Source organism: Ambystoma mexicanum, chromosome 2p (genome assembly GCF_040938575.1).
Source record: "Ambystoma mexicanum isolate Mex_15411 chromosome 2p, UKY_AmexF1_1, whole genome shotgun sequence".
NCBI classification, from domain to species: Eukaryota; Metazoa; Chordata; class Amphibia; order Caudata; family Ambystomatidae; genus Ambystoma; species Ambystoma mexicanum.
The window spans coordinates 1242629123-1243782555 of NC_090923.1; the positions used below are offsets into that span (position 1 = coordinate 1242629123).

General features: G+C 47.1%; 4 protein-coding genes and 2 long non-coding RNA genes across 7 annotated transcripts; 2 read left to right on the top strand and 4 right to left on the bottom strand.

Annotated features, from left to right (window-relative positions):
- Positions 1-201915: 201915 nt before the first annotated feature.
- LOC138567388 (actin, cytoplasmic 1-like) lies at positions 201916-208153 on the bottom strand. Of its 2 annotated transcripts, none has more exons than XM_069645551.1 (6): positions 208002-208153; positions 205396-205522; positions 204828-205067; positions 204016-204454; positions 203741-203922; positions 201916-202573 (listed from the first exon to the last, which is right to left on the bottom strand). In XM_069645551.1, exons 2-6 carry the CDS (start codon positions 205516-205518, stop codon positions 202430-202432), a joined length of 1128 nt encoding a protein of 375 aa, XP_069501652.1. In that variant the 5' UTR covers positions 205519-205522; positions 208002-208153; the 3' UTR covers positions 201916-202429. The 2 variants fall into 2 exon arrangements, with proteins under 2 accessions (XP_069501652.1, XP_069501653.1); XM_069645552.1 differs by lacking the exon at positions 208002-208153 and adding an exon at positions 206009-206530.
- Positions 208154-208328: 175 nt separating this feature from the next.
- On the top strand, positions 208329-309292 carry LOC138567385 (uncharacterized). Its single transcript, XR_011302194.1, has 3 exons — positions 208329-208596; positions 290908-291159; positions 309229-309292. It is a non-coding gene; the product is annotated as an uncharacterized lncRNA (long non-coding RNA).
- Positions 309293-360466: 51174 nt separating this feature from the next.
- On the bottom strand, positions 360467-365410 carry LOC138567389 (actin, cytoplasmic 1). The gene is made up of 6 exons (XM_069645553.1): positions 365144-365410; positions 363279-363407; positions 362759-362998; positions 361865-362303; positions 361575-361756; positions 360467-361102 (listed from the first exon to the last, which is right to left on the bottom strand). Exons 2-6 carry the CDS (start codon positions 363399-363401, stop codon positions 360959-360961), a joined length of 1128 nt encoding a protein of 375 aa, XP_069501654.1. The 5' UTR covers positions 363402-363407; positions 365144-365410; the 3' UTR covers positions 360467-360958.
- A 54-nt stretch (positions 365411-365464) lies between these two features.
- Positions 365465-875591, top strand: LOC138567390 (actin, cytoskeletal 3-like). The gene is made up of 5 exons (XM_069645554.1): positions 365465-365560; positions 523485-523609; positions 871776-871904; positions 873672-873862; positions 874928-875591. The coding sequence occupies exons 3-5, from the start codon at positions 871898-871900 to the stop codon at positions 874988-874990; spliced, it is 261 nt and encodes an 86-aa protein (XP_069501655.1). The 5' UTR covers positions 365465-365560; positions 523485-523609; positions 871776-871897; the 3' UTR covers positions 874991-875591.
- Positions 472175-573963, bottom strand: LOC138567386 (actin, cytoplasmic 1-like). Its single transcript, XM_069645549.1, has 6 exons — positions 573867-573963; positions 490666-490794; positions 489768-489998; positions 488727-489165; positions 488434-488615; positions 472175-473943 (listed from the first exon to the last, which is right to left on the bottom strand). The coding sequence occupies exons 1-6, from the start codon at positions 573873-573875 to the stop codon at positions 473800-473802; spliced, it is 1134 nt and encodes a 377-aa protein (XP_069501650.1). The 5' UTR covers positions 573876-573963; the 3' UTR covers positions 472175-473799.
- Positions 875592-967400: 91809 nt separating the features above from the next.
- On the bottom strand, positions 967401-978427 carry LOC138566029 (uncharacterized). Its single transcript, XR_011301795.1, has 4 exons — positions 978228-978427; positions 974839-974973; positions 968096-968215; positions 967401-967849 (listed from the first exon to the last, which is right to left on the bottom strand). It is a non-coding gene; the product is annotated as an uncharacterized lncRNA (long non-coding RNA).
- Positions 978428-1153433: the final 175006 nt, after the last annotated feature.

The following is a 1153433-nucleotide window of genomic DNA, read 5'->3' on the forward strand; positions in this document are numbered from 1 at the left end:
GAGGGATGGGCGTAGACGCCCACCCAATAAGAGTTATCCAATCCTCACTTTCTGTAACCCTTTACAGATATAGCACCTATACTTAAGTTACCTTTTCCGACCAATAGAATTGCATGACAAACTTTGAGTTTTACACGTGAAACAATGACAACTTTTGCCTATAAGAATTGCTGTTTGAATGGAATTTGGGAGTTGAAGCAAGACGGGCGATCACATCACTGTTGATTTCCATTTGTTTCCCCGTTTTTTGTACTTGTCATTAAACGGACTTCCCTTTGACAAACTACTGAGTTGTCCTTATTGATTGGTGTTGGAGTAAGAGAATCCTGCACCCCATCCTCCTCATGGTGCAACTATCTCGTCTTAAAAGTACCTGAGGGTGAGCTCTGATCCCATGGGCCCGTCAGTGGTCGCTCCGCCCTCCTGTACACTTGCTAGCATTGAGGATGGTTTTGACCATCAACTATTGAACATTGATTATTGACAAGACACCTAGGGCCTCATTACGAGTAGCGCAGTAAAAACGGGGTCATTACCGGCATGGCGGAACGAGCGGGTCCGTGCTCGTATGACACCGCTGATAGCAGGTGATTACGAGTGCGCGAGCACGCGAGAACCCCCACGGACCCAGAAATAACATCATCGCGTCGGAAGGGGAAATGGGCCGGCGGCCATCTTTAAAAACACAATCCATTGCAATCCTCCCAAACCACCAGTTGATTCCTGGAGAGCTCTGTGCCAATAGTACCAGTATGTCCAAGGCTACCCGGAAGACCACCCACTGGCTGAGGAAACAGTGTTTTTCTGACGCGGAATTAAATATGTTAGCGGACACCCTTGCTGCACATGCAGATCTCATGAAATCCCATGACATGAAGCGTGAGGTGCAGCAGAAGAAGAAGGACATCTGGCAGGAGGTAGCCCGCAAGGTGTCAACTGTAGGAACCACCCCACGTAGTGTCAAGGACTGCAGGAAGAGGCGGGATGACCTCCGCTTGAGGGTCCGCAACATCATGGCAAGCAACAGGAGAGAGGCCATGGCCACAGGCGGGGGTTCCCACTCTCCTGCCAAAATGATGCCCTGGGAGGAGACCGCAAGCAGCTTCATAAATCCAGAGTCCATGGAGGGATTTGGGGAGATGGAGACGGGTGCGGCATCATCCCCAGAAGGAGGTGAGTGACCCTGCAGATCCCTGTAGGGGAAATCATGACGTAGCACAAGTGATGTGGAAGAGAGTCTAGGCAAGGCAATGCATGTCCGAACACCCACATGAACATATCCAAGTCCAGATGGCGGGCCAAACCCTGCCAGACAGAAATGCATGCTGAGTGCCAATCCCATAACCAACACACAGCCAACACACTTGGACCGTGCCCATGTAATACATCACACAAACCCCAAATCAACGGCATGCCACCTGCCATGCAGTTAATGCCAAAATGCCTCCTCAGAATACCCTGTGTGACACACCTGTAAGACATGAATGCATGATTAAATGAATAATGAACAGCACCATTGTATGCTTCTGACATGTAACACCATCACTGATGCCCTGCATCTCTTCCACCCCCCAGGCACCGATGAGGAAGATGCCAGCCAAGAAACCACCGCAAGGGCATTCACGTCCCACCCAAAGAAAAGGGCTACCGCCACCACCACCTCCGTGGCAGCCAAGCAGGCCACACCCACAGCCAGTGTGCCTGACCGAGCCACAGCCAACAACACCTGCTGCCAGTGTTCCTGACACACTTGAGACCCAGCAGCCCACACCAGTTGAAGGGGAGTCCCTACAAGCACCGGCCACCACTGAGGATGACTTGGATGGCAATGTGGACCAGGAGGGAGTCACGGAAGTGACATGTCCACCCAGCCCAAGCCCCCTGTCCACCCCTCCGCCCCATATCCAGCCCTCGCCTACCTACAGCAGTGCTGATCCCTGCCTCCATGATTCAGACCTGAGCCCCTTTCGAGGAGGACAGCATCGAAAATGCAGGTCCCGTGAGTGGACCACCCACCACTCCAGCTCCCACCAAAACCCTCGAGTCACGTCTGTCGAGGGTGGAGGCCCGACAGGAGGCATGTTGGAGCTCCTGCGGCAGTACATTGCGGATGGAGAGGACACCAGGTGGGAAATCGCCACTGCTATTGCGGGGACCACAGCGGCCATTACAGCAAACACAGCCGCTGTGAATGCGTCGGCTGTGCTGATGAGGGACTGTCTGGGGGCAATAACACAAGTATTTACATCAATCCTACTCCACATGCAGCGGCCACGCCTTGCAGCAGGCGTGGAACCTGCCACCGACTCCTCATCAGCCACCACACCTGCTTCCTCAGTCCCCACCAGCCCTGTGCGCCAGACAAGAAGGAGTGCAAGGCACACCGAAATGCCGCCCCCGGACACCAAAAAGTCCCGCAAATAGTGTGGGCGGACATTGGGAGTGGGACACATGGTTGGGGGTAAAGGGGAGCATTTTGTGAGTTTATTGGGTGGGTTTGGGAGTTCACTAGGGGGGTTTGGAGTTTGTTGTGGGGGTTTGTAGTTAACTGTGGGGGTTTGGAAGTTCACTGGGAGTATGGGGGGCAGTGGTCACATTTTTGCTGTTTGAACTAATACACCCGTTGTGAGAAAAAACATTCAATGGCTGGACATTTTTAATTTCGTGTGTATCCATTTAATGTGTGACGGTGTTCAGTGCCCAAATCCGAACAATCCTGTGTGCATGTCCACATGGACCTGTGGTTCAGAAGTATTCGTGAATCAGTGATTGGCGTACTGCATGGTCATCCCGTGCATCACGTACTGGCAGGGGTGTTACTTCACCTCCGTCTCCATCCTCATCATCCTCACCCGGTGCATGCATGTCAATGTCAGGTGGCAGTGGTACATTTCTCCGGACGCACATGTTGTGCAGCATGAGACAGGCCATGGTGATCTTTGACACCTTCTCAGGCCTATATAGGAGTGCCCCACCAGACATGTTTAGGCAGCGGAAACGCACCTTCAACAGGCCAAAGGTCTGCTCAATGACAACACGGGTACGGGTGTGAACACAATTGTACTCCTCTTCATGGCTGTTCTGCGGGTTCCACACAGGGGTAAGTAGCCACGGCCTCAAGGGATATCCTCCATCACCTGCAAGCAAATACAAATAGGTGTGTGTCACCCTGAGCTGCCACCTTCAGGAAGTACAGTCATGGACGCAGCTATTTGGTGTGGACATGCACATGTCCCTGTACGTATGCAAGAATGTTACCTAGATGCATACTATACTGCTATGAGGTGTGGTAGTCTGGATGGCGTTCAATAGATGATGGAGGGTGAAATTATGCATTCTGAGGCAGATGTACTGTGGTTGTACGACAATGTTTAGCCTCCCATTTATGCTGTGTATTATACACTGTTCATGGTCACACTAGCCACATTGGCACAGTTGCAATCCTGTTCAGTCATGCATTGCTCGACATACCCATGGTGGCCTGGTTGTGCCTCTTACTTGTCATCGATATGCATAATTGGTAAAATGTTTGACAGTGAAGTAGCATGTTGGGTTTGGGAGGTTCAGGTCAGGAGTGTCTAGCACTGCATGCATTCTCCAATCACTGTCAATTGCCACCCAGGTGGAGTATGCATCCCCGCCCTTTCCCACCCAGGTGGAGTATGCATCCCCCCTTTCCCACCCAGGTGGAGTATGCACCCCCCCCTTTCCCACCCAGGTGGAGTATGCATCCCTACACATCAGTACCCCAAAGCACTGCCATGGGCCAGTTGGGCAACTCACCTAGCAGCCAGGCACGTGGTCCAGCAAGTCGCTCCATGTGATGGGGTAGCATGAAGTTGCACAGCACCATGGCATCATGTGTTGATCCGGGAAATCGGGCGCAGCAATGTGTGATGATCTTGCTGGAATCACATACCATTTGTACATTGATGGAGTGGTATTGCTTGCGATTGCGGTACACCGCCTCTATGGCATGGGGGACTACCAATTCCACATGGGTGCAGTCCAGGGCACCAACACAATTGGGCATGCCTGCCAGTGCATGGAAGCCTACTTTGGAGTCGGCTATCTCCTGGGCAGTCCGTGGTAGGGATATGTGGGTGCTTGCGTGCTCCTGGAGGGCATCCAGCACTTGGTTCAGCATTCGTGAAAATAGTGGTTGTGAAATGCCATGCAGCTGCCCCACTGTGTGTTGATAGGTGCCTGTGGCCAGGAAGTGGAGCACAGACGCCACCTTTAGTAGCGGGAGGATGGCAGTGCGTATTTCTATGAGGCTGGCAATGTCGCTGTGTATCATGTCCACTATGGTGGTGATGGTGTCCCGGTCCAACCGGTACAGGGTGTGGATCTGCTCAGGGGTTAGGTTGAATGGCCTGGGTCTGATGCGAGGGATTAGTGGCTGCCTACGAGGCACTGCTGGCTACGCTGGTGGTAATTGCTGGCCCTGTCTCACTCTCCTCCTGTGTCTCCTCTGTGCTGCCTGTTGTTGCTGCTGTAGTTGTTGTTGTAGTTGCTGTTGGTGCTGTAGTTGTAGCAGTATAGGCATGTCCTCAGCGCCATGATTGCAACAGCTAGTGGTAGCATTTTGGTGTAGGAAGGGGTGTGGTGTGTGGGTGTACTCATTTTATACTGGCCCAGCCTCCATTGACTCCACCTGTGGTGATTGTGTGCACCTGTGGCAGCTGGCTTGATTGCTGATTGCTGTTTGCGGGTGGTCCGGGATGCCTGTATGGCCGGCATCGTGCAGCCCCTGATTACCGCCTTCGGGATGCCGGTATTTGCATGTCCGCTTGGGTTGTGATGTCCTCCTATTACCGGCATGCCAGTATTTGCTCCCCGAAGGGGCGCATGTACGTGCCCATGCCGGTATGAGGGGGCACGGTACGGGCGGTGCCGGTATTGGCGGGTTGTCGGGTCGGAATGCCCCAGACCTGTTAACGATGCCGCTATTAACATTCCGCCTTTCTTTTTTCATTACCTCGATTCTTGTAATGAGGCAATTATTGACCGTCGACACGAAGTAACTCTAGGTCTTCGGCAATATCACGAGTCCTTCGCCATTTTGGCCGAAGATTCCTGTGGACAATGATAGCTGAAACGTGTCCTAAAAAACTGCATTGGGTTGAAGGCACCTGTTTTAAAAACATAAACCCTTCCATTCCTATGGGCAGTGAATCAGATGAAAGACCAAAAAAGGCGGTAACGGAGGCGGTGATCCCGAGGATTCAGAGAGGAACGATGCCAGCGGTGAGTGAAACAAAAAATTCAATGCTTTGGCAAATGTTTTATAGGCATTAGAACAAGTAACGGAAAGGTAACAGAGGGAGGCGGAAAAACAAAATAGTCAGTAGTAGAGAAGACTGTATATATATGTAAGGGGATAATGACTCTAGAATAACTGAATAAAATAGTGAATACCGGGGTGGACACCCGAGAAGAGAGGATACGCCTTGTTCCTGCGCTTTAATATAGCGGTCAGAAGAAACGTGAACTCATAGTCCCACATAATAGGGAAAGAATAGGCTACTTACTACGACGATTAAAGACGTCGTAAAAGTAGTTCTTTTAAACTCTGTGTCGGGGTATTGATTAGAAGGCAGGGATATCTGTGTCCTGCTGGTGTCTGTCTAGTCTGTTTGATGTTTGTCATACATGTTATATTGATGTGTCACACGTAAGGAGATTTGTCGCCTTGATGTTTGAAATTGATTAGGGGTTTTTACGCAATTCTATAGTTGAGAGGGAATCGCACCTGAATTGATGTTCTAGAGTAAATTCTGGCGGGAAAAGATTGGATTGGAGCTTGCAGTATTTGATGCTCGCTCATATTGTTGAGAGTGGTGAAATTGCATGAAAGTATTGTTAGAAACAGAATTCAAGCATGGAAGATATTACTCCACTGGCACACTTATGTAAGCAACTCCCTAAACATGCACCTAAGCTTAAGAAATACATTACCGAGTGGGTTAAGGGTACGGCCCACAAGATGTTTTATGCCGTGGCCACAGAACGGGTCCTTATCTAAAGCCGTCTTACAACATATGATGACTTACTTGCATGCCACATATACAGGCAAGAAATTAGAAAAACGTCTCGCTGTTCTAGAACTTTGGAAAATGTTCGAACAGTCAAAGGATGAAGAGCCACCTGCTGACTGGATATTAAACGTATGTACGGAGGGGGGCGAGATGCCTACCGCGCCACCAGCCCCACCTGAGCCAGAAACCGAGGGAAGTAAGTCAGAGGGACTCTACCCATTAAGAGAGCTTAAGGCAGCCACGGGGTATAGAAACCCTGCATATGAGTCACCTACGTACAGTAGTGACGAAATTAAGAGGAAGGATCGGGATAAAAATCTTGCCTCCGCAATCCCAAGGGACAAGGAGAGACGTGATGATGAGAGGAAGGATCAGACACAGACAAATGCACCTCTCGATAAAAAGAGAGAGGGGACGAAATGGAAAGGAAGTAGAGACAGAACTGATGAGATAGCATTCACAAAAGATGAATGGATGGGAGGACAGATATTGTTGAAATTCGATGGAAAAGGAAGTGATGATGTGAGACCGAGAGAGAAGTCTGATGAGACACAGAGAAGGGAGAAGGAGAAGGATAAGGAGATAAGGGATGAGAGAATAAAAAGGAAGGATAGGCTGAGGCGAGAACAGCTATATCGCGAAGAGCAAGGAAAGACGCTCAATCGCAAACAGAGCGCAGCCTATGATCAGTACAGGCAGAACCTGCAAAGGTTGGAAGAAGAGCAAAGAGTACGTGAAAGAAGAGTGAAGAGACGAGAAGATGAGGAATTTAGAAGGGCAAATGAACGTGGAAATGAAAGGAGAAGAGAAGAAGATAAAGTCAGAGAAGAGGCCAGGAAGCGTAAAGAATTCGATGATGATATGGAACGTAAGCGTAGACAGAGAGCGCGCAATCTCGAATATCTGGAGCGGGAAGTTAAAAAACCCAATCCTGTTGTAGAATGGGGAGACATTGAAGAATTCTACCCTGCATACGATTCAGTACCAGGCACGAGTGGGGCAAATATTGAAGATCACTTCGACACCAGAAGCATCGGGGAAACGATCGATAAAATAATTGATGAAATGGGGTTGGAATCAATATCCCAAAGGGAAAGGGAAGACGAGCGCTTGGAAAGCACTCAGCTATATGACACTGAGGATGTCACCCGAAGTAGTGGGAGGAGGAGACTGTCCCTGGACGGGCTAGAAATTAGTAAGAACGATGATGACGCGAGGAGTTGCGCAAATTGGGAACAATCAATGTCCGACTCCGGAGAGGAGACGGAGTGCGAGGCAAATGAAGAAGGGAGACGGCACAAAAAGCGACTCCCAAGGGACAAAGGGGTACGATGGTCGGACGGTAGCGAGTCCGCACCAAGGACATCAGAGTCTATCGCACAGTCTGACCGACACGAAGGAATATCCCACGGTCAGAGGGGGGTATCAGCATCCGCCTATGCGGACAGGCTGAGGACATTGCCAGGCAGACGGCAATGCGGGAATATTACCCCAGCGATAGACAGGAGAGCTATGGGGAAAGAGAAGGATTCCAATTTCCGCTGCTAGAAAAGGGGGGAGTAAGACCGACCACAATATATTCCATGACCACACATGGATCGAGAGAACTTGAAAAACAAGCTTCCAATGCTGACATCGGGAGCCGGGAAGTGGATACACGAGTTAGAAAATATTACAGGGGTGTCACATTAGTTATAGGGGACATTAAAGGTCTCCTGATTGCCATACTCGGTGAGAGAGCAGACGATGTATGGGCACGGGCTGGGTAACCTGGTGTTACCATAATTGACACTGTCCACGACGGATCACCATTTAATAATTGCAGAGCAGCAGTATGGAAAGCGCTACGAGTGCTTTACCCAGACACTTCCGATACGGGAGCTATAATGACTCGAAAAATGAAGGAGTCAGAAGATCCATTGATTTATATCCAGAATTTCCAGAACGCATGGGTGCTCGAAACGCATGAATCTTGGACGAAATCTATACCTGTATTCTACCACATATTGTGCCAAGGGTTGCCAGAACCAGTGCAGAAACAGCTCAAGAAATCGGTAGGGGTAGAGGCTAAACCTTCGGCTGAAATACAGTTGACTATTGCACATTACTGTAAATTGTTGCAAGAAAATAATCAAAAAAAGGAGGCAACTCGTAAGGGTGAGGAAGCGAAGCTGGTGCAAAAGAAATGATCAAAGTATGCTCTCGAAGGAGCCATGCTGACTTGCCCAGCTGAACAGAACATACAACAGTTAGCTAACCCGCAGCAGAACAACCAGGGTAACGTAGGATTGTACCCGAGGGGAAGGGGATTTAGAGGGAGAGATGGCCGAGTAATCAGGGAGGTTTTCAGAGTAATCAAGGAGGCTTTCAAAACATGCAGATGGGCCCGACCACCGCCAGTGTGTTGGCTGTGTGGAATGACAGGGCATTTGGCGCGCTAGTGCAGAAGCCAAGGCGCGTGGCAAAATGGCCAAGGAATGGGAGCAGGCACAGTGAATCCGCCTGCAATTTCCCAACAGGACAGATCACAGAATCACACAGTGCAGCAGCAAGCACCAGGCATGCAGCAGGGTGCGCAGCAGGGGGTTCAACCCCCGAGCATGGGGAACTTGCCACAAGGGCAATTCCAACAGGCAACACCTCAAATGTCTCAGGGCACAAACTCCGGAAGGGGAGGCAACCCTGGGAATGGAGAAAATCCACAAGTGTACAGTGGACCGAACTTATATATGAACTATGACAGCTCACTGGGAACCCTGAAGTGCTCTATCCTATCAGTGACACCAGACCCTAGCAGGGAACCAAGGGTGAATGTCATCATGGGGGGTAAAGAATATTCCTTCCTAGTTGACACAGGGGCAACATGCTCGTGCATACGGGAGGGCAAGTTTTCCTTGTCTGGCGAGGCCATAGATACTCAGAGTTTTACAGGAGCTTACAGTCGAGTTCCCTTTACAGACGCACTCCCAGTCTCCGTAGGAGAGTGCGAAATGAATGTACCCTTATTGTATTCGCGTCAGACCCCAGTAAACATTTTGGGTCGAGACTTAATGACAAAACTGAACATGACAATCTCGTTCAGGGAGGAGGGCATGGTATGCTCCACTCCAAGAATGCATTATTCAACGGTATGTGAAATGATCAGAGCAAACTCAGGACTCATAGCCAAGAGAGCTATACCTTTAGAACCAGAAGTCTTCGCATATGGCATGCATGTGCTTATGGCAGGGATTGCCAGGTCTTGTAGATAGGACCATGAGAACCCCTCACGAGTTTCTATTCAGAACAAGAATACCTATGCATGAAGAAGAGGGACAAGTATTTCCCTTGACGATACATACTGCAGCAGTACGAGGAAAAGTGGCATTGGTCGAAGGGTACGATGATGAAGGCAGACAATGGTGCACGATTATCGCCATTGAAGAAGGGTATCGAGTGACTGACGTCACCGATGATGATCTGTTTGAAGAACAACCAGACTGATATTTTGGGTGAAAATGATCGAAAGAGAAGTGCCTCAGAGAATGATGTTGGCACTGATACGTCCGGAATACCTTGATGACGACATGGCCCAGGAGTCTGCCTCAGTATGGATTACAGGACCTTATGACGTAGGCCTCGTGAAGGGGGTGGGAGAAGTGAAAATTAAACTGAAACCAGGAGCAATTTTACCAAGAGCACGACAATATCCCATGTCCAGAGAAGCGGGTGAAGGGATCGCGAAGACAATTTCCGCCATGATGGATCAGGGCATTCTTGTGACGTCAGAATCACCCTGTAATACATTGATTTACCCCGTCAAGAAATCAAAAGGAGGGTCTTGGCGTTTAATCCAAGATTTAAGAGCATTAAACGATATTGTTGAAGCCGAGTTCCCTCTAGTCCCTAATCCATCTACAATCCTGTGTAACATACCCATCGAGGCAAATATTTCACTGTGATTGACTTGAAAAATGCTTTTTTCTCAATCCCGTTGCACCGTGACTCACAAGATCTGACATCATTTACATTCAGACAAATGCGTCTGAAAAGCACAAGGTTGCCACAGGGGTACTGTGAGTCCCCGTCCATTTACAGCAGAGTCCTACAGATGGACCTAAGCAATATTGCATTAGACAGTGTTGTCTTGCAGTATGTGGATGACATTCTAATCTGCATCACCACTGAAGGCGCGATTCTGTCCAGCTACTGACTATACTGGCTGAGAAAGGATATAAGGTTGACAAGAAAAAGCTACAATACTGTCAACAGGAGGTGCTGTACATAGGCCAGCTAATTTCACATGAAGGGAAAAAGGTGACCCCAGAAAGGGCTGAAGCTATCATGAACACAGCTAAGCCGCTCACGATAAAGCAAATGCAGAGCTTCTTAGGCATGTGCAATTATGTTAGAGCATGGGTTTTCGATTACAGCACTTATACCAAGCCCTTGCTCCAGGCTCTAAAGAAGGCCCAGGTGACAAAGGAAAAAATTTGATGGACTGAGGCAATGGAAAAGGGGTTTACAGAACTCAAGAGAGCGATTTGTACGGCCCCAGTTCTCGGGATTCCTAATTATGCAGAGGAATTCTTCCTATTCTAACACACAGATGGCAGCCTTACGACAGCAGTACTGGCTCAGAGAACCTCGTTGGGATACAAGCCCCTGGCGTACTACAGTGGGAGCCTGGACCCAGTCATGAGAGGCCACTTCCCATGCGAACAAAGCTTAGCTGCCGCAGCATTCGCCAAAGAGAAGGCGACAACCATTGTAATGGGATGTTCCATGACGTTATACGTTAAGCACTCATTATTTGCCATCTTACAGAAACCAAAAGGCACATTAACATCTCAGAGAGCTTCTGCCTATTAAGTGATCATATCTAATCCATCAATCAAAATTGTTCGATGTAAAACAGTAAACCCAGCTACATTCATAGCTGAGCCAGTCACTGACGGAGAGCCGATACATGACTGTGCAAACTATGAAGAATTCTATGATGAAATCCCCAGGGTGAAAGAAAATGCCCTGGCGGGAGACGAGATCGTTTTTATTGACGGTTCTTAGAGAATGGACCAAGCTGACGGAGAAAGATATACAGGCGTGGCCGTAATAAAACACATAGCGAATGGAGAATTTCGAGTACTCATCAGTGTTATGTTTTGTTACTTTCCATTTATATAGCGCCTTATGTACCATTGGTATGGTCTGAAGGCGCTGGTAGGTTGATCGCCCTTGGGAACCGAAGTTCAAGTCAGTAGAAAAAGTAGGGAGATTCAAAGGTGCATGTGAGCACCGGGTATGTGTGCAGCTGGTGTGGCATTTGTGTAATAGCTGCTTCTTAGCGGTAGGTGTGATGGTTGAGAGATCAGGAGTATGTGTTTGTTCTGGCAGGATTTATCCAGACTGAATGTGGCTGCGTTAGGCCTGAGGAGAAACGCCTGGCTTGGGGTGTGCAACCAGCAGTGTTTACTTAGAGTGATGGGGAATATGCGGCAGATGTTGGTATGAGAACAGCTATACCGAATGGTGTCATAGTATCTCTATGTTCTAGTTGAGTGGTTGTGTAAAGAAGACAGTAAGCATGGTGATGTGATATGATGGGTTATACACTTCTAAATTCAACTTTCACAGAGAGGCTATTGGGCACACTTCTAAATTCAACTTTTCACATAGGAGCTATTGGGCGCACTTCTAAATTCAACTTTTCACATAGGGGCTATTGGGCACACTTCTATATTCAACTTTCACAGAGAGGCTATTGGGCACACTTCTAAATTCAACTTTTCACATAGGAGCTATTGGGCGCACTTATAAATTGAACTTTCTCAGAGAGGCTATTGGGCACACTCCTAAATTCAACTTTCACAGAGAGGCTATTGGGCACACTTCTAAATTCAACTTTTCACATAGGAGCTATTGGGCACACTTCTAAATTCAACTTTCACAGAGAGGCTATTGGGCGCAGCTGTAAATTCAACTTTTCACAGTGAGGCTATTGGGCACACTTCTAAATTAAACTTTTCCCATAGGAGCTATTGGGCAGACTTCTAAATTCAACTTTTCACAGTGAGGCTATTGGGCACACTTCTAAATTCAACTTTCACAGAGAGGCTATTGGGCACACTTCTAAGATCAACTTTCACAGAGAGGCTATTGGGCACACTTCTAAACTCAACTTTTCACAGTGAGGCTATTGGGCACACTTCTAAATTCAACTTTTCACAGTGAGGCTATTGGGCACACTTCTAAATTCAACTTTTCACAGAGAGGCTATTGGGCACACTTCTAAATTCAACTTTTCACATAGGAGCTATTGGGCGCACTTCTAAATTCAACTTTCACAGGTGCACGAATACCATCTCATTATTCAGCACAGGCTGCAGAACTACTGGCGTTGATACTCGCCATTGAGAATCATGCAGACCAGGAGGTAATGGTGTACAGTGACTCCGCCTATGTGACGTCTACAGTGCACGCAGGCCTAGCACGCTGGAAAAGGAGGGGCTACCTCAGAGCAGACGGCACGCCAGTGCAGCACGCAGCCTTATTGGACAGGCTGATAAAGGCACTACAGCTCCCAGTGGGCATAGCGGTCGTGAAATGCGCCGCCCACACCAAAGGGACAGATTTCATGTCACGCGGAAACCATGCAGCAGACATGGAAGCCAAGCGTATGGCATCCATAAGTGAGACGATCATGGAAGTGGAAGTGGCGTGCACCCATGAGAGAATGATGATAGCACGAGCCACACCAGAAGCCTATAGCAATATGCGGCAGATACAACTGATGGAGCTTCAAGGGGAGGCACCTCAGGACGAAAAGAACCCATGGAAGCGTTGAGGGTGTTCTTTAAACCCCTCTGACGGATTGTGGCGGCAAGACAGCTGTTACGCTCACCTGGCTCCGACAGGGGCGTTGATCAGAACTGGACAGCTGCGGTCTCCACCAACATGACGCGTAGTGCAGAGATGACAGACTGGACTGGTCCGCCAAATTTTGTCTGCTTGACCCGTAGAAGTATTCTCCTGAAAGTGGAGAAAGGGAATTAGCCACCCGTGGATTTGAGTGATAACACCCCACTGTTCTTCCCACTAATCACCTCTGATATCTCCTTTCATAGTCTCACCTTATGTTTTTAAAAGTTGAGCTCTCCATCCTGCGTGGAATGCAGGGGCGCGTAGATAACCAGTTACTTCACTGGTCCGAAGGAATTGGGAGAGTTCCAGACCAATATTGACTCTGAGGTCCCTGGCGAGGAACCTTAAGTATATAGTTTGTACGAGTTCAAAATGTCTGAAATTCACTCTTGTCCGATTCCTTTTGTCTTGCAGCTTGACCCAAGAGAAGATTGCCTCGTGGCAGCTGGTAGCGTTCAGGTAAGAGTCTGCATTACCCAACACTGTCCGGTAAATGATACCTGTGTTTAATCTGTTGCTTTCCCTCTTATTACATGTGCTGCGTGAGAAATTATGACGTCTTGATGAATAATGCCTCCGGCGGTAAGCTCAGGTAAGTCTATGGTGGTAAAAGAGATTGCCTTTGTTTATTCTCTCAGTTCACCTTGCTGTTCTTTTGTTCCCCTTATGTGCCGGAGTTCGGCGAAGATGAGATGGAGGCTGCGCCGGACCGTGGAGATGAATAATGCCTCTGGCGGTAAAATCAGGTAAGTCTATGGTGGTAACAGAGATTCCCTTTGGTTATTCTCTCGGCTTACCTTGCTGTTCTTTTGTCCCCCTTAGGAGCCGGAGTTCGGCGAAGATGTGATGGAGACTGCAGCGGATCGTGGAGCTGCTGCGAAGGCTGGTGAGTATAGCGCTGTCATGAGCACTGCTCCCGAGAAGCCAAGTCAAGCCCAGCATCCCCGGAAGCAGGCTCACGACCCTCGTCCCCGGCTCCAGCAAACCCCTATTGGGGCCCTTTGGACCATGTCCTGGCGCCTCTGGCGCCAGGCTCATAAGGAAACTCAGTCCCGGCGCCAGGGGCGCCGGGCTCATAATTCTTGCAAAGGTGCTTGGGTGGACCTACCTGTAGCAGACTATGCTGCATACTCACCTTTGCAAATGCTGGCAGGATGAAGTCCCCAGTCTTCTGCTGGGAGGAACTATTTCCTGAACTGGGACTACTTTCTTACCTGGGTGGGGCTGGTGCCACTCCTTAGCTCTGGAACACAGGAACTCTTTTACCTGGGCGAGGCTGAGGAAGAAGACACCCAATCACTCCAACACTATTTAAACCACACCCGATTGGGAAAACGTGCTTCGCGTTATTCTGCATCTGCAGCAGGACGCTCACCGAGTCAGCTCCAGCATTCCAGTGACATCTCCAGCTTCAGCTCAGCAACCTGTGGAAGAAAGACACGAGAACTATACTTACCATCCAGGAATCCAGGCACCGGCAGAATCTGCAAGCAAAAGAAACATAAGGTTAGCAAGTTGCAACACGTTCGCAGCCGCGCTCGCATAGGTCGCAGGATGGAGAGCCCAGCATTTATACGCCTAAGGTGAGAGCTCACCAGGACATTGGACTTTCGGAGAGTTGGCGATTAGTGAGGAGGAAGTCCAGCCAAACGGTCATTAACCCTTTTTTCTTCCGCCTGCAGAAACCTTACCCTGCAAGCCAGACGGTCAATAAGAGGAAGCCCAGTCCAGAGAGTCATCCGAGCTCTACGCTTCTCAATTGAAGAGACTATAACAGTTCAGCCGGGACCAGCGCCTCCGTGGGAATCAGGTGAGCGTTACAGAACGCGAAGCCCTCCAATAACCTCCTACCCAGGCGCTATGGAAACTTCCGACACTGATCAACTGGCCCAGTTACTAGGGGAATTAAGAGCTGAAGTACATGCTGCCCGCCAGGAAACGAATGCCCTGAGGAGGGAATTGATTATGTCCAAAGAACGAACTGATGACCTCGCCGGACAGTTATTACAAACATAAGCAGGGCAAACCCCTCTACCTAATTCAGGAGGGACCTATACCCCGGCGGCTTCAGCCAATCCTGTTCAAATCAATCTGCCCGGAAATGTGCCTTTGGCTCCGCCCGAACGCTTCTCTGGTGACCCTAAGAGGTTTGCGGTGTTCATAAATCAGTGCCGATTGCACTTTCTTTGTAGACCAGCTGCTTTTCCGACTGATCAGACTAAAGTAGCCTTTGTGCTTTCGTATCTTAGCGGCAGCGCCGCTGATTGGTCGATCCCTCTGGTTACACAGGATGACCTGATTCTTCGCAATTTCCAGGCCTTCCAGGCCAATATGGAAAGACTTTTCGCAAGACATTCCCAGGGGCAGGCCCTGGACAACGAACTCCTTTCCCTACGGCAGGGCAATCAGGATCTTCTGGCTTATATTGCATCATTTAACAGACTAATCGTAGAAACCAGATGGCCCGAGGACAAGAGGATCACGCTTTTCCACAGGGGTTTGCGTGGCGAACTCAAAGACGTCCTAGCCCAGGTCGTGAATCCCCCTCAAGATTGTTCAGAGTACATTGATTTAGTGGTCCAATTGGATCACAGACTACAAAACAGAAAGGCAGACCGCTCCAGGTTCGAAACTCGAGTATTCTCTAAGCCACTAACTCACACCAAAGGAGTTAAAGCCGTAGAACCTATGCAAATAGGGGTCGTAAAGGGTCCCCTAACCCAGAAAGAACGCGACAGGAGACGACAATTGCAGCTATGTCTCTATTGTGGAAATTCAGGACATTTCCTCCGAGATTGCCCGGTGAAACCTCTGAAGAAGACAGTGGGAGCTTCTGATAAGAATTCCGAAAAGCCCGAGCCGGGAAACAACCTCGCCCGACAAGTGTAGAGGTCCGCTTGCCGAGCGTAAAAACCAGTTCTTTGACCTCGCACTTCATAATGTCAATGGTCCTCATAAATCCAGAACGACCGGATCGTTTGCATGCCATTAAAGCATACATTGATAGCGGAGCGATTGGAAATTATGTAGACCGCGAGATGGCTTCCAGGATGAACCTACCCCTTTGTCCTAAGGTAATTAAAGATGTCATTACCACAGTGGATGGTACGGAAATAGCCTCCGGACCGGTAACCCATACCACCACAGAAGTGACGTTATTAGGCCAAGATGGACATCAGGAGGTAATCGTGTTCGATGTGATCAAGGCCCCTCAGTTCCAAATAATTCTGGGGATCCCTTGGTTGGAGAAACACAATCCTCAAATTGATTGGCGAGCAAAGACGATACAGTTCCCAGAGTGTGCACCTACTTGTTATCCTCGACCCAGTATTGGCCTAGCGGTAGCAACATCCGAAGGACCGCAATTGCCTCCAGAGTATCAAGAATTCCAAGATGTCTTTCAGAAGGAACAGGCTAATACCCTGCCTCCCCACAGATCTTACGACTGTCAAATAGACCTGATACCCGGAGCCACTCCCCCTTGTAGTAGAATTTACGCCCTTAGCGAGCCTGAAAATCTTCATTTGCGACAGTATCTGGACCAGTACCTGGCCAATGGATTTATCCGCCCATCAAAGTCTCCTGCATCCTCGGCTCTGTTCTTCGTACCTAAAAAAGAAGGTGACCTTAGAACCTGTATTGATTATCGTGCCCTGAACCAGATAACAGTAAAGAACAGATACCCCCTACCTCTGATTCCGGAACTCCTTGACCAAGTTAAGAACGCCTGCATTTATACAAAGCTAGATCTCCGGGGAGCCTACCACTTGGTACGGATTAAAGAAGGTGACGAATGGAAGACGGCATTTCGCACCAAGTATGGACTATTTGAATACCAGGTGATGCCCTTCGGACTATGCAATGCACCAGCCGCTTTTCAGTATTTTATGAATGATGTCCTCAGACAACTCATAAATGTTTGCGTAGTCGTCTACATAGATGACATCCTTGTGTACTCATCTTCAGAAGCAGATCATCGGAAACATGTTAGAGCCGTCCTTGAAAAACTCCGCCAACATAAGCTTTTTGCTAAGCTCGAAAAATGTCTTTTTCACATCACGGAGGTCGAATTTCTAGGCTTTATTCTGACACCCAAAGGAGTCCACATGGACTCGAGAAAGGTGGACGCTATCATCAAGTGGCCATCACCTACTTCCGTGAAAGGTGTCCAAAGCATGTTAGGTTTCGCCAACTTTTACCGCAGATTTATTCCAGAGTTTTCACGAGTGGTGCAGCCCATCACCGCCCTCTTAAGAAAAACAAACGTTTCGAGTGGTCAACAGAAGCAGAACAGGCCTTTCAAGAGCTAAAAGCCAAGTTCACCTCAGCACCCATACTGAAGCACCCACGCCCAGACCTCCCTTACATCGTTGAGACCGACGCCTCCAGCTTAGCAATGGGGGCGGTTCTATCACAGAGAGATCCGAAAACTAACCAATTGCACCCCGTGGCATTCTGGTCTCGCAAGTTCTCGGCGCCTGAAATTAACTACACCATCACAGATAAAGAGCTTTTAGCAATTAAGTCCGCTTTCAAGGCCTGGCGGCACTATCTCCTTGGAGCCAAACACACTGTCACGGTAATCACTGATCATCGAAACCTACAATACCTGAAAACCGCCAAAGCTCAGTCCTCCAGACAGCTTCGCTGGGCACTTTTCTTTGCCGAATTTGACTTTGTAATTACTTATCGCCCCGGCAACAAAAATGGCAAAGCGGATGCCCTTTCCCGGATTGGAATGGGAGATAATATTGTCAATCCTGAACCTGTGCCAATAATTCCAGAACAGAGAATCCTGGTCCTGATTTCTTCACAATCCATCGAAGATATCGAAGCAAAAGTTAAACAACTTGTGACCCCTTCGGATTTACAAAACTGGCAACTGAAGGGAAAGGACTTCATCATAAAAAAAGACCTGCCTTATTTTCGTGGACGACTATTCCTACCACATGCCGATTTACAAAAACAGGTAATCTCTTGCTACCATGATTCCTTGATGGAGGGCCACCCAGGCATTGCCAAAACCTCGGAAAATGTCAAGAGACACTTCTGGTGGCCGTCATGGAGAAAAGACATAAAGGAATTTGTGATGTCCTGTGGTGTGTGTGCCCAAAACAAAGGTCAGAAGGAAAGACCAGCGGGTCTCCTGCATCCGCTAGACATCCCGCCACATCCCTAGCATACCCTCTCCATGGACTTCATCACCGATTTACCCTCCTGTTCCGGATACAACACTATTCTAGTAATTGTAGATTTGTTTTCTAAAATGGCCCACTTCGTTCCACTAAAGGGCTTACCTTCAGCTTCAGTTCTAGCACGGGAATTCCTTGAAAATATTGTAAGATTGCACGGCTTCCCTTCGGTTTTGATCTCAGATAGGGGGAGCCAGTTTATCTCTCACTTTTGGCAAAGCTGCTGTCGTTTAGCTCAAATCGATGTGAGACTTTCAACCAGCCATCATCCCCAAACCGACGGACAAACTGAGAGGACAAACCAAACTCTGGAATAATATTTACGTTGTATGCTACAGCAGTCGGAAAGTAATTGGAAAGATATCCTTTGGATAGCCGAATATGCTTACAACAACTCGATCCATTCAGGAACCGGAAAAAGTCCCTTTTACATTTTATATGGGATTCATCCTCGAACCTCCAATCTCGACCCGCCCCAAGATCTTGGAACGCCTGCCGTGGATCAACTTCACAATGCTATCACTCAAGCTTTCAAAGAAGCGACAATCCACCTACAACAGGCTAAAGAACGGTACAAAAGGGGAGCAGACCAACACCGAAGAGACGCCCCTCAATACCAGGTTGGAGATCAAGTTTGGTTATCCACCAAACATTTATCACTTAAAGGACCTCACACCTTCAACCCAAATAATCTGGGACCATATCCAATTAGAGCCATAATAAACCCAGTGGCTGTCAAATTGGGTTTGCCATCCCACATGAAAATACATCCGGTGTTTCACGTATCTCTACTAAAACCTATGCAACCTGGAACCAGACTGAATAAACCTCCAGAGCATATTCAAGTAAATGGAGAACCTGAATTTGAGGTTAAAAACATCCTGGACTCCAAGATCATCAAGTCAAAATTATACTATCTGATCGACTGGAAGGGTTACGGACCTCAAGAACGATCATGGGAACCCTCTGACCACGTCCATGCTCCTCGTCTAGTCAGAAAATTCCACCAAACTTTTCCCAATAGGCCAAAACCTCCGGGGAAGACAAGTTTGGGAGGGGCCTTGAGGGGGGGTGCTGTCATGAGCACTGCTCCCGAGAAGCCAAGTCAAGCCCAGCATCCCCGGAAGCAGGCTCACGACCCTCGTCCCCGGCTCCAGCAAACCCCTATTGGGGCCCTTTGGAACATGTCCTGGCACCTCTGGCGCCAGGCTTATAAGGAACCTCAGTCCCGGCGCCAGGGGCGCCGGGCTCATAATTCTTGCAAAGGTGCTTGGGTGGACCTACCTGTAGCAGACCATGCTGCATACTCACCTTTGCAAATGCTGGCAGGATGAAGTCCCCAGTCTTCTGCTGGGAGGAACTATTCCCTGAACTGGGACTACGTTCTTACCTGGGTGGGGCTGGTGCCACAGGAACTCTTTTACCTGGGCGAGGCTGAGGAAGAAGACATCCAATCACTCCAACACTATTTAAACCACACCCGATTGGGAAAACGTGCTTCGCGTTATTCTGCATCTGCAGCAGGACGCTCACCGAGTCAGCTCCAGCATTCCAGTGACATCTCCAGCTTCAGCTCAGCAACCTGTGGAAGAAAGACACGAGAACTATACTTACCATCCAGGAATCCAGACACCGGCAGAATCTGCAAGCAAAAGAAACATAAGGTTAGCAAGTTGCAACACGTTCGCAGCCGCGCTCGCTTACCTGATCCATCTGTGCTTTCACGGATTCTTCGCAGCCTTCTCTTCAGCAGCCTAACGGCACCTGTAAAGACAAAGAACATTGTTAAGTAGGAATCGGGTGAAGGCGGCCGCATTTACTTTTCTTACCTGCTTTTGTGCGCGTATTACGATCTCTTCAACCGCAGCAGCCCAGCACCTGAAAACAAGAAAAGACATTATTTAAGTGCCATTAAAGACTGCAAGAAAGCCTAACACTTACGTGTTTCCCCACGTGCATCCGCGACTGGGAAAACGCCCGCAAGGTCCCGACACCTGCAAATAAGAAAAGAACATTGTTAGAGGTGCTATAATAAGGTCACTGATCATTATACTCATGTGCTTCGCACGTGCAACGGCAACGGACGAACAACGCCCGCAACATCTCAAGACCTGAAAACAGAAAACAAGGGACATTATTGAGGTGTCATTGAAATTCCCATACCTACGTACTACCGCACGTGTCGCGCTCTCAGTGACCACGCCCTCAGCATCCAGGCACCTGAAAAAGACAATGGCCCTCATTACGACCCTTGCGGAAATCAACCGACCGGACCGCCATAGCGTAAATAGCGTTTCCGCCATTGCACGATGGAGCAAAGTGCGGCTCATTCCGACCCATCGGGCACGAGCACCACGCCATGGCGGAAGTGCAAAGTCCGCGATGGCGGAAATGACCCTAAAACGGCCCACACCGCCGCCGTACGGCGCCCTAGGTGCAATACCGCCACCCATCTCAGCGGACACCGCAGTGAGCGCCAACCGGAAAGTACGGTGACCGTAAATATACGGAAACGGAAGTAAAAGCATGGTCCCGGAACGGGAAACATCCCGCCGTACACCTATAAAACCACAAATTCCACACAACCATTAAAAATACTACCCTGAGACACATCCCAACCCGTCATCCACCCTAGTGAAACCAAGAAAAATGGGAAAAGTAGCGAAGAAAGCGTGCGACCGCAAGCGGCAGGTCCACTTCTCCCGTGAGGAACTCACCGTGCTCACAGAGACCCTCCAGGAGAATGCTGCCGCCGTCTTCTCCACGCAAATGACCAGGACGGCACTTGCGAACAAGAAGGCCATATGGGCCCTGGTGGCACAGCGGGTAAGTGCGGTGGGGACCGCACCCCGCAACCCACAGCAATGCAGAAAGCGATGGGACGACCTGCGGATACGCGTCGTAGCATACTTTCTGCCAACCGCAACATTGCCACAGCTACCGGGGGAGGATCGGAATCACCCATCAAGTTGACCCCCTGGGAAGAAATCTGTGCCTCCACCATTGGAATGGAGAGCATAGAGGGAGTCGGAGGGATGGAGAAAGGAGTGCAGACATCCGAAGATTCAGGTAGGTGTCCCAAATAAAACAATGCCAAAACCACAATGTCCAATCATGTGAAGTACCACGTGCCCACATAGTGCAACAGGAACACATGTCCAGGAGAACGTCCACATACATAGGCCTGATAGCACACTTTAAAACTCACATCAAATACATAAATAATTAAAAATCCTAAAAACACCCTCTACACGTGCAGCAGGCACACCCTAACTGCAGGCTGCCAAACAACTGCACCCTCACTCCACACACAAATGAAACCACCTCCAAGGCCCCGACCCAAATCACCCTCAGGTACCACCCCAATGCATGTGATACATTGCCATTCCAATTCCCACAGACCCATTAATAACGCTCGCCCTCCTTTACTCCACCACAGGGTCCGATCCAAACGACAAGCTCCAGGACACCCCTACCAGCACACCTGCAAAGAGGGCCAAGACCAACGGCCAAAGACCCTCCACCTCAGCTGCACGCATCAAGACACGGCAGCAGCACAAATCAAGTGGCAGCACAGAGGAGGGAACTCCAACAGGCACCCCAGCAGCCAGCATACCCACAACAACACCACCACAGGTCCCCCCAATGGATGCCACAGTAGGCACTGCTTCTGGTGGCAGCAGCACCATAGGTGACACTGCATTAATGGCAGCATGCTCCGACACAGAAAACGGGGATGTCAAAGTTAGATCCATCCATGACCTGTCTCAATCCCCCTGTCTGTTCCATCCCGTACACCATGAGGATACCACGCAGGGGCACCCACAAGACGACGACTGGCCATCCCCCACAAGCCCTGTGGCAAGGCAACATGAGGTGATCAGCCACTCTGTGACACCACCGCAAATGGCCATGGCCCAGCAGAGGCAACAGTCCCTCGACCAGGTAATCGTGCAACAGCAGCAACTGGCCACGCTCCTCAAGGACCATGCCGATGAATGTGGGGGCACTAAGGCAGACATAGAAACATCAACTGAGACACTTAGGGCAGAAATGGAGAGAAGTACAGAGACACTAAGGGCACAAATGGAGAGTAGCACCGAGAGCCTGAGAGTAGAAATGGAGAGAAGCACCGAGAGCCTGAGAGTACAAATGGAGAGAAGCACCGAGAGCCTGAGGGGGGAACTGCATGCGACGTCCAAAGACGTATGTGCCGAACTTGCCGCAGTGCGCCGTGTGCTCACTGAGCTCTCACAAACCCTTAGGGACATGCATGGACGTGAGCAGGCAGAGACATCATCCGTTGCAAGTTCCGTCCAGGGCAGCCCCCAACGTAGATCTGGGAGGAACCTGCGCTCCACAGGCAGGGGTGCCCCTGATACCCGCAGAGGGGGCTTGCAATAGCGACTGCCCACTGACAATGAGCATCTTTGGACACTGGTGTTCGGGGGGGAGGTAGGAGGGTGGAGGGGGTGTGTTGGGCTCACTTGGGTGGCGGGTCGATAGGGTGTATAACATGATATCACATATGCCATAAACAATGCACGATCATCCAATGAGATGTGTGGACATTGATCTTTGTGTACGAGGCCATTATAGGCGTACAGTCCATATTGTGCATGTTCCAGACACACACAGTGCCACGAGTCCCGTGTCCATGTATCAGCCACCAGGCGTGAGTGCTAGAAGCATGCATCTATGAGATGCTGACGAATGTCACGGCCCTCCTGTGCCTCGCAGACTCCTTGAGGTGCTGCCACATCCCCACCCTCATCATGACCATCATCAGGTGCTTGCAGTTCTGCGTCAGGGGGCATGGGCACATTTCTACGTTCGCACATGTTGTGGAGCATGACACATGCCATGACCATCTTTGCAACCTTCACATGGCGGTACAGGAGTGCCCCGCCAGACCTGCTGAGGCAGCGGAAACGAGTCTTCAGTAGGCCGAATGCCTGTTCTATGACTACACGGGTACGTGAGTGGGCATGGTTGTAGTCCTCCTCATGCTGGTCCCGTGGGTTCCGGACTGGTGTGAGGAGCCATCTCTTCAGTGGATACCCGGCATCACCTGTATGTGGACAATAAAGGAATTATGAGGAATGCCATTGCTACGTATGCACCCCCCCCCCCTTCCTGCCAGGTCATTCCCGCATCACATACCCCACATCATCATGCATGAAATGAGACTCACCGGGTAGCCAGGATCTGTTCCCTGCGTGTCGCTCCATGTAGCGTGGTATTGTAGAGTTCCTCAAGACCATAGAATCATGGGTTGATCCAGGGAATCGGGCACAACAATGTGTAATGATCCTGTTGGAGTCACACACCATTTGTACATTCAGAGAATGAAATTGTTTTCGGTTGCGGTACTTGGCCTCCATGGCATGTGGTATGACCAATTCCACATGGGTGCAGTCGATGGCACCAATGCAACCCGGTATGCCGGCAAGTGCATGGAATCCCACTTTTGTGTTGGTAATTTCCTGCTCCGAGCGTGGTAGAGAGATGTAGTCGTCTGCGTGCTGCAGGAGGGCATCGAGCACTTGCAATAGTGTCCGTGAGAACAGTGGCTGTGATATGCCATGCAACTGTCCGACTGTGTGCTGGTAGGTGCCTGTGGCCAGGAAGTGGAGTACAGACACCACCTTCAGTAGGGGTGGGATGGCGGTTGGGCTATCTATCATGCTGACAAGGTCAGCCTGTGTCATGTCCACAATGGCGGTTATGGTGTCCCGGTCCAAACGGTAGAGGGTGTGGATCTGCTCATCAGTGAGGTTGAACGGATGTGCTCAGAGGCGTGGGATTGCGGGCTGCCTGCGTGGTGGTAGTGGCTGTGCTGGCGGCCCTTGCTGGCCCTGCCTTGCCCTCCTCCTCCTCCTGCGTCTCCTCTGTGCGGCCGGTTGTAGTTGGTGTTCGTCTTCTTCTTGAAGTTGGAGTACTTGCAGTGCTATCAGGTCCCCCAGGGCCAACATAGCTAGTCCTGCCGGTAGCATTTCGGAGTGGGTGTGGTTGTGGGAGGAGACTGGGTGTGCAATTTATGTGTTTTCAGGCTGTGTGGCCTCCACCTGTGGTGATTCATTCCACCTGTGCAAGCTGCTCTCCCCTTTGAGCGTGCACGTCCCGCACACAACGCTGCAATTCGATGAATGGCATCTTGCTATTACAATCATGTATTTGTACCCGATGGCAGTGTAACATTGGTTGATATGTTCATTCGGCTATGGTCCCATTGTTTCACATACTATCTTTGCAGTCGCGAACAGACTTGTGAAGGGTCAGTGGAACGTAGTACTCGAGTAACGGTGGACCCTCATGCAACACTGTACCGAGGTTCACCGATGGGCGGGGCGTCCCATTTGTGAGTGAAGGCAGTTGCCATTTTCACACACAGCCGCACTAGATGGATTAATTTGTGAATTCAAGCGGCCACAGATGCCTTTTCGACGTGATGTTGCAAATGAGGAATTCGAAGGGCGGCGCTTTCGGTTTTCAGCTAGCGGCGAGGAGATGCCCACAGGTCTGACTGCAAATATAACGTACTATTGTTCAATGTCCTTGGGACAGGGGCCATGGCTAGGATGCAATGATTGATATGAATAGTTTGGGATGCGCAATAGCGACGTGGGCGATGAGGCCGGACGTTCCCAAATACATGTTACTTCACAACACTGGAATTACGGGCTGGGGCACAGTGGATTTTGCAGGCTGCATAACGCACAGACTCAATGGAAATTTCACATGTTATGTGAGTATGGAAACAGGCGTTTTCATTACGGGATGAGGGAATGATGTATGGATGCATGGACAGATGATTTGATACAGAGTTTGCCATGTACAGGGCTTCTTGGAATCTATCCGCCTCCCCTGCGCTATGTGATGCAGGGCTGCCATAGTGGGACCATCGTCTATCTGGCCTTGTTGAGCCCTCCCTGTCTCGACGCGCCTTCAGACACTTGTGTCTATGCACGTTACCAATCCCATCTGATGGATTCTGTTTTAACAGACGCATGCACAGGTACACTCGTTTGTGATAGTGTTTTCACCTCGATATAGATAGTTATGATTCGCAAGTGGTTTTTGGGTGGTGATGATCCTTTGGAGTGGGCTAGCATGCATATGGCTGTGGATTTGGTGTGATCATTGAAGTGAGTGATTCAAATGTAGTTCTGATGGCCATACTATTCTTTTTCATTTCATTTGGTTGACAGGTATCTCCTCCCCTTTTGCCACTGCCATCTGTATGCCACTCCTGCAGATGGATTTTACTCCCGACACCTGCTGCTTCGTGTTAATCAGTGGAGCAGCATTACGATCTTATGGGACGATCGCCAATGGGCCACATGCCCTTACGCAGTACTAGTGGCTAGGAGCAACATTTCGGCCTTTCAGCTGGACTAGTGCCTCCCTATTGGGACGGCCCTGCGGTTCTAGGCGCTTCCATGTTGCCTTTTCGTACGAGAATGTAGCCCCTGTGTACCATGAAGGAACAGGGCGTCACACAAGAAGTAGCTGGTCATTTATTGCGGATGCAGCCCACAATGGTGAAATGTATTTTGGAGTTCATGGCCTAATGGCTGTATGGGCTTGGAGAATTTGTTGTGCATTAAATTTCTATTCTGATATGAACCGTGTAGCGTTCTTCTTTGCAAGTGATGTGGCATATTACTATTTGGGGAGCGATGTATTGTGAGGAGATCTGCATTGGGTTCCAGCTTCGGGGTATAGTTGCGTGGTACTGTGCTGGGCGCGTTTGCCTACGAAGCCCAGTGAGGTCAGGGATAAGGGCTGCCATTATGACTGTTTTGATGATGTCATGCTCAGGGGCGGGGGATTAGCTTTTGTGTAACAGATGCCGGTCAGCCAGTTGGATTGGTGGAATGATGTGATTATCGGAATATTGCTGGTCACAGGTGCCTGTGTTTGCGTGCGTTTCTTGGTGGGAGACTGAGGTCATGTCCATTTGTATAGCTTCTGTATTCGTGCCATCTGTGCCCTGCAGCTCCCATTGGGCCCTCTTGAGGTTCATTTGTTCGTTGGCAGGCATGGATGACTAGTACATTTCACTGGTTGCATTGTGTGACTTCATTGCACCTACGGGGGGTTGTACAATGTGGCCAGGGAGCGATGTACAGGCACTCAGTAGGGCCGTTTACGGTTGGTTCGCGATGCCGTACTTCTCACCATGGCGGAATGGTACTTTCCGCCGTGCTTGATGGCGTTAGGTGCATGTCCGCTAGGGTCAGAATTCGCGTACCGTTGCGCCATGGTGGTAATTACGGTTTGGCATGGCGCGCGCGCGCGTACTTGGTGCAGTTAGCGTTGGCGTTCACTACGGTGTCGCTAATGGCATCGTACTTTGCGGTGACGGGTCATGATCGCACCGAGCGCTATTCGATGGCGGTATTGCATTTCCGCCATCGTTTTTCGATTTCCGCCAGGGTCGTAATGAGGCCCAATGCAAAGACTTCATTAAAGGTGCCCATCTCTTCAAGACTATAAACTCTTTATACCTACTGGCATCCGCTCGTGCAGTAACGGCGGCATCACCTTTTGGCATCTCAGCACCTGTGCCACTTCTAAGGCCACAAAAGACTTTGAGGACCTCCAGTGACGTAACTGGAACCCACGCACCCCTGCATAAGTCGCAGGATGGAGAGCCCAGCATTTATACGCCTAAGGTGAGAGCTCACCAGGACATTGGACTTTCGGAGAGTTGGCGATTAGTGAGGAGGAAGTCCAGCCAAATGGTCATTAACCCTTTTTTCTTCCACCTGAAGAAACCTTACCCTGCAAGCCAGACGGTCAATAAGAGGAAGCCCAGTCCAGAGAGTCCTCCGAGCTCTACGCTTCTCAATTGAAGAGACTATAACAGTTCAGCCGGGACCAGCGCCTCTGTGGGAATCAGGTGAACGTTACAAGCGCGGTGCTACAGCAGGCGATGCGACGTGTATCAAATTAACGTCTCTTTCCTTGTTCGAAGGCGCGATGGATCCGGAATCAGGTGAGGAATAGAAGTAATGTTCTTGTTCTAACCTTTCCTCCTTCTTCCCCTTTTCTCTAGGTGCTCCAGACTCGAGGCGGGCGTGGCAGAAGGCTGGATGCTGACTTGCAGGCACGGTGAGCATTACGCTGCAGGATGCAGAATAACGCGAAGCGTGTGCTGCTCTTCGGGCGTGGTTTAAATAGCCTTCAAAGTAGTCCCAGGTAAGAAGTTCCTCCAAGACCACACCCGAGTAAGAAAATAGTCCCTGAAGTAAAGTAGTCCCCTTCAGGCTTCACGTTGGCTTGGATTCTTAGCAGCATGGTCTGCATGAGGTAAGTGTAAGCATATGAGCCTTGGGCCTATGGCGCCAGGACTGACCCCTTCTATGAGCCTGGTGCCTATGGTGCCAGTACTGTACCCAGATAGCCCCTAGCCGGGGCTGCTGGGCTTTCTCTAAGCATCTGGATGCCTGCTCCCGGGACTGATGGGCCTGGTCCGGATGCCCGGGGGTAGGCATCATGACAACAGCATTGGTAAACCAGTAATGCGCCTGTAGCCCTACTAAAAACAGCATTGGAACAGTTGCATTACCCATTTCACATGTCAATAGAGAATCTAGCAGCAACGCTCGCAGAAGACTGGTTCATACCGAATTTAGCTGAGCATGTTGCATTCTTTATGGTGAACTGCATAATCTGCCAGCAATTCACAGATGGGCACACATTAAAAGTAGTGAGAGGAATCATCACCCGGCCGAATGGGCCCTTTCAGCACTTACATATCGACTATGTCGACATGATTCAAGTGTGTAACGTGTACAGGTACTTAATTGTAGTGGTGTGTCCATTCTCTAGATGGATAGAAGCAGGTCCCTGTACACACCCAGACTCAACCTGTGCTGATAAATTCCTGTAAAGGGAAGTGTTCCCTAGATGGGGGTGTGCAAGGTGATGAGATCAGACAACGGGGCTCATTTTGTTAACGCAGTCTTCGAGCAGATCAGCTTGATGCTTGGTATAAAGCACAAGTTCTCGTCGGCGTATCATCCGGAAGGTAATGGTATCTGTGAGAGGCTCAATGGCTTGTTAAAGGAAAGGATAGCCAAGTTGAAGCTTGCTCTAAAAAAGGGATGGTTGCACTGCCTTCCACTGGCATTGTATGCTCTTCGGAACCAACCAGGCTCCGACCATCATCTTACGCCGCACGAGATAGTCACAGGAAGGAGAATGAACACCCCCTTTACCCCCCGAGATAGAGCTAGATGTGATGCCCAGTCAACCCGAGAGGTCCTAGGATCCGAAATTCAAAAGTACTTGGACTGCATGACATCCAGCCTTACTGTAATTTCAGACCATCTGTAGCGATGACGAAAAGGGTGCAGCGCAGCATAAAACACAGCAGGAGATGCTGAAACAGATGCAGTTCAAGGTCTACGTACGCCACTCATCTTCCCTGGAGACACCATGTTGGTGAAAAACCACACAAGGAAAAGGTGGGACGAGCCAAGATTCAATGGTCCTTTCATCGTAGAGGACTGCACTCCGTCAGCTGTAGAACTGCAGGAGAGCATGGATTTTTCTCAACGACATTAAGCCCTATATCGGAGAAAGCCCTCTAGCTGCACCCCACTGTGAAGAGACCACAGACAATGGGAAGAACCTCAGCACGTGCATACAAGATCCATGACGAGGAAGAAGGACGCATTAGCAGCAAAGCCAAGACAAAGAGAACCCTGTTGAAAGTTGTGGCTTTAAACTGGACATTTCCTCTAAGCAAAAAAAGGGGATAAGGACAATAACAGACACTCTCTGCATCCTAGTTGCAGGGTGAAGAAGAGAATTGTACATCCAAAGCTGCAACAAAGTTGGTGATACAAACTTTTGAACCAAGCCACACTTAAGCATTGTCGAACAACAAGACCCAAATAGACTGTGATCAAGGACTTTTATCTTAAGAGCTTATCACAGTATCCTGAATCATCAAAGATCAAGATGTCGTTTTGCAGCATTTATGGTGACTTCCAGCAGAAATCTCACAAGGGATGTTCTCACCTATTTCCAGTTAGTACTAGAGACATATCCGTCACTTGTAGGGAGAGTCACCAGTGTCACAGACTTTATTCAGGATCCTGCCAACAAGAAAGTAATCTGGCAACTGCTTACTGTCATCGCGGAAGCCTTCGCTGTGTTACCAGAATACAGTGATAAGGACGCAAATGCTTCCACCTCAGGCGATAGTAGATGAACTCACAAATACGCTTTTCTTTCGCATTATAGAGGAGTGCCCAGCAATCATCGGGAGAACCACTGACACTATTACCTTCATTAGAGATCCAAGAAACACTGAACATTTGCACCAGCTGTGGGCTAAGCTCAGCTACCTGGTCGCACCCCACACAGCAGGAAAGTGCAAGAACTGTTCACGTAAAGGGAAGGGCCTGTGATACAGAGCCCAGCTAAGTAGGACAAATGTCCCTGTCGCCCAAGGACAGCCGACTGGCGCATAACGTCCTGTTTCGCCTAGTGAGTGACTTTCCAGAAATGGTGGGTAGACCTGCCGAGGTTGACGTCATCACCTTCATCAGAGATCCAGATAATGTTGCGCATATGGGAATGCTCCTCCATGGCATCATGCTCCAAGTGGAACTGTCCAACTTTCAAAGAGAGTATCTGAGGAGATTCCAGTGAAACATTCCGCCGAGGGACACATCCAGGAGACAGAGTCAAAGCACTTCATCTTTCCGCCGTGGGACAGATTGTGGGAGCAGAGACGAGAACTTCACCGTTTTATTGTATTTTTTTTTTTACTTTGATTTTGATTGATTGCTAATTTTCTATTTCTTCGCATTGAACAGGTTCCAGCATGTCCTCAGGACTGAAGCTAATTCGGGGGGTGGACTGGGAACTGACCTATTTTGAATATGCACAATGAATGTGCCTCACCAAGTCTAATCTTTTTCCATATTCTAGCAAGGGAACTGTATCCCATAACCAGATACAAACGTCACCCGCAAGAGGGGGGACACTTGCGAAGCACTAGACACTTTATGATACAAACTTTCTGAGAAACAATAATGGAGTAAGTGAAAAGAATAGAATTTTGACATTTGCTATGATTGAAATGGGGGCCCAGAACAGTAACCTGGTCCTCCCACAAACAGAGGGGCGCCGCCGCTTCCCTGGAAGGAAATGCTGCCAAATGTCATACTGCACGATTATGTGTATATGTATAGTGATTATCATTGTATTTCTGTCATTAACAATCAGAACTGCATTCTTTATTGGTGCACGAAACGTTCCAATTTCAGTGCACCCATAATGTACGCATGTGTCCCACAAAAGCACCCAGACCCTATATAGTTATTCTAGTCTCGGGAAAATCTGATGGTAAGCTAAACGAACTAAAATTGAATGTAATTAGCAGTGATTCATACACACTTGAGGTAACAAATGAAGAGAAAAGCTGGAGACAGGGTCAGCGCGGAATGAATGAAAACGTAGCACTGACCACTACACGCACACACACACTGAATGCACACGAACCAGGGCAAGTGTCAATGACCACAGAACCTCGAACAAAGACAACAGAAAGTACGAGGCTGCTTATCGAACAACCAGTCCCAGAAAATAGTAAAGGTGACCAAAAAGAATCAAGTGAAAGGCCGACTAAAGAAGATATAGCAAAAACACTCAAGAAGACAGAAGCGGCTACGGGGGAATTCACTGCAAGGACACAAATGTTGATCGATCATTTATTCCCGTTCATAGCTAGAGCGAAGAAACTGCATGAGGAACTGAAAAATAGAACCACAGAGACTGTAGTGACAAGCACACCAGTTCCAACACAAGGAACAAGCAACAGGCCCACGATGCAGCCATACGTTGGGCTGATCGCAAACAGATGGCGGTTAAAGGCCCTCAGCAAGAGAATACAAGAGGAAAGGAAGAGAATCGCAAAACCTGCTCCTATCACATCGATGCAGATAAAGAAACCTGCTCCACCGACCAGCATGCCCGAGAGATCCTCAGCAAGGAAAAGTCACACAGACGCGTTTAGAGATGTAGTTATAGCTAACTACAGAAAGACACTAAGAATCAAGAGAAGCCAGCATAAAGATAGCAATGAACTAAACGATTACCTAGACAGCACAGCACATCTATGAAACAACATTTGGTACCAACACATGAAAGAAGTTGGAAGAAGAAATTCAGAAGGAGAATGCTTCGTCTGTGCGCTTCTACCGTACAGCATGGGAAAATCCAAGATCTTTGTGGCTGTAGAAATTAATGTCCCTACAGCACACTGTCTTTCACACGTAGCAATGTGCAACACCAGAGGACAATTTATGGGGAGCGATGCCTCATTGATATGGGCGACTGAAACAGAGTACCCCGATGAAGGCGGCTACGTCCAGGACATCAAAACAAGAAACAGAGCGCATACTAAGAATCACGTGATCAGGTATGAGAAGCCTGAAGCTAAAGGAACAGGAAAAAGATGGGAAATAAACCCGAAGCTCAACGTCCAAGGAAACCCTCCTGAAGAGACTCAAATTTGGAAGAACAGAGGCCAAATGCAGATTTGGGGGACAGTGGTTTCCCCAAATGGATTGGAAGAAGGAGTGGTGATCTGCCGAGCTTGGATGGTCCTTAGAGCCTGCAAAGAAGCAATAGAGAACTCCCAAAGTCTGTGCAAACCTCTATGGCCGAAGTTGGTAAAGTTACTAACCTGGGTTGAAGACAGAGGAGGACCCTTGCAGATAGTGCCACTGGAAAGCCCAAAAATGTGCTTCAGGAATAACGCCACAAGGAAAATGGGAGAGAATCAGAACTGCGGACGAATCTTCGAGGCCCCAGGAATGATGCACGGAATCACAGTGATTATGGATCATTATTGGGCGTGTGGATCCAGAGCATACATCAGACTGCCAAGAGACTGGACAGGCACATGCACAATAGTGAACGTCCACATTCCTGCACTAGTGATCCTGAAAAAGTGACTTGAATATTGACAGTTTCCAGAAAGCAGATGCTCACCTTAGGAAAAGGAGATCTGTGGAACTGGTATCCCGAATGAAGAGAGAGAATTACTTTTCTGCCAAATCAGAAGAAGCATTTCATGCAACCCTGTATGAACACAAGCTTTTCAGCCTCACTTCATCAGTATTCACAACAATCTTCATGTCAAGAATCCAATTGGAGTAAATACCAAATGGTTGCAGATAACCAGATGGGAGTTATTACAGACCATCAACACTTGTCTGGCGCTGGACCCCTTTTGCAATGGCGCAGACGGGCTAAAAAACAGTGGTGTGGAAGGTTGCCCAGAGCAATGCCAGTGGTTCCGATTCATTCAAAACCTTCCACCCATCACTTTTGTGCTTACAGTTTGTCTCACTATGTGAGAGAGCGTATACCCAGACGTGGGTCCCTTGCTCGGTGCGCCATAGGGAACCAAGCTGCACCTCAATGAGGAGGCCCAACAAGGCCAAAACATGTCTGGGGTTGCTTGTGTTTCCGTGCAGAGGGGACCTGGCCTAGATGTTCAGGCTGGGCTGCTACCATTGGTGGCAGTACCTGAAGGATTTGCATATGGCTGGACCCCTTTTGCAATGGCGCAGACGGGCTAAGAAACGGTGGTGTGGAAGGTTGCCCAGAGCAATGCCAGTGGTTCCGATTCATTCAAAACCTTCCACCCATCACTTTTGTGCTTACAGTTTGGAACTCTATTCTCATGGGTCCCACAATGGATGGCGGACATATTCAAGTTTCTGGGAGCCTTGCTATTGATGATACTACTAGGATTCTGTGTTAGCAAGATAATCAATACACAGTGCCAGAAAACCGCGAAGAAAGCCATAGGGATGAAGATCATGATCGATGTCAAACCAGGATGGAAGCCGAGAGACCTGACTGATGAAGAAATAAGAGACTGTGTGAAGGCCAGCGAGTTCGCACCAGAAGGAACAAAGTGTGTGTACCCCATAAAACGAAGAAAGTGTGAAGGAAAATGGATCTATTGCAGCCCAAATGGACAATGTCAGCTGATGACCTGGAACAAAGACGAACATGTAAAAACAGCAGGAAGTTTGAAAGGAGTAATAAAAATATGGACTCCAAAGAAACACATGTTCACACCATCATGTACAAACCCAGAAGATGATGAACAAGATACAGAAGAACCAAGTAAGACGAATCCGAAGGAGGAACCAGAAGTGGTTGATGAACTGACCAGAGGGGGGAGTGTAGAGGAGGTCCCAGATACAGCCTGCACTCAAGCCCCCCATTTTGAGTTGCCAGGAACATACTCGCCAAGATATGTGACGTATGAGGAACAAATAAACCAACAGAGAGCGGCACTAGGACTCTGCCCAGTGCCCATCAGAAGAGCAACACGTGTTAAAGTGCCCATAACCAGACAACCATGGGCAGCACGGTACCCACTGAGACAACCGTACCAGCAGTTAACACGAAATGAAGACTACTTGCAAAATGTCCCCGAAGAGACCCAAAGAGCCTTAATTGAAGGCGAGTGTGATGACCCAAGGGCCCGGAAAGACTCACAGATGAACGAAAACAACAGCCAAAGGATGACACACAAAGACAAAAAGTTATGCACAGAGATGTAATGGACTTAGAAGAAGAGGCGATGTTGAAACGTAAGAAAACGTAGCTGTAAAACAGAATGGAAGTATTCAACCAGCTAACGCTTGTAAATAGGCTTGAATCGCAAGAAGCTAAGGAAACGGTACTGCTTGCTATGCTTAGTAGAAGAATAGAGCGGCAAGCGCCAACTATATATCTACCTCAAGAAGCACATTATACAAGTGCGACTCCATTTTGTAAAAGCAGAATTAAGCCCTGCATGGTGGAGGACAAACAGGCCAGGATTCAGATACTAGCTCAAAACCAGACGAAAGAGCAGAATCGAAACTCAGTAAGAAGCAGCTCATGCCTGGGAATTCGAGGTCAACCCCAGGAAGGGAGGAGAGCGGCAACTTCGAAGAAACAAAACTTCAGAGCATAGCAGCCTGCCCCGTGAAGGTCAAGATAAGGAGGCTGAGGCAGGTGGCAAGGCAAAAGGAAGAATCAAATACACGAAAAGAAGGAAAATGAAGCAGATTCACGGTGAACTGACACGTGACCACCCAGGCGCAAAGAGGTACCAACGTCTGATGTCACCCAGAACCCGAGGATGCCATAAATTTTCCTAATAAAAAGATACAGTTTCGAGGCCATCCTCAGCCAACTAATTGACACATAGCCCTAAAGTACTGATTGATGGAAGGGAGGCAGGGTGAATCTTGGGGCACACCGCATCTGGGTGTCCATTCTGCATGCTGCTAATTAAAGTGGAGATTTACGTCTAGCGGTGTAACTTACCCAATCACAATGGACCAAATATTCTAGGGTCCTATGGCTAGTAAAACCAATGAGATGTCGTACTTGTAGTGACGTCTATCATGAGTGATGTAGAGGGATGGGCGCAGACGCCTTCCCGATAAGTGTTATCCAAGCCTCACGCTCTGTAACCCTATACAGATATAGCACCTATACTTAAGTTACCTTTTCCGACCAATAGAATTGCATGACAAACTTTGAGTTTTACACGTCAAATGATGACGAATTTTGCCTATATGAATTGCTATTTGAATGGAGAATTTGGGAGTTGAAGCGAGACGGGCGATCGCATCACTGTTGATTTCCATTTGTTTCCCCGTTTTTTGTACTTGTCATTAAACGGACTTCCCTTTGCCAAACTACTGAGTTGTCCTTATTGATTGGTGTTGGAGTAAGAGAATCCTGCACCCCATCCTCCTCAAGGTGCAGCTATCTCATCTTAAAAGTACTTGAGGGTGAGCTCTGATCCCATGTGCCAGTCAGAGGTTGCTCCGCCCTCCTGTACAAGCCGTTGCCGGACAGAACAGGACATATATGTTTAACGGCACCTGTGTTTCGTGTGTTAACAAAGGCTCAACAATTACTAATGTAAATTGTTTCACTGTTAGTACTTGAATTCAAATGCATAATTCTTTAGGCAATTGAAATCTTGATGTGGGTTTAGTACTTGCATACCAGGGAAGTGATTGGAAGGGTAGAGAGGGGATAGGCGACTGCTTATTCTCACATCAGTCCATAAGTGGGTGCTTCCAGACTTAAAGGAGAGAGTTAACTGCTTGTCACATTGAAGCTACACTAGAATAGTCTCATTAGAATGCAAAAAGAATTTACATGTTAGATGCCCCCCACAAATGTGTTTGCCCCTCTCCCACTGCCCGTGAAGTTAGCATCTCTCCCAACATTTGAAGGTTTAGCACCTCCACCCCCTGAAATTTAGGTTTCCTTGCACCCCTGAACACAAGCACACACACCAACCAACACACACACACACACATACGCACACCCAGCCACCCATACATCTAAGCATGCACTCTTTCATCATTCTGGCACACCCAGGCAGCCACCCATACATTTAAGTGTGCACCCTTTGACTATACACTCGACACGCACACCCAGCCACCCATACATTTAATTGTGCACCCTTTCACCATACACTCACACAAGCAGCCATCTATACATTTAATAGTGCACCCTTTCACCATAAACTCACACACGCACACATCATGGGGTTGAGTGGAGCCCTATTAATTCAAAAAGAAATGGTTTCTTGTTGAAGTAACTCCGACTTCATTAAGAAATTATTTCTGTTAAGAACCGAACCATAACGGAAATCATTTCTTTATGAAAGCAGAGTGACTTCAAAAAGAAACTATTATTTTAAGTTATAGAGCTCCCCCACCCCATGACATGGAGGCTTCCAGCCTAGAGGCCTCCATGTCATGGGGTGGGGAGCCTCGGATTTCAAAAAGAAATAGTTTCTTTTTATAGTCTCTCTGCCTTCATAAAGAAATGATTTCTGACACCTTCTTGGGAGGGGAAAATGGCACTCGTGCCCAAGGCCCCCACATTGTTGCAGATGACCCACATGGCTGCCTGATTCAAAGAAGTCAGTGTTAATTTTTACAAAACATACTAGGGTGTTTTATGATGAATTATGTACTGATCAAATAATCCTGTAAAGCTTTCTTTGTTCACACAGCTGGCCAGATTCTCAAACCTTTTTGTGGCGCAAGTGGTGAGATGCTGTCTCTCCCTTTCTTCCTAAGGAACATCCTACTTCCGCGCCGTTGGATTCTCTTCCATCTTTTCTTATATCATCTCTTTATCCTCTTCTTCTTCCTTTTTTTACTGCTCCCTTCAATTCTTCATTATCTACTGCTACCTTCCCTACTTTAAACATGCTACTCTTCTACCTGTCCTAAACAAATCTTTGCTTGATCCTTCTAGTCCAGCTAACTTTCTCCTAATCTCACTCCTATTCTTTCTCTCAAGCTTCTGGAGCACATTATTTACTCTCAGGGTTCTGCACATGTCAATTTGAATGCACTTTTTCCCCCTGATCAGACTTTCCCTTCTTCCTAGGGTAATTGTTTCCAGTCTCATTTTATTCTCCTCACAGGGTTATTTCTACTTGCTCTATGAGCCATTCCAATGGGTAATCAAACAGCTTTATTCCACATATCTCATCTTTATGACTGGGATGGGTTGTACTCGTCATATACTCTTGACAATCGAAAACTTTACTCCTCGTATCTTGTCTTTGTGACTGGGATGAGTTCTACTCTTCATATGCTCTTCCCCTGGCAGCCTTCTGCTTTTCCCATGCTCCCCGGTATCTTCTTCTAAGTCGTGGAATGTTGCAGGGCTCTGCACACGCTCGTTATTCTTCTCTGTTGTCGGTTCTCCCGTCCTGGACTTTCGGTTGTGTCTCGTTCTCGGCTTCCCCTCAGGCAGCATCCGTCTATGGATGCAGGTAAACCGCTCCAAGGTGTGATTCCATCAGGGGGCTTCCCCTGCTTACCACTGCTTACCATACTCTCTCCTCCTCTTTCCTCCACTTGCCTCAGTTAAATACACCTAATGTCTTAAAGAGACATTCTCTTTTTCCTTTTTCTGATGGATTTAGTTCAGCATTGCCTACAACCAAATATAAGGATGTTACATTCTTCTTCCCAGCAGGCAGTCCCATATATGCAGATATGTTGGGCAATCTAGGGAGTTTCTCATAGGACCAGCAGTCCTTGTCCTCTAAGGGGGAGTCACTCCCAGTGAAGTCCCAGTTGCCCAAGCCCCATAGCGAGGGTCTTGCGGGGTGGGCTCACTTCTCTTGCCTAAAAGGGGGTGGCTCCCCCTTGGGGCAAAGGGACGAATACCTTCGATCCAACGCACCTGCCAGTTGTTCCATGGTCATCTGGCGCTGCTCCATGGCATCCAGTCTCACCCATATTGCTGCCAGGGTGTGCTGTGGCACTGGCTGTGGACTCTAGGGAGTGATTGGGCTAAAGCAGGGCAAACAGAAGCCCATGTCTCCCTCCTCCTTCTCCTCCTCCTCATGAGAAGAGCCGTTGCTGCCTGTGTCTGCCCCCCGACTGGTGCTGGTGGTGCATATCCCACAAAGGTTATGAGGGGGCATCAGGGGCCAGATGAGTGGATGCACGTGTGTAGACGGCATCCTTTGGAATCTCCACAGGGGGCAGTTGTGGTGTGGCTGTGCCTGCATCAGCATGTGCCGTATCAGCTGGATCGCTGGTGGAGGGGCTATTGGGCACTGACCTGGAGATGGTATTTGTCACGCCTAGCACAGCTGACAATACTGTTGCGGTCTCCTGTGGCCTGGCTCACCCCTGCTCTTCCCCCCACATCCAGCCTGTGCAGAGGTGTATAAACTGCCGGCAGTGGGGGTGTCCTGGGCAGTGGAGGGTCTGGCCTTTTCAGACTGTGTACATGTATGCAAGATGACTAGACTAACTGCATATCATTATCCATAATGACATGCAGTTAGTCATCTTGCATACATGCAAGTGGGCTAGCAAGACAGTCATTCTGTGGAATCAGAAAAAATACAATATTACGGCTGTTACACCGAGCAAAGGAAAATACACCGACACGGGCTTATAAAGATTCCCAGAATCTTTATTACAAAACTGAACAGTATTCAACAAAGTACACAAATAGCTATTCGGCCGTCAATACATCACAGAGACCACCAGCAGGGTTCAATGTGAGCAGTGACAGAATTTCTTAGCTGGACATCGACGCATTTATACAATTTGTGAAATGATGTCCAGCCCTCTTACAGGTTAATCATACACTGGGCTAGGGTCGCGCCAGGTTCACTTTCCTAATTTACATATCTCGTGCATGCGGTTTACTTTTGAACACATTTACTAACACACTCCATTATTCTTCAATTTAACATTTACACTCTTTGCATGCTGGTTTAATACAGACCAAACAAATGTTTCACCTATTATATTTGGATATCATTACTGTTCTTGTATACTGATAGTTTAACATTGCTAATTCAAGTAATCCCCTGCTCCCGAGGTCAACAAAGGACGAGGTCTACATGACCCTAACATGTAGCCTGAAGGCAGGTTGGACATTAACTCTCCTACAGAGGTTGGAGAGGTTAAGGCAAGAACAAGGGCACACGAGACGGCCATTTTAGATTACAGGGTGACTTTGTACAAAAAAAAACAAAATGGCGGTTCTAACCTAAAATTGAGGCTTGATTCAAGATGGCGGCTTACATCGATTTCAAGACCTTGCCATAGAGCATGGGTGCACAACATATGGCCCGCGGGCCAGTTGCGGCCCGCCATGCCGTTTTGTCCGGCCCGCCAGCAACAAAGACTTTCCTAATGGAGGGGGGCCCACAAGCAGCATCGGTCGCCCTCCATTAGGAAAGTCTTTGTTGTCTTACGGGCCGGACAAAACACTGGCCCTCATTGGTTCAGTGCACACGAACCACGCAGCTCCTATGAGCCACGTAGTGCATATGTGCTGCACCAATGGAGTGCCAGCACTACGGCTGGCATGGCCAGTAAGGCTTGATGCCGGAAGGCATTTCAGCCTTGCTTGCCACGCCAGCCATAGTGCCAGAAGCCTCGCCAGCATTCCAGCACGTCTGGGTAAGTACATGGGGGGGGGGGGGCTGTATGTTTGTGTGTGTGTGTCTGTCTGTCTGTCTGTCTGTCTGGGGTCCGTCCTGACTGTTTTTTGTTTTTGTATGTATGTTGAGATGCGGAGGTGGGGGTGTGTGTCGGGTGTGTTTGTATTTGTATGTCTGCAGTGTATGTTGAGATGCGGGGGTGGGGGGTGTGTCGGGTCTGCTTGAATTTGTTTGTGTGCAAGTGCAGTGTGTGTTGAGATGCGGAGGGGGTGTAGGGGTCGGGTCTGCCTGAATGTGTTTGTGTGCAAGTTCAGTGTATGTTGAGATGCGGGGGTGGGGTGTGTGTCGGGTGTGCTTGAATGTGTTTGTGTGCAAGTGCAGTGTGTGTTGAGATGCCGAGGAGGTGTGGGGGTCGGGTCTGCCTGAATGTGTTTGTGTGCAAGTTCAGTGTATATTGAGATGCAGGGGTGGGGTGTGTGTCGGGTCTGCCTGAATGTGTTCGTGTGCACGTGGATTGTGTGTTGAGATGCGGAGGGGGGGGGGGTCGGGTCTGCCTGAATGTGTTTGTGTGCAAGTTCAGTGTATGTTGAGATGCGGGGTGGGGTGTGTGTCGGGTCTGCTTGAATGTATTTGTGTGCAAGTGCAGTGTGTGTTGAGATGCGGAGGGGGTGTGGAGGTCGGGTCTGCTTGAATGTGTTTGTGTGCAAGTTCAGTGTATGTTGAGATGCGGGGGTGGGGTGTGTGTCGGGTCTGCTTGAATGTGTTGATGTGCAAGTGGATTGTGTGTTGAGATGCGGAGGGGGGGGGTCGGGTCTGCCTGAATGTGTTTGTGTGCAAGTTCAGTGTATGTTGAGATGCTGGGGGGGGTTGCAGGGGTCGGGTCTGCCTGAATGTTGTTTGTTGTTGTGTGCACCTTCAGTGTATGTTGAGATGTGGGGGTGGGGGGTCCGGGTCTGTATGCGTGCATGCTTGTGAGTTTGTTTGGTGAGTTGGGGGGTGGGGGATTCAGGTCTGTATGGATGCATGGTGTACGCATGTAAGTTTGTATGGTGAGTTGGGGGTGGGGTCTGCATGGGTGCATGGTGTATGCTTGTGGGTTTGTGTGCTGAGTTGGGGGTGTGGGGTTCGGGTCTGTATGGGTGCATGGTGTATGCTTGTGGGTTTGTTTGCTGAGTTGGGGGTGGGGGGTTCCGGGTCTATATGGGTGCATGGTGTATGCTTGTGGGTTTGTGTGCTGAGTTGGGGGTGGGGGTTCGGGTCTGTATGGGTGCATGGTGTAAGATTGTGGGTTTGTGTGCTGAGTTGGGGTGGGGGGTTCGGGTCTGTATGGGTGCATGGTGTATGCTTGTGGGTTTGTGTGCTGAGTTGGGGGTGAGGGATTCGGGTCTGTATGGGTGCATGGTGTATGCTTGTGGGTTTGTGTGCTGAGTTGGGGGTGGGGAGTTCGGGTCTGTATGGGTGCATGGTGTATGCTTGTGGGTTTGTGTGCTGAGTTGGGGGTGGGGAGTTCGGGTCTGTATGGGTGCATGGTGTATACTTGTGAGTTTGTATGGTGAGTTGGGGGTGGGGTCTGTATGGGTGCATGGTGTATGCTTGTGAGTTTGTGTGCTGAGGTGGGGGTGGGGAGTTCGGGTCTGTATGGGTGCATGGTGTATACTTGTGAGTTTGTATGGTGAGTTGGGGGTGGGGTCTGTATGGGTGCATGGTGTATGCTTGTGGGTTTGTTTGCTGAGTTGGGGGTGGGGGGTTCCGGGTCTGTATGGGTGCATGGTGTATGCTTGTGGGTTTGTGTGCTGAGTTGGGGGTGGGGGGTTTGGGTCTGTATGGGTGCATGGTGTATGCTTGTCAGTTTGTGTGCTGAGTTGGGGTGGGGGTTTTTTGGGTCTGTATGGGTGCATGTTGTATGCTTGTTAGTTTGTATGCAGGGGTGGGGGGGGGTTGGGGTCTGTATGAGTATGTATGCATGGTGCATGCTTGGTGGCATGGGGCATAGTGTTTGCTTGAGGGGTGGGTGTCTTGGGCATAGTGTTTGCATGAGGGGTGGGTGTCTTGGGGCATAGTGTTTGCATGAGGGGTGGGTGTCTTGGGGCATAGTGTTTGCATGAGCGGTGGGTGTCATGGGGCATAGTGTTTGGTCGGGGAGTGGGGGCTATGGGGCATAGTGTTTGCTTGAGGGGTGAGTGTCTTGGGGCATAGTGTTTGCATGAGGGGTGGGTGTCATGGGGCATAGTGTTTGGTTGGGGAGTGGTGGCCATGGGACATAGTGTTCAGTGTATGTTGAGATGCGGGGTGGGGTGTGTGTCGGGTCTGCTTGAATGTATTTGTGTGCAAGTGCAGTGTGTGTTGAGATGCGGAGGGGGTGTGGAGGTCGGGTCTGCTTGAATGTGTTTGTGTGCAAGTTCAGTGTATGTTGAGATGCTGGGGGGGGTTGCAGGGGTCGGGTCTGCCTGAATGTTGTTTGTTGTTGTGTGCACCTTCAGTGTATGTTGAGATGTGGGGGTGGGGGGTCCGGGTCTGTATGCGTGCATGCTTGTGAGTTTGTTTGGTGAGTTGGGGGGTGGGGGATTCAGGTCTGTATGGATGCATGGTGTACGCATGTAAGTTTGTATGGTGAGTTGGGGGTGGGGTCTGCATGGGTGCATGGTGTATGCTTGTGGGTTTGTGTGCTGAGTTGGGGGTGTGGGGTTCGGGTCTGTATGGGTGCATGGTGTATGCTTGTGGGTTTGTTTGCTGAGTTGGGGGTGGGGGGTTCCGGGTCTATATGGGTGCATGGTGTATGCTTGTGGGTTTGTGTGCTGAGTTGGGGGTGGGGGTTCGGGTCTGTATGGGTGCATGGTGTATGATTGTGGGTTTGTGTGCTGAGTTGGGGTGGGGGGTTCGGGTCTGTATGGGTGCATGGTGTATGCTTGTGGGTTTGTGTGCTGAGTTGGGGGTGAGGGATTCGGGTCTGTATGGGTGCATGGTGTATGCTTGTGGGTTTGTGTGCTGAGTTGGGGGTGGGGAGTTCGGGTCTGTATGGGTGCATGGTGTATGCTTGTGGGTTTGTGTGCTGAGTTGGGGGTGGGGAGTTCGGGTCTGTATGGGTGCATGGTGTATACTTGTGAGTTTGTATGGTGAGTTGGGGGTGGGGTCTGTATGGGTGCATGGTGTATGCTTGTGAGTTTGTGTGCTGAGGTGGGGGTGGGGAGTTCGGGTCTGTATGGGTGCATGGTGTATACTTGTGAGTTTGTATGGTGAGTTGGGGGTGGGGTCTGTATGGGTGCATGGTGTATGCTTGTGGGTTTGTTTGCTGAGTTGGGGGTGGGGGGTTCCGGGTCTGTATGGGTGCATGGTGTATGCTTGTGGGTTTGTGTGCTGAGTTGGGGGTGGGGGGTTTGGGTCTGTATGGGTGCATGGTGTATGCTTGTCAGTTTGTGTGCTGAGTTGGGGTGGGGGTTTTTTGGGTCTGTATGGGTGCATGTTGTATGCTTGTTAGTTTGTATGCAGGGGTGGGGGGGTTGGGGTCTGTATGAGTATGTATGCATGGTGCATGCTTGGTGGCATGGGGCATAGTGTTTGCTTGAGGGGTGGGTGTCTTGGGCATAGTGTTTGCATGAGGGGTGGGTGTCTTGGGGCATAGTGTTTGCATGAGGGGTGGGTGTCTTGGGGCATAGTGTTTGCATGAGCGGTGGGTGTCATGGGGCATAGTGTTTGGTCGGGGAGTGGGGGCTATGGGGCATAGTGTTTGCTTGAGGGGTGAGTGTCTTGGGGCATAGTGTTTGCATGAGGGGTGGGTGTCATGGGGCATAGTGTTTGGTTGGGGAGTGGTGGCCATGGGACATAGTGTTTGCATGAGGGGTGGGGGCCATGGGGCATAGTGTTTGGTTGGGGAGTGGGGGCCATGGGGCATAGTGTTTGCTTGAGGGGTGGGGGCTATGGGGCATAGTGTTTAATAAAAATTAGGGGTTGAAAAAGCCTCCTGCCACGCGATGCCCCACCGTGCCTACCACCCCACCCACATTTACTTTTCGGCCCACTATAGCCATCATGTAGGGTTCTTTCGGCCCTCTGTCAAAATCAGTTGTGCACCCCTGCCATAGAGAGTTATTCGCGTACAATTTTAAGCAACTTGGCGTAGGCCAATATACATACAAATCGTTATAATAGGAGGCATAATTTAATATCCGGTTTGACAAAACCTCCTATTGGCCTATGCCAAGTGCTAATACTACTTCTGATTTGCTTGCAAGTAACTCCATGCGTCATCGTCCATACACCCCGAATCATTGTCGGACATATCTATTGCCATTAGGTCTGATACCATAGTTTCTTTCAACACATACTCCTTGGAGAGCTCTGTTGGGGGGTATATTTTTTTTCCCTAATACACTTGTTGCTTGCGCGCAACATCCCCCTAATACTGAGCATATACCAGGGAGACACTGTATACAACAACAAAGAAACAGAAAACTTCCCAAGATAATGAGCAGGGCCGAGAACAACTTCCATCCCCATGACCGTAGGAGGTCCCAAAACCATGTACCAAGTTCCCAGATTCCCTCAGGAACATGTACTTCTGAACTAAGAACATGTAGATTTTGGATCGCCCTAGAGATCGTTGGAGAGGAGTCTGGAAGGTAAACGCAGCAGGCGGACCCCACTAATTTACGTACTCCTCCTCGCTCTGCCAGGATGACATCTAATGCCATCCGGTTCTGAAGAGCCACTAATCTTATCGCTCTCTGCTCTAACGTCATATTATAGAGTATGTCAGTGGTGCGATTGATGGTTCTCTCCAATACTCTCGCTAGTCCCCTAATATCTTCTGAATTTGTAATTTGCCCAAAAAATGGCACAAAGGATTTCATAATATCTCCTAGAGTTTGCGCTGAAGTATCCCCTTTTACACCTCGTCGTGGACGAATCATTGAAATTTCTGTAGTACTGGCAATAAATACCCCAGGTAATAGAATCCCTAAATAACAGGTTCCTCGCCAATCCCTGGGCAACCATGGAAATGCCACATTACCACAAACAAAATGGACAGGTTCACCTACGTACAGAGGTCTGTTTTCACTAGTCAAATTCGCAACATTGGCGCACTTTCTAAAATTACTCATTGACCGTGTTCCATTCCTCTGTATGCAGAAGGATACTGAATCGGGGCTATGATTAACAGAATAAGATGGAGGCGTGGCATCCTTATTGCCTATAGGAGCCATTTTGAAAGAGATTAAAGACTGAAAAGGACGAGACAATCTATCAGAGGGCCTAACAGAAGCAACATTTGGCTTACTTCTATTTGCAAAAAGTGAGCATCCCAGGGGCATCAAAACATTTTTTTCAAAACTATTTAAAATTGTACCATCAAAGTTCCCTGAGATGCTGTCATTCCATCGACCAAAAAATAGTGTTCTAAGAGAAGCGTAACAGGCAGTTGTCAGAGGCAGAGGGTAAATATACCAACCTACCCCCTTATCCCCATGTTGCGGTAGATGTGTACAGATCAGCAATTGGTCTTATTGAAAATTGCATGAGTGGCATTCATTATTAACAAAAGGGTATTATACTGATAATTCCGTCTATGCAAAGAATCTCTAGGCGTCAAAGTATGCAATTGCACAGAAGGAGTGGGAATAACAGATACATTTTCAATAGGTAAAAAGTCCTCTAACGGATATGCTTCTTCCAGATACCATAACCTAAACCCAAACGTTATTACAAATCCAGTAATTATCACGAGAAGGCAACAATACACTTTGGGGGTCCCCTTACATACTTGATCATTGCCTCTGCTCGTCACATTTTTATCTAAGAGTTCAGTACGAGCAGTAGCGGGTGCAGGCATCGTAGTCTTCAATCGAAAAAACACCAATTGTTCGTTTGCTGGCAACTCCAGTCGCGCGTCTTCTTAATGTCTTTCCCACAACCCTTAGCCAACAGAATCTTTCTGTACAATTGGGCCAAAAAGACAATGATTTTCTCAATCGCACAGTCAGACCATGCTGTACATTTACTTCCTTGGGCGCAAATTATATTTTGCAGTTTCTGGTGGGAACAAAGTGTCGTCACTTCCTCCTGGAAGTGGCGAACGGACGGAAATGGGATCAAGAAAGGATTGATCCGGAAGTTCCACTGTTGGGGAGTGCGGAGACAACATGGCCGTTTTGTCCGGCCTTGCGGATTCTGAAGCGGTCTCTGATTCTCCCTTGTTGGTTGTTGCTGTAACTCTCACCTGACTCCCACGGAGCCGCTGGCCTGGTTCGCGCTGCTGTGACCTCTTCTAAGGTGATGCGCAGGGTTCAGAAGACGGACTGGACCGGGCCCCCAAATCTGGTTTGTCTGGCTCGCAGAAGTATCCTTCTGCAGGCGAAAATAGGGGATTAACTGTCTGCGGGGTAATGCAATCAGCCTCCCACTTTCCCCTCTCACCCTCCTCGAAACCCTTCTGTGATTCCTCGTAGCGTCTCACCTTAGGGTCTGGAAGGACGAGCTCTCCATCCTGCTTCTGATGCAGGGGCACGTTGGTATCCAGTTACTTCACTGGATTTTCGGATTGGTGAGAACCAAACTTGCTTGGCTTCCAGGTAAGTTTTTTTGATAAGAGGTTCCCCTTGTGTCCATGCATTAATGTACTAATGCTAGTGTCTTTTTCCCCATAGGGGCCGGGGTACGGAATGCCGGGGAACAGGCACCGACCCGAGATGAGAGGTGAAATCCTTGTAGAAATCAGGTAAGTCTTTAATGAGCGTTTTTTGGTAATGTCTTTTCATTCGCTCATTAACGCTGATGTCTTTTTTTCCCCTTAGGGGCCGGGGTCCGGAAATGCCAGGATGCGGCGCAGACCCGAAATGAAGAGGGAATGAATCAACAGGTAAGTCTTAACATGGAGATTTAGCTTTCCTTATTCCCTTCTCTCTCTCACCTTTTGTTCTGGTCTTTTTCTCCCTAGGCGCTGGGGCGTGACTGCGAATCCGGATGATCGCTGCTGAACATGGAGGCGCCCTGTAAATGTGAGTGGAATGCGGCGCTGCAGCGATCGACGCGATGAGCTTTTAAATAAAAGTCTTCCTTTTCAGGATTGTCGGCGAGATGTCTCCGGGATGCGGATTTAGCAGGTAAGGACTTTTCCTTCTTCTGTTCTCTTCTTCTCTTCCTTTGCAGGTGATCCAGGATGCTGGCAGGCGTGGCAGAAGTCAGGATGCAGGAGCAGACACGGTGAGCGTCCAGCTGCTAGATGCAGAACAACGCGAAGCACGTGTGGCTGTTCGGGTGGGGTTTAAATAGCCTTGGAAGAAGTTCCAGGTATGTATCCTTCCTCCAATCAGGTATGTATCCTTCCCCGACCACGCCCGGATGGTAAATTAGTCCCACAGGTAAAGTAGTTCCTTTCAGGCCTCAAGGAGGCCGGGATCCTGCAGCATGGTCTGCATCAGGTAAGTGCACCCAAGCACTTCCATAATGAACCTGGCGCCTATGGCACCAGGACTGATGTCTTTTATGAGCCTGGCGCCATAGGCGCCAGGACACTGTCCAAAGGGCCCCTATATGGGGTTGCTGGGTCCTTCCTTGGGGACTGGATGTCCGCTTTCGGGGACGCAGGGCTTGAACCGGCTCCCCGGGAGCGGGCATCATGACAGCACTCCCCCCCAAGGCCCCTCCCAAGGTTGTTCCCTCCGGGGGTTTTGGTTTGTCTGGGAAGAGTCGGTGGAATTTCCTGACTAATCGAGGTGCATGCACATGGTCGCTGGGTTCCCACGACCTCTCCTGAGGTCCGTACCCCTTCCAATCAATAAGGTAGAACAGTTTTGACCTAAACATTTTTGAGTCTAAAATGTTCTTCACTTCGAATTCGGGCTCCCCATCTATTAGAATAGGTTCTGGAGGTTTGAGTAGTCGGGTTCCGGGTACCACTGGTTTCAGAAGTGACACATGAAAAACAGGGTGAATTCGCATACTAGCTGGTAAATCAAGTTTAACAGCCACTGGGTTAATTATTGCCGTAATAGAATAAGGTCCCAGATATTTTGGGTTAAAGGTTCGAGGCCCTTTGAGTGGTAAATATCTGGTAGCTAACCACCCTTGATCCCCAATCTGATACAGAGGTGCTTCACTCCGATGTAGATCAGCATTCTCCTTGTATTTTCTCTTGGCTTGTTGTAAATGCGTAGTTGCCTCTTTGAAGGCTTGGGTAATTGTAGAATGCAGATGTTCTACTGCAGGCATTCCGAGGTTCTGAGGTGAGTCAAGGTTTGAGGTTCGAGGGTGATGCCCAAACAAAGTATAAAAAAGGACTGTGGCCAGTTACAGAGTGTACCGTATTATTATATGCGTATTCGGCTATCCAAAGAATGTCTTTCCAGTTGCTTTCAGATTGCTGTAACATACACCGTAAGTATTGCTCAAGGGTCTGATTTGTCCTCTCGGTCTGACCATCAGTCTGAGGGTGGTGACTGGTCGATAATCTTACGTCGATCTGCGCCATTTGACAACATTTGCGCCAGAAGTGGGAAATGAATTGGCTTCCCCGGTCAGAGATTAGTATAGATGGGAATCCATGTAGCTGAACAATATTTTTGAGGAATTCTTTGGCTAGGACAGAAGCTGAAGGTAAACCTTTCAAAGGAATAAAGTGGGCCATTTCGGAAAACAAATCCACAATTACCAGAATAGTATTGTACCCCGAACAAGGAGGCAGGTCCGTAATAAAATCCATTGATAGGGTGTGCCAGGGTGCTGGCGGTATGTCTAGAGGTTGAAGGAGACCGGCTGGTCATTTCTTTTGACTTTTATTTTGGGCGCAAACACCACAGGGCATCACAAAAGATTTCACATTTTTTCGCCAAGAGGGCCACCAAAATTGTCGTTTCACCTTTTCCTCTGTCTTGGCAATACCGGGGTGTCCCTCTATTAATGCATCATGATAACCGGAAATAACTAGTTCGTTGTAATTCCTTATGTGGCAGGAATAAGCGTCCTTGGAAATAAGGTAAACCATTATCTATGGTAAAGTCTGATCCCTTTTGTATCCAATCCTGTAAGGTTGTAGGGTCCAGGAGTTGTTTCACTCTGGCTTGAATGTCTTCAAGCGTCTGTAACGAAGTCATGCCTAGAATCCTCTGTTCGGGAATTATTGGTACTGGTTCTGAGTTTGTATCAGATTCTCCCATTCCAATTCAGGATAAGGCGTCTGCTTTGCCATTCTTGCAGCCAGGTCGATAGGTAATCACGAAATCAAATTCAGCGAAAAACAAAGCCCATCGGAGCTGCCGTGATGGCTGAGCCTTGGCGGTTTTCAAATACTGTAAATTCCGGTGATCAGTGATCACTGTGATGGTATGTCGAACGCCAAGCAGATAATGCCGCCAGGCTTTAAAAGCGGACTTAATGGCTAACGGTTCTTTGTCCGTGATTGCATAATTAACCTCGGGTGCCGAGAATTTTCTGGACCAAAATGCTACGGGATGCAGTTGGTTGGTTTCGGGATCTCTTTGGGACAGGACAGCTCCCATGGCTAGGCTGGATGCGTCAGTCTCGACGACATAAGGGAGATCTGGACGCGGGTGTTTCAATATAGGTGCGGAGGTAAACTTAGCTTTTAAATCCTGAAAGGCCTGCTCGGCTTCTTCAGACCATTCAAAACGTTTATTTTTCCTCAAGAGTGCAGTAATGGGTTGTACCACGCGTGAAAATTCCGGGATAAACCTGCAATAGAAATTGGCAAAGCCGAGAATACTTTGAACCCCTTTTACAGAGCTAGGTGATGGCCATTTGAGGATGGCATCCACTTTTCTTGAGTCCATTCGGACTCCTTTGGGTGTCAGGATGAAACCTAGAAACTCGACTTCTGTGGTATGGAAAACACATTTCTCCAATTTAGCAAATAGTTTGTGTTGGCGCAGTTTTTCAAGTACTGCCCTGACGTGTTTTCTGTGATCAGATTCCGAAGAGGAGTACACCAGAATGTCATCAATATATACGACAACACAATCATCGATGAGTTCCCGAAGGACATCATTCATGAAGTATTGGAAGGCAGCCGGCGCGTTACACAATCCGAAAGGCATCACCTGGTACTCGAATAATCCGTATTTAGTACGGACGGCAGTTTTCCTTTCGTCGCCTTCTTTAACTCGTACCAGATGATAAGCCCCCCGGAGATCTAACTTGGTGTATATGCAAGCGTCCTTCACCTGGTCAAGGAGTTCAGGGATCAGAGGCAGAGGATAACGGTTTTTAACCGTTATCTGGTTCAATGCATGGTAATCGATACAAGTTCTAATGTCGCCTTCTTTTTTAGGCAAGAAGAACAAAGCCGAGGATGTCGGGGACTTTGACGGGCAAATAAAACCATTAGCTAGGTATTGATCCAAATATTGTCTCAAATGCAGATTCTCAGGTTCGGTAAGGGCATACATCCTGCTACAAGGGGGTTGTGCACCGGGCACCAGATCGATTTGGCAATCGTACGATCTGTGAGGAGGTAACGTGTTGGCCTGTTCCTTTTGGAAGACGTCCTGAAAGTCTTGGTATTCCGGAGGTAGTTGCATGGAGGCAGAGGTTACAGATGCTAGATTAATCTTCAGGTTTTCTGGGTAGCAGGTTTGTGTACAATCCAGGAAGGTTATTCTCTTAGCTCGCCAATCAATTCGAGGATTATGTGTCTCTAACCAAGGGATTCCAAGAATAACGTGAAACTGTGGAGCCTTGATTACATCAAACACAACACCCTCCCGATGGCCGTCGGGACCAATAAGAGTCACCTCAGTAGTGGAATGTGTTACCGGTCCAGAGGCAATTTCAGTTCCATCGACTGTGGTGATGACATCTTTGCTGGTTTTAGGACGGAGAGGGAGGTTAATCCTAGAGACCAATTCACGATCCACATAGTTTCCAATAGCCCCACTATCGATGTATGCCTTTATTGCATGCAACCGCTTAGGCTGTTCTGGATCTACGAGAACCATTGGCACAATGAAATGCGAGGTCTCAGAGTTAGTTTTCAAGCTCGGCAAGCGGACCCCTACACTTGTCGGGCGGAGTCGTTTCCCGAAACAGAGTCTTCATGGTTTTTATCAGCGGCTCCTACCGCCTTTCGGGGCGGTTTTGCCGGGCCATCTCGTAGAAAGTGTCCAGAATTCCCACAATAAAGACATAATTTTAACTGCCGCCTCCTTTCACGTTCCTTTTGAGTTAAGGGTCCTTTAACCCCTCCAATTTGCATAGGCTCAGAGACATCAACTCCCTTGGGATTAGCATGGGTCTTGACCAACACCCGGGTCTCAAACCTGGACCGATCTGCTTTTCTGTTTTGAAGTCTGTGATCCAATTGGACCACTAAGTATATATAGTCTGTGCATTCTTGGGGCGGATTTACAACTTGGGCCAAGACATCTTTAATTTCTCTGCGTAGGCCTCGATAAAACAACGTGACTCTTTTATCCTCTGGCCATCCCGTTTCCACAATTAGTCTATTAAAGGTTGCAATATAGGATAGGAGGTCCTGATTGCCCTGTCGCAGAGATAGAAGTTCGTCATCCAGAGCCTGCCCCTGAGAGTGTCGAGCAAATAACCTTTCCATGCTTGCTTGAAACCTTTGAAAATCACGGAGAATCGGGTCATCTTGAGTAACCAGTGGAACTGACCAATCGGCAGCGCAGCCGCTGAGATATGACAATACAAAGGCTACCTTGGTCTGATCATTAGGGAAGGCCCCAGGTCTGCATAGGAAGTGCAAACGACACTGATTCATGAATACGGCGAATCGTTTGGGGTCCCCAGCAAAGCGTTCGGGTGGGGCCAGCGGCATGTTTCCAGGTAGATTAATCTGCACAGGGTTACTGGAAACCACAGGAGCGGGGTTCCCTCCGGAACCAGGTAGAGGAGTTTGCCCAGCTTGACCTTGCAAAAGCTGTCTGACCAGGTCATCAGTTCTTTCCTTTGATATTATTAATTCCCTCCTGAGGGCATTAGTCTCTTGACGAGCGGCATGTACTTCGGCCCGTAATTCCCCCAGTAATTGGGCCAACTGATCAGTCTCAGAACTTTCCATAGCGCCTGGGTGGGAATTTGTAGGAAGGCTTCGCGTTCTGTAACGCTCACCTGACTCCCGCGGAGGCGCTGGCCTGGTTCGCGCTGCTGTGACCTCTTCTAAGGTGATGCGCAGGGTTCGGAAGACGGACTGGATCGGGCCCCCAAATCTGGTTTGTCTGGCTCGCAGAAGTATCCTTCTGTAGGCGAAAATAGGGGATTAACTCTCTGCGGGGTAATGCAATCAGCCTCCCACTTTCCCCTCTCACCCTCCTCGAAACCCTTCTGTGATTCCTCATAGCGTCTCACCTTAGGGTCTGGAAGGACGAGCTCTCCATCCTGCTTCTGATGCAGGGGCGCGTTGGTATCCAGTTACTTCACTGGATTTTCGGATTGGTGAGAACCAAACTTGCTTGGCTTCCAGGTAAGTTTTTTTGATAAGAGTTTCCCCTTGTGTCCATGCATTAATGTACTAATGCTAGTGTCTTTTTCCCCATAGGGGCCGGGGTACGGAATGCCGGAGGAACAGGCACCGACCCGAGATGAGAGGTGAAATCCTTGTAGAAATCAGGTAAGTCTTTAATGAGCGTTTTTTGGTAATGTCTTTTCATTCGCTCATTAACGCTGATGTCTTTTTTTCCCCTTAGGGGCCGGGGTCCGGAAATGCCAGGATGCGGCGCAGACCCGAAATGAAGAGGGAATGAATCAACAGGTAAGTCTTAACATGGAGATTTAGCTTTCCTTATTCCCTTCTCTCTCTCACCTTTTGTTTTGGTCTTTTTCTCCCTAGGCGCTGGGGCGTGACTGCGAATCCGGATGATCGCTGCTGAACATGGAGGCGCCCTGTAAAGGTGAGTGGAATGCGGCGCTGCAGCGATCGACGCGATGAGCTTTTAAATAAAAGTCTTCCTTTTCAGGATTGTCGGCGAGATGTCTCCGGGATGCGGATTTAGCAGGTAAGGACTTTTCCTTCTTCTGTTCTCTTCTTCTCTTCCTTTGCAGGTGATCCAGGATGCTGGCAGGCGTGGCAGAAGTCAGGATGCAGGGGCAGACACGGTGAGCGTCCAGCTGCTAAATGCAGAACAACGCGAAGCACGTGTGGCTGTTTGGGTGGGGTTTAAATAGCCTTGGAAGAAGTTCCAGGTATGTATCCTTCCTCCAATCAGGTATGTATCCTTCCCCGACCACGCCCGGATGGTAAATTAGTCCCACAGGTAAAGTAGTTCCTTTCAGGCCCCAAGGAGGCCGGGATCCTGCAGCATGGTCTGCATCAGGTAAGTGCACCCAAGCACTTCCATAATGAGCCTCGCGCCTATGGCGCCAGGACTGATGTCTTTTATGAGCCTGGCGCCATAGGCGCCAGGACACTGTCCAAAGGGCCCCTATATGGGGTTGCTGGGTCCTTCCTTGGGGACTGGATGTCCGCTTTCGGGGACGCAGGGCTTGAACCGGCTCCCCGGGAGCTGGCATCACGACAGCACTCCCCCCCAAGGCCCCTCCCAAGGTTGTTCCCTCCGGGGGTTTTGGTTTGTCTGGGAAGAGTCGGTGGAATTTCCTGACTAATCGAGGTGCATGCACATGGTCGCTGGGTTCCCACGACCTCTCCTGAGGTCCGTACCCCTTCCAATCAATTAGGTAGAACAGTTTTGACCTAAACATTTTTGAGTCTAAAATGTTCTTCACTTCGAATTCGGGCTCCCCATCTATTAGAATAGGTTCTGGAGGTTTGAGTAGTCGGGTTCCGGGTACCACTGGTTTCAGAAGTGACACATGAAAAACAGGGTGAATTCGCATACTAGCTGGTAAATCAAGTTTAACAGCCACTGGGTTAATTATTGCCGTAATAGAATAAGGTCCCAGATATTTTGGGTTAAAGGTTCGAGGCCCTTTGAGTGGTAAATGTCTGGTAGCTAACCACCCTTGATCCCCAATCTGATACAGAGGTGCTTCACTCCGATGTAGATCAGCATTCTCCTTGTATTTTCTCTTGGCTTGTTGTAAATGCGTAGTTGCCTCTTTGAAGGCTTGGGTAATTGTAGAATGCAGATGTTCTACTGCAGGCATTCCGAGGTTCTGAGGTGAGTCAAGGTTTGAGGTTCGAGGGTGATGCCCAAACAAAGTATAAAAAGGACTGTGGCCAGTTCCAGAGTGTACCGTATTATTATATGCGTATTCGGCTATCCAAAGAATGTCTTTCCAGTTGCTTTCAGATTGCTGTAACATACACCGTAAGTATTGCTCAAGGGTCTGATTTGTCCTCTCGGTCTGACCATCAGTCTGAGGGTGGTGACTGGTCGATAATCTTACGTCGATCTGCGCCATTTGACAACATTTGCGCCAGAAGTGGGAAATGAATTGGCTTCCCCGGTCAGAGATTAGTATAGATGGGAATCCATGTAGCTGAACAATATTTTTGAGGAATTCTTTGGCTAGGACAGAAGCTGAAGGTAAACCTTTCAAAGGAATAAAGTGGGCCATTTCGGAAAACAAATCCACAATTACCAGAATAGTATTGTACCCCGAACAAGGAGGCAGGTCCGTAATAAAATCCATTGATAGGGTGTGCCAGGGTGCTGGCGGTATGTCTAGAGGTTGAAGGAGACCGGCTGGTCATTTCTTTTGACTTTTATTTTGGGCGCAAACACCACAGGACATCACAAAAGATTTAACATCTTTTCGCCAAGAGGGCCACCAAAATTGTCGTTTCACCTTTTCCTCTGTCTTGGCAATACCGGGGTGTCCCTCTATTAATGCATCATGATAACCGGAAATAACTAGTTCGTGTAATTCCTTATGTGGCAGGAATAAGCGTCCTTGGAAATAAGGTAAACCATTATCTATGGTAAAGTCTGATCCCTTTTGTATCCAATCCTGTAAGGTTGTAGGGTCCAGGAGTTGTTTCACTCTGTCTTGAATGTCTTCAAGCGTCTGTAACTAAGTCATGCCTAGAATCCTCTGTTCAGGAATTATTGGTACTGGTTCTGAGTTTGTATCAGATTCTCCCATTCCAATTCAGGATAAGGCGTCTGCTTTGCCATTCTTGCAGCCATGTCGATAGGTAATCACGAAATCAAATTCAGCGAAAAACAAAGCCCATCGGAGCTGCCGTGATGACTGAGCCTTGGCGGTTTTCAAATACTGTAAATTCCGGTGATCAGTGATCACTGTGATGGTATGTCGAACGCCAAGCAGATAATGCCGCCAGGCTTTAAAAGCGGACTTAATGGCTAACGGTTCTTTGTCCGTGATTGCATAATTAACCTCGGGTGCCGAGAATTTTCTGGACCAAAATGCTACGGGATGCAGTTGGTTGGTTTCGGGATCTCTTTGGGACAGGACAGCTCCCATGGCTAGGCTGGATGCGTCAGTCTCGACGACATAAGGGAGATCTGGACGCGGGTGTTTCAATATAGGTGCGGAGGTAAACTTAGCTTTTAAATCCTGAAAGGCCTGCTCGGCTTCTTCAGACCATTCAAAACGTTTATTTTTCCTCAAGAGTGCAGTAATGGGTTGTACCACGCGTGAAAATTCCGGGATAAACCTGCAATAGAAATTGGCAAAGCCGAGAATACTTTGAACCCCTTTTACAGAGCTAGGTGATGGCCATTTGAGGATGGCATCCACTTTTCTTGAGTCCATTCGGACTCCTTTGGGTGTCAGGATGAAACCTAGAAACTCGACTTCTGTGGTATGGAAAACACATTTCTCCATTTTAGCAAATAGTTTGTGTTGGCGCAGTTTTTCAAGTACTGCCCTGACGTGTTTTCTGTGATCAGATTCCGAAGAGGAGTACACCAGAATGTCATCAATATATACGACAACACAATCATCGATGAGTTCCGAAGGACATCATTCATGAAGTATTGGAAGGCAGCCGGCGCGTTACACAATCCGAAAGGCATCACCTGGTACTCGAATAATCCGTATTTAGTACGGACGGCAGTTTTCCTTTCGTCGCCTTCTTTAACTCGTACCAGATGATAAGCCCCCCGGAGATCTAACTTGGTGTATATGCAAGCGTCCTTCACCTGGTCAAGGAGTTCAGGGATCAGAGGCAGAGGATAACGGTTTTTAACCGTTATCTGGTTCAATGCACGGTAATCGATACAAGTTCTAAGGTCGCCTTCTTTTTTGGGCACGAAGAACAAAGCCGAGGATGCCGGGGACTTTGACGGGCAAATAAAACCATTAGCTAGGTATTGATCCAAATATTGTCTCAAATGCAGATTCTCAGGTTCGGTAAGGGCATACATCCTGCTACAAGGGGGTTGTGCACCGGGCACCAGATCGATTTGGCAATCGTACGATCTGTGAGGAGGTAACGTGTTGGCCTGTTCCTTTTGGAAGACGTCCTGAATGTCTTGGTATTCCGGAGGTAGTTGCATGGAGGCAGAGGTTACAGATGCTAGATTAATCTTCAGGTTTTCTGGGTAGCAGGTTTGTGTACAATCCGGGAAGGTTATTCTCTTAGCTCGCCAATCAATTCGAGGATTATGTGTCTCTAACCAAGGGATTCCAAGAATAACCTGAAACTGTGGAGCCTTGATTACATCAAACACAACACCCTCCCGATGGCCGTCGGGACCAATAAGAGTCACCTCAGTAGTGGAATGTGTTACCGGTCCAGAGGCAATTTCAGTTCCATCGACTGTGGTGATGACATCTTTGCTGATTTTAGGACAGAGAGGGAGGTTAATCCTAGAGACCAATTCACGATCCACATAGTTTCCAATAGCCCCACTATCGATGTATGCCTTTATTGCATGCAACCGCTTAGGCTGTTCTGGATCTACGAGAACCATTGGCACAATGAAATGCGAGGTCTCAGAGTTAGTTTTCAAGCTCGGCAAGCGGACCCCTACACTTGTCGGGCGGAGTCGTTTCCCGAAACAGAGTCTTCATGGTTTTTATCAGCGGCTCCTACCACCTTTCGGGGCGGTTTTGCCGGGCAATCTCATAGAAAGTGTCCAGAATTCCCACAATAAAGACATAATTTTAACTGCCGCCTCCTTTCACGTTCCTTTTGAGTTAAGGGTCCTTTAACCCCTCCAATTTGCATAGGCTCAGAGACATCAACTCCCTTGAGATTAGCATGGGTCTTGACCAACACCCGGGTCTCAAACCTGGACCGATCTGCTTTTCTGTTTTGAAGTCTGTGATCCAATTGGACCACTAAGTCTATATACTCTGTGCATTCTTGGGGCGGATTTACAACTTGGGCCAAGACATCTTTAATTTCTCCGCGTAGGCCTCGATAAAACAACGTGACTCTTTTATCCTCTGGCCATCCCGTTTCCACAATTAGTCTATTAAAGGTTGCAATATAGGATAGGAGGTCCTGATTGCCCTGTCGCAGAGATAGAAGTTCGTCATCCAGAGCCTGCCCCTGAGAGTGTCGAGCAAATAACCTTTCCATGCTTGCTTGAAACCTTTGAAAATCACGGAGAATCGGGTCATCTTGAGTAACCAGTGGAACTGACCAATCGGCAGCGCAGCCGCTGAGATATGACAATACAAAGGCTACCTTGGTCTGATCATTAGGGAAGGCCCCAGGTCTGCATAGGAAGTGCAAACGACACTGATTCATGAATACGGCGAATCGTTTGGGGTCCCCAGCAAAGCGTTCAGGTGGGGCCAGCGACATGTTTCCAGGTAGATTAATCTGCACAGGGTTACTGGAAACCACAGGAGCGGGGTTCCCTCCGGAACCGGGTAGAGGAGTTTGCCCAGCTTGACCTTGCAAAAGCTGTCTGGCCAGGTCCTCAGTTCTTTCCTTTGATATTATTAATTCCCTCCTGAGGGCATTAGTCTCTTGACGAGCGGCATGTACTTCGGCCCGTAATTCCCCCAGTAATTGGGCCAACTGATCAGTCTCAGAACTTTCCATAGCGCCTGGGTGGGAATTTGTAGGAAGGCTTCGCGTTCTGTAACGCTCACCTGACTCCCACCGAGGCGCTGGCCTGGTAAGCGCTGCTGTGACCTCTTCTAAGGTGATGCGCAGGGTTCGGAAGGCGGACTGGACCGGGCCCCCAAATCTGGTTTGTCTGGCTCGCAGAAGTATCCTTCTGTAGGCGAAAATAGGGGATTAACTGTCTGCGGGGTAATGCAATCAGCCTCCCACTTTCCCCTCTCACCCTCCTCGAAACCCTTCTGTGATTCCTCGTAGCGTCTCACCTTAGGGTCTGGAAGGACGAGCTCTCCATCCTGCTTCTGATGCAGGGGCGCGTTGGTATCCAGTTACTTCACTGGATTTTCAGATTGGTGAGAACCAAACTTGCTTGGCTTCCAGGTAAGTTTTTTTGATAAGAGGTTCCCCTTGTGTCCATGCATTAATGTACTAATGCTAGTGTCTTTTTCCCCATAGGGGCCGGGGTACGGAATGCCGGGGAACAGGCACCGACCCGAGATGAGAGGTGAAATCCTTGTAGAAATCAGGTAAGTCTTTAATGAGCGTTTTTTGGTAATGTCTTTTCATTCGCTCATTAACGCTGATGTCTTTTTTCCCCTTAGGAGCCGGGGTCCGGAAATGCCAGGATGCGGCGCAGACCCGAAATGAAGAGGGAATGAATCAACAGGTAAGTCTTAACATGGAGATTTAGCTTTCCTTATTCCCTTCTCCCTCTCACCTTTTGTTTTGGTCTTTTTCTCCCTAGGCGCTGGGGCGTGACTGCGAATCCGGATGATCGCTGCTGAACATGGAGGCGCCCTGTAAAGGTGAGTGGAATGCGGCGCTGCAGCGATCGACGCGATGAGCTTTTAAATAAAAGTCTTCCTTTTCAGGATTGTCGGCGAGATGTCTCCGGGATGCGGATTTAGCAGGTAAGGACTTTTCCTTCTTCTGTTCTCTTCTTCTCTTCCTTTGCAGGTGATCCAGGATGCTGGCAGGCGTGGCAGAAGTCAGGATGCAGGAGCAGACACGGTGAGCGTCCAGCTGCTAGATGCAGAACAACGCGAAGCACGTGTGGCTGTTCGGGTGGGGTTTAAGTAGCCTTGGAAGAAGTTCCAGGTATGTATCCTTCCTCCAATCAGGTATGTATCCTTCCCCGACCACGCCCGGATGGTAAATTAGTCCCACAGGTAAAGTAGTTCCTTTCAGGCCTCAAGGAGGCCGGGATCCTGCAGCATGGTCTGCATCAGGTAAGTGCACCCAAGCACTTCCATAATGAGCCTGGCGCCTATGGCGCCAGGACTGATGTCTTTTATGAGCCTTGTGCCATAGGCGCCAGGACACTGTCCAAAGGGCCCCTATATGGGGTTGCTGGGTCCTTCCTTGGGGACTGGATGTCCGCTTTCGGGGACGCAGGGCTTGAACCGGCTCCCCGGGAGCGGGCATCATGACAGCTGCTGTTTCAGGCACGCTAGTTACAGCAGTGGGAAGGGATTCTGTGTCTTCTGTATCGTGAGGCACGGGCTGTGGGATCCACATGGTGTGCGACGCATGGATCCAGTGTTTACAACCGGCTACCCGTACGGCAGTCTGAGTGACCAGCAGGACTTGGTAGGGACCCCTCTGCCGAGGTGCAAGGCAAGATGACCTCTCAAAAACCTTCGTGACGATCCAGTCCCCCGGTCGTAGACTGTGACCAGGACCCTCGTAGTGCACAGGTAATGCCTCTCGCACCTGGTGATAAATTGAAAACAGATTTTTAGTCAACTGGTTACAGTAGTCTGAAAGAAGCACATTTTCTATATCCCGCAATGAGTGACTTTTTGGCATACCCCAAATATTAGCAGGTCTCCCCATTACCACCTCAAAGGGAGAGAGCCCAGTCTTAGTTTGAGGGGTTGTTCTCATCGATAGTAACACGATCGGTAAGGCGTCCGGCCATTTTAGCTTGGTGCCAGCACACGTCTTAGCGAGTTTGTTCTTTATAATGCCGTTGTGCCTTTCCACTAATCCGGCACTCTGGGCATGTCTAGCTGAATGGAACCGCTTGTCAATCTGTAATCTTTTGCAAATTTGCAGGATTACAGTGGCAATAAAGTGTGGCCCATTATCTGACCAGATGACTCTCGGCAGCCCGAACCTAGGAAAAAACTCTTTCAACAGAGTCTTTGCCGTGGTTATGGCCGTTGCATCTCTAACCAGGAAGGTCTCAACCCACCTACTAAAGGCACAAATAACAACCAATACATATTTAAGATTGTTACACCGTTCCATTTCAATAAAATCAAAGTGGATAACCTCAAACGGGACAGAAGGTGGAGCGAAACTTCCTCTAGGAGTCGAGGTACCTTTTCCTACATTGTGCTGCAAGCAAACCATGCAGTTCTGGACAAAACGCTCCGCAGTTTTGAAAATCTTATCATTGGCCCATACACTGTGTAGCATTTTTGTGTTAATTTCCGTGCACACACATGCGTCGGACCATGAGCCATAATAACCATCATTGTAATGTAGGCGTCAGGGAGTAACCATTTCCCTTCAACATTGTCTACCCAACACCCATCATCATCCAATCTCCCTGCACCCACGATCCATCTCTTAGTTTCCTCCATGGTAGCATCTGCTTGAATATCTTTTACAACATCGATACTTTCACCCAAAGTGCAAACATTTACAATTTCTTTTACAGTGTACATTTCTGAACTGAAATCAGTGGCAGTTTGTTTAGCTATCTGATCGGCGTAGGCATTCCCTTTTCCTACATTATCTGTAACTTTTTGATGTGCTGAACATTTTATGATAGCTAAGTGAACAGGGAGTGCAAGTGCTGAAAGCAATCGCACTATTAAAGTGCTGTGCTGGATTTTTGTTCCGTGCGAGGTCAAGAAACCTTGTTCTTTCCAAAGTCTACCGAAATTGTGGGCCACCCCAAAGGCATACTGGCTGTCAGTATATACATTCACTGTACGCCCTTCAGAAAGCTCACACAAATCAACTGGCAGGAGTACCGGAAATAATAGGTCAATATCACTTAAAGTGAATAACGACGACTGTAAGACCGACTCTATTTCTTTATAGAATCCGGTCGGATTTTTTCTTATATCAGGAATAGATTGCTTTATGGTGTTCACTTCCTGTCTTGAAAACGGTACGTGAACAAACTGTGAAACGTAATGTGCAGGAATTTCTCCAGCTGATATACCTCGTGCAGCATCAGCCGCAATCTCAACTTTTGGGACAAATGTCGGAGGGACCTCTCTCATAGGCAACTGAGAAGTAGGCAGGTCCGAATGCTTACTAAGCAACAGAGCCAAATCAAGCGCTAAGGCAGTCGAAGAAGTATCAATTGAAAAATCTCTCTTATAAACACTCAACAATTCTGCGGGACAACAAATCTTTCTTCTTACACACTCATTCTGCAGGTGCTCTACCATCACCTGTATCACTTTCTTTTGCATTTCTAACGTATACTGACTATATGTGTCATATACTTCATCTGGAGTTATATCCGAAATCCATCTTATCGCGTCCTTGGTACAAATTCGTGCTTCCTCACCTTTTAATTCTTGACGAGGAGAAAACCGTTTCTGTAAGTTCATAAAACCTAAACTATCACCATCTACTTTCTCGTTCTGTAACACTTACAACTCCTTCCTATACTCAAAAGTCCTCTCAGCATGCTCATATACCTTCTCCGCAGTATCTCTGGACAACGCTAAGGCATTCAAATCCCGTAACCCTTGTGGGAAATCTACATCATTTAGTCTATTCCGCATTATACTTAAATGAGTCCCTAATCCTTCGATAAAAACATTTTTCTCAGGCATATCTTTTAAATTTTGGAGTGTGGAAAAAACATCAGCTTGTTCACCCTTCTCCATACAATGTTTAGCCCAAGCAGTCAATTCACTCCTCTTGTCTGGGGACACAGTATTACGAGTCACAACCCTTGGTCTTGCTCCCTGGTCTACTACAAGCGATGCAGGATCACTTGGAAGAGGAAGAGTAGGCACATTCTGAATAATAACAGGTGAAGGCAAGGCGGCAGGCAAAGGGGCGATGGCTGGAAGAACAACAGGAAGAACAACAGGGAGGACCGGAGGAACTATAGGAGGGGGAACTACAACAGGAGGGGGCAAAGCGCCAGTAGGAGGGACGTATGGAGGTGGCGCGGAGACATCGGGCCTTCGTTCATGCAAAAGTTTATTAATCAATTCGTCTGACGTATGAAAATCTTTTGAAGGGTAGATTTTCTCAATGCCTAATTGAAATGCCCTGTCCGTGTTCCTAACTGACTCCAATTGTTTATTTTGATCATATAACCGTGCCTTTTCGACACTCGTCATATGTCGATGCATATGTTTCTCTCTACTTTTTTGTTGCTGCAAAGCTTCTGTTTTCCAACTGTGCAACGCGTCAAATGCTGCAGGCCTAGCCTTTTTCTCTACTAATACAGACTCTAAATATTCTATAGAAGGGATTTCAAAACTACCATTGGTTGGCCACCGGAGATTAGAATTATGTCTGGTTTGTCTGTGCCAAATGTCATTAAATGCTATACTACCAAAGCCTTTCTTACAGTACATAGAACATGCCGGCGACCCCTCCTGTGGTGCGGGACGGCTATCTTCCAACGATTGTCTGTCGCTGCGGAAAAATGCCCTAAAGCAGGCAGACAATTTCCCAGGCATATCAAAGTTCTGGTGTTACCTGGTTAAATAATTGTGCTCGCGAGTACAATGCTCCAAATTCAAATTTGTCAGGGTTAGATTAAGAATTCGGGACACGATTCACCTGACCAAAGGACTTGGAGGCCCGATTGGGTTACTAAGGACAATGCAAAGGACCCACGTGTCTGGTGATTTTCGGCAAATTTACCCACCTCAAATATATGGACCCACGTCAAGACGTCGTCTCGGGCTACAGCTCACTGTCCAGGGATCGGATCGTGCAGTTTCGTCGAGGAATTCACTTCTCGTCTTAGAGTGACCAGTTCTGTTGGCATCGTCCGATCCCGGTCCGATAGCCGAGCCAACCTTTAACGAGACGAAGTCAATCTTGAGGGTCCCTATTCGGGCGCCATCTATGGAATCAGAAAAAATACAATATTACGGCTGTTACACCGAGCAAAGGAAAATACACCGACACAGGTTTATAAAGATTCCCAGAATCTTTATTACAAAACTGAACAGTATTCAACAAAGTACACAAATAGCTATTCGGCTGTCAATACATCACAGAGACCAGCAGCAGGGTTCAATGTGAGCAGTGACAGAATTTCTTAGCTGGACATCGAAGCATTTATACAATTTGTAAAATGATGTCCAGCCCTCTTACAGGTTAATCATACACTGGGCTAGGGTCGCGCCAGGTTCACTTTCCTAATTTACATATCTCGTGTATGCGGTTTACTTTTGAACACATTTACTAACACACTCCATTATTCTTTAATTTAACATTTACACTCTTTGCATGCTGGTTTAATACAGACCAAACAAATGTTTCACCTATTATATTTGGATAGCATTACTGTTCTTGTATACTCATAGTTTAACATTGCTAATTCAAGTAATGCCCTGCTCCCGAGGTCAACAAAGGACGAAGTCTACATGACCCTAACATGTAGCCTGAGGGCAGGTTGGACATTAACTCTCCTACAGATGTTGGAGTGGTTAAGGCAAGAACAAGGGCACACGAGACGGCCATTTTAGATTACAGGGTGACTTTGTACAAAAAAACCCAAAATGGCGGTTCTAACCTAAAATGGAGGCTTGATTCAAGATGGCGGTTTACATCAATTTCTAAGGTCAAGACCTTGCCATAGAGAGTTATTCGCGTTTAATTTTAAGCAACTTGGCGTAGGCCAATATACATACAAATCGTTATAGGAGGCATAATAGGAGGCATAATTTAATATCCGGTTTGACAATTCTAAATGAGGTTTGTTCTTCCTACACACATTTTGTAAAATGGGAATGGGTGGTTTCAGGCCAATGAGTACAGCTACTGCTAGATGGGAGTAGTGCCTGCTGAAGGGGCACACAGTGCATGCATGTGCACGTTGCCTGCTTACCTGCCAATATTGATTGTTGCTCTGGCGGCGCAGGGGGTTCACTTCCCATACAGTGTATGTGCATTACTACATAATCCCAACTTTCCTGGCACATGCATGTGGTTACATTACCTTTATACTGATTGCCATCTGATTGCCCATTCCCCCGCCCATTGTACTTATCAATGCTGGGGGACGCATGTTTTTGGCCAGTTAATTCACATTGGGGTGTGGACTGATGTACTCATCGCCATCCTCTTGGCTTGCTGCTCCTACGTCGGTGCTGACGATACCCTTGATTCATACCATGTGTAGTATGGACCTGGCCTTCTCCTCCCACTGTATCAGGGCGATGGGTTCCACAGTGCCATGTCCTGTGGCTGCGCTCTCTCTCCTGTGCCTGCCAATGAGGCTGTGGATCGCTTCCTAAAGTCTTTGGTGTCCCTTGGGACAATACCCACTGCCACCACCAAGTTGATGGAGGACCGTATGGCAGCCTTCCGCTGGCCAGAGGTCCTGCACTGCCTGCTGTCATATAACTCCTCGACATGGCAGACTACCTTGTCTACTAAGACCTGTAGTTCAGCCAACATAAACTTCTCCTTTGGCAGCCTCATCTCGGGGACCTTCGACTTTCTCTTCTCCTGTGACATGTTTTCCCAAGCATGGTGTCTGGATGGCAACAGGAAATGGGAGACTCAGAATGGATTGTACGTTTCAAGATGGCCGTCACCATGTTTGCTGTTCCAGAGATGACGTTATTTCAATTTTGCCAGCTGATTCCGAGCAGTGTTACTGTAAAACTCATTTTCTGCTGTAATTCCGCCAGACAGAATTACCAATTCCGCCGGACACCACAACGGCAACAGTAATTCTGCTGAGGTGGCATTATTCCACTATTACATAATGAGGCCTTTAGTTTTCCTCACGCCAGAAGGAAGACTATCAGTTCCTTGTCTTACCAATCTTTGAGCACAGCTTACCAAGCTCTTTGAATTCCACACTTTACTATCGCTGGTGCTAAGTGTGTTTCTCAAAATAGCCTTTACCTTTGTAGGATTGGTGAATCTGGGTAACAAAACTGTTTAGGATGAACATGGTTTTACTGTCCATAAAATAAACAGACACAATCTTTCTATTCTTCTAGGCCCAGTTCTAGAATAACTAGTATTAGATGTTTCCAATTGACTCCCAGGGAAGAGAACATTGAACATAAAATCCAGATGACTTCTCCTGGCATCTCTGGGCTGAGAGAGAGAAAAATACAAACTTTGACAAAGACCCAGCCTTAATCTGGGGCGTATAGTGGGGTGAGCAGGCCGCCTCCCTGAGTTAGTGGATGATGACCCAGGTTTGTAGGGGGAGGATCCCCATTAACCCCACTTAGCTCAAATCAGGGTACATGACAACCCAAACAAAAGTATTACTGGCTCTTTAAAGGCTTGGTCAAAAGTCCCACTGTCTCTAGCACAGGATTGCTCTGCCGCTGCAACCAAAATTCAACTAAGTGTAGGCGCTGACCTCTTAAACGACTATCATCACAACTCTGAGGCACTGAAATCTCTTACCGTGGCTGCAACTGCCGACGTGGCCCTGCCACAATTCACAAACACTGTCAAACATGCACCGACTAGCAGAAATAGAAAATCCAAGATGTTACACTAGCTTCTTAAAGCTGCGGTCCGCTGCTGCCCGGGTCACAAAATGAAAAATACCCTACAACTGTACAGGGAAAGCAATTATGTTTACCCAATAACACGGACACACAACACTAAGAATATGTATGTTTACACCTGTTCACGTATAAAACGGATGTCAGAGTAAGGGAATGTGTGGGCATTTAGAAAAGGTTGAAGGAGGTTGGCGACTCGGGAAGGCGATTGAGGAAGGATTTGAGAGAGGGGCAGGAAAGAGTGGGGAAGGGTGGCCACAAGGCATCAGGAGTTGGTTGGAGAAAGATGTCAGGAGGTGGTTAGAGTGAAACATCAGGGGGTGGTAATAGGGGAAGTATTGAGACGTGGTAGAAGGGAAGAATAGGAGGTGGTAGGTGTGATAAATCAGGACGTGGTAAGAGGGAATATCAGGAGGGGGTTGGAGAGAGCTGTCTAGAGGTGGCTGGAGAAAGATATCAGGAGGAAGTTGCAGAAAAATATCAAGAGGTGGTAGGAGAGAAACATCAGAGATTGTAGGCTGTGGTTGGAGGAAGACAAACAAGTTATTGGAGGGAGGCGACAGGAAGAAGTTAAGAGCCATAAGAGAATCCCTAAGTTTGAAGAGATGGTAGCTAGCAAGATGAGGACAGAATAGAGGGCACTTCTCACCCAAAGCGGGGTTGGGCGTGAAACCCCAATTTGAAGAGGTCAATCCGACAGCGGGATGAGGAACAAGCATGTGATGGTGCATTGAGTCAGGACCAAAGCAGGAGTGAGGTGAGTAGTGCTATGGAGGGTATACGGTGGCCAGTCATAATGTTGAATGAAAAAAGTCGAATACAAAAATGTCAACAAAACAAAAAATTCGACAAAAAAAAATCTGAATGTGTTTTTTTTTATTTGTATGTTTTTTAGGCTTTAGCCTTTAGGCTTTAGGCTTTAGCCAAAGGACCCCTAAAAGAAGAAACACTGAGACTGTGAGTGATGGGTAGGTTCCCCAAAATCTTGTGAACAACAGAAGGAATCATTTGAACAGTTTCGTGTTTATGTTTGACCCCAGAGGTCAAAAACCTGAGACTGTATATGGACTGTTTGTGGTCCCTCTCAACTGTATGACAAACTGTAGGCGTTAGCTAATAAAAATAAACAGAGGGTTGGGGGGAACCCCCTCATTAAAAAAAAAACACATTCAAAATGTTTTTTTTCGACATTTTGGTATTCGACTTATTGACTATAAACCAGGGAATACATCAGTACCAGATGCAAGAGAGGTATTAAGCCCCTCTTCAGCACTTCTGTGGAGACCCCAGCTGACTTTCTCAGTCATTGGAGGAGAAACTCAGGCTGTATCTGCAGCTGGTGAAAGAGAGCCAGAAATGTCTACACAGACCCTCCAGGAAGGATCAGAATTACTTATATCCCAAACCCAAAAAGGGATCTGCCAAAGGACCCCTAAAAGGAGAAACACTGAGACTGTGAGTGATGGGTAGGTTCCCTGAAATCTTGTGAACAACAGAAGGAATCATTTGAACAGTTTCGTGTTTATGTTTGACACCAGAGGTCAAAAACCTGAGACTGTATATGGACTGTTTGTGGCCCCTCTCAACTGTATGACAAAACAGGAGCAAAGCTCAAAAATAGACTATGTTTTCATTGAAATGATTCGCCAGCCTCTGGTCACATAACCCGTTTCCCTTGTTCCTCCGTGGGCGCTCCACAAATCACAGTCACTCACAGTCCATGGTATTTGAGCGTGCTGGCACTCCTTTATTGGATCTGTACTATGCAAGTAGATGGAACCTTATTCTTGAATATCCAGTGAATTCCTCAGCATCTGTGTCCTGGACCAGATGGACACCTGCCAGCCTATTAAGCACCAGGCAGTATTGTATGTCGTCAGTCTGGGTCTCAGAGCCGTCACTAGTTTGCCAGTTGCTTAAGTTCTTTTGAAGGTTGGGTTGTTGGTGGTCCTACTCTCTCTTCAACTCTGAGAGCACCAACTCTGCTGCCCGCCCATCCTGCTCGGCCCCCTTGTCATTTTGCGAGGTGCTCGTACCTAAGGGGCTCAATTTTCTTCTCTTTTAGTTGTTTCTACAAAGATGTCCATCACCTCCTGGAAGCTCTGTCACACATCTAAACATACACTCCTTCTTCCTTCACTGCCCTTCACTTTAGAATGTAACAAATTCCCTCTCCAACTCTGGGGGCCTCCTGTTTTAGCTCTACTTCTGCAAACGTGTTTGTCCCCTCCTGCACACCAACCTCATTATCTCTTAATTTCCCTAATCCCAATTTTTGCTCTTATGACTTCTTTCTACTTCCTCTCTCTTTTTTTTTTTTCTCCACTCTTCAGGGGCATTGCTAGGGGGGGGCTAAGGGGGCTATAGCCCCTGATCTTTTGGTTGTAGCCCCGGATAGAATCTCAGGAGCTACAGCCAAAAGACTAGGCCCCCAGTCCCAACAGTACCGACATCAGCTTAGCCCCGGGTCTTTTCCAGACCTAACAACTCCCTTGCCACTCTTCCTTCCTCTACACTTCCCACCGCCTCTCTAACTTTGCAGAGACGTTCACCATCTTCTGTTTCTTTGGGTTTTACTCCAAAATCCTCATTTTTTCACTCCAGGCTCCTCTTAATCTGCACTTCAACCTCCTCATAATGTCTGACTTCTTGAAAGGGGACTGGCCTCACCTCCTGTGACCTTCTTAGCCTCAGGTTTGGGGGCATTAGGAATTCACTTCATGATGCCCGCAACCTATCCAGATGTACCCGCTTTACACATGGGGCCAAATACCAAGTAGAATGTCTGGTACAGCATACATGCCAACATTCTGTGACCAAAAATCTGTAGGAATCTTAAAGTTTCAAAAATAGTCAGGCGAGGAGGTAATGATAGGAATAGGGCGCGTCAGCAGGCCATTGTCATTGAATGAGCCTGCCGCCGCGCGTGCATTCAATGACAATGAGGCGCCTGCCACGCCTTCTGCCATCACGCCAGCTCGGGGGAGTCCTTGAAAGACTCACCGGAGTTGACGTGGTGGGGGGCTAATGGCGCCTTTTGTGAAAGGCACTCGCGGCGGAGGGGCGCCCTTAGCCCACCGCCGTGGGCGCCTTTTACATCAAAGGCCTGCATGCTGCGCCTTCTCCCGCTACGCCAGCTCGGGGAAGTCCTTGAAAGACTCCCCCAAGCTGGCGTGGTGGGGGGCTAATGGCGCCTTTGGCCAAAAGGCACCCGCGGTGGAGGGGCGCTTTTAGCCCACCGCCGTGGGTGCCTTTGACATTAAAAGCCTGCATACTGCGCCTTCTCCCGCTACGCCAGCTCAGGGATGTCCTTGAAAGACTCCCCCGAGTTGGCGTGGTGGGGAGCTAATGGCGCCTTTTGCCAAAGGCACCCGCGGCGTAGGGGCGCTTTTAGCCCACCGCCGTGGGTGCCTTTGACATTAACAGCCTGCATGCCGTGCCTTCTCCCGCTACGTCAGCTCGGGGAAGTCCTTGAAAGACTCCCCCGAGTTGGCGTGGTGGGGGGCTAATGGCGCCTTTTGCCAAAGGCACCTGCGGCGGAGGGGCGCTTTTAGCCCACCGCCGTGGGTGCCTTTGACATTAACAGCCTGCATGCCACGCCTTCTCCCGCTACGCCAGCTCGGGGAAGTCCTTGAAAGACTCCCCCAAGCTGGCGTGGTGGGGGACTAATGGCGCCTTTAGCCAAAGGCACCCGCGGCAGAGGGGCGCTTTAGCCCACCGCCGTGGGTGCCTTTGACATTAAAAGCCTGCATGCCGGGCATTCTCCCGGTACACCAGCTCGGGGGAGCCCTTGAAAGACTCCCCCGAGCTGGCGTGGGCAAAAAAAAAAAAAAGTAAAAAAAAAAAACTTTTTTTTTTTGTTACCAAATAAATCGGTATTTGGTGTCAAAAAATCGGTAGGCGGTAGGACTGCTTAAAAAGCGGTATCCTACCGCCTAAATCGGTAGGGTTGGCAAGTATGGTACAGGAATGCTGCACTGTATGTAACTGCTGCCCATCTCCAGCTCCCAGTTCCTCCATTCTCCGGCATGGGGTCTGGCATGGAGTCACATGCTCATGAATATTCCCTGTCTTCAGGCTGGGAATCCTCGGTAAAGAAAAAATCAGTATCAGTTTCGTTTCTGATCTGTCTTTCTTAGTAGTAACCAATCACTGGTCTCTGCGTCATACTGCCCCCAGCCAATGACTGCCCTCTCCCTAAGCCCCGCCCCTGGCAGCCATCCTCAGATTTTTACCCACGTTCAAGTGTTGGGAGTCCTCGTGCTATAGCTCTCGAGCTTTTACTGCGTTTTGCGTTTTTTCAAAGAGTTTAATCTCATGTTTTCAGTCAATCGAGCCTCAAGCTCCACCGTTTCTATTTCCGATCAACAGGGACCCGTTTCGGAATTTTCTAAGGCCCTCAAGGGTGAAGTTTTCGTCGAGGTATGCTTCTTGGAGGATTCCAGAAGTTTCTGAGGCCTACCTCATGGACATGGCCCAGGTCAAGGGAAGCTCGACACCCGGATCCAAGATGTTCAGGAACTGCCCTGGATGCGGATTACAGAATGTTTTCAGGGAGGATGAGCATTCGAGATGTCGCTACTGCCTTCATGAAGACCAGACGCACGAGGAAAATTTCTGTGCGTTTTGCAAGAACCTGTCGGAACGGACTATGAGGGATTGTCGGACCCGCCTCGCCAGCTGGCTGGAGAAGGGCTCAGCAGGTGAGAAGAAGTCAGAGCGGTCTTCTAAGTCCTGTGAGGGCACCCCGGCGACGGACGCCCAACAGAAGGAAAAGCACCGGGAGTCCGCGGGCACCGGGAACGCCGAAGGGTCGGGTTCCTCGGCAGCGAGGCAGGGCGCACTCTCACCATCACCATCAACCACGAGCCAACGCTCTGGCTCGGGGAAGAGAAAATCCGAGAACCCGGCTAAGTTTCTGGAGAGGCCCCGGTCGATCTCAAAGGGATCAGCTGAAGGGGAGCGAAGCGGTGACCCCTCCCCCAAGGTGAAGGCCTCAAGCGCGCCCAAGGTGGTGAAGGCCTTGATCCACCCAGTGATGGCCTCTATTGAGGGAGTCGCGGCGGCCCTGGTGAAGCCCGTGGAGGCTAACCCAGTGGAGGCGACCTCGGGCCCAGAGTTTCCCTGCCACCACGGAGGGAATCCTCTTTTCAGTCCATCGATTAGACCCCCGTGAAGACCCCGGTGGAAAAAGAGGGGGGGTGGTGGCTGTCACGGACATGGATACAGCCTCTGAGGAGGAGCTGGTTGAAGTCGTGAAGGGCCTCAACAAGAGGTTCGAGGGGGGTCCGGTCCCATGAGGGGGACCCCCAGGAGGCGGACGAGGAGAGCGAGGGTGGTGCCGACGAGACTCCCGTGGAGGAGGAGCAACCGTCACACCCGTCGCAGCCAGTGCCCGGGCCTCAGGACAACTCGGTGGCCATTTTGATGGCAATCCAAACCTTATGCACAGAGATAAGGATGAGATTGCCCCTCGCCCCTACGGACGACCCGACAGAACCCGGGCCCATCGGGAAGCCCTCCGAACAAGCGGAGGAGAGTTCATCCCCCCCCGCCGTTCCAGCCCTCGTGGCCCGCTCAGCCTTCTTCTCCTTCCCCTATCCTGGGGGACGACATGGGAACGGAGACTGCCACGACTGGGACAGGGACGGATGATGAGGGTGGTGACGACGGGACGGGCCTTCCATCACCACTCCCTCGGGCCTCCCCGCCCGAGGAAATTGGCTCCTCCCATGCCATGATTGCCAGGGCATCCGAGCTCTTTCGACTCTGCTTTGAGGAACAGAAGAAGGAAGGTTTCCTCTATCAGCGGTCCAAGGCCAAAAGGAAGACGGTGCTCGCGGTACCATTGATTGACGACATCTGGGAGGAGGGACTTGCTCTCCTGAAGAACCCGTCCATGACGCCTGCCAAGAGGGATCGGTACGAGAAGAAGTACTGTGTCCCAGATTCTGCCCCCTTGTGCCTTAGGGCACAGCTGACCCCGGACTCTGTCGTCTCGGCGGCGGCCAAGAAGAAAGCGGCGGGGGCGTCATTCTCAACTTCGACCCCCCCACCTGACGGCGAGGGAAAGAAGCTGGACGCCATGGGACGAGTCATCTCATCCGCGGCGACGACAATTAAGGCGGCCAACGCCCTAGCGATTGTGGCCCGCTACGACAGGGAGCTGTGGTACAAGATCGCTCCCCTGCTGGACTTCCTGCTGGACAACAAAAGGTCGAAGGCCCTGGAGATCCTGCAGGAAGGTGAGGTGGCATAGGACCACGCCATTACGGTGGCCACGGATATCGCTGACACCAGATTCTGCCAGTTGGGCAACAGTGTTTGCCTTCGACGGCGGGGATGGCTCAAGGCAACTGATTTCCACCAGGACGTACAAACTAGAGTTTTGGACATGCCCTTCGACGGGAACAATCTGTTTGGAAAGACAGTGGATGAGTCTCTTCAGGCCATCAAGATCGACACAGAGACGGCTCGGGCCTTGGGAGTGTTGCAGCAACGACGGCCGACCTTTCGGAACGCCGGAGGCAGACAGGGTGCCTCCAAGGGATCCGGCGACGGCTTCTAGACGTACCGCCAGGCGGCCCGCTCCTCGTCGCAGGAGGCCTGCAGAGGACGCGGCAAGTCAGGAGGATCTCGTCGTCGTCGCCACGGTGGCAAAGCCGCCTTAAAGCAGGACTAAACCGGCCGTAGCGTCGGGCCCCCACCTGAGCACCCCGGTGGGAGGCCGGCTGGCGAGGTTCGTCAGTGTGTGGGAGTCCATCTCCACTGACCGTTGGGTGCTGGATGCATTCCTCCCGTGGTCAGAAAGGAAAATCACATCCCTCAACTGCTGTTGGAAGTAAGGGCGATGCTCAAGAAAGGTGCCATCGAGCTCGTCCGCAAGAGGCTCCGCGGCTCCGCAGTATACTCAAGGTACTTCCTTGTCAGAAAGAAGACAGGCGGTTGGCGCCCCATCCTGGACCTGTGGCGGTTAAACAAGTACATCAAGGCGCAAAAGTTCAGGATGGTCACCCTCCAGCACGTGCTGGGACATTTGGAGGAGGGCGACTTCCTATCGTCCCTGGACTTGGAGGATGCCTACTTCCACATCCCCATTCTAAAAGGACACCGAAAGTTTCTCAGGTTCGTAGTCCAGGGGCGGCACTACCAATTCAAGGCCCTGCCATTCGGGCAGAAGTCGGCACCACAGGGTGTTTACCAAGTGCCTCGCACCAGTGGCGGTGAGGCTGCACCCGCGGGGGATCCACGTCTACCCTTACCTGGACGATTGGCTCATCTGGGCAAGGACAAGAGAACTAGCCATCGAAGAAACAGCGGAGAACGTCCAACTTCTCATGGACCTAGGATTCTCCATCAACTACACGAAATCCCACCTGGTCCCGTCGCAGGTCGCGCTGTTTCTGGGAGCCAAGCTCGATACAGTTGCGGGGTTGGCCTCGCCGTCTGAGGAAAGGACGGCGGCCATCTTGGGCAAGGTGCAATGCCTGCTGGCCACGGACGTGGCCAAGGTGAGATCCATCGAGTCCCTTTTCGTAAAGATGTTCTCATGCATCTACCTGGTGCGCCTGTGCAGGCTACGAATGCGTCCTCTACAAGAGTTCCTCGACGCCCGTTGGGTACAAGTGACGGGCAGCTTCGAAGACAGGATCCCGCTCAACGAGGTTCTGGGCCAGGCGATGCGATGGTGGGGCACCCGCGCGCATCTTGCAGCGGGCAAGGACTTTCAGACCCCGGTACATCAGGAGACGGTGACGACGGACGCCTCACTGGAGGGATGGGGAGCGCACATTGGAGATCTGCACATTAGAGGCCTTTGGCTCCCGGAGGAGAGGTCACTCCACATCAACATCCTGGAGCTCCGAGCAGTGTTCTGGGCCCTCAGGTCGTTTCTCCCGTCCCTGAAGGGCAAGGTGGTGAGGATATTCACCGACAACACCACCACAATGTTCTACATCTGGAAGCAGGGAGGTACCAGATCCCCAGCCCTGTCCAAGAAGGCCCAGGATCTGTGGCACTGGGGCGACACCCAGGGGATGTTTCTGGTGCCCTTCCATCTAGCAGGAATAAAGAACGTCATTGCCGACTCACTCAGCAGGGAGCTACGTTTGTGCCACGAGTGGGAGCTGCGTCAGGATCAAGTGGATCGACTTTTCCAGCGATGGGGCAAACCCCAGGTTGACCTGTTTGCGACTGCGACGAACTCCAAGTGCCAGAGGTTCGCCAGAAGGTTTCCCCAGACGAGGAGCATGGGCGATGCTTTCTCGTTCCCCTGGGACGGCCTGTTTCTGTATGCGTTCCCTCTGTTGCCGTTGCTGCTCCGACTCATCAACCAACTCAAGAGGTCCCGGTGCAGGATGATCCTCGTCGCACCGGCTTGGCCGAGACAGATCTGGTTCCCGGACCTTCTGGACTTGTCAGCGTCCCCCCAGTCAGACTGCCGACAGACGCAGATCTTCTCTCCAGAGAAGGAGGCGCCATCCTCCACCACGACCCAGAGTCGCTGAACTTGCAGGCCTGGCTCCTGTAGCACTAGAGTTTGGAGGTTACGATATCCCGGCGGACTGCAAGGAGGTGCTTGCAAAGGCCCGGGTGTCCTCAACTCTAAAGTGCTACGGACCCAAGTGGAAGAGGTTCTCTGTCTGGTGCCGTGCACAGAAGATTAACCCTCTGCAAATTACGGCCCCTCAGGTGCTGCCGTACCTGCTGTCGCTGGCCAAGGCGGGGCTAGCTCACGCCTCCATCAAGATCCATCTGGCAGCTATTTCCCGTTACACTTGAACTGCGGGGCGGTCATCCCTGTGGTCTCATCGCCTGGTGAAGGAGTTTATGAAGGGACTGTTCTGGTCATTCCCACCAGTGAAGGCTCCAGCCCCAGCGTGGGAGCTCAACGTGGTGCTGACCAGGCTCATGGGGCCGCCATTCGAGCCTCTGGATTCCGCACAGTTGAAATTTCGGTTGTGGAAAACAGTGTTCCTTGTGGCCATCACCTCCGCACGATGAGTGGGAGAGATCCAGGCTCTATCCTGCAAGCCCCCATACTTGACTTTCCACGAGAGGAGGGTGGTGCTGAGGACGCACCCCTCCTTCATGCCCAAGGTGCCGTCGGACTTCCACCTCAACAAGCCCTTGGTGTTGCCAGTTTTCTTCCCATCTCCTTCATCACCAGCTGAGAGGACTTTGCACTCGCTGGATGTGGCTAGAGCGCTGAAGTTCTATGTGGACCGCACAAAGGGTTTTCGGAAAACATTACAGCTTTTTGTGTACTTTGGACCTGTGAACCAAGGGAAGACCCTCTCGAAGGCTTCCATTTCCAGATGGCTCTCTGGCTTCACTGTCATCGGTTGGCAAACCGACGTTGCCCGGCCGTCAGAGAGCCCATTCGACCAGAGTGATCGCTGCTACTACAGAGTTCTTGTCTGGTGTCCCCCTGCTGGACATCTGCAGGGCTGCTACGTTGAGGTCGACGCACACCTTCACGAGATTCTACTGCATCAACCGGGATTCCAGGGAGGAGTCCAAAGTCAGCCAAGCAATGCTGCGCAACCTATTCGTCTGAAGGTGGGCCTGGTGAGGAGGTAAGAGTTGCTTAATGTTAAGTTTATGTGATGCTTAATGTTGAGCCTTTGCCACCTCCCGTGGTTGTGCATGTGTGTACTGGTATGTATTCTTATATTCATGAGCATGTAAATCCATGCCAGACCCCATGCTGGAGAAGGAACAAGTTACTTACCTGTAACTGTTGTTCTCCAGCATGGGTCTGGCATGGATTCACATGCAAACCCTCCCTCCTACCCCTCTGCAGCTCTTCACTTGGTCATACTGCCACTTTACGTGCTACCAAATCTGAGGATGGCTGCCAGGGGCGGGGCTTAGGGAGAGGGCAGTCATTAGCTGGGGGCAGTATGAGCCAGAGAACATTGATTGGTTACTACTAAGAAAGACAGATCAGAAACGAAGCTGATACTGATTTTTTCTTTACTGAGGATTCCCAGCCTGACGACGGGGAATATTCATGAGCATGTGAATCCATGCCAGACCCATGCTGGAGAACAACAGTTACAGGTAAGTAACTTGTTCCTTATAAGTGAGACTTTTTTATAGTGCAGGGAACCATGAACAAACCTCCTTACCTCTCTTCACTGTTCTTCTGCAATTCTGCACCACACAGCAGTCCAATCCAGCTCCCCATATTCATTAGAGCAGACGCTTCTCTCGGTGTCACTTGGAAACATCCACTGGAGCCTCCTCGGGTTGTGCCCAGGGCTGATATGGAGAACTGCAGTCCTCCCCAAAGCGTCACCGGTTCCAGCAACATGTAGTGGGTAGTGGCAGCCGCCCCCATTGGTTACACCAGCATCTATGGTCAGGCAGAGAACTCTGTCACAGTAAACCTGTAACAGAATGCCATCTGGTGAGGATGCATAGCAAACGATTATAGTACATGGTGGTGAGTGAGAGCTCTGACGTCTGAGTCGGCCTGGTGGCGTATTTGGTAGCTCACTTGTTGGATTACACTCAGGTTTTGGCTTGCCTGCACCGCCCTGCGAGGAGATAGCATTGCTAGTGTGTGTCAGGGATAGGTGTCCAGAAGCGGTCAAGTTTGGAAGACAAGCCATCTCATTTAATGTATGGTACCTAATATTACATTGTTTCAGTGCTATCTGTGACTATTTGAGTACTGATTGCTTAATTAATTGTTCTAATTTGTCTATGTACTCTATTTTGGTATTTTATATATGTTCCGATTGTTTGAAAGTTATTCAAAAAAGTGTTTAAATGTGTAAAAAGTAGCAATTATTTGTATCCTTTCTGTCATTGTATTTGAATTTCACTGCTGTGTCACGCTGTGCTATATTATTTCGGCACTATGGGTAAAAGAAAGGCTAACATGAAAATGGATGTGCAAAAGATAAAAGGCCCAAAAAGAATTCAGGGAGGGATGGACAAAATCCTCAAACTCAGTCTCTACTAGACTCATATTTGACGGAAAATTCTGTCAAATTGGAGGACAAAATCATGAGTGTGGAGAAAGAATGAATGGTCACATGGAATTGTCTGGATAGTAGAAGGATCAGCCGTGCAAAGTGTGGGTGTGCATGGCGATCCTGCTATGGATGAAAATAGGCTAGAGGAGGAGGTAGTTAAGTTGGGTCAGATATAATTGAGGAGCATGAAAATAGTCGAATTGGTTTTGCAACTGTACTACCAGCAATGGATAAACCAGCATTCAACACCCATGCCATAGAAGAAACAGTGAAAGAATTGGAGGGTGTTCAGATTGGGAGGATATTGAGCAGAATGGGGATGAATATTGAAGGAATGGAGGAGGCATCTGGGTCAAACTGTGACCAAGATCAAGATACGAGTCTGACTATGGTGTATATCCTAGTGGAGAACCTTAAGAAAAGTATGGGAACAATTCTAAAAGGTTCACTACAATCTATATGGGATTTTTTGGACCAATTTAAAAAATACTCTTTTTTTACATTTTTTTATGTTATGGATCATATTACTAGAAAAATGTAAAATGAAGTTAGCAGCATGAAGGGTGTTATTTGTGATACCATTAACCAGGCACAGGCACTTGCACAGAATATCATGATTACGGGCCCCAGAACACAAAAACCACACCATCGAGTGATGGGGCAATGGGTCACTTGACTCACTTATGTCCCTTTGGGACTCAAACACAGGGGCCCTGGCTGGACTCAGTCCTGGCGCCTTTGGCGCCAGGCTCATATAGAGATGTGAGCAGGAACACTTTATTTCAGTGCAGGAGTGCTTTTATTTTACAAAAACTTTCCAGGTGCTGAAAGCCTTTATTCCAGAGACCATCCCCATGTGCTGACTCATCGGTCGTGGCTCCCTAGGCCTGGTCTTCAGGTGCTGACTCATCTGCTGTGGCAGGGCGTGGCAGCAGGCAGGACCTCCGCCGGGACCAGCTACTTACCTCGTGATCCTGCAACAACAGCATCCTTACCTGGACCCTGGCTCGCATCTCACGGCAACGCTCCATCTTCTTCGCAGATTCCGAATCGAAGCCGCAGCACCTGCGCTCTCTGTCCCACGAAGCCGAAGTCCTGAAATGAGAAAAGAAGACAAGACAAGGTTAGAACTCCTGAAAACACCCAACCCAGGGACGCGCCGCACTTAAAACCCAACGCGCACCCTAAGGCACCATTAAAGGCTACTTACCAGCTGTCAGACCATCTCAGCCCCGCACCTCCGTACTGCCGGCTCCGCTTCTGCTACCGCCAGCACTGCTACACCACCTGCAAGGGGAGAGAGCAGAGAAAAGAGACATTACATACAAAGGACAGAGAACAAACTTTACAAATACAATTACAACAGTCAGAAGACAAGCGGGCAAGTGGAAACAAGGGAAACACTTACCCACAAGAGAAGTGGACTAGTCTCAGCTGCCCTGGACTTCCACGACAAGGGACTAGTGAAGGAACTTGGTTCCCTTCAACAAACGCCCCTGCCAGAAGCAGCAGGACGGAGAGCTCAGCATCATCATTCAGCAGGTGATCCTCAAGAATAGTGCAACCCCAGGGAAGCCACATCCAGGGAGAAGAGGTCTGGAGAAGGGGTCAGTGACCACAGGCTGCATACTAATACGACCCCCCCTTATATTCACGCATGAACCGCACTGCTCATCACCACAGTTCCCCACACAGACGCAGAGGGAGGAACAGACAAGAGGAGTTCATCCATGGGAGGCCTGCGACCGTGCACCAACGCCTCCGCAGAGACCAGGTGAGTGTAACTCGGAAAGACATTAAAAAACATTAGACAGACCCAATCATCGTTTAAAAAGGGCACAGAATGTAGTCGTCTCTGTGCAGTACACATTTGCGGGAATACAGAAGATGAAGTTTTGACAACAAAATCCGGAGAGGGTGCTCAAAATGGGAAGTCTAAAGATATTGATAAAAAGGGTAAAGGACAGGTAATTGTACCTTTGGTGGCACGAGTAGATTCAGATGCCGAAACCGTTTTAAGCCTTCCACCTGCGGCAGCTGCGCTAGTGAGTATGATAGTGGGGGGGAGATCCCCTACCTAAAGGCTACTTTGAAACTACGACTTCATTAATAAATAAAGCCGCTCTTTGGATTAATACCCGAATGCAAGGACCATGTATTAATCCTAATTCAGTTATTATGGCCAGGAGAAGGGTGGGTAAAACTGATACAGTGGTGAACAGGGATTATGTTGTCCTGTCCTTTGCATCTTGCCATGCTGCGGCCTATGTACTTGGTTCCAATTTGGTAAATCCATCTAGAAATTCTTGTTCTGGAATGGTCCCATTGTCCATTTTATATCCTAACCCTGAGCCTAGTGAAGAGGTTCTATTTTTTTTTCTAGCACTCTACATCAAGGGAACCCTTATGTATATGATAAAGTTGGGGTGACTTCAGGGGGAACGTCCTTGAGGAAAACTTCGGAGTTGATAGGTGCAAGTCAGTTAGACATCAAGAAGAAGGTCGGGTAAAGTAATTTGACTTTGGCAAACAGATTTGATCTGCTGTCCTCATTAGAAGAGATTGATTGACTGGCAACGAATGTGAATATGCGAGCAGATGGAAATGTGAGATTGGGTCGGGCCAGAGGGGAGGATAGAGAGGGAGAGGGAATTGCTGATGTCACGAAAGAGCACAGATGAGGAACAGGGAGAATCGAGATGGATGTCGAGGTCACCAAGGAGGAGGAATTGAGTGGTTGAGGCCAGGAGGGAGGAGGCGAGGTCTGCCCACTAAGAGAGAAAAGAGGTAATTTGACCAGCGGGCCGGTACAGAGTAGCAAGAGTAAGAGAGTGGCTAAGACAGAGAGAGAGAGAGCCTGCAGACAAGCCATTCGAAAGAGGAGTACGTTTGAGTTGGGATGATAGAGGTAGGAATCCACTCAGGAAAGATCAGGGCTACACCCCTCTGGGCGGGGTGGATCTGGGCACGGAGAGGATCTTTTAACCATCAGGGAGGAGAGTGTCAAAGCGTGTGACAGAGCTGGCCATGAACCATGTCTCGGTAAGACCGAGGACATCAAGGTCAAGTTCTTCTAAGAGGTGGCAGATGTCAGAGGAATGTTTGACAGCAGAGTGAGAGTTGAGGGTGGCAAGATGAAGAAGGTGTCCAGCCTTAAAGACCTTCCGGGGAGGGGTACAAATCAGAGGTACGCCCTACGGAGGTGTGGCGGGAGCCCGAGGTGGGGCAGAGGAGGAGGGAAGAGACGGTAAGGTAGCCAAGGGAGGAGAGGAGGGTACAGCTGGAGATGAAAGAAAGTTGATGAGGCGAGGGAAGCACCTATTTTAGAGGAGGAGATTGGCCTGAGGGCCTTGGACCATGAGAGTGCCATTTAGGTAGACATTAAGGATGACTCTCAAGGAGTCAAAGGAATCCATGAGGACTTCCCAGCGGGTTCCACCGTTAATGGGGTAGGAGGAGACAGGACAGAGCACAGAGATCATATGAGGGGTCCATAGATCTGGCAAAGGAAGGACACAGAGGATGACGGTGAGGGTCTGTCTAGAAGAGACGCTGGAATAGGTATTAGCAATGCGGAGTCTTGGGTTGGTGGCCAAGATATCCTTTTAAACTTCTTCCTACTAAACTTAGTGAGCAGGGAAGGATAGTTGATAGAGAAGCAGTTGGAGTAGATAGGAGAAACCGATAGCGCCATAGGTGGTGAGTGGAGAGAGGAGGCAGTGGGAGAAGTATGCAAGAACAGCGGTATGGAACAGTCACTGGGATAGCAGGTTACAATTGATGGCCAAAGTTAAATGGAAAACACACCCAAATTTGACTTTCAAAGATAAATGAAAAACACACCCAAATTGAACCTTCAAAGTTATGTGGAAAACACGCCCACATTTGACTTGCAAAGTTAAATGGAAAACACACCCAAATTTGACTTTCAAAGTTAAATGGAAAACACACCCAAATGTTACCTTCAAGGACGGGTAGATGAAGGATAAATAGTGTAGAAGTTCTACTATTTGCCAGGATGAAGGGTAAATAGTGCTTTATTCTCACTGAGAATGCTAGTTCCCTTAAGAGTAAAGGCCCATTTAGCTTCCCTCGTGATCAGGTCCTGAATAATAATGGGCTTTCGATTATTCTCATTGAGAATGTCAAACCCCATCAGAAAAAATCACCAAGTTAAATTTTCTAATGGGAAATAGCTAATTTCACCTAAAACTATAATTACAGGAAAGGCACACTTTTGTCCTTATCCCCTTATCACAGTTTATTAAGTCGTCTCTGATGGGAAATATTGGATCGTAAGGTCATTTTATTAATGATAATATAAGCTTTCACAGATATAGACCACTCCCTGCTGCAGAAAAGGATGCTTCTCTGCTTTCAAAATTGTGGCCAATTTTTATTTTTCATAACAGACAAGCTCCCATTAGACACCAAGACCTTGTGGTTGTCACAGGTTAGAGGTCTCCTTCTCTAATGGGAAATAGCTGCTTCACTGTGAACAGACTAGTTCCCATTAGATGAGAGGACCTTTTCTGCTTTCCCAGGTTGGAGGTTTGTTTCTCTAATGGGAAATAGCTGCTTCATTGTGAATAGGCTAGTTTCCATTAGATGAGAGGACCTTTGTGTCTCCTTGAGTTAGGGGTATGTTTCGCTAATGGGAAATAGCTGCTTAATTGTGAATAGGCTAGTTCCCATTCGATGAGAGGACCTTTCTGCTTCGCCAGGTTGGAGGTTAATTTCTCTAATGGGAAATAGCTGCTTCATTGTGAACAGACTTGTTCCCATTAGATGAGAGGAACTCTAGCTCTACTGTTTATCATCCACTTGTCACAAATGTACTCTTTCTGACAATGTTCAAAACAACCATTCATAGCCAACCCTCTCAGTGCTGTAACAACCTCCTCAATGGTCTCATAATTTTTCTGTTGTCTGATGGCAAAGTAATAAGCCAAAATGTTATTCCCCTTCACCTCGTAATGCTTGTCGGTTGCCCATCTCGATGGATTTAGGTATCCTTAAGAAATTCTTGTCCAGCTGGACCTTGACAATGAAACAACAGTGCCTCTTTCTTTTTACTTGAATAATCAGGACCACATACTGCCAACATGTACTTCTTGAATTCTTCTTTCCATTTAATAACCTAGGAATAACCAAGTGCGTGGCATGCTTGCCATAATCTTTGGATTTGTTTCTGTTGCTTCCCTATGTTCTTGCATTTGTTGTTTGTCACCTTGTTCACATTGACACATGTCTGGACCTCCCTTTTAAGGTCGAATGAAAAAAATCCTCTCAGATTATCAGCCAATTGTGCTATGGCATGCTCCCTTCCTTATGTGTCCAAGTGTCCCTTTCGGTTGCCACATTGCGTGTGGGAGGTGCACACCACAGAACACAGTGCCCGCAATGAAGTCCTTCAGCTTGTTACGTAGCTAAGCAACAGACATGTCAACTCCTTATCGTATCTCACATTACCAGGTAACTGGCAACAAAGGACAACGTATCCTTGCATCACGTGCGGGTGCGTGCATGCATTGCTATGCTGCTAGGGGGTCTCCTATGTACTCATAGGCTCACGCACAGTCCAGATACTTCCCAATACAGGCCCGGAGAGTCCCAATGAGCCACCATTCTACTCTGAAACTAACTCTGTACCTGCTCAGCCAGGGCAATGTCTCCTCCATGGGGTGGCAACAGTCAATGGCGCGTGCAAGCGCAGGCTCTTTGTCATTGCCGCAACTCATTACCAGTACTTAAGGAAGTGAACTAAGACACAGCCAGTATGTGTGACTTCTTTATTTCATTTTAGTTCATCTTTATGCAGTAATGACTCTCTCTGTCCTCACCCTCGTACCAACCACTGTACTACTTGCCTTAAATTCTCTTCTAGTGTTCTCTGTTCTCATTCCACACCCATATCATTCCCTCTGCTGACTCATGAGGAGGCCCCCTTTCTTCTAGAAGACTTAATTCCTGTGTCCACTTTTTGTATTCTAATAATACTCGTCTTGGGTTGTATTGCCGAGTGTGAATGGTTCACTTAGTTCCCCCTCTAGTGCTCCAGGACACACTTTTTTTGGCTTTTGGCTCCTCTTGGCACCCTTCTCTCTGAACATGGGCTGACCCTCCTAGGATTGACAATGCATTGGCCCTGCTAGGCATGAATATTTGTTGGTTCTCCTGGACAGAAAGAACCTTCATCCCTCCTGGGTGTGAAGACGCACTGGTCCTCTAGTCTTGAAGACAAAGATAGGCCCTTTCAGGGGCTAGAATCTGATGATGGGATGCGTAGGCAGGGCCAGAAACCAAAGAGAGGTAACACTCACCTTGGCGTTGAGAGTCAAACCACAGTCAAGTTGGTTTACCCAGGGTACTGCACTCCTCCTTATCTTTCAACTACCTCTTTCTACTTTTGACTCATCCTTTGGGCTAGTTCTTAGGTTAAAATGTACGACCAGGCACAAGCTAGCATGCTTCTTAACCGACACAGGCCTTCTTCCACAGCATTTACCTTATTTTCAGGGTCCACTTTCTGCACTTATTCCACCTCCCTTTTCTTTCTCAGTACCTCTCCCAAAATGTTCCTCCATGGGTGGTCCTCATCTTCCTACACAGATTTTGTCCGTACCTTTCAAACTGTTCTCCTCTGCCAAGTAATTTCCTCCTTCCTCTTCTGTCTCCCCTTCTACCTCTCTCCTTTTCCCCCTCCTTGCTTTAGTTGTCCCCCTCTTCACGCAGCTCTCTCCTTTCCCCTCTTTTTCATCCCTCTTCTCCTTCCTCTCCCTTCACCTTTCTACCATCCACCTCTCTTTTAGTCTTACTCTCCTTCCAATACCTTTACCTTCCTTCTTCCTCTGTCACCTTTTACTCTGCTCTTTACTGCAACGCCTGTTTCCAAACTCCCATACCAGGCCTTTGCCTCAGCCTCCCTTTATAGTTCTGCCTCTTTTGCAACTGACAAAGTAAGGGTGTTGATGACCCTACCTAGGTCCTTGTGTAGATGTGACAAAGGGATTGGCTCTTCTGAGTAACAATCATCACCTTGTAAGATTTAGTGGTTTGTATCAGTTATAAATTGACAGCTGCCAACTTGAAGTCAATTAGCGCTGTCATGGCAGCTGCCTGACCCCACCATGGTCCCTCCTGCAGGCAGCTGCACATAACTTTTCCCCCTCATCTGCCAACTCATTGCATACCCTCAAGCTCAAGTATGTCTTTTTCACAGTCCATCCTGCAGACTGTGCAGTCAAATGTACTTTTAGATGGCTCAAAGACCATACCCACAGACCATTTGGCCTTCTAATGCAGAGTTGTTCATTCTTCAAAACCATACCAGGTCTTGAATTACAGACTGGTACCTGGCAAAGGAGATTGTGGATAGGTTAGACGCCTTGTGAATACCTCATGTACTGGCTAATATCATTCTGAAGGTAGGGGATCCCCCATGGTCTCCATAGCTCCATTCCCATGAGTCCACCTAGAAACATTGTCACAGTTATCTGGTTTTTTTATGCTTCACTCATTTCATTGTTGTACTCAATATGTAATTCTTTTTCATTGACGGTTTCATATTTTCAGTTATTTATATTCCATGAAAGTATTTATATTGTTAAAGTAGAACTTATATTCTTTTATTATATCACTTGTGTTATCCATTTATGGTTCTTACATACTTATCATATTCAGGATTTATTATAACCATATAATTGGACCGAAGTGTAAGATATCTTATCTATTGGCATAATTATGGATCTATGTATTCTAATTGAACCTGAACTAGTTGCATTGTTTTCTAAATGTTTTGTACCTAATTTTTAAATGGCCGAATGTGGGGTAGGTCGCCCCTATACCACCCACCCTTCTCCTCATCCCTTACCCAAACCAATATTGCCTGACCCCAACTCACCGTCTACCTTTTGGTGGTAAAGAATAAAACATAATTGAGGGGGAAAAACATTCAACCAGTTGTTGGTCAACAAAACTACATAAACCCATAATTATACTGTTTGTTATGTTCACTAATATTCATAATAGGACTCTGAATAACTTTAAAAAAGAATAACAAACATAGACAGTTGGGTAAAGGAAGTGTATTTATTATGACAAGTGCTTACACTGTACAGCAACAAATAGTACATATACATGGGCAAACTGGATACATACTTTACATTACACAGTAGATTTGGCAATTGTCTTTTTAAAACCAAAGACCGAATTGCTGGAGCGAAATGGAGTGCACCCGCTTTACCTGGGGGGACTGGAAGAAAATGAAGCATAAAAGTGAAACATTTGTGGAAAAACTGTTCTCATAACTGCACTTGAAAAGCTGCAAGAATTTGATAACAGAAAAAGTCAAATGTTCACAATCTTTTGTCACAATATTTCCTTTAAGGGATCAACAGATATCACAACTTCACACCTTCAGCGGGGGAACGCTGATACACATTGCCTGAAGTTTGTAATGCAATTATCAATCTATACATTGTTTGCTTTGAATAATGGTGATGCTGTGTGAACAAGTACAGGTAAACTATAGACAATTAAAAAACTCAGAAAGAAAATTTCAAAGTTAAAAATGTCACTCAAAATATGGATTTATATGACAGTGAGTTAAAAATGACATGAAAAGCAACTCACACTGCCTAAAATTAAAATGTGATCAGAGTACAAGGAACTCAGAAACAAAGCCTAACTCTTTGACCACTTCAGATGTTTAGGACTACAACTCCCATCAGACTTAACCATCATACTTAATGGTGAGGCATAAGGTTTTCATGGTGGGGACACCTTTACTCTTAGTCCAAAGTCTCCTTTCCTCCATAATGTTGCGATGCTAACGAAACAGGACTGGAGCCTGTTACCATGTTCATCCATTTCATACACCACTTAATAGAGAGCGTTAGTAGTTGCCAATAAGCTAATATTTTCCCCAAACCTATCTTTTAGATTTAATTTCATTCCCAGAGGAAGACGAGGCTCTGTGCTCTTTTTCGAAACTAGCCAGTCCCTTTGCTATATGATGACTAGAAAGGGAATGTAGTCAGAGTGAATGCTCCAACAAGATTTAATATGGGTTTAGTTAGTTGGCACTCAGTACTTTTTTTAATGTTTTAATGCCACTTAGCACCTTTTCAAACTTGTGGCACTTTGACACTTTTCTGAAGGGAACCTGGCACTTTTTGATCTGCTATACTCTTTGCACTTTAGTCAGCCATTTCCAATATTTACAATTTGCCTTGCTGAAGTAATATGGTTCTGCATGGACTTTTATATGACACATTTTGCGCTCTGCACTTTTAAATAGATGTATAATGTATTTCTATGTACAAGGCAGTTTTGTCAGTGTTTAACATGCATGTATGTGTTCTTGTTTTTATGGTGAGCTCTATGTGTTAGGTATGCGGTTAGTGTTCTTGAATAAGTCATTGTGAGCAGGGCAAAATGAGTGGTATGCATTTCCACATTACCTTGGAACTGCATACATTCTGCTGCCATCACCTGTATTACATGCATTACACTTTTATGAATTTATTTTTGCACACAAACAATTCACTTATTTACGCTCCACACTGTCTGAAGTATTGAGGAAAATGACTCTTAAAAGTATATCAGTTTATTTTTTAGCAACATTTATTGCTGATTTTAGTAAAGCTAGCAATGGTTATTTAGTCAATTAGGGAGAATATACACACAAAGTTCTTTGTGTATTGAGCTTTGTCGCTACACAGCAGACACTGAGAATTTGTAGAAATTGGTAGTGCTATTTCATCATTGATGTTGAAGGCAGAAACCACTGTGAGGGGTCAGAAATGTGAGCCGGACAACTTTGTGAAGATTTTTCAAAAGTTGCCATTTTATTAAATTAAAAAGTTGGATGAACACCTCGCTATCCATCCGTACACTGGCGAGGATTTTCCTGCCTACAATAAACTAAAGGAAACACCTTAACAAAGGATATCTGTCCCTCACACCTATACATACAATAACTCAATGTGATAATGCATGTCAGTTCAAAAGCAACATAATATAGCAATTGAATTTGTAATAAGACAACAGTCTCACCTTGTACTCTCCTTCACCGGATTCAAGCAGGTTTCTGCTCCACAGTACCACAAATAAATAAGGAAATCCTTGTTTGTACGAGGGTTCCAATCCAGTGCTTTGTGACTCCAATTTGACAATAGAAAGTTCCAACACTCCAGTGATTTATCAAAGAAAATAGAAAATTATTTCTTTTCCTTTAGTAAGAGTAATATAAGAATTATCTTCTTCACACAAAGAATATTTTCTCAGTTTGTCAATAGCAACAATAATTGTCTTTTTCCTCTGCAGTTGTTGTATTCAGTTCATCCCTTAGCACCCAAAAGCAACATAAAGTGTTTTTGTCAGGATGTTTTGCCACAACTGATTATTTCCGAAGAAACATAATTCCCCTACAGCACCACAAGCAACATAATTGTATTTGGCAACACCACTTTATAGCGCTTCATCAACTTCTACCTGGTTTACTTCCATTCCAGACCTACTACTACAATCACAACTGGTGTACTCTCATGCAGGCCTATTTACATACAGGAGGAACAATGTTCTTTTGATCACAAAAGAATGTGCAGGTCAGAAATATCCTGCTTAGCCCCCTCCTCACCTGAATCGTCCGTACTTAGCTGATAGAAGGAATCTTCCAGTGGAGGAGAGGTCCCCTTCTTCCTTGAGGATTTCCGATCCCTGAAGAGATACGTTCAATCTCAGGAAGAAGCCACTATGCCTGCAGAGCAATAGCCCACTCATAGACTCCTGTCCGAAAGGACCATCGAAGGGAAAAAAGCTGAGATGACTTTGAAAAAGACCCTTCTCCTAATTGGTGCGTATTCTCAAAGTGTAGAAATGGAAAATGGAAAATGGAAAATCCGAGGCTGAATGAAAAAACAATATCCAAGAGAACTCAGTCTGCGGCTGTAGATCCAGTTTGAAAAAAGAAGAGAAGTGCAACAGCTGAGATAACAAATGGCAGAGGAGACTCCACGAGGTGCAAAGGCACAAAAGCAAGGAAAATAATGAGAAGCAGGCAGGCAAAAGCAGATGGATGGAACCCTCCTTGACAAAAGAGAAAGAGAAAATAATGAGAGGAGGCAAGGGAAGCACAGAGCGTAAGGTAAAACATTGCAGAGGGAAATCAGGGGGCAAAGAGCCTGAGACAAACTAGAGGCAGAAGCCAGGCAGCAGAAGCAGAGGGACAGCGAAGAGCACACGGCAGAAACGAAGCGCCTTACCCAAAGAGCAAACAAATCGGGCTACGACAGTTGATGTAAGCTGGCGCAGCCATCTTCAAAGGAAAGACTAGACTGCTAGTGCGCGCATGACATAATGCATGAGGGGGATATCAATGGCGCTGAACACACTATCTTTTCCATTGGCCCCCGGAGGTGGGGCCGGTGACAGTACAAAAGTTAAGAAATCAGATTTGATGGGAAGCAGTGACCTTCTTACAACTGGATGATTTTGAGGGACATTCTGACCAGGCTGTGGAGAGGAGTAAATGGAACAGTCACCAGGGATAATACATAAGTAGACATGCATAGATTAAGGACAACCAACATTGGACATTTTTAAGTGCAGGTAGGCAGTACGGCCGGCTGTGCTTGGGTCATGACCATGATGGGTGAAGTGTTAGAATGGAGGCAGAGGAAGTGAGAAACAGGGGCAGGTTAGAGGCGAGGGAAAAATATTAGCTAGCCTGCAGACGAGAGGTACGTTAAGAGGGTAACTCATAGGTGAGGAGGTAGGCTTTTAGTTTGGTTTTGAACAAATCTGTGTGGACTGTTTCTCTGATGTCCGGGGAAGAGAATTCTATGCAAGTGGAGCAAGAAGCGAGAAAGAGCGGAAGTGAGAGGAAGCATAGGAAGGGCAAGGAGCCACAAGGGTAGTTGAGGAGGTAAAGCAGAGAATACGAGAAGGCTTATAGAGTTGGATAGAGGTGTATAGATACAGTGGTGCCGTACCATGGACTGATTTGTAAACCTGTGTAGAAGACATTTAAATGTAGCCCTGTTTTGCATCATCAGCCATCCAACCTGGTAACGGTATGAGGAAGTAGGTGTGAAGGGAGGGATTTCAAAAAGAGTCCTGGTAGCGAAGTTAATGATCTTGTAGAGAGGACATAAAGCATTGTTGGGGAGACCAAAGTGGATTGAAGAGGAGTAGACCCTCCCTCCCTCTGGCGATGGACAGACAAAGATGTCATGCAGGGCCTGTGCCCCGCCCTCCTGTCTAACATTGTAAAAGTCAGAAGTACTGACCATGGAGGCAGCCATGCTGCACTTATCCTAAGCAGTTATATTAGGAAAAGCTTTACAGCAAATTGAAGGTTGAAGAGAATATGTGAAAGGAGTACACATGTACACGTTTAAGAGATATGCAAAATATTACATTGCGCACATTTCTTTTAATTTATTTATTGCATTATTGGCTTTTTGCAAGAACACACATTCATATAGGAAAACACAAACATAAAGAAATGCATAAATCAAGTACAACGTACATAACACAGAATACAGCTCCCGGACATAAGAAATGCTATAGCAAAAAGTAGCCATCTTTCCCAGAATGGCCACTACTGCATGTATTAAGCCTCAGGGTCAAATTGATGAAAACCCAGAAATATGAGCAGTGCAAGCCAGGGATTTTGGGAACAGGGGGAGGCCTGGAAAAAGCCAGGTGCATGGAATTCACAGTATTAAATAATCGAATATACAGTGTTCAGTGGTGGTGCTCAAGGTTTTTTTTATCAATAATTAAGTCAGAAGTAGATAAGTGAAGCAAATGGACTAATAGGGACGTGACAGTGAATTTCATCTCCTTGTCAGGCTGATGGAGGCTCACGTTATCTCAGGAGTGCTTTGTCCAGTTTTTGAAGTTGCGTAATATGTCCTGTGTTGCAGAGAAAGAGGAATAAAAAGGTTTTATGCTGATCAGAGCGAATGAGTCAGTAGAATGAGCAAATAATCATGTGTTTCAGGAAGCATTTATGTCCAATGAAAAAGGGTAATGCACTTTGCTCATAGAAACATGACCAATTGTATTGTTCATATTAGAATGGAACTGATGTGTGACGCTTGTCTTTCTATAAATATATGTTGTATGTGGAAACACAGTGAGACTTTCTTTGGTCAGCCTGTATTACAGTTGAGGAAACAGAGCTCCCTGCTAGCCGTGGGGATGATAAATGTGTCTCTTTCTTGCACAGTATGTGTCTTTATCCAGAAATGGCTCCATGGGGTATGTCTGAAGAATGACCCCCTGCCTACCAATACAGGATACTGGCACAGTAGTCCAGTTTAGAGACGACAAGAGTGGTTAAGAGATGCTTGGTGGTTTTGAAGGGATGGAGGTGCCTGATTTCCTAATATGTAGGAGATTGGGACAAGCTGCTGTTACATGTTATACAGATAAAAGGAAGTGAAGATGTGAGAAGGGTCATAGATGATGCTGAGGTTTCTAGCTGAAGATGAGAGAGAGAGCTTTTGGCAGGGAAGAAGAGTACCTCTGTTTTAGTAGAGTTTAACATCAGAAATTGGGAAGCCATCCAAAAGTTCCCTTACTTTGAAAATAACACTAAGGGAAACCAATGACAAAAACTCCACTTGGTACAAACTCTACTTCCCCCTCTTGTGAACACAACATTAGGGTTCTGGACATTTATTCTATTCAAAACTCACCAAGATCGGATTATTAATAAATATCAATTCCTACTCACTTTTGTGCTTCTGCCTGTTTTTTCTTAACTACTCTTCTCTGAAGGCCCTACGGTAAAGGTAATATCATTTTCTCTCTTACTTCCTTCAGACATTGGGCAACCTCAATGGCATTATTACCTTGCAACCTCAGACACCTTACCACCAAATATTAACAGCTAACAATAGTGAGCTTGCTGTTAAGATTGCGATTAGGTTCCAAACAATACTTTCAGAACTCACCGGATAAGGCGTGCACGTCCGATCGCCTCGCAGGTGTTCTGCTTCCGTGGTTCCTCGCACCCGGAAAACTGCTTCTCCTGGTCCGCCATTGCCTGCACCACTTGTAAAAGGATCTTCCTTTGTTCCGGAGGCTGTCTGGTGCTCGCCAGCCACTACAGACAGCCCCTTCGGAAGGAAAGCTTCCCTCGCTTTCGCATCCCTCTAAGCAACCTCTGCACTCAAGGATTCTGGAGGCACATACCCTCTCAGGACCGGCTACTGTCTTCTGCTCAACAGTGGTGTTCTCCCTCCTCCAGTTTCTGCGTAGGCTTCTTACACAGTTCATACCACTCTTCCTGCTCACTCTGCTCGACAATGTCCTGCACCTAACGGGGCCTTTAAAATCTCCCAATCTCCCTGAGGTGTGGGTCATTTCTATTAACAATCTCACCGCTCCTGCATCATTATTCCTCTTTAGCCCTCGTGTCCACCCTAGTACTTAGTGAATTATGGGACTTGAAGTCCCTAATGGCAAAGTTAGTTTTTCTACGTTGATTTCCTTTCTTAAGCTCATTTCATTCCTCACAATATTCTTTAAAAAAGTATCATAATGATCCTTCACCAGATTTGATTGTAAAGAGGAATTAAGTTCCTTAGTGTTTAAATCATTTTTATTTACAGACTTGATTTAACTGTACTTTTGGGAGTTAGGAGAGTTTTTAGCTTTATAAGTCGCCGGGGTTTTGGAAGGGTTTTATTTCTCCCAATGTCTATGGATTTGGGATTGTTTTTACTCAAATTTAGATGTTTAACTTGTGGCACACAAAGATTCTTATGACAACAAGCCATTACAAATGTTGGTATAGACGACATGTCTTCCTTAGAGGAAGATAAATACTGCATCTCACTTCATGGAGTCGTCTCATTTCCCTGGGCCCTTTCTCCTCCCAGGTGATACTCCCACAGAACACCACCCCCAAGGTCAGGATCACAAAGAGTCTACCGTTCCGTGGTCACCTGGGTGGAGACTTTAGGCAGGGGTTTAGTGAGGGATCCGTAGGATTCATCACACCACCTTTGGTCATAATTTGGGGTGCGTTCTGAGAACCTCCTTTTAACTGTAGAAGATAATCGAAGGTTGTTCTGCACTAAGCACTTGAAGCTCACTTATCCAGCAGTCCTGGGTGACAGCAACCAAAAAGACCACCTTCATAAGCAACCATTGACAATTGGCAGTTGAAACAGTTTTCACATGATCACCAACAGAACCACATTGAGGTCCCGCTGGTTGTGCATTATTCTCCTTGGCAGGTGGTCTCTATAGACCGTTAAAATATCTCCAAGTTATTTGATTTGCTAATGACAGTGTCTGCAGTTAGCTGTTTTAATAGGCCCCTATTGCAGCCAAATAGGTTATACACAAGACCACAGACACACCACTTTTCACTTATTGTGTGATGGAGGAGATATCCTAAACACCAGTGGCTAAAACACCTCCATTTACTTGAGTACTGTGACCTGGTGGAATCCTTCCTAGTGGCCCTAATGCTCCCCATGTTCTTTTGAGAGGGTTCCAGGTGACCATAATCTAGGCCCTATAACAATCCTTCAGATGGTGTCAAAGAGTCAAGGGGGGGGGGACACTCTTTCTTTCCAGGAGGCTAGGGAAGTAAGGCTGCTAACCGATAGTCCCCCAGGGTTTGGAACATGAGGAGGACCTCATAGGGAGAAATTCCCCACCTGGCGATAAGGATGAGAGTTTGGGGTGCAGCGCCTTTAGTTCCCAACCACAAGGGATAATAACACCCAACTCTTAGTTGCACATGATAAAATCAGAGACAATGGGCCTCATTACGAGTTCGGCGGTAACCGAGGTGGTAAAACTGCCTGGTTATCGCCGGACTCGTATTACCATTCCGCCTCCGTGATTCCCGGAATTACCGGGGCATTGCAACCCCGGTTTTCCGGGAATCACGGAGGCAGAATGGTGTTAATCCCCATTCCCATTGAGTCCTATTGGACTCAATGGGAATGGGGATCATGGAAACACCGGCAACATCTCGTAATGCTGCCGGTGTTTCCTTGTCCACCTGCAGGCGGGCGGTGTTAAACCCGCCAGGTCAGACCTGGCGGGAACATCACCTCCCGCCTGCAGGAGTTGTGATCGCCCGGCATGGAAACAACGGTGGCGGCGGGTTTACCGCCAACGTTGTTTCCATGCCGGGCGATTTGTAATGAGGCCCAATGTGTTACTGTAATGTGTCAGACAGTCTCCCTGTGATAAGGACTGGTACGAAGAAGAAACTGAGGACGCTACATTCAAGCATGTAGACTATTCAACCAGCTGCTCTCAATCTGACTGACGTAATACTAGGGCAGTCCCAGCTACTTAAGACAAACAGTAAAGAAGGACTAGGAGAACCCCCTTCGGAGAGACCTACCTCTGGGAGGAGAGACCGATGAGTGAGGATGCTGCCAAAAAGCCTGCGAGTTGGAAGCAGGGCGTTCTGAGTCTGTAGCGTCACAGCAGTCTGAAGCACTGGAGTTGAACCAAAGGATGTGAGGGAAGCGTCCCGTCCGTCAGTGCAGAGCCAGCAAACCTGAAGTTGAAAGTCAGTGCAGTAGTGGCGTGACCTGTAGTGGGTGCATCATGCGATCCAAGACCGACGCCCTGACTATTAGCCTATGGTGGAGCCATGTGGGCGATTGCATGGGAAGTACGAGAAACTGTGATGGTTGAGAGATATGCAATGGGTTGACTGTTTGGTCTAAAACATGCACCCTGTTTGCAAGTCATAATGTACCACAAAGTCAAGCGGGCCGAATAAGAGTAGAATAGAATGATGGGCCGCAAAGTCGAGTGGGCCAAAGAAGAGTGACAAGCTGCAAAGTTTAGCCAGCCGAAGCAGAGTGGAAGAAGAATGTAGAAATTCCCTGAGAGAAGGTAAAGGGAACAGTGATAAGTCTGGCAGGAGCCGGGACAATTTATGAACTGGAAACAGAGACAGAAGAAGCAAACCATTGTGTGAAGCAATTCCCTGGACAGTTCCATAATACTGTGGTATTGAGTAGGTGCACAAGACTCCGGGAGCCTCTATCCCATCCCAATGGGGCCAAGTTGAAGGACAGTGTTAAAGCAAAGAGAACACCAAACCCTTGGAGGAAATTAAACATATTGATGAAAGATTTAAAGTTGAACTATACATAAGAGGAATCTGTGTAAGCTGGATATTAGCTTGAAAGGAGCCATTCTCCTAGTTTTGCCACAAGTGTGGAACTTTCAGAACATTACAACACTTTTATTCTCCTAGGTTTAGATAACAACTCTTTGGTTAGCCTAGTTTGCGTAGTAGTGACAGGGATAGTTTAGGAGTTTGACTATGACGGAATACTTTTTTTGATGCAACAGATTTCCAGGCACATGTTTTAGTTGTGTTGAGGTAGGAAAGTCACCTCTAGTTAAGGTTAAGATAGGTTTTGCATACTTTTATCCATAAATAAATGTTCATAACCAAAACCATGCTTGCATGTGGTCAGACTCCTCTATCCATCTCAAGGGAGGAGAAAGGCATGCCCATGAGAGTTCTCGCTCTCCCCTTCCAAGACACATACAGAGTACACCTTTTTCTTCTGAGTGGTAAAAAGGTTGAGAATAAGCATACCCCAAGCTCAGAAGATTGACTGTAATGTTTTCACATGCTGTTCCCATTCATGTATTCTCCTCTTTCGCCACGTGGGACGCCATTGGGAAAACATTGCAGGCATCAGCCACACAATGAGTGCCAACATGAAGAGTGGTGCAGACCTCATGCTGCCATAAAACAGGGTCATTGTGTTGTCAGCATAGATCAGCACGCGCTGACCCTTCAGATAGTTCAAAACTCCTTCAATGACAGATTGCTCAGAGTTCTAGCCAATTTATAAGGTGTGCCTGTTCCTCCGAGCTATACAGGCCATAGACCTCCCATTGCCCCATCAGGCTTCCCATCTTGAAAGACTGGAGACCATTGTAAGTGTCCTGCTCAAGAATGGGTAAAAGGCATTCACATAGTCTGGTTGCTTCCCTCCATTCACCCCTGCAATTTCTGATTACCTATTCGCTCCATCTGAGCCTGTGAACACAGGCTCACAAGGTTTAATTGTATATCTCTCATGTGTTAGGTTATGTTACCAATATTTGTAAACCGCAGCATACACCCAAAGGCATCTTGGCGCTAGCTAGCAGAATGCGGATGGAAAGAGCTAGAAAAGATACATTTTTAGTAAACATCTAAATCGGAGACTGTTCTCAGTGGCATGTACAGCACAGGGAATAGAATTCCAGAAAAGGATCGGTCTCCAATACGATTGGCCTTGAATCGGGGGACAGAAACAAGGCAGGCATCCGTCCAGCGGAGTGTCCGAGCAGGAATGTACAGAAAGAACTTGGCCTGTAGATGTTCTGCCCGAGTTCAATAAAAGGCATGATGAACTAGACATAAGGCTTTGAACTGAATGCGCTTGGCCACGGGTAGCCAATGAAGATGGTGCAGAACCGGAGTAATGTGAGCACATCTAGGTGTGGAAGTGGCTACTCTGGCTGCAGAGTTCTGCAGGACTTGAAGGCGCCATAAGAGGTAGACAGGTTGTGCCAGAAATAGGACGTTGCAGTAGTCGATAGAGGACAGAACAAGTGGAGACACCACAGGGCATCTAACTGGGAAAGGAGAAAAGGAAGAACCTTACAAAGGGTTTTCAGATGGAGATAGCTCCTTTGACATACTGCACTTATCTGAGATTTTGTAGTCAGAGAGGCTGATATTGTTAACCCTAAATCCTTCACTAGCGGAAACAGTAGAAGGAAAAGGGAACAATCTCTAGCATGGGTAAACTGGCCCTCACACTAAACAACAAACATACAATAAAATAAACATTAACCTAATATCTAAATTACCTTTTCTTACCCTGGTTAAGATCCCTTCACCAGGTTTCAAAGCCAACCAAAATGTTCTTCAAAGGAAAAGAAAACTCTTGAACCAGCTCTTGATAGTTCCAAGTTAAAGATAAAGTTCACTGAACACAAATCCACTGGTAACAAATCTGTGTTTCGAAGGGATTGTGTCCTCCGACGTATTCCTTATCTTAGATATCTCTTTCCAGCTTTGCTGGCCTCGGAAATTTTTTCTCTCTAGAGGGCGCTGCGCGTCGACGTCTGCCGAGTCGATGTCCCTCGACAGCCACCGTATCGACGTCGACGTCATCCTGCCTATAAAGGCCGCGCGCAGCGTCAGTTGCTCAGTTCCGTTTTTCCGCGCTTACTCAGTGCCTCAGAATATCGTTGCTCAGTTTCGTAGAGAATTATTCCAATTTCCTCGAGATATTCGATCCATACTCGATGGCTTCCTCGTCTGAACCGACGACCCCTCGGTCCGGCTTTAAAAAATGCCGAGACTGTGGAAAAAAGATGTCGCTGACTGACCCTCACAGAGTCTGTCTGTGGTGTTTGGGAGCTGAACACCATTGTTCGGAGTGCGAGGACTGTATGTCCATGACAGCTAAGGCCCTGAAGGAGCGTAGGGGGAAGCTGGAAAAAGGGAAGACTTCTAAAGCTTCTTCTTCCTTGACGAAGTCGAGACATTCGTCTCCTCGTCACCATTCGCGCTCGAGGTCTCGAAGCGGGTCCCATCACCCCTCGAGATCGAAGCACTCGAAAAGGAGACGCCGAAGATCCCCTTCTTCGTCCTCCTCTTCCTCTGTTTCACCTAAGAGAATCCCTTGCCCCACGAAACATAGTTCCCGGGCTGAATGGGAGGAATTCAGAAAAAATATGATGAGCGTCTTCGAGAAAGCGGCCTCGACCCCCTCGAAGACTGCCGAGAGCGATGCTCTGGTCGAAAGACCCGAAGGTCTAAAACGCCGCGAGTCGCAGTACCCGGCGAAGGAAGCTTCTCGAGCGCGTCACGAACCCTCGAGTAAAGCAAAGACCTCGAATGCTTCTTCGAAGGTTCTGTCGACGCCGTCGACGAAGGTTCCGTCGACGCCGAAGTCGGTGTCTTCGACGCCGTTGTCGAAGGGACCTTCAACACACGGGTCTGTCGACTCGACGCCATCCTCAACACCGGCGTCGACGCCAAGGAAAGTCACGGTTGCGGCGCACCCAGTGGCTATTCCCAGGTCTCCGATGACGATGTCGTCGAGATTGTCGACATCCTCAAGCAGAATTCCAATTCTATCGAGGACCTCGAGGCCTCCGCCTTTGTTTTCGACGCCACGTTCGAAGCCTTCGACGTCGGCGTCTACGACATCGACGTTTTCGAGGCCGATTACAACAAGTTTGGCACCCTCTGCCTTGGAGATGGGTTTCACACCCTTTGTGAGTTCAGACCAATTGAGAACAATGTCCTCAATTATGGAAGAGGGAGAACTATCTGACCAAGAAGAGACATTTGAGTTACAGGGATCTGCAACCCCAGTTCAAGAGGAGTTATCCTCAGAGGAACGCAGATTAAAGGAGCTCCATGATTCCTTACATGAGGCAAGTGGTTTAGACACTTCCCCAGAGGTGGAGTTCGCTAGGCCAGACCCGGGGGAGCATGCTGAAACCCCTTATAGAGCCTTAATGGCCAGGATCACAGAATTTATGGGGTGGTCAACACCTTCAAAGGCTTTCCAACAGGATGACCTCACGGATATTCTTGATAAAGGTTCACAGGAGGATCCTGTAGTACCTTTTCATAAAGCTCTTCAAAGGAAAATCATGACGAACTGGGAAACCCCAGATGTCGTCCCGGCAGTAAATAAAAAACTGTCTACTAAGTACAGGGTATCTTCTGCAGACCCGGAGTTTTTGTCCAAACACCCATCCCCAGAAAGTCTGGTGGTACAGGCAGTATCTTCTACTGACATCAAGACTGCTTACCCTACCATCCCACAGGACAGGGACGATAAAAAATATGATGCTATGGCCAAGAAAGTCTTTTCGGCTTGTAGCATGGCGTTAAAATCTATTAATGCTACTTGCACCCTTGCTAGATTTAGCCATACACTTTGGGAGTGTGCTTCTACAGCGGCTGACTGCATCCCGGAGGGAGAAGAAAGGGAGGCGTTCCTAAATATCATAAAGGACGGTAAAGACGCTATGTGCGAATCCCTCCAGACGGGCATTGATTCGGCTGACAGTATCAGCAGAGCAATGGCGGCAAGCACAACAACCAGGAGATTTGCTTGGTTGAGAAAGTCTGGTTTTGCCCCAGATGTGCAAGCCAGGCTCTTGAACATGCCATTTGATGGCTCTTCTTTGTTTGGGAAAAAGGCGGATGACAGTTTAGAAAAACTGCAAACATCAAAGGCAGCAGCACAATCCATAGGCGCTGCAATCCGTCAGACACCTTTTCGTCCCACAGGAACCTCTGCGAGAGGCAAGTCCTTTCGCTTCTACTCCGCATTCGGAAGAGGTAGAGGACGACCGGCTCAAAGAGGACAAAGAAGAACTACCCGAGGTGGACGGGGTAGATATTCAAAAGCCGCAGCAACAGCAGGTGCCTCTTTACCATCGGCATCTGCATCAGCCACCCCAAAACCACTCTTGGGACTTCCCTCACAAGACACCTGTAGGAGGCAGGTTAACTCAACATCTGGCGGAATGGCAGGCTATCACGTCAGATGCTTGGGCATTGGAGACAGTTGCACAAGGTTACTGCCTGCCTCTCCTACGCATACCTCAGAGTCATCCACCGGGGATCAGCTCTCAAAAAGCTCCAGATCCGCTCCTCTTGCAGGAAATTTTAGACCTGCTAGAGAAAGGTGCCATAGAACCGGTACCTGTACCGGAGAGGAACAAGGGCTGGTACTCCCCTTACTTTCTCATTCCAAAGAAAGACGGAGGACTGAGACCCATCTTGGACTTGCGAGAATTGAACAAATTCCTCAGGAAAGACAAATTCAAGATGGTAACTCTTTCTCAGATCCTTCAGGCTCTTCAGTTCCAGGACTGGTTGGTATCTCTGGACCTTCAGGACGCTTATTTCCATGTGCCAATCCATCTCAAACACAGGAAATACCTGAGGTTCGCAATTGGCAACTCTCATTATCAATTTTGAGTGCTGCCATTTGGGCTGACCTACGCCCCGAGGGTCTTCACCAAGTTAATGTCGGTAGTGGCTGCAAGTCTAAGGAGGGAAGGGATTCACGTTTACCCCTACCTGGACGATTGGTTGATCAGAGCTGTATCTTCGGAACAAGCTCAGATCCAGCTAGATCATGTTTGCCACTCCCTTCACAGACTGGGCTTCTCCCTCAATTTAAAGAAGTCACAAATTATACCATCGCAGAGACTCCAGCTCATCGGAGCGATCCTGGACACTTCCCTGGGAAAAGCCTCGCCACCAGAGGTGAGGGCTCAAGATATTCTACAGATGGTTACCAAGTTTCAAAATGCCCAACGTCTCCCAGCCTTCGACTTTTTGAGGTTGTTAGGCCTCATGCCATCCTGCATTTTTCTAGTGCCAGAGGCTCGCCTGAGAATGAGATCCCTCCAGTGGGCACTGAGAACTCAGTGGTCACAATTCTCATGGAGAATGACAGATCTTCTTCAGGTTCCCGACAGGGTGGCTCGAGACCTTCAGTGGTGGTGTCACATCCCGGTTAAATTGGAGACTACCATGGCGTTGGTCCGAGCGCTACCCGACACGCAGAACCCTTTGAGACTACAATTCCCACAACTCCCGCTACTTGTAGTCACGTGACACGTGCACTACGTTGTTGTGTTTCCTTCATTGTGGACTGTATTTAAATGCCGGCTATTCGGAGATCGGGTGCTCCTAAACTGTTGTTAGTTACGAGCTTCTGTTCCCGGACTCCTGTTTAAATCCTTGACTACCCGGCGCTCGAATCAAGTTGTTGTCTCTGCCTTGTCCTTGTCTGCCTCCCGACGCCTGCCTCCCTCGATTGTCCCCCTTGGATTATATGAACCCGGCTTACTCATTATTGACCTCCCATTTCTGAATCCTTAAAGTTTTGGTGACCTGATAACCCGAAAATTTCCGTAAGGGAACTAGCGTGAGGTGAACGCCCGCTTCCCTGGTCATTTCATTTCTTTTCCTTGTCCGCTTCTGTTATTTTGAACACTTTTGGAACACCTTGCTGCCTTAACACCGGATTGCTTTGAACACTTTTTGGGACGCTCTGCTGCTTTAACTCTGGATTGCTGTGAACACTTTTTGGGACGCTTTGCTGCTTTAACTCTGGATTGCTTTGAACACTTTTTGGGACGCTCTGCTGCTTTAACTCTGGATTGCTTTGAACACCTTTTGGGACGCTCTGCTGCTTTAACTCTGGATTGCTTTGAACACCTTTTGGACGCTTTGCTGCTTTCACCGTGGTGTTCCTAGGATACTGGCACACCTTCCCTTCACCAGACATCCTCCTTGTCTCTGCATTTCGATACTAGTAGGTTACTGGTATATTGTTCCTACGGAGCAGGTAAGAGTGGGTAATTGTGGGCGGTGTTGGCTGTTTGTTCTCCGGCACTACTTGGCTGCATTTCCTGAACAACTGTTTTGTTCTTTGTCCCTCTAGCTCTGATGATTCTGCTCCGGCCTTTTCACTCAAGCCCCCGGCCTGTCAGGTGTATTGATCCCTGTAGGTGAGCTCTTGGGAGGGAAGTCTTTGGCACATCACCATAAGATTTCATATTCCTTGAGTGAAGGTATTATCTGCAACAACCAGAAAACAATCCCTGAGTTGTGACAGATTTAGGAGCCTTACAAAAAATGCCTATTGGTTATGGAGGCTGCATCAGACCCAATGGCAGCTCTCATGCAGGCTTTTTCTGCCTTGCGTACCGATATGGCATCCGCACATGTGACCTTACATCAATGCATGGATGTATTACAGAGCTTCGTGCAGCCATTACCCTATGATGAGGAATTTGGTGATGCCGCTGCAGCAGCACCTCCTCCTGTACCCCCTCCGGCTCCAGCTCCAGTTGTCCTTCCTGGGCCCTTTCCTTTGGCCCCACCCGAACGCTTTTTGGGGGATCCCAAGGCGTATCGGACTTTTGTGAACCAATGTCGCCTTCACTTTATTTGTCGTCCCTTGGCGTTTCCAGACGCTACCACTAAGGCGGCCTTCGTTCTCTCCCATCTAGGTGGCACTGCCGCAGCATGGGCTAATCCTTTGCTGGAAGCTAATGATCCGGCTCTATATGACTTTGATAGGTTAATCCAAGCCATGAATAGCGTTTTTGATATGCGGTACAAAGCACAAACTTTGGATTTGGAGTTCTTGGCTATTAGTCAAGGCAAGACAGATCTCTTGATTTACCTGGCTCGTTTCAACCAATTAGCGGCTGAGACCACGTGGCCAGAACAGAAGAAAGCGGCTGTTTTCTATAAAGGTTTGTCGGATGACCTAAAAGACGCCCTATCAGTGGTACCCGCCCTTCCGCCTGGTTTTCCCGAATTGCTCGACCTAGTCCTGCAAATCGATGCTCGGCTTCGGCAAAGGCGTGGCGAACGTCGGTACCCCGATATTCGCACCTCTTCCCGACCAGATGGAACTACTCCTGTTTCCCATGGCGAGGCCGAACCCATGCAAATCGGGGCCATCAGGGGTCCGTTATCCAAAACCGAACGAGAAAGACGGGCGGTGAATAACCTGTGTTTCTATTGTGGCCAGTCAGGTCATTATATTCGTTTGTGTCCTAAAAGACCTGCCAAGTTAGCGGGAAACGCCAAGACTCGTCCTTAAACCGGGCCTTCCGGACGAGTCGAATGAACCCGGGCTCGGATAACTGTTTTCCGTCTTCACATGTTTACCTTGCTATGGGTTTCAAGGCTCCTGGCATTAAAACCTTTTCCAATCCTGTAATGATAGACTCAGAGGCTAGTGGGAATTATATGGATCTCAAGTTGGCCGAACATTACGGACTACCCGTATTTCCCAAAACGCGACCTGAGGACATTCATGCAGTAGATCGTTCCTGCTTGGTATCTGGACAAGTAACGGCGCAAACTGCTTCTCTACAAATGTCCACCGCACAAGGTCATTCTGAATCCATTACATTTGACCTTATTACGGCCCCTCAGTTCGGCATAATTCTGAGTCTTTCTTGGCTACAGATTCATAATCCTGTAATTGATTGGGTTGAACAAACAGTGTGGTTCTCCTCCTCTTTTTGCATACAGAAATGTCTTGGATCCCATGATGTAGCAGCATTTTCTCCTTGCCTAGCGATGGTGACTAGCGTCCCTTCCGTCAGCGCCATGTCATCTAATCCAGTCCCTGCACTTCCATTGGAATACCGGGAGTTCTCGGATGTGTTTGATAAAGGACTGTCAGAAAAACTGCCCCCACACAGATATTATGACTGTCCCATTGACCTGATACCTGGGGCAATAATTCCACATGGTCGTATTTACTTGCTCACTCAAAAGGAAGAGGAACATCTACGGGATTATGTGGACAATGCTGTGCGCTTAGGACACATACGTCCGTCCCGTTCACCGGCGGCCTCCCCAATCTTTTTCGTGCCGAAGAAGCAAGGGGACTTACGCCCCTGTGTGGATTATCGGGCCCTCAACAAAGTCACAATTAAAAACCAATATCCACTGCCGCTCATCACGGAACTCCTCGATAAAATGACCTCCTCTACTATCTTCACCAAGTTGGACTTGCGGGGAGCATACAACTTGGTGAGGATACGAAAGGGGGACGAATGGAAAACTGCATTTAAGAGGAAATTTGGGCTCTATGAATATTGTGTAATGCCCTTTGGGCTTTGCAATGCCCCTGCGACATTCCAACATTTTGTAAACAACATCTTCAGAGACTTGCTGGATTGCTACGTAGTAATATATTTGGACGACATCCTGATATATTCAGAATCCCTGTCTCAACATGTACAACATGTGCGCTCTGTCCTACTTCGTCTAAGGGAGCATTCCCTCTTTGCAAAACTAGAGAAATGTGTGTTCCATGCATCCTCTGTGGAGTTCCTGGGGTTTCAAATTTCCCAAAAGGGAGTACTCATGTGCACCTCCAAGGTCCAGGAAGTATTGGATTGGCCTGTCCCGACCTCAGTAAAAGCTCTTCAATCCTTCTTGGGCTTTTCTAATTTCTATAGGCGTTTCATCGCCTCCTTTTCCGAGATAGTAGCCCCACTAACCCGGTTAACCATTCCGAACGTCCCTTTCCTTTGGGATGACAAAGCGCAATCCGCATTTCAGACATTGAAAGAAGCTTTTACCACCGCTCCGGTATTGCAGCACCCTGATCCATCTCTTCCGTTTATTGTGGAAGCTGATGCCTCCGCTGTTGCAGTAGGGGCCATCCTATCACAGATCTGCCCCGCTACTCAACGCTTACATCCAGTGGCCTTCCATTCTCGAAAACTTACTTCGGCCGAACGTAATTATACGATCATGGAAAGAGAACTGCTGGCAACAAAGGTGGCATTTAAGGAGTGGAGACACCATCTCCTAGGTGCCAGGCACACAATTACTGTGTACACGGACCATCAAAATCTCCAGGCCTTATCCCATGCGAAATGTACCAATGCCAGGCAGATATGTTGGCATTTGTTTTTCACCATGTTTGATTTCATAGTGACATATCGCCCTGGTCCATTACATGGAAAGGTAGACGCTTTATCCCGCATTGGTACGGATATGGAAACTGTGAGGCAGACTACCCCGGTATTACCCTCAGGGGCTGTTGTATGTGTTTGTTCGGTCTCTCCATCCATCCTAGACGGATTAAGGAGGTGGGCTAGGGATCATGTTCCTGTTCTTGAGGAGATGGGCGCCGAACTTATCACCGGCCTTCCCTATGTTAAGGGTCTACTGTACCTGCCTGACAACCAAACCAGACGGAAGGCTCTCGAATGGTCCCACGATCTCCCGTTAACCGCTCATCCTGGCCAGGCCAAAACCTATGATCTTCTACACCGATGGTGCTGGTGGCCGGGTATGAAGAAGGACGCCAAACAATACGTCTCTAAGTGTGCCATATGTACACAGGGCAAGAGACAGCCAGGTAAACCCGTAGGTCTTCTAATGAGCATGCCATTACCACCGCATCCATGGCATACGGTTACCCTTGATTTTGTGGTAGAACTCCCTTGTGTCGAGGGAATGTCCACCATTCTGGTGGTAGTGGACGTCTTTACCAAGATGGCTCGGTTTATACCATGCTCAGGATTACTTACTGCTTCCACATTAGCCAGCCTGTTCTTTGACCATGTGATACGCTTTTTTGGATTGCCTACGGTCCTGATATCCGACCGAGGGTCTCAGTTTACCTCACGTTTCTGGCGTTCTCTCACTTCCTCCTTGGGCATTGATGCCCGTTTGTCTTCGGCCTACCACCCTCAGACAGACGGCCAGACCGAATGTACCAATGGTACAATGGAACAGTTTCTTCGCTGTCTGTGTCTACAGCATCAATCAAACTGGCTCTCGCTTCTAGGTGCAGCCGAATTTGCCTACAACAATTCCAGGCACTCGTCGATTGGTTGTTTTCCGTTTTATGCCCTATATGGACTACATCCTAGAATTCTGCCGCCTGTCTTGCCTTCTCTAAAACAATTCCCCCAGCTGATGCTGTGAGGGATTCTCTACTCGCCATCCGTAAATCGGTCTTAACGCATCTGCAAGCTGCGCAACGTCGCACCAAAATGCAAGCTGACAGGCGGTGCTCGCCAGCTCCTTCGTATTCTTGTGGCGACCGTGTATGGCTCTCTACAAAGCACCTGGCCATTCGGGGCAAAAGGAAACTTTTACCATGTTTTGTGGGACCTTACACCATCCTACAGTGCCTCAACCCTGTCACTGTTTGTCTAAACATTCCATCTCATTGGCGGGTGCACCCTGTGTTTCATGTCTCCTTGCTTCGCCCTTTTGTTCCCGGCACACGGTTGCCTGCTGTCCCAGCCCCAGTCAATGTCAAAGGACAGGATGAGCATGAGGTACGTGCGATTTTGGACACTCGCCTCTGTCGAGGGGTTCGAACTTACCTGATTGACTGGGTGGGGTACGGTCCAGAGGACAGGTCCTGGGAACCGGCCTCTAATTTGAATGCACCCCGTTTGTTGCGTGCCTTTTGGTTGCAACGCTTACTGAAGCACAGAAGATGTCGTCCTTTGTGGAGGGGTACTGTCACATCCCGGTTAAATTGGAGACTACCATGGCGTTTGTCCGAGTGCTACCCGACACGCAGAACCCTTTGAGACTACAATTCCCACAACTCCCGCTACTTGTAGTCACGTGACACGTGCACTACGTTGTTGTGTTTCCTTCATTGTGGGCCGTATTTAAATGCCGGCTATTCAGAGATCGGGTGCTCCTAAACTGTTGTTAGTTACGAGCTTCTGTTCCCGGACTCCTGCTTAAATCCTTGACTACCCGGGGCTCGAATCAAGTTGTTGTCTCTGCCTTGTCCTTGTCTGCCTCCCGACGCCTGCCTCCCTCGATTGTCCCCCTTGGATTATATGAACCCGGCTTACTCATTATTGACCTCCCATTTCTGAATCCTTAAAGTTTTGGTGACCTGATAACCCGAACATTTCCGTAAGGGAACTAGCGTGAGGTGAACGCCCGCTTCCCTGGTCATTTCATTTCTTTTCCTTTCCTTGTCCGCTTCTGTTATTTTGAACACTTTTGGAACACCTTGCTGCCTTAACACCGGATTGCTTTGAACACTTTTTGGGACGCTCTGTTGCTTTAACTCTGGATTGCTGTGAACACTTTTTGGGACGCTCTGCTGCTTTAACTCTGGATTGCTTTGAACACTTTTTGGGACGCTCTGCTGCTTTAACTCTGGATTGCTTTGAACACTTTTTGGGACGCTTTGCTGCTTTAACTCTGGATTGCTTTGAACACCTTTTGGACGCTTTGCTGCTTTCACCGTGGTGTTCCTAGGATACTGGCACACCTTCCCTTCACCAGACATCCTCCTTGTCTCTGCATTTCGATACTAGTAGGTTACTGGTATATTGTTCCTACGGAGCAGGTAAGAGTGGGTAATTGTGGGCGGTGTTGGCTGTTTGTTCTCCGGCACTACTTGGCTGCATTTCCTGAACAACTGTTTTGTTCTTTGTCCCTCTAGCTCTGACGATTCTGCTCCGGCCTTTTCACTCAAGCCCCCGGCCTGTCAGGTGTATTGATCCCTGTAGGTGAGCTCTTGGGAGGGAAGTCTTTGGCACATCACCATAAAGATTTCATATTCCTTGAGTGAAGGTATTATCTGCAACAACCAGAAAACAATCCCTAAGTTGTGACAGGTGGGCCTGTCAGGAGAACATTCTGAAAGGAGAGCAGTTTTGGCAACCCTGGCCAGAGATAACAGTAGTCACGGATGCCTCACTCACGGGGTAGGGAGCCCACGCCAACGACTTGACCATCAGCGGTCGTTGGTCTCCATCGGAGTCCATACTACATATCAACCTGTTAGAGCTGAGGGCCATCAGACTTGCGCTGAAGGCTTTTCTGCCATCTGTACAAGGAAAGAATGTCCTGATAATGACGGACAAAACAGTGGCCATGCATTACCTCAACAAAAGAGGAGGCGTAGGATCACTACCTCTGTGCAGAGAGGCGATGCAGCTCTGGTTTTGGGCAATCCAAGAAGGAATCTCTCTATCGGCAGTTCACCTAGCCGGAGAGAAGAACTTGACAGCGGACGCTCTGAGCAGGCAGAGCACAGTCTCCCACGAGTGGGAACTAGCTCAGGAAGTCCTTCAAGAGATCTTCGCCCTTTGGGGAACCCCTCAGGTGGATCTGTTCGCCACCAGTGTCAACAGGAAGTGCGATCTGTTCTGTTCAAGGGAATTTCCCCCGAGAGGAGCTCTGGGAGACGCGTTCATAGTGGACTGGGAGTTTCTGCTCCTGTACGTGTTTCCACCGGTCCCTGTCATTCCTCAAATGATCAGGAGGTTGAGAAGATTCCGGAAAACCATGATCCTAATTGCCCCGGATTGGGCCAGGAGTGCGTGGTACCCGGACCTTCTAGACTTGACCATCTGCCCTCCAATTCGACTTCCACTCAGAGAGAATCTGCTCACACAGAAGGGAGATCAGGTTCTCCATCCAGACATCAAAACCCTCAACCTTCACGCTTGGCTTCTGAAAGGCTGAGGTACAAGGATTGGGACCTCCCTGATGATGTTATGGAGGTGTTGCTTTCGGCAAGAAGGCCAGCAACAAAATCTTTATACCGCTGCCATTGGAACAGATTTTGCAGCTGGTGTAGGGAAAAGAATATCGACCCCTTTTCATGTGGTACACCAATGGTTTTGTCCTTCCTACTTTATTTAGCGAATTCAGGCCTTCAAGTTGGCACCATCAAGGGCTATCTCGCAGCGCTATCCATCTTTAAGCGCACTGCGGAAGAACCATCCTATTTCAAGTTACCCTTGGTAATACAGTTTCTAAAGGGGTTAACTAACGTTTATCCCCCAAGACCATTCCAGGTTCCCCTATGGGATTTAAATTTAGTCCTAACTTTCCTGATGGGCACTGTCATGATGCCTGCCTCTAAGGAGCCAGGCCGGGCCCAGCAAACCCAGAGGCAGACATCATTTTCCCCTGGGAAGTCCCAGCGGGCCCAAGTCGGGCCCTTTGGACTCAGTCCTGGCGCCTTAGGCGCCAGGCTCATAGGGGCCCCCAGTCCTGGCGCCTTAGGCGCCAGGCTCATAAGAGAGGATATGTGTTTAAGTGCTTGGGTGCACACTTACCTGATGCAGACCATGCTGCTTCATCCAGGCCCTCTTGAGGCCTGAATGGGACTACTTTACCTGTGGGACTACTTCACCACCTGGGTGTGGTCGGGGAAGGATACATACCTGATTGGTGGAAGGATACATACCAGGAACTTCTTCCAAGGCTATTTAAACCACAACCGATCAGCCACACGTGCTTCGCATTGTTCTGCACCTAGCAGCTGGACGCTCACCGTGTCTGCTCCTGCATCCGGACTTCAGCCACGCCTGCCAGCACCCTGGAACACCTGCAAGGGGAGAAAGGGGAGAAAGGAGAGATTAGGTGAAGAAAAGCCCTTACCTGCTAAATCTGCATTCCGGAGTCACTTTACCGACGATCCTGAAAAGGAAGACATCTTTTTTAAAGCATTTCGTTTCGATCGCTGCAGCGCTGCATTTCACTCACCTTGGCAAGGCGCTTCCATCTTCAGCAGCGATCTTCCGGATTCAGCTACGTTCCGGTGCCTTGAGGAAAAAAGACAAGAACAAAGGTGAGAGGGAGAAAAGGAAGAAGGAAAGCTCAGTTTCCTTTTAAGACTTACCTGTTGGATATTTCCCTCTGCATTTCGGGTCCTGCCGCTTCCTGGCATCTCCGGACCCCGGCCCCTATGGGGAAAAAAGACAAAGTCATTGTTGAGCGTTTGTAAAGACATTACCTGAGCGCTCATCCGGAACTTACCTGCCATTTACTGAAGCTGCACGCTTCACTTCGGGTCGGCGCCATTTCTCCGGCATCCGAACCCCGGCCCCTAAGGGGAAAAGGACATGAGCATTAGCGCTTGCTGCAATAAGACAACGGACATAATTAAAGAGCTTGAACTTTTGAACAGAACTATTACAGCGCCTTACCTGAACAGTCAAGCTTACCTGAACTCCATCAACCCTCAATCCAGTGAAGTAACTGGGTTTCAACGCGCCCCTGCATCTGAAGCAGGACGGAGAGCTCACCATTCCAAACCCTAAGGTGAGGCTTCACGGGGAACCGTGGAAGAGGTTTCGTGGAGGGTTGGATGGGAGTGGGAGGCTTGAACATTATTTCCGCCAGTTGGTAATACTCCCTTTCCACGTACAGGAGGGTATTCTTGCGAGCCAGAGAAGCCAGAATAGAGGGGCCCTTCCAGTCCATCTTCAGAGCCGCGCCTCCGTGGGAATCAGGTGAGCGTTACAGAACGCAAAGTCTTACCACAATTTCCCACCCGGGCGCTATGGAGACTTCCGAGACAGATCAGCTGGCCCAGCTTTTAGGGGAAGTACGGGCAGAAGTGCACTCAGCCCGCCAGGAGACTAACGCTCTTAGAAGAGAATTAATCCTATCCAAGGAAAGAACTGATGATCTGGCCAAAAGGTTGTTGCAGGGCCAGGCAGGGCACACTCCTTTACCCGATTCCGGGGGTACTTCTACATCAATGAGTTCGACTAACCCGGCACAAATCAATCTACCTGGACACATGCCATTGGCCCCGCCTGAACGTTTTGCGGGGGATCCCAAGAAATATGCCGTTTTTATGAACCAATGCCGTTTACACTTTTTATGCAGGCCCGGGGCCTTCCCCAACGACCAGACCAAAGTAGCCTTTGTACTATCTTACCTCAGTGGCTGTGCTGCCGATTGGTCTATTCCATTGGTAAATCAGGATGATCCCATTCTCCGGGATTTCCAGGGCTTCCAGGCCAGCATGGAAAGATTGTTCGCTCGACACTCGCAGGGACAGGCCCTTGACAACGAACTGTTATCCTTACGGCAAGGTAATCAGGATCTTTTGTCCTATATCGCCACCTTTAATAGACTGATTGTGGAAACCGGATGGCCTGAAAATAAAAGGATCACCTTGTTTCATCGAGGCCTGCGCGGAGAGCTTAAAGATGTTATAGCTCAGATAGTAGATCCACCCCAGGCCTGCACAGACTACATAGACTTAGTGGTTCAACTTGATCACAGACTTCAAAATAGAAAAGCAGATCGGCTCAAGTACGAAACCAGAGTACCCATCAAGACCCACGTTAACTCCAAGAGTACTGACATTTCCGAACCGATGCAAATAGGCAGTGTTAAAGGACCATTAACGCAGAAAGAACGAGAGAGAAGGCGACAAATGCAACTTTGTCTGTATTGTGGGACTTCCGGTCACTTTCTCCAAAGTTGTCCAGTAAAACCACCCAAGAAGGTGGTTGGAGCCACTGATAACGAGTTATTGACACCTGGTTCGGGAAACGACCTAGCCCGACAAGCGTAGGGGTCCGCTTGCCGAGCTTGAAAACAAACTCTTTGACCTCGCATTTTGTCATGCCAATGGTGCTAGTGAATCCAAAACAGCCTCAGCAGTTGCATGCCATAAAAGCATACATAGACAGTGGAGCTATTGGAAATTACATAGACCATGAATTGGCTTCCAGGATTAAGCTTCCTCTCCGTCGAAAAGTAACCCAAGATGTAATTACCACAGTTGATGGAACCGAAATAGCCTCAGGGCCTGTAACGCATTCCACTGTTGAAATCACACTGGTGGGTCAAGATGGACACCGAGAAGGAATCGTGTTTGATGTGATCAAGGCCCCACAATTTCAAGTACTTCTTGGAATTCCTTGGTTAGAAACACATAATCCAAGAATAGACTGGCGAGCAAAGAAGATAACTTTTCCTGATTGTGAACCAACCTGTTATCCAAGGAATCCAGTTATGGGTCTAGCCTCTGCAACTGCCACCCCTGTACAGCTACCATCCGAATACCAAGAATTCCAAGACGTTTTTCAGAAAGAGCAGGCTAACACTTTGCCTCCCCATCGATCTTACGATTGCCAAATCGACTTGGTACCCGATGCGCCCTGAATCAGATAACGATTAAGAATCGGTACCCTTTGCCCCTGATACCTGAACTCATCGACCAAGTAAAAGATGCTCGTGTGTACACCAAGCTCGATCTCCGAGGAGCTTACCACCTGGTGCGTGTAAAAGAGGGCGACGAGTGGAAGACTGCATTCCGCACCAAATTTGGGCTCTTCGAGTATCTAGTAATGCCCTTCGGTTTGTGCAACGCACCTGCCGCCTTTCAGTACTTCATGAATGATGTTCTTCGGGAACTTATTAATGTTTGTGTCATCGTTTATATTGATGACATCCTGGTGTACTCTTCCTCAGAATCTGATCACAGAAAACATGTTAGGGCAGTTCTTGAGAAATTGCGCCAGCACAAGTTATTTGCCAAGCTTGGAAAATGCGTTTTTCATACCACAGAAGTGGAGTTTCTCGGATTCATCCTGACGCCTCAAGGAATACGAATGGACTCGCGGAAGGTGGACGCCATTCTCAAATGGCCATCTCCTAGCTCAGTGAAGGGAGTGCAAAGCATGCTTGGCTTTGCCAATTTCTATCGAAGGTTCATCCCGGAATTTTCTCGAACAGTTCAACCCATCACAGCTCTCTTAAAGAAAAATAAACGCTTCGAATGGACTCATGAGGCCGAACAAGCCTTTCAGGACCTGAAAACCAAATTCACCTCTGCACCTGTATTGAAGCACCCGCACCCAGATCTCCCTTACATTGTGGAAACCGATGCATCCAGTTCGGCCATGGGAGCTGTCCTGTCGCAAAGAGACCCAGAAACTAACCAATTACACCCTGTAGCCTTTTGGTCGAGAAAATTCTCTCCACCTGAAATCAATTACGCAATTACCGACAAAGAACTACTGGCTATTAAATCGGCTTTCAAGGCTTGGCGTCACTATCTTCTTGGGGCTAGACATACCATCACCGTAATTACGGACCACAGAAATTTGCAGTATCTAAAGACGGCCAAAGCTCAATCTTCACGACAACTCCGATGGGCTTTATTCTTTGCGGAATTTGATTTTGTAATTACCTATCGCCCTGGCTGCAAGAATGGTAAAGCAGACGCCTTATCCCGGATTGGCATGGAGGAACCCAATTCGAGTATAGAACCTGTGCCAATTATACCTGAACAAAGAATTTTGGGCTTAACTTCCTTGCAAACTATTGAGGACATCCAAACTCAAGTAAAACAACTTTTAGACTCTTCAGCCTTACAGGAATGGAGTCAAAAGGGTCCTCACTACACCGTTAAGGATGATTTACCCTATTTCCAGGAGCGGTTGTTTCTGCCAAGTAAAGAATTACAGGAACTTGTCATCACCCGTCATCACGAATCATTAATGGAAGGACACCCTGGTATCGCAAAAACAGAAGAAAAGATCAAACGCCACTTCTGGTGGCCTTCTTGGAGAAAAGACATAAAGTCTTTTGTGTTGTCTTGCGGAATTTGCGCCCAAAATAAGAGTCAAAAGAAAAGGCCTGCCGGTTTACTTCAACCTTTGGACATTCCACCAGCACCTTGGCACACCTTGTCAATGGACTTTATAACTGACCTGCCTCTTTGTGGAGGTTACAACACTATTCTCGTCATAGTGGATCTGTTCTCCAAGATGGCCCATTTCATCCCTCTAAAAGGATTGCCGTCAGCTTCCACCTTGGCCAAGGAATTTTTGGAGAGTATAGTGCGCATACATGGTTTCCCCTCTATACTAGTCTCAGATCGTGGAAGTCAATTCATCTCCCATTTTTGGAAGAAATGTTGCCAACTGGCACAAATAGATGTGCGGTTATCCACCAGCCACCACCCCCAGACCGACGGACAAACCGAGAGAACCAATCAGACTCTCGAACAATATCTTCTGTGTATGTTACACCAATCCGAGTTAAATTGGAAAGACATCCTTTGGATTGCAGAATATGCATACAATAATTCAGTGCATTCTGGAACCGGACAGACTCATTTTTATACTTTGTATGGTCACCATCCTCGGACTTCTGACCTTGATTCACCTCTGACCCTGGAAATGCCCGCGGTAAATCATCTACATTCCACTATCACCCTAGCCTTCAAAGATGCTACTACGCACTTACAACAAGCCAAGAAAAGGTATAAAGAAAACGCTGATGTGCACCGAAGTAAGACTCCTCCTTACCAAGAAGGAGATCAGGTATGGCTAGCAACTAAACATTTACCCATCAGGGGCCCGCAAACTTTTAATCCCAGATTCATTGGACCTTACCCCATCAAGGCTATAGTCAACCCAGTGGCCTTTAAACTCGATTTACCATCTAACATGCGGATTCATCCCGTTTTTCACGCATCTCTTCTGAAACCAGTGCAACCTGGAACCAGACTGTCTAAGCCTCCGGATCCTGTCCAAATTGATGGAGAATTCAAATTCGAAGTGAAAGACATTTTAGATTCCAAGATAGTTAAGTCGAAACTTTTCTATCTTGTTGACTGGAAAGGATATGGACCTCAGGAAAGATCTTGGGAACCCAGTGACTTTATTCATGCACCACGACTGGTACAAAGATTCCATCGGAGATTCCCGCACAAACCAAAACCCCCGGAGGAAAAGACCTTGGGAGGGGCCTTGAGGGGGGGTACTGTCATGATGCCTGCCTCTAAGGAGCCAGGCCGGGCCCAGCAACCCCAGAGGCAGACATCATTTTCCCCTGGGAAGTCCCAGCGGGCCCAAGTCGGGGCCCTTTGGACTCAGTCCTGGCGCCTTAGGCGCCAGGCTCATAGGGGGCCCCCAGTCCTGGCGCCTTAGGCGCCAGGCTCATAAGAGAGGATATGTGTTTAAGTGCTTGGGTGCACACTTACCTGATGCAGACCATGCTGCTTCATCCAGGCCCTCTTGAGGCCTGAATGGGACTACTTTACCTGTGGGACTACTTCACCACCTGGGTGTGGTCGGGGAAGGATACATACCTGATTGGTGGAAGGATACATACCAGGAACTTCTTCCAAGGCTATTTAAACCACACCCGATCAGCCACACGTGCTTCGCGTTGTTCTGCACCTAGCAGCTGGACGCTCACCGTGTCTGCTCCTGCATCCGGACTTCAGCCACGCCTGCCAGCACCCTGGAACACCTGCAAGGGGAGAAAGGGGAGAAAGGAGAGATTAGGTGAAGAAAGCCCTTACCTGCTAAATCTGCATTCCGGAGTCACTTCACCGACGATCCTGAAAAGGAAGACATCTTTTTTAAAGCATTTCGTTTCGATCGCTGCAGCGCTGCATTTCACTCACCTTGGCAAGGCGCTTCAATCTTCAGCAGCGATCTTCCGGATTCAGCTACGTTCCGGTGCCTTGAGGAAAAAAGACAAGAACAAAGGTGAGAGGGAGAAAAGGAATAAGGAAAGCTCAGTTTCCTTTTAAGACTTACCTGTTGGATATTTCCCTCTGCATTTCGGGTCCTGCCGCTTCCTGGCATCTCCGGACCCCGGCCCCTATGGGGAAAAAAGACAAAGTCATTGTTGAGCGTTTGTAAAGACATTACCTGAGCGCTCATCCGGAACTTACCTGCCATTTACTGAAGCTGCACGCTTCACTTCGGGTCGGCGCCATTTCTCCGGCATCCGAACCCCGGCCCCTAAGGGGAAAAGGACATGAGCATTAGCGCTTGCTGCAATAAGACAACGGACATAATTAAAGAGCTTGAACTTTTGAACAGAACTATTACAGCGCCTTACCTGAACAGTCAAGCTTACCTGAACTCCATCAACCCTCAATCCAGTGAAGTAACTGGGTTTCAACGCGCCCCTGCATCTGAAGCAGGACGGAGAGCTCACCATTCTAAACCCTAAGGTGAGGCTTCACGGGGAACCGTGGAAGAGGTTTCGTGGAGGGTTGGATGGGAGTGGGAGGCTTGAACATTATTTCCGCCAGTTGGTAATACTCCCTTTCCACGTACATGAGGGTATTCTTGCGAGCCAGAGAAGCCAGAATAGAGGGGCCCTTCCAGTCCATCTTCAGAGCCGCGCCTCCGTGGGAATCAGGTGAGCGTTACAGGCACACCTTTCGGACCACTCCACTCTTGTTCGTTAAGATTTCTTACCCTTAAGACTGTTTCATTAGTAGCACTTACATCTGCTAGAAGGGTGAGCGAGTTACAAGCTCTTTCTTGTAAACCCCCTCATACAATCTTTCACAAAGACAAAGTTGTTCTGCAAGTGAAGCCTAATTTCCTCCCAAAGGTCGTTTCTGAATTTCATATCACACAGAAGATTACCCTTCCATCTTTCTATCCTCCTCCCCATCCGGGGAAAGAGGAAGAGAGGTTACACAGGCTGGACCCAAGAAGGGCTTTAAGTTTTTACATTAGTAGACTGGCTAGGATAATACAAGCAGACCAGCTGTTTGTAGGATACTCAGGTCACAAGCTGGGGTTACCAATAACGAGGCAGACCATTTCCAGATGGATCATTTTAGCCATTTTGGAATGTTATAAACTGGCAGGAAAAGAGCCCCCTCAAAATCTTAGGGCTCATTCGACCAGAGGTATCGCAGCTTCATCGGCCCTCAAAAGAGGAGTGCCGGTTAGAGACATATGTGCGGCTGCCACATGGTCGTCCGTCCATACCTTTACACGGTTTTACAACTTGGATTCCTCCTCCAGTCAGGAGAGTAGGTTTGGAAGGGCAGTATTGCACTCTATTCATCAATAAGAGGAAGCATGAAGTCAGTACTCCCACCTCCAATAACAGAATACTGCTATGGGAGCCTATCTAAGATAAGGACTACGTCGGAGGACACAATCCCTTCGAAGAACAAGTTACTTCTTACCTTGTAACGTTCTTTCGATGGGATGTTCCTCCGACGTATTCCTTATCGACCCTCCCATCCATCCCCGCAGTACTACTTCCCTTGTTGTTGCAGCTTACGCTCCTTCGGGGTGATTAGTCTAGTCCAGAAAGAATTATTGTGGCCTACAAAACGGAACTGAGCAACGGACGCTGCGCGCGGCCTTTATAGGCAGGATGACGTCGACGTCGATACGGCGGCTGTCGAGGGACATTGACTCGGCGGACGTCGACGCGCAGCGCCCTCTAGAGAGAAAATATTTCCGAGGCCAGCAAAGCTAGAAAGAGATATCTAAGATAAGGAATACGTCAGAGGAACATCCCATCGAAAGAACGTTACAAGGTAAGAAGTAACTTGTTCTTCTGGACCCAAGATCCTCTTCCAGCTCCCAGAAAAGAAATGGCACCAATGGTTGTCCTGGTTATAATAAATTGTCTCTCTCCTTCAAAACCACTTGTGACAGTTTCAAAAGAAGATGTAATATTTACTTTAAGACTTCTTCAGTTCAGCTTTAATTACAACTGTATCGACTTCTACAGTTTAACTTGAGATACAACAGTATATTGTTATATTTGTCAGGATGCTTTTTCTTTGCTGCTGCTTCCACTTCAACAACCACATGTCTACTGTTGGTACTATGAGAACAGTCACCTTTGTCCCAGAGTACACTACTGCTTCATACCACTTCAATGTGACATCTACACGTAACCTTTTTATACCACCACAGTTTAAATGATACTACTAAGTCAGCTCATTACTTTGAATTGTTAGACAGGCTTCAACAGGATACACTTCTACCTCTTCAGGTAGGCAAGGTACTCCTCCAGCCTCTTTGCCTCTCCTGTGTTCTGCCACTTTACTTTAGAATATTCATCACAAGCACTTAGTTCCCCTTCACCTGCTTTCCTTACACCTTTTCTGCCAGTCATCAGCCCAAGTAATTACCCAGAAGCCACAACGTCACTCTTTTAGCTTCAGATAATAAGGACACACTTGTATCTTAGACCACATGACTGTTGACAACGTCACAGTGGAGTTAGATGGCTCTTTAACTCTTGGCAAGGCGAACTTCACTATACAAAGGGGGTGCCTCTTGGCTTGGGCAATGTGTGTTTTTCTCTTGACTAGTTTAGACTCTTTACTTCTTCAAAATGGTAAGAATGTCATTTCTGTATACAGTATAGGATCTGTCTTTCAAGTGAAAACGCAATTGGGGGCACGTAACCTTTCTTTAGCGTCGATTTTTTTAAAAATTGTTTTTATTGCCATTTTGTTTTAAACAAGAACATTGGGACTGAACAGTGTTACCCGCATTTGTGCTTTCACTTCCTCCCAAAATTGTTGTATTTCAATGCAGTCCCACCAGATATGTCTCCAGGTGCCCAATGTGTTGCATCCCCTCCAGCATTTGCCTTCTGTTGTTGGGAACATTTTGTGGATTCTCTCCGGCGTATAATGCCATTGAACCATTATTTTCGTCCAGGCTTCCCTCGTTTGCACTGGCTGTGTCCATTTCGGGATTACTTGCCAGAGGTATGACCATTGGTCCCTCGTAATTCGTTTCCCTAGGGTAACTGCCCATTTTTTCATATACTGCCAGGTAATGTTTTCTTCTTGGGCGTTGATAAATTTGTATAGAGTGGATACAAATTTCGAATACCCCGGTATTGGTCATGATATAGGTCTCGAATGGGGTGAGGTCTCTTGACCAGGCCTTTGTAATTCTTGGTGAAGTGAGCCAATGGTGGAGTTGCTCATATTGATATCTGTCCCTTTCCGTAAGGCCCAGCAATTCCCGAGTGTTTTGGAAGGATCTGATTTGTTGACCCTCCATCATATCTCCCACTTTCATTCAGTGTGCTTCGCGCCATTTCCTAAAGGAGCCTCTCTCCTGGCCGGGGGGTAAGACTGGGTTGTCGAAGAGTGGAATGGAGGGGGCTGGGTCGATCGTCAGAGTTCCCTTTCTTGTAGGTGTGTTCCAAATTTCCATGGCGGAGCTCATGACTTCGCTGAGGTTTATGTTGTGGTGTCTTTGTTCGGGTTTCATCCAGAGGAGGTGGCGTAGATTCGCTCTTGCCACTGCTCTGTCCTGTGCCGCCCACCACTTTTCTGAGTCATCCGTGATCCATTCGTGTACGACCCACAGTTGTGCAGCCTCGTAGTATTTCTTCATGTGGGGAAGCGCCATTCCTCCGTCCGACTTATGTGCGGTGAGTGTTTGGAGTGAGAGTCTCGGAGTTTTGTTTTGCCATACGTATTTCGAAATGGTTTTGGAGAGGGTTCTAAAGAATGTCGGTGGGACCCGGATGGGGAGAGCCTGGAAGTAGTATAGTAATCTTGGTAATATTGTCATCTTGATGACTGTGATTCTGCCCCACCATGAAATTGTTAAGGGGTTCCACCTGAGTAAATCGCTTTTGACGTCTTCTAAAAGTTTGGGGTAGTTTCCTTTGTAGAGGTCCTGTATCCGCTGTGTCAATGTCACTCCGAGATATTTGACACCTGCTTCTGCATTTTGTAGTTGGAGGTCTGTCGTTGTCTTGTATATTTCTTTCTTGTCGCCCGCCAGTGCCATCACGGATGATTTCTGTTTATTTATCTTCAAACCCGAGACCACTCCATAGTTATCTATTTGCTGAATAAGGGGGGGGGGCGTTTTGCTTGGGTCTGCTAGAGTTAGCAGCATGTCATCTGCATATGCCGCCGTCTTGTGCGTGTGCCCTCCCATTTCTATGCCCCTGATGTCTGGGTTCGCTCTAATCTGCGTTAGGAGGGGTTCTAGGAATATAGCATAGAGAAGGGGCGAAAGGGGGCACCCCTGTTTCATTGCCCTGCTGATTCTGACTGTATCCGAGAGTTCTCTGTTGACTGCGATTCTGGCCGTCGGGGAATTATAATTGGCCCGTATCATGTTGATAAAGTCCATTCCCATGCCCATTTTCTGTAATGTGGCAAACAATAGTGAACATTCCACCCGGTCGAATGCTTTTTCGGCGCCCAGCGCTATTATTGCCGAGGGGATTTCCATGATTCCTGTCTTCTCTATGAGGTGTATAATTCTTCTAATGTTGTCTTGGGTTTTCCTTTTAGGGATGAAGCCTGCTTGTTCCTGGTGGATTAATTTGGGGAGTAAAGGAGCTAGTCTGTTGGGCAGGACTTTTGTATAGAGTTTGGCTTCGATATTGATTAGAGCGATTGGGCGATATGAGCCCGGAGCTTCAGGGTCTTTCCCCTTCTTATGGAAGACTAGTATTTTTGCTTCATTCATTGATGGTACAATGTTACCTGACGTCTTGAAGGTGTTGAAAAGTGTAGTTAGATGGGGTGTTAATATGTCCGCGTATGTTTTATAAAATGCTGCAGTAAAGCCGTCTCGCCCCGGGGCTTTATTCCTAGGAAGGTCTCTGATTGCCTTCCCCACCTCTTCCTCCGTTATTGGTTGGTCGAGGGCCCTTTTTTTCTCTGACGGTGAAACTGTCGGAAGGGTAATCCCTGTTAGAAACTCCATTTGAGCCTCTCTACTCGGCCGCTGCAACGTGTATAGGTTCTGGTAGTACTTTCGGAACTCTTCTTTTATGTCCTTCTTCTTGTTCGTCTTCTTTTCTCCCTGTCCGTTTATCAGGGTTTTCACTGCATGATCCTGGCGCCTGCCTTTTAGTTGTCTCGCTAGGAGCTTGTCCGCTTTATTTGATTTCATCGCATAGCAGTGTTTTGCATGGAGTAGTTGCGTCTCGGCTCTTTTGGTTCTTATCAGGTCTAACTGGCTCTTTGTGTGTCGGTATGCTCTCTTCAGTTTTCTGGAGGCGTTTTTGGTCATTTCCTGCCTTATTTCTTCCAGCTTCTCCCCCAGCTCGTCCTCCCATTTGTGGATGAGCTTATTCTTCTGTGCTTTTAGAGCTATTAGTTGACCCCTTATCACGACTTTGAATGCTTCCCACTTGGTGCCCTGGGTGACATCCGGGGTATCGTTGTGCTCAAAGTATTCATCCATTTTTTCCCTGATAGTTTCTCTTAACACTGGATCTTGTAATATTTCTCCTGGGAGAGTCCATCGCCACAGCCCTGAGTGGTTTCGCATTTTAGGGAGGGTGATCCATAGCGGGGCATGGTCTGATAGTGATATTATGTCTTTTTCGATGTCCCGGATTTCCCAGAGTAATGCACCTGATGCCCATATGTAGTCTATTCTAGAGCTTGTATCGTGAACGTGTGAGTGATAGGTGTATCCGTCCGTTGGTCCTCTGAGTCTTCTCCACACGTCATCTAGAGCCAGATTCTGCATCGCCTGTCTGAGAGCTGGTGACGGGGCCCCCTGTTGGGATGATTTTGGTTTTGAGTGATCTTCTGGTAATTTCCACGCTATGTTGAAGTCTCCCGTGAGGATCACCTCCCCTTCCGCGAAGCTTTCGAGTTTGTTGAGTGTTGCTTTGATGAAGCCCTCCTGGCCCGTATTAGGGGCGTATAGGGTTGCGATGGTCAGATTACGGTTGTCCATCTGGATCTTAGCAAAGACATAGCGGCCGTTTTTGTCTGCCAATGTTTCCTTGACTTGGACCTGCAGGTGGTTGGCGAATGTAATAAGGGCGCCTTTTTTCTTTTCCTCATTGTTAGATTGAATAAGCTGTTTATATCCTCTTATGCAGAGTAGATTTTTCCTCTTCTTCTGTATGTGAGTTTCATGGAGCGTTATTATATCAAACTTTTCCCTGAATAAGAAGTGTTCTGTTTTTTTCCTCTTCACTGGTGTGTTCAGCCCCCTAATATTAAAAGTTAGTATTTTCAGCCCCATTCTGTCCTCTGTTTTTGCAGTTCCTCGGTGGGGGCCTCCTGTGGTTTGCTATAGTGTGCATTTGATCCGGTGATTGAGTTTATTCCCTCCCAAACTTTCCCAAGAACTCCCTCCCCTCGCCCCTCCCTTCCAATCCCCCCAACAATGTCCCTGAGGAGGGCCCTGGGCCCTATGGTTGCTCTGGCGTTACGCCTTTGCTCCATGCCCTCAAATGTCTCAGGGTGGTAGTTCGCAGGGGATCCTAAACCCTGCATGTCGTGCGATTTCACGATGGTCCCATCGCTTCGCCGCGCATAGTTTTCGGCTTTTGCCCTCTCTATTGTTCCTCTAGTCTTGTAGGCTCCTTCTCCGGATCTGTCTTGGCTTATTCCCTCCGGGTTCTTGATTCTAGTCTGGGTTGTGTGACTGGAGTCTCGTTCTTCTTTTCACCGTTTGCCTCCCCTTCGGCTGTCTTTGTTGTTTTGGGGGTTCCCTAGTTTCTGTCGGATCTTGCTCCTTTTCCTGGCATCCCAAGATCCTCAGGCCCTCTTTGCATGTAGTGACGCGGTGTTGCCTTTCTTTCCATGAGAATAGAAGGCCAAAGGGGAATGTCCATTTGTATCGAATTTGTCTTTCCGATAAGATCTTGGTCAGTTGGCCCATTTCTCTTCTTTTCCTGAGCGTGGATTGTGCCAGGTCTTGGAAGAGTAAAATGTCTTTGCCGTTCATTCTAATTTGGTCCAGAGTCCTGGTCTTTCTCAATATTCGTTCCTTTTGTGCATATCTGGTCATGGCCACTAAGACGTCTCTGGGGTGGGACCCAGGGTCCCCTGCCCGCCGGGGGCCTACCCTGTGTATTCTATCGATGAGAATATCTTCACTGGGGTCGTCCTTCAGTATGTTCTGGAACACTTGTTGTAACGCGGTGCGGAGATCCACTGTTTCCGCCATATTTTTAATGCGTATGTTAGATCTCCTAGATCTGTTCTCCAAGTCTTCGCATTGAGTTTCGAGTTCCAGCGCCAGACGTGCGAGGCAGTCTTGTGCCTCGGCCTGCGAAGTCGCCTCTTCGTCCATGTTCTGGACCGTCCTTTCCAAGTTGTCCGTCCTCTCTTCTAGAGATTGGATGTCCTTTTTTAAATCCTGTACAGCTTGTTTCAGTTCCCCCTTCATATTGTCAAATTAGAGGCAATAAATTGGTCTTGAAGCTCCTTAAACCACTTTTTCAAATCCTCTCGTGAGGTCGCCATTTCCGCGCTTACGTCGCGTTCCGCAGGGGGTCTTTCTGGGCTTGAGTGTTTGACTGCTTGCTTTATTCCCGCGATTCCTAACCCCCAGATTTGGGTTAGGTCTTGTGTCTGTGTGGACCCTCCTTTGTTTTTGGATATAGCCTGTGACTTCTGCCTGGTCCCGGGTTTGGACATATGTGTTTTTTTCTTTCCATAGGCGTTGTCTCGGTGTGGCTCTCTCTCCCCGATCTTGGAGCGTTTGTGGGGGTCCGCTTGTCTCTTCGCCAGAGACTGTGCCCCTCTGCTCAACCGCTGTTGGGGTGTGGTTCGCCCTGATTCCCTGGGCCGGCTTGATTCCCTGGTTCTGCTTGGTCGCCCGGCGTTGGGGTGTTTTGTATGGGACTGTGGGCCTGTCTCCGTAGGGGCCGAGGCGGTCTCCCTGTGACTCTCGTGTCCTTTTTATCCTGTCTTCCCCGATTTCGAGGAGTGGCCTCAGGCCAACCTCATGGGGGGCTCTGTTTGCTTTTGTGGGCGATTGTTGCAGGATCCTTCTCATCCCCTGGTGGGTCCGCGGGGCGTGCGGGAGGTGCGCAAGTGGGGGTGCCCTCCCCGTGTACCCCGGGATCTTCTCGCTGCAGCCGCGTACCTGTTTGCTTTGTCCCCGTTTGGTGCTCCGGGTTCCGGTGGACTCGAGCGCTGATTTTGGAGCCGCCGGACTCCGACGGCCTCTCACCGCTGAGTTTCCTTCTGTTGGGCTATCGGAGGCACCTTTTCTCCCTCCTGGACTGCTCCCTCTCACTGGCGGCTTCTCTTACGGCTGTTCCCCTCTTTTCCCGCGTTGAGGCGTCCTCGGCGTACGTCCGGTCCTCCTTGGCTGCGTCACTCCTGGGGGGTCCCTTGCCGCTTCTCACCGGATTTCTCACCGGGGGTGGACCGGGACCTATGCTGCACGGGTTTTTCTGCCGCTGTCGGGGGGGGGACACGCCGATCCTGGGCTGGACGCACTTCTCTCGGATGCCTGCCGCGGCGGCCGGTTCCAAGCGGAGCTCCGTGTCGGCGGAAAGGTGGGGTATTTCGGGGCCGCAGTGACGGTGCAGCCCCCACCGATGTACTTCGTTCGGCGAGACTTCGCTCCCAATCTCTATCTGAGATCGGAGGGGTAAAGGAGTCGTCTCGATGGGCTCATCGCCGGCTTTTGTTATTTCTTTATTGCCGCGGCCCGAGCTGGGGGACGGAGCTATGCTCACGCACGTCTGCCCGGCTCGGCCGCCATCTTGGAATCTTAACTTCGATTTTTAAGTTTAAAGTTGAAGAAAGATTTGTATTTCTATGTAATATTAAAAGATGAACTCTGACTTTCTTTGGGAAACAAAATTGGGCACATGCATCCTTCCCTTGATGTAGTTTTCACTCTTTGTTACTTGTAACTTGTATATTGTCAGTATTCACGAATGGTATAGAGAACGTTCCTCTTTATTAATTGAGGACACTCAACCACTCTGTTAGTCAGTTCAACAATGGAGTTTAAAGACTTCAGCTCTGACGCGAGTATCAGGTCTTTCACAACATGTGCGAGTGCTACAATTCCATTTTGAATAGGACTTCAAGTATATCGAACAGCTTTCACTCGCTTTAAACAATACCCAAGTCACTTAGGAGCTGGCTACAGTTACCGGCAAGGCTTGCACAGTGTATTTGAATGATGTGCTTCATTCATCGGCTTCAGGAACACTGCTTTTGTGAGTTGCACTGTTTTCCTGACTTCTTCTACTACTTCTGGCTTGCTGGGGACCCATGCCCTTCTTCAGCACAGGTTTCTTCGATCCAGCCACTTGAATTGGGAGTTTCCATTTCTCCCGGGATCCTCGGCTTGCCTTCTGCTTCTGGCCTTAGTCTCCTGCATGCGCACAGCCCTTCAATCACTGCAACAAGGCTCACATGGGCAAAACTCAGCCTCCTGCTTGTGTTCTGCTGTGCTGCCTCTGCACTTCAGGTTTTGGGAGAACCAGACTCTCTCAGAACTTGCAGGTGAAACCTGGTGTCTCCACATTCCGGCATCCCTTCTGTGCTCCTACTTCCGTGAATTGCCAACCTTGTGTTTCTCCTATACTACTAGTACACCCAGCCTCCCAGCACCCGTTCCAGCTCCTTCTACTTCTGCTTTCCCGCTGGGGCCTTTTATGCCAGTTTAATGATTGTCTTCAGGTGTGAGCTATTAGCCTCAATTGCCTGACTACTGCAATGGCTACCAGGCTTAATTGCCTGACTACTACCTCTGCATGCCTCTTCAGCCCTCTTCCTCGTCTCAGTACCGCTAGGATTCTGGGACATCTAGTTCTTTCAAACAAATTTAGATTTTCCCACTTCTGCAATTTGGCAAATAGCCATCAAAAGTGGGTGATAATGAGGAAAATTAAATAGGGGGTTATCCCAGTCCCCCTGGTCTGTTTCCCCGACCCATGTTATCCTCCCAGAGTACACCACCGCCAGGGTCGGGAACAGGAAGCGTCTACCTTTCCCTAGCCACATGAGGAGGGTCCCAGACCAGGTTTCTGGGGAGAGTCATCTCTGATCCTTCACACTTGACAGGAGAGAGAGATCTAAATGGACCAGAATTTTTGTCTCATGCTAAGAGTAACATTGGAAGCCGTGAGAGGAAATATGCTTGGGAAGAGGATGCATGTACATGTTAAACAAAACTGGGAAGATGGAGGAAACATGAAGGACTCCACATGTCAAGACAGTGGGCATAGAGTGAAAAGGAGAGAGGGAAAGAGACTGTGGTTTGATCAGAGAGATATGAAGAAAACCAGGAAAAAATGGTACCAGAAAGGCCAGCACCAGCGAGGCGGTCGAGCAAGACAGCAAGGTCGATGGTGTCAAAGGTGGGAGATAAGTCAAGTAACAATAAAGCACTGCTGCCGCCCGAGTCATGCAGCCGAGCCAGATCATCAACGATGGAGCCCAGCACCCCCTCAGTGCCGCTTTCTGGACGAAAACCAGATTTTCAAGCATGGAAGAAGAAAGATTCCTCAAGAAAGGAACTCAGGAGAGAGCAGACTAAGGCTTCAAAAAGGTTCATACGAAATTGAAGTAGCAAAATGAGATGAAAATTAGCCAGGACAAGAGGGTCTAAAGAAAGCTTTTTCAAAAGTGGAACAACCAATGCATGTTTGAGAGAAGCTGGGATCTGACCTGTGAGAAACGTATTAACAGCTTGTGTGACCAGAGGACCAATCAGGGGAAGAGAGTCCTTCAAGATATAGGAATAGGATCTAAAGGGGATGCTGATTTCAATGTATGCGTAGCTACTGTGATTTCATTAGAAGTAAACACATACCAGCAAGGACCAGAAGGAGGGATAATGGCCACCACCTCAGGGGCCATAGAACTGAGTCCACGGGAACAGATGATTTCTTGAGTTTTGAGTATCTTCTCAGTAAAATACGAGGAAAGGGTGTCACAGAGAGATTGGGATGAGCGAAAAGGCTTAGATGGAACTGTAGATAGAGAACGAACAATTTTAAAAAGGTATTTCGGCTAGTTATTAGAGTTTTCCACGCGATAGAAGATATGGGCACGATTAGCCTCAAAAAAAGCTTCAAGATACCTGGAGGAGATTTGTTGTAAGACTCATTTAGCAGTGGGATCATAATTCGAGCACCATTAGCGTTCGACTTGCCTGCTTGCAAGTGCACAAAGGTGATCAGAAAACAAGGGCTCCGAAACCCGAGTTTTAGGTTCAAGTGTTTTGAAAGGGGCAAGAAGGTCAGCGGTCGCAGTCAGTGCTAGAGCAATGATATTCAAAGAGCAAGAGCAACAAGGTTCGAGCAGAGTATAAATATCATCACAGGACAGAAGGCTCCAATTCCGGCAAGGAGTAAGACTTAGATACAGACTTAGAAGGGATCAGTTTCCAGGAAAATGGGATAATGGAGTGGCCAGACCAGGGGATAGGGGGTGAAGAGTAAACATTAACATCAGATTTAGAAGCAAATAAAAGATTCACTGTGTTACCCAATCTGCGAGTATGGCCGCTTAACAGCTGGGAAAGGGCAATCTCAGTCATAGCAGAAATAACTCTGAGAGACTTAATATCAGCAGGCTCATTAACTTTAAGATTTAAATCACCAGAAAACAAGAGATGGGCATGCCAAAATTGCAAATCGGCTGCTAATTCTACACAATATAGTCACACAAAGTAGAGCCTGACCCTGTAGGACAATAAAACAATTTAAAAAATGAATGGAGAGGGTTGAGGAAATAGTAAAGCGGGCAAACAGTCCCTTCATTTGAATATTATGATTAGGAGTCCCAGTAAAATGAAAATAAAAAATAACAGCTACTCCGCCATCAGGGTGGGGGGGGTGTGTACGGTCCACATGGAGAATGCTAATGTTGGTGGGCAAGAGCTGAACAATGGCAGGACCAGAAGACTCACAGAAACAAGTTTCAGTGACACACATTTAATCAGGAAGATGGTCAAGTAGTATATCGTGGTAATGGTCATTGTGTGCAATGAGTGAGCCGGAATTGAGAAGAAAACATTTCAAAGAATCAGAGGGAGAAGGAAGAAGAGAGACATCCTCACTACGGGGAGAGAACCCTATAGGTAAATTAGTGGAAGATGGGGCGAGCTGCGAAACATGGTAATGCAAATTAACATGAGTAAGAATATTGGCAGTGGTTTCCGAGGGTGAAATAACAGGTGATCTGGCCACAGCACAACAGACACAGACGGGCTTACCTTTAAGTGCACCGTCCGTTTTCTTCGTAAAGTCATGTGCAGCATCAATACAGTGTGCAAGGCCATCAAGTCAGATAGGTGTAGTTTCACTGCTGCAAAGTGTGTACCACTCAAAAACACTTTGCACAACAGCTGGAGTGTCAATATCCATTCTGTCTGGAGGTAAACCCTCCCGTGCACAGAATCCTGTAATGTGGCCCATATACTGGAACCTCTGAGTGGGCATCAGGGTATACCTCATTGTCAGGCACAGAGCAAAAGGCAGCTTGACGACAAGATTGACAGTTTCCTCTACTTGACAAGTAGTGGATGCACAAATTAGCCAATTTTCCAGGTAAACATGAATCCCCTGGCACAGCAGTTGGTAGATCACAGCATCCGTCATCTATGTAAACACCCTCTGTGTGGAATTTAGGCTGAATTACAGGACCTTGTGCTGACAGTGTGCGTATTGGGAATATTGGAAATGTATAAATGTTCTGTGGCCCTCTAATCAGTATGTGCATGTAGGCCTCCTTCAAATACAGAGAGCAAAACCAAACTCATTAGATGAGGCATGTCAAGATTTGGCACAGGGTAACCATCTTGAACCTTTCGCCCGGAAAGCATTCGTTGAAGTTTGAGAGATCGAGGATGATCCTCCAACCCAACTTGTCATTCTTGGGGTGGGCAAAAAAATCTCGAGAAATAGCCGTTTGCTGAGATTAGACATACCGGGCCTCATTATAACTCAGGCGGTCCGGAAATAACGGTGGCGGTAAACCCGCTGCCACCGTTGTTTCTGGACCGCCTGATCCCGACTCCTGCAGGCGGGAGGTGATGTTCCCGCCAGGTCTGACCGAGGAAACCCCGAGCATTAGGAGATGCTGCCGGTGTTTCCATGATCCCCATTCCCATCGAGTCCCATAGGACTCGATGGGAATGGGGATTAACACCATTCCGCCTCTGTGATTCCTGGAAAACCGGGGTTGTAATGCCCCGGTAATTCCGGGAATCACGGAGGCGGAATGGTAATACGAGTCCGGCGGTAACCAGGCGGTTTTACCGCCGCGGTTACCGCCGGACTCGTAATGAGGCCCACCATCTCTATTGCATCCAACTTCAAGAGTTTCTAAAGTCCTTCTTCTAGATTTGATGAAAATTCTTGAAGCCGGTAAGGTTGTCAAAGGTGCTATCAGCTTGTCCAATGCTCTGATGTTATTGCCCCTCCCAGGCTAAAAAGTAGAGGCATACCTGTCCGCCCACTGGTGTTGTATGCTGCTGGGACTGGTGGGAGAGGAGGGGCTGTGAATATTATGCTTTTCAGCCAGGCTCGACGTTGTGCTCGCAAACATTTTTCCTGTCTGAGGTATTTTTTGTGCTGGAGGTTCGGAGCACCAGCTTTGTTTCCCTCTACGTTGAAACCGGGCCAGGCACCCACCAAAACCAGATGAGGTCCTATGGCCTCTCAGCTGTTCCAGTGCTGCAGGCTAAGAGTAGGCTAAAAGGCTTCTTACCGTGAGAGAGTGGGTCTACTTTTAAGTAAGCTCTTCAGTCCTATGGTGAAAAAGAGTCAGGCCATCTAAGGGCAAGGCCTTAAACTTTTCCTGCTCTTCTGGTAAGAGTTCCTGAGCCAGGCAAGCTTGCGAAAATCCAGGTCCATTCACATTCCTCTCGCTGGGGTGTCTGCGTGCCCGGCGGCTGACTCCAGAATAAATGGGCTAGCCATACTAGCCTCCTGAATGACTGAAAAGAACTGTTGCTGCCTAACTCCATTTTGGTCAAATGCAAACTCTTCCATCTCTCTACATAGATTATTATTGCACGCTGCTAGTATGGTGTCAGAGTTTGCCTGCCTCTGATGTAGTGCACTGTTCAGGTAGATCTTTTTTCCATCCATGTCGAGGACATTCTCCTCCTAGCCTGAAACGGTAAGAGAGGGTAAGAGAGGGGTTGCTAGACCACGAACAAGTAATGATAGGTTCAATGGCCTGCAACAGAGCAGCCAAAACACAGCCGAGTAAGGCAGTGGATTGGTGCCGATACACAGCGTTTTGGCAGGAGTCCGTCTGGAAAGGGTATCCAACGCCTTATTTATGGGACGTACATTGCAAGGCTTCGTCCAGTTTTTGTTTGCCTTAGCAAGAATGTACGATTTGTTGAGGGATCGCAGTTTTTTCTTGCCTCTTCGCCAAAACCCTTGTCTAAGGCAAGGCATTGGGGATCGGCTGTTCCAGTAACTCCATGATGTCCCCTGCTTTCCTGTGGAATACACAGATTGACTAAAACATGTCATCATGTCCCTCTTCCTCAAGGTCAGCAGAGTCTGACAGTTCAGTGGGCAGTTGTTCTTGGGGTTCCAAAGGCCTTGTTGGGTCCTGCTGTGGACTGGCTGTCCGGAAGGACCCGCTGTAGGTGGATTTGTGGGCATGTGGTAGTCCCCCTGCAACGAGGAAGAGGACTTGTGTTTCTCTCTTATTTTGGGTTCCAGATCCTGGCTTCTCTTTTCTTTTTCTTTGCTCTGGCTGACTTGGCTCACTCTGCTGCCAAGTACTGCACGAGGAAGATAACTTGTAGTCTAATCCTCTTTTGGTTGCCAGTGGGTTCGCTATACCAATGTTGTGAGGCATTCTCCGTCTCAGATTCTCTTTCTCTTGGTAAGGGTATCCAGCCTTCCTTTGGTTATCACTTGGCTCCTCTCCACCACTGTTGTGAGGGATCCTCCCTCCCTAGGACTCTTTTATATGCTCAGGGTCTTCGAATAGGAGATTTGTATGCCTCTTGCCCCTGCTGTGCCACCCAAGCGTAGAGCTTGCCCAGAGGCTGTGTGACAACTGCTTGCACCCTTTTATTGAGCCGCTAAGTGTTCCCTCCAGATCTTACCCTGTCTGGGGTCTCGGCACCTCACTAGGGCTTCCTGGGCCAACGGGCATTCAATTCTGCTTCTGCAGCATCTCGTTTCCTCTGCGGCTCTGTGAAAGCGTTCCCGGTTGCCATCCATGTTTCTTCCTCCTTTTGGCAGCGCCCAGTAAAAGGTCTGCTATTGCAAACCCTCCAGCCATAAGATGCGGCTGGCCGCCAACGTCCTTGGAGCGATCTCCCTGCGGATCGGTAATGCAGATTTGAATCTCCTGCATTCGCTGATCAGCACACCTGCAAACGTGTGGAGCTGCCAGTGACCGTCTCCCTGCGTTTAGTCCATTGTCAATCTTTATAAAATGTGGCCAGCTGTCCCTAGGCTCATTAGTCCTTTGTTTCTTTCGCGGGTCGTATCTTCATTACTCCATGGGGCCTGCTCGTCCCAGCATTTAGATTAAATGGACTCCTGTGGCTCTTCTTCGTCCCAGTACTTCAAGGATCTCAAGATATTCAGCCTTACCACATTGGTCTACTGTCTATATAGAAAGTACAAGAGAAAGGAGGAGCTGGAGTATGTGGGGGTGAGATGTGTTCATAAGGGCTGTACCCTAGATGGTCGTCCTTATCCCCAGAGGAAGGAGTCCCTCTCCATGAGATTCTCACGCATTATACTACCCCCAAGGGGACTATCGGGTAGCAGCCTCACGCGAAGTGACAACGCCTAGTGCTTCGTCCCACAGAGCTCTTCTATGCCTGTAATGAGAGTGCAAAATGAAGTACAGTTTGTTCCTACATATCGGGAGCCTGTGCCCTACACATCATTTTGTCAGCAGGCACGCATGCTGAGTGATGGCAGGCCACTGCATGGGGCTTAGACCTAGCAGCAAAAGTGCAGAGAAAGGAATAGTTTTGTTTGAGGGCCATCCATGAGTGGAGTAGAAGGGGGAGAACTTCAACTATTTTTGTTTCCCCATACCCAGAATCCCCGATCCATCTCTCTAGACCCATAGCACCATACCTCCAGACAGACTCGCCCTCTATCCACATGCATGACCCATCCTTCCTTTAAGCAGCTAATGGGTCTATTGAAAAATTGTTGTAGTTCAAAAAGAGAGATTGCATGGGCCAGAGCATATTATAAACATGTTCTTAAAAAAAAGAAACTAGCTTTGGATCAAGTGCCATGGGAAGAATTGGAGGCATCAAGTAAAGAAAAGGATACTAAACATGTTGGGAAGCAGTCAATAGTATCCAGACCTATAAAGAGTGGCTGGTTGAGCTGGAATCAGTTATCCTAGATAATACTTGGGGGGGAACACTTTAGTGGGGTCTACAAATTACAGCCTGAGGGGCTTGATGCACCGAGTATACCTTTGATAGGTAACTTTGAAGAAGTTATAGCTCTTCCTAAATTAAGACTCACCTATTTCGAGGTAATCAAAGCCATCAAGGCTGCTAAGCGCAATAAACCACTGGGTACAGATGGGTACCAGTTGATTATTATAAGCACTGTAGAAGGATTTGGGGCCCAATTGTGATGATCCTAGTTAATGCCATATTAGAGTCTAGAACAATACCAATTTTGTGGGCAAGAGCTATTATTGTTCCAATATTTAAAAATGGATGTAGAACAAGCCCCCAATCATATGGCTCTATCTCTCTTTTAAATACCAGTTTTAAATTATTTGGGAAGTGCTTATTGGGCAAAATGGAAAATTGGGTTACAGAAAAGGCTGTTCTTTCACCAATTCAGGAGGGCTTTAGACCAATGCGTGGTACAAATGGAACATGGTTTGAATTTATATTTGACAATGGCACACTCCCTGTTTGTCAAAATAGAACCTGTCTATTTGGCCTTTACGGGCCCAAGCACAGCCTTTGATAGAGTCCATCATGACAAATTGTGGTGCATGCGTAGGTCCTATGACTGCCCAGCAGCTATATTAGATATTTTAAAGATCTCGCATAGTAGCAAGTCTGCATGTGTTAGAGCAGGTAGCAATGGCCAGTGCATGCCACGTTTCAGATGCGCTCGGGGGTCAGGCACGGGTGTGTACTGCCCCCCTATTCTTTCAACTGAACATTAACAACTTGCAATAAACATTGGTCGAGTGTAAGGCAGATGTTCCGAGGATAGGTGGTGTGTCAACCCCGGCACTGGTCTATGCCGATGAGGCCGTCCTTATTGCTCGTACCCAAAGAGCTTTACAGGTTTTGGTCAATAACTTTGATTTTTTTATGGGGGATCTTGACCTGCAAGTGAATGCTTAGAAGTTGGCAGTCATGATGGGTGGTGGAAAAAGAAGAAACTTAAGATGTTCAACTATGTGTGTGATTTTAATGCGATACCTAAAGTAAATCAGTTTGATTACCTTGGAATCTGCTTTTCTGAGAAGCGTACAGGGCAGGCCCATTTGGTTAAACAGCTGTCACTTATGAGGTACTTGATTGGGGGAATAGATAGATGTATCAGGCCACATAGACAACAACCAATAAATATTATTTAAAAAAACTGTATATAATGTGCGAACTTTGGGAGCTATCAAGTATGGAGCTCTGATCTGGGGATTTGCGGATCAAAGTAGTATCCAAAAAAGAGGAAAATTCTTTCCTAACGAGACTTTTGGGTTTACCCAGCTCGGCGGCAAGTTTTTCCACCCACAAGGAGTTGGGTATGAGATTTGTTGAAGATCTATTGGATTTGGGACCTGTCCTCTTATGGCTCTGGGTCTGGAAGAACGCAAATGCAGTGTTGACTAAAACTATACTAAAAGCCATGCTAGTTGAAAAAGATTCAGAAGACATTGGATGGATCGCAAATGTAAAGATGATGTTGGGAAATATTAATGCACATGAGTTTTTTGATAATCCAACACTACTAAATAGAAATGCATGTCAAATACTTAAAAATACGCTGCAGGTCTGGAGCATGGAGATAGAGAAACTAGGGAGATAATTAAACCAATGAAGAGACGTTTTATGATCATAGCGAGTGTTGACAATAAGGAGTGTTTAACCTGGACAAATAGTAAATTACAAAGGGCCCCAATAACAAGGCTTCGATTTGAATGTCTGTTATTAAGGGAAACCCTAAGTATGAGATAGCGATGCAACATAGAGGCACGGTGCCCAATGGGTCAAGCAGAGCTGGAAGACCTGGTCCACTTCTTCATGGTTTGTCCCCCTGGCTATTTAAACCCCCTGAGGTGCCCGCCGTTTCCGGCCGGACCCCCGAGGGGCCCCCGACTGCGTCCTCCTCAGAGGAGGCAAGTCCACGCAGGGGACGGCCAGAGGGGCGGCCCGCTATGTGGGCTGCGCCTCTAGCGCCACCTGCGAGGGCTGGCGCACCTGCTTAGTGGGGCTAACCCCTACTCTTTGGCCCCTTACATAATACCAGTAAACATGTATAACATTTTCTACCCTGCTTACCCCAATGATAGAGACAGAGACTTTCTGAAAGTTGGAAACATAGATAACATTTTATTGGAAAACGTATGGTCGCATAATTGGAGTCATCTCATTCGGGCCATCCCTCTCCTAAGGTCCAGAACACAACCCAGCACATTTAAGGTTTGACTTGGTAAAGAGGCTTCCAAAACTTCCCTGACCAAGTCTAGATGACTTCTCACTCGGTGGCCAAAGAGAAACTCAAAAGGGCTGAATCCCATTAACTTCATGTAGTGAGACATGAAGTCGGATCCTATCCGAGACAACATCTACATAGAATCCAGTCGGGGTGAAGATATGCAGTAGAGCTCTGGCCACAGCTCTGGCCGTAACAGATTGCATAGAAACTGCCTTGGGGTAGCTAGTAGACTAATCAACAACTACTAGAATATATCTACTGCCTGAGGGAGGGTCATTGGGACCGAATTGATCAATCTCTACCCTCTCAAAGAGAACACTAACCACTGCAAGTGGTCACGGTTTTCCCAGGCACTTACCGCTCACTTTCCCAGACGTTTGACAAGCATGTCAAGAGCTGAAGTGGCCTTCCATTCAACTCCCATTTTGGGCCACTAAAAGGCAAGATTTAAAATGTCTTTGGTTTTCTTCAGACCAACGTGGCCAGTCGAATCCCTTGTGAGCCAATTGCAAAAGGAAGGTCCTGTCAGCCTTGAGAACAGCCAAGCTCTCGTGGGCATTATGCGCAGCCTCACTATAAAGGAGCCCATCCCCACAATAGATGTTGTGCTTTCCAGGAGTGTCTCTTTGTAACTGGGGAAAGGCATATTGCCTCAGGCCCCCAAGAGTGGGACCCTTCCTGGCCCTGGTAGACCTCTTGCTTGGAGGAAACCCCTTCTGCTATGGAGGTCATGTTAATTAAAAACGTAAATTTGGAGCCGCTACATGGTGACATACATGTAGGCTGCTCCACACTGCCAAATGTACGTGTGTACGTTGCCTTCTGGCCTGCACTTTTGCACTCCGCCATGCAAAGTGAGCAAAGGTGCATTTTGGGCAGGGTTACAATGTACACGCTGCCTGCAGGTAGCATACACAATGGATCCCTATGGGGTTTGACTGATTTATGCTGCTACATAAAGCCGGTGGACTCCATATGGATCTCCTGCATTTGCACGACATGAAAATCCATGGCGGGGGCAAATGCTGGAGCATTTACACAGCAGAGAAAAAGGGAGGTGGCGAAACGCAAGTTGCATTCCGTCCTTCCTCTACGCTGTACAAAAGAATGTTTCCAAAAGCACCATAGCTGGCACATTATCGTACACAGTAACTGGAATTGTGGCAGACAGATATTCTACTTGCAGTTACTTGGTATTAGATGTTAGATAATGGCCCACAAAAGACACTGACAACCAGAGATAATTACTGCCAATTTATTAAGAATGCAAAAAATATTGTTTGAAGTCCATATTAACCAGGCTTTCAGCTGCAACAGGATCTCAGTGTCTGGTTAAAGTCTTCCTGGATATATCATCCGGTCCACAATCCTCACAATCGGTTATCCTCCCTCACTCTAGAATGTTTCACCACCAGTTTTCTCCACAAGACCATCTGTTTACAATGAGATGTCGCTGAGCTCTTCAGGTGGGGTTATTGGGTTTGGGGTCCCTCAACTAGGAAAGTTGTATCCCTTACTAGACCTGGGCCAGAATCTAGACTACCCTCCCTTACCTGCTGAGCGTTAATCAAGTCTATGCAAAAAGGACAAGCATACTCGCCCTTGGCACTTAAGGGGTTAAGGAATGTGTTGCGTCCTTTCTAGATAAAGAAGCGACGTGACTCACACACTTAAGAATTCCTTTCACCTTTGAAGTACCTCAAGAAGCCAAAAGTCCAGGATCTTTAGTGTTTGAACATCTGGTTCTAAAAGACCTAAACAACTTGGAGAAAGAGTCCCCATCCAAAACTTCCTTCAACCTATCCACCAATGAGCGTAGAGTTGTAACTAACTTACAGAATAATAATGAACTCACTATGAAACAGGCAAACAAAGGGAGTGCCATTGTGCTACAAGATCGCCACAAATATATAAATGACTGCACCAGACAGTTAAGTGACAGGCGAAGTTATCATCCCATAACACATGTCCCTACTATAAAGATTCTTAATGAGATTAAAAATTGAGTTCAGTTAAAACTAGATGAAGGAAGATTCTCAGAAAATGAAGCAGCTTTCCTCACACAAACACTGGCACACATAGCTGACATCTATACTGTACCCAAGATGCACAAGGAATTACAAATCCTTCTGAAAGACCAATTGTCTAAGGAATTGGTTCAGTATTAGAACCTCTCAAGATTTGCTGACTTTCTTCTGAGCAAAAATATTCCAGAAATGACAACATATATCAAGGACACTACACATGTTATAAATTGAATAGGTTTACATTTGAAGAGCAGTCCCACCTACCAATTACATGTGATATTGAATCCATACACATCCATATCACAAAATAAAGCTAGTCAAGAGACATTTAGAGAGATATCACCCAGAATAACAAGCAGAGACACAGGTTTTCATGGCATAGTGCACAGAGATGTTGCTGATTGAAAACCATTTTCAGTTTGACAAACTATACAAACAAATAAGAGGAAGAGGCATGGGTTCCACCGTTGCACCCACCATAGTCAATGTATGCATGGAAGAATTCAAATGATCATGTGTACCATGAAATTAATCAATTTCTTGACAACATACTATTGTGGAAATGATACACTGGTGTGTTTATAGCATGGAAAGGTTCAGCAACCAGAATTCCTAAATTGGCTTAACTTAGAAAACCCTGCATTGAAGTTCACTAGAGAATTAAGTGCAAAATCGGTCACTTTCTTAGAAATAGAAATATACAGATGGTCAGATATTAAAAGCTGCTGACTACACCAAAGCTACAGCAAGTAACTCTACTAAGCTATCATAGCTTTCACCCGCTGTAGTGTGATGAGCTAAAACATGCATAGGTGCATAAACCCCCTGAGCTAACCATATTGCATAATATGGCGATAGCCTGCTGCATTAGAAACTAGGATTAATAGCTTATTCGCAGAGTGTACTAAATGCTGGCAATCATAGTCTTCTAAACTGTTATAGTAATGCTTTATTAGTGCTTAATCAACTAGCACAGTGAGCTATATTCATCACGGAAAATATGTTATGCACCTCACGAAGATTCTAGAAGGTTGCAGCACTCTGATTGACAGGCCTGCCCAATAAAAGTGGATACACACAATCATTAAGGACTAGTCCACGGGCTTTGCGGTTGTGCACGTGTGAAGTACCCGGAACAAACAGCTGCCCCAGTTGCAGAGGTTCCTAGACAGTTGCATCCCACCTCCATGCTGTTCAAGTGAGGGGCAAGGCCAGTCCCAGGAAAGGGGTGCCAGGCGCAAGGGTGGCATGGGTCCTCGCTGTGACAGTGTTCCAGAATACCTAGGAATGTAAGCCCTTGTGCTCTATGTAATTGTGATTCATAACTTTAATTCTTTCCATTCAACAAACATTTCTGTTCATTTAAAGGAATGGTTCGATCAGAAATATTATTGTCCCTACGGTTCGGCCATGTGGTATTAACCATAATTCGATCAATCGTACAAACATTTCCTATGCACCTTACCCGAGTTTTCGTCTGTTGAACACAAGCAAAATCAGGCAGCAGGGCGCGGCCATCTTGTGATAATCTTATCACTTGCCGCATCGCCCTGGGTGACCTGCGTTTGCGGCACAAAATCATATCCCCTGCCCGTGAGCCTGACATCACAAATCATTTATATTCCCCGCCTCTCTCAGTGACCTTGCTGGGCAGCGTGGCCAAACGCACCCAGTCGTCACCTACGCGACTAGACGCGGAACCCGGAAAACAACACACATCGTCTCACAGAGCTGCGCGTCACAATTAGGAATATGAAACTGTACTTTAAGAGGAGACAACAAGACTGTACAATTGGTAAAGTACATTTATTTCACATTAAATTTTTCGATAACAATAGGCGTGTGACCTAATCAATTAAAATAGAACTTTTTTTCTTTGCTCTCATTTAATAAATCCGCAAATGTTTATCGTGAGTCACGCGCTTTTCCTTTTGGGACACAGGGCATTCGTATTGGTTAATCGAAGCACTTCGGTCGCACGGTGAATTGCAAGGCTGGTGCTTCAATTTGGCACTAGAGCACCTTAAAGGTTGTTATGTTGCTCCTAGCCGCCGGTACCGCGTACGGACAGATTGGACCTTGTCTGTCGTCCCAAAATACGGTCAAGTAGATCCAGCGATTGACATGTAGCTGCAGCTGGCGGTTGAAGAAACCATCAGTCGGGGTCTGGAATAGATCACAATCGCAGAACGGCACGATGTACCTGTTTGAAAAAGATAAAAATCGAAAAGTGTCTCAGTAGCCTATCATTTATTAATTTCCTTTATTAGCGCAGAGGTGACACAATGTGAACCGAGAGAATACAACATGGAATATCAAAGTACTCTGCTATTTGCTTCCGTTGATAGTGCGAATGAGAATGTTGAGCACTAACCGTAATGCGTAAACTGGGGCAAGAATTCGAGGTGCAAAAACAATGTAATGATTTATTAGCGTAGAGCCAGGGAGAAACGAGTGGTGGTCTACATGCGTTTCGATGCTGGCCTGCCCCTGTTGCCAGAGGCGTGGCCAGGATTGTCTAACAAGTGGGTCCTGAAGCTAATGTAGTTGGGCCCACCACAGTGACATTAACATCTGTAAATCCCTACACAGTGCTGCTGAGTGAACGTCTAGAAATCTTTGGGTGGGCCTTGCCCCTCAGGCCCTACCCTGTCTATGCCTCTGCCTGTTGCCCGGTAGATAGAAGTACTAGCACTTCATTGCAATATGCCAAACAGAACGAACAAGTACAATGTCACCCATCAGTAACGGTCAGCTATTCGTATTTCGATTAGTTCTGGTATGAAATCGTCTAAAGAGAAACTTACATTATAAACGCAATTTCCATTCTCTAGGCGTAATGCAGACCGTGATGCAGAATCCTCCGTTCGTGTCAACGTTTTCTCAGAAACTGAACTTATATGTAATTAGGTGCAGTTTCGGAATGGCCAACCTTATCATATCATACGTTATTACACCCCCCTCAATTCAATCCCTTTCGAAATGGTCCCTGCCTCTCAAGGTCAAAAAACAATAGAACCTTATACTGTGCAAGGGACGCGTGGGGCCACACAGCTCCCAAGCCGAAATTCAAAGCTGGTGACCTTGACTCAAAATGAACGTACATTCTTGCTTTGCAACATCCCATGTCAACGCATCCATGAGAAAATTTATTTTGAAACACAGGCTCAGGAAATAGGGGTCCGCTCGTTGTTCGTGGCGCTGCTCAGCTGTAGGTGAAATTTTCCAATAGGGCCACCTCTGCTTATCTCATGGCCTCCTACCCCATGGCATGTTTTCACAGTTAGTACTTCTTGCGTGCCTAGAATGTTTTGTGGCTTAGGTCTAATCCCTTTTGTAGGTCCAGCAGTTAATGAGCTTTTTGCAGAACTTTTTTGCAAGTCAACTGCCAAAACCCAAATATTCTTACACACTGTTACCCATTGTTCATTATCACAAAAACTGAAGGTCCCACAGTATCTCAACTAAACTGTGAAATGTGAAAGCAAATCGTAATAATTGTAATATATTTTTAAGAAAAGGACTAAGAGGATAGATTTCAAAAGACAAAATGCATACTTTATTTATACAGATTATAGAAACATTTTTTGCAAAAATAAAAACAGACGGTCATCATTTAAACCGGGATTTGAACGATTTTACAAGCTCTGCTTTGGGTGGACATGGGACGCTGGCAATGTTTTGTGGCAATGTATGTGTGCTCTGAACAGATTTGTGCGCGATTCCATGACTATGCATCTCGACGACATTAACAATGAGATCTTTCACAAAATCGAATTCCATTTCACCATATACTGGCTTGACCACCCATTTTTTGCTTCTTTTTGTAAAGGCCATATTGTAGCGAAGCATCCCTAAGTTTCCAGCTGTCCTAGATTGTTCACGGCCCACATTCACGTTATGCGCTAATACTGCTAGTAAAGTCCTACATTGCATCCCCTGGATACCAAAATGCAATCTCTTTGGCCTGTACTTTAGGCACATATTGTGCAACACCTGCAAACTCCTGTGTGACAGAATTCTGTGAGTCCCTTCAGATCTCTTGATAGAGTTTTATCAAACACAATCTTCTCAAGGGCTTTGTGTGGAGCTGAAGATGGTATCAACCACTTCTTCTTCCTAGCCTGCTCTGGGGACAAAGGGCCATGTTCACATTGGTGGAAATGTTGGTTTTCTGTCCAGTGGTGAACGTTGGAACAGTGGTGCATCAATTCGCGCCATTTTTCCAGTAGAATTTCCACAGACCCATCACATGTTTTGGAGCTCCACCAAAGATTGTTGCTGAAAGACTGGGACCATTGCGAAATACTTTCAAAACCTTTTTCTTTCCCTGCAGCCGAGATTTTTTTATTAATTGATCTGGCAACATGCCATACATCAAAATGATGTTTAATATTTGGATCCTGCTCTCTCATTGTCTTGGCTATTGAAACGTGTCTGTCCGTGGCTATGAGTTCGATTTGCATTCCCCTCGATTGTACATCTTCCAGTGATTTTATAAAACCAAGTATCTCCATGGCCACCAAGGATTTACATTGGGACACCTGCACGACCACCGAACTCACAATTTTCTTTCCATGTCCTGAAGATGGCAGGTGTAGTACTTAGCAGAAAATCCGGGGCTGTCACACTGTCCATCGCTGGCTAACCTGAATCGTTTGTCGGGGAAAGTACTTTCAATAGCCAATTTTTCAATTTTCCAAGCATGACTGATGGCAGGGAATAGATAATCACGTTGGTATTTGTAGTATTGTGTTTTGAAAATGAAATGGAGTCCCACAAACTGAAAGAAACTGGATAACTTCGTGAAACTAGAGCCACTGAAAAGTAAAGCTGACGCACACAGTAGATTGCCAGCTGGCAGTTTCCCCAGCATCGGTTGAGCGGACCATGAAAATGCTTTATGTGACTTTTCACAGGTGGCATGTATTTTCAGGTTACTGCTTTGTGTTAGACGAATCACGCTCACCAATGGCTTTCCACATACTTACCCTCCCACTCAATGCACACATTTCACCATCTTTATAATCTCCATCAAGCTGCTGTCGAATACTATGTATTTGGCCTCTTTTATAATACTGTCAACATTGTTGTTTCGGACTGTCCCGTGGTGGACATACCAGCAAAACAGGACATACTATAGTTGATATCTTTGTCTGTTTCGTCGGTCAATAGTGTTGATGCTTCAGTTTCTGTCATTTCAACATCTGTTACTTGACGATGGATAGGAGAAAACATCAATGTGGACTGTTTTTTGGGGGGTATTTTTTTGGTGGGTGTCGATTGTGTAAAGTGCTCAATGAGTAATGTAAAACTATCTTCTATAAATTCAATTGCACCTTCCTCTGGCGGAGCGGGCACATTGTAGCAATGGTCCAAGAACACTTTGCTGGAATCGACGGTCTTATTAAATTCATTTTCTGGCCATTGGACATAGGCATCTCGAGTGTGAACACGACGTGCCTCAATGAATAGTTCCTCCATGGTAAAAACAGTTTGGCAAGCAGCATGTCATTTTTATCGCTGTCTGTGTCTGCATAGTCTGTACTCGATTGGGCAACTACAGGACAGATAGTAGAAGGGATGTTCACTGTAAATACAACATACAGTGTTGTACAAATGACATTAAAAAAAGCATATAATGAAGGCCTTGGCACAAAACTGTTGCTAACAATAGAAAGTGTTTATAACTAACCTTATTTTTATTTCTTTTCTTTGAAATCTTCTTTACTCTAACATCAGCAAACTGGCGGACCGACTCCTCCGGTTCAATATACAGATCTTGTATACATCCCTACAAAAAATAATATCCATTTAAAATAAGTCATTGGCATTACACATGTAATTAGACTGACTTTCTTTTATTCGATGGTACTGTCAGTGCGCACACCTCTGGCTCCGGAGCAACTGTATGGTCTGGTTCTGGAACACCCGCAATGGATAATGTAATTGTAGAGGACGCTGCAGCATCTCCCTGAAACACAGTACTTGCATTAGTGAGGTCGAAAAGATTGGAAACGGGACAAAGACGACAAAGGTACATATCAACAGTAAAGTGGCAAAGAAATATTGTGCAATGCAATGATACGTTGCGAAAATATGATCGGATTATCTCGTCCTATTGAGCTATGATGACCCATACACCTGACACCGGATCTACTACGAGGGGTGTTCTGATTGTAGTGGACGCTTCAGCATCTCCTTGAAGCACAGTACTTTCATTAGTGAGGTCGGAAAGATTGGAAACGGGACACACAATTTTGAAAGACCACATAGGTACTTATCAACAGTAAAGTGGTAAAGAAACATTGTGTAATGCAATTATACGTTGCAAAAATATGATCACATTATCTAGAATTCCGTACATAAAACCAGTATGGAACAGAATAGCTAGGTAAGATTACCTGATACGCGCTCAAAGTGGTTGATGACTCCATGTAAGACATGGATGTTGAATCTTGTTCCTTCATATTCGGTGGATAGTCATGGAGTGGAAAAGGGAAAGTATTATTCGATTTAGAAATTCCAACATTACAAAATGGCATGTAAGGAGACTGAATAAGAGATAATGACACTTATTGAAACGCATAATATAGCATAGTTATCTATCCCCATAAATAATTTTTCTAAGTGGCTTCTGCAAAACAAGGACTGATGTTTAGCAAAAAAGTCATTATTTCAACAGCTATTCAATTACATAAATATTGAAAGTACTATAAGTGGCATTTACACCGAAAATACAGGCATAAAGCTAAATCCGGAAGCGTGACTCACCTGTGGCAGCATTTTCACGAGTAAAGTCGGAATAGCGTTTGGGAGCAATTTCCGAGTTATTCTCGGTTGATTCCTCTTTATGTACAAGATGTGTCGTACATATCCGGTGAGAAGTGCAGGCTGCAGATGCAGTATCAATGACCCCTCTTGTCCTCCAAGACTTGTTTGACTCTACTTTCAACGTCTTCCGGTGGATATCTGCAAAGTCTGACCCATTCTCTTATTCGATCAACAGTCTTAGGGAATACATGCATTGTAATGCCTTCGGATTTGTCATGGGTCTTCGAAGGGCAACCGAAAATAGAACATGCAGGCATTGTTGTAAATTCTGCAAAATAAAGGTCAACATTATTAGAAAATTATTTTGCATAAGCACGTGCGAAAGAATGAATTGGACCATACATTGTTCGATGCATGCTTTCTTTTGGGCACCACAGCAAAACCAGTGCAGCGTGTGCGGCTGTACTATAGGACAAATTTCACAAACGATTCATTGATGTGTTGAAAATCACAACATGTTACTCGTCCCTTGAATGTTCTATCATGCACGATTATGAAACATGCTTATACTACAGGCACGGTCCGCGAAGGATGCAATACGATGCCAATTGACAATGATAAAAATTGATATACCGATAACATAACAAAAGAAACTCAAGTCAATAGCAATGATACAAATTAACCTAGCACTATGGAGTTAGATACTTTCGGAATAGATATATATTTACAAATGAAGGAGATATGATTAGGATACATGTCCTTACCTTGACCAACAAACTGTTGGATCCAGCATGCAGAGTAATTAGTGGCAGGAGAACAGGGAGATGTTCACAGATAGCACACGGACGAGTTCACTCGAAGCGGTCACAGAGTAGCACGTTCACGAGTTGACTTGCAGTGCTCAAGGATGTTCTCATGGTAAATATCCAGTGGTTTATGAAGAATAACAAAAAAGGGTGTGTTTGTTAATGAATGACGTGTATATGTTGTGGCATTATGTACATTGCAGGGGCGCGGTCTGCTTTGGGGGAGGCCTGCCAGGAGACACGGGGTCTGAGGAAGCCATGTGATCAATGGCCACTGGGCGTGGGATACCTATTGAAGTGTACATGTTGTTTGGCACCTTGGCCATTTGCGCCCCTGACAGCCCCCCATGGCAGCGCACGTCCACTGGTGCGAACTGCCTTTGATAGTGTGGGGTGGGATGGATGGGCCGGGAGGCGTGCAGACAAGGCACGGGAACACTGCTGAATGGAGACACTTATGTGGATTGCAGGGTCGCGGTCTGCTTCGGGGAGGCCTGCCTGGAGATACGGGGTCTGAGGAGGCCATGTGAGCAATGGCCCCTGGGCGTGGGCTACCTATTAAAGTGTACATGTTGTTTGGCACCTTGGCCGTTTGTGCCCCTGACAGCCCGCCATGACAGCGCACATCCACTGGTGCGAACTGCCTTTGATAGTGGGGGGTGGGATGGATGGGCTGGGAGGCGTGCAGACAAGGCACCGGAACACTGCTGAATGGAGACACACTTATGTGGATTCCAGGGGCACGGGCTGTTTCGGGGGAGGCCTACCTGGAGACATGGGGTCTGAGGAGGCCATGTGAGCAATGGCCCCTGGGCTTAGGATACCTATTGAAGTGTACATGTTGTTTGGCACCTTGGCCGTTTGCGCCCGTGACAGCCCCCCATGGCAGCGCACATCCACTGGTGCGAACTACCTTTGATAGTGGGGGTTGGGATGGATGGGCGGGCAGGCGTGCAGACAAGGCACCGGAACACTGCTGAATGGAGACACACTTATGTGGATTGCAGGGGCGCGGTCTGCTTCGGGGGAGGCCTGCCTGGAAACACGGGGTCTGAGGAGGCCATGTGAGCAATGGCCCCTGGGTGTGGGATACCTTTTAAAGTGTACATGTTGTTTGGCACCTTGGCCGTTTGCGCCCCTGACAGCCCCCCATGGCAGCGCACATCCACTGGTGCGAACTGCCTTTGATAGTGGGGGGTGGGATGGATGGGCCGGGAGGCGTGCTGACAAGGCACCGGAACACTGCTGAATGGAAACACACTTGATTCACTTAAAAACTGAAACAATCATTGAAAAAAAATATTTTGTGTTTTATTTGGTTTCTTATTTTGATGGCACAAAAATACTACACATTGTAAAGGTCTGGTTGCAGCTCGGCGAGGGAAAATCCCCTGTACTGACCACTGTCGCTGGGGAAAGTTTGTCTAATGGCACCAATGACACCGGCGGGTATTACTCGTTGAACGCGGTGTCCAAGCCTCCCATGTAGCCACCATGTGTACGAACGATAGGCCACCAGCCGGTACCACCTATGAAAGAGAAAGATACCATCTGTTTTTAAATGACCAGGATAAGTGTATTAAACCTTGGTTGTCAATGACAATTCTTGTATGCAATGGCATTTTACCCTGACAAATGCTAACTAGACACTACACAATATTGAACGACTTTTATGCGACTATTACTAGAGAATTGCAAGACTAAACGGATATGACAATGATATCTTGAAGTTACGAGAATATAGGGGACAAACGTGAAATAGTAGTGGTCTACTGACATCACAACCAGACTACACTTACTGGTTACTTGGATTACAAGGGCGAACTGTTGCGCGAAGTTCGTGCATAAGCACCATCAAAATCCTTAACACGGACCGTGTGAGACAGACTGCCGTGAAGTCTGGCAGCTCGGTAACGCATTGCGGCTGTGGATCGCCTTGCGATATGTAGGACAACCATCCAGAGTTTTCTCGGCAGCAGCAGTTCTCCACCTCTGTTGGCATTAGCGCACACCGATTGCAGGTACACCAGGTGGAAACACCGTCCATGCTACTAGGCCCAGGCTCTTCATCTGTTGAAACGTCCGCCCAACTGTTGTCCAAATCCCCATCGTCTACAGAGCTTGCTCTTTCCAGTAATTCCTCCTCGGAATACTCAGGCCCGTACAGGTAGGGCATTATTGTTGCCATTGTGTGGTAAAGAAACAAAAATAATTTATAGCGGTGGTACTGGTATCTGTTCACACGGGCTACAAGCAATGAAGGTAGCTGACCAGAGCACAGAAACAAGTCACAGAATACTCAAAGAAATACAGCGAGAGGAATAGAAAAGAAAATCTGCTGTTGTGTGTTGTGAAACGATCTGCTTATACTTGTCGAGGAAAGAGGCTTCCTGCCGTTTCCATGGCGACACATCATTAGCTGAGGCACAGAGAATGTTGACACGAGACGTGCTTTGGCATTGTGAAATGGGCGGTACGCATCTAGTGATGTTAGGCTCAGGGGCGGGGGATATGATTTAGTGCCGCAAACGCAGGTCACCCAGGGTGATGCAGCATGTGATAAGATTATCACAAAATGGCCGCGCCCTGCTGCCCAATTTTGCTTGTGTTCAACAGACGAAAACCCGGGTAAGGTGCATAGGAAATGTTTGTACGATCGATCGAATTATGATTAAAAGCACATGGCCGACCCATAGGGACAATAATATTTTTTGACCGAACCATTCCTTTAGTATTATCTGCTTATTGGTAAATAAATGCAAGTTTACCATATGTTGGTTTTGTTTCTTCCAGAATGAGTCCATAGTGTGTTGCATAAAGTTAAAACCTGAGATGGGGGTGAGGAGTCTGGGGAGTGCGGGTGGTGTATTTGGGCAGTCCCAGAGGTGAGCTCACACCCCTTCATAAAACATCTGATAGTCTCAGGGATAACATGCCCTAACAACAGTTTCTGTGGCTACACCGTAACAGCACAGAAAGTTCTACATCCCAAAAACATGCATCAATTCTAGACAAAAAAAATGTATACTTGACTATCCTAAAATGTTGGTACGAAAGAGTGTGAAGCGTGCCTACAACAATTGTGATGCCATCTTGGAACAAGTTACTGATAATGAAGGGGTCACTGATGCTCTGATTACTTAACGGTACTCTTCATTACTCCTAGTCCTACTCTTCCTCGTCACAGTACTTACTTCATGAGGCCCCTGCCTCCGACACAGGACCTTCTTCTATTTCTTTAAATTCCTATAACTCTTCCCCCACATCCACGTCACTCAGTTTCATATTACCAAGCCGGAGCATGGGACCTTCCCCGCAGGGAGGGTGAGGAGGGTCGTCAGTACTGTTGTCAGTCTAGAAATACGGATAACTCTACTTTGAGACCGCAAACGCATTTTGGTGGCCGTGGGCCAACCGTCTCATGCACGATATATGACAGAATATAGGTTTTCGAGTTTGCCAATGAACGGCCATTTTGATGTAACAAGAATCACCATTTTGTTTTCTAACCATTGCTCATTGCTTTCTGTTCCTATTGCTTCGCAGTATATTTTCTGCTTACACTGCTCGACTGTGAAACATTGTTGTCTGTATGTGAAAAGGACAAGGCCGCAGGGCTGTGAGGATAACAAGAGTTCGCTGAAACACAAATGTAGGCAGCGCCAGGAAGAATGCCCGGCTCCCTCCCAAATGTAGCCTTGAAGCAGAGCTGCAGGGCATTTAATCATTTCACAGCAGCCAGCCAGTCTCGTTATATGGTAGAATATGTTAGAATAATACCGCTAAAGGCTTGAATTATGCTTTTCTTACAGCCCCCCTTTGCTGAGCCCGCTAGAGCATGTCGGCTCCCAGGACGCGAATAGCACCTGATAGATAGCAAGGCCCGGAATGCAACTTCCCCCCCGTATGTAGTTCGCTTCCAAGAACAGAAGCGTCGTGTTCTATTCAATAACCGAAAGATGCCTTCGCACTCACAAATTGCTAATTGTTACTAGAATAGATGTTTGAAGGTGTCATAGTGTTGGAGATGTCCATCATCACACCAAGTTCAAAGAAACCCAATAAAAGGGGGTGGGGGGTGTTAAACATGTCATAGCTGATTGTTTGATATGCATTTTGTATATATGTAACTGATGTACGTAATTCACTCTCTTGCGTCCCTCGAGGTCTAGAGATACACGTCACGGGGCGTGAGACCGAGTTGGCCAACTGAGACTTTTGCTTTGCAATAAAACCCTAGCTTTGGGAATACAACCTCGTGTCTGGCGTCTCTATCGTGTGTGGTGACTCGCCTTGTTTCCATAGACGTCAGGGTCCCCTAGGGGCCCCTTTCACTGTGACGAGGAAGAGTAGGACTAGGAGTAATGAAGATTACCGGTAAGTAATGAGAGCATTACCTCCACGTCCACTCTTCCTCGTCCCCGTACTTACTTCATGAGGTATACCAAAGCAGCAATGGTGAAAAGGTCCCAATGAGACACAGAGCTAAAAACAGTGCAGCAAACACACCCACAATAACTCTTAAAGGCATGGTCCAGTAAAAATGTGTATTGTCCCTACGGGTTGGCAATGTTTTTTTAAGCCTAAGTGGCTCGATTTTAGAAAACTTTCCTATGGACCTTACCCGAGTTTTCATCCATTAAACGCACGCGAAAACAGGCACCAGGAAGCCGCCATTTTGTGATAATCCTATCACTTGCCGCATCGCCCTGGCTGACCTGCTTCTGCGGCACTAAATCAATTACCCCGCCCCTGAGACTGTCATCAGCAGACTTGTACAGCCCATTTCCCAACGCCAAAGCACGTCTTGTGTCAACATTCGCTGCGCTTCAGCTAATGACGTGTCGCCATGGAAATGGCAGGACGCCTCTTTCCTCAATAAGTATAAACAGACCGTTTCACAACACACAGCAGCAGATTTTCGATTCCATTCCTCTCTCTTTGTTACTTAGAGTATTTTGTGACTCGTTTCTGTGCTCTGGTCAGCTACCTTCGCCGCTTGTAGCCCGTGTGAACACCTGTACCATCTCGGTAAATTATTTTCCTTTGTTTACCACACAATGGCTACAATAATGCCCTACATGTACGAGCCTGAGTATACCGAGGAGGAACTACTGGAAAGGGAAGCACGCGAAAACGATGGGGATTCGGACGGCAGTTGGCAGGACAAATCAACAGATGAAGAGCCTGGGCCTAGTCGCATGGACGGCGTCTCCACCTGGTGCACATGCAATCGGTGCGAGCTAATGCCAACCGAGGAGGAGAACTGCTGCTGCCGAGAAAACTCGGGATGCCTGGCCTACATTTCGGAAGGCGAGCCACGACCGCAATGCATCACCGAGCTGCCAGACTTCAGGGCAGCCTGCCTCACACGGGCCGTGTTGAGAATAATGATGGTGCTTATGCACGAACTTCGCGCAACTGTTCGTCCTCGTAATCCGAGTAACGAGTAAGCACACTCTGCTTGTCATGCCACTCCTATTTCATGTTCTTCTACTATATCCAAAATTATATATTCATATCATAGTAACGCATGAAAGTCGTTCAATAGTGTGCATTGTCTAGATAGCATTTGTCGGTGCAGAATGCCATTAGTTACAAGAATTATCATTGTCAACAAACGTTTATTAAACTTATCTTGGTCATTTAAAAACAGTTTGTTTCATTCCTTTTCACAGGTGGTACAGGCTGGTGGCCTATCGTTCCTTTACATGGTGGCTCCACGGGAGGCTTGGACACCGCGTTCAAAGAGTGATACCCGCCTGTGCCGTTCGTGCCATAAGAGAAACGTTCCCGAGTGACAGCGGTCAGTACAGGGGATTTTCTCTCGCTGTGCTGCAACCTGACCTGTATAATCTTTAAAGTCTTGTATTTTTGTGTCATGAAAATAAGATACAAAATAAAACACCACATATATTTTAACAACGGTTGTTTCGATTTTTTAAATGAATCAAGTGTGTCTCCATTCAAGGATGGACGTCAGACATCTGTGCTCCGAATGGGTGAAGGTCTGGTCGCTGTGAAGCAGGGTGGTCACTATCTATCTAAGCTAACATAACATATTCTCGATAATGCATGCACTAAATAACACTTGTTCAAAGTCTTTCAGTAGGTTATGTCTCTATAAAAGTCACACATATATCTATACTAACAATTACCATTGGATTATACAGGATTAGGGACTTGACCACTACAATACACCGGTTGAAGTGTGGGTCTGTGCTCACAAGAATCTCCGGTATGTGGCATTTGTTATTGATAAGCAACGATATACTATCAAAGGCGGTTCGCGCCAGTGGATGCGCGCTGGCATGGGCGCGAAAGGCCAAGGTGCCAAACTACATGTACACTTCAAAAGGTATCCCACGCCAAGGGGCCATCGGTCACATGGCCTCCTCAGACCCCGTGTCTCCAGCCAGGCCTCCCCTTGAAGGAGGCCGCCCCCCTGCAATCCACATAAGTGTGTCTCCATTCAACAGTCTTCCTGTGCCTTATCTGCATGCCCCAGGCCCCTCCATCCCACCCAACCTCTATCAAAGGCGGTTTGCGCTAGTGGATGCACGCAGTCAGGGGCGCGAAAGGCCAAGGTGCCAAACTACATGTACACTTCAAAAGGTATCCCAAGCCAAGGGGCCATCGGTCACATGGCCTCCTCAGACCCCGTGTCTCCAGCCAGGCCTCCCCTTGAAGCAGGCCGCCCCCCTGCAATCCACATAAGTGTGTCTCCATTCAACAGTCTTCCTGTGCCTTATCTGCACGCCCCAGGCCCCTCCATCCCACCCACCCTCTATCAAAGGCGGTTCGTGCCAGTGGATGCGTGCTGTCAGGGCGCAAAAGGCCAAGGTGCCAAACTACATGTACACTTCAAAAGGTATCCCACGCCAAGGGACCATCGGTCACATGGCCTCCTCAGACCCTGTGTCTCCATCCAGGCCTCCCCTTGAAGCAGGCCGCCCCCCTGCAATCCACATAAGTGTGTCTCCATTCAACAGTCTTCCTGTGCCTTATCTGCATGCCCCAGGCCCCTCCATCCCACTCACCCTCTATATCAAAGGAGGTTCGCGCCAGTGGCTGCGCGCTGTCTGGGGCGGGAAAGGCCAAGGTTCCAAACTACATGTACACTTCAAAAGGTATCCCACGCCAATGGGCCATCGGTCACATGGCCTCCTCAGACCCCGTGTCTCCAGCCAGGCCTTCCCTTGAAGCAGGCCGCCCCCCTAATACCACGACATACATAGGGCATTCATTCACAAACACACCCCTGTTTCTAATACTTTATAAACCACTTGATATGTCTCATGAGAACATCTTTGTGCTTTGCAAGTCAACTCCTGAACATGTTACCTGGTAACCACTGAGATCTACGCTAATCTGCTCGTCGTCGTGCTATCCGTGAACTTCTGTGACCGCTTAGAGCAATCCCATCAGTGTGCTACCTGTGGCCACCCACCTATTCTCCTGAAACATACTGCTCTGCTTGCTGAATCCAACTGTTTGTTGGTCAAGGTAAGGCCATTTATCCTAGTCATATTTTGCAGATTTTTAAATTTCTATCTATTTGCGAGTAGAGTACACAATAGTGCTATGTTCATTGGTCTCATTGCTATTGACTTGAGTTTCCATTGCTATGCTATCAATAGATCTATTTATTTTCATCTGTGTCTATTGTCATCGAATTGCACCCTTCAGGGGTCCAGTCTATAATGTAAGCATGTTTCCTTCTCGTGCAAGACAGAACATCCAAGGGACGAGTCACATGTTCAGATTTTAGTCACATCATTTATACATTTCTGCAACTTATGCAAGTACTAAGCCGCACATAATGAACTGGTATAGTTCCTGCGACCAAAACAAACCTTGCATTGATCATTGTATGATTCATTTACTTTTGTATCAAATCTTTATTCTTGAAGATTGTATAATAATGTCGATATTTACTTTTCAGATTTATCAACAATGCTTGCCTGTTCGATTAGCGGTTGCCCCTCGAAGACCCATGCAAAATCTGAAGGCACTACAATGCATGTATTCCTGAAAACTGTTGATCGAATAAGAGAATGGGTCAGACATTGCGGATATCCACTGGATGAGCTGGAAAGTAGAGTCCAACAAGTCTTACAGGACAAGAGGGGTGATCGATACCGCATCTGCAGCCGGCACTTTTCCTTGGACATGTACACAACATCTTGGGTAACAAAGAAGAATAAGCGGCGAACGACACGGAAATTGCTCGAAAACGCTATTCCCACTCTATTCGTCCACATTCTGCCACCGGTGAGTCAAGTGTCCGGATTTAGCTTTAGGCCTTGCGGTAGTGTGTAGGTAGCCAAATGGATTAATTGATATTGTAGGTGTTCTATCCCTTGTAATAATTTCGATATTGATATGAGTGTATAGTTTTTTGAATAATGACATTTATCAATATATTCTTTTTCCATTTCATAACCCACAAACGCAATGTGTATATATGGGAACAGGGAACTGTGCTGTATTGAGCATTTTTCAAGTATTCTGTCGCCTTACATGGCTATTTTTAATATTGGCATTTCATTATCAATCATTAATTTACCTTTACAACTTCTTGACTATCCCTTGAATCTGAAGCAAGAACATTCTATATCCTTGATGTGGTCGCAGTTATCAACCACTTCTAGCGCGTATCAGGTAATCTTACTAGGCTAATCCGCTACAGACTTGTTTTATGCATGTCAAGTAATAGTTTTATTCTATCGTGTAATTATTTTACTGAATGTTTGGTTAGTGCTTTCCAATTGATATACACCTTAGTTATCGTCCACTGGTGTTTGTTTTCAGTTATAATTAGTGTTATCCATACTAATGCAAGTACTGTCTTTCAGGGAGATGCTGAAGCGTCCGCCACATCTACAACATTTCTAGATGTTCTTCACCAGCAGGAGGTATGGATACTGACAGCGCCATCGGGCGTCATCATCAGAGCTGGAATTCTTGTCGTTTGATTGTTCTACACAATGTTTCATTCATGGATAGCCGTTGATATGTACCTGTGCTGTCGACCCCAGGTGTGTGTTATGTTTTCACTATTGTAATCCTCACTAATGCAAGTACTATGTTTCAGGCAGTTGATGGAGAGCCTGACATTCAAATAATTCCAGGGGAAGAGGAAGCGGGACCATGCGTATACGAATCGGCGCAACAGCTTTTGGAAGTGCGCACTACATTTGCAACATCCATAGATATTCTTCAGCAGCACGAGGTATGGATACTGACAGCTCCATCATGCGTGATCATATAACGTGATTCCATTTGCTATACTTTCTTCCCTATTAACGCAAGTGCTGTGTTTCAGGGAGACGACGGAGCTTCCACTACAATCACAACATCCCATTTAGATGATGCAGATGTAAATAAATCGGAGAAATAACTCGATGAAATGTGATCATATTTAGATTTTTCTTGATTCTTTTAGACAATGCATCATTTGTAGTTATCTCTTTATATGTACCTGTGCGTTCGACCCCAAGTGTGTGTTATGTTTCCAATATTGAAAATCATACTAATGCAAGTACTGTGTTTCAGGGAGATGCTGATGCCTCCTCTCCAATACAACCATTCATGGCAGTCCATGCAGAGCCAGAGGTATGGATACTAACAGCTCCATCGAAATAGATCATCACTGGTCGAATACTTGTCGTTTGATTGTTGCACACAATGTTTAAATCGTGTTTGGCTATTGAGATGTACCTGTGTGTTCGTCCTCACGTGTGTTTTATGCTAACAATATTTTGATACATAGTAATGAAAGTACTATGTTTCAGGGAGACGATGGAGCCTCATTCCGTGCTGTCTATGCGGATACAGAAAATATAGTCGTTGCAGCGCAAGAGGAAGGGAGGACATGCGGAAACGAATCAGAGCTACAGCGTGCAGATGTTGAAGGTCGAGTCAAAAAAGTTGCAAAGAAAAAAAGGTTAGTTACTGTAGTGATACACGAAATTGCAACCTTGCCAATCAGGGCTTTAGATGACAGCATTAGCCGCTGAAAGCCAATAGTGTATTCAAAGTATGTGCTAAAAATGCTGACAGTAGTCTGTTGTAGCACTTCCATTATGCAGTAGTGAGCTACAAGGGATATGCAGGCCTAGTATGAAATAGGTCATATTAAGCATTGTTGATAGACAGGCAGGGAGGGCCCCCAGCTATGTAGCTAATAGGTTTTTGGAGTGTTTGGAACATCATGGCACCTATATAGCGCTTAGATAGCCAGTCTTAAGCGCTATAAACACTAAGCTATGAGTGCATGCCTTTTAGAGCTTGCAGATGGGGTTAATACATCCCTGCTTCCCTTAGAATATTCAGCCTCACTAACGGTAGCCCTGGCTCCAAGCTAATCTTCCTTTTCTCTGGGAAGGTACTGATAAGACATTCCTCAGCCAGCGCAGATGGGAACCAAGGGAGGGGGTAGGAGCGAGCAGGGAGCATCTCAGAGAGAGCTGGGTTTTTTCCATGAACCAGCCTCACAGGGAAAGTTCTGGAACTATGCGTCATGGTGACTGACAGCAAGAGATTATAAAATATCCATGCACACATGGGATCAGGGGGAGATCGCCTGTGGACTTGATTCGTGTACAGTCAGGTGCCCGGAATTGGCTCTCACGGTGTCCTCCAGCCTTGTTTTTCTATGAGCGGGGCTTGTTTTACAGCTAGCTTATGAAAAACCCAGGTCTCCCAGGGCTGATTAAGGGACGTAAGACTGTGTTTCTCTATGTTTCTCTATATTTCTCTATGTTTCTCTATGTTTATCTAAGTTCCATGTTTCACTATATTTTGCATTGCTCTTTGTTTTATGCTTTGTAATATTCTCTAACTTGAATCCCAAATGTATATGAAATTCACTGCTTAGAATAAATATGCTAAAACTTTGAGGGTGTCATTTGTCACTAGCATGAGATCACTGCTCAGCACAATAGAACCTGTATTTTGGGCTGAATTGGGTATTTTTGCTCTCAAAGGGCTGGCCCCGAGGAAGATTTTGCCCATATCAAGACATTTGGTGGCAGCTTTGTGGGATTTGTGAAGAGCAGTGCCATGCTGACATGACAAATGGTGTGAGAGAACACAGTGTAGAGTGGGGAGCAGGCTGTCGCATTTCCTTGATGGTCTCACTGCAGCTCTGAGACTTCAAAAGGCAGCAATGTTGTGTCGGCTTGCCGTGGCCGATAGCTTGTGTGGTTAAGACTCCCTTCAGTAAATCAGTCGTGACTGACTTATTGCATGGGATTGGTGCCAGGGAGTACAAGGCAATAAACGAGCGGGAAATGGCTTTGTTTAAAGCACTCCGATGAATGGTTAAGAAAGATGTATGCTCAATTAGAAAAAGAATTTTATCATGTGGTTTCCCAAGTTTAAAGTTGTAATTTGGAATGCATAGTGAGACGGAGCTCTCATCTCTATTCTGTTATGAGGGCAGGAAAAAAAAAAATAATTGCAGGGATTTGACATGCAAATTGTGAATAGTGATTTAACCATTGACTCAGCCCCAGTGTGCTAGCGAGTGGGGGCTGTAATGTTCGGAGGCGAAGGTTCGCTTTTTTGATGTATGCTTTTGAGTGTTGGCATTCCTGAAGGGGAATGAGCCATGCTTAGGAGAATGAGTAACATCTGTGCTGAGAGCCTAAAGAGTTTTTTCTTTCTTTTGGCAACTGTAAAATTCCATGTGCTAATGGTGGCAAATTCTGTTTAAAGGAAACACACTAAAATGACTATATTGCATTTTAAGCTGTGCCATGCTTTTAATGGGTGAGAGACTCACTTAAAAGGAAAGTGAGTGAATGTTATTTGGATTTTCGATTTTTGTGTACTGATTTGAAATTGCAGAATCAGTTTGCAATGGTTGGGGGGAAAAACAATTTATATTTTTCTAAATTGCCCCTGGAGTATTTTTGACTGTCCCCATGCTATGCCATGGATTTGTGCTGTTGCCTTATAAGTGATGTATGATTTGGAAATAGTGACCTGTTGACTGTGATACATGGGGAAAAATGTTGTTGACACATTAAACAGCCCACAAGCAATAGAGTGTGGGTTGTTCTTGCAGAAAAAAAAAACGTGCAGGGAGCTGCACTAAATATGGCATTTTTATTTTTAAATGCACTGAAATGAGTGGTTATAGTTTGGCAATGGTACAACAGAATTGACATCTGTGTGTGATAAGATAGCACAAAGATTTAATGGGTTGTGAGTTCTCTTGAAAGATCGCACATTACAAGAAAAAAAAACGTATGCTTTTAAATGTGACATTTTGACAAGAAAAGTGCCGCTTTTGAAAACAAGAGTCTTGCTGTGTGTGCAGAGCTTGTGCCTTGAAGCTGTCTTGGGCGAGGTGCGTGAAGGCAAACAAAAGCAGAAACAGTACAAGAAAGAGTTAATCTGGATGAACTGTCTGAAACGAGTGAAGCCGCCACAGTATAAGAGTTATAGGCAAAAGAGATAAGCTGCGTGCTCATGGCGCTGCCAGGTGCACACGAAAGATAAACATGCCTGCATTCCTGAGGAAGGGGGAGCAAAAAACAGAGAGCTGTTCAAAAAGTAAAGAATTTGCCCAGTAAACTGTGGTACGGAGCAAAGGCTTCATGCAGGATGGCAGACGGGCACATCACATCTGAACATTTACCTATGCATCTGTGAATGGGCCAAGAAAAGACAGCTGCCCATTCCAACAGACATTACTGTGCAAACCGCATTCCCATGTGATGTGATGTGAAGTGAAGTGAAACGCTATTGCTGTGCAAGCTGCATTCCAATGCTCCATGTGATGTGAACTGAAGTAAAGCGCTGTGCACTGGAGAAGAAACCTCTAGGCGCTTTGAGAAGAGAAAATACACATCTGGCAAACTGCAAGCTACATTGCCAGGGATGGAGTAACTGACAAAGACATTATGGCATTCCAGATGGAAGCAAAACTGATAAAAGTGCTTAGCCGTTTTGCAAGAGACAACATGCAGAGCGGGGCTTTGAAGTACAACATGAACACTGCACATTAGCCATGATCCAGAAGCCACACGGCTTAGTGCAAGAATGAATGATTTGTTGAAGCAACAAAAGAAACTAACTTAGACTATCGCACTCAAAGGGGTGGTTCAAAAAACAGCAAACGCCCTTTGAAAAAATGACAAGTGAAAAAACCAGAGGCTTGAAAAGACACTGCTAAGAAAAGAAAGGTAAATAAACAAAGCTGCCTGTACAACTGTAAGCGGTATTGGACTGAAAGACTTTACCTTTGAAAAATGGAGTGATGCCAGCAGGGCAAACTGAATCAAGATCATGAGACACTGGAAGCAAGTTGGCGCCTGGCATTTGTGATCGCTTTGGTGAAAAAAAGAAAAGCATTGTGCGACCTGGGTACTTACTATATGGCTTTGTAAAAGCACAGATCAGTCTGAGGTACCATTGACCAGCTATGATTGCATTGCACAAATGAGTTTGTGATTAGGCAGTTACACCCCGTATGGTTGAGTGTAAATAAGCCCCCAGAAACATGCAGAAGGGTGATAAATAATTGCAGTAGCAATGACAAAGTGTGTAGTTACCTGATGAGACTTTTTGAAGATGGGGGTGGTATTATGGGAAGGGGTGGATAACGCTGATATTGAAGTTTTGATGACATCCTAACATGGATAATAATGATATTGAACTTTTGATGAAATCCTAACAATTCTGTTTGTATTTTGCCTAGGCAAAGCACGACAAGACATTTCATAATATCAGAAATTAATATGCAGTTTGTGGGTGACACTGATCAAAGAAGGGTCAGACGCATTCTCAGAGAAAGCGAGCCACTGCGACATGCTATTTCAACTTTAACGTGCCCTGCACCGCACTCAATGCTGTAACCTGCGAATAGTGTCCAACAGAGTAATAACTTTTGCTGAACTGGCACGATGCAGACTTGGCTAATTATCAAGTATTTGATGCTACACATTTAAATGACATGTTTTGCCCTTTCTTGTTTAAAGGACTATGGACAATGAATTGTGGACTGTAACATCAGGCACCACATACAGCTGTGTGACACAGCAATTGAATGCTAACACATTGAAAAATGGTTTTTAAATGCACTGTTGAGATGAATCTGAAAAAACCAAATGGTTTTACTCTTCCAACTGAATGGCTTTAACCAGAGATGTTTTGTTTTTTGAAAAAAAAAAAAAAATATTCTACATTGCACGTAGGCAGGAGAATGATTTATGAACTGTTGGGGCAGCAGAATTATGCAAGCAGGAGCGTAATTTATTTTGAGATAAGATGAGTGCGCACATCAAAGTCACCTGTGCGTAGGTTAAGATTCTTAATTGAAGTAATGCTGCCAAGTGTATGAGCTATAATTTGAAATGGTAATCTTTGAAACACTGGATACTTTTACAGCCAGCTTAAGGCAGGTAAATGAAACCATGACTGACTTGATGTTTGATTTTATGACACAGAGTGTGACACGGTTTTTGTTAAACCAACCAGTTTCATGTTTTTGTGGGGACAGCTGTCTCCAGCACACTAATGCAAAGAGTCACCTTTTGATTGTAGACATTTGGAATAATTCTTTGGAAAAGCGCTACAAATGAGTATCCACATGGAATTGCTAGTGTACTGGCCTGGCACATTGTCGGGCATCTTTTGTCACTGAATGGATACCATTTGTTTAATTTGTCTAATGTGATGTTTTTTCTGACCAAGAACTGCAGCGAGTGTTCTCGCCAAGATTTTGTGGACTATAACTTGACTAAATGAATTTGTTTAATGTAATGAAACAGCCACTGCCGGATAGTAGTATGGTGTTTGTGGCTAAAGTTATTATTGTATATGGTAGATATCCCACTTGAAGAAGGGTATTCTCCAAGTCACAGAAGGTAGACACTGTGAACCTGTTAGATTTTCCAGTAGTAAGACAACATGTAAATTGTAGGCTGGTAATGCACACCTTCATTATTACAGTGATACACTTAGACATAGATTTATCATGAGGCAATGTTTCCTTAGTACTACCAAGCTGCCACAAATGGAGTCCATTTCTATGGCCCATCACTAGAGTGCGCGTAGCTAGGGAGCTAGATTCATTAATTGCAGGTGCTTTATATGCTTGTGACATAGAAACTGTGCACTATAAGCTAGCCACTATGGGTTCTGATGCCAGCTCTGCTATAGAACTTCTGGCCTAGTGGGGCCCATTGATATGCCCAGCACTGCTACAAGTATTGACAGCCAACTGAAGATGACAGAATTTTAGACATGAAGACATTTTTGTCTGCCATAGGGCAGGTCAACAAGACTGCTAAATACACACAATGCATTGTATGGCAAACATTGTTAAATCAGCAGGTGTTGGCTTTTTACTGGGTGGGGGCAACCATCCTCCACACACTGGCACGCAGAGCTACAGTTACCAGCATACATATGGATTGAATTGCTTGCTTTTGATTGCATGAATAACACATGCCATGCTTTGATGTAAATTAGTAGAATTGTTTTTATTTAGACAACCTGGTGCCCATGGGTTCACCTTGTTCACGAAATTAGATGGTTTCTGGTTGGGTTCCACATACATGGGGGAAGTGTCTAGTCACACAGCCCATAGTCACGCTTGAATGCCCTGGGATCAGGGGGAGGGTAAGCCCTTAGGGTGAAAGGCTGCCAGGTTTTAGAATTGGTAACCATACATAAATGCAATAGTGCATTGTAGATTAGACTACACTGGATTGCCTTGACATTTTAACTGCATGCTGCTTTTTAACTGACAATCAGTTATACAAAATTGATTTAGGTATTTTTGTGTAGGCCATGTTTTGGCAAGGGTATATGTCACTGTTCACTTTGTGTACATTTTTGTTTAGGTAGTGTTTTACCTTGCATGCCACGCTAACTAACCGCTAGAAGATAGTTTGCTTAAACCTCTTGCAAAGCCCCTAGGTCTTTATCACTGCACTAAATACTATATTGATAGGTATTAGTCAGCATTTGTCGCACAAACGTTGAATAGGGGTGGAATGTAGTGATACACGAAATTGCAACCTTGCCAATCAGGGCTTTAGATGACAGCATTAGCCGCTGAAAGCCAATAGTGTATTCAAAGTATGTGCTAAAAATGCTGACAGTAGTCTGTTGTAGCACTTCCATTATGCAGTAGTGAGCTACAAGGGATATGCAGGCCTAGTATGAAATAGGTCATATTAAGCATTGTTGATAGACAGGCAGGGAGGGCCCCCAGCTATGTAGCTAATAGGTTTTTGGAGTGTTTGGAACATCATGGCACCTATATAGCGCTTAGATAGCCAGTCTTAAGCGCTATAAACACTAAGCTATGAGTGCATGCCTTTTAGAGCTTGCAGATGGGGTTAATACATCCCTGCTTCCCTTAGAATATTCAGCCTCACTAACGGTAGCCCTGGCTCCAAGCTAATCTTCCTTTTCTCTGGGAAGGTACTGATAAGACATTCCTCAGCCAGCGCAGATGGGAACCAAGGGAGGGGGTAGGAGCGAGCAGGGAGCATCTCAGAGAGAGCTGGGTTTTTTCCATGAACCAGCCTCACAGGGAAAGTTCTGGAACTATGCGTCATGGTGACTGACAGCAAGAGATTATAAAATATCCATGCACACATGGGATCAGGGGGAGATCGCCTGTGGACTTGATTCGTGTACAGTCAGGTGCCCGGAATTGGCTCTCACGGTGTCCTCCAGCCTTGTTTTTCTATGAGCGGGGCTTGTTTTACAGCTAGCTTATGAAAAACCCAGGTCTCCCAGGGCTGATTAAGGGACGTAAGACTGTGTTTCTCTATGTTTCTCTATATTTCTCTATGTTTCTCTATGTTTATCTAAGTTCCATGTTTCACTATATTTTGCATTGCTCTTTGTTTTATGCTTTGTAATATTCTCTAACTTGAATCCCAAATGTATATGAAATTCACTGCTTAGAATAAATATGCTAAAACTTTGAGGGTGTCATTTGTCACTAGCATGAGATCACTGCTCAGCACAATAGAACCTGTATTTTGGGCTGAATTGGGTATTTTTGCTCTCAAAGGGCTGGCCCCGAGGAAGATTTTGCCCATATCAAGACAGTTACAAACAGTTAATAACTTTAAAAAAATGTTTGTGCTGGGGACTATTGTATGTTTCTTTCCAGTCAATTGGACTACACTTTATCTTTTGTTTAAACTGAACATCCCTTTTCCAATCTCTCCTCTAGTTACCCGTGGGTGTCAGAACTATACATACACAGACAGTGAAGCGAATGAGAGATGTTGCTTGCCAGACCATGTACACTATGGAGGAACTATTAATTGAGGTGAGGCGTGTTCAGGCTCGAGATGCTCATGTCCAATGGCCAGAGCATGAATTAACTGTATTTGGAGAATACAGGAAAGTTGCATTGGACCATTGCTACAGTGCGACCGCACCACCACAAGAAGATGATATTGAATGTATTGAAGATAGCTCTGAAGTAGTTGCAGATCAATTCACACAATCTACACCCGCCAAAAAATTTCCACCCAAAAACATGTCGACATTGTTGTGTTCTCCCATCAATGTTGAAGTAGCAGATGTCGAAATGACAGAGAATGAACCAGCCGCAGCATGCATAGACGCATCAGGACTTGATAGCGATATTACTTTCCAATGTGTTGAAATCTCTGCAACGTCACAGGCCGAAACAACGTTGACGCAGGATGACAGTCTAATGAAAGAGAGCAAATACATTGTATTCGACAGTTGTTTGATGGAAATGATAAGTATGCTGAAATGTGGGCATTCAGTTAGAGGGAAAGTATGTGGGAAGCCATTGATTAATGTGACTCGTCAAATAAAAGGCAGTAACGTCAAAATAAATGCCGCCTGTCGATTAAATCATAGGTTCTCATGGTCTGCACAAACGATGCTGGGGAAAATGCCAGCAGGCAATCTACTGTGTGCAGCTGCATCACTTTTTAGTGGCTCCAGTTTTAGAAAGTTAGAGGCTTTCTTTCAGTTTGTGGGTCTCCATTTCATTTCTAAATCGCTGTACTACATATACCAACGTGATTATCTGTTTCCGGCCATTAGTGATGCTTGGAAAATTGAACAATTGTCTCTAGCAAGTACATTCGAAGGGAAACGTTTCAGGCTAGCCGGCGATGGACAGTGTGACAGCCCTGGATTTTCTGCCAAGTACTGCACCTACCACTTTCAGGACATGGATAGTAAGAAAATTGTGAGTTTGGTGGTCGTGCAGGTAACACAATGTACATCCTCAGTGGCCATGGAGAAACTAGGATTTATAAAATCAGTGGAATATCTACAATCAAGGGGAATGCACATCGACCTCATAGCCACGGACAGACACGTTTCAATTGCCAAGACAATGAGAGAGCAGTTCCCGCTTATTAATCATCAATTTGACGTATGGCATCTTGCTAAATCAATCAGTAAGAAAATCTCGGCTGCAGGAAAAAAAAAAGGTTTTGAAAGTATTTTGCAGTGGTCCCAGTCTATCAAAAACTTGTGAAGGGTCAGTGGAAATACTACTTGAAAAATGGCGGTCACTGATGCACCACTGTACCAACGTTCACCGCTGGTCAGAAAACCTACATTTCCACCAATGTGAACATGACCCTTTGTCCTCAGAGGAGGCACGGAAGAAGAAGTGGTTGATTCCATCTTCACGACACACAAAGCCATTGAGAAGATTGTTTTCGACAAAACTCTATCAAGAGATTTGAGAGGACTGACAGAATTCTGTCACACAGGAGATTTGGAGGTGTTCCACAATATGTGCCTAAAGTACAGGCCAAAGCGCTTGCATTTTAGCTTTCGGGGCATGAAACATCGCACTCTAGTAGCGGTCTTGGCCCATAACAGCAATGTCGGACGTGAACAATCGAGGACTAGTGGTAAAGTAAGGATGCCTCGCTACACTAAGGTGTTTTCAAAACGAAGTAAGCAATGGGTGATCAAACCAGTCTATGATGAAATGCAGTTCGACTTTGTGAAAGGCCTTATTGTTGCTGTGTTAGAGAAGCACAGATATGGAATTTTGGACGTTTCTGTGCAGAGCAGTGATCCATTGCCACCGAACATTGCAACTGTGCCATGTCCACCCGAAGCACAGCTGGTTGTGAAGTACAAATCCCGGTTTAAATAATTGCAATACGATTGTCTTTTTGTAAATAAATGTTATTGTACAGTGTACCTGTAACCCTAACCCCTACCTTCACCATCATGGGTGGCGAACAAGCTGGGTGTCATCTTTGAATTCTCTCTATTCACCTCATATATGTGTATGTATATATTTTTCTCATGTCTCATCTCATGTAAATGTAAATGCTGCGCACTGTTGCGCATTGTTAACGGAGGGGAGGCTTGCGTATTGCAAATAATAAAACAAACAAACAAACAATAAATCTCACTTTTAACTCAACTCCTATGGTACTTTATACTTTCCCTGACCTTCCGCCAAAAATTAAATGTCTCCATTTGGGCTGCAAAGCTCGCAGACAACGGGGACAAAATCGGGAGCCTTAGAACGCGCCAAGCGGGCCGTGGCATTTAGGAGAGAAGCCAGTTCGCATTTGCACATTGAGGCGCACTATATAGAGGGATTCTAAACTTCAAGTTCTCACAGATGCCTTTACTACGGGATGTTGCAAATAAAGAATGCGAAGGACAGCGGCTTTGATTTTCAGCTCGCGCCCAGAAGAGGCCCACAGGTCGCACTGGAAGTATAAGGGTCTATTGTTTTTTGACCTTGAGACAGGGACCATGGCGAAAGAACTTCATTTGAAGGGGGTGCACAATAACGTAAGAGACGATAAGGCAGAAAATTCAGAAACCAGACCGAGTTTCATTTTAGTTCAGTATACGAAAAATCGTTGTCAAGAGCACGGTCCGTTTTACAGACTGCATTACGCAGAGACACAATGGAAATTTCAAATGTAACGTGAGTAAATCTTTAGACGCTTTTATACCGGAATGAAGAATTAATGAATGAATGTATGAATAAATGAATGAATGAAGAGCTAGGAAAAGCAAGGAAAACGTGTTCGTAGTGGGCCCATGGGAATGCAGGTCCACTGGTCTCACCGATCTCAGTCCTTGGCCCAGCCACTTTTCCCTGCACTGCCTACCTGCACTACGGGACTGTCTCTGTAACCTTTAGGCCCTTTGTCCCGACATTTACCTTGCACTTGCCACCAGCTGGCCCTATTATTTATCTTGTATTCTACTAACCATGTACAGCACTTTTACCCCCCTCTCCCCTACCCCATGCGCGATCTGAAAGACACCTGGCCTAGTAGGATCGTTGTCTGTCTGCCCTTGTTCCCCCCCTGCCTCGTCGCGCCTTGAAACACTTGTGTATAGGCTCGTTACAAATGCCATATCATATATCATATCATTCCACACGCATGTAGACTAACTGTCGTTTCTTATTGTGTGTTGGCCTCGATTTATTTCGTTACTTTTCGCATTGATTTTAGAGCCGAACATACTCCATTGAACTATCCTTGCAAGCAAATAGTTTCTGATCGGCCGTAATAAATAAAATGAGTAATATTAATGAAGATCGGCTGGCGAGACTAATTATAATTTTTTTGTTTTCATAACAGGTATTTGCTCCCCTTCTGCTACTGTCATCGGTTTGAGACACCGGCAGACGGTTTTTTCGTCAGACACCTGCAGCTTTGTGTGAACAACTGGAGCACACTGACAATTTTATGGGACGATCGCCAAGGGCCCACATGCCCTTACGCTGTACTAGTGGCTAGAAGCAACATATCAACCTTTACGATGGACTAGTGCCTAGTTGATGGAACAGCCTTGCGGTTCACCGTGCTTCCAAAGTGCTTCTTTTAACGAAAAGCAACACCCTGTGTACCATTGCGGATACAGATAAAAGAAAACAAATGGCTTTCGGAGTTCATATGCAATTGCTGAATATTCTCTAAACATTTAATGTCAAATAAATGTACTTTACCAAATGTACCGTGTTGCTGTTTGATGTTAAAGTACAGTTTCATATTCTGAATTGTGGCGCGCTGTGTTGTGAGATGGTCTGTGTTGGTTTCCGGGTTCTGTGTGGAGTCGCGTAGAAGACGACTGGGCGCGTTTGCCAACGCAGCAAAGTAACGTCACGGAGAGAGGCGGGGAATATGAATGTTTTGATAATGTCAGGCTCAGGGGCGGGGGAATTGATTTAGTGCCGCAGGAGCAGGTCAGCTAGGGCGATGCGGCAAGTGATAGGATTATCACAAAATGGCGGCTCCCTGGTGCCTGTTTTCGCATGCGTTTAATGGACGAAAACTCGGGTAAGGTCCATAGGAAAGTTTTCTAAAATCGAGCCACCTAGGCTTAAAAAAACATGGCCGACCCGTAGGGACAATAACAAATTTTACTGGACCATGCCTTTAATTCACATCCCCACAGACAAAACTCCAACCATGAAGGAACCAACCCCCCGAGTGGGAGAAACTCAACCCATAGTGGTTGATGAAAATGCCTAGACCAGCCAATGCAACAGCCATACAAACCTCTTGCAGAGAAAAACCCTCCTTGCATCGGCCCAGGAAGTCGCCAAACCCCTGGCGGACCGCCCCTGATCGTGCGCAGGCACAGGCAGGCCAGACGCCACATAGGCCCTGGAGATCACAACCCGGAACCACCGGAAAATGGAAACCACAGATGCGTATGCCCAGCCCCAGCCGGACCAGAAGCAATCAGAAGACTATTAGATTGGTGGAAAAAAGCAAACCTAGCCAAATACTCCAACACGTCCCGCCGGACATAATGTTAAGCCAAGTCACCTCCTCATGCATTCTTGGATCATGAAAGAAGTCAGGGAAAACCAGATCCTGAGAGGTGTGAAAACCGAGATACAACTTAAGGGAGGAATTTAGGAACACACCTCAGCACCACTGAGTCTGGCAGCACCGTCAGGAAAGGAGGGTGACAAAAGAGAGCCCCAATCTCTCCAACCCTACAGGCAGAAGCGAGGGCAATAAGAAAAGCAGATTTCAGTGTAAGATGTTTGATATCAATCTTGGAAAAAGGGCTCAAAAGGAGGCCCTTGAAGGAACCGTAATACAAGAGGCAGATCCCATGGGGGAAGCCCTTTATCAGCACAAGGACGGGAAGAAGAAAAACCCTGGAGCAACTTCCCCACCAACACCTCCCCATCCAAGTGACCACCAGAGCCCCCCAAAAGGAATTTCATGGAGGCCCACTGAGAGCGAAGCCTGGAAAAACTGCCAGGCCTCTGTCAAAAGCCCTTCTGGAGGAATCGAAGGATAGCAGAGAGGCCAGAACGCAGGGGAGGGATCCCAGAACGGCCATACCAGTCTCGGAAATGGCTCCAATACCTGCCGAACACCTTCAGAGTGGAGGGTCTAAGAGCATCCATTTTGTACACAACTACAGTATCTGAGAACCCCTGAGATATCAACCTAGACTGAGCAATAGCCACACTGCCCATTGCATCTGGTAGAATTCCAACAGCAGAACCCCTTGAAGGGGACACGGCCACCTCGGAACCAGCCAAGGTTCCTAGGACAGAAGCTCCAACAGAGATGGGAGCCAACTCCAGCAGGACCAGAACTGAGCTAACAACAACACAGTCACCCTGGACACTCTGATGCGCCAAAACACCCGGGGCAGAAGGGGAATAGGCGGAAAGGCATAAAGGAAAACCCCAAGGTCTCTGTACAGAGAGGGCGTCCATCCCCCAATCCCCCGGCCTGAAACCGAGAGCAGAAGAGGGGAACTTCTGCTGAGGCCGGGGATGCAAACAGGTCTAGAACCGGGGACCCCAATCTGACACAGGTCACCACAAAGACCTGGGCCAACAGGACCAGTTCCGCAGACGAGTGAAAACCGGCGTCTGAGAAGATCCGCTTGAACATTGTCCACCCTTCTGATACGTGAGGCCACCAGAGACACCAGATGTGATTCCTCCCAGGTGCCTATCAGCGCTGACAGAGCATTCAAGGAGCGGCCGGAACCCCTTTTGCAGTTGACATATGCCAAGGCCGTCGTATTGTCCGATCGGAACAAAACCGCCGACTGTCCAGCAACTCCTCGTAGTACACCAGAGCTTGGACAATGGCACAATTCTTGCCAATGGGATGATCGCCGACTCTCCCCAGATCTCACAACCCTTCAGATGAGAGGACCCCCAATGTAGCCCCTTTCTGCTGGCGTCGGTAATAAGAGAGGCCACATGAGGAAGGACCATGCACACCTCAGCCTGTAGACCTGAAACCCCCCACCACCATAGCAGGGAGACTCGCAGCGCTGGGGACACTGAAAACAAAAATACGAAAGCAGAGACGTCGGGAGCCAGTGGGAGAGAGTATAAAACACCAGGGGACGTAACCGAAGACAGGCTCAAGGAACCGGAAAACACGCAAGACGCCACGTGCCCCGTAACTTCAGCAACAGGCGCGCCAAGACATACTGCCTTCTGAGAACCCAGCCCAGACCAGCCAGCAAGCGCCCCCCCGCGCAACATCCAGAGTACGCTCTCCCCAGACGTCCGGACAAGCAGTGCAGGGTCTTGAGACCCATAAGCAGGTGACACATCCTAAAAGGCATAGGGACCATGAACAACTGCAAGTAGAAAACTTGACCCTGAACAGGGAGAGGAACGGGCAAGACGGTAACCCACAACAACCGTTCGGGGAGAACGGATCCCATGGCCAACTACTTGGACCGTGAGCTGGGTACCAAAGTCCTAACCATGCAAACCTGGACAGGAGGAGACAGGAACTGCAACTGATACCCCCCTCCGGAAGGAGCCCATTACCCAGGAAGCCGAACCCCACCAGTCCCATACACCTCCGAGAAGATAGAGACGAGGAGCCAGGGAAAACCGCCAGTCACTGCACTTGCACCAAAGGAAAATCACAGGACGTTGAAGCATGCCTGTGCCACAATATAACAGCATGCTTGTCAGCCCACAAAAAGATCCGACTTATAAAAAGGAAGATACAGGACAGTCCAGAAGTCCAGCAGACCATGGCCCCCCCAGCCGACAGAGGAGCCACCAGGCTGGCGTCAAAAGGGCAGAGTACTGTCACAAAGCGGGGCAAAGCAATCCATCCCGGATAGCAGACATCAAAGGTAACCCCCCACCTGGTGTATGCCTACACTGGAAAAACCCACTGAAGTGACATCCCCCCTCCACCGGCACCATGGGCTCTGAGAACCCCACTAAGCACAGACATGTGCCACCATGTGCCATATCACTTCCCACAAGACTGAGAGGAGGCGTGAAAGCAACACGTCGGCACCGGAGGACCTAGTCCCTAAAAGAAGAGACACTGGGAACCCTCTGAATGGCCATTACTTCCATAATGCATTTTCTATAATTCCATGCCGGACAAGGGAAAAGAAAATCATCTCCTTTGACCTTCCCTCGTGCAGTTCAGAGGAAGAGGACAGGACAAGGAGCCTGTGTCCATAGCTAGCACAGACCCAAACACACCACTAACTCGCCACATGACTGAGAGGTGGCTTGAGCCCTGTATCCAGTAGCTTGTAGCACCAAGATCTAAATCATTCCAATACGTTGGTCTAGGAACGATGAAGGGCCGAGTCAGCACCGTAGAGACTCGAACCCGAAGTGTAGACTATGCCAGGCCGGTACCCTTCCGGCCACTTGCAGACGTGTCCAAATCCGTGCCGTTTTCACAGGCTGCATGCAAAGAATGCAGCCAACATCTGGTGCATACTGGGCTGCGTGTGTCTGAGGACCGGGTGGTATGTGACATGCCTGTGACAGAACAGAGCCCCCGCACTTTCAAATACTCTCTGCCACAGTCACCCCACGACAAGAAGCAGAGAGACTGCACAACAAAAGGGAAGACTTAGCCCATACTGCCAAGTGCTTGCCATCATTTCCAATAAAGATGTGTACACAAAGCACGAGGAAACAGCATGTTTAAGGAGTCAAGATGGCCATACCAGCAGGAGAGGGGAAAAATATCAAGCACAGTCCTCCCCTCTCCTTACCTTCCCCCAGCGAATGCAGCTAACATCCGGTGCATCCTGAGCTGTGTGTGTCTGAGGAGCGGGTGGAATGTGACATGCCTGCGACAGAACAGAGCCCCCGCACTTTCAAAGACTCTCTGCCACTGTCACCCCACGACAAGAAGCAGAGAGGCCACACAACAAAGGGAAAGGCTAGCCCATACTGCCAAGTGCTTGCCATCATTTCCAATAAAGATGTGTACACAGAACACGAAGAAAAGGCCTGTTGAATCAAGATGGCCAAAAACAGGGGGAGAGGGGAAAAACATCAAGCCCAGTCCTCCCCTCTCCTTACCTTCCCCTGGGACGTGCAGGACCTGGGACACAATGCTCACGCTGCGGTCTGGAGCCCAGCAAAGAACCGAGCAAGGCAATCCCGCTCAACTGTGACCCCAAGCCCCGCAGGTGGCCCAGGAGCAGTGCTGCACCTGAGGGAGTCGAGGGCCCCGCCACACAGCCCCCAGCCCCCGGCCAGCAATCGGTGCTCCCCAGTGCCCCGCACTGGGAAGAAAAAGCCCAACCTGCCGAAGGCATGAAAAATTAAACTGAGTGACGTGGATGTGGGGGAGAAGTTATAGGAATTTAAAGAAATAGAAGAAGGTCCTGTGTCGGAGGCAGGGGCCTCATGAAGTAAGTACTGGGACGAGGAAGAGTGGATGTAATGATCATTTGGTCTGCATGAACACATATGTCTTACAAACATCATCCTCAAACATTGGGATATTTTGTAAAAAGGCCCTTCTATTCAGCCCCCCCCCCCTTTGTTTGCTTTTAAGCACAGCAAAAATCTTAAAAGACCAATTGGCCCATTCATCCCTAGGACAACAATCACTAACCATGCCCACTTCAACCAAACTTTGGGGCTTGCAGCAGCTCACTGGCCATGTAGTAATTGTTCTGTGTGCACAGACCAAATATAATACTGCATTTGACCTGGGCTTTCGGGCCCCTTGGCAACAAAAACATTTCACTCAAACAAGAAGGATAATTTATGCTGTAAATTGTTCAAAATCGGGGTGTGTGAACATTGAAGCTGCATCAAGAAAAAGAATGCAACAGCCCCGCCTGGTGGATAACTTTACAGCCATGAACCACAAAGAAAATAATTTCCAGTGGACTGTGCTCTTGTCAAACCTCAAAGGCAGACATGTCGAGAAGGGGCTATTTCACTTAGAACAGAGACTCCTCTTCAAGGGCAAGTCACATAACAATGGCCTCAATGAAGAACGGGCGCTGCCTCAAGGAACAACTGTTTGGCGACTTTTGTTTTGTCAACAGTGTCTCTTCTTGTATATTTATGTATAGGAATGACTATTACATGTCAAGTATGGTGCTTTCGTTCTCAATCTTTTAACCATCAATGTATAAAATGAGAACGCTCGTGGAATTCAAAAAGCAATCCTCAGTTTTTTTCCATCATTTCAGAAAATCATTTTCTTTGACATTGTTCTCACTCTTGCTGCACTACACCATAACTTCCGGTCAACCAGAAACTGCATGTACCACTTAAACCCAGGCATTTACCAATATGGCGCTCTGTTCCACGGTGTGTGTCTGTCTGTCTGTCTGTCTCTCTCTCTCTCTCTCTCTCTCTCTCTCTCTCTCTCTCCATCCGAGAAACAGACCCTCTTGTCCTTGAAAATGTTGCCAAATGTGTGCTATTTATCCTTCGTTCTTGCAAATATTTAAATATATATATATAGTTATGCCTTGGCAAATTGAATTCCCACACTTTGGGAGGATTATGATATTTTAATCTTGTGGATGCTGTGATTTTTTCTCATTTTGGAGCTAATAAAAGAAGTAATGGTTTGAAAAACAAACACATCTGGACTGTGATTTTTTGCCCTGTGGAGAGTGCTGCTCACTGTTTGTGGGACCGGAGGAGTCTACAAAGGACTAACATATATATAGTTATGGTTAAGGTTAACTTGCTAAATTTATAGGACAAACACTTTTTCGGCGGCTTATAACTTCGCTCCCCCAGGAGGAATCGTCACCAAACTTTGCAAAAAAAGTATATGTCCGGCTCTGGATTTTTTCACCAAGTTTCGTGCGGGTGGGGGAGGACGTATGGGGGGGCAAAGTTATAGAGGGGGTCCCAACCTTTTTTCTTTTCATAGACTGAATGGGGAAAAATATTGTGCACGGCTAAAGGTCGAACGGCTGGACGGATTTTCACCAAATTTACGGGAGGAGTGGAGGCTTGGGTCAGAAAGCGTGCTTCTGTGTGTTTGGTGGAAATCCAACCAGTACTTTTGTTGCAAAGAACTGAAATGTACGTCCCAACAAAAAAATGCGTAGTGTGCATTGCACGGATTAGTAAGTGTTGCAGTGGACTACGCGCTATTGTTTCTATGCATGTACTAGAGTGTTGGTAGTAGGCCCAATGTCGTGAAGATTGTCTTGTTTGGTTGGCATGCTTATAATGCTTTGTGATTGGAAGTGGGTAGCGGTGCTAAACACAGCGATATGTTTCTGCATTACTGTAAGTGGAACACGTGTCCTTGCCTCCCTGCTTTATGGTGCAGCGGTTGGGTGGAAGTGCTGGTGCGTATGTAGCCTTTGTGATTTCTGGCACATGCCTACATGGCTGTTATGTTGTGGTTAGTGTGGCCAAGGCCTAGACTGTTGGGTGCATGGCCTAGGCCTTCATCACAGCCACCACAACATAATGCAGTGATGCAGTTGTCACTCTACATGCATTTGAAGTTGGTGAGTAGCACACAATGGCTGCGGAGGACATTGTGCACTTGGTAGAACAGCGGAAGTGAGCTGCTATGCGTACATTAGCATATGGTGTTCATCATTGCTCTTGTTGCACAATGGACCTGATGGAGTGACGACTCCTCTAGTGTGTCCTGTGGGTGCAATAGTGAAGTAGTGGATGCTTAGAAGTGGCTAGGGGTGGCCTGCATGTACCTGGCTACTTGTTCACCTGCATGACTCTGTTATGTTGTGCTGGGTGTGGCCAAGGCCTACACTGTTGGGTGTATGTCAAAAGGACGTAGGCTGTAGGCCAGGCACCCAAAAGACTAGGCCTGCACCATAGCACGCCACCATAACGCAGACATGCAGTTTTAAGTATGCATGTCTCCGATGGTGGTGACGTTCAGAAAATGGTTCTGCAGGACCTTGTAGACGTGGTAGAACAGCACAAGGGACCTGATATGCGCCCAGTTCCTTATGGTGTACATTATGCCACCACCTTGGACATTAGGGAGGCACATGGCGCTATTTGCGTCTGGCATGAGTTGCCTTTTGCACCACCCATTCTTTGTTACGTTTGTGGATTGTGGTATGTGGCAAATGTTCCCCTTCAGTTGGCCATTATGTTGTGCTGGGTGTGGGTAAGGCCTAGACTATTGGGTACATGGCCAAAGGCTGTTGCCATGCACCCAAGAGCCTATCCCTTGACGACAACCAGCACACCATAGTGCAGCCATGCAGAGTTGCCTCTGCATCTCTCCGAGGATGGTGACCTTTGAATAATGGGTGCAGAGCATTTTACACTTGCTGGAACAACCAAAGTGAGGTGTTATGCATTCAAGAGCACATAGTCTAGGTCATTGCACGTGTTGCACATTAGGCAGCCATATGTTAGCATTTCCGTTTGTTATGGGATGGCCTTTACAAGACCCTTGCTTGAGGAAGTGTTTTAACATATTGCGCCATGAAAGGAAGTCATCAGCATCAGAAGGTTGCAATATGGGCAATGTACAGAGCCACTCACATACCGTTCAGCACAGCCAACGCAATGTCATGGAGCCATGCATGCAAAGATGTGGCCAGGATGAAAGGTGGCAGGCGCAATTGCAGATGGGGAATGCATTACACATGACATGAGGAGTACAACGTGGGGTGCTCTGGGGTGTGCTGTGTGTGGTAAGGGCCTAGCATCTTGGATGCATGGCTGGAAGCCTTACACAAACAGCTATGTGGGTTGCTTGCAACTACACCTCAAATTGTTGCATTTCGTGTGTGGTTTGTGAGTTTTGCGTGCATTGTTGATTGCATGGGTGTGCTCATTGTTCGCACATGGTACATTTTCCAGTGCATGGCAGGAGTTTATGGAGTAAACAGTTCTGCAGTGTGTCCACCGAATGCTGTGGTGAGAAAGTGTGTGTGTACCAGTGCATAGGGTCCAACTGCATAGTGTATGTGCTTGAGTAGTGTGCATTGTGCAGATTACTAACTTCTGTACTGCACTTTGAAGTATTTTATCATTGAAGTTGGTGGAGTGCTGGGAGGAAAAAAAGTTGACTACCTGCAGTTTGTGGTGCTGGGTGCCGCTCTGGGTGAATGTGGTCACTGAAAGCAGGCATCGGTTTGGAGAGCTGTTATCTGGAGGTGCTTTCCCATAACACAAGACCTGTACTGTGAGTGTGTAAAGGTACATCTTCAGTGCAGTGCAGAAATGATAGTGTTCGATGCAGAGGTCTTGGATATGAATGCTACATGCGTGTGTGACTATTGAATACTCCCTAATGCGGGAGTGTTGCATATACAACAGTGGAAATGGAATAAGGAGTGTCTGTGCTTTACTGGGGTGTGTCCCTCGCTGTAGCTGGGAAGGCGCAGTGCTACAATATGCCCTTCTGAGCATGGTGCCTTTGCAAATGGAACTGTGGGGATTATCCAATCAGTTGTCGAGGGTGTGGTTCACAGGAAGGGGCGGTGATATATTTCCACAAACCTCGATGCAGTGAGGTTGACAGAGATGGACAGACGCAGAGTGCTCATCGTGAGTAATACCTTTGTGCAAGATCTGCACAGGTATGCTGTGGCAAGAGGCTTTGATACTAACTTTCAGTTGGAAGGAGTGGAGGCTTTTTGGGGCACAGTGTATGAGTGGGCTTTCAGTGCCATGGTTCTCCTTTGTGCATGTTTGGCCTCTGTCGGTAGTGTGGATGTTGTGGTCGTGCATTATGGAGCACTACATTTGGGGTACATGTCGTGCTCACGTTTGCTACTTCACCTCAAGAAGTTGATGACACCAGTGATGCAGATTTTTCCCACTGCCACAGTGATTTTCTCCTCCATACTACCAAGAGGTGCATGGGACCATGCCGGTGTAATTTGCCCACAGCCAGAGGTCGGGAGGTGTTTCATAAACAGAAGCATATGTGACTTTATGTGCAGTGCTGGGATGTTCTGCACCGACTATGACAGCATTAACAATCGAGATTTGAAGTGGTTTCAAAGAAATCACATTTATTTTGACCTCCTTCGGCAATGCTGTTTTGTTTGTCACTCTGCACACAGCGTTGCAGACAATCCTGTAGAACTGTAAGAGAAGCATTGATGTTCAGTCCGTACAAATGTCAGGAGGAGAAGCAAACAGAAACTCATCAAAAGAGATAGAACAAATGTGTATGCAAGCACGTACATAACATACATAACAAAAACAGGACAAAAAAAATGTTTGTTTTCTGAGACAGTACTACAGACCCAAACCCCTGCCCTGTTTGACATTTACCCTCACTCCATAGCACGAAAACTCAGTGGATGACGCTGTACTTTCACGCTTCCACGTGCCACATCCAGCCATTTTCTGCAAACTGTGGAGCACTTCTCTATAAGGTTGGTGGGTCTGGTGTGTACGCAAACACAGTGCCAGAAGGTCTCTTTGCACAAAGAAGTGCAGAAGGCTATGGTGGAAGTGTGCAAGGTACAGTGAAGGCATCCTGGATGCATGCATGAACTGTATGTATTTGTTTGTATTTAGTAACATGCAAGCTGTGCTGCGTGTGCGCAATATTTTTTGAAAAGTGTGCAGTAAGTGAGGTACTGCGGAAAACAGAAAACAACTTTGTAGTGTACATGGTAAGTGTTCGGCATCCTACTGTTGTGCATGCATTGTGTGTTTGATATCATATCATATGCAATTGTATGCTATGGCATTCGTAATGCGCCTACACACACATCTAGCAAAGTGCAACAAGGCAAGAGAGGGGAAACAGCAGGGCGACAGAGACAACGACCCTGCTAGGCCAAGTGTGACTTAGATCGCCCAAGAGCATGGGTAGAGAGAGGGGAAGGTACAGTACATGGGAAGAAGAACACATGACAATAAGTAAAAATACGGGCCAATTGTGCCAAGTGCACGCATACGTGCACACAACAGGTGGTGGATGCACTGTTAGGCATACAGAAAACAGTCAGCCAGTGCAGGGGTTCGCCTGGCGGGGGGAGGTGACATGGGCGCGACATCACAGAGTCGCCAGGTAAGCAGTGCAGAATCAGTTTACGTCAGGCAATTAGCCAGGGAGAGGAGCGGAAACAGCAGACGCTAAGAGAAAGGCTTTGATGTGCTTCCGGAACCAACGATGGTGGCCCTCAAGTGTCAGGGAGGTAAGGAGGCTGTGTTAGAGGGAGGCCGCAGGCGAAAAAGCACATCTACCACCAACTGTTTTTTTGCAGAAGCGCCTGACCCAGAGGGAGTTGGAGGCGGATGAGGGAAGAGCTTGTGCACACAGATATATAGGGAGTTAGAGTTGAAGGTATTGAGGTCCAAGGGCCCAGAAGGCCTTCTGCATAATGCAGTCTTCTCACTTAATTCCTCGCAGCCACTGGGAGCTATTGGCAACATTTCAGTGCAGGAGAGATACCATCCCAAGTCGCGCACTCCTCTTCTGGATTGGTCCAGAGGGTGGAGAGTAGAAGGGGGCAGATTTAAAAAGAGCCTGTTGCAATAGTGCAGCCTAGACAGAAGTACAGCTGTGCAGACAGTGATCTTTTGGAAAGTTGCTTTCGCTCGGTACGATACATTCAATGCTGCTATTGGTGGCATTTTTTTACGATTTATGTAGGAGGTGGGTTAGTGGGGAAAACATTTCATAGCATTGTCGGAAGGAAAGCAAAGGGTTCCTGTTTCGATATTGCACTGTATGATATGGGTAAATGAGAACGTTGTAAGCACATATCACTGAAGTGCCACTTCATGGTAGGGGATGGGAAAAAACCCAGTATGATTTTAAAGAATGTAATGGCCGCTCAGTGGCAGATACTGTGCGCAGAGGCACTTATAACACAGTCATACACATAGTGCACAAAAAGTTGCCGTACCTCCATTTTGTGGTGATGGGTGAGCAAGTGGATAAATGTGGATGCACAAATCTTGCAATCTTTTACTGAACTTTCTACTGGACATGCTGTCCAGTGACAGCACACTAGCAGGCTGAATTTGTAATGGTACCTATGAAGTGTTGTGCAGAACTGACAGTGTTAGATGGTAACGTCTTGGATGGCATTGTTGGAATCGTGTGTGCCCATTTACCCGTACCCAGTGAGGTTGTGCTGCACAAAAGGTAGTGGAAAGGGAAGAAGGACTGCTCCTGCTTTACTGGGGTGCATCCCTCGCAGTACTTTGGCCACCGCACGCGCCACAATCTGTGCTTCTTACCTTGCTGGCCAATGGACATGGGATTTATGGGATTATCCAATCAGGTACTGTGGGTGTGGTTCACAGGAAGGAGCCATCAAACTGCTGTACATTATACTCTGCTTACTGAGGATGGCTGACATGGCGAAACGCATTGTGTTGCCTATAGGTGATGTCTTTCTACTAGATCTGCACAAGTATGCCCTGGAAAGAAACTTTGAAGGCAATTTCGGGTTGAAAGGAGTGGATGCATTGTGGAACGGTGTCTACGAGCACAGTTTCACTGACATGCATGCCCTTTTCAAAGACCTGGCCACTTTTGCTAGAGCCGATGTTATCGTCATGCACTACGGGGGCATGCATATGGGTTACGTGTCTTATTTAGGCTTGTTAAGTCGACTGAAGAGGTTGCTAAATCTAGTGAAGAGGCTTTTCCCACTGCCAAGGTGCTTTTCTCATCCATAACACAATGAAGAGTATGGGACATTGCTCCTGGAAGTTGTTCTGAGCCAGAGGCAGGAAGGTGTCTCATCAACAGAAGCATGTATACTTTGTTGCAGAAGAACACCCCAGCAGCGGACAAAAATTACCTCATTATTTGTGGAAATGCAGAATTTCTAAAAGCAAATGGCAGTTCTTTGTCGCCAATTGGTAATGCTGTTTTGTTTGCACGTCTACAAAATGCAGTGAAGAGTTTACTATAACAATGTCCGCACAAGAAAACACAAAATCAAATAAAAAGTGAAAAAAGGTTTTTCTCTAGAATCATCTAAAAAAAGAAAAAAAGAAAAAGGCTCTTTTCAGAGCCGCCCCTTATAAGGAACTCCCTTTAGCCTGGTTGCAAGTTATTCCCCCACTCTCGCACGCAGCATGAAAGCCACATCCGGGGATTTTCAGGATGGCGGCCATGGAAATGGGACTGTGGAGCCACAGGGATTGAGCAAAAACATTTCTGGGCATGGTGTGTACGCAAAGGACTGTTGTACAGAACTGATACTGTTACATGGAGAGCTCTTCAATGTCATTGGTGGAAGCGTGTGGAACATTTTAATAGTACGCAATGACGGCGTGCTGCAAAGAAGAAACTGGAAAGGGAAGAAGGAATGTTTCTGCTTCATTGGGACATGGCCCTCGCCTTCCTTGGGGAAACACACGTGTGCATACTCCCCTTTGCCGCTAGCTACCCATGAGATTGGGACAATGGGGAATATCGCAATGGGTCATAGCAAGGCCCGTTCATAATTTTTTCCATTACTGTGCATACTCAGCCGGACTGACATGGTTGCTATTAGTTGCAAACGCACTGTAGCACAGCAGTTTTGGTGCACCATTACTTACAGGGCAAGCCTATGTGGCCTGCTACTCTGTTCTGAAAAGCTGCAAACAGATTGCATAGCACTTCTGGGGTGTGCCCTTGTGTAGGGTTGCTGTGGACAACTTTCACCCTTAAAGCAGGCCTACATTGTTCCAAAACATACATACATGTGCAACAGGACATTCTGGTGTGTTTGTAAGCGTGTACTTCGTACATTTCTCAACCCTGCACTTTGCCGCTGTTCGAGGGTCTGGCTCCTGTCCCCGAAATAAGGGCACATGCGTGGGTACGGTCGCATGGTGATGTCGCCACTGTTCTCCTTTGGGACGGCTGTCTGCTGGTTACGCTTTGGGCGGAATACGTTGTGCGCACGTGCACACCGTTGCCTCATCTCTCTACGGACTAAAAGTGTGCCACATGTGCGCCGAGCATTTTGGGAGAAGCTGGCTATTTATAGTGTACAGCAGGTGGGATGTTTATCTGTATATCTACCTGTACGACGTGGGTGGGCGCCCCAACCTAATTAACGTTCCTTCGCATATGCTGCACAGTGGCGATGTTACCAGGACACAGAGGAACAGATACACATGCGTGTACTTGCACTACGCACAAAAGTCCACTCCTACACGCATTGATAAGTGGTGGACAACATGCGGAGCCTGCTGGCGCCATACGGATGCCTCCATTGTCATTGTGGATAGCCGGACAGCTGCGGTGTCCGTAGGACACCCACCTTTTTCTTAATTGCGGTCATTGCAACTGAGTCAGAACCCCATTTCAGGTTTAAAAAAAAGAATACCACAAAAACAGTCAGCAACATTCTCATTATTACAGTTTACTTGTACACATGCATACACCCCATTTGGAAAGGGAAGGGGTAACAAAAGTGGATACTTATTGTGGGGGAATGGGGATTTGCACAACTTGGTTGTGATGGGAGCAAGAGATTGATGTATTACCGTAACATCTCCCATGAAACTGTTTTTGAGGGTATGGCAGGCTCCGACATGGGGAAGGAATACACATGCAGGTGTGCCAGTGCTGTTTATTTTTGGCCAAAATATATCCTTGTACGCAACCTTTAAAGCGGCACAATTGTTCACCAATTTTTCCACGCTGTCCATTTCCATATTGTCACGCCGAGATTACTGCGATGTCTATGGACACCTCTGTCCCCAAGCACCAGTCAGGGAGAAATCAAATAATGCTCCCTAACCAGTTATTGAGACCACAGGTGCACAAGAGGCAGGAGCGCGGGTACCAGGTAGCTGCAAGGAAAGCAGGTTAGGAAATCGTGAATATAAGGTCAATAATCACAAAGGGCAATAGTAGGAAGGAAGTAAGAACAGCACCTACCAATGTTGTAGTGAGAGGAGGGAGCGGGTAGACCCCAGGTGGTGGAGAATAATAGAACACCCAGAGGAGGATGGGTAACATGGTTCCCCTTGATGAATGCACCTGAAGTAGTGCTCAGCGTTCAAAGGACAGAGTCCACAAAAGCAGAACGGTATCCAGAGGCAGTCCTAAGTCCGTGAGCCAAAGTTCCAAAATCCTGAGAAGCAAAAGTTCCAAAACACCAATTCCGAGGTACAAGCGAAGGCAGTCCAGTAACACGAAGCACGAGGTCCAAAATCCAAGAAAACAGAGTTCCAAGCAACAAATCCAAGGGAAAAAACGAAAGCAGTCCAATTCCAAAACTCAAGGTCTAATAGCCAGAAGAACGGGATTCAAGCAAAACGAAACGCCACTCGAACACTGTTAAACAGCTGAGAAGCGGAGTAGTCCGTGATCAGTGTTCCTTTATGCCGGAGACCAGATCATGTGACTGCTTCCCCATCAGGTCACATGGGCGGCATGGCGTGTCACGTGATGCAGAGGAGCAGGAAGCGGCAACAGGATTCGTTGGGCGAAATCTCCTAGTATCACGTGACCGGTATCGGATGGCACGTGACCAGGAAGTGGTGCCGGCGTTTCGTGATGCACCCCATCTCCATCGGGGCCACAATCGCCAGGAGCCTGATTGATGTTTTCCCAGCGCGGAACTCCGCGTGTGATGGATTCTAGGGATGCGAATCCGCGTGGAACGTCTGGAGCAGGTCTCAGGTGGGGTGGTCTGGATTGTACGTGTATTTCGTTTGTGGGTGTCATGACAGAACCCCCCCAAGGGCCCATGACCACGTGGGCAAGATGGATGATCCCGATGAAACCTAGCAACTAGGAGGGGGGCATGTACATTAGAGGCGGGTTCCCAAGATCGTTCCTCAGGACCAAAACCGAGCCAATCTACCAGGTGATACAACACCCCTTTTCGGAGGCGTGAGCCCAGGATATTCTTGACTTCATATTCGGTAGAGGAACCCTGCACGAGTGGAGAAGGTGGCAGAAGTGGTCTGGTATGAGGAAGGCAGGGCTTCAACAGGGAGGTGTGGAATACCGGGTGGATGCGCCATGAAGGGGGCAAAGACAAGCGGAAGGCCACCTGATTGATGACCCTGGTGATACGATAAGGGCCTACAAAACGAGGAAGGAGTTTACGACAACCCGGTATCCGTAAATGTCTAGAGGACAACCAGACCTTGTCACCAACCGAATACTTAGGGGCATCTGCACGCTTCTTATTGGCAGCGGAGCACATAGTGGCCTGTGCTTCTCTCGGGTGAGTGAGGGTCTGTGCATGCACGTCTTCCAAGTCCCTGAGACAAGAGGCCGCGGCGGGAGCAAGAGCCATGGAAAAATCAGGTATGGGTAAAACCCGGGGATGTTGGCCGTACATGGAATAAAACGGGGAGAACCCAGTGGCAGTATGAGGTGCGTTGTTGTATGCAAACTCCGCTAAATGTAGTACTTGGTACCAGGTGTATTGATGCTGCAAAGAGAGACAGCGGATATACTGCTCCAATGTTTGATTAACGCGCTCTGTTTGGCCATCAGGTTCGGGGTGATAAGAGGAAGAGTACCTGGCATCTATGCCCAATAGACTGGTGAGGGTGCGCCAGAATCGGGAGGTGAATTGCGAACCTCTATCGACACCATAACAGAGGGCAACCCAAAAAGACAAAAAATGGATTGAAAAAACAACCTGGCTAGTGTCGGGGTGGTAGGGATACCGATACAAGGAATGAACCGTGCCATCTTGGTGAATGCGTCTACCACCACCCATATCGTATCATGGCCTTGGACTTTCGGTAAATCAGTGATGAAATCCATGGTAACCGTATGCCAGGGGCGCGGCGGTATGGGTAAAGGTTGTAGAAGTCCTAAGGGGCATCCCTTCCTGTTTTTACATTGTGCACAGATGGAACAATTTGAGACATAGGTGGTTACATCTCTGCGCATGGTAGGCCACCAACACCATCTGTGCAACAATGCAAGAGTTCTTTTCTGCCCAGGATGTCCATTAATTGGAGCATTGTGTGACCACTCAAGCGCCTGAATACGGGTGTCCTGGGTGGGAAGGTACAACCTGTCCTGCATGAAAGGTAATCCTTCATGAAAAGTTAAGTCCCATTCGTTGGTGTCATGGTCATGAAGGAGTACCCACTGGCGGATGGATTCAAGGAGGTCGACAGGAGGGGTACAAAGACAGATCACATGTTTGTCAAGCAGAGTCTCAGGAAAAACAGGAAGGGATACACCACCCGGCAGACGCGACAAGGCATCCGCCTTGCCGTGACCTGTACCGGAACGGTGCCGTATAATGAAATTGAAGGAAGAGAAGAACAGATGCCAGCGGACTTGCCGACTGTTCACACATTTAAGGGTCTCTAGGTCCTGTAAATTACGGTGGTCAGAATACACTGTGATCTGGTGTTTGGCCCCTAATAAATGGTGTCTCCATACCTGGAATGCATCCTTGACTGCTAAAAGTTCCTTTTCGGTGACAGTATAGTGTTGTTCCCTAGCAGTGAATTTACGTGAGTGATAAGCAACAGGGTGCAGCAATCCCGTGGCAGGACAATTCTGGGACAGGACTGCTCCCAAAGCGAAAGAGGAAGCGTCTGCTTCCACCACAAAAGGTAGGTCAGGGTTTAAGTGTTGCAAGATAGGGGCAGACGTAAAGGCAGCTTTCAGTGTCTCGAATGCCTTGTCTTGTAATGAAGTCCAAATATAGGGTGCCCGTGGACTAGTAAGGCTAGTCAGGGGGTCTGCGATGGAGGAAAATCCTGCAATGAATCTCCTATAAAAGTTTGCAAACCCAAGAAATGATTGTAAGGCTTTGACTGTTGTAGGTACTGGCCACTTCAGAACAGCATCGGCTTTAACTGAAGTCATAGAGAGACCCTTGGAAGTAATGTGGAACCCTAAGAATTCCACCTCTGTGACATGAAACAAACATTTCTCGGGTTTAGCAAACAGGGCATTGGTTCTGAGCCTGTGGAGTACTTCTTCGACATGGGATACATGAGTTGTGGGGGATGAAGAATAGATTAGGATATTATCCAGATATACTATAACATACGCATCCATAATATCATGAAATATGTCATTAATGAATCTCTGAAACGTTGCGGGGGCATTACAGAGACCAAAGGGCATGACGGTGTATTCAAACAGTCCATGTCTGGTACAAAAGGCCGTCTTCCATTCATCTCCTTGTTTTATTCGTACTAGATTGTAGGCACCCCTGAGATCAAGCTTGGAAAAAATAACTGCATGAGTCAGGTTGTCCAGGAGTGGAGTAATAAGAGAAATTGCGTACCGATTCTTTATAGTGATTTGGTTAAGGCGACGATAGTCCACACAGGGGCATAGGTCGCCTTCCCTTTTGGGCACAAAAAAAATGGGACTCGCAGCGGGAGACTGGGATGGGCGAATGTGCCCGATCCTCAGGGCGGTATGAAGGTATTGTTTCAGGGCCTGGTCTTCCGTAGGGGATAGGGAATATATTCGACCACAAGGTATGACAGCATCTGGAATGAGGTCGATGGGGCAGTCATACGACCGGTGTGGTGGGAGATGTTCAGCTCGTTTTTTATCAAAGACGTCAAGATAATCTTGGTACTCTATAGGAATACCGGAAACAGTGGCCCCCACAACGTGGCCTTGAGGTTCGCAATCCATGGTTTGCTCGTCATTGAGCTGGAGATGGGGCAATGCACCTAATACCCGCGAAGGAGAGGTCACCGGATTAGTGGCCACCAGGCAGTGATTTTGGCAATAGTCGGACTCAAAAAACAATTTACCATGTGCCCAGTCAATGACAGGATTATGAGTTCGTAGCCATGCAAGACCCAGTATAAGCCCGAATTGTGGGGTAGTAATCAGGTCAAATTAAAGGGTTTCTCTATGTGTTTCTTGTATGACTAGAGTCAAAGGTGCGGTTTGTTGTTTTATTGGACCTGATATGAGTGAAGACCCATAACAGCTTGCACAGGTTCTGGTCGCTGCTTGTTTAATAGAGGAAGATTGAGAGAAGCGGCCAATGTTATGTCTACATAGTTACCCGTAGCCCCAGAGTCGATGACTAAGCGTACTTGGTGATGAGTGCTGTCTACTGAAATCAGAAGGGCCTGGATATGCAAGGGACCGACGAGTCATGAGACTGTTTCCGAGGAGGGGAGAGAAGGTGAACCCGTCCGATCCCCCTCATTTAGGGACGGGCTCTCTGAAAAACCGATGACTTAGGTTTGGGGCGTCGGGGGCATTCTCTGACATAGTGGCCATTCAGGCCGCAATAGAAACATGCATTGGAGGACCTACGTCACTCTCTTTCTGAGGCTGTAATAGGGCTGCGAATACCACCTATTTGCATGGGTTCGCCCTGAGTATTATTGGTTGGCAGGCTGGTTGAGAAGGGCACGGACTTCCCGGTCTCGTGTCTTCTCTCGGCCCTTCGGGCGTCCACTTGTAGGGATAAATCCACAAGTTCGGGGTATTGGTCTGGTAAGGATGGTATTATAGCTAATGCATCTTTCATAGCATCATTGAGACCACGATAAAACACCACAGCCTTTTTGTTTTCTGGCCATACTGTCTCTACCGACAACTGGTTGAAACGGGTAATATAGTCAACCAGTGTTGTCTTACCCTGGCTCAATTCAAGCAGTTCTAAGTCCCGAGCCTGTGCTTTATGCCTGGTATCAAAAACTCTGGTCATTTCCGTGATCAATAGGTCAAAATCATATAGCACATGACTATTGGTCTCGAGTAGTGGGTTGGCCCAGGCGGCAGCTATTCCCCCCAAGTGTGAAAGTGTAAATGCTGCCTTCGTAGTGGAGTCTGGGAAGGCCTGTGGGCGACACAGGAAGTGGAGCTTACACTGATTTATGAAAGTTCGGAACTTCCGGGGATCGCCCTGAAACTTCTCGGGGCGTCCCCGAACTCAGGGTCAGGGGGAAGCGCATGACGTTCGCTCTGTATCGTGTCCAGCCGCTGATGGATGGCGGCTGTGGCGGCTGACATGTCTGCTCTAAGAACTGTAATGGCTTGGACCAAGGCAGCTACCTGATCCCCGGCGGCGGTGTCCATAGTCAAGGCAGAAAGGCTTCTCAGTCTGTCACGCCGAGATTACTGCGATGTCTATGGACACCTCCCTCCCCAAGCACCGGTCAGGGAGAAATCAAATAATGCTCCCTAGCCAGTTATTGAGACCACAGGTGCACAAGAGGCAGGTACCAGGTAGCTGCAAGGGAAGCAGGTTAGGAAATCGTGAATATAAGGTCAATAATCACAAAGGGCAACAGTAGGAAGGAAGTAAGAACAGCACCTACCAATGTTGTAGTGAGAGGAGGGAGCAGGTAGACCCCAGGTGGTGGAGAATAATAGAACACCCAGAGGAGGATGGGTAACATGGTTCCCCTTGATGAATGCACCTGAAGTAGTGCTCAGCGTTCAAAGGACATAGTCCACAAAAGCAGAACGGTATCCAGAGGCAGTCCTAAGTCCGTGAGCCAAAGTTCCAAAATCCTGAGAAGCAAAAGTTCCAAAACACCAATTCCGAGGTACAAGCGAAGGCAGTCCAGTAACACGAAGCACGAGGTCAAAAATCCAAGAAAACAGAGTTCCAAGCAACAAATCCAAGGGAAAAAACGAAAGCAGTCCAATTCCAAAACTCAAGGTCTAATAGCCAGAAGAACGGGATCCAAGCAAAACGAAACGTCACTCGAACACTGTTAAACAGCTGAGAAGCGGAGTAGTCCGTGATCAGTGTTCCTTTATGCCGGAAACCAGATCATGTGACTGCTTCCCCATCAGGTCACATGGGCAGCATGGCGTGTCACGTGATGCAGAGGAGCAGGAAGCGGCAACGGGATTCGTTGGGTGAAATCTCCTAGTATCACGTGACCAGTATCGGATGGCACGTGACCAGGAAGTGGTGCCGGCGTTTCGTGATGCACCCCATCTCCATCGGGGCCACAATCGCCAGGAGTCTGATTGATGTTTTCCCAACGCGGAACTCTGCGCGTGATGGATTCTAGGGATGCGAATCCGCGTGGAACAGCTGGAGCAGGTCTCAGGTGGGGTGGTCTGGATTGTACGTGTGGGTCGTGTGGGTGCCATGACACATATGCATAGAGTTTCTTTCCTTTCCTATGCCTGTATGCTGTTGTGGAAGGGTTCCAGCTTGTATTGCCTTGCTTTCCTTTCCAATATGTTCTCTTACCAAAAAGAATGTGTTTGGTGTACATGCAGCAATATATATTATATAATTTACGGTTCACAGCACTGTGCGTACCAATGGAGTTACTATAGAAAGTCATTGCAGCATGAGGGAAATTTTCTTCCTGCCACTCTAAGGTGCTTGCCATTGCTGCGTTACAAAAAGAAACATTATGTTTCTGTACTATTGCATACTGCAGCACCTGTGCAATTATTAGACAAAGTTGAGGGTCCTTACTACATTGTAGTGACGTTCAGGTCTTAGCACTTTCCAGTCGTTACTCTGGCCATTCGTTCTTTGTTCCCCTTTACAGTAGCAGTGCGGTAAGATTGGTGAAGGCAGACGTCACTTCTGTTGTTAATGCATTCCGTTATGGTGTACTCCCTATGCCTTTGTCCTGTTTGCTTCATTAAGTACACAATTTGAAAACCTACTCTATTTCCCCTGGCAATTGTTGCACATGGTGCTGTTTGTCTATGTTCTTTGCATCTGGTGATTGGTACCACTATGTAAGAGAGCACCTGCTTTCCTCAGCAGGTTGGATGCCACATGATCTCCGCAAAAGACGCATAGTCCGCGACTGCTGTCCGCATTAACATGGTGCCAGCAGTTGCACTATGTTGCACAGATCTTCTTTACAAACTAAGGGTATCCTGCTAAAAACCAATGAAATTCACTGACAAAAAACGTTGTTAAAGGGACTTTATGGTTAAGTTGCACTAGGAAAAACCTATGCAATTCAATGGACAAGCGTTGTTACAGGGACGTTATGGTTACAGGTAAAACCGAAGGAAAAAAAAAAGAAATTTGCTAGTTATCGTAAGCTGAGAAACCATTACTCATGCTACCCCTGTGCACTGCAAGGACTAACACCCAGGTAAACAAATATAGCACCTTTCCCACTTTTAGTTCCTGACTCCCAGTGAAGAAAAGCACCTGGTGTACATATGTCACTGAACAAAAAAAGAGGGAGCCACACATGTGATGTCATCAGTCATGCCATGAATGACTTTTGTGATGTCATCTTTGATGTCATGGGTGTATGTCCTTGCAGTGCACAGGGGTAGCGCGAGTTATGGTTGCTTAGCTTACCATAACTGGCAAATTTCTGGGGGTTTTCGGTTTTACCTGTAACCATAACATCCCTGTAACAGCGTTTGTCCATTGAATTTCACAGGTTTTTACTAGTGCAACTTAACCATAACGTCCCTTTAACAACGTTTTTTGTCAGTGCATATATATATATATATATATATATATATATATTTCTGAGGCTTGTGTAATCTGCTTAGATCACATGCTGTGCATAGGCCGACATCTAGTGGAAGCTGCAGAGTACTACAGCTTGTTTTTCGAAACCCGAAAAATGGGCATCGACACAGTGCGTGCCAGTAATACTATCCCTAGTGTGACGTCCACTGTACCCATGATCCCTCACGCGTGTAGGACCCTCAGATTGTTTTTTTCCGCCATACTGGTCGGAAGCATTGCGCGGAGTTCCCTTGCTTTCAGCCATTTTGCAAAAATCAATATTAATTTCCCCGTTCTTCACTCCCACGTCGAGACATCGAAGATCGACGCCGGTCTGAAGAACAAACAAGAACAAACAACCATCGAGAGCTGCACGACGGACTTTGGGTTTTGGAAGGCCTCTGGCCTCGGCCCAGGCCTTGGAAGGCCTCTGGCCTCGGTCCTGCAAGTAGGGAGAGTGGGGGCAGGAAACATACTCTACACTCTTATTATTTCCTCCACACACTAGCCCGCTGGCATAGGTGCATATGAAGAGCACTCCATTTAAATTTTACCCCAAGTGCAACCGCAAGTATCCTTGGGTTGACAAACACGCCATCTGTAACCTCTGCTTACCAAGGGATCACCCCGAGGCGAACTGCAGAGTGTGTAGCCTGTTCAAGGCGAAACCACTAAAGGACCGCCCGACCAAACTTTGGGCCCACCACGCTAGGCAACTCGAGGCCATGGAAGCGGAGGGTGCCTTCAGTAATGGCAGCTACGCAGTACTTTTGGACAGCGCGGGCACAGACGTGTCGAAAGACGCCCGAGCGCAAGTCCCTGACCTCAGAAGATCGTCCGGCAGGGCAGTTATGGGGAAAACAACCAGCGACACGAGTGCTACCCACACCACTACTACACATAAACACTCTAAGTCCAACCGAGACTCGACATGCGTGTCGAGTTCTTGGAAGGAGGTACAAAGAGAGCGGTCCACAGAATCGGTGTCCTCCAGGTCGAGATCGCCGCACGACACAAGGCAACCGTCCACAGTTGCCAAGAGTGCCTCACTCCCCAAAGTCACGGAGGTACATTAGTCAGAAGACAAATCCGACCTCCACCCCCAGGCCGCACACCAGAAGTCAGCTCCGGCAGCCCGTTCGGCGTCTGCCTCTGAGTCCCGACGTGCACACTCTAAAGAAAGAGACAGTATCCCCGAATCTCGACGCCAGATGTCGGAAAGCTCAGAGAAGGTGAAAACACCAGGGAAACACTCTTCTACTCATGGGAAAGGGGGTAAAGAGCAGAAGAAGGTCTCTCTCTCTCTCTTCTTCTGCACCACAGACACATAAGGACAGTCAAAAGACTTCAGATAAGCAAAAATCCAAGACCCCTGTCCCTGCCCCTAAGTCCAAACTTGTTTCTCCTACTCCTCACGATATGGGAATAGAAGGGGAACCCTCTCAGGGAATTGTCATTCCCAGCTCCAGAAAATGGAACAGTGAAGATATAGACAGGGTAATGACGAGAATGTCTTCCCTGGCTGACTTCTACTCTAAGAACCCAGAACATTTCCTCAGTTATACCCCGGACAATGCTACTCCTTCAGGATCCAAGGACCCTCAGTCCCCTAGTAAGAAACCTCGGTTTGAGACTCCAACTCAGGGACTGATTTCATACCCTTTTTACGATAAGGATCCAGACTTAGCAATGTTGGACGACCAAACGCGGGTGGATTATTATGGAGATGTCGAGGGCCAGGATGGGGAGGAGGAAGACGTTGATGAGGTCTACAGGTTAGACTCTCCTGTTTGCAAAGAACCTCAGGTTACCGACTCTCCAGTAGATAACCAGCCCCTCCTAAATGAGGTCTTGGCTAGAGCTGCAGAGCACTTCCGCATAGGCACTCAGGGGGCGCAGGAAGAGAGGGACTTTGCAGAAGAACTAGTGGGAGAGAAAAGACCCATTGCTCAAGCCATCCCAATTCTCAAGTCCATCCAACGGAGAATTGATCCTTCCCTTCTCACTCCTAATCTCACGAGGGCCGTAAACCCCAGAATCGAGAAATTGTTCAGGGCCGCCCAGTCAGACCCCCTTTACATAAGGGGTCAACTGAAGCCCGACTCCTTGGTAATTACAAACACCAGAAAGAGAGCGGGGGTGACAACTCTATCATCATCTGAGGCTCCCCCAGACAAGGAGAGCAAGAGAATTTACGGGTTGGGAAGGAAGGTAGCCTCCACTTCCGCTTACAAGGCAAGGATTGCCAACACCGCCACTCTGCTGGCAAGTTACAATTGCCACCAGTGGGAGCAGGTTGCTGCCCTCATTGATTCCGCACCGGAACCACTAAAGGGTCAGTTGGCCCAGATTGCGTCGGAGGGAAGAGGCGTGTCCGGTTGCATCCTTAAGGCAACCTTTGACGCCGCAGATAACGCTGGCCGGCTCATAGCAGAGAGCACTGTCATTAAGAGGCATGCTTGGTTAAGACAGTCAGGGTTTAAACCCGAGACCCAGGCATCCCTAATTGACATGCCGGTGGAACCTAATCTTCTGTTTGGCAAAGCGGTAGAGGACGCATTAAAAACTGCCAAAGACGAGTATGATACTCTGAAGTCCCTGCGACAATTGACAAATAAGCCCCATAATCAAAGAGGGAATAGTAATTTTATTTAATTTAATTAGGGTTGAGTGATCGGCTTGAGTGTCGATTTTGTAGATGATTTGAGTGTCGTCTGTGTAGTTGTAGCATGTAATTTTGCATTTTTTGAAGATTCTGATTACTGGAGTCTACTAGATGTTGAAGTATAGTGGTGATAGTGAGGATCCCTGTAGTACTCCACAGTCGTTAACTCGTGGAGTAGATTTGAAGGGTTTTATCCATACAGTTTCTGTTCTGTCTGCTAGGAATGATTTATTCCATAGTAGTGCCATGTCCGTTATACCTATATCTTCCAATATTTTGGTTAGGGTGTGATGGCTAACTGTGTCGAAGGCTGCAGAGAGGTCGAGCAGAATCAGAGCTGAGGTTGTTTTGGAGTCTGCGTTTTAGGTCATCCCATATGGATAGTAGTACCGATTCTGTTCCTCTTGCGGGTCTGAAACCAACTTGTGCTTTGTCTAGCGGGGGGTGTTTTTCTACATGTTCTTGGGTTAATTTGTATACGTAAGTTTCTAGGAGTATTGCTGGGTATGGAATGTTTGCAAGCGGTCTGTAGTTGGAGAGGTATTTCGCGTCGCCACTTGTGTTTTTCAAAAGCGATTTGATATATGCTGATTTGAAGGATCTTGGTACAGTTCCTGTTATGAGTGAGAGATTTAGGAGGTTTCTGTAGTATTCTGAAGGCGTTCCTTGTGCGAGGATTGATTTGTAGATATCAGGGGGGCAGGGATCCATGGTTGATCCTGCTTTCTTGCTGCGTTTACCAGCTTGGCGAATGCCTCTGCTGATATTACAGGAAGGTTTTTGAGTTTGTGCTGTGGCTCTTCGTTAGGTCCGGTTGATTGAGTGTTATGGTTGGTTGGTTGGTCTGTCTGTTTTGTATGATTTGTCTGATGTCGTTGATTTTGTTCTTGAAATGGTCTGCCAAGTCGTTGCAAAGTTTCTCTGAGAGGATTGGAGTGTTGTCGCAACCAGGTGGGATTCTCATTTCTTTAATGATGTTGAACATTTCTTTTTATGTGTTAGTGGCATTGGTGATTCTGTCATCATAATGCCTTCTCTTCGCCTTTTGTATTTCCGTCTTGTATGCGTGGATTTGTTTCTGGAACAGTATTTTCTTGTCTTGTTTGTATTCTTTCCTCCATTCCAATTCCATCTTCTTCTTGTCCTTTTCCATGTTGCTTAGTAGTGGGGTGAACCATTTTGCCATTGCTCTTTTTTTGAGGGGATAAATGGTTTTTCCGGGGCGATGTTTTTAATTGTATCAGCAATCCATTTGTGAAGTACTCCGCTTTCCCGTCTAGGTCAGCCAGCTCTAGTTCTGCAGTTCAGGGTTTGTTCATCTCCAGTTGTTCCATTAGGTTGCTTGCTTTGACAGTTTTCCAGTTTCTTTTTGTGATGGTTTTGAACTTGGGGGCTGGATGCAGACTTGAGTTGGTATTGTGAGCACGAATAGGATGATGAGATGCTCGCTCCACAGTATTTGTATCAGTGGTGCTGTGGTGATAAGTTTTTCCTTTGCGAAGATTACGTCATGGGTGTGCCCTGATGAGCGTGTTGCCCCTTTGACCAACTGTTGTAGTTTCATGATTGTTAGCTGCCAATTAGTGAGTTTTGGGAGTTGGCGTGTTTTTCTTCGAACCAAATGTTGAAGTCCCCCAGTATTATTAGATGTTCGCGCTTTATGGCTATGTTGGTAATGGCTTCTATGAAGTTGTTGAAGGTTGCATCGTATGTCGCTGGTCTGTAAACCAGAATGAATGTGGTGTTAGTTTTTGGATTCGCTGATGGCCATGGTTTAGAAGTTGATGATGTTGAGAGGTTCGTCTGTTTTTATTTTTTGATGTCCTTTGAATACTGTTGCGAGACCTCCACCTTTTTTATTTTTCCTGTTTGACTAAAGGCATTTGAAGTTGGTCGGGAGGCAGCTTTGGAGTGTGATTTTGTAGTTGTCGTCCACCCATGTTTCTGTGATGAAAGAGTATACTAAATGCTGGCAATCATAGCCTTAGAAAAGGGTTTAGTAATGCTTTAGTAGTGCTTAAACACCAAGCACAGTGAGCTATATTCATCACAGAAAATATGTTATGTAGCTCACAAAGATTCTAGAAGGTTGCAGCACTTCGATTGATAGGCCTGCCCAATAAGAGTGGATACACACATTAATCGTTAAAGACTTGTCTGCGGGCTTCGCGGTTGTGCACGTGTGAAGCACCCGGAACTAACAGCTGCCCCAGTTGCAGAGATTCCTAGACAGTTGCATCCCAACTCTGTGCTGATTCCAGAGAGGGGCAAGGCCAGTCCCAGGAAAGGGGTGCCGGGCGCAAGAGTGGCGTGGGTCCTAGCTGTGACAGTGTTCCAGAATACCTAGGAACATGAGTCCTTGTGCTCTATGTAATTGTAAACATCGAAGTGGAAAAACAAAAACCTAAACTGTGGGCCACGCTTCTGCATCATCTATGTGGAGGTAATATTGAGATCATCAAAAGTCCCTTTACCTTGGAAATCAGTGGTGGCGGTCCCCATTTTTTAAAAAACGGTTAACATCAAATCCAGATAACTACCGGCCTATTGCCCTATTGGACGTGGTGGGCAACATTTTTGGATCAATATTGTTAAAGGCGTTGTCAAAATGGCACATTGCATCGGGCCATCAAGATCTATGGCAAGTAGGGTTTGTGAAGGGCTTTGGCCCGCCACTTAATGTCCATTTGTTAAAAGCAAAAACAATGCAAAAGAAAGACCCAAATTTTGGTCTTCATCGACCTATCTAAGGCATTTGACTCTATTAAGAGAAATCTGCTATGGGGAAAACTTGATCGATAGAAATGCTGGGAACAAATCCTGAATAACATCAGAGATCTTCACCATGATACATCCATTAAGGTTAGATTGGGAACTCTTACAGACGCAATTCCAACAAGGGTAGGCCTGAAACAAGGGTGCCCACTAGCTCCTGAACGTTTTAATTTATTCTTATCAGACATCAAAATTGCCTTTTGTGATACAAGTTTGTTTCCTCCAAAAATAGATAAGACCGTAGTTGGAAGACTTCTGTATGCTGATGATATAGTGGTAATTGACCAGACTCCGATAGGTTTGCAGCATTAGCTTGATCCATTCAGAGGTTCCTGGAGGAAAACAAGTTAACAATAAACCCAGCAAAATCAAGGATTATGGTCTTTGGAACAGGAAATGGGGTAAGAGGAAAAAAGAACTATCACTGGACCCTAAAAGGGCAACGAGTCGACATAGTGAAAGAATTCACTTGGGCGCCTGCATCAATAAAAGCAGAGGCGAGGCACCGAGAATGGAGTCATTGAAGAAAAAGGCAAAAAAATCTGGCGGCACAAGGAAAAATACTAGTAAAAATATTTTGCCAATACTCGCTCACCCCGCTGGTGCAATTTTTCAGATTAAAAGTGGCGCCTATTTTGACATTCGCAGTGGGGACATCACTCATGCTGCAGGAGATTTGACTTCAGCTATATGGGGTATTTTGGAGAACTGTCTTGGGTCTGCCAAAGAGCACTCCCATGGCCATCATCAGAGGAGAGCTAACACTAACTCTTAAAGCCATAGCCCTATGGAAATATGTATCCTTCTATCGAAAATGCATAGAGGAATTCCCAAAGGGAGGATTTGCAACACTGAAGCTGGCTTTACAGGACTCGAGTGACAACCACTTAAAAGAATGAAAGAGCATCTGCCAGTTGTCTCTAAAGAATATAAACAAAACATCAGACTCTTTACTTCGGGATCCTGATCGGATTAAAAAGAAGCTGTATGTAGATGACTGGATAGATATGCAAGAATCTTTATATAAATACAAACATTATGAAGGTTTTTGGTCCCTGCCCCGGAAACTAAACGTCCTGCCACGCTACATAAATGTTTCCAAATCCATTTTTAAGGCTGCAATATTTACGTCTACGCCTGCGTTTAAGTGAGAGAAGAGGCTCAAATATCATTCCCATATGTAGATTATGCTGCCAGGAAAATGTGATCGAATCCATCCAACATCTGCTTCTGAGTTGTCCTGACCTATTGGCTCAAAGAGAATTGGAAATGGGTGAACATTTGAGACAATATTGCTGCAGATCTATGGAGAACTGGTGGCAGATAATAATTGAGGGTGAAAAAACACACCTTACACTAGCTTTGGCAACATTTCTACTTCTAATTCAGGAAAGACTGATAAAAACTGTTCTAAAAGTCAGCAAGACCATTTAAGCATTTAAGAACTGTCATGTATTTGAGGACGATATCTGGTTTAGATGATTATGTAGACTATGTGTTTTAATTCTGTATCAATTTGATCTTATTCTGATTCTTTTTATGACAGTTTCTTTTTCTTTGTTTATTTTTCTATTTCTTTCTTATGATAGTCAATTTTGGCAAAAGGTTTTCTAAATTGTAAAACCACAATGCCAAATAAATAAAAAATGGTGATTTATAACCTTAATTCTTTACACTACTAAAATTGCTGTTCTTTTAATAGTATCGGCTTATTGTCAAATAAATGCAAGTATACCATGTTGGTTGAGTTTCTCTGGGATAATTTCTGTGGCTACACCGCAACAGCACAGGAAGGTCAACATTCATTAATTCTAGCAAAAAAATTGTTACAACGAGGCTATACTAAAAAGTTGGTACAAAAGAGTGAAGCATTCCTACAACAATAGTGGTGCCATCTTGGAACAGGTTACTGATAATGAAGGGGTCACTGGTGATAGTTTAGTCTGCGTGAACACATAACTTGTCTTACAAATATCAACCTCAAACATTGCGCTATTTTGTAAAAAGGCCCTTCTATTCTGGCCCGCCCTTAGTTTTCTTTTAAGCACAGCGCAAAAATCTTAAGTGACCCATTGGCCCATTCAGCCCTATGACAATAATCACAACCCATGCCTATTTTAACCAAACTATGGGGCTTGCCGCGGCTCACTGGCCATACAACCCGTGGTAATTGTTCTGTGTGCACAGAGCAAATATAGTACTTCATTAGCCCTGTATATAGGTTATGTCTATGAGAAAAGTCAAAATCGGGGTGTGTGAACATAGAAGCTGCATCAAGATAAAGAATGCAAGAACCCCCCTTCCAGTAGATCACTTTACAGCCATGAATCAAAGAATGATTTCCAGTCGACTGTGCTCTTATCAAACCTCAGAGGCAGAAATATCGAGAATAGGCTATTTCACTTAGAACAGAGACTCCTCTTCAAGGCCAAGTCACATATCAATGGGCTCAATGAAGAATGGGCGCGGTCTTATGGGTCAACTGTTTGGTGACTTTGGCTTTGTAAACAAGTGTCCCTTCTTGTATATTTATGTATAGGAATGGCAATGAGACCTTTATTAAATGCTATTTTAGGGTCATGTATGCTGTTTTTCCATCTCAATCTTTTAACCATCAATGTATAACATGAGAACGCTCGTGGACTTCTCGGTCTAGAGAATTTAGTGAATCTTATGAAATTTTGCAAAAGCAATCCTCGGTTTTTGTCCATTATTTCAGAAAAACATTCTTTTACATTGTTCTCACTCTTTCCGCACTACACCATAACTCTCCCTCCCCCAGAAGCTCACCGTCTCCAGAGTTCTGGTTCTCTCTAGGCTGGACTATTGCAACAGCCTCTTCCTAAATCTGCCTGCTTCTACTCTAAGCCCCCTGCAACTCATCCAGAACAGGACTGCGAGACTTGTCCTTGGCCTCAAGCCCAGGGATCGTATCTCTCCAGGACTGAACTATCTGCACTGGCTTCCAGTGGCTGCGAGGATTAAGTTAAAAACGCTCTGGATTGTCCACAAGGCCTTCTGGGGCCTGGGGCTTCAATACCTTCAACTCTCTCTTCCAAAATATCTTTTTTCTCGAGCTCTTCACTCATCCGCCTCCAAATCCCTCAGGGTCAGTCACTTCTCCAAGCAACTAGCTGGAGGTAGATCCCTTTCCTCGGCTGGGGCCTCCCTCTGGAAAAGCCTCCCTAAAACTTGAGAATCATCTCCAGTTCCGGAAGCACCTCAAAACCTTTCTCTTTGCTTCTGCTTTTTCTCCTCCTCTCCCCTGCTGACTTCCTGGCCGATACTGAAACTGCACTGGTTACCTGGCCACCCCCTGATCTTGGGCCCAGGTTCCCCCCCCACCCCACCATACCTGCACTGCCTTTCTGGCAACCCCCGCACTTCGGGACTGTTTTCTGTATCCCTACAGTTCCACCATCAGCACGATGTCTGCACTACCCTTGCACTTGCCACCAGCGGGCCGTACGTTACTTACTGTTTATTATTCTTATCCCATGTACTGCACTTTCCCCCTCCCCTTTCCCATGCACGATCTAAATGATACCTTGTCTAGCAGGATCGTTGTCTGTCTTCCCTCTGTTCCCGCGTCGCACCTTGAAACAACTGTATAGGCGGCGTTATAAATGCCACATTGTATCATATCAATACAAAGATGATGTGTAGTATATACACACTACACTTTACAAACCATTCATCGGGCCAAACAAACTGCATGTAATTCAGATTTAACACATTCGTTGCAGAAAGTCATAATTCTATTAAAGACACAGAGGCAAAGGATTATGCTTCCCTTTCATTTTACTAACTCAGCAGCAATATACAAACCAATAACATGAAACAAAAACTCATAAAAATAAAAACTACAACAACCATTGTTTTGAGTCTTTTTGTAGTTCTGTTTTTATTGATCCTCTAAAAACTGACCACATGATTCTAACATCCAATCAGCATAGTCCATAACCCTAAACCACACTCACTCAACTTCACTTCCTCTTTCTTTGCTGCTCGGCAGCGGGTTTAAGCACCCTTTTCATTAATCTTTAGAGTGTGTGTATGGCTGTGAGATTGTGTTTTATAAGGCAAACTTGCATGCACGTGTACAAGCTAGATACTTGGCGCAGCATATTCGCATTGAGTGTGGAAGGATTAGAAGTTGCGTCACGAAGGGGCTGGTGCTCCTGCGACTGCAACCGCTGAGGAGGCCCACAGGGGGCACAACGGTCTCGGAAGGGGGAGCGCAACGGGGCCACGTAGTTCTGGCACTGCCACCATTCAGAGAACCATTATTGAAGTGGGATAACGGTAGTTTGCAAGCGCTCTGAACATACTTATACAAGCTTTGAACTCCCGTAATCAGGAGACATACACGCGTTTGTTTTTGAACTGCAACCTTCCACTTGATCATGTCCCTGCAGGCCAAAGGGATATACTGCAACAAAACAGTGACGGGCACAGTCCCGGGTACAACCTGATGTATATGTGTGCGTGTATATATATATATCCAAAACAGTTTCATGTTTTATTGGTTTGTATATTGCTGCTGAGCTAGTAAAATGTCAGGGAAGCAGGCATTTCCCAATATGGCACTCTGTTTATCGCCATCCCAATGTGCCTGTTGTACACTTAAGATGGCCACCATGGACATAGTTCCCTATACATCCACAGCAGGTCTACTGCTGCCGGTCTCCCTCTCTCGCACAAACAATGTCAAGCAGTGGCTTCCACATCTAGACCTCCCTGCATGACAGTATGTAGAGCATAGTTCCTGTCTGGGCCTATCTGCCCAGTTCTTACTTTTATGGTTGACTAATTCTATGTCAAGACAGGAGGCTCGGATTATGCTTTCTTTACTCAAAGCTCGAGCAACATACAAAATTATATGACAGTTCAACTCATAAAGAAGAATGACAGAACCAAAACTACATTTCCAATAAAATCTTTGCGTGTAGTTAATTCTCTTTATGTCCATGAAACAACAAAGTCACGCGACGCCAACCACCAGTCACATCCAACACTGCCCTTTATCCTCTTTTACCCGCCTGTGTCATTCCACTTTCTTTGCTGCTCGGTCAGCCAGATAAGTCTCATTTGTTTGGTGTGTACATGTTTTAATGACATTAGTGAGCAGAACAAATTTCTAGGGTTAACAGGGCGTGCGCATGCGTTGCATGGCAGGACAGAGTTTGGCAGAGCATATCCGCGTTATCAGGAAGAATTGTAGTGTTGCGACCGCACGGAGCCACAAATTCCTGCGGCCCAATGCCCCCAGTCCAGAGGGGGCACTGCTGCACGCAATGATAACAGAGCGCGACGGGACCTCAGGCGCTCAGTTGTCAGGGTGCAGTGGAGTGTTTGAGAGTGCGTTATGGTGCAGTCCTCAGAGGATCACTCTGCAGGCAGAGTTTGATCAAAGGCACACACGGCACAGACATAATCCAAAGAGCTGACTAGAAAGTACAGCGGAGTGTTGGACAGCTACGCCACCTAATGGCCAAACAAGATCTTGACAGAGCCCAATTGAGGGCAGCTTCATTGTTGTCTTTACAGAAGCAGCAGCCAACATTACAGTAGGTGTTAAGCGCAGAGTAATGGGCACAGACACAGGAAAAAATGATAATTGGAACACCCAGACCCACTTATCTGCATTATTTGACAGGAGCAGGCCCAAGACACCTGCATATAACCCACCAATAATAAGATGCATAGCTCCAGGGAAGCCGAAGAGCCCCACACCAGCAGACAATGGACAACGTCCAACAGGGCTAGAGCAGTACAATGTGTACTGGGGACAGGTGTGGGGAGCTCCGCACATGGTAGGAGCCTGGTGAAGGATCTCATCACTTTCTCCCAGGGGATGGGAGAGGCCCCGGAGAGGTTTCATGAGGGGCATGGGGGAATAAAGCAGGCCTGAAAGGTCATCCAGCAACCTAACCACATCCCCATTCTCCCCCCCCCCCCTGCACCACACAGGCACAAAGGAGGCAAAAAGGGCGAGGCGGGGCACAACATATACAGATGCCAAGTCCTATTCAGAGAGCACAAATAGAGGAATGGAGTAGGAGGGAATAAAAGTAGTGTGAGGACACCTGATGGATTGAATAACTAGATGAATTGTGATTGAAATTTAGGATTATCCGAGGTGTTGTCTAAAGAAATGCCATCTTTCACCATTAGCGAGGTTGTCAATTCAACAGGGACTTTAATTGGAGAGACTTCTTCCATTTGTATTAAATCTCCTGCGTTTGTGTATAAATAAAACCTCCCCACATGAGTTATTACTTAGATCCATGAAATGCAAAGCTTCATCTACTTGCCCTATTACCCTTAAGGCTTGGTAAGATGCCCTTAATGCATTTTGAGAGGCTGCAATACATAAATTAATTTTCTTTGTAGTAGCATCTAAGGGGGGTTGGGGGGATCTGACATGGAAACAGGGTGCCAATGAATAAAGGCAGCTTCAATGGTTATATCAGAGATCCCGGTTCCATTGTCTGAGTTTGGATTGGATACGGGTCAGGAGTTCTTTAGACCAGAGATCTCCCCATGAATTCGTGAGTTGAGACCTCCTGAATTAGAAAAAAGCAGGATTGGGGACACCGGATTGTATGGCGCGGGTCGGGTCACACCGGGAATACAAAATAGACAAATGTCAGCCCCTGTGGATTTAGTGCGACGGATCACTTTTGCTGCCATATCAAACACTTGAATGGCTACTTTATTTGAGTCGGAGTCGTCATTAAGTTAGGATTAGCACCATCAGCCATTCCAGACATCCCAGATTTAAGAGTATATGGTTTGTAGACAGCGCAAGTTGAATTCAAGATATTTTTCTTGAATGTATAATAGGTTAATGTCAGTTGATTAAAGTATTAAAATTCAACTGCGTTCGTTTTAGCGGGCCATTGTTAACAATTAGGAGGAACTTAAACAGTGCAAACTTTTATACAGAACTTGTATGCTTCCCAAGAACACAATATGCAGAATATTGCAAGACAATCAGTAAAGTAACCGCGATTAAAGTTATTCAATTACTAAACCTTATATAGTTATCAGCAATATGAGTACAAATCACATGTTTTTAAACATGCTGAAACGACATAATGAATAACAGTAGAGCTGCATGAAGCAGCCAATCAACAGAAATATGAAAGTGGAAGATTTAAAATACTGACAACTTTATGATAAAAAAAGATTGAATTTCTACTAACTCGTCATCACAACACCACCAAGACAGCCACAGACAACCCTTGGCAGAACAGGGCTTTGCAAAACAGCGCACCAGGATTGTTCTGGTAGAATGAACATATAGCTCTGTGGATTCTCTGGCAATAAAATAAAACTTGCAGGAGTTCCATTTGACCGTGTAGTCCGAGGGGATTTCCCCCATAGAACTCCAAGGTCACCGTCCTGAAGCGTTAGGGGTTCCCCAGCTAGCTCCTGAATACTGCCAGCATCTGCAGCCAAGCAGGGGCCTTCAGCCCACTTGGACAAGAGGGAGCATTTGAAGAAGTCCACAAGCTAGCCTAGTGGTTTGTAGAGGTACCAGGTGGTCTCTTGCTAGATCCATGTCGGTCACAGATTGTCCCGCTTGCCTCAAAGATCAGAGGTTGATTGGCCAATGATGGACACGTTTCTAGGCAGATCCTGCATGACCATATTAAAGTTATCCTAAAGAGACAATCTTTATTCTTAGTCTCAGGAAGGAGGGGGCAAGGCTGTGGTGTGGCATGGGTCCCTCCCTTCTGGGGTTCCAGAGTATCTAAGGGTGCACCCTTCCTGTGGTGAGAGGAACAAAAATGGCCAAAGTTTAAGTTAGCACCTAGGGAAGGGTTGTTTAATTCCCTTGCTCACCTCTGCAATTGCTTACTTGTGAGCCGGTTGGGGTGGATGTAGAGCTAGATATGGTGTGGCCCTCAACCTTACGGGGGGGAAGCCCCTTCTTGGATACTCGCAGATCAGCCGCTGGTGCCAGCTTTGTTGGGTCCAATACTACAAAACCAGCAAGGTGCCAACATAGCTCTGGGGAACAAGAATAAACATCTACTCAAGCATAGCCAAATTCACCACACTTATAACCTCAAATGTAGGCCCTTCAAGAAAGTTTTCGCCCATGCAGTAACGGTCACATATTTTCCTTAATATCACGATATTGAGGAGTCCTCCCAAATTTGACAAAGCCCCCTTCATTTTAACAATCCTTTTGCTCGTTACCACTCAACTCCAGAAGTGTTTCTAAAGCATTGAGGCAATTTACTCAGGCAGAAGTCGGTTATCTGCGAGCCACTCTATAAGCAAGTTCAGCCATAGCAAACATAACCCACATCCTTATACTCTCAGCAACCCCTTGGCAATTCATATGGATGGGGTTGACAGACTACCGCCATTCATCGGTATGGGCCGCTTTTTCTGCTTCCAACTCCGTACACTTCTGCTGGAGCTCGTTAAGTTTGCTTTGCGGTCCCTAGTCTTGCTTCCTGTAGCTGAAGCTTCTCCAGTTGCAGCTTCTCCCACTCTATGGGCATCATTACAAGCTTGACAGGGTGGGTTGGGGGTTGGGTGGCGGCAAGTCAGCTACTGCCACTTTTTGGCTGCAACAGGAGTCAAACATTGCCTTACTGCAACGCATGAAGGGCAACAGTTTGGCCATATCGCGCTTTCTGCAACAAAACAAAAAAAAAGGCACCAAAAATAAGCCATGCATCGGTCCTTTACCTGCCATGCAAGTTGTGTCTCCTTCAGATTACTCAGTTTAGGGTTTCAGGGCATCTTGCACTTAACGATAGTGGGGTGGGGGTCCCGGTACTAGCTATGGAAGGACTAATCAAAAGTGTTTTTCTTGGTAGGGGATCAGATCCATTTTGATGGCGATTGCGCATTAACTTTAGGGTCTTCCCAAGGAAAGTTCTGCCACTGAATCTACTGCTATGGTGCCCTGAAGCCCTAAATCAGACAATTCTTTGCAAGTACTGGGCCAGCTCTTCCTTATGCGTGGATAATCGAGTGTGGGACGACTATGGGGAATACTCCAAATGTAGCCCTTCCGGTGTAAACCAATTTATCGGCACCAATTGGTCTTAACAGTGTTCCGATTAGTTTTGGTTTTATCTCCAGGAGTCAGGGTAATTTATGTAGCAAGTGACAGGAGGTAGCTGCAAACCATCAAGAATGTGAGGACAGGGCATGGACAAGAATGAGGAATCATACTACCAAGGTGGGAATACCTCATCGTCACATGCAGCTTTCCAGATGTTCAAAACAGCATCCAGGAAGTCCTAAATGGGTGGGCAAAGATTCAAAGAAAGGCGTTTGGATGGCCTGTGAAACCAGGTATTGAAATCCCAACGATGGGGACAAGCAGAATAGCCATGTACAATTTAGCAAAGTGATGTAGGTCTGTAAATTAGAAGGCAGAATAAGGGCAACATTTAAAGATCATGGGTTCACAGGAAGGGCCAGAATGGGAATATCTTCCCTGTATACCAATTCCTATGGCCCACTGGCTGTTGGACCAGGTTTAGGGACTAACAAGGTTAGGTTTACTAGGATTGTGGGACCAAACGTGAGCATAGAGAACATGGCCTTCAGGGGCAGCAGTTAACAGAACAAGCACTTGCTTGATAGGTGGGCCAAGTTCTGGCAGGCGAAGTACTGGCAGCACAACAAAAAGTTCTGCACGTGTGGAAGGGGGCGTCAGAGCATTCATCGGGTTATAGTATAGCAGCCCACGTGTGGCAGAGCAACAAGTTGCACCCACTAGAAAGGGAGTGGGGAAACAGTCCTAAAAGGCAAGATAATATTTATGAAGAAACTAGGGGAGCTGCGTGCAGAGGCCCCAGCAATCCCACAACTTCAGTCTGTGGGCCTCGGAGATGTAAAGGTGGGTTACTCTTGAGCCAGAGTGGTATGTATGCAGTGGCAATGGTTAGAGATAAAATAGTTAAGTCTAGACAGGATGCGCAAGAGTGGACTACAGGGGGAAATAACGTTCAGTGGCATGAGACACGAAAATCAGATCGAAGAGGTATTTAGACCATTTTCCTGGCCAAAAAAAAATGTAAGTGTTGCCCCTGCTACACGGAAGTGCTTTCAGGGGCAGCGAGACCCGGGTTCGTTGGTGGTTACACCCCAGATTAAAAAGAGAACCAGCAAAAGAGGGGGGTAGCATTGTTGACCAAACAAAGAACGGCTGGAGAAAAAAAAAAATGTAGTCTTTAAAATGCGGAAATATGCTGCAGAACCGAACATGCGAGCGTGCTTGCGAGCATAGGCGGGAAGGGCAACACGCTCTCAGAAGGGAAAGCATGTAGAGACCAGAAAGGAGCCGTTGTGGACAGAAAGCATTTGAGAACCTGGGGGATTTAAGAGGGGAGGGCGTGTGGAGCATCAGGGAAGAAGACTGAAGGACTACCAAACGGAGGTGTAACCAGGAAGTGGAGGCAAAGAGCAGGCAACTATTAACTTCCAATACTGAAAGCAAGTCCAGATGATTAAGAATATTTAGAGCAAGGGGGTAATGATCGTTACTCAACGAGGGTAAAAGTGACAAAGAAGTAGTCGTGGGGGTGGTGAAGGGATGTCGAAACTGGGCATGGTGTGCAACCCGGATATTCATTCTTCAGTGGGGTGGCCTTCTTGGAAGAGCTCATACGCGGAGGAAGAACGCAGTATTTGCGCAGAATCGATACTGTCAGAGATCAATGTCATCCGCTCTATGCCATCTTCCAAGAGCTGGCCCCAAATAACCAAAAAACGTTATTTACCAGTGAATCAGTGACTGAACAGATTTATGTTAGTGTTATGGAATTATTACATTCTCAAATGCTCGAAAGTAGTGCGACCTCAAACTGAACTGCTAACCTTAGTTCATAATTCGTGTGGAGGAGATGGGTAACATGTATATTGTGTGGACATTTTGCACGATACAACAGAAGGCTGCGGTTTATTCTGCATGAAACTAAGAAACTGGCAGGCAGAGTTGAATTGATTGTGACCAATATGCACACGCCAACATGCGATGCAGATTCTGGAAGGTGGGAGTAGTTCAAGTCCCGCAACATTTCACTTCCATAACCAATAAGTGAAGAAACCTGCTGTGCACAAACCAGCCGGACATGGCCCTGTAATCCTCATTACATGTGGCAGAAGACACAGCCAAATTTACAACACCCCAAATGTGTACATGTCCCAAACACGTTCGTATTGATATGATATTGTGCGGAAGCATTACGAAAAAAAACATTGGTCACGTCAGCCTGTAATCCACAAGCAGGGGCGGTGGATGAAGGGCATGGTGAAAGCACAAAGACCAAAAACCCCTGCATGGACTTACAATGTCCAAAACCGGTAGCAAATGTATGGGATTCATGTCACACCTCAGTGTCACCCAGATCAATTGACAAGCTTTTGAATTGTCAAGCAAATGTCTTATCGGGAGGCTCAATGATTAAGCTCACGAGTGAAATACATCACTGGGTTGTCTGATCAGGTGTACAGTGACCTTATTACAGAGTCAGAAAGAATTATTTGTTTCGACCATTTAGCGAATTGATGCAGATGAGAACCGAGCTGAATACGGGGTATGGTTTAGCGAGCGAGAAAAGTCAAGGGAGGTGGGCTGGACATTTGGTCACAGTAGTAGGATACAATATATATATATGAGGGATTGTACGCAAACGTGGAAATTTCAGATCAAGCTGCTTCATTTGTAGGGTGAGGAACACGCCAAGCACTGGGCATAATGCATGCCTAGCATCAACCATCTCTTTAGCATCTATTTAACAGCAACCCCGAGACGATCACATAGGTCTATGTTCAGACCCATGATGCATTAATCCTCCCATTTCGCCCACTAATAAAGGATGCCTTGCTCTGCAAAGTGCAAGGTACTAGAAGATGAACCCTGGCAACCCAAAAGCTTTAATTAATGCAACCGGACTCAATTACCTTCCACAGAGGCAAGAAAGTAATGTCACCAATGCATGCATTCACGACAGCTCAACTCAAACCCCCCCCCCCCCCCCGTCAGTGCAAAACACCCAAGTCGAAGGCGACCATGGGGACCCAGGTAAATCCAATCGCTAAACAAATGAGGCAAACACTGAGGCAGCATACTAAGAAAGTGGACCCCCCCCCACACCTCGTGTTAGCGCCTCTGTCCCCAAACGTATGCCATCCATCTACCAGAAACTAGTAAAGAGCTGGCTGTTTATGACTAACAGCCAGATCGTGATGGAAACCAAGGGTCTTTGCTAGACAAAATGTACAGTGCAGCAAGTATAAGTAAAACTGCTGCATACTGCGCTTCAAGGGTTGGCTAAACGGGCAGCGGTTCCTCCGGTTATGGAGCATTGTGCCATGAATGAAGCAGAGTACAATTATCAGTAACTTAGACCCCTATAATGTTAATACCAGCTCAACTCTCCCCCAAATAGATTACAAACAAGACTATTCTCCAACTTATGCTACGGTTTGCAGCCCTTCACAGCAGAGACCCCTACCCCCCCAATTTAAGTACCTAATTGCCATGATATTTGAAGTTACATTACAAACCCAAGTCAAATAACTAACCTATATACAAACACACAAATGGGTCACCGCAGTCAGTCTAGAATGTACACATTTGCCACCAGCTTTCACAACTACTTGGAGCTTCAAAAGCGGAGACCCTTGTTAAAGTCGTAGGCTCTCATGATCAAGAAGCCTACGAGCGCCTAGATTCCTCAGGGCTTTGTGTGCCGAAATGCAAAAAATAAAATAAAAGCGATATAAGAGTTAATGGGCTTGTAAGGGTACTGGCCCATTGTAGATGAAGAAAATGTCTGGCACAGGCATTCTAACTGAAGAGCTTGGGCGTTGAAAAGAAGGCACCATCAGTTCTTACCAATTACGGCCTTCAAGAATGCACTCCCAATGATGCACCACCAACATCCGATCCGTGACACCTTGCTAGGGTTTAGTTTCGCAACACTGCAAGGCACCACTCCCACCACAAAACGTGCACAGTGCCCCAGTAACATACAAATCCTCCTTCACCCAGCCCAAAAAGAGAAAAGCAATTTGTTTAAACATGTGCACTTTATTTGAACTGGCCTTAAGTGTACAGTTAACCCTCCCTTCACTCATGACTGGCACCACATCTGATTGATAGAGGAGAGATTGTAAACTTCTAACAGACGGGGGAAATTAATGTTGGAAAAGGAATGCAAAATTAAACAAGTGCATAAGGCAGAAAATACAAAAACACTTGCATGGGGTAGGAGGCAGGGTTACAAAAACATAATACTATCGACATACGATTTACGTATGAGCTCCCTCAAGTTGGGCAGCCTTCATGGAGGCAAGTGACATATGTAACAATGCATTACACAATATTTGGAATGACAGAGTACAATCAAGTCCTCTATTGCATTGCAGAACTTACGAATGTTAGCTCCACAATACTGACATACTCTGGTCTTCCAGTTTTTCTAATCCAGAGTCAAGCACCAGAAGCAAACTACAAACACCATGCCAATTTCAGATTTCACTGCACGGTTATGCTTGCCATGGTACAACACAGCAATGTTATATTTAGAAGCATTTGCGGTGGACGATTGAAGGACCAGATTCATCGTACTCCTGCTTACTGATCCACATCTGTTGGAAGGTAGACAGGGATGCCAGGATAGAACCGCCAATCCAGACGGAGTACTTGCGCTCAGGGGGTGCAATGATCTGGAAATAAAGAGATACAACTTTATTGTTCTTTTCAAATATTTCTTACAATTATTTGAATGCAAAGGGATGGGGTCATAAATGGACTGCATTGTTTGCACCCAGACAAGCTATGCAAACACCACCACAAGTGGATGGGTGCGCCCCAAAAATACACCAGCCTCCCCGTGACTGCAATTCAGTTTACCAAGCAGGCACCAATTAGCCGACAGTGTGTAGTAACTTGTTTTGCTGCTCCGGCTTTACCAAGGCACAAGGGGTTATTGAGAATGACTAACCTGAACCCATGTGAGCAGCAATTGTTAATGGTCATTAATTAGTTCAACCAAGTAGGGCAAATTTGTGAGGCAAGCAGGTGGTGAGGTCAACGTGAAAACTGCAACTATTGAGGCACACAATAAACCAATATACGTGCAGGGTAGTGGATGAAAGTCAATACAGACCACCAGCCTGCCTAAATGTTAAAGGATATTTGTACCACGCACTATCACCACATGAGTGGTCCCCTGGGGAGGAGGTGGGCGTGAGCTGGAAAAGTGCAAGAGAGTAGTGATGTGCTGTTGGCAGCCTCAGCCCGGCGGGTCTGTTGGCTGGCCTTGGGGTGTTTTATGGTCGGTAATAGTGTGCTGTTGTGCAATGTATGGTTTGTTGTTGCAGTCTTGTGAAGTTCATGTGGATTGCTGCATTTTAGGCTTGTGGTTGCGTTTGGTTAGAGTTTGACGTGTATGCAGAGGGATGGAATTGTTGGTTAGTTGGCATGGCTGTCCTTGCAATTATGGGATTCCATCTAGGTTCGGTACATGCTGACATTCACATTTCCATCTAGATGCGATGCAAGCTAAAGTTCAGAATTCTAAATTTGATGTATGTAACTAGCAGAAACAGTTGTAGGCACTTGCAGCCGGACTATGAACCGGGCCCCTCCCACCATAAACACGTTTCAATGCAGATTCAACATTTCACCAATCTGCACACCACAGATCCCCAACACAGAATCCCAGTACCCAATTCTGCAATAATCTTATAGGACGTTAACAAGACAAGTGTTGAAATACATGCCGGTACAGGAGCTCACACAAAGAAAGCTTTATGCACCGCACCAACATACTTGCACTCCAATAAAATCCGACATCAGTTCTGTTATGGCCCAGTGCACATGGTGCTCACCTTAATTTTCATTGTGCTTGGTGCCAGGGCTGTAATTTCTTTCTGCATTCTGTCTGCAATGCCTGGGTACATTGTGGAGCCACCAGACAGCACAGTGTTTGCATACAGGTCTTTGCGGATGTCAACATCACACTTCATGATAGAGTTGTAGGTAGTTTCATGAATACCGCAGGACTCCATACCTGTCAGAAAAAGCAGCATCATAACATTACTTTAACCCATCACAAGGAATACTGCAGCAAGACCATGCACGCCAAGCAGAAACATGTACTTACCAAGGAAGGATGGCTGGAAGAGGGCTTCTGGGCACCTAAACCGCTCATTGCCAATGGTGATTACCTGACCGTCAGGCAATTCATAGCTTTTCTCCAATGAAGACGAGGAAGCAGCAGTGGCCATTTCCTGCTCAAAGTCCAGAGCGACATAGCATAGTTTCTCTTTCAGATCACGCACGATTTCTCTTTCAGCTGTAGTTGTGAAGCTGTAGCCCCTCTCCGTCAGGATCTTCATGAGGTAGTCTGTCAGGTCACGACCAGCCAGATCAAGACGCAAGATGGCATGAGGCAGGGCATAACCTTCATAGATTGGTACTGTGTGGGTGACACCATCGCCAGAGTCCATCACAATACCAGTGGTACGACCCGAGGCATACAGGGACAACACAGCCTGGATAGCCACATACATGGCTGGGGTGTTGAAGGTCTCAAACATGATCTATAAAAAAAAAAAGTACACATTATGATCACGAGGACACTTAAGGAGAAAAGAGACATGCAGGTGAAGGGATGCAGGGTGAACTCACAAGTCAAATGTGTGTTTGAGCAACAATAGCACTTCAAATCTGAACTTCACTAATGAGCAAAAACCACCGAACGCATTTTATGACACGCACAAGGAACAAGTTAGTAAGTAGATCTCAAAAAGGTTAAGCTGGTAGCATCAAATTCAAACACAGCTTGTTTAACCTGTCAGAATTCCAGCAAGTAGATATCAGGAGAAGCCCTGTGGAGAACAGTAGAGCGGGGAATGAACAGTAAGCAAGATGAGGATGGTACAATTAGTCTACATGTCTCAGATTGGTCCAGACCTGGGTCATCTTTTCTCTGTTGGCTTTAGGGTTCAGTGGAGCTTCCGTAAGCAGAACAGGGTGCTCTTCAGGTGCAACACGAAGCTCATTGTAGAAGGTGTGGTGCCAGATCTTCTCCATATCATCCCAGTTGGTGACAATACCGTGTTCAATGGGGTACTTCAGGGTCAGGATACCCCTCTTGCTCTGAGCTTCATCACCAACGTAGCTATCTTTCTGCCCCATGCCAACCATCACACCCTAAAAGCAAGTTCGTAATAGTTACAAATCTGCAGATTTCACTAGATGCATTTAAATAAAACCACAAGGAATTCAAACAAAATGGGGGTGGGGATACAAGACGTGTGAAACGGTAATACATAACTGCAAGACAGTGCTCCTAAAAAGTGGAAATGAAGGGCTGCTGTATAGGAGATCCATAGAGGCCCCCCCACACAAGTATGTTAGGCTAAAACATTATGATCTTAGCCCTCACATGAAATCTCCCCACACTCATAGCGGGAAAAGTTTCCTGTCCTGGTGGGACAAATCACAGAGTAACATTCAAACAACCACAGGCTTAAAATACCTGATGTCTTGGCCGCCCAACAATGGATGGGAAGACAGCACGTGGTGCATCATCTCCAGCAAAGCCGGCCTTGCACATACCGGATCCATTGTCGACAACGAGTGCAGCAATATCCTCTTCCATTTTTCTGAAAGAAAAAAAAACACGATACTTGGCATCCACCGGGTAAACACACCCACAAATATAGCTAGTACACAACATGTTTTAAAAAAACTGGGGGCCTGCAACTTCAGGCTTCCCCCATTACCTAAACGATTGCCTATACCGAACTTCGGGCTGATGGGAGGTGTACTAAATATCTGCAGTTACTAGTTGCAGATACGTGCCCGAGAATCTCGGTTCGGAACAAACGTGCTCGGATAAACATCCAACATTTTCACAAGCATACGATAGGCTTTCATACATACCCGTATAGCAGGCAATAACCAAGCAAGGTGCCCTAAACTTCAAATTGCCTGCACTAGGAATGTGACTAATGAGAACGCCAGTTCTCTGAGCTTTAATGCACTACACACTAAATTCCAAGGCGGGGGGTGCAGGGGGCTACACCCAATACACTACAAATAAAGACGCACCATGTGTCCCCATGCGGCCAAATATAAGGAATACTAACGTTATTTAGGTGAAAACTAAATGACTCGATCTGTCAATATCCTTTACAGGGGATGGGCGAGTTTCACTGATTGATAAAGCATTCCTTCAGTAGTTCGATGCAAAGCGATACAGTAGTTCGACTAAAGGTAGACGACGCTTAATATCTTCAAAGGACCTTTAAAAACGTAAGCCTGCCTGTTCACGTCGATAAAATAAACCCAAAGATGGTCTTAATGTGCAGCGGAAACTAACCAACTGCACAACTAAAATTCGAATTTTTAGGGTGGAGTTGTAAAGGGCCAAACTAATATTTTATGTGCCCGAAAAGGGCGGTATAAATGGGATTTAACATTGAATAGATTGTGAATATATTAACAAAGGCAATATATTAACAAAGGCAGAAGGCAGCTTCTCAATGGCACAGATCTAGCTTAAGTAGCCTGAGTCATTGCCTCACAGCTGCGCGACTTCCTGCTTCGCCCTAGAAATACCAGTGTTGGCCAGTAGTGGGCCTGCAGTATTGCAGACTCGAGACAAAGGAAGTCTGCAGCAATCGCGTTATTGCCATAAAAGGCAATGGCTGGAGCAAGGCTGCTGGGGCGTGGTGAACAGGAAGCCTTCACGGCAAGAGGGCGGGGGAACGGCAAGCACTTCTATAAAACACTCGGACGTTAGGTTTCGAAACTGACTCAACCAGAAAAAAAAAATACACATGACACAATTACAGATAGACAAGCAATTACAAAAGCTTCATAGGTCGGAGATTAACAGTTTCAAAGCACCCAAAAGATATAATGAAGTCTATCGTTGTCGGCATGCCCAACCCACACTGGCTAACCGGCACATGCGGAAATAAGGCAAAATTCCCATTTCGAAAGGAATTCCCATTTAGTAGGTGCAGCCGTGACTAAATGATATCCACGTTTTAACAATGACATGCATCTCAGCCAGTGATGTGAACGGGGTGTACACTTGTGAATGGTTTGCGATTTGGAGCCGCCTCCAATAAGTCATAAACGCGGGTTCGACATCCGTCGACCAAACTTTACAACGTCTGGATTGAAATATTGCATGACGCAATAGACACATCGTGCACATTTTAAAAAGGGATGAAACTCAAACCACGATGATGCCTTGACTGCGCGGGATCAATAGTAACCACACCCCAAAACAAAGACAAGCGATCTTTCAGGTGCCACAGAACCGTACGTGTTAACGTTGGCTGTCTTTACTGTCCTGTAATATTAACGAACCTGACCACTGTATAATTAGCCACCATTGCGACGGTCTCACCCCAGTGCACTATAACAAATTCGGCAAATACAGTTCAAAACGTAACGAGAGCACAGCCGACGTGTCACAACACCACAGATTGCTGCTACTCCCTTGAAAACACGTACACCGCCATTGCGCCATTTTCTTGTTCTTTCTGCGTCAGTCTTTTTACTTTCAATGGCTGCTTGAATAAAGCACGCGCGCCCTCAGTGTTGCCTAGAAGAAGCAGCGGCTATGTGGTGGGCGAAGAACACAGGGAATTGTAGTCCGCTTTAACAAGCCACACCCTTGCATTGAAGCAAGGATGAAGATAACGGAACTACAACACCCAGGGTTTTGCGGGTCGCCGCCACAAGAAAGGGCGTAGCAACATTGAAGAAATAGAAAGGTCTATTTTGTTCGCATGCTCCAGCCCGTTAAAATGACTTCAAGTTAATTGAGCGGCACAGACCGCCATACAGACTTAATGTTAATTGAGCGGCCCCACGAGGCATGGTCGCGGTTGTTAAAAGCACCACAAATAACCGGTTGAAAAGGGAAATTCTGGTTTAACTTGTCTGCTAATCTATACATATGTTTTGGTGCAGTAATTAGGCGTGACTACAAGACCCAAACCATTCGAAGATGCCGATCAATTTCCAGCAAGTAGTGGGGAATCTGTGGCTTTACTTGGCTCACTAGTCACTAACCTTCATGCAAAAAAAGCTAATCGTCAAGAGAACAAATCGTTACGTTACCCGTTTCAAGATTTCAGCCAGATGACGAGGAGCGGGGCAGCTGTACACCAGGGGATGATGGAGCTCAGAGTGACAGAAGGCGGGCTTGCGCGCTGCGTTTTATTCTGCACCCCACCCCCCCCCTGCACGGAAAGAGAAGGGCTCACGAGTCATGCCCCCCCCCCTCCCCGTGTCACCAAAGACATAGAAGAAGGACAACATTTCTGCGTCACCACGCCTCCTCCCAGATACCTCTATGTCCCCTAGTGAGAGTTTTCGTACAAAAGCCGACCATCTTGGAATGGCTCTATTTTGCACTTACAAGGCAAACAGATTAAATCATAATAAGAGGCTCATTTGTTACCATGAACGTGAAGTGCCAGCGAGTGGCTATATTTATTAGGTTCTTCCTCGAAAATAATACAGTTTAAACTCCAAACTCCTTTACTGTGTAACCGCCGGGTTCCATTGAACTCCAAACCCTGGTATTACTAGATGGGGTTGTTTCCCCAGTGTCTCTTGAAGCTGGGAGTAGTCTCTAGGTTTGTCACCGGGGCTTCACGGGTAAAGCAGGACCAGCCACACGATAAGGAGTAATTAAAAGATGAAAAACAACGTAAGTATAACAACCATAAACACCAGAGGCTTCAATGTGTTTTATAGCTTTAAAAAGCGAATTAATGGCGGTGCCGTCTTTCGCCGCCAAAACACATTTTTGTGTTTTTATTCTTATTGTTTATGCTTATGAACTGTTTACGTTCTAATACTGTGTTGGTATTGACTGAGCGGGGAGGGGCCCCGGCAATGCTTCCTTACAATGTAATTGGTGCAAACAGGCAAGCGTTTCTCCTTATATGGAAGTTGTGGGTGCACTTACAAAGTCCGCCCTTTTGAGTCATTTTGAAAGCTTAACTTTATTACACTGACTGGAGTCATAGCTTGGATTGACGTCCCTGGTTTCCCGTCTGCGTTTTCTCTTTTTGCCTTCGTACAGTGGTGAAGTAGAATCTGCAAGGGGATGTAATGAGGAGTTGTCAAGTGGTTTGACTTAATTCTATCTGGCTTTTCTGTACCGTCCCAAGTTTGGGTCTGTTATGGGTAATTCAGGGCGAGTTTGGTGATTCTCTAATCATACACGTGAAGTTGCTTAATAACCCCTATTATTGTTAATCTTCGTTAAACCCACTTCTACTCTTCCTCGTCACAGTGCTTACATTTGAGGCCGCGCCTACCTCACAGTCACTGGAACCATAATTTTTAGTTTGGGATATTGGGTGTCGCTAAGCGGAAACTATTCCATTGGAGTACAGAAAGGGAGGAATCCGCGGGGTATCAAGCATTGCAAGAGTGGGGGGGGCAACAAAAAAATTCCTGCTACTCCGCACCCACCTTAATGCAGTGTGCACAATTCCATATGGTCTCATTCGTTATTCCATACGGTTTTATTTTATAACAGCAAGATATATTGGCATAAACTATGAAGTGAGTCACTTACATACATGCCAACATTCCGATGCACCTCAGAGGGAGATTTTGTCAGAGAAATCGGGAGACAACAATTTTTCCATAGGAATGCATTGGGGAAATAATTATTTTATGTGGGAGAATGTGAAATACCAACATTTTTCACTGAAGAATCTGGAGTCTCCCACTTAAAGGGGTGGGGGGAAGGGTTTGCATGTATGCACTAACATAGCTGCAGATAAGTCATAGGGCTTCATTACGAGTTGGGTGGTATTTTAGAGGTAAATCCTTCGAGATAACACCAAACGGATTTACAGTTACCACCACTTGGTTCCGTGGAATTACCACATGATTACAAGTGGTGGTAGGCGGTGTAAATCCCAATTTTCTGGAGTCCATAGGACTCCTTTTGGGAGTTTTGGCGGAATTACCACTGGCAGAATTACCTAGCGGTAATTCCTTCAATTTCTGGAGGAAATGTAGAGGATTTACCTCCAGCATATTGCTGGAGGTACATCCTTCACTTTTCCTCCAAAAATCGGTGGAATTACCACTCAGTAATTCAACCAGTGGTAATTCCACCCACACATTTAATTTGGTGGTGCAGAAAAAATGGAGGTAACTGAATTGCCTCCACTTTTTCCCCATACCACCACACTCCAAATGAGACCCATAGTGTGATTAAATGAGATGACCAGGATCACACACTTTGGTTAAATGGTGAAACCGGGATGTTGACAATTTAAGCAACTGAACACAACTTCCTAGGTTTAGTTGATCTAGATATTTTGGTTTTGCTTTGCATTTCATGTGTTTAAAAATACAGATTTTCCATACTAACGTTATAGAAAGTCAAGATTCTATTAAAAACATAGAGGCAAAGGTTTATGCTCTTCTTCCTTTACTTGAGCAGCATTATAACATCAACAGTATATTAAAAATTCAACACCAATAAAGAACTACATTTCCAGCCAATCCTCTCACTTCCTGCCAATAACCTTCTCTACATCCCTTTGTCCTCCCTCTTTCTTTGTCTCAACTGTTAACTCATGCGCCCCAACTGGTAGATGTTGCAAAGCAAAGTTATTCTCCTCTTGCTTGTTTTAGGATCCTGCTGCTTTAGTTTCTGTTCCTGTTAAATAACAAAAATATCAAAGCTGAGGCTAGCTACGATAGGGTGGGTAATCGTCAAATACAATTTTGCACAACAGTCTCATTACTTATACATTACATCAGAAATTCAACCAACATTTGCAACAATTGACTGGGTGGGATAATCCTTTGCCTTTGTGTCTTTAATCGAATCTTGACTTTCTATAACGTTCGTATGAAAAATCAGTATTCTATGTCAAGACCGGCAGCTCAGACTGTTAGTTCAAAGCTTACTCACCACCAACATAGACATTTGATCTATCGTTTAAAGCAACATTCTTTGAACGTTGACTCTCTTGACCATTCTGCTGCCTTCACATTTTCTTCCAATCTGACTCCTGCGTTAAATGCTTTTAGTGCCATAACTCCTCTAATTGAATGGACCCCATAGGACCCAATATCGATGCCCGTTTGTAGCATACACCATTTGACCCATCTAGCTACAGTTGCAGCTGACACAGCCTGAATGGCTTCCTAAATGCGATGAACAATTCTGTTACCCCTGTCAGCCTTAGACTACTTGTCCTGTCCTCATTGGCCGTCAGACAACAAACCAGACATAATCTGGGCTGTTCTGGAAATGCAGCATAAGTGACAGTCTTGATACATGTCTTCGTCCTTTTTTTTTAACATAGAACGTGACCCCTGAAGGGCCAAATGAATTTCGGTATACCTCAAATGCCTTAACATCCGACATTCTCTTACAAGATATGAGGCAAAGCAGTGTAGTGAGTTTTGCTGATAATGCCGTTCACAAAAGCTGGTCGTTATCTGGCCAGTTAATGAATACAATCAATACTGCATTAACATCCCATGTCTGGGAATATCTGGGCATCAGTGGTTTCAAAAGCCTTACTCCTATGAGAAGTTTGCATACTTCTGCATACCTAAGGGGTGTTCGCCCACTGGTGCATTCTCCATCTTGGTGTGCCCAGCTGATATGGCCAATCTACAAGTATTCACCGTCCTGTAGGCGTTGTCTTTCTCCGCCAAAGCCACTAGAAAATTCACAATCTGAACTATATTTGCCCTAGAGGGATGTATGTGCCGTTCCACACACCAGCTGTTCCACTGTGCCCAAGCCTCCTTGATTAATTCCTCAGCATCTCCCAAAAGTCCTGACTTTTGCCAGGTTCTGCGGAAATCGCCCACACGATCAACCTCAGGTTACCTTCTTAAATCAGATGATGAATCTCTCCCGCTGGATCAGAATTAACTCTCTGAATTCTGGGAGTAATAATGGTTCATCTATTGATATTTGCAAAAGGCCTGGGAACCACACCTGACTTTTTCAGTCTGGCTTTAATAGAATTAAGGTTGTCTGTTGTCTCCTGACCTGCGCTACTGTTCTCGCAATCATTGCGAACTGAGGGAAAGCGTTCTCTCTCTCTCTGGACCCCACTTCTGTAGAAATGCATCTGTTGCTTCTGTCTCTGGGTCTGGTCTCCAGCTGAAGAGCCGGGCTAGCTGAACATTCAGCCTGGATGTGAACAGATGTCTTGCATGGGCCCTTCGTCTCCATCAAGGTCAGAAATACCTCTCTGTCTAGTTGCCAATTGCTGGTATCCCTCAAATGTCTCGAATTCTAGTCTGCCACTTCGTTCTGCAGACCTGGGATATATTCCGCTGTCACGCTGATTGTGTTCTGTAGGCACATGGGCCAGACATCTTTTGCCAGTTCTGCTAGCTTCCTGGTCTTCGTTCCTTCTAACCTGTTTATGTAGCGGATTGCAGAGGCGTTGTTTATTTTCAGTAGGACACAACAGTCTGTTCTGTCTTGGGTCCAACACCTCACCGCAAAGGACCCGCCATCAGTTCTAGACAATTGATGTGGAGTTCTAACTCCTACCCTGACCATCTGCCTGCCGTTGTTATTTCTCCGCAACGGGCTCCCCAGCCCCAACGGCTGGCATCTGATTGAATGATGAGGTCCGGGGATGAACCAAATATCGCTCTCCCGTTCCAGGCCTCCATATAACTGAACCACTACCGTAGTTCCGCCTTCACCTATGTGGATATCGGTACTTTCTGTTTGTACAATAGACCTCTCTGTAGGTGCTTGATTGTTAGGCGCTGCTGTGGGGTACATTTACCACCACCAAACTGCATGTTCAGCAGTTATAAGAATAATGGCTGCACTGGGTCTGCTGAGCACATATTACCTTGCATCAAAACTGCCATTTTAGCAGTTACCAAAAATAATGGCTGCGCTGGCTCTGCGGAGCACATATGGGGCAAGATGGAACATAGAAAACCCAGAGAATGGCTGCAGTTATTTTCTTCAGGTGCACCAAAAAGAAGAATTCAAAAGCAGCCTTAAATTGTCAGAATCCTCTGTGTATCCTGTCCTTAGAAAAATCTGTGTTAATCTCCATGTGTTAGCGCCATTCTTTCCAAATCATTTCAGTATGTTGTATAAAACCTTAGTACTATTTGGATTAAATTAATTAATTCCCATATAAAGAGGCACACAGCGCGAATGGGTTAACATTGCAAATTAACCTTCTTGCGGGCAGTGTCCTTCTTTAGTACTCTAGCCACTAAATAAATAGGCTCAGTAGAATTTGTCATTTTCCTTTTAAAACCAATTTTGCCTGTGTAACTGCTTTCATTATAAAATCTGATTATTTTCCTACAAAAAATGCCATACTGTCCCCATCAAGAGTCAACCTTTCACTTTAGTATCTTGCCTGTTATGTGCCTTTATACCTTAGCATTAAAACCGACATCCAATTTTGATTGATTAGCTTATTTTTGAAGTTGTTTGCCTATTTTAAACCCGTCAAAACGAAGCAATTGCAATTTTGCCACGTATGATTCTTGCTGCACTGTTTTTCCTTCCAAAGTCGATTTTCTGAACTATATGCCCGTTGTCAGTACATTGCCTTGTAGCTTGTACGTTTTCTTGCCTCGTTAGTAGAGCCACACACATTCTTGCCTTATTTTCAACCGTACATGTAAAATCACCATTCAGTAATTCCGAGTGCCATTTTGCTCATTTTTCAAGGGAGCTTAATCCGATTTTGGCCTACTATTCAGGGGTGGTGGTTCGGATTTTCATTCCGATGTTTGCCTCATATACTCGACTCCTTGCTACTCCTCTCCACCCACATAAAATATGGTTAACAGGGGGTTGAGGGAGTGTTGCAGGGGGAATGCCTAACTGTGGTGCTATTTGAAAATAATACCCAAAAAATAATATTGCTTTTATTCATTTGTACATTGTGTATCTGCTGTTAGAAGGTTAAACTAAGTGCATTCTATAATTTTCCTTTGTAGTTATCACCACACTGATGATTGCTGCCCTAAATTGAATATGTTTGATTTTTATTCAAAATTAAAATAAATAAATATTTCATTATTACACACCAGCCTGGCTCATGGTCCATTGCGACATGGGGTGTACGTTAAGGGTGGTGTGAGACAGGTTGGCTGCGTTCTCAAAAATTGAATCTCTATGTAATAAACTTTAAAGCGTTTTAATTGTGCGCTGCATCCCTGGCCAGTAGAAAGAGTCCTGGTCTGGATTGTGCCGCATCTTCAATATCCTTAACATAGTGGGGGCTCGTTGCCGGGATTGAGATAAGTGTTTCCACCCATGACAGCTTAACACAGCAAGCTAACCGTAAAGGTAGGGATACTTTTTGTGGTTAGAAAACTGTTTTACACTGTAAAAGTGACTTCTCAAAACTTAGACCCTAAGTATCAGGCCTGTGTGTAAAAATAAAGTAAAATCAACCCTGGACTAGACAAAAAGCAACAGAATACATGTTTACCCTTCTATAAATAAATGAATAGAGGAAGAACACTCTTCATAATGACCACAGTGGAGATAAACATGGCTAGGCAGCAACTTCTGCACACATTATTTGTCATAGAGGAATGGACAGAGCAAGATGAGGAGGTTGGCTAGAAGAAATGATGCAACAGGTCACCGCCATGAACATGGATGTGTGGCAAGACGGTAGCCTATTACATCAAGCCTCGAGCGAGTTTTATATGACTCCGAGTATTAAAGAAGAGTAGATTAAAATGGTCCGATTCACAGCCTACATATATCTCCACATGGGAGTTATGGAGGAAAAATATGAAGAAAATAGAACTCTTGCACAAAACCAATCTGAGCTCTTAACTCAAATCCAGACTGAGCTAAAACTAGTAGAAGAGAAATTGCAAAAGAGCCAGGATACTGAGGCAGAATTGGAAAACTACATCAAACAGTTAAAAGAGAACTTGGCTGTGCAACAACAAAATAATTCAGACCAAGAGGCCCCATTAGATACATTAAGAAAGGAGTGTCAGGAAAAGGTTGATTCCCAGAAAGAGAGTCAACCAAAATTAAAACAAGTGACATATAATAGCGCCTGCTCAGTGCAGATAATTACTTTACTAAATCAGGTCAAAAAGTTGGCAGAGGAGAATAATAAATTAATCAGTAAACAACTCCACCTCCAGACAGAATTTAACCATGAACGCCAGCCATTTAGTTCAACCAAACAACAGCGGAATGACCAGGCTGAACATAGGGCCACCCTGTATCAAGAAAAATATGCCCTATGTCAGGAAGTGTGCAACTTAAAAACAGATTTTCAGAAAAGAGAATTAGACCTCCTGGAATTGAACAAACTAAAAGTAGAACATGACAAATTATTGGGGCACACAAGACGAGTAGAAGGTGTTCTAGAAGAGAACACCCAATCTAAAAATGTGCAAAATCAGGAGATGAATCTCCTGCAGCAAAAACTGCCTCAGTGTTTCCAGGCCATATAGGCAGCACAAAAAGACAACGAGGCCCTCTATGATGACAACAGTTGACTCCAGAACCAGGTGGCAGCTCAAGAGCAGGTAATAGAGTTAAGTCAAGCCCTGATAGCAGAGCAAAAGGCTCAGGCCCTGGCCTATTTTCAGGAAATAGGGACTGAGAGGGAGAAACTTGAGCTGTTAGAAAAAGGGTATGCTAGGCTGAATCCCAACTTGAAGGACCCTGAACATGTAGAGAAGGTCAGGGCCACCCCTGATCACAGTGTGATGCCCTCTGTACTAGGGGCCTCCAAGCCATTTACTGCCTTGTATACACCAGGTACTGCTAACTTCATGTTCACCGGCTTGCAAGAACCGGGAATCATGGGCAACCAGACTTTAGTAGGTCCAGCATGATTGAACAGGCAGGCCGCCGCCCATCAGAGATTGATGCCGGGTGTCCCTATACAGATTCCAAAATGTTATGGGAAATATATCTGGTCAGGAAGACTCCTATGAGGAGAAACTCAGGGAGCTAGACCTGCAGAAGCGTCATCTACAAAGGGCCATATGGTCCGCTTTGCAGAACAAAAAGAGCTTGAATTGACGCCCCAGAAGAGCATTCTAAAAACTTCCACCCAATCAGGGCAGTGGGGGGATTCTCCACCAACCCTGGAAGCAGAGCGGAGTTAGAAGACCACTCTCCTGTGCGAAAGAGGGAGTCCAAGGGGAGTGACCCAGAGAGCCCATGGTACAACAGGGGGGAAGGAACTAGGCCCCACCATTCTGAGAGCAACTCACAAGCTCAAAGAATCAGGGAGCGCCTAGAAGATAACGAGGGGACCTCAAACAGTAGCAGCTCTGAGTCTGAGGGCGAATGGACTCGGGTGAAGTGACAAAAGAAGGCCAATAAACAAAAAAGACCTCTGGTGAAAGACCCCATTAGGCAGATTAAGGCTATTAGGAATTTTACAACCCTATATCACAAAAATGCAAACTATTTTGTCTAGGAGCATCTGGAGCTATATGAACAGATGATGGACTCTTAACATCAAAAATAGCCAGAATTGCATAGACTATGCCAAATGGACATTCTCTCTGGAGTACTCCAGCTTATTTGCGGGGCTGGAAGACCAGAACCATTCAAGGTGGTCCACCTATAAGGTGGCCATTTTGAAGCACTTTTCTGCCCACAGAAACCCCCAGGAAGCTTGCAAAGCGGGCTACAATCTGCAGTGCGGAGAGGATCAGGCCCCAAGAGAATTTGTGAAGGAGCTAAAATGCGCCTTTGCGCAAACTACCAGCCAGGTGCGCACGAATAGGAGAGAATTTTATAACAACCTATTTTCATGCGCTCCCAAAATATATAATGACCCAGCTGGTAAGAGATTTTCACGACAACAGGACCCTGGACTGGGTAATAGAGCGGGCTACCCGGATCTATGAGGTCCATAAACCTGCAGAAAGCAAAAACCAACCCCCCCCAACCAACCAACACCCCCGCTGCTGCTAAGGTGGCAGAGGTGAAGGTTGGCCCCATTTTGGACCTAGAGATGGGGGGCCTAAAAATACACCTTCTCAAAACCAGCCAAATCAGAGGTAAACAAAGCCTTCTGATCAATTAGCAGCAGGGGGTAGTCTGGTAGGTAACCCCACCAATACCTCTAACTCTGCTAATTATATCAGTCCCAGGTATAAGGGCAATAGACCTATCTTGGGGTACGTGTGGACTCCCCCAGCCCAAGGGGGGGATCCCAACAGGTGGGTACTGCGCCAGTAAACTTCCCTCCTAACTTCAATCAGGAGGGCAGTATTCTTCCAAATCCTGGGTTAAATTTCTTCCCCCGGTACCTTCCAAACCCCAACCTGCAGCATAACCTTCCTTTCTCTCCCCGCTTTCAAGAGTCCAGACCACCCAATCCGGGAGAGGTGAAACCAAGGCTGGAGGGATTACCAAGGGAATCCCCGGTACCCAGGGTACTCCGGGAGAAGGGATAGTTAGCCTTCCCGAGAACAACCTAGGTTTGAGCAAAGACCCCCGTACTAGCCGGAGCAGGTGTCCCAACTGGAGCGCCAGGTCCAGAACCTCACTCAGGATCAGAGTCACATGTTGAGGGCTCAGCAGAACCCTCAGATGAACATGGTGGCTCAGAACCCCTCAAACCAAGGGTCTGGCACCCCGGAACAATGACGAGGACAGAACCCCGACAACCCACCGGTGCCAGAGGAGGAGGCACGGGAGGAAGGTGGGTGCAAAACCCTAGAGGAAACTTCCTTCCTCACCCGTGAAAAGCCCCTGAATACTCCGGAACCAGAACTAAAGTCTCTTGCCCCCGAAAATCTGCAACCCAGGAAACAGAAGGTGGGTAGGAGAAACAAAGAAATCAAAAAGACCCATTTTGTAGAGGAGGTCAGTGTCCTCCAGTTTGAAGGGGAAGAATCCTTGGAAGATTCTGGGAGGAAAACCTTCTCCTTCAGGGACGGGGGAATTCCTCCTTAAGAAAAATGGGTCCGAGAGACCAGGATGCAGACTGGGTAGGCGTGGGGACTGATTCTGAATCGCCTATCCCTGAACCCCAGAATTGTCATCCTGAGAACGCAATATTGATGGAGAGATCCTCCCCACAAACTGGTTCTATTGACTGCCACAATGTAAAGTGGGGCTGCACAGAGCTAAGGGAAAAAGCGGATTTTGAAATCCCACCTATTTCAGGATGCCACATTTATGTTACAGATTCACAGACTCCGGCACAGAAAACTGTCCAAAACCCCACCGTGTCGGAGTCCAAAATAAAGAAATTGCCCACACAGCTTGCCCAAAATGCCCATTACCTTTGCCGCTTGGAGGAGAAAGAAGGTAGATTCGATGCCCCTGTCCGAGTGCAAGGGCAATGTGCATTTTCAGCACTGGTAGACACTGGAACCCAAGCCACTCTTCTGTCAAAAAGGGCCTTTGAGCAGCTAAATTCAGGAAGGGGGGAGAGACACCAGATCCCTGTCACCCCTCTTCCTGGACAACTCCAGAACTTCGATGGGAATGGAATTCCCGTTGAGGGGATTGCGGATCTGGAAATTAAAATTAGGCGACATAGGGTGAAGCACCCGGTCATGGTTTTAACCCATAGGGTACCCCACGTCTATTAGGTCATGACCTCCTCTGGAGGTTGTCTCCCCTGATAGACTGTGTAAATAAGCGTTGTCTGGACTTGGACTAACCGGCCAATAAAATTAAAACAAAGTGTCACCCATGTTGGCTGAACAAAAATCTGATCAAATTGAGTTTAATTTCCAAAATAATCGAATACCTGACATTACAGTCATTGCTGTAGGACAACAAACTAGTTATGAGAACTTCTCTCCATTCCTGAAAATCAACCTTCCTTCCAGTTTCAAGTGGCATTCCACACTGGAAGGAAATACTTTGAAATTTTATACCAATTCCCAATCTGAAAATCCAAATCCTTTAGTCAAAAGTGATGAAAAAACAGCTCAAAGTTTAGCTGACATTCAGAAAATTGGAGAACAGCTGTTCCTCCCTATCCAATTAAATGAGGGGAAGAAGTCTGTTCTCGCCAGAGTGTTCTTGAACAATGGAAATAGCTTAATCAGCGAACCCGTCGTCAGGAAACTCCCAAAAGATCCAACCATTCCCCCATTTAAATTAATTAATAAGTGGGAAATGGGCCTGGAAACTCCCAATTCCAAACATCTCCTGCCCAGCAGGTGTATGCTAAAAATGTCCATAGATGACAAAAGCATAGAGCATAATTGTTGGGTCGTGCGAGATGTCCCTGCTGCATTCTATTTAGGCAGTGACATTCTCAATTGGTTTGCAATTAATTTGGACCTTATAAATTACAAGGCCTAGTCCCGACTGGGGGCCAATCCAATGGGGTTTGATGATTCTGAAAAGGTATTTCGGTCAGCTCAATTGCTGCCTTATGCGGTTGAAGTTCAAATTGGAGAGGAGGTCACCATCTCAGGACAGACCCGACAATTCCCACTTGACTTAAAAATGAAGAGGACAGAAACTACAAATTCCAGACGCATATGTACACCTCAATGCCCATCTTCAACAACAGGGGTTGGGGTTAAACCCAACACCATTAGTCAATGTAGAACACAACACCATTCCAATAGTGGTCTATAACATCGAGTTTAGGAGTATTATTCTGGGCGCAGGCACCATTATTGGAGTGGCGGTTGATGACCAGCATTTTTCCATGGATGTAGGAAATGAACTGCTATGACGATGACATACCGCCAGAAAGGATCTTCATTGACAAGGGGGGAATTTCCTGGTGTACTCTTCCTGCCCTTACGAGGGGGAAGAGGTGACCTGTGACATCAGGAAGGATGAAGTGTTCTTCCAGGTCCACAATGACAGCCTCTCCTACCCGAAACCCTCTGTCCAGGTCAACACCCTAACCAGAGACCTCTCCACCCAGCTGGAGGAGGCCGCTGAGATTGCGAAACCCTTTCCAGGCTTCAGGCAGATGGTTGAAGAGCGGGTCATCCTCGCTGATGCCTGTGAGACTGAGGAGCAAAAGTTGAATTAGGTGTTCTTAGATTTTCAAGATATTTTTGCTGTGTACTTGTACGACTGTGGTCACACCGAGATACATACTACCTCAATTCACATGGATCCTGGGATGACTCCTGTGTTTGTGAAGCAATATCGCTTGCCTCTTGCATCTATGGAGTCCTTGACAGAAATTATCAAAAACCTAGAGTCCCATGGGATAATTCGTCCAGTCCACAGCGCCTTTAATAATCTGGTGCTGGGGATTTTAAAACCCAGTGGCCAATGGAGACTTTGCGCAGACCTTAGGGAGATGAACAAACGAGGCCACATGTCCTGATGGCCTCTTCCTTACATTGACCAAGAGCTGGCCCAGATCCAGGGGTCAAAGGTGTACACTGCCATTGACCTGACAAATGAAACTGGACCGTGCCCGTCAGTAGGGAAGAACGGTACATGCTGGCCTTTACCTTTGGGGGGCAGCAGTACACATGGACCAGGTCTCCCTTCGAATACATAAACTCCAGCAACAAATTCAACATCTTCTTACACAAGGCCATGCCCGACTAAGGTGAAAGGGGTAACCTGGCCTATGTGGACGATGTCCTGATCAAAAGCTCAACTGTGGAGGAACACATAGCGGAAATCTGCTATGTTCTGACCCAGTTGAGGGTTGCCGTAGCAAAACTGTCCTTCCAGAAGGCACAGTGATGCAGGACCCATGTCAACTTCTTGCGACATGAAATAACCCCTGAGGGTCTCTGTCCCCAGGCGAAGAAAGGGGAAGCACTACTGAAACTGAAAGAGCCCACAACTCTGCCTGAGCCAAGAAGCATCCTTGAACTGACTAACTACAGTAGGAAGTTCATTGAGGATTACCCAGAGGTCACAAGACCCCTGGTCCATCTGTTGAACTGGGGGAGTCAAGTGGGAGTGGGTTCCAGAACAAGCCGAGGCAGTAAAACAACTCAAAAGAAGTCTCTCACAAGCGCCTTGTCTAGTTTACCCTGTCAAAAACAAAAAGTTTTTCTTGGAGACAGGGTTCTCGAATATATGCTTGACAGCAGTATTATACCGAAAGTATGACAAGGTCAATAAAGTCATCTCCTATGCAAGCAAGACTTTATCCTCTGTGGAGGAAAAATTAAATGATTGTGAGAAGGTACTCCTGGCTATGGTGTGGGCATTGAAACGCCCGTTCATCCAGGGGGAGCACATCATAGTGGAGACTCCACACCAGCCTTTGTAATACCTTCAAAGTGACAGAATCTGGGCAGGAAATATAAGTAATTCCAGAATTACCTCCTGGATTCTGTCCATGCAAGGCTTTCCTGTGGAGGTCAGATATTGCCAAACAAGAAGAGTCCCCTCGCGCAAGGCCTGGCTGACTTGCATGATTGTGCCAGAGAAAACTGTCTTGAGGACGAGTCTCAAAACCCAGGACAAAATGGAGGCGTACCTGAATTCCCCGCACACAGTCTATGAAGAAGACCAGTGCGAGGGGATGCCCACAGTTTATGGGGACGGGTGCTCCTACCATGTTGACAACAACGGGGAAAAGGAACTGGTGGCCGGCGTTGGGAATGCCTGGATGAATGATGCCCCGGAGCCCTCCGCTGGGTACAAAATCGGTCCCGCAGCAGTCAGGTTGCAGAGTTGATGGCAGTTCACCAGGCCATCCTCACTGACGTGCAAAACCGACTCCACGAACTGGTAATAATCACAGATTCAGATTGTGTCCGGAACGGGTTCATGGAGCACCTGATCAATTGGAAAACCAGAGACATGCTGTGTGCAAATAACAAACCACTTAAACATGGTAAGTTCATACAAAATATTGATGATCTGGTCACCTCTAATGAGATGACCATCTATTGGAAAAAGATTAAGGGTCATTCCAGAATAGAGGGGCCAGACAAAACTGGAAATGACCTGGTTGATCAGCTGGCCAAAACCGGAGCCATCCAGGGGGATCTCCTTGAGTTCGAATCCCTGTTGGGGCAAATCCAGGTCACTGCTGTTACCAGGTCCCAGACAAATGCTCACAGTGAACTCTCAACTGCCCAGTGGAGTAAGGAGACTCCAGATGCTGATCTAATCACGGCACAAAAAGGGGATTCGATTATTGGGAAATTTTACCAACACATTGAGGACCCTGTGAAGTTTTCTCTGACTAAAACCGATTACATTGGGAAAGAGGTCCTCGGGGTGTTCTTGAAGTGTCCCAAAATGTTCCGAATCCAAGACAGTCTGTTGGCAAGGAGATCCATTTCTGGTTGTGACCCATGGGTGGTACCTACCACATTCTGAAGCCTGATGCTAAGTCACGCACATGACGCAGTCACAGCCGGTCATCGGGGGTTTCATAATACTCTATAAATCTTCCGGGAGGTTGCATACTAGCCACACATGGGGCAGGACCTCGACCAATATTTGAAGGGGTGTCTTGTGTGTGTGTGTGCACAATTTCAGCCAAGTTCACTCACACACCGAGCTCCCCTCCAGAAGAGGGCGACGACACTGCCATGGTCAGATTTACAAGTAGATTTCATCGGGCCCGTGATTCGCTCCTCTAGGGGGAACAAGTACATGTTAACAGTAACATGCTTGTTTACCAAATGGGTGGAATGTCTCCCGGACCCAAATTGCAAGGCAGAAACAGCAGCTGCCCTGATGATCAACCACATCTTCTCACGTTTTGGCCTACCCCAAAGGATTGAGTCAGACCACGGAAGTCACTTCACCAGCGAAGTGATGACAAAGATGTGGGAGATCCTTGGGGGTAAAAAGGAAACTTCATATTGCATACTGCCATCCTCTAGTGGGGGAGTTGAGAGTTGAGAGGTACAATTAAACCACTGTGAGCATTCTAAAAAAAAATGTGGCAGATTCTAGGCCAAGTTGGGACATCCGATTACCGCTTGTCCTGATGGCCATCAGATCTACACCATCTTCTGCGACCAAAATGTCTCCGTTTGAGCTAATGACTGGACGAAGGATGGTGCTACCTCAGCATCTGCTCTATAGAACACAAGAGCAGACACTGATAAACGCCTCCACAACACATGAATATGTTGAGAATCTAAGAGAACACCTTCAGCATGCTTTTGTGTACGCTGCGCGGAATCTGGAGAAATCGGCAGAGGGGATGAAAACTCAATATGATTTTTAAAAAAAACAAAAAGAAAACCAATTAGGAGACGGGGTCTACTTGCACAATTTTCAGAGGAACCAGACTAAGGAGAGACCATTTCTCCCCTCCTGGCATGGCTCTTTTGAGATTGTAGACAAAATATCACATGTCGCCTACAGAATCTGGATCCCCAAAGGAGAGCTGTCAGGAGAGAAATGGGTCTACATTAATCAGTTTAAAAAAGTTGTCACCCCAGACACGCATTTCAGCTGATTGAGGAGCCAAAGGAAAGTCAGATAGAGGAGACATCTGGAGAATAAAAAATAAAAAAAGAAAAAGCAGAAGGGAATAGGTAGGTCCATAGGTATATCTATCTAACAGGGAGTACTTTTCTTCAGTGTTATTGCAAAAATATGTAATGAAACTGTGGTGTAAAAGTTCATTCATGTCTTTGCATTGTTAAGTAATTTGTTTCTGATATTGTTCAAAGACTCCTGATCATTATACATGTATGCCTTGTTCCACTGATGTCAACCTTCAGGGAAGACAGTGAAAACTTTTAAAACCTGTTTTTATCTATATCCTATTAGAATACTAATTCCATTCCCTCTTAGACCGATGAGGACCTCCCTGGGGACCTGAAAAGGGATGGAAGGAAAAGGGGTGTCGCTCCACACTCTCCAACGAAAGACGAATGGAGGATCGCAGCATACTGCTCCCTGATTAAAGAAGAACTCCCCATGAACCCCACCCTCCCCTATCTCCCTCAACAAGAAGTCGTGGGAAAGCAGGTGGGATTCTGTGTGGTACATTTAACAGCCCATCAGAACTCCTCTGTACTACCAAACTGCATTTTCAGCAGTTATTAGAACAATGGCTGCACTTGGTCTGCTGAGCACATATTCCCTTGCATTAAAATTGCATTTTTAGCAGTTACCAAACATAATGGCTGTGCTGGCTCTGCGGAGTACATATGGGGTGAGATGGAACATAGAACACCCCAAGAATGGCGCAGTGATTTTCTTCAGGTGCACCAAAAGGAAGAATTCAAAAGCAGCCTGGCTCAGCGCTTCTATGCTGCCAGCTCAAGACTTCCAACTGAAAGAGAAAGGAGAAAATGTTCTGTGTTTAAAATGACTTTGCACTGGGGCTATTTCCATCTTTTCAATATTATATGGTTTGGTTCCAATAAAACACTTCCATGCCCAGCTATCTTCTGGAGGAACACCATCAACGGTGGGCCATTCCTCCCAGAAAGGCATTGTGTGTCAAGTAAAATCTGTGAATTTGTTTCAGGCCGTACGAACAGCATTTACTCTTGCAACAAAGTAACACAGGCAAAACTCTTCACACAAAGCTCTCTCTCTCCCTTACTTTATGTCAGTTTAAAAGAACCATTTTCTTGAACAGATCCCTGTGTATAAGAAATTGACCAGAGCTATGAAAATGTTCAGAATGAAGATGCAAGGAAAGTCGCATTTGTAAATGACCAGGGAAAGTAAAATTAACCTGTGTTGCACTGCTCTGCAAAGCAGTGAGTTGATATTGTACCAGCTCAATGTAAATAATACTGTAACATGGCCAGAAACTATATATGTTGGGAAGAAAAGCTGCCAAAATATAGGTATATTGTACTCTGTGTAGTTTATTTCACCCCACAAAAAGGACTTTAACATCCTGACGAGGCCCAGAAATTGCTGTCAAACCAGTGTTTGCAAGGCAGGCACTTCTAATGTGCAAGCCCCATGGGAAAGGAAGTTCCTTTACCACATGAAAGGTCCAGAGGTGTGGGAAGTGGCGACATCGTCAGACTGAGCAGCATTGCTGCAGCATGGGACAGTGGACAGCCCTGTCACACTTGTGAATTCCTCTGACACCTCTCCTCAGCTTCAACTGCCTAGAATTAAAGGGGAGTCATAGCAACCTCTGGGCAAAGCTGACCAGAGCATGACATTTGGCTGGGGGGTTGAAAAGACTGCCCACTTTTGGGAACAAAGCCGGCCCATGTGATTGAAAAGACTTTTCATATAAAGACATTTGTCAGCCATCTAAAGAAGCAGTAATGTAAAATGTTGACAGCTTGAATGTAATTTTTGCGCCATTAAAATAAGATGATGTGGATCTTCGTAGCATGTGGGGGACGCAAACAGCATCAAAGTGACATTTTGGGGGGAAGCGTACACGGTACAGTTATGAAACTTAAATCCAAATATGTCCGACATTGATGAGCTTCAGTGTACCCATTTGCAGATTTTTTTGGGGAAATATTTGCCATAGAAATTGCGAAAGATTACCAGAAGGACTTAACAGCATCGTACAAACTTGGAGTTTGGAATAGTATGGTACATGTGAAATATGGTGTTTGTCTATCTAATTTTTTATAAGGGTGACGTTTATAAATATGAGGGTGTTGTTTCATAACTGATTTTGGCAAAAGTAACTGTGGTATAACAATGCACCTCATAAAAACACACACACTAAAACTGAGTATCTTCCTTCAGTCAAATCTGCTTACAGCGAGGCAGTGACATCCTCAGCCTGACCTATCCGATTTTAGACGTATATCTAGCTTAGTTCTGCCCACATAGTAAAAGTACTCTGATGTCATCCGGCCTATATAAGGAGGAGACATTCAAAATTCAGGACATTCAAAAAATCCAACCCGCAACATCCAGAGATCCAGACGTTTCACATTCACCCTGCAAGGTTCCAGCCTCCAGTGCCAGGCCAGGGGTAGCTAATCCAGATCCATGCAGTACCCCCTATCCAGAATTAAACCCTACAAAAATCCCCAAAATTCAGGGAACAAGGGGGGGAAGGCCACTGACCCCTTTTGGGATTATTCAGTGACCAGACCTGCCTTGCCCAGCTGATGCACCCCGCCGTCCACTGAGACCAGACACCCGTTGCCTCGCTGTGTCCCTAGAGGAGAGCCACCGCTGCGCAGTGACCAGACCCCTGTCCAGGGACCCGGCTGGCTGTCCAAACTACCCCATTCAAGTGCTTTTTGTAAGTATTACCCTTCCCCCAGTAACCAAAAAGCTGCATCCATTGCTTGTTACCATGTATATTGTCCAATCCCATAGAAATCCTATAAATAACCTAGTAAATTCTTAAATTGTCAGAATCATCTGTGCATCCTGTCTATAGGAAAATCCCTGTTAATCTCTATGTGTTAGCGCCATTCTTTCTGAATCATTTCAGTCTATTGTATAAATCCTTAGTACTATTTGGAATACATTAATTAATTCCCATATAAAGAGGCACACAGCGTGAATGGGTTAACATTGCAAATGAACCTTCTTGCGGGCAGTGTCCTTCTTTAATACTCTAGCCACTAAATAAATTGTCTCAATAGAACCTGTCATTTTCCTTTTAAAACCAATTTTGCCTGTGTAACTGCTTTCATTATAAAATCTGATTACTTTCCCAACAAAGAATTCCATACTGTCCCCATCGATTCACCCTTTCTCTTTAGTATCTTGCCTGTTATGTGCCTTTGTACCTTAGCATTAAAACCGACTTCCTATTTTGATTGATTAGCTAATTTTTTAAGTTGTTTGCCTATTTTAAACCTGTAAAAACAGAGCATTTGCAATTTTGCCACGTGTGATTCTTGCTGCACTGTTTTTCCTTCCAAAGTCGATTTTCTAAACTGTATGCCCGTTGTCAGTACATTGCCTTGTAGCTTGTAAGTTTTCTTGCCTCGTTAGTACAAACACATTCTTGCCTTATCCGTTCAACCGTACATGTAAAATCACCATTCAGTAATTCCGAGTGCCATTTTACTAATTTTTCAAGGGAGCGTAATACAATTTTGGCCTCCCATTCAGGGGTGGTAGGTCGGATTTGCATTCCGACTTTTGCCTAGCATACCTGAATACCTGCTATTCCTCTCCAACCACATAACATCTGGTTAACAGGAGTTTGAGGGAGTGTTGCAGGGGGAATGCCTAACTTTGATGCTATTTGAAAATACTACCCAAAAAGTAATCTTGCTTTCATTCATTTGCGCATTGTGTATCTGATGTTACAAGGTTAAACTAAGTGTATCCCATCATTTTCCTTTGTAATTATTAACACACTGGTGATTGCTGCCCTATGTTGAATGTGTTTGATTTTTATTCAAAATTAAAATAAATAAATATTTTATTATTACACACCGGCCTGGTTCTTGGTCCATTGCAACACAGGTTGTACGTTAAGGGGTGTGCGAGACGGGTTGGCTGCCTTCTAAAAAATGGAATATGTATGTAATAAACGTAAAAGGGTTTTAATTGTGCGCTGCATCCCTGACCAGTCGAAAGATTCCTGGTCTGGACAGAGTGGATGGAATGGGACAGAGTGGATGGAACTGTTGTCATATATCTGTATCCCCCAATATACGCTATATATATCTGTATCCCCGTATTTATCTGTATCCCCATATATACCTGTACCCCCATATATACCTGTATCGACCCCTGTCACTATTTATCCGTATGTCGCTATGTATGTCCCCACCGTCCTGTCCACGTGCCTTGTCTCAGGCACTTCTACAGATAACCACCATATCACACTGCTACGCTTACTCTCTACTATACACCATCATTCAACTAGAACACAGCTATACCCCTGATAATTCGGCCTGGCTGTTCACTTACGAATACGACCCCATGAACACCTCACCCTAATAAAACACAACTAGTTGAGCACATTCCAGCCTAGCTGTTCACATAGGTGTTCCTCAGGCCTAACACGGCGAGAACCCAGTCTGGGTGTCCACCCACCAGACTGCACACATCCAACTGATATCTTCAGCACCACACCTATCGCTAGAAAGCAGCTTTCATCCAACAACTACACCAGCTGCACACATATGCGGTGCACCCATGCACCATACAACACTCTCTCTCTACTGACTTGACAGTTCCCGAGGGCGTTCCACCTACCAGCTCTTTGAGGTCATACCAATGATATATAAGGTGCTATATAAATGCCAAGTAACATAACATAACATGTATCAAGTTAACTTATGAAAAATTGACTACAAAAAAGGACAATTTCTTGGGAAATGTAGTTCTTTATTTGTGTTGAATTTTTAATATATTGTTGATGTTATAATGCTGCTCGAGTTTTAAGTAAAGGAAGAAGAGCATAATCTGAGCCTCTGATCTTGATATCAAATTACTTTATTTAAAGCAATGCTTTGGAAGCAAACCACATTACATAATAAAGTAGAATTTCATTATGTTATGTTATGTTAAGATTTTGCGTACCAAGGTACAGCGCAGCTGACACCCAGAGGCAACCTGGTGCTATGACTGAGAAAGCAAAATTAGATATAATAAACTAACTATACATCATCATAGAAATATGTTGAGCAATAAGAGCACAGCTTTAGTTTTATTCTCCCCGTCCTGCATGCAAAGTCACAATAGCATCATGCAGATTAATGTGGGACTAACAAATCCCTCTTGGGTTTTAAAGCCATAGTTATCTCATAAAGCATGTACAAATATGCACCCTTCTCACTTCTGATAACCCCCATTCACATTTCCTAAAGGACAAAAGTCCCTGCTAATAGTCCCGCCTGCCTTCCATAAATGTCTGATGGCTCCCGTTGTAATGCTCTGTGCCAGGACAATGAGGGGGCGGAGAAGGAACCTCGTGATCAGCACCCCCATTGCGCTGCTAGCGGGACACATTTCCCGTTCGAACTGGAGAGGTGGCTCACTGCCAAATGTCCTGACCATGCTCTAAATGGGCCATTAGAGGGAGGGCAAGCTGCCCCCCATCCATTTGCTAGTTACGCCACTGGAAGGAATAGCATATGAGGAGGCAGGCACTGTCTCTAGGTGTTGTTTAGTTATGTGCCCACCCATTGCCTGCCTATGGCAATGCTAATCTCTATGGCCATTCCCACCCATTCCTGCTTATGCCCGCCCAAAACACCTCCTCATGGGAACTCTTTGAGCTCACTTTAATCAAGCCTTACCATCAGGCTTTGCATTCAATTCAAAGTGCCTTCCACTGTTTTTGCAAAGCAGTCTTCTGAGAGTTAATGACTTAATTGGAGTTTTAAACACACTACAGTTATAATAAAAATGTCTTACCAGGTCTTCCTTCAGCCACTCGATTTATAAACACTCTGCGTGTCCTTCACCGAGGTCCTGGTAAAATCAGGCATTGGCAAACCACTGAAGTACGGTTTCAAACGAGCATATGGCTTTGCCAATTTTGGCTTTGGGGAAAGCGCTATATAAACAACACATCCTTAACATTTTGGCTTGTGCATACGTTTTAAGCTTTTGCCAGGCACTGCTATTAGATGGCCAGTTACTTGCACCATTTTGCACCTGCTACCAACAATAGGTAGTTAATATCACTACGGCTGTGCCTGGCAAGTACTTTTCCCATGCCTACACAAAAGCCCAAACTGTTGGCATTGTCAATGCTTGTTTCCCTTGTAGTTATATAGCCTCACACATATCCATACATGCCAACCCTCCCGATTTAGGCAGGAGACTCCCATTTTTCAATGACAAATACTGCTATTTTTCAGTTTCTCCCACTTAAAATAAATATAACCCCAATGTATTCCTAGGGGAAAATGAAGGTCTCCCGATTTCTCTGACAAAATCTCCCTCAGAGTTCAGAATGTTGGCATGTATCCTTACCCACAATCCAGTGTTACATTTTTCCCAAGATGTATCATGACCCTCCACACCCCGAGTGGGCAAGGAAGGTCATCAGTACTGTGACGAGGAAGAGAAGAACTAGGATTCATGAAGATGATTGGTAAGTAATGTGGCATGACCTCCACTCCATTATTTCTCGTCTCAGTACTTACCTTTCAGGCTTCGGGACACTGTAGTACCCCGGCGCAGACGGAGTTAGGTACGGACCTGGTTACTCAATAAATCATACGTTGTCTCAGCACTGCGAGAATGGGTTCAGGTCAGTCTAGAGAAGTGCCACTTCCTCCCAAAGGAAGTCCAGCTCACTTTATGTATGCACATTACTCGCCCAAAATCTGTAGGTTTCTTGATTAATGGCACGATTACATGCAGAATGAGTCACCTAGACACTTCCTGCAGGAAGGCATATTTGACTTAGCCAAAATAAAAAAAACCTGCATAGGGCATTAAAGAAGAAAGGTGCACGAGCCCACCAACAGCAGTGCGATAGCTATCAAGACTGGACTGGTACACCAAAGCTACACAAAGGACAGTCCAAATTGAAGAATTGAGCCCTAAAAGATACCTAAGAGAAGCTACAGGAGCAAGTTAAAACACTAAATATTAAGTACTCCAACCTACAGGTCCCTGCTTATAAAATCGGGTACACCTGTCTATATCCTGTCACCCAAGGGGGGGCCCCCAATGAAGGAATCCCCTGAGGATATTCTGGACTTTTACAATCAATCTGTTTGGAATCCCGCACCCGTTCCCCAGCCAGCTAGTCACGTATTCACGACTAGTCCAGATTCCACCCAACCACCATCCTATCTCCAGTCCACCCTGATGACTAGCCCACTTTCAGCCGCTTTGCAAGCTCATACCTCCAACCTCTTCCAGCTATCATCTTTCACTAACTCCTGCACATTTGAGGGGAGTGCCAATAACCTATTTAATATTTTTCAAATGTTCCCCAAGATACGAGAAGATGGAGTCATCTTCCAAGAGGAACTGCATGTCATCATAGACTGTTACCATCCCACATGATCGGATCTAAACCAATTGCTGCGAGAAGCCCTTCCGACTGACACTTTTACATTGCTAAAACAGAGTTGCAACTGGCCAGAAGAGGTACCACCCCCCGTCCCCACCCACCGATACATTGAAACTTTTTACTGATAGATGTTTATCCAAATCTGCTTGCTGCACAACTATGATAAACTAGAGAGACAAAAAGTGTGGAGGCTATGCTCCTGGCACTACAGATACAGCAGTGACAGCCTCCCCATGGAACGGGAGGGATCTACTCCGTGCCAGGGGGGTGGATGCGCAGAAAGGGATGAGGTGCTTTTCAGGCACAGCAACAGGGCCAAGGTAATGAGAGATATCATGCAAATGCTGACAGTGACTAGTGTAACTACTGAAAGGAGTTTGGACACTGAAAAGCTGAATGTCCAAATCAGCCTTAGTATGACGGTTGTGGCGGGCAGCCCACCACACCAATTGGGTTGGCTTTGCCCCTGCCTCCTCCACCATCTCCACTGAACGCTCATTAGTATTGCTAAGGGGTCTCTTCGTTCACTTCTCCACAGAGGGGAGCCTTTCCATATGAGGCTAGGGAGGTGAGCCCATTATGCAATAATTCCCCAAGGGTTGGCAGCATGTGGGGTCGCAAAGGGAGAGACTCCCCTCTGGGGGACAAGGACTCCCGTTCCGCAGAGGAACTCTATAAAACCCTATCTTCCAGAAAAAAAGTAATATCAGAACTCCCGAGACATCATCAAATCAAACCACTATTTGTTATTGTAATATACAGAGTTATGAAAGTATTCTCTGACAATGCTTGTGCGGGGCCTGCCCCTATCAACTGTGGAGTTCCCCAAAGGTCATGCATGTCTCCCACACTTTACAAAATCTTCACAAAGCCTCTTTTTAACCTCCTGGGCTCCCAGGGCGTAGTATACGCCAACTACGCCGACGACGCCGACGACACCCACATTCTCCTCCCCCTCTCTGACACTAATGCCAATGACACCGCCCTGCTTAACACCACATATGCCCCCATCCCAGCCTGGATGACAACCCATGGCCTCTGCTTTAATGACGAGACAGTACTTCTCCTAGTTGGACCCCAGTCAGTACAAAAAAAAACATGGCGATGGTACAAAGATCCCAGTTTCACCTGCGGTGAAAACTCTAGGAGTCTACTTAGACGCTAACCTCTCCCGTCAAGTAAATACAATATCCTACCTTCTAACCATTGTTTGGCTAAGGTTTAGTGCGATTAATTAGTTAAGCCAGTGCGCTTTGATATACATAGCACGTTCGTGGCACAGCATTCTGAGCATTCTGCGCTGCAACCGCATTGCGTTTGGCAGTGCGAAGCTGCAAGGAGCCCGGCCGGGGCGGAAGTAAGACTGCAGGGCGCCAGGACCTTCCTACGAAGTTCCGGGCATCCGTGTTGCATTCCCTCCATGGCCGGAGTGCATATGTATTTCTGTTCGCTGTGCTTCATAACGGCAGCAGTGATCATTCCCACTTCATAGTCGCAGCAGCAGTGCTGCCCTGCCCGCTGAAGAACAGGTGACAGGCGCCATCTGCTGACTGCTTCCACATTCACAGCAAGTCAGTGTGACAAACAGTGATAGCACACCACCTTCTGTTCTTGTCAGCACAGCACCACTTCTGATAGGATTGAGGACCAGGCATCCTAGTGGTGAGAGCTAGCTGGTGATATAGTGTGTGGCAGTACTCCACTGGAGTCTTTGACGTGCCCATTGGAGAGAGGCAGTGAGCAGTAGCCTGTTATGGCATATACGGGTGAATCATCCCCGGATCCAGAATCAGCAGGAGAAGGCCCTTCAAGAGAATGCTGGTTACCCGGAAAGTAGAAATTGTTACATCAGGCAGTTTGGGCAGGGCTGGGGCCTCTGTCGGTAAAGCGGACTTCCTCAATGACTGTCTGTCATTTTCACAAGGTCCCAGGGCATTTCGACCCACGCACAGAGAGAAGGGCACGCAGGGGGAAGATTGCGCTTGTAAGCGCAGAGCCCGCAATGCGATACGAGCCGTTACCCCAGCAGGCTCCCTTCCCAAGCACTGTCATAAGAGCTCATACCATTTCAAGAAGCCGCTGCAGTCCAGGCATCGCGCAACAGTGGGAGAGATCTCGCAAGCATAAGCGGCACAAGAGCCCAATGGAACAATCAGAAGGGGAATTTGACCCTGACCTCTTGGTGCATCCCAGGTCATCTGAGTGGGAGCCCCTGGCCAAAGTAGCGGCCTACCCAAGTAAACTCCTCAAGACTCCACTTACCAAAGAAGCACGCAACAAACGCAGGGCAGAATGTCCCAGGCCTCTCCTGCCAGACAAGGCAGACGACACCCCCTTGATTGACTCAAAAATACTGACCTTCATGGCGAAGTAAGCCAAGGACATTCGCTAGGGGATAGATAGATCATGGACCGCCTGCCAAGATAAGCTTCTAGAAGTCACAGGGCCATTGGCAAAAATAGAGATGGCGGAGGAGGTCAGGGAGACCTCCGATGGACCCGCAAATCTTGGCAGGTTGGCCCACCGAGTGGCTTGTCTGGTCGGCAATGCGAACTGCGCCATCGCAGTGGAGCGACGCAGATCTATACTGGTGAAGATTGATCAGAAGCTAGGAGAGCTAGTGTCTTCCGAAGCAGTCACTACGGCGAAAGGCCAGTCTTTTTGGAAATGTGTTTGACATTCATGACAGAGTTCATCCATACTTTCACAGCCCTTGATAAAGCCCAGGCTTCACTTAAGAGGGTCTTTGCGCCCAGGGTTTTTGGGCAAGACGACAGAGGTAGAGGCCACTCTGCTGACCAAGGAGGCAGACACAGGCAGTCCTACAGAGGATCCTGGCAGCAGCAGGACTCCAGGAGACCTAACCCTTTCTTCCCAACCAGGGGAAGAGGCAGAGGTCGGTGATGCAGAGGTGCCAGTGGTGCTCCAGCTCCCACACCAGGTGAGAGCGCACTCCCATACACAGAGTGCAGCATTACTAGCGATTGGCGGCAGTTTCGCCACACGCTTAGGGAGGTGGCAAGAGATTTATGGGGATGCCTGGGTCTTGCCCACAGTGCAAGGGTTCCAGCTAGAGTTCTTATAGGAACCCAGCCAGCGTGCCTCGCCCCAGCCCCTAGTTCTTTTCGAACAAGACCCGGAGCTGTTGGGGGAGGAGACAAGCAAGCTTCTAAGAAAAGGAGCAATTTGTCAGGTGGCAGGCGGGCCAGAAGGATTCATAAGCAACCTGTTTCTGGTGAAAAGGAAGGAAAAGCTCAAGCCGGTTATGAACCTCGGAGATCTCAACGTGTTCTGAATTTGCAGACATTTCAAGAGGGAAGGAATCCATCTTTTACGAAACATCCTACAAGAAGGGGACTGGCTTGTGCGGATAGACCTGAGAGACACCAATTTAGCGGTTCCTGTTTATGGGCCCCACCATCACTTCCTGTAGTTCAACTGGGAAGACTAGAGGTGGCAGTTCACCTGTCTGCCGTTTGGCCTGTCCTCGGCCCCGTGGTGCTTCACCAAGGTATTGAAACCAGTGGTGTCGGAATTACAGCAGCAGGGAGTAAGACTCATCGTTTACTTGGACGTCCTGCGCCATAAGGCAGATATTGTCTAACTGCTGAGGGAACAGGTGGTGGAAGCAACAGCACTTCTAGAGGACCTAGGCTTCCTAGTGAACTGGGAGAAGTCCGAGGTCAACCCCTCACAGAAGATGGAATTCCTGGGCTTCACGATAGACTCAGTGCAAGGAACCTTTAGTTTCCATTGAGGAAGGTCATTGACATCAGGAAGGACCTCCAGGCAGTCCTGAGCAAGGACCAAGTGTCCCCTGAGGGAACTGGTGAGAATAGCGAGGACGCTTGCCTCCTCCATTCAAGCAATATTACCAGTGCCTTGCACTATCGGCACTGCAGTATCTGAAAATACGGCACCTCCGAGAAATGCTGTCGCACAAGCAGAAGTTACTGCTGTCTCAGGATGCCAAGACAGAACTGTGCTGGTGGATCCAGCACATGGAGGCCTAGAACGGGAAGGCCATTTTCGTGCCTCTCGCAAACATGGTAATAGGGTCGGACACTAGCCGCAGGGCCTGGGAGGCGGGATGTGGAACAGTCATGACCGGAGGTCGTTGGTCCTCCGAAGAGAGCCAGCTCCACATAAACTGCCTGTAGCTCCTAGCGGACTCCTTTGTGATCAGGAACCTGACGTGGGACAAGGTGCAATGTTGCATTCTACTAAAAATGGACAATGTGCCAGCCGTCCGTTGTATCAACCGGCTGGGTGGCACAAGGTCCAAACTGTTGGAGCTAACCAAGGACTTTTGGCACCTCTGCTTGGACAGGTGGATCAGCGTCACAGCAGAATACCTCCCCGGACTAGGCAATCAAGTGGCGTATTGGAATTTGCGGTGCCTCAGGGACTCCACCGACAGGACACAGCGATCTTTCGCAAACTGATGAGTGTAAAAGGAACATGCGACACGGACCTCTTTGAGTCCGGGCTGAATCGCCAGCTGCCCCGCTTCTTCAGCAGGAGACCAGAGGCAGCCGCTACAGATGCTTTCCTTCAGCAGTGGGGTCCGGGCACGGACTATGCTCCCCCCCCCTTGTGATGATTGCTAGGACATTGGCGTACGAGAGGCATCAGAGAAGGGTCATGCCTAGTTCCCCAATCTGCTAGATCTCTCGTGCAACATCCCAGTTCCGCTTCCTGACAGAACAGAGATCCTCCTAGATCCAGTGAGTCTGCAACACCTGCTAGTCCTTCAGGGGTCTCTCAGGCTGATGGCTTGGGTGATTTTGGGAGCTCCTGGAGACAGCCGTGTCATGCGAGAACTGCTAACGGGCTCATCGGAGAGTCCTGGGTGCCTAAGACAACTAGATCCTACAGGTCGGCCTGGGCCAAGTGGAGTAGTTTGTGTTTGGTGAGGGGCATACATCCCGCTTCTGCTAATGTGATCCACATTGTTAACTTCCTGGCAGCCTTAGCAGCACAGGGAAAAGCGTACAGAAAGGTGAATACCTATAAGTCAGCCATTTCTGCAGGGCACGAACAAGTTCTAGGCACCCGAATAGGTGAGCATGCTATGATTGCCAGGTTGCTCAAAGGAGTGAAGGCCATCTGGCCTCCGGAGCCAAAGAGTTTATGGGATGTAGACGTTGTCCTCAGGTTCCTGCAAAGATGGGCGGATAACCCCGACCTAGCCAGGAAAAAGCTTCCTGAGAAACTAGCCATGCTGTTCTGTCTGGTAGCGTGCTAGAGTGTTTCAGACATAGGAGCTCTCGAGATAAATGCCAAGTCCTTTTCTCCGGAGGGAGTTAGCTTCCATGTCAGGATATGTACAAAGTGTGCCATCAGCTCGGTAACCTTCCCTGCGTTTCTGACACAACCTAAGCTGTGTCCGGTCAGGACTCTGAAGGAATACAAAGCAAGGATGGCACGACTCCGATCGGCAGGCGAAAGCAGAGTGTTCATTGCATTACGGAAACCTTTTCAGGGAGTGTCAGTCGCCACTCTGGCCCGCAGAGTGAAGTGGATCATGCTCCAAGCCGGCATAGATGTGGAATGTTCCGGAGCACATTCGGCGAGAGAGGCCATGGCCTCCAAAGTTTTTGCTTGCAGAGCACACCTGTCAGATATCATGAGAGCTGCAGATTGGTCGAATGAGTCAACTTTTTATTGCAAGCCAGTGGAGCAGTTCGCCTTGTTGGTGGTAAGTAAACTTTGAACAAGCATAATACCAACCTCCGGGTATTGCCGTAGAATTCAGATTTTCCAGACTAACATTACCGAAAGTTATAATTCTATTAAAGACCTGCAGGCAAAGTATTATCACACCAACGAAATCGCTAAGCAATGGGAAAGACTAGGCGTAGTAGCAGCCAAGCGACAGGGCAGGCGCACGCACAAGCAGTGAAGCTTGTGCATGAGACACAAGAGCGATTGGCTTGCAATTGCCCGCCGGGTGACATACTGAGTGTTATTGTGTTTGATCCCTTCAGGTCCCGAGGTGAAACCGGCGGGTTCATGAGCACACGGCCCTAGTCGAGCGGAGATATCGGCCGGCAGCAGGAGCACATCAATTTGGACGTGGGCAGTTCATATGGATTGTTTTCGTTGACCCACGTAGGCTTCAAGTTTTCTGGGAGTCTGTGAGAGCAGCGTCCGAAAGAGGAGGAAGAGGAAGGATGCATAGTCTTTATGAGAGGGTTCACGTCCAGTGGTACATGGGAGTTAGTGTCAGATCAGTCAAGTTTCATGCTCAAGAGACTGTTGTTTCATGGAAATAGAAGTTCTTGCAGTTTGATGATGAAACTTATGGTTTTGTGTTTTGCTGCTCGAGTAGTGTATTAAAGAGTTGAGCATAATACTTGGCCTCTGTCTTTAATAGAATTATAGAATTATGACTTTCTCTAATAACGTTAGTATGGAAAATCTGAATTGACCGGTTTAAGTGACAGGGCAAGCTTCATAACATTATGTATTGGGCATACCTTCCTAGATTTAAATATAAAAAACCGTGCGATTTATGCCCCGTCCCTAGCCACACAAGACTCTCAATTGCACAAGGGTCTGCCCACATGGCAAAAAGGTAAACTGTATTGAATGTGTGATCGGCTATGTGCACAAAACGGTATCAAATGAAACTGTGCCCTCAAAAACATATTTACCACGTTTACAGTGCCCTTTTGCATTTGTAAACCTTACACTAATGCAGAAAAGGGCAAGTCTTCTCAGCTGCAGGCAAGAGGGCCTCGAAACATCATTTTGAAATGCGCACCCAGGCACCATTTCATTCAGAGACGACCTTCCAGTCTTTAAGTTGATTCTGGGAATATACCCGTTATAACTACAAGACTACGAGTCCCAGAATGCAGTTTACGAGTCCCAGAATGCAGTTCAGTCATTTCACACTGGCATGCAACTTGTTATGCAGGACGTAAATAAAATGTGCAATGCCTCATAAAGGGTAAAACATTGTTTTCATGTCAACCAAGCAGACACCACACAGACCATTGCATTGTTAGTCGGGTATTTACTTTAGCATAGATGCAGAATATGAGGCTTTTAAATGCTAAACAGCCCGTCCCAGTGAGTGTCACGCCCTCTCACACAACCCATTTCTCACTTCCCCCCTCACACCTGTCTCCCTCATCAGGCGCTTCTCGCCGTCGTATTTCCCATTCACACCAGCGGGGGAAACACGGCAGGCGGGATACCATGTTGGGCGGACCTGCCTCTTTTCGCCCTTTTCCGCGTTGGCGGTTGCCATGGCGCCTCCTGCACAGCCGGCGACGCCAGGATACCAGGACGTACCGACAGCCCCAATCGCTGGCCGCGTTGCGCTCCACGCAACGTGCGCGAGCAGTCACGTGATGCGTCACGTGATACCGCTCGCCTCTTCAAAAGAAGCCGGCAAACAAGACTCTTTGCTTCACAGCTACTTCTACGGAGGACTGCCAGGCGTTACCTTTGCTTCTTGTTTTCTCTCCTTGCTTCGACCCTGGAACGCTTCTTGGAACTGCTCTTGGATTACCCTTGGACTGTGGCGTGCTCTCTGATTTCCCGGACATCTGACACCTATTTGTACTCTGGACTTGCTTTTGGATTGCCCTTCTGTTTTTGCAACCCTCGGATTGCTTCACGTTTTGCCACGGCTTCAGTCTTGCTCCGCCAGGTGCTTTCAGGAGTGTCAACTACATCATCCCAGCCTGCTGTGGGTTCCCCTGTATAGGTTCCTTACCTACACTCCACCCCTTTTAGGTAAGCTGGTGTCACTGCATCTTGTTTACTCCTTCTGCCAATTGCCAAGTGCCTTTTTGAGTGTTTCTTTGATTATAACCCTTTGCCTTACAGTACTCAGGGGTCCTTCTGGCGTTCCCGATACCAGGCTGACGACGACATTCCCACCTGTGGCCTCAAAGATTGCTAGGGCAGTATTTTACATTCTGCTCGAGCGGTACTTGGGGACGGAGGCATTACATAACTGCACGACCATCAAGTCGGACCCATCAAGTTAGAACAGTGAGCTCTGGCTTGACTGAGAAATGGGCCATTCCCACACACTTGATTGCTAATGTCTGCAGTAAGACATGCCAAATGGGTTACTTAAAAGAAGCAAAGAGAATGAGGGAAAAATGCCTGCAGCCTGTATAGTCCTGCTGAGACAAACATTTTATCAAGCCCTTGATCAGTACTTCCGTGGCAGCCTGTAGGAGCAAATAAAAGTAACCCTTAATTAGAAAATCACGGAAGCAGAGTCTGCTTCCATGATTTTCACAGACCCCATGATTTACAATATAAAAAACTCAATTTTCGGAGTTTTCAGAGATGCAGGTGCGGCCAGTGCCTCCAAAGCCGCTTCATGGTTGACTGCTCCAGCCCTTCGAGCCCCAAAGCTGCAGCAACTCTGGGCCAGGGGCGAAAACCCAGAGACTCCACGCTCTTCCACGGAAACCCAGAGAAGAGCTTAAAAACCCTGAGTCTCCAGGCAAAACCCAGAGGTTAGGCAGGTATGGTATTGGGTGTAACAATTACAAGAGTAATTCTGAGAAGTTTCCTCAGATTATAAATTTGGTTTCACAGCCAACTAAATGATTGCAGTTTACGTTCCTTCTGAGGACAACATATTCAGATCGGATATATTAGGTGGAATAGATCAGATAATTACCATTTTCTAACGTGGTTTCATTTTATGGATTAGATCAGTTAATAACCTATTTCAAACAACATGTATACCTAGATTTGCACACAGTGATTGAGCACTACATCTGTGTTCTTCACTGTTCTTAGTCCCTTATTCGTTGGTGGGTAAGACTTTTAGTTAATTTCCTTATTTTTACCATTCCAATTTTATTGACAGCATATAAAAGTAATTACAAAAGCAAAACATAAGAGAACATTAACGAGGTAGGAGAATCAAGCAGGCATCATTTGTTAACAAACAGAAAAATTAAGTATTGCATCCTCAATGATTATCTTAAAAACATAATAGGTCAGCTACTGCATGGGACAATACAAATCATAAAACCAAGAGAAGCATACAATTACTACATCTGGACAACAGAAATCATAGAGCACTGGGAACAAATCATATAGAACTGCAACACTGGGGGAACATGGACGAGTTCGGAAGCTACAATAACGTAAAAGACCTCACGGCATGGGGCTTATAACGCGGGCCAGGGTTGTCATTTTGGGTCACAAACTGAATAAACTAGTTCCATTCCATCAAGACCGTAGTCATGTCCCCTTAAGTTTGTCCTCAATCTTGCACATAGTTACGATAAAACATACTTTAACCCACCATTCCCCAATATGTGGTACAGTAGGGTACTTCCGATTGCGTGCCAGTACTATCCTGTTTGCAACCAAAAAGTGCATAAGCAAACGGGCCAAGCTGGCAGACAACTTATAGTGCCCTTCTAAATCTTCATTACCCAACAGTACTACGAGGGGCTCCATCAGAAGTTCTATACCAGTTATCGGCTTGATCTGAGCCAGGATTTCCTTCCAGTAAGGTTGGATAAACGTGCAGGACCACCATATGTGGGAAAGGGTTCCTGGGGCTTGTCCACACCTCCAACATCAGTCGGATACAGCCACGTTCATTGTGTGAAGCCTTGCAGGGGTAAGGTACCACCGGAATAACAATGTATAACTGTTCTTTTGCAGGAAGACACATCTAGATGATTTACCAGCCCGGGTCCATACAGCATACCATACATGGTCTCCTACAGGGGTATTCAGATCTTCCTCAGATTTGACCATATACGGATGGGGGGGCTTAAACCGACAAGCGGTGAGAACCTGGTAGAAGGAGGAGATCTTTTGGGAAGGGGGGGTCCCCCGTAAAGAGGTCTTTGAAAGGAGTTGTATCCCGCTTAGCATGAGAATGCACGCTTGCGGAGGACACTCAGTGACAAAAGTGAATATAAGCATATTTGTCAACCTCCTGCACCTTGAAAAGCTGCTTGCATTTATGAAAAGTCAAAGGTTGCTTGGCCTCAAATAGCTGTCCCCGGTGTGCTAGATCTCCTTCGACCACACAAACCTACCCCGCTGGCAACCTGGTGGGAACTCGGGTATATTCGGATGAGAGGGAAAGGAAGTGTAGTACTTCTGGGCAGCTTTTTCCCAGTAAATCATCAAAACAGGGGTCGTCGGTAAGAGCCTATGTAGTGAAAAGGGGGAATCCACACTTTCCCTGGGGCCAGCCCTTGGTGCAATAAAATCACTCCTAATCACCCTCCCACACAAGTAAGTATCTATGCGAAGCACAGTGAACTCAATCTGGAAGAAAGCCAATCACACAGAAACTTTGATGCTTGCATTTATTACTACAGTGTCTAATGAGAACTAAGCAGCATTTTTACAATAATATGGGAATGAAAGTGCAAGCTGGATAATACCAATTATCAATCACAGATGAATATGCAATTATTGATCTTACGCTCCTAGGTATTGTGGATGGAGATATGATTGAATCACACCCAGGACCCTCGCCACTCAAAGTGCCCCGCACCCCTCCAGAAGGGACGGGGGACTGGCCAAGCCCACCACAGGCCTGCACTAGAGCGGGGATGCGATGCTAGGCGTCTCGGCCCTCTAGTGCATGGCTGGTCGTCCAGGCGCTGTTCCTCTCCGTGCGCGTGTTTCACAAACAGCCCAGGATGAGTCCCTCCATAGCTGGCCCAGGTAAAGTTCTCTAATTAGGGGCTGTATGTCAATCATTATGACACACTAGCTCTTCGAGAATCGTCTGGGCCCATCCTTTATGCGGCAAAACATGTTTTCGCCTGGAAAGTTACAAGACTGGAAACAGCCAGTCTTGGCTCCCATGCTCTGTGTAGGCTGTTTTGGAAGGCCTTACATTCCTGTGTTATCAGTGCACCTGACTCGCAGAGCGAAGACCAGCGAGGATGTGCCTGGCTCCTAAAGGCTGCGCAGGGCTTCTTGCAAAGATAGATATTTATGTCTTCAAGAAGGGCCTTCGCAGTTAACCCCTCGCAAGCATGCTGGCTCACTCAGTTGGAGAGGCTGGCTGGTTCAGCATTTTCCTCCACGCTTCGAATAAGCTCTAAATACACGAGTGATAGCTCAATAGGTTAATGCAAGTGCAAGTTACTGCAAGTGCCTAGAGGCTTTTCATGACATTCCGCCCCTTTCAAAGTGAGGCCTGAAAATGCTGACTCAGTGCCATGGTTTAGAAGCATGTACGGTATGCTGTAGGCCGATGAAACGTTTTCCAGCACAGTCATTCTATTATAGAGAAATGTCATCCTGCGCAAGAGTCCAATAAAAACTATAGTAATCAGTATTAGGGAGATCAGCAGCCACAGCAAGGGATGCAACATTATATCAAGCAGCTTAGTGGAGCAGGGAGACCATCCAGTGAATACATCCCACCAGTGGTGAGTAGTAACCGATTGCAGATGGTCAGCAGTTTTGATTAATTGATTCCTGTCTATCATCAACTTGCACTCTGCGGAGATAACTGAGGTGGCTAGCGTTTGGAAATCTTTCCAAGCAGTTTGAGCAAATTGTCTAATAACTTGAAGCCGGGCAGTAATCACCCCATAGGGTAGAGTCCAGTTAAGCAGATGCGTGAGCTCGACATGCAGAGTAGTGTCAGACCACTGGGTTAATGAATATAAGGTGTGAGTAACAATGTCTAAGATAGTCACAACCTGATCTACGCAAAATACTTGAGGATTCCCTAATAACCTATAATTGTTAATAAGCAAGGAATAATTAATATCTACGCAGGTTGTATGCTGATCTATCTCCAAAATGTCAGTCAGATTAATGTGGTATTGCATCCAGGTGCACTCCCCTGCTGTGGGATGCATGCATGGGTCTGGAATCCTCCCAGTTTGGGAACACACCCACCCCTGATCCCAGGGCATGCAGGTGTGACTGTGGATGGTGTAGTTTTGGCTGTCTAACCATTCCCCTTGTATTTGCGGCACCCACCAAGAACCATTTATTTTCATAGGCAAAACTGTAAAAGGACACCATATTTCTAAAGCATAAGCGGTTCTACTAACTTGCATTAAAGCATGGCATGTGTTATTCATGCAATCAAAAGCAAGCGGTTTAATCCATATGTTTGCTGGTAACTGTAGCTCTGTGTGCCAGTGGGTTGAGGATATTCACCCCCACTCGAAGAGAAAAGTCAACACCTGCTGACTTAACAAAGTTTGCCATAAAATGCATCGTGTGTCTTTAGCAGTCTTGTTGACCTTCCCTTATGGCAGAAAAAATGTGTTCATAGCTAAAATTCTGCCATCTCCAGTGGTTGCCAATACTTGTAGCAGTGTTGCGCAGGGTAGGGCTTATCAATGGGCCCCACTGGTCCAGAAGTTTTATAGCAGCGCTGGCATCAGAACCCATAGTGGCTAACTTATTGCGCACAGTTTCTATGCCAAAAGCGTTTAAAGCTCCCGTTCCCACCCCCGCTGCTCCCGCAATCAATGAATCTAACCCCCTAGCTATGCGCAATTTGGCGATGGGCCATAGAAATTGACTCCATTTGTAGTAGCTTGGTAGTAATAAGGAAACATTGCCTCGTGATAAATCTATGTCTAAGTATACCTCTGTAATGATAGAGGCGTGCATTACGTGTTTGCAATTTAAATGTTGTCTTACTACTGGAAAATGTAGCATGTTCACAGTGTCTACTTTTTGTGATTTGAAGAACACCATTCTCCAAGTGGGATGCCTACCATATGCAATATTAGTTTTAGATACAAACACCATACTACCATGGCTGTTTCAACGCACAATTGTATGAAATGCATTTAGTCAAGTTATAGTCCAAAAAATCTTGGCGAGTATACTCGCTGCAGTTCTTGGGGCAGAAGAAACATGAAACATTAAACAAATTATTGGATCCATTCACTGAAACGTTTGGGCCTAAGATTTCATAAGCGCCAGTCATATGAGTCAGTGACAAAAGATGCCCGACAATGTGCCAAGCCAGAACTGTGGCAGTTCCATGTGGATACTCATTTGTAGCGCTTTTCTCACAGGTTACGGTGCTGTTGTAGTTGTCACGCAGGACTGGAGCATCAGGTGTAGTGCATGCGATTCTCAGAGTCTATGTAGCGTCTTGCATCAACCCATTCTTTACAGAGAAAGCGTTTGCTTGGCAGGTCAGGAGCACCCACAGCAAGGCAAGTCCTATCCCCAACATACTATTCTACGTTCGTGGTGTGAGCCTAGTAGCGGGAATATAAACAGGCATGTCAGAATTCTGCAAAAGTACAACATAAGTACTTACAACACCTTGACCTAACACCGGCCCAGCCTCAGGCTTTTTATTTGGATGGTGAACCCACACCTTTTTCCCCGTGCTACCAAAGCCTCCTTCCCCCCTTAGTGTAGTGTCTTGGGCTTGCTTACTTTCAACCACTAGGGGACAACTGCTTGCTCACAAATCAATTGTGCATTTCGGTCATATTTGGTTAATGGTACTGCAGCTGCACCAGCATTATGTAAAAGTACCGAAACAGTCCCTCTATAATCAGGATCAATCACACCTCCCAAAATGTCAATGCCTTTTTTCGCCAGGCTGGATCGTGCAGCAATGCGTCCATAATTACCAGCCGGCAATTTGATGCCAATACCCAGTGATATGGATTTAGTTTGCCCCGCTGGTATAACATCATCTTCATAGGTAGATAAATCAAGTCCAATACTGCCTGCAGCGGCTTGCACAAGCAGCTTTGCTTCTTTGTCGGTTTTCCACGCAATAAGAGTCTTTGTGGATTCCACTTTCTCACTTGTCAGTCTCACAAAGGGTGTCTGCCGGTTTTCCAAAGGACAATTGTTCAGTTCAAACAGCGCTTGTGCCAGGTGTTTGGCCCACCCCTTGAGCGTATGAGTCTTAGTTAGTTTCTTTATTTGTTGCTTGAGCAGCCCATTGCTGCGCTCCACTAGAGAAGAGGATTCTGGGTATCGACTGATGTGCAGTTTCCATTTGATACCTTGTTATAGCGCCCAGTTCTGCACATTGTGTCCAGCAAAATGGCTGCCTTGAACTGATTGGATTTCATCCGGAATGCCATAATGCCTGATGAGGTATTCCATTCTTTGCAAGGTAGCCCTTTGATCTGCATGGGCAACTGGATAGGCTAACAGCAGTCCAGAATATGTGTTTACCATGGTCAACACATAATGCTTTCCATTCTCGGGCAGTAAAGGGCCAATGTAGTCAACTTGCCATACGCTAGCAGCTCTTTCACCTCTTCTCAAAGGGCCTTGAGGCTTCCTCTCCAGCGGGTAGTGCTTCACTTCGCAGCACACAGAACATTGGGAGGCAGCTTGCTTGGCATGATCCATGGTAATGGGCAATTGTCTCCTCTTAGCCCATTCATAGGTTCCTGCTTTCCCTAGATGCCCTGAGGTTTGGTGTGCCCAGTCTGCCATTCCTTGCAATACCTCAGCTTCTTCAGGTGTTGTCACTGGGCGAATCTTCGCCATTTGATCCACTTCGTTGTTGAACAGGGCAGCCAGTGAGGTGTCAGGGGGCATGTGTGCATAGACATGCCCAATGCAGATTTTGCACCTCTCACCTTTGCACCATTTTCCTTCCCCGATGTTTGGCCCTCCCCAGATCGGAGTGTTCTTGATCTGCCACCCGTCTCTTCTCCATGCTGGTGCCCAATGCATCACACCCTGATATGTGGCCCAACTGTCCGTGTATATGTATGCAGTCTCTGTCTCTTTCACCTGTTCAATCACGGAGGCCACCGCCTGCAGTTCAGCATATTGACTGGATCCTCCCACACCTTCTCTCATCAGCAGTGTTTCTCGTTGGGGCTGGAATGCAACAGCTTGCCAGTGTCTTTGCCCTTTATCATACTTTGCTGTGCCGTCCGTGAACCATGCAAACTTTTGTTCTTCATCTGTCAATGTATCATAGGCAGGTGCGACTTTGAAGGGAGATTCGGGCAACGCCACGGGGGTTCTCGGTTCAGGCATCGCTTCCAGGTCCAGTGCCTCCAGCATTTGTTCTTGCAGTCTGGAAACCCCTGTGCGGCCAGCTTTCACACGTTGCTGTAAATACCATTTCCATTTGACATAAGTGGCACCTTGCGCTCTACCACTTTTTCCGCTTGCAGCAGTGTCACGCACCCAGCCCATGATCGGAATTTCTGTGCAAATTGTCACTGGTTGCTCGCCTGTGATTCTTTCAGTCTCGACTAGAGCCCAGTACACTGCAGCAACTTGTTTCTCAAGCGGAGTGTATCTTGTCATAGGATCTGTGAGCTTTCTTGACCAGAAACCTTGCGGCACTCTTTTCTGTCCTTTTTTGCCACAAGCTCCACACAGCAACATCATTGTAGACAAGAATTTCCAGTTCAACAGGATCAGTTTTCGTCATGGGGCCCAGAGTGATGTAATTCTGCAAAGCGTCCTTAGCCTGCTGAAAGACAGACTGTTGCTCTAGGCCCCATATAAAATCATGTTTCTATCTGGTGACTTTGTAGATGGGTTTCAGTATCAGGCTTAGATGAGGTATGTGATTTCTCCAAAAACCCATTAACCCAATGAACCTTTGTGCCTCTTTATCTGCTGGTGGAGCCATCTGCTGAACCATGTCAATTACAGGGTCGGGAATTTTCTTAACTGACCCAGACCAGATAGCACCTAAAAATGTCAACTCTTGAGCGGTCCACTTTTGGGATTTATGGCCCACCCCCGGTTTTGCATGTGTGTAATCAACTTTTCAGCAGCTTTTTCTACATGTTCTTTCTCAGCACTGGTCAGCATGGTGTCATCAATGTAATGAGCAACATACACATCATCCAACTGTACCATCTTTAAGTCTCTGGCAATCAATCCATGACACAGAGTGGGACTACGCAAATACCCCTGGGGCAATTTAGTAAAGGTAAATTGTCTGTCTCCCCAAGTGATAGCAAATTGGTCTTGTGAGTCAGTGTCAATATCAATGGAGAAAAATGCATTGGCCAAATCAAGGACCACATGCCATTCATCCACTTCTTTCGTAAAGGTTTTCAATCAGAGTAATGATGTCTGGCACCACCACAGCTAAGGGTGGCACCTTCTTGTTCAAAGCGCGATAATCAATTGTCAGATGCCACGCCTCATCTGGGCGGCAAACAGGTCAGATCGGCGAGTTGAATGGACTGCCTGCCGGCCTCATTATGCCAGCTTTCACCAATGACTCAATAGTTTCACCAATCTCTTTGTGCCCTCCTGGCAACCTATACTGTTTCACGCACACTGGCTTAGCAGGAGGAGGTAAATGCAAGGGGGACCATTTTGTGTGCCCGACCACAACGGGGTTAACAAACTCTCACATGGATTTTCCGATTGCCAAAAACAAATTCACCTAAATCTGTAGTCACACTTTTGCCCAACAACAAATCCATGCCAAGTATATATTCCGGTATGTCTGCAATCAAGACATTTGCTGTGAAAGGCAATCCCTCGCCAATTGACATTTTTACATTAAAGGCTTTTGCAACCGTTTCTGCTCCCCCATAGCCATTGGCTAAAACTCTGGGACCAGATAATTTACTGGGATTGCCATTCAAAATGGTTACCTCAGCTCCCGTATCTAATAGAGCCAGGACGTGTTTTACTTTCTCATCCAAATACAATGTTAGTGGCATAAAAGGGTGTCTGTCTCTGGGACTGGTTCTCTTTATTAACTGTACCACAAAGACAGAGCGAGTCCTTCAATCAAAAATGGGGTCTAGGACCTCCCACTTGTCCTTTGCCAAATCAGGGTAACCTTTTGCTTGCACTTTGGGCTTCAACACTTCTTCTTCAGAGGGTGCAGAAGGCCTAGTTTTTCCCGACCCCTGTTTTTTCAGTTTTTTCCATTTCTCAAGCAGCACAGGTGTGAGTTTACGGTCTATCTCTTCCTTTGGAATTCCCGCTTTTAGCAGGTCCACCCACATTTGTCTGCGTGTGACCTCAATTGTGTCAGTTTTCTCTTTAGACTTTGCATTTTTGCCACGCTTTTTCTCTGAATCACTACTCGAGGCCACAAGGCGTGCCGCCTTGCGCACATCCAACCCTTCTAATTGCCATAGCAGCAGCGCCACCTCACCAATGGCTTTACCTTGTGCTGGACCGAGCAAAGAAAGCAATGCTCCCTTCATATGACCCGGAGCATTTCTCAACAAGCGCGCGCATTCCAGCTGTAAACAACTCCATGTCAGGCCCTGCAAAATTTGCACTGTACAGTGCGCACTGTAAACCCATCTCTCTAAGCTGATCTGTCACTTCCATTAGTGACCCCCAGGGGCCCCAATTCTCTTCCATGTCCATCGGACCCGCATACAGATTCAGTAGGGCAGTCTGAAGCCAATTAAACAAGGTATGCAAGCCTTGCTGCCCCAGCGCACTGCGCACTATCTGCCCCAGCATTACATTAGTAGTGATTGAACCCATTTTTAACAATTCTTCTGGGGTTAAGAAGATCCCATCGGCACCTGCATCCCACAATCGAAGATACCACTTCAGAAGTGCTTCACCTGCCCTCTGTCTAAATAGCCTGGCAATGTCTAAAAGCTCTGTCTTTGTATAATCATGGACAATCCTAGTATTCTGAATGTTTCCACCACCAGCTTGGCCTTTTGACTTGGTAGTGATTAATGGCCGCGCTGGATAAACACATTTCTTTGGAGCACATTCCAGCTCCTCTTCATCAGAACAGTCCAGCTCAGCAAGTCTGACTTCAACGGATTCATTCCAGTCAAATGTTTGTTCGGTCTCGCTATCACTAACCTCACAAGACCATAAATTCGGGTCCCAATTATCTTTCCTAATTAAAGTGTGAATCCTTATCTTTGACTGGTTGCCCCGCCGCTGTCTGCGCTTGTGCGTGGCTACACGCACAGCTAAAGAGGCACACCTGTCCTCCATCTGATCGGCCCGTTTAATGGACGATTCAAGGGTCTCTATCATAATGATTTGTTGCTCCTGGAGCAGGGAAATCTCATTGTTCAGTTTACAAATCTGCGCGTATTTAAGCAATTCATTTTCATGCAACTTCCTGAGCGCCTGCAGGAATAACCAGCCTATGTTTCCTGCTGCTTTTAGCTCCCGTCTGCATTTCCCAAGCGGCAAACTCTCCAAGCACTCACTAATTACCGCCGGGGAAACATCATTTTCAAGCATGTCCCATACCCTAAGTGCCAAATACCGAAGCAAATGTCTGCCACAGGCGTTTGTCGCCGGCCATCCTGGAATGTGACAGTGCACTATCCCCCACATTGCATTCATCCTTTGCTTGTTTCTTCCAGAAGGCCATTGTGCTCGCAAACCCTGCTCACAGCGCCAAATGTAGTGAAAAGGGGGAACCCGCACTTCCCCTGGGGCCAGCCCTTAGTGCAATAAAATCACTCCTAATCACCCTCCCACACAAGTAAGTATCTATGCGAAGCACAGTGAACTCAATCTGGAAGAATGCCAATCACACAGAAACTTTGATGCTTGCATTTATTACTACAGTGTCTAATGAGAACTAAGCAGCATTTTTACAATAATATGGGAATGAAAGTGCAAGCTGGATAATACCAATTATCAATCACAGATGAATATGCAGTTATTGATTTTATGGTCCTAGGTATCGTGGATGGAGATACGATTGAATCACACCCAGGACCCTCGCCACTCAAAGTGCCCGGCACCCCTCGAGAAGGGAGGGGGGACTGGCCAAGCCCCCCACATGCCTGCACCAGAGCGGGGATGTGATGCTAGGAGTCTCGGCTCTCTAGTGCACGGCTGGTCGTCCAGGCGCTGTTCCTCTCCGTGCGCGCGTTTGACAAAAAGCCCAGGATGAGTCCCTCCCTAGCTGGCCCAGGTAAAGTTCTCTTATTAGGGGCTGTATGTCAATCACTATGATGCACTAGCTCTTCGAGAATCTTCTGGGCCCATCCTTTATGCGGCAAAACATGTTTTCGCCTGGAAAGTTACAAGACTGGAAACAGCCAGGCTCCATGTACGTTGTTTTGGGAAGGCCTTACATTCCTGTGTTATCAGTGCACCTGACTCGCAGAGCGAAGACGAGCAAGGCTGTGCCTGGCTCCTAAAGGCTGTGCAGGGCTTCTTGCAAAGCTAGATGTTTATGTCTTCAAGAAGGGCCTTCACAGTTAACCCCTCGCAAGCATGCTGGCTCACTCAATTCGAGAGGCTGGCTGGTTCAGCATTTTCCTCCACGCTTCCAATAAGCTCTAAATACACGCAAGATAGCTCAATAGGTTAATGCAAGTGCAGGTTACTGCAAGCGCCTAGAGGCTTTTCATGACAGCCAAATCTCTAGTCGTCGGACCTTGGGGGCCCTCCAACACCAGTCATGCAAGGTAGCTGGAATCATATCCTGCTCTATATGCAACCAGTGTTTGGGGTTACGGGCTGCAGTTACGCTATCCAATAAGGGAGCCAGCTGAGCTGCGTAAAGATAACTTTCTATGACTGGGACCCCTAGACCGCCCTTATCTTTTGCGGCTATCAATATCAATTTATGCCGGGAGACCCTTGGGGACGTTTTCACCCAGATAAACCTAAAAAGAAGGGATTGTAACTCCCAGAGTACCTGCTTAGGAATCCATATTGGAAGGACCTGAAAGACATACCTCAGGCGTGGCAACAGCGTCATTTTAAGAGCAGCCACCCGTCCTTCTTATTGTTGCTTATAGTACTCTTGTTCAGAGAGATTTGCCTAGCATTTCAGCGCTGGGCTGCTTTTGTGGGTGGGACAAAGACTGATATGCAAATGGATATTTCTTCTTTGTGAAGAGTGCAGTGAACTAAAACATGATTGTAGACAGGCCTGAGTGGAAGAAATTCCATAGAGCGGGGTATTTGATCCATGTTTGTTCTAAATAGAGGGGCTCCCACACTCCTTTGTAACTTTGTAAGGTTTCATCCTAAGTAACCCAGGGTAATCCAGACGTAGACCCCTTGCTCAGTGTCTCAGAGAGGCTCAGCTTCACCTCACTGATGAAGCCTGACTAGGCCAAACACGTGCCTGGGTAGCTGATGGTACTCTTGTTCTCAGGAGATTTGCCTAGCATTTTGGTGCTGGACTGACCTTGTGGGTAGGACAAAGACTGATATGCAAACAGATATTTCTCCTCTGTGAAGGGTGCAGTGAGCTAAAACGTGGTTGTAGACCACCCTGAGTGGAAGAAATTCCATAGAGCAGGGTATTTGACCCATGTTCATTCTCAGTAGAGGGGCTCCCATACTCCTTTGTAATAATGTTGATAGTGGTTGTTGTCTTCATAAAACTGTCCAACAATGTAACTTTAGATCAGTTGGAACGTCCTTCGACTCCAAGACCCAGAAAGCCTCAAGTACTGAGACGAGGAAGAGTAACAAGGAGCCAATGAGGAGTAGATGGGACATTAAGTATAATGTGCAGTTTAGTTGTCATGAACCAAGTCAGCTGCGCGGGACATTTAAACCCAGAGGTTACCTGCAGCTATGGGATCGAGGAAGGAGAGAGGAGAAAGGCTGCAGAGGATGCAGAGTGGGAAGCTAGGCCAGAGGCAGTCCCATGGAGAAGAGCCGTGGGGAGAAAAGTGAACGTCTTCCTGTAGCGGATTGGCATCCGTTAATAAAGGAGCCGGGGAATCTGGTGCCAATGTGCACCGGCTTGCCCCCTAAGCGATGGCGGTAATACCACCACAACACCCCCACATAATACCCTTCCGCAAATAAATACGTGCAGTTGTTGGGAATATAGGTACAGGTTCACCCAATGCCTCCAGTTGCACCCAATGCAGCATGGAGGAGTTGAAAAAGACCACAACCTTTACAGACACATTTCCAAACATTGCCATGCTGGCACTGGCTGCAGTCAGCATTGACCTGTAGCTGCTCCAGGCCAACATAGCGCTGCAGATGCTGGAGGACCAACAGAAGGCCCAAGAGGCATTGAACAGGAGGATGAGGAGGAGGAATGAGATGAGGAGGAGGAGGCTCCATGCAAGGTGTGCACCCATACCCCGTGTACGGGCCACACCACGGCCCCTCAGTGACGTGCAAATCCTAACCCTGTACCGCCTCGACAGGGAGAGCATAGCATATGTCCTCAGCATGATCTAGGGAGACATCCAGAGTAGGATTGGCACCCACACAGTCATACCACCTCTGGTGCAGGTAGTGTCGGTCCTGCAATTTATTGCAACAGCGCATTCCAGCATACTGTAAATCAGCTGCACGGATTAGCAAAGCCAACATTCTCCAGAGGTTTGGTGGAGGTACTGGATGCACTCCTGCTGCATCTGGGACAGCCCATTGCACTTCCAATCAGCCTGGCACAGGTGAATGCCACCAAGGCAAGTTTCTACTCCATGGCAGGCATGCCCAATGTTGTAGCTGCCCTGGATTGCACGCACGTCGAGCTGGTTGTACCCCATGCCCAGGAGGAAGTCTACAGGTACCAGAAGCAGTACCATTCACTGAACGGCCAAGTCACGTGTGATGCAGACCTCATGATCACCCACTGCTGTGTCCGGTACCCGGGCTCAACAAATGAAGCAATGGTCTTGCACAACAGCACGCTGGCAGCGTATGATATACCTGGGCATTGGGTGAGTAGAAATCACAGTACACTGAGACACCTATATGGGAGGGAGTAGCACAATGGCAATGATTGGTCTGGGAAGCCCCCCACGCACACACCAGACCCACCCCCCACTCCCCGCCGACAAGAGGGGCTGCTGTCCACCCTCAAGTGACATGACACACTGAGCAGTAGTGAATGACCAAACTGTGCAAACCCAAACAGGCAACAGACACACAGGACCACACGTAACGGGCATGGGTGTGTAGGTGAGCGGAAACCGTGTGTACGGGGGTGTAAATGTCCCTCGATGAGGTGTACATCCAACATGGCACAACACACCCCTGCACCAATGACAAACAACACAGTCAGCTGGGGTACCCAACACATAATCTCACAAGTGAATCAATGAACTGCATGGCACACTGTGCCTCAGCATGGGAGGCCGACCCACAGACACACATTGTGCGTGTGGAAGGAAACATGCAAGCTATAGGACCACGTCACAGCAATGTGAACCAGACACATGGAGCGCATACCACGTCACTCAGTGCAGGACATTGCCATACATGCAGGACATTGCCATTCATGAGATGTGCGCCAGATGAAATGACACATGGGGACTCCTCAGCAGGAAAAGACATGGCATGTGACCCACAACCATGGCAACTACATATGTGGGGTGTAAGCATCATTATGCATGTATGCCCCCCTACGTAGGTGGGGGCTTTCACTGGAATGCCCCCCTGCCCAATCAGACTTGAGCAGGACCTCCTTAACTTCTGGTAACTTCGCCAAACTATGCCCTCTCCTATCTCCTTACCACTCTCCCTTCCTTGACAATCCTTCCTCTTCCACTGAAACCTGTGGCCTGGACTGGCCTGGACCTTCATGACACTCACAGGGTACCAGACCCCTGCCTACTCGACACCGCCACCCTCCCACACCTTCCCACCTCCGCCATAGCATGCACCCTACCCGGTGGATGTGCACACCACACTTGGTTCCACTCTGGCCTAGCACCTAGCAAGTGCCCTCCCACCCTGGAACCCCTCAGCACTCCTTCCTGGGCTCACAACAGCACTGGACCACACATTTTGCCCTGTTGCCTATTACCTGCACCTCTCCTTGCAGCACTTGCACGTCCAAATGCCACAAGGCCTAGTAGTACCACAATTGCATATGTACTGTCATTTGGCATAGTTTCGTACGTCTCTCGTCCCTTTTCCATGTTACCCTGTTGGGCCTGGAAACACTATTCAGTAGTATTGGCGCATCATGAAAGCAACACTATTTTAAATGAACATGAATGATAGAATGACAGAAAAGTACACTACACTTGCAATGGCCCATATGCAAATAGGTGTACTTTGCTCCCACATGTGGCCTGTCCAGTTACCCCGACCATTGGGTCACTGCTGGGATTATGCACCCATCTACTGTACCCGATTACATGCTCCCATGTCTGTCCTCCTTGCAGGTGACTCCGGATATCTACAGCTCCAATGATTGATGACTCCCCTGAGGAATCCCCAGACACCACAGGAGGTGGTATACAATTGTGTGCACATTCGGATCAGGTTGGCAATTGGGTGCACATTTTGCCTGTGGAAGGCACACGTCCAATCTCTACATCGTAGAGGGGGAGGTCTGATGTACAAGCCAGACAAGGTGGGCAAGATCATGCTAAAATACGCCATGCTGCACAACATATGCATCCAGCCTAACATACCCCTGCGCCCAGATGTGGACATGCCCCACACTGATGATGATGATGATGCCGTGCCTCTGGGTGGCACAGATGAGGACACTTCACGTGCAGAGACAAGACTGGCTTGGATTGCTTGCCAGGAGCTAATCGACAACTTTTTCTAAAGCTGCCTACCATTAACCCTAACAATGCAGCCTTCACTGTTGATTGCACACAATAAATAAATGCACACATGAGTGATGTAAATCAAAATATACATGAATTAAACATCCCATCCCAACACCCACCCCAAATACACCCTCCCCAATCACACCCCCCAACTACACCCGGCCCAATTGCCCACCCCAACTACACCCTCCCCAATCACCCACCTCAACAGTATGCATCAGAAACATAATTATGTCCGTGCCTCACTTTGGGGCACACTTGGGCTTGGTTGTCACAGCCACTTCCCACAGTGCCTTCCCCAGGAGTCTCCTCACCTTGATCTTCACTGTGACTGGCGACTTTCTGTCTTCTCCTCCGGTCTTTCGGGGTTCTCTCCTCTTCAGTATCCTTCTTAAGGAGTCCTTTCCCCTTCTTGCGTTCGAAGAGATAGGGACGGTCTCCTCCGGAGGCCACCTTGACCGTTATTGGAATAACCCGTCAGGTGAACCCTGGGGAGTCCGCCCCTCCCAAAACAGGGAAAAAGCCAGTAAGGCAGAAAAAACCCTGTGAGGCTGCAGGCGAGGATAGATTGGAGGAATTGCGGACCCAGAGGCTTTTAAAGTCTTGAGGCCAATGTCCAGTTGATACTCCAATGGATGACAGCTACCGGACTGTGATTCCTTGGCACGGATGAAGGAGCCCTGGGAGAGGAGATGGAGTGTGGAGCCACAAAGGAGAACTTCTATGCTTCCGAAGGATCAAACATAGGCACAGAAGACTGCAGACGGAGGTAAGTTGTCTCGGTAGACAGGTAAAGGAATGGGAGAAAGAGAGAGAGAGAGAGAGAGAGAAAACGCGTGAGCAATAGAGAGCAGTAGTGAGTCCGTGAGAGTAAGAGAGAGTGAATGCGAGAGAGTATGAATGAGAGAGCGAGTGAATGCTAGAGAGTATGAATGAGAGAGCGAGTGAATGCTAGAGAGTATGAATGAGAGAGCGAGTGAATGCAGGAGTGCGCGAATGAGAAGAGGGGGTGAAAGAGAGGGATGGCAAGACCGAGGGAAGACGGAAAAGACCCCGAGCCACAGGGAACCGGAAAACCGGAACCTCGCCGACGGGGAAGAGGCTAGGCTGGAACCGAGGACCAGATAAGGGGAAAGGAAAGGAAAGGCAAGAGAGAACGGCCGTCGCCTAACGAGAAGGCGAAGGGCCGCGGAGATTAACCGAGAAAGCAAAAGAGGAGCTCGGTATGTCAGGAACTGTAGTAGGCACAAATCGAAAGTCAGCATAGCGAGTTGCAACGCGACTCGCAGGGGGTGTGGCTTCCTTAAATGCAGCAGCAACAAAAAGACTGGACCGCTCACAGACAGACTGTTGGGACCTAATAGCGCCTCCATCTTGCCCATAACTTCCACGGTCTCAGCAGTGTGACAGTATGCCCTCTCCTTATCCCCTTTCCCCCGGGCTTCCCTGGGTGAAGGCGATGGAACAATCTGAGAAGGCGTGGGGCATGGATGTTACGTCTGGGCTCCCAAGATCGTTCTGCTGCAGAGTACCCTTTCCAATGGACCAGGTATTGTATAGTGCCATGTCTGTAACGGGAATCCACCAGCCTCTCCACTTCATACTCGTCAGGGTCCGGGTCCTCGATCCTTAAAGAAGAGGGTCTACGATGACTCGTAGGATCGGGAAAATAAGCCTTTAGGAGAGACGTATGGAAAACAGGGTGAATCCTCTTCATCCAGGGTGGTAATTGTAACCGAAAGGCCACAGGATTTACCTGGGACAAAATAGGGAAAGGACCTATGAAGCGGGCCGAGAATTTTCCTGGGTGAACCCAACGCGGGAGATATTTGGTAGATAACCACACCTTGGTTCCTACAGCCCAGTTAGGGTTAGGGGATCGCTTCTTATCCGCATACTTCTTGTAACGTATCCGGCTTGCCTCCAACTTCTGTACAGCTTCCTTTTGGATGGTACGGAGATCATGAAGATGTTGATCCACCGAGGGCACAGTTGTAGGAGGAATCCCAAAAAGAGGAATATGTCTCGGATGATACCCGTAGGTAAAAAAGAAGGGACTGATGCCTGTAGCAGAATGTTGGGTATTGTTGTAGGTAAACTCTGCCAGTGCTAGATAGGACTGCCACTTATCCTGCCCCTGATTGCAGAAACAACGTAGATATTGTTCGATGGTGGCATTTAAGCGTTCGGTCTGGCCGTTACTCTGGGGATGGTAACCAGAAGACAATGCTTTCTGAATCCCCAGAGAGCTGCATAACGCTGACCAAAAACAGGAGGTAAATTGGGTTCCCCTATCCGACACTATGGTCCGAGGCAAGCCATGTAATCTCACTACGTCTCTCAGGAACACTTCGGCCGTCATGGGGGCGGAAGGCAAGCCATGTAAGGGAGAGAAATGTGCCATCTTGCTCAGGGAGTCAATAGTCACCATAATTGCTGTGTATCCCCCCGAGGGGGGAAGATCTACAATAAAATCGGTAGATACATGTACCCAAGGCTGAGATGGTAGAGGCTCTTGTTGGAGCAGGCCCAATGGTCTGTGAGTGGTATTCTTGTTGGCCGCACATACTGGACAACTCATCACGTATGCCTTAGTGTCCTTTACCATTGTCGGCCACCAGAAATATCTAGAAGCCAGGCGTAGGGTTGCCCTCTGTCCCTTGTGACCCGCAGACGGAAGGTCGTGACACCAATATAGGGCTTGCGTTTGGAACTCCTTAGACGGTAGAAATAGGGCGCCTTGATGAAAGTACAACCCACCCCTCTTCACCAGGAGTGGTTGATACTCTGAAGACACATCGATATGATTAGTGGCAAGCTCTACTTCTTGTAGGAAAGAGCTGACCATTCCCAGGATTCTCTTGCCAGCAAGTATCCCATTCTGGCCCTGTTTCTCTTCCTCTTGGTACTCCAGACTCCGAGAGAGAGCGTCCGCTAAAGCGTTCTCCTTTCCGGGAAGATATGAGATTTCAAAGTCATATTGGGAAAAGAAACAGGCCCATCGAGCGTGTCTGGAATTGCGACACTCCATTTGCTGCAATATCTTCAGATTCCGGTGGTCAGTACGAACCAGAAAGGGATGGGCAGCTCCCTGTAACAAATGTCTCCATTCAATACAGGCCTGTCGGATAGCCAGTAGCTCTCGTTCCAACACCGAGTAATTCCTTTCACTAGGTGTAAGTGTTCTAGAATAATAAGCCACCGGATGTTCCACTCCATCTTTGCCGACTTGTAGGAGGGCAGCTCCAATGGCCCCTCCAGAGGCATCCGTTTCAACCACAAAGGGGAGAGATTGGTTAGGTTGTACCAGAACGGGAGCAGTAGTAAAGGCTTTCTTGAGTACCAGGAAGGCTTGGTCGGCATCCTTATCCCATTCAAACTTCTGGCCCTTTTTTAGAAGACGAGTGATGGGCAAGACTATGTCAGAGAAGTTAGGGATGAATCGTCTGTAAAAGTTGGAAAGACCCAAAAACCTCTGTATGTCCTTGGGACTCTTCGGAACAGGCCATCTAAGGACTGCCCTTACCTTCTCAGGATCCATCTGTACCCCCTCCTTTGAGATGATACAACCTAAGTATGACACTGAGGCAGCCTCGAAAATGCACTTCTCTGGCTTGACCAGGAGCTGATTTTCCCTTAACCTTTGGAGGACCAGGGAGACATGCCTTCGGTGTTCCGAGAGAGAGGGGGAAAAGACCAAAATATCGTCTAAATAGACCACCACTGAGGCATACAGCAAGTCAGAAAAAATCTTATCAACAAAGCGCTGGAAGACTGCCGGGGCGTTCACCAGGCCAAAGGGCATGACTCTATATTCGAAATGTCCCAGAGGAGTTCGAAAGGCCGTCTTCCACTCATCCCCTTTCTTTATTCTCAGCAGATGGTAGGCACCCCGAAGGTCTAATTTGGTGAATATAGAGGCTCTTTCTACAGCTTCAAGTACCTCCTTTATGAGAGGCATAGGATATCTGTCTCGAATAGTCAAGCTGTTCAATCCTCGGTAATCTATACACGGCCTGAGTTCAGCAGAGCCCTTCTTTGGGATGAAGAACATTGAAGCCCCTGCTGGGGAGTGAGATTCCTGGATCAAGCCATTCTGTAGATTAGCATCTAGATACTCCTTCAATGCCCTTCTTTCTGGTAGGGACATCGGATACATGCGTCCAAACGGTACCGATGCTTCAGGCTTCAAATTGATGGCACAATCCTCTGCTCGATGTGGGGGTAAAGTACGGGGTAGTATATCCTCAAAGATCTCGGCATACTGCCGGTAATAAAGAGGGATCGTTTGAACCACTGCCGAGGAGGTTGGAACAGCAACCCCCTTCCCCCTGAAAGGAGATGTCTGGGGAAGACACGAAGTGGAACAATATGAAGACAGAAAACTTACAGTATTAGTAGCCCAGTCTATCCTGGGATTATGCTTGCGCAACCAGGGTATGCCCAGGATGACGGGAAAATGGGCAGCTCTGATGACATCAAAGGTAATTTGTTCCTGGTGTTGAAACAAAGACATAGTGGCAGGACAAGTCTCTTGAATGATAGGTCCAGAAGAGAGAGGAGCTCCGTCTACACCCTCTACCGGTAAAGGACAGTCTTTCTGAAGTAGGGGGATAGCTTGTTCTTGAACCCACTGAATATCAATAAAGTTTCCAGCAGCACCGCAATCCAGCATAGCCAAGGTTTCTAGTGAAGCAAGAGATCCGAAAGTTAGATGAACTGTAAATACCATGAGTCTATGGTCCTCTTTCGGCTTATCCTGCTGCCTGAATTTGCAGGGATTGATCAATTCCGCCCGGTTCCTTTCCCTGCTCAAGACCGGGGAGACGCGTTTCCCGACCGTCTCGGGGTACCTCGGGGCAACTCCGAAGCAGATGCTTAGAGGATCCGCAGTACATGCAAAGACCCTGTTCTCTGCGTCTTTTTCGTTCCTCGGGAGTCAACGGGCCCCTAGTTGATCCTATTTGCATAGGTTCCTCTGTCTGCGATCGAGTAGGAGGATTTGAGGCGGGTATTCCGATGGTCTGATGTGGTCTGAACTTCCTCCTTTCTAATCTTCGCTCCTGCAATCTAAACTCCAACTGCAGAGACATCGTGACCAACTCTGGAAAGGAAGCAGGACGTGCCATCCGGGCTAGTTCGTCCTTGAGTTCATCGTGTAATCCTCGTCGGAAGAGGGTCTGTTGGGCTGAATCTGGCCACCCCGCCTCCGTAGCCAACTTCATAAACGCGGAGGCGTATGTCTGTACACCTTGATTTCCCTGACGGAGATCCAGGAGGGCTTCATAAGAAGAATATTGGACCTCTGGTCGTTCAAATCTGTTCCGCAACAATTGAGTGAACTGTGCGTAGTCATTAACCGCAGGATTTGCTTGCGCTATCAGTGGAGTAGCCCAGGCCAAAGCATTGCCCACTAGGTTGGAGACCAAAAACCCAACCTTGGCCCTATCAAGTTCATAGGCCTTAGGTCGAAAGGTAAAGTAAATCATACAGGCATCCAAAAATTCTTTCAGGAGTTGCGGACTGCCATCATACTTCCCGAAGGAGAACGTCAGGGGAGGCAGGTCGCCTCGGAAATCCTCTCGAGTCGCCACCTGTTGACGTAAGTTGATGTTCTCTGTTCGAAGGCTCTGAACCTCTGCCTGAAGACCCTGAATCGCTGTTACCATCTCCTGGTATTGTTCCAAGGAGGCCATCGTTCTCGTTTGGCGTTGCAAACTGTCACAGCCACTTCCCACAGTGCCTTCCCCAGGAGTCTCCTCACCTTGATCTTCACTGTGACTGGCGACTTTCTGTCTTCTCCTCCGGTCTTTCGGGGTTCTCTCCTCTTCAGTATCCTTCTTAAGGAGTCCTTTCCCCTTCTTGCGTTCGAAGAGATAGGGACGGTCTCCTCCGGAGGCCACCTTGACCGTTATTGGAATAACCCGTCAGGTGAACCCTGGGGAGTCCGCCCCTCCCAAAACAGGGAAAAAGCCAGTAAGGCAGAAAAAACCCCGTGAGGCTGCAGGCGAGGATAGATTGGAGGAATTGCGGACCCAGAGGCTTTTTAAAGTCTTGAGGCCAATGTCCAGTTGATACTCCAATGGATGACAGCTACCGGACTGTGATTCCTTGGCACGGATGAAGGAGCCCTGGGAGAGGAGATGGAGTGTGGAGCCACAAAGGAGAACTTCTATGCTTCCGAAGGATCAAACATAGGCACAGAAGACTGCAGACGGAGGTAAGTTGTCTCGGTAGACAGGTAAAGGAATGGGAGAGAGAGAGAGAGAGAGAGAGAAAACGCGTGAGCAATAGAGAGCAGTAGTGAGTCCGTGAGAGTAAGAGAGAGTGAATGCGAGAGAGTATGAATGAGAGAGCGAGTGAATGCTAGAGAGTATGAATGAGAGAGCGAGTGAATGCTAGAGAGTATGATTGAGAGAGCGAGTGAATGCAGGAGTGCGCGAATGAGAAGAGGGGGTGAAAGAGAGGGATGGCAAGACCGAGGGAAGACGGAAAAGACCCCGAGCCACAGGGAACCGGAAAACCGGAACCTCGCCGACGGGGAAGAGGCTAGGCTGGAACCGAGGACCAGATAAGGGGAAAGGAAAGGAAAGGCAAGAGAGAACGGCCGTCGCCTAACGAGAAGGCGAAGGGCCGCGGAGATTAACCGAGAAAGCAAAAGAGGAGCTCGGTATGTCAGGAACTGTAGTAGGCACAAATCGAAAGTCAGCATAGCGAGTTGCAACGCGACTCGCAGGGGGCGTGGCTTCCTTAAATGCAGCAGCAACAAAAAGACTGGACCGCTCACAGACAGACTGTTGGGACCTAATAGCGCCTCCATCTTGCCCATAACTTCCACGGTCTCAGCAGTGTGACATTGGTTCTGGTTCCTGGAGCCTTGTGAGGCGGCACATGTAACATCACCTAGGTGTGCTTTCCTGTGACCCCTCAGTGGGCGTATTGGAGGTCGGAGGTTGAGGGCTCGGAACCCTGAGCACAGATGTATTGCAGTGTTAACTGCATGGCCTGTGATAGGGCCTCTGCTGAGGCAGATGTGGCGTCTGTGTGCTTGCGGACCCTCTGGCCAAGTGTGACCCTGGCAGCTGTTGCATAACTCAGGTCGCGTGCCATGCGGCGGGTGCACCCCTGGATGCAGTTGCGCATTTCATGCATTACCGTGAGTTGTTCCCCAGCCATTGTGTGGATGTCTGCCTGCAGGCACTCGATCTGGTCCAGCTGTGACCGTATTTCCTGCAGGATGTCAGGCAGTGGTGGCAGGCTATGTGGGCTTGGGGGTACATAGCTTATCACTTTGTGCCTTGCAATTATTCCTTGATGTGGTGTCCCTGATCCCAAGGCAATAGATATTCGTTGTTCCTCACACAAAGCTGTTTTTCCAGCGTCTCCTGACTCTGCAGCCCTGGTCTGTCTCTGAGGTGGCTTGATTGGTTTCAACACGAGTCCGGCGTCCATCTTTTCATCATGGCTGCTTTAGTCATGTTACATTTTCTTCTGCAGCAAGCTTCTGTATGTCTCGTCTACCTTGCGTTTCTGTGTATGTACATTCACTTCGTCTCTTCTCACTTATTTCTCTGGTGCACATGATTTCTTTGTATTTGATTAATGTCTCTCTTGCTCCTTCAGTCATCGCTTCATTCTTTAAGTATTCTAATATGTAAGACATTGATGGAAAATGACACAATTTATGTTTAGAGTTAGGGCCAAGAAGCATCTGATTATACAAAAGTTTTATTGGTTATGATTGCTTATATATCCAAATTAAGTCGAGGAGAATTTGATGTGTTATTAAAGAATTTCTATATGCGAAGGAGGAATTTAAAAAAAAGTTGATATTAAGAAATAGCTGCTCAGATTCATTTGTTTATCTTGAATTGTTTTATATATGTTTAAAGCTTGTTTTTATATAATATGTTAAAAAATCTGATAGTGATGTAAACTGTGAAATTGTAAAATATTGTAAAGGTTAATTGACTAACCAAATACAAAAAAAAAGAAAGTATTCTTATAACGTTTCAGTGTGTCATTGTCTCTTCTCCTTATGACATCACTTTGCACCTGTCAGGTTCTCTTTACAGCTCCTCGATAGTCAGTGGTGGTTGCAAATCTACTGCTACCACTTCAGTTTGAGGGTGCATTTGGTACGGTTGCCTGAGTGCATAACTTCTCTCTACATTCGATTTGGTATTGAAATTACCAGGTGCCACGCACAGTGTGTTCTTATGATATAATATGATATGCCATTCATAACGCGCCTATACACAAGTATTTTCAAGGCGCAACGAGGCAAGAGACAGGGAAACGAGGGAAGACTGAGACAACGATCTTACTAGGCCTGGTGACATTGCGATCGCGCAAGTGCCATGGAGGGGGAAAAATGTGGGGGGATGGTGGAGGGGCAGTGCAGTACATGGGATCGACAGCGAAAAAATAAAGAAATGGAAGAAATAAGGCAAAAAGTAAAAGAAGTGCGGCCATCTGGTGGCAAGGGTAAGTGCAGACATCAGGTGTCCAGTGCTGGTAGGGGACTGTAGGGATACAGAATGCCGTCCCCTAATGCGGGGGATGCCAGGGAAGCAGTGCAGGGATGCAACGTGCGGGGAAGGGGACCTGGGCCTGAGATCAGAGGGTGGCCAGGTGACCAGTGCAGTTTCAGTTTCAGACAGGAATTCAGCAGGGGAGCGGAGGAGAGAAAGCAGAAGCAAAGAGGAAGGTTTTGAGTTGCTTCTGGAACCGGAGACGGTTCTCCTCAAGTTTCAGGGAGGCAGGGAGGCTGTTTCAGAGGGAGGCCCCAGCCGAAGAAAGAGATCTACGACCAACTTGTTGCTTGGAGAAGCGACTGACCCTGACGGAGTTGTAGGCGGATGAACAAAGAGCTTGAGAAGGAAGATATTTAAGAAGTGAGAGTTGAGGTATTGAGGCCCGGGTCCCAGAAGGCCTTTTGGACAATGCAGAAGGTTTTGAACTTAATCCTCGCAGCCACTGGGAGCTATTGCAGAGGTTTCAGTCCTTGAGATACGATCTCTGGGCTTGAGGCGAAGGACACCTCTTGCAGTCCTCTTCTGGATGAGTTGCAGAGGGCAGAGAGCAGAAGCAGGCAGATTTAGAAAGAGGCTGTTGCAGTAGTCCAGCCTAGAGAGAACCAGAGCTCTGGAGACAGTGAGCTTCTGGGGGAAGGAGAGGAAAGGAAGAATACCTCCTGAGGAGGTGCAGCTGGTAGTGTGACTTCTTAGAAACATCAGAGATGGGAGGAGAGAAGGAGAGTGTGTAGTTGATGATAACCCAGAGGGTTTTAGCCTCACTGGTGGGAGCAGGAAGAGGGCCAAAAGAGGTTGGCCATAGAGTGACAGGAAATCTTGATATTAAGAAATAGCTGCTCAGATTCATTTGTTTATCTTGAATTGTTTTATATATGTTTAAAGCTTGTTTTTATATAATATGTTTAAGAATCTGATAGCGATGTAAACTGTGAAATTGTAAAATATTGTAAAGGTTAATTGACTAACCAAACACAATTAAAAGAAAAAGAAAGTATTCTTATATCGTTTCAGTGTGTCATCGTCTCTTCTCCTTATGACATCACTTTGCACCTGTCAGGTCCTCTTTACAGCTCCTCGATAGTCAGTGGTGGTTGCAGATCTACTGCTACCACTTCAGTTCGAGGGTGCATTCGGTACGGTTGTCTGAGTGCATAACGCCTCTCATACATTCGATTTGGTATTGGAATTATACCAGTTGATATGATATGATATGCCATTTATAACGTGCCTATACACAAGTATTTTCAAGGCGCAACGAGGCAAGGGACAGGTAACCGAGGGAAGACGGAGACAACGATCTTACTAGGCCTGGTGACATTGCGATCGCGCAAGTGCCATGGAAGGGGAAAAATGCGGGGGGATGGTGGAGGGGCAGTGCAGTACATGGGATCGACAGTGAAAAAATAAAGAAATAGAAGAAATAAGGCAAAAAGTAAAAGAAGTGCGGCCATCTAGTGGCAAGGGTAAGTGCAGACATCAGGTGTCAAGTGCTGGTAGGGGACTGTAGGGATACAGAATGCCGTCCCTAGTGCAGAGGATGCCAGGGAGGCAGTGCAGGGATGCAACGTGCGGGGAAAGGGACCTGGGCCTGAGATTAGAGGGTGGCCAGGTGACCAGTGCAGTTTCAGTTTCAGACAGGAATTCAGCAGGAGAGCGGAGGAGAGAAAGCAGAAGCAAAGAGGAAGGTTTTGAGTTGCTTCTGGAACCGGAGATGGTTCTCCTCAAGTTTCAGGGAGGCAGGGAGGCTGTTTCAGAGGGAGGCCCCAGCCGAAGAAAGAGATCTACGACCAACTTGTTGCTTGGAGAAGCGACTGACTCTGACGGAGTTGGAGGCGGATGAACAAAGAGCTTGAGAAGGAAGATATTTAAGAAGTGAGAGTTGAAGGTATTGAGGCCCGGGCTCCAGAAGGCCTTGTGGACAATGCAGAGGGTTTTGAACTTAATCCTCGCAGCCACTGGGAGCTAGTGCAGAGATTTCAGTCCTCGAGATACGATCCCTGGGCTTGAGGCTAAGGACACATCTTGCAGTCCTCTTCTGGATGAGTTGCAGAGGGCGGAGAGCAGAAGCAGGCAGATTTAGAAAGAGGCTGTTGCAGTAGTCCAGCCTAGAGAGAACGGTATTACCCAAATTGTTCGAACACAATTGTTCGAATGACCCAATTGATCGAAAGTCAAGGGTCCGAATTGACCTTTGCACAATTGACCATATATATATATATATATATATATATATATATATATATATATATATATAGGGGGTTGCGGGGGGTTTCCTCCCGCAGATATGTAACAATTGACCTTCACAATTCGGTCAATTGTGCAAAGGTCAATTGTGATTCAAACAATTGTAGTTCGAACAATTCGTATACATCCGAGAGAACCAGAGCTCTGGAGACAGTGAGCTTCTGGGGGAAGGAGAGCAAAGGAAGAATACCTCTGAGGAGGTGCAGCTGGTAGTGTGACTTCTTAGAGACATCAGAGATGGGAGGAGAGAAGGAGAGTGTGTAGTTGATGATAACCCAGAGGTTTTTAGCTTTACTGGTGGGAGCAGGAAGAGGGCCAAGAGAGGTCGGCCAGAGAGTGACAGGAAATGAGGGATCAGTTGTGCCGATGAGGAGAATCTCAGTTTTACTGGCATTAAGGCAGAGTTCGTTGGTGGCACACCAATATGGAGTCATAGAGGTCGCGAAAGAGTCCAGAGGAAAGACAGGACGCATCCAGGCGGATGTTAAAGTCTCCAAGAAGGAGAAGTTGAGTGGTCGAGACCAGGAGGGAAGAGTAGAGTTCCGCCCTCTCATAGAGGAAGGAGGAGATATGACCAGGTGGCCGATAAATGGTAGCCACAGTGAGGGAATGGCAAGGAGAGAGAGAGAGAGAGCTTGCAGACGAGGCATTCCATTACATTACATTACATGACCTTACATTACGGCATTTGTAAAGCGCATTGTGGACCCTCGGGCATAAAGGCGCTAACGGTTGGACAAACAGTTAACAGTAAACAATAAGAGCAGAGGAGTTCAGACAGGGGTGGTGGTGTTATCCAAACAGATGGGTTTTTAACGCTCTTTTGAATGCAGGTAAGGTGCTCTGGAATCTTAGATCTTTTGGTAGATTGTGCCAAAGTTTAGAAGCCGTTGAAAAAAAGGCTCCCTTCTCGACATTAGCAGTTCTACATCTGGGCTGGATGGGCAGGTTCTGTCCATTGGACCTAAGCACCCTACCAGTCGGTTTATGAAGGATGGAATCCTGCAGATATGCAGGCATGATGCCTACCCTGCCCTTGAAAGTGATGGTGAGGAGCCTAAATGCTACATGCGCTTCAATTGGTAGCCAGTATAGAGATCGCCTGCCACTCGTTACATGGTGTCTTCTAGAGAGACCCAGAACTACTCTTAGACCTCTGTTTTGTATTATTTGAAGCCTATGCAATTCGCATTTACTTATACCAGCTAATAAGCTCCCGCAGTAGTCCATCTTAGCGCCAATAATGGCTCTGGTGATGATCTCTGCACTCGCCTGGATGATAAGCGGTTTGAGATGGTGTAGTAGTTTGATGTAATATGCAGAGGCTGTAACAATGCTAGAAACATGGGATTCCATGGTTAAAGATTGTTTAGGCGTTACTTCTAGGATTTTAAGTTTAGGAACAGGGACGATTGAGTCAGTTCCTAGTATAAACAAACCAAAGTTGCTGTCAAATATTTTTATGGCGGCAGAATTCCCCACTATCATGAGTTCTGTTTTGATTTTGTTAAAGGCCAGATTATTGTTAAGCATCCAATTGTCAATGATGGTAAAAATTCTGTTGAGTTCCAGTTCGTCCTGCATGTGGATTCCTGTGAGAGGAATGACACATTGTGTGTCAACGAAGTAGTTGCAAAACATTATGCTTCCGCATCTAGTTCGGAGAAAAAAAGTATCCTAAATAGATTGTAAATGCATGGTGACGTACTGGCACCCTGAGGTACCCCAAAATACACTGGAATTAGCAAGCCTTCTGCTAAGTCAGAGCAGACTCTACTAACTCTGTTCTCGAGAAAAGAGACAATCCAGGAAATAGCAAGCAGTGAAAAATTGGCAACCTCTGCGAGTCTATGCTTCAAGATAGAATGATCGAATGCTGCCGATTGATCCAGCGAGGCTAGTAGAGATAGCGAGCCTTTATCTAGTCTCTTAAGCAGATTGGATTTTAGTCAGAGAAGTAGGTTTCAGTATGGAAACCCTGTCTGAAACCATATTGATGTTCATTCAAGATAGGGTACAGATTTAAGTGTTCTCATATTTGTCCATAGGCCACCTTATCTAAGATCTTCAGAAGAAAGGGAGTTTTCAAGATGGGGCGATAATTAAGGGGATTATCCCTGGCTAGTCCGATTTTCTTTAAGATAGGTGTGACCATGGTTTGTTTTAAGTTGTCGGGTACTAAGCCTTTGTCCAATGATTAATTGTCAAATTTGAAGATTGCTTTTGTAAGGAGAGGAGGGCAAGTTTTTATGATCAAGGAAGCACAAGCATCACCTTTACAGTGAGAAGGTTTACATTTCTCAATAACTTCGCTTCGTATAGAGTCTCCTCAATTATTTGATGGAAATTGAATTGGGGAATGGTCAGTGGTTTCTGAGGCTCACTTGGGGGCTTAACAGGTAAGATATTTTTTCTTTCCCGCATCCCTGCCATGATGCCCAAGAGTTTATTGTGCATGACCTCCTGGATATTCTGACACCAGGCAACATCACGACCCTCCAGTTGGTCCGCTGGTGGAGGGACAGACTCTTGTTCTTTTAAAATTTAAAAAATGTCCTTGCTGTCTGAACTGGTGTTATCTAATCTTTGGTTGTGAAAGTTTTGTTTAGCCTCTAAAATTGCTAGTTTGAATCTCTATGCTAGATTCTTATAGGATAGCAGAAGGATTGGGGGCTGTGCATATTTCCATGAATAGAAGGCCTTATGTACTGTAGCCTTGAGCTTCCTAAGGTCAGACGAGAACCAAGGTTGGCTTTGTTCCTCAAAGTACTTCTGTTTCATAAGTTTTAGAGGGGCTAGAGTTTCGGAGATACTGGCCATGTTAGAAGCCAGGTTTGATGACATGATTAATAGGGTAGAGTCCGGTGAGACGTTTACGTTAAGGTCCAATATAGGCGCAATGTTGTCCGCTTAAGGGGAAAAGGAACTGTTATAGAAAAGTGTATTAGTGCATGATCTGACCAAGCACATGGAATGATGTTCATGTCATGACACAAGGTATTGATGGTAGCAATCCAATCTAGTGTATGTGTCACAAATTAGAACTAAGGGAGGAGGATATCAATCCCCTCTCCCGAACCACAGAAGCCGAATGGATCGACGCGCCCACCGTGCTTGGCACGGGCGCCTGGATTTTTGAAGTACAGGTAGCCACGTGGCATACAATTGGGGGAAGAAGGAGTTAGGGAAAAGGGATGGACTAATAAAGGTAAGGAAGGGAAAACAACTAGACATAAAACAGCAAATTCACATACAATTCCTGACTTGATTGTGTAACACCCCTGCAAACCAAACCTGACTCTCTCTACATAAAACTAGTAGAACATAACATAAGTTGTCACAAAACACATGAAGCAATATACATGACCTTTTCGAATGTTAGTGACCATGACTTACAAAGCAATGACTTAAAGCAACATCACACATATATCAAGTAATGATACTGAGACAACAACATGCAGTGTTTGTATATAGAGTTGAGCTTGTCACAGATGCTGCCTGCGTCCGTGTCAGTTGAAACTGGTTATCAGACAGAGCAAGCGTTCCCCTGGAAGAATTTTGCTGGTCGAAGGGGGCAATCGAGCCTGATTGCCCAAAGTGCCACCTAGTTTGGGTTGAGGTGCTGTCTGACGACTTTTCGGTGTAGTTTTGGTTAGTCAATTTGGTTACTGTCTTGGTGCCATTTTGAGTTAGGGGATCTGAAATATGATCGTCTAACCCTTCCAATATTTCTGCATCCTAGAGTTTGCAGATTTGAGCTTGGAGCGCTGAACCTGCTTTCCCTAATTTCTAAAAAAACCTTTCTAACACATTAGTGTTTGGAATGTTAGCCGAGATTATTTTGGTAAGTTTTCGTGATTGCGCACTTTGGGACTGGCTTTTTTTATTTGGTTTATTCAGGAGGTGCTTATGTTTAAAGTGCTTCAAGGGAGGAATTTCGCTTTGCGCGTGGGTTTTTCTTTTCGTAGTTGGCTTTGGGAGGCTCACTTGGTCCGACTCCTGTTTGTTTTTGGCATTATCTTGGCTTTCACATGGGATGAGCCCGGTTTGGTCTGCTGTTTCATGTGAGGAGGGGCCCTTGAAGCTGGCATCAATTGGGTCTGGGGGCACCTGAGATGAGTTAGGGGAAGAAGTTGTGTCAGAACTAAAATCTGTTGTTAAGGTGTTAATTAACCCAGTTGATTCGTGAAAAGGGGTGTCCAATTCTTCCATGACGCACACTGGATGAATATCAGTTTCGATCGTGACTGAAGATTTAAGGTTTCGGTCGCTGATGGGCTTTGCTGTGAGGGCAGAAGTGCCCCACAGTCTATCACGCGAAGCGTGCTGGTTAGAGCCCCCCTCCTCATCCATTAGGTGAGATTTTAGTGGCATTCGCAGTGAAGTTCTTGAAGGCTCAGCTGAAGCAAATACCTCCTTAGAAAGTGAAGGAGATGGTCCAGGGCAGTCTGGAGGGTGACTTAGGGGCAATTGGTTCATCACACTACTTTCTTGCGTACTGACCGAGCGCCGATGCGCAGAGACTGGAGGAGTCTGCCTCCCATTTTCATTAGTACAAGTCTGTGTGGAAGGGACCATGTCCGCCGAGCAGGACCCAGATTCCGGCCCGCCATCTGTCCCGGCGTCCCCACACCCCCCATGCTTCGTACCCCTGTGGGCTATCCAAGGAGTCCGCTCTGCCTGTTGAGCGGGCTTAGATTCAGAAGCATGGTAGATATTGCGGGGTGTGATGTGGGGAGAGTGGAGCGGTGGAATTGGGGGGGATTGGGTTGCGGTGGGGCGCACGGTCTCATACTTACCACTCGATTCGAATTTCTTCATCGGAGAGGTCGCCTGAAGAGCCAAGTGGCATCGCTGTTTAGAAAGCTGGGCCACGTTGGAAGCCCGTGGTAGTTGAATTGATGCGGTCAGGTCGTCACTTCGGGTGCGGCCGCTACGGAGATAGCTCACTTCCTCATCCGCGCGGCATAGTCTGCCCGTCTCTGCCATTACCTCCGGACTGTCAGACTGCAGTACCTCGTCAGCAGCTCTGTGGCCGCTCTGCGGCCCGGGAAGCCGTATGAGTGGGTCTGCCCACAGCGGGGATAGAAGCAGTGAAGAGACTCGTTCAGTGCAGAATTGAGCAGCGTTCTCTGCAAGACTGCAGCACCTTGTCAGCAGCTCTGCGGCCGCTCCGCAGCCCGGGAAGCCTTATGAGTGGGTCCGCCCACAGCAAGGATAGAAGCAGTGAAGAGACTTGTTCAGTGCAGAATTGAGGAGCATTCTCTGCCAGACTGCAGTACCTGGGAATATCAGCCTCCCTGGATGAACACGCTAGAGTGTCATGACAGATGGTTGTAATGCTGCAAGATGGGCTTCTCTGCATACATTCTTTCAGCATTACACGATTAAAGTTGTGGAGACTCAGATTCTTCTTTGTTTGGTGCGATGTTCTTGACTCAGTAATTACTTAATTCACTGTGATTGAAATTCTATGAGAATAACTGCTAGTGTGGGCATGAAGTTCACATTGTCTCAGCTCTCTTAATATTGATGCAAAACTGCTTGATCTATCCTCAAAGGTACGAATTGTGACTAGGAAGGTGGACGAGGAGGTAATATTCTGATTGTTTACTGATCACTTCATTATTCTGAATCCAGGACCACCTATTCACAGTGCCGTGTGCTCCCACTCACCTAATATAGGTGTAATTATTTTTCAGTATGGTATTACTAGTCTATATATTGAGGCAACATTCTGGATTGTCTATTTCTGAAATGAGGACTCACTCAAAGAATAGAACTGTGACTAGGAAGTCTTCAACTCTGAGTAATGAAGATCACAGATAAGCAGTCAAAACACATGCAATTAGACACCAAACATATCATAAAAACCACTCAACATTAATGACACCTTACCACGCCCTCTTTTCTGCTGTTAATATGTGAATATGTTGATGTGTTAATAGTATTTTGTATTTAGCTTGTCTAATGATGTTATAAGAATGCTGTGACGAATCCTGAGATGTAGTCACTTCTCCCCAAGTAGGAGCCCCTTCGCATGAGGCCAGGGTGGTGAGGCCGCTACCCGATAGCGATAGTCCCCCTGGGGGTGGCCCACAGCAGTAGCATCTCATGGGGAGAGAATCCACCTCTAGGGACAAGGACAACCATCTAGAGAAAATGTGGTATGGCATCCCTCACCCAACACCCTATACAACCTCCTACCCCATAAACCACACTTCCACATCACACACCTCCATGTATGCCTGTAACACCGAGATCCCAGCATGTACTGGGATGAGGAAGAGTAGAGATGATCTAATAAAAACTTCCTTGAGATGTACTGGGATGAGGAGGGTATGCAGAGCACTGAAGAGCAGTTAGAAGAATGTGAATGAGCGTTCTAGTTGTCAGTGGCCCTCCTGCATAAAGACAAAGGAAGGACTTACCCAATTGTCAATCCCTCCCTGGAGGAACCGAGAATGTGACATCAGTTTGGTGTGGGAAGAAAAGGCTGTTGACCAGGAGGCGGGCCGGGAATGAGAGTTGTCCAGAGATAGTGCTACATTGACGGACTGGGCAAGAAGCTCGCAGAACAGAGGTCCAAGCGAGTGCAGGATGACAGCGTGGTCGAAGGAAGACGTGCGCCTGCAGGGGACCAACAGCTGCAGAGATGCCGCAAGACACCAGAGAACCAGAGAAGCTGCACAAAACACGTACACAGATGAACGATCATGAGCCCGACCGGAAGTTGCCGGGTTCAACCCTGAAGGTACAGGGATTACTGGAACCGTTGGTGGGAATACCAGAGGGTCGCAGAGGCAACATGAGGGGAATGAAAGAGACGTTTCCTACTACAGGGGCAAGAGGGAAACCCCTGTAAAATAACAAAGGACACTAATAATCATTCACAGGGAAATATAGAGACCAGAGCCTGGGACCCTCAACCGAAAGGGAAGTTCATTACTAGTCATCCTCCTTGTGGCAGTACTAGGCAAAGGAGTGAGCCACGTCTGCCAGAAGAAATCGATAGAGAAACACAGGTCTAGGACCAGCACCCACAAAAGAGGATCACTATAATTCATCTTCTTCGTGGCAGTACTCGGCAGGAGAGTGAAACAGGTCTGTCATACTGAAAGTGCTGAGAAAGGCCAGGGGAAGAGGGTCATTTCCCGCTGGTGTTGTGAACTATGAAACAAAGTGTAAGAAAAGCCTGGGGAAGGGAGTCATTCAACCTGGTGTTATGTTATGTCACATTGATTTATACTGTGCACGGCTACCACCCAAGTGCAGTCTCCAGCCGCTCATGTGGCTCTGCAAGAGAAGAGGTCTGGGTGTGTTAGTGGGGATAGGGTAACAGGATAGGTTCAGAACCAGGAGGACCTGGTATCTGTGAGCGTTCACTTGCATTTGCGAATTGGTTCAGGAGGCCCTGTGTGCTGTAACAGTATGGGTGGGCTCAGTGCCTTGGATGTGTGCTAGAGTTTGTGATGGGTGTGTATGTGTCATGTGATGTTAGGGTGGGGTTTGGGGTCGTGCACAGTGGTTAGTTGTATCCATAACGGGTCCAGAGTCGCAGATGGCTGTTAGGGGTATGAATATATTGTGTTGGTGTGCATTTGTGTAGTGTTGATGGACTATGTGTAGGGAGTTCCCACTAGTATTGTTTTCAGAGACTCAGTGTTGGTAGGGTGCAAACATTAGATTAATTATTGTGTGTTTATGTGCAGCGTGGCTAGCCCCTAGTCATGTGTAGTGGCGTTGGTTGTGTTGGAACAGGAAGTGGGGGAAATGGGTTAGTAAGTCGGTTAGTTTGATGATGACTCTGGCGTGAGACTTTCTGTGGTTGCTGCTTGAAGGTATCTACCAACGTTCTTGGTTGTGGTTCGTTGGCCAATCTTGCCTCCTCTACAGGCTTGGAGGCTGACTTACCCTGCGGGTTCAGTGGCAGAGGGTTGATTTTACCTAGTGTGTTTCTGGGTGCTCATCCGGGTTAGTCATGGCAGTTGCGGGTGGACCTGTTGTGCGGTTGGCTGCAGAAAGGGTATGCGGCTGGTGTTATAATAATTGAGGAAGTGGTACTCGACCGGGCGGCCCTAGTTGTGTGGGTGGGCAAGTTAGGTGTTGCTTAGGTTTAATGCTTTACCTGTCTGAGTTTTCCTTGGTGTATACATTGTGCATGGGTGTTATCCCTAAATCTGTCTGTTGATTGGGCGGCATTCTGTTTGTTGATCACTCTAGTTGTTGAGCATGGCTGGAGGGTGAAGGGGTGAGCGGTGCAGCGTTCTGGTCTTATTTGATTTTGCTGCTGTTATCCGTGACTGGGTCCCTTAGTGTGTTTCATTTGGTCTGCAATGTTTTTGCTGTTGATGTCCTTTTGAGCTTGTCATTGTCTGTTTTATAACCAAGTTTTGAGTCATTTCCTGAAGGTGATGTTGTCTTCTGTGGTTCGAATTTCTTTGGGCCTGAGAATGCTGTTCCTCCAAAATTCCTTTTTTGTACTGTTTTTTCTCTATTTGTAGGTTGTCACTTGATCATAGGTCCTTTTTGGCTGGTAGCGGCTGATCTTGGCTTGGAGGAATTCGGCTCATTGTCTATATAAGGCTTTGTGGGCTTTGCAGAGGGCTTTGAATTTGATGTGTTTTTCTTTTTTACTGGTAGCCAGTGAAGGCTTTTCAGAGCTGGAGTGGTGTGTTCTCTTCTGTTTAATCTTAGTAGAATCCTGTCTGTGCTGTTTTGGACCCTTTGGAGTTTCTTAGGGAGTCTTTCCGGCATTCGTAGGTAGAGGCTGTTTGCGTAGTCAATTCTTGTTAGAATCAGGGATATGTTTGTTAGGATTCTGTGAGGAAAGGAGAGGTATAGGAGCAATCCTCTGAGTAGTCTTAGGAGGTAGAAGCACTTTTTAGTGATTGTGTTGACGTGCGGTTCCAGGGATAGTCATTTGTCCATGAGTATTCCTAGGTTATTTACTATGTTGGAAGTCTCCGGTAGTGTTTCCATGCCAGCCGGCCGACCGGCCAATCCAGTTGTGGGTTGGTTGCATTGTTTTTTGTGACTTAGAACATTATTTTCATTTGTGCCGGGTTCAGTTTGAGGTTGTTCGTTGTCATCCAGTTGTAGATGTCTGTGAGGCAGTTCTTGAGGCAGTGATTTTGTTCCTCGGTAGTGGTCGTCTTCACTATCAGTTGAGCGTCATCTGCGTAGTTGTAGGCAGTTAGTCTGTGGGTTCAAAAGATTTTCATCAGTGGACACGTGTAGATGGGGAGAGAGGCTGGATCCCTGTAAAATTCTGCAGGAGATTATTTTGGTGTTTGAGATGAATGGTGGTAAGTAGGTTCTTTCTTTCGATTTGTGAGGAATGAGGTAAGCCACCTTAGTGCATGTTCCTGTATGCCACATTCCATCAGTCTTTTTATTAGTGTTGCATGCCTAATTGTGTTGAAAGCCACAGATATGTCCAATAGTATGCGGGCTGATTGGGCACCATTGTCTGCATTTATGTTCAGGTCGTCCCATATCGATAGGAGCACTGATTCTGTTCCTCTCATTCGACTGACGTCAACTTATGACCGGTCGAGTATTGCATTTGCTTCAACATATTTAAGTAGGGTGTTGTGTACATGGTTCTCCAGAATCTTCGCTGGGGCAGGTTGAATATCGGTCTGTAGTTGCTTAGGTCTTCTGTGCTTTCTAATTCCTTTTTTACAAGTGGTTTGATGTATGCCGATTTGAAGGCAGTTGGTACGATTCCTGTTTTGAGTAATAGGTTCATTAGGTTCCGGAAGTGTGTCGCTGGGATTCTGTGGTTGAGGATTCCTTTGAAGATATCTGTGGGGTAAGGGTCCCTTGGAGATCCTAAAGGTTGGTGTCCTTGATCAGTGTGGAGAAGATTTCTTTGGTGATTGGTTCTAGGCAGGTGAGTCTTGCTGTAGTCAATGTTTTGTCCGGTGCCTGTGGTTCAGGGTTTGTGATTGTTTTAGCGTGGGTTGTGTTGATGGTTTGTTGGTTTGTTTCTGTTTTTGATCTTAGGTGTTTGGTGATGCTGTCACATACTGCTTGTGTCGGGATGACACATTTCTTGAAGGATTATTTATTTTAAATCTCTGGAATGATTCTGAAGAGTTCTTTCTGTGGATTGTTTGCTGCATAGTATTTTATTTTTGCTTTGAGTACTGTTGATTTTTATAGTCTGAGCTGTCTTAGGTATTTTATTTTGTCCTGTCGGTTGTACTGTTCTCTCCACGTTTTATCCATTTTGCAGTTGTTTTGTTTTTAAACTTTCAGTTCATCTGTGAACCATTTTGCCGGCAGTTTTTTTTTTTATTTGTGTGGTCTTGCAAGATTTTGCTGGTGGCAGGTGTTTAGGGCCTCGCTAATCCAAATGTTGAGTGTGTTTTTACGCTATGTCTGGGTTTGTGTTTGGTTGGTTCTGTGGTGCTAAGTAGGGTCGTGTCTGGTACGTTTGTCAAGGACTTCAGGTCTAGGTTCTTCCAGTTTCATTTCTTGCTTGTGTGGAGTTGTTCCTTTCCGGCCAGTATGTAGCTTTGGAGTTTAATGTAGAATTGTATCAGGTAATGGTCGCTCCATACCATTGGTGTAGGTGTTGCGGATGAGCATAGGACTTCTCTGCAGAAGTTTGCGTCCAGGGTGTGTCCAGGGTTGTGGGTGGATCCATTTACTATTTGCTTGAAGTGCAGTGTCTCCAGGAGTGCGCAGAGTGAGTTTGCTGAGGTTTCGTATTCTTTTACAAACCAAATGTTGAAGTCTCCCAGTATGACTAGGCTGTCGTGGTAGGTTGATAAAATGCCAATGGAGTCTGCTAGCTTCGTGACGAAGTTCTGGTTGTAGGACGGGGGTCTGTAGATCAGGAGGAATACTATGTTGGTTTTGTCATTGAGTTCAATCTTCGACGTCGGTTGAGGTGAGTGGTGCGGCTTGGATGTGCTCTGTGTATCATTGCGATTCCGCCTCCACTCTGGTTTTCTCTATTGACGTTTAATGATTTGAAATTGTCCGGTATGGCTTCATTTGCGATGGCTTTGTAGCTGTCGCATAACCAGGTTTCTATAAGATAGAGCATGTCTGTGCTTCCTTCGCTCAGTAGGTCATGGATTTCTGTTGAGTGTTTTGTCATGGATCTAACATTGAGCAGGCTGTAGTGTAATTTCCCTTGTGGGTTGTTGGTTGTTCTTTTGTCAATTGGGTCTGTGTGTTGTCACTTGGGTTTCTGTTGCTGGTAGTTCTCTCCTGGTTGTGCCTGTTGGGCGGAGTTGGATGGGCAATCTTTTCGACGTAGTAGTCTGATTAGATTGACTGCACGGTTGTTTGGTTTAGGTTTGTTCTGGTTGGTGAGTTGTGTTGGTGCCTGTCCTTTGCTCCATTCTTGTCCAGTTGGAGATGTAGGGTGTGTTGAAGGTAATGGATTCAAGTTTGTCCCCGATTCGTGTTGGAGTATTGTGCATGATGTTCTCTGGGTTGGGGTGGTTCATTATTTGTCCTGCTGCGTTTGGAGTCCCAATGTGGTCTGTATTTGTTTCACTTCTTGCCTGTGGGTTCATTTCCAGTAGTTCATCTTCTTTTCCAGAGCAGTCGTATGTGGAGAGGTACCGAGTGATGCAGTCTGTCTTTGCTCTGTTCTTTCTATGCGTCATCGGTCCATTTGGCATTTTCTTCACCATGATTTTCAATGTTGTGACGAGTTGTAGGTTGAATTCCTTGGAGCAGGAGTCCTCTTTGGATTGGTATGTTTCTTGGTCCCTGGGATTGATTCTTAACTGTTTGTGGTTTAGTTTGTAGTTAGTTGTTGCTTGTAGTTGATGAGGTTGTGGAACCAGTGTCCCTGAACCCTTCTGGTTCAGTCATTTACCAGTTTTCCTTTGTGTCTCCATGTGGTTTTGGTGTCCTTTGGGGAGATTGGCTTAGTCCGGGTGTGTGGTCCTCTGGTGGTTGTTGTATGGCTCAGCTCTGTCCAGTTGGTGACTCGCCCACTGCTGTTCTAGCTAACTTTGGGTGGTTGTGTCTTGCGTTAGCTATGGTGAAACACTGTTTAGTATCTCTGTTTGTGGCTAACTAGGGGATGTGACCATTTGGGGCGGCTATGGGGCGTAGGTCCCTTCGATGCCTATTAGATGAGGGGGACACTGGGTTGGCTGTGGGCAGGGGAGTTTGGACAATGTGGCTAACTATCCGTTGAAGTAGTAGACCCGCAGGTTTGAATACAGCAGTAGTGGGACACCACCTAGGGCTGGGAAAAAGTAGTAGTGGGCAGACCCCTAAATTGGAGACACAGCGATGGTGAGGAAGCACCTAGAATTGGAACAGAGCGCTAGGGGGAGGACACCTGGAGTAGAAAGAAACGGCAATGGGAGAAAACACTTGACTTGAGACACCTGGGAAGAGAGAAAACGCCTAAAATTGGAGACACAACAGTAAATGCAAAACACCTAGATTTGAGATACATGGATAGAAGGAAAAACGACTAAATTGGAGAAACAACAGTAAATGCAAAACACCTAGATTTCAGATACCTGGCTAGAGGGAAAGCACCTAAATTGGGGACACAACAGTAAATGCAAAAACACCTAGGTTTGAGGTACATGGGAAGAGGGGAAAACGCTTAAACTGGGGACACAACAGTAAATGCAAAACTGTAAACTGTGAAACAAAGTGTAGGAAAGGACCAGGGGAATGTCTCCCGTCCCCTGGCCTTTCTCAGGCTTTATTTTATAGTTCACAACATTAAGGGGAATTACTCCCTTCCCCCTGGTGTTGTGAACTATAAAATAAACCCTGAGAAAGGCCACAGGAAGGGAGACATTACCCCTGGTGTTGTGAACTGTGAAAGGAAGCCAGAGAAAGGCCAGGGGAAGGGACTAGGAACAGTGAGAGCAAAGCCAAAGAAAGCCAGGAGAAGGGACTCCTTCTCCTGGTAGTTGAGCCCGCAGTGAGGATCAAACCAGTAACGCAGGGGAAGAGAGTCATTCCCCCTGGGATAACAAAATAGCGAACCTTCTGACGCTTAGTGTTAGAGGATCTGCAATCCTTTTTTTTGTTTGTGAAGTACTAAAACTAGGGGAAGGGAGTCATGCGCCCTGGTAAAGAACTTGCAACCACATCTTTGCCAGCCATTCCAGGAGCAGGGAGTCATTCTCCTGGACCAAGAACGTTGGTGCTACTTATTAGTTTAGTTATAAGTGTAAGTGACAGAGATGGGGCCATTGTGACACATGACAGAGGCCTCTCTAAATTACTAAGACATCCTGACAGACCCATTAGCACTTTAGTTGCGGCAGGGAAACCCCTCATTGAAATAGGGAAAGATAGATTTTCTCCTTATTTTACACCAAATAAGTCTATAGCAATCACTATGCCACCTGTGTGTCAGTCTCCTCCTTCTGCATCCTTACAGTGCTTGTTTGTATTGTGATGAAGTCCTCTTCTTGGTTGTCTTGACTAGCAAGGTGGGGATGCAGGGAGACGGACACTAACCAGAGCTAGAAGGTGTTGGCTCCAGCGGTGGAATCGGGAGGTTCCAGAGTCACCCTACTTGGTCCCCATCACATGGCATGAGACAATCAGGATGGCCCATCATAGGCCACTCTTGAGGGTCTTGCCACTCTCCACCTTACGAGCCTAGTAGGACAGACCAACCCAGGAAGAAATATGTGGCTCATACCACTTGTGTGACCCTTCTGGACAATATTTGTGTAACCCACCCCTCCCACTGAGAGAGTCTAAAGCTTCTTGTAAGCAGACCCAATGCCCTAACTGTAAAATGGACTACTGATTTCGCTTTAGAGGAAAAGTTTCTTTTCACTTAACAATGGTAGAGAGTGTTTTGCTACAGTTAATGCTTCATTCGGCAATTCAGGAGTGACTTCACAAGGTTTGTGGAATGCACAGTGAATTCAGTGTTTTGGGCAAAAGATTCTCACTCCTAGGAGATAATGTTGCAATTTACCCACATGCACAAGGGAACAACTAAAACGAAATATCCAAGCAGCTCCCACAGTATGTTTCAGCTTTTAATTCACTCACTGGTAACACGGAAACCGCAAATTCAACACAGAAATAACATGGGAGAGTCAGCAGAGAAACAACCATTACAAATGGCAGCCAGGTCTCTTATAGGCCCAGTGTAGCCCCCTCGTATCCAAACCAGCCTCAGTTGCACTCCGGGAGAACAGCCAATCCCAGCCTTCACGCAATTACCCGTCCGAGGTGCAGACCTCCTCTAGAGGAAGGATCGGAGTATAAAAGCAACCAGCCCAAGTTGCCTATTGTGGCTTGTAGAAACAGGGAGCTCATGTTTGGAGACGGCTGGAGATGTGAGAGCAGTGAAATGAGCAGAGGCTGAAGAGACAGGGGAGAGTGTTTCCATGGCATCAGTGGAGAGCGGGAGGAGGTGGTAAGAAGTATTGTTGGCCAAGTAGAAGGTGTTGACATCATAGGATGAGTGTGATTTGAAAGGAAGGCTGGGGTGATGCCATCATAGGATGAGAGTGAGCAAAAGTAGGTGGTATGAAAGATGGGGGAGGTGCCGATATCGGAGGGAGAGAGCGGACAGGAACAGGTGGTAAACAGAGGTCATGTGGTAATAACAGAGGGGGAAAAGAGAAGGCAGTGAGGGCTAAGGGAATAAGAGAAAAGGTGATAACGTTAGGGGAAATTCATTGGCAGAAGGAAAAGATAACATCAGGACAGGGGAGTGAACTTCTCTAAGAGATGATGACACCACTAGAAAAGGAGGAGGTGGTAAATCAGAGACCTATCTTGAAGAGGCTGAAAAGGGGAGAATGGTTGGGGTACTAAGGGTGGTAGAGAGGGGACTGAGAGTATAACATCAGCAAGAGAAAGGAAATCCACAACTGGAAAATCGGGGGGTATGGAAAGCTACCAAGAGGAGACAGAGAAGCCAGACCTAAATATGATATGATATGATATTTTATTTGTATCATGCTCGTACACAAGTGTTTCAGAGCGCGACAAGGCAAGGGAGGGGAACAGGGGAGAACAAAACAACGATCTTACTAGACCCAGTGACATTGAGATCGTGCAAGTACATGGGAAAGGGAAAGGGGAAAAGTGCATGGAAGGGGAGAGTGAAAAGTGCAGAGCAGAGGATAAACAGATAAATAATAATAAATAGTAATAAAATATATAATGGAGCAATAAATAGGAAGAATAGGCACATACTGGTGGGTGCGGTTGGCCACGGGCAGGACCAGATTGTTGAAGTACCAGCTGGTGTCAGGGTGATTATTGTGAGTTTAAAGAGGTGAGGAAAGAAAAACCACAGGAAAGCTTAGTTGGATCGAAGGGGCCCTCTCGAACTATCCCTGCCAACTGAATAAACTGACCCTCCAGCTCAAAAGACATTCTTTTCAAGTCATCAGAGGGGTAAAGGATCAAGAAAGCCCACAACTAGTCACCCTAGAGTCTGCAGTGCCAGAAGGTTGAGATAACCCCTCTCCCCGGAACTGTACAGACTGGGAAACCTTCTTCTGAGGCAAGGAAGGCTGACATACCCACATCTGCAGAAGAGAAATTGGACAACAGGAAGGTATCTGAGGGTGTGCAACCGAACCCCCACTGATGGGAGTACAGTCCAGACCTTTTTGCTTGTTTGTGAAGATCTATTTTAATTTTGAGTTGTCCAATCTTGTAACTGTCCCCAAATATAGACAGGACACATGAATGTATGGACCTGGTGTCCTCCTTGACTCCAGGTATGGAACCCCGTGACAGTAGTTTGCATATCAATGCTAGTCACTGTCTGGTTTGTATTGTTGTATGATGATGTTAATACGAGCATATGTTGTGAGTTAGTGATGTTAGTAATTGTGTGTGTAAATGTCAGTTGATGAAAATGGAAAAGAATTTAGACAAATATCTACATTAAATGAAAGAATGCAATAGACGTAAATTCAAGTGTGATACACAGGATTATGGGATTGGCCAAATATTCCTTTTTATTTTTAAAGAAATACAAAAGAGAGATTCAAAGCAACAATGGATCCAAAATGAGAGGAACAGTCAAAAATAGAAAAGACACAAGTCCATCAACCTTCGAAATAGAAAGCCCAGTTGAAGAGACATGATGGAGGTCCTTTTTTTTTAGAAGAAGAAATGGAGTTACTCAGAATGAACAATCAAAGAGAAGGGAAGCAGAGATTTGATGGAAATTCCAAGGGATGATGAAAAGAAAGATTAAAACATGGAGTGCAAAATGAAGAAAAGCAAAGCAAAGGAATGATGACAAGATCAAAGAACAACAGGGCGAAAGGCAGGTAGAATCAACAGAAGATTAAAATAGAAAGTAAACATCAATGTATTGAAATATATACCTTCAAACAACGAGATTGACCTTTTGGAACTGAGACTTGGATCCTGTACTACTTATTTTGATTTGATAGAAACTAGGATTGTCCTATTCAAATTCCTCAATAAATACAGCTTCACACTGTGTAAGATGCAGATTCACAGAAAAGCACTATTTTGAATGTAATGTCTTCGGAGATTAGTGATTTCTTTGTTGCAGAGACTGTTCTCTGTATAGAATGTGTCATTAGCACCTAAAAGTGAAATCTATGATGGGTCTGCCTCCCTCAGTGGAAGCGCAAAAGCATGGGACATAGATCCATGTATCAGCAGTAATAGGGGGATCAATGAGAACCCTGCTTTCATGTCTGTGACTGAAGGTTGCAGATTCAGCACATAGGAATTGTATGATAAATTAGTATTAGAAGATTTGGCAATTTTGGATAATTGAGTAAAAAATGAATCGCCATGCTCCCATGGCATCATTCTGGAAATGACACCGGCAAAGAAGTCCCTTTAGAACAAAAAAAACAATGGGCATCATTATCAGTTTTGCAGTAAATCAGCAGTAAATCCCCCGGTTTACTGCCAAAATTGTTTACATTTACGGCCACATGGTCCTGTGGGCTTACCATGGGATTACGAGTGGCGGTATGGTGGTGCAAATCCCTATTCTTTTTTATTTATTTTTTTTTATTTGTCTTTAATCCCAAAAAAAAGAGATTTTTACAAGAGCGCATTTCAATCTTCGCAATTTCATTTCAATATTCACAAATTCATTTTGCATAGTGTCTTACATTTGGTGCGATCCTTGCAATTAGATTATTTGAAGGTTCGTTGAGCCTCCGACCTCCACTGTCACTTTTGTTCCTTTTGTTCTTTCCATTGCCAGGTTCAAATGTTTTGCAGCAGCCGTGTGCCATTGAGTCTTTTCTCCTGTGATTAACTGATTCCACCAGATATGTTCATTCCCCACAAATGAGGAAGCCGTCAAAGGGGAAAAATAGGCGATCCTGGCTTGGTGAAGGGCAGGGCAGCGCATCAATAGATGTTTTATGGATTCAATTGCTTCGGAGTTTGCACATAGCCTACAAGTTTTTTCCTTTGAACCCATTCTAATCGCTAGAATTTCTTGAGTTGGTAATACATTTAGGCGGGCTTTTAAGTAGGTTCTTATCAATAGTTTGTCGGGGTATTTTTTGCAATACTCCATGGGTTCTTTCAGTTTGTTGGTATTCGTGGCAAGGTGTGCTAGAAGTTTGTTCGTTGCGGCGTTTTCGATCGTATTGATCCAATCCCAACATTCCAGTTTCGTTTTTATCCTAGTTGGATTCTTCTTCAGTTCCTCTTCTGTGCACGCTATTGTCAGTAGTTTTTGTTTTTGATCCGTAGCCCACCGGTTCATTGTAAGGCCAAGTTCACGCCTTATAGGAGCTATCGCAGTATGCCGATTCTTGGCGTCCACATGACTCCATGTAGAATTTTTGGCAGATTACCACAAGCGGCAAATCAATGTTGAAAATCTGCCAACCTTTTTGCCTTAAAGTGGAGGATTTACTTACAGCAGCATGCTGGAACTAAATTCTCTACTTCAAGGCCAATCTCAGAATTCAGTGGTGTGGCAAAAACTGCGATAATTCAGTTACTTCCCAAAAAGTGGCAGTAACAGAATTACCACAACTTTCATAATGAGGCCCAATGTTAGCTAATCTAGAGATAAGGGAGGAAGCGTTGTTCTTTTGGTATAGATAAATGTAGAGATGAAGCTTATTCTAGTTGCAGAGTGTTATGGAACAGTATATGAAGAAAGGGGTTTCTTAACAGTACAACATCTGGCTATTCCATTTTATTTACCTTTTACTTGGGGTGCATAAGTCAGTGACAGCTCCTCTGGGTAGTGTGATGAATCAGTAATGATTCCTCACAGAAACCTGGCCTAGGACCCTTTTCAAATCTGGGCATGCCTCATCAGTGAGGAGTAGCTTGGGTATCTAGGCACAGCAGGCACGGGACTGAAGTCTGATTTGCAAATGGTATTTCCCCTTTTGTAATGGCTTGGCAGATGAAAAGCAATGGTCTTGAGGGTTGCCCAGAGCAATGCCAGGGGTTAAGATTAATTTTAAACCTTCCAGCCATCACCTCTTTTGTTTTGCTGTAGTCACCCTGAGTCGGACAGGTATTCCCAGACGTGGGTCCCATGCTTGCTGGGCTTAGAGACCCACGTTACTCCTTACTGATGAGGCCCTACAAGGCTGAAACATGTTTGGGGATGCCTGTGGTCTTGTGCAGAAGGGATGTGACCAAGCAGTTTGGGCTGGACTGCCCCTTTTGGGGTGGGACCAAGCCTGATTTGCATGTGGTCTTTCCCCTTTTGTAATGGATTGTCAGGAAAAGAACAATGGTCTGGAAGGTTGCCCAACGCAATGCCAGGGTTTAATTAATGTAATTCTAAATCTTCCAGCCATCACCTCTTTTGTTTTACCCTTCTCATGTGGCCAGGGAAGAGCAAACGCCTCCTGATCCCGACCCTGGGAGGGGTTGTGCTCTGCGGGATCATCACATGGGGGGAACAGGTCAAGAAAACTAGGAAACCCCCCTGTTTAACTTTCCCTATAACACCACACTTTGAATGGCTGTTTGTACAACAGAAGAATTCGTAAAGTCTAACTTTGTTGTTGAGAACTAGAAGTCCCATAATCCCATAAGTACTGGGATGAGGAAAAGGGTTGAAGAGTCATGCTGTATTAGTAGTCTGGCAATTAAGCCGGATAGCCCACACCTGACGGAAGCTGAGAGGCTTTACAGGCACCCTCGTGTGCAGGCAATTAGAAGGAGCTGGAACTGTGGCTGGAGTGTATGCAGTCATAAAAGCAGAAGGAAGAAAGCACAGTCTTGGCAATCCAGGCAGAGTGGGAGAACCAAGGGGACAACGGGACTCTGATACAGTAGATTTCACCTGCCTGTCCAGTGAGGCTCCTGTTCCACCAAACTCTGAGGTGCAGAGGCTGTGCAGCAGAAGATGTACAGGAATGCTGTCTTTCCCCATGTGAACCTAATTGCAGAGATTGCGCAGCAGGAAGTGTGTCAGAGAACGTGGTGTGAAGCTGTTGTGAAGCCGTGGGTCTAAGGGGTGAGAGGTGTTCCTTACTTGAGTGGCCAGAATGGCGACGCCTTAAGCAAGGAAGGGTTTGGGTCCCAAGTGAAGCTAGAAGTTGTAGAAGTTGTGCAACACGCGGAGAAAGGAACACAGAAGCCGGTGAGTTAAACCAGGCGTTCTGATTCCTTGTGCGAGCACTGCCTGCAACAGTATCCAGCTAAATAATCACTCCTGCATGAGCAGAAGTGATGCAGAGTTGATTGTTGAGTTTGTAATAAATGAACACTTGAATTGTAGCACTCGCATCTGATTGGGTATTCTCTCTTTCACTCGCGTGAGAAGCAAATGCTATGAAAAGCAAACCTTGTAAAACACATGAAGAAGTGGTTGTGTGCGCCTAATTACGATTTTAGAAGAAGAATGACATCTGAATCTTTATTAATGCAGTCAACAATTGCTAACAAAGAGAATGTCAAGTGTTTAAACATTGTTATTTGGAGTTGGAGAGAGCAAACATTGCCCAAGCCAAGATTGTATTTTCCCAAGTGAGACTGAAACCAGCCTTTCCCAAAGCCAGAGAACTACACAGTACTGTGAGCCAAATAGAACTTCAGCATTGTCTAAGATACAAGTGTCCAAGCATTACCTGAAGCCAAGAGAGTGGCAACAAAGCTTCTGGGTAATATTTCTGGCTAACAGTTGGCAGAGGGATAACGGCAAGGTTAGGGAAGGGAAACTTGCTACTTATAAACATTCTTTAAAGATGATACAACCTATATTGCCAAAGACCGTAGGAGTAAGAGAGAAGTGTAACGCAAAGGCAATTCTAGGTTGTGGTTGTGGCAGACAGACAAAGAGACTCCCCACTGAAAAGGAGGGTTCAGAGGAAGAGTGCCTTGTCTTTCTGAAGGTGTTGAAGTATCTGAAGGTGAATCTTTTCATAACCAAAACCTGTTTGAAGTCAGAAAGTACTGAAGCGGTGGTGGTGTCACAAAGTACTGAAGCTGTGGTGGTGTATTTGGTTGTCTGAGGATTTCAGACTTCAGTAGCACAAATGAATGTGGAATACTATGAGGCAAAGGGAGTAGGACCTCATGGTAAAACATTGTAGAAGAAGTTGTTGAAGTAGTAATACTGTGAAGTCATCCTGATAAAGATACCTACTGTGACTCCTAATCTTGTAAAGAAAGATATACTAAGTGTTATCCAAGAACTGTGTTTCATCAACATTTCCAGAAAGTTGTATTTCCTTTGAATTGTGTTAATTCTTCTTGGAGAACTGGAAGTTGTGGCAAAGCATTGTGGCTGGGAATGGCATTGATGCTATTTTGATGAAGTGGAAAGTCTTATCACCAAGAGGCAAATTAACAAGGGGGGTCCTGGGAGTCCCTCTGCCAGACATTAGTCCTGGTTAGGAGAGACTTACCCAGAGTCTTTAGCTCACTATCTTTCACAGAGAAGAAATATCCCAAACATATCAGTCTTTGTCCTGCCCTGGGGCAGTCCAGCACCGAAATGCTAGGCAAGTTGGACCTCATCAGTAGGGTGGATCTGTGCCTCTCTAAGAGTAGTGAGCAAGGGGTCCACGTCTGGATTCCCCTAGTAACTTAGGGTGAGACCCAAAGTTACTTAAAAATGCAAATTAACAAGGGGGCCCTGGGAGTCCCTCTGCCAGACATTAGTCCTGGTTAGGAGAGACTTACCCAGAGTCTTTAGCTCACTATCTTTCATAGAGAAGAAATATCCCAAACATATCAGTCTTTGTCCTGCCCTGGGGCAGTCCAGCACCGAAATGCTAGGCAATTCTCCTCTGAACAAGAGTACCAACAGAAACCCCAGACACGTGTTTCGGTCTGGTTGGACCTCATCAGTAGGGTGGATCTGTGCCTCTCTAAGAGTAGTGAGCAAGGGGTCCACGTCTGGATTCCCCTAGTAACTTAGGGTGAGACCCAAAGTTACTTAAAAATGCAAATTAACAAGGGATGTCCTGGGAGTCCCTCTGCCAGACATTATCACCAAGAGGACAAGCTTTTCTGTTATTGTAACTTTGGTTAACAAAACTTCCCTTTTAACATTGAAGACATCAGGAACTAATGAATTGCCATATGTTTTCTTTGTGTATTTGATGTTTATGTGTGAGGGCCAGGCATCCTGTGTTGGTAGGGAAATCCTTGTATGAGTAGGGATAGTGAGGCATTTAATAACATTTATAATGTAATAGAATGGCATATTTTGAACAATCATCCAATGTTGTCTGCCTCACACTGCTGACCCCTCACAGTAGACACATAATAATCTCAATAGTTTCAACATGAGAAAATATTTCAATCTATGTGAATAAATTCCTCATCTCATGGGTTACTACTTTACCTGATTTTGTGCAAGATACAAGCAAAGTATTATCCTGGATATTTGATGATCACTTTAAACATCAAATCATCTTATATGACCATAAAACACAGGATGGCATTGAGGCAATAACATGTTTTTTTTAACTACAACAAGCCATGTTCATGAAACATAATTAACTGTTCTTGGAAATGTTCGAACTGTGCATAAGCTGTAACTATTTACTGTTCACAGGCCAGGTATTTAGACAAAAAAGAGGCGCAGCCGTGGGCATGCCTTTCTACACCCTTGTATGTCAACCGTATGATTAGCAGGTGGTAGGAAACGTGGACAAAGTAAGATGATAAAACACAATTCACTGAATATATTATGGCTATGATATATTGACAATATGTTTCTTTTGTTGAGCGGGAGACTCCTCCTCCTGAAATATGTCATCTACCTGAGTTTGCATTTTAGTATAGCAAGGGGAAAAGGAATCATCTTGATTTAACTATCGAAGTGTGCAATTTTAAAATGGAAACCGCTTTCTTTGTAAACCCTACAGCATGCAGTATACTTTTATATGCTAAAAGTGGACATGCAAAGAGCACGAAATGGAGCCTTCCCTATAGGGGACTTCTGAGGACATGGCATAATTGTAGTATGGATGAAGATTTTGGCCAGGCATTATTCAAAATCTACCATTGGTTGTAAGAGGGGCCATACTCAGAATGGTGTGACTTATTTGCCCTAGGGTTAAGAGAACAATAGGGAGTGGTCGATCTTTTCCAGTCCAGTCAGCTAGTGCCTTGAATGTACTCCCGGTGGACCTACGAAGAGATAGTAACCTCCTCACGTTCTGCAAATGATTTGAAACAGCCTCACTCGTGATTAGGATTCCAGGTCAGAAGTGTCTGTCTTATGTGTGTGTGTGTGTCTCTTTTTGTGCGCCCTGATGCCTGCGGGCTGCGACGCGTAATAAATAGATAAATGAACAAAGCTATGGACAAGATCAAATGAAATGATAGAAATAGCCTACTAATGCCGAAAGCATCTGGAGGGAAAATTACTCGGCTAAGGTTTGTTACTGGTTTCAGTGTACAAGAAAAAGAATTGTATCGAATTGTGAGGAAACATTGGAAAATCCTATTACAAGATGAAAAAGTAAAATGCACTGTAGCAGGGAATACATGTTTTGCATTCGTAAGACTACCTACACTAAAAGACCAAATAGCACTTAAATACTTTGGTATGCAAACAAGAAACAAGTCTAATGACTTAAACAGTGGGGTTATGCACGTCTAACAACTCGGGCACTAAGTGAGATATTTGACAACTTATGTATGTAGATCGGGAAGAACACAGGAGAAGGGTGGGTAATTTAGGATCCCAGAGAATGTATTCCACTTGTCACAGTCGTAGGTGGTGAAGTGTGTAATATAATCTCACTGGATTGTAGAAGAGCTGTTTTGATGACTCTCCTAAATGTGCTCCTGCTAAATGCATATATTAAATGGGGAGTGTGAAGAAAGACTCATTGATGCTTTTGCGTGAATTTGGGTCACTTTTTCTTGATCTGTAACTGTTTTGCTGATTTACGCAAGAAATTGCTGAGACCTCATTTTATCCTGAACAACATCGTGCAGTATTGGGAGGTAATATGGTATCGTCTGAATTGTAATAATGTCGATTTTATTTTTAACTTGTATGAATATGTTAGGAATGCGCTAATACGCTGTCTAGGCTAAATTAAAGGTTAGGCTTTGCATTGATTTTATGCAGGATTTTAAACGTTATTAGATGCCCGGTTTTGTATGGATTTTAAATACATGTTTTGTGAATTGGGGGGCTGGTTTTACTAGGACTTGATTTTGTGTCTATTTTCTGTTAAATTGTATGTTTAACTGTTGTTACTGGAGGAATCCGAATTCAACAAACGATTGATTGACAATGTATTAATTGTAACACAACATATGTGCTGTATATACACTGTTGTGCCTTTAAAAACACTATGTGTGGGCAGTACTATCTGTAGTTTAAAAACTCAGATTTAAGAACGTGTATGGGTTCATAAAGAAAAAAGGGACCCCAGGTACCCATTGGCAATACACTAAGTAGAATAAAATAATATGAAAGCCATCCATGTTCCCTAAAATTGTTTGCTACATGGCAAATAGGTAAGAAACTATGAGGACGGAACTGAGAATGTAAACTGAGAGAAATTGGGGCACTGGGTCCAAACTGACACAATGTAAGTGAGGGTTTTCATCTATTTGTCAAAGAAGGCCCTATGATGGATAGATATAGTGTATATAATAGTGAAACCATTTCTGCATAATATGAGATACAGATATAAGACCTTTTGCCTTGATTTTCTTTGTGTTTCCTGCCAATCCAGTAAATCGCTTGTATGGATTTGAATTTCCTATGCTTATTTCTTCAGGAATTTTTGGCATTTTCAAGAGCAAGTATATTTGTTGTGAATATCCCCCATCCCTTTTTTGTCTTCTTCTTTATCCCTACCTCTTTGTACAGGAATGTGTTAATACGTGAACTTTTATTACATAGCACAAAAGCTATTATTGCCCTAGAAGAATTATGTGAATTACAGGAGGAAGTGTTTTTCATGTATGTCTTATTAGCCTTGACACAGCACAGCCACGTCCCTGACACAGCACAGCCACGACCAACATAATGTATGTATCTCAGTGAGCAAAACACATGGCTGTTTGTAAGATCTCCTCCCTTGATCTTATGTTACTTGTTAGCTTTACTTGTTAGCTTGTTAGCTTCATGTGTTAGCTTTTTAGCTACCCTTGCCTAATTTTCAAAACTGACACTGTGGGGAAATTGCTTGTGGGGGGTTTGAAGGGCTGATTTATTGGGTTAGAGCAGAGTTTTTATCTGAATTGTGTATAATTTAGTGTTGTGTTGCAATTTATTTCATTTAAAACTGAACTCGAGTCAGAAGTCTTTCTTTGATGTCCATTATTAGCCGTGCTGCATCACAACCGATGTGGACTCCCTGAAGCACTTATGTGGCAGAGCTGGCATCCTTGCAGCAGGCGCCTGCTCCTGGGGCATGCCAAAGGCAAGCCTGTCTGCGCACCGTCCGTGCCTAGGCCAAGTCCCTGGAATCTCTAATGCTGCCAAGACAATCTTGGTTTTGATTTGCGTCAATCCTTTGTGTCTCGAAAATACACGAGGGAGGTTTTTGTCTCCCTCGCTCCGGCCTCCACTTGTTTTCCTCTGGACTTTTTTATTGATTCTCCATGCCGGCCAGCTGTTCCTCCTGCTGGGTTTTTTCTTGCTTCTCCTACTAAGTCGGGAGATACTGCTGCTCTGCCATTTAGTAAGGATAATATTGGTTTGGCGCCTCCCCCAGTTCTTGGTATATTGATTAACGCCAGATCAGCAGGGGCATATCAAAATGATATCTTTTCTATTTTAGACGATATTAAACTAGATATTTTGTGTCGTACAGACATGCGGTTTTCTGATACTTCGGACGCCGATATTGTACAGCTTTTGCCACCTAACTACATGATTAAAAGACTTGATAATCCTAATCTTGCTCCCGGAGGAGGTCTTGCGCTTTTTTGGTTATAGTTTGTCTCACTATGTGAGAGAGGGTATGCCCAGACGTGGGTCCCTTGCTCGCTGTGCCATAGGGAACAAAGCTGCACCTCACTGAGGAGGCCCAACAAGGCTGAAACATGTCTGGGGTTGCTTGTGTTTCCATGCAGAGATGACCTGGCCTAGTAGCTTGGGCTGGGCTGCTACCATTGGTGGCAGTGCCTGACTGATTTTCATATGGCTGTACCCCTTTTGCAAGGGCACAGACGGGCTCAAAACGGTTGTGTGGAAGGTTGCCCAGAGCAATGCCAGGGGTTCAGATTAATTTAAAACCTTCCACCCATCACTTCTGAGGTTATAGTCCCGTAACTGATGCAGGCAGCAAGCCCATGCTTACCCCATCCATACCACACCCCTCCCCACCCCAGCATCCCACAGCGTGAATGTCCCCCCTAACACGGTACCTAGCAAGTGGAAGTACACCACAACAGTATCCCCAGCGCACTACTCTACCATGTACAAAGATCACACATCCTGCAGCTCAGTATGCTTAACAGAAGCATGGATGCACCATGCAATGTACCACAGCCATGTCCCCGACACAGCACAGCCACGACCAACATAATGTATGTATCTCAGCTTCATTAATCCACACTGTTCACTGACAACATGCCTTTCTGACTCCCTCAGGCACATCATCTGACAACGAAGTGGCCCACGCAAGCACCACAAGGGGCACCAGCCGCCGCTGCCACCGGACACCACGGACCACCACCACCGAGGACACCACAGCCTCCACTGGCACAACTGCCACATCCACCACAGCTGCAGCCATCCCATCACTGTGAGCACAGCTGCGGCCATCCCGCCAGCCCCAACCATCATAGTGATGGACTAGTGTGAGTGATTTAAAAGTGATGCAGTCCTCCAAGGCAAGCCAGTGTAAGTCTCTTCTGTCACTTGTAATGTGCTCTCTCTTTGATTTTCTGGTTATGATTCTTATGGCGTTGTTTTGGATCACTTGGCATTGTTTCAAGCATTTACTGCTTGCGCCCAGTAGTAGAGAATTACCATAGTCTAGCCTGGAGAGGATAGTGGCCCTAGCAATAGTTGTGCTGTTGTGTTGGTTTAGCAAGGGTCGAATGTTCTTCGGTTGTTTTTGGAGGTATTGGCAATTTCTTTTAAGAAAGGCTGTTTGAGCTTCAGCTCCCAGTGATGCCTGCAAGTCCAATGATGCCTGTAAATAAATGCCAAGTGTCTTAACTTTTTCTGATATTGTGATTGGTGACTCTTTGATGTTAAATGAGGAGTATGCTGGGCTCAGTTTTTTCCTAGCGCAGGATGTTCCGAAGATCATTAGCTCCATTTTGGTACCATTTAGGCACATCCAATTTACCTTCATCCAGGATTCAATGATGTTATATAATGATGTTAGTTTGTCATTGTCTTGATTGTAATTCCCACTTAGTTCAAAGAGCAGTTGGGTGTCATCGGCAAAGTTGGTAAAAAAATATGCTGAGTTAAGTCAACAGTGTGCATAGGTAGCGCAGATATAAATTGAACAATAGTGGGGAGAAACTAGCTCCCTTTGGGACTCCGCAATCAACTGGTTTGGTCAATGATGCATGCTCGCCCCAGATAATCTTTGATCGTTTATCCTGCAGGAAGGAAGCCACCCAATCTATGGCCACTTGCTGTGTCCCCAGGCGTTCTTCGTCCCCTCTGCTTTTTAACATTTATGTTTGCCCGCTGGCAGCTTTGATTTTGTCTGATGGAGCATTTTTTACACCTACGCTGATGACACTTTGATTTTCTGACTTGGCTCCCCTGAGTCTGACCCCCTGGCAAACTAAGAACTTGTCTAGCTTCCATAGGGAGTTGGATGTCCGAGAATTGGCTGACGCTCAATGGCGATAAAACAGAGATTTTTTAATAATTGGCCCTCAGGAGTCTAGCCATATGTGAAATTCGAATTTTTGGCTGGATTCTCTTGGCTCGTCCCACTCCTACTGTTTCAGTGAAAAGCCTTGGAGTTCAATTGCACAGATTGCTTCCGTTTGCAATGCCGTCCTTCTTAAGCTTACGCTTCTGAAGGAAATTCGGCTGTGTATTCCTCTTCATCTCTGGTCTTCTATGGTCACCACTTCCATCATGGTATCACTGGATTACTGTAATGGCATGTATTTAGGTCAACCGGACTTGCACCGCCTTCAGATTTTGCAGAATGTTGGCTTGCTCATACAATGCCTCTGTTGCGTCAACTTCACTGGCTTCCGATAAAACAACGGATTGAGTGAATATCCTCTGTATTGTGCATCAAGCCACTCAGCAGTCTTGCCCCCTTTTCTTAGACATAAACTTTCCTGCTATACTTCTTCTAGATCTCTGCGTTCTGGTTCTCAAATTTAGTTTACAGTTCCTATGTTCTGCAGAGCACGGACAGGTGGGTGCTCTTTTTCAGTCTTGGCCCTGAAGCTATGGAGCGTTCTTTCCATTTCTACTTTGGGAGATAGCCAACCACCTACATTTCCGTAAGGCTCTAAAGACATTTCTTTTTGTTAAACTATTGGGGGTTGGGGATCTGTTGACAGCCTTGCCGTAGCGCCCATATGCCCTCGTGCCGTGGTTCACGATTTAGAAATCTCTATACTATACTACTAGTAGTAGTACTACTGTGTTGTTGGAAATCTTTATGGTGAAACCTACAACTAATATTTGGTTAATAATTTACTTAGGCAATTCTGTGTGGAAATGTACACTTGATGTTGGGATAACATTTTATGGTGAAACATACATCCAATATTTGGATCATTATTTACTGAGGTTATTGTTGAATTGTATAGCTGATAATTTGATAAATGTTTTATTTGAATCAGATTGTAATTTATTGTTTGAATATAGGAATTTAAATATAAAGTATTTTTGGACTCATTATTAATTATACTATTTGTGTATCCAACATTTCATGATTTGTTAAACAAATAACAATGTATAAGTATACTGATGCCACTTTCGATGTTAATTGATCTACATATTCACCTTATGAACTGATAGGATTTCACAGCGAGTGAGTGTATTCAATTTACTATATCTCTGGCTCTTTACATAAGACAACACTGTTATTTCTCTTTTATTTATTTACTTGCCATTTGTGAGCGTTAGTTAAGTTTCCTACAATGTTGAGTTTAGTTTATGTCATGTTTAGAGTTAATGTTAGTTCTATGTTATCATGATTAATATCTATTTGTGAAACTTAAGCTTTGGCATCCGACTGTTTATAGACTTAAACGTTTTAATGGATAGTGGCCTTAGCTTTTTTGTAAAACATTTTCCCCACTGATTTTCTCATTTTTGAAAGGAGTATTGTATACATTGTGGGTGTATTATCTTGAAAAATGTACTTTGAAAATTGCATACATAATATTTTCTTTTTTTGCAAATTGTTTAAGTGGGTGCCATAGGTACTTTAAAACATTTTCCAGAGGGCGAGGGGAATGTCCAATTTGGTATTTGTACAGAGGCTGAATTAATCACTGGCCAGTTCCAAAAATAGTAAGCCCCCCAAAACAGTAACACCTCCATTCTACTAATAGTAGGGGTTCCAACTCCACTAAAATATTTGCTGAATACCAAAATATGATGTGTGTGTATGAGATAGCGCTGACTCGTTCTACCCACGGAATTGTGGTTGCCACTTGTGCCAGATGGTGTATTTTACAGCACGCAGCAAGTAACAGTAGCAATACATGAAAGAATAAACAGATTCTGTGCCAGAGTTTAATGCAGTCTGTGCCAGTACCACCGACCAAAAACGTGTTGTGATTTTTGAAAAAAGCAACACTTTTCGCATGGGTTGGGCAACTTTACAAAGACATCTTTAGAACGTGAGTGTAATACCAATGCAGAACTAGCCGAAACAAAAGTACAACTCGATCCCTGGAGATGCATGCAGGCATGCTGCAGCTTTAGTGTCTTTATCCTGTGTGAGCTCTGCATCTGTCATCATAGTCTCCGCAGATACAACTATAGTTTCATTCTGTGACTTGACTGGTACTTGGAAGGTATGAATGGCCTGCTGATTTAGCGGGGCTCCCGCTGTCTTAAAATGATATAGCACTTTAATAAGTGTTAATTACACTCTGCTGCGAGGTGCCAACACAGGAGCCCTCATGCAGATCAATCGCCACGCCCTGCTCCGTGTTTTCAAGGGGGGGTGGGAGGAGCAGAACAGTTATGTCTGTCAGACACTAGCGCGTGCACATGATGTGTGTGTAGGAGATAGCGCTGACTCAGCCATGAGATATGTCAGCGCCCTTCGTATCAGTGTTGGATGCAGCATGACTGAGCCGGAGAGAAGATCAAGGCTCTTCAAACTCAACAAGGCTCCATCATGGGAGGGGTGTCCCATCCCAAACACACCCCGGGCAAGCAATGCTCCTGCGCATGTCTGATTATATGTTCGTTATACTGCATTTAAGACGTACTCTTTAGCGTTAGCCTCTTATTCTGAAGTTGAAGGAGTCATGTTACAGTATCATTTACCTGTTGTGACGAAGTCCCCAGTTCTGGCTGGGCTGTTCCGATTCGTGGCAGCACCTGACTGGTTTGCATATGGCTGGGCCCCTTTTGCAATGGCACAGCCGGTCTAAAAAACAGTGGTGTGGTAGGTTACCCAGAGCAGTGCCAGTGGTTCAGACTTATTCAAAACCTTCCAACCTCGCACATAGGGAGACAAACTGTAACCAAAAAAGTGATGGGTGGAAGGTTTTGAATAAATCTGAACCACTGGCACTGCCAGGGGGGGGTCCATCCTCGAGCGGAATCGTTGAGTGAAACCGAGAAACTCTGCACTTCGCCTGCCAAGGCACCGAAGGTACTGCGATGAAGAAGAGCATCTTCTAGCCTCAGGAGTCATCTAGGCGTCCCATATTTTCTTGGATCCTGTTCTCCTGCGGCCTCTCAGGTACTTTGGGCTGGTAGAACCTTATAGAAGAAGGTAGAGGGTTATTGAACATTTTTGGACTGGGCTGTAAAAGACAAGATAAGTTACTCCCTAACTTTTGCATTACAGGTTGCCAGGTGGGGGGCATCCTCACACAGAATTATTTATCTAGTCTCAAGAAAGTATTCTGCCACTGTTCATAACTAAACTGCCTTTCTTCCCTAATCTATGCTGTTATACCTCACTTAAGAATTCACATGCCTATTTAAAAGTGTCTGCAGATGGTGCATTTATTACTGATTTTAAGTGTTGTGTGATACCACATAGAGTGTATGTATTTGCCATTCTTTGAATAGAACTGCACGAGTACACAGTGTTATTATTTCTATGTATGTATATTATTTAACCTTATTTTATATATTTTTTAAAAGCTGTGTTATCACCTAGCATAGTGTGTGGACATTCCTTTGTGGGTTTTGGGGACCCACTGTACTTAAGAATCTGCCTGCATCACCTCCTGAGTGCTTAAGCATTGGCTGCTTGTCCAAGCTACCATATAGAGAACCCTGGCTGGGATGCTCTGTCTCTTTGTCCCAAACATATAGAGGACAGAAGCACAGATACCTCTTCCAGTCTTTACAGGTAGGTCCAGGGATGTTCTCCCCCTTAACATTTTCTCCCAAATGCAGATTCCAGAGGGTGCAGGTTAGAGGTCTGCATGTCATCCCTACACCTAAGAGGGACCACCAGAGAGGAAGTATAATAGACATAATCAATAAAAAAAGGGCCCCTTCTGATCAGGGGACTACACTGAGTGAGCCATTCCAGAGTCGTAGCCAGACCCAAACCTCTCACATTGGAGGGATGCCTCAGCCTTTAAGAAAACAGTCACATTAGTTCACAAATGCCTGACAAGCGGGGAAAATGCATTTTGTTCCTTGGCCCTGTGGTGGGGAATCCTTCTAACACTTTGATTCATATATGTTTAATCTACCGACGTCCTGCAGTTACAGGCCCACACTTTGCAAGGAAGAGATAATCTGCATGCAATGCACAAAGGTAGGCATAATTGATTCCCAGTCGCACAGCATCATGGGGATTACCAATTTACTCATTCCACATGATGAAGGGAGTGAGAATACTGAAAGCCCTTTTCCATATTTACCAGATGACTTGCAGACTTGTGATCTGCATGTTAGGAAATTGGGGAGACCCAGACTCATACAGGCTGTTATGACAAACCTTCCTGAGGGAGAGAGGGAGCCTGTGGTATGACTGAGCAAGGAAACAACACCACCACAAGGTATGGTCACAAAGATTTTATTTAGGATTAGGCTAAGCATTGGACAACGCCCAACAAGTACTGGTGGAAACTCTACAAATAAAGACCGACTTCTAAATAAAACGGTGTAATTATCGGTTGAACTCAATAGGGATCCATTGGAGCTCTGAGTGATCCCCTTGTGATCCATCATGAGGTCGAACCCCATTCTAATAAGTTCTAGCCCCCCAGAGATGCCTTAATCTACAAAGAGATGTCCAAATGATGTGGCCAACAGAAAAGTTTCAATCCTAAACTTAATGCCTCCTTAGCCTCCTGGCTACCTTATGCTACTGACCCAAAAGTTCCAAGGTTTTGGCCAAAGCAAAAGTTCTAATCCTACTATTCAAAGTCCATCTCTATCTAATGCATAAATAACAAATTTGTTCTTTATGACACTCACGTTTCACTTGCAGATCCTTGTATTTCAGATTTCACAATATGTCCCTCCAGGGCCTTGGCTTCAAGATTCATGGCATGTCCCTTCTGAGCCTTGTCTGGATTAATGACAATTCCCTCCTGGACCTTCCATCCTCTGTCTCCCCTTCTACCAGGATTCTTTCCTCTTCTGTCTCCTTGGCATCTAGAGTACAGGATTTAACGCAGGCCTCTCCTGTAGGCCCTTGAATGCAGTTTTTCAATAGGCCTCTGTCCTAGGCCTTGGGTTCAGCATTCACAGACAGTCACTCTCATATGCCTTGGCACCTTATGTTAGGGGTTGAACCAACCTCCTATTACCTTTCCTCAAGGGTTGAGGGTGGACATCCCCATGCTTTGGCTTTCCAGTTCACCCACAGAGTTTAGGGTGACTGGGATGCCCTTCTGGTCAGCCTTCCTCCTCCAGGGTGCCCGGGGATTAACAGCTCCCCACCACTCCTATTCTCTCCAGGATTACACTGACTTCCTCCAGATGGTAGTCCATCCGGGAGTCCTCCCTCTAGTAGTCTACCCTTGTATCCAGGGAGTATCAACAGGTGAAGCTGCTTCCTCCAACTCAAAGACCCTGAATTACTTAACCCAGTTCTGTTTATGCCCACATGGCTGTAGTGTATTGGACACTGACTACTTCCTAGTTTTCTTTGTCTCCCTCCCAGCGATTGGTTTTACTCTGTGATGACCTTTCCACTTCCTATTTATCGCTTTACTGATTGGTTATTGGTCATATCAAATGGGTGTATTGATTTCATCCCCTCTATCTAAAGAGCCTGTGCCGTGCTGCGCCATGTTGGAATTCCCTATTTTGAACTTGCCATGTCTGAAGTGGTCTGTGGTCTCTACTGCAGTGGGGAAGTGCCGACAGAGCGGGGAAGTCCTCTGCGTATGATCACTTTATGGCCGCTCCTCTCTGACGCCATCTGCACACTCCAGTGGGTAAGCATCTCTATTGGCTAATGTAACCACCCATTGGGTCTGCATCTCATTTTACTCAAATGCCTGTTAGCACTTATAGTCCTTTTATCCCCAGGGGGCTCTGGTGTATTGGACACTGGCTACTTCCCAGGCTTCTTTGTCTCGCTCCCAGTGATTGGTTATACTTGGTGATGATCACCTATTGTTTGGCTATTAGTGTTGCCAAATGTATGTATTGATTTAATCCCCCCTGGCATGCAACTGGGAGGTTTCAAAAGCATCTGTGGTATACAGCGCCATCTTGGAATTTTCTAGTTTGAATTTGGCGTCTCTGCAGTGTTCTATCATTTCTACTGCAGTGGGGAAGCGCCGAATGAGTGGTGAAGTCCTCTGCATATGATTGTGGTATGGCTGCTCCATTCTGGCATCACCACTGTGACACCAACCGCATACTGCAGTGGGGAAGCACCTCCATTGGCTATTGCATCCACCCATTGGGTCTGCAGCTCATTCTGCTCAAATACCTATAAACATCTACAGCCCTTTCCTGGCACGCCTTTAGAGGTTGAGGGAAGACTGCATCTCAGAGACGATGACATGCCCAGGAAGTCCCAGTCCACATACAGTATGGGTAGAGTTTGTGACTCGTCACAGACTCCATATTTGGCCAATACCCTCCTAGAATCCAACATCAGGCCAACCCTCTTCAAAGCCACATGGCCACCCACCTATAATCCAATTCAAAAGCACATCACTCAATGCAGAAGTGCCTTCAATAACGCTAGGCACCACCCACGGGGGGAGAGGGGGGGCTTCCTATATAAAGCAGTCAAATCTGTCTGGGAGTGTGGGGTGATTGAGTCAGATTTGGCGGACAGAGTTTGGCAAAGAGGGGTGAGAGAAGAGATGGATCATCAGAGAGAGGGAGCATTTTTGGAGGAGGTTGGAACATGAGCTAGTTCCCATCAGAGGAAGAGGCGTTGCTGGGAATTGAAGGAGGCAAACCATGTGGGAAAGAGAGATAGTTTGAGGGAGGTTGGAAGAAGTACATGACGGTGGGAAGGGGAAGCTTACATCAAGCCAGGGTCTTGTTATCAAAAAGGAAAGACATATGAAGAGGCCGAACAAGGATTGGAATCTCATCTAAGAGAGGGCAGAAAGAATGGAAGAAGAAACTATCAGAAAGACAGCAGGCCAGGAGGAAGAATGGGGTGCACGCCCTTAAAAGCAGTGGCAGTCAAAGAGAGAGACACTAGAGGGGGAGATGGAAACACTGTACCCGAGGCAGTGGGGATAAGAGCAGGAACACCTTCTAGAAAGAGAGAATTAATTTTATTTTTTAATAAAATCACTCTTATTAGAGACCACATTGCTAATTTTTCCATGTTTTCCAAACCTTCTCTGTCCAGAGATCTGGTCTGATCCCCACCAGCTCCAAAATTTCGTAGAAAAGAATCAGCTTCCCGTGGAATTGAGAAGGCACTTTTAAATATGTGTGGTGATATTCTACTCTCTGCTTTTGAGGGCGCCCTCATTCTTCTGATTATGCCCGACCCCTCACTGATTGACCTCCCCACATCTTTCTTAATGAAGGTTAAAAGACCTTTACTGTATTTAGCAATCTAACCTTCACTGCAACCTTTATGTGGGGGGAAATAGTGACGTCCACCCACTATCATCTTTGACTTTAATGATGATCCTCTCCGTCATCCCAGCAGTGGACCAACCAATTATGGCCGGTTCACTGATCAATTCCAAATTAGACTACATAAATGATAATGATGTGTTATTTATATAGCGCCTTAATCCAAAGCGCCTTACAGAGCACATATTTACATATAATATCACCCAACCGAAATTGGTAATCATTTACCGACCTCGGAAGGATGAAAGGCTGAGTTGGCCTTGCCAGGATTCAAACCTGCGACCTGCAGATAACGCTCAGATCACAGCAGCGAGCGTTCAACCCGCTGAGCTATCTTACCGGCTTGCCATATTAGCTGGAATTCCTGATAAACAACTATCACCCCTTCAAAAGACACAAAACTCAGCTGTGAGACTACTCTTTCAAGTACCAAAAACTATGCATATTTCACTATCTTAGGTCTCTTCATTGGCTACTGGTATGACAGAATCATTGTTAATGTTATATAGGGCCTCATTACGAGTTGGGTGGTATTCCACTGAAAAATCCACTGGAATACTGCCCAACAGAATTACTGTTACCGCCACTTGGTCCAATGGAATTAAAGCTGGATTACAAGTGGTGGTGGCGTAGCTAATCCCCATTTTATAGGTGGCATTTTTGGCGGACATTACCACAGTTGGAATTACAGCAGCGGTAATTCTGCTGATTTTCGGCGTATAGCGGGAGGATTTACCTCCAGCATGATGCTAGAGGTAAATCCCCCACGCCAGGGTCATACTGGTAGTATGGCGATGCGGGAAAAGTGGGCAGTAATTCCGTTACTGCCAATTCTTTCCTGCACCGCCATACTTGTAATGAGGCCCAATTTGTCTTGTACTCAAATGCCTCACTTGGCAACCTATCTGACTGCAAAAATTATAAACTACAATCCATCTCGAGCACTATGTCCCTCAAATCAATGTCTCTTACTAGTACCTGCCTGACACTTTGTTCATAGAGGTGACAAATTCTTTTTCGGTTTTGAATCCTCGTTTATGGAACTCATTTACTACTGATCTTAGACTAATTGACTCTAATACACTGTTCCGTAAAAATGAGGGAGTGTAATTTATGTGGGGTCAGAGAGGGAGGACGGGGGGCAATAACCTCAGAGCAGGGAGATGGCCCAGCAGATAGGGAATCGCCTGACACTGTCTCTGAGACTCATGACAACAAGACCTGAACCGCAGCATTAAAGTCACCACCTAGACCTTTCAGAGGAGTTCTTCAATTTTTTCCCAAGCCAGGGGTGATCCCTGGGGTCTGAACAAACGACTTATTCATCAACGTTTCTGGTAGCAAACTGAATGTAAGTTTCTTATTTCTGACCCATTTGGCTCTTGAATTATTCACTGTACACTTATCTTACCTAAACGCTTGTTTTTTCCTGTGTAGACTAATAAGCCACTTCATCCAAAATGGCCTAGTCTTGTGTTCCACACTCTGTGACTCTGTGTTTAATGTGCATGCTACACCATAACACAAAGTAGCCAATTCACCCTCATACAATAATTGGAACATATGCTGTTGATTTAGTTAAAATCATGGCTCTCTGCTCAGAGACAGACATTCCGACTGGTCTGCTATTTCATCTTCCACCACGAAGAGTCGGGAATAATTCTAGAAAGCATATTTCCTCTGAATGTTTTCCCAAACTCTTAAGATCGTCCCTTTTTATTGTTGATTTGATATAGTTCGATAGCAGGGATATTCATTATACAGTCCGCAGACCACTTGGGGCCATTCAGATTATTTGCTTTGCCTGACCTTTGCTCTGCCACTTCTACAAAACCAGGCATTGCTATGATGGGGAATCGTACATAAATGTTGACCTGGGAATTGCGACGGCCGAAAATGCAGACTTTTTTTTAACCCCCCCCCTTACACCACATATATATGTGGGATGGTTTAGAGTATAATATTAATATGGGGACCTGTGGGGGTCTCATCCTGCATATATATGTGGTGTAAAGCATTAAAAAAAAAGAAATCAGCATTGTCGGCCGTCGCAATAATCACATAGATCCCAATGATGGAGCTCTTATGGGGCCCGATCGATGGGTTTAGGGCTTTTCCGCTAACCTTTCAAGTGAATATTTTGCTATTAATTTCTGCTTCAGGATTATGGTAGGTCAGTCTGACACAGTCGTGTGTTGGACAGTGGGAGCAGCTAACGAGCATTAAAAATATAAATATCCCATGAGAGAGGAAGATAAACATTAAAACAAATTAATATTGACCGTGCCCTATGGTTTGTATTTTGAAATTAATGTTTTTTTGTGTTGGTACTGTCACAAAGTCGCCTGCTTGGTGACAACAGTAGTAGTGTGGTGACTTTAGAGGCTGGGAACCCCCTCAACTTCATGATGGTAGCCCAGGGGTCACACAGCAGGGACTTGTTACATGGGGAATACATCTCACATAATGCCCCGAGAGTGAAGGCAAATGTAACTTCTGACCTCCCTAACTATGCCCACTGCCAAGGTTGACCTACCAGCGGAAGTCCAAGGGTACAGCCAGAGGGCACTGTGAGACAGGCATGGTATCAAGAGAGACACAGACTCAAAAGTAACAGTTTGAAAACCTTTACTATCAAACCTTTTGGGGTTGGTGTAATGCCTATCTGGCCCTAACTCTAAAGGGGTTCTTTCTCTTGCCGCTTCCAGCTTTTGCCTGCTTTGCCTTTACCTTTTTTCGTTTTGCTTTGCTTTCTTCCCGCTTTGGCTCACCAGGCTTTTCCTTTCACAGCGCTCCTGCTCCGGTCACCCACACGTTACTGAGTTTCTCTCTGCTTCGTGAAACTCACCAACAGTAGCGCAGCGCTGGCAGGCAGGCCAAATCAGGTCAAATGGATTTGGGTCAAGGTCAGGGTCTCACCACCTGCCCCTCAGAGTCCCCTGGGACTCGCACACGTCCCATGGGGAATGAGCACTGGCCTAAACAAGGCTGATTGACTGATTTCTGTCCCGCTCCTGCTCCCTGGCTACATGGCTCCCTCACCACGATGCAGCCCTTCACACACACCGGGTCAGCATCTCAGTGTCCAGCACTCCACCGTTCCTTCTGGGCGCCTCTCCTTGCAGTCTTCTGCACCTTGGCCTCCTGGTTCCTTCAAACAAGTCCAGCTCACTCAATGACCCTGGCAGAACCACCCTTTATATACTGCGGGTAAGAGTCAATTGGAGTCAGGTGTGTACAGTTGTGGAAAAGTGCCTGACCTTGCCTGACTCTATTAGTGGGGCAATTCAAAGGTGTTAGATGGTAGGCCTCACTTTGTATCCCTATGTTGTTTCTATGAGTAATCTTCAGTATTCTCTGTCACCTCTTTCTCATCCCAGTACTTGTTGGAATTTGGGAGTGGGGGGTGGGGTGTGATTGAAACTACCCCATTAGGGCCGAGGGAGAGTGGGTTGGTGAATAATTGGGAAATGGGGGATACCATGTCTAACCCTTGGGTATTCTCCTCCAATACCCATGACCCTCCACTCAGGTGATCCTCCCTCGTGTGTCGTCCTCCCGCTGGGTTGGGATGCAAAGGCGATGGCCCTGCCCTTGCCAACTGAATGGAAGATCACGGGGGAGTAGGTGAGAGAATACCATCAGGTTTCTCACAACACCCAGGCTTAACACTGAAGATAGGGTCTCCTCTCATCCAACAGGAGCATAATTCCAACCTGCACTCATGAAGAGGGGCCTCATCTAATGGAATCCAGGAGCAGCTGTCCCACGATAGTGCTTGCATGCTCGCCTTCTCTCGCACCGTTGCAGAAACCACTCCTAAATATGCAAAAAGAAGGACATGGGTTAGGCTGAGGGCCTACCAGGTAAGGTCCATACCAGCAACCTAAAGTGGGAGTTGGGAACTCCAAGATGGCAGACTTAGTCCCAGTGGCTCTGGTTTAGCAGACACTGGAGAGTTGCCCGGGTCCAGAGAACCACAACTCCCGAGCACCTCATATCAAATCTGCACACCTGAGTTCCTTTGACACAAAGAGAGGTTGGGAGGAGACACCAAGGCACTACATAAAACCAAACTCCTAGTTGGTCAATGTAGGAGGATGGTGGTTGGAGCAGGAGCTGTAGCAGAAGCTGGAAGAAGGTTTGAAGAGAGCTAGAGGTAGCAGTGTGGAATGAGCTAGAAGGAGTTTGGAAGAGGAAGAGCTGGGGGTTAGGGGAGGGAGCAGAGTTGGAGATGGCCCCGGTGAGGTTTTGTGAGTGTAAGAGGGTGGAAGCTAATATTACATTGGAGGAGTCGGGGTGGGGGGTGGGGAGCAAGGAGCGGTGCCAGTAAAATCCAAGAAGCAGGAAGTGACATATCAGGAGGATAATGGGAGAGATATAAAGGAGGATACTGAATGTTTGTTGTTGCCGAGGAGATTGAAGAAGAAGAAGATCAGGAGGTTTTTGGAGGATGTTGGCAAGTTTAAGGAGGAGGTTGGGGAAAAGCAGGAGGAGTATATTGGAGATTTGGGGGAAGCGGTAGGAGATTTTTTAGAGGATGTGGTTGCAGGAGGCATGCCGGGGAGATCAAGGTAGTGGAGGAGAGTCACAAGGATATGATAGAAGGAAAGACCAAAGAGGTGGAGGAGGAATATACTAAAGAGGTGGTTGTAGAGGACATTGAGGAGGTTGTAGAGGAGAGATTTCAGGTAAATAATGAAATCACATAAGTGATCCAGCATAGGCAGGAGCAGGGTGAGGTTCAGAGGAGAGCAGGAGAGATGGAGACTGAGCTCAAGGAGGAGATAGGGAGAGGCAAGCTATCATTGAGGAAAAGCAAGCACTTGAAGAGAGAGAGAGATAAAGAGTTTGTGAGAGAGCTGATAAGAACAATTTAAGTATGTACTTAGAAGAGATACCCATCTATGCAGATGACACTCAGATGACAGCTGGAGACACTACCACATCTCATGGGATAAAAGGATGCGTAGTCTCCATAAAATAATGGATGGATGCCAACTCCTTGGAGATAAACCCTCGTAAAACATAAATCCTGCTGGTGAATGAAAGACCGAACACATGGACTTACCTTTGTTCACCCGCCTCCTTTGGCCCATGCCCAGTCCCTAAACCATCTGTCAAGAAGTTAGGCATGTATATCGACCATGAGCTTACCTTAAAAACTGAAATCTCTTTTGTTAATAAAACGTGCTTCATGATATTAATGAAAATTATACACCTCTCTGATTTCTCTCATTTTCTAACCAGGTACTGGTCAAAGATTCTACTATTTACTCTCGCTAAAATTATGGAAACAATTGCTATCTTGAGCTTCAGAAATATGCTATTACCTGGTTCCAGAGAGTACAAAACTCAGCAGTGAGGCTAATAACGAGACTCAAGAAACAAGACCATATCAGCCCAGCCCTCCAACCCTTGCACTGGCTTCCTGTTGAAAAACGATTGTCTTCAAAAGCATATGTGTTGTCTATAAAAGTCTCCCACACCCCACTGTTACCTCTTGAGCATCTAAATTCACCCTATACGCCCCAAATGCTCTTTGCGATCTACCGTCGACAGGAAACCCACTGTTCTCAACTATCGGAAAGAAAGACGGGGCGTGCCGAACATTTTTGGTCCAGGCCTCAAGAATCCGGAACTCATTACCTGGCCCACTTTGCAGAGCACCGAACCATATCTCATTCAGAAAAAATCTTAAAACAATTCTATTCTCATGATTCTTAAGTGGTACATTCAATCGTATATAAACACATGCAGTTATGTTTGCACTTCTATAGCGCCTAGACATCTTCGGATAATTCGTTTCGCTTTATAAAACCCAAGTAACATAACAGTCCAAAAGGTTGAGAAGGCGAGATATATAGAGGTGGGTGAAGAAGATTTACTAGAGTGGGAAAAAAAGAAGAGGAGGATGTTTGGGAGTTTGAGGAGGAAGTTGATGAAGTGTTAGAGGAGGAAATAATAAAATGGGCTAGCTATTGGAAAGCAGAAGAAAAGGAGAAGATCAGAAGGTGGAAGGAGCTTGAGAGAGAAGACAAGGAGACTACATAGCTGATGAGCCAGAAACCAAGCATATTAAATAATACCAGAGGAAGATGGTGGGAGACTGGGGAGACTGCCAGGAGAAACTGCAATTTAATTTATTTATTGTGTTTTCGCTTCATGCAAAACTTTTAACACATAAAACCAATCCTTTTAATTCATCCATCTTTCAAAATTACATTAAAGTTAGTAAGTGGCTATATTGTTGGTTGCGTCCATCAATAGCCTAGTTGGTGGTCAAATCTCTGCTAGGTACCTTGGGCGTTCATACCATGTTCTCCCCTCGAGTTCTTAGGAGTACATCCAAGAAGTTCACTATTGCACAAACCCGCAACATTTTTGCTCCGTACATTGCCATCGACTACCATTTATCAGGAGTTAGTGAGCTGGCTTCTGTGGAAAATCTGCCAAGATAATGTTGTTGTTGCGTCGATACTGCCGGGCAATGGAACATTAAGTGTTTAATCGTTTCAATTTTTTCTAGTTGTAAACAGAAGCAACAGCCTTTAGAAGCTACATTTGCTTGTTTCCTCCTGTACAGTACTTCCCTTGTTTCATGTAGATTGAGCCTTATTCTGAGAAATTGATTTCTGTTATATTGGCTAGGGAATTTTTCGAAATATCTTGGCAGCATTTTGAGTTTTCTTGATTCAGTGGACATCTATCTTTTAGTCGGTTTTCAACAGTTAGAATCCAGTCACTTTGCAGGAATGTCTTGTCTCTAGATTAGTATTTAAGGCTGCTAGCTGTATCTCCCAATTCTCATTCTATTGAGGCCACACTCAGGGTTCGTTGGTGATGTGTTTAAGATGTGATATGGAAGTGCTGCGTCAGTCATTTTGCACTTTCTGTATATCGCCAGTCCTTTCCATAGTGTTAGTGCATATAGCGAGGTTGGAACAAGTTTGTATCGTATGCTGTTAACTAATGCACTTTTTGGAAGCGGTAGCCGTTTTCCAAAACTCTCCTGCGAGGGGATACCAGATTTTCCAATTTAGGGCGAGGGCTGTCTCTGCACCATATGTCAATATCGGAGCCAATTTTTGCCTGTAGAATAGAAGAATGGGCTTCATTGTGAATTTCCCAATCATGCTTGTATAATTGATTCTTGTGCAGCAAGCATTTAGATTTTGATGTCAGTGTGTTCAGCCAGATAGTGTCCACGACTGATTTGCTGAAGTATATCCCGAGATATTTAATTGCAGCCTTCTAGGTTCTGGTTTCCCATTTTCCACTGAAAGCTTGTTTTCTTTTTGATTCCGTGCATTATGCTTATGATTTTGGATGTCTTCTGATTCACGTGTAGGTCGTTTTCCGCAATGCATTTTTTCACTTGATTCAATTTGTGCTGAAGACCTATTTGTGTAAAATCCATTTTCACAAGATCATCTGCATTACAATCCAGCTGATGTGTTGCCCATTGATTTTAGGAAGGAAGTCTGGTACGGTTTTTAAAGCTATAGGTAGATCCACCAGGTGGAGGTTAAACAAGGTTGCTGCGAGCGTACAACCTTGTTTTACTCCCTTGTCTATTATCAATTCCAACAGGTGGCACAGACACTTCCATTTTCGTAGCTTTCCCCATAGCTTTGTCCTGTTCACCATGTCGAAAGCCTGTTGCAGGTCTATAAAGGCCAGGAATAGATTGGTCTTATTTTTTATCGCTTGAACTTTCAATACATTCAGAATGAAAAGATTGAGATCAGTCCCACTTCCTTTAGTAAAACTTGTTTGCCGTGGGTCTGTTATTTTGCTCTTATTTGTCCATTGTGTAAGTTGTTGCTGTAGATGCACTGCTAGCAGTTTTCCGATGACATCCAGCAATGCAATAGGTCTATCGTTTTTTGGGTCTTGTCAATCTCCTTGTTTGAAGATGGGGACTATAATACCCTTTGTCCAGGACATGGGGATCGTTCCACTTGTTGACATTTTGTGAAATAAATTTCGCCCACTCCTCTTGGGTTCTTTTTCAGTATGGAGTTTGTTAACCCATCAGGCCCCAGTGTATTGGAAGATCTCAATTTTCTGATGCAATTTTTTATATCAGTTTCTGTGCAATCAATCTTCCATGGCAGAGACTCTGCTGTCGCTTGGATTGTTATTTTCCCTTGTTTATTATATTCAGTAAATACGTTTTGGAAGTGATTCACCCATGCTGTTTCATTGACACAATTGCTCAAGATCGCTTGTTGGTTAGCTGATATCTGATTTAGGAGGCTCCATGTATCTCTGGTGTTTGTTTTACATATTGCATGGAGCATGTCCTCAGCTTGTTCTTGCTCTCTGGTTGCTTTAGAGGATCGTACCCAGTTTTGATAGGCTAATTTTCATTTTTTCATCTCTGTTGTTCTTTGAGGTTCCATCAGTTTCTTGCCCATTTCAATTTCTTGCCGGAGCAACTTCTTGCACTTGCTTACTAGTACGCTGAATCTATGTTTTAGCTTATCAAGCTGGAATTTACATCCCATTTGTCGTGATTCGCAATTGCACATATGAGTACGCTGCACTATCGTTTGTTGCAACACCATGATATGTCACTATTAAAGCTGTGACATCTGGGGCAGAACATTTTAAGCAATTTCTTCCAGGGTTTATTGTTACATTTAAGTATTTAAGTTACCACAATTAAGCAGTCTATTTCCTTTCCATCGCCATGTTAGAGCAAGTGGAACATGGTCACTGGTGCTGGTGTTTAGAATTTCCAGTTTTTCAATAATGTGCTTGTAATTACATCAACTCCATATGTAGTCTAGGGTATACACACTAGTTGTGCCCTTCCACGTAGTTTTTCCAAGGATGTCGCCACTGGTTTGGCCATTTAGCATGTAGAAGCAGAGATGTTTTTATGGGAGGGCAAAAGGGGCACTTGCCCAGGGCCCCCACCTTGGACGGGGGCCCCACATGGCTGCCTGATCTGAAGAAGTAAGATTCCAATGTTCACCAGTCTTAAATAGCACACGGCAGGATATTTTATGGGGCGCTGCTGATGCTCTAAACCCATTGCCTTTCTGTTTTGACAGATACATTCTGCCTTGATCAATTCATCATATATTGCTTTCTGTGTTTGCTGTGGTATACATAGTTTGTGTGTTCCTTACGGCACAACTCCGTAGCATTTTTTCCTTCCTGTGGGAATTCTGTTGATCATGTGCAATAGGCAACAGTGAAATGCATATTGATGAATTGAGTTCCACAATGGCTCAGAAGTTAGCTCAGGGTGTGAAGCACCCATTGCAGAGATATGTGTTCAATGCAAAATTAGAATATCATAATCCAGCAAGGCTGGCAGAGCATTTCCTATGTCTGAAGTTTATAAACCTGCCTGCATATTTACTTGGTTTTGCAGAACAACATCTGCTATTATCAGCCATGCACCTGCACCAGATAGGGGTTGCTATAAAAACTAACATATCATCCGTATGGTGAAGGTCTAGAAATTGGTTTGTTCAGATGGGGTGTTGTAAAACCTAGGCAATCGCCTAAAACAATGGCATAAACTGTTAGTCCAAGAGGTGAATAAGTATCCAAATTCAAGACTATGGAATGAAAGCGTTCATGCTTGTATCCTGGATTTGCCAGCGACGATACAGTGATCTTGGTCAAATAATCTAATATATCTTTCATTACTGTGCTGTCTTCTGTGAGGTTTGCCATCTTGCATGCTGCTGGTATCGTTTAACCCAATACTTGATTTTTCTTCTTATGTAGGCCATTTGGGTGGATGGGTTGGTAGACAGAAGAAAGCGGACCAGATGTTGCAGGCCTCAGGCAAGTATATTTTAAGGTCTGCTTTAACACAAAAAACTGCTTGCTTTTTGGTACAAGACGAAGATTTCTATGCATGTTTATAAATTAAAATGTCACATGCCATTATTTTGGAAGTATTTAAAGCTTTAAAATACAAAAGACAAACCTATATTAAATTTGGTAAATCACATCGATTGGTACGCTGGTGCTTATATACTTCCCTTGATGATGGAGAGAATGAAGCTAGGATCATTCCCATTTTGCATAACACCCTTCTATAATATTTTGTTTAAAAATGGTCATGTTTGGTAATGTGATTTGTATACTTTCCAAGTATGTTTTTATAAAATGAGATGGTTTTAGTTCATGGTAAGAACTGGAAAAGAAAGTGTTCAAATGCAGAAATTGCAGATTTGGCACAAATCCCAGCTTCACGCCTTCACCCCTTAACAATGAAGAGGGTAAGGGGATTTAAAGAGAGTAAACATGCTTATTATGCTGTGAAACAGCATATCAACCTACAGGTTGTGAGCGGAACTGGTGGGGCGCGGGGGGCGCGTCCAGTATTCTTGATCCCTTAATTCCTTTGTTTTGGTGGAAGGGGCCCTAAAGATGTCCATGCCCAGGGCCCCAAAAGTGATTAAGATGGCCCTGTGTAGAAGTTCCTTATTTTTAGTTTGTGGTACCAGAGAAAATCTTTTGGTTGATCTTGTGGGTCTGCTAGCGACACGTATGTCTTTGGTTTCCCTACCTTGTCTATATTTTTGATATTTAGATCGCCACATAGCAATATGTGGCATTAAACGAATTTTAAATTGAGTTGTCGATGGCTTTGTTCACGTCGTTGATGAATTTACTTGTGGTAATTAAGTGAGAATTGCAGTACATGTTCAACAGCACTGTGTACTCCAGACTTTCTTCATTAGCTGTTAGATGTTTAAGGTTTATTCTCTGAAGGAAGGGATTGATATTGTTGTGGCTCTCAATCGAGGCTCCAAGATTGTTTTTAATCATTGTTACTAGACCACCATAGAGTCTACCCCGGAGTCCCTTTCTTGCCGGATTCATTAGTGTGGTGTAACCATTGCATACTGGCTTTTTGCACATCTAAGTTTCTTGTAAGCATACTATATCGTATGTTTCTAGTTTTAATTCAGAGTTACTCAATAGATGCCCTTACAACTCTCAGCAGGCATCTTCCTCGTCCCAGTACCAGAGTGGTAAAAGAGCATAGTCTTCATTGCTCTTAGTTGCTTCTTCTTCGTCCCAGTACTGTCAATTGTCATGTGTGAATGAATAAGAGGAACTGGCTTATAACAGTCTAGGAAGACTGGTGAAGGATTGGGTTGATTAGCAATAGGGAAAGCGGGATACCATGCCTTGCCCAAGGGCACCCCATTCCCAGTTCCCAATGATGCTCCCTCGCTTCTCTGCCCCCAGGGTTGGGATCCAATAGCGATGGCGTTCCCTGGCCAACTCTGGGGAGGATCCAAGGGGCTCAGGAGTGAGAATACCCTCAGGTTTCTCACATACCCCTCCCCAATGCTGGTTGGACCGTGTTGCTTCACATGGAACCCAGGACAGGAAGCCCACAGTGCCTTGCTCTCGTACCTTCTGGGATTTCACTTTGGAACAACTAAATTGACGGTCCAAAACAGCCTGCATATCCCTTGGGCTTACTTATCTTCCCTGGGGTATTAGGTTATTTTCCACACCACTGATAATTTTCTCTTCATTAGCTTTTTTTCCAACTTTGGGAAGTTTAGTTTTGCTCGGCGAGGAGGCCTAACTATAGGAGTCTTGGATATTATTTAGGCCACTCGTGAAACACATTTATGAAACTGGGGTATTTCCCTACCAAGGACTAATTGTGTTGGCAAGTTGGAAATTACTGCTACAATTAAGACTACTCAAAATGATAAGAGATATTTTAGTTAATGGGTATCTTTTTGTATGACCATGTACACATGTTACTCACTCCTTTCTGACTTCTTTCCACCCCGGGGAAAGTAACTGTGTTCTTATGGCACTTTCCTTACTTCCGGTTTCCAATTCGGCCCAAACCAACTTTTTTTCTAAGGTAACAGGGATCTTGTATGAGGTTTTCCCTCCAGTATTTAAAAAGGCATAAGGCTTTCTCAGGTTCTTTGGACAATAGAAGATTGGGAAGGTCAGCTATGTTCAATGGACAACATATCGTAAAGTGTCCATACCCTTTACAAGAGTAACACTTCCGATAGAGAGGTTTATCACTGAAGGGAAACCCCAGTCCTCTGCTGCTTGTGGTCCCTGGTTCTAAAGTTGTCGTTATCTGGGGAAGATAGATGTCGAGTACCTCTGACGAGGAAGATAATTATAATTATAATTGTTCTTTTATAACGCGCTTAATACCAGAGATTGGTTTCTAATCATGGAATCAGGATTCAAACCTGTGTTGCGCTGCGTTGTCTTGCAGCAAGACAGACAATTGCCCCTGAGCTATCCCCCCTCACCACATTAAATGATGACTGATTGGGGCTCTTTGGGGTCTCTTCAGAAGTACTGACTGAAATAAAATTCCCTCCCTCTTTTCCCCTAACTTTCTGGATTTAAACATTTTCTGGGGGAGTGGCCGATTCTAATAACCTATCTTCCCCACAGGAGCATTGTCCTTTTGTTTCTAAAGGCCAAAGACAAAACCTTGACTCCTCTCCTTACCGGAGGTTTTCTCCTGATAGCTTTCTTTCAGAACCGGATAGGAGGATGGGTTCCCATAAGATTTCATATCTTAAAATTCCTGCCAACTGGCCCCCTTTGATCTCAATGGGGTCGTCAGAAAAATTCAAAAGAACAAATCTCAACTCCTTTTCCTTTAGGTAGTAATATACAAATGCCCAAACCATAAGGAAAATTAAGCTCTAAACCCAAAGAGATTATTATTTTATCTCTCTCCGGTACTCGACAGTTATGGGGACAGAAAAGATGGGAATCATTCCCTTCTATGGACTTCCTAATGGGGAGAATAGCCTGTGAATTTAAAGCCTAAAAAACTATGCCTACATGTTGAGCCATCTGGTTGGGAAAGTTAATATTTTTCCATTGACTCATATTTTGTAGGGCTGACCTATAAAACATTTTTTAGGTCAGCCTCTGTTTCTTGGGATTTCAATCCATTGATGGAGCAGGCAGATAGTATAGGAGTGTTTGTTTTCTGACAAGTCATATACGCCTGCATTATAGTTTCAATGGTTTCTGGCGATCTCCCGTCAAGTGTGACCGAGCCCTCTCCAGGATCACTTTTTTATGACTCTCTGGGATCACCATCCTCGAGTTCGATGCCCTGGGCAGCGCTTAGATACCTCTGGATATTAAGCACATTATAAATAACCTATTATATCATACAAACTGCAGTTTTTCCCTCTGGAAAGGTATCTCCACTATAGAGAAACCCTTGACTCAGAAGGAAGAAAGATTTCTGTGGTTCACAGCCTTCCACCTCTGAAACCGCTTGTGAAAAGGCCTTAGTTAGAAAGGGGTCATTTCTTTGGCCTGCAGCTAAATCTAGAAGTGTAGTTGGTTCTCCCTGACCATATTTCTGGGATTTGGAATAATAACGGCCACCAGGTGTCTCACCAGCCTCTCCACCCTGACTTCCCCTGTCTACACTTTCCATCTGTTTCTTCTTTACGTCTGGGAGTGTATTGAAGGCATGGTATCAACCGTAAGACAGACGCAAGTGACCACAGTTCAAGGGTGTTTATTGAACTGCAACAAGGGTATGATAAAAGCCTATCTAATCCTAAATCTACGGATGGGAGCAAGCTATGACCATCAAATAATAATAACGCAGTCCTAGTGGTGTCTTGTCAAAATAAAAGGGGCTATATTAAAAAACCTAATGTCATTCCTTACCTCTAAATACAAATAGTCTGGGGAAGTATGTTTTTTTTGTTTCGTTTTTTAAAATCTCTTTATTGTTTTACAATACAACAACCAACAGCAACAAACGTCGCACACAAACTGGCACTTCAAGTTGGGATTCCGCTATTCAGTGCCTGCTCCCTTGACGCGCTTCCATGGTTTCTCTCGCCCATTTCCTCAGTGTTTTGTGTCCCCCCCAGAATGTCCTCTCATGGACCTACATTGTCCGAGTTGGGTCCTCTCTGCTCCTTCCTCCCTTGGTGAGGGGGCCCCCCGCCTTGCTACCCGCTTCTCAACCGTCTTCCGGCCTACCGGGATTGCTTGTACTATTCCTTTATTTGTGATCGAATAGTTGCAGTACTAGCAAGTTCCATGCAAATGTCTTGGCTCCACTCTCGCTTTCTCCTCCCTGCAGCGCTCTAGTGCACACTGATGTTTCCGCTATGGTCCATTTCTTCAGATCTGTTCACCAAGTCTCTATGTTCGACCCAGTGCTTGAGTTCCATGTCATTGCTAGGCGGCGCTTCACCAGTATGTACATAAAGTCCTTAATTTTCGCAATGTGTGTCCTATTTTTGCCGCCTCTGGGGAACAGGCCTAGTAAGTAGGACTCCGGTGATCACACATGCATGTGGATTCCACCTTTCGCCGCTTTTATTCTGACAGCGTCCCAGATTCAGCACCGGACAGGACCAAAACATATGCAGCATTTCTGCCTACTCCGCCTTAGATCTTGGGCAGCTCCGGGTTTGCTTATCGCCCATGGTGGACATTCTCCTGGGCGTGAGGTATGCTCTATGTGTGAGGTAGAGCTGTGCTTGTCAAAATCTTGCATTCCTGGACCCTTTCTTCGTGTACTTGATGGTCCTGGACAATTCCTCGTCTGTGAAGGGTTTCCGGAGTTCCTCTTCCCACCTTGCTAGCAGCTCTTGCGTGTTATTTCTCCCTGTGAGCTGTTCAGAGTCTGGATACCGTATGTCCCCCTTCTGGCTACATTGTACAACACGTCCAGCGTTCCCTCATTGTCTTCCCCATCTGGCAATGTCGTCCACCTCTTAATGATCGTCTGGACCATACTGTTATACATTAGAAATTGTCCCCTGTGTATATCCTGCTCTCCCATCAGGGTCCGGAATTCCACCCACTGTCCGTCTTGCCACAAGTCCCCAATCTGGGCCACTCCCTTGCCTTCCCAATGTGACCGATATATCTCCAGGGTCTCTGTGCGAGCACTACGAGCACCGACAGGGGGATCTGCATAGAACAGGGGTCTTGCGTCCCTTGAATCTTCCATGCCCTTTCCCATAGGGTTGGACCCAGTTTGATTATGTTGGGGAGGAGTGTCCTCTGGGTTTTATCTATCCATGGCAGCTCTCTCAAGTAGTATTGTCACAGAGCTGGCTGAAAAAGCAGCGAGTCTATGGATGTGTCGTCTCCCAGCCACCTTACTACAAATTGCAGTTGTTCTGCCAGGTAGCAACATTCAAAGCCTGGCAACCTGATCCCTCCTGATTCATAATCCCATTGTAGAGTGTTCAGGGCTATTCTGTTCCTCACTCCACCCCAGAGGAACTCCTGTGCCGCTGTGTTTAGCTGTTCGAAAAATGACCTAGGTATGTTATGTGGTATGTTTGTAAAGTAGTATAGCAGGGCCGCTCTACCTATCATCCCTAATGGGAGCGTGACCCAGAACTTCATTACTTTCTTGATTTGTTCCAGGGCAACCTGCATGTTGGCCTTATGTGTTTTAGTAGTATTGTGATGCATGTCCACCCATAAATAGCAGAATGTGACTGGTGTCCATGTGAGGCCCAGGTCTGGCAGCTGATCTGGGGTGACCCATCTCATGTCAGCTAGGGGTATCAGCGAGGACTTTCCTCTGTTAATGGTGATTCCCGACAGCCTAGCAAATGCGCCCATCGCCTCTAACAGGTCTGGTAAGTGTTCTTGTGGGTTCCTGACATAGAGGAGCATGTCATACGTGTATATTGAGATTTGGTGTACGACCCCGTCTATTTCTATCCCAGATTATTTGTACTCTGCTCTGAGGAAGGCTGCGAATGGTTCTAGGGCCAATATATATAACATCAGGGATAGTGGGCATCCCTGCTTTGTGCCCCTACAGATTTTCCATGCCTCTGAAATGTGTCTACCTGTCTTCACCCTTGCTTTGGGATCCCTGTATAGGAGCTTTATCCAGCGAAGGAATCCCTCTCCATTCCAAACATGGGTGAGTGCGCTCAACAGCCAGCTCCAGTTGACATAATCAAAAGCTTTCACAGCGTCCAGCGATGCCACAGTGCTTTTGCCCCTTCTCTGGTTTGTTTGGTCCATTATATGGTGGAGTCTGTGCAGATTCCATGCAGTGTTCCTCCCCGGCACGTAGCCTGTCTGATCTGGGTGCACCAGCATGGGTATAACTCGTTTAAGTCAGCTGGCTAGGGGTTGCTTTTAAGATTTTGGAATCCTGTTTTATCAGTGAGATCGGCCTGTAGGAGCCGCAGTCGAGAGGCGGTTTCCCTGGCTTTAGTATCGGTATTATTACTGATTGCGACATGCTATTCGGGAGCTGTCCTCTCTCATATGACTCCTCATACATCTCTAGCAGCTTAGGAGCTAGGGTATCTTTGTATTTCATGTAGAATTCCCCGGGCAGCCCATCAGGTCCCGGGGACTTGCCAGTTGGGAGACTGGCTATTATGACAGCCAGTTCCTCCAATACCTGTGCTTGCTCCTCTGATAATTTGGGGAGGTTAATCTCTGCCAGGGCATCGGCTATGTCCTCAGCCTCCTCCTCCTGGTTCTGAGAGTACAACCTTTCATAGAATCTAGAGAAGACTTTATTAATGCCCTCCTGGGTCCTCACCTCTGTCCCCTTTTCATCCTTTATTCCATTTATTGGGTCATGTCTGTTCTCCTGCCTGGTTAACCAGGCTAAGAACCGACTGGGTTTATCCACTTCCACATGGAGTGTCTGTATGTACTTCCCATAATCCAATCTCCCCAGTTTCTCCCAGATGGCCACACACTGCAGCCTCAGTACGTTCCTCCGATTCCTCTCCAGCTATGCCCGCCTGCCGTCCCAGTTCCGCCAGGATGCTGCCCCTGAGTCCTCCTACCTTCCCTATCGCCGCCCCCCTGACCACCACTTTAAAGGCCTCCCAGACCGTTTCCGTGCTGTCCACATGGCCCGAAGTAGTCGTCTATCGCCTCCTGGATATACTCTTGGAATTCCCTGTCCGTTAGTGCCTCTGCCCTGACCCTCCACTTGGGTATGGGAGCCTCTTTATAGGTATGTGCCCATGTTGCTACTAGCGGGGCGTGATCTGATAGTGTTCTTGCTTTAATGTGTATCCCTGTGAATTCCTGCAGGGTCTCCCTTCCCGTGATTAGGTAGTCTATACATGTGGATGTTCCGTGTGGGGCTCTGTAATGTGTGTATCCCCTAGTGTCTGCATGTACCGTCCTCCAGACGTCTTCCAGCTGCAACTGGTCCAAGATCTTCTGCAGTGCCCTCGCCGGGGTCGCTGGCTTCTTGTGTTTAGTGTCAGATCTGTCAAGCAGTGGGATCAGTGTGCAATTGAAGTCCCCTGCCCAGACAAAGGACGCCTCTCTGTATGGGGCCAGCTTAAGTGCTACTGTCTGAAAGAACTCGGTCGCATCGTGATTGGGGCATACGTGTTTATTAGGCATACTTCTTTATTCTCCAGCATTCCATGTACGATCACCATTCTGCCCTCCAAATCACTCTTGTTTTATAAGCTGAAAGGGGAATCCAGGCGCTATCCACGTCAGCACACCCCTGGCGTAGTTGGAATACGTCGAGCTATACATTTGTCCACCCTATTTCTTGGCCACCTTGGATTGCTTCCCTGCTGTCAGGTGAGTTTCCTGCAACATTGCTATTTGTACTTTCGCCCTGTTCAGCCAGGCATATACTCTTAGTCTCTTAATGTAGGCGTTCAGTCCCTGCACGTTACAGGTGACTACCGTGGCTTCTTCCTGTCCGATTTGCTTGCTGTGTCTTGCGGCCTCTCCATTCCCACGAGCCCTTGTGCTGTCCCGTGTCTGGCCACAGGCTCCCAAGTTTGGTCCTTTACTGTTTCTCTCCTCCTGGGGTGTTCCTGCCCCTTTCCTTCCTGTATGCCCAGGTCTGCCCAGGTTTTGTATAGGTCCTCTTTCGTGGGGTACTGTCTTGCCCCCCCCCCCTGTGCAGATGTATGTCCATTTTGTCTCCACTTGCGCTTCTTCTTAGCCTTCGTTGCAAGGTGCGTCATCCACTTCTCGTGCCTACATTCAACCAACCAAACAACACTTTAATTATAACTATTAACAAACGCCCAGCCACCCTCCCCCTGCTCAGGTTCTGCTGCTTTCCTTGCGCCACCCTCCTTCCTGTGGGTGCGCTCATTACAGCGTGGTGCCTTAACTGGCATCTTGAGTACTGTCACTTTTTGGGGTTTCCGTTCGTGGCATCTGGCGGGCAGCTCTCAGAATATGCTGCTTCCCGCTCGTCTATTAGCTGGTTCATGTCTGTTTCGTATCGCTCGTCACCCATCTTCTCACTCTGTCCTTCATTGCGGGAACATTCCTGTTGATTTGCTCACTATCCTCTCTGTGCCTCTGTTGTGGGATCCCCTGCTGATCCATCCACTCCTGAGCTTCAGCCGTGGTCTCGAAGAAGTATGATCGACCGTTGTGGAGCACTTTTAGTTTAGCAGGATACATGAGCTTGCATCTAACATTGGCGGCCATAAGGCGTTCCTTCGTCGGCCAGAATTGTGTTCGTTGCTTTTGCACTAGTGCTGTGTAGTCCGGGTAAATGGTTATTCTGGAGGCGTTCCTCGTTACCACTCCTCCTTCCCTTGAAAAAGCCACTATCTTTTTGCGGTCCTTAAAGTTCATGATCTTCGCTATCATGGGTTTTGGGGGTGCCCCAGGTGGGGCTTTCTGGTCAGAGCTCTGTGTGCCCTTTCCACTGCAAAGCCCTGGGATAGGGCCCTAGCACCCGCTTCTTGGAGTAATAGACTCTCAACGTAGTTTGTGGGGTCCCTGCCTTCCTCCCCCTCCGGCAGTCCCACAAAACGCACATTGTTGCATTGGGCTCTCCCTTCTGCCCTTTGCTCCAGGGTGCGTATTCGATGTAACGCTTCCGCCATTTGGGATTGGGCGGTTGTAATGCTCACTGTGTTGCTCTGTACCTGCTGTTCTGCTGTGTTCACCCTCTCCGCCATGGTCCTCGCATCCTGCCTGAGGAGCCCCACATCCACAATAGTGGCATCCATTTTATGCTCCAATGATGATTTCAGAGCTGCTATGGCTTCAAGTATACGGCCTTACTCTCGTCCCTTCTCTGGCTGATTGAAATTGGGTGTGCTCATGCCGGCCTCTGATGCTGCAGGCTGAGGCGCCTAGCTTTTTCGAGTGTATGACTCCATGCTGGTCTGCCTTCCTTTACTGCCCTTCTGTCTCCCTGCCATGATCACTCGTCCTCTTTCTGATTCGCTCCTGGTCCCTTGAAATATCTTCCTCCTGGGATTTCCTAGACCTGGTCCTCGTCTACTCCTCCCGTGCATCGGAAGGAGCTGCCGTGCTTGTAGGGGGATCTGTGCCACCCCCATTACCCTCCCACGTGCTGGCTTGTTGGTCTGTATGATATAGTTTTGGTTTAGTCAGCAGCCTGGCCCCCCTTCTTTGGTAGGCCTGGATTGTGCTCCCTTCGAGGTCTGCAGTGCTGCCGAACTGTCGATGTGTTGTGCCCTCCTCCGTTGAGGTCGTGCTGTGTAGTGGTGTCTGCAAGTCTCTTTGTGGCTGACAATGGCTGCACCTTCGTCCTCTGTGCTTGCGTCAGTCCGGGTGGTAGCCACTCTGCCAGTGCAACTATAGGGCTCCGCCAGTGTGACTCTAGGTAGAGGCCCGTGTCCTGCCCTTCCTCTGCGACCCGCTCTCTTTGTTCGGCTGGACCGAGATTGCGGGGTCGTGCAGGCCCAGATGCTGTGTTGCATGTTGCCTTGTTAGCCCTTGGCCGGGTGTGCATTACAGTTTCTGGCTCCAGCACCCGGGGCTAGTGGAACGTGTCCACCCCATAGTTACCAACATACCCCTTAATGCCCCCGGGTGCAGCGTCCCTCCGCTGTGGGCTGATTGGTTGCTGCTTCCCTTTTTTTTTCTTTTTCAGGGGGTGGGGGGTCTCCTCCAGCGCGTGCCACTCACCCCCACTCCCTCAGGGGGTGCCGTGGGCGTACTCCGCTTGCCCAATGTGCCTCTGGTCAGACAAATTTGTATCCCCCTTCTCTTGTGCCTCTATCGTACCTGTTGATTGGACGGGCTGAGGGTGCCGTGTCCGGAGCCATGGTTAACTGCGTCCCGCTGTTTGCTGGTCTCTGGCTGGCCGCTTAGTGCAGTGGGCTAATGGACTGTCCTTCCACGTAGCCACGTACTGCCTGTGCTGCTTTCCTGGTGCTCCTTATCGCCCTCTCATGCGTGAGGCCTGACCTGCTCTTTTCGTTCCCAGCTGGGATGTCCCTTGTTCCGTGTCCCTGCTCGCTCTCCCTCGCAGGGCTTCTACCATTGTCTACTGGCACCGCTCCCTCACTCCTGGTGTGCCTCTGCGTGGTGGTCCTGTCATTGTGGGAGGACCCCCATGGTTGTTGTCGGGTCTTCCATACTCTTTTGGGTGCCCGTTGTCATGTGCACTTCAGTGCCATGGCCGTATCCGAGTTCCGCTGACCCTCCCCTCTCCTCTGCACCTGACTACCCAATGGCAATCTGATTCTTCCGGTGAGCCGGGGTCCGCTGAGCCTCTTGTGCCACAGCACTGCCAGCCAGTCTCCGCTCTCGACACTCTTCACAGCCTTTGGGCACGCTGTCTCCTAGGCTCTCCTTCTAAGCAGCAATGTGCCACATGCTGTGTCTTCCTCCTATCCCTCTCAGCCTTTGCTGGTAGCGCCCGCGATTTTGTTTGTCTCTCGGTGGGTCGCCTCAGGCTCTCTCTTGTTCATTGTCCACCTCCTAACACAGCAGGACTCGCTCCGATTATTCACCAGACCTTCCTGCCCCTTATCGTTGCTTTGTTTCATAGATTTGTTCCCTAATCTGCCTGCTTAGCACATCCGATTTCAGGATCACTCGGGAGCTCTGAGATGCTGTTGCCGTTCACATGGCCGCCAAGCCACGCCCTCCAATAATGTTATGAAAAAGAAAAAAATGTTCAAAATGATATGCCAGGATGTTTAGGCCGTTGGCCTCTCTTGTTCACGTTTTTAGCACTATCTGTGGCTTCTTTAGCACAAGGATACCGTTCGCTCATTAGCATCAGGACCTTCTGTACGCACGTCTCTTTTCTACTCAAAGTCTCTTCATTCAGAGGGCATGATGCAACCAAACGAACAAACGACAATTCTTTTCCTTTTTGGTAATTTCACAAATGTGCACTTTTGGGTGATTTACTATTCACCAGGATCCCCCTCATTCGGGCTCAGATCTTTTTAAACAATGTTCCTTCACTTTGGATCCCCCTCATCAGGGCTCAGATCTCTTCCTTTCACAATGTTCGTAAGATATTCTTTCGGGTGACTCACGGTCCACCCCGAATCCTCCTCAGCCACGCTCAGATCCCTTGGTAATACAATTAGTCTCCCTCAGCCTGGCTTGGACCAATTTCAATCAAATATCGAAGACTTTCAAATGTGCTCAGGGTTTGGCTTGACCCGTTGCAGGACCCCTTCGGCTTTACAATTGTTCCCTTTTGTGTTGGATACCTAACAGAGACTTTCGAATGAGCACCCACGTGGTTCCGGACCACTCTGTTTAGAGTATCTATCCTAACTTCAAAGTTCAGTCACTCCTTTAGTGCATTAATTATATTCACATCACTTGCTGCACACACACTTCATGCACTGTTCTCTTCAATTTCCTTTTTACAATATTGCTGCTTGCAACCTTGATTTCCAGACAGAGTGGGCTGGTATCAGTCTCCCCAACTCACGGGCTGTGCTGACTTCACTGGTGTCTCTTTGTTGTAGGAGCCAAGGGCTCTTCCCTCCTTTCAATCCTCTTTCAGTCCCGCCGTCTTTCCCCTTGTGTTAAACTGCCATCTTGGAAATGCTGCTTCGTTGTGTACTTTGCCTCGATCAGAGTGCGCTTTCATGATCCACCTTTTATCCGTGTGGGGAAGTGTGATGGACGTCAGGTGTAATGAGCAGTAATTGCCTAACCAATGTATTGGGATGTTAGGTATACGTCTCGGGTGTTAGTCCATCTTCCCTCACAGTGAGTTGTCCGTGAGAAAGTGTTAATTTCGGGAAAGGGTGGGGGGGGCTGGCGGGTTTGAGGCCCTAAGTAAGTATCCTACCTGGTTGGATGGGGTAAAGGTGTTAAAGGGAAAGGGATACCGCGTCTCGCCATCTGGTGTCCCACTTCCACTCCCCGAAGACCCCCATCCAGGTAATCCTCCTGCACTGGTCCACCCCCAGCAACTGGATCCAAAAGTGATGGCTGTGTCCTGGCCACCGATCCCCGGGGACTAGAGGGTGAGACACCTTCAGGTTTCTCAGAGGAGGCATTGCTCTTCCCGTGGTTTTGTAGCAATACCTTAACATCACCCTGGAAGGGATAAGTTACTTACCTGTAACTCCGGTTCTCCAGCATTGGTATCTTTCACAGATTCATATTCCCTGTCGTCAGGCTGGGAATCCTCAGTAACATAGAGCAGTTTAAACTTAAACTTTCAGTCACGTTTGTGCTCTATCATAGTCATTTGGGCCATACTGCTCACAGCCAATAGGAACACCTCCCTTAACTCCTCCCCTGTCAGCCATCTTCAGATTTGGGAGCGCACATGAGTGACCGTAAGAGCCAAAAGACGAGCCATGCAGGGTATGTGCGAGGGTTGCATGTGAATCTATGAAAGATACCAATGCGGTTTATGCCACATCTGGATGATGGAAAATACCATCCTCTGAATACAGGAAGGAAAAAGTGCTGTGAAGGTCTTTCTGACAGAATAGAGTAGGGAACTCCTTTCCTTCACCATGCTCCATAAGGAACCAACAAAGGATATTTTCAAAGTGTGTGCAAAAATGACGAGGAGGCCTATGGAGGCGGGTGGGGGAGCTAGAGGGGAAGCAAAGCTATGACCCTCTGGAGATCCACCCTGCCTTCAACTCCCAGTCATCAAACTATATTGAAGATGTTTGTTTTGTCCCTCTGTAGAAAGGCTGATATGACTTTCATTACCATACTGAAGGCTATCGAAGTTGAGCTGAAGCCAAACGTCAATGCCCATTCTTGATAGTGGATACCCTGCGATACAAACTCGAAAAACCTTGGATGAGGAAGCCAAATTGGATTTTGTAGGTACTCCATCAGGCCTATGGTGCAAAACCAATCCACCTGTTGTGCGAGATACGTTTACTGAACTGAGGAAAAAAATAACACATTGTTACTGTTGCTTTCCACTGTGAAGGAGCAGTAAACCCTGTCAGGTTTTGTGGACTGTAATTTCTTCGATATGCCAAATCTTGCAATATTCCCATCTATGGTTCCAGTGCACCAGAAATTGGGTGGGAAATGAGAACTTTGTGAGAGTTATGAGGAAAGCGGGAGTCCAAATTCCCTTCCTACCAAGAGGACACTGCAGATAACTAAGCAGGACGAACCATAATCAGATGTGTCCTTTTTTTATTTTTGTCTGCTCATTGAGGTGTGGGGCTTTATTGGCTTTCTTTGCAGTTGCAATGATCAAGGAAGCTTTGACATAAATAGATAGAACGGAAGCGCTTGTAAGGTTGGTAAATGTAGAATCCTTAGCTGGATGCTTTGAAATAACCACATACTTTGCCATAAATGCAATGGCATTGTTCTTCATTGGTAGGAAGAAAAAACACTTTGGCATCAAATAGAAGATCCAATACTTGGTTCTTTGTGTCCTTGTGAAGGTTGGATGCCTGGAGGTATGCTGCCCTTCTGACGATGACACGTATGCAGGTTAATGCTGAGTGTCTTAGAGCCCTGGCTGTTAGCAGGCATCCTGGCAATCACAGGTTAACTGTTTATGAAATTGTTGATGGTCTTTGGTTTCTCTGAACTTAATTGGAATTTTGTTCCACAAAAATGTCTCGTAAACAATGAAAGAGCAGACTGCCCCTACCAGTCTTGTGTCTTGCTAGGTGGAGATTCCTGTTTTAGCATATTTACCCACTGTAGATTTTGCTTGGGTGCCTATTAAACCAGTGATTTAGGAATGGGGAACCTATATTGTAAAAGGTTCTGTGCACAATACAAGCCCTCTTAAACTTAATGGGTTTACCCAACCTGCTGATAGTATAAACTGGCAGGAACCAAACAGATAAGCTTACATCGTTGAGTTTGAATAAACAACTGAACAGCAGCATTCTGGAGTGGTTGTCTTTTCAGGTTTTACTTCCAAGTATGTGCCATTGGCATAGTCAATCCGTGGTAGTATCGGTGCCGTTACATCTCCAACCTGTCTATGGAGCAAGTTACCAATGCAGATAACATTCCCCCCCCCCCCCATCCTACTCTACAAAGAACATCTCTGCAATCACTGACTGTGCCACCCAATGCTTCTCTTCTGGAGAGGCCCTGCCTCTACCTATTTCCGCTATGCCTGCACTCTCTTACGTATAGCACTCAGTTGCTTTCCAGCTAGTTTGGTGCTATGCATAGATACATACTCTGGGTGGAAAGAACAAAAATCAGTTTTACCAACTCTAAAGAGAAAGGCAGTCGGTACGTAAAGACACATTTCTGTCTAATATCACTAGATTTACATACACTTTCTGGGCTACCGGGTCCCAGAGCGTTCTGCCATATAGTTTGTATATCGAGCTTTACCTCCTAGTAGGATTTTTGTTTTGGTCAAGTTAAGGTTAAGTGAAATTTGGCTCCAATTGTACATTTTCAAAATAACTGCAAACCGAGATCTAGGCATTATTATCAAAAATATTGACTTCAGAATCCGCTGTGCCATTGAAAATATTGATCCTGAAAACTAAAATAAGATTAGTCAGTGGTTTAAAGGAAATATTAAAGAGCATGGAGGAAGAGCACCATGCTTTGCTTTGAGGGGCCCCATAACTAATACAGTTGGGGGGCAGAAAGCAAAGGGGTGTTGTGATGAGGCATTTGTGGTCTCTGGAAGGATTCCATGCATTTTAGGGAAACTCCCGCAAGGCTGATGTTACTGAGGCGTTAAGTAACAATCTGAGGTAACACTGCTAAAGGAAGCAAAATGTTGCAACCACATTATCACCCTGACCAAGTACTCATCTGCCAAACTCCTGAGATCACTCAGAACTGCAATAAGCAATGGCGTAGTGCCATGGCCAGAATTCAACAAAGCCTGTAGTGAGCCAAGAGAATTAAAATAAAACTCTGCAGTGGACTGATCACAAGACTTTCCAGATGCAATTCAAAGTGGAAATTGGCCTGTTGTGTCCTTGATCAGCTGGGTCTAGGCATGCTTTTTTAAGCAGAGGGGTAAAGACTGCTTCCTTCAGATTTGTTAGTACTATTATGGGAGATTAGGTGATTTTCAAAATTATTAATATCCTGATGTAAATTGTAGATCAAGTAAACATTTGTATAGTCACGGGGAGGGCTATGGTCTTTCCAAGAGACCCAAATGTTACATTTTTTTATTTAAATTTAGAAAGGACATTAAACGCAAACCTGGAAAGAGTCAAATCGTGTTCCTAACAGTACATCAGGGTGTTCGGTACATGTCCACAGTGGCTAAATCCACATGGTTAGCGGCTGCTGAAAGGAGCGAGCTAACAGCTTTGTCATGATCTCTCAGTAAAGAGGCCTGCCTTTGTGTTGACAGGCCCTTCAAAACTCTTCTATCCACTCCTAGAAGCCGAGATTACAGACCAGTACAAAGGTATCCACATTTTTTCAGTAAAGATGTATGCTTATTGTTGATGTGATTACTATAAGAACTATGGCGGAGAGCTTTAGTGGCCATGCTTGATTGAGCCAGAAGGTTAGAGGCAACAAACAACTTCTCACGAGAGCATCCCATTATTTTGCCAACTTTCTGCTCTTTGCATGCATCAAACGATATTTTCAACTGATGCCCTTAGCTATCATTAGAATGTCTGGTTTAACCACGATGCCCATTCTTTCCACAACTTGTGAGGAGAATACAGGGCTGAGACAGCACACTTACACATAAGAGCCAGACGTTTCCCAGAAAGCTGTAAAGCCATGGAGACTGGTGGCTGTGTGTATGGGGCCACCTTCTAAGAATCTCTCTGGAAAGGGATTGCCCTGGCAGACTTTATGGTTCCAGGAGAGGGCTAGGCAGATTGAACTACTGTACCCCCACGACTCCAATCTATGCGTGTTTGCTTTTTGTTGTGGTATTTGTTCAACTGTGTATGTGTCCTCTCTTGATGGGTACAGTCTACATTACAAGAAAGCACTTCTGCTTCCCCAGACTTGTGTGTGCAACTCAGGCTGTTTTCCCGTAGAGATTTGAAGTTAACGGACCACTAGCGATGCCTGCAGTGGGGGGATGCTCAACTTCTCGGTGCTTGGACTTTGGAGTAGGAATTGCAACAACATCAGGTACTAGCTTGTATTAATGGACATTAGATGTGGACCCAATGACAGGTTTAATAGCTCCCGGTTGGTACACTGGTGTCTGGCCTTCCAAAGACCTCTCTGCAGATCACCAATGAGGACGATGCCAAATACCACAACAGAGTGGTTGCAACACACGGAAGGTTAGCCTCACGTATATGTATATACTTCTGGCTCCAATCCGCGTTGCTTCGTTACCCTGCACTGTAACATTATCCCAGCATCACCCCACCCTCTTCCTACTGGCAGCACTTCGCTGGCCCGTACACCCTGAGCTACACAGATCACCCACCATCACAAGTGGTTTTACAGCAAAGTCGCTACCTAACCCCAACTCCACCACCACCCTAATCCAGCCTGGCAGCACCCGAAACACACATGCAAGACCATGTCCCTCACTCAAGCCAGGCCTCACTGCACCTCGCAGCCACACACCACAACAAAAATATAATAATACACAGAGGAGAAGGTCCCCCAAGCTCCATAACCCCGCAAAAGGACTGAAAACAAATCCTGGCACATCCACTGCTAGTCATGGGTAACGTCGCTCTCAAACCCTGTAGAGGACACTCCCTGCACACTGCCAAATGACCACAGAAACAGTACCCAGTCACTCCAGCTGGGTACACACAAACACCCATCGACCAATTTACCTCACCATCATCACACCACTGCCCCAACACTAACAAAGGCTAACCTTAAACAGACAGCGGCTTTCACACAGGACATCTCAGCCCAGTCAACCCAGCCAAGTTACATGCATACTAGGAACATCAGACTAAGATCTAGACTTCTAGACCACATGCCCTACCTGTCACCATTCAAACGAGAAATTCCCATTTAGGCACAAGATCTCGTTGAAACCATGACTTTCCTCACTGGGCCATCCAGACACACGCTATAGCGTCCAACACATGCCTAGACCGCCACAGCCACAGTCCATAAGCTGCACCTCCGATATAAATGTACCTAGCAAGGCTAAAAACAGTCTTCCAATAGACCCACCAAACTTAACAATCCCGCAAAGCAGGAAGCACCACACATCCTCAAACCTTCCCTTACATCCAATTGCCACACCAGGAATAACATACCCACCTCCGCTCACTGTAGCACACCCCTCCTTAAGGGATCTCTCATCAAATCACTACCAGACCAGCCCCCTGGACACGATCTGATAACCACCCAAGACCTTGACCTACTAGCCATAACTAAAAATTGGCTACACCAAGCCTCAGGCCCAGCACTCTGTAGCTACCCCCCACCCCTAACTATACCATACTCAGAAATGCTAGAGAGGACTCACTAGGCGGTGTAGCACTCATCCACAAAGATTCCCTCAACATCAGACCGGCCAATAACACTAGGGAAGGGACCTACAAACTCCTCACAACCAAACTTACCACCTCCCCACAGATTCTATAAGCATCTACATCATTTACCGTCCCTCCATTCCGGGCATTGTCACTCGAGGAAGACCTCAGCCTCCTAGTAGGTGAAAACCTGAAACTCACCTGTCACCTTTCGGGAATCTCAACCTAGGCCTTCATGACATGCAGATCTGACCGCATCAGCAGTCTCCAACACTCTCTCCGATCTGGGATTCAAGCATTGGATCTCAACACCAACCCACATTAAGGGTAGAACCCTCGACTGGGTAGCGAATCTAAACTGTCAGATATCCATCATGTCCAACTTACCTGTTCTCTGGTCTGACCACCACGTCATACAATTCGCCATCCCTCTAAATAAACAGCGGCCACCCACCCCAACTCTACCCCCTAACCTCTCACGTAGCACTCAGAAGATCTCTAAAGAGTGCATCTTACCCCTGGTCACACCTCTCATCCCTGAGAACATTAGCTCAACGGACCCCGATACCCTAGCTAATATATACTCAGACACTATGACCAATGCAATCAACTCAGTAGCCCCTCTTATGCCTAGAAGAGAAAAACCAACCTGCCACGTTAACTCATGGTTTACCCCTGATCTTCATGCCCTTCGCCAAAGTAAAAGACAGGCAGAATCAACCTGGAAAAAAGACCTAACAAAACAAAATGTCCTTCAAATCTATTGCCAAGGACTACAAACAGGCCACTGTCTCAGCTAAAGCCACAGCTTATAATACAAGTATAACGAATGCTAGTTCCAATTCTCAAGAAATCTTTAGAATTCTCAGGGAACTAGAACCCCCATCCTCCACACCAGCACCATCCCAAAAGATGAGGCTTGGTGCATAGACATCAAAAAAGCTATGCGAGCCAAAATCACCTCACTACAACTTAAAATAGAAAAGAAACCAGACCTAATCTACAATGTAACACCACACACCCCCATTACACTTCAGAGACGTGTCTGAAACAGAAACGGCCAACATACTTAAAAAACGTAAACCATCCATATGTATGGGGGCATCTGCCCAGCAAACATTGCGCAGACTCCCTTGTCCCATTCAACGAAATGTATCAACTCCACCTCATCAGGCCAGGTCCCAGCTAGCATCAAAGAATCCTGGATTTGCCCACTGATGAAAAGCCTTCACGTGACCCATCAATTCCCAACAACTACCGCCTGATCACTACAGTCCCATTCCTACTGAAAATCCTAGACAGGGCAGCTTGCGACCAAATACAAAGTGTCCTAGAATCCAACATACTGGGGGTCCGCCAATCAGGCTTCCGGCTAGGCCACGACAGCACTGCTAGACATAGAAAACCAACTCAATGCTTTCATAGACGAAGGCAAGCCATCCCTCCTCCTACTCCTGGACCTCTCAGCAGCCTTTGATTTGGGTAAACCACAAAACCCCCAATCATCTCATAGGCTCCGACAAACTTCTCACATGAAGCCACGCATGGGTAGGGTAGCATCATTCCTAGAAGACAGATCTATGAGAGTCTTCTCTGACACTAAGCCCCACCTCCCCCCCTATGCCCTGTGGAGTTCCTCAAGGTTCATGCGTTTCCCCATCCCTCTACAACATATTTACTAAACCCCTCTTCGACCTCCATCGGCATAGCTTACACCAACTATGCCGATGACAAATACTCCTCCCGCTGTCAGGCAGCTACAACACGGATACCCTCAGTATCAACAAAATGCACTCCACCATCCAAGCATGGATGGCCACAAACCACCTATGCTCATAGATTTCAAAACAGATACTGTTGGTAGGGGATCCAGTCATGCTAAAAACTCACAATTCTTAGCCTACACCATAGATGGCATCAACATTAAGGTCTCACCATCCGTCAAAACCCTGGACGTCTATCTGGATACCTCACTAGACAGATGAAAGTAATTACCACCTGTCGTGATAAGCTTCTTGGTGCTTGCAGTAATCTGCACTTGCACTAACCTACTGAGCTATCTTGAGTATATTAGAGCTTATTCGAAGTGTGGAGGAAAATGCTGAGATCAGCCAGGCCTCTCGAACTGGGTGAGCCCACATGCTTGTAAGGGGTTAACTGCGAAGGCCCTTCATGAAGACATAAACATCTAGCCTTTGCAAGAAGCTCTACGCAGCCCTTGGGGGCCAGGTACAGCTTTGCACAGCTTTGCTTGTCTTCGCTCTGCGAGTCAGGTGCACTGATAACGCAGGAATGCCAGACCTTCCCCAAAACAACATGCACGAAGCCTGGGAGCCAAAACTGGCTGTTTCCAGTCTTGTAACTTTCCAGGCGAAAACATGTTTACTGCCCGGAAGGATGAGCCCAGAAGCTTCTCGAAGAGCTGGTATGTCATAGTGATTGACGTGCAGCCCCTAATAAGAGAACTATACCTGGGCCAGTAAGGGAGGGACTCATCCTGGGCTCTTTGGTGAAACGCGCGCACAAAGAGGTACAGCGCCTGGACGACCAGCCGTGCACTATCTGGGCCGAGACTCCTAGCATCACATCCCCGCTCTGGTGTAGGACTGTGGGGGGCCTTGGCCAGTCCTCCCCTCCTCTCTCGAGGAGTACCGGGCACCTGTAGCGGCGAGGGTCCCGGGTGTGATCCGACCTGATCATCTACATTTTCTAGGAGTGTAAGATAAATAATTGCATATTCATCTGTGACTGATAATTGGCATTATTCAGCTTGCACTTTTATTCCCATATTATTGTAAATTGCTGCTTAGTTCTCACTAGACATTATAGAAATAAAGGCAAGCATCGTATATTCTGTGTGATTGGATTTCTTCCAGACTGAGTTCATCGTGCTTCGTATAAACTTACTTGTGTGGGAAGGTGATTAGGAGTGATTATAGCACCAAGGGCTGACCCCAAGGGAGGGTGCGGGATTCCCCTTTTCACTACACCGCCTCAGCTGCATACACAGCAAAATTCATTAACGGAGCTAGACAATTGCTCACCTCAACAAGCTGCCTCACCATATCCAAAGCGAGACTAGATTACTGCAACGTCCTATTTGCAGGAACCTCAAAGCAAAATATCAACAAAATGCAGATAATTCAGAACAATGCCCTCTGAGCAGCACTCAATATACCGAAAAAATATATTTCGGCAGAGAGATAGGATGCACACTGGCTCCCTATCAGAGAAAGAATGTTCAAGACACACTCCATCCCACAAATGCATATCAAACACCACCCCAGACTACCCATCGCAAACAATCATTAGACCATCATCCAAACCAGTAAGATCCATCCACGCACACTGTCTCGCTCCTCCAACTTTTAAAAATATCTAGAGGGGGATCAAGCTTCCCTGCTCTTGCAGCAAAGCACTGGAATGCACTACCTTCCTGAGAGCAGAGCACTCCTTTTGGCCTTTTCGCAGAGCTCACCCAAGGACTTGACTCATGACACTGAAATACTGAAGAGTAATTGATCCTGCTTCAAGTGATTCTATGTGTAACTGGTTATCTGCACAGCGCCCTGATGTCCCCAGGCTTGGGCACTTTACAAATGTAAAAATAAAAGAGTATGTTTGTGTGAATGCTTTAGTTGAAACCACATCAGGGCATTGAGCGCTCATCCTGGCAGTGGTGGGAATGCTTCACAGTCTAGAATGCGTGCAAAAAAATTGGTGTACTCAAATGTGTCTTTATTGCAGTCTGAAATTCTAAAACTTCCCCCCGTTTGGGGCGTGGGGGGCTTCTAGAAACATAAAATAAGGCCAAAAGCGAACACATGAAGTCACTAGAAGCGAAGCATGTTATGGAAAGCATTTGGAGGGGAAATAATGTAGTTACGTAATTGTTTAAAACCAAACCCACAAGGCGACATAAGAACAAAACGCAATGGTCATGCCTCAGCAGGTCTACTCGCCTTTGCAGACTCAGGAGGCGCATCATTGTGTCGGGTGTACCAAGTTCAAGAAGCAGTAGGGATGAGAATTAGAGGTAATTCCAAATCTGATCAACACCCTCGCCAACATCTGCATCCAGGATTCTTCCCTTGACTGTAATGCCTACTACTACTGTCCCTGATTAAATTGCACAGAACTTCAGCACCTTGCACGCATACCCCCCAGCCCCCACGTCATGGGGGAAAGTCCTTGACACCACAAGGCTGTGTTTTTGGCACTTACCCTACAACTCTCTCAAAAACGTACTGCCTTTGGTTTTCTACCTTTGTTTTAATGATTGACTCGGAGCACGTTCCTTTCCCCCCCCCCACCCTCAAACAATCCACACACATTTGTCACTGCCACCTTAAGATTTCCGTGAAATTTAACGCAACCTCCTCAATTGGTTCATACCTCCCTTGCGAGTTTGCACCCAATGAAAATCCACTCCACAAAAATCACTCTTTTTTTCTACTGAATACCTTTGCTCCATCCTCCTCGGATTCCCCAAACTCACTCTTTGGCACGCTGGCCCCGAAAAATAGTTTTATAAGTTTACATACTTCTCCAGCATTGGATCTTTCATGGATTCACATGCTTAGAATATTCCCCGTCGTCAGACTGGGACCCCTCGGTACACATATATAGCCTTTTCCAATAGGAAAACTTCCGACACTTTTGTGTCCTATCTACGTCCTTTTAGGACCCGCCTACGCATGCTCCGTAGGCCGTCCCAGTATAAGAGGCCCGCCCCCGCGGCTCCCCTTCAGATTTCAACCGTCTCCAAAGTAGTGGGATCTCCTCGCGTTGTCTTACTATTTTGTACAAGGTTGCATTACTGGAATTTGAGTACAGAAAATGTCATCCGTTTCAGGAAAAGCGCTGTTCCGCCCATGCGCGACGTGCGGCTTGAAAAAAGTTTACGTGGGGGACGGACATATGGATTGTATATATTGCCTCCACCCTCATCATTCGGCGGATAACTGCGACATGTGCAAAGGGTTTTCTCAAAAAACCCTAAAACACCGCAGTCGACGACTGGTGGCATGGCTGAATGATGGAGCGGGGGCATATCCCCCTTCGGAGGTAGGCTCCACACAATCGGCGAAAACATCACGCCACGCTACCTCGTCGGAACCACCGGCGAAGAAATCTCGACCGACGGAAAAAGAGTCGTCTGGAAGTCACTCAACGAGAGACTCCTCGTCAAAGAAATCATCTTCATCAAAAAAGCATGAAAAGGAAAGGAAATCCTCCTCGGGCGATCATCATAGATCGACCATGAGTCGAGAGTCGAGTAGAAGCAAGCCAAGTGTGGAAAAGGCGGGACCGCCAAAACCACCTGCTAACTCACCGTCGTCGACGGCGGCGGCCCAGTCATCGGCCTCCACCCTGCCACTTACGCAGGTGGCATCCACTGCACCGACAACGACGTCGACGATGGCCTCGTCGACGGGGGTTCTACAGGAGGCCTGGAGGCCTGAAATTTTTGATCCGATCCCTCCGGATACTTTACTACAAGAACAGGCTGTGTTGCTGTCCTCGGAGGACGAGAATGAGAGTATAGCTGGCCCAGCAGACCTAGGGCTACGAGTGGCTGACAAGTCGTCGACGAGGGGATCCGTTATACCGGTATCTGCCCCTCTTCTCAATCCTCAATCTGTTTTGTCGTTGGAAATTCTGTCCACGCTTCAGTCGTTGTTACAGTCGTTGGACCAGAGACTACCTCAGGCAAACCTACCACAGGCACCCATCGACGAGCCGGGCCCGTCTCGTCAACCGGCGCACCTACGCACGCCAATCTCAGCGCTGGCACAAGAGGAAGGTGAGCTGCCAGATTCCAGCTTGCAGCCCGTGAGCGTGGTCGGCAGGTAATTGTGCCTCTTCCACCTGCCTGTGGCGGATTCTGTGGTCCCCCTGCCCCTGGTTAGCCTCGCTAACTCCCTCTCCATCCCCATCCCCGCACCCATTTCCTGATTTCCAGTCCCTCCCGCCTCCCGTTCCCTTCCACCCCCTCCCATTGGTCCTTTGAGATCAAGGCCGGCGAGTGTATTGATTTGTCTGCCCTGCGCCAGCTCCTTTCCAGCTTGCAGCCTGTGAGCGTGGTCGGCAGGTAATTGTGCCTCTTCCACCTGCCTGTGGCGGAATCCGTGGTCCCCCTGCCCCTGGTTAGCCTCGCTGCCTCCCTCTCCATCCCCGCAACCATTTCCTGATTGTCGGTCCCTCCTGCCTCCCGTTCCCACCCCCACCCTCCCTGCAGCCCGTGTCCACCCGCTCCCTCTTCCTGCTTTCCCCTTCCCTCCCGCCTCCCGACCTGCCCAGGCCCGCTCTGATTAGCCCACCCACACTTCATCATTGGTCCTCCCAGGGCAGCCCCCTGTGGCTAATGGCGGCTCCAACAGAGACGGCTCCAGGAGGTGTCAGCAGGTGTCCGCAGGGGAAGCCAGTGGCCAGCCGTCAACCAGCAACTACAAGGACCTGTAAGGTAGGAGTGGCCTGGGTCAGGATTAGAGCAACTACTCTACCCCAGACCCTGAGCCACTTACCATACCCAAAGCAAAAAAAACGATTGCATTGTAGGATGTTTAGGATGCACTGATAGGCCTCTCTCCCACTATACAGGTCTCTCAAATTTAACAGGGGTTCTGTCTCCTAATTGCATTGTATGATGTTTAGGTTGCACTGATAGGCGCCTCTCCCACTATACAGGTCTCCCAAACTGCGTCATATGAGGTTCAGATTGCACTGATAGGCCTCTCTCCCACTATACAGGTCTCTCAAATTTAGAAGGGGCTCCGTCCCCAAACTGCATTATATGAGGTTCAGACTGCACTGATAGGCCTCTCTCCCACTATACATGTCTCTCAAATCTACCAGGGATTCTGTTTCCTAATTGCATTGTAGGATGTTTAGGTTGCACTGCTAGGCCTCTCTCCCACTATACAGGACTCCCAAACTGCATCATATGAGGTTCAGATTGCACTGATAGGCACCTCTCCCACTATACAGGTCTCCCAAACGGCATCCTATGAGGTTCAGATTGCACTGATAGGCCTCTCTCCCACTATACATGTCTCTCAAATCTAGCAGGGATTCTGTCTCCTAATTGCATTGTAGGATGTTTAGGTTGCATTGCTAGGCCTCTCTCCCACTATGCAGGTCTCCCAAACTGCATCATATGAGGTTCAGATTGCACTGATAGGCCTCTCTCCCACTATACAGGTCTCCCAAACTGCATCATATGGGGTTCAGATTGCACCGATATGCCTCTCTCCCACTATACAGGTCTCTCAAAGTTAACAGGGATTCTGTCTCCCAATTGCATTGTATGATGTTTAGGTTGCACTGATAGGCCTCTCTCCCACTATACAGGTCTCTCAAATCTAGAGGGGGCTCCATCCCCAAACTGCATTATATGAGGTTCAGATTGCTCTGATAGGCCTCTCTCCCACTATACAGGTCTCTCAAATCTAGCAGGGGTTCTGTCTCCTAATTGCATTGTGTGATGTTTGGGTTGCACTGATGGGCCTCTCTCCCACTGTGCGGGTCTCTCAAGTTTAGCGGGGGCTCTCTCTCCCCCAAATTACCGTGTAGGATGTTCAGACTGCACTGATAGGCCTCTCTCCCATTGCGTGGGTCTCTCAAAGCTCAACGGGGGCTCTGTCTCCAAACTGCACTGTGTGGTGCTTGGATTGCGCTATTGGACGTCTCTCCCCACTATGCAGTGCTCTCAAACGTAGCAGGGGCCTTGTCCCCGAACGGCACTGTGTGATGTTTAGATTGCACTGACGGGACTCTCACCCACTATACAGATCTCTCAAATAAACTGACTGCGCTTAGCTCAGCACTCTACCAATCCCGGAAACCCACCACCAGCTAACCCAAATAAATCCCATACCAGCAGACCGTTAACACCCTAACCCCGCCCCCCACCGACAGTGCACCCTTAGGAAACACACCCTACCCACCGACGGAAACAACACTGAACCAGAGAACACCCCAGCGTATCCAGAGAAGGAAAATCGAGGTCACTGCGACCGCACAGCATAGAGGACCAACTACCATACCACACCTGCACGCAGACTGGAAAATGGCCCGTACCAGAAAAAGACGCCAAGAAAGAGAACAAGATCGTGCAACAAGAGACGCAAACACACAACACCGACAGAACCCACAAGAAACAGCCACATTGGAAGAAAACGTGCCTAAAACAGCCACAACCGGAACAAAAATCACAAGAGAAAAATCCTTATACCTCACACCAACCACGGTACACCGACACTCCAACACGGAAACCTCAAAACATGCAAAGAATTTCCTGATACACACGGAAAAAAGACGGGGACACTCAACAAGAGAGTGGGAGGGCTCCGACCCCATTACCCCTTACATTACAAGAACAGAGGGGCAACATCGATCTCCACTACATCCCGTGCAATACGGCGAAGTACCAACAACCAGCAACGCCAGCTCCCACCCAACAATCGGACCCATTGAAGAAACCACCGCTGATCATCATCCGAGGAGCATCACAGCAGAAACACCAAGACTAATCAGCCCTGTCATCAACCTACTAGACAGCTTCAATGAAGAAGCAGCTGTCGCCGTTTTTCATCCTGCCGACATCAATGCGGAAACTCCACGAACAGACAATTACAAACTCGAGCAACAAATAACCTCAAAACAAAATCTCACCCAGAGAATCCACTGTAATTTAATAAACGCAAGGTCAATGTCGAAACACTCAACAGAAATATACGACCTCCTGTCAGAAGGAGGCATAGACATCCTATTTGTAACCAAAACATGGCTAGACGACAACTACAAGATCACCCTCAACAACTGCCTGCAGACTTCAAATGCATCCAAACAAACAGAAAATCCAAAAGAGGGGGGGGGGGGACTAGCGATCATCCACAAGGAACAACTGGCCATCGAAATGGAAGATCCACTAAACATCAATAAATGCGAATCCTTAATACTACGGACTTTCAGCAAACCCCAAAACCCACCTGAAATTCATACTGATATACAGACCACCAACCTACGATGCGACTTTCGTAGATGCTTTCACGGAAGCAATCACCACCCTAGCCATCAAATACAATCATCTGATCATCCTCGGAGATTTCAACATCTGGTTCGACGAAGAAACCACAACCACACAAAAATCCTTAACCGCCCAACTAGCAGCCATGAACCTACAACAACAAGTCAAAGGAGCAACCCACTCAGCATAGCACACACTTGACGCAATCTTCGCCAACAAGGATCTCATCACCAGGGCACCCCCAATTCAAATACTTTGGAGCAACCACCTCATTATTCCCTTCATAATCACAACGGCCGCTCCGACAAAAAAGCAACAAGAAAAGCAACCCATCATGATGAAAAGAAATTGGAGAACCATTAAAAACTCCAACCTAACCAAGCTCCTAGAAATCAGCAAACCACAAGCATCAACCGTGGAAGAAGCAGACCTAGACAAAAAAGTTGCCCTACTTCATACCTGGATCGCAACAACCCTGGACGACATTGCCAAAGAAAAGCCCTTCACCCCATCACGCAAGAAAACTACAGCAAAATGGTTCACCCCACTACTCAAAGCTATGAAAAGGAAAAACCGAAAACTAGAATCTGAATGGAGGAACAACACCACCGCAAACAAATTGAAATTCCTACAACAGATCTGCGCATATAAAAAGGAAATACAAAAAGCGAAGAGGAAACATTATGACAACCGAATCTTCAGAGCACGAAACGCTCAAAAAGAACTATTCAAAATCATAAACGAAATAAAAAACCCACCGGCCTGCAACACGCCAATACCATTGACGAAACTTTGCGAGGACCTCGGAGACCACTTCAAAAACAAAATAACCTCCATCCACCACACCATATAAAACAGACCAAGCGTTCAAAGCTCAAACCCCACTGACACAGAAGAGGAACACGCAAACAAGCTACGAAACTTCCCAGAAATACCAGTTGAGGCTTTCGTCAAACTGGTAAACCAAAGCAACAATTCGGGCTCTCCTGAAGACCCCTGCCCCCGAAAATATACAAAACAATTCTCAAACAAGGAACCCCCATGGAATACCACAGAAAACTCCTCAACCTCTCAATCTCAACAGGTAAAGTACTGCAGGCCTTCAAATCGGCTTACATCAAGCCACTACTCAAAGACACAACAGGAGACGTAGAGGACTTATCTAACTACAGACCCATCTCTAACATACTCCACATTAGCCAAACTACTAGAAACATACGTCTACCAAATAACCCAAGAATTCATAGAAGAGCATTGCCTACTAGACCAGGCACAAGTTGGCTTCAGACCTATGAGAGGAACAGAATCGGCTCTCCTCTCAATATGGGACGACCTAAAAACAAACGTAGACTCAGACAACAGCACCGCCCTGATTCTCCTTGATCTGTCTGCAGCCTTCGACACTGTCAACCACGCCATCCTCATAAAGAGATTAGGAGGACTAGGGATAACAGACACTGCCCTACTATGGATAAAATCCTTCCTAACAAAGAGAACAGAAAAAATATGGATGAAACCTTGTAAATCCAAACCCAGAGTCTCCACGTACGGAGTACCACAGGATCATCCTTCTCCCCGCTTCTATTCAACATCTACATGTACCTATTAATCAAACTCATCAAAGAACACGGCCTTAAATGCTACAACTACGCCGACGATACTCAAATAATCTTCAACATACAAGACACCTGAGAAGAAAACACCACACTAGAGAATTGCCTTCGTGACATATTCAACTGGATGAACCTCAACCATCTCAAAATCAACCTGGGCAAAACAGAGATAATGATTGTTTCAAAAAAGGGAGGAGACATCAACTACATCCCCTGGCCAAGAGAACTCGGCACCACACCAGAACCATCTTCAACTGTAAAGAACCTAGGGGTGCTGATGGATAACAACCTCTGGAGCCACAAGTAAACTCGGTAATCAAGAAATGTTTCTTCCTCCTGCGAGCAGCAAAAAGGATCCTATCGTTCCTGTCATTCGCCAACAAAACACTTAACATCATCGCTCTGATCATGTCCAGAGTAGACTATGCCAATAGCCTATACCTGGGCATGCCCAAACGACTTCTAAAAAAACTGTAACGCATACTAAATGCAGCAGCCAGACTCCTCCTCAAGCTACCCAGAAGAGAACACATCACACCCGCGCTAAAAATACTACACTGGCTACCACTGAAACAACGAATAAAGTTCAAGGCCATTTGCATCACACACAGAGCAATACACAAACAAGGCACAGAATTCCTAAGAGACAAACTACGCCTACACCAACCGACAAGAACACTAAGATCAAGCACCGGCATTCGCCTGGAACCAAAAACCCTACAAAAGAAAAAAAACTCAGAGGATCGTCCTTCTCTCAACAGGCACCCAAAACCTGGAATGACCTACCTAAGAATATACGGAATACAACAAACCACCTAGCATTCAGGAAACTCCTCAAATCATGGCTCTTCAAAGCATAACCACAGCAGACACGCACCAGAACGCCCAGACATTAAAACAATGACGAAAATAACTCCAACCTCGACCACTCTCAAATTGGACAAACACTCAAACCAAATAACCAACCACTTGAAAGAGCATAAGACATCATGGAAAATAGTCACAAGGGAAGGCTGCAGAAACTGACCACATACCTAGACCCAGACGAAAGCCCAAGTAACTCCCACACTCGTACGTACCGGACAAATATTTCCAGACCGGCAGACGCATCTGGATAGACGTTGGCCTGCGTCGCATCTAGATAGGATCGATTGAAGGACAACATGCCCACGCCCAGAAAACGTGAATGCTAACATGTGCCACACCTAGAATTGTGAACACCGGCCTGCGTGGCGCTCAGATGAAGTTGTGAATGTTAGCATGCCCACACCTGGACGTCTAGAGACCTCTAGACACTAACCTGCGCCGCATCTGGATGGAGGGGTGAGGGTTGGCATGACCACTCCTGGATGGAGTCCTAATCATTGGCCGGCGCCGCGTCTAGACGGGAATATGAAGGGCCAACAGGTGTCACACTCAGACAGAACTACGAATGTTAGCATGGTAAAGGTCAGGTAACCCACTAACCAATATAAGCTCAAACTCTGCATACTTATCCAACTCAAAAACTCACACAACCATTTCTCGCACAACAAGCCGCACGCACTTCACAACACTGCAACAACACAAACCGGAACAACAGCACACGCGGACTGACTCCGATCCGATACCCGCACCAAAGCTCAGCACCCGGTGTATACTGAGTTGAAGCTGCCAACAGAACACCACTCCTCTCACTATCCTACTCCCTTCTTTACCTTACTACCCCATCCCACCTTTATCGTTTACAGATCTGCCTGTGCGCCTGGGGACCAATTCCGTTGGTGACGATGCGCGGTACAAATACCTTTAACATTTAACATAACTTCTCCCGATTCCTTGGCCACTATCTATGCATCTTCCTGGTATATTAATTGGCACACCGTCCGACCAACTCAATTTCTCACCATACAACCCTCATTCCAACTTGGTGTCACCAGCTTGTCCACCCACTCTCCTACTCCCAGCTTCTCAAATGGAGACCACCACTATATGCTTCCAAATATACCATTAAGGAACAGCTGCCTCGTCTGATTAGATGTCCCCCATGGGTGTACCCCTCTTCCCGCTTGATTTTGCCATTAAATGCGAGTGTCTATTCTTGCACATGTGAAGTAGCTGGTCTAGTTTCTATCGAGTCCCTACAATCAAATGGACCACAGTATTTACAACTATCCTCCTGTAATGCACCGACTATTGGGACTACTCTTGCCTCTTTTTTGTTATGTTAATGATCAGAACCGTATACTTTCAATTAATTACTCCTTTCTCAGCATCATTTGCTCCACCTAGCACATTTGAGCAGTCAAGTTGAAACTAACATTCCTTTACAGCTTTTGGCAACAGGTCTGCTCCAGCCTTACCTTGTTCACACTATTTTCCCACCACAGGCCAAGGTATGGAAATGCCAGGTGTGGGCCCAATTGGCATGTCCTCAGACAAGCCATGGGAGACCAGTAGCATGGTAGGATGGGCAGGGCACTAGTAAACACATGGGGCCAAGTTGGTGCGGATTGACACTTCATCACTTGTGTTACCATACACCATCCTGCAGATTATGCGGGTATGTGGTAGAGGGCAGATTCCATCAGGAATCTGGATAGCCGCCTTACATCATGGATTGCACACACCCAGTGGAAAATCTAGCAGTTCATGGCACAGGTGTAAAGAATCTCTCCAAGGGGGGGAAATGTTTCCTATTGGCCATTTTGAAGAGCCAGATGCTTGCTTGCCCATCCCCCGTCAGCCAATACAACCACACAGTGTGGAGCCATGTATAAGTTTTTAGTTTGGCTTATTAGATGGCACAATAGTTGTGGGTTATGGGTGGTGCTAGAGTACAGATGGGTATAAGGCATATGAAGAGACACCAAGATTGTAGGTATGGTTATTTACCCCACCGATGGCTATGCCAATTTCCTGCCCAAAACACATCCTGCTGGGATCTCTTTGGGCTAATTTTTTTCAATCTTTAACATCAAACTTCATGCCCGGAGTGCCAGTCAGTGTTTTCTCAAAGCTGTCCGAGTTAACGAGAACTGGAACTGTAAACCTGCAACTGGTGTAATACAAATATCTTAACCAGGGGGGCGTGGCTTGATGGCCGCTTAGAAGGACGAGCTCTGGAGGAGCTCCCGTGATCCGACAACGATCCTTGGAGAAAAAGTCGGTTTGCAGGAATATTAGACTGATGAGCATCTTCTGGGCACCTGGAATATGCAAGCAGCAGCATAATAAGCGAGTTGTGGCGTCTCGTGAAAAGTTGTGTGCCCGCGTCAGGAAGAAGGACAAGATGGCCAGAGGCAGACAAAGGGTCATAAACTGACCACGGTGCCGCGGACAGAAAATCTGCAGCTATGACTGGGCTCGAGTCTACCGTGACACCACACTGCTAGAGGAGACTGGCCCAAGGCAGACAAGACACGGTTGGTTGGAGGGGACCCATAAGACAGCTATAGCGGCGGAGCGCACTGGTGCTGCGGAAGATGCACATAGTGGCCGCCTGAACTCTACCGAGGCTCTGAATACGGGCCCATTGAGCGGACCCGGCCAGACACAGGCACTGCGGCCCGCGGCAAGCGGGAGCACGGCGGGAGCCAGCGCCGCCCCCGATTGCTGGCCACGAAGGAGTGCTGAGGAAGCGAGTGAGAGGTGGCGCTGCCGGCAGCGAAGAAGCCGGCTGTGCAGAGACCCAGCGGGCGCTGAGCTGTGCGTGCTGACCCCCGGGAGGACAGAGGGTCTGCTCCTATGGGGCCCACAAGGGCGCGGGACACGGCCCATCGACCCCCGCAGGGGGCCGGTGTGCCGGAGGGCTGGGAGCGGTCCCGACTGAATACCCAGAGCGGGCGGAGCGGCCCCAGCTGTATCCTGGCCCCAACTGAAGGCTGCAGCGTCAGGGGGGGGGGGTCGCTCAAGGGGAGCCGAAGAGAGCGAACAGCCCAGGCACGGCTCTCAGCTCAGTCTCACGGCCCCTGCTCTGGAACGGATGATGGAGCACTATGCGGGCCGGAGTGTGCAAATTGGTGCACCCATGCTATTGGGTGCATACAGGGCGTAGGAGCAGGCGAGTGGGACCCAGGAGGGGGCCGGCGAGCTCGAGCCCCCGCGTAGCCTACCCACCGCCACGCACATGCTGGCGGATGGGGACCCTGACAAGGCTGCCTGTGGATAAAGGGGGGGGCGATCCGCTATTGGGCACATCTACGAGGGCCAAGGAGCCAGAGGGAAGCCCCTTACACAAGTCTCGAGCTGAGAAGCCCCGGGGCCACCGGAGTGCTGGAGTGGCGGAGTGCAGGGCCAGAATGTGCACTTAACCACCGGACACTAGCAGAATCATAGCAGGAGCTGGCCAAGCAAGACTACATGGGCGCTGGTACGTGGGAGGACACAGCCCACTCCAGATGTGCGGTGCATGATATGGTTATACCCAAATACGGCTGAGGCGGCCTGGTACCACGCGGGCCGTGGCGAGTGGGGTGGCACTGCTGGCTTGCGCCCGCACGGCGCAACACGATGTCTACCAAATTCGTCAGACCCAGGAACAAGCAGCCCACGTTGGACGCCTATGCAAAAACACATCCAGGCGCAGAAGGGGGCAAAAGCATAGACAACACTACCGGGGTGGCGGCAGAGACACCGGGCACGATCCAGGAGGTGCTCGCAGCGATTGCGGACCTGAAAGTTGCCTGGGAGGCCAAACTGGGCCTGACAATGAACGATCTAAAAGTGGGACTGGACCTCAAGATCGGAGAGGTCCAGGAAGAAGTCAATTTTCTGAGACAGGACGTGAGGATGCTAGCTGAGCGCACAGGAAACTTGGAGATGGCCCCAAACACGGCAGCATGCGCCGCTCACTGATAGGAACTCCATGCCCTGGTGCAGCGTGTGGGCAATCTGGAGAACAGGGCAGAAGAGGCAGAGGGGCGCACCAGACGCAACAACATTCGCATTGTGGGATTGCCAGAAGGAATGGAAGGGCCAAACCCGACGGAATATGTGGAAACCATGCTTCTGCAGGAAATAACTGGAGGGGCACTGACCCAGGGGTTCGCAGTCGAGAGGGCGCACAGGGCCTTGACAAGGAGACCACCCCCGGGATCCCTCCCACGGCCACTGATTGCAAAGATTCTAAACTACCGGGATCGTGAGAAGATACTAGAATTCTTCCAGAAGGGAGGTATGATTGAAAGAGGGCCGTCGAAAATCACTGCGTACCCGGACTACACCTTGCACGTACAGCGCAGCAGGATGAACTTTGGGTCAGTGAAGAGGAGGCTGACCACAGATATATGCTGCTTTATCTGGCCAAACTGAAAGTATTTTATAAGAACAAAACCCTGTTTTATGAGACGCCGGAGAACGCCATGGACTGGCTGGACATGCAGGGCCGCCCCCAGAAACCAGGTATCCAGCCAGAAGTCGCAGAAGATAAGTAGCATGCAGCTGGGGCATCTCTTGCGAAATAGCACAAAACATTGGCACTGGAATATAGTATTAAACAAAGCCTATGGGGAATGTTTTGCAGAAAATATATGATTGAAAGATCCGCTAGTAGCAAACAATCTCAATTAGACAAGAGGGAGCTCCTGGGAGACATTCCTAGAACCCCACAGCATTAAGCTTAGTTAGGTCACTGTTAGTCCGGTGACGCCCCGCGGGGTCCTAGCCCTTAGTTTACAGGACAGGGCCAAACGCGGGTGAGCCTGAGATCCAGGGATGGAGCTGGGCATTTGTTGGGGTAGGTAGGGAGGGGGGGGGGTTGTGTGCAGTGGGAAGGGTTTGGGGAAAGGGGGTTGGGGGAAGTTGTTGAGGTTGGGAGGGTTAAGAGTCGGAAAATGGGCCATCGAGACATCTGAGGGAGCGGGGGGGAGAACATCAAGTCAATGGCTTTGAGTAATCTCAGAGTAGTGACCTGGAACGTGCGGGGCCTCAACAGTTATTTAAAACGCAATAAAGTGATGATGTACCTAAAGAGGATGCGGATAGACATAGCTCTGCTACAGGAGACCCACCTCACCAAGGAGAAGATGGAGGTGGTCAGGAGAAAATGGAAGGGTAATGTCATAGGAGCCACATACTCGGCATATGCTAGAGCAGGGGTGCACAACTGATTTTGACAGAGGGCCGAAAGTACCTTACATGAGGGCTATAGTGGGCCGAAAAGTAAATGTGGACGGGGCGGTAGGCGGGGCGTGGCAGGAGGCTTTTTAAACCCCCAATTTGTACTAAACACATGGAAAAATAATGTTTTTGAGGGGTAACGATTTTTATTTGCATTTCAAACTTACATTTTGTACTACACATTTTCCATTGTTATAATTTATTTCTATTTAGTTATTGTATCTCGCCTGTTTAATTAACTTATATATATTTTATTGACCCTAGATACACTATGCCCCATGGCCCCCTCACCCCCAACCAAACACTATGCCCCATGGCCCCTTCACCCCCAACCAAACACTATGCCCCATGTCCCCCTCACCCCCAACCAAACACTATGCCCCATGGCCCCCTCACCCCCAACCAAACACTATGCCCCATGTCCCTCACCCCCAACCAAACACTATGCCCCATGGCCCCCTCACCCCCAACCAAACACTATGCCCCATGGCCCCCTCACCCCCAACCAAACTATGCCCCATGGCCCCCTCACCCCCAACCAAACACTATGCCACATGTCCCTCACCCCCAACCAAACCCCCCAACTCAGCACACACACAAACATGCACCCATACAGACCCGAACCCCCCAGCCCCCAACTGAGCACACACACAAACATGCACCCATACAGACCCGAACTCCCCAACTCAGCACACACACACAAACATGCACCCATACAGACCCAAACCCCCCACCCCCCAACTCAGCACACACACAAACATGCACCCATACAGACCCGAACCCCCACCCCCCCAACTCAGCACACACAAACATGCACCCATACAGACCCGAACCCCCCACCCCCCAACTCCAAACCCCCACCCCCAACTCAGCACACACAAGCATGCACCCATACAGACCCGAACCCCCCACCCCCCCCAAATCATCAAACTCTCAAACAAGCACCCATACAGACCCAAACCCCCCACCCCCCAACTCCAAACCCCCACACTCAAGCATGCACCCCCACCTCCCCAACTCAGCACACACAAACATGCACCCATACAGACCCGAACCCCCCCATCCCCCCAAATCAGCAAACTCTCAAACAAGCACCCATACAGACCCGAACCCCCACCCCCCCAACTCAGCACACAAAAAACATTCAAATCAAAACATTCATACACATCCGACACACATCCGACACCCCCCCACCCCCGCATCTCAACATACACACAAAATACATTCAAATACAAACATTCACACCCCCCCACATCTCAACATACACACAAAATACATTCAAATGCAAACATTCACACCCCCCACATCTCAACATACACACAAAATACATTCAAATACATTCATACACATCCGACACCCCCCCACCCCCGCATCTCAACATACACACAAAATACATTCAAACACAAACATTCATACACATCCGACACACCCCCCCACCCCCGCATCTCAACATACACACAAAATACATTCAAATACAAACATTCATACACATCCGACACACCCCCCCACCCCCGCATCTCAGCATACACACAAAATACATTCAAATACAAACATTCATACACATCCGACACACCCCCCCACCCCCGCATCTCAACTTGCACACAAAACACATTCAAACACAAACATTCATACACATCCGACACACACCCCCCACCCCCGCATCTCAACATACACACAAAATACATTCAAATGCAAACATTCACACCCCCCACATCTCAACATACACACAAAATACATTCAAATACATTCATACACATCCGACACCCCCCCACCCCCGCATCTCAACATACACACAAAATACATTCAAACACAAACATTCATACACATCCGACACACCCCCCCGCATCTCAACATACACACAAAATACATTCAAATACAAACATTCATACACATCCGACACCCCCCCCTGCAACATACACACACAAACAAAGCAAAACAAACCCGACACACAAACACAAACAGACCACTTACCGGAGACGTGCTGGAAGGCAGGCAGGTAAGCGGCAGGTAAGCTGGAACGCTGGAATCGCACTACGACTGGCGTGGTCCAAGGCTGAAATGCCTTCTGGCATCAAGCCTTATGGACCACGCCAGCCGTAGTGCTGGCCCTCCATTGGTGCAGCACACACGCATTACGTGGCTCGTAGGAGCGGCGTGATGCATGTGTGTGCTGAGCCAATGAAGGCCAGTGTTTTCACCGGCCCGGAAGACAAAAAAGACTTTCCTAATGGAGGCGGGCCGCCCTCCATTAGGAAAGTCTTTGTGCCTCGCGGGCCGGTCAAAAAGGCATGGCGGACCGCAACTGGCCCGCGGGCCGTATGTTGTGCACCCATGTGCTAGAGGGATGATCAAATGGGTGGCATTGCATGTGCCATTTCAGCTGCTTAGATCCACAACAGACCCAGAAGGTAGAATGGTGGTGGTGGTGGGGCTCCTCGAGAACAGAGAAGTGAACTTTGTAAATTTGTACGCCCCTAACCACGATACAGCAGCATATTTTAGGTCCCTATATAGCAAAATTAGCCCCTTGGCGGGTGGCGCCACGGTGTGGGGAGGGGACTTTAATTGTACCCTGAACCCCAGAGTAGATAGGTCAGATGACAAGCCAGCAAAGCCGGCACCAGCGGCTAAGGCATTAAGGACATTGACAGATTTTGGTCTGGAGCATGTGTGGAGACGGTTGCACCCAACGGACAGGCAATACTCGCATTACGCAGCTCCGCGTGACCTTCATACGAGATTAGATTATGTTTTTGTCACTACTAAGATAGCAGGAGAGATGGTGGGAGCGGAATACAAAGCCCGGGTACTTTCCGACCATTCACCTTTGGTCATAGAGTGGCAACACCAAACCCCCAGAGCGCGAATCCCGACGCTGAGGCTCTACAAGACGCGGGTTTTCGAGAGGACTTGAGGGAGGCCATCGTGGAATATTTCGAAACCAACACGGGTAGTGTACGCTCTGTAGGAACAGTTTGGGAGGCGTTCAAGGGAGTGGTGCACGGGGTAGCTATATCAAAATCCAAAGGGGCATTGAACGGGAACTGCAGGAAACAGAGCTAGAGGGCCTGATACAGGGTGGGGGGGGGGGGGCTACCCTAGAGAACGGCGTTAAGATAAGGGAACTACAGACGACTTGCAGCGAACTCTGGGACAGACTATGCAAGCTAAACTATAAGAAATATACAAATATACAGAGAGGCTACATGCTGGTGGGGATAAGCCGGGTAGATTACTTGCATGGCTATATAAGAGTGAGGCCCCCTCCTCCCCCGCGGTGATCAGAGAGGTAAGAGACGTGGAAGGTCAAACATGTAATACACAGAAAGGGGTAAACGAAGAGTTCCTCAAATATTACAAACTATTATATGAAGACGCAGGAGAAGATATGGGTCAAGAAATACTGGAAACTATAGATGATATAGGCTTGCCTACCTTGGATGACCTAGAACGTGCAGAATTGGAGGCCCCCATCACCTCGGATGAATTGGAGGCGGTGATCCAACATCTGCCCACATGTAAAGCGCCCGGGTCGGATGGATATACAAGCAGGAGCTACTCCAGCCGCTGATGGCCGTGTTTAATGAAGCCTAGGAGCGGGGGGAACTGCCGGCGTCCGTCCGAGAAGGAACAAGTTACTTACCTGTAACTGTTGTTCTCCAGCATGGGTCTGGCATGGATTCACATGCTCATGAATATTCCCCGTCGTCAGGCTGGGAATCCTCGGTAAAGAAAAACCAGTATCAGTTTCGTTTCTGATCTGTCTTTCGTAGTAATAACCAATCACTGGTCTCTGCGTCATACTGACCACAGCCAATGACTGCCCTCTACCTAAGCACCGCCTCTGGCAGCCATCTTCAGATTTGGAAGCACGTGAAGTGGCAGTATGACCAAGTGAAGAGCCGCAGAGGGGTAGGCGGGAGGGTTCGCATGTGAATCCATGCCAGACCCATGCTGGAGAACAACAGTTACAGGTAAGTAACTTGTTCCTTCTCCAGCATGGGGTCTGGCATGGATTCACATGCTCATGAATAAAGAATACATAGCAGTACACACATGCACAACCACGGGAGGTGGCAAAGGCTCAACATCAAGCATCACATCAACTCAACATTAAGCATCTTACCTCCTCACCAGGCTCACCTCAGGCGAACAGGTTGCGCAGCACTGCTTGGCCGACCCTGGACTCCTCCCTGGAATCCCGGTCGACGCAGTAGAATTTCGTGAAGGTGTGCGTCGACCTCCACGTAGCAGCCCTGCATGTGTCCAGCAGGGGCACACCAGATAGGAACGCCGTGGTAGCTGCGATCGCTCTGGTGGAATGGGCTCTCGGACGGCCAGGCAGCGGTCGGTTTGCCAACCGGTGACAGCACATGATACAGCCGGAGAGCCATCTGGAGATGGAAGCCTTCGAGAGAGCCTTCCCCTGATTGACAGGTCCAAAGTTCACAAAGAGTTGTGACGTCTTCCGAAAACCCTTCGTGCGGTCCACGTAGAACTTCAGCGCTCTAGCTACATCCAGCGAGTGCAAAGTCCTCTCAGCCGGCGACGAAGGCGACGGGAAGAACACAGGTAACACCAAGGGTTCGTTGAGATGGAAGTCCGACGGTACCTTGGGCATGAAGGAGGGGTGCGTCCTGAGCACTACCCTCCTGTCGTGGAAAGTCAAGTACGGGGCCTTGCAGGAAAGGGCCTGGATCTCTCCCACTCGTCGTGCGGAGGTGATGGCCACAAGAAAAGCTGTTTTCCACGATAGAAACTTCAACGGGGCCGAGTGCAGAGGCTCGAACGGAGGTCCCATGAGCTTGGTCAGCACCACGTTGAGCTCCCACGCCGGGGCCGGAGCCTTCACCGGCGGGAACGATCTGAACAGTCCCTTCATGAACTCTTTCACCAGACGATGAGACCACAAGGACGTCCGCCCCGTGGTTCTGGTGTATCGGGAGATCGCAGCAAGATGAATCTTGATGGACGCGTGTGCCAGACCAGCTTTGGCCAGCGTCAGCAGGTACGGCAGTACTTGGGGGGCCGTAATCCGTAGAGGGTTCATCTTCTGTGCGTGGCACCAGACAGAGAACCTCTTCCATTTGTGTCCGTAGCATTTAAGAGTCGAGGACGCCCTGGCCTTTGCAAGAACCTCTCTGCAATCGGCCGGTATGTCGTATCCTCCAAACTCTAGCGCTGCAGGAGCCAGGCCTGCAAGTTCAGCGACTTCGGGTCGTGGTGGAGGATGGCGCCTCCTTCCCTGGAGAGTAGATCCGCGTCCGCCGGCAGCTTGATCTGCGGGGACGCTGACAAGTCCAGAAGGTCCGGGAACCATATCTGCCTCGGCCACGCAGGTGCGACGAGGATCATCCTGCACCGTGACCTCTTGAGCTGGTTGACGAGCCGGATTAGCAGAGGCAAGGGAGGGAACGCGTAGAGGAACAGGCCCTCCCAGGGGAACGAGAAAGCATCGCCCATGCTCCTCGTCTGGGGAAACCTGCTGGCGAACCTCCGGCACTTGGTGTTCGTCGCCGTCGCGAACAGGTCGATCTGGGGTGTGCCCCACCGTCGGAAGAGGCGATCCACCAGATCCTGCCGTAGTTCCCACTCGTGGCACGAGCGCAGCTCCCTGCTGAGTGAGTCGGCGATGGTGTTTTTTATCCCTGCCAGATGAAACGGCACCAGAAAAATCCCTTGGGCAACGGCCCAATGCCACAGGTCCTGCGCCTCCTTGGACAGCGCTGGGGACCTGGTTCCGCCCGGTTTCCTGATGTAAAACATGGTGGTGGTGTTGTCGGTGAAGATCCTCACCACCTTGCCCTTGAGGGACGGAAGGAAGGACCTGAGGGCCCAAAACACTGCACGGAGCTCCAGGACGTTGATATGCAGGGACTTCTCCGTCGGGAGCCAGAGTCCCCTTGCGTGCAGATCTTCGGTGTGCGCTCCCCACCCTTCCAGGGAGGCATCCGTGGTCACGGTCTCCTGGTGGGCTGGTGTCTGGAAGTCCATGCCCGCCGTCAAATGCGCGCGGGTGCCCCACCACCGTATCGCTCGTCGGAAACTCTCGTCGAGCTTGATCCTTTCCTCGAAGCTGCCCGTCGTCTGGATCCAGCGCGCATCCAGGAATTCTTGCAACGGGCGCATCCGGAGCCTGCACATGGGAATGAGGTAGATGCAGGAAGACATCATCCCGAGGAGGGACTTGATGGACCTCACTTTGGCCGCGTCGGCCACCAACATCCGTTGCACCTTGCCCAAGATGGTCCTGGTCCTCTCCTCCGACGGGGAGGCCAGAAGGGACACTGTGTCGAGCCTGGCTCCCAGAAACAGTGCGACTTGCGCGGGCACCAGGTGGGATTTGGCGTAGTTCACGGAGAATCCCAGGTCCGTGAGGAGTTGGACGGTCCTTGCCGTGTGGACCACGGCGAGCTCCCTCGTCTTGGCGCGGATGAGCCAGTCGTCCAGGTAGGGGTAGACGTGAATCCCCTCGCGGCGCAGCTGCGCCGCCACCGGTGCGAGGCACTTGGTGAATACCCTGGGTGCCGACCGTAGTCCGAAGGGAAGGGCTTTGAACTGGTAATGACGCCCTTGGACCACGAATCTGAGGAATTTGCGGTGCCCCTTTAGGATGGGAATGTGGAAGTAGGCATCCTCCAAATCCAACGACGATAGGAAGTCTCCTTCCTCCAGCTGACCCAGGACGTGCTGGAGGGTGACCATCCGGAACTTCTGCGCCTTGATGAACTTGTTCAGACGTCGCAGGTCCAGGATGGGGCGCCATCCTCCCGTCTTCTTCTTCACGAGGAAGTATCTCGAGTAGACTCCGGAGCCCCGAAGCCTCTTTGGGACGAGTTCGATGGCGCCTTTTCTGAGCATCGCCTTTACCTCCAGGAGAAGTTGAGGGACGTGAAGTTCTTTCGTGGCCACGGGGGGGACGCGCGGGCACCTTCTTTGAAACTCGAGCGCGTGGCCCCGGGCCAGGGCGTCCAGCACCCAACGGTCGGTGGAGATGGACTCCCACACGCTGACGAAGACCGCCAGCCGGCCTCCCACCGGGGTGCTTCGGTGGGAGCCCGACCCGACGGCCGGTTCAATCCTGCTTGGGCGCGGCCTTGCCGCCTTGACCTCCTTGGCGACGATGGCGGGGTCCGCTAGACTTGCCTCGTCCTCTGTAGGCCTCTTGCGACGACGAGCGGGCCGCTTGACGGTAGGAAGCGAAACCGCCGCCGGAACCTTTGGAGGCGCCCTTGCCTCCGCCGCTCCGAAAGGGCGTCCGTCGTTGCAGGACTCCAAGGGCCCGGGCCGTCTCAGTATCCGCCTTGATGGCCTGAAGGGAATCGTCCACTGTCTTCCCAAACAGGTTGTTCCCGTCGAAGGGCATGTCCAGGACTCTGGTCTGGACGTCCTGCCGGAAATCCGTAGCTTTGAGCCATCCACGACGTCGAAGGCAAACGCCGTTGCCCAGCTGGCGGAACCCGGTGTCGGCGATGTCCGTCGCCACGGTGATGGCGTGGTCCGAGGCCACCTCACCTTCCTGCAGGATCTCAAGGGCATCCGCCCTCTTGTCGTCCGGCAGAAAATCCAGCAGGGGAGCTATCTTGTACCAGAGCTCCCTGTCGTAGCGGGCCACGATAGCCAAGGCGTTGGCCGCTTTAATCGTCGTCGCTGCCGACGAGATGACTCTTCGTCCCATAGCATCCAATTTCTTTCCCTCGCCGTCCGGCGGGGAAGTCGATGTGGAGGCCGCACCCCCCCCCGCTTTCTTCCTGGCTGCCGCGGAGACGACGGAGTCCGGGGTAGGCTGCGCCCGGAGGCACAGGGGGGCCGTGTCCGGGACCCGGTACTTTTTCTCGTACCGGTCTCTTCTAGCTGGCGTCGTGGAAGGGTTCTTGAGGAGGGAAAGGCCCTCATCCCAAATGTCGTCCAACAGAGGCACTGAGAGGACCGTCTTCCTCTTGGCCTCGCGCCGCTGATAAAGGAAGCCTTCCTTTTTCTTCTCCTCAGGGCAGAGTTGGAAAAGCTCGGAAGCCCTGGAGATCATGGAGTGGAAAGATCCGATCTCGTCGGGAGGAGAAGCCCTGGTGGGGGGCGACGACGGAAAATCCTCGTCGTATGCCTCGTCGTCCGTACCCGTCGCTGCCGTGTCAGTCCCCGTATCATCCCCTCGGGTGGACGGGGCGCGACGGTTGAAAAGGAGGTGGTGGATGGATCCTTCTTTTCTTGGTAGGGGGAACACCAGAAGGTCCCGGTTCTGGATCCCCCGACGGGAGAGGTTCCTCCGTCGGTAACGGTAGCCTCGTCCTTATCTCGGAGCATAAGGACTGTATGGCCAACAAAATGGCCGCCGAGTTGTCTTGCGGTGCTGGCAGAGGGGAATCCGACGGGCGGGCAGGGGCCCCGTCGGTATCCTCGACGATGTCGTCATCGTCACCTGCGTCGGGGTCCATTCCGACGGGCTGGCCGTCTTCCACGCCTAGGCCGTGGCTTAAGACCTCGATCAGCTTCTCTTCTGAGGTTGAGGCCGAATCTCCGACGACGCCCTGCCCCCCCTTCTTCCCCACGGAGGGTTTCACGGGGGTCCTATCGATGGGCACAAAGGAAGACTCCCTCCGAGGAGGCAGGGAGATTCTGGGCCCTGAGGTCGCCACCACTGGTGCAGCCACCACAGGCTGAGCCAGGGCCGCCGCGACCGTTTCGATAGAGGGCTTGGTCGGATGGATCAAGGCCTTCACCACCTTAGGTGCGCTCACCGCCTTATCCTTGAGGGAGGGGGCACTGCCACGCTCCTCCTCTGCCTTAGAGCTCGACCGGGGCCTCTCCAGGAGCTTTGCCGGGTGCTCGGCCTTCCTCTTACCCGACCCAGAGCGTTGGCTCGTGGTTGATGGTGCCGGGGAGGGTGCGCCCTGCCTGGCGCCCGTAGAGCCCGAACGTTCGGCGCTCCCGGTGCCAGCGGACTCGCGGTGCTTGGCCTTATGTTGGGCCCCCGTCGCGCCCTCAAAGGTCTTAGAAGACCGCTCGGATTTCTTCTTCTTCTCGCCAGACGGGCTCTTACCCTCCAGCCAGTTGGCGAGACGTTGATGGCGGTCCTTCATGGTCCGTTCCGACATGTTGCCGCAAAACGCACAGTCCTTCTCCACGTGCGTCTTGTCCTCATGAAGGCAGTAAAGGCAGAAAGAGTGTTCGTCCTCCTTGAAGACGTTCTGCAGCTGGCATCCAGGGCAGACCCTGAACAGCTTTCCGGGCGTCGAGCTTCCCTTCTCCTGGGCCATCTCCGAGACCGGGCCTGAGAAGCTTCTGGATTCCTCCGAAGTGTAGCTCGACGAAATCTTCACCCTTGAGGGGCACAGATGAATCCGACACGGGTCCCCGTTGATCGGATGTAGGATCGGTGGAGCTTGAGGCTCTTTGACCGAAAGAATCGAAGTTTTTTTGTGAAAAAAGCGCGAAAAATAGCACTAACGCTCGAGAGCAATAGCACGAGGATCCCAACACATGAACGTGCGGTAAAAATCTGAAGATGGCTGCCAGAGGCGGTGCTTAGGTAGAGGGCAGTCATTGGCTGTGGTCAGTATGACGCAGAGACCAGTGATTGGTTATTACTACGAAAGACAGATCAGAAACGAAACTGATACTGGTTTTTCTTTACCGAGGATTCCCAGCCTGACGACGGGGAATATTCATGAGCATGTGAATCCATGCCAGACCCCATGCTGGAGAAGCAGTGATTATCCCGCTCCTAAAACCAGGCAAGCCAGAGGTGGAGTGCGGGTCTTATAGGCCCCTGTCTATGCTCAACCAGGATAGTAAGATACTCACAGCGACGATGGCCAACAGACTCAAGAAGTTAATCGGCAAGTTGATACACCCAGATCAAACAGGCTATGTACCAGGCAGAAATACCACAGAGCACCGCAGGAGGCTGCACCATATCATTGACCAAGCCGAGGGAGACTCGAGCGAGCTGGCTATCGTGTCGTTCGACGCGGTCAAAGCCTTTGACTCAGTGCGGTGGCCCTGGTTGCTGGCGACCTTGAAAGGATATGGGATGGGACCAGGATATATCAGGTGGGCCCAGCTGTTATATAGCTCTAAAACAGGAATTATAATTTCAGATAAATGGCAACTGAGCAGCGGTCCAGACAGGGTTGCCTCTGGTCGCCCATGTTATATATTCTGGCATTGGAGCCTCTGGCAATTTGCCTCAGGCAACAGTATGGGGAGGTGGGGATTCGCACGACAGGAGGAACACACCTGGTATCACTATACACAGATATGCTCCTCTACTTGCGCTACCCCGAGGAGAATTTGCAATGTGTTGGAGGTGATGGATCGTTATGCCACCCTCTCGGGCATATCCGTGAATCCTGGGAAGTCCAGTTTATATCCCCTTGTGAAGATATAAGAATATCCCACTAGAAAGACTACCCATCCTGCAGATACCCTGGCAGACTGACGTTCAGATATCTGGGCATGAACATTTACCATAGTATAAATACAGAGCACAAACACAATACGGAGAAAGCTATTGAAGGAATTAAGAATAGCATGAGGTTCTGGTCTAGACTACCCCTGGCTATGATGGGAAGAGCAGCGCTGCTCAAAATGGTGGTCTTGCCCAGACTCATGCATTGTTTTGTGAATGTCCCGTACCTGATCCCCAGACGCTTTTTTGTGAGACTACATAGCCTGTGCAGGGACTTCATGTGGCACAACTCCAGAAATAGGGTGGCCCTGTGGAAACTACAGAACTCATGTGACAAGGGGGGCATAAACCTGCCATATTTTGAATTATACTACTTAGCGGGGCAGCTGCTGTATGTGGTCAGGTGGTTGTCTGCAGAGGATTCAGCGGAAGCTAGGCTCCTGCAAGGTGATTCGACCCCATACTTTCTCAGAGAGACGGTGTGGCTGCATAAAACAAAAATGGCAGGGATGGGAAGTTTGGCGTAGAGCATGGAGGACTGTGGGCAATCCAGACCCGCACTCTCAACAGGTCCCGCTGGTGGTGCTATGCGGGGAAGACTCAACTGTTCAAAGGGGTCCGCAGATACTGGGAACCGGTGGGCTTGGCCACCCTCAGAGACATATGGCAGGATGGGGAGGCACTGGAATTTCAGAGGCTGCATGAGGAGACTGGGGTGCACACCTACCAGGCTCATGAAAAGGGTGAGGTGGCCCGAGACCGCGCTGACAGAGGAACCTGATGCCACCCTAATAAAAAAAATAAAAATCAACTAGGTGCGCCTTCAGCCACTCAATTTATAAGCACTATGCATATTTCACCAATGTCACGTTAAAAAAAAGCGCGTTGGCTTATGTATACATAAGCAGCATCAGGCACCATTATTAGATGTCAAGGTACTAGTTACCGTCAATGGTCAGTTAAATACCACTACAGCAGTGCCTTTGCCATGCCTACGCCCAGTTAGCCTGGTCAATGCTGGTTTCCGATGCAAGGATCCGATTTGGAATATTAAGCTCACACATGTGGCATAGTCACCAGAAACCTAAGGTCTTCCTCTTGCACATCTAGGCTCAACTTCCCAATGCCATATTAACCCTCTGTAGCGAGCAACGTCAAGCAGACATCTTAAATCACATTAGTTCCTTTCTTTCTTGTACACCCCAGGAAAATAACTGCTACATGATGACATTAACACCACAATAACCCCCAACCAGAAATCACTCACATTTCATGCTTTGGCTTCATGTGGCAGCATAAGGTGAAGTTGGAGACAGCACACAAAGAGGGCCAAACCATGTCTAAGCGCCATATCTTGTGTTACTAATGTAATGGTACTCAACTCAAAGGACGAAAGGCTGAGTCTGGAAGGCTATAATGTGATGCGCAGATGGTCATGTGTCAATGGCGAGTGTTTAACTTGCAAAGCGTTCCATCCATACTGCAAAATGGTGGATTAATCCAGTGCCGTTAATAAGCATTGAGATCTATCCACCACACACTACACCGGTCCCTGCCGGTACTTTGCAAATGCAACATGCCATATTAGAGTCACCCGTTTATGGGCGATCCATAATGTACCCCCACTTCTAAGCCGAGCAACATAATACAACCAGTAACAGACGAGATCCGAGTAGGGTCCAAACCTAGGCATCACATTTGCTGGGAGCGATTGTAACCTAGAAGAAGCACATCTTTAAAAACTGCTACATACACGTGCATTTTTGTGAGGTTAAAGGACTAGCACATTTTTTTTCAGTAAGTCAAGTGTCCGCCACAAGTAGACTCGGCTTACTGTGTATTTTACAGCCAAACGTCTGCTTGCACTTAGCAGGCCGGGCTTCTTGCAAACATTGTTGCCAACTTCACAAAGCTGTTTTCGCATATCTGGTGTTACACTAGGAATCAACCATTCGCAATTGCGTTTTTTGTACAGGTGTACGCCTGTGTCCGTTTTCATCAGACCCCAGCTAGTAGACCTATTGGCCAGTATGAACCATGCACGTCCACATATTCCCATTAGCCAGATATGGCTTTGAAATGTCCAGGTAACAGTTATGAATTGCCACGTTACTCGAAATAGTGCGATGTGTTGCGGTTGTTGAGGAGCAGGTGTATGCACTGTTGGGGCATGGTGAATTAGTTGCGTTCTCTTCGTTGCGTTTTATTCCGGAGATATACCACCAAGTACAGCCAACTAGGATCCAGTTTATGGGCTGGGGCGAGACGATATGCCCGTAAAATGACAAGCAGTGGGCTTTGAGAGATCTCCCGTCTCCAAGAAACTGGAGGAAATTGATGGCCCAACAGCTGGGCATGTGCAACCACTTGCATGAAACGAGTTTTATTCTGGGACACTCAGAAAGAACAACCAATTCTTCCTTGACCCAGTATACACTCAGCCTAAACTGCACAAAACAAGCTGGATGTGGAGAGATGCAAAGAAAAGTCCTGCTTCAGTTTCTCCTATCAGCAGCACATGCCTTCCCAAAGAGCCCATGACAGTGCAGCCAATTGACATGAGAAAAGAGGTAGGAATGGGGGTAAAAATCACAGGCTAGCCCGGAAAGCAAGCATCATGATGAGCCAGTCTACAAACAATATACACCATGTGATGAAAAGGGTTCCAGGTCTTAAAGTCGCAGCAAAAATGTCTGATATTGCGGTGTTGCCGCCACAATCAGGTGAAGGATGCACGGGACACCCCCGCTCCCCTTAAATGATAATGCGGTACACCTTTACCAGGTCAACCAACAGCATTTTTGCCACGATTTTTTTTTACCGGCAACATTTTTTTGCTGCAATTTTATTACCGGATATCCTGAAAAGTACCAATTGATGCAGATTTTGAACTTACAATTTATTTCTAGTGCACACAAAACCATGCTGTACTATGTAACTATCTACATATCAAGCCATTATAAAAAATAGCTTTGCCTTTAAACCTGGAATGAATTCATCGTTGAAACATACCAATTCTACATTTTCACAAGTCGCAGGTGTTAAAGTTCGCTAAAAGAAGGGGGGAAAGTCAATTGCCCACATGCTGCGTTTCGTCCTCCAGAGCCGGACCTACGTGGTCCACATAGGTCAGTCTTCAACAGGACATTCATCTGCAGTAATTCCGGTAAAAATGTACAAAGCCTACATGTTATGTTTGTGTGCCAATTATAGCATACCCAAATCTAGATTACTAGCCGTTGGTTCTGTGTATAGAGCAATAACACATTTTCTGTTAGGTCTCATAGTAAGAAGCATGAAGTCATGTATATGGTGTTTTACCAATCTTAACCTCATTAGCGTAGAAGGTTCAGGCCCCAATAATGAGTCGCTGAACTGTTAGCAGAATAAAATGCATGCACCCATTTTTTTCACAATTTCAAATAGAGTGCCATATATGCATGTAACTGTGCCAAGTATCTTGATATGTGACATGCAAACCATACACCAAGACAAAGTTCAGTGCCATTACTGCATGACCCTTGGCATATTAGGAAGCAGAACAGAAGATTTACAATTACTTGTGTTAAAGTAATGGGAGGCCCAGAGGCATCAGTTGGGAGTGTAGTGGGTCCAGCCAGGGCAGCACCTTACAGGTGCTTGCCCCATTAGCATGCCGGTGACAGCGCAGGCCCCAGACATCTGGGCACGCGAGACGGTAGGGAAGTTGTAGGGCAAGGTGACAACAGGTAGTCCCTGCCCCCAACACCCCACAAAGGCCCCCCTCCTATACGTACGGATGCAGGGACAAGGGGCCTTTGATACATGAAGGGAGCTACCTTGCCCTCAGTTCAGTCTTGGTCTAGGGCAGGCAAGGTAGCCCCCAGTCATCTGTTCCCCTGTCCTGGCAGCAATCTGGAGCTGCAGGATAGATTAAATTCAATATAAATCGGGGATCAAATACTCAAGATAGAGGACATAGGGTCACAGGAATAGGCAAAGAAGTTATCATAGACCTCAAAAAATCTAAATATCTAAATCGAATAACGAAAAAGGCTAAAACACCCATTAAAATGGACAAATAATAAAACCAAATACAAAAATGGAGATAAACAACCCAAGCTCAAAGAACCCACCCCTGAGGAGAAACTATGCAATATTGCATAGGGGTTCTAACTAGTGGATCATGAGCTCAAAGGAACGCCAAAACATTTTTTTTTTGTTTTAAAGCTGTGAAAGTGAAAGGCACTTGGCATATGGAGGAAAGACAGCCCCCCCCCCCCCTTTCAACATAAGGACATGGAAGGGCAAAATGCCCAAAACCAATGAAGGTTTGATCCAAGTGGAAGCTCAAGACCCACCTCTGAGGATGAAAAAAAAAAATAGCACCTCACATGGGGCCATATCACAAATGGATCAGTGCACTAAATGCCTAGACACAGTGGAACAGGCTCACACACACCCCCCACTAATGGTACAAGAGGGTCAACCCGCACCAAAAAAAAAAAAAAAAAAAAAAAAAAAAAAAAAAAACTAAAAGTGGAAGGCAAGCCAAGCTCTAGAAATCCACCTCTGAGGATAAATAATAAACGTCCCCAGGGGGCAACATCACAAGTGGGCTGTGTCACCAGAGCGATAAGGTATGCAAATGCCACAAAGCGTGGTAAAGCGCACAACAATGGATGAAAGACAAACATCTCCAACCTTGCAGAAAGGATACAGTATGAAAGTAAAGCTCTGAAGTAATACTGCCTCACTAGGGGCTGTATTACAAGTGGATCAAACAGGGGCAGGGGGAGGGATGCCCCCTCCAACCTGAAGGCATGAAAGGGCACAAAGCCCAAGCCTAGATCAGGTTGGCTGCAAGTGGAAGCTCGTGAACCCACCTCTGAGGATGAAAAGTAATAGCGCCTCACCAGGGGCCATACCACAAGGGGGATCAGTGGGCTAAAATGGATGCCTAAACACAGCGGAACAGACTCGCGCCTCACCACAAAGATCAAGGGAAGGGCAATGTCCCCAAGTGAAGGCAATCCAATGCTCCAGAATTCACCTCAGAGGATATTACAAAAGCCCTTTAGGGGGCCACATCACAAGTGGGACACCAGAGCTATAGGGATGCACATGCCTCAAAGCGTGCTAAAGCACCAGGTTGATGAAAGGGATATACACCTCTCCACCTGTCATGGAAAAGACGAAAACGCAGAGGAAAGTCAACTGCAAAATCAAAAAGGAGACACTAGACAGCTCACACGCTGGGTCCACCAAACGTCACAAGCTTTGTTATTAAGGGCGGCAGAGATCAGCTTGAGTTGGCCCTACGTGGGAGTAGGGTCCCCGCTCACAAAATATTTGTGTTATTTTCTTTTTATGGTTGGTTTTCATTTGCACCATAGCTATTGTTACAATAAAGCGTGTGGCCGGCCAAAGACACCTCACATCTCGTTTGGCCTCCTCTTGTGACATTGTCATTACTGTCATCTCTTTCACATGTCACCCTGCATGCCTCCCCCACACTAAAACACTACCAGGCTATCCACATGGCAAGCAAACAGACCAAATCAGAAAGCACAGGACATACTAAATGTGCAATGTCAGGGGGAGAGATGTCACCCTGCAGTGTTAACAGTTCACTTTTCTGAAAGTGAAACCAGAGTTCCAGGTTCTCCACTCGCATCATTATAGCCACACAATGACATGCTTCACATAGGCCTACCGGGATAGGGTCAATGCAGCACCCACAGTTCTTAGGTCTAATTTCGGATAATGTCTTCCGCCACCCCAGTCTTTTCAGGGCAGTAAAAGGTGGGTCCCAACCATTTAATAAGCCACCCCCACCAGTGCACAGAAGCCACGGGCTAGATTTTAGATCCCAGATTATAGCCATTGTCACAAGTGATTTGCCAGGTGAACTTGTCGAGCAGGTACAGCCCAACTGGCAAGGTCCATAATGGACTGTGCTGGTTACTCTTGTGCGCAATGAGCCGAAGTACTTAGTCATAATTACCCATAAGAATCAGTCAGTCCACCCAACCCACCCACGGGCCATTCATTGAGTGTGCATACAAATTTGGAAACTAGTGGGGTAGTATCACTAACCCTGCTTTGCAGGACCACCACTGCCCTACATAATGCAGTCATACAAGTTTAGCTATAGAACAGACACAAATATCGTAACATTTTCTGTAAAAAAAATAAAGCAGCTATGACTTGCCACAAGTTGTACATGCAAACGACAGTCCAGACATGCTCCTTTCAACGTGTGCACTTTATTTGAATGGTCTTCAATGAAGTGTACAAGTAGCCCTCCCCACATAATGGCACCACATCTTACTGATTTCAAACACCTAATTGGGGAATAGTCCAATAATGGACCAAAATTGAAAATAAGACCATGTGTTTAAGGCGAAAGATACAAAAGACTGTTGGGTAACATAACTTCACATACAAGCAATACTATCACCAATATATGATTTACGCATAAGCCCCAATAAAACTGGGCAGCCTTCACAGAGGCAAGTAATGTCCTGTAACAATGCATTTGAACAATTTGGAAAGAAAGTACAATCAAGTCCTTCATGCATTGTAGAACTTGGAATGTTTTGCTCCACAATACTGTTTTATCTTCTTTCGGTTCCAGTTTTCAATCCTGAGTCAAGCGCCAAAAACAAGTAAAAAAAGCCATGCCTCGTGTCTTGGTTCTTTTGCGAAGTTATGTTTGTCAAAGAGCAGCAACTGTCATTTAGAAACATTTACGGTGGACAATTGAAGGCCCAGACTCATCATACTCCTGTTTGCTGATCCACATCTGCTGGAAGGTGGACAAGGATGCTAGGATGGAACCACCAATCCACACAGAGTACTTGCGCTCTGGCGGGGCAATGATCTGTTTAGATAAAGAAAAACCTGGTGTTAAAAGAGGATTGTGACAGTGTTAAGCAGGGGGAACCCCGACCCCCGACATCACTAACATGTTACACATTCCCCCACTTCACTGGGAAAAACGTTGCCATCGTAATGTATAAGAAATACCATAAATGGACCCAAGTCTGCACTCTTAACAGCACTCTACCAAGGTTCGAAACTGCAGAGACCCTGACATAAGAGAGCCCAGTTAGCTTGACACAACCAGCTACCAGGGGCAAACTGGTACCATACAAATCCATGTGGCATGAACCCACTGTACCTGGGAATGCATTTGCAAAATGTTCTGACGCTAGATACCAGTATCTAGGTTTTAGCTCCCTCTGACCCCCCCTCCCAAGATTATACACCACCTTCAAAGTCTGCTCCTAAGAGAAAAAGATGAGTCAAAAAGCACATCAAGGTAAGCGCAGCTGATTCCATTAGAACCTCACCTTGATTTTCATTGTGCTTGGAGCCAGCGCTGTAATTTCTTTCTGCATTCGGTCTGCAATACCTGGGTACATTGTGGTACCACCAGACAGCACAGTGTTAGCATACAAGTCTTTTCGGATATCAACATCACACTTCATGATTGAGTTGTATGTGGTTTCATGAATACCGCATGACTCCATACCTGTTGGAAAGTAAGAACAGGGTTTCAGTAGGCTCCCTTTTCCCATAGTGATTCACCAGCAACCCAGGTAGTATGGATTCTGCACTTCCATGTGCTCCAAAAACTTACCAAGAAAAGATGGCTGGAAGAGGGCTTCAGGACACCTGAACCTCTCATTGCCAATAGTGATCACCTGACCATCAGGCAGTTCATAGCTCTTCTCCAGTGAAGACGAAGAAGCAGCAGTGGCCATTTCCTGCTCAAAGTCCAGCGCAACATAGCAGAGCTTCTCTTTGATGTCACGCACAATTTCTCTTTCAGCTGTTGTTGTGAAGCTGTAGCCCCTCTCGGTCAGGATCTTCATGAGGTAGTCCGTCAGATCACGACCAGCTAAGTCAAGACGCAAGATGGCATGAGGCAGGGCATAACCTTCGTAGATGGGCACTGTGTGGGTGACACCATCACCAGAGTCCATCACAATACCAGTGGTACGTCCAGAGGCATACAGGGACAACACAGCCTGGATAGCCACATACATGGCCGGAGTGTTGAAGGTCTCAAACATGATCTGCAGTAAAGCAAGAAAGTAACAGTTACTAATTTTACAGGCTCCAGTCAATACCCTCAACTTTTCAATCATGCAAGTGGAGATGCAAAACACGTGACAGGTATGGTATGTATTCTAAGGTGAACTCCAAAACAGTGCATCTCAAACGTTAGCCAGGCAAAGCCAATTCGGGTATGGGAGGCAGACAACTGCACCCCAAACAAACTACAAAAGGCCTAATTTCAAACTGAGGAACAGTATTGTTAGTAACTAGAGAAAAAGTCAGTAACACAAGCTGGTTAAGTAAACCCACAAAGACAGTCAGGAAAGACAACCTGTCAGAATTCCATCAAGAGAAGACTCAGGTCATGGAAAGAACCTGTGAAATGGCAAATTGAAGTAAATGGAAATCAAGACATGGCAACAGCCAGAGTAGATCACGTAAAAGTCTTCAAATGACTAATTAGTTTATGCACCTGGGTCATCTTTTCTCTGTTGGCCTTAGGGTTCAGGGGAGCTTCTGTAAGAAGCACGGGATGTTCTTCTGGAGCAACACGAAGTTCGTTGTAGAAGGTGTGGTGCCAGATTTTCTCCATATCATCCCAGTTGGTGACAATACCGTGTTCAATGGGGTACTTCAGGGTCAGGATACCTCTCTTGCTCTGAGCTTCATCACCAACGTAGCTGTCTTTCTGGCCCATGCCAACCATTACACCCTGAAGAGGAACAGTTTAATTAATGTTTCGTACTACAAAACTCGAGCCCAGATACAGCCATTTCAGGTCACGCCAACGGCGTTAATGAAGGGTACCACAAATGTTTGAAAGCTCACTCAGTCCACACTAGAAAGATACGCTGTCCGAATCTGCGTGCGCTTTTAATTGTATCGTGGATAAGAATGTCATTTCAGATTGCACAGCGGCTAGAATTCATGATCTGCATTGATAAGAGCACCTGGACCATTATAGTAGGCAACCGTGGAAAAAATTGTTTTACCTGATGTCTTGGGCGACCCACAATGGATGGGAAGACAGCACGTGGTGCATCATCTCCAGCAAAGCCGGCCTTGCACATACCGGATCCATTGTCGACAACGAGTGCAGCAATATCATCCTCCATGTTTTCCTGTAAAAATAATACAAAACTAGTTGAAGTGTGTAGCAATAAGTTTCGCAAAAGCGTTCGTACGCCAGATAAGGACATTTCTAATAAGCGGATGCTGATATTTCGCCTCTAGAGGGCGCAATGGGTTAACAGAAAATCCAGCCGGTCCCAGTATTACCATAAAAGGCAATCCTTGTTCAATCTAAACTGGATGGGTGTGGCATGAGTAAGGACCTTAATGCACGTGTTCTGTCAACTAATCTGATGGGAGACGATTGAGCCGAGGCACAGGGTCATCTTTTCTAACACAAAGCTAGCAAATGCCATAATCGGGCGCTCACGTGAACAAGTCGGGCTCCTTTACACGCAATTAGTGTACAAGGCCCTACAGCCTCCATCGCATTTACTTACAAAACAAACTGATTGAAGTGTTTCGGGTGATCACGAGTTCATTACTACAGACGGTATGCACGCGAACTAACAGCACCCCGCCTAGACAGTTCACAGCTGGCCAAGTAGCACATCTCCATCTTCCTGCCTGCCAGGCAAACATTTAGCAGGTTTCCCCTTAAAACTACATTTCCAGCAAGACTACAGTGGCCTTTGTCGGGCCCAATGTGGAACCCACACGCCCATGGTCGATTATGGCAGAGCCTAGATTAAACGATCGCATATAGCGGTTTACTTTTGCTCACCTAACAAACAGCCAAATGCACCGGCCGTTTAAAACCCAAACATCCCTGCACGCCCTGGGCCAAAGAGCTGCGCCTGTCGCAAAAGGTTAAAAGTAGTAAGCTTACTTGCACGAAGCAAAACCCGTGAATGAAACTAAAATCTTAGCCCTCGCAGCCCAATAAAATTAAGTACAGCCCTTCAGTGCCCCTGGGTGTTCACTCCCCCAGAATGAAGGCACCCTAGTTGTGTCCTTACAAGATCCCACCGCCAGCCACAGTATGGTGTATTCCAGAGCCTCCTCTGCAGACAAAAGGACAAAGGGGGCGACACCCATTACCCACACGCGCCAATCAGCCATGCTAACCGTTAGACACGAAAGTTTTGCAGGAGCCGCACCCTAACTGCGCTAACGAGACCTGCGCTTTGCGACACCGGTCCTCGGCCATAGACTCCAAGCAAACAAACCAGCAACTTTTAACGCCGTCCCACTAACACCAGGGCTTGAATTGCTGAGAACCATGGGCGTAATATTAGGGGGGGACGGGGTGTTTGTCCCCTCCAACTTTCATGGACACCATGTTGTCATTCATTTGGCTGGGACACCTTTTCTTCAGATGTCATGTCCCCCTACTCCCCCCCCTCCCCCAACATTGTCAGCAAAGTTACTCCACTGCTGAGAACCAACTGACCTAGTGCACCCAAGTCAGTCGGCGAGTATGTTGGGCTCACGAAGGACTGCCCCATCGTCTAGGACAGGGGGTCACCAAGCTTAACTTTAGGACGGCAACCAAATGCATTGTTCTAGTCACTCCCTGTCCCCAGTTCAAACACCACTGCTTTAAGAGCAAAATTAGAATCGCAACCAAAAAATATAAATAAAGGGGAAAAATTGTAAAATTACTATAGAGGACGGCTGCTGTATTGCCACTTAAAATCATCAAAGGGTTGGTGACAAAAATACCGCCCTACTGTTCAAACACTCGTCCCCGGCCCCAACGCAGATAAGAACGCCCCTTTTTTCTAGGATGAACCCCGCGAGGCTACCCGGTAGTAATCCCAATAGCTTGACGGTGGCAACCTACCTTTTGGTGGGGCGGTGGCTTCGGGGGGCTGTGGAGCAAGCTCGTTGCTTGGTTACAAGGCTGGTGAGGAAGCTCAGAGCAACTGCGAGGTGAATCCGCGCGCCGCCGCCATTTATACTTGCGCAAGCCGCGGCCGCTCCTGCCATAAAAGGTAAACTCTGGGGAAGCGCTGCGCTGATTGGTCGATCCACCCTGGCTCACTGGACTGCCGGCACAAGCCGGCGTTCTCTATGGCTTTTTTTTTCCTGGTTGCTTTTGCTCAGGGCTCTTGTGGGTGCAGCTCTCTCTCTCTCTCCCTTTCCGCCTTTGCATGCCTCATACTTTCTGCCTATGTGGACCGCACCCCCGACGAAGCGCTGTGTAAAGGCAGGGCCCGTTCAGCGTCGCGCACACGGGTACCTCAAAAGAGATATGCGGGTGAGATGTTATGACGTCATAGGGGTACAAGACGAGGAAGAGGGTACGAACTCAGAAAGCGAAGGAGGCACGTTATGTGTATTTGAGGCGAGAGCGACAACCCCGCCTCCCCCACCCGCCCATAACAAAATATTGTTATGTGCTCTGTTAGTATGTGATCTGAGCATCTTACTTATACAGCACATTATTGTACTGCAACCCCCTTGCCCCCAAGGCTATGTTGACTCGACCTGTCTTCCCTACAGAGCCGTGGCCGGACAGAACAGGACACAGACATTAAACGCGCCAGGGCTATGCTGTTAACAAAGGCCTGCAATTAAAGCATTTCATTGTTGCAACCTACATTCATATGTATACTTTTAAGGCATTTAAAATCATGATGTGGGAATATACTTGCATGCCAGGGGAATGATTGGGATGAAGGGAGGGGAGGCAGGAGAAAGCACATTTTTACAGCAGTCCTTAAGTGAGTGGTTTTGGATGCAAAGGAGAGAATTAACTGCTTGTAACAATGATGTTGTACTAGACTGGTCTCATTAGAATACATAAAGAAGTTAGATTCCCCCACACAAGTACACCCCCAACAGTCCCTGAAGTTAGTGTGTTCCCAACATTTGAACGATTTGCTCGCCCCAACTCCTGGAAATTTTAGCCTAGGTGCACCCCTGGAGGGAACTGATGTGCACACTTACTTTTTGTTAAGCAAAGAGGTGAGGTAAGCCTTTCCTGAAACTTGGCAGCGTTAAAGCTTTACTGTGTTAGGGCAGAATAATGTGTTTGCACAAACACAGATAAACTTTAAACTTGAAGGCTTCCTTCACCTCCCTGTCTAACAAAAATCAAATGCACACATCAGCCAGCCTCCTCGCCACGGATGTGAGTCAACATGTAATGTATGTGCTCTTTCATATCCGAGGAGAAGGGGCTGATGTGAGCACTTGCTTTTTGTTAAGCAGAGAGCTGAGGGAAGCATTGTTGCATGTTAGATCATTGCTGAGGCCAACAGCACAACACTGCTCTCTTGCACTTCTCCAGCTCATCCCGACTAACTCCCCCCGCCCTCCTTTCTTTCAGAACCGCCAGGGGACCACTCCGGTTGTGATAGTGCGCGGTACAAATATCCTTTAACACTATGTATGTATGTGTGCAAGGAGTGTATATATGTATTATGTAATGTGTGTGTGAAGGTGCATGATGAAAGGGGTACTGGGTGCGCATGTGAATGAGCAAGTGTATAGTGAATGGGGGTGTGAGTGAATAGGGGGGCATAGCCTCTAAGTTTGCCCCACCCAGTGTCTATAGTGGCCCCTCCCATCACCAGTTAGGCCCCCCGCCCCCGAAATGTAGGTTTTCGTTGCACCCCTGACTGTTAGCATGTGGGTGGGGCAAGCAGGGCTGTTTGAAAATGAAAGGTTGACCTGCACTGATAGACCCAGTGGGTAACTATTCAAAAAGATGGTGCAGCATCGTGAGGTCATACTGGGAATGAATGGATACCGCAAATCTGTGCATGGACGTTCGGAATGTGGGCGGAACAAGTTGGAGGAACGAAGTGTAGAATGCTGAGGGACATGCATGTAGTGAGTCAGGTAACTAGCAACGGCAACGTAGCGATCATGTATAAGTAATATGGCATTGACGCGTCGGCGAAGGCAGTACGTTCCCGGAGCCCAGCAGCTGTACAACTGTGTATGAGTCTTCTGGACGGGAAGGGGGCAACCTGGGCGTTCTGGGCTGGCAGCACATCCACCGTCAACATTGGCGATGAGGCGGGCGCCCTGGCCAGGAGAAAGGGATTTGGTCAGCCCCGTGATGGCGGCTGGCGGCATTGGCTTAATTTTCACCAGTGAGATCCCAGTGGCATCGGCTCTTTTTTGAGAGTGCTTGTGCACCCAGGGAGAATTTTTGGAGGCGCCGAACAGAGCAAGTGGTGCACTTAGAAGTGCACAGTGTGTGAGGGCCTAGAGGGCTGCCAAGGTGCTGGGAAGTGAACGAGGAAGAAGGTGGAAGGGGAGGTGACAAAATAAAAAAAATGAAATGACAAGGCAGTACATGGTCTGAAAGAGAGGGGTACCTGTGGTCAAACTGAAGCAATGTTGAGCCCGGAGTTGCGAACTCTGGAGGGACAGAGCTGCTTGTGCGCTCAGACACGTGCAAGTTGCGGCCTCTACCATCACTGAGGTGCCCGTGCGCTAGGACACGTGTAGGAAGACAAGAACACATGGAAGAGAACCAAGATAATGCCCAAGCTGATGAACAGGGACAAGGAGGTGGTGTTATCAGGAGAGGCCAAGGACACATACAGCAAGGTTCTCTTGCTCCCATGCCCGAGTTTGACACGATAGGAACACAGTCAAGTCTGGGACCAAAGTGGAATCACTGGATTGAGAGATTACAAATGTATTTTAGGGCCAGGGGGAGACGCAAGATGATGCTAAGCTATCAATGCTGATATATGCAGCAGGGCCAGAGCTACACAGAATTTTCAAAACCTTGGTGCCTGTCGACGACACCTACCAAGCGGCGAAACCTTGCCTCAGAGAGCATTTCATGCCATTGGCGAACCAGGACTACGAACGGTTCGTGATGTGTACCGCCACGCTAAAAGATGAATCTCTGGACACGTTTTATGGATGTCTCAGGCACTTGGCAGCAACATGTGTCTGAGAAAATGAAGACGGAATGGTCCGTAACCAGCTCATACAAGGATGCACGTGTGGGAAACTGAGGTGGCACATTTTGAGAGAGCCTGGTCTAACACTAGCTCGCGTCATCAAGATGGGATGGTCATATGGACTGGCGGAGGTCAGGGCATCCAAAATGGATGCAGCAATCCGCTCACTTAAACTGGAAGATGTGTGTGCAGTGGGACGCCAGCAAGGAGCTACGTCGACCAGGCCGAAATGGATCTCGAGTAGAGAAGTACCAGAAGCGCACACGCCTTGCCCGAAATGTGGTTACGATCTCCCACATTGTGGAGAGTGCCCAGCGAAGGGGATGACATGCGGGCAGTGTGGAGTACCAGGACATTTTGCCAGAATGTGCAAGGCCCCCATACCAGTGACAATTCCAAGAGGCCTGAGCAGACGATGTGCAGATGCCCAGCGACCACAGCAGAACGTGGCACAGGAAAAGCAGGAGCTCTACCCAGAGGATCAGGACATTGCTGAAGAAGAAGACAAGGAGGTTTTCTTCATCTACAGCATTGGCTCGTGGCAGACAAAGAAGATGAGGCAATGGAAGTGCATAGTGCGCATAAGTGAGACAGAGATTACAGTTCTTGTGGATACGGAAGCCGGTTTATAGTCATAAAATCGAAAACAAAAAAGTCAAAAAATGAAGAAAAAAAAAGTCGAATTTCTTTATTATGTTTTTAATTCGAAATGGGGGGGGTTCCCCCCCCAAACCCCTCCCTTTTTTTTTTTTTTTTTTTTTTTTACATGCGAGAGCCAAAAAATAAATATAAATAAATCATTCGACTTATTTTTTTTCGGCATTATGTTTTCGATTTTTTTTTTTCTTTTTTTTTTTTTTTGTGACTTTCGACTTTTTTTTTCGATTTTATGACTGCACACCACGGAAGCCTCAGAGTGCGTGAATTAGAGGGAATTGGAGATCTTTGTGGACGCTGGCACGTTTGGCTTAGTAGCTCTGCTGACACGAGCGACGCGCACAGAATTGTGAAGCTGTTGGCATACGCCAGTAGGGCCCTTTCCGACACCAAGCAGCGGTATTCCCAAATTGAAAAGGAGGCGCTGGCAGTCCATTGGGGGTGCTGCCATTTCAGACTTTACATACAGGTAAACCCGTCATGGTCGTCACCGACCACAAGCTGTTGTTGCCTATTCTGGCGTGTTCATCCTCAAAGCCTCCCCCGCGGATTGAAAGGTGGATGCTAGCACTGTTGGAGTACGGAGTGAAGCTAGTATACTGCCCAGGCCGACACAATGCGGCTTACTATTTATTGCAACATCCCACGGACAAGGGCTGTGGAAGCGGCGGAACATATTGACCTGGTGGTGGCGTCTGCTAAACCTGTGTCGTTGTCAGTGCAGGAGCTCACGGAAGCTTCCAAACATGATGAGTGCTTTAGCCTGGTGCTTTAGGCTTTAGCCATGCTGAGTGGTGAATGGAAAACCGTCCTAACGGGTCTCAACAAGAAAATGCAGGGGCCAGAACAGAATTGGAACAACTTTGGGGGGTATGCCACAAACTGTCGGACACCGATGATGGACTTCTGCTGAGGGGTGACAGAAAGGTGGTCCCTTTGGCGTTGGTCCTGAGAGTGGTAGAGTTAGCCCATCTCAGACATCAGGGCTCCACCAAGGCCAAAGCCAGGCTGCGCCTGAAAGTCTGGTTCCCAAATCTAGAGAAATATGTCGACGACTTTGTCAGAGGGTGTGTGTGGAGCCAGGTGGTCGTGCTAGCAACAGGGAACCTCACATTGAATCCATGTCACACAGTGACCAGCCATGGGACATTCTACGTATCGATTCTGGCTCCACAGGGCGAGGACCCCATTCCCTGGTTCTGTTATGTTATGTTACTTGCCATTTATATAGCGCCTAATATATCATTGGTATGACTTCAAAGCGCTGGTAGGTTGAACGCCCTTGGGAACCGTAGTTCAAGTCAGTAGAGATAGTGTCGTATGGTGCACCGGATATGTGTGCTGCTGGTGTAGTTGTTGGATGATAGCTGCTTCCTAGTGATATGTGTGGAGCTGAGGAAATCAGTTGGATGTGTCCAGTCTGGTGGGTGGACACCCAGACTGGGTTCTGGCTGCGTTAGGCCTGAGGAAAGCCTATGCGAAAAGCTAGCCGCAATGTGCTCAGCTAGCTACGTTTTATTAGGGTGGTGAGGTGTTCATGGGGTCGTGTTCGTATTTGAACAGCTAGGCCGAATTATCAGGGGTATAGCTGTGTTTTAGTTGAATGATGGTGTATAGTAGAGAGTGAGCGTAGTGGTGTGATACAGTGGTTATCAGTAAAAGTGCCTGAGACCAGGCACGTGAGCAGTACGGTGGGGACGTACATAGCGACATACAGATATATAGCAACAGGGTGGATACAGCTATATATGTGATACAGATATATATGGTGATACAGGTAGATAGCATATATAGGGGATACAGATATATGGCAACAACATGGGGAACAGGTGTACTGTGATACGAGTGGGCGGTTACAGCAGGTTCCACTCGTTCCATTCCGCCCCATTCATTCAGTGTACTCCGTCCATTTTTCTGCTTCGTCTACTCAGTCAGGCTAATGTTCACAATTCTAAGTAGGAGAGGCATAGCTAATATTCACAATCCTATCTGGGTCTGGCGCAGACTAATGTCTACAATTCTGAGCAGGAGAGGCACAGCCAACATTCACAATCCCGTCTGGGTCTGGCGCAGACTAATGTCCACAAAGTAGCTGAAGCATTGCTAACAATCACAGTTCTGTGTGGGTCGGCGTAGACAAATGTCCGTAATTCTAGGTAGGTGAGGCATTGCTAAAAATCACACTTCTGTGTGGGTCTGGCGCAGGCTAATGTTCACAATTCTAAGAAGGTGAAGCATCTCCAACATTCACAATCCCATCTGGGTCTGGTGCAGGCCAATGTCCACAACTCTAAGCAGGTGAAGCTTTGCTAATATTCACAATTCTGTGTGGGTCTGGCGTAGGCTAATGTCCACAATTCTAAGCAGGGGAAGCATTGATAACGATCACAATTCAGAGGTAAGGTAAAGTTGAATGGCTGGGTTTTTCGGAGTAGAGTAATTGCTCTACTCCCCACCCATTCAACACAGTGAAGCTTTTGGGCACAGTGAAGCTTTTGGGCACACTATCTAGATGCAAATTCAACACAGTGAAGCTTTTAGAGGACGCTCAATGTTGTAAGGCCATGCTATCTAGATGGAGAATTCAACACAGTCAAGGTTTCGGCCACACTATCTAGATGAAGAGTTCAATTCAGTGGAGCTTTTGGGCACAGTATCTAGATGCAAAATTCAATACAGTGAAGCTTATGGGCACAGTATCTAGGTGCACAATTCAACACAGTGGAAACTTTTGGGCACACTATCTAGATGCAAATTCAACACAGTAGAAGCTTTTGGGCACACTCAATATTCTTTGGCCTCACTGTCTGGATGCACAGTGAAAGCTTTTGGGCACACTCAATATTCTTTGGCCTCACTTTCTAGATGCAGAATTCAACACAGTGAAGCTTTTGGGCACAATCAATATTCTTTGGCCTCATTGTCTGGATGCACAGTGAAAGCTTTTGGGCACAATCAATATTCTTTGGCCTCATTGTCTGGATGCACAGTGAAAGCTTTTGGGCACACTATCTAGATGCAAATTCAACACAGTGAAGCTTTTAGAGGACGCTCAGTGTTGTGTGGCCACACTATCTAGATGCAGAATTCAACACAGTGAAACATTTGGGCACACTCAATATTCTTTGGCTTTACTATCTAGATGCAGAATTTAACACACTGATCGAGATACCCAGAGGTGGAGCTGGTAGACTCCCCTTTGTTTGACCACATCGCGTGCGTGATGGAGCCAGATTTTGCGACCCATGGATTCCCTCGAGAAATCTGCTTGGACAATGGGCCCCTATTTCAAGGAGAAAGCTTCGTAGAGTTCCTACAGGAGTGTGGTATAACACATCGGAAAATATCATCAGTGTGGCCGAGAGCCAATGGAGAGTTGGACTACTTTATGCACACACTGAATAAGGTGTTCAGGATTGCACAGGGATAAGGAAAATGCCCAGGGATAAGGAAAATCCCTCAAACAAGCACTGTACCAGTTTCTGCGCGAATACCGGTTGGCGCCCCACAGAGCGACGGGAGGGGCACCCGCCGATGCGCTGTTCTGAAGGTAGGAGCCCTGGGAAGATTGACAACGAACAAGTGTTCGAGGAAAGAAGGCTGAGAAACGAGCGGGAGAACATGAGGAGAAACCTACAACCCCAAGACCTTGTGGTAGCCTACGTGGTGCTGGTCAGAAGCAGACATCCTGAAGGCAAGCTATCACTCACATATGAGCTTTGTCCTTTATGTGTAATCAAGGTAAAGGGGTCCATGGTCATCACCGCTGACACACGAGGAACAGTGACTAGAAACTCTAGTTTTTTAGTAGGGTTGGGGAAGCAACATCTCCAGGAGATGTAAGGGAGGAGAGTGGCCAGTGGGATGGCGAGGACGATGGGGTCCCAGGGTCCTCCCAAGGACTGGCCATTCCAGACCTGGTAAGTGAGGGACAGCCGGGAGGTGGTGCAACTGGCGGATATCCCCACCATGAAGGGAGGAGGAGACCCTCCCGTTTTGATGATTGTCATGTCTGAGTAAGTGAGAGGGGTTGTGAACTGTATATGGAAGCCTCCATGCCGGGCTTACGTTTGTGTTAATTGTTTAAAGTTTGGCCACATGCCCACTATTTTCTGTTTCTCTGGTTATGTCGTCTTTCAAGGCACTCATGACATGTTTAATAATGTTTGATGTCTGTTGTTCCCGTGAAAAAGGAGGAATGTAGTGAGTCGGGTGACTCGCGACGGCAACGGAGTGCCGCCGCGTATAAATGAAAGGTTGTTCCCGCGTCTGCGAAGGCAGTGCATGCCCGGAGCCCAATGGCTATACAACCCTTTTGTGAGTATTCTGTACAGGAAGGGGGCTGGCTGGGGGCTCTGGGCCGGCGCTACATCTGCCGACAACAATGTAGATTGTTGCAACATGCCTTCCAACTACTTCAAAAGAAGGTGTAGTTAGAATATCGGGGTGGGGCAGCTACTCCAAAATTAGAGGTGCACAGCAATGCCAAATGTAGTAAAAATGTGAGGTGGGTACGGCAAAAAAAGGAAGAAACGCAGTGTTATGAAACCAAGATAACTAATGGTGGTAGCAAATCAGCTGAACAGGCAATGTTGGAATGCGAGGGGCAAATAGCCACAAAACTGGGGTTTAACAGAGCACTGCCATTGCACCATTGCACTGTACATTCTCATATTTAAGTAGGTAGGAACTCCCAAAAGCATATAGTGTGACAATTTAAGAGAATAGTTGTGGCGGAGACAGGCTTAACATTTTGGGAATGCTGGATTATGGTTTTAAAAGCTGGTCGTGAGTGGACCGTTTACCCATTGGGCTATCGCTGTTGACCCGCCGGACCCTTCTCATGAGCCCAGGAAGCTGAATATCTAATACACCTTTCATTGACCCATTGTGTACATCTTTCATCTCAATTCAGAGGACCTTTGGTTTCACAAAGAGATGCTAATCAGTGGTAGCTTGGACCATTTAAACACTGAGCCCAGCAGTTAACCCTTTGGCTTCATCACAGGGGGGCTATTGATACCGCCTGGGTAGGCCTTTGTCCTTTGCACTGTACGTCTGCTGCTGCCATGATATTTATACATAAATACGCTGCTCTCCCAGGTGACAAATTTGACAAGCTCATGCTATAGCACCCCTTTCCCATCGGTACACCTGGGCTGAGCATAATGGCAGAGTGGTGCCTTCTGTGTGCAACCTCCTAAATGTGTGTGTGAGGTGTTAAGCTATTTTCTCACTTCTCCATTGAGTATAGCAGTCTCATTTAAAGTGCTGTGGTAATCCCATGGAAAGGACGGTGCTTATGTCTGTGAACCTCTCTGTGGGATTTTCTTTATTTTCCGGTCGGGGTGTACAAAAATGTGGGAATCCAGCCTAGTCCAGAGGTCCCCAGCCTTTTTACACCCCATCCCGGAAAGAAGTGGTAACGCTGGCCACCATGTATGCATCTGGTGGCCTACATTACAATGCACAGAATTCACAGGTACTCGACACTCTCCACCGGCATCGAAATTAAATACAGGCTGAGTCACTGGTGGTTTTTCCTTCAAGAGCAGGAGAAACAGGCAAAACAGATTTTATGCTGTGTGCCCGTTCCTCATCCATGAAATCAATCCAAAACGATACACAGCGTAATAAACGGGCTGGCTGCTTGACTCTGCCTGTTTATTATGTTCTGTGCCATTAACCGCTGTAATGAAAATGAGGAACCAAAGCAGGTACATAATGGTCAAATCTAGCAATGAGGACTGTGGATCTTTGGGCGTTCTGCTCTTTGAGACTCAAACTGAATCTGCTGAAACACAGGAAGTAAATGCAGAGTAGAAATTGGTGGTGAGACCGGGTTCTATATACTTATTTGTAACAACTGGTGAGCAACTGTTTTCTGAGTCCTATGCAAAAGCGTTATAATATATAGTTGCGTGTGCATAAAGGCGTTCCCATGATCTGGATACAAAGATATAGTTATGGTGTCCACCAATACCCTACCCGGGAATAAGAAGGGAAGAATCTTCTTAAGAACATTTAACTGCTTGAAATGAGTTCACAGTGATGCTCACGTGTTGGCTCAGTAAACATGGAGAATCTACCTTAAATCTTAGGTTTGGGGCATTTATCACGGTTTTATAATGCACTAAATTTCAAATATATAATTTCAAAGCGAGCAGAGGAAGTTGGGTCAGGGATGGTCACAGCTAAATCAGGGGCTGCATTGTGGATGCTGGTTGGGTTTAGCCGAAGGAAAAGGGAAAGCAGTAGACCGGGAGGGGCAGAGGTCACTGGACGTTCACAGGTAAGCCAGAGGGCACAATTACGGACACTGCCTAGGGAAGGAGAGGGAACAACATCTCCTCCTGCCATTGCATTTTACTAGAGTGGGTGATGGATAAATACCTGCGCCTGAATGCATCAAAAACAGGCATCATTTTCTTGAGCACTAGCATTTCCAGTTGTTTCCCCTACTACTGTCCTAATACTATGGCAGTCTCCCCACCCGAATCCCATCACAAAGGTTAAGAAGTTGGGCTTGTCCTTCGACAGCAAAATCACCTTCAACAAATAGATCAAGCAGGTCTCATATTCGTGCTACTTCTAACTACATAAGCTAAAACACAACCCACCTTTCATTAACACGCAGACATGATTTTTGCAATAGCATGTGCGTTTGTCTCCCCCAAGCATCTAATCCACCTACTGCAGAGCATCCAGAATAAGGCCACATGATTTATCTTGAGACTCAAAGCATGAGACATCACCCTGACCCTGAAGGCCCTACTGTGCTCCCCCTGAAAGAAAGGTACAATTTAACATCACTATGCATTATACATAAGGCCTTCCCAGGAGTTGGCATTTGCTACCTCAAGCCCTAAACAAAAAAGTACTGTCATACATGGGAGTTGAGATCGTCATTGGTCAGAAGGTTAGGCCTGTCAACCATCACAAAAAAGAGGTAGCTGTTAGGCTCTATTGGGTCTGGATGTGCCTCCCAATTGAATGATTTCCGAGTGTGGGAACACCACCAGAAATTCAAGAAACTTCTAAAAACATTCCTCTTTAGATTGGCCCACTCAATTGCCGGTCCCACTCTACAATATGCAGATTTGCCTTGTGCTGCGTGATTATTATTTTTTCCTGGAGCACTTTAGATGGAGCCTTTGCCCTCTTGGTAGCTGAACTGGCTTCTGTTGCCCTGTTTTGGTCTTACTTCATGTACATATGTCCCTAGGTCTCTTAGCTTACTCATTCCGCACTTACACTGGTCTGAATTCCCAAGAACTGCAAATGAGCTTTCATTTGTTCCACTTCCTATGTCTCTCTCTCCCCCCATTACCCGTTGCACACTTCTTTGCGACAAATCACAGCAGAGCTCCAGGAGGAATGGTTCATACCAAACCTCCAAGAACAGGTAAGTAGATTTGTTGGGAATTGTATAGTCTCCAGAGAATGTAATCCTGGTAATACCATGAGGGCGATAAGAGGAGTTTTGCACTGGCCCTCTGTCCATTCCATAGACTTCGTGGATATGATAAAAAAGTAACAATTTTCGGTATCTGATTGTTGTAGTCAGCCCATTTTTCTGTTGGCTCGAGGCTGGTCCCTGAGTTCACCCTGATGCTAAGTCTGCAGCAACATTTTTGGTGAGGGAGGTATTTCCACAGTGGGGAATTTGTAAAGTCCTGAAGTTCAACAATGGGACCCACTTAATAACTTATTCGCAGAGATGAATTCACTCTTGGGCATTAAGCACAAGTTGTATTCAGTGTGCCACCCACACGTCAATTCTCAGGTTCTGTCTGATCTTTAATATCTTCACCAATCCCCTCCTCAACTGATGCCTTTAAGGTAGAGGTATCGTCTGTAGCTGTGTCCACGGAGTCGTCCGAAGATAGCTCTTTCCTTCTCTGTCTCCAATTATCGCTGGGCTTCATACACGTCCTTTTCCCCTGTTTGGAGTGATGGGAGTGAGCTCCACCGGAGGCCACTTTGCTCGAGATGCAGCTTGCCTGGCAGCGGGGACCCCGGGGAGCCAACCCCAGGCCAGAGAAAAGCTTTGCCAAAAAAACCTGGCAGATGGTTATGGCTGAGTGGACTACGAATCCCAGAATGCACCGTGTAGTTGATGAAGTGTTCCGTGATATCTCCGGGAGAAGATGTGAATGCTTGAATTACACGGACAGATGGAAACTCAGAGACTGGAGGTGAAAAGGAAAGGTAGCGTGGCGTGCACCTCGCGTAGGAAAGAACAAGCGTGCACGGGAAGAAGGGGAATACAAGAGGTAGGTAAAGTAGAAGGCACAAGGAGTACAAGCTTTCTGAGAACGGCAGAGGCGAAGGGTATGCCATTTGGGAGCGGCAAAAGAGTACACACACACAGGAGCGCTGGATTACCTTCTGTAGCACTGGAAGTTGCAACGCGAATGCGTTAGTCGCTTCCTGGAATATAAAGGCCAAAATGACTTCAGTGCGCAAGGCACTCCTGGGAAAACTAGTCCTTCTATTGCTCATGGAGACATGGCTGGCAAGCATCAAATGCCTAGACCGCATACAGCGTTCTCAGGGAGTAGTCCTTCCTCTATTTCCTCCATAATCTCCATGGCAGGCGAGCCATGAGTTTCCATGGTAGGCGAGTCGTGACAGTATGACCCCTTCTTAGGTTTCCTCCCCCTGGTTTCCTGGGATGAAGGCGATGGAACCTTTGTATTAGCCGAGCCGCACTAATTTTCTTAACAGGTTCCCAAGTGCATTCTGTCTTTGGGTATCCTTTCCAAAATATCAGATATTGCAGAACGCCTCTTTTGTATCTGGAATCAAGGATGTTGGAAAATGAGGGTCCTTAACATATGGTTTGAGGAGTGAGGTATGAAAGACAGGATGGATTCTTTTAAGAGTTGGAGGAAGATCCAATCTATAAGCTACAGGATTGAACTTGGCTGTAATACGAAAGGGTCCTAAATACCTGGGCGCAAATTTTCCTGAATTAACCCATCTGGGTAGGTACTTCATAGCTAGCCACACCCGATTCCCTACTTCCCACTGGGGGTTTGAACTTCTTTTCTTGTCTGCCCATCTCTTACAATCCTGTCGAGCCTTTGTGAGATTGGATTTGGATTCTCGATGCATTCTCTGTATGGTATCCAATAGATGATCTACTGAAGGAGGAATACCAGAGAGTGGTATATGTTTCGGGTCATAACCGTACATTCATTTGAAAGGACTCGTACCTAGAGAGGTATGTGTAGTGTTATTGTATGAGAATTCCGCCATGGGTAGAAGATGAAACCAGTCATCTTGCTCTTGGTTACAAAAACACCGTATGTACTGTTCTAGTGTGGCGTTCAAACGCTCGGTTTGCCCATTACTCTCCGGGTGGAACCCTGAGGAAAGAGATCTTCGGATTCCTAGTGTTCTGCACAGAGTAGTCCAGAATTTGGACGTGAATTGAGGGCCTCTGTCGGACACTATATTGATGGGTATTCCATGTAGTCTGACTATGGCTCTCATTACGACCCTGGCGGAGTGGGTTTACGCCAGCGTTATTCGCGGCGGACCCGTCCGCCCTACTACGAGTTCCCGTAGCGCCATGGAGCCTTTCTCCGCCTGGTTTTTCCGGGCGGAGAAATCCATGGCGCTACGGGACCTTGTTGTTAATTACGCCACCGTATTTTACGGTGGCGTAATTAACGCCTTCCCCACTCCCATTATACCCTATGGGGCAAAAATGGGAATGGGGAAGGGTAAAATGGGGGATGGGGATTTACCGCCCCGCCAAGGTCGGCATGGGGCGGAAAATCCGCCAACCCCCATGGCGCTATCGGCAGCTTTCCGCCGTGCTCCGCGGTGCATTTAGCACCGCGATTTCCGCCAGGGTCGTAATGAGGGCCTATGTCTTTAAGAAAGACTTCTGCTGTAACGCTGGCTGTAGGGATTCCTTTAAGAGGTGAAAAATGAGCTAATTTGCTAAAGGAATCAACAGTGACCATTATGGCAGTGTGTCCACTTGACTCCGGAAAATCTACTATAAAATCAGTAGAAATGTGTTGCCAAGGTCCTTGAGGTTGAGTTTCTTGCTGTAGGAGTCCTAAGGGTTTGTGGTGGTCGTACTTATTTTGGGCACACACCGGGCAAGCCTTAACATACTTCTTGACATCCATAGCCAGGGAAGGCCACCAAAATTGACAGGATGTTAAGTCCAAAAGTGGCTCTTTGCCCCTTATGTCCTGCAGAAGGAATATGATGACACCAGGACATTGCTTGTACTTGGAGATTCTGAGTTGCTATATACAACGCATCCTTCTTGAAGAGGAGGTTGCCCTTCCAGTTTAAGTCCGTCCTTACGCCTCTCTTGTTCTGTTGTTCCGTCTTTACCTGTTGTGAAAACGTGTTTATGATGTTGATGAATGTCTTTCCTGCCAACATGAGTTCCGGTTCTGGTGGATCTCCTGTTTCCTCACTCATGCTGCGAGAAAGGGCGTCCGCCAGAGTGTTGTCCTTTCCTGCAAGGTAGGTAATCTCAAAGTCAAATTGTGAGAAGAAATATGCCCACCTGGCGTGTCGTGAATTGCGACATTCCATCTTTTGAAGCACTTTAAGGTTCTGATGATCCGTACGGACCAAAAAGTGAACTATAGAGCCTTGTAGAAGATGTCTCCATTCTTCGCAAGCCTGTTGGATGGCCAGGAGTTCCTTTTCTAGAACGGAATAGTTACGTTCACTAGTGGTCAATGTGCGGGAATAAGAGACCGGATGTTCTAATCCGTCTTCCTCTTTCTGTAGTAAAGCTGCCCCAATAGCACCATGGGAAGCGTTGGTTTCCACTATGAATGGGCGTGTTTGGTCTGGTTGTCTTAGGACTGGAGCTGTTACAAAGGATTTTTTTAGTAGTTGGAAGGCCGGTTCAGTGCTGGAATCCCAGAGGAATTTCACTCCTTTCTTCAAAAGATTGGTGATAGGTAGAATAATCTCAGAGAAATTAGGGATGAACTTTCTATAAAAGTTCGCTAGTCCTATGAATCATTGGATCCCTTTGACATTGGAGGGTGCTGGCCAGTTGGTAATCGCATTAGTCTTGGCTGGGTCCATCTGTATGTTATCTGCGGGTAATATGAAACCCAGATACGGTACAGTGGATGCCTCAAACACAAATTTTTCAGTTTTAGCTAGCAGACAGTTTTTTCTTAAGCGTTGTAAAACTTCTGTAACCAAGATGCGCTGTTCCGACAAAGTGGTAGAGAAGACGAGGATGTCGTCCAGGTAAACGACTACTGAGGAATAGAGCATGTCTGAAAAAAGGTTGTCCATGAATCTTTGGAATTGTGCTGGTGCACTGACAAGCCCAAAGGGCATTACTCTGTATTCGTAGTGTCCTAGTGGTGTCCGGAACGCCGTCTTCCATTCATCTCCTTTGCAGAGTCTCAAAAGGTGATATGCCCCTCTGAAGTCCAACTTAGTGAACACCCGAGCACCCTGGACGGCTTCAATGATATCCTTCATCAAAGGCATAGGATATCTGTCTCGCACTGTAAGGCTGTTTAAACCTCTGTAATCTATACAGGGACGTAGTTCTGTTGTACCTTTTTTGGAAATGAAGAATAGTGAAGCTCCTGCTGAAGAAGTCGACTCTCTAATGAGCCCATTTTCCAAGTTGATTGCGAGATACTCTTTCAGAGCTTCTTTTTCGGATAGAGAAAGTGGGAACATTCTACCGACAGGTACAACTGCTTCCGGTATCGGATCAATCTTACAATATTCCTTACGGTGTTGGGGCAAAAGACGTGGTTGGGCATCTGTGAACACATCCATGAATTCCCTATATGGGGCTGGTATCATGTTGAAGCTGAAGGAAGGATGTAGTGTTGCTTGAATGACCGGGGGGATCTCCTTAGTCAAACAATGTTGATCACAGTATTGTGATCTGAAGCCTAGTGTTTAAACTCCAGTCGATGTGAGGATTATGCTTCCTTAACCAGGGAATTCCCAGTATAACTGGAAAATGTGCTGCCCTGATCAGATGAAAGGTAAGGTATTCATGATGGTTAGCCATCCTTATCTTCAGTTCCTGTGTTTCGTGGCTAATGGGACCTGAAGTGAGTGGAGTACCATTGACTCCTTCCACCGGTGTGGACCTAATCTTTGGGCGTCTGGGTATTAGATGTTCCTTCGCCCACTTGTCGTCCACAAAATTGCCTGCTGCTCCACAGTCCAACATGGCTATGCATTCCACAGAACCCTTTGGATCCCATTCTATCAGTACCTTGATCACCCTAAGACTGCAGCAGTCCAACATCGGAGGCTGTGTCATACGACAGGGATTTATGGTATTCACCCCTTCCTTTTCCCTGTTTAAGGTTTGGGTCTTTCGTTTCCCTGCCGTCTGGGGGGTACTTCTGGACAAACCCTCAATAAATGGCTGTCTGATCCACAATACATACACAAGCCAAGGTCCTTTCTTCTTTTTCGTTCGCTGGTAGAGAGTGGTCCTCTTGTGGCTCCAATCTGCATAGGCTCATCCGTGGATCCCTTTCCAGACACCGAGGGGGGGCTTGCTCCCGATACGAAGGTGCGTGGTCTTCTCCTCTCTGCCTTTCTTTCCGCCATACGGTACTCTATTTGTAAGACCAAAGAGACCAGGTCTTGGAAAGTAGTAGGTCTAGCTACTCTCGCCAGCTCGTCTTTAATGTCTTTGTGGAGTCCTCTTCGGAATATAGTCTGTTGAGCAGTTTCGGGCCATCCTGCCTCTGCTACTATCCTTTGAAATCTCATAACGTAAGTCTGGACATCAGATGATCCTTGTCGTTTGTCGAGCAAGTTTTCGAAAGTGGAATATAAGACTTCCGGTCTCTCGAACCTCTCTCGCAGTCTTTGCACAAATGGGTCGTAACTAGTAAGGACCGGGTCTGAAGTAGTGATTAAAGGTGTGGCCCATGCATGAGCATTGCCTGTTAGATTGGATATTAGGAACCCGACCTTCGTTCTGTCTATTTAGTAGTTTCTAGGACGAAAGGTAAATTGAATGGTGCAGGCATCCAAAAATTCCTTTTTCTTTGGGTCCCCATCATATTTCCCACATGACAGAGGAAGGGGAGGCAGTTCTCCTCTGATCTCATCCCGCTGCGGAGCCTGTTGTCCCACCTGTTGGATCTGTTGCTGCAAAGTAGTATCCGCTCTTAGAGACTGTACTTCAGCTGTCAAGGCTTGAATAGCGTTTACCATTTCTTGGTATTGTTCTAGGGAGGCCATTTTCGTTTGGCGTTGCAATCTCTCAGGTTCTGTCTGATCTTTAATATCTTCACCAACCCCCTCCTCACCTGATGCCTTTAAGGTAGAGGTATCGTCTGTATCTGTGTCTACGGAGTCGTCCGAAGATAGTTCTTTCCTTCTCTGTCTCCAATTATCGCTGGGCTTCATACACGTCCTTTTCCCCTGTTTGGAGTGATGGGAGTGAGCTCCACCGGAGGCCACTTTTCCAGAGATGCAGCTTGCCTGGCAGCGGGGACCCCGGGGAGCCCACCCCAGGCCAGGGAAAAGCTTTGCCGAAAAACCCTGGCAGAGGGTTATGGCTGAGTGGACTACGAATCCCAGAATGCACCGTGTAGTTGATGAAGTGTTCCGTGATATCTCCGGGAGAAGATCTGAATGCTTGAATTACACGGACAGATGGAAACTCGAAGACTGGAGGTGAAAAGGAAAGGTAGCGTGGCGTGCACCTCGCGTAGGAAAGAAGAAGCGTGCACAGGGAAGAAGGGGAATACAAGAGGTAGGTAAAGTAGAAGGCACAAGGAGTACAAGCCGTCTGAGAACGGCAGAGGCCAAGGGTATGCCGTTTGGGAGCGGCAAAACACACACACAGGAGCACTGGATTACCTTCCGTAGCACTGGAAGTTGCAACGCAAATGCGTTAGTCGTTTCCTGGAATATAAAGGCCGGAATGACTTCAGTGCGCAAGGCACTCCTGGGAAAACTAGTCCTTCCTCTATTGCTCATGGAGACATGGCCGGCAAGCATCAAACGTCTAGACCGCGTACAGCGTTCTCAGGGAGTAGTCCTTCCTCTATTTCCTCCATAATCTCCATGGCAGGCGAGCCGTGAGTTTCCATGGTAGGCGAGTCGTGACAGCAATGGAATAGTAGAAAGGCTAAATGGTGTTCTCAAGTCTTGATTGTTTAAAGTATGTAGTGATTTGGCACTATTGCCTAGCAAACTAGGACCCCATGAACAGAAGGGCTGAAAGTGTGGCGCAGTAGAAGAAAACAGCTGAAATTGAAGGAAGATTTGTGAAAGCTTGTCTGGCCCAGTGTCAAGGGTTGAGGCAGCCAAGAAACTGGTTATCTGAGAAGATACAATGAATGTGAAAAGCGAGGCGAGCTATTGTTTAGGTGTAATGGAAAAACACTAGAAGTGCCAGGGTTTATTCATTTAATAGTGCTAAACGCGAAGGAGTTCAAAACATGGTCTCCTGTCACATGGTCAAGTTGAAAGTAGACTTTGGGCAAGCTACACAGAGACTTGAAGATAAGACTATGCTCACACTCCCTTTTTATTCTCAGGCACAGTGATCCATTGCAAGGCCAAGTTCAAAGACTAATTCTAATTGAAGACAGAAGGAGTGATCATGGATGATGGGCTAATTGGGTGGGGAGGTATGGTCAAGTCCAACCCTTTAGCACCTGGGGTACCAGCTTGCGTGCTGCTAGCAAATGGAATATTCCAGAAGGGTACAAGCGTGGCAACCTATTGTAGAGGGACACATAGCAAAGAGCCCTATAGTTTGAAGGTCAATGAAATGTCATGTATTATGACACGGAAGATGGGTTGCACTAGGGGTGGGCATAGGTTTCCACCTAACCTTAGAGATCCTATCACAATGATAACCCCCCATAGAAAGTATACCTAGATGTTTCCCTTAAGCCTATCATAACCCCCCCTTAGGTTTTCACGTCAGTAATGATGAGGTTTTGCTATGAATACAATGTTTTTTATTAAATTCATTGAAACTTATGCTGTGGGCCGTCCTTTGACGCCCGTTGTACTCCCTGTTTTAGACAATTGCAATTAAAAGCAGTTATGTTTTTGCCAACTTATTGAGTCGGTCTTATTATTGGTGCAAGAGTAAGATCTGCATCCCCATCCATCCAGTAGAGCGCTACCTCGCTTAAAGGGCCTATAGGTTCAGCCCTAAGGATTTGCAATTCATTCCATTAGAAAAGGGGGTGCAAACGTAGACCAGCAACTGTTGTCACAAATAAAAAGAAACTTTGGATTTAAAATATCAGGATCATTGATTATATGTATTTCTTGTTGTTATGTTTAAAGATGGCAAACAGTATGGATATGATTTTATGGACAATAATGATGTAAATTCAGATTCAATGATGGATGCACATGATTTTGCAGCAGATAATGTATGGTCTAGCCATATGAGCAGAGTGGGGAGAGACAGATCTGTAGGGTTTTGCTACATCTGCTCTCTCATACCCCATGCTTCTGGTGTTCATTCCAGATTAGGTAGAGTTAGCGTAGGCACTGTGTCTAGTGCACCTAGCTCTGTGCAGGGTCAATGGGCAGTTTCAAGGGCAATCAGTCACAGCATCTATTTTACCTGTTGACAAAGAATGTTCAGCTACATATCGTAAGGAGCAGAAGAATGTGCATTGTACGCAGAGTACGCAAAGAGTCCTGTTGAATTTAAGAAATTAGGAAACTAGAAGGATACTAAGATACAACACCACCAAGCGTGGACCAAATCTCATGCCAGCTTGCCAGACGTGCACAAGGCTAAAGGAAATTGCACGATATTTGACACAGGATTCACCTACGCAAGAGATATGAGAGTAAATCCCTTTGTCCTGATGAAGGCCATTTCAACAAGAGCACCATCCAGTAGCTCATGAGGCCGAAAACACTGTTGTGTTGACGACCTGATAATACAGCAGTGTAACATACAAAACATTGCCTAATCAGCTGAGTAAAGTAGGCAGACTGTTCAGTGATAGGGTATATATTTTGTGAATGACCAAAACTGTAAATCAGTAGATTGAATGTACATGTAATGTACTAGAATTTCCTGTGGAACATTGTATTCTTTATTGATCTGTATGAATGGTTTTCATTCTTGATATTTGATGTGTATGTAATGAGCAATATAACTAACTGTATAGAAAAATGGAGTGGGTCGCTTCATATCTGAAAATCGCTCTCATCATATTTTGTGTTTGATGTACATTTGATATCTGGGTGGATCAGGGAATAGCCAGGTTCCACCTTTTGAATATAGCACAAACTTATGGTGGTCATGGAGAACGAAGCAGGAATCACAACTGACCCTTGTTTGGACTCTTTTTTTCGTGGGTACCGTCTTGGATGAACCTAGCTGTCAAGATTTTAATGCCAATTTTTTTCTTTTTCCTTGTTATCGTTTGCTCTTGCAAAATGCTCTTACCTTGCTTTTCTGCCCGCTACCCAAAGTAGCTACCATGATGACTGTGATCCTGTCCAAATTAATAGCCACTACCATTTCATATCACATGGTACTCAGACTGAAGCTGTTTTGTTTCCTCCACCAAGTTGGGATGATTGTGTTGAGCAGCAGGTAGATTGCAGAAATGGTGGGGGGACGAGTTGGTTTTGTTCAGTGGAGGACTATGCCAGTTTCGGGACCGATGTGAGAGATGATTGTAGGGTTTTTTCCCAAGAAGATGGTTTTAAAGAACAGGAAATTGGGTTATTAATGAAAGTATTAACTAAAGGAGGGAATGTTGGGGAGGCCATTAAGGGTCCCAGTGAGAAAGAGGGGTTCATGTTGCACGCACCATATTTATAACCGGGGAAATGGCAAAATTGGTGCGATGTTGACATGTTGATGTTAATGAGAATGGTATATGTGTTACGTTAAGTGTTACTTTGTGTTTAAATTGATCCAGTTATATTTGCATGCGCACAGCAAGATAAATGTCAAGACTGCTGATGGCATATAAACAAAATATAGGTATGGTGTGCCACCTAGCGTCTAGCGACTGGGCAATAAGGAGCTTCAAAATGCGCATGTGAGAAAGGAGAATTTCAATGAAGAAACCCCTATAAAGAGGATGCACTAGTTTTAAACATGCATGCACTAACATACATACATGAGGGTCTTAAGGGACATTTGTTTGGGATAGTAGGGGGCACATGGGGAATGTACACATCTGTATGCCATGTGCTTTTTCATAGTTTGGTCAGGCCCGGCAACCAGGGTTTGCGATGTGAACTCTGTGTGACTGGGAAAATTGGTTTGGCAAGCTATGAAGTCTGAGGAAGGGCAGCTTCAACAATATCAAAGGGCCAGCCACACGCAGGCCTGAGGGTTTTATGTCTATTGTGAAAAGCGATGCAATCGTTTTTAAGTGCATGTGAGCGTGTCGTTTATTGCCATGGGATTCCGGCCATCTGTTCGCGGCTGAGTAATACACCTGGGGTGAAGGGACACCTAAGGCAGAGTTGACCAATACTTTATGGGTTTCAAATATTTTCTCAGGTTGTGTCCAGAGGTCATGCGTGTTGAATTGGTAGCCATTTAGAGTAAAGTGAAACGAGGACACCAGCAAGTCTGGGCAGATGAGTTATCGCCAGTTCAAAGGGATCTTGTCTATTCTCCCCCTCCTCATGTTGTTTGAAGTGTCTTTGCAAACCACGTGTATCATGTTCAGGGTTAGAGGTTCCAGGCCAGCACGAACTTGTAACAAGTTATGTTTGTATGTGAATGTGTAACTATGTGATAATCTCATGACCTACCATGGAAGATACGAGGAAAGGGGTGTGTTAGGAATCTGAACTGATCATGGTATTTAGATAAATGTGACCAATGAGAACGTGGGAATTAGAGATTGGATTTCTTTTGAACAGGTTTGACCAATCATGTGTGTGGGGGAGGGGTGGGTTCTAAAAAAATATGTGGGAGTGTTTTACTGTTACAAAATGTATAAAAAGTGTCGACTTGTGTGGTTCACGGAGACACGAGTTAGTGTGACTCTACAGCACCATCTAGCCAATCCCAGACGTTTGGACAGACAACTTACTTTATGGACAAACATACACTTGCTTCTTAAGTGGTGGGCCTACTTTGGGTTCATTTGATCAGAGGTCCACCCGCGCATGGTTTAAAAGACAGCATTCAAGTCAAGTAAGTTTTGCCTCTTAATTGTGGCGCTGACTCCCTGCCAGGCATCCCTTTGCATTGATCATCGTTATCCGGGGGAGGAGGGGGTCAGTGACCCAATGAAAAGGCGCTGCCTTTTTTTTCTGAAGCCTTAAGCTCTCACTTATATGTGAGAGCTTCAGGCTTTAGGGAACAAAGTTTTCTAGCAGCTGTGCGAGAGGCAAGGTATCAAGAGAGCCTTTATTATGAAACTTTTTGGGGTTGGTGTTATGTCTACCTGGCCCTAACTCTAAGGGGACTATTGCCTCAACTCGTGCTTCTAAGGGCCGTCGATGTCCATAAGTTCAAAACCAAAGTTTGTCTGTGTCCAAACCTATGCTTGCCCTCACTCTTAAACCAAATGTTATTTGGGGATTTTCTTAAAGGAAAAATAGTGAAAAGGAAATGTGAACCACAGCTGGTTTCAGGTAGTCTTACCAATAGGTGTTGTTCTGCCAGTTCAAAATAGTTAAACTCAAAAGGGTTGCCCTTGGAACCTAACACGCAGGGCTCTTGTCGTAAGTCAATAGAGTTCACAATGTCTCTGGGTCTCCTGGGGTTCCCTTCCCCAAGCTTTGATCCTTCCAGTCCCTAACAATAAAAAAGGACACAGTTCCTGTTAGGCCTCTCAGGGCTCCCTTCCTAAGTCTAGGCCTCTCTTCGCCAAGTTCAACAATGTCTTTAGCGGGCCTCTTAGTGTTCCCTTCCCCAAGCCTAAGGCCCTCTTTAAGAGGTTCAACAAAAAAATAAAAAGCTCTTCTTGCCAGGATGCACTGTTTAATGCACAGTTCCTTCATGGGGGTAGTATCAGAGACCTTTGAGAACGCTGGCCTCCTGGCTCCTCCCAGGCGCAACCACTCTGACCTCTAACCCCTCTCCTTATTCTCTGGCACCTTTTCCTCTCTTGTGCCGCTTTCACTCTGTCCTTTTCCACTTTACTGTGCTTCCTGTACACCTTCTTTGTCGTGCACACTTGCACCTTCTTTCCACCTTTCTGTGCCCCTTGCACACTTCTTACTTTTCACCATGCTCTCTTTTACCTTCAGTTTGCACACTGCTTTCTCTTGCACCTTCATTTGCCCTTTTACATGCCTCTTGCACTCTCTGTATTTCTTTCGGGTCGCTTGCACCCTCTTTCTCACTGTCCGGTTGCTTAGGCCCTCTCTTAACTGTCAGTTTTCTTTCACACTGTATCTTTGCTGCCTCTCTCGGTTTCAGGTCGCTTGTACCCCTCTCTTCACATTCGGGTCTCTCTCGCACCCACTCTTGGCCGTGTCCACGCCACAAGCGCACTTTGCAGTCTTCCAGCGCACTTGCTGTCTTTCATTACTTCCACGCCTCTAGAGCACGTTTTCTGTCATTGTGCTTTGCTTTCTTTCACCACTTTCCAACTTTGGCTTGCTTCGCTTTGCTTTTTACCTTTCTCTTGCTTCACTTTGCTTTCTTTCACGGCTACCAGTTTTCACTTGCTTTCCTCCCCCTTTTGCTCACCAGGCTCGTCTCTCAAAACAACGCTCCTGCTCCAGCCACCCGCACGCTACTAAGTTTCTCTCTGTCTCATGAGACTCACCAACAGTAGCGCTGCGCCGGTGATAGGTCAAATGGGTTTGGATCGAGGTCAGGGTCTCGCCACCTGCCCCTCAGACTTCTTTGGGACCGGCACATGTCCCAAGGGGAACAAGCATTTCACTGAACACTGCCAGCAAGATACAGGCTGTTTTGCTGTGGCTCCCTGGAGACATGGCTCCTTAGCCACGCTGCAGCCCCTCAGCCACACTGTTCCCCTCTGGAGCATCCAGGCTTCTTTTCCTGCAGCTCCCTACTCCTTGGCTCCTCTGGTCCAGTCAACATCCCCAGCTCACTCTTTGATTCTGGCAGAAGCACCCTTTTTATACAGCAGGCAAGAGTCAATTGGAGTCAGGTGTGCATAGTTGGGGAAATGTGCCTGACCTTGCCTGACTCTAGTAGTGGGACTATTCAAAGGTGTTAGATGGTAAGCTTCACTTTATATCTCTGGGTTCTTTCTATGGGCAATCCTCATTGCTCCCAATCACCTCTTCCTCGTCCCAGTTCTTATTGGAAATGGGGAGGGAGAGATGGGGTGTGAATGTAAACACCCCATTAAGACTGAGGGAGAGTGGGTTGGTGTATGATTGGGAAAGGGGCAATACCATTCCTTGCCCTTGGGTATTCTTCCAATCCCCCTTGACCCTACACTCAGGTGATCCTCCCTCGCCTGTCCATCCCCAGGATCGGGTTCCAAAAGCGATGGCCCTTCCCTGGCCACCTGAATGGAAGATCCCGGGGAGTAGGTGGGAGCGTACGGTCAAGTTTCTCACACAGCCTGTTGTGCTGCGGTTAGAAGGGGACTGACTTTAGGGAGCCTTGGCAGGACCCCGTCTCAGACTCCATTGTCAGAGCATGCTGGGGCTCTGCCCTGGCTAGCCCAGGTCCACTTAAAGCCCTGCCCTCTGTGGACCTTGAGTTCCCCACTGAACAGGAGAGCCAAATTATTGGTGGCTGCACCTCCTCTGTGCATACATCCCAGTGACAGGCTTCCTCAATCCTCATTGCTGCTAGTGGAATAGAGGAGGGCGTGCCCAAACCGCAGACGCTTGGCCTTCAGCCATTATACAGAGACATTTCAGGTGGCTCTCCTCTTCATTCTACACAGCCAAGCTCCAGTTCCAGGCAGGGATGACCATCCGTTACACATTGTTACCTTTTTTTCTTTATTACAGCAGTTATCGCATGCATCAAGGTTACACCTATGTTACATCCACCTCCACCATCCACGCACATCTGAAAATAGGAGGGGTGGAGTAAAAGAAAGAACACAATATGGAAGAAGGCTCTGAGCATGAAGTATAGCTTATTCGTTACTTAACTCGGGCTTCAGCTTCAGCATCGGCGTCTGCTTTATGGATAGGTGCCTTCTCACTTGTGAACCTATTGTGCGATCCGGCTGTGCTCTGTGACCTCTCTGTGACGCTTGAGATCACACAATCGCCATCTTGTCTCCCATCTTCCACCTGTTCAATACAAAATAGTGGGGGTTACTAGCTATTATTGAGTAAGAACAGAGTAGCGTGAATGCATGGGAGCCCCAATGCCTACTATCTACAGGTAGTGGGCAGAAGGCTCAGAGGCAGCAAGAAAGGTGGCACAGTTGTATGCATGAGGCAGGTTCAGGGGTACAATGTATATATGCCCTTTTGAAAAATATAGGGGATTGTGGGTATGAGTATATAAGGGGTGGGGGAAATAGTGTAACATTAATATGGGAGGTCATATAAGGGGACACATTTTTAAAAAAAAATTCAGCAAAACACCCATCGAAAAAAACACGGTCGATGAATGAACATAGAGCCCAGAATTGTGCTTGATTAAAAGCTGTTGCTGCCTGCCACCTTGATATACTTTTTATCCTCAGTTGACAGATGCTGCCATCCTCATGTCGGCATTGAAAACCGTTGCTCGCTTTTCTCTGCTAAGCCCATTCAGATTCAACAAGTTACATTTCTAATGCTATAGACACCAAGCACACTGGGGTGCACATGCATCTTTGTGGCCATATCTAGAAGATAATGGAGCAAAATGTGCACATTTAGTTACTGGTTGTCAATAAAAGAATATTTTATCAATGAACTCTGAACTGGTGATGCATTTTTACCCATTGTACTGATGCCCCTTGCTATTGATTCCACTTCTTGTAATTCCACCTCACATTATATCCTCGATTAAGAGAGAATGTGATGCTACTTTCTTTGATGTCGCCACATATGCAATTTAGGGGCACATCCCTTGCTGCTCAGAGCCTCACATCTCAACCAGCCTGCTCAGTCCACAGTGAATTCTTGAGGCGCCAAAGAGTGGTCCTGGTAAAGAAACAAAAACCATGTGCCAGAATAAAAAGTGCTGTATCAGCCCTTGTAGTTGGTCATAAATATATTGGTCCTGGTGTTGAGAAGGAGAGAGGGTCTTCCGACCCCCCCCCCCTAGATTATACGGAACAAGAACTAGATGCTAATAGAGCACATATAGGGTGCAGGGGAGGGGCATGCTCATATAGGGGGGTGCATGCGTTATAAGCTATATGGTAGATGAGGGTGTGAACGCCATCTTGGCAAGTGACAGCCATCTTAGAAGTTATGCCAAAGCACGGCAAACAGTGTTGTTGCGTTAGTATTAGGCCCCTTGCATGAGCACGAAAGGCCACCCCCCACCCTGGCCAGGTCTGCGAGATCCACAACCTCCTCCATTGTTCAGAACGTTACAAGCCCTCGAGCCTGGGAAGATTGCACCCTGCAAGGTCATGCAAAGGGAGCCGAGCGCCTCTTGGCAGTACCATCCCACGGAACAGATAGCAAGGCACTCTTGCCCTCAACGATCCTCACATGAGAAATATACCTTTGCCACACTTTTATCCTGTGGCCCCACATGCCAGGGCACCGTGCAAACCCAGACCACTGACCATAAAGTCTTTACACCCCTTGATCGATCACTAAGATCAGAAGTCAAGGCTATCACGCCTACAGAAATGGGTCATGTGATTGGTGCAGCGAGGGGCAGGGTGGCATCAGAATTATAGCCGGAAACTAAGGTGAGGGACTTTGGGGGTTGCTGATCTGTCTGGGAGTGAGTCAGGGGTGGACTGGGAACCAACATACCCTGGAAATAATTTTCAAAGTTGCCCCATATTACATATTTTGAGCTAGCTCAACCATTTTCCTATGCGAGAATGTGAAAATAAAATACAAAAGAGGCCCAGGGTGCAGAGGCCCACTGGGAAATCTCCAGAGTACCCAGCATGCCAGTCCAGCCCTGGAGTGAGTGAAGTGTGTGTGAGTTAGGGTGACCTCCGTTCTTCCCCGAGCCATTCCCTGTATCTGTCAGGTGCATTGTTACAATTGTAAGAATAGCATTGTGTGTCAGAGTAGCTAATTAATTGTTAGGTCAGCTCACCACAGATGACGAGCACAGCAGCGCCCACGTGAACAAAGATGGACAGATGAAGAAGAACCAATGCCTGGCATCCCATATGGAACAGGCCCAACTGCTATAGTCATCCACCAATCCGTATTGTAGAATTGTTCTATATATGTTGACGTCACTAGTGACGCAGTTTGTGCTTATGAGCCACCCATGCAAACTGACCACAGAACGTTCCGTGGCAGCAGAGTTATTTGCTGAAGCATTCCTATTTTTGTAGAAATAAATAATTGGTATCCTTGCAAGAGTGTCTTTTCTAAATGTTTTGCACCAAATGATTGCGGTTTACATCATGTGTATTGCTTGTGATATACCGAGTTTTGCCTTGAGAAAGACAGTTGAAGGTCGAAACACGTGGCAGCAAACTTCTCTGGCTACTTAATTCTGGAAAAAAAAACTTAATACAAGAATCATTGGACAGCTATCTTTGTGTCGGCATTTGAATTATCGATACCAATATTGTTATACATTTGTTGTTTGCTCTACAGTTTGACCTAGCAGCGCATTGAACTAGTGGAACTAAAACCATTTTGTTTCTATATTGTTAAATGAAGAAAAGCTGGCTTTTCTAGTGTTTTTCCATTACACCTCAAACAGGAGCTCAGCTCGCTTCTCACGTTCATTGTATCTTCTCGAGTTGATGATCAGGCTCTTGGCGGCCCTGACTTTTGACACTGGGCCAGGCAAGCCTTCTCGAATCTTCCTTAGCCGTCAGCTATTCTATTCAGCTGCGCCACACTTTCAGCCCTTTCATTCACGGGGTCAAAGTTTGCTAAAATGTGTTGTGGAACATTCAGATTCTATACAAAATTATATATATATATATGGCACCGCCTGCAGCCTATTCACTACGTATAGCCAGCCTTATGATTACTTAATCTACTTGCGTTACTGCATCTGTACATTTGTCAAATGGGTTTGCATTTTCTTTAGTACATGAAATGTTGCTCAATTCTTTACTTCGCCATCAGAGTCTATAAGGTCTATATTCTTTCTTCATTAACATCTCTTCTTGGTGCTTTTTTCCCTAAGGTGCATGAATACTGGCTTTTACATAGTCTCTGATTTCTTCATCTGTTAGCTTTTTGGGTCCAAACCCTGACTCAACATTAATCATGATCTTCATTCCTGCTGCTTACTTTGCTGTCTTCTTGCACTGTGTGATTTTTATCCTGATCACACAGAATCCAAACATGATCATCACCAACAAGGCTCCAAGAAATGTGAAGTTATTTGCCATCCATTGTGGAACCTTTGAGAAGATTGATGCAAACCAGCTGTCATCAGCAATGTCTTCTACTTCATCTTCCATCTTGACATATAAGTTTGTGAGCATTGTTATGGCCTCCGTCAAGGTCCCATTCTCTTCATCGTGAGAAGGTATGAACGTGCAACATGATCCTCTGATTTTGGCACAAACACCTCCATCCATAGCTGTAATCATATCCAAGACACATCTATTCGGAAGAGTCATCACTCTTCTGGCTCTCAGCGGTTCCTTGATAGCATTGAATCCCTTTATGGTAGTGTTGATTGTCTGCAGGAGTTCCCATCTGATTATCTGTAACCATCTCGCATTTGCCATCGACTGTATCCATAGCATGAAGATTGTCGTGAATATCGCTGAAGTCTGGCTGTCAGAAGGGTCTGTTATGTCTTCCTCCTCTACTGAAGACTCCGTCTCTCCCTCCTCCCCTTCCACCTCACCTCTGTGTTTCCAACGAAGTGCCGGCTTCTGGTTTCCTTTGGGTCTGGTTCTCTCCTTTTTTTTTGTGTAGATAAGGGCGACCGTGGAAGGACGCCACAGTGTCACCTTGTAGGTAAACTGTGGCAATCCTCCGCGGACGCCTGAGGATGGGGAAAAAGCCAGAGGCACAAAAAACCCCAAAGCTATCGAAGTCGGATGAGGAAACAGAACTAGGTTGCTGTGGAAGATCATCTGTGGACAGTAGCGATAGTCTTGGTAAGTCAGTGGACCGTGGAAGCGGAGCAGAAAGGAGGCCACTCTGAAAGGTTGATTGTAGAAGAAGACGCAGCAAGGAATAGCTTGCCACAGTACGGGACACCGGAGGAAGCAGTCCAGGGACAGGCAAGGTCTGAAAAACTGGATGGCAATCCGAAAGGCAAAGGCAAAATCAGGGCGAGGCAAGGCAATCCTAAATACAGGCCGAGTCGGTACACAGGAGGTCAAAACAGAAGGTGGTAAAGAAGGAAAAGGGGAAAAACAACGGATAGACTAGAATGGGAAACAGAGATCAGCAAGAAAACAACAGAAGGGTTCAGCAAGTGGAGAGAAAGCAATGGAACAGCAGGAGAACACAGCGGAACCAAGGGCAAAGAGGGAACGAACAAGGAAGAAAAACTAGCCAAAAGCTACGAGTAAACGGAGAAAGCGCTGGCAACAGCAGATACACTGGAAAACAGGACGTTGCAACGCGCCCGACGCCGGAAGTGACGGAAAGATAACAACCGGCGTCGGCAGCGTTGCACGAAAGACTAGACCTGTACTCTGCGTTTAGCAGAACGTGATGGAAACGGTAATGGAGGGCACTGTTTCCATCGGTTCCAAAGTCGCCAGGTACCCCAGGATGTGACATTGGCTGAAAAAAGCTGTGTTCATACGGAATGTCATTGAAAGCATCTATTGGTGTAGCTGAGAAGTATTTCTCCCTTTTTGTTCAATTGAGGAATCCAACTGACCTCCTCTTTCTCAGTTGAGCATCCTTTTTGGAAATTCTCCAATGTTCAGGTCACTCTTTTCGGTATCACCAATGCTGGAACATAAACAATCACTATAGAACATAGTCCTCCCCCAATCCCTGGGCAGCTTCATGTATGCTCTGGATCCACAGGCCCGGTAGTGATCCATTATCACTGCTGTTCCACCCTTCATTCCTGGAACATCGAAGATTCGACTGCACTGCTGGTTCTCTCCAACTTTTCTTGTGCCATTGTTTCTGAAGCATAGCTCTGCATTAGCGAGAGGCACTATCTGCAAAGGGCCTCCTTTGTCCTCGACCCATGTCAGCAGCTTTGCAAGCTTTGGCCAGAGAGGTTTGCATCTTTTTTCCAAACGATCTATAACTGGTTTGTGATGTCCTGCTACTGCCACAGCTCTGCATACGACTATGCCTTCTTCCCAGCCATCTGGAGAAAGTACTGTTCCCCAGCTCTGCATCTGGCCTCTCTTTGCATCTTCGTATTTCTTCATCAGTTTTGCTTCTTATTTATTTATTTCCCATCTGATTCCCGCACCCTTCATTCCAGGCTGCTTGTATCTTATCACATGATCTCTGGTGTGTGCTCTTGCTTGTGTCTTGAAATCTTGAACATAATCATCTTCTTCTGGAGCTGACCATCCTGCCACCCATGCCAAGGATGCGGTTCGACCCTGGAATTGACCTCTTGTATGGCAGAGTGCAAGTTGAGTCAGGCAATTAGCTGCTTCCGCATAGCATAAAGTAGGAGAGCACAAACATAGCAATCCTCCTCAAAGGGTCATTTTCCCACCTCTTTCATGTGTTGATACCACATGTTCCCCAAATGTGCTGTACTGTCTAGATAATTATTTAACTCATAATCCTCTTCCCTTGCACTTCTCTTAGGTCTCCTTCTTGCAAGGTGAATGCATGAATAATGCTCATGGAGTATATCAGTAATCATCCTTCCTACAAGGGGAATCATAGGAACACTTGTCAGAGAAATAGGTGTCCTTACATGTGTCACTGGTGTAGGGATAATCGCATATGGCCTTGGTCTCTTTGCAATAGTTAATTCTGTATGGGTCACTGGAGAGCGAAGAATCAAGGGGACTCCTACCTTTCTGGGACCAGCAAGGTAAGCAGCGTGGATTAGCAAAAACAGAAAAACAATGATAGATGCTGAGCACGCATATATTATGCACCAATACATGAGACCCCACCACTGGTGTCTCTCCACACAGAGTTGAGTCTGCTCGCTTTCTGGAACTGCATTATTCGCAACAGTCCACATTGTGCCTGTGTACTACTTTTAAGGAAGGAAAAAACCTTTTTAATCAGGCAGCTTTGTAAGATTGTAAGATGCTCAGGTAGCTGCCGAATTTGCTCAATTATCGTGGCAAGCAATCTTGTAATTGCAGTGCCATTCTTAGGATCCTGCACAAAAGTATGTATGGAAGACAGACTTATTTTGTTAAGTTATTTCCTAATGCTTACGTCCCTACAAATTACTAAATTTCCCTATAACGAGAACCTTGCTGTCCCTTTCCCCCCAACACCTTTCCTTCGGAAGTGCTGCTGTGCTGCCTGTCCAGGGTGGGGATACTGCGGGAGCTCGTCCAAGCATCTCTCACTACTTTTTTCCTAAACTCTAAAAATCAGTGCACACATCCTGGAAGGCGATTTTGATTCTTTTAATATTTATCGCTTCCCTTCTGTGTGTCTTATCAAATATCTAGTTACAAACATACCTATTATTAAAATACCACAAGTTCTTTGGTTGTCACAGTGTTCTCTTTTGATTTTACAACATTTCTCTAAAACAAGATGGGATAATTTAACCAAGTTCACATGTTATTCCAGTTTATCTCAGGAATCGGGTAATCACCACAACCCTTCCTTATGTGGACTGGTTTCTGCGGATCTAAAGCCTTTCCGCTTTCTTCAGGACAACTTGCTTCAACAACATCTATATTATACATAAAAAGACAATCTTTTGTTTCATGTCTTGTCTCCGTTGCTGCTGGGGAGAGCTTCTCTCATTACTTCCTGCTGCTTGTTTCAAATCCACATTCCCTAGAGGGGGGGATACATATACTCTCATGACACCTCAAACACACTCGATATCTCTTTTAAACAACTTCCATAGTTTGTTTTTTGCTCTTGGCGCTTACCAGTCTTCTGGTTTTGCTAAATCTCCTCCTTTCCACTTCGGTTCTACTCTCTCAGCGGCTGGACTGTCATGTCCCACCTCCCTGTGTACAACCCCAAATATAACATGGGCTTGTGTCAGCCTATTCCTACACGCTCCTTTAAGTCGTTCTAATTTCCGGTACTTAAATCTCTTACCCGCTTTTTTCATGCTTCCTATTCATTGTTCACTGTTCTGAGGGGTATTTTTCAGTGGTTACATGTGGAGGTCTTATGAATTTCCTCCTCTGTTGAGGTCTGTGCATCTGTTTTGGCGGTGGAGCGTCCTACGGGTTAAATATCATAAATACCCTATGTCATATCTGTGATTCTCATATCTTCTACTTGCTAATGTTTTTTTCGCATTCCAGATCTTACCTCTATCGCAGTGTATTGTGTCTCTTCCCGATTTTTCTTTTTCAGGCGAGCACCATTTTGAAGATCGTAATTTATATGCACATCAACAAACGTGACCGGTGCATGCTGGCAGCATATTACTGTATGTTCAATTGTTGTCAGTTCACATCAATTTAACAACCGCTCCACATTACACCATTTCTGTTTCCATCTGCTGTTTAGTTCGCGTATGTTGTCTCTTTTGCAAAAACGCCACACGGTTCTGTTGTACTCTCCTGCTAGTTTCTGGTATATGTAGTCCCTACTTGGTTGTAATACTCTTGGTGTTACACCTTAATCTGTTTCCATCCATTTGTCTGTCCACGTGTGCCATATCTATTACTGCGAGCCCTCGCGGTTCTGTTTTTCTGCGCAGCATGATTTTTCGATGTTGTATAATTCCTCCAATTATGCCCATTTATGTTTGCATATATTCACCAGTCTGCATGTGGTGTTCTTAATGCATCCAGCCTCACGGTTGTGTTAGCCTGTGCGGCATGGATTTCTGGCATGGATTTCTGGGATATGTAGTTCATCTAAGGGTTCATATTATTAAAACATAATTTTACATCCACGTAGAGAGGTTGATGTAGCCTAGAGGGCCCTACACCTATTTGCGCTCGACTTTACGGGTTTCATCAGATTTTAAAACCTGATGAGTGATGGATATTTGGAATGCTATTTTCAATAGCGTTCTGTGAACGTTGTGTCACCCTGTTCTCTATCTCCTCCATCTTTGCCTGCTGCATTTCATTTCCATCTGGAAGTGGGCATGGTGCATACACATCGTTTGACTGCAGTATGCCAACGAGCATACGCAGTTCCCACATGAATCATGTGATAGTCAGTAAAGAGATCATATGCCTTCCTTCTCTCACTGTATAATTCTATCTGTCTCTTGCCAGGTAAATTACATTAATTAGCTATTTCTCAAAAGCTGTTTACAAACAAAAACATATATATTGGCCATCTCTTTTAGGTATACGCGGTCGGCATATCTGGTGTGCTTTTCGCTACCTGATGTACTTAATATTATTGTGTGGCTAGAGTCTGCCAGCAAATTTCCCCATTAAGGCCTGTTTTATGACTTTTGAGTCTAAAGATCCACATCTGCTCTCTCTTTTGCCGGAGGGCTGCTATATTTCCCCCTCTTCTCAGAACCACTACTTTTTCTATTATGGTCCATTTAATGTCATTTTCTGTTTGTTGTTGCTAGATGAAGTGTTCAGACAATGGGGCAGTTAATCGTTTAGTCCTTATGTTGGATCGATGTTCACATATCCTTATTCGGATGGACCTCGTGGTCAGTCCAACATATCTCTTGTTGCATGGACAGTTTGAGAAATACCACATTAGTGGTATTGCAGTCTGTGAGGGATCTCTGCTCCCAAAGGGTGTTCCACCCTATATCTATAGTTGTGGTCCATTTAGTAAATTGGCAAACTGAGCATCCCCCACAAGGTGTATGTCCAGTAGCTTTGGGAGTCCCCCATAGAGTTGTTTGGGTCTGGGGTTCTTTCTCCTCCTCCTTGTATGTATGCACCAGTACATCCCTGATATTCCTTCTTCTCTTAATGGCGAATAGTGGAGCATTTGAGTCATCCTCAGCCACATTTAGTATGTGCCAGTGTTTTCTTATCTCTTTCTTTATTTGGTTGATAACTGGTGAGTGGCTGAACACTGCCGTTATTTGATTCTCCTCCCTTCTCTGTTTGCCTTTCTGTGTCAAGGTAATTTCTCTGGGTATATTTCTTGCCCTCTTCCTGGCTTGTTTGATGGTTCTTGCTGGATAGTGCCTGTCTCTCAGATTTTGTGTAAGTCTTTCTGCCCGTTTGTCATATTCTTGCAGTGTGGAACAATTCTTTCTAAACCGAAGGAATTGCCCAAAAGGCAAATTTTCCTTCTGGGTTCTCTGGTGAAAGCTATTGAACTCTTAACAGAGTTTCTGTCCGTGGTTTTTCTGAACACAGTTGTTTCTATTTTGGTCCCTGCTCTGGTGATTTTTAAATCCAGGAAGGTGGCTTCCTTCTTGCTATATTCAAAGGTAAACTTCAGAAAGGGCTTTAGCCCATTCAACCAGGTCATGAACTCCATAAGTGCTGCTTCCTCTCCTTTGAAGAACATGAGTATATCGTCTATAAAACGACCCCAGCTTAGTATATTTGTTGCATAATGGTTGGACTAATGATAAATGCTCTGTTCTTCAAACGCAGCTACGTATATATTGGCCAGCATTGGGGCAAACATTGCCCCCATAGCTTTGCCCGAAATCTGCTCATAGTATCTTTCATCCACTATGAAATATTTATTTGTCAATGTGATTTCAGCGAAATGCATTATCAAGGTAATTGGCATTTTAGGTGGTGGTTGTTGGCTGCGTAATATCTTTTTGATTACCTTCAAGGTTTCTATTTGAGGTATCTTTGAATATAATTCAAATCCATAGTAAAAATAAAGATATCCTTTGTCTCTAAGAGCATTGTTTCTAGATGTTGTAATACTGCTGTTGTATCTTTAGTGTATGATCTCATGTGTGTCACTTCATCTTTAAGAACAAAATCGACAAATTGTGAAAGAGGTTCTAAAATCGAACCTATCTCTGATACTATAGGGCGGCCTGGGGGAGGGCTTACTCCCTTATGTATCTTCGGTAATGAATAAATGGCCGGACATCTGGGAAATCTTGGCCCCAGAAACTCTGCCTTTTTCTGACTAATATGTCCTTCTCGTAAGGCTTGATCAATCACTGGATCTATTAGATTCCTCAGTGTATCTGTGGGATCTTTTCCCAATCTCCTATATGTAGTCTGATCATTGACTAAATTATTAACCATAGTTTTGTAGTCGTCTTTCTCCATTATCACTATGGCTCTGCCCTTATCGGCGGATTTGATTACAATCATGTCATTATTTTCCATATCTTTGAGTGCGCATGCTTCTATTTTGCTCAAATTGTGAAAAGGGTTTTGGGTCTCTGCCTCGATTTGTTTCGATCTTCTTAAGCATCGCCTTCTCAAATGTAATTGATTCCACTGAAATAGAGTGTGGCGGTGGGTAGAAGTTATTGTGAAGATTGGTAACATCCCGCTGTCCCCCATGTCTTGTTCGCGAAATACTGTTTAAGTCGAATCTTCCTCATCAATTGGGTGAGTTCTATTCTAGTTTGGAAAGGGTCATGGGCTATCGTTGGAACAAATGATAACCCTTTCTGTAACACCTCCATTTGTGCAACACTCAAAGAGATATTTGCAAGCTTTACCACTAAAGATTCTGTTCCTTGTTCATCCCTTCTTGTTCTTTGTGTCTTACTCCAAATCATGGGCCTGGGGCGTTCTGCTCATACCAGCCCCTTCCTCTGTTTCTCGTTATTCTGGGGGATTGTTCCTGCCACCAGCCTCTCAATCTCCCTCGTCCTCTTGTGTTAAAACTGTATCTGTGTCAGGACAGATTAGAGAAGCCTGGTGACTCTTATTTGTTGTTATAATACAATGGTATGTATGACAGTGATACGCCCAACAAGAGCAGGGTAAGCTCGGACTATAAACACAAAGACATCGAGAAGGATCCTATGGATAGTGACATCAGATAGAAACTATCAATCTAGCCAAAGAGAAACTCAGTGAGGAATTAATCGGGGAAACTGCTCCCTTTTCCAGTCATATATAAAATCAAGATCTGCCATTTTCAGCACATCAACACTTTCTAAAGTCCAATTTAAAAGATTCCTTTGGCTCTAGCGTTGATTTTTGCACTCCTGTTAAAATATCTATAAAGAGTGTTCTGGGTGAGCCACAGTCCAAATGCACACTTACATTTATTTAATCAGCTCTCTGGGCATCCTTTTTCCTCGTCATCGATCGAGTTTGCACATGCTGAACTGCTTCTTCTTGTCTTGCTTCCTAATCAACAGGTCGGGTTGTATCGGTCTCACCAGCATACAGCTTCACGTTACCCAAGTGAATCCAGGCGTGCCTTTCTTGGACCTTTACTGCTGAGGGAGTGACATTTTCGACGATGAATGGTCCACTAAAACTGGGCTCGTGCCACTTCCTTGTGAAGTTGTGCACTAAAACGGGGTCTCCAATAAACAACTTGAGTACAGATAGTAATTATTGACATCCAGTTGCTGAATGATCTTCATCTGTGTCGTGAGACTGACACCCTTTATGCTTGAATTGATCTGAAATGACAGAGATACTAGCGGTCATACATGTCAAATACGTATGTAACTCATTTCCTTACAATTCTGCAGTCGTCTGGGCATCCCTTCTAATCCTCGATGGAGGGGACAGGGGCGTTCTCATTCGTCTTCCTGTCATTAACTTATGGTGTGTGAGGTGGTGGTCCGACCCAGGCTGATTCCTTAATGCATAGAATGCAATGGGCAGGTAACAGAGCCATCCCTTATTCAATTTCAATTTGAGTTTAACGATTCTGTCTTTGAGAAGACCGTTGAGTCTCTCACATACACCGTTCACTTGTGGGTGATAATAAGCAGAAGAAAACATATTTTTTATGCTAAGCAATAAGCTGATCTGTTCAAATACTTCATTAACAAAATGGGGCCCATTGTCGGATCTCAGCACCTCACATACTCCTCATCTAGGAAAGACTTCTTGGACTAAAAACGTCACAGCGCAAGTGGCATCAGGGTGTGTACATGGACCAGCTTCAATCCATCTAAAAAAGGGGCACACCACCACTACCATATACCTATATTCACTACATACGTGCAGCATATCGACATAGTCAATATGTAAATGCTGGAAAGGGCAGTTGGTTGAGGAATTACTCCTCTTAATTGTTCGCAGTGTGTGCCCAGTGGTAAACGTTTGACGTACAGTGCAATTTACTACATAAAAGGCAACGTGTTCTAACAGGTTTGGTACGAACCAGTCCTCTGCAATAGCTGCTGCAAGGCTTTCCCTAGTTAAATGCGCAGGGTAGTGCAGCTGTTAAAGCGCTACCCTTAATAAGGCTACAGGCATCACCGCTTTACCAGTGCTGTCCTGTCACCACAATGCTTAAGAGGGGGATAAAGAACACTCCCTCTGTTTCCACAATTCTTGCTCTTCCTGTGGAGCACTGCCTTGAACTTCCATCAAATGTGTTCTGGACAAATGATTAAACCCTTAATTTATAGTCATAATTGTGACAACTTTTTCTTTTACATCTGGAGTGTCAAAACTAGAGCTATCTGGGGAATATGCAACCCTTTTGGCCTCTTTGTCTGCGGCTTCGTTCCCACATGAAATAAAATAATTTCTCTTAGTATGTGCTGCGCATTTAACTATTGCGATGGCTACTGGGAGTTGTAGTGTCTTAATAAGCCTATCCAATAATTCTGTGTGTTGAACTAGAGTACCGTCCGCCCAGAGGTAGCCCCTCCTTTTCCAACGCTCTAGCCTTGCGTGCACAGTTGACGTCCCGTAGGTGGAGTCATTGTATATTGTTACTTCCTGCCCTGTGTGTTTCACGAGCGCGACAATAAGCGCCACCAATTCTGCAGCCTTTGCCGAGAAGTGAGACGGTTGTCTTGCACTTGCTACCACTTCAAATTCCCCATTAGCTCTGTGCCTTACCACAGCTGAACCTGAATGCCCTTCCCCGTTAGTTTGATCAATTTCTGAAGACCTGTCAATAAAGAGAACCCCCCCCCCGCTAAAGCATTCTCCTTTACCCTTGGAATCTCATCGTAAAACTCCTCGTATTTGGAGCAATCATGCACTTGCTCATCCTCTTTCACAGGTTCGGCTACAAACGTGGCAGGGTTCACTATTTTACACCTGACCTTTGATTGCTGGATTTGATATAACCACCTCATATGCAGATGCCCTCTGAGATGTCAGTGGACCCTTGGTTTACTCCAAAACAGCAAACAAAGCATGCTCAACAAATAAAGTCATGGAATACTCTCATCACAATGCTTGTAGACTTCTCAATGGCAAAGGTAGCTACTGCCAGCGATTGTTCGCAAGGAAAGTTTCCTCTTATAACTGGATCTAGAATCCCACATAATATGCCAGAGTTTTGTACCCCGGCGTAGTCCTCTGTGTAAGCACTGCTGTCATAACTGTTCCAATTGTGCGCGAAAACAGGAAGAACTCCTCAGAATAATTGGGAATTCTTAAGACTGAAGCTGTACAAATTGCTTTTTTCAATTCCTCAAACCCTCCCTCCATTTCCTCAGTCCATTCTGTTTTTTCCTTGTTCACTTGGGCTTTCCTCAAAGCCTGCAAAAGGTCTCGTATATGAACCATAATCAAATACCCATGCTCTGCCATAGTAACAATACTAGAAACTGATGCATTTGCTTTATCGTGTGCGGTTTTGGTGTTTTCATAATTGCCTCAGCTCTTTCAGGTGTGACTTTCTTTCTTTCATGCGAGATTAATTGGCCTACGTACAACTACTACTCCTGGCAATATTGCAACTTCTCCTTGTGTACTTTATATCCTTTATCTGGTAGATAGTCATTAACTGAATCGAAACTTGTCTGCACTCATCTTCTGTTGTGCTATAAACTAAAATGCCATCTACGTACTGCAGCACAACACGATCTTCCAATTTAATATTACTGAGATCCATCTGCAGCACCCTATTAAAGATAGATGGAGATTCACAATACCCTTGGGGCAAATGAGTACTCTTCAGTTTAGTTTTACGAAACATGAATGACGTATGGTCTTGGGAGTCCTTATGCAATGGGATTGAGAATTTTTCAAGTCAATCACTGTGAAATATCATGCCTCTGTGGGAATACTACATAAAATCGCTGCAGGATACAGAACTGAAGGAAACTCTGCCTCTACAATCTGGTTAAATGGCCTCATGTCCTGAATTAAACTCCATGACCCCCCTTTCAATTTCTTCACAGGATACACAGCAGTATTACACAGTGACTCTGATGCCACCAAGATACCCTGTATCATCAAGGCTGATATAGTCTTAAAAATACCCTCATCTGCCTCTTGAGACATTGGGTACTGTCTTGCTCGAGGTAAACTTGCTCCTGGTTTCAGATTAATCTTAACTTCTCCCACACCCCTCAAAAGGCCCACATCATAAGGGCCTGTAGTCCATAAAGAGGTTGGCACTTTTTCCATGTCCTCATCGAAAAATGATTGGCGCTGCCGCACTATCAGCATTCACTGTGGACTTTTCCTTCTCTCTATTCTGATCCAATATGTAATGCCCATCTCGAATATTATCTTTAAACAAATCATCGTCTGTGACGTCAGTCAATCTATACCCTTCCCCAATGGCAATTACCATTCTCCACGTCCTGCCCTCGGTTACTTTGAGCGCGGGCAATTCCCCTCGCACTATGGCTGCCTGTAACTCTAGGGGAATGGTCTGTCCCCCCTCTTCGTTCATAGGTACCTGTTGTCACAGGCTTCCCCCCTGTCTGTGCTGCCTGATGTCCTCTTTAGGCGGAGTCATCTTTCGTATGGTTCGGGACTTAAATAAGCCCGCTTGGCCGTCCTCGGCTTCCAGATTACGTTCAGCTTCGATGTCCAGGATCAAAGGAAAACTCTGGGAATATTCAAGAAGGAGTAGGGGGGCACGCGGAAGCGACACAGGGATTCCGGGAAGATTGGATAAGAAGGAAGAAGTCGGGAGAAGGGAATCCAGGGGCCAGGGGATAGCAAGTAGTACAAGAGAAGGTATGGAGCACACGTCCGATCACAGCTAGTAGCAGCGTTGAGACGCGCGGGGCCGCGGGGGTGTGGTTTCTTTATAGAGGATGCTGCGTAGAACGTGAAGTGGTGAGCAGCGTTCTGAGCTTATTGTGGAGTGTAAGGCCCGACATGTCAGGGACCAGGAGGACCAGAAGGGGCGAGTTTGATGGTTCATGACAGCATGCCTCCTCCGGTAACTCGTTCCACCGGGTTTGCCCGGGTGTATGAGATGGAACCTTCTGAGTAACATGGGGGTATTTAGATTTGAGATAGGTTCCCAAGTGCATTCACTGGGGGGATATTCTTTCCATTCCACCAGGTACTGGAGTTTGCCACATCTATATCTAGAATCGCAAATCCTGGAGACCTCATACTCCAGTTGGTCATTGACTGACGAGTACTGGTTTGGGCCGAAGGTTAGTTCGAGAGTTCTGGAAATATGGCTTCATTAAGGACATGTGAAAGACTGGGTGGATTTTCTTCCAGGAGTCTGGTAACTTGAGTCGGTAGGCCACTGGGATGATGATTTCCTTTATAAGGAATGGCCCATAATATAGAGGAGCCAATTTATTTGGTCGCGGATGCCGTGGCAGCAGTTTTGACGATAGCCAAACCTTATCCCCTATTGTGTAGGAGGGGCTTGGTCTTCGTTTGGAGTCCGCATACAGTTTGGTCTGGGTCCTGGCCTTTTCTAATTGTTCTTTGGCTTCTCTTTGAACATTGAGTGTTTCAATCCAGGATTCGACTGTTGGAACTGGTGTAGGATGAGGAAGGATGGAGGGTAGAACCGAAGGGTGGAATCCTTGGCTACAGAAAAAAGGACTGGTTTTAACAGCAGAGTGGTCCCAATTATTATAGGCTAATTCAGCCACTGGTATTAAAAGGGACCAATCGTCCTGGACCTTGGTAGTAAAGCAACGGAGGTATTGTTCCAAGGTTTGATTTACGTGCTCTGTGGCTCTGTTGGTTTGGGGATGATATCCTGAGGAAAGAGCGCGTTGGATTCCTAGTATTTGGCAAAGTTGTTTCCAGAACTGAGAAATGTATTGGGGCCCTCTGTCCGATATGATCTTGGAAGGAAGTCCATGCAGTCGGAATATGTGTTCCAGGAAAATTCCAGCAAGTTCTGACAAGGATGGCAGTTTATACAGAGGTGTAAAATGGGCCACATGAGTGAACAAATCAATGGTGACCATGATGGTTGTGTATTCCCTGGAAGGTGGTAATTCCACAATGAAGTCTGTCGCTATGAATTCCCAAGGCCTTGTTGGAAGTGGAGGTTGCTGCAATAGACCCGCCGGTCTTTTGTTGTCATGTTTGTTTTGATTACAGACCGAGCATGCCTGAATATACAGTTGTATGTCAGCTTTCATTCCAGGCCATCAAAATTGCCTTTGTATTAATCAGAGGGTATTTGTAATACCACGATGCCCGGAGTAAAGAGTATCGTGACAGAGATTTATTATCCTTTGCTGTAGTTTTTGTGTTGGGATGACCAAGGCATTGTCTTTGAACAAGTATCCATGTTTGGTCTTCAATTTCCACTGGTTCCTGTCCGAGATATCTTTCCAGAGCTCCGAGGATTGAGTCTGAATGCGGACTTCATCTAGGAGGCTGGTCGCCTGGGCTACAAATATTGTGTGGGGAAACATCTTGGGAAATGTTCGGTCTTCAGGAGGTTCATAGTCAGGGCGCAGAGACAAGGCGTCAGCGATTATGTTTTGTGTTCCTGGAACATGGTGAATCTGGAACTGGTATTGGGCAAAGAAGAATGCCCAAAGGGCCTGACGGCTGTTCCTGCATTCCAGGGCCTGTAACACTTGGAGATTTCAATGGTCTGTTCAAACCAGGACAGGATGTTTAGCTCCTAGTAGTAAATGACGCCACACGGTGAAGGCTTGACGGATGGCTAGAAGTTCCTTTTCTAAGACTGAGTAATGAGTTTCACTGGAAGTCAATGTCCGTGAAAGATAGGCAATAGGATGTTCCAGCCTTCATCGAGTTCCTGTTTCAGAACTGCTCCAATGGCATAGAGGCGTCTGTTTCCACTAGGAATGGTCGATTTATATCAGGTTGAGCCAGGATGGGGGCTTGTGTAAATTCTGTTTTCAGGGGTTGGAAGGCCTTCTCCTGGGCTGGGGTCCAATGATAGGGAGTATCTTTCTTCAACGAGGAGATGATCGGTTGAACAATCTCGGAGAAGGATGGTATAAACCTCTGATAGAAATTGGCCAAGCCCAGGAAAGACTGGATCTGTTTTACGGTGGTCGGAGATGGCCAGGATAGTATGGCCTTAACCTTGGATTGATCCATTCCTATGCCATCTGGGCTAAGGACAAATCCTAGATAGTGAACAGTGGAAACATGAAAAAGGCATTTCTCGGGTTTTGCTAGAAGCTTGTGTTCACGTAGCCGTTGTAACACTGCTTTAACATGTTCTTCATGCTTCAGAGGATCCTTAGAGAATATCAAAATATCGTCCAAGTAGACGATGACGAAAAGAAATGGCATATCCGAAAACACCCGGTCCATAAAGCGTTGGAAGATTGCCGGAGCATTAGAGAGTCCAAAGGGCATGACCAAGTATTCGTAATGACCAAAGGGTGTTCTGAAGGCTGTCTTCCCTTCGTCTCCTTCTCTAATACGAATCAAATGATACGCACCCCTGAGATCCAATTTGGTCAATATTACGGCTCCTCTTACGGCTTCCAGGATATCTGAGATCAAGGGTAATGGATAACGATCCTGAAGGGTGCACTGATTAAGACCTCGATAATCAAGACAAGGTCTGAGCTCCTTGGTGTCTTTTTTAGGAACAAAAAATAATGAGGCTCCAGCAAGAGACTTGGATGGGCGTATGGTGCCATTTTCTAGGTTAGTATCTAGGTATTCACGAAGGGCCTTTTTCTCAGGTTCAGACAGAATAAACATCCTTCCAAAGGCGATCACAGCTGAAGGTTCGGTTTCAATAGCACAGTCCTCAGGCCTATGGGGTGGTAAGGCTTGGACAATAGCAGAATAGAACACATCAGCGTATTCCTGGTAGGCTTTAGGAACCTGGATGATGTTGGAGACCATAAGAGGACCTTGCTGACTTGTTGAACGTTCTTCTGATGTTGTCGGTGAAGGATCCAGGAGCAGACAATGGGACATGCAAAATTCGGAACCTAGGAACAGGGAACCTGCTGTCCAATTGATGTATGGGTTGTGTTTTTGTAGCCAGGGCATTCCCAATACCATTGGGTAATGGGCAGATTTTATGATGTCAAACTTCATCAATTGCTTCTACAGGTTGCAAGACGTTCCGGGATTCGTAGGGAATATGATGTGTAAGGACCCATTCTTGATCTATGAATATTCCCATGGCCCCACAGTCCGCTAGAATGGGGTAGGATTCCTTCTTGGATGACGATAGGAAGGCCTGTAAGATTACCAGGGAGTTTTGTCCAGGAGAGTTCAAGGATGGTATAGATGTGGAGCCTGCATCTCTCTCCCGAAACTGAGCTCCATCTAGGATCGGGAGCTGGTGTTTCCCGAACGCCGTGGAGGGACTAAGGGACATTCTCTGACTAAATGCTTGTCCGAGGCACAGTACATGCATAAGCCAGTATGGATCCTTCTCAACCTTTCTTGGGGAGATATGGGTCCACGGAAGGCCCCTAGCTGCATGGGTTCGGGTTCATTTGTAGGAACAGGAGAATCTTCAGGTTTTGAAGGGCCCACAAGAGGATTTTTTGGGATGGGTGACTTGGTCTTCCTTTTCTCTGCCCTTCTTTCCTGGATGCGAAAATCAATCTGTAGAGCAAGATCCATAAGTGCCTGGTAAGAACTAGGACATGCTACCCTGGCTAATTCACCCTTAATATCTTCATTTAGCCCTCTTCGAAAGAGGGTGAAGCAAGCCTCAGAAGGCCAACTCGCTTACTTAGCCAATTGCTTGAATCGAGTTACGTAGGTGAGCATGTCCTGAGAGCCTTGCTGAAAATAGAGTAAACGTTCTTGTGAACTACACCTATTCTGGGCGGTCAAACATGGTTTTTAGTGTTTGAATGAATCCATCATAATCATCCAAAAGGGGATCTCCGGTGTTAACTAATGGTGTGGCCCAGGCTAAGGCATTCCCGGAAAGGTGAGAAATAATAAAGCCCACTTTAGCCCTGCGGGTGGAAAAATAATAAGGTTTAAAGGTAAAGTGGACCAAACAAGAATCCAGGAATCCCCGGAGGGTTTTTGCACAGCCATCATATTTGCCAACAATGCCGCCCAATAGCACACTATCCTTTGTAGCAGAGTCCCGTGAAAGTACCAATTGTTTTAGTGCGCCGTTTTCCACTTTCAAGTTCTGTACTTCGGTCGTTAGTTCTTGCATGCCACGCATAAGATCCTGGATGGCCGCCTCCATGTCTATATCGACTTCGGTCAGGTGGCGTCTCAATCTGTCACAGGTTTCCCCCCTTCTCACCTGTCTGTGTTGCCTGATGTCCTCTTTAGGCAGAGTCTTCTTTCGTTTGGTTTGGGACTTAAATAAGCCCGCTTGGCCGTCTTCAGCTTTGATGTCCAGGATCAAAGGAAAACTCTGGGAATATTCAAGAAGGAGTAGGGGGGCACGCGGAAGCGACGCAGGGATTCCGGGAAGATTGGATAAGAAGGAAGAAGTCGGGAGAAGGGAATCCAGGGGCCAGGGGATAGCAAGTAGCATAAGAGAAGGTACGGAGCACACATCCGATCACAGCTAGTAGCAGCGTTGAGACGCGCGGGGCCGCAGGGGTGTGTTTTCTTTATAGAGGACGCTGCATAGAACGTGAAGACTGGTGAGCAGCGTTCTGAGCTTGCCGCCATGTTGGTAGTAAAATGGAGTGTAAAGCCCGACGTGTCAGGGACCAGGAGGACCAGAAGGGGCGAGTTTGATGGTTCATGACACCTGTGGCCTGAACAAGAGCTCATCAGGTATCGTCACAGTCTTTCCCACTAGGTCGGGTAGCATGTCAACAAAATGTGTACCCCATAAAGAAAGACTTCTGGCTCTAATGGCATTCCTCACAGAGCCATTTGCCCTTAACCACCATTATAATTTCACCCACGTTTAGATAATGTATCCCTGGAGTGGAACACACTATGCCTTCATCAGTAAAGGAAATCGTCATATTTAGCTTTGTCATTAAATCTCGGCCCAAAATATTAACCAGTGTCTGCCTTAAATACAATAATGGAACAGACATGTCACACTCTCCTATCGAGATTGGTAATTCATTAGTAAAAGGAGCTCTACTTGTAGCTCCTGAGAAGCCCTTAGCATTCATGGCATTTCCCGATAACAGATATTTTCCCTCTCGTATACATGAGCGAGTTGCCCAGTATCTCGGTGTAACTCACCCCAAAGTCTATTTTCATCTGACCATGTGACTGGAGACAACGTTTTGGGCTCCGTTGCATTTAATACTATTAAATGAAGAAAACCTGGCACTTCTAGTGTTTTTCCATTACACCTCAAACAGGAGCTCAGCTCGCTTCTCGCGTTCATTGTATCTTCTCGAATAGATAACCAGCCTCTTGGCATCCCTGACGCTTAACAATGGCCCAGGAAAGCCTTCTCAAATCTTCTTTCGCCGTCAGCTATTCTATTCCGCTTCGCCTCACTTTCAGCCCTTTCATTCACGGGATCCAAGTTTGCTAAAATGTGTCATGGAACATCCAGATTCTATACACACTTGTATATATATATTGGCAGCACCACCTGAAGTCTATTCACTACGTATAGCCAGCCTTATAATCACTCTGTCTACTTGCATTACTGCATCTGTACATTTGTGCAATGGTTTTGCATTTTCTTCAGTGCTTCTTCGCATATGCAATCTTCATTCCACACATGAAACGTTGCTCAATTATTTACTCTGCCATCAGATTCTATAAGGTCTATATTCTTCTTCATTGACATCTCTTCTGGGTGCGTCATTTCTGCTTCATGTGACGTCACCAGTCTCCTCTTTCATTCATTTTCACACTTCTTCCAGCACTTCCTTCAGAAGAACGTCATTTCTTTGCAGATACATACAGGATTTTCTCAATGGATACCTTCTTTCAAGGACTCTTCGTGGTAATGGTACCATTATTGGCTTTGCGCATGTTGAAATTTCCGGCTGCCAACATATAGGCAGAATGGGGCGGGACTTCTGGTAGAGGTACTTGGCTCCTTCTCTACACAATAGTAGGTCCCCCACATATAACTTGGGTTGTGGTAGTAGTTCGCTTGGATGTAGTTCGCTAGGATTGGCTGCTGAATCATCTTCTGTTTTCTTAGACCAACCCCCTGTGGCGCTTGACTTGATCTGAAATGCAAGAAATACTAGAGGTCATACATGTCAAATAATCATGCATCTCATAACCTAAAGTTTTTGGTACACTCTGGGCATCACTCTTACTCCTAGACGGAGGTTTAAGGGGCATTCTCATTCGATGCCCTTTCACTAGTTTGTGCGGGGTGAGGTGGTGATCTGATCCTGGCTGATTCCGAAGGGCATATAAGGCTAGAGGTAGGCAATACAGCCATCCCTTCTACAAAGTCAATTTAATCTTGGCAATCCTTTCTTTGAGGAGGCCGTTGAGTCTCTCACATATTCCATTCGCTTGCGGGTGATCAGAAGAAAACTTGTGCTTTATGTTTAATAGAAGCCCTATCTGTTCAAATAGCTCATTGACAAAATGCAGCCCATTATCCGATCTTAGCACCTCAAACACCCCACCTCGAAAATACTTTGTGCACTAAAAACGTCACTGCACAAGTGGCATCAGCGTGTGTACACGGCCCTGCCTCAATTCACCTAGAGAAGGGACACACCACCACTAATAGATACCTAAATCAATTACATACCTGCAGCATGGAAATGCTGAAACAGGCCATTCGGTCGAGTTGTTACCCCTCTGATTATTATCAGTGTATACCCAGCAGTAAACATTTGGCACACGATACAGTACACCATAAATAGTGCAACGTGTTCCAAAAATTAGGAATTAACCTTCTGCAATACTAGCAGCAAGACTCTCTCAAGTTACATGCAAGGCATAATGCAGCTGTTCGAGCACAACTTTCAATAAAGTTAATGGCATCACTGGCTTTCCAGTGCTGTCCTGTCGCCATAACGCTTCCATGGTGGATAAAGAACACCCCCTTCGTTTCCATAGTTCTTGCTCTTCCTGTGGTGCACTTCCTTGAATCTCCATTAATTGGGTTATTGGCAACTTATTAAACCCCTCTTGCACTAACATCGTTTTAACTGAATTTTCTTTAATACTCTCAGTATCAAAGCTTGAAATTTCTGGAGAATATGCAAACCTTTTGGCTTCTACATCTGCGGCTTCATTCCCGCAAGAGAGAAAATCTGATTGCCTAGTGTGCGCTGTGGATTTAACGACCGCTGTGGCTACTGGGAGTTGTAGTGCCTTGATGAGCCTTTCTAATAAGGACACATGTTGCACTGGAGTGCTGTCTGTGCAAACTTAGCCCCTCCTTTTCCAACATGTGAACCCTGCCTGTACGGTTGACGTCACAAGGGCAGAGTCACTCTACACCGTCACGTCCTGCCCTTCCTGTTTCTCAAGCGTGACAATAAGTGCCACTAATTCTGCTGCTTGCGCTGAAAAATGAGACGGTGGCCTTGCACTTGCTGCTACTTGAAATTCTCCATTTAATCTGTGTCTTACTACTGCAGCGCCTGAATGCCTTTCCCCGCTAGTCTGATCAATTTTCAATAAACAGAATCTTCACTCCCGCTAAGGCGTTCTCTTTCACACAGGGTATATCATCGTAACATTTAATATAATTGGCACAGTCATGTACATGATCACCTTCTTCTACTGGCTCAGCTATGAACAGGGCAGGGTTCACTATTTTACATTTTAAGATTTTAATTGCTGGGTACGAAATCCTTACCTTATAAGCTGAAGCTCTTTGGGATGTCAATGTGCCCTTGGGCTTCTCTTAAATGGAAAATAGAGCATGTTCCACGAAGAGGGTCATAGACAATACTTGCGGACTTCTCAATTGCAAACGTGCCAGCAGCCAAAGATTGTTCGCAAAGGAAGTGTCCTCTCATAACCGGGTCTAAAATCCCACTATAATATACCTAAGGTTTGTACCCCAATGTGGTTCTTTGTGTAAGCACTGCTGTCATGACTGTCCCATTTGTGTGCAGAAACGAATAAAATTCCTCAGCATAATTGGGAATTCCTTAAACAGTGGCTGTGCAAATTTCTTTTTTCAACTCCTCAAATCCTTCCTCCATTTCTTAAGTCCATTCTATTTTTATTTGACCCACTTGTGCCTTCTTTAATGCTTGCCTTGTGTATGTACTATAATCAAACACTCAGGCTCTAACATAGTTGCATAAACCCAGAACTGTTGCATCTGTCTCACTGTGTTTGGTTTTGTGGTTTTCATAATTGCCCCAGCTCTCTGAGGTGTCTTTCTTTCCTTCATGTGAAATCAACTGGCCTATATATTACACCTCATTGTGGCAATATTGTAACTTCTCTTTGTCTACTTTATATCCCTTGTCTGCTAGAATAGTTATCAACTGAACAGAATCCTGTCTGCTCTCATCTTCTGTAGTGCTGCAAATCAAAATGTCGTCTACGTACTGCGCTTTTTATTACCTACGTCCATCTGTAGTACCCTGTTAAAGATTGATGCGGACTCATAGTACCCTTGGGGCAGCCTCGTATGTTTCAGTCGCTTTTGGCGAAACGTAAATGAAGTCATGTGAGTCCTAGTGCAACAGGACTGAGAAAAATTTATTTTTCAAATAGATCACTGTGAAATATCGAGGTTCCACTGGGATACTGTACAATATTGTTGCTGGACTTGGAACTAAAGGAAGCTAGGTGTCTACAATCTGGTTAATCGGTCTCATATCCTGTATACATCTCCACAATCCCCCTTTAGATTTCTTGATAGGATACACCATGGAATTACACAATGACTCTGATGGCCCCGGAATCCCGATTCATCAGCCCTGAATTAGTCTGATGTATATATATACCTTCATCTGCTTCTCGAGACATGGGGTACTGTTTTGCTCGAGGTAAAATCGCTATATTTTTAAGCTTTATTTTAACCTCTCCTATCCCCTTCAATAATCCTATGTCATAAGGGCCTGTTGTCCACAGGACACTTGGCACCTTTTCCAAATCTTCCTGAAAAAATGCTGGTCGTTGTTGCATTATCGACCATTCTCTGTTAGACTTCCCTTTTCTCTATTTTTATCCAGTATGTGATGCTCATGAAAACACCACTTCATCTGTTCTCTCCTCCCTGAACATATCGTCATCAGTTATGTCAGTCAATCTATACCCTTCCTCAATAGCTATCACTGCTCTACATGGCTTACCCTCATTATTTATCCCTTCGAGCATTGCCATTTCCCTTCGTACTATGGCTGCTTCCAATTCTATAGGAATAGTCTGTCCAGCCTCCTTATCCATAGGTATTTGTGGTCTATATAAAAACTCATCCGGTATCCTCACAATCTTCCCTACCAGGCCAGGTAGCCATGTGAACAGAATGCTTACTCCATATAGAAAGATCTCTGAATCTACTGGAACGCCTCACTGATCTACTTTCCCTGTAAATGCCAGTTTAAATGCTCCCACATTTAAATTGTGTATTTCTGGAGTAGAGCACACTATTCCATGAACACTGAATGAAATGGTCATGTTCAGTTTCGTCATTAAATCTCTCCCCAAAATATAACCGGTGTCTGTTGTGAATATAACAAAGGAACAGACATGTCACATTCTCCTATGGAGACTGATAATTCATCAGTAAAAGAAGCTCGACTCATAGCTCCAGAGAACCCTTGAGCATTAATGGCAATACCTCACATTGGATATTTTCCTTCTCATATACACGGATGAGTTGCTCCAGTGTCTACAAGGAAAGAAAAGGATTTGCCTCCTATCGTCACATCGACCCTTGGTTCTTCTTGGGGGTCTGGTGTCACAGATAGTACTGAACACATCAAGTCACCCTGTGAGCTGTCCTATTGCGGATACAAACTCATCCCGTCCCTGTGAAAGGATTTCCTCCTACCACAGTAACACCTCCTATTCTGGGTGTCAATACTTGTCCTCTGTTTGAATACTGCTGTGTCTGCATAGGGGCTTGTTGCGACTGCCCTTGTGGCAGATTAATTTGTATTTGTCCCTGCTGTTGCACCTGCTGTACTTGCAGCGTTTGTCTCTGCTAGGATTTATGATTTTTGGCAAAACCCTCTCTAGTCTGCGTGCTGTATGGTGGAGGATACGCTGTCCCCCCTCTGGAGAATTAACCATTTTGTACATTCCCTTGGCTCCCACATACACACGCAATGTGTCCTGTCATTCCACAATTCCAGCATACTGGAGGAACTCTCCTATTAGCCCCTCCCTGAGCACTTTGGTTCTCATTCTGTGTACTTTGAAACCCACCTTGATTTTTCTGAAATCTGCCTCCTCTTCCTCTATAACCCATACCTCTGCCTCTTGGCATAAATCCATATCCACCTTGGTCCATCAGGCGCAAATAATTCACCTGTGATGCACCCATTGCTTCCTGCATTCGCGATCGTTCTCTTCTTGTCAGTACCACCCCTTCTATGGCACATTTGGACAATTTTTACAGAACTAACTTGGCTTCCTCGATCTACCTATTCTCATCTTTCTTCTTGTTTTTCTCTTGTAATAACTGACAATGGTGCACTATTGTCAATTGTATCTCAGCCCATGGCTTCGCTTCCATCCCTACTTGTTTTTTCATCTGCCTCTGTACTGGCTCAGGCAACCCTGGACATAAAATGTGGTAAAATAATGCCACTCTCTTTTCCCACAGCTCACAAGTTTCAAGTTGCCATTTCTCCTGAATATCCTGAATGTAAGCAATAGGGTCTTTATCTTCTTTAATTTTACGTGTAATAATTGCACCTATATCTGTTGTATCAGGGTACTGTACCCTGAGAGCCTGCCAAACGTTTGCTCTACAATTATTAAACAGCGCTCTATCATGTGCTGTATTTTGTGCAGTTACACTTGAATATCCCGCTCTCCTCCATATGTCATCAGCCCTCTCTCCAAGAATGGCTGCCAGGAGAACTTTTATTTCCCCTATGGCTAGTGTATTTCCTCCTGTAATTTTTTTTCTAATTCGTATATCCATTTCCCAGCGCCCGAAGTCAAACTGAAGAGCTTGCATTTTAAGTTATACTTGTCCATCTGGGGCCATGGGATGTATTGCGGTCTCGCTTCTTCTTTCTCCAATAAGGAGAACTGTGTGAACCCCACCCCATAGTCAGATCCTACTATTAATCTATCCCTGACAGGGATGATCGTCCCTTTCTGTCTCCTAGTCGGTAATTACCTTAGCCTACTTACATATGGTGGCGACTCTCCCCTCTCACTATGTGATTGTCCTCAGGGATGCTCAGGATATGCTATGGGATCTGGTGTTTTATCTTTAGGTTGTCCCAAATCCGACCATCTTACTTCCTTGTCCATCTGCAGACTTACTTTAGGGGTGCACACACTTCCTTCTTCTGCCCCAATACCAGACTCTTTTTCTTAGTCTGACATGTCTAGTCCCCAACTAGTGTGACTTTCATCCCCTTCACCTTTGTCTGAGTTCAGTCTGCTCAAAGACAATACTCTACGTTCATCATTGAACAGGTTTCCTTGCTCGCTTAGTGATTGAGGTACGGTGGATCGATCATCGGCCCCTTGTGCTCCACACTCGCTACCTCGTCTTAACTGTTGATAGACCTTATCGATCCTTTCTCCAATGCTTTCCGCATTAAATCTTTCTTCTTCCAGCGTTATTCTAGATGCTGCTGGCATCACTTTCTTTATTGGAAGAATCTCATCTATTCTGTCCCATCGTATTTCTGGGCTCAGCTTTACTTGTTATTTACGAATGAGACAGGCATGGAGACCTTGCTGTCTCCTATTTCGTTCTATTTCTTCATCTACTTCCCTTTGCTTTTTAACATCCCTCCTAATTCTTTCTTCCTCTTGCCTTTGTTCTTCTCCTGTCCTTACTTATTCCCTTCTTTCCTCTTCTTGCCTTCGTCTCTGTAATATTTTCTCTTAGTCTTTGTGCTTTTTCCTCCTCTCTCGTTCTATCATCGTGCTTTCTTTGTTCTTCTGCCAGTTTTTCTATTTCTTCTTGCTCGTCCTGATATATCTGCTCTCGTTGCTCCCTGATTTTCCTTTTCTGCTCATCCTCTTTTAATCTCTTCTCTCGTTCCTTATCCTTCCTTTCTTGTTCGTCCTTATCTTCTCTTTGCCCGACTTCCTCATTTCCCATCTATTTTGAGTAATATCTGACCTCTCATCCATTAGTTCTGTACGAGCGCTACCTCGTCAGCCTTATCCTTCTCACCTTTCCATCGCTTAATCTCCCTGTCAATTTCTGTTGACAAATTTGACTGCCCACTCTTTTCTTCCTTGTCTTGTATAATCTTATAAATCTCTTCCTTTCTCTTACTCTCCTCCGACTATCGTCACTACTGTAAGCGCAGGGTTCATATATCGGATTACTGCACCCAGTCGCTGCTCTCAGTTCTTTCAAAGGATACACTCCTATCTCTTCTGTAAGCACACTTTTTGCCCCAGGCATGTTAAGGGGAGCTGAAGGCGCAACGCCTTCCCCGTTATGCTGATTAAGCATCCATTCCTCAGGTGGCGAGTCTTCTCTTTCCTCTTGATACATCTCCCAGAACTCTAAAATTGCTAATCTTTTCTCTAATTTCTTCCCTGTGTACGCAGCGTGCAAGTATGTGGTCATGTGTTGCAATACCGCTTTTGACAATGACCCCCCCTTGTGGCTACGGCATGAACATTTTATCTGCCGTGCCCTTTACCCATTCTGCACTATACTTTTTGAGCTTGGGCTTATGCTTTGGCAGTGTCTTGCATGGGTGCATGAGAGGAGTATCCTACATAATGACACGTTTCAATCGACTGTCGATACTTAACAAACTGTTAAACTTCTTAATTTAAATCAAATCACCACTTTTGTCATGAAAAACAAAAATGAGCAAGCACGATTAATCGCTGCTGAATCCTTTTGGTCCAATGGCCTATCCTCTTGATTGGCGTGTCTGTTCTCTTGATTGGCGCCATCATTTTGCTATACTTAATCACTGTTGCTCCTTGACTTTTTTCCACAATTCTACCACTCCACGATAGTTTACACAACAAACATTCAGACTAGTCAAAACATTACATATTATGAACACTGTGATCACTTTTCTCTCGCCTTTACCCTATACAGGGTTTGAGACATCACCTTGTGTTATCCTGATTATGCATTTTATATTTCACTATACCGCAGCTGGGATTTGAGATGTCCTCTTCTAACTCCCTTGAGTCAGGACTTCTAGGCGCTACCTCTTCTCTTCACAATATTTCCTGTTACTCAAAAATTATCACAATCACATCCCCTTATTTGCAATTCCCCTTGGTCTACTCACCATTCGTTAATCAACTCGAGGCCTTCGGTATCGACTCCTCATCCAATCCGACCACTGTGCCTTCCGTCCGCAGAACTCCTGTGGAAACCGGGCTGGGATTTCATCAAAGGGGGACCTGCCCACCATCTCGGTTCTTCTTGCAAGTTTATTTCTATAGGTCGCTCTCCTCAGAAACCCCGCAATCTTCCAGCTGATCGCATAGGATGCCCGATCTTCCGAAATACTGGAGGCAAACTGGTTTGGATCTTTTTAAACCATCCGCACTGCTACCACGTGAGCTTAAGGTCCTTTAGTAACGTGTATGCAATGAATGGGTTCACAGAATAACTCGGAGTCCAAATAACCAAACCAACTCAGGAAGATGGCAAAGATACAGTTTTATTAACAATGATCTAAAATAGATATGATATGGCATTTGTAACGCGCCTATACACAAGTGTTTCAAGGCGCGACGAGGCAGTGAGGGGGGAAACAAGGGGAAGACACAACGATCCTACTAGGCCAGGTGTCATTCAGATCGCGCAAGTGCAGAGGTAGGGGGAAGGGAAAAGTGCAAGCGGAAGGGGAGGGGGGAAATGCAGTACAAGTAAGTAGAATAAAATAAATAAATAAATAGGGCCAGCTGGTGGCAAGTGCAAAGTAAGTGCAGACAAGTGCTGGGAAGGGGGGCTGCAGGGATACAGAGACAGTCCCGCATTGCAGAGGTTGCCAGGGAGGCAGTGCAAGTGGAGAGGGAAGGTTTTGAGGTGCTTCCGGAACCGGAGATGGTTCTCTTCAAGTTTCAGGGAGGCCGGAAGGCTGTTCCAGACGGAGGCCCCTGCCGCGGAGAGAGATCTACCCCCCAGCTCGTTGCTTCGAGAAGCGGCTAACCCTGAGGGAGTTGGAGACGGATGAGCGAAGGGCTCGGGAAGGAAGATATTTAGGAAAAGAGAGTTGAAGGTATTGAGGCCCCACACCCCAGAAGGCCTTGTGGACAATGCAGAGGGTTTTGAACGTAATCCTTGCAGCCACTCGGAGCCAGTGTAGAGATTTCAGTCTTGGAGCGATACGGTCCCTGGGCTTGAGGCCAAGGACAAGTCTCGCAGTTCTGTTCTGGATGAGTTGCAGAGGGCGGAGAGTGGAAGCAGGCAGATTAAGATGGAGGCTGTTACAGTAATCCAGCTTCGAGAGAACCAGGGCTCAGGAGACGGTGAGCTTCTGGGGGAAGGAGAGGAAGGGAAGAATACCTCTGAGGAGGTGCAGCTGGTAGTGTGACTTCTTAGAGACGTCAGATATATGAGGAGAGAAGGAGAGTGTGGAGTCGAAGATGACCCTGAGGTTTTTTGCCTTGTAGCTAGGAGCAGGAAGAGGGCCAAGAGAGGCCGGCCAGAGAGCTGCAGGGAAGGAGGGAGTGAGTGTGCCGATGAGTAGAATCTCAGTCTTACTGGCATTAAGGCAGAGGTCATTGGCGGCACACCATTCCTGGATAGCAGACAGTCAGAGATGAGGGAAGGAGAGGAGGATGCCGAGGGTAGCCTGAAAATGAGCTGGGTATCGTCCACATAGCACTGAAAGTTGGGGCAGAGAGCGGCGATGCGGTGGGCAAGGACTGCCAGATACTGGTTGAACAGCCAGGGAGAGAGATTAGATCCCTAGGGGACACCACAGGTGGAGAAAAAGATGTCAGAGAGGAAGGACCCCAGTTGGACCTGGGAGGGTCGATTGGAAAGGAAAGAGGTCAGCCACGCCAGAGCCTGACCAGTGATACCCAGGTTATCACAGAGACGGTTGAGCAGGATGGCATGGTTGACAGTGTCAAAGGCAGAAGAGAGATCGAGCAGAATGAGAACACACGGATTGTTGGAGTCCAGGTTCAAGAGCAGGTCCTCACGGATGCTCAGGAGAGCAGTTTCCGTGCTTCTGGCAGCTCTGAAGCCAGATTGATGGTCATGAAGACTACCAACAGATTCAGCATGGAGGTTAAGCTGGGAGATGGCCAGTTTCTCCAGGAGCTTGCCCAGGAAGGGAGTGATGGAGATTGGGCGATAGTTAGCCGGGCAGGAGGGGTCGGAAGAGGGTTTCTTAAGAGGGTGCACAAGGGAGTGCTTGAGGGGGGGATGGGAAGACTCCAGAGGCGAAGGAGTGGTTGCAAAAGTCAGCCAGGGCAGGAGCCAGGGACTCAATGTGGTCCTTGATAGTTTTGGAGAAACATGGGTGAACCTGTTTAGACAAGACTTTCATAGATTGGACTTGTCTGGAAACCTCGTCAGCAGAAAAAAGGGGAAAGGCAGAGAAGGAGAGAGGAGGGGTGGCTGTAGAAGGGCCAGAGGAAGAGCCAGGAATAGAGGGAGGGAGGGAGGTGATAGGAGGAGAGTGAGGACAGGATGTCCTGAGTTTTAGAGATGAAGTGAGAGGCCAGTGCAGTGCAGAGGGCCTGGGAGGGGACAGGAGAGGTAGAGACTGCAGCAGGGTTGGCAAGCTCCTTGCAGATTTTGAAGAGTTCGGCCGAGTTGTTAGATGCCGTAGAGATGTGGGCTTGGATAAGGGCTCTCTTCTTGGTGAGAACGGAGAGACGGTATTGCCTTTTGGAGCAGGCGGCAGGCCAGTTTGTCAGAGGATGAACACGAAGCACGCCATGTCCTCTCAGCCACCCTGCACTTGCGTTTTAGGGCGACGAGATCCGAGTCAAACCAGGAGTTACATTTGGCTTTGGGCTTCAGGCGGATTCTCATGACTGGGGCAAGGACATCAAGAGTGTCAGATATAGCAGAGTGGAGCATGGAGAGGGCTGTGTCAGGGTGGGAGTCAGCCGAAGGGGGAGGGGGGGCGAGAAGGTGGCAGCGAAGGCCTCAACTGACACACGCTTCATGGGTCTGTTGACCGAGAAGGTGGGTGGCAGTGATGAGGGTGGGTTTACCTGTGGGGTAGGGAGGATGAGGTGGGAGGATAGAAAGTGATCACTCCAGGAGAGAGGAGTGGAGAGAGGGACGGAGAGGGGAAGGTCAGAAGAGATCAGAGCATCAAGAGTGGGCCCTGCGGAATGAGTAGGCCCAGAAGGGAGAATAGAGAGTGAGAGAGAGTCGCATAGACAGGAGGCATCCAGGTGGATGTTGAAGTCACCAAGAAAGAGGAGTTGAGTGGTTGAGGACAGGAGTGAGGAGGAGAGGTCAGCCCACTCAGAGAGGAAGGAGGAAATTTGACCAGGTCGCCGTTAGATAGTAGCCACGGTACGGGAATGGCAAGGAGAGAGAGAGATAGATTCGGCAGACAAGGCATTCAAAAGAGGAGTAGGTCTGCGTAAGAGTGACAGTGGCAGGAATCCACTCAGGGAAGATAAGGACAACGCCCCCCCCCCGGCACGGTTGGGCCTGGGCACGGAGAGAATCTTGTAACCGTCAGGTAGGAGTGTGTCAAAGGTGGGGACAGAGCTGGCCGTGAACCATGTCTCAGTGAGACCGAGGACGTCAAGGTCCAGTTCCTCAAGAAGGTGACAGATATCAGAGGAATGCTTGATGGCAGAGCGAGAGTTAAGAGTGGCAATGTGGAGAAGGTTGCCATCCTTGAAGGACTTCTGGGGAGGGGTACAGATCGGAGGTACGCCCTGTGGAGGTGTAGAAGGAGGTGAAGGAGCACGAGAGGGGCAGGGAGGGAGGGTAGAGGCAAGGTAGCCGAGGACAGAGGAGGGGGGACAGCAGGAGAGGAAAGGAAGTTGATGAGGCGTGGGAAACGTCTATCAAAGAGGTGAAGGTTGGCCTGATGGCCTTGGACCAAGACGGTCCCATTAGCATAGACATTAATGATGGCTTTAGAGGAGTGGAAGGAGGCCAAGAGGACATCCCAACGGGTGCCACCATTAATGGGAGAAGAGGAGAAAGGAGAGAGCACAGAGACCATATGAAGGGTCCATAGGTCAGGCGAAGGCACAAAAAAGAGGATGTCAGTGAGAGTTTCCTTGGAGCAGGCGCTAGTGTAGGTGTCAGCAATAGGGAGGCCTGGGTTGGAGATCAGGATGTCCTTTTTAAACTTTTTCCTACCAGATTTAGTGGGGAGAGCAGAATAGTCAATAGAGAAGCAGTTAGAGAAGATAGGCGAGATAGAGAGCACCATGGAGTGAGGGGGGGGGAGACAGACGATACGAGAGCACGCAGACAGGAAGTGAGCGGCAAGCCCAAGTTTACCACATTTCAGAAAAACAACAGTAAATGCGTGTTAGGTACACAGTGGAGAGGCCACCTAAGTTTGAGAATCCTGTGAGGGGAGAAAAAACCTGTTTACCCCAATTGTGGAACACAGTGAGGTGAAGACACCATGCGAAAGAAGTGACCAGGTGTAGGTGGGGTGGGCCGGGAGAAGGTGGAGAAAGCAAGTGAAACTGGCGCCAAGCGTCCCCTGCGGACACCTGCAGACACAGTGGGAGCCGCAGCTGTAGGAGCTGCCCTTTGTCTGAGGGGCCCTTAGCCGTGGGGGCTGCTGGGCAGTGGGGCTGCCCAGGAGGGTCAGAAGATAAGGGGGGGCGGGCAGGGAGGCGGGCTGGAGGAGGGCACCAGGAAGAGGCTGCAAGGGGAGGGGGGATGGAGAACACACCAACCACGCGCTCGGAGCGCAACAAAGTTACAAAAAACAAAAGGAAACAAGATTTTATCACTATTGGGCCCAGATGAACCGGCAGGAATTCAATCCTGCAGCTGGGCTGCCCGGCGAGCTGCTCTCACCCCAGGAACTGCGCAAAGAGCATGAACGTCAACGGACTGAGGCTCAGTTTCTCCCAACAACCTTTTCACAAAAATACATTTATATACCAAAAATACATCAGAGGTGACTTCATTCTAAGTGGCAAATAATGAAAAACCTACTGGGGATCATGATAGGCTTAAGGGGAACATCTAAATACACATTATATCGGAACTAGGATTGTGATTGGCTGCCCACTGTCAGGTGGACAATGTAATCTTTGAAACCATTAGATACACAGTTTCTCATTGGTCTTCAAACTATAAGGTCCTTCGTTATATGGACCTCTATGGAACATTCGGTTCACTTAGTAGCACGCAAGCCCAGACCCAGGTGCAAGGAGATGGCCCTGACTCTATCTCCCCACCCAATTAGCCAAATATCTCATCACCCTGGCTCATTTCAAATCTGAGACTCATGCTCTGATTCTTTTGTTTATCCACGGTTAACTGGCACATACCTCCTTTATTGTTTTACAACCAGTACCTTGTTGAACATGAAATAAATCTCATGTTTGAGTCACATAAATAAGCTAACAGCAACTGTGTAATGTATTTATGAACTGTCTTTGATGCCATAACACCTCTCTACCCTGATTAAATATGGGGTACTGGTGACTTTTTGAACATCACCATAACCCTTGAAAAATAGAAAATCATACATAACCAATAGTATGGTATAATTTAGACTGGCAGCTACCCCTTCTGTGTCACACCTTATGCCTTAGCCGAAGGTTCTGCCTTTTAGGGCTCTCCCTCCTTTTACAACAATCTCTCATCACCCAAGCCTTCTGCCATGAAAATTGTCTTTGAACTTGGTCTTGCAAAATTATCCTTGTCTTTAGACTATGTGGAAGTGCGAGCTCACACTATCGTATAGGACTTCAAGTTCAAACTCTATTTTCATCCTTGGCTCACGTGACAGGAGACCACAATCTGGTCCATTTTGCAGGTTTTAAATGCTCTAAAATAAAACTTGGCACTCTTGGTGTTCTTTCTTTGCACCTAAACAAGCTGACTTTGGCTGCTTCAATCTTGACTCCAAGCCAGACAACCTCAGCATGCAGCTCCATGAATCAGCTTATTCTTGCTGCAAAACTATTCTCGTCTCCTCACTTCATGGGTCTTGGCCTAATAAATTCATGATACCGATGTCCAGCTTCTATGCAATGGCAGCTTCGCCTGCATTCTATTTACTACGTATAGCCAGGTTCTATGATGACTTAGTCTACCTTGCGTTTCAGCGTCTGTACAATTATTGATCAGTTAATTCTCTGCAACACTTTATGCACGTGCAATCTTCTTTTTCACATTTGAGTGTTCACTCTATTCTTTACTTTGTCATTAGTTTCTGTAGGATCCATAAATCCTCTTTGGCCAGTATTCTGAGACGTCGTTCACACTCCCTTGTGACATCACAGGCTTCTTTCCTTGCTCTTTTTATATTCCTTCCGGGAGTTCCTCCCTCAGATTGCCATCTCTTCGGGCATACATTCGATAGGGTTGTCTCAATGGGTATCTTCTTTCAAATATACGCTGCAGAATTAGCACAACTGCTGATTTTCAAGCAGAGCATGATCTCAGGCTTCCAACATATAGGAGATAGGGGGTGGGATTTCCTGCAGAGGCGTGCAGTTGCTCCTCTACAGTGCTGCGCTCACCTGCAGCGACCAGTCCCAAAACACGTATATCTCAGAGGTTTGCATGAGTCATCTTTGCAGAATTCTTGTCTGCTCTTTGAAGAAAGAGAGTGCAGGCCGGTGTTGGAACCCTGTGATGGAGTAGTTTGGGTGAACAAGCTTACGTGAGTATTTCCTTGCAAGGGATAAGAGCTAAGGGAAGGTTATATGGGCAAAGTGTGGGTTATGAGCACATGGAGAATAAGGTTGGTTGTATAGTGTGGGTGTGACTTTTTGTTTTTTATTATTATTGGATTTTGAAGGATTATATTGCGGAAAAGGAAACAGGACTGCATTGATCTTACTAGGCCTTGTCATTCAGATCTTGCAAGTGGGGAAAGGCAGAGGAGAAGTGTTAGAGGGAGGTAAGGGGGAAAGTGCAATAGGCAGGGGACTCTAGGACTGCAGATTAGTCCCTTATTGCGTGGGAGGTCCAGAGGCAGTACAAGGGGCTAGATAGATATAGAGATAGATATAGAGATCGATCTTGAGTGGCTTCCGGGAACCTTAGTTGGTCCTGCTCAGAGAGAGGTAGGGAGGCTGGTCCAGGGGGTGGCCCCAACCAATGACAGAGATCTACCTCTACTCTCTGCCTGGAGAAGTGTCTCACCCTCAAAATTGAGAGTTGGAGTTGGATGAGTGGATGGCTCGAAAAGAAAAATGCTCAGGCAGAGGGAGTTGAATGTAGTGTGGTCACCGGCCCCAGAAAGCCTTGTGGACAATGCCGAGGGTCTTGAACTTCACTGTTGCAGCCACTGTGAGCCAGTGGAGATATTTCAGAGCTGGAGAGATACTATCCCTGGGCTGTAGGCCAAGGACAAGTCTTGCAGTCCTGTTCTGGATTAATTGCAATGGGCGCAGAGTAGAGGCGGGAAGATTTAGAAAGAGACTGTTGCAGTAGTCCAGCCTAGAGAGAACCAGGGCTCTGGGAACAGTGAGTTTCTGGGGGAAAGTGAGAAAAGGAAGAATGCCTCTGAGGAGGTGCAGCTGGTAGTGGTACCTCTTAGAGATGTCCGTGATGCGAGGAGAGAAGGAGAGGGTGGAGTCCGAGATAACACCAATGTTTTTAGCCTCGCAGGAGGGTGCAGGTAGAGGGCCAAGGGAGGGTGGCCAGAGTGAAAGAAGGAAAGCTGGAGCAGGGGTCTCAATGAGAAGGATCTCAGTCTTACTGGCATTAAGGCAGAGATAGTTAGAGGCACACCATTCCTGAATCATGGATAGACAGTCAGGAATGAGCGAGAGAGGAGAGGAGGCTGAGGGGAGCCTGAAGGAGAGCTGAGTGTCATCCGCATAACAACGAAAGTTAGGAGAGAAGGTAGAGATGAGGTGGGCCATATGTGCCAAGTAAAGGTTGGAGAGCGAGGATGAGAGGTTAGAACCCCGGGGAACACCACATGTAGAGCGAGAGGTGGTGGAGAGAAAAGACCCCAATTGGACCTGGGGGGGTCGATCAGAGAGAAAGGAGGCCAAACAGGCTAGGGCCTGACCCATGATGCCCAGGTTGTCATGGAGATGATCAGGATGGCGTGGTTGACCATGTCGAAAGCAGGGGATAGATCAAGGAGGATCAGGACAGAAGGAAGGCTAGTTTTGAGATTAGAGAATAAGTCTTCATGGGTGTTCAGGAGAGCAGTTCCCGTGCTTCTTGCTGCTCTAAAGCCAGACTAGTGGTCATGGAGACCACCAACAGATTCAGTATGGCGATTAAGCTGGGAGATGGCCAGCTTTTCCACGAGTTTGCCCAGGAAAGGAGTGATAGAAATTGGGCAAGGATCAGCAGAGGGCCTCTCAAGAAGGGGGTGCACAGTGGAGTGCTTTAGCGGGCAGGGGAAAGTTCCAGTGACTTTCATAGATTGGACCGGTCTAGAAACATCGTCAGGAGAGTACACCGGTAAAGAGGAGAAAGGAGGAGGAGAGATGGCTGGAGAGGGGCCGAGAGAGTTAGAGGGAGAAGAAAAGGAGAGGGAGGACAGGATGTCCTGAGGTTTAGTAGTGAACTGAGAAGCCTGTGCCTTGCAAAGGGCCTGGGAGGGAATAGGAGAGGTGGAGACTGCAGCGGAATTGGCCAGCTCCTTGCAGATTTTGAAGAGTTTGGCTGTATTGTTAGAGGACGCAGAGATGGAGGCTTGGATGTGGGCTCTCTTCTTGGACAGGACAGAGAGTCTGTATTGCCTTTGGAGCTGGTGGCAGGCCAGTTTGTCAGAGGATGAGCCTGATGCCCTCCACTTCCTATCAGCTATCCTATGCTTGTGTTTAAAGGTGGCGAGGTCAGTGTCATACCAGGAGTTACAATTGGATGTGGGCTTCAAACGGATCCTCGTGACAAGGGCAAGGACATCAAGAGTGTTACAGAGAGATGCAGGTTGGAGAGAGCTGTGTTAGAGTGTGAGTCAGCCGCATGTGTAGGAGGAGGAGAGATAGTGCTGAAAGCCTCCACTGACACACGCATCATGGGCTGGATGACCGAGAAGGTGGGTGACAGTGCTGGAGTCAGCTTCACCTGAGGGACAGAGAGCGACAGGTGGGAGGAGAGAAGAAAGTGGTCAGTCCAAGAGAGAGGAGTGGTGAGGGGGTCTGAGAGGGGGATATCAGAAGAGATGAGAACATCCAAGGTGTGCCTGGCAGAGTGTTGGGCCAGAGGATAGAATAGAAAGAGAGAGAGAGAGAGAGAGCGGCAGATATTGCAAAAGAGTCCCGAGGATGGGTTGGAAGCATCCAGGTGGATGTTGAGGTCTCTGATGAGGAGAAGTTGAGAGGTAGAGGCAAGGATAGAAGAGGAGAGGTCAGCCCACTCTGAGAGGAAGAGGGCGACCTGGCCTGTAGATGGCGGCCTCCGTAAGAAAGAGGCTGGGAGAGATAGAAAGCCTGCAGGCCAGGTCTTTAACGGAGGAGTAGGCCTGCGTAGGAAAGACAGAAGCAGGGATCCACTCTAGGAAGATCAAGGCTACTACACCTATTGGACAGTAGGTTCTGGGTTCGGAGAGGATCTTGTAGCCATCAGGGAAGAAAGTGTTGAAACACGTGACAGAGCTGGCCGTGAACCATGTCTCGGTGAGACCGAAGACATCCAGATAAAGTTCTTTGAGGTGTTGGCAGATGTCGGAAGAGTGTTTGACAGTAGAGTGGGAGTTAAGAGTAGCGATGTGGAGCAGATTGCCACATTTGAAAGACTTCCATCGAGGGTTACAGGCATGAGGTATGCCCTGTGGAGTTGGTAGAGGGGGCCGGGAGTGGGCAGAGGAGGAAGAAGGAGATGGCAGAGTAGTCGGAGAGGAAGAGGAGGATGCCAGAGAGGTGTCGGAGGAAGGAGGAGGCAGAGTGGCCAGAGGAGATAACGAGGGTGCCAGAAAGGTGGCGGAAGAAGAGGAGGTGGAGGAGCCAGAGAGGTGTAGGTAGGAGTAGCAGGAGAAAGAAGGAAGTTGATAAGACACAGGAAACATCTATCGAAAAGGAGGAGATTGGGCTGAGGGCCCTGGACCAAGACGGTGCCATTCAGATAGACATTAATGAATGTCTTGGAGGAGTGGAAGGAGGCCAGGAGGACCTCCCACCGAGTGCGACCAATAATGGGAGTGGAGGAAAAAGGGGAGAGAACAGCGACCATATCGGGGGGTCCAGGGGACTGGAGAGTGAACAACAAAGCAAAGAGAATATTGGTAAGGATCTGTCTGGAGGAATCTCTGGTGTAGGTATCGGGGATAGGGCGGCCTGGAGATTAGGATGTCCCTTTTGAACTTCTTCCTACTAGACTTGGTGATAGGGATAGGATAGGATAGGAGAAGAGAGAAGTGGAGCCTGAGAGTTGAGGGGAACAGCGCACGTGGAGTCGGGCGGAAAGGGGAAGGACGTGCAAGGCCAGGAGAAGTGGAGCTTAAGTTGCAAGGGGATCCGCGCACATGGAGTCAGGCAGAAAGGGGGAGGACGCGCAGGGCCACGAGAAGTGGGGCCTACGTTGCGAGGGGAACTGCATATGTGGAGTCGGGCGGAAGGGTAAAGAGGTGCAGGGCCTGGGGAAGTGGAGCCTAAATTGCATGGGGAACCGCGCATGTGGAATCGGGTGGAAAGGGGAGCGATGTGCAGGGCCGGGAGAAGTAGAGCCAAGTTGCTAGGGGAACTGCGCAAGGCCGGGGAGTTGCATGGAGCGCAGTAGTGACTACTCTCGCGCTCTGCACCTTCTTACCTTTTGGAAACAGTTGGACAATGATTTTGCTGCATGCTCACACCCTGCGCCGCTAACCCTTCGCCGCCAAACACCTGCTTCAGACAACACTGCTGCCTTTGAATTTGCCCCTCATTGTGGCTCATATGAAGAGTTTACTAGTGGCAATAGCTGGGAACCAAGCAGGAGATGTGTGGATTAAAGCTGCGTACCCAGGAGTGAGGTTAGATGACGATGCACATGATGGCGCACTGTTCAACAACATTAGAGCACAGGTGTGAGGTGCGCTTCGGCGCACCTACCCAGACACACCAGACATACAGTCGATCATGCAATATGTTATGGTCGATGAAAAAGACCCAGCACAGTACATTATTAAGGTTCAGGAGCTGTGGAGAGTGAAGGCAGGAGACCATTGGGACTGATGAGTTCCTCTTTTCTATCCACTGTAAGCGAGTAACAGAACGTGAGAAGGAGACAGCACAGCAATTACAGGCAAATGAGGTGAAACTGGTACAGAGAAAGCTGGCAAAAATAGATGTAGGAGGGGGAGTGTCCACACCTGCACAGACAGAGGTGACAGGGAGTGCGCTGGGGACTGCAAATGTCCAAATAGCGGTGTTCTAGCCAGGAGGACGACGAGGGCAGTGGGGAGGAGGACAGCAGTACCCCAACAAAGAGTGGCAGCAAGGAGGTCAGCAGCGCAGGAGGGGAGGGCTCAGAGAGAGAAGAAGGGGCTTTGGAGGAACTGGTCCGAAAGAGGCCGGTTTGAGTTATTCAGTGTTGCAAATGCGGGATGTAGGGACACTTTTCAGGAGAGTGCAGAAGTAGGCCAGAACTTGGGTACAACGCCTAAAACAATTACCACCCACCACTGCAGAATACACAACAACCGCCACTCCCAAGAATTACCTCCATACCCTATGAAATACACCAAGCGTATACACAGCTCATACCTCAGGCCGCAGGAGCGTACCCTCAGCAACAGCAGCCACAACAACAGGACTAACAGCAGCAGCAGCCCCCACAGCAGCAGTACCCATAACAAGTGATGCCCCAGCATGGAAATGGAAACATGCACACACACACATTGAATTGCCCAGCAGCACTATAGTGCCATACAGAGTGGTGAGCGTGATGAGAATCCTTTCATGTTCTCCGGATCTAGCATGTACCCAGACTAGGACAGCCCACAGAGAGTGCTTGCGTTCCCTGTCCTATCTACGACAGTTCATTTTTACGGTTGACACGGGTGCCACAAAATCATGCATCAGTGAGGGAGAGTTCCCGCTATTGGGCCACACTCTTGACACGCAGGGCTTCTCTAGAACTGTCTCCACAGTTTCACACACTAAAGAGGTTCACATGGTGCAGGCCCCCTTACTATATTCAGAAAGTTCAACAGTGAACATGTTGGGCAGGGATCTGCTCAGCAAGCTCAAAATTACGATATCATTCACAGACAGTGGCGTACTTTGCACAATACTGCGGATGTGTGCCATCAGAGCAATGTTGATTATTCATGCAAAGGGAGGAGAGGTGGTGGTTAATGGTATTCCCATAGATCCGGACATGTTTGTTTATGGAATCACAGGGCTTGTTGAGGCGGTGCCTCAACTTGGCAAAGGGTGTTGGCGAGTGCCTGCAGACTGTTTTTCGCCATGTTGTGTCCTTTGAAATGGCAGCAGGTACAATACTGTCCCTAGATTTACAAGGACTGGTGGTTTCAACCAAGAGGATTGTTGGGATAGGGACTGTTGAAGACGGTTGTACACTAATTTGCATTTACCAGATGATACCCCTGAAGGAGATGCAGAATTGTTTGAAGACAGGCCAGAAGACGGAGAGATTGTACGAGCAATATGTATACCTTGTGAAATAATGGTACAGTACGGAAAAGTTCAGTGTCCCATGATGGTCCTTGCAGCCCCACCCCAGTTCGCTGCCGCAGATTTAGAGCAGGTACACAGAGACTGTGGATGACTAACCCCCATGAAATAGGGTTCCTGCAGGGAGTAACCCCTGTACACATAACATTGAAACCAGGAGCAGTGCTACCCCGAGTAAAAAAGTACCCACTTTCCAGGGAGGTAGAAGAGGGAATTAAAGACACCATAACTGCCCTACTGAACCAAGGGATAATTGTACCATCTACCTCCCCATGCAACAAGGTAATATACTCCATTAAAAAGACAACAGGGGGCAATTGGAGGCTGATTCAGGATTTATGCCCCCTAAATGATGTTGTACAGCTAGAGTTTCACGTGAATCCTAACCCTGCTACAATTTTGTGTAACATCCCCAAGGAGGCAACACATTTTTCAGTGGTTAACCTCAAGAATGCCTTCTTTTCCATACCATTGCACCCAGACTCAAAGTACCACACCGCCTTTACTCATGGGGGGATGAGATTAGAACATACATGATTACCTGAGAGGCAGTATGAGAGCCCCAGTATCTTTAACAGAGTACTCCATGCAGATTTAGGCAACCTGCAAGTGTCTAGCATGATCATCCAATACGTAGATGACCTGCTGGTATGCAGCTACTCTGAACAACAGTGCAGAAACAACTCAAGCACAATCCTGCAACTTCTGGCCTACAGGGGGTACAAGGTTGACAAAGCAACATTGCAGTTGTCTCCAAGAGGTTTTATACTTAGGGCAGTTAATATCAGCAAATGGCAAAAGAATACTACCTGACCGCGCTGCCTCTGTACGCGCCACCCTCCGGCCCATGACAGTAAGAGATACAGAAGTTCCTAGGGTTGTGCAATTACTGCAGGGCATGGATCCCTAATTACATAGCATACTCGAGACTGCTCTTACAGGGCCTCAAAGTTGCATGGACTGAAGAGATGTCACAGAATTTTGGCGAACTCAAAAAGGTGATTTCAACTGCACCTGTGTTAGTGACCCCAGACTATACGCTGGAATTGTACTTGTTCTCACATTCCAACGATTGGTTCATTCCAAATATTCAGGAAGACTTGACAAGTTTAGTGATTAGATGCACCACGTGTCATAGCTTCAGCACAGGCATGACATTGCGCAGACTGAGAGGCTTCTGCCCCGCCCCATTGGGCTGTTCCCTGAGTTGCATATCGACTTAAAATCATAAGAATGACATTGTGTGTCAGAGTAGCTAATTAATTATTAGGTCAGCTTACCGCGGATGATAGGCCCAGCATCACCCACGTGAACAAAGATGGACAGATGATGATGGACCAATGGCCTGGCATCCCATATGGAGGAGGCTATACAGCTATAGGCTTGCACCAATCCGTATTTTAGAATTGTACTATATATGTTGACATCACTAGTAATGCTGTTTGTGATTATAGTGTGCCACCCATGCCAACGGACCTCAGAACGTTCCGTGGCAGCAGAGTTCTTCTCTGATGCATTCCTATTTTTGTTGAAATAAATACTTGTTATCCTTGCAAGAGAGACGCCATCCTATTGTACATGCAGCGCCCAGAAGACAATCTATTGTCTTACATAGGGGTATTAGACAATTTAGCATTATTATCAAGAATAACGGTTAGCAGGACAAAGTTCTGTATTTTTCCGCTGGTGGGCTGGGTTGGGGTGGAGGTCACGACTTCTGAACTTGGGGCTGCAGTGGAAGGTCAAAACGGTAAGATACTTGGGAGTTGATGTTTACCACAACGTGACGGAGACCCATCGGCAGAATACGCTGAGGGCAAGGGCCGGGTTGGTGAACACAATCAAGTTTTGGGAAAAGCTACCCCTCTCAGTGATGGGGAGGATTGCACTGTTGAAAATGATCGCACTCTCCCGCCTTTAATACCACTTCGTGAATGTCCCGTATCTCATACCGAATTCCTTGTTCAGAGAACTGAACTCGATGATGGGAGGCTTTATATGGGGATAAAAGAAGGAATAGAGTAGCCCTGGACATCTTGTGGACGGAGGAGTGTGCCTCCCACACTTCAAGCTATTTTATCTACAGGACAGCTACAACATACGGCAGGGTGGATAGCAGACATAGAAACAGCAGAACATAAGCTGTTGAGTGTGACAGTAGCTCCCCACCTACCGCAGGAAGTGCTGTGGCTGGGAAGGATTGCGGACCCTCCTCACCTCTTATGGATAGGTAGGAAGATCTGGACCAGGACCAGGGCATTACTACAATCAAGAGGGCCCTACTCCCCCCACATACCCGTAGCGGCAATATATGGTGAGAATATTGCAGACTTAGCACAGGCCAGATTGAATGGGAGAGTAGAGGGGTAGCGACAGTTGGGGACCTGCTCTCGTCAGAGGGGCTCTTGGAATACTTGGAGTTAGAGGGCGAGTACGGTGTAAAGGGGGGGACAGTTCTTGACATAAATCTTATGAGGCAAGGAAATGTGGCCAGGTTTTCTGAGCCAGCTAAAAGAAGATGACATGCTTGGGCTGCTGAATGAGGTGTCGGAGGGGGGCCACGGAGTATCCAGGCTCTACCAGGGGTTATTGGAGGCAACACTCAGAGATAATGCCATGGGAAAGAGCAAATGGGAGTCGGAGGGGGGCAGAGAGCTCACGGAATCAAATTGGCCTAGGGCGATGTTATTTCCGAAAAGGGTCTCGAGGAATGCTAGGCTTAAGCTGACCCCGCTCCTTTTGTCACAGGTCCCAGGCTTGGAGGACAAAGGGTGTCCACGGTGTGACGGGAGAGGGGAATGGATGATGCACATGTTCTGGATGTGTCCAGTGATTCAAGGGTTCTGGCAGGAAATGGAACTAAGGCTCAGGAACTGAGGAATAACAATGCCATGGTGTGGAAATCACGCAACGGCCCGCGCATTTTAGGGTGATGGGAGGACTTGCGGTGCTGGTCTATAGTGGAAGCCGCAGTGTGGTGTGAGGCTTTGCAAGTGGGAAGGAGGGAAAGCTCGGAGAACGTGACAGCCTGGAGCTCCTTAGTGCACACATTGTTTGGCTCGCCCTATGATAAACCCCCCTGATCCCCTGACAAGGCGTGGCAAGATTGAGGAGCCAGGGATTCTGGAGTGAGGCCTGGAAGAATTGGAGGAAGGACGTCTTGGACTACGGTTGGGCGGCATAAGAACTGTGGTGACTTCCGAGGACTAGAAGCAGTGGGTTTATTGATTGGTTGGGGGGACATTGGGGTGTTGGGAATTTGAGGGAGGAGGGGGAAGTTGCACAGCAAAAGATGCTACATGTGAAATGGAATATGTATTATGATGTATCAGGTGCAAGAATCTTTAATAAAACTAAACATAATTAAAAAAAAAAATCTTGCAAGACTTTCTTGGCCCTTTTTCCTGTATTTTTTCTGGTGTGAACGCACAAGGGCGTGCCTTCACTGGTTCACAAAGATTTGCATTGGAGAAAACAGTAGAGCTCACCGACAGCTCCTCTTTTCCCTCAATGGAAATCTTGGTTCATCTGGAACCCTCAATGATATTTTTAACAGCGCCACCACCCTCTCCAAGACGTATTGAGTTATGAAACCCATGTCTCACGCGCACCTCTAATGCAGGACTCCCAACCAGTGGTCAAAGTGTACGAAAAGTAGTAGTGGAACTATGTTCCCTGCTGGCTGCACCCACTCCCCACAAACCCCACCACCACATCCCCTCCCACACACAATACCCCCGCCCCTCCACCCCCCAAACACTTGCACCTGCTGTTTAAGGGAACGTTCAGTGCAGTGCACTGAAAGTGCAAGTTTCAACTTCTTCCTACACTTTTATTTTAAAACGAAACCCGTTCCGGAACGGTTTCTTTTTCAAATAAAAGTATGAGAGCTGTAAAAGGTAATTTTAAAAAGTAGAGGAGCACCGCTCCCGCTCACTTCGACCACTGCTCCCAACGCTGCGGCAGTGACGGGTCCCCACTGGCGCACACACACACCGGGCTTCATTTACAAAGATTTGACCTGGAGAAGATCAGGAAATGCATTTGAGCATTACCGCACTAAAAAACAAGCTTAACATTTTGCGAATACTGTTTCTTTTGCACAACTGTGAACTGCTAAAGATGAATTGTACCTCTGATTTTTACTAATGCAGTGAAATTTTACATCTTTTAAAAAAAGATTAGTCGTAGTCTGTTGACTTGAGAACATTTCTGTAAAATAGACTACTTTAAAAAAAAAAATTGAAACAAACCGGAGATGTCTGGTGAAGCTTTGAGATGTTTATGAGCCGATGTGGTACACACACATGTACCCACTGGTATGTCGGGCATGCTCCAGGCATCTCCAGAATTGCCCGAGCTTAGGTTTTGTGCATCAGGGTACATGGCATCAGGTGGAAATCTAAGAGGCTTATTTTCTCCAGTGGCAATCTTTGTGAACCATCCCTGCACTTGTAGAAAAGCAAAGACTCAGAACAGAGTTACCAGCAGACCGTGCACCTGCGGAAGAGCAACCATGGCAACGAGCATGCAGTGCAATGCCACAAGAGGACACTGCTCACCTGCATGGGAGAAACCGTGCACGCCGTCCACCTGTTCAAGAGATGACGCCACATATGAATCATAGCCCATCTGAGACATGCACACAAGCACTGTACATAAACAAAGACTCCGCGTGCCAGTTGCCAAACAAACACTGCCTCTTCCCCTCCCAGGCTATACTGCGCAGGCGAGAAGCTATATCTATGCTCACCGCATTGTCGGAGTTCTTCTCGGTCGGTTTTGCACCGGGCATTTTGGCATCGTTGATCACGGTGGTTTTGCAATTTCCACATCCCATCACTCCCTCTGACGAACGTCAGGGAAGGCCAATGAACGAGCAGCAGAACAAAGTAGAAATGTTTCTGAAGTGACTGCCGCTGGGCCTCTCTAGAGCCTGGCAGGAGTGGACGTGGGTGCTCCGGGTAGTTAGGTTTCAGAAGCACAGAAGCTGGCGGTGTCTCAACCGCGTGCATATGTGCCTTTTGTGCCCCGCGTTAATTGTAGCTCTCCAAGCTTTTGTTTGTGTGTCGGCGAGGTTGCCATATCGGGTTGCCATATGAACCCTGGCTTGCAACAGGCAAGGCCTCTTCTCTCAAGACGCCAGAGAGGAGGACCATGGATGCCAACGCCACAGTGCGTTTCCTCTGCAACCGGAAGGCATCTAGAAACAGAGTGAAAAGCACGTGGGACTAAAGGGAGGTGGGAGGGGGTGTTGGAATGGAAGGTGAGTGGAAAGTCAAGTGCAGCCCAGAGGACCTGATGGATAGCCCTCACATTTAGTGTTTGCTTCAGAAAGCGCAATGTTGTATACCTCGTGGTTTACCTCTTAACTCGTCGTCCTTGGGAGGGTATCACCTGCCTTGGAGTCATTTCCCTCGGCAAAGGAGCCGCATGCATTCCATAGATTTAGTGGTTTCACTCTCTGAGCAAATCTTCTTCACTTTAATAACAGTTGATATCATAAACGTCGATGGACACGGGAGCAAATAACACACAACCTCACCCCATAGACACTGGACATGATCCTGGTATGTCAAAATCGCACGTACAGGGACGTCATTTTACCAAAATGCCAGGGGTAGCGGAAGTGATATCACACACCCCTTGACCTCTGATTAAATCTTTTGACCCCCGTCAAGTGACATCACAGGAAGCGATGGAACACGAAATTTCACCCCTTGACAAAACAAAAAGTGGCATCATATAGCATTGTTTCTAAGCACACTATGAAAGAGATGGTTACGATATCACTGTAAAGTGATATACATTTCATACAAGAATGGATCACAATATGCATCATTAATATCAGCGCGTATAGGCCCATTTACAAAATTATTATGAACGCAAGCAGACGTCCAAGGCCAAACAATAATGATGTCTTATTATATAGCACTTATGCTTAAGCGCTTCATATAGAACACATATACATACAATATCACCCAACCTGTGTTGGAACTCATTTATCAACCTCAGCAGGATGAAAGGCTAAGTTAACCTTGCCGGGAGCCGAACCTGCAACCTGCAGATCACACGCACGTTGCAGCAGCGATCACTCAACCCAATGAACTATCCTGACGGCTATAGCTATCAGAAAACCAGCCCCTCCAGAAAAAAAGAGCCACATGCTGCTGGCCCAAAGAGCCGCTTGCTGCTGGCCACAGTGCAAAATCCTCTTACAAAAAATAGAAGAAAAAAGAATATTCTTTTTTTTTGTTTTTGTTTTTAGGTGTAGCAAGGGAGACCACAGGGGTAGCAAGGGAGACCTCAGGGGTCGCAGTTGCGACGCCTGGCGTCCCCCAAATGACGTCCCTGCGCACATACATCAAACTGAATCGCACACTATTACAGTGAATTTTTAGCGCTGAGCAGCACATCATGCTAATTATAGTGTCGAAACTTCTCTTCACATGATGAAGTGCAATTGTGTTTGCTTTTCAACTTCAATTTTTAACAATGCAATGTTGGATATAACTTTTCATTGATTTATAAGGCCACATCTGGCAAGTCCATCAATAGCCTTCCACTGATCTCACTGAGATCCAGACCAGTAGGTTAGGGGAACACCCCTGCTGTACTCTTTAGTAAGAAAACCTTTTATTGTACTTCTTTTCTCTTTCTAAAAGTGAGTTGGCAGCAGGAGCTGAGACGGAGAGGAATCTCTCCTCTACTGTCTTCTGCAAAAATTCAGTGGCAGTGACGGTGGATGTGCAACTGCTACTGTTTGACTGGAAAACCCACTAGCAAGCTGCTCCTTTAAGAAAAAACTACTTACCATATAAAGAGGACCCAGGCGCGCCACGCTGGCACGTGAGTTGGGAGCAGGACTTGAGATGGAGTTTGGACGAGCTGCAGACTAGGCACTGTCTTTCCGCCAGACCTTGCGGAGGGGATTTATGTCTCCCAGCGCACGTGCCAGCAACTAGGACGCTAGATCATCAAGCCCAATGCAAACCATTGAGGTGAGTGCTGGCCCTTATAGAAGCTCTACCCGCTTCAATTATGGACACTGTAATAGTGATTAACATGTCGTTTGTTGATGTAAATCTGGCATCCTTACTGACACCTGGAGTTGGAGGGGAGATGCGATAATGAAACTCCCTCGTAGGATGAACTCGAGCTGGTGGAGTTCATTGAGACTGTGATACACAGTGGAATTACGAACCATAACACAAGCTCTGAGACCCCTTCGCCCAATTCTCTGCAGTTGATGCAGAGGGTGATAATGAGAGTGGACAGCCTATTTCTGAAGCCACTGATCTCTGGCAACCTCAAATGGATGTTGAGGCTAAGGAAGTGGCCACAGAGACTGATCTGGACACAAGCAAACATTTTGATTAATTGAATGAGTGTATTTCTTTGAAACGGATATTCGCTGTGCTGAGTTCGTCGGTGGGCATGGTGATTGCTGGCGACATTTTGCTTTCTAGTCAAGTATTGGGCCGACCGCCGTTATGGGGGGAGAATCTGGAGGATCAGCATTCCCTTCTGGCCGCTCGCCTATTTTGCGATACTGAAGAGATAACAACTCATATTGCAAGCAAAAGAAAGTAAATGCTGTCAGAACCAGCACCTCCAATGACTGGGAAAGTCCCAGGCTAAACCTTCAAGTGCGAGAAAATGGCAAAGAGTCAGCAGCACACTTGGGAAACTTGGCCTGTCTTGAAAGTTCTTTGACAAGGTCGGTGAGGTTTGTAGGTCACCCCCAAGTATCTTCTACTGGGTCTTTCGAGGAATAAGAAACCACCTCCGTTTTTAGAGCAGAGAGACCTGGATCGGAAGTTTATCTTTCACCAGCGACAGCCTCGCAATTGCAAATTAATATAATGACGGCTTTAACCATCTCCCTGTCACCATTCTTGAAGCTGTATGAATCAGTTAATGATACGCTTAAAGATCAGGCAACACTCATAGCAATGATTCATTCAAAGATGATATTTTTGGAAAGCTATGTGACTAATGTTCACAGCAGACTTGACTAGGAGGCAGGAAAATGTATCCAATGGCAACATAGACTTTGCGACCTAGCAAGAAGAGAAGCAGTGGACAAAAACACCTTGATGGCTGCTCTTCTGGAAGACTGTAAGTGGTTGTGATCCCAATATAAGAACATAAATACGTCCAACTGTGAGCGCTAGGAGAAAATAGTGCCAGCCTAAATGACCCAAAGATGGTGGGCACATGAAAGATACCTTAACACTGGTTCTCAAACCATAATAGAGGTGGTAATGGCTGGCCTTCAGGGCACCAGAGAATTCAGATAAAGGCGGCATGGAGATGGTCTGTGGAAATAAATTTGGTGAGAGTCAGTTAAACGACGGAGCGACACAATGTTCAATAACAAATGTAAGCTCTAGTAATATCCCTGTTGGAATGTCAAAGCAGAAGACTGAGAACCTCTCGATCAAAGCTCACATTTTTGAAAAACGGACACGTTCCAATCCACCAAGTACAAAGCCTAAGGGAAAACAGCAAGAAAAAAGTAAAAAAAAACCTTCAAAGTTGCGCATAGACCCAAATCCAATGGGTCAAGAGCATTTTTGAGGAACTTAAGGACACCGCCACTATGGTCGCCTGATCATCACCGAGAGAGGGAGGACCGAAGAGGTGTGATCGTGCTGAAAATGGGCACCAGGCTAGAAATGGTCCCGGCCCTCATCTGATCGGAACAAGAGGATGATTGTTAGGAGGTGTCTATGCCAGAGGAGTCATACAGTGATGTCTTGGAAGAAATTACCACCTATGAAATGGATGAGACCCTGGAAGAATCAGGATGCATAGTCTGACGGTAGGGGTTATAAGGAGAACACACACCCTGCTGTGCCCCCACCTACCCCCAATGCAATCTGGGGGTGGTGGTGGAAAACAAGTTCACCCCTCCAGCTTTCAGACACTTGAAGAGAAAAGGCTGGCTTTGACTCAGAAAGCTAACCCGACATGCTGGGACAAATTGAAGAATATTGCCTGCCAATAACTCACTCAACCATTGCTCAAGCTTGCTTCTGGAGCTCCTATTTACATTGGAGCGAGTGTCACCAATGGACGATAATCTGATTCATAATCGAGGAAACATTTTGAAATTGTTGCGCCATATGCCGAAACTAAGGTATATCAATTCGGATGACATGCATGTCGTGCAATTTGGGATTGAAAAACGACTAGACTGGGTCATTCTCCATTTAAATTCTGCCCTGGTAAAAGTCCAATTTAATGGAAGCAAGCTTAGACACGCTACCACTGGGGTTTGACTTAAGAGATCAAAAGGAGGTTTCTAGCAAAACCTATGATGATGATAAGTCTCTATACCTGCAGGGCTCTAGAACAGAGGGACCTCGACTCTTGGCCAAATTAAATAAGACATGGAGAAAGGAGCCTACTTAAGCGGCAAATAAAAGTATTTGCCGATTAGAATGAGGGTTGATTGTACAAAAGATCAATCACGTCAAGTTCTAGAGTCGTGATACAAGATCACTAACCAAGACTGGTCATGGTTGACTAGGTCGTTGGCTGCTCCTAAAGACAATAAATGCCAATCAGTGGTCAAAGCTCCCATACTACGAATAGGATCATGGAACTCAAGAGGCTTTGTTCATTTATTTAATAACAAAGATCTAGGTCTGGGGACCTATGATGTTCTATGCCTTCATGAGACTTGGCTGAGATGTAAGCCATTGTGTAATGGGTTTATTTGATTTTTGAACCAAGCGAAAAAACGATTGGCAGGAAGACCATATTTTGGTCTACTGACACTTATAACAATTGGCAAGGGGATTGTAGTAAGATGAGTACTTAATCCTTACCGCTTTATCTAAATGTTGATCCTAGAGAGAAAGAAGAAAGATTGAGATTAAAGAATATCGCTTGTGATAGGGGAAGATATCCTTAATGAATCTGTAATGAGGCAGATAGATGAGCTATATATCACAGTGAAAGACCCACATATCATTTGTGGGGATCTAAACGTGACACATTGAGATGATCAAGGGAAGCTTCTGAGTAAGTCTGCACTCCATAAAAGAGATGCATTATGGCTCGAAGAAGCATGTGCTCGAGGTCTACACATGTTAAATGGCCAAACTAAGGGTGATATCCCTGGAAACTGGACTTGGTCCAGAGTTGAGCAGAAAGCCTGTTCAGATGTCCTTTCCTCAAAGGTTGTCTAATCAGCCTTGCAGAAGACGCATCGCGTTCCATCCAGAAAAGGGGAATGTCTTTCCCACTGTAAAAACCCTAGACACGAGAAGCTCAGCGTCTTCACAAATGTTTTCACATGTTTGCGTCTCGCAAACGTATTCTAGGGAGCTTCCTCATTATTAGGTAAATAGACTTGTTTTTCCATGGTTTAATTTAGGGGAAACTCCTGGGAGATGCATTCATCACAGAACTTAGCCACCCTTCTCCAAGTAACTTTTCCCTGGTCCTTTTTGCATTCATAGCTTACCATAGATTATTTCTGTGCGGCGAGAGGAGGAGCATTGATCTGTGCTCCGGCAGCCTTGCAATGCACCCCTGGCCTATTACATCTGTGGCCACATGTCTGGTAAGCCCCACTGCAGGAAATGGGCAGTGCGCTCCGCATAGTCCTTTTTGCTTGTGAAAAGCATCCGTGTTGAGGGGAGCTTATTACGGGCAAAGGGGATCAATATTTTTCTATCCGTGTGCTTTTTTACAAGTGAAGAAGCTGAGGTGATGCTACCTACTGCCGCTGTATGGCCCTGCTAAGATGGCCGCCCTAACTACAGTTTTCCTGATGGTGTGTCTGGCCTGAGCCTGCACCCGCTTCCATTGGCATTTGTATAAAGAGTTAGCAGATGAAAAGCACATTTCTTTAATGCAACAATTGTAGTTGAAAATCTGGCATGACAAGGCCTTTAAATATCAAGAGGTTGATGAGAGGGTGGCTCTCCGGGTTGCTAAATATAAATATAGGAATCGTAGGGACCATGTTAACAAATGTAAGATGGCAGCAGGGATTGCCACTGCTGGAGCAAATTGTGATCCACATTTTTGGGATGGTGATATTTGGAATTCAAGTGAGTCCGATTTGCAGTCCTGAAGTGAAAGCAGAATCTACATTGCAACAGGATAACCCAGTGACTAAACGAAGAGCTGCTTCGCACCCACACAATCCTGGGGGGGGGTGTTGTGGATTTAACCACACTGTAAGATTACACACAGCAGGAAGTGGGTGAGATTATTACTCGATTGAGGCAGAAGTCAGGGGAGCCCTTAATCACCTGAATGGTGCGCATATATGACAGCGGCAGTGGGGGCTTTTTAGTGGATTCCATTGACTCCCCACGCTTCCTGCCGCTGTCCACTGATACTAATATAAAAGAGGTATTGTGCGCTGGGCCTCCACCAGATGCGAATGGTCAGGCTTCGCAGGTGTCTTTGTTGCACCTAGCAGCTCAGGGGTGTAACCGCAAGTATCCTATTATCATGGATTGGCCCACTGAAGAGAAGAAGTGGAATACCTCGAAGGAGGCAGTTAAAAAATCATAGAACATGCCATGAAAGAGGCATTCATGTGGATGAACCGGTACATATGAGGGGGTGCCACTGTCAGTGTCAACCAGAAATATGGTTATCAGAACTGCCCCACCCGCACATAAGAGTGTCATTATGACTTTATTAGTAGGCATGACTGGCAAGCCAACTGATGAAGTTGTGGATGCTATTTGGTAATTGTCAGATCTGGGTGAATGGGACAAAGGTGAGGAGAGACCTTGAGAGAGAGGCAGGGGGTGCAGTGAGAGAAGATCAGAGGGCAGGAAACAAGATGGTAGAGATTCCCGGGTGTCAAAGGACATGCTTTTGGCATTGTTGAAAGATGGTGTGCCAAGAGAAGAGATTAATGGTATTGAAACCAGGCAGATATGAGTTATACAAAAAGAGAGGGCTTGCTGAGAAGTAGTGCTATAAACAAGTCAAGAGACAGGTAGTGTCCAAACAGAAAAGGGACACCACACCTTTAGTGCCTCCTGAGGAGGAGCAGGGGGAAGGGTCCCTGGGGATCCCGCCCCAGTACCAGCTAACGTATGCTGAGTTGAGAAAAACCGCGAGTGCAATGTTAGAGGCTGAGTATAGGTACACTCATACTAAATTTGACAAGGATTGTGGTCAAGCCCTGTCAGTGTCAGCTCCCATAAAAGTTGACAGACAACCTCATGTTAATTTTATGATATTTTGGAAGCCTGGGAGCACACAAGAGCTCCACGCTTCAATTGACACCGGTGCAGAGAGCTCATTAATTCATGGAAATCCTTCAAGATCTAAAGGTCGACACTTTACCATTACTGGGCTGGGAGGAAAAGAGACACCTGCAGTACAAACAGGAGTGGAAATGAAGATGGGCAATTTGAAAATAACAGAAATATCAAGTATTGATCGTCCTGATACCTGAGTATATTATTGGATTTAACATTCTGGAAGGGTTGACTCTAGGACTGGGAGGCAAAACGTATCAGTTTGGAGTGAATTCATTGACTTGTACTCCAGTGATAGTAGGCAAATTGCAAATCCCTGCCTTTGGCCATGAAGCGTGTGTCCATGAAGCAATACTGCATTCCCGGGGGTGCATAAGGACATTTCAGACACCATTAAAGAATATGTAGCGACAGGAGTATTGCGCCCAGACTCTACTGCTTGGAACAATGCTGTCTGGCCTGTAGAAAAAACGGGATGGGAGTTGGAGAATGACTGTGGACTATAGAGAATCGAACAAATATACTGCCCCATTTGTTCCTGCAGCGACAGACACTGTCACCTTCATTGAGAACACACACACGTTTGAGGGAACCTGGTAAGTAAGCTGTGTTAGATTTGACAAATGCCTTTTTCTCTGTGCCAATTGCTGAAGAGTGCCAGGAGCAGTTTTAATTTTCTTGGGGTGGGCGTCAGTACATCTCCACAAGATTACCTACGGGGTACTTCCACAGCCCAACCCTCTGTCACCGGCTGGTGACAGAACACCCAGATAAAATTCGATATAAGCCTGACATACAAATCTCACATTGCATTGATGATATTCTGATACAGGGCAATGATGAGCGTAGTGTGCAAAATCGGTTAGAAACAATCTTTAAAGGGTTGAAGAAGGAAAGCTGGGAGAGTAACCCTGATAAAATTCAAGGGCCAGCTGAGACTGTGATAATTTATGGAATCCAATGGCATAATGGGCTTTGTGAGATGGTGCCAAAAGCCAGACAAAAGATACTTGAATTTACCACTCCAGTGAACAAGAAACAAGCTCAGCTGTTCATAGGACTGTTTGGATTTTGGAGACAGCATATAGCACATTTAGGGCAAATCTTGGCCCCACTTTACAAAGTGACATGAAAGAAATATGAATTTGCGTGGGGCGAGGAGCAGCAGAGACCATTTGATTTAGCAAAGGACACTTTGCAGCGTGTGCTCGATTTGTGGCCTCTGAAGTCAGGATATGTGGAACTGAATGTATATGTACAAGAAGACTATGCTAATTGGAGTCTGTGGCAGAAGCAAGACCATACGCGTGTTCCTTTGGGATTTTGGAGTCACAAATTACCTGAAGCAATTGCTAGCATGTTATTGGGCTCTTATTGATGCAGAACAATTGACAGTGTATCATGGTGTACTGATCAGGCCTGAAATCCCAATTAGGCAATGGGTTTTGAGCTCCCCATAAATACACAGGATAGGTCACACCCAAGAAGCTAGTATAATCAAATGAAAATGGTGAATTAAAGACAGGGCAAAATCAGGAAAGGGTGGGGTTGCAAAACTACATTTATTTATTTAATTTTATTGTTCATTTATAATGCACTTAATACCAGTGAGTGGTTTCTAAGCATGGGACTGGGATTTGAACCTGTGTTGCACTGCAGTAGATTGCTTCCAAGACAAACACGTTGCCCCTGAGCTATCCTTCTTCCCCAATCCTTCCTAGTGGCTAATATACCACCCATAGACTACATAGCACAGGAAGTGACCGAAGTACATGAGTCTCCAGTGAAATGGGGAGTACCTTATGGAGAGCTGACAGTGGAGCAGACGGAGCATGCCTGGTTTATCAATGGTGCTGCCCGTACAGGAACTGAGCGCTACTGGAAAGCAGTGTCATATAATCCCAAGACAAAACAAATCTTAACAATGTCAGGGAAAGGGAAGAGCAGTCAGTTTGCAGAACTCTGAAGTATATCAAGCTTTGAAACAAGAAACACCCGGTCAGTGTCATTTGTATACAGATTCGTGGTCAGTGGCCAATGGGCTAGCTGCTGTGTGGCAGCTGACATGGCAAAAGAATGGGTGGAAAATTCATTCCAAAGAATTGTGGGGAAAGGAACTATGGCAAGATATCTGGGAAATGCCATCACAAAGTGAAGTAACAGTGTATCATGTGGATGCGCACTGTACTACTGACTCATTCGAATGTTGGTTTAATTCTCTTGCAGATGAACACACCAAGATTTCATCTGTTGGTGCACAGGCTCAGGATGGCGATTTGGAGGGTTTGGCCAAGTAGGCTTACCAGAAATGTGGACACATGAGAGAAAAAGCTACTTGCAGGTGGGCACACACTCGAGGGATATCCCTTCAGAGGTAGTGAAAACAATTATTTTGCAGTGTCCTGTGTGTCAACATCAGCATCATAGACCCATCCCTCATATTGTCCAGGGCACTTTGCAAAGAGGCATGTTACCGGGTTAGATCTGGCAGATTGAATATATCAGACCTCATCCAATCAGGAAAATTTGTCAATATGCCTGTTCCATTTGGGTACCTTTTCAGGATATTTGATGGTGTTGCCATGCAAGAGGGTCACACAATCGAACACTATTAAGCTGTTAGATAAAATTATATTGAATGTGGTGTGCCCTTGCAAATTCAGAGTGACAATGGCACACATTTCAAAGGCAAGGTTATTTAGGAGTACTGTCTGGAAAATAATAGCGAGTGGCTTTACCATGTACCATATCATCCACAAGGGGCGGCTTTGATTAAGAGGTTGAATGGTTTGTTGAAAAAACAATTGAGTAAATCAGACAATGGCAGTTTGATTGGCTGGCATGATCGTGTGTTTGATGCTGTGAAAGTACTAAGCAATCGACCATTGGCTGAGAATGAGACACCTTTTGATGCACCTGTCAACACCTGCTGTGCAGATGCAACCTAATTCAGCTACCGAAACTTAAGTTTATTGGGAGGGTTACACCAGGTGCTTTAGCTCCATACCGCGCAAATCCATAATCTGCAGGAGTAGGCTTGCATGCTCTTATAGAAATCAGATTAGAACCCAGAGGTGTAATAGTAATTGAGAGTGGGATTGGAGTACAAATCCCCTCAGAACATATGGGATTGATAGCCCCTAGATCTACATTAGCGTTGAAGGGCATCCAAGTACTGGGAGGAGTGATAGGTGCTGACTATCAAGGAGAAATTAAAGTCCTTTTAATGAATAGTGGAGATTAAATATTACCTATTCATAAGGGAGACAGGATAGTCCAAATGATTGCCATACCCGTTAAACTGTCAGAATCAGAAAAGGGGAGCCCCCTACAGTGTTAACTACTAGTGGCTCATCAGACTGCATGGTACAGGTGCAATGGTTTGGGTAGAGAAACCAAATGGCCCACCTGTACCTGCAGATGGCATAGCGTCAGGCAAGGACCAATTAGTTTTAGTAATGGAGCCTGGCAGAGAGAAATGGTACTATGTACCCACTGACAAATGTTATTTAAGAGAATGATTGTCAACACCGATATGTATTTTTCTGGGTTTGCTTTACAGAGCCTGTGCCTGGCTGGTGTACTTGCAATTTTAAATGGACTCCATTTGAAAGGGCCAAACAATACAGTGCAAAAACAAGATGTGTTTGCGCAGTCAACCAATGTGAGCACAATGATGAGGAAGGATGTTCGTGGGTCATTTAAGGCCGACGCTGACATACCAGTCCCAGCAGGCACGTAGAAACGGAATGGCAAAGCATTGAGGAGAAAACAAGCACAAGCTGCACAGCAGATACATTCACCAACGAATGCCCAAAAGGAGAACATATGGCTATGCCTTGCACGGAAAGTTTTAATATTATACTTTTGTTTGACGGATGTGAACAATGCAATGGACTTACTGACAACATGTCTGGTAGCGATACCAACACCTGCCCAATTTTTAGACATATTTTTGGAATCATTCATAATAATAATAATTTAGTGGAGAACGATGATGTACGGCAATCATTTTCTGTTTACCAACCGACAATGGAAGAATTTAACCCAAATAGTAACTTACAATATTACCCAAGGTGATGTTTGCTTTTTGATGACTTGTCAGCCAGAAGAGGTTGGCAAATGTCAACAATTGGATATGACTAAAGAAATGAACCCGGACTGTGTTTGAAGAGCAATTGTGTTTACATACTCCAAGCACATGCACCAATGTTGATAATGCTATGATTTACAATCATACAGCTGTAGCTACTAGTCATTTGAACCACATACAATTTCCAGTAGGATGGCTTTTTTCGTGTGGAAATATAAATTTCACTTATATTCCAGCTAACATTTCTGGAGGACCATGTGCACTAACACGACTTGTCCTTATGTTATTTCCTTTGCAGCCAGAACTATATGGAACCAAAAGATATTTTTTTTAATGGAGCTGACCCCCCTGTGATTAGCTGCTGGGGTTATACATCTTTGATTACATTATCTTGTTTAGTATTGAAGGGGTTAAATCATACCTCTCAAGCCCTAGTAGAATTGCTTCTAAATAGTAAAATTATGAGAAAAGCAGTTTTGCAGAATAGAGCTGTTATTGATTATCTGTTGTCGAAACATAATTTAGGTTGTAATGTATTTAAAGGAATGTGTTGTTTTAATTTGAGTGACCATTCCCAGTCTGTGCAAAATCACATCCAACATTTGAAGGATTTAACAAAGCAAGTAACATCTTACAACACTGGGAATTGGTGGGATTGGTGGCTTGATTGGATTCCAGATATTAGTGAAACCTTGAGTTATGCTCTTGCTTGTATTTTTATAATTTCTTTGATTTTAATTTCTTGTTGCTGTTGTGTTCAGTGTATTTCTAGTTCAGTTATAATACTTTGTTGATTTCAGAAGCCAACTTCAGTTTCCCTGAGTTATGGAAGTCAAATGTCCAAGGGTAGAATGTAATGCTTTCTGATTGAAATGCATTCTGGATTCTGGGTGCACTCAGAACAACAAGGGACATTTTCCTCAAGCCTCAGTAAAAGCTAAATTTTAATGTGAACTTTGAATACTGTTTGCATTCTTTGAATCATTAGAAAAACATGTTTTTTCTCACCTTTGTTAGTCTGCAGTGCTTCAAGGACTGTTTTGAATAAAGGTGTCTGATAACATTGCAGGAGCCGAAAGCAAGTTATGCTGTCTTTCGCGCTCCCATGAGAAAGGGAAGCGTTTACCTCTTGGAGTTTTCCATGTGACATTTCGGCCGAATGCCCATGAAGGCTTGCAACAGGTGAACCTTCTGGAAAAATATTATGCTGCATTTGTGGGAGGTTTACATTGGAGAGCACCAGATTAGGAGATCAGAAGAAGCTTCAGAGAAAGGATAGACGTCTCGCTTTCTATTGCCTGTTAGGCACAAATTTCTCTGTTTGCCTGGTTTGGGGTTTCCCAGTGCAGATTTGGCAGAGAGGAGGGGTTTCATGACGCTTTAATGATGAATTATACTTATCCTTTTTATGTAGTGTTTCTGTTGCATTTATTTATGTATGCTTTTTTGGGTGCATAAACGGCCATAACGAGCAATTTTTATAATTTAGCTGAGTGTGAGTGAATCATTGCCGTTCAAGTGTACAAATTGTTTTCATTTAGTGTGCTCGGGAGAAAGATATGCAATATATATGTGCTTCTGCACTTTTTGGAAAAGCAAACTCGTCATGCCAGCCAAACCCAAAACTGACGAATCGTGGGATCACCTCACTTCTCCCCACGAGGATGCCCATCCTGTGAGGCTAGGTAGGTGAGGCCACTACCTGATATTCCCCCAGGGATGGTAAAAAGTGGGAGGGCCTCAAAGGGGGGGGGGGACTTCCCTCATGGGGATGGTGACTTGCGTTCCATGGGATAAATCCCTAGCCCTCTTACCTTTGTGTCCCTAATATCCCTAATATCTGTAGGAAAAGCCTCTGACGGCACCACTACATGTTATTGTGACACTCCTCCCTTTCTTCCTATAAAACCTAATTCATGGTCTTAAGGAAATACTGTGAAGACGGAGATCTCAGGAGTTATACAAACTACTCTTTCATGTGACTTCCAAAGTACTGAGAATAGGTGGCCGCGAGGAGGCCTGAAGAGTGCATCATCAATACAGACAAGGGACTTTGACATTGCACTGGGAATGACTCAGCTACCGACCATAAAAACAAACAAAACAACCAAAGCATTGGGAATGATCTCCGTTGTCACCATCCTTATTGTAAGAGTAGGCAAAATGCAATAAGCATTGTGAGTGATTTCATTTGCCTCAATAATTGTTGCAAAGCTGACCAATGCATTGGGCATGATTTTGCTTGCCTGAGTAGTTGGTACACAGCTTACAAAAGCCTTGGAAGTAATCACCCTTGTCTCAGTGATTCTGGTAAAGATAACCAAGGACTCAAGGACTCAGGAGTAGTCTCTCTCACAACAATACTTATGGTAATGGTAAACAAAGTGAAGGAAGAATACTTAACTTCTTAAATGCCAAGGACGAGCTAACTTGTCCTTGACATTACGTTTGCAGTGCCAAGGACGAGATAGCTTGTCATTTTTGGCACTCCAACAGAAATCCAACCCCCGGGCTATGTGAGGAGGAAGTTCCTCCTCACTCCTCTGACCCCAAATGGATGCCCCCCATCCATTTGGGGTCGGGGGAGTGGGCCACCAGAGATGATGGAACAGGCCCCCTAAAGGATGGGGCTGCAGGTTTGGGCCCCCCTGGGTGCAGATGGGTGCCCATATGCCCCTAGCGAAGGGGACCCAAAAAATATTTAGTTTTGGGGGGTGGGGAAGGGTGCGGGGGCCCTAGACCACCAGGAATTTTGCTACAATGAAAGGGGGGTGGCCCTACCTCACCCTAAGTGGATGGGGAGGCACCTCATGTAGCCCTCCCTGGGGCAGATCTCTGCTCCTCTCTGCCCCCAGGGAGGGCTACATGATCCATTTGGGGTGGGGGGAGAGGGCCACCAGCAATCTTGGTACAGGCCCCCCAAGCATGAGGCTGTACGTATTGGCCCCCCTGGGGCAGATGGGTGATCATCTGCCCCCAGAGAAGGGGCAAACAAAAAAAAAGAACAAACAAAAATACAAATAAAATAAAAGGAGATTTGGGTGTGGGGCCACTAGACCACCAGGATTTTTGCTACAATGAAAGGGGGGCCGTTTCTCCAGGAAAGTTGCAGAAAATGTCCCTGGCCTTGGGCGGCTGTCTCCCGTGTGGGTTGACCATCCTGAAGTGCAGCACCAGTCCCAGGGAGCCTCGGCAGGGTCCCTGTCCTTTCTCAGAGGGAGAAGCTGTAACGCAACCAAGCCAGAGCTTTGGGTTTGTAGGTGGTCATACCTGGCCTTGTGCGGCTGAGTCCCATGTGGGTTGAATGTCCACAAGCCCAGCAGAGGTTCCCGGGAGGCCTGGGACATTCCCTGTCTTTTCCCAGAGGGAGAAGCTGTAATGCAGGCTTTCCAGATTACCAGGATGGTTGGGGATCACGTACCTGGCCTTGGGCACCCCTCTCACATGTGGGTTGGCCATCCCCAAGTGCAGCGGCAGTCCCATGGAGCCCCGGCAGGGTTCCCCTCCCTTCCCGGAGGTACATTCTGTAACACATCCCAGCCAGACCTCCAGGATGGCCGGGGGTGATGTCCCTGGCCTTGGGCACCCGTCTCCCATGTGGGTCGACCATCCCCAAGCCCAGCCTGGAGCTCTGGCTGGGCTGCGTTACAGCCTTTCCCTCAGGGAAATGTCAGGGACCCTGCCGGGGCTTCCTGGAACCGCTGTTTGGCTTGGGGACAGTCAAACCACTTAGAAGACAGCCACCCAAGGGCCGGGACAACACCCCCGCCAATTCTGTAACGCAGCCCAGCCAACGCTCCAAGAAGGTCGGGGGTAATGTCCCTGGCCTTGGGCAGCTGTCTCCCATGTGGTTTGACCGACCCAAGCCCAGCAGCGATTCCAGGGAGCCCCGGCAGGGTCCCCGGCCTTTCCCGGAGGGAGAAGCTGTAACACAACCCAGGCAGAGCTCCAGGATTTGTCGAGGATGATGTCCCTGGCCTTGAGTGGCAGTTCTCATTCATGTGGGTCGATCGTCCCCAATTCCAGTGGCAGTTCTGGTAGGGTCCCCATTCTTCCCCTGAGGGAAAGGCTGTAACGCAGCCCAGCCAGAGCTCCAGGCTGGGCTTGGGGATGGTCGAACCACATGGGAGATGGGTGCCCAAGGCCATGGACATCACCCCCGCCCATCCTGAAGCGCTGGCTGGGCTGCGTTACAGAATTTCCCCATGGGGAGGGAAGGGGACCCTACCAGGGGTGCCCTTGCGCTGCCGCTGTGCTTGAGGATGGTACACCCAAATGGGAAACAGATGCCCGCGGCCAGGGACATCACCTCCAACCGTCCTGGAGCACTATTTTGAGGATTGTCCGGGCCGCCAAACCTCTGTTTGGTTGTCAGCAATGCCCATTTTGCCCTACCGGTGCATATTAATTCAGGTTGGCCCTGAATATGTTTAAACATCCATGCAGGGTCTTCAATTCTTTTACCGCTAGGGCTTCCGTAATCTCCCGCAATTGGGTCTCCAGCCCTTCTTCTACCACCCTCTATTGTTTTTCCCTCTGCGCTTTGAGTGCGATCAGATCCCCCCGCAAAACCACTTTGAACACGTCCCTTCCTGGGAGGCCTACTGGAATATTTAATGTGTTTTCTTGGAGAACCAATTGTATGCTGTATTGCTTTTTACCCTATTATTCTAAAATATGTTGCTGCAAAATGCGCCATTTCAGCACATTTCTTTTAAAATGTTCTTGTGGGGTGGGGAGTACCATCCCGCTTAATTATTTTGGGCTCACAAGCTTTGCTCAGTTGCTCGCCCTAATCAGGTGAAATATTTGGATTTACCCTCCTCAAATACAAGTATGAACCAGCTGGGAGAGCAGACACATGAATCATTTGGAATTCTGGTGCCCATTAGGAGCGATCCACCACCTCTCACCAAAATCTGCCACTGCTCTTGTGCTCCATGCTTGATGAGGGAGCATTCTTGAAGAAGGATCTGAACCACACATCCCTTTTTGTTGCAGGCACTGAGTGGTGGGAGCAAGGGACATTGGCCCTGCGAAGGGCTGTCACCCTATGCCTGGTCACGGGTGAGGCTGTCTCTTTCCCGGGCTGACTGTTGGAACCGCCCAGGGTCGTTTTTCTGCTGTAAGTGACAGGGCGGTGGTCACAACACACAGCTCTGGCTCTTTAGCAGGCTCTGCTCAGTGTGAGTGTCAAACATCTGGCTTGGTTGGGGACACGCCCCCGGCCTAGGCATAGGCAAGGAGGATGGTTGTTAGGCCGACAACTCTGCCCAGTCTCTGTTCTGTTCCATCTGGTGCCATGCTGGGACACACATCAAGTGGGTGCTGGAGTCTCGCTCGGCCTAGTGTTTTCTACTACACTATGCAGCCCCAAAGAGCGTGCTGCGTGGTTTAAACGCCTAACATCTGGTCATGCCTAGAGCCAGGTTAGGAGATGACTGGGCTGGTAGTTGGCCCCACCTTGCCCCCAATGGCTAACTGATGTATGCCGTTGCTTTTTATGAGTGTGCAGAATATATTCCTGCTTGGACCGGCAGGATCTGCCCTATGGGTATTAGGAGATGAGGGAATGATTCGTCTTTGGGTGTTCCTTAATCAGATCCAGGTGCAGCTGGGTCTGTGGCTGGTGATTGGCTCAGGCAGCAGTTGGAAATTGATTTTGTGAATGATTTCAAGTGTAGGGGGCGTTATTACTTGAAGGGGCCCTGTGGAGCTGTTAGTTTGTGGCTAGACTGGTTGGAGAACAGTTGGTGGTGTCCTGCTGTGGCTGGTTGTTATTGTGACTGGGTGTTTGTATCCTTAGTCACGAGATGTGCAGGGAGGAAGCATTATTGTAAGCAAAAGCATTTGGAGTGGAACTGGTATCTGAGGAGGAGTTTGGTTTCTCTGTGCCTCCCTCTGCTCTAGGGCAGAAGAGGATGGAGCCTGGTATGAGGTTTTTGTCAGTCGGTCAAATCCAGTTTTTTGTTTTTGGATTAACCAAACTCCATAAAACAACATCAGGAAAATTCTAGATCGTATGCAGGACAAAAAGGAGGACGCGGTATATAATCGTCAGATAATAAAAACAGAACAAGAACCATTTAAGACATTATAAATCACAAACACATATTCAAAATTAAGTAATACACTAAGCATAGTTCACTATAACATGGAAATAAAGTATATGAAACCATGTTAAAATTGTTGTTATCCTTTTCCATGCAATTTGTAAAAGCAATCAAATTTAAAAGCACTTGTAACATCTGGTAGTGACAGCGGCAGCATAAATGCAGGTTTCCTTTGTCTTATGCCGCAGTCCCTTAAAAAGTGAAGAAGGGGTGGTCTCCGTGCATCATTATATAGGTGCCAGAAAATAACAAAGTTTAATTTGCACCGCAAAATAGGTAGACATAATTTGTTTAGTGGCACCAGACCATAGACCAGTTATAGCCTTTACTGCAGAACATTTAGTCTAGATCAAGTCAAAAGTGATCGATGATAAGAATTAGTGACCAGGTTAAGATACCTCCCCGGCCACGTGGAGCAGTGGCAGACCAGGGGGGGCGCTCCTGCTGGCGCCCTATTGTACATCTGCCCTGTCACCAAACGTTGCCTCCACCATTGACGTGGAGAGCGAAAGAGGGACTCTTGCATAACCTTCAATTTTATCATCATGGCAGGCACCCTAGCAAAATTGTGAGGATTTTCAAAACAACAATCCAAACCCACAATCTCAAGCGAACGTTTTATGTATGCCAGCCATTCCATTTTGTAAGTTACCCCTTTCTAATAATTTGGTTAGATTTTTACCTTGACTCAACCACAGTGGGTGCCAGCATGGCTTCAGTGAAATGATCTCAGAGATGTGGGCTTGCCCAGTTTCTAGATGGGTAAGATATGTTGCAGTATTCGACCGCACACCCAAACATTGTAAAAGAAGAATGTTCTCCTCACTCTGGAGCCCATCTAACTTGCCCACACCCCAGAATTTGCTACAGTACAACCCGACAGCCACACCCTTTACCTTATAGGCTGTTAGTATATGTTCCACTGAAGATTGTTGCAGGGATTTAACAAATCTAAAAAGGCCGCCAATTATTTGTTTTATCTTTAGTCTCCTTTTACTTGTATTTTTATTCCAAGTAAGACAGCTATTAAAAGTTATACTCAAGAACATAAATTTCCGACAATTTTTCAATCTATGGCCATCTAAAAGTATCTTTGGGTAACTCTGACGTTTGGTCAAAAAATACAGAACATAACATAACATTTTCCAATGTTTACCTTGAGTCCTCGATAAGTCATAGGATTATCATAGCCCTCAACTAAGATTTGAAGAGACTTTGTGGTTCTTGCTATGAGGGCAGCATCATCTGCGCAGCTTAACACTGCAGCCTTCTTCCCCCGCACTGTAGTACATCTACACACAAAGTCTCGCAAACAGATGGGAGGGTGTTAATATAATATAGAGAGTGAAAAGGAGGGGAGTAAGCACGCACCTCAGAGGCGTAGACACGGTAGGGCATGAATGGGAAGGACCACACAAAATCTGTAAATGCCCACTCAGCAGGGCTCAGCATTTGCAGATGTTAATGTCACTGCAGTGGTCCCAACTACATTAGCTTCAGGGCCCATGTGTTAGACAATCCTGGTTAGTCCTCCGATGCACCTTTGCCATATCCCTCTCTCCACTTCAATACTACTCCTCAACTCTCCCCTATTACCAAATCGAACACGAACCTTGGAGTCAGAATGAAGAGATTCCAACATTCAGAGCAACGACCTCAGAATACCTTTCTCGTAAAGAGTTCTCCAACGGAGACCCTTGTCCACATGGTCCAAGGCTGAACTCAGGTCCATAAAGGTCATGTTGACAGGTGTCCCCAACAGAAAAAAACATACTTGGCAAGAAGCAGCTAAAAGTTAACACATTGAGTTACGGTGCTCATCCCTAAAAGCCAACTGCATGCCAGAGTGAACATCATTCTCCATTTCCCACTCCACCAATCTCTTCATAAGAATGTGTGAGAATAGCTTTGATGTTCCATCCAGCAGGTTAATAGTATGATAGAATGTAGGAGATTATTTATATCTTTATTATAAATAGGCATATTAATGCCAGTTTTCCAGCTCTCAGGAATCCAATTCGTAGCCAAAAATGCATTAAACATCTGGCTAAGAAAGGGAGCACATAGATTGTAAATGGTTATTTATAACACGCTTAATATCCAGAGGTTTCTAAGCGCAGACCCGGGGATCGAACCTGTGTTGCCACGTCGTCTTGCTTCTAAGGCAAGCGAGTTGCCCCTGAGCTATCCTCCTAATACTAAAGATCAGTAAAGGAGTAAAATAAATCCTTTGGAACACCATTTAGCCCAGGGGCCTTGAGTGGTCTTTGCTGTTCAATGACAGCTCAAGAACCCCAAAGGGCCCATGATGCCACTGTCCAAATAAATGGGTGTTATATTTCAATCACGCTTCATTTTGAGTTGAGTTGAAATGTTCGACCCAGTCTTGCTCGTGCACATGAATTTCAGGGGCTCCAAACACTGAGTTCCTGGAAATATTTTCCAGAAACTTTTATTATAAAAGGAGGTTGCAGCCTTACCCAACGTATCCCAATGACGGATGGCAATCTCCCTTCTTCCTATTGCCAATTCAATTTTATAATTCCTACATCACTGTCTAATAGTACCAATCTCGGGATAAACAGCCGTAGGGGCAGCAAGAAGAGCTTTTTAAAAATATTTGCGGCTAGCTGATAGACAGGGCGTAGGTTTTTTATTCTTGACAGACAATTAACACTTCATAGTATTAAACATTTCTCTACAGTCTGTAATAAAACATTCTAAAGCACTTATCATCTTTAACGCAGTTGTGTTCAAACCTAAACATATCAATAAGGTGTCCTTGTTAAATCCTATCACTTTACTTAGAAACTATTTTTCCTTATCACCCCTCCATCGCAACCCCCTCTTAATTATCCTCTGTACAGCAATAAGGGATAGGCTGAGCCAATATCCGATGCCAATCTCCCAAACCCCGCGGTACAGATCAATGAACGTGGATAATGATCACTATCACGTGGGTGAGGATTTGGAATCCATTGATGTACCCTTCCGTTTCATCAGAACCAGAATAAAGTTAATTATGTTATGGAAATACTATTATTGAATCTAGAGTTCTTGGCAGACTAAATCTATAATTTATGGCTCTAAAACCAGATTCTACCATTATATGCAATCAAAGAATGACACCATTTGAAGTGGCAAGGTCCATCAGACAGGGGCTTGGAACAGAGAAACCCCACTCCTCATGTTTATCATTAAGAAATCCTCCCCAGTGCCTAATCTAAGATGAAACTCCTCATGAATGATCATTGTACGGTCAGCGTCATGGGAAACACAATCAGGTTTTTGTCTTTGAAAAGAGAGTATGGGCAATAGTCCTCCGATTTTGAAGGACCTACGGGCATCAGAGGAGATCCAAGAAGGTGATTGTGTCCTCTTTTCACTTATACTCTTTTTTTTGCATTATTTCTCACCCACTGCTTGTGATTCCTCAGAAGAGGGCTGTGACACGAGGGGGGAGTACCTGGACAAGGAAGAACTGGGGAGAGTGCTGTAGCAGGTGGATGATGGCCTGGGGATTCCCGCTCAGGGTGTACTTGGGACATCGGGAGATCCAGGATTCGACAGTTCTGGAAGTGTTCCGGCTTTCAAATGCATCCAATACCTGATTTAAAGGACAAAGGGCCCCATTACGAGGTTGCAGGTATCATGGCGGTAATACTGCCAGGATAGCAGCAACCTGTATGGCCGTTACTGGCCCTCAGACTGGCGGAATTACCACTGGATTATGAGTGCTGGTAGGGGTAGTTAATCCCCGTTACCGGCACTCGTAATACTGGCTATTTTTGCTCCAGCTCTTCGCTGTAGGTAATTCCAGCCACCCCACCAGCAAATTTGGAGTTTGCTGGTGCGGAAATATGCAGGTAAATGGAATTACCATACCTTAATTCCACATCAGCAAATTCCTAATGAGGCCCTTTGTGTGGTTGGAATGGAAGGACACTGAGCAAATCTCTCTCCTCCGTTCTATGCCCGAACTTCTTCCTTTGAGAGAGGAGGAAGCACCATTGATGGCTGTGTTCCTGAATGAACCCCTTTTGGCCAGCTTGGTGGATAGATTGTCCATGGCGGCAGAGATGCAGCCGTGTGTGATCAAGTTGATCGGAAGGCGGACAATGCATTTAAGAAGATCGATGCAGAGGCACATTTGCCTCTGCGAGCAAATACTAATGCTTCTGATGCTGCTCAGACTGTCCTGTCTTTTTTTCCAGAAACTGGACAAGACAATTCTGGAGGAGGATGATTTTGCACTCCTTTTGGAGAACATATGCCTTGAAGTGAAGATTTGTCGGCCTGGCCTTTGATGCAATTTGAGGTGCTGCAATGGGCATGGTAGCAGTAGATTCTATCAGGCGTCATCTGTACACCCAATCTTGACACTCTGTAGCTTCACAGAAGGCGATCTCTTTGATATTGCTTGTTGAGGGGGCAAGTTATTCGGGGACTTACTGGAAGACGTAGCGCATTAAAAATGGAACTCAAGACGTTACTTAATTGGGAGCCAACAAAGCCCTGCCAGATAGGGGGAAATGCTGGCCAACCAGGGAAGACTAAACAGAATACAAACAGAAGAATGGATAATGGAGCGCTGAGGTAGAATGTTGTCCATGATATAACCGAATCAGAAATATCAGAAGGAGAAAAACCCTATGTCATTTGAATGAAAATTACTTTCGGTTTTCCCGCCCCTGTACATTTCTGGTAATCTGCACCCACCCACCCCCTTACTTACCTTTTCGCAGCACACTTTGCTGTGTGGCGTCGACTCCTCCATCCCTCTGCAACGCTGGTTCCCTTCACTTTCGTGCATGGGAACTGGCGCTGCAGTGTCCATTTAATTTATTTTTTAAACTTTGTCTTTAACTGAGTGGGGGACACCTCTGCAACCTCTGATGCCAGTGTAATTAACAAGGGTGCGGGGGACACCCCACTCACCTTGTTCGCTACAATAGTACTGAGTGTTAGATGTGTTTGAAACTTTCGGCTCTATGTAATTTTCATACAGTCGAAAATTCTAACCAATCTACCATTCATTTTTTTTCCTTTCGGTTTTATATACGGATTCGGAGATAGAAGAGCAAAACTAGGCAAGCCAACATAGAGGGAGCAGCAGCAGTAGTTAAGACGAGGCAACACAATAGATCGAAGAAGAATTTTAGTGGATGAAAAAGTTGAGGCCTAATCTTCCTAATATTAAACAAATAAAAAAGGCATGAATGAACTATGGAAGCAATTTGAGGTTGAAAAGAAAAGAAGAATCATAAATGACACCAAGATTGCAAGCCTGGGGACTACCCAAAATCTGCAAAAGAGGAAAAGAAATAGTTAAAGGAGAAGGAAAAGATGGAGTAGCCGGGAAATATAAGATTGCTGTCTTTTTTTTAAATGAGACAGAGAAACCAAGAAGCCATCCAAGATAGAACAGCAGCGGGACAAGATGAAAGGCCAGAATGAATAGCGTCAGTGAACAAAGAAAAAGATAGAAAGATCTGCATGTCGTCGGCATGTTAATGTACTTGTAAACCGAAGTCGAGGATCAAAGAAGAAAGAGGAGAGGTGTACAAACAGAAAAGAAGAGAACCAAGGACAGCGCCCTGGTGAACCCGAGAGATGAGAGGGCGTGACTGAGAAAAGGAACCTTTCCAAGAGACAGTCAACAAACTCTCAGATAAGTAAGAGTGAAACCAAAGAAGAGAAGTGTCAGAAAGGCCAAGGGAAGTGGGTGTAGTAAGAAGAATAGAGTGATCCACAGAATCAAAGGCGGCGCTAAGATCAAGAAGAACAAGAATATAAGAGAGTTTGAAATGGTGGGGATGGAGAATAGAGCTTGATAAAGATGGATGCACGGTCTCAGTAGAGAAACCAGGGCGAACGCCAGATTGAGACGGGGGAAGAAGATTGGAAGTAGTGAGATATGAGGTAAGCTGTGAGTAAACTAGGCACTCACGAATTTATGAGTCAAGAGAGAAATAGGCCGGAAATTAGAAGGGGCAACATGATTAAGCTATGTTTTTTGAGAGGAGGGGCAACAGTCCCAGCTTTGAAGCTGGAAGGATAGCTACCAGAAGAAAGGCACCTATTGAACAGTGCAATCAGAAAAGGAGTAAACAAATTAAAAATGTATTTAACGAGAGAGGCGGGAGAGGATCAGAGGGGGCAGCAGGAGGATGAAAGTGTGAAATTACCATAGCAACTTTGATGTCAGAAATTGCAGAAAAGAAGAAAAAAGAATGGTCAGGATCTAGTACATTGGAAGAGGTGGAAGGCAAAGACAGACCAGGAAGTGACAAAACAGTAAGAGAGGATCTAATTTTCTTGATTTTTGAGCAAAAGAAGGTAGCAAGATCCAAGGCACTGGGAAAAGATAATTATGAGGGATTGGAACAAGAATTTTATTCTTAGTAGAATGTAAATGTTTTGGTGAAGAACTTTGAGCTTGAATCAGCAAATGAAAATAGTTAGCTTTAGCGTCCTTGAGAAGCTGTGAAAAAGATTGCAAAAGCTCAGAGAAAAGAGATTAATTCGCAGTGGTCCTCGATTTTAGCCAACCGCGTTCAGCCTTGCGAAGTTAGATCCTCACTACCTTATGGGTCTCAGAAAGCCAGGGACGGGGAGGATTCCATTTGGGTTTAAATCTGGACATGGGCGAGAGAGCATCAAGTGATGAGTTAATGGCTTGATGTAAATCATTAACAGCGCAATCAATGCCAAGAGAGCAAGGACCCAAAGAGCTAGGAAGGTCAGAGGAAATTGAGTTTATAAGAGCAGAATGATGACGTCTGTCCTGGAAGAGCTAGCTTTGCAGGGCTGGGAAAAGGGGGAGGGCACAAGATTACATAAGGGAGCACTGTGCCCTTAATAGCCCTACACTAGTGATGCCACTGCTCCCAACTGATATCACCGCAGCTGCCGATATTTCAATACATTGGGAAGAGCTTTGGTTTTCCCAGACTAGACCTCATTGCCTTTCTGGAGAATGCAGAGGCTTCCTTGGATTTGCTCCAGGTTCCCAAGTGAGGGTTCTTTGGGGGTGGGAGACGTTGTTGGATAGTTTGGGGCATCTGATGCGTGAATTTCCTCCCATCCCTTTAATTCTGTCAGTGTTCAGCAAGCTCCTGGAGAGCAAGTTTAATGTGATTTTGGTGGTGCCTTATTGTCCTCAGTGGTCTTGGTTTCTTCTTCTCGTGAATCTGGAGGTGGCTCCATTGTGGGTCTCGCTAAAGTACCCGTCCCCCCCGAGGACATTGATGGGGCGCCGGTATCATATCAAATGAGATGGTCAGTGTGGCGGTTGAGAGGAGAGGCTGGCAGAGTTTAGGCCTTATTCCTCAAATACCCACTCTTGTCCGGACGGGCTATAATGGGCATTGGAACCATTGTGTGTCCTGGAGTACAGAATAGGGTTTAGTCAATGCCCAGTGGCATTGTGTCTGTAGTGCAATTTCTATTGGAGGGTTCTGAGAAGGACGTTACTGCCTCTCCACTGAGAGCACTTTGGGTGTCAGTGAAGGCATTTAGACTTTAGAGAGCCCTGGGGAGTATCACTGAGGGGGACAGTCGAGTGGGGTGCATGTTGACGAGATTCTCCACTTTTATGCCAAATGGTTATTCGGGGGCTCATCCTTGGGATCTTCTGCAGGTGTTGCAGTTTCTCCAGGGACTGCTTTTTGAGCCAGTGTAGCAGATTAACATTACATTGTTGACTCTGAATGCGGTCTTTTTGGTTGTTTTCTTGTCTGCCCACAGGTTGGGAGAGATTTGTGTTATTTTATGTAGGGGTCCTATCCTGAGTGTTCCACTGGAAGTTTTGGTGCTTCACTGTGATGTTTTTTTTTCTGCGAAAGTGGCTAAATGCCACAGATCTCAGGACGTTGTTCTCCCCGCTGTCCATCCAAATCCTTTCTCTTTGGAAGGACAAAGTTGGCATTCTTTGGATGACAAAAAGGGCTGCGCTCCTGTACATAAAAAAAGACTGAATGTTTCAGAAGGCAGTGAATTTGTTTGTCGCATTTGAGGCATCAGGGGCTCGTAGGAAGGCCTCAGAGGTTTCCACTCGTCGATGGATTCAAACAGTAATTTGCCTGGCTTATGAGGTGGCAAGGGTTCTGCTGCCTGAGACAAGTGAAGGGAGGTTGACTGTAGGCATGGCGCCGTATGATACGGATTCTCTTTGAAGCACTTTTGAAGGCCAACTATCACATTATAGGCTGAAAGTAGCCAGTCAGGAGGCCTGTGGTTTGGTACTTTGAGTTCTGGCACCCACTGAGGAAAGTAGGTGTCAGATGTCTGTCAATAAAATTGATGTTAGGGTGTTTTACAACATACATTGTTGTGTGGTGTTTTATAAACATTATCACTGCTGTTTTTGATGTTCCTCAAAAGTAAATACTGTGAAAAGGAAAATGGGACACAGAGGTAATGCTTAGATTTGCTAGCGATAATCCTCATTGCTCTTAGTCCTACTCTTCCTCTGCATGGTACTTGCAACCTGCCTCTCCCTCTCACATGATGCTCGGAGGTAAATGGTTAACAGGGGATTATTGGTGAAAGGGACTGGTATACCTCCTGGGGGGACGGTGGAATATTTCAATGGATAGAGCCAGTCTCTGTCATTGGAGGCTCAATCGTAGAATTAATGTTGGTGCGGAAGAGTAGGACGAGGATTAATGATGATTATGGTAAGTAATCTTAACATTTCAGTGCCAGCTAATAATGTGTGGTACAACCATTTGTTTCTACTTTTCTTCACAGCCCCAGCACACAATCACACATTTGCAATCTATCTGCATACACTGATAACGCATGTTAACTATGGCTACTGGGAGCAGATGGGAGATGTGTGCAAGGAAGTGGGGGTGATGGGCAGGAGCAGAGCATGGTGCAGCGAGATGCTAGAGTGGCTCACATAGTTATGTGGCATGTGCTTTAGTTGAACTCCTAGGGCGTGATGTGTTTGTGGAGTTGAGTGAAGAGACAGGAAGGGGAGGGGGCAGAAAGTGAAAAGAAATGCACGAACAAGTAGTGTTCTTCTCTGTTGGTCAGACAAGTGCATGCCTCATTACACGACACCATAGTAGGGCTCAGGTGTCAAGACCTTGAGGGCCCTTCCAGAAAATGTACAAAGTTAGACCACTGTATCATCTGCAGTGGTGATTAACTTTAGAATCAGTGTGTAGTGGAGATTCCCGTGCAAACTGTGAGCAACCCTGATCGTGCCAGGGTGCTTTGGAGGGGGCATTCCCTCCCCCGCTCAAACGATGGTCGTGATGGCGCATTTCACAGCACACTTGTCAGAGAAATCGGAATTTAATTCAGCCATGTAGGGGAGCATTTGGGATATTACACCACTACATGGGCTGTGTCCACCACAGTGCACACACAAGCTTTTCTAATAAGTAGGTAAGTTATGTGCCCATCAGAAAACTATGCATCCAAAGGAAACACTGGGTGCAAAATAGACACTTATTTGTGGCACTTTATTGAAGAAGTGACTGAAACAGTGTGCTACACTATCACATCAGGGAAAATTGCAATCAAGCATCAAAGGAAAGTAGAAAATGCACACTTCCTAAACATTTTTCCAAGGGATGTAATTACACCGGAATTAAATACTACACCAGGAGCTGCACATGCATCCTATGGCATAACTTGAGAACTCTGCTCCTGCCTTCAGCAGCCTCCGCGCTTCCTCTCATCTGGGGCATTGAGGCCACGTGGTGCAGTGATTAGTATGCTCGATGGATAATCCAGCACAAGCACTGGTTGGTCATTTTTTTAATGGTTAGTGTGTAAATACCTTCCCCCTTTTGTTGCAAGCAAGCAGGCCTGACCACTTTCAACAGGATTTTGGGTGGTGGGAGGCAGGGTTCTACCCACTGATTTTCTTAAATAACCAGTGGAAATTGGGCATTTAATGGGAATATTTGTGAAAGCAATTGCATTAAAAAGCCATCAGAGGTGCAGGCAGTTTGTTTGGTAAAAGGGCTAACTCACGTTTCGTGCCTTTGCGCTTTCTCAAGGCCAAATTCTATTTACTTGATTCGTTAAGAGCGTCTATTGCACCAAGTACCTTGTTACTGCTAAGGTTCAAGCACTTAATTTCCTCGTGCTGCTCTTCGCTTACTCAGAAGGTATCGCCAAAAAGAGGGTCACTTTAGGATTATGGTCAGGGAATAATCGTTTCAACTTTGATGGGTTGTGCTATATCTAAAAACCGGAGACTGCTGCGCCATTGGAATAAAGGCAGGTAAATTACACAGTCTGGTATTTAGCAAATAACAGAAGTGACATAACAAAAGATGTTTCAGCTGCCAGGATCATGAAATTGGGTAAAGAAACGCAACTTTTTAATTAACCAGAGATTAAAATTAAAGAGTGTTTACGCTTTTACGCAGCACTGTATAGCAGTCAAACACACTGGGTCTGTGCAATAACATATCACTTTTTTACATAGCAATTCATGTTATGTTATGTTAATGTAATTTGTAGGGCGCAATGTTCACCCAAGTGTATCTTGGCGCTAGAGAGACAAGGGACTGCAGAGTTGGCCGATGAAACCGAGCCAGGGGCCTAGAACAGGATGGTTTTGAGTGTTCTCCTAAACTGTAAGTGATAGTGATTAGATACATTTTAACTGTCGCTGGCAAGTCGTTCCACATTTGAGCAGCAACAACAGAGAAGGCACAACCGCCAATCCGAGATCTACAAAACTTCGGGATGACCAGAAGGCCGGCTGCAGCCGAGCGGAGGTGACGAGTAAATTTGGATTGGAGATACTCTGCCCCCTGTCCGTGAAGCGCCCTGTGAACAATGCACAGGTTAAATGCAATCCGCTGAGCAACAGGTAGCCAGTGGAGGGTGCACAATACTGGGGAGATGTGAGCCCCAAAAGGGGACCCTGTGGCCACCCGGGCGGCTAAATTCTGAAGGCGCTGCAATCGCTGATGGTGCCTTTGGGTTGAGCCAGATAAAGAGCATTACAATAGTCCAGTCTGCTCAACACCAAGGCAGCCACTACAGGCGGATGAAGAGTCGCAGGTATCGGAGGAAGATCCTTTTTTAAGTGGATGTCGCCCGCTTCGCATACAGCGGACACTCGATCTTTCATAGAAAGAGAAGATGAAAGGATTACTCCTAGGTTCTCAACCTTGGACACAGGGATAGGAAGGACACCCAGTGAAGAAGGGCAAAAAGAAGATACCCAGAGAGTAGCATTAGGCGAGGCGCCCACCACCAGCACCTCCGTCTTGTCCCCATTAAGTTTCTGCCAATTTCGACCCATCCACTCACCCACGGCAGTCAGGCACTTATGAAGGTACGACGACACCTCATGGATTCATCCCACTTCTAAGCACTGCAATAATCAGTGTAATTTACTCACCAATATAATAGTACTCATTTGTATCAACCCCCCAAAGGATAAAGGGTTGAATAGCCCTGGCAGGATTCTAACCTGTGCTTAACCCATTGAGCAATCCTGTAATACTTTCATGTGCATACATCCACTGTGCAAAGTGTGGTGCTTCTAGACTGACGCTGCATATCATGTTTACAGTGTCTTTCAATGAGTGGAGACGGATGATAGATATGTTTGCACCTTTTTCTGCTTCAATGCCTTGCACATTTTCTGTCCCAGATTCCCAATGACCAGTTTACTCCACCTGTATCATGCAATGGTAAACACAAATATTCATTTCATCGAAATTCAGAATAAGGCAGCTTGTGTTGCCTGTAAAGGGCACAATGCAGGGCCAAGATTGCATTAGGCTACGCTGTTGCCAATTACATGCATTCAATTAATTATTTTGCAGGCAAAGATTTTGTTAATGTTTTTCACAGCGAGATTAGACGGTTGTTTTCTGAAACTACAATGTTTGCTGCACTCTACTCCATATTTAGGGGATAGATAATTCAAAAGGAGGATGTCACCCACACGTTTTTTTCCATGGTCTCCAAACATATTGGCGTGAGTGGGTTGCCACAAAGAGTGTATCTGCTTCATTGACCCTAGTGCCATTTCAAGACAAATTGACTCGCGCCGCACTCCGGGAACCCACTCTACAATCGGCTCCTTCTCATCTCTTTCTTTTTCCACACAAGTGTAGGCCTCCCTCATTGTAGTCATTTTCTTCTCTGTCCCTGCTCTCTCGCCTTATCTGTCTCTCTCAAATCTGTTCACCCCCTTCTCTTTCATGTTCCCTCTCTAGCCCCAACATTGCTTCTAGTTCTCGATCCGCTTCTTTTCTGCTTCCATCTAGCTTCCGCCTCTGGCAAGGACAGAACACTTAGGGCCTAATTCACAGAGCGTTGTTCAATGGGGGTTTGCCATTATAAAACACGTCTGTGAATTAGGCCCTTAATGTCTAGCTTGGCCAAAGCCAGACATTGCATTCCGGTATTAGCATAATTGACCTAAAACATTTTTTGACCATTTCTTTGCCGAATCTAATTAAATATATGTATATGGGGGAGGGTATGGGTATATATTAGCTTGAGGGGCAGTGGGGGTTGGTTTGGGGCTCTGTCCATTAATTTTAGACCAAAAAAAGGTCAAATGAATTCGATCAAATGTGATTAGGTCAAATATTTTAGGTCAAATAGACCCAATCCTGCACTGAACCTGCCTCAACCCCTAATTGGTTTGCCCACCTTTACTGCCCACTTCCTGCCAACCAAAATGAAGAAGAATCTTTCCTGGAACCCATCAACTGATGTACTGGACTTTTCCTCGGAGATGGTGAAAGACTGATCTTTTCAGATGAGTGTGACGTGCGGGGCTCTCCTTCTGCGGGTGCCGATTTTGATGGACTTCTCTGGAGGAGACCCAGTGTTCCACAGACCTCTGATTCCAGTGCTTCCATCCCATGTGCCCTTCCGCAGCTCAGCAGCAGGCGACCGGTGAGAGAGGCAGGGTGAATTTAGGCTAGCATGGAACATGCATTCCTGGGACAAATGGGGCTTGAAGGAAATGAGTAGAAATAGGGACGAGAAAAGCAAAAGAGGGGACATTAGGGACATGTTAGCAAAAAGGAAAAACTAACTAGAAGAGATTAGGAATACAAAGACCAAAATGGTAAGAAGAACAGAAAGAACATGATGAGGAACACAGTTGAAAAATGGAGAGAAGAGAAATGTGTATAATGAATGAAAGGACAGGGAGAGAGGGGAGGACGATACACGCATTATACGTACATCTAGGGCAGAATTGGTTCTTTATCCGGATAAAGGTCTCTGTGGGCCACCATAGAGGCTCCACCCTCTACGGTGGCCTCTCGCGTCTTGAAACACTTGTGTATAGGCACGCTATAAAGGCCTTGTCATATCACCCATCTCCACAGTCCAGCCATTCTCATATATCCACGCACTGCATACACCCATTAAAAATAAACAGTGATATATTATGAAGGAAGTGAACAGAAATGGTGTGCAGTCATAAAATCGAATAAATAATGTTGAATTACAAAGAAATCGAAAAAATGTCGAAAAAAAAGTTGAATGTTTTATTTTTTTATTTATATTTGTCTTTTGGGTTCCGCATGTAAAGAAAAAGGTTAAAAAAAGGGGTTGGGGGAACCCCCCTATTTCGAATAAAAAACGTAATAAAAAAGAAATTCAACTTTATTTTTCGACATTATTTTTTCGAATTTTTTTTTGGTTTTTTTTTATTTTTTTTTTTATTTTTTTTTTTTACTTTCAACATTATTGTATTCGATTTTATGACTATAAACCAACAGAAATATCTTACTGGAGTATTGAGCTGCAGTGAAGTGAATGGCCAACATCTAAACTTCTAAACTGCACGTGGAATGGTACAGATGTCTCAAGCCATAGGTGTGGGGTTGATGGAGGTGATCAGATAAGAGGCTACCCGCTCCTCCACATCCCCCCCCTCCATCTCCTGCAATTCTATCTTCAGGCCGCTTTACTATCCTAGTTTGTATATTGCTGCCGAGTTGTTTATGCATAGATCCTTAAAAGGTTTGATCCTTGCACAATTGGCCTTAATATGACTCCAACTGTTCCAAGGTTTTGCAAATTTTGCATAGGGGATTCATTTAGAACTATTCTCAAGAAATTATCCCATTAACCTCTCTTCTTAAGTAAGGATCCAAGTATACTATGTCGAAACGAACACACAAGGCTGTCTGCCATTTAAAATAGATGTTTATCATTCCTCCAGTCTTACACTTTTCCTTCCTTTTCTCAGTGGGATTCATCCAAATGCTGTGCAATGGGGTGATATTCTATAGGTATGCTGAGTTCTTCACCTATATAGTCTCGTTTATGATATGCTACACAGTGTGACATGTAAGAGATGGTTTTCTTTCAAAGGTTTCAGAATGTTATTTCAGGAAATGGTTGTCTTATTATTCCCATCATGATATTGCCATTTCATACCTTCCTCATATGAACGGTGACTTATATAGTCTGCCCGAAGGTCCTCCTGGTGTGTCGGGACTGGTGGAATTGTATTGCGGTGTGTTGTGAACATGTCTGCCAGATGTGCATGCAGTGGCATTTGATTGCACGTTACCGTTGTGCATGTGGTTTGGCGTCAGGCCTGAGAGGTGTAAAGGCGGTTTGCGCAGTCAGAATTTGAGCATGATACTTCACTAGAATTTCCATCTAGCATAAGGTGAGGCCCATGTGAATCCTTGGGACAGGGAGATGAATGTTCTGGGACGTGGGAAAGAGGAGCTATTTGATCCTCGCCGGTGCATCGATGGCTTTGAAGATTGATGAGGTCATGGGTAACGAGAACAATGGGGACAGACCATGGTGGCGGAAGGAGCCTACGGGAAGGCTGATGGGGGCTAAAGCAGGTGCTTTAAGTCTTTAACTCTATCCGGACTCTCGCTTCTTGACACCATGCTAGCACCACCACATCTCAACAATGTCACCTGTACCAACAGACCATGATGGCCTGGTGCTTAGTGCATAGTGATTGCATCCCTTCTTTCTCCCAGCTTTCCTGCCCCACATGTACCTTTCACGCAACTCATTCTTGGCTATGTCACCTATGATAAATGGCCAGACACAAACCAGTTTACATATCAGGTACACCAGGGGGTGCCTATCAATGCTACCTGACAAACGTTGGCCAACCCATTAATGGGGAACACGCCATCACATCTTGGGTCCATCACACAATCATGCTTCACTTATTTCCTGAGCACTGCTCTTTGGAGTTTCTGAAAGCTGCCTTCAAGGAAACATGTTTGTCTCCATGAGGAATCACATTTTCCTTTTTCTTTCATCGTGAACATTTTTCCAACATCACAATACACCTGCATATCTACACAATAGGACCACCTCTTCCCATATCTGCATAGTTCTCATCCTCTTCTGCCTCAATGTATCCCATCACTTCTTTGTTCCTGTTTATCCGTACTACTCTTCCTTACTCTAGATTACAGTCTGGGTATTCCTGGGGGGGGGGCACAATGCCCCTGTTTAGCAGACAAGGTCTCGGCTGTAGGACCACCGCTGTGCTGATTGACATCGCATATAAGACTCTTAACATCACATAGTACATTTCAGTCAGCTTCAATTAAGTGGTCGGACCAATAGCGGTTCCTTTTACCATCCTCCCTCTTTGCTTTCTTTACACTCCACTAGAGTGGGAAAATGTAGCTAATAGTTCAGAGAGGAATCCTAGGCTTACTGCATTAAAAAAAATGTTTGGACAAGCAAGCCACATTCATGTGCATAAAGGCATTTCCCAGTATCGAGACTATGGGCCTCATCACGAGTTGGGCGGTAGCCCTTAAATGCGGCGGTAACACTATTACCTCTGGATTTAAGGGTCCTCCCAAACATGAGTTGGCAGCATTTACCTCCAGCTCTAAGCTGGTGTAAATGCGCCGGAAAAATGCTGATTTTCAGCGCAATTGCCACGCGGTAATACCGCCAGCAGTAATTGCGCTGGACCCAATGGGGAACACCCAGTACCGCCCAACCCTTGATCCGGCACTAATAGCGCTAGACGGGGGGGCGGTAATGCAAATACAGTTTGGAGGTATCCCAGTTGGGATGCCTCCCAACTCGTGATGAGACCCTATATCAGTTGCCTGTTGACGCTCACCTTTATTGGGCAAAGATGGAGAAGCTCATGCATATTGCCATGAAACATTTCTGGGTAAGCAGAGTTTCCTACAAAGCAGATCTATGCTCCCTTCACAGAAATGGCAGACCAAACCCAGAATGCACATATGTGCAGCACACAGGACATATGTTAGAAGCTATCCAACACGAGGGCCATTGCATTTGGAGATTATAGACCACCTAAAAAAACATTCAGCTCCCATAATTACCAACTATTGTATTGTAGACACCACCCCGCTCAAGGAAAAGCTGGCTCATATTCATGGCTATTCTAAAGGACTTGGGAGCCCATGGCACAGACAAATTTGGCTCCCCTTGAAACCAACGTAATGAGGGCATCCGTGAACCTCTGATCAATCCCACCTCTCTTCCCTTTGTCGCAATCACAAACCCTAGATGGAAACGGTGCCTGTGCATGGGTAAAGTTAGCAGTCCATGGTGAGGGTATTTGTGTTCTAGCATAGGCACAGACACAGTTTCACAAAAACAGACATGTGGGAAGGTATGCTGGCTGTAGTATAGATGCAGGATACAGATCGGTAGCCATATGAACAAAATCACACATACACCAGCACAGACACAAAGTTCAGATTGAACATGACCTGGAAGGTCATTACACTGTTACGCTCACCTGGCCTCCACGGGGGTGTTGGGGCATGGTTGGGGCCCTCCCTGGAGTTGACTCCCCTGGATCCGGCTCTACCCTCAGCTGCTGTAGAGTGGACTGCTCTGGTCGCTGGCAAAGCACTGTTGTTTAGTAAAGATGAGCTCCCCGTCCTGCTTCTCTTCAGCAGGGGCGCTGTATATAGACCTAGTTACTTCACTGGTCCGTATACGTGATGGCCCAGACCTGCTGCGACCAATCCCCTTTTTGAGGTAAGTGTTCGTAATAATGATTATTGTTCGTAATTTTGCAATGTATTTTCCCACGGTTCTGGCTCGTAATTCTGATAATGTCTTTCTCTTTCCCAATAGATGTGAAGATGGCCCTGCACGGTCGCGGTGTTGGGAACGAGCCTGCACAGCGCCAGAAGGGTGATGGAGTGGCCCCACTGGCAGGTAAGTGAGTTTTTAGGTAAAACGCAAGGCTTAGGTATTGCACGGCCAAGCTTTAAATGTTTATGCAGTTACTACACTTGTGCTTCCTTTTCTTTTACAGAGTGATCCGGCGTCGACTGGTGGAGAGCGGTGGTCCGAAAACCTGTTAGCGGCTGGTAGATGGAAGATCCCTGAAGATCCTGACGAGAAGAAGACTCCTGCGTAGGCGTGCTCGGACAGGTGAGGACGAGACGAGCTGCAGGCGATGGATTTGAAGGAACAGGTAAGATGCGCACTGCGTTGAGAGCGATGGTATGGCTGGATTCAGATGAGATGCGCACGGTGCTGTGAGCGATGGTATGGCTGGATTCAGATGAGATGCGCGCGGTGCTGTGAGCGATGATATGGCTTGATTCAGGTAGGATGCGCACGTTGCAGATGATGCCCAGGCCCAGCGTGCAGAGCTGGAAGCAGGTAAGAGCTGGAAGCATGTAAAAGCTGTAGATGGCGGAGAGCGTTACGCTGCCCAGGGCAGATTAACGCGAAGCCTCTACATGCGGCTGGGGCTGGCTTAAATAGCCTGCCTCCTGCCACTCCCCTTTAGCCCCGCCTTGTGGCCCCACCTCACCACTCCCATAGGCTCCTGCACGTGCCTGCCAATGTCTTCTAATGGCCACGACCGGCCTGAGAGCACATGCCTTGGATTCAAAGTGTGCAGAGCACACTTTCTTATGAGCCTGGTGCCAAAGGCACCAGGACAGGGTCCATTTGGACCCTTTAGAGGATGAAAGTGTTGGCCCTGGGTTGGTGGCCATGACATACACCAGAGCATATGTGTTAAGTTCCGAGTTTAGAAGCAGCAAGGCAGGTACATGTCCTTACCATGGATACTGGACCCTGGTTGCGATTATGCATGGTCAAGCGTGAATAAAGAAAGGAATTAGATGCTGTGAGAAAAATACACATAGATCTATCATAGTGGCCGGAGACGGAGCAGGTTCACAAAAGGCACAAGTGCTGGATACAGGCAGCACATTGGGAGCAGCAAGGAAGGAACACATACTATAGCCTAGACAGAGGAGAAAGAGGGCAAAGGATACAGATAAAATGTCATCAGAAGGTGCACACATTCGAGTGTACAAGAGAACCATTGTTTTCGAATGGTGTTGCCATAGAGAGCAAATAAACACATTACTTTGTGGTGTTCAGTATATGAATGACCGCTGTTTTTATACATGAAACAACACTATAACCAGTTAAACCATGAGTGAGGCTTTCAAAGAGCCTACCCCGATAACTAAATCCTTCTTAGGGGCTGATGATTTAGAAAAGTGTAGAAACTGGCAATTTTGACCTAGTTGGCACTTAATTAAATCAGCTGCCCACAATCACACCCTTTGCTTACGTGGTGGAGCTGGCATTTGAGCCCAGTCTGCAATTCCAGTAATTCACCTCATTCCTTTTCAGCTCTTATCGTGTATATGGTTGCAATTATTTATGAATGTTTGCCTTTCGTGATCCACAATAATACCTTGTTTCTTGTACCTGCCTTTGGAAGTGCACAAAATACATGACAAACCATAAACCATGTTAACCAATGTTTTGAAAAAAAAATCTTTATAGAAACATGTTATGCAAAACGAGAACGTTTGAAGTGTATTTCCTCCACCAGAAATGGAAGTCTAGAAGTAAGAGAATACTAATTAAAATGTGAGCCTAAAAAAATATTTTCCTTGTTTTATCATTCCATTTTAAAGATGTGTTTTAAAGTATGTGATAAGGGCACCTTCCGATAGTTATTGTTTGCCAAACACTTGTCGGGTCTTATTCATGATGTGAAGATCATTAGAAAAAGTAGAAAACAGAACATTGTTTTTTGGGAAAGATTAGCAGTCCTGAACATTTGTTGACCAGAGACCTGTGACACTTGGCCAGCTTTCTTCTGCCAATGACCCAATCCCCTCAAATGATCTACATGAAAAAAAAGGTATGCAGTGGACAGACAATGACACTAGATTGTGAAAAGTCAAATCTTTTCACTGAAGACAGCACAGTACCTTACAGTGAAATAAGATCATCACAGTATGACCCAGTGGCAAATTTTGGATTTGCCCGAACACTTTGGTTCCACTATATTAAATTAGGCTACCTGTGAGCCTCGCCTGACTAATGCATTAATTTTTAAATAAATAAATAACGAATGGATTATGCACTTCATTCAGGGTGGCTGCCTAATTTGTACAATCCTTTGGCGGAACCAAGCTCTTTACGTGAACCATATTGTTGTTATGTTAGTTATTCAGGGCTAGCTTTTATGGTGACGGTACAGTGTTGTGTGGCACAGTTAGTGTTACTATCAGCCAAGTGTATAGCCTCAAGTTTAACAACCCCAGAGAGAGGAAAGGCTTGGAGCTATCTTTCCTGGTGTTTGAACTGGGATTACTCATATTAACACAGATTTCTCCAACAAGTGCTTAACACATTGTCAACATCAGTCAGACAGGAGTTTTTGAACCTCAGCCGCACACTATCCAATATTCTGACGTGATGATCATTTTTTGTTTTTTTAAAAAGGGTGACCTCTTTTCACCCGCAGCCAGGTGGGGCCCCTCCATGGGGCACGTGCCCTGTGTCCATCTCATTAGTACATCTCTGCTCAGATATTCTCAACTGCAAGGCTTCTGGGAAAGCAGCACTCGCAGCTTAATGCAGTCAATAAATGACTTTCACCCATCCTAGCCTGAGACATTTAACCACACCAGAAGGAGGATAGTATGGCTCCCAAAGCAGCCATCACAAAGCATGAATACTAAGGTGTACAGAAAACCAGCGGGGGGCTATGACCGACAATAAGGCCAAAATCTCTGCTAGACAAGAGTGATAGAATTCGTTAGTGGGATTACCATAAATGATTGCAGCCAGCAGCCCTTTGGTTTAATTAACCCAATTAAAGCACATTGATCGGAAGTGAAAACTAAATAAGCATCAGGACTGGTGCCACAATAGGCCAGTTCTACTCTGCTGTCTATTGTCCTGTAACAATCCATTTGAACATTTGGAATGAAAAAGTGCAATCAAGAGCTTCATACATTGTAGAACTTGTGAACGTTTGTTCCACAGCACTGTTTGTCCTTTTCGGGGCCAGCTGTCAGTCCTGAGTCAAATATCATAAACAAAGTAAACAAAATCCGTGTCTTGTCTTGGTTCTCTTTGCAAAGTTATGTTTTTCAAGGAGCAGGGAAAGTCAATTTAGAGACACTTTTGGTGGACAATTGCAGACCCAGATTCCTCGTACTCCTGCTTGCTGATCCACATCTGCTGGAAGGTGGACAGGGACGCTATGAGGGAGCCTCCACTCCAGGCAGAGTACTTGCGCTCAGGTGGGGCGATGATCTACAGAGAAGACATATGTACGATTACAACAATTCAGGATGATACAAACACTACAGAAATAACTCACTGTGTGACCATTCAACAGAGACCATAGACTAGAAACGACTTTAATGTCCAAGTCACTTTCCCATCAAGTTAATATAAGACCCGAGGTATTAAGAGAAGTGAAATCAAACTTTGCAGCCTGTATTTAGAAATATAGATGTTTAAATCTGCACTCTTGTCTAGGTTCTCAGGATATGTCTTGTTTAAGACTAACCTAGATTCAGAGTGATGTATCCATCCCGTATTCAATAGAGTACTTCACACAAAGTTCAGATTAAATGTACTCCCACTAGCTGAGTTTGCCTGGTGCTGGTCTCCAACATCTGACAAGTATCGCTCTTTTTGCCCCTCTCTTGCAGGTGAAAAGTATCAATGTTTTACTTGAATGTCCTAAATATACAGTTTTGAGGCGAAGCTGGTTATTACCAATACTTTATAAACCTCGGGCAAGCTCACTCTGTGACGCTTTTGCTACATGGGAGGATAGATCAGGGGCAACGTGCCCGCCTAAGCCGACACAGAGTAACAGAGGTTCGCTCCCCGGGTCCACGCTTAGAAACCTTTGGGTATTAAGTGCGTTATGAATGACCAATAATAATAATAATAATATGCAAAATGACAAGTTTCCCTGCAGTAGTATTTATAACAAGCTTTGTGATGAAGAATCAAATCAAATCAAGTCTTTGGGTATGTAAACAGTGAAAAGATCAACGTATTATCATTATTTATTTATTGGGCTTAGTTTGTATGAACCTTTCACAAAATACACATACCAATATAATATTAAAATATTACAAAACCAGTTCATGAAAACGTTCCAACAATGTTCCAAATAAATATATACATCTTCACATCCATTAATTTCACATAAAAAATGTTAAAACGTTAAGAACCAGTTAATCAATGCACACCCGTCTGATCATTTGACAACCCCACATCACATAAAAACGTAATGAAAGTGCTTCACGATATACCTACATACTCTAGAGTGCAATGTGTGTACAGTCAGTATTAACACAGTGATTCCAGAAATGAAGGGACTTGATTGCATCATAAGAATATACACATTTTGAATAATTGTACATATAGAGAAACCTCCATTTTCTGCATTCTGTAAACACGTGTTTAGCAGATTCCAATTGATTTGGAATCTGGCAAACACAACAATGGGGGTCATTACAAGGTTGGCGGTAGCCATGCCGCTTTTAGCGGCATGACTACCCCCTTACTGGCTACCGGGTCTGGGTTCCTCGAATGAGGAATTACCAGGCATTCCAACCTTGGAGAACCCGGTAATTCCTCATTCAAGGAACCCGGACCCGGTACATCCCCATTCCCATTCGAGCCCCCATAGGGCTAAAACCAGGTGTCCTTAGTGGGTCCCGCAAGCAGAACTTGTAATGAGGCGGTAAGGGGTTGATGGCTCCGGCACTGTTACCGGCGCCGTTAACCCCTTACCGCCAAGGTCGTAATGACCTCCTATATCTTTAAGCAACTCAAAAGTCAGGTCACTGTTCCTTCAACCTTTGACTCCCCCCTTCAACCTCTAAGTTTTCCCAGAGTAGCACTAAAAATCGGGCACTTGGGGAAAACCCCTGTTTTCATATAGAGTTCACCTCTTCTTTTTAGGGCTAACCCTCTCAAAGAGATTAAACCAAGCTCCACATGTAAACATTCCATTGAGGTGGAGGGGGCAAACCCTGGCTTTCCACCAGGAAAACCTTTCTATCTTGTTTAACCAGTCCAAATCAAGCATGGCTAGGGCCTCCAAAGCATAAAGAATAGATGGACAGAAACCCTGTTTATACAAGATTAATATACCCTTTTGTAAGCTAAGTAATGATTGGTGGGTCTGGTGCACATCATCCTTTAGGATGTGGAAGCGCCTGCGTGGGTCCGCCCACGCCTCCGATAATTGAAAGAAAGAAAGAAAGAAAGAGAAAACCCAGCATACTGTCGAGCAAAGTTTTGTATTAAATAAGTGACTTGTCTCGCTTTCCTCGTTTTAATTTCTAGAATATGGGAATAGCTCACGCAAGCGCTAATTTCCAAATTGAAATACGGATAATGATCGATATGGTGGAGTGTGCCTAATTCAGAGGTCATAGTTAACTTATTTGCACTCATACCATGCACTAACATCACTCTGGATGTATCAAGGTAAATTGTCATTCCATCTCGAAAGAATAATATTTTATCTCTGATAACATCTCTTTCATTCCGCTCATAAGTCTAATTGAAAATGACCAAGACAGCATATAGTATGGCCGTGATCTGAATATTGCCAATCTTTGGTGAGCAATTTGCCTTAGCCCTCAAACAAAGAGGCACATTCGTCAGGTACAAGTTGCACAATAGGGGAGCCAGCACACAACCTTGCTTGACTCCCGTATTGACTGGCACCGAAGTAGACAAGCGACCGTTGTTGTCTAAACAAATCTTTGCAGAAGTATTACAATGCAGGGCAATAATGGCACAAACCAACCATTCACAACACCCTAGAATCCTCAACATACTCCATAAAATGCTACCGTTATTTCGGTTAAAAGCTGAGCGGAAATCTACATAAGTAAAATAGAGTACAGGGGTCTCCCTACGACTAGCTCTCTGGATTAAACTATCTAGGAGTCTTATATTGTGAGTGGTTGCAGAACCAGGCCGGCTTCGTGGTGTGTGCCTTCCTCCCGGGTCTCGGACAGAAGGGGCACCCATCTACCACCAATCTGCATTGAAATAGATGAGGAAAGGGAAGAACACTCCACAATAGAGTGCTACATTCGCAGGGAAGACGTCCAAAACTCACTGGTGGGTCTGAGTGTGTTTAGGGCAGAGTTGGGGGCTGCCCGCAAGGGCCCCTCAGGTCGGGAAAGAACTACAGCTGAGGCAACGGCCTGGCACCGACAGGATCCCAAGGAGACAAAACCACATTTGCGAAGGAGCGACCCGGTTGCCCCCTACTCATAAATCGTCCCTCCGTGGTGTGGGCCCCCGACATAGGGGTGTATGCCCACTGCAGGGGTGGAGACTGTAGACACAAAACCAGGGAGGACACTGGGCCATTGGAGGAGGCGCTGACCAGACCTGGCACCACCCTCTTGGAAGGGAACTGTAGCGGACAGGATGTATTTGAGCCCACATACGGGTCAACAATACGTTGTGCATGGAAACAACATGGAAATTGGCCGCATATTAATACACCCCACATCGTTCTGGCCCTGGGACCCTGACCCAGTCCGAAATGGCGGCATCAGCAGTGGAGTCAGCGGCAACCAAAGGAGATGTGACAGCTCTGATGGAAGAAATAAGGAACATGAGGGTAGACATTGGTGGAAGGGTCGACAAATTTACTCAGAGGATAGACAAGATGGAGGAGCGACTGGAGGAAGTTGAAAACAATCAGACCTCATTGAATACCTTAGAAACACAAATGGACCAAAGAATAGTGGAAACGGAGAGTCGCGAAGAGGAATTCCGTTTAATGATGGACGACTTGGAAAATCGTGACCGACGGAACAACATGAGGATATTTTGCATCCCAGACAAAGAAGGGGAGTCGGAGCAGGACCTGAGAAGAACCCTCCATGAAGTAATGAAGTTGGTATTTGATGATGACTCTCTTGATCAGGCGAAGATCGAGAGGATACATAGGGCCAGGGGGGTCAGCTGGTGGTCCCAGGACTGTCCTAGCCCGGTTCCATAACTATAGTGACAAAACCAAGATATTGGAGAAAGAGAAGCAGAAGGGCCCAATCACCCTTGGCTCGGCGAGAGTGGCGATTTTCCAAGATCTATCCTCTCTGGCTCTGGCTAGGAGAAGGATGTGCATGCTCTTGACGGAGTGGCTACAGGACAAAGGAGTGCATTAACGATGGGGTTTCCCGTTCTCCTTTACATTTTAACTGGATGGGCATAAACAGAGGTTTAGAACCGAGAGAGACATCCGCAGATGCATCTCCGAATTGTTGGGTGATCCCGAGAGTGCATACAATTGCGAGGATGGGGCGGATGATTGTAAAGACTGGTAGGGGGTGTCTGTACCTCCGCTCTCTATATGGTACAGGAGAGGCACAGCGGACCCCAGCCAAGATTCTCTATAAGGTAGCAATGGATGAGCAATCAAGGCCTAGCTTCTCAGGAGGTGATGCAGGCTGGTTCTTAAGTACAGTGTAGTCCCCGAACCCCCACAAAGGAATGTCCACACACTGTATTACTGAAAACACAGTCTTTATATAATTAATATTCAAAGGTACGTACACGATCACAATAACGCTCTTTGTACTCGGAAGTCAATAATGATAAATATATACAATTCTAAAGTGGTACCACCAATGTTATCAAATCTCATTAAAGTGCATCAACTGTACGGTTAAAATGTCACACAGATTAATAACGAGAAAACCAGCAATAGAGATAGGAAGGAACGCAAGATGGTTGAAACAGCAGGCAGAATACTGGCCCCGTACCCTAGACACAGTTCTGTGTGGAGATCCCCCCACCTGGGCAACCTGTAAAATAAGATATATCGCACAAGCCCAGTCCATATGTTCAATAGTCTCACTTCTTCCTATTAAGGTTTTTACCCCCCCAATGTACCTGGTGGAGTAGAGTTCTCCGACGATGCGTCGACCGATCCTTCTTGAGTGTCTCCCTTTCAGGCGGGAGCCACGGATCGTCGAGAGGTGTCAGGGAACTTGGCGTTCGTTGTCGGGGAATCGACGGCCCTTCTTGAGTGCACTTCCTTTAAGGCAGGAGTCGCGGGTCGTCTAACGTCCGACGGTCAACAGGGTGAACTACGGCAGGGAAGTGGCAGCTTCGTTCCTAGCGGTGCTCGTCGACAACAGAGCGTTGGCGTCCTGCAAGGAAGAGGCGTGCGGGGACCTCAGTGACGATAGTTCTGGACCGCAAAGAGATGATGAAGAACTGTGGCCCAGCAAGGGCGTCGAGTCGTCGGCGTCTCTGCGGTCTTTAGGTGGCGGGAAACCCACCGGTGGATGCTCCTCGGCGGGTCGACGGTCGGGCCTTCTCCAGCGGGAGACAAGCGGATGACGATGCAGACGAGAGCGTCCGATGATCAATTGAAGTTCTTAGGCAAACGGGAGCATGGCGGCTCCGGTCGGCGACGGCGGTCGTCGACAGTGGCGGACAACAGTCCGGGTGCTTCTCTTGGGAGTTCCGCAGAAGTCCCCTTATCGGGTCGGCAGCCTGTCGAAGGTCTGTCTACCAGGGAGCGTTGGCCAAGATCAGCTGTGCACGATGGTCCCTCGTAGCTCGGGAAGAGGGCACCTTACCAGGTCCTCTCTGGGTCAGTCCTTGCAAAAACAGCAGCCTTCAGATTGCGTGGGAGAGCCACAGCACTCCTTCTCGTCCAGCGGGGGTTTCAAGGTCAAGCGTCAGTTACTCCAGTTACTCGTCGTAGTGGACTTCAGCTTCTGAACACGATTCCTAGCAGTGAGAGGTCCCCAGATATACTGTTGATCTCCCATTCATTCCGCTGGGTCACACTCAAGCATCCAATCACGACTACGGGCATTCATGCAGGCCGGCAGCCAATCAGGCATACGAGGTATTCAGGCCATTCACTTCTCTCCAGACACTCACAACAAGTTATGTGTATTGGGACAAGTACCGACCCATTCAACACTCCAAGCTGCATTCATACCGGTTTCGGGCAGGGTTGTCTCAGTCATTGTGTCAACCACCAGATACTAGACACCCACAACACAGAATGCATATTCGTCACACACTCTATTCACCCAGCTCCCACCCACAGGAGGTACCCACAACATACATCACCGGTAAGGTTCCAGCTAGTCTGGACGGGCCTTCACAACAACACCATATACGGCATTTCCACCCAACAGCCAGTCAGGGGGAAGGGACAGAGTCAGGGCTTCCCAGGACTTTGGGAAAACAAGGTATTGGGGAATAGAAAGCAAGAGGCCACAGGGGCCATCTTGTTTTCCATCAGAAATCAACGGATCCCAATGGCAGGGCCGGGGTATCCCAAAATGGAGGATACTCCGCGCACCTGTCAATTTCAGCATGGAGCTGCCACCAGCCCATACCCTGCTCTGCGGGCCACCCACAGGTGCCCAAAAACATACACTAGGGGCACAGGGTTGTACCCCCACCCATGGGTGCCATAAGGGTATCCCACGGGTCCGTTCACCAAACCAAAAGAAAGAGAGCTGCACCGCCAGGAGTCCCACATGAACTCCTGTGTGGAAAACATGACAGAACACACGATAAAAACCAGTAAAGGACAAGGATACGGAGGCCCTGTCCCTCCGATGCATTTCCAGCATCACAATGATGACAGGGAATGGCATACCCAGGGACCTAGATGGAGGCGCATGCCGGGCTCCAAGAAGTATAGAAGAATGAAAGCCTTGCCGTGGTGGAAATTTGAAACTCATGGGGTATATTTTAATGTTGTTAAATGTGTATGTAGTGGCTGTTGAGAGGTCTACACTTAGACGTGGGGGCCCAGTGAGGGCTCGGGGTGATCCCATTTTGAGGATATCCAACCCAGGAGACTATGGGTCCTGAGGGGCATGAGGGGGCTTGGTGGAGACTCGACCTGATGGGAGGGAGCAGGGGGTAGGGGCTCAATGGGACGAGGTGGTGTAATGGTGGGACAGTGGGGTGAACTGTCCCTGCTGGTGGTCTGAGTTCAGTCTGGTGATGCTAACCAGGCAGTGTCAGACATCTCTAAGGGGTGGGGAGGGGACTGGGGGGCAGGAACAAGGTCTTCTTTAAGTTAAGGATGAGTGGCAGTGGGGAGGTGGGGATTGGGGCATGGCCGCCCGGGGATGGCTGTGGGGAGAAGGACCCGGTAAATCGGGAATGGTCGTAAACTCAGGAGCTGGTGGGAACGACCTGCTTAGGGTGGGTACAGTAAACGTCAAGGGAATTAATTCACCCACAAAAAGGTCATTGGTGGCAATGGAATTTCGCATGGCGGGTTTGGATATGATGTTCCTTCAGGATACCAAATACGCCAGCGGCGACGAACAGGGGTTGATCGCGAGGAGACTGGGACAGGAATACTGGGGGAACGCGGGGGTCAGTATCCTCTTCAGGAAAGGTCTGCAAATGGAGGTGAGCAAAGTGTAGGTAAATGTTGAAGCTAGGGCCTTACTGGTTGCTAGCTTGATACAGAATGTGAGTGTCACGCTGGCTACAGTGTATTGCCCCAATACGTGCCAGCAGTGATTCCTGCAAAAGACAATGCCGATAATAATGCTCAAGGCCTCCGGCCAAATGATCTTAGGGGGTGATTTTAACATATGGGCAGATATCAAGTTGGACAGGAAGCAGGAGGGTCTGATGCGCAGGAACCACAGGGGAAGAGGGTGCGGGGGACATGGGGATCCTAGATGGGTATGGGCTCAGGGATGTATGGAGGGCCCACAATCCGAATGAGAAAGGGTATACCCCCACATGGTACATTCACCAGAATCGATTATTTGTATGTCTCGGGAGGGTTAAGGGAGACGGCGTTGGGCTCAGAGATCTCCCCGGTTGCATGGTCAGACCATTATATGGTAACGGTGGATTTAGACTGGGCAGATCTCCCACGCAGGCTGTCAAAGTGGAGATGTAATAAGTCGCTCTGGAAGGACCCTGTGTTTCAAGAGGAGATGTCTGAGGAAATAGGGGAGTACTTCCGACTTAACAACACAGGAGAGGTCCCGAGGACGATGGTCTGGGAAGCTGGGAAAGCGACATGGAGAGGGATCCTAATAAGAGAGGGCGAGAGGAGAAAAGATTGAGGGGGGAGAGTGACCGCCTCGACAGGGCGGCGACGGAGGCCACAGTGGAGAGGGAGACCAGGGTCCCAGAAGCCAGGCGGAAAAGGCAGGAGCTTAGACTACTCGAGGAATGCCAAATAGTCAGGAAATTGCAGTTCTTGAAACAAAAATGTAATGAGAAGGGGACAAGGCAGATGCACTGCTGGCAGCTACATTACGAGGACAGCGATCTGAGAGGCGGGTGTCGGCCATAGATGAGGGTGGGGTGGCTGGAGCACCTGGCGCGGAGGTGATCCTGGATGCTTTCGCAACCTTCTATTAGACCCTATACAAATCAGAGGACACACCGGGGAGTATGGACATACCTAGCCGATACGCACATCCTGAGACTCGCTTGTGAGGAGGTGGACGCAATGGACACCAGAATTACTGCCGAAGAAATTAAGAGGGCAGTGGCACACTTGCCGCTGGGGAAGGCCCTGGGGAAGGATGGGATACAGCAGGCTTCTTTAAATAATTTCTTTCCCCTCTCCTCCCATTTATGGTTGAACTCTTTCACGATATCTTTGAGACAGGGGAAGCCTCTGAATCAGTCTCACAGTCGTTAATTACGGTAATTCACAAGGAAGGCAGGGATCCCAAATGGTGTGGTTCTTACCGTCCCATATCGCTTATGAATATTGACGCCAAAATCTACACGAGGGTACTGGCGGCGAGACTAGAAATACATATGCCGCACTTGATACACCCAGATCAAGTTGGACGTCAGGGAGCTGATACCATGCGGAAGACTGCATTTGATTCACGAACCACAGAAAATGGGCGATGACCCAGCCCTTCTTTCATTTGGTGCTGGGAAGGCACTGGACAGAGTTGCATGGGGTTTCCTCGAGGGGGTCCTATGCAAGGTAGGGCTGGGCCCGAAGTTCAGGAGGGGAATAAGGGCGGTGTACACCTCACCCAAGGCGTCAGTGGCCATAAACAGAGTATACTCACGGTGGTTCACCTTAAGCAGGGGCACGAGGCAGGGCTGTCCCCACTTGCCAATTCTATTTGCCCTCTCCCTGGAACCGTTTGCAGAGATAATTAGAAGGGACCTTCAAGTGCTAGGCCTCATGGCTGGAGGGGTGGAATATAAAGTGGTCCTATATGCAGACGACTTGTTGCACATAAGGCACCCCTTGACCTCCATACCCCGGGAGATCCAGTTGATTGAACAGTATGGTGAGTTGTCTGGCTTCAAGATCAACAGGGCCAAGTCAGTCCTGTTTCCACTGAAGGCGCTTGCACAGGGAGGGGACAACAGATTTGGTCCACTGGGCATTACGGTTAAATGGGACACGTTGAGATACCTGGGTATCAACCTCACGAGAGAATTGAGGGACCTATTTGGGGCTAATTTCCCCCCACTCATTGCCAGTTTGAGGGCCGATCTTGAAAGATGGGAGAAACTGACTATATCCTGATTGGGGAGATTAAACGCCCTGAAGATGGTTTGCCTCCCTAGATTTTTATATGCATTTGAAATACTCCAAATCCACCCCCACAGCCCCCCCGAATCCTTTTTTTGTGAGACAAAGCGGGCAATGTTGAATGGCAGGGTAAGAAAGCGAGACTAGTGTATGATGTCCTTACACTGTCCAAAGATAGAGGGGGTGGGACTCCCGAACCTGAAGAAGTACAATGAAGCAACAAAGTTGAGGGTCCTTATACCTCACCAGTGGGTCAATTTGGATAACAACAATCTTGCCCCCGCAACGGTCGTGGAGTAGTTTTGGGCACTGAGGACAAGGCTTTCACGCAGGCTCAAGGACCACCCGATCCTGGGCACCATATGGGTGATTTGGCGAGAGCAGGCAGAAATGCAAGGAGTGACCTTATGGCCATCTCCCCTGAGTCATATATGGGCACCCGGGGTCCGTGAGGCTCTCCCGAATCCTGGCATTCTTCATACCTGGTTTGAGGTGGGACTGGAGAGGGTGGGTCAACTCTGGAAAGGGGACTCCTTTATCACGATCGCAGACCTGGAAGAACCATTGGGTATAGGTCCCCGCTCGATCTTTCATTACCTCCAGCTAAAGGGTGTCATTACGGACGAGAAAGGGAGGGAGAAGATTCAGAGAGACCTCACCACTTTTGAAGAGCTTCTAGACAAATGGAGGGGTACTAAGGGTTTGATCTCAGCCACGTATGGCGCACCGGTGAATGCTGGGAAGGGATCAACTGAGAGTCTGATGCAAAGATGGGAAAGGGACGTGGGAATGGACATAGAACCTGAGCTTTGGGAGAGAATATGCAAAGGGACCTTGCAAGTATCGATCGCCAGCCAGTACAAACTGCACACCATTAAGCTTCCCCATAGATGGCAATACGACCCTGTTAGGTTATCAAAGATGTTTCAATCATCCAGCCCAGGGTGTTGGCGCCTGTGTGGGGAGAGGGCCGATTACTGGCATATATGGTGGGGTTGTCCACGTATCAAGGTGTTTTGGGCAGAAGTCCTATGCTGGATCAAAGATGTAGACAGGATTTGTCGTAATAATACGCCACTCCTGATACTATTTGAGCTGGAGGAAACTGGGGGGGAATTGACAGGGGTTGCAGCGCCTCTCCTGCTGGCCACACGGGCCTGCCTAGTAATGCAATAGAAAGGGACCAAAACACCAGGCAAGAGGGAATGGATTAATGTTGCCTTAAACATATGTGCAATGGAGGGGATATGGGAAAGCAGTGCTGCATGAAATATTGTGGGGGGACTTTATGGCAAAATATGTGAATAAGTAATAAAAATTGCCTTGTAAATCATGCAGACAGAGAGTCAGCGCGCTCGGATGGACTCACCCAAGTTGGTTAACACCGCAAATTAGAGAAAGCCTCCCCTGAGGTTGCCAAAGACAATACTAAAAGACAAAAAGAGGACCGACTCTGCACATGCCACAGCTGATGGAAGTTGTAACTGTAGTATTTCGCTAAAGAAGCCACTGTTCAACAGGGGGGGTAGGGAGATGGAAGGGGGCAGGGAGAAAAGCAGTACTGGTTTAAGGGTGTGATGTGGGGGGGAGGGATGGCGGGACGACTTGTTTTATGTCATAATCCTTGTTCATATGTTAATGTTTTATCTGTTTAAAAACTGCAACAAAATAAAGTTTACAAATAAAAATCCATAGTGACAGACCTTTGTGAAATATTTTTTAAAGTTCAGACCAATTTATGTTTGCATCTCGGTCCAAACAAGCTCGACCAATGGTAAGCAATTTAGGGTCTAATGGTAGTGACTCAGCGACATCAGCTTTCTTCCCAGCTATACAACATTCAGCTGAGTGAGCCCTCCAATGTTTAGGGTCTCGTTGTACCTTGTAGTGATGATGGGGCTCCCAATCCCTGCCATCGATATTAGTCAGGGCCGGCCTTAGGGGCAGCAGCGCCCTGGGCGAATTGGCACCCCCTTCTTCCCCCGCGTGCCCCTGGTCAATAGAAGGGGGGGCAGGAAGTGCAACTTTTATTTATTTATTTTTAAACCTCCTCGCTCCGGCGAGGAGGTAATGATATGAATAGGGTGCATCAGCACCCTGTTGTTGTTGAATGCGGCACCCGCCGCGCCTTCTGCCACTATGCCAGTTTGGGGGAGCCCTTGAAAGACTCCCCTGAGCTGGCGTGGCGGGGGGCTAATGGTGCCTTTTGTTGTTGATGGTGCCCGCGGCGGAGGGGCGCATTTGGTGACAATGGCGTGCTGAGCACCCTATTTTCATTGAATGCGCCCACCGCCATGGGTGCATTTAATAGCAACAGCCCGCCTGCCGCGCCTTCTCCCGCTACGCTAGCTCGGGGGGGCGCTTGAAAGACTCCCCCGAGCTGGCAAGGCGGGGGCTAAAGGTGCCGTGGGGGGCGTGGCGCCCGGCTCGACCCCCCTAAGGTCGGGCCTGAACAAGGCACTCATGTCTGCACTATCATTTGCCTTAGCGACATCACTGGTTACTCCTCCATTGTTAGTGGCGTTTTCTTTGACAAGCCAGCTAGTCAAAGCTTCCACCTGTTCCGTGGAGCTGCGCTGCCGCCTCATCACCCTCTTCCTCGCTTTTCTCGACTTAGCCCGCGGCTCCGGGGAATATGTTGAATGAAATGGCTGGCCTGCACGCTCGCTGACCACAGAAAAGCTCAGGCGGGTCTCTTCTGCAGCGCGACGCTGCTGACGTTTTAATAAGCGCCTTTCCTTCCCGAGTAAGATAATTAACAGGGGAACTCGGCTCTTCAATTATTTTAGCAATATTAACTACTCTCGGGTTCTTCAATTATAGAATCTTGTATCTCCAAGGAGGCAGATTGTAAACGACCCGTTGCAGGAACGACTACTTGTGGTGATTTGCGCACTAAAACATGACGTAATTGAAGCAAAGCGTCACCTTGCCACTTTAAAACCTCGTGGATTCTACCGCGTAATTTAAACAGGATTTTGACAGCAAAGTGCAGAACTTCATTACTCGTGTGTGTGCTCGTGTCAGTAACGTCCACGGGTTTATTGGCTTCTGCGCAGAAGAATGCTGTTATTTTCCTCACACGCCCAGAATGACAGTGGTAGAACTACTACAAGGTTCAGAGTAGACGCCTTTATTGCCCAAACCTTTGCCGTTAGGTTTAGTTTTCCTTAAGTTATATTTATTCGTATTGCCAAGTAGTTTTTCAGGCATTATGGTGGGCAGTAGTTGATCAGACAGAGGAAAACGTTATCATTTACACCAATAACGCCAGCGGTGGCTCGCCTACGGGCAAGCGATCTTTCTGAGGCGAGGATCACCAGTAAGCAGGTAAGGGACACCACCTCTAGCCGAAAACAGTGTAGAAAGGCTGTATCTCCAATCTCCAGCAACCACGACAGACCACTTAGCTCCACTTGACTGCTCAGCACTATGCGCCGCTACTGTCGGTTTTATAGCAGTTCACAGTAGGAGCAGGTAAGGAACACCACCTCAAGCCGAAAACAGTGTAGAAAGACTTAACCTCCAGGAACCGTGACAGACCACTTAGCTCCACTATTTCTCCAGACCTGTATCTGCTAATAGGGCTGTTGCACTTTATATAGGTATCACGTTCATAGTATTCTATATTGTTTGAATGTACTTCTGATAATGTTATACTTTAAAATATTTAAAGTCTTTAAGATGTAGTTTGATGAAATATTATTTCATGATTATTGTATACTTGTATGGGCAAGTTCCTGAAAGACTTTGCCCATCAAATTAAACAATTTAGCCACTGGCTAAAACAGATGAGAAACATGTACCATAATCTGCTTTCCAGCACCCTTCCCTATGCCCAAGGATATGCAGTTTGTGAATTAGAAGTCCGCACGCCATCTCACATTGAAATCCTATGTTTTTCATTGTGACGGTCATGATAATCAACCTTTCATGCACAATTTACCAAAGCAATTCCATACACACCTTGAGACTCAATGAAGAGTCCATTGATGCAGCAAGGTTTTACTATTGAAGTGGGGCACACAACTGCCCAAATCAATCTGCTTCAGGTGCAGAGTCTCAGAAGGATCAAGACTCCCCTCATTGATCTTCAATTTCTCTATGGAGACCTTCCGGTTACTTCTCAATAGCCCTACTATCCCACTTTACCAATACACCGAGTACACTCCGTTGTACCTCAAAGTGAATTGAATGCAAGACATTTCAAGCCTCAGGAAATGTCTTGCCTCCATCCAAGCTTGGATGACAAGCACCTCCTGAAATTCATTTGCGCCAAAACAGAATTCGTCTACACCATCCATTTAAAAAGCAGGTCATCGAAGACTGGCTGAATGACACGCATCTTCATTGGTTCACAGTTCAGTTGGCCTCAAGTGCCCAACCGGACAGTTTCATTGTTAGAAGCAAGCTCTCCTTCTGGCAACATATCACAAAAAGGCCAAACCCCCTAGTATCAATTAGCACTCAGATGGAACATAAAACCCTTTCTTCCACCTGTGGATTTTAGGACCTATGGTCCAGGCACTGGTGATCTCACTCCTTGATGATGGAATGCCATCCTAATCCATCCTTAAACATGCTTCATAACAGGAAGTTAGAAATTGGATGCATCACTGCCATTCTAAGATAATCACACTGGCTATCCATCCCAGCCAGGATACTCCCCATAAATGCTTGCATCACATATAATGTCATGTAATGTAATGAAGGCTATCATGTATAGCGCCCATCTGCCACGATTGGTGGACTTGTTGCACTTAAAAGGGAACTACTGCCCAAACACAAGCCTGCCGAGTCACCAAAGTCACAGACAGTGGTGTGAAGTGCACCTTCAGGAGCCAGACCATTACAAGGCTCTAGACCAAACTGTCATGAAACAGAAACCAGGGAACAGGCCTTATCTTGCTATGCCCCAGCCTGCTGGAACCCCATCTCAGTCACAGTCACGGATGTTTCACCGCTTCTGTGCTTCTGTAGTTCAGGAAGTAACTCAAAAACCTGCTCCATAGGGAATGCCTAGGGGTCACATAGGAGCTGCTCCTGTAAGTCAAATACCGCCCAAGTAGTACGGGATATCCAAGGTCTATAACATGTAACCCCACCTTCCGCTGAACTATGTTAACCCCAAATTACTTGTACACTGCTCTTTTCCTTCCTTGCTAGCTTTGTGCTACATAAGCCCAAGTGCAAATACAATACAAATACAAGTGATTCACCTTAACTTTCTTTGTTCCGGGAGCCAGAGCCGTTATCTCCTTCTGCATTCGGTCTGCAATGCCTGGGTACATTGAGCTACCACCAGACAGCACAATGTTAGCAAACAATTGCTGATGAATCTTGTCATCGCACTTCATGATCGAGTTGTATGTGGTTTCATGAATGCCACATGACGCCATACCTGTTTAAAAGTAAGTACAAATTTCAATGTTTCCATATTTGATTTCACCACATTGCGTGTCAAAGCCCAGACACACAGCATTCAGCCTGCCTGCCTTGGAGCATTACTCACCCAGGAAGGATGGCTGGAAAAGGGCCTCCGGGCATCTGATCTGCTCATTTCCAATGGTGATCGCCTGACCATCAGGCAGTTCATAGATCTTCTCCAGTGAAGATGAAGAGGCAGCAGCGGCCATTTCCTGCTCGAAATCCAGAGGGATATAGCAAAGCTTCTCTTTGATGTCACGCACAATTTCTCTTTCGTTTGTGGCTGTGAATTTGTGACCCCTCTCTGCTAGTGTCCTTGCAAGGAAAGCTGTCAGATCAAAACCAGCCCAATCAAGGCGTAGGATGGCGTGAGGCACGGCATATCCTTGGAAGATGGGCACTGTGCATGTGACGCCATCACCAGACCCCATCACAATACCGGTGGTGCGACCGGAGGCACACAGGGACAGCACACCCGGCATGGCCACATACATGGCTGGGGTGTTGAAGGTCTCAAACATGATCTGAAGAAAAGCAAGAGCACCATTAAAGGACTATATTTACATAGTTCCAAAAAAGGCATCAACTTTGCAATCATGTAGGAAAAATCATAAATGTCCTATGTGGTGACATGAATTCCAGAAAAGTCTACCCAAAATGACCAGTCAGGCTCGGCCAGTTCTGTGCAAGGGATGAAGACATATGCACCCCAACCAATCTACAAAATTGCACATCACATACTCTAAGGTCAGGGGTGTTGCTAGGCCTGGAAAAGATCTGGGGCTACGCTAATGTCGGACTGTCGGGACTCGGGCCAGCTATAGCCTTTTGGTTGTAGTCCCTGAGCTTCTATCCCGGGCTACAACCAAAAGACCCAGGGCTATAGCCCCCTCCGAGCAATGCCTCTGTCTAATGTACAGTATCAGTAGCACTTAGGGAAATATGAGTTACACAAGCTGGTAGTAAATTCCCAAAGACAGTTCAGCGAAGACAACCTGTCGGCATTCCAGCAAGATAAGACGCTAAGCATGGAAAGAACACCTGTGAAATGGGAAGCCGGATATTGGCAAACATCCAGAGCAGATCAAGGGAAAGCCTTTAACGCACAATTGAAGAGTTTATGCACCTGCGCCATCTTTTCCTTGTTGGTCCTGGGGTTCAGGGGAGCTTCTGTAAGGAGTACAGGGTGTTCCTTTGGGGTGACGCGCAGCTCATTGTAAAATGTGTGGTGCCAGATCTTCTCCATATCATCCCAGTCAGTGACAATTCCGCGCTCAATGGGGTACTTAATGGTCAGGATATTTCGCTTGCTTTGAGCTTCATCTCCAACATAGCTGTCTTTATGGTCCCCTGACCCCTGCGTAGGAATAACAGTAGTACACAACATGAAATACATTTATAGTACGCATACTTAAACAAGTCACATTTAAGATTGATCACATTCAATAATTGCCTATTCCAGATTTGTGCACGGTACTGTGGTATTTACTCCAGCAATCAAACAGGAGGGTCTGACAATCAAATATCCAGGCTGAAGTGAGTAAGGTAATTGACTGGACAATGGAAGGCCAGCTGGTCTGGAAAGACTAGTAAATGCTGGTGATACATGCCAAATGGTGTCTGTTTCAAGCAGTCAAAGTCAGACATGAAGTAGAATGGAGTATGCTCTCATTTGTACTGTCCCTAGTATGCATCGGCTGCTAAATTTGTAAATCCCAGACCTTAGCCAATCGTTGTGATTATGGGGTAAGTAGTCCGGCTTAACAGGCAACAAGACAAAGCAGCTATGGACGAGGTACCTCGTTGTTGGGATTCCCTCACTGTTGCCAAGGGTGAGATATCTCGTCCTTGGCACTTAAGGGGTTAATGAAGGAGAACACGTTAGAAGGCATTGAATGGCGAAATACCGAAATCACCAAAAAAAGGCCTTGGCACTAGCGGGGTGGGGGACCCATGGCAGTTAAAAAGTGGGAGTGCCAAATTAAAATAATGTACAGCTCAAAGGTTAAATTTGAATCATTTACCTGAAGTCCTGGGCATCCCACGATGGATGGGAAGACGGCACGAGGATCATCATCCCCTGCAAAGCCGGCTGTGCTTGTACCGGAACCATTGTCGACAACCAGTGCAACAATAATGTCACTCATCTTGCTCTATAAAAAAAAATGTTTTTGTGATCTGTAACAATATATAGGAACACTAGTGTGCACGCTCCTTGAACACGCAAATAAATTGTATGTGTCCACGCTAAAGATAATCATTTATTTGTTGGCGTTTGCAGTGCGCCCGTGCGAAAAACATGTTCGCTTCAGAGAGAATGATTCAGTCTAATTGTCACTTCAGAGGACATTTTCGGTGATACTGGGAAAAGCCAAAGTGGGGATGGAAATGGTGTCAACTCTTCTCGACCATTGGGAAGCCTCACACATGTTCAGCTTGGTAGATGGCAGATAATTGGCAGTTCCTGGAGACGATTCCATGTCATTACATCGCCTGCAATTTCATCCCCTGTCATTTTAACGTGTACATTCCAACAAAAAAGCTCATTGTTTTTTTTTTTTGGGGGATGGGGGGCCCCCCCCGAATCCCTCCACAACACTTATTTTTGGCTATTGCCTACCCGCCAAAACCCTTATCTGCCCTTTCCCACCCCCCCCTAAAAAATTTGATGAGCATATTCATTGTAATATGCATGTTAAAATGCCAGGGGATGGAAACGCAGACGATGAAAGGACGTCGTACCCTGGAGACTGGGGCCCTGTTCCCCCAGGTTCTGTCGATGCACATTCAAACATGTCAACATTTCCAGATAGACTTTCATATCATCACTTCAACTCCTCTGACCCGCAACTCATGTCAAACACCAGACGGCCTACACTTTCTTGAAACCACTACACAGTAGGTGATATTTAAGGGAGAAAAGGGGACCCTGTGAAGCCAACCCCTTTATTGCAAGGGTTTTGAGGAAGTATGGTGGTCAGGTACTGGCATGTTCACTCTTGTTTGCCAGAAACTAAGCGGTAAGGGTAAAAGTTCAGCTGGGGCATTAGGCGTGGTGCGCTGCCTAGCTGATGACTCTGCCTTCCAGGACATGAGAAGAGCGTGAGCTTGAGAAGGACAGAAAGTGAATGCACAGCAGAACTTGCTGGAAAGGTGTGGTCCCCTTTAGCCTTCTGTAAACACGCTTTGAGATACACTGGTATGCCCAAAGGGAGTTCCCATAGTCCAGACACGACGATATGAAATATATAGCATTACGCTCTACCATGCCGTGTCACTCCTGCTTCCCTGTCCTGTACACATCTTCCCAAGTCTATTGGGCAGCCATAGAAAGCATGTGAAGCAGCCGTGAAGCTACACATGGACACATGGTCACAGACACTCAGAGAGGACACAAAGGGAGACAGCAAATAACTCTTTGCTACCCAACCCTGCTGGCGGTGTCAAAAATGTAAATTTTTACCGCAGCAGTTTTGAATGAAGTTCAGTTTGTCTCCGCAATCTGAGATCCCTGTGTATGCTCCTGCCTTATTCCGCCTGTTTCATATTGCTGCCCGCTCTCCAGAAGGCTCTGCTTTGATTATCACAGCGGTGACGAGGATCGGATCTCACTGCCCCATACATAACCCAGCTCATATTGCTTTGCATTTGCCCACTAAGAGACTGATCTGCAATACTTCTTCAAATTTCCGTGCTATCACAAGACATGAAAAGAGTTTCGCGCACCCTACCTCTGCCTCCGTTTCGTTCCTTCATTCTCCAAAAGCCCTGCCGACTCCATACTCGGTTCCATGTAATAATCTCCCCGCAAAAATGTCCCCTGACAAAAAAGTCGCAGTTTTTTACATCGACATTATTACATTGAACATGCGGTGGACACCCCTGCAACCCGTTTTTTTGTTTTTTGTTAAATGGGAGCAGGGGACATGACCACAACTCGTCCCCATACATAATCTCACCATATATAATGTCCGCAATGGCTTTTTCTGGCGACATAATGTATGGGGGCATTATGTATGAGGGAATTATGACCTGATACCCCATGCTCTCAGTGGAGAGAATTGTTTCTGCCATCTTAAGTTATACTGATGATTTAGGCTATTCTGCAGACCGCTAGGGAGCTCCCTTCCTTTCCACCCTGGCCGCCATCTCTATCAGTCCTCCTGCGCTGCATTGATCAAGAATCCCTTGCCCTCGGTGTGCAGTGCTTCGGCATGAAAGGGAACATCATCATGGAAGGTCGCCTACCAGCTGGCGTTGAGTCCTTCAGGAATTTGTGACGGTGCTGAAGGAACTGACAAACTCATATGCATTGGTACTGTTGCTGATGCGCACATTTGGACCAGCTGTTTTTTTTACTGCCACGATCTGTAAGTCCAAAAGGACCCATGGTTAGGTTGGGACCCCTCACTCCAGGAAGCTATCACTCTTGCTAAAGTGGTGGACCATTCAATCCAGTACAATGCTGAAGATGAAGTGTGCATGGTAACAAAGCTCCATTGTGAATGGAGGATAGCACAGGGGCGACGCGCTGGTCTGGGCAGAAGAGGTTTGAATCCGGATCCGCGCTTAGAAACCGAACTCAGGTGCATATTAGGCGCATTATAAAAAAGCCAATTAAATAAATAACAGGCGTGGAGGGCCCATGAGGGTCTGGAGACTGGAGGCATTGCTACAGGTGGCAGCGTCAACCGCCTAAGAGTGAAACGGCTTTAATAGTATAGGCCACTTCACTAATATGTGCAGTGCTAGACGGTGGCAAACTATTACACCGGGAGCATACAAAGGGAAATTGGGCATTGTGGCAGAGGGAATGGTGAATCACGTTTTCTGTGATCCTAACCAGTCCAAGAAATCGCATTGCAAGGGCTCTGATGGTTGGACGCTGCCTGTGTTAGCTGAATCTGGATCGGATCACACCATTATTCCTGTGGAAAAAATCCTTGAAACCCTTTCTCCAGTACACAGCGAATCTGAGGCCACCTGGTGTCGAACCAGGAGCAAATGAGGGCCAGATAATTCACGTGCTACCATACAAACACTGCAAACACGTCTTCAAGGGTTATTGCATGTATGTATATATATTGTGGAAATGTCCTGTAATTCTGGGGTGGGTTGATCAGTGTCTTCTCAAGATCAAAATGGATTCCTGCACTGATGATACTTAGCTCTTCCTACAATGTTTTTTTGTCCTGATCTGATGTAGAGGTTGGCAACTGTCTTCTCATCACAGGTGGCATGCTTAGGGGTACATCTACAGAATACTGGGACCCATACCCGTTAAACGTAAGGCTCAGCCTATCCCACTCATATCCCAACAGCACCTATGCGACCTTCTTCAAGCCCTCGAAGCGGAGGGAATTATCGAACTGGTGGAAGCTATATTCTATGGTTTATCCCGGTGGTTGGTTTCACTGAGTTGGTCTTGCTGCCTCTGATGCCAGACATGTCTTCAAACTGGGCTAATTTAGATGAAAAACTGCCTATGATTAGGTGCATATTTTATGAAAGTTGTTTGAGGTTGCTTGTGAAACTGAGTTAGAACCTTTTCTGGTGTGGGATTTTGGACATTGCCATCAAATGAGATGCATATTTTGTGGCAGCCTCGATTAGGTACAAAATTGCGTCGTTATTTAGGCTATAAACCCTGAACCGCGAGGGCATTACCACATCAGGAAAAGCCAACGTGGCCCATAGTAACAGGCCCGAGCGTAAGGCCCCCCAGGGCATTACCTGACACGTTAATGCCCCTGCGGCGAGGGGCTTATTGCCATTAGTACCTCGGCCCGTTAGATCGGGGTACCAATCGTATTTTATTTTTGGCTGCGAGACGCGTTGCTTTCCGCAGCCGAAAAAAAATTGAAATAGCCACAACGGACTTGGGTACGTAGTCTTTCTGTGGCAGCCATAGTAAAGAAAGAAAATGGCACCCATGGAATGGGAGACGGGACTACACATAGTCCCTTCTCCCTTTCCATGGTGGCCATTGAAGTAGATGAAAAAAAGGTAAACCAAATAAATGGTACTTGGCGGCAAGAACTGGGAAGCTTGACCCTCCTGCTTTGGCTCGTTTAAACTTCAGTTGGACCAGACTTTCGTAGTATGGGGCTCTGGTTGGCCTGCTAGATTGAATTTTGACAATTTTCTGAGCCAGATAGGGTGGAGGTGAGTTGAAGATGCATTTATGGGTGAATGAAAGGGTCTTGAATAGGATTCTTTCATTGATCGGTCGCCAGTGAGTAGTTGTGCGGGCGGTCGAGATGTGCTCTGAACGTGGGATATTGAGGGCAGCACGTAAGGCATTGTTTTGGATAGTTTGGAGTGTTTTTAAATGCTGAATTGATGTTCCAGCAAAGAGGACATTGCAATAGTCTAAACTAGCTCCCACCACTGCCCAGGCAACCGTTAGACAGTTATCAGTGGATAAGAATGGTCTGGCGGCATTGAGCAGGCTTTTGCAGAGCAGATGGCGCTTACTTGGCATGTGATGGAGAGAGTAGCATTGAGATAGACTTCAAGTGTTTTTACTGGGGAAGAGCAGGGATCACAGATACATCGACATTGAAATTGGAATATTGAGAGTTGAGCGTTTTTAATGCAGCTGACGGACCAACAATGAGAAGTTTGGTTTTCTCATCACTGAGGCAGAGGCCATGGGTCGCCATCCAAGATTGGATGGTGGTTTAAGTGGAGCTGACGCAGGTGGAATCTTTGTGGTAGGAACCAGAGAGTGGGAGGAGAATCTGTGTGTCGTCGGCATAGTTTGGATAAGAAATGCCAAGCGAGTCCATGTGGTCAAAAAAGGGCTTTGTAAAAATGTAATAGAGCGTGGGTGGGACACAGAATTCTTGGGGGACCCCACAGCTAATGGGGGAGGGTGAGGTGCAGGCATTGTCAGAGAAGACTTTCATCACTCTCCCTTCAAGGAAGGTGGCTATCCAGGTAGCAGCTTCCTGTGAGAAAGCAGGAGTGGAGGTGAGATTATGACATAAGATATTATGGTCGACTAGATCGAAGGCTGTGGACAGTTCAAGGAGAAGTAGCATGGCCAGCTTTCCTTCCTCTCTTATAGAGCCCAACTGGATTTTCAGGTCCAGGAGAGCAGACTCTGTAGCATAGCCAGGGCGGAAACCCGACTGATGGGTACCTAGGATCAGGCCAACCTTCTCCTCTTTGATAGGCGCTTCCCGCGCCTCATCAATTTCCTTTCTTCTCCTGATGTCCCCTCAATTCCCTCCATGGCTTCCTTGCCCCCCTTGCAGACTCCTCCTAGGCTACCTTCCCCTCTCCTACTTCCTCCTCTGCCCCCCTCACCCCCCTCAGGCTTCTTCTACACCTTGCCAGGACGTACCTCTGATCTGTCCCCTCCACGGAAGTCTTTCAAGGATGGCAACCTTCTCCATATTGACACTCTGAACTCTCGCTCAGCTGTCAAACACTCCTCTGACATCTGCCGCCTCCTTGAAGAACTTGACTTGGTCTCACCGAGACATGGTTCACGGCCAGCTCTGTTATGAGTTTTGACAGTCTCCTCCCTGATGGCTACAAGATCCTCTCCGTGCCCAGGTCCAATTGTTCCGGAGGGGGTGTAGCCCTGATCTTCCTGGAGTGGATTCCTGCCTCTTTCATTCCTACGCAGGCCTACTCCTCTTTCGAATGCCTTGTCTACCTGCTCTCTCCTAGCCATTCCCTTACTGTGGCTACTATCTATCAGCCACCTGGTCAGATCTCCTCCTTCCTCTCTGAGTGGGCGGACCTCTCACCGGTCAACTCCTCCTTCTTGGAGGCTTTAACATCCACCTGAATCCACCTGAATGCTTCCAGTCCTTCTTCTGGACTCTTTCGCAACCTCTGCAACTATCTCTCACTCTCTATCCTCCCCTTTGGCCTGACTCACTCTGAAAGGCACACTCTGGATGTTCCGATCTCTACAGACCTTCCCCTTCATATCCCTCTCACCACTCCTCTCTCCTGGACTGATCACTTTCTCCTTTCCTCCCAGCTCATTCTCTCCACCCCTCAGGCCAAGCCAACCCCAGCACTGCCGCCTACCTTCTCGGTTATTCGACCCATGAAGCGTATGTCAGTTGAGGTATTCGCCAACGCTTTCTCAATTCCCCCGCCCCCTTTGGCTGACTCACACTCTGACACAGTCCTTTCTATGCTCCACTCTGCTATATCTGATAATCTTGATGTTCTTGCCCCTGCCATGAGGATCCACTTAAAGCCTAAAGCCAAGTGCAACTCCTGGTATGACTCAGATCTCATCACCCCTAAACACAAGTGCAGGGTGGCTGAGAGGAAATGGCGTGCTTCCTGTGCATCTTCTGACAAACTCGCCTGCCGCCTGCTCCAAAGGCAATACTGTCTGTCCGCACCAAGAAGAGAGCCCTCATCCAAGCCTGTGCCTCTGTGGCATCCAACAACTCAGCCAAACTCTTTAAAATCTGCAAGGAGCTGGCCAATCCTGCTGCAGTCTCTACCTCTCCTGTCTCCTCCCAGGCCCTCTGCATGGCCCTGGCTTCTCATTTTATCTCTATAGCTCAGGACATCCTGTCCTCTCTCTCTTCCTCTCCTCCTCCTCCCTCTACTCCCCACTCTTCCTCTGGCCCTTCTTTAGCCACCTCTCCTCCCTCCTTCTCTGCCTTTCTCCTGTTCTCCCCTGATGAGGTTTCTAGACAAGTCCGATCTATGAAAGTCTCATCAAAACAGATTCTCCCCTGTTCCTCGAAAACCCTCAAGGACCACATTGACACCCTGGCTCCTGCTTTGGCTGACTTCCGCAACCACTTCTTCGCACCTGGAGTCTTCCTTTCCCCCCTGAAGGACTCCCTTGTGCACACTCTTCTTAAGAAACCCTCAGCCGACCCCTCCTGCCCTGTTAACTACTACCCAATCTCCATTACTTCTTTCCTGGGCAAACTCCTGGAAAAGCTGCCCATCTCCCAGCTTAATCTTCACACTGAATTGGTTGGTTGTCTCAGTGAGCATCAGGCTGGCTTCAGCGCTACCAGAATTATGGAAACTGCTCTCCTGAACATCCGTGAAGACCTGCTCTCTAACCTTGACTCCAATACCCCCTGTGTCCTCATATTACTTGATCTCTCTTCTGCCTTTGACATGATCAACCATGCCACCCTGCTCCACCGTCTCCATGATAATGGGTATCACTGAACAGGCGCTGGCTTGGCTTTCCTCTCCGATCGACCCTATCGGGTCAAACTTGGGTCCTTCCTCTACTCTATCTCTATCGCTACCTGTGGTGTTCAGGAGGGGTCTAACCTCTCTCCCTGACTGTTCAACCAATACCTGGCACTTCGTTCCCACCATGTTGCCGCTCTCTGCCCCAACTTTCAGTGCTATGCAGATGACACTCAGCTCATTTTCAGGCTCCCTTCCGCCACCTCTTCTCCTTCTCTCATCTCCGACTGTCTGTCTGCTATCCAGGAATGGTGTGACGCCAATGATCTCTGCCTTAATGCCAGTAAGACTGAGATTCTCCTCATCGACACACCTGCTCCCTCCTTTCCTGTCACTCTCTGGCTGGCGGCCTCTCTTAGCCCTCTTCCTGCTTCCACCTGTGAGGCTAAAAACATTGGGGTCATCTTCAAATCCACGCTCTGCTTCTCTCCTCACATCTCCGACGTCTCTAAGAAGTCACTCTACCAGCTGCATCTCCTGAGAGGTATTCTTCCGTTTCTCTCCTTCCGCCAGAAGCTCACTGTCTCCAGAGCTCTGGTTCTCTCTAGGCTGTACTAGTTCAACAGCCTCTTTCTCAATCTGCCTTTCTTTACTATCCAGCCCCTGCAACTAATCCAGAAAAGGGCTGCGAGACTTGTACTTGGCCTCAAGCCCTAGGATCGTATCTCTCCAGGACTGAAATCTCTGCACTGGCTCCCAGTGGCTGCGAGGATTAAGTTCAAAACCCTCTGCATTGTCCACAAGGCCTTCTGGGGGCGGGCGCCTCAATACCTTCAACTCTCTCTTCCTAAATATCTTCCCTCTCGAGCTCTTTGCTCCTCCGCCTCCAACTCCCTCAGGGTCAGTCGCTTCTTCAAGCAATGAGTTGGTGGTAGATCTCTTTCTTCGGCTGGGGCCTCCCTCTGGAACAGCCTCCCTGAAACTTGAGGAGAACCATCTCCGGTTCCGGAAGCACCTCAAGACCTTACTCTTTGCTTCTGCTTTCTCTCCTCCTCTCCCCTGCTGAACTCCTGACTGAAACTGCACTGGTCACCTGGCTACCCTCTGTTCTCAGGCCCAGATCCGCTCCCCCACCAGCTTCAAACATTCACTGCCTCCCGCGCTACCCCTGCACTTGGGGCCTGTTTCTGTATCCCCACAGCGCCCACCAGCTCTTGACACTTGATGTCTGCACTTACCCCTGCACTAATTTATTTATTACTGTTGTTTCTATGTACTGCACTGCCCCTCCCCTACTCCCCCGCAATTTCCCTTCCCCCGTCCCCTGCACTTGTGCAATCTCAATGTCACCTGGCCTAGTAAGATCGTTGTCTCTGTCTTCCCTCTGTTCCCCCTCCCTTGCCTCGTCGCGCCTTGAAACACCTGTGTATAGGCGAATTATAAATGCCATATCATATCAAATACGAGTGACGTGTTTGGGGGGAAAGATTCCAATACGGTTTCTGCTTCCTCTCTCCTCAAAATCACATTTTTTCAATGGGAACCTGTTTAAGGGGAGGACTCACGGCAGTAAGGCCCAGATGCTACATGATACTCTGCGAACACAAGCTTGCGACAGCAAAATACCCAAATGGCCATTACAAAAGTGCAAAGAGGAACTGCTATTTTATTGCCAATTTACAGGCTTATAAGATTCAGGCCACTGACTGCCATTTTGCCGTGGGATGCTGGAAGGCTTTGTGAAAGCAGCCACAGCTCATTCAACAGTGAGGGTCTCCTCAAGTCAAGCCTTAATCATTTGCAAAGTGGAAGTGGCGTTTGTCGGTGCCGCTTCAATTTTGCTGTAATATTGGCCAAATGGTCAGCCGAGGCTCCCTGCCCTCAACCCTTGCAGACACTTAGAACATAATCCCATCACCTTACAGTGCTGTTGCCCAACAGGACGGCAAAGGCACCGGATGGAGGCCCGCTGTTCCATGCATGTCTCCACCTATGGCCTTCCCCCACCCAGCACTTAGTGTTCTGCAGAAGCCGCTCCATGCATGATCTATTTGCACAGTACCGGGCAATACATCACTACTTTGGGGGTGATTTTGTTGGATGTAGAGGTAGGTAAATCACGCTCCATGCCGTTTTCATCCTTGAACAGCATGGAGCTGTAGGACAAAGTGAAGCGCCCACCCCCACCTCTGCCACCAGCTCTGTGCTGCAAATAAGCCTGCATAGGACATAATTGCCAACCCTACACATTTAGGCAGCAGGCTACTGCTTTTTAGGTAGCCTTGCCACCTACAGATTTGGGTAACAGATCCTACTGCTTTTTACAGTGGCAGGTAATTTATGTGACACAAAGGCAGGCTCCAGGACAAAGCATGCAGCACGCTAATTAGTATAAAATCGTGGTTGGTTCTAGATCTGGAAAAACCTTTGCTGAGTTATGTTGGTTGCCTATTTTGCTAATATGGTTCAATTGTTGCAAGATCACAGGAGCTGTAGGGGTTTAGCCAGTACCCCAATTGTTTGAGTAAAAGGAAAAGGTTTCCCCTAGTTATCTTGCTTAGCTAGTTCAAAGAATGGTTCCAACACAGTGGAAATTGCGATACAGTTCTCACTTTTATTTGTACTGGTGCTTAGTTGTTCTATCATTCAGTTGGTTATGCATTTGGTACATATTAGGGATAACTGTGTCCCTGGTTTGTCAGCTGACACGTGTTTCGACCCGTGGGTCTTTATCAAGGCTATTGTGTACAGTCTGTAGCCCCGCAGACTCTACGCAGACCTCAACAGCTCAACAAGGCCCAACAGGAGCCATTGTCTCAACAGGACAGTCACCCATCACCACGGACCAGGACCCCATAGGGAGCTACAGACTGTACACAATAGCCTTTTATAATCGAACTGTGTTGGAACCATTCTTTGAACTACCTAAGCAAGATAACCAGTGGAAACCTTTTCCTTTCACTAATTAGTATGTCTGTAGAGTGGGCTGGTAGGTGATTACTTTGGCTGCCCTCAGATCAATCCACTGACCTGACAGCTACGTGACTCTGTACTGCACTCTTGCCGATACAACCCTTAGATGAACCACGAGTGAAGGCAAGTGGCAGAGCGTAACACCATCACACAGCATCTGCCTATCAGACTGAGGGGGTTATCAGTCAACATGTCATTCAGTGTTCAACCTGCATTGCAGGAATATATATGTACTGCCCGGGTTGCTGCTACAGAGCAGTGGCAAATGTTGCCTACCAGCTCTGTGTGATTACCTACTGTGAAGTTAGGTAATTGAATTTGGTGTTAAGTTACCATTCAGAATTATACATTTTTAACATTTCAACATCTTTCCATGTTGTGCTGTTTGATGGGTTGTGTATTTTAGGATGCTTCATTGGTGCCAACAACGTATGTTTTGTATTTTCCTGTGATGTCATTGTTATGTGAATTATTATTTTTGAAACTTGAAAAATACTACATCTTTTTGGTCACAGACTGTTGGCAAGTATGATAGGAGTATTGGATGGGCCGAGGGGTTCCCATCAGGCGGCGTGATTAAAAAGCGACCAGCATCCAGAGCTAGGCTGGGATTCTGAGAGCATGTGAAAGGGAGGAGGCGAATGATATAGAGGCATGCGAACCGGCAGAAGCATGTGACCCGCTCAAGTGGGAGTAAGGCGATACTGCGCAAGAGCTAACATGTCACGTGACGAGACTGGATATATACAAGCGAGAGGCGAACACTGCTAAGAGAGAAGCCTCTTCAAGGTAAAAGAGTATTAGTTTCATCTTTTATAATCTTAACAGCTGGGGACCAGTCTCTGAGCACGGTACTGGGATTCGAAGCCCTGTTGCTCTGAAAACAAATCATTGACCCTGAGCCAGGGCTTTAAGTGGGCTGGGGCCAGCCAGGGCCGGGCCCTGGCAGTCTCCAGAAAAGGCCCCCGAGCCGGGGCCCACCCCTGATTAGCCCGTGCCAGCCGACACCTCAGGCAGCCCGTGTAGAGGCTGCACGGTTACACGAGCTGCTTGCAGCTGTCAGCACTTCGGTTTAGAAAAAAGAAAAGGCATCACCTTTTCTTTTTTCTAAACCGAAGTACTGACACCTGCAAGTAGCAGGCGTAACCATGCAGTGCGAGATGCTTGATGTTTACTTACTCGAAACAGGAGGAGGGCTAGACTGCCCAGCACTCCTTTTCTTTCGAGTAACTAACTAATCGTCACCCAGCATGATGCTGGGTGATGACTAGTTACTCGAAAACAAAAGGAGAGACTGGGCCCTCCAGCCCTCCTCTTGTTTCAAGTACAGACTTTTCATTAAAGGAGCTCGTGGTTAAAGCGGGCTCCTTGAAGGAAAGTGCTGCCTGCGACCTTCTGGTGCGGCCGGCCCCTTCTTTTGTTTAAAAGGAGGGGCTGGGCGCATCAAAGGTAATAATGCCAGTGTGCCCCAGCTCCAACTTTTACCAGCCGCCCCACTGCCCTTATTCGAGGGGGACTCTTGTTAAGGGCCGCGCCTGTCCTTAGGCCACACCCCTAACTAGCCCCCCCCCCCCATTTCCAATCCCTCTTAAAGCACTGCCCTGAGCTATCCTCTCGGTTACAAGAATCATTCTGGAATGCAAATTAATGTTTGACATCCCCAAATATATCTATTATTAATTTTATAAGTGAAAACAATCTTTAAAATGGTGTTTAATTTTGACTGAAGGAGCTGTTGTGTCGTAGGGGGTTACTATGTCAGATTTGTCCTTGTATTGCAAACAATTAAAGCTGTTTTAATTACCTGTTTATATTAATTTAGAGTGCTGAAGTGTTGTTCTTCGACCCCATACATTCTGCATGCTGTCTGATGCCTGTAAAAATCAAGCAGAGTCCATAGGGATCCGTGATGATTCAGTTTTCCATGTGTGGGCACATGGTGGGTGCTATTAACAATTGTTTTGTGCACAGGGCTCAAAATGTCATGAAAACCTGAGACTGCCCGAGTCCAGTGTCTATTTTACACTCAGTGCACAAAACAAACAAAATAGCATCAAAATGGCCGCCAACAAGTAAGTCTGGACAACTGCAGGCCACTCTGGGCAATTTACACCTAATTCAAAATGACCTCTTTTGTCTCTATTTGTAATCAGAAGCCTAAAAGAACAAAGCAATTCAAGGCCGAAAAACAGTCAAGCGCGCTTAGCCCTTAAAATACTATATATGTGTTTATTAGTGCCTCCAAGGACACTCTGCGCATGCTCTTGGTTAGCAAGAACCACTTCTTGACTGTAGAATTGTCTTTACTGGTGTACTTTGTTATCCTTATGCTGTTGGAATGATTTTCTAGCACTTGGGATCTTGTCACTTTTGTAGGCGCCCCTGTCTCACTGTGCGTGCTTTGGTTTCACTATGTGCGACACATGTCGCAGTTCTTCAGTGACCATTTCTCTGAACATTGGTTCTCACAGTCTCCTGCCTTTCCTCGCTTGATGCATGCCTGGATAGGAGTGCCGGGCAGAGACTTGCCACTGCTTGGCAGATTACAAATATTCCACACAAAAAACTACTACAGTTCCTGAACTCAAGGCCGCACACTCAATTCGCCTAAAAAAAGTAATTCCGAAAGTCTCACCTGAAATACCAAACCCATGTATTCCACATTGAAGCAATATATTTATTCGTGAGTCCCAGAAAGCAGGTAGCCTACTTTGGGCTGAAGGACCCCTCTATCCAGGGCAGGGACTTCACAGTGAGCAAGGTTTCTGCATGGCGATGAATACCCCTGTATCCCTGCGCCTCATGGCTGCCATGAACATGTATGTATCTTTTCAGGATAAAACATGTGCACTTTTTATGTCTTGTCCTGGGAAGATAGCGTGTTGTATAGTTGCCCCCACCCCAGAAATGTGGAGTGCAAATCTATATGGCAAAGATCAATTTATAACCTGAAAGTTCTTGATTAGAAGTCCGGCTTTTTCAGCCTCATATTTGTTTTCCTTCCATACACAGGGTGATGATATTCAGTTGATTACAAACAATGTCCAGGATCGAAGCGCTTTGAAACTGCCGGTAAGCACTACACGAACAATAATCAGTATTCTGTGGTGAGATGAATAGAAATGAGAAAATTAACTTTTCTGCCGTCTTCCATTTTGGAGATCAAGCAGAGATGCCCGCAGGTCAATATGTGGGGTTGCCACGCGACAACCAGGACTTCTTCCTGCAGCCAGGGCACTTGGCCCGCTTGCACTCTCGCCTCTCAAGAGAGCAAAGAGAAGCCAAGGGCTGGCGAACCTACTAACACCCCTCGCTATCAGATACATGGCACAGGCGCTATTGTGGATGAGGGGATTAAAATGCTGACAAAATGCTGACAAGTCATTCACTCGCCTTTCCAGAAATTAGGTAAGTGAATTGGTATCAGTGTTATGCTCTGCTCGGCACAGCTGTACTTCAAGCTCTGACCCCTGGTATTGTGAATCAGCAAGGGTTTTTTATTACCCCTCGTCAAAGCAGGGTCACTTCCGGGCACATGATCGGTGAACTTCAGAGGAGGAAGTGATATACTGTAAAATGAGTAAACATGGAGTTCTTACATACATACTGGCTTTGGAACTGTGGGAGTTGAATTTCTTGGTAAAAGATCACTCCCACTTCCAAACGTAGTCCTTGTGTGTACGCCAGCCTTACACCGCGTCCTATTAGAACGGTCTCAAAAGGTGCTTGCCTTATATCTGTGGCCATTCTCTGAAACCTTACTTGCCAATTGGAGATATCATGAGGAGACATAGAGAGAGGTCTTCCCTCAAATGTAATGTATTCGGTTATTTATATAGGGCTCTTTCCCCATGTGTATGGCCTCAATGTGCTTTGTGGTTGGAACGCCCTCGGTGACCGCAGTTAACGGGGTGGAGGTTCTGAGAGTTTTAGTTTAAGAGATACTTGTCTGCATTTTCACCGGCATAAGACTTAGGTGACTGGCTAGGCTCCACTAAGCAGCTCAAGGTCAGGCACGTGGTGGGGGCTGTTGGTGGTTTGGGATAGAGTCCTATAGTTGAAGATTCAATGCGTGCGCAGCAGTGGTGGAAGTGTACGAAAAGAAGTAGTGGAACTATGTTCCTTACTGGCCTGCACCGCTCCCCACAGAGCCCATCGCCGCACCCCCTCCCATGCACAATAAAAATTTAAAAAAACATGTGCCTGCTCTTTAAGGAAAAGTCCTGTGCAGTGCACTAAAAGTACAAGTTTCAACTTCTTCCTACACTTTAATTTTAAAACGAAACCGTTCCGGAACGATTTCTTTTTAAAATAAAAGTATAGGAATGGTAAAACTTAATTAAAAGAAGTAGAGGAGCACCGCTCCCGACCGCTCCCACCCACTTCGATCACTGGTGCCCAGCTATACCGAATTTTCTTTTCGTTAGTAGTCGCTGTATGGTAGTGGCAGAGGTGTTGAGGTACGTCAGGTGTTTCAGTGAGGACAGTTATGTGCGCTGCTAAACCGGACTGGCATAGCCATAGCTGCATTCTACTGTGCCTGGATGTTTGGCCATGCCTGCGGCCTGTGTCCACAGAACGTGGTGTAAGGTATATGTACCGTATGCTTTAATGTAGTTTGGGTGCAGCATGCTTTGTCCAGTGTGGCCATGTCCCTTTATTCGTGGTCTCTCTGGAGGGATAGTCCAAGAGGCGAGAGCGAGTGAGGTTTATTGTGGTGTACCTCAGAGAATGGTGCTGGCTTCCCTGGTGTATTTGACCGGTAGGGGTGTTGTTGTGGATGTGGCGGTAGTTTGTCATGGTGAGCTGATGCGAATGTTGATGTTATCTGTGCTGTGGTTGGGGAAGGGGTAGGTTTGTTGCAGTGTGCCACAGTGAATACTGCTGGCTTCCATGCTGTATTTATCGTGTAGGAGTGTTGTTGTGCATGGGGCGACTTTTTGTCAGGGTGAGCCGCTGCAAACGCTGCCGGCATCTGTGCTGTGATTGTTGTATAGGGATGTTGGGTCAGCAGTAAAGTTTAGCAAGGGGGAGCAGTTCAGGAGGATGTTGGGAAGAGACAAGTTTTTAGGGCATTTCTGAATTTCAGGTGATTTTCAGTGCTGCAAATGCGTAGGGGTAGGGAGTTCCAGATAGTCGATGCTTGGATGAAAAATGTGGATCCACCAATTCTGGAGGAGTTGTAATGTGGGATCTCTAGGCGATATGCTGTGCGAGATCTGAAATTCTTTGAGGGCTGGTAGGGCAGGATTTAGTCTTTAAGGAATTCAAGACCTGTGTTGTGGATGGTGCGGTGTGTGATGCACATGGCTTTAGAGGTAGTGAGTCGACCAGTCTGGAGACACTGGAGGATTTTTAGTGTAGGGCTGATGTGTTCTATGAGGGGTAGGTTAATGAGCAGGCGTGCTGCCGCATCTTGTATTCTTTGGAATTTCCTTAGCTGAAATGTTGGAGCGCCTAGATAGAGGCAGTTTGTGTAGTCTAGACGGGACAGGATGATGGAGTTGATGGCCGAGAAGTGGTGCGGATAGGTGAGGTAAGAGAAATACACCTAAGAATCCAAAACTGAATTCCTAGTCTGCGGGAAAAAAGCCCACCTTCCCCAACCAATCCCATGGTCTCAATCCCTAGGACCAGCTCCGGCAACCTCAAACGTGGTAAAAAGCCTTGGATGCACATTGGACATGGACCTTTCCCTAACCCAACACACCACCTCTGTATCTAAAACCTCATCAGTAGGGAGGAGCTGTGCCTCTGTAAGAATAGTGAGCAAGGGGTCCACGTCTGGATTCCCCTAGTAACTTAGGGTGAGACCTAAAGTTACTTGCATATGAGGTCCAACCAGACCGAAACACGTGTCTGGGGATGCTGTTGGTACTCTTGTTCAGAGGAGAATTGCCTAGCATTTCGGTGATGGACTGCCCTAGGGCAGGACAAAGACTGATATGTTTGGGATATTTCTTCTCTGTGAAAGATAGTGAGCTAAAGACTCTGGGTAAGTCCCTTGTAACCAGGAGTAATGTCTGGCAGAGGGACTCCCAGGACCCCCCTTGTCAATCTGTGTCATTTTATGCCACACCTATTTTAATACCAGATCAAACTCGAGAAATGACGTGTGAATACATGACTCAGTCATATTCCACTGTAATTGTCATATTACCCCCTTTCTGGTTTTTATCAAACATTGCTGCTTATCATAATTTACTTTCATCTTGTGTGTCCTTAAATTGGGGTGGCTGCTGCCTTACGCTTTTTAATTCTGCTGCACTTACATCGCAATCTGCTACAATACATCACTTCAAGGCACTGCCAATGCCACAAGCCAACACTGTGCCTTCCTCCTAGAATTTCTGAAACTCAACACAAGGTATCTTCACTCATCAACGTTTAAAGCCTAAAACCTCTCACCACAACACAGTGCTGGCAAGACGAGCAATTGGAAATCCTGGCGAAAAACCCAAGAACGAACTGCAACCATGCATAGCCTCACCTGCACTGGTGGAAATTGAAAACATTTATTGGGGGAACCGTCACTTCCTAGGAGGGGCGGGGCTTTGGGAAGGAGGGGACGGGGGTCAAGCGGCATGGCCCCCCGGCCACATTGCATCACACAGTATCTCTATATAGAACCCAATCCTGGCGATCTCCATAAAAGCAAAGAACATCTTGAGAACAACATAATGTCCATAATTTTAAATGTTAAACAGATCTTATAGTGATTCATTGAGAAAACCCTTTAAGAAAATAATGGACTCTTCTGTTTTGATTGTTCACAATATTCACCCTAATAAAAAGTTGTCTGTAAAATGCAGGACATATATAACAGTTTGAACAGCTTCAAAACTGTGAGGCTTTGGCAGTTACTGGTTGTGTGTTCTGAACGCGAGGAACAAGCAAACTGCTTCCAGAAGAAAGCGGTCTGCTCAATGAGGCACAGATAAAGAATGGGCTGTGCAGTGAGAGCAGCCTGGCTACAAGGGCTCCCTCGTGTTCCAGCCCATTTCCTGCACTGCTCACCTCCCAACTAAAGCTCTCCCCCAAATGCGTCAGGCGGTAGCGGTGCCTGGCATAGCCTCGCCTCGCCAAGCTGCCCCACTGCAGAATTTCACTTTCAGTTGATGCCGAAATGTCTCCTGAAATTCGAATTCTGAAGCAGTTATGCTGAAACAACAATAAACCTCAAGTGTACCGGTCGGTTAAAAATGCCTGAATCTACTTTACAGTTTCAGATAAGGACCATTCAAATAGTGTTTAAAAAAAACACACCCTGCATGAATGTTCTTTTCGCTTTCCTCCTTAAAGGCTACCTGTTCCATGGACTTACCGTTGACTTGCGCAAGTGTGGCCTGAAGAAAATGGACGGTAACTGCTGGGCAGAGTGAGTCGCGGAGAGCTGTACCTTTTAGCTTTTATAAGGTTTGCACGCGGCGCACAAGGGCGCCATAAACTCCTGGAGTTTCTGTACGTTTGGAGCCGATCAAGATAGTGTCATGATACAAGGGTCTGTGTCCCTGGACTTTGCCACTTTTTATGTCAAGAGCTTTAGGCAACCCAGCTTCTCTCATTCATTGCACCTGTAGCATAGACAACGTATTTCCTACATGTACATTACCTTGCAAACTTTAATCCAAGTGCTTACCTCCTCACACGCTTGCCCAGCACCGCCCGCCGCACTTGGTCCCCCCTGCTGTGATCATGCTGTCATATCCACAGTTTAGTGCATTATGAAGTCCAATGCCAACTTGTCCGCTGCCATGTAAGGATTTGGGAGTCCATGCCCACTCGCATTGGGATTGACCTTGCTTTCAAGACTTTTCTGGCGCAACCAGTTTAGGCGTGGGGTAGATCCTTTCTCTGAGTTGTGGACTTCGCCCCTGCACCCACCGTCCCTTGAATTCAGCTCAAACCAGAACCAGACGACCAGAGTAATGTGTTCAACAAGGTACTCTACGGGGTCTATATTTGTACTTTCTAGTTTATAATCTCTAAATTTGTTGTCAAAGGTCCTCTTCGCTACTATGGGGTTCTTGGCACCAGCGAAGGACCTGACAGGAGTGCCCTCTCCTAGGATGGCTCTTAACACCAAATGACTTTCCTACAATGTCTGCAGCTTTCTGAATCACTGCGCACCGCAACCTTCCATGCATGACATTAGAACAACATGCGCATGCAACAAACCTCCCCTTTACCATGGAGTGAACACACATCCTCCTCCTTCTGCCTGAACTCCTCCCATGCTAGATCCCACAGAAACTATAATGCCAAACGGCTTCTCCATTGAAGCATCACTGGTCAGATAGAGGAGCAGGGGTGACGCATACTCCTCCAGATATTGGGGTCTTGTTCTTTCTCTCCTCACCCTTGTAGTGGACCTGATGGGGTAACTTGGATTGCTAGAACCACTTGATGTTTGAGACTACTAAGGAGACTCTGAAGAAGGAGGCCCTAAAAATGCTTGTAGCCTCAATGTATGGACAGACTGACTTGTTTCACACTCTGCCATTAGACATCCTGACAGTGTTGTGCAACAGAGCAATGACCTTTATCGGTCTCAGCCAATTACATCCCCTGGTCTTAAGCGCAACCGGAAATTATATCATGAATCACTCAACCAGATTATGCACAATCGCTTTCCTTGCCTAACATCTGTCAAAGTCTATTTTGTTGTGAGGCTGGGTTTGCTGGCTCTTATCACCAACTTCTATATAGTTAACACTGACAAATATGGCTTGCTTTATCATGTAGGACACAGTTTGCTGTTTGACTTGTGACCTCTGTATGACGAATAAACTTCCGGGGCAGCATTGGTCCAGGGTAACGTGGACAGAAATGCAGGCTTATCTCCGAAAGGTTGTGTATCGTTGGTTAGTTGCAACACAGCGAAAATACAATTATTACCCAATGATAAAAGGGACTGTCCAGTCAAGGTTGTATACAAATATCTACTTTATTATTATCACAACAGACAGTTCTGGCAAACTATGAAACACAACCCACCCTGTAAAGCAGAGTACAGGCATTCTCAAAGAAGGAAAAGGGATGCATGCTGGATACTGACAGGTGGGTAGTCAGTATAGTAATTCATCGTAATAGTTCAAGGATACTTGGTTTCGACACAAAAGGAGCAAGGGGGCGTAAAATGTCAATAGGGGCCTTCGGTGAAGGGCCAAGCAGACAGAACCACAACACACCTTGTGCTTCTAGACATTCTTGGTGCTCGACAGGGTTGAGCCGGTTTCAGGGTGATTTGCAGCTTCTGTGACAGAGTTCAAGATAGGAGACAGCTGCGGGTATCAGGCAGCAGGAAGTTTGTCGGTTCCATGTAATAATGTCGCCACAAAAATCACGCCATGCAAAACTCTCGCCGAAAAATGGTCGTTTTTTGTGGCGACATTATTGCATGGAACATGCGGGGGACACCCCCGCAACCCCCAAACTTCTTTTCTTTTCTTTTTTACATTTTGTTTTTTGCCCCTGTCGCCATATATATGGTCACCCAAATAATATCGCCACAACATTTTCCCAGCGATATTATTTACGGCGACCATATATATGGCGATATTATTACCTGATACCAGTTTGTTGAGCGAGGCTGGACAGTCGGCTGCCAGCTGACCTACAAAGTGGCTCGGGGTCAGGAATCGTCTCAGTGCTGGTCAGTGGTTCTGAAGCACTGGTTGAGGCGTTTCGGACGGCTTTAGCAACTGCAGCATAAAAACAGTCAGCAGTGGAGTTAGTTGCAGCTGAAGGGGCTCGACTGGCTTAAAAATGTCCTTTGAGGCAGATGTCGGTAGATGCTTGTCAATGCATATTCTTGTAAGTTTCGCATAATCTTCTGCTGCGCCCGGTTACCCCTGGGTCTGGTGCGCATTACAAATAAACAAACAAACAAACAATGCCCTCCTCCTAGCTTCTTCACTGGGCTCATGTCATCCTTTAAGGTGGATGGCCCAAAGCTGAGGAGAGTGTTGCAGGGAGCTGCATTGTCCTTGGTTTGGTTCAAAGACTCTCTGGCACTTCCCACCTAGGGAGCTTGATGGAGAGCCTAGCAGGGCATGCTGTGTGCTGGCTTGGTACCAGTTCTGGAGCTGCTGAAGGGTCTGCTGGAGTCAGTATCTCCCTATTTTCCCTGGGTGATGTTTAGGGGAGGGATCTTGCTTCCCTCCTGGAGGTCCTGGCCTTCCCTCACTGGCAGAAGATGTAAGGCAGACTGTACATTTATGTCAACTAGAACGTGTACCCCTGTGTGTTTCACCAAGAAAGAAACAGTTTACTCAATAGACCATCCTATTTAGGCTATTGCCGAGTCTCGATATTTCGAGATCATTGAGTGTTAGTCTATGAGTACTTACTACCAATCCTGAAAAGACAGGAGAAACAAAAGAGTCAAAGGCAATCTGAAAGAGAATGGAATTAATCCATCTGTTTGATTTACTTCACCAATAGTGTTTTCAAAACAACGTTTGGACATAAAAATACAAATCACAGTTGTTTAATAATCATTATACTGACATACAAACAACAATCATAAGTGCTGAACTATCCATTGTGTGTTCTTAAACAAGTAGATCAATATATTTACATGTGCAGTGCTCAATATTGTATCCACCAAGAGTAAACGGCTCTAGGTGTATGTCGTGCAGTGAGCATTAGACAATGTGTGTGGATTAGCGCCACACATTTTCTGGAGGTTGATCTACCATCCTTCAATTTCATTTAGAATTTCAAAAAAGCTCAGGTGAGCGTACACCCACCGTGCGAATGGTCGAATTCCTCATACTCTGGACATTTCAAAAGGACTAATCTCAGTAGTTACTCATTATGTGTACTGTGACAGTGTCCTTCACAGCTCCCTTCCATGTCTGCCTGCCCCCAAATGCTCCATGTATTCATTTCATTAGAATCCTGTTAGATCTCGTCATTGAACCGTCTGCCTCAGGGTGGTAAATTGAATGACATTTATGGGTGAGACTGCTCAGGCTTATGTACACTCCATCTCACGTGACTTGAATTGCCGCCCATTGTCAGTCATGATAGTCATGGGATATCCTTCTCTATGGAACACCTCCTCTAAATATTGGATGACATTCTTGGGATAATGTCCCTATTGATTTTTACTTCTGCTGAGTGTGACAAGCAGTTTGTCATCAGAGATTCATTTATGATGGATCAGTCAAAGAATATCCAAGCACACCTTCTCCCACAGCATTTGTGGCATTTTCATGGTCATCATGGGGATTTATGGATCCCACAGGCTTGACCACCATTCTCACATATGCACTACCCCGGCCTCACTTCTATGTTGCGCAAGAAGGAGCAGCCACAGAAGGAAAGATGTGGGGTGCTTGAAGAACTACATACACAGGATGGTGATGAAAATAGATGCCAAGCCTCTCATGCACAAGGTCAGATTTATTCCAGTAGCAATGCATCAGACAGTAAAGGAAGAACTGGAAAAACTGGAACAGGAAGGCAAAATGGAGTGTGTGGAGACACTTGTGTTTGCTTCCATCACCCATGATCTGTTGCAGCAAGATGTCAGGTTCTTTAAGGATCTGGCATAGCAATTGCGAGGACGCACCCGTATCTCATCAGTCTCATTCCTCAGCTGACATCATGACACGGCAAGCTGGTGAAGACAGACATGATATCCATCGGGGGATTCTGCTGGGGCCTGGTATGTCCGGAGTAGCCGGAACCTCTCATAGTCTCTGTTGGCCATTGGGTGGAAGTATATTTGCAGGGCTTCCTTGTCTACGTATTACAAGTCGCCTCTGGTCAGCAACTCTTTGAAAAGCAGGTGAACCATGCAACCTGCATAGAACAGCAGCATCAATTTGTTCACCTCCTCATAGTCTTCCCTTGCTGCCACTAAAACTTAAGGGATTCTGCAGGCTGCCCAGTTGGCGAGGACCACCAGATGGTGGTGTCCTAGATGAGGACACGACTCTGTCGTCATCATCGGTCATATCCATGGTGCAGGTTGGTGTTGGCAGTGCAGACACCAAACAACAGGCCACCGCAGGAGCTGCATGTGCCCCCGTGATTGGGGTGCCCAGGGTAGGGAAGTGAAAACAGTTACAGCAACACCACAACTGCTGAGGTGGAGGTGATGGCCCTAGCAGGGGAAGACCACAGGCAATAGGATGGTCCTTGTATCCAGGGAGGAAAGGTCTCTATAGAGTCTGCACCTGCATAGAGGAGCCCTCCTAACTTGTGGTGCAGAGGCAGCATTCTGTGCTCAGTCTGCCAAGGACACTACTGGATGGACCGTGGGCATGAAGCAAACCACTGGGGGCCCCAACCGTGGGGAGACAATGAGAAGCACTCGCCTGGCACCACCCGCAAAAATGCGGGGAGATCACAGTGGCACCAGGAGAGCCTGGTGCCACGTGCCAGCCACAGGTAACACCCAACGTCTGCAGGGAGCAAACTTGCCATCCATAGGATCCACCTGCTGACCGCGAGGAGCTGACTTGCTGGCCCCATGATCCAACCGCTGACTGTGAGGAGCCACAGACAGCCCTGTGCAGGGGTCCGGTGAACAGATGGTTGCATGACGAACACGGGGATGCTTGGAGAGCCTTTGCCCATGGTGAAACTGCACCGCATAGTGCCAACAGGCGCGGAGCATGGGCCAGTTATTGCGAGGCCTCCTGCTAGCCCAGAGCCTCGTAATATTCACACATGGAGACATGGACAACTCTCTGGGACTGGTGCCCACGCCTGGGCGTGTTCCATCTTTATGCAATGCAGCGATGTATGGCATACCGTGTCACCAGGGACATCCTACATCACAATACTACCCAACCTGGAACTGTAAATCACATCTAGGCTAGATAGCTAACCAGTGTTTTTTTTGCTAAGGAGCCACACACTGAGGAACTAGGCTTTCTGTCTTGGGTCTCTATTTTCCTAGGAGAGCGAGTGTGTGCACTGCCTATATAATAGAGGCTCGCATACCCACAACCAAAAACAATCAAAAAGAAAAAGTAAAAAAGTGTAAAAGTGATGAAAAGCCCAGTGTATCCAAATGAACAATCAACCTATGTATTTAAATTACAAAAGGGTAACAACAGCACAGAAAAGCCCGAGAATGTCATCACTATACAGTCTGTGGAAGTCTAATCTAAATTAATTCTGCGACCCTAGAGTGTGTATGGGCTGAAATGGTCTCCTTAAAATGGGATAGTAAAAGAGAGTTTTGGTTGTGGGTGTGCTATCCCTTTTTAGATATGCTGAGTACACACTCGGTTTTTAAGCAAAATAGAGACCTAAGATTGAGGGACAGAAGACAGAGAGGAACAGATAACAGGAACCTCACACTGAACGCCTGGTGAATCAAAGATTAATTTCATAACTAGTCTGCGTTCTTCCTGGTGTAACGTCAGAGAGCAGTCGTGGGCTCTTCTAGGGTCCGTTCATGAACTAGCCAATGGCCATCCAAGTCACGATGACTAAGTGTAGGATACTGAGCCCTATCTTAATGGAGGTAAGGGATAGGTAGTCACTGCCACATGCAGCGCAGAAGCGATGGTGGGAACAGGGTCGTGCTAATTATCACTAGGACCTACCATAGGTGGGGGCTAAGGCTCTCTAGGAGTGACGGCTGGGCAAGTGGTTGGAGAAACCCACGATAGCCACTAATCAGGATACGGGTCCTTGCAGAGGCGTAACTGATCGTGATCCACATCGGCATCATTGGCTTCCTAGTGGCTGTCTGCTGGTCTCAGCATTGTGGGAGCTTGACAAGCTCTTCCAGGGACTGAACCATTGGGTGGTCTTCATGCTTGTCAGCACAAAGTCCTCTTCTAGGGTGACCAGACGTCCGGGTTTTCCCACGACAGTCCGGGGAAATCACCCGACGTCCCGGGGTTGCAGGAGTTTTTTCATTTTTATAAACCCCGTCCGGGGTTTCGGCTATGGTCCCTTATTTTTCTGAGACCCGATTTCGAAATCCCAAAATCAGGTCCCGGCGCAAATCTTTTGCGCGAATGGGGGTGTGAAATGCTTTTCACACCCCTATTTCCTCTCCCTTCCCCTCCCTGGCACTCTCCTCCAATGAGAGAAGTGTGCATGCTAGCACACCCCCTCCCCGCCCCCTGCAACAGGCCAGCAACATAGAAGTAGGACTAAAGTTGTATGTGTATTTACATTAGTCCCACTTCTATTTCGATGGCCCGTCCGGGTTTCTTTTTTTAAAAATCTGGTCACCCTAACCTCTTCTTACATCAGCTCCATTAGAGGGCAAATGATTTCAGTGCAAGGTCTTAATATTCCTTAGCCGTCCTTCCTTTTGCAGCAAGTGAACAGGGAGTTCTCACAGCTGATGCTCAGGCTGAAAGGTTGGGGCTGCCACTTGTTGCCGAGCTTGTTTCATCCTCATCTCCCCAGGCTGGGTATTTACACACACGATCACCAGGTTGAAGAGCGTGGGACCTGAACCCCCACTGCTCTCGGACATTCCAACAGGGAGAGTTATGCAATTAAAGGTTCATTCAACAGGGGTTCAGTGCAATGTTCCGGAGAGTTCAGGGGTACTACTGGAAGTGCCTGAGCTTTAGGTTAGTAGATGGCAACTCGTGGCCTTTAAATCGAGTTCATGGCTGCACACTTTCATGAATCATGCTAAGGCTATCCTCAGACCGATGATAGTTCAAAGTGGGGGAGCATGTAACTCCATGCCTGCCTCGCCATCTTAAAAGGAGGCTTCAATATGAGGCACATGTTAGAGGAAGGAAACATTTTAACTGGTACAGACTGGGACCCTCCAGGCTGATCTAAGCAAAGGGTCCCTCCCCCTGTGCTCCACGCAAGGGACCCATCATTACTAAATAAACAAGAATGCTAATAGAGGCGCATGCAGGGTGCCATTAGTGCAGCTGAGCCCAACCCTGAGTTCAGAGGGCCCAGCTGGCACGCCACTTCCCGCCTCTACCAAGTTACACTGCCAGCATATGTGGCACCCCATTCCATGGAGGTGCACCACAATCACTGACGCTGCCCGCGATTTGGCCTCCTGCACATGGTGTCCATTGCATGAGTGGCACCGTCTATGTGTCACTACCATAGCCGGGGTCTTTTCTTCAACGGGGTACTCCGTTGCCCAATGCTTCACCTGCGCAGCCTGGATGATCTGTGCAGGGCGCCCGCAGAGAGGGAGTGCCACAGGGGTAACTCATGCTGGGCCAACTCCTCACACCGACAGGGCCAACCCTCCATCTCCTGGCCTCTCCGGCTATGTGGCTTGGGATAAGGCTTGGGTTCGCTCCCAGCCACCTGCACCAGAAGCCCTGGGTCACATCTAGCATGCCTGGCTCGGGCAGGAATTGCTCTGATCCCCCAAAGACGCAGTGCTATGGCTGTGTTTCAATCGTACAGACATAGGTAGCACTTAACAAACCAGAAAGCAGGGGAGTTGCTAGGTCTGCAAAAGACCCGGGGCTACGCTGATGGCGGAACTGTTGGGACTGGGGGCTAGCTATAGCCTTTTGGCTGTAGCTCCTGAGATTCTATCCGGGGCTACAACCAAAAGATCAGGGGCTATAGCCCTCTTAGCCCGCCTAGCAAGGACAGGGCCAACCCTCCATCTCCTGGCCTCTCCGGCTACGTGGCTTGGGATAAGGCTTGTGTTCGCTCCCAGCCACCTGCACCAGAAGCCCTGGGTCACATCTAGCATGCCTGGCTCGGGCAGGAATTGCTCTGATCCCCCAAAGACGCAGTGCTATGGCTGTGTTTCAATCGTACAGACATAGGTAGCACTTAACAAACCAGAAAGCAGGGGAGTTGCTAGGTCTGCAAAAGACCCGGGGCTACGCTGATGGCGGAACTGTTGGGACTGGGGGCTAGCTATAGCCTTTTGGCTGTAGCTCCTGAGATTCTATCCGGGGCTACAACCAAAAGATCAGGGTCTATAGCCCTCTTAGCCCGCCTAGCAAGGCCCCTGCCAGAAAGCCAACACTATGGGCAGTGGCCCAGCAGCAGGAATGTCGGCTGTCTGTGCAATCATGTGAACGGTCTGAAAAAATGCATTTATTATACGTTGTTTATCGAATATCGACGTATGTATAATACATGCATTTTTCCACACGTGTTCACACATTGAAAGCTGCATGCAGCTGGAAGATCTCATCTTAACATTCACGCCGTTGTGTTGCGTGTTGGAATGTTTTGTGAATGGGGCCTCTGGTTTTTCTCTGGAGGAGTGGCGAGTTGTCAGTCAGTGCTGCGCCTTCCCATTGATATTGCTCTTCTCGACCCTCTGTTGGTGCTTGTGATGGGGATCCTTCAGCTGCCATTAAGAACTCTTCAATCCAAGAAAAACTTTGGAATTTACCGCGGACAATAATGTTGCAGAGTCTTGAATTTTTGTGTTTGGGAAATGACAACTGGGTGTCAGAGGAGCTAGATGAACAAGGGTCAGGATAAAGGACCGATGAGGCAATCTGAGCGTTATCTCTCTCAACTTAATTTATTGCACCAACATTAAAATGGGCCTCCTTTAATTACACTCTAATGGGCGTTGACTACTTGACTTCGTTGTTTTTTTTCTTGCAGAGGGGAGGCAGCAGGTCTTTCATTAGTAGCAGTGTGTAACAAGTTCAGAATGGCCTCATTTAGGGGGTAATTCATGGATTATTTGCGCTGACAAAATCCGGATTTGTGCACCATTCTGCCCGCAAATACCCATTTGTCAAACAGGGATTTGCAGGCAGAATGGTGCACAAATCCCGTTTTTTTCGGTGCATATAATCCATGAATTACCCCCTTAATACATAGCGGCGCAGAACAGAATGTTCATTTTCAATTGCTCTTCACAATGGAGTTCCAAGTTTTGCACACCTGGGGCCAGATTACAGAAATTTTGCACTGATGCAAGCGCGGAATTGCACGGTATTAGCACTAGGGTAAAGTTTGCCCTATTACTATAAACACTGGAACTTATTAGAAAACTATTGTACCATGACAAGTGCAGTTTGGCATAGCATAGGCACCTGGGCAAAAATTGCCCTAGTGCAAACAATATACCTTTTCACTGCAGTTTTGCATCAGGGCAAAGTTTGCCCTAGTGCTAATACCATTCTGTTTTAGCACTAGGGCAAACTTTGCCCTTGTGCAAAAATGTAATGAAAATTGATCTTTTTTGCACTCTTGCAATTTTTGCCCTATGCTTTTAATATGCCAGACTGCACTTGTTGAGGGGCAATTTTCTTTTATGCGTCCCAGTGTTTTTAAAAATAGGGCAAAGTTTGCCCTAGTGCTAAAACCGTGTAAACTTTCCCCATGCACCGGTGCAAAGTTTCTGTAATCTGGCCCCAGGTAACAATGCTGCGTCCGGGATTTCAGAAACCTTCGAAGGCGCAGCAATCTCTGCATGCGGTTAAGACAGAGGCGGGGGAATAGATTTCTGGAAATAAGATGTCATTTTAGCAGCCGCAGCTTTTGGCACGCATGTTGTGGAGCATGAGGGAGAGAAACGTTTTAATTGCAGGTCAGAAACCAATAGCCGAATTGCCTCGGTCCCTAAGCAAGCATTAGCCTCGGTTAGTAATCCAGCGCTAGGCTCGCCAGCCGGCGCGCCATGCAGGATGTTTTGTAGGCTTCCTCGGTAGAATTAAAGGTATAGGGCCTAATTCACAGAGCGTTTCCTTGTGGGATCACGCCATTATAAAACGCTTCTGTGAATCTGGCCCGCCCATAGTGTCACCAGCTGGAGCAAAGAAGACTGCAGGCTGCCGCCACTTGCTGCCGCCACTTACCAGACAGAAAATGCCCTCTCCCCTACTTCCTACGACCTTTGTTCCTGTGTCCCCCTTTACCTTCTGTGTCTCTCTAGAGTGCCTCCTTGCCCTCTATGAACGCCCACCCACTGCATCTGCACCCTGCACTCCTTCTACCCCCTACTCTAGTGGCACCCCTTAACCCTTTCTACCCCTTGTTGCCACTGCCCGTTTTGACTACATCTGTGCCCCTTTACAGCTACACCCTGCATTGCCCCCTGTTTGCCCCTTACCCTCTATACCACCCATTTTACTGGTGCACAGTCCCCTCCACACTCCTGCTTCCTCATTCCGGGCCCCACCTTCCGGCCCTGCTGCGCCCAAGCTCCTAGGCTTGTCCCCAAGTCAACCCCAACCCATCCTCTGGGAACCTCTGACCCCCAACTCCAGTACAAAAGCCGATTCCCTGCTCCTCAGATCGGAACGTGCTGTGGTGGCCCACTCCACACAGGACTACCTTGCCTCCTTCTCTACCCCTCAACACCGTGCACCCATCAGTAATGTGGATCAATCTTGCTACCCTATTGGCCAATCGGCACAACACACGGATTTCACAACATGGACTTACAGGTTGCTACCTACATGGAGACACCTTGGGAAAACGAAGAGGAGGAACGTTTGCTGAACGAGTTTGGAGCAGTCAGCGCAGTCTGCGAAAGACGAGAAGGAAGTCCTTTTTGCAAAGTTGCAGGTTAACAGTTCCATTGGCAAGGGTTTGGATTCGGGAGTCCTTTGGCTCTGAAAAAGGTACTGTTTCACAACCGCTTGTCTGCACGTACGCGTTGGGGGGGTCGGTGTAGTATCTGTGGGAAAAGGAGCACTGTTGTCTTTGTTAAGGGGTTTTTCACCTGAGTATTTCTTCCTTTTACGTCTAGGGCAGACTTTTGAGACAGCTTTATTATGATGCTTGGTAAAGCTGTGGCTAAAAACAGATATTACAATTTGAGGAAGAATAAGCCTTTTGGGAATGCAGCCAAGACTCCGAAGGTAACAGCAGCTTGCCAAACCCCTTGTAACAAGCTGCACATCGCCTTGGAGGAGAGGCCTCCTAAACACATGGTCAAAAACAAACACCACGTGGCAAAATTACCTCTTTCTTTATGCCAGAGGGGGGACAGGGCACAGGGGCCAACAGACCCCTGGGAAGTCAGCCACCTAGCATGCATAGATTTTTTGAGGAGCAGAGACGAGTGTGGGGGGCTTATTGGGTGCGTGATGACAGCAGTAGAAACTGAGCCAACACTAAATCAATAACAGTCAGCTTAATATGCCACAAGCGCATATCCGAAGCATCCCCGGTTAAATGGTAATATGTTCATTTATTGCTATCAGTGGGCTTTTAGTATGTATTAGCATTTCACCAGTGGGGCATAGTCTTTGTTTGTTTGTTTGTTTGTTTGTATGTTTGTTTCTTTGTTTATTTATTTATTTATATTGCGCTCCAAACCCTGAGGTATCTGGGCGCATTACAGGTAAATTTCGATGTTCATGTTACACACAGGATGGTTACAGTAATTAAATACATTAGTACAGCAGGGAACACACAGGATAGTTGCATTCATTATATACATTAATACAGCAGGGAACAGACAGTATGATACATAAGTTTAGGTACAGTGGAACAATTTACAAGTCATGAAGAAATATTGTATTGTCCTAGGGATCATCATGAGTCCTGAGTCAGAAGCCAACTTTTGGTATTTTTCCTGAAGCTAAGAAAAGACTGGTCCACTCTCAAAGCGATTGAGAGCCAGTTGTTCTTTCGCCTGGCCTTCGAGATATGTTGTCTTCTAGCAATACTAAGGGCCGTTCTAAGTGCATTGTTTTGCAGTATTTGAAGCTTGTTGATTATGTATTTGCTAGCACCTAGGTAAAGGGCATTACAGTAATAAATTTTTGATAGAGCCAAGGCTCTCGCCAAGGTGATGCATCTCTCAGTGGATAAGAAAGGTGGTTTACACGCCTGTATGAACTTGCAGGTATATGTGGTCACTGAGGCAGTGGCATTGACTTGCTTGCAAAAATTGAGGGTAGAGGCTAAATAGAAACCTAGGGTTTTTACCTCCTTTGCCACTTTAATGTCAATGCCATCGGAATTGGCATTATCATGTTTGGCGATTAAAGTTTGGGTACCCCCAAGAGACGGGTGCCCCCACTGCCTGCCTGCCTCCCCACTGCCTGCCTGCCTCCATGTCATGTGATCATTGTCTCGGGAGGATAGCTCAGGTGCAACGCGCTCGCCTTGGAAGCACGGAGCAACACAGGTTCAAACCCTGGGTCCACGCTTAGAAACCTCTGGGTATTAAGCGCGTTATAAATAACCTATCATATCATCACTGATGTGCGCTGCATGTATAAACTAGAAATACAACAACTGGCGACGGTGGTGTGTGCCCCCGAACATGGTGTGCAGAGGGGGTGCTGTGCACCGCATTTATGGACTGGTCGGACTGCTTGGTATGGTGTGGAATTTTGTCATGCAGAGCACTGGTGCCTGCAGGTAAGCGGCTTCTGGCATGGCTTCTGGAGTTCCACTATACTCCCTGGCCGCAGGGTACTTGTACTGCCACAGAGGGGTTATGCTGCCAAGTCATTTCCCTGCTTTTCTGATAGGAGCAGGTGACAAATAATACTCAAGGAGGACAGCAGCCCTGTGTGGGTTTCTTGTGTGTCCTCCCTTTAGCTCAGATTGCATCTTAGACCTTATTAGCAGGCATTTTCACCCTATGCTAAGCCTGACCATGTCTTATTTATTTATTTATTGTTCGCTTGTTAGGCGCTTATACAGGAAGTACATACTGTTGCAAAGCGCCCACAGGACAACAGGGAGGGGACAAGAGATGAGAAGCAATTAAAATACATACAAACAAATCTTAAATACAGAGGGGCGGGCAGGACCTACTATGCATTGTGAGTATTCAGAATATGCAAGTGCAGAACTGAGGGGGAATGGGATAGGTGCTGTGGTGCTCATGGGTGAGCAATAGGTGAAGTGCAATGTAAGGTAAGTGCGAACCTCCAAGGATGGAGGGTGAGCCGAGGCAAGTGCTGAGGGTAGACAGAAGCTGGGACGATTCGGTGTGGGAGGTCGGGGCCCTGAGGATGCATAAGGGCCCTGAACACCAAACAAGCAACTGTGAGATTAGCAGAGGAGAGCGGAGGGAAGGAGGAGGTAAAGAGGAAAGTCTTGAGGAGCTTCCAGAATTCAAGAAAGTCCTGCTCAAGATGAAGAGGGAGGGTGAGGCTGTTCCAAAGAAGGGAGCCAGCTGAGGAAAGTGATCGACCGCCTGCCCTCTGTTTAGCGAAACGCTTTACACACAAGGAGTTGGTGCCAGAGGAGCGTGGTCTACAGGGGGAATATTTAGTAAGAGATATGGTGAAGACAACAAGATGTTGAACTCCACCTCAGGTGGTGCATCACCACAACCAAATAGGATTGGGCCCACATGGTTGTAGAGCTCTCTTCAGCAGGCACCTCACCTGAGTTCAGCATAAACGGGCGCCGTTGTCAGCTGTCGTCCCTCATGGGATCAGCAATGTGTTTACAAACTGACATGATTGTCCAACTGCTTGTGCCTATCTTTTTTTGGTGCAGTGTGGAAATACCAGCCAGGACCCACTGAAAGCCATTAGCCATGTGTGAGTCAGCTACCCATTGCTCAAGTACCTCACTCGTGCTCCATGAGGATCCTGAAGGGAGTGCGAAAAACATCTCCTTTCTTCCCTTGATCTCTGCCATGATCGCCCACGTAGGGATTTAGGCTGCACCATTCCACTAGGTGCCCCTTGCCAGCCAGTTGAGTTTATGGATCCTCCCCCTCCTGTCTACTCCTTGGCTGTAGCCATCACTTTTGCAGACTATGGGTCTCATCATAAGTTTGCCGGTCTGGAAATAAAGGAACCAGCACATTTTCGGACCGACAAACTATCATTTCGTCAGCGGGGGTTACATGACTTACCTCCAGCCTAGAGATGGATGTGACTCAGGCCCACACTGGCATTAAACAGCCGGTATTTCCAGCGCCAGTATTACCGGTGCTGACAATACCAGAAATTCCCAGAATTACCGCCGGGATCCCACCAAACCTTGAATTACCCCCTATGTTTCTAATTCTAACGGCTTTCAGCCACATTTGCAGCTTAACAGTTGCTGCCAGCTACATACATTTTGCAAAACATTTCTTCACTTGCTAACTTTGTCTGTGATTCCACGCCATTGCTGCCTCCAGTATTACCTACAAATTTGGAGGTGTAAAATGGGGGTACCACAGGAACTCAAGGACTGGGATCAAGCAAAATCAGCAGAGTGACATGAATACCATTTGGGGCAAGGCCAAGGTCACTTTAAAGGAGGGTAGAGAGCAGCACCAAAGAAAAGGCAATTGCAAATCTCCAGACAGGATATTTCAGGATATTTTGTGTTGGAGTTGTACAATGCGGTGGCTCTGCTGAAGTCCAGCCAACACAGTGTAGCAACTAATTAATGATGGTACTGTTTTTTGTGTTTATAACTAAATGTGTGAGCCATTGGTTGGGGGAATGGTTGAGTTGAATGTCAGAGTTGTTGGAAATACGTTTATGTAATGCTACTGGATCTAGGTCATATGGCCTAAACCCAACCCAACTGTCACTCACTGGTAACCTGTTGATGCCTTCTTGTTTTGCAGCCCTTTTTCCCTACTTAAGAATCCCTCAAGCCCCTTTTCCTTTGCAGTTGGTGAGCAGGTGCAAGTGAATTTAGGTCACATGGCCTAAGCCCCACCCACCTGTCAATCACTGCTAACATGTTGGTGCCTTTTTGTTTTCCCTCCCTTTTCCTTTACTTAAGCAGCCCTCCAGCCTCTTTTCCTTTGCAGTTGGTGAGCAGGTACAAGTGAATCTATGTCACGTGGCCTAAGCCCCACCCACCTTCTTAACCCTGCCTCTTCCTTTCTGCTCTTAACTCTTAGATCAAGGGCATCTCATGCCGGGTGTATGAAGTGAAGGACAGACAGAAAGAAAAAGGCAATTCCTGTTTGGACCTGTTTGAATCGGGAGGACCCAGGACTAGAACCTCTACCCCTCTTAACATCAGGTAAGCTCCCATGAATATGTGTTTCACTCCTCTCTCCCAACAGCCCATTCCTACGATCACGACTCATCGCCAACCATGCTGCTCACCAGCAACATCCTGGACACCGCATTGCAACAACCTCACCCATGTCACCATACACCCCATCACCACTCCATCATCCACCATGACACAAAAATGAATACTCGTCAATGTCCGCTCAGCAATCAACCATGCAGCAGGCATCGTCAACCTCATCACCACATAGGAGCACCAGTGCAGGTGGAGCACTGATTCATGGATGAAAGTGGAAGGTGTAACCAAGTTCATTGTAGCAGGTGTGGGCTGGGTTAATGGAAACTCAAGGGGGCAGGGGAGGTCGCCTTCTGTGTGATGCTGACCCTGGAAGTGGTACACAGGGAATACACCAGAGCCCCTCTCCCCCTCCCAAGCCTGATAGCACAAATTGACCCTAAAACCGTAATTCCCACTAATGAAGATGGCCTAGAACAAGGGAGAAAATAGGGACGTGCTCATGTGGCGGGCTACAACGCTGGCGAGCGAGGCACCACTTCTACATATGCCGAATGAGCAGCTAGCAAGCTAAATGACTGGACCGTTCACACACTGACCTCTGGTGTGGATCAGACTCACAGCTCGCCGGGGAGTCATTTGTGGAATGCAAACTGCCTGCTGCAGGGTGGAGTGCTGAGGGAGATGTTGGTGTGGAGCAACGACAATGCCATCTTGGAAGTGCCCAAACCCATGATGATGGCAGCATATCTGAAGCTGTCGGCACCATTCAGTCTCAGGACCATATTTAGATCAGGGTAAATGAGGGAAAAGGGCAGCACTGAGAAGGAGTGATGAGGGATGGAGCTCCATCTAGGGAAAAGATGAACTGAACAGAAAAGGCCCTAACATGGGGAACCAGCTGGAAAGGAAACTGGTTCCAATGAAGGAGGGAGCTCTGTCCAATTACATTAGCCCTCATAGTAGGAAAGGATCAGAATCTTGCCAAGTTTGAGGAAATAAAGATGCAGTTCCAAACCAGAGAGTTGCAGCGTGAGAGCAAATGTGAAAGAGAGGAGGAGGAAAGCAAGGGACAGGTTGGAGGATGAGAAGGGACTGAGGAGAAAAGAGGAGAGCAAGAGACTGATTACAGGAAATAAATTCATCAATTGGTACAATTTAAGAAATGATGGCAAAATACAACAGAGGAAAGAAAAGACAGAAAATGCAATGGTAATCCGGAACAACAAAATAGTGAAAGTCCTGCAAACCTGACGTTCTAGGACAAAATAAAGCTGCCCCACTCCACTATGCAAAACACAGCATTGGTAGGAGGCAAAATCTGACAATCTAAAAAGGTACACCCCTGGAGACTATTTATTGAAGGCGAACCATTGACTCTGTCTCTGCTAAACTGCACCATTCCATCTCTAACGTCCTTGACATCCCTGACCCTGCCATGAGGATCCACCTAAAACCTGTCACCAAGAACAACAGCTGGTACGACTCTGATCTAGCATCACTGAAACGCAAGTGCAGAGTTTCTGAACGCAAGTGGCAGACATTGGGCTTATCCTCTGGCAAACTGGGATGCTGCTCCTCCAAAGGTGATATTGCTTCTATATCCGCTCCAAGAAGCGGGCTCACATTGAAGCCTGTATCTCTGGAGTCACTAACAACACAGACAAACTTTTCAAAATCTGCACGGAACTCGCCAATCCACATGCAGTTTCCACCTCTCTCCTTCCCTCCCAGGCTCTCTGCTCTGTCTTGGCCTCCCACTTCACATCCAAAACTTGGGACATCCTGTCCTCACTCTCCTCCACCCCCATCTCCTCTACCACACCTGCTCCCCTGCCTCCCTTGGTCCCCCCTCCCACTCCCCTAACTCTACTCCCTCCTTGTGCACCCTCTCTAAAAAAAGCCATCTGCTGACCCCTCTGGCCCGGCTAACTATTGCCCTATCTCTACTACCCCCTTCCTAGGTAAACTCTTAGAATCTTAGAGTCCTCCAACTGACCCTCCACACTGATCTTGTTGATTGCCTTCATGACCATCAATCTGGCATACAGAGGCACGGAAACTGCTCTCCTGAACACCCATGAAACCAAGTTCGCAAATCTCAACTCCAACACTCCTGCTGTTCTTATTCTCCTCGATCTCTCCTCTCCCTTTGACATGGTCAACCATTCTATCCTCATAAAACATCTCTGCCACACTCTTGGCATCACTGACTGGGCACTGGATTTGCTGACCTCATTCCTTAGTAACCATCCTTCCCAGCTGCAACTGGGCCCTTTTGCCTCCACCACCACCTTCCCTACCTTTGGCGTCCCCCAGGCTTTAGCCTATCACCATGGCTCTTCAATATCTATATCGCCCCTTTTGCTCACCTCATCTCCTTCTTCTCTCCCCATTTCCAGTGTTATGCCAATGACACACAGCTTTCCTTCAAAATTACCTCTACTTCCCCCTTTCCCTCCTCTCTCATCCCCAATGTCTGTACGCCATTTAGGCATCCTGTGCCCTCCTTTCCTCCTGCCCTCTGGCCCCCCTCTTTGGGCCCTCTACCCCCACCATCTTGTGAGGCCAAAAACCTCGGGGTCATCTTCGACCCCTCCTCCACACTGCACTGCCCTGCGGCCCCTGCTTGGTGGCTCCACATGCCACGCTTCGGAGTTGCCTTTACCAGCACTTAGCCTGAGGTTCTCCTCCTTGGCTCCCCCTTAGCACTTCCTTCCCGGGCCCTCCTCCAGCACTTGTCCACGCCTCTGCTCCCCTACTCCTTCCATCCCCATCCCCTGCACTTCTCCTCAATGCACTTGCACGTCTGAGCGCCACCAGTCCTAGTGAGACCACGACTATAAATTTACTGTATTTTGCCATTGTTATAATTTCCAGTTCCCCTTCCCATTTAGCCTTGTGGTGCTTTGAAACACAATTATTTTTTATAAAAGCGCCTTACAACTGCTCAATAAATAAATTAAATAGGTAAAACACCAGGTTATAACATGTTAATTCTTTTAAAAAAACTAGAGGTGACACAAGGATTCACTAACAAGGTATTGGTGCACAGCTTTTTTAGTCTTATGATGTTTCTTATACAGTCTCTAATTTTGTCATTGGGTCTGATGGGGAAAAAGCCGCTCCAGTGCAAAAGCAGTTTAGGAGTTTTTTATTTAAAAAAAGGAAAAAGAGTTGTACACACTTAAAGTTTAAAACCTAACTATTCCTATTGTTTAAAACGATCCATAACTATGCAGTGGTACTAGAAAATATCAAAAGTCTTTACAAAATATACAAGGTCTATAAACTGCACTTATATAAATATGCAGAAAAGTGTCCTTACTTGTGGCAGAGAGCCTGGCGTAGGGTGCCTGAGTGGAGTCCCATATGGATTTCTTGCTCGTGGATGGTGTATCAATCCTTGGTCAAATGTGCTGGGTGGCCATGTCCAGCAGCGGAATCAGAGGTGCCCATAGCAGAGTCTTAACCATGGCGGTGTAAGTCAGGAACTGCCCATTTCTGATCATGGTGAAATGGGCAGAGGGCCTGGGAATTTCCAGGCCGGGCCTCGTAAGTCAGGAGGGGCCTGGCTTATGAGCATCAAAAGGCAGGAGGGGGCACAGTTAGAGCCGAGCCGCATATGCAAGGAGCAACACACATTATGAGGCAACAGCCAGGGCTGGAATGGTAACCAAAAGTGGCGCTGGAAAAAGGTTTCAATGTGGCCCCATATTTCACCAAAGGAGGAAGCACAGCGTGTGAGTGAGCCCAACCCTTCTATGAGGGGATTGGGTGTATCCCCCAAGAAAACACAAAGACGGAACAGATCAGCATGAGCAGCAGCATTGCAAGCTTCACTCACATTGAACTGGTACAGCAGGGGCAAGAGCCAAGCATGCTTCCCTCAAACACAGAACAGATCAGCATGCGCAGCAGCATTGCAAGCTTTACTCACATTGAACTGGTACAGCAGGGGCAAGAGCCAAGCATGCTTCCCTCAAACACATAACAGACCAGCATAAGCAGCAGCAGTGCAATGTTCTCTTTCTAGATACAGCATGGGCCACAGCAATTTACAATGTCCTCATACAGGGCAAATCCACACTGGCCCTCCACAGGGCAAGTTTGCCTCACATAAAAGGGGCACAGTATGGGCCATAGCAGACACTGCGCGTTTCCCTCAAAGAACAGGCATCATAGACTGTAATCTCACATGTTTCCCTCACAATGATCAGGCATAGCAAAATCTCCAGTAAATGATAGAGTACGTATCTCTTAAGAATGACACGAACATCACCCAACCCCTGAAAAAACATATGCTCTTTGCCACACGAATGGCAAATATGCAGAATACACAGGGAGAGCGTACTGTGGGCCTCATCATGAGTTGGGCGGTAATGCCGGCGCTATTAGCGCCGGCGCTAATAGCCCTACCGCCAAACCCCCGGCGCTATTAGCGCCGGATCACGGGTTTGGCAGAAGAGTTATTGCCCATTCCCCATTGGGCCCATTTGGGAATTCCTCATTCCCCATTGGGCCCGGCGGTAATCGTGCTGAAAAATCAGCAATTTTGCCGCGGATTTCCCCCCAGCCGCCAAAGCCATGAACTGGCGGACCCTTAAATGCGGCGGTAATAGCGCTACCGCCGCATTTAAGGGTTACCGCCAGACTCGTGATGAGGCCCTGTAGAAATAAGCACATCAATGTTTAGCTTGTTCTGTGTTGGAAACCAATTTGTAAAGCATTTAAATATGTTAGTTTTGCAAGTAGCTATATTTTAAGTTGTGTAGTAACATTGCAACAGAATATTGTCTTCTGTATTCCCAGCACGCTATGTACTAAATAAATATCCTTCCATATATAAATATCTTTTATTCTTAACTAACTATATTGAATTGTTATGGGTAGGCAGGTCAGAATTAAGGGATCTAAAAAGTGGCAGGTGGTTTTCTGCTCAGGAACCTGCTTTCAACTCTTTGGACCGGCATTGGCAGTCTTTGGCAGGCAGCCATGCATTTTGCCAACACAGCTGAACTGTAAAATAATATTACAGTTGGGTACTTATGACATGTTCTTATTGCAGGCGGGTAGGGATGCAATATGACCACTAAATGGATGCTAACATGCCCTAATCCATTCTGAAGATGCTAATCCAGTCCTGGTTTTATTGTTGCATTCTCAGATTTATAGTTCTGGATTCATGATTGTCATTTCTAGGAAAATTACTCACAGAATGCAAAGACAAAAACAGGACTGGACTAGCATCTCCCAAAAGGAATTGAGCCATGCTGGCACTCATGCTGTTAGGAAAATGTGTTGCAGGTTTTAAAATAGATAGTGCTGGTTAGATGTAAATATACATGACTGTATGCAGGTAGCCAATTAACCTTTGCACCATACTATACGTATCTGTTGTGTTTACCGACTATCCTTATGTACTAGACGGCTTTCGTCTGTACAGTATTTAGTCACTGGGTTATATATACATATGTGCTGGCTATCTTACACCTGAGCCTGCTGACATCATCTCACACACTATGTATGCCCCTGCTTGCATCACTGTCGTATTGTTGTTTGCTATTCCGGAGTTTAGATATGCTATAGCCACAGTTACCTTACATTTAGAGTGTCAATACACAACTATGCCTACGACTACCTCACTACCAATGTGGATTAAACCCACTAAATTCCTGCCGCCCTTGAAGCCAAGCTCTCAGCCAATAACCATTAGACCCACCTATTTCCTACCAAGGTTAAATCTGGTAACTAACCACCATACAATAGATGCAGCTACTCTGACTGGATCTTACTGCTCTTTAACCCCTACCCAATGGATTAAACACCCTGCCACTAATTCAGTAACTAACCAACCTTGCCCGACTGTAATAAGAAATGACAGGCTTGATAAGATTCACAAAAACCTACTCTGTACAGAGCAGCCCTCCTACCCAACTTAGTCCGACCTCTTCTTCCAAAAAGTCCACATCCAAAATCAAAGATACTACCAATAACAGTGCAAGCCAGATAAATCCTTCTACTTACCCCTCTTGCATGACGACACAGCCCGTCAAAGGCACTCTGATCAATGCGAGATCTATGGTAGCACATGCTATAGACATAGTAAACCTGATTACTGCTGGAAAATTTGACTTTTTAGCAATAAAGGAGACCTGGCTCCACTCAGCAGCTGGTGCTTCTCTTTTACTTGCTATACCAGATAACTACATCATCTTGAGAGCAGATAAAGAAACTTCCAGAGGCAGCGGCCTTGCCGTCATTGCCAAGTCTAGTTTAAATCTAAAAGTATTCACAACCCCTCACGTCTCATCCTGTGAACTACTCACTGTGAAACTTCTGATCTCCAACTCGTGGACCCTAACAGTGCACCTAATCTATTGACCTTCTAGGAGGACATCACAACTATACTATCCGATAACACCGAACCTAATTCGCAAATAATAGTGCTAGGAGACTTCAACCTCGGTCTCAACTACCCTAATGACCAACACACCTTGGCATTGTCGAACTCCTTTACTGAACTAGGCCTTACGCAAACAGTCAATCAGCATACTCCTGTTAAAGGCAGAACCTTAGACTGGGTGGCTGATCTTAATTGTGAAACGATCACCTCCATAGAACCTCAGACATGGAAAGACCATTACCTATTGACCTTCACTATACAAGCAAGTGTACCGCCTGTCAAAACTAACCAAACAGCTCCTCCACTCCTCACTAGGAATAAACGGAACATTACAGTAGATAAATTAATACCATACCTCCAGCTTATCCTAATCCCTCCACCTGCTACATCTGTCCTAGCTACTACCACACAAGCCCTAGATATTATCGGCCGCTCAAAATGCGTGAAGGTAAACCTGGAGCCCACTTGAATTATTGGTTTACACCCCAACTAAAAGCCCTGTGGGCAGAAAAAAGGAAAGTCGAAATACTGTGCAAAAATCTCCACATTGTCGAGAACAAAAGTAACTTAATGAAAATCACAGCCAAATACAAAGCTGAAATTCTATAAACAAAACCTGAGACATACAATGACAGGATCAACAAAGCTAGTTTTAGCACCAAAGTGCTCTTTGTGATCCTAAGAGAAATGTAAACCCCTATCTCTCCTGTGGACACCGGCCTTAAGGATAAAACATGGCGCATTAATATTCAAAACGCACTTTCATACAAAATCTCCCTCCTCCAAAACATAATATCAGAAAAAAGTGAAACCTCCCTACATTAGGCACCCCTCACAGTGCCTCAGATCACCCTCCTAAACCTCCCTAGTGTTTCAAATTTACCCAAGTCACTCCTCTAGAGGTGGAAAATATCATTGCTTCGCTGAAAGCTGCCAGAGACGTGGCTCCCCTCATCACCACACTAATCAACTCCTCATTTCGTTGTTGCACAGTTCCTACCAACCTTAAGGATGCATGGGTCCTACCACTCCTTAAAAAAAATCCCTGGACCCTACTATCCCAACCAACTATAGGCTGATTACAACAGTTCCATTCTTATTAAAGATAATAGACAAAGCTGCTTACCTCCAGATACAATCATACCTCGAGATTAGCAATCTCCTAGGGTTTTGGCAATCTGGTTTCAGACCACTACATGGCACAGAAACTGCTTTGATGGATCTGAAAAACCAAATTGATGAGCTTAAAGATAATAGAAAACTTGCCCTCTTTCTCTTACCAGACCTATCAGCTGCTTTCAATTTAGTGGATCAAAAAAGTGCTCTGCAAGCACCTATGCACTGCAGCTCATTTCTCCCAGGAAGCCACAGCCTGGATCCAATCATTTCTCAATAACAGGTCCATGAGAATGTTCTCACCTTCGGCCTCAGCAGACCCTACACCAGTAACATGTGGAGTACCACAAGGATCTTGCGTATCTCCAACGATGTACAATGTCTTCACTAAGTCTCTGTTCAATGACCTTCACTATCTGGGTGTCACCTACACTAATAATGCAGATGATACCCAGATACTCATACCACTTACTGGAGACTACCACACCGACTTGGCCCTAGTGAACAAAATCTATCTAATCATTCAGGCTTGGATGGCCTCCCACAGCTTGTGCTTGAATGACAATCAGACGGAGCTCCTGCTTCTAGGAGCACAGGCCAACCATAACAAACTCAGATACCAATACCTAGCTATGATGCTGGAAATGTATCGGAGGGACAGGTCCTCCGTGTCCTTGTCCTTTACTGCTTTTTATCGTGTTCTGTCCTGTTTTCTGCGCAGGAGTTCATGTGGGACTCCTGGCGGTGCAGCTCTCTCCTTTGGTTTTGGTGAACAGACCCATGGGATAGCCTTATGGCACCCATGGCTAGGGGTGCAACCCTCTGCCCCTAGTGTATGCTTTTGGGCACCTGTGTGTGACCCACAGAGCAGGGTACAGGCTGGTGGCAGCTCCGTTCTGAATTGTCTGGTGCCCTGAGCGTCCTCCATTTTGGGATGCCCAGGCCCTGTCATTGGAATCGGTAGATTCCCGATGGAGACAAAATGGCCCCCGTGGCCTCTTGCCTTCCATCGCCTGTCATCTTGATCTTCACAAAGTCCCGGGAAGCCCTGACTCTGTCCCTTCCCCCTGACTGGCTGTTGCGGTGGAAGTTCCATATATGGTAGTGTGGGGAAGTGCTGGCCAGACTGGCTGGAGCCTTCCCAACGACCGTATGTTGTGGGTACGCCTGTGGGTGGGACCTGGGTGAATGGAGTGTGTGACGAATACGCATTCTGTGTTGTGGGTGTCTAGTATCTAGTGTTTGACACAATGACTGAGACAGCCCTGCCCGAAAATGGTATGAATGCAGTGTGGAGTGTTGAATGGCTGGGTACTTGTCCCAATACACATAACTTGTTGTGAGTGTCTGGAGAGAAGTGAATGGCCTGAATGCTCTGTGTGCCTGATTGACTGCCTGCCTGCATGAATGCCCTTCTGACCGATTGGTTTCCTGAGTGTGACCCAGCAGAATGAATGGGAGATCAACAGTATATCTGAGGACCTCTTACTGCTAGGAATCATGTTCAGAAGCTGAAGTCCACTACGACGAGTAACTGGAGTAAATGAAGCTTAACCTTGAAGCCCTGCTGGATGAGAAGAATTGCTGTTGCTCTCCTTCACAATCTGAAAGCTGCTGTGCCTCCAAGGGCTGACCCAGAGAGGACCTGGTAAGGCGCCCTCTTCCCGAGCTACGAGGGACTATCATGCACCAGCTGATCTTTGCCAAAGCTCCCTGGTAGACAGACCTTCGACAGGCTACCGACTCGAGACGGGGACCGCCGCGGAATCACAAAGTGAAGCGCCTGGACTGTTGTCCGCCACTGTCGACGACCGATGTCACCGACTGGAGCCACTGTGCTCCAGTTTGCCTAAGAACTTTTGAATCCAAGGACTCTCTTGTCCGCATCGTCACCGCTGTATCCTGCTGGAGAAGGCCTGACCGTCCACGCACCGAGGAGCATCCGCCGGTGGGTTTCCCGCCACCCAAAGACCACAGAGACGCCGACGACTCGACACCCTTGCTGGGCCACAGTTCTTCAAACTCTTTGTGGTCCAGAACTATCGACACTGAGGTGCCCCGCACGCCTCTTCCTTGCAGGACGTTTACGCTTCCCCGTCAACGAGCACCGCTAGGAACGACGTGGCCACTTCACCGTCGTAGCTCAACCTGTTCTCCGTCGGACATTCGGTGACCCGTGACTCCTGCCTTAAAGAGAGGGCACTCAAGAAGGGCCGTTGATTTCCTGTTGACGAATGCTACAATTCCAGGTACATTGGGGCTGTAGAACTATTGTAGAAGGAAATAAGACTCATAGAACAATATATGGACTGGGCTTGTGATACAACTTTGCTTTACAGGTTGCCCACGTGGGGGGGATCTCCACACAGAGCTGTGTTTAATGGTAGTGACCAGTATTCTGCCAATTGTTCAACCATCTTGCTTTCCTTCCTCTCTCTACTGCTGGTTTCCTCTTTATTGATCTGTGTGACATTTTGACAGTATAGTTGATGCACTTTAATGAGATCTAATAATCGTTGTGGTACCACTTTAGAGCTGTATATATTTACCATTGTTGATTTTCTGAGCACAAAGTGAATTATCGTGATATTGTATATAACCTTGAATATTAATTATATAAAGACTGTGTTTTAACCAATACAGTTTGCGGACATTCCTTTGTGGGTGTTTGGGGACTACACTGTACTTAAGAACCAGCCTGCATCACCTCCTGAGAAGCTAGACCTTGATTGCTCGACTATGTTACCAATAATAGAGAATCTTGGCCGGGGTCCTCTGTTTCTCTCCTCTACCAGATAGAGAGCGGAAGTACAGACACCCCCCTCCAGTCTTTACACTAGCCTTTGCATGACAAAATTCCACACCATACCAAGCACTGCGACCAGTCCATAAAAGCGGCGCACAACCACCTCTGCACACTATGTTCGGGGGCACACACCACCGTCGCCAGTTGTATTTCTAGCCTGTACATGCAGCCCATATCGGTAATGATATGATAGGTTATTTATAACACGCTTAATACCCAGAGGTTTCTAAGTGTGGACCTGGGGATTGAACCTGTGATGCTCCGTGCTACCAAGGTGAGCGCTTTGCACCTGAGCTATCCTCCTGAGACAATGATCATATGACATGTAGGCAGGCAGGCAGTGGGGGCCCCCCGTCCCTTGGGGGTACCCAAACTTTAATCGCCATACATGATAATGCCAATTGCTTAAAACAGTAAACTATGACGTTCCACAAGACAACAGCTGGGATCGATACATAACTTGCTTGCCATGCAACTGGTTGGAATTCTTATCAGACCGATTCGTTATTCTGAAAAAGTGAATTATAGTCGATTTTGCAAACCTTTTTCTAATAACATTTCTTATTGTCGGTTGACATAGCATAGGGTGTTTTTTCACAACTGCCACCAAGTCCTATAGTTTTATCAATTTCTTCTAAACAATGTGCTGTAAAATGCAGCATTTCAGGCCATCGTGTATAATGTAATCCTGGAAACGAGAACACCTGCCCCCACCCCATCCAGGACACCTCGTTTCTCTAGGTTGCTTGCTCATATTCTGGAGGGGATTTCTGCCCCGTGGTGCAAATCAAAAGCTCTCTTGGTTATGGCAGCAGTGGACAGGGCTCAGTACCTGGTTCTGAGACACTCAGTCTGGATTCAGTGGGTATGGGTCGGTACATAGATCTGGGCCATTTTTGGGCAAGACATCACTCGGCAAGTATCAGTACACCATGGTCTCATTTGGCTAGGACAGCAGTGGACAGGGCTAAGTACGTTGTTCTGAGACACTCCCTCAGGCAGGAAGCAATGGGCAAGCTTCAATGCCTGGCTCTGGGACCAATAAGACAGGACAGCAATGTGCATGGCTCACTACATGGGTATTTATGGCAATATTATTATATTGCATTACCTCATGAGGTAAAATAGAAAATGATTAATTACGATCACTATGCCGAAACTCTGACCATATAGATGCGTAGCTCCTCATGAATATACGGGCGCATCTTAGATATAATAAGTTTGATCTAAATGCAATCAATGGCAATAATAGTAGCCGAATATGCGATATTGTTTCTGTTCTATAAAGCACTGGGATCATTGAAATATTTATTTGCTTTTAATTCTGTCTCTACACAGCAATAAGCGAAGTACCTGCTGAGCTGTTTAATTGAATACAATGCTTGTGCAGAGTGGACAAATATTGTTTTTCTAATTAAGTACACACTATATTGAAACCTCGCCCCCCACCGCCTCCCCTACCTTCCCCACGCCTCAGAGCCTAGAGGTGTCGCAAAATGAGAACTATCCAACCCGGAAGCACCTTGTGAAAAACCACGTGGGCTCGGGTGAGGAGGAGGACGGGTAGAGGTGTTGCTGTGAGGTGCTTTCCACTCTACTTAGGTACAGAATGCGGGTTCTCGGGTGGCGTGTGGCATGGTTGTTGTGGTGTCACGTGACCCGTTAGTCCGGGGCACGTGACGAGAAGGAAATAAAGGAATCACTGGAACTGGCGTCAGCGCGCCAGTCCGGGTTTATGCACCTCAGCGAATGGTCGTGTCTTCCTTGCCGCGCTGCGCCCCGCCGCGCTGCGCACTGGGGTAGGCCTCTGTCAGGGCCCACTCCATGATCCCGCCGCCGCCTGCATCACCGGCGGCCGGCAACATCACACTGGCGACGAGGCCGTGGAAGAATCCACGTGAGACCGCGCCTCCCTCCCTCCTGTATGCGGAGCCGCGCGGTCATCCGGTTGCCGTGCCTCGCACGCGGAAACAGTGCCGATCCTTCTGCGAGGCCACGGACAGCCACAACCAACACTGACACTCCATCAAGTAACGTCCTGCCCACGTGTCGGCCACTACAACGTCGGCAGCTCCCGAACATTCCATGATGCCGCGTATTAACACGCGCACCAGCAGTGAGGGAACCCCGCCTCACACACACAAACAATGTGCAGGACTCCTGACTCCTGTGCCTGGTGGCCGCACAAACAACAGGAACCTACGTTCACCACCCAGCCATCACAACCTAGACACCGGTGAGTGAAACAACCACCCCATCCAGTGAGGCCGCGCAGGGACACGCTCTTCCACTAGGCCCCATTCTACCTAGTGAGAAGTTCACTGCCCCAACAACATGTTGAGCTCCGAAAGCAGCCTTGTAAGAACCAACACTGGCTCCTCCATCAGAAAGAGCCTCACCACAGACCACCCGGACCCAGCACTCACGACGCTCATGCCACCATTTGACCCATTTACCACAGGGGCTGCCATCAGATGGGAAATCTGGCTGCAACAATTTGAAATGCACCTTGACGCCAGGGACATCACCATAGCGAGAAAGAAGCGCACGTTTCTCCTACTCAATGTCGGAGCGGCCACCCTACGCCTCTTCAACGCTACCCCTGATCGCGGAGACCACAACAACTATGACGCAGCCAAAGCAATTCTCACGAACATGTTCAAACCTGACCTCAACCCTGATTATGAACGCTTCCATATTTGCATGGCCAGACAGCGTGAGAAGGAAACAGTAGACAAATTTCACGCTCGCCTTCGCGAGATGGCAGTTGGCTGTGAGTTCCCGGACAAAGAGTTCGCAATCCGCCTCCAAATAATCAACGGCATATCCTCTGAAAAGCTGAGAAGAGCAATACTCTCGGAAAGGAACATACGGCTATCCCGCATTCTAGAAATGGCGCGCCTTCGCGAGAAAACTGAAGACCAGGTAGCAGTGATTGAAGCAGCGATCCAAAGGCTCCCGTTAGACAACCCCAAGCCATCAGAAGAGGTAGCAGCTGTATCTACACATCAAAACACTCGCATGAAGCACGGCCAAAGAACACAGATGCCGCAAGAACAGAATAAATCCTGCAAATGGTGCGGTGGCCCGTGGCACAAAGGAGAATCCTGCCCGGCATGGGGATCCACGTGCAGGAAATGCAACCGCCTCAATCACTATGCAGCGGTCTGCATGAACCCGCCAAACCGTAGCGACAGAGGAACGGCATCACAACCTCAACCTGAGCGACGGAAAAAGTTCGCCCCGAGGGAATACTCACACCAACAAGACAGGAAAGGAATATCTAGAGCTGTCGACCACTCTCAAAGGTCCCCAGACACGAGCGACAGCGACGACAGTGTATCCCCTGAGAGAAAAGAGAGACGGAAGAAAGGAGGAAAACGGATACACCAAGTACACCTTATATCGGCCGTCGAACCACACCGATCACGACGAAGAAAGAGACCATCGTGTACCGTCATCGCCAACGGCGAACCACTGAAAGTAGTCATCGACACTGGCGCAACAGTGAACGTGATGCCAGCGACTACGTTCAGCAAGCTTTGCCCGGAACCCACGCTCCACAAGAGGAAAGTCAGACTATACGCGTATGGATGTAAGAGACCCTTACCTGTACAAGGGTCTTTCAAGTCTGATTTCGCCCACAATAACACTAGCTGCAGGGCGCGCATCTATGTAGTGGATGCTGGCTGTGAAACACTGCTCAGCTGCAAGACTGCAGAGAAACTAAAGCTAATTCATTTTGCATTTAGCCTCCAACGCAACGAACTTGACGATCTACTACAGCGACACAAGAAACTGTTCCAAGGAATCGGGTGTCTAAAAGGCCGCACTATCAAACTCCACATAGACCCCACGATTGAGCTGAAAGCAGTACGGCACCGGCGGATACCATTCCATCTGCGTGAGGCCGTGGAGGAAGAACTAACCAAACTCGAAGATGCAGGGATAATCGAAAAAACATCAGGCCCTACCCCATGGGTGTCTCCAATGGTGGTGGCCCAAAAACCGAAACAGCCCAATGCCGTGAGAATTTGTATAGATATGAGGCTCCCCAACGCGGCGATCGGAAGAGAATGCCACATCACCCCAACGATAGATGAGCTCATTGTAGATCTCACGGGAGCGACCATCTTCAGCAAACTAGACCTAAGATCGGGCTATCACCAGCTCAAACTAGCCAGAGACTCAAGGTACATCACCACATTCTCCTCTCACCTTGGGCTATTGAGGTACAAGCGACTTAATTTTGGAATATCGTTGGCAGCCGAGGTTTTCCAGCACGAAATCCGCAAGGTCATCACCAGCCTAGATGGTACCACGAATATCAGCGACGACATTCTCGTGTACGCCTCAGACGAGAAAGAGCACCACAAACGCCTGGCAGCAGCCCTAAGCAGGCTACAAACAGCAGGCTTAACGCTGAATGCAGAGAAATGCGAATTCGCAAAAGAAGAACTATGCTTCTTTGGATATATTTTCAGTGCCAAAGGCGTATCCCCTGACCCATCAAAGATAAACAACATTAAGAACACTAAGGCACCTCAATCAGCCACGGAGGTGAGAAGCTTTATGGGGATGGCGACATACTGTGCGCGTTTCATTCCAGACCTTGCTAACATCGCAAGCCCACTACGTGAACTGACCAAAAAAGACCAGAAGTGGGAGTGGACATCGATCCACCAACAAGCTTTCCAGCACATCAAGGACACATTGTCAGCATCAACAACCATGGCCTTCTTCAACGTAGACAGGCACACCAAACTACTGGTAGATGCCAGCCCAGTAGGCCTAGGAGCTGTCCTAACCCAAACGGACAACGAGGGTAATGTGTTCCCTATTGCGTTTGCCAGTCGGGCGCTCACCAAACCAGAGCAAAACTATGCTCACATTGAGAAGGAAGCCCTTGCCATCCTGTGGGGATGTTGTCATTTCAAGGTATACCTGCTCGGAAAACAAGCAAAAGTTTACTCCGATCATAAGCCACTGATCCCGATATTCCGAGGCTCTGCTCCCCACCCCCCAGCACGCATTGAGAAATGGATGCTGCAGCTACAGCCCTATAACATAGAGGTCGACTACCGCCCAGGGACAGACAACCCAGCAGACTACTTGTCCCGCCACCCGAGACCTGCCACCAGAGGAGAACAACATCACTCGAAAAAAACGGACGAACACGTATGCCACGTGGTTGCCTGCGCCCGACCACACGCCCTCACCATGAAGGAAATAGCCGATGAAACAGAAGCAGACACCATCCTGCAACACACTACAACCACCATCCAATCAGGCAACTGGAAGACATACCTCACATCCATAGCCCAGCGCACCACATCAGCCCAAACCAAACTCCGGGCACTGTTCGGGATACGACACAAACTCTCCGTTGCTCCTGAAAGAGTGATCCTCAAAGGTCACCGCATCGTATTACCCGAGTCATTAGAGGAGAGAGCCCTACGGCTAGCCCACAGCGGCCACCAAGGCATCGTCCAGACCACTGCATACCTCAAATCTAGAATGTGGATGCCCAACATGCAACAAAGGGTAATGGAGCTGGTGGAATCATGTGCCGCGTGCCAAGCATCCAGGAGACCGGAGAACCCGGAACCCATCAGCAGCGCTCCAAGAAGCAGCAAGCGGTGGGATGCAGTCAGCATGGATCACTGCACAATCGCAGGCGAGGGATACCTACTCGTAGTAATCGACGAGTTCAGCAGATACCCGGAGGTGGAGCATGTCGCATCCACAAATGCAGAGACCACGATCCTCACGCTGGAGAAGATATTCGCGACCCACGGAATTCCGAAAAAAGTGAAGAGTGACAACGGCCCATCTTTCACCAGCCAAGAACTACGCAAATTCTTCAAAGAAGTGAACATCAAACACCAGCGCATCACCCCCAGATGGCCCCAGGTGAATGGCGACTCAGAAAGATTTATGGGGTCGCTGAACAAAATCATTCGCATCGCCAAAGGAAAAGGACACCCATGGCTGAAAGCTGTCTATCGATTCCTAAGAACACACAGGCAAACCCCTCATTCATCCACCGGGGTCAGCCCTGCCGCCCTCATGCTCGGGGTACCGATACAGGCAGAGCTCCCCATACACCCTCGATGGGTAGCCACCGAACCGGACATCCCAGCCATAGAAGAAACGCGACTGAGGCGGAACAAACAAGAAAGCACTGCCCGCCGAGCCCGCCACAGAGAACTAAGACGAGGTGATACAGTGATTGTCAGAAACCGAGAAACACCCAAGAAGATGTCCCTTAACTTCGAGCCGCAACCATGGACAGTTAGCACGACAAACCACAGCATGGTCACCGCCACACGAGGAAACGAGAACGTGACAAGAAATGTGTCGCATTTCAGGAGAGTACCAGCTGAATTGTGGGAAGAACAACTAGTATCTCCAAGGAGCGAGGCGACAGCACCACTCACGCCCCAGAACCACACACTGTCAAGAGCCCACGCCACAACACCCACCTCCGAGACACCGCTCCAGCAAGAGGACCCAGCGATGCTGGCAGCCCCGAGAACAGACACACCGGAGAGAAGCAGCACTCGGTACCTTCTAAGAGAAAGACTCAGACCGTCATCCCGTCTTCAGGGATACGTGGTGGACGGAATATACAGGAAACCCCGCCAAGACAGACTCTAAGACAGCGGAGCTAATAATATTTTGCCAAATTCATGTATGTTAAACAGTTGGTTGAACACCTCCAAGTTGGCGAGGAATGTGGTGTCACGTGACCCGTTAGTCCGGGGCACGTGACGAGAAGGAAATAAAGGAATCACCGGAACTGGCGTCAGCGCGCCAGTCTGGGTTTATGCACCTCAGCGAGTGGTCGTGTCTTCCTTGCCGCGCTGCGCCCCGCCGCGCTGCGCACTGGGGTAGGCCTCTGTCAGGGCCCGCTCCATGATACCGCCGCCGCCTGGATCACTGGCGGCCGCCAACATCACAGTTGTCTCATTTAAGCGACTAGTAAGAGGCGCGAACCAGCTGTGGGAGAGGCACAAATTATAGACCCATGGAACTATTACTCTGTCCCTGCCAGTCCAGACAGAAAGTGAAAATGCGTGTATGTGTGGTTGATTATGTGTGAAATTTGCTATATCCTGTGCTAAACTGCTAGTGGAAAGGAAAACCCGTTGGCCCTGGTTTGCAAGTTTACTGCACGTAGGACAATTAAGCCCTTTTGCTTGAAAGAGAGTGGCACTTTAAATGTACACATTTGTGGGTGTTTTACGCAGTGCAACATGGAGCCTTGTGGATGCTTCAAAGCGCTTATCTGTTTTGTGGATAATTAATGTCAACGTGGACATTCGGGCCTCATATGGATAAATTTACAGTGGTGGACTGGCCCAGGAGGAATAGTGGAGATTTCCCCGTAGGCCTCTGCACTCTGGGCTTCTTTTGTGTGTTATTTCCAAATGTTCCTATAGGAAAAGGGTTGGGCTTGCTGAAAATGTCTAATATGGGGCCACTTTGAACATTATTTCCAGGGCCTCTTTTGGTTTCCAGTCGACCCCTGATAAGTTGGCCTGATTGGGCAGCGATGGGTTAATATATCTGGGTTGGAAGGGGAGCGGCCATTTTGTGTCATTTTAAATACCATTCGAGCATAATAAGCAATACTCTCATTTTGTATGCACTTGTTCATCTGCTCTGTTAGTCATCCTGTCGGTCAGGAATACCAGAGTGCCAATTAAGGCAGACTTCTCCCATGGGCTCTTTCCAGGTCTGACATTCCAGTAGCATGAATGTGGCAGTGCTGGCATGTCAGGGGTCAAAAGTATTTTGCGATAACATAGGCTTCTGTACTTTCCATAGTCTCTTACGGGCTATGTTTTAATGCGGCAAGCCAGAGTTGTTCAAACTTGTTAGGTGCGGGTGATTATGTCAGCTGCCCACAAACAAGCCAACCAGGTCTCATGGCAGATTTTTTCCAATCCCGCTCACCACACTCTTCACAGAATTCACCAGTCCATTGCGGCACAAATCAAGACTAAACGATTCAATGCATATTTCTTCCATTAATATTTAAGCAATATTACCCGAGCAGAGGGGCATTACAGGGCCAGGTAATGCCTGAGTGAAGCAAGGGCTTTAACGTTAGCCTGTGGCATTATCAGGCCAGGTAATGCCCCGCCCCCCGCCCGTCCAAGGGTAATATTGCTATTAGTATCCGGTGCGATGTACCGTATACTAAAGCGCGATGCACTGTATACTAACAGTTTGTTTAAAAAAAAAAAGATGCCCCACATGGATCTGGAGAAGGAACTATATTGTCCCTTCTCCCTTTCCATGACAGTCATTGACGAGGCTGCACAGATGCACCGGGAACATTGCAGTGACTGGCGTCGGCGAGGGACCAGACCCTGGAAGGTAAGGAGGGCAGGGATGGGAGGGAGAAAAAATGTGGATAGGGGGGTGTGGACTCAGGGATGTAGGGCGCAGGACAACACTTGCCTGAGATCCCGGCAGGGGGCTGGGGGGATGGTAGCCTCCCGCTATGAGGAGACTTGAACGGCGTGATTACAATGTGGTAATACCCCCATTTTAAGCCTCCTCATTGGGTGGGAGGCCGACACATCCCCCTCGCTGGGTACCAATTCTAAAATTAACTCCACTGCACTGTTAATGCCCTGAGGTATCTACCCAGAGGGACTAAATGAAAGCATGATTCCCAGAGTAATTGTAGACTACGTATTATGAAAGTATTTCCTTATAATGCCTTCATGTCAGTGGTCCTGAAGACTTTTACAAAGAGGAAGGCCTGCAGTTGTCCTCTTCCTTGGGCCAGTACTGCCCCGTATACTTCTTCGAAGATAACCTCAGTTGTTTCTCTCTCATATTCTCCTCTCAGAGATCCTGCTCCTCTCCTCAATATCTGCTCCTCTGAAGTGACTGGTGTTAGGATGGATTTCTGAACTCTGACCTGGTGGGCAGAGGTTCGGGAGGCCAGCCTAGTTTCTTGGAACAGCGTAAACCTCTGGACAAACCAGACCAATCAATGCAGCATTGGTGGCAGTCAAGACTAAGTCTCAGGAGGGGTGAGGATGACTGAAAGCCCACATTGAGCACACAGAGTAAAGGACACTTGCAAATCTCTCCTACAATACATTTATTCAAGGCCTTTGAATGCCAACACATAATAATAATCACAGTAATACTTTTAAACCAACACAACCAAACCTAAATACATATATACAAGACCAAGTGGCCTAAAGGAGTACTGCACGAAAAGGGTCCACAATCTAGAAAGGGAAGGAAGCAGGTAGTGCAAATAGTCTTTAGGCAGTTCTGCAACCAACACAAACCTAACTGAAAGGCAGTCCAATCCCTATGATGAGAGGAGCCTATTGCTCAAATGTACTTGCAATGCTGGCGCACGCGGTAGTACAGATGAGCGAACCGGGTCTCTTGTAGGGTCTGTAGCAGCTCGGGGAGGCAGGTGAGGTGATGCAGAATAAGTTCCCACTATTCAAGGAGGGTCTCCACAACAGGGCAGAGCAGGTTCCAAGAGTCGGGAATAGTTCGCTAGTTTGCTCTAGCAGTGGAAAGGAGACGGGCCCTCAGGGGCCACTTGTGCGTAAAAATGTATGGATGCGCAAGGGGCCACCGATAAGGGTCGTTAGTACTCACCGCCCCTAGGCGCACTCCAGACCAAACTTCCGCAGTCAAGTCCACTTCGGTTGTAGGTTCAAATGCAGCAATTTCTGTGTGTCTGCGGCTTTCAGCGATGAAGCTACAGCGTTGATTCCCAAACGGCACAGTGGCGATTTCTCCGCTCGTGGTGGATGGATCAGGCCAGTTTCACCGTAGCAGGCTTCAGGAGCATAAAAGCAGTGCACCTGCAAAGTTCGTCACCGCAGTTGGGCGACACGGTAAACACGTGTACTCCGGTTCGGGCTCTCTCTCTTTACTCCAGACCTGGGAATGGCAAGTGTACGAAATTCGGTGTGAGAGTTCCGTGAACACAGATCTTATGGGATACCAAGTTTCGAGGGCCTCCTTAAAACGGCAGTGGAGACAGAGCAAAGGCCCTGCGCAAGCTGGTCAGCCCACTGTTTGACCCAGGGATACTTCCGAGAAGGCTTACTTGCAGGGTTTGATGAAGGTGCCGAGAATAGTCGATCCCAGTATTCCAATGGGTCAAAGCATCTTCGCAGACCTTCTAGTTCGATCAGATGCAGAGTGGTCCAGGGTACTAAACCTTCCAGCGGGTCACCAGCGGTTCATCGACTCGGCTTCTTGGTTTCAGGATACTTGGATCCTATCCTTCGGTGAGAATTCCAGAGATCGACATGTTATGGCTGTTTGGGTCCTTCCCTTATCCACAGCCTCCTGCACGCCAAAATGAAGAGGACCCCATGGGAGATCTGCTCACATACAGGCACACCATATGTGGACCAATCACGGACCACAGTGGTCCCATGGCATTCACAGCACACGAGACTCTCTGGCATCCAGGATGTGTATTGGAATCAGACAGTCGGGCCCACATCCTGGGGGACACACACACAAAGCATGCAGAAGCCCTCGAAAGCTTGGCGTTTCGCGGGAGAATGCATGCCCAAATAAGGACTGACCTGGGTCGACTCAACCTGGGGAAGGTGAAGGGGCAAGATGGCCAAAGGACAGGACAAAGAACCTTGTGGCATGGCCATTTTGGAGCCAGGCCACCTTTCTGTGCCAAACGCGATTAACATGGTAGGAAAGGGTTAAAATACACGAAAAGAGAAGCTGCCACCAGCCCTGTCCAAGGCACATCCGCACTTCTCCTAAAAAATCCTTCGAGAGTATCTTGGGCCTTTGGAAATGACTAAGAGACCCAAGTGCACTGTACTGTAAGGTACTTTGTGCACTTGCAACATGTTGCAGAAAAGTTGCAACACTGACAAGGACTAAGGGAAACAAAGTACACAGTTACCTGAGGGTTTGGCTGTGCTATATAAATAAACTAACTAACTAACTAAACTAAAGTCTCCCAGTACTGACTGTCTTTAAGGGCAAGTCAGTTTCTCCATAACAAAGTGAGCGAAAAGCCCAGTGGAATGCAGCAGAAGGCTGGGCTCCACTGGAAAAAGTCAGAAGACTATGGTGTTTAAACTCAGCAAAAAGTTGGGGGGTTCACAACTTGTGGGAAAATTACACAATAAATGGAAATCTTTCCTAACGCGCGCCCCTCCCAGACCAAGGACATGGAGAATTAATCCACCCCTGGATGTGTCTCATGTTCAGGTCGGTTAAACATTCTGGACAACCCATTAGCGTTGCTTTGTTGGACATCTGGCCTATGCTCAATAGTGAAGTGAAAGCCTTGCAGACTTATAGACCACCTGAATAACTTTGGATTCTCTCCCTTCATGTTCATTAGCCACTTTAAGGGCTTATGGTCAGTTTGCACAGTGAAGTGGGTCCCATAGAGGTAGGGCCTCAGCTTCTTTAGGGCCCACACATCAGAGAAACTTTCTTTCTCTACTGTGGACCATCTGAGCTCTCTATCCTTAAGCTGGCGACTAATGAAGCCAATAGGATGTTCCTTACCCTTCTCATCTACTTGTGATAGTACAGCTCCTATCCCAGTGTCGGAGGCATCTGTCTGCACAATAAAAGGTCTTTGATAATCAGAGGCCCTGAGAACAGGGGCCTGGCACAAGCAGTCTTTTGAGCTATTGAAAGCCTTCCCACACTCTTTAGACCAAGTTAGTTTCATGGGTTTCTTAGGAGTTGTGAGAGCAGTCAGAGGAGCAACTATGGTGCCATAGTCTGCCATGAAATTGCTTTAGTACCCAGCGAGTCCTAAAAAAGGCTCTCACTTGGGTCTGAGAAGTGGGGATAGGTCTTTCTTGTACTGCTTGTACTTTACTGTCTACAGGCTGTGTCCTCCCTCCACCTACTTCATGTCCAAAGTCGACCACAGAAACTTTTCCAATCTGGCACTTACTGGCCTTTATGGTCAAGTGGGCCTTGTGAAGAGCCTGTAACACAATCCTGAGGTGTTTCACATGATCCTCCCAGGTGGCACTGAAAACTGCTATATCATCCAGATATGCAAGACAGAATTCATCCAACCCATTAAGGACATGATTCACAAGCCTCTGGAAAGTGGCAGGGGCATTCTTCAACCCAAAAGGCATTACTCTGAACTGGCAAAGACCCACTGGTATTGAGAAAGCTGTCTTCTCATTGGCATGTTCTGCAAGAGCTATTTGCCAATAGCCTGCAGTGAGGTCAAATGTGTTGAGGTATTTTGAGGCACCCAAAGTATCCATTAGCTCATCTGTTCGGGGCAAGGTGTGTGCATCTGTTTTGGGTGACAGCATTCAGAGCCCTGTAATCCACACAGAACCTCAACTCAGAGGTACCTGCCTTTGGAACCAAAACCACTGGGCTGGACCAAGGACTACTGGGGGGTTCAATCACCCCAAGAAACAACATTTTGTTGACCTCCATCTTAATTTAAGACCTTACTTTGTCTGATATCCTGTATCCCATACTTTTGGTAGGCACACTGTCTCCTTTGTCAATGTCATTTTTGCACCAAGGTGCCAAACCAGAAGACAAGGGGGAAAACTGCCTCAGCAAACTTTTCACCTCAGCTTGTTGATCAGAAGTCAGGCGAGGGGCCACCCTGACACTCTCAATGGAGCTATCTGAAGGACTGCCTTGGAACAGGTCAGGGAGAGGTTCTGACTCCTCCTCAACATCTGAAGCCAGCAGCAGGGCAGCGATTTCAACTCTTGGGATGAAAGCCTTCAGTCTATTTACATGGAACACCTTTGGAGCCTGTCCAGCCCTTCCAAGGTCCACTAAATATCACAGTGACTCCACCACTGTGTAAGGCCCTGACCATTTGTCCTGTAAAGCTCAAGGCCTTATGGGATTCATGGTCAGGACTTGCTGACCAGGTGTAAAATTGATGAGGTCAGCCTTCTGGTCATACCAATGTTTCAGCAGGGCTTGTCCTGCCTTCAATTTCTCACTAGCCAGACCCATCAGGAGTACCATCCTCTTTCTGAGTCCTAGCACACACTCTACTACTTTGGTAGTTACAGGAGGATAGGGCATCTCCCATCCTTCCTTGACTATTGCTAAGGGTCCCCTCACAGGGTAACCAAACAGAAGCTCAAAGGGGCTGAAGCCAACACCCTCCTGAGGTACTTCCCTGTAGGCAAACAGTAAGCATGGTAACAGAATATCTAATTTTCTTCTTTGAGGTTCTTCCAGAGCCTCAATCATGCTTTTTAAAATCCTGTTAAACCTTTCAACTAGACCATTTGTTTGTGGGTGATATGCAGGTGAAAACTTGTAAGTGACACCACATTCCTTCCACATGGCCTGAATATACATTGACATAAAGTTTCTGCCTCTGTAAGACACAACTTCTTTAGGGAAGCCAGTCCTAGTAAACATGCCAAGTAAAGCTTTTGCAACTAAGTGGCAGTCACAGTCTTCAATGGGTTGGCCTCAGGATACCTGGTGGCAGGATAAACCTATTGCCTGAGGATGTTTGGGGGTCAAGGGGACCAACAATGTTGATACCTACCATTTCAAATGGTATCCCCACCACCGGGAGTGGTACCAATGGAGCTTGGATTATTGTGCCACTTTTCCCAGACAACTGACATATGGCACACCTCCTGCAGTGACATTGTACTTGCACCCCCATCTTGGGCCAGTAGAAATGCAAGGATAGCCTTTGCTTGGTTCTCTTGATGCCAAGGTGACCAGCAAGGGGCACTTCATGCACCAACTGAAAGAGGAAGGGTTTTACAGCAAGAGGAACCACCAACCTCCTATGGTCTCCTTCTGTAGACTGTGTGGGATCACTGTAGAGGAGTCCACCTTCCCAATAAATCATGTGCTTCCCAGGAGGTTCACCCTCAAGCTGGGAGCAGGCCTGTCTCCTTAGGCCTTCCAGAGATAGGCACTCACGTTGGCGCTTACTGAACTCCATCTTGTCCGGACCACCTTCCACTAGAAAACTTTGTAGTTCAAGATGGTCATTAGGATCAAAGACTTCAGGTAACACCTCTTCCTCGTCAGGTTCAGGTGTTTGACCAACTATCTCTACCTCAGTAGTAGGTGAGTTAGGGGGAATATTCTCTTTCCCTCTGCTGTTTTTTCTGACTCCTTTAGCCTTGGGTTTCCCCTTTGGCTTGGGCTGGACATTGGACTTGGCCAGTGCAGCACTTATTTGTGACCTTGTGCAGGGTCTCTCTGCTGTGTCTCCCACAAGCCCTAAAGCTCTGAGATCATTCCCCAGCAAGACCTTTCCTGGGACATCTCTCTGAATGCTCACTAGAATCCTGGCCACAGTACCATGTATAGTAAGATTTACAGGTATAACTGGGAACTTGAGAGGTGGGCCATCAACCAACTTAGTGGGGCACAGAGGAGCTGTGGCAAAGTCCTCTGGGTCTATCAAGGTAGAATCCACTACTGTTCTGCTGCACCCACTATTCCTAAGGGCAGGAGTATCTACTTCATTGATCAGCACACTGTTTTTAAAATAGTGCTAGGTATTATCAGGAATCCTAGCATAAGCCTCTGAGACTTTAGGCTCCCAGGAACCCAGGGAAATGAAAACGATCTCAGAATGTATTCTACTGTGGGAAGGAGTCTGAGGAGAAGGATGCCCATGTAATCTCTTCTTCATAGGAGGAGAAGGCCAGATTAGCAGAGTGGACCCCCAAGGTTTTGACCTTATATCTGGGGTCCCCCTTCACATGGTCACTTGCTCCACAAGCCACACAAGATCCACTGGGTCTTGGAACATACAGAGGCTTATTGTAACCAGAATTCGGTTTTGGAGGATAACCTCCACTAGCCTGTGTGTTCTCTTGTGACTTACCCTTAAATTTCTTTTTGTGGCTCTTTTGGGAGGAAGATTTATCAGACCCACCACCCTCTTTATCTTTGGACTTTTTCCCCTCCTCTTGCTTACCAGGATGAGTCTTTTCCTTATGGGGCAACCTATGTGAAACCCACAAATCTGCTACTTTGGCCAGGGTTTTTTGGGCAGGAAGATGGGGGGTCAGTTCAAAGCACACTGGGTGAAGGGAGTTGGGCGTTTAAAAACTCTGTCTGTGACATATCTTCTTTTTAGCTGTTGGTTTGGGCATCACTTGCCAAAGTTGTCGATGTCGCCTATTTGCCTTCTGGGTGCTTCCAAGGGCAAGGCGTGCAGGGATTCCCAGCGTATGTTGTATTGTTCATAAGAGCCCTCCAGGGTGTATGAGGCTTGAGTTATATATTGGGGTGTCCGTTTTCAGCCGTTGACATTGCCCTCCAGAGTTCCCTTTTAGAATGTTGATGTTCCCATCAATCAGACATCCCCCTCTTAGCTCCGGGGCTCCCGCGTTCATCTGGTCCCCATTTCTCTGCGGGCCTCTGGTATGTCTTTCTCAATTATCCCGCCGTGTATCTCTGGCGCCGTAAGACCCCCGGGCCGGCGAGGCAGCAAATGCTCTCCTCTCTGCCACCAGGCCGCCCACCAGGCGCCAAGGCCAGCCGGCAGCGGGGACAGGGCCTCCTACCCTCCAACCCAGCGCACCGCGGCAGTCCTGCTAGGCCGCTCACAGGCCGTCAGCTTCACGCCCCCCTCGGAGGGGGAAGGGCGGGAAGGGACTCCTTCAGGCGCTGCCTCCGATTCTCCACGCCACCCCGAACGGAGCACCCAGGGGTCGGCAGAGTCGGCGCCTAGTTGCTAATAGGGCCGGAGGGGGCACAGAACTCACCTCCCCTCCGGAAGTCTTCTCCTTTCGGGCTGCAGATCACCAGCCTCCAGGCCAGCTCTCGGGGGGGGGGGGGGCAGTTCGGCGGCTCGCTGTCACCATGCCGCTGCTTCTCCTCTCCGGTATGTTTCCCGCTCTGCACCCCAGGGAGGGCGAAGCGGGCGCCTCGTTTCTGGCGTTGCCAGGGTTCCTCTGGGATCACTTTCCCCCAGCCACTCCTCCTCTCTCTGCCGGAGGCTGACCGCGACAGCAACTCCGCTCCTCCTCCCGATCGGAGGTTCTCTCGCCGCTGCTTCTCTCCCAGCCCGCTCCACCAACTCCGCTCGCCCCGCGATCCCCCAGCGGGTCTCTCGATTTGTTGCAAAGAACTCAGCGTGGTCCAGTGCAGGGCTCCTCGTCCTAGGGGCTACTCCGGGTGGCGCGTGCCGCCATTTTGGGATGTCTCTCAGGCCAGCCTTTTCACTTAACATAAGTCTCCGGATAAAGCGTTCGGGGGATCCGAGTTCAGCAAGAGTCACACCACCTTTTTGTCTTCATTTTCTCGTGCTCCTCGGGTGAAAAATCTCCCATTATAAGGGGGAAATTAGTTGACTTGGGCACTGTGGCCCCCCGTCTGTGACATTTCTAAAATAATCAGTGCAAATAAGCCAGCTAGGGCTCCAGGGCCAGACGGGATTTGCAATGCACTGATTAAGGCCAATGTAGATTTAAGGGCCCAGTCATTGCATTGGCTCTTCTGCTGGATTGGCCTGTCTCAGGATATTCCTTCTTCCTAGAAAGATAGCATAATTGTGCCAGTATTTAAAAAGGGGAGTCACTCAGATCCATGCAACTATCGCCTCTTTGCTATGCTGGATGCTCCAGCAAAGATGTGTGTGCGTGTCTTTCTGGACGAGTTAAGGGCATGTGCCAAATTAGAAACCAGACAGGGTTTCGGAAGGGCTTTAACATCACCAGTCTGGCACTGGTAACCCCATCCAACAAACGTGTGCCATTATAAAAAACACTGTGCATGCCGCGTTTATCGATTTAAGAGCAGCATTCAATACTGTCGATAGGGGAAAGTTATGGCCCAAGTTGAAATCCTGGAATATTCCACCTGGCCTCCTAAAGATGATCGTCCAGCTGCACGAGAATACGAGGGTTAAAGTCTGCTTGGGCCAGCATGGTAGAACAACTGGCTGGATTTACACCTACAAAGGTCTTTAACAGGGCTATATACTGGCCCAGACCCTGTTCAACCTTTATCTGTTGAACTTAGGGGAAGGCATCCTTAACCAACTGTCCATACCTCCTAAACTAGGGCTTACCCCCTGCAATGGTTGGGTTATGCAGAAAACATCATCATTCTTGATCTGACTGCTGGTGGTCTGCAAGCAACCTTGGACTACCTTAGAACTCATACAGAATCCGACTCTCTGGTAGTAAATATTAGCAAGACCAAGATAATGATCTTCGCTCCTACCACCAAAAAGATAAAGAGGCTGAGTTGGAAGATGGGTGGGGAGGTTCTGGAAATGGTTTACCTATATAAATATCTTGGTATCAATCTTGACTCCAAATTGAGTGGTGGAAAGCACCTCAAGACCCTGACCATCCATACCGCTAGGATTAGCGGTGCCATTGATTACATTGCACAAAATGGCCGGGGTTATTCAGTGGGTGCCATGATGCAGCTTTATCTGGCTAAAATTTGTCAGACCATTTTGTATGGGGCTGAAATCTGGGCCACTGACAAACTAACCAAGATTACAAGGTTCGAGCGTAGTCTCTTGAAGAGACTAGCTTGTTTGCCTCCACAAACCCCTGTTGAGTTGTTGTTCTTGGAATTTAATGTCACCCCCATTGGTATGAAACTCTTATCTGTCTTGCCTCAACAGATAATGGAAATTGAAAAATGGAGTAGGTACAAACCTGTCCGGGTTAATCTATGACACGTTGCTGCTTAAAGCTGACTTAATGCTGGCTAGCTGCATTGCAAAAATCGTAAGAACAGCTGACAGATGGCTGGGAAGGGCGCCCGAGAACATCGTTAGTATGTCTTATAACATAATTAAGAAAACTATGAAAAACATGATATTCGACTTTAGCCATGAACAACTTACCATCAACCTGGTTTCTAAAAGCAACTCTGCTTTATTTATCAATTATATCCAGGAACGGGTGGAATATCCTGGTTATATAAAATACTTTGTGGGAAACGCATTAGTGTGGGATGCCTCAAAATCAAGTTTAATGTGGTAAAATCCCAGGAGATAACGGGAGCATGGCAGAACACACCTAGAGAATACAGATCATGTCGTCTCTGTGGAGAGGATCAAACAGAAACTGCGAAACATCTCTTAATGGAGTGCTTATCGCTTGCACACCTCAGGCAGTCCACATTGAGAGCTGCAAGCATTGCCGCCGACCCCACGAGGAAAGCCCTGTGGCATGCATTTATGAATGGGAATCGGGAGGCCTATATTATATATTTTACAATTTTTGGGAGAAAAATAGTCATAATTCTGTTGATGATGTGCCACAAGAAGTTGGGTGGTTTGGAATCTGTGGAAAATTGTTTTTAATGTTTTTATTGTTTATACTATCTGTAATCTGGAAGATGTGGTTGAGATGTATTAAACGTTGATTTATTTAACTGTATAATACTAAGCAAAATAAAGAAATAAATAAACAAACGTTTTTCGCAAGTGAGAGCTCAGCATCAAATGTTTGGCTTCCACTGAGTGACCCAGACTTTCATCAGAATTGTGTCTGCCCCCAAGACATTCTTGGAAACAAGCGTTTTGGGTTGCTTTTTATTGCATGCTCTAGAGAGGATATTCCCCATTCTATTACAAGACCGGAGGCAAGCATTATGCTTAATCTCCTTAAATCTGCTTAACAACCGCTTTTTAAATCTTTCTTTTTAGTATAAATTATTATTTTATTTTTTTACACAAGCCCAACTGGCTTGAAAAACAAAGAAACAAACAAAACAACATGACTGACGGTAGAGGTGATCCTACATCTCCCATGATCCTTCTCCTGACTAGTAGTCCAAGCCTCCATCCTGTGGACCAATGAGGGCTCCTTTCCTACTATAAGTCTCTGTCAGTGTAGGTACTTTCATCTTTTTTTTTGCTGCATTTCGACAGCTAAGTACCATATAATTACCATATATCATTTCAGTCGCACGTCTGCATTTTGTGTAACGGTGAGATTGCAGAGCATTCATAAGGCTTAACCAACGCGCAGCGTGATGTTTCCAGCGCGAGTACTGAAAATTAATGAACCAACTGTACGCGCGAGATATACCCGGGCGCGACCTTCGTATTTTACAAAACGTTTATCTTGTAACGCGGCCCGCGAGTGATCTCGCTCGCGTTTGGGGCAGCCTTATTTTCAGTCGGAGGTGCGCGCGTAGTATTCGCGCTAGGATCGGAGGCCTGAGGGGACGTGCGATCGGAATGACGCATTAGCTAGTTGCGCGCATGCGCAGGAGTATCTCCGACATCCGTTGACACGGGAGAGAGCTCCGATCGAACGCAGGGTTACCAGCACGTACACGAGCTCCGTTAGCTATATTTTTACAGCGTTCCTATCGATATAAAGAGGCTGAGGGCTTTTTAAGGCTCACATAAAAAAAAAAAAATATATATATATCGCAAAGCAGAAACACGTCACCTCTCACTACTGTGACAAAGCAGGTCACTTTGACAGAGCCTTTGAGCCTGTGGCTGCAACACCCCCACCCCCAACAACCCCTCATTAACTCAATTGATCATGGCCTCAGACAGACCAGAAGAATACTGATTACAGTGACCAGGAAGCAGAAATGCAGGAGGGGGAGATGGACTTATCCCTAAGCTTTAAAACAGTTTTGGGAGAGTCTCTGGTCAAAGCAGTGGCACCGGGGACAGATTAATGGTCCTAGAGGAAATATTGGGCACCAGAGCTGGCTCGCAAAATAACCCAGGTGATGGGACCTCCACTACACAGCCTCTAGAGAACTATACAAGGGGTTTGAAAGCCACCCGTAAGAGAAAGCACTCTTCTACCCCCCCGGGCCCTATCCCAGGGAATACAGAGAAGCCCCAGGAGGCTGCTGATGCCTTCAACAGACTTAAAAAAGCCTTCCTGGCAAAAGCATCAGCCGTGCCCAGCCTCGTAACCCCTGCCCCAGGGGCTGATAATCCAGGGGAAGCTCCTTCATCCTCCGACGAATTTGGACAGGAAGAGGGTCAAGAGGAGGATGAGTTTAGCCTCAATAAAGAGAGCATTCAGGAGCTAGATGCCAAAGCTAGCCTTGTGGGGGGGCCCCAAGACGAAGACACTTCGGATATGTTTGAACCAGAGTCCATTAGGCACCCTAGGTCCACGGAGTGGACCCCGTCTCCAAGAGTCGCAATTTATATGTCGCAAAAGATAAGAAAACCGTTGGAGAAGGAAACTAGGTTTAAACTCAGTGTGGAGTGCCCCAGGCCAAAGCTAGCCGGTAAGGTCACGGATACTCTCGAACTTGATCCGAAGATGCTCACATTCGTCACAAAGGCCAACAAAGACGCCCAGAGAGGAATGGACCGATCATGGCGGTCCTGTCAGGACAAGATCCTGGATCTCACAGGCCCGATCACCAAAATAATGGATCTAGCGGAGAGATCCAAGGACACAGGAGAGCCAGTGGACCCCTTTATTTTATCAGGCTGGGCCCAACGGGCGGTGTGTCTGCTCGGAAACGCCAACAGCGCAATCTCAGCCGAGAGAAGAAGATCTATGCTTTTGAAGATAGACAATAAATTAGGGGATCTGGCTTCATATGAAGCAGGCGAAGGTGCGCAAGGCCTCCTCTTTGGCGACACGTTCGTCAAGGAGATGAACAAATTTGTAGGTACCTACACCGCGCTCGAGAAGACGCAAGCCTCAATAAGAAAAGTGTTCCCGGGACGAGTTTCTGCAGGGGCTGGTCGCTTCAGAGGTCGATCGACCGGCCAATATAACTCCAATAGAAGACCTCAGGGTCCGAGGGCCCAGTACTGGGAGTCACGACAACAAGACGCCTTTTTCCCCAATAGGAGCAGGGGTTTCAGAGGTCGTCGAGGCAGAGGACACTTCAGGCAGCATAGCAACACCTCAGGTGAGAGAGCTTGCCGCGGCATATCCCCCAGTAGGAGGGAGAACCTTGCTTTTTATGCAGAAATGGCGAGAGCTTTCGTCAAACACGTGGGTATTGCAGACGGCGAAGGGATTCCACCTAGAGTTTATAGAAACCCCCCAGCAGGCAGTCCCACCACAGCACATGCACACATCACAAGCAGAGAAGCGTGTATTAGACTTAGAGATTCAAGCGCTGGCGAGCAAGCTAGCAATAGAAAGAGCTCAGCGACACTCAGCAGGCTTCGTAAGCAACATGTTTCTAGTTCACCGCAAGGGCAAGGTTCGACCAGTTATCAATCTGAAGGAGTTGAACAGCTGGACAATATACAGGCATTTCAAGATGGAGGGAATCCATCTTCTAGCAGACCTTCTACGAAAGAACGATTGGTTGGTGCGCATAGACTTAAATGAAGCCTATCTGACAATTCCCGTCGCGGCTCAGTTCAGACAGTTCTTGCAATTCAGCTGGAGAGATGAAATATGGCAGTTCAAGACTCTGCCGTTCGGCCTACCTTCAGCCCTGTGGGCCTTTACCAAGCTCCTGACGCCCCTAGCGACCGCCCTGCGAGATCAGGGAATTCGGATGATCATCTATCTGGACGACATCCTATTTATGTCAGAGGACAAAGAAAGGCTGCACAGTGAGGTCCAATGGGCAGCGTAGCTAATCTCGGAGCTGGGTTTTCTCATCAGAATCAAGAAATCCTCGCTGAAGCCCTCCAGGAGGTTGGAGTTTCTAGGTTTTACTATAGATACCAAGAAAGCCACATTGGAACTCCCTCCGAGCAAAATAAAAGCGATCAAGAAGGTTCTAAGAACGGCCCTAAGGAAGCCAGTTATATCACTTCTAGCCAGGATAGTGGGTCTCCTGGCAGCGTCCATTCAAGCTATTTTCCCGGGACCTCTACATTATCGAGCCCTGCAAAGGCTCAAGATCAAATACCTACAGATGGGATGGAAATACCATCGGCTAGTGACCTTAGACGAGGACAGCAAGACCGAGCTATGCTGGTGGCTTCACAACATGGAAGCCTGGAACGGCCGAGCAATCTTCGGAGATCTGCCGGAGATTACCATAGAATCGGACGCCAGCAGATCAGGTTGGGGAGCCAGATGCGGTCACACAGAAACCTGAGGAAAGTTGTCTCAAGAGGAGCTAACACTGCACATCAACTGACTGGAACTCCTAGTGGGTTCCTTCACAGTCAAAGCCTTCACCAAAGACAGAGCAGTGTTGCATCCTTTTGAGGATGGACAACATATCAGCGGTGAGGTATATCCACAAGTAGGGATTCACGAAGTCCAAGATGTTAGCAGAACTAGCCAAGGATTTCTGGCACGCCTGCCTAGAGAGAGAAATAGCAGTCAAGGCAGAATATTTACCGGGAGTAAAGAATTCGGTAGCGGACTGGAACTCCCGATACCTGTTAGACTCGAGCGACTGGAGACTACACAGGTCAGCCTTCAAAAGGATTCAACAGAGATGGGGTCCTTTGCATACAGATCTCTTTGCATCGAGACTGAATGCGCAGCTGTCAAGATACCTCAGCTGGAGACGGAAACGTTCCTGCACTACTGGGGAGATTACACTCATTACGCTTTTCCCTCATTTGCGATGCTGGCGAGGGCACTAGCAAAGGTGCGCAGGGACAAGGCGGAGCTGGTGATAGTGACACCAGAATGGAAATCGCAAGCGTGGTTTCCAGTTCTGATGGAACTTTCCACGGATTTCCCCCAGAGGATTTCTCACAGGCCGGATCTCCTCGCGGATCCGGCAGGAGCTCCCCACCCTATAATCCAGGATCAGACGCTGACTCTCTTGGCCTGCAGAATTTCAGGCGTAGATGGTGTTTGCCAGGCCTTTCAGAGGAAGCTACAGATCTTATCAGAGTTTCATGGGCTCCGTCCACAATCAGGAGCTATAATTCCGCTTGGCAGGCCTGGGAATTGTGGTGCAGGAGGAGGAGTGTTTCTCCCATTTCAGCTCCTATAGTTCAAATCATACATTTTCTAGCATCACTGAGCGCAGCGGGAAAGGCCTTCAGGACAATAGGAGTGTACAGGTCAGCTATCGCAACCCAGACACAAGTTGGTAGACGGCGCACCGGTGGGAGAACACCCAGCCGTAGTAAGACTACTTAAAGGTGTGAAAGTGAGCAATCCTCCATTGCCAAAGTATTCATCACTTTGTGATGTCAACAAAATACTTCACCCTTTCGAGCAGTGGCCTAGAAACGATTTGTTATCGCGTAGACAGCTGTCAGGAAAACTAGCCACGTTACTATGCTTAGTATCTTGCAGAAGAGTGTCAGACGTTAAAGCGCTCGAGGTCGACAAAGATATTCTATCCTGAAGGAGTGGCATTTAATATCGCGCAGCGTACTAAGACCAATTCCAAGGTTATTACCTACCCTTATTTCCCAGATAACAGCTAGCTTTGTGTAGCTCAATGCATAAAAGCGTATGAGACAGCGACAGCGGAACTGAGACCCACAGATGTAATGCGCAGGAGACCTCATAAGGCAGTGGCGCCAGCTACTATAGTTAGGTGGGTGAAGGAAGTAATGGAGCTAGCACAAATTGATATTTCAGTGTTTGGAGCCCATTCGGCCAGAGGAGCAATGGCTTCCAGAGCTTTTGCAGTCGGAGTTCCACTGCAGGAGATCATGAACGCGGCAGACTGGTCCAGTGATTCAGTGTTTAGAACCTTTTATTTTAAACCATTGTCAAATATTGCATCAGCAGTTATTCAAATCTTTGAACAAGCATAATGTTCGCCTCCGGTCTTGTAATAGAATGAAGATTGCCCAAGCGGAGAGCGCAGGAAGTCTTGATTCTATTAAAGACATGGAGGCGAGCATTATCCCACCCTCTGGGAATGCGAGTATTTGACAGATGTTATGTTAAGATGTCAGAGATAGATTAATAAACAATTTGGCTTGAATGAGGTGTTGTGACGAATTCCCCTCCCTCAGACTGTTGATCTCTTTCCACATAGGAGAGGAGCAGAAGAACTCCCGAGAATGAGCTTCTTGCAGAGCCTCAGGGAACATCAAGGAGGATGCCAGAGTAGAGGAGACAGCAAGTTCTTTATCAAACTGTGTTATAGACTGTTCTGTTTATGGCGTTAGTAATTCAAAGACAGTCAAAAGAAGAGGAAAGTACCTACACTGACAGAGACTTATACTAGGGAAGGAGCCCTCATTGGTCCACAGGATGGAGGCTTGGACTACTAGTCAGGAGAAGGTTCATGGGAGATGTAGGATCACCTCTACTGTCAGTCATGTTGTTGTGTTTGTTTCTTTGTTTTTCAAGCCAGTTGGGCTTGTGTAAAAAAATATATATATATTTTATACTAAAAAGAAATATTTAAAAAGCTGTTGTTAAGCAGATTAAATGAGAATAAGCATAATGCTCGCCTCTTGTCTTTAATAGAATCAAGACTTCCTGCACTTTCTGCTTGGGCAATCTTCATTAAATAGCCTCTCCCTTTGTGCTGAGAGAAATCAAGAGAAACAACCACTGGCCAAACTCAGGTCCAGGTTCCTTGAATGAGGAATTACCAGGCCATTCTAACCTTGGAGGACCCGGTAATTCCTCATTCAATTTACCCATCCACATTCCCATTGAGGCCCCATAGGGCTCCTTACCAGCGCCGTTAACCCCTTGCCCCGACCTCGTAATGAGGCCCTTAGTCTTACTAGGGTGAAGATACAGGTTCAATTCTTTTTTTCAGCTCAGAAAGGTCTGTTTCAAACAGAAGGCTGAAATTTACTCATGGGTTAATTTAATACACAGTTCCAAAAACCTTTATAATCCCATCAGAAAGACATTTTGCACAACTGATACTGCAATATCCGACAGGAAGTTGGGAAATAGCAGGATTGTATCCATGTAAAAAGTTAAGCCACGGGAAACCACCAGGTGGCGCAGACGATATGACAGCATAATATGTCGTCTCCCTTGCCTCGAGACACGTAATGGCAGTGAGAAGGCACTATCGATCCTAATTTTAGTCCCAATGTCATCTGGCACCTACATGGAGACCCTAGGAAGGCACTGAAACATTTTTTTCTTGCAATCATCTGTGGAATCAGTGCAACCCACGCCTGCCCTGCAAGTGGCCTAGCCTGCATCTGGAGAGGGCGCCGGCAACAGACTACAGTGGGCGTGGGCTCCGCTCTGCTTCCGAGTGAGCCTTAGTATGCCAGTCTGGAAGTGACTGCCCTCCGATCCAGGTAGAGGCACCCCGGCCAGACCAGATCGGATCGATATAAGGACAATAGAGATCAGCACTGTATAAGACTCCCGAAATCGGAGCGCCATTAATGTGCTGCTGCGGCGGATAGGAATCGGCTCTAGCAGGTTGTAACAGAGGCCCCAACTGGGTTGGAATATTAGTGGAGGGTGAGGCTGCCCAGGGCCGTTACGAGGGCGGTTGGGGGGGGGCAAACTGCCCCGAGCCTCGCGCTTGCGGGGGGCCTCGCGCAGGGCTGTCACAAGATGTGGTGAGGCCAGGGGCAAAACATTTGGTGAGGCCCCCTTACCATTTTTTGCACTGTGCCTACGGCGGCACCTCCACGAACAGGAGACTCGAAAAATCTCTCCTTGAGTTTGTGTGCAGGATCCCAAATATGGTTTATTACTACAACTGCAAATCAACTACAGCAAAGTTAGATTTCTATACTGAAGAAAGGTTTATGCCACACTAACATTTGTATCATATGCATAAATATATATAGGATGGCATGAGCTCTCTGCTCCGCCACCTCTAACTCTCTGCGGGTCAGTCACTTTTCCAAGCAAAGAGTTGGGGCAGATCTCTTTCTTCGGTTGGGGCCTCCCTCTGGAAACAGCCTTCCTGCCTCTCTGAAACTTGAGCAGAACCATCTCCAGTTCTGGAAGCAACTCAAGACCTTTCTCTTTGCTTCTGTCTTCTCTATTCCCCTCCTTTGCTGACCACCTGCCTGATCCATTCACTGGCTACCTGATCACCCTCTGAATTCAGGCCCAGGTCCCTGCCTGTCCAGTTGCAATCCCGCACTGCCTCTTGGCTCCCCTGCACTTGTGATCAATATTGTAACCCTACAGTCCCCTCTCTTGCACTTATTCTCCACCCGTTGGCTGCACTTATGAGAACCCACACTTGCCACCCTTTGGCTGCACTTTTGTTTCTCCTTTGCTCCTGCACTTCTCCATCCTACCCCACCCTCAGCACTTCTCCTCTCCCCCTTCCCTGCTCTTGCGCGATCTGAATGACAAAAGGCCTAGTAAGATCAGTGTTTTGTCTTCCTTTTTTGTTTCCCCCTCCTTGCCTTGTCGCGCCTAGAAACACTTGAGTACATGCGCGTTATAAAGGCCATATCATATCATTAAGGAGCACCCTGCCCCTATGTGCACATTAAAACACACATCATACACAGTGACAAATGATATACAGTGGAGGCTGGTACATTTCTGAACTTAAGGGTCTTAAATGTTTGTGCCAATTATGCAGGATCAACAGAGCCCAGTAAGGGAGACCAAACCAAACAAGGGTTGCTTTAGGGGGGATCTCACTCCCAATGTTTTGCACCAGACCTCACCACATCTTGTGACAGCCCGGAGGCTGCCCACCCAGCCCCATGGTACCTACCCTCTTATCACATGCACAAGGCACTTCAGGGCCAACGCGAGTGGCGAGGGACAGGAGCAGTGTGGGGAACTTGTCCCGAACCACATCAGCAGGCTCTCTGGCTGAAATGCACTGCCCTTTGAGGCAACGAGAAGCGAGACAACTGGACATAATAGGGGCATTGTCATAGTGAAGAGGAGATCCACTTACGGGCCCAGTGATGAGAGCCCTTAGTATTACATGATCTCACAGTAGGCATCCACCAAAGCTGACATACGACTGCTCTAAGAAGAAATTAGATCCATGAAGAGCAGTATTACTGTTGCAGTATCTGAGTTGAAAGGTACGGTGGATAGAGTGGAAGAGAAAGTTGAACGCTCGAAAACAACCAACTTGCAGTCGATCGAATCGAGAGTAATTCCGACGCCCGAAATGCAAGATCTCAAACAAATGGAAATTGATCTTGCCCTAAAAATTGAAGACCTGGAAAATCGAGAGAGGCAATCAAACATACATATCATGGGCATAAAGAAAAACAAGGCCAAATGGCTCTTTCCCTCGAACGTTTGGTCAAAACCCTCATCAACAGCCTCTTTGAAGAGCAACGAGAGACACAGTACATCGAGGGGGTCCTCAGGGCGGCCTGAGGTCTGTATTTGCAAAATGCCACTATTCCAAACAGAATATGGTCACCCTCCAAAAAGATAGGTAAAAATGTGTGATCTACTTCGAGGGGCCAAACATCCATATATTTCAAGATTTATCAGCTATGACTTGAACTAAACGGAAAGAATGCTGCCCACAAATGCCATTGGCGCTCCTGTCCCACGCGCAGTCCAAATGCCCAAACAAATGCACCTGCTGTTTAAGGGAGCGTTATGTGCAGTGCACTAAAGTGTCCTGCCAACTACCGCCCTATCTTAATCACCCCCTTCCTGGAGAAACTGCTGGAGAGGCTGGCCTTGCCCCAACTCAACTCGTACACTGAACTTGTTGGTTGTCTCCACGATCATCAATCTGTTTTCCGAGTATGCAGAGGCAGGGAAACTGCTCTTCTGAACACCCGTGAAGAACTGCTTGCATCCTTGGACTCCAACTCCCCAGCTGTCCTCATTCTACTTGATCTCTCTTCTGCCTTTGACACTGTCAACCATTCCATCCTCACACAAAGGCTCCATGATACACTGGGTTTCTTAAAATGGGCACTGGAATGGCAGACTTCTTTCCTAACTGATCGCTCTTCCCATGTAATCCCGGGCATCTTTTCCTCTCCTACTTGCTTCTCCACCTTTGGTGTCCCTCAGGGATCTATCCTTTCCTACTGGCTCTTTAACATCTACCTTGCTCAGCTGGCACACCTCATCTTCTCCTTCTCCCCCAACATCCAGTGTTATGCAGACAACACTCAACTCTTTTTTAGACTTCCTGCTGACTCACTCACACCTTCCTTCATCCCTGACTGCCTGTCTGCCATCCAGGCTTGGTGCACTTCCAATGATCTCTGACTCAATACCATAAAAACGGAGATCCTTCCTATTGGGACCCCTGCTCCCTCCTTCCTTCCTTCTCTCTGGCCTCCCACCTTGGGTTCTCCCCCGGCTCCTTCTTCTGAAACCAGAAACCTTGGAGTTATCCTTGACTTCCCTTTATCCCTCCTCCCTCACACGCAGGACATTGACAAGAAGTCCCACTTCCAACTCTTCCTTCTCAAAGGAATTCTCCCAGTTCTCACTTTCCCCCAGATGCTCACTTTTTCCCGAGCTCTGTTTCTCTCTACACTTGACTACTGCAACAGCCTCCTCCTCCTCAATCTACCTTCTCCACTCTGTGACCCCTTCAGCTAATCCAGAATAGAGCAGCAATACTTATCCTTGGCATTAAGCCCTGGGACTGCATCTCTCCTGCCCTAAACAGCCTCCACTGGCTCCCGGTTGCTGCACAGATCAAATTCAAATCCCTCTGCATCATCCACAAGGTTGTCTGGGGCCGAGGACCACTCTATCAGCAACTCTCTCTTACCAAATATTCTCCTTCTAGACCTCTACGCTCCTCTGGCTCCAACTCTCTGTGTGCAAAGTGTTTTCTCTAAACAGAGAGCAGGAGGCTGCTTGCTTTCCTCAGCTGGATCCCTCCTCTGGAACAGTCTCCCACTCCCACTACATCTTGAGCAGGACCTTCTGAAGTTCCGAAAGCACCTCAAGACTCTCCTCTTTTCCTCCTCCTTCCCTTCTTCCTTCCTCTGCTCATCCCACAGTTGCTGTGATTGGTGTCTTGGACCCTTATGCATCCTTTGGGCCTCTGACCATTCACACCCAATCTCCCCAGAATCGGCCATCCTCAGCATTTGCCTCGTCACACCCCCGCACTGGAGATTCACACTTTCCTCCCATAGCGGCTCCTGGCCGCATAGCACTTACCATACCTTGCACTTCATCTGTGGCTCACCCTTGAGCATGAACACCACAGCACCTACCCCACCGCCCTCTTTCTGCACATTCTGAATACTCACAAGGCATAGTAGGCTTGACCACCCTTTCCCCCTCTGTATTTTCTTATTTAATTGTCCTGCTATTCCATGTGTATTTATTTGTATTTATTTGTATTTATTTTTATTTATAAAGCGCATGTCACTGGCCTGGAGGCATAGTAGTGCTATACATACACCACGCATAGCAAAGCAGATACCACTGGGCTTAGAATACCCCTAAATACATGGGCAGCCTATCGCCCAACACCCGCACAGCAGCAGATGTCACAGGCTGCGCTAGTCAAGATTTCAGCCAAACATCCTAGTTTTCAGGTCCCTTTTAAACTTGGAGAAGGACTGGCATAGTCTCAGATTGGGAGGCAATGCATTACAGTTCCTCAGGGCTACATAAGCAAATGATCCCTGGTTCCCCTCATGTTTAGACCAAAGTACTTTTAGAAGCCCTATATTATTTCATCTCAGTATCCTTCGAGCCGGCAACCAGGCAAGGCGATTAGTGAGGTACGTTGGGCTTAATCCATATAAGCATTTATGTGTGATACATAGAAGGCGGAAATGTCACTCTACTGGCTATAGGCAGCCAGTGTAGCGCCCTCCTAGCGTCCGTAACATGCTCATTCCTCCTCAGGCCCTTAACCATTGTAACTGCTTTATTCTGAATCACCTGAAGGCGCACGATTTCTCCATTTCTTGCGCCCTGCAGCAGGCTGGCCCGTAATCCAATTTGGCACCAATAATTGCCCTTGTGATGGAGGCACAATTTCCCATTGTCAAAAAAGGCCTCAGCTGTGTAAGAAGTTTGAGGTAAATCAGAACTGAGGACAGACACGATCCCTGTGGCACACCACAATGCACCTGGAAATCAACGGCCCAGAAGTTGTCCGCAAAGACCCTTGCAGTGCGTTCAGATAAAAAGGATTCCACCCATTTTGCAGCTGTTGATGAGAAACTGGCCGAGTGCATAAGTCTAGAGATCAGCAGGGTGTGATGCACCATGTCAAATGCAACAGAAAGATCAATAAACATAAGGAGGGCAGTGCCTCCTTTATCCGCAATGTCCAAGATGTTGGCCTTGAGGTCAGTCAGAGTGAGTTCTCTGCTGTGTGCCTCTGTCCTAAAATCTGGAATTTCTCCACATGGTCCTGAACCTGTATGTATGCCGCTTGATCTAATATCTTGAGCAGGAAAGGCAAGTTTGATATAGGCCTAAAGTTTGCTGGGACATCCGGGTCCATAGAGGGCTTTTTTTAATAACAGGGATATCCATGTCTGCTTCAAACAGGATGGCACAAAACATTCCTTGAAGGAGGAATTCACCAATTTTGTGATCATAGGGTTAAGTAGGCTGGCACAGAATTTCACTACCATTGAAGGGCACACATCTCCCTTACAGGATTCAGGTTTGAGCCGGTTCAGCAATGTGAGCATCTCACTCTCCGAAATCGGGGTGAAATGAAAGGTCAGGAGTTTCTGTTGACTGCCTGGGGGATTTGTACTAGAGGGATTTTTTCGTATGTGTACTTTTTGGTACTAATATCGGCCTGAATCTTTTTGACTTTATTATTCGGGGCATCCTGAATTGAAGTACACCATTTTTTATCTTTTATAGTAATTGAGGTATGTGTGCAAGGGACCTCCAATTCCATAAGGATCAAACAGTTCTTCAGAATCTGAGTTGGCTGCTCAATCCACTGATCATAGTCCAGCCTCTTTGCCGTAACGATTGCTGGTTTATGCTCTTTAGCTGCCTTTGCATAATTGTCTTTATTTATTTCCAGATTTGAGGATTTCCACTGCGCAAAGGTATTGCGCTTAACAATTTAGAGTTTTGGAATTTCACTGGAATACCAACTTTTTGTGTCGCTTTTCATCTTACAACATGTCTTTTTGGGTGTTAACTGCAGTTTCCATCCCAATTTGATATGCATCTCCAATTTTTGGTGTACTGTCGAGTTTTGGCAGCTCTTTCAGAGTGCTTTCGAAGCGCCGTAAGCGATAGTTGACGCATGTTTCTAAAAGTCGTAGTCACTTTTTCACTTCTATTTTCTTACTTTTGGAAACAATTTCTGCCTGAAAGTGTATCAGCATGTGGTCCAATTAAGGACATGGTATGGCTTCCACCATATTGATGATGATATTAAGACTAGCAACCGAGTCAAGGGTCCTGCCCCTGGCATGGATTGCAGTCAGGACGTTCTGTTGGAAGCATAGATTGGTTAAGTGTTGTCTCGGTAATAGAGGCCAGTGTGCCATTATCAACCCAAAGTCCAAGGTTAAAATCTCCCAAGAGAATAACCTTAGTTAGGGGTTTGAGGAGTGGCAATATTATGTCCCCCAGTTGGAGTGGGATCTCTGGCATGGAAATGGGTAGTCCCTCTCTGCTACCTTGTGGGTTCTTTGAAACATTTATTTCCTGTATAAGCACCTAACAAGCAAACAATAACTAAATAAATAAATACCTTTCAACTTCTTCCTACACTTTTATTTTAAAACGTAGTCATTCCCGAATGGTTTCTTTTTAAAACAAAAGTATGGGAAGGATAAAACAAATTTAAAAAAAGTAGAGGAGCAACGGTCCCAACTGCTCCCACCAACTTCGACCACCGATCTTGACATGAGAAAAGATGGGGAGAATGAGGAAAAATGTTGTTTTCAATGAGGAAGACTGGGCTACTAGTGGAAGTGGGGGATTACACAATAAGGAAGGATGGAACTGGAGTATGTTAATTGATAGACCATGACAGCACATAACATGGGAATCCATCTGGGGACCTTAAATGTGAAGGGCCTTAACTCCCTGCAGAAACGGACCATGGTGACCAGAGAATTTAAAGAATTGGGTCTAGATGTTCGCTTCCTACATGAAACCAAATTTAAGAGGGGGTTGGAATACACCCTTTCGGAAATCTTTGGGTCATGAAATAACACAAGTAAAGAGGGCTATGGAAGGGGGCTTCTTAGCGGTCAAAGCGGGGATCGACCGTATGGAGGTAACATTATGCTCCATCTATGCACCAAATCAGCAGCAACTATCCTTTTGCAGGGAGGTATTGACATTCCTAGACACATGGAAAACTGGGCTTCTCATTTCTGATGAGGATTTTAACCTAATGGTAGATCCATCGCAGGATTGTTTTTCTCTTGTGGGGTTGCGGGGGGCAACTCAGCCCACTATCGGAGCAGGAAATAATCTAGGCTCCCTTCTACAGGACCATTATGTCATACACACATGGAGGATGGTTCTCCCACAACTAAGAGCCTATACCTTTAACTAAGAGCATATACCTTTTACTCTCCCCCTTACAAAATATTTTCATGAATCGATCATATCATGATAGATGCAGCATATGAACACATAATCATAGGGGCAGACATACAAGTGGTAGGCTGGTCTGACCATGATATGTGTAGACCCAACCAGCAGACATAGCCCAAAGGTTTGGAAATAGGATTAACAAACAGACTATCCACACATACCTAAAGGGAATACACCTTCAAACTTTAATGGTTGAGGAAAGAGCAATGATGGATGTACCTATAGACGCAAGTGAAATCCTCAATGTAATTTCAAAATTGAACGCGGCTCAGCTCTTGGACAAGATGAGTTCACCTCAGCATTTTGCAAGAGACGCAGGGTTATACTAGCACCACTTATGGCCCAATTTTTTAATAGTATCCTAGTTGGGGACAGAGCCCTGGACATGTTCACAAAGGCACAAATAGTGGTTATTCCGAATATCAGCAAGACCCCGACGGCCGACATCAAGGAAGATGACATAGACTCATTTGTGATGTCACTAGATGCTGAAAAAGCCTCTGACCGCTTAGAGTGGCCTTTTTTAGAGGCAGTTTTGCAAAGGGTGGGTCTGGTCTTTAGATGGCTTTCAGGGGCCATGGCCCCTCTCTGGAAACACAAAAGCAAAAGTGATAGTCAACGGTATATCATCTAAAGAGTTCCAACCAAGTCAGAGAACAAAACAGAGATGTCTCCAATCCCCATTGATTCTTGCGCTAGCATTGGAACCACTGGTGACAACAATACACATATGGAGGGTCAGATACAGGGTCTAGTGAGATATGGTAGTGACTATAAGCTGGCCTTATCTGCAGACAATGTATTTGCGTACATATCACACCTCGAGACCTCGATCACAAAGCACATTACGGCCATAGAGGAATATGGAGCAATGCCAGGCTTCAAAATCACTTTAAACAAATAAGTAGCCCTGCCTCTAACAGAGAGCACATTGGTAGTCAACCGACTCCTACTGAATTAAGGGATACGAATACAAACAGAGGTATTAAAAATTGGGGGGTGACCGTTACTAGGAAGATTACAGACCTATACAGAGCTAATTACCCACCGCTCTGGGGAAAGATTAAGATAGATCTATAAAAGTGGTCTGGAATTACACTGTCGTGAGCAGCTCCCATTACAACGGTTAAAATTAATTTAATGCCAAGGTTACTATTTTTGTTTCTAGCTCTCCCAGTAGACATACCAGCAACTTTTTTCAAGGAAATAAAGAAAACACTTCTCATGCTCGTATGGGCCAGGAAAAGACCAGGAAAAAGGCCATAGAACACTCACATATTGGCCAGGGATGAGGGGATTTGCAGGGGTTGGGGGGGAATTCCCAGATTTTAGAGAATACTTCAGAGCTGCACAGTTCGGACTTCTGGTAGACCTTCTGAAAGAGAATAGCGAAAAACAGTGGATAGGTCTAGAAAAGGATTTGTTCACACCAGTCGCTATGGGGGAGTGGCTATGGGTCCCCCATAGACGCTTACCAACTAGAATGCAGACTCACCCAGTTCTAGCTATATTATGGCAATTATGGAGGAAGTCCAAAGAGATGGAAGGAATAACTACATGGCCATCCCCTCTAAGTTGTATACGGGCCCCTCCATTTAGGGATAACATGATAGATCACCTAAGATTTAAACTATAGTACGAGGCAGGATTAATCGGAGCTGGGCAGACATGGAAGGAGGGACATTCCCGAAGCATATCCGAGTTACACGAAGTCCTGCGAGTAGAACCCATGCCCCCACTACTATACCTACAACTGAAGGGTATCTAAACAGACCATCAATGGGAGGGAAAATTTGAATCATCCATTAACAATGTTTGAACAGGTTCTCAATAAACACATGAGTTCAAAAGGCCTCATTTCTAAGCTGTACAGCACATTACTATCTAGGGGACATTTAGAGACCCTGCATACACAAGGAGAATGGAACAGGGACTTAGGCATACAAGAGGGGGAGAAACATGGCAAGCAATTTCCAAAGCGGTCTGGTCCTCCACCATCGCAGTTCAATATAAAATGCATAACTGCAGACTCCTGCTCAGATGGCAGTTCACCCCTTATAGACTTTCCAAAATGTATCCCGGAGTGAGCCCCCTTTGTTGGAGGGGCTGCAACAGTACAATCACCTATTGGCATATTTGGTGGGAATGCTTATTAGTCCAGCAATATTGGAAAGAAGTCTTAGCATGGCTAAAGGATATTGACGGGACAGAAAGATCGCTATCCCTGTTTTAGTGCTGTTTAACCTTGAGGACCAAGGGGAGGGATTTGTAATTTTATCTTATATGGCGAGAAATGTATTTCTGGCAATGAGAGTAGGCCTAACGATTTGCTGTAAAAGATGTCTCCTTTCAACACGAAAAGAATGGGCACGTAAAGGCCCATGAAATTTACAAAATGGAGTGCCTGACAGCCATGTTGTCAGAAACCCATACCCACATAGATGCAGAATGGCTTCCTTTCTTGACTTATTATAGATCACTGTAAGTATGAATGCGATGACCAACAAAGGGACTATAAACCTTAACAATGAGAAATGATCGGGGACCAAAGGGGGATGGACATATATACTGGACGGAACTCTAGCCCATTGTACTTCCTAGAAGCACATCAATTATTCCCCTACACAGAGACTGATAACATCCCATGGACATCCCCCACACAAATTCTTCCTCTGAATATGGTGGGGGTGGGGTATATAATTGAAACAGTTAAGTTTTGTATAGAATCAGACATTTCAAGTTGGTGATGTAATCTGCTTTTGGGAAAATGTATTGTTTGCAATCTTGCTAGGATTTTTTGAGACCTGCTTGGTAATCGATTTGATTGTTCTTTGAAAATTCAATAAAAAAGAAAAGTTGAGCCATGCTATTGTAGCCCCCGTTTCCGGCCCTGGTCCATGCAAGCGTGTACTCGTCCCTTCCCCGGAGCAGTGAGAACAGTCCCCATGGCAACCATCACTCCTAACCACAGGTTAGTTGGATAGGGATGGGTGCTGCCCTTTAAAATAAAATTGCTGTTAACAGGAGATGGCCACAACCTGAGTTATTAGATTGCTAACTGGACACAGACAGCAAAGTTAATATTCTAGGGCTCAGACCAGGGACCCCCTGTTTATTTATAAAAACACGTATCCTTGTGATACCGTTCCCTTTTCTAAGCATCTGTTACATGGGGACCTGCTGTGTCAGCTCACCCTTCCTTGGAGTGGTCTCGGGGACCCTTAGGGTGAGTATATTGCAAGAGACCCCTTACCTAACCTCAGATACCACCCACATTGAGTGTGAGGCCATAGGATGGCCTCTGCAGGTGGTCTCATCTCCCTAGGTGGCCTCAGGCAGGCCACACACTATCCTGCTACCTCACACCAGGGTTCCTCACCTGTATCCCCTTTTTTATCTACTCACTACAGCAACCTACACCTACTTAACTTTTTAACCTACATAACATTCCCATTCCATATAATCCCTATTCTACGTTTCCCTGCTTAACATCTCACTTAACAGTAATTAAATATATACATAGGAATACACATGCATATACACATTTATATACAACATATAACACACACAACATATAACACACATATAACAGGAAGTGATGTAATTTGACCCCACCCCGAAGTGACATCACGGGAAGCGATGGAACACCATCTTTCACCCCTGGACAAAACAGGAAGTGGCATCACATAGCATTGCCCCTAAGTACACTACAAAAAATATGGCTACTATATCACTATAATGTGATATACATTTCATACAAGAATCGATCTCCATATGTATCGTTAATATCGTTAATATCAATGTGTATAGGCCCATATTACCAAATTACTGTGAATGCAAGCAGACGTCCGAGGCCCAAATGACGTCCCTGGAAGGTGGCTTTCAATTCACCCTCCACACATTCCTGAAACTGTCAATTGTTGCTAGCAGTGTGTAATGCAATTTCCATTAGCTGTGGGTGTTGTACCTCTGATAGAAATAACTATTTTTGCCTTTACAGGACTTTTGCCTTATTTTGTAAACGTACAAAGACTGGTGCAATGCTGCACTTCTTTGTCACATTAGATTGTGTGGCTAGCTAATGGGCTGTAGATGTGGAGCGAAACATGACTTTGGTGGAAACCCTTGCCTCTTGGGCTATTTTTAGGGCGATTGGGTTGAGAGAGGCAAATGCGTATTTATCCTGTACGCTTTTTTTTAATTGAGAACGACCAAATGAGCGGAATTAGCATATTTCACGTTAACATCCGTTATCTTCCTGTGACGTCAACTGTCATTATATAGGTTAATGAGTCCCCCACTTTCTATTAGGACTAGTGCCTTGATGCTTCTCTGTTGTCATGGGATGCATAATTTCGAACCTCGCTACAAATAAGAAAGCAATGAAAATGCAGAGTCCCCAAGCTTTCCTCCCAGTCCTGGTTTTCTTTTCATTCTGGGACATTAGTCGTGCTTAGTTGTGCTTATCCCTTTTTAACGGTAGGACTACAAGCTCCAGAATTCACAGAAATAACCAGGAGCATACAGCCTTCTCAAGCATGCCTTTGGCCAACTTTAGAGCTCTGAAAATGCGTCCTGCGAAACTGAAACAACAAGTGCCACTCAAACGCACTTATTCATAGGTCTACAGGAAAATACTCAAATACATCTGTTTATTCTGGATTGTTATAGCCTCTACATTGCTCTAAACTGTCTGCTTTTTCCGACTTGCATTTTGTTTTTCTAAACAACATGCATAATGCATTCCCAACCTTGCAGGTAAGATAGCTCAGCGCATTCATACCCTCATGCCTCTTTTAGAAATGGGGCATTTGTGCATGTCTATACGTGTATGATGTGGTGTGGCAGGTTAAAATCTCAGCACGGCCAACTTTGCCTTTCATCTTTCACTGGTCGATAATATTGATTACCATTTAACTGGTAATAATCATATATTGATAATTGTCAAGGCAGAGCCCAAACAGCCTAATGTGAAATGAATTGTACAACCATGAACCCCCTAAGTAAGCCATGCCTGCATCCAGATAACATGTCACTGTTAAAATGACTGCTGTAAAAGTACTAAAAAACCAACTTGGAAAGTGGATGCCAAATAATTCCTACCTTTAGACCTTTCTGCAGAACAGAAAATGCCCCACAGAAAACACAACCCCTCTGGACTCAGAGCCATCCTGAAAAGGAATTGAAACAGAAACCCACTTGTGTGAGTGTGAATGTGTGTGTGTGTGAAAGAGAGATACATGTTTTTGATGAAGAGGGAAAGAAAATAAGCGATTTCCAGGGACCGTCGCTGGCACATTTGTGTCCGCAGCTTCATGAAAGATTTACAATCGCCATACTGGCAAAGCATTTGGTTGCAAGTTCATGAAAGTGATTTACAGTCCCCATAAATGCATAGATCGTGCCTGGAGTTTCATGAAAGTGATTTACAGTAACCTAGATAGATTGTAGCCAAAGCTTCATGAAAGTGACCTACAGTGGCAATGCGAGCATATGTTGTAGACACAGGCATTACAAAATATTGCAAAATACTCCCATGTACTGTTGGTGAAATGCCATCTACTGGATTTTTTTCATGTGCTATCCTCGAGAATCAATGATACATTTAATGGCCTTAGACCACATTTTTCTAAAAGATTTTGAGATAAAATGGCCTGCTTCTTTGCTTGGGAAAAACCCCACCAATACCACCTCCATTACCTACAGCTCCCTCCCTGCGCTTATTCATTGGCATTCATTTGTGGCAGATGTTAATGCCTCGCAGGTAAAGGTATCCACCTACCACCACTAATTTTCAGTAGTTTACAATGCCATTGCCCCTCAGAAGCAGCTCCCCCTCCCAGCACCAAAGGATGCCTCCACCGCTAGCATGCACACAATCATTGTACTGGCCATGCAAAGAAGCTGGTAGTACATTTTGATGCCACCCCCCTTGTCGCTACACTAGGTGAAAGATATAAGTTTTAATGTAAAGCATTTTGAACTCTCACTTGGTGCAGCACTAAATGCCTCCAGGCAGCAGCATGATCTTCATGGGCTTTGCGCATGTTTGGTGGACCAGGCCTGACCTGGGAGTTTGAGGCCCGGCTTGTACTTTTTGAAGGAGCATGGGCGTATCTCGGTAAGGCTCTCAGGGGGGCCCCACATTCTGTGGTATGGCACTGCTTCTTGTCCCGCCACCTCAGCAATGTGTTGTGAGACACAGGGGCGGTCCAGGGTTTTCCTTCACCTGGGCTGCAGTGGACCAGCCTGGAACTTCATACTTCCTCCTCTTCGCACAGGTTGGCTGGCAAGTTAGCCCAGGGCTTTACATCACCACCTGCCCTCCTGGATGGAGTGGCCTTTGTGCTTTTTCCCTCTCGGGCCGCGCCTGACATATGTGGCCCGGGAGGACATTTATGAATGGATGCCTCACTGGCCACGAGGCAGGCCAACTTGGACTCTTAGAGAGGCACATCTACACCCTACTGATGAGGTTCAACCAGACCGAAACACGTGTCTGGGGATGCTGTTGGCACTCTTGTTCAGAGAAGAATTGCCTAGCATTTCGGTGCTGGACTGCCCCAGGGCAGGACAAAGACGAATATGTTTAGGATATTTCTCCTCTGTGAAAGATAGTGAGCTAAAGACTCTGGTTAAGGCTCTTGTAACCAGGACTCATGTCTGGCATAGAGTCTCCCAGGACCCCCCCCCCTTGTTATTTGCAACTTGGGGCACGGCCAGGTATCCTGGATCAGGCTGCCCCCCTCACACGGCTCAGACAGGGCTGTTCTTATTTGGCTGGGGCAGCACAACGTACGATGCCCGGTCCCTTTATAATGCATGGGCCAGTCTGGTCTATCCTGCGGCTGGCCTGGCACCATTCGAGGTGTTGTGGGCAGCCGAGCTGCCGCTGGCAAGTAGCTCAGCCCGGCGGATCACTCTCTGGGGGCTCTGCCATCATGCTAGCATGGTCAAGGCAGTGCTTCCCCTTTCTCTCTCTCGCTCATCTGCTTCTTTTCCATTTCACACCTCCTTTTCTAATTGTTCTTTTGAACTGTTTCTTTTATAAATCCGCTATGGATTCTTTTCTCCCCTGCCCAGGCCATTCTTGGGCAGGGGAGTTTTAGTCCTTTGTTTTCCCTTCTTGTCTTTATCAAACATTCCATCCAAACCCAGGGTGGGCTGGATGGACTCTTCCACAACAAACACATACATTATTATACAACAAAGACACATAGAGAAATTAAGAACACACACTACACTAAATAAAATACTTTTATTACCGTGATGTCTGTGCATTTATTATAGTAGGCCATACTAGCTAGGCCCCTTTGGGCCACAGGCTGCACTATACCTTATATTGTCCAAAAGTGGCCATTAGGCATACAGTGTTTTATTATAAACACCATGCAGAATATTGAGGCAACAATGCATGGGACAATGGGTTCATCCTGCCTGCAACATCCTGCCGTCCAAATGAAGGGCCTGAGTGAAGGTCTCTTTGCGCAGGTGGCGGTGATGTTACCAGTGGGTTTATATCCTGTTCAATATATTATCAGCATTAGCACCCACAAATCCAAAACCCCAAAGGCGGGTGCTAAGGGCTTTTTTGTACATTGAAAACTAAAATAAACTTACCTTTGGCATCTTCAAGGTTGCACCATTCCACTGAAGGCCATTTTCAGCGTTGATCAGGGTCACACAGATCTGAGCGGCATCGCAGATACCTCAGGTATGTCCTATATCAAAATAAATGTAAATCTGCTATGAGCCTTTAGTACACACACTTTGGATTTATGGGTGCTAAAGAAGAGGCAGGAAACTGCTAGGGAAACAAGCTTGGAGATGGTGGCAAGGGGCAGTGATGTACAGCACCCTGGGTGCTCCAAATGCAGGCTTCTACTGGTGAATACAGTCTGCGTTCCGAGCATCTGGATTGGCTGCGCAACCCTGCCAAGGGTGATTAGAAACTAAGAAAAAGACTGCCATCAGTTATACTATGTACAGTAGGAATATTGTTCCATAACAACACTTTAGAATTTAGCAATGTAGTCTTATAGACTGTCTGAGCTGTTGTCATTTCGGCGTAATTGCAAATGATCCATATCACAACCAAAGACCATACCTAGGGATAAGGGCACTTATCCATTAAAAGCAGCACACTATGATACTGCTCACTAAAAGTATTCTAGGTAAGGAATGACCTAATTGTCCCATTCAAGGTTTGCTATCACTGCTGAGAAGGGCCACAATGTCATAAAGAAGTAGGTGGCCCACCTCCATTCACAAGGCAGGTTGAACTGGCACAATGGGGCCGCAGCGTTCCAACACCTTTGGGGGTTCTCTGCAGATGGGCTGAATCCCTCTGGCAATTATCCAAAACCATTCAATCAATCAAGTTCTTATAATGTGCAAAATTCACCAAAGGCATAAGTGCGCCGAGCAAGAAGACCATGTGAGGCCTAACAAAAATGTTTTTAGACATTGCCTAAACTTGCTGAAGTCTTGGATGTGGTGAAGTGCAACTGGAAATGTGTTCCACAACTTTGGGCCATCAACTGAAAAGGCTCGACCTCCACAACGCTCCACACAATAACGCGGAACTTCCAACTGGGGCAAGGACGTCAAACGTAGCGACCTGGAAGGACAATAGGGCTTGATTTTCCCCTGAAGTACCCGATAGCCCATCCCTTGCTGAGCCCAATGTATAAAGCACAAGAAATTAAAGTGGACACGTGCCAGAACTGGCAGCCAATGCAGTCAGCGTCAAGCCACTGACACAGGCTTTCCATAAGGGATGCCCGTGATCAGCTTAACTTCCGCATTCTTTAACACCTGAAAACGTTTCAGTAGATAACCCGGCTGGGAAAGCAGCAATGCATTGCAGAAGTCTAGGCTACCATTCAGGACCGCTGCCACAACTTGTGAAACAAATTTGATAGAGCGGATGAGTCTAGCCAAAGGCTGGACACTACATTAAAGAGGAGTGGGGACAGTGCTGACCCTTGAGGGACTTCACATGTCACAGGTGACAGGTGACGATTTGACGGGAGGTGAAGAAATGGTTTTGTTTGTGCTGATCCAGGAATTATGCAAGCCAGTTATGGACATTGCCACCGACTCGATACCTTGCAGTCTGGACAACAGGAGCGTGTGATCAATAGAATCAAAAGCGACAAACATGCCCAATTAAATAAAACCGGCCATGCTGCCATCACCCCGTATCTTGACTAAGTCATCCAGTACCGATACCAGCATGGATTCGGGGGCCCATAAGTGGATGAAAAGCTAGTCGGGGATCTGATTATCCTCCAGGTAGTCTCGAAACTGGGGGCTCACTCAGGCCTCCAACTATTTCATGAAGAAAGGATGCAGTGATAAACACCTGAATAGTTTCCACAGGTTACTGTAGAGAATCAGATTGACTGAAACATCCAATGAATGGGATTGAAAGTGATTGGCCAAGGCATTCACTGGTACTTGAAAGGAAATGAAGAAATATTGGATTCTCCATGGGCAGAGTGTAAGCCAATGGGATTCGTTGTGTTCTGCTTTTCACTCATGTCTCCGATTGAAAATATACCAGCCCATCTAAGAAGTCTCCAAACTAGCCCAATAAAAGTATTGCAGCCCTATTTAGAAGATGAGGCCAAGTCGACTGAACTGGGATTCAAACCTATTCAATGTTAAACACATTGGGCCTCATTACACGGATGGTGGAGAACCATGGTGCTATTAGCACCTTGGTCCATGCCGGTAAAATACCGGCACCGCCTTGGAGGAAAGGGGAATTACCGCCCTATTCCAAGGTTGGCGGGGCGGTAATTCCCCCTTCCCCCATTGCCCTTCCCCATTCCAATTTTTGCCCCATAGGGCTCTATGGGAACGGGGAAGGCGCTAATTACGGTGCCGCAAATTGCGGTACCGTAATTAGCACCCTGGTCCCTTTGCGGGTTGGTTTTTAACGCCTGCTAAACAGCAGGCGTTAAAGTAGCAACCCGCAAAGGGACCTCATAGTAAGGCGGTAAGGGTTTACCGGTACCGATGCACTTACCAGTACCGGTAAACCCTTACCGCCGTCCATGTAATGAGGCCCATTGTTTCTGCATCTGAAATTTTAACCCACATGTTATCCCCCTGAGATTGGACCTGGGACGTGTAGGCTACAGATAGATCTAAGAAAAAGGTGAATTAGCAAGCTGGGCTATATTTCCCACTGGGCCGGTCCCTCTCCGAGGCCTGTAGGACTGTGGCTTGTCAGAGATGTAATGATGCCTGCAGCAGCCCTTCCAGACTCTGAAAGGCCCATTTTATATGCTGGGATTATTCAAAACAGTTTGCTTTGTTTGAATGGCTGGGAGATCTGGAGCAGTGTCAGGTACTTTAATGGCTTTGGAGAGGTCATGAAAGGTGCCAAATTGAAAATGCGATAGCCTGGAGAGCAAACTGGAATGCATGCTCTCTCTCTCTCCTTCTTCCAGAGTGCATTATATCCACACAGAAACATAAGAGGGTAACTCCAGAAGAGTGGTGACAGCCAATCACTGAGACACACAGACGCACGGATAGCCATCGAGCATACGACAGTGGCTACTCAGCCTGCTACCACGACTTGGCTCTGCTCCAACTGACAGGCCCAAGACAGCCTTAAGAAGGCTCACCTACCACCCATCTTCTGCCTTGACAAAGACTTTGATCGAAACACGTGTTGGCTTTTCTCACATGCACCTAGCACACCATGCGAGGCCGCTTGATTTGTACCATAACCAACAATTAACAATAAACTCTACATGTAAACACGAATAAAGTGTTGCAGACATTTTTCAACCAGCAATCGCCAGACATGGTTCCAACCATTCTCAGGCGCCATCACTAAACAAGGTTTGCATACTTACCAATACACAATACCACTGGCAAATTTGGAGTTTTGGATCCCTAGCAAACCATGTTCTCGGCTGCAGGACTGAACGGATTAACTATGCAAACTAACTGATAGCGCACGGGTCCACCATTCCTTCAAACTGAAGACATTCCTACCTGCATTATATCCACAGAGAAAAATAAGAGGGCAGCTCCAGAAGAGTGGTGCCAGCCAATCATGATCCTGGGAACGCAACCTTGCCCTACAGTTATGGGTCCATGTTTCCTTTGTGTATCCTGCATCATGCCCATAGCTGCAATGTTTTTTTTTGGCCTGATGTCAGTGCTTCGTTCCCCTCACCCTGCTTGCCATGCAGTCCCACTGCCCCCTGCCATCTGCCCTCTCCTCCCACCCCGTCTCTCCACCGTCACCCATTGCTCCTCCTTACCTGCTTCAGCTGTCTCCTGCTTCAGAATTGCATTCCCTCACTGGCCAACATGGAAACAGAAAAAGGACAATGTCCCTTTTCTATTGGCCAGGCCACCATTTTAGTTTGTCGTTTTTTTTATGGGGAGTCAGCAAGCGTGAGATATGTAAAGTCAATTTCCCAATAAAAACAAGAACCCAAAAGGAATGTTAACACCCTGGCCCTCGCTCACTTCCTCTGTGGCTAATGCTACATTATGACCAGTCACTCTATGGATTCTCTACTGACATTGGCAAGAGCTATTACTGTGCCATTAAAAGCATAGCAGCTGTTCTGAGAATTGATGGCACTGTCCCATTTATAAAGTATTAGTTTAAATTGTAAGGTGAAACTAGGGTAACTGTGCTCAAATGAATAACATTTTTTATTGATAAATAGTTCCACTAGTAGTGGTTTGATCATATGGCTGCCGAGAGAAGAATGACAACTCTTGTCTTTACTATGTTGAGCCGAGAATAACCTAAACACTACAACATTCTCTGATGCGCTCTAGTACTGTAAAATTCTTAATTTCTTCTTGAATGTTCATGACAAGCCTTAATATATTTTCGCTAATATGAGGTGCTGCCTTGCAAAGGAAAACATTTAGTTTCCTTAGAAACATAACTAAAGCAAATAAATGACCAACGTCTGTTTCAAGAGACATGTCTCCCAATTCTATGTGGCTATTCAGGGCCCATATTTCTTTATCAATCAATATACTTATGTATTACTTTTGAATTTGCTATGTCAATTGTAATCCATGTCTAGTTTGTCAGTACAACTAATTTTATTACTCACGTTGTATTTTTACATTCAATATTTCTCTTCCTATGGGAAGAAAAGGCCCATGTGGTATGATATTTGCATTGTTTTGAATTTAAACAACACTTAAACCAGTGGCCAATTAAAATGTGGAAATTAAAATTATGATCGATCAACTAGATTCGGATTACAATTAACCTGTAAAATTTGAGTAAGAAATGATGCCATGTCTTGTTTAGGTTGGACGAGACTCATTAAAAGTACCTCTGCTGCGAAGCACCATTAATATCAAGTTAATAATATAGAAGCCATACATAGTTTACTATTAAACTAGATCATATCCCAAAGTTGCGTTTTTCTCACAATTGATACCAAAAAGGGTCACTTGATTACAACCACAGTGTTTTATGTACACCATTACTCACTTAATTTAGAATGCTATACAAGTCCTATATGTCAATTCATATAATTTCCAATGCGTTCATAACTCCATGCGTTCACAACTCATCACATTTATCATAATAGAATCAATTCAATTTATATTTTCATTCAATGTCCAATTTCTCAATATTACGCCATATTTGATTGCAATGATTATCCTGTATTCTTGTCCATACAATTTATTTTACGATTCAGCTTCAGTTCCCCAAATATTGATTATTATGTTTCAAAAACACTTTTCAAATTCACAGATATTTATTTTTTTGCATTTCATTTCCATACAATTTCCAATTCTATCAAAGTATGGGACTGCCTTATGCTGAATATTCATTTTTATGTTTCAAAAACACTTTCCAAATCCATACATATTTATTCTTTTCTGCTTTATTTCCATACAATCTCGAATTCTGTCAAACTATGCTACTGCCTTATGCCGACATGCATTTTGTTTAGTGGTCACTTTTATATCTCGTAGCAACTATTGAGCTCCTTCAAGGCCTAATTTCCCATCCAACACCAATTAATGTCCTTTCATATATAATGACATATCAATTATTTCACCCAACATGATGAAGAGAAAAAAGAATAAAGAAAAGGAGAAATTACATGAATTGGTCAATTAATTTCATCAAATTGAGTCTTCACAAATCTTAACTTCATTATTTAATTATTCTTATCAGTGAAAATTGGATTTAAAATGCACTATTCAGTCAGTCCTTTGCATCTCCCCCAAAAAGAAAAACAAAACCATATTGTAATAAGTAAAAAACAATGTCTATTCCAAACATTATTCCAAAATTATAATTATATTTTTCCCAAACAAAATTAAATCTCTAACTACTTAAACCTGAATTTTAATCCTGTATTCTTCTCATGTGATGGATTCGTTCTACCACCTATCTACTTCAAATTTCTAAGATATTTCCATGCTTTTCTATGCAGAAAAAGCTACAAATTAAAAAGTAAAGGTACACTTGATTAGGCATATTATGTATGTTTCTGTGCTCCATCTCACCATAATTCTCTCAATTACCCTTGCAAATGTACTCTTACCTTATCTTTTACATTCATAGATTTCTCCTCAAAAATAGTAGTTCTCCCATATAAGCTAAACTATTCTTATTTCATGCAAGGAAAAATGCACAATTTATGTGCCAAATAATACACCACTCTTTGCTCCTCAAAAATACATCTACAAACTTATTCTACTGCTACCTACCTTTTCCAGCATCAGCAGTGTCTTGATAAACACGTTGCATTCAGAGTTCCAAGATCAACGGGCACCATTCTGAATCACCATATATAACAGGCCATCATAGACTTTTGCCCAACTCTATCCCTGTCAATCGTCATCTTTGATTGGGATTGGTGTTCATTAAGTTCTATAGACTATCACTAACACTTTGTGATATGGAATTTCTTTCTTCATTCCTAACTCCATTATTATTAACATTCCGAATGATATGACTGTTACTACTGCCCCTAACCATTATTATCTCCAAATCATTTTTTACATCAATTTACTTTATTGAATATTTCATAAAAATCTGATCTGTTTTCAAACACCTATCCTGATGCCCATTGTTATGTCAATTAAACTTCTTATTAAATCACATCACGCCCAACTTAATTGGAAGACAGGTAAGTCGGTAATGCGTTTGATTGCTCTACATCATTATTTGTCTATGCTCCTTCAAAAATTGTAAGGGATTGATACCTACCAGGAACATTTTTCTTCATTGTAATATCTCAAAATTACTGTTGATTAGCCCAAAAATGAATGAAAAGCCATAGGAAATGTAGTTACTGTGCTATTACAAATCTGGAAGTTGCCAGAAAGTTTAGATACTGGGCCTCATTGCGGTTCCGGCGGTAACTGTGCCGGTGCTACCAGCGGGTTGCAGCCAGACCCATAAATATTTACTGGCGCCTGACTTCCTGGTGCCACCGGAAGATTACAACCCCAAAGGCTCAGAAAGTCAGGTGCCAGTAAAATGTATGTCCGCATTCCCATAGAGTCCCAGAGGACCCTATGGAAGTGGGAACATGGACGTACCGGCACCGTTGCTCACAGTGCCGGTGCTTCGGTGACCGGTCTGCTTACTGTGGCCACTGTGCCCAGCAGGCAGACCGGTAAAATGTCGGTCTGGAAACAACGGTGGCGGTAAGCTTACCGGCACCCTTGTTTCCGGACTGGCAGGGTCATTATGAGGCCCACTGTCTCAGTAGAACTATAGCAGCGAGCATCGTTTTTAAAGGTGTTATTTTTAAGTACCATTAAAAGTATACGACGCCTTCAGAGAAATGCTGAGGGTATCTGAACGTGCTCCCCTCTCTGCATTCTACGAGCTTGAGAAGGTAAAAGTTGCCTACTCTCTCTGCTAAAACTATCAAGTCCCTGTATGCTCACATAACACCTACTGCATCACTTTACTGTACCTTTTTGCACTTTGGCTGTATTCACTGTATCACTCCATGTTCTGTACCTAAGCTTTAAGCATACTTGTATCTGCTGCGCCCAGTTACCTAAGGGTTCGGTGCCCATTACCAAATTAACAAACAAACACACACACATACACACACATGTGCACACGTTTTACCTACCTTGTCGGGACTATGTGTGGGAAGCTGCCTTGTGGGAGCTGACTTTTTTCAGCAGCATCAAATTCTACAACACAATGATCAGATGCTCGCATGTTCCCGACCGAGCATTGGTGCTATTTCAATTAAAACGTAAGAGAACATAAGATGACATGTGTATCCACAGAGTGCACATCCACACCCAGAATTGTGCACGAGTGCTGTTAACAAATGATGTCTGGGTTTTTTGTGATATCTCTGCATTTTAAAGACTGAACACAAACAATTCAGATTTCTTTTGGCTGATTTTGTGTTGCCTTCAAAATGCTCAAATATGACTTTCTGAAACCCCCAACTCCTCAGGAAGGCGACCCTGCCCCCACCCTCTTCCTCACCCTCTTCCACTAGATTTCTAGAAAATGGTGGTGTTCTACCCCCTGAACCCTTCTCATTCATCACCCACAACCCAGTTCCCAGGCCAACACATTCCCCTTACTCTCCCACACAGTCACACAAACACACACACACACACATGCACGCACACACACACACCAAGCAATCACACAAGTATACACACACACACCCACGCACAATCTACATACACATTTTATTTTCATATTGAAGGCACACAATCTTTGCACTTTACAAAATATTATAGGCGTCTAAGAATAGAGGGACTCTCACACAACCAATGCACAGTGCTACTTTGTAACAACGAGTAAGTGCAGCATGACACACCTATCCAAACACACATCCAATCTCAGTGACTGACTGCAACAAGGTACTGCTAAAGACTTATACATCAGTCGCTATAGAGGCGATTTGATCAAATATTGCCCACGGTGTAAATAAACAAAGCAAAGCACGGACATAGTAGAATGGCTTTGTGCTTAAAAGTCAAAGAATCGCAAGAAAATCTTGGAAGTCAAACAATTCCAAAAAAAAGGCTTAGTCAGCAGCATAGAATCTTCCAGCCCCTGACCAACCACACCACGCATACTTATGAAGCAGTAGACTTCGTTGTCCCCACCAATAGCATCCCTGCAATGGTCTGCTGCAGTAGTGCAAAAGTGTGTCAACAAAGCACAAGCACGTGGCACTTGTGGCATGTGGCACTTGTCCAGTCTAGGGTGCTGTCACAACGCGACCCTGGACACTGTGGGAAAGATCGAGGCTTACTTAGGCACCTTGCGGTCCTTTTGCCGTTCTGGTCTTTTCCCTTTAAAAGGTAGCCACACCCACAACGCTGTGCGTTGCAACTCGCATTGTCAGCCTTTCGCTAACATCGCCTGCAGTGCTGCTCCTCGAGCTTGGACCTTTGATTCTTTACTCCGTAGTACTTTGCCCGCTTCTGCTTTTCCTGTGTCTCGATTCATTCCGTCTCGCTGCCTTTTGTCCGCTCCCTCGTATCTGCTCCCGCTTCCCTCTTGTGCTGGGTTCCCCACTGTTACTATCCTCAGTGTCCCTCCGCTATTTCTCTCCCGCTTGCTCTCTCTATCTTTCCCGCTTGCTCTCTCTCCCTCTTTCGCTCGATTCCTTACTCTCGTTCACCCGCTTTCGCTCCCGCTCGCTCTCTCTCCCTCTTTCTCTCCCTCTCCCTTTCTTGCTCACTTTCGCTTCCGTTCGTTCTCTAATTTTCCACTCTCTCTCGCTCACCTGTACCAGCTCTCTCTCTCTCTCTCTCTTACCTGCATATTAGCTGATACCTTCCCTCCGGACTGCTCGTGTTCAGCCTCCTCTTCAGCTTTCCTTGAACGCAGTGGACACTCCTCCAATCCTTTCCGACATCAGCATACCTCGTCCTGATATATTTGGACTTAAGTACTGTTTGCTGCATTACTATTCATCGGCCTCCTCCACTTCCGATACCCTCCCTGCCAGCAAGGACTCGCCATCTAACAGGGTTTTTTCTGCCATCACTGGCTTTTTCTCTGGCGTCAAGGGACTGGCTCCCCTGGGTCCACCTGACAGCTTGTTCTCACCACTGTCAGGGGGGCCTCAAGCGGAGCTCGTCCCTATCTCTATGAGCGAAAGAAGGACAAGAAGGAAAGGAAGGAAAGGAAGAGTTCCAAGACGGATGAAGAACCGGAGGAGTTCAAGAAGGAGAGGAGAAGAAGACCTAAGACTTCTATCCAGGAGGATTCCTCTAAGGAGTCAGGTGAGGAGTCATCAGGGGTGGTAGTTTCCGATTCTGACAGTTTGCAACGCCAGCAAGTCAACATGCCCTCCCTGGAACAGATCCAGGAGATGGTAGCTGCTATCCAAGGCCTTCAGACAGAAGTACAGAACCTCCGAACCGAAAATGTCAGTCTACGACAACAGATAGCAGTACGAGATGATACTCGGGGCGACTTGCCTCCACAGTCGTTCTCTTTTGGAAAATATGATGGCAATCCAAAGCATTTGAAGGAATTCTTGGATGCTTGCATGGTCTATTTCACTTTTAGACCTAAGGCTTACGAACTAGACAGGTCTAAGGTTGGTTTCCTTGTTGCTAATCTCGTCGGAAACGCCTTGGCTTGGGCCACCCCGTTGATATCCCAATCCGACCCAGCAGTCAACGATTATTCCCAGTTTACCCAGCAGATGAGAGCCAAATTCGACAGACCTGAGGTTCAGTTTTCCTCTTACAAAGCCCTCTTGGACATTCGTCAAGGGAATCAAGATGTTCAAACCTATGCTTCCACATTCATAAGACTGGCAAGGGATGCAGGATGGCCCGACTCTGCTCAACAAACCCTCTTTCGCCGGGGGCTCCATGACGATCTCAAAGACGAGCTAGCCAGAGTGGCCCGTCCGGCCTCCTTCCAAGAACTAGTGACCCTGACTCTCCAGCTGGAATACCGACTTCTAGAGAGAAGACAAGAAAAGAGGAGGTTCAAAAGCCTTCCTTCTGCCAGTACGACTCCAGTTTCTCTACCTACTCGGAGCCAGACTGAAGAACCAATGCAGATCGGAACTACTAGAGGCCCCCTGATTCCAGAGGAGAGAAAGAGACGTAGAGATCGGTGTCTCTGCATGTACTGTGGATCTTCTAAGCATTTGCTCCGGGTCTGCCCAGAAGTACCTCCAAGACGTTCGGGAAACGCTTCTCCTCGGTCTTAAACAGGGATAAGAACCTGGCAGAGACGATCAATCCCTGCAACCTTACTTGTCAGAAAGCTACAGAAGAAGATAACAGACTGTTGGTGTTCACCATACATCTCACTTTCGAGCCCAATCCCACCGTTGAGGTCTTGGCTATGTTGGACTGTGGTAAGGCGGGTAATTTCATCGATGTCCAGTGGGCTCAAGATCGGGGGTGCCTTTTCTACAAAAGAGCTGTTCCTTACCTGTAGAAGGAGTGGATGGAACTCCACTCTCCTCCGGGCCCATTGTACAAGAAACCATACCTGCTACCATGCTTCTTTTTCAACACCAAGAACAGATCGTTTTCGATGTTATAAGAGCCGCACACTTCCCAATAATACTGGGAATACCATGGCTACGTAAGCATAATCCTACCATAGAATGGTCAGCCAACACTATATGTTTTTCATCTTCTTTCTGGTACTTCTTCCTGCCTTCTTCAGACTAATCCGGTTCCTGGTAAGGGAATCCCTACTCCTAAATCCGCCTCAGTGGTGCAGATGGTGCCACTCTGCTACCAACAATACGCCGAACTTTTTGAAGACGAATTACCACGCTCCTTACCTCCTCATCGGCCTGAAGACTGCTCCATTGAGTTAAAGCCAGGTGTTTCCGTTCCTTTCGGCCGAATGTACCCCATGTCTCTCCCAGAAAGAAGGGCCCTTAAGGAATATCTGGACGCAAACCTTCAGAACGGTCTCATCAGAGAGTCACGCTCCTCTGCCGGAGCATCCATGTTCTTTGTACCCAAAAAAGGAACCTCCGAATTGAGACCGTGCATTGACTATCGAGGTTTGAACTGTATGACTATAAGAGACAGATATCCCATGCCTCTTATAAAGGAAGTACTGGAAGCAGTTGAAGGGGCTAACATTTTTACCAAACTCGACCTTCGAGGTGCTTATCATTTGTTGAGAATCAAGGAAGGGGATGAGTGGAAAACCGCCTTCAGAACCCCTCTGGGACACTTTGAATATCAAGTGATGCCCTTCGGACTGGTAAACGCCCCGGCGGTGTTCCAACGGTTTGTGGACAAGATATTCTCTGACCTGCTATACTCTTTTGTGGTAGTCTATCTTGACGACATTCTTATCTTCTCTTCTTCTCCGGCCGAACACCACAGACACGTTGAGCAGGTGTTAAGAAGATTACAAGAGAACCACCTATTGTTAAAGCCAGAAAAGTGCATCTTCGGGTCCTCTTCAGTTCCCTACCTAGGCTTTATTCTCTCCAAAGAAGGAGTTCAGATGGATCCCGAGAAGGTGAAGGCGGTACTACTATGGCCCACTCCCAGCAGCCCTAAGGATATACAGAGGTTCTTGGGTCTCTCAAATTTTTACAGACGCTTTATCCCATATTTTTTGGAGATTGTGCTACTCATTACCAATCTACTAAAGAAGGGTCAAGAATTTGTTTGGGACTCGAAGGCAGAACAAGCTTTCCAGGTACTTAAAAAGGCCTTCACTACTGCGCCCATCCTCATTCAACCGAACCAGTCCCTTCCTTTTGTGGTTGAAACGGACGCCTCTGGAGGTGCCATAGGAGCAGCCTTACTACAATCTGGTAGGGATGGTATCGAACACCCGCTGGCGTACTACTCCCGGACACTTACCCCGAGTGAAAGAAACTACTCGGTATTGGAACGGGAATTGTTGGCCATCCGCCAGGCTTGTGTCGAGTGGAGACATCTGTTACAGGGGGCTGCTCATCCATTTTTGGTAAGAACTGATCATAGGAACCTTAAGATACTCCAACAAATGGAGTGTCGCAATTCCAGACATGCCCGGTGGGCCTATTTTTTCTCCCAATTTGACTTTGACATCACGTATCTTCCAGGGAAGGAGAACGTGTTGGATGATGCCTTATCCCAGAGCCTAGGAGAAGAATGCCCAGAAGATGGACACAAACCCGAAGAGATTCTTTCGGGGAAAAGAATATTAGGGGCGGTCAATTCATTTCTACAACATGTTGAACGAACAACTAGTTTGACCCAGATACCCAACGACTATCTGGCTTCATTGGAGAAAAGAGGGACAGTGTATTTCTACAAAGACACGCTGTTCCTTCCGTCTAAAGAGCTTCAGATTCAAGCCATGTCTTGGTGTCACGATCTACCTTCTGCTGGCCACAAGGGACAAGGAGCCACAGCCAATTTGGTATCAAGGTATTTCTGGTGGCCCACTTTAGCCAAGGATGTAAAGGCTTATGTAGCCGCATGTCCTATTTGCGCCTCCAGTAAATCCTCTACTCATCGCCCTCTGGGTCTCCTTCAACAAGGACCTTTGCCAGCACGTCCTTGGGAACACATTTCTACTGACTTTATTGTGGATCTTCCTCTCTCTATGGCTTCTACCGCCATCATGGTTACTGTAGATTCCTTGAGTAAAATGGCACATTTTTCTCCTCTATCTGGCCTACCATCGGCTCCGGAATTCGCTGAGGTTTTTCTGAGAGATGTGGTTAGGCTTCACGGTCTACCCCAAACTATTGTTTCCGACAGAGGGTCTCAATTCACTTCTCGATTCTGGTCTACTCTGTGTAAGACTCTGGGAATCAGTAGAGCTCTCTCTTCTGGTTATCACCCCCAAAGCAACGGACAAACTGAGCGTCTAAACTCCACCTTAGAACAATACCTTCGTTGTTTCTGTGGTCAAGAACAGGAGAAGCGGAAGACCTTTCTCTCCACGGCGGAATTCGACTACAATAATACAGTGCACGCTTCCCTAGGAACCAGTCCATTCTTTTTTTCCTATGGCTTTCATCCCATGCATATCCCCTTGGTCGGTATACCCTCGACTGCTGTTCCTGCTGTTGACCAAAGACTTTGTGAGCTAAAACGTATACAAGGGGAGGCTAAGAAGAATTTGGAGACCAGCAGGGAGCTCCAAAAGAGGTATGCTGACAGGAAGAGATCTCAAAACCTCAAATGGACTGTTGGCACTAAGGTTTGGTTGTCCACTAAATTCTTGCCACGCTGGTTACACCCAGGAAAGTTTTCTGCCAGATTCATTGAGCCTTTCCCCATTTCTGCTCAAATCAATCCGGTGGCCTTTCGCTTGAAACTTCCTCACAGTATGAAGCGCATCCATCCTGTGTTCCACACGTCCCTTCTCAAGGCCTACTATCAGATCCGCATGGTCGGACAATGCCACGCTCATCATTTCCCGATAATCCAGAACCGGAGGAATACGAGGTGGAGAGGCTGGTGGATTCTCGCTACAGACATGGTATTGTTCAGTACCTGGTACATTGGAAGGGGTACTCCGCTGCAGAGAGTACCTGGGAACCTAGAAGCCACATCCATGCCCCTCGCTTGCTATGTCTTTTTCACCGCCCTCATCCGGGTAAGCCCGGGGGATCCCAGATGAGAAGGGGGCATACTGTCACAACGTGACGCTGGACACTGTGGTAAAGATCGAGGCTTACTTAGGCACCTTGCGGTCCTTTTGCCGTTCTAGTCTTTTCTGGTCTTTTCCCTTTAAAAGGTAGCCATGCCCACAACGCTGTGCGTTGCAACTCGCATTGTCAGCCTTTCGCTAACATCGCCGTGCCGCTCCTCGAGCTTGGACCTTTGATTCTTCACTCTGTAGTACTTTGCCCGCTTCTGCTTTTCCTGTGTCTCGATTCATTCCGTCTCGCAGCCTTTTGTCCGCTCCCTCGTATCTGCTCCCGCTTCCCTCTTGTGCTGGGTTCCCCACTGTTACTATCCTCAGTGTCCCTCCGCTATTTCTCTCCCGCTTGCACTCTCTATCTCTCCCGCTTGCTCTCTCTCCCTCTTTCGCTCGATTCCTTACTCTCGTTCACCCGCTTTCGCTCCCGCTCATTCTCTCTCCCTCTTTCTCTCCCTCTCCCTTTCTTGCTCACTTTCGCTTCCGTTCGTTCTCTCATTTTCCACTCTCTCTCGCTCACCTATACCAGCTCTCTCTCTCTTTTACCTGCATATTAGCTGATACCTTCCCTCCGGACTGCTCGTGTTCAGCCTCCGCTTCAGCTTTCCTTGAACGCAGTGGACACTCCTCCAATCCTTTCCGATATCAGCATACCTCGTCCTGATATACTTGGACTTAAGTACTGTTTGCTGCATTACTATTCATCGGCCTCCTCCACTTCCGATACCCTCCCTGCCAGCAAGGACTCGCCATCTAACAGGGTTTTTTCTGCCGTCACTGGCTTTTTCCCTGGCGTCAAGGGACTGGCTCCCCTGGGTCCACCTGACAGCTTGTTCTCACCACTGTCAGGGTGGCCTCAAGCGGAGCTCGTCCCTATCTCTACGAGCGAAAGAAGGACAAGAAGGAAAGGAAGAGTTCCAAGACGGACGAAGAACCGGAGGAGTTCAAGAAGGAGAGGAGAAGAAGACCTAAGACTTCTATCCAGGAGGATTCCTCTAAGGAGTCAGGTGAGGAGTCATCGGGGGTGGTAGTTTCCGATTCTGACAGGTGCCCAGTCTCTGCCTGCAGTGCTGCCACAGCAAAGAAAAATAGAAGCTGCCAGTAAACCGTGCTGCGAGCTGTTACTGCTCATGTGAACATATTGGGGTGCTGCAGGGCAGTCGCTGATTCAAGACATTGGGCCCCGTGGGCAATATTGAACGAGGACCCCAGGTTCAGGGGTCATGGAGGCTTTACAGTTTTCTGTGTTTAGGGGTGTGAATGGAAACAGTCAGACCTCATCAGGTTTTCTGTCAATGGTGGTAATATCGAATGAGAGAAGCCTGTAGATGATGTTGGAAATTAGAGGTTTCAAAACAATGGGCAATGGAGATGACATCATGGCATAATTCCTACAGCATGCAGCTCCATTTTATGCATGGCCTTAGTAGTCTTACCCCACATACTTGAAATGTCATTGAGCATCACCGACTTTAAGGAGTGCACCTTTTAATCTTGACACGCTTGATCAGAAGAGCAAAGGGTGATTGGTGGGGAAAAAAGGGTGAATGGGTGCAGGGAACTGAAAGAGGGCAGGAGAATGGGGCAATAGATAATGAGGCAGAAGAGCAAGGGGAAATGCAGGGTAAAGAGGGCAAAAGCAAAGGGAAATGGATAGCAGGGGGTTCAGAAATATATCCAGAGTGGGAAGCAAAGGAGTTGTAAAAGTGGGGGAGAAATGAACAGTGAGGGTGCAGGAGATGGGAAGAGAAGGGAGGCAAGTGAGTGAGGAATGTGGAGTGGAAGGGCGCATGGCTCTTGAAGGGGTAAAAGAAGGAGGGGGAAATGAAGAAGAAGAAAAAGAACCGTTAGTAGAAATGGAGATGTGAAAAGGCAGGAGAATTAAGGAAATTAAGCAAGCACAGGAGGCGACACAGTAGGTATAAAGCCCAAGAGAGGAGAGGGAAAGAGTGGGATAGTAGATAGGAAAGTGACAGTAAGGAAAAAAGAAGGGGGCAAAAAGAATGTTATGTGGGAAAAAAGGAAGCAGGAGTGAAAGGGGAGCATATTTGTGGTGTGAGGATGGGCGGCTCTTGCCCAAGCTGCCCACCCGTATGCAGTCACAGCTGCCCCACTACACATGGCATACCCGCCACACACGTAGCAAGAAGTTTGGACTAGATAAATGAACAGGGAAACAAGTAAAATGCAGCCACATAGATGAGGTTGGATTGAAATGGGCCAAAAATATCCACATGGGTGTCGAAAGCCCCCTTTGTGTGAGTTCTCCTTGTTCACCTTATACCAAGTTGGCAGCTACACAAGCCCTGGCGAAACCCAAGGTTAGGGAACAGGGGCGGGTGTGTCTGCAGGGTGGCCAAACGTCTGGCATTTTGCAGGACTGTCCCGATTTCGTGCGCTGTGTCTCCCACAGCCAGCTCGGGACAGGAATAAGTCCTGGTTTTGCTCCTCTGAAGCAGGATCAGCTCTCCCAACCTTACCAGCTCACACTTTTCATGTAACAGTTAAACGCGCAGAGAAGCACAACGCCTTTCCCGCTGAACTAGTCCCAGCACCCCCAGGTACAACTTTGTATCAACAAAGCATTTCAATAAACAGATGAGAGGTTGATGAAACAGAGACAGGGCTGCCCGGGGAAGGACTAATGTCCCTGAAGAGGTGCAAATGGCGGCTGATGATAAATAGGACGGGGTTTTGCGCTGCATGCAGTGTGAAATAAGACTCTAGCGGATGATCTTATATTGCATTTTGTTTCAGAAATGCTCAGGTCACCTTATTCAGAAAGGTGACCTGAGCCTTTCTGGAGGGACTGCACTGTAGCGCGAAGATCCACTGTCCAGCCCCCTTGCATAAAGTAGGAGCGTCGGGCGCGCATCTCCTCACTTGCGCCAACAACGTGTTGAGAATCTGGCCCTAATGTTGGAAAAGCTCTTGTGTTCCATGTTGTAAGCTGGGGATCAGGATTAGCAGGGTGGTGAGACAGTTCACAGAAAAAACGTAGTGTGAAAGTAGGCACAATTATTATGTGAATTCCATATACACGCATGCAGGAATGGTGTCCCTGACTTTGAACTTTTTCAGTTGAAATGGGCACCGAGTCTCGGGGGTTCCTCTTACCCCCCACTGCCCACCTCAACCCTTCCCCATCCCCGAGCAGCTGCCCTCATGTAGGCAGCCTCACAGTTTTACTACACAGCAACATGTTGTTTTTCATTCGTGACATTAACTGTGCACTTTTAGCCTTGCGTGCACAATTTGCTGGCTGCTGTCACCCTAATTCATGACTTTATACTTGCATTTTGTAGCACGTCACCGGCTGCATCTGCTGGAGCCCAGAGCCCAGAGTCCAGCAGCGCTATCGTCTCCCTGCCGCCTACTCTGGTTTATTCTGCATTAGCTCCTTGCTGACAAAGCGCAATTACTAACTTTTCCGTGGATATTTAGTTTTCAGCTCCCCGCTGGCATCTGCCCAGCGACGGTTTTATGGGAGGGCAAACGGGGCACTTGCACAGGGCCCACACCTCGGAGGGGGCCCCACAAAGCTAGCTGATCTGAAGAAGTAATATTCCATTGTTCACCAGTCTTAAATAGCACACGTCAGGATATTTTATGGGGTGTTGCTGAGGCTCTAAACCCATTGCCTTTCGGTTTTGGCAAGTGCATTCTGCCTTGATCAATTCATCATGTATTGCTTTCTGTGTTCACTATGGTATACATAGTTTGTGTGTTCCTTATGGCACAACTCTGTAGCATGCTTTCCTTCCTGTGGGAATTATGTTGATTATGTGCAATAGGCAACTGCAAATTGATACATTGAGTGCCACAATGGTTCAAAGGTTAGCTCAGCGTGTGCAGCACCCATTGCAGAGATATGTGTTCATATGCAAAATGAGAATATCACATTCCAGCAAGGCTGGCTGAGCCTTTCCTATCAAGGAAGAAGTTTCTGAAGCCTTTCCAGTCTGAAGTTTATAAACTTGCTTGCATATGTACTTGGTTTTGCAGGACAACAGCTGCTATTATCAGCAATGTACCTGTACCAGATAGTGGTCGCTATAAAAACTAACATATCATTCGTATGGGGAAGGTCTAGAAATTGGTTTGTTCAGATGGGGTGTTGTAAAACCTAAGCAATCGCCTCCAACGATGGCATAAACTGTTAGTCCAAGAGGTCAATAAGTATCCGAATTCAAGACTATAGAATGACAGCATTCACGTTTGTATCCTGGATTTGCCAGCAGACGAGACAGTGATCCTGGTCAAATCATCTAATATATCTTACGTTGCTGTGCTGTCTTCTGTGAGGTTTCCCTTCTTGCGTGCTGCTGGTATCGTTTAGCCCATAACTTGATCTTTCTTCTTATGTAGGCCATTGGGTGGAAGGGGTGGTAGATAGAAGAGAGTGGACCGCATGTTGCAGGCCTCAGGCAAGCATATTTTAAGGTCTGCTTGTTTGTCACAAAAAACTGTTTGCTTTTTGGTAAAAGTTAAAGGTTTTTTATGCATGTTTATAAATGAAAATGTCACAAGCCATTGTTTTGGAAGTATTTAAAGCTTTAAAATAAAAAAGACAAACCCAGATTAAATTGGTAAATCACATTGATTGGTATGCTGGCTCTTAAATACTTCCCTTGATGGAGAGAATGAAGCTAGAATCACTCCCATTTTGCACATCACCCTTCTTTAATATTTTGTTTAAAAATGGTCATGTTTCGTAATGTGATTTGTGTACTTTCCAAGTCTGTTTTTTAAATAAAATGAGATTGTTTTAGTTCATGATAAGAACTAGAAAAGAAAGTGTTCAAATGCAGAAATTGCAGAGTTGGCACACATCCCAGCTTCACCCCTTAACCAATGTGTGATGCTGGGCATCTCATTTAATCTTGTGTTGCTTAACCTCTCAATATTGCCAGTCACTAAACCTGTCAACCCTTCCGAGTGATTTACTTCTCATGGTATGATCTTCATAAAAGCCTTATTCATGGTTTCACTGTGTTAATAGTGACTATATTTATATCGCGCACCACAGGCATTTGTTCCTTTGATACCTAATGACAACACTATTTGAAAACCATATCCCACTTATAATATCAGTCTGTCTGGATAAAGACACCTTCCTGGTAGCTTCTAATCTGCCTTCACTATCCATGCTACGGTATGTGTAGCGTTCTCCTTTTTTCCAATTGGTGATCTCTATTCATGCATGAGCACTTTTGCATTCTGTGAGCAGCTAATGTGAGTTATCTGTCTATCATGGGTTACATGTACCTTTTACATACTGTCCTGCATTAATACTACATCTACCTTCCTGGATGTTAATGATAAAAAGTATCCTGTATGTACTAGAAGAGTAGCCCCTTTGTAGACTGCTAATGTTGGTCTTCAAATGCTACTTGTTTATCATCCTGGTTAGAGCAAGAATGAAGAGGGCAAAGGGAGTAAACATGCTTATTATGTTGCGAGACAGCATATCAACCTATAGGTTGGGAGCGCGATGGGTGGGGGGCACGACCAGTATTCTTCCCTTCATTCTTTTGGTTTGGTGGAGGGAGGACCCAAAGATGTCCGCGCCCAGGACCCCAAAAGTGCTTAAAATGGCCCTGCATCTGCCCCGTGAGATGCCACAGACTCGTCTCCCAACTATCGCCAACTGTAGTCAGTTGGCAATAATCACATGAAAAGAACCCCTGCGATCCCTGCAAATGTTCAGCTGGGCTTTGCAAGAGCCAAGACTGCTCTTTGTGATCCCCTTCATGCCTAATGGCAGCAAGGAGGGATGGGTGTGTGTGTGTCTGTGCGTGTTGTGTCTCATGTAAGGAGACTGGGAAGGGGGTGGGCAGGGCAGGCTAAGGCCCAGTCGGCCTTTGTCTGTCTGCTGAGTGCTACCTCTGCTGCAGGCACCGCCAACACTCACCCACCACCACAAGATTTCCATCTTCCACATTTTAAAATGCAGTTTTAACAGCTCCTGCTCCCCCACCATCTTCAAGTACAGACATTTCAGGCTCCAAATGCACCTCATAGAAAATGCATGGCCTGTGCGCACCTCCCGTGCACCAAGTACACAATGGGGTTAATTTTATAGGGGGCACTAATCTACCAGAAAGGACCATGAATGCCAGCTCATCTGCATCTCCATGGCACTCGACAGGGATAGTCAGTGCTTTAAGTGGCGTGCACATTCGAGCCAGGGCTCTAAAGGGGGTGTGGCGCCTGTCAGGGGTTCGACATCACAATTTAGAAGCAACACTTATCTGACCTAATGCCCCCTGTGAGGTAATTTTGCAAAAGCTGCGCGGCCTAACAGGCTGCATTCAGGTAAGTGTGGCAACACTTACCTGACCTGAATGCTGCCTGCTATGCCATGCCCCTGTGAGAGCCCTGGCCCGATTTTGCAAACGCTGCGTGGCCTAACTGAATGCATTCATGTAAGTGTTGCCTCTTAATTACAGTGTTGACACCCTGACAGGCACGGCTTTGCATCAATTCTCACCCTCTCACCTGGGGTGCGAGGGTGATGATCACTGAATCAGAGTCGGTGACACGCGAGAGCTTCAGGCTTTAGATAAAAGGCGTTAGCTTCTGGTGGGCTGGGGTTACCAGGGAACTTTAGGAAGCACCAGAAGTGCCCTGTCTCAGAGACCATTTTTTCTGAAACTGCCAGGGGGTGGGGGGGTTTGCACCAGCTAACCCTGGCTCACTTAAAGCCCTGGGCATAGTGCTACTTTTCTGGTCAGTGTGTTAATAAGAGACAGGAAGCTGTGCAGTTCCGGTTTCCCCTGCTGTTTCTCCACAAAGACTAGAAAAAAAAGCAGTAATACAGGCCATCATGCACTTGCTTGCAGGCCACCCAGGGCTGCAAGTAGGTTAAAATCTCAGGGTGTGGACTAATGCATCCAATGTTGTGCGAGGGGCTTACTTTGGAGAGTGTGGGGGAGGGGCAAACACGTGTGTGTCAGCATCTAACTTCATTACATTCTAATGAGTCTATTCTAGAGCAGCTTTAATGTTACAAGCAGTTAACTCTCGTTTTCTTGTCTGAAACCACACACTTAAGGAGTGCTGTGAGAATGAGCTGTCTCCTGCCACACTATCCTTCCTATCACTCCCCTGACATTCTAACACCAAATGCAGGTGCTAACAATAAAATGTTTTACATTAGTAATTGCCAGGCCTTGTTAACTGTGGTCAAGTCAACATAACCCAAATTTTCGGGGGGCAGGGGAGGTAAAGCCCAAAATGCCCAATGGTTGTTGTGCCACTCAGGGCGGGCCCTAGGGTTTGCGGGGCCCTGGCCATCAAAAAATGTGTGGGCCCCCATAATTTGCATAAATAGTGACATCAGTGATATCACAGAATGAGTCTTTAGTACGCAAAAGTATCATGGGAAGTTAAATTAAAAACATGTTGCCATGTGTAAGGTAGTAGTAGACTGTGGCATCCAGTATATGAATCGTCAATATTGACATTTACCTATGTGGCAATATCAGTAGTGAGGCATTTTTTTGAAGTGGCAGACAGCCGAATACCGTGTACAGACTTCTATTTTTGGCAGATAAGGCATAGTGTGATAAATGTTGCGGGAGCAATCACTTTGTGTGGCGAAGGCTGGATTTGAGAGCAGTCTGTAATTCAGGAACTTGAACATGTCTCTTCCCAGATGCAATTGATAGAAATACTGCTTGCAAAAGGTCTTTTGAAACTTTGGTTTAAAAACACTATCTATAGAAAGGATTGCAAAAATATGGCGATTGTGTTTTGCTAACTGAAACTAACATCTGTTTTTGCAGTAATTTCACGATTGTTTTTATTTTTATTGTGTGTATATTTGGGCATATTGTTCAAATTAGCAATATGCTTTTATTTCAGATAAGGATTATTTGGACCGCCAAAAAATAATATCAAATAATAACTACCCTTATCAAGCGCTGCTTACTGCAAACTGAGAAGGGAGCCTCAGTAATGTGCCCCTTGAGCCTTGATTGAAGGAGGTCAGCAGGCCAAAACTGTACACCAGTGTAGAATAGCAGAGCATCCTATAGCAGAAAGATGCAAAGCCAACTGAGCGAGTTGGGCGACTGTTGCTGAGATGTTATATGTTTTGACTTTCCTGTAAATCATATGTCTTCTTTCCTATTCCTGCAGCAACATGTGCTGTAAAATGTGGTGTTTTGCATGGGGGTGAGTACGGCTCCCACTCTTCACTCAGTGTACAGACCTTTACCCTAAAGCAAAAATCAAAAGCTGGCACCCAAGAATAAACGCACAGTAAGTGAACATATCTTAAAGTGAAAGATACAAATTTAGTTAACTTCACCTTTTCCCTTAGAAGAAAGTGCACAAGACAAAAGAGCACTGGCCTTGCCAAAGAAGAAATCAACAACAGAAAAATAACCTGAGAGGAAATGTTACGTTAAATACGCTGGCCAAGTATAAAACAGGCTCACCTTTTTAACCCAGCAAAATGAAGTGAAATATTCCCTAGAAAACAAAATCCCAATATGAGCATGTTCTTTGATGATCATTTTATGCGTGAAATCCTGGTAGCCAAATGCTTGGGCAAGCTTGCCGACCTCAGAAACACACAAGGGTGTTGCGCTCGTCCCTTGAAAATAGTTGCACTGTCCACCCACATGTATCCCTTACTTGTGCCCTGAAAAGCAGCACATGTCCACAATCAGGGAAAGATAACTGCACCAGTCTCCAGTATTGCAACCTCTCTTACCACATTCTGGACAAATATTCAGGGCTTGCTTGTTCTCTCATCATTCCCCCTCCTCAATGCCACGTCTGGATTTCAGCAACACTCTGCTTTATAAAGATGACTTCAAAAGGACACATACGATATTAAGGTACCCATTGAAATATAAAAATCATTACAGCAATATGTTAAGCAAAAAGTTGATGATTGTTCCATTCTTCCCCCATTTGACCGGGGGACTACAAATACCAGAATGCAATTCTGCAAAATGCAAAAAAAATTGCCTCTGAGTTTTGAAAATGTATTTTCAAGAAGTATATAACATGTCATGTGTGAAAAGGTTACCTGTTGTGTTTGACAAATGCAGGGTTCATATATGATGTAATGAAAATATCACATCCTACCAAAAATAACTATTTTTGATGTGTTATTTAAAACTGTTTTGTTTGATATATTGTAATTGACCTGGAGGAGAGCGTAGATTTAGGCAGCTAACTGGTGCTTTGTGGGTGCTTTCAGAGTGAAAATGCCTATTTGCATTTCTTAAGACAGAAACGTTATGAACATCTCCTCCTAAACAATGGTCTCATAAATGGGCCAGGCTTTGCAAATTGTCCCCTCTTTGATGCGCTGCTTGAAGGAAGAAAGTGATAAGCAGTCATTAAAGGGCCACCAGCATCTGATGGGCCCCTGGGAATGGGTGCCCTGGGCCAGCGCACAATGGACCCCCATGGCTTTTGCCTGATTATTAGAAGTGTAAAAAGGAAACCTTAATCCATAAGGATTCAAGCCTCTGGCAGTATTTCTATATTAGAAATTAGATATGGGATGGACCCTGGCGGTTTTCCTGAATGGAGCAGAGAATCATGGAGTGCATTTTACTCTCCACACCCTGACTCTGTCTAGTAGCTCACCTAAAAAATTGCATGAATGATAAAACACATGCATACGACTTGTCTCAACCACTTCCTTTCCGTGACGAAATCCAAGTCAATCCTGCAGGTGAAATGTCACATGTGCGCCGTTCAAATAGGGGTGAAGTGGCCAAATGCCTTATTTCTTCTTTAGCGACCGCTTCAGGGCCCTCAGTTTGCTCCCAGGACAGAGATGCCATTTTGCTAGTCCTAGCCCGGCCGACGCACGCTGCCAGTGTTCTGCTGCTGCAGTCACACAGAAAGACGCAAATGATGTCTGACCTGCAGTTCAGCGAGCTTCTCCGCCTCTGTCTCGTGGGGCGGAGATGAGGCTGACCGAGCTTGCATCTTATGAGCCTTTAAGTTTAACGTGTGTGAGACCGGGTCGGAGTGGGGCATACAATAGGCTCGGGCACCAATGAAAAGGTGGCCCACCGTTGCAAATAGCAATGCATTCCTTTTGTGATGTACTGTTTGAGTAATAACTGAGGGGGAATATTTGGGTGAAATATTTTGCAAATTCTGAATTTTAAAGGCTATGTGTTCAGTAAAACTGCTCAAGACTACTAGCCACCTAGTGAAGTAACTAATCAAAGTGATCAACTGAGGCTAACATACTGGCCTATTTTGATCAACAAACGGGCCTACACTAGAAAGTTGTGCGTGATATTCGGGCATTGCTTTATATTGTCCTATAGGCCAGTCCAAGCCTGTGTGAGATTGGGAAAGGTCCTCGCTGTTGGGACCCTACCCTTCTCAAAATGAATAGGGAAGAGGAAAGGTCTCTCAGCTCCAGAGTAGCCCCTAGCTATCAACACTCACAGATTTTTGGCACACAGCTGGACAGGTTACTCAGCAGACTGTTTTTGGCTGTTGCTGACAACGGGATGCAACCTAACTTGTTGCCACTGAGGTTACTACAAAATTGTCAGGTTTATACATCATGTTACTCTATGTTTAGAAGTTCCTGTAAATCATCTGGTTTTGTACAGTTTCTTCCCAAAAAATATGCTGTCAAATCCAGCATTTTGACCCCATATTTTAAAAATAAACATTCTTGGCATGAGAAAATCCCTTCATGCAAACTCTCCAGGGTGCCTCGCTTTATCGGGTCTCTTCCTCATATTCAGGAGGGGATTTCTGCGCCCCTCCCTGTACTGCAACTCAAATGGTGCATGCATGAAATGCCTGCCGTCGCCCATTGGACCTGAGGCCAGAGCAGGCCTGTTCCTTACTTAATTAAGGGAAGACGATGTGCTGACGCTGGGAGATATGTGGTGGGGTGTCGCCAGGAAGTTACATCATGGCTGAGGGCGTGGCTTCTAATGGAAGGAAGGTCAGCATGTCAATTTAAAGAGCTGAGTGTGGACTCCGGCCAACCTTGTTCATGCGCCAGGATCTACTGTCGGATATCACAAGGGTCTTGCCGAGCAGCAAGTTTAGAAGAACAGCACCCAGGCATACAAGACCTCGAGGAGGTTATACACCGTATGGGGGTACATGGTGGCCTGGGAGTCCTTCCAGCCCCCACAATTTGGGTGGGGAGGCGACGTCCATGGCCCTGATGACATGGGGCAATGGAAAACCTGGTGACCAAGCTCAGATTGCAGCCTGGTAGGAAGAACCAGTCTCTGTTGTTTAATATGGTAAGACAGTCGCACCCCCCTGCCCCCCAATTTCTCCTTGACATGAAAGATGGCCCTGTATACACTAATATAAAGAAGAGAACTAAGGGTGTAAAATGCAGTTTAGGCAATGTAGACCTGCCCTGTTTTTTATTTTGTCAGCTGATATTCTACTAGTGGCCTTGACACTGCTTACTTATTTACACTGTGCCCTGAAGTTGAGCGAGACATTAATGACATCCATTCTGGACTTGTGAATTATTTTCCCTGTATTATTTTCTACTAGTGTTTATGACATCTCTGTGTATTGTCCCAATAGGCTCTGTATTATGGTCTACTTATTGTTGCTGATGTATGTACTTGGATGGATACATTATCCAAAATCAAGTTTGGCACTCAAGGGAAATCAGAGTACCCTTTTGCATGTGATGCTGTCAGTGCTGGAAATGGAAAACATTTACTGGGGGAACTGTCACCTCTGTGGAGGGGCGGGGCTGTGGGAAGGAGGGGGTGGGGCCAAGGGGCACCAACCTCCCCTAAGTCCCCCTCCCACCTCCCACCCCGGAACCCTGCCCAAGTTTGCACAACACATTCTTTCTTCATAGAACCCAATCCTGGTGATTTGCCTAAAAGCAAAGAGCATTATGGGAACATCATAACGTCCACCATTTTAAACGTTAAACATGTCTTAATCCGTAAGAAACCATTTTAAACGGATTGTGGACTGTTTTGATCGGTCTCAATATTCACCCAAGATTCACCCTAATAAAGAGATGTTTGTAAATTGCAGGACATTTATTTAAATCTGGACAGCTACCCCACTGTAGGTGATGTTTTGGCAGTTTCTTTATGCAGTGCTGGGTCTTCTGGAAGCTCTTAGACGAGCAGCTTCGGAGCTGGTTGCTAGAATTCTGGGGGAGCTATGGCCCGTGTGCGCAACCTGCGCTTTGAGACGCAGACTGCTTTCAGAATACTCTTCTGAAAGCGGACCAGTCTTGCGTTACCCCCTGTGTCTGGGGGACGGGAGCGGCACTCAGGCCAGACGTTTTTTGTCGGAGCTCCGCTCCGTCTTGTTCCGGTCCATTCTCTGCGCTGGATGCTGTGCTTCGACCCAACAATACCAGGCCACACCATTCTTATTAATGCACGCCTATATCCAGTGGCGCCAAAGCGCCCGCTGGAAGCCAATACTAAAACAAGGGGAGGCCACCAATATTTATGGAGAATGTTTTCTCTGCACGTTTGGTCATGATGTACAGTATCTCTCATCAATCCATCCAAATGGCCATTACCAGTTCCATTTGCATCGTCGACAAACAATTGTCTATTTGACGTATTTGCATTGCAAAAAGCACACACAGATGTCACGAAACATAGTTTCCTGTTGCTGCAAGTCTTCCTGCCTCTGGACGCCATTCTGCCACTGCTGGCAAGCTTCTTATCTGATGCAACAACCTCTTCCTTTCCCTTGCGGTCGCATCCTTGCTCACCAGGGGAAGAATGAGGCCGGAGAAGGCCGCTCCGGCTGATGAAATGTCAGAAAGCAATGAAGAAAGTGTGTCATGCTTTCACCACCGTCCAGCTTCCAAGCAGTAACTTCCCTCCTCTGCTCAGTCACCCCAGGAAACAGTGACCAGAGACCCTGTGGGAAAAATGTTATTAAATGTTTGGAATTGGTAAAGCATGATCAGCATGCCGAAAAGCCCTATATAGAGCTCCTAAATAGATGGACACATAATAAATAATCATATAGCATAGGTAAACAGTACATAGGTGCAGGTCAGTGTGGCCAGAGGGAAACTGTCACTGGGCATTAGACTTGTGGAGTGGGGGCTGCCAAGCACCTTTTCACCTGCTTCCTCTAGTTGAGATACTTCTCATCATGAAGAACAGCATAGCCCAGAAAGAATAGAAGCTTCCCAGCAAATTGCAAGTGGTTATGATTAATTGAAAGCTTTCCAACCAACACTTTTTAGCATCGGTAGTAGTATTCCTATGCGAGAGTGGGCATGCAGAAGGGAGTGTCACTTGATCACTGGGACCAGGGAATCAAGATGCACCAATCCCATGAGGCCCAACAAGGCCTAAGCATGCCTGGAGTTGCTTGGGTTCCTTTGCAAGGAAGACATGTCCAAGCCGTTTGGGATGGCTGTTCACATTAGGCCATAATGTCGCTCTGCTCCTCCCCGCCACCCGGTACAGCTGCTCTTCTCCTCTATCCCCCTCTGTATCCCACCACTGCTGTATATTGTTCTGTTGTTACCACTGAAAAGCACTCCGTTATGCATCTGTAATGTTGTACACCCTTGTAAAGTGCTCCGTTGTCCTCTGTAAAGAGCTCCGTTGCTTCTCGGAGCTAGGTCCACGCTCAATAAATACCATAATAATAATAATAATAATAATAATAATAATAATAATATAACATTAGGACCAAGGACATTTTTACATGTGGATGATACCTTTCTATGATGGTAGGAAATAAATAAATTAAATAAATAGGATAAAACACAAAGCAATGAAAACTGCAAAGAAGAAGTGTCGGTGCTTATGATTATTTCAAAGATTTACATCCCTTGTTTTGTGGTGGCTAGAGTGGCGTCAGATCCACAAAATTGCAGCCATTGCTAAAATGGCCGACCACCCATAGGGTTATCTAAAAACGACTGACAAGTTGTGCTGAAGATTAGTGTTTTCATTTACCAGACAGGAGGCGTGGGCCACAATGATACATTTCCCGATCCACTAAGCATTGTAACGTGAATTTAAGAGTGTCTTGCACTGCAAGTGAAACTAAAGAAGCATGATAATGAGATGGGGTTGCCGCTCTGCGCAAGAAATGAACAGTGCAACAGCATTTTGCATGCCGAGATGAGAGCCATTGGTGAAATCTTCATGTGAAACTACATAGTGACCATGGCGACAGGATCTCTAACCAGCAGAAGGATAAGACATTGAATTGCATGAGGGTGATAGTCCACTTGCTTCACCAACAAAAGTGAGGGTTCAGTCGATGATCATCCCTCGATTTTCTTCCCCTTGCGGAATGTGACATGGTCCCAGTCTACTAGACATACCAAAGAGGGCACACCTGTGCCTATAACCAATGTGTCAATTCCATCTTATAAGCATTTGCTGTAAAAATAAATTGGCACTGGTTCAATTCGCTGCCTCTTCAATGAAAACGTGCAACATTGCGCCTAACACCAATGGATCCCAAAGGCTTTATCAGGATAGGAACTTTACATGCATAGCAGGAGCAGGGCGGCCCAGAGGAAGAAATCAGAGCAGCGAGGGGTGGATGTGCAAATTAAAAGGGATGAGGGACGGGAGGTTCGCTGTGGGATCCTACAGGCAGGAGCAGCTCGGATGGATGAGACGGGTAGTGACAAGCTGACCTGCTGATGGACAGGCAAACAAGAGCAGAAATAAATAAGGTGGTTTCAGCAGACCCAACTTTGCTCAAGTGGTTTAGCAGGAAGTTGTGGTTGGTGATATCAAACTCAGCTGGCAGTATAACAACATCAAGTTGTCATATACTGCACACAGTTACCATTGGCATAGTCACACGCGGCTCTGTAAGAAAGAGGGCAAGGAGGGTTAGTGAGGGAAGCGGGATAGGATAGAAACTGTGCTCTTCTCTTGAGGCTTTCTGATTCAGGAGAAACTGGCATCCTGTGCCAGCCAGTTTTCTAAGTGGGTTTGATTATGTGCACTGGCTTGTTGCATCCAGAAGGATAAAGCCCATTGTTAGGGAGTGTTCGTTATTTGTGAATATTTGTTATGTTGGATGTTTGTTTGCTGTGTGGTTTGGCTGGCTGATGGGGCATGTGTGATATTTGGGGGGATGCGGGAAGGGAGCAGGAGCTGTGGTGGTTATTAGATTGGCTACCTCTATGCTCATCTAAGTGCAATACCTTTGGTGGACTTCACAATACTTCTATGTTGTGCGTAGGCTAACCTTCACCATTCTTCTGAGTGCAATACGTTGGCTGGACTTCACGGTTCTAAGGGCAATACATTGGCCACCCTTCAGAATTCTCCTAAGTGCAATACATTTATTTATTTATGTATTTAAGATTTATACAGCGCAACTAAAACACGAAAAGGCACCTAGGCCCTAAATACATAGGTCACCCTTCACATTTCTTCCAAGTGCAATACATTGGCTACCCTTCACAATTCTTTTGAGTGCAATACATGAGCTATGCTTCGCAGTTATTCTAAGTGCAATGCATAGGCTACTCTTCACGATTCCTCCAAGTGTAATACATTAGCAACACTAAGGTAAACCAAAGAGAACAGTGCTTATCAACACAATGTTAAGAGTAGGTGGTAGTTATGTAAGAGTGGCAGGGTTTTACTGGAGTACAGTAATGTCTATGTTCCCCACCCCTACAACTCTTACCTGCTTGTCGCTGTAGGATGTCCTGTCAGGCGTCCATGGGCAAAAAAGGGTTGGAAGCTGCCCTTTGCTTACGCCCTTAGCCGACTGCCTGAGAAAGGCTGGTTTGGGACCAGAAGAAGAGCACTTCTGGTCACGTACTACCAGCACAGACCAATCCCGCACCAAGAGGCAGGTGGTGGGAGGAGGGAGTTGCAGGCCTGAGGCTACAAGTACCCTGTGCACTCAAAGAAAACCACAATGTGAATCCAATGCAGAAATAAAATTAAAGCGACCTTATCCAGGAGGGAGTGATCGCCTCTTCGATCTTCAGGTGAAATGGGCACCGGAAGCCCAGATGCAAGCACAAAAAAAACACTGTCGGGCCACGACCACTTCTGGTGACCTGCAACCAACATGGACCAATCCCGCACCGAGAGGCAGGTGGTGGGAGAAGGGGTCTGCCGGCCTCAGCCTACGAGTACCCTGTGCACTCAGTAAAAACACATTGTGAATCCAATGCAAAAATAAAAATAATGCAACCTTACCCAGGAAGGAGTGATCGCCTCAACGATATTCCGATGAAAAATGGATAACACTTCTAAAAACTTGTTGCAGATTGTCAAAGATCTGACATTTCCTAAATATCAGTCTTCTGTGAAAAGTTATCAAATTCTTTTCTTGAATGGAGAGAATTAGGACTAATATTGTCTGCATTAACTGTCCCATGGCTCCACCTATTCTTCTGCAGCCGGACATAAACTCACCAGGTTTCAACACTTTTCAACTCGCCAATCGTGTTAGTGTTACACAATCTGCTTCAAGTCTTAAATCTGCTTCTTCTTTGGACGCAGTCTCTCCCCATCTTGTTAAATTGATGTTGGCCCACATTGACAAGATGTTGGTTGAAACAATTAACCATTCTCTATCTCTTGGCCAAATTCCAGACTCCTTGAAGCATGCCCTATTGGTTCCTCTTCTTAAGAAGCTGACGTTGGATGCTTCTGTCTCACAAAATGTTTGTCCCATCACCCCTCTTCCTTTCCTTATGAAGCTTCTGGAGGTACTGATCACCCCCCAACTTGATAACTTTCTTGAAAACTCTGGTGTTTTAGATCCTTTTCAGTTAGGTTTCTGCCCTCTCATGGGCACTGAATCAGTCCTAGTGTCCGTGATTGACGATATGACCATGATCCGTGATCAGGGGGGAGTGGCTGGTCTAATTCTGCTGGATTTTTTGGCAGCTTTTGATACCATCGACCATGCCACCCTCCTGACCTGTATGTGAAAATCGGGTATCTCAGGCACTGTGCTTGACTGGTTCCATGCCTTTCTTTCAATGCAATCCCAATTTGTTTCATTGTCCCCTTTTAAATCATGTTCGGTTTCTATTTGTTTTAGGATTCCACAGGGAAGGATGGCTGAAACCCTGTGTGTGTCAGCGCTGGATCCTGTGTATGATAATCACAGTTTGTTCCAATAAATCATGGGTCCGGACACTTGAGTGTATAGGTAGTCTTGATTTAATCAAAGATCGCATGAGGAAAGCCAACACATGGTTCGACTGTAGGTCTTCATCAAGGCAGTTTGTAAAGGTAGGTGTTTCCCTTGATAGGGGGATGCTGGTTAGCAACTGCAGAGCAGGGGGGCTTTGCTCATCTTGTTCCTGAATCCCCTCTGGCTATGCAGTTGCTAACCAGCATCCATTTTTCAGAAAATGTGGGACTAGTTAAGCACAGTGGCACCGTGGTTGAATAATGTGTCTTAGTGCCAATGGCTTGGATCACTTTGGCAAGACCATCCTCCCACCTTTTGAGTCTTCTTCTGCCTCCGCCTGTTTTAGAGCCTGCACAACTATCTGGCTGGGCATCTAGGTGTACACATGCACCTGTATACATGGTAGCCAGGGAGAGAGCCTTGTGGCATTCCTTCTGCCTTTTTACTTAACTCCATATGGTAGTGAGATCTCACTTTTCCTACACAGTGAGGTTGGGAGGAAAGTCTTACCCTCCCGAGGGGCATCATCTGGAAGCAGTCTATGTTGACAGCAATGCCGCATTAGTTAACCCAGCAAACATTGGTAGCTGCAGAGCACTACGAAGCCCCAAGTATACACAGACACAATTCCAAGATGAAGATGATGCGGATAGCACAGTGCACATAAAAAGCTGCAGAACCACCAATGAAGAATAACAACCAATTTAAAGGGAGCAGTAATACTTGTATAGAGACCCAATTAAGGTACAAGTGGAAAAGCGGCCAATGAGGCAACCTGAAATGCATCGCCCTAATTACAGTTTTGCTGGTATCCCGCCAGTAATTTTACTGTTCCTGCCATCATATATCGCGGCATTACCTGGAAATTACAGGCGGCAGAGATGCCAGCAAATTCCCATTCAATGGATGGGATTGCAGGAATTGGTGATTCCGTCATTTATTCGTCGCTGAGTGCCTGAACTCTGGCAGGTCAAGCCTGCTGGTAGATCACTTCCCCCACCAGCAAACTTGTTTGGGATGTTATTTCAGCCGAGGCAGGGGCCACCACCTGTGCCGTGCAGTGAAGCAAGTACAAGATGTTACCACCTCCCAAGGAGGGACACAACAGGTTGGTCCCTTCTAAGGGCCACACGCACCCCGTGTGTTTTGCAGGGCCAGGGGGTGGGATGAAATCTCACAACGGCAGCTGCAGCGTCATCAACCTCATCAGCATTCCCGCAACCATGAGGAGCTGAGACAAATGCAAAGATCTGTCGGCGCAGAGCAGGTCAGATATGGAACCTGAACAAAACCCCACTGTGCCCTACAAAGGGGCCTGAATGGGGTAAGTTCGGAGCTGACAGGAATGAAGCTGCCCGCCCCACATCCCACACTCGCGTCAACTACCCTCTCTTCCTGCTCTCCTCATTGGCAAGTCCTCCCCAAGCCATGGTTAAGGAGGGAAACCCCGGAACACGCAACTGGGAAGCGTTGGAATAAGCCACGGGAGGAGGGCTATTTGGCACAAACAAATGCACAACAAAAAACCCTGCATTTATAATACTTTTATAGCAGTGTGCATCTGTTATCACATCTCCCTCGCACAATAAAGCATGAACTGATAGAAACCCAATACAGAGTTCTGGGTGTATACACACATATTAAAACTTTTTCTAGGGAATACCGCTACAGCCCCTAGGCTACCTGGCTTGCTCTTATGAAGTAGCGATTTCTTTTTATTTTCATGTCCAGCCATAAACAGAGCTCCTCAATCAAATGTTGTTTTTTTCTCCATTTTCAGGAAATGCGTAAATAAACACCACCGAGATAAGGAAGTGCCTCCCCCCCAGCCCCCACTTCTTGTTCTGTTTCTGGTGCTTGACACGCTGAGGTTAGCACAACAGTGGAGGAGGAAGTGTAGCAAGGCCACGCGCGCAGCTGTTCGCTACAGGCGGCGCTTCCTGTTGCAGCGTGCAGCAGTTTCACCGGCACCCTCGAAGAGTTCAGCAGGTCCCAATCCGCGGCCATCTTGCGGCGCTGACTCCAATCAGCACTTTATAATGGCAGGTCAAGCCTTAAAGGGCGCATCTTCCAGCCTAGAGAATGGCAGAAGATTTCACATTGTGGTGCCAATCCTATCTTGGTGCAGAGATTGGAGGGGATACCGAAAGGGACCTGATGCTCAGTTTAAAGGCATAGCAGCAAGGGATAGACGGGCGCACATGTCATACTGACATGGGCGTAATTTTAGGGGGGGGGGGAGGGGTGTTTGTCCCCCCAACTTTCATGGCACACCATTTTGTTCCCATTCATTTGGCTGGGGCACCTTTTATTCAGATGTCATGTCCCCTCAACATTTTCAGCAAAGTAACTCCACTGCATACTGAGATCCTGGGATCTATGTGATCACTGAGACCACACTTAATTGTGACGGCTGAAAATGCAGATTTTTTGTAAAAAATTAAACCCTCTTTGCACCGCATAGATATGTGGGGGGAGACCCCCGCAGACCCTCATACTACTATAATATCCCATACCCCCCACATATATATGTGGTGTAAGGGGGGGTTTAAAAAAAAAAGTCGCCATTTTCGGCCGTCGCAATTCTCAGGTCGACATTTTTGTACGATTCCGAGATCCTGATGCACAAGTTGTGCCTTTAGTGCCCAGCCGAGCTGAGCATGGGTATGATACATTGGGTGTCCTCTAGGGAGGGCTTAGGGAAGCGGCCCATGGCCACAGAAAATATTCTGCTCACCTGTCTCCTTATTGCTCACGGAGTCATAGGTGAAAGGGGTGACTGTCCAATGAGAGGGCTTCCGATGAGTGGAGAATTATCTATGGCTGAAAAAAGTGCTGTTAGTTCCTTACGCTGGCCTTGTCTTCATCTGAACTTTAGACACCACTAACGTCGAGTCAGGATTCTTAAGAGAGAAGGTCCTTCGGAACGAATTCTCTCAGGCTCCAGTTCTAGTTCTGATGCAAAATGTGTTGCAATAAGATGATTGTTGGGGATAACAGGCTAACTTGTACTGGCAATGCTGGGCACCAACGCGCAGATCCCACACTTTGCCTGCATGGGAGGCAAAAGCTAAATTTGGAATAGGGAACCCGGCAAGCCATCAAATGTTCAAACCACTTAGAATATAAACATAACTCACAAGGCTCCACTTAGAATATAAACATAACTCACAAGGCTCATTTGGAAGGGTGCCAAATCCTGCATAAACGCGCAGGGCAGCTTGTCCATAATGAGTAACGGGTGATGACTTGACGCCAATTACGGAGGAACGAGAAGAGGACAGGCCCAGTGAAAGCGGACTGCTCCCTCAGTTGGAGTGAGTAGATGAGGGAACAAACCTGACCTAGTGGTTCACCATTCTAATGAACATTCCATGCCATGGATGGCCATTGGTCCATGCAAGTCCGGGGGCGAGGGGTTTGCCTCCTCAACCTTACAAGACCCATTTGGCAGGCTGGCAGTGGTACTACATCACCCTTTCTAGCTGGGGACCCTCCAGAGCATCCCCTCAAATGTGGGCTGCCTGGGGTGAGGCCTTTACACTGCTGGCATACACGTAGGAATAACGACTGAGATACAGGTGTTGATGGTCACCCCTCTCTGCTTCCTGTATAGTACCTGCTGTCGGAGCTGGAACACAATGTGGACTCCCAAAGTGGCTATAGCGGGTGTGTTTAAAAAAAGGGTGTGTTTGTGCATATTTGTGTATTTGCTTGTGTGCATGCGAGGGGTGAGTGTGCATCTCTGCGTGTGTATGGTATGTGTGTGTTTACCTGTGCATGCAAGTGCGTGAATGTTTGTGCGTGTATGTGAATGTCATGTTTGTGCATCGCTGGTGCTTACGTGATAGGTAGGTGGGGGGAGTTGGTTTTGTGGAGGAGGTGATGGTATATTTTTAAGTGTTATGGGCAATGCTGGCATATATTGGCAAAGCCAGTATGACATTGGGCCTCATTATAAGGTTGGTGGTACCTTGGCGGTAAACCCGCCAAGATACCACAAATGGAATTACTGTTAACGTCATTTAGTCCAGCGGTAATACTGCCAGATTACAAGTGGCGTGTGAGTCCCCATTTATTTGGAGTACATAGGACTCCATGGGGCATTTGGGCAGAGTTACCACAGTGGTATTTCTGAAGATGGTAATTCCAACATAATCAGGGGGAAAATTGGCAGATTTACCTCCAGCTCATAGCTGGAGTTGAATCTGCCAACTTTCCACCCAACTCATAGTTGGCTTGTGCAGTAATGCGGCATATGCAGTAATATCGATGCATTTAACCCACAGCGCCCAACTTGTAATGAGGCCCATTGGCTGTATTACTGTATTGTTGCAGACAAGGCCAATGATACTGAATGCCACTGTCTAAGGTAACTGAACATCTAGAAAGGGTATAGTACAATGTGTCGGGCTGAGGCCACTGAGTGTGTTGGGAGGATGGAGAAGATAAGAGTGGAATCACAAATGCTGTGTGTACCTGCAGAACAGGCACAAACCTGTTCTAACATTTCAGTCTGGGCTGGGGGTTCTAGGCCCCAAATTCATATTTCATAGCTTATTTCTTCTCCTATGACTCGCGGAAGCCCCTCTGTGTAATTCCTGAATGTGTACAGGTATTCTACCTGTGCTGAGTGAGGTCCTGCGGCTCTAACACTACAAACATTACAGGACACCCCCGAATAAGGTTGAGCAGAATGAGCAACTTGAAACACATTGAGCGCCTGAAAGCCCTTTGCACTCACAGCAGGTTTCATGTGGCTGTCTCCAGGAGCATACGTTTCTAATTCAGCACCAAATCTAGTTGTAGGGCCATCCCCCCCTAATCCAACACTCAAGCCACTTCCAATTCCTTATCAGTGTCCTTGTTTGTGCCAGAAAGGAGCTCTCTTTTCACATGTTCCTGCTGAACAAATCATCAATAACATAAATAAATACATAAAGCAGGCAAGATCACCTGGTGCAGATATTTACCAACTGCTGACACTGGATGTAGCATGAACACATGGACCACTGTGTGTATGTGCCGAAGGAGTGGACACCGTAGCCAAACAGCCACGGTATTGATACTGCACTGAACCGGATATGTTTCAATGAAGATTGGATGACACTTTGCAGACACATTTCTGATGGTAAAGTTGTGAGCTGACAACCACAACGGATCACCCGTGGCATTTGCTAACCCGTGTATGGCGAGGGAACCCTTATCATAACAACTCTAGCAAGGTAACATAAAGAGTGCATTTGACCTACATGATGAACAAAGCCCAAATAAACCAATGCTGCTGCTGGAGTAGACGAAAAGGGAGATACTGCAATTAGTTTATTTTTGAATGCGTTCCATAGTCATGGAAACATGGTGACAGCTCGGTGGCCGTATGGAAACATGGTGACAGCTCGGTGGCCGTATAGTAAGCATGTATTTTGACCATTTACCTCCCTATGACGAGCAATACCAGATTACATATTGCTCAATGTCTTGGTTTGTCCTCTCTGTTGGCCCATCACGTTGTGGGTGAACTATAGATAGATAATAGATATCCACTGGAGCCAGTGCATTGAAAGCCTTCCAGAAACGTGACACACAATGTGATACATCAGCAAAGATGATCACTGTTGACAATCCCTAAAGGTGAAAGATTATGTGAACAGAAGGAGTGGCCAGCTGCCCTGTGGGTGGGATATTTTTCTAAAGTATAACCCCAGTACCTAAATAATTGTATATTCATTGGGGACAGGGACATCCATTACAAAAACCACTGAAATGCCATGTTGGTTGTGGCAATATGGGCAATGCGCAGAGAGTTCCACTAGTGTCCGCTTGTCAACTTTGAGTTTCTTGCACACAACAGAACCTTTTACATAACCTGTGAGCTCAGTCTTTATACTTTGCAACCAAGCATATTTCCGCAAATTGTGCAATGTCTGAATAACAGCGGCATGACCAATAATCAGGTCTGGATAACTTCATTGCAGTAGGCATTGTTGAAGTCAGGAAGGCTGGACCCATAGACATTTCTTATCAATTATAAATCTCAGATTTTCAATGTGATAGGTACATTATTTCAAAAATAGACCCTTCAGAGTGATACACCTGTCCCAGGAAGGCTACTTGTGTTAGAATTGTCAATGTGCTGTCAATACCGTCTCTTATTGGCATCGCAAGAACGCTGCACCTGGTTATCTCCTGTGACCTGACAAGAGCTAGACGTTGAACTCACCTTGCTATTTACATGGCCTGGATAGAAGTGGATTTTACTATCAAATTGAATGAATTACATAGACCACCAATTTGGTATTCTGGTTTAAACCGTGGGCTGCTATAAAATTGTAGCAGTGGTGATGATCTCAAAGAACCACTATGAAATGTTAGTCTCCTTGTAAATTGTGCCTTATGTCCTTGACGCTATTTTTATTTTGCCAACAGTTTTTCCCATAGATGGTGCAGTTGATCTCAGCAGACGAAACTTGCCTTGAGTGGTAAGTCGCCGTGTGATGTCACCACCCAGATGCCGGTGGTTGTAACAGGATTTCTCCTGGCATTTCCTTAAATGCATCCGTTCTTAGTTTTCCTACAATGTGGCACTTTAGCCCCATCTTTAAGGCGAAACAATTGCATTGGAGTACAGCTAGTGGGAGATGACATATGAGGAGAGACAAAAGGCTTGTAGTTGTTTTTTTACCCACTCATTGACTGCCCATGGCCATGCTAACCCCTATGGCCATTGTAACCCACTTCCTGCCTTTCCCTGCCCAAAACACACCCTCCTGGGATCTCTTTGAGCTTGCTTAAGCAAGCCTTAGCTTCCATCTTTGAGCTCAAAGTGCTTGATAGTGTGTCTTCAAAGCAGTTTTTTGCGACTTAATGGTTTAATTGGAGCTTTAAATGCTATATTGGTGTAATAAAAATGTCTTAGCCGTCCTTCACGGAAATCCTGCTAAAAACAAGCACTGACAAAGCCAATAGTTTTGGTTTGTAGGTATTATATAAGCATTTGCCACGCACTGCAATTATATGCCCAGGTAGTTGCACCTTATTGCAGCTTCTACCATTAATGACCAGTTAGTACCATCGCGGAAGTGTCTGGCACATGCCTCTCCCATGCCTACACAAAATCCAAAACTGTTGGCATCGGGAAAGCTTGTTTACTGTATGTAGCTGGTCGTCATTTGGATGACAAAGGCTTGGTGCTTTAATTTGTCATATACTTTTTTGGTTTCATCCGTCCACTGAAATTGAGGTTCCTTACTTAGTAACTGGCTCAGAATAACTTAAAAAAACCACAAAACATATTTACACAAAATCATCAAATAAAAATTGCGTTAGCCACCTAATATGGTCAAGTGGTGCTTCTACAGTAGACGATTTGTTTTCCAGACCTGTATTGCCCAGAAAGCTCTAGTAACTGGCATATTTCAATGCTGGTAATAATACTGTTTCCGTGATGGTAATAATGGCTAACAAAATGCTAAAGCTGGATAACCGAGTGCTGGTAATACAGAGCAGAAGGTCCGCAAACTTTGCTATCCAGCCTTTTTTCGTCGAGAAAAACAATGCATATATAATTATCCAGCACCACCAGGTTCACATTGACGCCAAATTTTTGAGATTTTACGTATATCAAATTTCAAAATTTGATAACGTGGATTGATCAGATAAGAAAAACAGTTTAACGTTAAGGAAGGTCCACTGAATTGACTGAGCTTGCTTTTCCTTTAGAATGGCACTGAAACTATTCAACTATCTTGAAAGTTAGAAACATGGTTCACAGCGAACACAAAGGGCCTTCTTACGGGTTTGGCGGTATTGTCTCCAGTATATTATCTTCTCTTAATAAACTTCTCCATCCTCCAATGTTCACAGTTATATGTTTCCAAGGTGTGTAACACCTAATACTGGTCAGGGACGTCCATTTACCGAAATCCAGGGGCTAATGGAAGTGACATCACAGGCCTGATGACATCATAGTAAGTGACAGAACACAACCTTTTGACACTGATGACAACCTGGGGAGTGCCATCGTGGATATGAACGACAAAAACAATAAGATAAATGACAGTTTCATTAAATACCAAATAGCTAAAATATTAGACACAACACAAACAAATGTGTTCGCTCCAAGCAAATTTTAAAAATGGAACTGCTTGATATGCTATGTGAGGCTTCATTATATGCCTGCGCCCTGACGCCTCTGGGTTGCGGCGCGTGACAAATAAATACAAAATATGTATATACCAGGAGGAGTACACTCAGCAGAACTAACCTAGGCCACCTTTATGTAACCTCACACCCTGGGCATAGTCATTCTATGCTAAATAAAGACTATATTCTCGGGTGCTGTCATAACATGTCCAATTGTGCCTCCGGTATAAAGGGTTTCCCGCTGTTTCCACAAAGTAAATTCATGGTCATTTACTTCGTGGAAATGACTTCGAAAATACTTCGAAATGTATATGGGTTTGTGGTTTAAGGGGTAGAAGGGAGTCTGGGGTTTTGGGGGGTAGGATTTGTAATGAATGGAGAAAGGGATGTGGGGCTACCCCCCCATAATAAAAACAATTTAGAAGTAACATTTTGAAGTAATTTCCACAAAGTAAACCACCACAACGTAATTTACTTCGTGAAATTACATGGAACCATATAAAGGCGTTACATGCTAGGGATAGTGGTAAGGTGCAGCCTCACATGTCCAGATGGTGCCATAATTCCCTGTGTTCAGCCTCAAATGCCGTCGTACTGCTATCTTGCGTACCTAGAGTCTATCGGGTGCATTAGAGCAACACGGTTCTATGTGATTATTGCGATGGCCGAAAATGCAGACTTTTTTTTTTAACACTTTACACCACATATATATGTGGGGGGAGACCCCCGCAGCCCCCCATATTAATATTATATTATAACCCCCCCCCACATATATATGTGGTGTAAGGGGGGGGTAAAAAAAAAGTCTGCATTTTCGGCCGTCGCAATTGTCAGGTCGACATTTTGGTACGATTCCGAGCAACACAACCCCTTCTTCCTGTGGAGACACAGAATATTTCACATAATGGAGTGTTAGGTACAGGAGACAGCAGGACTTAACTAAGACTACACTCCTGAAGAAGTGCCACCTTTTGATGCACGAAACACGTGCCAAGCCAAGAAAACCATCATATTTGTACCCATAAATGTGTACATGCACAAATGTGTGCTTCGGTTTATTATGCTGTTTTACCCTCAATATGTCAGGTCGCCTAAATAGAAACAATGGCTATATTACTAAAAACCTCACAGCAAGCTCCTCACATGCTTTTGGATACCTACGCCCTTCCGCTAACACCATGAGGCATTTTGGAGGAATGTGAGCGCTTCATATAAACGGCCATTCATCTTATGCCAGTCAGTACCTCCTATGCCTGGTATCATTACCACATGTGCAGGTGCTGCTTTCGTATGCCAAGTGCAGTTTCCAAAGCCACAGTACTGCCATGGTATGCCAAGTAAAGTCTCCTACGCTCGATGGTGCCATCATATGCCAAGTTCAGTGTCAAATGTCAGAGTACTGATGTTTTATACCAGTCAATGCCTCCTGTGCCCGGTACAGTCCCGCTATGGGAGGACTGGCTTCAAGGGACTGGGGTCTGCATTCAAATGCCAAATTCAATCTCAAATGTACCAGTACTCGCTTGTTATGGCAGACAATTCTCCACAGGCCAGATACTGTCACAGTGTAAGCTACAATTACACATTACATGATAAACTCTACAGTTCATTGCAGGCAAACAGCGTGGTAAACTGCAGGGAAATAACTGCTTTGGCAGAGATGACTTGCACTGTAGCATTAACTTTATTCCTTGGTGGAGAGGACTACGTGTTTGATTTTGTCATCATGGGAGTCCATGTTCAGGACTCCTAATGGTGGTATTTTCGGCTGGACAGTATTCTAGAAGTGAAGAGGACCTGTGGACTTGCTGTCGCTCTTTCGGATTCGCTGACTGGCAGTACATCAGACCATGCTGTCAGCATCGCCTTACCAGGGAGAGCCTGGAAGGCGTAGTAGAACCTGAGGCATTTTCCCTTCAAACCCTGATATTTTTGATTCTTGTCAGCAAGGACTGTAGTCGGCCAATCAGAGCCTGGAAGGGAGCTGCACGGACATTTTAAGATCACGTGATATGGAAGTCCAAGGAAGCCCAGAAACGCTAGTGAGAGCTTTTACTAACCAAGCATAAGGTCCAGGACTGGAAGGCTTCCCAGACAGAAAAGATCAACATGTTGATCTGAAACACAGACAAAGGTGTCCTGAGCGAGGCCATGGGTTGAGAGCCAAGAATGAAAACAAGAAAGATCGTCTTTTAGAACTAACACATTAGACAGGCAGAAATGTGAACTCGTAAAATAGGGAAGAGTTTGTGGTTTTGGAAATTATAAAAAAAGATATTGTTTATAACATCTGTAATATGTACCCATCTCTGCCTTGAAGAGACTGGAGACAAAGACACGCTGACAAAACTGTCCCTTGATGACAGATATATAAACAAAGCAGTGCCAGTTAATGGTTGCAAGTGGGTGGTGGTGCATGGCCGTTCTTAGTTGGTGCAGCGATTTGTCTGGTTAATTCCGATAACGAATGAGACTCCTCTATGCTTACCAGTTACGCGACCGTAAGTGGGCTTAGTTTTCTTGGTTGTTCAGAGTAAAAAAGATTTACGTGCTGCTGATATGTTTCTTTGACTACTGAGTAAGGATGTTTTGAAATTGTTCCACTACAAATATTGATTACACAACAGATTACACAGTTGAATTAACCTAGAAACCTGAATTGAAATATTTGGCTCACTTAAGCCACTGATAGAGTGTAGGCGACGTGAGTTCCCACAATTAGGAACTTTTGTCTTGTTTAACGTTAGATGAAGCCCAGCCCCTTAGTGGAAGGAGCCATGCAAGAAGGTGTACAGGAGAGCACCTCTCAGTAAAATCTGATATAGATAAAAACATGCACATGTTTGGGAAGGGGCAGAACTTTCCCCAAACCATGCTGTGCGTTTAGATTGCTGTGTGTTTATAAATGCTGTTTGCTGCATCATGTTGAAGTTAGTCTCCTTATTACAGTGTTGTGTCTGAGGGTGGGCCGTTCCTCACAAGTTGTTAATGGGTCTTGTGTCGCGCACTGTCACCGTTTGCGTGGTCTCTTGGTGCTCTGGCGGATCTGCAATGGAAGAAGTGTTGCAGGGTTTATCAGTAGAGTTGAGAGGGATAACAGCAAGTAAGCTTCAATGTGCTGTTGGCAGCATCAGTTCAGAGAAACCTGTCACTGCGGATTGGTGCGTTTTTGTTTGGTAACCGTCATGTGGTGTTGAGGTGTGATTGTGTATGGTTTGTTTTCATGTCGGGTGTTGTAAAGTACATGTGGTTTGTGGTGCGGTAGAGGTATTGTTGTGTTTAGTTTAGGGTTAGAGGGTGAGTATGCAGAAAGGTGAGATTTTAATATGGTTAGTTAGTGGCAATACTTTTCCTGCATCCAACTGCCATCCAAGTGCAGTACATTTCCCACGCCAAGCCATTCATTCTAGTGCAATGAATTTGCTACCCCCAGCATTCACATTCCCTGTCCCCAGCATTCAACTCTAGTTCAGCACAGTTTCTGCCCCCAAACAATCCCTCCTAGTGCCATTCATTTCTCACGCTCGGCGGTTGGGCCAAAATCAAGGTATGGCTACCATACACAATTAGGCTCAGTGTAAAATATGGCTAACTTACGCAATTGGGCTAAATAGTAAATTGTGCTACCTTACCCAATTAGGCTAAACGCAAAACACTGCTACCTTACACAATTAGGCTAAATGCACAATATGGCTGACTAATCTAGTAATGCTGAAAACAAGGTATGGCTACCTTACAACACTAGGCTAAATGCAAAACACGGCCACCCCCACACAACTAGACCAAATGCAAAACATGGCCACCATACACAATTAGCTAAATACAAAATATGGCTGCTTTACGCACCTAGGCTAAATGCAAAATATGGCTACCTTACACAATTAGGCTAAATTCAAAATATGGCTAACCTACACAATTAGGCTAAATGCTAAATTGTGCTACCTTACAAAATTAGGCTAAATGCAAAATATGGCTACTTTACACAATTAGGCTAAATATAATACATGGCTCCCGTGCACAATTAGGCTAAAAGCAACGCATGGCCAAGGTATGACTACCTTACACAATTAGGCTAAACACAAATTAAGGCTATCTTAAACAATTAGGCTATTTGCAATATATGGCTTCCTTACACAATTAGGCTAAATGCAAAACATGGTTACCTTACACAATTAGACTAAATGCAAAATATGGCTACCGTACACTATTAGACTAAATGCAAAATATGCCCACCTTACACAATTAGGCTAAATGCAAAATATGGCTGACTAATCCTGTTGGGATAAAAGCAAGGTATGGCTACCTTACACAATTAGGCTGCATGCAGAATATGGCTACCTTACACAATTAGGCTACATGAAAAATATGGCCAGCTTACACAATTAGGCTAAATGCAATACATGGGTGCCTTGCAATATTAGGCTAAAGGGAAGGTATGGCTACCTTACACAATTAGGCTGCATGCAAAATATGGATATTTACACAATTAGGCTAAATAAAAAATATGGCTGACTAATCCAGTTGGAATAAAAGAAAGGTATGACTTCCTTACACAATTAGGCTCAATGTAAAATATGGCTACCTTACACAATTAGGCTAAATGCAAAATATGGCCACCTTACACTATTAGGCTAAATATAATAAATGGCTGCCGTGCACAATTAGGGTAAAAGCAAGGTATGACCAAGGGATGGCTACCTTATAAAAATAAGGCTAAACGCAAATTATGGCTACCTTACACAATTAGGCTAAATGGAATATATGGCTACCATACACAATTAGGCTAAATGCAAAATATGACAACCTGACACAATTGGGCTAAATGCCATGCATGGCTGCCTTGCACAATTAGGCTAAAAGCAAGGTATGGCCAAGGTATAACTACCTTACACAATTAGGCTAAACACACATTAAGGCCATCTTAAACAATTAGGCTAAATGCAATATATGGCTTCCTTACACAATTATGCTAAATGCAAAATATGGCTACCTTACACAATTAGGTTGCATGCAAAATATGGCTACCATACACAATTAGGCTAAATGCAAAATATGCCCACATACACAATTAGGCTAAATGCAAAATATGGCTGACTAATCCTGTTGGGATAAAAGCAAGGTATGGCTACCTTAAACAATTAGGCTTCATGCAGAATATGGCTACCTTACACAATTAGGTTAAATGAAAAATATGGCCAGCTCACACAGGCTAAATGCAATACATGGGTGCCTTGCAAGATTAGGCTAAAGGCAAGGTATGGCTACCTTACACAATTAGGCTTAATGCAAATTATGGCTACCTTACACAGGCTGACTAATCCAGTGAGGCTGAAAACAAGGTATGGCTACCTTACACCACTAGGCTAATTCCAAAACATGGCCACCCCCTCATAACTAGGCCAAATGCAAAACATGGCCATCATACACAATTAGGCTAAATGAAAAATATAGCTACCTTACGCGATTTGGCTAAAAGCTAAATATGGCTACCTTACACAATTAGGCTAAACGCAAACTATGGTCACCTTATACAATTAGGTTAAATGCAAAATATGGCTACCTAACACTATAAGGCTAAATGTAAAATATGGCTAAACGCCTGTAGGCATATAATATTAGGTAGTAAGAGTAGTTTTTTTACTGGCATACAGTAATGGCTGTACTTCCCACCCACACAACACTTGCCTTATCAGTCACTGTAGGCTGTCTGCATCAGTCATCCCAGATGAACACGGGCAAACACAGAGTGGAACTGCTCAGCAAGGGGCTGCCCTTTGCCTCTGGCCCTTAGCTGATGGCTATCCAGGGGAAATTCCTAAAGTGTAGGGGTGATGGTTATGTGGTGAAGTGTGTTGACGCCAGACACACTGATGCCTAGTCAAGATTCCTAGAATACAAATAAATGCTGATTGAGGGGAAAATAGCGAGAATTTACCATGAGAGAATTAAGTGAGATGATGCATGGCAGGCTTGCTGAATCAAAGGTAGCATTCTGTTAAAACTGTGCAGTATAAGATATTACAATCTTTATGGCCTTATGCGATATGCATCCAGTGCTTTACCAAATAAAAACCTGCATACTGATGTCATTGCAGTGGGATAGCCTTGAGAGAAGATACAAGTAACATATGCAGAATGGGAAAACCCCTTTTCTATTTTCTCACGCAGAGGAATGCAATCCAAGCCTCAAAACTTGCAATCGCCCTCAACTACCGGCCAGTGAGATTCCACTCCCGGTGAGCAAGACACCATGGGGGTCATTTATAGAATTTAGCCAGAAGTAGTGCACGCGGCTGGCACAGAGAGGGAGCGTGCACCAGGATGCACCAGCCGCGTGTGGCTAAACCCATTTTCACGCACAGCGTATTCATGGATACTCACATCCATAACCAGCCGTGGCACAGAGTGGTGCAGCGACCCTGCAGCAGCACCAGTTACGCCCCCAACCCCGCCCTGTGCACCAAAAACATTGCACAAATCCCCTACATGGCGCAAAGGCCAGTGGACCAGCATACAGCCCCCCAACCACGAAAATGCACTAAAAACGCCACTCAGACCTCACGCGCCAGCAAAATCACGTGTAAAACTTCCCGCGCACCCCGCGGCATACGTGTACCCTGCTTGTGCTAGCGAAATCACGTGTAAAACTCCCTGCGCACCCCTCAGAATACATGTAACCCACTTGCGCCAGCGAAATTGCATGTAAAACTCTTTGCGCATCCCTCGGAATATGTGTACCCCACTCGCGCCAGCGAAATCGAATGCAAAACTCCCTGCGCATCCCTCGGAATATGCGTACATGGCTCGCACCAGAGAAATTGCGTGTGAAACTCCCTGCACACCCCTGGAATATGCGTACCACGCTCGCGCCCGCCCACTCGTGTGTAAAACTCCCCGCACACCCCTCAGAATGCGCGTACCCCGCTCGCACCAGCGAAATCACGTGTAAAACTCTCCACGCACCCCTCGGAATACATGCACCCCGCTCGTGCCAGCGAAATCGCATGTAAAACTCCCCGCGCAACCCTCGGAATACGCATACCCCGCTCGTGCCAGCGAAATCGCGTGTCAAACCCCCCACGCACCCCTCGGATTATACGTACCCCACTCGCGCCAGCGAAATCGCAAGTAAAACTCCCCGCGCACCCCTAGAATACGTGTACCCCACTTGCACCAGCCCAATCACGTGTAAAACTCCCTGCGCACCCCTGGAATACCTGTATCCCGCTCACGCCAGCCCAATCGCTTGTAATTCTCACTCCCATACCCCCAGATTCATGCAGCAGTGTGGGGAGTAGCCCCATGCACCCCCTGCAGCCAGACTACGCTACAGGGGTCCACCCTACACCCCTCCCCATGCCCTGCAGGCAGCCCATCCACCCTGACCATGCCCCGCAGGCATCCCATCTACCCTGACCATGCCCTGCAGACAGGCCATCTACCCTGACCATGCCCTGCAGGCAGGCGACATGGCACCATGCACTTGGGAGCCCCGACTCATGTCCCTCCCAGACGGGCACCTGCCAGCAGGCCCCGACTTATGTCCCCCCATCCCACCCTCATTGACGGGCACCTGCCAGCAGGCCCCGACTCATGTCCCTCCACCCCCATTGACGGCAACCTGCGAGCAGGCCATGACTCATGTCCCCCGCCCCCATTTACGGGCACCTGCCTGCAGGCCCCGACTCATGGCCCCTCCATTGACGGGCACCTGCCAGCAGGCCCCGACTCATGTCCCCCCATTGACGGGCACCTGCCAGCAGGCCCCGACTCATGTCCCCCTACCCCACCCCCATTGACGGCAGCCTGCCAGCAGGCCCCGACTCATGTCCCCCCACCCGACCCCCATTGACGGCAACCTGCCAGCAGGCCCCGACTCATGTCCCTCCACCCCACCCCGATTGACGGCAACCTGTCAGCAGGCCCCGACTCATATCCCCCCACCCCCATTGACAGCAACCTACCAGCAGGCCCGACTCATGTCCCCCCTATTGACGGCAACCTTCCAGCAAGCCCGACTCATGTCCCCCCACCCCACCCCCATTGACGGCAACCTGCCAGCAGGCCCTGACTCATGTCCCCCCACCCCACCCCCATTGACGGCAACCTGCTAGCAGGCACCCACTCATTCCCCCCATCCCCATTGACGGCAACCTGCCAGCAGGCCCCGACTCATGTCCCCCCAAACACCACGTCATAACTATACAGACCCATGGCCCTAATGCCAACCCAAATCCCAACCCTCCCACCCCCCAGTGCAAACACCCACCAATCCACTGCACCCACTCCCGAGAAAATTACCCATGCGATGAGAGTCTGAAAATAACCAGCATGCCCATCAACAAATGTCCTACAGAGCCACAAAGTGGCAACACATGACTGAGCCAATGCTCATGGAGACATGCACAAAAGAAATCATAGTAGACCACACCAATAATGAAGAATAATGAAATGTATTAAAAATAAAAACTAATTACAAAATGAAAACCACACATGCAAATTATTAAATAATGATTGCTATATGAAAAAGAAAGTGTAATCCAAGGAAAAATAAAAATCCAAAACATGAAAAGAAAATAAGTGGTCCATCCCCAAAGTCCATAGAAAGAAATCCGAAGATGAAAAGCATAAAAAAATTACTCTGTGTGAATATTAAAAAAAGAAAGCATGTACATGTCTGGAAAATTGAAAACTTAAGTCTGGAGGGTCCATTATCCCAAAACCAAATGAAAACTACAATAATCCTATCTAAAATACAACTATATACAAAAAGTGGAGCAAAGTCTGTGGACTCCAAAACATAATAAAAACCAAATGAAACCTAATCCTAAATAACTATATACAAAGGCAGCGGGCTAGTTCGATGGCTCACTTATTGATTTCCCGGGCCAGGGCATCATTGAACTCCATGTCAATGTTCTGGGGGCAGGCCTGTTCACTGGCCTAAATGTCTCGCAGGGATGCAGCCAAGGACTCCTCCAACTCCCTGCGATTTGCCTCGAGGCACTCAGCCCGCCTCAAAGCCCGGTGCCTGGAGTTCTCCACCCTGACCATTGTGAGCCGTGCCCTCTCCGCCCGCCGCCGCTCCTCACCTATTCGCTGGCCCAACCGCTGCCACACGGAAGACACTCCCAATCCTGGGTCCTCCTGCCCGCTGGCCAATGCCTGCCCCAATGATGTAGAGGGCCTCGAGGCCACATGCCTCCTACGACGAGCCTGCCGCCTGCCGCCGCCACCGCGACTGCCTCCGGGTAGATGGCAACACCTGGGGCCGTCGTGCAGGTACCCTGCTTGTATGTGCCTGCACATTGTCCGTTGCCAGGGGTCCAGTTGCTGGGGTGACCACCTGTGCTGGCGCTCCGACTCCCGACTGTGGCAGGGATGGGATCTCCACCAGGTTGGCTGTGTTGGTTGGGACAGATCCACAGGGGGCCCTGGTGGCATCTGGGCTGGAAGACGGCACGGAGAATGACTGGCGTATAGCGTGCACAGAGGAGGAGAGGGCCACAAGACAGAGCAACACATGGAGGAAACCCCTGACCATGAGCCCTCCCCACTGGGCCACGTTGGCACACATCTCTTCGTGATGACGTGCGTGGACCCCCCAGGAAGCACGCATGTCATCACGAATGTCACGTGTGCGCAACGCAACACCAATCAGGACGGACTCAATCCTGTCACGGGTCCCCAGGTCTACAGGTAGAGGACTGCCAGATGACGTGGACCTCCCCCCTACCTGCGGGCGGGCCTGGGACAGGCATCCCTGCTGGTGCATGGTGATGCAGTCACAGTGTCAGGGTCAGTGACATGCACAGGCCCCTCTGCGGTGACCTATGCTGCCGCCTGCCCCTGCCCCTGGACTGCACCACTTGAACCAGTGTTACCACCCCCACCAGGCCCCATGTGTGGCTCTGAAGCAGCCTCCTCCTCCTCCGTACACACCACCAACCTGGATGGCTCCGCACCGTCCTGTGGGGGCTCACCCACCCCTTCCGCTGCAGCCGTAGTGGCGGACGCGGCACCAGTCCCCTCGCTCCTGGATGGTAGAATTACCTGGGAGGGTGACTGGGCCTTGCGTCACCGGCCGGTGGAGGCATCCCTGCCGCTTTCCTCCACAGCGCCGTCTCCGCCCTCTTCTTCACTCACCGCTGTGTCAAGGGAGAATTGAACACTAGCATCAGGGCACTGTACAATAGTCCCCTAGACACAAAGCACTAGCACATGAGTGGCACTGTCAAACGTCACTTCCATCATGTCCCTCCACAACACATGGGTCAGTGCAGGCAACACACATGCAGAAACAGGCATGGCACATGCAACAAACATTTGCATCCATGTCCAAGGCACCGTAGAAACATCCAATGGTGGGCTGAAACTCACATACATCATGGGACATGCTGATCACATGCACACACATCACCGGAGGGTCATGCATCTGGCCCCGTATACCCCCAGACACAGTGGATACAAGGATGACTAAGCTGTATCAGTGAATCAACACATCGTCACGGATATATGTCATGCATTCATGACATTTACCAGTCACTCACACACTACTCAGACACACGGACATGTACACCATGCATGTCCATGACAGCAGCACCCATCTCCCACACCCCAAACATGTCCAAGTACAGACACAGGCATGCATACATGTGTGCATTCCGCATGCTGCTCCGTATGATGCATTGTAACACATACACCATCCATGTGGGTCACGCCTGACTGGACTCACATGCAGCGCCATCATGTCCCTGCACACACACATCCATACATGACCCATGTCACACATACAGCCAAGTAGCTAACTACCACCACACTGCAACATGCACTGTTTTAAATGGGAATGCATGGGCACTTACCGCTCGACTCCAGACAGGCCTGCATCCTGAGGATCTGGTGGTGAAGCACTGGGCGAATGTGCTCCAGCACCCTCATCTGCTGGGTGGTAAGGTGGACCCGGCACCCCACTGCATCCGCTGCGTCCAAGTGGCGCCGGGCCTTCTTGAGGGTCCTGGACTTGTAGTCCTCCCAGCGCTTCTGGATATGTTTGATGTCATGGGGTGCCACCCCCTCCGCGTAGATAGCACCCACTATGTCCTTCCAGATCCTCTTCCATCCTTCCTTGTCGGCGCGCAATGGTGAGAAGAGGGCATCATAATGTCCCAGGACTTGCTCCACCTGGATGCCAACTTCATTGGCAGTAAAGTTGGCAGCCCTCTGCCTCTGTGCTGGGGGGTTGCCACTGGTGCCGGATGGTGTTGTGTCGGACATGGCAACCCCCGAGGCAGGTGTGGGTGGGCAACTGGGTCCTGGGGCTGGGCTGTGGAGCGATGGAACACCAGTCGGGAGTCTTCTGTTCCAGCAGGGGTGGTCACAGCAACTGGACCCCTGCAGATGGCTGATGTGCAGGCACAAATTGCAGGGCACTGTTGGCAGCAGGCAGGCAGACAGCAGCAGATGGCTTGTAGGAGGCTCCACGGGGCTCTGAAGGGCAGGAAAATGGCCTTCTGGGCACGAGCGTGGTCTTCCGTGTGTTGTCGCATAGCCAGCTTGATGCAGAGTGAATTGGCATGTGAAAAAACAGCACGTCAGCATGTAATTCGAGGAAAGGGCCTTAGCGCATAAGTGCGTAAGTGACATAATGCGCACAGGCGTTTCCTTCTGCACGTGTTAATGGTCCGCGCGGGTCTGCAGCGTGCTGTACGTGCTTTCAGTGGAGACCGACGCGTGTGTTTTTTCTTCTTTGGGGTTCACACGAGATTACTTCACAGCGGTTACAGTGCCTATGCGTATTTCTTTTCCACGCAAGGCAGACGGTGAGTCGCGCATGCTATTTTTCCCACTGCGGGTGCCCCTGTTTGTCATGTGCCCCATTTATTGAGGTCATAGTAGCCCACGTGTTAATCGCGTATGCTTTTTTGTGTTCCTGGGTGCCACAGCGTACTGCGTGAGGTTTTTTTACACACACGTGGGCTACAGGGGTTGCGTATACATCTGTCTTGTATTTTTGGGGTGCCTGAGTGTTGCGTGACCGTCATTTATCCCCAGGGTCCACAGGAAGCCTTGCAGGAGCACAGGGGTGCTTCTTCCATCATGTACCCTGCCCCCTTCACCCCAATTGACCAGGACAATTGTTCAGTGCACCTCCCATTGGCATTAGTACACCTGAGCCATGACTGGGAGGCCACCAAAGGTTAGGGGTGCTCAGCTGGGCGTCCTGCCAGTGTTGGGAGCGGTCGGGCACGTGGCCGGTGTGACCAGGGAGTACGTGGAGTCCAGGGTAGCCAGGGTAGCCGTAGAGCAGGAGGAGGCAGGGGTGCACGACAGGGGCAGGATGTCCAGCCACGTGCTAGTGCAGCCATGCCACGTGCTAGTGCAGCCATGCCACCACCCCCTGCGGCTCCAGGTGATGTTGCTGTTGCATCCGACCCTGGCGCCCTTCCACCGGTAGTGGTAGCTGTCAGGGTTACTCGTAATATGTCGGTATGATATGGACTGTGCCAGTGACGTACCGGCACCATCTATGGGGTACCGCCATACTCATAATGACTCCCTTTGTATGTGTGGGTGATTTTTGCCAAGTGAGTTTATCAGGTTCCATGTCAGGTGTAAATGCCTCAGGCCTGTTTACATTTCTCAAGTTGCACTTAATGACGATAGTGTCATGTGTTGTGCATTTGGTTGGCTGTTTAGCTGTTGCATGGCATGGCCTGGAGGACAGGGGTCATGGGGGTTAGGAGGGATTGGGTGACATACCAGTGATTTACATGGCCTGTTTTGCAGGGGGGTGGTGGGATATGCACCTTGCATGTGTTTCTTTTGGTCACACCAGATTGGTTATGTTTAAATAGCTAGGGATGCACACTATGTAGCACTTCTGTGAAAACATTCTCAGGGTGGGAAGGTTGTGATAGTTGACTGTCTCTTTGTCATCATCGATTGTCACCTGGTATTTGCTAGGCCTGTGTGCAGTCCGCAGGGGTGGGGGTTTAGGTGAAAATTGTGACCACAAGCTGGGTCCGGGCTGGCTCGCCACGTACTCTTTCCCCTCCCATGAGCAGCACCTGTGCATGTGGTTGGGGATGTGGGGGCACCACCATGTCCACCAGCACGTGCTGCCACAATGATCCTGCACACTACTGGGGGTGCATATAGTAGCTGGCCGCCAAAGCGGTCAAGGGAGCGTAAGCGTGTCTTGAGCACTCAGAATGTGCACTCCACTATGGACCTGGTTGCAATATGGGCTGTGTTGTATCTTACCTGTGGTGGTGTGGTGGCCTGGTGGGGTTCCGTATTGGCGCCATCATGTGGGTGCTCAGAGGGACTGTCCCCTGGGGAGTTGATGATGGTTGTCATTAGTTGGGTTTGTGTATTTGCCTGTGTGTGACATGCATGCATGTGCACATGCATTTGTACTCACCTATGAGTCATGTGTCACCATGCTTCCCAGCTTCCAGGGCCCAGCTCAGGGCGGACATTCTGTACATGTAACTGTCATGGGTGGACCCTGGATAGTTTGCACAGACAGAGGTGATGATTCCCTTGGCATCGCATACAACCTGCACGTTGATGGAATGCCAGTGCTTGCGGTTGCAGTAGATGTTTTCAGTGGCCCTAGGTGGACGTAGGCCACATGGGTGCAATCGATGGCACCGAGCACTTTGGGGAAGTGTGCCACCCTGTAGAATTCCAGGACCACGGCTGCCTTTCTGCGGGTGTTCTGGGCATGTATATGTGCCTGCGGACTGAGGGGCGCTCAGTGATGATTGCCAACACCTGGTGTAGGCAACGTGACTGCGTGGGCTGTGAGACGCCCCCCACTATGGCAGTTGTCCGCTGAAATGACCCAGTGGCCAAAAAATGCAGTACATTGAGCACCTTCTCAAATGGGCTCAATGCTTGGGAGCACAGGGTGGGTGATGTGAGTTCATCCTTCCACTCAGTGACCAGGTCTAGGATGATATGAGGTGGATACCTATACCTGCCATAGACCTGGTCATCACTGCATCCCAAAAAGGCTGGTCCTGGTCAAAAAAATGCAGGGCCTGGCTATTCTCCTCCTCCTGCGGTGTCCCATGATCACTGCTGCAAGGAATGGGACATTCATAGTAGCTGTCTATACTTGTTTGTTGTTTGCATGCACTTTCATGTGGCGGACGTATTTGTGCGCGTGCGTGTGTTTTGACATGCACAGGTTTTCCCTATTCGATTCAATGAATACGTGTTGTTCACTAGCGTGTGGGCGTTGCGTGTGTTTCCCAGTGGTACTTCCCACGTTACGCCTACATTTTCACGTGTTGTTCCCCATTCCCGTGTTCCGCCCCCTTTTTAGGTGTGTGCTCGAGAAGTTATGCGCTTTCCCCGTTCATGTCGCGCACGCCTTTGGAAAGTCGCAGTGACGTGTAAAGTAAGCCCGGATTTGGCACACATCCCGGGAAAAACACATGCAGGGCCTTCCATGAATCGCAAGCGTGCGATTCGCACGCGTGCACTAGTTTTTTCTACGCTTGCGCCACAAATTTCAGTGCACATTTATTCCATTGAATTACCCCCCATATATTCTGTGCATCTGGAGTTCTGGCACCTCTGACTTGGGGTGTGTGCCTGGCTAGCAGCTTGCAACCTGAAACATTTACCCCTCGTACAATCAGTGCAGCAACAGCTTATATAGGTGATGTGGATAGATGTGCCCCATTTAATTATCCTCCAAAAACTACAAAGTATGATATAATATGATATGATAAATCATTTATAACGTGCCTGTACATAAGTGCTTTCAGGGAAGGGTAGACAGAAGGAGGACAAAACAATGATCTTACTAGGCCTTGTGTCATTCAGATCACGCAAGTGTGGGGAGGAGGGATGGGAGAAGTGTCAGAGGGGAGGGAGGAGGGGAAAGTGCAATGAAACACGGATGTGCTGCCAGGGACATGGCTCATAAGTGCATGGAGTCAGGAGACTGTAGGGTTGCAAATACAGTCCCTAAGTGGTTGGGAGGCTCGGAGGCAGTGCAATGGCAACTGATTGTGCAGGAGCCAGGTCCCGTAAATTCAGTGGGTGGCCAGGTAACCAGTTTGCACAGCGAACAGGTGCATCAGCAAGGGAGAGGGAGAGAGAAAGCGTAAACAAAAAGGAGGATATTGAGTTGCTTCCGGAACCTTAGGTGGTCCTTCCTGCTCAGGTTTGAGAGAGGCTGTTCAGAGGGAGGCCCCAGCCAAGGACAGAGATCTACCCCCCACTCTCTGCCTGGAGAAGCGTCTGACACTCGGAGAGTTGGAGGTGGATGAGCGGATGGCTCAAGAAGGAAGATGCTTAGGAAGAGAAAGTTCGATGTAGTGTGGTCCCCAGTCTCAGAAAGTCTTGTGGACGATGCAGAGGGTCTTGAACTTGATCCTTGCAGCCACAGGGAGCTAGTGGAGAGATTTCAGGGATGGAGAGATATGATCCCTGGGCTTAAGGCCATTGACAAGTCTTGCAGTTCTGTTCTGGATAAGCTGTAAAGGTCAAAGAGTAGAAGCATGCAGATTTAGAAAGAGGCTGTTGCAATAGTCCAACCTAGAGAGAACAAGGCCTCTGGAGACAGTGAACGTCTGGGGGAAAGTGAGAAAGGTAAGGATACTTCTGAGGAGGTGCAGCCGATAGTGTGACTTCTTAGAGACATCAGAGATTTGAGTAGAGAAGAAGAGGGTGGAGTCGAAGATGACACCAAGGTTCTTAGCCTCACTGGAAGGTGCAGAAAGAGGACCCAGGTTGGGCGGTCAGTGAGAGAGGTAAGGCGGGAGCACGTCTCCCAATGAGGAGGATCTCGGTCTTACTGGCATTAAAGCAGAGAACGTTGGAAGCACACCATTCCAGAATAGCAGACAGACAGACAGGTATGAGAGAAGGCGCAGAAGAGGCTGGGTGGAGCCTGAAGTAGAGCTGAGTATCATCCACATAACACTGAAAGTTAGAACAGAAGGTAGAGATACAGTGGGCCAGAGATGCCAGGTAGTGGTTTAAGAGCCAGCCAGGGAGATAGGTTAGACCCCTGGGGAACACCACAGGTAGAGAAAGAGATAGAAGAGAGGTAGTAGTCATTCTTATAGTGCCAAACTACCAAGCGTGCAATATTGGCATAGCTTCTACGGAATGTTGCATGGGTAATGCAGTGGCTACATATTGGCAGCTATCACACTTACATTTGATTGCTTTACTTATTGTAAAGGAACTCAGACATGCAATCGAGCTTAGCGTATAAAAGGTGCTGCAATATAAAAAAGGCTACTATGTACATTACGTAAAACAAATCGCTGGCATGACATTCATTTGATTGAAGCCAGAAACAACTCATCCATACCAGTGGATGCATCTAGGACTGCATACATATATGCAATAAGGTTATACCACAAGTAAAGTAAAGCGATGACCACCATCTTGCAGGCTACCTGTTCCACCATGAAACTGCAATCTGGCTTTTGGGTCAGCGAAGGGACCAGGCCACCGCGTGGTGGGCTAATTCCAGGCAGCCTGATGCATCTTTGGCCCATCTTGAAGGCCTTCCTGTTGGTATCTTGGCATGCAAGACACCCAAGAAGAAAACACAATACTAGAGAACTGCCTTCGTGATATATTCAATTGGATGAACTTGAACCACCTCAAAATCAACCCAGACAAAACAGAGATAATCAGCGTCACAAAAAACAGAGGAGACATCGACTACATCCCTTGGCCAAGAGAACTTGGTACAACCCCAGCGCCATCGTCGATTGTAAAAAAGCTACGGGCCACGATGGACAACAATCTGACTTTAGAAGCACAAGTAAATGCTCTACTCAAGAAATGCGTCTTTCTCCTGCGAGCAGCAAAAAGAATCCTACCGTTCCTGTCATTCACCAACAAAACAGCTACCATCATCGCTCTGTCATGTCCAGAGTAGATTATGCCAATAGCCTATACCTGGGTATGCCTGAACGACTACTAAAAAAACTACAGAAGCATACAGAATGCAGCAGCCAAACTCCTTCTCAAACTACCCCGAAGAGAACACATCACACCTGCGCTATAAATACTATATTGGCTACCAATAAAACAACGAATACAATTCAAATCAATATGCATCACGTACAGTGCAATACACAACCAAGGCGCAGAATTCCTGAGAGATAAATTTCACCTACACCAACCGACAAGAACGCTCAGATCAAGCAACAACATCCACCTAGAGCCGAAACCCTACAACAGAAGAAAACTCAGAGGTTCCTCCTTCTCTCACCAGGCACCGAAAACTTGGAAAGACCTACCTAAGAATATACAGAACACAAGAAACCACCTAGTATTCAGGAAACTGCTCAAATCCTGGAGTTCTCTGCGTAACTAGAAGTCCAACCACAAGAATGCCCACACCGCTAAAACAATCATGAATGAATATACTGATCTCGACTCCCACAAAACAACTGAAGACCAACAGAACCCAAGGAACGCAGCACACGACATACCATAAGACATAATTAAGAGACATCCACAAGAGAACGACACTTAAGACTGAACACATAGACAGACCAAGACGGAAGCACCTAGACGACTTACCCATAGCATTCCGGCCTGCACCACACCCAAAGTGCCAGCAGAAAAAAATCACATAGCTAGTAGGGAGTGAGGACACCACAACCCCTGCTCTGACACCAAAGGAGGAGAATAGACACTCCAACCTCACTATACATAGATCATTAGAATACAACAATATACATAGCTCACTAGAATACAACAGGGAGTGCGCTGCGCAAAACCTCAATTGTTCTGTTAGGCGTGCGCCTTCTTCCACTGTGCAGGACTCCCAAATCTAGCTGAGTTTTAGGATTGTACTGAATTATTCAATTGTTTCTCAAACCCAGCTATGTATGATACTATACTCAATTGTCCTGTTAGGCGTAGGCCTCTGGCTCCACCATACAGGACCCTCAAATCTAGCTGTTGTCGCACAATGTAGGATTCGCCGAAACTTCGACATTCAGCTATACTGTAAAGATTAGTTGCAAAACATATAACCCACTAACCAAAAAAGCTCAAACTCTGCATACTTAACTCACTCAAAAAAACTCACACAACCACCTCTCGCACCGCAAGCCGCATGCACTTCACCACACTGCAACAACACATAAGCCGCACCAACAGCACACAAGGTCTGACATCTCTCCGATACTCACACCAAAGCTCAGCGTGCAGTGTATACCGAGATGAAGCTGCCAACAGAACACCCCACCTCTCACTAGCCTACTCCCTCTTCACCCTACTAACACATCCCGTCTTCTCGTTCACAGATCCGCCAGAGCACCTGGGGACCAACTCCATTGGTGACGGTGCGTGGTATAAATACCTATAACATTTAATATTTAACATTTAACATTTCCCACACTCCATGAGCCTCATCAGTGGTCGAATTGATTGTGCACCAGTGGTCGAAGTAGGTGGGGGAGGTCGGGAGTGGTGCTTCTCTACTTCTTTTAATTTAGTTTTACTGTTCCTATACTTTTATTTTAAAAAGTAACCATTCCAGAATGGTTTCGTTTTAAAATAAAAGGGTAGAAAGAAGTTGAAACTTTCACTTTCAGTGCACTGCACGGAATGTTCCCCTAAACAGCAGGAGCATGTGTTTTGGGGTTTGTGTTGTGCGTGGCAGGGTGTGGGGTGATGGGGTTTGTGGGGAGCGTGCAGGCCAGTAGGGAACATAGTTCCACTACTTCTTTTCGTACACTTCGACCACTGTCGTGCATGGTCGGGAGCGGCGTTCCAATACTTTTTATGTTTTACTGTTAACAGTTCCAATACTTTTTGCAACCATGTTCACCACTCCGGAACTGTTCTTTGGGAAGTTAAAGCACACTTCTCCACTTTACCACCCGGTAGCAGTTGCAGCTAAACTGAAATCTCGTTCAGCTCAATTGTCAATCAGCATGGCTGCAACCCTTGAAAAATATATTGCACTGGAGAGTCAGGGTTTTGTTTTGAGCAAACGTCAACTGTGTGGAATTTCACTGGGCTTATTCAATTTACAATAAAACGGTGAGTTCAGCCCACTGTAAAAGCCGGGCTCAAGTCTAGGGTACAAGCAGGTGTATGGAGTCCCCACATTTTTTCAGGAGTGCCCCTACTTTTTTCAGAGCACACCTTGAGATGCTCATTTCTGGTGACGCCACTTTCACTTGGCATGTTAACGAGTCCCTCCACTTTTCTATTTTAGGACTTTGCCCCTGTGTTAAAATATTGATTTATCTGGATTTCATAAATTGGTGCATCCTACAGTATACCCACCCATATTCACCCACTCATCCATCTCTCTCCCACATACCTATAATCGCCCACTCTTCCATCCATACCCCAATACATATAAACACTCAACCATCCAAACAACCATATTCACCCTCTCGTCTACATTAGAAAAACCAGGCCTATTGGCTTTGCCGTACTTGTTTTAAATGGCTCCACTATGCACCTGAGATGGGAATATTGGCACTGCCAGAGGTGTCCTTCGGGAGCTATAACTTGTCTTTGGGACATCTGCCCCAGCAGGGTGTGATCTTGCCTGCAGGAGGTGCTGTAAATGCTGCTGTAGGCACCACCTGTTGACCTTCACCTTTCCGTGTCCTTCCTTCATTTCCGCTGTGCGCCGTGGCCTTATGAACTGCACTGTAGTTTCAGAGGCTTTGCGCAGTGTTCCATAGCAGCACATCTAAGGTCATGTTCAGCTACTTTACATCATGTCATTCAACATGACACAACGCCATATTGTTGCCAAAAAATCAGGTTTTCGCATTTCTTTCACGTGGCTGATACTCTGAAGCCGTGGTTCATGCTGAAGATTAACCGTCTAAGTGCTGGATTGACTGAGCGAGATAATGAATTCCATCAATGAATTCTCTCTTGGTGATAAGAGTGGAAATCCGTTATCACTGTGAATGGGGGAGATATTGGGCCTCATTACGAGGTCGGGGGTAAGTGGATAAAGGGGCAGTAATGGAACTGTTGTCACTTTTACCACTCCACCGAATCATGACTTTTGGAAACTTGGCCCGAATTCCAACAGCAGAATTACTACATGGATATGGTGGAATTACAGACAGAAACAATAATGGCATTTCCACCGTATCACAAGTGGAAATACAGCTGAATTACCAATACAATTTGCCGATAATTCAGCCAAAAACACAGTGCAAGTAACCCCACCTAGGCATACAGGTGATGGAAATCAAGTCACACATGCACCAAAACCACTCAGGAGGAGTACATAAGGCCCACGCCTCACCCAAGCACACATCCAAGCAACAAGCCACCGCAACCAGATGTCGACAATATGGGATCCATAACCTGCTGCAATTCATTGAAATACAGCAGCATGAAAAGTCTTAGCAGGGAACGAGACAGGCACAACAAAGGCACAGGAGACGTGTGCTGCGGATGCCCCATACCACGTGTCTGCCCAACCCCTTGGACACTGACGGAAAACCAATTAGTGACACTCTATCGTTTGGACCGTCCCACCATCACAGACCCTCTCAGCCTGAGCCAGGCTGATCTCCAGAGCGCCAACGCCATTAGAACTGCCATCCCCCGATAAAGCTTGTGTCCGTCCTACAGTTCTGTGCCACTGTCGGATTTCAGCACACCGTTGGAACACTGCATGGGCTGTCCCAGCCAACATTATCAAAGGTGCTGGAGCAAGTCCTGGATGGGCTCATGGGGCATGCCCATCAGCACATCTCCATGTCCACCACCCAGGCATAGATGCATGCAGCCGTTATTATGCCATTGCACAGTTCCCCACCATAGCAGCACTGGATTGCACACATGTGGTATTAGTGGTCCCCCCAGGCAGTGGAGAATGCATACTGGAACAGGAAACGGTTCCCTTCCATGAATATACATATGACATGTGATGCCGACATCACCATCAGTCACTGCTGTGCCCGATTCTCTGGTGTCACACATGATGCCATGATACTGAGGAACAGCACCCTACCAGTGAACACACAGCAGACAGCGGATCTGGCTTGTGGGTAAGTAGTAGTACAGTGACACACATGGAGAATGGACTGAGAATAAATGTGAGCAAACTACAAGTCCCACAATGCATCAGCAAGAAAACAATGAATAGGCCATGGCCCATGACCAATTTACTGTAGTCCACATTCTTACCTCAGGTGACTCCACAGGACATCCTGGCATGCAAGATAGCAGACACACAATTAGTGACACCATTCAAGGCCCCTGTCAAAGCCATCCCCTGCCAATGAACACTTATAAGGCAGTACATGGCCTAGTGCCATCGCCATAGTGTCAACTGCATGGGAGATGTCAGCGCATAGAGAAACACATGATGAATGATGCAGCCCCTCCACCACAGTTGATGCAAGCAGCTTCATCCACAGGCACAGATAAGCACACATAGAACACCCACACAATAGGACAATTTACATGTGCCTCAACAGAAAAACAGCCATGTCCAACACTGTACATCCTTTTCTTGTAGGTGACTCAGGCAATCCTCAGTTACCCTGGATGATGGCACCTGTGAGGAACCCTGAAACACTGCAAGAGATAGGCCACAATGAGGCGCACAGGAGGACCAGGATATGCACTGAGCGCACCTTCGGATTGCCAAAAGCTAGATTTAGGTGCATCCACTGGGCAAGTGGTGCAGTCATGTACAGCCCCGAGAAAGTGGGTAGAATCATCATGCTATGCGCTATGCTGCACAAAATGTGCATAGGACGGAACCTTTGAATGCCTCCAGATGAGGCCAATTCCCCCCTGGTGCTGATGGCAAAGACGTTGCAGGTGAAAACAGTGCACCTCATGACATACATGCGGAGATGAGGGAAGGACGCAGTGTCTGCCAGGACCAACTTTTTTTGACTCTGCACACATGCACCTCTCACAACACTGTTGATTCACTGAATGCACATGTATCACCACCGTTGAATAAACACTGTAAATATTGACTTGAAACAACATTGTTTTAATGTCAATTTAACAAACCCTCTACCCAATGACATCACCCACACCATACCCTCATTCCCAACTCCATCATCCACCCTACACCCTCATCCCCACCTCCATCACCCACCCCAGACCCTCATCCCCAACTCCATCACCCACCACCCCGTGGTGTACAGTCTGTCCCATGTGAGAGACAACTAGCGCTTCCTCTGGTCCCCTTTTTGCACGGACAGAGGAGCATGGGTCTTGCGGAGCTGGGAGCGCCTGGGCGTGGTCCTGGCCACTGATCCCTCAGTATGGGTTGCGGACACAGAGCTCACTGTCTCACTGCACAGAGGTGTTGCATGGTCATATAAATGCCCCTGTCCATGGTCCCATGTGAGGCAGAGGTTTGTTCCGCGAGCTCCCTCACCCTCTGGCTGATGAAGGTGTTAGTGGCATTTGAATGCAATGCATGCTGACACAGATGGTCAATGGAAGTGGCCACCCACCTGGAGGCTCCTTATATTCCATCATGCATCACCTGAGAATGGCCCAATTGCTCCTGGGATGTCGCTTGCATCTCCTCCTGCTGTTGCTCTACCCCATCAGGATGCTGCCATATGGCATCAAATGTGGGGACTTCACTGGCCCAGGATTTGATTCGGGGCCAATGCCCTGATTGCTGGATGCCCAGCATGCTTGCTCCCCATGGCCATCCATGTCCTCCGAGAGGGTCTAAGTGAAGGGCACAGCGAGATGGCAAGGAGGTGGGGGATGACCGCATGGGTGACATGCTTCGCATGGCGGAGGAGTCCGGTGAGTACTGCCTGGCAGGGGATGCTGCAGGACTGGAGTCCGTGGAGGCAGACTCAGACTGCACAGTGGCAGCAGATGCAGTGGGCTGTGCCTGTGCCAGGATGTTGTCAGCACTTGCAGTGGTAGGTGGGGGCCTCTGTTGCGGGTGGAACAGCAGCCTCAGTCATGGCGGGAGTAGTTGTAGCAATTGGCTCTGTCAAGCCTATGCTGATGGAGGTGGCCAATACTGTGCCCTTGGAGTGGCAGGTTTTTGGGACACTCGCCTTCCTAGATTTTGCATGGCCAGTGGCCTATTTTGCGCTTGCAAGTGCAAATGTGCCTGAGGTACTGGCACATTCTAAGGGATCCTGGGTGTCTTGTGTGCCTGTTGGGAGACATGAAAGTGTGCATCAATACACTGATGGACATGTGTTAGGTGTGTTGTCATGCAGTGGTGTGTGTACCATGGTGTCGCAGGGTGCTAGACCTCCAGGGGAGCATAAATCATGTGACTGATACTATGTGGGATCACTGCCTTTATTGATGTGCGTGCATATGGTCATTGTGGGAGTTGTGCCTCCTTGCTTGGACCATGGAGTCATGTGTGACATTTACGTACAGGGTCACGTTTGCACATGCAGGGCAGGACGGACGTTGCTTGCATATCCTGTTGTACTGTCAGGTGAGGGGTGACCTGCTAGTTATGGTGGGGTGGTAACAACATTAGGGGGGACACAGTCTCCATGTGGGCTGTGCAGTTACTGGTCTGTTGCAGTGGTTGTTAGTTTGAGACACACATCTAGTGGTGTTCGTTGCTTTACATGCACAATTTCTTTGGTACCAGTTTGACTGATGAGTCTGTACATGGGTAGACATTGTGCCTGCAAGGGGTAGTGAAGATGTGTCATGCACATGTGCGACAGTCATTGTTACTAGAAGTTCGATGGTAGTTGTGTCCTACATCATGCCCTGGTCATCCTACTTGGTGGCTGTTCAAGGGGGTTCACGACTTCCATGGCTCATGATGTAAGGGCCTGCTGTGTCACATTGATGGGTCATGAATTGCTGGGGTACTGCCTCCTGGATACATGGCAGTTTGTGGACATCAACATGATATTATGGTTGTTTTGTAATGGGCCCATCATTCACTCATGTACTCACTGAGTTCGCCCTGCCTGCTGGCTCCGGCCTCCACCGAAGCCATACCCTCCATGCCCACCATGTGGAGGATGCTGGTGACTGTCTTCTCCCAAGGGGTCAGCTGCAGCAGGTCTCCGGTTCCTCCACTCGTGACTGCTCTCTCCCGGCATTGGATGGAAATGAGGGTGCAGACTAGTGCCTTGAGGTAATTCCAGGTCTTCCTCATGTCCTTGCTGGCCCGTGGAAATGGCCTATAGCCACCACCTTGTCTCTTATCTCCGCCCAGATGGTTTTCTTCCACTGCAGGGTGGTCTTACAATGCTGTGACCAATACATCTCCTCCAAATGGTCCACCTCCTGCCCCGCTATCACAGTCAGCTCCTGGTATGAGAATTTTGGTTTCCTCAGACGTATGTCTGGTACCTTCCTCTTGCCTTTCCCTACATACATGTTTGGTCTTTCCTATGGAGATGGATGGTAGATATAGAATGGATCATGTTTTTAAAGATGACCACCGGGGTACTTTCCTTTCCTGGAGATGACCCTGTTTCTGCCGGCAGAATTCGCTGATGTCGGTAATGCTAATTCTGCCAATTTGCAGCAGAATTAACTTATGGGTTGAGTTTTTTTTACAGTAATTGCACTGACGGAATTAACGTTACTGCTGATGGGTGGTGCGCGCACCCGCCTACTCATCCTCCGGCAGAAATACTGCTGAAAAACCACAGCAGTAACGGTAATGCCGCCGGTTGGAATTACCGCCATCTTTAACGCCTTACTTGTAATGAGCCCCATCAGGTGGAGTCTGTGCACCCGAGCCCAGTCTTTGCAACCTGCTAGTCATGGCAGAGATAGAGTTAAAGGCCTTCCTAGCCTGCACATACCAGAAGCCTGCTTTCTTTTACAAATGAATTCCTGCATAATCTTGCAGCATAACAAAGTTTATTGAACTGAAACTGCCTGATTTCCTTCCTCTTATCTTCCATCTCTCTCTCGCTCTCTGCTTGGACTCTGTGATTGCCACCGCCCTCCCCACAAACAGAAGCTTACCCGTGCTGTGGACAGAGTTTCTGCCATGGCGCTTGTGCGTCAATTGTGTTCTGCATTCCTCCTACGTCTTTGGAAATAAGTTTTGTGTTGAAGAATAAAGATAAACAGGGTTCAAAAGTTGAACGAAGACGCACAGCACTCTCGTAAAGTCTCTAGATTTTCCCTAGGCTCAAATTCATACATTTATTCCTGCAGCTGTAGTTTCTGCTTCACATAAAACAATGAACAACACACCTGAGGGTTCTAGTTCTATTCATCACCCATAAGAGACCACAACATAATAAGGCTGCTTTGATTCTAGCCGCTGCCGCCACATCGTCCCTGTCCCTCTTTTTATTGTGAGGGCGGCCAACAACTCCCTCAACCTCTCAAACCATGTCCATTTCCACCAGCAGCTGGATCCTGCCCATTCCACCGGCCCATTATGGACCACATCCGGTCAAGTCCTCCTACTCGAATCTTCCTTGTTGGAGCTGTCCCATCCTCTTTCCCGACTGCCGGTCCGCTATAAGCCTGAACCCTACTATTGTTCCTGCTGCACCCCCTTCCTGACCATCCCAGTAACTCTCCTTCCCCAACCCCCCTGTTTTCTTCCCACTGCACCCCTTACCTGCTGTCATTGGGTCCCCATTGAGGCTTCCACCTCGCTTTGCGTGTCCGCCTCACCGCCTCTGCCATGCTCCTCTTCCCTACAGTGTCTTGGGCATACCTGCCTAACCTCCGGAATTTTTCCGGAGACTCTGGAATTTTAGCCATTTCTCCGGGAAAAGATCCTGCAATCTCAGGAATTTTGTCGGTTTTCCGGGTCCCGTCATATTCTCCATCTGATTGGCTGCCGCCGGTAGCCAATCGATGGAGAAGTGGGCGGGGCCCGGAAACGGCACAAAATGTTCGTGCCCACTCACTGCCTGCACCACTATATGAGGCCGCTGACTTTTTTTTTTCAATGCGACCCCCATAATAAGGCTGCTTACAATCCCATAGCTCTCAACTCACACGCTTTTGGCGGGTGTCACCCGCCTTCTAAACAGCTGACTCACCCGCCAAGCCTCCTGCACGCCCATTCATTTCAATGGGCCTCTCACCCGCCAAAAATAAAATCGGGTGTTTTCACCCGCCTTTGTGACACAAATGGTTGAGAGCTATGCAATCCATGTCATTGGATTGAAAGCAGCATTATTTCGGCGGGGGCGTGCAAATATCGTGTACTCGATTTGGAGCGATCTGGTGGAGTTGAAATCATGATCCCTGGGGCAAAATAAATCTTCTGGCAATCTCTCACCTGCTCTCGGTCTGTTCTAGTTCCACTTTGGTTGGGGTCTCCCTGGGACTAGGCTCTCTTCACTGCTCCAAGCTCTGAGGAGAGAAGAAGCAGCGCCTCGATGCCCGTGGGCTGTAGTGCGCTATACAAATTCAAAATAAATAAAATAAAGCACTAATCATTGGATTGAAAGCAACAACCGAGTTTACCTTTTTGACAGGTGGGCGGGGTGTGTGGGCGGAGCCATGTGCAAATGGGCAGCGTCTTGTGTGGCTGTGGGATGGGCATAAATCTCAGGAATTTTGATTTTCAAATGTAGGCAGGTATGGTCTTGCGTGTGCAGCATTTCCAATGGTGTCTCCTTTGTGGACACCACAGGGAACGTGCTGCACAGACCCCACACCCCTAGTGACACGGTCCTGCACTGGTTTAACTTCTGCCTACATCAAGGCTGAGGCCAGCTCATTTCGATTGGTCTTGTGAAAAGCTCTGTTCGGTCACCAGTCATCTTCATTCTGTACATTTATCTACTTGGGGGACAACACATAACTATACCTCAACTCGCCAAGCACATTCATCAACTCAAACACTGTCCAAGTCAAATAGAACCTCAGAATCCACGCCTCCTCCGGGGCCACACCATAAACACCAAAGACCAACACTGGTTCTATGAGATGGATTGCTATGATTTCAAAATCCAACCCAGCCCCAGGGCCAAGTTGTTAAGTTTCACCATGGACTGGGAACACCCCTTTAAACCTCGCACTGCAAAGAAAAACCAAGCCATGTTCCAGCTTTTACTCCTCCACAAAATCAAGACCTTCACCGAGAGTCAGACTTTAGAACCACTGTCCAACATTGGCCCCTCTTGCACAGCAGCAACCCAGGAACCACTGAAAGGCTTCCCACATACTGCAATTTGACTCCTAAAAGGACTTATTTTATTAATTATTTTTTTGTTTAGCGTGCAGCCCTCTCTCGAGAGAGTAGCACAGAGCACTCTACAGAGTGTGGGTAGCCAGCATTTGGATTGGCATCTTTTAAAAGTAGTGCAGTACTGTGAGTTGCGGTCTGTGCGTCGGTATGTGCGCCCACTGGAATTAGCCCTTGTACTTAGTAAAGTTAACCACATCACCTCCTGCCTCTGCATGCCGGCATCATCTTCAGCACTGCCTGCATTTGCTACAAGTCTATAACAAACAACCGTTCCCACTATTTGGCTACACAGTTCTCTAACTCCAGGGTAAACACATCACTAGAAGCCAATGCCTTTCCAAAATGGGAAGCGACATATGTAGTAGAGAGAAAATCAGGCAACAACCCCTCTTCTGGTGTGCACCAGACTCAGGAACAGTGTGCAACTCACATCAGTGTGCCTGTATGCACAGGGAATTGACAAGAGATATCTTCAAAGAAGACACTACCTCACCCTGATAGCTTGGCCACCTCACCCTGATAGCTTGGCCACCTCACCTTGATAGCTTCGCCACCTCATCCTGATAGCTTGGCCACCTCACCCTGATAGCTTGGCCACCTCACCTTGATAACTAGGCCACCTCACCCTGATAGCTTGGCCACCTCACCCTGATAGCTTGGCCACCTCACCTTGATAGCTTGGCCACCTCACCTTGATAGCAACGCCACCTCACCATGATAGCTTGGCCACCTCACCCTGATAGCTTGGCCACTTCACCTTGATAGCTTGGACACCTCACCCTGATAGCTTGGCCACCTCACCCTGATAGCTTGGCCACCTCACCTTGATAGCTTGGCCACCTCACCATGATAGCTTGGCCACCTCACCTTGATAGCTACGCCACCTCACCATGATAGCTTGGCCACCTCACCCTGATAGCTTGGCCACTTCACCTTGATAGCTTGGACACTTCACCCTGATAGCTTGGCCACCTCACCATGAAAGCTTGGCCACCTCACCCTGATAGCTTGCCCACCTCACCCTGATAGCTTGGCCACCTCACCTTGATAGCTAGGCCACCTCACAATGATAGCTTGCCACCTCACCTTGATAGCTTGGCCACCTCACCTTGATAGCTTGGCCACCTCACCATGATAGCTTAGCCACCTCACCCTGATAGCTTGGCCACCTCACCTTGATAGCTTGTCCACCTCACCCTGATAGCTTGGCCTCAACCCATACCTGCCACCTAGAGTATCTAAGCAGAGAAAAAACAAATGGGTAGAGGGGGGACCCAAGAGGGAGGGGGCATGGGGAAGAGAAGTGAGGAGTTGGGTAGGGAGGAAACATTAAGGAGAAATGAAGAGAAGAGCTTCTCACTTTTAGGGCTTCCATGTTGCAGAGGACACAACACCACCCTCCTCGATTTTTCTTCCCTCCCCCTCCAATTCACATTCTCCTTCTGATGACCGCCGGCCCCTCGATCCCCCATAATGTTCAAATGTAACCTCCCCCATACCTCTCTTACACCCTGCCCTGTTGCTCTCCAGCTGCAGTTTCACCGTATACATCACCTTCATTGCTTAGCATTAAGGAGCCTTTGGAGCTGAATGAAAAGTGAAAAGGGACGGCTGTTTTCATATCCAATATGGCGCACACAGTGAGCTGCAGCCATGCTACGCTTCACAAGGACTTCCTTGGCCTTGGCAGCACAAGTTCTACAGAAGTTTGCAGGTTCAATGTTGCGTGACAGCCACAAAGAACATTTAGGTATTTGATAAATGTTTATAATATTTTGCGACGATTTCTCCAATCAGAAGCCATTAAGGTCATACAAATTTAACAAAGCAATCCAAAACTGTTACCTGAAGACTCGAGCCTTGAGTAGCAGTTGTGACCAACACGGAGGGAAGGGCCCCGGTGCATCAGGAATTTTCTAGGGAATGCAGCGGAAAATCAATGTATTGCATTGGGAACGGCCTTTAATGAGACGACACCTATCAATTGGCCCCGGGGGTCGCAGGAATGTCTGCACTTTCTGTGTGGCAGAGAAAGATGATGGGCCTCATTACGAGGTGGGCGGTAAGGGATTACCGGCACCGGTAAGGGCACTGTTGCCCGTAATCCCTTACCGCCCTACTACGAGGTCCCTTGACGGGTCCCTTCCTTAATGCCTGGTTTTACCAGGCATTATGGAAGGGACCCGTTAAGGGACTTCAGAGCTAATAACGGTACCGCAATTTGCGGTACCGTTATTAGCACCTTCCCCCTTCCCATTGAGCCCCATGGGGGCTGAAATGGGAATGGGGAGTGGCTTTTTAAATGGGGACTTACCGGTCCCGCAAAGGTCGGAATAGACCGCTAAGTCCCCATTGAACGGGACCGGACATGGTACCGGTATTGGAGGAAGTCATGGCGCTAATAGCGCCATGACTACCTCCAACCTCGTAATGAGGCCCGATGTCCCCACGTGTGTGTAATTAGCTGTCGTAGCTCCTGGATTCCAGTCCCTGTCATCCGCAGGCCTATGCATAGGGTTCAGTCTGGTAGCAGCAAGGAGGTTTGTTTGAGTTCATCACCTGTACATCACCCCAGAGACAACGAGTGCAAGAAAGATAATTAATTAGCCAGTTTTCGCCGTAGGTTGATGCAAAACGGTAATTACGCGTATTGCTGTGGGTACTTAACCCTGCGCATCAATGTACTTTTCAGTTAAACATAGGTTGTGAATGTGAGATAATCATCGCCCAGGTCCCTGGTGGGATCATTGCTCTGAGCCTCGTCTGCATTCTGGAAATGGTGTTAAAAGAGTGTGGTGCAGTTAAGGGAAAATACTCATCTGGCGTTGATGCCAGAGACAGTGCTGCTGAATGGTCTTCCCTCATCAGAACTTGATAAGACATAGTGAAATCTGTGCAGTCACACAAGGAATCAGTGCACAGACGGGCCGGCCAGCAGGTTAAATAGGCATTGGTAGGCGGAATGTCCCAGACAATGGGCCTCATTATAGGTTTGGTGGTATTCTGGTAGTAAATCCGCAGAGAAATCACCAAACGGATTTAGCGTTACCATTCCAAGTGGCGGCATGACGGTGTTAGTCCCCATTTCTGGATTTCGATGGAATTAGCGCTGGTGGTAATTCCACCAAAATTGCTGATTTTTGGCAGTAAAGTGATATGATATGATATGATAGTTTATTTATATAGCGCCTATACACAATGGGCCTCATTACACGGAAGGCGGTAAGGGTTTACCGGTACCGGTAAGGGCACTGGTACCGGTAAACCCTTACCGCCTTACTAAGAGGTCCCTTTGCGGGTCCTCCCTTAACGCCTGGTTTTTACAGGCGTTAAGTACGGGACCCGCAAAGGGACCTTGGTGCTAATTACGGTACCGCAATTTGCGGTACCGTAATTAGCACCTTCACCATTAACATGGAGCCCTATGGGGCTGACTGGCAATGGTGAAGGGGCAATGGTGGATGTCGGAATTAGCGCCCCCACACACCTTGGAATATGGCGCTAATTCCGCCATCCACCAAGGCGGACCCGGTAAGGTACCGGCGGCAGCCATGGCGCTAATAGCGCCATGGCTTACCGCCTTCCGTGTAATGAGGCCCAATGTGTTTCAAAGTGCTTCAAGGCAAGGGAGGGAACAAGGGAAAATACAACAACATTCTTACAGGCCATGAACAGTAAGGATGTGAAATTAACTATCGTACTCGGCCTGACGACATTTCAGATAGTGCAAGAGCTATGAATAGATAAGGAAGGGAGGGGGGGAGTGGGAAGGAAATGGAAACAGACAAGTGACTACCGTACTAGGCCTGACAACATTTCTGTTAGAGCCGGAGGAAAACAAAAGGTGAGGGAGAGGCGTGCATAAAGGGAGGAGAGGAACAAAACAAGTGACTATCGTACTAGGCCTGACAACGTTTCAGATAGTGCTGAAGGGGGGGGGGGGGAACAGTAAAGGGATGGTGGAGCGACAGGCAAAGTTGCTATCATACTAGGTCGAGGGACAATTCTGATAGAGTAAGTGCATAGAAGAAAGTAAGGCGAGGAGGGGAGGAGATAGGAAAAGGGAGAGAGGAGGGGAGGACAGAACAGAGAGTAAGCAGTCAAAAACAGTGGAGAAGCAAAAGGGGAGAGCAAACACAATAGCAGAAGTCAGTAGTAACACATAATGTTGCAAGTCTGGATACAAGATGAAGATGGGAACAGCATGATTCAGGGTCACCATGAGTACCAGATGCAAAGGAAGTCCAGCATGAGAGTTGAGAAATGGTGACGCACCGTGAATCAATGAAGTCCTTAAAAGTAAAATCTAGCATTGGCCACAAGACGGTGATGGTGAAACCAGAATGTAACAGGACAGACTCCTGTTTGCAGGAAGGGGGGGGGCACAAGGGAACAACATGGGGGGACCAGAGAGGGTGGAGATGGCCTGTGGGGACAGAGGGTGCAAACACATGTTGGTGCATGCTTACCTGCTGTCTTAGCAGGGGGTCGGACCCTGGATCCTCCTGGTCCGAACAGGTCCAAACAGGAATTGGCCTTTTCTTTGACTGCCCTTCACTTTGGATGCCCGGGCGAAAGACGCCCTTGATCTAATTGTTAAGAGCAGGAAGGAAGAGGCAAGGCTAAGAAGGTGGGTGGTGCTTAGGCCAGGTGACCTAGATCCACTTACACCTGCTCCCCAGCTGCAAAGGAAAAAAGGCTGGAGGGCTCCTTAAGTAGGGAAAAGAGCGGCAAGCAGGAAGGCACCAGGTGGGCGGGTCTTGCTAAGTGGTGAAAAAGGGCGGCAACCAGGAAGGCACCAGGTGGGCGGGGCTTAGGCCAGGTGACCTAGATCCACTTACACCTGCTCCCCAGCTGCAAAGGAAAAGAGGCCGGTGGGCTCCTTAAGTAGGGAAAAGAGCGGCAAGCAGGAAGGCACCAGGTGGGCGGGGCTTGCTAAGTGGTGAAAAAGAGCAGCAACCTAGAAGGCACCAGGTGGCCGGGGCTTAGGCCAGGTGACCTAGATCCACTTACACCTGCTCCCCAGCTGCAGAGGAAAAGAGGCTGGAGGGCTCCTTAAGTAGGGAAAAGAGCGGCAAGCAGGAAGGCACCAGGTGGGCGGGGCTTGCTAAGTGGTGAAAAAGAGCGGCAACCAGGAAAGCACCAGGTGTGCGGTGCTTTGGCCAGGTGACCTAGATCCACTTACCCCTGCTCCCCAGCTGCAAAGGAAAAGAGGCTGGAGGGCTCCTTCAGTTGGGAAAAGAGCAGCAAGCAGGAAGGTACCAGGTGGGCGGGGCTTGCTAAGTGGCAAAAAAGAGCGGCAACCAGGAAGGCACCAGGTGGGCGGGGCTTAGGCCAGGTGACCTAGACCCACTTACACCTGCTCCCCAGTTGCAAAGGAAAAGAGGCTGGAGGGCCCCTTAAGCAGGGAAAAGAGCGGCAAGCAGGAAGGCACCAGGTGGCGGGGCTTGCTAAGTGGTGAAAAAGAGCAGCAACCAGGAAGGCACCAGGTGGGCGGGGCTTAGGCCAGGTGACCTAGATCCACTTACACCTGCTCCCCAGCTGCAAAGGAAAAGAGGCTGGAGGGCTCCTTAAGTAGGGAAAAGAGCGGCAAGCAGGAAGGCACCAGGTGGGCGGGGCTTGCTAAGTGGTGAAAAAGAGCGGCAACCAGGAAGCACCAGGTGGGCGGGGCTTAGGCCAGGTGACCTAGATCCACTTATACCTGCTCCCCAGCTGTAAAGGAAAAGAGGCTGGAGGCCATGGGCATCATGAACTCGTTTGTCAATGACATCTTCGAGCGCATCTCAGGGGAAGCCTCCCTCCTGACTCACTACAACAAGCACAGGACCATCACCTCCAGGGAGCTCCAGACCGCAGTGCGGCTCCTGCTGCCAGGCGAGCTGGCCAAGTTCCCAGCATCAAAAAACCCAGAAAAACTCAGCATTTTGCTGGAGGTTTTTCCTCCACGTTGCTTCCAAAGCCATGGTTCGGCAGCACACTAATGCAGCAGCAATGCAGTGATAAGTCTGTTAGTACTGCAGTACCCTTGTTTTTGGGCACACCGTCAAACTCATAATGAATCTCATTTCCCTTTTTAAACGTTCATGTGTTTGGGGTCGTACACTCTCATGATTCCCAAAAGTGGAGATGCTATGTTGTCTTATGTTATGTCGTTGGGTTCTGTTATAGCCCAGCTTTTTCCATTTGCTTGGCCTCTTGGTCCTGTGCAGGTGGGGCTATTGGTGGGAATTGGGAGCAGACCAGAGGTTGCTATTGGATGGCTGTTGGAGGCAGGTCAGGAAGTGAGGGGTTTACTGCAGGTGTGCATGTGCATTGGTAATGTTAGAGTTTTAGCAAGGTGTTGCTCTTCAGTCAGCGAAAACTTGGTGTAGGTTTATGTGTTTGCAACAGTAGGTGATAATGTTCGATTAGTGTGGTAGATATTCATTAGGACACAGTAAGACAAGAGGTAAGCGCTAGTGGTTTCAGGCTAGGAGGCGGAGTTAGAGTCAACTCATACATTAAAGCTGCATAGTTTGCATAACACTGCCATCACATCGTAGATATTGGTCTGGAACAAGATGGAGTGGAGCGCCAGCAAAGCTTGTCTAGTCGGAACTCTCCTCCATCCCGAGGCCCAGGAAACTCCCAGATCTGTTCCCAAGCCTTGTCTTGCACACAAACAGCCCGTGTCTTCCCGAGGCCCAGGAAACTCCCAGATCTGTTCCCAAGCCTAGTCTTACACACAAGCAGCCCATGTCTTCCCGAGGCCCAGGAAACTCCCAGATCTGTTCCCAAGTCTAGTCTTACACACAAGCAGCCCATGTCTTCCCGAGACCCAGGAAACTCCCAGATGTCTTCCCGAGGGCCAGGAAACTCCCAGATCTGTTCCCAAGCCTAGTCTTACACACAAGCAGCCCATGTCTTCCCGAGGCCCAGGAAACTCCCAGATCTGTTCCCAAGTCTAGTCTTACACACAAGCAGCCCATGTCTTCCCGAGACCCAGGAAACTCCCAGATGTCTTCCCGAGGGCCAGGAAACTCCCAGATCTGTTCCCAAGTCTAGTCTTACACACAAGCAGCCCGTGTCTTCCCGAGGCCCAGGAAACTCTGAGATCTGTTCCCAAGCCTAGTATTACACACAAGCAGCCCGTGTCTTCCCGAGACCCAGGAAACTCCCAGATCTGTTCCCAAGTCTAGTCTTACACACAAGCAGCCCGTGTCTTCCCGAGGCCCAGGAAACTCCCATATCTGTTCCCAAGTCTAGTCTTACACACAAGCAGCCCGTGTCTTCCCGAGGCCCAGGAAACTCACAGATCTGTTCCCAAGCCTAGTCTTACACACAAGCAGCCCGTGTCTTCCCGAGGCCCAGGAAACTCCCAGATCTGTTCCCAAGCCTAGTCTTACACACAAGCAGCCCATGTCTTCCCGAGGCCCAGGAAACTCCCAGATCTGTTCCCAAGTCTAGTCTTACACACAAGCAGCCCATGTCTTCCCGAGACCCAGGAAACTCCCAGATGTCTTCCCGAGGCCCAGGAAACTCCCAGATCTGTTCCCAAGCCTAGCATTACACACAAGCAGCCCATGTCCTCCCGAGGCCCAGGAAACTCCCAGATCTGTTCCCAAGCCTAGCATTACACACAAGCAGCCCATGTCTTCCTAAGTGTCAGCACGCAAGACTGAACGCAGAAACAGCCAAAGCCTCACATGCGATTCAGGAGCTATCCGAATTGCTATATATGTTTTACAATTTACAGACGATTTTTCTTAGTGCGAGTACTCTGACCAATGAAAAGAGCAGAATCCAAATATCATTACTCGCTGAAAAAAAGGGGTTCTTGCTGAATACCTATCACAGACATTTTTTACAATAAAAATTTTGTGCATCCTTATGTTCCCAAAACGCTCTTTGATTTTATGAGAATCACCAGACTTGGGTTCCTCTATGAGTCCGGTGGTAACCGTGCCGGTAAAACCAGCAGGTACCAGCCAGACCCGTAATGATTTACCGGCACCTGACTTACTGGAAACATTGGGGCATTACAACCCAGCCGGTCCGGTAGGTCAGGCGCCAGTAATTGTAAATTCCCATTCCCATTTGGGACCACGGAAGCACAGGGACCACTAATATTGGTACCGGTGCTTCTGTGAAAGTCTGCGCCCAGGTGCCGTTCTGCCCGCCAGGTCTGCCCTGGTGGCCGGTACGGCACCCGGCCGCAGACTCGGTAAGCTTACCGGCACCGTTGTTTCTGGACTGGCAAGCTTGTAATGAGGGCCACTGTGTTGTGTGAACTGGCTTAGGGCCAAACCACTTGGCCCCACCTGTACCCCTCCGCCACCCTCGCTGAGCCCCACTAACCCTAAGGAGAGGGGTTTCCCAAAGTAAGTTTTTTCCATTTTCAGCACTGATCAAGCACCAGCCTTTGAACAGTATTTGCGTCCATACCATTGATTTATTGCAGCAGGGCATAGTAACTTTAATGATTCCACGTGATAAAGGGCCCGATTCTTGGAACTTTAAGAGCGGTTCAGAGTCACTTTGCACTGCCAACAAACACCCTGATTCACAGAGCGGTACAAAGTGCATTTTGGCAGTGCAAAGTGACTTTGCTCCACTTTTGCACCAGTGCAAAAATACTCTATGCAGCGCTCAGTGAATCACGGTGTTTTGTTGTCAGTGCAAAGCGACTTTGAACCGTGCTAAAAATTCGATGGATCGGGCCCAAAGTCTTTTTGAAAAATGTCTTTCGTGATAACGTTTTCTCTCTTTGGTCATCTTTTTAAATGGTTTTGCTTCCACTTTGCTATTTGCAGGCAGGGCTCTCACCTCGGTGCCCACCAGCTTCCCACTGCCGATGCCCCCTCCTCCCCGCAAATACTTTAGCCTTTGTTCCGCACGATTTTAGATGGACCTTTTTGTGGAAAGATATTATTGAGAAATACTTTCTTTCTGAGGCAGTTTGGACGTGAACACGTTAATGAAGGCATGGGATGAATTGTAAGCCACTAAAACAGGCTCCTGGCAGATCTCGACACACACTAAGGCAGGATAAAGCAGTGAAGTGTAGCTGATCTCAGCACACACAACCTAGGCCTTCTTGCGTTGTGTTTGTTGCAGGACTCCCCTTTTCCAGTGAGACACAGCATAATGGGAGTAGAGGGAGCAGTGCAGCTCATTGTTGGGCCTGAAGGTACGGGCATTCTGGGTTAATACTGATGCTTAGAGCAGGGGAGTGTGGGCCATGAGTGTGGAGTGTGTTTGGCTTTTCGTTTGGGGCTTTTGGTTGATGCATCAGAGCTGTTGCTTTTGTGCAGTTTCGCCTGGAATCTATATGAGGGGTGGGCTTTACTTTACACAGGCTCCAGCCTGTCGCCTGTTGCCTGTGTGCAATTTAGAGTAGTTTGTAGGGTGAAGCAGTGTTCTGTGGGGTATCACTGCATAATATCCCCAACAAAAATATTGCCGGAGATATGGCCGTTTGGTTCGACATAAGCGATATTTTTGAGGGGGATATTATGTGGGAGCAGGGGTTGCGTGGGTGTCCCCCGCTCATTAAAAAATGATGCAGGGGATGCAGGGGTGTCCCCCGCAGGGTCCATGTGTGAATTTTGCTGCAAAAATATGGCGCTATTTTAGCATTGCGATATGTTTGCGGTGGAATTAACACATGGAACCTTCAGTGGTGGTTGTTGTCGGCGGCGCAAGCAGTTAGTGGGTGCTTGGTCTGTGAGGCATATTGTCTGAGTACAGGAGGTACTATCGTACCTATCGTGGATTCGGATTGGTTACTAAGGTCAACATATCTGGTGGCTCCTCCTGCGCTCACCCTCTAAATGTTGCAACTAAAATATCTTATATTAGTGTACTGCAATTGTGAAATGTAACAAAGTGTGAGTTTAACGTGAAAGGTGAATAGGGATTGGGCAGAGAGGGTCTTCTAATCCTTGGAGCTTTGGAAAGTTACCAGGCCAAGGGCAACTATTCAAGGTGGTGAGAATGGCCCTGAAAATGCTGCATGTTCCCGGCAAGTTACCATCACCGATCTCCTAGGCCTCGAGACAGAACATTCAACTTTGAACCTAGTGTTACTTTTGTATCATCCTGCCTTCAGTTGGATGGGAACAGCCATCTCAGTCTGGCTCGAATGAATAGGCTCTGTCTTGCAGGTTCGGATCACATGTGGATGGACCGCTAACTTGAGTTTCTCCTGATTGCATTTATGAGGATTTTCAGCTTGTGTTCTTGCAGGTGTCCTATCTAGTCTGCTATTATGAAACCTTTCCCCTCTCAGTGCCCTTGACAAGGCTGTGAACAGTGGCTGCACTGGAAGCCTGGTCTTCACGTCTCTGCAAGTCAGCATGTCAGCTCATCTTTGTATGCTCAAGTCCTTTCAGCATCTCCCGTTCAATTCAATGTGTATGTGGCTTCCATCTTGATTTACATGGCCGCCCATGTAAGATGCATTTAGCGTCAGCAAGCAGGTCATATGTATTCTTGAGAGACTTGCGGTTTCTGCAAAAAGGCGTATCCGTCTTCTAACTGAGTCATAAGCATGTTCTTCATGTCTGCCAGAAATGTAATCTAAAGTGTCGGTGTAGCTCTGTGCAGGGATGCATATGTGCTTCTACGTCAGAGTCCAGTCATGACGCCATTAGCTTCTGCATGGTCTCAGTCAGTCGACCTGCTCCATTGACTGTAAGTTTATATGCTCAGTGACGTCATTACGGTATGGTCTGAATGGCTGCCTGAGTGAATAACGCTTCTCGCACCTGCGGTACATCGACGATGAAAGAGATAGGACCATAAACGATGTGCACCACTCATTTCTCTGCCGCCACGATGAGAGTCGGGTGGGTGTAACAAGGGCCACTTTTAAGTCCCCCTTTTCATTTCCCCCCTCTGGTCAATAGATAAACCACAATTCCTTGTCCATTCTCTCTGTTCAGATGCAGCTTTGGAATCCATTCTTTCGCCACTCATCCCAAGTGACTGTGGTACTTCACTTGTTCATCTAAACGCCAGGTCATAGAACAACAATCTCTGACAGGATTATACCATACCCATTTACCGACATAGTTGCGTGGATCTGGGGGAAATGTGAACTTCGTACCCGAAGGAAAGAGAGGTAATTGCTTCAGGTGTGACTGTAATACTTCAAAGGTCTGTGTCCGTTCATCTGCTTTTGTTTCCACGTCCAGCATTACCTTCATCCCTATTGCCTTCTATGCGGTCTTCTTTCACTGTGCTATAGCTACTCTAATAAGACAGAATGCCAGTAACACTAACACTAAGGTGGCTATGAGTACCTTCAGTCCGCTAGCCATCCATGATGGTATCCAGGAAAAGATAGATGACAGCCAATCTTTATCTTCTCCTGCTGGGTTAGTTACTGTCTCCATTTTAGCATGCAGGTCTGATAATTACCTTATTGCTTCTGTGAGCATCCCATTCACTCCGTTGTGGGAGGATGTGTAGGTGCAGCAAGAAGGCCCGATCTTGGTGCAGACTCCTCCTTCCATAGCTGTGAGGAGATCCAGAGTGTAAAACGGTAAGTAAGGCCTAGGGGTCGTTATGGCAGAAAGTGTGCTAGTTCGTACCGCCACAAAAGTACAGTCACTAGTAATATAGTGGTGAACTGAAATGCTGCATTGCGACACTTCAAATGGTACACCCTAGTAAGTACCAAATATGATACGATAAACAATAAATGATACGGAAATCTCATGTATTCAGATTGTCTGAGTTATTATGCAATAACTCAGACAATCTGAATACATGAGATTTGCGCGTTGATTGCACCTTCATTCCATTGTTTATGAGATCCAGAATGTATCTGTTCTGTAGGGTCATCAGTCTGACAGCTCTCAGTTATTCTTTGATAGCGTTGAACCTCTTTACTGTAGAGTTTATTGTCTGCAACAGTTCCCATCAGTTGATTTGGAGCCATTTGGTGTACATGTTGGACTGAACACCTGGAACTACTGATGAGAAAAACATTTAATTTCTGCTGAAAAGTCTGTGCTCTGGTGGTATTGCACCCTGTGCGTCTTCGATCTTTGATGATACGTAGATCCCTCTTTTTACTCTTGTCAGCTCTGCAGATCTCTTCTCCCTCTGGTGTGCATCCATTTTGGGAAACCCCTCCACTTGTGTGTCTTTTCGTGGGGACTACTAATGCTTGTGTGGTCAGCAGCACTAAGGAGCATATTCCTCTCCAGCTTGGTGGTAGTTGCATGTATGCCTTGGAACCATAGGTTCAGCAGTGATCCATTACTAATGCAGTACCGACCTTCATACCATGCATCTTGGATTGTTTGCTTGCATACTTTGTTCTCCCCAACCTTCACAGGAACGTAATTCTGGAAACACAGGGAAGCACTCTCAGTGGTATAATTGTCCTAGGACCCGCAGTTTCATTTTCTACCCATGTGAGCAGCTTTTGCACTCCATTCCTTCTGACAGTCAACATTGCCCTTCTGTACCACTTCTACAGGAACCATTAGGAGTGCATGTGCTTTGCTGCCCATCATCCCATCCATCCATCCATCCTCCCCCTGTGTATACTTGTCCATACACCAGCAGTTGAGCACTCTCCCAGCATCCTGGCAGTCCTCCTGTCTCTTTTCTCCCTGTCTTCAGACATTGTAGCTCCTTTTGAGGCACTAGCCTTGCTTCTCCTTTGTTTGGGTCATTATGAATGTATTCAATTGGTTTGTCTGAGCTCCAGTAGTCATCTAACATTGCCTGTGTCTTGTTGTATCTGTCTTCATACAGGAACGTCTTCTGTGACATCCATCGCAGTGTGGTCCATTTCCCTAAATTGGCCCTTTGTAGTACAGAGCGCTAGGTGCATAAGGCACTGTGCTCTGGCTGGTGGAACATCTGTGGCTTTGAATGTTCTGGACACACTCGTGGCATAGATGATGAGAGAACACACCTAGCACCTCTCCCTCATTGCCTCTCTCCCCACCTTGGTGATGTGCTGATACCACACGTTGTTAGACACGTGGGGTGAGTCAGCTAGATATGCATTTACATGTTCAAAATCCATGTCTGTGCTTCGCCTGTGCCTTTTTACCTCTTGGGCAGCGCTAGTGGCCTGTTCAGATATGGCTTCAGTGATAGCAGGAGTAGGGGTTGTGATACCAAATTGTTCAATGTGTGCACGGGACACATGCACCTTTTGTAATACGAAGTGGTGTATCGTCTACGAGTTGGGTTTGGGTGGTCTCACCTCTGCAGTGCTTGACAGCTCCGAGATAGCTGCAGGCTTTTCTCGCTACTAGTTTTACTGCCTTATCTGTTGCTTGCTCTATAGTGTATTGGCCTAAAAAGCGAGGCTTGTGCCATGCCCTGGTACAATTCTTCAGCAGTACTTGGTCTCCAGGATACAAAAGAGGTACCTTGAGAAGTTGGTGTGTTATCTTCATCACCCTTCTTTGACCAACAAATCCTCACGTCCAGCTGTTGAGATATAAAAGAAGCACTAGCCATCATCAAAGCAAGATATTCGTACATTTAATTTCTGAGAACAGTAGTAACAGTTTGGTCATCCGTCAACACTCTCGTGGGAGGAGCAAGTGGTAGACGCATGGTTTGCCCAGTCACCACCACATGAGTGGTTAAATGGGGGTCAGATGCAGGCTGATTATGCAATGTGAATAATACAATGGGTAGGCAATGGAGCCATCCCTTTTTCAATGTAGTTTTTATTTTTGCAATTTTTTCTTTGAGCGGGCCAATGAGGCGTTCACAAATCCCATTTGTTTGCTGGTGATAAGCGCAAGAAAACATGTGCTTGATTAGCAGCAGGGCTGAGATGTGCTAAAATGCTTAGTTCGCGAAGTGAGGCCCGTTATCAGAATGTAGGACCTCGCACGATGGGGACACCTCTCTCACAACAAATTTCACGGCACTGAGGGCATGAGGGTGTGAGCATAGGTCAGCTTTTGATCACATGAGAAAATGGGCACACTACTACGAGCATGTACTTATATCCATTACATACTTGAATCATATCTGCATAAAATATGTGAAGGCGTTGAAAGGGCCCAATAGGGTGGGGCTATTGCTCCTTTCACTACACGCAACGTGTGTCTCACTGTAAATTGTTGACATACAAGGAAATTATTCATTAAGGCGGCAACATGCTCCACCAAGTTTAGGCAAAACCAGTCTTCCGCGATATTTGCCAAAAGAACTTCTTTGCTCAAAGGGATCGGGTGATGTAGTTACAGAAGGGCAGTATGCAATAATGTTTGGGGCATCACTGGCTTTCCAGTGCTCTCTAGTCACCACACTGCATCAGTTGGGGATATTAAACATCCCCTCCTTACCCATATCTCCTTTTCTTCTACTGGTGCTTGCCCTTGTAGTTCTATTATCTCTGTAATGGGCAATGAATTGCACCCATCTCGCAATATCATACTGAGCATGTGCGTGCGTTTGTTGGGTGGAGTGTCAAATTCAACTATTTCTGAAAAAAAAGCTGCTCGCTTTGCTTCTGCATCTGCAGTGTTGTTACCATGGGAAACTACATCCTCCCCCCTCATGTGGGCTTGGCACTTTACTAGCACAACGGCTGGTGGCAGCTCTAGTTCTCCTATAAGCCTATCCAATACGGGCACGTGTTCTACTGGTGTGCCGTCAGCATGTCGGAAGACCCTCCTTTTCCAAAGGGACAGTCCTGCATATGCAGTTGACGTCATGTAAGCAGAGCCAAAGTACACTGTGATCTCTGAAATCATTATGTGTGTCTAGTTCTATTATGAGTGCTACTAGTTCTGCTGCGATTTTTGAAAAATTTAAGGGTAGTTTCACACTCTTCACTTCTTCAAATATTTCGTCCTGTTTCAATTTCACAACTGCTGTCCATGTGTGTCATTCTCCTGTTGTTTGGTAAATTGTTGAGGACCTGTCAATAAAAAATACCTCCCCATCACGAGGGCATTTTCTTGTGCTCTAGAAATGTTGTCATAATATTCTATGTATGTAGCGCAGGCATTTACATCTTCCCCCTCCTCTATGGGTTCTGCAATGAATGCCGCTGGATTTACAACTCTGCACCTCACCATTTTTATTGCTGGATTTGAGATAATGACCTCATGTCCAGATGCTCTCTGTGGGGTCAACATGTATTTGGGCTTTTCAAAAATAGCAAAAAGGGCATGGTCCAAATAAAGTGTGGTACTACAGCCCATTGTGACACTTGCAGACTTCTCTACTGCGAATGCAGCAGCAACTATCATTTGTTCACAAGGATAATGGCCTTTCATAACTGGGTCTAAATGTCTACTGTAATAAGCTATAGGCTTATGCCCTAAGGTAGACTTCTGTGTAAGTACTGCTGTCATTACTGTCCCATTTGTGTGTGAAAACAAATACAATTCTGCACCATACTCAGGAATCCCCAAACCTGGAGCTGTACAAATTGCCCCTTTTAATTCAGTAAATGCTTCTGTCATCTCTCCTGTGCATGTTGGTTGCTGTCCCCCTCTGAGCCTCCTTGAGCCTGTTTTAAAGAGGTCTAGTGTACGTGCTGTAGTCAAATACCCAGGCCCTGCAATAATTGCAAAGACCTAAGAATTGCTGTATCTCCCCCACCGTCCTCGGTGGTGGTGTCTTGAAGATCGCATCTGCTCTCTCAGGCATTACATTTCTGCCCTCCTGAGATATTAGTTGCCCAGTGTATAGAAACACTTTCTGGCAAAACTGCAATTTTGCTTTATCCACCTATTAACCCTTTCCTGCCAAGATGGTCAGCAACTGTACCAAGTCCTTTCACACTGCTCTGCTGACCTGCTGTCTATTGGAATGCCATCCGCATATTGATTAATTGTACTTTCTAGATATTTATTCCCCAGGTCCATTTGCAGGACCATGTTGAATATAGAAAGTTATTCGCAGTACCTTTGTGGAAGTCTTGTATGTTTCCACTTTTGATTTTTACATAGGAAAGACGTCAGATCCTGTGACTTCTCGTGGAGTGGGATAGAGAAGAAAGCGTTCTTCATATCCATCAACGTGAAGTGAGTGGCTTCTGGCAGAATGCTACAGAGTTTCATCGCTGGATTAGGAACTAATGGAAATTCTTCTTCAACAATGTTGTTCAAAGGGCGCTAATCCTGGATAAAATGCCACAATCCCCCTGTCACCTTCTTCTCTGGGTACAGAGCTGTATTACATTGAGATTGAGATGGTATCAAAATTCCCTGCTGCAGTAGGGTGGAAATTGTTTAAAAAATACCTTCATCTGCCTCCCTAGATAGAGGAAATTGCCCCTGGTTTGAACTGGATTTTGACTGTTCCTATCGCTTTTAGTATGATATGATATGATATGATATGTTATGAAATGGCATTTATAATGCGCCTCTACACAAGTGTTTCAAGGTGTGATGAGGCAAGGGCGGGGGAACAGAGGGAAGACAGACAACGATCCTACAAGGCCAAGTGCCATTCAGATCGCGCAAGTGCATGGGAAGGGGAAGGAGGATAAGTGCTGGGGAGAGGACAGTGCAGTACATGGGATAAGAAAATAAATAAACAATAAGTAAAAGTACGGCCAGCAGGTGTTAAGTGCAAGGGTAAGTGCAGACGTCAAGTGTCAAGTGCTGGTAGTGGGACTGTAGGGATGCAGAAAACAGTCCCAAGCGCTGGGGTTGCCGGGAATGCAGTGCAGGAGTGTGACTGGCGGGGGAGGGGACCTGGGCCCGAGATCAGATGGTGGCCAGGTAACCAGTGCAGTTTCAGTGTCAGCCAGGAAGTCAGCAAGGGAGAGGAGGAGAAAAAGCATACACAAAGAGAAAGGTTTTGAGGTGCTTCCGGAACCGAACATGATTCTCCTCAGGTTTCAGTGAGGCAGGGAGGCTTTTCCAGAGGAGGTCCCAGCCAATGTCGTATGGACTGTTGGTCCACAGTATGCTTGTTACTCGTGCCAGATCTTCCTTGAGGAAGGGCTGTGGCATCTTTTTCATCGCAGCCATTCTCTGTGAGACTTCCCATGTAATGGACCCTCATCCAGTATGTAATGCTGTTTCAATGTCTGAGTAGTCATCCTTGAACAATTCTTCATCTGCCAAATCAGTCAGTCTTTGCCCTTCTCCCACTGCAATTACCGCTCTCCATGCTCACCCCGTATCATTGGTCCCACCCAGCACTATCCTTTCATCTCTCACTATAACTGTCTCTAGCTCAAGTGGGAACACCTGCCCTTCATCCTCGTCTAAGGGAATTTCTGGTCTAAACAACACTTTGTTGGACAATTGAAGCAGCTTCCTCTGTATCCCTGGAAACCATGCTAATAGAACTTTCACCCCATATTGAAATAGCTTAGGGTCTACAAGTACCCCCTTCTGTACAGTCCGTCTGCAAAATGCATAGACAAATTCCAACACATTAGCGTAATAGATTACCAGGGCAGAGCACACTATCTCTTGCTCAGTAAATGGGATGGTCATGTTGAGCTTGCTCACCATGTCCTTTCCCATTATATCGACTGGCGTGTGGTGGGAATTTAACAGTTGCACGGTAAGATCATGCTCCCCAATGGCAATTCATCAGTAAATTTAACCAAATCTGTAGCCCCAGAGAAACTTTGAAATTCATGGCAAAGCCTGACATTTGGTATTTCCCCTCCCTAATGTAAGATCTGTTCGCCCCTGTATCCACGAGAAAGGAAAATGTTTTGTCACTTATGGTTACCCCTACACATGGTTTTGCGTTTGGGTCAGGTGTAACAGATAGGATCAAACACATCAAGTCAGTCTGTGAGCTGTCCTATTGTGGGTATAAAGTCATCCCTGTCCCTGTAAATGAATTTCCCCCAATTACGGTCGCTCCCCCAGTCGCTGTGTCGGAGTCTGTATTACAGTGTCTGCGTGTTGTACAGCTACCGCGTTCTGCTGCGCCGGTGTGCACATCTGAGTCTGATGAGCATATGTTGTGGGTTGTTGTGAATGACCCAGTGCATTCTGTGTTGCTGCCACTTGTGGTGCATATGTCTGCATCTGCGTGTGATCTTGGGCATAATAGTGGATTTGCTCTGTATTGTGTGCTGGCAGGTGTCTCAACTCCCCACTCTGCTGTATTCCTCCACACACTCAGTATATATGGCCTATCTTCCCGCATGTCCAGCACTGCAGTGAACCTCCAATCAACCTAGGTTGTCCCCGATTAAAAACGTCTCCTCTCTGCTGCACTGGGTGCCCTGCTCCTCTCCCCCTGGGCACACCTTCTCTTCCCCTTGGCCAATAGTGAGCGTTCCCTCTACCTGCAAAGCTTCCCCCTGCCATTGGCTGCTGATATTCAGCATATGAGGTTACCACCCAATTTCCACCTGTCAACATCGCCCCTTCTATGGTGTATTTTGACAATTGTTTCTGAACCAACTTCGTTCTTCCTGCTTCCTCTCCTCACGTTTCTTTCTGGCATTTTCCTGCATAAGCCGGCAGTAATGCTCTATATTCACCTCAATTTCTGACCAAGGTTTCGACTCTATTTCCACTAGTTTCTTTAACTGCTTCTGTACCTGTTGTGGTACTCGCTGGCTTAGTATGTGATAGAATAAGCCCACCATTTTATACCAATGTACTCGTGTCTCGAGACACCAACTTTCTTTTATCTTTTGGATATATTGAAGCAGGTCTTAGTCCTCACGCATTTTGCCTTCCATGATTGCACTTATGTCAGAGTCAGATGTGTCTGGGCACTGTACCCTAAGAGCCTGCCATATGGCCGCTCTTCAGTTAGTGAACATCCGTCGTGTGCTGTGTTCTGCGCTGTCACTCCGGGATACCCTGCCCATTTCCGAACATCTTCAGCTACCTCCCCAAGAATGACTGAAAGTAAACTCTTCATGAGCCCCACTGCCAACATCGATCCTGCTGTCAGGCTCTCTGGCTCATAAATCAATGTTTCCGCTCCTGCAGTCAACAAAGGTAACTTACATCTCAAATTGTCCTTGTCCATCTGTTGCTATGGTATATATTGTGGTCGTCTGCCATCCTTTTCTAACAACAGGTGCTGCATCAGTTCAATACCTCTTTCATGTCTCCCTGAACCTTTCGTAACTGTGAATGGTCCTATCATGTTAGTTCTCTTTTGTCCGGGTAATGCCTTCAACTTCTGTGCATATGGAGTAACTTTGTCTGCTCTATGCGATCTGTCTTTGGAGCACCCAAGTTCCATCCTTCCCCTTTCTGCATCATCCCCTTCATAGCATAGTGTCTCCTGCTCTGGGCTTCTTTTCTTGACGCAGTGGTGTGGCCTTCTTCCTCCATCATAGTCACTCTTCTCTGTCTCATCGTCTAACCCTTTCATCCCGCAACTGTCATCACTGTCTTCTTCACCCCCACTGTCCTCAAAGCGGAGTCTACTCAGCATGTTTTTTCCTTGTCATCTCACCACTGCTCTGTCCAGTGAGTCACTTCACCCTCTCTGTGGGGATCCCGCTATGCTTCTGCTTGCCTTAGGGGCAAAATCACTATCTCTTCTACTCCTATGCAGCGTCCCTATTCTTCTACGCGTTCCCTCTTTCTCAGCATCACTTAAATGTTTGGTCCTGTCATTATGTCCTCCACCTCCTTTAGGTGTCTCTCTCTACTTCTCTCCCTCTCCTGCCTTCTGTTTCTCTCCTCTTCCTTTCTACGTCAACGTTTTTTCACAAGCCTTTACATTTCCATCCTCCTTTTTTCCCTTCTTAACTCATCTGCTTTCCTTCTCTTTTTCTGCCTTACTTCCTCCTCTATTTCTTTATTTCTTCTCTTCTTTCTCTCTCCTCTCTCTCTTTCGCTTCTACTTTCTCTGGCTACCATCTCAACTTTTCTTGTTCCCTTCTTTCTTCCTTTTCTCTTCTGCTCACTTCCTCAATTATCTCTGCCCATTCTCTGTCCTCTTCCTTTATTCTCTTTGTTTCTTAGCTTCCTCTTCAATGTCTCTGGGTCCCGTTACAATCTTTCTGTGCAGTTTGAGCGATATATGTCCCACTACCCACTTGTTTGGCAGAACTGTTGCTTCTTTGCCCCTTTGTGTCCTTTAGTTACCTCATCGCCCCCAGTCAAATTCGTTTCTAAATCGCTGCGCTCCTTGCGCTCATCAACTTTTTTATTCACCAGTTTAGGGCCAGGCAGTGCGTAAACAGGATTATTGTATCCTGCTGCTGCTTTTAGTTCCCTTAAGGGGTAAGCTCCCTGGCTTTCTGTTGTACGGTCTGCAGTGTGAGGAGGAGGAGGAGGAGCCGTAGGCGCTTAGCCCCCCGAATCGTGCTGGCTGAGCATCCACTCCTTCTTGGGTGGGTCCTCTTACTTGTCCTCAAACCTCTTCCATAATTCCAATATCGCTAACTGGTTATTCAATTTCTTTCCCTTATATGTGGCGTGTAAATATGTAGACACTTGTTGTAGCACAGATTTTGAAAGAGAGCCTTTCCTGGGCCATGGCTTTGCCAACTTTCCCTCAGTATTGCAAGTCCATTGCACACTATATTTGCATATTCTGTCCTTATATCGTGGGAGGGATTTGCACAAATGTCTCAGGAGTGTGTCCCCATGACGGCCCGTCCATTTCCGATTGTCGGTACTTACGTGACCCAAAATCAGGATTTTTTATAACTTAGCAATACCAAATTTAATATCACTGTTATTTTCACCAGTTAATGAACTTCTCTGAATCACAATCTTCAATTCGCTCCACCAGCCTCTCCGGCTCACCAACTACCAGCAGGGTTGTGTTCCGCACACTGCTCTAAAAAGGCCACAACACCCTTTTTCTGCATGCTCCTTGAGCCCAACCCAAAATGGTACAATCTTCTCCAAAATGTTAACACCACATCATCTAGTTACAACCCATCATCTTTCCCCAGTTTGTTTTCTCCTTTAGCAACATTTCTGTGCCCTTCCGCGGGCCTTCACTCTTGTGTTAACTCGCCATGTCCTATTAACAGCCTTCAAGACCCACCACTTCGAGTGCACTCTCAAACCCCACAATACACCAAGACACAACAACACAAATACAAACACTTCACGTCCCTCATCCTGCTTGTCAAATCAAAGGGTATACCAACTCTCAAAAACGATGTGGCTCTTCTTCTACACCGCAGCATAGGACTACATCTATAATAGATTCAGTAGGATACCACCTTTCATGACCTAAGCTATTAGTGCCGAGACACAGGGATTCCTCTTGCCATCTGTAAACTAAGCTAACTGCATAGAAAACAGATAGACATAAATAATTCATCGATCAGCTAAGCTAACACCTAGAAACAGGTATACTTATCATAATCCATAAACAAAGCTTGCACTTAAAAAACAGGTAACCATAAATAATTCATCGATCAGCTAAGCTAACACCTAGAAACAGGTATACTTCACAAATAAAACAAAACATCACAAATCGACAACTTCCCTCCCCGATATTTGTTCAATTGTTAGACCTATACTTACACTCAAGTGATCTGCTGAAGCCCTCGGGCACCGTCACTTCCCACAATCTGTCTCTCTACCTTCCGGTATGCTGGATGTCCCATGGGGAGCGGGCAGGAATTTCTCCAAGGCGGCTTCTTACGACCCTCTTAGTGTCCATGCATGGTTTTCAATACAGTCTTTGCATGTCGCTACTCATCCCTTTGGGCACGTGGTGGGAAAAAACAGTATTAACTGCTGGGGGTCTTAGCGACCGTCCTCTGCTACCACTTGAAGTAAGGCAGCAGGGGTTTGTTAATCACCCTGGTTATGAGCAAGTGGAACTGGGCAGAGGAAATACCCTTCACTCAAGAACACAGAAGTCCAACAATGTAACAAAGGTTAACTGCTTTATTAGAGAGCTCTCACACAGGGATTAAGCAATGGACAATACAGCATTCTCTACAACTTTCTCAACAATCAAAGGTTTTACAAGCGTTCCAAGGTGCAATGTCATCACAAAATAAAGATACATACTACAAACCTATAGTGGATTTGCATTGGTTAGTAATGTCAACTATATATATGAAATACAGGGTATTGGTTCATGGATTGGGTAAAACATATCTGGTGACTCCTCCTTTGTGACCACCCTCTAAATGTTGCAATTACAATATCTTAGGTTAGTGTACTGCAATTGGGTAATGCAACAAAGTGTGAGCTTAACATGAAAGAAGAATAGGGATTGGGCAAAGAGGGTCTTCTTAGCCTTGGAGCTTTGTAAAGTTACCACACCAAGTGCAACTATTCAAGGAGGTGAGAACAGCCCCGAAGTACTGCATGTTTCCAACAAGTTACCATCGCCAATATCCTAGGCTTTGAGACAGAACATTCAGCTTTGAACCTAGTATTACTTTTGTATCATCCTGCCTTCGATTGGATGGGAACAGCCACCTCAGTCTGTCTCAAAGAATAGGCTCTTTCTTGCAGGTTTCGGATCACATGGGTAGGGGCTGCAAACTCGATTTTCTCCTGCTTGCATTTATGAGGATTTTCAGCTTATAATCTTGCAGGTGTCCTATCTAGTCTGCTGATATGAAACTTTTCCCTCTCTGAGTCCTGGGCACGGCTGTGCACAGTGACTGCACTAGAAGCCTGGCCTGCACGTCTCTGTGAGTCCGCCTGTCAGCTCCTCTTTGTATGCTCAAGTCCCGTTCACTTCTATGTGTATGTCGCTTCCATCTTGATTTACATGGCTGCCCATGTTAGTTCAGCAAGCAAGTCATATGTATTATTGAGCAACTTGTGGTTTCTGCACAAAGGCGTATCCATCTTCTAACTAAGTGAGTCATAAAGGTGGTCCATGATTGGTTCGAAGACGAAATGTCAGTGGGAGAAAAATACCAAAAGTTATTTTACCAAAAATGATGTTTGGTTTTTATCTCCCTCTGACATTTCTTGCAAGCCACTCCCCCCAAACCTCTTAGTTACCTTTTGACGGCACACATCGCAGCGGGATGCTGACTCTGCCATCCCTCTGAGACGCTGGTTCCCTTCACTTACGTGCATGGGAACTGGTGCTGCAGTGTCCTTTTATTTCTTCATTTTTTTCATTTAGGTGGAGGGGAATACCCCTGATGCGACTGTAGTGAACAAGGGTGCGTGCGGGCAAACCCCCGCAACCCCGCTCCCCCTGTTCACTATAATTACATCAAATGATAGATTTGATCAAACTTTTTGGTTGTTCAAAATGTTCGTTCTACGGAAATTCAGTGAAATCTATCATTCTTTTTTTTATTTTCGATTCATTCTACGGATACCAGTCATAAGTATGTTCTTTGTGTCTGCCAGAAATGTAATCTGTAGTGTCTGCATAGCTTTGTGCAGGGAGGCATATGTGCTTCATGTCTAACGCATATATGTCAGAGTCCAGTCGTCACATCATTAGCTTCTGCATTGGCTTAGTCAATCAACCTGCTCCATTGACCGCCAAGCCTATATCCTCAGTGACGTCATTAGGGTATGGTCTGAATGGCTGCCTAGGTTGAATAACGCTTTTCACACCTGCAGTACATCGACGATGAAAGAGATGGGACCATAAACGATGCACACTGCTCATTTCTCTACCGTTGTGATGAGAGTGCAGTGGGTGTAACAAGGGCTACGTTTAGGTCTCCGTCTTCAAAACGACCTTGTGACCATGGAAACATAAATAGAGAATGAAAGAGCAGGATCGAAGATGGCGCTGAGGTTGTGGGTAGAGACTGGGCGAGGAAGATGAAGGTTACCAGTCATTTGGTCGAAAACCAAATGGTCGAATGACCATTTGATCGAAGTAAAATGGTTGAAAAAAAAGGTCTAATTTTTTATTTTTTTAAATGTTTTATTTTATGGGGGGTTCCCCCCCAAACCCCCATTTTTCTTTATTAAAAATATTTTTTAAGCAACCAAAACTTTAAAAAAATATATAAATAAATAAATAAAAAATGCAACCTTTTTATTCGACCATTTTGATTCGATCAAATGATCATTCGACCATTTATTTTCGACCATTTGACCGGACACCGAAGATGAAATGGGGAAAATAAAATATAGGGTGGAGGCACAGGTGGGGGAATAAGAGAAGAAGGAACAAACTAAATCTCTATTTTGGAAGCATTTAGGTGTAAGAAACTGGCAGTCACCGAGGATTCAATAGCTGATAGACAGGCAGAAAGATTCATATGCAGAGACTCAGAAATCAAAGAAAATGAGAAAAATATTTGAGAGTTTTCTGCATAATAATAATAGGAGAAATGAAATGAGGAAATAGCAGACAGAGGAATAGTATAGGGAGTGACCACAACAGGCAAAAGAACAGACCCGTGAAGGATTCCCTAACAAAGTGGGTAAGAAGCAGAAGAGTAACCAGCCAGTGTGACAGAATAGGAGCAACCAGAGAGATACGAGAGAAACCAGTCGTTAACAGAGCCAATGAGACCTAAAGAAGAAAGCCTAGATGAAAGAATAATGTCATTCACTGTGTCAAATGCCACAGACAAATCAAGAAGGATAAGCAAGCACTACTGTTTATTGTAACGGGTAGACAAGGGAGAATCAGTGACAGCGAGCAAAACTGTTTCCGTCATATAAAAAGGGCGGAAGCCGGACTGAAGAGGAGGAATAAGAGATTGTTGATGAAGAAAATATTAAACCTCAGCATAAACAATTCTAACAAGGATCTTGGAGATAAAAGGAAGGAGAGAGACCAGACAGACAATTGATAGATCAGAAGGAACATGTGAAGATTACTTTAAGATTGGTATGTTAGTTGCATGTTTGAAAGCCAGCTGAAAAACTGCAGAAGATAAGGAAGAATTGAAGATAAGTGTGAGATAAGGCATTACCAGGGGAAACAGATGAGGAACAAGAGGGGCAGGAAGAGGATCAGATGGTGCTGCAGTAGGATGAGCTTGGGTAATGAATAATGCTGTGTGAGTGTCATCAAGCTGAGCAAATAAAGAGAAAACTAAGTCAGAAGACAGATTGGACTTACTATGGGACCTTGGAAGATCAGAAGAACAAGACTCCTGAAGGTTGGACACTGTTGAGGTAAAATAAGAAGCAAAGCCAGAAGGGGCAGAGGAGAAGATTCAGATGGATCAGGAGAATTGAGGTTAGCAAACTCACGAAAGAGCTTGCGAGTGTTAGCTGAATACTTAGTAAGTCAGAGCAGCATCGCTGTTTCGACTGCAAAGGTATATTGCCATAGATGGGGTGCACATACGATTAAGATGATAAGTCATGGGGAGGATCTCATTTTGTGCCAACGTCTCTCAGAACGATGAAGAGTATGACGTAAGAAATGAAGAGGAAGAGTCAACCAGGGGTGAGGAGAGAGAGAAAGTTTGGGAAGGGAAAAGACAGTGTAGCGTATCTGAAGGAGCGGAGGAAAAAGAAGAAGCGGCAGCATCCGAAGAGAGAGAAGACATTGGTAATAGACGGCAGTGTGGAAGAGCGTGAAGAGATAAAAGAAGAAGGATTAAATAAAGAAAGTTCACAGTGCAAATATGTATCCCAAGATCGAAGAAGAGTACACAGCGAAGAGAAAGTAAGGTGATGGTCAAAGATTGCACATAATGGGTAAAACTGCAGCATAACCAAGCTGCTCGAATTGTAGCATGACCTGTTTTTGGAGGTGGCAGCCTATAATGATGCATGCATAGCTTCATGGTTTGAAAAGTGGATTTAATTTCTGTTTCAATGCTTATTTTATATACACAAAGATGCGCTGAAAACATGGTCGAAAGAGTCACCATGTTTCGCATACAAATTCTAATATCATTACTGAATTCAAGGTACATTTACAAATGTTGCCTAAAAATCATGTACAAATATATTTTTTTAAACCAGTAAGACGATAGAGCCTAGAAACGTATGAAATACAAATTGTTAAGTAGAAAAGGAGGCTGCCAATGGCATTTTACACAATCAGTGAGGTGAATTTACATAACCACTTTATTTCTAAACTGTTCGTTTTAATGTCTAGTATATTGTTAATGTATTTTCTTCCACATCTAGAGTGCTTTAATTAGCAATAATGCTAAACAATTAAAGGTGCATTTGTCTCTTGTAAATGCCAGGTAGAATGTATATTGCACTAAATTCCATCGAAGAAAAGCGAGGGACTAGATGTGATTTATGCTCCTATTGTGTGTGTAGTGCAGATTAAGCCACATGTCTGAACAGTTCAATTATAACTTTACCTCAAGATCAACCACATAGGAGTAGATTGTCACCGCCCAAGGACCAACAACTTCTATTCACAGTTTAGTCAATTTATCAAAGAGATTTCGTGCGGTAAGGAATTCTAAACAGAAGCTTGCGTTTAATAGTTGAGCAGGAATTTATAGATTCATTTTGGTTTTGATGTGGTGATAAATTACTAAAAGGTAACTGTAACCTGTGACCAAGAAGACAGAAGTCAGAGAAAAGCCCAATGAACAGAAGAAACTACACAACACTGTTGCAGAACGTTGCATGAACGCTTAGTGAATGTACCTCCAGGAAGCAGGAGGCACAGTTTAATTTTCTTCTTGCTAAACCAGCTTCTCACAGTTAACCAAATGGTCTCCTTGAACATTGGCAGTTTCAGAGTGGTTCAGTTTTTTTAATGTGGTGAATGGCATATCTGCAGATGGGCCTCTGATCACCTCAACCTAAAGTATGCCCGCCACTTAAGTGCACGTTTGTCCGTAAAGCAAGTTTATTGTACAAACGGCCGGGAGGAGCCAGATGACGATGACGCTGTAGAGTCAAACTAACCAGTGTCTCTCTGAACCACACAAGTTTACACATTGTATACATTTTGCAACAATAAAGACACTCCCACATATTTAATTGCAAATTATCCTCCTACACATGATTGGTCAAACCTATACAAAATAAATCCAATCTTCTCTAATTCCCACATTCTTATTGGTCACATTTATTCAACTACCATCATCACCTCATGTTCGTAGCACACCACTTTTCAAGATCTTTAGTAGTAGGTCATGACGTCTTCACATAGTTACACATTCACACACAAACATAATTCATTACAAGTTTCAGCTGGCCTGGAACCTTTTAACCCCTGGCGTGATGCACATGGTTTGCAAGGACATTTCAACAACATGAAGAGGAGGACAAATAAACAAGCTCCCTTTGAACTGGCGATAACTATCCCACCCGCCCAGTCTTGCTAGCATCCTTGTTAAACAACTATCAATTCAACACTCATAGCCTCTGCACACATCCTGAGAAAATATTCAAAACCCATGAAGTATTTGTCAACTCTGCACTTCACTCCAGGTGTCCCTTCACTCCAGGTTTATTACTTGATCCCAAACAGATGGTTGGACTTCCCTGGACAATGAATATCAAGCACCTATGTACTTAAAAAGATTGCATCTCCTTTCCACAATAGTGCTAAGTTGTAAAATCATCGCGCCTGCCAGTAACTGACCATTCGACATTTTCGCAGCTGCTAACCGCCCTTTAACCTTGCTAAACCAGTTTCCCAGTCACACAGAATTAATCTCCCAACCCAAGTTCCAGGGCCCACACAATTCCAATTTATGAGAGGATTTTCCAGCATACAAATTTGTACTCATCATGTAGCCCAACTGTCCCAATATACAGTTCTTTAAAGACCCCTATGTATGTCGGTGCATGTATTTTCAAGAGTACTGTGTCCACAGTGCCTTCTTTCATGGTCAATCTCCTTTCTCCCGTGCACATATAAAGCTCCTCGCTGCTCAACTCTTAGGTGCTACGTGGCACACCATCGCTACATTTCATTTATGTTGCATCACATTTATCTTGCTGCATATGTACGATTCTAAAATGCATCAACTCAGTGGTCGAAGTGAGCGGGAGCGGTCGGGAGCGGTGCTCCTCTACTTTTTTAAATTACCATTTACAGCTCCTATACTTTTATTTTATAAAGAAACCGTTCCGGAATGGTTTCGTTTTAAAATAAAAGTAAAGGAAGACGTTGCAGCATGCACCTTCATTGCACTGCACTGAACGTTCCCTTAAATATCAGGTGCAAGAGTTTAAGGGTTTGTTTTGTGTGTGGGAGGGGGCGTGGTGATGGGGATTGTGGGGAGTGGGTGCAGGCCAGCAGGGAACATAGTTCCTCTACTTCTTTTTGTACACTTCGACCACTGCATCAACTTCAACACAAAGTAACACTAAAAGTAACACGTATCCCTTTTTCATTAACCACACTAGATACATATAAAATTGCAGCATCACCTTATTGTCGCTGTTCCTCTAGTCACCAATATGGCATCCACAACGTGAACCCCTCTTTCTCTTTGGGACCTTTATTGACCACCCCAACAAATAGAAGAATTGGAAAGGAGACTGATGATGCCCCTAAAGAAGGACTCTGCATAGTGCGAAATGTATTGGACTTTTCTCGACCTCCCTAATAAAAATGGCAACTTTTTTACAAGCACTGTGTAACAACAGATTATACAATAATTACTAACAAAGGTTGTTTGAATGGAACTAGCAAAGGGAAGTTATTCTGCTTAGGAACACACAAACTTTCTTGGTCATAGGTTTCAGTTACTTTATATACCACACATTTGCCAGAGCGGTCGTTGTTGTTGTCCACATACCTTTTTTTTAATAACTTAAACCTGTACAGCAAGAATACATAACAAGTGTCTGCTTCCCTATATCTTATCGAAATTATTAAACGGTAACCAATTTGTGCTCATGGCTTTAACACCACACCAAGTCACATAATTTCCAATGAAGTTTAACCTTACAATCTTATTTTAATTAACACTCTCTAAGTTGGTAAGTATTTGACCTAACTGAGATGGGAAAGCAGGGGAATCAACAGTGTCAGTTGTGATGAATCAGAGATGATCATCCCAAAAACCCTGACCTAGACTCCTTCTCAAGTGGTGACCCTGGTCGTGATGTTATGCGGGAGGATCACCTGGGAGGGAACTCAGGTCAGGAGGTATGGGATGTCGTGATATAGAAAGTGCCAATTTGCCAATCAGGGCTTTAGATGACAGCATTAGCCGCTGAAAGCCAATAGTTTATTCAAAGTATGTGCTAAATGCTGAAAGAAATGCTGTAAGTAAATGCTGAAAGTAATGCTAAATGCTGAAAGTAGCACCTCCATTATGCACTAGTGAGCTACAAGGAATATGCAGGTCTAGTAGGGGTGGTAGGTCACATTATGCATTGTAGATAGACAGGCAGGGCGAAGGCCCCAGTTCTGTAGCTAATAGAGACATTATTGGAGGGTCTGGAGTATTATAGCACCTATATAGCGCTTAGATCTTTGAAGTGCTATGGGCACTAAGCTATGAGTGCATGCCTTTTAGAGCTTGCTCACATGGGGTTAATTCATCTCGGCTTCTCTTAGAATATTCTACCTTTCTAACTCTAGCCCTGCATGGCTTCGTAAACAAATCCTGTTTCCCTGAGAAGGCCTGGTACGGCCTTGCCCACACCCTGATAAGGACATTCCAGTGCTTTCGCAGAGAGGGCTCCAAGGGAGGGGTAGGAGCGAGCAGGGAGCATCTCAGAGAGAGTTGGGTTTTTCCATGAGCAAGCCTATATTTTGCACAGGGAAAGTTCTGGAACTGTGCGTCATGGTGACGGGCTATCGGCGCTATACAAAAAAGAAATACATACATACATACATACTGACAGCACTAGATTACAAAAATGCATGCCCACATGAATCAGGTGGGAGATCGATCCGTGGACTTGGTTCGAGCAAGATCGAGTGTCTGGAACCTGTTGCTCTGTCGGCACCCTGCAGCGCTGTCATCTGAGCGGGCTGGCAACAGCTAGCTTATGAGGGCCAGGGTCTCCCAGCGCTGATTGAAGGGGTGTAAGACTGTGTTTCTCTATGTTTCTCTAAGTTCTATGTTTCTCTATATTTTGTGTTTGCCCTAATGATCTTTGTAATCTTCGCTAATACTTGAATTCAAAAGTGTTGCTAAATTCACTGTTTATGCTTTTTGTCTAATAAATGCTAAACATTTTGAAGGTGTCATTTTTCACTGGCATGAGTTCACTGCTCAGCACGATAGAACCTGTATTTTGGGCTGAATTGGGTAATTTTTGCTCTCAATGGCTGGTCCCGAGGAAGATTTTCCCCTTTTCAAGACATGGGAGAACCCTCTGAACAATTTCCCTAATGACCCTAAAGTCTTAATGGCTTATTGTAAAATGTATGATTCTGATCTTAAAATAAACAAGAACATTAATGGTCTTAGTACTGACAAGGAAGAGGGGCCCAGAGGTACACAATTGTAATGAGCAGTCTAGTTGTTGTAATGAACCACACCTGAGCGGGACCTTTAAATATTTAAAGGCCTTTCAGGTGCAGGCCAAGCGAAAGCAGCAGAAACAGCAGGAAGAAGCAATTGATGGTGTTGCTGCTTTGCTAACAGCAGGACGCCGTGCAAAGAACGTGGAGGAGGCTGAGATCCCTGTGCCATGTCCCTGGCTGCTCCGAAGGCGACCGATGTGTAAGGATGAATCTTTTGAATACCGAACCTTTGAATTAAAACAAATTTGGCACAACTCTCCTATTTGGGGATGTTGAGTAGGAGAATATTGGAACCTCATTGCCCAAGCCAAAAAAGGGCGATATCTAAGCAAAGTGAAAGTAACTTGCTTATTGCGGAATATCCAATAAGAGAACATTATAACTTGCATTACCAAAGCCAAAGAAAGTGGAGAGTGACACCAAGACAAATTGAATATAGCAATCACAGAACCAAATGCCTCTTGGGAAACATTTGTAACATACATTGCCAGCAACCAATAGGTTTTGTAGAAAGAAATCTGAGTCTGCAGGAGAGAAAACCACCTTATAAAAGGAATCAAGGGGGAAGAACTTTATTTAACCTGCATTGCCAATGGCACTCGGATTGATGTGAGAATCATTGTCATTTTGTGCAGTATACTTATAGAAAAAGTTGTAAGCCAAGCGTGTAGAAAGTCACCTCCACTTGCAAAGGTTCTCCTTCAGCAGATGATGGAATTATACAGCATATAAATGTAAAAATCATGCTCCGTATTTTTCCTACATGCTGAATGACTAAATGCTAAGACTCAATTAGCGCCTAACAGGTAATACAGATGTTTTAAGGAAATATAGAATGTGCTGGGTGAAGGCCCCATGTGAGATGCACAGACTGTACTTCCATGGCCATGCAGATGACGGTCTTTTATGCCAATGCTTGTGCTACTCTGCGGCACCTTTACCCTTTAGTTAGTCTTGGTTTTGGTGCATGTTCCTTTTACAAACAGAAAAAGACACAATTAAAAAAGAAATCGAAGTTAGGAATGCAATGAGCTGAAAAGTTAGGGAACAATTGCTATATATATATATATATATATATATATATATATATATATATACATCAAATTCATTTGGGCCTTTTGTAGGAATGGTTTGTGAAAAGTGTGGATGGGGCTACAGATGGAAAATGGTGTTCTTACCTGGGCATATAATAGCCGTACCTGGCAAATGGCTATTTAATACCTATACACTAGCTAAAGCTGTTGGCTTTGTCAAAGCTTGTTTTTAACAGAACTTCAGTGTAAGGAACAGATATAAATCAAGTCACTTAAGTTATACCTGATTTAGATATTTCAATTGCACCACCAGAATATTTACATCTAAAATAGGAACATTTACTCTCAGCTGTCTGCTTAGAAATAACACCGGCAGGCCGAGGTTTGATGTTCCTGCTTAATGGAGCTAGCTCTAAGAGATCCCAGGAGGAAATGTTTTCGGGGGGAGAGAGGTAGGAAGAGAGTGGGAATGGCCATATGGATTAGCATGGCAATGGGCAGTCAATGGCTGGGCAAATAACCAAACAACACCCACAGGCTTTGAGTGCCTCCTCCCATGTAAGATCGCACCAGGCTTTACTCCAATGCAATAGTTTTGGCTGCAGGTGCCGCTTAAGTATTTGGATTTGGATTTATTAGTCTTATGTAGCGCTTTATACCAAAGTGCCACCTCATAACCAAAACTAAGAGAAAAGACAATTTGAAAAGCCTATGAAGGGAAGAATACATTGTCACTGAGGCTAGTATCAGGTTAATCTAGGTCATGGTGGAAGAAAAAAACGAATGTGACAAAATTACAGATAACCGATACCTTAATATTGCATGCAACCATATTCTGCCTCAATGCTTTAAGTGAGAACTGAGATATGCCTTTTGGGATGTTCCAGGTTGGAAGGCACCAGCTTGTTACGACTCATGTTTGGGTATCTCTTGGGGATAGGAGCAGTAGGGCCACTGGATAATTGCCGTTCATAGATGCACCTCCTGAGAAGGCTTTTGGTTGAGTACAATCTGGTATTAATCATTTGATTCTTGAATATGTTATGTTGTCCCATGTACATTTTAATACATTATTAGTCCTTTCAGGTCTGGAAATTGAGTGGGCAGTTGGTTTAAATGTATCGTAAAATACTGCATATCTTTTACGAGAGCCTCTCAGCAGATTGTGATTACACACGGGCAACTTATCAACCGAGAGGTAGGAGTTTTTGCTGAAGGTTTTTTGCTGAGGGTGAACACTGGGTTTTTGATGAGGGTTTTTTTACAGAGGAAATTCACGGCTTGCTTGAATTAGGCCTCAAAGAGCGGATGAGGGGGGGAAAGCTTGCTATAGTGGGGCAACAGCCATGAAACTACCCCCTTCCCTACCCCCTCGCCTCATGCCATCCTTTAGGGAACTGCTCCCTGCCGCCTATGTTCCTGAGATGTCAACCCAGCCACCTGCTCCGATCCGCAGCCATGGCTGGCATGGATGAACGTGCGGGAAGGCTTCACCATCTCCCGCTTGGCTCTTAATGATCTCTGCATCAGAAACATCATGGTCTAAAGTGAAACCTGAGAAAACCAGGCTTGCCTGGACCACAAAAGTATGGCTTCCTTGGTCAGGCAGCGTGCACAACGAGAAATCTAGCTGACCCAGCACTTTCAGAAGCATAACAGCTTCCACTTCCGGGAGAGAGCAGTGGCACGAGTCGCACTACATAAGCAGCTGTCACTCATTGCTTCTCCACACTAAGGGTGGAGCGCCATGCGAGAGTCACAATGTGTATCAAACCGTATTTTCATGCCCAAAGAAACCGTTTGTGTCTACGCCAATCTCCTCACTCTGACATCTGCATCTCTGTCATACTGAAACACCGCCAACTCCACTTCCGCTTAGAAGTTTTGTCTGGGCATGATTCATCCGACCTGTTTCCTTAGCAAATTGTTCCCAGCGCAATGCATATGCTATGCCCTGATTTTATGCAGAAAAGATGAGATGGCCGGATGCATTTACCTTTCATTGATGACAGCGCAAGCCTCAATAACTGATTGAGGATTGTGACTGCAGTGAAAACACAGAGCCTTTACTCTGCACTGCCGGTCCTCAGTCTAGGCACATGCTAAGCCATAGCTCTCAACTCACACGCTTTTGGTGGGTGTCACCCGCCTTGTAAACAGCTGACTCAACCGCCAAGCCTCCAGCACGCCCATTCGTTTCAATGGGCCTCTCACCCGCCAAAAATAAAATCAGGTGTTTTCACCCGCCTTTGCGACACAAATGGTTGAGAGCTATGGCTAAGCCATATTCTTGGTTTTTTCTTAACTCCAATCAACATCGAGATCCTATATTCGAGTTTGTGGGCGGAACTCGTCGGCACACGTGCCCATGTTGCTGTGCACGAGGCACCTCAGCTGTATCAATGAAAGAGTTTAGGTGCATGTTATCAGTGGTGGAAATGGATAAAATGTAAAGGAGATCCCACAAGAGCCAGGGTGGGGGCGGAGTTTGGAAGTCAGGACGGGGTTTCGAGGGACAGAGCTGGAAGTTGAGCTCCGCTCAAAGGAAATGTTCAAAATTATAGTTTAAAAAGGGTGCAATTTCTTTCATGCTGCTTCTTTCCAATAACTGCGCTGGCAAAATATAACAGGTGCTCACCTTTTAAACCCAGCAATATATAATACAGTTTTCCCTGGAAAACAAAATATCCAAATATGAGACATGTGCTTTAATGACAATTCTGAGTGGTCTTATGGGTAAGCGTCAACACTGGGAACGTGCAACCTGGCTGAAATCCTGGTAGCCAAACACTTGATCAAGATTGCCGGCCTCAAAAACACCCAAGAAGTGCTGTGTCTACCCTCTGAAAAAAAACAACAGTGTCCACCCACATGTATCCTTTCCTTGTGCCCTGAAAAGCAGCACAGGGCCACAATTAGGGAAAATAACTGCTCCAGTCTCCAGGATTGTAAACTCTCTTGCCACATGACATCATGTGCAAATATTCACGACTCACATGCACTCTCATCCCCCCCTCCCCATACCCCGGTTTGGCGATCAACTTTTAACAATGCTCTGCTTTATGAAAGATGCCTTGAAAAGTACACAAACCATTGTAAGGTACGCACGCAAATATATTTACTGATTTATATATTTGTGTGCACACCTTTCCGTGGTTTGTGCACTTTTCAAGCCATCCTTTATAAACAGAAGGAGAAATATGGTAGGCAAAACGCGCACAATTGTGACATTCCCCTCATTTTGACTGAGAGACTACAAATACCAGAATACTTACTGGCATATCTCCATGAGCCCCCAGCTTTGCGTGTGTTCCGTCTTTGAAGCTGTGGGCCCGGTAATGTCATCTGCTCTGCTTGCACTCACACTGAGAAGATTTGATCACCGAGCTGCCAGGTAAGGCCAAGCCGGGTCTTGAGATCCGTCCAGATATCTGATGCCGGATCCCGGGCCTGGCAAGAGCTGGCCCATCGGCCAGGGCTGCGTGTTCTCATTTTCTAAATCTACTTCTCTGTTTCTAGTTGTGGGCTCAGCTCAGTATTCTTCTGCCTTTATCTTACGGACCATCTTGTATTGCTCATGGCTGAGAATACAGATGCCCAAACCACTTATGTGTGTAGGTGCCCAGTGTAGATAAAGCCTCCGCTAACTCTATGTTATGTGATACTTACTTAAAATGAGAAGAAGGATACTATTACACTGTTCCTTAATGGACAGGGTTCTGTGCAGGGTCGACCATTTCAGATAGCTCCGTAGAGATCCGTATCTAGGATTAGGAGCGGCTAGGAAAGCACCTTCTATCTCAAACCTGGTGTCCAGATTGTTATTACAATGCTCCATCACCCCCTCTCCCAGAACAAGCTCGTTCTAATCACTCACCTGCAGGCTGCCTTTATCTCGCAAGGAATCCAGCAACTTTCACCTCATCTACAGGCCACCTCCCAGGAGTGAGTCTTTCACTGCTGACATATCCAACTTACTCTCCTCTCCCAAACTAGCACTCACTACACACACACTAATAATGTCCTTCTCAGAGATTTTAATGATCCTGACGCTCACAGCGACAACCACGCTCAAAGCAGGCTTTTTGCACTTATCGGAAGCATGGAACTTAAGCAAATTGCACTCTCCCCCATGCACAACAAAGGCAAACCCTAGACTGAGTCTTTACATCATCCCCCTTCATCACTTGCGCAGACCCTATCCCACTGGACTGGTCTGACCATGCCGGCATTCCCACTGGCGATCGCTCACTCGACCACGCCCACAAAGGTCAGGCTAAATTCCCCCTCACTCAGCGCCACTCATTCAAAGCCTTCCAGTCAATGAGCTACAATCAAATTTTTCAGACTTCCCCACCACAGGGAATGCCCCAGTCCTCCTAGAAATATTCAACAACTCAGCTATGAATCTGGTGGGCACTCGCCCCCCCATAAACAATCCGCTTCTTGGTACACACTTGAACTCGACTTGTAAAAATGCTCAATCATAGCCCTAGATAAACAATGGCACAAAAACATCACACTGTAGATCTCACCAACCTCAAATCTATGAGCCCGAACTGTAGGATTGAGATTATCGAGGCCAAAGCTGCTTACTACTCCATCACCATTCCAGCAGCCTCTAACAGGAGCAAAGCCCTCTTTGAAGTAGTAAAGCATTGTACCAAACCCTCACCGAACCCGAGGTACAAGTAACTCTGGAAAAATACACTGGAATCAACAACTATTGTATTGAAAACATAGACAAAATTTGGCAGATCATTGCATCACCCTTCCACAGCATTAACCCCCCACGTCACCCTCAATACTCCAGCATTCACACTGCCCCTGTGGACTGAATTCTCTCCAAGACCTCATAAAAACAATCACCTCTCTCAAACTTCCTACTCTGATGATAACATCCCAGCCTGCATCATTAAACAATTGATGGGACTGGCTCTCAATGCACTACTTAACATTATTAATGCCTCCCTCACAGAAGGGTCATCCCCATACACCCTCAAGACTGGTCTCATACAACCTCTTTTGAAAAAATGACCCATGACGCAGATGACCTAGTCAACTACCGGCCCATTACAAACCTCCCGTTTACTGGCATAATCTTAGCAAAAATTGTCGAAACACAACTACTTGCCAGAATCAATCAACCACAGCTCCTAAACAACTATCAGTTGGGGTTCCGTTCCAAGTGTAGCATCAGACGGTCTCCATCCAGGTGGTGCAGGATGCCTTCCAAATCATTGATAATGGTGACTCATGCCTCCTTGTCATCTTTGACGTCTCGGCTGCATTTGACACAGTTGACCACCATACCCTCCTCTCCCACCTTGCTGACAGGATGGGATTCTCTGGCACTGTCCTGAATTGGTTTATATCCTATCTCTCGGGCAGAGACCAGGTCGTCCAGATGAAAATGTTTTGTTCTAATCGATTACCAGTCTCCTGTGGAGTCCCCCAAGGCTCCATCCTCTCACCAATCATTTTTAACCTTTACATGGAGCCAATGCGTAGAGCCATCCACAATTATGCCGACGATACTCAGTTGTACATGTCAATAAAAAGCCCACCGGACATCAGTCATCTCCGTAATTACCTAGCCATTATACAGTTCTGGATGTCAGCTGCCAAACTCAAACTTAACACAACCAACACCGAATTCGTCTTTATCGGTCCCCCTGCTAAACATCAACGTGTCCAACAATGGCTCAATGATATGCTCCTAGAAGGATTTAATCTGCAACTCTCAGATTCATCTACATCCTTAGGATTTACCATTGACAGCAGCCTGTATTTCCAGAAACAAGAAGGCCCAAAATGCCCGGCTCCAAATCTCCACCCTTAGCAAAATTAAACCGTTCATCCCGCCGCAGAATTTATGGACTGTAGTGCAGCCCCTTGTGGTCTCACACATTGATGGGGGAAATGCCCTCCTGACAGGGCTCCCAGCTGCTCATGTGGCTCCCCTAAAAGCAATCCACCACGCTGTAGCACATCTTATAACGTGTGCTTGGAAATTTGACTGAATCACTCCTGTCCTTTGCGTACTACATTGGTTTCTTCTCCAGGCCAGGATACTGTTTCAAGACTGCATATGTAATCTACAAAGTAGTCACGAGTAGCACACCAGCGTACCTGGCAGCTAAGCTCCACATATCTGGTGGCACACGCTGCTTACACAGCAAATCGACCAACTGTTCCAAATCACAGCTAGTCTGCAAAGAGAGGACACGCAAACAATCCTTCTCTTGCCATGCACCCACTCTCTGGAACTCGATCCCAGTATCGACTGGGAATGCCCCCACAATTCTACAATTTTGCAAATATCTCAAAATGTGGCTTTTTCAACAGCACCTGACAAAGGACTAATCCCAATGAACGCACAGAGTGCACATCACAGTACTGTAATACGGTTAAAAGATGCCAGCCCAAATGCTGGCTACCCAAACCTTGTACAGCATTCCGCTGCTCTCAATCTAGGGCTGTGATTTAGACAAGAACATAAAAATAGGTTTTTGATTTAAGTATGAAGGTGATACAAATGTAACTTTGTTATGAAACCAGCAGTGATTCCAATCATAAAGGTGAAACAGAAATAGCCTGACAGGTATACCTCCTTCACCTTGTTTGGTAGTGCAGGCTGAGGGCAGGCTTTATCTTCCAGAGGGATGTGAGCTGATAGCAACAACCCAAACAGCATTGGTACAATGGTTCCAAAATAAAATAATGTGCAATCAAGGTTCTAAAGAAATAGTGAATAAAAAAATCAACGCAGTCAACAAATTCAAAACATGAAAGATCCAATCCAGAAATAGAAACACTGTTAATGCAGACATTTGAAATGAAAGGGGACTCTCAGTTGATAAGCAGGGGTGTTCTGGCAAAAGGATTTCAGCAGCAATGTCGCTGCTCAAGAATATGTATTTCAAAAGGCAAGAGAAGGGAGCTTCAAAGTCACTATTGTCCTTTAAGGAGGACCATGGTTAAAAGGAACCCTTCAAATATCTTTTGTACCATGTTTCGAGGGCTGAAGAGAGCCGAACTATCCATGCAGGTACTTTGCTGCAACCAAGCCAGTGTTGAAGCGATCAAGTCGTATGGTCGCAAATGATGAGTCACATTGAGTCATTTCGGGGTGCAAGACCGCTTTGGATCAAGTTGGCTTTAAATGATTCAGCTGGACAGTCGAGCCAGAAGCAAAATTATGTTTCTGTGAAGTCAAGTCGGCGTTCGAGACAGCGAGTCGGTGGTTTTAAGCAGGTCAACAGAGGCATAGACAGGGTAAGGCCTGAGCGGGCAAGGCCCACCAAAAATCTGTAAATGCCCAGTAAGCAGCACTGTGCGGGCATTTACAGATGTTAATGTCACTGTGGTGGGTCCAACCACATTAGCCTCCGTCCCCATTTGTTAGACAATGCTGGCTACTCCCCTGCAGGTCGACTCAGCATGGAGTCAGTTGATTCCACACACTCGAGTCAGGGATCATGATAATTCCATGTAGTGTGGTGCAATGGGGCAAGAGGTCAGCGGTTTGAGGAATGTAGGGTGCCATAAGCAGCACTGCGGGTCTTGTAGTAGCTCCTATTGAATAAAAAGAGGATTAGAGGGTTTGAAGATGTCTCAAGGTGGTAAAACAGTGTTTCAAGTGTTTTTGGACTTCTGGGCTGCTTGGAGGCCCAACCTATGACATCCTGGAACAAGGTGAGCCCTTATTTCCACACTACCACTCCAGGAATATTGTCTGGCACCTACAAGGGTTGCCTCACTTCCAGTGGGCAGGATCTTAGTTCCACAGCACTGGCAGCAGAAAGGCCTTAGTCCCCAGCAGTGTCGCCCCCACTATTCCTGGGGATGGTTAGGGAGCAGAGCTTCGCACTGCTTTGGAGCTCCCTTTATTCACATCTATGCCAGAGGGCTTTTGAATATGCTGTATCCCCAACAAATTCCAGATGAAGACTTCTTGTTTTTCTTAGAATCCAGGGATGAATCAATTTGTATTTGTATTTGTTTCATTTGTAGAGCGCGCCTGGCCCAAAGGCATCTGGGCGCATATCTTTTGTTACAGTTACATATGGACAACAATGTACAAATTAAAGCAGTGTACACTTAAACATATTTACAAGAAGCATGAGCAAAGGGTAAGCAATTAAAAAAAGCAGTACGCAAAAATATAGAAGACTGTACATAGGGGAGGCAAGCACATGATAAATTAGTACAGTCCGGCGGGACCAAAAAAGATCAATAATGTACGTACAGAGTTAATGTAGTATGTACAGGCTTAGGCATCTTGGATCGCCAGCCATGTCTTGACTTTATGCTTAAAAGCATGGAAAGATGGTTCGTTCCTGATGGGGATGGGCAGAGAGTTCCATAATTTAGCAGCGAGGACAGGGAAACTCACATCGCCTGCTTTTTGAAGTTAGTATCTGGGTACAATGAGACTGTAAGTTTGGGCGGATCTCTGTGGGGGTGTCGAGGAATGGTGAACCAAGCGGTTAACCAAGTAAGTGGGGGCCTGATTGTTTACACATTTATGTGTGAGAGCAAGTGTTTTGAGTGATATTCTTTGGGTGACCGAAAGCCAATGAAGGCTTTGCCTAGTGTGTGAGATGTGTGAGGATCTAGGGAAGTTAAGGGCAGCCCTGATGGCATTATTTTGAGTAACCTGAAGTTTGTTTAGGTTGCGTTGGCTCGCCCTAGATACAGTGCATTACAGTAGTCCAGTTTGGACATAACCAATGTCCTAGTGAGTATGGTGCAGTTGGGAGTGGAGAGGAACGGGCGACAGGCTGAAATCAATTTGCAGGTGTATGCAGAAGCTGACATGACAGCGTTGGTTTGTCTGTTGAGCGAAAGTGTGGAATCAAGGTAGTTTCCTAGGGTTTTGGTATTGTTAGAGACCTGAATGGTGTTACCATCAATGTTAAAGGCTTTAAATACCGGGTCCAATTTGTTTAGCCAATTTTGTGAGCCGAGGATGAGGAGCTCTGTCTTATCATCATTGAGACAGAGCTCATGTTGAGCCATCCAAGCCTGTATGACTTGATAGACCTCATTCAGAGCCTTACTCTCTATAATTTGGTCACCCGTGATAGGAATGAGTATCTGGGTGTCATCAGCATAATTGGTGTATGTGACACCCAGATAATCCAATATGTCAGAAAGGGGTTTGGTGAACACATTATAGAGTGTGGGAGAAACACAAGATCCTTGGGGGACCTCACATAGGACTGATGAAGGTTCTGCCGATGCAGACGGGGAAAAGACCCTCATGGACCTATTATTCGGGAATGATCTGATCCAAGTGGTGGCAGCTTTGAGGTGCTGGCAGAGGATATGATGGTTGACCAGGTCAAATGCCGCAGATAAATCAAGGAGGATTAACAGGGCTTGTTTACCATTATCTTTAATAACCTCTATTTGTGTCTTGAGATCGATAAGCGCAGTCTCAGTTCCGTGCCTGGGGCGGGAGCTGGATTGTCTAAGGCCAAGGAGATTGTTAGATTCCAGGTAGTCCTGTATCTGCAGATAAGCTGTGCGATCTAAGATTTTGAGTAGGAAGGGGATGGTGGTGATGGGTCTATAGTTAATAGGTATATTCTCATCCTTAGTCGGTTTTGTTAAGAGGGCAATGACCCAGGCGTCCTTGAGGTTGCAGGAATGGTCCCAGTGTTGAAAGAGGAATTAATACGGGCCATAATGAAGGGGGCAAATTTGTGAGCAGCTTCCTTGATGGTAGGAGCAGGACAAGTATCACCCTGACAATTAGAAGTTTTAAGTTTGCTGATGATACTTTCGACTTCTATGGAACCGGAGGGATGGTTGTAGGATTACATTGCGTATCGATTTGAAGGCCATTTTCTTTTGTTATTCATTTTCAACTGGAGCAAGGCTATCTTGTCAAAGAGTGCTTTTTGGATGTTGGAACACCAGGCGCTGTCTTTGCTGCAGGTGTCAGGTGGGGAGGAAGGTGATTCTAGCTCCTTCAGGATTTTGTAGAGCTCCTTAGTGTTAGATTCAGCTTGTGAGATGCATGTGTTGTAAATCTCTTTTTTAGCTTGAAATATAGCTTCCTTGTAGTTAAGAGTAGCAACAATGAGGTTGTCTTTGTTGGACAGGGAGGGGAGGCTTTTCCATCGGGTTTCAGCGGTTCGTTTTTCTTTGTGTAACGCTCTCATTTGTGAGGTGAACCACGAGTTGAGGTGCGCTCGCTGTTTAGGTTTCCTGAGTTTAGTGGGAGCTATAGGGTTTATGGCTTTGAGCATGGTGCAGTTATAGGCGTCCACAAGGGTCGTGGGGTCGCTACATGTTAGTGCAATTTTGTTGAGCGTAGGCAGAATGATGGGGAGGAGTTTATCACGTGTGATGTCCTTTTTGTTTCTTGTACTTACGGCAGGTGCAGTGTCCTGTTTGGTATGAGAGTTATTGGCTGGGATGTTAAAGGTGATAATGTGGTGGTCGGACCACACACATGGGGGGCCATTACGAGGTTGGAGGTAAGGGAAAAACGATGCCGGTAAAGGATTACCGGCATCGCTTACCGCTACGGGCTATTCCGATCAACCAGACCGCTATTTACGGTACCGTAAAGTACGATGCAGTAAATAGCGGTCTTGGGTCAAGCGCGCGACACACCATGCTGATATTAGTGGCATGGCGTAAACTGGAGCTGATCACAAGTAACACGCACACGTAAATAACGGCCTCCTTAAGGCCGTAAAGTAACTTACCGGCATGGAGTACATACAGGCATCTCAGAGAAGGTGTAAAGAACCCTGAGCAGTGGTTCCCAGAGCCACAGGCCCACACAATCAGCACAGGTGTAGGCAATGGAGTCTGCCACAGCAGAAAAGGATCACACCCACACACCACACCCCCTCTACCAGCTTGACTGTGCCACCATCACCACCATAGTTGCCCTGATTAATTACGAGAGATAAGTGAGCATCATACAAATACACACCGCTATCCCTGCTCAACTGAAGGTGGTGCCTGTGCCCCACATCCATGCCACAGGCACCTACCAGCACACAGTGGGGCCCATGCATGGCATATCAGAACCGTCTATTTCACGGACGCAGAACCAAGTGCTGGATCACCTCCACAAGCACACAAGGGACTACAAATCCCTACCATGGACTACCCAGGAGATATACGACACAAATGTTTCACCCCATGCATTGGCAGGCATGCCAAATTGCATGGGTGCCCCTGACTGCACCCACGTGGATTTGCCGGACCCGCATGACATGCAGGTGGCCTATCGCAACCACAAGCAATACCACTCCACCAAAGTGCAGACGGAATGCAACGCAAGCAACACCATCACACATGGGTGGGCCCGACATCCAGGACCAACTCATGACTCAATGGGCCAGATGAACCCCATGCTACCCTGCCCCATGGGGTGACATGCAGGACGACGTGCCTGTCTGCTTGTTGCGTCGTCTGACTGTGTCACCATAGCACGGATAAGAGCAGTATGATGGATATGCCACTGACTACAGCCAACACACCCAACTACGGAATCACACAGTACACTGCAATTCATTGATCTAACCTCAAGACTGCTGCATGCATTAATGAAGCACGTACCACGAGATGTGCGGGCCACTGTTCATGGACCATCTCGAAGACGCTCCCCCCTACAGCATCCTATTGCACAGGACACATATTTGGGCCATGAATGGGGTAAATGCATCCATGGACATGTGCGTATGGGCATCAATGACCTGCTACCATGTAAGACAAGTTCAGTACTCCACCATGACAGTCAAGACACTTACCTTCATTGGCTATACATGCAGGTGTTGGTGGCTGTCCCTTGACACCATGGTACAGGACCCCTGTCACAAACCCACAGAACAGGCCCAAGGAGGCCTACAATACTACCCATACCCGTGCATGCGTGCAGATGAAGCAGCCACTTGGCTTGTACAGTGCACATATTAGTTGCCTAAACTGGTCCGGTGGGGGACCCACCTACTGCAATGAGTAGGTGTCCAAGAGCCCCATGTCATGTGTGATGCTGTAGGAAATTGTGCATCCCTTGGGACGTGGCCCTGTCCCCTGACATGGGACTGCCAACACCAGATGAAGTTGGAGTGAAGGAGGAGGAAGGGGCAAGACAGCATCACTGAGCCGGTGCACAGGAGGAACATGTTGTGTGGCAAACATTGATTGGACAACAAAACCGAAACACAAGTCAGCAGAGGGTGCCATGACATGGGCACACAGGGCACTGGGTGTGTGGATACTTGTAGACCATGCACTGTCATACATCATAATACACATGCACAATGATGAATGTCCACACATGTTTAACTTTGCAACTCCAACGGTGTATTGTCGATTCAAAAGCATAAGTGCGAACATTCCCTCCACCACACCACCCCACAAACTCCACAACAAACCCTCACCCTCCATCCCCCTTACCCCCCAACTCCACAACAAACCCTCATCCCCCACCCCTCTCACCCCCAACTCCACAGCAGTAGTCCCATGTTGTCCATCAAGGCCACATGTGGCAGCAATGCCGACTACTCCATGCTCCCGGGGCCCGGGGGAGGCATGTCCCGGCGCCGCTGAGAACGCAGGGTGCGTCGCGGTGGGCTTGCCGGGGTGGAACGACTGGATGAGGGGGTGTCCTCCTGCTGAGGCGGCTGATTGGGATGCGCAGCCTCAAGGGCATCTGCAATGCATCCAAGGACGTCGCATAACCGGTTTGTGCTCTCCGTGACCACCTGACGCATTGCCCTGAGTTCGTCTAGCCACTCCACCCTGCCCTGGCGGTTGTCTTCCATCACCTCAGTGATGAGGGCAGTGATCTGTGGCACACAAAGTGCATCCAGTGGTGGTCTTTCATCCCTGCAGGGGATTGGGCCTACATGCCCTGACAGGGCCTCGACTGGGGAACTGGGCCCGGGATCGGCGTCTCCCTGTGCATCGCCACGTGCACTTCGGCCAGGTGTGTCAGGCTTCCCTGAGTCACTGCACAACACCTAGGGGACATTGCTGGGCTCTGGGGTGTGGACGGTGGGGTAGAAGTCCTCCTCTGATGCCCCACAGATGAACAAGGGGCTGTCCACATTTTCCAGGGGGGCCTTGGCTGCCACCTCCCCAGCAATGCTCGACTCCTCTGACCTTGGGGTGGGCATTGTGGCAGGCGCCGATGCAGAGAGGGGTGGGAGTGGTGCATCCTCCATGGACCTTTGGGTGGCCGGGGTGGGTGTTTTTTTCTAGGCTGGTATGCGGCGGACCCTGCCTTTGCCCGTGGAGGTGGTGGGACGGCTCGTCTCGGTCTCCTCGCTCTCATGTCTGTGGGGGTAGAAGAGAGGGACAGCATGAGTGATTGTTTGAGACGCTAATTACATTAATGGCTGCATTCACATTTCAGTCATTTGGGGTTTGTGGCCTTTTGGGCATTGCAACATGTGTCTGATATGTACGCAGGTGTCGGAGTCACTCATCCTGGCCTGGTACTGTGCAGTCTGACTCGCACACTGCCAACCCATCTGCACAGTGTGCATCATGGGATGTGCCAGCTTGTGCACTATGTGTGATGTGCGTTATGTACTGGCACTTGGCACTTGCTTGGGTGGCAAATGGCTCAGCATGATTTGGATGGGGGGAGGACACCATGACAAGGTGCTTTGGGCGGCCCTTGGGTTTGTATTTATCATATAATTTCCATTGGCGGTGTTGACTTTGGACACTCACCTCCATCAGCAGACGACGGTGCCCCACACTCCATTTCGCTGACGCCCTCTATGGATGCGGTCCCAATCAGTGCAGCGCATGTCTCCTCCCATGGCTCCAGTCTCATTGGAGAACTTGGGCCACCCCCGGTCTGCTGTGTCTGACTCCGGTTGGTGGAGAGGAGGCTCCGCACCCTCATCCGCAAGTCATCCCACCGCTTGCGGCAGTCACAGGGGGTGCGGGGGGTGGCGCCTACTGTGCTCACCCTTTGGGCGAGTTGTGCCCAGATGTTTTTTTGCGGAGCACCGCCTCCCGACGCATGTCGCCGCTGAACACGACTTCAGCGTGCTCCTCCAGGGTGTCGCCCATGGCCTGCAGCTCTTCGGGGATAAATCGCTGCTTGCGGAGCCGGTCCACTGACTTCTTTGGGGCTTTTGGCATTGCTACCGGGTGTGTAGGCATTTTCCAAACTTCAAATTGCTCCCAAGGGTGCTGCCTGATGAGGATGCCAATGGATTGTGTTTTTAAAGATGGGCGCCGCGCTCCTTCCCGTTCCTGTGCGCTGACGATATTTCTGGTTCCGTTATTTTGCGGTGACCATAATTTACGGCATCTGTAAATTACGGTCACCGTTATTTACAGACGTCGCTGCTTCCGTGGCAGTGTTGTTAAGTACATCTCGCAGCATGCCGGTAGGGGGGTTTTACGGGCCATTTAGCGGCATGCAGCTAGGTGCTTTACCGGCATGGCGGAAAGCTTGTGCCCGCGAGGTTGTAATAGGCCGCAATTAGCTGTCTGTGACCAGATCGGTCTCGTTCTTTCCGCCATGCCGGTAAGTACCAGAACTTACTTCCAAAGTGGTAATGAGGTCCATGGAGTCCAAGGTTAATGTCACCTAGAAAAATGATTTGGAAGTTTGTTTTAGTTTTCTCCAATAGGATGGATGTAAGATCCTCGATGAAGGTATTGAGAGGGCCTGGAGGTCTGTAGACGAGGTGCAGAGTAGCAGTTTGGTTAGGCGAGGTGGCAAGTTTGACGGATAGTAGCTCAGCTGAAGGGATTTGTATGTTAGAGTTAATTCTGATATTAACACTGTCTTTATGTATAAAGGCGACTCCGCCGCCTTTAGACTGGCCTGAATTGCGGTCACATCTAATAATGGAATACCCATTAGGTATAGCAAGGGAAAGGATTGGGCCAGATGCGGCATGAAGCCATGTCTCAGTGATGGCGGTGAAATCGAGGTCATGGGTGGTAATAAGATCAGCAATGTCTAGAGCGTGGGTTGGGAGAGACCTGGCATTGATGAGAGCACCCTTGATCTTCATTTCATTTGAGGTAATTATTGGATCTGGTGGTATAGTACGAGTAGATGATAGGGAGGCTTTCGTTGTTTGGTGAGGATTGGCAATTGGCGAGGTGTATGTTGAAATCTGGACCTAGTCTAGAGTCTAGAGTTTCTGATAGGAAGAATGCATGGTAGGTTGGGTGTGGGTTTAGTAGCAAATTGCTGTAGCCACAGGGCTGGCGGGTTGAGGTACGGGTTCAATGCTAAATCAGAGGTGGTGTGTAGAGGATTGTGTGAAGGTTTAGGCGTGAGAGGCGAAGGTGGCCATGGATGCCCAGGCATATTGTGCACTGTGTGGCAAGGGTGAGGTAGTGAAATACACTTAATAGTTTCAGTAGAAGTGGGACAGAGGTGGGAGTTGTAGTGCGATACAAGTATGTAGCCCAGAGCGGGTGGATTCACCAATAAGATAAGGAAGCAGTGTGCAGTAAGAAACATTATCATCTGCATAGTGAGCAGGTAGTGGAACAAGTATATAATAGTGTGCTGGGCACGTAAGGCATAAAGCGCAGTGTTTGGTAGGCTAGTCTCAATAGGCACATTCAGTAAGGTGTGGTAGTCTAGTAGAATAAGGCATAAAACACAGTGATTGGAGGGCTAGTCCCATATGCACATTCAGTGAGCTGCAGTAGGCTAGTCCCATAGGGCAAATAACACAGTGATTGGTAGGCTAGTCCCACATGCACATTCAGTGAGCTGCAGTAGGCTAGTCCCATAGGGCAAAGAACACAGTGATTGGTAGGCTAGTCCCACATGCACATTCAGTAGGCTGCAGTAGGCTAGTCCCATAGGGCAAATAACACAGTTATTGGTGGGCTAGTCCCACATGCACATTCAGTAAACTGCAGTAGATTAGTTCAGTAAGGCGTAGGACACCGTAATTTAATAATCTAGTACTGTGGGGCGCATTCAAAGATTTGCAGTTGGCTAGAAGCAAAGGCATAAATTATAGAGTGTGGGGTAGTCAATGCAAGCAACGACCAGATGACAGAATGGGTAGTTTAGCAATATGAACAACCATAAGGTACAAGTAGGCTAATCCAACATTTGCTAAAGAGGTAGATCACTAATCATACTAATTACGATAACAGTGTAACAAGTACACTCAAGCTATGTACTTACATTAATGCCGCTCAGCAGATCTGTAATTGGGGAGGCAAAGACCATGGAAAGTGTAGTTCAGAGGGTATTCGAGAGTTATGAGAATAAACATATGTGAGTTCTGATAATCCTGCCTGATGCTTGGCATTAGGTAATGAGCTGAGAGTGAATCTCCACAGCTGCGGTAAAACTATGGACTGGATTTCCTGCTCTTATAAAGGTAAACCACTACTGCAGATTGTTCCAAAGCAAGCCTGTTATCAGGGGTTCAATCCAGGCTGCTGTAACAACTATCCTTTGCCTCCTTTTGACATCATACCCAAAGTGCTTTGTCTGTAGGAAGTGGAAATGGGTAGGGAGTTGTGAAGTGATCCAGCAGAAATCAAAATGGTGCAACCCCTCTCCTGGCTACTCTGGGCTACTCTAACTCTGCACCTTTCCCATGTCTGCTGATGTCAAAAGGACTCCAGTGGTCAGCACCCTGGTGTGAGAGTGGCTTTGTTATGTCACTGCTGTCTTTGAAGCACCAGTTCCCAAAGGACTTCGCATGGAGGGTTCCTGTGCCCTAGAGAGCCCTAGGGTGCCCTAGGGTGAAGGCGATGGACTTCTTCAAAGAGATCAAAAGGCAGCGTTATTGCCATTGCCCTATATGGCTTTTGAGGAGATTGCCATGCTAGAAAGCTAAGTCACATTAGTCCTGTAACAGCTGTAGCACTGCTCACCAAGCTGACATAATATGATATCCAAATGCTGTGGTGAATATTTCGGTCACCTCATGCTACAACCGTGTTTGGCTTATATTTACAGTTTATCGTTCCACCAGGCTGACTAGGGTATACAATTTTAATGTTTTGAAACTAGGCGCAAAAGATTAAAAAACACCTCAGGCTGTTGAAACTGTGTGTTACAGCAGCTATAAGGAATGCACATGTGACCTTTCATCCTGCCCTGCTGGAATTGCAGAGCTGTTGCTGTAGGTTTCAGGAGAGTGGCACAGACAAAAGCACATGAGTAAACTCTGCCTTTGTCACTCCGATTTATGAAAGGGCAGTCTGATTAGCAGACCTCTTTTTCAGAAACCTGATTACTAGCATAATTTTGTTGAATTAAAAAGAAAATCTTGGGGTATTCCATTCTGACCAGATAGCATTATGCCACAACCTCTCACTTTCCTTGCCAACTCACATCTTACAATAGATGTTTTCATTGAGATGTCCTTTTTCCGCCCTTTGCACATAATGGGGCATTTCTGCGCATCCAAAATTCACTAACGGGATGTGCTTTTAAATGCGCAGAAATGAGGATCATCCCACTGCATTTCTGGCCCTATCATGATTTTGTTTTTAAGTATGGCAGCCACGGGGATGTAAATGTTTTATTTTTTCTCTATCATCTCATAAAGGGCCCTTCTCTGTGAAATGCACTCCCAGTAACCACACCTGCTATTAGTGTCGGGGCCGACACTAATGTATGCAAGGGGGCGGGATAGCGCCCCTTTGCAACACTGTCCAACACCTCGAGAAATGTGCAGTTTCCCCTTTGAGGATAAGCGGTCACCTTTGTGTTTCAGCAATGAGCGCAATTTTCTGCGGTTTTTTTTCTCCATTTGCGCCCATTTTTGCGAATCAGGCCCAATTTGTTTTTCTCTAGTTGAGCAAAACATTATATAGATGAAAAAAACGAACAGAATCATTCGGAAGTCCATGTTTGTAAACTAAATGTATTTTGCTGAAGTGCAGACATTGTTAAAAGATGTATGTCCTGGCACGGGAAGTGCGCAGTGGGAGAAGAGCAGGGGAGAGACTTCAGTGCTGAATCTTGACAGCAGAAGCCAGTAGCCAGAATAACTACAGACGTGCAATTCAATAGGCTGTAAACAATGCCAAGACACTGGACTATGGGGAGCGTTTTAAGGCGAACGCAGTTTTTGTCGGTGGGACTTCCTTCCCATCGGCAGCCGGAACGGATATGTCCAGCCACATGCTGCCATCATGGACGCTTCATACAGCTTTACAGTTTTTACCAGTATTTTTGGTATTGACATTAATTCCTGGGCCATTATATTTGTAAAACTACTGACACAAATGTTTTGACCAAAAGAAACGTGTTAGTGATTAGTCGTCCTCCACTGCTGTTCTTGTTTTATCTACCGTGGAATATATGTAATTGTTATGGATTAGTTTGTAAAAGCTCAAAATCCCGCATGGCGCTCCTCTACCCCGCATGCAGCAGACTAGGCTATATACAGCACGCGCTCCTCTTCCCACCATGCAGCAGACTAGGCTATATACAGCACGCGCTCCTCTTCCCACCATGCAGCAGACTAGGCTATATACAGCATGCGCTCCTCTTCCCACCATGCAACAGACTAGGCTATAGCACGCGCTCTCTTCCCACCATGCAGCAGACTAGGCTATATACAGCACGCGCTCCTCTTCCCACCATGCAGCAGACTAGGCTATATACAGCATGCGCTCCTCTTCCCACCATGCAACAGACTAGGCTATAGCACGCGCTCTCTTCCCACCATGCAGCAGACTAGGCTATATACAGCACGCGCTCCTCTTCCCACCATGCAGCAGACTAGGCTATATACAGCATGCGCTCCTCTTCCCACCATGCAACAGACTAGGCTATAGCACGCGCTCTCTTCCCACCATGCAGCAGACTAGGCTATATACAGCACGCGCTCCTCTTCCCACCATGCAGCAGACTAGGCTATATACAGCACGCGCTCCTCTTCCCACCATGCAGCAGACTAGGCTATATACAGCATGCGCTCCTCTTCCCACCATGCAACAGACTAGGCTATAGCACGCGCTCCTCTTCCCAGCATGCAGACTAGGCTATAGCACGCGCTCCTCATCCCACAATGCAGCAGACTAGGCTGTAGCACGAGCTCCTCTTCCCACCATGCAGCAGACTAGGCTATAGCACGTGCTCCTCTTCCCACCATGCAACAGACTAGGCTATAGCACGTGCTCCTCTTCCCACCATGCAGCAGACTAGGCTATAGCACGCGCTCCCTTCCCACCATGCAGCAGACTAGGCTATGCACGCGCTCCTGTTCCCATCGTGCAGACTAGGTTACAGCACGCGCTCCTCTTCCCACCATGCAGCAGACGAGGCTATAGCACACGCTCTCTTCCCACCATGCAGCAGACTAGGCTATAGCACGCGCTCCTCTCCCCACCATGCAGCAGACTAGGGTATAGCACATTTTCCTGAAGTCCTCAGAAAGCACAGCCACATGCACCTATGTGTTGTATACATGTGTGCAACGAAACCTACATTTCCGGGGGCAGTGAGGGGGTGCTAACTGGTCATGGGAGGAGCCACTTCAGAAACTGGGCGGTGAAATCCTGGAGGCTCTGCCCCCCGTTCTACCCCAAGGGTTGTCTGCCGTGCGGCCTGAAGTATCAAATGATACATTTTAAAGCACAATTTACCAGTGAGAATGACAAAGTGATTGGATAAAAAAATAGCATACACATTTAGTTGCTTTGATCATTTTTATATCTAAAGCTCAGCTATCTGATCATGCTTCACCCTTTAAGCAAAAGCGACTACCAAGGGGACCAAGCAAAGGCACAGTGTGCCACTAATCCAACTTCAACATGAGATACAAACCATGCATTACTGTGGCCATAAGACCTGAGGCGGCGGGCCAATACTGCCCCAGGTAATGCCCCCGGGGCTGTAGATACAGGTCTGAGCACAGCGAGGGCCTTAACGAAGCCCCAAGGGCATTACCGTTAGACCGGGGTACTAATGGCATTTTTATCTGTTTTGAAACGCTGCCGCGTTTCAAAAAAATAAAAGTGAAAGAAAATGGCCGCCGGGAAAGGGAAAACGTAGTCCGTTTTCCATGGCGGTCATGGGGAGCAGACGTGCTCGGAACAAGTGTTTCCAGTGCGTTCACTCCAAAGAAAAGAAGAAAAAAGAAGGTAAGTGGGATTGGGAGGGTGGGGAGGGGATAGTTTGTGGGGGAGGGGGATGGAGGAAAGAAAACAACTAACCTGAGTCCCCGGCGAGGGACGAAGGCAGCCTCCAGCCATGGGGAGGCTCGGAGCAGGGATTGACCCATTTCGAGACTCCTCATTGGCTAAGGGGCTGCCAGGCCCCTCTCGTGGGAACAGAGTACCCGGCACGCCCGGGACGCACTAACGTACACAGGAATACCGTGTGGTATGGCTCGGAAAAGAGCCAATCCACATGTAGTATTCCCAGTGTACAGCGCGTGCCGGGTACTAATGTTCATTATACCATTGTATGCCACCATACAAACATTTTCACGCTGGCTGTGTCCATACATTTCCATTCTGGCTGCACCAAAATATGCCAAAATTTCCATATATGAACATACTCATGTTTGCTTTGCGTTGTAAAGGGGGCCCTAGAAAGTCCCAGGGCTAGCGGAACAGACAAGCCGGGAAGTCCTGCCCCCAATAACAGAAAAAGTCAAGGTAATTGGCAAAGGCCTGTTTTTATTAACAATCCATATAAAACAGGGAGAGCACAATAGCACTTAAGTCTCCACCCCTCTTCAAGGTTGCAATGCAAAACAAGTTATTAATGGAAAACGCATCATAGCTGGTGTAATATCACAATCTTAGTTGCAAAAATCTATGAGGTCTGGGGATTGGTTTGTGGAATTGTCTGCACATAGGATGTATAGGTGTTAGTCTTTTCATTGGACCTGACTATCTGATGGCCCCACCTTGTATCACCCCTAAATGGCTACAAGTAAGAAAGGCATAATCTTAGCAACAGGTAATTGGCTCATGCAACAATTATGAGGATGCATCATTTTGAGAGCAGAGATTGGTTTGGCATTGGTTTTACCAACCTTGAACATTTGGCAGGTCATCAGCACATGAGCAACACAATGGTAGGAGGAGTGATATCAAGGAGCTGCTTCTTCTGATTGAGTAAGACACCATCCCTGATTTCCTAGGTCACATGCCAGGGTATCTAGCTTTGTACTGGACCCCATCTAGTGTTTCTCATTCTGGGAATCTGTAGGCAGTGAAGGCAGGTGTCTATCAGTGTCTGGAGTTGATGAAGATACACTGTTCTATAATTATAGTCATTTGTGAGGAGACCACACACAATTGTGCTGATAATCATACCCACTCTGGTAGTGGCCCAAAGTGATGTGAACATTACAGACTTCCCTAAAATGGACGCACATTTGTGAAAGGAAAGGTCCCTTACTCTCAAACGAATAAATAAGAAGTAACTACTTCTCAGATAAAATGGAAAAAGCATACAACGACATAGCAGATGAGCATAAACTGTTTGGGAGAACAAAAATGTTCTTTGCATCCCTATTTACTGTTGGGTTACAAGCCAATATGAATGCCAAGTGGCTGCAAATAGCACTCTAAGAGCTGTTACACACAATTCATAAAACAATGAAAGGCTTTAATGGCATAAAAGAGGAGCTGAGAGCAATAAGGCTCATGGTTTTTCACATGCCCAATAGAGAGCCATCAATACAGCAATGCCTATTTTCATACCAGGCACATCAAAATGTGTTTGCAGCCTCTGTTTTCCCCTACTTTCACCGGGCCAGTATTTCTGAAACATAATGTGGCATTTTTCATGGGTATTATGGACACAGGGCCTTCTTCATCCTCTACCCATGTTAGCAGTTTGGAATATTTGGTCCATTCTTTGAGACACCGATCATTCACATTATGCACCATCTCAACTTGTACAGACACAGATGCTTGTGCTTTGCACCCGATCAGTCCTTCGACCCACCCTGCTGAGTTAAATAGCTGTACATATATTAATAGTTGGGGTCTCTCCCAGCACCTCAGGTGTCTCTTTCCCTACTACATTTGGACATTGCAACATCTTTTGACCTAGTGCTGCAGAATCTCCTTTATTTGGGCCGTCTAATACATATTGTATCATCTTATTTTTCATCTTTGGGTCATCCATCATAGTCTTTTCCTCATAGGGGAATGTGGTTTTTGACATCCATCGTAAAGTCGCCCATCTATCTTCAAATTGCCCTCTAGTTGTGCCCAGTGCTAAGTGTTTTAGGCAATGCGCATTATGTTCAGGTACTTCTGTGGTCACAAATGTCCTAGAAGCGCTCATGGCATAGGGAATGAGGAAGGACACACAGCAGCTCTCATCAGATGTCCCTCTTCCTAGCTGGGTCATGTGCTGATACCATATGTTATTGGTCACCTGGGCAGAGTCAGTCATATATGCATTTATATGCTGGAAGTCATCTTCAGCATTTCATTTCAACCCTTTCCTCTCCTTGGTGGCAACAGAGAAATGTTGAGTTATTACTTCATCTAACATGGGAATGGGGGTCACATTGATATACACTGGCTTGGGTACATTATAGAGGACCAATCCAAATCTTGCAATGCTAAAAGAATAAATAAATAGAGGCAACAGAATGTAAAGAATGTGGCTATTAGCATTACTGCTAATGTGTCCACGTGTTGGAAGGTGGCATGTAACTTAAGTGGTATGCGTGCAAAAAGTGTTTATCTCACAAAATTAAAAAGGCCCATCTTTTTCATTTCACTGTGTTTTTCACGTTACATCCAAGATGTTAATGTCTACAAAAAAAACACGGCCCAATTATAGCTTGAAGAATTCTTTCAAAAATAAACCTAGCTTTTGGCTTCACCAAAAGAGTGATGAGGGGTATGTTGCTCATTCTGAAGGCACGGTAGTTATCTATGATATAAGAGAAAATTCCAAATAGTATCACTTTTAATGACAACATCGACCAGCTGTAATTTTTCCTCTTTACGAAAGTGCGATTTTTCATTTATGTTGGTAACATTCTGGGGGGAAAAGTTCACTCAATTCTGTTCAATTGCTGACTTTAGGGAGGGACCGTTTATTTTCAGTTTCTTAGTCTGTTGACAGTTGTCTGCTCCTTGTGACCGACCGTGTCTTCATCCGCCTCAGCTCTTCTTCACCTTCAGTTTCAGGGACTGGAGGCAGGGGAGTATCTCCTTTGTATGGTTTGATGTCACTGAGGTGATGCCAGGCTCACCTGCCCTGAACACGTACATCAGTGGGTGATGTTCCCTCAACAACATATGGGCCCTCAAAGAGAGGCTTGTGTCAGTGGCTCACAATGCTTTTAATTAGCACCTTGTCAGCAGGGTACAAAACAGGGGAATTGAGCAAAGTCAAGGGATTTATTTCTTCGCAATCTTCCTAATTGTTCTTCGACCCCCTCTGCCAGTCTCAAAGCTATTTAGACATAGCAGCAACACTCACCGTCATAGCAGCCAGATATTCATGCATTTCAAATCTAACACATCAGCAGCATTATGGGCACCAGGTCACGCTCGACTGGGAGGAGCACAAGGTATATGCATAAAGCGGCTCGTCACTAGCTTGTGAGGAGTCAGGTGATGGTTTGAGCCGGGCTGATTATGTAATGGAAATAGGGCTAAGGCTAGACAATGGAGCCATCCTTTTTTCAGGGTCAAATTTACCTTAGCTATTCGTTCTTTGAGCAGGCCTTTGAGGCATCCACAAATTTCTGTTTGCATGCGGGTGATAAGCAGAAGAGAATGTATACGTAATGCCCAATAGGATTGTGATGTGCTCAAAAACTTCATTTACAAAATGTGTTCCATTGTCAGACTGGAGCACTTTGCACACTCCCCACCTCGGGAAGACCTCACATATGAGGAATCTTGCTGCACATGTGGCATCAGGATGTGTGCATGGGCTGGCTTTCATCCAGCAGGAACAAGGACATACGACTACCAGCATATATCTGTAGCCATTACAAACATGGAGCATATCTACATAGTCGATATGCAAGTGCTGGAAGGGTCCAGTAGGTTGAGGTATTGCTCCTCTCACTATTCGCAGTGTGTGCCCTGCTGTGCACGTTTGACAAATTATGCAACTTACAATAAAAGCAGCAACATGTTCAGTTAGGTTAGGCACAAACCTTTCTTCTGATATCAGGACTGCAAGACTCTCTCCTGTTGTGTGCGCTGGGTAGTGCAGCTGGTCTAATGCTACTTTAAGTAATCCAAGGGGCATAACTGGCATGCTGGTGCTGTCTTGCCACCACATTGCATCTGTTTGGGACAATGATCACCCCTACTTTTCCATAAATCCTGCTCCTCTGGTGGAGTGTCTCCCTGCAATTCGGTGATCTGTGCTACGGGGAAGACAATAAAGCCCTCTTTCATTACTATGCTCCACGCTCGCATGTATTTTATTAGGCAATGTGTCAAATTCAGATATTTCAGGAAAATACGCTGCTTTTTTGGCCTCTACATTGGCGGCTTGGTTGCAGCGGCAAATTAAATCTGAGCCCTAGTGTTGGCTATGTACTTCACCACAGTGATGGCCAATGGGAGCTGTAGTGTGTCAATAATGGCGCATGTTGAACTGGTATGCCATCTGCTCACAGGAAGCCTAGCCTCTTCCAATGTGCCAGTCCAATGTGTACTGTTGACGTCACGTAGGCGGAGTCTGAATACACTGTTACTACCTCATCCTCATGCGTTTCAAGTGCTACAATAAGTGCTACTAATTCTGTCACTTGCACTGACAAATGTAAAGGCAATCTTGCAGTCGCCACTACCTCAAAGTTGCTGATCTGTTGCACTTTCACCACTGCAGTCTCATATGTCTTTCCCCTGAGTTTGGGTCGATCGATGCAGAACCGTCAATGAAGAGTATCCCCCCCCCTTGAGGGCATTTTTTCTAACATTGGGTATATAGTCCAACTGCTCAGTACACTTGGTGCAATCATACACGTTGTCTCCTTCCTTCACTGGCTCTGCTATGAATGTTGCTGGGTTCACTACTCCGCATCTGACAATTTTGATTGCTGGGTTAGTGTTAGGTAAGATTTTAATATCTATGATAAATCTTCCTGACCTTTTACAACCCCAGAAGGTTTTGCTTTGACTAGGTAACTATTTTACCTTGTCCCTAGATGAAGGGGAATAGTTTTTCCCTTCTCACCTGGTCTTTTACTCTTTATGGGAGACCTTTTTATGTATCTCCATAGTGTATGGTTGAAGTTAGTTTCCTACAACTTTGTGGTTTAGGATGGGTTCCCCCTTTGGGCTCCCGTTAAGTTCTCTTTCGTGTACTTGGGTGTACTACAGTTCCTAAGTAGTAAAGAGGGGTTTTCATCCCCTTTACATTTTATATAGTGAGCCAGCACACCCCACCTTATGTGGAGTGCTAGGGGGAGACAATTTCTCCCCATTTCGTACTTACCTGTAACATTTTTGTTACAATTGCAAATGTGCTTGAATGGCTGGTGGCAGTGGTTTTACCTATATGACATTTAGTCATGTTTACTTGCAGGCTGTTAATTCAGCCTCAGTAATGCACCAAAGGTCCACTATCCTTTTTTAAATAGTGGGCTCCTTTTCTTTCACCATTTCTTGATTGCTTGTAGTTTCAGAGGTCTTCCCCTGCCATTCTAGGTGGGATTTCTAGGAGCTACGATGCCTCAGGGCTGATGCGCGCTTTATAAATGTTAATAAATAATAAATACATAATAAATAAAGTGTGAGTTTTGTCTTTGGCGGGAATCCTTTGTATTCCCAACCGAGGCTCCAGAGTGTCTGAGAAGGCAGGAAGAGAGGGAAGAGTCAAAATCTCTGCAGCCCTTTGTCTTTCACCTTGCCCCAAAGGAGCCCATTCTTAATGGGGCTGGCTGTCCTGATTGGACAGCCAGACTGCTCCTTCGGTGTAAAATGCAGGGAGAGATTGCAGTTGTTGTGCTGTAGTTCCTGTTAAATATATTGAAACTGGAAGCTGCTGACAAGTCGACCATTGGAGATGAAATGAAAGGGGAAGATGAAGAAAATACGGCTGTAGCGATTTTCAGAGATCGCAGAGCCTGCTGTGAAACCAGAGCCAGCTATTACCTTCCTTCCAATCAACCTGGGCATTCCAAAGAGGATAAATACCCCATAGCCTGGCACCTCGAGCCATTGTGCGGTGCATAGTCTTCTAAATTCCCAATCCAGCTGAAACTTTGATGGGCTCCTCCAGGTTCTTCAGAGGCATGACTTAAGTCCTTGAAGTCCCCTCCTCAGAGTGCTGGACCAGATTACAGGCGAGAATCCAACCAGTGATATTCAGTCTTCTCCTGGCTCCTGAAAAGGGTGCCAAAACCACAGAGCCACATCCAGCCATGAAGAAACTCTTGCCTGGAGCCTCCCCTATTGATCCCTGCTGCAAGATTCCTTCCAATGTCCTGTCTTCAGTCTTCATTACAAGGAATCCAACGACTGGGTTTTTGGCTGCAGATCCTGAAGTCTCCCCCACTGCAAACTCTTCTTCTGTGCCTAGGTACTTTGTTGGCTGGGGTATTTACTTACCTTAAGCATGTGTGATTTCTGTATAGCTTTGGGGTGTTTCTAGTGATTGGGAGTCCTCTCATCCAATTTACCCAGGCCCACTGTTGGAATCCTCCTAGGATGTCTTCACAGAAGTGCCTGGACCCTAACTAACTCTAACGTGAAATACTTGTTTGAAGAGACTTCCTCAGGAACTCTGACTTTCCCTGCAACTGAACCCTATGTCATCCTGCCTACAGCTGGCACATAGACCACCAGGGTTCTTATTCTGCCTCTGAGAGAACTTATGCAATAGACTATGAAAGGACTGGATAAGAAAAGGATTCTGCCTTGAAAAGTATAAGTGTTTAAAAGTTACTCTCTTGTGAAAGAGTTGGTTGGTAACTGCTCCTCTGAGAGTAAGCAGTTACTAAAGGTCTTACTTACCTTGAAAGTGTTCTGCCATTCCGAAAAGTATATGGAATGTTGTTTTATTCACCAGTGAATTGGTTATGCCTCTTTCCCAAATGTAATGCTGTTAGCTTCACTTAACTATTTCTTTCAGAATATTAGTCTATAGGTTTACCAACTGGGTCTTGCTTTCCTTGACCCGCTGTATAGCCTGTCTAGAATAAGGCTGCCTTGGGTTTTACTTATCTTGAATAGCTGTGTGCAATTCTTAATAAGTGTATTGTAGGTTTTACAAACCTGGGTCTGTCTTGTGCCATCCTAAAAGAAGTTACAATGTTATAGCGTACCTTAGTCTGTGTTCCACTGAACTGAAAAGCAACCGCAATAGTATATTTCATACTTAGGTTTTACCTGCCTAGAATGGCTGTGTGCCATTCTTAAAAAGTGTCCTGTCGGTGTAGCTGACCTTGGTCTGCCTGGAGCAATCCTAAGTTAGTGTAGAAAGTTATTGCTTAACTTAGTCTGTATTCCACTGAAAAGCAACTTTAATTGTATATTACACCAAAAGATCTTACTCACCTGGTATAAATGTATGTTATCCTGGATGTAGTTATAGGTTTATATTGTTCCTTGAATCTGTGTTCCACTATTCAGAAAGGTATCCTTGTAACAGGGTTGGTTCCTGTTACAGGGTTAAGTGATTCCTTAAACTGAATGTTACTGCATGTCTGACAGGGTCTATGTTGTGTCTTGTGTTCCCTGCTTTGGTCCTGCATGAATGCTTGTCTGAGAGAATGCCTGATGGAATGTTATGCCTATGGAATGTTGTGGTGTGAGTTCCCCTGTAAGCTCCATTCCACGCTATAAAACACTTCTGTACGGGCGCAATATAAATAAAATATCTTATCATATCATATCATGAAGGTCAGTTGGAGTGAAGCAGCCTGCGAGAGAGGAGGCCGGTGGATGTCTCCTGTGTACCTTCTTACTTACTTACCCTTGTACTTACCTGATGTCTATATCTTGTCACTGGAATTTAGTAAAGAAGTTCATTTCCCTTACCTGAGTGCCAGATCTTTCATTTCACCCAGCAACACACCTGATCATTGGCACAGATACAACCTGGGAGAGATTAAGTAGTTGGAGGATCAGGCACCAGAGGGGCCACCTTACAGCACCATGGCCTTATCAAGTATGCTGTTCAGGAGGTTGGCACAGACAATGGTGAGACAGTGAGCGCTCACAGTCATCAAATGAAAAGGTACTATTGCAGGCATTTCGTTCTGTGCCCTGCATGCTGTTCAACGTCAGAGGAGGCCTCTGGTCATTGGAGGGAGACTTGGGGATATTGCAAATTTTGTGGTTGTACCCTTGAGGTTCCTGAGAGCACATATCTCATGGTTTTGAAAGAACTTGATCCTGATTTTTTGTTTTTTTTCCTTGAGCTTTCAGTATATAACACAGAATACTGACTTTGTTATTGTGTGTGATGTGAGGCCTGTGATATGTCTTGGGTCCTGCCTGGTTACGTTTGGCCCAGTTCTCTTTTGGCTTGATAGTGGTGTTTTTTGGTGTGGTTGACATGGCCTCTGTTTAGGAGAGCTGCAATGTTTTCTGATCATTGATGATTGTGACAACAGTGCATTAATTAACAGGATGTATCTTGCACTAACGTTTTCTTCCACAAGACCAACGAGTAGGTTATGGACTTTAAAGTTAGGTTGTTATTTCCACATTTAGAGTTCAATATTTCGATTGCAATGTATCACCTTTTGTGTGCTTGTGGGTGATATGAATTGGGAGAAAGTTGGAAGTTCCTTGAATCTGTGTTCCACTATTCAGAAAAGTATCGTGGTAACAGGGTTGGTTTACTAAGTGATTCCTTAAACTGAATGTTACTGCATGTCTGACATGGTCTATGTTGTGTCTTGTGTTCCCTGCTTTGGTCCTCAATGAATGCTTGCCCGAGAGAATGCCTGATCGAATGTTGTGGTGTGAGTGCGCCTGTAAGCTCCATGAAGGTCAGTTGGAGTGAAGCAGCCTATGAGAGAGGAGGCTGGTGGATGTCTCTGGTGTAACATCCTACTTACTTATCCTTGGATTTACCTGATGCATATACCTTGTCACTGGAAGTTAGTAAAGAAGTTCACTTCCCCAGTATCAGACCTTTCATTTCACCACGCAACAGTCTTCTACCCTTGACTTACTCTAAAATAATGTAAAAGTAACCAATGGTGTTCCTCCCCATGAATAGGTGTGTCCTATACTAAATGGTCTTGATAAGGTCTGAATTCCCTAGAAATACTGTTAGTTTTCTGAACTTGGTCTATGCTTTGGTCTGTGTACTTTAAAGCACTGTGTTGTGTTTTTATAATTGTGTTTCTATATAATGCGATAGTACTTATTTCCCCAAGATTCCTCTTAGTGTTTCAGTGTTTCTTTGGACCATATGTATGCTACAATATCCTTGTAGCAAGCTACAGCCCTCCCTCCCTCCCTCCTAAGATGTGCCTGGCTGCTCTGCCTACATTACAAAATACTCAGCCTTATACTAAGAGTGGAGATTTGTACTGTCTCAGTTGTATGGTTTTGCTAAACCCTTAGTTGGACTTCAGAAAAACTGTTCTAACTGTGGGTTCAAGATAATCACTGCATACCGAGAAGCTCTCTGCGTGGTCAATGTGCTTTTAGGTTTCTCAAGAATGGCAAACAGGGCTTGCTCCACATATAATGTGAATGAAAAGCCCATCGTAATACTAGCAAATTGTTCGATTGCAAAGGCTGCTATAGTCAGTGATTCTTCACAGGGGTAATGGCCTCTCATCCCTGGATCTAAGATCCCAATGTAATATGCTAGTGGTTTGTGTCCCAGTGTAGTCTTTTGTGTGAGCACTGCTGTCATTAAAACTCCGTTTGAATGAGAGAATAGGAACAATTCTGCACTGTAGTTAGGAATCCCTAGAATGTGTGCTGTGCATATTGCCCCTTTTCATTCGTCAAATGCTCCTGTCATTTCACCTGTCCAGGCTATGCCTGACGAATCCTGTGAAATCATCACTAAAAACCAATTATTGGCCTCCTCTCATGGGGCCAGGGAAAGGCAGCTGCTACCTGACCCTGGGGGTAATATTATGAGGAAGGATCACATGGGATGAGACACATATCAGAGGAAAGTGGTAACTCCATTAACACATGCTCCTTCCAATCGCCCTGAAACACTGAAGCTTATTGTAAAGTGGCGCCCAGTAGTGTAACTGTAGTTGAAGGAGAGGAAGCTTGGGGGACGGACGGATCCCTGCGCTATGTTGGTGGAGATATTTTGGTCCTGCTGCCCTTCCAAGCTTCCTGTGGGATAAGCTCCTGATCCCGTTAGTTAGGAATTGCTGAAGATGGTGGAACCCCGTATTCCAGTAGGCGCTGGATGTAGTGATTCTCACTGTTTCATGATAAATCCTTGAGGTTATGTAGAAGGATGAGTCCTGAGCCAATTGTTTATGCATTTTGAGATTTTAATAGGCAAGAGGCAGTTGTGTCTCTGGTCCCACCGCCCTCACTAGTCGGGGCATCTCCGTTCATACCATGCTCACAGCCCTCGGGCATCGCGGCAGCTTCCATCCGTGTCCTAGCCAGCATACCCGCACTACAAGACAACCTGGCCTCACCACCACCGGTACACACACACATGTGATTGAGGCCCAGCCCGCTTAACGGCACTGCATCACGCCCTGGTCTACAAGCACACATACACACCAGGGGAGGTTACCCACCAACCAGCCACTCCCGCCTTGCCCACTCTTACCAGGGCTTTTCCTTTCTCGCTTCTAGATACTATACAGCACCTTAAGCAAGAAATTACTCTCCTGAATGATACTTCCTAGCTAAGAGACCTGAACCCTTCGCTAATAACTCGAAGCTACCTTCCATTCTTTCACTAATCTCTCATCTCTTCTCTCTCCCCTTGGTGCATTTCCTCCCCCCCTCCTTCCTTTGATAACAACCAACCTGTGTTATGTTCATGTTGGCTCCAAATATAAATGTGTACTGTTTAAACGCAATTGTCACTTCACCAATTCACTATCGCACCACATGATGACCATGGCTAATGGATGTACCAATGTAATTATCTGAAAATAACTCATGTGTTTTTTTTAATATTACTCATGCAAGGCACATCACCGCAACTTCACATGGCATTCCCAGACCATACACTCTCACAACCTTGACAAAGACCTACGGTTCAAACACGTGTTGGCTGTTTGCTTCATTTTACTGGCAATCCTGTTGCTCTTTACGCACAACTACCCAGTGCCTATTAAAATCTCAAAACGCAGAAACAATTGGCTCAAGGCTCATCCTTCTACCTACCCTCTAGGACATATCATGAAACAGTGAGAATCACTACATCCATCGCCTATTAGAATATGGGGTTTCACCATCCTCAGCATTAGTGCAACTGCTAATATTCACATAACATCCTCTGTTTATGACAAACTTAAGTGCAACCAGCAATTGAAACAACATAGAATTGAAAAGTGTCAAAATGTTATGGACTTCAATTCCCATAATACCCATGGTACTGAGACGAGGAAGAGTAGAGAAGAGTCAATGTGGAACAGGTACAACCTTAAACCAAAGGTGCAGACTAGTTGTTCTAATCATGATTAGCTGTGCAGGAGATTTATAAATGGTGCACCTTAATATGCACAAGAGAGTGGCAGGAGAGGAGGAGGCAGTCGCATTCTGAAGGAAGAAGAAGCACAAAGTCACAGAGGACGTGGAGCAGGAGACGAGCTCCGAGGTAGAGTTACTGGAACAAACTGCACTGGAGGGGAGAGATGCTCACAGGCACCTGCCTCGAGGCGTTGCATGCCGGAGAGTGGAGACTCTGGTGGGAGTCAGTCCCCCAACCAGAGGCAGTCTTGTGGAACAGTCAAGGTTCCACTCATGCTGGAGTGAGAGACTGACGCAAGAACCACAAAGGACTCTCTGCCACTGAGGCAGTTGCCCCAGTAACGATGCTCTGTTACAGAGACACGTTAACCTGTTGAGTCAACCAGAAGGTGTTGGGGGCCCGGGATGAGCTCTAAAGCTGAAGGATACTTGGGAAGGCAATACAAACATAGACCAAGTAGAACATGAGGGCAGAAAGGTACAATTCTCCTCAAATGAGAAGTCAGTCTGGAAAAAGCTGGAATCCGCAGTACCATTAGTCAAGAGACTTTTAAACAGGAGACAAAAGGGCAAAGAGGGTACCATTATCCACATATGAGATGTCAGTTTTGGGAAAACTGGAACCCACATTGCCACAAGCAAAGAAACATTAATAGTTGTGAGAAGTAGGAAACATTCCTGGCAGGCGAGTAAACCATTAGAAGGACAGTTGTTTAAAAGTGAAAAACATTCCTGGCCGGCAATGAACTGGGAAAGGAACAAGTTGTGTGAAGTAAAAATCCTTCCTGGCAGGCGAGTAAACCAGGAAAGGAGCAGTTGCTTTAAAGAAGAAAGACTGTGGGCCTCATTACGAGCATGGAGGTAATGAAAAAAGAAAGGCGGAATGGTATTACTGGCATCGATTACCGGTCCGGGCCATTACGAGCCGACAACCTGTTAATGCTGCCCCCGCCCATACCGTGCCCCTTCTTACCGGCATGCGCGTGTTCATGCGCCCCTTCGCGGCAGCAATACCGCGATGCTCCTAACAGGACATCACAAATGAAGCGGCCATGCACTTACCGGCATCCCGAAGGCGATAAATAGGGCCTGCACGATGAGGGTATTACAGGCATCGCGGACCACCCCTAAATAGCAACCTGCAGTGCAGCCAACTGCCACAGGTGCACACAATCACCACAGGTGGAGCCAATGGAGCCTGTCCCAGCTCAAAAGAAGAACACCCACACACCACACCCCTTCCAACACCAAAATGATCCCACTTGCTGTAGCAATCCTGGGGCTGGAGGATATGCCTGCACTGCTACACCAGCAACAACAACAACAACACCAACAACAACAACACCAACAACACCAACAACAACAACAGGCAGCACAGAGGAGACGCAGGAGGAGAAGGAGGGTGAGACAGGCCCAGCAAGTCCCCCCAGTGCAGCCAGTGGGACCAGGTAGGCAGCCTCCAATATCTCACATCAGAGCCAGTCCATTCAACCTAACCCCCATGCAGATCCACACCCTGTACCGTTTGGACCGGGACACCATCACCACCATAGTGGACATGATACACGACGACATCGTCATCCTGATAGGAATCCGCACTGCCATCCCCCCTCCACTGAAGGTGGTGTTTGTGCTCCACTTCCTGGCCACAGGCACTTACCAGCACACAGTGGGCCCGCTGCATGGCATATCACAACCCCTCTTTTCACACATGCTGACCCAAGTGCTTGATGCCCCCTGAAGCATGCAAGCATCCACATATCCCTACCACGGACTGGCCAGGAGCTCGCTGACACTAAAGTATGCTTCCATGCACTGGCAGGCATGCCCAATTTTGTCGGTGCACTCGACTGCACCCATGTAGAATTGGTGGTCCCTCATGCCAATGAGGTGGTGTACCGCAATCGCAAGCAATACCACTTCATCAATATGCAAATGGCATGTGACTCCAGCAAGATGATCACACATTGTTGCGCCCGATATCCCGGATCTACACATGATTCCATGGTTCTGCGTAACTCCACGCTACCCCGCTACATGGAGCGACATGCTGGACGACGTTCCTGGCTGCTCGGTTAGTTGCCTGACTGGGCCATGGCAGTGCAGTGGGGGTGTGAAATGGGGGGATGCATAAGCCATCTGGGTGAGATTGAGGGGCATGCATACTTGGGGGGGATGCATACTCCACCTGGGTGACATTGGGGGGGTGGATTGCATACTTGGGGGGGTGCATACTCCACCTGGGTGAGATTGGGTGGTGAGTGGACAATGCACATACAGCTAAACACTGTTGCCATGAACATCCCAACCTGACCATGACACATCAATGCCATACATAAGACCAATGCTGCACAGCAATGACAATATGCCAGACGTACAAGCAGGCCACCATGGGAATGTCAAGCGATGGATGACAAAACATGTTTACACCTGTGGCAATGTCGCTAGTGGGAATACATACAGAGTACTATACATCACCAATATGGGTTGAAAAACATTGTTCCGCATCCACAGTACATGTGCATCAGCATGCAAGCGAACACCCTGCATCATCTGGACAATGCAATCTACACCAGCAGACCATAGTACAGCAGACATAGCGTCAAATGAACCTGTGTGCATACATCCAGGGACATGCGCATGACAACACCAAATAGCTGCTGCCATGGCAGTGATTTCTAAAGGTGTCAGGTCAGATATTGACTCACACATACCTCATTGTGCTCCCATGCAGGTGATGGTGGCTATCCCTATAAGCCGTTGCTACTTACCCCTGTACGGAATCCGCAGAACAGGCACGAAGAGGAGTACAATCGGGTTCATACCCGTACCCGTGTTGTGATTGAGCAGACCTTTGACCTGTTGAAGGCACGGTTCCGCTGCCTCAGCAGGTCTGGTGGAGCATTCCTTAATGGGCCTGAGAAGGTGGGAAAGATCACCATGGTCTGTTCCATACTGCACAACATGTGCATCCGGTGGAACTTACCCCTGCCACCTGACATTGACCAGCAACCACCGGGTGAAGATGGGGATGATGAAGGATAAGAGTAGTTCATCAGCCATGTGCCGATGCACATGACGGACGTGCTGTGCGCCAATCAGTGATGGACATTTATGTTTGATGCACTGTAATGAAGAGGGTGCATCATTTCCCACTCGCTGTGCACTGGGATAGGGGGCTCTGGGCACAGTACTCTGTTTGGCATTAAATTGTGACACACTCAATAAGCAATGTCCGGTCATGTTATGTGTTTCCAAATGAGATCTAATTATCAATTAAACTATTTACAAACATGAACAGCCGACCCACGATGCAACTGAGTCTACCCACCAACCCCCATCCTCTCCCACCACCACTCATCCCTCTACCGCCCCACACACGCCCCCCAAACACCCCCATCCCTCAACTCCCCCACATACCCACGTCCCGGCACACAATATGAGTTCAAACAGCCACCATCCCGTATGTTTGTCTGGCTACAGTCGGAACCTTTTGTATGGAGGCTTTGGCTCCTCTGGCCGTCACATGGTGCGTAGCGACCTACGCACTGGGATCGTCTGAGCTGAGCTTACAGGGGAACTGCTCGTGGATGGCGGAGGTTGTGACTCGGCAGGTGCTGCAGGACATTGTGCCATGGTGGTAGCCAAATGTGTGAGTGCCTGAGTCACTGATTCCATGCCCTGGCGCACCCGCCTGGCAACGCGGTTCATAGTACGGGTGAGTGCCTGTGTGCTGTCACAGTTGGCCTGGCGTGTGGCTTCCCCTTCTGTGATGATTTGTTGCAACATCTGGTCCATGGACTGCTGACGCTCCTCCATGCGGGTGATGCGGCCCTCTAGGTCACATATGTCGTTGACTGCTGGTGGTCGCATGGGAGGTGGAGTTGGACTGCTTTGAGTGCTGAATACGGGTCCAGCCGTCTCCTCCCCGGAGCCACCATCGCAAGACCCATGTCCCAGGGTGTGCTGTGGTGTGTGCCCCATGGGTGGTGATCCCTCTGTGTCCACTGACATGCATTGGCCTGCCGTATCAGCCTCGTCCTGTTGGAGATCATCCTCTGCACTATTTATTGCGGATTGGGCCACCTCCCCTGGGTCACTAGTGGCCGGTGACTGAGGCACCTCACCATTGCTGGCCGTTGGTGTACCCTCCTCGTCCACATGAGCTGGCAGCAGTGGGACAGGGGTGGTTTTGTCTGTGGGCTTTGGGGCCGGTGTGCCTTGTGGCAGGTGTGCAGTGATGGCACCCAATTTCCCAGGCTGGTGCACATTCCCATGTGTCGGGGGTGGCTGCTCCTCGGGTGCTACGGCCTGTGGCCCCTGTTTACCGGACCGCTGTGGCATGGGGTTGCTGATTTTCATCCGCCCGGCCCTTGACGTGAACGGCCTAGTGCCATCATCTTCCCCTCTGCTTCTGCATGCTGCTGTTGGCTTTGTTTCTGTGGTGGGCCTGTCATCACTGTCTGATGCTGTGTCTGTGTGGGATGGAGAGGCATTGCCTGAGTCATGGGTGTAGGGATATCCAACATATATTGATATCAGTACATTTTGGGTCCTGTGCATTGCTGTCTGCATGTTGGAGGGGCACACATGGTGCTTACAGGTGTTGGGTGTGTGGTGCAGTGTCTATGCATCCTTCTAACGCATCCATGTTGTGCATGCAGTTTGCTCGGTGGATTACGGGTGTGTGGTGTACATGCCTCAGGGTCTGCGTGCCATGTGATGTGTTTTTAGGGCTCTGGTGTACACTTGTTGGTGGAGATGTCTGCACCATGCAGTGGGATGTGACAGTGGTGGGGCCTGCTTCTCTGCAGTGCTGCATGTTTGCGTCTGCATGCTGATGGTACTTGGGTTTTGAATTGTGGACTCTGATGGCTGGTGTCAGTGGGGTTGGTTTCGTGTGTCCGTGACAGGAGTGTGGCATTTCTGTTAGGGCAGACATTAGGTGGATGGTGATGGGCAATGTACTTGCTGTCATCAACTTGACATTTGGACTCAGCCATTGGATTTGGGTTGGGGTGTGTGTGTTCTCCTTTGTGTAGTTCCAACGCTCACTCACCTTCGTCAGCCGATGATGTGACTCCCGTCTCAGCATGTCTGACCCCTTCAATGGGCTCCATGTCTATCAGGGTGCAGCACGTTTCCGCCCACGGTGCTAGCTTGATGGGGGAGGAGGGTTTGCTTCCTGTTGCCTGGGCCTGCTGACGGTTGATAGTATGTTGCGGACACGCAGCCGCAGATCATCCCACCTTTTCCGGCAGTCCTTTGTATTGCGTGTGGTTGTGCCCACTGCGGACACCTTCTGGGCCACCTCCTCCCAGATCTGTTTCTTCATGATTTGTGTTGCATTGCGCAGGTCTGTGCACAACACCATATCTGCATGCTGGGCCAGGGTGTCTGCCAGCACTTTTAGCTCCTCATCGGAGAAACGTTGTTTGCGCAGACGAGGTTTACCTTTGCAGGTGGACTGTGTCATTTTCTGGCAGGCTGGGATCTCGGTTTTTGATTTCAGTGCCTGTAGCCATGGGATTGCAATGGATTGTGATTTTCAAGATGGCCGCCGGAGTATTTCCCGTTCCGACGTGATGACGTTATTTCCGGGTCCGGTATTACGAACCCGGTATTTGCATGATGGTATTTCCGGGTCCGTTATTTAGGGGTTGCTCCTGGGCGGAGGCGGTATCAGCGGGTTCCATGATGCTGCTATCAGGGGGTTGGGGGGCCTTTAGCGGCATGGTGGTGCAGCCATTACCGGCATGGGGGTTTGCGCGTGCTCGCGCTCTCGTAATCAGCCGCTATTAGCGGCATCGAGGGTGCACGGGCGCACTAATACCACCATGCCGGTAATGACTGCGTTTTTACCTCCATGCTCGTAATGAGGCCCTGTGTTATTATAAAGACTGGGAAGATATTTGCTTTATCATTTTGACAAACTACTCTACAGCAAGAGAAATTTGCTTTGCCATATTGACAAGAATATTATACGAGAAAGACTGTTGTTACATCCCTCAGAGTAATCATTTTGGCATCTTGAAAGGAATACTTTGTGAGAGAAACTGTTGCTTTGGTTTTGAAAAAGTATTCTATGGGAAAGACTGTTATTGTATCCTTCTGAGCAACCATTTTGACATCTTGAAATGAATACTTTGTGAGAGAAACAGTTGCTTTTTTTTGGAACCAGTGTTGTATGGAAAATACATGTGGTTTGCCAATTTAAGGGACATGTGGGATGAAAGAGACAATTTGCATTGAACTGAATAGAATATTGTTGGAACAGAACTGTTTCATATTTTTCTTGAACTGGAAACAGACACATTTTCCTTGCGAGGGTCAGATATTTTGGAGACAAGGTCTACTTTCTTTAGTTTTAGTTTGCCCATAAGGGAAATTCTTGTTAGGATAGGTACAGATAGGTCTACATGCCAACCCCTTTATTTTCTAATAAACATGGCAAATGTGGAAAAAGGTATAACTTTATGTCTGTCTGTCTCTCATTTCTGACCCCTCACATATGTCACTGTCATCTTTCTGAGCTTCAATGAGGCCTTTTAAGAGGTGTCTGGTGTATGTACTGTAATCAAAGACCCATGCCCTGTAGTAATTCCAAAGGCCCAGAAATTGTTGCATCTCCCTCACTGTTTTTCGTTTAGCTGTTTTCGTGATTGCTTCTGCTCTCTCAGGGGTCACATTTCTTCCCTTTGGGATATTAACTGCCCTATGTACAGGACCTCTTCTTGGAAGTATTGTAATTTGTCCTTGTCTGCCTTGTACCCCTTCTTTGCCACGACTGTCATCAACTGTGTTGAGTCTTTTCTGCACTGCTCTTCTGTTTTGCTGCACACCAGAATTTCATCTACATACTGTACAACTACACTGTTGAGGTGCATGTTTCCTAGGTTCATCTGAAGGACCCTGTTAAAGATTGATGGGGACTCACAATATTCTTGGGGTAAACAGGTGTGTTTCCATTTCTGATTTCTACATAAGAACAAATTCAAGTCTTGTGATTCCTCATGAAGGGGGATTGAAAAGGAAGCATTCTTTAAATCGAGCATTGTAGAATATTTTGCTTTGGATGGAATATTACACAATATTGTGGCTGGATTCGGGCCAATGGAAATTTTGCTTAACAACATTGTTTAGGGGGTGGAGGTCCTGCATAAATCTCTACGACCCACTGTTGCTTTTATCACTGGATAAACTGTCGTTTTACATGGAGATTCTGATGGCACTAATATTCCCTGTTGCACTAAAGTGGAAATGGTATCATAAATGCCTTCATCTGTTTCTTTTGCCATTTGATATTGCTTTACTTATGGCAAGATTGTCCCGGCTTCAGTTTGATGTTAACTGCCTCTACTACTTTCAGTAGACCAGCACCATATGGACTGCTGGTCCACAATGTGCTTGGTACCTGTGCCAAATATTCTCGCAAAAATGATGGTGTCTTTTTTTATCAATGGCATTTTCTCAATTTACACCCAATAAGTGAGTCATATGAAAAATACTACCTCATCATCTGAGTCATTGTCTCTGAACAGCTCCTCATCTGTCAAACCAGTCAGTCTGTATCCTTTGTCAAGAGCGATTACTGCTTGCCATGCTTTCCCATTGTCATCAGTCTCGTGTATAATCACTCTCGCTTCTCTTACTAGGACTGCTTCTAGTTCTAGTGGAAACATGTCATTCCTCCTCATCCATAGGTACTTGTGGTCTGAACAAGAAATCTGCAGGTAGCCGCACGATTTTACCCTTGATCCCAGGAAACCATGCTAGTAGAAGTTGTACCTGTGAAACATCCTACGGATCCCTCACTGAAACCCCGCCTATGGTCTCCTCTCAGGTGGCCAGGAAAAGGCAGATACTTCTTCATCCTGACCTTGGAGGTGGTGTACTATGGGAGGATCGCCTCAGAGGAGACAGGGCCCAGGGTGGTGAGGAGATCCTGTGGGATGAGACTTGGTATTTGTCCTCTGAAAGGACGTGCCTTTATGGGTTGTCAAAAGAGGTAATGGCGTATTGTCATTATAATGTCCCTGACCCCATATAAGATTTGTAACCCGGGGGTATAAATGATGTTAAAAATGAGAAAGCCTTATTAACAGAAAGATCTTTCAGGGTATCTCAGGTTAAACACCTTCCTTACTGACAAAGGTATATTATAAAAAGATCTAAGAAAATGCCTTAAACTCAATTTCTTCCTCTGTAACAACTAATTCTAACAGTCCATCTTTTAATGAGGTTAAGGGAAAGATATCTACCCTTAAAAGTAACAAAATGATTAAAAGAGCTACCTTTGTTCAAGGCGACTACAAGTCCCATAATCCAATAAGTACTTGAACGAGGAAGAGTGCTGAAGAGGCATGCAGTTTCAGTAGTCAGGCAATTCAGCCGAACAGCCCATGCCTAAGAGAAACTGGGAGGCATAAAATGCCGCCTCAGTTGCAGGCAATTGGAAGGAAAGGAAGGAGCTGGAACCTTGACTGAAATGTGTGTTGTAGCAGTTGTAGCAGAAGGAAGAGGGCACAAGGCTTGCAAACCAAGCAGAAGTGGGAGAACAAGAGGGACGCTAGAATGTGGAGACAACAGATTTCACCTGCTTGTTCTGAGAGGGCCCTGATCCCCAATCTCTGAGGTGCAGAGGCTACGCAGTGGAAGGGGTGAAGGAGAGCTGTCTTTTTCCATGTAAGCCTGATTGCCGTGGTTGCCACACAGAGAACGTATTGGAGAACGAGGCGAAGAGCAGTTGTCAAGTTGTAGGTCTCAGAAGCGAGAGGGGCTCCATAAAAATGTGGCCGGACTAGCGACACCTACACAGAGGAAGGTTGTGGGTCCCTCAGAAGCAGTAGAAGTTGTGGCAGAAGGCGTGGAAGCCGTGCGACCCGCAGATCAAGTGTCAAACAAGCCGGTGAGTGAAGCACAGCGTTCTAACACCTTGTGCGAGCATTGCCAGCAACAGTACCCTGTTCACTCGTGTAAGATTTAAAGCGAGTAGAAGTTTGTTGCAGCCGAAATACCCGAACAATGGAAATGTAACACTTGCGTGTAACATGAAAGTAATTTTACATGCGTGAGAAGCTAACGCTGTTCAAACCCATTGTTCAGTCTTTCAAAGACTGTTACGACCTGAAGGAGTTGTTAGGTGTCAGTAATTAGGACTGTTACAAAGACCATTACCAAAAACCTAACATTGATAACACCATTGTTGCAACCTTTAACTTGTGAAAACTACATTAAGAAGTGGTTGCGTGTGCCTAGTTGTGATTCCCAAAGGAGGACTGAACTCTATCCTTCACTTTCACAGGAATACAATTTCATACCAATCTTGAAATTTTAACGACATCAAAGATTGGCCGGATGTGCCTCATTGTAATTCCTAAAGAAAGACTGAACTCTATTCTTTGTTCTAACGTGGCATACCTTTCATAGTTTCATAGATAAGAAGTTAAAGTGTATATATTACTGAAGAAGAGAACAAGCATTGCTCAAGCCAAGAGTCTCTCTATATTAAGAGTGAAGCCAGTCTTTCTCAAAGTTAAGAAGCAATCTAACTGTACTTTGAAGTTAATAACAGGTAAATCGGGTTAAGCTACAAATGTTTCAAAGAAGGCAGCAGGCGCTCCTCTCCAGAAAGAACATGGCATGATAACTTGTTCTGAGGTGAGAGTTTCCAGCACACGCTTTTTGCTCACTGTACCTTTCACAGATGGGAAATGTCCATTTGCATATCAGTCTTTGTCCCGCCCACATGGGCAGTCCAGCACCGAACTGCTATGGCAATTCCTTTCTGAACAAGAGTACCAAAAGCAACCCCATACACGTGTTTCAGCCTTGTTGGACCTCATCAGTGAGGTGAAGCTTTGTCTCTCTGAGCACTGTGAGCAGGGAGTCGACGTCTGGTTGCCCCTAGGTAACTCAGGGTGACCAACCCCAAGTTCCTTGAAAACATTTCAAAGAAGGTAGCAGGCGCTCATCTTCAGAAAGAACCTGGCATGATAACCTGTTCTGAGGTGAGAGTTTGCAGTACACGCTTTTTGCTCACTGTACTTTTCACAGATGGGAAATATCCATTTGCATATCAGTCTTTGCCCCGCCCACATGGGCAGTCCAGCACCGAAATGCTATGGCAATTCCTTTCTGAACAAGAGTACCAAAAGCAACCCCATACACGTGTTTCAGCCTTATTGGGTCTCATCAGTGAGGTGAAGCGTTGTCTCTCTGAGCACAGTGAGCAGGGAGTCCACGTCTGGTTGCCCCCAGGTAACTCAGGGTGACCAATCCCAAGTTCCTTGCAAACATTTCAAAGAAGGTAGCAGGCGCTCCTCTCCAGAAAGAACATGGCATGATAACCTGTTCTGAGGTGAGAGTTTGCAGCACACGCTTTTTGCTCACTGGACCTTTCACAGATGGGAAATATTCATTTGCATATCAGTGTTTGTCCCGCCCACATGGGCAGTCCAGCACCAAAATGCTATGGCAATTCCTTTCTGAAACCTTCTTTGAAATGTTTGCAAGGAACTTGGGGTTCGTCAACCTGAGTTCCCTGGGGGCACCAGACGGGGACTCCCTGCTCACTGTGCTCAGAGAGACAAAGCTTCACCTCACTGATGAGGCCCAACAAGGCTTAAACACGTGTATCGGGTTGCTTTTGGTACTCTTGTTCAGAGAGGAATTGCCATAGCATTTCGGTGCTGGACTGCCCATGTGGGCGGGACAAAGACTGATATGCAAATGAATATTTCCCATCTGTGAAAGGTACAGTGAGCAAAAAGCGTGTGCTGCAAACTCTCATCTCAGAACAGGTTATCATGCCATGTTCTTTCTGGAGAGGAGCGCCTGCTACCTTCTTTGAAATGTTTGCAAGGAACTTGGGGTTGGTCACTCTGAGTTACCTGGGGGCACCAAGACGTGGACTCCCTGCTCACTGCGCTCAAAGAGACAAAACTTCACCTCACTGATGAGGCCCAACAAGGCTGAAACACGTGTATGGGGTTGCTTTTGGTACTCTTGTTCAGAGAGGAATTGCCATAGCATTTCGGTGCTGGACTGCCCATGTGGGCGGGACAAAGACTGATATGCAAATGGATATTTCCCATCTGTGAAAGGTACAGTGAGCAAAAGGTGTGTGCTGCAAACTCTCATCTCAGAACAGGTTATCGTGCCATGTTCTTTTTGGAGAGTAGTGTCTGCTACCTTCTTTGAAATGTTTGCAAGGAACTTGGGGTTGGTCACCCTGAGTTACATGGGGGCAACCAGACGTGGACTCCCTGCTCACTGTGCTCAGAGAGACAAAGCTTCACCTCACTGATGAGGCTCAACAAGGCTGAAACACATGTATGGGGTTGTTTTTGGTACTCTTGTTCAGAGAGGAATTGCCATAGCATTTCGGTGCTGGACTGCCCACGTGGGCGGGACAAACACTGATATGCAAATATTTCCCATCTGTGAAACGTACAGTGAGCAAAAAGCGTGTGCTGCAAACTCTTATCTCAGAACAGGTTATCATGCCATGTTCTTTCTGGAGAGGAGCGCCTGCTATCTTCTTTGAAATTTTTGCAAGGAACTTGGGGTTCGTCACCCCGAGTTCCCTGGGGGCACCAGACGGGGACTCCCTGCTCACTGTGCTCAGAGAGACAAAGCTTCACCTCACTGATGAGGCCCAACAAGGCTGAAACACGTGTATAGGGTTGCTTTTGGTGCTCTTGTTCAGAGAGGAATTGCCATAGCATTTCGGTGCTGGACTGCCCATGTGGGCGGGACAAAGACTGATATGCAAATGGATATTTCCCATCTGTGAAAGGTACAGTGAGCAAAAAGCGTGTGCTGCAAACTCTCATCTCAGAACAGATTATCATGCCATGTTCTTTCTGGAGAGGAGCGCCTGCTACCTTCTTTGAAATGTTTGCAAGGAACTTGGGGTTGGTCACTCTGAGTTACCTGGGGGCACCAAGACGTGGACTCCCTGCTCACTGCGCTCAAAGAGACAAAACTTCACCTCACTGATGAGGCCCAACAAGGCTGAAACACGTGTATGGGGTTGCTTTTGGTACTCTTGTTCAGAGAGGAATTGCCATAGCATTTCGGTGCTGGACTGCCCATGTGGGCGGGACAAAGACTGATATGCAAATGGATATTTCCCATCTGTGAAAGGTACAGTGAGCAAAAGGTGTGTGCTGCAAACTCTCATCTCAGAACAGGTTATCGTGCCATGTTCTTTTTGGAGAGTAGTGTCTGCTACCTTCTTTGAAATGTTTGCAAGGAACTTGGGGTTGGTCACCCTGAGTAACATGGGGGCAACCAGACGTGGACTCCCTGCTCACTGTGCTCAGAGAGACAAAGCTTCACCTCACTGATGAGGCTCAACAAGGCTGAAACACATGTATGGGGTTGTTTTTGGTACTCTTGTTCAGAGAGGAATTGCCATAGCATTTCGGTGCTGGACTGCCCACGTGGGCGGGACAAACACTGATATGCAAATATTTCCCATCTGTGAAACGTACAGTGAGCAAAAAGCGTGTGCTGCAAACTCTTATCTCAGAACAGGTTATCATGCCATGTTCTTTCTGGAGAGGAGTGCCTGCTATCTTCTTTGAAATTTTTGCAAGGAACTTGGGGTTTGTCACCCCGAGTTCCCTGGGGGCACCAGACGGGGACTCCCTGCTCACTGTGCTCAGAGAGACAAAGCTTCACCTCACTGATGAGGCCCAACAAGGCTGAAACACGTGTATAGGGTTGCTTTTGGTGCTCTTGTTCAGAGAGGAATTGCCATAGCATTTCGGTGCTGGACTGCCCATGTGGGCGGGACAAAGACTGATATGCAAATGGATATTTCCCATCTGTGAAAGGTACAGTGAGCAAAAAGCGTGTGCTGCAAACTCTCATCTCAGAACAGATTATCATGCCATGTTCTTTCTGGAGAGGAGCGCCTGCTACCTTCTTTGAAATGTTTGCAAGGAACTTGGGGTTGGTCACTCTGAGTTACCTGGGGGCACCAAGACGTGGACTCCCTGCTCACTGCGCTCAAAGAGACAAAACTTCACCTCACTGTTGAGGCCCAACAAGGCTGAAACACGTGTATGGGGTTGCTTTTGGTACTCTTGTTCAGAGCGAAATTGCCATAGCATTTCGGTGCTGGACTGCCCCTGTGCCCGGGACAAAGACTGATATGCAAATAATATTTCCCATCTGTGAAAGGTACAGTGAGCAAAAAGCATGTGCTGCAAACTCTCATCTCAGAACAGGTTATCATGCCATGTTCTTTCTGGAGAGGAGCGCCTGCTACCTTCTTTAAAATGTTTGCAAGGAACTTGGGGTTGGTCACCTTGAGTTACCTGGGGGCAACCAGACGTGGACTCCCTGCTCACTGTGCTCAGAGAGACAAAGCTTCACCTCACTGATGAGGCCCAACAAGGCTGAAATACGCGCATGGGGTTGCTTTTGGTACTCTTGTTCAGAGAGGAATTGCCATAGCATTTAGGTGCTGGACTGCCCATGTGAGCGGGACAAAGACTGATATGCAAATGGATATTTCCCATCTGTGAAAGGTACAGTGAGCAAAAAGCGTGTGCTGCAAACTCTCATCTCAGAACAGGTTATCATGCAATGATCTTTCTCGAGAGGAGTGCCTGCTACCTTCTTTGAAATGTAAGCTACAAATGTGCAAGCATTACCTGAAGCTAAGAGAGTGGCACAAAGTCGTTGGGGTACTTACATGCTCTGAGAGAAAGTTGGGGAAGGGAAACTTGCTGCTTGTAAAGACTATTTTGAAATTGACAGAACCCGTAGTGCCAGAGACTGTGAAAGAAAGAGAGAAGAAAGTCTAAAAGGCAAACCCAGGTTGTTATTGTGGCAAGCAGATAAGAAAGGCAAAGGGGCTGCCCCTTTTGAAGAGAGTTATTCAGAGGAAGAGTGCCTTGCCTACTTGAAGTTGTTGAAGTACTTTGAAGTGTATCTTGTCGAAGCCTAGCCAGAAGTACAAATTACTGAAGCTGTGGTAGCAGTCCAAAGTACTGAAGCTCTGGTGGTATATCTGGTTGTCTGTAGATGCAACATTGTAGTAGTCTAAACAAAGTGGAATACTGTGAGACAAGGTTGTCGGTTCTCATAGTGAATCAAGTAGAAGTGACGTTGTTGAAGTGGAAGCAGTAGCACTGTGAAGTCATCCTGACAAAGATACCATTGTGAATTCTAAAACTATAACTAATAAAATACTAACTGTTAACCAAGAACTGTGCATCCCTGGCAGTTGTGGATGCTGCATTTGTTGTTTTAACTCTGGAAAGTCTTCTTGAAGAGGCGTCAAAGCATTGTGGCTGGGATTACCATTGGTGCTATTTGGTGGAAGTGTAAAGTGGATATTTCACCAAGGAGAAGAGATTTGTTATCATTGGAACGTTGGTTAACAAACATTTACATTGACTTCGAAACATCAAGAACTGATTTGAGACATGTATTTCTTTGGTTGAACACTAACAGAATTGACCTTGAATCCTGGGGAAGGGAATCACCTAAGACATTAGAAGTTTATTCAGAGACAGTGAATGTTCATGTTATGTTGTATTGCCATATATTCTCTTTGTGTATTTGTTACTTAGTGTGAGGGCCACACATCCTGTGCTACAGTGTTTCCTCTTAGTTTGGTTAGACAGAGAACTCCTCAGCAGAGTAGGGATAGTGAGGCATTTTTGAACATATTTCTTTTATGAATAAAATGTCATATGTTGATAAATCATCAAACAGTTGTCCGCCTCACATTACGGATCCCTCATATACCCCATAAAGAAACACTTTTGAGTCCATTGGCACATCCCACTTTACTCTCTGGCCAATAAATGCTGGTATGAACTCTTGTGTATGTGAATCCCTGGAGTGGAGAACACTGTCCCCTGGTCAGTAAAAGATATGGTCATATTGAGATTGCTCATCATGTCCCTTCCCATTATATTAACTGGTGTCTTGGGGGAATCCAACAATGGCATAGAAAGATCATGCTCCGCCACAGTAATGGGTAAGTCGCCAGTAAACAGAACCAAACTTGTAACACCAGAAAAACCCTGTGCATTCTTGGCAATGTCTGACATTGAGTACTTCCCTTTCCTAACACAGAACCTGGTTGCCCCAATATCTACAACAAAGGAAATGTCTTGTCATCTATGGTCAGTCCAACCCGTGGTTCCTCTTGTAGATCTGGTGTAACGGAAAGGATAGAACACATCAAGTCACTATCTGGACCGTCCTATTGTGGGTATAAATTCATCCCTGTCCCAGTAAAAGGGTTTCCTACCACCACTGTCACACTCCCTATTCTGGGTGTAGTAGGTGTCGGTGATCCCGCGCTTGCATTGCAAGTTGCCATGGTATTCTATTGTACCGGTGTTTGAGGTTGCATCTGTGCTTGCTGTGTCTGCATATGGGCTTGCTGTGGTTGTATCAGTGGCTGTTGTGTTTGCATTGGTGCTTTTTGTATATGCAGCACATATATCTGGTACTGTGTGTGGTCTTGGGCATAATATTCAGGTGGTTCTGCACTGTATGGTGGAGTGTACGCTATCCCCCCTCTTGGATCTTGCCAATTCTGTTGCATCCCTCCCCTGCTTCTGTATGCTTGAGAGATGTGCCCATTCTCCCACATGTCCAAAATTGTTTGTGTGATCCCCCTTAATCTAGACTGTCCCCCCATTAAATCCTCCTCCTTGCGGAGCTTGGAATCCTGGCCCCCTTCCTCTAGGTGCAACCCCCTCTTCCTCGTGGCCAATAACTATGTTCTCATCCTGTGAAATTCCCTCCAGCCATTGGCTGTGCCTGCTGTATGTCTTGTGCAACCACTCCCTCTCCACTCATCAACACAACACCTTCCACTGAGAAATTTGACAGGGCTTTCTGAACGAACTGCTTCCTTCAGCTTTCTCTCCTCAAGCTTCTTTCTGACTTTGTCTTGCAATAATCGACAATGGTGAACTATAGTCAATAGGATCTCTGGCCATGGATTTCCTTCCATTCCCACTAAATTTCTTCAATTGTCACTGCACTGGCTTGGGTTACCCACGCATAATATATGATAAATAATAGCTATAGTCCTGTCCCATGGTTCCCTCGTCTCAAGATGCCACCTCTCTTGAATCTCTTGAATGTAAGTGACTGGGTCTTCGTCATTGCACTTTTTGTGCGTCATGATCACACTCATGTCTGACGTATTGGATATTGCACTCTGAGTGATCTCCACACATCTGCCCGGCAATTATTAAATGCTGCTCTGTTTTCAAATGTCATCAGCTCTTTCCCCAATGGTGGCAGCAAGAAAAATCCCTGTGTCATTCTTTCTAATTCATAGATTCATTTACCCGCTTCCGATGTCAAAGTTGGTCATTTAAACCTTAAATTGTCCTTGTCCATTTGTGTCCATGGTATATATTGTGGCCGTCCTCCCTCTTTTTCTAACAATGGGAATTGCGTTACTCCTGCCCCATGTTTGCATCCAACTGCACCCTTGGTATTGACAACGGCATCTGTCATACTTGTTTTCTTTCACCCTGGTAATGTTCACAACCTATCTACATATAGGGTTGTGTCTCCCAAACTACGCCATCGTCCATTCAGACGTTTTGAGTATGGTACAGGTTCTAGCCCTTCCGCTTGCCCTTCTGGCTCTTCCAACTCAAACACCCTATCATTTTACCTTGCCTTAGGCTTGTAGAATGGCCTGGTGTGGCCTCTTCCCCTTCAACATTTTCACTTCTATGTCTTTTCTCATGCGAAAACATAATTCCCCCACTTTCATCACTCCCTTCGTCTTCTCTGACCTCAGAATTTAATCTTGTTGGGGACTCCTTCCATACAATCCCTTCAGTGCATTTTCCAGTAAGCTCTCTTCTCCATTCTTTGGAGACTATGAGGGGTCAGTAATGTGAGACTGACAACGTGTCTGTGGCTCAGTGGACTAGTGCATCCACTACAGGGGCCTGTGTTTGATCTCATGGTCACAGGTTTGAATCCTGGCAGGTCCACTCAGCCCATCATCCTGCCGAAGTCGATAAAATGAGTACCATTAAGTTGGGTAACAATAAACATCTGTTATTAGCACCAAGATGCCCCTGCGGGGGTGAACGTGCGCTTTACAAATACGCCTCTTATGTTATTGAGCTTTCTCTGGATTTGCCATTTTATTATGCACAACATATTAACAAAAATCCTAACTAAACCTACTCTCCCATGGGATTCCCTACCTATTCTAAGATCTAAGGGAAAACATCTTAGCATTCACAAAACTAACCCTCACCATAAACAATATCAACATTCAAATAACATAAATACAACAGAAATAAAAGATTACCAAACACCCAGTGTCTTGGATGACTTTTTGGAATCCTGGGCAGATCTTGCCCCCCAAAGAATGTCCAAAGCACATTTTCTGCAAGTAACAAAATGTCATAATAAAAGTCTTGAAAGGTTCCAAGGAAACAAAATGTTCACACAAATAAAATCCAATGTTCAAAGTCTCTTCTTTGTTTGATAAAATACCTCCTTCTTTACAGTTCCACAAAGAATGAACACCACCAATGGAGTTTCTTGGAGGACTTCCTTCCAAGAAAGAACAGATGAATTTGGCAAACGTTACTTCACCCATTTTGCCAACAACTACTTCACTCCTGGATTCTGCAGTGTGTTTTATACAATTGTCAGGATGCTCTTGCTTGAACTTCCTCCTATAACATATACCTTTGAGAACAGCTCTCTTGGCCCCACAGTTAACATCCACAATATCGTCAACTACAATCTTATTACTGCTACTACAACTTCTACAGCTTCTCAATATGCTGCTTCAATGGTAACTTTAAAGTAGGCTTTACTGCAAGACATCTTCCACCTCCACAGGCTGCCAAGGTACTCTTCTTTCTATCGCCTCAGAAAGGGCAGCCTCTTTGCCTGTCTTGCAGCTACCATAGATTCTGCTTCACTTTGGTGATCAAGTACCCAGCTTCATTCCCCAGTTATATGTACACTGGTCTTCAGTGATTACCCCAATGTTGCTGTGCCACTCTCCCAACTTTGGATGTAAATATTTGGGTATCAACACTTTCATCAACTTCAAAACCACCAGTATACCGTTCTTATGTGCATGGGATTTGGCTTTTATAGAGATCCCTCTAGGGGCTTGGGCATTGCTTGTTCTATCTTCGACTTCTACTATGTCTTTCATCTGCTGCTTCAACCTTTGAAATGCTGCAAGATAAATGTTCACAATGGAAACCAAAATTAGGCACTTGTGATCATGTTTTAATAATAAAGATTCAGTCCCATCGTTCGGTCTGCACTCAGTCTCCAAGGCACAGGGAAACATTGTCTCGTGTGTGGCCCTTTTAATAATACCTGCAACTCTTCAGGAAAGTCAGTTTTGCTTTGCTTCGGCTACCGGCAGTGTTCTCTGTGCCAATCAGAGAAACGCGACCGCTCTGCAACAAAGTATTAATGCTTCCCAAGAAAAAAAGGCTTTTCATCACACGCAAGCATTTTTGTTAAGTGCATGCAAATTTCCCATTATTAAGACTTCCCACTTCTATGGTTGATTCTCACTTGCTCATAACTCGAAGGGAGTGCAATTGAAATCTGGCTGTAGTGACCGGCAAGGAACATCTTCTTCTTAGGAGTACGGAGCTTCTTCTTCCGACTCCCAATTATAAAGGTTGAGGGCTGCGGCGGCTTCCCGACTTTGCTGGTTCTCCTGTTACTTCTATGGGTACTCCTATGGGTGGCTGCAATCCTCATTAAGGGAGGGCTTCCCACTCTCCAATTTCCCTCTCGGATAAACTCAGCACAAGGGCCTTCAGAAACAACTACAACTTCAGCTCTGCACACACAGCAATGAGGTGCATCTGAAAAAGACTGCCTGCTGCTTTCTTTTCTCTCCAGTGCTGCCACAGCTCTTCAGGGTTTGTGAGCACAGGACCAACTCAGAGTTTGCAACTGGAATTCACCCATCTAGTCTGACATCCCTGATGTGGTTACATTTCCTCGTGTTCCAGATATGGCGCTGAGACTCTTTTAAGGAAAAGAGTGACCATGAACTCTATAGAACACGTTTAGGGAGTGTTCTTCCCACATTGAACAGCAATAGGGGGTCTGAACATTAAGCTTTATCCTTGTAACTGTCCTTGTAAGACACCGATCTGACCAAGGAAGCTCATCAGATTTAATAGAACTTCCATTTGAATTGAACACTAGCATTATATGCTTGGTATGACAATGAACTAACCCAGTATGAATGAGTTGTGATTTGTGTATATTGATTTGTTTTTATTGATGTATGAATAACTATGTTTTGTTTAGATAATGATAGCATGTTTTTTCTGAATAAATTGTGTTAAGACTTTTTTGGTCTACGGAAGTTCAGTCTGTGACTAACCCCCTTGGGTTGGCCTGTGCCGGTTTTGTTTTGACTAACAATAGTCGGTATGTTAACAGGAGCAGGAGGTAGCTGGTGGTTCACCAAAATAGATATAAGCCAATTCCTCTTTTAAACTTGGGTTAACGGTATTCCTCTCTAAGGGAAAATGATATGTCTCACCCTGCACAATCTCCCCACTTCCCTGGGCCTGGTCTCCACCCAGATGATCCTCCCGCAGTGCACCACCCCTAGGATTGGGACCAGGAAGCTTGTTCCTTCCCTGGCCATCCGGGAGGAGACTCTATGAAGATTTTTAGTGGGATATTCGCAGGATTCTTCACAAGGCCTTACTACACTCCTTTTTGTCTTACGGACTACACCACAGTCCCTCCTGCTTGTGCACAAATTACCATTCCTTCTTCGTATTGCTACTCCTTCATCTTCATCTGGAGGAGTATGGTTTTTTTAATATCTCTTCCAATTCCTTTTCACATTTTTCCAAACTCCCCTCTCTGTTCCGGTCTTGCTCATCTTTCTCCTTTTCCCAGAGCATGTGTTCCCTGACAATCTTATCAGCTTCTTTCTGTCATTTCTCTCGGCTTAGTTCCATCTCTCTCTCTCACTATTTCTTTATTCCTTTCTTCCTCAATTTTCTTTTGCTGTTCTCTTGCCTCTCTTTGTTTCCTCATCTTTTCCATTTCTTCCTTTGCCATCTCATCCTTTCCCTTTCTTCTCTCTCACTTTTTCTTTCCTCTAATTCCCTTCTCTTCTCTTCCTTCCATTTCCTCTCCTCTTTATCTGCTTCAAGTTGCCTTTCCCTTTCCTTCTCTTCCTCAATTATTTTGCCCCATTCTCTCTCTTCCTCCTCCTGCTTCCTTCTCTGTTGTGCATTTTCTTCCTGTCTTCTTTCCTTCTTTTTCCTTTTCCTGTCTTTCCTTAACTTCCGTTTCTCTGTCTTTAGAATCATCCATGTTTATTCTGTCCAATTTAAGCAATATCTGTCCTCCCACCCACTCATTCGGAGTGGTCGATGTCTCCTCTTTATTGCCCTATCTGCCTCTCTGTCTCTGGATGTCTTCCTCCGCCTCTGCCAGCTTCGCCTGCAGCTCGCAGCGCTCAACATACTTATTGAGCATGGAGACTGACTTTTGCTTGTTTCATTTAGTTCCATCAATAGCATCCTCACTACTATAAGTGGGGACGCATATACAGGATTAGTGTATCCTGCTGCTGCTTTCACTGTTTTCAATGGGTAGAATCCCTGTCCTTTGCCTGGTGGGTTGCTGCTCTAGGGAGGAGGAGGAGCCAAGGGCGCTGAGCCCTCCCCTTTATGCTGATTAAGCATCCACTCTCTCCCGGGAGGATCCTCTTCTCGTCACCTTACATCTACCATAACTCTAAAATGGCTATTCTTTTTTGCAACTTTTCCCCTTTATATGTGGCATGTAAATATGTCCTCATGTGTTGCAGCACTGATTTCGAAAAACGCACCCGCCTGGAGCCTGGGCATGAACATTTTGCCTGCTGTGCCATGAACCCATTCAGAATGGTATTTGTGAATTTTGCCTTATATCTAGGCAAAGATTTACACAAATGCATAAGCGGAGTGTCTCCCATGATGGCACATCACGCTCCTGACTGCCGATACTTACCAGACCTTAAACCTTCAAACCTACTACCTCTTCCACTCCTCATTCACAGTATCTTATCAACAATACTTCCCTCTATTTCCAACACCTTCTATGTCTCTTTTTACCCTTCTCAGCTACAAAAACTCTTTGGGCAAGCACCTCAAACACCGCCCAGGCTCAGGACCATGCCCTTTGGGTCCAAACCACAGCTCCACATGCTCTATGATGTAAACCAATATCCAGAAAACCTAATCTTTTACAGTTCAAATCACTTCTCACCCTCCCGCCGGCACCAGCACTTACTAAACATATAGGTGCACCTTCAGAAATAACACAACAAGAACCAAACCCACGGCCGTCTTCCTGCCCTCTTGACAAGGCATCCTTTGTCTCTTTAACATGTGACACACTCTTCCTCGACCTTGTTGCAGGTAATCTCTTTATTCTCAATTACTTAATACCTTGACACAAGGTTTATTGTGTCACCTTCCATAACCATTGTTACAGGTATCCTCTCATAAATAAATCCTTTATCACCCAAATAAAATATATATACAACAGACCAGACCCTCCCTCTTTTTGTTTTCCAGTTGGATGCTCTATACTTGCATCCGTGGATCGGCCGAGGGCCTTCGGTATCGATCCTCCTTCAATCGGCGCTGTGCCCTCGCTCAGCGTGGGGACCGGGCAGGATTATCTCCAAGGGTGCTCCTGTCGACCGTCCCAGTACACGCATCATTCACCGTTCTCCACAGGTAACTACACAGTCATCAAGCCTGTAGCAGGAGGCATCAAACATCTGAGGAATTGGGCTGAACCATCTGAGCCACTACCATACATAAAGGGGTCCCTGAAAAGTCCCAGGGCTAGCAGAACAGTCAGGCCGGTAAGTCTCACACCCAATAACGGATAGACTCTTAAGTCTTCAACGCTATCCAAGGTTGAAATGCAAAACAACAAGTTATAAATGCATCATAGCTGACATAATATCACAATCTTAGTTGCAAAAACCTACGAGGTCTGGGGAATGGTTAGAGGAAATGTATATATGTGGTATAGGTGAACTTAGAGAGTGTGCCTAATAGCATAACTGTGGTATAATTGAATTTAGTAAGTGTGCCTAATATCTTCACTGTGCCAAAGTTGAAGTTAGAAAGTCTGCCTAATAGTATAACTGTGTTATAGGTGATCTTAGAGAGTGTGCCTAATAGTATAACTGTGGTATAGATGATCTTAGAGAGTGTGCCTAATATCCTCACTGTGCCAAAGTAGAAGTTAGAAAGTCTGCCTAATAGCATAACTGTGGTATAGGTGATCTTAGAAAGTCTGCCTAATAGCATAACTGTGGTATAGGTGATCTTAGAAAGTCTGCCTAATAGCATAACTGTGGTATATGTGATCTTAGAGAGTGTGCCTAATAGCATAACCTTGGTATAATTGAACTTAGAAAGTGTGCCCAATTAGCCTCACTGTGTCAAAGTTGAATTTAGAAAGTGTGCCTAATAGTGTAACTGTGGTATAGGTGTGTGAGGGGGAGAGCACTCTTTGGGTGAATCCTTGTTCCGCTAGTATACTAGCCACATTGGAAGCGTGTATGTCTTTGAAGTCGTTGTAGCCTAAGTTCAGGTCTCCTAGTAGTAGGACTTGAGAGGAATTTTTTAGGTTATTTGAGATATTAGATATGTCATCTTCAAAGGTCCCAATGGGGCCTGGAGGTCTGTAGACGAGGTATATTGTGAGGGTCTGGGTGTTATGTTTATTTTGGCTGTCATGAGCTCCCATGAGTTGATGACTGGGGATGGCACTAGTCTGCAAGGTAGATTGTTTCTTGTTATGAGTGCAATGCCTCCACCCCGAGTATCGGTTCTATCTGATCGCAGTATGGTATATCCGTTAGGTATGGCCAGTGAGAGGGCGGGTCCTGCTGCGGCGTGTAGCCAAGATTCAGTGACTGCTAGGATGTCTAACTGTTCAGAGTGGATGATGTCTGCTATCTCTGTGGCGTGTGCAACTAGCGATCTAGTGTTTGTTATGCCACACTTGAGGCTAGGTTTGTTTAGCTCGGGTGTGGTGGGACTAGCTGTAATTTGGGTTTTGGAGGGGGGGGGGCTGTAGGTGGTGGTTGGAGTGGACCAGTGTTTAGTTGTTTGTTAGAGGATGCCAGGGTTCTAGCTAATGGTTCATAGTTTTGCAAGTCTTGAGCGGAGTCTGCCGTTCCTCTCGAGGGTATTGCAAGGTAGTGTGTTTTGTGTCTGGCGTTGCGGGCGGCAGTCGATTGGCCTGTGTTTGTTAACATGGTTGAGAGGTGGTGACATGCTGTTGTAAATGGTGTGTATTGGTACGTTGCTAGTACTAGGAGCAGGATGTGTATGATAGTTGTGTAGGAGGTGGGGAGCAGGATGCGCATGGGTGTGTGCATTGTTGGTATGGGGGCTGTAAGTGGGGGCGCTTGTATCACATTTAGTATTGGTGTGCTGCTAACTAGGTCGGGTCTAGGCCGTGTGGCTATGTGCAGGGTTCAAAATTCAAATACGGCAGTAGTCTAAATGCAGTATGTGTAAGGGCGCAGCATTGGCTAGGTAAAAGGCAATAACATGTAGATATAGATACAGCATTTCAAAGACAGTGAGCGCCTAAAAATACAGCATTTCAGAAGCACAGACAGAGGGTCACCCAGATTCAATTTTGCAGTGAGGATAGTGCGATGGTGTGCATTGTAGGCTTGGGGTGGTGGTGGTAGTAGTAGACAAATAGTGCACAGTCAACAAGCGGGCATTAATGCAGAAAGGTGGAAGGGTAAATGCAAAATAAATGGTAGGTAAGTGGGTAAGTTAATGGTTTCATAGGTTACTCAGTCTCAGTATGCAAGGGCAGGGGGTCTGGCCCTGGGCCATGGTCAGCTCGGGACAGTCTCGGGACAGTTGCTGGCCTTACCCTCAGGGCCTTTCCAGTAGAATATTGGTGTTTAATATTGAGTTGATTTCTACTAGTGAATGTTTTCTAAATGACTGTGTAAATCAATGTATTGGTATTTTTACCAAGAAACCTTGAGTGGAAGTGTATACTTGAACCACTGTGATTGTGATACTTCTGTGTAACTTCTTCTACTGCTCACATTCCCTCTTGGGATAAGCCTGGCTGCTCAGCTCGCTACCAGGTGTGTGGTACAGACTTATACCAAAGGTTGGTTTTGGCTTACACCTGTAGTCCTAATTGTGTGTGGTGTTCCCAGAGGGTACTGCATGCAATTCTGCCTAACAGTTTTTAATTGCTTTATTCCTTTCTCTTACATTACTGCTGTCTAATGTTTCCGCAGGCTTCGAAATCGAGGGGTGCTGGGAGCTATTTAACTCCGGCTTCTAGCCTAGGAGAGCCTGGTTAGCTAGAAACCAACAGCTACAAGCTATTTTTTGGCTCCTACGGCCAACCAGTGCCTTCCAAACATGTAAATGGGGCCTTAACTTTGAGTATTTGAGAATGTTAATAAAGAAGAATTGGAAAACATGTAATACACATTTTAAGGGTTCATACAAAATGGACAAAACGTTAAAGGAACATCTCTGGTAGCTCCTGGATCCCCTGCGGTAGCTCCTGCCTACAAGGTGATGCCCGACACCCAGGAGCTGGTTTTAGCGCCTGCTCTTCGAATCTCAATTTCAAACCCTGGTTTCCCTTTGGGTGAATGTGTCCTCTAACATTTTAGGCTGTTGGAAACTGTTTAACCCATTCACTGTCATGCTGATTGCAGGATTGTGTATTGTAGGGTCACAAGCTGTTACACTTGTTAAGGTTAGAGCTGAAATAAACTCTAGAAAAACAGCTACTGCAAGTCTCAACTGAGAAGAGCAAGCTACAGACAATGAGGTAAGTACCCCAAAGTCAGAACAGTGCCCCAAAGTCAGAAGAAGAGGTTCCAGCTGGCTTCTGTCTGGTTGCAGCAATGCAGATCCTGTGTTCCTGGGCCTCAGTCATGGGGACAAGAAGGAGGACGTTTGGGGACTCCCGCTCCAGCAATTTGATGGTCAGCGGCAGCTACGGGCTCTTGTCGGATCAGCGGCACTTCACGGTTTCCGCGCTTGGTAAACAGCACCACAGCGGATCTTGGACACTGGTTGGGCTTCCTTAACTCCTTGAGTCCTGCACTCTGGTGAGGTGACTCGAGCTTTGGTTGTCCTGCTTCTGGAGGGTCCTCAGGAGACTCCTGGAGCTTTTGGCTGGCTTACAGACGTTGCACTAGACTATGGATTTCTCGACATGTGGCACTCTGTTCCTGCAGCAGCAAAGAAGTACAGCAATTCGGGGAAGGTCTTCCAGCAAAGTTCGTTTCTGGGTTAGTTGGTCCCACTAACCCAAGGGAAGACGTCGTCCTCTCCGGAGCGTCTCTTGTCGAGTCGAAAAGAGTTTCAGCACAGCAGCAGGGCTTCACTGGCAGTTCAACTGTCCAGGAGGATGCAGCAAGCTTTGTTCAGTTTCTTCGTTGAGTTGTTCTTCGCAGTGGTCGACTCTCTTCAGTCCCAAGTAGCCTCGCCTTTTAAGCAGATTTCTCCCATTCATGCACAGCCTAGCTGTCGCACACACAGCAAGGCCAGCCAGCCAATCAGGACTGGTTGCATTCAGGTTGCCCTGGAGACAAAGGAAAGGGGAGTTTTGGGCTCCTCCATCACTTCCTGCCCTTGCAGACACACTGGAGCCAGAGGCAGGTTTCAGTACTGAAGCCCGCCAAAGGCAAAACTATAAAGGGCTCAGACCTGGTTTGGCACGCAGAGTAAAACCCAAGAAAGACCTCACAAACAGAAAATGGCGAAAAAAGACCAGGCCATTTTGACACAATGGTCACCCATGGGTGCTATACTGCAGCTGAGGATTCAGCCTGTGGTAGAAAAGCACAATGGTAGGAACATTCAACTACTGCCACCAGCCATTTAAAGTAGTGAGGGTAACATAACAAATGTTACATGAGTAAGTAGGGAAAAGGGGCTACTAAGTAACCCGCCCACCCCCCCTGCCCCCGCCCCAGCACTCCACATAAGCATGTCCACTCTTAGATGGAATTGTGAAAGTTAGCATGTCCACTCTTAGATGGAATTGTGGAAGTTAGCATGTCCACTCTTAGATGGAATTGTGAAAGTTAGCATGTCCACTCTTAGATGGAATTGTGAAAGTTAGCATGTCCACTCTTAGATGGAATTGTGAAATCAGCATGTCCACTCTTAGATGGAATTGTGAAAATTAGCATGTCCACTCTTAGATGGAATTGTGAATATTATCATGCCCACACTTAGTTAGAACTTTGAAAGTTAGCATGTCCACTCTTAGATGGAATTATGAATGTTAGCATGTCCACTCTTAGATGGAATTGTGAAAATTAGCAAGCCCACACTTAGTTAGAACTGTGAAAATTAGCATGTCCACTCTTAGATGAAATTGTGAAAGTTAGCATGTCCACTCTTAGATGGAATTGTGAATATTATCATGCCCTCACTTAGTTAGAACTTTGAAAGTTAGCATGTCCACTCTTAGATGGAATTATGAATGTTAGCATGTCCACTCTTAGATGGAATTGTGAAAATTAGCAAGCCCACACTTAGTTAGAACTGTGAAAATTAGCATGTGCACTCTTAGATGGAATTGTGAAAGTTAGCATGTCCACTCTTAGATGGGATTGTGAAATTAGCATGTCCACTCTTAGATGGAGTTGTGAAAATTAGCATGTCCACTCTTAGATGGAATTGTGAATATTATCATGCCCACACTTAGTTAGAACTGTGAAAATTAGCATGTCCACTCTTAGATGGAATTATGAATGTTAGCATGTCCACTCTTAGATGGAATTGTGAAAATTAGCAAGCCCACACTTAGTTAGAACTGTGAAAATTAGCATGTGCACTCTTAGATGGAATTGTGAAAGTTAGCATGTCCACTCTTAGATGGGATTGTGAAATTAGCATGTCCACTCTTAGATGGAGTTGTGAAAATTAGCATGTCCACTCTTAGATGGAATTGTGAATATTATCATGCCCACACTTAGTTAGAACTGTGAAAATTAGCATGTCCACTCTTAGATGGAATTGTGAAAATTAGCATGTCCACTCTTAGACGGAATTGTGAATATTATCATGCCCACACTTAGTTAGAACTGTGAAAATTAGCATGTCCACTCTTAGATGGAATTGTGAATATTATCATGCCCACACTTAGTTAGAACTTTGAAAGTTAGCATGTCCACTCTTAGATGGAATTATGAATGTTAGCATGTCCACTCTTAGACGGAATTGTGAATATTTGCATGCCCACACTTAGTTAGAACTGTGAAAATTAGAATGTCCACTCTTAGATGGAATTGTGAAAGTTAGCATGTCCACTCTTAGATGGAATTGTGAATATTAGCATGCCCACAATTAGTTAGAACTGTGAAAGTTAGCATGTCCACTCTTAGATGGAATTGTGAGAGTTAGCATGTCCACTCCTAGATGGAATTATGAATATCAGCATGCCCACACTTAGATAGAACTGTGAATAGTGAATTTAGAAGTATACCCAATTGCCTCTCTGTGAAAAGGGAATAAGAAGTGTACCCAACAGCCTCTCTGTGAAAGTTAAATTTAGAAGCGTACCCACTCTGTGAAAGTTGAATTTAGAATTGCATTTAGAAGTTGCATTTAGAAGTCTGCCCAATAGCCTCTCTGTGGAAAGTTGCATTTAGAAGTACATTTAGAAAGTTGAATTGAAAGTGCATTTAGAAGCAGCATTTAGAAGTGTACCCAATAGCCTCTCTGTGAAAAGTTGAATTTAGAAGTGTACCCACTCTGTGATAAGTTGAATATTGAATTGCATGTAAAAGTGTGCCCAATAGCCTCTCTGTGGAAAGTTAACTTAGAAGTACATTTAGAAAGTTGAATTTAGATGTGCGTCCAATAGCCTCTCTGTGATTCTAGAAATGTGCCCAACAGCCCGCTGAATTTAGAAGTGTGCCCTGTAGCCTCTCTGTGAATTAAGAAGTACGCCCAATAGCCTCCTGTGGAAAGTTGAATATAGAAGTGTACCCAATAACCTCTCTGTGAATTTAGAAGTCTCTGAAAGGGCATGTAACCCATCATATCTCACCAACACGCTTACCCTCTCCTTACATCACCACTCAAATAGAACACAGAGATACTATGACACCATTCGGTATAACTGTTCTCATATCAACATTTGCCGCTCACCCCACATCACTCTAAGTAATCACTGCTGGTTACGCACCCCCCAGCGAGGCGTTCTCCTCAGGCCTAATGCAGCCACATCCGATCTGGATAAATCCTGCCAGAACGAACACATACTCCTGACCTCTCAACCGCCACACCTACCGCTAGAAAGCAGCTATTACACCGATACCGCACAAGCTGTACACATACCCGGTGCGCACACGCACCTTTTTGACTCTCTCTACTCTCTCTACTGATATGAACTTCGGTTCCCAAGGGCGTTCAACCTACCAGCGCCTTCAGACCATACCAATGTTATATAAGGCGCTATATAAGTGCAAAATAACATAACATAACATAACATCTTAGAGAGCATGCCTAATAGCATAACTGTGGTATAGGTGATCTTAGAAAGTGTGCCTAATATCTTCACTGTGCCAAAGTTGAATTAAGAAAGCGTACCCAATATCTTCACTGTGCCAAAGTTGAATTTAGAAAGTGTGCCTAATAGCGTAACTGGTACTGGTGATCTTAGAAAGTGTGCCTAATAGCGTAACTGTGATATAGGTGATCTTAGAAAGTGTTGCCCAATAGCATAACTGTGGTTTAGTTGAATTCAGAAGTGTGCCTAATATCATCGCTGTGATATAGTTGAATTTAGAAATTATGCCTAATATCATCACTGTGGCATAGTTGAACTAAGATAGTGTGCCTAATTAGCCTCACTGCTCCAAAGTTGACTTTAAAACCTCTGCCTAATAGGGTACATGTGGTATAGTTGTAGTTAGATAGTGTACCTAATATCATCACTGTGCTAAAGTTTAAATTTAGAAAGAATTTAGAAGGATGCCTAATTAGCCTCACTGTACCTAATCTGAATTGAGAAAGTGTGCCTAATAGCATCACTGTGTCAAAGTTTGAACTTAGAAGTGCACCTAATAGCGTAATTGTGACATAGTTGATCTTGAAAGCATGCCTAATATCATCACTGTGGTATAGCTAAATCTAGAAATTGTGCCCAATAGTGTAACTGTGGTATAGTTGAATCAAAATAATGTACCTAATGGCGTAACTCTGATATAGTGAATTCTGAATTTTGAAAGTGTGCCTAACATCATCACTGTGGTATAGTTAAATCTAGAAAGTGTGCCCAATATCACCACTGTGGTATAGTTGAAGCTAGAAAATGTGCCCAATAGCGTAACTGTGGTATGGTTGAACCCAAATAGTTTGCCTAATAGCCTCATCGTGGTATTATTTAGATAGTGTGCCTAATTAGCCTCACTGTGCCAAAGTTGATTTTAGTAAGTATACCTAATAACTTATCTGTGGTATAGTTGAACATAGAAAGTGTGCCTAATACCATCACTGTAACATAGTTGAATCTAGAAAGTGTGCCTAACTAGCGTCACTGTGGTACTGTCGAATCCTGACATTACAACCAAGCCCTAGCCACACCATGAATCATCCCGCCCAGCGAGGTCCAGAGGAAGAACCAAACTCTTGCGGGCCGCTCCCACTAATTCCATTCCCCTCCCTCCACCACATTCTCAGCCCACTCCCTATCCAACTTGCAACCCAGAAGAAGCCTCCCATCCCAACACAGACCACCCTCCACCACGCTCTCACCCCAACCCCTATCCAAACATCAAGCCAGAGGAGCCAGATGGCGAGCAGACCATCCTAAGACCCCTGCTCCTCCCATCCCAGAACACCCACCCGCCCCCCATCATACCTGCACCACTGGCAAATCGTGCATACCACCCACATACCCTCCCAGACACACCTAGCCCCACCACCACCACCTCCCCTTTCCCCACATCAACTCCCTCCAACATCCTCCACTGACCCCATACCTTCCCCTCCCTAAAAACTGCACGTCTCGCCCTGGCAAGAACAGTGGCCGCATCCCCATCACCCTCCGACCCCCCTACCCTCTCACACACCGCAACTGCAATAATAACCCAGAAAAAAAGGAAGCGGACCTGGTCTCCTTCAATCTCCCATCACTCCTCCCCCTCCTGTCTCGACCCACCACCTCAATCTCTCAATCTCGAACATCACCACCCTCCTCCCTTCCTCACCCTGCTTCAAACCCCTCTCCTTTGAATTTTCTCCAGCCACAACTAGAGCCCCTAATCCCCTACGCTTCACCATGGAAACCCCAGCCCCAACACCATCTTCCCAGCCGACCAACCTCACGCCCCCAACTTCCTCACACCCACCTCCTCCACCGCCTGCCTACTCTTCCCAACCTCCATCGACCAACCCGCCCCTCTCAACCCTCAGATCCCTCTGACTCTCCTCACTCCCTACCACCCTCCTCCCAACCACCCCTCCTAGCCACTCACCCACTCCTCCCAACCACCACCCCTACATCCTCCAAAACATCCCCATGTGCCGAAGTAAGATCCTCTTTAATGCCCGATCTGTAGCAAAAAACAGACACAACATTTTTGACCTCCTCACCTCAGACAAACCAGACCTAGTCTTCATCACAGAAACCTGGTTCTCTGACGACTTCGCCCATGAAGCCTCCCCCCTAGACTACTCCCTCATCCCTCTCAACGGACCTTCTAGAGGAGGAGGAGTAGCAATCATTTTAAAATCACACTTCTCCGCCTCAATCATCAACTGCCGGACAACCATTCCTTCCTGCGAATTGCTTCTCATCAAACTATCACTCCCCCCTTTGTTCTCCCACATCTTCCTAATCATCTATAGACCTCCTGGCTACAACAGACAATTCTCAAGAAACCTCTGTGATTTGATAGCCACTATCCAAATAAACCATCTCACCATCACTCTTCTAGGAGACTTCAATATCTGGCTAGACATTCCCACCAACCCTATGACCCACTCACTGGTTGACTGCCTAGATGCGCTTAACCTCCGCTTAACCTCCGCCTCCACATAAATGGCCCAATTCACTCGAAAGGACACACCCCCGATGCCATCTTTACCTCCCATGACCTGATACATCTAAACTCCCCCACACCTACCATCTGGTCTGACCACTTCATTGTGCCTTTCACCATTCGCTCGCCCGTCCCCCTCCCCATAATCAAACCAGAACCCCCAAATCAACGCAAATGCTGGAAGAAACTAAAAATACTCCCTGACCTAGCCGAAGCGCTCCTTCAATCTCCTCCCCCAACCACCCCACGCAATGAACCCTTAAGCTCCGATGCCTTTGACTCAAGGCTCAATATCTCATTAATCACACTCACCCCTACTTGCCAATCTTCCACTCGCCGTGGCCCTTTTCCCAAATGGTTTACACCAGAACTGAAGACTACTAAACAACTGTATAAATACCTCGAATGCAAATGGCGGAAAGATAAAACCAACCTGAGTAGATCAAGCCCTGGCCCGGCACCATCACCACTACAAAGCCGAAATCCGGAAAGCAAAAAAAAGCCCACTACAACTCTCGAATTCTCAACTGTGAAAACTCCAGCAAGGAACTCCACAAAATCATCTCTGAATGCACCAAACCAACCTGTACCTCCACCCACTCGACCCCATCTCAGTCACTCTGCGACTCACTCTCTCTCCACTTCTACACCACTGCTCTCGAAAGAACAAATTCTCTAAACAACAAAATGGCCCTCATGTCCCCTTCACGTGATCCATCCACCTCACCTGTCACCCCTCCGCTTGCCACAGCAACTGCAACCCAACCCACCTTCGAGTCGTTCAAACCAATATTAACAGACCAATTTCTCAAACTTCTCTCCGCCCAGAAACCATCGGGCTCCCCCCTAGACCTCTAACCCGCCTCAACCATCAAAGAAATATTTGCATCTACCTGCGCAGGAGAGCACGCAAGAACCATCATCAACGACTCCCTCTCCTCAGGAATCTTCCCCCGACGCCTTCGAAACTGCTCATGTCAAGCATCTTCTAAAAAAAACTTCCCTCAATCCTCTCAACCCCCAAAAACTACCACCCCATCTCAAACACCAGGTTCCTTGCTAAACTCATCGATCGAAGTGCATGCTCCCAACTAAATGCCTTTGTCGAAGCTAACAATCTCCTAGACCCTGCCCAATCAGGCTTCAGACCGCAAATACGGAACCAAAACCACACTGACCTCAATCTGGGATGACCATAAAAACACTGCAGACTCTGCGGGATGCGCTGCACTAATCCTTCTAGACCAGTGGTCTTCAAACTTTTTTGGCCAGGGCCCCCCTGAGCAAAATTTGGGCAGGTCGGGACCCCCCAGAAATGCCAAATGGACAGTATATATTGCGCGCCGTCACCTGCTCCCATCAAAGTCGCTGGGCTCCCTCATCCCACTCCTACCCAGTCGCTGGTCTCTCCCCCCAGGGCTCTCCCCACTCTGCTCCCATCACTATCCCATGGTTCCCGCCCATTGTGCTCCCACCATAGTCCCTCGGTTCCCCCATCCCGTTCCCAACACAGTCTGAGGGCCAGTGGTGGCTGGTGAATCTTTTTTAAGTGGAGGGGCATTAAGGGGAGGTTCGGGGGGGTTTCCCCCTGTGAATTTTTTTTTAAATAATAGGTTAAAATGTTGCATTGTAGAGCATACTTTTAACAAAAAATGGGTAAATAGCCAAACAGTTTGCAATTGTTGCTGGGAGTCCAGGGGGCAGGCATTGATATTTTATTTCTATCGCGCTCGTACACAAGTGTTTCAGAGCGTGACAAGGCAAGGGAGGGGAACAGAGGAGAATAAAACAGCGATCTTACTAGGCCCAGTGACATTGAGAACGCGCAAGTGTGAGGGGAAAAGTGCATGGAAGGGGGGAGAAGTGGAAAGTGCGAAGCAGAGGAGAAACAGATAAATAACAATAAATAAATAATAAAGGCAACAAACAGTGGTAGTGCAGCCAGCAATTTGCAAGTGCTACGTTTAAGGCAGCAGACAGGGTAGGTCTGATAAGTGCAGGAAGAAAGATGGTTCTCCTCAAGTTTTAGAGTGGCAGGGCGCTGTTCCAGAGGGAGGCCCCAGCCGAAGACGGAGATCTACCCCCAGCTCGTTTCTTTGATAAACGACTGACCCTGAGGGAGTTGGAGGTAGAGGAGTGAAGAGCTCGAGAGGGGAGGTATTTGCGGAGGAATAGCTGAAGGTATTTTGGACCCAGGCCCCAGAAAGCCTTGTGGACAAGGCAGAGGGTTTTGAATGATAGATGTCCGGTAAAAAGATACCATCCCTGTCCCCTGGGCCCCACTGGTCCTAACACAATGAACATGATTATGTGTATATGCAAGGCGCAATCACTCTATCATTCACATGAGCATCCATCACCATACACTCACTCATAACGCATCCATACACATGTTTAAATAAAAACAATGAACATAAACGTACCTTCTGCATTGGCCTGTGTGTGGGTGCTGAAACGGCCTGCTCCAGCTGCTCTGTCCGTATGTGCGAGGAGGCGCAGGAGCTCCCCCTCGGACATACAGACATGCAGTGCCCCAGCCAGCATTTCCAATGAGCTATGCAATGCTGGCGAAGCAAAACGCCCCAGCACTTGCATGGCTCAGTGAGCATGTGCGGCTGGGGAACTAAACTGAACTGTCAAAGGGAAACAGTGTTTCCCTTTGACAGTTCAGCCAGCCCAGGAGCACTCCATTAGCTGGATAAAGCAGCTGAGGGAGTGCTCACTGTTTCACTGGGCTGGCTCCTTAGCTCCTCCATAATGGGTGAGGGGCCACTGGGTGGGCGCCTCTTGCCATTATGGATGAGCCGCCAGGCTCGGACAGGCCTATAGGGCAATGCCTGTACCAAAAATGTAAAATGCTAGTTTGGGCCAATCAAAATGGGCCACCATTTTGGCCAATGTGGACCATTTTGATGAGTTACTTAACTATGCAGTTAGTAATGTTGACCATTGTTGCTGAATATATCACAATTTACTTACATTTTAACACAAAGCACCCCTTTGGGTACTATTGAAACAGTGGGCTTCATAACTACTCTGGCGGTACCTGTGCCGGTAAAACCGGCACGGCTGCCACTGGAGTTGCATCCGGGTCTGGCACCCGCGAATGGGCAATTACTAGGTCATGCCGAGTTAGGCGGACATGATAATTGCCCTTTCGAAGGTGCCGGTAGATCCCCATTCCCATTTGAGCCCCATATGGCTCAAATGGGAATGGGGAGCTCGGATGCACCGGCACCGTTAATAACGGTGCTGGTGCATCCGACGAGCTGAGGTCAGACCTGGCGGGGGCTGTCAAGCACCCACGAGCACAACTCTTACTATGGCGGAACGGTAGCAACGGTGCCGGTAGCTTACCAGCACCGTTGTTACTGGTCCGCCATAGTAGTAATGAGGCCCAGTCTGTGACTAAAGGAATGAATATCGATTTACAACTGTGGGCCACTTTTTCATTGTTGCCTGAGACAGTTTCATGCTTCAGCCCGCCCATGTGGGCCACCCCTGCCCATTTCTTCCAATCTAAAAAAAAAAAAAAAAAAAAAATAAAAATAAAAATAAAAAAAATCTTTTTTCATGCTGAGCTCTCAGGGCCCCCCTGGGATGCACCCGCGGACCCCTAGGGGGTCGCGACCCACAGTTTGAATACCACTGTTCTAGACCTATCCTCCGCCTTTGACACAATTAACCACTCAATCCTCCTCAACCGCCTCCACTCCTTAGGAACCTGTGGAAACGCTCTCAGGTGGATTGCATGCTTCCTCAACAATAGGAACCAAATAACCCTCCTCTCCTCCTTTGCTTCTGCCGCCCGACCCGTCAATACTGGAGTTCCTCAAGGAGCGTGCCTATCAGCCCTCCTGTTCAACCTCTATATGTCCACCCTCCTAGGAATAATCCGCTCGCACAGTATCCTCTGCTATAACTACGCAGATGACATGCAACTAACCCTAAACCTCCTCAACTCAAAACCCAACTGTCAGCCCGACCTCTCTGCCTGCCTCCTTGATATTAATCGCTGGATGACCACAAACCATCTCCTCCTAAACCCCACCAAAACTGAAATCATGGTGTGCGGCAACACCAAGCTTCTTCCCCACCCTCTACCCTGGCAATCATCCATGGGCAATCCACCAACCACCTCAACCACAGTAAAAAACCTTGGATGTACTCTCGACTCTGACCTAACCCTCTCCCGCCAAACCAAAACGTCTCTAAATCCTGCCATTACCACCTCAAAATTCTTCGACGCATTTTTCCGTACCTCTCCTTTCCCAACAGACTTGCCGCTGTCCAATCTATTGTAATGTTAAGACTAGACTATGCCAACTCCCTCTACCTCGGGGTCCAAGCATACCACCTCATTAAACTACAAAGAGCACAAAACGCTGCAGCCAAATTGCTTCTAGCACTTGACCCAGGAGATCACACCTCTCCAGCTCCCAAAACTCTCCACTGGCTCCCGGTTGGACGAAGAGTAACTTTCAAAACCTTATGCATCTCCCACCGAACAATGCATAAAACCGGACCTCTATACCTACAGGACAAGCTGAAACCCTACCACCCACCGGTCACTCTAAGATCAAGCTCTGCCCTCCTCTTAGTGATACCAAACACCAACTCAGTCAGGTTAGGAGGATCATCATTCTCAGCCCTGGCCCCCACTCTTTGGAACTCGCTCCCACCCCACATTCAACTCACCGAAGACTACATGTCTTTCTGCAAACTACTGAAATCGTGGCTCTTCCCTTAAAGAATCGATGCTTAGAACAAACGGAATAAATAGCCAAAACAAATATAAACCAAAGTTGCTGAACAAAGAAAACAAAGAGCAAAGGCACTCGACTGAACAGATAGAAAGACTAAAACGGATAGTGTAACTAAAATTGATAGACTGAATGGAACGAATTAAGTGGATGGAACAGATGTAGCGGATGGAACGGATGAAGTAGATGGAACGGATGAAGTGGATGGAACGGGTGAAGTGGATGGAACGGGTGAAGTGGATGGATCGGATGAAGTGGATGGAACGGATGAAGTGGATGGAACGGATGAAGTGGATAGAACAACGGATGGACTGGATGGAACGGATGGAGGGAATGGAGTGGATGGAACCAATGGAACGGATGGAGTAGATGAAACCGGATGGAACTGATGAAGTGGATGTAACGGATGAAGTGGATGTAACGGATGAAGTGGATGTAACGGATGAAATGGATGGAATGGATAGATGGATGGAGTGGATGAAATGGATGGATGGATGGCGTGGATGGAACAGATGGAGTGGATGGAGCAGATGGAGTGGACTGAATGGATAGCCTGGATGAACTGTATGGAACTGATGGAGTGTATGGAACCGATGGAGTGGATGGAACCGACGGAGTGGATGGAATGTATGGAGTAGATGAAACCGGATGGAACTGATGAAGTGGGTAGAATGGATGAAGTGGATGGAACGCATAGAGTGGATGGAACGGATAGAGTGGATGGATCGGACAGAGTGGATGGATCGGACAGAGTGATGGAACGTATAGAGTGGATGGAACGCAAAGAGTGGATGGAACGCAAAGAGTGGATGGAACGCATAGAGTGGATGGAACGCATGAAGTGGATGGAACGGATGAAGTCGATGGAATGGATGGATGGATAGAGTGGATGGAACGGACGGAACGGATAAAGTGGATGGAATGCATGAAGTGGATGGAATGGATGAAGTTGATGGAACGGATGGATGGATAGATTGGATGGAACGCACAGAACGGATGGAGTGGATGAAGCAGATGGAGTGGACGGAATGGATAACGTGGATGAACTGTATGGAACGGATGGAGTGTATGGAACGGATGGAGTGGATGGAACCAATGGAGTGGATGGAATGGATGGAGTAGAGGAAACCAGATGGAACAGATGAAGTGGGTAGAATGGATGAAGTGGATGGAACAGATAGAGTGGACGGAACAGATAGAGTGGATGGAACACACAGAGTGGATGGAACGCATAGAGTGGATGGAATGCATAGAGTGGATGGAACGGATGAAGTGATAGATGGATCGAGTGGATCGATAGATGGATGGAGTGGATAAATAAATGGATGGAGTGGATAGATGGATGGATGGTGTTGATAGATAGATAAATGGACGAAGTGAATAAATAGATGAATGGACAGAGTGGATAGATATATGAATGGACGGAGTGGATAGAGCGATAGAGTAGATGGAATGGGTGGATGGAGTGGATGGAGCAGATGGAGAGGACAGAGTGGGTAAAGTAGATGGAACGGAAGAGTGGATGGAAAGGAAGAAGTGGATGGAATGGATGAAGTGGATGGAACGGACGAAGTGGATGGAACGGATGATGGAGTGGACGGAAGCGGATAGAATGGATGACGGAGTGGACATAGTAGATGGAACGGATGAAGTGGAAGAAACGGGTGAGATGGAGTAACGGATGAAGTGGTTGAAACGGATGAAGTGGATGGAACAGATGAAGTGGATGGAACGGATGAAGTGAATGGAACAGATGAAGTGGATGGAACAGATGTAAGTGGATGGAACAGATGAAGCGGTCTGAACGGATGAAGCGGATAGAACCGATGAAGCAGATGGAACAGATTAAACGGATGGAACAACTGCTATGTACCTGTATCCCATGTCACCCTATCCTTCCTGTCGCTTTATATACGTATTCTACTATGTTCGCCCCCTGTCCTGCTCTCATGCCTGGCCGCAAGTACTTCACTGATACACCACCATATCACACTACTACGCTTACTCTCTCCTATACACCATCACTCAAACAGAACACAGCTATGCTATGACACATTCGGCCTAGCTGTTCCCAAACTAACATGACCCCACGAACATCTCATCATCCCAATAAAACACAGCTAGCTGAGCACATTCCGGCTAGCTCAGGCGTCCCCTCAGGCCTAACGCAGCCAGAACTCAGTCTGAGTGTCGATCCTCAAGGCTGAACACATCCAACTGATTTCCTCAGCACCACACCTACCGCTATGTAGTAGCTATCATGCAACAACCACACCAGCTGCACACATATCTGGTGCGCCCGCGTACCATACCACATTCTCTCTCTCTACTGACTTGAACTGCGGTTCCCAAGGGCGTTCAACCTACCAGCGCTTTGAGGTCATACCAATGATACATAAGGCGCTATATAAATGCCAAGTAACATAACATAACATATATAGGTTTGTATAGGTGTTAGTCCTTTCATTGGACCTGACTATCTGATGGGCGCACCTCAGACCACCCCTAAATTGCTACAAGTAAGAAAGACATCATCTTAGCAACAGGTAATTGGCTCATGCAACAATTATACGGCAGCATCATTTTGAGAGCTGTGATTCGTTTGGCATTGGTTTTACCAACCTTGGACATTTGGCAGGTGATCGGCACTTGAGCAAAATAGTGGTAGGAGGAGTGATATCAAGGAGCTGCTTCTTATGAATGAATAAGACACCATCCCTGATTCCTAGGGCACATGCCATGGTATCTAGCCTTGTACTTGACCTTGTCTAGAGTTTCTCGTTATGGGAATCTGTAGGGAGTGAAGGCAGGTGTCTATCAGTGTCTGGAGTTGATGACTATACACTGTTCGCCAATTATAAGTCACGTGTGAGGAGACCATGTTTTGAATTATTCTACTTGACTTTATTATGATTTTAGCTCATATTAATACGGGTGCTATTAGTCTCTCTGGCCATTAAGCTTCTAATTAATAGGCACTTGGCATTGAGGGGCTGTTTATTCTTTTACCTAATCTAAGAGAAATATGCATGACGCTTGAGAATTATTGTTTTCTGTTCTTTTTTCTGAGCCATCCAAACCCCCCTTCTCTCAGTAAGCTTGGAAGGGGCTGTGTAGCCACTGTCTGGTGTGCACAGGTCTGTATTTTAGCTAATTTCAGCAACTCGAATCTCCCAGCAGCGTCGATACTTCTTCGAGGTTTCCGATTCACTCTAGCGTGGTTGCGCAGTCCATTTTGCTCAACATGGCTGCTCGTTACTGTTGCATTTCTACATATAGCAAATTTTGCAGTTATCTCGTTTGCCTTGCGTTTCATTGTACGCATTGATTATATCAAATTGCTTATGTCTGTTGGATACAGGTGATATGCTTTATGTCTAAATGCCAGTTGTTTGACCTAGTGTCTGCGTTTCTTCATGGTGAGTGCATATCTGCTTGATGTCTAGTGTATCTACATGTTTCAATTTGGCAGTGATGTCATTTGCTCTTAACATCACAGTTAGCATGTTAATTTCTTCCAGAGCCTGTAGATTCATCTCTTCGTCTATTGTTCCAGGATACGGTTGGTAGGGTTGTCTTTGTGAGTAGCGTATCTTGCAATTGCGATATGGTGGCGGGGAAGGGGCGGTTGCCATAAATGATGTACTTCTCTTGTTTCTGCGATATATAGAGGCAGGGAAGGGGCAGATGCGATGCATGACAATCATCTGCCTGTCGACAGCGTATAATGCCAATAATGATACTATAAGAAAACACGTCAATCCCAGAAAACATGTCAAGGCACAGTAAGAAATGACTAGACTGGCTGCACTAAAATGCCATTCTAGCCACATAACACATATCATGCTTACTTTATTATGGATGTCCACTAAAATGTATGTTCAGCGAAATACCCCTTCCCCCACCCGTCCCTCTACCACCAAACGTCCCCCCACCTCCCACCCTCTACCCACCAGAATCAGCTCCTCGGCCCAGCATTACACCTAACCCACACAAGCGCACCCACAATTACACATTCACTCACTCATTTAAACATCCCATTGGCTATACACTCCCATTTACATGCGCACCCATCCGCCCATATATCATACACTCATTCACACACACTCACTCATTCATACATACATACATACATACACACTCCTTGCAAACATGCATACATACATAATGAGGTAACATGCAACAGCCTTTAACACTGCTAGTTTCAGAAAAGGTTTCCCTCGCCTCTCTGCCTTACAAAAAGCAAGCACGCACATCAGCCCCGTCCCCTCGGTGTGAAAGAACACTTAACATTGTTAGATGTTGCTCGCATCTGTGGGGAGGAGGCAGATGTGCACATTTGATTTTTCTGAGGCAGAGAGGCGATGGAAGCCTTTCTTGAAACTAGCAGTTTAAAAGTTTTCCTGCGTGCAAATACTTTTTTCTACAGGAACACAGCAAAATGTTAAGTCTGCTACTTTCAAGAAAGGCTTCCCTCGCTTCTCTGCTTCACAAAAAGCAAGTGCGCACATCAGCCCCCTCCACTCGGATTTGAAAGAATGCATAATGTTTTTATATGTTCCCTTGCATCTGTGGGGAGGTGACTGGTGTGTGAATTTGATTTTCTTTTTTTTAAAAACTTTGTTTATTGATGGTCTCAGCAGATACAACACAGCACCCATTTCCACATCATGAGATATACATTGCCAGCAGGCATATCATAATCACACAGTAATACAATTTAATTTACAAAGAAGCTTCATCATCAGAGATCATTTCACACAGATACATTCTGAACGGGGCCCGGGTGTCCTTGGGGTGGCTTGTCTTAGGCACAGTCAGTATGTATTGTTCCTCACATTCGTTGACGTATGCTAGTTCTCGAAGGAATTGGTCTATGTACGGTGGGGAAGGGCTCTTCCAGCTCTGCAGTATGCACTTTTTTGCTATTACGCACAAAGTATTAAACAGTCTCCTGGTGGTTTCTGCGCTCTTACCGACATCTCCAAACAGGTACTTTTGGGGAGTCACAGAGGCTGGTATTTGAGTTATCTCTTCTATAATACCTGCTACGTTCTTCCAGAACCCAGCCACCACCGGACATTCCCAATACATGTGGAACGATCCCGCCTGAGGTGTTTCACATCTGGGACACTACCCTGTACAATCAATTGTGAATTTGGCAATTTTTGCTGGAGTATAATGCAGTCTATTTAGGACCTTGAACTGAATCAAACACAGGCCTGCATTAAGTGATACAGTTTTGATGAGCGCACAGTATTTGGACCATTTCTCATCAGTAATGGGAATACCCATGTCTTTTTCCCATTTGTCTTTAATGTAATTCAGTGTAGGGGTGTGTGTCTGTGTTAGTGCATACAATTTAGAGATTCCGAGACCTTCCTCCGATGTTGCCAACTGCAGGCATGGGTGTACGGGGGTTCATCTGGGAAGAGCAGCCATCGTGCACTAAATGCGGATCTAATTCAGTAGTATTGGAGTGCCCTGAGTGGTCCCCCACCGATCGTGTTTCTAAAGTCGTCTAGGGTCACAAATTTCCCGTTGGGGAACATGTGCCGCATCCTAATTTCTTTGTTTGGGTCCCAAGATCTCTGAAGTGTTTCATCGAATGTTGGGGATATATCAGGGAAGTTCCAAAGGGGAAAGTCTGGATCGTAGGGCATCTCTATCTTTAGTCTCTTATAGATCACCCCCCAAGCTCGGACCGTACCGCTCACAGGGTCAAGGTGACATAGATCTTTGAGTCATAAGCTGAAGATGACAGAACGGAGGTCGGTAGGGGATGCAGCATATTTCTCTATCCATATATGGGGTGAATTGTCTGATGAGTTATACCAGTGTTTGGCAAATTGTGCCTGTGCGACTAAGTAATATAGTTCAAAATCTGGTGCAGCAATACCACCCGAACAGTATGGTTCGACCATTTTTTCCCACTTCATTCTGGCTGTTTTCCCGCCCCAGAGAAACATTGTCACCATGGATCGGAGCTTCTTGAAAAAGGGTCTACACGGCCATATGGTATATTCACAAAGAGGTAGAGCAATTTAGTTAGAACAACCATTTTCAGGATTGCAACCCGACCGTGCATGGAGATGGGAAGTTTGGCCCACATCTAAAATTTAGTGTTGAGCAGCTGCAGCACCTGTTCGTGGTTGTCTGAGTATAGCGTCTGCCTATCCCCAGAGACCAATATGCCAAGATATCGGATGTATTGGGTCGACCATTTGAATCCACAGGTTGCCGCCGGGCATGTGGTGGCTGGAGTCAGTGGGAAGATCTCAGATTTAACGTTATCAATCTTATAGCCGGAATATTCTGTGAATTCGTGTATAACCGACATAATAGGTACCAGGTTAGCTCCAGGGTCCCGGATATACAGGAGAGTATCGTCTTCATATAATGAGATAGATCTGAGTTGGGCCTGTCATCCTTATTCCTCTGTTGCCATGTTTCTGTCTAACGAATGCCACCATAGGCTCTATGGTTAAGGCAAATAATATAGGTGACAAGAGACAGCCTTGTCTGGTACCCCTTCCCAGTAAAAACATTCCAGAGATTGCACGGTTAGTCAGGACTCTGGCTCCCGGCGCCGTATACAGTAGTTTCACATATTTAATAAAGTGGGGGCCCACTCCGAATGCCTCCAGCACTGAGAGGAGGTACACGCATGACACAGAGTCAAAAGCCTTTTCGGCACCTAGGGAGACTGCTACTGCACATGCGTCAGGGTTTATTTGTGCCATTACCCCAAACAGTCTATGCAGATTCAGGGCAGTGGATCTTGTGGGGATTAACCCATTCTGGTCGGGGTGGACCAAGGTCGGCATGCTAAGCAGTAGCCTATTCACCAATACTTTTGCAAATATCTTGGTGTCTGCATTGATTAATGATAAGGGTCTGTAAAACGACATGTCCTGGGGATGACGTTGGGGTTTTGGCAGCACAGTAATTATGGCTTCCCTCATTGATTCGGGCAGTATATCCCGTTCCAGCGCTTCCTCCCATGCCTTTAACAGTATCGGGACCAGTTCTGTCGGGAACTCCTTATAAAGTTTGGCCCCCTGACCATCTGAACCCACGGCCCTTCCGGATGACAATGCATTTATTGCTTCAGTAATTTCTTCTCCGGTGACCGGTTGTTCAAGAACTAATTTCGCTTCTAATGGGAGCTTCGGGAGTTCGAGATCACTAAGGTATTCCTGTAGTTCAGATGCTGTCTTTTTATCCCGATTAGCGTATAATTCCTGATAGAATTTAGAAAATTCCCTGTTTATTCCATCGTGACCACCTTTCCATCTATCGAGCGGATACTTGCGATTAGGTTTTGTTGCCGATCAGCTTTGACCAAGTTGGCCAGGGACCTTCCTGCCTTATTACTCTCCCCATATCTACGTGCTCGAGCTGGGGCAGCAATATATCGTATCTCCCTAGTGGCCAGATTATCAAAGTCCCTCAAAAGTTTATTGATGTCCGCAAGGGTATCTTTATTGTGGGTATGGCTGTAGGCTATCTCTAAGGTGCGCAACTGAGTCTCGACCTCAGCAAGCTCAAGACGCACAGATTTCAGGAGACCTGTGGTTTTGGATATCAAAAGCCCCCTGACCCACACCTTGAATGATTCCCAAAGTGTGGAGTACTTATCAACCTTTCCCTCATTATTAGTGAAGAACTCTGCAATCTTGTTATGTAGAGATTCAACTACATTTGGGTCCGTTAATATTTTGGCGGGCATTCTCCATCTCCTTGCAGGTTTGGGGGTATCCTGTAACATAAGCTCAAGGGATATTGGGGAGTGATCAGATAGTGTGCTGGGGTGAATCTCACATTTCCTTAGTTCATCCGACATGGAAGAGGAAAGGAACCAATAGTCAATTTGAGACTCTGAGTCATGCACTGAGGAGTAATATGTGTATTGTCTAGTGTTTGGATGTAGATCCCCCCATGCATTTATCAGCGATAGCTGTGGCATGATTTGGCCCAGTGTGTTCGCCGCCTTAATGGTGGCCTCTTGATTGTTGCAGATCTGTCCAGTGTTGTGTCCAGAACCACGTTAAAGTCCCCTCCCCATATTATGTTGGATTCATCCAACTAGGTGAGTATGTCTTAAATGTTGAGGTAAAAACTCGGATTGTCTATATTAGGGCCATAGGTGTTGACTAACATGACCGTTCTGCCTGCTATTTCACCCCATACTAACACGTATCTCCCCAGGGGAACCACCTTGTGGCCTTTAGATTGAAATCCCAATGATGGGTGTAGTATCGTAAGTACCCCTCTGCCCTGAGTGGAGTAGTCTGTATGGTATCTCTGTTTGCCCCAGTTAGCCAAGATATTTGCAATACTGACCCCTTGCGCATGTGTTTTCTGCAGCATTAATATGTGCGGAGCATGTCTAGTGACACAGGACCCAATTTTCCTTGATTTCATAGGATTGTTAAGCCCACGGACATTCCATGATAGATGATTGATCTTTGACCCGTCACCTGCAAGAGGGTTGTGTACATTCGTATTCAGCTTCTGGTTTTACCAATATATGTGTGAGTTTAATGGGGGCATCGTCAGCATCCGCAAGACCATAAATTTGAAAACATTTAATACCCGCAACTTGTAGCAGTCCACATCTTCCCAGCCGTGCTAGATAGGCGTTTGTGGAGCAACTTTCCCTCCCCCCTCATCCCACCCCCCATCTGCATCATCAACCCCAACTTGACGATGGTCCCATTCAAACATTTGGAGCTCTCCTGAGGATGCCATGTTGCTGTCACATGGCTACCCGACTCAGGCTCCCAATCCAGTTCCAAGGGTAGCGTATAGAGCCACTCACTAAGACAGAGACAACATTGCAAATAATGTAAAGAATATCAGCTCATATATCTTCAGTCGGCCAGATCACGTCTTTCTTCTTCCGGGCGAGGTTTGCCATTCTGATTTGGTCTCCGCTCTCTTGGGGGGAAGGGGTATGGAGGCCTCAACATAGGCCATGGCTGCAGCCGGAGTTTCAAAAAAGTGTGCTCTCCCCCATGCTGGATTCTCATCTTGGCTGGAAATATCAGAGCGTATGGTACCTGTCGTGCTCTTAGAAGTGGTTTGACTGGTTCATATGATCTTCTGTTTGCCTGGACTCCTGCGGCAAAATCCGGATATATATGTATGCGGTTTTCCTCATCGTCCCCTGTTCTCTCGCCATCCTGAGTATTGTATCTCTATCTCTGCAGTTGAGGAGACGGGCAATTATTGTGCGGGGTGGTGCCCCTGGTTTAGGTGCAGGAGCCAGCGTGCAATGTGCTCTTTCGACTTGGAAGTATTCCAAGAAGGATTCTGCGCCGAAGAGAGATTTGAGAAGGGATTCAACCTGTGGCTCCATTGCACCTTTACCAAATTTTTCAGAAACACCCACAATTCGAACATTGTTTCTCCTGGATCTTGATTCGAGATCCTCGCACTTATTCTGGCCTCTTGGATAAATTGTCTTTCAGTTGGGCGATGTCCCAGCTGTGGTGGGCAATTGTGTCTTCATTGGAGCTGATCCTGCTCTCTGCTTCGGTAATACGTGAGCTTTCTTTGTCTACTCTCGGCTTCAGGGAGCCGATGGTAGCAACAATATCATCCAGCTTAACGTTTACTGCTAGGGAGCCATTTTGTACTATAGTTGTTAGCCGGTCTTCCCTGTCATCATTCTCTTTTTCAGCTTGAGCATTGGGAGTAGTTGGTGTCTCTGTTGCGGGACCTTGTAACTGGCTATTTGTAAATGAATCAATAGGACCTGTTTTCTTGTTGCCTGCTCCTTTTGTCATTTTCTCAGGTGTCTGTGGTTCTTCCGTGTCAGGTACCACACCGTCTGGGAGTATGGCACGTATTTTGTATTGAGATCAATGCTAGTGGAACAGAGATTGTGGCCGGCCCTGACGTTGTTTGGTACCCAAATCTTCAGTTATATGCTTGATTCACTTTCTGACTTCCAGACCTTTTTGAAGTAAATCTCGTCTGAGTTTATGGGCCAGGGGGATCTCCTAGATATCGCGCCAAGATGTGCTCGAGTCGATTTGTGTAGCGGCTCTGAGGTATAAATTACGGGTGTGACCGTACACGGTGTTGTTTGGGCCCCCAAAATGAGTGTTCAGATCCGTGTATGGGGTTATATTGAGAGGCCCGCCAGGCCAATTGCTGTTCACCCTGTTTACAGGACCCACAGTCCCAGGGGGTCGTGTATTCCACTCATCAGGCCCTTTGGCGTCTTCTCTTAGTTTCCAAGCCCCAAGAGTGGACTGTGTTCTCCCACGTTATAAGTTTACCATATGTGAGGTGCGTGCTTAAGGTTTGTTGTATTCTCCATTAATACTTGTCGCCTACTTACAGGATCCAGGCTCGTATGTGGCAGTGTTCTCCGCTTCTGTCATGATCTCTGCTTCCAAAAGGTCAGGACTTACCCAACTCCCTTGGAAGCAGGCCCATAACCCAGGTTCCGAGTGCCAATCAGTCCCAATTGGGACCTTTTGGACCCTGTCCTGGCGCCAGTGGCGCCAGGCTCATAAATATGCCCAGTCCCAGCGCTGCAAGCGCCGGGCTCATAATGCTTGGGTGGACTTACCTGCAGCAGACCATGCTGCTTACTGACCTGCCAGTATGAGCCTCTGATCCTCTTCTGTTTGGGACTACTTTTCCTGTTGGGTGGGGCAGGAGCCACTCCCTAGGTTCAGAACACTGGAACTCTTCTGGAAGGCAGGAACTCTTTTCTTACCTAGGCGTGGCTGTGGAAGAAGACACCTAAGCACTACAAGAGGCTATTTAAACCACACCCGATGGATGAATCTTGCTTTGCGTTATTCTGCATCCTCTGCAGCAGAACGCTCATTGTGTCTTCTGCATCTGGTCCTGGGCCTAAAGGAAAAAGGCTTACCATCCTGAATCCAGTCTTCAGCAATATCTATAAAGACAAGAAAGAACAGGTTAGCACTACGGTCTTCAGTGACAGCGCATCTCTTACCTGGTCCATCGGCTGTCATCAACGCCTAGCGCAGCATTCCGGCATCTGAAAGACAAAGGCTTACCTACTCTTCACGCGCTCCGGAGGTCATCGCACTGCATTCCGGCATCTGAAAGACAAAAGCTCACCAACTCTTCGCACGCTCCGGAGGCCTTCGGCGCTGCATCCCGCATCTGTAAGACAAAAGAAGGTGCGTTTAAAGACATTGGGTAACGGTAAATATTCACGTGCCATTACTCCATCCACGCCGAACTCAGTGGGTATTCCGGCATCCTCCAGCAGCTCCGAACTGGTACCTGCAAAATAAAAGGACAGTTAGTACGCATCGTGAAGCAAGCAACAAGCGCTTACTTACGCGCTTCCAGGCGCTTCTATTCCGCATATGGGTCCATCCTCAACTCACTTCAGCCTGTCAACCGCCATCGCCGGAACCCTGCAAAATAAGAGACAGCATTACAAAAGACTTTTAAAGACATTGGAAATACTCGGAACTCACCGTTCGTGAAGTAAACGACGGACAGCAGTCCTCTGAAGTCAAGAGGCCTGCGCTACCTATCCAGTGAAGAAACTGGTTACAGCACCCTGCCCCGAGGCAGATGGAGAGCTCGGCGTTCACTTACCTAAGGTGAGAGCGTTAACCTTTGGGGTTCTACAGGAGAGGAGAAAAGGAAAGAGATAGGGACACCCCAATAACCCCAGTTCATTAATCCCATATTTTCTATCTGCAGACATCTTACTCTTCGAGTCAGGCATACAGTGCACAGAGGTCCAGCCCAAAGAGCCAACCGGGTGCTACACATCACCTTTGAAGAAACGGTAGTTGCCCAGTCAAGACCGGCGCCTCTGCGAGAATCAGGTGAGCGTTACAGAACGCAAAGCCTACCGCAAAACTCTCGCCCAGGCGCTATGGAAACCTCGGATACCGACCACCTAGCCCGGTTACTTGGGGAACTAAGGGCAGAAGTGCATGCAGCTCGTCAGGAAACGAATGCTCTAAGAAGGGAACTAATTATTTCCAAGGAGCGAACAGATGATCTTGCTAGACAATTGCTACAGTCACAAGCCGGACAGACCCCGTTACCCGCATCAGGGGCAAATCTTCCTTCAGCATCCTCTATGAATCCAGTGCAGATCAACCTACCTGGGAATGTACCTCTGGCTCCGCCCGAACGATTTTCTGGTGACCCAAAGAGGTTTGCAGTATTTATCAATCAGTGCCGGTTGCATTTTTTATGCCGGCCAGCAGCCTTTCCAACTGATCAAGCTAAAGTAGCTTTTGTGCTTTCGTACCTTAGTGGCAATGCGGCAGACTGGTCGATCCCTCTAGTTAATCAAGATGATCCGGTTCTCCATGATTTTCAAGCCTTTCAGCTTAGTATGGAAAAACTGTTCGCAAGACATTCACAGGGGCAGGCCTTGGACAATGAGCTTCTTTCGTTGCGACAGGGTAATCAAGACCTTTTGGCTTATATTGCATCTTTCAACAGACTAATAGTGGAAACTCAATGGCCTGAGGACAAAAGGATTACGCTGTTTTATAGAGGTCTACGTGGAGAGCTCAAAGACGTTTTAGCCCAAGTAGTGAATCCCCCACAAGACTGTTCGGACTATATAGACTTGGTCGTTCAAATAGATCACAGACTGCAGAACAGGAAGGCCGATCGTTCCAAGTTTGATGCTCGAGTATTTTCCAAACCACCAACTCCTTCCAAAGGAGTAGACTCCGGGGAACCCATGCAAATAGGGGGCCTGAAAGGACCACTAACACAAAAGGAGCGGGAAAGGAGAAAACAGTTGCAATTATGCCTCTATTGCGGAAACTCGGGGCACTTTCTTCGAGACTGTCCGGTGAAACCAGCCAAGAAGGCGGTAGGAGCTGCAGTTACCAAGGTCACAAACTCTGAGCAGGGAAACGACCTCGCCCGACAAGAATAGAGGTCCTCTTGCCGAGCGTTAAAACCAGTTCCGTGACCTCGCATTTCTTGATACCTATGGTCCTCATTAGCCCTGATCATCCGGATCGATTACATGCGATTGAAGCTTATGTCGACAGCGGTGCCATCGGCAATTATGTGGATCATGAAATGGTTTTGAGGATGAATCTAACTCTTTGTCCCAAGGCTGTAAAGGACGTCATTACTACGGTGGATGGTACGGAGATAGCCTCCGGACCAGTAACGCATACCACTCAAGAAGTGACGCTAGTAAGTCAAGATGGACACCATGAGAAGATCGTGTTCGATGTGATCAAGGCCCCTCAGTTCCAGATTATTCTAGGGATACCTTGGTTAGAGAAACACAATCCTCGGATCGATTGGCGAGCAAGAACGGTTCAGTTCCCAGAATGTGTCTCTACCTGTCACCCTCCACCTGGTGTTGCACTAGCAGCAATTTCTTCGGAGACTCCCCAGTTACCTCCCGAATACCTAGAATTCCAAGATGTTTTCCGGAAGGATCAGGCTAACTCTCTACCTCCTCATAGGTCCTATGACTGCCAGATAGACCTGATACCTGGATCTACTCCTCCTTGTAGCAGAATTTATGCCCTCACCAAGCCTGAGAACCTTCACCTCCGACAATACCTGGATCAATACCTAGCGAATGGGTTTATTCGTCCTTCTAAGTCCCCTGCTTCTTCAGCTTTGTTCTTCGTTCCAAAAAAAGAAGGGGACCTTAGAACTTGTATAGATTACCGCGCCCTGAACCAGATCACCGTCAAGAATAGATATCCGTTACCTTTAATCCCTGAACTCCTGGACCAAGTCAGAAGAGCATGCATATATACAAAGCTGGATCTTAGAGGAGCCTACCACTTGGTACGAGTAAAAGAGGGCGATGAATGGAAGACGGGCTTCCGCACCAAGTATGGGCTATTTGAATATCAGGTCATGCCCTTCGGACTTTGCAATGCCCCGGCCGCCTTTCAATATTTTATGAACGATGTCCTCAGAGAGCTCATAGATGTATGTGTTGTCGTTTACATTGACGACATCCTCGTTTATTCTTCATCGGAATCTGAACATCGGAAACACGTGAAAATGGTCCTCGAGAGGTTGCGTCAACACAGACTTTCGCTAAGTTGGAAAAAGGTGTTTTCAACGTGACTGAAGTTGAATTCTTGGGATTCATATTATCACCTAGCGGAGTGCGTATGGATTCAAGGAAGGTCGATGCAATTCTCAAATGGCCATCACCATCCTCCGTAAAAGGGGTTCAAAGCATGTTAGGCTTCGCCAACTTTTACCGCAGGTTTATCCCCGAATTCTCTCGAATAGTCCAGCCCATCACCGCCTTGTTAAAGAAAAACAAACGTTTTGAATGGTCTACCGAGGCGGAACAAGCTTTCCAGAATTTGAAGACAAAATTTATCTCTGCACCAATTCTAAAACATCCTCGCCCCGAACTCCCCTACATCGTTGAAACTGATGCTTCGAGCCTTGCCATGGGGGCAGTTCTATCACAGAAGGACCCATTAACCAATCAGTTACATCCCGTGGCATTCTGGTCTCGCAAATTCTCGCCTCCTGAGATCAATTACACTATTACTGATAAGGAACTTCTGGCTATCAAGTCTGCCTTTAAGGCTTGGCGGCATTATCTTCTGGGGGCCCGACACACCGTTACTGTGATTACGGATCACCGAAACCTGCAATATCTGAAAACCGCAAAAGCCCAATCCTCTAGACAACTCCGTTGGGCACTATTCTTTGCCGAGTTTGACTTCATAATTACCTATCGACCTGGCACAAAAAACGGTAAAGCTGATGCCCTTTCTCGGATGGGAGTGGAAGAACACTTGACCAACCCTAAACCTGTACCTATCATTCCCAAACAAAGAATTCTGGGTGTAATAACCACACAATCCATAGAGGAAATTAAGGATAAAGCCAGGCAACTTGTAACTCCAGCAGAAATACAGAATTGGCATCTGCAGGGAAAGGACTTTGCAGTAAAGGACAACTTATTGTATTTCCAAGAACGATTATACCTGCCCAGCACAGATTTACAGAAAAAGGTGATCTCTTGTTATCACGAGTCTCTAATGGAAGGACATCCCGGTATGGCCAAAACCTCAGAAAAGATCAAGCGCTACTTCTGGTGGCCGTCTTGGAAAAAAGATATCAGAGAATTTATAATGTCCTGTGGAGTATGCGCCAAAAACAAGAGTCAGAAGGAAAGACCAGCCGGCCTCTTACGCCCTATTGACATCCCACCTCGCCCTTGGCATACGCTTTCTATGGACTTCATCACCGACCTACCTCCATGCTCCGGATACAATACGATCCTGGTAATCGTGGACTTATTCTCCAAGATGGCGCATTTCATTCCACTCAAAGGCTTGCCAACAGCAACAACTCTGGCCCGAGAATTTCTCGAAAACATCGTCCGACTGCACGGTTTTCCTTCAGTGCTAATTTCGGATCGAGGTAGTCAATTTATTTCTCATTTTTGGCGAAGTTGTTGTCGGTCGGCTCAAATTGATGTGAGATTATCGACCAGTCACCACCCTCAAACCGACGGACAAACCGAGAGGACCAATCAAACTCTGGAACAGTATTTACGCTGCATGCTGCAACAAACTGAAAAAACTTGGAAAGATATCCTTTGGATAGCCGAATATGCCTACAACAACTCTGTCCACTCAGGAACTGGGAAAACCCCGTTTTTTCTTTTATACGGCTGTCACCCTCGAACCTCAGAACTGGATCCACCCCAAGATCTTGGAACACCAGCAGTAGACTACCTGCACTCTACAATCACCCAAGCTTTTAAGGAAGCCGTTTCTCACCTTCAAAGGGCTAAGGAACAATACAAAAAAGGAGCAGATCAACATCGGAAGGAAGCCCCCCAATATCAAGTAGGAGATCAAGTCTGGTTATCCACCAAATATCTACCTCTAAAAGGACCACGCACATTCATCCCAAGATACCTTGGTCCCTATTCCATCACTACCATAGTAAACCCAGTAGCGGTCAAGTTGGACTTGCCTCCTCACATGAAGATACATCCGGTCTTCCACGTCTCTCTTTTAAAACCCGTGCAACCTCAAACCCGACTAACTAAATCTCCAAAACCTATCCTAGTTGATGGAGAACTCGAGTTTGAAGTCAAAAGCATCCTGGACTCCAAGATCTCCAAATCTAAGCTATTTTACCTAATTGACTGGAAAGGCTACGGCCCTCAAGAAAGATCCTGGGAACCTGCAGAATATGTCCACGCTCCTCGTCTAATCAAAAGATTTCATCAAACATTTCCTGACAAGCCAAAACCCCCGGGGAAGCCCGGTTTGGGAGGGGCCTTGAGGGGGGGGTACTGTCATGATCTCTGCTTCCAAAAGGTCAGGACTTACCCAACTCCCTTGGAAGCAGGCCCATAACCCAGGTTCCAAGTGCCAATCAGTCCCAATTGGGACCTTTTGGACCCTGTCCTGGCGCCAGTGGCGCCAGGCTCATAAATATGCCCAGTCCCAGCGCTGCAAGCGCCGGGCTCATAATGCTTGGGTGGACTTACCTGCAGCAGACCATGCTGCTTACTGACCTGCCAGTATGAGCCTCTGATCCTCTTCTGTTTGGGACTACTTTTCCTGTTGGGTGGGGCAGGAGCCACTCCCTAGGTTCAGAACACTGGAACTCTTCTGGAAGGCAGGAACTCTTTTCTTACCTAGGCGTGGCTGTGGAAGAAGACACCTAAGCACTACAGGAGGCTATTTAAACCACACCCGATGGATGAATCTTGCTTTGCGTTATTCTGCATCCTCTGCAGCAGAACGCTCATCGTGTCTTCTGCATCTGGTCCTGGGCCTAAAGGAAAAAGGCTTACCATCCTGAATCCAGTCTTCAGCAACATCTATAAAGACAAGAAAGAACAGGTTAGCACTACGGTCTTCAGTGACAGCGCATCTCTTACCTGGTCCATCGGCTGTCATCAACGCCTAGCGCAGCATTCCGGCATCTGAAAGACAAAGGCTTACCTACTCTTCACGCGCTCCGGAGGTCATCGCACTGCATTCCGGCATCTGAAAGACAAAAGCTCACCAACTCTTCACACGCTCCGGAGGCTTTCGGCGCTGCATCCCGCATCTGGAAGACAAAAGAAGGTGCGTTTAAAGACATTGGGTAACGTTAAATACTCACGTGCCATTACTCCATCCACGCCGAACTCAGTGGGTATTCCGGCATCCTCCAGCAGCTCCGAACTGGTACCTGCAAAATAAAAGGACAGTTAGTACGCATCGTGAAGCAAGCAACAAGCGCTTACTTACGCGCTTCCAGGCGCTTCTATTCCGCATATGGGTCCATCCTCAACTCACTTCAGCCTGTCAACCGCCATCGCCAGAACCCTGCAAAATAAGAGACAGCATTACAAAAGACTTTTAAAGACATTGGAAATACTCGGAACTCACCGTTCGTGAAGTAAACGACGGACAGCAGTCCTCTGAAGTCAAGAGGCCTGCGCTACCTATCCAGTGAAGAAACTGGTTACAGCACCCTCCCCCGAGGCAGATGGAGAGCTCGGCGTTCACTTACCTAAGGTGAGAGCGTTAACCTTTGGGGTTCTACAGGAGAGGAGAAAAGGAAAGAGATAGGGACACCCCAATAACCCCAGTTCATTAATCCCATATTTTCTATCTGCAGACATCTTACTCTTCGAGTCAGGCATACAGTGCACAGAGGTCCAGCCCAAAGAGCCAACCGGGTGCTACACATCACCTTTGAAGATACGGTAGTCGCCCAGTCAAGACCGGCGCCTCTGCGAGAATCAGGTGAGCGTTACAGCTTCCCCCTGTAGCCACGTGCTTGCTTAGCGTGGTCTGGTATACACGTTAGGGCTTTATTTCCCACTTCACGTCCCGGTGGGAGAGTTGTGGCCGTTGGTCTTGGTCGTGATATGGGTTTATGGTCCAGGAGTGTAGCCTGTGGGGACTCAGGCTCCGATCGTGTGTGACAAGAGATACAATAACAACCGCGACCTGGGAGCTCCCGGTTGGAGCCGTAGGCCCCACTCGTATCCTCGGTTGATATAGAGGTAATTATGTTAGACTCTTACACCATTTCTCTGCTGTAAATAGATGCGGCCTATCTGGTCGGCAATTCACCAGTATTCAGACAAGGGTTGTTTTTGTGTCATACTCACTGTTACAGTTGGCACCTCTCGTGTTCCTGCTCACTACCTTGGTCACCTTCCGGCCTTATTTGCCTCATAGCTTGTTGGGCGCATTCATTAGCTCGGCCGTCCCAGTGGCGCCTAGGTGTTGTGGCCATTGGATGGATGATAGGCAGTCGATGCTGGCATTGGCTGCAGTATTGCGGTCCCAGCGTGTCTCCATCTCAGTGTGCCCGCAAACTGCCGCCAGCGACCAGTGCTGCCCGTTCCAGCAGGCATATAATCCGGTCACGCTCCGCAGACCACAGTGATCCTCCAGGTTTGTGGTGTTGGGTGGAAGGGTTATGCAGTCCGGGGCCTCTGGCCAAGGGTAAGATCAGTTGGGATTCACCACCAATCCAGCTACCATAAATGTAGCGGCTGCACCATATGCCAGGCCCTTCTGCTGTCTTCGCGGCACCTCTAATCATGTCCGCCCTATCTCCAATCTGGTAACGGACGCACCTCCGGGTATCAGCTCTGCTGATGCAGTGGCGGATAGTTGCAGCCACGCGGTGCGGGTTCGACCTGGGTCAAGTGAGTCAGCCCGGTGGTAGGGCCGTCGTCCTCAGCTCAGGGGTTCGAGCCGACAAGGCAGCTCTCGTCGGTTGCCAGTCACCGGCACCCCGTCGGGTGAGGGTTTCGATGTACCCAATGGATCGTGTGTGCTTTCATTAGCACTCGCTGGCGAGATCCGGGGTGCCTCACAGTGTTGCCCACGGTGAGTCCTCGTTTATGCACTGGCGTCTTCACTGACTCCGCGGCTCCTCCCTTTTGCGAGTCGTCATCATGTTGCAATAGCGGGCCGGAGTGGCAAACCCCCTGGTTACCTTGGGCGGCCCGTGCATTCACCCAGACACGGCAGATTCTTCACATGGTTTTTCTCCCGAAATAATTCGTCATAGCAAATCAGGATTTTTACACAATGTGCGCAAGGTCTTCACCCATAAATTCACACAAGTCTCCGCTCGGTGGGCAGCTCCTATGCAGGGTAATTTTAGCTCAGGATTTGTATCGGATCTGATCTCATGGATCAGGCGGCCATCTCAGCAGTGCACAACTGCACCCTCCCCCACCCCCGGTGCATTTGATTTTCTTAAAGCACAGAGGTGAGGGAAGCCTTTTTAGAAACTAGCAGCTTTAACGTTTTGCTGCGTTTGTGCAAATAATTCTTTTTGCATGAACACAGTAACACTTTAAAGCTGCCGGTTTCAGCAAAGGCTTCTCTGCTCTCTCTGACAAAAAAAGCTATGTGTGGAAGCCCCGCCCCTCAGCTCACATTTCGCCACCCCTCAGCTCACATTTCGGATTGGAGAGCGGGGGTGTAGGGGCTGGAGCCCATTTAGCTCAATGGCATTGCGTGCCTGGTTGTATATGCTGTGATGAATCCTGCAGAGTCCTCACAAAAACCCCACCTAAAGACTCCTCCCAGGTGGACGGGGAAGGCAGCCGCTTCCTGATCCTGACCCTGGGGGTGGCATAGGCAGAGAGGGTCACCTGGGAGCAGAAGGGCCCTAGGGGAAAAGGAGTACTCGGTTGGTTGAGACGTTGTATTTGTCTTCCTCAAAGATAGAAATAAAAGCGATACCGGAATATGTAATGGCTTGCTGTCAGAGAGAGCTTTTATTTCCCAAAGTTAACTATCTTAATGTTGGTGAAAGCAATCATAACCAGTCATGTACTGGGAGTGAGAACCCCCCTTTCAAAGTCATTGACATTCATAGAGGTGAAAACTCCTATGACCCCCAGGGGAACATTAAAGATTAATCTTTTAATATTAACAATTTAGATTCTGAAAACCGTAATTCCCCTGGAAAACAAAACCCTTCATTGAATCCTTAAAATACTCCCTTAGGGAATATAATTAAGGATAGAAATGAATTTGGTAATGTTATTTCCATTAGAAGAGGTGATTTGAACATTGGGGACTACAATTCAAACAATGCCCAATGTACTGGGACGATGAAGAGGGCTGCAGAGGCAAGAGACTGCAAGTTGCAGACTAATAGTGTTAATGACCCACACCTGAGGGAGAATGCAAGGCATAAAAGGCTCCCTCAGGTGCAGGCCATAGAGTGCAGTTGCAGGAGGTGGTGTAATCATTGTAACTCCACAGTGCAGTAGAAGAAGAAGCTGGAGGAGAGCAGAGATCCCGGGGCCACTGTTGTGTGCCGAATGGATGCATGTCCTGAGAGGGTCTCTTCCTTTAGAGACCTTGATTGCAGAGGTTGAGCTGTGGGAAGCATTGGGTTTGACGGCTTTCCCCCGGAAGACCGCAGCTGCAGAGGTCACGCAGCAGAATGCGTGACGCTTAAAAGCTTCCCCATAGTAAGTCGGGCTCTGGTGGGAGGTGAGCACCAAAAACCCTTTGGATCGAGGAGCGCTCCTTTTCCGACTAGCACGGGCCAATGAGAACTGTGAGAAGCAGTTTGCCGGGCCACACAGAGCAGCAGAAGCAGAAGACTTGGAGGCAGCGGCGTGAATGTACGCGCACGCCTGACCCGGTGTGTTCACTAGTGTATTGTGACACCGGAGCGCTCAGTGATTGCCTGCTGGCCAAGTCTGGGAGCATTAAATACAGCACTCATAAGAGAGTAAAGTGGCAAAACAAACAGTATTTTGAATACCGAAATGATGTAAAGCAGAATAATAATGCTTTTGAAAACCAAGCTGAATCACAGAAAAGAAAATGGCAGAATAAGAACTTGACAAGCATACCAGAAATGTATGATTGTATTTATGTGGGGCAGAATAATTACCAGCAACAAGAGAGGGCAATATTACGAATAACCAATACAAACTGTTGCCAAAGCCAAAAGAGAGTAATATCAAGGCAAGTTAAAAAGAACCAAGATTGCAAAAGCCAAGAGAGGGCAATTAAGAATCCAATTGTTTGTAAATCCTAATGCCAGTGTGTAAAATAAGCTATAAGAGGAACTAGCCTAAATCCACATTGCCAAAGTCAAAGTGCAAGAGGGAGAGAAAATCATTATCAGAATTTGGTAAATACAGGAGTGGGGAAACAGGAGTGGCAGGAAAGCTGCCCTTGCGACAGAAGATTTTCAGGAAGAGAGGAGCATAACCTGCATTGCGTGTGGCAATCCCAAGTGTGTAACAAACAGTACCAATGTGTTTCTTGTCTTCCCAAAAGAAGTAGTCAATCTTGATATTGAGGAATAGCAAAAGACATTACTAAATTGTTTGAAGCTAACCTTTAACGCAGAGGTACATGTAGTAGTTTGTAGTTTTGTTCGTCTTGGCAGGAGAGTATACCAGGGCAAAAGAACCGTGTAGTGGTAGTCCTGGCACGTGAGTGGGACCAGCTGGAAGTCATTGAAGTACTGTGGTGTGGTTAAAAGAATTGACGAAGAAGTGGCAGAAACGCCATTGCATTTTGTGAACTGCTGCAGAATCATCCTGACAAAAAGACATTTTTGTTGATCCTAAAGAACTGTGGACGTATTCTGGTTTCATGAGAATAAGTTGTATTGAACTCTTCATTGCAAGTGAAAAGATGAAAACTGTTGAACATTGTGAACTGTTGGTGGAGTTGAAGTTGGAACAAAATGAAGTTTTATTGGAACTTTGTTGTGAGACAGGATTTTCTTATCATTTTGGAACTGTTGATTACGATCCTGTTTGAATCTTGGTAAGGACAACTCACCCAGGCTATAAGGAGAAACAGTCACCAGTTAGTGAAAATTACTATTATTTCTGTTATTTTGGAACTGCCATATGTTGCCTTCTTAGGTTTGCTATATGTATAAGTGTGAGGGACAGAAACCTTTCGTTAGAGTGTTTCCTTTATTTTATTTTGATAAGCAGGGACATCCTTGTCAGGGTAGGGATAGTGAGGCGTGTATCCAACCTTTTGAGTTAATTAAATGGCATCTTTTGAAAACCTTCACAAAGTTGTCCGCTTCACATTTCTGACCCCTCACAATGCCTACACCTATCCATGCACCCATGTTGATCTACTACTGGCTGCCTTGAGACAAATAAACAATTACCTTGCTTTAATTACAGGAAATGCTTGCAAGTATTTTGCCCCTAAAACCAACACTTTATCAGAACAAAATCTGTCGAAAAAGGATTTTGTATTGATTTTTTTTCCATAAACATTTAAAGTAGGAGTTATTGTCACAGCGTTTCCCTGTCTGTTTCTACAAAGGAATGTTTAATTTCAAATTTCAAACATACTGCACACATTAACACTGCTAATTAATTATGTCCAGAAGGGACAAGGAAACTACAGCGATTTTCCATCATTTCACAAAGTCAAGGTTTAGCAGGCATTGCTTGTCCCTGAAGTTTCTACTTTACCCGAAACAAGCCGCATCCCAGCCTGAGACATGCACTAGCTGCATTCTAATGAGCCCTCCAAAATAGATTGCCCACCTTATCAATAGATTGCCCACCTTATCAATAGATTGCCCACCTTATCAATAGATTGCCCAACTTATCAAAGGATGGGGAATAAGATGTACATATAGGTACATGAGGTTTTTCCATTGCTCAATTCAGTACCTGTTTTCTGGGTTCACGTCATAGACACAGGTTGGACTAAAAGGGTTCCTTGTTTCAAAAAGACCTACTCAATCTACAGATCCAAATGCCATCTCTTCTAGAGCCTTTCTCAGTGTGCTTTGACCAGGTCATCATTTGGACAATTCCTGACCACCAATGGTGGTATCGTCTCTCTATTGAGAAGGTTGTGGCATTTCGGTGCATTCTGTCTAAGTGAGCTAAGCTGTCCCTGGAGGCCAACTTGCTCAATATAGTTAAAGCATCTGCCTATGTAATCTTATATGCCCAATTACAGGGGTGTGATACAGCCCTTCTGCTTTAATCAAATAAACAGTTAAATTTGCAAAAGGTATGAAAGGGAGTGGAGCTGGGACAAATCATTGCCAACAGCCATTATCTGCTGCCCCCTTCATGTGGTTACCTTTTGCTATCTATTTTGACTTGCACCCAAGTGCCATTGTGTCATTCGGGCGACAGAACAAAAACAGATATCCTAGATGGAAAAATGCTTTTTCCACGAGCAATGGATTCCGTCTCTGAAAAACAGAATTCTTCCATGAAAAACCAATTAATGCCATACAAAAAAAACAAGAACCGGAAAACACATATGCCATAATCTGTATACAACATGCAGAGAGGCAAGAATGGGAGAACTCACAAGCCCCCCTAAAGTAGGCATATTCTAGACTAAGTGGCGAGAGAGAGAGATGATGCCTGGGCTGGGTAGACAATCAAATCTCTGGGAAAGAGGAACACATGTAATCCCACACAAGACTAAATGGCAGAATGAGTTTGTGGGTCTAGCACCACAGGCAGACTCAGAGATGGTCTTAAGAAGCGCAAGAAGGGTATCAAAGAACCCTAGGACAAGACCCATGCAGCAGAAGACTTTGTTTAGGATGTTCTAGCACCAGAGAGGATGTCCAAGATGGGCCTAAAAGAAAAGGGCACCTGCTGGCAGTGCTCGGCCCCACATTGAATGGGAATGCAATAAGGCGACAGATGGTTGGCGCAAAGTGGTGCGATGAATAAGCATTGTGATTGGAATACCCACAGAAGTAGATGTCGGGCTGGCCTAGTTGTGCTCCACCTACTCTCTGGAACCAGAACGGAAAGAAAACGTCAAATGAACTTTGAGAGGAGTCAAATCCGCCCAACACGTCATAGTGATACAGTTGAAAAGAAATCACAAACTTAATGCGGCAACAGGGTTGGTGGATCTTTTGTGATTGGCAATTATGGGGTGCAAGGCCACTCTAAAGGAAGATCACATGCACACATTCAGTGAGATGTGGTGACGCTCTATTGAGTTATATGGAGAGTAGAGACTTTGAGAGGGCCTTAACAGGTGATTAAGTGAGGCAGTTGACCTACACCCCTACCATTATTGCTTCCATCCCTTCTCTTCCCTCCAAACCAAGATACTCTGTAGTCTTGTTGGTTCTTTTTTTGTCCATTTGGATTTTGTTCCCTTTCTGATTAGATGACAGTGAAGTATTAACATGCATTTAGGAAAGCGTGTGCTATAAGGACAATGTTTTGTCAAAGGGGAGATGTTAAAATTATACTTTATCTTAATCTTTAAATAATAAAATATTTTTTTTAAAAGATAGATTGTTAAAATTGTTGAGACCTGGTAACGTCTAGCAAACAGCAATAACAGATGCTTGTCACAAGCCTGAACAGCGTTCAGAAACAATGCACACCAGGATAGATAATAGCTCGCTGAATCAGCAGAACCAATGGAAGCCGACATTATGACTTGAGGCTGAAAATCTACTCAGTAAGTATGGGAGGAAAAATAAACTGTCACCTGGAAGCCAAGGGAGCAAAGCCCAGGAAGGCAATGTTCCCAAGCAACCTCTACAGAAGGGACTACATGTAGTCTGTGTGACTTGCTGAGAGTACTTCAGGGTGGCCAAACCCTGATCACACATTTCGTAAACTAGAAGACTTGGACGTAGGATCATGGCCCTTTACTAGGCTAAGATCTGAACTTCCTTCTCACTTTCCTGTGTTTTTGCCTTGGACCTTCTCAGGGGCGTTGCTAGTGGGGAGTTGAGGGGGCTATAGCCCCGGGTCTTTTGGTTGTAGCCCCGGATAGAAGCGCAGCGTGAGCGTTATCTACAAGATGGCGGCAACGTGCTAGGGCTTTAAAATAGGTTGTAGAATCCAGTAAAGTAATAGATCAGTGTGAGATGGGCATCCGCTGAGAGCTGTCTACATAAATATCAATGGGAGTCCGCTGAACAAAATCACTGCCACAGATTATCCGTGGGGAGATGTGTAAAAGGGAAGCGGCCAGACGCATATTATAGGGCGAGGCTAGTTGCCCTATACTTAAGGGTAAACCTATCATCCTTTGGACAATTCTCTATGAACCTCATTGCAAGTTTGGTGGTGCGATAGAAAAAGTGGCAGTAATTCCGTTCCTGACACTTTTTTGGTAGTAACAGAATTGCCACTACATTTACCACACCACATACAGTTTGGCCTGGACGTGAAGGATTTACTTGCAGAATGATGCTGGCGATGAAGCCTCTACTTTAACTCCAGGGAGTCCTATGGACTCCAAGAACGTGGACTAACACTGCCATACCACCACTCAGAATCCTGTGATAAATCCATGAGATTGAGTTGCTTTCACGATAATCAATTTTGACGGCAGTTTGGCACATTTACCCCTGGTTTACTGACAAAGTCGGAACGAGGACTAGTTCTTATACCTTTTGACGCATAGGATAGAGCAGCATGATATTTTCCAAAAGTACTGTTTGTCCCGGCCCAGGCCCAAAACTGAAAACTCTGGTGCAAATCCATGTTAGGGTTTAATTAAAATTAGCAAAGAGCGGGTTGTCCCAGGCACACAGCGATGTATGTAAAGCTCCCATGATACACTACTAGAGCCAAGGCTAGAGCCAAGGCTTTGCATTTCTGAAAATCCACCATATTGAAAGTCTCAATATATATATATATATATAGTCACTGAACAAACTTTGATAAAGGGACGTTATGGTTAGGTTGCAGTAATAAAAACCTATGAAATTCAATGGAAAACCATTAAAGGGATGTTAGGGTTACAAGTAAAACCGAAAAACCTCAGAAAATCACCAGGTATGGTAAACTAAGCAACCATAACTTGCGCCACCCCTGTGCACTGCTAAGACTAACAGCCAGGACATCAAAGAGGACATCACAAATGTAATTGATGACATCACTGATGACATCACATATCTGGGCCACTTGTTTTTGTTTACTGACATGATTAGGCTAGATTTTTGTTTTTACTGACAATGAGAATTTCCAAAGTTTAAAAGATGCTATATATCTACACATTAACCTTTTTTTTTTATATGTTCTTAAATTACTTTCCTTAGGGTCTGGTCTCAGCTGATGCTGCGCATACATGGGGCAGTAAGGAGGCCTCAAACACACAATTTATTTGTATATTTATAAATGAAGATAAACTTTCATGTTATTGACATTTTCTGGTGATGCTGTTTCTTTCTTCCTTACTTTAATTCCCCTGTATGTGCCTCTGATTTGTATGCATTGTGGGTCTTCATATGTATTGTTTGTGCTAGCACAAGTGTATAGTAAGTATTGAATTGTTAGCTAGTTTTTACATGTTTAACATTACTCAAAACTTTGATAAGGTAACATTCATTATTTTACTATCCAAAATGACAAGATTATAAATATTGTACTTTTATGGTGAATGCTGCAGCCATTGCCTATGTTTTATGTATAATTAGGTTCCTGTATTAACAACACTCCAATATAATGTTTTGTTTAGATGTGTACATTCTTTAATAGATTAAGTAGGTCATGATAGGTCTCCCGATCACCCCTGCCATCCTGTTACCAGCATTATGTTATCTTATGTTAAAGGTACTTATATATGGCACCGTCACCAACGGAATTGGTCCCCAGGCGCTCTGGCGGATCTGTAAACAGGAAGGAGGGAGGATAGGGTTAGTCGGGAGGAGGGGAGTAGGAGAGTGGGAGAGGTGGTGTGCTGTTGGCAGCTTCATCTCGGTATACACTAAGTGCTGGGCTTTGGTGCAAGTATCGGATCGGGCGAGGCCTCGTGTGCTGTAGGTGCTGTTTATGTGTTGTTAATGCGGTGTGGTAAAGTGCATGCAAATTGCTGAGAGAGACATGGTTGTGTGAGTTTTGTGTGTGTTGAGTATGCAGAAAATTGAGGGTTGGTTTAGTGGGGTCTGTATCCTGATTCAGATACTTCTGGTTCCGTTTGAGCTGTATCCCTGTGGGTGGGGTTGTTGTTGGTTCCTTATGGGCCACCTCGCTGTGGTGGAGCTGCGCTGATCCAGCTGTATCATAGTGAGCATTTTATGGAATGATCAGGTGTGTCTGAACCTTTTCTTCTGGTGTGGAACTGGGCTGGTACTATCTATTCTCTTGTTATCTAATGTGACCCTGGTCAGTTGAAGCTTTGAATGGTTTAGGGTCAGAGTACTGTCGATGAGGTGTCCTAGTGCATCCGTCTTGGTCAGCCTGTGTATTCAGTCATTAGTTTCCTCCTATCATGACTATCTTTCAGTTAGTTCTTTGGTTTTCTGTGGGGTGACTTCCTTAGAGCTATTGGCCCTCATTCCGAGTTTGGAGGTAAGTTCCGTCCATTACCGGCATTGGCGCAAAAAGCGCATCCGAGCTGGCAATGGACTGCTAAAAGCACACTATTACGAGTTCACGGGCACGAGCTTTGCGCCATGCCGGTAATGACCGTAGTGCCATGGCGCAAAAATGCCCGAAAAACCGCCCACTGGCATAAACCGCACCGTAGCGAACACTACCGCCATGGAGCAACGCGGCATTAGCGGTGACCGTAAATAGCTGTCACTGTTATTTATGATCACCGTTAGAATGCGGAACCGGAAATAGCGTCATCGCACAGGAACTGGAAGGAGCACAGCGGCCATCTTTAAAAACACAATCCATTGCCATCCTCACCAGACAGGACCCCTGGCACACTGTTGACATACCGGAAAGTTACCACCACTACCGAGGAATGCCCAACGCGCCAAAGAAGGGAGCTGCCTGCCACCGAAAGGAGCAGTTCAGCCCTGACAAACTGCAAATGCTAGTGGATACCCTCCACGAGCATGCTGAAACTGTTTTCAGCAACGACATGCGGAGGGTGGCGGTGCTTAAAAAAAAAGACATCTGGGCACTAGTGGTGCAGAAGGTGAGCGCTGTGGGCAACACCCCCCGCACCACAAAGGATTGCCGCAAAAGGTGGGACGACCTGCGGCTGAGGGTGCGGAGCATCCTCTCTGCAAATATAAGCCAGGCCTTGGAGACTGGAGGAGGCCCAGGTTCGCCCATGAAACTCATGCTGTGGGAGGAGACATGTGCGGCCATGATAGGCTCCGAATCCATTGAAGGGGTCGGAGAAATGGAGTGTGGTGCAACGTCATCTGCTGATGGAGGTGAGTGTCCAAAGTCAATACTGCCAACGCAAATGTCATGAAAGTCACTGCTAAGGAGTCACGGCATGGTCAGCCACACCCCCCCCCTGTAAATCATGCCGAAGCAAGTGAGACCCAAGCTAGTGCCAGGTGCAAGGCCGTAACCTATATGACACATACCACACAAAGTGGCCCATTCCATGAGGCACACAGGGCAGTTGATGTAAACAGTGTGCATGTTAGACAGCACAGTACCCAGCCAACATGAGTGACACAAACATATGCTTGCATTTACCACCCAAGTATTGAATTATGTGCCGTTCCCTACCCAAATGCCGATAACCCACAAATATCTGAATGTGCTATTGTAGCCATGTATAAAGGCTGGCTCACAAATCATCACTCATGCCGTCCCTCTCTTCCACCCCCAGAGGCAGTGAGCATGACAGCGAGGAGCAGGAGAGCAACCGTCCCAGCACTTCCAGGGGCCAAGGCAGGGGCCGCTGTCTCCCAGCAAGGAAGACAACACCTGGACGCACACCACCGGCTCCAGCAAGGCCCATGGAGGGTGTACCACCCCGCCCCTCCCTGCACTGGCTGCAGACACATGCCCAATGCCGCGGTCTGAGGAGTCGAGTGTGGCTGGGCAGGTGGCAGCCACGGCCATCCTCGAAGTTGCCGACAGCCCCAATTCCATCTGTGGAGCGACTGAGAAGGACACATTTGAAGTCGTGCACACCCCTGAAGCCTACTCTAACTCCCATGTCCCCTTTAGTGACTCGGGTGAGTCCGACACACCTGAGCTAACTGGCCAAGGACCAACACCTGGACATGCCAGTCCTGTGCCCAGTTCCCTTGAGGAAGCGCCGCCAGGACATGTCAGCCCGATCCCAGAAGGGCCACAACATCATCCGCAGATGCACAGCGGGCTGAGCAGCTCACAGCCCTGATCACAGATTTTATGCAGGACAATCGGCAGGCCAGGGAGGAGTGGCGGGATGAATAAGGGCACTGGGCCAGGTAATAACGGACAGCACCATCCGGTTCTGTGAGGTCCTCGGCCGCATAGCCGATGCTCTGGAGGCTGCACATCCTGCCCAACAGCCCCATCATGAGGACACCTCTTCAGCATGCTCCTATACCCAGACCAGCCCGCTCCGTTGGTAACTACGTACGCTGCGCCGCCAGGACATGCCTCCCCCTGGCTCCGGGAGCGCACAGTGACATTACTGCCATCCACATGTGGGCTATGTAGACACTATGGGACTAGTGTGGGGTTGTTGTGGTGGGAGGGGCAGGAGGGTGAGGGTGTGTTGGGGAGTTGTGGTGGGACAGGGAGGGGGGAGGGTGGTGGAGGGTTTGTTTATCACGTTGAAATTTTCACTTTAAATACACCGGTTGTTCATCTAAAAAAAAAACAGAGTGGACATTCATCATTGCGCATGTGTCATTTAATATTGCACAGTGCATAGTGTACTTGTATCCCCACCCCCAGTGCCTGATGTCCTGACATCCTCACACCCTCTGCTGACTTGTGTGCAGGAAATATTGTCCAATTAATGATTGCCGCACGGCACGTCCCTCCTGTGCATCGGCACCGTAATGCTGTCCTGCCACTTCTTCCTCCTCCTCCCCTTCATCATCATCAGGTGGTAGCAGTTCCATGTCAGGGGGCAGGGGCACGTTCCGACGGATGCACATATTGTGCAGCATTAGACATGCCATGGTTATCTTGGACACCTTCTCATGGCTGTAGATGAGTGCCCCACCCGACCGGCTGTGGCAACAAAATCGTGCCTTCAACAGGCCAACGGTCTGCTCAATCACCACACACGTACGGGTATGGGAACGATTGTAGTCCTCCTCGTGCCTGTTCTGTGGGTTTCGGACAGGGGTCATGAGCCACGGCTTCAAGGGATAGCCACCATCACCTGCATGAGAGAGGAATGAAGGTAAGTGTTCGTACATTCATGGCGGACAACTGTACTAGTCTTACATGGCAGCAGGTGATTTCTGCCCATACGCACATGTCCCTGGATGCATTGACCCCATTTCTGGCCCCGCTATGTGCCCTGTGCAATGGAATGATGGAGGGGGGAGCATCTACAAGATGGATTATGGTTCCTTGTTGCACGTGGATCGTATATGCATGCTGCAGTGTTGGAGTAAAATCATTGATGTGTTGTGTTCTGTGAGATTTGGTAGTAGGGAGTGTTGGCTGTAGTCAGTAGCATATTTGTCATTCTGCACTGATCAGTACCATGGTGACTTGCAGCACTCCTATGGGTGTGCGGAACCAGTGACACGCTGTGGTATCCCTGTTAGGCTCACTTCAATGCACTCCCAGGGATGACTGTCCTGTGTGGTGATATGCTGGAGGCAGCGACATGGTGCATATGCAGTGCATAGTGCAGGATGCCCTTACGGTGTGAGAGGGCCGCCGATGAGTGGTGCATGTGTTGTATGATGTGGCCTGGTTACCTGTTAGTCATGTAGTGTTAGGTGTCGGCCTTACTTCATCACTGTGGGATTTGGTAGTCATGTGCCGTTTCACTTGCTTTGGGGCACAGTGTTCATTGATGTGCACATCGTGCACTGGCGTCAACATTTCGACCCAGGTGGAGTATGCATCTCCCCTCCCCCCTTCCCACCCAGGTGGGGTATGCAGGCACCCACCTCACAACCCCGATGCACTGCCATGGCCCAGTCAGGCAACTCACCAAGCAGCCAGGCACGTCGTCCAGCATGTGGCTCCATATAGCGTGGTAGCGTGGAGTTCCGCAGGAACAAAGAGTCATGAGTTGATCGGATATCGGGCACAGCAATGTGTGATGCTCTTGGTGACGTTGCATACCATCTGCACGTTAATGGAGCAGTATTGCTTGCGGTTGCGATACACCAACTCCGTTGCATTAAGGACCACCAACTCCACGTGGGTGCAGTTGAGGGCACCTATACAATTTGGCATGCCTGCCAGTGCATGGAAGGCAACTTTTGTATTGAATATCTCCTGTGGAGTCCGTGGTAGGGATATGTAGTCCCTTGTGTGCTTGAGGAGGGCATCCAGCACTTGGTTCAGTATCTGGGAAAATAAGGGTTGTGATATGGCATGCATGTGCCCCACTGTGTGCTGGTAGGTGCCTGTGGCAAGGAAGTGGAGCACAGACACTACCTTCAGTAGAGGGGGGATGGCTGTGCGTCTTTCTAAGAGGCTCACTATGTCGTCATGTATCAGGTCGACTATGGGGGTGATGGTGTCACGGTCAAGCCGATACAGGGTGTGGATCTGCTCTGGTGTTAGGTTGAAGGGGGTGGCTCTGATGCGAGGGATTGGGGGCTGCCGGCGTAGTAACAGTGGCTGCACTGGTGGGACATGCTGGGCCTGTCTCACCCTCCTTCTCCTCCTGTGTCTCCTCTGTGGTGGGGGCTGTGGTTGTTGTTGTTGTTGTTGTTGCTTTGCAAGCAGGGCCTCCAGCTCCAGTAACTACTAATGGTATCATCTTGGTGTGGGAGGGGGTGTGGTGTGTGGGTGTGCTCCTTTTGTTCTGTGCCAGACTCCATTGCCTCCACCTGTGCTGATTGTGTGCACCTGTGGCTCTTGGAAACACTGCTCAGGGTTCTTAACACCTTCTCGGAGATGCCGGTATTTACTCCATGCTGGTAAGGTACTTTTCGGGCTTCAGTAGGCCGTTATTTGCATGTCCGCATGGCTTGTAATCAGCTCCGGTTTACGGCATGCCGGTAATGCCGGCATGGTGTGTCACGCGCACGCGCCTGGACCGCTATTTACGGCATCGTAAATTACGATGCCGTAAATAGCGGTCTGGTTGGTCAGAATAGCCCGTTGCGGTAAGCGATGCCGGTAATCCTTTACCGGCATCGTTTTTACCTTACCTCCAACCTCGGGAGGACCCCCATTGTTTGTTTGTAGTTTGTGTGTGATGGCGCATTGTGCTTCCTGCTGTTATCTTGATGAGCGTTATGTAATGTGGGTGCTTATTGCGTTTCTCACCCTCTGGGTTGGAGGTAATGGTACAGAGTTCCCTATTCCCTTGCTATCTGCCGTGATTTGGTCTGTTGGGAATGGCTATTGTTTATAAATTATAAATGCAACCCCTCGTAGGGACTTTTCATCAAAATTAATTTCATATGTGATTTCATCAATGACATTTATGATGTCATCTTCGATGTCCTGGGTGTTGTTTTAGCAGTGCAAGATGGTAGTGTGAGTTATGGTTGTTTAGCTTACCCTAACTGGCACATTTCTGAGGTCTTTTGGTTTCACTTGTAACCATAACTTCCCGTTAACAAGTTTTTTAAGTGAATTTCAGGGGTTTTTACCAGTGCATGCTAATTTCCTAAAACTTACTACTATTATACTTACCCCAATATTGCAACATTGGTGTCCAATTTACAAAGTACCCCCTTAAAACTCTGCCATTTCTCAACTTTTAGCATGATCTTTAATACTTCTATACACCTTTTGCAACTTATTCCACTGTTTTTGCATCCAGCAACGTTTCATAAACATCTGACGTCATCGAGGACCTTCCAGACAGAGTCACATGACCGCATGCACGTGCGCAGCATGGTGAGGTGTTCGCGAACACGTCTGCACTTCACGATCAGGCTGTGCTTCGCGGACAGTTCGGGACTGCATTTTCTGCTGATCTAGGAACTTTCAAGCTCAGAATTGTCCCATTGCGCAGCTCCTGCACCTATTCTTACTCATTATCCATTACAAATCTAGCACACAGCACCTACTTGGAGGAATATTAGCAAAACTTTATCTTAGAAATTGCATCAGCTATTGCCCTCCCTCCTCCTCAAGAGCCACCACCAGCTGGGGGACCTACACAACAAAAAAAGCGCAGTACTTCCAAAGACAATAAAGAGGACCAGGAAGATGAGGTAGAGGAAGTGCGTACCTCTAATACCAAGAGAGAATCATGGGTGTGGCAGTTTTTTACCACTGTTGGGAATGTACCTAAGGCTAAAGCTACCAAAGTGAAATGGACTGAGTGTTGTACTCAGTCGCAAACTACCTGGACCATACTCCTACGGAACCACCTCCATGCGCCGCCACACCCAATCTAACCACTGCAATGCTCTCAGAAAGGCTGTTCCTTTCTTAGCAAGTAGTAGGTTGTCTTCGTCCACCTCATCTTCCTCAACCAGTACTGTAACCACACAGCCTACATCTGTTGGACGCACAGTCTCACCAGCTACCTTGCAAGCAATAAGTGTCACACCCCTTCGGAAGCGCTGGTTGCTTTGGTGCCGCTGGACCAGAAAGGAAGCGGCATCCATCTTTTCACCCAAGATGGCGGCTCCAACGTTTGGTTGCAGTCTAGTTGTTGTGCATCCGCACGGCAACCTGACTCCTCCCTCTCACTCGAACGCCGCATATCAGTCCTGTTTGACAACAAGCAGACGCGTTGCTACTCCAGCATTACAACGCTACGTACGTTCGGACCTAGGCTGTGTCTATCTGTCCTTACAGTACTATTGTGTTCATTAACTTCCTCTTCTGTTTCCCGTTCTAGCTATCAGTATCCTCATGTAATAGGATAGGAACCGCTGTACTGCCTTCAGCAGATCGAGCAGTATCTCTTTCAAGGGGCCCTTCCGGCATTTCTCGGACATCCGAACCAGAACTTCTCTCTGTTTCTTTCAAGGTACAGGGACCGGGCAGGGTACTCTGTTTTCTATCTGTCGAAGAGTTTAGATCTAAATCTATTTTCTCATTTCTCAAAGCCAAAACCTCACTTGCGTAAAACAGAGATATACATTGCTCAACCACAGTTCAGCAGGCTATCCGATTCCTCTAACAGGTATTTCTTTAGCCGAGACCCACCTACATCTGATTCCAATATCTCTGTCCCATATTCAAACCTCCTCTTCTGTTTAGTGAATCCCGCCGAAAGCTGAATCTCCGGTCTTTGGCATTACCATAGCCCAACCGCCACAGGTGCTAGCTCCATTCTACTTCCCTCTAGTATTGAATTCTCTGTTGAAGTGATTTACCCATTTCCTTTGTGTAACGTGTCTCTTTCGGTTTTCTGACATAGACTACACGATACTTCCTACCATGAGGTGCCACAACTAGAAGACATCGGAGGGCTGACGAGGGAGCTGAAGCACAGGGTTTTTTTCCCATTCGAGGGTTTCCCTGGGAGCTTTCTTCTTTTCCTGGGCTTTTGCCACGGGAAGGAAGGGAGAGCCCAGTGGAATTCATTTTCAACTACTTCCTAACTGGTATTCGGTTGCAAGTAGATTCAAGAGGCCTTCATTATGGGTGAGTCCACTTTAAAGATTTTGTTCCTTGTCATCACCACTGAAGTTTATTGTTCACCTTCAGAATTTGATAGTTGTTTGACAGTTAGCAATGACCAAAAAAAGAAACCTTTCAGGACAGTGGTGTGACAGGGAGTGAAACCTTGGCTCGCTTCTCAATTAAGGAAAATCAAGATGGATCCGGCCCAACAGCAACAACTGCTGACTGCGGTTCAGTCTTTAACCGCTGAGGTTCAATCTCTGAAACAGGAGAACGCTATCCTCCGCCAACATGTGGGGAGAGCTCCTAGTTGCTCAGAGCTACCCCCGGGACCTATTACTGGAGGTCTCTATGACGGCGACCCTCATAGACTGAAAGCTTTCATAGAAGCCTGCACGGTACAATTTTCATTCAAGGCAGCCTTCTTTCACAGTGATCGGGATAAGGTTGGTCACATGATATCTAATTTAACCGGACCAGCCTTAGCTTGGGCTACACCCTTAGTCACAAACAATAATCCCTTATTGGATTCTTACCCAGCCTTTCTTAATAGCCTTAGGAGTATGTTCAATAGACAAGAAATCACTGTTTCCTTTCAAGAACAACTTTTGGACTTTAAGCAAGGGTCACAGGCTTTATTGTCCTATATCACTAGGTTCAAACAGTTGGCCGCAGGTACTTCCTGGGCAGATGATGCCCTCATTACTCTCTTTAGAAGAGGCCTTACTGAAGAGTTGAAGGATGAAGTGTCTTGTGTACCTCGCCCCCCAATCTTGCAGAACTAATCTCTATGGTAATGCAAATGGTTTACCGCATACAGGAAAGACATAGAGAGTGTCGTTGACCCAGGAATTCAAGATCTACCTCTGACTTTGCCCCCATTCAAGCAAGGGCTTCTGTCGAGGAACCGATGCAGATAGGAACTACCCGAGGATGTCTTACTCCTGAAGAACTAACAGACGTTGGCAAAACAACCTTTGTATGTATTGGGGGGCTAAGGAGCACTCAGTTCAGAACTGTCCGGTTATTCCAGTGAAGAAGTCGGGAAACGCTCGTTCTCTACCGTCAGGGGAACCACGGATAGGGAATTAGAGAACGGTTCCTCACGGTTACTTATGCCTTCTCAAGTTGCTGAAATTCCTGATTTGTCAATGGTAGTTCTACACATTACTCTTCAGTGGGATACCGTCGACCCCATAGATGTATCCGCCTTGATTGACAGTGGTGCTGCTGGCAACTTTATAGATCTGCAGTGGGCTCACCAAGTGGGAATTCCATCTTCTTTAAAGACACTAGCCATTCCAGTAGAATCAGTAGATGGTAGTCCATTGGTTTCTGGACATATCACCAGACAAACTCAACCTCTTCTGTTGAGAATTGCTTCCCACCACGAATCCATCACATTCGACATTATTCGGACCGCCCATTATCCAATAATACTTGGTTTACCTTGGCTCCGGATGCATAATCCGTACATAAACTGGACGGCAGGAACCATCTTTATGGGTTCTGAATATTGTACCACACATTGTCTCTCGAACAGAGCTCTAGGATTTCATTCTGGTCCTTCTGCGCAAGACCCTAGGTCGAAGCCCACAATGCTGATTTTAATTCAGGGCATTCCTGAGATTTATCAACCCATTAATTCAGTGTTTTCAAACACAGAATATGCTGAACTCCCACCACACCGGAGGGATGATTGCCCTATCGAATTGATACCAGATGCTCCTATCCCATTTGGGCGCATGTATATCTTGTCCTCCCAGGAAAAGGAAGTCCTAAAGGAATACCTGCAAAAGAAATATAGCAGAGTCCACTTCTCCAGCGGGAGCTTCTTTATTTTTTGTTCCAAAGAAGGATACAAGAGAACTTCGACCTTGCATAGACTATCGTGGATTGAATAAGATCACAATCGCCGATAGGTATCCGATGCCCTTGATCCCGGACATTATAGAAGCGGTTCGAGGATCCACTATCTTTACTAAACTGGATCTCCGCGGAGCTTACCACCTTATCCGTATCCGAGCTGGCGACGAATGGAAGACGGCATTCCGAACTCCATTCGGGCATTTTGAATATCGAGTGATGCCTTTTGGCCTCTCCAATGCCCCCGCCGTCTTCCAGCGTTTTATGGACCACATTTTCTCCGATCTCCTTCTCCATTCGGTGATCATTTATTTAGACGATATTCTAATTTTCTCTCTATCCTATTCTCAACACACTCGACATGTCCTAGAGGTTCTCCAAAGACTTTCCAATAACCACCTGTACTGTAACTTGGATAAATGTGAATTTCACAAGGATAAGGTGGCATACCTCGGTTACATTCTTTCCAAACACGGAACTTCCATGGATCCCCGAAAGGTCTCTGCTATAACCGAATGGGTTACTCCCAGAAGCGTCAAGGATCTACAGAGATTTCTCGGGTTCGCTAACTTTTACCGGTGCTTCATTCCCAACTACTCGGAAGAGATCTTACCTTTGACCGCGCTTCTGAAGAAAGGAGTGCAGTTCCTTTGGTCAGATGAGGCTCAACTGGCCTTTGATAAGCTCAAGATGCACTTCGTCTCTGGTCCGATCCTTATTTCCCATGATCAAACTAAGAGGTTTATCGTGGAATCGGACGCTTCCCACCTTGCATTAGGAGCCGTTCTTTTACAGGAGAACCAACAGGGAATTGAATGTCCAAAACACTCTCACCCTCCGAAAGAAAATATACTGTCCTCGAAAAGGAGCTATTGGCTATCAAGCGTGCCTTTGAGGAATGGCGGCATTTACTACTTGGTGCCCGTCATGCTGTCCAAGTCCGGACAGACCATAGTAACCTTCGAGCTCTCCAGTATGCACAGACTCGAAATAGTAGACAAGCCCGGTGGGCACATTTCTTTTCCCCTTATGATATAACTTTCACCTTCATACCTGGCAGAGTAAACTTGAAGGCCGACGCCTTATCAAGAAAAGATTCCACCTTATCTCATCCCTTCAGGTCAGAGCCATTATTTCCAAGGGCTCGCTTTCTGCAGGTAGTGACAACCTTTCTACAGTCTGTAGTGGAGGCGACAGCCTTGTTTCTTAGACATAAACCCACAGCACTGGATGATTTGAAGCTAGTTATGTTCCAGGGTTGTGCTTACCGGGAAAAACTACTGTTCTTACCATCAGAAGATCTGAGGAGAGTGGTGTTGCAACTGTGCCATGACGCACGTCTCGCAGGACACCGTGGAATTGCCAATACCAGAGAACTGGTACAACGTCATTTTTGGTGGCCAGAATGGACTAAGGATATCCGGGACTATGTCTCGGCTTGTTCGATTTGTCTACAAACTAAATCTCCACGCACAGCTCCCCTGGGTCTCCTTTCTAAGATGCCTGTTCCAGTTTGTCCTTGGCAATTCATTTCTAACGACTTTGTGGTTGACCTAACAGTTTCCGAGGATTGTACCGCAATTATGGTGGTCTTGGACTACTTTACAAAGTTGGCCCTTTTCATTCCACCTCCCCAGGTACCCACGGCGGCTCAAATGGCAAGAATTTTCATCTCCCGAATCTTCTCCCTTCATGGACACCCGGAAACCATAGTATCGGATGGAGGGTCCCAGTACACCTCTCGATACTGGCGTCAGATCTGTTCTTATCTAAAGATCAAAAGGGCCCTGAGCTCCGGATTCCACCCGCAGACTAATGGCCAGACAGAACGTCTCAATCAGACGTTGGAGGGATACTTATGCTGCTACATTTCGGCTTCCCAAGACAATTGGTGCTAGTTGTTGCCCTTAGCTGAATTCGCCTATAATAACTCAAGACATTCTGCTCTGCAAACCAGCCCATTCCGGTGTTCTTACAGATTTCATCTGATCTGTCTTCCTGTGGGTTTCTCCTCTCCATCTAAATTTCCAGATGTCAATAGTCTGCTCCTCAGCATACAAGAGTTTCAACGTTCCACTTGTGCCTCCCTTCTTTCCGCACAAGAACGCGTCAAGATCTCTGCAGATCGTCGCCGCTCCCCGGCTCCGCTGCTGGTCCCAGGGGATTCTGTATGGTTGGCATCTCGCTTCTTACCCCGCCATCTGGTGCCGTCTAAATTGTCACCAAAATACTTTGGTCCTTTCCCTATTCTCCAGAAAGTGGGTTCTGCTGCCTTTCGGCTTCAGCTCCCTGCCTCATGGTCCCGGATCCATCCTGTCTTTAATGTCTCCCAACTAAGGAAGGACGTGGTGGACCATTATGCTAGAAGCCGAGGTTCCCGACCTCCTCCTCTCTCTACTCCTTCGGGTCCTGAATATGAGGTGGCTGGTATTTTTGACTCCAGAATTTATCGGGGTCGTCTACAGTATCTGGTAGACTGGCGTGGTTATTCACCCGCTGACCGTTCTTGGGAGCCTGCATTTGCTGTGCATGCACCTCATTTGATTCAGCGCTTCTATCGTTTTCATCCTGGTAAACCGGGTGCCCTGGCCCTTCGGAGGGGGCATACTGTCACGCCCCTTAGGAAGCGCTGGTCGCTTTGGTGCCGCTGGACCAGAAAGTACGCAGCGTCCATCTTTTCATCCAAGATGGCGGCTCCAACGTTTGGTTGCAGTCTAGTTGTTGTGCATCCGCACGGCAACCTGACTCCTCCCTCTCACTCGAACGCCGCATATCAGTCCCGTTTGACAACAAGCGGACCCGTTGCTACTCCAGCATTACAATGCTACGTAAATTCGGACCTAGGCTGTGTCTATTTGTCCTTACAGTACTATTGTGTTCATTAACTTCCTCTTCTGTTTCCCGTTCTAGCTATCCGTATCCTCATGTAATAGGATAGGAACCGCTGTACTGCCTTCAGCAGATCGAGCGGTATCTCTTTCAAGGGGCCCTTCCGGCATTTCTCAGCCATCCGAACCAGAAGTTCCCTCTGTTTCTTTCAAGGTACAGGGTACTCTGTTTTCTATCTGTTCGAAGAGTTTAGATCTAAATCTATTTTCTCCTTTCTCAAAGCTAAAACCTCACTTGCGTAAAACAGAGATATATGTTGCTGAACCACAGTTCAGCAGGCTATCCGATTCCTCTAACAGGTATTTCTTTAGCCGAGACCCACCTACATCTGATTCCAATATTTCTGTCCCATATTCAAACCTCCTCTTCTGTTTAGTGAATCCCGCCGAAAGCTGAATATCCGGTCTTTGGCATTACCATATCCCAACCGCCACAGGTGCTAGCTCCATTCTACTTCCCTCTAGTATTGAATTCTCTGTTGAAGTGAATTACCCATTTCCTTTGTCTAACGTGTCTCTTTCGTTTTTCTGACATAGGCTACACGATACTTCCTACCTTGAGGTGCCACAACTAGAAGACATCAGAGGGCTGACGAGGGAGCTGAAGCACAGGGTTTTCTTCCCACTCGAGGGTTTCCCTGGGAGCTTTCTTCTTTTCCTGGGCTTTTGCCACAGGAAGGAAGGGAGAGCCCAGTGGAATTCATTTTCAACTACTTCCTAACTGGTATTCGGTTGCAAGTAGATTCAAGAGGCCTTCATTACGGGTGAGTCCACTTTAAAGATTTCGTTCCTTGTCATCACCACTGAAGTTTATTGTTCACCTTCAGAATTTGATAGTTGTTTGACAATAAGAGGCTGTTGATCCATATCTTTTAAAGACAACAGTCCGCTGTATATACTGCAACACACCACTCTGCAGGGGGGAGGAATTTCGAAGTGCTTTTGAAGTTTTATCAAGGAGCATGAGAAACACTGCCCCCTACCTTAGATGTAGCACACGCGCAACATCTTCCCCTGTCCACCTGCCCATCCATATTAGTGCTTGGTTCCGTTCTAACCTCACCTGCAAAAAAAAAAAGAAAAAAAAAAATAATAAAAAGTTTCCTTTAGGAACCACCTTTCACAGTTAAAAAATTGAACTAAAAAACAAAATCTTATAGACTCCATCTACTTTACATTTCTCAGTAAAGTAATGTAGTGATAAGCAGTGCCCGCACCTCCCTGGGATCCAGCCCTTTGTGCAAAGTAAATCACTCCTAATTACCTTCCCACACAAATAAGGTTTAAGACGCACGATGATCTCAGTCTGGAAAAAGCCAATCACACAGAATATATGATGCTTGCATTTATTATCTACAGTGGCTAATGAAAACTAAGCAGCAATTTATAATAATGTGGAAATAGAAAGTGCAAGCTATATAATGCCAATTATCAATCACAGATGAATATGCAATTATTTGGTCTTAAGCTCCTAATGAAATGTAGATGAAGGTACGATCTGATCACACCCAGGACCCTCGCCGCTACAGGTGCCCGGCACTCCTCAGAAGAGGAGGGGAGGACTGGCCAAGCCCCCACAGTCCTACACCAGAGCGGGGATGTGATGTTAGGAGTCTCGGCCCTGATAGTGCACAGCTGGTCGTCCAGGCACTGTTCTTCTTGATACGCGCGTCTTTCCAACAGCCCAGGATGAGTCCCCCCTTCCCTGGTCCAAGTATAGTTCTCTTATTAGGAGCTGCACGTCAATCATCATGACGTGTCAGCTCTTCGAGAAGCTTCTAGGCTCTCCCTTCCCGGCAGTAAACATGTTTTTTGCTTGGAAAGTTACAAGACTGGAAACAGCCAGTCTTGGCTCCCAGGCTTCGGGCACTGTGTTTTGAAAAGATCAGACATTCTTGCCAGTGTCTTTGCCCTTTATCATACTTTGCGGTGCCGTCCGTGAACCATGCAGACTTTTGTTCTTCTTCTGTCAATGTATCATAGGCGGGTTCGACTTTGAAAGGAGATTCTGGCAACGCCACAGGGGTGTTTGGTTCAGGCATCGCTTCCAGATCTACCGCCTCCAGCATTTGTTCTTGCAGTCTGGAAACCCCTGTGCGGCCAGCTTTCGCACGTTGCTGTAAATACCATTTCCATTTGACATGAGTGGCGTCTTGTGCTCTGCCACTTTTCCCATTTGCAGCAGTGTCACGCACCCAGCCCATGATTGGAATTTCTGTGCAAATTGTCACTGGTTGCTCGCCTGTGATTCTTTCAGTTTCAACTAGAGCCCTGTACTCTGCAGCAACTTGTTTCTCAAGCGGAGTGTATCTTGTCATAGGATCTGTGAGTTTCATTTAAAAGAACCCCTGCGGCACTCTTTTCTGTCCTTGCTTTTGCCACAAGCTCCACACAGCCACGTCATTGTAGACAAGAATTTCCAATTCAAAAGGATCAGTTTTTGTCAGGGGCCCCAGCGTGATGTAATTTTGCAATGCGTCTTTAGCCTGTTGGAAGGAAGTCTGTTGCTCTAGGCCCCATGTAAAGTCATGTTTCTTTCTGGTGACTTTGTAAATGGGTTTCAGTATCAGGCTTAAATGAGGTATGTGATTTCTCCAAAACCCCATTAACCCAATGAATCTTTGTGCCTCTTTTTTATCTGCTGGTGGAGCCATCTGCTGAACCATATCAATTACCGGGTCAGGAATTTTCTTAACTGACCCAGACCAGATTGCACCTAGAAATTTCACCTCTTGAGCAGGCCCCTGTACCTTTTTGGTATTTATGGCCCACCCCAGATTTTGCATGTGTTTGATCAACTTTTCAGCAGCGTTTTCTACATGTTCTTTCTCAACACTGGTCAGCATGATGTCATCAATGTAATGAGCAATAAATACATTATCCAATTGCACCATCTTTAAGTCTCTGGCAATTAATCCATGACACAGAGTGGGACTATGCACATACCCCTGGGGCAATTTAGTAAAGGTAAATTGTCTGTCTCCCCAAGTGATAGCAAATTGGTCTTGTGATTCAGTGTCAATATCAATGGAGAAAAATGCATTGGCCAGGTCAAGGACCACATGCCATTCACCCACTTCTCTCATAAGGTTTTCAATCAGGGTGATGATGTCTGGCACCGCCGCAGCTAAGGGCGGCACCTTCTTGTTCAAAATGCGGTAATCAATTGTCAGACGCCATGCCCCATCCGGGCGGCGGACAGGCCAGATCGGCGAGTTGAATGGACTGACTGCCGGCCTCATTATGCCAGCTTTCACAAATGACTCAATAGTTTCACCAATCTCTTTATGTCCTCCTGGCAACCGGTACTGTTTCACGCACACTGGGTCAGCAGGAGGAGGTAAATGCAAGGGGGACCATTTGGCATGCCCAACCACAACGGGGTTAATAACTCTCACATGGATTTTTCGATTGCCAAAAACAACTTCACCTAAATCTGTAGTCACACTTTTTCCCAACAACACATCCATGCCAAGGATGTACTCCAGTATATCTGCAATCAAAACATTTGCTGTGAAAGGCAATCCCTCGCCAATTGACATTTTTACATTAAAGGCTTTTGCAACAGTTTCTGCTCCCCCATAACCATTGACCAAAACTCTGGGACCAGATAATTTACTGGGATTGCCATTCAGAATGGTTACCTCAGCTCCTGTGTCTAACAGAGCCAAAACATGTTTTACTTTCTCATCCAAGTACAAGGTAAGTGGCGCAAAAGGGCGTCTGTCTCTGGGACTAGTTCTCTTTATTAACCGTACCTCAAAGACAGAGCCAGCCCTTCAATCAAAAATGGGGTCTGGGACCTCCCACTTGTCCTTTGCCAAATCAGGGTAACCTTTTGCTCGCACTTTGGGCTTCAACACCTCCTCTTCAGAGGGTGCAGAGGGCGTAGTTTTTTCCAAACCCTGTCTTTTTAATTTTTTCCATTTCTCAAGCAGCACAGATGTGGGTTTACCATCTATCTCTTCCCTTGGAATTCCTGCTTTTAGCAGGTCCACCCACATTTGTCTGTGTGTGATCTCGACAGTATCAGCTTTCTCTTTAGACTTCACATTTTTACCACACTTTTTCTCTGAATCATTGTTTGCAGCCACTAGGCGCGCTGCTTTACGCACATCCAGCCCTTCTAATTGCCCTAACAGAAGTGCCACTTCACCAATGCCTTTGCCCTGCGCTGGACCCAGCAATGAAAGCAATGCGCCCTTCATGTGACTCGGTGCATTTCTTAACAAACGTGCGCGCATGCCAGCTGTAAACAACTCCATGTCAGGCCCTGCAAAATTTGCACTGTACAGTGCACACTGCAAACCCATCTCTCTAAGCTGATCTGTTGCTTCAGTTAGTGATTGCCAACCGCCCCAATTCTCTTCCATATCCATTGGACTCCCATACAGAGTCATTAAGGCAGTCTGAAGCCAATTAAACAAGGAATGAGAACCTTGCTGTCCGAGCGCACCGCGCACTATCTGTCCCAACATCACATTAGTAGTGAGTGAACCCATCTTTAACAGTTCCTCTGGGGTTAAGAAGATACTATCGGCACCCGTGTCCCAGAGGCGAAGGAACCATCTCAGAAGTGCTTCACCTGGCTTCTGTCTAAATAACTTAGCAATCTCTAAAAGCTCTGTCTGTGTATAATCGCAGACAATCCTTGTATTCTGAATATTTGCACCGCCAGCTTGGCCTTTTGACTTGTTAGTGATTAACGGCCGCGCTGGATAAACACATTTCTTTGGAGCACATTCCAGCTCCTCTTCATCAGAACAATTTAATTCAGCAAGTCTAATTTCAACAGACTCATTCCAGTCATATGCTTGCTCAGTTTCACTATCACTGACTTCACCCGACCATAAATTTGGGTCCCAGTTATCTTTCCTAATTAGCGCGCGAATCCTTATCTTTGACGGATTGCCCCGCCGCTGTCTGCGCTTGTGCGTGGCTACACGCACAGCTAAAGAGGCACACCTGTCCTCCATCTGATCAGCCCGTTTAACGGACGATTCAAGGGTCTCTCTCATAATAATTTGTTGCTCTTGGAGCAGGGAAATCTCATCTGTTAATTTGCGAATCTGCGCATCTTTAAGCAATTCATTCTCATGCACCTTTCTGAGCGCCTGCAGGAATAACCAGCCTATGTTTCCTGCTGCCTTTAGCTCCCTTCTGCATCTCTCAAGCGGTAAACTCTCCAACCACTTACTAATTACCGCCGGGGAAACATCATTTTCAAGCATGTCCCATGCCCTCGGTGCCGAGTACCGATGCAAAATATCTGCCACACCCGACCAAGCATTTGATGCCGGCCATCCTGGAATGTGACAGAGTGCACTATCTTCCCCATTGCATTCATCTTTTGCATGTTTTTTCCAGAATGGCATTGTGCTCGTAAACCCTGCTCACAGCGCCAAATGTAGTGATAAGCAGTACCCGCACCTCCCTGGGATCCAGCCCTTTGTGCAAAGTAAATCACTCCTAATTACCTTCCCACACAAATAAGGTTTAAGACGCACGATGATCTCAGTCTGGAAAAAGCCAATCACACAGAATATATGATGCTTGCATTTATTATCTACAGTGGCTAATGAAAACTAAGCAGCAATTTATAATAATGTGGAAATAGAAAGTGCAAGCTATATAATGCCAATTATCAATCACAGATGAATATGCAATTATTTGGTTTTACGCTCCTAATGAAATGTAGATGAAGGTACGATCTGATCACACCCAGGACCCTCGCCGCTACAGGTGCCCGGCACTCCTCAGAAGAGGAGGGGAGACTGGCCAAGCCCCCACAGTCCTACACTAGAGCGGGGATGTGATGTTAGGAGTCTCGGCCCTGATAGTGCACAGCTGGTCGTCCAGGCACTTTTCTTCTTGATACGCGCGTCTTTCCAACAGCCCAGGATGAGTCCCCCCTTCCCTGGTCCAAGTATAGTTCTCTTATTAGGAGCTGCACGTCAATCATCATGACATGTCAGCTCTTCGAGAAGCTTCTAGGCTCTCCCTTCCCGGCAGTAAACATGTTTTTTGCTTGGAAAGTTACAAGACTGGAAACAGCCAGTCTTGGCTCCCAGGCTTCGGGCACTGTGTTTTGAAAAGATCAGACATTCTTGCCTTATCAGTGCACCTGACTCGCAGAGCGAAGACGAGCAAAGCTGTGCCTGGCTCCCAAGGGCTGCGTAGAGCCTCTTGCAAATGCTAGATGTTTTATGTCTTCAGAAAAGGCCTTCGCAATTAACCCCTTGCAAGCATTCAGGCTCACCCAGTTCGAGAGTCCTGGTTGATGTCAGCATTTTCCTCCACGCTTCGAATAGGCTCTAATACACACAAGATAGCTCAGTGGGTTAGTGCAAATGCAGGTTACTGCAAGCGCCTAGCAGTTTATCACGACAAGTACATAGGCTCAATACGATTTTCCAGTATTTACATTAGCATTTTGTGTTATGCTAATGTGAATAATGTGGTGTTCATCCCCTGTTCCAGGGACTGGAACGGTGGTTAACGGCCGACAAGCCCAAGTTATCAGCCCAAGCGAAGCGAGGGCAGATAACAAAGGCTCTGGACCATTATCCCCCATTCCAGCCCATTCAACGAGGGATGAAGGTCATTAGAACCCTGGGTTGCCAAAGCGGTAACCCGGGGTGCTAAAAAAAATATATTTCTTCCTTCACCGTGATGCGCGCGCGTCCCACTGTAGGAAGGAAAATCCTTTCCCAAGATGGCCGCCATGGAAAGGGAAGGTGGAGCTCCGTACAGAGCCCCTCTTCCCTTTCCATGGCAGCCTGCAGAAGGCAAAGAGAGAACCCTAAACCCATACTACAACAAGCACATGTCTTTTCCCTTTCACATCTATCCCAATTTCGAAAAACTGTACCACATAGCTGGTTCCTGATGGACATGGCCACTTTATCCCCACTGGTCGTCCCTCATGGTCATGGCCAGTAGTCAGATTGTCCGGGTCATGACCTTATGCCATGAACTGCACAAGCGGGCCATGGCCACAGACAATAGCTCAGTCACCAAAGGTATACCACTATTTTTTGTACCTACATTATAACACTTGTCAAAAAATAAAACACAGACACATTTGCAAAACCATGCTTTCAGGACCTTGCCAAAGCTCCGTACTCAAGTTTGCTGGAAATCCACCCATGTTTTATTTTTTCAAGGCTCCATCTACTTTACATTTCTCAGTAAAGTACATAGACTCAATAAGATTTTCCAACATTTCCATTAGCATTTTGTGTTTGGGAATAATGTGGCGTTCATCCCCCGTTCCAGGGACTGGAATGGGGGATAACGGCCTGGCAGCCCAAGTTATTGGCCCAAGCGAAGCAAGGGCGGATGACGAAGGCTCTGGACCGGTATGCCCCGTTCCAGCCCCGGCAATGAGGGATGAAGGCCATTAGCACCCTGTGTTGCCAAAGAGGTAACCTGGGTGTTAAAAAAAAGGATATTTCTTCCTACTCCGGGACGCCTGCATCCCACTGTAGGAAGAAAAATCCTTTTCCAAGATGGCCACCATGGAAAAGGAAGGCGGGGCTCCGAACAGAGCCCCTCTTCCCTTTCCATGGCAGCCTGCAGAAGGCAAAGAGAGAACCCTATGACCATATTACCACAAGCACATTATTTTTTCCTTTCAAACCTATCCCAATTTCGAAAAACTTTACCACATAGCCGGTCCCTGGTGGACATGGCCACTTTATCCCCATTGGTCGTCCCTCGTGGTCATGGCCAGTAGGCAGATTGTCCAGGTCATGACCTTATGCCATGACCCGGCATCCATGAATCCAAACTAATAGCCCATCTACATTCCTGGTACACCCCTAGCCTAAAAGCCTTAGACACCAAAAAAAGAATTGCAGAGAGCGTCTGGAAAAAAACACCCTCTCATGTGAATAAACTGCAATTCAACACCCTGGCCGTAGAGTACAAACAAGCAATTCTCCAATCAAAAGGCAACTCCTACAACGAGAGAATAGCAAAAGCAAACTCAGGCACGAGAGAGCTCTTTACCTGTGAACTCGAATCACCTGCCCCCTCAGATGACCACTGTAACAAAGATCTTCCCTGGTGCAAAAACATTCAAAAAGCCCTCCTCGGCAAAATCTCCCTACTCCAAAACAAAATCAATACTAAGAAATCAAAACTTGCCCCAGCTGATCAGACCCCTGACCTGCGACCGACACCTTCTAGTCCCACGCCCAGGTTCGAACTCACGCCTGTAACCATGACGGAAACCACCAAAATCATCAATGGCCTGAAACCCTGCAGATGTCAAGGAGACATCTATCCAGCCTTCTCATTAAAGACTGCACCAGAGGGCTTGCCCCTTTCATCACAGCCCTGATCAACAGCTCCTTCTCCTCTAGCAATGTACCAGAAAATCCTAAAGAAGCATGCGTATTCCCACTTCTCAAAAAACCTACACTGAACCCCAATTTCCCCACCAACTACCGCCGCATCACAACGGTACCCTTCCTCCTTTCCAAAATACTTGGAAACTCCTAGGCCTCCCCCAATCAGTCTTCCGCCCTGGTCACGGAACGGAAACCGCCCTCTTGGACCTCAAAATCCAAATGGATGAGATTAAAGACAAGGTTAATTTGGCCATCCTCCTCCTACTTCACCTTTCAGCAGCCTTTGACTTGGTAAATCACAATATACTCTGCCAACACCTCGCCCTAGATGCCCACTTCTCAGCCAACGTCATAAAATGTATCAAATCCTTCTCATCCAACCACACTATGAGAGTATTTTCAACCACTGCGACAGCCCCCCCAGCCCTAGGTTTGTGTGGAGTGCCCCAAGGCTCCTGTGTCTCACCAACACTGAACAACATTTTCACCAAGCCACTTTTCTACCTCCTGGACAAACTAGGTGTCATGTACACTAACTACGTGGATGACAACCAAATATTCCTACCCATCACTGGCAACTATGATGACTCCAATGTACTGAGCAAAACATACCCAACTTTTCAAGCCTGGATGGGGCAATACAAGCTATGCCTAAATGACAGGAACTACTCCTCATTGACAGTCAATCTCGTCTATATAAACTATCTGACTCCTATAAATCCTTTACTATTGATGGAAACATTATCACTTTAGCAAAAGAGGTAAAAACCTTAGGAGTTTATCTTGACTCCTCGCTTTCCCTAACAAGGCGGGTTAATCCAATTGTGTCGGCAGCGGCTTACAGCACCAAACTGATCAATGCCAGCAGACCATTCCTGACCACCAGCAACTGCATCACCCTCACCAGAGCCTGCATACTGTCCAGGATAGATTACTGATATTCCCTCTCTGTAGGATCTAACTCCAGAAACATTAACAAACTACAAATCATCCAGAACAATGATGTAAGAGCTGCACTCAACATCCCTAAAAAAGATCACATCTCTCCAGCTAGACGAAATATGCAAGTGGCTTCCGGTCCGGGAACACATCACGTTCAAAATCTCATATCGGACACACAAATTCCGGTCAAACAGTGCCCCGATCTATCTAGCTAGACAAATCTCCAAAGCCTAGTACAATCGACCCATCTCATCTGCATACTCGTGTCGCCTTGCTATTCCTAGTTACAGACGCCAAAAAACTGGAGGCTGAAGCTTCCCTGTGATTGCGGCTAAACAATGGAATTCCCTGCCCCTAGCTCTGAGGTCAGATCTCTCCCTTTGGCCCTTCCACAAATGCCTCAAAACCTGACTCTTCTCCCAAGATATCTAGAAGAACCACAATTTTACAGCCACTCTCATAACTTTGTACCAGCAATCTACCTGTAGCTGTAAAAAACGTTATCTACTACTATGTCCTGATTTTAATGTATTTTACTATATTACTGCTTCCATATTTTGTAACCCAAAGCAATGTGTAACTACTGTAACAACCATTCTTACGGAACCAGCACCCAGTTGCCTCCAGGTTAGGTGCGCTTTACAAATGTCAAAATAAATAAACATTTCCATTAGCATTTTGTGTTATGCTAATGGGAATAATGGGGCATTCATATAGTGGCCCGCAAGCCCAAGTTATCGTCCCAAGTGAAGCAAGGGCAGATAACAAAGACTCCGGACCGTTATCCCCCGTTCCATCCTCTGCAATAAGGGATGAAGGCAATAAGGGATGAAGGCCATTGGCACCCCGGGGTGCCAAAGGGGTAACGGTAGTGTCCCACTGTAGGAAAGAAAATCTTTTCCCAAGATGCTTGCCATGGAAAGGGAAGGCGGGGCTCTACAGAGCCCCTCTCCCCTTCCCATGGCAGCCTGCAGACAGCGAAGAGAGAACCCTATGCCCATATTACAACAAGCACATTTGTTTTCCCTTTCAAACCTATCCAATTTCAAAATACTTTACCACATAGTCGGTACCTGGTGGACATGGCCACTTTATTCACATTGGTCATCCCTTGTGGCCATGGTCAGTAGCCAGATTGTCCGGGTCATGACCTTATGCCATGACCCGGACAATCTGGCCACTGCACATGGCCACAGGCTATACCTCAGTCACCAAAGGTTATTTTTTTGTACCTACATTATAACACTTGTCAAAAAATAACACACAGACACATTTGCAAAACCATGCTTTCAGGACCTTGCCAAAGCTCCGTACTCAAGTTTGCTGGAAATCCACCCATGTTTTATTTTTTCAAGGCTCCATCTATTTTACATTTCTCAGTAAAGTACATAGACTCAAAAAGATTTTTCCAACATTTCCATTAGCATTTTGTCTTATGCAAATGGAAATAATGTGTTGTTCATCCTCTTTTCCAGGGACTGGACCCAATCATGTCAGTCAACAAAAACAAGTGGTGCAGATATGTGATGTCATCAGTGATGTCATCAATGACATTTGTGATGTCATCTTTGATGTCCTGGGTGTTAGTCTTAGCAGTGCACGGTGGTGGTGTGAGTTATGGTTGCTTAGCTTACCATAACTCGTGAATTTCTGAGTTTTTTCAGTGAATTTCATAGGTTTTTATTAGTGCAACTTAACCATAATGTCCTTTTAACAAAGTTTATTCAGATACCTCAGTGCGTGTCCGGTTAGATGCTAGAGGGAAACCGTCCAATCTGATACCAACTGGTTGTGGTGTTAAGCAGGGTTGCATAGTGGCAGCAACCCTGTTTAACCTATACCTAGCAGAGATGAAACAGACCTTTGCTGATTTGATGGCATATCCAATAAAGGAGGGCACCTCATCCGAGGGGTTGGCTCCCCTAGGCGGATGATCTGTTATTAATAAACTACTCACGGACAGGTCTTCAGAAGATGCTGAACGCATTGGCTGTAAATGCAGACACCAATGGTTTAAAAATCAACATTGAAAAAAGTAAAATTATGATTTTTCCAGTAAAGAAACAACCAGACAAACATGTGTGGAACATCCATAACGTGAACCTTGAACAGGTTCATAGTTACAAATACTTAGGTGTACTAATTTATGAAAAGTTAAATTGGGAATGTCAATGGACATCGATTAAAACAAGATGGATAACATCAGCCAATGCTATTAGTGTCTTCATTAGTAGAAATGCTGGTTCCTCCGCACATACTGTCCTTATACATTGGTAAAATAAGAGTCGTGCTCCTTTATGTCCTTTATGCATCATTAGATCAAAAATCATAACGGGCAAGAGGCAACTAGTTGATTATGGGTGAAAGGCACCGACCCGCCTGCCTTCATTGTTCGGCCTGCCACCTACAGGCGGCGAAGGGCATATGATTCACTGCCTTATGGATATTTACTGGTTACCCGTAAAACTGGCGCTGCTGCCGCCACTGGAGGTGGTAGTGCACTTTGGGGGACCCTGTGAATGTCGAACACAGTGAAGGATACAAACTAAAACCTCATTATAATTAGTTATGTGAGGACAAACTTCAAATGGTACAGAAATGAGTGCCTGCGAGAGTGAATAGCATTTGTCTTTAAAGTTGTATTTAGAACAAAAGTGATAAGCTAAAGACTGACCCTGTTTTACAAGAATTGTCAACGTTGTGACACAAAGAAACGGTATTATACTAACACATGTAGACAGGATTTCAGTACTGAGTCTCTGCAGAATGATTGCTGCGTGATCCCACCCCTAATGTGTGTCCGATCTTGATATATAAAAAATAAATAAATAAATATAATGCCGAATGAATTTGCTCCAAAATATACGGCTGGAATGGACATAAGAGCTAAAACATGCCTAAATGTGTGCAACTATTAGCAAAAATGTCGAGCTATGCAGTATTTTACATTAGTCGTCTTACCACTCCAACTCCTATCATTCAGCGAGCAGACAACTCATCTAAGCTTCCAAGGCTCTGTGAAAGGGCGGGGTCAAGATGCAGAGCCAAATGAGTCTCAAAGTGGGGACTTCTTCTGTGGCACTGATTGACCCCGATGTCCACCCGAGACATTCACATGACTGCCGAATTCTGAATGCTGGTGCACCAGGTGTGTAATGTCTGTCTAGCTCAGTGAGGTGTATTATGCAACAAGAGAAAGGGAGGTTACCCACATTCTTAAATAGCCCCCTATGAGAGTGGGGTCAACAACAAAAATACGGAAAAAGAACAAAGGTGTCTGTACATGTGTGTGGAATCAATCAATATAATTAATAGGGGGCGGGGGGCTCTGAGGGAGGAGAACCCCGGAAAAATAAAAATACATGATTTTCCAGGAGATTTTGCGAGAAACAACTGCCAGGAGAAAAAAAAATTTGAAAAAAAAACATGTCGATGAATGAACAATGAACATAGAACAAATCTTTCTTCACACTGACGGAGACCCAGAACACTGTCTTTCAGAAGCAAGCACACCACTAGAAGACTAACAGTGATGTGGTTCAAATGTGGTGTGATGTGATGTGGTGAGCACCTAATAACTTATACTACATTTGGCTAAGATGATCTTGGCAGTTTCATGGTTTGTTTTCCTCTGTGTCGGTCCATCTGTACCATGTGTGTTCTAGCATGTGGCCCACAAGTAGCCTTATGATATGTATGTGATCCAATAGCTGTGCAGTGTCACTGCATTTCTGTGGCTGGATTCCTAAACTTTGCACCATGAAGCATCTGTATTCCTGAAATCCTCCCCGCTTAGTTGGGTTGCAATTATCCTATGTTTGCATGTCTCTGCTCTCATTGTTCATGTTTAAAAAATGGTGTTAAAAAAATGAAAAACGAGATGGTGCAAGGAAGACAAGAGACTGCTTTGATGGCAGACTGACAGTCAATGAATCCATCCGTCCGACATCTGTCCCCGAGGAAGTCAGTAAGGGGGCTTTCTGCCAGCTCCCCAGATTTTAGAAACAGTGATCCTGCACGAGGATAGAGACTTAAAGTGAATATTAACCAATCAAACCTTCAATTCACTCAATGTTATTTGTCTTTATTATTTTTCAAACTGCCCAGAAATATTGTCAGAAACAGAGGGCTCAATCACAGGGCAGTTACCACGAAAGTTACAAGTTACCAACACAGATAAGGTGGGCCACCTCCATTGTACACTCCAGGGAGGGCCCTAAACCCCCGCATTCAAAGATAATCTCACCAATTGCTCAGCACTTCACTCAACTATACTTCTCACCCTCCAGATCAGCACACCTGAAAGGCATTTCATACCCACCCAAAAACAGGCCGACATCTGTTGAGACAAACACCACCTGAAATACACGAAAATAACTTGGATGTGCTGTCCCTGTAAATCAGTGGTATTCAAACTGTGGGTCGCGACCCCCTAGGGGTCCGCGGGTGCATCCCAGGGGGGCCCTGAGAGCTCAGCATGAAAAAAGATATATTTTTTTTTTAGATTGGAAGAAATGGGCAGGGGTGGCCCACATGGGCGGGCTGAAGCATGAAACTGTCTCAGGCAACAATGAAAAAGTGGCCCACAGTTGTAAATGGATATTCATTCCTTTAGTCACAGACTGGGCCTCATTACTACTATGGCGGACCAGTAACAACGGTGCTGGTAAGCTACCGGCACCGTTGCTACCGTTCCGCCATAGTAAGAGTTGTGCTCGTGGGTGCTTGACAGCCCCCGCCAGGTCTGACCTCAGCTCGTCGGATGCACCAGCACCGTTATTAACGGTGCCGGTGCATCCGAGCTCCCCCTTCCCATTTGAGCCATATGGGGCTCAAATGGGAATGGGGATCTACCCGCACCTTCGAAAGGGCAATTATCATGTCCGCCTAACTCGGCATGACCTAGTAATTGCCCATTCGCGGGTGCCAGACCCGGATGCAACTCCAGTGGCAGCCGTGCCGGTTTTACCGGCACAGCTACCGCCAGAGTAGTTATGAAGCCCACTGTTTCAATAGTACCCAAAGGGGTGCTTTGTGTTAAAATGTAAGTAAATTGTGATATATTCAGCAACAATGGTCAACATTACTAACTGCATAGTGGCCCCTCACCCATTATGGAGGAGCTAAGGAGCCAGCCCAGTGAAACAGTGAGCACTCCCTCAGCTGCTTTATCCAGCTAATGGAGTGCTCCTGGGCTGGCTGAACTGTCAAAGGGAAACACTGTTTCCCTTTGACAGTTCAGTTTAGTTCCCCAGCCGCACATGCTCACTGAGCCATGCAAGTGCTGGGGCGTTTTGCTTCGCCAGCATTGCATAGCTCATTGGAAATGCTGGCTGGGGCACTGCATGTCTGTATGTCCGAGGGGGAGCTCCTGCGCCTCCTCGCACATACGGACAGAGCAGCTGGAGCAGCACCCACACACAGGCCAATGCAGAAGGTACGTTTATGTTCATTGTTTTTATTTAAACATGTGTATGGATGCGTTATGAGTGAGTGTATGGTGATGGATGCTCATGTGAATGATAGAGTGATTGCTGTATGAATGTGCAGCGCCTTGCATATACACATAATCATGTTCATTGTGTTAGGACCAGTGGGGCCCAGGGGACAGGGATGGTATCTTTTTACCGGACATCTATCATTCAAAACCCTCTGCCTTGTCCACAAGGCTTTCTGGGGCCTCGGTCCAAAATACCTTCAGCTATTCCTCCGCAAATACCTCCCCTCTCGAGCTCTTCACTCCTCTACCTCCAACTCCCTCAGGGTCAGTCGTTTATCAAAGAAACGAGCTGGGGGTAGATCTCCGTCTTCGGCTGGGGCCTCCCTCTGGAACAGCGCCCTGCCACTCTAAAACTTGAGGAGAACCATCTTTCTTCCTGCACTTATCAGACCTACCCTGTCTGCTGCCTTAAACGTAGCACTTGCAAATTGCTGGCTGCACTACCACTGTTTGTTGCCTTTATTATTTATTTATTGTTATTTATCTGTTTCTCCTCTGCTTCGCACTTTCCACTTCTCCCCCCTTCCATGCACTTTTCCCCTCACACTTGCGCGTTCTCAATGTCACTGGGCCTAGTAAGATCGCTGTTTTATTCTCCTCTGTTCCCCTCCCTTGCCTTGTCAAGCTCTGAAACACTTGTGTACGAGCGCGATAGAAATAAAATATCAATGCCTGCCCCCTGGACTCCCAGCAACAATTGCAAACTGTTTGGCTATTTACCCATTTTTTGTTAAAAGTATGCTCTACAATGCAACATTTTAACCTATTATTTAAAAAAAAATTCACAGGGGGAAACCCCCCCGAACCTCCCCTTAATGCCCCTCCGCTTAAAAAAGATTCACCAGCCGCCACTGGCCCTCAGACTGTGTTGGGAACGGGATGGGGGAACCGAGGGACTATGGTGGGAGCACAATGGGCGGGAACCATGGGATAGTGATGGGAGCAGAGTGGGGAGAGCCCTGGGTGTGTGATGGGGTGGGGAGAGACCAGCGACTGGGTAGGAGTGGGATGAGGGAGCCCAGCGACTTTGATGGGAGCAGGTGACGGCGCGCAATATATACTGTCCATTTGGCATTTCTGGGGGGTCCCGACCTGCCCAAATTTTGCTCAGGGGGGCCCTGGCCAAAAAAGTTTGAAGACCACTGCTGTAAATGAAAAGGTTTACTCATACAACCTAACAAGTTATTTATGGATCATTGCTATCAAATACGTTGACATTTATCCTGGAAATGGCATGTTAAATGGTATCTAGTAGAAGATTTATCAGTTCAGTGCAAACAGGTATAACTGAAATATGTTATCCATCTCTCATTTGAAAAGATAGCGGTGCAGGAAACAAGTTGGAGTAACGGAATTACTGCCACTTTTCCCACGCAGCCATACGAAGAGTTTGGCCATGGAGCGGGGGATTTACCTGGAGCATCATCCTGGAGGTAAATCCTCTCACTTTGCGTGGAAAAATTGGCAAAATCGGCAGAATTACTGCAGCGGTACTTCCGCCAGCAGTAATTCTGCCAAAATCCCTAATAGAGTCCTATAGACCCCAAAATAATGGGTGGGGACTAACAAGGCCATCACCACTTGTAATCCAGTGGTAAATCCGCAGGACCAAGTGGCGGTAACAGTAATTCTGTTTGGCGGTATTGCGGCAGATTTACTGCCGTAATACCACCACGAGGAGAGGACATTGTTGAAGCTGCACATATCTGCAAGGTAAGCCCAGCAGGCTCCTATTGAACTAATCATTTGAAGTCTGAATGCGGATCGACGAACATTAATTCTCCATGGTAATTCACAAGAGAGCTCTCAGTTCACTTCCATGTGCCCAAAATCGCACCCCTTGCCTGGTGCTTGGATACACCACCCACTTTGCCCACTACTGGGGCTTTCTTTTGTATGTGCCACCCTGCCCAATCTGGCCACCGCTTGCGCTGCACCAACAGGTACTGGAGTGCTAGCTACACCTCCTCCGGTGCAACATCCATGATCGGTAGCCAGCCCACCACACAAGGCCCTCACTAAAGGCTCCTATCTGGCCTGTCCGAGCATGTCTGAGCTCCGAGCACCAGCTCTGCTCATCCACGACACACTTACAATGGAAGACCAGGCTCATTCCACTGGTACCGGTAAGCCCTACTTGCCTCACGCTCACCTTCTTCCTCTCTCACCACCACCACTTGGCCCCCACGCCCCACGGCTATCAAACTATCCTCACGCTCCTGCCTATTTATGCTCACTCTGACCCATACAAAAACAAACCTTCATGTGCTCATGCAAATTGACTTTTGATGTGCCTTACACAATTGAATTTGATGTGCTCTTACAAATTGATTTTATATGTGCTTTACATAATTGAATTTGACATGCTGTTACAAATTGCACTTTGATATGTTAAGGTGCACACCTGGCTTTAGAAACTCAAATTTAGACGTCATCAGGACCCTCAGCCACAGTGCACTGGCGTGTCTTAGGTATCACACCCGAGTCCACCTAGCACTGGATCCTTGCACTTATGCGCACCCAAACTACACAGCAGTGCACATCACAACCTTGACTCAGATAAACTATTGCAACCCCCCAAGAAGAACTCGCCTGGGAGTCACCATGCCATGCTGCCCTCCAACATTGGCCCACTCACTAGGCCCTACTTCACCACTGTCTGCCCTTTTCCACCCATGGGCACCCTGAAGCCATCCATCTGCTTACCAACCATTCATTACATGCCACCTCCAACTTCAAACACACACTTACCCTAAAAATGTCATACTACCTCCCCAACTCACATGCTATCCCACCATCACTCCTCCTACCCAGGGCATTCAAATTCACCTCTAGCCCACAAGACACAGGACATACGCCGACCTCAAGCCCTGGTCAACCTTGATCCCTCGTCAATCGGAATAGAAGACTAGCATCTCGCCTAACTACATACTGACAGTACCCACTAACAACAACACTGCCAATCACCTGGAGGAATGCACGCCTCAACTCAAGAGCCACCATCCCCGGTATTACAAGACCATTTCAACATCCCCGCCCGGCCATGTATTGCAAAAATAACACAATGCGAACCCTTGCCCTTGAACCTAACATCCCCAAGTGGGATGCTGCCACACATTCCTCTCATGCTTCCCCCATGACAGATCCCCCAGCCAAAAACATCCTTGCTAACACGACCCCAGACACAGCTGCCTTAGCAAGAGCCATTGCCTCCACCACACCCAACCCTTCTCCCCGACCAGCTCAAAACACACACCTAGCTCAAAACACACACCTAACATGACTATCTCCACCCTCGACACAAAAGCGAACACCACAACACCCCTCACAGGAGCGCTCATCACAGCAGATCCCTCCTTGCCCATGCCCCTGACATATCTAACCTCATCACTACCAACAAACTAGACTTCCTAGCAACAACAGAAACATGGCTGCATCCCGCTGCTGGCCCCTCCCTCTCCCTAGCCATCCCGGATGGTTACACCATCTTCAGGAAAGACAGATTGATAGCCAAAGGAGGCAAAGTACCCTTCATTGCTAAAAAGATCCTTCCCATTAGAGCAATCACAAACCAAACTATCAGCTCAGGTGAGCTGCTCTCAATAAAAATCGCCTTATCCGCTACAGCCACCCTTACGATCCACCTAACTTGCAGACCCCCAGGCCCACCGCTCCCCTTTGCGGAAGACTTTGCACAATTCCTCTTCCTCCTCCAAAACCATCTTCTTGAGAGATATCAACTAAGTTCTAAACGACTCATCTGATTCCCCTGGACATGCCCTAGCCAACACCATAGAATCCCTGGGCTTCACACACCTGATCTCAAGCCCCACACACAATAAAGCCTACACACTAGATTAGATCGCAAACCTCGACTGCACCACCAGCATTCTAACCAGCAATCAGGCCACATTGCTATCACCTTCAATATTACTGAGACAGCTCGCTCAGAGGTCTCATCCCAACCAGCACAGGCCTCCCGTTCGAGAAACTCCAGTAACATTTCACCAGCAAATATACTCCCCCTACTACTACTGATAACAGCTCACTCACATGTTAACACAAACCCCACTACCATGGTTCAGCTTTACAACCAAACCCTCCTCAAAGCCATCAACAAAGTAGCACCTTTGAGCAAATGCAAGCCCAAACCAAGTGCCCACCTTAATTCTTTTCTATCTCAAAACCCTTCGCTCCTCTAAAAGAGCGGCAGAGAAAGCCTGGATAAAAATACCCTCTGACGAGAACAAACAGCACTTCACAGCCCTTTCCAAGAAGTACAAACAAGCTATTCTGCAAACCAAAAGCGCCTCATAAAACAGGAGAATTGAAGAAGCCAGCTTGGGCACAAGAGAGCTCTTTTCTATCTTACGCACGCAAGCTTGAAACACCATCTCCCCCACCTGATAATGCCACCAAAGATCTCAGCTGATATATGAACATCCAAAACACACTCCTTGAACAAAATCTCCTTACTCCAAACCAACATTACTGCAAAGAAAAACAAACTCCCGACATCAGACCAGCCCCTAGACCAGCATCCACCACCCATCCCAGCATCCCCTGGTTCAAATTCACCCCGATCACAGCCACCGAAACAACCAAGATCATTAAAGGATTCAACCTTCAAAATGCCAAGGAGACATGTGCCCCGCCACCCTCATAAAGGATTGCGCTGAAGAGCTTGACCCTACATCATGACGCTACTCGACAACTCCATCTCAACTGGCAATATCACAGAGAATCTAAAAGAAGCCTGGGTACTCCCCCTCCTCAAGAAGCCTACACTAGACGCCAACATCCCCACCAACTATCGTCCCATCACAACCATACCCTTCCTCCTCAAAATACTTGACGGAGCAACCTATCTGCAGATTCAAAACCATCTCGAAACCCAAAATCTCCTCTGCATCTGCCAATCAGGCTTCCACCCCGGCCATGGAATGGAATCCACCCTCCTGGATTTAGAAATCCAAGTGGACGAAATCAAAAACAATGGCACTATGGCCATCCTCCTCCTTGACCTCTCAGCATCCTTTGACATGGTCAATCATAATATTCTTTGACAACACCTCTCCTCAGCTGCCCACTTCTTGCCCAAAGCTATTGCCTGGATAGATTCCTTCCTTTCTAAACGTACAATGAGAGTGTTCTCCTCCGCAGCAGCAGCCCCGCCTTCCCCAGTCACCTGTATAGTGCCTCAAGGCTCATGTGTCTCATGGCCCGGTATAATATTTTCACCAAACCCCTCTTCGACCTCCTTGACGTCCTGGGCGTCACATACACTAACTACGTGGATGACAACCAAATCCTCCTACCCATCTTCAGGAATTACAACACTGACTCCAATGCACTCAGCAAACTATACTGGCCTGGATGGCACAACACGGTCTATGCCTAAATGACGGGAAAATGGAACTACTCCTTATCGGCACTCAATCTCAGCTAAACACACTCTATAACTCATACAAATCCTTTTCCATCGACGGGAACATCATTACCGTTGCCAAAGAGGTAAAGACCTTGGGAGTATATGTAGACTCCATGCTATTGTTAACTAGACAGGTAAACTCTATTGCATCCGCAGCAGCATCCATTGTGAAACTGATGAACGCCTGCAGACCATTCCTACCCACCAAGAGTTGCATCACATTCGCTAGAGCCCTCATACTATCCAGGATTGACTACTGCAATTCCCTCTTTGCAGGCACGAATTCCTGCAGTATAAAAAATGTCAGATCATTCAGAATAAAGCTGTAAGAGCAGCTCTAACCATCTCCAAAAAAAGACCACATTTCTTCCGCCATATGTAATATCCACTGGCTCCCGGTGCAAGAAAACATCCCATTCAAAAGGCTAGCATTGACCCACAAATGTATCTCAAACACTGCCCCTACCTACTTGTCCAGAAAAATGTCGAAGCCCAATCCAACAGACCTACCCGGGATGCCTACTCGCATTTACTCGCCATACCTAGATACAGGTTACAGAAAGCAGGGGAAAGCAGCTTCACGGTGATCGCTGCCAAGCTTTGCAATGACCTTCCTCTAGCCTTCAGAGTGCATGACTCCTTCTGGTCCTTCTGCAAAGGCCTCAAATCCTGGCTCTTCTCACAAGACCCTCAAAAGTAATTTAACTTAACACAGCTAACACTTGGCACCACCATCTCCACCCTGACCCCGACTAGGAATATTGTTCCAGACAACATGGATGTACCACGTATGCTAATAACTATTGTAACCAGTACCTGTAACTAATGTACTACCTATGCCTGTAACCTTGCTGTAACCAAAGCATAACCATTGCCTTCATGTAACCAGCGCCCAGATGCCCCCGGGTTCAGTGCGCTTTACAAATGTCTAAATAAATAAATTAAATGAATACCGCCAAAGTCATAATTAGGCCCATTAAAAACCAGACTTACTTATTAGTACTCTTCTACAGGTGCAATGTGACCTATGAACTGATCTGGTTGGGAGCTCCTATTAAAACATCTACTGAAACCGCTATCAAGTAGGTGGATTATCAGTCTAGAGCAGAGGTCTTCAAACTGTGGGGCGCGCCCCCTAGGGGGGCGCAGCCACATCCCTGGGGGGGCACCAGAGTCCAGCATGAAATGTACATTTTTTTGTTTTTTTTTACATTTTAGATTGGAGGAAATGGGAAGGGGCAGCTCGCATGGTCAGACTGGCCCATAAAACGGTCTTAGGCACCAATGAAAAAATGGCCAGCAGTTGCAAATGGATAGTCAGTCCTTTATTCACAGACTGTTTGAATAGTACCCAAGGGATTGTTTTTTGTTCAAATGTAAACAAATTGTGATATTTAAAGAATATTTATTCAGCAACAATGGTCAAAACTACTAGCTGTATAGTGAAGTAACTCCTCAAACTAGCCCACATTGGCCAAAAAGTGGCCCATTTTGACTGGCCTACACTAGCATTTTGCATTTTTGGTACGGTCATCGCCCTATTGACCTATAGGCCAGTCCAAGCCTGCCCGCTCATCCATAATGGGTGAGTGGGCGTCCACCCACTGGCCACCTCACCCATTATGGAAGAGCCGAGGAGCCAGCCCAGTTAAACACTGAGCACTCCCTCAGCTGATTTTTCCAGCTGAGGGAGTGCTCCTGAGCTGGCTGAACTGTCAAAGGGAAACACTGTTTGCCTTTGACAGTTCATTTCCCCAGCCGCACATGATCACTGAGCCATGCAACGCTGGGGGTGTTTTGCTTCGCCAGCCTTGCATAGCTCATTGGAAATGCTGCCTGGGGCACTGCACATACGGGCAGAGCAACCTGGAGCGGGGCATTTTAACAACCACGCGCAGGCCCCTGTAGAAGGTACGTTTATGGTGATTTATTTTTTATTTAAATGTGTATGCTTGTGTTATGGGACTGTGGTGGGAGCAGGATGGGCGGCAGCACTGGGATAGTGGTGGGAGTAGGGTGGGGGGGAAAGCAGAGTCTGTACTGGGAGTAGGGTGCGGTGACGGCACGCAAAAGTTCATAGCGATTTCTACATACTGTCCATCTGGCACTTTTGGGGGGGCCCAGCCTGCCCAAACTTTGCTCAGGGGGGGGGCCAGGTCAAAAAAGTTTGAAGACCACGGGTCTAGAGTCAAACGAAGAAATTACCTTTTTATCTACAGACAAACAGAACCGCGCTTTTGGCCTTTCAGTGCATTGCAACCAAGATCTGCTGCTGCGGGGAGAACATGAAAAGTGGCATTTTAAAGAGCAGATATATAACATTTTGGAAAAAGTGGAACTAATTAGAAATGAATGCTAGAAAAATAACACATGTACATTTTTATAATGTGTAGGAGTTGTGCATTTAGAATATCTTTTTTTATGTAAATAGGAAATTATTTCTACACACCACACTGATCAATTAGATACTTCCAGATTTCTGCATCACAGAATGACCCGAATCAACTGATTCTAAAATCTTACTCCCAACAAGTAAAGCGTCATTATTTCGGAAAAGGTAAGAGGGTTGACAGTCTCATTTACTGAGGCATACAGATATTTTAGCAACTCTAATGTTATGCAGTTAGAAATGAGCATGTGACCTTCCAACAGGCTGACGGTAGGTTCATAATCCGAGTAAAGGTATAATGGCTGCACAGTGTTCCCTCCCCCTTAGCCAGTCAGTCGGGGTTATGGGAGGCGAACTCACTAATATTCCCTGAGATGGGTTAACCAATGGCAGCATTTCACCAATAGAAGTGTCCCACATCACAGTACCGTGGAAGTGGGAATGGTGATTCGCCATTAGCTTGGCATACGTATGGGACCCGCATAATTATGGAACCAGGTTCCATACGAATGGATACGAAACTCGGACACGTCCCCACTTTGACAGGGTTGGTGAAGCCAAACATGGACATTTGATAGCTTCTTGTCAGAAATCATCAAGTGAACGGGTGCCAACCATCTTAAATTCAAGACATCCGAAAATTAAGATTTTAAAATACTGGCCAACTGTAGTCAGGTGGAGTCCAGACGTTTGACCTCTAGTGCTCGTCCCTCATCTACTACACCCTGGGTCATTATGACCCTGCTGGTAGCCGTGTTTGTAATACAGGCAAGGCTGCCGCGGGAATCATTTTTTTTCCGGCGCTCAGGAATGGGCAATTACTGGGTCATTACGCTTTGCCGGAGCCGGTAATCGCCCCCATTCCTGGGCGCCGGAAAATATTCTTCCCCATTCCCATTGAGCCTTGCTCAATGGGAATGGCGAAGCCGGATGCACCGGCACCATTTGTGAATCGTACCGGTGCATCCAACATGTTCTGCGGGCGGGTGCCGTTCTGCCTGCCAGGTAAGACCTGGTGGGCGGGAATGCCCCCGCCCACAGAACTCGTAGTTTGCCAGTCCGGGAACCATGGTACCGGCAAGCTTACCGGTACCGTAGTTCCCGGACCGGCAAATTTATAATGAGATGTGTTTCAGATTAGGTACCCGGCTGGGATTTCCTTTCGACAATCCGCGAACCCAACCAAACGAATAAGAAAAGTTAAACAACACTGCTTTGGCCAGTAAATGACTTCGAAGAAACTACTGCCACCTTTCTCTTTCACACATAAAATCCTTCATGGTGATCCCATTGGAATATTGTACTGCTGCCTATGTTGGGCTACTGCAGTACATTTTGGATCACCCCACACTATGGCGGGTGCTGCTGCGTGTGATTATTACTTAGACGACCCAAAAGATCCCACATTACCCCTGCTCTTCACCAGCTTTCATTGAAAAACAATACTTAAAAAAAAAAATTCTCTGTTTAGCCCTTAGATCAATGTAGGTAAAGTCAGCTGTGCTGTTTGGAGCAGGTGCTGCGTTGGCCTTGCTGTACCTGTCCCTGCTGTGCCCGCCCCGCCCCCTAAATGGAGAGGAAGAGTGGGGGGTTACAGACTGACGAGTGCCGAGCAGGCTCACGCAGCAAAGTCCGCCCTGCTGTTGGGAGCCTGTGGAAGGCGTGGGGTGTTTGGGATTTGTGGTGCAGTGAGGTGCTGCAGGGGATTGCTGAAGGTGGCTGTGATTACAAACCTCATTGGTACGTTTCTATGGGATGGGCTGTACCCAGGGCTTTAAGTGGGGTAAGAAATCGAAGGGGGGGGGGCTCATTTGGGGGCGTGGCATGTGGGAGGGGCGTGGCCTGAAAACTAGGCAAACCGTAGGGTATACACACAAATATATATAAAAGTTATATATTTGTGTGCGTACCTTACTATGGTGTGTGTACTATGCAAGCCATCTTTTCTATAAAGATGGCTTGCATAGTACACACACCATAGTAAGGTACGCACACAAATATATAACATTTATATATATTTGTGTGCATAACCTACGGTTTGCCTAGTTTTCAGGCCATCTTTTTTAAACATTTCGGGTTTATAAAAGATGGCTTTGAAAGTACACAATTCAAGCCGTCTTTTATAAAGCTTTGACTACGGACAAAATTGTCCGTCGGCAAAGCTTTATAAAAGATGGCTTGAAATGTGTACTTTCAAAGCCATCTTTTATAAACCTCGAAATATGTCGAGGAATCCCCAGGTTCGCCGAGGGTTAAAGACGCCTTGGCGACCTGGGGAAACAAAGGGACAGTAACTGCCTCTGGTGGCCTCTCGCGCAGTGTTGCCAACTCCTCAGTAAGAAAAGTAGCTATTGGCTGTCCAAAAAGTAGCTAGAAGTAGCTAAATGACGTCATCGCCTAATTTGCATAATTGGGCAAGTGCATGACGGGTGATTGAAAATCAGAGAGGCAAACATCTGTGAATTTCACTTTAAAAAATCACCCTTCTACGAACGCACCAGTATGTCTGAAAACATGTAGAATGTACTAGGTGTGACTCCAGGTGGCTTAAGGTTGCCTGTCCTGGTGCATAGAGCCCCAGAGAATTCATTACTTTCCCGGATCGAGCCGTATACTGAATTATGTATTGATATTTTATCATAGTACAGTTTACTTCTGGAATAAAAAGTTTGACATGTATTTATGTTTTGCTATTTTCATTTTTGCAACACAGTTGTTCAAACATTTTTGACTGCAGTCTTGTGGGTTTATTCTGACAAAATGCACTAATGGAGCTTTCTAAAATACACAACTGACCGCACACGATGGAAAGATGTTAAAATCTGTTAAATATTCTTAATGCAAGTGAATATTGAATTCACATTCTAAATTCACTGGGGAAAAACCGCAGAGCCGAAAGGCAACGTTTGCCAGTGCCCTGCATCAGCAGCCTGATCAGTGCAGCACTGCACGAAATGGAGGCTGAGCCTGACAGGCTGAGGGATGGGGTCACGCTTTGCTGTTGCATACACTGGTGACCCCACAGCTGTCAAGTCAAGAGTTACGTCCGCATTAGGTCAGTTGTTAGTGAGAAAACTAGCTACTTTTCTTTCATTGGTTTGGAAACCAATAGAAAAAAGTGTAATTACCAAACCAATGGAAGAAAGTAGCTAGATTTCTCGCTAGGCGCTTTTTTAGCAGAAAGTCGCTAGGGGGCGCACTTTCTCGCTAAATATAGCGACAAAGTCGCCAAGTTGGCAACACTGCTCTCGCGCGAGGGGTCACCAGATGCAGTTACTATGACTGACGGAAGTGGCAGCCAGTCAAAGCGTCGCTGTGGTTGGCTGCCACTTCTGTCAGATCGCCTGACTTCATGGCAGGCGCCTAATGCATCCTACCATTGTTGCGGGCGGTGGGACGGGGCCCCGGCAGACCCGGCTCAGCCCCACTTTTTGGAGACTGCCGGGTCCCGGCCCCGGCAGGCCCCGGCCCACTTTAAGCACTGGCTGTACCAGTGTGAGGCCGTGACCAAATGCTGTGGGAGTAGAATTATTTTTGTAGCCACTGGGAGCGCAAGGCTGTTCTGAGTTACGGGCTGCCTTAGCAACAAATGGGATTTGACGTGCTGTGTAATGCTGTGCATCTATTCGCCAGTTTGAAACGCAAATAATTGATGTTGCCGCATTGTGGCGGGGAATCTGAAACCAAGTGGAAATTGGGTGCTGCCTATCATTTATTTTCTGTAGAGCAGGGTCTAAGAAGGGGGCAGGGGGGGGGACTCAGGCCGCCCCTTGAGCCAGTCGGGCGTGGCATTGTGGTGGGGAACTTGAAATTAAGTGGAAGATGGGTGCTGCCTATAATTTTAGTGTATGTGGAGCAGGGTGCGGGGGGAGACGGTCTCGGGTGGCCCCTTGAGCCAGTCATCATTCCCTGCATCTCCTCGCTCATTGGACACTAACTTCATTTGATATTCTTTAGGCCAAGAACACTGCTACTCTGTCACAGTGTTAGCAGCTGGTGTTATAGCCTGCCACTATATCTCTAAACCGAAGGTTATGAACTCAACTCCTCTGGAAGTTAATCAAATAAAAAAGTTGTATAAGATGTTTAAACCTATCAATGAGGTTAATGTATTGATTTTGGAAATTCAAGCTCTCATTCAGGACATCGATTGTCTAGGTGAGAGTGTCCCAAGTGCCAAGGGTGGGTCAACAGCGGCAAGTGTGAAAGGTATGTTTAATAATGTGGTCACAGGAGTGGGGGTGAACTGCGTGTTGGTGGGTGATGGTGATGAGCTCATTGAGCAGATCCCCAGTCCATCCTGTTTCCAAATGAATGGAGGACCCCTTGTTGGTTTATGAAGTCAGGAGGGAGGCAGAACTTTTGCACCACCGGTGGGCCCATCTGATCAAGAAGGTGATAGCAAAATCAGTGGGTAATTTATTGAGATTCACTCTTTCGTGATAGCCCCTAATAACATAGAAACAGTTGAGCTTTCTAGGGGGCTTATTTACTGCTTGCCCCACAATGAGTCCTCCCTGGGGTTGGAGGTAGAACCTGTAGGAGAAGTTGTTATAATTGACCTGATTATCCCTCTTTCGAATAAGTTTGATCCCTTTTCAACAGAAGAAATTTGGGAGTGATCTGCTCTGGTCAGGAGATAGATCCAGAGAGGGGCCAGATGTTGTAAGTGACATTTCTAACCCTATCCCAATGAAGCCAGTTCCTTTTTCAGCATAGAGCACTAGTTGCTCAGGGTGCGGTAGAAGAAAAGGGTCATCTAAAAATGGAGCCAACGGTCGTATCAAAATCCCTCTGTCAGGATCAATGCGTATCAAGCATAACCATTGAGTGGCCCCAACCAAGGACAAGTGTACCCCAAGCACTCCATGTGCGTGTGAAGCCTTTAGATGTGATTTAGCGAGCGAGGTCAAAAACTCTTAGGAATAGTTTTCCTGTTGGCATTTTGACAAAGCTTGCTGGTGAGTTTGGAGCTTTGAAGGACGTGATCCAATTACTGCTTGCACACCGCGTTATGAAGGATCAAGGATCAAGATAGGCTTCTTAAGCATACCCCAGCACAAGGCAAGTAGTGGATAAAAATAGTCAAGAACAGTAATGATCTCTCAGCGAAATGGAAAGGGGGTGGGTTGCCCCAAACCAGCATTTAGCTCGGGGGCCTCCTGTACTGTTCCTAGGGCCACTGAGACGAATACGATTGCAAGTAAAGAGCGATCACTTTTGGGTAACCCTTCAGGAGGCACTGGCTCGATAATTGACCGTATTAAACATTTTGAGGCGAATCAACCCCCCTGGAGCCCATCGAAGGAACTCTGTAGATGATTCTGCTTTAGGCAGATGAGGAAGAAAAGTGATGGGGAATAGATTCTGCCCACAGCTGGGGCTTCCTGTACCGTCCGTAACCATGTGCAATGTGGCTCCCTCCGCCTTTGAGTCCCAGACATTGTTAACCAATACATGTATCTGTAGGATAAGATCAGTAAAGGGTTGCACTTCCATCATCAGAGAGGACATTGTTGAATGTAAGCTGTTCATAATGTTGAATGGCAATCATGATTGTATTCCTATTTCATTTGTTAATTAATATTTGGTGGATGGATTACTGGCTATTGATTTTAGGACATATCCACCGTCGGGCTCTAGCATACCTTTGAGAGCGTATCTGCCGCAGCAGGCCTGTCCTTATAACGTTCAATCACAGGCAGAAGATGAAGTTCCCCTAAGAACAATTACCATCCCAAGCGTGCACACAATTGTGGCGGGGGTGTGTCTGTGTTTGCAGAGCAAAGCCTAGAGGGTGTGCATTGACTTGACCAGAATGGAAATATGGAAATGTCACCCCTAGGGCGGCTGTATGTAGGCTACTGTCATGGAATATTGCAGGTGTCTCTTAACATCTTCAGGATCCAAACTGGTGTAAATTCATCAGAGAGTTTCAAATAATTCTTCTGCAAGAAACATGGGCACCTGATTGTGTCGACCTACAAGGTTTTCAGTCTTTTCAAATGCCAGTAGTGAAGGGCTCGAAGTGTAGACCGAGTGGGGGGTTGATTGCTTGGTTTGATCCTGTTCTATATTGGATTGTCACCGTACTAGATACTGGCTCTGAAGATGTATAAGTACTAGAGGTTAGTTTACCTGATGGCAACCATCTACTATTGTCTAAGGTGTACAATAGGCCGAACTCAATGGCTGCAGTGGATATGTTGATTTGTGCGATTGGAGCACGTGAAGCCTTGACCTAACTAAACCTCATACTGTGGTTGTTGGTGATTTAAACTTGCAAATGGAACCTTTGATAGAGCTTGAAGGCCTCTTGGAGGACCAGGATTCCGCCGGGAATATTCCTGCTTGAAATGCGAAACGGCCAGTTAGGACTAATAGACATGTATTAGATGTAGCCCGTTCTGTCTATGAGCTTGAACTGAGGGCCTGTAATTGGAGACTAGAGAGAAACCAATTGGATAAGAAAGCATTTTGTTGTACCAATGGGTTCTTCCCTTATTGATTATATTTTTATTTCAGTCAAAGATTGGGGATGGGCATCACATTTTGAAGTGATCGAGAGATTAGAAAGTGATCACAGACCTCTAACTGTAACCCTTTCTGGTCCACGCAATGCCTACAGGATTGACGGTGATCAGAGACCTACTCAGCCATTCTCGATTGTGGGCCATACACAAGATAAAAAAGCAGCTTCTATGAGGCTATTGACCCCGTACATTGAAACAATTTGCAGTGTACGGGCCATGAATGCCCAAACCCTTGGGGCATTCTCGGCCCTGCTGGAGGCTATTTTACCTTTTGTAACTAGTGCTTGGACAGTGGTACAAGAGCATGCAGTAATAAGATCTAAATGGTCTGACGAGGAATGTGCTCTGTCCACTGCCCACCTCTTGACAGGACAAACCTGTGCACTAGCAGAGCTTGCTATAAGAAATTATTAAAACAGAAAAAAGATGAGTTTCTAAAGTCTGGGTGGAGACGTTTAGCTACTGCTCATGAGTCGGGGGATAGTGGGACATTCTGGAAATTGGTTTCTGGGGCAGGACCTAATGAGGGATCTGCCCTCCAAAAAACCATGACATCGGATGAGCGGTGCAAGCATTTTGCAGAGCTTTATGGGGGGAGTTGGTCCAAGGCCCAATGGCCAGACCAGATGCAGTTGGGCCTCAAAGAGAGAACAGGATGGGTGCCCTGCTTTTAACTGGTATAGAGGAAGTTGTAACTCCAATAGAATCGTCAAAATGTGAAAAGGCCTTGGGTCCAGAAAGCTTGCCAGCAGATGTCTTATCTATCTGGGGCCCTGTTTTTTGGAACGTTTTTACTCCATGTATTCATTTGAATGTTGTCCCTGCCTCTTGGAGGAATGCTGAAATCATGCCATTATATAAAAAGGGTGGGAGAGAATCCCCGGTCAATTACCCACACTATTCAGTAGGGGTTGCAAAAAGGCAGGGGCCCGGTGGATCAAAGCTTTGTTTTTGACCATGCAGAAATATACCGTTCGGAGGAAGGCGAATCTATATGCTGTTATCAGGGCGGCATTTGATGGGGTTCCGCGCCAGAGGTTATGGCAGGTTTTTCAAGGTCGATGGATGCCCTCCAGCCTTCTATCGATTTTATAATCTCTTTACTTTGAAAACAAAGCTAGTGTTCACTATGGGCCGGCAGGGGAGGTCACTCTATTGTTTGATGTAACCAAGGTGGTGAGTGAGGGGTGCGTCCTCGCCCCACTTTTATTTTCCATATCCATGGATGAATTTATCGATATTCTGCTTAAGGAGTTTCAGGACCCAGCCAAATTAGGCTACGAAATTTAACCGGCTCTTTTTATTGCAGACAATGCCAAGCTCTTATTAACATTGCCACAGGGAATTTGGGCAACTCTGGAGTTGTTTGCAAGGAAATGTGTGGACCTCCTGCTGACCCTAAACATATGATATGATATGATATTTTATTTGTATCACGCTCGTACACAAGTGTTTCAGAGTGCGATAAACATAGGAAAAACAAAGTCTATGGGCCTCATTACACGGTAGGCGCTAAGGGATAACCGGTACCGATAAGGTCACCGGTGCCGGTAATCCCTTAGCACCCTACTACGAGGTCCCTCAGCGGGTCCCGTCCTTAACGCCTGGTCTGACCAGGTGTAAAGGACGGGACCCGCTAAGGGACTTCAGAGCTAATTGCGGTACCGTTATTAGCTACTTCCCCATTCCCATTGAGCTCTATGGGGGCTCGAATGGGAATGGGGAATGGTATTTGGCATGGAGACTTACCGGGTCCTCCAGGGTCGGAATGACCAGGTAAATCCCCATACCACCTACCCGGACCCTGTATGCGGTAAGGGAATAGCCATGACGCTAATAGCGGCATGGTTACCTGCTACCGTGTAATGAGGCCCAATGGTTCTTAAGACAAAGTTTGCTAAACATCAGAGGTTATTGGTTAAAGTGGAGGGTCATACCCTTGTACAGGTTTCCTTCTATGACTATCTGGGAGTCAGGTTCCACGAAAATGGGCGCTGGGCCTCACAGGTCATGAAGGCTTTGCGCAAATTTGGAAAAATATTGTGAGGGAGTCAGGTAATTTCATAACAGGCATGGGAAAAGATCAATCGCTCCAGCCTTAAATGTGTACAAGAAGCAGGCAGTTATGTCAGCTTCTTACGGCACAGAAATATGGGGATATGCGAAAGTCCCTGAGCTGGACAAAGTCGAAAATAAGTTCTTGAAAAAACTCACTATGTCAAACCAAGTGACACCAAATGCCACTATGATATGATATGATATGGCATTTATAACGCGCCTGTACACAAGTGTTTCTAGGCGCGACAAGACAAGGAGGGGGAAAACAAAGGGAGGACAAAACAACAATCTTACTAGACCTTGTGTCATTCAGAACTCGCAAGTGCAGGGAAGAGGGAGGGGAGAAGTGCCAGGGGTGGAAGGGAAGGGAGAAGTGCATGTAACTCAATAAGTGCAGCCAGCAGGTGGCTCATAAGTGCAGAGAGAAGGGACTCTAGGGTTGCATGTACAGACCCTTAAGTGCTGGCGGAGCCCAGAGGCAGTGTTAGGGCAACTGAACATGCAGGAGCCTGGGCCTGAGTTCAGAGGGTAGTCAGGTAACCAGTGCACGGAGCAGTCAGGGAAATCAGCAGGGGAGAGGAAAAGAGTATGCAGAAGCAAAAAGGAAGGTCTTTAGTTGCTTCTGGAACCGCAGGTGGTTCTGCTCAAGTTTGGTAGAGGCTGCAAGACTGTTCCAGAGGGAAGCCCCACCTGAGGAGAGAGATCTGCCCCCAACTCTATGCTTGGAGAAGTGTCTCACCCTAAGAGAGTTGGAGGTGGATGAGCGGAGAGCTCAAGAAGGAAGATATTTTGGAAGAGAACGTTGGAGGTAGAGCGGTGCCAGGCCCCAGAAAGCCTTGTGGACGATGCAAAGGGTCTTGAACTTGATCCTTACAGCCATAGGGAGCCAGTGAAGAGATTTCAGAGCTGGAGAGATACGAACCCTGGGCTTGAGGCTATGGACAAGTCTTGCAGTCCTGTTCTGGATAAGTTATAAAAGTCGAAGAGTAGAGGCAGGCAGATTTAGAAAGAGGCTGTTCCAGTAGTCCAGCCTAGAGAGGACCAGAGCTCCGTAGACAGTGTGCTTCGGTGGGAAATTGAGAAAAGGCAGAATACCTCTGAGGAGGTGCAGCTGATAGTTTGACTTCTTAGAGACGTCAGAGATGTGAGGAGAGAAGGAGAGGGTGGAGTCGAAGATGACACCAAGGTTCTTAGTCTCACAGGAAGGAGCAGAAAGAGGGCCCAGAGTGGGTGGCCAGAAAAGGAGGGAGCAGGTGTCGCAATGAGGAGGATCTCAGTCTTACTGGCATTAAGGTAGAGATAATTGGCGGCCCACCATTCCTGATTTGCGGCCAGACAGTCTGGTATGAGAGAAGGAGCAGAGGTGGCTGAGGGGAGCCTGAAAGAGAGTTGGGTGTCATCCGCATTGCACTGAAAATTGGAGCAGAAAGTAGTGATGCATTGGGCAAGCGCTGCCAGGTAGTGATAGAAAAGCCAGGGAGAAAGGTTAGATGCCTGGGGAACACCACAAGTAAAGATAGAGATAGAAGAGAGGAAAGACAAAGTTGAACCTGGGAGGGTCGATCAGTGAGAAAGGAGGGTCAACCAGGCCAGGGCCTGGTCAGTGATACCCAGGTTGTCACGCAGGTGATTGAGCAGGATGGCATGGTTGACTGTGTCAAAAGCAGAGGATAGATCAAAGAGAATGAGGACAGAAGGAAGATTAGAGTCAAGATCGGAGAGCAGGTCTTCTCTGGTGTTCAGGAGAGCAGTTTCTGTGCTTCTGGCAGCTCTGAAGCCAAACTGGTGGTCGTGGAGGCAACCAACAGATTCAGTGTTCAGATTAAGCTGGGAGATGGCCAGCTTTTCCAGGAGTTTGCCCAGGAAAGGAGTGATGGAGATTGGGCGATAGTAAGCCGGAGAGGAAGGATCCGACGAGTGCTTCTTTAGAAGGGGGTGGACAAAAGAGTGCTTGGGGTGGGGGGGTTCCAGTGGCATAGGAGTGATTGCAGAAATCGGCCGAGGCTGGAGCAAGGGTGTCAATGTGGTCCTTGATGGTTATGGATGAGCAGGGGAGAACATGCTTTGGCGAGACTTTCATAGATCGGACTTGTCTAGAAACATTGTCAGGGCTGCACAAGGGAAAGGAGGGGAAAGGAGGAGGAGAGGCGGCCATAGTCCGGCCAGGAGTGGTAGAGGAAGAAGAAGAGGAGATAGTGGACAAGATGTCCTGAGTTTTAGTAGTGAAATGAGAGGCCAAGGCCATGCAGAGGGCCTGGAAGGGAACAGGAGAGATAGAGACTGCAGCAGGATTAGCCAGGTCCTTGCACATTTTGAAAAGTTCGGCCGAGTTGTTAGAGGACGCAGAGATGCAGGCTTGACTATAGGCTCTCTTCTTAGAGAGGACAGTGATTCTGTACTGCCTTTGGAGCAGGTGGCAGGCCAGTTTGTCAAAGGGTGCGCCTGATGCCTTTCACTTCCTCTCAGACGCCCTACACTTGCGTTTAAGGGTGGCGAGGTCGGAATTGTACCAAGAGTTGCACTTGGTTTTGTGGTCCAAGAGGATCATCATGACATGGGCAAGGACATCCAGAGGGTTAGAGATAGAGAGATGAATGCTAGGGAAGGGTGCGTCAGGGTGTGAGTCAGCCAAAGGGGCAGAAGGATGAGAGAAAGTTGCGGCCACAGCCTCAATTGACACACGCTTCATGGGTCAGATGACCGAGAAGGTAGGTGGCAGTGCAGGAGTTGGCTTGATCTGATGGGTAAAGAGAGAGAGGTGGGGGGAAAGGAGAAATAGGTCACTCCAAGAGAGAGGAGTGGTGAGAGGGTTAGAGAAGGGGAGGTCTGAGGAGATCAGAACATGCAGGTTGTGTGAGTCGGTCCAGAGGGAAGAATAGAGAGAGAGAGTTGCAGAGGTTGCAAAAGAGTCCCGAAGCTGGGCTAGTAGCATCCAGGTGGATATTCAGGTCTCCAAGGAGGAGAAGTTGAGAGGTAGAGGCAGGCCTGGACTGGCCCACCGGGACACCGGGAGTTTCCCCGTGAGGCCGTGGAACATAGGGCCTCTTTTCTTGGGGGAAGGATACATGAATCAAATCACCGGCACTTCACGTGACACTCTTCACACAGTACCAATAGAAGCCCCCCTCCCTCACACACTCCTCCTCACGTGCTCAGGGGCTGTGTGGCCCCATTTCCATCGCAAGCTACACCTGCCAGGAGTGCATCCGTTTAGGAAATAAGGCAGCCGGCGGTCGCCCTGTTCTTTGCATGAACGGAATTGAGGGGCTGTGTTTGGCGCAAGTTAATTTTGGAAAAAAGCGTCTCCCCTTCCCACATCAGTCTTGATGTATGTTTCTGCAAGTACTATACGGACCAAAACAGTTTTGGCGCAAACAAATTAGTTGCGCAATTATTGCGGCTGTTTCCATTCCAGCTTCTGTGAAGAACACATGATATTTATGTGAGCAATGCTTGTTACCTCCAATGAAATGAAAAATAAAAGAGGAGACAACTGTGCAAACGTACTTGCTTTCCGTTTGCCCTTCTGCAAATACCGATATGCTGTTTCAATAATTGCGCCGTTTGCATGCAGCGATGCGTGTGCGCCGCGCAGCAGTGTCGGGAGGGCGCCAAGTCAGTCAGCGAGAACCCCAAACTAGTTATATTTCCACACTTGTCTGCTTTATTTTTGTATCTCTCTCTAAAGACATCAACACCATGGTTTGAAACAGAGAAAGAGACAGCCGGGATTATGAGACGCCTGTAGGCGACTGCATGAGTTACACAGAGTGCCCACCTTTCGCCAAGTGGCAAAGCAGAATCTCCCTAAATGCAAGTTGAACGTGTCCAGAATGCATTGGGCACAAGGGATTCAGATGCTGGTCAGTGAACGAAGGCTCACCACCTGTGCCCACGAGACAGGACACAGGCCAGTGTGAACCAGCCTGGTTGTGGTTCGCGGGCATCGCTGCATGATTCTGCCTGCCTGTGGATTATTTGGGCATGCGCCTGTCACATGTGCCCCAGTGTGTGCGCATGTGCAGGTGCGGATCGTGAATGTGCCGACGTGCTGTGCAGTGCTCCTATGACAGGAAGGTGACCTGCATCCGTTCGGCAGTCAGGAGGCAGCACATTGAACTGGCGAGCTGCTGCGAATCGAGGCTGGGGCTGAGGGCAGCAGGCCTGAAAGGGAAGGATTATCACCACACTTTTTTTCTTTTTTAAGTTAAAAAAAACATCAAATTCTGACCTGAATCGATACATGCTGGCTATGTGCCCCATGGTGATGTTGTAGATTCTGATTGCACATTAAAATTGAGCAAGTAATGATGATCTTAAATACAATTTAGAGGCCTGCAAGGCGCAAGATGAAGCACAAAGTTTCAGCGCTTCTTCAAAATGTTTATTTATGACCTGCCTTCCCTAAGGTATAATGCGCTCGAAACGCAATTGCTAAAAGGGACGTATAACCCTGTTGTAGTGAAGTCATTTATCAATGTAACTAAGAATGCGTAATGCCAGCCTTGGCAATCAGCAATGCATGGCCTCGATGCAGTAGGTGAAGCAAATCCATTCCCTGATGTGTTTACTTTTGAGGGCCTGGGCCTTTAGAGCCTACAATCAATTCTACAGACCATTAAAATCCCATGCAAGTTAAGGCGAGTGGAGCCTTCGACTTCAAAGGGCCTCACATCTATTCTTGTAAAAATATGGTAGAAAATAAGGGCAACCGAAAAAGCTGATCTTTCCCAACATCGTGGGAAATAAGCAATCCACTAACACAAATGCAGTGACCGTGGATGTCCAGAGGATGACATTTTGGGGGCACTCTGAAAAACGTGTCATCACTTTTTAAGGTCAGCTTTGCAGTGCTTAACTGTCATCGTTTGGGTGGCGGTCTCAGTCTCCGCTGCCCCATCTCAGCCCCAGAAAGACACTGTCTGGCCTGGGGATGCTTGTGGTGAAGTTGCAGGGTGCAGCAGAGTAGAAAAACAATCGGCAGCAACGAGAAGCGAAAGGTCGTGACCATGTGTCCATATATGTTTGCTGTCTTAGTAGTTTTCTGTTCGCAGGGTTGTACTGGGCAGGAGGTTTGGGGGACAACTATGCATGTCTGGGAGGATGGTTGCCCTCATCCCTGATGTAGGCTGAGGAAGACTAACTGCAGTTAAATTCACGATGACTGAGGAGGGAGTTCGGTGGTGTAACTATGCTGCAAGATATTTTTTAAAAGCCATCACATTTGCACGGATTCATGATAAATGAAAACTTTGTGCGTTCATTTCTGCAACGTATTACCTGAGGGTGTGTACGCTGTTTGGAGGGAGAGGTTTTGGATATAGAAAACGGTAACTTATGTTCCAGCAAATGCTGTAAGTGTGACAGGACTACAACCCCCCCCCCAGCATGAAGCCCTGCAGCATTGGAGCTTCCCCAGACATTCTTTTTGTATTTTATAGAAAAACAAAGCCCCATAGTTCAATCCTCATCTCATGTTGGGCCCGCCTCCCAAACTCTAGGAAAAGATGTGGAACTTTTGACCAGGAGACTCGTCATGGTTTTCCATATCACCAAAACTGAGTGATCTTGGGCACATTATGGTATATATGTACTGCAATCCAATTATATGACAATTCATCATTTGTTTGCAGGCTTGCTTATACAAAGCACGATATGGAATCAGCACTGTGGGTGTACTGAATATTAGGGGTGGACTGGCTTACAGAGAACTCTGGAGATTTCCTGATGGGCCTCTTTTGTGCAGTTACCTATTTTATTTGCACATTTTCTCATGGGAAATGGATGGGGCTTGCTCACACTGTGTTATTTAGGGCCACTTTAAAAAACATTTCCAGTCCACCCTTGGGTAGAGGCAAGGAGGGAGTAGGAGAGGTCAGCCCACTCCGGGAGGTAGAGGGCGACTGGGCCAGGTGGCCTCTAAATAGCGGCCAGAGAGAGATAGATAGCCCAGGAGAGATAGAGAGCCTGCAGAGCAGGCATTCAAAGGGGGTGTATTCCTGCATTGGAATGATAGAAGCAGGGATCCACTTCGAGAAAATGAAGGCTTCACCCTCACCGGGATGGTTGGCTTTGGGTTCGGAGAGGATCTTGTAGCCATCAGGAAGGAGAGTGTCAAAACTCGTGACAGACCTGGCCGTGAACCAAGTCTCAGTGAGACAGAGTACATCCAAATCAAGCTCTTCCAGGAGATGGAAGATGTCTGAGGAATGTTTTACAGCTGAACAAGAGTTGAGAGTAGCAATGTGGAGCTGGTAGCCGCATTTGAATGACTTCTGGGGAGGGGTACAGGCCAGAGGTACGCCCTGTGTAAGTGTTGGAGGAGCCAAGGATGGGCAGAGGAGGAAGTAAGAGAAGATAGGGTAGTCAGAGAGGAAGAAGAAGAGAGTGCCTAAGGGGTGGTGGAGGAAGGAGGCAACAGGGTGGCCAGATAAGCAGCAGGGGATGCCGAAGAGATGGCTGAAGAATAAGGCAGCAGAGGAGCCAGAGAGGGGTCAGAAGCGATAGCAGGAGAGGAAAGGATATTGATGAGGCGTGGGAAGCGTCTATCAAAAAGGAGAAGATTGCCCCGAGGGCCCTGGACCAAGACGGTGCCATTTGAGTAGACATTAATGATGGTCTTAGAGGAGTGAAAGGGGGGCAGGAAAGCCTCCCACTGGCTGCCACCATTAAGGGGTGAAGAGGAAAAAGGAGAGATAACAGAGACCATATGGGGGGTCCATAGGCCTGGCAAGGGAACGACAGAGGATGTCGGTAAGGGTCTGTCTGGAGGAAGCAATGGTGGAGGTATCGGAGATAGGGAGGCCTGGGTTGGGAACCAGGATATCCCTTTAGAGCTTCTTCCTGCCAGACTTGTGAGAGGGATAGGATAGTCGATAGAAAAGCAGTTGGAGAAGATAGGGGGTGCAGGGAGGAAAGAGGTGGGAGGGGGAGGGGAGCCCAAGCAGGGGGAGGGTATCTCAGGGGGGCAGACAGCAGGTAGGCACAAAGGGGGGGCATGAGAGGGAGGGAAGCACACCAAGAACAACGTACCTACAAAATCAGATGCATAACAGAACCAACAGCAAAACACAGAACATAACAGGGAACCTAGAAGTAAGAATGCAGATGAAATACAGAACCAACAGCAAAGCACAGGGCAACAAAAGGGAACCTAGAAGTGATGTATGCAGGCAATGCACAGTAATGCCAATAACCGTGGAAAGCAACACAATATCAAAACCGTTAGAGAACAGCACAAAGTAAATACCATCAAACAAGAAAAAATACACAACAGGAACCTAGAAGAAAGAATGCAGGGAATGTAATGTAATTCCAAAAACTGTGGAATACAATGCAATGTATTTCTGTTTTGTTGAACAGAATCAATAACGGCGTGAGAAATAGTCTCAATAGGGACCTTGTGCCAGCACTGTTGAAGTTTCATGAAGGCTTGACTTTAGGGAGAAGATAAGGCAGCGTAAAGAAATCAGAAAATGGTCAGACCATAGCATAGGCAAAACACCTGGGTACCATGAATATTTGAAAAGATTAGGCCCTATTGGTTACACCCAATATGAGAAGGATTGTGGTTGCAGAGAGAGAAACCAGAGTCAGCAAGAGAGGCAACGAGACTCTGTGCATGAAGGTCAGAGGACTGTAATAAATGAAGATTAAAGTCTCCTAACAGCACTAAGATAGAGTAGGTCAAGACAAGATCTGCAGTAGCTTGCGCAAAATTCGCTACAAACTGGTGGGAAACATAGCCCGGAGGGCGATACACCACAAGGAAATAAACAGTGCATTCTGGAGAGGCCTGAAGTTTGGTAAGAAGCAGTTTGCAAAGGTACAGACTGGCAATTATAGAGATTCTCCACTACCAGTGCAATGCCACCTCCACTCTTGGGTGGTGGTCAATCAAGTTGCACTATGTCATAAGTAGCTGGCAATAACTGAACAATGTCAGGGCCAGAGTGTACATTAAACCACGTTTCGGTAATACAGAGCACATTGGGTGCATGTGTGCCTAAAATAAATCTAAGATCATCCTGGTGCGGAACCGCAGAACGGGCATTGATCAAAAGAGCCTTTAGCAAGAGTGCGGGCCAATAGCCTTCCAAGAAGCATGAGCAGAGGGAGTAATAGTGGGATAATGTAGAAAACCTTGAGGCCATGACAGGTGATCCGGTGCCAAGGCTAGCCGACCCACAGCATCCTTATAGCAAAATGAGGTGTCAGTTGCACAATAATAAAACACAAGTACTATCAATTTAAAACAGTAATGTCACAGTTAATGTTAAAAAAGCAGGCTGCAAAGTGGTTTTAAAATGTTTGTCTGGCTGCGGACAACCTCACCTCTCTCAGGGTAAGTTTGGGAGGAGGAGGTGTGGTTCATAGTTGGGAGAGATAGTTGGGGTGGGATGGTGCACCTGTCTTTCAAATGTCTGATCAACAATACACTTGCATATCAATCACGACAGGACTTTCTGTTTCTGCGTGAGTATTCAGTCTTTAATAGAAGTGCTCAAAAATATGTGCCACCAGTTGTGCACCATGTGCTTGCGAGTAGTGTTCAAAAGAAGTTGTATATCAGTGCATCCCGTGCATGTTGCCTATCCATGGCCTGCCGCCAGGGTCGCACTGGCATCCCGTCATCATTGTCATCCCCATCCTCCTCCTCAGCAGGGTCAATGCCTGGGGGCAGTGCAATGTTGCATCGAATACACATATTGTGCAACATTGCACAGACTAGGACAATCTTGCCAACATTGATGGGGCTATACATAAGTGCACCGCCTGATCTGCTGAAGCAGCGGAACCTTGACTTGAGTAGTCCAAATGTCCGTTCTATAGCGCCCCATGTACGGATATGCACACGATTGTAGGCCTCTTCATGTATGTTCCGTGGCCGTCTAACGGGTGTCATCAGCCATGGCGTGAGGGGATATCCGGCCTCACCTGCATGGGAGTGACAGAATGGGGATTGAATCATTGTGGTGTCAATCTCGTGTCAGTGAGGTGCTTGTACACATTTCCCACATTTAATTAGCACAAGACATAGCACATGCCACAGATGACCCTACTGATTGTTGCAATGTCACACGTAATGCCATGACCATATTCAAATGTTTGGTCACTCATTTGATCTGAGATTGTTTGGTGTGCTCAATGTCTGCAGTCATACTATGATATGTCCTGCAATGATCTACATGTTTTTTTACTTGTATGGAAACAAGGGTGCATAGCTGCCTACTAGGAGCATCGTATCTTGTACGGTGCTAACAATCTGCCTACTGCACCTGCAGCACACAAGAGGCCTGACACTGCTGTGCGTAGCTGGTCCGATAGGCAGTGTGCTCAGGCGAGCACCAGCTACTTTTTCAACTGCGACAATCCTCCCATATACATATCCCCATTGCGTACTCTGGCACTCCATGGTTAGGGGGACTTGCAATGTACTGGCACCTGGCTTCCTGTGCCACAGAAATCTGTAATTGCCCTTTGGCACCGGTAAGCCAAGTGCATGTAAGGTGTGTGGTGTCTGGCACAACCCTAGCAGGGGCAAGCTCGAGCTTCCCATAGGCCTACTGATGTGGCCCATGTGTGTGTTGGCTTTGTTGACTCTCAATATTGACACCCAAACCCACTGCATTGTTCTTTCAAGTTGTGTGTTTTGCCTGCTTCTCCATGCTACTCAACATCTTCTGAGTGCTCATATGTCAATTTGAGGTGGGTGAATGCCCTGTAATGAGCACTTTGTGCTCGCTGAACAGTTGTGTATACATGTGTACAAGATACCTGATGTGGGGTTCAATGATGATGGTGTGTAGGTTTGCATTAATTTGACTTGTCTGTGAAGCAGGTGGTGGGGGATGTGCACAGTCTTTTAGCAGGCAGATTTGTAGGTTTCTGATGCATTATGGTACATGTGGTAGTTTTGTGTTGCCTCATTTGACTTATAATTGATAGGTATTGGGTGTGATCTATATGCCCGTTTGGTACATCCATTCCATGTCTTTGGCATAAGGGATGCAATGTATTTGTGTTAGGTTGCATTTGCCACATGCTCTGCTGACTGTGCTTCTACCCCCCCCCCCCACGCCCACAGAGGTCATGAATTGGTCATTCTACTCATCCAACAGCCAGGTGCACTGTAGTAAGTGTCTATTAACCCCCCCCCACCACACAGAGGTCATGCATTGGTCATTCTACTCACCCAACAGCCAGGTGCACTGTGGTGAGTGCCTATTTACACACCCCCCTTCATCCCAAAGAGGTCATGCATTGGTCATTCTACTCATCCAACAGCCAGGTGTGCTCTCTGATATGCCTTGCCATGTACCCTGGCAACGTGGAGTTCCGCAAGACCCTGTAGTGTGTGAATCCAAGAAACCATGCGCAACAATGGGTGATGAGGTGTTCAGCATCACAGACCATCTGCACATTAAGGGAGTGGAATTGTTTGCGGTTTCTCTACACTACCTCAATGGCATGTATGGCCACCAACTCCACATGGGTGCAATCTAATGTACCAATGCAATTGGGCATAGCTGCCAGGGCATGGAAGGCCACTTTGGTGGCATTAACCTGGGCAGGGGTTCGGGGTAGGGCAATGTGGCCACATGGTGCAGAAGTGCATCCAGTACCTGGAACAAGACCCTGGAAAAACAGGGTTGTGACAGCCCGTGCAGCTCACCCACAGTGTGTTGGTATGTGCCGGTTGCAAGGAAGTGCAGTAACGACGCTACCTTCAGCAAGGGGGGGGATTGCAGTCTGCATATTTATCATGCTGCTGATGTCATGCATGAGGGTGACTATTGATGTTATGGTCTCCCTGTCAAGCCAGTACAGGGTGTGGATTTGGCTTGGGGTCAGGTTCCAGGGCAAGGCCCTGATGTGAGTTATTGGTGACTGCCTGCGGGGTGCTACCTGCTGAACATTGATGTTAGGCATGGCCAACTTGTTCCTCATTTGCCTCCTGCGCCTACGCCACCTCCTCTGCCTCTCAGCTGCTTCATCCTCAATCCCTCCTTGTAAGTTCCCCAGCCCAATTGCTGCTACAGCGACTGCCAGCATGGGTGTGTTGAGAAATGGGTTGGGTGTGGGAGTGGTCCTTTTGTACATTCCCACTGGTCAATGGTGTGCAGCTGGGCTACCTTTGTACACTTGTGGCCTGTTTGCAAGCATGGTTGGGTTGCCAGTGGTGTTTTGGTGTGGGTGTGGTCCTAGCTGTGCTGGTTTTGGACACCTGGGGCCTGTTGCTGCTCACCTGGTACTGTTTAACGCCTGGTCCGCGGTGCCAGTATTACAGGCACAGTGCCACATTATGGCAGTGTTTCCATGTAGGCGGTACTCTGAATGTGCCCATACTACCGCTGTGCGGGTAATTCAGACAGTCCGGCGACTATTTCCGCAGTTTACAGTGACAGTGCTACTGGGTGTGGCAGCACCGTGGGTGTCACTTTGCGGCAACAGTGTTTCTGCACTTGCGACTCTGAATATGCCGGTCTGGAAAACGGTGCCAGTAGGGTGCTACCGGCACTGCTCTTTCCGGACCGGCATACTGGTAATAAGGCCCATAGTTTATTCTGCAACATACATGTTTTGGTAAGGTGACTTTTGTATTATTGACATGTTTTATAAATGTTTACTTTTTCTTTCCTAAGCACTCCAAACACTTAGAAGGATGCTCAACAAGACTGCTAAATAAAATACAAATATATAATGAAAATAGTGAATTGCAGGTGTTTTACTCTGCAAATGGGGTGAGGTGAAAATCAGCCAATTCATCCTACTGTGGCAGCGGATCAAGGTGAATTGCATGGCGCGTGGGTGAAGTGAGAGAGTACCCTCGGAAATGGAGGAAGAACATGCTGTTCCAGATTAATAATTAAACCGATCAGAAAATGTGAATGTATCCTGTGCCATTTCCATAACCTGTCTCCAGCAGTATATTAAACTTTCGTCTGTAGCAACGGGGGCAGAAACGCACCTTGCCCTCATAGTGAACTATTTGGCTCTCTATTTGGCTTCAGCTGCATATTTTGACCAACCATTCGGTATTCGGCCAAATAGTAATTTCACTATTCGGTACACAGGTACTCTTTACCAAGTCACGTGTTTGTGGATGGTAGAGTAAGGTTGTCCAGTGTGTCTTCCCAAGTCGATCTAAACATTCTTTCTTTCTTTTAGACATCAGCTAACCTCCCTTATCAGTCCGTAATTCATTTGGCCTGCCTTTCTTTCTGAAATCTCATTAACAAAAATGCATAACAATAGTAAAATGTTCAACAAAATGGACTGACATCTGGCCATAGAGCAGTAATCAACAGCAACAACTAGAGTAAACCTATGCTCGGATGGAAATGAATTGTATGGCCCCAATGTAGAGGAGCAGGTGGATGACTTCTCACTAGTTCCTGCCCCCTCACCACCGTCATATTGGAACAGCAGGAGAAGAGCAGTAAATGGGACCCACTGTGTTGTCCCTATACTGCATCGAGTGTATGAGTGACGCTATGCACTAGACATCCATATAGAATGTACCCTTGCACTGAGCAAGTGGAAGGATTTTGCGTGGAAGGATGTCAGCACGCACCAATGGGCATCATGGATTGCTTAGTGAAATCTGACGAGGGCAGAGTGATGTCATAAAGAAGATATATGAACCTATACTGAAACGATATGATGAACCTAAGAAGCAGTGATGTAACTGAAGCACCAAGAGAAACATGTTCCTAAAGATAAAGTAATAATGGATGCAAAGAAGATAAAGTTACTCACTGGCCAACTGTAAATATGCGTAATGCAAGGTAGAAAAGACATATAGAAGCTTGCTACAGAGTTATACATAACGTGGCTAGGACGACCATGATAGGAAAATGGACACTGGCTCGTGTCATATTCAACCAAGCTAACTCAGTGACAGACCGAGGCTGCAGAATCAGGAGAGGGTGGAGAACAGACCCATCTGCAAAGCAGAGATGAGTGTATGTTGGCCTGGAATCAAGGATACTATTTTAAGGAATAATCGCCAGGCACAAAGGAGTCAGACGGATAAGCCATAAATGTAAGACATATTTCTCTTAGATTAAGAAGAAGAAAACATTTGTAATAGCCAATTATTGGACAATTAAAAGTGCATAAAGTTCAAATGAGATAGAGTGAGCAAGTTACCAGAGACCAAGAGGAGCAACTGTACCAAGCATCAAATAGCAGTAAATTGAAGGTTGAAATGGACACATTTCTGGTATCCTAATACGTGATCAAGAAGTCGAAAACAAGGGCTATTCAGTAAACCTCAGATGAAGATAGTTGTGTGCTAACACTCCCTCAAATGTTCCAGAACAGTGAGCAGGCTTCAAGGTCAACTACAGACGTAAGACTTTGGCTTTTGGCCAAACTGATGAGAGATGATGGATTGGTGGGAAAGCAGGGTGTATGTAGTCTGACGTGATTCAAAGCATCTAGTCTTCATTTCGCTTACGTGCTGCTAATCAGCCGAAAGTCCAAGGTTGGGTGGCACTGCCAACCAATCAGTGGGTCTAGTGGGCAACCAAACATACAATGTTACATATACCAATCTGCTGCCATTTTGTCTGTTATAATCAGTACTATACGTATTTAGAGGTAGTTCAAGGCGTGCCCTACAGATAAAGGGCAACCAGTGATGCACTAATCCTTACATGTTTTATAGGTAGATATGTTCCCCTAACCAATCCCTCCCCTCAATAGGTTTTACACTTTGTCACGTAGGATGATGTCATAGATGACACAAAATGGGGTATAAAACCTTGGTATAATCAAGTTTCTGCGAAAGTGTGCATGCATCAGTCTGATGTCTGCCAGGTCTCCCTACTTTATGAAATGAGAATGAAGTAGTGTTTTGCTGTATTACTTGAGTCTTTACAGTTATTTGGTCTGTGATCTTTATTGGTGATTCCATCCAGCGGAAGAGACGCTTCAAGGTGCTAGAGCACACCAACATGTCAAAAGATAACTTCAACCATGGCGGCCCTTTCTGGCACTGTAGCCCGGTTGAGGGACACTTTATGTGTTTTCAAGACTAACAGAATAAGCACAGGTGGGACAACCTCTGCATGCTTATCTAAATATTTGTCTAGATGGCTACCAAAAATGTTACTGCACTGCATGTTTTGTAAAGGGATTACCCAGGTGACTGGGGTGTTTAATTATTTATTTATTGAACATTTTTATTGGCACCTATACAGCAGAAAGATTTTCCAGGCGCCACAAGACTAATGGAGAAGGGAACAGAGGGAGATAAAACAACAATAAACTGTCCTACTAGGCCTTGTGACATTCGGATCATGCAAGGGCAGCAAACAGAGATTGCAGGGGTTGGGGGTGGAGGGCAAGGTAAGGGGAGGGGCAGGGGGGATGTAGGAGGGAAGGGGCCCCAGGGGCGGGGTAAGTGATAGGGGGAGCTGTGAGGCAAGTGCTAGGTGAGGCCTGGGGGGCAAAGTCTATGGGGGATGGGGTGGGGGATGAGGGTCAGGTAGTGCAAGGAGGTGGGTGGGTGGAGCCAGTAGTCTGATCAGGGAAGGGTGCTTGAAGGCAAGTGCAGGGTGCTGAGGCAGACTGGTCAAGGGGGAGCTGGCTCCTGTATGACTCAGAAGGGACCAGGCAGCCAGTCGTATCCGCAGGGGGCATTAGCAAGGAATGGGGAGAGGAGAGGAGAAAAGAAAGGTCTTGAGGACCTTCTGGAACTTAAGGAGATCCGGCTGAAGCCTGAGAGGGGCACTAAGGTGGTAAGGCCGTTACAGAAGGAGGCTCCTGCCGAAGAAAGAGATCTACCCCCCACTCGCTGCTTGGAGAAGCGAGTGACCTGCAGAGAGTTAGGGCTGGAGGACCGAAGAACTCTAGCAGGGCCTTATTTAGTGAGAGAAAGTTGAATGCATCAGTGTCCCAGGCCCCAGAAAGCCTTTTGGATGATGCAGAGGGTCTTGAATCTGATCCTTGCGTTCATCGGGAGCCAGTGGGGAGGTTTTAGGGCTGGAGAAATGGGGTCCCTGGGCTTGAGGCCAAGGATATGTCTTGCAGTCCTATTCTGGATTAGTTGAAGAGGGCGAAGGGAGGAAAGAGGCAGATTAAGGAAGAGGCTGTTCCAGTAATCCAATCTGGAGAGAACCAGAGCTTTAGAGACATAAGGAGGTGAAGCTGAAATGGAGCCTTCTTGGCAAGGTCAGCAATATGCGGTTAGAAGGAGAGAGTGGAGGCGAAGGTGACCCTCAGGTTATTTACCTCACAAGATAGTTAGGGGAGGGTGCCCAAGGAGGGGGATCAGAGAGTAGCGGGGAGTAAAGAGGGGGGGAGAGTACCAATGAGAAGAATCTCTGTCTTACTGTCATTAAGACAGAGATCATTAGCAGCAGACCATCCTTAAATAGCAATCAGACAATCAGGAATGAGAGAGGAAGGAGAGGAGGTGGAGGAGGGAGAGACTTTTTTATGCAATGGCAAAATGGGCACTTACCCAGGGCCCCCACCTTGGAGGGGGGCCCCACAAGGGGGCCTGATCTAAAGAAGTCAGATTCCATTGTTCACCAGACTTAAATAGCACCAGTCGGATATTTTATGGCATGCTGCTGAGGTTCTAAGCCCATTGCCTGTCTGTTTTGAGAAGTACATTCTGCCTTGATCAATTCATTGTGTAATGCGTTCTGTGTTCACTGTGTTATACATAGTGTGTATGTTCCTAATGGCACAACTCTTTGGCATTCTTTAATTCCTTTGGGAATTAGGTTTATCATGTGCAATAGCTAAAGGTGAAATGCATATTGATAAATCGAATGCCACAATCGTTTAGAAGTTAGCTCAGTGTGTCAAGCACTCATTGCAGAGATATGTGTTCATATGCAAGATTAGAATAGCACATTCCAGCAAAGCTGTCTGAGCCTTTCCTATGTTTGAAGTTTATAAACCTACCTGCATATGTACTTGGTTTTATAGCACAACAGGTGCTATTGTCAGCAATGTACTTGCACCAGACATGGGTTGCTATAAAAACAAACATATAAACTGTATGATATGATATGATATGGCATTTATAACATGCCTATACATAAGTGTTTCAAAGCGCAACAAGGCAAGGGAGGGGGAACAGAGGGAAGACAGACAACGATCCTACTAAGCCAGGTGTCATTTAGATCATGCAAGTGCATGGGAAGGGGGAAGGGGAAAGTGCAAGGGGGGGAGGGGACAGTGCAATACATGGGATAATAGAATAAATAGCAATAGTAAAGTACAGCCAGCAGGTGGCAAGTGCAAGGGAAAAGGGTAAGTGCAGGCATCAGGTTTCAAGTGCTCGTGGTGGGACTGTTGGGATACAGAGAACAGTCCCCAAGTGCGGGGGTTTCCAGGAGGGCAGTGCAGGTGTGTGACTGGTGGAGAGGGGGACCTGGGCCGAGATCAGAGGGTGGCCAGGTAAACCAGTGCAGTTTCGGTATCAGCCAGGAAATCAGCAGGGGAGAGGAGGAGAAAAAGCAGAAGCAAAGATAAAGGTTTTGAGGTGCTTCCGGAACCGGAGATGGTTCTCCTCAAGTTTCACGGGGGCAGGGAGGCTGTTCCAGAGGGAGGCCCCAGCCGAAGAAAGTGATCTACCACCAACTCGTTGCTTGGAGAAGTGACTGACCTTGAGGGAGTTGGAGGTGGATGAGCGAAGAGCTCGAGAAGGAAGATATTTAGGAAGAGAGAGTTGAAGGTATTGAGGCCCCAGTCCCCAGAAGGCCTTGTGGTCGATGCAGAGGGTTTTGAACTTAATCCTCGCAGCCACTGGGAGCCAGTGCAGAGATTTCAGTCCTGGAGAGATACGATCCCTGGGCTTGAGGCCAAGGACAAGTCTCGGAGTCCGGTTCTGGATGAGCTGCAGAGGGCGTAAAGTAGAAGCAGGCAGATTTAGAAAGAGGCTGTTGCAATAGTCCAGCCTAGAGAGAACCAGAGCTCTGGAGACAGTGAGCTCTGGGGGAAGGAGAGGAAAGGAAGAATACCTCTGAGGAGGTGCAGCTGGTAGTGTGACTTCTTAGAGACATCAGAGATGTGAGGAGAGAAGGAGAGTGTGGAGTTGAAGATGACTCTGCGGCTTTTAGCCCCACAGGTGGGAGCAGGGAGATGCCCAAGAGAGGCCGGCCAGAGAGTGACAGGAAAGGAGGGTGTGGGTGTGCCAATCTCAGTCTTGCTGGCATTCAAACAGAGCGGCACACCACTCCTGGATAGCAGACAGACAGTCAGAGATGAGAGAGGGAGAAGAGGTGGCTGAGGGTAGCCTCAAAATGAGCTGTCATCCGCATAGCACTGGACGTTGGGACAGAGTGCGGCAATGCGGTGGGCAAGACGTGGCAGGTATTGGTTGAACAGCAGGGAGAGAGGTGAGACCCCTGGGGAACACCACAGGTAGAGATAGAGATGGAGGAGAGGAAGGACCCCAGTTGGACCTGGGAGGGTCGATCGGAGAGAACAGAAGTCAGCCACGCCAGGGCCTGACGGGTGAAGGTCTAGAAATTGGTTTGTTCAAATGGGGCCTTGTAAACCCTAGGCAATCACCTCCAACGATGAGCATAAACTGCTAGTCCAAGGGGTGAATAAGTATCCAAATTCAAGACTGTGAAACAAAAGCATTCATGCTTGTATCCTGGCTTTGTCAGCAGACGCTACAGTGATCCTGGTCAAATTATCTAATATCTTTTACATTACTGTGCTGTCTTATGTGAGATTTGCCTTCTTACATGTAGTGGCATTGTTTAGCCCATGAATTGATCTTTCTTCTTATTTAGGCCATTTGACTTGAAGGGGTGGTAGACAGAAGACAGCAGGCATATTTTAATGTCTGCTCGTTTGACACAAAAAACGGTTTGCTTTTTTGTAAAAGTCAAAGGTTTTTATGCACGTTTACAAATGACGATGTCACAGGCCATTGTTTTGGAAGTATTTAAAGCTTCAAAATACGAAAGAAAAACCCAGATTAAATGTGTTACATCACATCGATTGGTATGCTGGTACTTATATGCTTCCCTTGATGATGGAGGGAATGAAGCTAGAATCATTCGCATTTTCCGTAAAGACCCTTTTATAATATTTTGTTTTTATAAATGGTCATGCTTGGTAATGTGATTTGTGTACTTCCCAAGTCAGTTTTATAAAATGAGATTGTTTTAGTTCATGATAAGAACTGGAAAAGAAACTGTTCAAATACAGAAATTGCCGAGCTGGCACAAATCCACTCCTTAACCAATGTGGAATCCTGGGCATCTCATTTAATATTGTCTTGCCTAACCTCTCAAAATTGCCAGTGCCCAGACCTTTCAAAATTGTCAGCCCTTCAGAGTGTTTTCCTTCTGAGGGTATTATCTTCATAAAAGCCTCACTCAGGTTCAATGGCTATAGTGGTGCTTCTACTATAATAGTGAGCATTGATATATTGCACACCACAGCACTTGTTCCTTTGAAATCTAATGGCAACACTATTTGAAAACCATATCCCACTTCTTATCACAGTCTGTCTGGATACAGACACCTTCCTGGTAGCTTCTAATCTGCATCCACTATCCATGCCATGGTATGTGTGGATTTCACCTTCCTTCCAATTGATCTCCTCTGTCCTTGCTTGAGCACTTGTGCATTCTGTGAGGCAGCTAATGTGAGATCTCTCTCTATTCTGGGTTACATGTACCCTTTACATACTGTCCTGCATTAATACTACAGGCTGCATACCGTTCTGGATGCTATTGATGAAGAGTATCCTGTATCTATACTAGAACAGAAGTAACCTCTTCGTAGACTGCTAATGTTGGCCTTCAAATGCTACTTGTTTATCATTCTGATTAGAGCAAGAATTTAGAAGGTAATGGGACTTAAAGGGAGTAAGCATGCTTATTTTAAATGCTGCAAGGCAGCATATCAACCTATAGGTTGTGATCGGGACGAGGGGTTGGAGGGGCCACCAGATATTATTGATCACTTAATTCCTTTGGTTTGGTGGAGGGGGGCCCCAAAGATGTATGTGCCCAGGGCCCCAAAAGTGGTTAAGATGGCATTGAGAGGAGGGATGCTTAAAGGAGAGCTGAGTGTCATCCACATAACACTAAAAGTAAGGAGAGAAAGTGGAGATCAAGTGGGCACAGGGAGCAAGGTGAATGTTAAAAACCCACGGCCATAGGATGTATCCCTAAGGGACGTCACAGGTAGATAGTGTGCATTCACAAGAAACTTATACCTGAAACCTGCCGGATGAACAAACTGATTATTGTTAATTAAGACATATCTTTTGGTAATCAAATGATATACTAACTGATCAGGGGCTTACACTCTTCCTCAAATCCTCTCGCAAATGATTTCACCTTTTGTAATACCTTGTTCAAACCACATCTGCGCTTTCCACTCATCTTCGGTGATTGCTCAACCTTCACTCATGCAGAGATCCTGAACACTGCCAATTCTTTATTCATCACGTTCTTGCAACATATCCTGTGAGTCTGGCAGGGGCTCCTTTGACAAACAATCAGTCATAGATTTGAATCTCCTAGACCTACATTGCCAATCACAAGTATATTCTTGAAGTCTCTCCGAAAGGAGGGCTCGCCTAGGGGACATTCTGGCAGTGCTAAACGTTCTTAAAATCCAGAAAAGAAGGTTATGATCCATGTGGATTGTAAAAGAGCATCACACAGGAAATGATGGAAGTGACGTACTCCTTACGCACACACTAATGCTTCGTTCTCTGTCACTGAATACTTGTGCCTAGCCGACTGTACAGAGTGTGAGGCGAACACAGTGTTATGTTTTTGTGTCACCTCCTGTTGTAACAAATCCTCACCTAACCACTTAATTATTAGCATCTATCGGAACACCTCAGGGATTTTAGTGTGGAACACCTGCTAGTAGGGAGGTTTTGCGTTGCTTTCCTTTGCTTTTATGAATGCTGGTTATGGTTCACCTACCCAATTGATCTTTCTTAGATATCTGCTTAATGGATCAGCAGTACTAGTGAAATTCTTCACAAATATAGAGTAGTGTTCCCAAAGTGCCATGAAGTAAATAAAGAAGCTCTTTTTTATTGGTGGGTAGGGGGCTGACAAAACGACCCTGACTAATGGCAGCTCACATTGTACCCCTTTTCCTGACACATAAACACTAAGGGATTCCACACAACTGTGGAAGAAACACTTTTCTGCTTTAAGGGTTACAACTTTCTTCTGCAACACTCCCAATGTGGTTTCATATAGTTTCACTTTATATCAAAATGTCTTCATGAAAATATATAAGACATTCCTGTTTTCTACATAGCATCGATTTCGGGAAATGTGAGGCAAAGGATGCCAACCTTAAAGATATTCAGACAATTGGAAAGCACCAGTTAGACACTTCAAGCTGTGGGGCTGACCTCCACCATTTTCCAGCAGGGGGGACACGAAGAATGTCCAGGGGTGCGCAGGGCTCTTCAAAAAGGGTGCATGGTAATTGATTTTAACAGAAAACATAAGGAGTTCTGTCAATAATCTTACTCAAGAGGGGGTTTGGCAACAATAGTTTTACCGAAAGGGGGGCTTAGCATAAGAACGTTTGAATACCACTGAGTTAGAGTAATATATGTAGTTTTCAATATAGACTCTTTGATAAATTAAATTTGATGATGAGCACATTTCAGGCGAATTCTAGAAAAAAGCTTTGCCCATTTCACTTATCAAAACATTTAATTTACAAGGTAATTGGTATCTATCTCTATTGTGTGGGTTAAGACTCCTCACATCCACACACAGTCTTATGCAACGACCCCCTTTAAATGCTGTACTATTGGGGCTAGCCATTCATATGCTTCAATTTCTTGAATCACTCTTCGTTTGTCCCATCTCATTATTGAGTCTGTTTGTAGACACAAACAAGCAAGTATACCAGTGAGACATAAAGAATAAGAAGTAATAATAACAATAGAGACAGATTCTAGATGCAAACTGTCATAGCTGAAGATGGGTTACTAATTCCATAATCCCATCATGTCAGGTCCAGTCACCTGCACGTTGGGTATCCATATAGTTAATGAAAATGAGTGCGTCAAATATTTCTTTTTCTAAAGGAAATTATTTGGAGAAAACTGTTCAAACAATGATGGTAGACATTGGAAATATTTGATATTACTTTATTGCCAACAGTAGTCAGTGTCGTCCGCAGTGGACTAAAGCAGTATAAATCAATTTATAGCATAAAGAGATTGATAAACATAAACTAAAACAGTTCAAACCAATATAAATCAATTTAAAGCATACAACATTGATAAACATGAACTAAAACAGTACACACCAATATAAGACATTATGATCAGTAACTGTAGATCCTGGATAAGTTCATAGATAAGAAATTAAGTTCTGTGCATGTAAAAGACAAACAAGACTGTCTGACTGAATTCCTTGCGTTGGTCATAAGATACCATGAACAAGAATGTAGAAGGAAGGGAAGGAAGGAAAAGAGAATTGGGACAAAAAGAAAAATCACTTCATATGGAACATTTCTTCTATATTGCTAATGATATTAAATCTCAAGTTCCTTCTGGTAATCAAAAGAAGCATGATTAATTCAAGTAGACACTATTTTCATTGTCCTTAAATACATTTGGCATAGAGTTGCATCTAATTTCATCAAAAGAATACGTTCCAAGATTCTGTTTTATCTGAACGTTGTCCCCCTATCCCATAGAACATATGTTTTAGGGGGTAAACTGAAGGGGCCTGTTGTCTGCCGACATGAAAAAACAGGAACACATCCAGTTGTAAAGAGGTGACTAGTTAATCTTGAACATGTAGTCCCGGTTGGTGTCACGTTTCGGCGGTGCTATGCAATGTGAGCCGCCTTCTTCAGGGCTCCAGTTGGATGACCCTGTTAAAAAGCATGTATATGTGTGTTAAATGGATGAAGTGCAGGTGATAGTTGAATTTCTCAACAAAACAATGTATATGGACCGCTGTAAATTCGGGGGTCACTTAACCTCTGGTTAAATATCCATTTCTTAACCCCATTAGGGAGAGAGAGACACTGCAAATTAGTGGCTGGCGCAGGCGTGTTTGAGTAGAGTCCTCCACCCGGGTAAGTGGAAATCGGGCCATTCCTGACGTCTATTACTGTGGTCAGGGTTATGGAGTGTTTAAGCAGTCCTGCGAGATGTGCTCCTGCAACAAACAAAAGACAACAACAAGCTTCATCAGTGTTGAGTATGGGGCGATAAGCGCGTGGTGCGCAAGGCGAAAGATCGGTGTGCAATGCTGCCGGTATGGTAGCAGCCAGAATTTTGGTGCCCTGTTGTCTGTTAGGGCGTGGGGAGTCAGGAAGTTAGAGTGCCGGTCCCATGTTATGTTTACCTTCTGTGTATCAGATGCGGCATGGCGAACTGGCGAGAGTATCTGCGAATGTGTTGGGAAGGTTGTCCAGGCAACCAATATGTTACTTGCACTCAGTATTCTTATTGGTGCGGCGTGAGGCCGCTGCACATGTCGTGAGAGTCGTTGCTATGGTACATGAATGCCTGTTAGTGGCTCAAAGAATGGGGAAGAACGACAGTCCGCTGGATAGAATGCATAGGAAGTGAAATTGATGTAGTGCTGATAACCAGGCGAATGTAGTATGGATCAGAAGGGAGGGCCCTTGGCACTGTTCTTGCTTGTGCGGATGGTAGCTGGGCCAGGGGTAAGGAAATGTAGAAACGTCAGACTCGCAAGAGTCTGATCCAAGTCTAACACAGACTTATATTTTATACGGGATGTGGGCGTGAAACAGTTGGAATGGGTATTGCGCAGAGTGTGGATGTAGACAACATGGATTTGTTCATGGAGTTTTATTAATTGTGATTTCTTCAGGAATTTACTATCCATTTATGTTTATGACATTAGCCCTTTGTAGTCTTTTTACGTTCCAGAAGTTACTGTTTCAGATCATTACAGTCCTAGCCCCTGTTCTAAATGTGGGCCAGGGCTAGCAGCTGTAGTGATTCGTTAAAGTGAGGACGTTAGGCAAGATATCAGTTTATAACATGTTTAGTCATCTGTAACTGTACATTTTCTATAAAGGTTCATCACAGTTCTTTGTTTATGTTCTCGATTTCAATGTCTCTTCTCAATCTCCTTACTAGATGGTTCTTGTAACTTTAATTCTGTATTCTTGTTTGATCCACTTTTGCAATGAAATGAAGGAACTTCGGTTTCAACTTCCAGCATGTAACCTTAATTTTGCAGTAACTAAATCAATACGTTCTACAAACTCTGACACCAAGTTTTTGCATACATTTCTCCTTGTATTCACTTTTTAAATGTCTTTTTGGAACTGCAGCTTAAGTTCCAGCATGTACGCTTTTCAGTGGATTTGCTTTATCAATGTGTTTTTGTAACTCTGTACTTGGAGTTGTAACATGCAGCATTTTTGCTTACATTAATTTTATCAGTGACTTCTAGGAACTCTTACTCCAAGTTCAAGCATGCAACTTTTCCTCTGTGTATTCAATTTATCAACTTCATTTGGGTACCCTGACCCCATGTTCCAGCATGCAAACTGATGGCCATTATCCTTTGTTATTTGATCTTTGTTAAAAACTGTATATAGAAAGCAAGCTTTAATATTTATGACTATTGACTTTGAAAATGGCTTTCCCATGCATGTGGGGCCACCATTCCACAGAATTGCTGAGCTGGAGCTCCCCTCACACGTGTTTAATGAAATTGACATAGTAATGATAGCCATGGGTGGGTGAAGAAGATACTAGCTGGGCTCCCAGGGTTCCTGTTGATTTCCCACTGATTCACTCTATCGTGCACTCAGGCCATTGGGCCATTACTCGGCAGAACAGTGACTTCACGCACCTCAAGTGGTAGCGTACAGCTTGTAGTGCAAAAGCACCCTTCTTCTTCTTCATGGAGGTGGTGCGGATCCTGAGTGGCTTACGCCGCTCTTGTTAGTAGGGGCAGAAGTGCAGGTGGACTGGGTACTTGAAGTTTGCGAATGCACAATGACCAAAGGTCTGGGTGCAGGCATTGACTTCAGGGTGATGTTGGCAGGGCCAACGTCGGTGTGATGGACCTGGACCGACACTGTCCCGGTTGGGAGACTCAGAGCTGGGGTGGATTGAGCTGCAGCTGCCCCTGCAGCCTCCTCACCCTGGCTACTTGCGGCAGCAGATGACATTGCTGCCCCAGATCCACGTGGCCTGGTGACAGCAACTTTCACTGCCACACGTGGCTTAGGCTTGGTGACCTGGAAGTCAGCCTGGGAGTCATCCTGTGCCGGTTCAGTTGACAAAATGGGCCGGTCCAACAAGGGCTGAGCTGGGATGGTGTCAGCTACATTTCCCACAACCATGGGGGGGTATAGGTGGCCCCGATTGGTCCTCCACACACTGGGCACTAGGGGCACCCTGCAAATCCTGGCCACGTCCCCTACCGCACCCACCACGCCTACCTCTTTGAGGTCGGCCACCTTTGCCTCCCTTACTGCTTTTTCGCCTCCCAACCATGGCACTGATGTTGTTGTGCGTATGGGAGTTGCAGTAAACAATTGTCCTGGGCGATTGGGGTGAAAGGGGCAGGGTACTAGATGGAATTCGTACCCTAGTGCTCTAGCAAAGCTGTCTGTGACCCCTGGGGGAAGATGACGGGTCACGCAATGCACAGGCACCCCAAAAACAAAATTACATGTGCACACAACCCCTGGTAGACCACGTGCGTGGAAAAAAGAACCCGCACTACGCTGTGGCACCCAGAAACACAAAAATAAGCGTACGCGTGTTACACACAGCCTACAATGACCTCTGAAGGGGTACGCGACACACAGGGGCAACCACAGTTGGAAAATATGTGCGCGACTCACCGTCTGCCTTGAAAAAGAACGTGAAAAATACGTGCGTGTGCGCGTTGGCAACACCCCCGCCAAATGAAGAAACGAACGCAGTCTGAGGAAACAGGGAGTACGAACTGGAAACGTTGTGAAGTAATCGCGTGTGAACCGACAAGAAGTACAAGAATCACTCGCTCGCTCTCCACAAAAAGCATGTACAAGGAAATGGCATCCTACATGTATCTTTTAAGCCTGCCCACACCTGCAACGTCAAAGACGCGCGTAGGCACTAAGGCCCTTTCCTCCAATAGCACGCTGACATGCATTATTCTCACATGCTTATTCACAATGTAACCGTGTTGTGGGAAACGCCCGCGCAAGTAACGTCACAGATGCGCTTATGCGCTAAGGGCCTTTCCTCGGATTTCACACTGACGTGCAATTTTTTCACATGCCAAATCACTCCGTATCAAGCTGGCCACGCAACAACACACGGAAGACCATGCTCCTGCCCAGAAGGCCGAATTACTGCCCCCCAGAGCCCCAAGCACGCTCCCACCTGCCATCTGCTGCTGCCTGCCTGCCTGCCGGCCACGTGCCTTGCTATTTGCTGCCTGCGCGTCAGCCATCTGCAGGGGTCCAGTTGCTGTGACCACCCCTGCTGGAACAGTAGACTCCCGACTGGTGTACCATCTTGCTCCACAGCCCAGCCCCAGGACCCAGTTGCCCACCCACACCTGCCTCGGGGGTTGCCATGTCGGACACAACACCATCTGGCACCACTGGCAACCCCCAGTCAGAGAGTCAGAGGGCTACCAGCTTCACTGCTGCAGAAGTTGGTATCCTGGTGAAGCAAGTCCTGGGGCATTATGATGCCCTCTTTGGAAGTTCACGCGCCGACAATGAAGGACAGAAGAGGATCTGGACGGACATCGTGGCTGCCATCAACGTGGCAGAGGTGGCAACCCGCGACTTGTAACACGTCCAGAAGCGCTGGGAGGACTTCAGGTCCAGGACCCTCAGCAAGGCCCAGCGTCTCCTGAAGACAAAGCATGGAAAGGGGCGCCGGGTCCGCCTTACCAACATGCAGATGAGGGTCCTGGAACGTATAGGCCCAGCGCTCCACCTCCAGGTCCTTGGGAGGCAGACCCATCCGGAGTCGAGCGGTAAGTGTGCATGTGTACTGATTGGATGCTGTGCATGTTGAGGTGTGGCAGGTGTGTGCAGTTTGCACATATGTCCTTGAAGGACCATATATCTATGTGCATGTACAGGGACATGAGCCTGCCGCATGAGACTCCAGTCATGTGTGAGGCACATCAACGGTGTATGCGTACGAAAGCATTAGGGCCAAATGCATGTTGGGGTGCACACATGTTTATATATCTGTGTATGTACCATGGCATGGTTGGGGTGTGACACATGGATGCGGTTTCCACCTTCATGTACGTGCATGGTGTACACGTGTGTGTGTGTGTGAGAGTATTTGACATGTGTGCCACTGTGATACACCATGGATGCATGGGACACTGACATGTAGGAGGCTGATTGGCAGATGTGAAATGGATGCAGGATTGCACTGCAACAGGTGGTGTAGATGTACAGATGCATGTACGTCTGGTGGCGTGTGTGCATGTGTTTGCCAATCCCCGTGTTGCATGTGATGTCAGGCTAACCTTCGGATGGTCATGGTGTTATATGTGTATGGATGGTGCTGGCTGCTGCAACATTCCAGTTCACTTGCGCTTGAGTGTTGATAGAGATGATATGTGTGTTGGGGAGTGTGAGGCCATGTGTGAAGGTTGAGACTGCCACTCATCTGCAACTGTCATGTGTGTATCAGACCATTGTACAGTGTCCTGATGCCTGTGTTCTGTCTCTCCCTGTCTGCAGCGTCAACTGATGAAGAGGGTGGAGACGGTGCTGTGGAGCACACAGGCAGGGATCCCACCGCCAGCCGGAGAGGCAAGGCCCAGCTCCCCTGCCAGGTTTCCATCTCATCGTGGAGTGAGGAGTCTGGTGCCACCTCTGCGGCCGCAGCTGCTAGGGGTAGGTCCAAGAGGCGGAGGTCGCAGGTGGACTCCTTGGCAGCAGAAGGGGCATCTGAGACCCCACAGGGCTCTACGGAGGAAGATGGCACGGAGTCATCCAGGTTGGTGGGGGGTTTGGTTGAGGGGGAGGCTGTGGAAGTCACACACACGGGGCCTGGAAGGGGGGGATTCCACTGGTGCCAGTGATGCAGTCCAGGGGCAGGGACAGGAGGCAGCACAGGCCGTTGCGGAGGTGCCTGTGTGTAATCCTGTTCCCGATCCTGTGACTGCATCGTCCGGAACCAGCAGGGATGCCTTCGTCCAGACCCGTTTTCAGGGAGGGGATAGCCGCACAACAACTGGCCTTCCTCTCCCTGTGGACTTCGCAATCCGGGACCGAATTGAGCCTGTCCTGGATGGGGTGGCGTTGCGTGTTCATGACATTCGGGATGACGTGCGGTGTTCTTGCGAGGACAGCGCACGTCATTACGAATGTCTCGAAGACCGCGTCAACCTACTGGGCAGGGTCACTAGTGCTGGGTTCCTCCGTGTGCTGGAGCTTCTGCCGACCTCCTCCTCAGCTGAACTCCCTATGCGCCAGTCGTCCTCCATGCCATCTTCCTGCCCAAGTCTCACCCGGGCACCCTGTGGAGCTGTCCCTGACCCAGTGGCCAGGCTGGTGGAGGACACATCCCTGCCACAGTCGAGAGTCGGAGGTCCAGCAGGGGTGGCCACCCCAACAACTGGACCCCAGCAGGTGGCTGACATGCAGGAAATAATGGGCAGGGCACTTGGACTGCAGCAGCAGGAGCGATTATGTCTCGGGGCCAACAACATCAGAGGGGCAGGCATCGGCCGGAGGGCAGGAGGACCCTGGATTGCAAGTGTCTTCCGTGTAGCAGCGGTAGGGCCAGGCCATAGATGCGGAGCGGGGGCGGGCAGAAGAGGCACGGCTCACAATAGTCAGGGTGGAGAACTCCATGTGGAGGGCACTGAGGCAGGTCGAGTGCCTCGAGGCAATTCGCTGGGAGTTGGAGTTCAACATGTCATCGTCCCTGCGAAACCTCGGGGACATGGAAGAGGCCCGCCTCCAGGACATAGACCAGGAGTTCAATGATGCCCTGGCCTGGGAAATCGGGAAGTGAGCCGTTGGACTAGCTTGCCCCCATTGTATATACTTTGTAGTGTTAGGTTTCATTTTCATTTATTTTGGGGTGATTGGACTATGCCCCACACTTTTGTATATAGTTATTTCTTAGGTAGTTTCTTTGATAGGTTTCAGTTTTTTTGTTGGGCTCATGGACCCTTTCAAAATTGCTTGTACATCTTGGACATTGGATTCATGTGTACATTTTCTTTGGATTTCACCATGGAGCAATAGAATTTGATTATTAAGTTTCCTTTGGATTTGTTTTGGTGGACAGTGAGTTTGGACCCTTTTTCTTCAGGAATTCTTTGAATTGGATATACATTTCCTTTTTGATATTTTTTGGACATGCATTTGATTTCATGTTTGTATTATTTTTTTGGCTTTCATTTCATTACATTGTTTTTGTTCATAATACATTTTTATATTTTAATTCCATGTGTGGGTTTCACTCATTGGGTTCATGCATGTCAAAATATGGGTTTACACAATCTATAGCAAACAGTGTGTGTGTGTGACGGACATGTGTTGATGTACATGGTTGATTTTTGATTTGTGTCCTGACATAGGCATGTCGGTGTGGGGTGGATTGGTGAAATCATTGCATGTCAAGACTGGGGGGCGTGCTGTGGTATTTTGGTGCACATGAGGGCCATGATTGTGCAGCTTCCTGTCGTGTTGCAGGGGGACATGAGTCGAGCCCTGCTGGTAGGTGCCCCTCACTGCTGGGTGGATGGGAGTGCTGGGGGACATGAGTCGGGGCCTGGCCCTAAATGCTGGGTGGGTGGGGGTGCTGGGGGACATTAGTCGGGGCCTGACCCTCACTGCTGGGTGGATGGGGGTGCTGGGAGACATGAGTCGGGGCCTGACCCTCAATGCTGGGTGGGTGGGGGTGCGTGCTGGGGGACATGAGCCGGGGCCTGACCCTCAATGCTGGGTGGGTGGGGGTTCTGGGGGACATGAGCCGGGGCCTGCTGGCAGGTGCCCCTCACTGCTGGGTGGATGGGGTGCTGGGGGACATGAGTCGGGGCCTGCTGGCAGGTGCCCCTCACTGCTGGGGGGTGGGGGTGCTGGGGGACATGAGTCAGGGCCTGACCCTCAATGCTGGGTGGATGGGGGTGCTGGGGGACATGAGTTGGGGCCTGCTGGCAGGTACCCCTCACTGCTGGGTGGGTGCTGGGGGACATGAGTCGGGGCCTGACCCTCAATGCTGGGTGGGTGGGGGTGCTGGGGGACATGGGTCGGGGCGTGACCCTCAATGCTGGGTGGGTGGGGGTGCTGGGGGACATGAGTCGGGGCCTGCTGGCAGGTGCCCCTCACTGCTGGTTGGATGGGGGTGCTGGGGGACATGAGTTGGGGCCTGACCCTCAATGCTGGGTGGGTGGGGGTGCTGGGGGACATGAGTCGGGGCCTGCTGGCAGGTGCCCCTCACTGCTGGGTGGGTGGGGGTACTGGGGGACATGAGTCAGTGCTCACTTGTGCGTGGTGAAATATGGGCTGGCTGCGGGGCTTTGCCAGGGTGGATGGGCTGCCTGTGGGGCATGGCCAGGGGTGTAGTGTGTACCCCTGTGTTGGGGTCTGCCTGCAGGCCCTGGGGAGGGGGGAGAGGGCACACCTGGGAGGACACACACTGTCAATTAGTTGGGGCACACCCGTAATACACGTACCACCCGCTCGCACAGGGCCAATCGCGTGTGAAAATTCCCGCGCACCCCCGAAATACACGTACCCCGCTCGCACAGGCCCAATCGCGTGTGAAAGTTCCCGCACACCCCCGAAATACACGTACCCCGCTCGCACAGGGCCAATCGCGTGTGAAAGTTCCCACGCACCCCCGAAATACACATACCCCGCTCGCACAGGGCCAATCGCTTGTGAAAGTTCCCGCGCACCCCCAAAATACACGTACCCCGCTCGCACAGGCCCAATCACGTGTGAAAGTTCCCGCGCACCCCCGAAATACACGTACCCCGCTCGCACAGGGCCAATCATGTGTGAAAGTTCCCGCGGACCCCCGAAATACACGTACCCCGCTCGCACAGGGCCAATCGCTTGTGAAAGTTCCCGCGCACCCCCGAAATACACGTACCCCGCTCGCACAGGGACAATCGCATGTGAAAGTTCCCGCGCACTCCCGAGATACATGTACCCCGCTCGCACAAGGCCAATCGCATGTAAAAGTTCCGCCACGTGTATTCGAAGGGGTGCACAGGGATTTTTACAGACGTTTTCTTGGTTGTTGGTTGGGGGGCTGTATGCTGGTCCACTGGCCTGTGCGCCATGTACGGGATATGTGCGCTGTTCATGGTGCACAGGGAGGGGTTGGGGGCATAACTGGCACTGCTGCAGGGTCGCTGCGCTACTCTGCGCCACGACTGGTTATGGATTTTTTTAAATCCATGAATGCCCTGTGCGCGGAAATGGATTTTGGCGCACACGGCTTGCGCAGACTGCCGCACGCGCACACGGTCCGCCAGTCGCGTGCGCCACTTGTGTGCTGAATTCTATGAATTACCCCCTGAATCTCACGTTGCCCTACCTAGGACAACTGTGGGTCCCTTAAGGTAATTCTGATCATCCATTAAAGAAAGCCTCCCCAACAAGGGGGCAGATTTAGGGGAGTGGTAAAAGCTGTGAAAACACCATGTCTAAAACATGTACACATGGGGCCAGATTACAGAATCTTTGCACAGTGCAAGTGCATGCAATGTTGTACAGTATTAGAAGTTAGCCCTACTGCAAAGAAGATTTGGGCCACATGAGAAAACCTTTGGACTATCGTAAGGGCATTTTTGCATGGTATTAGCACTAGGGCAAAGTTTGTCCTATGGCAAAAAACTTGTCTTTAAATGCATGTGTGCACCAGGGCAAATTTTGCTCTAGTGCTAATGTAGAAGGGTATTAGCACTGGGGCAAAGTTTGCCCTGCGCAAAAAAGCGTTAAAAGTATCTTTTTCTGCACTAGGGCAGACTTTGCCCTAGTGCTAATATCATGCAAAATGGCACTTGCCATGGAGCAAAGGTTTTCTAATGTGGCCCCAATGTTTTTGCATGCCCTAGTGCTAATACTGTGCAAAATTGCACTTGCACTGGTGCAAGGTTCCAGCTCATGGTTTTTACACCTCATTTCCCACTCTGAAGGATTTTCAAGGTTTTGACAAGCAGAGGCGTAGAGCGAAATAAATGCTCCTGCCAGTCCCATTTGCTACAAATAAAAATGTCATCTCCTCCACCAAATGATATTGACGTGATGGGCGGTCTTTACGAGTGTATGCACTATGAAGGCCATTCAATGCATGGGAAGCCACATCCACCCAAATGTCTGTGCATCGCTTGCACTTAGTCATGCAAGCAATACAAGAGAAATGCTGACGCACACTTGCTCTCATGCGCAGTCCATTCTCTGCAATGTACAAGGAGAGGAAAAGGACCCCCCCTTTATGGTGTTAGTAACAAAATAGTATTCTGTTGTGCACCTTTGCTGGTGGCATCTGAGGCTGTCGCCTAGAATAGCACTAGTGTATTGCCGCCTCTGCCTCAGCCCCATATCACGTGATTTGTCCGGAGCGTTCCTTGATTTTCGTAGACGGACCAAGATTGATTTTGCACATGGCTGCCCCCCCCCCCCCCCCACCTCTGTAATGGCTGGATGAAGCAATAATTGCGTGGTTGGTGCACAAAGCAAGGAAATGGGTAATGATCAATGCAGAACCTGGCACACAGCACTTTTCGATGTTACTTTGCTTTCCTCTCGGAATTGCATTTGTCATGTGCCAACCTAGTTTGTTTCACCTACACTTAAGCAGCCAAACTCATAGAACACACACATTTAATATCATTTGTAAGGTGCTTCAGTTGGTTGATACACGTACTGCAGAAATCTGCGCGCAGTTTACAGATCATATGTCTGTATCCTGGTAAGCCAATTACACATTTTTGTCTCCTGTGTGTCTGTAGTATTTGTATAATATATTTTCCCACTGTAAACACAGAGCTGCAATATAATCGAAGCCTAAATCCCAGGACTGGGTGATTGATGCCTGCCAAGTCAAGATGTCTTCGATTTCCTTCCTGGGTTAAACATGGGAAGCAACATCATCTGCTCTTAGTCATTGTTGCAGTTATGCACCTTACTGTTACTATTGGCGTGCATCCAGGTGGCATTATTTATTTTGTTTATTTGATAATGCACACCGAACCCTTAGGTAGCTGGGCGCAGCAGAACAAGTATACTTTAGGCTTAGTTACAACAAATAAAGTGAGTTCAGCATGCAAAGACAAGTTAAGTTACCACTTGTGGGTTACAATGAGGCAGTTGTACAGTAGGTCTCATATTACAGTCAAGTAGTGCAGTAGGTCACATAGATACAGGTAAGCCAGTGTTCCCGTGCGACAACAGGATTTAAAATAAAGCAGAAAAGAGGGTATCAAGTGTCCGGGGGTGAGTTGGGCTAGAGCCGTATTCATTGTTAATGTTTTCCCACCAAAAACACCAAACATAGAGAGCGTTACGGAAATCAACTGGTGGTTTTCATTTTAAGAAAATGGCTTTACCATATAACTGTTAATTGTTTAGAGATGTTATGATAAATACAGTGTGACCTAAAACAACACCGCCGGGATACCGCCCGGGCTAATAGCGTTACCGCCATCCAGTCTGGCGCTATTACCACCGGATCAAGGGTTGGGCGGTAATGGGTATTCCCCTTTGGATCCATTGGACTGAATGGGGCATTTTCGGCGCAATTAGCGCGTGCTAATAGTGCCGTGCTTATTGCGCCTGAAAATGGCTGTTAATTTGGCTCATTTACCCCCAACTTAGAGGTGAGGGCAAATGCTGCCAGACACGTGATTGGGCAGATCCTTAAATGCGGCGGTAGTACTGTTACTGCCGCCATTAAAGGCTAACGCCCAACTCGTGATGGGGCTCATGATCTTGAAGAGATTTTCCGACTAATTCTGCAATGCGTGGAGAGGGAGCTAGAGGCATAAAAGCGAGGCGTAAGACTTTCACGCCGTCATTTCCCGCTCCCGTCCATTTTCGAACTGAGAAAAGGCAGAGGAGGGGGTGGGCAGAGGGGAGATAAGGTCTCCCCGGTGCTCACCTTCTCCATCTTGCACGAGCAGTTTGTTTTACACCTGCAGGAGATTTTCATGCAGGCGCAAAACGGATGGATTCATATAGGACCCACCTCGATTTTGCACCTGGCCAATGCTAAGCGGATTCCATAGGCATACATTAGTAAACGCCACTTGCAAAGCACATTTGCAGGAGACGTTTACGTTTTCACACGACGGAGATGCTTTTACAATTTCCTTCTCCCCTCCACCTTGTGAATGTCTAAAATTGCATACAGGAGCCTCAGCAGCACATCCGTGATAGCATTGATGGTCCCAAGCCTGCAATTTACATTTTCAATAAAATAACCCTGTATATCATGTATTATGTGCTTGCAAGCCTCCAAGTACAGCAACAAGGAGCAGTTGTGCACTTGCTGTAGCCAACAGTGTGCTCCAGCAAGTGGACATTTCCCTTTCAGATGGAAATGGACCTTGTCCCCTTCCATCTCACTGCTAAAGACTGAAGCCTTGGGTGTTGCTGGCTGAGATCAATCATTTCCAGGGTGGGAGGGGGCCTGTCGGAACAACTGTCTATGGGGACAAAGTTAGGTCCCCCCGCCCCTCTGTATTCCTTGTCTCTGGGTGCAGACATTTCACTGCAGTGGCAACTGGATTTCTGGGGTAGAGGTACATGTTGGGCCTTGGTTTCCTAGGAGCTGCATTTGGAACCTATCATGAAGAGCAGGGCACAAGCAAGTGGCGGGGCACACAAGTGAACAGAGTCCCCCTACTACTTTTAGTAAGGGAACTCCGTTCCTGCCAGACCTTCCAAGGCACAGGAGAGGACGTTATCCACTTTAAGGGGGAGTTCGTGGAGCCGAGCAGTCTCATAGATAGCACGTTCCGTGTGATCTCTTACCATACTTTCATTGAAAAATGCGGTCTAAAAACAATTCATAAAATTAATAAGCTGCTTAAAGCTGTCCATTTTGCTGAAGACTTTTAGTTTGACGAGTTACACAACGTATTTCATCAGTGGAACTCCAGATTTAGTCTCACCGTATATAACAGCACTGCGCATGCGTCTGTTGTCAAAGGACTGCGAGGGGCTTCATCACACAACCTTCTTTGGAGTGTGTCTTTTGGTCTTTAAAGTGGATGGAGAGTTTACCCAGACCATAAGTTGACAATTGGCTTCTAGGCTCACATCACTTTGCATTCTGGTACATGTAGGCCTGGACTCATAAACGGAAAGTAATCCCTAAAGCACATTAGAGGAATGGAAAATGGCATGCGATTGACATCACTTGCAAGCTTTAATAAGTGCGATGGATCAAGGAGTGGCGTTAGGTGAGAGACGAGGGTAGGTGTTTGTCAACATTCCTGGATTTACTGGAATTCAGCACGTTGTCTTCTCTTCGGCATTGAACTTTAATACAGCTTTCTAATGCATGGCAGCAGAGAAATGCTGTACTTCTGCCAATCAGAAGGGGCCAAGTACACTCCCATTTGCTTAAAGCTTCTGGTGTAGCCTTGCTGTGCCTATACATCCCCTTATGCCACTTCCTACGGTGCTGAAAAGTGAGCAAGCTAAATAGTCTCTCAGTTATTAGTTTGGGCTATCCAAAACTATTGTCATTGAAATAAGAGCTTCAGAGTGGAGAGGAAAATGAGGGCTCAGAATGGGGGCATGGAATACTTTCAAATGGAGATGACATATGGTGATAGATTCATAGTCTGTAGGTGTTGTTTGGTTATGTATCCACCCATTGTAGGTGAAACCTGTGTGAATTTCTACCCATTCCCACCCAAAACCATGCCCCTTTGCACTCTTTTCACGCATTTCTATGGTGTAGTGCATTGATGGCCATTTTTACTTTCAAGATGGAGCTCGTTGTGTTCATATGCTAATCAAATATTTCCCTCCTGTTTTTCATGCTAATAAAAGTAATTGGCTTGTATATGTTATTTAAGAATTACTGATTTAAATTTTTTTTTTAACATGGGACTCTTAACTTTGAAAGTCAGGATTGCTATGTTGGAACTGAAATTGTCCATGCACTTATTTACAGTGTAGGTCTAGGGTTTTGTGTTTTTGTGACTGTTTGTGATTGGAGATTGAATGGATGTAGAGCCTCAGTGATGTCAATATTACCTGATTGGGTTTGGAGGGTGTCTTTGTTTTGTAAGTATTGCCCTTTTGTTTAAAGCATTTCGTTCATAACAAGTGCATTCCCATGGAAAGCATTTAATTAATGCAAAGTATGTTTTCCTTTACCGATGCCCTTATCATGGGGATCTTTTACCCTCCTGCTGTGACACAGGATTCTTGCCACTGGCTGTTGTGTTCTGCTCGTTAACTACTGAGCCGTGGAAGGACAGGACACACGCAATAAGCAGTGCCTGCGGCTGCAAAGGCCCAGCATTACCTCCACGTCCACTCTTCCTCATCCCAGTACTTACCTCATGAGGTTCCTGCCTCCAACACAGTGCCTTCTTTTATTTATTTTTATCCCTATAACTCCTCCCCGATAGCCATGACACTCAGTTTAATTTTTCCTGCCTCCGGCAGGTTGAGCTTTTTCCTGGCGCAGGGCGCTGGGGAGCGACGATTGCTGGCCCCCTGGTGGGGCTGTGTGGCGGGGCCTTCGGCTTCCTCAGGTGCAGCGATACTCCCGGGTTCCCTGCGGGGATTGGGACCCGGTGGAGTTGGATGCCTCGCCTGGCTTCAGCGGGGTTATGGCCAGCGCAGGGTTTTCCGGCCCAGGTCCTGGAGAACGGGCCCGGGTGCAAGTAAGGAGTTTTGGGGAGGGGACTTTGGCGGCTGAAGCAGGAGTCGGCCGGCTCCTCTCTCTGTTGGTGATGTTTTCCTCCTAAACGCTACGTGCGGCTTTACAGCTCGTGTTGGTCTCTCTCTCTTAACGTTGCTCCGGAGGCGGGTGAGCTCCGCCTCTGGTACTGTGAGTGAGGTTTCCATTGGGAGTGATGTGTTCCTATTGGTTGACTGCCCTTTATTTAGGGGGCAGGCATCTCTAACGGCTGGTTGGCGTTTAGTTTTGCATCATTATTTGAGAGGCCTGGGCATCCGTTGGTCACCCGTTGGTCCCCTTTTTCTGTGTATACACGATCGGTAACCATTCCACGAAGAGCAGGCATCTGGTCCTGTCTTCCTCGTCATTTCCCTATTCTCCTGTGGCCTACAGATGGAGAAAGAAGAAGGCTAAGCGTTTTTCCCTATCCAGGCAGAAGTTGAAGAGGCTGCTTATACATCATGGGATAAGGCGTGCACATGCACATGGACACAAGCGCTGGCGCCTGTCTTCCTCTTCATCTTCTGGCACTGAATCTTGTTCCTCTTCTTGTTCCTCTTCGGCTGATGCAGAAGGGAAGTACATGGACAGAGAGGGAGTGGAGGAGGTGCTGGCTCATTTTGGGGATTGCATGGGGTTTTTCAGAGCCCATGGTACCGATGGAAGGGGCCAACCCTTCTATTCGCCAGTATAGACTTACCCCTATGTTGGGGTTGCCATTGGTTTCTGATGTCCGGGATAAAATCCTTCAGGAATGGCGTGACCTGGAGAAAATTGCAATGCCCCGCTTCATGTCCATACTTTACCGATTGAAGGGCGATACTTTGCTGTCTGATCCTGTTGAAGTCGACGATATCCTCGCAAGCCTGGTGGGTCGCTCCTCTATGTCGGCCGTGGAGGCAGCCGTCCAGGATCCAGTGGACCACCGGGTTAATTCCAGCCTTAAGAAAGTTCATGCAGGCGTGCATCTGGCCGTTAGGGCGAATGTCTATGGTTCCTACATGGCTGAAACGATGCTAAGTGGTATTCAGGAAATTGAAGAGGGCTGTCAATGAAGGTTCTGATTGTGCCCCTTTGCTATCAGACATGCAGAGACAGGTTGAACTTTTGTCCGTTCTGGCTTATGATGGGGTGCGTGGTTCAGCCATGGCCATGGGGGCTGGTGTGTCTGCCCGGAGACATGTGCACCTAAGGGACTGGAAAAGTGATGGGTCTCAGAGGGTGGCTGCCCTGAAACTTCCTTTCAATGGGTCCAGGCTTTTTGGGGATTCCCTTGGGGATAAGGTGCTCAAGGTTTTTAGGGTGGACGTACATACTGACAAACTACGCCGCAAGGCCTCCTTCAATGGCCAAGATGTCTTCCTTTGGTGCTGGTACAGTGCCCAGTAGGTCTTTCCCTGGGTCCTCGTCACATTTGTTTCAGAGAGCATGGGGGGGTCGGGGTCCTTTTTTTACAGTATGGGTAAGGTGGTGTTCCGACTCCTGGGTTCTGAACACAGTTTGGAGGGGTTGTCAAGTGCATTTCCTATCTCCTCCTGTCCAGCATTGCATGGTTCGGACTGTGGTTCCCAGGTCACGGATCAAGTGGTTGGCCATGGACGCCGCTCTCACCGGGTTGATGTTGAAGGCGGCCATCATGCCCGTTCCTCTCCCTGTTCAGGGTCAGGGTTTCTACTCTCGGGTGTTCCTGGCCCCCAAACCTTTGGGGAAGTATCGCCTAATTTTGGACCTCAAAGCCCTGAACTGCTTCGTTCCAGAAGGAACACTTAAAAATGGAAACTTTACATAACATTCTTCCAATATTATTCAGGGGGGTTTGGATGGCGTCTCTGGATCTCCAGGATGCTTATTGCCACGTGGCTCTCCGTCCCTGGCACATGAAGTTCTTCCTCTTTGCAGTGGGACCCCGACTTTTTCATTTCAGAGTGCTCCCGTTTGGACTGCGATCGGCCCCCAGGGTATTTACAAAGCTGGTGGCTCCCCTAGTGGCGCATTTACATCTGCAGGACATTCAGATTTTTCCCTACCTGGACGATTGGAAGCATCCTGCCGGCAGGCTGTCATGGCTCAGCTCTGATTGGTATGCCAGGCATTGAAGGACAGGGGTTTCTTGGTGTACTGGCAGAAGTCTCACCTGGAGCCTTCTCAGGATCTAGTTTCCATTGGGGCACAGGTTTGCACCAGGATGGGGAGGGTGTTCCTGTCCCTAGAGAGGGCCCGTCACTTGCTGGCTGTTCTGGGCAGGGTTCTCAGGAGGCAGTATATCACAGCTCGCCTATTGCTGAAATTGCAGGGGCACATGGCTTCTTGCGTGTTTCAAGTTTCCTGGGCCCATTTTTATCTACGACCCCAATGTCTTATCTTCTCTCCCACTGTCTCAAGTTTTGGAGGCTTTGATTCCGGTGTGACCAGATCTGCGGGTCTGCCGGCTGTAGTGGTTTGGGGTTCCGAAACTTCAGGCTGAGGTGTCCCTGGTCCTTCCTCCTGTGACCTCACCTACTGCCAACTCCTGCGGAAGAGGTTCAGGGTGCTACTTTAGGGGTCCTCTCTGCTCAGGGGTTGTGGGATCCGGAGGAGAGCCGTCGATCATCCCATTGGCGTGAGTTGTGTGCCACTGTCCGAGCTCTGGTGTACTTCAAGAGGTTGCTGGTAGGCCGGGCGGTTTTTGTCCAGACGGACGATACGACGGCCTTGGCATATGTCAACCGCCAAGGGGGTTCCGGCCGCTCCTTGAATGCTTTGGCTGCTCAGATAGGCGCCTAGGGGGAATTGCATCTGGTGTCCCTGGTGGCCTCATATATCAGGGGAGTGGTCAATGTTGAGCAAGATCACATTGCAGTGGCTTTGGGGTCTCCTTTACGCTTTTCCACCTATTCCCCTTCTGCCCCGGGTGATTCAGCGCATCAGAGTGTCCAAGGTGACTATATTGTTGTTGGCTCTGTTCTAGCCCCCCCCGGGGTTGATTCCCCTCTCTGTTGGTGCTTCGGTCCCGGGAGCCTTGGCTGGTCCCGAAGTGGCCTTGTCCCCTTCAAGGGGATCTGCGGTTGGGGATCCGCCGGATACAATGGGCAGTGTGGCTATTGCACGGGCTAGGCTGATTTCTCAGGGGTTCTCTGGTCCTGTAGTTGAGTCCATAATCAATGCTCTTAGTCCCTCCACTCTTTAGGCGTACGGCAGGCATTGGAGCCTTTGCCGGGACTGGTATGGGCGGTCTGGGATCCCTCCCCTATGTTCTGGCCTCCCTTCAATTCCTCCAGGAGGGGTCTGACAAGGGCCTGGCAGCTTCCATGCTTCACTCTCAGCCCATAAACTTGGGGAGATTGGGGCTCTGTTATGTCCCCCGTACCCCCTTTCCTGAGGGTGCTGCCAGACTCGGTGGTGCTGAGGTGTGATCCGAAGTTCCTCCCTATGTTTGTTTCTTAGTTTCACACCTCTCAGGATCTGGTTCTTCCTGCCTTTTTTTTTCTTTTTTCCAGGATCTGCTAACGCCAGAGGAGGTGGCTTGGCATTACATTGATGTTCGGCGGGCGGTGTTGGAGTATTTGGCTAGGACTGCCCCTTTCCGTCACTCTGATGGTCTTCTGATTACTTTTGGCCCGGCTGGTGCTGGGCGTGAAGCATCGGTGGTGTCCGTTAGCCGATGGATCCGGGTTGTGGTCTCCATGGCTTATTTGGCTTATGGTCTGCCTGTGCCTGTGCACGTTCAGGGGCGGTCCACCAGGGGTTTAGCGGTCTCCTGGGTCAATACACGGGGGGGTTTCTCTGCAGGAGATTTGGAGTGCTGCCACCTGGGCTGATCAAAACATTTTCATCAACCTCTATAGGTTGAATGTCTCCCACTCAGGGGTTGGTTACTTCGGGGTTGGAGTTTTGTCTGTGGGGATGTGAAATTGGAGTTCTTAAAGGTGTGTGTTTTTCTGCACTGTTTTTGGCTCTGTGTCTCATTGGGACCTTTTTCCCCGTTGCTTTTTTGGTATACCTCATGAGGTAAGTACTAGGACGAGGAAGAGTGGACGTGGGAGTAATGCTCTGATTACTTACTGGTAATCTCCATTACTCCTAGTCCTACTCTTCCTCATCACAGTACTGTCGACCCTCCTCACCCTCCCTGCGGGGAAAGTCCCATGCTACGGCTTGATAATATGAAACTGAGTGACAAGGCTATCGGGGAGGAGTTATAGGGATAAAAAGAAATAAAAGAAGGTCCTGTGTCGGAGTTAGGGACCTCATGAGGTAAGTACTTTGGCGAGGGAGAGTAGGACTAGGAGTAATGAAGATTACTGGTAAGTAATCAGAGCATTACTAATATAAAGCCTTTCATTGATAGGAAGTGTATTTCTATGGAAACCATTTGTTTTCACTTTCATGTTTACCCGGCTGGCTTTAATCTGATCCTTTTAGTGAGGCTGCATGCACACGACAGAGGTGACGCACAGCACTGACTTTTCAAAAGTCTGTTTCTTTAAGCCGTATATCCTTCTCAGTTTTAACAGCTTGCGCATGAATGGACATACGGCGCACCTTCAGCTACAGTTACTGTTCTCATTGGTCAATGTCATTGTCTATCAAGCGGTTGACTCCAGCATGGTCGTATGTAGCATTAGAAGCGTCTGTGCTGGGAATTGTTTGGACAGCTCTCGTGTGAAATATTAACTTAGTTTATCTTCTCGAGGAGATGTCTTACTTGTGGTATGGCAAGAAAGGAAGAAGGCACCAAGCAGTTAATCATAAATATACTCTGGTGAATTATAAACATTTCGATTTGTATGCCTGTAGGCTTCTCTGATGTTTACATGGAACCTTCTCCAGAGAGTTTGAATGCCATATTTGTTTTCACCAATGTTAGATTCATGAAAGCCCTTCACTTGCATGTGTTCATGGTTCAACTATCTAAATTCGGTTACTGCAACGTAATGTCCAGCTGAGAGTGGCAGGTTACAGATCAGAAAATTGCCATTTTGTCTGTGTACTTCTAGGCTAATCTAATTACCATTCTGCAGACTGAATTTAAATGTCATTGATAATGCAGATGTTGTCAAACGTTACAGTGTGTTGCTTATTTTTATAGTTAGTATATCTAATTTCAGACGTAAGCTTTAATTAAGCAATAAGCCCCGAGAAGGGGGGCCATTACCACTTCAGGTGATGCCCCGGGGCCCATAGTTACAGACCCAAGCGAAGCGAGGGGCTTATTGATATTAGTACCCCGGCCCCTAAAGAAAAATGGCCACCAGGGAAGGGAAAACAAAGTCCATTTTCCCTTTCCATGGCGGCCATTGAAAATAAGTGAAAAAAGTAAACAAACAAAAGGGCCACCATGGAAAGGAGAGAAAGAAAGGACTACACGCAGTCCCTTCTTTCTTTCCATGATGGCCTGTCGCAAATCGGGAGCAGATGCGCTGTCGACTGAGGTGTGGCCAGCGCGTCTGCTCCAGAAATGGACAAATAAGAAGGTAAGCGGGAGTTGGAGGGTGGGGAGGGAATTCTGTGGATGGGGGAGGAAAAAGACTTACCTAATGCCCTGAGGGAAGACGGCAGCCACCAGCCCTGAGGAGGCTCCGGGCAGCGGGATTACCGTCTGGTAACGCCTGTGTTCTGAGCCTCTCCATTGACTGGGAGGCCGCCAAAACACCCTCTATGATTGTATGCAGCTGTTGTTTACCCAGTGTTAATAATAGTTCCTTGGTGATCCAGCTCTCACTGCTGAGTCACAGAATGGCACAAACTGAAAGATGCTCTTAGACCACTGAGTTGCCTTTGTCATGCTTAAGGAGTAAATTAAAGATTCCTTTAGACCCTATGAATGTTCTTGAGCCGTTTGTGAATTGACCAATGTAAAGTGTTTGTTTTTGTGGGTTATCGCCAATATGCTGCTTTCAGCTGCTTCGGTGCACTTTGAGACTTGACATGCTGCACTGCCTATAAATGAAAGCGTCAGATGGCCGCAGTGAGTTCATATCACTTAATCACAGGGCTTGTGCTGGGGCTCTGTGTCAGGACGAAGGAGTTCCTGGAGAAGTGCTGAGAAACATATGTTCCCTTTCTGTAATGGCTTGGCAGGTGAAGAACGATCGTCTGGAAGGTTGCTCAGAGCAATCGCCAGATGTTTAAGATTAACCTTCCAGCCATCACCTCTTTGTTTTTGCTTTGTCACCCCAAGTGGGACGGGCATGCCAAGTTGTGTGCCTGCTTGATCTATAGGCACAAGCTATTCCTCACTGATGATGCCCAATGAGGCCGAAACATGTCTGGGGATGCATGTGGTCTTGTGCAGAAGAAATGTGACCTAGCAGTTTGGGCTGGACTGCCCCTTTGGGGGTGGGACCAAGCCTGATTTGCATAGGGTCTTTCCCTTTCTGTAATGGCTTGGCAGGTGAAGAACGATGGTTTGGAGGGTTGCCCAGAGCAATTGCCAGAGTTTTAAGATTAATTTTAAACCTTGCAGCCATCACCTCTTTGTTTTTGCCTGTTAAAAATGGGCCAGAATCTGAGGCAATTAACTGTGTTTTCCGTATTATTTCTAACATTTGTGTTGTAGGCACTTGTGAGATAGAAATAATACTTAAATTCAAATTGATGAGTTGAAACAATCTTTGAAACTGAACACTAAAACTTAAACATATTCTGTGGACCCCAGGAAGTGTATGTTACCTAATTTTGTTGGTTTGAAACCTGTGTTGTGTTGCTCAGTTGTTGGTATATGTTCACGAATTGCCTTGGGCATCTTTTTATGATGCGAAAGAGACTTCTTCATGCACAAAATCAAATGTTTTATTTGATAACATTAGTGTTTAATGTAACAGAATGGTCTATTAGATGCCATGAAATCGGCTTTTTTCAATGGCAATCAGTGTTCAAAAGAATTGCTAAGTTACATTAAAAGGATCTTGTGAATTAGGAGGACTTCTTTACAGGAGCGCTCCTGGCCTAGGATGCCAAATGGCAGCTTCTAAGACCTTAATGAGGAGCACCAACGCCTAGTGATTTAGTGAATTGAGCACAGAAGTGGCTCACTTCGAGGAAGAGTTATGATATGGTAGGTTATTTATAAAGCACTTAATACTCAGAGGTTTCTATGCACAGACCCGGGGGATCGAACCTGTGTTGCTCTGTGTCGTCTTGCTTCGGGATCGAACCTGTGTTGCTCCATGTTGTCTTGCTTCCCAGGCGAGTACGTTGCCCCTGAACTATCCTCCGGAGACTGTAAGTAATGTTGTGCTTACTTAGAGTTTCTCGTGTAGGATTACTTCAGAAGACAGTTTGCACTCTATTCTTTGAAAAATATTCCCACCTCCTATTTGAATCCTGGTCTAGGATCAATGAATCTCACTTTGAATCACCAGTCCGTTAGAATCATCTGGTATGAGTCTGTATTTGGACGCAAAAACTGATTATCACATAACGTTTTGTAAATTGTATTTAATTTAAGAATGAAATTGAATGAATAACATTGCGGGTGCATTTACAAAAAGTCAAGTGATAACCACTTTTTACGTCAAATTACAAGCTCATGTATTCAATGAACCACACTGGTGAGTCAATGTGAGCTTTCATGTGGAGGATGATGATTGCAGCTTGTTTTTATTTAGTGTTGAGAGGTGGTTGCCATAGCGCTCACTAGTAATACATGTACAGTGAGCCCTTTTTAGTTTGGGCTATTAGGTTTCGCTTGCGACACCTATAAGACAGAAACTATTGCATTAGAGTACAGATAGGGAGGAATGACATGAGAATGAACAAAGCCGAAACTCTTTGGCGTTGCCAATGCTTTTTTTTTACGGCATGTGCCATGACGGAGTGAGCATGAGGCGTGCTGCTGGATGCATGCGCCACTCATTTATGCATTAGCAGGAGCAATAACATCTCACTGCATGGTCGTCTGCAGCAGATGTCACTGTCAACTGCCTAGGTCTGGTTGACTCCCTTCCTCACCAGTGCAGTAGATGTTCCCAGGATGCTTCTGTCGTGGCTTAAGTTGTCTACTGTTATGTTAAGTTTTTTTTTTTTAATTTGTTTATTGTTTTAATAACATGAGATAGACAAAGAGTAAAGAAAAACATCATTGGCGATTGGTTAAGCATATCAAGAAAACAACCCAAAACCCCCCCTCCCCAACCCCCCCAAGACCACGGTTAGTTCACTGTTCCTCTCTAGTCCATGCCCGTATCCGGGCAACTCTCTCCACTCCGCTCCGTATCATCCGCCTCAGGGTGGAGCAAGGGCACCGTCAGGGCCACCCAATGGTGTAGTTCCTCGCTGGAATCCAGTCTTTGCACATGGAAAGCCGTTTCCCATGCCGCGGTTTCAGCTATGATCCACTTCGTGAGGTCTCCCCACCATAGGGGCATGTGTGGACCTCTGGGGCTTTTCCACCCTATGGCAATACGTCTTTTGGCTATAATGTATATAAGGTCAGTGACCTTGGATAGGGGTTTGTTCTTCCTGTTTCGCCTATATCTGCCAAGGATGCAGGCCTTAGGCTCGTCCACCTCAACTACGATGTCTGCGCCAGCCACTCTGTCCTTCACTTGTGACCAGAACTCCCTGATCACTGGGCAGCCCCAGAACATGTGAGTCATTCCCGCTCTGGGTTCACTGCATTTGGGGCATGATTGGGTTCCAGCACCGGTGAATCTTGATATGGTTTCAGGTGTGAGGTACGCTCTATTGGTGATGTACAGTTGAATAAGCTGCAAGCGGGCATTCCTGGAAACCTTCTTATGATAGTGGGTTATATCACCCCAATCTTTGTCTTCAAAAACAAGGCCCAGTTCAGTTTCCCACTTACTCCTGCATTTGAGGTCTCCCCTGGTCGTACCCCACAACAGGGCTTCGTAGATTTGTGAGGTTTCGTGGCCCCCCTCAGCAGAGTTCAGTATCATTTCGATGCATTCATTCTCAGTCGGGTCAGCAGCGACAGGCCATCTCCTGCACAAGGCCTGTACAACCACCCTGTGGAACAGGAACTGTCCTGCCGGGAGGCCCGTGGTCTCACAGAGTTCCGAAAAAGTTAGGATTTCCTGTTCTTGAATCAAGCCCCCAAGCGTGGTCACCCCGAGGGGCTCCCATTGTGTACGTGTTTCAACATGCCCCCAAGAGTGATTAACCATGAGTGCAGCGATAGGGATCTGTGGGGAGAACGGGTCGTCCGACCCGACCAGTTTGCAGGCCCTTTTCCAAAGCCGGATCCCGACCTTGGCGAGGTAAGGGCAGTGTCTCGTAGCACCCTCCCCAGCCCACAGTATGTCTCTGAGTAACAACTGGTGGAGGGCCGGCTGAAGGAGGCGAGTGTCTATCGTGCTCTCATCAGGCATCCATTGCGTGACATGTCTCAGCTGGCTGGCGAGGAAGTACAGCTCAAAGTTGGGGCATTAAGTCCGCCCCTCTCGTATTTTCTTTGGAGAGTCTCCAACGCCACCATGTGCCTACCTCCCTGCCAAAGGAAGCCCCTACAGAGTTTGTTGAGTTCTTTGAAAAATGAGGGGGGGGTGTTGAAGGGGACGTTAGTGAAGTTAAGTAGTAGTCGGGGAAGGGTGACCATTTTAAGGAGACCAGCCCTCCCGGCCATCGAAAGCGGGAGCCGGACCCAGAACTCCATGGATTTCGTGAGAGAGTCTTTGGCCCTTACGGTATTAAGGATGTGTTCTGTGGCTGGGTTGCGGTGTATAGTTATCCCCAAGTATTTGAAAGAAGTAGCCTGCCATTCGAGATCTAGAGGGGGGAGGGATCTGTATTCATCGGTGTAAAGTGCTGCGAGGGGGTAAAGGCAAGACTTGCTCCTATTGATCTGGATTCTGGTGAGCTTGTGGAAGCGGTCCAGGGTTTCCAGGATGTAGGGAAGGAGGTGCTCAGGGTCCCGTAAGTACAATAAGGTGTTGTCAGCGCACATAGAGATGAGGTGGGTCACCCCGTCTATCTTAAGGCCTCCCTCCCCATATTCCTGTCTCAGGTAGGCCGCCACTGGTTCAGCGGCAAGGATGTATAACATGGGGGACAGAGGGCACCCGTGGCGGGTGCCCCTGTGTAGGGACCATTTAGCGGAATAGGTTTTGTTGGTGCGTACTCTCGCAGTGGGGCTGGCGTAAACTAGCTGGGTCCACTTTAGGAATAGAGGGCCTAGCCCCATTTTGGCCATGGTGGCATACAGCCAGTCCCACCACACAGAATCAAAATCTTTGGTGGCATCAAGTGACGCCACTGCAAGTTTCTGCGGCCTTCCCTCAGTGCAACAGATGACATGATGCAGCCTGTGCAGGTTCTCGGTGATGGAGCGCCCCGGGACGTATCGCGTCTGGTCTTGATGGATCAACAGAGGGATAACTCTGCGCAGTCTATTCGCAAGCAGGGCAGTAAGGATCTTACAGTCAACATTAAGCATAGAGAGGGGCCTGTATGAACCACAATCTGCCCCGTCCCTCCCCGGTTTAAGCAAGTGCATAATCACGGCCTCATTCATGGAGTCCGGGAGGGTACCACGCTCAAAGGCCTCATTAAAGACCTGGGCCAATATTGGGGCAAGAGTTTCCTCATAGGTCTTGTAGAATTCCCCCAGGAGCCCATCCGAACCCGGGGTTTTCCCAGCTGGTAGCGATCTAATAACCACCCTGACCTTGTCGGGGGTGACGGGCTCGTCAAGGGTCTCGGCCAATTGCAAGTCTAGTTTAGGTAGGTCGATGACGTCAAGGGCGTCTTCGATCCTGGTGTCAGAGGGGGGCGGGGCTTCGGAGTACAGGTTACAATAGAAGTCGGTAAAGACCGAATTGATTTCTTGTTGGGTATGTACGGCCGTGCCGTCGGGAGTGAGTATGTGGCAGATGGGGGGCCTGGGGATCTCCCTTTTATAGAGCCAAGCTAAGAGTTTCCCGGGCTTGTCTCCCAGAGCATGGATTCTCTCTGTGTGCTTGGCGTAACTCAGTTTACCAAGGGATTCCCAATGAGTTAGGCAGGTTTGTCTAGGTTCGGCCATTTTTTGTAAGTGATCAGAGGATGGGTCAGCCCTACCTACGAGCGTACTCAGGTCACTTTCTGCGCCCTCAAGCGAGGATGTAATAGATCTCTGAGCTCCCCCAACTGCTGCAATCATCTCGCCCCTCATGACCACCTTATATGCTTCCCAAGTTGTGCTCAAGTGTCTAACGCTATGCAGATTATTTTGCCAATATTCCTCAGTGCTATCTTTTATGCGTTCCTTGAATGCAGAGTCAAGTAGGGCCTCAGCCCTGAGCCTCCATGTGGGTATAGGGGGTGTGGGCGGGAACACCTCCCAGGTTACCAGAAAGGGAGAGTGATCTGACAGCACCCTAGGCAGATAGCGTGCATCAACAAATATGGACTGTTGCATTAGGCTGAGAAAGATGTAGTCCAGCCTGGTGTGTACAGCGTGAGGTGGGGAGTAGAAGGAATACTCACGTTGCTCAGGGTGCTGGACCCTCCATAGGTCACTGAGTTGCAACTGTTGGATTAGTTTGGAAAGTATTTTAGCTGGAGGGGAGGGTCGATTGTGTTTGTTATCGGATCTGTCAGGTAGAGGGTCAAGGGTACAGTTTTGGTCACCCCCCCATATCATAATCTTGTCCACATACAGGCTGAGTCGCGTGTGAAGGGAATGGAAGAAGGCAGTCGAGTCATGGTTGGGTGCATAAGTACTGACCAAGCATACCTCTTTGCCCTCTATGGAGCCGCACACCACCACCATCCTACCCTCGTTGTCTGTTTTAGTGCTAGTGAGTTTGAAAGGAACAGTAGGGGCAATCCAAATCAGAACCCCTCTGGCGTAGGAGGAGTAAGTCGAACCTATTAGGGTACCACGCCAGGTTTTTGCCAGGGCTTCCAGTTTCTTGGGAGTTAAGTGAGTTTCTTGCAGCATGGCGATTCCGACCTTGCATCTTTTCAGGTAGGTATGGACCCGCCGTTGTTTAACGAAGCTGTTCAGGCCCCTGACGTTCCAGGTAACGACCCTTATTGTGTCAGCCATAGGCGTAGTGTGGTTTATTGTGTGTAACGGGTGGAGCTCGGGATCTAGGAGGTGCTACGTTGCATGTGAATTGTTCCGGTGGTTTCGATATGTCCCAGTGTATGTCCCCAACTTGTGCAAAAACTCCCCTATTCCCACCCTCCCTTCTTAACTGTAAAAACTCCAAACATAGAACTGGCCCAGCGAGGTTACCCTCGTTATGACTGTCCCGTTTCTGCTCCGTTGGACCGTGCATTGGTCTCCAGGTGCCCTACGGGTGGGTATATGTACCCAAAAAAAGGAAACAATCAGGGGGTGGTCCCTTGGACTCCGGATCTCCGCGAGGAGGATCCATTCAGCTGTGTAGCAGTTCAAACAAGTATAGTTCCCCCCAGAATGACAGGAGGATCATTATCTTGGTCTCCGTTTCCTTTCCTCAATATCAGGGATCTGTAATCCGTCCATCCAGTCCCTGGCCTGGGCCGGGGTGTCGAATAAGTGCGCCTTGTTGTTATGCAGTACTTTAAGTCTAGAAGGATACAGGAGCATATAACGCAGCCCGGCGGCTTTCAATTTGGCCTTGGTATGTATGAACTGCGCTCTGTTCATTTGGACCTGAAAGGTGTAATCAGGGTATATGGTGATTTTAGCAGATTCCCGTTGGATTTGGCCGCCAGCTCGGGAAAAGGCCAGAATGACCTCACGAACTCTGTAGTTGCTAACTTTCGCTATCACCGGCCTGGGTGGGGCCCCCGGCGGTGGTTTCTTAGCCAGGGATCTGTGGGCCCTCTCGATGGTGAAACCCTGGGAGAGTTTGCCAGCTCCCACCTCTTGTAGCAGGAGGTTCTCTATGTAGTTAGTGGGGTCGGAGCCTTCGGAACCCTCTGGCAGACTGAGGAGGTGTATATTGTGCCGTCGAGCCCTCCCTTCTGCCTCCTCGGCTCTGTCCTCCAAGTTCTTGACCCTTTGTTGAAGCTCGTCGACGTCTCGAAGAAGGTGAGTTTTGGATTCAGTATTTTCCCGGACTTGTGTTTTAAGCGCCTCAGTCCTGCTGGCCAGGGAGCGGACATCTTGACGCAGGAGGATCAGGTCTATGGCAACAGCATCTATTTTGTTTTCCATTGTTGCCTGGAAAAGCTCCATGGCTTTGAGTATCTGGGTGTTACTAGGCTCTGTATCCGCGGCTGCCGTGGGGTTAGATTGAGCGTCCGAGGCCGCTTTGTTTGTGCCCTCAGGATTCAGGGATTCACAGGCTGCGAAGGTGTCCATCGTGATCTGGTGCTGCTGCTTGGGCCTGCGGCTCCTGCCGGACATGTCGTCAACACAGGGCCTCCCCGCACCGAAAATGCCGGGGGCGCAATTGAGAAGCAGCTAGCAGCAGGGGAACCTCTCGTTCCCGTCGTAGGCCGACAGGGCGATGATAAGAAGCAGCGGGGTAGCAGGCCAAGTTCGGGAAACAAAAGGTATCTCAGTTCAAGCAGGCGTGGACGGCCCCCTCTTCCGTCGGCTGTGAGTGATGGGGGCCCTGGGAGTGGGCCTCGCGGTCCGCCGGAGCGTCAGTCTGCAGGCAGGGGCCAGGTGTTTTCGCCCACACCTCCCCCCGGTGAAGGATCAGCAGGCGGGGGGGAAGGAAGACAACGGGGGTCTCAACGCCTCGGGGAGGCAAGCCCAAGTTCTTGCGTTGCCACCAGTGGCAATGTCAGGAGCAGGGGGTAGTATAGGCCACCCTCACCCTGCCTCCAATGTAGGTGTCCGGGGTGGTCCTCCACCGCGCCTGCTTACCTCTGCAGTACCGGTCGGCCACCGCTCACGCCGGGGGCCCCCTCGACTATCCAGGGCACACCTAAGCCCGGTCACGCGCCGCAGGCTGGGAGCAGTCCGGCAGGGGTGTCCAGGTCGGTCCTCTCGATCGATGAGTGCAGCTGTTCGGTCCTCTCCTCTGGGTCCGGCGCAAGTCAGCAGCTCAGGATCTTCTCCTCCCACCGGCGGGCAGCGTCGCCAGTGGTGATAGTGTGCTCCGGCCTCTCGAGGGATCAGGGCGCGGGGGCCGCCATTTTGAATCCGCTCGGCAACCCTCTTCGCTCGCCGGATAGAGGTGTTAGCCGTCTCTTCTTCGCTTGGGAGACGGTGCACAAGTTGCTGAGGAGGTTCTGCGGCAGATGGTGCAACTTGTAGGGTTCCGGAGCACTTTAAAGTCACTTAAAACAGCTTATCATGGCACATCAGCGCGGAGCTCTCAGGAGACACGTCCGCTCTAGATGGCGGTTAGCCACGCCCCCCACTGTTAAGTTAAGTTATGTTAAAAGTTCTTATACCGTGTGCTGTTGCCACCTGCGTGGATTCTTGGTGCTCTGGCGGATCTGTAAAGCAAAGGGGACGGGGTAAGTTAGTAGGGTTGAGCGGGAGAAAAAGAGCAAGAGAGCTGTGATGTGCTGTTGGCAGCCTCAGTTCGGTTTACACCGTTCGCTGAGCATAGGTGTGTTTATCGGTTGGTAGCCGTCATGTGGTGTTGGGCGAGGCTACGTGCGTTTTTTGTTGTGGTGTAGTGAAGTGCGTGCGGTTTGTTGTGCTGTAGAAGTATGGTTATGTTTAGTTCAGAGTTTGAGTTGTGCATGCAGAAGGATGAAAATATGTGTGGCATAGTTTGTCTGAGGCTGGGAGATTCTGTGCAGACCTTGTAGGATGTTTAGTCTTTGATTTGAATTGTTTTCCTTCCTCTATTTCCCTGTGATCCTCTGACATTTTAGCACAGCTGGGTTCTAGTACAGCCTTGTTTTGCATTGTTTCATTACACTGTGGGGAATATTTAACAGCATTGCCCTTCTGGTGCAATCAGTACTTCTCAGCAAGCGTGCTATATTTTTGAAGGGATAGTAACAGCTGTAAATAGCATTGCTTGCTGCTAGACGTCTACTGGGGCAGTATTGAAATGTTTTAGGGAATGCTCCGATTACTTACTGATAATCTTTGTTGCTCTTAGTCCTGCTCTTCCTCATCACAGTACTTACCTATGAGGTATACCCAAGCTAGGATGAAAGTGGAAGAACCCAATCAAGACACACCAAACCAATGAAGTAATGCAGCAACACCACCAATGTATTGTGCAAAGGAACCAACGGACAGTCACAGTTGTGCAACCGATAACGCTCCCAGCCCAAAGGAACCCACCCTGCGGTTACCAACGTTGAGCCAGTAGTGAGTGATGAAGGCATCGGGATCAGCCTAAGTAGGCGCCCAGCAGATTTCGTGCAGAGGAAAACACAGAGCATCAGCTTAGGAGGCAACCATGCCCCTGGTGGAACAACCCTCGACCGGTAACCCAGCCACCAGGTAAGCCATGGAGATAACTGTCTTAATCCAGCGACTTATGGGCACCATAGAAGCTTTCTTGCCTGCCCCAGTGGTTCCGAAAGTAACCAGGAGGCTGTCTGATTTCCAGAAGGATGCTGTTCTGACAAGATACGCCTGGAAAGAGCGCTGCACATCAATGCTGTGCCAAGCCACCTCATCAGAAAGGCGGGCCTGAAAGAAGGCGGGAAGGACCTCATTCTGAGACAAATGAAATTTCGAAGGCCCCTTCGGCAAAAACTGGGGGTCACAATGCAACACCAGGGCATCTGGGAATACCTTAAGAAAAGGGGGCTGATATAGCAGAGCCCCTATTTCCCCCAATCGACGGGCCAATGTGATTGTGACTAAAAAAGTGTTTTTCAGCGTTTGGTGCTTAATGTCAATGAGGTCAATGGGCTCAAACGGGGGAGACGGCAGGTACTGAAAGACAAGGGGCAAATCCCACACAGAAACAGCCAGAGACTGGGGAGGCCAAGAGGAAGCCAAGCTCTTAAGAAAAGAGCCCACCAACCTGTCATCCTACAGGGTACCTCCAAAGCCCCCACTGAGAGCTTTCAGCACCGCCCACTGGGACCAAAGAGTAGCAACTGCCAGCCCCTTGTTAAATCCATCCTGAAGGAACCTGTTTATCATAGGCCTTCAGTGTGCTAGGGCTCCTGGAATGTCGAAAAGTTTCTGCCACCTTGCCCGAGATACCCAAAGTTAACAACCTCTCCCTTTCAATAGCCAGTGTAACCAGCGGATCACATGAAGCCCTGACCCACTTGCAGAGGTCAAGGCCAGCCAATCCTCCACACCTCTAGAACCCAGAGCTCCAGAAGGGAGGGGAATTGCCAAAGGGAACCACCAGGAACGCATAGGACCTGCTCTGTCTGATCCTCTGTGCCACCCTGGAAATGAGGGGAATGGGAGCAAAGGCATACAGAAGAACCCTAGGCCACTATATGTTCAAGCATCCACCACCCAAACCCCCACTGCAAGAAACTGTGATCAGAACTGGGGATCCCTGGCAGAGGAGGGGAAGGCAAAGAGGTCCAACACTGGAGTCCCAAACCTCTGACAGATCTCCAAAAATGTCCTGACCGACAACACCAGCTCCCAAGAGCCTGGAAAGAACCCGCCGAGGTGGTCTGCAACCACATTCTCCACCCCTCTGAATGTGAAACTCTTACAAGAACAACAGGTGAAGTTCCGCACAAACCTGTATGCACCCCGCAAGGTAATTCAGGGCCCCCCATGCCCCTGATTGTTGACGTATGGCATGGCAGAGGAATTGTCCAGGAGACAGGGATAGAATCACAGCAGGGTCCGGTAAATTGCCCCCAACTCCCTCCAATTTGAGGGCCGACAGAGCCCCTCAGGTCCCACCACTCCTACACCATCAAAAACCCCAGATAAGCCCCCCAGCCAAGGCTGTTGACATTGGTGGTAAGGATAATCTTGAGGGGCGATCTAAACCCACACCCTTCCTTAGAGAACCCAGGTGCAGCCACCAGGCCAGGTCCTCTTGTTAACCTTGAGGAATTGTGACCCGGAACTCGAGGGATTGGGAAGAAGGAGGAAGGAGATGTCTCACCAAAGGGCGAAGATAGAGCCAAGCCCAAGGGATGAGTAAAACACACTAGGCCATGTGCCCCTACACAACCAGCAGGCCCTGTGGCAAAACAGAGGGGTGCCGCAAGACATCGGATAGCACAGCCTGGAGACAGAGGGCCCTCACCCGAGGGAGGAGGACCTTCCCCTGCCTGGTGCAAAACTGGGCTCCTATAAACACGAGGTCCTGAGACGGGAGTAGATGGGACTTCCCCCAGTTGATAAGAAACTCCCACTCCTGGAGAGCTGGAAAGACCCAGAGTAGATGGATCTGGACAGTACTCACAAGGTCCACCTAGATCAACCGGTCGTCAAAATAGAGGAAAAGTTGGACACCCAGTAAATGCAGATGAGCCACCAGAGAGGCCACCAGTTCTGCAAAGATCCTTGGAGCCAATTGAAATCCAAACTGAAGGACCCAGAACTGAGAACTGGAGATATGGCTGATGGGATGGGATGAGGGCAACATGATAATAGGCATCCTGGAGATTCAACGACACCAACCTGTCCCCCTGCTGCACCGGGGAAATGATCTTCCGGAAGTGAACCCCTTTCACAAACACATTGAGGTGCTTCAGGTCCAACATCAAGCAGAACTTCCCTGAGGGCTTTGGTACCTGGAAGATCTGAGAGGAGGCCCCTTGACTCCATTAGCACCAGTGAACCTGCACAATGGCCTTCTTCTCCATCAGTTCGAGAGTCGCCGACATGGCCACCCTCTTGACCCAGTTTCTGGGCATAGTAGTCATGAGCAAACGGTCCTGAACCGGGGGAGAAAGGAACTCGAGCGGGTAAACGCACATAACCGTCTGGAGGGTCCAAACGTCTGAGGCTCACTTTTCCCATACCAGACAAAAGTGCCAGAGGACTTTGATACAGGAGTGGTAGAAAATAATGGAAATAAATGCTGAATGCACATTTTGTGCACATTCGGCGTAATAGAACATTTTGAATCGCATATCGCATATTGCAGAATGAGAGAAGCAGGGATTGCAGGGTTGTTCCCAGGTACCCTAGTTCGGCATTTTGGGCTTCGAGGGTTTGAGGGGTGTCTCCCCTGCTTGCATTACATGAAAAGCGAGGGACAAATGTAAAATAAAAGCATGCAACATTTTCGAAATGCAAAGATGTCAGCTTTGCACTTTTGTGACTCAGCATTTCAGCTGCAGATTTTTCACATAGATCCTTTGATACGCCAGGACGAGGAGGGAAAACACGGGGTTGATGAAAGTTGCCAGGTTTAGCACCAGAAGCCCAGGCCTGGGACCAAGCTTTGGCTGGTGGAAGAGGAGGACTTCCTCCGTAACTGATCTGCATGTTTGTCAGCCTAGAACACCTTGTGGACCTTATCCTCCAAGGTATTACCAAAGAGTTTGTGGCCTTCAAAGGGGAGCCTCAAACCGGCCAGTTTCTGGGATCTCTTGGATTTCCAATCCCGTAAATGGCGATGACATCTGGCAGAAACACAAGCTCCCATTGCCATGGCAGTGCCCGCACCCTGTCATGTTTTCTTTTCTCAGTAGGTTTCCCCATCTAGGAACAACAAAAGGCAACACGCATGTCAGAACAGACACAGCCCACAGTGCCAGACAAGCCCAGAAGGAGACGCCAGAATCGTCACCCAGCAACCGATGCAGGTCCTAAGAAGGTCTACCCTCCAATCCCTGTCCACAGGAGGAGGGAAATTGGCAGCAAGCAATCCGCTGCAGCCTTTCGTAGAGCGTAAAGAAGTAGGTGGAAGGAGGCCACGCCCCCAAACACGAATGGGCACCTGGACTTGGCGCCAGAGCACTCATCAGCCTTCAAGCAAGCAGGGAGGGCCTTACCAACCCCCACCCCACCACATGTGTCTGACCGACCAGATCACTGGCGGTGGACCTCAGAGGTCGTTGTGATGACTGTGGGAAAACAGCAGTCAGACTCAAAGGACCAGCAGGCCCTGAAGGTGGTCCTATGGATAACGCAGTTCCCACGGCTCAACCGGAACCCCAAACCCCACAAGGAGCCCAGGAGCGACTCTGAAAACCGAACAGTGTTGAAATGTCCCACTCACCTTCCAGACACCAGTACAGATGGTGCAGAGCCGGTCACAAGTCAGGCATGGTACATGTTCAAACCGGCCCCAGTCCTACAGAGTGAATGGTTTCATAAATTATAGCTCGCCAGTTAATGCACCCAGGGCAGAAAACTTTGTATCAGCAATATTGGAGGAGTAGGCACCACCTTTTCTTATATCTGACAAATAAACTAGTGTAGCAGAAATGTCAAGGTGCTAGCCAACTAAACAACCCTTGCACTGGGTTGATACGAATGCATGTGAACAGAGGACCATGAGATGGCTCCCACGGTGATGCCTGCACTCTTAAAGGAAAGAAACCTACACAGATTTGGTTAAACTCATCTGATCTTGTGATACATAGTATAACAATAGTAATGGTGAAACAACAGTTTTTAATGACCGATCAGGCAGACGATATTGAAGCCAATGCATTTCAGACCTCACAAGGTCATTCACCAGGGCAATGTAATGTCTGGCCTGTGATAATGAAACCACCAGTAAAACAACACCAATACAAAAGAGATCTATATATATATCCTGCAGGACTCAGATTCCAGTCCTGGTGAGCTAGCTCCGTGGACCAGTACTGACACTTCTAAGGAGGGCTGGTATACCTATTCAATAAATCAACAAACTTTTATTCGGTATACAAAATCCTTCAAGTTAAACAATTTACATAAAACATCTTGGAGCAATGAATTCAGAGAACAATTCAAAATACATATCCAAAGTCTGTGATACCATTAATAAAAACATGTGCCTTAAATAAGCAGTTAACAGCAGGGAAAGGAAATCGTAGCATAACATTTTTAGAACCAATACAAAAAAAATTATCTGAGATATCCCAGGAGTCTCAAGTATTCTTGCAGGAAGAGTCAATATGCAACCCCACTACTTTATAAAATACAACCTCGATTGACTCAACAGTGGTACACACTATCATAACATTTAAAAATAAATGATCACAAACTCAGTTGAATGCCCAGAATGACACATCTCTGGTGTTACCCATAATTTACCTCAAATGCCCCAGATTAGCAGGAAAAATTACAATAAAATAAACAGCATGTATCGTAAATCACATCAGTAAAACTTTCATGCTAAGTAGGTTAAGATCCCCTAGAAATGGTCCTCAAAATCTTTGATCTATAGAGCCACGCTCTGTGTGTATATCTTGAAGTAGCAAAAACAACATGGGGCGGAAGAGTGTGTCTTAAAACCATGGTGCTTTCACCTATACAGCGAATCCCAACTTCTTCAGTACAGGTTTCAAATAACGATACCTCAAGTCAAGTGTACAAGGGCATATCAGTAGGTAATGAGTTATTAGGCCCCATTACAAGTATGGCGGTCCGGAAACAAGGGTGCCAGTAAATTTACCGCCACCCTTGTTTCCGGACCGCCACACTATGAGTCTGCCTGCCGGGACCGTCGCGCCCGACAGGGGTGACCCTGCCGTGGCGCAGCGGCCCCGGTAGGCAGATTCTTCACAGAAGTGCCTGTAACGTTAGCAACGGTGCCGGCGTTTCCGTCTCCCCACTCCCATAGAGTCCTCGGGACTCAATAGGAATGGGGAGTTACAAAATCCGGCGCCTGACTTCCAGTGCTGCTAGGACTTGTAATGTCCCGGTTGCACCAGGAACTCAGGCCCCGGATTGGTGTTACAGGGTTGGCGGCAAGGTTACCGCCAAACTCGCAACGAGGCCCGTTGTTTCATTAGCTGACCTACACATGGGGTATGCCTCAATGCCATCCCTTGACTGCTTCAGGGTGCGGTACACGTACTGCTCAGAAGTACTCTGCTGTTCTGCTACATTTAAGGGACAGCGGGCAGCACCTCTCAGCAGGGCTGCCATACTTTCATTAGGAAGGTGGGAATGAAAGTGCAGCGCGTGGGATCCCATTCATTGCCGCTTTACCCCTGGAGCATGATGTGTCCCATACACATTCTAAACACAGGTAAAAGCCAGCATTTCCTATCATTTGGATGAAAAGGACAAAATATAAACAGATGTACTAAAGTCTCCATAGCATAGGTCTCCATAGCATAGGGACACAAAACAAGGTTCAACATTAAAAACTTAATTAGTGAAAAGCCAAAGGCAATATCCCTGATCTAACTTTGACATAGCACCTATGTAGTCTAGGTGGGGCCATTATACCCAGATACTGCCCTCTGCCTGTTTGAGTATTTGGGCCTCATCAGGGGTTGGGCGGAGCAGCAAAAATGCGGCGGTAACGCTATTATTGCAGCATTACCGCTCCACCCAGTCCTGAGTTTGGGCAAAAGGCTGGAGATTTACCTCCAGCTCTGAGCTCACCCATTGGTGGTGCTATTACCGCCGGCGGTAATAGTGCCGGAAAAAAAAAAACATAGAGTCCTGTGGACTCATAACAAACAGGAACTAACAGCGCCACTGCAACTCGGGATCCAGCGCAAATTGCGTCAGACCGAGTTGCGGTACACCTAATTGTGTTGGGTGGTATCCCAGTGCAAATTACCACCAGGATACCACCCAACTCATGATGAGGTTCCTTCAATTAAAATATTGAATGGTCAATTGACTCTTACTCGCTTTCGCTATATCCCTAGAAGTTGACCACTCATCAAAAGCCTTCTATACGATGCTACCATCAGGGAAACATGAAGGTGAGGCAAAGCTTTTCAATGTGTGTGAGCCAAGGTGAGCGTGCACAATACTAAGCAATTAGAACATTCCTCAAAGTGTAGACCCCACCATGCATGCTTGTTCCTTGGCTACTCCAGTAGAGTTTTGGTCTTAAAGCAGCTCTTCTGGAAGCAGATGTCCCATTCAGTTCATATTGCCTTAGACAGGGTAGACAGGCGAGGGAAAGGACTGACGTATACACCTGATTTTTCATGCCCCATTAATTATGCGCCATAGAGAGGGGTTGCCCTTGAAGACAAGATACTGCCCCCACATTTATAATGGAAATGACTGACACCTGCCCTGTTACCCTTCAAAGCAGCACTGGCTCCAGCTATTCGATCCTTCAAATCAAATCACTATCCAGAGGGGCCTCCTGTTTCAAAACAAAGGGACAAAATGATCGATGCGCTGAGCCAGGGACCATAAGTTATTATTTTGATATGTTAATAACTACCTACAAATCAATAAACACGCAAACAAACTAAACTAATTTCTGTGTAAAGCAACTGGAAAGGCTGTTTCAGAATGGAGGAGTTCTTTCCAGTTCCAGCAGCCAGCACTGGATCATCTGCAGAAAGTGGCCAAAGTAGATTGACGTCAGTGCAAAAGGGCCCATCAGCACCTACTGCACAAGGGCATTCCCCACTGAGATGGGCACAGTCCTGGTATTTGCAGACATACATTGGGCCTCAATACAACTTTGCCAGCATCCTGGCGGTAATTCCACCAGGACTCCGGCAAATAGTAATGCTGTTAACGGCACTCTGTCTGGTGGTATTACTGCTGGACTATGAGTGTCAGTGATGGTGATAAATTCCAATTCCATGGAGTCCCATTGGCAGGATTTGCTGGTATTACCAGCACCGGTAAAACCGGCTATTTTTTGCCGCTAGGGTGACGGAATTACCAACAGCTCTTAGCTGGAGGTAATTCCTCCACCCCACCGGCCAATTTGTAATTGGCTGGTGCGGAAACGTGGTGATATATGGTAATACCAGTACGTTAATTTCACATCGGCCAACTCATAATGAGGGTGTCTTTGTCTTGTGCCCTGCAGAAACATTGCCATAACACTGAGGGAGCATTGTTCATACAGGGAGGAGGGGGCTCTCATAGGCTCTGCGGGGTGATCTGTGGGTTTTAGACACCTTGTAAGGGACCAAAGGACTAGGTTGCATGGTCTACAACTGTATTTATTGTTTTTTTACTAAAAGTGCAGGTTCAGCAGCACTACCAACCAATCCATGGCCAGTACACAAAATGAAATGTTGTCTTGGTGTTCACAGAAGGAATAGATCATTCGTTTTAATATAAGTGAAGCCATTTCCAAGAAGGAGGACATTTAGAGAGACAAAATGGTGTGAAATTGCAGCAAAAAAAGCTATTAAAAAAGGATAGTATTGAATTGTACGGACATTGCGAACTGACTCTTTTTAACATTTTTAAAATTGGACACTGTTCATTTAGAATGGTCCCTTCCAGTATAAATTGTATTCCTAATAAGAATGTTACATATATCTTACTGAGATAAGCACATTTTCAAAACCTTTTAATAAGCATATAAATGATTTCCTATTATACTCTATACCGCTATAAGGAAGGACAAGGCAACAAATAGCACCAATGCAGGTCCCTACCTGCTTTGCACACACAAAGAGCATTTTGGGAACATAAAACATATCACAAATCTTTTTTAGTTGACTAATGTTCGTGATAAAAGATTGTATTCTAACGCACTAATTGCATAATGCACACTGGATTTGGTGCTCATTTCATTTTGCCTAACACTCAAAGGGGGTCATCACGAGTTGGGCGGTAACCCTTAAATGCTGTGGTATTGCTATTAGCGCTTCATTTAAGGGTCTGCCGAATCACGGGTTTGGCAATATTTACCCCCAGCTCTGAGCTGGGGAGAAATCCGGTGGGAATTTGCTGATTTTCGGTGCTATTACCCCATGGTAATACTGCCGACGGTAATCACGCCGAAAATTCCCCATTGGGTCCAATGGGAAATGGGGAATTTCCAAATGGGCGCAATGGGAAATGGGGAAGGACCGTTCCGCCATAACCATGATCCGGCGCTAATAGCGCCAGACCGGGCGGCGGTAGCGCTATTAGCCCGGGCAGTATCCCAGCAGGAATACCACCGGGATACCGCCCAACTCGTGATGAGGCAATAAGCGTTGGTAACCATATACTCATTTGGACAACCTCAGATTTTGGATGTGAGGATAAAGTGGCCACAGCATCTGTCCCTCCATTGTTTACTTTTCACTGTCCCTCCATTGTTTACTTTTCACCGGAATAGGTGATGCTCTGAATTTTAGAAGAAGGGGCGAAGCAGGGTGCACAGACATCCTTAGAGAATTGTCTATTACAGAAGCACTTAATCAGCCCGCAGAGGCAACCAGCTCATGTAATAATTGTCACGTGATGATCAGCCATGTTCTTTGATCTGGCCATGTTCCTTATGGGGCAGAGACATGAATGCATTGGCTTTGCCAATCTTTATTTGACTAATCACATTTTAGCAGAATGTTGCAGTTACCAATCGTCTTCAGCCTATACATTTCCTATACATTTGTCTACTGGCTCATGGGACTAAAGGCTTTGAGTTCAGGTTCATATGAAAGCTGGAGATATCATGATACCGCTAAGGCTGGCTGGGAATACAGAGTCGTTGGCGTAAGGTTTTGCTCTCATTTGGTTGCCACTTGCCTGTGGGTGCACTGTAAGGGGTAAAACGTAATATGAACAAAACGGAGGCTGTTGGAGCCACAGTGAAAAATTGTCAAGTAGGACATTTGAGCCGCATTTTAGCGCATGCCCCATGTCCATAAACTCAAACCTGGGCTTTAAGGTTGATGTGCACCCTGCACTGACTGCCATAGAGGAGCGTGAATTCTAATTCAAGTTTCAAATGGGTGAAGTGCCTGAGGATTGGTCCCTTCAAATGTGAGTGAATCATAGAGTTTGTCAGGAAGGACTGCCACTGTATCTTCATGCCTAGACTATGGCAATCTTTGGCTCTCCAGATTTTTTGGACTACACCTCTCATCAACCATAGCCGCACTAGTCAATGGTGAAGGATCATTGGAGTTGTAGTCCAAAACATCTGGAGAGTGTCAGGTTGCAGACCCCTGCCCTACAGGCATGCCAGCGTATCTCACACCGTGCTTACAGGAGATCCAGGATGTGGCTACTTACTCTTGGAAATCTCTTGGAGGGTTCACCTCTCCCCAGCCATTCCTGCTCGCCATTAGCTTCCTCTCCTTCTCAAGCTCCTGCCATGTTCATGTTCTTGAAGGCAGACAGTGGGCCTCATTACAACTTTGCCGATCAAGAACCAATGGTGCCGGTAAGCTTACCGGCACCGTTGTTTCCAGACCGGCAAAGTACAAGTCTACCTGCCGGAGCCGCTGTGCCCAACAGGTCTGGCCCTGCCGGGCACAGGGGCCACAGTAGGCAGACTTTCACGGAAGCACCGGCGGTGATTCCGTGTTCCCCACTCCCATAGACTCCTATGGGACTCTATGGGAACGGGGCACAACATTTTACCGGCACCTGACTTCCCAGACCGCCGGGGTTGTAATGCCCCGGTGTTCCCGGCAAGCCAGGCGCTGGTACAATGTACAAGTCCGGCAGCAACCTGCGGGTTTTACCGGCACGGTTACCGCCGTACTTGTAATGAGGTCCAGTGACCAGCTGAGTTACCCTTGCCAGCTGCTGCCCCAGCTGGACCACTAGCCATTATACTCGAAGGTGAGCCTAAAAAATAGCCGTAAGACGCTTTCAGGCAAAAAGGACTAAACAGGTCTGCATCGAACCACCCTACTTTTAATCTCTTTGCCAATCCAAAACTGCAAAAAATAGGGTGGGCCTCATTACGAGTTTGGAGGTAGCCATGGCGTTTTTAGCGGCATGGCTACCCCCAAACTCGTGTCTGTGTCCCGCAAAAGGGGACTTACCGGGCCATTCCGACCTTGGAGGGCCCGGTAATTCCCTTTCGCAGGACCCGGACCCGGTACGTCCCCATTCCCATTGAGCCCTTATAGGGCTCAATGGGAATGGGGAGGATGCTAACAACAGGCCCGTTAATGACGCGCCCGTTGTTAGCATCCTGTACTGCTAGCGGGTCCTGCTCTGCACGTGTTGTCTGGCCAGGCGTACAGAGGGGTATCCGCTGCAGAACTCGTAATGTGGCGGCCCGGAATGAACGGTGCCGGCCCCTTACCGGCACCGTTAATTCCATGGCCGCCACAGTCGGAATGAGGGCCAGTGATTTGCCAGTTTTCCCTTTTCTCACTCAAACATCATTGAAAGAATGATGATGTTGTGAAAGTGTAGCCCGCCTGTTGTTTTTCATGAGCTGGGGGTGGGGGCTCGGAGACATGTCGGAAAGGCAAAGGTGACACGTGCAATTTCACGGGCTGTGTGCCAGTAAAAAACAAAGAAGACGGCTAACTCCTTTGCCATCAACATAGACTAACCCTATGTTAGTGTCAAGATCGTGTATGACAGGCTGCCGGCTGTGCATTGCGTAGTGACAGGCCCATAAAGTGCCATCCACTGTGAAATATGTCACACCAAACAAAATAATGTCTATCTTTGTCTGAAGGATAGACATGCAAGTGAGATAGATTGGTTCCCAATAGTAGGAGAAGTTCGAAAATGACCCTTCCCTGCGTTTTATATCCCCCTGTGCCTGTCCCAAACAGTGGGTGTGGGCTAGCTTTGTTTTCTGAGAATTTCTTTGTGTAAATGGAATGCGCTGTAGAATATGCAGAAATAACCTCTGGTTTGCTCAAATGTGTAAATGGGGTGTAATGCACACATTCAAATGCCCTTTTACAATATTGCACACCTTTTGCGGCAAAAATCATGCGATGCTGCCGGTCCCTAACACCATTTGCGCCAAAAATAGTTTTAAGGAGGTGGCCCACAGTGCTTATTTCCTTGTTCAAGGAAGTGGTCAGGATGGTGCTTCTTTAAGTTGGTAACAATCACGAAACCAGTTCTATTTTCTTTTTGTACAGATCAACATAGATGACGATATTGCCACACTGGTTTTTGATAACGGATCCTCTATAAGCAAGGCCGGCTTCGCTGGAGATGAATCTCCTCGCACTGTCTTCCCATCAATCGTGGGATACCCAAGATGACAGGTAAAGAACTCTAATTTCTCTAGTGACTAACTTGTCTTTCTTTCTACTGTTCAGTCCAGAAAAATTTACCCAGTAGTCCGTACCTAAAATCTCAATATCAAATTCAATTTAATTTCTTATCTTAATTCAACATAGTGCAAATGTAAAACATTACTATGAAAACATTTGTCTAAGAACACCCACCAGTTAGTTTACAACAACAAATATCAGAGCATCAGATACATCTACACATTACTAACGCAACAGGTTAAAAACAAAATAATACAAAGACAAAATAGGACAAAAAATAATTGTACATTGATCCAATTCATGTATCCACATTTATAATGCCCAACATGTTTCTATCCCTAACACCAAATAGGCTGGTTTGAAGGGGATTCATTCCCTATTAGAGTGCATTTGGGTTACTCGTTATGGCAACGAGTCTTGCTTATGTGTTATAGTTGTTTGCTTCCCATTGGACCAGGGGAAACACCAAAGTGCACCAGAAGTATTACTAAATTAATTTCAAGTGAATCCTAGAGTGTTCAGGAATGTATTGCTGTGCACTCTGTAAGGAAGGCATGGTATCAAACAGTAAGACGGACACAAGGGATCACAGTTGAAGGGTGTTTATTGAACTTCAACTGGGTTTGAAAAACACCTATCTAATCCAAAATCTAAAGATGGCAGCAAGCTACGACCATCAAATAATAATAACGCAGTCCTAGTAGTGTTTTGTCAAAATAAAACGGCACACTCGAGCTTAGCACAGTCTCTGGCTTCTCTAGCACGAGGATGCAGTTCAAATCTCAGTGTCAGGGCCTTCTATGTCAAAGTCTCTTTGCAATTCAAAGTCTCTCACTTCAGGGGGCCTGGTGCAACAAACAAAAATTCAAAAGTTACTTTTTCCTTTGGATTCTCATGTACACCTTCTTGGGTGATTTTCGATTGATCCCGTGCCCCCCTCTGCCTGGCTCAGACCCACTTTAATACAAAGCTTTCAATTGATCTCCCTCTGTCGGGCTCGGATGAAATCTATGTACTTTTCCAAACCTTCTCTACTTCATCGAAATCAAAGACTTTCGACTGTGCACGGGCTTTGACTTGACCCGTCGTAGGACCACTACGATTCACATGTACTCAATTGATCTCCCTCTGCCGGGCTTGCACCAACGTTATCTACTTTTATCACTTCTCAGCGCGTGCCTTATCGAGACCTTCGATTGAGCACCCATGCAGTGCCAGCCCACTGTGTCAAAGGCCTGACCTCGCCTGACCATAGTATTGGGACATGTCAGGTCCACAGCTCAGGTGTTAGTCTGTTTTCTCCCAGAGCAGGCTGTCAGTGAGAAAGTGTTTGTGTTGTAAAAAGGGGGAGGGGTAGAGTTCCTAAATATCCTACCGAGTAGAATGGGCTAAAGGTGTTACAGGGAAGGGGATACTGCGTCTCACCATCCGGTGTCCCACACCCCAAAGACCCCTCACCCAGGTGATCCTCCCGCACTGGTCTACCCCCAGGAACTGGATCCAAAAGCGATGGCTGTCTCCTGGCCACCTGGATGACAGATCCCAGGCGACTAGTGGGTGAGATGCCTTCTGGTTTCTCACAACTCCCATCTAGGTAATTCATTGTAACATTGAAGCACACATACTGATTCAGACAACCTAACAATTTGGGTGAGAGGATGAAATAGCTGCAACATTATGCTCACGTTCATTTCCCAGTGCAGACATCCAAAAAGCATGTTATACATAGGAATTAAACTTGTTTTTGATTTAAAACAGGTGTGGACTCATGTGGTATTCATGGAACCATAGTTAACGCTATCAAGCTTATCAAGCTGTGTGATGTCGAAATCCGCCCACTTCTGCATGTAAGCACTGTGTTGTCTGGTGGTAACACAATGTGTCGAGGAATTGCAGACCGAATGGAGAAAGAGATAACTGCTCTGACCCCCAGCACAATGAAAGTTAAGGTGAGTCAATTGTGTAATGCAGTCAATGACCCTGATGGGCCCGTGCCTAGAGGTAGATGCCTGATGGTAGGTACTTCTTCCACCTCAATGGCAAACTCCTATTTTTTCAACATACTAGTTTACTGGGGTGCAGGCAGTGCATGGAATTGTCTCCGTAAAGTGTGCATGAACAGTTGGTTGTAATGAAAATCACCATGATAAACAGCATATTTCAGTGCGGGGGTGAGCACAAAACCGCATCCCCTACCTAGGCCATGGGGAAAGGTCCTGATAAACAGTTTATGGCAGGTGGTTAGGGCTGTGATTAGTAGGAATGTTTTGCAATTATTGTCCCACAAAGAAAATGTGGGAACCGTGTTTCACTCCCAATGGAACCAAAACATTAGCCATAGAATGTCCGTGTAATTGTTTACATTTAATAACAAAAATATACAATATACTTTCAAATTATTTCATAAATTCATAGCATTCAATACAGTAAATGCATGCATATTATTTGCCTATGTCGACAAAGATACAATTCTCAAAGGTATAATAATGCAAAGTGTATACAAACAATTATATGAAATATAGTCATTTTATATTTAGCACATTTTCATAAAATGTCTAAGTGCTGTTATGGGTTCCTTTGACCAAAAGTCCTCCAAATATATACACGTTGGTAAGATTTTCTATTGTAATTTATATATTTATGTTTGTACATTCTCTACCAGTTTTAGGATAATAATGAAAGCATCTACGGGAGTTGGTTAGTCGTCTGTCCTATAAGTACAATAACACAGATTGTTTAAGTTACTTTAAAAAATATGATTAATTAAAGATTGTTTTTATAAATTGAAAGAACTACCATATTTTCAGATATCAGAAAACCTAATCGCAACATATATTAGTAGGAATATTTTGGCTAGCGTGTGACTTTTATAACATGATGTAAAAGTGCGCTTCATGTTCGAGGATCGCTACTCTATGGTATCTGTTGAAAGGTCACACAGTAACCTATTTCTGTAGCATGCGCTTTCTATATCATGCTAAACTGTTTTAATCTTACATGTGTCTTCTGCGTAGGTCATTGCCCCACCTGATCGCAAGGTCTGTGTCTGGATTGGTGGATCCGTCCTGGCGTCCTAGTCCACCTTTCAGCAGATGTGGATCAGCAAGCGGGAGTACGAGGAGTCAGGCTCATCTATTGTCCACCATCATCGTTCCAAATTTCACTGTCGCTGCTGCTTTGACAAACAAAACTTTGCAAAGAGAACCCAGAAGAGCCATGGATTTTAAGAATTGGTCTTTGGTGTGTGTGACTCAGGATTGAAAACTGTACCCCGAAAAGGATAAACACAATTTTCTGAATTCCTACAAATCATGAAGGATAGGATCCTACTTTGGCATTTCATATTGCATTGCTATAGGACATCACACGAGTCTGTGAAGGTTACAGAGTTCCTTCCAAGGGGGGGGTTGTACCTAAATTATATTTGTAGATAATATTGCTTGTATGTGAAGTTATGTGATGCAAAACGTCTTTGTATATTCCACCTTAAAACACATACCCTTCATATTACATTTTGGGCCTTTGGCATGATAATGCAGGATCCCGATTAGGTGTGTGACGGGTTTACATCAATGTGATGTAGTGCCATTATGTGGTGAGGGAGGGCTACTTGTACCTTTAAATGAAGGACATTCAGATAATGTGCACACATTAAAAAAAGAGCAAGTCTTAATTCAATCCTATGTGGATGGTTCACTATCTGGACGTGGAGGGGCCTTTATGGCAGTGCATGGTATCATGCTTGCCAGGGTGGCTGGAAGAAGGTGCTGCCACAGATGGAGTGCCATTATGCTGCTGGCCCGCTCTTAAAATGGGGGCAGATGTAATGTATTAGGGCCAACATCTCTATGTTGGTGGCACAATAGGCAGCTGCCTAGAATTGCCTTAATGTAGCACCAACCCTCATGATTTCCTAGTTGCCACTACCTACCTATGTGCTTTGATTGGGCTAGTTGCAACAATGGGATACTTGCTGCAAGCAAGTATGGTAACCCTACTATCATATTTTAATACCCTGGTTCACCAGGGCGACTATGTTTGAGGATGAAGGCTAGCTTAAGCTCTCCCTGGTTGTCACATATCGCCCATGGAAAGTATGGAGGAGATGGTCGATATGGAAGAAGAAATTATTTATTCCATACAACGCACAGCGTGTTCTAGTCTTCCTGTATTAGCCGCCTTAAAGACCAGCAGATGAGAAGCACCTGTGCGTTGCAACTTCCTTACTTTGTACCCGCGAGTAAGTTTGCTTACGCTCCCTCTTGTGTTCCCTCCCCGGTTTCTGCTTACCTTGTTTGTCGTTTGCTAGTGGATTTTGCTTCCCACTCGAACGGCTCCTTGCCTCCTTCCGTTCTGGTCTACTTACCTCTCCACTTGCGCAGCATCTGTCGCCGTAACCTGTTTGCCTCTCTCTCAGCCCTTCTTGCTACTGCTGTACTCTCTCCAAGCTGGGCGGTTCCCCAGCTTTCATTGTTTTCTGTGAGCGGTGTCTACCGTCAGAGCTGTGTGTTCCTGAAACACGGTCCTTTCCTTGTGTTCCATTATCTCCGTGTGTTTACCGCTCGCCAGCTGGACCTCTACCCGGACAACAAGCAACCGCCTACTACGACAACAACCAGTGCATTCTGGTACTTGTAGGCAATACTACTCTCGCCTTCACTCTTATTGGATTTATCTACGGACTGCATCAGCTACCATCCATATCAAGATCTACCAGGGTTTTTTCATCCAGTTTTTTCCCTGGTTTGGGGTGGGCTCCCTGGAGTCCCCGCTGCCGGGCACATAGCCTCTTTGGCAAAGTGGACTCTAGGCGAGCCCGTCCTTCTCTCTTCAAATCCAAGAGCAAGATCGAAACCAAGTCCACAAGAACCACCTGGAGAGAAAAGAAGAAGGAAAGTTCTACAGACGAATCTACTGCGTCTCCAACAGATTCATCCGGTGAGGAGTGGGCTAGTGGGGCTAGTTGTATAGACACTGTAATTGATCAACCTGTCAAACCTGAGACTGGTTTGCTGTACACTTTAGCATTGATAGAGACAGAGTATGTTTTGCGAGGGCTGGTTTGACTGCCATTCTATTTCCCTTCTGATGTAGATAAATACTTCAGGCCAAGAAGGGTTTAGATAATATTTTAACTGCATTAAGATGCAAGTCAGAGGATTGATTTCCCGGAAGTCTTAATGTTGAAGATATGTGAAGCCTCTTTGCCTTGGCGTGGGTGGTGTGTAATACATTTGAGAATTGCGAGAACTGAATGCCTTCTGAGGTGCTGTAAGAACTTCCATCGCATTGGCCCTCATGTTGGATGAATTCTACCATCTGTGCTGTGGTTTTGCTCCTTTAAGGATATGTCATGACAACGTCATGACTGACTGTGAATAAAAGGATCCTCTGCACGCACGCGCCTCAGAGCGGCGGCAGACTCCATGTCATGGCACTTCTGTCTCTGCGTCTCATTTGTTGGGCCTACAGGCTGACATTGTGTTACCACGGTCCTGCCGCCCTGCTGATCTGGGTGCTCCCAGATCAGCATGTGTAAGCTGGGTGCCCCCAGGCCACTGTTCCGCTGTGTGACCACAGCACAACTGCTAGTCCGGGAGCTCCTGGCAGTCGATGCCTTGCAGTGTGATCACGCCTATCAGGGTGATCCCTGCAACTGTCTGTGGCGTGTGACCATGGCACACCTAGTGTCTGCTGGGTGCCACCAGCAATGATCTGATTGGCCCGTGTGACCACAGGTCCAGTCACAATATGTGCTGCGCTCCGTATGTCTGCATTCAGCACTGGGCCGCCATTTCTTGGGAAGGAGCCCGTCGCTGCTTTGCAACAAGCTCTGTGCTCCTGGAAGGGTTTTACGGCTGTAACCATGAACTTTTCCAGGTTTCTCACAAGCAGTCGAGTTTGAACAGGCCACTGATAAAATCCTTCTGTTGCAAAATGCCATTTTATGTACCTGAATGTTCCTGCATTTTATCTGAAATGTCTTCACGCGCATCGGGCCAGGATTCCCCTCAGGACTACTGAGTTAGCTTTCATGTCCGGTAAAGTTTAAGTGCAGCAAAGAAGAGGGGGTTTTGGAAAGAACCCTTTTCGGTCTTGCATTTTAATTCAACTAGCCTTAGATGACCTATGAATGTAAGCAATAATTTTAGTTTGTATTTTCGCCGGGTGAAATTGGTGTGGATTTTGTTTATTTGCAGCATTTAAAGCGCCTGCTTGCATCACATGTCTTAGAGAATGTGGAGGAAATGTTGGCGCTCACAGCTAGTACATTCAGGAACTTTGGTTCCATTTGGTGGCCTATGCAGTCTTCCTCCCGGCATGGCAACCACCCACTGGGACCAACGTGGGCTCAGAACTATCTGTCCTGTTGAACGTTGTGGTAGTAGGGGCATAATTACTCTCATGCTTGCCTGCTATCCTTGTCAATTGTACCCCTCTTCTACTAACAAGCTGGTCAAATGGGTGATTATATGAGTGCGCATATGTTTGGGCCTAGAGTGATTGGTCTGCCTATCCAGACTTCATCAAGTGGCTACAACAGCTGGGAAGGTTTGAGAAGTGAACACTTGGGACTAATGGGAGCCTAAAACTAAACGAGCGGGTAATGCCCCGTTCACCCTCAAGAAGCCGTGCATGCTACTGGTCTCAACCTGAATATTATTCCAAACCTTTCATATGATGTATGCCCTCTGTCCACCTCCACAAGCCCAAACATATAAACATTTATTTTCTTTATTTAGTCTTTTGGCAACAAACTACAGGCCATCATTCAGCTGTATCTAAGCGCCTGGGTGGAGGATGTACCTGGAGAACCTCACGTGAAAGCAATTGGCATAGTAGACATTAAGTGATGACGATACACTGGGGTGCATTTGACTCAGTTGCTGTTATGTTATGTGGCATTTATATAGCGCTCTATATATCATTGGTATGACCTCAAAGCGCTGGTAGGTTGAAAGCCCTTGGGGACTGTAGTCCAGGTCAGTTGAGAGAATAAGGTGTTGCAGGGTGCTTGGGAGCATGCTGTGGTTATCAGATGTTCTCCCATCATTGATTTCTCAAATTATAGCAAGGGGATCCAAGGGAAAAGCCTTTTAGAGGAAATACCCACAAATCTCCTATCCTGCGAGGGTACGGTGGGTTTTTGGCAGTGGTTGAAGTGTATGAAAAGAAGTAGTGGAACTATGTTCCCTGCTGGTCTGCCCCGCTCCCCACAAACCCCATCCCTGCGCCCCCTCCCACACACAATCCAAAGCCCCCAAACAAACACACCTGCTATTTATGGGAATGTTCAGTGCAGGGCACTGAAGTACAAGCTTCAACTTCTTCCTACACTTTTATTTTAAAACCAAACCATTCCAGAACTGTTTCTTTTTAAAATAAAAGTATACGAACAGTGAAATTTAAAAATAAAAAGTATGGGAGCAGCGCTCCCGGCTGCTCCCACCCACTTCGACCTCTCATTTTTGGAGTGGCTGAATCCCAGGTCAAACTTGACTTGTCTCTCAAATGAATTCATTCTCCTCTCATGATTGTTCATATGGTTCATGAAGCCAATCAAAACCCTCCTCGGCAGATTTATAGAGTTCACTCAGCTAATCAGAGCCCTTTAATCTCCTAAAGTAGGTTTGAGGTTCTTTAAAACGGCCTTACTCACGCCCTGTTCCTTTGTGGGTTTTGCTGGGTCGTGTCACAATGTGCTTCCTTTTCTATTGTTCCCGCCACTTGGACTTACCTTATGACCCCTACAACACAGTAATGTGCTGATTTGGGAGCTCAAAAGCCTTATTTTCCATGTAATGAGTTTTTGGCAGCCAGTATGCCTTTTTAGTCAAAGTCCATGGGCCTCATTATGACCCTGGTGCTCCCGTTATGAAAGGGGCTGGTACGGGACCGGCCCCCTTCATTACCGGAGCGCCTATTACGAGGTTCCCTTTGCAGGACCCTGTAAGGATGCCTGGTAAAAGCAGGCGTCCTTTCCGGGTCCCACAAGGGGAAGAGGGAGGTAATAATGGGCCAGTTGTTATGCGCCCGTTATTACCTCCCTCCCCATTCCCATTGAGCCCTATGGGGGCTCAAATGGGAATGGGGAATGGTTCCTGCAAGGAGGAATTACCGGGTCCTTCTATGTCGGAATGACCCGGTAAATCCTCATTGCAGGAACCTGGTAAAGGAGCCCGGTTTGGAGGCATCCAGGGTCCTAATAGCACCATGGCTACCTCCAACTCGTAATGAGGCCCCATGTTTCCCAGTATTCCTTGCTCACTGCTTCATCTCCACCCTTACTGGACCAGGGTGGGTGGAGGATGAGTAACACCTGTGGCTGCAGGTGCTAGCAAACTTCACCCCTGCGGCGTGTGATCGTTAGCCAGCTTGAAAACCTCAGTTTGCTTCATTACAGCACAGATCCTTCTTGCGACCAGTCCCTTGCTCCTGTTTCTTATGCATAGTGTCTAATTCGTAGTTTCTTATTTCTTGTTCCTGGATTTCGAATGTAGCGTGCTTATCACAATGTTCTGATTCTTGGATTCCCTTTCGAGCTTCCTCTATTGTCCAGTCAGCACTTTCCAGTGCTTCCCTTTTCCTGTGCAACTCAGTTTGTCTGTGTTCTTTATTTCGTTGACTTTGCGCTATTCTGCAATGCAGCATTGATCCATTAGACACCCTCATTTATAGATTTACTATTTTGTATTATTTTCCTTCCCTGGTAGGGCGGGGGAGGTTTTGCACTTGTAATTTCGTTTTCCCTACTCTGCTTCCTTTATGTTCTATTGGAGTCTGTTCTGGAGTGCCCTTGCACTTTTCTCTGTGTTCCCTATTGATTGTTAGGTGTAGTGTGTTGTTGTATCCAGCTCTTGTGTGAATGCCTATGTTTTCCCGCTATTCTGTAAGCACTATACCTACTTGTCCGAGTCTTCTGCATTACGTTATCCCCCCTTTGCTGTTAGAGCTTTTCTAGGTCCCTGTTTGATCAGCAGAGATCATGGGCTTCGCTGACATTCCAGCTGGTGTTTCTCATCCTCGTAAGTATTGTCTTTACGTTACCTTATACAATACCATCAAGAGAGTTAGCTCACAGATCCAGTCATTGCTTTTCCTGTAAGTGGGTTTACTGCTGACACTGCCTCTGAAAGTAATTGAGGGTAGGGAGGTTGCTTACTTTCCATGTACTCATAAGCAGCTTCTAAATGCTTACACCACATCCCTTTTCATATATTTCTATTCTTATCATGCTCCACTTCCACATCCTGGGTTTTAGTGTACATGTATCTTGGTTCCTGAGTGCCTTTTGTTTGACACACGGTTATTCACTGTGTGTTCTTGTGCACATTGTCTTTGTCATATCCACTGCCTTTGTCCTCTCATGACAGGCTGTGAGGGAAGTATTACACAGGACATTTTCATCCTTGAAGTGTGTATGGTACATTTGAATAGTTCTGAGTAGCTCTGGGAGCAGGGAGGAGTTAGGTGTTTATTTTTGCATAGTTTGTGCAATGTTTTGTTGGTTTTCCCCTTATAGAGAAAGGAAAAATGTGCCATTTCCTCTTGTCCCTTTTCAATTTTATTTCACCTGACAAAACTTAAAAAGCCCCAAACAGTCCCTATCTACAATCCTATCCCCCAAAATACAGCCCCCAAAATAGTTGTTTACCCCTTTCCAGTTTTCCCCTGTGTTTTTGTTGTTGTCATTGTCTCGTTGCGTCATTTGCTGTTGTGTTGGTTTGTCATTCTTGTTATTATATGTATGTGTCTTGAGTCTTCATGTGTTCCCTTGCTGAGGTTCTTCTAGTATCTTGGGGTGGTTTTTAATGTTACATTATTTTTATTGGTAATTTGAAGAAAATATCAGTAAATTGATGAACATACATATTGATAGCAGACAAATAAGAACCTGGAAGATTTATGAAATACTGAATAATATGAAGGAAAAATATCAAAACAGTGCCAGCTAAGATTAAAACATTACATTGAAAATATTAAATAATTTAAATTGATAACAGTAAATATAATAGGACTCACACGGGAGATAAACAAATGAAACAAAAGGAAGGAGGGGTAATAAGTGTACTGAAAAGTGATGTGGAAACTGCAATGAATATACAGTAAAGATATTCCATTTGCTGGTACATTTTCGTAAATTCCTGCAGGATAGTGCATACATTTTCTAAATACTGTGAAAAGAACAGACTGTGTTCCACCAAAGATAGCAAGACAGTTTCTGAGCAGTTTTACAGTTTGATGCAATAAGGCGAAAAGCAACATAGATGAAAAAGTAGAACAAATCTGGAGATTGACATGCTCCTCATAAAAAGATTGACTGAAACACCAACCATACGATTTCCCAGAGTTAAAGGTTTTTGGAATGAACAAATATGTTGCATACATTACCAAATAGGTACCCAATAAGAATAAACATATTTACATTTGAATATGGAATGAATGAAATCTGCAAGTGGTGATTGACAAGACCAGCATAAATTAGAAGTAATATTAGACATTTTTGATAATCTAACTGGTTTTAGATAGGCTCTCTGTAGGTTATAATAATGGGACTGTGTGTGATTAGCAGCGACTGAAGTGGTTCATACAGATTCAAAATGTTTACCCAGATGTCTGGTGAAGGTTGTAAGTTCCAGTCTAATTCCCATTGTTTGCAAATGGTTGAATTCAGAAGGTCATCTTCTTTTGGGCTGGTTAAGAACAGAGTATAGTTTAGATGATTTAGTGGATGGGGAGTGAATTAATAGATCTATGAATTCAGATGGTTCCTTTTGATTAGAAGAAGGTATAGCTTTAACGATTACATTACATTTACATGGGTAACATATCCTTTGTAGTCAATGTTATTAAGATTAAAACGTAGGCATAATTAAGCAATATGACCCGAGCGGCGGGGGCATTACCGACTCAGGTAATGCCCTGGGGCCCATAGTTATAGGCCCGAGCAAAGCGATAACATTCCCAGTCTCTTAATGCTTCAGCCCAAAGTTTCCTGTTCAGGATGAAGGTATTATCACTCATTTCGAGTAGACCATACACAAAATCATTTTCTGGCATTTCAGATTTACAAATACATCGGGCGTTTAGGTCCCCTCCTAGAATTTTCTTTTCACCTCTGTACATAGTGGTTATTTCACATATTATTTCTTCCACTAGTTCTATAATAGAGGTTGTGTATGTCATACCAGGTGGGCCGTAAACGTTAATATTGGGGAGATTTATGCCAGAAAATTTAATTCTGGTAGCTTGAATTGAGTTTCTGATTCTGATAAAAGTCCTCCATGGGGTCGTCCTCTTAATTTCTTCTCTGCTTTTCTTTGAAATATCTGGAAACCGTCTATCCTCAGGTCTGATAGGAACCAGCATTCTTGCAATAGGAAAATGTCATGTTTCAACAATACCTCATGTGAGCCTGCTGTAGACAGAATGTGGGAAAATCCCCGGGTGTTCCATTTACCCAGCAGTCAATTTCAGTTAGACATAGTGGCTTTTTGGGAGTTATTCTGAACCACCCAATTTAATATGCTTAGTATATTTGCTTGCAGTGAAGTCATAGAATTATTTGACCCCAGGCTGTGTGAGGAGGTCTTTATTGCTTCCCATAGATTGTCTAGTGGCAAGATCACAGATGGCAAATGTTGTGTTACTTCTATCGCTGCATCTATTTCCTGCGACATTGTTAGTGTGTGTTTTGAATGGATTTGAAGTATTCAAAATCCGGCGTGTCAAGTATTCTCAGAGGCAGGATCTTCTGTGTAACCTTTAGGAACTCTGCTCTATTGATATGAGGATTCTGTTTTGTTGCCATCCGCTTAGAACTTTTTATAGTAATAGTCGGCTCAATGATGTTCCCACCAACAATCTGTCATTTGTATCAATGACTTCCAATGACTTGGGCTGCAGCAGGGACAACTTTATGGTCAGAATTGCTCTCTCCTTTTGGACAACCTGTGCGTTCTCAATAGTCAAGTCACAGTTTGATGAAGATTTATTATCATCGATCTCAGTCCCTTCATTTTCATTTACACTTTGCTTCATTTTCATTTACACTTTGCTCATTCTCTAGCCGGCTCATCATTGTGCCTTTTTGGGTGCCATGCTCTTTTTTTTCTTATTTGTCTTACACTTCTTTTTCTCTGCTTCTGCTGAGGTGGGCACCAGCTGTAAGTTTCCTTTGGTTTGGCCCGTCATGCATGTTATTGATTTTTTGGTAACCTGTATCCTTTGACTTTTTGTTGTCTGCGTAGTTTCCTGTTAAGATGGATAACAGAGATTTCACTCATTTCATTTGCAGGGCTCTCTATTTCCACACTTCCTGTGTTAGGGATGCTAGGTATAGATATCTACTCTTTTTGCAGCGCTGCAGTGTTAAGTCTATCTAATTCCACTGCTGTTATTAATTTCGTCCAGGTCTTTGTTTCTGTGGGTTATTTTTGTTCTTGGACCCTCCTATTACTTCTTCCAGGATTTTACCATTCATATGTAATCGGACTTTCATAGGAAATTGTATCACTGAAAGTTGCACCTGTATGTCTCCAAATGCTGCCTCAGCGGCCGGCACTGTGTTTGTAGTGTCTAGGACTGTTTCTACAGGACATAAGTTAGTCAAAACCTCTGGTGCCATTGTTGTTGATGCCGGGGATTTATTCCCAGCTATGCTAAGCTCCTTACTCCTCACTTCTGCAATGATGTCTGTTTCAGGTGACCTTGTTGCTGATACAGTGTCTCTTAGCGTATAACATAATTCTAGCAGATTTGTTGTTGTCAATGGCAGAAAAAGATGGGCCAGTCAAATTCATTGTATTGAGATTGGCTCCAACCTCCTTCTGTGTTGGAATCGAGCTATTCAATTGTAGGCAATTTGCCGGCAACGCTAGAGGGCCTTTAGAAAGATATCCTGTAATAGTGCCAGCAACTGGTTCTTCTCTCGTTCTGCGAGGGGAGCTGATAATCTGTACATGGTTTTTGTTGCCTTTAGTACGAGCTTGTGAGTTGGTCAGTGCCTGATCTTTTTTTATAGGGGGTGGGAGGTTTGTCTCAAATTATAATTATTTGTTCCAACTTTGCCATGCATCGTATATGAATTCTTCCAAGTTTCTGTTGAAAACTGAAGTTGATATAATTAGTGTGGTGTCGAGCTATGGAATATTCCACCGGCTCCTCAGTGCTGTTGGTTAGGAGATGCTGTATGCACTGTAATGCAGGGATACTTCTATCATCTCCTTACCGAAAATGAGGCTACTGTGTTGAAATCCTTTTTCTCCAAAGAAAGCTTACTCCACAATGTTTTGAGAGGACAAGTCGAGGCTCAAAGGGCAAGGGACACAAGTCGATGCCCCGCAGTCACTGTGATGTCTCCCTGTCAGGTAATGGTTCAAAGGGTCTAAGGAGAGTTGCCTTTACCCTGCAATTGCTTTTTCCCCAAAAAATGCTTCACTCCACAATATTGTAGGGGGATAATTCAAGGCTTAAAAGGCAGGAGACACAAGTCACCGCCCTGCAGTCACTGCAATGTCTCCCTGTCAGAGAATGGTTGAAAGGGTCTAAGGTGAGTTACCGTTACCCTGCAGTCACCATTAGGATCCTGCCCAATTTTGCAGCAGGGGCGGACTTCTTATCCTTGCTGGCGTAATAAGTGGGAGAGGGAATGGGAAAGTTCAGACTTATATGTACAATGATAGCAGGATTTAGAGTTCTGTCTTAAATGAGAAAAATACGTTTTGCTGCTTACCCGGTTAGTAGCTTTTCCACTCGAGGCAATGAAGAGCAGCACGCGGTGCCACAAATCACAGAACACAAAACACTCTGAACACTCTGCACCGCTCTGCTGTGGTGCTGGGTATTTGTAGTGTGGTACTACCTCCAAATAATGCAGCTGTAGAAAGACTTGCTCCTCTCAGGATTCAGGAAACAGAGTGACACTGCCGACACTGCAAAATACTCTGAACACTCCGCACTGCTCTTCTGTGGTGCTGGGTATTTGTAGTTTGGTACCGCCTCAAAGTAATGCAGCTGTAGGAAGATGTGCTGCTCTTCGGATTCAGGAAACAGAGTGGCACTGCCGACACTGCAAAACACTCGGAGTACTCTGCCATTAATGGAATGTTTAGTAGAAGGTGTTGAGTAGAGCAGTTAGTAAATGTAGAACTAAATCCATGCCAATTCAGGGATTCAAACATAAAAGTCCATGAGACCTGATCAAAAGCTTTTTCGGTATCAAGTGTAAGACGGATAAGGGCATCAGAAGACTTTTGAGTATAGTAAAGTACATTAAACGCAAGTCTGGTGTTTGAGGAAGCAAATCTGCCTTTAATGAAGCCTTACTGGACTACATTGACATCCCTTCTCCAGACTGTTGGTGATTATTTTACCGAAAACCTTTGATTCAGAATTAATGAGATGGGATGATCATTTGTAACAAAGGAAGGATCTTTATCTGGTTTTGGGAACAGAATTAATATTTCTCTAAAAGTTCCAGAACTACAATCTTGAGAAAAGAAATAAAGCTAAATAATTGAAGAAGTTTGTGGGAGAGTAGCTACGACTCTTCTGGGCCCAGGGCTTTACCAATCTTAATTAAGATGAAGGCTAGTATTCTGAATTTCCTGTAGGGAGATGGGTGAGTCTAAAAAGAACAAATCAACTGGGTTGTCTACATTTACTTTTATGTAGGAAATTGATAATGTTATCCTTATCAATGGTATAGTCGGATTTAAAAAGACCAAAATAAAATGAAGTGTTAATATGATTTGCGTTGGTTACTCTGATACCTTGTTGATTAATAACAGAGGTAATGATAGTTTTTTCTTTTTTCTTTTTGAGATATGTAGCTAATAATTTACGGCTTTATAAAAACCTCCATAGTAATTGGGTTTGGTTCTTTCTAAAACTAGTATCTGAGGGGTTAAGATATGATGATTCCAATAATCTAATACATTTTAGTAATTCATTTGCAATTTTGTTTCTTTTTAGAGGCAACATACTGTACTATAAAGTCAGGTAACGTTGCTTTGAATGCATCCCAATTGTTTTGTACCGATGTATCTTGTGGTTCATATATAATAAAAAATTCAGTACAGAATGTTTTAACTTGCTGAAGAAAAGTGGGATCATTTAATAGGAATATATTAAATATGGAAGAGAAATTTGGTTGAAGGACTTTTCTAGAACAGTGTAAACTAGTGCATGGTCAGATATGACAATTTCTGAGTGAGGAATAGTGGCAGCCAGGGACATATTAATGAAGATGTTACCTAACCTAGATAGAGATTTATACGGAGGAGAGAAGAAAGTAGACTCTTTTACCCCATGTATCAATCAAGTTTAAATTGTCTTTAAAGTTAATTAATTGTTTCTGATTTAGAATTAATAAATTTGGTATCAGATTGTCCGTCAAGAACAAAATCACAAATCTGATTGCAATCCCTACAAATAATAATGCATTCATAGTTTAATTGAACAATTTTTAATTTTGAGTTCAACCAAAATTGTGGATCAGGAATATTAGGGCCATAAATGTTGACAATAGCGGCCGGCAATTTGTTAACAATGGCTTTACCAATCGACCAACGACCTGTAAAATCATGCTCTTCTTTAGCTGGAAATTGGTTTTCTTTTCAACCTTTTTCCATACCGCAGGAGCAAAAAGGGCATGTCTGACCCAAAGTCTATTTAATGTATTACTTTCTTCACTAGAATCTAAATGGGTTTCTTGAATGCAAGCAATATCAACCTTGTCTTTGGCCAACTGACTCAGAATTCTTTGATCTTTATAGGATGATTTATACCCTTAAGATTCCATGAGACAATTTTAATACTCATTTTAGTATTAATGTAATTGGGTGATCACAAAACAGACAAAATGAACTATATACATAACTGAATTGAACAAAACTGAGCAAGGAGACTGCCTGGCTAGACCCTTTGATCCTCAGTTTGGTCCGTTCCCAGAATGAGAGGGAAAGCAAAGAGAAACGTGTTGAGAAGTGGTCAAGCACCATCTTCCAACAAACCTGATGCGCTAACAAGAGTGCATCAGCCAACTTGCTTGGTACCCACAAAACAAGTGACAATTCCTGCATTCTTCCCTCAGCACCCTCGAAAATTATTCAGTCAAGCTATCAAAGAAGAGTGTGCTGTCTCACAACAGTACCATAGTAACTGTAAGCGAAACGACAAAAGGTACTAAGAATGCAGAAAACTTAGAAACTGAGCTATCAGGGCAAGTACTGTCAAAGATTGAGCAACAAGCAAACGCCACCATCGTTGATGCTTGTGTGAGCCTGGAAAAAGAAATACAAGCAGCTGAAAATCTACGCGATCGTCTGAGCGTGTCCCCAGGCTTATTCAAATCGGAGGATGAATTGAGCAACAAGATACCTGACACATTTTTGCCAGACGTAGACAGAATGGATGAATCCTTGGTGATGAGAGAACAAAGCTCCTTACCATTTTAGGGAAAGGTGTCTAGTTGTAATGACTCAATCAAAGGCACTTTAATGTCTCTCAGTGCCCTAAATCTGGTCCTGCAATCATTCATACGCCTTTACGATACTGTGGCTCACGAAGTAGGGTTGAACACTCAGGCCCTCATTACGACCCTGGCGGAAAGTGACTGACCGGAGCGCCACAGCGTAAATAGCGTTTCCGCCATTGCACGAAGGAGCAAAGGGCGGCCCATTCCGACCCATCGGGCACGAGCACCACGCCACGGCGGAAGTGCAAAGTCCGCGATGGCGGAAATGACCCCAAAACGGCCCACACCGCCGCCGTACGGCGCCCTAGGTGCAATACCGCCACCCCTCTTAGCGGTCACCGCAGTGTGCGCCTACCGGAAAGTACGGTGACCGGAAATATACGGAAACGGAAGTAAAAACATGGGCCCGGAACGGGAAACATCCCGGCGTACACCTATAAAACCACTAAAACCACACAACCACTAAAATCACTACCCTGAAACACACCCCAACCCGTCACCCACCCTAGCGAAACCAAGACAAATGGGAAAAGTAGCGAAGAAAGCGTGCGACCGCAAGCGGCAGGTCCACTTCTCCCGCGAGGAACTCACCGTGCTAACAGAGACCCTCCAGGAGAATGCTGCCGTCGTCTTCTCCACGCAAATGACCAGAACGGCACTTGCAAACAAGAAGACCATATGGGCTCTGGTGGCACAGCGGGTAAGTGCGGTGGGGACCGCACCCCGCACCCCATAGCAATGCCGCAAGCGATGGGACGACCTGCGGATACGCGTCCGCAGCATACTCTCTGCCAACCGCAACATTGCCACAGCCACCGGGGGAGGTCCTGAATCACCCATCAAGTTGACCCCCTGGGAAGAAATCTGTGCCTCCACCATCGGAATGGAGAGCATAGAGGGAGTCGGAGGGATGGAGAAAGGAGTGCAGACATCCGAAGATTCAGGTAGGTGTGCCAGATAAAACAATGCCAAATCCACACAGTCCATCCATGTGAAGTACCATGCGTCCACATAGTGCAACAGAAACACATGTCCAGGAGAACGGCTACACACATCGGCCTGATAGCGCACGTTAAAACCCACAATAAATACATAAATAATTAAAAACCCCTAATACACGCACTACACGTGCAGCAGGCACACCCTAACTGCAGGCTGCCAAACAACTGCACCCTCACTCCACACACAAATCAAAGCACCTCCAAGGACCCGACCCAAATCACCCTCAGGTACCACCCCAAAGCATGTGATACAATGCCATTCCAATTCCCACAGACCCATCATTAACCCTCGCCCTCCTTTACTCCACCACAGGGTCCGATCCAAACGACGAGCTACAGGACACCCCTACCAGCACACCTGCAAAGAGGGCCAAGACCAACGGCCAGAGACCCTCCACCTCAGCTGCACGCATCAAGACACGGCAGCAGCACAAATCAGGTGGCAGCACAGAGGAGGGAACATCAACAGGCACCCCAGCAGCCAGCATGCCCACAACACCACCACCACAGGTCCCCCCAATGGATGCCACAGAAGGCACTGCCTCTGGTGGCAGCAGCACCATAGGTGACACCCCATTGATGGCAGCATGCTCGGACACAGAAAACGGGGATGTCGAAGTCAGATCCATCCATGACCTGTCCCAATCCCCCTGTCTGTCCCATCCCGTACAACATGAGGATACCACGCAGGGGCACCCACAAGACGACGACTGGCCATCCCCCACAAGCCCTGTGGCAAGGCAACATGAGGACAACAGCCCCTCTGTGACACCCCCGCAAATGGCCATGGCCCAGCAGAGGCAACAGTCCCTCGACCAGTTAATCGTGCAACAGCAGCAAATGGCCACGCTCCTCAAGGACCATGCCGATGAATGTGGGGGCACTAAGGCAGACATAGAAACATCAACTGAGACACTTAGGGCAGAAATGGAGAGAGGTACAGAGACGCTAAGGGCACAAATGGAGAGTAGCACCGAGAGCCTGAGAGTCCAAATGGAGAGTAGCACCGAGAGCCTGAGAGTCCAAATGGAGAGTAGCACCGAGAGCCTGAGAGTCCAAATGGAGAGTAGCACCGAGAGCCTGAGAGTCCAAATGGAGAGAAGCACCGAGAGCCTGAGGGGGGAACTGCATGCGACGTCCAAAGACGTATGTGCCGAACTTGCCGCAGTGCGCCGTGTGCTCACTGAGCTCTCGCAAACCCTTAGGGACATGCATGGACGTGAGCAGGCAGACACATCATCCGTTGCAAGTTCCGTCCAGGGCAGCCCCCAACGTAGATCTGGAAGGAACCTGCGCTCCACAGGCAGGGGTGCCCCTGATACCCGCAGAGGGGGCTTGCAATAGCGACAGCCCACTGACAATGAGCATCTTTGGACACTGGTGTTCGGGGGGGAGGTAGGAGGGTGGAGGGGGTGTGTTGGGCTCACTTGGGCGGCGGGTCGATAGGGTGTTCAACATGACATCACATATGCCATAAAAAGTGCACGATCAACCAATGAGATGTGTGGACATTGATCTTTGTGTACTAGGCCATCATAGGCGTACAGTCCATATTGTGCATGTCCCAGACACACACAGTGCCACGAGTCCCGTGTCCATGTATCAGCCACCAGGCGTGAGTGCTAGAAGCATACATCAATGAGATGCTGACGAATGTCACGGGCCTCCGGTGCCTCGCAGACTCCATGAGGTGCTGCCACATCCCCACCCTCATCATGACCATCATCAGGTGCTTGCAGTTCTGCGTCAGGGGGCATGGGCACATTTCTACGTACGCACATGTTGTGGAGCATGACACATGCCATGACCATCTTTGCAACCTTCTCATGGCGGTACAGGAGTGCCCCGCCAGACCTGCTGAGGCAGCGGAAACGAGTCTTCAGTAGGCTGAATGCCTGTTCAATGACTACACGGGTATGTGAGTGGGCATGGTTGTAGTCCTCCTCATGCTGGTCCCGTGGGTTCCGGACTGGTTTGAGGAGCCATCTCTTCAGTGGATATCCAGCATCACCTGTATGTGGACGAGAAACGTATGATGTGGAATGCCATTGCTACGTACGCACACACCCCCCCCTTCCTGCCAGGTCATTGCCAAATCACATACCCCACATAATCATGCATGTAATGAGACTCACCGAGTAGCCAGGATCTGTTCCCTGCGTGTCGCTCCATGTAGCGTGGTATTGTAGAGTTCCTCAAGACCATAGAATCATGGGTTGATCCAGGGAATCGGGCACAACAATGTGTAATGATCCTGTTGGAGTCACACACCATTTGTACATTCAGGGAATGAAATTGTTTTCGGTTGCGGTACTGGGCCTCCATGGCATGTGGGACGACCAATTCCACATGGGTGCAGTCGATGGCACCAATGCAACCCGGTATGCCGGCAAGTGCATGGAATCCCACTTTTGTGTTGGTAATTTCCTGCTCCGAGCGTGGTAGAGAGATGTAGTCGTCTGCGTGCTGCAGGAGGGCATCGAGCACTTGAAATAGTGTCCGTGAGAACAGTGGCTGAGAAATGCCATGCAACTGTCCGACTGTGTGCTGGTAGGTGCCTGTGGCCAGGAAGTGGAGTACAGACACCACCTTCAGTAGGGGTGGGATGGCGGTTGGGCTATCTATCATGCTGACAAGGTCAGCCTGTGTCATGTCCACAATGGCGGCTATGGTGTCCCGGTCCAGACGGTAGAGGGTGTGGATCTGCTCATCAGTGAGGTTGAACGGATGTGCTCGGAGGCGTGGGATTGCGGGCTGCCTGCGTGGTGGTAGTGGCTGTGCTGGCGGCCCTTGCTGGCCCTGCCTTGGCCTCCTCCTCCTCCTGCGTCTCCTTCGTGCGGCCGGTTGCAGTTGGTGTTTGTCTTCTTCTTGGAGTTGGAGTAGTTGCAGTGCTATCAGGTCCCCCAGGGCCAACATCGCGAATCCTGCCGGTAGCATTTCGGTGTGGTTGTGGGAGGAGACTGGCTGTGCAATTTATGTGTTTTCAGGCTGTATGGCCTCCACCTGTGGTGATTAATTCCACCTGTGCAAACTGCTCTCCCCTTTGGCCGAGCACGTCCCGCGCACAACGCTGCAAATCGGGGAATGGCATCTTGCTATTGCAATCATGTATTTGTACCCGATGGCCGTGTAACATTGGTTGACATGTTCATTCTGCTGTGGTCCCATTGTTGCACATACTATCTGTGCAGTCGCGAACAGACTTGTGAAGGGTCAGTGGAACGTAGTACTCGAGTAACGGTGGGCCCTCATGCATCACTGTACCGAGTTGCAACGACGGGCGGGGCGTCCCATTTGTGGGTGAAGGCAGTTGCCATTTTCACACACAGCCGCACTCGATGGAATAATTAGTGATTTCAAACGGCCACAGATGCCTTTTCGGCGTGATGTTGCAAATGTGGAATTCGAAGGGCGGCGCTTTCGGTTTCCAGCTAGCGGCGAGGAGATGCCCACAGGTCTGACTGCAAATATAACGTTCTATTGTTCAATGTCCTTGAGACAGGGCCCATGGCGAGGAAGCAATGATTGATATGAATAGTTTGGGATGCGCAATTGCTACGTGGGCGATGAGGCCGGCCGTTCCCAAATACATGTTACTTCACAACACTGGAATTACGGGCTGGGGCACTGTGGATTTTGCAGGCTGCATAACGCACAGACTCAATGGATGTTTCTAATGTTATGTGAGTAATTATTCAGGCGTTTTGATTCCGGGATGAGGGAATGATGAATGGATGCATGGGCAGGTGATTTGATACAGAGTTTGCCATGTACAGGGCTTCTTGGGATCTATCCGCCTCCCCTACGCTATGTGATGCAGGGCTGCCATGGTGGGACCATCGTCTATCTGGCCTTGTTGAGCCCTCCCTGTCTCGACGCGCCCTCAGACACTTGTGTCCATGCACGTTAACATTCCCATCTGATGGATTCTGTTTTGACAGACGCATGCACAGGTACACTCGTTTGTGATGGTGTTTGCACCTCGATATAGATGGTTAGGAGTCGCAAGTGGTTTTGGGGTGGTGATGATCCTTTGGAGTGGGCTAGCATGCATATGGCTGTGGATTTCGTGTGATCATTGAAGTGAGTTGTTGGAATGTAGTTCTGATGGCCATTCTGTTCTTTTTCTTTTCTTTTGGTTGACAGGTATCTCCTCCCCTTTTGCCACTGCCATCTGTATGCCACTCCTGCAGATGGGTTTTACTCCCGACACCTGCTGCTTCGTGTTAATCAGTGGAGCAGCATTACGATCTTATGGGACGATCGCCAATGGCCCACATGCCCTTACGCAGTACTGGTGGCTCGGAGCAACATTTCGGCCTTTCAGCTGGACTAGTGCCTCCCCATTGGGACGGCCCTGCGGTTCTGTGCGCTTCCATGTTGCCTTTTCGTACGTGAATGTGGCTCTGTGTACCATGAGGGAACAGGGCGACACACAAGTAGTGGCTGGTCAGTTCTTGCGGATGCAGCCCACAATGGTGATTAGTGTTTAGGAGTTCATGGCCTGATGGCTGTATGGGCTTGGTGACTTTGATGTGCATTAAATTTCTATTCTGATTTGGCCCGTGTAGCGTTTTTCTTTGCAAGTGATGTGGCATATGCCTATTTGGGGGGCGATGTATTGTGAGGAGATCTGCATTGGGTTCCAGCTTCGGAGTTTAGTTGCGTGGTACTGTACTGGGCGCGTTTGCCTACTAAGCCCGTGAGGTCAGGGATGGGGGCTGCCAATATGACAGTTTGAATGTTGTCATGCTCAGGGGCGGGGGATTGGGTTTTGTGTAACAGATGCCGGTCAGCCAGGTGGACTGGTGGAATGATGTGATTCTCGGAATATTGCTGGTCACAGGTGCCTGTGTTTGCGTGCGTTTCTTGGTGGGGGACTGTGGTCATGTCCATTGGGATGGCTTCTGTATTCGTGCCATCTGTGCCCTGCAGCTCCCATTGGCCCCTCTTGTGTTTCTTTTGTTCGTTGCCATGCATGGGTGACTTGTACATTTCAATGGTTGCATTGTGACTTCATTGCACCTACGGGGAGTTGTACTTTGTGGGCAGGGAGCGGTGTACAGGCACTCAGTGGGGCCGTTTACGGTTGATTCGCGATGCCGTACTTCTCACCATGGCGGAATGGTACATTACGCCATGCCTGATGGCGTTAGGTACATGTCCGCTAGGGTCGGAATTGGCGTACCGTTGCGCCATGGTGGTGTTTGCTGTTTCGCATGGCGCGCGCGCGCGTTCTTGGTGCAGTTAGCGTTGGCGTTCACTACGGTGTCGCTAATGGCTTCGTACTTTGCGGTGACGGGTCATAGTCGCACCGAGCGCTATTCGATGGCGGTATTGCATTTCCGCCATCGTTTTCCGATTTCCGCAAGGGTCGTAATGAGGGCCTCAGTCTTTGAATGAACTATTGCCACTTCTGGTGAATGTGATGCGGCCAGTGGCACCGACCTGTACTAATTGACCCAAGTTCCCGCCATCCTCGGTACCATATCAAAAACAGATGGAATCTAAAGCGATGGAGGTAATTGAAGTAATACCACCCGAAATAAGGACCTCAAACAGAGTTCCAACAAAGCAGACGCAACACGCAACCTTACGCAAGGAGAAAAAAAAACATCAAAGGAGGATTGAAAACTTCGAATAAAGGATTGCGCACATTTCTGCGCAACATAGCTTTTGCAGAAAAAAAGATCAACTGCAAAAAGCCCATAGATGAAATCATCGACATAACAGACGAAAGTCAGAGCAATGATGAGGTGGTGAAAGCTGCAAAGCAAACAAGGGAAGCGTCCATGGACAGAGACCCAAAACTGAAAAGGAATTCCTGCGACCATTCTAAGAGCGCTCTGACTCCAACAGTTGAATCACTGAGGGTCTTGACGAGAAGAACACACGAAACAAAGAACATCATTAAAAAGATACCAAGAGCAGATACAAATCGAAACAACACACCCCAACTACCCCAAAGGAGGAACAATGGATCACAGGGGGCTGTCTGATCCATTCAAGTTTCTTAAGCTCCAGAGATCCATCAAAATAGTCTTAGAAGCGGCTCTACGGCCAAACAAGCACAAGAGGAAACGAACAATAGCAGTCTCTTTCGACAGGCAAATGAGCATTTCCTGATTTTTTAATCGATACGTGAATCCGACTGCCAGGTCCCGCTAAACAAAAGTAGATTGCTCACCCTGTTAACCTCAATCCCACAATTGAGCACAATATCATCAGAAGACATAAAGTACATTCATCTATTCGATTATGATCTTATTGGAAAAGGCGTTGCTCATTTTCACTCAAACAGTGGAGAAGTTAGTAATTGAGCAACAGGAGGAAATTCTACTACAGGGCTACGAATGCTATTAGGCACGACAATCTCCTAAGAGGAATCTGGACCAATAGAAACCCACGATCAAAGTAACTTTTTATTTTGACAAAGACCACCAGTGCAAAGTCAGTCAGAATCAAGAAGCGTCGACCTGGGGTTGGCTTTCCTCCACCTTACCTACCACAGACCAGGTTTCATCTAACACCTGGCACATTCTCAGTTGGAACTACGGAGGACATACATATTTCTAAAATGATGATTCTATTGTGAAGTGAAAAAACTGCAACATTATACTCTTACAGGAAACTTGGTTGAGGGCAACTCCTGTGTGGGATGGCTTTGTAATTATAAATACATTTGCAAGAAAAGGCTTTAAGAAAATGTATTTTATGTATACAAATAGTATAAAATAGACCTTATATACATGCACATTCACAATATAAATCCTAACATAATCAGAAATGACAAATAAGACATCACACTATTGAATCAAAATCTCCATCACATCATAAAAGACAATAAAATAGGTCACTACACCTATAATTGAAGATATCCATATTTACATATCATCTAATATTCTGAATACATTGCTAAATGTAATCATACAAAATATCAAATTACAATCATGGCCTTCCATGAATATCTCCCACAGCTGTTGCATGTCCATTCCATTGATACCATTCTTATATTTCACTGGCAAGAGAAATCGTATGTTATCAAGGCTGACGCGTTCAACTAGCGAATGCCTGCAAGTGTCCATTGTAGGCTCTCCACATAATCTGCATAGCCCATCACTGCGGGGATGCCTCTTCTTACACCATTAACTTCCAGGGGTCATTACGAGGTTGGAGGTAAAGGAAAAACTATGTCGGTAAAGGATTACTGGCATCGCATAACACTCCGGGCTATTCCGACCTAAGAACCCGGTATTAGAGGCACTGCTAATAACGGTGCCTCTAATAGCGGCCAGGGCGCAGGCACGCAGGCCTTCAGGCCGGCAATACCGGGATGCCGCTAACAGGAGGACATCACAAGTCGGGCGGACATGCAAATACCGGCATCATGAAGGCGGTAATTGAGGATACCGGCATTGCGAAGCACCCGTAAACTGCTATGTGCAGTGTTCCCAACTGCCACAGGTGCACACAATCAGCACAGGTGGAGGCAATGGAGTATGGGCCAGCACAAAAAGGAGCACACCCACACACCACACCCCTTCCCACACCAAAATGATTCCACTAGTAGTAGCAATGCTGGGGATGGAGGACATGCTTGCATTACTTCACCAGCAACAACAACAACAGCAACAGCAGGCACCACAGAGGAGAAGCAGGAGGAGAAGGATGGTGAGACGGGCCCACCATTCCCCACCAGTGCAGCCAGTGGTACCACGCAGGCAGCCCCCAATCCCTCGCATCAGAACCAGCCGATTCAACCTAACCCCTGAGCAAATCCACACCCTGTACCGTCTGGACCGGGACACCATCACCACCATCGTGGACATGATACACGACGACATTGTCAGCCTCATAGAAATACGCACTGCCATCCCCCCTCTACTGAAGGTAGTGTCGGTGCTCCACTTCCTTGCCACAGGCACCTACCAGCACACAGTGGGGCACATGCATGGCATATCACAACCCTTATTTTCTCGCATGCTGAACCAAGTGGTGGATGCCCTCCTGAAGCACACAAGGGCCCACATATCCCTACCACGGACTCCCCAGGAGATTTTTGACACAAAAGTTGGCTTCCATGCACTGGCAGTCGATTGTATAGGTGCCCTCTACTGCACCCATGTGGAGTTGGTGGTCCCGCATGCCATGAAGGTGGCATACCGCAACCTCAAGCAATACCACTCCATCAATGTGCAGATGGTATGTGATGCCAGCAAGATCATCACCCATTGTTGTGCCCGATATCCTGGATCAACACATGACTCAATGGTCCTGCGGAACTCTACGCTACTAGGCAACATGGAGCAACATGCAAGACGACGTGTCTGGCTGCTTGGTAAGTTGCATGACAGGCACATGGCACTGAAATGGGGGATAGATGCACACACCACCATGGGGTCACTGTTGATGCGACAGCACGATGTGCACATCACAAAACACTGTGCCCCAAAGCATCCATAACTGAACATGACGACAAAATCCCATAGCAATGATGTAAGCTGGACACCTATCACAACATGCCAAACTTAAAAACATCCCACAGCACATCAACCACCCATCATCGTACCTCATCCTCTGTAACACAATCCTGGAACATGCAATATTCACTATGTAAATGACTGCAGCAAATCATTACACAGGACAAGCATCCATGGGAGTGCACTGAACAAAATAACCAAGGGAATCCACTGCTTGTCACAGGGCCACCACCACCACAGAAGTGCAGCATGTCATCATCGTAATAATCAGCGCTGAATACCTAATATTGCACAGCCTACTGCCAACGCTGCCAGTTAGAAAATCAGACAGAACACTACACATCACAAATTTGACACAAACAATGCTATATGCGTCTACAATGCATGAGCAACATCAAGGAAGTCTACACCGTGTATCAACTTGGAGATGCAACCCACACCACAAGTCCATGGCACAGAACACATTGAGGGTATGAAAATTGTGTGCCTACAACCAGGGACATGTGCATGTGACCAACGATAATCTGCAGGCATGTGTGACTACTACAACTGTTCATTATGAATCGACTGACATATACCTTTTATTGCCTCTCATGCAGGTGATAGTGGCTATCCCTTGAAGCCGTGGCTCCTCACCCCTGTCCGAAACCCACAGAACATGCACGAGGAGGATTACAATCGTTCCCATACCCGTACACGTGTGGTCATCGAGCAGACCTTTGGCCTGTTGAAGGCAAGGTTTCTCTGCCTTAGCGGGTCGGGTGGGATACTCCTCCACAGGCATGAGAAAGTGGCCAAGATCATCATGGTATGTGTCATGCTGCACCACATGTTTATCCGACGGAACATGCCCCTGCCCCCTGACATTTAACTGCAACCACCTGGTGATGATGAAGGGGATGAAGGGGATGAAGAAGATGTGGCTGTACATCATCGCGGTGCCTATGCACAGGAGGGACGTGCTGGACGTCAGTCACTGATTGCACACTATTTCTAACACATGCGTGCAGAGGCTGACATGAATGTTGGACAGAGGGCACTGGGTGTGGGAGTACATGTACACTATGCACTATATATGAATAAATGACACATATGCAATGAGGAATGTCCACTCAAGATATTTTTTCACACAACGGGTGTATTTAACTGTCCAAGATTAAAGTGCTCTTCCCCTCCACCACACACACCCTCTCCACCTCTCCCCACAACTCCCCCACACACCCTCTCTCCCTCCCCCTACCCCAACTCCCCCACACACCCTCTTCCTCCTCCCCCTCCCCCTCAAGCCCCCCACACCCTCACCCCCTCTCCCCCATAACTCCCCCACACATGGTGTCCAATCAATTGTCTATTGCCTTCATCAGGCTTCCCCGTCTACATCCTGCCACTCCCTGCACCAGGTGGCGGCATGTCCGAGCGGCGCAGGGTGTGCGTTGACCTGCGTAGGGGGCTGGCTTGCGTCGAGCTTGAGGAAGATGGGGTGGCCGCCTGCTCCATTCTGGGGGCTTGACGCTCAGTCTCCATTGAATCAGCAATGCGGGTGAGGACCTGCCTCAGGGCAGACACCTCCTCACACAATCTATTTGTGCCTTCTGCGATGATCTGCTTCAGGGAGGCGGTGTTGTCGCGCCCCTCCTGCCTTGCTTGGGCACTGTCTGTGATGAACTGTCTCACCAGAGCAGTGAGTTCCTCCTGCCACTGCGCAGCGTGTCCTGCCTGCTGCACCCCCGCCGGTACACCAGTGGAGGTGGAGGGTGCATGTGTTACATGAGCAACTGCATTTGGGTCCTCTATGGGACTCATGCTCCCTTGTATGGACTCACCCCTAGACTGCTCTGGGGTGCTGTCGTGGTATGAGTCGACTGGTGTGAGCTGGGGGGATGGGGCCAGACTTGGTTTAGCAGGTAGGTCGGAGGAGTCATCCTCGACAGGCGCACACACCTGTCCCTGCATGTCGTCATCTGTGAGGGGTGCTGTAGCTGCCGCCTCCCCAACAGAGCTGTTCTCTGCAGATTGTGGCCCTTCTACTGTCTCCTCTGCAGGTGCCACATGTGTTGTGGGTACTGTGGTGATGGGCCTTGGCGGCACCAGTGCCGTGGCATCCAGGGCTGGTTTGGTCTTTGGGGCCTGTCGTGGCTTGTGTGGGGCTTTGGAAGTGGAAGGCCTGTTGCCTTCATCCCTGGCCCTCTTCCGGGGTGTATTCGCCTGTGGCAGTGAGTCCCGGGCCTCGCTGTCAGGATCTGAGCCTGTGGGGGATGAAGAGAGGAACGGCATGAGTGATGGTTTGACAAGCATCATGCAAACATTTGTCTTATTGCTCATCTACACATTAGAGGGGAATAGGCAGTGGATTTTTGATGTTCAAGTTGCTTGCTATATGGGTGGATCATGCAGGCATCCGTCGGGGTCACTCATGTTGGGGCAGGCGTATGCTATGTGACATACATTTCTGTTGTGGCCCGCGTGCAGTGTGACTTATGCCATTTGCATATTTGTGTGGTGTGTGTCAGGTATGGCATTGCCATGCTGCAGGCATGTGCATGTGTCTGTGCTGCAGACGACAAATAGTCTGGGAATGTGTATGTATTGGGCCATGCCTTGCCTCTTTAGACAAACAAATTGGTGGACTGTCATCAGACTTTGCATTACTTTGCATTACATTGTTTTCTTAGGCAACTCACCTCCTTCCGCCGATGACGTGGCGCCACGCTCCATATCGCCCACGCCTTCGATGGCCTCTATGCCAATCGTGCTGGCACATATCTACTCCCACCGGCTCAGCTTTATTGGTGAGCTTGCTCCTCCACCAGTAGCCATGGCCTGGCTCCTGTTTACGGACAGGATGTTACTGACTCAGGCAAAGGTCATCTCTTACGGACATCCTTTTTGATGCGGGGGAGTGTTGCCTACTGCGCTGACCCTTTGGGTGACTAGTTCCCAGATTTCCTTTTTCTTGAGGACTGCCTCCCTCTTGAGGCTGTTTGCAGCATGGTGAGTTCATCCTTGTTAAAGCGCTCCTTGAGCTGACGGGAGGCGCCTTTTTTAACTGCCTTGGGCATTATATAGTTGTTGGAGGTTGATCTATGTACTCAGCAATATGCTCCAGGTCCTGTGTGCTGAGGATAGCAATGGATTGTGTTTTTAAAGATGGCCACCGTGCTCTTCCCCGTTCCTGTGCGATGACGCTTCTTCTGGTTCCGCTTATTTACGGTGACCGCTAATAACGGCGACCGCTATTAGCGGTGACCGCTGATAGCGGTCACCGCTAATGCCGTTTCAATTGATGCCCGTAGTGCTGTCTGCGCTTTCTATGATGCCGCCAAGGGCCATTTTCGGGACTTTAACGGCATGCCGGTAATGTCGTTAACCGCATGGCGGAAAGCTCGTGCATCCGTACTCGTAATGGCCCTCTATAAGCGGGCTCTTTACTGCATGGACACGGTATTTGCTCCATGCCGGTAAGGACAGTTACTTACCTCCAAACTCGTAATGAGGCCAATTGTCTTAATATATTACTATTAGGAAAAGCAGAAGGATATTTCAGAATATATCCCCTGTCCATCCAACAATCTAGAAAATTGCTACTGTTATTTTTATTTGACAATGCACGTTCCTTATCAAAGTCAACTAATCTCTTCTTCAACAGGTAAGGTCGGTGACCAGAGGGTCATGAGCTGGCTGCAAAGGATCCCATTGTCTTACAATTATTACAAGCCAACTAAGGCTGCTCCTCCGGATAGAGTCAATCACATTTAAGGTGATTTATGTATGGATGGTGACCTCCTGCTCCATCGCCCACACCTTCTTATAGAGTAACAGACATCGACTTATCACTGAACCCTCAATGCTGTGAATGTTACATTCAAATCGAATATATCCGCTAGGTAAGGATTTAAGCATGCTGAACACTTTTTTTTAATATGCTGCCTTCAAATATATCTAAGGCAACCATATACCTACTACCCCACTTCAACTTCATACAACAGGCAAGGCAGCATTTCTGCACGATAGGTGGTAAGTAGTGTCTGGACCGTATAGCCCCCATTATTACTTGCAAATGTATTGATAGCCCCAATTGCTGGGTGATCTTATCCCAAACGTGCTCTCATTGAGAGTCCATTTCAATTGATCATCTATCGCAACCCCCAAATATCGTAGGATTGTGCTAGCTCCACGCTATTTTTATTCAACTCCCTTCTGAAATGTTTTATCCTACCAATAGTCGGCTTAAATACCAAGTGACATTGACAAAGTAATGTATTGTCACGCAGTGAGCAGGATCAACACCAGACAGACACATACTTAATTATGTAACAGTTTATTCGGGATAGTTGTGTCTTGCAACCCTGCCCTGGTTTTCCAGGGGCTTCCCTTAAGAAGCTAACCTGGGAATCACGGGAAAGGTTACTCTTGGACAGAAACATAACTAAATGTTAAACAGAAACAGTAGCACATGCCTCCTAAAAGGAGAAATGTTGGCCCCATGTACAAACTAAAAATACGACTCCATTAGAATTCAACTCGAAATAAAACAAGAACTCAGTGAAATGTCTTTACTCATTCTGACCTAGTAATTGCCATATCCAATAAAGTGCAATGTGCACCGACTCAGTAATCCCAAAATGCATTTGTTTTGATCGAATCACATCGACTTACAACCCGCCCCAATATACACATGTAAATTGATCCTCCAAGTTTTCTGCATTCGGTGAACACATGTCGAGCAGTTTCCTGTTCATCTTTCAACGTAAGGCTCCTTGTATTGATAATAAAGGTAATTGATTTATACACAGCCCAAGTATCAAATCTCGAACCGCGGTGCTGGGGCTACGCAATAGATAGGCGTATGTTTTTAAATAGACATGTGGAACACCTGCCAGATACGGATAGTTATGTAGAGAATACAAGTGTACATCACTATTTACCCAATCCCAGCGTTCGGCCTTGTTGTTAAAAATAGTTTTCATCATTTCAAAACCAGTTCCCCTTTCAAAATCAGGGGTCTATTCTATACGTGCAAAACATTCACTAATAAGCTGTGCAAAGCCATTAGTACCATTGGACTCAAAGCCATAGGCAGCTACTAGGATATCAGGTATGGGGCATAATGGTTGAATTCTTGATTTGATATACAATATCCCTATCCCTCTACGTATCAGTCAGAGTATTAATGAAGGCCGGCCACCAACTTGCATCCCATGAAACCAAGAACGAGGTTGCTGCAGTGGAGCTCAGTGTTCCACAATTACTCATGGTTCTGCCTGACCTTGTGTTTGAACCAGTAACACAAAATTCTCTTGGGTTGTGTTTGTGCATGCATGTGGGTTGGGTTTTCTTACAATAGACCAGGTGCTTCCAAGGTTCTACTGCTTTTGATATAGTGTTATCTTTGTTGGCAGGACTTGGTGATCCCTTTCTGGTGGCCACAAGGTTTGTGTGTCCAGCTTCATGAACAGCAAACAAAAGCACCCCGCAGGTGATTGAGGCTTAGCTGTGGGCAACAAACTCTAGGCATGGTGGCACCAGAGGCCTGTCTGAAGTCTAGTGGTATTTCTCATGCTTGGGGCTCATCTTAAAGAGAAATGGGCAAGTAGCTGTTCAAAGACACAAGACCTGCCAATTGATTGGGGCATAGTGGAGAAGGCAAGGAAATCTCCCCACAACGCCCCCAAGGCCCAGCATCACTTATCAGGTGGTGACTCCCAGTCCCCATGGCCAGCCCACCTTTTACCCCAAGAGTCAAGCTGGGGCCTTGGTCACTGTATGTTGAATTAAATAATGAGGTATCAAACAGACACAACCCTTGGCTTGCACAGACGCCCATTCGTTTACAGGACATGTGGCTATTCTTGACATCGACCGGGCTGTTGCCATCCACAACTTGGAGGCGTTCCTTTGTCATCGTCTGTGCATTGACATAGGGCCAGTGACCTCCTCAATATCCTTCCCCTCCCTCCTTCTCTGTTCCACCAGCATCCCCCCTTCTCCAAGTCTTAGCAACGAGTGGGGGCTGCCTTTGGGAGATCCTCCGGCCCACTGTACACTCTTATCGAAAGGGAGGGCTACTACCGCTGTTCCTCAGCAGCGAGTCTCCTTGGAAGGTATCCATCACATTTCTCACTCCAAGATGAGGACATGTAAGGCGTGTCCTGCTATTGAAACACAAGATGCACATGTTAGTTTGTGGCACAGCCTTCCCCTTGCTATGTGACCATGAATGCCATGATGCCAGCCAAATAACCTCACCGAATCTTCATTGAGTTAAACAGAAACATAGGAAAACAGACAACTATTATGAGCACACTATAAGCTCCATACAATTCGTCCCTGTGTGAGTATGGACGTCTAGCGTCAACAGATGTGAATGGATGAGCGCATGACCAAAGTAAGTGGTATCAGGTAATGTTATCCCCACCAAAAATATCGCTGTATATACGGTCCTCGAGAACGGCCATAGGCGATATTTTTAGTGGGGATAATATTAGGGTTTTCTGGGAGCGCGAGTTGCGGGGTGTCCCCCGCTCCTTTTAAAATAATACAGGGGTTGCGGGTGTGTCCCCCGCAGGTTCCATGCCTTATTATCGCCGCAAAAATATGGCGATATTTTTGTATGGCAATATTTTTGTGGGGATATTAACACATGGAACTAACAAAGTCACTGTGCCTAGATTAACAGGGATGTGTCATTATGTGTTGCTGAAAAGGACATGACGCGTGCTGCGTTGCACTGTGACAGTGCACACTGAAACATCCCAACATGTTCTCATGTAAGCTGGCACTCCTGTACATGGTAACCGGAAGGTCCTCACCGCCCTTCAATACTTCCGGTCGGCCAGTTCCAGGTATCCCAACATGGATGCCGAGAAAAGGCAGTCCTGACCATGGCCCTGGACTCGTGTCCTGCTGAAACAACACCCCATGTGCCCTGTGAGAGCAGGTGGCAGCTCACCCTACTCAAGTTTGACATGAGGGGTGCCACACCAGTGCCTGAGTCAACTGTGCTCACCCAGGCAAGCGAAACTAACACTGTTCTGAGTGATGCCACAATGTGCACATTCACTTGATACATGCATTGCAGCGAAACCATTTGGCTGTAGCATTCTCTCATGGCCTGGTGTAGCCTGCCTAGTGGATCCCACAGGCCTTGCAGTGCCTTGGTGTCTTTGTTGGAGCAATTCCATGAAGATGCGAACTGTTATCAACAGCAAAAATGTACATGTCCAAGTGGCATGTGACATGCGACCACTGATAGGCAATGGTTCTTTTTGGTAGGAGCCCTAAAAAAATCAATTTCCCTCTGGGCCTAAGAGAAATTGCCTGTCATGGACAGTTAAGGGTCACAGTAAGGTACTATTTATTTGTCATTCCTAACATTTCTGGCCACAAGGTCTGCCTTGGATGTACAAAGTGCAATCTGTGCTCAGATTATATGATGTAACATGACATCTAGCTGTCATCCTGCCAAACACATTTTCTGAATGAGATGTTGAAAGCTAGCCATGAACCATGACAATGGGCAAAACGCTATGTGTGCCCACTCTAATGCATGCATACGTGCATGGAGTGTGAGCATCCCTGGAACTTGTGCATGTGTGTCTGAGTTGGAAATTCCACCTATGGTAGGCAGGAACTTCCCCTATAGAAGGTTGGGCGACCTTTTCTGGTATTATAAAAGAAAAAGACGTTCCTCACCAGGTATCATGAAGTGCACAGGGCAGGCTGCCCATAGGAGCTCAAAGGAACAGCGAGGGGCTTCCTAGATGCCCAGCAAGAAAGAAAAACTGAAATAGTGAGCTTCCGGTAGGGGCAGACCCATCAGTTTAAACTGCCCTCAGGAGGGACTGCAGCAGTGGAGGGATAGCCCACTGACCCAAGCAGAAGTAAAGGGCACCTGCAGACCCCTGGAGGGACATCGGCACTAACCACACCAGCACCGCCCAAAGGCATGCAGATGAGGCGGAGAGTGACAACCCTTACAGCATTGGGCAGCAGCTTCCTGAGGCTGGGAAGGGGCCCCGGCGGAGGAGGTGCAAAAAAATGAAGATGGGTGACCTCAGGGATTTCCAAGGAGAGGTCAGGGCCCATCTGCCCACCTGTGGGCAGAGCACAGTGGCTTCTAGGGTAAAGGGAACCCAACACCCTTACTGCTGCCCTCCAGAATTCATTACATCCTCATGAAAGCACTCATAAGGGCCCCTCGACGAGGGAGCACAACCCAAACCTTTTATATCAGAAGTTGGAGGCCCGATGGACAGATTGAGGTTAGGTAGAGCGCACTAAGGATGGGAAGAGGGCACAGAGCTCGGGGCAGATTGCCCAAAAGATCAGTGCACTAAGGGTGTTGCAGAGAAAGGCCAACGAGTGGAAGAAATGTTGCGACAACCTCAAGGGCACTTGTAACTGGAAGAGCGAGGAGATAATGAAGGTGTAGAAACAGGACCTCGTTTAGTGCCGCATCAGGGCCCACGCTGGCCCCTGGAGCTCTAGGGCGTACATGAGACGAGCCCTGACCTTTACCAGAGGATGGTGAATCTGAAAAGTTGGAAACTCATTGTATTGTAACGTTGATCTATAGCACATACTTGCTGAGAACTCTGACCCTACAGTGGACTCGTGGGTGTCTTGGAAGGTGTAGAGCCTGGCATCGGAAGCATGGGCTTAAGGCTGCAAGTAGTTTGAGCTACCTGTGGATCATGTAGCTAGAAACTCCCATGACCACGAATGAGGTCTTCACATGGTGCCCTCGTCAGCATGTTGTGCAGGGAGCACAGGCTCCACTGGCAGGATAGGGTCTGCCAGTAGCCACATGCCAAAGCACTGTTGCCTTGGCCGTACCATGTTCATGTTGTGACCTACGTGTGTTCTGGGTGCAATGATGTCATCAGGAGGGACAGAGACAGAGGCATCCAATGACTTGCCTGCATGTGGTTTTGTGATTTATGATCGGTGGAGAACACAGTTCTGGGTCTTCACTGGAGAGCATGGGCATTCGGGCAGTTTAAGGGGGCCATGATCACATTGCTGATGGCCTTCGGGCATTTATGAGGCACTTTGAGTGGTTTGGGACTTGCATTCATGTGTTCAGAGACTGCACCTCAGACTCCAGTTCAGTAGCTACCGTCTTTGACATCCAGGACAAGCACTATTTTCAACCACACGACACACTGAGCACACACACCCTGTTGGTCTTGTACACCACTGCATCCTAACGTTTGGAAGTTGCTCTGTCTGAGCCCCTGCCAGCCAGCATGCGCTCCACTGGCATTGCACTGTCAACCGCTTTCAATCTCCCCCTCAAGACCAGCATGCTGAGATGACGTCATCCTCCATGTTGTCTGGGCTGCCTTTCACACCACCCTTCTCGCAGGCGGCCGCTGGCACTCATCAGCTCCATGGATGTTAAGGTCATCGGCCGACACGTCGGACCTCATTTTCCCCATCTCAGGTGAGCACACAATGCCCTGTGCCATCCTCTCACCACTGCTCATTCCCAAAGTATCAAGCATCCATCACCTCCTCTGGGCATGCAGCACGCCCTTCCCTGGGCTCACTGCACTTCTCTGTTGGTTTTTCTGTTGTTTCTCATCCACACATCCCCTGACAGGAGGCTACCCTGCTCTACCCCGACCACTCTAGACCCAGCGACCTTCTTGACCATGCCCACATCACTGGCAGCCGTGGCCAGCTGAAATCTCACCCTAAGCTGTATTATGAACGTGTACCTGTATATTTTGTATACCTCCCCACCATGAGTATACTTGTAAAGATTTGTACCCACCACTATATATTTTATTGTAGCTTGTACTGCATCGTGTATAATTTACTGTAACCATGTACCTTAAGAAAAGCGCCCAGATACCTTTGGCTTCGGTGCGCTATATAAGCAAATAAAACAAACAAACAAACATGATGTTCATCACAGGGCTGGGAGGGTCTGCAGTGTGGACAGCAGTGCTGTGAGTCTTGACCCTGACCTGGTGAGCGGATATTTCCAGGCGTTGGCCTGGGCATTGCCAGTGAGCAGGCCTTGAATGATGTTTCATGTGCCTGGATCCTTGAAGTGGAAATGGTTGGGCACGATGCGGGGTACCCCGTAGTCAACTCCTGAGATCCAAGGTGGCACCATGTGCATAGTTGGCTGCAAATGGTTACTTTGTAGGGAGGACATGGCTCAAAAGTCAGGTGATTGAGGCCCTACTCAGAAGGCTGCGAGGTTAGCCCCTCGAGGGTGAGTGCAGTCATGGAAGGGGACGGATTTGCTGAGCGGCTTCGACAAAGCGATGTGAGCAGTTGAGTGTCCAAAGAGTCGCCTGAAGGCGCAAGAGGTGTGTGGGGAGGGAATGCAGTTTAGCAATGTCATTCACTGTCGCCAGAAAACAACTCATGTTGGAATTTCATGTTACCTTTGTGTGCCCAATGCCAACCCTAAGGTTCTTTATATGAACCTTTCCTGCCAGTGAGTAATGTGTCAGACCAAGTTGTATGATTCATATCCTTTCAACTAGACGTGTTTCGGGGGGTGGGACTCTGGGGGGAGGGGGAACTAGTGTGTGAATCTGTGCACAAATGTATAGTTGCCAAGAGGATCCATTACAATCTGTAGGTCATTATCCAATCCGGATTTTTTCTCTGAATTCTGGCACTTGCAGTCTGAGTTTTATAATGGGAAAAGCAGAACTACAGTCCCAAAATGCAAAGGAAAAAACCTGGACTGGATAAGCACCTACAGATTGGAATGTATCATGTTGGCAACTGTGCAAATGCAGTCATGTAAATGTGGGTCTGACGCAGGCAGTGCCCATCGGAAGGAGACCGTGGGACATGTCACTCAGGATTGCAACACCTATGGCATTGTCGAGGTTGGAGAGGCCTCTGTGCTCAAGGTGTGAACAGGACCTACGCATGGTGTCCGGCTTCCTCCCCGGATGAGAGCGAGTGAACACATGCATGGCTCTTCAAAGGAGCCCTCCTCTGTGCCAGAGTGAGCTGTGGATGTCTCTGTGTTTGAGCCTGTGATCCGTTCCTGGAGAAGTGGTCCTTTTTCCAGTCAGGGTGGCATGGAGGAAAGCAATTCTGTCCGGGTCACAAGTTCCAAAGCCTTTTGTCTGCTAGACCAGTAAAGGAGTGGTGGGGGGTGGTTAGGCACCCTGCACGTGCATGGTTGGCAGGCACTGAAATGCGCTCTAGATGGGTCTGCACGTCTTTTACAGGTGTCAAAAGCAGATGTGGATCGATGAGGATGGAAGCATCTGCGCCCTCCCCCACCCCCTCCATCATTATGAAATAAGGGAAGGGAAACAGTCATTTTAACTCCACAGGGCTTACCAATGTGCCCCGTACTGCTCTGTGCCTAGGGCAGTGGTCTTCAAACTGTGGGGCTGCCCCCCTGACCCCCCGTGGGGAGCCGGAGGCTGTCCAGGGGAGGCACCAGGCACTACCAAAAGGAGTAGAGTGACTGCTTTTTACAGCAAATATTTGTTTATATATACAGGAGGAACAATGCTCTTTTGATCACAATAAAACGCACAATAGATCACAAATCAGATTTGATGGGAAGCAGTGAGCTTCTTCTTACAATGCTTAAAAAATAAAAGCAGATATGGCATGGGGCGGAGCTGCAACAATATACTTTCTTAAGGGGGGGGCTTGTCAGCAACATTTTTACTCAAGGGGTGCTCAGCATAAAAAGTTTGAATACCACTAGGTCGTACCCTCAAACATAGCACAGATATGAAGAAAGTGGCATAGAGTCTGCTTGTGCCTAGCGTTTTTCCAAACCACGTAAATTTAACAACACATGCAAAATGTGGCCCACGATGGTTAACACGGTTACTTGTTACACGGTTACATGTGACTTGAACCAATGAAAAAATAACGAATAAAATTTGAATGAAAACAAAAATATCCAATTTTCTTTTTTTTTCCAAACCTCTCCTTTCCCCACGCTTCCAACCCCACCCCCAACTCCCCCCACACCTTTTAACCCTTTACCCGAACTCCCCCATATATATCTTTTTTTGTTATTATTTAATTTGTTGTTTTTTTTGTTTCGTTAAAATCACTGCATGCCGGTTACCACTTGCAGGCACAATGGCATGAGGACTAGTCTTGCCAAATGTTGCATTCAAAGGAGTCAGCAACAAATGTGTGCTAGGGCAGTATACATGTACTTAGGAGTCCACAGGTCTTATAAAAAGGTCTGAATTTACTAACATGTTTACTAACATGTTACTAACGTGTGTGTAGCATGTGCCATAAGATGCCATGGGAAAGGCTTACAGGATAGGTGGTCCTCTAGGATATGGTTGCTTCTCCTCCAGGGTGTTCTTGGAATGTCCCCTCCACCCTCATCCTGGCAGCGATAATGTTTTTTTGGATCTGCACAATCCTATGCAGCCCACACACTTTTGAATCATCGGTCAGTTGCCACATGCCTATCAGTAATCTGGGTGCAAACATCTCTTATGATCCGCACCTAATTTACTTATGCATCCAAAACATCAAATTCACATAAATGATGCCGGTTTTATGTCTTGAGACAGCGCAAACTATGATAAAGGGTGTTGTGGGTGATCCCTATCGGAATGTACCCTTATTCCCAGCTCGGTGCTTGAGCTGATGTGACATGTGTTGCACAGCTCCATGGCCAGACAGCACTGTTTGTTGTGGCGAATGGGACATGTTTGACTTTGACCTAGATGTACTCTGACATTCCGTTAATGTGACTCTGCCAATGGCTGCTGTAAGGGTGCAGAAGGCAGAGACTGACACACAGGTGGCATGCTTGTTGGCATAAACATTTATTTAAGCAGAAATAAAGAGGAAACCTATTGTGTTCTAACTTTAATAGGGGCTTCCCTGCCTCTAATAGGGAACTAAGGAATTGGTCAGAATGTCCAAGTAAATAAAAAAAGTCTACCGTCCTGTCAAAACGCCTACTTCAGGCCCTCACGCTTGTAACTAATTAAAAAAAAGGTAGTGGATCTTCTTGGACCAGAAGAATGACTCCGTTCTTCTGGACAATGAGCCATAGTTCTATTCGTAGGTGGGAACTTTGCCTAAGAGAATGACTCCCTTCTTCTGGACAATGAGCCACAGTTCTAATCGTAGGTGGGAACTTTGCCTAAGAGAATGACTCCCTTCTTCTGGACAATGAGCCATAGTTCTATTCGTAAGTGGGAACTTTGCCTGAGAGAATGACTCCCTTCTTCTGGACAATGAGCCATAGTTCTAATCGTAGGTGGGAACTTTGCCTGAGAAAATGACTCCTTTCCTTAGGTCTCAGTTGCTTTACAAGGAAACCAACAACGTTCCAGCATGTGATGCTGTAAAGTACTCAGTTCCAATTCAAAATGTAAACGTCCAACTCAAACATCATTCCTTGTTGACCATAGTTGGCTTCACTATTGAGTCCCTGGAGAATGCCTCCTTTCTCCAGGTTTTTGGTTCTCACAGTCCCAGGGGAATTACTCCCTTTCCTGGGCCTTTTTCTGTTTTCATTCCCAATATATACCACCAGGGACTTCCTTGGCTTCATGTGGTAAAACACCAGGAGGTATTGCTTCCTTCTTCTGATGTGCCTTGGCTTCACGTTTCACAAAGGCTGGGTGGAATGACTCCCCCACCCTCCATCCCCAAGCCCTTCTCAGACCTTAGTATGCTGTTCACACTGCCAGCGGGAATGCCTCCCTTCCCCTGACTTCTTTTCCCCTTTTGGCTTTCAAAATTCACAATTCAATATTGTTGGGGCGGAGGATGCTTCCCTTCACTTGGCTTGATTTGCACTTCAAATGTTTACACTTCATATGAGCTCACAATCTTGTGGGTGTGGGTCCCTGACCTATGTATTTGTCTTGTCTTTTGCAGTAGCCGTGGTTGGGTGCGGCTCCCAAAACCGTGGAATTCTTCCCTTTTGGTGCTGCAGACCTGGTTCACTATCCTGCCAGATATTGTGACTAGGAAGATGACTTGGGTTACTCTTCAAAAAAGGGTGCAGGCCTCGGACCCATGTTCGGACACTTGTCAGCCCTTCTGAAGGCCCACCAACCATCCCAGCAACCCAGGTACCTAAAAGGGCTTGCCGGTGTTCTTCGGTCCATTGCAGGCTCTCGTATGTGTCTTTTTGGGCCTCTCGCAGTCCCTGCTGCTTTCCTGTGTGCTGTGGCGGCTCCACAGCATTTGATTTGCCGTGGGATGGGCGTCTCCTATTGACCTGGTGTTCCAGCTGCTTCTCGTGCTTGGATGCATGCTTCTCCATGGCTCTGATCGTTCTCTCTATGGCAGACCGGATAGGGACAACTCTACCTGCAGGGCAGTGTACGCAGCAATAACTTGCTCTGTTCTCCACTATGTTCTGCTTCCCGTCTCGCGGTTCCTCCAGGGAGGGCTTCTCTCACCTTCCTGGTTTCCCTCTTCAGTTTTGAATGGGTTCTGCCCAATCAGGTTTTGGAAGACACTAGACTGTTCATTCAAGTTCTCATGACTGCTCTCTATACACTTCTCCGCACTTCTTCTTTGTCCTAATACTGATCTTGATGTTTTCCAGTGAGACAATCGGTTTCTCCCTCGTCTCAGTACTTAAGGGCTTGATGTCCCTCGAGGACTTCCTAGTCCCAGTACTTCCTATATTGTTGGAAAGGCAAAAACATATAGGAACACTAGTGAAAGTGTTGGGGGGGGGGGGGGCGTTGGAAGGTGTGTTAGGGTTAGGTGTGCTATGGGGATACCATGTTCTCCTCAGGTCGTCATTAATGCCAGAAGGGCTTCCCTCCCCATGAGATCCACTGGATGGGAACCACCCACCGGGGGACTATCAGGTAGCAGCCTCACCTCCTTGACCTCATGATAAGGGGCCCCTTGTAGGGGAGAAGTGACGACATCTGGGATTTGTCACACGGCATTGCTTCTGGTTACAGTGTGGCAGCCACCCAGGTGCAGCAGCAACCTCAGCCTAAAATGGAATCATTGCCTGAACTGCCAAAGCCCCCCCCCCCCGCCACCCCAGGATAGGTATAAAAGGGCTCACCTCCTTCCGCAGGTCAGAAAACATCTAGGCTCTGCAAGAAAGGACTTCCAAGTTGCGCATGCCAATCACCCACTTTCCTGTGTTTAAACCACCTCCTGGGGTGGGTCCTTTACAACCACTTTGACAAACGCAACTGGATGCATAGATATTTATATAGAAATTCGTCAGCGACAAAAGAAGTGTTGGCTCACAAATGTAGCATTGCCCCTGTGTCAAGTCAGAAGAAAGACTCGGACCAGAGGACATACTTTTCAAGTACCTTTATTCAACCTAAAAAAGGAAAATACCTCACTAACCCTATTGCTAAAGGGGAGTTATCTTCCTACCAAACTAAACAAAGTGCTAGCCAATAATCAAAAGAAGAGTAATACTCTGTCCAAACCTATCCACTAAACTGGTCCTACCACTTAGACAAAAATAAATGGAATTTAGGTGAAGTGCCATGGTTCCATGTGTTAATATCCCTGCAATAATATAGCGATACAAAAATATCGCCATATTTTTGCAGCGATATTGACCCATAGACTCTGCGGGGGACACCCCGCAACCCCCGCATTATTTTAAAATGTGCGTGGGACACCCCGGCAACCGCCGCTCCCACAAAATACCCTCCCCAAAAATGATCGCCTATGGTGAGACAAACGTCCATGTGTATGGCAATATTTTTGGTGGGGATATTGTGTAGGGATACCAGTGCCATGCACTCACTGCTGGATACTAGACTATTTCCCAAGAATTCCAGAAATCTCTCCTGGTTTCAGGATTGTTTAATTTAACAGTTCTCATTATTTCACAGTTCCTGGCAGTTTATCCAAGTTCCTCAAGTTTCCAAATTCAACATCAAAACAAAAGTTCCAGAAAAAACTAAATCCCCAAAGTTCCTTAGATGGAGGGATGTTTACCAGATCCTTCTCCACTACTTATGTTAATTTCTCCCCACTGGATCAGGGTTTGGGTTTCCCTTGTGTCTGTTCTTTGCTTCCTTTATCGGCCCTCTCTGGCTCCCTTGGGTTTCTTTGTCCCACTACTTCACTTAGCTCTCTGGGTTATCTGTAACCCATCTGTTCTACTTGTGGTTCTCTCAGCTCTTGTAGGATTTTGTGACCCTTCTGGAGGTTTATCATCCTCGAATTTCTCTGGCTCTCGTAACCCTTCTCTTTCTCTAGTTCAGTCTTTCTCTCAGGGCCTCTCACACCCTGTACTTCACTTAGCTCTCTCTGTTCCCCCTCGACCTGGGAAACCCACACACCTTCCGCATTGCAAGGTCTTCTCCATTGAGCGTGTATGTCTTTGGCAGCAGTAGCGCTCCTCCTCGCCTGCCGGTCTTCTGGACTGGATACGGGCGATTATCGGACTGTGCTCGTTGTGGTGTTCTCTCGCCCTTCTGCGCTCTCATTGGGAGCCAATGATTCACTCCTGCCTCCGTTCCTGGTTTTGGCATCCGTTTGTGGGCACCGGGCCCACCATGTTGCCACCGTGATCACGCCCCCAGTAAAGCTTTGCTTTGGTTGGTCTTGGCTTCTCAGCCCCAGTATTCCTCCATTTTGAGACAGTGGCTTCACCATTTGACATTCGACCCTCTCTCTTCGGCGTTGAACTCTCAATGTGTCACAGCTGGCTCTCTTGTCTGCAGCGTGGCTCCGCCCCTTACCGACATATCACTTCTAAGTCTCGCCTCTGCAGGTGGTCCTCCACTCAAGGGTTGTTGGCCATTTATTCTAGTTCCTTTAATGAGAGAGGGTTGTTGAACAGATGTAAAGTTCATCATTACCTTGAGGAAAGCACAGAGGGGTCTTGTCCATATTATCTTGAGCCACACACATAGATGTATTATCAGTATTACTGACTCCCATGTAGGCAGATGATATCTGGCATAAAAGGAGTTGCCGATGGGAATGGGAGTCCTTGTCCCCTGGAGTGGAATCACTCCCAGTGCGGTTCTGCTTTCCCAAACCCGTAGGGAAGGTTTTTCTTAGCGGGCTCAACTATCTAGCTTCAAAGGGGATGGCAGAAGGGGCGAAGTCTCCAGATTTGTTACACCACATGCAGTAGTGGAGTTTGGTGTTGGAAAACGACTCTAGGTTTAGAGACAATATAGAAGACATTTCTTTAAAACATTCTAATGACCACTAAAATGAACTCGACTACTTGGAACTGGCCACGGGCCTATTGGCACCGTTTTATTTTATGCCCCCTTGAGGTCATGAATGTCAATTTGGTCAAACTCAGAAGCTAAACTATCACAGTCTAAACTCGGTGGCCTTCTCACATCAGATTCCGGGGACAAGATCCCATGGATACAGTTTGGTAAACAGGTTCTGTGAAACCTAGGTTACCAGCATGTAAACCACATATATAGAAGAACCTGTGGTATCACAATTCTCAATTTTAATAGAGGGAAAGACTAAAAGTACAATGCTCGATAATGCACGTCAACCTTTTCTTACAAAACTTGAATATCTCAATGTATTATATTAACACTTTCAAGAGCTCCACCTGAATTAAATAATAAACAGTTCAGACCCATGCTCACCAAAGCACATCTTGACCAATGTAAGCCTTTTTGCAAACTAAGCAGCCACAATTACTTTTCATCAGCGGCTAATATTTGTGGTTGGGACCTACTTTCCACCCTCTTTTTGGTGCATTTGCTTTCTTCCGCTCTATGTTGCCCCAAGAGTGAAAGACGCTCCTTGCGCCACATCTAGACTTTGTGGCTTGGAGTAGGAATGTCTGCCATTGTCTCAATTAGATACATTGAGCCTCATTATAACCGTGCCGGTCTGATAACAACGGTGCCGGTAAGCATACCGTCACCTTTGTTACAGACCGGCACAGTACAACTCTGCAGGCGGGTGCTACCCCAACCGCCAGTGTCAGACCTGTCGGGGACGGGACTGCACCCACTCGCAGAGTTCTCACGGGAGCACCGGCACCGTTCTTAACAGTGCCAGTGCTCCCGTGTACCCATTTCCATGGAGTCCTATGGGACGCCATGGGAATGGGGACTAGCATAATTACTGGCGCCTGACTTCCCCGCACCGGACTTGGAATAGCCTGATGACACCAGGAAGTCAGGCGCCGGTAATTCATTACGGGTCCAGCAGCTACTTGCCGGTTTTATCAGCACGGCTACTGCCGGACCCGTAATGAGGCCCGTTGTTTCCAAAACATTTGATTTTTGGGTATTATTTGTTTAATATTTTATTCTGTAACTATATTTATGATATGACGTATGGTTTACAATTATTTTCATGTACTTTAATGAAGAAATTGCTCAGATAAAGTGACTGGTTGATTCACATCCTCCAGCGGTTGCTGGGGTTGCAGCAGACAGGCATGCAGGAGGTAGCAAGGGAGGCCAGTCTGGCTGTGGACAGTCTCTGAGGAGGCGGCGATGGACTGGAGATGGGGGTAGTGAGGCCGGAAGGCAGCCTCCTGAGGCATAGCATTGCAGGGGCTGAGGTGAGGGTTCAGCCAGGTCAGGTAAAGGAGGGTGTCTGTGGCATCTAGAACAACCTCTGTCCCTCACATGTCGACTACATTGTCTCTCCCTAAGTCCTTTGGGAAGGGATGGCCAACCTTGTGGAAAGGTGCTGTTCTTCACACACTCTCTTCTGTCTCCTCCCCCTCCGTTCATGGCAATTGAGGAACCTTCTTTGAAGGAGGAGACCACAGAACTGGTGGCGGAGGGTGGGAACGCAAGGACAGTGGTGGAGGGGGTCACCTTTCATTTTTCCCAATTCCTTTGTATAGATCCAAAAACTCTTCTTCTGTCAACATGGCATTGTATTTTATATTTCTTATTTCCTGGCCAGGACCTCATCTGGCCCTTGTAAGCACTTACTTTTACCCCTGTTCCGCCTGTTTTCTGGAATTACCCATGGAATGTCCACAACTTCCCTTTCACTATTACTTTGTACTTCTTCGTGTTTCTCTTTTGTTTGCTCCCTCCCTTGATTTTAATGTCCCTGGTTCACTCTTTGTTCCTGCCCTTCATGTTGCAGTCCAATAAATTCTCTTTTCTTTCTAGGTGGTGTGTCACGTTTCTGTAGTGCTTGCGTTTTCTGGCCCTGGCAGCTACCAAGCTCTCTCGTCCCCAGGCAGGGAGGGATCAACGTCCCATCCCTCCTCCTCCCCCCACAGGGCAACTTCAAGAGGAAGAGCGTGCGGGACAACCTGTTCAGAAGATTAACAATTAAACAGGAGATTGGCCACTGGCCCGATTTCTCTGCTGCTAATGGCACAACCCACGTGAGGGGGAGTTTTCAAACCCTTGCAGGCAATTATATGAAAGAAACATTACCAGATCCACCACTGTGCCTCGGTCCAGTCTCCACCCTTGGCGTGCCCCCTGTTCTGCAGCACCTCGATAACAGGTTTAAGGGTTAACCCCCTCTGGCAACACCATTTGCCTGGCAGGCTTGCGGTAGGCCCCAATCTACTATTTCCCTGCCATTGCATGCCTCTCAACAGTTACCACTTTCATTCATAAACATGTAACATGTTTACTTTCACTTATTAATGGCAGCTGCAGTTAGCACTGACTTCAATCGTTTTAAGTCCTAATGGGTGCTCTTTTGTAAACCAGCTTTGTCTATTTACAGTGCAATTTTACGATACAGTTCCTTTTCAACATTTGTTTCTCCATCCTGATACCAGGCCATATGTTGAATGCCACGGGCATCTGCTCCAGCCATTTATAAAAAAGGGTTGGGTTGGATTGGATCAGAATAATTTTTTCTCTGTTGGGATGTGTTTTTATATGGCATTAATCCCCCCTTCCAAGGGCTGTAACAGGGGATAACTGTCTGGTAGCCCAAGTTATCGGCACAAGCGAAGCGAGGGTGGATAATGCGGATACTGGGCCGTTACCCCCAGTCCAGCCCTGGAATGGTGGATTAAGGCGATTAGCATCCGGGTTGCCAAAGCGGTAAACCGGGGTGCTAAAAAAAGTATTTCCCTTTGTACAACGGGACGCACGCAGCATCCCGTTGTATGAAGGAAAATACTTTTCCAAGATGGCCACCACAGAAAGGAAAACGGGGCTCCGTACAGAGTCCCTCTTCCCTTTCCATGGTGGCCTGAAAGGGCGGAGAGGAAGCAGCGTCAGCGGCAGGGAGTGCCTCACAAATATGGTAAGTGGTGGGTGGGAGGGGGAGAAAAACACACAAAAAACGTGACTGGGGTGGGGGAAGATGGAGGCAGGGGGAGCCGGCCGTCAGCTGGGATGGAATGAAGGCTTTCACCGGCGGTTCAAGCCCACGTTCCTACCCCCCTGATTGGCTGTCTCCCTCCACCAGGGTGCTAATTATTATTATTGTTAGGGTATTTATAGTGCTCAGACACTGCTTTGCGAAGCAACAGAGATCTTTACAATCACAGGGGGAAGAAGACAATGAGGGAGGCAGAGAAACAAGGTAGCAGGGTTCTAACTACTGGGGAGTGAGAGGGCAGGCAATTTGGCAGGAAAGGAACTACAAGCAACCAGGTGAGGAAACAGTGGATAGCAGATCACCCAGTATCAGGTAGGGTGGGGAGTGGAGGTTGTATGGATCTAGGTATTAGGCAGGGACGTCATTTCACCAAAATTCCATGGGTAGCCGAAGTAACATCACATGACCATTGACCTCTGATGACATAACAGAAAGTGATGTAATTTAACCCCACCCCGATCACGGGAAGCGATGGAACACAACCTTTTACCCCTTGACAAAACAGGAAGTGGCATTACATAGCATTGTTCCTAAGTACACTATGAAAAATATGGTTACAATATCACTGTAACATGATGAACATTTCATACAAGAATGGATCAACATATGTATCGGCAGAAAAAAAAAACATGCTATAACTGCAACTTGCGAAAAGCAAAATACATAGCCCGAAATGGATGCTTATTCTACTCTAAATGCTTTTTGGAAGATTTTGTCTGCATTGTGAATTTGAGGTGTTTAAGAACAAACTAAATCCGTGGCTCACCCCCTGAAGTGTACCTGAAATAAACCTGTAACGAGTCTAGCAATTATTGTATAGAATTCCAGAAAGACAAATTATTTGTTATTCCTATCCTTTCTTATTTAGGGTCACTGCTCAAAGTGTTGTGGAATCCCCTGTTTTTTTAAGAAGCCGGAACAAGAAAGCCAGCCACTCCAGAAACAAAGAGCCACATGGCATGGGCCACAACCCATAAGCTTACATTCGTTTAAAAGAAAAGAAAAAAAACATTGTTTTATGTAGTATTTTTTTTTAGGGGTAGCAAGGGAGACCTAAGGGGTCGCAAGTGCGACCCCTGGCGACCTCTAAATGACACCACTGGTATTAGGGAGGAGCCATTCCTCTGAGAGGAAGGTCTTGAACTCCACACTGAACTGTAGAAGTGAGTGGGTGATGCAATAGTAAATATCTGAACAATGCCGCCAATTTTAGTCGTATCAGCATAGTGTGGCAACTGGTACCTGATTGTAGATGCTCACGCAGGTTGTCATGCTCCAGGTAGCATGCAATCCATTTCCACACGTTCAATTCCTGTAGCTGGGTGGACATTGGCCAGTCCATAGTTGCCATGTTATTTGTGCTCAGCCAATGAATGTTAGAGATGGTCCCTACGTTGATGGAAGGCAGGAAGATCTCCGTCATAAGGCAAGATCACATAGTGCCAATAGCAACCAGGAGAAAAGGGACAGTAGGGCCAATGGCGTGAGAGAGGCAGTTGTGCATTCTGTTGCACAAGGTGTGTGTTATTAGCATCTACTGGCTAGAAAGGGTGGCAAGGGTTCTGTGCTGTTGTGGGGATGGGAGCATGCCATCAGGATGAGACAGTGAAGGCAGTGGGCGGTGGAAGGAGGTAATTTGGGTGACTGGTATATTGACAGGTGATCGGTGAACAGAGTGTGGACGATGGATAATGCCATCCTGGCATGGAGGGGTACTGCATGTGGAAGAGACATGCTAGCAGAGTGATGAGGCAATGTAGTTATGGGACAAGGTGGTAGCTGAGTAGAGAGTCTTTTGAGTTTGTTGCTACATAGTGTTGATGACATGTAGGAGAAAGCCACATCAACACACACATTATTGGCCTACCATGTGACATTCTCTATGCATCGTAAGGTGTTAGCTAAGTCCTGACTGGGCCTCATCACAGCATTTGTGCCCCAGCCAGCCTGCATGCTGCCCATGTGTTGGTCACGCATGGCATAGTACTGAGTGTATGCTTCCACTAGTGTACAGGGAACGTCTCTCCCTGGCCGGTGTGTCCTACATCTCCCTAAATAGTGTATGGAGCAGTGATTTCGTGATATTCTTCTGTGCACACCAGGGATGCAGTCGTATGCTGCCCAATGACCTGGGTCACCAGGGCTATACTGCATAAGTTCACTGGGGCGTTCCCCATACTGGAATTACTTTCGTACGCATGCGTGTAGGCGCACCTTGTAGCTAGCCACTACATGAGCTGTGTCTGACATCTACTTGTGATGTTCCCAATTGGCCAAGAGGTCCTCCTGCAGTGGACATGTTGCATTTTCCCAACTGAGTCAGGTACATGCTGTGTGCACCCGAGTGCTTGTAGTTGAGGATGAGGAAAGGCCCGCTGGCCCCACATTTGTTTGTGTACTGCAACGACTTGGATGTCTCTGGGTGGGGCACCCTCAGACTTGCGATTGTCAGAGAGGTTGAATGGCAGCCATCCTGTCACAGACTGAATGACTGTTTAGGTGGCAAGTGACATTGTTTGAGGTTCAGTCAAACTGTCTGCATACACTCGCTCTATACACTCCATATACTGCACTACCTATGCAGCATCCAGGCCAAGAGGGCAGAGGCAGTATAGGGCAATGGCAGGAGAAAGTGTGCAGGTTTGTGGAAAATGCGGACTCTGGATTTGTGCAGCCAATGTGCCAATGGTTGTATGCCCATCAGGCAAGGCACTCCTGAGTAGATGCCACCCCTGCATGGTTTTCACACATGCATAGTATGACGAGAGTCAAGAGTTCTGCATTACAGCATCACAAATCAAGAGATGCACATTAGTGATGTCTTAGCCTGTGTATGGGAAAGAGGGTTTATTCTGGTACATATGTCTGTGTTGGAGTGGACCATGCCACATGATGGTGATCAGCAGACTATACCAGATTAATTGCTTGCCAGTGACCCACCCCCCCCTCTACCCAGGTCTTCACCTTACCCTTCATCTGTTCCTCCAGAAACATAAAATAAAATTGTCTCAGGCGCCAATGGAAAAGTGTCCCACAGTCACAAATGACCATTTTTCCCATTTTATGATATTGTTTGAGGGGGAGTTTTTTGTAAAATGTGTTGCAAATTGTACATTCTGAATGATATTTGTTCACTAACACTGATAAAAGCTGCTAGCCGCACATCCAACTGGCCTATGGCCAATAGCCTGCCGCACTTGGACTAAAAAACATGAAACTGGCTCACACAAACATGTTGGTCCTGCACTTCCTGCATTGCCATATTGCCCTGTAGACCAATCCGAGTCTGCTGTCCTACCCACTTCCGGTGACAGTGTGGTGCTGTGTGAGGAAAGAGCTGCCGCTGCTGTGACTGGGGTGAGAATGGTAAGAGTGGGGTGGTGAGGTCGATGCAGTTGGTGTACAGTCCAGTGGTAGAAGTGTACCGAAAAAAGTAGTGGCACTCTGGTCTCGGCAGGGGAGAGGGTAGGCGGACGGGGCATTGCAGTGGTCTAAGTGGTTAGTAACTAAGGCTCCTATTACAACTTTACACGTGCGCCAGGACATGAATGGACAAATCCTCTAAATAGAATGGTGAATATGGTCGTAAAAAGTAGAGGAATGGTAAACCGGAAAAAATAAAATTTGTGAAACACTGCTGTGAAACACTGCTCTCGGCCGTTCCCGCTCACTTCGATCACTGGTATAGTCCGATGTTGTTGTGAAAGGTGCATCAGGACAATACGGAGGATGCACAGGATGGCGGTGTTGCCCGATCAGCTGGACCGTCCTGGCTCCCCTCTTCAAGGCCTTATGCAATGCCCCACGTGAGTGGTCCTTTGGCACCCAGATTGTTTCCCCACATGTGATGTTGTGCATGTGGATCTGTGCTGTGTGTGTAACATGTTTTGACCTCTGTTATGCAACCCGTATGATCTTGAGACTGGTATTTTTGCTGCAAGTCCAATGACATTCCTACACAAATATCTCAGGAACCTGGCACTGCCCACTAGTTATTCTGGAATCATTTGCCAGATATCATTGGGAAACCCCCAAACCTGCCCGGATTAGGTGAAGGTCCTGTGAACCAGCTGGTCCCTCCCTCACTCTCACTGCAGTGTCCCCGCAGGCCCCTGCTGCAGCTGGACACATGGGTGATTGGGGCTTGAGATCAGTAATGGTGTTGATGTTAATTATCCTTTCCATGTCAATGTTGTTCAACAGACAACAGGCCACGCAAATGTTGCACACAAATGTGGGCCTGTACAGGAGTACCCACCCTGAGTGGTCAAGGCATCTGAAGAAGGACTTTGAAAGGCCATGAGTCTGGCCCATCATGCTCTTGGTGGCTCTGTGTGCTATGTTGTAGCTTTGTCGAGGAATGGAGAGGAAACAGCTAGGGATCATGAGGTAGGGACAGAGTGGGCGACTCTGACATCGCCTCTGAGCTGCGCATTGATTGAGTACCAGTGGTGGCAGTTGTGGTGCACATGCTCGTCTGCTTATGATGGACGGATGGCAATGTTGGTGCAGTCCATTGTACCAAGCACACAGGGAAAATGGGGTATTGCATAGCAGTTTTGTTCCACCTTTTCCCTTTCATCCACATATTGCGACAAGGCAATACACTGCTGGCTGTGTGCTGTAATGCATGTCACAACCTGGAGGGCACAGCGTAACAGGCTGACCTGCAGAACGTTAGTGGTTATACCACTGTTTCGGTGGAAGCATCCAGTGGGAAAGAAATGCAAACGAGCCTGTGGTTTCACATGTGACCTGATGGGTTGTGATCGACATGTGCTGGCACACCGGTCTTCTGCCACTGCAGCATCCTACCATTCCTGTGCAATTAGCACTGGAGCAAACTCACAATGGACCATTTTCTAGACAAGCTGCTTATTTATTTGTGTGAGGCCTCCTTCTGTGTATTTAACAGTTGCTGGCTCAGTGGTTTGCTGTGGGTGTGTGCAGTCAGGTGCGATTGCTGCCTCCCAGCTGGGATCAGTACTCTGCATCTGTTGAGCTTCGCATGCACGGCATGCACTGATGTATATGTGCCCACCCCATTCCCACTGGCCGCACCAGAGAAATTCCAAGGGGACCCACGTATATTCTGCACCTTTCTGAATCAGTGCAAACTACATTTCCTATGCCGCCCACAAGCTTTCCCCGATTCCACGACTAACGCCGCCTTTACCCTGTCCCATCTAAGCGGTATTGCAGCCAGATGGGCAAATCCGTTGTTGGAATGGGACAGCCCCGTTCTGTATGATTTTGATCAGCTAGTGGCTGAAATGACCAGAGTGTTTGACACACGCCATAAAGCACAGACCCGCGATTTAGAATTACTCAAATTAACACAAGGGAAAGCCCCATTGATCGAGTATATCACACGGTTTAACCAGCTAGCTGTCGAGACCGCCTGGCCAGAGGGCAAAAAAAATCAGTGGTGTTCTACAGGGGGCTCAGTGATCCAATGAAAGACGCCCTTGCTGTAATACCCAAATTGCCCACCCAGTACCTTGATTTGGTAGATCTAGCCCTACAGGTAGACGCCCGGCTTGCTGAGCGAAAAACAGAAACCAGGAAAACCACCCCTCTGTTTTCCCCAGGGTCATCGACCGCAGAACCACCTAGCGAACCCATGCAGATTTGGGGTATCCGCAGTCCCATAGCCCCTATGGAGCGAGAACACCATAGACAGGCTAACACATGTTTCTACTGTGGAATCATGGGTCACTTTGTCAAAGAATGCCCGAGAAGACCTAAACTCAAACCAATGGCAGCAGGTTTTCAGAAGGCTTGTCCCTGGGTCTGGGGGCACGGATGAGCCTGTCTATGAATCCCTTCGTAACCCCCTCTATACCTGAATCTACTAGACCCTTGTATCTCCAGGCCCTCTTCTGCTCCACAGACAACATCCAACATCAAGTACACCTAGTTATTGACTCTGGTGCTACTGGGAACTAGGTCAACATTTCCGTAGCTACATCCCTGAACCTGCTGCTGCAAAACAAGAGACACCCCGAACCTGTGCAGGCTGTAGATGGATCGCCCCATGGTCTCTGGCCCTATTAGACAACAAACAGCCCCTTTAACTATGACACTACAAGACAACCATAAGGAGACAATCACCTTTGACCTAATCACTGCCCCTCAATATGGTCTTATTCTTGGGATCCCATGGTTACGGGCACACAATCCCATTATTGACTGGACCCGGGGGTCTGTTATCTTTGAATCGCTGTTTTGTCAAGAACATTGTCTCACAGCCCCAGACATCGCCACACCAGCAAAGGCCCTGGGGACCCTTGCACAATTGTCTATACATGAGCCACAGGGGATGGAAGTCGACACACCAGGACATGTGGTGGGTATTGTCATGATATACCCTCCGATTACCATGATTTCGTAGAAGTCTTTGACAAGGGGTATGCAGAACATCTACCCCCACACCGTCTATACGATTGCCCCATATATCTAGTCCTGGGGGCTGAGATACCATGCAGATGCATCTATTCTCTATCTCCTTCGGAAGACTTGATTCTGAAAGAATACCTACGTCACTCCCTTCAGTTGGGACATATAAGACCATCCAATTCCCTCGCTGCCAGCCCCATCTTCTTCGTGCCAAAAAGGGAGGGTGACCTCCGCCCATGTATAGATTACCGTCGGCTCAATCATATCACTATCAAGAAGAGATACCCTATTCCTCTCATCAAGCCCTTACTAGACCGGTTGACACATGCCACGGTCTATATCAAATTGGACCTAAGAGGCGCACATATTCTTATACGCATTAGAAAGGGAGATGAGTGGAAAATGGCCTTTTGTACCCGGTACAGCCTCTTTGAGTATACAGTGATGGCGTTCGGGCTCTGCAATGCGCCCGCAACCTTTCAGAGGTTCATGAATGAAATCTTCCATGACATCATTGACAATTATGTTGTGGTGTATCTGGACGATATCCTGGTGTTTTCGCAGTCCCTAAAAGAACACATTGCTCATGTTCAGGAAGTGCTGACTCGACTACGCTCACATAGTCTTTACGCTAAACTAGAAAAATGTCTGTTTCACGCCAAGGAAGTAGACTTCCTGCAACTCCACATCACCCCCAGAGGTCTGGCCATGAACACCACTAAAATACGGGCTGTCCTCGATTGGCCTGTTCCACAAACCATCAAGGAGAGCCAGTCGTTTCTGGGATTCGCCAATTTTTACAGTCTATTTATTGCTGGGTTTTCGCCCATTGCTGCACCATTAACACAACTCACTAGTCCTCGCACTCCTTGTATGGACACACCTGCAACAAGATGCTTTTGTGGCCCTAAAAACAGCCTTCACCACTGCCCCGATTCTACAGCACCCTAACCCTGACCTTCCTTACGTCCTTGAAGCAGATGCGTCATCATACGTCCTAGGGGCTATTTTGTCTCAAACCTGTCTGTCCAGCGGTCTACTACATCCGGTGGCCTTCCACTCACGGAAATTCACCCCAGCGGAAACTCACTACACCGTCACCAAAAAGAAACTCCAGGCAGTGAAGGATGCCTTCCAGGTTTGGAGACATCATCTGCTGGGGGCCAAACACCAGGTTACGGTGTACACAGACCACTGCAACCTCCAAGACCTGGCTACATTCAAGTGCACCAACAGCATACAAGTGCGCTGGCATTTGTTCTTTTCGGCTTATGATTTTGTGATAAAACATCGACCGGGCATCACACATGGTAAGGCGACTGCCCTTTCCCGTATTCCAGGAGGCGTTTACCTTCCAGTTTTTCCTGAAACCTTGTTGGAAAACAAACATGTGGTTTGTTTATGTACACCTCCTGCAGATTTGTTGTCTTTAACTCATCACTGGGCTGCCACCCACCCTGAACAACTTCGGGATTCGGAGATAGTCATGCATGATGGTGTACCCTTCATTCAGGGCAAACTTTATCTACCCACTCACGATACCCGTGTGATAGCCTTTGAATGGTCTCATGATGCAATCATTAACGGACACCCTGGCCAAAAACGCACTAGGGCTCTACTCTGACGTTGGTGTTGGTAGCCATCCATCTGTAAGGATACTGTAACCTACGTGTCCTCCTGCTCTATCTGTGCACAGTGCAAGAATAGAAAGGGCCGGCCTCTGGGATTGCTAGAACCAATGCCTCCCCCCTCTAGACCGTGCCACACCATCACCATGGATTTTGTCACGGATATGCCCAGGGTGAAAGGGTTTGACACTATCTGGGCGATGGTTGATGCATTCACCAAAATTGCACGTTTTGTCCCTTGTACCGGCATTCCCACGGCTTCTGTGTTAGCTGATCTGTTTTTTCGTCATGTTTTTTGCCTCTTTGGTTTGCCTTTTATCGTGGTGTCCGATCAAGGCTCCCAATTTACTTCTCATCTCTGGCGGTCCCTAACAGGTTTGCTTGGTATAGATTCCCGTTTCTCTTCTTCCTATCACCCTGAGACTGACAGGCAGACCGAGCGGGTAAACCAAACCATGGAACAATACCTCTGCTGTCTTTCACTGCAACATCAACACTCTTGGTACCGGGTATTACACATAGCAGAGTTTGCTTACAACAACTCTCCTCATTCCTCCACGGGCTATTCCCCTTTTTACTCTCTGTATGGTTAGCACCCTCGCTCCTTACCCTTCCCAGATCTGTCCCCCACGCTCTCACCAACAATTTCCTCTTGCATAAAGGTCCTAAGGGGTATCCACAACCAGACACTTATACACCTCAGGGAATCACAAGAGTTGATGCGACGGGCAGCCGATAAGAAACGTGTACCAGCCCCCCTCTACGCTATATTAGACAGAGTCTGGCTCTCAACAAGACATCTTCCTATCCCGGGCTGTAGAAAGCTGTTAGCCCGCTTTGTAGGCCCATACCGAGTGACGAAAGTCATTAACCCTGTGGCCTATCGGCTCTCCATTCCCAGAACATGGCGTATCCACCTAGTCTTCCACACTGCACTTCTCAAACCTTGCCCAACTTCAAAGCGGGTAGTCCTACTGTCTTCACCAGTGATGAAGGGTACCTCTATGGAATACAAAGTCAGTGGCATTCTTGGTTCTCGAGTGAGCAGGGTCGCCTTTACAGCGTTTGGCTACCTCCTGATAACGGACCTTGCTTCTTTTGGATTTTTGACCTTGAATCTCGTTTTTGGCACTCACTGAGCTTTGGTTTGCCCTTGTTGTATCTGGTGTATCGTTTTTCTTTGGACTGCCAACCTGAATTGCTGCTACTTTGGACTCTGCTTTCTGGATTGCTTCTTCTCAACCCTGGATTTGTTGTTTTGGACTTGGAATTCAAGTACTTTTTGAACCATAGCATCATTGCTTCACACAACCCAGGTGGACCCTTTTATACAGAGATTTCTTACCATCTCCCCCATCTTTTAACAACCAGAGGGAACAGTTAGGTCAAGAGCTGACAGCGGCCATTCGCGCGGGTAGGTGTCCTTGTTTGTTTGTTTGTTTGTTTTGTTTATTTATATAGCGCTCCAGACTTAGAGGTCAAAGGGCGCTTCAGGAAATGGTTACATAGTACGATATATACATTTTTCAGTATACAAACATTTATACAATTTGCATGTTGGAAACATAGTTAAACATCGGCAGTATCCTCAGATATTTTGGAAGAGGAGGTAAATGCTAATTTTTGTTCAGTAACCATCCAATAACATGTTTCCTAAAAGGCTGAAAGGACTCAATAATTTTAATGTTAAGTGGTAGGGTGTTCCAGAGTTGGGAGGCGAGCACCGTAAAGCTGGAACCTCCAGCTCTTTTTAAGGAGAATCTAGGCACTGTCAAGCATAAGGTATTGGAGGATCTGGTAATTCTGGTGGCAGGTTTCATGGTGAATTTGTTGGTGAGATACGGTGGGGCTAGGTGGTTTAAGGCCTTATATGTGAGACAGATGGTTTTCAGGTCAATTTTTTGTTGTAGGGAGAGTCATTTGCACGATTTCCTGGAAGTGGAGATGTGCTCTCGCCTGGGGATGTTTAGTACTGCTCGTAGTGCGTTATTTTGGAACACCTGTAGTTTGTTGATTATAGATTGGTTTGCGCCTAGGTACAGACTATCGCAGTTGTCCAATTTGAACTGTATAACAGCCCTAGCCAATGTAAGGCAGCTATTAGAGGATAGGCAGGGTCTGCTGGCCTTGATCAGCTTGCTAGTGTAGGCAGTGGCTGAGGTGGTCATGTTGATTTGTTTGGAAAGGTTCGTGTTGGCATCAAGATAAAAGCCAAGGGTTTTCACACTTTTAACAATGGGATGGTAATACCGTCGATGATGATGTTATTGTAGTTGGGGCTAAGTTTCGACAAGTTACTAGGTGAACCTACAAGGAGAAACTCCGTCTTCTCATCATTCAGGCATAGGCCGTGTATGGCCATCCATGCTTGAATGATGGAGAAGATGTCATTAATCCGGATGACGTCCGCGTTGTAGTTGCCTGAGAGGGTGAGGAGTATCTGGGTGTCGTCTGCATAATTGGTGTAGGTGACACCCAGACGGTCCAGTTTGTCAAAAAGTGGCTTTGTAAATATGTTGTACAAAGTGGGGGAGACGCATGAACCTTGTGGGACACCGCAAGTGATAGGGATGGGGTCTGCTGCTGCTATTGGTGAGAAAACCCTCATAGTTCTGTTAGCCAAAAAGGATTGCATCCATATGACAGGTTGCTGGGGACTGAATTATTAGAGAAAGACAGGTTAATTAATTTGGTGATGAAAGGGGATAGATCTCTGGCTGCATCTTTTAAGATCTGGGCGAGGCAACTGTCCCCTTTGCAGTTAGAAGGTTTTAGAGAGGTCATGATTTTTTGAACTTCCAATATAGTTACCTTCTTAAATGTGAAACCTACATCGGAGTCGATGGGCGTTAGTGAGCTTGGGCTGGAGGACTTACTACTGGTAAGTTGTTGTCGTTTATACTCAATTTTGGTTTGGAGTCCTACGATTTTGTTGTTAAGGGCGTTCTGGATGCTGGTGCACCAGGGTTTGTCTTTCGTGCAGGTGTCCGTGGGTGGATTAGGATTTTCTAATTCCTTTAGTATTTTAAATAGTTCTTTGGTGCAGGATCCTGCCTGATCTATCCTAACGTTATAGGCATCTTTAATTCTCTCCTTTTAATATAGGGAGGAGATATTTGTAAGATTTGATTTGTTTTCAGCAGATGGATTCGTTTTCCATAGTAGTTCTAACTTAGCATTCTTTTTTCTGAGTATTGTGAGTTCGGGGGTGTACCAGGAGTTCAGATGAGCTCTCGGTTTACCTTTACGCAATTTCAGTGGGGCGATGGTATCAACAGCAGTGGCCATGGAGTTGTTGAAGGTGTTGACCAATAGGTTAAGATCGGCAGTGGCTGATAGTTCGTTAAGGGTGTGGAGGACCAGGGGTATTAGGGCTTCAGCAGTAATGTTGCGTTTATTTCTGGTTGGACAGGCTGGTGCCACAGGGAACTTTTTTGGTGCCACATGATTGATATTAATATCTAGTGGGATGAGGTAGTGGTCAGTCCATGCGAGAGGTTGGGGGTCCTTGCAGGTAATGCTGCAGTTGAGAGCCGCTACCAAGTCGATGGTTCTGCCTTTCTGGTGAGTGGGTTTAGCACTTGTGTATGATTATTCCTTATAGGACAGTCTGTATACTTGCATATCTAACACTGTATTTCCATTGTTGCCATCCGGGACCCGGTGTTCTCTGTTCCTGCCACCTGTGGCCCCAATAACCAGTCAGTGAGTTACTTGCTCTTCTCTGACTGGTACTTGGGGACGGAGGTATTCTAATCCACATGGACTCAGATCTTGACATTATGACTCACTTCTTGATGATGAGTGTGTTCCAAGGTGTGGGCAAATCTTTCTATCGATGTTTCAGTGGTGCATTGGTCTTGATCTTAGCTAAAATGTTATTGAGTGGGCTGAGCAGCGCATTGACATTCTATGAGGAGTCGGAAGTGGAGGGAAGGTTATTGAGGAGTTGGTGGGGTTATATTTGTTGCTTTGGGTTGGCCCAGGTGGGGTAGAGATATGTTATGGAGCAAGATTTGTATGGCTGAATGCTCTGTCTAGTCCAAAGGGGAAACCATAAAATGGGCGGAGAGGTGGAGAAAAACAGGTCAATTCTGTTGCCTTTTCTTGTGGAGCTGCAGGTCAGCCATGTCTCTATGAAAAAATGTGTGTGTAGATTGTGAGAGTTGTGAGGTCAGCAATGACTGCAGCATTTAATACTGATGAGCACAAGGATGAGTGTACATTTGGAAATGGAGTTTGGGTGGTAATGAGTGGAATATGGATAAGGTCCTCTCAGTTGGGCGAACTTCAAAGCGGGCTCCGAAATAGGTGTTTTCATGTGTCGGTATGGGTGTTACGGGAAGGGGTGGGTGAGGTGTGATGTAGATGTTGCTGGTTTGTCTGGGATGCATGAAGTAGGGGTAATAGACCTTTCTAAACTCTAACAGGACCAAACAGATAGTGCCTTATTTTTCATCTGCCTTTTGCTTCGGAAACCTGGCCATAGCCTCTCTGGCATCTTAAAAGGGAAAGAAAGGGGACAAACAGAACACCAAAGGGGTAGCAATGATTAGCAGGTGGGCAGGGCAGAGGTCATGGGATCAACATCCACTTGCAAATGCTGACCAACTGAGAAAGACATAGATGACTTGGGAGGCATCTTAAGAAGGGAAAGAAAGGGATGGGGTAGTAAAGTGAGTGCCAAATGATTATCAGTGATTAGCAGGTGCGTGTGGCAGTGGTCCCGTGGCGTGGTCTAGATACATTTGCACCAACTGACCCACTGTAGAGGGCTTCTAGTAAGGGGCAGGCCACTCTACATGGTGCGAGCTGATGTATGGGTATTTGAGATGCAAGTGAGTGTCAATGAGTGCAACATAAGTAAAACCTCTTTTACCATCCCTGTGTTGCAATTCTCGGACTGTGGTGAGGTGGAGGCAGAAGTGGCTGCATTGATCGTGTTGTATGGTCCACGCCAGCTCATTTCCTCTCTGGACCCACTGCCATCCCGGTGCTTGGTGAAAAAGGATGTCAACAGCACTCACCACAGTCCAGGGTTGGAAACGTCACCATGGTAGTCCTTGGTTGCCAGACGTGCCACACCTGTGCGTGCAGGAGATAGTAAGGAGTTAACCTTAAAACTGTTTCTTTGCGCTCGATAAAACCCCTTTTTTTTTACTTTGAATTATTTAATTGTTAGTTTGTCAAAATAAAGGCTACATGTTTTAAAAGTGCACTATGTGCATTTCATGTAAAACAAGTTTGAATGGTTCTCACCTCATTCAGTGTGGTTAACAAAAGATAATGCATGCTGGATGAATATCAAGATTCATTAATAACTGGTTTCAAAATGATGCTACATGTACTTTCTCATTCCGAGCTTGATGGTAATTCTGCAGTAAATCTGACCATGGCATTACGAGTGGTGGAAGGGCGGTGTAAATCCCCATTGTTGAAGTCCATAGGAATCCATGGGGATTTTGGTGGAATTAATGCGAACTGCAATTTTGATGATTTTTTTAGGAAAAGTGGAGGGTTTGCCTCAGCTTTTTGCTGGCGGTAAATCCTCCTTTTTTTGTCCAAATTCGGAATTCGACGGTGCGGTTAAAAAACAGCAGTAATTCCATTACCACCCAAAAGCTAATGGCAGTAACTGATTTACTGCCACTTTAATACCTCACCGCTGAACTCTTAATGAGGGCAGTGGTACATGCTGAGAATGTCATCTTGTGATAAAGGCGATGTTACCCTCTTTTTATGGAGGACTCTTATAGAGGGTGGGGAGGTCACAGCAGGTATGGAGCCATTGGAGTGATTGGACACCCATGAAGAGCAGAAAAAAAGGCAATGCATTAGGCGGTAGTGTGAAAAACCCAATGGATTTTCACTGTACAGAACCTCGGGGAGCGGGCAGGGCCGCCCGATGATGAAATATGGTATCCCCTTCCCTTTCCAACCTGTTCTGTATCCTATTATATAGGATTTGCTGACTTCCCAACTCCCCACTCCCTTTTTCCGTCAAACACTGAGACGAGGAGGAGAGAGATTAGGAGGATGAAGATTACCAACAGGGAACCAAACGACACAGAAATCAGACTCTCCCCTTTCCCATTAATGAAGCCAGGCTAAGTCAGGCCTACCTCTTTAATTACTCGCACCTGCCTTCACTTGACTCTCCCAGACAGCATAAAAGGCTGAGCAGGAAAGCACACTCCGAGTGAGTTGGGGATGCTGGAAGGTGCCGGGAAGCAGGAAAAAGACCTAGCGAGCTGCAGGAACCCTTGGAGACCTGGAGAAGGAGAAAACCACCCAAACACTGGCCCTGTTACTTGAGAGGAGATTGCAGTGTAGAGAAGGGAACTGTACCTCCGGAAGGCATGACCAGGAGCAGCTGGGGTTGCCTGGCGGTACCTAACCAAAACTCCTCCCCTGGGCCAGGCAGGCAGACCCAAGTCTCTAGGTCTCTGAGGGGCAGGTGGAGAGACCCTGACCTCCGATTAACATCCCCTTTCAGCTCCTGCAGCTCCCAATGCCAGAAAATGCAATTTTGGGGAGCTGTGAGGCCCCAAGACCTTTTTTTGTGAATTGTGAATTTTGAAAGGAGGCTCGAGCCCGGCTGAGATAAAACCTTCTTAGTGAGCTGTAAAGCGTGATGGTAGGCTCAAACCTGACTGAGTGAAGCCTTCAATTTGAACTGTGCTGCATGTGAGAATGCTCAAGCCTTCATTGTGAACCTTGAGAGCTTGAAAGGAGGTGAACCACGTCTGACCGACCTTGCCCAACAAAGCGGCATCAGAAAAGAGAGCACAGACGGCGAGTCAGGGAGACTGATATCAAACCAGCTCGTATTTTGAATCAAGGTTGCAAGCAGCAACATTGTACAAAGAGAACAGTGTCTGAGGCATTTGCAAAGAGTGACCCGGATATAATTGGAAACCAAAAGGATTGTTTGAACTTTATAATTGAACTTTGGGAGAAAATACCATACAAAGGGCCTCATCACGAGTTGGGCGGTATCCCAGCGGTAATAATGCCGGGATACGCTGGGGCTATTAACTTTAACGCCAAACCCCCGGCGCTATTAGTGCCGGATCACAGGTTTGGCGGAACAGTAATTCCCCATTTCCAATTGGGCCTATTCGGGAATTCCCCATTGGGCCCAATTGGGAATTTTCGGCGCTATTACCGTCGGCAGTATTAGCGCATGGTAATAGTGCTAAAAATCGGCTAAATCAGCAAAATCGTAGCGGATTTACCCCCATCTCAAAGCTGGGGGTAAATCCTGGCAAACCGGTGATTTGGCGGACCCTTAAATGCAGTGGTAATAGCGTCACTTGTGATGAGGCAGAAAGAGTTGTCTGGCACCAAGTGGGTGCTCATTTGAAAGTCCCTGTTAGGTATCTAACTTATGCTGAGTGTGAGAAAAAGGAATTTGAAAGTCTCTGTTAGGTATCTAACTAATGCTGAGTGTGAGAAAAAGGAATATTGAGATCGAAGTGGTCATGCAACGGGTCAAGCTAAACCCTCTGCACATTCGAAAGTCCAACACAATTGGTCCGGGCCTGGCTGAGGGAGACTAATTGAGTGAAAGAAAAGGATCTGAGCCCGGCTGAGGGAGATACGGGGTGAACCGTGAGTCATCCGAGAAGGAATTATCTGAACATAGTTTAAAAGGGATATGAGCCTGGAAGAGGGGGTTCCAACATTGAACTTTTTGTTTTGAGAAGGATCTGAGCCTGCCTGAGGGGTATCCAGGGTCATCACCCAAATGGAGTGCTGGAAAAGGAAAATAACGTTTTGGGGTTGTTTTTGTATACCAGGCCCTCTAAGTCAACAGACTTGCAAGAAGTAAAGAGGCTTGGACACAGAAGGTCTTGAACTGTGAAATTGGAACTGTATCCTCATGCCGCAGTAGCCAAAGTGTGTGCTTTGCTCAAGTGAACCGCCTTGTCCCGTGCTGAAAACGTGGGGAAGGGGACGGCCAGCAGCCTGAACATCCTGACTTATCATTTTGTGAACATTTCTTTCTTTTTCATGAACATTGCCCCACAGTATTTTGTAACCTAGTGGTAATGATTGGCAACAGTTTTTTTTAGTATAGGCCCTTTTAATTTGACTAGACTCTACTAGGACTGCATTATTATTATTTGATGGTTGTAGCTTGCTCCCATCTGTAGATTTAGGTTTAGATAGGCGTTTATCTCACCCTTGTCAAAGTTCAATTAACACCCTTGAACTGTGGTCACTTGTGTCTGTCTTACTATTGCCACCATGGTTTCCTTACAGTAGGCAGCCCGCAGATTAACAAACCGCCCTGAGAAACCAGGTGGTGGCAACAGTGTAGTTGCATGCAAATGTATGAGAACCACACAATTTTACATTGGGCTCTGCAAGGCAGCCTGAGAATCAGAGGAATGGTTTAACAGGCAAGGGCGAATCATGTGCAGCAGAGCTGAGAGTGCCGTGCCATGTTGGCTAGTTTCACTTCCAGCTACTCTCCTCTGCCCTATTACTTCTCGTGTTCACAGCTAGATAGAAGCCTTCCATGTCCGATCCCCATTCCAGATCTATGGAGAGTTGCCCCATATTATCAATCTGCTCCGCTACTAGCTGGGCCGCAGTCCTACACTAACACCATATTAAGGGAATGATCAAAGCCAGAAAGGGAACGCAATGTACGCCTCCTACACCCACTCCTAACCAACCCACCACAAGAATGCCCCGCTTGCTACAATATAAACTGCTGTAGTATTGCAATAGTGATATATCTCTATGAAAGGCAAGGCACTTTCATTAAACTAAACCACGTGTACGGCAGTGGAAAATTATACTGAATCAGCTTAGTGCTCCATCTGAGGAGAAAGAGAAAAGAGGACCTTTGGTGAAATTGGTGACCAAGGGTGAAAATGGCACTGCACAGGGGCAAAGGAGAAATGTTACAAAGAGAGGAGCACATGCAAAAAATGGGTCTTTCAAAGAGTCCAAGAAAAGGCCAGTGTCTGTGAGCCTCTCAAAGCCCTGGCAGTGTGCTTCAAACTTCAGCAACCACTCTTTATTTATGTTTTATTTACTCAGTTATTTATTTATTTATTCATATAGCGCCAAAGCCTGCAGGCATCAGGGCACGCAAACACAAACACAGGAAACAGCAATGAAAAACACAGGACAGGTGACCAACGTGGGAAAGAGAGTCAGAGGTTGGGCGGGTTCTATTTCAGAGAGGCATGGCTGTAAACAGCGTTTGTTGAAAAGGACAGTTTGCAATCTCCAACGAAAGGGATTTTATTCCATTACCAGCCTGATCTCCAAAGGCAAGATATTCCAGATTTTCGCATCCTTGAAGGGGAAGGATCTGCCTAGACAACTGGAGAGAGTGAATTTAGGGATGTTGACCAGTGCCAAGGCAGAGGAATGCAGCTTCCTTGGTGGCTGATAAAAGGACACCTGTTTTTTAATATAGACTTGGGCAGTACCATATAGAGTTCTCTGGGCTAGAAAGGCAGCCTTAAATTCCAGCCTGGAGGCCACAGGGAGGCAATGGAGATCTCGCCGGCTATCAGAAATATGATCTCTTCCAGCTTTCTTCATGATAATGCAAACTGCATCATTTTGAAGAGTCTTGAGGGCATGGATGTTTTTCTTGTTGTCCCCAATTAATAATGCATTGCCTTAGTCCAATCTGGACATCACAACCGCACAGGCTACTGAGGAGCACTAGATGATGACACAAAGGAACGCAGGTTTCTCAGCAGCCTAAGGTAGTAGGAACCATTTTTTACTGTGTGGTTGATATGAGCGTCTGCGCTAAGTAGAGGATCAAGATAAAAGCCAGGAGTTTTAACACTGTGAGACTGGAATTCGACAACCGTGAATGGAGAATGACCGGTAGCTGGGGTCTAATTTTGCTCGAGCATGCTTGGTGCCAAAAACCAACAACTCGGTCTTAGCCCCATTCAGACACATCCAGTTGTTGCTCATCAAGGTCTCAGTGTGAAGATAGATAGTCTGAAGGACGGCGTCCTTGGCATAATACCCTGATAACTCAAGAACTAGCTGGGTGTCATCAGCATAGTTCGAGAAGTACACTCCAAGCTTATCCAACAGGTAACGAAAATGTTGAATATAAAGGTTGAAAAGTAGAGTGGACATATATGCTCCCTGAGGGACCCCACAGGAAATGGGAGAATAGGGGAAGTGCCCTCACCCCAATATATTTGAGAGGTACGATTCTGGAGAAATGATCACACCCATAGAATTGAGTCAGGAGTGCAGCGACCATGTTTGTCCAAGGCGAGCAGAAGTTGGTCATGGTCAATAAGATCAAACGTAGCTGATAAATCCAGCAGAACCAGAATGCCAGAGCGACCGCCATCCGAGATTCTCAACATGTGGGTTTGCAGATCGAACGGAGCGGTCTCTGTATCGTGGAGGGGTCTAAAACCAGACTGCCTAGGATGCAGGATGTTAGTCTTCCACATGAAGGATTTTAGTGGGTTAATAACACATTTATGAAGCACCTTGAGGGGAAAATGACAGTTGGAGATGGGGCGCAGGTTACCAGGGTCACATGGGCCCAGTCCTGTATTTTTATATATAGGGGTGATGGTGGCTTTCTTAATGGAATCAGCGACTTCATTACTGGCAAAAGATGAGTTGACAAATCTTATCAAAAAGGGTGCAAAGATATCCTTGTAGTCCAAGTAAAAATTAGGGGGAATTGTGTTCTCTGGACACTGGGAGGTGCGCATAGTGGAGAGGTTGGCCATCATATCGGCCAGAGAGACAGGAGCGAAGCTAAACACATGCTCTAATTCATTGATCAGAGGAACAGTAGGAAGACAGAAAGGTAGATGTTTATCAGCCAAAGGTTTAGCTCTAATTTTGTCCCACGCCTTGTCCACTTTGGCTTCGAAGGAAGACTGTATATCAACACAGATTTGATCTGTGCGGGCTATGGCAAATGAGAGAGTACTGGGTTTCTCTAAAGACTTCACAATCTCAAAATGTTTTTTTAGGACTGTTGTTTGCTTTCTCTATTTTTTATAGAATTATTGTTTTGCTTCGTTGATAGCTATCCTGTAGTCTTTGTCTAAGAACTTCCACTGGGCTTTGCTGTCTACTTAAGGGCATTTAAGCCATTTGGTCTCCGTCTGACGTTTTTGAATTTTCACTTGGCACAGATCCTGTGTGACACATTTGTGGTGAGAAGGATTATCTCTAACCAGTGTACTCTTAACCGGCACCACACGATTCAGCATGGAGAGCATAAGGTTATTAAAGGTGTCAATAAGAACAGAAGGAGGGTCCAGATCAGTTGTGGCCGACATGATGCTGTCAAGACAGTCTTTCAGGTCCAGCAGTGTAATCTTCTTAAAGCTCCGATTTATAACAGTTTTCTGAGGTTTTAGTGGTTTAGGAGATGGGCCAGGACTAAGAATTGTAAAGGAGACATGATAGTTGTCGGATCAGATGCAAGGGAGAGTGTCCATCGCATTAACTTCAAGATTATTTACTACAACCCAGTCATTGTGTGACCCCTAATATGAGTGGGCGCACTATTAAGGGCATGGAAGTTGAAGTTATTTAACACCTTCTCTAGAATGATTGCTTGGTGTTCTGCAATGTCATTACGTCAACGGTTGAAGTCCCCAACTAGAAACGTGGAACAGTTAGGTCCTTGTAATTATTGATAAGGTGGAAAAGATCTTCATCAAAATTGGGTGTTTCAGTTGGAGGACGATAGATCAGGACAAAGTTAATTCAACTATTCGTTGACGTGTCAGTTTGAGATGCAAAACCACACAACCCTTGAAGAGCAAGGTGATTGAAAGAGATTAAGGTGTTTTTTTGTTATAATAGCTACCCTGCCCGCCGGCCAGAAAGGCGGTTCTGACAGAAGATGCTGTAGCCATCTGGGGTGGCCAGTTCAATCAGTGGGCCGCTGGCTTCATTTAGCCATGACTGTGTAAGGCACAGTAAGACCAGGACTCTTTCCAGAATAGAGTAATGAATATTAGTGGCATGCTTAGATAGTGAGCGGGTGTTAAGCAGAGCACATTTCAAATTCGTATTGACCTTATTGATGTTTGCAGTCTTGGTAGGGATAATATGCAGGGTTGCCTCCGACTCAGAGAGAAGAAAAGATTTATCAACCATCTCAGAGTCTAAACTGCGAGGCAGGGGTAGCATGTAGGGATTTCTAGCTGTATTTAGTGGCTGAAAGTCACTCATAGTGGCTAAAGGCAGGGCAGCTGGGGGGTAAAATCTCAAGGAGATAAATGTATTCACAATGGCAAGGTGGTGTGCCTTTTGGGCAGCCAGCAGCAGATTAAGGTTATCTGGGTAACCCATGTTGGTACTCGTGGTAGTTTGCCTGTTGCTCACAGAGTACAGGACACAACTGTGCTATGGGACGACCCTATGAGCAAAACAGCGGATTAGATCGGAGTATAATGTCTTTCCACACCCTTCCAAGGAGTACCAGGCCACCGACAGTGTGTAGCAGCTTCCGTCAGAGGATGGAATACAGTGAAATGTACAGCTAATAACACGGAACAGAGGCCAAGCACACAATAAGCGTGCAGTATGTTATGCCTCACAAGGTTTCAAAAGAGTCTACAAAGCATAGAATACCTGAAGGGCAGGCTTTACTGGAGGAAGACGCCAACACGACAATTCTAGCGATGACTGGGGAAGACTGGGCTTGTCTCAGGTGCGCTGGTGCACGTGCGCCAGGTCACCTGATTTGAGGAGCCTGTGGCTGCAGGGAAATATAGTTTCCCTGGCCATGTAGCTCTAACGGAATGCACAAAGCCAAATGCTGCTTTTAAAGTGAGTAGGCTAACTTCACATGCAGCCAGGCACACAACCCACAGAACGTGATGGGAGTATTTACAAAAGTACTTCAATTTCAATTAAAGCGCATCAAACACACATCCGATTTGACCTCTTGAGAAGGAATGACCATCAGCATTGGGTGGAGCTCCCTGGTATGACGAAATACAGCCATTGTGCACAGGCGCCCTCAAACATGCCATCCTGGCCTACAGGCAGAGTATCCTCACAATACCCAACTTCTACTTTCCATGAACCAGAGCAGATTGTGCCAGATGGGAGCGCCGTACTCGGAGTCAAAGGGCTGCAGCAGCCGAGTGACAGTGATCTGTGCCGGCAGACGTTTGTGAATAGGTGCAAAGGCACCCTTGCATTCAGCACTTTTCCGTAATCCAAATGCGTCGAAAAGAAAGTGTAGACCAACAAAGCTCGTTCCACAGACGACATGAGTGGGTACGGCCCTCTGATTGTTTAGAGATAAAAAATAAATAACCAGCCGTATCCACGCCAGACACATGTATAACACCAAGTAAAAAAATAATACAAATAAAAAGAAAATTGAAATAAAAATATACATAAAAGAAACAGAATCAGTACAGATAGAAGCAGAGATCATGTTTTATAAAACAAGCAACATTCAGAATATTTGGAAATGCTAATCTACAGAAATTGGTTTTAATGATCCACAGAGAGGAAAGCAAATGAACTAGGGGAGAGTCTCATTGGGACTGCAAGAGAGTTCCACAAGCATTGACCTATGGCTGAAAAAGCAGGATAGGAATATCTGCAGCAATGGAGCTTTGACGTTTCAAGGTGGAGAATACCCGACTTTGGGCGTTTGGTTTGCCACTGAAGATCCTAAATTTGTCTACAAAATAGAAAGGTTTCTTTAGGACTAGTGCCTTGAAGGTGATGCATCAAAAATTACAACCTGGGCGCAAAGGCATACCGGGCACCGGTACTGACACCGGTGGTAGTAATCCCTTTGCACCCTACTACGAGGTCCCTTTGTGGGGCCCGTAAAGGATGCCTGGTTTTACCAGGCGCCCTTAGCGGGAGCCGCAAAGGGACCAGGGAGCAAATAACGGTACCGCAAATAACGGTACCACAAATTGCGGTACCGTTATTTGCACCTTCCCCATTCCCATTGAGCCCTATGGGGGCTCAAATGTGAATGGGGAATGGCTCTTGTGAATGGGGAATTACTGGTCCAGCCGACCTCGGACTGGACCGGTAATTACTCTATTCACCAGACTGGAGTCGGACCGAATTTGGAGGCAGCCATGGCGCTAATAGCGCCATGGCTGCCTCCAAACTCGGAATGAGGGCCATTGTAATTGGGACCAAAGACTATACATTTACAGGGTAATTCATAGAATTTCGCAGAAAAGTGTCGCAAGCGGCTGGCGCAGAGTGTCCGCGTGCGATTGTGTGCGCCAGGCACGTGCGCTAAAACCGATTTCCGCGCACAGCGTATTCATGGATTTCATGCTCCCAAACCAGCCGTGGCGCAGAGTATCGCTGCGAGCCTGCAGCAGCGCCAGTAACGCCCCCAAGAACGCCCTCGCGCAAGGAAAAGCCATCAAAATCGCTAAATCATCGCAAAGGGCTGCGCTAACCCTGGACCAGTGTACAGGGCTGCCAAACAAGGAACGCAAAGCGGGCAACCTTCATATCAGGAGTACGCGGGAAGTTTTACACGCGATTAGCCAGGGTACGTGTATTACAGGGGTACGTGGGAAGTTCAACACGCGATTGTCCAGGGAACGTGTATTACAGGGGTACGCGTGAAGTCTTACATGCGATTAGCCAGGGCACGTGTAATACAGGGGTACGCGGGAATTATCACACGCGATTTGGCAGGGTACGTGAATTACAGGGGTGCGTGGGAATTATCACACGCCACTTTGCTGGGTACGTGTATTACAGGGGTGCGTGGGAATTATCACACGCGATTAGGCTGGGTGGGTCCTCACAGGTGTTCCCTGTACACCCTCCACGGCCCCTGCAGGCAGCCCACAAAACAGGGGACTACCCTGCACACCTGCTCATGTCCCCCTGCACCCCCACCCCCCAGCCACCAGGGGCAGCCTCCACCAGGCCCCCACCCATGTCTCCCACCACCCCCACCCCCCAGCAGTGCAGGGGCAGCCTCCACCAGGCCCCCACTCATGTCTCCCACCACCCCCACCCCCCAGCCACCAGGGGCAGTCTCCACCAGGCCCCCACTCATGCCCAACTCATGTCTCCCACCACCCCCACCCACCAGCCACCAGGGGCACCCTCCACCAGGCCCCCACCCATGTCTCCCACCACCCCCACCCACCAGCAGTGCAGGGGCAGCCTCCACCAGGCCCCCACTCATGTCTCCCACCACCCCCACCCACCAGCCACCAGGGGCAGCCTCCACCAGGCCCCCACCCATGTCTCCCACCACCCCCACCCCCCAGCCACCAGGGACACCCTCCACCAGGCCCCCACCCATGTCTCCCACCACCCCCATCCCCAGCCACCAGGGGCACCCTCCACCAGGCCCCCACCCATGTCTCCCACCACCCCCACCCACCAGTAGTGCAGGGGCAGCCTCCACCAGGCCCCCACTCATGTCTCCCACCACCCCCACCCCCCAGCAGTGCAGGGGCAGCCTCCACCAGGCCCCCACTCATGTCTCACACCACCCCCACCCCCCAGCCACCAGGGGCACCCTCCACCAGGCCCCCATTCATGCCCAACTCATGTCTCCCACCACCCCCACCCCCAGCCACCAGGGGCAGCCTCCACCAGGCCCCCACCCATGTCTCCCACCACCCCCACCCACCAGCCACCAGGGGCAGCCTCCACCAGGCCCCCACTCATGTCTCCCACCACCCCCCACCCCCAGCCACCAGGGGCACCCTCCACCAGGCCCCCACTCATGTCTCCCACCACCCCATCCCCCAGCCACCAGGGGCACCCTCCACCAGGCCCCCACTCATGCCCAACTCATGTCTCCCACCACCCCCACCCCCCAGCCACCAGGGGCAGCCTCCAGCAGGCCCCCACCCATGTCTCCCACCACCCCCACCCCCCAGCCACCAGAGGCACCCTCCACCAGGCCCCCACCCATGTCTCCCACCACTCCCACCCCCCAGCCACCAGGGGCACCCTCCACCAGGCCCCCACCCATGTCTCCCACCACCCCCACCCACCAGCAGTGCAGGGGCAGCCTCCACCAGGCCCCCACTCATGTCTCCCACCACCCCCACCCCCCAGCAGTGCAGGGGCAGCCTCCACCAGGCCCCCACCCATGTCTCCCACCACCCCCACCCCCCAGCCACCAGGGGCACCCTCCACCAGGCCCCCGCCCATGTCTCCCACCACCCCCACCCCCCAGCCACCAGGGGCAGCCTCCACCAGGCCCCCACCCATGTCTCCCACCACCCCCACCCCCCAGCAGTGCAGGGGCAGCCTCCACCAGGCCCCCACTCATGTCTCCCACCACCCCCACCCCCCAGCCACCAGGGGCAGCCTCCACCAGGCCCCCACTCATGCCCAACTCATGTCTCCCACCACCCCCACCCACCAGCCACCAGGGGCACCCTCCACCAGGCCCCCACCCATGTCTCCCACCACCCCCACCCACCAGCAGTGCAGGGGCAGCCTCCACCAGGCCCCCACTCATGTCTCCCACCACCCCCACCCACCAGCCACCAGGGGCAGCCTCCACCAGGCCCCCACCCATGTCTCCCACCACCCCCACCCCCCAGCCACCAGGGGCACCCTCCACCAGGCCCCCACCCATGTCTCCCACCACCCCCACCCCCCAGCCACCAGGGGCACCCTCCACCAGGCCCCCACTCATGTCTCCCACCACCCCACCCCCCAGCCACCAGGGGCACCCTCCACCAGGCCCCCACTCATGCCCAACTCATGTCTCCCACCACCCCCACCCCCCAGCCACCAGGGGCAGCCTCCACCAGGCCCCCACCCATGTCTCCCACCACCCCCAGCCACCAGGGGCACCCTCCACCAGGCCCCCACCCATGTCTCCCACCACCCCCACCCCCAGCCACCAGGGGCACCCTCCACCAGGCCCCCACCCATGTCTCCCACCACCCCCACCCCCCGGCCACCAGGGGCACCCTCCACCAGGCCCCCACTCATGCCCAACTCATGTCTCCCACCACCCCCACCCACCAGCCACCAGGGGCACCCTCCACCAGGCCCCCACCCATGTCTCCCACCACCCCCACCCACCAGCAGTGCAGGGGCAGCCTCCACCAGGCCCCCACTCATGTCTCCCACCACCCCCACCCACCAGCCACCAGGGGCAGCCTCCACCAGGCCCCCACCCATGTCTCCCACCACCCCCACCCCCCAGCCACCAGGGGCACCCTCCACCAGGCCCCCACCCATGTCTCCCACCACCCCCACCCCCCAGCCACCAGGGGCACCCTCCACCAGGCCCCCACCCATGTCTCCCACCACCCCCACCCACCAGCAGTGCAGGGGCAGCCTCCACCAGGCCCCCACTCATGTCTCCCACCACCCCCACCCCCCAGCAGTGCAGGGGCAGCCTCCACCAGGCCCCCACTCATGTCTCCCACCACCCCCACCCCCCAGCCACCAGGGGCACCCTCCACCAGGCCCCCACTCATGCCCAACTCATGTCTCCCACCACCCCCACCCCCCAGCCACCAGGGGCAGCCTCCACCAGGCCCCCACCCATGTCTCCCACCACCCCCACCCACCAGCCACCAGGGGCAGCCTCCACCAGGCCCCCACTCATGTCTCCCACCACCCCCACCCCCCAGCCACCAGGGGCACCCTCCACCAGGCCCCCACTCATGTCTCCCACCACCCCCACCCCCCAGCCACCAGGGGCACCCTCCACCAGGCCCCCACTCATGCCCAATTCATGTCTCCCACCTCCCCCACCCCCAGCCACCAGGGGCAGCCTCCACCAGGCCCCCACCCATGTCTCCCACCACCCCCACCCCCAGCCACCAGGGGCACCCTCCGCCAGGCCCCCACTCATGTCTCCCACCACCCCCACCCCCCAGCCACCAGGGGCACCCTCCACCAGGCCCCCACTCATGCCCAACTCATGTCTCCCACCACCCCCACCCCCCAGCCACCAGGGGCAGCCTCCACCAGGCCCCCACCCATGTCTCCCACCACCCCCACCCCCCAGCCACCAGGGGCACCCTCCACCAGGCCCCCACCCATGTCTCCCACCACCCCCACCCACCAGCCACCAGGGGCACCCTCCACCAGGCCCCCACCCATGTCTCCCACCACCCCCACCCCCCAGCCACCAGGGGCACCCTCCACCAGGCCCCCACCCATGTCTCCCACCACCCCCACCCCCCAGCCACCAGGGGCACCCTCCACCAGGCCCCCACCCATGTCTCCCACCACCCCCACCCACCAGCAGTGCAGGGGCAGCCTACACCAGGCCCCCACTCATGTCTCCCACCACCCCCACCCCCCAGCAGTGCAGGGGCAGCCTCCACCAGGCCCCCACCCATGTCTCCCACCACCCCCAGCCACCAGGGGCACCCTCCACCAGGCCCCCACCCATGTCTCCCACCACCCCCACCCACCAGCAGTGCAGGGGCAGCCTCCACCAGGCCCCCACTCATGTCTCCCACCACCCCCACCCACCAGCCACCAGGGGCACCCTCCACCAGGCCCCCACCCATGTCTCCCACCACCCCCACCCACCAGCAGTGCAAGGGCAGCCTCCACCAGGCCCCCACTCTTGTCTCCCACCACCCCCACCCACCAGCCACCAGGGGCAGCCTCCACCAGGCCCCCACCCATGTCTCCCACCACCCCCACCCTCCCCACCCCCCAGCCACCAGGGGCACCCTCCACCAGGCCCCCACCCATGTCTCCCACCACCCCCACCCCCCAGCCACCAGGGGCACCCTCCACCAGGCCCCCACCCATGTCTCCCACCACCCCCACCCACCAGCAGTGCAGGGGCAGCCTCCACCAGGCCCCCACTCATGTCTCCCACCACCCCCACCCCCCAGCAGTGCAGGGGCACCCTCCACCAAACACCCCACCAACCTGGATGACTCCGTGCCATCTTCCCCCGTTGGGCCCTGTGGGGTCCCAGCTGCCCCTTCTGCTGCCGAGGAGTCCAACTCCGACCTCCGCCTCTTGGACCTCCCCTCGCCAGCTGCAGCCTGGGATGCCGCACCAGACTCCTCACTCCCCGACGAGATCACAACTTGGGAGGGGATCCGGGCCTTGCGTCTCCGGCTGGTGGTGCGACCCCTGCCGCTGTGCTCCACAGCACCTTCTCCGCCCTCTTCATCAGTTGACGCTGCAGACAGGGAGAAAGAAAACACAGGTATCAGGGCACTGTAAAATGGACTCATACACACATGACAGTTATACATGAGTGGCATTGGTAAACCTCACACATGGCATCACAATCCCCAACACACATGTCATTTCAACTTGCACACATGAGCCATACCACAGCCATAATGCAACAGCCAGCACCATCCATTCACATACAACAGCATGGGCAGCCAAAGGTCATCCACACATCACATGCAACATAGGGAGTACACTACACATGCACACACAACACCAAACCTGCATGCATGTGTACACCTCCGCCAACTGTCGCAGTGTCTCGATCGACATCCATGTCACACCTGACAATCATTCCTCCACATCCTGTGCCATGCAAGCCCACACACACAAGCACCATCCATGTGTCACACATGAGACCCCTCGCATGTGTCACCCTCACAGCCCTGTACAACCCCCCTACTTGGCCACATAAAAATACATGTTCAACCTGCACACTCCTGGCACACCACCACACGCACAGCTTACAATCAGTATGCATGTACACTCACCGCTCGACTCCAGACAAGTCTGCTTCTCAAGGACCTGGATGTGGAGCGCTGGGGATATGCGTTCCAGGACACTCATCTGATCTTCCGACAAGTGGCCCCGCCCGCCCCTTAGCATCTGCTGCCATCATGAGGCGCCGGGCCTTGTTGAGGGTCCTGGACCTGAAGTCCTCCCAGCGCTTCCTGACACATTCGTAGTCGCGGACTGCCACCTCCTCCGCGTTGATGGCAGTCACGATGTCCATCCAGATCCGAGTCCGTCCTTCCTTGTCGGCGCGCAACCTTCCGAAGAGGGCATCATACTGCCCCAGGACATGCTCCACCAGGACACCAACTTCCCTGGCACTGAAGCTGGTGCCCCTCTGCCTCCTTGGCCGGGGGTTGCCACTGGTGCCAGATGTTGTAGTGCCCGACATGGCAACCCCAGAGGCAGGAGTGGGTGGGCAACTGGGTCCTGGGGCTGGGCTGTGGGGCGACGGAAAAGCAGTCGGGAGCCTTTGGTTCCAGCAGGGGTGGTCACAGCAACAGCACCCCTGGCTGATGTGCAGGCAGCAAATGGCAGGGCACGTGGGCAGCAGGCAGTCAGGCAGCAGCAGATGGCAGGTGGGAGCGTGCTCAGGGCTCTGGGGGGCAGTAATTTGGCCTCCTGGGCAGGAGCGTGGTCTTTCGTGTGTGAACGCGTGGACAGCTTGATACGGAGTGATTTTGCACGTGAAAATCCCACACGTCTGCGTGTAAATCGATGAAAGGCCCTTAGCGCATAAACGTGTCACCAGCGTATGCGCGTCTATGAAGTCACGTGCACGCGTAGGAAAAAGTTGCGTGACACGTCCCAGTGTCAAAGCGTGTTATTGGTGGAAATAGCCCTACACGCAGAAGTTACAAAGCGTGTAATTGGTGAAAATGGACCTACACGCAGAAGTGACAAAGCGTGTAATTGGTGCAAATGGACCTACACGCAGAAGTGACAAAGCGTGTAATTGGTGGGAATGGGCCTAGCACGTACACGCCGCGTAAGTGACGCTGTACGTGTGGGCCTGCATATAAGGTACGTGTAGAACACCAATTCCTTGTACGTGCTTTTCGTGGAGAGCGAGTGGGTGAATTCTGTACTTCTTGTCGTTTCACACGCGATTTACTTCACGGCGTTTCTAGTTCGTACTCCCTGTTACCTCTAACAGCTTTTTCTATTTTTTCTCTTGTACTGGTTTACCTGGGCCTGTTCCCTCAAACAGTGTTCCCTTCTACTGTTGTCCTGTCTCCTCAGACAGCGTACATATCTTCTTTTGGCGGGGGTGTTGCCAACCAAACGCGCTCATTTTTCATGCTCTTTTACCTGGCAGACGGTGAGTCACGCACGTATCTAACATCTGTGCTTGCCCCGTGTGTAGCCTACCCCTTCAGAGGTCATTCTAGGCTGCGTGTGACACGCATACGTTCATTCTTGTGTTACTGGGTGCCACAGCGTAGTGCAGGTTTTTCTTTCTGCACACGTGGTCTAGGAGGGGTTGCGTGCACGTCATCTCCCTTTTTTGGGCCTCCTGTGCGTTGCGTGACCCGTCATCTTTCCCCAGGGGTTACATTCAGCCTTGCTAGAGCACTAGGGTACAATTACCATCTGGTACCCAACCCCTTTGACCCCCAATTGCCCAGGACAATAGTCTACAGCCACTCCCATACGCACATTAATATCAGTGCCATGGCTGGGAGGCGAGGATTCCGTAAGGGTGGCAAAGGTGGAAGAGCCACAAGTGGTGGCCGTGGTGGATCCGGTAGGGGACGTGGTCGTAACTTGCAGGGTGAGCCTGTCCCCCCATGTGTGGAGGACCAGTCAAGGGCACCCATAATCCCCCCCCCTCCCCCCCTCCCGTTGAGGCTGATGTGGCTGACACCATCCATGCTCAGCCCTTGTTGGACCAGCCCATTGTGGCACCAGACCTGGCTGACTCCATGACTGACTTCCAGGTCAGCAGAGCTACGACACGTGCGCTGGTGCACGTTGATGCCATCATGCCACGTGGATCTGGGGCAGCAAGGTCATCTGCTGCCCCAAGTAGGCAGGGCGGAGAGGCTGCAGGGGCAGCTGCGGCTCCATCCACCCCAGCTCTCACACACCCAGCCAGGACAGTGTGGGTCCTAGTCCATCCTGCTGACATTCCCCCTGACACCATTACACTTGAGCCAATGCCTGCACCAACTCCCTGCACCAACTCCCATGCTGAGTGTGCAATCCCACACACCTGATACAGAGCCCACCAGGGCTCCTGCCCCTAGTGTCCAGAGCGGCGCAGGACACTCAGGATCACCACCACCTTCCAAGCGGAAGGGGAAGAGTGCTCGTCCGGCACAGGCTGATGCCCCAGACACGGCTACACAGTCCGGCCCGTCGAGGAAGCCCAGCTTCACGGATGACGAACTGAATGCACTTGTCGAGTATGTGTCCGGACATGATAACGAGATGGTCATTGTTGCAGGATCCAAGACCACACCTGCACAACGCCAGGCACACTGGCAGACCGTTGCGGACATCGTAAGTGCCCTTGGAATCGTGAGGCGCACAGCCAATGATTGCTATAAGCGCTGGAATGACCTAAAGCGCAGGGCAAAGAAGAAGCTGGCCTCAAGTCATGCCGCAACTCTAGTGACTGGAGGTGGGTCTCCAGTAGTAGACATGGAACTCACTCCACATGAGTCAGTCGCTGGGACCTACGTCACGGAGGAACAGATCCAAGGCGTGGGAGATCTGCCTGATTACGAGGCATTGTCCGGTGAGTGCACATGCATGTGTGTGTCATCCATGTGCATGGTGTGTGTGTGAGGGCTTCTGTTTGTGTGCCAGGTGAGAGTGTGTGCGCCTGAGTCGTATGGGTCAGCCATGTGCTTCATGCAATACATCCTGCGCAGCTGCATTTGGCCATTGCAGTTTCCCTTCTGCCAACAGTAGACATCTAGCCCAACAGCACGCCAGTTGCCCTTGAAGTGTCACCTTGCCACAACATTGTTGCTTATTTTTCTCTGTTCATTCAGACAGATTGTTTGCATTCCACCACTTATACTAGGCATTTCTCAGTCCTCTAGTCACATGTCTGGCATGGCTATGGTAAAGTGGAGTGACTTTGTTACCTGGATATCATATGTTCACACATGTCCCTGTGCAATTGGACCATTTAGGACTGCCAGCTCCAGGTGAAAATCAGACCTGTTTGAATTAGAAAAGCTATTACATGCGGGAACTGGACTGAATGAATAAGTGCTGCCCTCCTCTCCATCTTGCCTCAATAGCAATGGTACATGCCATCTGTGTGATGGCATGTGTGTGTCACCTGGCAATCACAGGCCAATGTGTGATGCCACTGCCAGGCAGCATGCAGGAAATGTGTTCATCTTCCATCTTTGTGTCATCAGTGTGTGCCATTTGCCTGCCCTTCATACGCAGTGAGGGTGCATGCATGGGAGGGTCTTAGTCATGTGGGACATGTGTCAATCAAGTACTGGTTCTCTTGCTTCTCAGCCCTCATTGTGTGCCATGGTGCTAATGCCTGTTTCCATTTCTTTGTTATTATGTCTTTGCAGGGGAAGACGCACCTGATACTGCTGGGGTTGTGGAGATGGTGCAGAGCCAGGAGGGGTCCGAGGGCCGACCAACCACCAGTGAGGGACGTGGTGTGCTGGTGGGTGAGAACCCACAAGTGCTGCAGGTCGTGCTCTCAAGGGGTGTCTCTGGCTGCACCTCCCCCGAGCTGTACTCAGCTGTTGATTCGGATGATGAGACCTACGTGCCGTCGCAGGTGAGTGTTCCAGGGAGGGATTCTGTTCTGTCCCACCCACCTGCACCAGGGTCAGAACCCTCAATGGGGATGTCAGTGTTGGCAGCTAGGCCTTTGGTGGTTACGGATGCAGGGTCACACTCCGCGACATCTGATCCTGTTCCTGGGCCAGCAGATCAGAGGGGGAATGCGGTCCTGCAGCCTCAGGCAGTGCCGGCACAGCAAGGCGCAGTCCGCCTTGCCCCAGACAGGTGTGGTGCCCGCCGACGTGGTGGCCGTACGCCACCCGGCAATACCGCATGGGAGCAATCCATTTACGGTATGGCTACCCAACAGGCAGCATCATCCGAGATGATGGCTCAGGCCATGGATAGGGTGGCCACTTCCATTGTCCCCCCTGAAAGGCTGATGGAGCGACTAGAGCAGGCAACCGACTCCATCTGCCAGTCACACAGGGAGGACATGTTGGCGTCCAACAGGGACAGGCGGGCGGCACTGGCGACTCTGCAGGAGGCCATCTCCATAGAGTCCCAGGGCCACAGGGAAGCCCTGAGGCAGGAGCTCCATCAACTCAGGGCGACTCTTGTTGAGCTTGAGGCTTCAACACACCAAAGGACAGAACAGCAGCTGGAGCGTCTCACCTGTACGCTCTCAGCTGAGATGCAAGCAACGAGGGCGGAGGTCCGGGCATCCCGTGAGTTGTTGCATGGGGACCTCCGCACCCTCATCCTCCAGAACGAGACCTACCACACCCGCATGCTTGCAGCCATGGAGGAACAGAGTAGGGCCTTGCGTGGGCTGCCTCCCATAGTGTAACCACCTCCGGATGCAGCTGCACAGGGTGATAATAGCGACAGCAGTGATACTCCCACAATAGGGTAGCCGTGTGGGCCATGAGCCCATGGAGGTGTTTTTTTTCCCAGGATCCACACAGGTGGGTTTTGGTGTGCACCCTGTCCTCGGACCTCCTGGGTGGCCTCCCCAACCCCCCCGGGCCCATTAATGCCCATTTTTTATTTTTATTTTTTTATTTTTTTTTTAAATTTTTATTTTTATTTTTATTTTTTTATTTTTCCCAATTTTTTTGGGACAATTTGTTGGCTTCCGTGGTTCCTGTGGGCATACGCTGCATTGTGGCTGGGCACATGCATGCTTGTCATGTATTTGGTTCAGATGCCTGGGTTTGAGTCACACACACCCCTCCTGCTTCCCGTTTCCATGGGCTTGCAAAGGGTGTGCCCAAGTGACATTGAAGTACATGGTGACATTGGACTCCCACTACATGTGTGGGTAGTCTAGTCAATACTGTGTATACATTCCTAGTGCATATTGCTGTTCTGTTGTACACTGCATGTTGCATTGATGTGTAACTCATCATCTGTGTCTGCCTCCCAATTTGCAGGTCACTTCCTCATGTCTACACAAGGCCCTCTAGTCTGGAGATGGGGTCCTTGTTGGCAGCAGTGCACCTACAACTCTACATGGCGCCAACACTGTACAGTTGGAAGTGGTGGGAGTGCAGGTATTTCCAGGTGGTGAGACTACTGATTTATTACATTAGTGAAGTCATGTTAATGGTAGTACCTGCTCAAGTTTGTTGTTGGTCCTGCATTACAGTGAGCATTTCAGGTGTAGCAAGTTTCAATTGGGGACACTGTACATCGTGCCACTTGTCATGTTGTGGGGATTACTTTGTTTACCTGCACATAGCATGACATGGCACGGTGTGTTGTGTGGCGGTGCTGGGGATGGGTTGGGTGACATGGCACTGTCCTCTTGTTGCATTTAGCAAGTGGGTATTCATTTTAGCTGCTTGAATGTGTTTCTTCACAAAACTGCATTGGTGGTGTGTGTGGGTAGGGATGCACACATTGTAACACTTCCAGGTGAACAATCTCAGGCTGATATGCTTTTCACGGTTGAATCTCCAGACATTCAGGATCAGTGTCAGGTTGAGTCATCATTGATTGTCAGATGGAATGTGCCAGGCCAGTGTGCACTCCACAGGGGTGTGATCACTATGTGAAGTAATTAGCCACTAGCTGTGTACGGGCTGCCTCCCCCCGTGCCCTTTCCCCTCCCATGCGCAGCGGCTGTGCATGTGGTTGGGGATGTGGGGCCACCACCATGTCCACGGCCAGGCCCCGGCGTGTTGCAACGTTGTGCAGGACACATGCTGCCACTATGATCCTGCACACTACTGGGGGAGCGTATAACAGCTGCCCGCTAGAACGGTCAAGGGAGCGAAAGCGTGACTTTAGCACTCCGAATGTGCGCTCCACTATGCCCCGGGTCGTAATGTGGGCTGTGTTATATCTTACCTCGGGTGGCGTGGTGGGGTTCCGAATTGGCGTCATCATGTGGGGGCTGAGAGGGTAGGCACTGTACCCTGTGGAGGTGGTGATTGGTATCATTGGTGGGGTTGTGACCTTGCTCAGTATCCAACATGCATGCATGTGCAGTGGCATACATACTCACCAAGCAGCCATGTATCGCCATGCCGCCAGCTTCTAGGTCCCGGCTTAGGGTGGACATTCGGTAAATGAAGCTGTCGTGGGTGGACCCGGGATAGTTGGCATATACTGAGGTGATGATTCCCTTGGCATTACATGCTACCTGCACGTTGATGGAATGCCAGTGCTTGCGGTTCCTATAGATGTGCTCAGATGCCCTGGGGGGAGGTAGACCCACATGGGTGCAGTCGATGGCACCTAGCACTTTGGGGAATCGTGCCACACCGTAAAAATCCAGGGCAGCAGCATGCCTTTCTGCAGGTGTTCTGGCCAGGTATATGTGCCTGCGGACTGATGGGCGTGCAGTGATGATGTTCAAGACCTGGTGTAGGCAGCGTGACTGGGTGGCCTGTGACACCCCACCCACTATGGCACTTGTCCGCTGAAATGATCCAGTGGCTAAGAAGTGCAGTACATTGAGGACCTTCTCCAGGGGGCTGAGTGCTTGGGAGCACAGGGTGGGTGATGTGAGGTCATCCTCCCACTCACTCACCAGGTCCAGTATTAGGTGTGGTGGAAACCTGTACCTCCCATACACCTCGTCATCAGGCATCCCGAAAAGGCTGGTTCTGGGTGTGAATATTCTGGCCCTGACTATCCTCCTCCTCCTCCTTTGGTAGCCCACTGCCACTGCTGCTAGGAACAGTATGTTCATCCTGGCGTCTGAGCTTGTTATTGTTTAAGTGCGCAAATTTATGCTTTGCGCGTGTTCTAGGCGAGCGTGTGACCCGCGCACCCCTGGAATCCAGTTCCCAGTCCAATAGCGTGTGGAAATTCCCACGCACCACGGGATACAGGTGCGCTGACGTACTTGGGTGTGTAAGTGCCCGCGCACCCCTGAAATACACGTACATAGGCCAATCGCGTGTACGCGCACTTTTGTCCAATTACACGCGATGACACTCTGACGTGCAGTATTTCCACGTGTGCTCCGTCATCACGTGCTGAGTGGGGAACACCTGTGCGGGTCACGTCACAGACGCGCTTACGCGCTGAGGGACTCTGGTTCAATAGAATCGCGTATGCGTGCTGACGCGCTTACGCGCTAAGGGCCTTTCCTCGGATTTCACGCTGACGTGCAGGATTTTCACGTGCCAAATCACTCCGTATCAAGCTGGCCACGCGAAAACACACGGAAGACCACGCTCCTGCCCAGAAGGCTGAGTTACTGCCCCCCAGTGCCCCGAGCAGCCTCCCACGTGCCATCTGCTGCTGCCTGCCTGCCTGCCTGCTGCCACCGTGCCCTGCCATTTGGTGCCTGCACATCAGCCATCTGCAGGGGTCCAGTTGCTGTGTCCACCCCTGCTGGAACTGAAGACTCCCGACTGGGATTACATCGCTCCACAGCCCAGCCCCAGGACCCAGTTGCCCACCCACACCTGCCTCTGGGGTTGCCATGTCGGGCACTTCCACATCTGGCACCAGTGGCAACCCCAGGCCAGAGGGGCAGAGGGGCACCAGCTTCACTGCCACCGAAGTTGGTGTCCTGGTGGAGCATGTCCTGGGGCAGTATGATGCCCTCTTCGGATCGTCCCGCGCCAGCAAGGAAGGACGGGAGAGGATCTGGGCCGACTGTGTGGTTGCCATCAACGCGGAGGGGGTGGCAACCCGCAACGTCCAGAAGATCAAGAAGCGCTGGGAGGACTTGAGGTCCAGGACCCTTGTGAAGGCCCGGCGCCTCGTGGAGGGGGGCCGGGGCCGCATGAGTTCCATCCAGATGAGGGTCCTGGAACGCGTACGCCCAGTGCTCCACGCCCAGATCCTTGAGAGGGAGGCCCGTCTGGAGTTGAGCGGTAAGTGTCCAAGCATTACTGTGTGAGACAGGGCATGTTGCGGTGTGCTGGTTCTATGATACTTGCCTGTATGTGTGCCATAGGCCATGTATGCATGTATGTGTGCAGGGACATCATGGTAATGCATGTGCGACCAGTGATGTGTGACCCACATGGTTTTGCATGTGTTCAAATGCCGCATGGGGAGCCCTATGCAGATTTTGAACATGAGAGCATGCCAGTCTCTGTACCTGGACATGGGTGGGGGTGAGGGATGGGTGCTGATGCCAGGTACATATATGGTAGCCATGTCTGTGTGCCTGACCTGCGTGTCTGTGACTTGTGCATGCCATGGATGCATGACACATGTGTGTGACAATGCACAGATTCACTGAAGCACCCAAATTACCCTTGTATCCGCTGTGTTTGGTGTGTTTGGGGCCAGATGGATGTGACTGAGGTGAAGTGTGTGCATGTGATAGGCATGAGCCATGATGCATGTGAGTTACATATCATTGAATGTTTCAAGAGTCCATTGGACATGCATGGAAATGTCCATGGCATGCACCATGCCTGTTACTGTGTGTGTTTTGCCTGGACTGACCCATGTGTTGTGGAGGGACATGATGGAAGTGTACTTTGACAGTGGTGCTCATCTGCTATTGCTTCCTGTCTAGGGGACCATTGTACAGTACCCTGATGCTTGTGTTCTTTGTCTCCCTCTACGCAGCGGCTAGTGAAGAAGAGGGCGGAGACGGCGCGGTGGAGCAAGGCGGCGGGGATGCCCCCACGGCTGCAGCGGAAGGGGTGGGTGAGCCCCCACAGGGGCCTGCTACGGTGGGAGACGGTGAGGAGCCATCCAGGTTGGTGGTTTGCACAGAGGAGGAGGAGGCCGCCACTGGGGCACACATGGGGCCTGGTGGGGGCATCCCTGCTGGTGCAAGTGGTGCAGTCCAGGGCCAGGAGGCAGCACAGGTCACCGTGGAGGGGCCTGTGCATGTCGCTGTCCCTGACCCTGTGAGTGCACCACCATGCACCAGCAGGGATGCCCCGTGCCAGGCCCGTCCGCAGGTAGAGGGGATGTCCATGTCACCTGACTCCCCTCCACCTGCGGACGTGGGAACCCCTGGCCGTGTGGAGAAGGTCCTGATTGGGGTCGCGATGCGCACGGCTGTGATTCGTGATGCCGTGCGTGCTTCCCGGGAGGAGCACGCACGTCATCACGAAGTGCACCGTGCCGACGTGGCCCAATTGGGATCGGCCATGTTCGGGGGTTTCCTGCATGTGTTGGCCAATCTGGCGGCCCTCTCCTCCTCTGTGCAGGCTATACACCAGTCGTTCTCCTTGCCGTCTTCCGGCCCAGATGCCACCAGGGCCCCCTGTGGACCTGCCCCGACCAATGCAGCCAGCTCGGTGGGGATCCCATCCCTGCCACAGTTGGGAGTCGGAGGTCCAGCAGGGGTGGACAACACAGCAACTGGACCCCAGCAGATGGAAGATGTGACAGCATCATCGGGCAGGGCACGTGCACGACGGCGTCGGTGGTTTCCATCAGCCTGGATGCCGTCGTGCTGGCAGAGGCAGTGGCGTCGGAGGCAGCAGTGGGCTCGACGTGGGAGGCATCATGGCTCGGGGCCATCAAGATCAGAGGGGCAGGCATCGGCCGGAGGGCAGGGCAACCCTGGGATGGTGGTGTCTTCCGTGTGGGAGCAGTTGGTCCAGCGGATAGGTGCGGAGCGGCAGCGGGCGGAAGAGGAGCGGCTCACCATGGTCAGGGCGGAGTTCTCCATGCGTCGGGCGTTGAGGCGGGCTGAGTGCCTCGAGGAAGCTCGCAGGGAGTTTGAGCTGGACATGGGGTTATCCCTGCGAGACCTCGGGGCCAGGACAGAGTCCCGCCTCCAGGACATCGACATGGAGTTCGATGATGCCCTGGCCAGCAACATCACCGAGTGAGCCGCAGGACTTGCCCGCTGCCTTTGTATATAGTTATTTAGTTAGTTAGTGTTAGGTTTCCTTTATTCATTTTTATTTTTTTGGACCGCTCGGACAATGGCCACTTTTTTGTATATATTTTTTTCATTAGGTAGTAGTAGGTTTCATTTATGGTGTTGGGCTCATGGACCCTGGAATATTCGTGTGTATAGTTTGCTTTTTGAAGAAACATTTTTTTTATTAATTATTGTGTTCACCATGAGGAAATGGTTTATCATTATTTTCCTTCCACATGATATTGCTTTGGACAACATTTGTTTTTGGATTACTTTTTATTTTTTTATTTTTACATTTGTTCTCGGACATGGACCATTTATTTTGTTATCCCCATTGTTGTATGTTTGATTTGTTTACTTATTTTTCATCTTTAATACATGTTTTTTTAACTTTCACTTGTGGTATTTTCTCATTGGTTTCATACATGTCATGATATGGGTTTTGACATTCACTTGCACCCATTGTGTATGTGTGTGTGACGGACATGTGTTCATTTACATACTTGCCATTGGGGTTGTATCATGTAATTGCATTCACTATGTGGGTGGATGCAATCCTTGCCTGGGTGTTTGTGCTGGGTATGCTGCCCATTACTGCCATGATTGAGTATCGTCAGGACCTGGGGGCAGGGGGACATGTGTGGGTGCCTGGTGGAGGCTGGCCCTGCACTGCTGGGGGGTGGGGGTGGTGGGAGACATGGGTGGGGGCCTGGTGGAGGGTGCCCCTGGTGGCTGGGGGTGGTGGGAGACATGGGTTGGACATGGGTGGGGGCCTGCTGGCAGGTGCCCCACAGTGCTGGGGGGTGGGGGGGGTGGGAGATGGGTGGGGGCCTGGTGGAGGGTGCCCCTGGTGGCTGGGGGGTGGGGGTGCTGGGAGACATGGGTGGGGGCCTGCTGGCAGGTGCCCCACAGTGCTGGGGGGTGGGGGTGGTGGGAGACATGGGTGGGGGCCTGGTGGAGGGTGCCTACAGTGCTGGGGGGTGGGGGTGGTGGGAGACATGGGTGGGGGCCTGGTGGAGGGTGCCCCTGGTGGCTGGGGCTGGGGGTGGTGGGAGACATGGGTTGGACATGGGTGGGGGCCTGCTAGCAGGTGCCCCACAGTGCTGGGGGGTGGGGGTGGTGGGAGACATGGGTGGGGGCCTGGTGGAGGGTGCCCCACAGTGCTGGGGGGTGGGGGTGGTGGGAGACATGCGTGGGGGCCTGGTGGAGGGTGCCCCTGGTGGCTGGGGGGTGGGGGTGGTGGGAGACATGGGTTGGACATGGGTGGGGGCCTGCTGGCAGGTGCCCCACAGTGCTGGGGGGTGGGGGTGGTGGGAGACATGGGTGGGGGCCTGGTGGAGGGTGCCCCTGGTGGCTGGGGGGTGGGGGTGGTGGTGGAGGGTGCCCCTGGTGGCTGGGGGGTGGGGGTGGTGGGTGACATGGGTGGGGGCCTGGTGGAGGGTGCCCCTGGTGGCTGGGGGGTGGGGGTGGTGGGTGACATGGGTGGGGGCCTGGTGGAGGGTGCCCCTGGTGGCTGGGGGTGGGGGTGGTGGGAGACATGGGTTGGACATGGGTGGTGGGAGACATGGGTTGGACATGGGTGGGGGCCTGCTGGCAGGTGCCCCACAGTGCTGGGGGGTGGGGGTGGTGGGAGACATGGGTGGGGGCCTGGTGGAGGGTGCCCCTGGTGGCTAGGGGGTGGGGGTGCTGGGAGACATGGGTGGGGGCCTGCTGGCAGGTGCCCCACAGTGCTGGGGGGTGGGGGTGGTGGGAGACATGGGTGGGGGCCTGGTGGAGGATGCCCCTGCACTGCTGGGGGGTGGGGGTGGTGGGTGACATGGGTGGGGGCCTGGTGGAGGGTGCCCCTGGTGGCTGGGGGGTGGGGGTGGTGGGTGACATGGGTGGGGGCCTGGTGGAGGGTGCCCCTGGTGGCTGGGGGGTGGGGGTGGTGGGTGACATGGGTGGGGGCCTGGTGGAGGGTGCCCCGGGTGGCTGGGGGGTGGGGGTGGTGGGAGACATGGGTTGGACATGGGTGGGGGCCTGCTGGCAGGTGCCCCACAGTGCTGGGGGGTGGGGGTGGTGGGAGACATGGGTGGGGGCCTGGTGGAGGTTGCCCCTGGTGGCTGGGGGGTGGGGGTGCTGGGAGACATGGGTTGGGGCCTGCTGGCAGGTGCCCCACAGTGCTGGGGGGTGGGGGTGGTGGGAGACATGGGTGGGGGCCTGGTGGAGGATGCCCCTGCACTGCTGGGGGGTGGGGGTGGTGGGTGACATGGGTGGGGGCCTGGTGGAGGGTGCCCCTGGTGGCTGGGGGGTGGGGGTGGTGGGTGACATGGGTGGGGCCCTGGTGGAGGGTGCCCCTGGTGGCTGGGGGGTGGGGGGTGACATGGGTGGGGGCCTGGTGGAGGGTGCCCCTGGTGGCTGGGGGGTGGGGGTGGTGGGAGACATGGGTTGGACATGGGTGGGGGCCTGCTGGCAGGTGCCCCACAGTGCTGGGGGGTGGGGGTGGTGGGAGACATGGGTGGGGGCCTGGTGGAGGGTGTCCCTGGTGGCTGGGGGGTTGGGGTGGTGGGTGACATGAGCAGGTGTGCAGGGTAGTCCCCTGTGGTGTGTGCTGCCTGCAGGGGCCGTGGAGGGTGTACAGGTAATACCTGGGAGCACACAGCCAAATCGCGTGTGGAACTTCCCGCGCACCCCTGCAATCCACGTACCCTGACTAATCGCGTGTGTAACTTCCCGCGCACCCCTGAAATCCACGTACCCGGCCAAATCGCGTGTGGAACTTCCTGCGCACCCCTGAAATCCACGTACCCGGCCAAATCGCGTGTGTAACTTCCCGCGCACCCCTGAAATCCACGTACCCTGACAAATCGCGTGTGGTACTTCCCGCGCACCCCTGAAATCCACGTACACGGCCAAATCGCGTGTGGAACTTCCCGCGCATCCCTGCAATCCACGTACCCTGACTAATCGCGTGTGTAACTTCCCGCGCACCCCTGAAATCCACGGACCCGGCCAAATCGCGTGTGGAACTTCGCGCGCACCCCTGAAATCCACGTACCCGGCCAAATCGCGTGTGTAACTTCCCGCGCACCCCTGAAATCCACGTACCCTGACAAATCGCGTGTGGTACTTCCCGCGCACCCCTGAAATCCACGTACACGGCCAAATCGCGTGTGGAACTTCCCGCGCACCCCTGCAATCCACGTACCCTGACTAATCGCGTGTGGAACTTCCCGCGCACCCCTGAAATCCACGTACCCGGCCAAATCGCGTGTGGAACTTCCCGCGCACCCCTGAAATCCACGTACCCTGCCTAATCGCGTGTGGAACTTCCCGCGCACCCCTGAAATCCACGTACCCGGCCATATCGCGTGTGGAACTTCCCGCGCACCCCTGAAATCCACGTACCCTGACAAATCGCGTGTGGTACTTCCCGCGCACCCCTGTAATCCACGTACCCGGCCAATTCGCGTGTGAGACTTCCCGCGCACCCCGGTATACACGCACACGTTTTTTTTCTGTCAGCGCGTGTCTGTGTTTGTGGGTACCCCTTTGCACGTCATTTGTCCTGGAGGGCCACAGTATTGGGCATTCGTCATGGCTGTATATAGGTGCTATTTGTTGGCGCACCTTTTGGCGCACATTTCTTACAGGCGCAGAGACGCTACCGCCTGCTTTCTTGTGGCGGTCGTGTTTGTGCCTGTGCGCTGGTTTGAGCGTGCGCTTTTTTGCCCTATTCTATTCCATGAATACGTGTTGTAGGCGAGCGTGTGGGCGTTCCGCGCACTTGTACCCTGTGCTTCCCCCGTGACGCCCACATTTTGGCAAGTTGTTCCCCATTCCGAGTGTTACGCCCCGTGTTCCGCCTACTTTTGTTGCGTGCGCCGCGCTATGTGCGATTTTCGCTGTGGCCTGTGCGATTTTCGCTGTAACCTGGCGCACGCCGTTAGATGGCCTGTGCGCCAACGTGCGCCGCGCACTTTTTTATCGCACATCCGATGGTTTTCTCGCGCACGGCCTTGCATGAATCGATGTGCGCTGCTTTTCGTGCGATTTTCGCACTTGCACTGCGATTTTCGCTATTCCACTGCGATTCGCACGTTTTTGGCCACTTGCGCCGCGCTAATAATTCCATGAATCGGCTTGTTAGTCTTTCCAGTGTTTACTCAAGGCCAAGATCTTTACAACCCTCAAAAAAAGTATTTATCCTGTTTCTTTAGCCCCATCAGAGACAAAGAAACAAGGATCGCATTATCTGCGTTAAGCAGTACCTGACTTTTCTCTGGTTCCAATTTAGGTGTATCAGTGTTGATGCTGCACACCTTGACAACTATTTTATTCGTAAAAATACAAAAACGTGTTGGGGACAGAACTCAGCCCTGTCTGCCCCCCTTCCTAAAATCCCCCCCCCCGTGAACATGTATAGCCTCAATAGTGTCGCCCATCGGGTTCCATGTGACAAAGGCCTCATTTCTCCTGTGCAAGCACTGAATAGCATGGAAAAGGGTCGATGGGATGTTTGCATCGCTTAATGGTTCCCATAATTGTTCCCTTGAGACCCCGTCAAAGGCCGCTTTTAAGTTTAGAGAAATGACATGGATATACTTTCCTCAGGATGACATACTTTTGAAGGAGGATAAACAGGCCCAAACGTAATCCTTGTTGGAACCCATCTTGATAATGGCTGATGATGTTATTATTTGCCACCCATGTCAACAAATTATTTAACACAGCATTTGCAAAAATCTTCCCTGCAGAGTCTAATAAGGAAATCAGCAATTGGCAGGGTGGTTCTCCCTGCTACCTTTTTCAAATATTGGGATGATTTCTGCAGAAGCTAGGATTCTGGGACCATTATATTAACATAATATGGGCAACCAGATGCCAATTTCGGATTTATCTCGATTGATTAGGATTTTATATGGCCCAGAGGCCCTACCACTTTTTGACTCAGAATCGCCTCCCTCACATCCTTTAAGGTAAATCTCAGGGTACTTCCATCTCCCTTGTGCCAATAACTAAAGTTGCAAGTGATGATGGATCGTTATAAAGCCCCTTGAAATGGGCTACCCATGTTCCCTCTGGGAAATTGCCATGTAAGGTATTTCTATCCTCTCCGATACAGTTGCTAACTATTTTCCAGAATTGACCGCTAATTGAGAACTAAAAAATTCCATCAATTTCGTAGTTCCCTCTGTCCTAGCCCATCACAATAGAAAAGGGACTTATCATTATGATATATGTTTCTAAGTTGACAGATGAAAAAGGCCACGTGGCATTTGGCACCAAAAAATTAAAATACAGTTAATTTGCAGGTTATTAAACCACTAACACTGAGATATAATATGGATTTCGATGGAGGCCCATCTATAGACTTAGCAAAAAGGATATATTTGTGAACCTAAAAAGGGGAAAATGTTTGAGCATACCATGGTGTTCAAGACAACGAGACATTGGGCCTCATTATGACCGTGGCGGTGATGGTATGAACGGTGCCGAGTTCTGCTCGCGGGTTCCTGACAGCCCGCCAGGTCTTACCTGGTGGGCTGTGCGGCACTCGCGAGCATAACTCGTAATGCCGCCGGCACCGTTATCAACGGTGCCGGCGCATCCATGCTCCCCACTCCCATTCTGCCCTCTGGGGTAGAATGGGGATCGGGAGCCCGGAAATACCGCCACCCGCGAATGGGCAATTACCGGCCCATTCATCTCGTAATGGGCCGGTTATTGCCCAATCGCGGTAGGCGGTGCCGGGAGCGAGCATGGTGGTAGCCGTGCCTGCCATACATGATCGTAATTAGGCCTATTGAGTTGTCATATTTTTCCTGTCAGAATGATTGTCTGTGCCCAGGCATTAAGATGTAAGGCGCTCAGGAATTAAGTCTAGAACAACAATGTTTTAACTAGATAGATATGACACATCTCAGTGGTTGCTATATCGATTACATGGCAGACAAGACTAAATGGATGTCAGAAGTTACTGAAGAAATATAGGTTTAATACATCACAGGCTGATTCCGTAACACATGCAGGGACGGCATAGTGATAGGATGTATTTGTTCTGAAAAGGAGGGACATTGTACAGCAATTTCCATTTCTAATTTGGTTATTAAATGGTCTCTTTTTTTACTCTGAACAGAATCATTAATAGGAGCTGACAAGATAAAGTCCCAAAGGGAAGCTCACCTTAGAGGCCTTTTTATTCTTCTTAACGTATACTATATAACTTTGGCTCTGTATGTATACAATAAATATAGGATATTGTTTAATATGAATTTCTCAGTTTTATGTTTTCACACCAATCAAGATTCACATTGACAAATGAAGATGGTGGTTATACCATGACTGTACCTCTTGAGAAAGATGATTCTAATTTTGCAGTATCCCTGAAGAACATCCTTCTGGATATAGGCTGGGTTACAACTGGATCCTTTATGTAAAAAGGTGTAGACGCTGGGTGACGATTCTGATGAGAACAATTGAATAAGAAGGTGGATCTATAGTGAAAGAAGACAAACAGTATACATAGGAGCTCATACTAAATGAGAGATTTGTCCGATTGGCGAAAATTAGTACGAAATAAAATGATAACGGGAATGGGATGGTATGACCATGTCCAGAAAAGAGTGAAGCACTGATTACAGTGGACACCATTATGTGTGATGTGCCTAGGTAAAGGATATCAGGGTTTCTTTTAGATACAAAAATCTAAATATGCAACATAGACTTTTATATTTGAATTCATAAAATGAATCAAATGTTTGCACTGTGGATAAAGTGGTATCTCAGTGAACAGTTGGCGTAAAGTGGCGAGTACTAGTATGTATATAGTGATGGCCTTATATATCAGATGCTGCTTCAGTGCTAAGACACAAACATTTCTTTGTTCTGTATCCACTGTTTTTATCGGATGCCCAATTTTCTGGTGTGCATGTACATCTGCTGCCCTTTCTGTGCTTTTGGCATTTTGAGGAGGTCGAAGGCCCGAATACTCCTATAAATTGCTTCAGCCCCAGCATATGAAGTATTGAAATGCCTCATATTTTCCCCTTCAGTACTGACTGCAAATCCTACATTTTATTCACTTTCTTCCAAACATGAATGGTCTGTGTTGTGGAGTGCAATATTTCAACCAATTATTTTATTTTCAAAATTCTCTTAGGAGGACAACACCCTAAAACCACTGGCAGGTTTAAGGCAAAGGACCCAGTGGGCAAGACTCAAAGGGGCCCTGGGTATGTTGGACGTGAGGGCGAAGCTCAGGGTATGAGGAGTTAGTGGCTGTCACAAGTGCAATAATGATGAACCTTCAGGGCAAATATTCCATGGTTTTTTTAAGTTATTTTTTTCTACTATTAGAGCTGTGTGTTTAAGGGCATGACTCTGGCTGGAAACAGCCTGGTCACCACACCAGGTTTATTTTTTATGATTTAGTGTTTGCTTGTTAGGCGCTTATACAAGAAAATACTGTTTCAAAGCGCCCACAGGGCAAGGGAGGGAGCAGGAGTGGGAAATACATTAAAGTACATTAAAAACACAATATATAAGACCAAGGGGGGGGGAGAAGAAAACAGGACAAACCTACTATACGTTTTGAGTATTCAGAAAGTGCAAGTGCAGCAAGGAAGAAGGCAGGGGGTCAGTGCTGTGGAGTCTAAGTTCATGGGTGAGCCGCATATGAAGTGCTAGAAATGTTGAGTGCTACACGGCCTGGAACCACTAGCGGTGTACATGAGCACAACCAGGGCGGTGGGTGTAAGTGCAAGTGCAGATAGATAGGAGCTGGGCCGATTGGGTGCGGGAGGTCAGGGTCCTGAGGATGCATAAAGGCCCAGGACACCAATCGCAACAACTGTGGGATTAGCAGGGGTGAGAAGAAAGGAAGGATGAGAGTCTTAAGGAGCTTACGGAATTTAAGAAGATCCTGCTCAAGGCGTAGAGGGAAAGGAGGCTGTTCCATAGGAGGGAGCCAGCTGAGGAAAGCGAACAACCACCTGCCCTCTGTTTAGCAAAATGCTTTACATGCAGAGAGTCTGAGGAATGTAGTGGTCTAGAGGGGGAGTATTTAGTAAGATAAAGTTGAAGATAGTGTGGTCCCCAGGCACAGACCGCCTTGTGGGTGATGCAGAGGGATCTGAATTTAATCCGTGCAGCAAGCGGGAGCAAGTGAAGACTTTTTAGTGCCAGAGAGATGCGGTCCATGGGCTTAAGGCCAAGGATAAGTCTTGCGGCCCTCTTCTGGATTAGCTGGAGGGGTCACAGAGTGGAAGATGGTAGATTCAGGAGGAGGCTATTGCAGTAGTCAAGCCTAGAGAGAACCAGGGCTTGCGTCACATTGAGCCTCTAGGGGAAAGTGAGAAAAGGGAGAATTCCCTTGAGAAGGAAGAGCTGAAAGTGTGACTTCTTGGCAATATCCTGAATGTGAGGGAAGAAGGAGGGAGAGCAGTCAAAGATGACTCCAAGGTTTCTGGTTTCAGAAGAGGGCGCAGGGTAGAGCCCAAATAGGAAGGTCAGAGTGAAGGGAAGATGGAGGGAGCAGAGGTCCTGATGCGAAGAATCTCAGTTTTACAGGTGGTGAGGCAGAGATCATTAGCGGTGCACCAGGACTGGATGGCAGATAGGCAGTCTGGAATGATGGGAGTGCAAGAGGGTCGGCACGGAGTTTGAAAAAGAGCTGTGTGTTGTCTGCGTAACACTGGAAGTTGGAAGAGAAGGAGGAGATGAGGTATGCAAGCAGAGCAAGGTAGATCTTGAAGAGCCAGTGGGAGGGGATATTACCCTTGGCGACACTACAGGTGGAGAGGGAAGTAGGAGAGGAGAAAGTGCCCAGGATGACTTGGGAAGAGCGGTCAGTAAGGAAGGATGTCAGCCAGTCCAGTGCCTGTTCCGAAATACCAACGGTATCGTGAAGCCTTTGTATGAGGATGGAATGTTTGACTGTGTCAAAGCCAGAGAGAGGAGAGATCGAGAAGGATAAGGACAGCTGGGGAGTTGGAGTCCAGAGAGGCGAGCAGTTCTTCACAGGTGTTCAGAAGAGCTTTTCCGTGCCCCTGGATGCTCGGAATCCAGACTGATGTCATGGAGACCACCAACAAGTTCAGTGTGTGAGTTGAGTTGGGGCAAAACCAACTTCTCCAGCAGTTTCCCCAGGAAGGGGGTGATGCAAATAAGGCGGTAGTTGGCAAGGCAGGTAGGATCTGATGAAGATTTTTTCAGGAGTGGGCGCACAAGCGAGTGCGTAAGGCAGGAGGGGAAAGATCCTGTGACGAAAGAGTGATTGCAGAAATCAGAGAGCAATTTGTTCAAATTTGAAATGAGCTTCCTGCTTCCATCCGCTCATCCTTTTTAAAATCACATGCTCTGCCAGGTCCCATCCAAAATCCTCTGCTCTGCACTTCTTCTTCCATCCACCCCTTCACTTCCTTCCAAACTCCCCCCACTACTTTCACCTTCCATTTGCTACTTTTGTCATCTTCCATTAGTCCCTGCAGCCCCCTTACCTTCCATCCACTCCTCCGTCCCCATAAGGAAAACTATTACCACTGCTTGAAAAATGAAATAAACTGTATACCACAGACCCCTGAACAGGAGCTTCAGATCACAATTAATCATGCACTAAGAATACAAGTTGTGTACCTTTTACACAACATATATGCATTAATGAGCTATGGTACAAACCCATTGTTAAAGAGAAACAAGAAATATAGTGTGGCAACATCAGTCTATGGATCTAATCTTTCCTTCCATTTGCTTGCCCCTTTCTATTCCATCTAGTCCTCTTTCACCTTTCACCAAGCAGGCACCTTCCATCCATTCCCCCTGACCACCATTCCCATTTACTACCATTCGCACATGCCTCCATCATGTCTTCTAGTATTGTCTGGGGAGAATCAAGGATGGTTCCTCCTTCCCCTTCAAAGGCTGAGCAACGAGGGCCCCAGCCCTTACTCCATCTCAACTCCCACGTGTGCTTCCTTGAACACTTTAATATACTCCCAGTAGCCTGAAGAGGCAGGGCTTAGAGTTCTGGCATCTTGGAGTGAAAGACAGACCCCACCAGAATAATGCACCATTGAATGGGATTTTGGGCCTCATCACGAGTTGGGCGGTAGCCCTTTAATGCAGTGGTAATGGTATTACTGCCACATTTAAGGGCTGGCCCTATCACGAGTTGGGTGCTAAATGGGCAGGTTTACCTACAGAAAAAGGAGTTGAAAATCCCATTTAGCTCTCTGTTTTCGGCGCAGTTACCGCCGACTGTATTAGCACGCGGTATTTGAGCCAGAAATGTCCCATTGGGTCCAAAGGACCCAATGGGGGATGGGGATTTACTGTTGACGCCCAACCCGTGACCTGGTGCTAATAGCGCTGGACCGGTTTGTGCTAACGCGATTACAGTTGTGCCGTATTACAGCAGGGATACCGCCCAACTCGTGATGAGGCCCTTTGTGTCTTAAACAAATTACATTTAGAAACACAACATTTTAGTTTTTGCTGCATTTAATTTTCAGCGCATTTTGAATTGAGTGGCGAATATAAAGGAGTGCTGGTATGCAGGAGTGAGAGCCAGGGTGCAACACAATTGGAAATGTTACCAATAGCCTCGGGGCAACATACTATATTTTGAAAAAAACATCTGCTACTTTGTATGGTGAATATGAAGTTCCACTAATAATATACATGAAGCAGTCAAGAGTAGTCTATTAAGCCATGAATTAGGCTTTTTTGGGTAGCATCCACTGAGAATTGAATCACTTCTAGCGGCACCTAATTTTGGCGGGTAAGGCATAGTGAGAGTCCATGATTTGCCCCGACTTTGGTTAAGCCAAATTTTAACCTAGTCTGAAATGTAGGTACTTGACCAGCTCACAAGCATCTATTAATGTTTGGCTTTGCAAACCTAAAATAATACTCCAGTTTATACAGATGACTTAAGAGTAAACAAATCGCATGAGAAACTAGAATACTTAATCGATGCATTGATGCGGCGTGCCCAGGTAAGGTCTTTGCTCCTGCCCTGTAAAACCACACACCTCCCTGATAGTCCCCAAGGTGAAAGGTCGTGACAGTACTGGCTGTAAAGCAATTCCTGTCAACTCAACGGTCATGTGATGTCACTCTCTGTGATGTCTTCTGGCAAGTGATGTCTTGACACTGACGCTACTCTTGACATTTTCCTGAAATGACAGCACTGGTTCTCTAGCTTCCATAAGGTTCAAACTAATACAAGATGGCTGCATTTACACAATACAGTGCAAATTAAACTGTCTGTCTAGCTTCAACCTCCCCTTGCTTTCAGGGTGTGACCAATCGCCCGTGTTTCCGCTCACCCATTGTACTATTAGAGTACTTTACCTTTATGGTGTTACTTGCCCTAGGTAGCTCTGTTGCAACGCCTATCTAAGAGGGATAGGAAGAGGGAAACTGACCCTACTGCTACAATGAATTTGTTACAGTTTATAATTATTAGCTTTGCAGGTAATGATAAAAACAATGATAAAAAACAGTTCTGGATGTGTATTGCCATACTCTTTCGTCAGATGTTCAAGTAGTTCACGTGGGACTGGGTTTCTGAAGAGCAATTTATTCGCCCTCCGTGAAATGTGCTTGATCCGTCCAAGGATGTAATTTTATAAAACCATACTGGAGAGGAAACGGCTAGTACATATTGCCTCTCTGTTTGAATGTTGGACTTTGGGACGATGCATATCTATATTACACTCTTGTTCACTCCAATAGATCTCAGTTGTCACTCTTGGATATTCTCAAAATCTAATTTCATAGAAGTACAGTAGATGCAACTAAGACTTATTCTCCTGCTTAATAGGTGATAGTCTATGTTCTTAACGATTTCTCTCTGTGTCTCTCTTGGTGCAGAGACATCTATAAAAAGGCTGGTCGACCGGTTCCTATGACATCTTTTTCATTCGTCATCTTCATCAGGACCAATTTCTTGAAGTTATGATTATTAATCAGTTCGCCCGTCAGATTCGGCACGTTGCCCACCGTACTCTACGGGACAGAAATAGAAAAAGTCAAGGGTGACTTCTTGTAAACCGGGTGATGTCGGGCCACATGTTATTTGTAATGCTTAGGTCAATGGGTTTTTGTGAAACATACGAGGAGATTTTTTGTGGCACCCCCGGTCCCCCTGCTTCTGGGCATAAACCACCTCCCATTCACATTTTCATCTTAGCTACCTCAGATGGAATTCGAGGATGTAAATAGGTAAATTGGAGTCCCATTCTCTTTATTTACCTAATATTTGCTTTGTTCAAACGTTGATGATATGTACGTAGGATAAAGTTCTTCTTTTATGTAGCCGCTAGATTTTGCGCCAGTCATGAGCAGGATACTTTCTTTTTTCACAGGGAGATGCTGTGGAAAGACAGAGAAAGGTAGTGATCTCTGCGACTTCAATTGTCCCCGTTATCCAACTTAAACACGCCACTTGTTTGCTAACAGGCCGCTGTAACATATTGTTTGTATATGTAGATACATAGGTGTGCTGTGTTCAAAGGCAGTGAGTTGCTGTTTTTCAGTTATCTATGGCCCTTATTGTCTAAGCCGCTAAGATTGAGGGACCCGCGGATGCGCCGCATGTGTGTCTGTGCGGTTTAGGGCCCATCAGAGGGTTAAATTCGGCGGAAGTATTCATGCCTCACGTAAGTATAGCATGCTTACATGCATGGTAATGGGTTGTCCCCTTAATGTGCTTATGCCCAAGTGCATTCGGAAATCATTTAGGAGTGTGTAGGACTACTTGCGAGACCCGGCAATGCCGAGATCTCTCGTGGGATCTGATGCGAGAGGCACAGAAGGCTACAGGAAGTGGCATCCGCGTTGGGGAAGGCTACAAAGCAACAAAGCAGCAGCATGGGAAGTCAGGGACTTGTCCTAGCCCTAAAGACTATGAGAAAGCTCAGAGAGTTGGACATTACAATGCAGTGAAGCTAACTGTGTTCTTTAATTACCTGTATTTATGCTGCCACTTATGCTTATCAATAAATCCAAGGTTACAACACTACTGAAGGTCTGATCATTATACAACATATGTGGCGACGAGGATGGGATGCAGACCCTGTGACCCACCATGCAAGCTGCGGCGCCACCCCCAACTTTTCTGCAAACTCCAGGTATGCCCACAATTCCATGGCCTCAATGGGAACCTTTATTTACAACATATGTGAATGATCTGGGAGGTGTGGAATACACATCTGCGAGGTGCAGGGCAATGCTTCTAAATGCATTAGGAGTAGAAGGACAAAGAGTGGCAGGGGATGATGATGATGTATACAAGGAAGCCGTGAGGAGGTTTTGTGGGACGATTCGCCAGCAAAGAAAACACAGTACTGCATAGAATTCGGTTTTATGGTCCCATACAAGAGGCTTCTGAACCCGTGAATGACTATGTCACAAAGCTACACGTGTTAGCGGCCCTGTGCAACTTTCAGAACAATGCAGAAAGCAAGATTTGTGACATGTTGACGGTACACATAAATAGCAGGAAGTTGCAGGACAAGTTCATCATGGAGAAAGAACCCCAGCTGGACAAAGCCATTGAGATCGCGAGAGTCCCCGAAGAAACGGCAGGCAGGCGCAAAGAGTTTGCTGGTAACTTGGGTACTGTAGAAGTCCAGGCCCTAATGTTTAGATGGAAAAAAGAGAAGCAACCAGCTGAACCAAGAGAAGGAAGGTGGGGAAGGAAGGAACCCCTCAAATGTCATACATGCACCAGCGCAAAGCACTTTGCAAACGACAGGGAATGTCCTGTGAGGGACAAACAATGCTGTCTGCAAAAGGATTGGACACTTTGGGATTGCATGCAGGTGGCACAACAAAAAAGTGAACACTGTACAGGCAGAGGAAGGTGAGGAAGGAGACATGTTGTCAGAAGAGGAAGGAAGACCCATCGTCATAATGGTTAACAGCTCGAGGGACAGGAGGGAAAAGCGTCATTGCATCACCAAAGTGGACGGGATGGAAACGAAAGTGATTGCCGACATAGGATCCGACTTAACAGTACTGCGCATACACATGTATAAAGAGATGGTGGGAAGCGATAAAGTAGAAATACTCAGCACCAAACACAAGCCCACAGTATTTGGAGGCGCCACAGTAAGTTTGTTGGGATACATAACAGCATTATCGAGTTCAAAGGAAGGTACACCCGGACCAAAGTGTATTTGGCAAGGGAAGGTCCAGCGGTCCTGGGTGGGATGGTTAAGCCGGACTAAAGATTAAGTTGGATCGAATGCACAGACGATCAAGTATTAGCAGCCAACATCGGAGGAGTGCCGATGTCGAAAGAAGACATCTTCAAACTGTTTTCCAAAGGCTCGGGAAGAAACAAGAAGTATATGCATGGGATAATGCTCAAAACCAATGCAGTCCCGGTGAAGCACAAAGTATGTATTGTGCCAGCGATGGCTAGAAACATACTAAAGTTGAAACTGAAAAAAATGGTGAAAGAAGGCACCATCTAAGAAGTGGAAAAACAGAACTCAGAGGACTTAAGCTATACATAGACCTCCGCAGCTTGGACTTAGAGGTCATTACAAACAGCTATCCCCTCCCCAGGATAAATAAACTCAGACTAACGATGAAGGAGGCCAAGGTATTTTCCAAAATACATTTGCATAAGGAATCTAGGCCCCTAACAGCGTTCATCACCCCGTTCGGCACCTATCAGTTCACTAAGATGCCGTACGGCCTATCATCAGCAGCCTCTGCTTTCTGGCAGATTATGGATTCATTGCTGTGGGATGTGGGTAACATCTCGTATTTTCAAGACGATGTAGTAGACTTCACTGAAGACGAGCACACACATGACAGAATACTAAGAGAAGTCCTCAATAAGCTACAAGAAGCTGGTGTCACGCACAGGTACGAAAAGTGTGTGCTGAGGGCCAAGGAAGTCGAATATCTAGGATACAAGATATCCAGTCAGGGAATCAGTCCCAAGCATAAGCTGGTGCAGGCCATTGTAAAAGCCCCGGAACCCACCAACAAGGACGAGTTAAGATCTTTTTGGGTCTTGTGGAAACCATGCAAACTTTATTCACAACTTCTCGGAGGTCACCACACCGTTAAGAGATCTGCTCAAAAGGAGAGCCAAATTTACATGGTCCGAGGTGCGGAAGAAAGCGGTTGAAGCTATAAAGTAAAGGATTGTGAAAGTCCCATCTCAATCCCGAGTGGGACACGTTCATCACCACCGACGCCAGTGCATACGGGTTGGGAGCTGTGCTGACCCAGAAGAGAGGAGATACAGAACACTAGTGGCATTTGCATCCAAGGCATTATCCAAAGCCGAAAGAAATTACTCGACAGTGGAAAAGGAGATGTTAGCCTGGGCATGGACGGTGGAGTGCTACAGGACCCACATCTGGGGCACAAAATTCAAGCTGGTCACTGATCATAAACCCTTGATCCACATGTTAAGCCTTGGAGGGACAAAAATGTCCAGAATGAGGCTAGCGCGCATTGCAGCAAAAGTCCAGGAGTACACATTTGACATAGCGCACATAGCAGTGTGGAAGAACGCCCAAGTAGACTGCCTGTCCAGGCTACCAGGAAACAGTGACAAGGCAACCAGGTTCTTAGAAGATGAATGTGTGGTAGCGGCCATTCAGGATCTGAGAAGTGCTGCATTTCTGGAAATGAGAGAGGGCCAACGGAACGAGGAAACCTGCAAAGACCCCACAATGGTGAGAATCAGGGAATGGTTCGGGAGAGGGTGGCCCGAGGAAAGAGCCATCCCAGAAGGCATGGGGCCTTATTGGAAAGTAGCAGAGGAAATATTTGAAGCAGAAGGACTGATCATCAAGGGCGATCAGGTGGGCATGAGGAAAGTCATCATGTGTAGGGCCCACTCAGGACATTTAGGACACACCATGATACAACATCAAGTGAGCGAGGCCTGCTGATGGCCGGCCATGAACCAGGACAACCTCATGATGATCGACAGATGTCATGAGTGCTTGAACAGCGATAAGAGGTTAAAGATGACAGAGGTGCCACTCATACCCACAGAAGTCCCGGAAGGAGTGTGTCAAAAGGTAGGACTGGACTTTATCGGCCCCATGGAGGCAATGTCTGCCAAGCACCGTTATGGAGTGGTCATGGTCGGCTATTTGTCAAAGTGGGTGGAAGCCGAATTCGTATCAAATATCACCACGTCAACCGTCATAGAAGTATTGACAAAGGTGTTCCAGAGAAAGGGGCTACCCAAGAACATCGTTACCAATGGAGTCCAATTAGTCCCACAAGAAATTGAGACATTCTTGAAAAAGCACAACATACGACAAATAAAAGCAGTGCTGTACCACCCCCAGGCCAATGGACTGGTGGAAAGAGCAAATCGGTTCATCAAGGGAGCAATACAGCTGGCCACGGCATCTGGAAGGGATCCCCTGAAAACGGTAAAAGAAGCCCTAGGAGCCCACTGCCTGATCCCCAACGGCGTCAATCAAGTGTCACCCTTCTGCATTCAGAGGGGAAGGAGAGCAGCGTCCACTTTGGTAACCCCATGGTTGGCTAGCATGAGGGAAGACGAAGAAGTGAATATGGAAGATGTGGTATGGAGGATAAAGAACTGCAAGGCCCAAATGAAAAAATGGAATGATAGCAGCCGAAGTCAAGAAGTCAGAGAAGGTGACTGGATAAAAATGCACCTACCACTCAAAGATAAAGTGACGGGATCCAAGTTCAGGCGGTCAATAAAGGTAGCACACAGAGGCACCAACCACATCCGCACCCAAGACGGCTGCATGTGGAACATGGAACGTGTGGCATTGTTTGAGAGGCATCAGCCAGCAGAGAGCACAAATGAAGAGTCAAGCAGTCGAGAGCACCAAGACCGGGAGACAGGAGGAGTGCCGGAGCTGGAGGCACAGAGGGCACCCCACAGAGAGAGTGAAACAGAGAACGAGCTGCCGGAGATGACCTAAAAAGCAATCCACATGCCGGTTGGTGAGTGCGAGAAGGAGGACCTGCCAAGGAAAGAGCGCAGAAGACAGGTGAAGTATAATGACTATATTATGAATTAAAACTTTCGTTGTGTTATCAAAGGGAGGTATGTAGGATTACTTGCGAGACCCGGCAATGTCGAGATCTCATGAGATCTGATGCGAGAGGCACGGAAGGCTGCGGGAAGCGGCATCCGCAATGGGGAAGGCTAGAGAGCCACAGAGCAGCAGCAGCCTACGGCGCTCTTTCTGCATGAGGAGTCAGAGACTTGTCCTAGCCCTAAAGACTATGAGAAAGCTTGGAGACTTGGACATAACAATGCAGTGAAGCTAACTGTGTTTTGTTATTACCTGTATTCATGCTGCCACTTATGCTAATCAATGAATCCAAGGTTACAAAACTACTGAGGGTCTGATCATTATACAACAGAGTGCATATCCTTTTATGTAATAGTCAACTATGCGCCCGAGCAAAATGGCTTAACACATCATTGTAGGTGTTGTGTACAAATATGATATAAAGTGGCCTTGCAAAGTGCTCCTCTGACATTTTTCGGCGGGCTATTTTTGTCGTGACTTGCTAAGAAAAAGGGGTGAATGGCAGGGCCGGCCTTAGGCCAGGGCAGACCGGGCGACCGCCTGGGGTGCCATTCCCCCCAGGGCGCCATTAGTCCCCAGTCACGCCAGCTCGGGGGAGTATTTCAAGAGCTCCCCCGAGCTGGCGTACTAGGAGAAGGCGTGGCAGGCGCCCTTTTGATATTAAATTTGCCCGTAGCAACAGGCGCGTATAATAACAAAAGGGTGCTGATGCAAAGCATCAGCACCCTATTCAGATGATTACCTCCCCACTCCGACGCGGGAGCGAGATATTCCAGTGATTTACTCCCTGCCAGGCGCCGAAGCGGGGAGTTGGAAAAATACAATTGGCACTTCACTCTCCTGCCCCCATTGACCAGGGGTGCGCGGGGAGAAGGGGGGCACCAAGTTTTTTTTAGTCCGGGGCGCTGCCGCCGCTAAGGCCGACCCTGGTGAATGGCTTTGAGTGGTATAGTGGGAACAAACTAACCTTCAGCATCTCGTGCGTGAGGATGTGTTGTGAAAACAACTACCACACAACTGGAATCCCACCTTCGTCACCCTATCTTTGGGCAAGCCTGCCTGCGGTTGCTGCCCAGAAGCGTAAAACCTGAGTGAAATAAAAGGAAGTAGGCGCATGCGCACCATTCACAAAGTAAAATGTTATGCGGGGTTCTGATCTCGGCTAAGCAGATTTTGACTTGGAGCGGGGGAATCCAGTTGGAGGGAAAGATCGCACCGCACAATAGCTCTTATGCGCACTCGTATGGCCTAGGGAGGCATAGCAGTGATGGGGTCACATGCTTCTCGAGACTGGCTGAAATGCTGTGTCAGACATCTTGGCATCTGTTCTGCTCGGTAATGGGATGAGTTGTGTACGTTTGAACAGGCTGTTTGTCTTTGCTTCGTGTCTGGACCACACCTATGTTTTTACACGCAAGTTCACCTGCGCGTGTTCCCGCCCATTTCACCTTTTGCGCATCCATACATGGCGAGGTTCTGTCAGCATCCTGTGAGGCGCGCGGAATCCGAGGAATTCGCTGCGCAGTCAGTAGGCCTCGGAGAAGGCAGTCACGCAGACCTGGTGCGTCAGTCCTGCCCCGCGGGCGGGAGACCTCTCGGGCAGCTTCTGTTGGAGAGGGAGCCCTGCCTGAACCGCGAGCGAGCTGAGGAGACCGAGTTAGCAAAGAGAAGTCTCACTTCCTGTCAGGCTGTGTTACATTAACGGAATCTGCAAACAAGCCGGTGGAATAACGAAGAACAGCTGTGCCTCTTTTTCTTGTCTCAAGGCCTGCTTGGGTCCCACTCAGAGTGGAATTTAGAGTATTTGTGTGCAGGGCGTGCGAGTGTGCCCAGGCTTGTTTCGTTACAATTGCAGGGCTGGAAGCCCCGGAGGCAAAGAAAAAACGTGGATACAGGCTCTGTTTACAAGTAAAATAGGTCACCTATACGTACCTTTTTACGCTCTGCATTCGGCAGGTGTCACTCACTTCACTGGACACGTCCAGTAATCCTCCATGGGCGCTCACCCTTCAAAAGCATTGGATTTCCACGGCCTTGAGGTCTGAATAGGTACATGGGGTTTGCATTCTCCTCATAAAAAACACAAAACTGTTTTCAAAGACTTTTCGAGAAAATGCATCTGAAGTACAGTATTTTCTTTCAGAAAGTGAGTCTCCTACCGGTCCACTCCCGGCCTCGTTCCCCCATCACCACCCACTTGCAAGCAGAAAAATGGGAAAGTACCCAACCAGTTTGAAGTGCAGTGGAAAATAACCCTTAATGCCTGCGCTAACCACACATTAAATCTTCAAGCTACAACCAGCTTTTTCTCCAATGTAGTGCAGTCGATTTCCAAAACCCAATGTCCCAGGAACTTAGTGCACTTGAACCCATTTGCAAAAGGTAATTTTGAATTTACAGCACAGATTTCATATATATAATAATAATTGAGATTGTATATAGTGCTTCATCTCAGATTGCTTCTGCTTCCAAGAGCTGTAATCATAGCTCTTATTGTTAGCCAAAGTAATTGTAATCAAATCATCAACCTCGGATTTATGAAAGCTAGAATCGGTCTTGCTGAGATTTCAGCTTGGCGACTGCAGGCTTGCCCCATGTGCGAGCTCTTAACGTTAAAGCTATCCATCTGTATACAAAACCAGACTCATTATAAAAGCGCATAATGGGACCGAAAGGATGACACAACGACATGCTGAGAGTGGGTGGGAGATTATAGCATAGATGAGCTAGGTGGGTCGGGCTAGGGCCAATTCGAGAGCTCCGAGTACTGTCAAATGACACCCCGCCTCGCTAAAAAAGGAGGATTTTAAATGACTAGTCTCTTATATAACCCAGTCCCCTACATAAACGCGAGTCTCCACACAGGTTTGAAGACACATATTCAATAATAACACATCCCTACAAATTCTTGTGAACCATCTTGTTGCATAGTGTCAGACCTAGCATTCTCAACTTGTTAGCAACGACTTAGCAGAAGATGCATAAAGTTTAGAGCAGGGGGAAAACATACCTTGTCGACCCAGATATAGGCGTGTAGGTGCCCATATATAAAAACTATAGGAGTGGAGGCATGCCACTGAAAAGGCAGGCATTTCCACATTGAGGAGACCCATCAGATCAGGTTGTCAGCTGAAACTTCAGCAAATTGCACAAGACCTCCTCTCCAGGGAAGCAGGCTCAGACTGGCCAATAGGGCATTAGGGCAATGCCTGAATTGCAGGCCCAACATGCTAGTATGGGCTCGTTTTTTTTGGTTAAAGTGGCCAGTTTTTCAGCCAAAGGGAGCCGCTTTGATGAGGTACTTAACCCAGGCCCCTGCTGGACTGGACGCACTTGTTCCCTTCCCCCTCCCTTTCACTTCCTGTCTGCTCGCTAACATTACCTAGAATACACTAGATCTAGTTCGACCGGCCTAGTACGGTAGTTTTTGTTTCTGTATGTTCTTCTCCTAATCCCCCACCCTTATCACCTCACTCTATGTCACGCACTTGCACTTTCTGAAACGTTGTTGGCCTAGTACGGTAGTGTGAGGATTGTTACCCCAGCTCTAACATGGGGATAAATGCACTGGAAAAATGCAGAATATTCGGCGCAATTAACGCGCGGTAATACCGTTGACAGTAATTGCACTGGAAATTCCCCATTGGGCCCGATAGACCCAAAGGGGAATGGGGATTTACAGTTACCCCCAACCTGTGATCCGGCGGTAATACTGCCAGATGGTTGGCGTAACGCAAATACAGTTGGGCGGTATTCCACTCGGGATACCGCCCAACTCGTGATGAGACCTGTATGTTCTTCTCCTTCTCCTACCCTTCATCGCCTCCCTTCTTGACATGCACTTGCACTAGTAGTAATGCCGTCAGGCTTAGTTGGCTAGTCACTTTTTGCTAGATCATTTGGAAACTTTAAGGCCTAAGAATGACTCTGTATTCCCTTGTTCCCTTCCCGCATTGAGGCAATTTGAAGCACTTCACTTGTGTATAAGCGCTTTACAAATAAACAAATACAATTTACAATTTACTTCAATGTGCAGCTAGTAGATTTGACCAGTGTTATTGAACACATATTGTTTATTGAATACACATTCTGCCACACATTTTACCAAGCAAAACCTCTCTGTTGGTACTTCTTAAATAGCCTGTGACAAAAGGCATAAATTGCCATTTGGGATTGTGAAACACTTTTTCATTGTTGCCCAAGCCAATAATAAGCCTCAGTCTGACCCTGCAGGGAAACCCTTTCTTCCTAGTTTTGATCCCCACTGGGTCTTGACTCCAAAATAAACTGATTTCCCAAGCAAAAAGAGCAGCAAACATCCAAAAGCAAGGAGTCGCCTATAGGCAACAGCGTTGCACAAAAGGTTCTGCCAGAGCAATGGGGAACTCTGTTTTTGCAAGAATGAAGAGTGATGGATGGAAAGTTCTGAATGTATCATAACCACTGGCACTGCTCTAAGCAAATCTCCAGACCGTCATATGTTAGCCTGCTATGCCATTACAGAATGGGAATCACTGTATACATATTAGACTTGGTGCCACATCCAAATGGGTAGTCCAGCCCAAAATGCTGTGTTACATCCTTTCTACATGTGACCACAAGCACCCCAGACATTTTTCGGCCTCTTTGCGCATCTGCGGTCCGATGTAGCTTGGGCCTCCGGGCACGATAAATTTGTGACCCTTATCTGGGCCTATATGTCCGCTACAGGTGACATTTGCAAAACTGAAGAGTAATGGTTGAAAGGTTTTGAATAAAGTAATAGAAACCGAGGGGGAAGGGAGGGTATTACCAGTATTGTAATGCTCGAGGTGTCAGTTACAAGCCCGAGCGAAGCAAGGCCTTTAACGTAAGTCCTGGGGCATTACCAGACTGGTAACGCCCCCCTCTGAGGGTTCTATTGCTATTAGTACCCTGACATGTTGTACCAGGGTACTAATTGTAATTCTTCTCGAGTTGCGAAACGGCATGGATGCCGTTTCTCAATTCGAGAAAAACACAACAAAAATGGCTTCCATAGAACTGGGAGACAGGACTACATGTGGTCCCTTCTCCCTTTCTATGGGGGGCCATTAAAAAGCTTTAAAATAGTAAACAAAGAAAATGCCCACCAGGGGACAGGGAGAATGGACTACACATAGTTCCTCCTCCCTTTCCATAGTGGCGAATCGCGTGGTGGAGATGCACCATGAACAGTAACATTTCCGGCACCAGCAAGGGAGCAAGGGACAGAGCAGTGCAGGTATATGGAAGGAAGCGGAACTGTGGGAAAAGGCTGTGGGGTGTGGGGAAGGGGCGGGGGATGCGGGGAGCGCACTTACCTTTGTTCCCAATTAGGGAAGATGGGGGCCTCCCGCTCTGAGGCGGCTCGGAGTGAGGTCTTTCCATGATGTGGTAAGGACCCCGTTCCGGGCCTCCTCATCGGCTGGGAGGTGGCAATCCCCCTGGCCCCCTCGCTGGGTACTAATGAAGAATAACCATCGGAATTGCTCTGGGCGAACCCTCAGCTCATCCTTTTCAAGCCAGCTGTGCCATTATGAAAGGGAAAAGTTCTTCCTCTACCACACTTATGGGAGGCATGGCCTCATCATCCTCACACACTGGTCACTACTTTGTGTCCTTTTAAGGAACTGATCTCCTCTGTGGTGCAGTGCCACTGCCACAGTCGCTAAGTGAGTGACTCAACGAGGGAGAAGGTTAATTTCTTGAGCCAGCACCATAGAGTAAACATCCTTATGACTTCCTGTTCCTTGGCAGCCCTAGCGTGGCACAGGGTTTTCAGCCTGGTATAGCTGTCAGAAAGTACTGCCCTGATATTGAAATGTCTGATGGACAGTGAACAGTCATGAATGCAGTCAATTACAAACATGCTTTTAACAAGTCCTTACCATCACATGCAGTTTGAGAATGACAGCATGTTAGCGCTGACCACAGATGTGTTAAGGCATGTCATGGGCACGAGGAGCAAGCATACTTAAAACACTGAACACAGGTGAGGTGGGGGGATAACGGTGGACCAGCACCCACGGGAGTCGCTGATTTTCCAAATATTATCCATTCCATTTTAGAGATTCTAGTCCAGTTCTGGTTTGCACTTTGCATGCTGGGACTTGTAGTCCTGTATTTATAATCGGAAAATCCAGGACTATAAGTGACAGAATGCAAAATTAAATCCATGACTGGATTTGTGTCTCCCGAGTGGAATGGGCAATATTGACATGTATGTATAGCAATTCTGTGAACGATTTCAGGTCTGGCATTAAGCAGTGCCATGACAACTGCGCAGCACCATATGTCCCGTGGACTGTATGTCTCGGCTTGGTGCAAGCCATTTTGGGGCACCTAAGCAGGGGACTACGGTAATTCTTCCATCATAGCGTCTTTAGGAACCATCCTTCGTTTCAGCGTCGGATCTTGAAGCCCTCCCCCCTTACTCTGTCGGCACTAGGACCGCACAGACACCCGGACCCTCGGCCGCTCACAACCAGCGGACAGCATGATGCACTCTCTGCATCCGGTGGCTCGCAGTTAACTTTTTGAGAGCGTAAATCATAACATTCCAAGATGGAAAAACACGAAGGCGAGTCCGCATTTTGTGGAAGACACAAAACCTGGAGGTGGCAGGGAGTAAATGGCTTCCACTCCGAAAACGAATGCAGGTTGTTAGTTAGAAACGGAAAAGTAGAATTATCCTGACTTCTGTTTTTCCAAGTGTCAGAATAAAACGGAAGATCAAGCAGGAAACTGACATATAAAAGTCAGAATATGGACGCCGAGAAATGTGGGAGGGGCTGTGGGAGATGTTTATGTTATGTGAATGTTAGAGGTTATTTATACTGCGCACTGCCGCCACCGGAGTGGTCCCCTGGCGCTCTGGAGGATCTGAAAAGCAATGTACGCCCTGTGCAATCTATGGAAGATTTGATTTCCTTCCGTCTGTTTTTTTTTATTTTTTGTTCCTCGACTTAAAGACTTCCAAAAAAGGGCTTAACCGAAGCCCTGATTGCATCACAAGACACTGCACAGCGCACACGTGTAGGCAGGGCGGGGTGTGCACGCCTCTGGCCTGTGGAATCCAGGCCCCGCCCTGACCAAACAATAAAACAGCAGCACAGAGAAGAAACACGAGCTGAAGGGAAGCGTCAAGGCGCTATCTTTCCGTGCCAGGTCCTTACAGCAAGCCAGTCCCTCCTGAAGGGGGTGGAGGGTGGGGGGGTCCCATGACCATCATTAGCATACACATTTTGATCTGATTACTACGATTTTTCGCATGTTTCATATGGCTGTGTAATTTAATCAAAATCTCATGGGTAACTTAAGTAACATTGCACTTTCCACCCTAACCAATCAAAGCACACGGTGTGACCTCACATGACCTGTAGCAATGATAAAAGTCACACCATCGAAACGCCCATCAGTACGTGTACAATTGGTAGCAAAAAATACCTTTTGAAAAGTCACTGAAGTTGAGAGAAAGCTAATTTGGTTCCCTTAGGAGTGCCCAGTGAGCCAGGGGACTGCTCAATACGTCACGGGTCTGCTCAATTGGCCTCAGTGCTCGGCACTCTAACATGGCGCTACCAGACCAGTGCTGCTGTTGGCCTTGCGCCAGACCATGCTTGGTGTCTTAGTTTACCTGGACGATTCAAATATATGATATGTGTGCTGCACACTGATGTATCAGGGCTACAGGTTTAGCGCATTCCCAATACCCAAGCCGGTCAAGTGGCACAGCGTCTAGAGCGCTCGCTTTGACATCTGTGCAGAGTTTGCTAACGCATGTCCGAATACGGGCAGGGCCAAACTCAGCCCTTCATTCTTCTGAGGTCGATAAATGAGCACCACACCGTGGGTAATAATAAGCAGCGTTTAGATACCTGAGGGTTTGTAGCGCTATATAAAATGCAAAATGCAAAAAAAAATACTGTAAATAAATATGGCTGCCCACTTCCATCACATGCCAAAGGTCTGCTCAATATGCCTGGGTGCACCCGTTATATTCAAGGGATATGCCGTCTGTGCCTTGGTGAGACCTCAATATGCCAGAAGTGAACTCGGTATGCCTAGTAACAATCATACGTAATAATAATAATAATAATTTGGCATTTTATATAGCGCTACGAACCCTCAGGTATCTGAGCGCTGCTTATTATTACCCACGGTGTGTGGTGCTCATTTATCGACCTCGGAAGGATGAAACGCTGAGTTTGGCGCTGCCGGGATTCGAACCTGCATTCGCAGGCTCTGCACCGATGTCAAAGCGAGCGCTAACCATTGCGATCCGCCATGTTGTTGAGCATGCTGCCATTGTACGCTGTGGGCTGATCAATATGTTTGGGTAATGCCATAAATATTTAATAAGAAAGAGAATGGGAGCCTGTACCCTGGTGTACAGCCAAAAAACATTAGCACATTACAAATAATGCTGGGGTCCTGCTCCTATAGGGTGGCAGTGTCCTGAACCCCAATGTGAAATAAGCATAAGAAAATGAGAGCAACCCAAAAAGAGACAGTTGACTCATTAGTGTTATTATCCATGAAAAAAGCAATTAGGCTATTAGTATACTTATAGATTAAGCCACGTATATATTTGGCTGGGCGCTCTCCACAAGGTGGAAGCAGCCTGAAATGGGAACGTGATTGTGTCATCACATCTCACCGAGCAAATCCACAGAAACTAAACAAATACTTTAAAAAAACAGTTCAAAATATACTAAAACAAAATAGGAACGAACTAGCAGTTTACTCTACAGCTAAAGGAATGGTGCATCAATTCGACTTCATTCGACGATAGCTATAATCTGGCACTGTGTCTAACCGAAAGCAAGAGCATTGGTGATCAGCAGAGAGAAAATAACTCCCAAAACGAGGGGAATCATTAAAAAAAATGAAGAAAAGAGTACAGATCCCTGTTGCTAAAATCATGTGCCTGCTCCCGGAATTTACGGCACGCGATTATGGGGCCGATTCATGGAACAAATGTGCGCTGAAAATCTTGGCGCAAGCGTGAAAAAGCATGCGCACGCGTGCAATTCATGGAAGGGCCTGCGCGTGTTTACTCTGGGATGTGCGCCAAATCTGAGCGTGACGCACACGGGCGCACACGTCACAGCAACATCCCAAACGCTGTGCGCGGATGCGCACAGCTAAAGCACACACCGTGTAGTGCACACACCAAAAGGGAGAGGAACACGGGGCGGAACCTGCGGAATGGGGAACAACGCATGAAAATGAGGGCGGAACTGGGGAAGTACTGCTGGGAAATACACGGAACGCCCACACGCAAGCAAACTACACATATTCATGGAATCGAATAGGGGAAACACGCGCATGCCAAAAGACACACACAGGCCTAAACACGTCCGCCACACGAAGGCAGGCGGAAGCCTCCCGGCGCAGCATAAAAGTGCGCACAAACATCAAACACGTACATACAGCTATGATGAATGTCCCATTCTGTGGCCCCTTAGGAGAAATGACGTGTCACGCAATGCTCAGGCACCCCAAAATACAAGAAAAACGTATACACAACGTGGGAAGTTTTACGATTGGCCTGGCGCGAGCGGGGTATGTGTATTCCGATGGGTGCGCTGGGAGTTTTACATGCAATTTACCTGGCGCGAGCGGGGTACGTGTATTCCGAGGGGTGCGCGGGGAGTTTTACACGCAATGTACCTGGCGCGAGCGCGGTACATGTATTCCGAGGGGTGCGCTGGGAGTTTTACACGCAATTTACCTGGCGCGAGCAGGGTACGTGTATTCCGAGGGGTGCGCGGGGAGTTTTACACGCAATTTACCTGGCGCGAGCGCGGTACATGTATTCTGAGGGGTGCGTGGGGAGTTTTACATGCAATTTACCTGGCGCGAGCGGGGTACGTGTATTCCGAGGGGTGCGCAGAGTTTTACACGCGATTGGACAGGCGCGAGCGGGGTATGTGTATTCCGAGGGGTGCGCGGGAAGTTTTACACGCAATTCACCTGGCGCGAGCGAGGTACGTGTATTCCGAGAGGTGCGCAGGGAGTTTTACACGCGATTGGCCTGGCGCGAGCGGTGTACATGTATTCCGAGGGGTGCGCAGGGAGTTTTACACGCAATTTACCTGGCGCAAGCGGGGTACGTGTATTCCGAGGGGTGCGCAGGGAGTTTTACACGCGATTGGCCTGGCGCGAGCGGGGTACGTGTATTCCGAGAGGTGCGCGGGGAGTTTTACACGCAATTTGCCTGGTGAGAGCGGGGTACGTGTATTCCGAGGGGTGCACGGGAGTTTTACCCGCGATTGGCGTGGCGCGAGCAGGGTACGTGTATTCCAAGTGGTGCGCAGGGAGTTTTACACATATTTTCATGGTTGGGGGGCTGTATGCTGGTCCACTGGCCTTTGCGCCATGTACTGGATTTGTGTGATGTTTTTGGTGCACGCGGCGGGGTTGGCGGCATAACTGGCGCTGTTGCAAGGTGTCTGCGCCACTCTGCGCCACGGTCGCTTATGGATGCATAAATCCATGAGTACGCTGTGCGCCGAAATGGGTTTTGGCGCACGCGGCTGGTGCAGACTGCTGCACGCGCACTATGTGCGCCAGCCACGTGTGCCGAATTGTGTGAATTACCCCCTATGTCTCAATATGGCCTAAGGAGGCGTCCCTCGGCAATATGCCTCCAGACATACGCCTAGTGAGAACAATCCACAAGTGTGTGTTCTTGGGCACAGTACCAGCCATCCTTCATTTTGATAGCCAAGCTATCCCTCTTTGGTAGAACCCACAACATTGTAGTACAGCCAGGGTGTACTAAATCATTCACATACACACGGCAAAAGCAATGCCAGCCCACATGGCGGAATTGTACTATGTTGCGAAAACGTATTCATTTTGATTTGAGACGTATTCCGTGTTGGTCACTCTGCAGCTGTGTGTTAGGGTGCATTTAAGCTCGTGCTAGGACCCACATAAGCCCTTTATTTTAGGGTGCACGAAGAGCAGGAAGTCGATTTTTCATGGCATGGGCCAAAGAGATAATAAGAACTTACTGTGAGGATATGTCTGCAAAACGTAATCAGTAAAGACACACAGCGTCATCAAATAGCTCACAAAAGACAAAAAGAGCCCCACATTTTCGGAGCACTCCTCAGGTTTGAGTGCCACAGCCATGCAAGGAAATCAAGAACTCAAAATAAATGTCATATAGTTGCAAATATCAAATAAAATTTGTAATTGACCTTTCTTAGGAGTACGCAACCATTGAAAGCACAGGCCTGTCACCATATGCCAGCGGTTTGCTCAATATACTTAGAGGGCTGCAACTTATGAAGGGGGCTCTGCCCACAAGCTCTGGGAGCTTCTATCATTTGAAGGGGTCCAACCCAATTAAAAATCTTTGGGGAGGCTCTTTTGGGTAAACTGGAACATTGGATAGAGGAAAATAGCATTCTGTCTAATGGTCAATTGGGTTTTCGGGCAGGGCTGGGGACATGTGAACAGGCCCTAAATTTGTATTTAATTCTGGCTAATTCAATAATCCATCTACCTGGCGTTTCCGGACTTGGCCACAGCATTTGACAAGATCAACAGGAATAAACCGTGGTCAATATTAAGAATATTTCACTTCCCAAATTAAATACTAAGGGCCCTATTCACAAAGCGTTTTCCAATGGGATTGCACCATTATACAAAACCTCTGTGAACCAGGCCCTTATTGTCCTAGTGAACATTCACCAAGGTAAAGAGACCTGTGTAAAAAGTGGCGGTGGCGGCTACTGTACAGCGTATTTTCAAGTAAGAACTGGGGTAAAACAGGGATGTGTACTGGCTCCCTTACTCTTATCCCTATACAACAGTGGCCTGCAGAAGACTCTTCTTCAAATAAGTACCGATGTTCCTAGAATAGGGAATGACATACTACCAGTACTGGCCTGGCAGATGATACTGTCTTGATGGCCCGCACTTTGAGAGCTCTTCAGAAATAAATTGAATAGACACGGTTTATGGACGATCTAGACCTTGAGGTACATGCAATACAATCTGCTGTTTTAATCTGACACAGGACTGGACGGCGAACGAGAATTCCTGCAATGCAATGTAGCAAAGCCATAATACCCTTGTGAATGAATTTGATTAACTGGGAATCCTTTTTTCCAGGGTAATGATGTAGATCTCAATCAATGAGCATGATTTTGGAAATTTAGCTAAATAAAACCCGGAAGAAATCTATGGGGCCTAACTTTGTTTTTTTTCTAAATTAACCACCCTACAGACCTGACTTACACCTGGCTTACTAGCAAGTTACACCAAGTAACTCCGACTTACACCTGACTTAGCAATAAGTCAAGTGTAAGCCAACATTACTCAGTATAACTTCTTTTGTGGATAGCATGGCCTTCCCCAGGTGTAAGTGAGTATTACCCCTGATGAAGGACTAATCCCAATGAATGTACAGACTGATGCACAGACCGTAACTCATAGCACTGCGCTACTGTTAAAAGATTCCAGCCCATGCACTGTCTACATACACCCTGTATAGCGCTCCATTGGGCGCAAGCTATGTCCTCACATTAAAAAATAAAATCAAAATAAAACACCCTGCGTAACTTCTTTGGCTAAGAGCATGGAATTAAGCCTCTCATCCATTTAGGTCATTGTTAAGAGCTACCTAGAGGATTACCCACGTCACTAAAAAGGGGTATTGTCAGACCCCCAATAAAAACCACCGGTCAATCTTGAGCAAATATTTAATTTCTGCCCCATTAGCACCCTCAGCAAATTAACCAAAAAAGGCTTCTGGTTCAATTACAAAAAAATATGTAGCGAGACGACCGGCTTTACGCTCTGCAGTCCGGTGTCAGTCCCACCCAGCAAACAGCACTGATGGGGGCCTGTGAGAATATCCAGCCCACAATCGATGCAGGCAGGGGTGGATGGGTAACCAAAAGAGGCTGTGGAAATCATTTTGGAAGTGGCCCATATTACACATTTTTAGCAAGCCCAACCCTATTCCTATGAGAACATTTGGAAATAAAATAGGTTACCATGCAAAAGAGGCCCAGGGTGCAGAGGCCTATCCAGAGTTCCCTATAGGCCAGCCCACCTCTGGGTGCCGGCAGTCCCAATGTATTTGTATCACTGGACACCTCAGGGATCTTCTATACAGTGGACCAGGTCTGTGCAAACACATCCCAATGGTTTAGTCATAGTTACGCGATCCATTCCTTGGGGTGGCTCTGCCGGGTTTGTTTCTCCTGACATCCATCCATTATGGCTGCAGGATTTGCCGTGTGACACACTGAGGCCATTTCAACATGAAGACTTGCCCAGCATGTTCAGGGGAATGGGGAAAGAGTTTCCTGCCTCCTACCCTCCTTTGGCATCAAAGGGGAAAAGGAGGAAACAAAAAGGATTGAAACGTGAGAGAGGGAAGAAGAGGGGAACGGTGTTATGCCATAGTGGTTCTGCCAAATTGAGGCATTCTCGAAAGGGGTCGTTGCCCAATGTGCCAAGTGGAACAATTGGCACACATCTGTTCGAGATTACGACAAAGGCAGAAGCCATTACACAGTGAGAAACTGGCGTGGCGGTGTCTCGTACGGACGACGCTACCGTCTCCCTGTGACATCAGTTGAACGTTTTGACATGGAGAGGAGAATGACACAATGGGAAACAGGCTTTGCGGTGTTCTATGTCGACAATGTTTAATATCCCTGTGTAACAACTACACGCGACATGACGGCACTGGGTGCAGTATTGTCACATTGAGAACTGCCAGGACATTGCCCCTCTCTATGATGGTACTGTCCCCAATTACATCAGCCTAACATTTCAACATACACTGTCGGAATGGCACATTGAGAAACTGGCATGGCTAGGATGTTGTTGTCCCCATGTGACTCCAGTTCGAACTGACGCCAGTGTAAAGCAGGGGCACCCCAAGGAACTACAATGGCTGATGGACTGAGAAAAGGGGTAGCAAACCACTGTGATTGTAATTGGTTACTTATAACGCGCTTAATACCCAGAGGTTTCTAAGCACGGACCCTAGGATCGAACCTGTGTTCCTGTTGCATCGTCTTGTTTCCAAGGCGATGGGTTGCCCCTGAGCTATCCTCCTGAGACTGCAGGGAACTACCAGGGAAATGCAAAGCCACCCCACGTGAAGTCAGTGCCTTGAGTGCAGCAAGGCCCAAGGGTGGATGGCGGGGGCATGGGTAGCAAAGTTTATAACCTTGTTAAGAGAAGCAAGTGAGGAGAGTGGGAGTACCAGGAGACGTCTGGAGTAGTGATTCAGTCCGGGTGGTGAGGAGTGTTTTGATATGGGAAAAATTGAGTTAGGGGGGCACTTACCAGATGTTCAGGGGTTAAGCGTGGCTGCCTTAGCAGTTGAGTTGATTTTGTGATGAGGTTTTTGTAGGGTGACCAGATAAAAAAAAAAACAGGGCAGGCCGTAGAGAAAGAAGTAGGACTACTATAAAACCGGAGTCCTACTTCCATGCCGCAGACCTGTTGGGGATGGGGGCTCGGAGGGGGTGTGCTGGGGTAAGCTGGTCAGAGGGAAAGGAAAGAAGAAAGGTGAGACGAAGGTTGGCATTGGAGGGCAAGAAAAAAGTAACTTCGGTTTAAGGGGAGTAGAGCATCAGGCAGCATGGGGCCATCCGGCGGTGGATAGCATGTAGGCAGTTAGGGTTCGGCGTGGGCAGCTCAGTGTTAAAGGAGGACTAGGGAAAGAAGATTTGAGTATCCTCTGCAAACAGATGTATTTATTTATTTTGTTTATATTTTGGCATTTATAGAAGCGCACTTAACCCTGGGACATCTAGGGGCTAGTTACAGGTCAGCAGGATAGGCGGACAGGGTCAATGATAATAAGTGAGAAAGAGGCAGTCAGTTAAAAAGCCAGGTCTTCAGATGTTTCCTGAAGACACTGTAGGAAGGTTATGCACGCAGGGAGAGCGGTAACGAGTTCCAGAGCATGGCGGCAGTGACTGGGAAGCTAGAACGTCAAGCTCTGTTACACTTGAATCTAGGAACGGTGAGGCGGTGGCTGTGGATGGAGCACAATATTTTGGTGCCTCAGGGTTGTGTGGGTCTCTGTGAGAAGTAAGAAGGGGCCACATTCACTATACAGCGGTGGGTGATGGTGAGGATTTTAAATTTGATCCTATCGCTGATGGGAGCCAGTGGACTTTTCTTCTTGCATTTGAGACGTGGTCACGCTTACCGAGTCCAAGGACAGCATGGAGTGCATTGTTCTGGATGATTTGTAGCTTCTTGAGGTTCCTTTCTGTGGTGCCACATAAGAGTGCAATGTAATAGTTGAGTTTTGATCCAATGATGGCGTGAGCAATGGTGAGGCGATTGTCAACAGAGAGGAATGTTTTGCTGGCGTTGATGAGTTTGGGGGCATATTTATTTATTTTATTTTTTATAACGCGCCTTATACCGTACCTGAGTTCGGTTGCTAAGTACGGCTCTGGGATTCAAACCTCTTTTGCTGTGCGTGCTCTTGTTCCCAAGACCAGCGCATTTCCCCTGTGCTATCCTCCGTTCAAAGGCTGCAGATGAGGCGATGGAATCGATCTGGCGTGTTAGAGGATGGCATCTAGGTGGACAACCAATGTTTTTACAGCAGGAGTGACGGTTATGGTATGGCCATCGATAATAAATGCTTGGTAGGCTGGATCAAGTTTGGCAAGACGGGGCTGGGTTCCGACAAGCAGGATTTCCGTCTTGTCATTTAGACAGAGAAGGTGGGAGGCCACCATCCAGGTTTGGATGGTTTCATAGACAGTGTTGGTGTCATGATGGTGGTCGCCAGAAAGAGGGATGCGGATTTGTGTGTCATCTGCATAGTTAGTGTATGAGATTCCGAATCAGTCCAGGTGATCAAATAAGGGCTTTGTGTAGATGTTGTAGAGGGTGGGGGTTACACAAGATCATTGTGTGATGCCGCAGGAGATTGGTGTGGGCAGGGCAGAGGAGAGTCTGGAGAAAACTCTGGGGGTTCTATCAGCCAGGAAGGATGCAATCCATTGGTGGCTCCAGGAGATAAGTGGGCAGAGGTAGCGAGGTGGTGACAGAGTGTTGGGTGTTCGACAATGTCGAAGGCGGCTGAGAGGTCTAGGAGCGGAAGGAGGGCAAGGTTGCCAGCATCCCTGGAGTCATCAAGTTGGTTCCTTAGATCTAGTAGTGCTGTTTTGGTGCCATAACCGGGGTGGAAGCCGGATTGTCAGGGGCTGAAGATGTGGTGTTGTTCGAGCAATTGTTGGATTTCGATGTGGGTAGCTCGGTCGATAATTTTTTCGGAGGAAGGGGATGGTCGTGATGGGAAGGCATTGGTTGGAACAGATGGATTGAGCATAGATTATTTTGAGTAGGAGTGAAATCCAGGATTTCTTGAGGGAGGATGGGACGTACCAGGAGGCGAAGGATGCGTTGATGATAGTGGTTATGAGTGGCAATAGTGATTCAGCAAATTTTTTCATGATGGGGGCAGGGCAGATGTCACCTTGGAATCAAGAGGATTTGAGGCCTTTAAGGAGCAGGGTGACTCCACATTCTGTGATGGGGTGGTTTTTGAAGAGAGGGATGTGGCATGGTGGAGTGGGGGTGGAAGGGTTAGTGAGCTGTGATTTGGCACTGATATTGATAGTGTCTTGTTTGGATTGGATTTTGTTTTGGAGCGAAGTGAATTTGCCTAGGAAAGCTTCTTGTGCTTTGCCACACCATAGGTAATTTTTAGCGATGGTGGAGAGTGGGCTTCCAGGTGTTTCTAATTCCCGCAAAATGGCAAAAAGTTCTCGGGAGTTAGAGTTGGAGACGGAAATTCTGTCGTTGTAGATAGAGGCCTAAGAGGCATGAATGGCTTGTTTGTATATTTTAGAGATGTTTGCGAAACGAGTTTTGTTGGTGGCCGATGGGATTTATCGCAAGCCTTCCTCAATGGCTTGTTTCCTGGTGCGAATGGCTTACAGGTCGGGGGTTTACCATGAGTTGTTATGTTTGTTGTGTTTGGGTTTGCGCTGCTTTAGCAGGGCATGGGTGTTAACTGCGTTGGAAAGCGGGGTTTTTTAGTGGTCAACAAGTGCATTTGTATTGGACATGGGGAGGGAGAGGAGGTGCTGGTTGCCAAGTAGGGGCCGGAATCAGTCACTGGTAAGGTTGCGGGTACAGCTTGATAAGGTGGGGTGAGAAGTTAGGAGTTTTAGGAGGGGGACAGACGGTTGGGATGGTGAAGGCAATGAAATGATGGTCTGATCATGGGCATGAAGTGTTGGAAAGGATGGTGGTGTTGCAGTTGTGGTCTAGGCGCCAGTGTAGTGTGCGCCCTAATGTATGAGACGGGGTAAGAATGCGCTGGGAAAAGCCGAGTGTAGTGGTGGCGTTAGAAAGGGTTATGGCATCTTTGTCGAATGGGTCGTTGTAGCCAAAAGATTAAGGTTGCCCAGGAGAAGAAGCTTGGAGTTGGGCTTAAGATTGGTATAAAGGAGTTGTGTATGGTCTTCTTCGAAGGAGGCGGTTGGCCCTGGGGGGGCGGTAAATGAGGTGGATGGAAATGGTGGAGGTGGGGGGTAGTGTGATTTATGTCAAGAAGACTTCAGAGCTGGGCATTGGACTTGTAGTAGCTACACAAATAGGGATGGTGTCCCTATAGATGAGCGCGACACCACCACCTTTATTAGTAAGTCTGTTGCTTTGGAGTATAGCATTGCCAGGTGGTATGGTGATGAAGAGGGCAGGGCCTGAGGTAGTGTGGAGCCAGGATTTAGTGATGGCAAGGATGTCAATATCGTTCTCTGAGATGAGGTCGAAGATGTCTGGTAGATGTGCATTGATTGACTTGGCGTTGAGCAGGGTGCAGCGTAGGTGAGTTGGGCAGGTAGTGTTCAGAGTGCTTGAAGTATTATGTGATGGCATAAAGTGAGGAAGAGATTTAGGGCAGATGATGGCAGTATGTTTGGGGGTTTGCTTGGGGGGGATTGGGGCAAGGGTGAGTGAGCAGAGGTGTTTTTTACAGGTATCTACGAAAGGGGGGAGGAGGCGGTTGGGGCGAGGAGGGGGTGTTGGGTGCTTGAGGAGAGCAGAATGAATCAGTTGGGTCTAGTGCAGGGAGGAGTGGGGACCAGGGGGTTGTGCTGTGAAGGTGCAGAGTGGTCGGAGTAGGTTGGGTGAGGGCAAGTGGAAGAGTAGAAGTTGGGGGGTGCGAGGAACTGATTGTAAGGAGGAGTGGTAGGTTAGCCTCAGGAGTGGGGGGGTAAGTCGCTGGTGAGTGCAGTCACGGTGCTGCTGTGAGCAATAGGGGAGGTATGGAGGAAGGGGTTGGTGGGTAGTAGATAGGTAGGTAGATAGGTAGTAGGTAGACAGTAGATAGGTAGATATATAGGCAGGTAGATAGATAGGTTGTAGATAGATAGGAAGATGGGCCGGGCCAGGAATTAGGTGGGGGAGGGTGTGGGAATGAAGGCAATACAGGTTAGGTTATACATGCAGCGCAAGCCTGAGGGCACGCTAACATGCATGTGATTACTTTTGCAGGAGCAGTCGGTGAAGAAGAGGTCGGAGCTGCTGTTGTAGATCAAGGGTGTAGGGTTGGCGGTAGGCCCTTCCGGCCCAGACAGGCAGTGAGGGCCTTGAGAGTGGGCCGACTGCTCCTGCCGGCTTGCCTGTGGGTTCCGGGATGAATCGGATTGTAGCCAATCAGAGCTCTGAACACGGAGCTGGCTGTGAATCAGGAGTGCTGCTGTAGGTGAATGTGGAAGTGGCAGGGATGGCATCTGCCATCTTGGAATGGAGCAAGTGCTCAGGTTCTACAGCTGGGGCGATGTTCTCACCCAAGCAGTGTGTAGTGTTGCAGCTGGGTTCCTCTGGGGATCACACGAGATCCCAGAGGAGGAGGCAAGCTTCCAGAGAGTAGAGGTGTACAGTGTGAAGAGGTGGGGACAAACCCTTTATGGATCCCTGTGGCGTGTGAGCAGGGATTCCTAGTGTTCTAGGAGATGGAGGAGGCGGGAGCCACCGGGTAGGAGGCCAGCCATGCGAGGTCTAGATCGCACACAGACCTCAACAAAACGTGCTTAACCCATCTATCTAAAAAATACATGGTCTGCAAATATATATGATCCCTAATAAGGGTGAAACATGCATATGCACTTGTCAGACTCCTTTACAGCTCTCTGTCTTGGGTTGAACATGCTATGTATAAAATAGAAATGCCCTTTAGACAAAGAGATTTTCCGGGAGGAGAGGCTTGACATTTAAGCTAATTTGCATACCCATAATGCCTTGCCAATCAGGCTCTGAACTAGTGGTGAACTTCCTGTGACGCTTACCAGGGTGGTGCTATGCTCTGTGTGATTTGGTTGAATGGCATACATATAATTTGCAAGAGATAAAGCTGACACCCTCGAGCAGTGCCTGGGTCCCCTTCCTGTTCTTGTGTTGCTTCTCTTACTGAAAGTGCGTGACCCGCCTTTCTTACTCTTTTTGTCCCCGCCCCTCCCCCACCCGCCTCCTTTACAGTGTGTGAGACGCGGTCTATTTGCATTTTGGGTGTGCCTGGTGGGCGGGCACCTCTCCTCTTTGTGAAAAGAGACTCCCGAAATGGAAAAAAGCGATTACGTTTGCTTGCATGTCTAGCTGATTTTATGATTTCAGTTGGAAAGCACCGGACGCCGGACGGAGTGTGGCAGGTTTTCCTGAGGAATTTGGCGTGGGTCACGGGGAAGAGGAAGGACCGCTCTCAGAACTCGCATGGCACTTGTGTGGCCTGCAGGAAAGGAAGTGGTCCGGAGGTGGGGGGTAGGGATTGATGGCTTCGGCTGGCGGTTTAGGCTTTTCACAAAACGTGAAACGATTCTAGGCAGAGTGAAGGGAGGGGGTGCACGTTTTTCCCGTATTTGCGAGAAAACGAACTGTGCAATCGGCGCCCCCTACAGGTCATGCATAGCTTTGCACCTTGGCAGGGCAGGCTCAGCCTTTCATCTTCTTGGATTACTCAAATGAGTACCATTAAAACAACAGTATTTACATTTTTTAAATGTTTGTTTTAATAGTAACACATGTGCAGCAGAAAATGGACATCACCCGTTATAGTGGTCTCAGGTTACGGTTTCCACACAAAGGTGGCCTAAGCTTTTCAGGCAACTGCTTTGCATTCTGGGATTTTGGAGTTCCCTTTATAAGTATTTGCCACTTGGCAGACCTATTTTAAAGGGTAGATTTTCCACTGAGTAAAAGGCAGAAGAACCAGCTGTTAGAAGTGGCAATGCTCCTTCCCCGTGGACTTCACAAAGTGCTTATTTGTATACCCGCAGCGTCTGCCTGTGCTGGGCTCCTGCGGTTTCAGCTTCGGTTTGCAGTGGTTACAAAGTTGGCAGCACGCTGCAGCACTAGAAAGATTGTACTCAGTGGCTTCGGGCGTGGCTGGTAATTCAACTACTAACCATGTATTGGAACCAATCCTAGTTTTCTCATTTTTAGTTTTGGCTATTAGGTGACGCGAAATGATTGCGTTCGACTGCAGCTAGAGATGGATGGCATATGAGTAGAAAAACACAAATCTTATATGGGTTGTTTGTAATTTACCCACCTTTTGACTGCCCATGCCAGTGCCAATCTCTATGCCCATTTCCACCCACCTCCTGCCCCTCCCCGCCCAAAACACCCTGTTGGGATCTCTTTGAGGTAGCTTTCTCGAGCCCTACTATCAACATTTGTGCTGTTTTCTGAGTTAATGACTTAATTGGAGCAGTACACGTTTTGCTGCTGTAATACAAATTTGTTAACCAGGTATGCCTTCAGCCACTGGATGTATAAGCATTATTCGTGTCCTTCACTTAAGTATTGTTACAGACACGCACTGGCAGAGATAACAGTTTAACCTGTGCATAGGTATTGGGTATTTACCAGGCACTGACACCATTTTGCAGATGCTACCATTGATGTCCAGTTGATATGACTATGGCAGTGCATGGCAAATACATACCTCATGCCTACACAAAAGCCACAACTGCTGAGTTTGCCAAAGCTTGTTTCGTTCATTCGCCTCCCTCATTGTTGCCTACTGTAAACCTTACGTCTCCCCCCTTTCTGTTCAACCTTCTGTTCTCTCTTGCACTCTCAGACACCCCTTGCAGACATGTCCCCCGCTACCTTTGCTTTTTTTCTGTTCGCACTGGCCACTGCCCTCATTCTCTGTCACATGTGCCACTTTTTTTTCTAGCTCTCTCCTCGCGCCCCACCCTTCCCCCAAACAAACATGCCCCGCGGTATGTCCCCACCCCCCCTCTCCTGGTTCTCGTGGAACATGCCATTCTCTGTCGGACGGGGAGGAAGGAGCACGTGACCCGGTTCCCTGCAGCCGGCTCAGGGAGGATCCCTTCTCTTGCTCAATGGGCTCGCGCGCGCGCTCAAATACTCCATAAAAGGAAAAAACGTTTTCAGGTAGCGACGCCAAACTTGGTCACCCAGAACCCGCCGCCTAGCGAAAAAAGCACCCGGAGCTCAGTCAGCAACAATTTCCTCCCAGCACTTCCCATTTTCAATATGCTGCTGGGGGAGGGGGACAGGGTAGCAGCGCCCCGGGTCCTCTACTTTCGACCCCATATATCATGTTTCGGCATGCTGGTATGGGCGCATTTCCTGATAGCGATAACTGCTGCATGACGTGTGTGTGTTGCGCGCGCCGCGTCCCAGCGTGTGCTGCTTGCGCGCCTTGCAGCTAGGCGCGGCATCATGGCGGCGACGTGAGCGCGTTTGAAATGCTCGAGCTCGGCACGCCGTGTTCCTGCTGCGGCAGATGTTTTAGCACCCAAATGCAAATGGCTACTACTGGCTTTCTTTGCCAGCGTATGCTTTCTGGACATCCATTGGCCTCCTATGGACTCATTTCTTGTCGATTCTAGTTGTACCCTGGAACTGGTTGCTGGTGTCTTAATGTCTTTCATGGACTAATAGAGATGTGTATGTCTCCCGTACACCATTCATTCTGGTGTTTGCAGGCTATGAGAAGAACTGGGCATTTGATTTGAACACTTTATACCAACGACGTGTACAAAGTACATAGCTCTCAAACATTTGTGTTGCAAAGGCCGGTGAAATCACCCTATTTTGTTTTTGGCGGGTGAGACGCCCATTGGAATGAATGGGCGTGCAGGAGGCTTGGCGGGTGAGTCAGCTCTTTACAAGATGGGTGACACCCGCCAAAAGCGTGTGATTTGAGAGCTATGACAAAGAAAGCTCTGAACTGGAAAACTGGCGCTGCAGTGGCCTTGAGCCAGTTGGTCACCAAATACACAAGGCAATGTCTTGAAACCCATGTACGGCAACTGGATGTAGCAGAACCCATTTGTAATTTCCGAAGAAATGGAGACCTGTATTGTTTCCTGTATTGTGAGCAGCTCCATCATGCTTCCTTACAGCCACTTCAGTGCGCTTTCAGTCAGTCTTTTACTCTGGCATACTCACCAGACGACTTCAAGGCACCCCACCCCCCCAATGCCTGCTTGATATGGGTAGCTGGTAGGTACAGGGGAGTATTCAGCATTGCAAGAGTGGGGGGGGGGCACACAAAAAAATCCTGCTTCTTTACCCCCAAATGCAGTGCACACCATTCCATATGGTCTCGTTCGCGAACACAAACCGCCCACCCCTGCCTCAATCCACCTTTTTGGTAACATTAGTGGCAGATGGCATTTTAACACTTAACAAAAAAAAACGTCATAATCATTACAGATACAGGGAACTCGTCTATTAGAGCTCAGAATCTGTCCAGGCCATCTGAGGCCAAATACATACAAACCTCTTAATTTGCATATGGATTGCACCAACAGAAGTGACTTCACAAAAAATGACATCACATCAGTCTTTGATACTTGGAGGCACCATCGAAGTGACTTTAGAATACCTTGCCATAAGTAAGCCAGGCGGCAAATAACTTTGTGGTTTAAAATACCTAAATTGCTTGATTGTTTTATATGGAGCAACTCTATAGTCAGGCTTTTTTAAAATAACATGATACATTAACATACGTTCTGAAGTAAAAAACTTACAGAATAAAAACACCTTTAGAGCTGCAGATGTGCCCAGGATCACACACTTTGGTTAAATGGTGGCACTGGGATGTGGTCAATTTAAGCAACTGACCACATCTTCACAGGTTTAGTTGATATATATATTTATCAAGGTTTCCCTTTGCATTCCATGTGCCTAAATAATACTTTATTTGTAGCAATGCCTTGGAAGCAAAGAACATTACATAATAAATGATCCTTTCATAATTAGCTTTACATTATATACATCATCATAGAAATATGTTCAGCAATAAGAGTATGGCTTTACTTTTATTCTCCCCATCCTGCATGCAAACTCACAATAGCATCATGCAGGTTAATGTGAGCTGAACAAATCCTCTTTGGGTAAAGCCATAGTCATTATTTCACTCCGGTATTAAGCGTATTATAAAAAAAAACACAAACAAATAAAGCATGCAACATTATGCGCCCTTTCCTTCTCACTGCTGATTACTCCCTCCCCTGGACATTTGTAAAGGGACAAAAGTCCCTACTAATAGCCCCCCCCCCCTCCCATCAGTGCCTGATGGCTCAAATTGAAATTCTCTGTTGATACAGAGCAGCGTGAGGACCCTCTGCTGCCCAGAGCTCCGTAGGACATTGCCCTGGCAGCAGGACACCCCTCCCGTTCAGAAAGGGTAAGGTGTCCTGCTGCCAGGACAATGGCCGTACTGATCAGGAATTGCTCTGCACACATTGTCCTCCCAGCCGGACACCTTTCCGGGAGAGGTGTCCTGCTGACAAAAGTCCCTGTCAGGCTCTCAAGGAGCCTTTGCTGGAGGGGTGCAGCTCCCCCCTCACCCCCTGCCACCCTGCTCGGTACACCACTGGTTAGGGACTTGGCCACCCCTACCCACCTTTGCATTGGCTAAAATGCACGTATGCATTCTAAACTCCTGACCAGTTTTCCCACACCTTGGACTTCAGTCCCGCGAGGGCTTTCATTCTACAGCAGTTTGAGACCATACCAATGCTAAAAGGCGCTATACAAATGACAAATTGCATTACATTACAGGGATGGGAGGGCGGAGCAGCATGGCGGTGGGCCTGAAGCAAAGAAATGGAGACAGCAAATGTGCACAACGCATTTGGGGTATTTACAGTGACATGCTGCATGACCCGTCATAGAGTTCTTTGTTGTTTAAAAAAGTTTTCTTTAAAAAGAAATCTTTATGTTCAATGCATTTGAAGAAGGTTTAGATAGAGCATGAAATCATCCTGCTCGTAATTCGATATATCCCACTTTACAATTAGCAGTGATGGTGAAGATGAGGTTCTTACTCCCTCACCCCCTTGACGTCACTTTCTCCCATGGTCCTTTGCACTGCTTTTTGATCACAATATTTTACAGCACGTCCGAGGCCCAGCTTTGGGTGTGACACGCCTCTCAGATAATTGCTAAATAGTAAATTAAATAAAAATACGTGCGTGCTTTCCATTGGTCTGTTTGCACATTTTTCCTGTCTGCTGTTGCTCTATACAGAATGAAGTACCAGAATCATTGTTGCACCCCAAAAAGTGCCACATGCCTTCCTAGTAATGCTCACCCAGTGCAGGTTTTCCCTCCAAATTCTAGGTCGAGTCAAGTTTATTACCATTTTGACAGTCACAGGTAAGCACAGATACAGTATAAAAAAATGTGATCAAACAATTGACTTACACATTTCCAAAAAATGTCATGACAAATTACATTTTAGGACTTGTAGTCCAAGGTTGCAAGCTGAAAAACAAAACTCTAAAGTCCCAGAAGGCAAATTTTTAAAAAAACTGGATGTCGCTCTTGAATGATTTGGGCTATGGGGGGCATGAGGGCTCCTCGCTGCGGGCCCCCCTTCAGAACGTAGGCATTTTCAGGGTAGGTAGGTCTTCAGGGGCAACGCTCCTTTCTTTTTGTAATCACAGTGTACCTCTTTAAACCAATCCACTACAGCAATGCTTTATGGGCGTGGCCTGTGTGGTTAGGCTATTGCTGAAGCTTTTGGTGATCCACTGTTCTTGGGACAGACTTGCATGCAAGTTCTTTCATTCTTGGTTGGTTTCGCAAGCTTGTAGCTGCAACCTTGCGAGATTACCAGAAGTAGCTGCTGTTACAGTTGGGTCTTTAAAGTGAGTGCCCAGGCTGGCGTGGTAGATGTGACAGGTCAAACGGGCAACCAGATGTGTGCTGGAACATACAGCCTCTCCTTGGGTTCTAGTTAAAAACAGATCGGTATGGAGACCTCTAGACCTAAAGTAGACAGCCTGGAGCATCACTGCACTAACTGGCCCCGAAAGACGCAAAGAGATGTACAAGCTATCTAAGTTGTCAGAAGATGCAAACTGTTTCAAAAGAAAACTACTCAAATCACAGTGCATGCTTCTTATGTGCAATAAATAAATAAATACATAAATATGCTTTCAGACCTTGCAGCTATAGCAGCCACTTATTTGGCACACAGGATACAACGGATTGTCTTCCGACCCTTAAACCTAGGTGTCAAAATGACCCCCCCTCGATAACACTGATTTCATCAAGCTCTCATGGGTGAAATTCTGAGTCAGTACTGCTTTTATTCAACACCATCACCCACAGTTTTCATGCAGATGTATGAACACACTTAAATAGTTTTTGCAGCAGGAGCCATATATTTGATTTACAGGATTCAAACCGGTCTCTGCTCCAGGAAGGTTGACATGCAGAGCTAGCTTTCAAGGACCAACCCCTGTAACCTTATAGCCACACACAGGTCTTTGAAGTGGATACGTCATATCGTTGAGTGGCTGCATATGGTCAGGAAACCAGAGGGCAACGTGAAAGTGAAATGCTGGTATTCTGTTAGCCAAACACCAGCAATATTATAGTGGGTTTAAGAAATGCGACAAAAAATCTACCTATAATAAAATAATAGAATAGGCCATTTCAGTTAACAAGCCACACGTACCCCTGCACCACCTAGCAAACATCCCTGGCACCACCAGTTTAGAGCCACATAGCTCTTAAAGCTCCATATGACACAGACTCAATTTTTCATTGTTTTGAGTCTGGTAATGTAATATAGCTATCACCGCCACACTGGGCCATACATGGGCGATAACGGCCCATGAGCCTAGGCATAGGCTGTGGGCAGTTACCGCCCCAAAGTACACCCCGACAAGGGGGTGATTACTATTCTCAGTAGAGGAGATGGGCTCCGCATGTATTGCGAGACCCCAATCCTCGGTTAAAAAACAAAACAACAAGATGGACGTTGCCATGGGAAAAGGGACGTAGTCCCTTATCTATTGCCATGGTGGTCACAGGCAGGAGGAGCACTGGGGCTGGAGCAGGAAGCTCTGTTCCAGCAGTTAATTGGGGAGGGAAGGGGGCTGAGGAAAGGGTGTGGGGGAGGCAAGATGGATAGGTTCCCCGTTGCCTCCCCACGATCAACATGGCACCACCTGGGGAAGGTGGCTGGAAAATGTGGGTGGGCTACTGGGTGTTCATGTCTGCATTCTCAGCCTCCTCATTGGCTGAGCACCCTTCCCTGGGTGCGAATAGGGATTCCTACTGCTTTAGTGTGTTTGAGTACGGTAGTAGTAAAACCTGTTAGCAGTACTAAAAAAATGTTAGGACAAGTTCACTGTGGCAAGTGCTATGTTAATAAACTAAATAGAAATACGTGCGTGCTTTCCATTGGTCTGTTTGCACATTTTTCCTGTCTGCTTTTGCTCTATACAGAATGAAGTACCAGAATCATTGTTGCACCCCAAAAAGTGCCACATGCCTTCCTAGTAATGCTCACCCAGTGCAGGTTTTCCCTCAAAATTCTAGGTCGAGTCAAGTTTATTACCATTTTGACAGTCACAGGTAAGCACAGATACAGTATAAAAAAATGTGATCAAACAATTGACTTACACATTTCCAAAAAATGTCATGACAAATTACATTTTAGGACTTGTAGTCCAAGGTTGCAAGCTGAAAAACAAAACTCTAAAGTCCCAGAAGGCAAATTTTAAAAAAACTGGATGTCGCTCTTGAATGATTTGGGCTATGGGGGGCATGAGGGCTCCTCGCTGCGGGCGCCCCTTCAGAATGTAGGCATTTTCAGGGTAGGTAGGTCGTCAGGGGCAACGCTCCTTTCTTTTTGTAATCACAGTGTACCTCTTTATAACCAATCCACTACAGCAATGCTTTATGGGCGTGGCCTGTGTGGTTAGGCTGTTGCTGAAGCTTTTGCTGATCTACTGTTCTTGCGACAGACTTGCATGCAAGTTCTTTCATTCTTGGTTGGTTTCGCAAGCTTGTAGCTGCAACCTTGCGAGATTACCAGAAGTACCTGCTGTTACAGTTGGGTCTTTAAAGTGAGTGCCCAGGCTGGCGTGGTAGATGTGACAGGTCAAACGGGCAACCAGATGTGTGCTGGAACATACAGCCTCTCCTTGGGTTGTAGTTAAAAACAGATCGGCATGGAGACATCTAGACCTAAAGTAGACAGCCTGGAGCATCACTGCACTAACTGGCCCCGAAAGACGCAAAGAGATGTACAAGCTATCTAAGTTGTCAGAAGATGCAAACTGTTTCCAAAGAAAACCACTCAAATCACAGTGCATGCTTCTTATGTGCAATAAATAAATAAATAAATAAATAAATATGCTTTCAGACCTTGCAGCTATAGCAGCCACTTATTTGGCACACAGGATACAACGGATTGTCTTCCGACCCTTAAACCTAGGTGTCAAAATGACCCCCCCCTCGATAACACTGATTTCATCAAGCTCTCATGGGTGAAATTCTGAGTCAGTACTGCTTTTATTCAACACCATCACCCACAGTTTTCATGCAGATGTATGAACACACTTAAACAGTTTTTGCAGCAGGAGCCATATATTTGATTTACAGGATTCAAACCGGTCTCTGCTCCAGGAAGGTTGACATGCAGAGCTAGCTTTCAAGGACCAACCCCTGTGACCTTATAGCCACACACAGGTCTTTGAAGTGGATACGTCATATCGTTGAGTGGCTGCATATGGTCAGGAAACCAGAGGGCAACGTGAAAGTGAAATGCTGGTATTCTGTTAGCCAAACACCAGCAATATTATAGTGGGTTTAAGAAATGCGACAAAAAATCTACCTATAATAAAATAATAGAATAGGCCATTTCAGTTAACAAGCCACACGTACCCCTGCACCACCTAGCAAACATCCCTGGCACCACCAGTTTAGAGCCACATAGCTCTTAAAGCTCCATATGACACAGACACAATTTTTCATTGTTTTGAGTCTGGTAATGTAATATAGCTATCACCGCCACACTGGGGCCATACATGGGCGATAACGGCCCATGAGCCTAGGCTTAGGCTGTGGGCAGTTACCGCCCCAAAGTACACCCCGACAAGGGGGTGATTACTATTCTCAGTAGAGGAGATGGGCTCCGCTTGTATTGCGAGACCCCAATCCTCGGTTAAAAAACAAAACAACAAGATGGACGTTGCCATGGGAAAAGGGACGTAGTCCCTCATCTATTGCCATGGTGGTCACAGGCAGGAGGAGCACTGGGGCTGGAGCAGGAAGCTCTGTTCCAGCAGTTAATTGGGGAGTGAAGGGGGCTGAGGAAAGGGTGTGGGGGAGGTAAGATGGATAGGTTCCCCGTTGCCTCCCTACGATCAACATGGCGCCACCTGGGGAAGGTGGCTGGAAAATGTGGGTGGCATACTGGGTATTCATGTCTGCATTCTCAGCCTCCTGATTGGCTGAGCACCCTTCCCTGGGTGCGAATAGGGATTCCTACTGCTTTAGTGTGTTTGAGTACGGTAGTAGTAAAACATGTTAGCAGTACTAAAAAAATGTTAGGACAAGTTCACTGTGGCAATTTCCGGTTTGCTGTCTTGCTGCAGTAGAAGGTTCACCCTGGCGTGACGCTCTGCTAGGCTGTGGGCACTGTGATTCCCAAAATACGGGGTTTGTAGATAAGAGGGAAGAGACATCCACTGGCGTATCTACCTCAGCCAGAGGCTGTTCTGGTGCATGCCAGGCACTCACATTCTAACCTGCTCTCTGCATTTCATCACTCATACGTGTCATCAAGAACATCCTCATCTCGCACCCACGTGCAATGCAGGCCGGAACACACCTCCTTACTAATGTCATATGACAGGTTTGGCCACACTAGTTGTATTAGGGGTAAGAATTTCCAGTTGCAGTATATGAAGCAGGTGGGAAAGGTCCTTCACCCCCTCAATTCTCTGCATGCACACAGCACATCATTTTCTACTTGCCAAGAGTTAATTCTCACTAGCCAATGGCTAGTGGTGAGTGCACATTTTGAGGCCGGCTTGCATAACACAGATTATCATGGGGTTAGGGGTGGGATGGGTTAGTAGGGCCGTTTAGGGATGGTGGAAATCATCACCGGGGGCGGACATTTTTCTGCCTGCTTCAATTAGGCTAATTTTTCCGTGCCCCATCTAGACTAAGTTATTAGGATACATTATATGGCTCGGGGTTTTAGGTTTGGAGGATTAGGCTTGGATTAAAAAACAAATGTTTAGGGTTCTAATCCAGGTGTGGGGAAGCTTTAGGCATTTGACTTGAGGATTAAGGGGTTGTAAAGGCTAATGTTTACAAGGTTAGGCTTCGGTAGCTAATCGTTAAGTGTTTAAGCACTCTTCCTTAACTAATTGTTGTTAGAGACATTGCTTTAGGGCTGCAGGTTATGTTTTGGGTGTACGTTTTGGGTTTTGGATTGGGGTTTTAAATGGAGGCATGTGCGGTCTAAGGGTATATTTTTTTTAGATTTTGGTGTCAGGGTTCAGTGGCTGGGGGTTTGGTTTATTGACCGAGGGAATGCTTGGGCATAAAACATTGGCTGGATGTTCAAGGCTTGGTGGTAAATGTAGTTGTAGGTGTTGAGTGTTTGGGTTAGAACATGGGCTTAGACCTAGGTTTAGTGGCTAAGTGTGGGTTGGAGTGGATTTAGGGATATATTAGATGGTCATGTTATGATGTTTAGGGTTAAATTACGGTGATGAGTTTGGGTTAGGCCTGAAGGATGGTCTGGGATATAGGTTTATTGGTCAGATTTAGGCTTATAGTGTGGGATAATGCTTGGTTTAGGCTAAGAGTTTGTCGATAGACCCATGGGCTGAAAGTATATTTAGGGACAGGGGGTGAGGTTAGGTTTCAGCATATGGGTTGTGGTTAAGACTAGGTATGAAAGTTCGGGTTTAGATGCATGAGTTATTCATACCCCTCAGTTTCGTGACTGAAAACACATTGTGGGAGTTACACAAGAACCCTTTGGTTAAGGGCATGAGGTCATATACCGACATTTGCTTAGCCCTCTGGGTTTGAGGTTAGGTACAAAAACAAAGGTTGGAATTAGGCCAAATTATTAGCATCGTTGAAGGTATTTTGTTCAAAAGTGGTTACTATTTCTTCAGTGGCACCACAATTTGAACTGCAGACGCAAATGCATTGAGAGGGATTTGCACATGGGCCGGTTGTATCACAGAGAGGATTGTGAAGGTTAACGTGTGTCGACTGTCTTCTTCTTCTAGTTTTATTGCGTTTGTGAAGGGGCTTAAATCATGCAGAAAAATATGGGCGTTTTTTGTTTGCCACCCATTCACAATATTGTTACTGCTACTTGCTACGGCGTCAGCATTAGCTGGGAACAGTGCAGGGAATGGGCCAGAACAAGATGGAGAAGTCTCGCAGTCTGCACTCTGGGCGAAAACACATTTCTTGAACACATGAGTGGCACTGGGCACTGGTATATATGTCTTGCAATTTACAGACATCTCTTTTATAGGGTGAATATTGTGACCAATCAAAATAGAAGAGTCCATTATTTGCTTAAAAGAATTTCTAACGGAATCATATAAGATATGTTTAACATTTCAAATTGTAGACATTATGATGCTCCCATAACGCTCTTTGCTTTTATGCAAATCGCCAGGATTGGGTTCCATGAACAGATAGTGGGGGTCATTACAAGGTTGCTGTTCCGGTAACAACAGTGGATCGGCAAACTACGAGTTCTGCGGGCAGGTGCCTTTCCGCCCGCCAGGTCTGACCTGGCAGGCGCAACGGCACCCGACCGCAGATCTTGACAGAAGCACCGGCACCATTGATGGATGGTGCCGGTGCATCTGTCCTCCCCATTCCCATTGAGTCCTATGGGACTCAAATAGGAATGGGGAGTAATATTTTCCGGCGCCCAGCAATGGGCAATTACAGGGACCACCAGGGCTGTAATTCCCTGGTAAGTCCCCATTGCTGGGCATCGAAAAAAAAATTACTCCGGTGGCAGCCGTGCCGTTTTTACCAGCACGACTGCCGCCGGACTCATAATGAGGCCCACTGTGTTATGCAAGGGGGGGGGCGCCACTTGGCCCACCACCTCCTTCCCACACCACTGCCCCTCCTATGAGGTGACATTTTCCCAATATATTTTTTCCATTTCCAGCACTGAGCATTAACATACATTCCTATGGATTGCACCATTTGTGCCCACATAAAAATACAGGGAGGGGCTGATAAGGATTTGGAGCATGTAGCAACTTTTCCCAGACGCCCCCCCACACCCACATGTTGTGTTTTTCAACCAAGATTGACGAGGCTGCGTTTGTTCATTTTCTCTTGATGTGTCAGGAGTTGTTCGAGGCTCAGTAACTTGGCCTTCTACGAGTAAGCAGTGCCACACGTTCTCTCGTGCCTGCCGCATTGCAAGGGGTGTGTTGTAGGCAGGGATGTCAATTCACCAAAATGCCAGGGGTAGCGGAAGAGACATCACACGACCCTTGACACGCCTGATGACATCACAGGAAGTGATGTCATTTGACCGCGCCCCGAAGTGATATCGCAGATAGCGATGGAATACAACATTTCACCCGCTGACAAAACAGCAAGTGGCATCACATAGCATTGTACACTACGAAAAATATAGTTACAATATCACTATGTGATGTACATTTCATGCAAGAATGGATCGCCATATGTATCATTAAGATCAGTGTGTGTACGCCCATATTACCAAATTACTGTGTATGCAAGCAGACGTCCATGACCAAATGATAATGATGTGTTATTATATAGCACTTACACTTCAGCGCTTTATATAGACAAAATATACACCCAATATCACCCAACCTGTGTTGGTATTCATTTATCGACCTCATAAGGATGAAAGGCTGAGTGAGGCGTTAAGAACAGACTAACAGGGTAATTCATAGAATTTCGAACAAAACTGGCGCACGCGGCTGGCGCACAGTGTGCGCGTGCGAATGTCTGCGCCAGCCGCGTGCGCTAAAATTGATTTCCGCGCACAGCGTATTCATGGATTTTAGCCTCCAAAACCAGCCGTGGCGCAGAGTGGCGCAGCGACCCTGCAGCAGCGCCAGTTACGCCCCCAAGAACGCCCTTGCGCAAGGAAAAGCCATCAAAATCCCCAATTCAGCGCAAATGGCCGTGCTAACCCTGGACCAGTTTACAGGGCTGCCAAACAGCAAAGCCAAGTGGGGAACGTGTATTACTGGGGTGCGCATGAAGTTTCACACGCGAAACGGCCTGTGCGAGTGGGGTACGTGTATTCCTGGGGTTCGCGTGAAGTTTGACACGCGAAAGGGACCTGTGCGAGCGGGGTACGTGTATTATGGGGTTCGCGGGAAGTCTCACACGCCATTTCAGCAGGGTACGTGTATAACTGAGGTTCGCGGGAAGTTTTACACGCGAAAGGGCCCTGTGCGAGTGGGGTACGTGAATTCCTGGGGTTCACGTGAAGTTCGACACGTGAAAGGGCCCTGTGCGAGCGGGGTACGTGTATTACGGGGTTTGCGGGAAGTCTCACGCGATTTCAGCAGGGTACGTGTATTATGGGGTTCGTGGGAAGTCTCACACGCGAAAGGGCCCTGTGCGAGCAGGGTACGTGTATTACGGGGTTCGCGGGAAGTCTCACACGCAATTTCAGCAGGGTACGTGTATTATGGGGTTCGCGGGAAGTCTCACAGCGATTTCAGAGGGGACGTGTATTACGGGGTTCGCGGGAAGTCTCACACGCGATTTCAGCAGGGTACGTGTATTATGGGGTTCGCGGGAAGTCTCACACGCCATTTCAGCAGGGTACGTGTATTATGGGGTTCGCGGGAAGTCTCACACGCGAAAGGGCCCTGTGCAAGCGGGGTACGTGTATTACGGGGTTCGCAGGAAGTCTCACACGCAATTTCAGCAGGGTACATGTATTACGGGGTTCGCAGGAAGTCTCACATGCAATTTCAGCAGGGAACGTGTATTATGGGGTTCGTGAGAAGTCTCACACGCCATTTCAGCAGGGTACGTGTATAACGGGTTCGCAGGAAATTTGACACGTGAAAGAGCCCTGTGCGAGCGGGGTACGTGTATTATGGGGTTCGCTGGAAGTCTCACACGCCATTTCAGCAGGGTACGTGTATAACGGGTTCGCGGGAAGTTTTACACACGAAAGGGCCCTGTGCGAGTGGGGTACGTGTATTCCTGGGGTTCGTTGAAGTTTGACACGCGAAAGGGCAACGCCGTGCGCGACACGTCACAGACGCGCTTACGCGCAAAGGGCCTTTGGTCCAATGAAATCGCGCACATGTGCTGACCCGCTTACGCGCTAAGGGCGTTTCCTCAAATTACACGCTGACGTGCAAATCTTTCACGTGCCAAATCACTACGTATGAAGCTGGCCACGCATACACACATGGGAGACCACGCTCCTGCCTTGAAGGCCATTTTCCTGCCCCCAGAGCCCTGAGCACGCTCCCACCTGCCATCTGCTGCTGCCTGACTGTCTGCTGCCCACGTGCCCTGCTATTTGGTGCCTGCACATTAGCCATCTGCAGGGGTCCAGTTGCTGTGTCCACCCCTGCTGGAACAGAAGACCCCTGCTGGAACAGAAGACTCCCGACTGGGATACCATCGCTCCACAGCCCAGCCCCAGGACCCAGTTGCCCACCCACTCCTGCCTCTGGGTTTGCCATGTCGGGCACATCTCCATCTGGCACCACTGGCAACCCGCAGCCAGAGAGGCAGAGGGCCACCAGCTTCACTGCCACCGAAGTTGGTATCCTGGTGGAGCATGTCCTGGGGCATTATGATGCCCTCTTCGGAACATCACGCGCCAACAAGGAAGGAAGGGAGAGGATCTGAGACGACGTAGTGGTTGCCATAAACGCGGAGGGGGTGGCAACCCGCAACATCAAGCACGTCAAGAAGCGCTGGGAGGATTTCAGGTCCAGGACCCTCCACAAGGCCCGTGCCTCGCGGAGGGGGGCCGGGCACGCATGAGTAACATCCAGATGAGGGTCCTGGAATGCATAGGCCTAGCGCTCTGTGCCCAGATCGTTCAGAGGCAGACCCGTCCGGAGTTGAGCAGTAAGTGGCCAAGCTTTGATGTTTGAGACGGCATGTTGCAGTGTGCTGCTAGTCTGATGCTTGCCTGTATGTGTGACATAGGCCATGTATGGATGTGTGTGTGCAGGGACATCATGGTCATGCATGTGAGACCAGTTATGTGTGAACCACATGGTTGGTGCATGTGTTTTAATGCAACATGGGGAGCTCTATGCGGAATGCACACATAAAAGCATGGCTGTCTCTTCCTGGACATGAAGGGGGGGTGAGGAATGGGTGCTGATGTCATGTACTTGTATGGTGCATGTGTGTGTGTGTGCCAGAGAGGTGTGTGTGTGACTTTGCAACGCCATGGCTGCATGTGACTTTGAACGCACCATCTTGGTTTACAGGGGCCCTTCTACATGGATGTTGATGTTGATTGCAGGCGCCGGGACTGTTTCTGCATGCGTGTTGTGTGCATTGACCCATAGGTTGTGGAATGACAGGTTGGAAGTGACATTTGACAGTGCCACTCATGTGTTATTGCTTCCTGTCTAGGGTATTTTGTACTGTACCCTGATGCTTGTGTTCTATGTCTCCCTCTATGCAGCGTCAAGTGAAGAAGAGGGCGGAGACGATGCAGTGGAGCCAAGCGGCAGGGATGCCTCCACTGGGTGGTGACGCAAGGCCCAGCCACCCTCCCAGAAATTACCATCATCCGGGACCGAGGAGGCTGGTGCTGCGTCTGCCACAACGGCTTTGGCGGAAGGGCAGGGTGAGCCCCACAGGGGCTTCCAATGGCGGAAGACGGTGTGGAGACATCCAGGTTGGTGGTCTCCACAGAGGAGGAGGAGCCCGCTAATGAGCCGCACATGTGGCCTGGTGGGGGTAGTACCAATGGTGCAAGTGGTGCAGTCCAGGGCCAGGGGCAGGAGGCAGCACAGGTCACCGCGGAGGGGCCTGTGCATGTCGCTGTCCCTGACCCTGTGACTGCACCACCGTGCACCAGCTGGGAGGACCCGTCTCAGGCCCGTCCGCAGGTAGGGGAGAGTGCCATGTCATCTGCCTCTCCACTACCTGCGGACGAGGGGTCCCACGAACGTATGGGCTCCGACCTGGTTGGTGGGTCCCTACATGTGTTGAGCACTCTGGCAGACCTCTCCTCCTCTGTGGAGACTATGCGCCAGTCGTGCTACACACCGTCTTCCGGCCCAGATTCCACCAGGGCCCCCTGTGGACCTGGCCCGACCAACACAGCCAGCTTGGTGGAGCTCACATCCCTGCCACAGTCGGGAGAAGTTGGCCCAGCAGGGGTGGACACCACAATTGGAGACCAGCTGATGGAGGATGTGCAGGCACCATCAGACATGGCACATGGACAGCAGCAGCAGGAGCAGGCTCTAGGTGGGAGCAATGATGGCTCGGGGCCTTCGACATCGGAGGGGCAGGCATCGGCCAGAGGGCAGGAGGACCCAGGACTGGAACTGTCTTCCGTGTGGCAGCGGTTAGGCCATGCTATAGATGCGGAGCGGCAGCGGGCAAAAGAGGCACGGCTCACGATGGTCAGGGCGGAGAACTCCATGCGGAGGGCCTTGAGGTGGGCCGAGTGCCTCGAGGCAATTCGCAGGGAGTTGGAGGAGAACATGTCGTCGTCCCTGCGAACCCTCGGGGCCATGGAAGAGGACCGCCTCCAGGACATTGAGCAGGAGTTCGATGATGCCCTGGCCCGGGACATCCAAAAGTGAGCCGTCGGACTAGCCCGCTGCCCTTGTAAATAGTTTTTAGAGTTAGGTTTCCTTTATGTTTTCCTTTTATTTGTGGTCAATGGACAATGCCACCCAAATTTGTATATAGTCATATTTTTAGGTAGGTAGGTTTCATTTGTTTGGTTGGGATCATGGACCCTTTACATCCCTGGACAATGGATTGTATATAGTTTCATCATGTATCCTTTTTTGTTTGTTTTGTATTATGGACATGGAGCAATGGATTTTTTTTCCCTGACAATGGATTGTATATAGTTTTAATATGGATTGATTTTTCTCTTTTTTTTTGGTTATGAACATGAAGCAATGTATTTCTTTTTTTTTTACATTTCCTTTGGATTTGCGTTGTTGGAGGCCGACTTTGGACTGTTTTTCGTTCAAATTCATATGGATTGGTTCAATCATCATTTTCACATGCTTTTCATTTCATGTTTCATATTTTGGTATGCTTTCATTTCATTTTTGATTTCATGTACATAATACATTTTCATTTTTTAGTTCCATGTGTGGGATTCGCTCATTGGCTTGATGCGGTTCTAGGTCATTTGGTCGAAAATAAATGGTTGACAGGACAAAAGGTCGACAGGTCAAATGGTCGAATTATTTTTTGTTGGTTTTTTCACATTTTATGTTTTTTTTGGGGGGGGGTGTCCCCCAACCCCCTTTTTTTTGCTAAAACCCCCTTTTTTCCCTAAACGAAAACCTAAAAAATATATATATATATAAATAAAAAAATTTGACCTGTCGACCAAATTGTGTTGACCATTTGTCCTGTCGACCATTTGTCTGTCGACCATTTTACTGGACACCGCTTGATGCATGTGAAAATAGTGGGTTTACACAAGCAATGCCAACCAGTGTATGTGTGTGACGGACATTTGTTGATGTACATAGTTTTGACTTTTGGTTTGTGTCATGAGATCAGCATTTCACTGTTGGGGTGTGGGGGTGCAGGGGGACATGAGTGGGGGCCTGCTGGCAGGTGTCCTGCACTGCTGGGGGGTGGGGGTGCAGGGGGCCATGAGTGGGACATGAGTGGGGGCCTGCTGGCAGGTGCCCTGCACTGCTGGGGGGTAGGGGTGCAAGAGGACATGAGTGGGACATGAGCGGGGGCCTGCTGGCAGGCGCCCTGCACTGCTGGGGGGTGGGGGTGCAGCGGGACATGAGTGGGGGCCTGCTGGAAGATGCCCTGCACTGCTGGGGGGTGGGGGTGCAGGGGGACATGAGTGGGACATGAGTGGGGGCCTGCTGGCAGGTGCCCTGCACTGCTGGGGGGTAGGGGCGCAAGGGGACATGAGTGGGACATGAGTGGGGGCCTGCTGGCAGGTGCCCTGCACTGCTGGGGGTGGGGGTGCAGGGGGACATGAGTGGGGGCCTGCTGGCAGGTGCCCTGCACTGCTGGGGGGTAGGGGTGCAGGGGGACATGAGTGGGGGCCTGTGGCAGGTGCCCTGCACTGCTTGGGGCTGGGGTGCAGGGGGACATGAGTGGGGGCCTGCTAGCAGGTGCCCTGCACTGCTGGGGGGTGGGGGTGCAGGGGGCCATGCGTTGTTGATCAGTAGTGCAAGGTGACATGTGGCTTGGCTGGGGGGCATGCCCATGGTGGATGGGCTGCCTGCGGGACATGACCAGGGGTGCAGGATAGTCCCCTGTGGGTAGTCCCCTGAAGGCCAGTTGTTGTAAGCGGATCCCCTCCCTGAAAACAGGTCTGGACGTAGGCATCCCTGCTGGTGCGGGATGATGCAGTCACAGGATCGGGGACAGGATTACACACAGGCACCTCCATGGTGGCATGTGCTGCCTCCTGTCCCTGCCCCTGCACTGCACCACTAGCTCCAGTGGATTCCCCACCTCCAGACCCCGTGTCTGTCCCTTGCATGGCCTCCTCCTCCACCAAACCCCCCCCACCAACCTGGATGACTCCGTGCCATCTTCCTCCGTCGGACCCTGTGGGGTCTCAGCTGCCCCTTCTGCTGCCGAGGAGTCCAACCTCTGCCTCTTGGACCTACCCTCAGCAGCTGCGGCCTGGGACGCGGCACCGGACTCCTCGCTCCCCAACGAGATCACAACCTGGGAGGGGAGCCGGGCCTTGCGTCTCCGGCTGGCGGTGCAATCCCTGCCGCTGTGCTCCACAGCACACTCTCCGCCCTCTTCATCAGTTGACGCTGCAGACAGGGAGAGATAGGAGACAGGCATCAGGGCACTGTACAATGGACTGATACACACATGACAGTTCCACATGAGTGGCAGTGTCAAACTTCAGACATGGCATCGCAATCCCCAACACACATGTCATTTCAACTCACACACATGAGCTATTCCACAGCCATATCACAACGGCCAGCAACATCCATACACATACAACAGCGTGAGCAGCCAAAGGTGAGCCAGACATCACATGAAACACAGGGAGTGCACTAGACATGCACACATGTCACCACACTTACATGCATGTCTACATTTCCTGCAACTGTTTCTGTGAAGAGATCGCCATACATGTCACATCTGCCATTCATCCTTGTCCATATCAGTGTCACGTGCATCCATGATGCATCACATTTGCACACTTGTGAAATACACATACATGCACATGTACACAGTGCAGATACATGAACTATGAACCACCATCTGTGCCACAACCATGCCAATGTACATACGGAGAGGTTGAAACCTGTGTGCTCCCACACCTGCATATGCCCAGCATGCTCACCAACACATACACCATCAATGTGTCTCACACCTCAGAGGACTCACATGTGGCAGCCACACGCCCATGTTCATACACATCCCTACATGGCCCTACATAAACACATATGCAACCTGCACACTACTGGCACAACACGACACGCACAGCATACCATCAACATGCATGTACATTTACCGCTCGACTCCAGACGGGTCTGCCTCTCAAGGATCTGGACGTAGAGCGCTGGGCATATGCTTTCCAGGACCCTCATTTGATGGTCTGACAGCTGGCCCCGTCGCCCCTTGGCATCCGCTGTCTTAGCGAGGCGCCGGGCGGTGTTGAGGGTCCTGGACCTGAAGACCTCCCAGCGCTTCTTGACATGTTGTAAGTCGCAGACTGCCAACCCTCCGCGTTGATGGTAGTCACGATGTCCATCCAGATCCTGGTCCGTCTTTCCTTGTCGGCGCGCGAACTTCCAAAGAGGGCATCATACTGCCCCAGAACTTGCTCCACCAGGACACCAACTTCGGTGGCACTGAAGCTGGTGGCCCTCTGCCTCTCTGGCTGGGGGTTGCCAGTGCTGCCAGATGGAGTAGTGCTGGACATGGCAACCCCAGAGGCAGGAGTGGGTGGGCAACTAGGTCCTGGGGCTGGGCTGTGCAGCGATGGAATCCCAGTCGGGAGTCTTCGGTTGCAGCAGGGGTGGTCACAGCAACTACACCCCTGGCTGACGTGCAGGCAGCAAATGGCAGGGCACGTGGGCAGCAGGCAGTCAGGCAGCAGCAGATGGCAGGTGGGAGCGTGCTCGGGTCTCTGGGGGGCAGTAATTCGGCCTTCAGGGCAGGAGTGTGGTCTTCTGTGTGTTTTCGCGTGGCCAGCTTGATACGGAGTGTTTTGGCACGTGAAATTCTTGCACGTCAGTGTGTAATTCGAGGAAAGGGCCTTAGTGCGTAAGTGCGTCAGCCTACGCACGCAATGCCATTGGAGCAAAGGCCCTTAGCGCGTAAGCGCGTAAGTTACATTACGCGCGCGGGCGTTTCCCTCATAGCACGTGATGACAGAGCACACGTGGAAAAACTGCACGTCCGAGTGTCATCGCGTGTAATTGGAGGAAAGCGCCCGCGTACACGCGTCTCTGATGTGTACGTGTGGGCCGGTTTAAAAGCTGCGTGTAGGACGCCATTTCCTTGTACGTGCTTTTTGTGGAGAGCGAGTGGGTGAAATCTGTACTTCTTGTCGGTTCACACGCGATTACTTCACAGCGTTTCTAGTTCGTACTCCCTGTTACCTCTGACAGATCTTTTCTGATTTTTTGTTGGGCCTGTTTCCTCAAACAGAGTTCACTTCTCCTTTTGTCCTGTCTCCTCAGACAGCATACAATTCTTCTTTTGGCGGGGGTGTTGCCAACGCGCACACGCGCGTCTTTTTCACGTTCTTTTTCCAGGCAGACGGTGAGTTCCGCACGTACTTAGCAACTGTGCTTGCCCCGTGTGTCGCGTTCCCCTTCAGAGGTCATTGTAGGCTGCGTGTATTACGCGTACTCTTATTTTTGTGTTTCTGGGTGCCACAGTGTAGTGCGGGTTCATTTTTTCACGCACGTGGTCTACGAGCGGTTGCGTGCACGTTTATTTTTGATTTTGGGCTGCCTGTGCGTTGCGTGACCCGTCATCTTCCCCCAGGGGTCACAGACAGCCTTGTTAGAGCACTAGGGTACAAATTCCATCTGGTATCCTACCCCTTTGACCTCCAATTGCCCAGGACAATAGTTTACTGCAACTCCCATACACACAACAACATCAGTGCCATGGTTGGGAGGCGACCAAGCGGTAAGGGAGGCAAAGGTGGCCGACCCTCAAGAGGTGGGCGTGGTGGGCGCGGTAGGGGACATGGCCGGGATTTGCAGGGTGCCCTTATGCCCCCATGTGTGGAGGAACAATCAGGGACACCCATGCCCCCCCCACATGGTGGTTGTGGGAAACTAGGCTGACACCATCCAAGCTCAGCCCCTGTTGGACCAGCGCATTGTGGCACCTGACCTGGCACAGGATGACTCCCTGGCTGACTTCCAGGTCAGCAAGTCTAGGCCACGTGTGGCGGTGCAAGTTGTTGTCACCAGTCCACGTGGATCTGGGGCAGCTGTGTCATCTGCTGCCCCAAGTATGCAGGGTGGGGAGGCTGCAGGGGCAGCTGCAGCTCCATCCGCCCCAGCTCTGACTCTCCCAGCCAGGACAGTGTCAGTCCGGGTCCATCAAACTGACGTTCCCCCTGCCAAAATTACCCTGCAACCAATGCCTGCATCAAGGCCTATGGTCATTGTGCATTCCCACAGTCCTACTACCCAGTCCACCAGTGATTCTGCCCCTACTAACCAGAACGGCCTAAGCCACTCTGGCTCTGCTCCACCTTTAAAGAAGAGGAAGAAGGGTGCTCTGGCACGACAGGCTGAGACCCCAGACACGGCTACACAGTCCGGTACCTCAAGGAAGCCTTGCTTTAATGAACCGGAACTTGATGCACTTGTGGGCTATGTGTCGGCACACAGTCACGAAATGCTGGTGACTGCAGGGTGCAAGACCACACCTGGTCAACGTAAGGCACACTGGCAGACCATCGCCGACCGCATAAGTGCCCTTGGATTTGTGAGGCGCTCAGCTGGTGATTGCTACAAGAGGTGGAATGACTTGAAACGCAGAGCAAAGAACAAGCTGGCCTCAAATCATGCCGCTACTCTGGTGACTGGCGGTGGGTCTCCACAAGAGGACAACGAACTCACTGAACATGAGTCTGTTGCTGGGGGCTTCGTCACAGAGGAACAGATCCAAGGTGTGGGAGGACTACCTGATTATGATGCATTGTCCGGTGAGTGCCCATGCATGTGTGTGTAATGCATGTGTATGTTGTTTGGGTGACGGGTTCTGATTGAGTGCCAGGTGAGGGTGTGTGTGTCTGAGTGGTATGGGTCACCCATGTGCTTCATCCAAAACATTCAGCGGCCTTGGATTTGGGTGTGACAGTATCCCTTCTGCCCACATTAGTAATTTTGCTCAACATTACTGCAGTTGCTCTTGAAGTGGAATCTTGCAACAACATTGTTTGTATTTTTCAGTGTTCGTTCGGGCTGATTGTTACAATTCTCCCACTTTTGCTACACATTCCCCAGCCCTATTGTCACAATTGTGACATGCTTCTGTCATTGATGAACCCCACATTGGCCCACATGTGTTACCTTGTTAGATGAATGATTTGACCATTCCGGCTAATTGAGTATTGACCTGATCACAGGAATTTTTGGGCCCTGTTTGAATGTGGAACATGATAGTTCTTTCCTGTCATGTTGAAGTGACCAACCATTGATGTGTACATCGGCCTGCAATCACTGTATTTTTGTACACTGGATGTGTTGCAGTGTGTGGCACATGCCTATTTTGTCACACTATGTAGCATTTTTGATCTCATCATGTCCATCTCACATGGATGGCTGACAGTATTCATTCACTGACATATGGATGTACTTGTGGAATGTACCATGGCTATGGTACATGCCATCTGTGTGATGGCATGTGTCATGTATGTGTATTGGACATGCCACTCACAGGCCAATGTGTGATGGCCGTGCTACCCAGCATGCAGCAAATGTGTTGCTCTTCCATCTTGGTGTCATCAGTGTCTGCCTTTTGCCTCCCCTTCCAACTCAGTGACAGTGCATGCATGGGAGGGTTATAGTCATGTGGGACATGTGTAAATCATGTACTGGTTCTGTAGCTTGTCAGGCCTATTTGTGTGCTATGGTGCTAATGCCTGTTTACATTTTTTGTCTTTCATGTTTTCGCAGGGGATGACGCACTTGATGCTGTTGAGGTTGAGGAGATGGTGCAGACACAGGAGGAATCTCAGGCACGACCGGGCACCAGTGGGAGACGTGGTGTGGTGGTGGGTGAGAACCCAATCTTGCTGCAGACCATTTTGTCGAGGGGTGCCTTTGGGTGCACCTCCCCAGACCTCTATTCAGGTGCTGATTCGGATGATGAGACCTATGTGGTGTCGCAGGTAAGTGTTTCTGGCAGGGATTCTGTTCTGTCCAACCCACCTGTATCAGGGGTAGAACCCTCTATGGGGATGTCAGTGTTGGTAAATCCGCCTTTGGCGGTTACGGATGCAGGGTCACACTCCACAACATCTGATCCTGTTCCTGGGGAGCAGATCAGAGAGGGAATGCAGTCCTGCAGCCTCAGGCAGTGCCGGCACAGCAAGGCGCAGATCGCATTTCCCCAAACAGGTGCGGTGCCCGCCGACGCGGTGGCCGTACGCCACTAGGCAATACCGCATGGGAACAATCCATTTAAGGTATGGCAACCCAACAGGCAGCATCAGTTGAGATGATGGCTCAAGCAATGGAGAGGGTGGCCACTTCCATTGTCCCCCCTGAAAGGCAGATGGAGCAACTACAGCAGGCAACAGACTCCATTTGCCAATCACACAGGGAGGACATGTTGGTGTCCAACAGGGACAGACGGGCGGCACTGGAGACTCTACGCCAATCGATATCAATAGAGTCCCAGGGCCACAGGGAAGCCCTGAGGGTAGAACTCCATCACCTCAGGGAGACTCCTGTTGACCTTGAGGCTTCCACTAACTTCAGGACAGAACAGCAGCTGGAGCGGCTCACACGTTTGCTCTCAGCTGAGATGCAGGCAACTCGGGAGGAGTTCCGGGTATCACGTCAGGTGCTGCATGGGGATCTCCGCACTATAATCCTCCAGAACGAGACCTTCCACACCCGCATGCTTGCTGCCATGGAGGACCATACCAGGGCTTTGCGTGGGCTGCCTCCCATAGCACCACCACCTCCTGTGGCAACACCACCTCCTTTGGCAGCAGCAGAGGGTGATGAGAGCGACAGCAGCAGTTCTCCGACATTGGCATAGCCGTGCAGGCCATGAGCCCATGGAGGTGTTTTTTTTTCCAACATCCACACAGGTGGGTGTTGGTGCGCACCGTGTCCTCGGACCTCCTGGGTGGCCTCACCCCCCCACCCCAGCCCCCACATGGCCATTTTTTATTTTTTATTTTTTATTTTTCTTTTTGTTTTTTTACAGTGTGTTGCCTTGTCTGGCTCCCGTGGGCATCCACTGTATTCCGGCTGGGCACATGCAGGCTTGTCCTGAGTTTGGGTTAGATGCGGGGGCTCGTGAGACACACACCCCTCCAGCTTCCCGTTTCCATGGGCTTGCAAAGGGTATGCCCAAGTGACATTGACTTACACGGTGATGTAGGACTCCCATGAGCTGTGTGGGCAGTCTGTAGTCAATACTGTGTATACATTCCTAGTGGATATTGTTGAATTGTACACCGCATGGTGTATTGCTATGTGCTTGTGCATCCATGTCTTTCGCCTAATTTGCAGGTTAATTCCTCATGTCTTCACAAGGCCGTCTACTTTGGAGATGGAGTTCATGTTGTAAGCAGTGCACTTGGACATTTGCGTGGCAGCAGCACTGTACAGTTGGAAGTGGCCGATGTGCTGGCATGATCAGGTTTTAAGACCACCACTACTTTAACTTAGTACTGTCATGTTATGCTATGTTTGAGGTTGTGTAGCTGCATTGTATTGTTGGTAAGTATTTGGTCATGTGTGTTGTTAGTTCTACATTACTGGGAGCATATTGTGTCTGGGCAGTTTCCATTAGGGACACTGTATGTTGACACTTGTGTCATGTTTTGGGGATTGCTTTGTTTGCTCTCACATAGCATGACATGCCATGGTGTGTTGGGTGGCGGTGCTGAGGAGTGGTTGGGTGACATGGCACTGTTGTCATGTTGTATTTTGCAAAGGGGAAATGATTTTTGCAGCATAGAAGTGTGTCTTTTGATGACACATCATTGGTGGTGTTTGTGTAGGTAGGGATGCACACAATGTAACACTTCCAAGTGACCAATATCAGGCTGGTATGGTTGTGACAGTTGACTGTCCCTTATGTCATCTTCATTGATTGTCAGCTGGTATGTGCCAGGGCTGTGTGCACTCCACAGGGGTGTGATTTTAGGTGAAGTAATTAGCCACCATCTGCGTACGGGCTGCCTCACCCCGTGCCCTTTCTCCTCCCATGCGCAGCGGGCATGCATGTGGTTGGGGATGTGGTGGCACCACCATGTCCATGGGCAGGCCCCGACGTGTTGCAACGTTGTGCAGGACACATGCTGCCACTATGATCCTGCACACTACTGGGGGAGCGTATAACAGCTGCCCGCCAGAACGGTCAAGGGAGCGAAAGCGTGACTTGAGCACTCCGAATGTGCGCTCCACTATGCCCCGGGTTGCAATATGGGCTGTGTTGTATTTTACCTCGGGTGGCGTGGTGGGGTTCCGAATTGGCGTCATCATGTGGGTGCTCAGAGGGTAGGCACTCACCCCTGGGGAGGTGGTGATGGGTATCATCCCGGGAGGATAGCTCAGCGACAACGTGTTCGCCTTGGAAGCAAGACGACACAAAACAACACAGGTTCAATCCCAGGGTCAGCGCTTAGAAACCTCTGGGTATTTAAGCACGTTATAAATACGCAACTAAGAAAAAAAAACAATTGCGCAACTAAAAAACAAACAATTCCTGTAACAGCGCCTCGATGCCCGCGGGCTGTGTGAGCGCTTTAGAAATGAAAATAAATAAATAAATAAATAAATATCATTAGTGGGGTTGTGACATTACTCAGTATCTGACATGCATGCATGTGCTGTGGCATTTATACTCACCGAGCAGCCATGTATCACCATGCCGCCCAGCTTCTAGTCCCGGTTTAGGGTTGACATTCTGTAAATGAAACTGTCGTGGGTGGACCCTGGATAGTTGGCGCATACTGAGGTGATGATTCCCTTGGCATCACATACTACCTGGACGTTGATGGAATGCCAGTGCTTGCGGTTTCTATAGATGTGCTCTGATGCCCTGGGGGGACGTAGAGCCACATGGGTGCAGTCAATGGCACCTAGCACTTTGGGGAAGTGTGCCACCCCGTAAAAATCCTGGACGACAGCCTGCCTTTCTGAAGGAGTTCTGTGCAGGTATATGTGCCTGCGGACTGATGGGCGTGCAGTCATGATGGCCAAGACCTGGTGTAGGCAGCGTGACTGCGTGGCCTGTGACACCCCCACCCACTATAGCAGTTGTCCGTTGAAATTATCCAGTGGCCAAGAAGTGCAGTACATTGAGGACCTTATGCAGGGGGCTGAGTGCTTGGGAGCACAGGGTGGGTGATGTGAGGTCATCTTCCCACTCACTGACCAGGTTGAGTATTATGTGAGGTGGAAACCTGTACCTCCCATACACCTGGTCATCAGGCATCCCAAAAAGACTGGTTCTGGGTGTAAAAATTCTGGGCCTGACTATCCTCCTCCTCCTGCGGTATCCCATGACCACTGCTGCTAGGAACGGTATATTCATCCTGGCGTTTGTGCTTGTTTGTTGTTTGTGCGCACTTTTATGCTGCGCGGGTCCACGTACGCCTGCTTCCTGCTGGCGTACGTGTTTCCTGATTAGCCTGTCTTTTTTGGCGCACGCCTTAGCCCCGTTCGATTCCATGAATACGTGTTTTGAACGTGCGTGCGGGCGTTCCACGCACTTGCCTCCTGTACTTCCCCCGTGATGCCCACATTTTAACGAGTTGTTCCCCATTCCGCGTGTCACGCCCCCTGTTCCTCCTACTTTTGTTGGGTGCGCCGCGCTATGTGCGTTTTCGCTGTGCGCTTAGCGCACGCTGTTTGGAGACGTGTGCGCCCGCGTGCGACACGCAGCAATTTGGCTCACATCCTGGAATTTCCACGCGCACGGATTTCCATGAATCGCTGTGCGCGGGTTTCGCTGGGATTTTCGCACTGGCACTGCGATTCGCACGCTTTCGCACGCTTGCGCTGAAAATTTCAGTGGACATTAATTCCATGAGTCGGCCTCTAAATCAGTGACTCACCCCCTGAAGTGTGCCTGAAATAAACATTTAATGAGCCTAGCAATTATTGTATAGAATTCCAGAAAGACACATTATTTGGTATTCCTATTCTTTCTTATTTAGGGTCAGTGCTGAAAGTGTTAGACTTGTGACACTCCTGTTCTTATTTTTCTTCTTTTTTTAAGGGGCCTGAACAAGAAAGCTAGCCACCCAAAAAGTAAAGAGCCACAGGCCAGTTGCGACCTCTGGCGACCCCTAAATGACGTCCCTGGGTCACAATCGGGCCTGTTCGGCACTCTGCATGGCAAAGTCCTCCTGTGCACGCCAGCTCACCTCCCTGTGGTGCCAGCTGGCAGCGAAGGGAGTGAACACTGTACCGTACCACCGCACAGTGAAGAAAGCGCCCGAAATACAGCTTTCCTGCGAAGAACAGCCGTGCCCTGCAGAAGTTATTTGGCAAGCTCGTATGTCTTAGTCGGGGATTTTTGTAACTACTTTGATAGCAGGCAGAATGGCGGGAACACAGTGAGTCATCGCCCCCGGCCCTACAGCAGAAAAAGCAACATTCTGAACCGCAAGTTACAACTAGAGAAGGCAGCAGGCCCCAGGGCTGCACACATACCTCGAATAATCCTCGTGCCCGCTCGCCCTCTAGTGCCTGGCAGCCTGGCTGCTTTTAGTGAGTGGGGCCCTTCTTCCTAACCTGAAATGAATCGGTTCCTTCCATGTCCTGCATTCAGCCGCTTCCAAGTGCTACCAAATTTGGCAGCTAAGGGAAGAACTCACACAAGGGGGTGAAGTGATTTTCCCAGGATCAGGGCCGAAGCCCAGATTAGCCCAAAGTAGACCCTTCCACAGTCGGCAGTTTGCTCACTGTATTTGAATTGAATTATTTGCATGTGCTCCCAAATTTGGCAGATAAATGAACCAAGGCACTTCCGATATGTGGGGGCGGGGGTGGGATGCCGCAAAGGTCCTACCTTTTGATTGAGTGTGAAAAGCAGCACCTAGGCCCTCCGGTTCCACATTCTCAGAGTACAGCTCTGCACGCTACTGCACCCCTGTACCCAAGCCACAGCCGGATTCTGTCCAGTGAAATGTGGCGGCCTAACCGAGAAGTGGGGGAACTCGAACTAACCCTGCAGGGCCCAGTGGATCAGTGTTGTTTATTTGGACCCATGCCAGTGGTGGGGGACACACCCACACCCATCCCCAGGGTCGAAGTGTAAACAAGTAACTAGCTTTGCCGGCAAGGGGTGGGGCTAAAAAAAGGACATATTTCCCTTTTGTCTTACAGTCCTCAAGCCAACACTGCGGAACTGATTTCAGGGTGTATTTGTCAGAGACAAGGAGCAATCACACAGGGACGTCATTTCACCAAAATGCCAAGGGTAGCGGAAGTGACATCACACAACCCTTGACCCCCTGGTGACATCACAGGAAGTGATGTATTTTGACCCCACCCCGAAGTGATATCGCGGGATGCGACGGAACGCAACCTTTCACCCATTGACAAAACAGGAAGTATTATCACATAGCATTGTACACTACAAAAAATATGGTTACGATATTGCTATAATGTGATAGTACATTTCATACAAGAATGGATCACCATTTGTATCGTTAAGATCAGTGTGTATAGGGCCATATTACCAAATTACTGTGAATGCAAGCAGACATCCATGACCAAATGATAATGATGTGTTATTATATAGCACTTACGCTTAAGCGCTTTATATAGAAAAAATATACACCCAATATCACCCAACCTGTGTTGGTACTCATTTATCGACTTCAGAAGGATGAAAGGCTGAGTTGAGGCGTTTAAGAACAGACTAAATCAGTGACTCACCCCCTGAAGTGTGCCTGAAATAAACCTTCAATGAGTCTAGCAATTATTGTATAGAATTCCAGAAAGACACATAATTTGGTATTCCTAATCTTTCTTATTTAGGGTCAGTGCTGAAAGTGTTAGACTTGTCTCACTCTTTTTCTTCTTTTTCTTCAGGTCTTTAACAAGAAAGCCAGCCACTCCAGAACTAAAGAGCCACATGGTGCTGGTCACAGGCATTGGCTTGCGTTACAAAAAATAAAAAAACTTTTTATTCTTTTTTTTTCTAGAGGTCGCAAGGGTGACCACCGAAGTCGCAAGGGAGACCTCAGAGGTCGCAGATGCGACCTCTGGCGACCCTTAAATGACGTCCCTGCAATCACAGACAGTGGCGCAACAGCATTCACCCCCCACTCACCTTTGTCCACCCCCCCATCTCCGAAATGTTGGGCTATGTAGACTCGACCTGGTTGACCTACAAAGCCATAACCGGACAGAATAGGACATACTGTGGCTCCCATGATCTCTCAACTTTTCCTATGCTGTCTAGGGCTAATGGGAGTTGTAGTCCAAAACATCTGGGGAGCCAAAGGTTGCAGACCCCAGCTGTAGACATTAGCAAGTTAACCTGCAGTTGCAGTTATCTAGCGTTCATTCATTCAGACCAGTGGAAGGCTAAAACTAATTTCAGGGCATTTCCTCCTTCCGCCTAAAATATACTGAAATATACCAAAAACCAGGACCACTAAAGTTTCCAATGGAAACATAATCTTGAGAAAGGGGGACAGAGCAGCAAAAACCAGGACGTGTGGTCGCCCTACCCCATTGTCACAAACAGCGCTGGCAGTGGACAAAATCTGTTCTGGGGCCCTCCATTTTGTGTGTGGATGGGAGTGGCATGAGTGATATGGGCGGGGCGCAGCCTGAGCCCAGGTCGAGCAGCGCCGATCTGCAAGAGGCACTGAGTATTGGCAATTTCACATGAAAAGCAAACTGCATTTTGACAACAGATGACCATAGAGTTGAAAATAGGCATTCAAGCATGAAGCCCTACTGCGCAAGTCATGTATACCAGGCTCTCTGCTCAATGCATTTGTTCAGGGGTGGACTGGCCTATAGAGAACTCTGGAGATTACCCGGTAGGCCGCTGCACCCTTGGCCTCTTTTGTGTGATATTTACACATTTTCTCATAGATAAAGGGTTGGACTTGGTGAAAATGTGTAATTTGTTGCCACTTTGCTTTTTGTTCCCAGTACACCCCTGCATTTGTTACAGCCCTCTTGCTAAGAGAAACATGTCTGTAACTCACAAGGTATTCATACACTCAGACAGTGTTTGTTTACGGGTATGGATGCTGGGCTGCTCACTCATGTCCCTTGGGCACAGGAATAATCACTGGAAGCTGGTTTTGGGGTACACAGTGGGTGTGGATGTTGGGTGGCGCACTCATATCCCTTGGGCATAGGAACAATCACTAGAAGCTGGTTTTGGTGGTACACAGTGGGTGTGGATGCTGGGCTGCTCACTCATGTCCCTAGGGCACAGGAACAATCACTGGAAGCTAGTTTTGGGGTACACAGTGGGTGTGGATGTTGGGTGGCGCACTCATATCCCTTGGGCACAGGAACAATCACTTGAAGCTGGTTTTGGGGTACGCAGTGGGTGTGGATGCTGGGCGTCTCACTCATGTCCCTTGGGCACAGGAACAATCACTGGAAGCTGGTTTTGGGGTACACAGTGGGTGTGGATGTTGGGTGGCGCACTCATATCCCTTGGGCATAGGAACAATCACTAGAAGCTGGTTTTGGTGGTACACAGTGGGTGTGGATGCTGGGCGACTCACTCATGTTCCTTGGGCACAGGAACAATCACTTGAAGCTGGTTTTGGGGTACACAGTGGGTGTGGATGCTGGGCGTCTCACTCATGTCCATTGGGCACAGGAACAATCACTTGAAGCTGGTTTTGGTGGTACACAGTGGGTGTGGATGCTGGGCGGCTCACTCATGTTCCTTGGGCACAGGAACAATCACTTGAAGCTGGTTTTGGGGTACACAGTGGGTGTGGATGCTGGGCGTCTCACTGATGTCCATTGGGCACAGGAACAATCACTTGAAGCTGGTTTTGGGGTACACAGTGGGTGTGGATGCTGGGCGTCTCACTCATGTCCCTTGGGCACAGGAACAATCACTTGAAGCTGGTTTTGGGGTACACAGTGGGTGTGGATGCTGGGCGTCTCACTCATGTCCCTTGGGCACAGGAACAATCACTTGAAGCTGGTTTTGGGGGGCAGAGCTTGTCGCATAGCCTTGATACCGCCACTGTTTATAGGTTGGGAAAACGAAAATTGGAGAAGCACGTGTCTGCAAAGTGTCTGGGTGTAAATTTCATGCACATTAAAAAGATGCTTAAGGGGGTGCTCCGCCAGGACGCTGGAAAGAACAAGTGGAATGCTTTTTGCAAAACATCAGAAGCAATGCTATGCTGTCCCTTATGCTTCACCCTCGGACAGTGCTCCAGATAAGATTTTGAAGTGGGAGTAGTTTACTCCCTATTTTTTCAAGTGGAGAGTAAAATCTTTTTTTAGGGAGTAAAAAAGTAAGTCCCATTCCTAGTGGGAGTAGTTTATACGCGAGTACAAAAATGTTAACTGTAAAACAGATTTTTTTCTTAATAATACTTCTTTGCGCCTAGTTACTGATGCGCATGAAAAGATGCATGTTTACCTCTTCAGATCAGCCAGTAATAATGAGAAGTCTCTTCCTGTGGCACTACCTGTGCTACTTGGCCAAGCATATCCATGGAGCTGTGTGGCTGACAGGAGGGGCACACGCACCATATGTGTCTGTTTCCTGTGTTTTATTCGGAGTATTTGTACTCCCTTTTTTTATTTTTTGCGAGCATGGGCCTGTTTCTACGGAGTAAAAGTGGCTGACGCACCCCTTATCTGCAGGGCTGGGTGTAGTGAAAGGTAGACAGGCACTAGTTGTGGGAGTCGTTGTCCTATTGACCTTTCAGATGCCCTGAACTGTCAGGCCCATTTCCCAAATGCCCATGCCTGTTTACCATTCCTACCAGATTTGTGCCCAGAAGGCATGCCTCAGTGTCTCTTGTCCACCCCCGAAATCTCCAACAGAGAGAGAATCAATGTGTGTTACTGATTTTAAGGGGCATTTAATAAAGCCCATGTTTCTAATGACGTTGGTTCTCTTCTGGTCACGTCCCAACAAATCCTGTTATGATTTAGGAATTAACCCTGGTTCCCAAATCGTCTTAACTGCTCCACCCAGGAGGGCATGCCTGTATGCAGCCGTATGTGCCTGTCACGGATCTCATTTATTCTGCTTTAGGACTTGGCACGGTTGGTTAGCAGGAAGCTCCAAGAAACACATCATGAGGTTAGGATGCCTGGGGCGCTACTCCACGCTCACCCGCACTGCTTTTATCTGTATTCGCTGAGAATAGCAAGCCCACCACTGACCACCCTTGATGAGGACAGTTCCCCGAGAGCCCCTTTGCGTGATAAGACCCTCTGTAGATTGGATTTGGTGTTACCAAATCAAGGCTTGGAGCACTATGTTTCAACCAAACACCCGCCTGCCTTTCACAATTTTTTTTATTTTTATTTGTTTGGCTGATCTTAATCAACCTTTCAAATTTAAAACAGTTCATTTGTACAATCATTAAAAACAAAGAAGAACAATTTAACATGATCAAATAACAAAAGGAAAAGGAAAAATGACAGAAGACAATTACATATCATTCATAAAAAAATACAATTTTTTGACTATGAGGGCTAACAAGGTGCAGAGTCTAGCATCAAGCAGTTCAGAAAATTGACAGTGGTAATTTGTAGTGCTGTACAGGACGAATTTAGGATGATTGCCAAACAGTCTCGAGGGTCTAAGTTACCTAGATATTTACAATATTTTTAGAAGTGTGTTTCTCGTTGACCACGAAGAGGCACACATTCAGTGATCAAGTGAATTCGTGTTTCACGAGCATCAGACGCCCTACAAAACCGACAAACGTTGCTCGTGGGTGGTAAGAGATTGCGCCTGACTTGTATCTCTCTTGTGATCCATAAATTAAACCTCAGACAGAGGATTCCAAGACGATATTTTGGGGTTGGAGAGAGCATCAAATAAGGTGCTAAGGTTCGATTTTTTTTGTGTGGAAACCTTAGGCCATCCCCATCTTTATATTGCAAACAGAGATCTCTTGTTAGAATCCAATCAGTCTGATAGATTTTAAATGTGGCTCTGTCTGGGTTTGTTAGTAGGCTTTCAATTGATACCTCCGCATTAGCCAAAATATAGTAAGCTTTTGTTAGCCAGGTATGTATGAAGGCATGTGTGACAGAAAACATATAATTAGATAACAATTTCAGAATTGAGGTATGGTTAGTTGAAAGTAGACATTTCCTAAAGAGAGCACAGACTCGCCAATTATGAAGTGCTTGTAGCGCGACTAGGCCCAACTCAAACCTGATCCACGGACAAGGAGTACATTGAGGTAGACATAAGACGTGCCTCCAAAATGTAGCTTCCCATAGTACAAATAACAATGAAAGGTCTTCATGAGTGGTTTCTAGGCCATAAGGTAATGTAGGCACGACTTTCATATTAAAAAATTGTAAGGCGGGATTGACTGAGAATTTGCCATATTTGAACAGTATAATAGAAGCGTGCGAAATGGCTGTATCCACTTTAGTACTCAAATGTATAACATGACCAGAGGCGTGGGACTTGCCTTCGAAAACCATCCCAAGATAAGTGTAATGGGAAACCACGGATAGAGGAATCTGATTGATGTGCCACAAATGTGTCATCGGTCTACGTTTTCTTGGAAAAAAACGATACAATTTGAGTTTTGGTGGTGTTTACTCTTAATTGATTACAATAGATGTAATTGTGAAAGGCATTCAACAGATTCTGTAAGCCAGAATGGGTTGTGGAGATGAGAACCAAATAATCACCGTACATTGATGCTTTGATTGGGTGATTGTTGAATTTATGGGAATCTGAGATGATGTTTTCGAAGGCAAGTTTTACATCTTGAATAAAAAAACAGACGAGGCTAAAAGGCAGCCTTGTTTTAGTCCACGTGCTGTGGGGATACTTGGGGACAATCGCCCATCTAAAGAGAGACGGATTTGAATAGAAGTATCAGTGTGTAATGCACATATTATGTCAAATAGTGTGGACGGGCAGTGATCACGAAGTAGTTTGGCAAATAGAAGTGGTCTGCTGACAGAGTCGAACGCAGCGTGGAGGTCCACAAAGGCAAAAAAGACTTGCCGTTTTGTGGCATGACATTGTGCTTTAAGTGCATTTAGACAAAATAGCTTGATGGTAGTGCCTAAGCCAGCAACAAAACCTGACTGCTGGGGGTCACGCTGATGAAAATTGCTGGTCCATGTATTGAAGTCACGAAGAATGAATTTACAGAAAAGTTTGCCCGGGGCATCAAAAAGAGCTATGGGGCGGTAGTTGGATGGTAAACTACGATCGCCCTTTTTGAAAATAGGAATGATTAATGATGTCTTCCGAGAAGGAGGAATTATTTGAGACTTTAAGATATTGCGAAAGATGATATATAAAATGGAAGCCCATTCAAGGGGATAGGCCTTAAAGATCACATTTGAAAGGCCGTCTGGACCAGCAGCCCGAGACAAGCTTGCTTTCATGATTTGTTCTTGAATCGAGGAGATTGTAAAGTCGACTTTTCATGGAAGAAAGGTATTTGGTTCATGTTTGTGTTTAGTAAATTCTGGATCAGCATATAGGGACAGGAAGTGGATCAGCCAAGCAGAATCTGATACCCCATTAATCTGCAAAGCACCCTGTGAATTAAATGTCTGGGCATGGAGTAATTGCCACATAGATCTTGAGTTTTTATTCCTCATTGTCCTGGACATCGCTTCACTATCATGTTGGTAAACAAGGGCCTTTCTGCTTCTAACCCAGTTCTTGTACCTGCATTTGACGATGGTGAGGTCAAGTCTGCATGTCAGAGAATTTAGTCGCAAGATGGCTTTTTGCGTTCTCCGATAGTCAGCTTTGGCTGATTGGATTTCCGGATCGAAGGAGTGTTTATGTCTACCACTCAACCGCCTTGAGGTGGTTAAAGTATTGACAAAGGGTCATAATAAATCAGAGTAGTGTGCTGAGTGACTCAGTTGTGCGTTGTATTCAACACTGTTTTTAAAAGATGACAGGGTAGATGGATTCCAGGGCACTCGTGATCTTGCTGGATTGACGGACAATTCAGGAGTAAATAACAAGTTTCTTCATCAAAAAGAGTCCACTGAATGTGCATAGATAACAGTCTATGATCGTTGTGGACTTGATCAATGATGGTTAGGTTGTCGATGAATTGAAACAGTTTAGCGTCTACATAAATATAGTCAATGTTGCTTGAGCTAGATCCCCGATGCCAGGTGTATTGAGGTGGGAGATCGCCTGGAACTGCACCATTGACCATATGTTAGTTACGCTGCATCATGAAAGAAGACCACATAGATGTTGCGTGATTTGATTGAGCTTGATTCCAGCAGTCAAGATTAATATCACCTAGGACAATTGTGTGTGATATGTGAGGAGTTATTAGTACCATATCTAGAATGGAGGCTAAACCTTCATAGAAAGATTAATCGGTTTGTCCAAGGGGGTTGTTAGGCAGAATCCTCTGCAGTGCCCTTAGGGACCAATACACACAATTAAGACTACAGTTGGCATTACAAGTTTTACCTTTGGTACAAGCCTGTACTACTATGTCAGAGCGGTAGCAGTGGTGGAGCAGCCAGGCTTATCTCAAGAGTATATGAGCAGTAGCAGAGATTACACAAAGGGACCACAATTACTGTGACTCAAGCAAACACTGGCTCAAGGTTTCAGGTAGAAAAATATAAGTACATTTATTTTTAAACCATTCGTTATAAACACAACACTTCTATTAAACTATTAAACTCAAACAAAAACCACACGTTAAATATACTATATCCGTGACATGAAATGCTACCGGGGCAAAAACACACTTAGCACCTGAGATACCCAGAGGGAGTTGGAGGCAAAAATCACAAGCAATATTTTGGTTAGGCAGACAGAATCGAGAAACACTCAGAGACAGGAGTTCAAAAGTCAAAGGGCCGGAGCCAGGGTCGAAAGACACGGGGCCTGTTGGCGAAGATCACACAGTGAGACAGTTCACGATTCAACGTAGCCAAAAGTACTTCGATATTGTCAATGTTCGGAAGCAAAGGTTACAACAGTTAAAACAGGAGAGGCTCTTCAGGTGGCTATCCGGACCACTACAGCAGTGTGCAGTGATTTCGACCAAGGTAGAGGATCCTCTGGCTGTAGAAGATGAGCTGGTTATCCCCACCAAGCTCAAGGGAAGAAGACTCCAGACTGGATCTTCTCTAAGTTGTTGAAGGGCAGATAGCTCAGGACTGCAGCAGGGCTTCACCGGGACGGGGTAGTTGCAGCAGCCATCGTTCTCTCGGCTTCTCTTCGGTTCCTTGTAGTTCCAATGGCGACTCTCTGACTTCTAGCCCAAGAGACCAGCCTTTTATGCGAAAGCCCCCATTCACACAGCCTGGCTGTCAATCACCCAGCAGGGGGTTTGTCCAGCCCGGACAACTACCCTGGCCAATCATGACAAAGTGCGACTTGGGTTTCCTAGGATGCCCTGTGCAGGGGGTGACTACACCCCTCCCTCACATTCAGCCCACCTAGACATCCAGGTGCCACTGAGCAGAAGCCTGCCAAAAGACAGTGAACAAAGAAGGCAAACCTAGTTTGCCGCGCAAAGTAAAACACAAGAAGGACTTTAACAAAAAGAAATGGCGAATAAACACAACGGAGCCAAAAGAAAGACGATTTGGTCAAGCAGGTTTATGTTCGAGGCTAATATAATAGCCAAGAACAGTACCGCGTTTATCTAATATAATCGCGGTAGAAAAGTTAGGGTAGATACCACTGCCACCAGCCAAGTCTAAATGCTAAAGGGCAAAACAATGCTCTAGGAGGTACAGATAAAAAGGGATATGAATTAACCCTTTCCAGTACTCAATGGAAGATGGGGTGTACTGGATCTGTGGTAGATTGACTAAGTAAAGTTAATGGTAACTTTACCTTTTTCTGGGGGACGGTAGTCGCCTCAGAAATGGAGTCGAGGGAAGTCTCAAAGACAACCCTGTGCCACGGCACTGAAGGTGCTTTGTGACACACAAAAAGAAGGGGGCTACTGAAGTGGTGTACTTCAGAGTCCACAATCACAAAAACAGATAGAAACACATAGCAAAACACAGGCAAGAGTGGGGGAAAAGCTCTCACTCTTACCAAGTGGAAAACAGTAAACTCCAGAAGTCCAGCAAAGCTGCTGGGGTCTCACTAGGTGAGGGAAATTAGCCATAGATGAGAATTCTCCCTAATACTCGCCCCCCCCCCCTGACTAAGGGACAGGAGGATTTAATCCACTCCTGGATGGACCTCAAACCTCTACTCGGTTACAAACATCCTAGAGAGACCATCAGCATTTTGTGGTGACTTCCTGCTCTGGGCTCAATGGAAAAATTAAATCCTTGTAGGCAGATTGACCATCTGAGTAATTTTGGGTTTTCCCCTTTCAATTTCATCAGCCATCTCAAGGGTTGGTGGTCAGTCTGAATGGCAAAGGTAGATCCATACAAGTATGGTCTAAACCTCCTCAGTGCCCACACAATAGCAAAGCATTCTCTTTCTATTGTTGCCCACCTTGTCTCATGATCCTTTAACTTCCTGCTACCTTTCTCATCCAGTGGACTAAGGACTGCACATATACCTACATTAGAAGCACCGGTTTGTACAATGAAGGCTTGGTGATTGTCAAGCTCCAGTCCTAAGAGCTCATGACTAAGGGCTTTCTTTAGACCTTCAAATGCTTGATTGCACTCCTAATTCCACCTGACCTTTTTAGGAAATTTGGGAGAGGAGATGACATTCAAGGGAGTAGCTATGGTCCCATAGTTCTCTATGAAGTTCCTATAATACCCAGTGAGACCTAGGAAGGCTCTCACTTGGTTTTGAGTAGTAGGCGTAGCCCAGTTTTGTACAGCTTGTACTTTTCTAGGCAATGGCCTTATTTCACCTCCTCCTACCTCATGTCCAAGGTAGACCACTGAACTCTGACCAATTTGACATTTGCTTGCCTTTATGGTCAGATGGGCCTGTTCAAGAGCCTGCAATACATAACCTATGTGTTCAACATGTTCTTTCCATGTAGGGCTGAACACTGCAATGTCATCCAAGTATGCCATGCAGAAGTCCTCCATCCCATTCAGAACTTGGTTGACCATCCTCTGAAATGTAGCAGGTACATTCTTTAATCCAAAAGGCATTACCTTAAATTGGTAGAGGCCAGCTTTGGTGGAGAATGCAGTTTTCTCCTTGGCATGGTCTGTCGGGGCTATTTGCCAATAGCCTGACGTTAGGTCAAATGTGCTGAGGTGCTTGGCTGCACCAAGTTTGTCCACCAGCTCATCTGTCCTAGGCAAAGGATGGGCATCAGTTGTAGTGACTGCATTTAGAGCTCTATAGTCCATGCAGAATCTCAACTCCTTGGATCCTGCCTTGGGTACAAGCACAACTGGGCTAGACCATGGGCTAGTAGAGGGTTCTATTACCCCGAGTTCAAGCATCTTGTTGACCTCATTCCTTATGTGGGATCTGACATTGTCTGACATTCTGTACCCCCTGCTTTTTACAGGCAAACAGTCACCAGTGTGTATGCCATGCTGGCCCCAAGGGGTCAAGCCTGGTGAAAGTGAGAACAGGGAGGCAAACTGATTTAACAGTAATTTGTTTTCATCCTGCTGGTCAGATGTGAGACTGGAAGAAAGATTAACTCCTTCCACTTGCTCATCTAAAGGTAAGCCTCTGAGGAGGTCGGGTAGAGGTTCACTCTCCTCCTCCTCCTGAGCTGAAGCTAGAAGCAAAGCTCCTATGTCAGGTCTAGAGACATAAGCCTTTAAACGGTTGCTGTGAAAGACTCTGGGAGCCTCCTTAGGATTGCCTAAGTCCACCAGATAGTTTACCTCTCCAAGTTTACCCACAACCTTGAAGGGTCCTATCCATTTGTATTGCAAGGCCCTCTGCCTTGTGGGGACCATAACAAGAACACGCTGGTCTTGAGTATACTCAACCATGTTAGCCTTCTGGTCATGCCAATGTTTGACCAGAGCTTGACCAGCCTTCAAGTTATCACTTGCCTCTGCCATCATGTATGACATTCTCCTCCGGAGACCTATCACATAGTCAGTCACTCTGACTGGCTTGGGGGAAGGAGCACTCTCCAACCCCTCCTTAATCAGGGCCAATGGACCTCTGACTGGATGGCCATAGAGAAGTTCGAAGGGACTGAACCCTACTCCCTCCTGAGGGACTTCTCTATATGCAAAGAGAAGGCATGGCAGTAGAAGGTCCCACTTTCTTCTAAGGGGTTCTTCTAAAGCACCTGTCATGCTCTTCATAGTTCTGTTAAACCTCTCTACCAGTTCATTGGTTTGAGTGTGGTAGGCAGTTGAGAACGTGTAGGTGACTCCACAGGTTTTCCACATGGTTTGCATGTAGTGGGACATACATTTTGATCCCCTGTCAGATATCACCTCCTTAGGAAAACCTACTCTGGTACAAATACCAAGTAGGGCCTTATCCACAGCCGGAGCCGTAACAGTCCTCATAGGTATGGCTTCAGGAAATCTAGTGGCATGGTCCACTACAACCAGGATAAACCTGTTGCCTGAAGTTGTGGGAGGGTCAAGAGGACCAACAATGTCAATCCCAACCCTCTCAAAAGGAATTCCCACTACTGGGAGAGGCACTAAGGGTGCCACATTCTTGGATCCACTATTGCCAGAGGTTTGGCAGGTGTGGCAGCTTCTGCATAATTTGTCTACTTTTGTACCCATTTTAGGCTAGTAGAAGTGCAGAGATAGCCTTGCTTTGGTCTTCTTAAAAGTTAAGTGACCAGCCAAAGGTACCTCATGGGCTAACTGCAGAAACTGGAGTCGGTTCATCAGAGGTGCTACAAGTCTTTTGTAGTATCCGGGGGTTGACTCAGTTGGCTCACTGTAGAAGAGGCCATCTTTCCACTGCAACCTATACTTCCCAGGCTCAGTCCCATTGAGCTGAGAAGCTGCCTGTTGGCGAAGACCTTCCAAGGTAGGACACTCTCTTTGTCCCTTACTGAAATCTTCCCTGTTGGGTCCACCTTCTGCCAGTAAAGACTGCAGCTCAGGATGGTCAACAGGGTCAAGATCTCCTACCAAGGTAACATCCTCTTCTAGATCTGATTCCTCAGTATCTAGTTTGACCATACAGGGTTGAACCTCACACTCAGCATCAGCTGGTGTGGGAGTCACAGGTGTGACTTTGGACAGTCTCGGAGATGTCCTTCTGGGCACTGGAGTGCTTGCTGGTTTCTTGCTGGCAGACTTAGGTTTCCCCTTTGTCTTTTCTTGTCCCGCAATGGCAGTAAGTAAATCCTGTGGACTTGGGGTGACAGCTTCCTCTACCATGTCCCCAGGAGTGCCTGTTAAGGTTCTCTCCCTTGCAGACCTTGTGAGCTCCTGCTTCCTTCTGCTGAGGGGCCTGGGGGTGCTAGACACAACTCCAAGAGTTTTAAGGTCATTACCCAACAGGACCCTCCCAGGTCCGTTATTTTGCACACTTACAGGTATTCTGACAGTCATGGCATTACACTGGATGAGAGCTGGTAACTGGGGAACCATTTGCACAGGATCTCCAGCTAACTTGGTTAAGTGTTTGGGTACCTTAGCAACATCCTCCACTTGAAAAGACATTCATCAACCACAATTATGCTGGCTCCAGTGTCTCTGATGGCAGGGGTCGCCTGACCATTCACAAGAACACTATCTTTATAATACTCTTTAGTATTATCTGGGATTGAGTTATAGACATCTAAGTTCTGTTGTTCCCAAAGACCCAAGGACACTAAAGAAACACTAGCTGAGACTCTCGTGGGCTCATCAGCTAGGAGCTGAAAGTTTCCACTGGTCATAGGTACTTCAACCACCTGGGAGAAGGCTAAGGAGACAGTGTTGATCCCAGAAGGTTTACCCTTACACTTGGGATCTCCTTTCACATGGCCAGGCAACCCACAAACAAAGCATTTTCCAAATCCTCTCTGGAATGAGGGTTTGCCTTGGCCTCCATCTGGTGTGGAACCCGGTGGTACACTAGCCTGATTCGGTTTACCTTGTGGCTTACCCTGGTTATGTTTGGGGCCCTCTTTTGGATTGGAATTATTGGAATTCTCTTTGTTGTCTTTCTTTGGCTGCTTCCCCTCATCCTTCTTCTGAGTAGCCCCAGAATCCTTGTGAGTGGCCCTGTTGGCAACAACCCACAAGTCAGTAGCCTTAGCTAGCTTCTTAGGATCTATCTCCTTTGAATCAGCCAAGTGCTGTCTAAACTCAGGGGAGCAGACATCAAAAATAGACTCTAACATTACAAGATTCCTCAAACCTTCATAAGTGTTCACTTTGTAACCCTTAACCCAATCATCTAAGTTTTTCAAACATTCACACACCCAGGTAGCCCAAGGGGTACCATCATGCTTATTTAGGGTTCTAAACCTCTTAAGATACTGGGAAGGGGTCTTCCCAAACCTAGCTATTAATGCTGGTTTCACAGACTCATAATCCTGTTTATCCTCCTCCCCCAACTCCATTACAGCATCACTTGCAACAGGGGGGAGCCTAGAGAAAAGCCAAGGAATCAACTGATTCCCTGAGATACCTTGAATCCCATGATTGTACTAAAAAATTGCTAACCAATCCAAAATATCAAGTTTTGTCTCATACATAACAATAATTTCCTTTGGCATACAGGGTCTCTTAGGGCTTGAAGACCTAGAGGACTCTGGGAGAGAAGCATTTTCTAGAGACAATTTCTTCATTTCTAGTTCATGGTTCAGCTCCATTTCTCTGAGCCATAACTCTTGATGTTTCATGGCAGTTTGTGCATCAATACGTTTCACTTCCAATTCAAGTCTCATTTTCTCAAGTGCAATAAACTCAGGAGTAAGTGTAGGACCTGTGGGGGTCCCTGTGGACGGAAGTTGTGCATGCTGAGCAGGCAAGGGAGTTGCAGTGTTTCCTAGCAAGGACTCATCTACTTCTTCACAATTAACACTCTCAGAATCAGAAACATCAAAATCCACATTTGCTGGAGTGGTAGGTCCTTCTGACCCACTCTGCAGGCTTTTTCCCATTAACTTTGCAACCAGTTCAGATTTCTTTCCTTTACCAGAGATATTCGTATCCCTCCACATGGTTCTTAGAACCTCAGCAGTATAGAGTAAAAGACTCTCTTCAGTGTAGCTTTCCACATTTGACATGATTTCTTAGTTAAATAGAATTAGTGGTGTTAGCCTTGTGGTTAGTTGAACCCAAGCAATAGCAGCACTCTAAGTGTAATCACTCTACTTCCAAATCCTCACCGCTGTACACCAGTGTTAGGCAGAATCCTGTGCATTGCCCTTAGGGACCACTACACACAATTAAGACTACAGGTGGCAATACAAGTTTTACCTTTGGTACAAGCCTGTACTACTATGTCAGAGCGGTAGCAGTGGCGGAGCAGCCAGGCTTATCTCAAGAGTATATGAGCAGTAGCAGAGATTACACAAAGGGGCCACAATTACTGTGACTCAAGCTAACACTGACTCAAGGTTTCAGGTAGAAAAATATAAGTACATTTATTTTTAAACAATTTGTTATAAACACAACACTTCTATTAAACTCAAACAAAAACCACACGTTAAATATACTACAACTAACCAATTCACATTGTACAGTATGTCTCAAGGTAAGTACCCTGTGTTTGAATGAATCGGTGTTAGGCACAAAACTCGTTACCGCGAACACAATTGCGATCACTTTTTGACAGTTCGGTCTACTACATAAACACGTATCCGTGACATGAAATGCTACCGGGGCAAAAACACACTTAGCACCTGAGATACCCAGAAGGAGTTGGAGGCAAAAATCACAGGCAATATTTTGGTTAGGCAGACAGAATCGAGAAACACTCAGAGACAGGAGTTCAAAAGTCAAAGGGCCGGAGCCAGGGTCGATAGACACCGGGCCTGCTGCCGAAGATCACACAGTCAGACAGTTCACGATTCAGCGTAGCCAAAAGTACTTCGATATTGTCAATGTTCGGAAGCAAAAGTTATAAGAAGGAGGGAAGACAAGGGCAAGCCTTGGAAATGAAAAAAAAGGGATTCACCCAGTTTCCTCAGCAGAGCACAGTACCTTGTTCCAATGGTGTAGCTGGTGCCCTGGCAGTTGTTCCTGTTGGTTTCTCGCATACCCACGATTCCTGGAGCTTCATTGTGAAGGAGGACGTCTGAAGGGGGTCTGCAACACACAGGGATGAGGCCGGCAGCAGCGACAAGGAAAAAAAGAAGGTGCGCTCCTTAAAAACAGGAGAGGCTCTTCAGGTGGCTATCCGGACCACTACAGCAGTGTGCAGCGATTTCGACCAAGGAAGAGGATCCTATGGCTCTAGAAGATGAGCTGGTTATCCCCACCAAGCTCAAGGGAAGAAGACTCTGAACTGGATCTTCTCTAAGTTGTTGAAGGGTAGATAGCTCAGGACTGCAGCAGGGCTTCACTGGGACGGGGTAGTTGCAGCAGCCATCGTTCTCTCCGCTTCTCTTCAGTTCCTTGTAGTTCCAGTGGCGACTCTCTGACTTCTAGCCCAAGAGACCTGCCTGTTATGCGAAAACCCCCATTCACACAGCCTGGCTGTCAATCACCCAGCAGGGGGTTTGTCCAGCCCGGACAACTACCCTGGCCAATCATGGCAAAGTGCGACTTGGGTTTCCTAGGATACCCTGTGAGGGGGGTGACAACACCCCTTCCCCACATTCAGTCTACCTAGACACCCAGGCGCCAAGAGGAGGGCATCTCTGCAGAAGCTCGCCAAAGGACCGTGAACAAAGAAGGCAAACCTAGTTTGCCGCACAAAGTAAAACACAAGAAGGACTTTAACAAAAAGAAATGGCGAATAAACCCAACCGGAGCCAAAAGAAAGACGATTTGGTCAAGCGGGTTTATGTTCGAGGCTAATATAATAGCCAAGAACAGTACCAGGTTTATCTAATATAATCTCGGTAGAAAAGTTAGGGTAGATACCACTGCCACCAGCCAAGTCTAAATGTTAAAAGAGCAAAACAATGCTCATGGAGGTACAGACAGAAAAGGGGTACAGATTAGCCCTTTCCAGTACTCCATGTAAGATGGGGTGTACTGGGTCTGTGGTAAAATGACTATGTAAAGTAAAAGGCAACTTTACCTTTCTCTGGGGGACAGTAGTCAGCTGCAGCGAAATGGAGTCAGAGGGAAGTCTAAAAGACAACCCTGGGTTACTACACTAAAGGTGCTGTGTAGCCCATACAAGAACAGGGGCACCTGGAGTGGTGTGCTCCAGTGCCCAAGATCACACAATGAGTTACAACACATAGGCCAAAACACATGTAAGAGTGGAAAAAGGATGTACACTCTTACCAGGTGGAAAAAATAAACTCCATAAATCCAGCAAAGCTGCTGGGGGACTCACTAGGTGAGGGAAATTAGCCCTAGAAGGAGAATTCTCCCTAAAAGGAAGGGGGTCTCGTAGGAGGGACCGAAGACACCTTAGTGGTGGGGAGAGTAGGGGGTTGAGGTTGAGGTAACACAGAGGAAGTGACGGTGGGCATAGTAGACTTGGAAGGCTGCCCTAGGGCTTTGAAAAAGGCCATAAGGGTATGTTTAGAGTGTTTCAAGCCAGCCAGATTTTTGGTTTTCTTGATTGCAGGGCGAGATCTTCTACTTGGTATTTTCGCAATGGGAATGTCTTTTGGCGTTGTAGAGTTCACAGAAGAGGAAGCTTGAGATGTGGGAATTGGAGCAGGAGGTACATTATGTATATGAGAAGAAACACCTGAAGTTGGGACAAGCAGAGGAGTAAGAGATGACTCAGAAAAAGAAAGAGGGGCAGGCACAGGGTCAACAAAGGGAATTTGAGGTACAGGAACGGTCAAGGGAACAGAAGAGGACTCAGGAGCAACTACAAAAGCAGTTGGAAGGGCGGGAGCACGATCATCAGAAGCGCCTTGCGGGGGTGACACAGATGAAGGGGAGGGAGCAACAATAGGTCGAATAACACCTGGAATAGACGGAAGGTGACTGGTCAAGGGGACAATGAAGCAATCCGGGGATGGGCGGTTGGAAGCTCGCTCATCGACAGCAACAACATCCATGCTGTTGGATGGCCGGATTTGAGAATGGCTAGAGAGAGAATTGGCACACGTAGGGGCAATGGAAGGAGGGTCATGTGCATGTAGCCATTTGGCAAGTTCTTCAAAGAGAGCAGACTGATTGGAGAGTTTATGATCAATGGTGTCATATAGTTTGCTCATGGTGGAAATCGCCAAGTTAATGGAAGTAAGAGCTGCCTGAATGAATCCAAGTTGTTGGGGCATGGCATCTGTAGGCGGTACTTGTAGAGCTCTTGGCATTGGCAAGGCAAATGAGTGGATAAATGAAGAAGAACGAAGGACTGAGGAGTGGATAGATATCCCTGCCAGGTCTTCTTCTGACTTTGAGGAGGTGGGTGGTGCGCTCAAGGACGCGTGGATGTAAATGTCAGAGGATTCAGGAAGCAAGGAAGGGAATTGTATCGCGAAAGGGGCAGAACCTTGGCCTAGGGCCAAGGAATTGGGATTGACAGAGTTAAGCATAGTAAAATCAGACAATTGGTGGGTGTTTGCATGGGCCTGCGGAGTGCAGAAAGCAGATGGGGAGATATTGGTAGTGCAGGATAGAGCATTAGGTCTAGGGTTGAGCAAGATTGAGGGAAAATTAGACTCAAATCATCTGAGGAGCTTCACACACTGCAGGCGGAAAGGGAAATTTGGAAGGTGCTATTGGGCCAAAAGTGCGAGGCGCTAGAAAAGGAGTCAGTGCAATGGCAGAACAAAATCTTGGAGATGGAGCTGCCACCTGGCCACACGCGGCCATATTAAGAAGGGTGCACCCGTTGTCAGGCATACTTGTAGTGGGTTTATAGGTGAGAAACACCATTCATCAGTTATCAAATCAGAGTAGGACAATTGTGTTTGCTTACCGATAGACTTGAAATGGAGCTGCCAACTCACAGGTTAAAGAAAAAATATAATAAATATAGAATAAGACAAACAAGGACTGCCACAGACCGCACCTAATGCGGGAAAGCGGTACTAATGCCAGTACTTGCCTGTGTGCGCGCGCGCTTTGCGCGTTCGCGAGCAATATGTAGCTAGTGAGCAACCATAGGCTAGCACAGAAGCCAATCCCTGTAATTCCGAGGCGGGACCAGCAGTTCGAAGTGTCAATCACTCAGAATGCACAGATAGCCACTGAAGAAACACTGAAGAAACGCTGAAATAAAGAAAAAGTCGGCGTCAATAATCGTCACTGAGTTCGTGCAGGGCACTAGTGTCTAGAAGCCACAAAAGTCACCTTTCTTCCGTTGATGACAGGATCCAAGTCGCAAATCCAAAAGTGCAATTTCAGCAGCATATCAAGCGGGAAAGCAGTACTTATGCCGGTACTTCCCTGTGTGCGCGCGCTGTGCGCGTGCACAAGCAATATGTAGCTAGTGAGCAACCATAGTCTAGCACAGAAGCCAATCCCTGCGATTCCGAGGCGGGATCAGCAGTTCGAAGTGTCAATCACTCAGAATGCACAGATAGTCACTGAAGAAACGCTTTCTTCCTTTGATGACAGGATCCAAGTCGCAAATCCAAAAGTGCAATTTCAGCAGCGTAGCAAGCGGGAAAGCGGTACTTATGCTGGTACTAGCCCGTGAGCGCTAATACTTCTCAATACTAGACTGGAAATCACTACAGCCAAATTCCAAACATTTTCGGACCCCTGACCCTCTGCAGCAGGAGACCCCGGCCACTTACAATGGGGCTTAAATGATGCATTTAGGGTCCAAATAGCACCCCCTGGTGCCGGCACCCTAGGCCGCTGCCTAGTATTTCCTTAAGGTAGTACCAACCCCGATACTGTGAAGAGACTGCAAAGCCTTTCATGGCCAAGGGTCAATGGTTGAATTACCTTACCCGCCTTCCACCGTAAACGAAGAACTTGCTCCGTATGAAGGCTTCTTTCTATTTTTGGTCTGTCCAAAGTGACTTTGTAGTTTAAATAGCAGGTTCTTTGACACAGCATGAACTCCTAACGTTCCATGGTGAGGGTTTTGTATTGAATGCAGTGCACTAAACGCGTTTGTGTCCCATAGCGCTCCAAGCCGGATTCCTCATGCCTTTAAGCGCTGTAATAAAAAGTGTTATTATCATCACATTTAATTTTTAACCCTCGGAAGGATGAAAAGCGGAGTGAATCCTACTGCGGGATTCGAACTCGCGAAATGCAGGCTGGCAGCATGTGAGAGATGCGCATTTAACTCGTCTTCTTGGTGCAGTTCAATTGTCAGATGTGTGCTTGCTTGGTGGAATGCTGAACCGCGGCTGCATTTGGATGCTTATCTTATCTTTCCCAGGGTCTGGGCGTCAGAAACAATCTAGTTTATTTACAGACATGGCCTACAATCCGGGTAAGTGCCGAGTTCATGCGTTTGCCAGTTGCTACAAGAAGAAGATTATACTGCTGTCCTGGGGGCCTCCAGCTCAGCTGGTTTATCTTGGCACGGAAAGGTGGGCGGCAGAGTCAAATTGGAACCTCGACTGGGTGGAACGACCTCGGAGAAAATGGCGTCAACCTACCAAAGAACACTTCAAAGGAAAACACAGGTCTTCACTCTTAAAGGTATTCGCGCCTGCAGCCAGAGGGATATGTCAAACCACACATGCACGCGGCTCATTAGCGGTATCCCTTCAGACGTGCGCATTTTTCTCCTCAGGGAGAAGAGGAATTTTTCACCTTATTGGGGTATGTTTGCGAGCCTTTTGTTTTCGCCACAAACTAAGCTTTTCCTGGGGTGGATTTGAACATGTTCACACATGCTGGGGTTTTAAGATTTTCCGGGAGATCTCGTTATTGCCTCCTCAGCTGTATGACAACGCCCCAATGAAACACAGGCTGTGCATGGGCACACGCTCCATAGGGACCAGTCAGCGGGGGCCATTCAAACGGCGATTGCATCGGAGAGGACCACGTTCGTGTGTGCTGCTGTGGAAGCGTTCCCCTCCCTCCATTTTTCAACTTTTGCACTACGCACTGGAAAAGTAAACAATAAGACGCTTGTTAGGCAGAAACTTGTGCAGTTCCCTTAGGGACCACTGCAAAAAGTTTAAGACTACAGGAGTAAGCAGTAAACCCAATTGGTAGTAGTCCGCACCACCCAGATTTACCTGCTGCCTGTGGCTGAGCAGTCACACTTCTCTCAAGAAGAGTTAGGCAGTATACAGAGTATACACAATAGGACTAAAAATACAGTAGAACAAGCAAACACTGACCTGAGCTTTGGTATAAAAGTATATAATTATTTATTTAAAAACACACTTATGAAAATACACTGGCACTAATATATCAAGCAAGTTAAAACACAGTCACTATAAGTATATACTCCTCCCTAGTTAATTATTTGAAAAGTCTAGGTTAAGACACCACTTATTTAGCAAAACAGAGGTAAGCGCGTAACCGTAGCTGGCACTCCAATAATTTGTTTATAAAGGGAGAGAAAAGGCAGAGTATGGAAATAACACAGTACCAACACTTTTAAGAAACCACAGCAAGTCAAGAAAGGCAGGGTCTACTGTAGAGCCAAAGGTTCGTAGGCCAGGCCCACTCTTGGAGAGAGCAAGGCGGAATGTGCCCAAGATCACACAGTTGAAATGCACTCAAAGTCTTTGCAGAAAAGTCAAAAAGAGGTTGGATCAGTTCAGAAAGGCAAAGTTAGCAGGTCTGAGGTCAACCCAGTTAGATAGTCAAGGATTTACGGGACACCTTGGACAATCTGTTGCAAGGGAGACCAGGCGGGACACAGTACCTGAAATAGTGAGAAAGCCCCAGCGGTGGCAGCTGTTCCTGGCAGCAGGTGCAAGTCATGGCTTCGACCAGAGGAAGAGATGAACTCGACGAGGAAGAAAGCTGGAGATCGTTGCGCTGCCAGGGAAGAAACTAGCCGCGGAGTTCCCGATTAAAAGGTACAACCCTTTTATTTGCGGTAGTGGTGAAGCGTGGCTATCCGGCTGCCAGGGTGCTTGGCACGGGCGATTCGACCACAAGACATCCAGGAAGGCGAAAAAGGCGAACTGGTTGGTCCCACCAGCTCAAAGGGAAGAAGACTCTCCTGGAAGAAAATCTCCTCTGTCATCAGGGAAGTGGTGAGTTCGTACAGCAGGGCTCCACCGGTGGTGTCGTCGTTGTAGGTGGCTCAGCTTCTCCCCTCTTCGGATTCTTTAGGTCCTGTGGTGACTTCTCAAGTTCCAGTCCCCAAAGCCCTGCTTTTATGCAGAAAAACCCCCATTCTACAGCCTAGCTGTCACTCAAACATGCTAAGTGGTGAGCCGGGCGGCTTACCACTGGGCCAATCACACAAGAGTGCGACTTGAGTTGCTAAGGCAACTCAGTCCAGGGTGCTTAATCCCCCTCCCACACATCCTGTAGACCCCAGACAGAGTGGCACCATTTGGAGGGCTTCTGTGGAGAAGCCCGCCAAAAAGTGGAACAAAGGGCTCGACTTGGGTTAGAGTTTCAGAGGCGAACACAAACGCCATTTTAAAACCGAGTCCTGGCAATAAATAACCCGACGGTATCTTTAACATTGCACCAAAAAGTGGTGCATTTAAAATCAATGGGAAAATCCCATATTCCGGTGGAATATTTCGCGTGATATCCACTGCCACCAGCCAGAAACTCGACAAGGGGGGACTGGACAGTGCCTCCTTGGAAAACAGACCCAGGGGCAATCGAATTACCCCTACCAGTACTTCCACAATATGATGGTTTGTACTGGTTCTGTTCACAATTTGAGACTAGTAAAGCCAATGGTGACTTTACATGCCCTGTGAGACAGTAGTCAGTCCCAGGGTATGGAGTCTATGTTTGGGGGTCACTATGACACCCCTGGTTATTGCACTGAGGGTGCTGTGTAACACACATACCAAAAACACATGAAGCCCTATGGAGTAAAAGACCTCATAGCCCATGAAACACAATTACAGTCAAAGGATATTCTCAAATCATGCCTTAGAGTGGGAGAAAAAGAGTCTCACTCTTAGCAGGAGAAAAAAATAAACCCCAAAAATCCAGCAAAGCTGCTGGGGGACTCACTAGGTTTGGGAAATTAGCCTTAACAGAGAATTCTCCCTAACAATGCTGGCGAAATTGCTTTCAGCCCATACTTTTTCAGTACGTTTGAGACAAAGTGTAAATGACTCCCACCCTTAATGGCTTCAGGGGGGAATGGGTGCATTTACAGAGGTTTTCCTATGGAATGCACCTGCTTTTACCAGGTGGTCAAGTCCAGCAGTGTTCCTAGGAGCCCTTTGGTTTAGGCGGAAATACAGTCCCATTTGGCAGCTGGACTGGAGGGGGGAGAGCAGGTGGACGTATTAATCCGCTCTGCTTGCCAGCTCTACCTGCGAAATTAAAGACGATCTGGCGGACCATGCAAAGTGGTGGCAAAGATTTACCACCACCTTTCAATAGGCTGAATAGGCCGCGCAACCCAGTTGTGGCGTGGTGGGTTTTGGTGAACAAGGGATTGTAATAACAGCCGGAATGCGACCTGATATGGGACTGCTTTCATTTATTAAGGGCTCACCGGTGCTTCTTTGAGCTTGAGGCCCGCCAATGTTTGAGCGGAAATGTATGCAACCCATAGGAAGTGGGGTTTGGCCAGACGAACCAGCACTGCCACTGAAAAAGAGGAGCTATACGGCTAGCGGGACCAGAATGATCCAACAGGGAATATATTTTAATAGTTAATTTCATAGCAGTTGTATTGTGGTTTTGGCAAAAAAACTCAACAAGATTTCAAAATGGTAAACAATAAGAAGATTTAATAATAATAATTTAGCATTTATATAGCGCTACGAACCCTGAGGCATCTGAGCGATGCCTATTATTACCCATTGTGTGTGGTGCTCATTTATCGACCTCGGGAGGATGGAAGGCTGAGTTTGGCAATGCTGCAGCAGGTTCTGCACAGATGTCAAAGCGAGCTAGCTACTCGCTGTGCTATCGGACCGGCTAATTATAATGAAAGCTGAAGCAACAACATGACGGAATAGCTAAAGACGGTGTCGTGGAAGTAGATGGGATTTAAGCATAGCACCAAAGATTGCAAGTGGATGAGGAGAACGGAAGGAAGTGGAGTTCCAGAGCTAGGCGGGTATGCTGGGAAAAAGAGTCACAGGGTGGGCAAGGGACTACGAGAAGGAATAGGGAGGAAGAGTGACTTGACCAAGCCAGGGCGTCAAGAGTTATAACAGAGGAGAGGTGGGAAGGGGCAAGGCCACAGATGGACTTAAAACCATGGATACTCAAAGTAATAGTAAAGCAGAGGAGTAAGGGTTATCTTAAATAAGATAGTTATTTAACACAGAACAACCAGCAGGGACATCATTTATCGGATCTGGATCTGAGGTACCCCAGAGGATTCAGGTGCACCCCAGAGGGAGCATAGAACATCAAAGGATAATACACAGACGCAAGATGAAGGGGATTCCTTGTGCAACTATCGATAGCTACGCGTAACCAGGGTTATAAAAGAGCCCTAGGGTAACGCAAGAGAAATCAGATGTACCCCAAAAGAAGAACACAGTATCCCAGATAAAGAAGAGGTAACCCAAGGAGCCATTGGTAACCAGGTACATGGAACCGTAGGCAATGCAAATGAACTAGGGCTAACCCAAATAAATCTGTGGTAGACCAACAAAGGAAACGGGGGTAACTCAGGAAAAAAAGTAACACATATACATTATAACATTACTTTGAGAACCAAGAGGTGTGCCAACGGAGGATGGCACTGGGGCAACGTGCTGGTCTTGGAAGCAAGACCACGCAGAGCAACAGAGGTTCGAATCCACGCTTAGACGGTATTAGGCGCGTTCTAAAAAAATGTAATAAATAAATTAAAGAGGTAAACCAGAGACACCCACAACAGCAAAAGAAACTGGGGAAAATAAAAGGAAGCAGAGGTACAATGGGGAGATCACAGGTAAAAAAAATAATAATAACAACAACAGAGAAACGGTAACCCACAGGAACTGCTAAAACATGTATAGAAAACAGACTTAAGTAACCATAGATAACACAGTCACAGCAGAGGTAACTCGAAGTAACCCAGAGAACCTTGGACAGCTGAAAGGAACCGGATGAAACCAAAGGGAAAGTGGGTAATCCAGTGATACCAGACGTGGGCGACAGGAATGAGAGGTACCAGAAAGGAACCGGGGGGAGGAGGCAGAAAAAGCAGAGGTAAATGATATGTCATAAAAAAGTAAGAGGATTTAGTGGTATTCCTGAGCACCCTGGCATAATCCAAAGAAACAAGGGATAATCCTATCACCCAAAGGAGCCATACAAATCCCAGAGCAACTGGAGATATCTCTGAAGAACCAGTGGTAGCCCAAAGGGAAGAAGGGTATTGAACATAACCAGAGGTAACCCAAGGTCATTCAAGAGAACAACGCATAAACCAAAGGAACGACTTGTTCCCAAGGGGGCCGAGCGTAACCCAATACAACCTGATGTAGCCCAGTGGAATTGAAACAGCAGCCCCAGCAAAGGTAACACTGATGACCTAAATAAAGCAGAAGTAATGCAAGAGGACCATAAGAAACTCTCAGAAAGTGCAGGACTCAGAGAGAGGCCAGAGATAGCTCAGAGGAATAAAAGGTAACACAGAAGGACCAAAGATAATCAAAATGGACCAGATCAACCCGAGACAAAGCAGATATAACATACAGAAACCAGGAGGCAAAGTCACAGCTGGTAAAACGTCCTGGGAGGATAGCTCTGGGTATTTAAGTGTGTTATAAATTGCAACTAAGACAACAACAAAAAAACAATTACGCAACTAAAAAAAATATATATAAAAAAACATTCCTGTAGCAGCGCCTCGATGCCCACAGGCTGTGTGAGCGCTTTGAAAATGCACATAAATAAATAAGAAAGCAGAGCTAATTCAGGAAAACCAGAGCAATGCCAGTGGGATCAAAGCATTCCCAGCAAAGGGAGGGATAACTTGTAGCTGCCGGATGAAGGTAGGAAAGGAGCTATGTTAACCCAAAGTAAACCCAACAAACTCTGAACAACCAAAGATAACTGATAGGAACAGGGGTACCCCGGTAGCCCAGAGGAATGATGGCTAACACCTCTAACCACGGGAAACCCATAAAAAGCAGCTCTGAGCCCGATATCCTAAAACTAATTCTGATGACTCAGTGGTATCCAATGGTGACCATGTGCACCCCAGAAAAATACGACATATCAGAGCAGAATTACCGGTGTGCACTGAGAACCAAGTGTAGCACAAAGGATTCAGAGATGGCCTAGAGAAACATGGGTCTTTCAAAGGAAACCAGAGGTGAGAATAATCCATTGAAACATGGCAAGATTTGTACATCGAGCTTGGTCGCACAGGAATGATTTGATTAGGCAATGGAATCAAGTATGAGTTGTTCATGTCTTCTATGTTTTAAACATTGAGATTTGTATCTATTTTAATACTGAATATTGTTGTTTTGCATTAAATTTATATTTGATATGTTATATGAATGTTTTTTTTATGATTGTGTATGCTGAAGGAAAATCTGTCGAATAAACCATAAAGAGAGAGAGAGAGAGAGAGAGAAAGAGAGAAAATAATCAGAAAGCAGAGCAAATGCAGAGAAAGCAGAGGTAACTGAAAGCCGAAGTAACTCTGAAACGTTAGCAATGACCCAAAGGAACCAGAGGTAAGCTAGAGAAATGAGCTGTAGCCCAGATGGATTTGCAGTAGCTAGCTGCAACTAGGCGCAGCCCAGATAAACTAAATGTAACATGTAGGAATCATTTGTAACGGTTTATTACACAGCACACGCAAACCAGGGTTCTCCTTCCCCTACAATTTATGTGGTGCACAATAAAAACGCTTTGATTTTTATACTTCGGTTTCTTTTTGAGAAGGCCTACAATCCATCTCGCACACAACCTCCACAAACACCCCGTGACTCAATGGACTAGGAACCAGGCCGGTCTGTATCAATAAGATATTTATTAATTTATTCTTTAATGTCAAATTAGAACCAACAAATTACAACTGCCAGCAATGTTGTGGCAACACAAAATGCAATGACTTCTTTAAAGCCACGGTTAAGATACACTGTCACAAATCCTTCCTTTTTAATTACAAAACAGAAGAAGAACCATTCAACACACAATGATAGCACAATGGTTAAGCACTCCCTCTGTGACCCTCACCCCCCAAACATCATTTGGACTTGATTTCTTTGAATGGAAGGCAGTGAGTAGGAATACAATGTAAAAATCAGATTTGGGATATAGTTCACAGAAACAATATAGGGAGCAAGCAAAGAATGGGAAAATTCGTTTTTAGAGCACAGTGGAAGAATGGGTTTTTTAATTATGTATCACAACTGTAATGGAAAAGAATAGAAAGACAGGGAATTCGTTTTTGCTTACACTCAGAAGGACAGGCAGGATCTTTAGAGAATACTAATCAGCACACAAGGGAAACATTGCTTTTAGGATATTCAACACATGGCCAATGGGAAAGAAAAGGCAAAATGGAAACTTGTTTTTACCTCACAATGGGGAAAGAGGAACAGAATGGGAAAATCGGTTTTGGGTCAGGATGATAGATGCAATGGGAAAATACAGATGCAGATGGAAATTCGTTTAGCTGGGCAAAATTGAAACACAGGGACAAATTCATTTCTCAGATCACAACGGGATTAATTATTTTTGGGCAGCATTTTATGACTATACCAATTCACAATACACTGGGAAAAGATGGTTGGTTTCGAATTCCAACAATACAAATCCTGTGAAATAAATGGGGAAATTAATTGATTAGCTTAGAAAAATACACTAAGGATTTACACAGGCAAATGGGGATTCTTCAATGGGGCAATGACTGAAATACACAGGCAAACAGGGGAGGGGATTTTCAATGGGAAACTCTAAGGCAATGCTGAAAGAAAGGGCTTATGAACTCTATGGCTTGGGGTATTTCTAATTACAGGAGAGGTCTGGACTGGACATCAGGGAGCGTCAGGACACTGCTAGGACACCATAAGGGGTCCAGTCAAGCTCTCTCTGCTGAGTCCAGCAAGGGGTGCCAAGTCAGCTTCTAATCTTTTGGCTCCTCTGCAAGCTAGGCCTCACACTTCTGGGATATTTCTCCAGAGTTTGACAGCAGATCACCTCCGAGGTTAGTGAAAAGACCCCTGATCTAAGGCGGGGTGACTTAGTTATAAGGCAAATGACATCCACAATGTGTCATAGTTCCTGCAGAAGGGATTGGTGGAGTGTCACTAGTCGGCTCCCATCTGTATGCTGATAGGTACAGAAAACATGGGAGTGCTTTGGGACACCAGGAGAGGAGACCCCTCCATCATCTTACTTCGACAGAGGGGATCGGTCTGGTTCGGGGACATAGAAATCTCACTGCATGACAAGTGCCCTTAATCTGCATATTTTGACAAATATGAAGACATGTTTAACACTATATTTTTCAATGAATCACGTAACCCTCACCAGGTGTCTGTGCCCCCTTCCTGTGCAAAGATACAGTTTTTCTTCATTTACTCCAGAATGATATTAGTGAAAAATATGGCCCTTGGAGGGCGGCATAGGAATCATACAGGGCCCGCATTAACTAACTTTTTATTTCTCTCAAATTCACAAGGAGGGCCACATTACATTTTCATTAATAACTTTTGGTAAGTTGGTCTCACAAAAATCATTTTGGGATGACCAGAAGCAGTTAGCTCACACCTTTTCAGAACTCCCACAGCGACTATTGTGGGATAAATATTGTTGATTTTATATAATGAAATACATTTCTCTCCCTTTACCCAATGGACAGCCAAACCACTCCTTGGCCCTGGCCCCCACCTTTGCAATTTCCCTGTTCCTGGCTGTGGCGTCAAGAGGGGGGGGTCCTGTATTTAGATTAGCTCAGCCCTTCAAGAGCGAATCACTAGCTAATGCATTAATGCATGTTTTATGGTGGCTTGTGGGTCTGGGGCCATAAAGGCTGGGGAACAGACCACCTTTATCTTGTCTGGCCCACAAGTTTGATCTGAATGGAATTTAAAGTTGTATTTTTAAGAGAAGGCACTTGATGGACGAAGGGCCAGGCCTAAATCCCCATGACAACAGGGGCCTTGAAAACCAGTTTCACACGTGAAGAAATCACAAGGAGAGAGAAAAAAAAACAATGGCGAGCAAAACAGGCCTTTCAAAACCCAGCCGTACATTGCATTTCAACTTAAATTTTTCACTTTAAAATGAACTCTTGAACGACACACAAGTTTAAAATGCATAAGTGTCACTGCAAAGTTGTTCCCTGCATACGGTAGTTAAATGAGAGCATCATAATTACATTTTCAGAGGCTTTGGTGCACCTCTGGCTTTGCAATTGTCACTTTAGAGGCAAAATCGAAATGCCATTCTGTTGCTTTCCCCCATGAAAGGCCTCCATTTTAAACCCAGTCCAGCATCCCCTTATAGATTCTGTACACTGTTGTTTCTTCTATGATGGGCTCATGATAGACAGAAACCAAGTTCATATTTGAAAGTCTTGCACACATTTCGATGAGCATATTTTTAGTTAAAAGGGAAAAACAGAATTCCTCATTTTATTTAATGTTCATGACAGACAGAGTGTTGTTTCACTGCAATTGCTGCACACAATGCTGACATCCTATTGAGGGTTCTGTGGAGTATAGTTTCGGAGAATGTTATTTCAGCTCTCTAAGAATTTGTCAAACATTGCCATGTGTCTTTCCCTTATGCCAAACAGTTGGCATCTTTAAGGATCTTGATGTTTTGAGGCCCAATTTCAATCCTTTCTGCTTTGATTTCCTGGGCCTCATTTTCCACATTATTTCAGGAGACAGGCCTTTTACTTAGGGGCATGCCCCCCAATGACTCTGACCTTTTTATTTCTCGCATCCAGGGGCGTTTTCACCCCACACATATGTAGCCCAGAGGAGTCTTGGGTAAACTAAGGTGATCAACAATTAGTTGAGGGGGCCTGGGCTCCTTATTCAAAGCCTGACTTGTCATATATTTTGATCCCTAGGATCTTTGCTGCTGCATGTCGATGTCGTCATGGTGATTCTTCAAGCCAAATCCCTAGTCATTGCCACACGCTTCCAAATGAAGTGAGTTTGCTACAGAGAAGCAATGCTAGTCTGCTGCCCAGTGGCTAGAGGGAAGAGGTTGGATGTGATGCTATTTTCCCTCTCTCATGGTTTTTTAACAGTTCACACCTGTATTGCAATGTGTAATAGGATCTATACAAACAAGTTTTCAAACTTCCAAAAGAGTTAAATAGTTGTTTGTGGTATATCAGTGGAGCTCATTGATTTAAACATACAAATAGCATTTTCCTTCCTTGACAACAATATAAAGGTATGTGACAATGTAACATGTGTATTTATAAAGAAAATCTTAACCTTTCACAAGGGAATCTTGCCACTAGTGACAGATAAACTCAATGGTACTGCTTTCTATGACCCCAGAAGGATAAAGGGCTGAGTGGACTTGCCAGGATTCGAACATATGACCAGAAGGTCAAAACACAAATCCATGTAAGTTGATGCATCAGTGAGCCACAGGCCCCTCTTACATAATTCCATGAAGAACAGTGCAGATGCATTCTTATTCCAAGGAATGGCTTCTAATCAATTTGAAGGAACACAATGTTTGTTGTGCTGTTGCCCCTTAAAGGGTAATGCTTGTTTTGCCTAACATGGTGCAACAAAGATTTCTCATATATTGCTTGGTTGATTTATCATGTGATTTGCTGCTTTGCAAGTCATCCTCATTGAACACAAAGTTTGATTATTGGAAGTCATCTATGCAAAAAAGAATGTATGTGAGTTGATGTGGCCTCCTGCACTGTAAACTGTGGAACTACAGTGGGAAACCCGAGCTAAGATACTAGCCTCACACTTGACCACATTATGTGTTCCTGAATAAATCACTTTACCTCACTGTGCCTTTTTATCCTTCACTGTCAACATTTGAATCACCTTGCTATAGGAAAGCACTCCCTTATACATGTTTTGATACACTGTAATGTTGCCCAACATATAGAGCCAAGAAGGTACTTGTGACCCACATTGCACTTCAAAAGGAGTCATATCAACCATAATCATAATATTGACTATTTATATCATGCCAAATTCAAGTAGAGTTGCAACGATCACCAACCTTGTTTCCTCTTGTCAGCGACTTCGCGTATGGCCCTTTTTACACAAGTGTACAATTCTTTTTTCATTTTTAAACTTAAAATACCACCTCCCTGTGTACACGCAAAACGTTTCAGTGTGCATGTCAAAAGTAATCTTGAGAATAATGCAAAATAACCAGCACAGGCTTTTCTCTGCCTTTTAACCAGAAAACGTGATTGTGGGACTCCTGCAGCTAAAAAAGCACATTTTAATTCTAAAAAGGTTGGTTATTTTTCTAACTCTATGCTCAGACATGACTAACATAAGGACGAAGAACAGGGAAAGCTAATTTTAACGCAACTGAGTCCCATTTTACTCACCAGTGTCATATAAAGTTAATTTGTTGAAATCTTTTTTTTTACTAGCCCTCGGCTAGCTAACCAATGTTTTTTTTCCATTACATAAAATATGAACCATTAAAATATATCTTGCCATTTTTTTGTCAGGCTTGGTTTACAATTGGTTCCAGCTATGTACAATATTATTTTCCCCAAGAGTTGATGAGACAAAGTGTTATTTCCTGCCAAAGTTCCCCAAGAGTTGATGAGACAAAGTGTTATTTCCTGCCAAAGGACCACCCCACCTAACAAATGCTACAGTAATGCAAACAAATCGAAACATTAATCCTTAAGTGTTGAACAGAAGGCCCTCCCAATATCTATCAATCCTATACACAGTGCTTTAAATGGTCTGGTCCTACCGGGCCCTAAGTACCTGCATTTCTTATTCTTGAGCATTTGAGTACCTGCACAACTCAACGTCTGAAAGAGAGCAAAGGTACTCAACTATATGACAAGGTGAATATGAAAGCTTTTCATTTCACGTTGTCGCAACATAAAGGACTGAGCTTCTGCAGACTTTGCTGTGGAAAGCAGCGTCCTCTCCCTGCTTCTCTCTCCACCACCTGCAGTAGCCATAATATCTCCTTCAGGGCCCATCCTGCCAAACAAAAGGAAGGACAAACATGCAGCTAATGTGCTCTCAGCACACTTGGCGCGGAACACTGTTTCGCTGAGTGGGCTTCACCTGTTACCAGTGGTGTCCCTTGATGGAGCAGGGATTGATTTCGAAAGCCTGGGAAATTACTGTTTTAAAGATGTTTCATTATTAGCAGTACCTATTCTAGTATGTAAATGTTTAAGTAATTGGAGTTGTGCTGGAACATTTTTGAACGAAATATCGCACACAGCTCCAGTTACCTATCGAATTTCTTATTAGGCTATGAAAGTGTAGAGAGGCAGATGTACATGTCATCCATAGAGCCCGCCGCCACCCCTCTGTCATATTGGAAGAACAGCAAGAGAACACTGCTCATGACACCAGACATCACCCCAATACCACATCGAAGTTATGAAGGACGTAATGCGCTCAGAAAACTGTATCAAACATATCCCCGAACTGAGGTGGTAGACGTGAGTGTGTAGATATCACTAGACATAGAAGAGCTATAAGTAAAGTCGGACAGAAGAGAAGTGACGTCATGAAGAGAAACGATACATAGACGCACTAAACGCACTAAACCTAATGTATAGATGTTCAAAGAAAGAAGATGTAACGAAGTAAACATATATTCGAATATGAAGAAAACACTTTACACATAGAAGATAAGTAACAAGGCATGTAGTAGATGAATATACGCAGAAATGCAAGCTAGATAAGACAACGTAGAAGCAGCTAAAATAGGAAATATAACGCAAGTAAAGCAGCCATGTTGAGAAAATGGATGTCAGCATCGTATGATAGTAAGCCCGAAGCCTTGAGGAGAGAGACCAAGGCTGCAGATCAGACAGAAGCTGAAATACAGACTCATGCAAGAACAAAGTGTATTTGCTTGGCTCAGGATCAAGGATGCCACAGCAAGAAGCAACTGCAAGGAACAAAAGGAATTGAAGAGGATAAGCCACATACGTAAGACATATTTAGCTTAGATTAAGTAAAGGAGTGAATAAATATTAATGCCAAGTATTGAATAATCAAAGATGCAGAAAGCACATGCAAGATGGAGCAACCAAGTCTCCAGAGGCCAAGAGGAGAAATAGCACCAAATATAATTGAATCAAATAGCACTAAATAGAAGGACAGATTGGACAAAATCATGGTCTCTTCACACGTGGTGTAAGACCAGACAAAAAGGACTATTCATAAAGCTGCAGGCAAAGATAGCAATGCACCTTTACTCCCTTTGAAGTTCTGAGGAAGAGAACGGCCAGCAAAGTCAACTACAAAGAAGAGGCCTTGGCTTACGGCCTAACTGAGAGATACTAGGCTAATTAGCTAAGAAAGGCAGTTGTCTGATGTTGTTCCCCTCACCTGGGTTTCGTTGCTTACGTGCTGCTAACAAGCCGAATGTCCAAGGTTGGAAGAGAGTGCCAACCAATCATGATGGCCTATGTGATAGTGAACTATACATTGTTGCAGAAGCCTATCAGCTGCTGGTATTATGCTATTATCTGTATTTTACATAGTGGGTGTTTAAGGAGTGCCAACCAGATAAGGGGCAGCCAATGATGATAGAAAGATGTACATGAGCTATAGATATATATGCTCCCTTAACCAATCCCTCTGCCCGATAGGTTTTTACTGTTTGCCATGTAGGATGACGTCAAAGCTGATGTACATCGAGGTATAAAGCCTTTTGTGTAATGGAAATACGCTGAGAGTGTGTGGGCTATGATCTGTTTGTTTGCCATATTTCCCTACTTTATTGAACTGATAAAGTAGTATTTTGCCATATTCTTTGAGTCTGTCCAGTTATTTGGGCCTGACATTACTTATTTGGTAATCCCATTCGGCATTTGGAACGCTCCAAGTGCTATTGCACAAAAGTAAGCAATAATAAAACGTAGCTTAGTTATGATGTCTGCTAGTTTGATACACAAAAAAGAATGTCACAAGTGCTTTCGCAAAGTGTTTTTCGCTTGCTGTCTGGCTGTGGAGCTTTCATCTGGTAGCTGTTGAACGCGGACAATTCGGCAAAATCGAGTGAGAAAACGCATTGAAGACGTCACGTGATCCCTTCCCGGACCTCTGTAGCAAAGATTGGCCGGGAGTGAACACGCCCATCTACATCCCGAAAACACACATAAGCACAGCGCACGCGCATTCGCATGCGTGCATTCGCGTGCGCCCATTCGCACAAGTGCTTTCGCAAAGTGTTTTCGCTCGCTGTCTGGCTGTGGAGCTTTCATCTGGCAGCTGTTGAACGCGGACAACTTCGGTGAAATCGAGTGGGAAAACGCATTGAAGACGTCACGTGATCCCTTCCCGGACCTCTGTAGCAACGATTGGCTGGGTATGAAAACTAGCCCATGGGCTTATAGACTGCTATAGACTGCCAGTAGACCATTTAGAGACTGAGAAACAGACTTTGAAAGGTTAACTATAGTAAATACTAAAAGCAATTTGTACCTTTCTCTAGGAGTGAACCCGCCCATCTACATCCCGAAAACACACATAAGCACAGCGCACGCGCATTCGCACAAGTGCTTTCGCAAAGTGTTTTCGCTCGCTGTCTGGCTGTGGAGCTTTCATCTGGTAGCTGTTGATCGCGGACAACTTCGGCAAAATCGAGTGGGAAAACGCATTGAAGGCGTCACGTGATCCCTTCCCGGACCTCTGTAGCAACGATTGGCCGGGTATGAAAACTAGCCCATGGGCTTATAGACTGCTATAGACTGCCAGTAGACCATTTAGAGACTGAGAAACAGACTTTGAAAGGTTAACTATAGTAAATACTAAAAGCAATTTGTACCTTTCTCTAGGAGTGAACCCGCCCATCTACATCCCGAAAACACACATAAGCACAGCGCACGCGCATTCGTGCGCGCGCATTCGCACAAGTGCTTTCACAAAGTGTTTTCGCTCGCTGTCTGGCTGTCTAGCGGGCGTACGGGTGTATTGGTGGGTCATTTTTGATAAATTTCATATGGTGTATTGTTTTAGAATCATCTTGTTATCCCCGTGTTATACAAGTTAATTTCTGTTTTCATTTTGTAATGGGGCCAAAAAAATGTACTTTAAAAACTGGAATGCCCACTGTTGCCGCTATACAAACTCTAGCAACAAATCAAAGTGAGGCATTGCAAGCAAGTGTAGCAAAATTGCGTGCAAAAAAAGCAGCCGCCATTGCAAGGCATGCGGCTCTATTGTCACAGTGTTCGATAGCCCTTACCTCTGATATACGCCCGTTTTGCACAAATGATCCAAAGCAGCAAAATCTAGTGGATTCGCAAAATACAGAGGGATCAAACCTGGTGCAAAAAGAAACATCTAATGTAGTCGCTCAAAAGTCCTCTGCTTCCAGAATTGAAATTACAGAAGGAAACGATTTATCAACAAAAAAAATCGAAGTATTGGCCCAAACTATCACTGACCATAGATTAGTCCCAGTGCCGGAAGAAATAACAGACACTACAATAATTACTGCATGCTCACTGAATGAAATACACAAGGGCACAGTACCTCAAATGTTAGCACAAGGTATTGCCTTAACCCCCCTACATCCAATTAAATGTACAGTGGCAGCACAGAAATGATTAAGGCACGCTTATGATCAATTAACGATGATGGGAGAGATAGACGAGGATGCATTGGACTTTATGGACTCATCAAACAAGTCTAGTACAGCCTCACAGAAGGGTCAATATATATGCTCCAATTCGGGAGATCTAATTCAATTACAAGAAGATATGAGCAGTAATGCCATCCCAGAACATCAGGATTATATATCCCCTATTAAAAAAATAATAATGCTAGAAGAAGAACTTCATGAACATATACCTGACAATGAACAAAGCATATGTGTAAATGAATCATTATCCTTCATTGCTCCAACACCTCGCCGAACTAGATTTGAAGACTCAACGCGAGAACCTGAGTTTTTCTTGAACAACGGCAACGCAAAGCGTTTTTCATTTCCAGAAGCACCCGCACTTAATAACACCTTGGGAGCAATGAATACGGCGCTATCAGCTATAGCAAGGTTATACGAAACAATAGAGAGTAAAATAAATGGACAAACCTCTATTTTAGATTCACTTACTAGTAAGGTAGTAGTAATATTGAAACTCTTCTTAGGATTGGTGCTGACTTGCCCATGCTACCATCAGAAAATCGCCCGAAAGGGGTGGACCAAGGCCTAAATAACAAATCTGCACAAGACGTGGGAGTTTCGAACATCGAAAAAGAACGTAAAGATTGGCCAGGGACACGTAGGGCGACACAAACAGAGCAGATGGAAACGAAAAAAGTGTCTGAAGAGGAAAAAAACCTGGGAAAAGTACAACTGACAGACATACAAAGTGAAGATAAGGAACCTACTAATGTCGATCTAGCGAGTGAGGTAACAGCTTCAAAGAAAGTCAATATGTTTAACGTATTCACATCTAAAGGGAACAAGACAAGAGGTAAAAAACAGCCAACCAAACCAAAAAGGAAACCAAGAAGGATTGTTAAAGCAATTAGTCGCCTGCCTAATCCACTGAATGAAGAAATAAAAGGCACCTCCTTACCAACGGACCCGAAGCTTCCTATTAAAAATACCATCTCACCAGTGGCCTATGAACCACTAGATGATCTTGTGGCGCTTTCCAACAAGATAGTGTCGTTGAACAAACATAAGTGTAATAACCAACCTACACACAATAATGAAGTTACAAGAGCATCTTCATTTGTTAGTCCCTTTATAAAATCGAGTACGGCTCTGTCAGTACCAACTCAGTCAGTAACTTGTGTTTCAGATAAAATGAGATTTGACGAAATTAGAAAACAAATACGTGCATCTATTGATGCTTACATGCTACAGAAACCAAAAGGCGAGGGCGAGAACAAAACTTCCGAAGTAGATTCGGACATGAGAAATGAAGACGCACCTAGAATCACAAAGATTACGCATGCAGATATTAGTATACCATTTACTAACATCAAATCGAATATTCTAATGTCTGTATCCCCGAAGCCAAAAGAAACAATAAGGTCAGAGTTTCGGCCAACATCACAATCTATAATTGATCAAACTGCTCCTCAAGAATTACGAGATTTAATCAAATTATCGATTGATACATATATTTCGGAAAGTCAATGCAACATAAGAAAAGACATGGCATCCTGCCAACCAACCTTCCCAGATGTATCAGCATTACGTAAAGGTCCTATTGGACCAACACAAGTTGCCATCCAAGCATATGGAAAAACGATGAATGCAAATGAAGAGGGGAAACAGTTACAGTACACAAACAAAAAATCTCATGCAAGTACTGAAACAAATAACAAAGTAAAAGATGACTACAGAAATTATCACTGTTTAATACTTAAATATCGTGATTTACCAGGTGCTCAATATGTATTAAACAGAGCAAGTATTTTAAACATCTGCTCTGAAATTCCCATGTTGAAAAATCTGATGACAACAGATATCGATCTAGTTGAATTTACCAGTAATCATAAACTAGATGAAGCCAAAATATACTTGCGATCAGGACTAGTCGCCAATATATTATGGCAAGCAAAGCCACAATTATTCAACCTGGGATTTATATTAATGCAAACTAATACAACAATATCACAGACTGAGAAACCAGCAATAAGAATTTACAAACCGAATCAGATGAGAGAAATAGAACAATTTACAGATACATATTCCAACTGTGAAAGATCATAACAAGTGGTGATGAATGGAAAAATAAGTTTAGTCTCCTGGAACACAAGAGGCTATAAACATTTCATCAACTCATGGGAAACGGAACTTGGTGCCTATGATATTATCGCACTACAAGAAACTTGGTTAATGAAGGCGCCGATATGGGACTCACATATTATTTCAATCATACCTGCAACAAAACAACTAGTGGGGCGTCCAAAAGAGGGCGTAGCGGTTAAGAAAGCAGCAGGGATGAAATGTAGTATGTATCCATCACCCTCATCTTGTTTACAAATAGCAAAGATAACCAGGGGTAATCTGGTGTTTGCAATTGTTAACATCTACTGGAGCAGGCAATCATTATTGGCAGAAATATTCTTTGAAAATGTACTTGCAGTATTAGATATGTTACTTCTTGATCCAGAAATTGAGCATACCTTAATCATGGGAGATCTAAATTTACACCTTCTCTCAAATGCCAGTTTAGAACTTTCATGTGAAGAGAGGCGCTGGTCTTCTATGATGAAAGAGAGGGATTTTATAATGTTAAATGGCACTATAGAAAATGATATACCAGCACAATATACCTGGAGCAGAGGATATCAAAAATCTATTTTGGACTACATGTATGTAAACGCCACTTTTCTAATGTATGTAACCTCGTTTGAAATTGTTCCATCAAAACAAAGCGACCACAACATTTTAATCATGTCTTGCGAAATACCAACAAGCTCTGTAAGCCTCCCGCAAACCGACCATTACAAAGATTTAATAGTAAATAATGGAGGTAATCGACTTACCTGGAATCGATTTAAGCTAGACCAATATATGCTAAACATTGATGAGGTCCTCGGATCCCCTGTAGCGAATGGCACTGAATGTTATGTTCAGTTAATACAGATATTCAAAGAATGCAAACTACAAGATCAAAGCACTAACCTTGAGCATTGTCATCCATTTGATCCTATCCAAAAAAATAGGAAAGCATTGCTAAAAAAAGATCTGGGTATATTAGATTGGCAAAATAGCATAGATAAAGCAGACAAGAAAAAAGAATTAAAAAAGATATACAAAACCTGGTTGAAAAATCACAAATTTCTATGGAAACAACGTGAGAGCGAAATAATGCTCAAACAAATTGTGAGCAAATCTACCAGTGGTGTATGGGCTCTAATTAACAAGACTGCATCTAAAAATCAAAATGCAGTACAAATTAATGCAATTCCGAAAGAAGAATGAGAAAAATATTTTGGTGGACTATATATTTCCCCGTGGGGAAAAATAGAATGGCCCACCATTAACAAAAGCAAAAGCTGCTCATTCAACATTGAAGTCGAAGATATTAAATACTGCATTAGCAATTTAAGCCATTCGCGAGCAATGGGACCCGACGGCTTGCACAATGGTATGATGAAAAAACATCCCGATGAATGGGCAAGAATACTGCATCGAATCTTCAAACATATCTTTGAAGTAGGTTGCATCCCCACTTCATGGAGGCAGTCTCTGATTGTCCCAATTTTTAAGAAGGGCAGCAGAGCTGATCCGAAGTCTTACAGACCAATTGCACTACTGGAATGTCCAGGAACATTTTTTGCTAGACTAGTCCTTGATCAATTTAACATATGGCTTGATATAAGTAAGCTGCAAGATCCCTTTCAAACGGGTTTATACCCGGGTTGGGAACAGGAGTCAATATTGTTACCATAAATAGCATATTATGTAAAATGAGACAACATAAACAACCATTATACACAGAATTTATAGATTTCAGAATGGCATTTGATGTCATCCCACGAGAACTTTTGTGCAAAAAGCTCATGGGCAGAGGTTGCCCGTGGTTTATTCTAAAATGGCTAATAGAATTATATTCAAATACTTCCATACAAGTTAAATTATCTGCAGATGGCCTAATAACAGACCCAATCAAAACAGCTTGTGGTTTGGAACAAGGCTGTTTATTGGCGTCAGCTATGTTTAATTTCTTTATTGCTGACGTCCATGAGTGCTTTTCCAAAGTCAAGGCAGACTCACCGAATATTGATGGGCTACATATAAACTACCTCCTCTACGCAGATGATATGGAATTATTTTCCAAAACTCCGAAAGGACTAAGAGCATTATTATCTGCTTTGGACAATTATACCCGAGATAACTTTATAACAATCAATGTAACAAAGACTAAGATAATTCAGTTTGGTAACATCAAACAGCGTAACATCAAACATAGATGGCCATTACAGAACGAATACCTAATATCTGAACCGACATACATATATTTAGGTACTTTAATATCGAACCAAACAAGTCGTGATGGATTAGACCAACAGATCAAAAATACATTATTAACGGCAACCTCTCAGGCTCGTATTATTGGAGCCAAATATTGTAAATTTTCAGTATGTCCCCTCCTGACCTATTATAAGCAAAAAGTAATACCAGTAATTACGTATGGCTCAGAAACTTTACATGATAGATCATATGCATACTGGGCTAAATTAGAAGGAACATATTGGAAAAACATTCTCAAGCTTCCAAAATCAGAATCTGTTTGTCTCATAAGACATGAACTTGGTCTAATATCGTTGCATGCCGTTCACGACTGGAAAATATGTTCCTTTTATAGGAAATGTATCTTACTAGATTCCAAAAATATTCTATTTCATGCTTTGGCAAAATATCTAATAAAGTCGACTGATGCATTTCCAGTACAATGGCGTAGAAAAGCAGAAAAAGCCATTATTAATGTAGATATTTCAATAAGAATGTTATTAGAAAATCCAGACAAAGCAAAAGAGAGTATCTGGAAACATGATTGGATCCAAACCAGAGAAGCATGTTTTAAATACAAAAAAATGTGTGACCAATCCGTTTATTATGAAAAGGCATGGCATAACAGAAACATATTTAACACGTTTTCCAAATTCATACCTTCGGAGCAGTTACCTACGATTTCGCCTAAATTTATGGCCTACAAGAGAACTAATGCACCAACGTAAACAAATTACGAATGAGGAATTAAAATGCTTATTTTGTGAACTGAAACCTGAAACAATGAAACACTTATGTGCTGAATGTACCAGTTTATGTCAACTAAGAATGATACATTTTAAACACTTGTATGAAGACTATAAAGATCTTGATGCAGAACGTGTCTGGGAAATGATTTACCACACAACATTGCGTAAAGTGAGATATGCAATTCTTAACTTTTTATTCAGTCTGAAGCTAAAAAGCTAGAAGTATTGATTTTCTATTCTTTTAACAATGTTTATGCCTTTTGAAATAATAATATTCGCACTATCATTTGCAGCATGAACAAATTTGAACTTTGAAGTGTTCAATATGGACTATGATCTATGTATTTATGCGATAAATGTATATTTTGTATATTTTTTTATTATCTATTTTTGTATATATGTATCTATTGCTTTTTCTTTCTTAAATGTTGAAAAGTCAAGATTTATCTTGATTAAAACAACAATAAAACAAAAAAAGAATGTCTCATTTAATTTAGCTATTCAAACTTTCTTAACATAATGCATAACAACAAACTGGACCTTTGTGTGAAAGGTTCTCAGATGCGCTGCTTTACCAAAGTGTGTGCTCCATGGCACATCATTTAATCTCACTGGGCATTGCCTGCAAATCGGTGTGCCTAAAAGGGACCTGTGCCACAAGGTGCTGCGCCGCTGTGGCCTACATCAAAAGCACTGCACCGGAATGTCCGGCTTCATAGTTTGGTGAGTACCTGGATGTCTTTTTTTCCATTTAAAGCACTGACTACACGTCCAAGCTGTGGTACGATGAGCATTGGGCAAATGGGCCTTTAGCCCCCCTCCAGAAATGTTGGCTTATGTTGACAGGACCTGGTTCATCTACATGGCAGTCAGCAGGCAGGACAGGGCACAGATGATAAATGGTGCTTTGGGCTGCACGTTTAACAAAGGCCAAACTATTACTAATGTAAAGCATTACATTGTTAGTAACTGCGTTCATATGCACACATTTTTAGGTAATAGGATGTTAGTACTTGCGTTTTAGGGGAGTAGTTGAAAGGGACGAAGGGAACAGAAGACAGTGTATTTTCAAAGCAGCACATATGTGTCTGGTTTGATATTTAAAGGTGGAGAGAGAACTGCTTTTCACGTTGAAGCTTCACCAGAAGTCTCTATTTAAAGTTAGATACCCAACACCCAACAGTCTGAATTGAGTCTCTCTCCCAACATTTGAAGGACTAGACCCAGAGCTAGCGTTCTTTATATTTTATTACAGTGTAGCCTTTGTTTGCTTGTCTTCCTTGGTTACTCTCTGGGAGAAAGTGCATGTTAATAGGCGGCCAACGTGCTGTCTTTATCCCTCATTTCTCTCAGGTTACTCCTCTGTTTACAGTGCATAGGTGACCGCTGCATTCATTTATTCACCCCGGCAGCGGCTGAGCTCGCACAAAGGCCTTGCCTTCTCGAATGCTCGTTCAAAGAACTTCGGCTTCAAGCACGCAAGCCTGCTTGGCAGCATGTGTGGAGTTGCAGCTCCACCCTCTCTCTTGGGAAATTTCCCAAGTCAGATGTTCTTTGTCTGAGTGCGGCCTGCTCAGCTGCACCTGGAATATTGATTTAACAAGGTAATTCCCTCGGCCTGCTCGACTTCCAGGCATGCGCCTGGCAATAAAAATAAAACAAAGTGCTTCCCTCATTGCTTAGCACTCACTGGCCCACCCACCTCAGCAGGAGGCACTGTTTGGCAACAACTGCTCGGTGTTCATTTCTATATTAAGCACGCTTTGCAGTGGCTCAGTGTGTCACAACCGTTGATGTGTGATTTATGGCCAGTTACATTTACGTTCATAACGCTCTGACCTTCCTTTTGTTTTTAAGTTTTCTCTGTTGTCACATTTGTGTGGGTGCATTTACAGGCCCTAACAGAAATCCCTGTCACCTGAAAAACTACATTAAACAGTGCCACCAAAAACAGCTGTGCTTTGTTTTCCCTGGCACATGTGTGGCAAGCATTTGAACATTTCACAAAGAACGGCTCTGCGTTTGCTTTCTTACATCTGAATCACAAGAAGTTATGCACTGCATTCAGAATGGCTCTGTGTTGTTTTTTTTCATCTGAATAATAAGAAGTTATGCCCTGCATTCAGAACAGCTCTGCAGTTGCTTTTTGTGCATCTGAATAACAAAAAGTATGCACTGCATCCAAAACCGCCTTGTCTTACTGGTAATTCACATGAGGGGCAAGGATGTCATCATTGCAACCCGAAACAGCTTTTCTTTTCCCTTTCATGTGAACCGCAGTGCTCAAAACACTGCAATTATAAAAAAAAGGCTTGGTTTTTCCTTTTTATTCCGTTTCAAATCAAAGAACCCTGTGCAGTACTCCTACGTGTCAATGCACCAGCAGCAAATGCAAACCCACTCAAAATGACAAATTAAAAGAATTCCATGACCTACAGAATTGCATTTCAACATTAGATGAAAAACGGCTTGCACACGTGTTCTAAATAAAGAAAAATTACTTGTAAAAACCATTGCGAAAGAGACCTTTGCTCGCATAGAAAATGTCAATAAAATATGCTGTGGGTAGGGTGTTGAATAAAGCCATGTACATTATGTTTTCCCTCACAAGACTTCTATCACCTTGAGGCTCAGAATACCAAAGTTTTTGGGGCTCAGGCACAGAACTCAATTGATAGCCTTGCCTCCCACCGGAAGATGCACCAATAAGTGAACCATTCCACAATGACACGTGATGTGGCTGAGGGCGTGATGATTCTCTGCTCTGTGAGACCAGAAGGCAGTACTAGCAGGGAGGACGAATAAAGCAAGCGTGGCCAGAGTTTGACAAAGAAGTGTGAGTTCCTCCAGCACCCACTCCCAAGGACAAACTGACAAACTTCAAAGGGCGTAATAAAAGTATTTTGTTGTAAGCTGAGCCAGGGGGAGACATTTGGCTGTGGGGATGAAGCACCGCCCTCCCATATGTGACAGATCCTCCAAATGGACATTAAAGGATCGATTCCTTTAAGACATTTCTCCCAGCACTCAGAATAAGAGATAATTTCATTTTATGATATTTTTCTATGTTATTTCCAGGGGGTTCTGAAGAGACTAAGCGCATGGTCCTAGGACTTTGTGGACTGAAATGGCCAGTAAAGACTTGTTTCTGGCTGATTATATATGGGACAAATATGAAAATGGGTGGAAAGATGGAGATGGACATTATGAATATGCTTGATCATTTGCAGAGTTATAACTATTGTACATTTTATGAAGATGACCAAAACGTGCCAAGGGGCCATGCTACCTCGCACAGAGTTGGCTATCAGCTTGCCTAATTCCCTATGACCATCTGAAACCACCTATCTATTTCTTATGACGATGTCTAGTATACGTTTGAAGTCATGATACCGAACTCAGTTTTGCTAAAAAGTGGGCCATGAGAACAAAGAATTGTAATAAATGCCAAATAGACAGATGGTGCTCTCCCCCCCTTGAACCAATCATGCCAGGGGGTGGAGAGAGGAATGGGAAACTGTCCTATCTGGGGGTAGGAGTAATTCTAGAGTACTCCCCTAGATTGTAAAATGAATGATGTTATTTGGGCTATATAAGGGGGGACGGTACTAGACAAAGGGGCACACAGACACAAGAATCTGGGGAGACAGGAGGAGGATGGAGAGGAGGCAGCTGATCCCATCCAAGATAGTGCAGAGACCAGACCCATTGCCTAGCTATCCAGAGAGTCCTGAGATCCAACTGGCTGTCCAAAATCCTATCCAGGCAGAGTGCAGAGGCCAGGCCCTTGCCTAGCTGTCCAGAGAGTTCTGAGATCCAGCTGGCTGTCCCGAATCTTATCCAGGAGAGATCAGAGACCAGAGCCCTTGCCTAGCTTTCCAGAGAGTCCTGAAATCCAGCTGGCTGTACAGAATCCTATCCAGGAAAGTTCAGAGACCAGACCCATTGCCTAGCTGTCCAGAGGGTCCTGAGAGCCAGCTGACGTTCAAGAATCCTAAACCAATGCTTACTTTGTAAGTAGCGAATAACCCCAGTGCCAAATTGCATAAATCTCTCCTTTTGTAACATTGCATCCAATTTTTCCCCCATTGAAACACCATTGAAAACCCCATTGAACCACCATTGTAAATCCCATTGAAATCCCATTGAAATTTCAAAATTGTTGCCAGTATAATTAATTCACCTTCCCATAGTAGAATCTGTGTTAGCCTGTGTATGTCAGCGTATTCCTGTGATAAATCTCTCAGTTGTCTGTACAAGTCCTTAGTATCATTTTTTAAGAAATCAATACATTCCCCGTTGAAATTCACGTTCAATATTGTTGTCATTCGAACTCAACATTTTCGTTGAGTGTTTTTATGAACTATAGTCATTAAAGCATAGACTCAACAGAATTAGTCTCCTTATAACTGAAAACCGAATTTGACCATGTATTGTGTACATTACCCCACAAAATTCTAACTTGCATCTGTCCTATTAAAAACCCAAACCGTAGTCCCATTGAGAGCAACCTCTTTTGTCTAGAATCTTATCTGTTATGTGGCTCTGTCCTTGTCCTTAAAAAACAATTTCTGATTTTGAAATCTAAGCCCCTTCCTTAGCTGTCTGTCATTACAAATCCTGTGTAAGACGAATTTCCATTTGCCGTTTGTATTTCACTTTTGCATTTGCCTTCTCCCCACAATCGATTTTCCTACCTTGTTTCATCGTTGCTCTGGTGTGCTGATTAGTAGTGTCTAAGCTTCCCTATCTCCTCAAGTGTAGCAACACAAATTTCCTTTCTAGCTGTCCCCTAGCAATTGTGAGTAGCCGTGCGAGTAATAAGCAAAATCTGATCTGCCATTTTGCTCAAAAAATGGGTTTTCATTTTCTTTTCTGACTTCCCATCTTGGGGTGGTGGGCTTTATTCCAAATCCTACTTTTCTCTCTCTATCCTTGCTCCTTGAAACTGCCTTCCCGTCAAAGGAATTAAGTTAGCTGATGTTTGGGGTGAGTGTTGCAGGGGGGAGTGCTTAACCTTAATGCTATCACTTGCTTTAAAACACTTTTCCTGTTTTGCCATTAGTGAGCCATGTGAACTGTGTTAGGATTTTTTAACCAACTGTTCTGTAAATCGTTGCATTTGTGTTGCCACATATTAGTGGCTGTTGTGTTTTGAATATTTTTTTCCTTTTTCATTAAATCATAATTTAAATAGTTCCTAGTCCATTGTGACACAGGGTGTTTATGAAGGTTGGGTGCGAGACGGGTTGGGGGCCTACTCAAATAAAAGAACCCATGGTTTATTAAAGATAAAAAGCATTTTTATTGCGCACCACATTCATTGTTAGGGGAAGGAGTCCCTGGCGGGAGTGTGCCATGTTATAAAACCGTGACATTTCCCCTATATTTAATAATGGTTGCAACCAAGAGGGTGAAGGGCCCTTCCTCAGCTAATGCCGGTACCCATGTTAGGCTTTCAAAGAAAAGTGAAAGATCTGGGGAAGATACTACTTTTAAAGGGTCTGGGTAGGTGTCCCTTTCTGCCCCTTCAGTGACTAGAGCAATTCAAGACTCTATGGATTCTGCCCTTCACAACCTTAACTCTACCCTGGCCTCAGGTTTTGATAGATTAATTAATACAATTTCAGATTTTGATCCTCATTCTGAAGCTGGCCCTTCTCTTGCGTGACATACCCCACAAAAGTGTTCCGCCAAGTCCAATCATTTGGAAGGACAACTCAGTCCTGCCTCTAGTTCCCCAAGTCAAGGTCAATCCCCTAGGGTTTTAAAGCATGAGTCGGTGCATCGGGGAACCCCTCAATCAGGGCCGCCTTTTAACGCCCCTTCTATTCACATATTTTGGCAGGATAGTTCTGAACATTCAGATTCTCCGACCGGAGAGGAATGGTGGGCAAGAATGTAAAATGGAGAGGACAATAAGTTGGTCTTTGCGTTGACATCTTTTCTAGAGGACTTGTGTAAGAGAATGGAAAAGCAAGATTCTGAATAGTTTCCTAACCTGGAAAGAATGACAGTACCAAGCCTAACATTCTGTTAGTGGTAGAAAATTGCTCAGTCCCCTTTCCTTTTACGTATTGCAAAACAGAACATGCTGCTACTGATCTATTTGTCTACTGTGTCTTCTCGCCTTATTCTGTAGCCAGAGTTTTTGTTTCAGAAGAGAATTTTAATTTATGGTCGAACTATTATATCTGCACAGTTTTTAATTTTATTATATTTCATTGATTGTATTTGATCTCATTTTTTTCCATTGGTTGGATTTTATTTTATTTTTTTTAAGTTCGTTGTAAACAAAAAAATAGAAAAAAATAGATTTGTATTCCCCTTCCTGCCAACTCACGTCTCCTCTTCCCCTCTTGTTAGATAAAGCCAAACAAAGGTTAGTGGATGCAGAGGTCCAGGATCTCATTTTCAAGGGTGCAGTGTTCCCAGCCACCTTCAGGTCCTCTCAATTCCTAAGCACAATTTTTCTAGTCTCAAAACCCGAGGAGGGTTTTCTTCCAGTCATAAATCTACGAGCCCTCAACTCATTTGTAGTTTATCAACATTTCAAGATGAAAGGCATGCACCTCCTCAGGGACAACCTTCTCCCTGCGGATTGGATGGTCAAAATAGACCTTATGGATGCGTGCTTGGTAGTCCCAGTCTGCCCCCTTCACCAAGAGTTTCTCCAGTTCCAATGGGGGAGTCGCATTTGGCAGTGCCTCTCTCTCCCGTTTGGCCTCTCATCAGCCGTGTGGTGCTTTTCCTAGCTAATGAAGCCGTTGATGGATCACCTCAGGTCAAAGGGGATATGAATAATCATTTATTTGGACGACATGCTCCTTCTAGCACAGTTTTCAGATTCTTCTGGATCATCTACATCTAACAGTTCTCTTTTGCAAGCGCTAGGCTTTGTCATACATGGAAAAGGCAATTTTCCAGCCTACACAATGTATCCAGTTTCTGGGCTTCAATATAGATTCCAAGCAATGCATTCTTCTGCTGCCTGACAGCTGGCAGGCTCTCCAAAATTCGGAAGGAGATTTGCCTCCTTCTCTGATATGATATGATAGGTTATTTATAACGCGCTTAATACCCAGAGGTTTCTAAGTGCGGATCCGGGGATCGAACCTGTGGTGCTCCGTGTCGTCTTGCTTCCAACGCGAGCATGTTGCCCCTGAGCTATGGCCAGGGACAATAAAGGGGAGGGTCTCCCTCAGGCAGCTAGCCAGGGTGGTGGGGATGCTTTCTGCCTACATTCAAGCCATCTTTCCAGTGCCCCTACATTACAGGGCCTTGCAACACCTCAAGGGCAGTCATCTGCGCACAAATCCTATTCACAGATGGTGCTCTTGTCTCCCGGCACCAAATTAGATCTTCTCTGGTGGCTCAATCACATGACCGCCTTGAATGGCATTGGCGATTTTTGGACCATCTCCAGACGTTGTGCTAGAGTATGATGCCAGCAGGGCAGGTTGGGAGGGTAGGTTTCCACCGGAATGAAGTGGTCCGTTCAGGAAAAATCTCTGCATATAAACTGTCTGGAACTACTACAGGCTCCTTTGCAGTCAAGGGCCTCCTTAAGGATCAGGGGAATTGCTGTGACCTTCTTCGGATGGACAATGTATCTGCAGTACATTACATAAACCATCTGGGTCAAACCCGCGCTAAGGCCATAGCGGATCTAGCGAGGGAGTTTTGGCATTTTTGCCTAGACAGGGACATTCTCTTGAAAGCAGAATATCTTCCGGGGGTCAACAATACATCTTCAGGACAGGAGCGACTGGATGTTGGACAAAGCTTTATTTTCTAGGATCCTGTCTCTCTATGGTCCGATTCAGGCAGACCTCTTTGCCTCGAGACCCAGCTGTCAGGTGTTGCTTTTCCCCAATATTGATTGGGTCCCCTGTCCTATGCCTTTCCCCCATTCACCATGATTGCTAGAGTCCTGGCACAAGTGCGCAGGCAAGCTGCAACACTAGTAATAGTCACTCCCTTTTGGCCCTCTCAGGTGTGGTTTCCAGCCCTCTCAGAGCTAGCAGTGGATATTCCTTGTCTTCTCCCTCTCCACCCTCAGCTCCTGACAGACCCGACAGGTCTCCCTCATGAGCTGGTCCTCCGGGGCCATCTCTCGCTTATGGGTTGGAGGAGTCCAGCTCCTCCTGCTGCTTCCAAGGACTTTCGCAAGACTATCTGTATCATCAAGGACTCCTGGGCAGCTTCCACCAAATCAGGCTACTCCTCAGCATGGAGCCGCTGGGTGGGCTGGTGTGTGGCTCGACATCTCGATCCCCTTTCTGCCCCTCCAGTAGAGGTGGTTAATTTTTTTGTTGAATTGTTCAAAGAGGGGAAGGCCTACAGAACTATCAATGGGTTTAGGTCAGGCATTTCGGCTGGGTATGTGTTAGTGAAAGGGCAAACCATGGGTAGGCACTTCCTGGTGCGCAAGGCTCTTAATTCTATTTGCATTAAGGTCCCGCCTAAAGCTAGGTATTCCGTCTTATGGGATGTCAATATGGTCTTGGATGTGTTTCACTCTTGGCCCCATAAGGATGAGTTATCTTTGCAGCAACTATTCTCCAAACTAGCCATGCTATTATGTCTCATTTCCATCAAAAGAGTTCCAGATATCAGGGCATTGGATGTTGATAATAAAGTGTTTTCCTGCACAGGGTGACCTTCTTTGTCTCTAGAAGAACTAAGTGCATGATTTCTTCGTTTTCATATCCAGCTTTTCCAGAAGATCACAAAATGTGTGTGGTGCAATGCTTAAAATGTTTTCATTAAAGACAGAGGGGCTGAGGGCCGAGGTACCTCTCAACTGCTTATTTCCTATAGAAAACCCCATAGGTCTGTGCTCCCGGACACTTTAGCCAGGTGGATTAGGTGGATCATGAAGGAAGCAGGTATTGACATTTCTTCTTTTGGGTCACATTCAGTAAGAGGTGCAATGGCTTCTAAAGCCGCTTTCCTGGGGGGGAGGGGAGTCTGGAGCAAATTTTAAAGGCAGCTGATTGGTCCAGAGAGTCCACGTTCAAGGCATTTTGTCATACACGTATTGATCATGTTGCATTTAATGTGATGCAAGGGCTATAAACTTGCATAATATGAAGCCTTCTGTCTTGACATAGAAAGGTTAATCCCCTCACTAACGTGAGAGGGGGTTTAGATTCTATTAAAGACAAGGAGGCGAGTATTATCCCACCCACCCATCCTTTTCTATTTGTTTTTGCATACAGCTTTGTGGTGAGGTGGGCCAATCAAGGAGGTTCCTAGAGTGCCCCCGGATGACGCGGTGCAAGAAGGTGCTGGATCTGGTCATGGATTGTTTTTCCGTGCTGCAGTGTCTGGTCTTCAGAGATGGCATCTGGTGTGGTGCAGCTGCAGAAGAGGATATGTTAGAGAAAAGGTCTTATATGGGGGAGGGTCTCTGCCTATTGGTTGTAGCAGGGCATGACCTGTCTCATCTTGGTTTGGGATTCTTCCCTTCAGTATCATTGAAATACTGTTTTCAGTTTTAAGTTAAAGAAACTTGTTTGTGTAAAAGTGTTTTCTTTGCTGCTGTGGTGTCAGTAAGTAAAGATTGCAATGCATAATATGAAGCCTCCTTGTCTTTATTAGAATCGAAATCCCCGCTCACGTTAGTGAGGGGGCTTAACCATTGTTTAGTGTGTCACAGCTCTCAGAGTTCTTTCATGGAGTGGTGGGCCGCATCACGTGCAAAAACAAGACTGTCCCAATGTGTGTGGAGAGGGCACCATTGTTTAGTGCGTCACAGCTCTCAGAGTTCTTTCATGGACTGGCGGGCCCGCATCACGTGCAAAAACAAGACTGTCCCAATGTGTGTGGAGAGGGCATTATTAATTAATCGGACACCTTGTTTTGCAGTCCTTTGAGACTCACGCGGAGGGCAGCAGCTGAGCAGCTCTCAGTCTCAGCTTGCATGTCTCAGCTTGCATGCCCCGAGGGGAATCACGGCCATCACGTGGTAGGCGCTGAGAACACGTTAGAAAAGCATGACAACCACATAAAGGCGGCTTGTAGTCAGGCGGTCGGGTCATCTTCCACAGCGGAAGACACAGGCACACTCCCTCTTGTGTACGCGACAGGCAGCGCAGCTTTCAATCACAACATGGATGCATTTTAAACAGGAAGCTGGCTTTCCCTTAAAACTCCAACCCCCTTTTTTTGCCTCCATAAGGAACCTGTTTTGTTGTGAAAGGCCAGGCTCCGATTTGCCCATATGACAATATACACCAGTCCCCGAAGGCAACAATGCGGACCTGTTTTTAGCCTTTACACCCGGTAGTTAGTACTTTTGTTGTCTTGAGCCCATGTGACTTAAAATACACCCTTTACAGCGACTTCGACCAACATTGTACCTACAGGTACTTGTCAAACAGTTTTTTGCAAAAAGTAACAAGAAAGCATTCGTGTTTTTGTGTGCCACTTTTTAATTGGCGTCCTGTCTGCGCTCGTGCACTTAATTTTCCTTTTCCCTGTCAAACAGAAAATACCACTGTCGCTCTAACAGACAGAACTCTTTCTTGGACTGTCACAGAACCTATTTTTTGTTTTAACTTAACGAGTGCACGAGAATGAATGGCTCCCTGGGGGCAGCAGCCCGCCTCCTGCTCCAACCGCTCCCTCCTTAACCCAACTCGCATCATACTGTCCTGCCAAATGACTTGAATTCCAAGTCCTTTTTAAATGGCCAACGAGAAAGTGTCCTTTTAAGTCCCCCTGGAGGCATACATCACATCGACCCGCCTGGAAGGCGGGGGCGGGCGGGGGGGGGGGTGCTCTTTGCTTTGAACCGCGGCCAGATGCACGGCATCTGGCGTCCCCTGTCAGATGGGCCTGTCCAATTTCTTAATGGCAGAGCAGGGCTCCAGGGGACCCCCACACTCACCAGTGCCCCTTGCCTTCTGACTTCCATGTCCCTCGAGATATCCATTATGCACGGGCTGCCTGTCAATGTTTATGCCCCCAGCTGGTCAGGACGAGCTTCTCTATTCACACCCCCCCCCTCCTCGTATACAGAGCACGCGCCCAGGGCGGTCACCCAGACCACGGGCCTAATCTGAGTAAGTGATTAATAACAACATTTGCTGGCTAAGCAAATCACCCACGTGGTCTTGGAACAAGCAGACGAAAATATGGAGTCAGCCTAATACGGATATCACAGAAAAGTCCTGTGTTGTTGTTTGCCTGAAAGAAAGAAAACAAAGAAAACGCGCACTGTTTGCTTGTCTGACGCACTCCCACCTCTCTATAACAGCAATGTAGTCAGGCAGAGGGAAATGTGTAAAACAAAAGGTGCCATGATCCTACACAAAGCTGGAGTCCTGGGGCTGATTTAGGCTCGCAGGAGATGTAAAGCCGCACTCAGCTTTTTGGACCTAATTCTGCCGCTTAATTTCCACAAAACCTCAAACGTATATGCGCCTCAGAGCTGAAAATTGCTGCTCCGGGAACCAAGTGGCCTATGGGCGAGAAACCATCATGTTATATTTGCAACAAATGAAGGATAGCGCGTTGACCAATGCCTGTGTTCAGCTGGAATGTACACACGGGGTTAACTTTAGGTATAACAGTATTTATGGAATGTAGCGGAGTAAGCGTGCTTAGAGAAATGACCTTGGATTCATTTTTAAAGCAATATAGGGTAATGATCTTTGATGAATGGTGCAACACATTACTACTGATGGGAGCCATGCTTCGCTGATTCTAGCAGCATTGAAATATTCAGAGCATGTGTTTTCCCCAAAAACGATGGCTACACTCTGAGTGGAACGCACCCAAGGAGCTTTATGGCTGTTTTATGGTGTTGGCATGTGCGAAGTTTACTGGAATTGGATTGTCAACTAATATGGTAATTGTGGTTTGGCTTTGAAGTCATTGTTTTGTAATTGTTAGAATATGGGGGTAATAGAAATGGAATCACATTTTAACAATGGTTATGAAATGGTACCTGTGATTATTAAAAATGTTAACACTCACATTTTAATGTTCATGTGTAATATTGGTTGAAACATGTATTAACGTTTTCTTTTTATAACTATTTGTTTGTTTGTTTGTTTACTTATTTGGAATGTGCGCCAGACCCAGGGGTATCAGGGCGCAGAGGGTACATGAATACTTTCAGCTTGAGGTTACACATTTACAAAGAAGGAAAGACAAGCATTGCAGAAAGGATAGCGTCCTTTCTGTTATTTGTACTAATTGGGCCTCATTACACAGTAGGCGGTAAGGGTTTACCGGTACCGGTAACGGCACCGGTACCAGTAAACCCTTACCGCTTTACTACGAGTTCCCTTTGTGGGACCCGACCTTAATGGCTGGTTTTACCAGCCGTTAAAGTAGGGTGCCGCAAAGGGACCTCGGTGCTAATTACGGTACCGCAATTTGCGGTACCGTAATTAGCTCCTTCCCCATTCCCATTATGCCCTATAGGGGCAAAAATGGGAATGGGGAAGTGCCTTGGTGAATGGGGAATTACCGCCCCCGCTCACCTTGGAGTCGGGCGGTAATTCCGCCATCCACCAAGGCGGACACCGTAAAATACCGGCAGCAACCAATGCGCTAAGAGCCATGGTTACCGCCTACCGTGTAATGAGGTCCATTTTCTTAATGGTGTTATAACTGTATGTGAAAGGTTCCTGGAACCAAAGCACATTATTAAAAAAATTAAAAAAATAGATATACTATTGTATTGAAGGGTCAGTTCTCAATTTTCAAAAAAAAGGAGGAAAACAGTGGGTCGCTCCAGTGCTCCCAGTCCAGATCTTTCAATCATGTGAGATATTGTGTTGTAAGTGGAGGTCTCCACCCACAAAATGTTTACAAACAAGGGATAGCATAGTGGACTTATCAACAGGTTCCATCTTAAATAATCCCACCAGCATGTGTGACTCTTTGCCGAACATTTCTCTCCCTTTCACCATGAAGTATTTCTCAGCCTGTAGTATTTACTGCATGAGGGGTAGCACACAGGGGTGATTTAATTGCAGTGTGCCCTATGCTGTTTGAAGATTCTCATAATATAAAGGCCAAATTGACCAGCCACCATAACTGCTACAGTATGCCATATGTGAGGGTGCAATAGACTGTGCTTTTTTGATTTTCGATAAAAAATGATGCAGGTAGATCTGTCATTGAAAGTGAGGTCTGCTAATCTGACCTCACTTTCATAATGCTCCACGCCGCAAAGCATAGTGCAAGCAAGTGACACTGCTGAGCCTTTCTACTGTCACCTCTCAGCAGGTGTATTGCAGTCAGAAAGTGACATGTGCATTCCTGCCAATAGCTGATGGAAACCAAACTGCCACCTGTCAGGGTGCGCCTTTATCCATGGGTGCTCCTGTTCCTAAACTATACAATTGTATGCTCCCAGGGCCTGGTGGCAGATGGAACCCTCACATGGCAGTCTCTTGGAGTCTACAATTATACTGGCCAAAAACGATTAGTGTCATATTATTGTCAACTTGGTTTCAGGTGTCTCTTCCCACTGGCAGAGCTTTATGTGTATCAGCCTCTAGGAATGGAAACAGCCATTTGGGCCCAGCATCGGAAACACCTCTTTTGATCTCTCTGGCAAGTTTTGCCACTGTCACCCGAGAAAAGAAAATCTTGTTGGGAATTAGTTGGGGCCCACTACTTCAAAGGCAAGCCTTGTCAGGACAATGCTCTCACTAGAATGGCAATTAACAGATGCACTTTTACATACGGCAGGCAGGAAAGAGGGTGGATTTAGACTAGTCAGGAGAAAAAACAGCCACTTTCTAGACAATTGCCACTGAAGAACTGCATTGCTTCGTTGGACCTCTTGCCAACCAATTTGAGATGCAGACTCGACCCATAGTGTGCGTGTTCTTCTCCGGAGTCAAGATGACCACCACTACAGGACCGCATCCCCGGACCATTTTGTGCCAATTTGACTGTCTCATTGCCCGTGATCGACTGGGAATAACTGACTCGCAATGTCTTGATGTCGTCTCTACCCATTTTAAAGAAACTAGAAGCCTATTTTAATGTTGCGAGCTCTAAGAACAAGTATTAAAGCTATTCTAAGTGGTTCTGACCAACTGGTATGCCTTAAAGGACCCTAGTGACTGTCAAGATCCTAATTGTGACCTTTCTAAAAGACATCTCAGTAGACTTGACATTGGTGAGGAAATGATTGCCTGTGCTCCTCTGTCTTCAGACCCAGAGTGTCCCCCTTCCTTATAAGTCTGCATGCTCTGTGTCGTCCTTTACAGGAGTGGGTTATAATGATTTCGATTAGTGCTTTGTGTTTTCAGTTCAATAAAGTCTCCTACTGCTACAGAACCTTTGTTGGAAATTCTTTTAGTTTGGTACCGCAGTGCCATTGTTCTTTTGAATGCTTATGCAATGGTTCCCATCCCTTCTGAAGAGTATAGACTGCCCAGAGCCCACATTACCAAAAGATGCAAAGGAGGTATATCTGTTGGGCTGTGCCTGTTTCACCTTTATGCTTGGTATCACTGATGGCTTAATAATAGTGTGGGGCAGAATGGAAGTTGTATCCCCTACTCATTCCTGCTCTCCTGCAGAGCAGTAGTAATTTTGCCACATCAAGCCACCCAGTTCACAAGCAGTGGCAAAAAAATGAATAATTTACTGAGAAGAACGATGAGAAGGGACACATCTCAGGATAAAAATACAAAGGGACAATAACCAACCCCTAACTGCCACATATACTAAAAAAAAAATTCTTCTTCCCCCAAAAGAGGTCAGAGACATCTGCCAAGTCGGGAAGGAACAAGGATATGCCGCGGCACCGCCACCATTGATATCAGTGCTGAAACCTTCACAGAGGGCCACAGGTCTTTGAAACACTCAGTGTCCCTCACACTTCCTAGGGTAACCAGATTTTTAAGATGAAAAACGAGGATGACAAACAACATAAAAGAAGGACTATCCACTCATGCACCCTGTGCGCCCCCACGTGCCTCCCCTCCTGCGTCCCCTACTCCACATCCTTCTCCCTTCAACCGGTCTACCCTCACCCAATTCCACAGTATTTTCAGCTTTTGGGCTGTTGGGTGTAATCATGTTACTAACAAAGGAGCTTTTGCACAGATTGATATTCAAGGCCTTGCTCTTACGTGTTTTCCGACCGGTCTCTGTGGTGCATTCAGTTAATGCCTGTGGATGCTACCTGGATGGTTGGGGCGTCTGCGAAGTGAACAATCTGTAAATAGTAGGGTGTTTATTTAGTTTATAATTATAATTGTTGCCAATCAAGATGTCACCCTCCCTTCCCAAAAAAACACACTTAGGAGTGCTGCGCTCCCTCGCGAGGGTGTTTGGGTTGACATGATGTTGCAATACTGGAAGAGTGGCTCATCCTTCATGCCCATTCTTCAGGGCAGTTGTGTGTCAATGAACATGTACCTAGTTGCATCCCCTCCACAAGCTTTGCTGTTAGAGAGCTGAAGGATCATACAATGAGATTAAGTGTGGAAGATAGGAGTAGAACTCAGGCCTCTCCAATTGACATTTTAGCAACTGAGCTACCTCTCCTCCGTGTGTGATGTGAATGCATGGCAAGGCTTTTAGGCCACCCATTTATGGTACGCCCCATTGAGAATTAACCCCACAGCGGGACGAGGGGGCGGGACATGGAAGGGAGGAGCGAATAGGGGAAGGAAGAGGAGGGAATAGAGAGAGAGAGGGGCGGAGGGAACATTATAATGGTTTAGTTACTTGTGCTGCCTGCAGTCTAATTCAAGCATTACGAGGGAACAGGAGAGTGGAGGAGGGCACGTGTGGGAGTCAAATGGAACAACAACGTTGGGATATTAGGGACAGGCAAGGGGGTAGGGACATGCTGCGTCATGTTAGTTGGTTGTAGTGATTGTGCAGGCCTTAGGCCACTTCAGGGAGGCGAAGGGCGGCCAAAACGGGAGGACGAGGCATGAGAAGGAATTAGACGTTTAGGCAGTAATTATGCCAGCCTCAGGCTGCTTTGCCAATTAAGAGGTAATTTGAATGGGAAGGAGAGAACATGAGAAGAAGCGAACAGCCAAGTGGAAAGAGGGTAAAGGAGCGAGAAAAGAAGGGAACATGTTGTAATGCCATGTTACCTACTAGGGTAGTGTGGAGTGACACAAGAGGGGCACTAGAGAGGGTGAAGAGGAAAGAATGACGAGAGTGAACAGTAGACCTCGACGCTATGCTATTGGCTGTATTGTGATGGTTCTGATGGAAGTTCTTTTTACAAGGAGGAAAATATGCTCTGTTTGGCCACTGGACCAGGGTGGCTTTGTTCCACTGCCCCCTTTCCTGCTTTGCTGCCCTGCCATTCCCACCTCACTGCACCATAACCTGCCCCTTCTCCTCAGGCCGCTCCGTAGATACAGCGTCCATGACCACTGTCCACCCCTGCCCACAGTAGTGACACTGTGTGTCTGCGTGCACGCGGCACAGTCAAGACCTGGAAATAATACCCGAGGAAACCGAGGGGGCTGGATGGCTGTCTGCGAGGCTTCAAGGGGTGTGCAGAAGTAGACATCGAGGTGCTGCTGCCTATCCCTGGTTTATATGTTATGTTATTGGGATTTATACCGTGCACCGCTTATAGACAGGTGACCATGAGGAGAATTCTTAGGGGTTCCTGGAAGTTATGTGTGTTAGGAATGGGCAGTTGCATGAAGGTCTATCTGTCAATCTGCCTCTATCTATCTATCTATCTATCTATCTATCTATCTATCTATCTATCTATCTATCTATCTATCTATCTATCTATCTATCCATCCTTATCTGTCCAGCTATCTGTCTATCTGCTTCTATCTGACAAACTGCCTATATCTGTCTGCGCCTATCTATCCAGCTGCTTCTATCTTCTATCCTTCTGTCTGTCCACCTGCCTCTATCTTCCTGTCTAGCTGCGTCTATCTATGAATCTGCTTCCATCTGTCCGACTGCCTCTATCTAGCTATCTGTCCAACCGCGCCTGTCTTTGTCTATCTATTTCTTTCTGTCCAACTGCCTCTATTTATATATATTATTTAACAGTTAAGGTGCCAGTGGAACCTTCACTGCCCTCACACGCCACATCAAACAAGTAACCTTGGGTCCCTTCCCTGCTGAACTTGGTTGTATGTGACTTTAATAGCTTTAAGTGTAAACACAAACAGCTAATTTCATAGGTTTATTATTAAATGTCTCGACTTTTAAAAAAAACTATTGCCATTAGGGGACGTCATTTCACCAAAATGCCAGCGGTAGCAGAAGTGACATCACCCGGCCCATGACCTCCCTGATGACATCACAGGAAGTGATGGCACACGACCTTTCACCAATTGATAATACAGGAAGTGGTATCATCTGCTTTCGTGGCGTCTTCAGTGGAGGAGACTCTGCATTGTCTGGATATTAAGAGTACAGTGCTAGAGCTTAGAGTACCCAAAAGGAGCAGAATGTTAGGATGATTGGGCATTTTTTGGTAGCATGGGAGACTGTAGGGGCAAGCATGAAAGCCTCAGTGGTTTCCATTGGCCACTGGTTCCGATTGGCGATAACCATGACCTACACAGCAACATGGCGGGAGACTGCTAACCATGTTCAGACAGGGACTTTCTGCAGGAGATTTGCATGGCGAACATATGGGCAGATCCTAATGCACTTGTTAGGCGTTATAGTATAGACTGAATGCTGAGTGGCCACTGGTGAAAATCTTTGGTAGGAGTGCTATAAGGTCCAGTATTCACTAGAGGGGTGGTGCAGCAGCATAACGTTGGTCTCTGTGGTCTGTCATAGGCCCCTTACATTCAAGAGCTTTAGTATATTTCTATGGTAAGTGCTGGCACTACAGAGAGAGGGGCATGGAGGTAATAACTGGATTACTTAACAGTAATCATCATTACTCCTAGTGCTACTCTTCCTCTTTACAGTACTGACGCCCCTCTACAGGGGTATGGAAGGGCCCATGATCATGGAAAATATGAACTAAGGATGATCGGAGAAGAGGCAGTGTTATACCACTGCACGAGGATGGGCAGGCGTAAAGAAGCTTCCGGTAGGTTCCTGTAATGGAGTCAGGGCCTCAAAGATAAGTTCTGTGAACAGGAAGAGTAGGGCTAGGAGTGATGGAGATTACAAGTAAATAATCCAGTTATATATATGAGACGGATACAACGCAAATATGAAGCCTATCAGGGCCCACGTCCTAGAAAATCAAATTGGGGGACTCTGAAATGCGCAGTGGAAGTGACATCACAGGAAGTGAGCACATCCTAAAGAGAAGTATGCACGTTTCAATCAATTTGTCTTTCCCAGTTGAAGAGAGTGCACAGGACAGTGAAGCATTTGCCAAGAGCATAGATTTCCTATTACACCGCTGGCTAAATATAAAAGTTGCGCACCTTTATTACCTAAAAATCTGTAAACAAAACATGACCTTTACTGCAGAATACCAATATGAGATTTTAGACCACGATGCAAGACTGTTAAGTGTCTGGCCTCAAAACTGTGCCCCCTGTGTTTGAATCCTAGCCGCACGCTTTTTACTTCCAGTGGGTGCAGAACATTATTTTTTTTAATTCCTCAAAAACACAAAGGGGGAAAGTGAAAAAAGTGGTCAGATGCCGTCTGTTTGTGTGGTCCCCGAACTTGTGCCCTGAAGTCTATCCTATTGGGACTAAAAAGACATTCTATGCGGTTTCTAAAATGGCCCCCGCTGAATACACCCGCGGGGAGGCACTGCCACTGACTCCCAAATGCTACATTCAAGTGCATATGTATCACCGACTTTTTTTGCCCATGCTTTGGCTGTAACTGGCTTTTTATCTAAAGGCAAGGGAGCCACAGGCTATTTGGAAAGCAAATGCAGATAATCTCTGTTTCCACTAAATCCTTATGTGTTTGCTTCGGATAGAAAAGTGGATATTTGAAAACGAAGGCAAACCAAAACATAATAATGAGGGTGGTGACGGAATTGTGAACCTAAGTACAAAGAAGCTACAAAATAATGCATGGAGCTGTCATGAACCATCGAACTCGCCCCTTTTGGGCCTCCTGGTCCCTGACACGTTGGGCCTTACACTCCATAATACTACCAACATGGCGGCAAGCTCAGAACGCTGCTCGCCAGTCTTCACGCTCTACGCAGCGTCCTCTATAAAGAAGCCACGCCCCCGCGGCCCTGCGCGTCTCAACGCTGCTACTAGCTGTGATCGGACGTGTGCTCCGAACCTTCTCTAGTGCTACTTGCTATCCCTTGGCCCCTGGATTCCCTTCTCCCGACTTCTTCCCTAATTCGTAACTTCCCGGAATCCCTACGTCGCTTCCGCGTGCCCCCCTACTCCATCTTGAATACTCCCGGAGTTTCCCGTGATCCTGGACATCGAAGCTGAACGTAATCTGGAAGCCGAGGACGGCAGAGCAGGCTTATTTAAGTCCCGAACCATACGAAAGAAGACTCCACCTAAAGACGACATCAGGCAACATAGACAGGTGAGAAGGGGGGAAACCTGTGACAGATTGAGACGCCACCTGACCGAAGTCGATACAGACATGGAGGCGGCCATCCAGGATCTTATGCGTGGCATGCAAGAACTATCAACCGAAGTACAGAACTTGAAAGTGGAGAACGCTGCGCTGAAACAATTGGTACTTTCACGTGACTCTGCCTCAAAGGACAGCGTGCTATTGGGCGGCATTGTTGACAAATATGACGGCTGTGCAAAAACCCTCTGTTGATTCCTGGATTCTTGTTTGGTCCACTTTACCTTTAAACCTTATTATTTTTCCACCCCCAGGGCTAAAGTGGGCTTTATTATTTCTCACCTCTCCGGGAATGCCTTAGCCTGGGCCACACCATTAGTTAACACCGGAGATTCCCTTTTGGATGATTATGATGGATTCATTCAAGCACTAAAGACTATGTTTGACCGCCCAGAACAGGTCTTTAGTGCTCAAGAACGTTTACTCGATTTCCAGCAAGGCTCTCAGGACATGCTCACCTACGTAACTCGATTCAAGCAATTGGCTAAAGAAGCGGGTTGGCCTTCTGAAGCTTGCTTCACCCTTTTTCGAAGAGGGCTAAATGAAGATGTTAAGGATGAATTAGCCAGTGTAGCACGTCCTAGTTCTTACCAGGCACTTATGGATCTTGCTCTACAGATTGATTTCCACATCCAGGAAAGAAAGGCAGAGAAAAGGAAGACCAAGTCCACCATCCAAAAAAATCCTCTTGTGAGCCCTTTAAAATCCGATGATTCTCCAGTTCCTACAAATGAACCTGGACCCATGCAGCTAGGGGCCTTCCGTGGACCCATATCCCCCCAAGAAAGGCTGAGAAGGATCCATACTGGCTTATGTTACTGTGCCTCGGACAAGCATTTAGTCAGAGAATGTCCCTTAGCCCCTAGCTCCCGATCCTAGATGGAGCTCAGTTTCGGGAGAGAGATGCAGGCTCCACATCTATACCATCCATGAACTCTCCTGGACAAAACTCCCTGGTAGTCTTACAGGCTTTTCTATCATCATCTAAGAAGGAATCCTACCCCATTCTGGCACTAGTGGACTGTGGGTCCATGGGAATATTCATAGATCAGGAATGGGTCCTTAAACATCATATTCCTTACGAATCCCGAAACGTCCTGCAACCTGTAAAAGCAATTGATGGAAGACCTCTTTCTTCTGGACCCATAACCCTTCAGACTAAGGAAATTGAGCTTGCTATAAACCATCACCGAGAAAGGATAAAGTTTGACATCATAAAATCTGCCCATTACCCAATGGTTTTGGGAATGCCCTGGGTACAAAAACACAACCCATACATCAATTGGACAGCTGGTTGCCTGTTCCTAGGTTCCGAATTTTGCATGTCCCATTGTCTGCTCCAGGATCCTTCACCGACAACATCAGAAGAACATTCAACAACTCAGCAAGATCCTCTTATGGTCTCCAACATCATCCAGGTTCCTAAAACCTACCAGGAATACGCCGATGTGTTCTCTTCTGCTATTGTCCAAGCCCTGCCACCCCATAGGCCTGAGGACTGTGCTATTGAAACCGAACCTTCAGTCGTGATTCCCTTTGGAAGGATGTTTATCCTGTCTGAACCAGAGAAAAAGGCCCTTCGTGAATACCTAGATACTAACCTAAAAAACGGCACCATACGCCCATCCAAGTCTCCGGCTGGAGCCTCATTATTTTTTGTTCCTAAAAAAGACACCAAGGAACTCAGACCTTGTCTTGATTATCAAGGTCTTAATCAGTGCACCCTTAAGGATCGTTAACCATTACCCTTGAACTCGGATATCCTGGAAGCCGTAAGAGGATCTGTAATATTCACCAAATTGGATCTCAGGGGTGCTTATCACTTGATTCGTATTAGAGAACGTGACGAATGGAAGACAGCCTTCAGAAGACCCTTTGGTCATTACGAATACTTGGTCATGCCCTTTGGACTCTCTAATGCTACGGCAATCTTCCAACGCTTTATGGACCGGGTATTTTCTGATATGCTATTTCTTTTTGTCATCGTCTACTTGGACGATTTTTTGATATTCTCTAAGGATCCTCTCAAGCATGAAGAACATGTTAAATCAGTGTTACAACGGTTACGTGAACACAAGCTTCTAGCAAAACCTGAGAAATGCCTTTTTCATGTTTCCACTGTTCACTATCTAGGATTTGTTTTTAGCCCAGATGGCATAGGCATGGATCAATCCAAGGTTAAGGCCATACTATCCTGGCCAACTCCGACCTCCGTAAAACAGATCCAATCTTTCCTGGGCTTGGCCAATTTCTATCGGAAGTTTATACCATCCTTCTCCGAGATTGTTCAACCGATCATCTCCTTGTTGAAGAAAGATACTCCCTATCATTGGGCCCCAGCCCAGGAGAAGGCCTTCCAACGCCTGAAAACAGAATTTACTGCTACTAGCTGTGATCGGACGTGTGCTCCGAACCTTCTCTAGTGCTACTTGCTATCCCCTGGCCCCTGGATTCCCTTCTCCCGTCTTCTTCCCTAATTCCTAACTTCCCGGAATCCCTACATCGCTTCTGCGTGCCCCCCTACTCCATCTTGAATACTCCCAGAGTTTCCCGTGATCCTGGACATCGAAGCTGAACGTAATCTGGAAGCCGAGGATGGCAGAGCGGCTTATTTAAGTCCCGAACCATACGAAAGAAGACTCCACCTAAAGAGAACATCATGCAACATAGACAGGTGAGAAGGGGGGAAGCCTGTGACAGGAGCACTTCACAGGTTGCTGAGAAAGGAACATAGTGAGTAGGATAATCTATAACTGAAACCTTATCTCAGCTCTTCAGAGAGAACATTCAAAATGTTGCTGTAGCGCAAGTTGCAAACCATCAGATTTACCGGAGTAAAAAGGTGATCTTATTAATTATGAACTGGAGTGCATTTTCTCTGTTTTCCGAACTATACTAATTTGAATTTAGGTATACATACATTGATAAAGCAACAGTTCTGTGGTACAACCTTACAGGTCTGGAAAGCAGAAATAAAGCTAGCGGTGTGTTGACACATTTTTCTCTTAAAGTTTCGATTGCCCATGTACCCCAACTGGTTTCATTCACTCCCCACTGGCCTGCATTTGGTAATGTAACATGGCGATCCGTGGCAGTCTCACTTTGACTTACCCGAGACAAGAGCACGCCGGCCTGCTTGCATGTCTTCTCCTCGAGACGAAGTATGCGTGCCTCGCTCCCTCCCTTGCTTGTTGCATTGTGCTCGCCTCGCCTCCTCCTGCAGCATAGTTAACAGCCTCCACGGGGAGGCCCAGGCAATGGGGCTGGGAAGAGTGAGTATTCACAAAACATCTCCCTGTGGTCGCAACACACTTATTTACCTGCATTATACGTATTTACACACTTTAAAAGTCAAACGCAGCATCAAGCCAGTTTTGAAAAAACTGCAGTACCTTTTTCAGGATAGCTGTCACACGCTTCTTGTGAGGTTTAGTTTAGTTTAGTTTTGTTTGTTTGTTTATTTGTATAGCGCAGCCAAACCCTGGGGTAACTGGGCGCATCAAACTTGTGGAGCAACATGGGTTACATAGTAAATCCAAGAGTAGAGCTCACAGTTACGTACTAGCCCCTTTAATAGGGCTAGCCTGCGCAAGTGCGAATCCCAGGACAATTTAGCTGTTCATCACTTTGCAGTCAATAATTCAAGTATCATTAAAACGGCACCCCAATAACAACCGTTGTGGCAGCACTATGAAGTCCGAGGCCCCTGGCATCAAGCGCTATACAAGAATCCATATTATTATTGCTGTGCCAGTCGTAGACAGGGAGAACTTCAATGAAAATGGAGGAGGGAGTAAGATGGGGGCGGGGTTCATGTGGTCTCATCGAGAATGCATAGGCGAATACTTAAAGAGCAGCTGGACAAGCTTGGGTGGGAGTTGAATGACAGGTATGTGTAGACACTGGGATAGACTTTGCCCACACGCAAAGCAGCACGTAGTGGCTGCCGCCTGAGGCTTGTACCAACTCCATTGCGATAAATGGGGAGAATCTGCAGCGAATAGAAGACCTGTTTGCAGACCCAGCGGGTGCCCTATTTCCACTGGATTCTGACGTGGCGATATCGAATGCTAGCACTGATAGAACCAGATCCTAGAGCGGACAGGCATGGATTATATGTGTGGAAAATCCATCCACCCGCATTTCCGGTTCCATCCATAAAAAGAGTCGGAGTCGCAGAGGATCTCAATCAGCTCATCGTTGTGAGGATAGCTCAGGGGCAATGTGTTTGTCTTGGAAGCAAGAAATGCAGCACTCCAGGTTCGAATCCCACGCTGCCGAGTGTTAAGAAACAATAATAATTAATATTGTCATGTTCAAGGAGTGATAATGTATGAAGTTGGGCTACGCCCAGGCACCAGTGAGTTGAGAGACAGCAGAGCAGCCCAGCCCCCACACCACCAGAGGAGAAAAAAAGATCGAGTTTAAACAAACACCGTTGCAGAGGAGACGCCAGGGGTAGCAACTGGGAGCACAGAGGTAGCACTTGCTACCACTGGAAAACCCTAAATGACGTCCCTGTTTCTCGTGTGGTGTGATGGTATCACACTGGCGACGAGGACGGCTCTGGGCAGGGTACTTACAATCCGACGGCAATTTATGCATCGGCATTGTTTTCCAACACCTGCCAGGAACGTGCAACATCGCAGGGAAGATTACACCGCCATTGTGTGCGATCTGTGGTTGCAGCTCCACGCAGGGAGTGCTCGTGCGCCACATGATCAATTTTCGGAGTCCACAAGGGCTAACTCTTTCTGCAAGGCCACAGGGGCCACAGCAAGGGGCCAGGAGGGGCCCCTTCCAAAAAAGAAACGCCCATCCATCAACATGAATAGGAATACCATGCTTCCTTGAAGAAACTATAATTTTTCCTGAGAAAGAACAAATCCACACTGCGGCCATGGGGAGTGTGCCTGTGCAGTCACGACACCCGAGAAGACCACCAGAAGATGCAGATTTGCGGCCTCCACATGCCTCAGAGGTGCCTGTGGCCATGAACGACGACGGTGGTGCTGCCCATGGTGCAGTTAGGGCCCTGCAAGGGGGAAGAGCGCCCAGACAACAGGGCACACTTGCCCCAATGCCATAATTCAACACCTCTGGTCCACCCTTGATGTTGGGGCCAAAGTGGCTACTGTGGGTCAAAAGGCTCAAAATGTACTTTAAAGCAACGGGCGAACCCAATGACGAAGCAAAGGTGGCGACGCAGCTGGGCCTGAAGTACAATGCATTTTTGAGACACTCACTCCCGCCGTCAACTCATAACAGGCTGTGAAGGACGCCTTCAAAGAGCATTTAATGCTGCTGGCAAATCAGGACTTCGAAAGGTTTGTGATGTGCAGTGAGAAACAACGGGAAGAGGAGTTGCTCAACCAGTTTTGTGGGAGGCTCTGCCAACTGGCGAACACGTGCCAATGGGACAATGAGGAGGGCATGATCCGCAACCAGCTACTGCAGGGGTGCAGTTCAGGCAAACTACGGAGACAAGTCCATCGCGAGCCAGGGCTCACGCTTACCCGCATCCTTGAGATGGGGAGATTATATTAACTTGTGGACAGCCGCACCACCAGGATGGACATCGCAGCCATGTCTACAAAAGGAAGTCTGTGCAGTTGTGCGACCATCGAGCACCGGCCCGTCGAGACCCAGATGGACCCCACGTAAAGCCGAGTCATCACAGCCATGCCCCAAGTGTGGCTACGATCTCCCACATGCAGGTGACTGTCTGGCGAGGGGAAGGGTGTGTGCGTGCTGTGGGGCCACAGGACACTTTGCAAGAATGTGCCATGTCGCCGCCCAGTTGCAATCCCCATAGGGCCAAGCCGAATGGTCGGTGACATGGCACGGCGTCAAAGACAGGAGGCTACAGTTGAACAAGACATGTAAAACTTAACAATAGCTGAAGAATAGGAGGAGGAAGAGGAGGTCGTCTTCATATCCATGATCGACTCCGTGAAAAAGAAAAGGAGGCAACCCACGTGCACAGTGGCAATTTGTGGGACAGCGACCCCGGTGCTAGTGGACACAGGGGCATCCGTGTGCGTACTAGCAGCCTGCCACTATGATGCACTCCCTGGGCCTCCGGCGCTAGGAAAGGCACGTGCCAAAATATTCACATTCGGAGGAACCAACCCGCTACCTCTCCGAGGCGCATTTGTAGCCCAGGTTACCCACGCAGACAAGGCCATTCGAGCGAGATTCTTTAACAGACATCAGTCCACACTCACTCCTGAGCTGTGCGACATTGGAGGCGCTGGGGATTGATTGTACATTTTACACTCACGGTGCACGTGGAAGACATCAATGACATGTTGGGAAGGTTCGCAGAGTTGCTCAGAGGGGGTGAGAAGCTCAAGGGTGAACCCATCAAGCTTCACATTGATGAGACTGTACGCCCAACGGCGCTAAAGCATCGGCGCATGCCATTCCACTTAAGGGAACAAGTCGAGAAAGAGCTCCAGAACTTGGTCAACATGGACATAATTGAAAAGGTAGAGGGCCCCACCCCGTGGGTGTCCCTTATCGTGGTAGCAGCCAAACCGAAACAGCCAGGGGCGGTCCGCATTTGCGTGGACATGAGGCTACCCAACCTCGCCATCCGACGCGAGAGGCACATCACGCCAACACTAGATGATGTGATATAGGAATTACAAAGTGCTAAGGTGTTTTCCAAACTCGATCTGTGGTCCGGGTACCACCAGTTAGAACTACACCCGGACTCGCGATATATAACAACCTTCACGACCCATCAAGGCTGTACCAATATAAGCGCCTAAGCTTTGGCGTCTCCTTGGCAGCTGAGGTCTTCCAAAATGTCATCAGGGGCGCCCTTGCAGGTCTGGAGGGTGTAGTTAACTTGAGTGATGACATCTTGGTATATGCGACATCAGAGGTCAAACACGTCACTCGTCTGGAGAAGACACTGGAGAGGATCAAGTAGCTGGGACTGACACTGCACCGTGAGAAGTGCGAATTTCTCAAAGACAGTATCAACTTCTTTGGGTTCGTGTTTCATGCCAAAGGAATTTCACTGGACCCACAGAAGGTCAGAGACATTCAAGAGCCGCACCTCCTGGAAACATCTCGGAGGGCAGGAGCTTCCTTGGCATTTGTACCTACTGCGGGAGGTTTATCTCAAACTTGGCAACCCTCTCAAAGCCCTTCAGGGTCCTGACAAGGAAGGACACTGCCTGGGTGTGGACGGAGGCAGAATAAGAGGCATTTGACACCATTAAGAAAGCACTCATGGGTGATGAAACAATGGCATTTTTTGATCTGGGGAAGGAATCTGAAATGATTGTGCATGCCAGCCTGGTCGGGCTAGGGGTAGTAATCCTCCAGCCAGACACTCACTGGAAGGGCAAATGAAACCCATCAAATATGCCAGCAAGGCACTCACTGCAACTGAACAAAGATACTCATAGATTGAGAGGGAGGCACTGTCGAGCCAGTGGGGCTGTCTGCACTTCTGTATCTACATCTTGGGGAAGCCTGTATCAGTGATCACTGGTCTGATCACAAGCCACTGATTCCCATTATCATCAAAACCACCCCCCAGGCCAGACAGTAGTGCCGAGGACTTTGGTAGGAATAGTTGTAGAATTAGCCCACTGTGGTCACCAGGGCACAGCAAAGACCAAGGCGAGACTGCGTCCCAAGGCATGGTTCCCAGGGCTGGAGACTAAGGTGGATGACTATGATGGCAGGTGTGTATGGTGCCAAGCAGCTGCCCCAGTAAACAAGGAGCCCAGCATTAAGTCTATGGCGAGAAGCAACAAGCCCTGCGACACAGTGCATGTAGACTTTGGGTCGACAGGAAGAGGCATACATTTTCTAGACATGATCGACCAGTGGTCGAGCTATTCAGGGAGGTGGAGCTTGTGGAATCGACATTGTGTGAACAAATAATTCAAGATATGGAAAAAGTGTTCGCCACCCATGGGTTCCCACTCGTCATCTGCTCTGACTATGGGCCGCCATTTCAGGGAGGAGGTTTCGTAGAATTCATGGATGACTGTGGCATAACGCACAGGAAAGTGACGCCTGGATGGCCAAGGGCCAATGGGGAGGCTGAGCACTTCATTCACACACTCAATAAGATATTCTGCATAGACCAAGGGCAGGGAGGCAAACTGAAAAGGACCCTGTACCAGTTCCTTCGAGAATATCGGGCCACCCTGCATCAGTCTACGGGGGTACCCCCCGCTGAGGCCCTGTTCAACAGGTGCCTGAGAGGGCTCATTCCAGAGACAGAGGGCCGATCACCAGGCATCATTGACAACCAGGTGATGTCAGAGGACCTGCGAGTTCACAACGAGAGGGAGATTGTCCGACGTCGGCTAAGGCCACCAGACATTGAGGTGGGTGGCATGGTCCTGGTGAGGAACTGCCACCCGGAAGGAAAGCTGTCCCTCAACTATGAACCTGTGCCGATGGGAGTGACCCAGGTAAAAGGATCCATGGTGACTGCTGCGGATCAGAGTGGGGCGGTGACCAGAAACTCGAGCTTCTTTCGGAAGGTTGAAGGAGGGGAGAAACAAACAAGCACACGAGGAGAAACATCTCTGTTCTGACCAATGGGCAGAGAGCCACCACCGGAGGAAGACACGGGGGACCCAGAACTGACACAAGGTGACCCGGCAGGAGGGGGACGAGAACCCTTGACGCAGGGACGCTGTCCCTGCCAAGAGGGCCACCAGTGTCCGGCCCAGTTCAAGGACTACCTCATGGACTCAAGCCGAGACGACCAACCAGTGTCTCCTCGTATTGCCCACGTTGGGCACACTGTATCTCTATGTTTGAGTACCTATATATCTGTCATGTTGACAGTGGGTTATGCAAAACGGCCACGTTGGTTTTTGTTACGAAACAGGAGGAATGTGATGGTATCACGTGAACACGATGGCGATGTTCGCAGTCGCACATTTCAATTAAATAAAGTGGGCGTACCCGTGCCCGCCAGTGCGCGCCGGGAACCAGAAGTGTTCAGGCCTGTGTCCCGTGACTCCTTTCAGGTACGGGGGGCAACGCCTAACCACGGGGGTCCTGGGGCATAATACCAGCATCACATCTCGGTCGCTATTACAGGGAGAGTGGTGCTCTTTTCCTTGTGTATTTTTACCACTTCATTTATGCTGAAAGACAAGCGAGTACACGGCTGACCGGAATTTCATGAATTATGCCAATGGTACCCAATGAAGTCAAGCTCAACTTGATTTCCAAGATGGTTGAACAATGTTTTTTCCGGCACTGTAGAGGGTGTTGGTGACGTGAGCACCGCATAATTGTGCGTGCAACATCACAAATTAAATGCCGGCGGCCTTTTCCCGGGGGCTGCAGTCCGAGTAACTGCACTCTACATGTCAGGTGTCTGTTATTTTGGCACGTGCCCTGCACGTCCCAACTACGACATTTGTGATGAACGTTGGGGGCAGTAGGGGTCCAGCCTGCGGCCACCTCCTGATCTGGCAACAGAGAACCCTCCATCTGATCCCATGCGCCAGAAGGTGTCCTCCAACTGCAGCCCATTGGCCTGCTGGCTGTGTGAATACCCCACTGCAGGTCTAGCAGGCCTCTGGTGCCGAGAGCTCACCCGCAGTGAGGACTACATAGCCACCACTGCGAGAGGTGTGGCCTGATTAGTGGACACTTGTGGTTCTGCCGGTGCGGACTACGCTCTAGATGCAACACCATTGTGCACAAGTAAGCTGCCTGACTGCTATTCTTTGCAAGTAGAGTGCTCATGTGTCCAGGGCCAACCCCAACCACCAGGAGCGTTGGGGAAGGGGGACAGATCAGTGAGTACTGCGTCAGCGTAGATGCACTTAACTGCGAACAGCAGGTTTCACCAGCCTGGCATTGACGGTTGGGAAAGGGGTAGACATACGGGGAGGGACTGATACCACCCTTTGCCAGACACGGCAGGGAGTCACTTCACCGCACAACAGTACCTTGACATACAGGGCTACGCATATACTCTCCAGCCAGGTGGTGGCACGCATCCTGAAGCCCAAATGTGCAGAGACCGGTGATTCAAGATAAATGAAGGGGAGAACAAAGACATTGTGTCGTCATCCTTGGCCCCAGTGAGAAGTGCTATGCAGCCATGTGGCCGTCCACCAAGACTGCATCAGCACGTCCACAGTTCTCAGTTCCACAGCTGTCCAATCCCTGAGTTTGATGTGCTGGGGCCCCCAGTGACACTGGGACCCAAATGGGTTCTACGGATGGAATGGTTTTTCAACGCAGCCAGAGTGACAGAGGACGTATGTAAGATATGATGTGGTATGATATGGCATTTATAACGCGCCTATGCACAAGTGTTTCAAGGCCAGACGAGGCAAGGGAGGGGGAACAGAGGAAAGACAGACAATGATCCTACTAGGCCAGGTGACATTCAGATCGTGCAAGTGCATGGGAAGGGTGGAATGGGAAAGTGCGGGAGGGAAGGGGGAGGGGACAGTGCAGTACATGGGATAATAGAATAAATAAAAAATAAGTAAAGTATGGCCAGCAGGTTGCAAGTGCAAGGGTAAAGTGTAAGTGCAGGCGTCAGGTGTCATGTGCTGGTAGTGGGACTGTAGGGATACAGAAAACAGTCCCCAAGTGCAGGGGTAGCTAGGAAGGCAGTGCAGGTGTGCGACTGGCGGGGGAGGGGACCTGGGCCCGAGATGAGAGGGTGGCCAGGTAACCAGTGCAGTTTCAGTTTCAGCCAGGAAGTCAGCAGGGGAGAGGAGGAGAAAAAGCAGAAGGAAATAGAAAGGTTTTGAGGTGCTTCCGGAACCAGAGATGATTCTCCTCAAATTTCAGGCGGGCAGGGAGGCTGTTCCAGAGGGGGATGAAAGAGATCTACTTGTTGCTTGGAGAAGCGACTGAAGAGATCCATACTCCTGTTCTACATGGGAAGCGTGGTGCACAAGCTGTTCAAGACAATTCTGAGGGGTGATGACTCATATCTCAATGCTTTGAGAGTGCTGAACGACTACTTCACCCCAACAGTTAATGTGGACTACGAGCGGTTTCAGCTACGACAGGCAGCGCAAGGCCGGATGAGTCCCTCAACAGTTTCGACACCCGACTGTGCCAATTAGCTGCCACATGCGCGATCCCTAATGAGGAGGGCGAGCTGCGCAGACAGATTATACAGAAGTGTAGTTCGAACCACCTGCAGAAGCAGATTCTCAAGGAACCCGGACTCCCGCTGATGTGGATACTGGAGTTTAGGGAAGGCCCCGGAGCTAGAAGCACCCAGAGCCACGCATTTGGCGGATGCCATTAATGGGCTGAAGGTGGAAGAGGCGCAGGCAATGTCTTCATCACCTCAGAGGCCTGCATGGTACAAGGAGGGTAGAGAGAGAAGACACCCAACGGCCATGCAAGTGCTGTGGAGAGCTGCCCAGCTCTGGGCTGCCAGTGCAGACGTTGCAGGAAATTGGGACCTTTTGCACATGTCTACAGGGCACAGTGGATAATTATGTCGGCCCCAAAGGTCCAACCATTACAGAGGGGCCGCGTGGCAAAGGAAACTATCCTCTCAGAAAAAGAACCAAGGGCAGACACGGCCTTGACAGGGGACTATTTATTACTCAGAAGTTGACATCGCATCAGTGGATCTGAGTGATGCTGAGGAGGTGCTCTTCATACCAGCACTTGTGCTTGGACTACAATGCCGACGACGCCAACCATACTGCCATGTGAGAATACTCTCCACCCAAGTACCAGTGCTAATCAACAAGGGAATGTCAGTGAACATTATACCAGCAACTGAATACTCTCGGGTACATCCTACGCCGCGGCTATCCATGCCGAAAACACGCATCTGCACATATGGAGTCTGAAGCTCCTCTCCGCTGATGCAGGGTGATGCAGCGCTCCTAAGGAAGCGCCACGCCATACATAAGCTATTGCTACCATAGGAGACATCTCCATGGACCATAACACATAGAAAAGAATTGATGATCACAGCCCGGCAGGGCCACAAAGAGTGTCACACGGAACTGCAGCTGGTTCCGGGAGATTGGCCTGGTGGTAGAGTAGAGGAAGAAGGGCCACCGCCACCAGTGCCTCAGGAGGAGGAAGTACAAGACACAGACAGCGGTCCGTGCAGTTGATCCCCTGACCTACGCAGCGGTCCGTGCAGTTGATCCCCTGACCTACGATGTCCGAAGAGTACAGAAAGAAGAGTGCCAGTGAAGCTCAAGTATAGTTCAAATTGTTTAAGGCTGTGTTGTAACATTGTTTGGTTAAGGGTAACAAGGGATGTGGTGACGTGAGCATGGCATGAGTGTGTGTGCGTGCCACGTCATAAGTTAAATAAAGCCGGCGGCCTTCCCCGTCCGTCGGACTAACTGCATTCTACATATGAGGAGTACATTATTGTGGTGCGTCACAACTACAACAGAGGCGTCGTGGAGGAGCACTTTACTGTTAATTTCACTGATAGTTACAGTTTGGTAGATCTTAGTTACAGCTGGCCTACAACTGTTCAAGAAAGCTTGCTGTAGGTCGGCGTAGAGTATCAAAAGTTATAGGCAAAAAAGGATTCGTTTTCTTCTATAAACGTAACTACTGATCGTGAATTCCGTGTGGGTGTGTGTGAGCGCGTGGGCAAGGATCCAGGCTACTTCACCTGCGCTACACTCAGCCTGTATCTTTATAAACGAAACACTACCAGAAACATTAACAGCCTGGCAGTGTGCCAGCGCTAACGGTCCTACAGTTTACATCGGTAACTTCCCAGGCCTCGCTCATATAAACTATATATTTAAGACGGGTCACGTTCGTTTGTTTGTTTGGGTGCTTCACGCAGGCACGCTCTAGAACTCTCAGAGACAGCGTAAACATCCAAAACCACAGAAGCAGTATTCGGGGTGGACACTATGCAGCAAACAGGGGTGGACTGGGAACTAAAAGAGGCCCTGGAAATAATTACTGGGACCAAAAGAGGCCCTGGAAATAATGTTCAAAGTGGCCCCATATGACTCATTTTCAGCAAACCCAATGCTTTTCCTATGAGAAAATTTAAAAACACCACACAAAAGAGGCCCAGGGTGCAGAGGGCCACCGGGAAATCTCCAGAGTTCCCTATAGGCCAGTCCACCCCTGGCAGCAAAGGGTGGAAGCTGGAAAGTATGCTGGGGGCTGGCATGTTAGGTAGTTCGAGGCACTCCTCATTCATGTAGAGGTAATAGAGGAAAATACCACCACCACGCTGACTACCTCCCACTCTGTCACTTCATGCTGCCCAGTGGGCGGAAACATCAATTCATGGTGCGCGGAGGGAGAGCAAATGGACACTACTGGACAGTGACGTAGGGTCCTATGGAAAGTTTGTCTGAATAATTTTAAGGAGTCCTAGCCAATGAACGCTTTTGTGATGAGGACGCAGGGATACATTTGTAATCACCAGATGAGAGGCGCATTTTTTTGCCTCTATGAATGCATCGTGCAATGCGGTAATCGAATTTTGAGTACACTAAAAGCCAACCATTAGCACCCTTGGTAGCTGCATCAGCCAATGAGGTTGCTCCAAAACGGGGCTGAATCTCACGATCCATGCCTGGTTCAGAGCAAGTTGCGACCTGCAAGTTTCTAGCTGCCATCTTCCCTTACATTCTATGCATTTTCTTGACCAGTTACGCCCATCACCCAGGCCCACACCTAGCCCAACTACCCTAGCCCTCACTAGTTCCCACTTAGCGCTCCCTGTTGCGCATCTCACCTCCTACCATGACCACCATGGAAATAGAAGAGGGGCTCCGCTTGGAGCCCTTCCCACCGTTTCTATGGCAGCCATGTTAGGTGATGTTTTCTTCATCAGCAACGGGTCACATGCTCCCACATCGCATTAGGGTTGCCTTGGGTTGCTCATATCAATAATAATCCTTTCTATGGCGTTCCCTGGCTTGTAACCATTCCGAAGCACGGCATTAAGTTAGTTACTTAGTTAGTTAGTCAGTTAGTTTCTTATAAAGCGCTACATGCCCTCAGGCCTCAGAGTGCTACATAAATCATCGACTTACAAACATAATAAATATAACAACAAAACAACATACAGTAGGCTTCAAAAAGCAAGAATCAACAAGTAGTGTCAATAAAGACATTCAGACAGTAAATTCAGACCAGTTACCAAGTCCCAAGTTTTAAGAGCCCTTGGGCAGATATTGGCATGTGCTTCATAAGAGGGGCAAGTTTCTAATCCCGCACCACACTAATATACCATCCGTTTTCCTGGGAGCACCAAGCTTCAATTTCTATACTACTCAAGATCTTCATGTCAGAGCTTCTGATGACCCCAGGTCCTGTTCTTTGGCGAAGCCATGCCAATACCTTATTTCGTAGGGCTTCCCTTGGTTCTCTCTGGTGGCTTCTCAATGTAAGTAATAATGAAATTCCTCCGATCAAAAACAAGATCTCTAATGAGCTTATCCTTGGGCATTGTCGTATGAGATTTTCGGACACGCAGACTTCACAAATCGGCCCGTTTGTGTTTAAGGTTTATAGTCCAGACCCGACTCTGTGCCAACAAAAGATGCAGTATTAAGATTCTTTGATCGCTCTCCAGGGACGTCATTTAGGGGTCGCCGCCAGAGGTCGTACTTGCAACCCCTTAGGTCTCCCTTGCTATCCCTGTGGTCTCCCTTGCTACCCCTATGCCATGTGCCTCTTTGTTTCTAGATATTCAGGCTTCTTAAAAAAACAGGGGGTTCCACAAGTGTAACACTTTGAGTAGTGACCCTAAATAAGAAAGAATAGGAATAACAAAGTATTTGTCTTTCTGGAATTCTAAACAATAATTGCTAGACTCATTAAAGGTTTATTTCAGGCACACTTTAGGGGTGAGTCCCTGATTTGGTCTATTCTTAAACACCTCAAATTTACAATGCAGACAAAATCCTCCAAAAAGCATTTTGAGTATAATAAGCACCCATTTCGGACTATTTATTTTGCTTTTCACAAGTTGCAGTTATAACATGTTTTTTTCGGCCGATACATATGGTGATCCATTCTGGTATGAAATGTATATCACGTTACAGTGATATAGTAACCATATTTTTCATAGTGTACTTAGAAACAATGCTATGTGTGACCACCTGCTGTTTTGTGAAGGTGTGAATGGTCGTGTTCCATAGCTTCCTGTGATGTCACTTCAGGTTGGGGGTCAAATGACATCACTTCCTGTGATGTCATCAGAGGTCAAGAGTCATGTGTTGTCACTTCCGCTACCCCTGGCATTTTGGTGAAATGACGTCCCTGTCGCTCTCTTGTTTTAGGGAGAGCAAAAGGTGGCACAGCCTTTATATAGGGCCTTACTTCAGGATTTGACAGTTTGATCATTCCAGCATGGTTTGTGAGTACTCATCGGATTTCTCAGCCGGTAAGTCTGCTTGACAAAAATGGTCTACTTTATCAGTATTCAAAGATAGTGCAGAAGGACAAGGAAAGTCTGTTTGAGAAAATGTTTCTAACTTGAGCAGATGAGGTTTTTTTAATGAAAAATTCCATCCATATACCAAAGTCAGCAAATCCATTGCATTTATTTAATCCATTAATGACAGTGTTCTTAAAATGCATCCAGTACTGTGGGGCAGTATGCGTCTGAGCATGTCCCTTTCAATCAAGTAGAGGTTGTAAATTGGAAGATACGGGCAACTCAAATTTGAATTTAGCCGCTTCTTCACCAGTGGAATGTACTGTGGTAGGAGAAGACATTGTTAGATCATGTGTGCTTTCTAGATATTTTTCAGTTAGTGTCGCCTGTCATATGTGGAGTTTTTTCTTGTTGGGACAGTTCCTGGCAACTTTTGTAGGTATGCATACCCCCAACAAGGATACTGCTATTCTCAGAAGTCACCTGAGTCCTTCAACACAGAGTCTTTGCCTCCTCCGTCAGCTCAATGCAAGGACCTCAGACAAACGGTCCCTACTAGAGACAGGGGACGTAACCACTGAATTGGATGCCATAATAATGAACTAAAGAATTCGAGACCACTGAGGAGTTCAAAGAAACATTCAAAACCTTTCTGAAGTAAGATCACTCAGTATACGCATGGAATACATCAGCACAGCAATCTTTAAACTCATAATTAGAGAAGCAGGAGGTCCGACATTTGTAGTAATCAGCAGTGAGCACCTGCAGACCAGGTACTTGCTTCCCTGAAAACGAAACACATAGGAGTCTGGGCACCAACACTCCAGATCCGGTGTCCAAAAACCTGACACCAGTACTCGGCCCGCTACAGGAAGTGGGAAGGTTCAGCCGTTGGAACTGACTGTCCATCTGACAATGGGAGGCGATGGGAGGCAGGTTAGAGGAAAGGACCATGCAGAATTAACGCACATGTCAAGCCGCACTGCAAAAGACGCTACAGACGTTTCCGACTGTCCGATTACTGCTACTGCTACTACTGCTTAGTCTGCTACTACTACTCTTCTAAGGTCTTTATTTATTTATTTTATTTTTTGCATTTATTACAGCACACAAAACCCCCAGGTATCTATGCTATAGTTACATTGAGGTGAAATTGAGGAGAAGGGGGGGGGTCGAAGAGTCTTAGACAGATAAAGTTCGTTGAACAGCCAGGTCTTTAAGTTTCTACAGAAGGTCCAGTAGGCCTTTTCTTCTGTCAGAGTAGGAGGGATTGTTCCAAAGTTTAGCGCCCACGAACAGGAAATTCTTACCTTCCACCGAGAGGCGATTGAAGTTGGGGATCTTCTGTGGTGTAAGTTCGAGGATCTGAGAGGTTGGGCCGGTAAGTATTTCTCCATGCAGCATGAGTGGTAGGACGGGGCAGTATTGGCGAGACACTGATGGACTTCAGTTAGGCCTTGAGCTACAGGCTGTAACTGCCTGGTGAAGCCTGTGGAACAGGTTATCATAGCTATATTGCATCTTGCCAATCAATAAGCAGTTTTGAGGAAAGATTTTTGCCCCATGTACTCTCATGCTTTCTAAATTCAGACATTGTCCTCTCCTGTGAGCCCTCAAGGCATGCCTGCCATGCTCTCCAGAATGTCTAAGAGTGAGTCTGACTGGGGGCTTGTCAGAGCCTCCTCTACCACCCTGGCACAAAAGACTGATTCTGACACCCAGACCTGTGCTGGCATCATGCAATTTAAGAAATAATTCAGCTGCCAGACATGCCAGCAGTTGTTCTACGAAAGAGAGGTTATATCACTGGCAAGTGCCCCCTCGCACCTTCCCTGTCCTATTCTTTGAATGACAGATCTGATCAGAGAATTACTTTAACACAATACCATCTTGGAGGGTGTGCAGTCCTGAGCTTTTATATTTTTACTATGCATAATGATAGTGGTATTCTCTCCCTGAAAGTGAGCTCTGCTAAACAGGCCACACTTTCAAAATGTTCATGCTGACAGGCAGAGTTCACACATGTGTACTTTGCAGGGCCCTGTCTAATGGCATGCTAGCACTGAAATGTGATGTGGCAACCTGGCAGCTTCAGCGCAGCCCGTGCTTTTCTGAAACAGCCTGCTTGAACCATCATCAATCCAACAGTCATTAGATGCCTTCACGATTACTGGCACCCATGTTCAATATTGTTAACTGCACATCCTCATTTGTCTGGTGGCAGAGCTTTGGTTAAATGTAAAAATTATATAAAGCTATATTAAGGTTTGGTATAGTGTTAGATGAAGCAGTACATTTAAAAGGGCCTGAACCCAACCTGATATTTATTATTTCCACTTGGTTTCCACTGGGTCTTCAGTGCTGGGTCATTTGTGTGTCGCGTCTGCCCTGGAAGTCTAACCCACAACATATGGTGGGTTCTGCCCAGGATGCTCTATGTTTTCTGCTGGGAAGCTTTAACACCACTCCCTGGCGGAAAGGACATACCTTTGTTAGGGAAAGGTGGTGTAGGGGAGCTCAGAGCTTCAAGGGCGCCTCTGCAACACAAAGTCATTATGTCAGATAGGGGATAAGGGGAACGGCAGTGACGCTGTGAGAGGGCCTAAAAAATGAAGAATAGCCAGCAGTTTAGGGTTTGCCAGGCCCCCACTTCCTTCCCAGGGCCCCCTTCAACCTTCCTGAACCTTCCTGAAGACAATGCACTCAGGGAGCTGAAAACATAAGCAGTGGTGGACTGGGAGCATGGCGGCCCTGGAAAGAATTTTTCAAGGAGCCCCATATTACACATTTTCAGCAATTACAACCCTTTTCATATGGGAACATTTGGAAATACCACACAAAAGAGGAGCAGGGTGCAGAGGCCTACCAGGAATATTATTATATTATTATATATTATTAGTATAGGCCAGTCCACCCCTGAACACAAGGAATAACCCTTGTTACAACAGCATGGATTGGACTCTCACAGATGGCTTGGAATGCGCCAATTCAACTGAAAGAATCTGCTGTGCCAAAGTGAGTACATCAGGGGCTGAGACCCCCCTTAATGGAATCATCTTTGATACTGCTCTTGGATTTTCAGCTGGAAGAACCGCCTTGAAAAATAATCATGGGACCACCATGAAGAATATTTCACTCAACCCTTAGAGGCTGCCCAGGGTTCCAATTCATTGGGCGAACACAAGAATTTCCAAGGAGAGTGCAGACCCTCTACCTTTAGGGGAGTATTTGAAGTAACCTGCTGGGGAAAACCTGAATGCAGGTGAACATTGGTAACAAAGACTGTGCCTGCTGAAGTGGGAGTCCTGAAAGTGTCCCTGGCACCCTTTCTGGCTGTGAAGGCAGAGGCGTAGCCAGGATTGTCTAGCAAATGGGGCCTGAAGCTAATGTAGTTGGACCCACTGCACTGAAAAAAATATCTTTAAATGCCCACACAGCGCTGCTGAGTGGGCATTTACAGATTTTGGGTGGGCCTTGCCCCTCAGGCGCTACCCTACCTACGCCTCTGTGTGAAGGGCAGGAGGCCGTCTCAGCTATCCTTAAGGCGAAGGGCCCCGCATCACTCTAAGGACCAAATGTAGCTGCCTTTCACTCTCTCTGAAATTCAAAGTTGCATCGAGCAGCTGCAAGTGCTCCGAACAGCTTTGAGCTGGTGCAAATACTCAACAGAGCTGCCTTTGACACTCTCTCAACTTTGAGCTGCTTTAAACCTCTTTAAGCTACAACAAAACGAACATTGCCGCCTGTTCCAAGCTTCTTCGGGCCACAAGCAGTTTCTGCTTGTCAAACCACACCACTTTGTTGGATCCATTCGAGCCAGCTCGCCACTCAAGCTGAATCTCCTCTTTCCTCACACAAGACCCTGTCGAACCTTTTGTCTACGCAAGCTCAACAACACCGCCCAAGTTCAAGCTGCTTCGAGCCACGAGCTGTTGCTGCTTGTTGAACCTCATGGCTGTGTTGAATCCCGTTGAGCCAGCTGGCCATTTCAAACCCGACTTGATACACCAAATTGACACAGTCGAGACCCTGAAAGAAGACAAGAAGACATATATGGGTTATTCGGCCCCTCTGCCCTTGTTCTGTGAACCCTAGTGACATTAAAGACTGCATGTTAATTTGAAGATACATTCTTGAACTTGTTGGACTTGTATACCACTATTTACCTGCAGACCCCTGTTCTCTAATACCCAGAGTTCCCTTTTCTCCCAAAGCCCACATTCTCAGTGCATCTCATTGCAGGGGAGGACTGTTAGTGTTTTTAATAGTTTGTCTGTGCTTTTAGTTTATTTAACATCTCACTTTTATAAGACCTTGATGGGACATTTACTTTGTACCATACTATTGTTGCTTTGGAAGGTTCTTTGCTACCTGACACCTTCCTGAAGAGTGTAGCCAGCCCTCAGCCCATGCTACCCTAAGAAGTGAAGGGGGCATACCATTCGGGTCATGCCTGTGTCCCTTTTGTGACGGAGAACACTTCTGCTCTAGCGCTAGTGTAGGGCTAAGTAGGAGCTTAGAAACCGCTACTCATCCCTTTACTCCTGCAGGGCAGTAGTAATTTCATCACAATCACACTTAAAAAATGGGAACCTTGGCCATATGGGTGAAGGCGATGTTGTGGTACTAACGTTGTGCCCATCTTCCAGTCGCTGCGAAAGACACCTGGCACCGAGAGGCAATGGCGGTGATGTCGGAACACAATTGAAGTTGGCCTTGGGAGAGAATTAGGAGTATCTTTCAGGAGTATTTAAGGGGTGGGCAACTTGCAGCTCTCCACATTTTTTGGCCTACAACTCCCATCCTCCCTAGCTTGTAGGGTATAGGATGAGGGATCATGGGGTTCGTGGGGCAAATCATCTGGTAAGCCACAGATTACCTATCCCCATCTAGGGGGACCAAGGTGTCAATCAACTGTTTTGTGGTGCAGTGCACCACAGGCCTGTCTCCTCTACCGTGCGATTTCATGTATTGCCATAATAAGACCATATGAATTATATGTCTTAATAATTACTATAACGGAATCTTTTCTTTTTATTATCATTATTAGGGAATTTATTCAGCAGGGGCTTAGCTTCAGGCAGCAAGGGAGCGCTTTTTATAAGCCGTGGGGCGCACAGGCCGAGGCAATGCAGGCCGCCTTCTCAATACAGTGAGTTCACCTCTTGGATGTTTTCCCATGAACGCCACTCAATGACTCGTCAGAATAAATCACGCCCAAGGAGCAAATCCTCCTCCTGGAGCCAGCCTGCTCAGCTGGTGCCAGGATCTTTGGCACCCTAGGCAAAATGGCATAGTGGAAATTTCCCGCGCCACATCCTCTAGCACAGGGTTGGGGCTTAAATGAGAGATGTCTTTCCCTCTCCCCTCACAGTGGTGACTCCCTGGGCTACTTCATCTCTTGCCTTGTCACAGAACCGGCCCTATAAGGTGCCTGAATTAACACACACCTGTGGTTTGTGTCGACTCCCCTGTTGCCGTCTAATGCTTCCACCCCATCTGCTGTCATTAGCGACACATAAGCGCCGCCAGCAGGGAAATGTCCTGGGCGCCCCGCCAGCCCCTTCGGCAGCATTACACAGTAAAACCCAGGAGAAGCTGTTGGCGGCTTGTAAAGCAGCTGTTGTGACGCTTGCCAGGCCCTGGAGTACAGCCCAGCCCTTCCAGGTCCCACCTGGGGACGGCAGACTGGAGGGCTGGCACACATCTGGAAGAATGGGCTTCCGCGCACAGGGTGTTTATGCTCATTCTCGCCGCCTCGTGCGGCTCCCTGCGCAGCTGCAGTTCGGAGTGTGTGTATAGTTAATGCCACGCGCTTGATCTATGTCACTTACACTAACATTTCCAAACAGAAACCCGCCCGCGTGGAGTACTGGAATACTCCAAGCTTATCATCTCTACACAAGCGGGCTACTGTTGGCACAAGTCACACATGGCGTCAGTAACGTCGATGGGAATGTCATTAGCCATGTTGCTGAACATTCTTTCCCTCCCTTTCACAAAAAGCACATCTCACACAAACCCAAAGGAATGAATACACCAAAGAGTTTCAAATGCAGGAGAGGCTCTACCATCTCTGAGCCGAGTATCCAATTGCACTCTTTTGGGAAGAGGCAGGAAAGGTCCTTGAACGTTGGTGAGCTGGGCTCTCTCTGTGGTTGTGTGGACTCACGCTTCAAATAAGCGCCCAATACAAATCCCCTGTTCTCGGTTTCTTTCTGTCCATCTTCCCTGCATTCTTTGCTGAGAGGCAGTGCTTTAAATGGGCTGGTCCTCCCCGGCCCTCAGTACCTGCACATCTCAACGCCTGAAAGAGAGTACGGTACTCATCTATGTTGCAAGGTGAAAATGAAAGCTTTTCATTTCGCTTTATCCAGTGGTGGAAATGGAAAATAATTAGTGGGGAATCCCATAAGGGCCGGGGTGGGGGCGGAGTTTGGGGGGCGCTGCCTGAGGAGGCAGGGTTTAGGGGGTCAGAGCTACCAGTTGACCTCCGATCAAAGGAAATGTCCAAAATAATAGTTTGAAAGAGCTATTTCTTTCATGCTGCTTCTTTTCCAAACTATATATCAATTCCACTTTAAACCGCTTCCATGGCACTGGTGATGAGTTACTTCACTGTGCGGATAATAGATTTGATCAGTGTTGCTGAGCAAATATTCTTTAAAATGCACAACTTGCATCCCATTTTATAAAATAAACTCCCCCTTAGGTACTATTCAAACAGGGTGATTTATGTTTGCCATAAGCAACGTTTTCTTTTGCTCGAACAACACTTGGCACAGCTCCTGCAGCTCCCCTCTGAAAGCAGTTAGGTGGCTGCATCGTGTGTGATAGTTTCAATGTGAATAGGGGTATTTATTTATTCATGCAATGTTTGTCGGATACCTGTATATTTATTTATTTATGCAATGTTTGTCGGATACAGGTATCTGACAAACACTGCATGAATAAGTAAATAATCCGGGTCCATGTATCTGACAACCCTTGCATAAATAAATAAACCGGGTCATGGCTGAGGACCGTAACTTCCTCTTGTGACGCCTTGCACGGGGTCACCAATGGAAGTTACAGTTTGCTCGCAGGTGTTTATTTTTTTTTCAGCACTGACTCTGGCCGGAACCCGAGATCCAGCTACACATCTGGTGCTGGATCTCAGATCCGGCGAGAGCCGGCCCAATTGCCAGCGCTTGCTTTACCGCAACTTAACTTAAAGGACTGAGCTTCTGCAGCTTTACTGGGGGAAGCAGCTCCCCCTCCGTTAGGCTCCCTCCCCCAACCGCAGTGCCCATAATGTCTCCTTCAGGGTCCACCCTGCAGAACAAAAGCAGAGACAAACATGCAGCTAATGTGCTCTCAGCACACCAGTGCACGGAACACTGTTTCACTAAGTGGGCTTCATCTGTTACCAGTGGTGTCCCTTGATGGAGCAGGGATTGATTTGGAAGGCCTGGGAAATAACTTTTTAAAGATTTTTCTTTATCATTAGCAGTGCCTATTCTAATATGTAAATGTATAAGTAATTAGAGTTGTGAGGGAACAGTTTCGACGACTGAAAACTTGCACATAGCTCCATTTACCTACCGAATTTCTTGTTAGGCAATGACAGTGAGCAATAATGAAACTCCTCTTCTAAAGCTTAGTTTACAGCTATGATATCTGCTAGTATGAGACGCAAAAAGGAAGGTCTCATTTAATATAGATATTCAAACTTTCTAACAATGCATGACAACAAACTCGAAGTTTGTGTGAAAGGATCTCAGATACACTGCTTTACCGAAGTGTGTGCTCCTTGGCACATAATGTAACCTCGCTGGGCGTTGCCTGAAAACAACAGGGTGTGCCTAAAAGGGACCTGTGCCCAAGGTGCCGCGCTGAAAGCGCTGCCCCGGAGTAGTCGGCGTCGCAACTTGGTGAGTACCTTGACTTCATGTTTTCCATTTAAAACAATGCTGATAGGCAGGCGGCTTTCGGTGGCAGGCAGCGCTTCACATATCATCCAACGAGGACTGCCTATCTTCACCCAGGCTGCCCAGAAGCAGCCCACAAGGCAGTGAGTGGTGACGGCAGGCACACACTGCTGGAAATGGAGACACTTAACTGTGGGATCCAGCTGGTGTGTTGGGGGGCCGAGGAGTGAGGGAATTCTCTGCCCCCCCAAAAATAAACATTTCCATTTCTGGAGATTAATAAATTGGGAGGGAGGATTTTTCTAAGGCCCTCTCCATTGCCCCCCCCTCCAAATAAAAAAAAACATTTCCATTGCTGGAGTTTTATTAAATTATTAACAAGTAGAAAATAACCTAAGAAAGGAGGAGCGTTTCCAATAATATTACAAGCAAATTATAAAAGGTGCGCATCTTTAAAACGTATAAAGCCGTACTTAAATATTTTCTGCAGAGTACAATCCTAAGGCATATTCACAGGTTTTCTAACTAGACGTTCCAGTGATATGATAGATAAGTCTCTCGATTTTGGTCCTAACCATCTGAATTTGAATACCGGCTTCTGAAGAAAGTAAGGGCCTGATCATGAGTTGGACGGTAGCCCTTAAATGTGGCGATAATGCTGTTAAGGGTCCACCCAATCTCGAGTCTGGCGTGTTTACCCCCAGATCAGAGCTGGGGGTAAACACGCTGGAAAAATGCCCCTTTTCAGCACAATTACCGTCGGCGGTATTACTGTGTGGTAATTTGACTGCAAATTCCCTATTGGGTCCAATGGACAATGGGGACTAACAGTTAGCACCCAACCCGTGATCTGGCAGTAATACCGCCGGACGGGTGGCCACTAACGCTAATAAAGTTGGTGCGGTATCCCGGTCGGGATACCGCCCAACTCGTGATCAGGCCCTTAATTAGTTGCGTTAAAAGTTGGAAATATAGCTTCCAGATCCATGGAGACCATTTTTGCTGGATCCAGGAACATCCGGCCCAATGACCAGCAACAAAGGCACCACGATAGCGTTGCCTCAACCCCGAGAGTTCAGACACCCTGGGTGAACTTGAATAAGTTAAATCGGACATGTAAGGAGCACCGTATGCTTTAAGGATTGGCTGCAAGGTGCTTTCCCCGATAGGTCGCAATGCTATTTGGGCTACTAGCCACTCCTTGCCTGGATATTCACAGATTGCCGATCTCCACATCTTGGGGCGTTGATGTGCTTGGATAGTAGATGTCACAGCCCCAATGGAGGTAACTGGCCCATGTGGCAGCAGTGGAGACACCCCGCATCACTTGTGGGTGAAGCCCTTTAAACCACTCAGGGAAGTAGCCACAGGCTACACGTGCTACGCCAGAATCCGCGTCATGGCGGGGACATCGTATGATTAATGACTGAGCAGATGGGGCGCAATGGCTCTGGGGCTATCCCCTTACCCCGGAGTCTTCTGGGGTCCCTCTGCACTGAAGGCGGGCTCTCTCAGTCTCTTGGAGAATAGACGAGGGCTGTCCCTATGCAGGAACGAAGACTTGCAGGTTAAGGTGGGGCACAAACATTGCAATAGTGCCTGCTTGGAAGGACTTCAGGAAAACAAACCGAGATGCTAAACCTATGCCCGTTGCCTGTACACCAAGCAATGCATGTCAGGACGTTTCTTCCATTGAATCTTCCGCACTCAACAGGAGGAACAGGGCGGCGTGAGTCCCACAGGGCAGCACCGCCTTGTGTGTGTCATTGAGCCCATCGACAGCACACACTCTGCCCCTGGTTCCATGTGTTAATATCCCCGCAAACATATCGCCATACAAGAATATCGCCATACAAGAATATCGCCATACAAAAATATCGCCATATTTTTGCGTTGATATTAAGCCATGGAACCTGAAGCGGACACCCCGGCAAACCCAACCATTTTTTTAATGGAGCAGTGGATATCCCCCATCCCCCAGTCCCAATAACCCCATAAATTATCCCCACTAATAATATCACCTATGGCCTTACACCACGACCATATATATGGTGATATTATTGGTGGGGATATTACCTGATACCCTTCCCTGTGGCAACAATTGCTTGCAAGACGACACGATGCATGACAGGTTCGATCCCCGGGTCAGCGCTTTGAAACCTCTGGGTATTAAGCGTGTTATAAATAACCTATCATATCATATCACCTGTGCTGCCTATTGTGCTGCTGGGAACGTAAGACTCGATTCACAAAGCATGTTGCGAAGCCACACGTTGCATTCAGGCCCACAACATGTGCAAGGTGCGACGAGGACCATTTGCACATCACTGATGGAAATGCGAAAGCAGCCATTTGCAGCGGGTACAGAAAAAAAGGCACCCGTGCAAAAATAGTCGGGCACACCAACTTGAAAATGCAAAATGGGGACAACTGGAGGGATCAAAATGATACATGTTAAATCGCACAAAAAGACTAAGGGCCTCATTACACGGTAGGCGGTAAGGGTTAACGGTCACCGGTAATGGTACCGGTGACCGTTAACCCTTACCGCCTTACTACGAGGTCCCTTAGCGGGCTGGTACTTTAACGCCTGTGGCGTTAAAAACCAACCCGCTAAGGGACCTTGGTGCTAATTACGGCACCGCAAATTTGCGGTACCGTAATTAGCACCTTCCCCATTCCCATATGCCCTATGGGGCAAAAATGGGAATGGGGAAGGGCAATGGTGGAAGGGGGAATTACCGCCCCGCCAACCTTGGAATAGGACGGTAATTCCCCTTTCCACCAAGGCTGTGCCGGTATTTTACCGGCATGGACCAAGGTAATATTAGCACCTTGGTCCACCACCTACCGTGTAATGAGAAGCGCTTTATAATGGGGCAATCCCATAGGAAAACGCTCCATGAACCAGGCTATAACTTACCCCACACTCCGTGAACTAGGCTATAACTTACCCCATGCTCCATGAACCAGGCTATAACTTACCCCACGCTCCGTGAACCAGACTATAACTTACCCCACGCTCCGTGAACCAGGCTATAACTTACCTCGGCATCAAGTTGACACTCTGTCAACAAGAATATGTGAAATTTGGAATGGGGCACCTAAGCAGGGTAGGTTAAGTTTAAAAAAAAATCTTTTTTGCTTAAAAGTTGTTCAGTCTCCCCAAGGTTTGACACTGCGGTCATTAATCGGCCCCTTCGAGTTTTGTTGACCCTTGTGGCCCTGCAAAGCAGAGAGAGAAACGTATACCCCACGCTACAGTCCAATCATATAGCACAATAAAGGTAGAGAGGGGACGAAGAGGATGTCCAGGAAGAGGGAACGGTGCCCGATCCATGGAGGATCCCAGTGGACTGGGAATCAGTTCTCCGAGCGCAGTGTGGATGATTCTCAGAAATATTCTATATGATCGAATGAGCTGTATAATGATAAAATTATGCCCTTCATGTGATCTCCTATATGATGATCTATTTGGAACCAAGTGATCAGTACGATCGGTGCGCCTGGAGGGCATCACACGTTATGTGTCGTGGGGCATCATCAGGGTGCTGGATCTTGGGCGCGAAGCAGCAAGAGTGATGAACTACTTGAAGAAGGCCCATCCCTCGGGCATTAGTGATGCAGAAGCGATGCGCCTCCAATGCTCTGTTCCCACATGCCCCCCAGAACCTGAGAATGCTTGCTTCCCTTCTCAGGGCAGGGGAACAAGCTTTCCGAAGGGCTGAGTCCTTGCTATTCCTTTTATGAACTACTAGTACACCATTTAAAACAGAGACGAAAGTAATATACTTAAAACCAGTCCAAAAGAGCTAGGACAACCAAGCAGAGTTCAAGTTTTGCCACTCCAGCGCTAACCTGAAATCCTCAGGTTCCCCTTAAAACACTTTGCCTCATGTCTAACTTGTGTAAAGTAATTCTTATGACTTACCGGAACTGGGGCTCTCGTGGAATGTGGAATCCTTTAAATACTTAGGGGTACACATCATGCATATGCCTGAAGGAATGCACACGCGAAACACAGCTGGGGTGGTGAAAGGCCTGAGGAGGTGAATGACATTCTGGTCTAGGCTTCCATTGTCGCTGATGGATAAGGTTGCTATTACAAAAATGATTGTTTTACCCAGATTTCTGTATTTCTTTACTAACATCCATCACTAGATTAATGTCTCCTTCTGTCGCTTGTTGGACTCGCTTATCAGTGGATTCCTATGGGGCACTTCTCGCCACAACATTGCCCTTGCAACACTGTGCCTACCTTACAAGGAGGGCAGTGTGCAGCTTCTGAATTTGGAATGGTATTACCTGGCGGCGCAACTTAGCTTTATCGCTAAGTGGCTGTCAGACGTTGTCACATCTGCGTCACTATTACTACAGCAGATAGTGGCACCTGCCCACCTTAAAGAAGTGCTATGGTTACCGTTGAGCTGCCTGGACGCTACCCCTCTATTTGTCAACCTGGGCAGGAAAGTGTGGCACAGAGCGCTGAAATTATTGAAGCTCGGCCGCCCTTACTCGCCTGAGGTCCCGATAGTCATGGATGTATGCAGAAACAGGGAAGACCTTGCGGCAGCACCACGCTGGGAGGGTTGGGGTGTCTCATGTACGAGAATGGTAAATTCAAACAACTAGATACTATAACTGAACAGACGGGGTTGCCAGGTGGTCAATTCCAGCGATACTTGAAATTAGTGAGGGTGGCTAAATGAAAATGGTCAGGGTGGCCTGAAGAGCCAGAGGCGGCTCTGCTACTGACTTTGATGTATTTTCTGGAAGACGGCTGGCGACCGGTATCCAGATTATACAGCGGTTTAGCCAATAGACCCAACCCTCAGAGCTCTAGGTTGAAAGCATACTCAGAGGCCAAACTCGGGGCGGATATAGGGCACCGGCAGTGGGAACATATACTTTGTTTCCCCCGGGAGGTGTCTACGAACTCCCTATTCAGATTGATTCAAATAAATGTTCTGCACCGCACCTACATGACACCCAGCAGGGTGGCTAAGTTTAACAGTGCTAAGCAACCGACATGTCCCTGGTGTGGTAGTATGGGTGCTGACTTGGTTCATATGTTTTGGGGCTGCACAAAGGTACAGAGTTACTGGGCCCGCGTCGAGGAAGCGTGCAGAAAATCTGGGGCTATAAGATATACCTGGAACCCAAAAGAGTGCCTGCTAGGAGCATACCCGAGGAATAGCAAACATAAACATGTCATTAAGTTTATCGACAAGGCATGCATTCTTGCTAAGCGGTGCATCACCATGGCCTGGACGTCAACTGGGGACCGCAGTATCTACACTGGTACATGGACTTTGAGACTTGGGCAGAGACGGAGTCTAGAGTGTGGGCTAGGTCAGCAAAAAATCCTGACGCGGCCACTGGTGGAACTTGTGGGGCTTGGAGGCTGTTGATCTGGGACATGTTCCACCCATCGGATGATAAACCACCATGAATACCAAGCCACTCTGTAAAATGTTGTATAGATATCCTGACTCCCTGAGTACTGCGTCCTATCATGTACCCCCTCTGCCCCTGTGCTAAGTACGATTGCAAACACCATGACCCCGACATCAAAAAGACTGCCCACTGAGGATCCCCCCACAACAAGCTTGGGTATTAAACGAAACTGCTAGATACCAAGTTACATGCGTGGAGAATTTTGTTTTGTTGTTAATATGTTTAACTGTTCACATTGCTTGCAGTTAACCTTGAATATATGACTATTACGCTTGGAATTAATGCATGTAGGCCAATACTGCACATATGTATGTTTATAAATGCTAATAAAAATAATTTAAAATAAATTAATAGCATATATCACCCCAGTAATGTTACGGGTGGCAAACTCTCTCAATGCACTCTTCTGGCCTGTGTGTGGATGTTGTATGGTGTTACCTTTGATGATATTGTTGCAGTTACTGCATCCCAGACATGGAAACGTGCCTGTCTTCCTTGTGGTTAGGGTTCTTTGTGTGTTTGGGTAAGTCTTCTCGGCTCTCACTAATTTGTCCTTGAAGTTCCTCCCTCTTCTGTATGCCATCATAGGCGGCCGTGGGAACAGTTTCTGCAGTAGTGTCTGGGATGGAAGCTGACATAGTGTAACACGTTGCTCCTATCTGTGGGTTTCCAATATATGTCGGTTTCTATGCCTATCTCAGTTATTCTTAGCTGCACATCAAAGAAGTGTAGGTATGGTTCTCCAATCTCTATAGTGAATTTGATCCTTGAGTGAATCTCATTGAGATAAATGAAGAAATCCATCAAATGGAGTTCTGAGACTGACCGTAGGGCAAAAATATCATCAATGTACCTCTTCCAGGTGATCAGATGTTGTGACCAATCGATGTTTTCTTTTTTCTCAAAGTAGTACATGAAGACGTTGATTACTGTGCCATGTTTACTAACATTGGACATTAGACGAGCATGCATGATCTGCTCTAAATTGCTTTAAACAATAATAGATGTATAACTAGCACCACCATATCATTTCTGTACACATGGGTGATCTATTAACCAAAGGACTTTAGGATCGATGGTCATAACTCACTGCTTCACTTGCCATCTCCTGGGTCAAACCTTTATTATCATACGTTTTAAGTATTGACACTGTGTGTATAACATGATTGTCATATCATTTGCCTTGCGAACATTATTATATAACCCACTGAAATACTATTATGTTATATTATAGACCTTGAACTGCACCCGATGAAGGGAGCCTGGATCTAGAAACGTGTTGTGATAATGATACTTCTCATAAAGAACATTTTTTACTACCTGTTGTGGAATTGACATTTTCTTTCTACTTAATACATTGAAGAATTTACATATATTGGAATAACTAAAAGATTTTGCCTATTTTTTGACAGAACTTCCAGTACTAAGGTTTGCAGGGGACCGGAGTATCCAAGACTTTCGGATGCTTTTTTGTTACATAAAAACATTCATCATGTTAGCTTTGCCCTTAATGTTAGTTAAACATGCCATGCCACTGTGCAAAAACACCCTTACCAGCTCCCCAATGTAGTCCCCTCCACAATACGAAAGAACAACCAACAATTTGACTTTGCCCATATTGCCAGTAAAACATGCCATGCCTCTGTAAGCAAATGTCCACACTGACTGCTTTTGTGTAGGCCAGTACTGCATGGAAGAACATTAATTATGTTGGATTTGCCATGTCAGTAAAATATGCCATGCCACTGTAAGAAAACATCAATGCTGACAGCCTCAATGCAGTCCCTCCACTGCCATGTAAAACCATTCATGAAGTTGCTTTTGGCCATGATGCTAGTAATTCATGCAATGCCACTGTAAGAAAATGTCCATGCTTGTTGCCCCGGTTTAGTCCATTCGCCATCTGTCCTCCACTTAAGAACACCCATCAAATTAGCTTTGTCCATAATGCCAGTACAACCTGCCATAGCACTGTAAGAAAACGTCCATACTGGCTGCTACAGCCTCATTTCCTGACCCACAGGCACTCACAAATTCATATCTATTCAGACATGCCATCACACAAACATACAACATACCCACCTCTACCATTCACCTTGACTGGTGCACCCATACAGAACATTTGCACTGCATTCGCATTCACACACGTACACATTCACACCCAAACACAACATTACCATGCACTCTCATTCACACATGCACTTAAACAGACACAACCCTTGTATTCCCGCTTACTAACATGCATAAACACATGCCCTCAAATGCATGTATGTACATATAAAAATTAATGTTTTTTTAACTGCTCCAGGCCCAGACTCAAAGTCGCTTTCCAGCTGCTCTCCAAGACCATGCCAAATGCAAATAGAAATTACCTTGGGTGGTTCCTGATAAGCATTGTGGAGCTGGGGTGCCAGAAACTGCCGGCCCAGGAGACCTCAATGGGCTGGTAGGTGCAGGAGCGTCCCCTTTGCACATTTGGCTTTGTAGTTATCTCGCCTACCTGGCCATTGGGCCATGCATTTTGGGGCAGCAAAACACCCCCGGCCTCGCATGGCCCATTGGGTATGCACTCTGGAGAATTGTAAATTGTAAAGGGAAACCATGTTTCCTGCTTTTGCTGTCTCAGTTCTTGGTGGCTCCTACTTAATGGGTGGTGGGTAATGGGTGGTGGGTGGGTGGCACTCCATCACCCATTATGGACGTGCCGCACTGGGTAAAACCTTCAAAGAGATTGTTTTAGTGGCACACTACCTAGCACACAATTGCATTTTTCAATTTTCTGCACTGGAGGAACTGATATGTATGGAGGGGAGCTACAGCAATATGATTAGAGAGCTGGGAAATGAAGGAAGAACGATAATACAAAAACAAGTTCTTTATTCAAAATCACACATATGTCCAACAGCCCCAACTCTCTACAATGTTACCCTAGACCAGTTCCCCCAAATGCATATTTCCCCATTTGGGTCACTGCGCAGAAATCTCCCAGGCAGCTGCTGAACCTTCTCTTTGGCCAGGCAGAAGAAATGAGTGCACCCTTAGGAGCCTCTAGCGGCCGCGCAGGGCATTGCACTTTTATTGAGAAGCTCTTCTCTTCCAGCGGTTGCACAATATTTCCTGTTGATCTGAACATCTCACCTAGACTGTCACGAGCCATGACTCATATGACCTCTATCCCTGCAGAGAAAGGCTAGAATCGAAATGGAGACTCAGTTCCTCTACTTTGTGTTAAAGAAAACACACGTTGCGCAGTTTTTAACGGAGTGCACTGCATCAATGAACAGATCGAAGTTTCCAGAACACAGTGTTGCGGATAGACAAAGTCTTCTATATAACCGTGCTTTCCTACGTCGCTCAACGAGCTCATGGACGTGGTGATTTCCATGGCAATTCGCTGTATATCTGAGGCAGATTCGGTGTGTCGAGTCGGGACATTATAAAGGGTGAATCAGAATGTATACATTGCCAGTAGCAGTTTAAGTGCGTCACTGAATTACAGTCATAGAAATTCCCTGGGAATTCGCGGGTCGGTCTTCCAAACGCATGACTAGTAGTATAGGAAACGTGCACGTAATCAACCCCTCCATAAGGAAGGGGCCACTCGTGATGCCACAGGAAAGCACACTCCCAGAGGCACGTTACCTATTCACTCAGCTCCCCTGCCCTTCTGTGTCTGCAATACGTTCGGCTTCAGGGAGGCGGGGTTCAGCTGTTAGCCACCCCCTGAATCAGAAAAGTGCTGAAAGCTGGGTAAGACAGAGGAGAACAAGCCTAAAGGAAATGCAGCATTTAAATAACAACCATTAGTTGGTTATTGTCCCCGCACATCCTGCAGCTTTAAGCAGCCTCCCCCTTCCAATCAACCACCATTTCCATTTCTTAAGCGACACGCCTATGGCTATAGCAACACACCCCTGTCCATTATCTGTACAGACACTGTGTCTGCAGTGATCCATGATTAATTGCACAAGGCACTTGCCAGTGCCAGAACAGGGCTGTGTGACTGCATGACAATGAGCTTAATGTCCCGGTGTATACAAAGGAACAGCAGCAACCCGGCACCTGAAAGATAGCTCAGCATGGAGTGCTGCTGGAGCACAGGACCCAGGTTCAAATCCCCAGCAGGGAAGAAGCTACAAAATCTGTAAATAAAGGTGTCCATCGCTGCTTCCTGGAATGGTGCTCCAGGTGAAATAAAGGGAGGGAATGATTAGTCCTACCCATGCCCACTTTGACTGGAGGGTAGTCTGTAAAAGGGCAAAAACACTGCCAATGTCCCCTGCATGTGACAAGAAGTCTGGGTCATAGGCCATGCTCTATGGTTACTAATTGCAGAGGTGCCAGCCTACGGGTTTGGCTGCAGACCATGCCCTGTCAGCTGAGCCTGAAGCATGCCCTGTCAGTTTGGCCCATATGACATATTGCGAGAGGTGATATCCTATGGGTTCTAATTGGTCCAGACTTCTGGATTTGGCTGTAGACCACAGGGGTGGACTGGCCTAGAGGTAACTCTGGAGATTGCCTGGTAAGCCTCTGTACCCTGGGCCTCCTTTGTGTGGTAACCTATTTTATTTCCACATTTGCTCATAGGAAAGGGGTTGGGCTTCTAAAATGTGTAATACGGAGCCACTATAAAATGATTTCCAGGGCCTCTTTTGGTTCCCAGACCAACCCTGGTAGACCATACCTAGTCCACATAGCCATACATATCCTGTCAGCTTGGAGCATATGACATGGCCAGAGGCCCTATGTGCTGCGGGTACTTTGCAGAGTAATTGTTTTTATGGGGCAGGCCTCCAGCCCATGGCATGTGAATAAGTCACACAAGACACGTCTTCAGGTCATGCCACTTGATACTGTGGGCAGGTGCACTTTGCATGGGCCAAGGCTGCAGTATAAGTCGTATGTGCATTATCCATCAGGCATAGCTGCAGTGATGACAAAGATTAGATCATTTGGTAAGTCATATGTGATGTAATCAGTGGCATGACAAATCATGCCATTTAAAATGCTTTGTGAAGTTACTGAAATCATTGGCCTTCCATGGTCTGTGGGTTAGTGGTAGTGTGGCAGCATTGATATCCATAGCTGGCACATTTCTATGCGTTATAGATTCAATTTTGTTGGGAATTCGAAAATGTATATATTGACATACTCTACTATTTAATCTTAATAGAGGACCATAACATTCGTTAGCACCCAGCACAGGGGAACCAGCCAATCAGGTAGCTGGAAACACAGGCTGAAACCTACAATCCCATCCCGCGTTCCAAGCCACCTCATGACTGGTTCTCTCAGCTGCCATCTTCCCCCCACCCTCCTTCCCCCCCTTATTATTATTTTTTAACATTTCCAAACGTACCTGCTTGTTGCAGCGACGCAGGCCGCCAATGCAGCTTCCCAGCATCTCCGGCCCCTATGGAAAGGGAAGAGGGGCTCTTCCCTTTCCATGGCGGCCATCTTGGCACAGTATTTTTAGTCATTGAACGGGACGAGCAAGGCATTCCGTTCAATGACTGAAAATACTTTTTTTTAGCACCCCGGGTTACTGCTTGATAACCCTACGGTGCTAATGGCATTAAGCCAAAGTTCCATAGGCTGGAAAGGGGGGGTAACGGCCCGGAGCTCACACCGTTAACTTGGGTTGCAAGGCCATTATCTGCCATTCTGGCCCTTAACGTCACATTAACAGATGTTTCTTTTGGTAAATGTTTTTGGTTTTCTAATTATATAATTTGTCTCTGGCCATAGAGGCAACAGGGCTATGCCACAGGTTCAGTGTCTCTAATTGCTCTTCCCCTCTAGCACTGGCTACAGGGACTGGTGCTTCTATGCTGTATATGCACCACTCCTGTGGCATGGACTGTATAATATCTCTATCATACCCTGGCACTGCATATAGGCCCTAAGCACAGTAGCCCCCACCAGAAGACCTGCAGCATGTGAACTATGGCCATTCCCTGTGCGCAGTGAACCATGGGTGTGGCCTAGCGCTCTGCCTCAGGCACAGTGCCTCTGTGTGCACTGCCCGAGCAGCAGCACTTCTACCTTCAGAGACCTCTGGGCATTGGCTGTGCCTAGGTATGTCCCTTTTGTTCCTTTCTGCAGTGCCTGCAGGCACTCAGACTAAGGTATGGCCTGCGGCCATTCACAGCATTCCCATCAACGCTGTCTGCAAGAGAGGATATGTCTTGGTAAACTCACAAATTCATCCTTTTAAGAATTTAGAAAGATTTTTTCATACAGTGTCTCCGTTCTTGTTCTCACACCCAGGGCCGGTGCAAGCACTAGGCAAACTAGGCCACGGCCTAGGGTGCTGACCAGCTGGGGGCACCAAAGCCATAGCTCTCAACCTTTCAGAACTGCTTGGAGGGTGACAGCCCATGTTGAACACAGGAAGTGACGTCGCCAGAAGTGACATCGAGATAAGATGTGCACAAAATCTCAATGATACAATTCCATAGATTTATATTAACTAATTAGGGTGCTCCAATAGGCCCTTTTGCATGCAGCCACTGTACCAGGTACTGACCAGAGATGTAAAAAAGAGTTATGACAAACAGTCATTCTGTACAGTTTATTTTGTTGCCAAAAGTGCATTTGCTTAAAAATAAACTTACAGTACATCCTCAAGCCAAGAGTGCTGCAATGTTTTATTATGGCAAATTCACACTCATTACAGAACGTGCTGGTGGCAGGTAATGGGGAATAACAAGCTTGGAAGCTAAGTGAACTAGTGTCATCTTACACATCTGGGGCATCTGTGGGGGCAAGCTTCTGTCTGAAAGTGTTCCTTTATTGGCTACATTATCTCTGATACACCCCATTCACTTTACTGTTATTTACTTCTGCAGTGCATGATCCATTAAAGCACCCAATCAATACTTTAGCGGTGGGGGTATTTGCACATATCTCTAAAATACAGCGCTTGGAAACCAAGAACGCCTGCTGCAGAGATCGCGCCAAATTGTGAGGTCACGAAAAACAAAAGTGGCAGTGCTGTGATCAGCATGCACGGGCCGGCGCACTTCCCAGTCAGTAACTACTTGTGCAAACAAAATGTCTTCCCAAAGATGGCCAGCAGGGACCTCTGTAACACTTCGGTTTTGACCATGGTCGTAATGTTAGAATGAAAACATGTTGTACGAGGGTGGGTGGACGGGCGAGGGGAAACTTTTGGCGGGTGCGTTGAGAGCTATGCCAAAGAGCAGTGTTTTCCCGCTGTTTTCATGAAGCACAAAGAGATGTAAACGAATCAGAGGTAAAGTAGACGCATAACGTCCGCCTGCAAATTACAGTGCTTTCATTTCTAGGATTCTCTAACATGGCAGTGCTAGCAGGGCTTTTGCCTCATAACACGCGTTTATGAGCAGCAGAGTAGATGGTCTAGCTCAAATAAAAGCACAAAGGCATCGCATAAAGAAATGTTGATAAAACGACATGGTCGGAACCATGGCGCTCACCCCAGTTAAGCCAGGGGTCACAAAAGGGCCCTCCTAGAATTTCTGGTGGCAGAGCATGTGCCAGGCGAAGAACACCCCACAGTAGGGGCAGGAGGAAGATGGGTTTATTACAGGGAGGTAAAGGGTCTTATGCACATTATCTCAGAATAGGTCTGAGTGTGCTGTGCTTGTGGCACATTTACTCTAAAACATGTTTCATTAGCATGAGCAACCTTTTAGCTATAACTGAGTAAGGCATGCCCACACATTGTAGGTTTGGTAAGGACCCCCTCCCACCGACTCATCATCTCAGTATTATATAGGGTGGGAAGTGGCACCTTTGGATGGCCTCTTCATCTGCCAAGTAAAATAAGGCAATCCTCCTCCTATGCACTCTTTCCCTCCTCATCCTCTTCCTCCTCGTCAGTTGGCACAACAGCATGATACCAACTGGATCAGCCATTTTGGAGATGTGTACCCGCCTCACTGTGGTAGCCTTTTAAAATGTGTTGTATTGTGGCTGGAGTGCCCTTTTGGACTTCTTTGGTTGAACAAATCAGTTGCACTCTTTTTTGAGCCACTGCCTCCACATTTTGATTGGATCAATGGTTGAATATCATCTTTGAAGTAAACCAGGTGGTAATGTCTGAGAATCCGACATTTGGGGAAGTATTGCTCACTTTCTGTTGTCACATGGTTAGTTTGTGGAATGTGCATGCTTTCCACCCTCTTGTGTATGTTTTGTGCTCAAGTTTCACTCCTTGAGATACATACTTCTGTATTGTAATGTAACATGGCATTTGCATAGCGTCTATTCCAATTGGTCTGATCTCAATGTGCTGTATTTGAACGCCCTCTGGGAGACCGAAGACTGTGGCATGGGAGATTCGTCAGACGAGTATAGAACGCGTGTGCGCGTTTTAGCCAATAAAAAGGTAGGTAGTGGTGGCCAAGTCCCTGCTAGCGACCCTGCTAGCCTTCAAACACTTGTGTATAGGCGTGTTATAAATGCAATATCATATCTTATCGGGTTGGCTTCTGTATAGGTGTTGTTGGGTTATAGGGAGAGTATGCAAGTCCACGAGACCGCATTTTTGTTGTGGGATTTAGCTGCATTCTAATGGCAGAGGTGTTGTGTGATGAGTCTTTGAGTAGGGTGCGATTGCAGATGAGTGTGGCTATCTTCCATTGAAATGGAGATGGATACGTACCAAAGTTTCTATTTTTGTTTGTTACTGTCCTGCATTCTGCTGCAGTCCTTTCTCATCATTGCTCAGTACTTTATTTTGGGGTCTATTTGCTGCTGCAGCCTATTTGACATGGGGGCAAAATAGCAAGAGACCAGAAAGGGCTTGTCATGGTGCTGGGTGGAAGTCGCAGGTCTTGAGGTCGTTCCGGAAGGCAAGGTGATCCTTTAAGCGGCAGATGCTGAGGGGAATCATGTTCCATATAGTGGGAGCCTGGACCGAAACGGAGGATCCTCCTATTAGGGTCAATTTGAAGGGGGGATAACTAGGAGGAGTTCTGTGCCTGATCTCAGGTTTCTGTTGGGTGAGCTTGTGTTGTAGGTATTTTGGGCCTGTCTTGTGCAGCGCATGGTGGTTGGTGCACATAGATTTGGAGGTGAAACGTCGCTCGACAGGGAGCAAGTGGAGGATACGGAGTGAAGGCGTGATGTGCGCTCTGGGGCCGAGGGCTAGGAGGAGCCTAGCTGTGGTGTTTTGGACCCGTTAAGAGTTTTCCGAGGTGAGAAGCAGGGGCGCCCAGATATAGGGAGTTGTCGTAGTCTATGCGAGAGGACAGTAGTCGTGATTGCGATGACTCTGAGGGTAGGAGAGGTAAGGGAAGATGCATCAGAGAATGCAAAGGTGTAGATAGCACGATTTGGGCATAGTGTTGATGTGGTGCGAGAGTGTCAGATCTGCTTCTGTGGTACACCCCAGGTTCTTTACTGAGTTGGATGAGGCGCGAGGAGGGCTTAGGGAGGACGGCCATGAGGTGGGTTGGGAGAAGAGGGCAGTCTTCCCGAAGACCGTGATTTTCTTTTTTCCAGTGTTGCGGAAGAGGTTGTTAGCCAAATCCAGTGGTTGATTTCTGTGAGGTATGAGGTGAGGTCTGGAAGGGGATTGAAAGAGGTTTTAGGGATCTTGAAGATGATCTTGGTGTTGTCTGCATAATTGTAGCAGGTAAGGTTATGTGAGCAAATAAGAGCACGAGGGGGCTCAGGTAGAGGTTGAAGAACAACTGGGATAGGGAGGAGCCCTGTAGTACTCGGTTGGTTACAGGGCAGGGTGTCGAGTAGAAGCGAGGAACAAGGGTGATTTGCGAACAGTTAGCGAGGAAGGAGGAAATTCACCTTAATGCTGTGTCCTTGATGCCGAGCAAGTGGAGTCTGTCCATGAGGGTGCGGTGGATGATGTTGTCAAAGGCCACTGAGAGGTCAAGGAGGATAAATGCGGCACAGCCTTCTGAGTCTGCAGTTCTTTTCAGGCAATCCCAGATGGAGACTAGGGAAGATTCTGTTCCTCTAAGGGGTCTGAATCCGGACTTGGCGGGGTCGAGGAAGAGATTGGATTCAGTAAAGAAGCAAAGCGGGGTGTAGGCTGTTCGGTCAATACGTTTGGCTATAACACAGTTATTGGAGATAGGTCTGCAATTGGCCGGTAGTCAGTGGTCGAAGTGGGCGGGAGCGGTGCTCCTCTACTTCTTTTAATTAAGGGTTACATTCCTATACTTTTATTTTAAAAAGAAACCGTTCCGTAATGGTTTAGTTTTAAAATAAAACTATAGGAAGAAGTTGAAACTTGCACATTCAGTGCACTGCACTGAGCGTTTCTCTAAACAGCAGGAGCATGTGTTTTGGTGTTTGTATTGTGTGTGGGAGGGGCGTGGTGATGGGGTTTGTGGGGAGAGGTGCAGGCCAGTAGGGAACATAGTTCCACTACTTCTTTTCGTACACTTCGACCACTGCTGGTAGTGACAAATGCACATCTACTCGCATTTGTGGTGCATCTAAGATCAGCACCGCATTTTATTTTGAGAATCTGGGCCAACGTTTCTAGACGTTCCGGGGGACAGAATCTCAAAATATTTTTTGGTGTAAGTGATGAAATGTGCTTGCGCATCTCATCAGATGTGGCAAAAAATAGATGTGCCCAATGCACAAAAAGCCTTTGAACTTGTGCTTTGTCAATGCACACATTCAAATGCTCTGTTTTTCTCCTTTGGGCATTTGTGCAAATAAGGGAGCATGTCACTGCTTTTTAAGGTGCATCCAAAAACAGGATCCACTGTAAGGTGCACAAAAAACAAAGGCATCCTCCTGTGCCTGATTGGAACAGAGCCGGCGGGGTATACATCACCTGACGGGCCATTCTCGACCCTGTCTTGCATTTTTTTAGTGTATGAACCGCTGCGTCCACTTGTATTCTCGCCCTTAAACATGACTAAAAATGCTTTATTTCACTGGCACAGGCCACTTAAAGGCCTGTCACTTTGAAATGTGCTCCCAGCACACACTGCTGGTCCTAGGTCTGGCAGAACCCTGTGCAAAATGTTTTGGTGCCCCCCTCTAGATATGAAGCAGCAGGGAGCTTAGTTCTGTTATTCGGCTGATACTTGTTTCATTATAGTATCAGCCGAACAACAGAACTGAGCCCCCTGCTGTTCTTGTGAAGTGTGTTTAAGGGCAGCTGGGCCAGACCGATACTTAAGTTTACATGACACCGAGCAGGAGCCTCCAGCTCAGTGTAATGTCAACTGGAGGCAAGGCACCCTTTATTTGCTGTGCAAGGGGCGGGTGGCGCCCTTGTGCGGCCGGATCCCCGAGGGCACCTGTAGCGGGCACTGCCAGAACGTATGTAGGCGCTCAGCCTGTAATCAACACTAATGTGTGCTGGCGGATGGACAGTCCATCGTTTGTGCTGCTATACAGCCTCACAGAATTGTGAATATTTGTTTAATGGTGTCCCAAAAAATGTTTAGTATCTGAAAAAGTGTTCATCCTAGAGTAAAGAAAGCTTAAAGAGAGCCATAGTCGCCTATGTGATAATTATGTGATGCGTCATCCTTACTTACCACCAGCTTTGGCAGATAGGAGAGCTAATGTGTGAAGGATTATAGGATTTGCCTAGGATCACACAGTTTGTTCAGGAGTAGCTGGCTGCTACAATACTGCCCAGGTCGCCACGCTGCACAAAATAAGATGGCGTTCATGAAGGGAAAGACAGCATCCCCACCCACCGCCCCCCTGGCGGATCTGTGGATCTGTTTCATTGTATTGTTGCATGTAAAGGCAGGCGTTTGCGTATTCATATAAATATGCTCTTCCTGCCTGCGCCCCAGCGATTTCCGTTAGTACGGATCTACTGTTCACTTCCTGTCTCGGATGCACAGCACGGACGTAAATTCAGCCGACAGTGAATCACCCAGTAAGGGCGGGGCAGGGGGCGGGCCTGACGGATGCTGTCGAGTCACTTATTGCTCGGAGCCGGGCAGAGATCTATGGCGCGGCAGCGAATGCTGCCCCCTCTGTTCAGAAAGCGAATTGCAGCCAGCATTTACTCAAAGCATTTCGCTGCAAACGCTCGGGCGAGGCTAAGACACAGCATCGTCTCTAGACAAAATAAACGTTAATGTCTGCAAGAGTGGTGGGAGGTGTTCTAACCAAAACAATAATATTATGACAGAAAACCGTGATTCTCAGCTGTGAGGCGCCAGCCAAGCTCGGAGCTGTGCAGGTGATCTCGTGTCCTTGCATATAACTCTATCTAATTGTCTGTGACTTTCATGCCTTTCAGCAAAGAGACCTCAAGCTGTCCCATACCACGCGTGAGTGGTTTGTCCAGTCCTGTTTTTTCTTATTTGCATTCCGCAATTTGTAGTCCTAGAGGTGAAACGGGAAAGGCGAAACTACAAACCCCAGAATACAATCAAAAACAGGACTTGGATAGATTACCCATGCTTGAAATGGGAGAACTTGAGAGTTGTCGGAGCGCTCGCCACAGGTGGTTGTCCCTTGCCAGGTAGTTCACATAAGTGAGCCATCTGCCCTCCATAGCTTTAAATGCACCAAACTGCATAATGAAGTGAGCTAAAACACGAGGATTGCCGAACATCGGACATCTAACATGGAACAGCATGAATGAACTGTGTGGCATTATTTCCAGGGCTCGAATATTAAATAAAAAAAAAAAAGCTGGGGGAGGAGGGAAGGGTGTGGAGGGTTTCTGACATATGGAGTGGGAAGTGATGTCACAGGAAGTGAATGTAAATTGAAACAAATTGGCATATTTCACTTAAGGATGTCTTTCCCAACTCAAGAGTGCACACGACAAATAATCATTTGTCAAGAGAACAGACTGTCCTAAAACATTTCTGGCTAAGTGGACAAGGTGTGAACCTTTGTCTTATGTCTTAGAATTGCAAAAAAAACATGTCCTGTACAACAGACTGGCAATATCAGACATTTTACGACCTCTTGAGAGATTTGTGTGATTCTGTGGCTAAGTTTCTGGTCTCCCAGGTGCTACCTAGGTTTGACTCCCGGCAGCGGCTCTATTTATCAAGTGGGCAGCATGCATTTGGTAAACTATTTTATGATTTGAAAACACACAGAGGGGACAGCTTATGAGACTCACACCCAAGCAGTGAGAATTGTCTGGAAGGAGTCTCGGGAGGATAGCTCGAGGGCAATGTGCTCACCTTGGAAGCAAGATGACATGGAGCAACACAAGTTCAATCCCCAGGTCTACGCTTAGAAACCTCTGGGTGTTAAGCGTGTTATAAATAACCAATTACAATAAGGGAACGTGAGAGCGACTTGTCTTTTTTAATGACATGTCTAACTCTCTGACTTTGTCCGGATCTGTGCCGACTTTAAGAGAACAAACTGGACCGGGCAAGACCCCTACAGACCTGATAGGTAGGCGTGGGGCAAGCACATACCAAAGTGATTTGTGCGACTTCTGCATAACTGCCCAGTTGTCTGTCGTATAGCTGCCAATTGGGCCCATCTATTATGCGCTGTTATCTGCCCAAGGAATGGCCCAGATGAATGTCAGTGATTCCAGAGAGCACTGTTGTCTGGTGGTTATCTCATTCCTGGTTCTCCATTTGTACTATTACAAGTGTAGACCTTGCAATGTGGAGCTACTCTCCACACGTCATCTCACATTTTCCATCGTAGTGGCTGGGAGGACAGCTCCTTCATGCCAATGTTGATATAATATGATATTTATAACGCGCTTAATACCCAGAGGTTTCTAAGCACGGACCCGGGGATCGAACCTGTGGTGCTCCGTGTCATCTTGCTTCCAAGGTGAGCACGTTGCCCCTGAGGTATCCTCCCAAGAATGTTAGGCAAAAGTGTTGTGTGATCCTCTCCTTATGAGGGCTATTGTTTCATCTTGATGGTGATATCATGCAGCTTTGGAGAGATGTTTCTTGAAATGTGACACCTTTCTGGTGAATGTGCGCTTTGGTGTTTCTCTTGTGATCATTGTCCCCTTCACCTTTTTTGTTATTAGGGGGGTAGGGTCAAATGGCGTGTCCGATTTGCAGATATGATACTAATTTACCAGCCCCTGACCGCCTCTCCTAGGGCCACTGTTTTGGCCCTCTTCTCTAGTTTTAGTTAGTTTAGTTTTTAGTTTATTTATTTATAGCGCGCACCAAACCCTTAGGCAACTTGGCGCTTAACTTACATGTTGCGATATGCAGACAGTTATAATGATACACAATATACAAAAAATACCAAAATGCAATCTATACGTCTTCATTTTTCTCCTATCCTCTTGATCCCTCGCCTTTGTATCTTGATGGTCTTGCGGCCTGTGGGGAGACGGATATGTAGTTATGTTCTGGGCTTTCGTCTTAGAATGACTTCAGACACACACTCCTGTGTTTAATTCTGAGGAGCATGTCTGTACATTCACAAGGTGGCACACAGGGCTTGATTGAGTAAACATCACCCCCATCTCACTAGTCTGTGCCATCTTTTTGATGGTATCAAGCGTTCTACCTTCCCATTCGCCTGTGGCCAGAGAGGTGTGATCTTCCTGTGGGTCATTCTCATGTAATTTGCAAAATCTGAAAATTCACTCCCATAAAAAAATTGGAACATTGCCCATCTTCATGGTCCTTGGAATTCTCCATGCTTAAAAGGCATCGTCCAGTAAAGGAATCACCACCTTGGCCGCTGTGTACGGTGCTTACACCACAATGGGAAATCGGGAATACTCGTCCATCAGCATGAGTAAGTACTTGACTGATGTCATGCGTTCTACGGCCACGTTCTACCAGATGGCCCATGGCAATGTTGTTATGTGAAGAGGTTTTTGATTGGCCTGTCTGCTGGTGCACTGACACACGGGGCATGCTTCATTTGTTTTTTGAACCAAGCGACTCCACGTTAGGGACCATACAGTGGGCCTCATTACGAGGTGGGCGGTAAGGGGTCAATGGCGCCGGTAAAGGCGCCGGAGCCATTAACCCCATACCGCCCTATTACGAGGTCCCCTTGCGGGACCTGCTCTGGATGTCTGGTTTTACCAGATGTCCTTAGCGGGTCGCGCGAGGGGGCTAGCATGCTAACAACGGGCCCGTCTATAACGGGCCCGTTGTTAGCATGCTCCCCATTCCCATTGAGCCCTATGGGGGCTCAAATGGGAATGGGGATGGTCCTTGTCTGGGTTCCCTGAATGGGGAAATACCGGGCCCTCCAAGGTCGGAATGGCCTGTTATTTCCCCATTCAGGGAACCCGGACCCGAGTTTGGAGGCAGCCATTCCCTTATTAAGGGCATGGCTACCTCCGAACTCGTAATGAGGTCCAGTGTCTATTATCTGCTTCTTAGTTGCTAGCACTCCTCAATGCTCTTCGTGAGTGTTGATGACTACTCTTTGCCACTTCATCTAGGGAATTGCCATCCTTGAAACCCAGAGTAACATGCCTTCTTTTGGTCTCAGTGAATTAACTTGTGTTTAAATGTTCATATTTCCGCTTGGTCTATGCATATGCGGTAGTTTCTGGTCTCCCCTGCGTGCCTCCACCTTTGCCTCTTTAGTAGTTCAAGGATTTCCTTCAGTGTGGGATCCTTGCTTCTTTCTTCTGCAAATGAAGCTGGTGAAATGGGATTTGCGTTTACACCTTGTACAACAAAGAACATGTATGAGCGCCTGGGACCAATTCCGTTGGTGACGGTGCGCGGTACAAATACCTTTAATATAACATAACATATTCCTCTGCCATTGATGGCTGTTCACTGACCACCACCACTCAATTCTTCACCTTAGTATTGTATATCAACAGTAGAGCCTGGTGATCCATGACTGTGGTAAATGGCTTTCCATACAGGTCCGTGTGATGATATTCACACATCCGTACTTTGGCTAAACTCTCTCTCCAGTTTGGAATATGCTTGTGTCCATCAGACTCCTTCTAGCATGCAGCACAATTTTATTTCCAAGTCTCTCCCTGGCTTATGTTAAGTGAACCCGTGAGGGGTGTTGGATTGAGTCTCTGGGGATTTGGGAGAGGGTGCTGACCTATAGAGGCTGATCCTGTTGCTGGACACAACTTCCTGTGACCGGGACTGACAAGAAGTGGTGTGGGAAAGAGGACCCACGCACTATGTTGGTGGATGAGAGATAATGGGTGGGGTGCAGGTTTGTGTAGAACTTTCCTAAATTATAGGCCTCTTAGAAGTCTATTTGAAGACACACAGGTTGGATGGAGTCACAGAGGATTTGTCTTTCATTTTTTGATATTCAGTGTCAGTCACAAACTTTGCCGTGTGGTTTCCTATGACCAGCTCAGGGTCATCTTCCGTGTCAATCACCCCCTTATTAATTAGATATTTTGTTCTGCACAGATTTCTCTCGTGTATCAATGTTGTGGGTTCTCCTGACAGGTCTCTTATTTTCATCAGTTTTTCCCAACCCAACGACTTGCAGACGTTGGTGAAATGATTCTCTCTAGTGCATGGATGTACGTTAAAAGAACGTAGACGAAAGCTCGAATTGCAAAATACTGAGGCCGACTCTGCCACATTTTGCAATTCGAGCTTTTCTTTTTTCTTTTTTTTTGTCTCCCAAATTGTTTCTTGTATGCGAGGGACACCTCCACAGCCCCCAAACCCGAAAATACCAAAGTAGGAGTGCAGGGGACACCCCCCCGCAACCCACACTCACCTACCTCATTATTTTCAGATTCAGTAATTTATGCCTATTTCGAATACTGCAAAACTGTATCTACGACCCTCTAGATATGATCTTTTAGGTCGATACCCTATTGCATTTGTAGCATCAGTGACCTATAGCCTACCTACCTTTATGTGTGCATGGTATTCCAAACCTATATCAATACTTGCCATTTAGCTGGACACCCTGACCATCAAGTATTCTCTTCATCATTGACCTCCTTTTACTGTATTTTTCTTGACAGTCACTGGACATTTGCTTCCCTTGTTTGCATTTCTATATCCACCTCCATCACATCTCTGCCACCTGAGCCTCTTTTTGTGTTATTGATCTAGCTATGGTGAGTATGTTAGCTAATTCTCCTGTTGTCTGAGAAATCCTTTGCCTAGCAATGGGGACGAGTATCCCTCGGTGAGGCATAGCCATATCACCTCCTCTTCCAAGAAGTTATGAAATTCAAAGTGTGCCACCAAATTGCTCAGCCTGGTCGCAAAGGCATTTATAGACTCACTAGGTAACTGAAAGGCAGAGACATCATTTCACCAAAATGCCAGGGGTAGCGAAGTGACATCACACGACCCTTGACCCCTGGTGACATCAAAGGAAGTGATGTCATTTGACCCCACCCCGAAGTGATATCGCGGGATGCAATCGAATGGGTGACCACAGAGGTCGCAAGGGAGACCTCAGAGGTCGCAGTTGCGACCTCTGGCGACCCCCTAAATGATGTCCCCACTGCTGACAGTCTAAACCTATTGCCTACCTGTTGTTCACAAATACATTCGACTCTGATCAATTCATCCTGTAATGCTTTCTGTGCTCACTGTGCTATACATAGTTTGGGCGTTCATTACGGCTCATTTTGATTTCTGCGAGGCAGCATATCAAACTATGGGTTGTGATCGTGACGAGGGGGCAGTGACTAGTTATTCTGGATCCCTTAATTCATTTGCTTCGCTGGAGGGGGGCCCCAAAGAGGTCTGTGCCCGGGCCCTAAAAGGGCTTAAAATGGTCCTGACGATAAGGAGTTACTTTTAAATATAAACCTCTAATACGCATTGAAAATACTGCTAAGCGGCAAGCATGTGCCCAATTCTGCCCTGTCGGCATTGATTAGCTTTTTCTTTAATTTTAACATGTTTTTATTGGCATTTATATAAGTACAACCAAGCATTTAAATCTTGCATATCCAATTCTCATCATGCACTACGTCAATGCATTGAACAATAACAGTTAACAACAAACAAACAACTTCCTACACGTGTCTTATTGTGCACCAGTATTATCAGTTAGAACGAGTGCGTCTTGGTCTGGGGCTCAGTTTTACCTTCCGCCTCTGAGGTTTCTGGATGGTCATTGTCTGGTTGGGTGCATTAGGGTGACCGCCCAGTCAATTGATTAGCTTTGACATACACATCTTGTACATGCATACATACGATACTGCTGTACTTGCAAGCACATTAATCAAGAGCACTGGGGTGACCCTTCACAGTGACGCGATCTGAAGCTTCTGACCAATCTGCGACGCAGAGAACTCCCGGGAAAAGCTCATACGTGAAAAATGGCTCATGCCATTCAGAAGATGTTCATCCAGTCCTGACATTTGGCTTTGCTTTGTAGGACTTGCAGTTTTGTGTTTCCTCATTATGAATACACTACTACAAGTCCAAGAATCCAAAGAAAAACAGAATCGGATGAGCATTTTCTGAATGGCAGGTAAGTGACATCTCACTAGCCCCGGCTGCCCCTAATCTGCCCCACAGCTGCCTCTCAGACCTTCAGACGCAGTGGTCTTACAAGAAATATCCCAAGTTTAGGGTAGGCCAGTTTGTCTCTTGCGTGCAGATGAATTCCATCTCTATGCTCTAAACTCCAACACCGCACTAAACAAACATAGCTCCTAAACCTCTTCTTAATGACCAACATGTCAGAAGGCGCAGAAGAAAGAACACTGGAAAGCTATATATCCCTTGAAATCAGAGCAGCTGGAATTCCGCTCAGAGAGCTGCCTTTCACACTCTGCACTCACTCTGGAAGAGGGCAGTGTGACATAACAACTTAACTGTGAAAAGTTACTGCACTTGAGCCGTGATGTCATTTTCTTATTAAAAGTGATTAGTTACGTTAAAGCTTGACTTTATATAACGGTCCTAGATTTACACAGATACTGCAGAGGTTCATATATTATGGAACCCCAATGTTCGAGTCCACATACTGGCCTCCAAACATTTGGTCTACTCTATTAATTGCAGCTAGACATGTTACAACTGCAGTGTTTGTGTTTTGCAGTTTGTTGTTCACAGGACACTGTATGCAATAATCCATACCCAAATGATCACATGTATTTCACAAACTTCAAAGGCTTCCATTTCTTTCTTTGTCGAGGAGCTCCCTTTGCCTGAAATTATCACTTTCAACTTTTTCAGTGTCTTACAAAAAAAGGGCATGGCATCCTATGCACTGGGGGCTGAATGCATAGGTGCCAACGCGTATCCCATGAGGCTCACCCACAGGCAATGTTAGTTATTAGCCACAGTGAGACATGAAAGCCCATATTTATGGACACATTGAACTAAGAATTTCCAGACCCTAATTGTGGTGTGGTAAATGGCCTGCACTGGAGGATGGTTACTATAAAGTAGTAGGATGTATTAATGTATTTATTGTTCACTTGTTAGGCGCTTATACAGGAAGCAAATACTGTTTCAAAGTGCCCACAGAGCAACATGGAGGGGACAGCGGGTGATAAATTATGTAATTACAACATTGTTAAATAATGAAATACAACAAAATAATATGGTGAGGAGAAGACAAACCTACTATGCCTTGTGAGTCTTCATAACGTACAAGTGCAGAGGTGAGGGTGGTATGGGGTAGGTGCTGTGGTGCTCAGGGAGAGCAGCAGGTGAAGTGCTATGAAGAAAGGTAAGTGCAACCTCCAGTGGTGGAGGGTGAGCCGAGGCAAGTGCAGAGGATAGACGGCAACTGCGATGATAAGATGTGGGAGGTCAGGGCCCCAAGGATGCATAAGGGCCTTGCACACCAATCAAGTTACTGCCCGATTAACAGAGGAGAGAGGGAGAGAAGGAAGAGGTAAAGAGGAAGGTCTTGAGGCTTTTCCAGAACTTAAGGAGGTCCTGCTCAAGAAAAAGAGAGAGTGGGAGGTTGTTCCTAAGAAGGGAGCCGGCTGAGGAAAGTGACTGACCACCTGCTCTCTGTTTTGCAAACCGTTTCACACGCAAGGAGTTGGTGTCAGAGGACTGCAGGTGTCTAGAGGGGGAGTATTTGGTCAGGGAGAGTTGCAGATAGAGTGGTCCCTGGCCCCAGGCAGCCTTGTGGATGATGCAGAGGGATTTGAATTTAATCTATGCTGTGATCGGCAGCCAGTGGAGACTTTGTAGAGCAGGAGAGATGCAGTCCCTGGGCTTGAGGCCAAGGATAAGTCTTGCTGCCCTATTCTGGATTAGCTGGAGGGGTCGCAGAGTGGACAAAGTTAGATTAAGGCAGGAGGCTATTGGAATAGTCAAGCCTAGGGAGAACCAGAGGCCGGGTAACATTGAGTCTCTGAGGGAAGGTGAGGAAAGGTAGAATTCCTTTCAGAAGGAAAAGCTGAAAGTTGGACTTCTTGGCAATATCCTGAGTGTGAGGGAGGAAGGAGAGAGAGGAGTCGAGGATGACTCAGAGGTTTCTTGCAGATGTGCATGATTGCACATTATAAGCAGAATTGTTTTTAATTGTGGCGGTTTCAGGAAGGCTTCGCAGGAATTGTAGTTTTTCCTGGTGCATTTCATGCACATGTACCAGTTCAGCTGGATTTTTAAAGAGAAACAGAATTAGGTGTGTTTGCAATGAAGGGGGTCTTTCCAAAACCAGACAGATGCCTAGCTCTCGGGTTCCTTTTCCCCATTCCATAGGTGTACAGATCCCCAAGTCCTCTGATTAGTCTTTTCATTCGTGTTGCTTTTCTTATCCTATTTGAAGTTCAAGGCTACACGTTCTAGAATGTAAATCATACATTTGACTGGCTGACCTACTCTTGCATGGCATGGGGATGCTGTGGGTCAGCTTTGATGCTGGGTTAGCTGGACCTTCGTCTTGGGCTCTGATGCACACAGGGCTCTGGACACCCAGCTGGGTTTATTCAAAGAGAGGTGGGTTTGAACAGTTCAATAAATCAGTCTGTTGTCTCCTAACGACTTCTCTCTCTTGGTCTTTACTATAAGCTTCCTGCTTTTAAGAAGGAGCCGAAACCAGGCTGTTTGGATGAACCATCGTCTAACTATAGCCCCCCAGCCAGGCCTGGCCTGTGGGCAGACCGCCCTTTCCTAGGAATAGTCCCTGTTTTTATATGTTATGATTATATGTTGTACGCCCTGTTAGCGATATTATGCCTCTGGGCCAGTGACATGCGCTTTATAAACATAAATAAATAAATAAATGTGGCCACATGACTTATTGGCTCAAATCTGAAGTAAAAAGTGCATGGTGTCAGACTAGCAGAGTGGGCTCTGCACCAGCTGAGATCTCTGTGTAACTTGCAAGTGGCTAGGTTTCATATTGTGCTTTAATTTGAGGTGTATAGCTAAAGTAACACTTTGTTTTACATTCTATCAGTTAATACAGTGTTCATAAAAAATGTATAAAATGCAAATGCACACGGCCAGGCGAGAAGTCATCAGGCCCTCTCTACACTGCAACCAGCCTGACACTTATCTGCTGCACAACCAACTCCACTCCACCAACATAAATTCACTGTGCATCCACCCCAAACTCTTCAGACACCAGGCTGCAACTCATGGCCCACTAAGGGCTACATTAAATACTTTGGTGTGCTTGTGTACCCAGGTGTTCTGCAAGGGTGACTTTGATAATGAATCGCAGAATCAGGGTCCTTTGTCCCTGTGTATTTATCTGAACATTCTCAGTGCAAGTTGTGCTTTCCTTGTAGATTGGATGAATGGAATGCCTTCTCTCTCTGTTAGTCATGCCTGGTCTACTGTAATGTATTATCTTATACATTGGTAATAGCACAGGAGAAGGTAAGAAACAAAAAAAATAGTATTTGCGTTACCCCACCCAAAGGTTTTAATGTGAAATTACCTGCTGCTAGGGTTATGGGCATTGTTTTCAGGCAAGCTAGTCTATCCAATATACTGCGGAACATACTTACCAACCAGTCGCTGCCCCGCACACCTTTTCTTCCCATTCCACATTTCTTTTCTTCTGAGCATAAGACAGGGATTCCTTTGAAACATCAGAGGAGTTACATTGCATTGGTCTTAATGGTATTACTGGGGCATTTCAGGCTGGACTTGATATTTGATGGCAGCACCTGCAGACATGAAGCTTCACCGTACACATGGTGACTGTTCCAGTCGTTTGAGGCGTCCACTGGCAAGGGAAGGCTTTCCTGTGACATTGGAAGCTGCGCCAGGCCTATGTTGAAATACCTACACACAGGAGGTTTTGCATTGTATATGGCGACTGTTCCAGACATTTGAAGCATCCACTGGCATTGCAAGATCCTGTGAGGTTACATGCTATGTTTACCCGGAATATGAGACATTAAATGACAGAAGCTGGTATTGCTTAGGTCATTTGATGGATTGCACCTAACATAGGATGGCAGCAACTTAACCCGTGAGGCTGGACATTACATAAGGTGACTTTAAGAGGGGTATAAGTCCTATTAGCACCCTGGAGAGGAGAGCCAGCCAATAAGATGGCTAAGAATGCTGGCTTGAACCCCCAGCACAAGCCATACGGATCCCGATCTTCCCTTTCCATGGCGGCCATCTTTGTAAAGGATTTTCCTTCATACAACGGGACACCGTGCGCGACCCGTTGAAAGAAGGAAAATCCTTTTTATTTTTTTTGCACCCCGGGTTATCACTTTGGTAGCCCGGGGTGTTTATGGCCTTAGCCCCCATTCCAGCACTTGAAATGGGGGCTTAACGCCACAATAGAATAACATAACACTACATACAAGGCCATACCTGACATTAGATCACTGGGGCATCGGAAGCTGCCAATGACACTTGCCTGCGGAGCTAACATTTCAAACGTTCTTTTTTGTGCTTTGATTTATCGTAGAACATGAGTTGTACAAAAACTGGCATATTGTTGAAGTTACAATACAGACATCAGCATTAAAAGTGCAGTGCGATCTTCAGCTCACTCCTGCAAGTCTGGAATGTGGACATAGGCTGAATTCTTTTCGTAAGGATTGCCATAAGCATATCCTTTTGGAATTGTTTCTGATATTTGTTTCCAATAAAGAAAGATATCATAAGAAAATAAATAAACATGCTCTGGCTGTATAATGTTGTATAAAGTGTTGTCCTGCTCAATTTGTGCCCAAAAGATTATTACAAATTGTTATTCAGCCACTTTTGCGAACATCCTTGTATTTCTGTGGCTGTTTTTTAATGTCTTTACATTAAGTTGAGTCTTGCATTGTTGTTGTTAGACCTGCAGCATAGCAGGCAAATCCAGATAAATCTCACAATTTGCCATGTTGTCATTTATTTTCTGGTGGTTGTTGGTGGTGGGGTGGGTGAGAAATCAGGACACGGATTTTTGTATCGCCTGGGTTGCTGTCGGAGACCTTTGTATCTGTCGACTGCATGAACGGGATGGGGACCCCTCTCAACTGGTGGCAGAAGGATTACCAGGGCATTTACCAGAGACAGTCCTGCCCCAGAGGTGGGGTGTGGAAGTGGGACCCCAGTCTGTTTTTTATTTTATTTCATTTTTATATAGCGCCACACGCCCAGTGGCCTCGGGGCGCACATAAAAACACAAAACAAGACAAAACAAGAAAAAACAAGCAGAAAACAGGCCTAGGGGCAGTCGGGAGTCAAAAGGCTCAGTTAAGTCTGAAAAGATGAGTCTTCCGGGGTCGTTTAAACTGGGGTAGCTACAGGATTGTCCTAAGACCAGAGGGTAAAGAGTTCCGGGCATTTGGCGTCACAGTATCGAACATTGTGCCAGCGTATTTCTGAAGCTTAAAACGCGGTTGGTGGAATTTGTCGGCATTATTTGGACATAGGATCCTTCTGATCGGGGCTCGCTGAAGTCACATGGAGAGATATAGCAGAGCCGTCCCAGTCCTGCATTTGTGAGATAAAGTTAGAATTGTATGCAAGATCCGGTTCCTGGAAGGAAGCCAGTGAAGGGCCTTTCTGGAAGCGGTGACGTGCTAGCTTCTTTTTAAGCCATAACTTGCCCTGATCCACAGTTCTGAATGGTTTGCAGGCTTTGGATGCTGGAAATGGAGGCACCTGCAAGAAGACTATTATAACAGTCAAGTCTCGAATTAACGCGGTCACAGGCAAGAACAGGCCTGTTCTTTTTCAGATAGTTGTGGCCTACTTTGCCATGAAAGTTTAAGAGCATAAGAACAAGAAGATTGTAAATGGCTCACAGGCTTCTGCCTAGTCATCTGAGAATCAAGATATACGCCTAGTGTTTTGACATGGCCGGCATCAGTGATGAAGTAATTAGCAATCACAAACTGCTTATACTACAGATCGAGATTTTGTGGCCCGGGGGCCTGAACCAAGAACCAGAAGCTCAGTTTTGCTATCATTTACTATGTCACTCCCACCTGTGCCTGAATGACCACTGTCAATCACCAAATACCTGTTATGCACAATGCTAGCCAGTCTCTTTCTCTCCCCCCCCCCCCGTAGCAATACAGTTGCCATGAGTCATTTCAGTGAAAAACCGGCTTCAGCACTCACCAGGAAGAGAAGCAGCAGAGAGCCCGGCAGAATTAGAAAGCCACACCAGTCAAACCGGCACTTGGGAAACTCAATTCAACGCGGACACGATCTTTAGCGTGCCTTTGTGCATAGCGAACTGCCATTACAAAGATCTGACAGACAAAGGGGGAGGGGCTTAAAGTCTTTTTTTATATGTAACCCTGCACAGGGGGAGAAAGAAGATAATGGTTGGCTCGGGCAACCAGCTGACATAGAGCACCAATCAGGAGGGAAGGGGCGGATAAAAGAGAACACAGGGGACCTGTCAGCGTGGGTTGTGTGGGTGAGATTAAGGGAGGAGAAGGCAGACCAACAGACCAGGTGGAGGAAGAACGTGTATTGTGTATAGGCGACGTTATAAATGCCATATCATAGCAGAGCATGAAGGAGACTTAGAAAAAGTATGAGCAAGGGGAGGGATTGGTGAGAGGAAGTGGTACTTGAGTGTGAGAGTGCGTGTTTGGTGATTGAAGAGGTTGACTGAGTTTGAGGGTAAGAGTAGTGGGTCTATGTGAGAGTGAGCGTATCAGGTAAAGGAGAGAATGGCAGGAAGGCGACTGGGGAATAAGGAGGGGTGGCGTGTAGAGCAGTGGATTGTAGTGGAGAGGGGAGAGTAGAAGGAGGAGAGTGGGAGGAACATTAGAGAGGAGAGTAGAAGGAAGGCAAAGATATCAGGGTGAGGAATACAGGGTAGAGAGAGGGAAGGACGAGTGGCACCTGGGCACTTGGAAGGCACCTATTCCAATTGTTGTGCTGAGGCAACACCGTCTAGGATCCACCCAGGAATTCCCATAGGGGGATATCTAGATGAGCCATTTGCCTTCAGGCCACCACTATTATCCAGTAGAGGTTACTGGTCTCTAGTGACTAACTTGGGAAGTAGGCACGCCTGGGCTAGGGAGAAAAAGCCCATTGGGGACGGGAGGGAGATGGACAGTCTTTAGAGAGCCCTTCTCCAAAAACAAAAAGCCTTGATAAAAAGCCTTGAACCTTCTTTGGTGTATTCCTGAGGCTGCTGTCTGTGGCTACTGTAAGCAAATGCATGTCAAAATAAATAAGACATTACTATCTAGAAAAGGCCAAACACAAGGTTTCCAGCTACACAACAAAGACATTGGTAGGTGAATACACTCAGAGACAATTTCCTTGAAGTAATACTTTTTAGCATTGTAACTTGTGAGTTAACACAAAATGAAAGTAGCAACATCCATACTGTGATACACTGGCATTCCTGCTACTGAGAGATATGCACGCTTTCAAATCACATAGGTACCCTGGAATAGTGGGGTGCTCCATGGATGTCATTGAGGGGTCATCCACGAGGAGGTACCCGTGGAAAACCCCTTGACACCCCACATTTGGTTGAGAAATCACAGAGGCAGCACCTGAGCAGCTCCCTAATTCCTAATGGTCTGGCCTGTCTGCAATGCCCAGAGGATGGATGTGCCAGGTGAGAGGACTTACTTTCAGCCTCTGAAACCCCCTACAGAAGGAGACAAAGATAACAGCTTCCCCCAAACCCCCGCCCCCTACCCTCCCCAGTGGGGCTGCCTGCTGATTATCAGTGACCGTCCTCAGATGGTGCAATAAATAGACCTTGGGCCTCATTATAAGTGTGCTGGTCCGGAAACAAGAATGCAAATAAACTTACTGGCACTGTTGTTTCCAGACCAGCACACTACGTGTTTGCCTGCTGGAGCCACTGTGCCCGACAGGTCTGAACCAGCTGGGCACAGCGGCCACGGTAGGCAAGCTGTCACGGAAGCACCGGCACAGTTAACAACGGTGCCGGAGCTCCGTGGTCCGCATTCCCATGCAGTCTATGGGAATGGGGACTTACAATTTGCTGGCGCCTGACTTCTTGGACCGCTGGGTTTGTAATCCCCCGGTGTGACCGGGTAGCCAGGCGCTGGTAAATCATTACGGGTCCAGCGGCAACCTGCCGGTAGAACCGACGCAGTTACCGCCAGACCCGTAATGAGGCCCCTTGTCTTTATAAAGCTCTTAACGTCTGAGGTGCTTATATTCTGTTGTATTAACAGGGGCCGCTAAGAGCCGCTTCAGTGTGTGAGACTGCACTGCAGCGGAAGTGGTGATTGGGGCTAGGATTGAGACTGTGCTTCATGGTGTGAGTCTAAGACCCGATGAGGGGGACTTCAGGTGTCTACAAGCAAGTGGAGATACTAAAATACTGTGCTTTAAAGCACAGACGTCCTCCAGGGGTGCAACCTGGGTTCCGTGTGCACATCCCTTGTGGCATCACACCTGATGATCACTGTGTCCTGGGGCAGAGCATTAGATCAGAACAGGTGCTGTGCTGACTTCCGACACAGAAGAGTGCCTTCTTCCCACAAACTCGCCGACACATGTCTTGCACATGCCCGGATGAACCATGCACTAGCAACCATCACGTGTGTGCACTCACCTCTCAGATGCACTGCACGCTGCCCCATGGGTTGAACAGCATCCTGCCTGTTCTCTGAAAGCAGGCACCATGGTTACAGTGCCTCCACCAGCCCAGATGCCAAAGCTGGCATCAAGGCAGGTCCTCAACATGTTAAGGTGCACCTTACATACGGTGACTGTCGCGGGCATTTGCTACTTCACTTGGCATATGGTGGTTGCACCTGTGAGGCAATGCCTTACAGATAGTGACTATCAGGGTCAAATGGGCCATAGAATTGTCTCGGGCACCGATGAAAAAGTGGCCCACAGTTGCAAATGGCAATTCATTCCTTTTGTGACAGACTGTTTTGAATAGTACCAACGGGGGTGTTATTTTTGTTAACATGTGATGCAAATTGTGCATTTTAAAGAATATTTATTCAGCAACACTGGGAAAAACTACTAACTGCATAGTGAAGTAACTCATCAAACTGGCCCACATTGGCCCAAAAAGGTGTCCCACTTTGACCCCAAAAAAACGGGCCCGCAATAGCATTTTGTGTTTTTGGTTCGGGCATTGCCCTATTGCCCTGTAGGCCAGTCCGAGCCTGGTGACCATGCAGGCCAATTTTGCGTCATTAACTGGGGGACTTCAGGCTGCACGAGGGATAAGTTATGTTAGAAATCTTTCATACTCTGCCAAATAACCACTGTAGTGGTCCCAATGCGCTGCGGCTTATCTGGAAGTTGGAGTATTTCACCCATGAACGGCGTGCCCAGGCCGCTGTCTGCAGAGGAAAGGAAAAGGAAGAGGTGAAGCTCTCTGGTAAGCAGAGCATTCATAAAACAACATGGCGATGGGTGAGTTCAAGCAGAGGTGGGGCAGGCTAAATCAAATATTGTGTTTGTGATTCCTTGAGTGCATGTCAATACAACCAAAGTACATCATGGATCAGGATTTCAGAAATCAGGAGGGTACATTGTCTGAAGGAAATGGACATTTTTTACCTGAAGGCAATTTCCAAGAGCTAAACAGGAATCACTGAACGTAGAGTGTGACTGTGTGATGCATCCAATATTTGCTCACGCAGACACTTGAAACATTTCAGTTTTGATAGCCCAGAACTATGCTCAATTTCTCCCACAAAACGCACTGCAACACACTAATTCTGCGACTTGCCTTCGGGCCTAGCATGAACGAGTAAGTCAGGTGATTAGGGATGGGTGGGCCAGATGTCTGTCCTTCTGTATAAAGTGGCAGCCTGGCACTGTTTTATGTGAAATAATCCTGTTGTATATGCTTGGCTCAGAGGTGGTCAGGCTTGATGGCCTTCTGCAACTCGTGGGTGTCCTTGTTAGCCTGAGGTGCATTGACACCATTAACACGGGACCAGAGGAGCACACACCATTCTGCTTGTTCCATAGAGAGAAAAGCTAAAAGGAACTACTGGCATTCCTAAACGAGGGTGAGTTTTGCACTGTGATTCCACTGGGAGCAGTGCAATGCTCTGGACATGGCTTCCTGTAATTCCTTGAGGCCTGCTATGAGATTTTCAGGCATGGTTCGAGTGGTTTGTAAAGCTGGATTCCTCTTGGGCTGAAGCTGGCCTAACCTGAGAATCAACATGCTTAATCCAGCCTTAACTACCATTCACACACGAGGCTGCAGTTACCTTGTACTGTTAAAAGAGGGCAGCAGAAGCTTCTTAGTTTCCAGAGTATAACAAACGCAGGTAACAAAAGGAACAAAAATAAAAGGGGGCGGGGTAGGGCAGGGTGAGAGGCGGTAAATAAATAGGTAGAAATAGGTTAAAATTTTCACTGTGTCCGGTCATTTGGTCGAAAATAAATGGTCGAATCGAATCAAAATGGTCGGAAAAAAAAAAGTTTGAATTTATTTATTTATTTATATATTTTTTTTTTAGTTTGGTTGCTTAAAAAATATTTTTTAATAAAAAAAAGGGAGGTTGGGGGGAACCTGTAGTGATACACAAAATTGCAACCTTGCCAATCAGGGCTTTAGATGACAGCATTAGCCGCTGAAAGCCAATAGTGTATTCAAAGTATGTGCTAAAAATGCTGACAGTAGTCTGTTGTAGCACTTCCATTATGCAGTAGTGAGCTACAAGGAATATGCAGGCCTAGTATGAGTGATAGGTCACATTATGCATTGTTGATAGACAGGCAGGGAGAGGGCCCTAGCTCTGTAGCTAATGGACATTTTTGGAGTGTTTGGAACATTATGGCACCTATATAGCGCTTAGATAGCCAGTCTTAAGCGCTATAAACACTAAGCTATGAGTGCATGCCTTTTAGAGCTTGCAGATGGGGTTAATACATCCCTGCTTCCCTTAGAATATTCTGCCTCACTAACGGTAGCCCTGCATGGCCCCAAGCTAATCTTCCTTTTCTCTGGGAAGGCACTGATAAGACATTCCTCAGCTTTCGCGCAGATGGGCCAGGGAGGGGCTCAGAAGAAGCACAGTGGAAATTAACAGAGCTGGGTTTTTTCCATGAGCCAGCCTATATTTTGCACAGGGAAAGTTCTGGAACTGTGCGTCACGGACGGGCAGCACGAGATTATAAAATACACATGCTCACATGACTCGGGTGGGAGATCGTCCTGTGGACTTGGTTCGAGCAGATCAAGTGCCCGGAATTGGAGCTCTGACGGCACTCCTTCAGCTCTGTCCTCTGAGCGGGGCTTGACAGCTAGCTTGTGAGGGCCAAGGTCTCCTAGTGCTGATTAAAGGGGCGTAAGACTGTGTTTCTCTATATTTCTCTATGTTTCTTTGTTTATCTAAGTTCTATGTTTATCTATATTTTGCATTTCTCTAAGTTTTGTGCTTTGTAATCTTCTCTAACTTGAATACCAAATGTATATGAAATTCACTGTTTAGAATAAATACTAAAACTTATTGAAGGTGTCATTGTCACTAGCATGAGATCACTGCTCAGCACAATAGAACCTGTATTTTGGGCTGAATTGGGTAATTATTGCTCCCGAGGGCTGGTCCCGAGGACGATTTGGCCCGGGGGAAAGACATTTGGTGGCAGCTTGGGGATTTGTGCAGAGCAGTGCCTTGCTGTGAAATGACAAATTGTGTGAGAGAACACAGTGTAGAGTGAAGAGCAGGCTGTCGCATTTCCTTGGGGGTCTCACTGCAGCTCTGAGACTTCAAAAAGACAGCAGCGTTGTGTCGGCTTGCCGTGGCCGATAGCTTGTGTGGTTAAGACTCCCTTCAGTAAATCAGTCGTGACTGACTTATTGCTTGGGAATGGAGCCAAGGGAGTACAAGGCGATAAACAAGCGGGAAATGGCTTTGTTTAAAGCGCTCTGATGAATGGTCAAGAAAGATATATGTTCAATTAGGAAAGAATTTTATCATGCGGTTTCCCCAGTTTAAAGTTGTAATTTGAAATGCAAAGTGAGACGGAGTTCTCAACTCTATTCTGTCATGAGGGCAGGGAAAAATAGTTGCAAGGATTTGACATGCAAATTGTGAATAGTAATTTAACCATTGACTCAGCCCCAGTGTGCTAGCGAGTGGGGGGCTGTAATGTTCGGAGGCGAAGGTTCGCTTTTTTGATGTATGCTTTTGAAGTGTTGACATTCTTGAAGATAACGTGGGGAATGAGCCAGGCTTAGGAGAAAGAGTAACATCTGTGCTGAGAGCCTAAAGGGTTTGTTTTTCTTTTGGCAACTGTAAATTCCATGTGCTAGTGGTGGCGAATTCTGTTTTAAGGGAAACACACTAAAATGGTTATATTGCATTTTAAGCTGTGCCATGCTTATAATGGGTGAGAGACTCACTTAAAAGAAAGTGAGTGAATGTTATTTGGATTTTCGATTTTTGTGTATTGATTTGAAATTGCAGAATCAGTTTGCAATGGTTTGGGGGGAAAGACAATTTATATTTTTCTAAATTGCCTCTAAATTGCCCCTGGAGTATTTTTGACTGTTCCCACGCTATGCCATGGATTTGTACTGTTGCCTTATAAGTGATGTATGTTTTTGGAAATAGTGACCTGTTGACTGTGATACATGGTGAAAAAAAAAATGTTGTTGACACATTTAACAGCCCACAAGCAATATAGAGTGTGGGTTGTTCTTGCAGGAAAAACCGTGCAGAGAGCTGCACTAAACATGGCATTTTTTAAATGCACTGGAATAAGTGGTTATATTCTGGCAATGGTACAACAGAATGAAAAATCTGTGTGTGATAAGATAGCACAAAGATTTAGTAGGTTGTGGGTTCTCTTGAAAAATCGCACATTGCATTGGATTGAGCTTGTGAAGCAAAACTACAAGGTTACGAGGAAACAGAAGAAAAAAAAAACGTATGCTTTTAAATGGGACATTAATCAGTTTAAAACAGGCTAAAAGACGCTTTGACATTTTGCAAAATTACATGGAGTAGAATCTGATGAGAAGAAAAGTGCCTCTTTTGAAAATAAGAGTCTTGCTGTGTGTGCAGAGCTTGTGCCTTGAAGCTGTCTTGGGCGAGGTGCGCGAAAGGAAGGCAGACAAAAGCAGAATACTGCACTCCTGTTTAATGGTGTTTCAGATATGGGAGCTTTTCTGAGTTGCTGGAGCAGTGCAAGAAAGAGTTAATCTGTATGAACTGTCTGAAACGAGTGCCTTTCCATTGAAGCCGCCACAGTTTAAGAGTTATAGAGCAAAGAGATAAGCTTGCTGCGTGCTCATGGCGCTGCCAGGTGCACACGAAAGATAAACAATGACATTCCTGCATTCCTTCCCCTGTGAAAAGACCGTCAGTGAGCAGAAAACTGAGGAAGGGGGTGCAAAGGCAGAAAAGAGACTTTCTAACGGCATGCAATAACAGAACTGATCAGAAGTAAAGAATTTGCCCAGTAACACTGGTAGGAAAACAAAGGCTGCATGCAGGATGGCAGACGGGCACATCACATCTGAACATTTGGGGAACCTGTGCATCTGTGAATGGGCTAAGAAAAGACAGCTGCCCATTCCAACAGACATTGCCATGCAAGCTGCATTCCCATGCACCATGTGATGTGATGTGAAGTGAAACGCTATTGCTGTGCAAGCTGCACCCCAGTGCTCCATGTGATGTGAACTGAAGTAAAGCGCTGTGCACTGGAGAAGAAACCTCTAGGCGCTTTGAGAAGAGAAAATACACAGCTGGCAAAATGCAAGCTACATTGCCAGGGCTGGAGTAACTGACAAAGACATTTATGGCATTCCAGATGGAAGCAAAACTGACAAAAAGCGCTTAGCCGTTTTGCAAGAGACAACATGCAGAGCGGGGCTATGGAGTACAACATGAACACTGCACATTAGCCATGATCCAGAAGCCTCACGGCTTAGTGCAAGAATGAATGATTTGTTGAAGCAACAAAAGAAACTGACTTAGACTATTGCGCTCAAAGGGGTGGTCCAAGAATTCAGCAAACACCCTTTGAGAAAATGACAAGTGAAAAACCAGAGGCTTGAAAGACACTAGCTGTATGGAGAAAAATAAACAAAGCTGCTTGTGCAACTGCAGGCGGTATTGGACTGAAAGACTTTACCTTTGAAAAATGGAGTGATGCCAGCAGGGCAACCTAAATCAAGATCATGAGACACTGGAAGCAAGTTGGCGCCTGGCATTCGTGATCGCTTTGATGAAAAAGAAAAGCATTGTGCGACCTGGGTACTTATTATATGGCTTTTGTAAAAGCACAGATCAGTCTGAGGTACCATTGACCAACTATGATCACATTGCACAAATGAGTTTGTGATTAGGCAGTTACACCCCGTATGGTTGAATGTAAATAAGCCCCCAATAACATGCAGAAGGGTGATAAATAATTGCAGTAGCAATGATAAAGTGTGTAGTTACCTGGTGAGACTTCTGAAGATGGGGGTGGTGTTCAGGGAAGGGGTGGATAACGCTGATATTGATGAATAATGACATTGTACTTTTAATGGCATCCTAACATTTCTGTTTGTATTTTGCCTAGGCAAAAAAGCAAGACAATAGCGTGTCCTTATTGGCGTAAATGTGTGCAGTATGTGGGTGACACTGGTCTCAGAGAATATGCGAGTTACTGCGAGATGCGAGTCAACTTTAAACGTGTCCTGCACCGCACTCAATGCTGCTATTTGTTCTGCAACCTGCGAAAGCTGTCCAACAGAGTAATAACTTTTGCTGAACTGGCACGGTGCAGACTTGGCTAATTATCAAATATTTGATGCTACACATTCAAATGATTCAGTTGCTGGAAATAACTTAATTGACATGTCTTGCCTTTCTTGTTTAAAGGACTATGGACAATGAGTTGTGGACTGTGACATCATGCACCACAAACACATTGAAAAAATGGTTTTTAAATGCACTTTTTGAGATGAATCTGAAAAAACGAAATGGTTTTACTCTTCCAACTGAATTGCTTTAACCAGAGATGTTTTGCTTTTTGAAAAAAAAAACTTCTACGTTGCACGTAGGCAGGAAAATGATTTATGAATTGTTGGGGCAGCAGAATTATGCAAGCAGGAGCGTAATTTATTTTGTGATAAGATGAGTGCGCACATCAAAGTCACCTGTGCGTAGGTTAAGATTCTTAATTGAAGTAATGCTGCCAAGTGTGTGAGCTCTAATTTGAGATGGTAACCTTTGAAACACTGGATACTTTTACAGCCAGCTTAAGGCAGGTAAATGAAACCATGACTGACTTGATGTTTGATTTTATGACACATAGTGTGACACGGTTCTTTGTTAAACCAACCAGTTTCATGTTTTGTGGGGACAGCTGTCTCCAGCACACTAATGCAAAGAGTCACCTTTTGATTGTAGACATTTGGAATAATTCTTTGGAAAAGCGCTACAAATGAGTATCCACATGGAATTGCTAGCGTACTGGCCTGGCACATTGTCAGACATCTTTTGTCACTGACTCATATGACTGGTGTCTATGAAGTCATAGGCCCAAATGTTTCAGTGAATGGATACAACGATTTGTTTAATGTGATGTTTTCCTGACCAAGAACTGCAGCGAGTGCTCTCGCCAAGATTTTATGGACTATAACTTGACTAAATGCATTTTACACAATGGTGTGATGAAACAGCCACTGCCGGAGGGTAGTATGGTGTTTGTGGCTAAAACTAATATTGTATATGGTAGATATCCCACTTGAAGAAGGGTATTCTCCAAGTCACAATAGGTAGACACTGTGAACATGTTAGATTTTCCAGTAGTAAGGCAACATGTAAATTGTAGGCTGGTAATGCACACCTCTATTATTACAGTGATAGTCACGTTTGAATGCCCTGGGATCAGGGGGAGGGTAGGCCCTGAGAGTGAAAGGCTGCCAGGTTTTAGAATTGGTAACCATATATATAAATGCAATAGTGCATTGTAGATTAGACTACACTGGATTGCCTTGACATTCTAACATTCTAACTGCTTGCTGCTTTTTAACTGACAATCAGTTATACAATAATGATTTAGGTATTGTTGTGTAGGCCAGGTTTTGGCTAGGGTAAATGCCCATGTTCACTTTGTGTAGGTATTTTTGTGTAGGCCAGGTTTTGGCAAGGGTATATATCACTGTTCACTTTGTGTACATTTTTGTTTAGGTAGTGTTTTACCTTGCATGCCACGCTAACTAACCGCTAGAAGATAGTTTGCTTAAACCTCTTGCAAAGCCCCAAGGTCTTTATCACTGCACTAAATACTATATTGATATGTATTAGTCAGCATTTGTCGCACACACGTTGAATAGGGGTGGAATGTAGTGATACACAAAATTGCAACCTTGCCAATCAGGGCTTTAGATGACAGCATTAGCCGCTGAAAGCCAATAGTGTATTCAAAGTATGTGCTAAAAATGCTGACAGTAGTCTGTTGTAGCACTTCCATTATGCAGTAGTGAGCTACAAGGAATATGCAGGCCTAGTATGAGTGATAGGTCACATTATGCATTGTTGATAGACAGGCAGGGAGAGGGCCCTAGCTCTGTAGCTAATGGACATTTTTGGAGTGTTTGGAACATTATGGCACCTATATAGCGCTTAGATAGCCAGTCTTAAGCGCTATAAACACTAAGCTATGAGTGCACGCCTTTTAGAGCTTGCAGATGGGGTTAATACATCCCTGCTTCCCTTAGAATATTCTGCCTCACTAACGGTAGCCCTGCATGGCCCCAAGCTAATCTTCCTTTTCTCTGGGAAGGCACTGATAAGACATTCCTCAGCTTTCGCGCAGATGGGCCAGGGAGGGGCTCAGAAGAAGCACAGTGGAAATTAACAGAGCTGGGTTTTTTCCATGAGCCAGCCTATATTTTGCACAGGGAAAGTTCTGGAACTGTGCGTCACGGACGGGCAGCACGAGATTATAAAATACACATGCTCACATGACTCGGGTGGGAGATCGTCCTGTGGACTTGGTTCGAGCAGATCAAGTGCCCGAAATTGGAGCTCTGACGGCACTCCTTCAGCTCTGTCCTCTGAGCGGGGCTTGACAGCTAGCTTGTGAGGGCCAAGGTCTCCTAGTGCTGATTAAAGGGGCGTAAGACTGTGTTTCTCTATATTTCTCTATGTTTCTTTATGTTTATCTAAGTTCTATGTTTATCTATATTTTGCATTTCTCTAAGTTTTGTGCTTTGTAATCTTCTCTAACTTGAATACCAAATGTATATGAAATTCACTGTTTAGAATAAATACTAAAACTTATTGAAGGTGTCATTGTCACTAGCATGAGATCACTGCTCAGCACAATAGAACCTGTATTTTGGGCTGAATTGGGTAATTATTGCTCCCGAGGGCTGTTCCCGAGGACGATTTGGCCCGGATCAAGACAGAACCCCCCATAAATAAAAAAATAAAAAAATTCGACCTTTTTTTTTTCGACCATTTTACATCGATCAAATGGTCATTCGACCATTTATTTTCGACCAAATGACTGGTAACCAAAATTCACTTTTCACTGAAAAATATTATACAGTTTCAAAATATATGGCAGCACCTGGAGTCATGAGGCTGTGTCCTGTAATAAAGCTGCTTCTTGGACACTTTCTTAGGTTCCTTCAGTTAAGCTTTATTGTAAGTCTCTTTAAGATGGCACAGAGCAAACCACTTTGTCCCATCACCCAGGCTGACTTGTCCCCACGGACTAAATCTGGAACCTTGACAAAAACTCACACACAAACATTCCTCAGCAGCACATCAACATTCTCTCAGCTCATACGTACATAGCAAGCACGATACAAGACATCCTATAGATGATGACTCTTCTAGCAATATGACAAATTCATTGTCATTCGATGGCAATCATGAGGCATTGGCCATATGATGGCAGAGTCTGCGCATGAGGCTGTGCCTTACACGAGGCTACTTTGACTCTATCAAGCACATGAGCTAGTTACTGTCATTAGACGGCATTACTGAGGCATTCGAGGCTGCACTTGGCACATGATGGTAGCACCTAGCACATGGGAAGCTGTGCAGTGCGTGTGGGTGGCTACATACCAGGCCTTGATGCATTAACAGGTGTGCATTTCCAGTATGCAAAGATTTAAAGCTGCATTTGGCACTTGATGGACACATCATATGCCCTTATATATTTGAACTCTATCTGGCATTGGAAGTTGCAACGTGCATAAGTTAAGAAGGTGCAGTAGCCACTGACTGGAGGCTACTCTTGGCATATTACGATAGTACTTGGGAATGTGCCAAGTGAAACAAGCCACCCGATGCATGGCGGATTAGGGGCAGCATTGATCACGCTGCACCCGGGGACTCCCGCGGCGTGGCAGGCTCAGGCCACATCCGGGAGGTCAGTGCTCCCCCCCAACTCACCATCCACAGCACACCATTATAGGGTTGGGGGCTGGTGGATTGAAGAAATACCAGTAAGAGAGGCATACTGAGCTCCCTACCACGGCGTGGACACATGGTGCTCTTGGAAGGCCCTGATCAACTTGAACCCCCACTTGTAGAGCTTTGGCACAGGCCGACCCTCTCACACTGACTAAACCTGGTCCACAAAAGCGGCAGGCGACATGTGCAGAAGGCAGATTGGGGTACACCATTGAAACCCAACTGTGCACACAGTTGGTCCAGCACAAGATACGGCAGAGAGCAGGGTGCAGTGGGTGCTCAACCATCAGCAGTCCTGACTTGCCCTGACCCGTCGTCTCCATGACTACCCCCAGGAGGGTTAAAAGGTGCCTCTGAGTCGCCGAAGGACAGTAACCAGGTGAGCAGGAACCCCAGAGGGCCCGTGCCAGGCAAAATCAACGGGCCCAGCCGCAGAGATTCAGCCACACATAAAGAAATGCTGGCGAGATCAGATGTATGCACTCAGACCTGGAGCCCCCCGACCCAACCACAGGAAGAGCCCACCCTCCCCGGTGGTGAGCAGTGAGCTGCTCTCTGCAGAGCCCTGTTGCACCTTCAGCTCGGGTGGGAGCCAAGCCATGTTGGATTCATCCTCACCTGATGACCAGCTCTGACTATGGGAGACCCGCAGCAGCACTTTACGTCATGAGCACCTCCACGGCAGCTCTGTTCGCCCGACATCATGTACTTCCTGTGCAGATAGAGAGCACATCATGGTTCTCTCACAACACAACTCTTCCTGCCCACCTAAGTACTTTCTTTCCCAGTCTCCACCACGGAAGATCATGGCCCCTTACGCCCAGCCTCCACCCGGGAAAGAAACGTGAGACTTGGTGTCAGGTCAGCTAAGGTACCGTTGCTATCCGACCCAATATGTACCAGCATGAGAAATGCCAAACTACGGGAACGCTCTGCTGCCACCTATACCAACAATCCCAATAGGCACGTGTTCTCAGCAGCTGCCTTCTCAATCAAAGCCCATGGAAATGCCATCCAGTTTACATCTACCTTCAAGTTACAGGGGCTAGATGCCTCCGGCAAGCCCCCCAGCCAGCCCAACAGGCAGTCAATCACCCACCACCTTGCCCTCAATTATACCACTCGCCAGTACACCACACTTGCAGGCCACTCGACCCACCTGTAACCTTCGGCTCTGCAGCAAGGCACACACCATGAGTTCAGGATCCACCATCATGCCCTTCACCTGCATTGCTGCCCAATTACCACAGAGGAAAGAAATAAGCGACTCAGCAGCAGAACCCGCCACACCAGCAGCTTCTATGCCCAATCAGGTCCTGACAGAAATTCCAGGCTAACTAACCGCACATACATCACTAATGAAAGCTCTGCTTCAATGGCAGGCCCTCCTTTCCCCTCCTACCCACCGCCCCATTACCACAAAGGAAAGAAATAAGTGACTCAGCAGCAGAACGCGCCACACCAGCAGTTGCTTTGCCCAACCATATCCCGGCAGAAACTCCAGGCTCGGTAACCACACACTCATCTCCAAGAAGGCTCTGTTCCAACAGCAGGCCCCCTACATACCCTCCTACCCAGCACCACCCATCACCCTTCCATACGCAGCCTAGCTTTCCCTCAGCTGTGCTTTCGGTGCCACAGAACCCACCAACACAGCACAATCCCACAGCAACCACCCATAGACTTGCCCTGAATGATCTTCCCCATACCAAGGGTGCCCTTATCAATGGGAAATCTCTCCCTGCCCACACACTTGACATCCATGACCTCATCACCTCCCTGAATCCTGACAGTCTAGACATCACCAAATCCTGGCTACATGCAGCCTCTAGCCCGGTCCTGTCCCTCGCTATCCCCCCCGTATTCACTATCCTGAGAACAGATAGACAAGACTCCAAGGGAGGGGGTGTTGCCCTTATTTGCAAGGACTCCCTCAAAATTAGACAATACACGTCCAAAATGGAAGGTAACTGTGACATCCTATCCGCTAAATTTACCATCTCCCACACCTGCACTACCCTTCACAATATTATCTAAGGACCAGCTAACACATTCGAGCAAGACCTATTACACATACTTGATGCCAACCTCAAGCCCTCTTCCAAAATCCTCCTCCTAGGTGACCTGAATCTGGGCTTAAATGACCTTTCGCACCACAATGCCACATCCCTAGCTAACTCTCTAAGTGCCCTTTGCTTCACTCACTGCATCAATGCCCCCACATACATCCAAGGCCGCACCCTCGACTGGCTAGCGGACCTCAACTGCGAGCTAGACATCAGCGCTATCTCCACATTACCAAGGACAGCATCACACCTCTGCTATCGGACCTCCAACCTAACCACATTCTCCATTTGGCCAATGATCCGAATGCACTGGCTGACATCTACCTAAAAACTCTAGAAACAGCTGTACACATTGTTGCCCCACTAGCTATCCGCAAGGCCAGAACTCTGACCCACATCAATTCGTGGTTCTCTAGTGATATTCGAGAACTGAGAGCCAAGAAGCCCTAGGCAAACAACCTGGAAAAAATAGCCTTCTGAAGCCCACAAAGCACTATTCAAATCTGCTGACAAGACATACAAATCAGCCATCATTCATGCTAAAGCAACCTCATACAACCACATAATTTCCAATGCTAACTCCAATTCCAAAGAGCTCTTCACCATCCTCAAAGAGCTAGAATCCCCTGTTCCCCCAACTCCCAGCCATCACTAAAGACGAAACCTGGTGTACAAAGATCCAACAGGCCCTCCTCAACAAAATCACTTACTTACAGGAGAAAATCCTTGCTAAACAAACTCTAATCACCGCCCCCTGCCTCCCAACTACCACAGCTCACCCTCCCACCCCATTCCAGTTTTACCAAGTATCCGAAACAGAAGTGGCTGCCATCCTCAAGAACCTCATGCCCTCAAAATGCAAAGGGGACACCTGCCAAGCCCCCATCATTAAGGACTGTGCTGAATCCCTCACCCCATTTATCACAAGTTTCATCAATTACTCCTTCACCTGAAGCGTGGTCTCTGCCTCCCACAAGGAAACCTGGGTTCTCCCTTTGTCAAAGAAACCTATGCTAGACCCAGCAATAGTAACTACCACTGCATCACCACAGTTCCCCCCCTGCTAAAAATATTACATAGAGCCGCCTACACCCAAATCCAACATTTTCTGGAGAGCAACCACATCCTAGGTCTACGCCAATCAGGACTCCGACCAGGTCACGGAACAGAATCAACCATATTAGACCTCAAAAATCAACATGACGAAATTAAGGATGAAGGCAAGCCCGCCCTCCTCCTCTTATTAGACCTATTGGCCACCTTCGACCTAGTGGAACACAAAACGCTTTGCCATCACCTCACTGCAGCTGCCAACTTCTCCCCCGAAGGAACATCCTGGATCGCCTCCTTCCTGGCTGGCAGATCTATCAGAGTTTTCTCTGACGTCGCCTGTGCCCCACCATCCCCCATATCTTGCGGGGTGCCTCAAGGATCCTGTGTCCCCCCCCACACTATATAACATTTTCACCAAGCCCCTCTGTGACCTCCTGGACTCCATCAGTATTTTCTATAAAATGATGCTGATGACATTAATATTCTCCTACCACTCACAGGCAACCACACCAAAGACTCTCACGTCCTAAACAGAATCTACCTCACAATCCATGCCTGGATGGCTGCCAACGGCCTCAGTCTCAATGATGAGAAGACAGAAATGTTACTAATTGGGCCCTCATCGGTAATCAAAAATCTTGACCCCCAATATACCAAGTTCAGCATTGACGGATTGCAAATACCTGTCTCAACTTCAGTGAAAACACGAGGAGTGTACCTCGACTCTGAACTCTCCCTGATACGACAGGTCAACGCTATCGCAACATCAGCAGCCTACACAACAAAGCTTATTACTGCAGCCAGACCATTTCTTACTCCAAATTCCTGCCTCACGAATGCCAGAGCCATTATCAGGGCTAGATTGGATTACTTCAATGCCCTCTTCGCAGGGACCTGGCACACAACATCCACAAGCTCCAAGTGATACAAAACAATGCCCTACGTGCAGCTCTTAACATCCCCAAAAGGGAGCACATAGCCGAGGCGAGAAGGAACATCCACTGGCTGCCAGTCAAGGAAAGAATTATATTTTAAAACTCTGTCCATCACCCACAAATGCATATCCATCCCTGCCCCACCTTACCTTGTACAAAGATTCCGAAAAGCCCAATCCACAAGACCCGTCAGAAAGGCTTACACCCACAGACTGATCCCACCCAAATATGAAAAGGGTGAAGAGTGGAGGTGCAAGTTTCCCACTTGTGGCAGCTAACCAATGGAACGCCCTCCAGTCTCACCTAAGAGAAGAAGCCTCCTACTGGACCTTCACAAAGACTCTGAAAACCTGGCTATTCGCTTAGCACCTGGACTTTTACTGGCTACCACCCTAGCCATAAGTACCTGACTTTCTACCACTTTGAGTGTAATTCTTTTGTAAAAGCGTCGTGATGCCCGAGGGTTTTGTGCGCATTATAAATGTAAAAAAAAATATATAAATAAATATATTGACCCCACTTCAAAAATTATACGGGGACCAAGATAAATAACATGAAATTCTGGTAAGTGAGGCAACACTAATTAGTCAATGTTTTGTATGCAAGAATCAGTCATTATTGTATTATGTAAATAGGAGTGTGATGTTGGAACAGTAGATGGTCTTTTCGCATTCTATGGGCAGTCTTTTTTCAATAATGCTGTTTTCAATTCATAACTTACAACAAAAGGCCAGATGTATGTTTGTCTGGTGCTGTTATGTGCAGGAGAGGTTGCCCGAATGCACAGAATGCTCCCCTAGAGGGAGCTGTTGCCGTAGGATATACAGTGATCCAATTTTCACAGCTTCGCCTGTTGTCACTGTTAGAGGGAGCTGTAGGTTTAGGATAAGTAGTGGTCCTACTGTATCAATGAAAAACCTGCACTTTGGCCCGTGTACACAGGCCTGCACACTAGCATTTTTATAAAAGGAAGTCTTTTGAAAATGGATTTATCACAGAAATATGTAGACATATTAATATTTGACTTAAACAAGTGCATCAAAATTTGCATGAAAATGTTTATGTTATGTTATGTTTATGTATAGTTCAGGATCCCCTTCACGGAATTTCAAAGCCTCACCCTAGTAAAAGTACGGTTGGTAACTAAAAGATGCTTTTTGTTTGCTTTATTAGCTATTTGTTATTAATCGTAATCTGATTTTCGTTTGTTTATAGCAGAAATGCCATTCCTGTGATGTCAGAAGAATCAAAAGTCATATGATTTCACTTATTTTGTCCAAGGGGCCACAAGCCTCAGGGGGCCAGCAGGGTCTGCAGTGACTGACCCCATGTAGTCAATCAGCAGTCTAATAACAGGGCAATATATTCCTTTATAAATTTCCTTCATTCTGGGGCTTTAAATGTGCTCTTTTAGCATTGGTTCCTCCACATCAGCCACTTGCTGACAAAGAAGGATTCATAGCTTTTCAGTGGGCATTCAGAGTTTTAGCCCCCTGCTGGCTGGCCGTCTAGTGATAATCTACAGCTATTAACCTTTAACTGCCATGGTCCCCTCCCCCCAGTGTCAAGGCCTTTTTTGGTGATTTCGGTATTTCACCATGCAAAGCCTTCTAACATTTTCTCCTTCATTAACCCCTTAAGTGCCAAGGACGAGCTATCTCGTCCTTGGCACTGGGGAGGTAATCCCAAGGACGAGATACCTCATCCTGGGAACTTAAGGGGTTACCCCCAGCTGTGTGGTGCCCTGTCCTCAGACCCAGGGGGCTTGCCCACGACACTCATGGATCTTCTTTGAAGCAGCTGCAGCACTGCAGAGAGTCCTCTGAAAGCGATCTGCTCATTGTAGCACAGGTTGCTTGTGCATGTGATAACTATCTGTCCTGAAGCAGAGTTATCACATGCACGAACAACCCACGTTTCAACAAGCAGACACTTTCAGTAGACTCAGCAAGGGACACTGAATACAGAAACAGCCAACGCCACACATACTTGTTGAAGCTGCCATATATGTCCTGCAATGTACAGAAATGTTTTTCTTAGGGTAATTATTATGACCAATCAAAACTGCCAAGCCCAACTTCCATTGTTTGCTTAAAAGTGTTTACTGAATCACTATGATGTGTTTCAAATTTAAAATTGTGGACATTCTTATGTTCCCATAATGCTCTTTGCTTTTTTGCAAATAGGCAGGATTGGGTTTTATGAAGAGATGCTGTATTGCATGACCTGGCCTGGGGCCATTCGCCTGGCCCGCTCGCTCCTCCCAATGGCCTCACCCCTCCAAGTATAAGGGATCCCCACTAAATGTTTTCCATTTCCAGCGCTGCTCCCAACCATGGGCCCCCACAAATCTTCAGCCGGGCCTGTTGTGTGGTTTATTCGTTACGCCCCTCATAAACCACACAAAGACGCATAACCCGAAGGGAACTGTCTAGAAACTCCATATCAGCAAAAATACTCGTATTTGAAGCCGAGGGTTTTCTTTCGAAAAACCCAAATGCATTTCACGACCAGTAGAGGGCTCGGTCATACCAGCGTAACTGGATAACCATGTTATTATGGCTTATAAAAGAAAGGGCCGGTAGCATGTTGAAACTGATCTTTATGACCTCTTTACGACTGCCCCAACTATATATTCAGCGACGGGGAACAAACATGGCTTTCAATATCTTTGGTTCTGACCGAGAAGAAACGCCGAAGAAACGCGGGAGGCTAATATGATCCACATGCACCATCCATTTTGTCGTCCCTTTGTTCTGAGATGATGTTTTGGCCCATTGTTTTTGAGGCTAATGCTTACAATACCGCTTTTCACCGCTCGGTGGCAGAGTTGACATGTAGTCTGAAGATAAAACCCCATCAAGAAATTAGCTTTTTTTCTGGATCTCGCAGATAGCATCTGGCCACGTATACGCTTAATTTCAGTGGTTTACATACCAAGAAAAGAATATCTAAGGAATATTTTTTATTGGAGTTGGGTTAATTGGAACAAAAGCAGGTGCCCCATGCGGGGGTGAATAGCGTATCCAGCCCTGACTATATTATTTGCATTTTTGTACTTACATTTTGTGTTTTACATTTTGAATGACATTCTATAAAATCTACAAAACAAAGAAAAAAACGACACGAGGTAACTTGAAAGCTCTGGGACAGCAATTAATACAAAGAAAAGACTTGTAAAAGGAAAGCCCGTGGCTGGAAAAGTGGTGTCCTGGCGACTTTGTGTCTTCATGCCAACCCATCCTCAGGGCAATCAGGTGTCTTGAAGTGTGTTTATTTTTCAGCATTTTTGAATGCCTTTTAGAGTATGTGAATTACGCGAGGCATGCGTGTCTACATGCCCCAAGCCATCAATGAGGTGGCCACCAAGTCCTGCTTTTGTTTCTTTGCATTCTGTGATTTGTAGAGGTGCAGGAGTAACAAGGCAACACAAACATAGGAAGAAGTTCTATGTCTAATATATGTGAGGATCAGATACATACATACCAACATGCCACCATTTACTGTATAATGGGAAACCCAAGGCGATAAGTTCCAGAATGCAAAGAAGAACAACAGGACTAGGCAACCACCTCCCACGCGCACTGACCCAGCATAAGGCTGCCGCCATGTATTGTAATGGCCATACTGCAGCCCAGGTGGTCACGCTCTTCTTTATTCTTTATGCATTCCCTCGTATAATACATGTAATGGCCTTTGTGTATGGAACTACTCTCTGTGTGTCCCGCAGAGCTGCCTGTAGAATGCCCTTCCCCACACCACTTCCTGTCCAGCACTGGCCACACACAGGATATGGTTCCCAGTAATAGGGTCATTCCCTTTAAATGGCCCTAGCCCTGATCCCACACCTTCCCAGGGTTCACTTT

Bases quoted from the DNA above. Each gene is read 5' to 3' on its own strand.
- LOC138567388 (XM_069645551.1), bottom strand. From the start codon at position 205,518: ATGGAAGAGGATATTGCTGCACTCGTTGTCGACAATGGATCCGGTATG. The intron at 205,068-205,395 runs GTATTTTAAGCC...ACTTGCTTTTAG, and splicing joins TTGGGCGGCCAAGACATCAG to GGTGTGATGGTTGGCATGGG. The intron at 202,574-203,740 runs GTGAGCACCATG...CTTTATTTCCAG, and splicing joins CAAGCACAATGAAAATTAAG to ATCATTGCACCCCCTGAGCG.
- LOC138567389 (XM_069645553.1), bottom strand. From the start codon at position 363,401: ATGGAGGATGATATTGCTGCACTCGTTGTCGACAATGGATCCGGTATG. The intron at 362,999-363,278 runs GTAAAACAATTT...GTTCCTCTTCAG, and splicing joins TGGGTCGCCCAAGACATCAG to GGTGTAATGGTTGGCATGGG. The intron at 361,757-361,864 runs GTAAGTTTTTGG...ACTTTCCAACAG, and splicing joins CTTCCAGCCATCTTTTCTTG to GTATGGAGTCATGCGGTATT.
- LOC138567386 (XM_069645549.1), bottom strand. The intron at 489,166-489,767 runs GTGCATAAACTC...GCTTTTCTTCAG, and splicing joins ACAAGGAAAAGATGGCGCAG to ATCATGTTTGAGACCTTCAA. The intron at 473,944-488,433 runs GTGAATCACTTG...TCTTCTCTGTAG, and splicing joins CCGGAACAAAGAAAGTTAAG to ATCATCGCCCCACCTGAGCG.
- LOC138567390 (XM_069645554.1), top strand. The intron at 873,863-874,927 runs GTGAGTCAATTG...TCTTCTGCGTAG, and splicing joins CCAGCACAATGAAAGTTAAG to GTCATTGCCCCACCTGATCG.